Genomic DNA, 941369 nt, shown 5'->3' with positions numbered 1-941369 from the left:
AGGTGAGACCAAAGAAAACCTCATAGGTCTCCTCATGCACTGTCCACATAAACCAGGGACCCATTCATTCATTCATTCACTCATTTCATGGGAGGGAACTTATTTTGTACCTTCTTGGAGCTAAGCGTGGCTGTCACCTCAGAAAACGAAACAGTCTCTATAAGGAGCTCACAGTTTAATGAGGGAGACAGAAAAACAAATAGAAAAACATAATAGCAAGATAAGTGCTAAGATATTCGTAGCACGGAGCGCTATGAGAACCCCAGATCGCAGCTTTGCGAAGGTCAGGGAGGACTTCCCAGAGGTAGTGACAGCTAAATTCAGAATTATAAGGCAAGTTGGAGTTAGCCAGGGAGAGAGACAGAGGACCACCCTGGGCAGGATGGGAGCAGGATATGCAAGTGCCTAGTGGCTGGTGAGCTCTCAAGTTTAGAAGCAGCAAGTAGTACAATAGCTGGGGCTTAACATTTGGAGGGAAAGGAGGAAGAAGAGAGATGGGGCTAAGGAAGTTTTAGGGGCGTCAATTTAGGTAGAGGAGGTAACAGAAGATGAAAAGCTTTTCGTGCCATGTTCCACTGAGGTTTGGAGTATATTTCCTTAGGGAACTTCTGAACCACTGAGGGTTTCATAAATATTAAACCCATATGACTTGAAAAATTGATGTCACGAGCTTAAGGTACATACAAATGAGATAGGCAGGACCCTCTACCTAACTTGTGGGTCCAGTGCAAACTGAAAATGTGGTGCCTCTTGTTTAAAGGGTATTAAGAATCTCAAGATGGCAACAGTGGAACCTTAAACCAAGTGTGGGCCCTTTAAAGTGTGGGACCCTGTGCTACTGCCCGGGTCACACACCCACGAAGCTGGGCCTAGAGATAGGTCCCATATTTCTCTCAGAAATTAAAAACCAAACTAAACAACAGCAAAAAAAAAAAAAAAAAAAGCGGTGAGATCTGTCTCTTGTTTCTGTCAAATGACAAAGAAGTGCTTCATGGAGGCTGTGATCGATGCCAGTTTTATAGGAGTGTATGGAAGCAGATGTGGATGCCAGACGATTCATTAAGGAATCTGGATCTTGTCCCAGTCAGGGGTCAGGACTGTGAAGGTCAGAATGTGAAGCTGGCTTCAGCCCTGAATTGTAGCCAAGGTGGAAGTCAAACATCGTGATTGACATGCTCTGAGATCCATGTAATGAATTATACACTTATTAAAGCACACATTTGGGGTTTGGTCAGCTTCTGGACTGGGGGTTGGGAGAAAGAGAGACGAGGACACAATCCTTGTCTCCAAGAAACTCATAGAGTAGTGAAAGAGACAAGGTGGACAGAGGGCTACATTAGTGGTGGGTAGTACGGCTGACAACAGAGCACAGTATTCTGATCAATAGTGATATTAACATGGTACGTTATACAGTTTATCAATGTTTAAGGATTTGGAGTGCAATCGAATGCCTCTGTACCCATCAGAGCTCAGTCAGGAAAACAGAAGCCATTCTAGACCCTTTACACAGAGGGAAAGTAGTCAGGGAATTGGTTGCCGTAATAATATATTTCACAAGGGCCATCTTGACTCAGTTTTGAAGACGTGGCTGAAAACTCTCCATTCATCTTCTCTCAATTGCTAAGCCCCCACCCAAACTACTTGCCTTATCAGGCTCTAACACGCATGTGTTACAATACGCACTTACCCAAGGCCAGAGGCCCCAGATACCTAACACCCAGGGTGGTGCTTTCTTCCTTAGGTCCACAGAGTTATTCAAAATACCCAATCCCCAGGAAGCCCTCGAAACCTTGAACCCCACCCTGCCTGCCATACATAAGCCACCTCCTACAGTTCAGCTCGCTGTTACCCTGTCCCCAGGTGGTCCTGCCTGGTTGTCTTCTCTCCTCTGGCGCTTTACGTAACAGAATTCTGCCTGTCATCTCTCTGAGTGTCATTGTGTTATGTCCCACCAGTGAAAGAAACCTTACATCTTATATCACAGTTGCACCCAGATGAGAAGGCAGACAAAAGACAGTGAGGCAGCACAGATATTGGCAAAAATAAGAAGGAAACTGCCGTCACCTCTTGGCTAGAGCTGTGACCATGGTGGGAGGGGTGGAGCGACACAGGTGGCACAGATGCCTTTAGCCAGGCTGCCGCTGGTGGAAATGCCTCCCAAAGCAGAGAGAGAAGGGGACTGCCTTGGCATCTCCCCTCCTGCCATCCTCCAGCTTCTGCCAGAGCTTTCCGCTGGCTGAACTCCCGGAAACCAGCTGACAAGGAGTCTGGGAGACATACTTTCCTGCTTATGAAAACAGCAGGGGGTACTCCATGTTCACAGCAACAATATTCACAAAAGGAGGAAGCAACCCAAGTGGCGTCCACTGAGATGAATGGATAAACAGAATGGGAGATATATATATACACACATATATATATATTCCATTACATATGTATAATGGATATTATTCAGCCTTAAAATGAAGGAAGGGACTCCCCTGGTGGTCCAGAGGTAAAGAATCCGCTTTACAATACAGGGGGCCCGGGGTCCATCCCTGGTCAGGGAACTAGATCCCGCATGCTGAGGGGCAGCTAACCCTGCATGCCACAACTACTGAGCTCGCGCACCTCAACTAGAGAGCCTGCCTGCCGCAAACTACAGAGCCCACGCGCCCTGGAGCTGGCGCGCCACAACTAGAGAGAAGCCTGCGTGCCACAACGAAGAGACTGTGCTGCAACCAAGACCCGATGCAGCCAAAAATAAATAATAAATAAATCTTTAAAAAAAAAAAGGAAGGAAATCATGTCATGTGCTACAACACAGGTGAAACTTGAAGACCTTATACTAAGCAAAATAGGCCAGTCACAAAAAAAGCAAACACGTGTCAAACTCATAGAAACAGACGTAGAATGGTGGCTGGGGGGAGAAGGAAATGGGGAGATGTTTTTCATGAGTAGAGAATTTCAGATTTGCAAGATGAAAAAGTTCGGGAGATCCGTTTCACAATAATGTGAATAGACGTAACACTGCTGTACTATACGCTTAACCACGGTTAAGATAGTAGATTTTGTGTTATGTGCTTTTGCCCATAATAAAAACCATGTTTTCAAGGAATGAAGTTCTGATAGCTGCTACAGCATGGATGAACCTGGAAAATGTTAGGCTAAGTGAAATAAGCCTGTCTTAAAAGGACAAATATTGTATGATTCCACTTAAGTGAGGTATCAAGAGAAGGCAAATTCTTAGAGATGGAGAGTAGAATAGAGGTTACCAGAGGTTACAGGGAGATGGGCAGCTAGTGTTTAATGGGTACAGACTTTCTGTTTGGGATGATGAAAAAGTTCTGCAAACAGTCATAACAGTTACACAACACTGTGAATGTATTTAATTCCACTGAATTGTACACTAAAAAGGGTTAAAAGGCTAAATTTTATGTATACTTTACCACACCCGCAAAAGAGCAGGGAAGGGGAATGGAATGAATTGAGAGCAATGCGACATCTAACCCTGAAATGTTTTCAAGTATAATTTCTCTTCTTTCACGATCTAGAAAGGCAGAATCTTGCAATGCCTTAGGTCTTGAAGTAGGAAGACCGGTTAATCTCCTCTTTTTCAGTTTGTAGAATTTTGTAATCAAAGGGCATGAGTTCAAGACATAATTTGCCAATGGCTGTGTCTTTGGAAGAGTCACTTAATCTCTCTGATTTTTACAAAATGTGAACGATAATCCTACTTTTAGGGTTGTAAGGAGGTTGTTACAGAATAAAGCATGTTACATGCCTGGCACACGGTAAGCGTAGTAAACGGTAGATTAGACAAAATTTACATTATGTAGCACCTGCTAGTGTTTCACATGTATTAGGTAAAGCTCACAACAAACCATGAGCTAAGTATTAAAATCCCCTTTTTTTCAGATGAGAAAACTGAGGGCCCAAGGCTTTAAGTCACTTGCCCAGTGTCTTGCTGCCAGGCGGTGTCGGCACCAGGATTTGGATCCAGGATGGTCTCACTGCAGAACTTGAGTGCACTATGCTCTCCGTGGTGTCCCTTAGACACTATCCTCAGGGATTTACAATCTGAGGAAAAAGAGCACATGTGCAAAGCACTAAATAAAAACATCAGCCAACACAGGGAGCCCCTACATAAGACGTTCCTAAAAATATACACAGGAAACTACAATGTCCAAAAGTTGATGCAATAGTTTCTGTTCCCGGAGAGTTAAAAACCTTTTGAATCACAGCTTTTAAACACAAGTTTTGTTGATATTGCTCTAGCTCTTTACAAGTTTATTAATGTGTTTCCTTCACAGATGAGCAGAGTCAATTAGCTTAGATTGTCCGGTGAACCTCTGATTGAGACGTTCACAGCTCTGGCATACCTGAGGATCCTCTCCAGTGTTTTAAATTATGAGACCTGTGTTCCTTATGACTCATATCGGCACTTTAATTTTCCATTTTCCGTCCATGGTTATAAATTAATAAGGGCTAAAATGCAATAAAATATTTAAATGCTTGTACCAAGGGTTCCTTAAGAGGGCAGCACTGCAGAAACTGGCTGCATCAGCAGGTGAGATCACAGAAAGCTTGTTTGTCAGCTGAGAGTTGAAAGTGCAAATTTAGCAGAAGAAATGTTTCCTAAGGGAATGGTAGATTGTGTTACTGTCCTGTTCACCCAACAGACTGGTTGCCTCTCCGTGGTGCCCCTCCCAACAGGAAGATTAGCCGTCCTTGCCCTCTTGAACTCAGGAGTCCCCACGTGACTTGCTTTGGCCAATAAAATACAGTTAGAAGCCAGGTGGGTGGAAGTTTTCAGAGTTAGATGATGGTTACCAGGTTATTCCTCTTCTACCTGGAAACAGGCAATGTGACAGGTTAAGACTGCTGCATCAGCAGTCCCAGAGTGAAGATGACATGGATCAGACCCACAGTCAATCCACCGTGGGCATGTTGTGTGGGCAAGAAATGACTTGTGGGGTTGTTAGCACAGTGACCTTGCCCATCCTGATAATACAGGGTATCAGTGTACCACAGATGAAAATGTGGGTTGTTGCACAAGCAGAGTATTAAAAAGTAGTGGATTAAGTGCCCAGAAGTGGCACCTTACAACAAAGGCACCAGGCAATGGGCTGAAAGTTTCCATAGGAGACTGAGGCAAACTGAAAGACTTTGTAGAGGAAGTGGGACCTAATGTGAGCTGTAAAGGGAAAGGAGAACTTAGACAAGGGGGTGCTTCACCTTTTCTCTGTCCTATTTTAATTGACTAGCTATGCATTTTCAAATAGCAGATAATCAAAAGGCCAACAAAAGGAAAAAGAAGGATATGAGAAGTTTTTATTCTTAAGAAAATGATTCGAGTGATTCGAGAAAAGTGAGAAATATTCACAGTCATGTAACAATGTTTGTATCTGTCACTCAGATTTCATCACTTTCTAAGATGTTGCCATCTGTGCTTCTTGTTTTTTCTAAAGAAGTAAAATATTACAGCACAGAGAACTCTATTCAGTGCTCTGTAATGACCTATATGTCAATGGAGTCTAGAAGAGAGTGGATATATGTATATTTATGGCTGATTCACTTTGCTGTACAGCAGAAACTAACACAACATTGTAAATCAACTATACTCCAATAAAAAAATTAATTAAAACAATTTTTTAATAAAATAAAGTATTACAGACTCAAGCTTCCTGCATACACCTCCCTGATCCTATTCTTCTCCTTTAAAAAGCCTATAACTTGGGACTTCCCTGGTGCTGCAGTGGTTAAGAATCCACCTGCCAATGCAGAGGACATGGGTTCAAGCCCAGCAACGAAGACCCAAAGCAGCCCAAAATAAATAAATTAAAAAGTTCCTGTCTGAAAGAGTTTAAGGTAAAAGATTTCAATTGTGTGGACCACTTCTGTCTGAAACTAAGATGTCTCCTCCTAACAAGCTGAAAACGGTTTCAATAAAAAACTTTAAAAAGAAAAGCCTACAACTCGGTAAATTAGGCATCTTAAAAAGCTAGAAACCATCAAAATAAAAATCCCACTTAGAAAAACATACACTTAAAAATTTATTTATTTATTTTTGGTTACGTTGGGTCTTTGTCGCTGTGCGCGGGCTTTCTCTAGTTGCAGCGAGCAGGGGTTACTCTTTGTTGCGGTGTGCAGGCTTCTCATTGCGGTAGCTTCTCTTGTTGCAGAGCACGGGCTCTAGGCACGCAGGCTTCAGTAGTTGTGGCACTTGGGCTCAGTAGTTGTGGCTTACGGGCTCTAGAGTTCAGGCTCAGTAGTTGTGGCGCATAGGCTTACTTGCTCTGCAGCATGTTGGATCTTCCAGGACCAGGGCTCAAACCCATGTCCCCTGTATTGGCAGGCGGATTCTTAACCACTGCGCCACAAGGGAAGTCCCAAATACACCTTTTTGATGGCAAGACTGAGAAGCATACATCTAAAAACAATGAAACACAATTTATTATATCTGGGTATAAATACCAGATAATCATTAAAAATGCCCCGGCCAGAAGAGGGAACTGAGGGAAAGATAAGACAATATTTAATGACTACATCGCTATTTCTCTAGTTGTCCACACAACTGGGAAACAGTATTATCCTGGCCTTTAAGGATTTAACAGGATCATGACATTTCAGAGTGAAAGCGTTTGGAGCTGACTTGAAACCAGTGTCTTCATGTTACACTTGAGAAATTGGCCCAGAGAGGTGAAGCAACTTGCCCAGGGTCACACAGATAATCTGTGTCAGAGCTAGAACTTTGTCTCTGCATAGCATTACCTTCCAAAACTGGTGAGGAAGGGAGACTGGGAGGGGAGGACCAGCTCTCAGTCGGTACAGGGTCCATGGGGGCTTTAGGAGGTGTGAGAAGAGCAATCCTGAGGTTCTAGAGGCAGCGCAGTGAAAAGGGAGGGAGGAGCCGCCATGTGGAAAGAGCCGGTCTTCCGGGGGCCCAGAGACCATTGGAAGTCAGGAGAGGCCCAGTGAGTGTGTCCCAGACCCATGGCCTGTGGTGGTTGTCTGAAGGCAGTGTTGCCTGCTGGCGTCACCCTGACAACCAGGAGCTTCACAGGAAGGCTGAGTGGTCTTAGGACTCGGAAAGACTTACAGTGAAAGTGAGTTCTTAGGGCCTCGGGATTCTGAGGGCCCCAGGAAAGCTGTGGGACAGGGAGGTCGCTGCTTCTGCTCCCTGTCTCTCTGACCAAATCATCCCTGGGCATTGTTGTTGGTGGTATTTAATTTAATTAAATTAATTAATTTATTTAGGAATTTTAGTACACACTTTCATCTTCATAGGTGTGTTTTAGTTTTGCTTTTATAGTCTGAGGGAGATTTTCTGTCTTTTTTTTTTTTAACATTGATTTGTTTATATTTTGCTGTGATTTAAATAATACTTAGAAACAAAGAATGCATTTAAATTTCATTTTCTTGAAATGAGGGATTTAGATTAAGCAAATACTAGGGAAGTTTTCACAAGGGTGTTTTCATTTAGTGAGTCAACCATTTTGATCACATCAAGCAATCCCTCCTCACCTATGCCCAGTCCCTTGCTACCCAGAGGATTTAACACATTCCCGAGATGTGCTTGAGAAAAGGCTGAGGGCACTTTGTTTATGGAAATGTGTGGCAGCTTCTCCTGCTTTCCCCATGGGGAAAAAATCTGCACTTTAAAAAATGAACTGCGCTAATATCCATGAGTCCACACTGATGTAAATAAATGATTGAATAAATAAATAAATGAGGGAGAAGAGATAAATCCCCTGGTGCAGAAAATTCCAAATAATTGATGTGGATGTTTCGCCCACAGGGACGTGGAGCATAGCTCTCACTCCGTTAAGTGTGGGCTGTGCAGAGTGACAGCATAGAAAAGAGCGCAGCATAGAAAGTGGGGGAAGCGTGTGACCTGGAGAAACATGACAAACACTACCCCAGCCAGGTGGTCAAGGGCAACATCAACAGTGATAAGTCTTATTGATGGCCTGTACCTACCCTTGAATGATGTAATGAGAAGGGCACTTTACCTCTGTGCTCGTCATCCCCCAAACCCCTGACCCCAGTCTCATTATGAGAAAAGCGTCAACAAATCCCAAATGAGATTCATTCTATGAAGTATCTAACCAGTACTCCTCACGACTGTCAAAGTCATCAGAAACAAGGAAAATGAGAAGCTGTCACAGCTAAGAGGAGCCTAAGGAGATTAAAGTAAATATAATGCGGTACCTGGATGGGATCTTGGAGCAGCAAAAGGACGTTAGGGAAAAACCAAGAATATCTGAATAAAGTATGTACTTTAGTTAACAATAGTGTACCAGCATGGGTTCTCTAATTGTGACAAACGTACCAGACTACTGTAAGGTGTTACTGATAGGGGACACTGAGTGTGGGGTATGTAGGAGCCCTCTGTATTATATTCATAATCCTTCTGTACATCTAAACTGTTCTAAGAAATAAAGTTCATTAAAAACAAAAATAAAAAAGTGAACTGTGCTGTAGTGAGAGAGGGAATTATTTTAAAACCATATCAGAGAAATTTCTTGAAATACTCAGGTAATCATTAAAACAAAACATTTGAAGAACTCAATTTACTTTAGCATCACCTATGCCAAGTAATTTAGCATCATCGTCTTTACAGAGAGAAAAGGATGTTTTGTGAGTGGATGAAAAGATGATAAATATACATTTTAATAAATTAAATGAATCCATGATACTCCTCAAAATGTCTCTTGCTTATCGTGCTGCAAATGCTCCCTTTAAATCCCTGGTAAATTTATATAAATAGTTTTTTATTGGCTAAAGGACTTAAAGCAAAGAAATATGCCATTTTCAACTTCAAACATCTTTCTCATTTAACTCAGCTCTTTGCTGCCTTTTCATTAAGCCTTTATTATTCCAATGCAGACTTCCCTGGTGGCGCAGTGGTTAAGACTCTGAGCTCCCAATGCAGGGGGCCTGGATTCGATCCCTGCTCAGGGAACTAGATCCCACACGCATGCCACAACTAAGGAGCCGGCGAGCCGCAACTAAGGAGCCCACCTGCCGCAACTTACACCTGGTGCAACCAAATAAATAAATATTTTTTAAAAAAACCTTTTATTATTCTAATAAAAATGCTCATTGTGTGACAGTTTTCATTTTACAGTTCACTTACCTTTACAGTTTTCTAGGAATTGTCTTTTGGTAACAGTTCCCTTGCCACGCCCCTCTTTTTAAAAAAATGTAACATCAATACATTCTTCATTGTGATCTCTCAAGATTTGACACTTCATGTGCAAGATTGGAGGTTATCATGAAATATTTCAGAAACTGAGAATTCAGTAAATATTTGTTTTGTAGTGTTTGAGAAGAAAAACACATCCACTTTTAAGCAGCCAGTGGCAGTCACATTGCTATTTGGATAAGCAGTTGAGACCATTCCTCGTTTCTTTCAGGTTTAGGGACAGTGGTGAGCAGACCAGGAGGAGAGCTCCCTAATACTCTGCAAGAGATCAGGAGATGGCCTCACTGAAACATGGGACAAAACCCTCAACTCTAACGTTAAAAACTCCAGTATGGTGCTCGGGTTGGGCTGAGATTGGGCCAGTAGGACTTCCTCGTGTGAATGGCGAGGGGGCCCTTTGGATCAGCCGGTGGAGGTCTTTCAGTCCATTTCCACAGCATTTATTGGTAACTACTTTGCACCACATCCCTGGGACCCAAGTTGATTAAGACACAGGTGGGGCTTCCCTGGTGGCGCAGTGGTTGAGAGTCCGCCGATGCGGGGGACACGGTTCGTGCCCCGGTCCGGGAAGATCCCACATGCCGCGGAGCGGCTGGGCCCGTGAGCCATGGCCACTGAGCCTGCACGTCCGGAGCCTGTGCTCCGCAACGGGAGAGGCCACAACAGTGAGAGGCTCGTGTACCGCAAAAAGAAAGAAAAAAAAAAAAAAGACACAGGTGCTCCCCCTTCCCTGAGTGTGGGAACCAGTCAGGGAAAGTCATATCCAAGGCTGCTCTCACTGTGAGACCCAAAGTCACCAGGCCCTGAGTCACATCGGTAGCACTAGTCCCAAGCTTCTGCCCTTGCTTCTGTGGGGACCTCCTCCCTCTTTCAAGTCCCCACCCATCAACCTGAAGGAAAGAGGAGCCTCTCCTTGCTGAAAACCAGCCTGTCAGCTTCAGGCTTCTCACGTCGCTCCCATCCCCACACCCTTCCTCTTGCTCCGATGATGCTCGCTGGTTACAAAGCAGCCCAGAGGAGCCTCACTGACATCTAGTCCCAGGGCGGTGCTGCCGTTGCTTCCAAACCCCATTTGTCTGGCGGGAACAGAGCAAGACTGGACTCTGCCCAGAGCTGGGGGGCTGTTCCCTCTTCACTGGGCTGCCCTGTGGTCTTGGGCCCCAGCAGGAGAGTTTCCTTGGCTAGTGGATCACTAGTATCTCAGAAGAACAACTCCCTCATCCTCTAGAGACAACTGCTCCACGAAAAACCCAGAGATCTCCAGAAGCACAGGCATCGGTGTGTCAGTGTGGCGTCTTCTCTCAGGTGGGACTGAGGGGCCCCCTGCGATGGCCTGTCGGGTCTCTGTGGGTGGCCAGTCTGCTCAGTAGCCCACGTGGATGGTGGACTTGACCCATAGGGGGTGGCATGGGGCCAGAGAGGCTGTGGAAGAACAGAGGCTCAAGGGAGTGCTTCCGTCATCAGCCTGAAAGAAGAATCACCCAGGAGGATGACTGAGAGGCTGAGGGAAGATGGAAGGTCCGAGGGCCTGCGTGCGGGTGCAGGTGGGGAGACGGGTGAGAGATTGCTCGTGTAGAAGCAGCGTTGAGCGCGGGCACAGAGGCGTGGGGCGGAAGGTCCCAAGGGGAGCCAAGGGGCTGAGAGGCAGGGACTCGGATGGGTGGTCATCTACAATGACGGCAAACGGGCTAAAGGGGAAAACTGAGCCAGGGGCTGGAGCCTTCAATTCCATGTGGAGAGACACCTGGAACTTGGTAGATGCAGGATGCCCTGTACCTGGGTGGGTGTGCTCTGCCCACCTAGGCAACCTGGAGCTGAAACCCAGCCCACACTCCACTGGAAGGGCCAGGCGCCGTGGCATGGGGCTGTGTTTAGCCAGAGGGAAGGCACCCTAGTGCAGCCCTGGGTGGCTGACCACGATGCGGCAGGGTCAGAGGCATAGTGGGATGGCGTGGACCTCAAAGAATGGGGGGCTTTTTACGAGAAGGCAGAGGAGAAATAGTGTGGAGTAGCATAAAGAAGGGAGGAGAATGCCCCTGCCTCTGGCCCTGTGACACTAGATTCTTCTGGTTAATAATAATAATAAAATAGTAATAATAATGGCCAACATGTCCACAGCTTACTGTATTCCAGGCACTGTGCTAAACTACTTTATACAGAAGCTCAGTTCATCTTCACAACAACCTTCTGAGGTAGCTACAATTATTAGTTCAATTTCATATTGGGGAAACCAAGGCACAGAGATTGGGTTACTTGCTCCAGCTCAAGTAGGTAGGAATCAACCCCCAACTGTCTTGACTCCAGAGTTTGCCCCCCTACCCGTGATACTAACACATAAGGTCTGCTTTCCTCCAGAAACAGCTCACAAAACTTGTTTTCTATCCTCCAGATTGACAAAGGTTGATCCCAGTTTAAATCAACTCTAGTTTAAAAATGCAAATGGGAATCCAAAACTAAACTTTATTTCTTTCAAGACAGAGAAGGCCTCAGTTGACTGTGTTTCTCTCATCCTCTAGCTTTGCTCACTTGGCCCTTTGCCTCCTTTCCCACCTTACGTTCCCCTCTCCTCCTTACGCAGCCTCTCTGCAGGGCTCAGGTGTCAGCCTGCTCTACCTTCTGCATCTTGCCTTCATTACAGGATTAGCACTAACTCTATAGCCTGTAGTGTCGTCTACTTGGTTTTGCTGATGTAAAAGTTTGCCATTGAGCTCCTTCCTCTAATTGTTTAAACACTTGGGCGGTATATGTGCAGGTTGATGGGGCAGCCGGCAGCGTGGCCTGCGAGGAGGAAACGGAAATTGCAGCTGTAGCACTTGGCTCTGAAACCTCAGACCAAACACACATTCAACAGTTACTGAGTGTGTAGCACGTGCCAGGTGCTCTCCTGGATGTAGATGAATAGGAATTCACCAAACCCAGTCCTTCCCCTCTGCACACATGTGTAGACCATATTTCCCAGGTTTCCTTGCTGTTGAGTGAGGCCTTATGCTTGAGTTTGGGCCATGAAATATGGGTGGAAGTGATGTATGCTTCTTTCAGGCCCCGTCCTTAAACAGCCCTCATATAAGCCTCCACTTTCTCTCTTCTCTGAACCACCACCCCGCCAAATTTTAAGTTAGAAATTCCTGCTAGTGGAGCATATTAGATTTTTTTTTAATTGGAGTAAAATTGCTTTACAATGTTGCGTTAGTTTCTGCTGTACAACAAGTGAATCAGCTCTATGTATAACTATATCCCCTCCCTCTTGGACCTCCCTCCCACACCCCCCCATCCCACCCATCTAGGTCATCACAGAGCACCCAGCTGAGCTCCCTGTGCTACACAGCACGTTCCCACTAGCTATCTATTTTCCACATAAATAGCAGATTTTAGACAAATACTTGGTTGTTCATGCACTTAACTCTGTGATTTCCAATGCTAGCCCTTGGAAGAGATCTGTTGGTTAGGTGTTGCTGAGGCAATTAAACCTGAATTAGCACTTTTTATACTGAATTCCCTCCAAACACATTTTTAGAGTTTGTTTGGCTAACCGAGTGATGATTGAAATAAAATACCGTTTTGCCGAAATCCTGCTTTAGCTTTTAAGGTTCGTTGGATTCTCTGGCAAAATAAGCACTTGTCTCACATGAAGAAACAGCCTTAATGAATTCTTTCATGAAAGGTGATTTTACTGAATTCTAATATACAATCATTAGAAGGAAAGGAATAAGATTATTAGGGAAACATAACAGGGTATACATCACCGAATTGGGCCGACACTTACTTCCAGATCCAAGCGGCAGCTGGGAAGTCCCGAGGGACAGCAGTCTGGAGCCCCAGTTGGGAAGGGTCCCGAGCAGTGCGTCCACCCCACGGGTAAGACTTCAGTTTACAGTTCTGGGGGCTTTCGCTTCAGGCCACAAACTGATATCATCAGTTTGCGTGCAAAAATGCAGCTCTGGATTCACTTTAACAATGCTGTTGCTTTCACCATGTGAGTCACAAGATTTTCTAGACCTCGGGGGACTGGCCAGGTCCTCAGGGCTCAAGAAATTCCAAGACCCATTCCCCTTTTTACCATAAGCGCCATTTGAGTGGCTGGCAGCAACTGTTAGGTGTGCAAGGAGGCGCGCAGTCCAGGCAGGGTCACAGGTCGGACAGAGGCCTGCTTCTACCTCTGAAGCTTGAACAAGACTACTTTATTCATTTTCCCAACAAATACCTAAATATCATCTGTCTCCTATTAAGTCAACTACTCCTTCCATTATTTATTCCATTTTTTTTTTTTTTTTTTTTTTTTTTTTTGCGTTATGTGGGCCTCTCACTGTCGTGGCCTCTCTCGTTGCGGAGCACAGGCTCCGGACATGCTGGCTCAGCGGCCATGGCTTATGGGCCTAGCCGCTCTGCGGCATGTGGGATCTTCCTGGACCAGGGCACGAACCCGTGTCCCCTGCATCGGCAGGTGGACTCTCAACCACTGCGCCACCAGGGAAGCCCTATTTATTCCATTTTTATAAACACAATTCCAAAACAGTTTATACTGAAGTCTTAGTCCAATCTTATTTCAAACATTTCTTCCGTGTTATGAGTAATATACTTGGTTACTGGACAGTAAAGCATTGTTATCCCCATAAAACTTTTTTTTTTTTTTTTTTTTGCGGTACGCGGGCCTCTCACTGTTGTGGCCTCTCCCGTTGTGGAGCACAGGCTCCGGACGCGCAGGCTCAGCGGCCATGGCTCACGGGCCCAGCCGCTCCGTGGCACGTGGGTTCTTCCTGGACCGAGGTACGAACCCGCGTCCCCTGCATCAGCAGGCGGACTCTCAACCACTGCACCACCAGGGAAGCCCCCATAAAACATTTTGCTACATAGGAAAACCTTCTAGATTCTGTGACCTTATACCATTTTTTCCCTGATGCTGTAATTCTCAGATCACTTATTGCAGTTACTTTTCTTTTGGATTTCAGGGAATGTATAAAGCTTGTAATAAAAAGAATAAACACTGTTCATCTTGATACAGCTTTCTTCAAGAAGTCCAAACATTTCAAGGGAAGGGTTATAAAAGATGAGATGAGAGCTGGACAGACAGCAGCTGAAGTCAGACGGAGCTCCTAAGTGTTTGGAAGCCTGTGTATCCACATCGATCTTATTTAAAAGATGGTCCATTATTGTGGCGTTAGGACAGAAGGTCAGAACTCCTCTGTGCTTCACTCAGCTCTCAGTGTCCTGGCCGTGAACAGGTCGAATGATGTCAACCATCAAATGAAGATAATTGTAACAAGAAGGCAAGATTAAGAGACGTGGAATAAGATTGTTTGCACCCAGAGCAAAATGTTATTTTTCGGTCTTTTTTGTCAATCAAAAGGAATTGTTTTAGGGCTTCCCTGGTGGCGCGGTGGTTGAGAGTCTGCCTGCCGATGCAGGGGACACGGGTTCGTGCCCTGGTCCGGGAAGATCCCACATGCCATGGAGCGGCTGGGCCCGTGAGCCATGGACGCTGAGCCTGCGCGTCCGGAGCCTGTGCTCCGCAACGGGAGAGGCCACAACAGTGAGAGGCCTGCGTACCGCAAGAAACAAAAACAAAAACAAACAAATAAAAGGAATTGCTTTAGACCTTGACCATCATGGTTTATCCTCCCCCTGGAGTTTGATGGCCTTGTAGTTCTGGCCTACCCAGACTTCTGCTCACAAAGCGCTCCCTAGTGTGATTTCTTTCTTTCTTTCTTTCTTTTTTTAATTGAAGTATAGTGGGTTTACCATGTTGTATTAGTTTCAGGTACACAGCAAGGTGATTCATTTATACATATATCTATTCTTTTTCAGATTCTTGTCCATTATAGTTTATTACAAGATATTGACTATAGTTCCCTGGCTATACAGTAGGACCTTGTTGTTTATCCATTTTATATACACTTGTATGTATCTGTTAATCCTAAACTGATTTATCTCCCCCCTTCCCCCTTAGTAACCATAAGTTTGTTTTCTATGTCTGTGAGTCTGTTTCTGTTTTGTAAATAAGTTCATTTGTATCATTTTTTAGATTCCACATATAAGTGATATCATATGGTATTTGTCTTTCTCTGTGCTACTTACTTCACTTAGTATAATCATCTCTAAATCCATCCAGGTTGCCGCAAATGGCATTATTTCGTGCTTTTCTATGTCTGAAATACGATGCGATTTTTGAGTGCGGGAGCTCTGTCTGAGCCAAGATCATTTAGGTGGCGTTCGTTTCACTGTGCGGTAACCTGGAACCTTCCCTGCATCCTCGTCCCTACAGCCATAGTTCTCACCTGGGGTCACGCCGCAGCCTTAGGGTGACCAGCTGTCCCTGTTGGCCCGGGATAGCGGGTGGAGAGAGAGGTTCCTGGAATGCAGAGCTCCCAATGCTAAAATTGGGAAAGTCCTTGGCAAACCAGGATGGGTGCCTTCCCCTGAGCAGCCTCCTACCTACCTCTCCTCGCATTCAGCTAGTTCCCCTCTCTGATCTGTTTTCCACAGAACAGCCAGAAAGATCAGCAAATCTGGTCATGTCACTCCCGTGCTGGAAAGCCTTTGAATGGCCTCCTAGCATCATCAAAGCTAAGCCCTTTAACCCAGCATCCGAGGTCTTCTTTAGGATTCTGCCCTGCTGTCTCCCTGGCTGCCTCGCTCATCACTGCTAGCGTCCCCGCCCTGCCCTCCGGGCTCCAGTGAGCTGCACTGTCAGATCAGCTACACCCACTTCCATAGCCCCTGCGTGAGGTACACCTTTCCTCCCCGGACCTTCTTCATTCACGCTGGTCCCCCTAACCAACACTCTTCCCCACCTCTTTGATTTGTCTGCCAGCGTCTTGCCTTTGATGTTACCTCCTCAGGGAAGTCTTCTCTGATTTACCCTATTTGAGTTAGACGCCTTTATCCTTAGGATGATTTTTGGCTACTCATCACGGAGGCCTGACTACTGTGGCTTAACAGGGTAGAAGTTCGATTTCTCTCTCATGTGACATGAATGTGGAGATAGACGGTCCAGGGCGGTTTGGCGGCTTTGCAGTCACCGGGGACACAGGCTCCTTTCTGCTCCCCCTGTGCCAGCACGGATCACCTCATGGTCCGGGCTGACTGCTCCAGGCATCGTGTCCACATTGCAGGTGAAGCATTTTAGATTTTGTATTTGTCTAATTGACCTCCATTAATCATAAGACAAAACTAACGGCTGAGGTTGTTTGCATCTCCCCTGTGATCCACTCTGACCCATTTCCTTTATCTCACTCTCACACACCAAGCCAACATTTCCCCTGCCCTAATCAACCTGGGGCCAGGTGCCAGACAACTTAAGCCCCAAAGCCCACTGGAATTATTCAAGGAGCCAACATTAAGCTTGCCTTTCCCTCGGAAAACACAATAAAGGCTGCGGCCTGTGCTTTCCCCTTGCTCCTGCTTCTGCGTCCTGACTGAACCTGCTACTTCTCCACATGGCCGTGGCGGCATGTTGTGCCCCCGCCTCGTGGGAGGTGTGAGTAGTAAGTTCTTCTTCCAACGGCATTAGCCTCTCCACGTCATCACTCAGTATCCTTTATAAACTAAGACCCAGACACAAATCACAAAGTAAGTCAGATCCCTTCAAGCAGCCTTCCCTGGCCTGCATACCACTGCAGGGTACTAACTAGTCTGCTCCCCGCAACTAGCTCCAGAGGAGGCTGGGAGGGTGCAGTGCTGTCCCAAATAAATCAGGCTCTGTCATGGGGACGTGTGCTCTCCTGGCCTGAGCGCACATTTATCTTCTTCTCCCACCATTGCCTGCTTACTTCTGTGATGTCTCTTTAAGGGCAAGTTGGTAAGATGAGGGATTGATTTGTGATGGTACCTTGTTGACTGCTGTATCCCTGCACCTAACACAGTGCCTTGAACATTGGAGGTGCTCAGCACTGCAAAAGGAAAGTAGAGCTGTTGACTGTTAAGTTGGGAACAGAGGCGACACAGGTCTGTATCGTTAGCTTAAGCATACCTTCTTGATAACATGGGCAACACATGTGACGTGGATCCCTTTATATATGTAGTCACTGAAAAAAAAAATTTTGAGCACCTGAATCAGGCTGATTCCCAGTTCTAGGTGCCAGAGATATAGCACTGAGCTAAACGGACACGGCTGTCTATTCAGTACTATGTTTAGAATAAATTCCTGGCAGCAGATCTGAGCCTTGCTGGGCTCACCTTCCTCTTTCCTTCAGAGTTTAATGCTATGCCTTTTACAGTAAGTATTCAATAAATCTCAATCGAGCTGCTGGTTGAAACAAGAAGGATAAAGTGGGAGATTTTAAATGTCCTCAATCATCGCAATTTCCTCTTTAAAATGTTACTTGGTCATTCTTCCCTTTGAAGTTTTACAGCCCTAAAGAAATGAACAATTGGATAATAAGGGCTGGATATAAATTCTTTTTTTTTTAAATTAATTTATTTTGGGCTACATTAGGTCTTCATTGCTGCACGCAGGCTTTCTCTAGTTGCGGCGAGCGGGGGCTATTCTTTGTTGAAGTGTGTGGATGTCTCATTGCGGTGGCTTCTCTTTGTTGCGGAGCACGGGCTTCAGTAGTTGTGGCTCTTGCGCTCTAGAGCGCAGGCTCAGTAGTTGTGGTGCTCGGGCTTCGCTGCTCCACGACATGTGGGACCTTCCTGGACCAGGGCTTGACCCCTTGTCTCCTGCATTGGCAGGTGGATTCTTAACCACTGCGCCACCAGGGAAGTCCCGAGCTGGATATAAATTCTAATTCTCTTTCCTGGAATGTATCTTTGTAACACTCTGTACTGCTTTCCTTTGAATTTTGGATATTGTAGAAATTTATGCAGAAGAGGTTTTTAGAGTGAGTTGAACCATACAGCATCACACAGTATTTTCTCTCCTGGTCCCACAGCCTCAGGTTGAAGGTCTGGCATGGCATGAAAGCCCCCAGCCACCATCACCTCTCTGTATAGATTCTTTAAAGACATTTTTCCTAAGCCTGATATCTGAGAAAATAAGTACACCTCCAACTAGTTATTGGAATAAAAGTAATATTTTTCTATTTTTAGTCATTTATATACATTTTTCAAAAATGTTTTTCTCTGCTCACCTGCCTTTCTTATGATAATGGTGACAGAAGTGAATGAAAGCAGTATGTCCTAACTTGGGGGTCTCTCAGACAATATATTACCAGTTTAATGGTGTCAATGCAAGTGGAGTATAAACATGAAATTGAAGAAATTCCCTGGCGGTCCAGTGGTTAGGGCTCCGAGCTTCCACCAAAGGGGTCATGGGTTCGATCCCTGGTTGGGAAACTAAGTTTCCCGTGTGCCACACTGTGCGACCAAGAAACAAACAAACAAAAAACATGAAATTGAGTCTCTCAAACAAGATACCGCCATTTTTATGCATTAGTGTCAGAGCAGTGGGATCTGAACACAGAATGGTTTCTTTTGCTCCATCCATGACTTCCTTCGTCCATTTCCTGTTGAATCTTCCTTTCCTGTCCTTTAGAGACATCCCCGGAAGATCCATCATTTCACAGTCACTTTCAGAAATAAAAGTCCAGTCTCATTTATAGCTCCTGTTTAAACTTTACTTGGGAATTCCCTGGAGGTCCAGTGGTTAGGACTCCACCCTTTCACTGAGGAGGGCCTGGGTTCAATCCCTGGTCGGGGAACTAAGATCCCGCATGCCGCGAGGTATGGCAATAATAATGATGAAGAAGATGATGATGATGATACACTTTATCCCTTGTTGCCTCCACTTCCTCTCCCCACCTCCAAGCACTCCCCAGGCTTACGGCTTGCGGGTGTGGAGGTAGGTGGAGCTTGCTCTGTGCGTTCTCTTCTTTCCTCTCCCGCCTGGAGTGGAGGGGGGTGGGGGCTTGCGATCTACCCTGGGGATTCCCCGCCCTTCCTTCTCCAATTTCCACAATGTGTGAGGGCAGCCACCTGGGAGGGAGACGGGTTCTGAGTCTTTTTCTAACTGGCTACTGATCCTCTCTTGGAGGCTGTGATGGTTAATTTTATGTCACCTCGGCTAGGCTATGGGGCCAGTTATTTGGTCAAACACAAGTCTAGATGTTGCTGGGAAGGCAACTTTTAGCTGTGATTAACATTTAAGTCAGTGCACTTTGAGTAAAGCAGATTACCCGCCGTAATGTGGATGGACTTCATCCAATCATTTGAAGGTCTTAAGAGCAAAGACTGAGGTCCCCTCAAGAGGAAGGATTCTGCTTCCCAGCTGCCTTTGGACGCAAGACTGCAAACTGACTTCTGCAGGATTTCCAGACTGCCAGCAGGCACTGCCAGTTTCAGACTTGCCACCTCCCACAACTGCATGAGCCAACTCCTTAAAATAAATTTCTCTCTCTCTCAGAAATGAGCTATCAAGCCATGAAGAGATACAGAGGGACTTAAATGTATATTACTAATTGAAAGAAATCAATCAGAAAAGGCTACCTACTGTATGATTCTAACTCTATGATATCTGGAAAAGGCAAAACTATGGGGACAGTAAAAAGATGAGTAGTTGCCAGGGTTTGGGGCTGGGGGCTGACTAGGCAGAGCACAGAGGATTTTTAGGGCAGTGAGAATACTCTGTATGATGCTGTAATGGTGGAGAAATGTCATACGTGTCTCCAAACCCGTATAATGTATAACACCAGAGTGAACCCAAAGGGAAACTGTGGACTTTGGGTGATACTTAAGTATCCCTTGTCCTCCCCCTGAGTAAATGTGCCACTCTGGTGGGAGATGTTGATAATGGGGGAGTCTGTATGTGGGGGGACAGGGAGTATATGGGAAATCTCTGTACTTTCTGCTCGATTGTGCTGTAAACTTAAAATGTCTCTAAAAAATGAAGTCTTTTTACAAAAATATTTATTTATTTATGTATTATTTATTTTGGCTGGGCCAGGTCTTAGTTACAGCACATGGGCTCTCTTAGTTGCAGCATGCATGGGGGATCTAGTTGCCCAACCAGGGATGGAACCGGGGCCCCCTGCATTGGGAGCTCGGAGTCTTACCCACTGGACCACTAGGGAAGTCCCTAAAAAATGAAGTCCTAATTTAAAAAATTATTTTAGAAAGCTCATATACATATTTCCCCTAAAGGCCGTCAACTGATTGGATGAGGCCCTCCCACACAATTACACACACACACTCTGCTGGTTCTGTTTCTCTAGAGAACACTGAGAAGGGTTTTTCTCTGCTTTCTCTGCCATCACTGACTTGTTTGTGTCAAGGGCCTCCTGGTGCAGTACAGGGACCCATATCTTCAGAAGAGTTTCTCTGGGAGCCCCTCTTTGTTTTGGCTGGGGTGGTGGTGAAGGACCTCCACCATCCACCTCACAAAGAGGGCAGGGGAAGCCTGCTCTGAGCCAACAGCCTTCTACTCTTGTGACTCTTCCCAACTCCCCTCCCCGGTCTTCTTGGGTGGGCTTCGGGGATCGACTTGATGGGAGGGCAGAGACCAGAACAGTGCCCTGGTGATGGCCATTCTCTTTAGAACGCGTGGTACTTAATGCCCCTTGGTTCTCAGCTGGAGGCCTCAGTAGTCGATTCCTCAGTAGAAGTCAACTCAACAGCAATTACAGTAAGTTTCCAGGATGTGACCAGGAATTCCTTGAAAAAAAAAAAAAAAAGAGTTTCAAGTCCAAACATATTTAGGGACAACTAAGTGAAACAGAGTTAAACACTTTTTTTAGATGCAACGTTTCTCTGAAACTCTAATATGCTGATATGAATGGCAGACTACAAAGGGAGGATACAGTATACTGAAATTCCTAAACTTTGACTCTGGAACACAATTTTGAGACTCAAGTAGTAACTCCCCTACAGTGGTCACACAACACTGGCTTGAAAAATAATGAGTTAGCAAGATGCCTGAGATGCTGGTTCGAGTCCTTCAGCCCTCACAGCTGCACAGACTCTCTGGGATTTGAGACTACTACTTAAAGTTCCTTAAGTTAGCTTTTGTGAGCATCTGAGATAGCAAACATAAAGCCCCTGCTATGAAATAGATGTTACATACATGACAGCTATGACTGGGGATAAGATCTGAGATTTGTGGACTTGGAATCAACTCATACTCCATCCTACCATCAGTAAGTATATTTTACTGATGGTGCTTTTGTTGTAAGAACAATCAAATGTGTGATGTGCTATTAAGTCCAAATTCTAAACTGTGTTTTAAAAACCTTTCTGCTATAATCATTCTTTACTGGGACTTCCCTGGTGGTGCAGTGGTTAAGACTCCGTGCTCCCAAGGCAGGGGGCCCGGGTTCAATCCCTGGTCAGGAAACTAGATCCCACATGCGTGCCGCAACTAAGGGTTCACGTGCCACAACTAAGGAGCCAGTGAGCCGCAACTAAGGAGCCCACATGCTGCAAGTAAGACCCGGCATAACCAAATAAATAAATACATAATAAAATTATAATCACTCTTTTTCTTTCCAAGCTTCAAAATTGGTACGTGGATGAAATCTGGCGCAATTTTCCTAACTCCAAGAAGATCTGAATAGCTTTTCTACTGGTCAAGTCGACTTTAAAGAGATTGGTGAAGGCAGGACTTCCCTGTTGGCGCAGTGGTTAAGAGTTCGCCTGCCAATGCAGAGGATATGGGTTCGGGCCCTGGTCCGGGAGGATCCCACGTGCCATGGAGCAGCTGAGCTCATGTGCCACAACTACTGAGCCCGCATGCCACAACTGCTGAAGCCTGTGTGCCTAGAGCCCGTGCTTTGCTAGGAGAGAGGCCACTGCAGTGAGAGGTCCGTGCACCGGGGTGAAGAGTGACCCCCCACTCTCCGCAGCTGGAGAGGGCTCACGTGCAGCAACGAAGACCCAACGCAGCCAAAAATAGCTAACTAAATTAATTAATTTAAAAAAAAGAGAGATTGGTGAAGGCACAGAGAGTGAGTTAAATAGTAGAAAACTCAATTTCCTATTACAAACGTGCAATGAGTAAATACAATTTCCTAGAACAAACAAACAAGGAAAGCCCAGACCTGACAAGCCCTGAGATAAGAGGGACTGAAATCTAGTTAGATTGCTTCCCTCCTCTGTCCAGGCCCCATTCTCACTTGGCAAGAGGGGGTAGTGAAGGCGAATTGTTTTCTTCTTCTGGGGGAGGTTGAAAAGGAACTGCCTTGTGATGATCATTCAACACCTACTCAGACCAGGGTTTGGCCAGATGTGATAAAATCCCTTTATCTTTACTTTTATGCCTTATGAGACAGTATAGATTGGCTGAAAAAAATAGTGTTTTTCGTTTTTTTGCAAAAACACCTTAGATTTATGTGATTTACGTGATGAAATATTTTGGGCTCCATCCCTACATTATGGCCAGATGTTTACTGCCTTACACAGCATTGATGAAAGCTATACAATACTTATTCATCAGAGTTGAAATTCTCAGAAAGAAAGCTTCTGGCAAATAAACTATTTAAATTTACGATGATAATAGACAGAGTGTGTATACACTTTCCAAGAAGGTCTTTTACCTGGAACTGACCACTGTTTATATTGTTGATGACTTCAAGCTCTCTGACTTGTAATATTCTCCAGCGCTTTGTCCTTACATGAATAATAGAAGGGTAGGGTGTCAGTGCTTTCTCTTCACACACCTAACATCAGGCCTCAGAGATTCTCAGTCTCTCAAGGATGTTGCTGTTAGAAGTACGTGTTCTTGAATTTTTTTTTTTTTTTTTTTTTTTCGTTATGCGGGCCTCTCACTGTTGTGGCCTTTCCCGCTGCGGAGCACAGGCTCCGGACTCGCAGTCTCAGCGGCCATGGCTCACGGGCCCAGCCGCTCCGCGGCACGTGGGATCTTCCCGGGCCGGGGCACGAACCTGTGTCCCCTGCATCGGCAGGCGGACTCTCAACCATTGCGCCACCAGGGAAGCCCTGTTCTTGATTTTTTATAAGTCACCCACCCCCGCACCATGCGGCATGCGGAGCTTCCCCAATCAGAGATGGAACCCGTGCCCCCTGCAGTGAAAGCTCGGTGTCTTAACCACTGGACTGCCAGGGAAGTCCTTGTGTTCTTGATTTTCAAGGCTCTGTCAAAGAAAGAACTTTATTATTTATTTACTTATTAATTTCTGTGATAAGAACACAACATGAGGACTTCCCTGGCCGTCCAGTGGTTGAGACTCCGTGCTTCCACTGCAGGGGGCAGGGGTTCTGTCCCTGATGGGGGAACTAAAATCCCACATGCCATGTTGTGTGCCCCCCGCAAAAAATAACACAACATGAAATCTACCCTCTACTTTTGTTTTAAATTGATTAATTTATTATTTGTGTTTTGGCTGTGTTGGGTCTTCGTTGCTGCACGCGGGCTTTCTCTAGTTGTGGCGAGCGGGGGCTACCTTTTGCGGTGCACGGGCTTCTCATTGCGGTGGCTTCTCTTGTTGCGGAGCACAGGCTCTAGGAACACCAGCTTCAGTAGTTGTGGCGCACGGGCTCTAGAGGGCAGTAGTTGTGGCGCACGGGCTGGTGCTCCGCAGCATGTGGGATCTTCCCCGGCCAAGGCTCGAACCCGTGTCCCCTGCATTGGCAGGTGGATTCTTAACCACTGCACCACCAGGGAAGTCCTGACATTTACCCTCTTAACAAAATTTTAAGTGCACAATACAGTTTTGCTGACCATAAGCACAGTGTTGTACAGCACATCTCTGGAACTTACTCGTCTTGCATAACTGAAACTTTATACCCATTGAGCAGCAACTCGCCATCTCCCCCTCTCTCAGCCCCTGGCACCCACCATTCTGCTCTCTGTTTCTCTGAGTTTGACTAGTTTAGGTTTCTCATGTGAGTGGAATCATGCAGTATTTGTCCTTCTGTGACAAGTTTATAAAATTTTTTTTTTGACTGAACTGTGCTTAACATTTCACCAGGAAAAATTATCTTGTTACTTTTTCTAATATCCCTAATGACCACTCTCAACCCAGAACTCACCAGCCTCACTACATTTTTTATCAGCTATCCATAGGGTGCAGAGGAGATGACTATTCAGAACTTTACGTTCACTTCAGTTATTTCTAACATGATCAAGCTCTAGGTGATAACAAACCAAATCAACCGTCCCCAAGTGGATTTTCTGGTCTAGTATGCAGCAGCAGGATCTAATGGGGAGACCAGAGCTTACCTGGGTTAAAGCAAATTTTTTTTTTAAATAACTGTGCTTAGGGTTTATTTTTATTTCATTTATTTTATTTTACTCTTATTCACTCTTTTTTAAAAAATAAATTTATTTATTTTATGTATTTATTTTTGGCTGCATTGGGTCTTCTTTGCTGTGCACCGGCTTTCTCTAGTTGCGGCGAGCGGCGGCTACTCTTCGATGCGGTGCGCGGGCTTCTCACTGCGGTGGCTTCTCTTGTTGGGGAGCACAGGCTCTAGGCACGCGGGCTTCAGTAGTTGTGGCACATGGGCTCAGTAGTTGTGGCTCGCGGGCTCTAGAGCGCAGGCTCAGTAGTTGTGGCGCACGGGCTCAGTCGCTCCGCGGCATGTGGGATCTTCCCGGACCAGGGCTTGAACCCGTGTCCCCTGCATTGGCAGGCAGATTCTTAACTACTGTGCCACAAGGGCGGTCCCAAAATAAAGCATTTTGAAAGTTTTAAAAATTGTATACAGTTAAATATGTCTATCTTCTCTTTTACAGCTTCAGGGTTTCCTATTCTTGGTTAAGAACATCTTCCCATATAAAGTGATATGTCAATTATTTCTCAATGAAACTGAAAAAAAATTTTCCTTTATAAAAACAAAGAAGAAAAGAATATCTCCTCCACTCCTGGGTTGTACATGTAGTTTCCTGTACTGTCTTTTAAGATTAAACAAATTTTTTTTTCAGTCTTTAATCCAACTGGGATTTATTTTCATATAAGGTATGATGGAGCCCAGCTTTATTTTCTTCCAGCCAGATAAGTTGTGCCAGTACCATCTATTAAAGAAATCAACCTTTTGCCACGAAACTAAAACACCACCTAAATTGTATACAGAATTCCCATGAATATAGGAATGTATCTCTGGATCCCCCATCCTGTTCTTCCAACTTATTTGACTATCTTTTTGTTGACAACTTATTAAACTGCACTGGTATAATGCTCAATAAATTTTGAATATCCTTTATGCTTGGAGTTGCTCACACAGCCAAAATTCATTGTCTGGTATCCCTTGCTGCTTGACACACATGGATATGACCTTGCCCCTGCCCAACACTAAGAAAGGAGGGAGGAAACAGGAGGCCTGGGCAGAACCCAGTTGTGGAGGCATGGCCTGCAGCAGCAACTGAGTCAGGAGTTGCGGTCTGAGCATCCTCACGGGAGCTGGTGGGCGGGTTGTTTCTGCTCCAGCAGACTATGAGGCCAGGTGTTACTCCTGGTAGGTTAAGGGAATCTGGATGTCTTGTGCTTCCTTTTCAGCATAAACTAGCCAGAGGGGATTCTGGGTTTTACAACTAAGAACCCTGATGGATACAAGTCATTTAAAATTTTATTCTTGTAACTGGTATTCATGAGGCGGGTCCCCCTGCCCTCTCTTGCAGCTGCTCGCTACTTTTTCTTACATCAGTTTTTTCAAATTATTTGTTTCCATAGTCTTTGAGGTACTTGAAAAATCTGTTTCCGTCTAACTGGAATTGAACTGAATTTATATATTTGGGAAATATTGATATTTTTGTTTTCCAAATAAAGAATGATGGTTTTTCATTTGTTAGATCATTATTCTGTCCTTCAAAAAGACTACAGTTTTCATTTGGTCTTGTATCTTTCTTGAAACATTTGTTTCTAGATATGGTAGTTATGGAAATTCCCTGGTCATCCAGTGGTCAGGGCTCGGCACTTTCACTGCTGGAGCCCTGGGTTTGATCCCTGGTCAGGGAACTAAGATCCCACAAGCCATGAGGCGTGGGCAAAAAGAAAAAAAAAAAAAAAAAAAAAAAAAATCATAGGGCTTCCCTGGTGGCGCAGTGGTTGAGAGTCCTCCTGCCGATGCAGGGGACGCGGGTTCGTGCCCCGGTCCGCGAAGATCCCACATGCCGCGGAGCGGCTGGGCCTGTGAGCCATGGCCGCTGAGCCTGCGCGTCCGGAGCCTGTGCTCTGCAACGGGAGAGGCCGCAACAGTGAGAGGCCCGTGTACCGCAAAAAAAAAAAAAAAAAAAAAAAAAAAAAATCAGTTTTCGTTGTGATGTAATTGGATTATTTTTTCCATTTCCTCTTCTAGGTGCTTATTCTAGTACATAAAATTCTATTGGTTTTGTGGATCTGCCACTTTAGTGTAGTCTTTTCTTAGTGCTCATAAGCTTTTTATTAGAATCTCTTGGATTTTCTAGGTATGCAAACAGGGAAAAATGATCTCTCTTCTTTGATGTTGTATCAATTTAAATATTTAAAAAAATAGATGGTTTCTATGTTTTTTTTTAAATATTTATTTATTGGGCTGCGCCGGGTCTTGGTTGAGGCACGCAGGATCTTTTGTTGCGGCCTGCAGGATCTAGTTCTCTGACCAGGGATGGAACCCGTGGCCCCTGCATTGGGAGCACGGAGTCTTAACCACTGGACCACCAGGGAAGTCCCAATGTAAGCATTTTTTTAACTGTTCATACCTAAGACAATGTTGACTAGCAAGAAACCCTGCCTTGCTCTGACTCTAATGGATGTGACTTTAGTATTTCACCTACTTCAAGTTTTTAAAATCTAAATTTGGAATAGCTGTTGGATTATCATACTTCTTCAGCTTAGTGTCATGATCATGTACTTTTTCTGCTTTAATCTTGCGATTAAATGAAATGTTAGATTTCCTGATATTATACCTGTTTTATTCTTCCGATAAATTTCTGGATTTTGATTGCTAATAATACAAGTGTCCCCCGGTTTCTGGCATTTGGATGCCCCTTTCCTAGTTCCAGTGCTAAGGTAGGTTTTCTTCCATTGTTCATTATTGTGGTCATTTCAGTTTTGATGAGAAATGGAAATAGCTCCAAATTTTCCCGGCAATGTATTTTTTAAATTATTGAAGACAGTTTAGAAGAGAAAGAAATCATTCATAATTCCAGGGTCTTAAGCAGCTAACAGCTCTGGTTGTCCTGCCAATAAACACCCTTGTGGTGTTTTTCAGAATGTCTGCAGCCCCTTCAGCAAACTTCGCAAGGAACCCTTGCCCTAAGGACACACGCTGCTCTTCTGAACCCTGGGGGAAGCTCCTGTCTAGAAAAGAGCCTCGCTCTCCTCTTTCCCTGTGGAAAGGCTGCCATGTAAACCGTGCACTACTTAACTCCGAGGGCACTATTCACGTTCAGATTCACTGTGCGTATGCATATTTACTACAACAATTTCCCAACAGATGTCAGTGGAGTGACTCGAGGAAGCAGCAGCAGCGAGGCTGTCATGACAGCCTTCCAAGACCAGGTTATGTGTTACCTGGGACCCCTACTCAGTTGTGGCCCCGAAAAGCTGTGCCCAGCTGGGCGCCTGAGAGTAGCTATTTTCATCCATGCCTCCACAGCCCGCCCCTACACCCCGCCTCAGTCCTGTTACCTGACAACAACAAACGGCAAGCTCACCCCCAAGATCCCCCTACGGGTAATGTTCTATTTCTTAAGCAGAATGGTGGTTTCAGAGGTGTTCATTTTATTATGCTTTATAATTTATGTACATGTTACATATATTCATTTTGAATGCTTTGATACAATAAATAAAAAAGGAAAGCACACATACAAAAAAGAATGCCATTATCAGGGGGATGACCTGAATCTGCTTAAAATTTTCTTCAGATTAGCCTATTCATGAACCTAAGTATTGTTAATTAGGTAGGTAGCAAACATCTTACAATGCACCTCATATACCTTTCTTGATGCTAGGATTAGAAATCATTCTGTTAAAGTATTTAGAATAGTTAAAAGTGCCTTTTAATTTTTTAAAGATTACGTTACACACCAGGGTAACTTCTACTGAAAACTGTTATAGTCTATACTTGCAGTGTAGGTGTGAGAGCAGGCTGCTCAGTTTTTTGAAGCCTCTGGGTCTCTAGGATTTCAAGCAGTCACTGAGTGGCAGAAATTTCTTCCACAATCTACTACATATAAGTTGAAACATTACTAGCTGCAACTCTGAGTAGCATCCGAGATTTAAAATTTTCCGCTCAATCGGAAAAGCTAAAACCTAACCTCAGAAGTGACGCTTGGCTGCAGGATATACACAACGTAGTCAACCCTGTGACAGACCACTAGCTGTTCCTGATATCCACTTCTCTACTGCTTCCTCAGTAATGAATCCTGAAATGTTACTTTGGCCCATGACAGCCCAAGAGAAACACTATGACTTCCCATCCTCCTCTGTAGCTAGTAGGATCAACTGACTGAGTTTGGGTGGATAAGCCTGTGTGGTGTGAGTAACTTGAAGAAGTGTTCTTAAAGGAGGGGAGCAGAAATGCTGAGAGGAGGTTTCTAGCTAGTGCAGCTGCCTGCAACCGTGACACGAAAGCCACGTGTTGAGAATGTGGAAGGGCAACACAGAAGGACCTTGGATGCCTGGCCCTGCAGACTGTCAGAGTAGCCCTGGCCTGCTTTCTTGGGCCTGCTTTCTCTCTTTTTTTTTCCTACATGCAAGAGAAATAAACTTCTATATTAAGTCACTATTGTTTAGGACACAGCCATACTAATACATAATGCCAAATTTGAGTTTAATTTCCTTAATTTAAAAGGTTGATACAAGTGATACACTACACCTGGTGGCAGTTAACATCTACTGCTAAGATGATATAAGATGGAAGCTGTTTCCCACAGAGAACACTGTGTCACGAACAGGGACATTTCAAGAGATGTTTCACTCCAAATACTTGACTTGCCAGTGGTAAAGCCTGCAAGTACAACTATGGTTTCAGAGCATCAAGAACATTTGAAACATTTAGAACCTATAGTTTAGAAACATCAAGAACATCAAAAAGTCATTGCCTTTAGACTAGCTTAGGATGCGAAGTGCCCTCCCGTAAGAGAACTGTAAAGAGCAACTTAAATCAAAAATGGTTTGTTTTATTTACAATACTCAATGCATTTTACAAATAACATATTTGCATTCCCTAAGTCTTTTGGAAAGTAATTCCAGTTTGTGCAATGAGCTTATAGGAACGTCTTAAGACATCTGTTAGACATCCTAAATTCTAAATTTTGAAAGATATTTCACACTCTATTAATAGAGGACTGTTTGTAATTAAGAAAAACTAAACTCTGTAGTTAAATATTGCCCTTCAATATCTTTAACCCAAGTACAAACTGGATTAGCCTATGAAATAATACCATTAGATTCAGATGAGTCATTCCCACTGCCCGCCCAATAAAATGCATGCACAAAGTAAACACGGTCAATTACATTAATGACATTTTATTTCAATACTTGTTTTTTGGACTCTCTCAACTATTGTTTTGCTCAATTCAGGATACAGAGAGGTAGGATTCCAGTCTGGGGAATTCCTAACCCACTACTCCCTGCTCCAGAACAGGGAAGGATTTTCATTCAGTTAAGTACCGGCAGACAGGTCAGGATGAGAGAGAGTTTTAGTAGTTTCCTAGGAGGCTTTGTTTGCTAATCAGAACAAGGGTCCCCTCCAGCCCTGACAAAGCCTGAAGGGATCACTTATCTCCCTACTAGTGGTTTGGGGAGCATCTAATCCAAGCCTCCAAAGGACAACAGGCTCCCCTCTCTCCCCTGAATCATTACCTTGATTTTATTGCCTTCTGAGTTTATGTTGGAAAACAGTTCCTCTGTTCAGATGCCAGAAACTGCTTTCATGTCACATAAACAACTTTATGGAACAAGTGAAGAGCGATGAACAATGATACTTTGTGCAAGAGTTTGCATCTCACTCATGTGTAAGAGAATGAACTTACTAATTTTATCACTCATAGCTGCCATCTCTTAAAAGATAAAAATCCATGCCCTAGTTCTTGAGCCAGAGAGAAGGGACAGGTATCTCCATCCTGGATCCACCCCAATTTAGCAGTGCACTTCTCCGTCTCAACACTGAATCTGCCCTCAAAAGATGGTGTTTCTAACACTGGTGTTGGTGGTTGAATGAGAGATACTAAGCTGGAGAAATAAAGTCCGACATTCGACATAGCCAACACAATTCTAAAATAAAGAAATGGTGAGGTAGAGTTGAGAGAGTTCAATTCAATTTGTTGAGCATAGATCTTTTGGCACATTCTAAAATTACACAGACTCCCTATTCAATTCTCCTTTGTGATACCTTTACAAAGTGCTGCAATGTAGGAATCCTTGGATCTCTTTAGGAAGCATCTATATAAAGCGAACAGAGCACAGTCATTTGAAGAAATCCACTCCTGGCACTTTAGCTTATTTACCCCGATATTGAAGCAAATAAAAACAATGCTATCCATTTGCTGAATTTATTTAAACAAATCAATTTAGAAATATAGAATTAAACAAAACTTCTGACATGTAAACATACCGCCATGTTCCTGAAACAGATGTTAACACCTGATAAAAGTTAATAATCACTTGTTAGGAAAGCTGTCCATTAATAAGGCCAGTCTTCAGCAAAACTAAAAGCATTTTGTTTCTTTAGCTTTCCTAGTGTGACAATGCAATACTATCAAACCACAGTCAAATATAATAAAGACAAGATTGGATGGACAGATCAGTACCATTGGTTACAGCTGTTAAACAGTTTCATTCTTGGCGCCACAGGAAAACAATTAAGCCAATCACATCGAATAAATCATGGCTTTTTTTCTTTATCACAATTCACTAAGTGATGTTAATCATGGTCCTTGTCAAACACGTTTGGTAAAGGCTATTTACAGTGTACATGGCTGAGCATGCACTATTTATAGTTACAAAGATACCTGCCAGTTTATTACAATAGAATTACACAGTGCCTGAAAATGGTGAAACATCTCACACATCATTTAAATCAATACAGTTTCAAGCAGGAAACGTTCCTTATTTGATCACGATTGCAATAATTACATGAAAATTCTTATAAAAACACGAATCCCCTTCAAGAAATTGATGCATATTCTACGCACTACAGGTTAAGGCAGTAAAAAAATGTATTCCTGATAACTGGAGGTCTTGACAATGTCAATTAAAGCTGTCTGACTTTAGTTTTTCATTCTCCATCATATAATCAAAGTTCTGTCTGTATAACTAGTTTGTGAAAGATTTCATTTTTAAAGTCAAAAAAGTATTAGTAATGATGAAGAGTTGGTGCTGGAAAAAAAAGTAATTGCTAGGGAAAGGAAAAAATGTAAGGTGGATTTTGCCTGAAAGTTTTCAAATCATCAACAAGAGCATTATTTGTGAGTCTGAACCTTAAAAGTATAAAACAAATATATAGTTTACCTTTCTTAACTTAAAATATACTGTACTTTGAACAATTCAAGTAAAGTAAGACTATCAAAAATAACTTCATAAGCCATACAAGTGTCAACTGCATTTTGAATGTTTTAAGAACTTTTTAAAAATTGTAAACTAAACCATGACAGTTTAGTTAAACAAACGATAAATGACTTTTTATTTGCACTTGTGATTTCTTTAATACAAATTGCTACCAACAAATATGTAAAGATATGGCAGATTATGCATTTGATCAAAGCACTTTGATTTAAGCATAAAACAGATTCAAATGGTTTAAGTTCCGTGCATAAGATCCAAGAAGCTGCCTACGAATATGTAGGCAACCCTCTCTCTAATCAGAATCCTTTATTCCTCAGCTGCAGATGAGACAGGGCACAATCTGTTGTAAACAGGGCACTGTTGTAAAACCAGGATAATATTCTTAAATTAAGATCGTTCTTGTTAGATTGAAAAGGCTTTCCCCAAGTGTCTTCCAATTCTGCTGACCTCTTAATTTCATAAATTAACTTTCCTTTGATTCCATTTTTACGGTGGTTGTGTTCACAGTTTTGTTTTAAAAATTGGTTTAAATTTATATAAAACTCTGTACATGTTCACAAATTATTGCATAAACAGCATAATCTTCAAGACAGTGTTTGCAAACACATGTCCAATTCAGGAAAAAAAATATTCACGTTTCCCGTCTGGCTTTTTTCTTCTTTTTTATTTGTTTGGGAGATTCCCAACTAGTTTCAGACTTGGCTAAAAGGGGGGGGAAAAAAAGAGAGAGAGAGTTAGGAGGACAGTAAATATTGTTCTGTTTCAAAAATATGAAAGTAGTATCAATAAAAACATGCTTTGAGATCCACTAACGATGCCTCACATTTTATGTTTACATTTTCAAGTTCTAGTTACATGTTTTTCAGGATATTCTCTGGCTGCCTTCCTCTTTTCCTTTCCTCTGTATTATTTGGTTTAACGATATGGATATTATTTCACCAGTTTTGACCTAGAAAAACCATTGTTTAAAAGACTCAATCTAAGTAATAAAAGTGAAAGTGGGTAAAATGGACACTAAAGGTAGCTAAAGGGAGAAAAAGAGGTGGAAAAAAAAGGGCACAGAACAATTTGCAGTCTCAAGAACATGTGCACAGAAAAAGGGAGGGACTGGGCAAGTAAGGGCAGGCATAGCCCTCCTCTGTGTATGTCCTTGGCCACCTATTCTTGCCTGAAGTGATTTCAGCTCCCTGGTCCTCCCAACTGAGGTCCACAAGGGTCCAAGGAATCTTCACAAAGGAGGAAAGGGATGCTCTAATAAGTAATCCATTAGACTTTTAAGATAGTAACACTTATAGACAGTACAGAGAACACCAAAAGAACCAAAAATGAGAATTACTTACTCTGTGAAGGAGGCACACTATTTTGCTTAGTATTCGACTTGGATTTATCTGTTTCTTGTAGCATCGGTGGCACTTGGGAAGAGCTCTTGTCAGAATCACTTTTTGATGAAATAACAGATGGCTCGGTAGAAATAGCAGGTGGAAGAGTCTTGATAGGCTATTTTGAAATGAAATTATCTTAGATTTTCATTAAAAATTTCAAATAAAAATAAATATCATAGTAATACAAGAGGCTGTATAGCAGTAATATGAACATGGTTGCCAAATAATTTATCAGCAGAAGCGCTACAACTCATGCCTGCCCTCTAGTGACACATAACCAAATAAGTCTTTATTTACAATATCCACAAATACAGGTTGGGATAAAAATGGATAAATGTGTAAAATCACAAGATGTTTACTGAATTTCACATGAGTGAATAATTCCATTTTCATTAACTTTTACATTTTTCTTTTTCATTACAAGTAACAGGATTTTTTTATGTTTTGGTATTCAATGCTTCTGCCCACTTCCCACTAACTCTCACCTCCTCAAAACCTTTTCATGTGAAGGCAAAAAGAAAATAGCAAATTTCTGAACTACCAGTAGGTGATACTCCCTTTTGTTCTTCTCAAGAGTTAGAGATATCTCAAACAGCAGCAGCAATAGGTTCAGTTTCCTCCCCAAGGAAAAAGATGGCCTCAGATACAGCAGACTATGGCTACTAGAGTCTTATCTATTAAAGCAACTAGTAAAACTCAGGTCCAAATCGTCAGAGTTTTATTGAGTCTGGTAGTGAAGTCATAATGCGTAGGGCCTGAACTCTTGAATCTTCCTTCTCCTCTGCAACCTCTGAGCAGAGAGGTAAACTAACTGTTTTGCCTGAATGAGGCCTGACTGTTAATGAATGTTCAGGACAGGTAACAACAGAAACTCCAGCACCTACAGTGCCTTGAGGCTGTAACAGATGAGTAAGAGATCATCTCACCCTTTAGCTCTACCTGTGATGATTATTTTGAATACAGAAACAAGGGTAAGTCATGCTTCTCTTGCCCCTTGTTCTTCCAGGCTCCATGGGTTCAAGAAAGCACAACGGGAAAGGAAACAAGAGGCAGGTGTGCACCCAGGTAACTACTAGAATTCCTTCTTCCTATCTCAGGTATCTGAAGCTGCATTTATGTTGCTTGGTTCAACTTTAATAATGTTTCCTGTATTTATTTCATACCCAAAAGTTCAGTACTCATTTTAAATCTCTTTCCCCCCCATTCTCTCACTTACCTATATTAAATCACAGAAGGACTCAAATATCCTTTACAAGATAGCTTCTGAAAATGACTTATTAAGTAAAACATCAAAATGTCATGTGACCCTTTGCAGTCTTACTATTAAATTTATGTATGTATTTTTTAAAAAATTAGTTTATTTATATATTTTTGGCCGCGCTGGGTCTTCGTTGCTGCACGTGGGCTTTCTCTAGTTGCGGTGAGCGGGGGCTACTCTTCATTGTGGTGCGCGGGCTTCTCATTGCAGTGGCTTCTCTTGTTGTGGAGCACGGGCTCTAGGTACGGGAGCTCTAGAGCGTAGGCTCAGTAGTTGTGGCTCACAGGCTTAGCTGCTCTGCGGCATGTGGGATCTTCCCGGACTAGGGCTCGAACCCGTGTCCCCTGCATTGGCAGGCGGATTCTTAACCACTGCGCTATGAGGGAAGTCCTATGTATGTATTGAGACTGCATTCTTTTATGTCAAAATACTCTCAGGGAATTAAAAGCATCAAGTCCAAATAGGAAGTATGGTTAAGATTTTTAGTACCAGACTGTTACAAATTCTTTCTCTTAACAGTAATTCAGGTTCTTGTGTAAAGCTGTCTCATTAAATATGTAGCCTCCATAGAGGCAGAGATTTTTTTGTCTGCTTTGTTCTTTGATGTGTCCCCAGAACCTTAACTAGTGTGTGGCACTGTGGTAGGTTCTCAATACATTTTTTGAATGAGTATATAAACGAACCATGCAGAATTTCATGGTCATTCATATTTCTTATATTTCTATATGATATAACTTACCAAATTAGAAATCAGACTTTTAAAGAGCTATGGTCTTTGTGTCACTGGTCTAGACCTTTTGTAAAATGGTCCCTTCTGACATATCAAAATTTTCCACAGAGGCACACAGTTCAAGATACTGTCAGCAAATTTTAAACAAATGCTACATTCTGAGAGGTCGGACCATAGTCGTTTTATATTATGTGCATGCTTTTGGGAAAGTGGAACCAGTCACATTTTCTGTAAGCCATCTATCCCTTGTATGCCTAGATATTTAAGAAAAAAATACAGTCTAGTGGTTCTCTCTAGTTTTGCATCTGATAGTTATGGGACTTGGGCCAACTTATTCAACTTCTCTAAACTCATTTATATAATGGGTTGTACCTTTCTTGTGGGGTTGTTGTAAGGGCAATTTGGTGTATTTAAAATGTTTAGCATGGGCCTCCATAAAATATTACTATTAATACAATTCTCAAGTCATCAAAATTTTATTCCTTACATATCAGAAAGTTACCTGGCTATTTTTTTTTTTTTTTTTTTTACGGTACGCGGGCCTCTCACTGTTGTGGTCTCTCCCGTTGCGGAGCACAGGCTCCGGACGCGCAGGCTCAGCGGCCATGGCTCGCGGGCCCAGCCGCTCCGCGGCATGTGGGATCTTCCCGGATCGGGGCACGAACCCACGTCCCCTGCATCGGCAGGCGGACTCTCAACCACTGCGCCACCAGAGAAGCCCTACCTGGCTATTTTTGATGAGCGCTTCAGCTGGATCACTAGTGCTTATGGTCTTCAAAGAAAAAGCTTTTTCCTGTTTTGGACGGACCTTAGAGGTATTCACTGGGAGCTCTTCTCTAATCTCTTTTTCTAATTCTTCTGTGTCCTACAGAGAAAAGTAGTGCATTAGATGATACAAATCACTCATTTTTTTACTAATTAAAATCTATTTGGTTTATAGTACTACTGTCCAGAAGATATTCCAAGAAGATAATTTTATTTCAGAAACTGCCCAAATGGCTTAAAAGAGCATAAAAAAAATAATTATTCAAAGAATTTTAACCATAGGTACATATGGAATATACGTTCACCATCCCTGCTTTCCTCAGGGATTTAAATCAACTGTGAATTAAAAAACAACACACTCACGTCCCCAAATGGGAACCATTTAATTTACTAAACCAAACAAGTATTTTTTTCCTTTTATAAAAAGTACACGGGGAATTAGGTGCTACTTTAAGACTTTAGAAATAGCATTTCACTTAATGATTTCTTCAAGGAATGAAATATTTATACATAAGTGCATTTTCTAGATAAATTAAGCTTACATAGTAGAAAGGACACAGATAGGAATTTCAGTTTTGGCCATGCCACAACCTAGCTAAGTCAAGGACAAATGCTTACGTCAAGGACAAATCTTTGATTTCCCCAAACTGCAGTTTCCTCAACTGTAAAATAAAATTTGTGTAGATAATTTTTATGGTCTTTTCCAAGTTTGAACATTTCCATTCTTAGGTCTTCAAACTTTTTAAAAGACATTACATGCTTAGGTATGTGAAGTAAGTATGAATTAGAATATATTAAATAGGACTATCATTGTGAATGGTAAGGAAAAAAAAAATTCCAAAACGTAATCATTTATGCATAGGCTACTCTGTGCTATGTACTTTACACAGAACTTCACGGATATCTCATTTAATTCTCAAAACAATCTATGCAGTTAAGGAACTTGTGCAAAATACAACAAACAAACAAAAAACAACTCAGTAAATGGCAGAACTAAAATGTGAATACAGATCTGACTCTAAAACCTGTATACTTATTCACTATATTTAAAAAACAGATCAAACATTTTTTAAAAAGGAATATCAGAATACCAAAGGAACTTTCACAATTTAATGACCTTTGCCAATTAATCTGAAATTTAAGGAATACATCTACCCCACAAAATTTCTTTTAAAAGGAACTCACCTAATCTACAAGTCAGAAAAGCAGTATTAGTAAAGTCCATAGTATGAATCACAGAAATCCAGAAAAAGTTTGGCTAAATGGATTTCAGATAGTATTACTAAACAAAGTATGCCTATCAATAACACTTCTCATCAGCTAGTTCAGCTAACAAGAAAAGCACACCTACTGTATAGTTTTTGTTTTTATGCCCATTGATCTTAGTTATGTTAACCTTAATGCCCATCTATTATTACTGAGAAAAAACTAATACTGATAATGGAATGGTATCATTTATGAAGGGTTGTGCTCCCCACAACAAAAAAGAACTGAACACATACTTCTTTAAAAAGTCACACTGAAACTTTTTCCAAATAGAATAAGTAGGAAAATTACTATGTAGCCTATCCTCTAGAAATTCTGGTTATCTCCTACATTTAAAGGAATGAAAACAATTAGCCACATGGTTGTAAGTAAGAAATAAGATTTTCATAAGTTGTAATGTAATAGTGATAATGCTTTCAAAAACAAATCCATGCATATTTCCAGTAATCTAGTACATTTGAAATTAAAATCTTTGTTTTCATCTATATAATGATCTAAAAATACTTTCCCAGATAGGAAAAACCAAAGAAAAGAAAAGGAAAATGTAGGAGTGATATAAATAGAAAGTTTCTGTTAGAAGCCAAAAAATCAGGAAAGGATACCAAGTCGAACAGCCAGCAAACTCAAAGTCAAGGGAAAGACTCCACTTGTTATGCACATGGTTCTTCTAAATGTGCTAAAATTCTAATTTGCTAAATTCCATTACTCAAAGAATTTCTGTATGTGTGAAATACTGTACCCCCTGTTCCATTTCATAATATAAACTAAAATGCATCTAATTTAGAATTTTAGTTATTTGCTTTTGGTTTATACCTTTGATATTTTCTTTAGAGCAATAACATTTTTATTACAGTATGACACATAAAATGTTTAAAACATTCTATGACTTTTCAAATGCTTCTCAAGTAAATTTGATGTCTCACATGGTGTCTTTATATCTCTACATTTTCTCAGCATCTGCAAATTATCTTTTCACAAGTCAGCAGTAGGTGCTTAATGAATGATGTCTGTTGTTTTATACTTTACCTGTGCAGGAGAGTTATCTTCACCTTGCTTCTTCTTTTTCTTTTTCTTCTTTTTAGATTTCCCTGTTGGAAGAGCTCCCTCTCCCTTTTCTTTATCTTCATCTGAAACCTGATTTTAAAAGCAAAAATACTGAAGTGAACCAACTGGTTAAGTTTTCATTATTCAGAAAATTATTATGAAATAATTCATTAGGTGCAGTCTTTTTCTCCCAAATTCTAAATAAGAATTAGTAACAATAAAACTGATCTGAAATCACATACTCAAAAAATAACAAAAGTGCATGGAACTTCACTCTTCTATTACGATAAACCTCTTTTTCTTACATCTTTCATCACTCACTACATGATCAATTAGACAGCTGTGTAAACCTTGGTTTTTAAAAACTCGTTTCTTAGGTAATTCATTTTATTTAAACACAGAACTATTTGCATTAAAACTGAACTTGACCCTGTTAAGAGAATGACAAGCTACAGAGTAGGAGAAAATATTTGTAAACCACATATCCAACAAAGGACTTGTATCTAGATTATATAAAAAAACACTCAAAATTCAACAATAAACAAATAAACAATCCAATCAGAAAGTGTGCAAAAGATACAACAGATATTTCACAAAAGACATTAGAAATGTTCCGTATCTTGACCATGTCAATGCCAATGTCCTGGTTTTGACACTGTACTACACTTTTGCAAGATGTTACCATTGGGGGACACTGGGCAAAGGGTACAAGGGATTTTTCTGCATTATTTCTTACAAGTACATGTGACTCTGGGACTTCCCTGCTGGTCCAGTGGGTAAGACTCCGTGCTCCCAATGCAGGGGCCCTGAGTTCGATCCCTGGTCGGGGAACTAAATCCCACATGCAGGCCACAACTAAGAGGTAGCATGCCGCAACCAAGAAGCCTGCATGCGGCAACTCTGAGCCCACATGCCTCAATGAAGACCCAGCGCAGCCAAAATAAATAAATAAATAAATAAAATATTTTAAAAAGTACATGTGACTCTATAATTACCTCAAAAGAAAAGGCTTAATTAAAAAAATTGAATTTGAGAAGGAATGTCATTGAAAATAATATTCTGCATGACAAGAATAGCAAATTAGAATTGTTAAATTAGTATGAATGATATTTCTTCACACATACCATATAGCTGAGTTTTCTATGGAAAAGTGCTTTTAGATTATTCTGTACAGATGACAGCCAAGATTCTTAGACTCTACTTAACGGGAGAGATGATATAGCTAACTTGCTATTTCTCTGCTCAGCACCATAGTCATTAGGATGATTTTGGAGGTCTCATGAACCATCAAATAGTTTACAGAAATTACTAGCAGATGGAAAAACAAAACCAAACCAAATCCTGCACAAATCCTGCTAAACTTAGCTAAGAGACTTTCAGTCCAAGTTGGCTGCTAGTTGTGGAGAAACTTCCACAGAAGTTTTTACCATAGGCTCACAATGATTAAAATGTCATATGAAAAGATGCATCCTCTGAAGGATATTCAGGTCACAAGAACTCTGGTCAGTCTGCTTCTCAGCCAATTTATAATCCATCCATACTGTCTATGGCTGCTTTTGCACTAATGCATGGCCCTTTAAATAAAAGTTTGCTGACCCCTGCACTAAAATCTCTCCTATCATTAAAATACAAACGACCCCAACAAAACCCTTCATCATACTACAGTTTGCTATTATCCACTACTTCTCCTCCATCCATACCCAAACTTGCTTAAGAAAAAAAATCTTAAAAAAATTTTTTATTTATTTATTTGGCTGAACCAGGTTTTAGTTGCAGCATGAGGGATCTAGTTCCCTAAGCAGAGATTGAACCCGGGCCCCCTGCATAGGGAGCACGGAGTCTTACCCACTGGACCACCAGGGAAGTCCCAAGAAAAAAATACCTTATTATTTTTTAACCATCATTTTACTCAACTTACTCCGACTGGCTTGTAGTCCAAGGTTTCTAATCAAACTGCTCTAAATTACCAGAGAACAAATGTCTCAGCCTCTGTGTCCCAGAACTCTCCTCCCTCAGTTTCTTTCATGGGTTAAAAGTTGGGAGTTCCCCAGATTTCTATGCTCATTACATTGCTCTTTTCAACTCTATAAAATTTTCTACACATTTCACTCACCCTCAAAGTTTTAACAACCATATACTAATTACTTCCAAATACAAATCTTTTCCCAAAGCTTTAACCTGTTGCAACCAACTTTTCTTAGGCATATCTACAAAATACCTTATTACATCTAACACATCCCAAACTGAACCAACCATCTTCCCCCAATTAACTAGCTTTTGCTTTCTCTGTTGGAAGCACCACTTTCACCATCCCAGTTACCTAAGCTACAATTCTGGAAGTCATTTTTTTTTGTTTTTTTTAAGAACAATTAAAAAAAAAAAAAATTTATTTATTTATTTTTTGGCTGCACTGGGTCTTCATTGCTGTGCATGGCTTTCTCTAGTTGCGGTGAGCAGGGGCTACTCTTCATTGTGGTGCGCGGTCTTCTCTTTGTGGTGGCTTCTCTTGTTGTGGAGCATGGACTCTAGGCGCACGGGCTCAGTGGTTGCAGTATGTGGGCTCTAGAGCGCGGGCTCTAGAGCGCAGGCTCAGTAGTTGTGGCAGATGGGCTTAGTTGCTCTGCGGCATGTGGGATCTTCCTGGACCAGGGCTCGAACCCATGTCTCCTGCATTGGCAGGCGGGAAATCCAAGGTTTTAAACGTGACATTCAAGGGCTTGCAGAACCTGGTTTCTGCTTCCCTTTCCAGTCTCATTTCTGATCACTCTTTGCTACACATTCTGCTTTAACCTCTGGGATGCCTTTGCTAAAACGCCGAAGTGCTTCCATAATACCTAACACATTATAACATTACTTTTATCTTCCAATGTGCCTGTCTCCCTCCTCTCCTCCCTAACTAGACTGTAGGCTCCTCGAAGGCAGTAATTGTGTCTTGTTTCTCTACTAGCACAATACCTGACCCATGGCAGATGCAATTAATGTCTGTTGAATAATAATGGCCCTAGTATCTTCAGAGCCTCTTTGACTTTTCACCCTTCTTTCTATAACCAACCAGTAGAAAAGTTCTATCAGTAGCTTAATGACTCTTGTAAATAACCACTTCCATTTATTTTTCAAAGCTATCAACTTAGTTCATTATCTCCTCCTGATTCATGAAATCAAAATAGTATAAAATAGCCCCCCAAACCAGTCTTCTCATTTTTGCTATATCCAGCCTAATTTTTGTTTTTCAAAAAATTTATTTATTTAGGCTGTGCCAGGTCTTAGTTGTGGCACACAGGATCTTCGTTGCAGCACGCAGGATCTTTTTTAGTTGCGGCATGAGTGATCTTTTTATTTTTATTTATTTATTTGTTTGTTTGTTTGGCTGGCTGTGTTGGGTCTTAGTTGCGGCATGCGGGATCTTTGTTGCTGTGTGCGGGATCTTCGTTGTGGCACATGGGATCTTTTTTTAGTTGTGGCATGCGGGATCTTTAGTTGTGGCATTTGAACTCTTAGTTGCGGCATGTGGGATCTAGTTCCCTGACTAGGGATTGAACCTGGGCCCCTTGCATTGGGAGTGTGGAGTCTTAGCTACTGGACCACCAGGGAAGTCGCGGCATGTGGGATCTTTTAGTTGCAGCATGAGGGCTCTTAGCTGCAGCAAGCAAGCAGGATTCTAGTTCCCCAACCAGGGATCAAACCCCGGCCTCCGGCACTGGGAGCTTGGAGTCGTACCCACTGGACCACCAGGGAAGCTCCCAGCCTAAGTTTTCTAACCCTAGCAATGATTAGGTTATCCCTAGTTTAAAAGCTGTCAGTAGGTTCTCATTACTTCTAGAATTCCATAAAAATGTGGCAAGGTATATATACCACTCATTTCATCTATTTATTCATTTACTGAATGTGAATCATGTTTTGTAGCTCTAGTTTATAGAGCTACAAAATTAAAACTTCACGGTCCCTTTCTTTAAGGAATGAAGCCTAGAAAGGGAGACTGACGTACAAACAATTGATCCTACCACCAATTGATTCCACACGTGTATTATACCTCTCCACCAAACATGTTACTTTCCTGCCTTGGTCCCTTTTTCATAAGGTTCTCAGTCTTATCTTGCTATGAAGCTTTCCTTAATTTTTCATTGAGAACCAATCTACTCTTCTCTAAACACACTAAAAGTTGGTAGGCTGTTATAATAATTCTGATGAGGACAGGAATTGTGCGTCTTTTTTCTTATCAGTATATAATAGTGCTTTCCACATAGTAGAATCCTCAATAATTTGTGGAAAGAAGAAACAGTAATGGAGAGAAGGCATGTGGACATAAGATGACTGAAGCAAATATGATTAGAATGTCTCTCTGAAGCAACTCTACCCCTGGATATATTTGTAATACAGAATGTAACCCTTAATAATTCCAATACAGTTGGTTGCTTAAACACCCACTAATCCCTTTACTCACTTTTTGATCATCAGGAATTGGTTCCTGGGACTTTTGAAGTGAAGCTCTTTCTTCATCTACCCAATTTCCCCACTCTTCTGCTGGCGCATTCCAATCAGAGCTGGGATCAGCAGAAGACATACCATCTAAAATTTAACAGTGTCAATTAGGTATCTGTCACTTCTGCCAAAAACTAAATGCAAAACCCCAAATTCCTTATGTTGAACTAAGCTGTAATTTTAAACTACTGCTCTTCTTCCTCCCAAGTACATTTTAAGGGCTAGGAAAAATACCCAATAACATGACGGTAAAAACCTTTACCCAACTTCTGCTGGGCACATTATATGACTAGATGGAATGTCTAAGAAACTCCAGAAAACTTATGAATTAACCATTTATTCCACTCTCGCTACTTCCTTTATTATCAAAGGAAGTTTATCCCCTGAATTTGCTTTCTTTTCACTGTTTATGTGTAACTTCATCTAGGACTTGGTCATTTTTTCTGATTTGTCCCCTCAGGGTGTAAAATGAGTCACTCTCTAACAGCAGTGCCGAAATCACGCTCTTCCCTCCTTGTGAACTGTTTAACATTAGGTTCTTCTTCAAATTCACCAAGTCATGCACAATAGTCAACCTCTTCTTTTTCTCCTCTTTTTAAAAAAATACTTTACCTTCTTATATTTTTTCAGATTATTCAATGCTACTTTTATCTTTCCAAAATATATGAGTCACTTTCAGGGCTTCTATCACCCTCTTCTCAAGAAAAAAAAATTTTTTTTTTTTGAAGAATAAATTTCTAATCTAGACTTCCAAATTCTTTCACGCTAGGAAGCACTGAATTTTTACCTCCTTTGGGAAGCTATCACTGGCTTATTCTAAAAGAGAAAAACAATCTTTGGCTTTACCCTGGTTAGATAAGTAGCTCTCAAAATTAATTCTTCCCTCCTCTCCCTGGACATCATACACATCCATATATACACCTATAATAACTACTTAATGTTAACATAACAGAACTTAGACTTTATTTCTAAATGGTTAACAAGTCATTCTAACATTGCTCTTTATTGAAAAAAAATCCAACCTTTCCCCAATTAATGCCAAATGCTACTTTTATGAAATATTAAATTCTTAAATATACACTTCAGTCCATTTCTGGAATTTCTGTTCCATTCATCTATTCCTGTCATACAAAATATAACTTGTAATATATTTTATTATCTAGAACAACAAATCTGCCTGCATTACTCTTATCTTCTTCACTATTCTTATTTTTCCACATGAATTCTATTATTTTTGTTTAGAGGGGAGGTATTATTATATGACCTCATGAAGACTTAAAAAAAAATCTATGTTTTGGATAAATATATTGTGATCTGGGAAAATGCTCATAGAATAAAAATCATAGACAAAACTGCCTGTGCAACATGATCCCGAATTTATAAGAAGAAGAGACAAAAGAAAAGAATACATTAATAATAGATACATCTTAACAACGGAGTTACAGGAATTTCATCTTATTAAGTACTTACTAAATACTAGAACTTGAGCTAGACAGATAACAGAGGTACAAAAATGAGTATGAAATAATCCCTCCCCACATGGAGCTCGCAGTCTGTCTACTCAGGGATGAAGATAAGTAAGTACAACAATTAAGTACAGAGTGACAGATTCTGTCATGGGAAGTGCGAAAAGGGAGAAGAGGGGCTAAACCAGTAGAGGATGGGGAGAGACTGAAAACATCATAAGGAAGAATTTATGGTCCAGTAGAGGAAAAACATGGAGTGATTACAAGTGTGAAATGTGTTACAAAAAAGGAAGTTCCTTCATATATTTCTAAATTTACTACCATGAGCAGGTATCCAGAGCCAGTATTACACAGTAACAGCATAGAGGTTAAGAGCATGGACCTTAGAATCAAACAGACCTATATCTGAATATTGCTCTACCATTTAATAACTATGTGATTTTGGTCAAATGTCTCAATCTTAATTGGCTATGTACCAACTTCATAGGATTGTTGAAAGGATTATATTAGATACATGTAAAGCAGTTCATAGCAATGCAGTAAGTGCTCAATAAATGGTACCTACTGCTTTTAATATATCACTGATGACATTAACGATAGAAAGACAGTTTCTAAGCTATCAGGCATACACAATTAAGAATTTATTTCTCCCAATCCTGATAAATCTCTCAATAAGATACACTTGGTTATGTTTTAATGCAGAAGTCATTTTTATAAGTAAATATGTATGTAGTATGTGACCTCCCGTACTAGTAGTATGGGACTTCCCTGGTGGTCCAGTGGGTAAGACTGTGCTCCCAATGCAGGGAGCCCAGGTTCGATCCTTGGTCGGGGAACTAGATCCCGCATGCATGCCGCAACTAAGAGTTCACATGCCACAACTAAGAAGTCCACATCCTGCAATTAAAGATCCCGCATGCCGCAAGGAAGATCCCGAGTGCTGCAACTAAGACCCAGCACAGACAAAAAAAAAAAAAAAAAAAAAGTATCTAGTAGATGTCTGGAACCAATTGCTCATCTTACACCAAGCATTCATTAAAAATATTATTAGGAGATTTGAATGCCAAAGCTGTCAACTGTTTTGCTTAAACCTCACAAATAAGAAACCCAGATTTGGAAAATTGCTGTCCATAAGCCAGGTCACTTAGGGATTCCTGTCGGAAAAAAAACTTTATTTTGTCAAAAAAAAAAAAAAAGTTTAAGTGAATGGGCACTATTTAACATATAAACTCTTTTCTTAATAAATACGGTGGTGGTGGGGGGTGAGGGATAAAAATCTAGTAAAGTACTCGGTAAAATTATCTTTTTTTGTAAAAGGCTTAGACAGCCATAAAGTTTGAGGAGTAACTGTAGTCTATGTTTCAACTTCTATCAGAACATTAATAGAAGCATAAATCTCTACAGGCTTTATAAAGCTTTATTGTGATTTTTCCACGTTTACTGATTTCAGGTTGGTTTTTATATAATTTTTAAATTAACTGGGATCAAATAAAACTACTCCCCCCCACCCTCCCACCGCCCCTCACCCCCGACCTGTGGGATTTTAGTTCCCCAACCAGGGATCTAACTGGGGCCCTTGGCAGTGAAAGTGCAGAGTCCTAACCAGGGAATTCCCCAAATAAAACTACTTTAAAACAACAGATCAATCAACTAAGCCTAAAAATTGTCACCAGGAGACAACGCATAATTCTTAAGGTTCATGGGCCTAATGAACCTTAGTTTATTAGCACCAAGTATACATATACTTGGTGCTAATAATCTTAGTTTCCTTGAAACTATGTAGTACAGTTTCATTCATAGCATAGTTCCCTCCATTTATAGAGTAATTTCTCATTTCTTAAAATTCTCCCATTAGTTTGCCAAAGTCTTTCCAAAGAGCTTTATATTAGCTGTCTTTTCAAAATGGTAAGGAATTTGTCTCTCTATTGAATTTGCTTGTGAAATAATGTTTTAGGTTTAAGCATCCCGTAGCTATTTTCCTTTTTATCTCAGTAAGAAAATGGTTGTCAGCTGTTTCTGGTCAGAACTTAGTTCAGCATTAACTTTAATAAAATAAAACAAATATGTTAGAAAGAATTTCTCTAGTGTTTAAACAGACAATTTACAAATTAACCCCACTGAGTAGACTAATTATGCTCCTAGAAGAATATCATCAATAGCATCACAGCACTTACTGAATATTTACAATGTATCAGGCAGTGTTCTAAGGGCTTTATAAGTATTATGTCACTTAATCCTCTCAACAAGTCTGTGAGGGAAGAAATATTATATTTACAGATGATGAAACTGAAGCACAGAAAAACAATGAAGCTAAGATTCGAACCCAGGTAGTCTGTCCTCAAAGCCCATGCTCTCAACCCATTCACTATGCTGCCGTTAATTCTTTCACTCTGGTGTGCCAACAAAAACAAAATTCTATTCAACATCTGACTTTTTACAGGGGTTATGACGATATTGTTCCTTTATGATCAAGATAATTGAATGATTAACATCTGTCTTTAAAAAACATTACCTTCTGTACTTTAGCATCTTTAACTTTATTAAACAATTTTTTTTGGTCTCAATGCGTGGCATTCGGGATCTTAGTTCCCCAACCAGGGATCAAACCTGTGCCCCCTCTAGTGGGAGCGCAGAGCCTTACCCACTGGACTGCCAGGGAAGTTCCAGCATCTTAACTTTATATTCAAGTGCTTGGGTAAATTCAATGCCTTTCTGCTAGATAATGATGTTTATGCCTCAAACCAGAGGGTCAATATATTAATCGTATCACATTGTTAAATGTAAAGATAGTATATATATACTTTGTGGATTAGTAATCTCAAATACTTCATGCATTCTATAAATTTAGAAGGAATAACTAAATTCACTGAGTACCAAAATTAGCGACATTAAAGAAGATAACACAAAAAATAAAATTCACAGAGAAAATGAGGTTAAAGAGTAACTTTGGACTGAAAAGACTGCCAATACAGCATAACAAACAAAAAAGGCGGTCTGATACTTATTACTTAAGTACAGAGTCCCATGGATATGTTTATTTCAGTCTCTTATTTATCAGCCAATTGTGTTTTTCATTATCACAAGAATAAAAAGATAGAAGTAGAGCTATTCTTTCCAAGCAGGGAAGCCTAGAGCCCTGTTTGCTCCATTTTCCTCAGCTTCAACCCACAGCTGCCCAAGACAACTCAGTGCTATTTTCTTACAATCACTCCTCAATTCTATTTTGCATATAGCAGCTCATTCTTCCCGAAGTACAGACTGTTTCCTCCCCCGCCCCCCACAAAACAGTGCTTCACATCCTTGTAATACTTTGTATTTATCTGATACTTTATAATTTTCAAAGAGCTTTCATGTTCACTCCCTCATTAAAACCTCATAACACTCTATGGAAGTAGATATGAAAGATTATTTGCTCTGTTTCACAGGTCAATTAATCTAGATTCCAAGATAAGTGACAAAGTCCAAGACATATGAGGTACTATGTTTTTTTTTTTTTTTTTTTTTTTTTTTTTGTGGTACGCGGGCCTCTCACTGTTGTGGCCTCTCCGGTTGCAGAGCACAGACTCCGGACGCGCAGGCTCAGCGGCCATGGCTCACAGGCCTAGCCGCTCCGCGGCATGTGGGATCTTCCCGGACTGGGGCACGAACCCGTGTCCCCTGCATTGGCAGGCGGACTCCCAACCACTGCGCCACCAGGGAAGCCCGAGGTACTATGTTTTAAAGTCAGGACTAGAACTAGGATCTACCTTCTAAACTAGTACTCTGACCCTTGGCTCCCTAATACTTAGCCAGCAATTCAAGGCTTTTCACAATATGGTCCTTCCTAATATACCTTTCCAACCTCACCTCCCTCAACTGTGCTTCAACGAATCTAACAGAGACTAGTCTAAGACTAATCTTTGGATTGTGTTGCAAGCATACCTTCATGATTACAATCATCATCGAGGTTGTACCATGCAGTGGTTAAGAACATGAACTCTGGGGGCCAGACTACCAAAGTTTGATACTAGCTCTTCCACTTAACTGTGTGGCTGGGGAAAATTAGATAACTTTTCTTTACCTCAGTTTCTTCAACTGGAAAGTGTGGGAAAAAAAAATACCTACCTCACAGAATTGTACTAAACAAGCTAATAATATGCATAAGACTTAAACCATCTAGATCACTGCCTGGCACAGTCAGGTGTTTGATTTTATTATCATTAGTACTATTGAACACCTGTGTATAAAAAACTGCACTAGATACTGAGGATAAGGAAAGTCCTGTTTCCAGAGGGTTTTAAATTCTAACATTTAAGGTTGTGGGGAAAAAGAAAATTTTTTTTTTTTTAAATGAAGATGGTATGAACTTTCTGAACATAAAAACCATATTCTTCCTTTTCCCTTCCTCTTTTTTTGTGACTCTTGCCTTTAACTTTCCTATGCTTCTACTGGAAATGAGACTAAGAAAATGGTTTTCTACCAATATAAAAACGTGCATACCTCATGAATTCAAAGCCATTCCTGTATATTCTATTTACTCTATTATATTAAAACTAGGAAAAGAAATAGAACATTCATTTAAAACAATTTAAAAACTAGACAAACTACAGAGCAATTATAAGAAAACTTCATGTTTAAATATTGCCTCAATCATGAAAAGTGAATTTAGTTTTAATTCTACAGGTATTCAATAGTCAGTTTACAAGTAGTATACATTTGGTATTAAACTATATTACTATGACCTAAAAGGTGAAAAATTAGGATTAAAAGTAAAACATAAAGCATGAATTAGGGTGTTAGAAAGAAAATTCTGAAAACAAAAACAAAAATAAACTGATAATTTTTAAAAGGACATACTTAACCCAGACCATTCATCATCGATATATGGTTGATTACGGCTAACATCCCACTGATAATCAGAAGTGGTAGACTGAGAAACTGGCTCAGCAGTAGACCCTTAAATGAAAACGAATGCAATAAAATTAAAAATGGAATTTTCTAATGATGTTTCATAACAATAGTTCTATACTTTGCACACGAAGACTTAATTATTTTTTATTTCTCCTAAAAGGAAAACTGCAGACATCAGAAAAAGAGTTAAGATAAAGAAAAGCAGAATTGAGGGTAATTTTAGATTAAGCACGATAATCACTGGATTGAATTCACTGATCAGAAATATATTTTTTCCCTAGTACCAATCCCTTAGATTTTGTCCTTTATAATATATACTTCAAACCAGGTATCTACAAATTTCAAGAAGTCAAAGAAAAATTGTTTTATTTTTCTTCTTCATGAAAAATAATAAAGCATAAAAGAAATACTGGAAATTTCAGGGTATGCCTCTATCCTTAGAACCCTGAAGGACACAACTAGAAAATGTCTGAGCTTGCTAGAACCTTCTGCCTAAGAAAAAATAAAAGAAATAGATGACTATCTAGAGAGGTAAGGCAGAAAGAAGCCAAAGAGAATAAGACAGTTGTGCTGGTGGTTTAGAGACCAAGGTAAGTTCAAGTGCACTTAAAAGCAAGAGAATATTATCTTCTAAATTTTTTCTGTTTTTACTTTTTTAGGAGGTGGGGAATAGGTGGGGTGAGTGGGGTCACACAGTCCTTTAGCAATATGATGAAAGCTGTGGTTGGACTACTGTCCAGGACTTACACAAAGTTTTGCATATAAATTAAAGGATGCCAGGTCAAAAATCCTTGGCTCTATAGCCATAAATTCGTTTTAGAATAGAAATGTAAAGCAGTGGTTTTCCATCAGGGATTTATATACCCCAGACCTTCTGAATCAGAATTTGCACATGTTTTGGAGTCCTTCTTAGGTGACTGTGATATTCACTTTGCATTCAGAGCCACTGATAAAGGGTTAAGAAGAATACCTGTTAGTATAAAAGACACTTCCCCTCACAAAAGTCCTTACTCACTTATAAATTTTCACTTGGTTATAGATGATCTTACTAGCCTTCCACTAATATGCTTGAAATATACTCAAAACAGTTATATATTTTAAATATAAATTTTGACAAATGGAGTAACCCTATAAAATTCATATATAAATAGCACATTAGCTGCTTAGAAAGACTACAGTAACACTGTTGCTATTTCTTTAGCAGCTGTCTCTGAATATATGAATAGAATAGCATCTGTGTTGTACAAAGTCACCAAATGAAGGAAGAAATTAACTTGTACCTCTGGAACTAAAATGTAGCCTATGAGACCAAGGGTTGGCAAACTACAACTCATAGGCCAGATCTAACCATCCCTTTTTTGTATGGCCCATGAACCAAGAACAGTTTTTATATTTTTAAATGGTTGAAAAAAAAATCAAAAGAACAATATTTCAGAACCAGACACACTCATTTGGTTTATGTATTGCCTCTAGCTGCTTTACTGCTACAATGGCAGAATTAAGTAGTTGCAACAGAAGACGGTATGGCCCACAAAGCCTAAAATATTTGCTATTGGGCCCTTTACAGAAGAAGTTTGCTGACCTCTATTCTAGACTAGGTGACTCCAGACACTGTGGAACTACAAGATTAGTACTGGGTCCATGAATTCTAACGTGAACTAAACATTACAAAACTAAATGTGTCCCATGTTTATGTAGTATTTGTTAAGTATATATAGCATTTATATTATTAATAAAAGGCATATCCATGTAAGTAATGCTGAATTATAGTAGTTTAGTAGTAATAATGAATTTTCTAACTCAACAGATACTCAGAGGGTCCACATAACCCGAAAGCTATAAACTCATGATGAATAAGGGCAGATAGAAATAAAATGCCAAACTGCAAGTAGAATTATGGTAGGGGTAAACTAGTAACAGAAGAGTGTCATGACCTTGAAGGGAAGGCCTTCTATTTGCATTCGTCTGTGTGCCAACACACTTTCAGTTAAGTTAGGCCACAAAATCTTCTGATCTCCACCACAGAAAGGAACTAAGCCACCTGCAGGTAAGAATTTAGGTCTTTCTTTATTAAGGCCTCTGCTACTTTATACTGTATATCTATAATTTATGTGGATAGCAGTACTTGACTCTGATTATTTTTTTCAAATAGCAAGTGCTAAAGTTAAACAGAAAATTTTTTTGTTAACTAAATGAAAGACTGTTTTCACATACCAGAAACAGCAGAGTTAAGTGTGAGAGATGCAAAAGAAGCAGAATTCTGTTCAGAGGTATTCATTCCCCTATCCACACTAGACCAAGCAGCTGTTAAAATAAAGAACGTCACTTGGAACCTTCAATTTGCAATGAAACTTGAAAGATACGTACAGATTTATAACTATGATAATAATATTTAAAGATACCCTTAGAAATCAGAACCACCTAATATGGCAATAGCTACCATTTATTGAATGTCTATTATGTACTGGGCTCTTTACACCAACTACTTCTAATCCTTAGGGCAGCCCTGCTAGGCAAAGTTTCAGAGCAGTTAAGTGACCTGCTGACAGAAAACACCCGAGCCATGACTGGAACTTAAACCTACTTTCCAAGCCCATGTTCTTTCTCTGCTACAGCAAGCTACACGATCATCTACCACAATTAAGCTACTAGTTTGGATGAGGCACTGAAACTTGGTACTTCACACTCATTATAGCCAATCCTTACAACTACTTGAATATGGGATTCACACAGGTTAAATAACTAGCCTAATATCCATAAAAGCTTGTATGTGGAAAAATAGGGATTCATCCCAAATAGGTCTGTCTGAACTAGGAACAAGCTCATTCCACTACACCATGATATCTTCTCAACATTTTAAAGCAATTGCCTACTTACGTATGAGTATTTTAAGGAACATATATACATCCATGAGACAAGTCACATCTGTCTCTTCTCAGCAACTCACTGCAAACCTCATTTAATATAGTTCCCTTTCAATTTCAATAAAGGTCCTAGTCCATCTAAGCAGGAACTCTAATCTGCTGCTTAAGTTTGTCTACAGCAACATTAAGCAAGTACTACCAACTAATTTATGTACTAATTATGAAAATGCTACATAGGTTTTGTAAGTAAATTGCAAATATCTCAAAAGGTCATTGTTCTTAAGATTACTTGATAAAATTTGACCATTTCTTTTATTAAGTGTGAAAGGATGCTTTATTAGCATAGAAATTTATGCTTTTATTACTGCTGAAAACGAGGCTAGGAATTTAGGGATTGTCTCTTCTTCCAAACAAATCTTGATATTTCTACACAATTTCTGGACATTGCAGGGGAAGAGGGGAGGACAAGCTGAAGAACAATATTAGCAAATGATATAGAGTCTGCTTCTTAGGGATGTTAGTCAACATGAGTTTTTCTAAGCTTACAAGTGATGGGAAAAGCAAGTAACATGCAAAGAAACAGTTCTTTCTACTTAAACACTAAAAACTCTGTAATGTCTATTGCTCCCCCAAACTAAAATAAACCAAGCAAAACATATCTGCAACAAGCACAACAGAAAGGATTATATGTTTAATGCACAAGGAATTACAACTTAAAGCACAAAAAACAGAGGCCATTACACAAATGGGCAAAGAACATGAACAGACAATTTACAAAAGAAACAGAAATGATCAACAAAGTTGTGAAAAACACTCAACCTCATTAGTGATTTTAAAAAGTTAACCAAAACAATTTATGTATTTTTTCCTTATCAAATTAGAAAAGATTAAAAAAATAAGAATACTCAACCTTGGTAAGCATATGATAAATGGCACTCATACTGATGCTGACAGGATAAATTAGAATTTTCCTAGAAAATACTTTGACAACATGTCGTAGAGTAAACATTCATATTTCCTTTAATCCAATAATATCACTTCCAAGAATCTATCCTAAAGAAATAACCCCCAAACAAATATATTCAATGCAACGTCATTTACATTTCTTTAAAAAAAGAAGTTATTTCTCCGATAATACGGGAATAGTGAAATAGTTTATGCTATGTTTACACAATGTATCACATGGTCATTAAATAAAATACAGGAAGTAAAGAAAATGTTTGAGGCACAATATTAAGTGAGGGAGGAGGAACACAAAAATGCATGTATGATTTGGATTGTGTAAAAAAACCAAAATGAAACCCACAGAATTGTACACAGGAAAGAAAAAAAAAAAAGGACCATAAGGAAATATATGGTTGTCACTGGGTAATGTATAACAGTGGGTTTTTCCTTCTCTTTTTGCAGTTTTCCATATTAAATATGGATTTCTTTTCTATAACACATGCACACACAAACACACCTGAAATTAAGTTGCTTTTAACTCGATGGCTCTCAACAGAAATAAGCTTCTCACTACTAGTCTTTATCTTTAGAATCCAGGGGAAAAATTAATTACAAATAGGCATTTTGTAGACTGTAAAATAGTATATAAATTGACGCTATAAACTGTATCTCCATTTACTACTTTTATTTAAACTCAATAGTAGAACTGTTGAAATCAGTCAAAAAGTCTGCTTACACATTACTCTTATTACATCACTAAAAATACACAATTATATCAGTTAGCTAAACTGATAATCAAATGTGATAAAAGCAAGTGAAATAATTAAATAAAGAGTAAATAATAAATGCTATTATTCACTTATTTAGTTCCCATTTTGCTCCATGTGAAGGATGTGAGATGAGTTAATCTATATTCTTTCTGTATAGCATGACTAATTTTTCTACTAATGGATCTGTTTTTCATTCTTGGAAAATTTTAAATGTACCAGATAGGCATTTTAAACAAACTTAAAATTTTCTAACAGTTCTTACCAATGCCAGAAAATATTGATCGGTCACTCCAACTCCTTCCCCAGTCTTTTCCATTTGCATTAGCATCTCCACCGTCTTGACCCCAAGCAGATGGTTCAGTTTTCCTCTTGCCTGCAGAAGGAGGTGAAACAGAGTTCCACTTCTCCTCACCTGCACTGATCTGTGAGGAGAGTTTTACAGACTTTTCATTCCAGCCTCCTCCATTTACAGTGAGGTTTTCATTCAATCCTGAAGAAACTTAAAGAAAAGAAAATAAAGATTAAAAATGGATACATGACTCCCTGTTAAAACTGGGATATTTTCAAGTTTCTATAATTGCTTGATTTATATTTATATTTTTATTTATCCTCTAAATAGCTCAAGCTTTAAAGATAAAATGAAGAATTTAAAAAGTGACATGACCACCATGGATGACTGCTAATTTAAAAACTACGAGTATGTCTGAACTTAATATATATACTAATTATGTTTTCAAAAGCAGACTAACTTGCTCAAAAGAAGTAAAACAGAGCAAAGAAGAAAACACATATTCTGGTATACTCAGAATACTCACCCACTAAGAACATAAAGACTTCTTCTTAGTTACATGCGCTTTCCTTAAAAATATATATATATATATACATACACATATATATATATAGTATAAGGCAGTGATTCTAAAACCTGGCTGCACATTAAAATCAAATGAAAAATTTCTTGGGCTTCCCTGGTGCTGCAGTGGTTGAGAGTCTGCCTGCTGATGTAGGGGACACGGGTTCGTGCCCTGGTCCGGGAAGATCCCACATGCCGCTGAGCGGCTAGGCCCGTGGAAAAAAAAAAAAAAAGCCTTGAAAGAAATGAAAAATTTCTTAAAAGTAGACACTGGAGCCTCAGCCCAAACCAATCAAAATCAGAATCTCTAGGGATAGAGTCCAGACATCATTATGTTTGTGTGTATACATTTATATGCAGGTATATGTACACATGTTTATGTATTATCTGTGTGGTGTATATATATACACACACACACAAATACACATAGGTGTGTGTATGTAAGTACATGTTTCTTTTTATATACGTGTGTGGTTCTCTAAGCTTCCTAGATGGCTGTAATGTGTAGCCAGGATTGAGAACCATGAGAATGAAGGAAGCTGACAGTGTTAAGAACAAGCCTGAAACGAGAAGGTGCTTCTTCATTTGTGAATTTACGTTTTACTACACTTTAGTTTTTAGGAAAGGTGTATCATTCTCTACTTAATTCAATCTTTATCATAAACTAGTAAATAAAATATATTTTCTATTTGTGAAGTACTGCATAACTCTATACTATAGTCCATTTATTATGAAATATGTGATACTGTTCAGGAAGCAGTTTAGAAGATTATAGGTATTAAGGCTTCTTATCTAATTTCAGGGGTAAAGTCTTTTATCCCATATATGCCTATATCAAACCCAAGTCCGGAAAAAAAAAAATCTTTTTCTCTATTAGCTTAAACAATGCAAGCAAGAATCAAAATTGCATATAAACTATTAACTATTAATTGCATAACTATTAAAGAATGTTTTTACATATAGGGGAGAGGGAGAAACAACTAGAATATACCAAAGACTGTTAGAAGTGGGAGTGATTTTTCTGTTTATCTATTTTCTAAAACCTCTGAACTGTGATTATGTTACTTTAGTAATTAAAATCATTTCTAAGCCTTTTTTTTTCTTTCTGTGTCATTCATGTGAGGAAAGAGACATACATATAAGTTTCTATCTTGATGGGCCTTCAATTTAAGTTACATGTAATTTCTCTCACCCTGAAGTGTAGAATCTCCTTTTCCAGACTTAAAGTTGCTAACTTGAACATTTAGATGAGAATCACCTGGTTGAAATAGAAATAAAATTTATTTAATACTAAATAGGCCACTATGCACATTAAGTTAGGAGTAACATACAAATTAATTTTTACTAATTATTTATCATAAATTGCTCCTTTAAGTACTAAAGTCTTACACTAGAAAAGAGCCACTTTTTACTCACAGCATATTTCACATGTCCTTAAGGATTTGAGCTCTCTAGTTATCATATTCTTAGTCAACTAAAATGCCAAAAAAGGACCTGGAAAATTGCCCAAGTATATATAGAGTCTCCTGTTCTATAATGGTTATCAAGATTCTTTAAAGTAGGAATTGAAGAACTGCGCTCTGTAATTGGATTCAACTTTGCCACCTCTCAGCAATACCAGCTAGGTGCCTTTTCAACAATCCTGGAAGCAAACACATCAACTTAGAAGAATTTTGCCAATATTTGGAGCAGGACTTAGGAAATATGGCAAGCGGTAAGACTACATGTTATAACAAAGATACTATTTCTCTGACACTGAAAAGCATAATGATCACAAGGTATCAAAAACCCAGCATGACACAGGATTGTGCTAGCAAGGAAGGCATGCACAAGACAGTGAAAAGTAGTCACCAACAGAAACACTACAGCATGGCTAATATGTGACAGTGAAAATGGATAAGCAGAAGTCACTGCTGTACCACAGCAATAAATTCCACCAAATCATCAAGCAAAAAAGTAAAAGACACCAAGGCTAAGACAGAGGTTTGGAGACAAGTGGGAGGTGCTGGCAATTAATGAAAAGGTGAAGGAAGAAAAGTCAATGCCTGAAGCAAGATGAACAGCATCACTCTGTAGACTGATGTTTCCAGGGTAAAAGTGATGGCAGTGTAAGAACTATCAAGAAGCCATCAGTATTGGATAGTTTGAACATGTGAAATACTTGGGAAGAACATTAGCTCAATAATGTTTGCAGTTCCAGTCTAGCTTTATCAAACACCTACAGCATTCTCAAAAAGTTGGGGTGCTAAGAAATCCAGATAGAACCTGTATTATCCAGAACATGCTTGTTTCATCTTGGAATGAAAAGAATGGTGACAAGTCATTTCATTTAATGAATGTCCACTATAAGAAATGGAGATGTTAGGGAGTTGGGGCAAAGCAATACACGTGAGAAAAAAGCAGCAATCATTCTCTCATGTGACAAGGCAGAAAGGCAATTTTAATTTAACAGGCCATTCATTAGGCAGTATGTGACAAGTAACACTGCTGGTATCAGGTAAACCAATACGTGGTCCACAGTACTCTCACGAAGAAGGGTATATCAGCACAATGATGTAAGCAGTTTAAAATAGCCAGATTTTGACGTAATGATATTTTGTACATCTGATTAAAAGGAGTTGGATTTGATGTATCACTCTTATGTTCCACTAATATACCTTTATTCTTCTTGGAACCAACAGGAAATGATGCAGTTGTAACTTGCTCGGTGGTAACTGTGATGGTATTTTCTATCCCAGGGATAGTTGAATCCAATGAACCAGAATCAGACTGCACCTTATCACGTTTACGCTGCTGTCGTTTCTCTCTGTGACTAATTTTAGTTTCCCAGGCTCCTGACATAGCCCCAGAAAAAAAAACGTTATTCAGTAAGGGGAAGACAAAAAAGTTGTAGTTTTGGGGGGAAAACATGGTGGGGCATCTGAAGTATCATGATAAATTTAGATATTAAACTAAAAACCAAGAGTGCTGATTCTACTAATTTATCCTATGAATTTATTCTAATCTCGCTGTTCTAGGCAGCTAACTGCCATTATTTATTCTGGTAATTTTTATTAGATCTGTCATCTATGGTTTAGAAAAAATTGATGTAAGTTATCGTGCATATTTTTTATCTTGCTGGATAGTACTAGTAGGGGACTGTTATATATACGTACTAATAAATGGGTTTATTAGGTGAGGACAATAAATGGCTTACTTAAGAATTTCGCACCCAGCCTTCTAGGGATGGTATATTTAAGAACAATGGGAAAAAAACCAAACCACGTTTCTAGGAAACAAAGACAAAATGAACGGCTTTTAAATTGCTCAAGATATTGGGCTAGACCTTAAATTTCAAGGCAGTTCCCTTCAAGGAAAGCATTGTTAGATACTTAAATAATTTAGGGGAAAAACGTGTCTCCTAACAATGTCACAGATGTGTACATTAAAATCTATAGTTATTAAAAAGAAGAGCCAGATAAAAGATTAAGCGAAACAAATGCAGCTTTTATGTAATGCACCTTGGTAAAAAAGGATTAAAAATTTTTCTACAGTCCTTTCACTTGCTCAAGTACCTTCATCAACTTCCTTTCCATCATGGCGTGAACTGTTTTGCACTGCTTTAGCATCTGACTTTGATTTCTTCTTATTTTTCTTTGACTGAAAGTAAAATAGAATGTTACTTAATATTTCATTATGTTTTTGAAAAGGTAGGAGTCAGTAAAATACATAATAAAATGTATGATGCTGACAACCAAAAAAATTTAATGTTTGATTAAAAAACTTAACGTATTAAATGGCAATAATAGTATGAGGTTACCATTTATTCAGTGGTTACTATATAAGTACGTTACATTCAATTCTTTATTCCTTAAAAAAAGCTCACTAGAAAGGTATTATTCCCATTTTAGAGATTAGGAAACAAAGACTTAGAGATGTTAAATAGGCTGTCTGGGTTGCATTAAGTTAATAAATTAGGAAATAGGTCTATCTGGCTCCAAAGTCTGTGCCCTTAGACATCATGCTATCCTAACTTACATCATAAATAAGGTACTATAACATGATGTTTTCAGAGCAATAAAACGAAAACCTATTGCTAGTGGTCAGAAGGAAAATGATGTACTTGATTATTGGTTTCTTGATTTCGTAAAGCAGATTGTTGGCATACTCTTCGTATAACAAATTAATGAGTCAACTGTACAAAATAGGTAATATTTTGTCAGTTTCCAAGCAGTGTGAAAATACCTAAGATTTGTATATGGTAGATGTGTAGTAATTCATTAAAGAAAAAACACCTACACATACACAAGATATGGACATTTTTGGAATGGCTTTCCAATTCCCTTTGCTAATATTTTCTCCTCTCAAAAGGTTACTAAAAACTTCATGAAGCCATGATTTCTATATTTAGATAAGTGTTTCCAAAAAAGAACTAATATTTAAAAATATAGATTTTATTTATACTTCGTATTCACTCATTTAACTATTTACCGAGATTGGCTATGTATGTATTATTGTGCACTATCTTAAAGTTAAGTTTACAACTAAAAAGAAATAGGGTAAGCAGTAACTGACAGTTTGAGTAAGCAATAAATGATAGCTAATTGCTTCTTATCAAGAAACTACTTGCAAATATTCTCAAGTGGCATGGGAATACATAAAAACTATTAAAATGTTTTCTTACGTTCCCCATAGTTGATATGCATCTGTTTCTTTGCATGTTCTCATTATCATTAACATGTATCATGTTTAAGGTACTGGTTTATTACTTCTACCAAACCAGGCTCATAGCCACTTAAAAAAAATTGAGATATCTTTTTCAGTGTAGTTCAGCGGTTTTCAGTATCTTCGAAGTTGCACAACTATCACTGGTATCTAATTCCAGAACATTTTCATCATCCCTAAAAAGAAACCTGGGACCCATTAGCAGTCACTCCCTACTACCTTTTCCCCACTGGCACCCACCACTAATCTACTTTCTGTATCTCATATCCACTCTTAAGTAAAGATGTAACACACTGAGCATCTATCAGTTACAATCTAGAGCAAGGGTCAGCAACCTTTTTCTTTTTCTTTCTTTTTTTTGGCCATGTGGCTTGTGAGAATCTCAGTTCCCCAACCAGGGATTGAACCCACATCCTTGGCAGGGAAAGCGCAGAGTCCTAACTACTGAACCGCCAGGGAATTCCCAGCAAACTTTTTCTCTAAAGGATAAAACAGTAAATATTTTAGGCTTTGCAGGCCGTATGGTTCTATATGTAGCAACCAAATAATTCTGCTGCTGTAACATTAAAGTAGTCATATACCATATATAATTAAATGGGTGTGACTGTGTTCCAGTAAAACTGCATTTCTAAAAATAGGAATGTGGCTGAATTTGGGGGTCAGAGTTTGCCAACCCCTGGTCTAGAGTAGTACTGTCCAACAGAAATATAACCCAAGCCACGTATGTAATTAAAATTTTTCTAGCAGATATTAAAAAGTTAAAATATGTAACATTAATTTTTATATTTCACCCAACGCATCCAAAATACTATCATTTCAAAATGTAATCAATATTAAAACTATTAATAAGACAGTACGAAAAAGAATGCTAAATAGCCACACGTGGCAAACAGCTACTATATTGGACAGTCACACCTACAGAAACTAAAGTAAGTACCCCCCGCCTTACAGATAAGGAAACCTGAGGCCATAAAGAGATTATATAACTTGCCTAAGACATAGGGTTAAGTGTTGAAACCAAGACTAAAATCCAGTTCTGACTCCAGAGCCTTGCCTCACAAATACTTTCCTTTCTGACTCTCTACATATAATGCCAAATATAAATTCAATCATGTATTAGCTATGTGATTTAGGGTTGAATCACTCTAAATCCTTTTCCCCAACTGTCATATGGGACAAAAACTCCTACTAACTTCACATAAGGTTCTTTTAAGGATTAAATAAGATGTGAAAGCAGACTGCTGACTACAAAGCCACATGCATAAATCAGCTTTTTTTTTTTAAAAGAGGGAAGCTATGGAAAAAGGACAGGAATTACATTCACACTGAAATATACTGTGATTTGTCATTAAACTAAAATCTGCAGAAAAGTAAGGGAAATTATCTTGATTTAGGCTTCCATCTTGTTTGATTTTATACTATTACCTTTAAAAGTAACCTCACTTTAAAAGTAACCTCTCACTCAGATGAGACTTCGTAACAATATACTATTAAAAGCTTTAAAGTGGGCTTCCCTGGTGGTTTAGTGGTTGAGAGTCTGCCTGCCGATGCAGGGGATGTGGGTTCGTGCCCCAGTCCGGGAAGATCCCACATGCCGCGGAGCGGCTGGGCCCGTGAGCCATGGCCGCTGAGCCTGCGCGTCCGGAGCCTGTGCTCCGCAACGGGAGAGTCCACAACAGTGAGAGGCCTGTGTACCGCAAAAAAAAAAAAAAAAAAAAAAAAAAAAAAGCTATAAAGTAAATATGTATACACACTACTAATTGACCCAGCCATCCTACTGAGGTGAATGTCTTACTTCTGATCAGCTCCATTACAGCTAACAGTTGAAGGAAAACTGAGAACGTAAGTTCTGCCTTCCTGTTACCCATAGTCCTTCCCCCCATTGTTGTCAGGCTTCACTATGGAGCTGGGTGGATTACTAAACTAGCCTCTCCTGAATGGTCTTCATACAATCAAGATTTATTAAATACCTACTATGTGTCAGACATTGTTTTAGGAACTCAGTATACAGAACTAAATAAAACTTTCTACTTATGGAAAGTGTACTATACTAATCTAATAGGAGAAACAGACATGTAAATGAGACATTAGGAGAAATTCTTATCTTCAAGGGCTTCCCTCCCATTGCTCATCTCCCAACATATCTATACCAGTCCAATTAATTTACATTCCCATTTAAAAACTCCCTACCATTTTCTACCATCTATAAAGTCTAATAACTTCCTCATATGATACAGGTCTTCCACAAATTAATCTCAACTGTATATTCTTTTATTCACATATACAATCATTTGGTTCCAACACGACTGTCATCTCTAAATATTCTTGTCTTTGCCCAAACGTTACTGACCATGAATTTTCTCTCAAAATAAAGTACGGTAGCCTGGGTGCTTAGGGTGACTTTCCTTGTACCCTTTACCGTGTACCCCCTCCCTCCCTCTACTGATGTCCAATGCCTAAAATGATGTGCATTATTTTTTCTTAACCCAGCTCAAGTTCCACCCCATTTGCTTTATCTCTGTCATCTTCCTCTCCCCAATTAATTAATTAATACCTTTTAACATCCTAAATAAGAATGCCAATGACTATATATAAAACATGAGTAAAGCTTAATATTTTGATAAAAAATAGTATAAACAGAAAGCCTAATATTTTCTTCCTTCATCCCAATGGAGCTTCTTATGTATTCCAATTTGGAGAGTACAGTCTTTAAAGCACATGCTAAAGTAGTTCTAAGACTGTGAGTAATTTGCTCTCAAATTCACAGAACTTAAATATAAAAAAAAATGAACTGGTTATCAAAGAAAACACACAAAAATAACTTCCATAATCAAGCTCATCTTTTAATCTTAACATAAACGAACACTCCGTAATATTAGACAATACCCAAATAAGTGTTATCATGTATTAGAGTGGCAAAAGGTATACCTTGACAACAAAAGCAGATCTATTCAAATGGCTAACTGCTCTCTTAACAGATACTGCTATTTTAAAGAACTGCAAAGTATAAAGAAAGGCAGAACAGTGCCCAATTAATGCTGAAAAGATTAACTTAGGGAGTATAATCTAATATTTGCATTGCAACAAAACTATCAGAAGAGGAATACTGTACAAATTTTTAGTTAAATGATACTTTATTTTGCAATTAGCCATTTACACACAAGGTAAATTGCCAGGTTCTGAATGTAATCCTTATTCAATTTATTAATGCTCTAATCTGGAAAGTACTAGTCCTTAAAATTTGGGGGAACTGACCTCTCTAATACTTACAGCTCTGTAATCATCTAAAGTCTCTGCTGGTAATGTCAGGAGTGATAAAGTAAACAGAGCATGAAAAAGAGGAATGCTGAGTATTTTCTAAAGGTTAGAAATGGATACTAGAGTGCTCTGGTCTGCTGACTAGTGGCTGGTGTATAAGGTTTTTCATTAACTCACAGCAAAATCTTTTTTCCGAGATTTTTGTTCTTCTTCCATTGTGTCAAAATTCCTTTCTTTTTGTAATGGTGACAGTGGTTTTAAAAATGTACTTGTATAATATCACTTATATGTGGAATCTAGAAAAATGGTACAGATGAACTTATTGGTAAAGCAGAGTCACAGATGTGGAGAACAAACTTACAGTTACCAAGGGGGGTGGGGGTGGGACAAACTGGGAGACTGGGATTCACATATACACACTACTATTGTATAAAATAGATAACTAATGAGAACCTACTGTTTAGCACAGGGAACCCTACTCAGTGATCTGTGGTGACCTAAATGGGAAGAAAATCTAAAAAAGAATGGATGCGTACATGTATACGTACACATACACATATACATATACATGTACGTATAACTGATTCACTTTGTTGTACAGCAGAAACTAACACAACATTGTAAAGCAACCATACTCCAATAAAAATTAATTTTAAAAACATCAGCAAAAAAAATAAACAAATTAAAAAAAAATGTACTTGATGGGATTTCCCTGGCAGTCCAGTGGTTAAGACTCCGCGCTTCCACTGCAGGGGGTGTGAGTTCGATCTCTGGTCAGGGAACTAAGATCCCACATGCCAGGAGGTGCAGCCAAGAAAATAAACAAAAATAAAAGTGTACTTGACAAAATTAAAAGTTGTCAGTGAAATTTATTTTGAAAAGTTTTAGCAATTGCCACTTGAAAAAGTCTGAAAACCATTGCTTTAGGATCAATTTCATCCACTTCCTGCCTAAATGTGGCAAGTCCCTAATTTTATACTGCTCCACATTTTGGCACTATTTATTTTTCTCACTTGTCTCAAACATACAGATGAGTTGGGCATGGTTAAATGGCAAAGGATGAATGGTCCAAGAGGCATACGAATTCCATTTCTCTACTCTGTCTGAACTAGCAGTTTACTTAATCTTAGTACCTTGGTGACACAATATCAGGATGAGATTAATTATGAAAAGTATTACAAACCTTTTAAAAAGTAGACAGGCTTGCAACTGATTTCCCCCATTTTGGGGAGGAGGTATGATTTAAACTAGACTCAGCATCTCTCCACTCACTACTACTCTGATACATTTTTTTTGAATGGAAGTAAGGAGTAGAGATGCAGGTGCGAGGAAGTGCCCACAATGAGCACTTTACCTCTTTTTCCTCACCCTGGTTAGTTATTTTCTTTCACAGCGTTTAACACCACCTGACTTTAGAGACTATACTTGCTTGTTTTTAGTTGTTTTCCCCACTAAACTTCATAAGAATAGTGACTCTTTTATCAATCATTTTATCCTGTTTTATCAACCATTATATTCCTTGTGCTTAGAATAGTATATCCTGCATATAGAAGGTATTCCATTAATATTTTGTTAATCAATGAAAGAACCTAAAATTAGACTGCATTACATATAGCCCTGTCTTCCCAACTCTCACTCTCCCCCCAAATAAAATCTTTGAGCTATTACATTTGTATACTTGATTCATCATCCAAGCCATTAAATTATTTAAATATGTTTGGTGTGAGCTCATAAGTTATGGAACACTGCATAAACAGCATGGTTATCAACTCATAATCTTAAAAAATTTACAAGAAACCTTTCTTAAGAACTTCTTTTATCTAGCCCTGAACTCTTTCCCAGATTTGGTTCTCACATTTCCAATAGCCTAAACTAATTCCACTTGGAGATTCCACTTCCATTCTCACTTCAATCATAGCATTATAAAATACAAATTCACCATATTTCACTTTTGATCCCCTCTTGCCACTATACAAGCAGGTATCATGGAAAAATGATGCGTTAAGGCAGAAGTCCTAGTCCTGGTCTCAGTTCCACTATTCATTAGGTGTTTAGACAGAAAAGTCTATGGGCAGAAATGAGGCTTCTCTGGTAAGATATTCCCACTTTTATTTAAAAAACCACTTGGTTTGCCTTAAAGAAGTTCTTGAAAACTAATTCCTTGGGTGAAACCCAAGAAATCACAAAGCTATAGACTGCGGCACAAGGGAGCCTGGAAGGTCAAGAGTCCAAGACCTAGAGAATCAGATGATATTAAAGCACTCCAGATAATGAAACATTTTAATGAAACCAAAAGACTGTATCAGGAGTTTAAAACAGGGGTTCAGCAAAAAAAGGGACCAGATAGTAAATATTTTAGGCTTTGTAAACTATAAGGCCTCTGAACTTTGCTGTTGTATTGCAAAAGCAGCCACAGACAATAAACAAATGAATAAGTGTGTCTGTGTTCCAATAAAACTTTCAACAATAGGCAGAGAACCTGATCATGGCTTGCCAATCCCTGGTTTGAAACTACAGTTTCTAAGATGTATTATGGAACATAAAACAAATGTATGTAAGCTCCCTGAGCATGCAGGTTTTTCTCTATTTTGCTAACTGCTAGAGTTTATGCCTGTATAAAATCTATGCTGCCTCAGAATAATTTTGTCTTTGGTCTTCTAAACACTAATCACTCAAACTTCTTGGTCATAGGATACTCTTTTCTACTCTTAAAAGGTATTGAGGGGACTTCCCTGGCGGTCCAGCGGTTAAGAATCTGCCTTCCAGTGCAGAGGACGCAGGTTCGATCCCTGGTCGGGGAACTAAGATCCCACATGCCGCGAAACAACTAAGCCTGTGCACCATAACTACTCAGCCTGCAAGCCACAACTACTGAGCCCATGTGCCACAACTACTGAGCCCATGTGCCACAACTACTGAAGCCTGCATGCCTAGAGCCTGTGCTCCGCAACAAGAGAAGCCACCGCAATGAGAAGCCCGCACGCCACAACTAGAGAAAACCTGCAGGAAAAGACCCAACACAGCCAAAAATAATAAAATAAATAAACTAAATTTCAAAAAAAAAGGAAAAGAAAGAAAACCAAAGTGTCTGGAGCTTAGAGAAGGTAAGCAGTAAGAAAAGAGACTTGAGCCACAGTGCCATTGGATTATGTTCAAGATTGTCGAGTAATAACAACGGGAAATCATGAAGGATTTTAGGTAGAGGAAGGAAAAAATATTACATTAAAACTTGTCAAGTGGTAGTTTCTTAAAAATTGTTGCAAATGTGGAATCTGAAACTACATCAATGAGCTTTCTATACTTTACTACATTAAAATCCATTGGTCTACCTTGCACCTTAAATGAATCTTTTATACTTGTCTACTTTTGTAACATGTAAGCATTGAGCATTTGGAAAATACTGATTCACTGAGTTACATACATCTTCCAAAAGGTTAAAAAACATTCTGGGGGGCTTCCCTGATGGCACAGTGGTTAAGAATCTGCCTGCCAATGCAGGAGACACGGGTTCGAGCCCTGGTCCGGGAAGATCCCACATGCCGGGGAGCAACTAAGCCCGTGCACCACAACTACTGAGCCTGCGCTCTAGAGCCCATGAGCCACAACTACTGAGCCTGCCGCGTCACAACTACTGAAGCCTGCGCGCCTAGAGCGTGTGCTCCGCAACAAAAGAAGCCACCTCAATGAGAAGCCTGCGCACCACAACGAAGAGTAGCCCCTGCTCGCCACAACTAGAGAAAGCCCGCGCGCAGCAAGGAAGATCCAACGTGGCCAATACATACATATATACATAAATAAATAAAATTTATTAAAAAAACCCCCAAAACAAAAAACATTCTGGGGACTTCCCTGGTGGTCTCCCAGTGGTTAAGACTGTGCGCTCCCAATGCAGGGGGCCTGGGTTCGATCCCTGGTCAGGGAACTAGATCCCACATGCATGCCCCAACTAAGATTTCTCATGCCACAACTAAGGAGCCGGCGAGCTGCCACTAAGGAGCCCTTGAGCTGCAACTAAGGAGCCCGCCTGCTGCAACTAAGACCTGGTGCAACCAAACAGATAAAAACAAACAAAGAAACAAAAAACCCCGATCCATTATATACAATATTAAAAAAAACCCAACACATTTGTTAACATCACTGCTGATCTCATCAGAAATTCATTAAGTTCTGGGATGTTGTCAAGCTCATGGTGGTAGACACAAATTTTCCAAATTTCTAATTTTCACTTGGCAACAAATCATTTTATCATTTGCAACAGTACTATCAGTTGTTTTCCTTGAACTGTCTTGATTATTTTTGAGAAAATGTCTACAAATACCCAACTCTAAATAACCATGGTCTATCAGTTGTTCTCTCAAGTAAAAATGGAGTAACAAGAAATAAGTGGCTAGTCCAGCTTGCAACTCAACTGCACAGGTGTTTTTCCTCAAGGCAACCACTGTTTTTCAGTATAGAGCATACTTTATGCATAGTTCCTATTTCATCATACAGAATAATTAAACGGCATGTATTCAGAAGTCAAGATTTAATAAAATGAATAATGATCATTTTTTCAGATTCATCAAGGATACTCTTAAGTGGAATTAGCTTTTTTATTTTTTTTTCCTTTTTTTTCCCCAAGTAAGTGGATTGCAGTAAAGAATTCAACTACAAGTAGCTTGGTGTCACTGCCTTTATTTGTACTAAGGCGTCAGTAGTTTTACTCACTACTGCTTTTGCACCATTAATGCAAATATTAACACAGTGGAAAAGACAAACAATGTCTTAATTATTCTGAAAACAGTTTTGTCTTCTGGGACCCAACAAAAAGGTCCCTGGAACACCTTCACAGGGGTCCACGGACCATACTTTGGGAACTGCTACCTCAAAGAAATTGAGAGAGCATTACTTACTAGCTATGTGATCCTGGGCAATTCATTAAACTCTTTTCAATGAGCTGTATAAAAAAAATGATACTACCCTCCTCCCTGTACATTAGGATTAAGAGATGTGAGAACATTTTGTACTCTGTGTAGCATCACGAAAATGTAAGAACTTGTTAATATTTATAATGAATATTTCAGTAGGACACCACTGACTTTGTCTAAAACAACCTGATGGTGACCAAATTTTATACGTTTTTGCTTTTGCTATTTTTCTTACTAACCATCTTTACACTTCTATCTTAATTCAGACCTTTACAATCACAGATGCAATGCTGATTTGTTAATCACAAATGTTGCTGCCAGCTGAGCATATCTAAGTTTTTATCATACCCCACCCCATCCAGACCAGTCAAACCTGTCTAGGGCTTTCCCTTGAGTCTGAATATGTTGTTTTATTTCAGCTGAACAATGACTGACTGTATTCATTTGTTTCTCTCCCCTGCCAAAATTGGCCTCCCCACTTCTACTACTCACTGAAATACCATCCCCATCCTCAAGAGTCCAATTAAGTCAATCTTTTCTGGCTACCCAAATAGGATAATCTTACTTCTCTGAATACCTGGCAGTCAAGGCCGCATGTTACCTGGTATCTTATCTTATGCTTGCCTTTCATTAACTAGACTGTAATCTCTCTGAGGGTAAGTACATCTTACATTTCTCCTTATTCTCTTCATCATCAAATAGCACAATGCATTCAGCCTGGCTAATGATCCAATGTATACTCTACTAGACACTAGCGTCAATGAAGCATTAACCTTCATATCCAAATGGACCTGGTAGCTTAACTTGCTTTACAGACCCAATATCTATAGCTCTTGTCATATACGGTTTTTAGACAGTTTTATCTATAAGGCTTACTCAAGTGACAGGACAAGGTATTCAATATCACTGCATATGGGCTTCCCTGGTGGCACAGTGGTTGAGAGTCCGCCTGCCGATGCAGGGGACACGAGTTCATGCCCCGGTCCGGGAGGATCCCACATGCCATGGAGCGGCTGGGCCCATGAGCCATGGCTGCTGAGCCTGCGCGTCCGGAGCCTGTGCTCCGCAACGGGAGAGGCCACAACAGTGGGAGGCCTGCGTACCGCCAAAAAAAAAAAAAAAAAAAAAAAATCACTGCATAGAGTGCAACTGCTTTACGGGCAAACCGTATTTCTTAAAGTGCCTAATGTGGCTCTGAGAGGAAAACAAATACATGATAATATATATTTAGGTGCATAAGTAGACGTAAGATGTTTATTTACGAAAAAAGACAGTAAGAAGTCTTAAAAAAAACCACCACATATTTAAAACACACAAAAGCATACAGCACAATAGCATAAAAAGTTAACTGAAATGAGAGTCACCTGGACTGAACCAAGTTAAAAAGCATAAATTCAAGATGTAGGATTGCGAAAAGAAACATTAAGCGTGAGTGGTAGCATTTATTATTATGCAAAAAGTCAAATCAAATAGGCGACAAACCAAAGGTAGAAGCCTTGCACTAAAAAAGCAACGCAACTGAAAGGAGGTGGTTCTGTCAAGTGATTAAACAGCGCATGGGCTTTGGCATCAGAATGAGCTGGGTTCAAATCCCAGTTCAGAAACTACGTATGAACTTAGAGAAATCACACAATCCCTCTATGCTTCAGAGCCCTTATCTGTAAATGGGACTAATGCTATTTGCCTGGAAGAGTTTTTGAAAGGACCAGAAATAATACAGAGCAGTAAAAAAGCACAGACTTTGGAGTCAGGTTTGGAGTCAGGTTAGTCTAGGTTAGAACTGACTGTACTTTTAAAAGCTTAGGTAACTTAAGCCTCACGTTTCTTATTTGTAAGATATGATACCAACTCCTCAGCATTCTTGCAAGGATAATTAAAGTAACATGTATAAATATTCTATAAAGTCTTAAAAGTACACCCAGTAAGTGCTCAATAAGTTGTCCCTACTATAAGTAAATATATTCACTTATAATTAAATAATTATGTACGAAGTAAATATGTACGATATATACACAGACCTCACCTTGCACAGTGCCTGCCATGTTTTAGATACTTAACAAATGTCAACCATTATAATTACTTCCTAGCATAAGAGATTTCAGAATGATTTAAAACTTTAAACTATGGTTTTACATCCTGATACATACAATCTATATATAATTAATCAATCAGAGATGAATGGTAGTTGATTAATTATTCCAACTACAGATTTTTCAGGATAATTCAGGGAGTGGAAGCAGGAGTTAAGTATAAAATGCTCACTAGTAGAGAGAAAGCCCAGGAACAAGGAAACACTAGATGGGAGAAGTATACATCTACATTAAGCATATAAACTATTCACAGTGTAAATTCACAATCCCTAAATTGTATGCTTATTTGTTAATAAAAGTAATTTACTATTTATTTTTCTGCCAAAGGCAAAGTCAGACATATATTTAATTCTTTCCCACAACCATCCTTCATTTTAAGCCATCCTACCTGCAGCTGTCTTGGCCCTAGACCAATTTCACCGGGTTACAGGGCAGAATTGATCTCACCAGTTCTTCAGTGGTATTTTGAAATTATGAGCATTAAGAAACTGTACCAACCACTTCACACCACTACTCTACAGGGCTGGAGTTGTGGCACCTTGTTTCCTAGAAACCACTTACCTACCTGTGGTTTTTTGTTCGTTTTCCCTGAAAAGGAGCTATGCATGCAAGGGTTAAAAAAAAAGGGGGGGGGGGAGGTTGCAACTTTTAATGTACCAAAAAGAATTAAATAAAAAGTCTCTCGCCCACAGCAGGAGGTACCACTGTTAACAGAGTCTTGTACATTTTGCCTACTTACAAACTAAATTAAGTCAAATAAAAACGGGATGGTTCTAACACTGGCAACTGGAAAATGAATAAAACCCCAGGAATGTACCATTAACGAGGTATAATAGATTGTCTTACTTGAAAATTTAAGAGTGTACATCCAAACCTTTTAATAATGACCTGAGTACAGAATATTTTCCTTTGTTAAACAAATTCAAATTGTATCTAGTAAGTAGATGATTATGTCGCTGTCACAATAGAAATCTACATTAACACTTAATACCATAGAACAATTTTGCCAAGCTTTCCATGCCAAAAGTGCACTATTAACAAAGGTATCACAATTTTGTTTTCCAATAAGAGGTATGTTACATATCTGGAACCTTACTCATATAAAAGATGTTCAAGTCATGAATAAATTGTTCCTGGCAAAATGAAAACTTAATAATGTCACAGCAATGTTTAAAATACTTGGTGATACATCCCTCCTTAACAAACAAACAAACAAAACCAACTTACTTAAACCTCCACCACCCATCCATCGCTATGATAAATTCAGATTTTTAGCTTTCCTTAAATGGGGGTGTACATGTAACATTTTATATGTCACTCTCTTTATTAAGAGCCTTGCATATAATTTCACATGCTCCCAACTGACCTTTTCATTTTTCTTGTGTGTCTCTAATGGCTGCTTAGCTGCTGCACTCCGAGGAGTTCGGACGACCTCTTCCTCAGCCACTTCGATGGTCCGTCCGTTTGGCTGCACAGCAACAATAATGGATTCTGTTATCAAACTGCTTGGCAGAGCAAATCAAAGATTTGTACTCAGGACACAGAATATACAACAATCAAATTCTACCCCCGACCCAAATTAAAAAGATTTTTGTACAGCTGTGTTATCTAAGACTATTGTCCCTAGGAACTACATCTTGTAATATAATAAAGAATGAACTTATAAGCAAAACTGTACCACAAATTTATTTTCTGATTTCACCCAGGCATCAGTACCTCCAACAAAAAATAGTGGAATGGAAGCAGGAAAAAGAACTAAATTGTCTTTGCACTCTGACCACCAATTGGCTGTGTAATCTCAGAGTATTTCACTCGTTATCTTTGAGGTTTTTTCTACATCTATAAAAGTGATAGGTCTGATCTATTCAAAAGTCCACAAACTTTTTTTGGTAAAGGGCCAGACAGAAAATATTTTAGGCTTTGTGAGCTATGGAGTCTCTGTTGCAACTACAAAACTCTGCTACTGTAGCACAAAAGCAGCCATAGATGATATATAAAGGAATGAGTACCTCTGTGTTACAAAAAACTTTACAAACACAGGTGGAGGGCCAGATTTGGTCCATGGACCACAGTTTGTTGGTCTCTGTATTAGATAATCGCTAATGTCCCCTGTAATCTTACAATCTAATAGCTCTACTATTCTAGGATTAAGAAGCTTTACTAACCCACTGCCACATAAAAAGGCTACCTCAGTTTTCCTAACAACCCCAAAATAAAATGACAGCACTTAGAGGTGTTCATGAGTAGAATTAAGTCTCTGAACACCAATTCTGGCTTTTAATCAGAATCACCAGTTTGGGTTTTTTTTTTTTTAAATGAAGCATTTCTGAGCCCCATCACCAGAAATATACTTAGATTCAGAACTTTGAAGAAAAGGGCCCAGGTATCTCCCAGGTATCTGTATTTCTAACCTCTTCTTTCTGGATCTTACTACTACTTTTCACTTGCCCATTCTTCTCATATTCAACACAGTAAGTTAGTAAATCAATATACTAGTTTAAATTGCTTTATTTCTACTTCTTGCAGAACAGATTTCCACCAGATTACTTATTACAGCGGAGTTATAGTAACAAAAACAGTATGAATGTTCAAAGTTTTTCTAATGTGACATTACCTGCATTTGTGCAAAATTATCAGGGATATGCAGTTGGAAAGCGAAACCATTAATATTCCAAAACCCAATCTGCAGGCTTCCCAAAGATTTATGGCAGAAAAATCCAAACAAAAGCTGTCTTTTAGCTGATTAAATTCCTAATTAACTCAAATTTAATATGCTGAGTCTTAAGCAACTTGGTAAAGTCAGACAGCTAATGTTGAAACCAAGTGTCCTCACTCTCGGTTTGGTTTTCTTTGCTCTGGGCTGTTTTGCCACAATGCTGTCTCTTCTCATTTCTCTGTGTTTATGTATATGGGGGGGCAGGGAGGGGTGGAGGAGACAATGCATTGAGAAAGGTCAGAAACCCCAGAAAGGAATTTGGGCTTAGAGCCATATCCACACCAGGAACATAAAACTTTATTTAATTCTACTTTCCCGTATCACCATCTTACTTGTCAGTTCTCGTATGCCATTTCTTATTTCAGACTAGTCAAAGTTACTTTTTCTGATTTTCTGGGGTCATCCTCACCTTTCCATGTAAGCTTTACTCCAACTGACCAATCTTACAGCTCTAAGTCCACAGTTTCCCTCTCTTCACGTGGCAGCTCACAAGCCTCACATCTATGAAACTTCATTTAACTAATCCCTTCAGCAAACTATCATAGTCACTTATATGATACCTCCATTTTACTCATGTAAATGACTAAATTGAGTCATTTTAATTTATATAGTAACTGTAAAAAGGTGAAATTAAGTGGTTAAAAACTATCTTAAAAACCGCTAAAAAGTTCAATGCAATTCCTTTGAGACAACTGCAAACAATGCTGATAGAGCCTCCCAAATGAAAGATGAAAAAATCTTTCCTTCTGGACAAATACAAAGTCTGAAGTCCTCAATCAGTGACCAGCAGAGGAACACTCAGTCTCCATTTCATAGGCTCTGCAATGATCAGCAAGCCAAAGGTGGTCCCACATTCCAACCTGTGCCAATTTTACTTCCTTCTTTGCAACAACTTATGTAGCGGCTAGAACTGCAGCTCTGGCCTATGCAGATTTCCCAATTTTCCACTAACTTTTGGGCTTTATATAGGTCTCATAACTATTGGGGTTCCGTAAGTCACCAACAGCTCCCCACAAATGCCTGACACCATGAAATAATAAGCCCCCTATCCCAAGGGAAAAGTCAACAGCATTCTTAGGTAGCAGGAAAAGAGGATACACTTTGATGGTTGTGCCTCTCCTTACCTATCAACAGCACTAATCTGATCTCTACTAGCTGGTCAAGGAAGCCTTGTCCTGGTAAAGCATTAACCACATTTAAATTAGCAAATCCCTAAATGGAAGCATATTATGTAGATCTGCTCACGTGAAAAGAACTAATCGCAAACTAACACTTCAAATCCAATATGACTTCCATGCTGGGTTTTACATGAAAGTATCTTCTCTGATCATAGAGACTTTATAATATATATGGTGCTGTTTCTACAGGTTAGAATTACATGGGCCTCTTGCTGTACCCCGGTTTAAAATTCTCTGGAAAATTCTGAGGTGTTCCCCTCCAGGGCCAACCAAAGTTAATTTTATATACAGCATGCAATCTATATCTTAAATTAGACCACCCCAAAATGTCCTTCAAATTTGGTGAAAATCAACCAGTAACAGAAAAATGATATAATCATTCTTTACATGGATAAACTTGTAGATAATGCCATGTCAGCCTTGTTATTAAACATTTCCTCAACTCCCATCCCAGATCCTTTTAAAAAATACATTCACAAAAGAACGTGTGTGTGTGTTGGGAGGGTGATAAGGCAGAATGAAGACACCTAGCTGACAATCAGGAAAATAAAATGGAGGAGGGGGCCACACAGCAGGGGAACAGGGTCTTATTTGATAACTACTCAATAAAATTCTTCACATTAGTCAATCTCCAATTTACTAATTTCATAAACATTTATTAAGTAATTAAGTACAAGGCATCACATAGGGACCTCAGGGTCAAGGACATATGAAAGGAATCTGCCCTCTGAGAGTTTTAAGGTTCAGAATAAGAAGATATGCTTAATAATAGACTTCTACTCCATTTGAGTGGCCTTTATATATCTGTTAAACTGATTCTAAATTGCAGAAGAATCTATAGCTAAGGTAAGCATATACAAGGTTTAACATTTGACACTTCTAAAATGAAAGCATTTAGAATCCTATTTCCACTTAGTTATATAAATTTTATTTTTAGCTACGAAATGGAAAAACCATGACTTCAAATTACTTGGAAACTTCTTAAGTTTATTTATTTATTTTTTAATTTTTTAAAAAAATTTATTTTAGGGGCTTCCCTGGTGGCGCAGTGGTTGAGAGTCCACCTGCTGATGCAGGGGACACGGGTTCGTGTCCCGGTCCGGGAGGATCCCACATGCCGCGGAGCGGCTGGGCCCGTGAGCCATGGCCACTGAGCCTGCGCGTCCGGAGCCTGTGCTCCGCAATGGTAGAGGCCACAGCGGTGAGGGGCCCGCGTACCGCAAAAAAAAAAAAAAAAATTATTTTATTTAGTTTTGGCTGTATTGGGTCTTCATTGCTGCGTGTGGGCTTTCTCTAGTTGCAGCAAGTGGGGGCTACTCTTTGTTGCAGTGTGTGGGCTTCTCACTGCAGTGGCTTCTCTTGTTGTGGAGCATGGGCTCTAGGCGCCTGGGCTTCAGCAGTTGTGGCTTGCGGGCTCAGCAGTTGTGGCTCGTGGGCTCAACAGTTGTGGCCTGTGAGCTCTAGAGCGCAGGCTCAGTAGTTGTGGCACATGAGCTTAGTTGCTCTGCGAAATGTGGGATCTTCCCGAACCCATGTTCCCTGCACTGGCAGGTGGATTCTTAACCACCGCACCACCAGGGAAGTCCACTTCTTAAGTTTAGAAACTAGAAGGGCAGTCTACTAACTACCAAAAAAAAAAGTGAAATATGAAAAGACTACGGGCTTTGGAATGGACAACCTGGGATTAAGGCCCAACTTCCATATTTAATCACTGTGACTTTAAGCATTTTCCTTGACTTAACCCTCAACTTCATCATCTGTAAATATGAAGAAAATATGTAACTTGTCTTATGTAACTTGTTAAAGTGACAGTAAATGAGAAAACATGTGGAAGCATACTTTACTTGCTCAAGAAACAGTTTCTCTCCTTCAATATCCTTTCCTCTCCAAAGCTATGATGACCCATAACCTCATCCCATGTTCCAGCACTCAAGTCATTTTTCATACTAGCAAGCTCAAAATAAACGTTAAGTCCTGGTGGTCAAGACAGCTAACAAACTGTACATGTATCCAATGGGCCCAATGCTCCAGACACAAATTCTTTTGGGAAGTTAACAGAATACAAATGATGAGTAAATGTATCCTCTCAGAGGCTAAAAATAGTCCAGGCTTGCTCTAGAGACATGTCATACTATCTTTCTTTTTTAAAAAGCTGCTTACAGTTTCACTGTTTTCTAAAAAAATTACACAATAATCATTCATGTTCATTCACTCAATATCCAGTAAGTGAACTCAGTAGAGTAATATGCAGAACCCTTAAAACCTTGAAACAAAGACAAGTGAGGCACGATTCCTGCCCTTGAGAAGCTTCGACCAAAGCAAAGGAAGAACACAGGTATACAATAGCGCACACTAAAATAACAGACAGGGCTTCCCTGGTGGCACAGTGGTTGACAGTCCGCCTGCCGATGCAAGGGACACGGGTTCGTGCCCCAGTCCGGGAGGATCCCACATGCCGCGGAGCGGCTGGGCCCGTGAGTCATGGCCGCTGAGCCTGCGCGTCCGGAGCCTGTGCTCCGCAACCGGAGAGGCCACAACAGTGAGGGGCCCACGTACGGCAAAAAAAAAAAAAAAAAAAAAAAAAAGTCCACATAAAATAACAGACAAAAGATGTACTCTGCCTCCCCCCGCCCCGCCCTCCACCCGGCCCCATTCCCCAGCCTCTTTAAGGAGAAGAGTATGAGTTTTGAAGGCAAGCTGAGACCACGGTTGAATCCCGAATGTCTATCACCCTGGACAAGTTACTACTTCACCGGAGTCTTAATTTTCTTAGCTGGAAATTATACTGAGCATACAGGAAGCATAAGACTACATATTATGTCCATGATAAAAAAAAATAAAGGCAAGACATCATGGAAATTCAAGAGATATCATCTTTAGCTGATAGATCTAATAATTTCCAAGTATTTGCCATGTGCCAAGCACATGCATTATCTCATTTAACGGACAAGACTAAGTCTTTGTCAGTTTCTTAGTTTTAGTTGTGAAGAATGCTGATACATATTCAAGATAGAATAATTTCTTGTCATTTATGTGAAAACACAAATTGTGTGTTTTTTCCTGCCAAATGTTGTGCACATATCAATTACGTAAACTAAACATACACATAAACTACAGCTTCAGTCACAGTAATTTACCAACTTATTTTTAAATTCACCCCCAATTTTAAACTCCTAAAAACTAAGAGGATAATCTTACAAATATGGCCTATAAATCAAATTTGCAAAATCTTGCTATATATCCTGAGTTATTTCCTTTAGGGTAAAGATCCTTGTGCCTTCTCAACAGCTAGCCAAAACTAAATCCTCTTCAGGGATTTCAAAACATCTCTTTGTTGACTGCATCTGGGATGCTCAGGGCTACTTTTATAGGTTAGAGAGATGACATTCAATACCTATCACATGGCCAAATTATTCTAAAGATGATTTCTGAAACGGTAAATACAGCTTTGGTTTTCAAGGCTTTATGTCAGATGGGTACTGAGATAAGGATTACAGGTGATACAGCAGACACATATCCACGTAATTCTTTCTCAGATCCTGATGGATGCGTTCTGGAATACTGGCATTCTGTGGAACAGTGTGAAAACCACTAGCATAGCTGGAAAGAAAACAGAGTAAATTTAAAAACTGGAGAGGAATTCCCAGGTGATCCAGTGGTTAGGACTCGGTGCTTTCACTGCCAAGGGCCGGGTTCAATCCCTGGTCGGGGAACTAGGATCCCACAAGCCGTGCGGCGCGGCCAAATAAAACTGGTCAGATAACACCAACTCCTCACAGAGATCCTATGATTTTGTTTGAATAGTAATAATAGTAACAATCATTTAAAAATGTTTTCAAGGCTCTCACAACCTTGAGAAGTAGTACATTCCTCAATAAAGCCAAAGTGCAACAAAAACAAGTGTTCGGAGGGTTTATTGCTGCTCTTGGTATTTAAGATGAGCATGACTATTTAAGGTCTTTTCTGTCAGAACTATTGAAGGTCTTTTCTGCAAGGCCTCTGGCAGAAGAAAATGACAGGATGAAAAAGTCCTGTCATGTAACCAAACAAATAGAGGCAAAATTCTGGAGATTCTGTAAAGGTCATTATAATTTTCAGCAGAAACTTCTGATTCTAAAAGTAAAATTTAAAAGCAATAAAGTAATTCACTGAGAAAATTAGATTTGTTCTCTGAATGCAATATAATATCCTGGAACATGCTATCAAAATGGGAGGTTAAAAAAAAATCAGAGAGGTATAATGGAAATAACAGTGAGTTCTTAGACTAGAAATCAGGATATTGTTTTGCCTTTGAAATGCCTTTGCTCTATGACCTTGAATAAGTCACTTAATCTCTCTGAAACTCAAGATTCCTTTTGGTAAAATCAGGAATGTTTGTTTTACCTATCACTCAAGATTTTTAAATCAAATGAGTATTCTTCTAAGAGTTAAAACTAAGGGGACTAGTGACTTAAAGGGAAAAAGAAAACCCTGTAGATGACACGTAACTTTAGTAATACCTGGGATGACATGGCAAAACTACCACCTATGAATAAAAGACATAATTCTATTGAGAATATCTTAAAAGACAAATTTATTTAGCCCCGTAACAGTTTAGATTATTCAACTAAACAGTGAGATGTCATTTTAGATACTTCATTCAGCATTTAGTTTAACAAATAATTATCAAAGGCTGTTATATGCCAGTCACTGCTTGCTATCCCATATCAAGGCTTATAATCTAGTGGAGAGAAAAGACCCTGAGCAAAAGTAAATGAATAAGTTACTAGACAATTTACAAACTACAATAAAGGAAACACATATAAGAGGTTAAGACAGAAAATAAAAGGGGATGCCTATTTCAAATAGGGTGATCAGGAAAGCATTTTCTGGGAAGGTGAGTTTTAAAAGTGAGATCTAAAGGCTGATTAGAACAGTGGGGTCAAGATGGTTCCAGAAGTGTTAATAACAGCTCATGTAAAGGTACTGGGTTGTGAGAGTTTGAAGAACTGAAAAAGATTACTATAGGTGAAGGTAGCAAATGAGAGGAAACCAACTCAAAACTGCTTAGGAAAAAGAGGTGTTGGGCCATATAGGAAAGAAGTTTAGATTTTAAATGCAAAAGCTACTGAAATGTTCGTTTTAGACAAGATTGTGGTTTTTTTTTTTTAGCGGTACACGGGCCTCTCACTGTTGTGGCCTCTCCCGTTGCGGAGCACAGGCTCCGGACGCGCAGGCTCAGAGGCCATGGCTCACGGGCCCAGCCGCTCCACGGCATGTGGGCTCTTCCCGGACCAGGGCACGAACCCGTGTCCCCTGCATCGGCAGGCGGACTCTCAACCACTGCGCCACCAGGGAAGCCCCTGTGACTTGTTTCTAAAAAGACTCCTTACTAGGGTGTCGAGGAAGCACTGGGGGCAGCCAACAGGAGCTACTGCTGTACAAGTGAGTTAAGGTGATAATAGCTGGACTAAATATATGTTTTGGAGATAAAACTGATGGTACTTGCTGAAGGATTAGGATATGAGGTGAAGATGAGGAGGTAAGGAAAAGAGAAGAACCAAGAACGATTCTTAGATTTTTGGCTTGTATGACTGAAGGAATGGCAGAGTCATTTACCATTTATAGAAATGGGGAAGACTGGGAGAGGGCAGGGAATTATAAGCCCTGTTCTGGCGATGTTAAAGTTTTTGAGACAAACATCAGGTTTCTAATTGAAGAAATTCAGTGTACATCTAGACATGAGGTTTTGGAGATGAGAGGAATAGTCCAGTTACAGACACAGGCAAATAAACAGTTGATCACCACTATCTGAAGATTCCATATTGGAAATTTGCTTACTCACTAAAATTTATTTCTAACCCCAAAATCAATACTTGTCATTCTTGGGCATGCACATAGCTGTGAAAAGATCTGAGTCATCCTACAAGCACATTCCCAGGCAATGCTCTGCCTTCTTGTTTCAGCTCATAAAAAATATAAAATAAACATAAAAAAAGAGAGACTAACTCTAGCTGGAGAGCTAGAGAAGGCTTTATAGTAAAGGCAGCAATGTAGCTGGGCCTTGAAGGATAGGTAGAAATTGGTAGAGATACAGAAAAAACAGGCCTTTTAGAAAAAAATAATATGAATAGAAAAAGATAATATGAATAAAGAGACACTGACGTCTAGCTAATGGTAATGTCTTAGGGGTAATGGTATGAGATAAATCTAAGATGGGGTTAGATCATGAAAAGGCTTGAGTGCCATGTCACTGGATCTTATTCAGCAGGTGCTGAGGAACTACTGAAAAGATGTGAACTTGAAAGTCACATGATCAGAACTGGGCTTTAAAAGATTTAGCTGGCATGAGTGCGTAGAAAGGATTGGCAACAAAGGGACTGGAAACAGGAAAACCAGTTAGGATGCTTAGGACAGCCTAAGCAAAAGGTAATAAAGTCCAAAAGCAGGGCAGTGGCAGTGAAACTGGAAAAGAAGTAATGACTACAAAAGACACAGCATACTATTAGAATGATTTATTGGCTGTAGAAAGATGGACCTTACAAAATTGTAGCCAGATGAGGCAAACACAGCCATTTTCCACTGTAAAAATAAAAAGGTGGCTCACATGGAATTTACTAGGCATGAAAAATAGGAGTATGTTGCATAAATACTTTGGTGGGACATCTTACTATATTATGCATTCAATAATTACTTATTGACTGCCAGCACCGTGCAAGGTTATACAGTAGCAAACAAGACAAAACACTACTCTTTTATTTACTGAGCTTATAGATATTAACAATCGCACTATGGCAAATCTTTATGAAAATTCCTAAACTAATATGAAAAAAACTTGTCCACTAAAATGAGTTTTCTTTGACGATGATCTTGGTTACCTGCTTCCAGTTGAAATTCAAAGCAACAATTGTTAAAGATCAGTTATCTGAGATCTTACATCCATCCATATCACTGCACAGATTAAGTCAAGCAAAAAATATTTACTGAGTGCCTATTTAACACTCACAATGAACTAGGTGTCATGAAAAATACATGTATGAAAACAATGATTTCCAAAAATGCCAAGAGCTAAGCCCAGTGAAAAGTGCTGCCCCCTTCATCACTCCCTTCACTTTTAACAGGGGAACAAACTGCAATTCATGCCCCCCAAAACTTATGGCAAGAAATTAGGGGATAAAAAGCAAACTGATATAAGAATTAAAAAAAATGCTTATGAATAGATTTTAAAAAGCTAAACAACATCTATTCTACAAATAAAAGAAGGCAACTAGAAACAAATTTTGAAAATTCGAGTTGTAAAATTTGGAATGATTTAAGAGAAAACTAAAAAGGATGGACTGAAAGGACGAAAATAAAATATTTAAACAAATATGGAATGTCCTTTTAAAAAACTGCAGTAGTTGACATCACTGATTCCACTTGAATCAGAATTAAGTATATCTTAAAATGTTTATCAGAATGATGTAGTAATAAAAGATGGATCATAAGATTAAACATGACTCCATTTAGAAATCTCTCTTATACTATGGATCTTACGGCCCTATTGCAGGGAATGATATTCAAACTCATAGGCAAGGGAGCTTGTTAAAAATGCAGATTCCCTGAACCCAGTTCCACAGATTCTGAATTTACAAGATATGTAGTAGGACTCAGGAATCTACACCATTTAACAAGCATTCGAAGTAACTCTATTGCAGGGACTTCCCTAGTGCTCCAGTGGTTAAGCCTCCATGCTTCGAATGCAGGGGACGCTGGTTGGATCCCTGGTCAGGGAACTAGGATCCCACAGGCCGTGTGGCACGACCAAAAAAACCCCCAAAGTAAGTCTATTGCAAGTAGTTAGGGTTAACACGCTGAGGAATCCTGCAGTGTTTTAACTCAACTAAGATCTTCAATTTATAAACAAGATAAGCTAATCGGAGCATGGTTAAATGCCTTACTCAAATTTAGAGGTCCTAATTCCTGCCAGGCTGACAGAGTTAAGTCTTCCTCCCCTGAGCCATTGCTGTTTCTTCAGTCTCTCCCACTATCCTGCTCCTCCCCACTTTCAAAGTCAAATTCTGTGATAAGGTTTTTCCTGGCCACCTGGGCCCACACTAGGGTTTTCTGATATCTTTTTCCACAACTGGAATAAGCAGCTCCCTGGGGAAAAACTAAGCTTTTACTTTTGTATTTCCTTCACTGTGAGACATATGAATATTGTTTTCCTTTTTACTGCCTTCAATTTGCAAGCAGTATCCTGCTTTTCCCCAAGTAAATATTTAGCACAGTGCAAACCATATGAGTACTAACTAAATAAATGGAAGCTTATATTTCTTAACCCTATAAAGCAGTGTTTTTCTAACTTTGGGTCACGCTTCATAATCAAATATGAAACCAATTTAGTGGGTCACAAATATTATTAAAGAAAAACAAATAGAATAGTTTGATATATGTGTGGGGGGTATTGCAATGTAAAATGTTTTCACTGTAGGTTGCAAAAACATTTGAAAGCCAGTTTTGTGCTGATGAACTTCTCCAACACAACTTTACCATTAGGTAGGCAAATACGTTTTCTCACGTGATTAACATTCAACCACTCCGTTAGTCTTCCCATTCTCCACTCCCCAAAGATAATACTGGATTTATTTATTCATTCCCCTTTCCTTAACTCAAATGAAAAGTAGAAGGAATAAGTACTAAGTTTGATAAGCATATTTCACAGCTCAAGTTCCAAAGGAGCCTGTCTGTGTTCCTTCTTCAGATGGGTCATCCAAGTGTTGTGATGCACTTCATGTGGGCTCTTGGAGCACCTGTCTCTTGACCCAAGTCTATCTGAAATTCCAGACGTCCCAAACAGGGCTTTGAAATTTTCACACCCTGCTTCATCCACACTGGTCCTAGGCTTATTTATGTATGTGTTTTTTTCAAGATCACGTTCTTTCCTGTCTTGGAGCCAGGTTCTTTATTTCCACCATAACATTACTTTCTGGTAATCCTTGATACTCTCTACAAGTTTAAATATAATTACCTATGTTCCAAGTCACTTGTATTTTCTCTTTTCCTAACCTAAGGTGGTATTCACACTGACAAAGTTGTATCCTTTTCCAGGTCTTGCATGTATCTTGCATCCTCTTAATCAGCAAGTCTAATCTAGACCTAATAATGCAGTAACTGTGACCTGTCACATCTCTACTACAACCTTATCCTTTGTACTGTTACCAACCATACTCTCATTACTTTAGCTTCAACTCACATCTCACTTCCTCCAATAACTTGCCTAAATGCCTCCAATGCAAATAGTCTCCCACTCTCCAACCCTCATTTATACTGCTCACACCTCTACAGCACCTGTCAGTCTACAAAATTTTAGAATTATTTTTGAATCTGTCTCCTGTATTAGTTTCCATGCCTGACTTTAACTCTCGCTGTATACTTCTCAGTATCCAGCAAAAATCAGAGCGCAGGTCACACAGTATTGTACTTTATCGTACTGAAAAAGGGAAGAGCTAAATCCAGTGGCTATAAAAATAGGTTAGGAGCTGCTTCTCATTTTGCACACCCTCCATACCCTGTTCAACTGCACGGTACTTTCTTTTTTAAATGAATAAAACCATGAACGTTCCAATGGGAGAACCGCGGGGAAATGGCCATAAAGGCCGCAGAAATGAAACGCGAAGGCATGCTAAAACAGCTGTGATGCTCTCTGCATTTCCACACGTGGCCCGGTAAATCGGTGCCGGAACGCCTCGCGCAGCCTGCGCCTTTCTGCTCTGTCATCCCTTTACTCTATTTCAAAACGCCCACACCGCTCCGCCGAACTAGCCTGAGCGCTCTCTCGGGGGGCCCCGGAGCCCCGAGTACCCGAGAAAACAGACCCCCCTCTTGCCTTGCTCCAGGTCCGGCCTCCACTTGCCACAGGCACCGGAATGAGAGGGGGCCACCGTCTCCCTTCAACAGTCCCAACTAAAATGGAAGCGCGTCCAGACCTGGGTACCTTTAAGCCTGGAGTCAGCCCCGGAGTCTGCAGGCCGCCGTATCTCCCCACCTCAGTGTGACCTGAGCCAGGCTCTGCCTCCCCGGCGCAGTCTTGCCACAACTTCCCCACCGTCAGGTCCCATCAGCCTCCGCACACACATGCAGCCGACCCAGCAGGCCTCGGGGACGTTGGCATGTCGTTCCGGCGGTCAAGGTTCCCGAAAATGACCTGACCGCCGGGCGCTTCTATTTAAACATACCCCACACTGTCTAACTTCCTTCCTCTACACTCATCTTCCCCACCGGTCCCATGCTTCCTGAGTTTCCACCGTTCTCCAAGAAACGTGTCCACCGATCACCTCCTCCGCCTGGGGAGACTGCGTCCCGGCTCTCGACTAACCTCACTCTTTTCCTTTTCCATTCCCGGCTGGGGCGGCTCGCGTTTGGCCTCCCGCAAGCTCGAGGAGCTCCACGCTGGCCCCTCGCCCCTACTCTCCCGCCACTCCTCCCCTACTCACTTTGGGCTTCTCCGGCAATTTCTTCCGGTTCTTCTTCTTCTGCTCCTCGCTCCTGAGATTCTTCAGCACGCCTAGGTCGTCAGCGGCCGGGCCCGGCGCGGCCGCCGCCTCCTCCCGCTTGCGAGGCGGGCTCCTCCGCTTCTTGCGGGCGCCGGCGCAAGCCGCGGCCCAGCCGTAGCCGAGCAGGAAGAGCAGCAGGAGCCCGAGCGCGCCCATGCCCACCAGGATCACCCAGCCCGGGTACCGTTTCGGCTCCAGCCCCAGGTCGAGGCCCAATTCGGTGCGCAGAAAGCCTAGGCCGACCGAGAGCATTTCCTGCAGCCGGGCTGAGCCCTCCTCGGCCTGCTGGGCCAGCTCGTCCAGCCAGCTCCGTGTAGCCATCTTCCCTCCCGTCAGGGGCACTCGCAGAATGACGCCGGGGCGCAGAGACGCCGTGGAACAGTCAAGGGAAGCAAGGTAAGGCCAGGCCGGACCGCCTCAGGCCGAGCGCATTGCGGCCGCCCCTCGCGCCGGAGCCGGGGATCGGCCGCTGCCGCCGCCAGGAGGACAGGGGGCTCCCAGTGCCCCCCGTCAGCCTCACTCCGCCGCCGCCAGGAGGAGGGGGGCGGCGGGAGGGAGTGTCTCCAGCGGCGGCCGCTAAGCGGCGTCTCCGCGCCACGGCCAGGCCCCGCTGTCCTCCCTCGGCGGAACAATGGCGGCTCCGGCCGCGATCCACGCAGCGAGCGTAGACTAGGAGCAGGGCAGCGGGTCACGTGGACGCCGATGGGCGGGGCGTGGGGTGTCACGTGGGCGCGGGCGAGGCCGGGCGGGGCCGGAGCCGTTAGAGCTAGCGCGCCGCGGCTGCAGTTGGCGGTGACCCTTTCGGGCCTGGTGGCGGCGCCGAGCCTTGGGGATCGGTGACTCTGGGCGGGTGGCTGGGAGGGGTTAACCGGAGGAAGTCTTTGCGGGATGGCTGGTGGCCCGGAGCTAGGAGACGTGGCGCTTTGAATGAGTCCAGGGGAGGGGCTCTCGGCGAAGCCTGGGGGTTGTGGGGTGTGGAAGAGGGCGAAGAGTGAGGAACCGGGTCACGGGGTCTGGGTCAAAATTGCCCTAGTAGCTCTCTTTTCTCCCTTCTGTTTCTGGTAGTGGTGTCGGGGTGGAAGCGGCTTTTTCTCCCTGGGTCACCGGAAACTAGATGCTTCCAGGTGGGCTCAGCCGAGTCTGAAACCGGTCACTCTTCTCTGAGCGCGTAGGTTTAGTTCACAAATTGGGTTTGTCTCTTCACGGCCAACTTACCCACCTTGCGTGTCTACCATTTGCCTGCCTGGGTAGGGCGCTTTTACGTGGTTTCTCTCCTTCGCTCTTGCTCTCGCTGGTATTAGTCGCCAGAATTCAAAAGTTGGAAAGCCCGTGGGCAGTATTCTTTTCCTGCTCGTTTGTAGCTTTAATAAGAAATAAGAGGCATACTGGATTGTGTTTTACATGAAGAGGTAGATTCCTTGTTGCGTTTTATTTTATGCTTTTGGGCAAGATCACAAAAGGAGTTTGCAGAATTCTGGGTTTTTTTTTTGCTGTGTTGACCATATCTGGGTAGCGTTAGTAAGAAATGAATTTTCAGATCTCAGTTACAAAGATGGTATTCGGGGCTGCCGTAGGGTTTTCAAGTTACATTTCCCTGTAAGGAAACTGGTGTTTTATCATTAAATGATAATTAGCATGTAAGCAAGTGTCTTAAGTGAACTAAAAACAGGCTTTCTCAAAGAATAGAAAGTAAATAATTGGTAATTATTTAATTGGTAAATTATAAAAATAAACTGCTACTCTTGCGAAGCTTTATACAGACTTATAATTAAAGGTTGTGTAAATTACAAGGCCAAAACTTAGAAGATGTCATTGGAACTACTTCATCTCTAAAAAGTTCCAAATTCCACTTATGTTTATGAAAGTAGATTTATCATTCTACATTTATGTTTTGGTTCCACAGACATGAAGGATGATGACTTTCCTAAGAAGTTCCACTGCCGATTCTAGGTTAGCACCTGTGGATTTATGAATTAAGCTATTATACAATAATAGTAGCTGGGTTTGCCTGTTCTTTTGGCAGCCTAGCAAGTATTGATTATGTAAAATCCTGTCATCTTTCTTTTTCCGTGACTCTCCTTTGATCTTAAAAATAAAATGTTTATTTTGGTAATACAGGTATAATCATTTTTCATATATAACTTTGTAGTCATCTTTTTAAGTTTTTATTTTAAGAACAAAAATGGAGTCATACACTGTTTACTGTTTTGCATTTGATGTGGTCATGAACATTCATGTCACTTGATAAAGCCCACCTGATGAAGCTCACCAGGAACATACCAGTAGCCCCACAAAGTTAGGTTTATTAACTTGCAGCAGAATGAAGTTTAGGTAAAATTTAAAGGAAGGAATGCTTTGAAAGACAAAGCAAGCTGTGTCTAAAAGAGTTACTATCAGGCCTGGCCTAAGTAAACTCAGAATCCTAATTCCTTGGACATGGCAAAGTTAAGAGAAATATAAAACGTCATTTCTGAAACCTCTTTCCTGGAGGCAACTGGGTTGGGAATGAAAACTGCTTATTCTGAGAGTCAGAGTGACCCATACAATGGAATACCACTCAGACATAAATACATGCAGCAACATAGGTGAATCTCAACATAATTACGCTGAGTGAAAGAAGGTGAAAGAAGCCAGGCAAAAAAAGAGTATGTACTGTATGACTCCATTTGTATAAAACTAGAAAGTGCAAACTAATCTATAGTGACAGCAAATCAGTGGTGACTTGGGGAGGGGAGTGGGACCAAGAAGCAGTGGGAGGGAGGGGTTTAAAAGGGGCACAAGGAAACTTTGGGGAGTGATGGCTATGTTATCTTTATTATTATGGTTTTATGGGTCTGTGGGTTTTATGGGTTTATGTATGTCAAAACTTACCAAATTGTATACTTTAGATATTGTAGTTTATGTCAAATATACCTCAATAAAACAGTTCACAGAAGTTTTTTGAAAAATGACCCATGTGGAACAGCTGTGTATAGGGGTGGCATGCTCCATGCTCGCAGATAGGATTTTTTTTTAATGATATTTATTTATTTATTATTTGGTCGCACCTCGCGACTTGTGGGATCTTAGTTCCCTGAAACCAGGGATCGAACCCTCGCCCTCGGCAATGAAAGTACGGAGTCTTAACCACTGGACTGCCGGGGAATTCCCACTGATAGGATTTTTAACAAAGTTTTTACCAATCTATGATTTTAAGGTTTCTCAGCACTATATCCATTTATTTATTTATTTATTTTTGGCTGCATTGGGTCTTCCTTGCTGCGTGCGGGCTTTCTCTACTTGCGGCGAGCGGGGGCTACTCTTTGTTGTGGTGCGTGGGCTTCTCATTACGGTGGCTTCTCTTGTTGCGGAGCATAGGCTCTAGGCACATGGGCTTCAGTAGTTGTGGCTCATGGGCTCTAGAACACAGGCTCAGTATTTGTGGCGCACGGGTTTAATTGCTCTGCAGCATGTGGGATCTTCCTGGACCAGGGCTTGAACCTGTGTCCCCTGCATTGTCAGTCGGATTCTTAACCACTGCACCACCAGGGAAGTCCTCAGCACTATATCCTTGATGTTAATTATCAAAAAAATTTTCTTTTTTACAGGTTTGCATAATAAATATTCACTTATTCTATGATCTGGTTCTACTGTAATTTATTTAACATAATTTATTGTTGGATAGTTAGGTTATTTACAAGTTTTTTTTGTTTTTTTGCCATTAAGTGCAATTCTGTCATGAATATGCTTGTAACTAAATAGCTTTGCGAATATCCATAGTAACTTTTTAAAATCAGTTTTATTTTATTTTTTAAAGAATTAAATAATTAATTAATTAATTTGGCTGTGTGGGTCTTAGTTGCAGCATGTGGGATCTTTCCTTGCAGTGCATGGGCTTCTCTCTAGTTGTGGCGCTCAGACCCCAGAGCACATCGGTTCAGTAGTTGCCCCACGGCATGGAGGATCTTAGTTCCCCAGCCAGGGATCGAACCTGTGTTCCGTGCATTGGAAGCCGGGTTCTTAACCACCAGACAGCCAGGGAATTCCTCATGATAAGTTCTTGAGGGTAAAATCCTGGCACTGTCATTGCCTGAGGCATAGCCCACGGTATGTGATTTAATGCTTAGTTTGGAAGTTTTAAGAGACCTGAAGAAGTTCTACCTAAGGCCTCTCACTTCATAGAAGAGAAAAAGGAAGCTTCAAAGGGTTAGGGCTCGTACCACAGTGTCAGGGTGGCTGAGCTCATAGTAGAACCCAGTCTTCCCTGTTCGTGACCCCTTGGTTGCTCCTCTTCTTCATATACTCTGTGATCAATTCTTGGGATTAGTGTGTGTTTGTTTTCTCCGACTGCTGTAACAACATTCCATAGACTAGGTAGCTTAAACAACTGAAATTTAGTTTGTCACAGTTCTAGAGGCTGGAAGTTCAAGATTGGGGGCCAGCATGGTTGGGTTGTGGTAAGGGCTCTCTTCCTGGCTTGCAGATGGCCACTATCTTGCTGTGTCCTCACATGGTGGCGAGAGAGCCAGTGAGCTCTCTAGTGTCTCTTATAAAGATGCTAATCCTCTCAGATCAGGGCCTCACCCTTACGACTTCATTTAACCTTAATTGCTTCCTTAAAGACCCTATCTGCAAATATAATCATGTTGGGGTTAGGGCTTCAACATATGAATTTGGGGGGAGGGGGACACAAACTTTCAGTCCATAACAATGCAGGAAGCTTCCATTCAAGTAGCTTAACTTTCAGGGCTGATGAAAGAAAAATGCTGATTTGGGTCTTTAAAATGGAGGCTATTGACATTATGAACTCCTGGGTCACAGGATTATATACCTAGGAGGAGGATTTTTTTTAAAAAAATTATTTTATTTTTGGCTGTGTTGGGTCTTTCTTGCTGCGCGCAGGCTTTCTCTAGTTGCGGCGAGCCGGGGCTACTCTTCATTGCAGCGCACGGGTTCTAGGCACATAGGCTTCAGTAGCTGTGGTGCGCAGGTTCAGTACTTGTGGCACATGGGCTTAGTTGCTCCGCAGCATGTGGGATCTTCCCAGACCAGGGCTTGAACCCGTGTCCCCTGCATTGGCAGGTGGCTTCTTAACAACTGCACCACCAGGGAGGTCCTAGGAGGAGGATTTTACAGTAAAGCAGGGAATACAGTTGAGTGTGCCAAGAATTTGGAGATATGGTCAGGAAAGGGTTACCCTCAGAATAAATTTTGTAAGAATTAGTAAATAATAAAGTTCTCTGCAGATGTATGCTAAGCTGAAAGATAGTTTATGAGTGTGTTGCTGAAAGGGCCAGGATACTTCCAAGCCTCTTTAAAAGATTGGAGAATTTGCTAAGAACCTGGGTGGAACTAAAAACTGGTTGGGGCATGAGGGCAGGGGCCAGGGGAAGCAGAAAAGACGGTGAATATGGTAACAAATATGAAAGTTGTGGTGTATCCATTCAGTGGAATGCTGTGCAACAATGAACATGTCCAAGGACACTCATTGCGATACCATGTATGTAAAGTTTAAAAAATAGGTTTATAGGGCTTCCCTGGTGGCGCAGTGGTTGAGGGTCCGCCTGCTGATGCAGGGGACGTGGGTTCGTGCCCCAGTCCGGGAAGATCCCACATGCCACGGAGTGGCTGGGCCCGTGAGCTGTGGCCGCTGGGCCTGCGCGTCCGGAGCCTGTACTCCGCAGCGGGAGAGGCCACGGCAGTGAGAGGCCCGCGTACCGCAACAACAAAAAAAATAGGTTTATAGATAAAGATGTAATACCATGCATGGGAATAATGAACACCAAGTCAGAATAGTACTCATTTGTAGGGAGAGAGAGAGAGAGAAATGGGATTGGGGTGGAGTATACACGGGGCTACAAATGAATCTATAGTGTTTTTATCTCTTAAATTAGGTTATGGGTAAAAGAGTGCTCCTTATCTCTACTTTTTGTATGCCTGAGATACTTTGTAATTTAAGTGACAAAAATTAAATGAGAGCTTCCCTGGTGGCTCAGTGGTTGAGAGTCCTCCTGCTGATGCAGGGCACACGGGTTCGTGCCCCGGTCCGGGAAGATCCCACATGTCGCGGAGCGGCTAGGCCCATGAGCCATGGCTGCTGAGCCTGCGCGTCCGGAGCCTGTGCTCCTCAACGGGAGAGGCCACAGCAGTGAGAGGCCCAGTACCGTACAAAAAAAAAAAAAAAAGAAATAATGGCATTCTTTATTAAAACAGTCAGGAATATTGATGATTAGTAGTAACATGGTTAGAGGTTTAAAACAGAAAAGAAGATGTGTGTCTTTGGAGAATTTTGCTTCCCTGGAGCTGAGGGCTAGTATTAGAGAATAGTGCCTGTCTGGTGAGAATAAGAGTAATAGGATTTCTTAGTCAGCTTGGGCTGCTATGTAACAGAAGACCACAGACTGGATGGCTTAATCAACAGAAATTTATTTTCTCATAGATCTTGTGACTGGAAGTCTAAGATCAAGGTGCCCTCAGGGTTGGTTTCTCCTGTCTGCTTGTCTGGTAGACAGCTTCCTTCTCACTGTGTGTTCACATGGCCTTTCATCTGTGTGTGTGCAGGGGGAGAGAGAAATCTTTGGTGTCTCTTCCTCTTCTTATAAGGACACTAGTCCTATTGGATTAGGGCTCCACCCTTATGACCTCACTTAACCCCAATTACCTCCTTAAAGGCAGTATCTCCAAATGCAGTCACATTGGGGGTTAGGGCTTCAATGTAGGAGGTTTAGAGGGGACACAATTCGGTCTATAACACAGGATAAGACCTGGGATTGTTCTATAGAGCAGGGGTCCCCAACCCCTGGGCCATGGGCTGGTACCGGTCCACGGCCTGTTAGGAACTGGACCACACAGCAGGAGGTGAGCAGCGGGCAAGTGAGCAAAGCTTCATCTGCTGCTCCCCATTGCTCACGTTACCGCCTGAACCATCATCCCTCCCCTCCCTCCACCACCCCCGTGGAAAAATTGTCTTCCATGAAACCGGTCCCTAGTGCCAAAAAGGTTGGGCACCACTGGGGTAGAGTCTTTAAGGGCAAGAATACCATAAAATTGATTTGCTGGTATCCCTGGCTAGAACATAAGCTCCATGGGGGCAGGAAGGGCATCTTACTTGTGTACTGTGGTACCCCTAACACTTACTGCACTGCCTATTAATATTAATATTTGATCAACTGATGAATTAACAGATGTGGTGATTGGAGAGTGGGGTGGAATGGAGGTTGTTGCAGTGGTCTGGGATGTGAGGGACCAAGTGCCTAAACCCAGTGGAAATGAAGTGAAAGTGTGACAGTGAGTGACAGTAAGAAGGTGAGATAAAGGGGAGGGAAGAATCATGGATGACTGGCATTCTGTTTTTGCGCAACATGATGATCACTGTTCCATTAGTGGAAAAAAGAGAAGTTGAGAGAAGTTAATTTATTAGCATGAATCCTCATTTTGCAATGAGATACCTCTTAAGACTTATTCATAGTTTGTAAAACTGGAAGTCCTCGTAGTTTCTTCCAGATATTCCTTACGGCTTCTTTGAACTCTATGTGATTTCTTTCTCATCCATCAACATTTAGGGCTTCTATTTTCTGACTTACCTCTCTCACCCAATTTTGGTAGCCCAAAAAAGAATTAGAAAGAGTAGAAACACACATTTCTTCTCCTCTTCTAATAATACTGCTTCTATCTTCACTGTCTTTTATTTGTGGTAGCCATAGTAGAAACAGAAATTATGGTCTTATTGGGCATCACAGTGAAATAAAACTTCTAGCACTAGTGCTCTTTATTTCAAAATTGTTTCTCTTTTTCTGACTGCTTCCTTATCTTTATAATTCTCAAAACTTTCTCACTTAGTTCTCTAACTGAATTATTTATGAGTGCAAATTTGTGTCTCATAGCAATCTACTTTCTGAAATTGCTTGTAGTTACAACGATCTCAGTTTATATCAGAAACTTTTTGAACATGTCCATTATCTCTTCTGAGCAAACTATTCTTAGCTAACTTTAAAATCGAAACTGAAAAGGTTGTTAAATATAGATTGAGAGTAATTTGTTTGTATCTCCTAAGAGGATTCAGCAACAGGAAATCATTTATCTTGAATGACTGGAATGCTTTCTTCTAGTTTGTGCTTTAGTTGTTCCAACAGGAATGAAGTTCAATATTTAGGTGCACTTTCCCTAACAGACTATGTTAATGGTTCTTTGCGAGTAGACAGCACTGTGCATAATCTTGAGAATAGGGTTTGTTCCCTGAATTTGGAATTTATAATTGGCTGATAAAATGACCATTTTGAACTATCATATGATGTTAACATCTACCAATTTTAGCAAAGTTACCATCCCTCTTTGTACAGAAATATGTATAGTTCTTTGAATGTTTTGTTGCTCCTTGATTGAAATACTCTGCAACAGCTAGAGAAAATGAAAGTGCAATTAGTAACCAAAAGCATAAATTCTAAATGTAATACAAGTGGAATTGTAAAGTGTTTCAATTAGGATACACGATGAGCTGCTTTAACAAAGACTTACGGGGTTTAAACAGTATAGAACGATATAGAATTTAAGTCTGATTAATTTCTCACATAATATTGATATGTTGGCTCCTTCCATCCTGCAGTTCCACCAATGGCCCTAAAATATTAACCTCATCTGCTTGGTCCTAGATGGCTTGTCAACACATCTAACTTTTAGGCACTAAGATGGGAGAAGAAGGAGTAGGATGAAAAGACACATCTTCCATTTAAGGGGCGCAACCAGAAATTGTATATGTCACTTCTGCTCGTATTCTGTTGGCCAGAACTTAGTCATATGGCCAAACATAGCTACAAGTTTTACAAGCTAAAACTCAGGGTTTTACTTCTTAAGGGAACGTGAGAAGATGGATACGGCATGCCAAAGGTTGTGACACTTCGGTCAGATGAGCACTCATTGGACTAAGCTGGTTGACTGTGGATTCAACTGTGAAGGAAAAAAGAAAAACAAAATTATATATCATAAGCAAAATGTAGACAATATGTCAAAAACCGAGTCTAGAAGATGAAGTTTAATTAGCTATTTTATATATCTTGTGGGTCTCAGCAATGGAAATGCTCCTTCTAACTTGCAAGTCTATTGTTTGACTTTCAAATCTTTGGACTTTGAATTTATTTAGAGTAACACACTTTGTATGAAAACAATGAACAACCTATGTGTATGGAAATTTCTGGCTCTCCTTTGTTCTGAAATATTATGGTTGAATCAGTGTTACTGAGTAAGCCAAATGCTTTGAGTAGCCAAGTTTCAGTTAAGAGTATAGTGTGGTGGGTTTCACTAGCTGGAACTTCTCTGTTGAACCTTAGAAAATGCCTTGACTTTGTGCACAGGGAAGACTGTCATCAGGCGTCGTCAGCGTCCACCTTAACCACAGCTGCTCTGGAGGAAAGTAGCATTCTCTGGTCTCCTGGCCAGTGCTCTGCTGTGGTTCTGTGAGCCTGTCCGGGAAGAGGGAGAAGAGAGCAGCCTGAGAGCAAGTGAAGTGCCCGGAAAGCATGGGGCTACTTCCCAAGTAGACCAGAGAAAAAGATGATTAGAAAGGTCAGGGGTCCCACCTCAGTAGGGAGAACAGTCACATGATGCTTCCCTGCTCTGGTTCCATTTGAGAGCATCAGAAGCTCAGCAGGTGGTGAGGGAATGACCAGTGTTGGCCACCTCCTGAAACACCAGAGTCACAATGGCTTGAGAGGTTTGATACCAGACCAGGACTAAGTAGCCATATGCTTGGGCTTCTTTGAGGATTCCTCCAAGTCTTACCTGGACGTATTTCACTTAGTTGTCTGTGATAGCCCTTGGGGACCTCTGAAAGTTTGAGATGCCATAACTTCCTTCTGGCTCCCGTGGCATGAGTTTTCTACCACTGAAGGCATTCCTTTAGGTTAAGCCATAGAGGTGAAGATGTGGTCTGTGAAAGCCACAGTCTCTTACGTCTTCTGGGAGGGCAAGGAAGTGGGATGTTGTACCTCTGGTCTTCTTTAGCTCATAACCAGTTATAACTGACCTGTTTATCTCATTAACTGGTTGCACACTGGGAGTAAGAGAAGTTTGAGTAAGTACGTCAGCAACAATACAGTCTGATGACCATGGGCTGTTTTGAGGGCATTAAGCTAAGGAGGGCAGGGCCTGGGTGCTGCGTTGTATAAAGGTGAGTACCTGGTGGCTGTGCATCAGAAAAGTAGGAACGGCACACAAGTTTCATCCAGTGAAACATATTCTCCAAGGCTGCTCCTGCTCTGGCTTCTAGGCTTAGAATGTCTGGGCTGGAAATAACATACATTATTATGGTAGCCTGAGTCATGGTGGTTTAATATATTAAATATTTTCCCTCTAAGGATTCATAATTTCTTTTAACTAGTTATATCACTGCATTTTTGGTACCATAATCTTTAAAAAGATATATTGTGATAATTATGAATTTGGGTAAGACTTTTATAGTGTGGGTATGGCCAAGAGCAAGCCTTTGATGAGCTTAGTGTATCTCTATGAGAGACCTATGAACAGTATAGAGCTTCAATGGTATGTCCCTATCCAAACTAAACAAGTTAAAAAAAACTCTACATTTATTTATGTATAAATACTTTTATAAACCTTCATGGGATTAGAGATGGTTCCTTTAATAATGTAAGCGAAGCTGTCAGTCAATGGAAAGTTCACTGGACCTAGATTCCGAGTTCCTAGGTTGTTGTCACAGGTGTTGCTGAAATGATTTTGTTGTGTTTTTAATGGATTGTTTACGTGGTTAATAATTTACAATGAGAAATACACCTTCAGAGCATTCATATCTATTGACCAAGAGCCTAATCAGGGTATTTGGGAATAGGTATAATATTATTTCTGATGTAGTTTCTCGTGATCTTAACTCATTTTTTTGTAATATTAGAGGTTTGGATAAACCTTTAAGGCTCCTTTCAATTCTAAAAATTCCTATTGTATGTTCTGCATTATAGAAAGGAGAAGCCCCACGTAGAACTTAGAAAGTAGATGGTTCAGTGTCAGGCACTGTGATAAGCACTTAATGTGCATTGTTTCATTTAATCCTTGCAATTTATGAAGTAGGTATTATTATCATCCCCTTTTTACAGATAAAGAAACTGAAACCTTACAGGCTTTACATAACTTGTTCAGTGTCCCACAGCTAGTGAGTGGTAGAGTCGAGATTTTGAACACAGGCCTGTGGGACTCCAGAACCCGGGGACCGCAGTGTACACCTCTTAACTATCATACAGTAGCAGGTATTAAGGAATGTTTAACTACCCAAGAGCAATAAATAGTCTGACCAAGAATTTTTACTTTTTAACAAATTATGCATCAGCAATATGTCTCTAGATATTTTCTGTTCATAACATTATTATAAGTTTCTAAGATTTGAAAATAGGGTAAATTGACCTCTGGATACAATGGCAAGATAAATCCAGATTAAACACCCTTCCTCCAAATCTAATGAAATGAACAGAAATAGTGAAAAAAAAAAAAAGGCAACAATTTATGAATGGCATCCAAAGAAAGGAGAATAATTTTACATCATAAGCTTCAAAAAGTGATGGCTAAGGAGCGTGTGAGAGGTTTGGGGGGTAGCTCTTTTCTTCACACCCACTCCACAGGAATGGTATTGAGAAGTCTGATAATTTTTATTAATGCCTATCAAATGGATGTAAGCAGTCTGAGGGAGTGAGTAGGGAACCCTGGGAAAGGTAAAGGAAAACGCTTCAAGTGTAGCCAACCATACTTACACCTTTGGGGCCTTGACAGGGGCAGGAAAGGCCTCCATGGCATCTGAACTTCCAGGTCCCTGTGGGGAGCTGGATGAATGAGAGAAATATACCCACAGCTGGGTGGGGTGGGCACTGGTACAGGATGTTTAACTGGACTTCACAGGAGAAATCAGAGGCTCCTCCTGACCCAGTGTGGGTCACCCCTCACATATTACCCACCATGACCTCAGGCTAGAGATAAGTGGATTGAGAGCAGCTCCAGTACATTAAATTATCTCCAAATGGGGCAGACTGACTGATCCTAATTAGGACAGAGCTATCTAATGAAAAATGAAAAGAAATGGGATGGCAAGTAAGCAAACTCATTAGAGTAGGAAAAAGAAGGAAGAAAAGAATGAAAAGCAAAAGAACAGAACATGGTATTAAAAAGACAGGCGTTTTAAGGGGGAGAATGGGTTTTTAAATAGAAAAATATACCCTCTCCAAACAAACAAAAAAGATTTCTTGGGAGTGCTTTAAGGTATAGAATAACTTTATAATACTATTTTATCATTTTTTAATTTATTTTTGACTGTGTTGGGTCTTCGTTGCTGCCCACGGGCTTTCTCTAGTTGCAGCAAGCAGGGGCTACTCTTCCTTGCGGTGTGCAGGCTTCTCATTGCAGTGGCTTCTCTTGCTGTGGAGCACGGGCTCTAGGTGTGCAGGCTTCAGTAGTTGTGGCACACAGCCTCAGTAGTTGTGGCTCGCGGGCTCTAGAGCACAGGCTCAGTAGTTGTGGTGCACAGGCTTAGTTGCTCCGCGGCATGTGGGATCTTCCCGGACCAGGGCTTGAACCCGTGTACCCTGCATTGGCAGGCAGATTCTTAACCACTGTGCCACCAGGAAAGTCCTGAGAATAACTTTATAATACTATTATTTTATAGAACTAAGTCCTCCAAATTAGGTAATAAAAAAACAGAATGAAATGAACGTGGAAATTTCTGTGCTAAGGAAACTGAGACCCTACAGAGCACCATAATACAGTTAATATATAATTTAGGAAGAGCAAGGAACAGGATGGACAGTGGATGAAAATAAAATTAGTGACGTGGAGGAAATGCTTGCAATAATCAGTGAATGCAGAGAAAAAAGACAGAGATTAAGATATGTCAAAGACAATATGGAGGACAGAGACCCTCCAATATAGACAACAAATGGAATAGGAAAAGTAGCTAGATACTTAAGAAGTAAACTTTCTCTGAAATTAACAAACTGACTCCTTAGATATGAGGGCACATTGTATGCTAGAAAAAATTGGTACAGCATCATAAACATCAAGACATACTTTGGTTAAGTTATTGACATTCAAGGATAAGAAAAGAAATTTTTAGCTGTTCAGGAAGACAAAGTAAGTCACGTATAATGAAAATTAGGCTTGCCTTAGACTTCTCAGCCATATTCAAGGGCAGAATGCAATGGCACAATATTTATAAACTTCTGAGGAAGAGAAAGTGTAACCCAGCTGAACAACTGGATATGAAGTCAGCAAGTAGGTTTTCTCAAACATGAAAAAGCACAGGGAAAATAGTGTTTAGAATCTAGTGTGTAAGAGATATAAAACCTACGAATCCTCAAACAAACGAAAAAACCACTTGACATTGAAATTCAGCCAAGGAAATGAATGAAGAACAAAAATTTTAAATTGGGGGATCTTCCCTGGTGGTCCAGTGGTTAAGAATCCACCTTCCAATGAAGGGGGACATGGGTTCGATCCCTGGTCAGGGAACTAAGATCCCACATGCTGCGGGGCAACTAAGCCTGTGTGCTCTAGAGACCATGCGCCACAAATAGAGAGCCCACGTGCCGCAACTACAGAGCCTGCGTACTCTGGAGCCCCTGCACCACAACTAGAGAAAAGCCCTAGAACCGCAAGTAAGAGCCCGCGCGCCGCAACTAAGACCTGACGCAGCCAAATAAATAAATATTTTTTAAAAAAGAATTTAAAATTGGTACAAGAACTAGAAATGAGCACTGGATCCATTTTTAAAAAGAACAAAGACTGAATAACTAGGAGTACCACTGTTACAGAACACAATGTTAAACCTGGCAGAGTAAAATGTCTCATAAGCATTGAAAAATGGAAAGAGGGAAAGTGTAGGTAGGAGAAAAAACAGGAGTGTATCATCTCATCTTTCACAGCAGAGAGTCATGCTATCTAAAATTTAACCTCGTAGTTAAAAAAGCGTTTCCAAACCTTTGATGACTTTTATAATCTCTTTGCTTAACCTGAGAGCCAGCAAGACAAGCCGGCATGTGTGTGCCAGAATTGCCCGCAGCTGTATTTTGGTTTTGTAAAGGGTGGTTCAGTGTTTTTAAATATTTTAAGATTTGAATATCTTTAGGTGGGGGCAAACTTACCAGTCAACCCTTATTTTCCACCTTCTTATTTCACACATTTAGGGGGCTGCATGGCCCTGCTGTTGGAGGAGCCTTTAGGAGCTAAAATTTCATGCAGTGAAGAATCATTTATCTGAAGTTCAGTAATTCCTAGAGTAAGATAAAATAATAATCGACCAATAGATACATTCTTCTCACTTGTTTTGTAAAACATCTTTTTCTCTGGCATAACAAATGGTATTTTCCCTACTCTATAATGACAGAAATCTGTCTCCTGGCAAACGGAAGCACTACTGCCCCACTTTTTTCTTATCTGGACTGCAACCAAGCCTTTGACTCCAGTGCAATCGTGAGTGATACACAGGGAGTGATCACTGTGTAGGAACACTCCAAGGAAACTTCTTATGTGGTGTCTCACTCTATTTAAAGCCACGTGGGCTTAGCTGCTGTCACCTCCTAGCTATTTCTTTGGCTCGGTTTTAACTTTCAGCCCTTTAAATAGTGTACAGATTGAGACTGAAACAGCCAGAAGAAACAGCTGATTGGCTGTGAAGGCCCCCTTGGGAGCTTCTGGAGCTGGCCTTAGAGGCTGAGTTGGTCATTCTAAGAAAAACTGTGTGGACAGCCCTAGGGTCTACTCTGATGGCTTTAGGAGGGGCATCTGATGGACGTTGGAAGGACTGGTACTCCAGCAGGAGACCATAGATTAGGCACTGAAAAAGAACTGCAGAATTCGTAAGTTAGAATTTCCATATACAGGTACTGTCGTAGTTCTTCAGCAATCTGCTGAAGACAAAAGACATTACCTTCGAAAAGCAAAACTAACCTTTAAATTAAATCCTGCAGTAATCAAGAGAGAGATGCCTGCCTCTCATAGAGTTTTGAACTTCTAAATATTTCCATATTTTGAAGATATTTCATGGGAAAGAGGGAAGGCTGGACTGAATAATAGTGGCAGTGAGAATTGGCGTTGGGGGGTAGGGAGTGGGGCAGGAGGGGGTAGGTATGAGCCCCACTCCATTCTCACTGCCATTATCGTACAGTCATAACATGTGAAAAGAAGAACCAAAGGCTCATACCATGTGAAAGGCTCCATTCTATATCAAAGGAAGAACCAAAGTTTGGTTCCTGATTGGATATGGGAACAGAGAAGGAATCAAGCTTGATCACTTGAAAGGCGGGTAACATTAACCATGAGCAAGTTGAGGGTTTTAAACACAATGTGTTCTCACTTGCCCACTTACTGCTTTTGCAGGTAATACCATTATAGAGCATTTCCTCTGATGAGATGAATTTCCTCTGTCTCGGCAGTGCTTACAATGACAGGTCTCTTAGGGTAAAAGCACCATCTCTGAAAGCACCATGACAAATTACCCAGTGCAGATGGGCTTCTTGTGCTTAACAATTTTGTTATGGAAAAAAAAGTTCATGAATTTGTGTAAAGCTGACCACACTTCACCTATTGATTAACTTAAAAGTTCAGCTTTTAAAAGTTCAGCTTTTTTAAATTGCTTACAATGCTTCAGGCATATATATGGAATGATATATTTTTCAACTGTTTGGATACTGAGAAGAAATCTCAATGGAAAATTTCCCCTCATTCTGTGTGCCATCTATGACATCCTTTCAGTTTATACCTGAGTGCTATCATGCATGGAAAGTACTATCCACATTTGCTTGTATTTAAATAATGTCCAATTTATTATAAATTGGGAAAATTCATTTTTCTTAAGCTTCTAAATCCTATTTGTTATTTTGTTAATAAATCTTGTGAATTTTTGTAAAAGTTAGGAAAACTCGCTTTCGCTTGCTTTTTAAATCGATGTTCCACTAAATTACAAATTCAACAGATTAAATTCCCCTAAATAAAACTAGTGTATTAGCTTCCTGAGACATTTCAACTTACTATTACAAGTTTAATACCATCAAATCTATGATGCCATCAATTGTGAGATGCACCATTATTTCATGTAGTATCATGAAAGGAAAAGTACTGCCAATGCTATCTTACCACACTGATTGTAAGTCACACTCAGGTTGCAGATTTGTTAAAATGAGAAAAAAAGTGCATCTTGGAATTGATAAACTGTTGTATATCTGAATATCGCGAATAGTACAAATGCAGGGCATTTCACTTGTTAGGTTTGAAACAAACAAAATCTTTTTTTAAGGATTTAAGCAACTCTCGTAAATCTTGTAAACACATTAAATTAATATACATGCTATGGCCTGAATATTTGTTGCCCCCTTCTCCCCACAATATTCATATGTTGAAATCCTAACCCCTAAGGTGATGGTATTAGGAAGTGGGCTTTTAGGAGGTGATTAGGACATGAAGGCAGAGCCCTCATGAATGGGATTAGTGCCCTTGTAAAGGGGGCCCAAGAGTCCCCTTACCCCTTCCATCTGTGAGGACTCAGCAAAAAGTTGGCCATTTACAAACCAGGAAGTAGTCTCTCACCAGACACCTAATTCGCTGGCACCTTGATCTTGGACTTCCTGACCTCCAGAACTGTGAGAAATAAATGTCTGTTGTTTATAAGCTACCCAGTCTGTGGTATTTTTGTTATAGCTTGAACAGACTAAGCACAGATTTCTAAATGTAGTATATCGTAAGTGTTTAAATACTGTTTATAAATGTAAACAAATTCTGTTATGCTTTCTAAAATAAGTAAAAAAAGACAGATGGAGGGACTTGCTTGGTGGCCCAGTGGTAAAGAATCTGCCTTACAGCCGAGGGGATGCGGGTTCGATCCCTGGTCAGGGAACTAAGATCCCACATGTCCCAGGGCAGCGAAGCCTGTGTGCCACAACTACTGAGCTCGTTGCATGCCTCAACTAGAGCCCGTGTGCCCTGGAGCCTGCGCGCCACAACTAAAGAGAAAACCCTGCATGCTACAGCTAGATAGAAGGCTGCACACCACGACGAAGATCCCGCATGCTGCAACTAAGACCTGATGTAGCCAAAAATAAATAAAATAAATAGGTAAATAATAAATAAATCTTAAAAAAAAGATGGAAAATTTCAGTAACTCATAAGGCTAATATGTCAGTTTCTGTTATATGTCGGATTCTCTTAAACATTTCAAACACCTTAAATGGCAAATACACCAAGATTTTCTTGATGTTTAAAAACTGATTCCTAAACTTAACACAAAAGAATTAATAATGGTTTGGTTACTTCACATCATTCTTCTTATTTCAGTCCCTTCATAGTATTATCAAATCACTTATCCAGTGAGCATACTTACCATGTCATTTGCATGGGTTACTGGTTCTCAAAACACCCCAACTGGATTATAAATTAGATCCAGTGGTTCTCAAACTTTTTGGTGTCAGGACCTTTTTATACTCTTTAAATTTATTGAGAACCCCAAAGAGATTTTGTTTATGTGGTTATAACTATCAATATTCACTATCATAGAAATTAAATGTGAGAAAAAATTTTAAATGTTACTGATTCACTTAAAAATAACAGTAATAATCCCATTACATGTTAATGTAAATAATACATTTTTATGGGGAAAACTATTTTTTCAAAGCATAAAAAATTCTTTAAAAAATTAGGAAGATGGCATTGTTTTACATTTTTATAAATATTTTAAATGTCTGCCTTAAGTAAAGAAAATTGGATTCTCATATCTGCTTCTGCAGTGATATCACAGGTCATGTAGCCTCTGGAATACTTTACTGCATACTAGTAAGAGAATGAGAGAGACAAAGGCAAGAACATATTAGTTTTATTATAAAGACAGTTTTGACCTTAAATCCCCCTGAAAGTGTCTCAGACACCCCTGGACCACACTTTGAGAACCACTGAGTTAGATAATAATGAGTTAAATAATCAGGCCAGGACTTGGGTGCTACATACGAGGATAATTCTACTGAAGCCACAGGTTAACAGGCTGAGCTTCCTCTCACAGTAGATTTGTCTGCTGTGCCAATGAGGGTAAGTCTGTGTCTTTCATCATGTGTCCCCTGGGCATCTTTCAGTCTTCATCCCTCCTTAATTTTTTTCAACTTTTCATCAGCTGATTTAGGAAGTTGGAAATCTTTTTGCTGCATGATTAGAACTTACCGACCCCTGAACTCTCTCATCTAGATTGTAATACTCTCCTTTGCTGTCTAGTTGGACTGTTGACCATAATTCTGTAGTCAATTTATTGCTAGGGCCTAAAGTGCTATTCTCTTGCAGCTAATATCAAGCATCCAAACACCACTACGTTGTGTGAATTCAGCAGAAGCTGGATGACCATGTGTTAGAGAAGCTGTAGAAGTAACTCCTTCATTAGGCAGGAAATTGGGCTAGACCAATGATCTCAAAGATTGTGTGCTACTGTTCCTTCTCCTATCAACCCTGAAAAACTGCAGGCTGCTCTGAGGACCACTAGAGATCAAGCTGTCTATTCTCTTCCCTGGTATTCAGTCTCTCCTTTTCCCTTTGTAACAGAAACTCAGTTGTGTTAGATCCTTACCGTGTCCAGTTAAAAAGAAAAAATTCCCTGGATCCTTTGCAACTAGGGGTGGCTTCATGACCTAATTCTGTCCAATGAGATGTAAGCAGAAGTGCATGGGTGAGGGCTCTGGGAAAGTGAGTATTTCCGTTATAAAAAAAGAACACACTTAGAAAATTTGTGTCTTTTTACTTCTTCCTTTCCAAAAGGTAGATGTAATACCTGGGGATGGGGTAGCCCTTGTATGACCATGAGGAGGAAAGCCACATGCTAAAGACTGAGCAGGAAGCTAAAGGAGACGGAAGCCTTGATGATTTCCTTGAGTCAATGCATGAGGCCTGGTTTACATCCTTTTGGACTTCTTTAAGAAGAAGAGTCCTTCTTTAAGACACTGTAATTGAGTTTCTGTTACATGCAGGCTAAATGTGCTCTTATTTGTCTAATCCATCTGCTACTCACTAGTTGTGGCAGCTGGTGCTTTAGCCTGTCATCTCACTACTTGAGTGTTCTCGAAGAGGTTAATACCATGGTCCAGGGCAAAGAGTAGCTTCGGCACCCACCAGTAGAATCCTGGCTCTGTATCAGTGGCCGTGTGACCTCGGGCAAGTTACCTAATCCCTCTGAGTCTAAGTCTTCTTATCCATTGAAATGAGACTGAGATTTAATATCTCCTGGTTTTTGTGAGGATTAAATGAGGGAACAAACAAAATCCCCAGCACAGTGCCTTATGGGCCAAGGTAGGTACTCAAAATGCGCAGGCTCCAACTCTGTCTTCCTGCTACGGTAGTAAATCAGTTCCATTCATAATATTCCAGACCTATCTCCTACTAGTTTGAAGTTGAATAACAAAAATAGAGCAGGATTTTGATATACTAATACTTAGGCAAATATTTGTACAGTAAGTCAGATGGGGGGACCTGCCTGTGACAACTGGCAGGGTATGCAGATGGCAAAGGTGGTGTCCTGATGATCTGTGACAACACTGAATGGTGACCCTTCAAGGGTAGGAGATTAATAAAGATGATGATAGTAGCTGATATTTCTTAAGCACCTACTAAGTGCTAGTCACTGTGGTAAGTGTTTTACATGCATTATCTCGTTTTTAACACTCAAGAACTATAAAGTAGCTGCTGTTATTATCTCCAGTTTATGGATAAAGAATTGGAAGCTTAGAGAGGTTAAATAATGTGTCCAAAGTCACCCAGTGGTAGAGGTGGGTCTAGACTTCAGCTCTGTCCAACTCCAAGGTCATACTGTTATCCACAGCCAACTGATGCGATGTAAATCAGTGGTGAGCTGCAGTTGGTAGTGAGAGCATGTCATGCACATCTCTTCTCAAATCTGTGTTCAGTGAAGTCACATTGGTAGCTTGAAATCAGCCACGGTGAGTGTATTTATACCACAGAAATTGGTAAATGCTACAAATCAGGTTTTTCCTCGACTTCCCTGCCCTAAGAGCTGGTTGTTATGCATTTACCAGCACATGACTGGATGGAATATAGCTGTTTTTAAAAATCTGTGATTGGGAAACAGTGAAACTGGTGAATAGCAGACATCACAGCATCAAATAATTGAGGGCAGGGAAGCCTCTTGTACATTTGTCCTGAGTTGTCTGCCAGGTGAGATAGATTCCTGTAAACAGGGGAATGGGAGAATGAATGATCCTTGGAGCTACAGAGAGAAAGGAGTCAAGCTGGAGTGAGGGTCTGAGGATCTCAAACAGAAGTATGCAATGTACATTTCCCCACTTATTCCTTGATCCTCTTTTTGAGTGCTGGTACTTCTTATGTGTCACATATAGGAACATAAATAAAATAGAATCCCTTTTCTTGTGAAGCAAACATGTACACAAATAATTACAATGTAATGTGAGATAAAGTAATAAAAAGCTGTGCACATCAGTTTTTAGTGAGGTGGGAATTTATTTGTCAAAACTACTGCAAGTAACGTTTTTAGTGCTTCACGGATCTTCTGAGGCTCCTTTATTATGATGGATTATGTTAAAAAAAATAAAGCCCCAGGTTATACAGACGTTGTTGTGTTCTCAAGCCATGATGTTAACGTGAACAGCAGTAGAGACCAAGGTACCCCATTAACATATGTTTGTCCAAGTAAGTTGGTGAAGATGGCCAATTTTAGCTTTCTGAGGGTAACTTTCTTCTCCTTTTCAGTAGCCTTCATGTTGTCTTCAGGTTGTCAACTGGGAAATTATCTCGTATGTCGTTCTTAATGTTTATTGACAGACTGCTTGCCTATCCCTACTGTGTACCATTTCTGTCACTGTGTTGTTTAAACACACTTTTAGTCTTTTAACTTCAACTTTTGAATAAAAGGATTTTTCTGCTGCTAAAGGGACTTCAGCAAACTGTAATAAGCCATAATGGAAAAAAATATATATTTCAAGAGTTTTGTGAGATAATTGTTAAACACAGCTATTATTAAAAACTTAATTATACTCATGTATAATTAAATTATATTAAAACAAAGGTAATAAATATTCAAAGTTCCTTGCTCCCTAGATTTTTTTTTAAATCTTCTGAAAATATTGAAAATATAGCTACCTGAAGGCCTGTTCTGCAAGATTGTCCCAGAGCACAGAGTGCCTCATTCCTTTATTTATTTATTTATTTGATGTGGACCATTTTTTTTTTTCCACACACACACACTGTATTTTATTTTTACAAGAGATAAATAAACTGACACCAAGCATTGTAAATGCATGACCACAACAAAAGCAACAATGTTTGCAATTACCAAACACGAAACACACTCATACTATGTCATAATATTGACATTCAGTCCAGTAATCCTCCACGGTAACAGCTCCTTTACTTTGCAGTGAAAATTGATTTGTATATGTTTTGCCTCTGAGTCCTTGTGGGATTTTTTTTTTTATTCGAACAGAAAGTCACAAAAATTATAATCATCCTCATCAGTTCACTCAGTCCCATGTAATTAATTTTGTTTTCATCTTGATCTTTTGTTAGCACTTTTATGAATTCATCAGTTTTCCATTAGAGTTCTGAAAATGCTTATTCATTCAGTTCAGCAGTATAGTCCTTTACCAGAAACCTGTACTTGTCAGAGGATGTGGACCAGTTTTTTAAGTCTTTATTGAATTTATTACAATATTGCTTCTGATCTATGTTTTGGTTTTTTAGCCCGGAGGCATGTGTGAGTTTAGTTCCCCGACCAGGGATCCAACCCGCACCCCCTGCATTGGACGGCGAAGTTTAAACCACTGGAGTGCCAGGGAAGTCCTGCTCCCTAGTTATTTTACTACATTATACTATTATTTATGCTCCTGAGCTTATTTATGTCTCTATGGTGAAGAATTAGGTTAACAGTGTGCTACTACTGCACATCTTTCTCCAACTCAACTCTGTTCTCTGTGTACCAGGATGTCACACTGGTAGCTTGAAATTGGGCGTGGCGCTCTCATGGAAATTTAGACCACAAATCTGCAAGTGCTACAAATCAGGGCCTGATTTATTGTTTTGTTGATTGTTTTTTAAGCATAATTTCTGTGAGGATATGGCCGAGGAAGAATAGGCATGTTGTAGTAATGAGTGAACCTCAAAATCTCAGTGGCTTAGCACAATGAAGTTAATCTCTTGCTCACAGAAACCTTGATGAAATTGGTGACTTTCCAGGGTACTGTCCTCCTTGTCGTGATCTGCCACTCCAGGCTGCTCCTCTCTTGTGGAACTTCATCTCAACACATGACCCCCATGACCATCATGGCAGGGGAGGAAAGAGCTGGAAGGCGGCGCTGTCTCTAATATGCTTCCTCCTAGAAGTGACACATTTCTCCTCTCAGCCCATTGGCCAGAACCAATCACATGATCCTGTCTAATTGAAAGGTCGGGTGGAAAATTTGGGAGACAACATGCATATTCTATCAATACTAAATATCTCAGTGAGGTTTCTGGTAAAATAAATACCCAAATTTAGCTTCCACTTTTATATTCTCTCATAGCACCCTATACTTTCCTTTTTAGGAGTTATCAGAATTGTCATTGCATTAGTTCCTAATATCATATTATGGTCTAATTGTCTGTTTAGTAACTTGTCTCTCCCAAAGCTTCATGTAGGCAGGGGTCATCTGTCTTATTCATAGTTGTCTTCCCAGTGCCTAGCACAGTGCTTGCCATATAATATTTTGGTTTGTCAAGTTTACTGCTATATTTTTTAGGTGAATGAATAAATATATAACCTACATTGCTATAGAAAATGTACATAATCTACATTTCCTATAGTAGGGAAGAAAGTTATGTAAGTGAGTGATACATAAGTGCTTTTAAAAATTGAAAATAAGGATGACAGCACTTACATTATCAGTAATCCCACAGAGTGATGGTGGAGTTGATTTGCTGTTATAGTTCTTTTAACAATTCAATGTGTATTATTCCTCTGATTGCGTACAAAATATTGACACATTCTGTTTAGTGGAAAACACTGATAAAATAGAAGATCTACTACAGCAATTTAAGATGTTCTAATTTACCTACATTTATGCTACTGTATGTTTTCTCAGTTTTCATTAAAAATTTTTTTAACCCCTTTGGGTACTATTGGAGCATCTATGTGGGGTGTTTTCCCTCTAAGTTTTTTATTTTATTATTTTTTATTTTTTGGAACTAAGATCCCATAAGCACCATGCGGCGCTTATGGGATCTTAGTTCCCTGACCAGGGATTGAACCTGTGCCCTCAGCAGTGAAAGCACTGAGTCCTAACCACTGGACCGACAGGGAATTCCCTAAGGTTTTTACTTTTTACAAAGAGTATTTGAATTAAACAGTGATTGATTCTGAGTTTACTCTTTTAATTTGTTACCTTTTATTACCATGTGACAGACTTGAAATTCAGTAAAACCATGATAAACAACTCTGTTTTTTTATCTTTCACAATGGGGAAAGGGCTATTGAAAATCTATACCGCACACACTTTCTCCATGAATCTAACAAGATTTAAAAATCACCTTTTTGGAACAAAATTGAGTTATTTGTAATGAGGTGGATGGACCTAGAGTCTGTCATACAGAGTGAAGTAAATCAGAAGGAGAAAAACAAATACCGTATGCTAACGCACATATATGGAATTTAAAAAAAAATGGTACTGATGAACCTAGTGGCAGGGCAGGAATAAAGATGCAGATGTAGGGAACAGACTTGAGGACACGGGGTTGGGGGGAAGGGTAAGCTGGGACGAAGTGAGAGAGTGGCATTGACATATATACACTACCAAATGTAAAATAGATAGCTAGTGGGAAGCAGCCGCATAGCACAGGGAGATCAGCTCTGTGCTTTGTGACCACCTAGAGGGGTGGGATAGGGAGGGTGGAAGGGAGACGCAGGAGGGAGGGGATATGGGGATATATGTAAGTATATGTATAGCTGATTCACTTTGTTATACAGCAGAAACTAACACCCCATTGTAAAGCAATTCTACTCCAATAAAATGAATAAATAAATAATCACCTTTTTATGATCAAATATTTTACCTCTGATGTCTGAGGAATCCTTGTGATTATTGTAACTTTGTTTCTTAGAAAAGAGTAAAGAATTAGGCTGGTTTCTTACTGTATAAAAAGCTATTTTCTCCCAAAACAGAATGTTTAGGAGAGATAAGAGTTTTCAACCTCAAACCTGTATATTTATGTCAGAGACTTAATGTCTGGGTCGTTAAATACAAGCAGAATCATAAAGATAGCTTTTCCAAGTTACATTCAGGGGAAAAGATAATATTGCCCCTAAATTAGACAAGGGATAAACTCCAGACCAATTTTTAAAAGCTTGGTAATAAGTCATTCTAAGCTTGATTTACTCTGTTTCTGAAAAGCCTTTCTTAATATCTCGACAAAACACTTTAATTCCCTTGAGGTGGTGGGTGATTTGGAGTTGATGTTAACTCTTTAACCTTACTAGTAGTTCCACAAGTACTATAAAAATGGACAAACAATCCAGTGCTAGTGTCAGCCTGATCAATGTGTGGCCGACACTTTTTCTTCTTCCAGATGGTCTCACAGGCGGGCCAGCTGGGCCACTGCCAGCATCTTCTGATTGCTATTGGAAATGGACCAAACTTTATACATCAGGGGATCTAAGAAGCAGACTGTTCTCCATTGTTCACATTCTTCTATTCAAATTCATATTCCCTTAAGGACTATATGTCCTTTTGCCTGTCTACAACTATTATGCCTGCTTTTTCACTCCCTGAAAGGCTCAGTAATACTTTTGGGGGGATAATGTGTTGGCCTAAATAGGCCTTTTATTGAGAATAGAAGTAGTGATACATTTTCCTTGACATGGCTTGGACATGCTATTGTTTTCCCAATTATTTTTGTTATGTATTTTGGAGATTTTAAATTTTTTTAAATGACTGAAACCTACATGCTTACTCTCCCCAAGGACTACTTCTGTTCTCATTTCATGCAAACCCAGACACACAACTCAGCAGCATTATACGGTCTTTAGAAAACCCACTATAGGATGGTGGTTAATAGGGTGAATTCAATCTTTATTCTGGCTGTGGGACCTTCAATATGTTAATTACCCTCTCTAAGCCTCAGTTTCCTTATCGCTAAAATAGAGATGATGGTAATAGTACTCACAAAGTTGTTGTCAACATAAAATTTAAAAATTCATGTTAAGTGTTCAATAAATTGCGGCTATTTATTAGTGGGCAGTATAAAGCTTAGAAATATTTTTTATTAAAGAATAATTGAAACGTATAAAAGTAGAGAGAAAAGTACAGTGTACCCACATGTACTCATTTCCTAGTTTCAGTGATGATTATTTTGTGGTCAGTCTGACTTCATCTTATTTCCCATTCCTTTCCCCAGTATTCATTTGAAGCAGATCTCAGGTTTCATATCTTTTTACCCCTAAATACTTCAGTATATGTTTCTAAAATATAAAGAGAAGCCTCATGTCTTTAAATATTATCAGTAACCTCATAAAGTGATGATGGGCTTGATTTGCAGCTATAGTTCTTTTCCTTTAGCAATTCGACATCTATTATTCCTCTGATTGTGTACAAAATATTGACACTTCCTCTTCAGTGGAAAAATTGATAAATAGAAAATCTATTTTCTATTTAAAATAAAACCATAATAACATTATTAATATTGGTTAAAATTAATTAAATTTATAAAATTTTAATAAATTCCATTAAATTAATAAAATTAATACCAAATTTAATGTCATCAGCCATCAATCCACTGTTCAAGTTATTAATTTGAGCTCATAATTTAAAAAATATCAGTTTATTTGTTTGTATCTGGATCCAATTAAGGTCTACACATTGTTATTGTTGATACTGCTCCTAAGTCTTTTTAATCCATGGTTTTCTTATCCTCTCTTTGCTTTTCCCCTTGCAGTTTAACTGTTGAAGAAACTGGTCATCTGAATTTTGCTAATTGCTAACGCCTAGTGTGTAGCATGTTCCTTTGTCTCTTATGATTCTTGTGAACTGGTTGTTAAACCTTTTTTTGAATTGAAATATAGTTGATGTACCTTATTATTTAGTTCCAGGTGCACTACATAGTGATTTGACATTGGCATACATTATGAAATGATCACCACGATACGTCTAGTAACCATCTGTCCCCACACAATGTTATTACAATATTATTGGCCATATTCCTTATGCTGTATATTATATCCCCATGGCTTATTTATTGTATAACTGGGAGCTTGTGCCTTGTAATCCCCTTTACCTATTTCACCCCACCCCTACCTCCTCCCCTCTGGCAACCACCTGTTTGTCCTCTGTATCTATTTTCTTTGTTTTTTTAATATTTGTTTATTTATTTAATTTAATTTTTTTGGCTGCATCTGGTCTTAGGTGCGGCATGCGGGATCTTCCATTGTGGTGCGCAGGCTCCTCGTTGCTCTGGTAGGCTTCTCTCTATTTGTGGCCTGCAGGCTCCAGAGCGTGCAGGCTCCAGAGCACGTGGGCTCTGTAGTTGTGGCATAGGGGGGTCTCTAGTTGTGGCCCACGTGCTCAGTAGTTACGGTGCGTGGGCTTAGTTGCCTTGCAGCATGTGGTATCCTAGTTCCCTGACCAGGGATCGAACCCACATCCCCTGCATCGGAAGGGGGATTCTTAAACACTGGACCACCAGGGAAGTCCCAATTTTCTTTGTTTTTAATTTAAAATTTTTTAATTTAATTTTATCTTTTGTAAAATAACAGTTTTTAAATAAAAAATTCTTATTGAAATATAGTTGATTTACAATGTTGTGTTAGTTTCTGGTGTACGGCAAAGTGATTCAGTTTTATATGTATGTATATATATATATATACACACACACATACATACATATGAATATATATATTCATATTCTTTTCCATTATGGTTTACTGCAGGATATCGAATATAGTTCCCTGTGCTATACAGTGGGACCTTGTTGTTTATCTATTTTATATATAGTAGTTTGTATCTGCTAATCTGAAACTCCTATTTATCCCTCCCCCCTTTCCCCTTTGGTAACCATAAGTTTGTTTTCTATGTCTATGAGTCTGTTTCTACCTTGTAAATAAGATCATTCATATTATATTTTAGATTTCTTACATAAGTGATATCATGATATTTGTCTTTCTCTTTCTGACTTACTTTGCTTAGTATGATAATCTCTAGGTCCTTCCATGTTGCTGCAAATCTTTGTTTTTTAGATTCCACATATAAGTGAGATCATATGGTATTTGTCATTCTCTGTCTGACTTATTTCACTTAGCATAATACCCACTAGATCCATCCATGTTGTCACAAATGGCAAGATTTCATTTTTTAATGACTGCGTAATAATATTGCATTGTGTATATATACCATATCTTCTTTATCTGTTCATCTATTAATGGATACTTTGGTTGCTTCCATATCTTGGCTATTATAAACAATATTGTAATAAACATTTGAGTGCATAAATCTTTTGGAATGTGCTTTGGGTTTTTTTGAGTAAATACCCAGAAGTAAATTTGCTGGATCACATGGCAGTTTTATTTTTAATTTTTGAGGAAACTCCGTACTGGTTTCCATAATAACTGCACTAATTTACAATCCCAACAACAGTGCACAAATGTTCCATTGTCTCCACATCCTCGGCAACACTTGTTATTTGTTGTCTTTTTGATAATAGCTGTTCTGACAGGTATGAGGTGATATTTCATTGTGGTTTTGATTTGCATTTTCCTGATGATAAGTGATGCTGAGCATCTTTTCATGTGCCCGTTGGCCATGAAAAAATGTCTTTGGAAAAATGTCTGTTCAGGTCTTCTGCCCATTTTTAAATCAGGTTGTTTGTTTATTTGATGTTGAGTTGTATGAGTTCTTTGTATATTTTGGGTAATAACCCCTTATTGGATATAGCATATGCAAATATCTTCTCCAGCTGCATTTAAAAAAATTTATTTATTTATTTATTTGGCTGCGCCAGGTCTTAGTTGTGGCGTGTGGGGTCTTCGTTGCGGCATGTGGGATCTAGTTCCCTGACCAGGAATCGAACCTGGGACCCCTGCATTGGGAGCATGGAGTCTTAGCCACTGGACCACCAGGGAAGTCCCTACATTTTTTTTTTAATTTATTTTTGGCTGCGTTGAGTCTTCGTTTCTGCGCACAGGCTTTCTCTAGTTGCGGTGAGAGGGGGCTACTCTTTGTTGTAGTGCACAGGCTTCTCATTGTGGTGGCTTCTCTTGTTGCAGAGCATGGGCTCTAGGCATACGGGCTTCAGTAGTTGTGGTGTGCAGGCTCAGTAGTTGTGGCTCGCGAGCTCTAGAGCGCAGGCTTAGTAGTGGTGGCACAAGAGTTTAGTTGCTCCATGACATGTGGGATCTTCCCTGGCCAGGGATTGAACCCGTGTCATCTGCATTGGCAGGTGGATTCTTAACCACTTCGCCACCACGGAAGTCACTCCAGCTGCATTTTTGCTTTGTTGATAGTTTCCTTCACTGTGAAAAAGCTAAAAAGTTTGATGTAGTGTCATTTGTTTATTTTATTTTTTGTTGTTTCCCTTGCCCGGGAAGACATAGCCAAAAAAATATTGCTAAGACTGATGTTGAAGAGTGCACTGCCTATGTTGTCTTCTAGGAGTTTTATGGTTTGGGTCTTACACTTAAGTCCCTAATCCATTTTGAGTTTATTTTTGTAGATGGTTTGAAAAAGTAGTCCAGTTTGATTCTTTTGCATGTAGCTGTCCAGTTTTTCCAAGATGATTTATTGAAGGGGCTGTCTTTTTCCTGTTGTATATTCTTTCCTCTTTTGTCATAGATTAATTGACCAGATAAGTGTAGGTTTATTTTTGGGCTCTCTATTCTGATCCATTGACCTGTATGTCTGTTTTCCTGCCAGCACCACACTGTTTTGATGACTGTAGCTTTGTAGTTTAGTTTGAAATTGGGGCACATGATACCTCCAGCTTTGTTCTTCTTTCTCAAGATTGCTTTGGCTATTTGGGGTTTTTCATGTTTTAGTACAAATTTTAGAATTATTGTTTTCTGTGAAAAATACCTTTGGTAGTTTCATAAGGATTACGTTGAATCTGTAGATTGACTTGGGTAGTATGGTCATTTTATTTTTTTTATTTTTTAAATATTTATTTATTTAATTTATTTATTTGGCTGCACCGGGTCTTAGTTGCGGCATGCGGGATCTTCATTGCCACATGTGAGATCTTCATTGTGGCATGTGGGATCTTTTTTTTTTTTTTTAGCCATGGCATGCATGCTCTTAGTTGTGGCATGTGCGATCTAGTTCCCTGACCAGAGGTCGAACCCAGGCCTTTTGCATTGGGAGCATGGAGTCTTAACCACTGGACCACCAGGGAAGTCCCCTCATTTTAAAAATATTAATTCTTCCAGTCTATGAGCATGGTAGATCTTTCCATTTGTTTGTCTCATCTTCAATTTCTTTCATCAGTGTCTAATAGTTTTTTAAAAATTTAATTTAATTTAATTTTTACATTTTTTGGCCATATCACACAGCTTGTGGGATCGAACCCAGGTCCCCTGCAGTGGAAGTGCAGAGTCCTAACCACTGGACTTCCAAGGAATTCCTCTGTCTTATAGTTTTCAGAGTACAAGTCTTTTTCTTTTTTGGTTAGATTTATTCGTAGGTATTTTATTCTTTTTGATGAAATTGTAAATGGGATTGTTTTCTTAACTTCTCTTTCTGATAGTTCATTGTTAGTGTATAGAAATGCAACAGATTTCTGTATATTGATTTTGTAACCTGCAACTTTATGGAATTCATTAATTAGTTTTAATAGTTTTTTGGTGGGGTTGTTAGGATTTTCTATATATAGTATCATGTCATCTGCAAACAGTGACAGCTTTACTTCTTCCTTTCCAATTTGAACTCCTTTTATTTCTTTTTCTTGTCTGATGTCTGTGGCTAGAACTTCTGATACTATGTTGAATAGTTGAGAGTGGGCATCCTTTTGTTCCTGATCTTAGAGGAAATGCTTTCAGCTTTTCACCATTGAGTATGATGTTGACTGTAGGTTTCTCATATATGGTCTTTATTGTGTTGAGTCATGTTCCCTCTCTACCCACTTTGTTGAGTGTTTTATCATTAATAGATGTTGAATTTTGTGAAAAGCTTTTTCTGTGTCTATTGGGATGATCATATGATTTTTATTCTTCATTTTGTTAATGTGGTGTATCCTGTTGATTGATTTATATGTATTGAACCATCCTTGCATTCCTGGAATAAATCGCACTTGATCATGGTGTGTATGTTTGCTTCCTTCCCCAGGTTAGGAAAGTTTCAACTATTATTTCTTCAAATAAGTTCTCTGCCTCTTTCTCTCTTTTCCTTCTGGGTCCCCTGTAATGTGAATGTTAGTACACTTGATGTTGTCTCAGAAGTCTCTTAAACTATCCTCATTTTTTAAAATTGTTTTTTCTTTTTTCTGTTCAGTTTGGGTGATTTCCACTACTCTGTCTTCCAGATGGGCTGCTCCTTTCCTCTGTATCATATAATCTACTTTTGATTCCTTCTAGGGTATTTTTAATTTCAGTTATTGTATTCTTCATGTCTGTTTCTTCTTTTTATTTTCTCTTTGTTGAAAGTCTTCATGTGTTCATCCATTCTTCTCCCATGTTCAGTGAACATCTTTATGATCAGTACCTTGAACTCTTTATTGGGTAGGTTGCTTTTCTCCACTTAACTTAGTTTTTCTGGGGCTTTGTCTTGTTTCTTTGTTTGGAACATACTCCTCTGTCTCCTCATTTTGCTGAATTCCCTGTGTTTCTTTCTCTCTCTTTTTTTTTCTAAAATGCTTAATGTGACGGAAACCACAAGGGTTTCTCATTATTCTTATTTATTTATAAAATTTATGTGTTTATTTATGGTTGCATTGGGTCTTCATTGCTGTGCACGGGCTTTCTCTAGTTGCGGCGAGTGGGGGTTACTCTCCGTTGTGCTGCACGGGCTTCTTGTTGCAGTGGCTTCTCTTGTCGTGGAGCACAGGCTCTAGGCACACGGGCTTCAGTAGTGGTGCCTTGTGGGCTCTAGAGCGCAGGCTCAGTAGTTGTGGGGCACAGGTTTAGTTACTCCGTGGCATGTAGGATATTCCTGGACCAGGGCTCAAACCTGTGTCCCATGCATTGGCAGGTGGATTCTTAACCACTGCCACCAGGGAAGCCCCCCTGTGTTTATTTCTATGTGTTACTTTTAGTTACATTTCCCAGTCATGGAGATGTGGCCTTATGTAGGAGAAGTCCTATGGGGCCCAGAAGCATGTTCCCCTGTGATCACCAGAGCTATATGCTCTAGGGGTGCCCTCTATGTGAGCTGCATGCACACTTCTATTGTGGTGGGACCAACTACTGTGGGTGCACTGGTAGGTGGGGCTGGCCCCCTGCCTGGTTGGCTGTGAAGTTGTGCCTTGTGCAGTGGCTGCAGGCCCACTGGTGGGCAGGGTAGTCTTCCTGCATGGTTGGCAGCACAGCCGTAGTTCCAGGGTGGGGCACAGGACTGCTCCTGGCCTGCTGGTGGGCAGGGTGGGGTCCTGAGCAGCTATCTTTGTGGGCCTGGGAGGGCTTGGGGCTAGTGTTGACCTGTTGGAGGGCAGGCCTGTGTCCTTGCACGGCTATATGCAGAGCTGAGGGGGCTTTGGGCTGGTGCCAGCCTGCTGGACAGAGGAGCTGGGTCCCTGCATGGTTGTCTGTGCAGCCTGGGAGGCTCAGTGGTAATTAGATTTTGAGGCTTTGTCAGATTCAGGTTGGAGTTTTCAGCAGGACCACTTCATAGATCACATGGTCCCTCTTACCAGAGGTACCTGATGTCTGGTTGTCTCTTTGGGATGACACTGATGGTTAGTGCCTAGATCCATTAATTCACTTTGAGTTGCAGAATGGTGGTATTCTAATTCTGTCATTCATTCTTCCTTTCTTAGCTGGAATACTATTTGGTTACACAGTGGTACAGTTTACATAGGAAAGTCAGGATAAATGCTTGATTGTCTGTCTTTATCAATGTTCAAAATAATAAGCCAGTTCACTAGTATCCTCCAGTAGTGACCAATATGTTTTATTTTGCTTTAATATCTTTACAGACTCATGAAGTCAACATATTTGTTGTATTTAAATCCTTTTCCATTATTTTTTGTATTGATGTTCAGTGGTTCCATCTTTGGTCAAGTTGATGCCTGAGCCCCACTGACATGACTCTATGGTCTGACAACTTCTCTGTTGTCTGACAAGATGTTCCAAGCTCATCCTTTATTTCTCTGCCCCTAGAATTAGTCCTTTCTAAGGAGCCCTTATTTCTTTCAGTGAAAATAGTATTTCAAGTTCACAACTGGGGCACTAGAGTGCTTATTTCTACTTTTTTTGGTCTTTGTTTCTAGAACTTCTCATCAGACAGAGCTGGGAAATATAGTTTTTGTTTTAAAGATAAAATGAATCATTTGTTCATACTGATACTTCATAATAAATTCATGACTACAGGATTTTTACTTAATCTCTTCTATTTAATTTATTTATTTTCTGTTCATGCTAAGATCCCCAGTTCTCAATAATGCTGGATATGAGAGAATTTGAACATCACATATTTACTCTCATTTGCTTTATCCCAAGTTATACACACAACAGCCTCAGACACTGACAGTTCATACTCTAAAACTTTGAAGATTGTCTTATTAGTTTTTGTTCTTAACAGTCCCTTCTATCCCTAGGGTGTATCCCACAGGGGATATCAGTCAAATTACTGTGTTTTTAAGTCATTTAGAATCGTCCCTCTCTGGTGGTTATGCCACCATCTGGATATACAGTTATGTTCATTTTTTCCTTTCCTTTTTTGTGAAGGATTGCTTTTTCTCAATTTAAGTATCAATTATTTAAATATTTACATGTTCCCAAAGTTAAATCTACCAAAGTGCATCGAAAGAAGTCTAGTTTGTGTGTGTTTCTTCTCTACCTCATTTCCTCCTTCCTTCATAGGAAGGAGGTATTATTATTTTTATTTTATGATTATCCTTTTGTTGTTTTAAAATATAATCATGTATGTTTAAAAAATATAAGCAAATATATTTTTTACACTGTGTTTCCTTATAAGCCTAGTGTACTATTCTTCACTTAATATATCCCACAGCTTATGATAGACTTCTAGAAACAGGGCCGCTAGATATAGGAAAGATAGATTTGAAAGCAGTAGGGCAGAGGAAGGTACTGGGAGAGGAGAAAAACCTCCGGTAGGAGCACGCTGGGATCTAAATTCCTAAGGTTAGGGTTAGGGTTAGGGTTAGGGCTCCAGGCTCCCCATCTCTACTTGCTCTTTTTATTATGCAGAGCTCTTTAGGGCTCACTCCCTCCTCCCTCCAAAGCTCCTGACTCCCCCATCCAGCAAAGACTCAGACATCAGGACCCTCCCATTGGAAGCCAGTGGGAACATAAATCCATAAGTAAACAAACAAATACATATATATATTTCAACTGGATATATTATATATTTTAAACCCATTTTTGATCTTTAAAATGTATAACAGCAAAACTCAAATTGTAAAGCCAACGTAAATAACCAGTAGAGATAAACATCTCTACAATTTAAAACTTCTGTGTCTAAGCCATTGAAATCTGTGGTCTTGGCTCATAGAGAGAAAAATTATTTTTTAAAAATGTCTAATTGATTGGGAGGTAGGAATATTTTCCTTTAAGAAAACTCCGTAGAAAGAAATCAAGTTAAGAGTGATCACTCACATCAGCAGTTTTCAGCTTTCTTGTCCCTCTTGAAAATCTTCCTCCGGCTAAACTACTTTGGTTGCCGTCCTAACCAGGAGTTACTTGCTCATCTCGATTTCACTGCCATGGACACTCGCTTCCCACATTTGGAAAGTCTTCTGTTTCCATCCACTGCTTTCATCAGCAGTTGGCTTAAAACTCACGTTCTCCAGGAAGCTTATCTGACCCAGTCCACTCTATTAGGATCCTTTCTGTATCCCACATGCCTCAAATTTAGAGTTGTCAGATTTAGAAAATAATAATGCAGCATGCCCAGCTAACTTGAATTTCAGATAAAAAGCAAATACTTTTTTCCTCTTCCTTTTAGCATGGGACATGCTTATACTAAAAATTCTTTGTTATTTATAGAATTAAAATTTTAACTAGGGGTCTTGCACTTCATCTGGCACCTCAAGTTTAAAGGTCTTAAAAAACAAATAATCTCCAAATATTGTTACACTTGATTATTATGTTGCTTTCAAAGTTTTCCATGAGTTACTTTATGTGTGTGTTTTGCTTTCTAAGTAGATGACAAACTCCTTGAAAGTGGAAGCTGTGTCTTCTGTGTTTGGAGTTCACCTCTCCCGCACTTTGCTCTCCACACCATGCTAGTCATCAGTTCTGAGCTAATGTTTGATGAATGAATAAATCCTCAAAGTGAGTTTTTTTTTTTTTTGGGGGGTACGCGGGCCTCTCACTGTTGTGGCCTCTCCCGTTGCGGAGCACAGGCTGCGGACGGGCAGGCTCAGCGGCCATGGCTCACGGGCCCAGCCGCTCCGCGGCATGTGGGATCTTCCCGGACCGGGGCACGAACCCGTGTCCCCTGCAGCGGCAGGCAGACTCTCAACCACTGCGCCACCAGGGAAGCCCCGAGTTTTGTTTTTGATTAAAGAGAGAAGTCTTTGAGTTAAACATAAAATACTATAAAAATAATTTAAATTATCTTAAAACCAATCTAAATTCCTAAGGTTGATTTAGAATAAAATCAGAACCTATTATTAACATTATTAATGATTTACATTCTAAGATTTTTATCAATGAACTTACATGAACAGCTATTATTAAACATATTTATAAAAGTTGGGTCAAGTTGTGACTTCTTTGTGTGAGTAGAAGTTATTTTCATTTACTGTATCTTATCCTTGCAAAGTTGTACCATTATCTTACCTGCGATATACATTTATATTAATTAAATTTGGTAGCTGCTTCTTGCTTCACTTAAAAAAAATTGTAGTAACAGTTGCTTCTAATCGCTTTAATCACTAAGTCAATGCAAAAAATTGCCTTATGCCAGAGGCAGTATCTGTTGCGTCATGCTCTCAGTCAGCAGTGCTTGAGCCCTTTTGAATCAGCAGAGGGAGCCAACTTCAGTTTTGCTGCGAAGTCACTGCCTTCTAGTTCCAAAGGTGCAAATGTAGGGGCTACTATGTGAAGGCCATTTATTTGTTCTTAGTATGGAGAATGAGGGCATAGATAAAAAAGCTAATTGAGATAACTCCATAACCAGTAGCAAGTTTATGTTGCAAATTGAGGGGGTGCAGTTAAAGCTAATGCCATGAATTACAGTAATGAAAGCAGTGTAATTTGCTGTTAATTCTCTAAACAAAACAATCCCATGCATGTCAGGATTTTGACACTTTAATCTTGGTTTCTGAAGGCGCTAGCAAGGTTGTAAAGAGAAAACCTAAGGGGAGGCAGGTTTCATCACTGGGACAAAGGATACAGAGCAACAGACAAAGGAAAAGGAAGGGGGTTTGAGGGGTGGGCGGAACAGGAGAGGAGCTCTTCTTTTTATCTAAAAGGAACAAAAAGGGAAATGGTGTTTAAACACACACACACACACACACACACACACACACACACACACACACACACACACACACACACACACACACACACACACACACACACACACACCAGAAACAGTGCGACCGGAGGGAACCTAACAGCGGAATTCAGTTTTCTCTAACAAGGAGTGGTTTGGGGCCTGTGGAAGAGGAAGTAGGGGTTGAATGGAAGGAACCCTTTTTAGTCCACCTGGAGGGCTGGCAGGGGTGGGGAGGGGTGGGAAACCAACACAGCCAGGCCAGAGCAGAAAGCAGTGTTGACTGTGGCTTTGGACTAGCCTGGGCGGGGGAGGATCCTGACAACGAGCTAGAATTAAGGGTGGGTATAAAAACGTTCAAAACAAGCTCTGGTGAGGTGAGAGGTGGAATCAAATTTAAAAAGAAAGGAAAAAGGAAAATTATTAGAGAGATACGCTGTAGACTTTATTTTAAAACAGTGATTTTTTTTGTTATTAAATAAAAAATTGAAAAATTATTTTTCCTAGAAATGTGGTATGGAAGATTATAGTTATAGATCTCCATGCATTTGAGCATACAGAGCCATCATCAGAATTTTTTCCCCCAAATTGCTAAGAGCTTTAATTAAAATATCACCTGTGATCTCACCACCCCAATATTATAATCATTGTAACATTTTGATATGTATCCTTTTGGAAAATGCATATGTCCACATATAGATATATTGGATATTTATAAAAACATTGGTATCACACTATATGTAATAATGGTAGCTAAGGCCTGCTGAGAGCTTAGTAGATGCTAAGTGCTGTTGTCAGGGCTTTCCCTGTAATACTGTATTTAATCTTCACAACAACCTGGTGAGGTAGTAATATCATTCCTATTTTGTAAATGATGCCCAGAGAGGTTAAGAAACTTGCTCAAAGTCACACAGTTAATAGTTGGTACTTGATCACTGACCATCTGACTCTACAGGCTTTTAATCCTTATAGCAAATTATCTTCCATATCAGTATTGGATAATCTGCTTTCTTTTCACTTAAAAATAACATATAACGGACATCCTTTCCTGTCAATACAGAACTTCATCATTAATAAGTCATCATAATGTATCAGTCCTCCACTGATGGACAATTTAGGTGGTTTCACTTTTTTTGCTAGTATATACATACATCTCTGTTCATTTATTCCATTATTTTAATAATTTATTCCTAACGGTGAGATTTCTAGGTTAAATGCTTTTTTGGGGGTAACACTGTGATTTCATTTTGAGAAAGAATTTCAATGAGCATTCCACCAGCATTGAGTTCTGAAGGCTTTGGGAGCTAACCTTGAAGTTGTACTCACATGTCGGAGATTCCCTGTTGCCACCTAGTGGCACCATCTCTAAATTGTTAGTAGCAACATTGTGTGATCATTCAAGAACTCTCCTGGGAAGATCTTGAGCAAAATGTCCTCACTTTTTCATTATTATAAATAATACTGTAATGATTAAATTTATTCATATTTAAAATCACTTCCTTAGGGAATAGAGTCATAGACATTTTATACATTGTCAAAAGGTATAAACATTAATTTTTTGTCTTATAAATGTAATACATATTATAAATATAATAAAGAATGAAAAATTACGTTGAATTATAAGAAAAAAAATGCCCTGTAATTTCATCAGCCAGAAAAACCACTTTTTGGGGGCCATTTAGGTAAATTTTATTTTAATATTTTAAAAAACAAAATTAGTGTTATAAGTGTCACAATTTAATAACCTGCTTTTTTTTTAAAGTTCATGTTTTGGGGAGGGGTTATATCTTACTGATCTGACTGCCTCCTGGAGCTCTCTTTTTTTTTTTTGCTGTATGCGGGCCTCTCACTGCTGTGGCCTCTCCCGTTGCGGAGCACAGGCTCCGGACGCACAGGCTCGGTGGCCATGGCTCATGGGCCTAGCCGCTCCGCAGCATGTGGGATCTTCCCCGACCGTGGTACGAACCTGCATCCCCTGCATTGGCAGGCGGACCCTCAACCACTGCGCCACCAGGGAAGCTCTCTCCTGGGGCTCTTAAGATCAGGAACTTTGCCTTATTTACTATTGTATTAGTAACACCTGCAACAGTGCTTGACAAATACTGGTTGACCAAGCAAGTTTTGCAAGAGCTGAAATAAGCATGTCTTTTTCTTTCCTTTTTTCCTCCCCATTTTTATGAGGTTAAGTCTCTCAGGCTATGGAATGCTTGATCCCATCTTAAGGGGAAATAGTTTCAATATGTTTTTTTAAAGATTTTTTTTTTTGATGTGGACCACGTTTAAAGTCTTTACTGAATTTGTTACAATACTGCTTCTGTTTTCTGTTTTAGTTTTTTGGCCGTGAGACATGTGGGATCTTAGTTCCCCGACCAGGGATTGAACCCGCACCCCCTGCATTGGAAGGTGAAGTCTTAACCACTGGACGGCCAGGTAAGTCCCTATTTTCAATATTTTAATTTGCTGATTATCTTGGGCTATTCTTAACTCTGCTATCCCTCTTCTTTTCCCTTACTGTTTTCAGTAGTCAGGTGGCATGAGAGACAAAAGGACCTCCCAGATGAGTGTAGTTAGAAAACTTGCTGTGAGAGAGAAGTGGGCACCCAGGTAATTGAGTGGGGAGAACCTGGGGCTGGAGGTTCAACCAATATGCCCTCATGGTTGCCCCTGAACCAACCTCTGGGTTACCTGGGGTGTAAAATGAAGGCGCTGGCCTCTGGGGTCCTTTGCAGCCCGAAGGGTGTGGGAGTTGATGATCTTAATGTCTGCGTGTGGCGGGTTCAAGGGGGGCAAGTGTCATCTTGAAGATAGAGGCAGATGGGTGAGGAATGAGGCACCAGCAGAGAAAGGGGGGGCAGGGCCGGCTGTGTGCGTGTGTGACCTGCTCTGTGACACAGGCCCCTACTGCACGCAGGAGGACCCCTGCTTGGTTTACTTTAAGTTCTGCTTTGGCCATCCTGAAAATTTTTAATAGTTTTTGAAAAAGGGACCTCACATTTTCATTTTGTACTGGGCCCTGCAAATTATGGGTTGTGGTCCTGGGTAGGGAAAAGGATGGAGGCGGAGGCACAGAAGACAAGAGAGATGTGGCATCGAGGGGAGAAAGAGCAGAATGCGAAAAGAAAGGGGCATGGTATCCCCCCATCTAGTGGCTGCCACCCAGGTGTTGAGTCCCCAGAGTCCCCCACCAAATGCTCCACCAGTTACCTGAATCCTGGGGTGCCTTTCAGCCTCCTTCATGTATTCCATAGCCCCTAATCAGCCATACTTTCCAGTATCTACTGTTCTCCCCCTTCACAGAAAATTATTGTCAGGCAGCCTTCATTAAGAGGAGTCATTTTTTGGGCTTCCCTGGTGGCGCAGTGGTTGAGAGTCTGCCTGCGGGTGCAGGGGACACGGATTCGTGCCCCGGTCTGGGGAAGATCCCACATGCCGCGGAGCGGCTGGGCCCGTGAGCCATGGCCGCTGAGTCTGCGCGTCCGCGTCCGGAGCCTGTGCTCCGCAACGGGAGAGGCCACAACAGTGAGAGGCCTGCGTACCGCAAACAAAACAAAACAAAACAAACTCAAATTAAATGACGACCATTTAAAAAAATAAAAAAGAGTAGTCATTTTTTTTTTCCTGTGAATTCAGCAGAATTTGCACCTTAATCCACTAAATATTTTGAGGTATAAGCTTATGTCTACTTTGCCTGCCTGACACTTATGCTCAGGCCTGAAGAGTCGGGAAGTTAGAAAACATCTATCAAGTGTGTGCACCTTGGCTGAAGGCAGAGAAGCCACGCCTACCTGCTCAGGTGTTCTTTGTCTCACCAGGCACAAGAAAGTCGGGAGAGAATCCAAAGGCATGCTTTCAAGAGTTTGTGGCAGCTCGCTCTTTGCAGAGGGAGTGAAGCTATGCAGGCTGGGTGACAGCAGCGTGGAAGTTAAAGTAGGCCTGGAAAGACACAAAATATGATCTCTAAATTTAATCAGTCATTTTTTTACAGAATCGCAGACATTTAAATCTCACAGCTGAATTTCCAGATTACCTGCGGGCATTGCAAAGAATTGAGGGGTAAGGTACCATGAGGTATTATTAATTTACAAATAAGTATTATTTACTTACCTTCAACAACATGCCAGGTGCTGTGATAGGAGCTTTAAGTAGTTTTTTGCATATAATCCTCATAACAACCCAGTGTGGTAAGTCGTTACTGGTTTTATTTTACAGATTTTAATCTCAAATACAGAGATTAAAAATATGTATTAGGTCTCAATAGTAGAATCAATATACAGAGAGCTTTCTGAAGGCAGGGAAGGTGGTCCTTAAGGGATATGGAAATAGCTATATTCCCATTTATTTGATTCATTCCTAGACAAGTAAAATGACTTATTCGAGTCTTCAAGGTCCTACTCTGGCCATCGAGTTTCCTCTGACCTTATGTCTGGGAGTCAGGGCCCTGGGGGTAAGACTTCTTAGACCTCTCATGTTAGACTTCTCAGATTTCCCCCATTTGAGACTTCTCATCTCCCAAAGGAACGGGTGGAGCAAGATGGTCTGTAATGGGAAATCATTATTACCTCTCTTTCCTCATTAGCCTCTAACAGAAATTCAGTATTTCCTTCAATTACAAATACAGACCACAAACCACAGTTTTATTAGCAGTATTTGAGACTTAAAAAAAATTTTTTTTGTATACATCATGTAATTAATTTATTTATTTTAAAATTATTAATTTATTTATTTTTGGCTGCATTGGATCTTCGTTGCTGCGCGTGGGCTTTCTCTAGTTGCAGCGAGCGGGGGCTACTCTTTGTTGTGGTGCGCGGGCTTCTCATTGCGGTGGCTTCTCTTCTTGCAGACCACGGACTCTAGGCGCGCGGGCTTCAGTAGTTGTGTCACGTGGGCTCAGTGGTTGTGGCTCGTGGGCTCTAGAGCGCAGGCTCAGTAGTTGTGGCGCACGGGCTTAGTTGCTCCACGGCATGTGGGATCTTCCTGGACCAGGGCTCGAACATGTGTCTCCTGCATTGGCAGGTGGATTCTTAAGCACTGTGCCACCAGGGAAGCCCCTCTTTTAACCATTTTTTAAATGTACAATTCAGTGACATTAATTACATTCACACTGTTGTACAACTATCACCAGGTTTTAAAAATATTTTGTTAGCTATATATATATTTTTATAAATTTATTTATTTTATTTGTGGTTGCGTTGGGTCTTCGTTGCTGCACGTGGGCTTTCTCTAGTTGCGGCGAGTGGGGGCTACTCTTCGTTGTGGTGTGCGGGCTTCTCATTGCGGTGGCTTCTCTTGTTGGGAGCACGGGCTCTAGGCGTGCAGGCTTCAGTAGTTGTGGCTCGCGGGCTCTAGGCACACAGGCTTCAGTAGTTGTGGCTCATGGGCCTAGTTGCTCCATGGCATGTGGGATCTTCCCAGACCAGGGCTCGAACCCGTGTCCCCTGCATTGACAGATGTATTCTTAACCACTGCTCCACCAGGGAAGCCCTGTTAGCTATATTTTAATGTAATAGGTTTCCTTGTGATTGTATTTGTTTTATACGCTTAAAAGCATTCATCTCGGAAGGAGTTAATATGGTTCATCAGACATCCAAAGGGCTCTGGGACACAAAAAAGGTTAAAAATCCCCAATCTATAGGCTCTTTCCACTTTTAACATCCTATGACTATATGAATCTAAATCAATCCAGCTTTCTTTTAATAAATGGGGATTATAATGTTTCTCTGCCCTATCTACCCTTGGGTATTGCCACTTAATGTGCTTTTTGTCGGTGCTGTAGGGTACGCAGCAGGCAGGCAAGCCCCAGCACTGCCCTCCGCACAGCATTAGTATTCCTGGACAGTCTTCAGCATGTGAAGACCCTTGGAGGTTCAGGACTTGGGGTCATCCAGGAGCCCTGTCTCTGAAAGCCTCCAGTGAATGTGGCTGTCAGGACGCGTTCTCCGCTTCACTTCTGTGCCAGAATCAGGCCAGGGAACCGTAGACCAGTAGGTATTTGCTTCCCCTGGGCCATTCTCAGGATGGGCCGCATTAGCTGGTGAGTGTGAATCACCCAGCAAGTGATATAAGACATTTGATATAGTTGGGAAGATACCCATTTGTTCAGTTCATTCCTTTGTTCAATCATCTGTTCAGTCATTTAATAAAAATTTACTGAGTGCTTATGTATGTGCCAGGATACTTTAGTGAAAAAAGAAAAAAAAGGCCATAGGGTTTGCCCTTATGGAGCTTACATTCTAGTAGAGAGGAGGGAAGGGATAGACAATAACCAAAATAAAAAAAATGCACTATATAGCATATGATGACGATGAATTCTGATAAAAAATGAAGTAGGGAAGTGCTGTTGGGGATAGGTTGTAATAATTCCTACCAATGGGAAGTGGGTTGACTGAGGAGGAAGTACACGGTGGGTAGCAGAGACCCTTCTGCTGCCTTCCCTTTTGGGATATGCCTGCCAGCAGAGAACATTTGTTCCCACTTGTTTTCAGCCACGTGTAAACCTTAAAGGCCCAGTGGTGTGGGGAGCACTCCCTGAGGGGATCCAGCGTCCTCTGTGACTTGACTGGATGAGTCTCCAGGGGGACTGGGGATCCTACATCTAGAGCCAGATTCTCTATATTAGCTTTGTCAGTTTTCTTATTTTTAAAAATTAAAAAAAAGTATTTATTTAGGGCTTCCCTGGTGGCACAGTGGTTGAGAGTCCGCCTACCGATACAGGGGACACGGGTTCGTGCCCCGGTCCGGGAAGATCCCACATGCCGCGGAGCGGCTGCGCCCGTGAGCCATGGCCGCTGAACCTGCGCGTCCGGAGCCTGTGCTCTGCAACGGGAGAGGCCACAACAGTGAGAGGCCCGCGTACCGCAAAAACAAAAACAAAAACAAAGAAAGTATTTATTTATTTGGCTGTGCCGGGTCTTAGCTGTGGCACACGGGATCTTTGTTGCAGCATGCGGAATTTTTTTTTTTTCAGTTGCGGCATGTTGGATATTCAGTTGCGGCATGTGGGATCTACATCTCTGATCAGGGATCGAACCTGGGCCCCCTGCATAGGCTGCGCAGAGTCTTAGCCACTGGACCACCAGGGAAGTCCCTGCCAGTTTTAAAAGTGATGTTTTGGTCTCCACATGCGGATCCTTTAATTTCTTCGTTGTTTTAGAACATAGGCAGGGAAACGGGATGCTATTTGTTGGTGTTCCAATCAACTCCCCCAGTGTTTTCGTATTTGGGTTTTTGATGCATTTCTTCCCTTCTGAATGTGAGTCCTCCAGGGCAGGAAGGATATTGGCCTTTTCCTCTGCCTGGGATATCCCTACTGTGCCTAGGATAGTACTTGGCACAAAGAATGTACTCCATAAATCTTTATTTACTAGATAAGTTTCATGTAAAGTACAGTAGCCATTGAGTTTTGGTTGTGGATTCATCGGAAGCTTACTGTGCTATAGGTCAAATGAACTGAAAGGGCAAAGGCATTTTTTGTCTGAAGCTGCCCCTATTAACCCATAACTTATTTAAAGGGATAATAATACTTTCCATGGAACATATATTTAACACAAACCCTTAGACATTATGAAATCTTTTCTAAAAAGCAGGATATTAGGTGATCTTTTTTTCACACAACTCATGTTAACTTGACAGCTCCCACAATTAACATTGTAATTCACTTGTGAAGCCCAAGGTGAGTCAGTATTTAAGGTTTCTACCATCACAGCATTGAGTATAGCCTGGAATGTAAAATAGTACATGAGATATTTCAAGAGCTTCAGATATTTGACAACCAATTATGTAGCAGACATGATGCAACTACTGTATACACACAAAATACATTGTGCTGGACACGGGCTTACACAGAGATAAATAACATACACCCTCAACCAGTGAGCTCCTAGGGGCTAGGGTTATGAAATAATGTTAGGGCTTATATGTACCTAGCACTATCTTAAAGGCTTTTTTTTTTTTTTTAACACATTTAATACAACAACCTGGTAATTTAGCTGCTATAACATTCCCCACATTTTATTGAACATGTAGCAAGCAGCCTTGGGAGATATACTGTCTCCTTTTGGAGCAAAGAGCAGTTTCCCTGAACTCAGGGTTCCTCTCCTGTAACCACACTGCGTGTGCAGGTTTTTGCATCTCCCTGTGGGAACCGGGGCTCAAGGAACCAGTGTAATACATACTGATTCTCTGGCTACTGCAGTTGTCTTCAGTAATAGACTGTCATTTGTTTCTGACCCAGGAGTTTCGTGTATTCTGCCGGCATCTATGAAAGTATGGCAGGCTAACTTGCTAGTTTGCAAGTAGGGCAACATCTCAGACCCTTCCCAGTTCTTGATGTTCACGAAGGGGGAAATGGAAAGACAGATGGTTCAGGAACTTGCCCAAAGTCACTCTGCCAGTAAGTGGAGGAGGTGGGATCCAGACTCTTGCCGTCTAGGGTAGCCGATGAGCTTACTTCCAGGCATATGTGGTTTGAGGTGCCTTGGGCCATCTAGCTGGTGCTATATCCAGTAGGTCTTTGATCATACATGGAGGAACCCAGAACGTAGGCTCTCATTTGGGAACCAGTCACATTAATGTTGTTGCCGAGATGATGAAGTGGGGATTGAATGTATGGATTCCTCTAAAATCTTGGTTACGGAGAGACAGAGATAGCTTGAATGCTAGAGAAGGACATAGAGGAAAAAATCACTTATTTATGAATTTTTAATTGGACGCAGACCCGAACATGTAAAAATATTGTTGGAAAAGAACCACTAGCGGGATGAGGTTGAAGGTAGAGGAGAGGAAAGTTGGTGGAGTCAGTGCCCTAAGGAAATGGAAACTGATGAAACCCAGATCATACAGTTTCCACTGAGGTGGGAAGGAAGGAGGGAAAGATAGGTAAGGTGCTGATAGGTGTGTAGATATCTGGATGGCGTAGGGAGTTGAGGGAGTCCTTCTCTAGAATTGGCTAGATCACTGCTAAGAGGAACGAGGAAGGTATTGGGGTGGGGCTTCAGGAGAACAGTGTAGGTTAGAGCGAGAAACAGCAGGTGCAACTGTCTATAGACCATTGACTCTCCTATGTTTGGCCCAATGCCTTGCACATAGTAGGTGAAATTAAATGAATTGAATTAATGAGTAGACACGTGTAGAGGGATTCTTAGGCAATGTACTGAGGTGCTGGTTGAGGAGACCACCTTTCTGCAGAGGCTAGTTTCTGAGATGCTGAGTTAGATGGAGTTATGGGCAGGGAACAGTCTCCTATTTGGTGACTGCCTGCAGCCGCTAAGTGGGTAGCACCTAGCCCACCTGCTGAGAGATAGCAAGACAGTCAATCCTGGGCCCCAGGCAGGGCCAAAGTGGGGATCAGCTGGGATGGGGAAGGAATAGTACAGCTTGAGTTCTCCCCTTTGACCACTCTGGATGCCAAGAGGTTGAAGCCTGGTCATGTCTGGATTCTAAGCATATTATAGAGCAAACAAGAATTATTTGTCATGATGTGCTCTGAGAATAAATTCAATGATATGACCTCGTTCCAAATGGGATCAGTTTTTATTTTTAATGTATTTATAGACTTGAGGTTCAGGCTTCCAAGGGAATGAGATAAAGGGATAGAGGTCAATAAAGGGGGTGAGAAATACAGCTCAAAATGAGCCAAGGGGCATTCCATTTTAGAAGAAATGTGTCTGTGACCGGCCAGAAAATGAAGATAATGGTTGTAAAGAGAAGACAGTCATGAGAGAAAGATTTGAAGTAACTTTCCATTACTTGGCAATGTTGTTAATTTGGCTACATCTGACACCAAGAGGCGAGGGAGAAAGCCAGCCCATAATTCTAAAACTAAATTAAAACTGCTCCTGAGGCATCTGAAGATTTTGATTTTGGAGAATAATTGGTTTTTGTTTCAGTTCACACAAGTCAGCAGGCAGGGTGAAAAAAGCACGGACCTGCAGCAAAGCATTAACCTTCCAAGCAGTGGGTCTTGGTTTCCATAAGTGCAGTGCAGGAGGAAACTCTACAAACCTTCTGCATCTAAGCTGAAAGGGTGCTGTACAATTTAAATGTTCAGGAACCTCCACCCACACGCATTTAGCAGGTGTCCAAGGATACAGCAGCTCATGGTCTTGACCTGCAGTGAAGGACAGAGTGATAGTATGTCTCAAGAGAGCTATTTATAGGACACTAGTGCATGTCATTTTCTTTAACTATCATCTACTCTTGATGTTTGGGGGCTCTGCCATTTATTTCAACATTAAATTATAGGTTTTTAAAACTAGACCATTGTGCCTGACCATCCAGTGGTTTCCTATTACTCACCTGTCACTGCTTGGGAAAGTCATCTGAGGAAATGTAATGAGATCACTGGGGCAACCCCTTTTCCAGGCTAATTATTCCAGCACTCTGTATTGCATTGTTATTTTTAGTTTACTAACATTAGCTTTTTTTCTTCCTAAGGAGACTTGAGTCCACTCAATTTCCCTAACTGTCAAAGATGCAAATTGCAATTTTATTTATTTTTTCTTATTTCCTCAGAAACTATAACCCTCATGCCCAGCCCCATTTTCTCTTTTCTCTCTTTTTTTTTTTTTGATTTTCTTACAGAGCAGGGATTAAATCTGATCACTGCAAGATGACATTGCAAGAGCAGGCTGGACACATTTTCAAGTGGCCAGGCTTTTGCAGGGGAAGGCTACTGGGAAGGGTGGCTTCCATTCATTCAGTGGGGCAACAGCTCTGAACTCTTCTTCCGGCTCTGGCTCTGACACCTCTCCAATCTATTCTCAGTCCAGCAGCCAGGGTGATCCTGGTAAGACATCAGTGGATCGTAAGAGTTCTCTCCCCCAAACCCTACCCCATCTGTCCCCCCCATTCCCTCCTCTTTTTGCTGTTTTCCCTCCTTCACTCTGCTTCCCCCTGGGACTTTCTTACCGTCCCTCAAACACACCAGGAATGCTCCTGCCTGAGGACTTAGCCCTTGCTATTTCCTCTTCCTAGAATTCCCTTTCCCCAAATTCATATTTTTTTTTCACAAGGAATGTGAATAGTTTTATTTTTGTAAATGTATTAAAAATTCTTTCATTTTATATGGAGCCTAGAATTTGAAAAAGAATAGATACATGTATATGTATAACTGAATCATATTGTTTGCTGTCTCGCACCCTTAAAGTCTTTACTCACCGAGGCCATCCTTGACCATTCTATTCTTATATTGCAAGCCCCTCCTCCAACCCTCACCTGGAAATCCCTCTTTGCTGTCCCTGTGTTCCTTCTCTCCACAGCACTTATCACCAACTATCACTACGTGCATTTCTTTTTTATTTTTTCACGTCTGTTTCTCCCCACCAGCATATAAACTCCAAGAAGACAAAACAGTTTGTGTATTTTGTTTATTGCCGTGTCCCTACCGCTTAGAAGAGAGCCTTGAATGAATCGGTAAGTATGTTAGCTAACTAGTGACATGTTTCAGGAAGCCTACTGACATTTTATAAGGTCATCCCTTAATACTGCCTGGAATCTCCCTTCTCTTGGTGTGCCGGTGGTATCCTTCCACAAATAGAAACCACAAATGCCCATAACCATCCCAGAAAAGAGATACAGAAGAAACACAGAAGCACAATGGATTGTTAACGTATGTCTATGTTTCTGAACACTTGGAAAATAGGTCATTCATAGTCTTTCCCATATAGTTAAGAACTCTATTAACACCATTAGCAAGTTATCGGCAGTGAGTTGGAAGTAAGTCTGTGTGTCATAATCTTTCCCCAAATAAAGGGTACAATTTTAATAGCTCCGAAAGATGTCTTTGACTGAATTTGTTCAACTTGGCTTTATTTTTTGCAGAAGTGATTTCTCTGTATCAGGGATCAATTTTTCAACTCATTCAATATTTATTAAGCAGCTTCTATTCCAAGCAACAATATCATGCACTGTGTTGGAGTTATTTCATTTATGAACTTCTATTAGCAGTCTTGCATTGGGGTATTTGGTTTCTGCTGAGCCAGGCCCTTGGTAAAGGTGTTAACTATTTTCCCTTTTAAGAATCCCCAGGAGGTTACACCTGTTAAAAACAAGACAACAGGCCCCAAATGGAGTTGCTTATGCTAAGCCCCACATCATCAAACTGAGACTTGACTTAATTACAGTTTTAGCGTTCCCAGAAATGGAATCTTTTTATTTTTAAATTTAAAAATTTTTCTCTGCATTGGGTCTTTGTTGCTGCATGCGGGCTTTCTCTAGTTGCAGCGAGCGGGGGCTACTCTTCGTTGTGGCGCACGGGCTTCTCATTGCAGTGGCTTCTCTTGTTGCGGAGCATGGGCTGTAGGCATGTGGGCTTCAGTAGTTGCAGCTTGCGGGCTCAGTAGTTGTGGCATGTGGGCTCAGTAGTTGTGGCTCACGAGCTCTAGAGCGCAGGCTCAGTAACTGTGGCACATAGGCTTAGCTACTCCGCGGCATGTGGGATCTTCCTGGACAGGGATCGAACCTGTGTCCCCTGCATTGGCAGGCGGATTCTTAACCACTGCGCCACCAGGGAAGTCCCCAGAAATGGAATCTTAACCCAGTCCATCAGGAAAGGCCTGATCAGCACGAGTTAGGTAATCTGCCTGATGTTCCCTGCCATTTCCCTAAAGGAAAGTGACCTTACAATAACCAACCTGCTTTTTGGCCTAGTATAATTTTCTTATTCCTGCTCCATTCTGACTATAAAAATCATGTTGTACAGCTCCTAGGAGCTCCTTTCTATCTGCTAGATGGGTTGCTGTCTGATTCATGAATTGTTGAATAAAGCCAATAAAATCTTTAAAATTTACTCAGTTGAATTTTGTTTTTTAACACACCCTTTGCGAGACGCAGTTCATTCTCCTGGGGAAGGTCTAGCTTTTTGGTAAGTCCCAGTCTTGGTCTCAAAGGTCTGTCTTGCTTCCACCAAATTCCCAAAGAAACCAACAGATAGGATTTCCCCAGAGCAGCTTCTGCTGTTCTGTGTTTATACGCAGTCTTTTGTGGGGATATATATTATATATATATATATATATATATAAAATATGTATATATAAAATTCTCTTTTGCACCAGTTTACTCATTGCTCTTTCAGGGACTGATGTGTTCCAACTGTGATTTGCACTCCCTTCTTTTTAATTTATTTTATTGAAATATAGTTGATTTGCAATGTTGTGTTAATTTCTACTGTACAGCAAAGTGATTCAGTTATACATATATATACACATTCTTTTTCATATATTTTCCATTATGATTTATCACAGGATATTGAATATAGTTCCCTGTGCTATACAGATGGACATTGTTGTTTATCCATCCTGTATATAATAGTTTACATCTGCTAATCCCAAGCTCTCAATCCATCCCTCCCACACCCCCTGCACTCCCATCTTTTATTTAAAAATTTTATTTATTTAGGCTGCATTGGGTCTTCGTTGCTGCACACGGGTTTTCTCTAGTTGCGATGAGCGGAGCTACTCTTCGTTGTGGTGTGCGGGCTTCTCATTGTGGTGGCTTCTCTTGCTGTGGAGCACGGGCTCTAGGCACACAGGCTTCAGTAGTTGTGGTGCAAGGGCTTAGTTGCTCCGTGGCATGTGGGATCTTCCCGGGCCAGGGATTGAACCTGTGTCCCCTGCATTGACAGGCGGATTTTTTATTTTTAACATCTTTATTGGAGTGTAATTGCTTTACAATGGTGTGTTAGTTTCTGCTGTATAACAAAGTGAATCAGCTATACATATACATACATCCCCATATCTCCTCCCTCTTGCATCTCCCTCCCACCCTCCATATCCCACCCCTCTAGGTGGTCACAAAGCACCGAGCTGATCTCCCTGTGCTATGTGGCTGCTTCCCACTAGCTATCTATTTTACGTTTGGTAGTGTATATATGTCCATGCCACTCTCTCACTTCGTCCCAGCTTACCCTTCCCCCTACCCGTGTCCTCAAGTCCATTCACTATGTCTGTGTCTTTATTCCTGTCCTGGCCCTAGGTTCTTCAGAACCACTTTATTTTATTTTTTATTTTTTTTAGATTCCATATGTATATGTCAGCATACGGTATTTGTTTTTCTCTTTCTGACTTACTTCACTCTGTATGACAGACTCTAGGTCCATCCATCTCACTACAAATAACTCAGTTTTGTTTCTTTTTATGGCTGAGTAATATTCCATTGTATATATGTGCAACATCTTCTTTATCCATTCATCTGTCAATGGACACTTAGGTTGCTTCCATGTCCTGGCTATTGTAAATAGAGCTGCAATGAACATTGTGGTACATGACGCTTTTTGAATTATGGTTTCTCAGGGTATATGCCCAGTAGTGGGATTGCTGGGTCGTATGGTAGTTCTATTTTTAGTTTTTTGAGGAACCTCCATACTGTTCTGCATAGTGGCTGTATCACTTTACATTCCCACCAACAGTGCAAGAGGGTTCCCTTTTCTGCATACCCTCTCCAGCATTTATTGTTTGTGGATTTTTTGATGATGGGGCAGGCGGATTCTTAATCACTGTGCCACCAGGGAAGTCCCTCCCTTCTTAAACATAATCAACATATATTCAGTTTCATTCATTCATTCTAGTATAGTAGTTAAGCATGTGGGCTTTGGTGTGCCAAGTACAATTTCCAGAACATTGAAAATCTAACTCTCATACAAGTATAGAATGAACATGTGCCACACATTTAATTAACTCATTAATGAGGGAAGTAGCAGGATGGTAAACCTGGTTCAAAGGATTACAGTTGGGACAGAAGTATTTACAGTCATTGAAGGAAAGAATGCTGGAATGAGACTGCTGTATTAGATGCAAAATGAGCTAATCTCCTAGAGAACAATACAGCTGTAACCTCTGGAGTTATCTTTTTCACTAGAGAGAAGCTCACTTGCCCTGCTATAGGTCAAGAATCATTTGAATCACCCTCAGCTTTCTACAAGTTAATATCTACTCTTACAAAGTTGTAGACTATCCTAATCAATAGTAAAGAGCGAGTCATTAGGGTAAACCCCCTAGAGACTAGGATAATTCTGGAGTGGCTCTGTAATGGTCCAGCATGACATTGAAAAGATGGGCAGCCATCCTTTGTGTGTTTCCAAGTTTTGGATATTTTTGTCTTCACAGTTAGTTAGGTTGCCTGGATTCAAATCCTAGTTCCCATTTCCACTAGCTGTGACCTTGTCCAAGTTATTTAACTTCTCTAAGTCTCAAGTGTCCTCATCCGTAAAGTGGGGATAACAATAGTTTCTACCACATTAGGTTATTGTGAGGTGTCAATGAGCTGATCTGTTTGAGGACAATAGAATAGAATAGAATATAGTAAGTGCTCAATAAGGCTTAGCTACTATTATTTATATGGGCACTAGGCTGAGCTGCAGGTAATCAGGGCTTGTGTCCTCTATGTCCTGGCCTTATAAGGGAGAGAACTGTGACCCTAAGGCCATCACAGATTTGGTTGTAGCGGTCAGAAGGAGTTCATGTCATTTAGGAGTTTCAGGGAACTGTCAGCTCCAGCCTGTGGTCAGAGTGGCTATTGGCAGTCCAGAGCAAAGCCTTGGTGGAGGCAAAGATGGGGCCCATGTGAGAGAAATAAGAGGTGGAACAAACAGAAAAGGAGAGCTGAGGGCCTGTTATTACTCACAAGTGGGGCTACTGAGCTAGTAGACATCTGAGTTTTACTTTCCTCCTTTACCTTCTTCCTGTTGAAGTCTCCATTGCATGTACTAGGTACTCTTCTCGTACTTTTCTTCAAAGTTGAATATGATATAGTCCCTACCCTTAGGGAGTTCATAGACAAGCTTAGGAACCCAATGTGACCAACTGTTACAGTATGTATATAAAGTACCTGCCTCACGTGAGAGATGTGTCTGCAGAAGGAAGGCTTTTTACTTCCTCACGTTGTTCCATCTGGTGGCCTGGACCACAGAAGGGTGGCAGTGGAGTTTATGAATGTATTAGCAGAGCTCTAGCAATCGAGGGGTATTATGGGTTGAGTTGTGTACCCGCAAGACGTATGTTGAAGTTCTAACCCCCAGGACCTCAGAATGACCTTATTTGGAAATAGGTTCTTTACAGATGTAATTAGTTAAATTAAGATGAGGTCATACTGCAGTAGCATGGGCCCCTAATCTAACATGACTGGTGTCCTGATAAGAAGAGAAAAATTTGGACACAGACATGCATAGAGGGAAGATGATTCAAAGGCACATAGGAAGACAACCTGTGAAGATGGAGGCGTTGGTTGGAGCTATGCAGCCACGAGCCAAGGAATGCCTGGGGCTAACAGAGGCTGAAAGAAGCCAGGAAGGGTCCGCTCCCAGAGGCTTTGGAAGGAACATGACCCTGCTGACACCTTGATTTCTGACGTCTAGCCTTCAGAACTGTGAAAGACTACATTTCTGTTGTCCTAAGCCACCCAGATTGTGGTACCTTGTTACATCAGCCCTAAGAAACTAAACAGCTTTTTTTGGAGGTGATGTTATTTATAATTGCCTCAAAGTTTGCATTAAAAAATCATAGAATAGGTAAACATTGATATAAGATTTATAAAGCACAACTGACATACTCATTTCTAGAATGGTTTGGTCAAAGAGGAAGATCCATGAGACCAAAATGACAAAGAACACGAGGTAACGTTCACTGAAGGCTTGTGATGCCCACACTCTTCTAAGTGCTATATACAGATTAATTAATTTACCTTTTTAACAACTCCTGTGAACTAGGTATTATTATTATCTCTGTGTTACAGATGAGGAAACTGAGGTATGGAGAGACTAGGTAATTTGCCCAAGGTCACAGTTCATAAGTAACAAGACTGGGATTTAAAACCAAGCCGTCTGGTTCTGGAGCTTATGCTCTTGACTGTGGCAGTGCTGGACTCCTTTACCTGGACTTCAGGGACGGGGGAAGGGACATAAACTCACCAGCAGCCCACTACCCTCATAGTCACAGCTGTTCCTTCCTGAGTGGCTGCCCTCAAACACTCTCCCTCCAAATGCCTCCTGGAGCTACCTCTTCTTTTCTTTTTCTTCAACAGATTTAAAAAATGAGATGAAATTCACAAAACATAAAATTAAGCATTTTAAAGTGAATTCAGTGGTATTTAATAAATTCACAATATTGTGCAACCACTACCTCTATCTGGTTCTGAAACATTTTCATCCTCCCCAAACCCGGTACCCGAGAGGTGGCCACTCCCCACTCTCCCCTCACCCTGGTTACAGTTGGGACAGAAGTATTTACAGTCTTCTTTCTATCTTCTTTCTATCTCTATGGATCCACCGATTCTGGACATTTCATATAAATGGAATCTTAAAATATGTGGCCTTTTGTGTCTGGTTTCTTTCTACTGGCATAATGTTTTCGAGGTTCACCCAGCATGTATCCACACTTATCCTTTTTGATGGCCGAATAACATCCCATTGTATGTATGTACTGCAATCTATTTATCCATTCATCTGTTGATGGACATTTTAGGTTTTTTTTAACCTTCAGCTATTGTGAATACTGCTGCTGTGAACGTGAATGTACACGGTTTGTTTGAGTATCTGTTTTCAATTTTTTTGGGTCTATACCTAGGAGTGCAATTGCTGGGTCATATATTATTTCTATGCTTAGCTTTTTGACCAAGTGTCTCTTCTTGTTTCTCATTTTTCCATGCTGATTCCTCATCACAAAACCCTACATGGAGTGTGGGGAAGCTGAAAATCCCACAACAGGCCAAAGAGTAAGGTCAGGATTAAGGAAAGGCTAGGAACACGCCCACATTAATCATCCTTTATTTCATCTGTCACGCTTATTATGTGGGACTATTTTCAAGTTTTGGGAAAACAGACTAAAAGTTTGCTCTTTAATATTGAATCATAGAACTTTCAGGCTGGAAGAGACCATAGAGGTTTTCCAATTTGGTGAATTTTCAAACTTTCCACGGCTGACTTCTCTCAGGCCTCATGGGGAGGGCCCTGGGTTCCTCCCATCTCCCATCCACCCCTTAACCATACTGGTTAGTTTTTATTTCTCTTACATTTTGGACTTCTGAGTAAGATTTCACATGAAGAGCAGAGGGATAATATTTTAAAATCTAAGTTGTTTTTCGTTTCTGGTGTTTCTTTATATCCCTGGGTCCTTGACCCATTCAGTGAGCTTGACTTTCTGTGTTCATTGCCTTAGGAGAAGATGATTCAGAGAAAACAGAGGGACAAAGAATGGAAAGCATTCTTTGGTTGTAAATTTCAAAAGCCTGGGCTTCCAAAAGGGCAGATTTCTGTGTGTAGAACAGAGATTTGGGAAATGAGGAAAGGCAAAGACTCCTGCCTGAGGAAGGACTCAGATCTGGGAGAGGGGGAAGAGGGGTGTAGTGAATTGTGGGAGGTCCCTGGGTGAGGGACCAGACTCTGATAGGTGCAGAGTCAGTCAGCATCTAGTGACTGCCAGGCTCCCCTGGCACATAAGCCATTGATGAATGGCTTACCTGTGTTAGGTATCAAAGGAACCAAGTCTCCACTGGAGTGAGCACTGTGTCCTCCATAAGGAGGAGCTTCGATTATGGATTTCTTGGTGTCTGGCAAGGACTCCCTTTTAGACAAACATGTGCATATCATCCAATGACGAGCACGAGGCCCTCCATCTATGTCCCAATACTTTCTCATCCCTGTGGCATGTGCGGCTAGCAGCCTATTCAATTTCCATGCACCTCCTTTTCCTTGCTGCTCTATCTCCAGTTTGGTTTCGGGGGCAATGTGCCCATCAAAAAATTCCCAGGCCTTCCCTGGTGGCACAGTGGTTGAGAGTCCGCCTGCCGACGCAGGGGACACGGGTTCGTGCTCCAGTCCGGAAAGATCCCACATGCCGCGGAGCAGCTGGGCCCGTGAGCCATGGCCGCTGAGCCTGCGTGTCCGGAGCCTGTGCTCCGCAACGGGAGAGGCCACAGCAGTGAGAGGCCCGCGTACCGCAAAAAAAAATTCCCAGACTTCCTTCAATGTCATGCGGATAGTTGTGGCCAATGAGATGTGAATGAAGCCTTCCATATTCCACTGGATGAGGCTTCCAGGAAAGCTATAGCTTTCCTAATAGAAATGGACAGACTCAGCTGACATGGGCTCTTTGCCCTCTCCTGTCCCTCCTTTTCCTGCCAGACGTGGAGACATGATGCCCAGAGAGGCTACAGACACTTTGTGACCCCTTGCTGAGGATGGCAGAACAGAGATGTAGAAGGAGCCTGGTCCCTGAGCAGCTAGCTTTGAGCTGGGCACCTGCTACTCAGTTTCCTTGTTACATGAGAGAAATAAATCCCTCACTTAATCTACTGTTTAGCTCCTGAAACAGGTAACGGAGCACACTTGGGCCCCATGACTCTGACTTCATGTGGACAGCTCCAGTGGGAACACCTGTGCCACATGCATGAGCCCCATCCCATGACTGATGGGGGTCATGGTTCTGGAGACCTGGAGAAGTGGTACGGTGTGGAAGGGAAAACGCCCTGAACTTGGGTGAATCCAAATGGAACCCATTTGCCATCTCCCTAGAGCCAGGACATTGATAGACTTTCCCCTTCCATTACAGAAGAACAGGTTCACTTAAAATGAAAAAGTAAAATCCTCTGTTCCAGTCTAGCCCTCTCGCATTTTATGAGGGAAGAGAATGAAGTTTAGGGGCAGGAACTGACTTGCCCAGGATCCCACAGGTGGCTAATGGGGATTGGAAGGTAGGTCTCTCCCACACCCATCCTTTTCCCACCAACAGAGTGGTTCCAGTGCTAAGTTCCTTTATATTTTGTTTTGTTTTCTACTAAGGCGATCAGCTGAATATCTGGTGTGCCAAATTAGTGAAATTTGAGGGCTTTTGAATGAAAGTAAACAAGGATTAAGTAAATCGAATAATTTACAAGAGATCCAGATGGTAATTAAAAGGATTAAGCGTGGTATTTCTAAATGACAAATAGTTCTCTTAATTATTAATTGCCAAATTAAATGCAACAGCCTCATATGTTCTCATATTCTGATTTATTCATCAATGTACTTAAGAGAAGTGGAAAACATAAATTAACCGTACGTAAATTTCTATATTCATGAGCAGATGCAACAAGACAGGTCCCACTAGTGCAAAAGGGCTACAGCTGACATAGAACTCCAGTTCGGGGCAGTGTTGATCCCATGTGACTCTCTGCCGCTAAGAAATGGTGTCGTGATCTGGAGCTGAAGATACAGTGCTTTCCCATGGAGTACAGTTTATGGACAATTGGTTGGGAAAACAACCATGAAAGCTTTGAGACTAGCCCTTGGTAGGTCTTCAATATCTGCGCGTTTTATAGGGAACTCCCTGAGGGAGTACCTTTGGATTTTGGTAGAGTACCCTCTGGTGGCCAAATATTTTCCTGCAGGTTTTTCCACAGGAAAACTAAAACAAAACTGTATGATGAGAGTAATTTTGGAACCACCGTTTTTGTGGTGATTCTGTACCTCTTTTAGGAAAACATTCCACTGCTTCAGATATTTTATGTTCAACAAAATTTTGCTAAGTCTCAACCTGGATTGCCTTTGATGCTGTTTCAATTCTCTACTTGGTTTTTCTTCAGTTGAAGAATGTAGTGACGCTTCTCCAAGCCCCTGAAATGCACACTTTCAAATTCTGCATTTAAAGACCAATTTAGTGGACCAAATGGAAGGAAGGAAACAACTTCTCCTACCTGCAGTCAGTGTAAAAGGAAAACTTGCTACCATTCCTGTGGTCAAGTTTTATCTTCTGGGTTAATTTAATCTAAAAATGATTTTCAGTGTATGTGAGAGTACTTGGAAAACTGTCAAGTTCTGCACATATGTAAGTCTTATCTGCATCTCTGTCGTCTGTCTCAAGAGGCTAGGAAACAGGACTTCCCTGGCGGCACAGTGGTTAAGAATCCACCTGCCAATTCAGGGGACATGGGTTCGAACCCTGCTCTGGTAAGATCCCACAAGCCGCGGAGCAACTAAGCCCGTATGCCACAACTACTGAGCCTGCGCCCTAGAGCCCGTGAGCCACAACTACCGATGCCCATGTGCCACGACTACTGAAGCCTGCACGCCTAGAGCCCGTGCTCTGCGACAAAGAGAAACCACTGTAATGAGAAGTCCGCGCACCACAACAGAGTAGCCCCCCGCTCTCCACAACTAGAGAAAGCCTGCCTACAGCAACAAAGACCCAACACAGCCAAAAATAAATAAATAAACAAATAAATAAATAGACTAGAAAACAGTCACCGAGCTCAATTGTAAAGGCAGAGAATCCTCAGCCAGAAGGATGGAAGATCATTCTTTCATTCCCTCCGCAAACATTTATTAAGCACATGCAGTTAGCAAACACAAAGAAGTTCTTAAAGAGCAGGTAGTCTAGTGAGGAGAGAGAAACATCACCAAATAGTTACTGTGAATGAGTGCTTTTATAAGACAAATTCCCTTAACGTTAACCATAACACAGAACCACTTTTAACCCATAGAATTTGGACATACTGTCTAAAGACATACACCACCTGGTAACAATTATACATATATATCACATAAAGGAAAAAGAACTCACATCTGTTAATCATGGAATAATTCATTGGTTCAGATCATACCTTAACATTTCCTTTTATTCTGCCATTTTCTGAAATAACAAAAAAGAATACAGACATATCAAAAAATGAAAGAAAGAAGGAAAGAAAGAAAAGGGGAACGTTTCCGTGGCAAGCTCAGTGTCTGGCACACGGTAGAGACTCAACAAATATTTGAGAAATGAACAAATATATTACTAACAAGACGGGGGAAGGGACTGTTTTGAGTGGCTTCTGTAGCTGGTGGCTACAGAAGGAGACTGGGCCACATCTGTGACCAGGAGCCCTTTGGAGGAAAGGTTTTGCTTCTTGTCTCTCAGGGTGATGGATGAAAAGAGTGACCAGTGGTCCTTGGACAGGGGCTCCTCTGCTGAGCCAGGGACAAAGTTCACACGCTCTACACGCAAACTCACACACCTGTCTTTTCCCATTGATCTCATATGATAAGCTCACAGTTTCCCTGGCTGGGTGCAATGCGCAGCTGAGAAACAATGGCTCCTTCTGGGGTGAGGGTGTAGCTCCTGTGTTGCTCTTTCCTGCTAATTTACACAGACCAGGTCCATAGTCCCTTATTCAAAACCCCTGGGTCTGCCTCTGTTTTGGCCTTCAGCTGCTGTGGGTTTTAGAAAAGTAAAGCAGTGCACATGTTATATATAATTTAAAGCTCTCAGCACAGTCTGGGGAAATACCCCTTGACCTAACACATTAATATTTGTGCAGAAAAATATGACCATTCATACTCAGCAGGATCGATAAAAAATGTACAGAGCCTCATCCGTGTCAGGTCAGGTTTTGCCGGCAAATAGACTTTGATGACAAAAAAAAGAAAAGAAAAAAGAAAAAGTTTTCAGAGTTTTTTGCGTTTCAGAAATGTGAATAAGGTTGTGGGCCTGTGTTCGGTCTTTCTCAAAGTGCCACCTTCCAAAGGTTCATTATTCATTTTACCGCAGAAGCACATACATGTAGCGCTTCAAGCTCTTCTCGGTAATTTCACGTTCTGACGTGTTTATTCCACATTCCCATCCTCTCCACATAGCCTAACACATAATGGGTGCTTAGCGAGTTTTTGTTAACTAAACAAACAACAGTCTTGCAAGATAAAAGTTATGATAACAGTAGTTTACGGCTGATAAAACCAAGCCCCAGGAGGTTGAGGGGCTGGGCCTAGGGTGACTGGCATCTTGAACCCCTTGTGCTTTGTCCTCACATCCCTGCTGGTTTGCACACAATGGGCCTGAGGGGTTGTAAATACACCCAGGTTTTAAAAGGAAAAGAAGCTGGGTCTGAAGCCGGGGTTCTCGGCAGGGGGCGATTCTGTCTCCGCTCCTGGGGGCTGGGTGGGGGAGGATTTAGCAATGTCTGGAGGTGTTTTTGGTTGTCACAACTTGCCGGGAGTGCTACTGGCATCCGGTGGGTAGAGGTGAGGGATGCTGCTAAACAGCCTAAAACGCACAGTCCTGAAAGTTAATAGTGCTGAGGTTGAGAAACCTAAAGTTTCTAAAGGTATCACCCAATCAAGCTTAATTCAGAAAAAGCCCTAATCAAACCTTTTGAATTAGGACAGCATCCGATTCCTGTTGCTGTCACAGCCTCTCCATTACTTTGTGCAAACCCCTTACCTGCCCTGAGGCACCAGGCAGGAACTCGCCCAACCCCTTCTTTCTTTTTTTTGTTTTGTTTTTGTAAAACACCTCAAATGTTACTCATGGTACGAAATTATTTCATAAGCACCGCGTTGGTACAGAAAAACACATAGCCTAGAGCGCATCCTTTAAAACCAGAATAGCCAAGTGAAAAGTCAGTAGAGATTCTTATTTTTACTTGAAAAATAAAAATAAAAGCAACAACCACAAAAAAACTAAGGTGCACACTGGGAATTGAACAACTATGGTTTTTCTTTCGAGGGATGTGACACCCATGTTTTCTGGTCAGTAATGTTCTATCAAACATTGTACTAAACCAAACCAATCCAGGGAGATAGATGACCAGTGAAGCTGTTTGCTATCTCCTGCTTGTACTGAGCTAGACCAGAAGAACACTATCTTGGTGGGATTATTTTGACAGCGAGAAGGAAGTGCAGAGCCCCTATCCCAACAGAAAACCTAAGGAGCTGATTTACACAGAAAGGGTTTTAAGCAAACCTGCACAAACACTAGCATGCTCTAAGAAAGGAAACCTTTTAGACTACTTCCAGCATATACTCATTGTTGCCCAGTGAAATAGGAATACCAACATAGAAAGCATTTTTGCTTTCATAGCACTAACAGCTAGAAAGCACAGCATATAATACTTTGATCTTGAAGTGGGTAATCACAGAAGTTCCAAGATTATATCCACTAGGTTAGCCGGAGTATTCATCTATAAAAATATTTTTTCAAAAGCACGTAAATGAGTTATAGAAACAATGGGACTACATCAGGACCAGCAGAAGACAGTGATACAAGGACTACACATATAAGACTAGAAATGGATTTCTTTTTTTTAAAATAAGTTTATTTATTTTTGGTTGCGTTGGGTCTTTGTTGCAGTGCACAGGCTTACTGTGGTGGCTTCTCTTGTTGCAGAACATGGGCTCTAGGTGTGCAGGCTTCAGTAGTTGTGGCTCATAGGCCCTAGAGTGCAGGCTCAGTAGTTGTGGCGCACAGGCTTAGCTGCTCTGCAGCATGCGGGATCTTTGCAGACCAGGACTCGAACCCATAGTCCCCTTCACTGACAGGTGGATTCTTAACCACTGCGCCACCAGGGAAGCCCAGACATTAATTTTCACATGTAGCTTTTAGGTAAAGGACATCTCTCTAAGTTGATTTCTACAGCCAAGACTAGCTGTGATAGTAGCATTTTCACAAATCTTGAGATGGGCAGCTAGCTTGAGTTAAACTCTAGATAAACACTCCCAGTCAAAAACCCCATAGAGGCTGCAGGACTGAAACTCTGACCCATATAAGCTGTGAGTGCACAAAAAGCCTGCTGGGACATGCAAGGACCGCTGGGCAAGAGGGCTGGTGATGGTGGGTTCTCCCAATATGGACACGCTAACATGTATGCTGGGAAAGGGCCCCCCAGGTGGAATGCTGGGCTTGGGCTTGCTGCGGGAGCCACTCAGAAGCCCCTGAGAGAGGTGTCTACTCCGGGAGGAGTACTAGGTTTACTGAAGACAAGAACGTGTCCCTGGAAGGTCAGGTAATTTTCTTCTGACCCATCAATACTTAACATTAATGAAGGGTTGCAGAACAGTCAGTCTTTCCGAGATGTATTCTTCTGACGTCATTAGCCAAAGCCTCTCCCAGTCTATTCGGCTGGTGATGTCCAGAAAGATCCCAATACCTGGAGGTGGGACTTGGGGCCGCATATTGTTCTGGGAACCTGGCAATGAAGATGATTTGTGCAATGAAGATGATTTGCACAATGAAGTAACCACTAAACCGCAGCTTAAGTCCAGTACTCGGCCTTCTTTTTCTGCTTGAGAGTCCAGGAACATTTCCTTAAAAGCCAGAAAATCCGTAAACGTGAGCAGCATGTCGAAGATGTCACTGGCCACTTCATCTTTATGGTGCTGTAAAGTTGTAGTGAAAGCCTCCATGTTAAATCCAGGAATCCGCTCCAACAGCTCTTCTATATACTTTTCTACCAAAGAAATACATTCGTTAAAAACAGGCGTGTATGTGAGCTTCTTCTCTTCCGTGTCTTCAAACTCCTGGTAGTAAATCCTTGTCCGTGAAATTCCTCTGTAATAAACGGAACTCATCATCCATGATAATGTCCTCTAAATATCCAACCACAGCATCAAATTCTGCATCAGAGGTGGAAGAGAAAGTGCGAAGCTCTCTTCCTCTATGGCGTCCATCGCCGCCGCCACTGTCTCATCCACCGGGCGCGGGCGAGGTGCCCGCGGGCCTTGTACCCCACCCGCGGCCCGGGCCCGGGCGCAGCCTCAGCTCTGCTCCGCAGACACCCAAGCGGCACCGGGGAGGCCTCGCCGCCGAGGCCACTCCTGGCTCATGGCCCAGCCGGGTAGCGCATGCGCACGAGGCCTGGGCCTCAGGCTCCCTGGCTGCGGCCACGCGCCGGCCTCGAAGTCCGGCCAGGCCTCACTAAGCTCGCCACTGCCGCCGGCCACCCCTGCTTTCTTACACCCTACAAACCGAACCATTCTTCCCGCCAACTGAACGAATTCCTGACTTGGGAACAAGATATTTTGAAGTCCCAGCCCGAGGACCGGCTGGGCTACTGGCCCAAGAAGGAAAGTGAACCAACAGACTTTTCTCTCCTACACTTAAAGTAATTCAAAACCCAAAGTAACAAAAAGAATGGGTTTATAATCAGAATGATGAGTTCATATTTCTTGTTTCTTCATCACTTTGTTTTAGGAAGCCGGGAAAGAAAAACTCTTGCCCTTGGTAACTAACTTTTGAATCACCAGCAGAGGGCAGGCATTGCTCACCTAAAGGAAACCCGGAGTTGCCCGTCTGCGTTCAAGTACAGACTGAAATGCCAGTATCCGCAGGAACCCGCTGCTGGATCAACTCCAACTCCTGGTCGTTTTCTTTCTTTCTTTCTTTTTTTTTTTTTTGCTGTACGCGGGCCCCTCACTGCTGTGGCCTCTCCCGTTGCGGAGCACAGGCTCCGGACGCGCAGGCTCAGCGGCCATGGCTCACGGGCCCAGCCGCTCCGCGGCATGTGGGATCTTCCCGGACCGGGGCACGAACCCGCGTCCCCTGCATCGGCAGGCGGACTCTCAACCACTGCGCCACCAGGGAAGCCCTGGTCATTTTCTTGATCCCTGTCACAAGTGACACGATTAAAGTCGTCTCACGCAGTTATAATTCTGTATCAGGAAAGATTTGATTTCTTCTCCTTTTGGGAGACAACTACGTTGAGGTGATGTGAAAATCTTTCTTGAAAAAAAAGTATTATTTTTCCTAATTAAAAATAAAGCCTAAGCATTGAGGAAAATCAGAAAAAAATATAAAAGCACAAAGGGAAGGAAAATTTCACCTCCCAGAGATGATCCCTGTTGGTTTGCTTTTTGGAGCTTTTTCTTCTAATCTCTTTTCTATGAACACTTCTGAAATGTATTTGCAGCAGTAACACACGAGGGGTCCTAGACACACTGATAAATGTTTAAACATGCCGTGCTTTCTCGCCTCTGTGCCTTTGCTCACCCAGCTGAACTGGAGACGCCTTTACTAATCTCTGAAAATCCAAATCCAGGATAGTTTTGAAAGTCAGGCTCAAATGTCGTGCTTGATTCTCCCCAGCTGGAATCGATTTGTTTTCTCTGTATTTTTTGTGTCACTCTGTTTATGACTCTCATGGCAATTACCATCTTTTGCCTTGTATTATGATTTGTATGTACAGTTGAATCTTCCTACTAGGTAGGTCTAAATCTTTTGAACGTGGGAATATCAACTTCATCTTTCTACCCTCCATAGCAGAACATAGGGTTATCACGTAGTAAATATTCATAAATATTTGTAAAAAGGAGGAAGAAAGGAAGGAAAGATGGAATGCCATTTATAATGCCATCTGGTGGAATATTTCTCAGAGTAGAAGATTCGGAGTTGAATTGTGTCTTCCAAAATGATATGTTGAAGTCCTAATACCCTGATACCTGTGAATACGACCTTATTTGGAAATGGGGTCTTTGTAGATGTAATCAAGTTAAGATGAGGCCACGCTGGATTAGAATGGGCCCTAGACCCAATGACTCTAAGGAAAAGAATATATGGTCACAGAGGCCCACAGAGAGAGGGAATGACCCTGTGATGACCAGGCAGAACTTGCCATGATGCATCTACAAGGCAGGGATTGCCGGCTACCACCAGAAGGTGGAAGAGGCAAAGAAGGATTCTTCCCTGGAGTCTTCAAAGAGAGCATGACCCTGCTGACAGCTTCATTTCAGACTTGTAGCCTTTAGAACTGTGAGAGAATAAATTTCCGTTGTTTTAATCCGCCCAGTTTGTGGGAATTTGTGACAGCAGCCCAAGGAAACAAATGCATCATGTTCAGAACTCTTAGTGACAACAGTCCCCCCAGGAGTGAAGGGAAGTTCCATGGATATTCGGATGGAAGTCAGAATTCCAAGGAGATATAAGGAGTTCTTGGTGAGAATCAGACAGAAGTGGGTTTCTAATGGGTTCAAAGGTAGGTTTCAGTTGTTTCTTGGCCAAAATTTTAGCACAGGCTCTCCGTCTTTTCCCTTCATTTATTTTATTTTTCCCCCGCTTCATTTATTTTTGAAGGTATTTGGCCTGACTGAAGGTCTTTGAAAAACATGGCAAAAGTGAACCATCTGATTTCTTCCATGTCATCAACGGAGTATTTCTAAATGCATGTAATGGTATTGGCATCTTCTTATCTCCTAAGTAGTTTCTGTTGTATCACGATATATTTGAAAGGATGATGTGAAAAGCTAAAATATGGTACCCACCTAGCTCAAACTCTTAGAAGGGAAGGATGGATTTTCATGTACTGCAGCCATTCATTTATGTGTTATCCTAATTAAGGTTCTTATGGATTCTGAGGGTTAAATTATAACTGGGAAAATATTGCCAAAGTAGGGGAATGGAGTTTCCTCTCTGAAATAAGCCCAATTGTTCCCTCTCACCCCCACGACTCAGGTAACTTAGATTTTATGGTCCAAGATAGGTAGATCAATTCTTAGAATAAAACGACTTGCTGGGAGGTGTAGGTGAGACTGCTTGGTATATGTCATCATCTCTCCCCATAGTAGGAAACATACGTCAGCAGACGTCTAGATGACTTTCCTTGGGTTCCCATGGTAACCTTCACATGCCGCCAGAATGGCAGGAATAATGATGAAGATGATGGTGACAGGGATAACAATGCGTCACCACTGGAACAAAAACAATAGCAAACACTATTTATTCCAGAAAGGATTTTAACCTAGCAGTGTCTGGCACATAGTATCCACTCAATGAAAGTGCTGGATGAAAGGAAAACATGAATGAATGAATGAGAGGAATTGAATCCCTTATAGCAGTGCCCTTTATTGCTTTGCGACTGAGTTTATTTCTGTAATTTCCTACCTCGACGTCTGGGAGTGAGGGAGGCTCAGTAGATACTGACAATACATGGCCAGAGCTGTTAATTTCAAGCAGTAATGAGTTTTGGTTTTTCTATATCATCTCCTGTCTCTTCAGGGTCACTGGCTTCTGAGCATATTAGGGCTGGGATTTGATCCTAGACAAAGATTTCAGGGCTGCTGTGATACATTGTCTACAAAACCAAAGGCAAGGGACTTCCCTGGTGGTGCAGTGGTTAAGAATCCACCTGCAAATGCAGGGGACACAGGTTTGAGCCCTGGTTTGGGAAGATCCCACATGCTGCAGAGCAACTAAACCCACGAGCCACAGCTACTGAGGCCCGCATGCCTAGAGCCTGTGCTCCACAACAAGAGAAGCCATCACAATGAGAAGCCTGTGCACCGCAATGAAGAGTAGCCCCTGCTCACCGCAACTAGAGAAAGCCTGTGCGCAGCAGTGAAGACCCAACACAGCCCAAAACAAAACAAAAAAACACCCAAAGGCAACTACATTGAACGTTAGCAGTGCCCATGACATTTCTGCTTTCAGCTTCTGGTAAGTCACTGGATTAAGTTTCTATTGGCTAAAAATAATATTGCCATTTGAGTATTTCTTGACCTTAGGATCAATGCTAATTGATTTATTCAACAAATATTTTTTGGATACCTACTATGGGCCAGGTGCTTTTAAGGCACTGAAGATTTTTTAGTGAACAAAATGCCTCCATGGAGCTGAAATTCCAGCAGGAAAAGAGTAATAAGAAATAAAAGTGTAAAACAATATCAGGTGTTGGTCATACTATGAATCAGAACAGCAGAATAAGAGGATGGAGAATGTTGGTGAGGCAGGGATCTCTATTTTATTTTATTGTTTTAATTGAAGTAGAGTTGATTTTCAATGTTGTGTTAGTTTCTGGCATACAGCAAAGTGATTCAGTTATACACATATGTATTTTTTTCATACTCTTTTCCATTATGGTTTTTTTTCATATTCTTTTCCATTATGGTTTATTATAAGATGTTGAATATAGTTTCCCGTGCTATACAGTAGGACCTTGTTATTTATCTGTTTTATACATAGTAGTTTATATCTGCTAATTCCAAACTCCTAATTTATCTCTCCCCCATCCCCTTTCTCCTTTGGTAGCTGTAAGTTTGTTTTCTGTGTCTGTGCAGGGGTCTCTATTTTAGACAAGGTGGCCAGGGAAGGCTTCTCTGAAGAGGTGACACTTCAGCAGAGACTTAAATGAACTGAGAGAGTGAATTGTGGGAAAATCTTTGGGAAGAACATTCAGGCAGAGGGAATGGCATGTGAGAAGACTCTGAGCTAGGAATGAACTCGAGGTGTTTGAGGAGCAGTGTGGCTAGAGTGAAAAGAATAGGTCTGAGAGTTTAAGGAGATGAGGTTGCAGGGTACATGGGGGCCTATAGAGCGTAGGAAAGAGTTTAGATTTTATTCTGAGTGTGATTGGGAGCCACTGGAGGGTTTTGAGAAGAGGCATGACATGATCTGGCTTATATTTTGAAAAATAAAAATCCCTCAGGCTGCTGTGACTGTAACAGAGAAGATTTGAAGCATGGAGTTTAGCCAGGTGGCCACTGCAGCAGTTCAGGGAAGAAATCAAGGTGCTCAGACCAGGGTGGTGCAATGTGGTCTGTTTCTGGGCATGTTCTGAAGGTAGAGGCGGTGGGACTTGCTAACGAATGAAGTGTGGGATGTGAAGGCATGAGAGAGATGTCAAGGAAGATTTCTAGGGTGTGGGTGGGTGTATACTTTACAGTTATGGGGGAGACAGGGAGAGACACATTATGAGGAACAAAGTCAAGATCTGTTTCAGCTATGTTAAGTTGGAGATGCCTATTAGACTTCTGAATATCATGTTCTTCTGATAAGTTATAGACGTGTGTGTGGGTGTGTGCATGTGTGTAAAATAATATGAAGAAATGGGATGGAATTAAAAGAGCACTGGACACGATGTCCAGAAGCCTGGACCCAGCTGTAGGAAAAAGAATAAAAAAGCTATGTGACGGTAAGCATATAACTTAATTAACTTCTTGGGTCTGATTGTATCTTTAAAATGAAAAAGTTCATTAAGATGATCTCTTTCGGGGCTTCCCTGGTGGCGCAGTGGTTGAGAGTCCGCCTGCCAATGCAGGGCACGCGGGTTCGTGCCCCGGTCCAGGAAGATCCCACATGCCGTGGAACGGCTGGGCCCGTGAGCCATGGCCGCTGAGCCTGCGCGTCTGGAGCCTGTGCTCCGCAACGGGAGAGGCCATGATAGTGAGGGGCCCGCGTACCGCAAAAAAAAAAAAAAAAAAAGATGATCTCTTTCTACTATTTTCAAATCCTGTGATTCCGGCTTGTGGTATTTCTACCATATAACTCTAGGCCCTTGTAGAGTAGCTTCCCTGTTGCCCTAAGAAGGCTATCAATGTCCTAAGCTTTTCCTGAAGGCATGCTTGTCTGGGCAAAGGAGACAGTGCTTTGACCCATTCATCATTCTCCATCACCAATAGTTGGAGCATGATGAATCCATGATAAAGAGAGTTTTTAGTTAATGTACGTTCTCGTTCTTACATAATGGGTGCGTTGTGGTTGTTCTGTACTTAAGATGTTACGCTGTGGACCTGTTATGAGGGAAGCCACCTCCATTGCATGGGAGGAAAGGTTTAATCTCGAGTGAAAAAATGCATTTAGACGAACACCACATCCCACCTCTAACATTTACTACATGGCCCCCACCTTAACTGTGAACTCCAGTGGGCTTGCCTCAGTTTCGTATTAGTTGACTGCTTTATGTACGTCACTTGGCATTGCTGCTGAAGCGCTCATTGAACTGCTTCCTTCATTGCCTTCTAGATCCAGATAACCCTCATTCTCTGCTTACTTCCCTGATCCTTTCTTTCCTGTGTCATTGTCATTTGCTGACCTTTCCTTTTCCTCCCCATTCCTTGAAGAATGGACTCTCTCCATAAGGTCCTGTTCCTGGTTTTGTGTTTATTCCCTTTTCTTTCTGCACATCCTTCCTGGACCATATTATTTTCTGCCTCGACTTCCTCCACCACTTGGATAACATTGATTCCTAAATCCTCAACTCTGACCTCTCTTAGGAGCTTCCTATTTTCAAATGATGATTAGGCATCTTTGTTTGTATGTCTTCCACATGTCAGATCTAAAATCGAAGTAATTATCTCCTCCCTCTTCTCCCAAACTGATTTTTGTTCTCTTGTGTTCTGTATCTTGCTTAATCCCATTATCGAATCATTCAAGCCAGAAGTCTCAGAGTCAGCCTTTTAACTTCCATCTTGTTCGTTGCCGTAGTCAGGCTCCAAGGTGGCCCCCAATTATCCTCACCTCCTGCTGTTTGAATCTTTTTATGGTCCCCTTCAACAATGTATCATGATTGCTTTGTGTGACCAAAGAATATACTAGAAGTGATGGTGTGTGGCTTCTCAGGTTAGGTTATAAGAGAAAGTACCACTTCACCTTATTCTCTTTTAGGGCACTTGCTCTGGGGGAAGCCAGCTGCCATATCATAAAGACACTCAAGCGGCCCTATGGGGAGGTCCATAGGGAAGGAACTGCATCCTCTTGCCAACAGTTAGCATCAACTTGTCAGCCATATGAGTGAACCATCTTGGTCATGGATCCCCTAACCCCACTCAAACCTTCAGATGGTGTAGCCCTGGACGATCTACTGACTGCAACCTGAGAGAGATCCTGAGCCAGAACAGCTAAGCTGTTCTTGAACTTCCTGACCCACAGAAAATTTGTAAAATAATTGATAAAAAAATTATTATTATTTTAAGCTGATACACTTGGAGTAATTTGATATAAAGAAACAGATGACTAAAATATTTATAAACCACGTTTTCTTAATCACTGAATTCTTTTTTTTTTGTGGTACGCCGGCCTCTCGCTATTGTGGCCTCTCCCGTTGCGGAGCACAGGCTCCGGACGCACAGGCTCGGCAGCCATGGCTCACGGGCCCAGACGCCCTGCGGCATGTGGAATCTTCCCGGACCGGGCCACGAACCCGTGTCCCCTGCATCGGCAGGCGGACTCTCAACCACTGCGCCACCAGGGAAGCCCCATCAGTTACCTTTTAAAAATATCAATCTGATAATGTTATTCCACTCCTATATCCTAAATCAGTCAGGATAGCCTGAAGTTTTGTTGCGGTAATAAATAGTCTCCAAATCGAAGTGGCTGAGACAACAAAGGTTTATTTTTTACTCCTGCTGCAAGTCCACTGTCATTCATTGTAATCACTCAGGAACTGAGGCTGACAGAAAAGCCAGTATCTTAAGATTGCTGGTCACTGGCTGGAGGTAAAAGAGAAGGTGGCAAAGCATGCACTGGCTCTTAAACGTCCATGCGTAGGTGACCCCCGTCACTTCTATTCACATGTCATTGGCCAAAACAAGTCATATGATCACTTCTAACTTCAGGTGGGCGGGGAAATTCTATCCCATCATGTACCTGCTTAAAACTTTGGTCCCACACTGCTTTTGTTTATGTGTTTATTTATTTTCTTAGAAGTATAGTTGATTTATAATGTGTTAATTTCTGCTGTATAGCAAAGTGACTCAGTTTTATATATATATATATATATATATATATATATATATATATATATATATATACACACTCTTTTCCATTATGGTTTATCACAGGATATTGAATATAGTTCCCTGTGCTATACAGTAGGTCCTTGTTGTTTATCCATCCTATATATACTAGTTTGCATCTGCTAATCCCAAACTCCCAATCTTTACCTCCCCCCCGACCCCCACCCTTGGCAACCACAAGTCTGTTCTCTATGTCTGTGAGTCCACATTGCTTTTAGACTAAAGTCCAAATCCCTTTGCAGAGTATGCAAGGTCCTTTGTGATTTGGGCGCAGTCTACGTTCTCAACATCAACTCCTCCCACTCTCTACTTTTCACCCAATGCTCTGCTCCAGTTACACTGAATTGCTCTCATTTCTAGAACATTCTATGTACTTTCTTGCCTCTGTGCCTTTGTACATGTTGTTAAATGTGCCTGGCAGACAACTACTCATCCTTCAAGGCCTTATTTTCCCTTCCTTTATGAAGCCATCCCAGAACTCCCTAAATAGTCACTCCTTCCTCTTTGACCCCACTCTAATTTGTAAATATCTCCATTATAGCATACTTTTCAACACATCACAGGGTAGGAAGTTATTTATTTCTATATCTGTCTCTTCTCTAGTCTAGAACTCCCTTAGGGCAGGACCAGTGTCTTTACTCACATTTATGTGGCCATGCCAAGCACAGAACCTGGTGTAGCTTAAGAAATATTTGTTGAATGGGGGCTTCCCTGGTGGCGCAGTGGTTGAGAGTCCACCTGCCGATGCAGGGGACACGGGTTCATGCCCCGGTCTGGGAAGATCCCACATGCTGTGGAGCGGCTGGGCCCGTGAGCCATGGCCGCTGAGCCTGTGCGTCCAGAGCCTGTGCTCCGCAATGGGAGAGGCCACAACAGTGAGAGGCCCGCGTACCGCAAAAAAAAAAAAAAAAAAAGAAATATTTGTTGAATGAATGCATAAATGTTCTTTTCCACAATCCTGGGATATTAATCATATACCCTCTACTCTCTGGTTCATGTACTTTAAGGGATTTCTGCCATCTTATTTCTTTCCCACTATGTCATTTTATATCTCCCACTTTCTAATAAAAGACTGACTCTTTCACTTAAAAACCCAAGAAGTCTGTTAGTCATACCCCATGAATTCCCTAAGTAGCTCTGATTGAACTCTCACTTGTGATTCCCGACTAATTTCAATCACATTTAATGCCAGTATTTATTGCACTCTTTATATGCCGGACACAGTGCTCGGTACTGGGGGACATGAAGACAAATGATAGTGTCTGTGCTCTTTGAATCTTGCACCAACATACTCTATTTCACCCACACCTTCGTGTGTACAGTGAGATCTGATTAGGTGCCTACATAGAGGGGGTTAGCTAAAGTTCCTATTCCCGTTTTTTTCTCACTGTAGGATCCATATAGTCCTTTAGTGGGAAGAGTCTTCCTTCCCACCATCTATTAACATTCAGGCTGTTACTTGGCAGTGTTGGCCACTTTAATTATTAACCAACAGAAACAGATTAAATAAAAATTTTAGGACAGGAAACTGGAATTTGAGATGAATACATTTCATAAATCAGAGTGAATTAGGAATGTTCTTCACCTGGAGTGATATTATGGTGTGGGGTGGGGAGTAGCTGGGCACCTTGAAATGTGTCCAGTCTGAATTGAGATGTTCAGTGATTGTAAAATACACAATAGATTTTGAAGATGATACAAAAAATTGAGAATCCTATAATCATTTTTCATACTGATTACATATTGACGTGATAGTATTTTGGATATATTGTGCTAAGTAAAATGTATTATTAAAAATTATCTGATCAGTTTCTTTTTTACATTTTTAATGTGGCTACTAGAATATATCAAGTTACATATGTAGCTCACCTTTAGGGTTGGCATTACATTTACAGCAGACAGCCCTGGTCTAGAAGTTAAACATCACCCATTCGGTTGGTTGTTGCTTCCACCTTCCTTCTTTCCCTTCCTCCCTCCTCCCTTCCTTCCATGCCTCCCTTCCTTTACTGAGCATCTTTTATGTTCAGGTTCTGTTCTAGTCTCTGGGTTCTTTCTAGCAACGTCCAATTTAATGGCAAAGAAATTCAGAGAAACAAATTATTACACTCTAGTGATAAGTACTTTCTTAGGCCATATATTGGGGGTCCTTTGGGGGAGAATTTGATTCCCAGGAGCTGAGGAAACTTGAGCTGACTTTCAGTTCTGCCTGCAGCCTTCTGTGGGAAATGGCTGCCCCCAATCAAACCAGTCTCTATAATTATGGCTCTAATTACTCACCTAATACTGCAAGGGAACAATGACCCTTTCAGTCATGTCAGGAGTGGAAGGAGAAAGAAAAAGGAGCTCAAAAATTGGGACTTTACAGTGTACAAAACACTTGCTCTGGGCTTCACATGTACCACCTAACTTCATCCTCTCCACAGACCTTTGGACTATATATTACTGTAATTACAGGTAAGGAAACCAAGGCTTAGAGATATTCAGGAACTTGCACATCTCACCTTGGCCAACTGTCTTCAAAGAGGCATTGGATAATTGGGTGTGGCTGGCTCAGTGCTAATCCTTCACCAAAATGAGGGAATTGTCTTATTGATCATGAACTAATAATATCACCTCATACACAAAGGATATTTCATGGCTTTAATTTTTTTTTTAATTTTATTTATTTGTTTTTATTTTTGGCTGCATTGGGTCTTCGTTGCTGTGCACAGGCTTTCTCTAGTTGCGGCGAGAGGGGGCTACTCTTCGTTGCGGTACGAGGGCTTCTCATTGTCGGGCTTCTCTTGTTGCGAAGCACGGGCTCTAGGCACGCAGGCTTCAGTAGTTGTGGCACGTGGGCTCAGTAGTTGTGGCTTGCAGGCGCTTCAGCACAGGCTCTTGAGCACAGGCTCAGAAGTTGTGGCACACGGATTTAGTTGCTCTGCAGCATGTGGGATCTTCCCGGGCTAGGGCTCGAACCTGTGTCCCTTGCATTGGCAGGCAGATTCTTAACCACTGTGCCACCAGGGAAGCCCCATGGCTTTAATTTTTAAATCTTTTCCTTTATTATTTTTTTACCTTTCATTTTTCTAAAATTGAAGTATAGTTGATTTATAATCTCATGGCTTTTAATATCCATGATCAATTTATAGTAATTTTGGTCCAGCTTCCTTATTTCAACAATTCTGCCATTTGGTCAAATGTCACTATCAGGATCCTAGTGAGTTCTATTCTATCTGTTATCCATCTTTCCTGTGCAAGTTAACTTCTGCTTTCATCCCAGGAGTTTTTCAGTTGTAGTATATTACGTCTCAGATGACAGAATGCTTTCTATTAATGGGAGAGAAGAGCTCTCAGAGGCCTTTACCTTTTCACGTTAAGCTCCTATTTTCATTTTGTTTTTATCAATTATTATTTCCTTTCACGTTTTTCAGTTTGAATAACCTATTGCTACCAATGATGAATATTGCCTGAGAATGTTAGAGTTAACCATGATTTTAGCTATTGTGAATTAATGAAAATGATTTTTACATTAGTACTGAATTAGCTGAATGGAATTAGTTCCAAGAAATAAGTCTAGGACCTTTAATTCATACCTCCAACACCCCAAAAATCATCCTTCAGAAAGTGTCTAGGAGTAAGGTATTTTAGGATAAGAGCACTGGCCAGACACTCGTGATCTGGTGTCTGTCTGGTTCTTTGTGTCTCTGTTCTGCCGTCCTCAGTGTTGGTTGCATCTTCAGGCTGGCAGCAAAACGGCTACAACAATATCAGGCAGCCGTCTAAAAAGAACAACCCACAGAACCTTCCAGTGGCTCCTTATGGAGAATGAGCGAGGGCCCTTAGCAGACTTTTTCTTGCACCTCATTGGCCATCACTGGGTCATTAGCCCGTGCCTGAGCCAATCACTCCGAAACAGTGGCATTAACCTTGGTGGGGCTGACTTTGGTGGGAGTCACCTTCCCCTGAGGCACTTGGCTGTTACACCTGAGCAAAATTATGGTTCTGTTAGGAAGGAAGAGAAAAAGAATGGGTGTTTGGTAGGCAATAGTGGTGCCCACTCCAACAAAGCCAGCACAATTCAATGTGATGCAGATGATAGGTAGTTATTTTGGTGGACTGTGGTACTACAAGGAAACACTAGTGTTAGTGACTTGATTATCAGGATAGTTAAGAAAGCCATAGTGAGTAGGAGAACACTCCATAGGCACTGAAGTTTCATAGTCAAGAATATGGTTATATATAAAATTGCAATGTTGTTGTTCTGCTGATGAATCCAGGCCTCTGCAGGGGAAAACAGATGTTTAGAGCAGAGTTAGAAGAGAGAAGAAATGAATCCAAGTTCTGCTGCCTAATATTCAGGTGTTTCATCAACTTAGCTGCTTGAGTACCTGGAGAGAAGGCAAGACGCTCTGAATCAGATGTTTACACATAAGTAGTAGGTCAAAAATAAGTTAGCCTTTTGTTACATCATGCAGCCTGGGGTGGTGTTTAGTCACATCAGACTTCTTATTTATTCACGTTAACAGTAGGAACTAACAGGACGAGTGTAATAGGTGGGACTGGATCCAGACCACACTTGGGAATAGTGGGAAGTTCTGCAAATTCTTGATTATTCACAGCAACGGATGAAAGCAAGAGCACAGCTAATCTAAATTGGCAGTCAGAAGGGCTTCTTTTTGGCAACTATGACTTGCATATGAATATGTGTGTTACCTGCTGTTTTGTTACTAAAAAATCTGGCTCCAGAATTAGAAATCTCTCCATTTCCTCCCTTCTGCCCTCCTGCTGCTCTTTGGACCTCTGTTTCACTCAGATGGAGTAACCCCCATGCCTCTGCAGATGCTGGTCCTTCTTAGAATGCCCTTTCCTACCTTGTTCACCTGCAAATTCATGCTCCTCTTTCTGGATTCAGATCAAGGCTTTGGAAATTCTCCCCCGCTAATGATTTCCTGCCACTGAAGTGACTGAAGTGGTCTATTGTCTTCAGAATGTCTCCAGCCTAAAAAGAAGCTCTTCATCTTCTTTGTCATCAGAAGGATGACAAACTGTCCCAGTTCACCTGGGCCTGGGCCTGATTTTCAGTGCTAAACTCACAAAAGTTCAGGGAAAACTGTCATGAGTTGGTAATCCTAGGATATCAGCCAGTTAAGAATAAGGAGAAAAGAGGGACTTCCCTGGTGGTGCAGTGGTTAAGAATCTGCCTGCCAATGCAGGGGACATGGGTTCGATCCCTGGTCCAGGAAGACTCCACATGTCGCGGAGCAACTAAGCCCGTGCACCACAACTACTGAGCCTGCGCTCTAGGGCCCGCGAGCTACAACTACCGAGCCTGCATGCCACAGTTACTGAAGCCAGCATGCCTAGAGCCCGTGCTCTGTAACAAGAGAAGCCACTGCAATGAGAAGCCTGCACACTGCAATGAAGAGTAGCTCCCACTCGCCGCAACTGGAGAAAGCCCACACACAGCAACGAAGACCCAACACAGCCAAAATTAAATAAATAAATACATTTATTTTTTAAAAAATAAAAGAATAAGGAGGAAAGAGAGTCAACAGGGGTTGGGCGGCAAGAAGCAGTAGGCGAGGTAGAGGGTAAAACGGTGCCAAAGCTCTCATGAATCCCTCTCCCTCAAACTTCAAAATTCATTACTCTGTTCAGGCTTTGAAAACAGTGAATGAGAACAGTTTTGAGATGGAGACAATTAACAAGGTGTTGGTCTTTTTTAAAAATCTTTTTATTATTATTATTATTTTTTTAACATCTTTATTGGAGTATAATTGCTTTACAATGGTGTGTTAGTTTCTGCTTTATAACAAAGTGAATCAGTTATACATATACATATGTTCCCATATCTCTTCCCTCTTGCGTCTCCCTCCCTCCCACCGACCTATCCCACCCCTCCAGGCGGTCACAAAGCACCGAGCTGATCTCCCTGTGCTATGCGGCTGCTTCCCACTAGCTATCTATTTTACGTTTCGTAGTGTATATATGTCCATGCCTCTCTCTCGCTTTGTCACAGCTTAACCTTCCCCCTCCCCATATCCTCAAGTCCATTCTCTAGTAGGTCTGTGTGTTTATTCCTGTCTTATCCCTAGGTTCTTCATGACATTTTTTTTTCTTAAATTCCATATATATGTGTTAGCATATGGTATTTGTCTTTCTCTTTCTGACTTACTTCACTCTGTACGACAGACTCTAGGTCTATCCACCTCATTACAAATAGCTCAATTTCATTTCCTTTTATGGCTGAGAAATATTCCATTGTATATATGTGCCACATCTTCTTTATCCATTCATCCGATGATGGACACTTAGGTTGTTTCCATCTCGGGGCTATTGTAAATAGAGCTGCAATGAACATTTTGGTACATAACTCTTTTTGAATTATGGTTTTCTCAGGGTATATACCCAGTAGTGGGATTGCTGGGTCATATGGTAGTTCTATTTGTAGTTTCTTAAGGAACCTCCATACTGTTCTCCACAGTGGCTGTATCAATTTACATTCCCACCAACAGTGCAAGAGGGTTCCCTTTTCTCCACACCCTCTCCAGAATTTATTGTTTCTAGATTTTTTGATGATGGCCGTTCAGACTGGTGTGAGATGATATCTCATTGTAGTTTTGATTTGCATTTCTCTAATGATTAATGATGTTGAGCATTCTTTCATGTGTTTGTTGGCAGTCTGTATATCTTCTTTGGAGAAATGTCTATTTAGGTCTTCTGCCCATTTTTGGATTGGGTTGTTTGTTCTTTTGTTATTGAGCTGCGTGAGTTGCTTATAAATTTTGGAGATTAATCCTGTGTCAGTTGCTTCATTTGCAAATATTTTCTCCCATTCTGAGGGTTGTCTTTTCGTCTTGTTTATGGTTTCCTTTGCTGTGCAAAAGCTTTGAAGTTTCATTAGGTCCCATTTGTTTGTTTTTGTTTTTATTTCCATTTCCCTAGGAGGTGGGTCAAAAAGGATCTTGCTGTAATTTATGTCATAGAGTGTTCTGCCTATGTTTTCCTCTAAGAGTTTGATAGTGTCTGGCCTTACATTTAGGTCTCTAATCCATTTTGAGCTTATTTTTGTGTATGGTGTTAGGGAGTGTTCTAATCTCATACTTTTACATGTACCTGTCCAGTTTTCCCAGCACCACTTATTGAAGAGCCTGTCCTTTCTCCACTGTACATTCCTGACTCCTTTATCAAAGATAAGGTGACCATATGTGTGTGGGTTTATCTCTGGGCTTTCTATCCTTTTCCAATAATCTATATTTCTGTTTTTGTGCCAGTACCATACTGTCTTCATTACTGTAGCTTTGTAGTATAGTTTGAATTCAGGGAGCCTGATTCCTCCAGCTCCATTTTTAGTTCTCAAGATTGCTTTGGCTATTCGGGGTCTTTTGTGTTTCCATACACATTGTGAAATTTTTTGTTCTAGTTCTGTAAAAAATGCCAGTGGTAGTTTGATAGGGATTGCATTGAATCTGTAGATTGCTTTGGGTAGTAGAGTCATTGTCACAATGTTGAGTCTTCCAATCCAAGAACATGGTATATCTCTCCATCTATTTGTATCATCTGTAATTTCTTTCATCAGTGTCTTATAATTTTCTGCTTACAGGTCTTTTGCCTCCTTAGGTAGGTTTATTCCTAGATATTTTATTCTTTTGTTGCAATGGTAAATGGGAGTGTTTTCTTGATTTCACTTTCAGATTATTCATCATTAGTGAATAGGAATGCCACAGATTTCTGTTTATTAATTTTGTATCCTGCTACTTTACCAAATTCATTGATTAGCTCTAGTAGTTTTCTGGTAGCATCTTTAGGATTCTCTATGTATAGTATCATGTCATCTGCAAACAGTGACAGCTTTACTTCTTCTTTTCCGATTTGGATTCCTTTTATTTCCTTTTCTTCTCTGATTGCTGTGGCTAAAACTTCCAAAACTATGTTGAATAATAGTGGTGAGAGTGGGCAACCTTGTCTTGTTTCTGATAATAGTGGAAATGCTTTCAGATTTTCACCATTGAGAATGATGTTGGCTGTGGGTTTGTCATATATGGCCTTTATTATGTTGAGGAAAGTTCCCTCTATGCCTTCTTTCTGCAGGGTTTTTATCATAAATGGGTGTTGAATTTTGTCGGAAGCTTTCTCTGCATCTATTGAGATGATCATATGGTTTTTCTCCTTCAATTTGTTAATATGGTGTATCACGTTGATTGATTTGCGTATATTGAAGAATCCTTGCATTCCTGGAATAAACCCCACTTGATCATGATGTATGATCCGTTTAATGTGCTGTTGGATTCTGTTTGCTGGTATTTTGTTGAGGATTTTTGCATCTATGTTCATCAGTGATATTGGCCTGTAGTTTTCTTTCTTTGTGACATCCTTGTCTGGTTTTGGTATCAGGGTGATGGTGGCCTCATAGAATGAGTTTGGGAGTGTTTCTCCCTCTGCTATATTTTGGAAGAGTTTGAGAAGGATAGGTGTTAGCTCTTCTCTAAATGTTTGATAGAATTCGCCTGTGAAGCCATCTGATCCTGGGCTTTTGTTTGTTGGAAGATTTTTAATCTCAGTCTCAATATCAGTGCTTGTGATTGGTCTGTTCATATTTTCTCTTTCTTCCTAATTCAGTCTTGGAAGGTTGTGCATTTCTAAGAATTTGTCCATTTTTCCAGGTTGTCCATTTTATTGGCATAGTGTTGCTTGTAGTAATCTCTCATGATCTTTTGTATTTCTGCAGTGTCAGTTGTTACTTCTCCTTTTTCATTTCTAATTCTATTGATCTGAGTCTTCTCCCTTTTTTTCTTGATGAGTCTGGCTAATGGTTTATCAATTTTGTTTATCTTCTCAAAGAACCAGCTTTTCGTTTTATTGATCTTTGCTATTGTTTCTTTCATTTCTTTTTAATTTATTTCTGATCTGATTTTTATGATTTCTTTCCTTCTGCTAACTTTGGGGTTTTTTTGTTCTTCTTTCTCTAATTGCCTTAGGTGCAAGGTTAGGTTGTTTATTCGAGATGCTTCCTGTTTCTTAAGGTAGGATTGTATTGCTATAAACTTCCCTCTTAGAACTGCTTTTGCTGCATCCCATAGATTTTGGGTCGTTTTGTCTCCATTGTCATTTGTTTCTATGTATTTGTTTATTTCCTCTTTGATTTCTTCAGTGATCACTTCGTTATTAAGTAGTGTATTGTTTCGCCTCCATGTGTTTCTATTTTTTACAGATCTTTTCCTGTAATTGATATCTAGTCTCATAGCGTTGTGGTTGGAAAAGATACTTGATACAATTTCAATTTTCTTAAATTTACCAAGGCTTGATTTGTGATCCAAGATGTGATCTATCCTGGAGAATGTTCCATGAGCACTTGAGAAAAATGTGTATTCTGTTGTTTTTGGATGGAATTCCTATAAATATCAATTAAGTCCATCGTGTTTAACGCATCATTTAAAGCTTGTGTTTCCTTATTTATTTTCATTTTGGATGATCTGTCCATGGGTGAAAGTTGGGTGTTAAAGTCCCCTACTATGAATGTGTTACTGTCAATTTCCCCTTCTGTGGCTGTTAGTATTTGCCTTATGTATTGAGGTGCTCCTATGTTGGGTGCATAAATATTTACAAATGTTATATCTTCTTCTTGGATTGATCCCTTGATCATTATGTAGTGTCCTTCTTTGTCTCTTGTAATAGTTTTTATTTTAACGTCTATTTTGTCTGATATGAGAATTGCTACTCCAGCTTTTGGTTTCCATTTGCATGAAATATCTTTTTCCATCCCCTTTCAGTCTGTATGTGTCTCTAGGTCTGAAGTGGGTCGCTGGTAGACAGCAAATATATGGGTCTTGTTTTTGTATCCATTCAGCCAATCTGTATCTTTTGGTGGGAGCATTTAGTCCATTTACATTTAAGGTAATTATTGATATGTATGTTCCTATTCCCATTGTCTTAACTGTTTTGGGTTCATTATTGTAGGTCTTTTCCTTCTCTTGTGTTTCTTGTCTAGAGAAGTGCCTTTAGCAGTTGTTGTAAAGCTGGTTTGGTGGTGCTGAACTCTCTCAGCTTTTGCTTGTCTGTAAAGGTTTTAATTTCTCCATCAAACCTGAATGAGATCCTTGCTGGGTAGAGTAATCTTGGTTGTAGGTTTTTCTCCTTCATCACTTTAAATATGTCCTGCCAGTCCCTTCTGGCTTGCAGAGTTTCTGCTGAAAGATCAGCTGTTAACCTTATGGGGATTCCCTTGTGTGTTGTTGTTTTTCCCTTGCTGCTTTTAATATGTTTTCTTTGTATTTAATTTTTGACAGTTTGATTATTATGTGTCTTGGCATGTTTCTCCTTGGATTTATCCTGTATGGGACTCTCTGTGCTTCCTGGACTTGATTAACTATTTCCTTTCCCATATTAGGGAAGTTTTCAACTTTAGTCTCTTCAAATATTTTCTCAGTCCCCTTCTTTTTCTTTTCTTCTTCTGAGACCCCTATAATTTGAATGTTGGTGCATTTAATGTTGTCCCAGGTGTCTCTGAGACTGTCCTCTATTCTCTTCATTCTTTTTTCTGTATTCTGCTCTGCAGTATTTATTTCCACTATTTTATCTTCCAGGTCACTTATCCATTCTTCTGCCTCAGTTTTTCTGCTATTGATCCCCATCTAGAGTATTTTTTTTTTTTTTTTTCGGTACACGGGCCTCTCAGTATTGTGGCCTCTCCCGTTGCGGAGCACAGGCTCCGGACGCGCAGGCTCAGCGGCCATGGCTCACGGGCCCAGCCGCTCCGCGGCATGTGGGATCTTCCCGGACCGGGGCATGAACCCGTGTCCCCTGCATCGGCAGGCGGACTATCAACCACTGCGCCACCAGGGAAGCCCCCATCTAGAGTATTTTTAATTTCATTTATTGTGTTGCTCATCGTTGTTTGTATCATCTTTAGTTCTTCTAGGTCCTTGTTAAACGTTTTTTGCATTTTGTCTATTTTGTTTCCAAGATTTTGGATCATCTTTACTATCATTATTTCGAATTCTTTTTCAGGTAGACTGCCTATTTCCTCTTCATTTGTTAGGTCTGGTGGGTTTTTATCTTGCTCCTTCATGTGCTGTGTGTTTTTCTGTCTTCTCATTTTGCTTATCTTACTGTGTTTGAGGTCTCCTTTTTGCAGGCTGCAGGTTCATAGTTCCTGTTGTTTTTGGTGCCTGTCCCCGGTGGCTAAGGTTGGTTCAGTGGGCTGTGTAGGCTTCCTGGTGGAGGGGACTAGTGCCTGTGTTCTGGTGGATGAGGCTGGATCTTGTCTTTCTGGTGGGCAGGTCCACCTCTGGTGGTGTGTTTTGGGGTTTCTGTGGACTTATTATGATTTTAGGTAGCCTCTCTGCTAATGGGTGGGGCTGTGTTCCTGTCTTGCTAGTTGTTTGGCATAGGATGTCCAGCCCTGTAGCTTGCTAGTCGTTGAATGAAGCTGGGTGCTGGTGTTGAGATGGAGATCTCTGGGAGATTTTCGCCGTTTGATATTATATGGAGCTGGGAGGTCTCTTGTGGACCAGTGTCCTTAAGTTGGCTCTCCCACCTCAGAGGCACAGCACTGACTCCTGGCTGCAGCACCAAGAGTCTTTCATCCACACGGCTCAGAATAAAAGGGAGAAAAAGTAGAAAGAAAGAATTAGTAGAAGTAGAAAGAAAGGAGGGAGGGCGGGAGGGAGGAAGGAAGGAAGGAGGGAAGGAAGGAAAAAAGAAAGAAAGAAGATAAGTAAAATAAAATAAAGTAAGATAAAATATAATAAAGTTATTAAAAAAATCATTAAGAGAAAAAAGGAAAAAAAAATGGACGGATAGAACCCTAGGACAAATAGTGGAAGCAAAGCTATACAGAGAAAATCTCACACAGAAGCATACACATACACACTCACAAAAAGAGGAAAAGGGCAAACAATCATAAATCTTCCTCTCAAAATCCACCTCCTTAATTTGGGATGATTCGTTGTCTATTCATGAATTCCACAGATGCAGGGTACATTAAGTTGATTGTGGAGCTTTAATCCACTGCTTCTGAGGCTGCTGGGGGAGATTTCCCTTTCCCTTCTTTGTTCTCACAGCTCCCAGGTGCTCAGCTTTCGATTTGGCCCCGCCTCTGAGTGTAGGTCGCTGGAGGGCGTCTGTTCTTCACTCAGACAAGACGGGGTTAAAGGGCAGAGGCCGGCGTGATGTTGAACTAGCCTGAGGCGCGCCCTGCGTTCTTCCGGGGGAAGTTGTCCCTGGATCCCGGGACCCTGGCAGTGGCGGGCTGCACAGGCTCCCCGGAAATGGGGTGTGGGTAGTGACCTGTGCTCGCACACAGGCTTCTTGACGGCGGCAGCAGCAGCCTTAGCGTCGCATGCCTGTCTCTGGGGTCTGCGCTTTTAGCCGCGGCTCGCGCCCATCTCTGGGGCTCCTTTAAGCAGCGCTCTTAATCCCCTCTCCTCGCGCACCGGGAAACAAAGAGGGAAGAAAAAGTCTCTTGCCTCTTCGGCAGCTCCAGACCTTTTCCCGGACTCCCTCCTGGCTAGCCGTGACGCACTAACCCCTTCAGGCTGTGTTCACGCCGCCAACCCCAGTCCTCTCCCGGCGCTCCGACCGAAGCCCGAGCCTCAGCTCCCAGCCCCGCCCGCCCCGGCGGGTGAGCAGACAAGCCTCTCGGCCTGGTGAGTACCTCGGCACCAATCCTCTGTGTGGGAATCTCTCTGCTTTGCCCTCCGCACCCCTGTTGCTGCACTCTCCTCCGTGGCCCCGAAGCTTTCCCCCTCCGCCACCCGCAGTCTCCGCCCGCGAAGGGGCTTCCTAGTGTGTGGAAACATTTCCTCCTTCACAGCTCCCTCCCACTGGTGCAGGTCCCGTCCCTATCCTTTTGTCTCTGTTTATTCTTTTTTCTTTTGCCCTACCCAGGTACGTGGGGGGTTTCTTGCCTTTTGGGAGGTCTGAGGTCTTCTGCCAGGGTTCAGTAGGTGTTCTGTAGGAGTTTTTCCACATGTATTTCTGGTGTATCTGTGGGGAGGAAGGTGATCTCCGTGTCTTACTCTTCCGCCATCTTCCCGGAAGCCCCCCAAGGTGTTGGTCTTTTCCCATTAAAACGTGTGTATTAGAAGTATCAGGGCTTCCCTGGTGGTGCAGTGGTTGAGAGTCCGCCTGCCCATGCAGGGGACACGGGTTCGTGGCCCGGTCCGGGAAGATCCCACATGCCGAGGAGTGGCTGGGCCCGTGAGCCAGGCCGCTGGGCCTGCGCGTCCGGAGCCTGTGCTCCACAACGGGAGAGGCCACAGCAGTGAGAGGCCCGCGTACCACAAAAAAAAAAAAAAAAAAAAAGTATCACTGTTACCTGGAAGCAATGACTGTTGAATTGCCATGATCACTTAGTCAAGCACTTACGAGGTGCTTAATGAGAGCTCAGTCTCCACACCTGTCCTTGTAACTTATTCCCCACTCATCCATTCATTTATTCACTCAGCAGACATTCACTGAGTGCCAGGCACCGTGTGGGGGCCATCAGACTGGAGGAGCCCTGGCGACAGCCCTGTCTCCACCAGGAGCTGACTAGCAACTCCTGCCTGTGCATCTTCGTGTTCATAACTGATGGGTTTACTGTGCAGGAGGATCTTGGTGGGCTTCCCTAGCAGTCTTGGGAATGAAATAGTGAGCAGGCAAACCTTGGCAAGTTTGACTATAGCTTGGGACCACAAGTACTGTGAGATACCAAGGAAAGAACATCGCCAACTACAGTTCATCCTCAGCTTACATGCAGTTGTGAGAAATGAAAAGCAAATCATTCTTCGGGTTAACTCCACAGCTCCTGTCCTCGTCGCTTCCCTCTGTCTACCCCCAGTGAACTATGTGTAGCTCCCTGAACTTGTCTGCTTCTCTTTGGCTTCTAGGCCCTTTTGTGGTCTATTTAGGTTTGCTTGAATCATCCTTCCCACTACAACAGCTGCCCCTACTCCAACGAAGTTTCATCTTCGTCATCACCTTCTGTAAACCTGCCCAAATCTTTTCCTTTGTGACCACGAGAGCCCACGGTACCTGCCCCATTGTAGCATTTATTACACAGTATTGAAGTTACTTATTCAGTTATATGTCTTTGTCACTAGATTGTGAGCTTCTGGAGGCAGGATTGTGCTCTGCTTACCGCACAGCAGGTGCTAATAAATATTTGTTGAATAATTGAAGGGGAGAATAAAATAACATTTCCCTAAAACGATAGTAAACATATGTTCCATGATTTTTGAGGTCAGCTGACATATTATTCTGGTTCAAGAATTATATTCAAAATATTGATTACTACTGAACTAGATCATCAGTTGGAATAGACCCTGGCCCAGTGGGGCTGGATTAAGGTGCTGGAGCCCCACCTGTGCCAGATGTTAAACTTTTAGTTGCTGGATCCTGGGGAGGTGAGGAGACCCAAGGAAAGAGCCTGATGTCGGAGTGGGGGAAGGGGCATGATGGAAAGATGTTTATTTGCCCATTGATACTGAAGTATTTTAGTATTTTAATCACTGTCATGGTCATCCAGGTGCATTTGGGTCACATTTCAGCCCTGGTCAGATTCATTTTCTCATTAAAATGGATGCTGTAGAGTTTGTAGCAGGGAGAGAAAGGCTGCATTTTAAATCACCCCAGTTTCCCCTGGTGGGATGCTCTGTGTAATCTTATCAGATATGTTCATGCATGGGGAGGACTCTTTATTCAGTTTCCATGGCAGAGCAGAGAAACTAATGGTGGAGTTAGTAAGCCCCTGCTTTGACAGAAGGCGGAATGGGGTGGGGAAGCCGTGGTGGGAATGTTGGCAGCCATGCAGTATTGGGGCCTGCTATGCCCTCGGGAGCTTTCCAGAAGATGCCGACCTTTAAATCAGAGTTTTGAAAACAGACAAACAACGCCTGAGCTGATTTTTTTCAGAGCCTGAAAGTGCCAAAGTAAAGTGTGAAATCATTAAGAAATGAAGACACTTGGATATATTTGAAATCTCTTTGTGTTTCCAAAGACTTTAAAATCTGCCTTCATTTAATTTAGCCATAGGGAGATGGCTGGTAAAATCTCTCGGCCTATTTTACTCAAGCACTGAATATAGAAAGGTGTTTAACTACAACTTGGATGCTAATGAGTGCAAATTTCAGCAACTCAGCCACATTCCCCAGTGAAACTCTGATTTAAAAGAATTATACAAAGCCATACTTTCTAAGCATAAGGGATTTCCCAGGGAAAGAGGTAGAGTTCAGAAAGTGCAGGTTTGTGTTATAAAGCCTGTTTTCTATCCATTTCAATATACGCTTTGAAAACGCAGGAGTATTAGAAGCAGAGGAGAATGTAAGATCCAAGTTATGTACTGAAAGATCCTGGGGAATAGCTTCTAAGGTATAATAGGATGTAAGATGGTAAGAGATTGCGTCAGCTCTGAGAGCACTGTCCCTGATTAAGAGCTCAAATCTGACAGCCGGGACAACTGAAACAGCTGAATGAAAATAGAATCCCCAGAAGAATCTTTGAAAAGAAAATAGGACAGAAACCCAGAGGCATATACAGAAATTGCTAAAGGCACCATGTAAAGAAAGGTCACAAAGAATAAATGAACATGGACTAGGGCTTCCCTGGTGGCATAGTAGTTAAGAATCAGCTTGCCAATGCAGGGGATACTGAAGCCTGTGTGCCTAGAGCCCGTGCTCCGCAACAAGAGAAGCCACTGCAATGAGAAGCCTGCGCACTGTAATGAAGAGTAGCCCCCGCTCACTGCAACTAGAGAAAGCCTGCACACAGCAACGAAGACCCAACACAGCCAAAGATAAAAACAAATAAATAAATTAAAAAAAAAAAGAACATGGAATAGTGAAAGGAAGGGGAAGACCAGAAAGGAGCATCTCATTAAAATTTAATGTGAAAGGGACTTCCCTGGTGGTGCAGTGGTTAAGAATCTGCCTGCCAATGCAGGGGACACAGGTTCGAGCCCTGGTCCGGGAAGATCCCACATGCCGCGGAGCAACTAAGCCCGTGCGCCACAACTACGGAGCCTGTGCTCTAGAGCCCGCAAGCTACGACTACTGAGCCCACGTGTCTAGAGCCTGTGCTCTGCAACAAGAGAAGCCACTGCAATAAGCCTGCGTACCGCAATGAAGAGTAGCCCCTGCTCCCTGCAACTAGAGAAAGCCCGCGTGCAGCAATGAAGACCCAACGCAACCAAAATAAATAAATAAATAAATTTATTAAAAAAAATATAGTGTGAAAAACTCTGCTATTTCTGCTTACTGTGACTTATACAGAGGAAATAATCTTCTGTGCAGGCCACAATTTATGCTCAAAGATGTTCACACAATGTTATTTATCATAACTCAAAAGTGGAAATCATCTTAAAAGTCAACAATAAGGGGCTTCCCTGGTGGCGCAGTGGTTGAGAGTCCGCCTGCCGATGAAGGGGACACGGGTTCGTGCCCCGGTCCGGGAAGACCCCACATGCCGCAGAGAGGCTGGGCCCGTGAGCCATGGCCGCTGAGCCTGCACGTCTGGAGCCTGTGCTCCGCAACGGGAGAGGCCACAACAGAGAGAGGCCCGCGTACCGCAAAAAAAAAAAAAAAAAAAGTCAACAATAAGAGAATGATTAAAGAAAGGCCAGCATGCCTATAAGATACACTGTAGCATACAGCCATAAAAAAATGTTCTTTGGAAGTTTTTACTGAAGTGAAAATATTTGTGGCATCCACACAGCTTAATCTCACCCATGTAAACAAACAAACGAATTTTTTTTTTTTTGCTGCAGGTCAGTTCATTGAAATAGTTTGTTTTTCTCCCTATAATTTTTCCTTCTCCCCACTTTGAATTAGAAGGCAGATTTTGTCATTCTTGGCCTCAGAGATCTGAGCAGCAAGCAGAAATAGTCTGAAGTCAATTACCTTTCAAAATATTACTTTTATAATCAGAAAATGGCATAAATGTTATTTAAAAATACTACTAACAAACAGTCCCACTTTAAACATCAGGGGAAAAAATTATGCAATGCCATTTGGCAAAATGGTGCATACAGCCTGCTCCAAAGTAGCCACCTGGGCTGCTGACCCCGGCTGGCCCGGGGCAGCTGCTGCTGCTACGTCTGCCGAGGACAGGAAGGCTGCACGAGGCCTCTGAACCCTGGGGGAAGGATGAGGCGTCCTCATTCTTTCACAGTGGTTGCTAAACAGCATCTCAACTTCTATTAAGAGTGACTTTGATCTTGTAATAAACTATAATGGAAAAGAATTGAAAAAGAGAAATATAGATATATACATGTATATGTATAACCAAATCACTTTGCTCTACACCTGAAACTAACCCAATATTGTAAATTAACTATACTTCAATAAAAAAAATAAATAAAAAAGATAGACTTGGAGCATTTATTATGTGTACATATAACGTATTGGGAGAGCCAAGAGTGATAAATGCTGTTATCATCCTTCTATTTTTTTTTAACTTTTAAATTTATTTATTTATCTATCTATTTATTTATTTTTGGCTGAGTTGGGTCTTTTGTTGCCGCGCGCTGGCTTTCTCTAGTTGCGGTGAGCGGGGGCTACTCTTTGTTGTGGTGCGCGGGCTTCTCATTGCGGTGGCTTCTCTTGTTGCGGAGCATGGGCTCTAGGCGTGTGGGCTTCAGTAGTTGTGGCACGTGGGCACAGTAATTGTGGCTCGCAGACTCTACAGCTCAGGCTCAGTAGTTGTGGTGCATGGGCTTAGTTGCTCCACGGCATGTGGGATCTTCCCAGAGCAGGACTCGAACCCGTGTCCCCTGCATTGGCAGGCGGATTCTTAACCACTGCGCCACCAGGGAAGCCCACCATCCTTCTATTAACCACCACTTCCATGATAAGACCTTGCGGTACTTCCTGAATCATCTACATTGGCTCAGTACAGGTTTAGGGTGAAGTACATTTTGTTGTAATCCAATTCTTTCAACATTGGTAATTTAGGTAGCGTCTGAGTCACGACTATTAACTAGAATAGTGGTTTCCAAACTTTCTTTTCAACAGAGCAACAGTACATTCTTCAAATCCAAGGTTATATGAAGTTTAATAAAAGTTGAGTTGCTCTGGTAAAGTGGTGATGAAGAGCCCCCAGGATCCCCAGCTCAGCCATACTTCTTTTCCTACAAGTTATCTCCCCCTCTTCACCCAGGAGGGCCCGCAGAACTCCCAGTGCTCTGTGAGCACAATTAGAAAACCACAGAACCTCAGTATTTTCATGAGAATGGGCTTTGTTCTAACCGTACACAGAAGAAAGAGATCCTACAGCTATGGATGGTCTAAGCTTATTACACATTACCGTGGCTTGTGGGGAGGTAGGGGAAAGAGAAAGAAAGGGGTATCTCTCTTAACTGGGAAAGGTTTAGCAGTCCCCGGACCCTTTCCCTCCCCTAAACCTCATCATTTATGCTTTTCTTTGGACTCTGAAATCTGAGAGTGAGATAATACTGCTTTATGGAAAGCAATGTAAAATTAAATGAACCCCCAAATTTTCGTGTATTCCAGGGTCAACCGTACATTTGAAACACGAGAAAGAAAAATGCTCTAACAATGTTGCATCGGAAAGCCTTTGAGTTTTTTTTTTAGTTTTAATTTTTTAATTTTTTAAACATCTTTATTGGAGTATAACTGCTTTGCAGTGGTGTGTTAGTTTCTGTATAACAAAGTGAATCCGCTATATGTGTACATATATCCCCATATCCCCTCCCTCTTGCGGCTCCCTCCCACCCTCCCTATCCCACCCCTCTAGGTGGACACAAAGCACCGAGCTGATCTCCCTGTGCTACGCGGCTGCTTCCCACTAGCTATCTAATTGACATTTGGTAGTGTATATATGTCCATGCCACTCTCTCTCTTCGTCCCAGCTTACCCTTCCCCCTCCCCATGTCCTCAAGTCCATTCTCTGTGTTGTCTGCGTCTAGTTTTAAGATTCATTTGGCATGACAAATTTCTTCCCCTTTCCTCTTTCCCCAATTAAAGTCAGATTTTCCAGGGTTCCTCCAAGCTCATTTACTAACTACATGGCTTCAGTGGAGAACAGTGGAGGCTCCTGGTGGACAGCCTAGCCTGGGTTCTGGTGCAGACAGAGTGGAGTCTGCATCCTGCCCCTCGCTTAGGAGCTTGGTGTCGGGGAGTAAGCTGTAGGAGCTTCAGTTTCTCCTTGTGGAGGGGGAGAGTAAAAACTTATTTCAGAGGGCGGTTGTAAGGACAATGAGATGATGCATTAAATGCCTATCACAGTGCCTGGCATATTGGAAGTGCCCAATAAGTATTTATTATTATTGTGATTTTTGTTTGTGAGCCTATAAAACAGTAATGAAAAAAAATACCACGGCTGCCCGTTAGAATCACTAGGAGTGCGTTAAAAACTGTAAATTACTGATAGCCCAGACCAATTCAATCGAAGCTTTTGGGCTGGGGCCCAGGCATTGCTAATTCAAAAAATCACCTCAGTAATTCTAATGTTGACAACCACTGGGCTGAAATATACAGCTGTGAGTGAGAACACCTGATGGTGGAAGAGAGCGGATTTGGGAGCAGGAAGGAGCCTATGGGGGACCCACAGAGATGCTCGGCCTCCTCTGATCTGGCGTGTGTGTGTGTGTGTGTGTGTGTGTGTGTGTGTGTGTGTGTGTGTGTGTGTGTGTGTGTGTGTGTGTGTGTGTGTGTGTGTGTGTGTGTGTGTGTGTGTGTGTGTGTGTGTGTGTGTGTGTGTGTGTGTCTGCAGGGCGACTGGTGACTGCGAGGGAGGGAAGAACTGATTTCAGAGAGATGCTTGGAGGCAATGGAACCAGTCGCCGGATCTTAAGTGTGCATGGCCCTTTACCATTTTCAAAGTGTTTCCCCATAATTAAGCCGTTCAGTCCTTTCAGTAACCCCGTGAAGTACACAGGGCACACATTATGCCCAATTAAAGAAAGGGGAATTGAGTTACAAACAATTAGGCCCTGTAATTTCAGTCAAACAGTGCTTGACACAGTCAGGAGGATTTCAGTTTTGGACTTCGTGTCAATAACAAACCTTAGTGCTACTTTTGGGCCCAAACTCCCGGAAGTTGAATAAAGTTTGTGAATGGGAGACAAATACATTGCAGGATGGGTTTCAAACGACTTGTGTTGAATATTCCAGGAAAAGTTGACCTGAGTATACATGGTGCTCTCAGTGTCCCATGTAACTTCTTAGAAGAACCTGTTCCAAAGTCAACTGTGGTCTGGAGAACAGCAAAATGCTTACACACATATGTACCCACCCACTTCCCCCAGGGACAATATCCCAGAATTGGATCCAGCTCTTAGGTACTCTGTGGCCCACTACTTTTCTGATACTCCAGCCCTGTTTATTAGTCCAGCATAAACTATCTAATTTCCCTAGGGGATCTGTTGCAACTTTAAATGTTGTAAGTAGACAATGGGTTTACGGGAATCGCCTAACCAGGCATTGCATCTTGATTTGTGGTCTTACAATTGGTTTTGGAGTTGATCTGGATTCAAAGAAGTGAGTGACCACAGAATCAGGATGTGGGTTGGTCTTAAAAATTAGGGTGGATGTTCATTCGGTTACAGCCTTCTGGGAACTAGCTTATTTTGTATCATGAAAGAGAACATCAAGGTGTTTTTTTGTTTGGTTTTATTTTGTTTTTAATGAGACTTGGTTTAGTAATTTATTCGGAGACTTCAAGCTACATGTGAGATCCCCCAGGACCTGAAGGTATGAAGGGAAAACTATTTAAAATCATGTTTCAGTCAATGCTAGTGAGAGAAATATTATTCAGAAAACCTCTGTGTTTCATCCTTAGGGAGTTTTTTTCTCATGAGGATCTCAGAAACATAGTCAGAGAAATGTCAGGTTTATATCTTACTCTCTGGATTCTGAGCAAGGTAACCATTACCACAGTTTTGATGAGCAGTCAGGAGAAAAGATCATCACACACAGATAAGCTGAGAAGTGTGACCGTGGGGTAATGTCACCTTCCTTCTTTCTGGTCCCCCAATATCACCCTCCTTCCTGCTGTAGGACTTTTGACAGGCTCTCACCTGTGCCTCTCTTGTTGTCTCCTAGTTAGCTCCTAACCAACTGTTAAGGGTTGAATTGTGTCCCCCAAATAGGTATGTTGAAGTTCTGATCTCCAGTACCTCTGAATGTGATCTTATTTGGAAACAGGGTCATTGCAGATGTAACTATTTAAGATGAGGTCATACTGCAGTAGGGTGGGCCCTTGGTCCAATATGACTGGTGTCCATAAAAGAAGGTCTTGAGAGACACACAGGGAGAAATACCATGTGCCAATAGAGGCAGATACTGGAGTGAGGCAGCTGCAAGCCCAGGTACACCAAGGATTCATCCATCTGGCCACCACCAGAAGCTAGGAAGAATCTCGGAGGGAACAGGGCCGTGCCGACACCTTAATTTTAGGCTTCTAGCCTCCAGAACTGTGAAAGAATAAACTTCTATTGTTTTAAGCCACCTGGTTTGTGGAGTTTGGTTACGACAGCCGTAGGAAACTAATACCCCATCTTGATCTGGGTTCAAATGTCACCTTTGGAGAAGCCTTCCAGATCCTTCCATGGCTTAGAATGCATTCTGCTGCTTTATGGTCCATTGCTACCTCTAGTTTTCCTTCTTAGCACTTATCACATTTGGCAATTACTGCAAGGTTTATCTCTTCTCTTACACTGTAAGTGCTCTGAGGGCAGAGGTGATGTTTCTGGGACTCATCATTGCATTTCCAGCAACTAGGCTTGTACCTACCATTAGCATGCATGCTCGAAATATTTGTTTAACAAACCAAAGAATAGTGAGTAAATTCTAGTGAAAAATTCCATTTCTAGCTTTTCAAAATTATCAGGATGCTAACACTTTAAAAACAGAAATTTTCTCGTTAAATTCATTTTATCTGAGAGAAGGGATTGCTTTTTTGGAAGTTTGAAACCCAGCCTTTTCATACTTATAATATTTTTCTTCAAAGTACTGAAAATATATTTAGGCTTTCTTCTTTTTTTTGCATGTATATATATATACATATATATAAAAACATCTTTATCGGAGTATAATCGCTTTACAATGTTATGTTAGTTTCTGCTGTACAACAAAGTGAATCAGCTATATGTGTACATATATCCCCATATCCCCTTCCTCTTGCGGCTCCCTCCCACCCTCCCTATCCCACCCCTCTAGGTGGTCACAAAGCACCGAGCTGATCTCCCTGTGCTATGCAGCTGCTTCCCACTAGCTATCTATTTTACATTTGGTAGTGTATATATGTCAATGCTACTCTCTCATTTTGTCCCAGCTTACCCTTCCCCCTCCCCACGTCCTCAAGTCCATTCTCTACGTCTGCATCTTTTTTCCTGTCCTGCCCCTAAGTTTGTCATAACCATTTTTTTTAAGATTCCATATATATATATGTTAGCATACGGTATTTGTTTTTCTGACTTACTTCACTCTGTATGACAGACTCTAGGTCCATCTACCTCACTACAAACAACTCAATTTCGTTTCTTTTTATGGCTGAGTAATATTCCATTGTAAATATGTTCCACATCTTCTTTATCCATTCATCTGTCAGTGGACACTTAGGTTGCTTCCATGTTCTTGCTATTGTAAATAGAGCTGCAATGAACATTGTGGTACACGACTCTTTTTGTTTTTTTTATTTAATTTTTTATACAGCAGGTTCTTATTAGTCATCCATTTTATACACATCAGTGTATACATGTCAATTCCAATCACCCAATTCAGCACACCACCACAATACCCCCCCACCACCCGCCACCACCGCTTTCCCCCCTTGGTGTCCATACGTTTGTTCTCTATATCTGTGTCTCCATTTCTGCGCTGCAAACTGGTTCATCTGTACCATTTTTCTAGGTTCCACATATATGCATTAATATACGATACTTGCTTTTCTCTTTCTGACTTACTTCAGTCTGTATGACAGTCTCTGGATCCATCCACGTCTCAACAAATGACCCAATTTCATTCCTTTTTATGGCTAATATTCCACTGTATATATGTGTCACATCTTCTTTACCCATTTATCTGTCAATGGGCACTTAGGTTGCTTCCACGTCCTGGCTATTGTAAATACAGCTGCAATGAACATTGTGGTACATGACTCTTTTTGAATTATGGTTTCCTCAGGGTATATGCCCAGTAGTGGGATTGCTGGGTCATATGGTAGATCTATTTTTAGTTTTTTGAGGAACTTCCATACTGTTCTCCATAGTGGCTGTATCAATTTACATTCTCACCAACAGTGCAAGAGGGTCCTCTTTTCTCTACACCCTCTCCAGCGTTTACTGTTTGTAGATTTTTTGATGATGGCCATTCTGACTGGTGTGAGGTGATACCTCATTGTAGTTTTGATTTGCATTTAGGCTTTCTTTTATATAAATAGTTTTTAACATGGAAACAGTGTGAAAAAGCACTTGCTTAAATTGTTTGAAGTCTCCCTCCTCCATAAAATGCCATTTAGAATATATTTTGAATACCCTTTTCTTGAAGGATTCAACACTTAAGGGAGTAACAAGGCCATTCACTGAATATGAAATGAGTCAACAAGTTGAAATTATTTTCCTTGCCTTTTCCTCAATGCCTTTTTCCTTCCTCCTAAGCTGCTGTGAAAGATTATAAAGTATCTTCCCAAAGCTTCATATTCCCTTTAGACCACGTGTAAAAGTTACAGGGAGCATTTAGAAGACTGAAAATAGGAGGTTCAGCCATAAAGCAGTAATTGAAATAAGTGTGTCTCTTCACCTTCAGGTATTTAATCCTGAATTTGTTAAAAACATTGTTCTTTTATTTTGGAAGAGTTTCTAGAACTTTCAAGAAGACTGGTCTTATTACTATATTGTAATGTCTGGTTTTGGAAGAAAAAAATAGATATCCTCTTTATTTACTTGTGTGATCTTTATCTGATTTTTGACCATTTCCAAGGATGGAAATTTGTCCATGATGGGGAAATTTGAAGGGCAGGATCCTGGTAGAGGAGGATGAGAGAGTTCAGCAGTGTCAGCTGTGGTGCCTGAGGAAGTGCTGGGGGTGCAGGGTCAGCATGGATGAACTTGAACTCCCGTTGTTGATGTTGAGCTAGTCCTTAACTCACTTGAGTCTCAGTTTCTTCCCTTATAAAACGAAAATAAAATTGCTAAGAAGATGCCTTTTGACAATACATATGAAAATGCTTGACCACATATTAAGTGCTCTGAGGATATGAATTGAAACTGAAGTTAATCAGATATAATTATACTGCACACTTTTGTAACACCACTTACAAATACTTTTGGACACCTTCTGTTATTTGAGATTTAAAATAGTCTAAGCCAGCTGAGCTAGGCATTAACCTACATGATAAACAAGATAAAGTTTCTAGTGTCATGGAGCTTATGGCCTCGTAGGAGAGAAAGACAAATAAATGGATAATTTCAACAGTAAGTGCAGTGATAAAGACATGGATGAAGAGTAATCACAGCTGACAGACATTTAGTGAGTGTTAGTAGGTGTCACATACTTTACCTTGTACTTTATGTGTGTTATCGCATTAAATCCTTGTAATCAACCCATGAAGCAGTAATAATTATCTAGGGGACTTGCCCACAGTTACACAGCTGGCAAAGGATGATCCTGGTACTGAAATCTAAGTGTATCTCTTGAATCTAAGGCTTGATTACTGCACTTGGCAGTGACCTCATAGGTGTTCTGGTTTTATTACTGTGTAACTTACCATTTCAATCTTAGTGACATAAAACAACAATGATTTTATTATGCTCATGGATTTTTGTGAGTCAGGAGTCTGTAAAAGGGTACAGCAGCAATAGCTCACCTTTGCTCCATGGTGTCTGGGCCTCAAGTGGACAGACTGAAAGGCTGGGAAAACTCAATAGCTGGGGGCTGGAAGGCTAACTTACATGTCCCGTGGTTGATGTTGGCTGTCTGCTGGGACCTCAGCTGGGGCTCTTAGCCAAAACACCCACATGTGGCCTCTCCAAGTGACTGCTTGAATTTCCTCAGAGCATTGTGTCTCGGTTTCAAGAGCAACCATCCCAAAGAGAATCAGGCTGCAGCTGCACAGCTTTTTATAACCTAGCTTTGGAAGTCACACAGTGTCATTTATAAGCTCCACTCCCACCCTATATTTAAGGGGAGGGAGCATACCACCATTCTCAATGGGAGGGGTATCAAAGTCATATTGTAAGAACATGTGGGATTAGAAAATATAGTCTGCCACAATCCACCCTCTGACCACAATAGTTCACATTCCTCCCACATGCAAAATACACTCATCCCCTTCTCCAAGAATTCCAGGTCTCATCCCAATGTGGCATCAGCTTGAAGTCCAGGATCTCATTATTTAAATCAGATCCAGTGTGGATGAAGCTCTTTTGTTCAGTGCCTCTGGTGGCGTTTCTCTGAAGGCCAGAGAGAAGTTATCGACCCTCCTGCTTCCCATCCAATACACATTTGTGGGACAAGAATTAGCTAGCTGTTACAGCACTCCCATTTGAAAAAGGGAAAATGTGCAGCACAGAGCAGTTACTGGTCCTTAGCAATTGTGAAATTTACCTGGCACTTGTTGTCAGTTCCTTGACCATCTGAGTTATCCTTCCTTTTCTATAAGAAACTGCTGGTGTTTGTCACTGAGTAGTTCTTCTAGCTGATTTGCCACCAATAGCAGGTCAAAAATCAAAGGCCTCCTGTCTCTGTCCTCTGAAGTCAAATCTGATATACTTCTTTAAAAGATTTTGCAAGTTTCCTGTATCTCTATTTACTCTATTAGACAAAAGCCATACCCATGAAACTCTTTGAGATAAGCCACGCCCCCCTCAGGCTCCCCTGGAGGCTAATGTGGGACCATGTCCTTATGGTTCTTAGGAGCCATATTGTTTAACAGAGAGAATCTGTGAAGTATGTCTTTAAGATCCTTAGAAGTCCTGTTGCCTGTTTGAAATATTCTATGAGGTCTGAACAAAGGATTTTAGAGTCTCACCCTGGATTTGATCTTTGGCCTGAGGTCCTTTCTTAATTTAAGTGTTGTTTGCTGCTGGAGAGGCTGGGAATGAGAAACATTTTATATTTGAACCTTTGCTCCTTTATATTTAACATTTCATTCTTATTTTCTCACATTTTGTCATTGGAAGCAAGAAGAATCCAAGTGCCATTTTCAATAGTCTGCCTAGATAACATAAACCACAACAATATCTTTTTTGATCCGTCTCCTAGGGTAATGGAAATAAAGACAAAAATAAACAAATGGGACCTAATTAAACTCAAAAGCTTTTGCACAGCAAAGAAAGCCATAAACCAAATGAAAAGATAACTCACAGAATGGGAGTTGCAAATAATACGACTGAAAAGGGATTAATCTCCAAAATATACAAACAGCTCATGTGGCTCAATATCAAAAAAACAAATAACCCAATCAAAAAATGGGGAGAAGACCTAGATAGACATTTCTCCAAAGAAGACATACAGATGGCCAAGAGATACATAAAAAGATGCTCAACATCTTTAATTATCAAAGAAATGCAAATCAAAACTACAATAAGATATCAGCTCACACCAATCAGAATAGTCATCATCAAAAAGTCTACAAACAATAAATGTTGGAGAGGGTGTAGAGAAAATGGAACCCTCTGACACTGTTGGTAGGAATGTAAATTGGTACAGCCACTATGGAGGACAGTATGGAGGTTACTTAAGAAACTAAAAGTAGAGCTACCATATGATCCAGCAATCCCACTACTGGGCATAAATCTGGAGAAAACCATGGATCAAAAGGATACATGTACCTCAATATTTATTGCAGCAGTGTTTACAATAGCCAAGACATGGAAGCAACCTAAATGTCCATCGACAGATGAATGGATAAAAAACATGTAGTACGTATATGCAATGGAATATTACTCAGCCATTAAAAAGAATGAAATAATGCCATTTGCAGCAACATGGATGGACCTGGAGATTACCATACTAAGTGAAGTAAGTCAGGCAGAGAAAGACAAATATCATATGATATTGCTTATATGTGGAATCTAAAAAAAATGATACAAATGAACTTATCTACAAAACAGAAACAGACTCACAGACTTAGAGAATGAACTTATGTTACCAGGGGAAAAGTGGGGGGGAGAGGGATAGGTTGGGAATTTGGTATTGACATGTATGCACTGCTATATTTAAAATAGGTAACTAATAGGACCTACTGTATAGCACAAGGAACTCTTACTCAGTACTCTGTAATGGCCTATATGGGAAAAGAATCTAAAAAAAAAGTGGATATATGTTTATGTATAATGGATTCACTTTGCTGTACACCTGAAACTAATACCACGTTGTAACTTAACTATACTCCAATAAAAATTAAAAAAAAACCTGATGGTGTTTTCTCAATTGTCATATGAAGCTAATTATCCCTGCCTACGAGTAGAGTTGAAAAGGCTAGTAAAATATGTATAAAAGTATTCAGAAAAATTTGGCCCCCAGTAAATATTTAATTAGTAATTATTAGTAATATTGAAAATATTATTTACTGTTAATATTGCTATTATATTTTCACATTAATCTTAATGGTGTATATTTGAATGCATTTATACTTATCATGTTGATGCACCTAGGTGCTTGCTGTTTTTATGTCAGTCCTTAGTATATTGAAGACATGTTCTGGCAGGATGGGTGTTCTTGTGCTAAGTAATATCTCTGGTGTATACTTAGAAAGAGAAAAGTTATACCATTTTTCTTGCTCTGAAAATTTCTCTCTCTTTGTTGTAATAAACAAAACCACTCATTTGAAAAAACAAAAAGATAACCAACAAGGACCTACTGCACAGCACAGGAAACTCTGCTCAGTACTCTATAGTAACCTAAATGGGAAAAGAATTTGAAAAAGAATAGATACATGTACATGTATAACTGAATCACTTTTCTGTATACCTGAAACTAACACAGCATTGTTAATCAACTCTACTCCAAAATAAAATAAAAATTAAAAATTCTGCCTAGAAATCTCCTAACCCTGATCATTGAGTTCATTAGATATATTTCCCAGTTTCCACATTACTATGTGACAATGTTGCTAAACTTTCTATCTGCATAAGAAGGGTCCCCTTTCTTCCAGTTTCCAGTAACATTTTTTAAAACGGTTCCTTTAATCCCTCACCAATAACCTCCTCAAAGCCTTATAGGTTTTCACCAACCAACCAGTGCCAAAGTCAATGCTATACGTTTTAGGTTTTATTTTGGCAGCACCCCACTTCCAGGTATCAAAATCTATTTCAGATACTATTGCTACACTACAAATCATCCTAAACTGAGTGGCATAAAACAGCAAACATTTTGTTAGGTGGGTCAGGAATTCTGAGCAGGCATAGATCTCTTGTCTCAGTTTCATGAAAGTTTGGAACTGAGACAGTAAATGTCACTTGGCACGTCTTGACGGCTGAGGGTAGCATCGGCTGAAGGCTCATTCACTCGTATGTCTAGTAGTTGATGCTGGCTGTTGTCTGGGATCTTAGCTGGGCTTGTCAGCTGCCCACCTACACATGGCCTTTCCCTGTGACTACTTGGGCGTCATGGCTACGCTCCAAGAGTAAATTCTAAAGAGAATCAAGAAGAAACTGTCACATTTTAAAGATTTAGCTCCGTGAGTCACATAACATCTCTTCTACTCTAGTCACAAGCCTTCTCAGATTCAGGGAGAAGGAATATGGACCATTTCTTGATGGAAGAAATGTCAAAGTTATTGAAGAATAGCATGTGGATGGGAGATACTGTTGCAACCATTTTTGGAAAATATACTCTGCTGTGATTGAGAACTATGGGATTATAAAGAATGAACACCTGAGGATTCCAGAAAAACTGTCAGAGGGAGATCACTTCTGATCTAAGTTTTAAAGGGTGAACTTGGCAAGAGCCAGTATCATCATGTTCCTAACTTGATGGCAAAGCAAATGGAGTTATATGAGTATAACCTAAATTTTTATGGGTATAACCTCCTGAAGTGACTGCTTTAAAACAAAAACACATTTATTTACACAAGTTATATTGCATTAAGAATGTCCACTTTTGGGCTTCCCTGGTGGTGCAGTGGTTGAGAGTCCGCCTGTCGATGCAGGGGACGCGGGTTCATGCCCCGGTCCGGAGAGATCCCACATGCCGCGGAACGGCTGGGCCCGTGAGCCGTGGCCGCTGAGCCTGCGCGTCCGGAGCCTGTGCTCCGCAACGGGAGAGGCCACAACAGTGAGAGGCCCGCATACCGCAAAAAAAAATAAAAAATAAAAAATAATGTCCACCTTATAGCCAAAGTCCACACTAAATAGACGTTTAACAATAACCTGTAAATGGTAAAAACAATCACTGCTTCAAGAGATATAATTCAAATGCATTGGTAACAAGGAGCTATAAGGAACTGATAAAAAATAAAAAGAAAATTCAAACAGGAACATCAGCAAAAAAAATACTATAGGAGGAAGAAAGAGAACTGAGAATCTGCCACAGTACGATGGAGAGATATTCAAGGCTGCAGATTAAATGGCTCTACAGTTTGGGGATAAATACAGCCAGGACTGGTCAACATCTAGTACAGAGGGATGACATCGAATCTCCCATTAACAGCTCTAGGTCACTGTCCCCTTAGCACTGTTCTAGATGGGGTTGTCTATGTGATACATTTTCTTGTTCAAATAATAGTCTGATAGTGGATGGAGGGCCATTTGGATGTCTAAGTGCCCTTCTAATCTTCTGCCCTTTCAATGGAGCTTTGTAGTCAAAACTTCTCAAAGCCTTATCTCATCTTTCTGCCCTATCTTCCACCCTACCTTGGCCAAATATTTATTTATTTCTCTTTAAATTTAATTTTATGAATAGCTTTAACATTCACATTATTCAAAAAATCAGAAAGTATCAATGGATTTGCCATGAAATTCTGCCCCCCCCACTTCTTGTCCCTGGTCCACTTCCTCATAGGTAACCACTGTCCTTGGTTTCTCGTGTATTGTTCTAGAGTTTCCTCATGAATAGATAAGCAAATACATACACAGACTTTTATTTTCTTCCTACCTACCTTTGCTCCACTGCCTTTTTTAAACACCAAAGATATGTATATGCATATGTATCTTACGTAACCTGTTCTGCATTTTTCATTTAACTACATTTCTTGGAGATTTTTCCCCTCATATAATTATATGGTGAGTTTGTCTGTCTGTATGTATGTATATATTACAGACAGTAAGAGAATTCTTCTTTTTTTTTTTTTTGGGCGGTACACGGGCCTCTCACTGTTGTGGCCTCTCCCGTTGCGGAGCGCAGGCTCAGCGGCCATGGCGCACGGGCCCAACCGCTCCGTGGCATGTGGGATCTTCCCGGACCGGGGCATGAACCCGTGTCCCCTGCATCGGCAGGCGGACTCTCAACCACTGCGCCACCAGGGAAGCCCTTTTTTTTTTTTTATTTTTTAAGCAGAGGTCTTCTTAGAAGCCCATATGATTTAAATTTATTTATTTATGGCTGTGTTGGGTCTTCGTTTCTGTGTGAGGGCTTTCTCTAGTTGTGGCAAGTGGGGGCCACTCTTCATCGCAGTGCGCAGGCCTCTCACTATCGCGGCCTCTCTTGTTGCGGAGCACAGGCTCCAGACGCACAGGCTCAGTAATTGTGGCTCACGGGCCCAGTTGCTCCGTGGCATGTGGGATCTTCCCAGACCAGAGCTGGAACCTGTGTCCCCTACGTTGGCAGGCAGATTCTCAACCACTGCGCCACCAGGGAAACCCAGAATTCTTAAGCCTCATTTCATTGGAATTATTGAATAGAATATATATTATTGGGATTAGGACCAATATGAGTTTGAAACTAACCTTTTCAGTTTAAAAAATTTTGATTCAGATTAAAAATTCAGTGTAATATTGGGCAAGTTCCTTGATCTTTTAGAGTCAGTTTCCTTCTCTGAAAGTGGTGACAATAATACCTTGCAGCCTTGTGGTGATGCCATCAATAAAAGGCTAGATACAGATGGCTTAGAACATAGTAGATGCTCAACAAAAACTGCCTATCATTGTTATTTCATCACCTGAGTTTGGAATGACACTGATTGTTCTTCAGGTCTCCAATAATCATCCTGATCTGGTTCTGGAGGGACTTAATGATTCCCTCCTAAACAAGTTCCATCTCTATTCTGCCAGGCACTTTGTAAATCAAGTTCTATAAGCCCTTGAAGGCTTCATGATCTCTGATGTGCATCAGCAATGCTGTGCAGGTATTTGGTGGTACTCAAAGGGAACAATGAATGATATCAGATCTTAAATTGAAGCTTGTGTTATGGCTCAGATGAGCTGGCCATTGTGACTTTTTAGCCCTACTTCTTCACCTTTTCCTGTATCCATGCCATTTGACATGTGACTTTGAAGTTCCCCTACTAAAGGAATGGAGCATATTTCCCTGTCACTTGATTTTGCGTTGGGCCGTGTGATTTGATTTGATCAATAGAAAAAGGTGGAAGTGATGGTGTGTCACTTCTTTTTAAAGAGGCCTTGTGTATTTCCACTCTCCTTTATGTATTCTACCATTGCTGTGAGGAGAACATGTCTAAATTAGCCCTCTGGCCCTAGGAGGATGACAGAAGACATGTGCAGCAGAGCCAACTCAGATGAACCATCCCAGTCAGACAGCCTTGCTGGTCCCAGACAACCCACAGATGTGTAAGTTAAACAAATGGTTAATGGTAAACACTAAGATATTGTGGTTATTTGTTACACAGCAATAGCAAGCCAATACAATTGCACTTCACCAAATGCTAGGAAAACGTTGAAAAATAATAGGAAATTCAGAAGCCATAATTATTTGAGGACTGATTGATCATGCATGGACAGGGTAGGGGTCAGGGAGATTAAGAAATGAAACAGTTAGGTATGTTACAGTGCAGCTAAACAGGGATGAGGAGGGAGTATATAAACCATCTGCAAGCATTTGAAACACAAATAGCAGGGCTGGGCTAAACAGTCTACTGAGCTCCAAGAGGAAAGACTTAGGAAAAAATGCACTAATGCTGAGCCAACAAAAACTTAAGCTGGGCCCGGAAAAAGTCTTCCCGATAAGATCTGCATCACTTCTGCTCCTGAGGAAGGATTAGGGGCCCCCTTCCTTTCATAGTTTTAAATTTAACTGAAGAAGAAAGAAAAATATTGTGGAAATAACCTCTGGCCAACTGGATGGGGGCTAGAATCCACAGTTCAGCAAAGCTGAGCATCCAAATCTCATTACACAGATGGGCAGCTATCCTGTCCCCAGTGATCTTCCTGCTGTCTAATTACATCAGTCTGTGAATTTTAGACAACTTAAAAGAGGAAATATTAGAAATCATCTCTTGACCCAGAACAACCTCTCCTTTAAAACTAGATGTAAGGCACAAACAGACCTGACAAGGAGTCCAGGTTAATGCGCTTTGGGTCAGAAAGGAATTGGACTAAAGTCAGGTTGGCCTTTTAAAAGCTGGCATACAGCCTGGGACTATGGTTGGAGCACGGACGGCCAATACAGGCTGAGGCCTCATTGCTATCATTGCTAAAAATGCTCGGACAGGCTAGTAAATACTGGGCTGAGAGGGTTTTCTTTCTCTCTTTTTTTAAAAAAAATGTAACAGCAAGATTGTACATTTCGGGGGAAAGTAATTCTACGAGAAGTTCCTGTTCCTTGGATAAATACGGACTTTCAGTGCTCCAAATGGCCATTCCAATTTCTTCTTCAGGAAACACATTTTATTCTAAAAGACCCATTTAGAAGTCTCTCTTGCAATCTGGAGAGTCGAATAGTCTGTTGTTTATACAGAAATGGATTTTATGGGAGTGTTGACAGGGCTCTCTTGGTGGGAAGGAATTCACAGGAGGACAGGATGACATAATGTACCTTCTTGTCATTAGCCAAGAAGGAAGTGCTCTGTCTTTGGCTTTATCAGGGGCTGGGTCTGTGTGAATAGCTTCTCCTGGTATTTGTAATAATCTGCCTCATAATGCTTTGAAAATAATTTGGATTGACTTCTGTTGACTTCTCACAAATGAATTCCTTCCAGCGTCTGGAAATAGGTAGGTGGGAGAGTTGGCACACTCTCCTTCCTAATGTTGATTTAATTAAAACAGTGTGGTTCCCTCTGGTTGTTTTCTCTGATCTTCTTCAGGATTAATTTTCTTGACTTTCATGAATTAATACAAAGAAATAGAACATTTAGAAAGTAGTTAGAGCAGTGTAATTCCTAGGGGTTAAATATTTTAGTAACAGCAGGGAAAGACTAGATTCTAGGCCAATTGGTAATGATTCTGGAATGTAGATTTACACATGTGTGGGAGAGCCTTTGCTATGTGAGTGATAGAACATGCGCCTATATTTGTATATATTGGAAATACTTTAATCTTCTGTTCTCATTTTTTAAACTGAAGTACAGTTGATTTACAAAATTGTGAACAAGTGGAGACAATCTCTACACTTTAAACAGTGACTACTTCAAAGTCACACGGTAGGTGAAAGAGTTGGAGGTTTCTGGAATTAGAAAAAATGTTCTTATCACAAATGGGATACACTTTTATGATAGAATCAAATGAGCAAAAAGAAGGACGCTTAAATCATCCATAATCTCCCCGCCCAATGAGTGATGAAATCCACACGTGGCAGGGAAGACTTCCTCTCCCGGTGGTCTCCACCTCTATAGGCAAGAGGGAAGCAGGCTCCCGAGAACTCTGTAAACGCCCCTTCCACTTCCTTCCCTGCAACTCTCACAGCGTTAGCACCTCTCCCTGCCTTGAGATCAGCAGGATGACTACTCCTGGGATTACTTATCTCAGCTCACCCCTCATTCCCCAGGATATTAATGCCTGTAAGGCTCTGTGCACCCCCTTCTCTGACCTCAGCTCCCTACTCTCGCTCCCCAAATTTTCAAATCCGCTTTACTGTGCCCTCTGGAACTCAAGGTCAGTCATCAACCTTCTTTCTCCATCCTCTTCTCTGAAGTTTCCCTTTGCCATCTTGCTCTCACAAGTGAACTCTGTCTCCCCTGCCTTCCTCTCATGTGGTGGCTGCTTTCTTTGGTATACTCTTCACACCACAGAGCCTGGAGATGGGTTCCATCTCCTCCTGATGCTTCTCGCCATGTCCAGATCATTCTCCTTATCTTCTCCCTGAAATTATCTTCTCCCTGAAATTCCTAGCTTTGCATTTCAATCAGTTTGTAACCGCTGTTTCTCCCGGGACAGACATCTTCCAACCCTACCTCCCTCTGTTCCTCATTCCTTAAAGCATGTTCAATGTCATGCTTCCTCTGAGGACTAGAAGCATTCACTATGTCTTGGGGTTTTCAACATCTGCATAAATAACTATTCCAGGACCCTCACCTCTCAGTTCGTTGGCTTCCTCTCCTCCAATGATCTTGTCCTCCACCCTGTCTCGGCCTCTACATCCTGGCCACACCCTAGACCTCACCATTACCAATGACTGCCATGTCTACATGCCAGTTTTTTTTTTTTTTTTTTTTTTTGCGGTACGCGGGCCTCTCACCGTTGTGGCCCCTCCCGCTGCGGAGCACAGGCTCCGGGCGCGCAGGCTCAGCGGCCATGGCTCACGGGCCCAGCCGCTCCGCGGCATGTGGGATCTTCCCGGACCGGGGCACGAACCCGTGTCCCTGCGTCGGCAGGCGGACTCTCAACCACTGTGCCACCAGGGAAGCCCTACATGCCAGTTTTAAGCAAACCACTCTGATGTTCTCTCTGCAGTTCACTCCCTCCGGTATCCCAGCGACACAACTTCTTCAGCATCACTGGCACCAACAGTCCATCGATCCTCCGTTTTCACCGTCTCTCACAGCCTCTTCATGTCCTCACCTCCCCCCTTACCGTACTTGGATTTCATGGTCCAAATGACATTACTCCCTCATATCTACTCTTTTTTTTTTTTTTTTTTTTTTGCTCGGGTCTCTCACCGCCGTGGCCTCTCCCGTTGCGGAGCACAGGCTCCAGATGCGCAGGCTCAGCGGCCATGGCTCACGGGCCCAGCCGCTCCGCGGCATGTGGGATCTTCCCGGACCGGGGCACGAACCCGCGTCTCCTGCATCGGCAGGCGGACTCTCAACCACTGCGCCAGCAGGGAAGCCCCCTCATATCTACTCTTAATTTCCTTTCTTTTTCTCCCTTCATCATATTCTCTTGGCAAAACCCTGTTTAAATCCAAGTCTCCACTGATTCTGTGTCTGTTCAACTGAGCATGGCTGGTAAAGCTCATGATTATGCTGACTGGAGCCCTTTCCAATTTATGGCCACTAACCTCAAGTGGGCCTCTGTTGCTGCCTGGCAGTCTCACTACATTTCCTAGCTCATTTATACTCCTGCTCCCTGAGTGAGCTATTTCATATCTTTTTTTTTTTCTAGTTTGAAATATTTATTGCTGAATAACATACTAAGTGAAGGGGGGGTTTGCTGATGATAATGGAAGGCACTTTATGAATTTTCCCAGTTAATCTTCTTTTTTTTAAAATTAACATCTTTATTATAGTATAATTGCTTTAAAATGGTGTGTCAGTTTCTGCTTTATAACAAAGTGAATCAGTTATACATATACATATATCCCCATATCTCTTCCCTCTTGCGTCTCCCTCCCTCCCACCCTCCGTATCCCACCCATCTAGGTGGTCACAAAGCACCGAGCTGATCTCCTTGTGCTATGTGGCTGCTTCCCACTAGCTATCTATTTTACCTTTGGTAGTGTATATATGTCCATGCCACTCTCTCACTTTGTCCCAGCTTACCCTTCCCCCTCCCCATATCCTTAAGTCCATTGTCTAGTAGGTCTGCATCTTTATTCCCGTCTTGCCCCTAGGTTCTTCTGACCATTTTCTTTCTTTCTTTTTCTTTTACACTCCATGTATATGTGTTAGCTTACGGTATTTGTTTTTCTCTTTCTGACTTACTTCACTCTGTATGACAGATTCTAGGTCCATCCACCTCACTACAAATAACTGTTTCATTTCTTTATATGGCTGAGTAATATTCCATTGTATATATGTGCCACATCTTCTTTATCCATTCATCTGTCGATGGACACTTAGGTTGTTTCCATCTCAGGGCTATTGTAAATAGAGCTGCAATGAACATTGTGGTACATGACTGTTTTTGAATTATGGTTTTCTCAGGGTATATGCTCAGTAGTGGGATTGCTGGGTCATACGGTAGCTCTATTTGTAGTTTCTTAAGGAACCTCCATACTGTTCTCCATAGTGGCTGTATCAATCTACATTCCCACCAGCAGTGCAAGAGTGTTCCCTTTTCTCCACACCCTCTCCAACATTTATTGTTTCTAGATTTTTTGGTGATGGCCATTCTGACCGGTGTGAGATGATATCTCATTGTAGTTTTGATTTGCATTTCTCTAATGATTAATGATGTTGAGCATTCTTTCGTGTGTTTGTTGGCAATCTGTATATCTTCTTTGGAGAAATGTCTATTTAGGTCTTCTGCCCATTTTTGGATTGGGTTGTTTGTTTTTTTGTTATTGAGCTGCATGAGCTGCTTATAAATTTTGGAGATTAATCCTTTGTCAGTTGCTTCATTTGCAAATATTTTCTCCCATTCTGAGGGTAGTCTTTTTGTCTTGTTTATGGTTTCCTTTGCTGTGCAAAAGCTTTGAAGTTTCATTAGGTCCCATTTGTTTATTTTTGTTTTTATTTCCATTTCTCTAGGAGGTGGGTCAAGAAGGATCTTGCTGTGATTTATGTTTATCTTTATTTTAGTTTTTATTTCCATTTCTCTAGGAGGTGGGTCAAAAAGGATCTTGCTGTAATTTATGTCATAGAGTGTTCTGCCTATGTTTTCCTCTAAGAGTTTGATAGTTTCTGGAATTCCAAGGATGGAATTTAGGTCTTTAATCCATTTAGGTCTTCAGTCCATTTTGAGCTTATTTTTGTGTATGGTGTTAGGGAGTGTTCTAATCTCATACTTTTACATGAACCTGTCCAGTTTTCCTAGCACCACTTATTGAAGAGGCTGTCTTTTCTCCACTGTATATTCTTGCCTCCTTTATCAAAGATAAGGTGACCATATGTGCGTGGGTTTATCTCTGGGGTTTCTGTCCTGTTCCATTGATCTATATTTCTGTTTTTGTGCCAGTACCATACTGTCTTGATTACTGTAGCTTTGTAGTATAGTCTGAAGTCAGGGAGCCTGATTCCTCCAGCTCCATTTTTCATTCTCAAGATTGCTTTGGCTATTCGGGGTCTGTTGTGTTTCCAAACAGATTGTTAAATTTTTTGTTCTAGTTCTGTGAAAAATGCCAGTGGTAGTTTGACAGGGATTGCATTGAATCTGTAGATTGCTTTGGGTAGTAGAGTCATTTTCACAATGTTGATTTTTCCAATCCAAGAACATGGTATATCTCTCCATCTATTTGTATCATCTTTAATTTCTTTCATCAGTGTCTTATAATTTTCTGCATACAGGTCTTTTGTCTCCTTTGGTAGGTTTTTTCCTAGGAAGGACTTTTAAAGCAGTCTGCCGAACAGGCAATAGCTTTTGCACTCCAAAGGATGGGCAGGAAATGAATCAGAGATTTGTCCCACTTTCTTTTCCCTGTCTTATATCCCAACAGGCTTTTTGCCCCTGTAAAAGTAAGTTTTGCCACTAATTTCTCTTTCTTTTTCTGGATTCTTCCTTTTGATTGATTCCTTTACTGTCCCCACTCTTTGACTTCTTTTTTTTTCTTCTAGTTTTATTGAGATATAATTGGCATACAGCACTGTGTAAGTTAAGGTGTGCTGCATAATGATTTGACTTACACACATCATGAAATGATTATCACAGTAAGTTTAGGGAACATCCATCATCTCATATAGATACAATATTAAATAAATAGAAAAACATTTTTCCTTGTGATGAGAACTGTTAGGATTTACTCTCAACAAATTTCATATATAACATACAGCAGTGTTCATTATATTGATCATGTTGTACATTATATTCCTAGTTTATCTTATAACTGGGAGTCTGTACCTTTTGACTGTCTTCCTCCAATTCCCTTCCCCCCACCCCCTCCTCTGATAACCACAAATCTGATCTCTTTTTCTGTGAGTTTGTTTGTTTGTTTTCAAAGTATAATTGACCTACAACACTATGTTAGTTCTTGTTACACAACATGGTGATTCAATATTTCTATACATTTCAAAATGATCACCATGCTAAGTCTAGTTACAATATGTCACCATACAAAGATATTACATAGTTATTGACTATATTTCCCATACTGTACATTTCATACCAGTGACTCATTATTTTACAACTGGAAGTTTGTACCTCTTAATCTCCCTCACCTGTTTCTTTCCTTCCCACCCCCCTCCCCTCTGGAAACCACCTATTTGTTCTCTGTATCTATAACTCTGTTTCTGTTTTGTTATCTTTATTCATTTGTTTTTTAGATTCCACATATAAGTGATAACACAGAGTATTTGTCTTTCTCTGTCTGACTTATTTCACTTAGCATAATACCTTCTAGGCCCATCCATGTTGTTGCAAATGGTAAGATTTCATTCTTTTTGATAGCCTAGTAATATTCCATTGTATACATACACCCTATCTTCTTTATCTGTTCACCTATGGATGGGCACTTAGGTTGCTTCCATGTCTTGGTATTGTAAATAATACTGTAATGGACATAGAGGTGGATATATCTTTTTTAATTAGTGTTTTTATTTTCTTTGGATAAATACCCAGAAACAGAATTGCTGGATCATACAGTAGTTCTATTTTTAATTTTTTTGAGGAATCTCCATGCTGTTTTCCATGGCAGCTGCACCAATTTACAGTCCCACCAACAGTGCATGAGGATTCCTTTTTCTCCACATCCTCACTAACATTTGGTATTTGTGGTCTTTTTGATGATAGCCATTCTGACAGGTGTGCTTTCCATTTCCATTTCCCTGATGATTAGTGATGTTGAACACCTTTTCATGTGCCTGTTGGCTATCTGTACATCTATTTTGGAAAAATGTCTATTCAGGATCTCTGCCCATTTCAAAAATTGGGTTGTTTATTTTTTGATGTTGAATTGTATGAAGTCTTTGCATATTTTGGGTATTAACCCCATATTGGATATATCATTTGCAAATATCTTTTCTCTTTCAGTAGGCGGCCTTTTCATTTTGTCGATGGTTTCCTTCACTGTGCAAAGCTTTGTAGTCTGATAATCCCGTTTGCTTATTTTTGCTTTTGTTTCTCTTGCCCATGGCAACATATCTAAAAATACATTACTAAGACTAATGTCAAAGAGCTTACTGTCTATGTTTTCTTTTTTTTCTTTTTCTGTATGCGGGCCTCTCACTGTTGTGGCCTCTCCCGTTGCGGAGCACAGGCTCCAGATGCGCAGACTCAGCGGCCATGGCTCACGGGCCCAGCCACTCCGTGGCATGTGGGATCTTCCCAGATTGGGGCACGAACCCGTGTCCCCTGCATCGGCAGGCAGACTCTCAACCACTGCGCCACCAGGGAAGCCCCTGTCTATGTTTTCTTCTAGAAGTTTTATGGTTTTAGGTCTTACATTTAAGTCTTTAATTCATTTTGAGTTTATTTTTGTGCATGGGATGAGAGAGTAATCCAGTTTGATTCTTTTGCATGTTGCTGTCCAGTCTGATTTCTTTTCTTTCCTCTTGCATTGCTCTCTTTTCTTCTTTTTTAAAAATTTATTTATTTTTGGCTGCATCGTGTCTTCGTTGCTGCGCATGGGCTTTCTCTAGTTGCAGCGAGCGGAGGCTATTCTTCATTGTGGTGCACGTGCTTCTCATTGCAGTGGCTTCTCTTGTTGTGGAGCACCGGCTCTAGGCGCGTGGGCTTCAGTAGATGAGGCGCGTGGGCTTCAGTAGATGTGGCACGTGGGCTTAGTTGCTCTGCATTATGTGGGATCTTCCCGGACCAGGGCTCGAACCTGCGTCCCCTGCATTGGCAGGTGGATTCTTAACCACTGCGCCACCAGGGAAGTCCCTTGCATTGCTTTCTGAATTGTCTTAGGCTTATACCCACAAAGGGCTGATGGATTGACTTGCACCTCACATCTGTATTGAATCTTACGGGCTTGCTCCAGGTAAAGAGGGTCTTTCTCACAATAACCATACACCTCCCACCACAAACTGATAAGACCATAGCTCTTGATTCTAATTCTTTGAGCTGCATCGGATCAGAGAGGCATCATAAGTGTGGCATAAGCTGTTGCTTTGACCAAGAACTTTCACGTTTGATTGGTCCCGGTTTTCCTGTACTGTCTGTACTGACGGGGAACAGCCTGGACTACATTTTCAGGCTTCTCAAAGTGAAGAAATGGACCTAAACTAACAAGATGAAATTGAACAGGGATGTATGTATATGAAGGGGATTGGAATATGGCATCCCAAAATATGCCACTTTGGCATAAGGATTACTATGAGATGAAGGCAATTAAGAAACAGCAGAGGCAGGAGGAGTTTTCTGCCCCTCTCTGTCTAAAAGCAGGGCATAAATTTCCCTTTCATAAAGTTAACATAAATTTCCATTTGTAAAGGTGTCTCCCTCTTCCGTATCAGGAAGAGAATGACTCTTAATCACTCTAGACAACTCTTGTCACTGGAGAGTGTCGTGGTCCGAGCGTGGGTTGGAAGAAGAATTTCCAGACGTGAAGTATTTTAGAAAAGAGTGAGTTTACTGAGAGCAAAGAGCAGAGCAGAGTTAATGAGGGCGCTGCAAGTACAGCGGGCTGACTTCCTGATAGACCAGGGAGAGCTGACCCCCTTTGTGGGCTAGTAGCACTTTTATAGCCTCAAGACAAAGAAAATTCCAGCTGGCAGGATGGCATTAGGTGATTGGTCAGGATGCTACAGGGTTACTACATGGTGATTATTTTGCCTAAGATGGAGTCAGGGGGCTGTCCGGTTTAGATTAGGAGAGCCCATGGCAAGAGTTGCCATGTGTCCTTGATGTAGGTTGTCGTTGATGTAGGGCTCCACAGAGAGGGCACCAACTTGAGACTGCATACAAACCTTACTAAACAACACTTATCCACCATTGGTTTCCTCATATATTTTCCTTCACACAATTTACCACCCCTAGGCTGCCCTTTTTTTGTCTAGTCACTTCTCTGCAATTTACCACCCTTTGTTAAAATTGTATATAAGCTTCAAAGTCTAAATGCTTCTTCGGGTTTTTCACTTCCTTTCTGTGACCCTCTTCCCCACCCCATGCTTGTAAAATTAAAAAATTGACATCAATAAAATAGAAATGCTTTTTTTCCTGTTAATCTGCCTTTTGTCATTTTAATTCAAATGCCCCAGCTGATACCTAAGAGGGTAGAGGAAAAGTTTTTTTCCTTCTCTACATATGTAATGTTCTGAACAAGGAGCCAAAAAATTTGCTACATGAATTCAGTGACTTAGCTTGCGTCAGGGGCAAGGAAAAAAAAACTAGTCAACAGTAATATCAGTGTTATTCAGAAGTTTTCTTTGCAGTTCCCCATACAAGTTAATGTCCATCTTAGCCTAGACTAACATAAATAGCTTTAAGAGGGATCCGTATGAGCTAGAGCTTATTACAAAGACCAAGATAGAGAATGGCCTGTGTACTAGATTAATTGCAAAAATGTCCCCAATCTTTCAACCTCCTCCCAGTTTCCATATAGTTTTCAATTTGAACATGCAATTTCTTCCATCAAGAGGTGAAGTCTATTTCTTCACCTCTTGGATCAAGCCTTGTAATGTTCTTTGGTCTGTTTAGAAAGTGGCAGAAATGATGGTGAAACAGTTCTGAGCCTAGACTTTGTGAGCCCTTGCACATTTCCATGCTTTCTCTTGGAATCATGCCTCTACCAAGTGAACAAGTCCAGGCTAGCCTGCCCAAAGATGAGAAACACATGGCCTAGTCACACCCATCACCCCAGTTAAGAGTCAGCCAACTGCTTCACATGAGAAGGGACTATTGTAGACCAGCCAGTCCCCAGCTGACCTGGCAGTTGGCTGAAGATACATATATGAGTTCTAGATAAGAACCATCAGTTGACCTGTAGACTCGTGAGCTATAGTAAATGGTTGTTTTTAAAACCACAAGTGTTGGTTTGTTACACAGCAATAGCTAACTGATACAGCGTTGAAAGCACATCTTATAAAGAATTTTTAAAGCAACTAATGATTTTATACTTGTAGAAGAGAAGAGTTATTAGGAGGGCATGACAGCCCTGGAGACTGTGATGCCATAGACACCTACAGGAACCTAAAGGCCAGAAGACTATGGTAGCTAGCAGACTTGACTAATGACAGAGCAAAGAAAAGTGACTGCCTAGGGAGTGGCCTGCCCTCCCAGTCTGTAGGAACAAAGGATGCGTATTTCTGATACATCCAGTGTGAATTACAGCCTGGAGCAAGTTTACAGAAACTCTGCTTGAGAGGGTAGCTTGGAGGGTGTTAGGATCCTAAGGTGTTAGGGTGCTGAGGGATGGTAATTAAGTGGCTGGCTGGAGGGAGTATCAGCTGTGTTAAGGGGATTGTGTGAGAGATCATGAGGGAAGTCTCTGCTGAACCCACCAATACATCATAAACAAGAGTCCAAATGGCACCAAGGCCAAAACACAGTAGTACCTCTCAGGTAAGCTCTGTCCCTGCCCTTTACTATCCCTCCTCCTACTCTTCAACTCTGTGGGGGAGAGTCCACCTGGTGCGTGGAGGATGAGGGGTGGATGTGCTAGACAGGTAAATACAACGCAGAGAACTAAGCACTGTTTGATCATGGCAGGGCAGGTAAACACTATAGAATAAGTGACCACGTCTTTCCCCCACTGCTCCCTTCCAGCCTGAGCTGGCAGAGGGGAGAAATCTGAACTTCAAAGAAAGTCTGCAGCATTGTCTACTACACAGGAATAGGCACCTACCAAAATGAAGTTACTTGTGACTAGAAGTGATTGGAGGACTCTGTATTATCTAAGAATTTGCAGATAAGATACAGGCTTCCTCAAGATCACATCTATGGGAAGGGGGACAACCAGCTGTAACTTAGGAGTCTTTCTTATTTGGTTATTCCATATACACAGATGTGTGAGAGATATATATTCCCTATATATATTCCTGTATGTTGTTTATTATTGATTTTAATAGATTTTTAAGAGCAATTTTAGATTCACAGCAAAATTGAGGGGAAGGTACATATACTCCCTGCCCCCCCACACGCACAGCCGCCCCCCACTACCAACGTCCCCCGCCAGGGTGGTACATTCGTTACAACTGGTAAACGTACACTGACACATCCTAATCACTCAAAGTCCATAGTTTACATTAGGGTTCATGTTGTGCATTCTACAGTTTTAGACACATTTGTAATAACATGTATTCTGTAGTGTCATACAGAGTAGTTTCACTGCCCTAGAAGTCCTCCGTGCTCTGCCTGTTTATCCCTCCCCACTAACCCCTGACAATCACTGATCTTTTACTGTCTCCATAGTTTTTCTTTTCCCAGGATGTCACGTAATTGGAATCCTACAGTGTGTAGCCTTTCCAAATTGGCTTCTTTCACTTAGTCATATGCATTGAACTTTGCTCCATGACTTTTCATGACTTGATAGCTCATTTCTTCTTAGTGCTGAATAATATTTCCTTGCCTGATGTACCACAGCTGATTTATCCATTCACCCGGTGAAGGACATCTAGACTGCTTCCAATCAAGGATACTGACATAGATAATACTCATTAGAAAACTACAAGTAATTTCTAGCTGCTTTTGGAATGCTTGATAAAGTTCCTTCACATCTTTATTTTCCTAGTGTGCTTTTGTTTAGACCAAAGTTCAAATTAAATTTAACTTAGCTAATGAACTTGTCACCAGGACAGTTGTAAGCGGTAGACCAAGGTTAAACCTGGTCCAACGTTAAAAAAAAAGTTAATGGATAATCCACGGTTAACCAAGATTTAACTGTTATTGAAATATACAACTGTTTTATTCTCACACACATGAAAGGCAAATACAATGGCTTCAAAATATTTGTCCAGTGTTTCAATAAATTCTTCTGCACCTATATAAAAAAAATGTACCACAGATTATTTATCCATTCTCCCAGTGAAGGGCATCTTGATTGCTTCCAAGTTTTGGCGATTATGAATAAAGCTGCTATAAACATCCTTGTGCCTGGTTTTGTGTGGACATAAATTTTCAAGTCCCTTGGGTAAATACCAAGGAGTGTGATTGTTGGATCGTATGCTAAGAGTATGTTTAGTTGTCTATGAAACCACCAATCTATCTTCCAGAGTGGCTGTACCATTTCATATTCCCACCAACAGTGTATGGCAGTCCCTTACCTTCCCTGGGGCATGAACAGTGTCTGGGCTGTAAGGAAAGAAGTTGCGTTTTCCAAGAGGGAAAATACTTAGAGGGTTTTTCAAATACACTATCCCTACTACAAACAGGAAGATTAATTGAAAAGAGGGTGGTCGAAAGTAAAATGTCCTTGGGGGAGGGAGCGGCAGAATGCTCTCCATCAACTGCCTGGTGCGTAGGGCTTCTGAATGCTCCGCTCTGCTAGCCGGCCCAGCAAGTATTATGTTCTTTCAGCTACATTGATCACATTTCTCTTAAATTCATGAGACCGGCTCACTTCCCTGATGATTATTTTTTCTTTATTGTTTTGCTCTGGGGGACCAGAGTAGGAAAATGGCCATGTTTCCTTTTGCATAAGGATAAACAGATAATACATACTGTTAGTGTTTAATAACCAAGATCTATAGACTCAGCCCAGGGTGATAAAGCTCTATGATTTTTTAATTCACTGTCTTTCACATCAATCCTCCTTCACCACCACATCATCAATCAATCAGATTGTTCTTGGAGTTCTTACGTTACCATGGCAATGCCTTCCTACACAGTTAAAAATAAAACTTCTGTGTTCCTGCTGAAATTTGGAGAGGGCAAGAACCTAATTGCCTGGCGGTCCTCACCATGGGAATTCTGGTACCTCAGTCAAAGGCAAGCCAGTCACTTTGTACTGGAGAGTGAAGATGAAGGGCAAACACTGAGTTGTGTCTCTGTCTCCTGGGCTTGTTCCCATGACAAAGCGGGGCTGCCTCTCGTTTTGTGGTTTTCATCACAGTGGTGGTTTTCATCATAGACCCACTGGAGACTTCTCGGTTCTTAGGCTCGGGGACCATGACAGATATATTCTAGGCAGTTTGGCAAATCTGTGGGGAAGAAGGGAAGAGAAGTCAATGTGGAATGCAGGTTGGGAGGCTTAACTGCTCTCTTGGACACTTTAGACTGTTTTTTAAGGAAAAGATTTCTGCAGAGATGCTACCTTTATTTGTGTTCCCCCAGATACAGAGCCTGAGACATGGATTCAAGGGCAAGTAGTTTATCTGAGAACATTAGTGGGGGTGGGGTGATGGTGGAAAAGTAATATTGAGAAGAAAAGATAGCTAATAAGGGTGTTTTATTAACTCAGCCACCCCAGTGGGTGACTAGGGCTTAATTTGTCAGGGAAACTCTGAGAAATAGGATAAACACTTGCCTTTGAGTTATCCTATCTGAAGAGTGAGGAGCTGGATATTTATATACTGACTCCTAAGGTCTTTGGTTGAAGTCTGCTCTCAAGCATATTTCTTCCTAGCACCTCTGTTCTGCCACATGATACAGAGCAGCTCTTTGGTTCTATGAAATGCCTGCTGGCGCAGATGCAGACACCTGCAGTCAGAGGTCTGTGGCTGAGGGATAACGTTGAGACACTGATACACCTGTATCGATAGTGTCAGCTACAGGTGTTCAGATTGGGAACTTCCTTTTGGGAAGTCAAAGAAATTCTATGGAAGCGAGCTTATAAGAACCTAATTATAGTGAGGTCCAGAAATAGTGAGTGTGAAAACAATAAAAGGACAGAAGGTGACTTCAAAAATTGTTTTAGTTAGTATTTTTAAAATGGATATTTTCCCGTAGGATACCAGATCTTTCAATGGACATTTGAATCTTCACTATCATAAAAAAGTCTCTTCATCCTCAGCCAGGGTCTTGGAATTTTAGTTCTTCAAAATCAGGCATTTAATCCCCAAATCCCCTCATGTCACCGCATCAATATAACCACCTTCCCTAAGTATGCTCTGCCTTTTAATTCTGCTCCTTTGAAACGTTCCCAAAGATGACTCCTGAGAACAGCATCTGAGAATAAAGTGACTGAAATAACCGAAACACGGGTACCCAGATGAGGGATAAAAGTGCATTTATCCAGAGCCTGCTATGTGCCAGGCACTGTGCTACATGATCTCCATAGATCCTTTCCTCTAAAACTCATAAACACTCCATAAGGAAGGTGTTATAATGACGCCATTGTACAGATGAGAAAACAAAGGCACAGTAACTTGTTAAAAGTCTCACCTCTAGCAGATTTGGGAGCCAGGATTCAAATCCAGGCTGTCTGTTCCTGGAAAATATGTCTTTAATCAACTTCGTTATCTGTTTTTTTGTGTGTGTGTGATACCTCTTTGTAGTGTTGATTTGCATTGCCCGCTTGTTTGGTTGGCCTAAAAGGGTGTATGCATTTTGCCTGAATATATTCAGGAAAAACACACACACCCTTTTTGGGCAACTGTATCCTTGGCGAAGTTCAGCCGCTTTCCATGTGCTTTAAGGGCGAGTCCAATCTACTTCTTTTCTTTTTTTTTTTTTAGTTTTTTAATTTAATTCAATTTATTTGTTTATACAGCAGGTCCTTATTAGGCATCAATTTTATACACATCAGTGTATACATGTCAATCCCAATCGCCCAATTCATCACTCCACCATCGCCACCCCCCTGCTGCTTTCTCCCCTTGGTGTCCATACGTTTGTTCTCTACATCTGTGTCTCTGTTTCTGCCCTGAAAACCCATTCATCCATACCATTTTTCTAGGTTCCACATATATGCGTTAATATACGATATTTGTTTTTCTCTTTCTGACTTACTTGACTCTGTATGACAGTCGCTAGATCCATCCACATCTCAACAAATGACCCAATTTCATTCCTTTTTATGGTGGAGTAATATTCCATTGTATATATGTACCTCATCTTCTTTATCCATTTGTCTGTTGATGGACATCTAGGTTGCTTCCATGACCTGGCTATAGTAAACAGTGCTGCAATGAACATTGGGGTGCATGTGACTTTTTAAATTATGGTTTTCTCTGGGTATATGCCCAGTAGTGGGATTGCTGGATCATATGGTAATTTGATTTTTAGTTTTTTAAGAAACCTCCATACTGTTCTCCATAGTGGCTGTATGAATTTACATTCCCACCAACAGTGCAAGAGGGTTCCTTTTTCTCCATACCCTTTCCAGCATTTGTTGTTTGTAGATTTTCTGATGACGGCCATTCTAACTGGTGTGAGGTGATACTTCATTGTAGTTTTCATTTGCAATTCTCTAATAATTAGTGATGTTGAGCAGCTTTTCATGTGCTTCTTAGCCATCTGTATGTCTTCTTTGGAGAAATGTCTATTTAGGTCTTCTGCCCATTTTTGGATTGGGTTGTTTGTTTTTGTAATATTGAGCTGCATGAGCTGTTTATATATTTTGGAGATTAATCCTTTGTCCGTTGATTCATTTGCAAATATTTTCTCCCATTCTGAGCATTGTCTTTTTGTCTTGTTTATGGTTTCCTTTGCTGTGCAAAAGCTTTTAGTTTCATTAGGTCCCATTTGTTTATTTTTGTTTTTCTTGCCATTACTCTAGGAGGTGGATCAAAAAAGATCTTGCTGTGATTTATGTCAAAGAGTGTTCTTCCTATGTTTTCCTCTAAGAGTTTTATAGTGTCTGGCCTTACATTTAGGTCTGTAATCCATTTTGAGTGTATTTTTATGTATGGTGTTAGGGAGTGTTCTAATTTCATTCTTTTACATATAGCTGTCCAGTTTTTCCAGCACCACTTATTGAGGAAGCTGTCTTTTCTCCATTGTATATCGTTGCCTCCTTTGTCATAGATTAGTTGACCATAGGTGCGTGGGTTTATCTCTGGGCTTTCTATCTTGTTACATTGATCTATGTTTCTGTTTTTGTGCCAGTACCATATTGTCTTGATTACTGTAGCTTTGTAGTATAGTTTGAAGTCAGGGAGTCTGATTCCTCCAGCTCCATTTATTCCCCTCAAGACTGCTTTGGCTATTCGGGGTCTTTTGTGTCTCCTTACAAATTTTAAGATTTTTTGTTCCAGTTTTGTAAAAAATGCCATTGGTAATTTGATAGAGATTGCATTGAATCTGTATATTGCTTTGGGTAGTATAGTCATTTTCACAATATTGATTCTTCTGATCCAAGATCATGGTATATCTCTCCATCTGTTTATATCATCTTTAATTTCTTTCATCAGTGTCTTATAGTTTTCTGAGTATAGGTCTTTTAGCTCCTTAGGTAGGTAGGTTTATTCCTAGGTATTTTATTCTTTTTGTTGCAATGGTGAATGGGATTGTTTCCTTAATTTCTCTTTCTGACCTTTCATTGTTAGTGTATAGGAATGCAAGAGATTTCTGTGCATTAATTTTGTATCCTGCTACTTTACCAAATTCATTGATTGGCTCTAGTAATTTTCTGGTAGCATCTTTAGGATTCTCTATGGATAGTATCATGTCATCTGCAAACAGTGATAGACTTACTTCTTCTTTTCCGACTTGTATTCCTTTTATTTCTTTATCTTCTCTGATTGCCATGGCTAAAACTTCCAAAACTATGTTGAATAATAGTTGTGAGAGTGGGCAACCTTGTCTTGTTCTTGATCTTAGTGGAAATGTTTTCAGTTTTTCACCATTGAGGACGATGTTGGCTGTGGGTTTGTCATATATGGCCTTTATTATGTTGAGGAAAGTTCCCTCTATGCCTACTTTCTGGAAGGTTTTTATCCTAAATGGGTGTTGAATTTTGTCAAAAGCTTTTTCTGCATCTACTGAGATGATCATATGGTTCTTCTCCTTCAATTTGTTAATATAGTGTATCACATTGATTGATTTGTGTATATTGAAGAATCCTTGCATCCCTGGGGTAAATCCCACTTGATCATGATGTATGATCATTTTAATGTGTTTTTGGATTCTGTTTGCTAGTATTTTGTTGAGGATTTTCGCATCTATATTCATCAGTGATATTGGTCTGTAATTTTCTTTTTTTTGTAGTATCTTTGTCTGGTTTTGGTATCAGGGTGATTGTGGCCTGATAGAATGAGTTTGGGTGTGTTCCTTCCTCTGAAATTTTTTGGAAGTGTTTGAGAAGCATGGGTGTTAGCTCTTCTCTAAGTGTTTGATAGAATTCACCTGTGAAGCTATCTGGACCTGGACTTTTGTTTGTTGGAAGATTTTTAATCACAGTTTCAATTTCATTACTTGTGCTTGGTCTGTTCATATTTTCTATTTCTTCCTGGTTCAGTCTTGGAAGGTTATACCTTTCTAAGAATTTGTCCATTTCTTCCAGGTTGTCCATTTTATTGGCATAGGTTTGCTTGTAGTAGTCTCTTACGATGTTCTGTATTTCTGCAGTGTCTGTTGTAACTTCTCCTTTTTCATTTCTAACTTTATTGATTTGAGTCCTCTCCCTCTTTTTCTTGATGAGTCTGGCTAATGGTTTATCAATTTTGTTTATCTTCTCAAAGAACCAGCTTTTAGTTTTATTGAGCTTTGCTATTGTTTTCTTAGTTTCTATTTCATTTATTTCTGCTCTGATCTTTTTGATTTCTTTCCTTCTGCTAACTTTGGGTTTTGTTTGTTCTTCTTTCTCTAGTTCCTTTAGGTGTAAAGTTAGATTGTTTAGTTGAGATTTTTCTTGTTTCTTGAGGTAGGATTATACTGCTATAAACTTCCCTCTTAGGACTGCTTTTGCTGCATCCCATAGGTTTTGGATAGTCGTGTTTTCATTGTCATTTGTTTCTAGGTATTTTTTGATTTCCTCTTTGATTTCTTCAGTGATCTCTTGGTTATTTAGTAACGTATTGTTTAGCCCCCATATGTTTGTGTTTTTTACGTTTTTTTCCCTGTAATTCATTCCTAATCTCATAGTGTTGTGGTCAGAAAAGATGCTTGATATGATTTCAATCTTCTTAAATTTACTGTGTCTTGATTTGTGACCCAGAATGTGATCTATCCTAGAGAATGTTCTGTGTGCACTTGAAAAGAAAGTGTAATCTGCTGTTTTTGGATGGAATGTCCTATAAATATGAGTTAAATTGATCTGGTCTATTGTGTCATTTAAAGCTTCTGTTTCCTTATTTATTTTCATTTTGGATGATCTGTCTATTGGTGTAAGTGAGATGTTAAAGTCCCCCACTATTATTGTGTTACTGTCAATTTCTTCTTTTATAGCTATTAGCAGTTGCCTTATGTATTGAGGTGCTCCTATGTTGGGTACATATATATTTATAATTGTTATATCTTCCTCTTGGATTGATCCCTTGATCATTATGTAGTGTCCTTCCTTGTCTCTTGTAACATTTTTTATTTTAAAGTCTATTTTATCTGATATGAGTATTGCTATTCCAGCTTTCTTTTGATTTCCATTTGCATGGAATATCTTTTTCAATCCCCTCACTTACAGTCTGTATGTGTCCCTAGCTGTGAAGTGGGGCGTAGGGCACACTAGACAGCATATAGATGGGTCTTGTTTTTGTATCCGTTCAGCAAGCCTGTGTCTTTCGGTTGGGGCATTTAATCCATTCATGTTTAAGGTAGTTATCGATATGTATGTTCCTATTTTCTTAATTGTGTTGGGTTTGTTTTTGTAGGTCCTTTTCTTCTCTTGTGTTTCCCACTTAGAGAAGTTCCTTTAGCATTTGTTGTAGAGCTGGTTTGGTGGTGCTGAATTTTCTTAGCTTTTGCTTGTCTATAAAGTTTTTGATTTCTCCATCAAATCTGAATGAGATCCTTGCCAGGTAGAGTAATCTTGGTTGCAGGTTCTTCACTTTCATCACTTTAAGTATATCTTCCTTCTGGCTTGTAGAGTTTCTGCTGAGAAATCAGCTGTGAACCTTATGGGAGTTCCCTTGTATGTTACTTGTCATTTTTCCCTTGCTGCTTTCAATAATTTTTCTTTGTCTTTAATTTTTGCCAGTTTGATTACTATGTGTCTCAGTGTGTTTCTCCTTGGATTTATCCTGTATGGGACTCTCTGTGCTTCCTGGGCTTGGGTGGCTATTTCCTTTCCCATGTTAAGGAAGTTTTTGATTATAATCTCTTCAAACATTTTCTTGGGTCCTTTCTCTCTCTCTTCTCCTTCTTGGAGATGTGAATGTTGTTGCGTTTAATGTTGTCCCAGAGGTCTCTTAGGTGGTCTTCATTTCTTTTCATTCTTTTTTCTTTATTCTGTTTCACAGCAGTGAATTCCACCATTCTGTCTTCCAGATCACTTATCCATTCTTCTGCTTCAGTTATTCTGCTATTGATTCCTTCTAGTGTAGTCTTCATTTCAGTTACTGTATTGTTCATCTCTGTTTGCTCTTTAATTCTTCTAGGTCTTTGTTAAACATTTCTTGCCTCTTCTAGATCTTTGCCTCCATTGTTTTTCCGAGGTCCTGGATCATCTTCACTATCATTATTCTGAATTCTTTTTCTGGAAGGTTACCTATCTCCACTTCATTTAGTTGTTTTTCTGAGGTTTTATCTTGTTCCTTCATCTGGTACATAGCCCTCTGCCTTTTCATCTTGTCTGTCTTTTTGTGAATGTGGTTTTCGTCCCACAGGCTGCAGGATTGTAGTTCTTCTTGCTTATGCTGTCTGCCCTCTGATGGATGAGGCTATCTAAGAGGCTTGTTTAAGTTTCCTGATGGGAGGGACTGGTGGTTGGTAGAGCTGACTGTTGCTCTGGTGGGCAGAGCTCAGTAAAACTTTAATCTACTTGACTGCTGAGGGGTGGGGCTGGGTTCCCTCCCTGTTGGTTGTTTGGCCCGAGGCAGCCCAACACTGGAGCCTACCTGGGCTCTTTGGTGAGGCTAATGGAGGACTCTGGGAGGGCTCACGCCAAGGAGTAATTCCCAGAACTTCTGCTGCCAGTGTTCTTGTTCCCACGGTGAGCCACAGCCACTGCGCTCCTCTGCAGGAGACCCTCCAACACTAGCATGTAGGTCTGGTTCAGTCTCCCCTGGGGTCACTGTTTCTTCCCCTGGGTCCCGATGTGCACACTACTTTGTGTGTGCCCTCCAAGAATGGAGGCTCTGTTTCTTCCAGTCCTGTTGAAGTCCTGCAATCAGATCCCACTAGCCTTCAAAGTCTAATTCTCTAGGAATTCCTCCTCTCGTTGCCAGACCCCCAGGTTGGGAGCCTGAAGTGGGGCTCAGAACCTTCACTCCAGTGGGTGGACTTCTGTGGTATAAGTGTTCTCCAGTCTGTGAGTCACCCACCCAGTAGTTACGGGATATGATTTTACTGTGATTGCACCCCTCCTACCGTCTCATTGTGGCTTCTCCTTTATCTTTGGATGTGGGATATCTTTTCTGGTGAGTTCCAGTGTCTTCCTGTCGATGATTGTCCAGCAGCTGGTTGTGATTCTGGTGTTCTCACAAGAGGGAGTGAGAGCAGGACCTTCTACTCCGCCATCTTGGTTACTAATCCCTCATTATCTTTTTTCTTCCATTAGTTCTTCCAAATCAAAATTGATGTTTTGGGTTGACATTTTTCAATATTCAGATGGACTGTATTACAAGCGTCTTGGATTATTAGGACTAACCTACCTGCCCCTAACCATGCCAGCTGGCCCTGGTCAGGAAGCAGTGTCGCTTCAAATCAGATATTCAAGGGAAGTGTACCAACATCCTCCCCCACCACCTGCCCACCAACACGCACACACCCACACCCACACACAGAGGCAGATTACTGGTAGTATTTGTTCTTAAATATTTCTTTCTCTCATGTCAAAGTTTGTTTTGTATTTCAATTCGTCCAGACCACTAAGAAGATGCTGCTTGAGGACAGTTTGTCTCTGGCTCAGTGAACCCCGGCAACCAATCTGCTGGAGAGGTGAAAGTTTCTTTCCATAGATAAAGCAATATATATATATATATATATATATATATATATATGTATGTGTGTGTATATATATATATATATACACACGTATGTATTTTATTATTTTTTGGATGCAAACATATGCCTCTTTATTTATAAAGGAATTTCCAGAATATTAGAGCAATATATTTTAATTTATCCTCTTTGGGTGTGGAAAGAGTGACTTAGAATACTATCTCAGGTAATGAACCATTTATTTTAAGGGGACCTGCACACAGGAAACGAGGGAAAACCGCAGAGCCAGACAGGAAAGGGCAGGGCACATAGACTCCAGACAGGCGGAAGGGTCTGAATTCTAGAGCTTTGACACCGATGTGCTTTCGGCCCCACTGCAGGCCTGTGCCTTGATCCTCTCTCTGCTCAGTTTTCTCATTTTTATCTCCATGCACGTCTCCGCTTCATATCTTCTGCTTCTTGTAGCTTTTTCTCTTTGTTTTGCACATGGAGCAACAGGAATCCTGGCTTCTATTTTATCATGATCTTTCAACTGCTCTTTCCACAGTTAACTGCCCTAATCTCAGTATTATATTTTAGCTTAAATGATGAAGGGAGAGTATCAGAGTGGACAAGTTTATGTTTTCAATGACTGAGCCACGTCATAAGTTTTAAGTGGCCTGTGGTTTATCGGACTTTAAGTCAAGTGACTGCCCCGGTCTAGTTAGCTTTGGCCAGGTCCACGTGGTAGGACCCTTTCAGCAAATGTGTCCACAAGGGCTGTGGGCAGGACAGGCAGGGACCATGACTGAGATCCTCTGTGCTTCTCTTTGATTTTCGTAACCAAATGGCATCTTGTTCCCTGCATTTCTGTTATTGAAAGCACATGGATCTCACATCAGGCATCAACAGAACTACAGATACACTTAAGAGAATTCAGTCTCAAAAGCACAGCCATGATATTTTGTATTTGAGGAAGGTAATCTAACAGAATTTCTAATCATCTAATATTCTAGAGTTTCCAGGTTCTCCACATCAGATTCTGGCATCAGAAAATCACAAACCTGGATGTCATTAGTTTACTTCTCTGCAGAAATGCTATCATAGAAATAGACTTAATATTATGCCCTTGGGGTTTAATATAAGAAATGATCACATGACGAACATGTTTGCATCTTTAAAATTGCTTTAAAAGTTGAGTATTACTGTTCTGTAATGTTCTTTATATATGGATTCATGCAATAATTTTCTCTTAGATTTTAGTCCCAAGGACAAAAACTTTGTTTCTATTTTAATGAGTGAGGATTATATAATTCACCGAATTTCCTATTTCCCTCTAGAAAAATCTAAAGTAAAATTTAGGACTCGGCTATAGTAATTCTCCTTAGTCTGGGTTTCATATAATAATATTCCTCCTCACAGTACATACTGTTTATATTTTATCCTTATTTTAATGATTGAAAAGTATATATGTCTGTTGGCTAAACCACTTTAAACACTTTTTTTAAAAAACATCTTTATTGGAGTATAATTGCTTTACATTGTTGTGTTGGTTTCTGCTGTATAACAAAGTGAATCAGCTATATGTATACATATATCCCCATATCCCCTCCCACTTGTGTCTCCCTCCCTCCCTCCCTATCCCACCCCTCTAGGTGGTCACAAAGCACCGAGCTGATCTCCCTGTGCTATGCGGCTGCTTCCCACTAGCTATCTATTTGACATTTGGTAGTGTATATATGTCCATGCCACTCTCTCACTTCTTCCCAGCTTATCCTTCCCTCTCCCTGTGTTCTCAAGTCCATTCTCTACATCCGCATCTTTATTCCTGTCCTGCCATTAGGTTCTTGAGAACCATTTTTTATTTTTTCTAGATTCCATATATATGTGTTAGCATATGGTATTTGTTTTTCTCTTTCTGACTTACTTCACTCTGTATGACAGACTCCAGGTCCAACCATCTCACTACAAATAACTCAGTTTCGTTTCTTTTTATGGCTGAGTAATATTCCATTGTATATATGTGCCACATCTTCTTTATCCATTCATCTATTGATGGACACTTAGGTTGCTTCCATGTCCTGGCTACTGTAAATAGAGCTGCAATGAACGTTGTGGTACATGACTCTTTTTGAATTATGGTTTTCTCATCAAATACTTTTTGAAGTAGCTAGAATGCAAGTAATATATATGATTCAGTACATACTCTGTATTAATATTGTTGCTTTGTAAATTCTAATGATTTCAGGAAAATATTTGGTGTTTTACTGAATCTCCAGACTAGTAACTTTTTATGCTCTAACATGTAGTATATGAGATATTAGTTACCACTGTGCTTCATCTAGTGAGCAAATGTCTGCAGGGCTCCTGGAGCAATCTGATGATGTACTTGTGCTGTAGAAAACTGGAATTAAAGAGAGTTCACACAAAGATTTTTATTGAAAGGGGAAGGGCTGAAGTTGGTAGCTACTGGTGAAGAATTATTATTAGTTTTTGGCCAAGCCGCGCGGCATGCAGGATGCACGGTATGGGGGATCTTAGCTTCCCAACCAGGGATTGAACCCATGCCCCATGCAGTGGCGCGGGGTCTTAACCACTGGACTGCCCGGAAAGTCCCAGTGAAGGACTATTCATTTCCATAAAGGAATCAAAGAAAACTTGAGAGTAATTGGCCTTTTATAATTGATGTTTCAGGATGATAGAAGCTTTTGCTAGTTACTTAAGTATTTTCTTGTTTCGCATTTCTTACGTATGTTCTGGAGTGGTGTTTTCATTCCAGGTACTTTAGCAGCCAGCTGGAAATTTAGTGAATCAACAGTTTGTCTACACAATGTCAATAATGGATTAATGGATTTTTTTCCCCAACTAATATAAACAGGGCAGTTGTTTTGACATTGATAGATACAACTCCACTATATGATTTTAAATAAGTACATGGAAACATACACTTTCCGGAAAGGAAGCCTCTTTCTGGAAGGCAGAAAGCCGTGTGGTCTGCCAGGGTTATAAGCCTGTTTTCCACTAAGTGTTTTTGGGGCTTTGCATTAAAATATGAGCTGTAGCAATAGCACCAACAGAAGGGATCGTCTGTGTGACGTGCATCTCTGTGGAGTGGTGTTTTCTGGGCCCCTGGGCATTCTCTGCTTTTGGATTTAGTGGCATGTCAGTGAATTCTTATTTGGAAGTTGCCAAGTCTTAAAACCTTCAGACCCTTTAGCCGCTGTCCAGCCCTCCGTGGCCTTGATTGGTCCTCAGTCAACCTCTACGGCAGGGTGAATTTGACTTGTGGCTCTGGGGACATTTCTCCATGGCTGCTTTTTCTTTTCGGCTCACTTTGGAGGAGCCAGTGCAGTTGCTTTGGCACCTGAGTCTGTAACCTTTCCTGAATTTCTCCTTCACGGCCTCTTGTCACACACTCAAATCTCAAAGGCACATGCTAACTCAGCCCAGATGCCAAGAAGATCCATCCCCAGCTGGGCCATCTGACCCTAATGAGTGGGCAGCCATATGCACAGTTAATTAAAACTGAAGTCAAAATAATAAAGTGAGTTTTCAGGGTACACTTAGCAATGGTAAGGTTTCCTTTTGTAAAACCTGAAAACCACTTGTACAGCCATCGGGGAAAAAGGGGCAAGCTACTTACATTAATTCCATCTCCTTCAAAATCTCAGTTTAATAGCTATAACATGGATCTATGCCATATATGGAAAAGTCTACTGAAAGACATTAAAAGACAGATACGGTAGGAAAGAAAGCACAGGCTCTGGTCTCAGCGAGCTTACAGTCTAGTGGGGCATTGAAATATTAAACTCTCTCCTTCAATTACTGGAGACTATGATTTTTCTGTGTTTTCTTTGACCCTCTGCAGGTAGAACTTGTCTCTTACCTGTGTGGTTCCACGGCACTCTGTGCCTGTCCCTGTATCCTGATATTCTTGTCTCCCTCACTCAACTCTGAGGGCCCGTGGTTGTACCTGAGCTATCAACTGGTCGGAGAGGGGAGGCGGGGAACTGACTGTTACACGTTCAGGAGTGTTGTGAGCCTGCTGCTAAACTGTGGGTGCCTTGATATTGGCCACAGTGGGAATATTTACATCATGACTTTTGGCAACTGCTACCAAATCAAGGCTATGACATTTTGGAGAGTTGGTTTACCAGCACATGAGGTCCTTGAAGTCAGCAGTATGGCTTTCTTTTGGGAACTCCTAAGACTTCCAGTGCCTGGTATATGGTGGTACTCAATACATACTTGATAAATGAATGAAGGGACTCTACTTTGGCTCTCTAGGACACACATAGAGTAAAACCAACCAACCTGGTCTTGTGTAGAATGAAACAAGCTGTCACAACAATGTAGTGATTTGAGAGGCCCGTTGAAAGGGCCCCATCTCCCTACCAGAATGTATCCCTTGCTCCCTTGCTGCAGTACCTGATTCCCATATTGATGTCATTTTTAAAGGAAGGTGCACGTTTCAGTTGGTTTTAGGGAGAAGGTCACTGGGTGGAGCAAGAGAAGGGGAAGCAGATGGGGGCAAGACAGTGGGAGGTGACACAGTAGCCAGGTACCACACTAAACTGAGGAGTAGTTTATCCAACAGTTTTTCACTTGTGATCCATCACCAAATTGGTGCTGAACAGGACTGTGAAATGAGGGAGATTTCTTCCTGATCCCTTCTCATGTTCCTTTCTTTTTTGGCCCTTTCCCTGTAACCCAGGGCCGCTATGTCGTCCCTTGTTGACCCAAGGACCATCTCTGCTCTTTTTGAAGAAAATAATCCCTTATTCCCTAGACCCATTTTCCCCCTTCTTAGTTTTCTGTTACAACTCCCTTGTCTGTTAGTCTGTTCTTTTTGAGCCTGCTGTTCCTGGTTACAACTTTATATGTTATTCTAAGCAAGGTGCTATTGCAATTCAACAGAGGACTTATGGAATCCGTAAAGATTGAATCCAAAGCAGCAAAATCCCCAATGACAGTATTTCAGGTACTGTGGGAGATGTATGGGGGGAAATTTTATAGTGGGGGCAGTGTGCTTTAAATCATATCACATAAGCAAACGCCTCTACTGCCTTGGTGTAAGATAGGTTCTGAGTCATTTTCCATAGAAGAGACCTGATGACGTAGGACTTGGCATGTGTAAGTTTTTTTGTTTGCAATTTTTTTATTGAGATAAAATTTGTATAAATATACAGTTCACTATTTGAATGTGTACAATTCAGTGTTTTTTTTCTTTATTGGAGTATAATTGCTTTACAATGTTGTGTTAGTTTCTGCTGTACCACAAAGTGAATCAGCTATATGTATACGTATATCCCCATATCCGCTCCCTCTTAAGCCTCCCTCCCACCCTCCCTATCCCACCCCTCTAGGTGGTCACAGAGCACCGAGCTGATCTCCCTGTGCTATGCAGCAGCTTCCCACTAGCCACATTTGGTAGTGTATATATGTCAATGCTACTCTCTCACTTCGTCCCAGCTTACCCTTCCCTCCGCTGTCCTCAGGTCCATTCTCTATGGATGCGTCTTTATTCCTGCCCTGCCATTAGGTTCGTCAATACCGTTTTTTTTTAGATTCCATATATGTGCGTTAGCATACGGTATTTGTTTTTCTCTTTCTGACTTACTTCACTCTGTATGACAGACTCTGGGTCCATCCACCTCACTACAAATAACTCAACTTCATTCCTTTTTATGGATGAGTAACATCCCATTGCATATATGTGCCACATCTTCTTTATCCATTCATCTGTCGATGGACACTTAGATTGCTTCCATGTCCTGGCTTTTGTAAATAGAGCTGCAATGAGCATTGTGGTACATGACTCAGGGTCTCAGAGACAAGCATGCCTAGAGCCCGCCTTGACTGCCAGCTATACATTTGGTCTTTTTCTACCATTTCTAAAATTTACTGGTTTTTGTAATTGCTGGAAACTTGTCATGGAGCAGGCTTCTGGGATGAGATCTGAGGCTTTGTGTTAATGGCCTGTGAAGCCATGAATCTTTTCTTGAAGGATTTCTAGCTTTAGGGACCCCCTCCCCCGGCCCCCGGCCCCACCCAACTTCCATTAGGCTTCAGGGAGAAGGCAGGTCCAAATGAAAGGGATTCTCAAAAAAGACTTATTTACAATCTGTTAGAGGATTCTGGAAAATAATTTTATTGATGCCAAAAAGCAAAAGAGGCAGAGTCTTTTTATTAAAATTCCTTTATTTACCTAAGTTTATGTCTTTCTTCCTTGGACAAGCTGTGAGGAGCTGGCAGGTGGGGAAAATCCAAATCCTCAACAATGTTTTGCAGTGTTTATAAGGTTTAAATAAAGATTTCGTCAAGGCTTCAGAAAATTACTTCTCCTCCCTTGACTCAGCTCTCTGTCTGGGGAAGAGCATGAGCTAAAGTGTAACTGGAGAAAGCGACTTTCCGTTTTTTCCCTGCTGAGATTGGGACGAATAAGTAGCATCATTCAGAACAGTGTGAATAGGGAAATGATGCCAGCATGTGAGTGACCTGTACCAGGGTGTTGGTTTGTGACATTCTGCACAGAGCTCAAGTGGAAGCTGCTTTCTCTTTAACGGTGTCAGGTCAGAGTAATAACGGAGCAATAGAAGTGCACATAAGTGTACTGAAGTACTTACTGTATGTCAGGTTCTGTGTGCTAAGTGTTTTCCACGGATTATCCCACAGCGCTGTGAGGTAGTCACTGTTATAAGCATCCTCATGTTTTAAGAGAGGAAACTGAGGCAGAGAACAGTTGACTTGCCAGTGGTTAGCAGTGCAGATGGGATTGCACACCCAGGCAGTCTTACTCCTCAGCCTATGCTTCTAACCACTATGCTCCCCTGTTTCCTGGCAGTAGAAGGCGGGGCAAAAGCTGCAGCAGCATTTATGGAGCACTTGCTGTTTGCCAGACAGTGCACTAAGTCTCTCCATGCATTATTCACTTATTTTCTTAACAATACTCCGAGGTTTGTCCTGTTGGATTCCTATTTCACAGAAAAGGAAACTGAGGCATAGGTCACATAATTAGTATAATGGAACTGGGGGGTGGGGGAGGGGATAGAGCATCAGCTGGGCTTGAGCTGCTGCAACTGACCATCAGAGTGACTAAGAGCACTAGCAAGGGACATATACCAGTTTGCATCAAGGTTATCCTAGGAGCCTCACATGACTGGTTATGAGTATGCTCAGACCGTGCAAAACTGTGGGGTTTCTCTCACTGACTGGTGCTACCCAGAGGTGGCACTGAGGTTGCTGGTCTTCTTCCCACTGCAGTGCATTCCAGCACCACCCTGCCTCTCACTGCTCTGAGCATCTCACTGCTCGGAGTGGAGTGGAAAGCCCTCTGGTGCTGCTGGTGGGGAAAGGCGGAAGGACAGACAGTGTCTTTGGTTTGTTCGTCAGACTGTCGTAATAAATAAACAAGAAATGGAAAGAAGGAATTTCAGCTTCTTCTATATCACTTGGTTCCTGTTACCAAAATTATTATCCATTTCTTTAGGCCAGAAGAGAGAACCAGCCACCAGTGGCATGTAAAAGTCACTGAAAACAGAATTTCAAGATGACAAAGATGCTCACAGTCCACGTGGCCAGGCTCAGGGACAGAAGTTACTGAATGTGTCTGGGCTTAGCAAGGTCGGCTGAAGGCTGATTTTGATCATTTATCCTTTATTGGACTTCACTTGAACTTACAGTGCTCCCAGATTTGATGTTACAGAAATTAAACTGGTGGTTCCTTCCCCTTCTCCCCGATCTCTTTCATCCCTACACAGTACTTAATTTATATGACATGGGGTTTGGCCATCTCCTTGGCTTATGAAATGAGAGATGTCTGTGGCTGAAAGGTATAAACACGTCTCATCATTTGAAGACTTATAGTTTGTGCTTGAGTTGCTTTCCTGGGCACAGCGATAGACTGACAGTGATTCATCCATACTTCATTGCCCCGAGCCCCCAACCACTAGAAGCAAGTGTAACCCGAATCTCCTCAAGCCTCCTGTGTTTACATGGATTTCGGGGACTCAAGTGCCCCTGTTCCTGCCCCCCACTGTGTAATGAATGAGCTCCAGCCCCATTCAAACGGCCACCAAGTTACCTGCTCCTGAGCAGCGTTTCCATTTTGGACTCTCTTATGATTGCCACGACGGTGCAGTCTCTTGATTCCTCCCAATCTGCAAACCCTAAGGATGCGTGTGGTGCCCGACCCCCCCGCAGTCTTCCTGCCCAGAAGCCAGTGCAGCCCCACGCAGAGGTGAAGCTATGCTCTACGCCGTGGCATGTTTCCCTTCTCCCCTGCGGCGTCTCCAAGCCTCGCGGGTCTCTCCTGCACACAGCTTCCGTCTGCAGCTTTCTCCAACGCCATCAGACATGAGTCCTTGGGGCTGGCTGGTGTCAGCACCAGACATGGACTCTCCACCAGCCCATTGGACATGCCCAGACAGCACTGCATCCTAGGAGTGGGTGCAGATTAGTATGAGATTGGGACCCCAGCCTGTTATGTAATTTTGAGACATAATTATGTTATTCTGACAGGTTCAGCTCAAGGATGAGTGAAGCCAACGTCCTGCATCACCCCAGAGCTGGTTAGAAATGTAGAGTCTCAGGCCCCAGGCTAGACCTACTGAATATAAATCTGCATTTTTTTTTTTTTTTTTTTTTGCGGTACGTGGGCCTCTCACTGCTGCGGCCCCTCCCGTTGCGGAGCACAGGCTCCGGACGCGCAGGCTCAGCGGCCATGGCTCACGGGCCCAGCCGCTCCGCGGCATCTTTCCGGACTGGGGCACGAACCTGTGTGCCCTGCATCAGCAGGCGGACTCTCAACCACTGCGCCACCAGGGAAGCCCTAAATCTGCATTTTAACCAGACCCCGTGGTGGTTTACAAACACATTAAAGCCTGAGCGGCACTGCTCTATACCATAACTGACAGATCAGGCTGTACCTAAGAGCTGATGCTGAAGCGATTTTCCAGATTTGGGGAGGCATGCAGCGTAGCGTGTTTCAAGTAAATCCAATGATTGCTTGCCATTAAATCCCTATAGAGATTTTTTTTTTTGGTCTTTACTGCTTTCATTTAAATTCATATTTTATTTGGGGATTTTTGATATTCATGTTAGTCAATAATGGAGCTTGATATTGTATATTAACTTGAATTCTCCTCCCCCTCCATTCTTCTTGGGTTAAGAACTCTGATAATAGAAGGAAACTGTAGAGCTGACATTCAAGGAAAATCCAGAAAATGAATTCCTTTTTATCTTCAGGCAGAGCAGCGCCAATGAATAGAGTACTGTAATAAAACCTTTTTATATGCCTGTCATAGAAAGACAAACCTTTTCCAGAGGAAATGGATTTGAGTATTTGCAAGGTATGATAAACAGCCTGACAAAAAAGGGCCTGAGTTTCCCTTTTAAATGTTCAGGAGGGGGCGGTTTTAACTTCCCTTGTCAGGTAAAAAACAGAATTCATCATCAAAGCCACTCCAGCTGAAATTCAGAAATGAGAACTAGACAATCAGAGTGGAAAGCAATGATTTAGAAATGTGTTAAAGGGGGTAGTTTAATGAATAAAGTGTCAACTTTCTAGAGGAGTAAAAATAAATCATGCATCGGCTTAACCAGTTTTGTTCCCACAAGTTAGCTGGGTGCAGCTGGCTCTAGCATTTGGTGTAAGGAAACATTAAAATCTAATTCTCACTAAGATTTGTATACGTGAATTGTTGCTAATGATGTTAATAATGGCATTATATCCATTTTATGACAACTCTATTCCAGAAAGTGCTAAAGGGAAAAAGAAAATTAGGCAAATGGCCCTAATTTTTGCTTTTTCCACTCAGCAGGTAGCCTTGAGCCCTAGAATCGTCCATCAGGAAATGACCTGAAGTCCAGGTACAGAACTGTCTGGACTCTTGGAGTTGCTGCCCTGGGTCTCGGTTTCCAGGTGTGTTTGTTTCCTAGGGCCGCTCTGACAAAGTACCACAAACTGGGTGCCTTAACCAACAGACATTGGTTCTCTGACAGTTCTGGAGGCCAGGAGTCCTAGAGCAGGGTGTGGGCAGGGTTGGTTCCTTCTGAGGACGGTGAGGGAGAGTCTGCTCTATGCCTCTCCCAGTGTCTGGCGACTTGCTGCCAGTCTTTGGTGTTCCTTGGTTTGTAGATGCATCCTCCTGACCTCTGCCTTCATTTTCACATGGCGTTCTCCCTGTGTGTGTGTGTCCAGTCTTTCCTTTTTTACAAGAACACAAGTCATGTGGGACCGGGGCCTACCCTAATGACCTTATTTTAACTTGACTACATCTGCAAAGACTCTATTTCTAAATAAGGTCACATTTTGAGGTCCTGGGGGTTAAGACTCCAAAATATCTTTTTTTTTAGGAGACATGATTCAACCTGTAACACTAGATGAGGCCACTTTATAAAGAGGTTGTTTGATTTGCTAATAGCTAAACTCCATGGTCCTATTACACTCTTGAGTATGGGATCAGCATTCAGCAAATCATCACTGAATAAAGTAATTCCTTACCTAAGTATACACACTTACAAAGTACCATCATGTACCTTTGAGGTATTGATATATGATACTTATTTATAAATCAGGAAATGGAAGCACTAAGAGGTTAACAGAACATGCCACTCACATTCTGTAGCTATCAGTTTTGTTTTCTTGTTTATTATTTGTCTCTAACTCAAAGTGTGGGCAGGGGCCGTGATTATTTGCTTAATGCTTTATCTTCCGCACTAGCGCTGTGACTGGCACATAATGGGTGCTCAGTATATGTTTGTGGTGTGAATGAATGAATGAACAATGGGGACTAGCAGTGGGGATCTGAATTCAGGCTTTCTAACTGGAAATCTAGTTCTGTGTTGTTATGAATAAATGGACACATTCCCACCATTCTGTGGTGTCCAAGACCAGTTTCTACTCTACAGTGAATGACTAATGGTGTTAGTGTGATGTTACAATAAGAGATATCTGTGGGTTGAAAAAAACTCATCTTCCTAGATTTTTAAACAACAAACTTAAGAAGGTGTGGCTAAAAAAAAAAAACAAAAAAACTTGGGCTTCCCTGGTGGCGCAGTGGTTGAGAGTCTGCCTGCTGATGCAGGGGACACGGGTTCATGCCCCGGTCCGGGAAGATCCCACATGCCGTGGAGCGGCTGGGCCCATGAGCCATGGCCTCTGAGCCTGTGCGTCCGGAGCACAACAGTGAGAGGCCCACGTACCGCAGAAAAAAAAAAAAAGAAGGTGTGGCTAAGCCAGGGGCTTTCAAATCTTTCTGACTGTGACCCACAGTAAGAAATTCATGTGACATATCTTATTAACACACATACAACTGATACAAATTTCATTAAACACTACTTAACCTTCCTACATGCACTAGTCTCTGACCTCTCCTCTCCCCTCCTCCCCTCCCCTTCCCTTCCCTATGCTTTCCTTCCCTTCTCCTCTCTTCCATCCCATTTAAAAAAATGCTAATTTGCACTTTCTAAATTGATTTTTATGATGCACGAATGAATTGCAACCTGCAAGTAAAAAGTGGAAGAGACCACTAGCTGTTTATGCAAATTCATCACCCCATTTCTGGCCACACAGTGAGACTACATTTCCCTGCCTTCTGTGCATTTAGGTGTGACAATGTGTCCAAGTCCTCTCCAGTGGGGTGTGAGTGGAAGTAGTGGATACAGCTGTCAGGCCCAGCCCTTGTGGGTCCTTCATGCTCCTTTCCCCTCCTGGTGAACTGGGAGGGCAGTTCCCAGGGAGACCTCAGCAGCTGCCTTCTGAAGATGGCAGAGCATTTGTCAGCCTGGGCACCTGGACTCTTACAGGAGAAAGAAATTCACTTCTTGATCTTCAGGCTCCTAAATCTTTGCAGTTATTTGTAAGGGTAACTTATCTTATCCTCATTTATCCAATGACCAAGTAGCGGCTTGACTTTTGAGACACAATAGATCTCTGTTTCATACTCTTCTTTTGTAGCTGTGGCCATATTTCAGTTTACAGTGCTGAGCATAAATATATCTAGGGAAGAACGGCTGCCCCAACACCTCCTGAATATAAAAGTCCTGGAAGATGACCTCATCACCAAGGCTACGCTGACCAACTGAGCATGGTACATGTGAGATGGGCAGATTCATACAATTGCTGCTGCCTTTTTATATGCAATGTGAAACAGCCCAAATAGCATGAAAGCACACATTTGTAAGAAGGAGAAGACCAGGGCTTTAATGGGAAAACACACTCCAGATCTGAGCTATCATGACAAATCATCCAATTTAAATCTCACACATGCTTTTTGGGTCTCCTCAGCAGAGGGTGAGGAAAGATGGCCGTTATGTGTTGGCTCTCCTTGCATGCCTGGGACAGAGAAGCCCATCGTGGCTGTATAAAGCAACACTTACATTTCCTTCCTCCTTCTGCTTTTCCTCTTTGATGTACAGAGTTCCCACCTGTACTTATCTGCATGTTGTTTCTTGCGATTTGCTCTTTACTAAGTAAGGAAAACTAAATGATGGAATTGTAGTTCATTTTCTTTTCACCTGCTTTTCATCTAATGGCAACCTTCATGAGCAGCAGTAATGACCAAGGGTAACAGGAGCTGAAAGGGAGGAGAGAAAGCAGAGGCCTGCATCATTTCTAAACTGAGTTCTTTCACATGTCATTTAGAAATGACTAGAGATGTACATAAAGTTCTCTTGTATAAGACTTGACTTTAGGTAAATTCAATTTTCCATAATCATCTTCACCATTGAATGGAAGTATCACAGCGCTGGAAGAGGCCTTACAACTTCTAGTCCAACTGTCTCTCTTTACAGGACACTGAAGCCCAGAGATGGTAAGGGACATGTCCAAGGTCACAGAAATTAGTTTTTGCCAGAGCCCGTACTAGATTCTATATTTTCTTCATGCCTGAGTTTCTATTATTTAGGGTACGCTGTATGCCCTCCCAGAACTGAGAGTTTTTTTCCTTCCTTTCCTCCCATCCTCTCCTTCCTTTCCTTTTTTCCTTTTTTTTAATTTTAATTTTTTAAATTGAAGTATAGTTGATTTACAATGTTGTGCTAGTTCCAGATGTACAGCAAAGTGATTCAAATATATACTTTTTCAGGTTCTTTTCAATTATAGGTTAGTACAAGATATTGAATATAGCTTCCTGTGCTATACAGTAGGTCTTTGTTGTTTACCTCTTTTATACATAGTGGTATGTATCAGTTAATCCCAAATTCCGAACTTATCCTTTTCCCCAGCCACTTTCCCCTTTGGTAACCATAAGTTTGTTTTCTATACCTGCGAGTCTATTTCTGTTTTGTAAATAAGTTCACTTGTATCATTTTCTTAGATTCCATATATAAGAGGTATCATATGATATTTGTCTCTGATTTACTTCACTTAGTATGATAATCTCTAGGTCTAACCACATTGCTGCAAATGGCATTATTTCATTCTTTTTCATGGCCGAGTAGTATTCCATTGTATTTCTTTTCTTTTCTCTTTTTCTTCTTTTCAGATGCTGCTGACAGCTGTGTTCCCTGTGGAGTAAACTGCTTGCCTGGTTACCTCACTCTGGACACTGGGATCTTGACTGTGTGAGTCTGGCGGGGCACATCCAGGCTGGGAATCTATTTACAGTTAACGCTGGGAGGGGTATTATGCTGTACTATAAAAGATGACAAATGGGATATGCTGGGAATGACAGAACTCTCACTGTGGAATCAGAGCACGTGTAGATTACTTTAGGGGTGACCCAAGCTGGCCATTTGCAACAATCATGAATACCATCCAGTGGTGTTGAGGGATTCATTTCCATTTCCCAACCTCCTGGTAAGATCCTCAACCAAGTGTGGCCAAGGGACCAGCTCAGCCCTGGTCTCATGCAGGCCTCTTTCTTACACACCCTGACCCTGTTGACCCTTTGTCATGTGGCCTCGCTGCTCTTGTCCCAGACCAGTCTGTGGGACTATTGATTGCTTGTTTCTGGCCCTTATGAGAGAATTCTCAGTCTTGCTCTGCCATTGCTCCCAGTGTATTTTCAGCCTGAGTCTCCATTGATGGTGTTTAAAGGAGGCTAACGTCCCTCACCAAGCTCAGCAAAAACACTGACTTCCTGCTGACCCCAGGTGTCACAGGCTGTCTTTTCCCAAAGCACTGGGACTTGCCCCTGAGGAGCTGGGCTTGCCCCACTGCCTCTACACTGTGACACGGCGAAGGGGCTTCCCCTGTGGCTTAATTTGGTAAAAAGAGTAACTTCCAGATTGGAGCCAAGCAGAAAATGGGCTCCTCTTTTGCTTTAAATACAGAGGCCACTCTGGTTCCCAGCCAATGGGGCTACACCAAGCACTCTCCTTGGCTGCTAAAGTTCTCCATTTGATTGGTTACCTTTTCATACCTTCACTCTCAGTGTGGGCTGTGCTAGTGGACTCGAAGTACCTGCTACTCCCACCCCCCAGACAATGCTGGTTACTGGGTGGGGAGAGGAAATGGTCACAGATAGTCATATACTATGGCCTTGATTCTTCAGGGCCCTCAGATGAGTTGGGGAGATGAGGCTGCCTCCAGGGTTTGTGCTTTCCATTGCATACCCGTTCACAGAATGTGATTTGATCACTGAGACTGTGTTTTGGGGAAACCAAAACCCCACACACAACTCTGGGGGGCAGCAAGAGTTTTAAGCTCCCCAGATGTTCTAGAAGATGACCAAGGCAGAGAGCTGCTGCTCTGGAGGGCTGGTGGGCCCTGATCGGCGTAAGGAAGAAAGCTGTCCGCTGGCCAGGACGCCCACATTGGAATGGTACTTAAGAGAGAAAGAAATTTTTATTCTGTGAAGTCCCTGGAAATTTGGGATTTATTTGTTATAGCAGCTTAGTTATCCCAATTAATATATCTTTTTAATGAGCTCAGGGAGAATGCCTCCTCGGCATGCCATGATTTTCTCTGCTCCAACATCTTCCAGCTGCTTTGTTCTGTCAGATTAAACTGTCCCAAAGTGGGCAGCTGGGGTGCTGGGTGCTGGTGGGATGCAGAGCGGCCCATCAGCTCTGGCATCCCCAGGTGCTCCTCCTGTGACCTTGAGAACTTTGAATCAGGAACAGCGCCCCTGCCTCCTCCGCCCCCCATAAGCTCACACAGGGAGATAATCATGGTCTTGTTTGAAAGGCGGTGATTCCCTCAGGTTTTGTTCTGTGATCCTATTAGGCTTTGTAATTCTGTTTACTGATATCCAGTGCTCAGGATGACGCCTTCTATTCTGTGGGCTGGTGATATGATACCGCATTTAATTTTTCCAAGTTTTCTGATACCACTCAGTGGGGGAAATAATTGTTTGTGTGTAATTGCAGAATGTTCCCACCTAATCGTCTCAGAACCGCAGGGCATGTATTTGATTTCTTTGATTGATCTGTTTTGTGTATGTATTTTTCCAACATCTTGAATAATTTAGGGGCAATCCTGGGTTGGTGGCTCATTTGGTGTCTAGCGATTATGAGTCCTTCTGAAGCATATTTCACTCAAGTGTCTGAAGGCAGGAAGGAACTGCTTTATAACAAGACTCATTTTTACATGAACTTGGGCAAACTGTGTGGCCACTCAGGTTCCTGGAATCTAGTGCTTACCTTCAGCTTAAGTTGCGTTCTAAGAGGCAGGCTTGGTCCTATCTCCTGACATCGGCATTGATGCGTTAAGTTTTCTGTTGGCTCTAAGCTCCTTCCTGTGTGTTAGTTGAAAGCCATGATGAAAGGGAAAATAATGCCTGCTGGAGCTCCTGGACCAAACTAGAAACCCTAGTCATGGGGAGGAAGTAGGGTCGGCTCTGGAGCGGAAGTGGTTTGTGGTGGGGGAATAAACAACAGTACTATAGATGCTCGGGAATTATTCTGAGAATGTAGAGAGCTGCCTCCACCCTCGAGGAGGCAAAAGGATTCATCTGTCCCAAACTCTGCCCTTTCCTCCCCCTCGCCTTACAGCAGGACTCCCCAGCCAAGAGGTGAGGATCTCCCCTGCTAGATCTGGAAGACTTCCCTCTCTGTCATGCTCTTCTCTTGGGAGCTTTCCAGAATTACCAGTGGGAAGGGGGACAGGGTGAAGAGCAGGTCCCCTGTCTATGCCTCACAGGGAACTTAACTGGTGCCCTTCACTGAGGTGAGGGCTCAGGTCCTCCTTGTCAGAATCCTCTCCTCAAAGTGGTCTCAAGGGTCTTCCCTGGTGGCGCAGTGGTTGAGAATCTGCCTGCTAATGCAGGGGATACGGCTTCGAGCCCTGGTCTGGGAGGATCCCACATGCCGCGGAGCAACTGGGCTCGTGAGCCACAACTACTGAGCCTGCGCATCTGGAGCCTGTGCTCCGCAACAAGAGAGGCCGCGACAGTGAGAGGCCCGCGCGCTGCGATGAAGAGTGGCCCCCACTTGCCACAACTAGAGAAAGCCCTCGCACAGAAACGAAGACCCAACACAGCAAAAATAAATAAAATAAATTAATAAACTCCTACCCCCAACATCTTCTTTAAAAAAAAAAAAAGTGGTCTCAAGGCTTTGGCAGGACAAAAATGCACCTCGTCAGTGACCTTCAGCCAAAGCCCACCAGGAACACACCTGTGGTTGAACAAGTTGGGTTTGTTGCTTGTTGTAACGGGGGAGACACACACCATGGGGAACTTGGGGAGACTCAGTTAAAGGGTGTTGGAAAGAACCTACTATAGGATTTGGGCTTGTGCTTGATGATTTGAGGGAGGGGTGAAGAAATTAGAATAGGATGCGTTCCAAGAGTGGGGGTAATTCTATCATTGGGTATCTTAACCCGACCGTAGAAGGCAGGATGAGTGAATCAAGGCTGGAACTGTAATTGGTAAAGAAGAGGGGTCACTCATTAGCAGGATAGGAGGACGTGTCGTCATTTTTGCACTTTGTTTGTTTGTTTATGCGGTACGCGGGCCTCTCCCTGCCGTGGCCTCTCCCGTTGCGGAGCACAGGCTCCGGACGCGCAGGCTCAGCGGCCATGGCTCCCGGGCCCAGCCGCTCCGCGGCATGTGGGATCTTCCCGGACCGGGGCACGAACCTGCATCCCCTGCATTGGCAGGCGGACTCTCAACCACTGCGCCACCAGGGAAGCCCCATTTTTGCACTCTGGATGATGTTCATATTTTTGTGTGAGTGGTCTTGTTTTTCCTTGGATCCATCACAGTCATTGGTGTTCTGTGAAATCGCTCATATTCAACAAGGTCTGGCTGTACATGTCAGTGCCAGCTCCTAGCAACACCAAGGCCTGGCTGACAGAACCAGGACCGTTCCCACATGTCAGTGGCTGTTTTCTTGTTCTCAATCTGGTACACTTTTGATCATTAAAAGATCGAAATTGTTCTGAATTGCTAATGTAATTAGCCACTTCCATGAGCCTTCTGAGGGTGCTCTCCTGTCCCTGCCCCACTGTCCTCTTTCACCTCTCACAACCCACTAGTTAGTAGCAAAGTAGGGAACCTTCTGGATCTCCCCGCTCCACCGCTAGCGTCTGTCCTGAGGAGTCAGCGCCCCTGTGGTACCTGCTGCCAACGTTTGGAATACCACTGTGACTTTAGGATTGTAGATCCTCTCAACATTAAGACTGAGAAGAGGCAAGAAGCCAGAAGAAAGGGAAAAGAGAGGAGAGGAGAAGGAAGAAACAAGACGAAAATAGAGTGAAGGGTAAATAAGTGAGGAGGAGGGTAGCTGGAAAAATGAAAAGACGTCTAGAAAATGAAGCAGAAATGAGGCCCCAGGAGTGAACTTAACAAAGGCCAAAAACTGGAAAGAAAGAGCTGAGGAGGGAAAGAAGGGAACAGAGAACAAGAGGAAAATTCAGACTAAGGCACCCCGCTTAAGCATCTTACCTTATACAGTGGTTCACTTGTATTGAATATGTCTCGAAATGAATCTGCCAGCAGCTGGAGCTTGGAAAACAATCATTTTGTCAGAGACAAGTTTGGGTTGGAGTTGGATCAAATTTGACAGGGTTTAACCTGTAAAGAAAACAGGAAATGGGCTCTCCAGTCTAACGTTGACTGTGGCACAGCATCAGGGAAGCTGGTTATGATTTGCAGCTTGGCGCCTCCGCTGCTTTTCTTTCTGTTTCATCCCGTGATGCCCCTTTGAATCCAAACTGGCACAGGCCGCTGCGCAGGTATGAAAAACCTCGCTGTCCCTGAGTTAGGATGAAAACCAGCGTGCGTTTCCCTGCCAAGTCTCAGAGAGAAGGCAGTGCGAGCAGATCGTGGAGGAAGCTGCAGAGAGCCTTGATTAACCCACTGTGATGGAGCGGGTATCGCACGCAGAGGACTTTTCTTGGCTTGTGGAGAACTTCTGCAAATAGCCAGCGGGGACCCGGGAGCGGGGTGGGTTCGCGATCCCTTTCCTCTGAAGTGGTGGTTCTTTGAATTGATAGCATAACCACTGTTCCTGGGAACACAGGGCTATTTGAAGGCATCAGTGAGAGGGAAAGACAAGGTAAGCACAAAGCAGGGGAGACAGCGCGCTGGCAGGTGGAGGCTGAGTTCCAGAAGCCAGAGTGAGCCCGGGAGGTCACTTCATCCCGAGTTCTTAATACTGCTCTGTAGCCAGAGTCCTTCTGGAAGCTTCCAGTGCCCGACTGTGTGGGGTAGAAACAGGTGACTGTGAGACTTAGACCAGGGTAAAGTAGATAAGATACAGGGTGACTTTCCATGAAATCTCTCTTTAGAGATTGTTTTCCCCAGAGAAATGAGTGTCACATTTCACAAAACATTCAGAAAAGCTCTCACCAGCTCTGGGTCTCCTTCGTGTGTGTTATGTTCTGTCTCAAGGAAATAATGGTTGGAGGAGTTGTTCTTTGCGGGGGCTTCCTTTGTCTGGGCACTGGAGTTTGTAATTTGCCTAAATTTCTTTGTTTTCCATTTTTGGCTGGGTGAATACACCTGGAAAGTTGGATTTCCTTCCGGGTCACGTAGGGGAAAGTCATTTTTACTGAAGAGGGTTCCTCTGGGTTGTAAATGTTTTATATCTACCTCCATTGGAGATGACAGTGTATAATGTGACTTTATCCAACAATCTCAAACCTGACCATATCATTCTTCCTTCCTAAGCTATGGGGCTCTAAACAGAGCCCCATAATCTCAGGATGAAACCCAGATTCCTTGCTATGGTTGCCCCCTTAGGATCTGGCCCCTCCCTGCTTCTCCTGTCTCTTGTGTCACCCTTGCCTCCACAGGCTGCCTACATTTCCTCTTATGAAAACCCTGGGAATCTTTCCGAATAAGTTGTTCTCCTTCTTGCTTTTCTGCCAATGCACAGGCTGTTCCACGAGAAAGCCCTCGCAGGCCATGCCATCTAGCTGGGCAGAAAGGACTTGTCCCTGTTACATTAGACTCATTCAGGTTCCAAGGAAAAGAGACTTGTCCACAGTGTTTTGGGGTTTAATTTGAAGACGCTTAGGGAAATAGGGAAAACAGAAAATTGTCTTAACCACTGCCCTGCTGCACTCACAAAAACCAGGAGTGTTTGGCAACCGTATCCTATATGGTTCAGGATATAGTATGGCTTCTCTCATTACCGGCTCCCTACCTAGTGCTCCGTGTTTGTGACGCTGCCTCATCTATTTCTGAGCTTTGCCTGTCTGCCGGTACTGCTCTCTACCTTGTAGGTTTGGTTGATTCATGGCTTCTGCTTACTGCTTTTTTCAAAGTGAGTTTTCCCACTTTCATTGCCTCTATGTCTGTTTTCCTCTCTGTGTGTGTTTCACATTCAGATTTCCTTAAGAGAGGGACTCTAGGCAGTCCACATACAGGATGAAAAGATACCACTGAGCCTGGCTTTGGTTCTGGGCCCCCCTCCCTGGGCACTGGCCAACCAAGAGGTAGTTGCCTGCAGGTCAGGTGCTAGTCCTTGGTCCAGTCAGCTGTGGCCAAGGTAGCAGAGTTCCCTGGTGGAAAACATATCAACCTAGGATAAGGAGCATCAGAGAGGGGCCATTGGTGGGTCAGCATAGCAAAGCTTCTCAGAAATGCTTGTGTGGGCTGCTTAGTACTCAGAAATAGGATAGGACAGCAAATAAGTATCATATTAGTAAAATATACAATGAGTGTTCTTGACCAAGTCAGAAGTGGCTGAGACCATTATGGTCTGGGGTGGGCATTCCTCTGGTTACAGTCTCGAGGATAAGCTTCTCAGAATGGCATAAGGTCTTCATGGGATCAGGCCCCATCCTGTTCCAGCCTCTGGATCCTCCCTGGATGATTGTGCCATGTTTATTCAGATGTCACTCCTATGCCATCACTCTGTGTATTCAGAAGAACTCCTATGCTTCTTTAATTTTGAGATAAAGCATAATTTCTTTCCTGAAACCATACCGTACCTCAGATACTTAACATCTTCCCCCCAGCCCTCTGTACCTGCCTCTGTTACAGCACGTAGAGCACTGGGCTGTGATTCTTGGTTGACATGCCCACCTTGTTCACTGGACTGCGAGGAAAGGGGCTGACTGTGATTTATTCATTTCCATATCCCAGTAACTAGCCCGGTGCTTGGTACTGTAATAGGGAAGAGCCTTTGTATTCTATCACAAGTTAATCACTAAAGGGATGTTGCCTATAAGCTTAAATTATACGTAATGGCACATCTCTGGGAACCCTGCTTCCCAGGTAATGACCATAAAGCTAAAATACCTTTGTTTAGCTCACAGGAAACATCCTGACCAGGTCCACCTGTGAATGACTGCAGGCAGGAAGAAATTAACACACCCCTTGGAGGCCGATGGGAACCAGAAAGTGTTTGACTTTACTCCCTCCCTTTTTAGTATAAAAGAAACCTGAATTCTAACTCAGGCAAGATGGTTCTTTGGGGCATGAGTCCACCATCTTCTCCATTAGCTGGCTTTCTGAATAAAGTCATTATTCCTTGCCCCAACAGCTTGTCTCTCAATTATTGGCCTGTCGTGCGGTGAGCAGTACGAGCTTAGACTCGGTGACAGTACCTAGTACTACTGCTAGGACTAGCTCCTGTTTATTATTACTCTGTTCCATGGACTGTTCCAAGTGTTTTATGTGTATTAACTAATTTAATCCTCTCAGTAGGAGCCATAATGATTCCATTCTACAATTTGGGAATTGAAGCACAGAGAGGTTGAGAAACTTGCCCAAGGTCATGTAGCTAATATTTAGTGGAGTCAGGATTCAGATCAGGCAACTTGTCCAGTCTGTTTTACCCACTAAATTATACTGTCTCTTGGCAATAAATCTTGTAGAGGAATTAGTAGGCATTCAGTTAGTATTGAGGATATAAAGGAACCAATGCTGGTGTTTTGAGGAGAAGAAAAGTCGGGGGGAAGGCAGTGTAGGGGAGGGAAATGAGGAACGAAGAAACACATCTACAGAGCAGCAAGTACCAGCCTTGGGAGGCAGGCTGGATGTTAGTTGGACCAGATGGTGGACAAGATAAGAGGTTGGGAGTGACATGATTAAAAGCAAGTTTTAGGAAGATTAGTCTGGCTTCAGAGTACAGGATGGTTTGAAATGGGAAGAGGATAAGCACAGGGGTCCAAATAGGATGCCCTTGAAATAGTCTTGGGAGGCAGTAGATGATGAGGTGATGAGCGTGGACCTGGAATCAGGTGATTGAAGGGTTTGAGACTTAATTCTGTCACTTGCCAGCTGTGTGACTTCTCTCAGTCTCCTAGCCTCTGTTCCTTCATATATGACAAGAATTATTACTCATCTCGCAGTTTGTTGTAAAGGTTAAATGCATGTTTGCCAAGGGCTTAGCACAAAACTGACCTTCTTCTTCTTCTTCTGTCTTGGGTGGTAAGGGCTTGTGCCACTGTGGTAGCACTGGCAAGAGAGAGGATGGGAAAATTAGACCCAGTAGAACTTGCTGATTGATGGGCTCTGGGAAGTTGGGGCAAGGAAGGGTCAGTGCAGGTGGTAATTCAGGGAGCCTGGGTCCTGCGTCTGGTTTTGTCACTAACTACTTTGGATGCATCATTCATCCACATGGCTGGATCTTGGTTCCTCCCCTGGAATGTAAAAATATTGGACTAAAACTCATTTTCCTTCCAGCTCTGAATGCTATGATAATACAGCCAAGAGGTTTGGAATCTGGAAACTGGGAGAATATAAAAGATGGTCAAGCTCTGCCTTCTCCTCCAAAGATATTTCCCCACCTCCTTTACTTTTTATTAATCCAGTGCTTTGTTCTCCCTCTGAGTTGGCGATATTATGGTTTCTTTTGTTTTAGGCAAATGGCTCCAAAATCTCAGCCATTGATGGAAGGTTTTGCAAGCAGAGCAGAAGGTTAATCAGAGATGAGTTTTTCCCTGGAGGCTTCTGGTCGCCCTGTCCTGACCTGAACCTCCTCATTTCTTTGAGATGCAGAAGCCAGTGACTTCTCAAACAATTTACTCTTTCTCTTCCTCTTCCTGAAGGGCATGTCCTATGCTCTTCTTGGTCAGTCTTCAGAGCTGGCTTATGATGATGGTCCTAGGATAACTTTCCCCCTGGACACTCCAGCTGGGCATCCTCCAAAAGAAAGAGGGTGGGGCCTGTAACTAGCAAGACACACATTGCAGTCCCCCGCTAATAAATATTTTTATGTTTTGAGTGTTTCTTTGCTTGGATTACATCTTGCTGTGGGTGAAATGAAAATGTGTGAGCAGTTGCTGAATCTTCTAGTGAGTGAGTTTCCATGGCAGCCCTCAGAGGGTCGAGTCCCTCTCCAAAAGAGAGTAGCTTATTTTCAATTAACCAAGGGCAAAGAGGTCCTTACTGTAATTTTGCTTATGGAAGCTTCAGATAAATTTCCCCAGCCCTTCAGGTGCCATATGGAGCTGGGAATGTTGGTTTTTAATCAAAAGGGGAAATATTATCAAATTGACCTACTAGGCATTCATCAAGCACCTACTGATAATTCCACCTGCCAGCGATGGCAAATTTCCACTCTTTCCGAGTTCTGGGTTCAGTGCTGAGGCTGGAGGTCTACTTAGCAGGAGAATTAATTGTGGCTTCTTTGGGCTACTGACCAAAAATATGGGTGCAATCAACCACCACGTTAAATATTTTGAGAATCGCAGCTCCTATGAGGAAGCAGAGATAATAATTATCCATATGTGCTCTACAAAAGAGCAGCTCAGCCTGTGGAAACTTACCATAATGCAACTGAAAGAATTGAGAACAATTCTGCCCTAAAGTCCTAGAAAATGAGATTCTACTTGACCCAGAGGATGTCCACAATTTCTTCCAGTTCACTACTTTTATCTTCTGATGTGTTCAACTTGAAGCCAAATACAACCATTATTACTGTCGTTTTTGGTTCTTGTGTTTTTCCATTTTGGAAATTCGTTTCTTTTTCAGATATGCTGTATCACTTTGTAGAGTTTCCTATTCCATGCATATATATTCATGTTTGTCATTTATTTCTTTAAACATGCCATCAAAGTTTTTTTCTTTCTTTCTTTTTTTTAATAAATATGGGTCTAATAATTCCACCATCTGAAATCTTTGTGGATCTGTTCCTGTGGTCTGTGATTTTTTTGGATGGTTCTTGTTTATGTTCAGGTTGGCCTGTTTTTTTGGTATGCCTGCTAATCTTTGACTGCTTTCTGGTCATTTCTGTTGAAAAATTGTTTGTGTGGGTCCTCTGAAGCCTAGGTTCGATATGTTTTCTTCTGAGATGAGCTATCAATCAGAACACCTCAGGGTTTGAGACCCAGTGGCTCATACTCCAGGCCGTATAGAATGCGGTACAAATTTGTAAGAGGGCTGGCCCTGGCCACAAATACTCAAGAATAGCTGTTTTTCTTTTTCTTTTCCTTTTCCCTCTCCCTTTTTACCACCAAAACAACCCTTTGTGAAGTTTCCAGAGGTTTGAGGGGGCAGAGGCAGGATGAGATCTGGTTGCACTTGACTTGAGATTATAGTCCTTTTGGGTCTCAGACCAGTGTGGGAAGGGTCTCCCCAGACTCCTCACTCTCGGTGGGCTTGAGCCCAACTCCTGTCTCTCTAGGTCTGCTGCTGGCAACTGGAGTCATTTGTGTCATTGGCAAATGCCCTCAGATCATAAGCAGTTTTGTAGGTCTCATTTTTGGCTTACCTTTCTGGTTACAGAGTTTCATCCAAAAATTAGCCTGCAAGTTCCTCAAGTCTTTTCAGATAGTCGATGTTTTTCAGTTGTTTTTATTTTTTACAGTCTTATCCATCATTTTTCTTTGATTTAAGCTGGACGTTTGATCTGTGTAACATAGCTTACTTTTTCTAGATACTGGGAGGCCACCATGATCTTTTAAAATACAAGTCAAGGGGCTTCCCTGGTGGCGCAGTGGTTGAGAATCTGCCTGCCAATGCAGGGGACACGGGTTTGAGCCCTGGTCTGGGAAGATCCCACATGCCGCGGAGCAACTGGGCCTGTGAGCCATAACTACTGAGCCTGTGCTCCGCAACAAGAGAGGCCGCAACAGTGAGAGGCCCACGCACTGCAATGAAGAGTGGCCCCTGCTTGCTGCAACTAGAGAAAGCCCTTGCATAGAAACGAAGACCCAACACAGCCAAAAATAAGTAAATTAATAAATAAAATATAAAAATAAATTATAATTAAAATTAATAAATATTAAATTTAATTATATTAAAATAATATCAAAATATTCAAATTATAATAAATTAAAATTAAAAATATTAAAAAATGACATATATATAAATATATATATATATATATATATATAGGCTACATTCCCTATGTTGTACAATATATCCTTGTCGCTTATTTTATACATAATTATTTATACCTCTTAATCCCCTACCCCTATATTGCCCCTCCCCCCTTCCCTCTCCCCACTGGTAACCACTAGTTTGTTCTCTATATCTGTGAGTCTGTTTCTTTTTTGTTATATTTACTAGTTTGTTGTATTTTTAAGATTCCACATGTAAGTGATCTCATACAGTATTTGTTTTTCTCTGTCTGACTTATTTCACTTAGCATAATGCCTTCTAAGTCCATCTGTGTTGGATGTCTATCCACGTTTTACACACACATGCACACACACACGCGCACACACACACACACACACACACACACACACACACACATCTTTATCCATTCATCTGTTGATGGACACTTAGGTCAGCTTTTTTTTTTTAAGGAGATGATCCCGATATTGCCTGCATTACTTTTTCTTATGTCCCATTAACTAGAAACTAGCTACATGGAAAGCTGGGAAATGTTGTCCTTAGCTGAGCAGTCTTATGCCCAGTTAAAACTCAGGTGTGTGTTGTGGGTGAGAGTTGTATTAAAAAAGTAAGAAGATGGATATTGGGGAAAAAAACCCAGACTATGTCATACCAGCCTAACACGTTTGGATTTCATCTCACAGGACACCGAAAGCTATTGAGAGTTTTAGGAAGAAATGATGAAGCTCAGTTCTGAATGCCTTCTAGTGCCTCCCGAGGGGTTTCTGAGATGGATGATAAACATTTCTTCTTGATTTATGATGGTAGTGAGATAAGAGCAGAGGAGGACCAACCTTAGCACAGGAGGAGGCAACTGTCCAAAAACTTCCAGAAACGTCTCTTCTATGGGTGCTTGAAATTCTGCCTTTCCTGACATTCTTTTGGGAAGGGCACTGGGAGTCAACCTCCCTAAACCTCTTCCTGCAGGGAACACTGTGAGGGGAACACATATTCCCCACTCTTGATGGTTCCTTCCGTGTGAAGGGTCCTTCTTTAGAGGAACACCCTGGCCTCCCTCTGTTCCTGTGTTAGTCTTCCCCAGAGGAAGAGGAGGGTCTTACTTGATTGGTGAGCCTTTAAATAGGGATGGTGTCTCATTTGTTCTTGGTTACAAGGGAAGCCCTGCAGGGTTGGTCTCTAAGGAAGAGCCTGCCATTTTCTAGCTGCACCTTTCACTGGTGGGTGACAGTGACACCAAAGCTAAGCCATGCCCTCCAGGAGAGCTTGTTATCTGTATTGAAGGTGATATTTCCAACTTCATCTGCCAGATTCCTGTGTCTACCTCTGAATGGTTTCAGAACGCCAGTGGGTACCAGGGACACTATTTATTAGCCCCTCAAAAGCTAACAGGTGTGCACAGAGGCTGCTCCTGGTAAATGAAGGAGCTCTGCTTATCCCCTTCTCCTGAGAAGCAGAGAGTCTGACACCACAGGGGAGACGGCAATTGACTCATCGGCAAACACTTCAGCAACTCATCAAGTCCATAGACTTTCCTGAAAAAAATTAAACCAATGCAAGAGAACAGGAAGGAAAGAAGGAAAGAAGGGGAAAGCAAGAGAAGAGAAGGGCTCAGAAAGAGGGGAGTCGACCTAGCAGAATCAGGATAGGTTTCTTGCACGAGTGAAGGGCATGGCACAGGTTTTACATTTTTCTCTAATGATTTTTTTCTTGCTTCCACCCTGACAAAGCCCAGTTTTATGTTTTCCCTGTCCTGTGAGCCCAGAATTTTCCACAACATACTGGTCAGTTCCATAAACTTTTTTTTTAAGGGGTAATCTATGAGTGTAATTTTCCATCCTCCTTTCCAGCGCACTTGCCTCCCTTAAGGAAGCCTGGCAGGCTGTGCGGGTGTCCGGCATGTCTCTTTCGTGGAGTCCAGCTGCAGGGAGTCCCTCCTCTCTGATGGCCAGTGATGACTCACTTCCCTCTGCCTGCGTTGAAGAGCTTCGGAAGCCACTCCTGGGTCAGGGTCCTGCTCCATAGCCCTTCCCTCTGAATTCCAAAAGCAAGAAATTATCCACTGGCAACCCTGAATCCAACCCCAGCTGTTAGGTGGAGGGCCCACATTTCCGATTCTGCAGCAGTGGGAGACTTTCTGGGTAGTCATCCAACTCAGATGACTTGAAGGAAAGATGAGAACAAGCTGTGAATGAGAGAGGCAGGGATGTGCAGGCAGGGCGAGGATCCCAGAGGGCTTGCTTATTACACTGGGAACATCAGGCCTTGAGGTAATGACTCCTCAAAAGTCAAGAATGATTTAGCTTTCTGTGGCCCCCAGGTAAGACTGATTAAATTTAATAGACACAATAAGATGATTCCTAATCTTGGGTGCACAGAATAGAAATCTCTACTCTGATGAGATTTAAAACATTCCAAATAGAACTCCTGGTCTTACTACCCTCCCACCAAACTTGCTCTTTCCCCACCTTCCCTCTTACTTAGTGACACCACCATTTACCCTTTACGCAGCCTCAGTTCTCATCCTTTAAGACCCTGCTTAAATGTCACCTCTTTTATAAAGACTCTCTTGCTTTCATCTCTCCCCCATTAGAATGAATCATTTCCTATTCTGTGCTACTCCAACACTTTGTTCATCCTGCTATAACATGACACAGTATTACAGTTGTATCTCATCTTATTTTATATCTCCTGAAGTGCCTAGCAGAGAACTTAACATAGAGTATTGTACTAGTCTGCTAGGGCTGTGGTAACAGAGTACCACAAACTGGGTGCCTTAAACAGCAGAAATGTATTGTCTCACAGTTTGGGAGCCTAGTTGGGAAGTCAGAGATAAAGGTGTCAGCAGGGTTGTTTTCTTCGGAGTGCTGTGAGGGAGATCTGTTCCAGGCCTCTTGCCCAGCTTCTGGTGATTTACTGCCTACCTTTGGCCTTCTGTGGCTTTTGGAAGCATCACCAGAATTTCTACCTTCATCTTCACATGGAGTTCTCCCTGTGTGTGTATATTTCTGTGTCTAAATTTCTCCTTCTTTCTGACACCAGTCATATTGGATTAGGGCCCACCCTAATGACTTCATTTTAACTTGCTTACATTTGTAAAGACCTTATATCCAAAGAAGGTCACATTCTGGATTACTGGGTGATAGAACTCTAACATAATCTTTTTGGGGGGAACACAATTGAACCCATAACAAGTATTCACCCAAAAATATGAGTTGATATGAACCGGAGTCCTTTTCTGGAAAAAAAAATTCCTGTGATCTATCTTCTTCTCTAGGTTGAGTTTCCTAAGGACAAGACCTGTGTATGGTTTATTTTTCTATCCCCAGTATGTAGCTCTGGGTGTGGCATGCTGTAGTTGCTCAGTAAGTGAATGAATGATTGACTATAAATTCTTAATCGAATGCTACTTTTCTTCAAGAGAAACCTGGTATAGCAGGAAACTCCAAAGGCTCTAAAAGGATGGAATTCCATAGAATGGTAAGTGGGTTCATGCATATTGGCCTGACATCCAGCGTAGCATTTTTCAGTGTAGCAACAATAAGGTAAATTATATTTTGTGTTCTATGAGACATCTAGGTGTCAGGTGTTGGGTCTGGGTGAAGATAATAATAGCTAACCTTTATTCTCTCATTGAACCCTCACAATAGTCCTCTGAGATAGTACAGGTATTGGTCCCATTTTGTGCATAAAGAAGTAAGATAGATGCAAGGCAGATAGGTCTCAGGTAGTCCAGTGTCACCAGCAGGTGTATGATGGAGCCAGTATCTGACCCCAGTTCTGAGAGCAAAGCCAGTGTTCTTAGCTACCATGATTCTCTGCCTCTCTGCTTGGATTTTGAGCTGTTTTGGGGGACATAGGCTCATAAGTTGGAATGGATTCAAAGGTCATCTCAACCAACAGCTCCCTCAATGCAGGAGCCCATGCTCTCACCTCCAGGACCCATGGTCTGTCTGTAGCATTTCCAGGCTTACATTTTTGTTTTCTGTAAAACAAAGAAGTTGGACTCTATAGTCCCCACCAACTCAACAACTCTGTGATTCGGACATCCTCAGGGAAGGCTTTACCCTGAAGAGGAGTGGTTGCGAGTCTTCACTGATAGAAAAGTCTGTAAGGAATCACTATCTGTCACCCCTGCAGCTTCTAACCTTTTCTCCTTGTTTGGTCCCTCTGGATAATCTGGTCCTTCTTCCTCACATGACATCTCTTTAAAGGCAACAGCCTTTCTCCTTTGGGCATCATCTTTAAGGACTTTCCTCCATTGGTTCTCCTCCTCTGGGTGAGCCCCATGTTGTCAGAGAAATCCATTGTAAAATGCAAGACCTGAAGGCCTGATAACATTGGGGAGCTCTCTGGCTGCCACATATAAAACTCTAAGAACAAAACTCTTTCTCCAAAGCAGTTGACTCCATTCTTTCTCCTTTTTGGAGCACCTCGGAAGAAACTGAGGCCTGCCAGTTGCACTGGAGCTGTGGCAAAAGGGTGAGTGACCACAGGCTGGCTGGGCACCCCTCAGGGGCTTTCTGGAACTTAGCCTTCCAGAACTCTTCAACCCCACCTAATTCCTGTCTCTTTCATTTCTTGCGCCCACTCAGGCCTGCTGTTAGGTCCACCTTTACTTCGTCAGTAATCTAGTCAAGTCCCAATTTCAAGTTCCATTTCAAAAAAATTTTTATTTTATATTGGACTATGGTTGATTTACGATGTTGTGTTAGTTTCAGCTGTACAGCAAAGTGATTTAGTTATACATATATATATATAGCTATTCTTTTTCAAATTCTTTTCGCATTTAGGTTATTACAGAATATTGAGTAGAGTTCCCTGGGCTATACAGTAGGTCCTTGTTGGTTATCTATTTTACATATAGTAGTGTGTATGTGTCAATCCCAAACTCCCAATTTATCCCCCCCAACATTTCCCCTTTGGTAACCATAAGTTTGTTTTCTGAGTCTGTGAGTCTGTTTCTGTTTTGTTAATAAGTTCATTTGTATCTTTTATGTTTGTTTGTTTCCATATATAAGTGATGTTATATGATATTTGTCTTTGTCTGACTTACTTCACTTAGTATGATAATCTTCAGGTCCATCCATTTTGCTGCAAATGGCATTATTTCATTCTTTTTAATGACTGAGTAATATTCCATTGTATAGATGTACCACATCTTCTTCATCCATTCATCTCTTGATGGACATTTAGGTTGCTTCCATGTCTTGGCTGTTGTAAACAGTGCTGCAATGTCAAGTCCCATTTCTTTAGACTATCTCCTGTGGGGCATTCTACTGGCCCCATCTCTTGGCCAGACCCTGACATGCAGGGGCCTAGATTTCCACTGTGACTCTGTCCTTTCCTACTCCCACCTGCCCCATTCCTGTTGCCAGAGTAGCTGTCCTGCAACACAGCCTCATCCTGCAGCCCCATCCATTACCACACTCTCTCTCTGCCTCTCGGTCTGTGGTCAGGGCCCTCTATCTAACTGACCTGCCCTCCTGCTAGACTCCACACGTGCAGTCTCACCCCAGTCCTTCTCATGGTGAGAATGAGGCCTCTTAGTTTACATCCAGAGAATGGAGTACATACTGCTTACCCCAAAAACACCACTTTATAAATTGTGAAGTCCTTTTTGTGAAGAGCAAGCACCCGTCTGTTTTCTGACAGTGAAGAAAGGACTTATTTATCTTGTTCATTAAGAGTTCGGAGATGTTTGAGTTTGTAATGAAAGAAAACAACTCCCCCAATATTAATTCCAGTCCCAAAGAAGTTCATCCAATTTTACCAACTCCGAGGAGGATATTAAACATCCTACCATTGTTCAGGTGCCAATTCCAGATGGTGAGAACGAAAGATTATTAAAAGGAAAACAAAAAACCTGATCATTAAATGGCCAGGGGTTGACATCATGGCTTTGGGCTTTCATGTGAGTTCTATACAGGAGGATAAGGGTCAATCCCAGCTGTGTAGCTGGGTGAGGAATGACACCAGGAGTGACACCAAAAGTTCCCACTTATCTGCAAGTCAGTTCCATGAGAAAGATGTTAGATTCACTTCTCTTTCCAACAGCAGATGTGTTTTTAAAATGACTCTGGGACCAGTTCCTTATTTCCTCACTGAGAGTCTATTCTTACAATGACATCCCAGGACTCCCCGGAGCATCAGAGATCAGGATGCTGAAAAGCAGACTCCCTGCGTTACTTCCTGCAACTGCAAGCCATTCCCAATCCTCAGGCTCAGGGGCCCTTTCCCTGGGCCCAGCGCAGAGGAGAGTGAGGGCTTACGGTTGGAGACCGTGGGCGACTCAGCCCGCAGAATTATGGATCTGAGGAAAGTGAGATCGTCGGTTTGTTCTCAGCACGTCAGTCAGCACCATCTCCTCCATTTTCCTTCCACGTGTGACACACATTCCCATGTCTTTCCAAAACTTTGGCAAGCTCTTGGGGTAAGGGGGAAGCTCGCGCAGATGGATACCATTCAGAAGCTAATACAGGAGGCACATGTTATCTAATCTGTATGGTATTTGGGGCTTGAACAAAGTGTAATTGTTTAGACTTTTAATTGCCAAAGAAATTGTTGAATGCAGATGATGAGTAAGTGGGATCGTAGTATACTGCAAGGGCTATTACAGGGTGTGATTTTAGTGGACTATTTGTAATTCATTGATTTATTTGATAAACTTTTATTCAGACATAGGTGCTAGGTGTGTACTTTAGTACTGGAAATAGGGGGAATTCAGTAATTACTGAGTTGCATACACACACACACACACACACACGCACACACTCAGCATTCACATCACAAAATCTCCTTTTGACACCTGGGGACTGTTGACCTGAAGCACCAGCTGCAGTTGCTTGTTTTTGCTTCAGCTACCAGATTTCCTTATTTACTTTCTTCCCCTGATTTAATCTGATGTCGCCACTGTGTAAGAAGAGGTGTTGGGAGAGAGGTGGAAAGAGATATGTGTAATTGGTGTAAGACATTTGTGTGCACATCTGAGCCGTTGATTTAATGAGATGACATCCAGGTCTGCAAACTGAATGAGAAGGAAGGAAGAAGGGATTCACAAGCTGGCTGGACAATTAAAGATTTGTTTAACTGTCACTAGGATTCCATTTCATTGTTTTGTTTTTATAATTAAAATTATTTCACCACTGGGTTAAAACCTTATATCTTAAGTGTTACCTAAAAGCAAATTTTTGTGATTGAGTTGTTCTGGAAAGCCTTTGAAACACAAGGTTTACCAAGAAAATAATAAAATACAGGCATAATAAATACAGAGGGGTAAACTCAAGGTGGTTGTTTAACGTGGAAAGATTATTGAAGTGTGCAGTGAAATATGGGTTAATCTAGTGGACATGGTTTATGGGGAGACATTTTAAAACGCAGGGTATTTTAAAATAAATAAAACCCAGTTTTGATCAGTGTGTATACTTTTGGAAACAGAATACATAATCTTGGAAAAATATTGGTGTCCCCTTTGAGGTACTGTGGTTTAGCACAGATTTTTCATTTGAAATTAGTGTTTACTCTCAGCCAGCGAAAACTCCCAGATGTTTTTTCCATTAAGCCGTGATTTAACTAGAAGCCATAATTACAGAGCACTTTGCAATGTGTGGTGTGCTATTGCCCATATCTGAAGCCTATACTAATATTAATAACTACCACTCATTAAGGGTTTGTCTTGTGCCCGGCCCTGTGTTAAGTACTGCGCAAACATTTAATCCTGAAGAAAACCTGTGGGTATTATAATGTCCATTTTTCAAATTAGGAGTTTGCTACTCAGTGAAGTTAATAAGTCCCCTGCCCAAGGTTCTGGAGAGTCAGAGCTGGGATCCTGGGCGGGTCTGTCTGACTCCAGAACCTGTGGAGCTCTGCACCTACGCGGGTCCTGAGCGGGGGCGGGGCGTTTACATGGGGCTCCCTCTGCCTTGCCTTCCGTGTCACCAGGGTGTGGTGTGGTTGGGAAGAACACGTTATCCCTCCTCCGCGCCAGCAACCAGCGCCTCAGTTTCATGCTCTGTAAAATGGGGATCATAATTTTTAAAAAATTATTTGTTTATTGTTTATTTTTTATTGAAGTATAGTGGTGTTAATTTCTGCTGTACAGCAAAGTGATTCAGTATACATATATGTGTGTGTGTGTGTGTGTGTGTGTGTGTGTGTATATTCTTTTTCATATTCTTTTCCACTTTGGTTTATCACAGGATATTGAATACAGTTCCCTGTGCTATACAGTAGGACCTTGTTGTCTATCCATTCTACATATAATAGCTTGTATCTGCTAATCCCATACTCCCACTCCATCCCTCCCCCACTGCCTTCCCCCTTGGCAACCACAAGCCTGTTCTCAATGTGTGTGAGTCCATTTCTGTTTCGGAGATAAGTTGTGAGTCACAGGGTTGTTGTGAGTCTGAAGTGAGACAATGCATAAGAAAAATTTTGTAAACTGTACTGAGTCATATACGTGTAATATCGGTTATGCTAATTTTACTATGGCAATAATATTAATCAGTCAATCCTAACAAATTCTGTGGATGTAGTTATTATTCCTGTTTCCCAAGGAGGCAGAGTGTTTGGCTGGCTTTTTAAAGTTTAAAAAACAGGAATGTGTTTAGGAATAAAATCCTTTGCCAGCCCTCCTTCTCTACTCCCTGCAGCTCAGATCAGGGGTCCATGCCTCCCTGGAGATGGAGAATTTCATTTAACTGAAAAACTTCTTGGCCTCTGGAAAGCATTCCTTCCTTTGCCATAACTATTTAAATGCTTTATTGTCATTTGAAGAACTTTCTTTGTGTGTCCACCGCTGAACCCCACCCATTCCAACCCCCCTTTTCCCCTAATAGCCCCACGGTTTTTAAAGAGGGACTATGGGATTTTTTTCTTTCCTATCCTGAAAGGTCAAGTGACTCACGGCAGCTGGAAGAGAGCCATTTAGGATACCAGACTGCCATGCTGCTAGATAAGTGGTAGGTGGCACGTTCAGAGATTTCTCTTATCCTGGGCGGACCTAAGAAGAACCTTCATTCAGAATCTGAGTGAGTTGCTAAGGTTCCCATGGCTCAGAAGTGAGAGATAAGGTATGAAGTACCTTTTCCTGGGACCTACACACTAAATGAAAGAACCATCTGGAGAAGCTTCTGGAAAACCATATGTATTCCGTAAATATTTGCTAGGGCCAATCACATGGAAAGCACCATGTTAGGGATGCAAAGATGAGTAAGACACAGGGCTTGTTTGCAAGATGCTTTTGTATTGTTGGGAGGAAAAGACTGGAATACAAGTAAGTATAAAATAAAGTAGAATATATAACTCATGTCATAATAAAGATACAACATATGGGATTAAGAAGAGGCCCAGAGAACATCACACTGGGGGAAATGAAAAAGACTCTATGACAAAATTGGGACACTGGGAACAGAGAGTGGTCCAGCTTGGCCAGAGTGCTGGGTTACTGCAGGGAAGCGATGAGAAACATGATGGAAAGGTGAGAAGTTCAGGTGACATTACTGTCAGTCTTCAATATTAGACCCTTGATGGAAACTGACAGAGGAGCTGGTCCCTGAAATCATTTCATTTTCCACAACCTTTTTAGGTCCTTGTGTAGAATGATATTAAACCCACATCTTTTGAGGGGCTCCTTAATTGGATTCCTTGTACAAAAAGAGCATGACCAAAGGTAATCTTCTCTCTTGCTATTTTTTCCTCCCTTTGTTCTATCTACCCTCTTCCAGGGCTCAGCATCAGAGCTGTGGGTGTGTGATAATTGGCTGCAACCACTGAAGGCAGCAGGGCCCCCGGCTCAGTCCATCTGAAATCTTCTAATCTTGGTTGCACATCCTGTAGTGATTAGGATGGATCAGGGCTCACTTCAAAACACAGGGAGGAGGTTCCTTAGATTACCGGTTCTCAACCCTGGCTGCACGTTAGAATCACCCGGGGACGTTTAAAAATTCCTCTCCTTTGACTCCACATCTCAGGATAACTGGATGAGAATCTCTGGGGCTCGGCCCGGACGTAGATATTTAAAAATTTCCTCTCGCGATTCCAATGTACAGTGAGAATTAGGAATCACTGCTTTAGGTAATTTCTGCCAGGAAACACAAAAACTCGGCTGTCAAGGGGCCTAACATTTCCCTTTTTGACATCTTTTCCTGAACTCAGGGTAGAATAAAGAAGTGTCATCTCTCAGTCTAAGTCCCCATCCAATGTCGTCTAGAAGTAGCAGCCAGCAGCCTTACTGCAGGGAGTGACAGAGAAAGCGTGTTTGCCCCACGTGGGGACCCAGGCAGGCTAATGTCAGGATTGTGACTTTTGACAAAGTGACTGCTGCCTTTCTTCCTAAACATGGCACACAATGACTTTGGAATCTGTAATGTAACCAGTGCTTCTGAAACCCAGCAGGACCCTGTAGGGCTCCTGGGTATGGAGCCTTTCTGTGTCCCCCATTCTTTGATGGGAGGGAACAGACTGCAGTCTCCATGACCTTCCCTGAATCCCAAAGGGCAGATTTAAACTGTTGCTAAGCAGGGAAAGGAGGGGATGCAGAGACAAGGGAGAAGCAGCCCAAAAAAACAAAAACAAAAGAAAAACAATGGTGCAGCCTTGGGGCAGGGTCCTGGTTCCACCTCAAGGGACACACATAACAACATCTTTGAGCTCTTTACAGAACCAAAACCCCCAACAAATGGAGTTAGCATTCTTTATTCCAGAGAAGACCACCTGAGGCCAGATTAAAGGAACCAGAGAAGCTCATCAAGAGATCACCTGAGACCAGATTAAAGGAGTGCAGGCCCTGCGCACCCCCTAAACTCAGCAAACCCACCCTTGAACAATTGCTATAAAACTCCTCACGAAATCCTCCCTAGTTGGGACACACAGGTTTTGAGGGCATGGAGCCTGTTGTGTCCCCGCTTTGCCTGGCAAAGCAATAAAGCTATTCTTTTCTACTTTACCCAAAACTCTGTCTCCGAGATTTGATTCGGCACCGGTGCACAGAGGCCGAGTTTTGGCATCACTTCCTTCTCCTGGCACATCGTGTTGATCAGGCAGTTGGGGGCACTGCGCCAGCTCCTTCAAATGTATTTCTCTGCCCAACAAGAGGTTTTCACTTAACACTTCTCATCACGTTGGTCTCCTCACCCTGAGAGTGTCCTTCCTGTTCAAGCCCCCCAAAATAAGAAGTCTTGCTTCCAAGAACTTGATGTTTTTGCCTTGAATTATCTGGATAATTCTTTCACGCGCTCCGTTCTGTATACAGTTTTCCCTGGATCAAGAAATCCAGATCCCCAAATACGAAACATCATATTTGATGCACATGCTGCTCCCCAGGTTGTAAAATGAAGGGAGTACTTCCACAAACACTGGTTCAGGGGAAGAATCCGGTTCAAAGTCACAGATCGTTTTGGCTTCACTGTTATTATGTGGAACATTATGTTGATGTATTGGTAGCCTTCAAGTACAGTATCAGGCAAGCTACCCCAGACTAAAGACTACACTTCCCAGACTCCTTTGCAGCCAGGTGTAGCCAGATCACTAAATTCTGGCCAATGAGATATAAGCAAAAGTGACATGTGACATTTCCAGGTCATAAACCTCAGAAGGAAGGAGTGTCCCCTCTCCTTCCCTCTCCCTGCTGGCTGGAATGAAGACTTCAAGAAGTTCCCGGAGTTATGTGGTTGGGAGCAATTTTCATATGAGAGAGAAATACATTTCTATCCTGTTTAAACCAGTGTGATTCTGGGTCTCTGTCACACGTAACTGAATTTATATCCTAACTGATAACAGAGTCCTCAGGGTCTTAAGTACCATTACAAAATCTTTCATAGGTGCTTGGCTCCAGGGGAGGGAAGGGGATTTGCGAAGAGAACCTGACTTGCAGCATAATGATGTCATTGCCAACATTTTTGTTAAAAGTAGTCTGATTTGAGTATACCGCAGAGCCAAGGAGAAACGGAACACAAGAAAACCACACAGTACAGAGGGGTCCCTGGAACATGGGTGCACTGGGTTAGCTACCCTTGGTCATGCTGGAAGCCTCGTCTAAGTGGGAGAGAGAAACATGTCAGAAACAAACTATTTCACTGAGAGGAACAAAGTGATAGCCACACTGTATACAATGTGGGATTCTGAAAAGGAGCCATCTCCATGCTTCATGCAGAGATCATCGGGAAAATTTTGTTTAAAGTAAGACATTAGTTATGTCTGTATGTTCAAAGTGTCTCCCAGAAAAGTTAGATTTCTGAATTATGTGCATCAGTTGCTTTGCTAAAGTCATAAATTCCAAAGAAAGAGAGAAATGTGAAAGGTGTTAAAGTCCAGGGAGCCCTTATAGCCAGGGCAGTGAATCCCAGACCATTTGTTTCTGTACGAGCTCCCTAAGCAACGATCCTTCTGGTACCTACCAAGGAGAGCGGCTCAACTCTATACTTCCTAAGGTTCACTTCATTTTTCCTCAGCCCGAGAGAAGGCCATCTAGCACCTGGCATGTTTAGGAAAGAAATAATGAGCTGTCTGGGAGGGCAGATTAGAAGCAATCAACTGAGTAGTCCGGAAACTCAGCCATGTTCTTGTCAAGTAGGCAAGATTTGCAGCCTTCAGTTCTTCTTAGGAACTTGTGTATTAGCCTCAGGGTAAGGCATCCAGTCAAGTCACTGGGGTCATCTAATCCACCCACACTGGCTCTGGTTTTCTAGGCACATAAGAACTGAAGACATTGGATATATTCTCACATTTCCCCCTCCTGAGCCACTTTTCTTACCTTGATTCCAGTGCAAGCTCAGATATTTCACGAGCACAAGGCTTAACAAAACCTATGATATTGAGTTACATGAAATGTGTTTAATTCCACCCAGAACTGTACTTGGTGGTACAGTGTGAAGTTTTAAAATAATATTTTAGCACAAAAATGTAAATGTTCTTGTAAATGTCATGCCTTTCCCAAGTGCTTGAGTTGATTCATTGTTAAATGAAAAGCCTTTATTATATTTCTGTTCCTCGTTAACAGCTGCAGTGCCAGGGATATTCAGTCTCAGAGCTTTCAGAGGGCTGATTTGATGAAGATGGCTCACAGGTATCGGGGGAATAACATGTCCCACAAGGAGAAGGGGTGATGGGCTGGCTGATATATTTGGTGCTATAACTGATCTTCAGGGAAGGTTGTGGAACGTTTTAGGGAAAAAATTGCTGACCTCAAAGTGTCCTGTTCTTACGGGTCACTGAGTGTCTCTCAGATCTGCCAGGACTCCCAAGGCACCCTCGTAGGCTCCTGACACCAGCCTCTCCCCCGAGCTGCCAACCTTCATCCAGGATGTATTGTTATGGTTCTTTCCTCTGCACTTTCTAAGGGAAGAGTGGGCTGTAGGCTCTGAGAGAGAAAACGGGGATCATTTGGCTGTGAAGGCGAGGAGGGCAAGGTCTAGGGGCTAAAGGAAGAATGAATCAAGTGAAAAGGCAATTTAACATATGGGCCCACAATTGGCTGGAAGGTGAGAGAGATTTGTAGCTCAGCAGCCAGGCGGAGTCTGACACAACTGTGGCTACAGGGTCGCCCAGGGAAGGGCCATACTGGGCAGGGACAAAAAGCTGAGCTTTGTCCATTTTGTTAATTGAGTCCCCCTGGGAATGTCTGCTTAGAGTGCATAGGGCGCAGTGGTCCAAAAACCTAATGTTGATTGAGTTTATACTAATTGCCCAAAAGGCTATATATCCCTTGCCTCTTTTCATCCTCACAAAGTAGCTTTTCAAGGTAGTGATTATTATCTCTTCTTTTCCAAGGGAAACTGTGAAGTTAAGAATCTTGACTGGGACTTCTCTGGCGGTCCAGTGATTAAGACTCTTTCAATTCAGGGGGTGCAGGTTCGATCCGGTGGGGGAACGTGTCCACACTGTGCATGTCGCTCAACGCGGCCAAAAAAAAAAAAATGACTGAAGTTACTCAGAAAGTGATGAAATGTAGGTTAATTTGTCCGTTTCATTCATTCATCCCATAGCTGGGGTCTACACTTCTATAAACCATTACTTCTATGTACGGAGAAACATGTAGGCTCTAACATGTAGGCTCTTTATCCTCTGTGACTCGGGGCTTCTCCCCAGTGTCCTGCGGCACAGGGGTGAGTGGCAGAGGTGCCTAGATATTGATACCTCTACGCGGGGCAGCTGGGTGGGGATAAGCGCCCCCAGCTGCTTGCCTTGTCGGCTTTCCCCCGTGGTCCACACACGCGTTATCATTTTCGCTGTGCGCCATGATGGGAGAGCGGTTGGGTAGCACTGCTGTAAACTGATCTTCCTCCTGAGACCACCCTGCCTGTGAAAGGGGTGGGGAGGGTGGGCTAAGAGTACTTCTGCTTTCAATGTATGGTCTCGTGGTACCTCGGTCTTTCTCAGTTTGATCTGCCTCATTCAAATTAGCTCAGTGTCGTCCATGTAAACTTGGATCTTCAGCATTTCTCTCGTTCCCACCCCTTCAATCCCACAGGGCTGCCAGTGTTCAGGCACACGGTCTGTTGGCGCAAATATTCTGGATCCTTGCTGGCTTTGGCTGAAGCGTCTCAGCCTGCTTGACTTTGTGTATCTGTTTCTGTCCTCACTGAATCCACTGCTGGTGTCACTGGCGCTGCCTGCTGGGTCACGTGCCGGCATCAACAGTTGCTGACAGTGGACCTTGCTTCTGCCTCCAGGCTCAAGGTCCTTGCCCTTAGGGGTCTCATCTTCCCTACTCCGTACCTCTTCGGTCCTTCTTACCTCTTCTGTGTCCCTGGCTAGGGCGCATGGGAACTGCTGGAATGCTTGCAAATTATGCACCAGCCATAGAAAAGCACCAGGGCCATCTCAGGCTCTCTATCCAGACCTCTCCCTGTATTGTCCTGAGACTCAATCAGATGAGACCCCTGTCCTGGGCCGTACTCTGTGGCTACACCCCCTCCCACCAGAAGGAGTCCATGGGGCCAAGAAAATGTGCTCTTTTTCTAGACTACCCTTTGGGTACCCAGGAAAAATTGAAAATTCCTGTGCAGACAGTACAGAGGCTGCTTCCAGGGCCTTGCATGTCTATTCTTAGGCCACCGGTGTTACATACTTGGGCTGGAGGATGACCAAGGGGCAACATATACAGAGAAAAGTGTAGGTTGTGGGGAGGTCTGTGGATATGTGGGCAGCCCCCATTGTGGTGCAGAATGAAGGCAGGAATGGGAAGAAAAAAGCAGGCAAGTCAGGGGCCTCCAGCTGCCAGCTGACCTCTCCTAAACCACAGAGAGGTGTGGAGGAAGGGAGTGGTGGGTCCCCAGAGAAGGGGGGGTTTCAGCAGTGAGGGGTGCAGTGGACAATGAAGCCAACGCCTGAGTAAACTGGGGAGAAGGTGACACAGAGAAATGGCTCTTTACCCAATTCCCATTTGGGCAGTTCCAGAACTTTCCTTAACAAGGGAGAAGACAGAGAATTGAATAGAGATTTTAAGTCAACTAATGAAGCAAGTTGGTGCCTTCATTGCTGTTGCCCTGCAAAGGTGTTTTGATATTGTAAAAACATTTTTTTTTTTTTGGTTCTTTTCAGTAGAACCACCAGCTTTGGTGTTTCTTTGTCTTAAAGGTGCATTATTTTTCTTGAGTGATTAGGTTGGAAGACTTAATTTAGTTCACTTAGCAATGTTCCATTAGAAATGTGGTGGGTTGTGGAAAACAGAGCTGGTTTAGGATATGTACTTTTTTCCCCAAGGTTCTCAAAGCCCAGGTTCGGGAGATTGACTGAGATTTTTCTTCCTATGTTATAAATAGGAAGCAGACTCAGGGAAGCTGAGTGGGCTGCCCGTGGTGATCCAACAGCCGTCAGAGTCTGTATTCAGTTCCAGTTCTCTTCTTGTTGTTCTGGCCAGTATGATGCTTTTGGGGATTTGTGCAGCACGATCTTTGCCTGGGTTTCTGAGGCAAGTGATCTATTTCTTAGTAGCTCATAACAGAGAAGTCCTTAACGGATTTACCTCGTTTTTAAATGGAAGAGCTTATTTCTTCTCCTCCCAAGACACACATACGATGGATGAAATTATCTCATTGGCTGAATTCTCCCTCTTTTCATTTTGGAGTGTAGGGCTTTAGCTGCACCTGCTTTGACAAAGATTGCCTGCAGTCATGAAGACATACGATGCCCTGAAGGGGGCGCAGTGGAGCCAGCAAGTGGCCTTCAGTGGTTGCTGGTTTCCGTTTCTTGTCGCTCTGGGATCCTAGGCTCTACACCCGTAGAAATGCCGCATACGTATGGGAAGTTGCATTGGTTCAGGGAGCTGGGTTTTCTTTATCACCTCCTTGCCCACAAACCATATGAGGCACGTGGAAGCGCATTTTGGATTTCAGACTGAATGGTAATCAGGGCAAGGTAATCCCAGATTAATTGCACTTTATTTGAAGGGAGAGAAAATGCAGGCAGGGACTGCATTCACTAATGGAAGGGAATGATGAGAAATCAATAGTAGTTCTCATGTTGAATGAACAGAACTTGGACTGGGGGTAGAGCTAAATTTGGGGAGTTGTTGACTGGGAAGCTGCCCAGGCGCCACTCTGTCAATGAGAACATCCGAGAAATATGGTGCAGAGTAACTCAGCTTTCCGTGTGACATCTTCCGTAACTGGCCGAATGCAGATTTATTCTTTTCCCACTAAAATAAGCAAGCTCTAGAGCAGAAATTAAAGACTCTCTCCTCACGGCCATCTTTGAGTATCTTTGCAACATGCATGTGTAAGTTGCCTGTTCTGACCTCTGTACCATCAGCCTTGAGATTAGCTCCTGTTGATCGTTGTGGGAAGCTGGAATTTGTAGTGAATGGATATTTTGAAACTCAGTAATACATGATATGGTACTGTTTAGTGGGAATAAGTAATTTATTTTTGAGTGATTTATTTTATCATCTGCATCTTTACATGGTTCAGTTTTCTTCTGAGGTGTTTTCTGGTTCTGAAGACGACAGTAATTAATCCCTCATTTTTGAACATAGAAAAGTATACAATTTTTATTAATAGAAAATGAGTTTCTCTTTACTCCCATTAAATAAATTTTGAACAAGGGAATTCCAGTTAGGAATTCCGGTTAGGCGGTCCTGTTAGGACTCCGCGCTTCCACTGCCGGCGACCAGGGTTTGACCCCTGGTTGGGGAACTAAGATCCGGCTAGCCACGTGACCAAAAAAAAAATGTTGAACAAATGTTTAAAGAATATTGGTCTGAAGGATCATCTAATTACTGACTGCTCAGACCTCTCACATGTCTAGGTAGATACAGTTCTACCTACTTTCCTAACTGGAGGCATAGAATTGAATGTGGAAGACCGATTTTGCCAATGTCACAGAAAAGGAATGACAAAAGTCGGTAATGAATCAAACAAGGGAAGACAATGACAAGTCCTACTGTACTGATTTGCATTTGGCCAAACCAGATTGCCTGAGAGATGTTGCCTTTTATGGTAAAAGGGGGAACTGCTACTTAGGAGATCTCATCACTCTTGGAGCCCTAAAGTGGTCAGAATCAGACCCAACAATATGATCTTTCGAGTTTTGCAGTTTCAAAGTGAATGTATGAACTCAAGCAAAGATTATTCTGGAGTTTTCTCTGACAGTAATGAGAGCCAATGCACATTTGTTACATGAAAGAAAGAATCAATTTAGAGAAAGATAGTAGAGAAATGTCACCTTTGCCATTTCTAGCTCAAACTGGGATCTAACAGGTGATGTCAGAAAAATAGGAAAAGAGGAGAATGAGCTAAGAGTCAGGAGGAGAGATATGTGAGCGCAAGGAGAAACCTCCCCTCTCCCAGTGTTTGTTCAACACTGAACTTAGGGAGCAACTGTTTATTCAAGGGTGATTCTCAATGTTGCAGTAGAATCATGCAGTCCCCTTGGAGAAAGACTCTAGATAAACACAAAGCCTAATGATAACCGATACATCATTTTTCCATGTTGAACATGGGAATTATTATTTATATTATTTTGTATTTGTATTTCAGCATTTTTCTTTTGCCTTTACAGATCATTAAATGCATTTTAAATCAAGAAAATTCTCAAAGGCTTTCACAAGCTAGGATTGTTTATAGAGCAAGAACTTGCCTCCCAATAAGTATTTGCAACTTAATGATAGTTTGTATAAAGGCCAGAATTTTTGTATAAAACAGGTGTTGGCTCCGGACATGTTTCACTGCTCCATTAAGCATCTACCTTTCCCTTGAAATTACACCCCATCTTATATGGCACAAATACACTGAAGTGGTCATTTATTTTAAATTAACTCAGTGCTGGACTGGAAAACATGGCACCCAGATGATGGCAAAATTATTCCAGTGAGGTTGACTTTGGGACTGTTATCCATAAAGTGATCTTTATAGGTCAGTGTTCTTCATTTCACGCTGCTGTGACAAGATGATGATAAATGTCTGGCACCAAGCAAAAGGGGTGTTTGACCAATAGGGCTTTATGGCCCATGTATTTTTTTTTTTTAACATCTTTATTAGAGTATAATTGCTTCACAATGGTGTGTCAGTTTCTGCTTTAAAACAAAATGAAGCAGCTATACACATACACACATCCCCATATTACCTCCCTCTTGCGTCTCCCTCCCACCCTCCCTTTCCCACCCCTCTAGGTGGTCACAAAGCACCAAGCTTATCTCCCTGTGCTATGCAGCTGCTTCCCACTAGCTATATATTTTTACATTTGGCACTGTATATATGTCCATGCCACTCTCTCACTTCGTCCCAGATTACCCGTCCCCCTCCCCGTGTCCTCAACTCCATTCTCTATGTCTGCATCTTTATTCCTGTCCTGTCCCTAAGTTTGTCAGAACCATTTTTTTTGGATTCCATATATATGCGTTAACATACAGTATTTGTTTTTCTCTTTCTGACTTACTTCACTCTGTATGACAGACTCTAGGTCCATCCACCTCACTACAAATAACTCAGTTTCATTTCTTTTTATGGCTGAGTAATATTCCATTGTATATATGTGCCACATCTTCTTTATCCACTCATCTGTTGATGGACACTTAGGTTGTTTCCATGTCCTGGCCATTGTAAATAGAGCTGCAATGAATATAGTGGTACATGACTCTTTTTGAATTATGCTTTTCTCAGGGTATATGCCCAGTAGTGGCATTGCTGGGTTGTATAGTGGTTCTATTTTTAGTTTTTTGAGGAACTTCCATACTGTTCTCCATCGTGGCTGTATCAATTTACATTCCCTCCAACAGTGCAAGAGCGTTCCCTTTTCTCCACACCCTCTCCAGCATTTATTGTTTCTAGATTTTTTTTTAACATCTTTATTGGAGTACAGTTGCTTTACAATGGTGTGTTAGTTTCTGCTTTACAACAAAATGAATCAGTTATATATATACATATGTTCCCATATCTCTTCCCTCTTGTGTCTCCCTCCCTCCCACCCTCCCTATCCCACCCCTCCAGGCGGTCACAAAGCACCGAGCTGATCTCCCTGTGCTATGTGGCTGCTTCCCACTAGCTATCTACCTTACTTTTGGTAGTGTATATATGTCCATGCCTCTCTCTCGCTTTGTGACAGCTTACCCTTCCCCCTCTCCATATCCTCAAGTCCATTCTCTAGTAGGTCTGTGTCTTTATTCCTGTCTTACCTCTAGGTTCTTCATGACATTTTTTTTTTCTTAAATTCCATATATATGTGTTAGCATACGGTATTTGTCTCTCTCTTTCTGACTTACTTCACTCTGTATGACAGACTCTAGGTCTATTACAAATAGACAAATAGCTCATTTTATTACAAATAGCTCAATTTCATTTCTTTTTATGGCTGAGAAATATTCCATTGTATATATGTGCCACATCTTCTTTATCCATTCATCCGATGATGGACACTTAGGTTGTTTCCATCTCCGGGCTATTGTAAATAGAGCTGCAATGAACATTTTGGTACATAACTCTTTTTGAATTATGGTTTTCTCAGGGTATATGCCCAGTAGTGGGATTGCTGGGTCATATGGTAGTTCTATTTGTAGTTTTTTAAGGAACCTCCAGACTGTTCTCCACAGTGGCTGTATCAATTTACATTCCACCAACAGTGCAAGAGGGTTCCCTTTTCTCCACACCCTCTCCAGCATTTATTGTTTGTAGATTTTTTGATGCTGGCCATTCTGACTGGTGTGAGGAGATACCTCACTGTAGTTTTGATTTGCATTTCTCTAATGATTAGTGATGTTGAGCATCCTTTCATGTGTTTGTTGGCAATCTGTATATCTTCTTTGGAGAAATGTCTATTTGGGTCTTCTACCCATTTTTGGATTGGGTTGTTTGTTTTTTGATATTGAGCTGCCTGACCTGCTTGTAAATTTTGGAGATTAATCCTTTGTCAATTGCTTCATTTGCAAATATTTTCTCCCATTCTGAGGGTTGTCTTTTCATCTTGTTTATGGTTTCCTTTGCTGTGCAAAAGCTTTGAACTTTCATTAGGTCCCATTTGTTTATGTTTATTTCCATTTCTCTAAGAGGTGAGTCAAAAAGGATCGTGCTGTGATTTATGTCATAGAGTGTTCTGCCTGTGTTTTCCGCTAAGAGTTTGATAGTGTCTGGCCTTACATTTAGGTCGTTAATCCATTTTCAGTTTATTTTTGTGTATGGTGCTAAGGAGGATTCAAATTTCATTCTTTTACATAGCTGTCCAGTTTTCCCAGCTCCATTGATTAAAGAGGCTGTCTTTTCTGTATTGTTTATTCTTGCCTCCTTTATCAAATATAAAGTGACCGTATGTGTGTGGTTTATCTCTGGGCTCTCTGTCCTGTTCCACTGAACTATATTTCTGCTTTAGTGCCAGTACCATACTGTCTTGATTACTGTAGCTTTGTAGTATAGTCTGAAGTCCAGGAGCCTGATTCCTCCAGCTCCATTTTTCTTTGTCAAGATTGCTTTGGCTATTCAGGGTCTCTTGTGTTTCCATACAAATTGTGAACTTTTTTGTTCTAGTTCTGCAAAAAATGCCAGTGGTAGTTTGGTAGGGATTGCATTGAATCTGTGGATTGCTTTGGGTAGTATAGTCATTTTCACAATGTTGATTCTTCCAATCCAAGAGCATGGTATATCTCTCCCATCTGTTTGTATCATCTTTAACTTCTTTCATCCATGTCTTATAGTTAGTTTTCTGCATACAGGTCTTTTGTCTCCTTAGGTAGGTTTATCCCTAGGTATTTTATTTTTTTTGTTGCAATGATAAATGGGAGTGTTTCCTTAATTTCTTTTTCATATTTTCCATCATTAGTGTATAGGAATGCCAGAGATTTCTGTGTATTAATTTTGTATCCTGCTACTTTACCAAATTCACTGATTAGCTCTAGTAGTTTTCTGGTAGCATCTTTAGGATTCTGTATGTATAGTATCATGTTATCTGCAAACAGTGACAGCTTTACTTCTTTTTTTCCAATTTGGATTCCTTTTATTTCTTTTTCTTCTCTGATTGCTGTGGCTAAAGCTTCCAAAACTATGTTGAATAATAGTGGTGAGAGTGGGCAACCTTGCCTTGTTCCTCATCTTCAAGGAAATGGTTTCAGTTTTTCACCATTGAGAATGATGTTGGCTGTGGGTTTGTCATATATGGTCTTTATTGTGTTGAGGTAAGTTTCCTCTATGCCTACTTTCTGGAGAGTTTTTATCATAAATGGGTGTTGAATTTTGTCAAAAGCTTTTTCTGCATCTATTGAGATGATCATATGGTTTTTCTCCTTCAGTTTGTTAATATGGTGTATCACATTGATTGATTTGCGTATATTGAAGAATCCTTGCATTCCTGGGATAAACCCCACTTGATCATGGTGTATGATCGTTTTAATATGCTGTTGGATTCTGTTTACTAGTATTTGTTGAGGATTTTTGCATCTATGTTCATCAGTGATATAGGCCTGTAGTTTTCTTTTTTTGTAACATCTTTGTCTGTTTTTGGTATCAGGGTGATGGAGGCCTTGTAGAATGAGTTTGGTAGTGTTCCTCTCTCTGCTATATTTTGGAAGAGTTTGAGAAGGACAGGTGTTAGCTCTTCTCTAAATGTTTGATGGTATTCGCCTGTGAAGCCATCTGGTCCTGGCTGTTTGTTGGAAGATTTTTAATCACAGTTTCAATTTCAGTGCTTGTGATTGGTGTGTTTTGTATTTTCTATTTCTTCCTGGTTCAGTCTCAGAAGGTTTTGCTTTTCTACGAATTTCTCCATTTCTTGCAGGTTGTCTATTTTATTGGCATATAGTTTCTTGTAGTAATCTCTCATGATCCTTTGTATTTCTGCAGTGTCAGTTGTTACTTCTCTTTTTTTATTTCTAATTCTATTGATTTGAGTCTTCTCCCTTTTTTTCTTGATGAGTCTGGCTAATGGTTTATTAATTTTGTTTATCTTCTCAAAGAACCAGCTTTTAGTTTTTTTGATCTTTGCTATTGTTTTCTTCATTTCTTTTAAATTTATTTCTCATGTGATCTTTATGATTTCTTTCCTTCTGCTAACTTTGGGGTTTTTTTGTTCTGCTCTCTCTAATTGCTTTAGGTGTAAGGTTAGGTTGTTTATTTGAGATATTTATTGTTTCTTGAGGTAGGACTCTACTGCTATAAACTTCTCTCTTAGAACTGCTTTTTCTGCATCCCGTAGGTTTTGGGTCGTCGTGCTTTCATTGTCTTTTGTTCCTAGGTATTATTTGATTTCCTCTTTGATTTCTTCAGTGATCTCTTGGTTATTAAGTGGTGTATTGTTTAGCCTCCATGTGTTTGTATTTTTTGCAGATTTTTTTCCTTTAATTGGTATCTAGTCTCATAACTTTGTGATCGGAAAAAACACTTGATATGATTTCAATTTTCTTAAATTTACCAAGGCTTGATTTGTGACCCAAGATATGATCTATCCTGGAGAATGTTCCATGAGCACTTGAGAAGAAAGTGTATTCTGTTGTTTTTGCATGGAATGTCCTATAAATATCAATTAAGTCCACCTTGTTTAATGTATCAGTTAAAGCTTGTGCTTCCTTATTTATTTTCACTTTGGCTGATCTGTCCGTTGGTGTAGGTGGGGTGTTAAAGTTCCCTACTATGATTGTGTTACTGTCGATTTCCCGTTTTATGGCTGTTAGTATTTGCTTTATGTATTGAGGTGCTCCTCTGTTGGGTGCATATCTTGTTATATCTTCCTCTTGGATTGATCCCTTGATCATTATGTAGTGTCCTTCTTTGTCTCTTGTAAGAGTGTTTATTTTAAAGTCTATTTTGTCTGATATGAGAATTGCTCCTCCAGCTTTCTTTTAATTTCCATTTTCATGGAATATCCTTTTCCATCCCCACACTTTCAGTCTGTATGTGTCCCTAGGTCTGAAGTGGGCCTCTTGTAGGGAGTATACATATGGGTCTTGTTTTTGTATCCATTCAGCCAGTCTATGTCTTTTGGTTGGAGCATTTAATCCATTTACATTTAAGGTAATTATCAATATGTATGTTCCTATTCCCATTTTCTTAATTGTTTTGGGTTTGTTATTGTAGGTCTTTTCCTTCTCTTGTGTTTCCTGCCTAGAGAAGTTCCCTTAGCATTTGTTGTAAAGCTGGTTTGGTAGTTCTGAATTCTCTTAGCTTTTGCTTGTCTGTAAAGGTTTTAATTTCTCTGTCAAATCTGAATGAGATCCTTGCTGAACAGAGTAATCTTGGTTGTAGTTTTTTCCCTTTCATCACTTTAAATATGTCCTGCCACTGCCTTTTGTCTCTCAGTGTTTCTGCTGAAAGATCAGCTGTTAACCTTATGGGGATTCCCTTGTGTGTTATTTTTCCCTTGCTGCTTTTAATATTTTTTCCTTGTATTTAATTTTTGATATTTTGATTAATATGTGTCTTGGTGTGTTTCTCCGTGGATTTTTCCTGTATGGGACTCTGTGCTTCCTGGACTTGGTTGACTGTTTCCTTTCCCATGTTAGGGAAGTTTTCAACTATAATCTCTTCAGATATTTTCTCAGTCCCTTTCTTTTTCTCTTCTTCTTCTGGGACACCTATAATTCGAATGTTGGTTCATTTATGTTGTCCCAGAGGTCTCTGAGATTGTCCTCAATTCTTTTCATTCTTTTTTCTTTATTCTGCTCTGTGGTAATTATTTCCACTATCTTATCTTCCAGGTCACTTTTCTGTTCTTCTGCCTCAGTTATTCTGCTATCGATTCCTTCTAGAGAATTTTTAATTTCATTAATATTGATTTCATTTCATTTCATTAATTTCATTTATTTAGTTCTTCTAGGTCCTTGTTAAATGTTTCTTGTATTTTCTCCATTCTATTTCCAAGATTTTGGATTATCTTTACTCTCAGTACTCTGAATTCTTTTTCAGGTAGACTGCCTATTTCCTCTTCATTTGTTTGGTCTGGTGGGTTTTTAACTTGCTCCTTCATCTGCTGTGTGTTTCTCTCTCTGTTCTCATTTTTCTTGACTTACTGTGTTTGGGGTCTCCTTTTCGCAGCCTCTGGGTTCGTAGTTCCCATTGTTTTTGGTGTCCGCCCCCAGTGGCTAAGGTTGGTTCAGTAGGTGTGTAGGCTTCCTGGTGGAGGGAAGTGGTGCCTGTGTTCTGGTGGATTAAGCTGGATCTTTTCTTTCTGCTGGGCAGGAGCACGTCTGGTGGTGTGTTTTGGGGTGTCTGTGAGCTTATTATGTTTTTAGGCAGCCTCTCCGCTAATGGATGGGGTTGTGTTCCTGTCTTGCTAGTTGTTTGGCATAGGTTGTCCAGCACTGTAGGTTGCTGGTTGTTGAGTGGAGCTGGGTCTTAGCGTTGAGATTGAGATCTCTGGGAGAGCTTTCACCGTTTGATATTACATGGAGCAGGGAGTTCTCTGCTGGATCAATGTCCTGATCTTGGCTCTCCCACATAAGAGGCACAGACCTGACACCCGGCTGGAGCACAAAGACCCTTTTGGGAAGTCTAAGGTCTTCTGCCAGCGTTCAGTAGGTGTTCTGTAGGGTTGTTCCACATGTAGATATATTTCTGGTGTATTTGTGGGGAGGAAGGTGATCTCCATGTCTTACTCCTCCAGCATCTTGAAGGTCTGCCCATGTATTTTAAAATTCCATTTTCTTTTACTCTTTTTTTTAAGGTAAATTATTTGTTTGTTTATTTTAGGTTCCATTGATTCTTCGTTGCTGCATGTGGGCTTTCTCTGTTTGCAGCGAGTGGGGGCTACTTTTCGTTGCGGTGCTCAGGTTTCTCATTGTGTTGGCTTCTCTTGTTGTGGAGCATGGGTTCTAGGTATGTGGGCTCAGTAGTTGTGGTTCACGGGCTCTAGAGCACAGGCTCAGTTGTTTTGGTGCATGGGCTTAGTTGCTTCATGGCATGTGGGATCTTCCTGAACCAGGGCTCGAACCCAGGTCCCCTGCATTGGGAGGCAGATTCTTAATCCCTGTCCCACCAAGGAAGTCCCTTTTCTTTTATGCTTTACTCACTGTTGGGACATGTGGAAAACAGATGCTTTGAGCAGGGGAGACATTCAAAGGTTTCCCTCTTCTGGGGCAAAATATAAACAATATGCTGGTCATCAGTTTCCAGATTTTTCCAATTATTGCTTTCATTGCAGCTGCTGGCTCTCACTATGGGGATTGTTTCTGTCTCCTATCTGGGGCTCCTCTTTAGCAGAGCGAGTGAGTGGATGAGTAGAGCTCTCTCTCCCTTTAAGGATTTTCTGATCCAAATATTGCTTTTCCTGGAGCTGAGTTCTCAAGTCCCATGGCCCAGCCCCTTGGCTTCTTGCCAGAATGTCCCCACAAATGGTGGAAGGGGTTTGCCTCTCTGAACTGCAGTGCTGACTTTTGTGATTTAGCTCATTGTTCCTGAGTTTGCTTACCAGTCTCTCTCCCTGAGTTCCCTACCTCCTGGTTCCTAACTCTTAGCTCAGCCAAATAGCAGTGGGCACACATTGGCTGAAGAGAAGGGAACAGAGTGCATGTCCTTGTTCATGTAGTCCTCCTTCCTCTTAAGGTGGATGATATTTTCCCGAGGCTCTGGTGCTTGGCCTTTGGTTCACTTTAGAAGCACTGGTGGAGCCTGACGCCCAGGCTACCTTTAAGCCCAATTACATCAGAATCTCTAGAGTGGGACCCCAAGCATCAATATATTTTTTAAAGCTTCTCAAATAATTCTTAACTGCAGCCAAAGTTGAAAACCACTGTTTTAAATGTATTTGAGTGATTGTGACACTTCCTTGGTGTATCCTAGTGGGACGGTATTGACTGGTTGTTTTTATTTCCTTAACTTAAATTAAATGTGGGAAAGACTGGGTCTGAAGCTACCACCTTAGATGTCTCTGAACCTTGAACATTGAGAGTCTGTTCTTGAAACTTCTGCCTTAGAAGAGCTTGAGGCTTTTAAGATGAGAAAGCCAAAATGAGAAAGCCAACAGCTCTTCATCACTCGATTAACAACTTAAAGCTAAAGTCATTAAGTGATGGGGTGTAATGTGGTATTGCTTAGAAATTGCTTCAGAGAGTACCGTTTATTGATTAATTTGCATATACACAATTATGTTGTTATTATAATTTGTTGTTATGGGCATATTTTCATCACATTTTTACCCTGGGAATACTGAAACAAATTGTGATACTGACACTGAAGGTAAAATATTTTCTTTATTTATGTACCTACCTATACATTCATTTATAGTCCTCCCATCCAAAAACAAACAAAGCAAAAATATTTTAAGCTTAGAAGTTTGTTTACATTAGGTGACTTCAGATATACTTAGATGCAGCCATGTTGTTAATTATCATGTTTTTCTATTGTGATTGTATTAATTTTTATGCCATTCAAACAGCCAAGTTCTGTGTTATCATCCATAGGAGGCTTATAATAGATCTGGTTTATTAAGACAATCGTAATGAATATTGAGCTCTCAATTCCAGAAGATTTATTTGTACAGTTTACTGGCCAAAGTGTCTGATAGGCACAGACCGGTTACCTTAACTGATTAGTATTACCGCTACAGCATGTGTGGGCATCAGCAAGGAAACAAGAAGGAATAGCTCTAAGTCACATCAAATAGTCCGTGAGTTAACCTGAGAACTCCATTATCAGTTTTCACTTCTCAGTACTAGAGGAAATCTCAGAATCTAAGAATTTTGGAAATGGAGCCTAAGACTTTTCTAATGCCAAGGGGCTAAAGAATCTCGTCCCTTGTGCCAGGGTTCAACTACTGGCAGTGGTTGTGTGAGCTGTTGTGTTGATGAAGAGAGTGAGACAACATTTGGGCTTAGCAGGAGGAACTCGCCTGTCGACAGCAGGGTCTGCAGTGGGTGGGTGGGAGGAGGGCAATGGCAGAAGGTGGGTCAGTGTTTGCTGTCCTGATCTAGTCCAACTCTTTCCCTGTGTAACTGGTTTTCAACATGTTTGCATCCTGTGATCATTTAGGGGGCATAAAAAAAATCCCAACATCCAGGCCACATGCAGATCAATTAAATCAGAATATCTGGGTGTAGGGCTGTGGTGATACCCAATGCACCCAATGTTGAGAATCATTTCTTATGGAAAAGGAAACAAGGACCTTGAGAGATAATGTGAATCACCCAGTGCCCTATAGTTGTAGGGAGAGGATGTTTACCGGGTCTCATACCGGGTGTCATACCGTGTTGGCTCACCATGATTCTTTATGGGAACACATGAATAATGGCACATTGATGACCTTGTCTGTTGACTTTTAGAACAACGTTTCCCAAACTATGACTCTTTGCACGAAATGAATTATAAGTCATGATACTTTAAAATTACTATTTTGAAAATATGCATAACTTGCTTTGATGAGTAAGATACAAAGTTATTTAGAAGCATTGCTGAATTCAGAGTAGTTTTTGGCCCTTTGTGTTTTCTGAATGGGTGATACTCTCAGTTACTGCCATGTTGAAGTTGGGCGCCTCTGATTTACACCTAAGCGATACATGAAGCAGGGCGGCTGTGATGAGCCCAGACCATCATCAGGACTAATGAAAAGGCTCAATATTGCCTGCAGACAAGCTTTGGCATGAGCGTTGCTGGCCTGTCTGCTGTTGTTTACATACACAGAAATGAGAAGATTCTTTTAGGACACATGAAGCTCAGTATAATCTGACTCCTTGTGTACCAGAAAGTGATATCCTGATTCAGTGAGGATGCCAGAGGTAACTCGGCTTGGAGGTATTTTGAGACTCTTCCGAGTCAGCAGTAAGCCACCAACTAGCAGAATGTGGTGGAATTCGTGATTATGTGGTTTGCCATTGTGTTTCTTGTGTTTGTATAAATGTTCATTTAGACAGTTCCATTTCATTGTAGTCGGAAAACCTTGCGTGAGTCACTTTTCTTCCCTATGATCCAATTTCCTAATCTCTAGAAGGGAGGGATTAATGTCCCTTCCAATTCTAAGAAACTGTCTCCGAGGGACCCATTGTTGGATGGTTATTATTTCATAGATGAGGACCCAGAGGCCCAGCGGTGTGTGAAGAAACTTTCCTAAGACCACAATTAGTTTTTCGAAAATACTGTACCAGAATTAGGTCTCTTGACTTAGAGATCTATGTTCTTTCTATTAACAAGGCTAAATAAAGACCCTTGGGTGGTACTGAAATTTTTAGGGTGAAAGTCTGTGCTCCCCTTAAGGCTCCCCACATCCTTCCTTAGATCTCTGTTCCAGGACTTCTTGTGGATGCTCTGAAGACTGCTAGCAGCCCAGAAGTGCATTCTTTCCATCGCCAGGGTGGATGTGAATTGGGCAAAGGGCCATCCGGAAGATGGAATGGTCTCTTCTCGCAGAGTCAGCCCTGGAGCAGGAGCTGAGGAATGGGACACTTAATTCTGAAGAACATATACTTACTGAACTCCTACTTATTCTGTGCCAGGAACTTTGAAGACGCAAACTGAGTTGGAAGGCGTTTCTACCTTTTTCTTGTTTGTGAAGGGGACAGACACACGCACAAAAAATGACTATAAGGCAGACTCATAATTTAGGTGATTGTAGCAGATGTGACTGGTTGGCCAGTTTAGTGCCCCTCTAGATGCCTTGCCACCCTCATAGAGGCTCAGAAAGCTAAATATTTGCTTTTCAAGTATTTTGTGAAGGGAGGTAGTCATATGAATAGTCTTGTCAATGAGATGTAAGAGGGAGACAGTTTGAGAGTGGTTCTGGGAAAGTTTTATCTTTCTTTCTTGATAAAAAGAGAAGGTAATCACTAATGCTACTTCTTCCCATTCTTTTTTTAAAAAATTAATTAATTAGTTTATTTTGTGGCTGCATTGGGTCTTTGTTGCTGCGCACAGGCTTTCTCAAGTTGTGGTGAGCGGGGTCGTTGTGGCGTGTGGGCTTCTTATTATGGTGGCTTCTCTTGTTGCGGAGCATGGGCTCTAGGCACACGGGCTCAGTAGTTGTCGCTCTCAGGCTCTAGAGCTCAGTCTCAGTAGTTGTGGCACGCGAGCTCAGTAGTTGTGGCTCACGGGGTCTGGAGTGCAGGCTCAGTAGTTGTGGCACAAGGGCTTTGTTGCTCTGTGGCATGTGGGATCTTCCTGGACCAGGGCTCGAACCCGAGTCCCCTGCATTGGCAGGTGGACTCTTAACCACTGAGCCACCAGGGAAGTCCCTTCCCATTCTTTTTGACTTGAATATGGCTGTGGTATCTAGTGATTCAGCCACCATTTTGCAACGAGGAAGCAAAAAGCATGTGGGGAAGGCCAAGACATTTGCAGAGATGGCCTAACATAATCCATCCACTGAACCAACACCAATGGCGTTGCCTGCCTCCAGATGTTTTGTAATTTGACCAAATGAAATACTGATTTGTTTGAACCACTGTAAGCTGGAATTCCTATTACCTTCAGCTGCATGCATTTCCAACACACATATAAGTATATGCAAGTATTCTGGGAGTAATTTTCTGTTTTCAGAAGGGGGCAGTGTAAGATGGTATTTAAGGGCATGGACTTGGGAGTCAAAGAAAGCTCTGCTGCTTAGGAGCTGTGTGACCTTGGGTAAGTCACTTAACCTCTCTGAGCTGCCTTTTCTGCATTTGTAAAATGGGGATAATATGAATCTCACAGAGTTAATGCAAGGACTATTTGAGTCTGGATAGTACCTGCTATAGTGCCTGGCATGTGAAAAATGCCCAACTGGTAGCTCTTATTATTAGCATCCTTGAACCCTTCTATTGAAACTTTTGTAGAGGACCTAAACATTTTTTTGACAAAGCTTAGTGCCTGCTATATAATAGTTGCTCAAGGAATTTTTGTTGGGTAAGTGACCTAGCGTCTAACGAACAAATCTCTAAACAGAAAGCAAGCCCAAATCTCTAAACAGAAAGTCAAGCTTAGCGTCTAACGAACAAATCGCAAAACGGAAAGCAGGTCATGAATGGTCTTTGTTGTGGATGATGTTGAGTGCCACCCAGACCCCCCTTCCTCTTCCAAGACTGAGGCTCTTATTCCCCCAGCTGCTTGGGAGTGTTGACAGCTGATACCTCTCAGCTGAGTCCATCTCTGAGCGTTGTCCTCAGCTGAAGAGTGACACCTTGCCCAAGGTCATCCCCCCTTCCCAAGTGCAGCCTATATCCAGCCAACATCCAATGACACAGGCTTCCAAGCCCAGGCAGGCCCCCGCCTTCATCTGAGATATCTCTGAAGGGCCATTCCAGTTCCATCCCTCCCTGTAGGTTCCAGTGAGGCCTTTGTTATGACTGTACTGCAGTTCAACTCCTCTCTCTGCCTGGCCCTGCTTCTTTCACTTTCCGGGGGTGTTGATCCTGAGAGCACTCCACAAGCATCTTCCCACAGGAGAATCCCCATCTCCGAGGCCATTTCCAAGGGAAAGACTGCAACAGCCTGTCTGGTCCCCCTTGTGCACAGAGAAGCATGGTGAGTAGTAGCAGCATCCCTGAGGATGAAGGACAGCCTGTACCCTAGTAGTTCTCTTTGTGGGGTCCATAGTTGTAAGTGGGTGTGTACGTGTGTTGTGACTTCTCCCCAAGATGTATTTGTTCATTCATTCATTCATTCCATTCCATTCCACAGAGATTTCTCAAATACCGACTATGTGTCAGGCACGGTGCCAGACTGTGCCCTCATGAAGCTTATGGACTAGTATATGAAGATAGATGTTAACCGAGCAATCACACACACCCTGTAAGACTACAGCGATGACAAGTCTTAGGTAGAAGAGGCACACGAGAGACTGGGCTTGGGGTGAGGGTGAGGGAGGCAGGAAGGCCTTGCCGGAGGACGTGATGCTCCCGCTGAGAGCTGAGGGATCGGAAGGAGAGCAGGAGTTATCTGGGCCACAGGGGGAGGGGAGAACATTTCCGCAGAGGAACAGTACATTCAAAGGTCCTGTGGTGAGAGGGAGGCAGCGTGAAGGAGTGGGGGAGGAAGGCAGCGTGAAGGGGGGTGCGTTTCCCTCTCTTGATGTTTTCTCCCACGCGGAGGGAGCTGTATTAGTTGTAGCCCTCCTGGCCTCCTTCGAGCCCTCACTCGCCCCCCACCCTTCCCTGGGGTGGAGTAGGAATGACCTCTGTTGGTGGCAGGTACAGCCCAGAGTCTTTCTTACCTCGGAGGGAGGGAGCTGCCTGCAGGGAGTGTGAGATTCCTCTGACCGGCCAGGGAGAGGCTCTGCCCCTGGGGTGGCCTGTCCCCAGCAGCACTGCTTCCCTGGGGCGAGGAAGGCTGCCTGATTCTGGGGCTCAGAGCATGGAAGCACAGCAGTGCAGAGATTCCAACTACATCCTCCAAGGTGTCATTATCATGAATAAAGATGCTGTTGTGGTCTCCATCTCCTTGCTCCTATGTTCTCTCTCCCCACTGTCCAGAACTTGGGTGGGAAAAATGGATGTTATTTACGGGGCCCACAAAGACCCCAAGAGGTATAGGCTGTGACCATAGAGATGATCAGGGTTCAAACCATTCAGAGCCTCGCAGTCTTTGTTAAGAGGTTTGCATTTCATCCGATGAGCAATGGACGTCTTTGAAGGAAAGGGACCTGATCAGACTTGCATTTTGAGAAGTTCCTTCTGGCTGCTCCATAGTGAAGAGAATGGGGGATTCTTAATCCTGGATGGACCTCTTTCTCTGTCCTCTGACTTCAAATAAATTGTCCTACGTCTTGGCTTCGGGAGATCTCAAAGCAGGCAGAACTGCAGTGCGTGGGCCTGGGCCTCGAGGTGGGAGAGGGTCAGAAGCAGCTCTTTCTCCCTCGGCCTCAGCTGCGGCTCCCAGCGCCCACCCTCCCAGGCTCCTTTAGTAGACTAAAATATACTCAGAAACAGGGCTTACTTTGAACAGCGATGACCTGATGTTTTCAGTTGTTGATGCTGAAAAAAAGAAAATTAAAAATGCAGTTTCAGGTTAAAAACGTGCAATTTGGGTGATGGAAGACTGGCAATGATTCTTTTCATTTCTAGGTGGTATCTGTCTCTGGATTTGTTGGTGAGAGACGAGAAGTATCTGTGGAAGATGGGGCAGGCAGGGGGAGGAAGGCTGCAGCTCGGCTGTATGCTCGTCAGGCAATGTGGTCAGCTGTGATCAGGGCTGGAAGGAAACAAACAGGGGACTGAGAAAGTTGAACAGGGAGGACCTCCTCTAGGTAAGGGGCCAGGGAAGCTTCCAAAGGAGCGATTTGTAAGCAGGAACCTGAAGGAAAAGAAGATGCGAGCCAGGGAGGAGGAGGTAAGGGATTAGGTGAGGTCGAGCCAGAGGAAGGAGCCGGGCTGGTGCAGGATGAGCTGGAGACACAGCGGGGCCAATGATACAAACTGCAAAGTAACAGGGGAATGTGCTGAAGGAAGAGCTCACTTAGCCGGAGGAAGAGGGGCTGACCTAGGACGGCTTTGAAGGGGAGATGACATTTGACCTGGATCCTTAAGCCCGTGTAGGAATTCTTCAGGCAGAGAAGGAAAAGAAGCACATTTCAGGGGCAAAATAGCAGAGAGGTGTGAAAAGACCTGATCTGGGACGCCCACAACTTTCAGAAAAAAAAAAAAAAAAAAAAAAAGATAATTAATGCCATGGTCTCTGGCTCCGGTTATATTTTTCCCCTTCATGTTTTCTTTCCCATGTTGTTTGTCTACCACAGACAGGCGTCTGAATGTTTTCACTGAAAATAACGCTCAGATAATTTTACTTAACTGCTCATGCTATAAAAAGCCCTTAGTGTTGGGTCAGTTTAGGCAGAAGGCAACCAGAACTGTCCCCGAAATATTTATTTCCACAGCCTGTTTATTCTAGGTGGATTGAAAGAGATGCATTTCACTGATGCAGCCATGAGCTCAAGTTTGAAATTTGGTCCACAGAGCAGAATGCTCGGAGGCTCACACGGGCTTAACCAGGCCAGGAAGTTGGGACCCTGTTGGCAAAGAGAAATTGAGAAGAAGGAAACCTCTTGAATAATTCAGATCAGAAGTGAAGCACTTTGGCTTCAACTTGGCTTCTGGAGAGATCCTGACATCCTTTCCCTCAACACTCTCTGACTCCGCGTCCAGGGGCCAGTCCCTAAAGAGGCAGCATTGATAAATAATCATTCATTAGGACTCCTTTCCCCAGCATGGCCTGTCTACCTCGGAAGCCACGAGAAGCCCAGCACTCTAGCCCATTCCCTGCCACCCTCCCTCTTGCTGCCCTGCTCTGACTTGTGCTTGAACCCTCCCCCCATCCCTCCAAGCCCTCCCACTGCGCCTCCTGGACTCGTGTTCTCTCAGCAGCAAAATCTCCTGGAGCCTCAAGTTATTCTCTGAACGTTTTCTTCATCTTCTTGCAGCTCTGACTGAAATCCCCTACACCTCCCTCAAGGGGTGTTTCTTCATTGCTTTTTTTCCTCTCTTACCTTCTTTGCATCCCGGGCTTGGAGGTGGGCCAGATGACCTCCTTGTTTCTCATTGCTGCTTCCAGGGCTTTGTTCCTCCCACGCCCTACAGTCTTCCAGGGCACCGGAAACATGGGCCATGGGGCTCTCCCACATCCCACTCCTTCCTTTGTGTCACCCGCCTTCCTCTCCCTCATGCCTCCTCATTTTTTGATAATTTTAGCCTGGATTTCAGTCTTTTCTTCCACTGCCTTTGTCATTGCTTTTAGTATTCTGAATATCCACATGGGTGATGCATCCAACCCTGGGCCTCTCAGTTGCAAAGATCTCATGTTCTGACCACGTCAGCCCTTTATTCCCGTGGCCAGCCATCCCCCAGACTCTGTAGTACTCTCTCCTTCACCACCTCAAAGTCTCAACTTCACTTCAAGTGCTTTCTGGCCACCATCTCCTTCTATTCTAGCCCATGCCCTCCACTAAGCCAACCCCGGGAATTATTTGACCCTTCTCAGACTTCCCATCCATCTTATTTCTTTCCATTGCCAACTCTTCCCTCTTTATCCAGCTGAGATTTCACGGACTGTCTTGCATACATTTTTTTTTCCTGCCACTCAACTCCTTTGTTCGTCTCTCCCTTCATTGTACTTGTTGGCAAAACTCCAACCCTGGTGAAATCCACCCCTCTCACTATCCACATCTGCGCCAAGCAGCTGAATGTGGCTTGCAAAGAGCACACAACCTTGTGCCTGGCCATGCTTTTCAATTCATGGACCTTAAGTAGACTCTCAGCCCAGGCTGGTAGAGCAACATTATTTACCTTGTCAATTCATTCTCCACCCTTTGAGGAACTATTTCACTTTTTTCTCTTTCCTAAGACCACCAATGCTCTCCCCCCACTATCCATAGACTTGCTTCTTACTTCACCAATAAAACGAAAACAATGGAAAGAGAACGCTGGTAGGCTTCACCAGCCAGATCTATGATCCTGCCTGTACCTGGACTTTGTGCTGTCCCTCCTTCTGTAATTGGAGCGAGAAGTTACAGAGGCTCTACCCAAGGCTGGCTCTCCACCTGTGCATGGGATCCCATCCCCTGTCCCCTGCTCAAGGGCTCTGCCCTACCACTGTCTGGTCTCTTCTGCATCACCCATCTCTTCCTCTACCACATTATTCTGTTGAGCATTTAAACCTACTCCACTACCTCCTATTTCCATCCTGCCTCACGCTCAGCCTCCAGCCCCATTTTGTGCTCCTTTTTATAACAAATGATCCAAATCTTGACAATATCATGGACAAAATACATGAAACGTTTAACAACAACTAAAAGAACTAAAGACCAAACAAACAATGATGAACAACACAATAAATGAAATGAAAAATTCTCTAGAAGGGATCAGTAGCAGAATAACTGAGGCAGAAGAACGGATAAGTGACCTGGAAGACACAATAGTGGAAATAACTACTGCAGAGCAGAATAAAGAGAAAAGAATGAAATGAATTGAGGACAGCCTCAGAGACCTCTGGGGCAACATTAAATGCTCCAACATTTGAATTTTAGGGGTCCCAGAAGAAGAAGAGAAAAAGAAAGGAACTGAGAAAATATTTGAAGGATTAAAGTTGAAAACTCCTCTAATATGGGAAAGGAAATAGTTAATCAAGTCCAGGAACTTCAGAGAGTCCCATATAGGATAAATCCAAGGAGAACACACCAAGACACATATTAATCAAACTATCAAAAATTAAATACAAGGAAAAAATATTAAAAGCAGCAAGGGAAAAACAACAAATAACACACAAGGGAATCCCCATAAGGTTAACAGCTGATCTTTCAGCAGAAGCTCTGCAAGCCAGAAGGGAGTGGCAGGACATATTTAAAGTGATGAAAGGGAAAAACCTACAACCAAGATTACTCTGCCCAGCAAGGATCACATTCAGATTCAATGGAGAAATTAAAACCTTTACAGACAAGCAAAAGTTATTGAATGAGAATTCAGCACAACCAAACCAGCTCTACAACAAATGCTAAAGGAACTTCTCCAGGCAGGAAACTCAAGAGAAGGAAAAGACCTACAATAAGAAAATGGGAATAGGAACATACATATCAATAATTACCTTAAATGTAAATGGAATAAATGGTCCAACCAAAAGACACAGACTGGCTGAATGGATACAAAAACAAGACCTGTATATATGCTATCTACTGGAGACCCACTTCAGACCTAGGGACACATACAGACTGAAAGTGAGAGGATGGAAAAAGATATTCCATGCAAATGGAAATCAAAAGAGAGCTGGAGTAGCAATTCTTATATCAGACAAAATAGACTTTAAAATAAAGACTATCACAAGACACAAAGAAGGACACTACATAATGATCAAGGGATCAATCCAAGAAGAAGATACAACAATTGTAAATATTTATGCACCCAACATAGGAGCACCTCAATACATAAGGCAAATACTAACAGCCATAAAATGGGAAATCGACAGTAACACAATCATAGTAGGGGACTTTAATACCCCATTTCACCAATGGACAGGTCACCCAAAATGAAAATAAATAAGGAAACACAAGCTTTAAATGATACATTAAACAAGATGAACTTAATCGATATTTATAGGACATTCCGTCCAAAAGCAACAGAATACACTTTCTTCTAAAGTGCTCATGGAACATTCTCCAGGATAGATTATATCTTGGGTCACACATCAAGCCTTGGTAAATTTAGGAAACTTGAAATCCTATGAAGTATCTTTTCTGTCCACAATGTTATGAGACTAGATATCAATTAGAGGAAAAAAATCTGTAAAAAATACAAACACCTGGAGGCTAAACAATACACTACTTAATAACCAAGAGTTCACTGAAGAAATCAAAGAGGAAATCAAAAAATACCTGGAAACAAATGACAATGAAACACAAGACCCAAAACCTATGGGATGCAGCAAAAGCAGTTCTAAGAGGGAAGTTTATAGCAATACAGTCCTACTTCAGGAAACAAGAAACATCTCAAATAAACAACCTAACTTTACACCTAAAGCAATCAGAGAAAGAAGAACAGAAAAAACCCAAAGTTAGCAGAAGGAAAGAAATCATAATGATCACATCAGAAATAAATGAAAAAGATATGAAGGAAACAATAGCAAAGATCAATAAAACTAAAAGCTCGTTCTTTGAGAAGATAAACAAAATTGATAAACCATTAGCCAGACTCATCACGAAAAAAGGAGAAGACTCAAATCAATAGAATTAGAAATGAAAAAGGAGAAGTAACAACTGACACTGCAGAAATACGAAGGATCATGAGAGATTACTACAAGAAACTATATGCCAATAAAACGGACAACCTGCAAGAAATGGACAAATTCTTAGAAATGGACAGAAGAAGAAATGGAAAAATTCTTAGAAAAGCACAAATGGAAGAAATGGACAAATTCTTAGGGAAAAAAGGGACAAATTCTTAGAAAACACAACCTTCTGAGACTGAACCAGGAAGAAATAGAAAATATAAACAGACCAATCACAAACACTGAAGTTGAAACTGTGATTAAAAATCTTCCAACAAACAAAAGCCCAGGACCAGATGGCTTTTCAGGCAAACTCTATCAAACATTTAGACAAGAGCTAATACCTATCCTTCTCAAACTCCTCCAAAATATAGTGGAGGGAGGAACACTCCCAAACTCCTTCTACAAGGCCACTATCACCCTGATACCAAAAGCAGACAAAGATGTCACAAAGAAAGAAGACTACAGGCCAATATCACTGATGAACATAGATTCAAAAATCTTCAACAAAATATTAGCAAACAGAATCCAACAGCACGTTAAAACGATCATACACCATGATCAAGTGGGGTTTATCCTAGGAATGCAAGGATTCTTCAATATATGCAAATCAATGAATGTGATACACCATATTCACAAATTGAAGAATAAAACCATATGATCATCTCAATAGATTCAGAAAAAGCTTTCGACAAATTCCACACCCATTTATGGTAAAAACCCTCCAGAAAGTAGGCATAGAGGGAACTTTCCTCAACATAATAAAGGCCATATATGACAAATCCACAGCCAACATCGTCTTCAACGGTGAAAAACTGAAAGCATTTCCACTAACATCAGGAACATGACAAGGTTGCCCACTCTCACCACTATTATTCAACATTGTTTTGGAAGTTTTAAGGACAGCAATCAGAGAAGAAAAAGAAATAAAATGAATCCAAATCAGAAAAGAAGAAGTTAAGCTGTAACTGTTTGCAGATGACATGATACTATCCATAGAGAATCCTAAAGATGCTACCAGAAAACTACTAGAGCTAATCAATGAATTTGGTAAAGTAGCAGGATACAAAATTAATGCACAGAAATCTCTTGCATTCCTATACACTAATGATGGAAAATATGAAAGAGAAATTAAGGAAACACTCCCATTTACCATTGCAACAAAAAGAATAAAATACCTAGGGATAAACCTACCTAAGGAGTCAAAAGACCTGTATGCAGAAAACTATAAGACACTGATGAAAGAAATTACAGATGATACAAACAGATGGAGAGATATACCATGTTCTTGGACCGGAAGACTCAACATTGTGAAAATAACTATAGTACCCAAAGCAATCTACAGATTCAATGCAATCCCTTTCAAACTACCAATGGCATTTTTCACAGAACTAGAACAAAAAAGTTCACAATTTGTATGGAAACACAAAAGACCCCGAATAGCCAAAGCAATTTTTTTTCACGCACACACACACACACACACACACACAGTATTTTATTTTTTACAAGAGATAAATAAACTGACACCAAGCATTGTAAATGGATGACCACAACAAAAGCAACAATGTTTGCAATTACCAAACACGACACACACTCATACTATGTCATAATATTGACATTCAGTCCAGTAATCCTCCACTGTAACAGCTCCTTTACTTTGCAGTGAAAATTGATTTGTATATGTTTTGCCTCTGAGTCCTTGTGGGGTTTTTTTTTTTTACTCAAACAGAAAGTCACCAAAAATTATAATAATCCTCATCAGTTCACTCAGTCCCATGTAATTAATTTTTTTATCTTGATCTTTTGTTAGCACTTTTATGAATTCATCAGTTTTCCATTAGAGTTCTGAAAATGCTTGTTCATTCAGTTCAGCAGTATAGTCTGTTACCAGAAACTTGTACTTGTCAGAGTCTTTTCCATGAATTCCTTGAAGATGAAACCCTTTTATAGGAACATTTTTGCAAAAGCATCAGAGTATTCCCAGAACTGTCTGTAAATGCCAAAAGACTTAAAAATGACCATGGTTAAAGATTTGATGAAAGTTCATAATAATGCAATTGACAAGGAAATTTAGTTATTTCTGAGAGATACATTTTAGAGTAATAACTAGAATTATGACATAACATTATACCAGTACATATAGGATTTTTAGAAATTTCATGTAATGTCTGAAACATTTATATTAACATATTTCCATACAAATAACCCAAAGGAAGTTTAGTATTAGTTGTTTGCTTGTTTGTTTATACTGCAGTTTCTTATTAGTTATCAATTTTATACACATCAGTGTATACATGTCAATCACAATCGCCCAATTCAGCACACCATCATCCCCACCCCACCATGGTTTTCCCCCCTTGGTGTCCATACGTTTGTTCTCTGCATCTGTGTCTCAACTTCTGCCTTGCAAACTGGTTCATCTGTACCATTTTTCTAGGTTCCACATACATGCGTTAATATATGATATTTATTTTTCTCTTTCTGACTTACTTCATTCTGTATGACAGTCTCTAGATCCATCCACGTCTCAACAAATGACTCAGTTGTGTTCCTTTTCATGGCTGAGTAATATTCCATTGTATATATGTACCACGTCTTCTTTATCCATTCATCTGTCGATGGGCATTTAGGTTGCTTCCATGACCTGGGTATTGTAAATAGTGCCACAATGAACATTGGGGTGCATGTGTCTTTTTGAATTATGGTTTTCTCTGGGTATATGCCCAGCAGTGGGATTGCTGGATCATACGGTAATTCTATTTTTAGTTTCTTGAGGAACCTCCATACTGTTCTCCATAGTGGCTGTATCAATTTACATTCCCACCAACAGTGCAAGAGGGTTCCCTTTTCTCCACACCCTCTCCAGCTTTGTTGTTTGTAGATTTTTCGATGGTTGCCGTTCTGACTGGCGTGAGATGATATCTCATTGTAGTTTTGATTTGCATTTCTCTAATGATTAATGATATTGAACATTCTTTCATGTGTTTGTTGGCAATCTGTATGCCTTCTTTGGAGAAATGTCTATTTAGGTCTTATGCCCATTTTTGGATTGGGTTGTTTGTTTTTTTGATATTGAGCTGCATGAGCTGCTAGTAAATTTTGGAGATTAATCCATGTCAGTTGTTTTATTTGCAAATACTTTCTCCATTCTGAGGGTTGTCTTTTCATCTTGTTTATGGTTTCCTTTGCTGTGCAAAAGCTTTTAAGTTTCATTAGGTCCCATTTGTTTACTTTTTTTAAATTTCCATTTCTCTAGGAGGTGGGTGAAAAAGGATCTTGAGGTGATTTATGTCATAGAGTGTTGTGCCTATGTATTCCTCTAAGAGTTTGATAGTGTTGGGCCTTACATTTACGTTTTTAATCCATTTTGAGTTTATTTTTGTGTATGGTGTTAGGGAGTGTTCTAACTTCATTCTTTTACATGTAGCTGTCCAGTTTCCCCAGCACCACTTATTGAAGAGGCTGTCTTTTCTCCACTGTATATTCTTGCCTCTTTTATCAAAGATAAGGTGACCATATGTGCGTGGGTTTCTCTGGGCTTTCTATCCTGTTCCATTGATCTATATTTCTGTTTTAGTGTCAGTACCATACTGTCTTGATTACTGTAGCTTTGTAGTTTAGTCTGAAGTCAGGGAGCCTGATTCCTCCAGCTCTGTTTTTTTTTCTCAAGATTACTTTGGCTATTCGGGGTCTTTTGTGTTTCCAAACAAATTGTGAAATTTTTTGTTCTAGTTCTGTGAAAAATGCTACTGGTAGTTTGATAGGGATTGCATTGTCTAAAGGAGAGGAAGCGGAGGTGGAGGGAAGCAGTGGAGGGCCATGGGATGGCAAGGTGAGAGCCTCCGTGATGATAGAGGTGCCAAGAATGACAGAAACTGAGGACAGGAGCTGACGTGACCCAAGGGAACCAACTTGGGCAGGACATGCCTAGCACAGCCTCTACCACTCTGTGGGCTTTCAACAAATCTGCTTCCCTCCTTCCTTCTTTCCTTTCAGTGAGCCTCAGTTTCCTACCCTGTAAACTGAGAAAAGCAACTGATGTTTGTGCATTGCCCATAAACACAGAAATGGGCAATTGACTCCATTCTTTTCCTCAGTACCCACGCCCTTCAAGGTCCCTCCTTTGTGACCTTCCCTGGAGATGGAGCCCAAACGGTCTCTAATTCCAGTCACTGGGTCCTGTGAATTGTGTGTACCAGGGAGTGAGGTGGGGTTCACACCCTCCCGCCCTGTGCCACCCAACCCCGGGGCTGGAGCTTTGCTTACATATCACCATGGCTCCCCGGGGCTAAGGCCCCACTTTCTGTTCTAGGGACATTAGAACATTTAGGGCAGTTGATAGGGGAGGAGCCACATGGGGCCATTCTGGTTGGGGCTCAGCAATCCTGGCAGCACAGGCTGCCAGATGAGCCAGGGGATGTGCAGGCTGCCTCGACGGAAGTGACTGGTGGACATGACCTCTGCACTGGAGCTGCTCCCTTGAAGGGCTGGAGTGATCTCCAGGCACTCAGTGGGCTCATGAGGGGCTCAGATGCCTCTCAACACAGACTTCTCTCCCTGAGAGTCATTCCTGTACCTCACGCCAGCTCTAGTCCTCTTGTCTCTGAGTATAGAGCCCCCCAAGGTCAAGGTCCCACCATGCTAGTCCGCTCCTCCAGTCCTGGTGACGCTCACCTTGTCTCCCAAGGAGGGGAGAGGGCCTCTCGGTTGCCTCTTCCTCCTCCATGTCTTTTCAGTCTTTGTTACAGAATTAACTCTGTGTTCTCTTCCAGTCAGGGCTTTCTCATGACTCCCAAGAGTCTGGAAGTAAAGGAGTCTGACTATTAGCTCTTCCCTTTCTTCTGCGTCCCTGCAGCTCAAGGACTTGAGCTACACGGGGCCCGCTGAGGGGGAGTGGCCGTCCCTAATCTTTGTTATGGCGCATACTAGAAGTTCTGCTCCACTCAGGGCCTTCTCTTCCCTTCAAGGTCAGCAAGTGAGGGAAGAAAGAAAAAGCCTCAAGTTTCCTATTTCAGGATCTTACCTCAGTACACGTGCTACTGTTCAGGAGCTGACAGGCTCTCCGGTCACAGACCCTCCGTGGAAGAGACCTGCCCGGCCAGCTGCTATCTCTATCAGGATTCTTTTGGTTACAAGTGTCACAAGCTCCCTGGGGAATATTTTATAAAAGGAGGTGAGGGTGTCTCCCTGTAGTTGGGGTCGAGGAGCAGCCGGCCTCAGCTGGCGCCTGGCACACAGACCTGGGAGGCTCTGGTGCATACCCTCGCCTCCTTCGCTTATACAGACTGATCTTCGTGCTTCTCTGGCCGCTCGGCAGAACACGGCTGCCCTAAAACTCTCAGGCGTACATGATACAGGGTCAGCCACTTGCACGTGGCCCACTGCTGTCCGTTCCTAAGCCCAGATCCCCAGGATGGGGCATCTGATGGCCGCGTTTGAACTGGGCACCCGCCTCCGTTGCCATCATCTGTGGCTGGGCCAGGGGCGGGGGCTGAGAGAGGGCCCAGTGGTTCTAGATGGGCCGTGTCTGAGAGTGAGAGGTGTGGGCAGGTCATCCTCAAAGATCAGAGAATCATCACATACAGGCAGGCTTCTGTGCCTTGTCTAGCTGCAAGTCTGCTGCTTGGGCCCCCGTGACCACACTCTACCACGCAGTGGTCCAGCCTGTGAGAGTCTCCAGTGAAGGCCAATCCTGTCCCTCCCGCTTCCCCCAGAGCTGACAGACTGCTGAGCTGAAGGCTTTCTCCCTGTCACGTCCCCCCTCTGGTGTTAGTTCCAACCCCTGAGGCCATCGAAAATCAATCCAGTCCCTTTTCCACTAACAAGCCCTTTCGGTATTTGAAGAATTTGAAGCGGCTTCTTCAGGGAACTCTGGCCAACTCCTTTAGTTTTTCCTGGTGAGATGTAGTTCTGGCTCCTTTGCCATCCTGACCACTTACTTCTGATGAGCTCCTCGCCAGATCGTCTTTACTTTGAAGCATGGCCTCCTGGACTGGATGCAGTAATACTCTGTGTCTGGCCTGGCGTGGCGTGTGCCAGCATTGACACACTTCCCTCATTCTAAAAACTACAGTGCGCGCAGTGTACGATTGCACCGGATTATTTAATGAACTTCTGTAAGGATGGGAGGGTGCTAGAGCAGAATGTAACCACGCTGCCTGGATCCTAATCCCGGCGTGGCCACTTGCTAGTGAGGGGATTATGGGAAATCACTTCAAGAGCATTCAGAGCTTCAGTTTCCTCTTCTGTGGGAATGCTAGTGGCCCTAACCTCCTAAATGTATATGTTTGTTTTAAATGGGGACGAAATTAGTCCCCATGGTACTGGAATCTAGGACATGTTCAATAAAAGTTAGCTGTTAGCACCATCATTATTAGTATTGCTTCAAGCCCCAGCGTGGGCTTGGGTGTTTCTTACATGATGTGTGTATAGGCATCCGGATGTACCCATGTGGTGTTTAGGGGTCCAGTGTGGGGCTCTGTCCTTGTGAAACTTCATCATGTTAGATTCTGCCCATTATTCTAACCCCATCCTGCTACTTTTGGTCTCTGGCTCAGTGAGGCCATCTATTCCATGCCTCGCCCAAATTTGCACCTTGGCCAAAGTTGAAGGAATCTCAATACCAATAGGAGGGGAGCTTTTGTTTTCCCTTGGCCTCTCTGGAAGGTTAGTGGATGGAGAATATAAATGGAGAAACGGGAAGCTCAAGCAACCATGTCAGAAGTACAGAGTGGCCGTTACAAGCTCTAGGAGGGGAGTCAGCAGCCGGGGGCTCCAGCCTCTACTGGCTCGTGGTGCAGCGCAGCGTAAATGAATGGAGTGCTCCAAGCTCCAGCTTCCTCATCTGTAACACGCGCAGTCTATGGAATCTACCTCCTAGGCTTGTGGTGTGGACTCCATGAGCAAAACCATGTCTGGCTCACACACAGTAGGTGCTCAGTAAATATGAACTACTCTGTTTACATTGCTGTGGTGGTTGTTCTCTGTGGTCCTGGGAACCATCACGGAGCCCTGGTCCTAAGAACAGCAGGAGTCTGGAAGAGGCACTGGTGTCGGGGTACCGCCAAAGCAATCCTTGGGAGAAGAAAGAATGGGATGGAGTGAGAGCTGGAGGATCTGATGGCCAGGGCAGCCAGCTAACAGAAACAGCAGCAAAGAGGTCCAGCTCACACAAGCGACCCTTTGTTCAGCCCTCTGCTGGCATGTTCTCCTCCAACACTGAGGCCGTTGTAACAGAGGCCTCCTGCGCAGCACACGGATCCCCAGCTGCCAAGGCTAGGCGTACGCAGCCAACCTTCCCCAGCTGTGGTCTGGCCCTCTCCCAGCGCATCTGTGGGTTGGGTGCTCAACAGAGTGGGGAGCCCAGAGGGCCAGGGTGGGGGGACTATGGAGGCTGGATCTTGTGTGGCAGCCACAGAAATGTGGAAAAGGTCCTTATTTTTTAAAAGCTTCCACCTTAAAGCTTGGAGTTGGGTGTCCCCAGAGATGGTGGTAATGAAATGTTGGTGATAAATTGTAAAGATAGGGGCCATTCGGGCTTCCGGAAAGTATTTTGGCTTGATGGAAATGAATAGCTTCTGTGCATATTGAAAATTAATCAAGTGATTCATATCTTTGCATAATTAAAGTCCTTTATAGGGATCAACGAAGCCTCTGCTGGGAAGCTCTCAGCATATGTGTTCCAGAGATCTTGGAGATAGCTAATGAGGCTTATTTTGTCCAGACTTAACAACAGTGAAACTGAAGAAAAATCAGGGAGCATCAGACCGAGTTGTTCGTATCTCTCTGGTCCCAGATTACCCCAGTGTGGCCAGGTGTTGCCAGAGATGACAGACTTCCCCTCAGAGGACTTTCCTCTGCCCTCCCACTTGCTCTCATGTGGCTCAGGAGAAAGGGGTGCTGCACCCCCAAATCCAGCCATGCCCCAGTCCCATTCCTCTGCTGCAAGACTTGCACAGGTGCTCTCTTCAGAAAGCAGAAGCCCGCCAGAACAACCGAGGCCCCAGGGGTGGACCCTGTCCCAGGGCCATAGCACCAGAGGCCCTCTGTTTAGAAAGGAAAAAATTAAAAGTAGGTCACACTTGACTTCTGCTCTTGGGATCTGGGGCTACTCTGCAACTTCCCTAAGATTTCACTTTACTCTGTGGTGACATCTTTTCAGCCTGTTCCAGAAACCAGGTTTCCTGATGGCTGTTGGGTTCCTGGCAATGCCTCTTGCTCCTGGGTGGCCAGACTGCATCTGGAGAGGACTCTCTCCTCCCCTGCTTCAAAGTGGCTTGCTTGAGCCTGAAACGGTTCTCTTTTCCCCGCATCTCACATGATGCCCTAAGGTCTGCCCTTGCCATGACTTTCCTTTACCTTTAACTGTGACAACGCTGCAGACCCCTCGAGTCTTTTTTTTTTTTTTTAACATCTTTATTGGAGTATAATTGCTTTACAATGGTGTGTTAGTTTCTGCTTTATAACAAAGTGAATCAGTTATACATATACATATGTCCCCATATCTCTTCCCTCTTGCATCTCCCTCCCTCCCACCCTCCCTATCCGACCCCTCTAGGTGGTCACAAAGCACCGAGCTGATCTCCCTGTGCTATGCGGCTGCTTCCCACTAGCTTTCTACCTTACGTTTGGTAGTGTACGTATGTCCATGCTACTCTCTCACTTTGTCCCAGCTTACCCTTCCCCCTCCCTGTATCCTCAAGTCAATTCTCTAGTAGGTCTGTGTCTTTATTCCTGTCTTGCCCCTAGGTTCTTCATGACCATATTTTTTTTTACATTCCATATATATGTGTTAGCATACGGTATTTGTTTTTCTCTTTCTGACTTACTTCACTCTGTATGACAGACTCTACATCCATCCACCTCACTACAAATAACTCAACTTCATTTCTTTTTATGGCTGAGTAACATTCCATTGTGTATATGTGCCACATCTTCTTTATCCATTCATCTGTCGATGGACACTTAGGTTGCTTCCATGTCCTGGCTATTGTAAATAGAGCTGCAGTGAACATTGTGGTACATGTTTCTTTGAATTATGGTTTTCTCAGGGCATATGCCCAGTAGTGGGATTGGTGGGTCATATGGTAGTTCTATTTTTAGTTTTTTAAGGAACCTCCATATTGTTCTCCATAGTGGCTGTATCAATTTACATTCCCACCAACAGTGCAAGAGTGTTCCCTTTTCTCCACACCCTCTCCAGCATTTACTGTTTGTAGATTTTTTGATGATGGCCATACTGACTGGCGTGAGATGACATCTCATTGTAGTTTTGATTTGCATTTCTCTAATGATTAATGATGTTGAGCATTCTTTCATGTGTTTGTTGGCCATCTGTATATCTTCTTTGGAGAAATGACCCCTCGAGTCTTACGTGGATCATCATTACAGAATTCCTCACTGGATGCCCTCTCTTCTTTCTCCAGTCCATCCTTCACACCAAAGTTGTTTTTCTAGAGCACAGATCTGATCATGTCAAAAATCCGCCATGGCTTCCCACTGTCTACAGAATAATATTAAATTCCTGAACCCAACCCCTATGTTACGTTTGTTCTGGTTAAATTTATTGAAATATAATTTTCTGTCTGTTAAAAAAATAAAAAAAGAAGAAGAACGTCAGACAAATTCCAGTAGAGTAACATCTGACACAGTATCTGACCAGATCCCACAACACTGTCAAGGTTATCAAAAACCAGGAAATCAGGAAACTTGCACTGCTGAGAGGGGACCAAGAGGATGACTAAATGTGATGTAATATCCTGGATGGGATCCTGGAACAGGAAACGGACATCAGATCAAAAGTAATAAAATCTGAAAAAAGGCAATCTGAAAAAGTTTTAGTGCAGCTAAAACAAAAGGATCTAAACTCATTTTCTCTGAAAAGGGAGCAACTGAGAAAAGCTGAGCATATGATTGTCTCTCACAATGATTGAAGTCTTTAGATAAGGGCTGGGATTCCAACCATGACTGACGCTGGTGCTAATGAGGATGATACCAACAATAACAATGGTAACTAACAAGGAAAATGTAGACCTGCTAAGGCAGGTGTTTATTGGCCTGGACTTTGCCCTCCTTCCTGGCATACCTCTTAAGAGGTATGTCACGGCAGACTGCCCATCAGAAAATCTTACTGCGAGCTTACCCAGTGTGGGACATGGTTCCTGACCCCTGGAGGTCACGGCGGGGGGGAAGACTGGTGAGGAAAAAGGCCTCGGCACAGGGTGTGTTGAGTGTCGGGAATGGGTGCACAGACCTACCTGGAGCCTCCCGGACCCGGGAACGCTAAGCTGAGCCCCGAGCATGCGCACAGGCCTCCTTGGTGAGGGTATGGCACTGGGAACCCGCTCAGAGGCTTCTCCGCAGACTCGGTCACACCACCTGGACCAGAGCACAGCCCCTCAAAGCAGCTGGGTAACAACTTTTTTTTAAAAATCAGAGCAATGATTACAGTTTGGCCCAGATTTCCAGTGCTGAGAGAGCAGTGAGACATGTGCATGAACGCCTTGGAGGGTCTGGAGCTCTCTGCTGTCATTCACGGCTTTCCTTTTAATCGCTGTTTATTTTTAAATATCTGTCTAATGTATAATACAAGCTTAGGCTCTTGAGGCCATCACCTCCCCTTTCAGCTCTGTTTCTGAAATCCCATTTAGGGAGGACAAGTACCTTTTGGGTACAAGAGTCTTTGCCTCTTCAAAGAAGCAGTTAGCAGGCTGTTCTCTCCTGCCTGTGTCTGTCTGTGGCTGGGGGCAATAAAGTGGGATTATTTTAATTCCAAAAAAAAATTCCTGAACCCAGCATTCATCACCTCCTTTAATCTGACTACAGTCTTCTTTTGTCACTTCCTCTCTCTCTTTTATTTTCTTCCAACTGTGTCATGCAGCTCAGAGTTCTACAAACCTGGAATGCGTTTTCCCACCTTATGTTTTTGTGTCTACTATTCTCTCTGCCCTTCTTTCTCCATCACAGTTTTTCTCATCTTTCTGATCATCTGAAATGCCTTCTCTTGTGTGAAGTCTGCTCAGACTCCCTGTGGAACTTACTGACCGTTCTTTTTGTTCCCATAGAATTTTGATTCTACCTCTATTTGAGCATTTGTTTTCTTTCTGCTTTGTGTTAAAGTTTGTTTGCCGCATGCCCTCCCCTCCCCTACACTGTAATGCCCTCTGAGGTTAGACCTTGTCCTACACATCCGAGTATCTACCAAAAATAGTGGTTTGGTTGCATATAGTCAGTGCTTATAATATCTGGGTTGTTGAACTGAACTGAATCGAAGACAATCTGCTTCTTTTTCAATACAACTAACTTTGGTTTTCTATGTTTTGAAATCATGCTATGGGCAAGGACTCTCCAAGTTAATACATAAATACATTCTCACTGTTGGAGTTTTGAAGTGGCCAATTATTCATGTCATTTCTTGTCCAGGTGTTGAGCATATTGAGAAAAAAAGACACAGATGTCAAATTGGGATCAAAATATGAATTTTATCTCTGACAAAACAGGATTAGAAAATGCTACTTTGACCCAAGGGCAAAATAGACCACATGCTTCTTCCCCATTTGAGTTGAGCTTGTCAATCGATGTAAGGACGGAGCAGTAGGGTACTGGCAGGCCCAGGGCCCGGTGTCTGGTGTGAGGCAGGGTCTGGCCTGGTGTTTGTTACCTGGAGGAGGGAAGAACACGAGTGTCCTGCAGTCAGCCTTGTCCAAACCCTAGAGCACGGAAGAGCCAGGTGGAGCCACACGTATTCCTGCCTCATTTCCCTGTCTCAATAGTCAGAGAAATCATTCCCCCTCCAAAATAATCATTATTTACTATTTAATGGCTTTTTCCAAGCCTTTTCCTTAAATATATTTGTATAATATAGAAACACATGCAAACATAATCTATATTTTGTATACATTGAATTATACTGTATTTTCTGCAACGTGATTTTTCCCCATGATGATATACAGTACAGAATTTTTTCTTTTCAGCACATATAGCTATACCACATTCTTTTTACATGCTGCACATAATACATATTATGGATGTATTATAAAATTTTTTTTCTGGGTATAACATTCTGGGTTGACAGTGATTTTCTCTCATTTTGTTGAAGGTTGACTTCTGGCTTTCATTGTGGCTGTCAGCATTTCAGCTTTCAGCCCAACCGAGCTGAAAAAAGATAATCTATCTTTTTTCTCTTTTTTAACATAGAGACCCTCTTTGTGTTCATGGTTATATATGTATATGTATATATATATGAATCTATTTTTTCTGTTTCACAATCTTTGTGTGTCTTGAGTCTACAGATTGGTGTCTTGTAAGACTATTGGAAAATTCTTGGCCATTATCTTTTCAAATATTTCCTCTGCTGTCCCTTCTCTTCTCTCCTTCTCCCATTAGATATATGTTAAACCTATCCTCTGTGTCTCTTATTAACTTGCTGATCTTTTCTGTATATTTCTCTCTTCACTTCTTCATTCTAGATACTTTTTAAAATCTTTCTTCCAGTTTATTGTCTCTTCTATTGAATCTATTCTGCTGTTAAATCTACCTATAGAGCTTTAAATACTAATTATGATTTTTTTCATGCCTAGTTATATCTGTTTGGTTTTATAAAAATCTTCTTGGTCTTTTTTTAAAAAATATTTATTTATTTATTTGGCTGCATCGGGTCTTAGTTGTGGGATGCGGGATCTTCGTTGCGGCACGTGGCATCTTTTGTGGAGGCGAGTGGGCTCTTTGTTGCACCACCAGGGCTCTTCTCTAGTTGTGGCTCTCGGGCTCTAGAGCGCAGGCTCAGTAACTGTGGCACGTGGGCTTAGTTGCTCCACGGCATGTGGGATCTTAGTTCCCTGACCAGGGATAGAACTCGGCAGATTCTTAACCTCTGGACCAACAGGGAAGTCCCTTCTTGGTCTTTTTCTTAATTGTTTCTTATTTATTGCACATATTTTTCAAGTTTCTGTTTTCTTTTTTTGATCGGAGTAAGCAGATCTATTTTACATGTTTTTGACTCATAATTCACATATCTAAATTCCTTTGGGGTCTGTTTTTGCTGTCTATTGTTTCAGCTGCTTCTCAAACTTGGTGACAGGACTTCTTGTGAAAAGCTCAAATACTTTCATTGTGTATGTGTGTGTGTGTTTGCGCATGAAAATTCTTGAGGCAGGAATGAAGGTGAATTCTTCCAGTGAGTATTTGCCTTTGCCAGGCATCTGAGAGCATTACAAGTTCAAGTTCAGAAAAACTTAAACTAAATACTCATTTTGAGAATTTTTTTAAACCACGTCAGACACTATGAATTTGGGCAATAAATTGGAGTGAGGAATGGCTTGTGGGTATAACTTATAGGATTCTGTTTGTTTGTTTTTCCCTCCTGAGAATACAGCTTTAGGGGATGAGAATTTTCTATTAGTCCTCCCACTTTTGGTGGGTCTTGGCCTTCCTCAGACTATAAAAATGAAATACAAGTACACTAGGCTTGGCAAATACCCTCAGGTGAAAGTGAACCTCTGTGCTCTGCTTATCTTTTGAGGTTCCCATCCTCAGTTATGATCTGATGTTAGTAATTCTTAATTATTTTTCAGCTCTCTTTGCCTTTAAGATATTCCTAGTATTTCCCCCAGCCTTTAGTTGTTTTTAGTGAAAGAGTTGGTCTAAAAACCTAGCTACTTATATTACCCTTCCACAAATCATTCAGCCATCTCCTTTTTATTGAAAATTCATTTTTTTCCCACAAGATTTTCTCTTACAAATCATGCTGCAATGAGCATGTGTCTCTGTGCACATATGTGGGCATGTCTCTCGGGTAGATACCTATAATTGGAAATTCTGGGTTGAAGAGTAGGTGTAGTTTAATTTTGATACAAAAAGCATTACTAATTTACCATCTCATAAAAAGTGGATGAGAGTGCTCTTTTTCATAACTTCTCCTAGTATTGGATTTTCATACTTAAGAATTAGTGCAAATATAATGGATAAAAATACATCTCATAGTTGTTTTAAATTGGGATTTCTTGTTCATTAGTGAGTTTTGTCATCTTTTAATCTCTTAATTGACCATTTGTATCTTTTCTTCTGTGAAATGTCTATTTCTATCCCTTGATCTATTTTTTAAAAAATAAACTGTTGTTGTCTTACTAACTTGTAGAATCTCTTTGCACAGTCCGGATATTAATCCTAATAAATAGTCTTCATAGTTATTGCAAATATTTTTTCATATTTTTCATATTAGCTTTTAATCTTTTATGACATCTTTTACCACATAGCAATTTAAAAATTTTATGTGCTCAATATTTCAATTTTTTCCTTTATGGATTTTGAGTTTTCCACTATTTCTATCTAAAAATTTTTTTTTTTTTTTTGTGGTACACGGGCCTCTCACTGTTGTGGCCTCTCCCGTTGTGGAGCACAGGCTCCGGACGCGCAGGCTCAGCGGCCATGGCTCATGGGCCCAGCTGCTCCGTGGCTTGTGGGATCCTCCCGGACCGGGGCATGAACCCGTGTCCCCTGCATTGACAGGCAGACTCTCAACCACTGCGCCACCAGGGAAGCCCTATCTAAAAATTTTATGGTTTTGTTTCTTATGTTTAATTCTTCAATATATCTAGATTTAGTTTTTGTAAATCATGTTGTACAGGGATATAAGCTTGTTTTTGAATGGGTAGTTACATACCATTTTTATTTCACTAAAGATTTGGAAAAACAACAATCGCCCTTTATTATATACTAAATTTCCATGTGTACATTAGACTGTGTCCGTACTCTCTATTTTCTTTGATCTATTTATCTATTCTTCCTCCAATATCCCACTTTAAATTATTTTATCTTTATAACGTGATTTGAAAGCTCGTAGAGCACATTCCTCTTCATTGTTCTTTTTCAAAATTTACTTGGGTGTTCTAATGTGTTCTTTATTCCAGATGAAATTTTAGAATCAACTTGTTAAATAGCTTAAAAGTCCTTTTGGAATTTTGATCGTAATTATATTGATTTATATTTTATTTGGAGGGAATTAAAGTCCTTATAATAATAAACATTTCAATTCAGGAACATGGATAACTATTTAGTCTGGCCTTTTAAAAAATATCCTTCAATGTATTTTCTCCAAAGTTTTCTCCATATTTTTTTCTGAGTATTGTCTATAACTTTCCCCCCAGATATTTTTATGCTGTGATAGTGAATGGGGTCCCCCTTCCTATGAAATTTTCTAATTGATTAATTTTGGAAAAAGATTGGTTTTGTTGATCATGTATTCAGCTCCTTTGATGAATCCATTACTAGTTTTCATTAATAAAGTTATCTTGGTATTTCTTAGAAGGTATCATTATCCAATACACATAATGACATTTGTTTCTGTGGGTGTGTATGTGTGTATGATAGATTTCCTCCAAAACCTCACATTTGAATAATATAGAGAAATAAAAGAAGAGGGGGGAAAGGCTAAGACTCTAACATACTAATTTACCTGACCGAGGAGCTACTGCCTTGAGCTTATCTAGCATCCTCAAAAGAGCACTGCCCCACATTCTATGTCTTGACCTGGATTTGGCTCTTTGTCCCATCTTCTCCCTCTTCCTTTGTAAGCTTTCCATAGATCAGGTGTTGAATGCAGCTCTTTTGGTACTTTCGAATCTTGCAAATAATACCTCTTGTTTCTTTTTCTTGTCTTATTGGATTGGCTAGATCTCCTGCAGAATGATGATAGTAGACTTCTTTGTCTTATACCTGATTTTAATTGGAATGCTTTTAATATAGGTTTGTTAGCAATTTCAGATAATTTTATTGTATTAAGTAAGCTTGCTTCTAGTCTTAGCTTGCTAAGGTTTTTTTCCCTCCTAAAACAGGATAAGGTTGGTTTTTTTTTATTTTAAATCCAGTGTTCTTTTAGAATATGTTGGATTTTATTATTTTTCATCTGTAACTTGATAATGTGTTGAATTAAATTAATAGGTATATTATTACTGAGACATTCTTGCATAATTATGATAAACTCAACTTGACCATGCTGTATATTCTAAAAGGTTACTACTGTATTCCATTTGCTGCTTTTTTATTTGTGACTTTTATGCTTTTTTCCTAAGAAAGATTAGCCTATAGTTTCCTAGATTTATTTTATCTTTTTGTTCTTGGTTTCAGGGTTATGCCAGCCTCATATGCCTCCCATGCTCTGTATTATTTTACATAACACAGGGTTTGTGTGCTTGCTAGAATTTGCCATTAAAATCATCTGAGCTTACTACCATTTTCAGGATATATCTTTGACAATTAAAAAAATTTATTAACTGGTTATCGTTCCACTGTTTTCCTGTTTCTTCTGGAATCATAGATATTCATAGAAAAACATGCAATTTGTGTAAACATTCAAATTTATTGGTATAAAGTTGTATAGAATATTTTTCATGTTTAAAATAGTCTTTTCTGTATCTATGGTTCTATTATCTTTTGAATTTCTAACATTGTTTTTTGTCTCCTCTCTTCTTTCTTTCTTTCTTTTTTTAAATTTATTTATTTTTGCTGTATTGGGTCTTTGTTTCTGTGCGAGGGCTTTCTCTAGTTGTGGCAAGCGGGGGCCACCCTTCATCGCGGTGCGTGGGCCTCTCACTATCACAGCCTCTCTTGTTGCGGAGCACAGGCTCCAGACGCGCAGGCTCAGTAGCTGTGGCTTATGGGCCCAGTTGCTCCGCGGCATGTGGGATCCTCCCAGACCAGGGCTCGAACCCTGGTCCCCTGCATTAGCAGGCATATTCTCAACCACTGCGCCACCAGGGAAGCCCTCCTCTCTTCTTTCTTAACAAGACTTGCCAATGTTTATTTTATTGATCTTTCTAAAGAACCAACATTTAGTTTTAGTGTTTGTCTGCTATTTTTTATTTTGTATTCTAATGCATTAATGTCTGCCTTTTGGTTATTAGTTACTGCTTTTTATTTGGGTTTATTCTTTTGTTTTTTTATTTAGCTTCTAGAATTGAACGCTAAATTTACTTTTAATTATTCTGTTTTCTAATAAATGCCTATGAGGTTATACATTTTTCCTTTTGCTACCACTGTGGCCAAATATCTTAGCCTTCAATATGTAGTACACTCATTCCTTTCTAAATAGTTTATAATTACTCTTCTAATTAAATAGTTATTTTGAATGCTTTTCAATTCCAGGTTAAAAAAAATTTTTTTTGGTGGGAGATGGTATTAGTTTCTTATTGATGTTGTAATAAATTACCACAAATTTAGTGACTTAACACAAAATTTTTCTCCTCCAGTTCTGGAGGTCAGAGTATGGAGTCAGTTTCACTAGGTTTATGTCAAGGTGTTGGCATGGCTGGTTCCTTCTGGAGGCCTGAGGGGAGAATCAGTTTGCTTGCCTTTTCCATCTTCTGGTTGCTGCCTGTGTCCTTGGTTGTGGCTCTTCCTTCTTCAAAACTCAACACTCCAATCTCCACCTTTGTCATCACATTGCCTTCTCTTCTGTAGTAGTATCTCCCTCTGCTTCCTTCTTACAAGAATACTTGTGATTACATCATTGGGCCCACCTGGATAATCCAGGATAATCCCCTCATCTCAAAATCATTAATTTAATCACTTCTGCAAAGTGCTCTTAGCCATACAAAGTAACATATTTACAGGTTCTGGAGATTAAGATGTGGATAATTTAGGAGGGTATTATCCACCCTACCTCAGAGATTCTTTTCCTTAATTGTGAATTTCTAATATGTTTTATTAATGTCTTAGTGATTTTGTTAATTGTTTTATGGAAAAATTTAATATTTTTAAAGTTTTGAAGAATATTATAATTTAAACCCCTGGTAACAATATATAGGATATATATATATATATATATATGACAATATATAACAAGAGAGTATTAAAATTGGTAAAATGTGTTGTATACAGAAGATAGGAGAAAAGCTGGCATTTTAGAGAAAAAGTGAATCAGGAAATGCTTATATAAAATCAGGTGAGAAAAGAGTTAATAAAATTAGAGTTAAATTGAAACATCAGCATGAGTTCATAACTTTAAAAAGGCTTCTAGTGTGTCACTAAGGTAGTCTAGGCAGCCTTTGGTATAACCTTGCCTACAGCTAATAATAAAACAAAACCTTGCAATAGACAGAAGATGCTAATTGTGGCCATTGTTTTTCAGCAATATGGGCCAAAGGCTCACTGCCCCTATCTTGCAGTATCTGCAAAAAGGGAGAAAAAATATTTGCTTGAAGCTTTTTATTTAGGATTCTTGATTGCTTGCTCTTTTGTTTGTATCAGAAGAAAGTTGTAAGGGATTTTGTCATGGCCAGAGTGCATAATGGATTTCCCCATGGGTGGTGGTTTTAAGTAAATTTCACCATAGCTCTATAATCTGCTTGCTGGAATTATAACCTGAAAATTCCCTGGAGGGCTTGGCATTAGGCTCCTGGCATTTCTTGCATACTCCACCCTTAAGCACTGTGCAAGCAACCCAGATCTGGGTCCTGGGACTGTTTGCAAAATTGGTATTTTCATTGTTTGAGCAGAGGGCTGAAATCAATGTGGGCAGTATCTAAATATCATTTAAGCATTACATACAACAGTGGATAAAGGGCTGTGAAATCAGCCTGTCTCTTGACGTTCTGAAATTTATCTCATGATTCAAAGAATCAAAGTATAATCTATCCCAGAGACAGCGAAATTCTAAAATTTGGTTAACTGTAAAACATGTACCAACTTATTTAGATTTAACTACAAGTTCTTCTGGTTTCTTTGTTTACCAGTTGTGGTAGGATGAATTTTGTTTTGCTTGGATCAGATCTGTCAGAGGCAACTTGACTTTTTGATTTGCAGGAGGCCAGTTGAGATACTTGCTCAGTGTACATCACAGACAGTTCATTTAGAGAGTTGGAACTCTTTACGTATATCTGAAAAAATCTTTATTTTGCCTTCTCATATGAAGTTAGTTTGGCTGAGAATATGATTCTACATTTAAAATAATTTTCCAGGGGACTTCCCAAGTGGCACAGTGGTTAAGAATCCACCTGTCAATGCAGGGGCCACAGGTTCAGTACCTGATCTGGGAAGATCCCACGTGTCACAGAGCAACTAAGCCCATGTGCCACAACTACTGAGCCTGTGCTCTAGAACCCACGAGCCACAACTACTGAGCCCACGTGCCACAACTACTGAGCCCGCGTGCCTAGAGCCTGTGCTCCACAACAAGAGAAACCACTGCAATGAGAAGGGTGCGCACCACAATGAAGAATAGCCCCTGCTCGCCGCAACTGGAGAAAGCCCACGTGCAGCAACAAAGATCCAACACAGCCAAAAATAAATAAAAAATAAAAAATAAAAATAAATAAATTTAAAAATATTTAAAAAATAAAATAATTTTCCATTAGAAAGTTTTATATATTTCTCCTTTGTCTTTAGGCATTCAGACTTTCCAGTGAAAAATTTTATTAGGATATGCTTGGGCACAGAGAGGTCTTTTTCATTAATACTCTTGGGCACTTGGAAATTGCTTTCTACAACTTTGGGATATCCCATTCTCACCTTTTAATTTTTATTTTTAAAACTTGATTGAAGTATAACTGATATATAAAAATTGCATGTATTTAATGTTTATATTTTTATGTCTTTGGATATATGCATATACCCATGATACCATCACCACAACCAAGGTACTGAACGTACCCATCACCTCCAGAATTTCTTTTGGGTTTTTTTGGGCTTCTTGGTGGTAAGAACACTTAACATCTTATCTGTCCTCTTAACATTTTAAAGTTTATAATACTGTGTAGTTAACTAAAGGCACTATGTTGTATAGCATATATCTATAATTATTCATCTTGTATAACTGAAAGTTTATACCTATTGAGCAACAATTCTCCATTTCCACCCCCCCCCACCCCAGCTCCTGGCAGCCACTATTTTACTGTCCGCTGCTATGAGCCTGTCTATTTTAGAGTCCACAAAATAGAATCATGCAGTATTTGTCCTTCTGTGACTGTCATTTCACTTAGCATAATGTCATCTTGGTTCATCCATGTTGTTGCAGATGGTAGGATTTCCTTCTTTTTAAGGCTGGACAGTATTCCTTGTATGTACAGTACATACCACATTGGCTTTATCCATTCATCTGTTGATGGACACTCCCTCTTTTCATAGTTGATATTGGGCCTCATAATGTGGTTCTCCATGTCTCTTATTTTTTCCCTCCTATTTTCCTACTTATCTTTTTGCCCTAGTTATGGATGATACCCTTGACCTCATCTTTCAGAGTGGTAACTGGTCTCCAGTCATATCCACTTTGTTATATTCCTCCCACAGATAGAGATTTTATCTTAGGAATGATCTTTTGGCTGCAGCTAGGAGAATGGACTACTACTCCTAATGGACTACCAAGTCAGGAGTTTTTGCAGTAGCATGGGTGAGAGATAACAGTGACTTGTACTGGGAAATGGAGAGAAGTAGCTGGGTTAGAGAAGATTGGGAGCTGGAACAGACAGGATTTGGGGCTTGGGGACTGAGGAAGAGGGAAGAGATGAGGATGAGAATCAGGTTTAGACTCTGGCAGCTGTATGACTGTGACACCATTTCTCACAGAGATCTCAGAGGTAGGAGCAGCTTTAGGGGAAGAAAATGATTTCATATTTGGCCATGTTGAGTTTCAGATGACACAGGAATGGAGATATTGAACAGACAGCTGGATCTGTGGGTTTGGAACTCCGCGAAGACATCTGATGTAGAGTCATGGCTTAGGGATTTAGTAGAATATAGATGGAAATTGAAGCCATGACGCTAAGAATACTACTCAGGGAGAATGAGTAGAATGGGAATCAGTGTTTAAGGAACAAGGAGAGAAAGAAAGGCCCACAAAAGGGCAGATAAAGAGCTGTTGGAAAATGTATTCCTTTTCTACGACTGCTGTACAAATTACCACAAATTTATCATCTTAAAACAACACCCATGTTCTATCTCACAGTTTCTGTAGGTCAGGAGTCTGGGCTCAGCATGGCTGAGCTGGCCCTTTGCTCAGAGTCACACAAGTGTGAAGTCAAGTTGCCTTGCTGGAAGCTCTAGGAGAGAATCCATTTCCAGGCTCATTCAGGTTGTGGGCAGACTCCTTGCCAGCTGGGAATTATTCTTATACTGTAGAGGCTACTCACATTCCTTGGTTCATGGGCCCTTTCAAAGCCAGCAGTGGTGGCCTAAGTCCTTCTCACACTCTGGAGCTCTCTGACTTTCCCTTCCACCCCATCTCTCCTGCAGTATCTCTCTGACTCTTCTCCTTTTAAGGGCAGAAGTGACTACATTGGGTCCCCCTAGATAATCCAGGATACTCTCCCTATTTGAAGATCAGTTGATTACTACCCTTAATTCTATCTGCAGAATACCTTCATAGAAGTACCTGCATTCATGTTTAATTGAATTATTGGGATATGGGAATTTGTTTTTAATGAAGTATAGTTGATGTATATTATATTAGTTTCAGGTTTACAAAATAGTGATCCAATATTTTTACAGATTACACACATATGAAGTCATTATAGAATATTGACTATGTTCTCTGTGCTGTATATTACATTGCTGCGACTTATTTATTTTATAACTTAATCCTCTTCCCCTATTTCCCCCCTCCCCCACCCCTCTTCCTTCTGGTAACCACTAGCTTGTCCTCCGTTCTGGTAACCACTATCTGTGCATCTCTTTCTGTTTTGTTATTTTTGTTCATTTATTTTTTAGATTCCATGTGTAAATGGAAAACATACAGTATTTGTCTTTCTCTGACTTACTTCACTAAGCATAACACCCTCCAGGTCCACCCATGTTGTTGCAAGTGGAAAAATTTTGTTCTTTTTTTATGGCTGAGTAATATTCCATTGTGTGTGTGTGTGAGTGTGTGTGTGTGTGTGTGTATGTATGTATAATTTTCAGGGCAGCTTCATATCTATCTATCTATCTAGATATGTGTAAGGAAACTATAAAGATATTATATAAAGATATATATCTCTCCATATGTCTATATAGATATATATCAGTATACTATCTATCTATATAGCTATATATATAGGGCCATATTCAGGGCCCACCTGGATAATCCAGGATACTCTTAACCACCTTAAGATCTGTAATATAGTCACATCTGCAAAGAGTTTACCATATAAAATAACATTCACAAGTTGCAGGGATTAGAATCTGATATCTTTGGGGAGCCTACACTAGGCTTCAGTCCCCTACACTAGGGCTTTTAGATACTTGCAAAATAGACTGAATTACACCATGTCTCTCCTTAGCCATGTGTGTTGTCCCTTAAAATCCCACCAAAGGTAGGAGTGTTGGAGAGCAGAGGAGTGTTATAGACCATCCCCTGGACACTGTAATATCAGTAACTTTTCTCCTTGTCCCCAGGCATGTCTTGCTGTCTGGATGGCTACCTGAACCTCTGGCATCTTACAGGAGATGTTCCAGCACTCTGCTCACAGCTGACAGAAAAAGGTCTCTTATCAGTTTCCAAGGACAACCATGGTTTAAGTATGATCCTTTAGGGGATAGCAAGATGTGGTACTCTCTTCCACCTTTTCCAGTTTCCTTTTCATATTCTTTGAATCCTGTGTTGACAGCCAATAGGTGCAGAGGCTCTGGAGATGGGGCAGTACAGTGACTTGAGATTTCTTTGCAGTTATTCTGCCTGTAGGGTTTCATTTAATATTTACAAGCATACTTTCTATGTGTAGGTCTTGGCCACCAGAGAGCTGAGTAAAACACATCTTCTGTCCTGTGAACAATGAAGGAAAGGAATACTGAAATTGATATTTAATCTGAGGCAAAATAACTGAAAGATAAAGTGAGGTGGAAGTAACAAGAGCGAGAAGAATGGGTGTACCTGCAAGGCAAAGCAGAAAGATTGATCTGGGTTGAAACCATTACTGCTGTTTGCTAGCTGTGTGACCTTAAGCAAATCACTTTACCTCTCTGAGGCTCTGTTTTCTTAGCTCCAATCTAGGGATGATGGCATGTCCTCCCAGGACTAATTGAAGATGCCACAAGGGAATATATGTAAAATATACTTTCTGTCATGGGATTCCAGGGCATGAAGGAGAGAAAGCTTTGTAAGTCAAATGCTGCTCCTGTCGGTCACTAGGGATGTGATCTTGGGTGGATTATGCAACCTCCATAAATCTCAGTTTCCCCATCTGCAAAACAGATAACAATATTTTGCAGCAATATTAGGGAGAATAGAAAGGATAACTGTGGGAATTATTATTATGGAAGAAAGTGATTCCTATTTGAGAAGGGATCTAGGTAAATTACAGGGTGGAGATGGAACCTGAGCTTGATCTTGAAAGTGTGATAACTGGAGAAAGAGGGGAAAGGCATTTGGACTGAAGGGATGACATGATCCTGCCCAAAAAATGCAGAGTGCATTGTGCATGTAGGAAACGCTGTGGGTGCCCATGTGGAGAATTGAGTGTGGGTAGAGAGCCCTAATAGGGATGCGGCTTGGGAGATGGGCCAGGGATGGACCATGGAAACCTTGCCTGAGGTGCCAAGAATCAGTCCAGCAAAGGCCTAGCTCCTTACTCTTAGATGGTGGCCCCTAAAGAGGAGTGTGTGAGACTATATAATGGGGGATGGGGAGAAAATATTAGAACTTCTGGAGAACTTTTGTCTCTACTCATTTTGTATCTCACTCCTCCCAAACGTCTCTGTTTCTTAAAAAATTTTTATTGAAATATAGTTGATTTATAATGTGTTTGTTTCGTGTGTACAGCGAAGTGATTCAGTTATACATACATATGTATTCTTTATTAGATTCTTTTCCACTTGATGTTATTACAAGCTATTGAGTAGAGTTCCCTGTGCTATACAGTAGGTCCTTGTTGGTTATCTACTCTGTATATAGTAGTGTATATATTTTAATCCAAACTCCTAATTTATCCCTCCCTCTCTCCCCCTTTCCCCTTTGGTAACCATAAGTTTGTTTTCTATGTCTGTGAGTCTATTTCTGTTCATTTGCATCATTTTTTTCAGATTCTATATATGTGTTATCATGTTACTTGTCTTTGTCTGACTTACTTTACTTAGTATGATAATCTCTAGGTCCATCCATGTTGCTGTAAATGGCATTATTTCATTCTTTTTTATGGCTGAGTAGTATTCCACTATGGATATATACCACATCTTTATCCATTCATCTGTTGATGGACACCTAGGTTGCTTCTGTGTCTTGGCTATTGTGAATAGTGGTCCTGTGAACATTGGGGTACGTGTATCTTTTCGAATTAGAGTTTTTTCTGGATATATGCCCAGGAGTGGGATTGCCTAATGTCTCTTTTAATGAATGTTTTCTATTGCTTGTAGAACATTAGTATGGTAATCGATACATATAACCTACAGTAATTGTTACATATAATGTAGTACCATATACCTACACACACACGTATGTACTATATGTAAATAAAATATAAAATACTTTACTGATTGGGTATAGGACCAAAGAGTTCTGAGGCCACTCAGTACTTTAAAACCCAATAGCACAGCCTGCCCCCTACTCCCACTGAGGGTGTAGGTAGAGGCCTGCTTGTGCCCAGGAATGAGACTGTCCTGTTCAGGTGGTAAAATTGGCTCTAAGGCTCTGGGATGCCACTCCTGGATCATGGCAGCTGCTTTCAAAGCAGGTGGGAAAGAAATTATTCAAGATGCTGGGATTGAGTCCCACGGACCATATCTTAAATATCTTCCAGCATCTAACTGACTTGTCCTGACAGCCCTCTACAACAAGTCAGTGTATTTAGTTACTGGTTTATCTTGGAGAGTTTGCCAGGAAGTGACATTGCTTAAACTTAGATGTTCAAGATCTGCTTTAATCAGTGTATTTATTGTTTTTTTAAAAATGACTGTGCCTGGAGTTTAACAGCTGATTGAATTTTTTCTTCTAGGCTGAAATGTTCACAGCTACACTCTATGGAGTAAGGTTTTGGGGGCTCAGTCACCCATGTTACCCTGATGTACCCGAAATCATTTTCAGAGAGAATCTGAGATGTACTCTGGGGGTTCTCCTGTGTCTGGCTCTGCACAGGGGTGGGATGGGATGCATGTACCAGGTGCCCATCCTCAAAACGCTTCTTGTTCTCCATAGAGGCGTGCCAATACATACACACCCAATGGAAGGACATGGACTTGCCTTTAGCTGATGCTGTGACATGCCTGCGCCCTTGGTGTTAGAGAATGTGTTTATGGAGTCCTGCCTCCTGGGAGCCGGGCCGTTGGAAAGCTGTAAAATCTGGACTTGGCTCTTTTCACCTGGGCTTTGAGGTTAAGCTGTTTCACTGCACTGAGATGTATTATAAACGGATCTATGAACCGGCCTCACAGAACCGTTGCCTGGAGGCTGTGGCAGGCGACAGTCTGTCTATCATGATATCACATGGTCCTTTTTAAGAGACTCAAGTGAGAAATTTTCTATAAGTCTCAGTAGCAAGATAGAGACTTTTCCCCCCCAAGCACCTAGTTTGTTTTTTATTTTATGAATACTGCAAAGTATGTAAATGAATGAATACACGTCCCTCTTTGACTGAGAAATGTAGAGCCCAGTTTGCTGCTTTCTTCTCCAAAGTACACAGGACTCTATGGGTGTACATTTTATATGCTGATTCCAACTTCATCTTATTTGTTTCTACCTTAAGTTTCCTCTTTATCTCTTTACTTCACTGATTTGTTATCTCACGTACTGAATGTGTTACTCTAAGTACTCGAAGTCACCTCAGGTATTTCTGAAATAAAGGACATTGAGAAGGGTGCACTGATTAAAAATGTGAGCTCTGGGATCAGGATGATCTGAAGTTGAATTGCTGCCCTGCCATTTAGGACTTTTGTGATTTTGGGTAACTTATCTGACCTTGTTTAGCCTCAGCATTCTCATATGTAAAATGGGATAACAAGAGCACCAATTTTTTTTTTTTTTTTTTTCTGTACGCGGGCCTCTCACTGTTGTGGCCTCTCCCGTTGCGGAGCACAGGCTCCGCACGTGCAGGCTCAGCGGCCATGGCTCGCGGGCCCAGCCGCTCCGTGGCATGTGGGATCTCCCCGGACCGGGGCACGAACGCGTGTCCCCTGCATCGGCAGGCGGACTCTCAACCACTGTGCCACCAGGGAAGCCCAAGAACACCAATTTTTAAAGGCTGTTGTGCCTAGTAAATGTAAAGCTTTTCATGCAGCACCTGGCAGATAGTAAGTACACTCGTCCCTTGGTATCGCAAGGAATTGGTTCCAGGACCCCCTCGGACACCAAAGTCCATGGATGCTCAAGTCTGTTATGTAAAATGATGTAGTACAGTCATCCCTCCGTATCTGTGGGTTCTGCATCAAGGGATATGCGAGCCAACTATACTGAATCAATGTTATGTAATTATTGCTATCATTAGTATTAGAACTAGTAAGAGAATAAATAAATACTTGAATAAATTAATGTATCTGTTGGAGGAGAAAAAGTCAGTCTTGTTTTGCTGGGACATTTCCTCTGCTCCCATGGGCTGAGGCAGAGTAGAGAATAAACTGTATAAACTCTAATGAAGATGGCTTAAAATCCTGTAGAAGCTCACAAACCCCTAAGCCTCTGAGAAGAATATTTATTTTTTATATTTTAACAAGAAGGGAATGGAGGAAGGGTCATAAAATGTTAAAGTGTATTACTGACTATATTACTGACCTATATTACTTTTTATTTTTTTTAATTTTTTGCGATACATGGGCCTCTCACTGCTGTGGCCTCTCCTGTTGCAGAGCACAGGCTCTGGACCCGCAGGCTCAGTGGCCATGGCTCACAGGCCCAGCCGCTCTACGGCATGTGGGATCCTCCCGGACCGGGGCACGAACCCATGTCCCCTGCATCGGCAGGCGGACTCTCAACCACTGCGCCACCAGGGAAGCCCCCTATATTACTTTTTAACAGTAAGATTATTAACTCCTAAAATTATCACCATCTCAAAAACAATTCCAAACAATAACGTTGCAGCTGGTGTGTATGCTGTCGTCAGTTCAGAGGGGGTATTGTTAGCTACAGGCCACATACTCCAAAACTTAAGCAATAAAACAAAATGGAACAGTAGAAGATGATGCTATTTTAGCACAGGCTGGTAATGTTACAGTGACTAAAGACCAGATGTATTTGAGAAAGAATAGTAATACCAAGGTAGTGTCTTTATTAAGGTACTTTATAAACATGAGCCTATTATTTCCCTGAGGAACTGTCTGAAATAGCATAAGCTCCAGACACCAGACTAAGAACTCACTTTGGTCTGAATTTTTATGTGCTTAACTCATCTTTGACTCTGTTCCAGCGCCCAGAACATACCTGGCACAAATGTTTGTTGATGGAACAAATGAATGAATAGGTTGCCTCAAGTTGTGGGAGGTCCCCACCAATAACTGGACAATCTCCTTGAAGGCATCAGGACCAAATGAACCTTGGTGACCTGTGGGGTGATGAGTAAGCAGCTGGAGACCTTTAATCCTGGGAACATGGGAGCAGGGGGCACACATTCACTCATTCTTTCAAAAAATTTTTAAGTCACTACTATGGGTTCTGATGCTATGCTGGCCGTGGTGGATATAAAAGACAAGGCAAATCCAGGCTCTGTCCTCCTGGCACGGACACAATAACAACACAATTGGCAGGCATAAGGCATACCTTGAGATAACAAAGGAAGGATACCAAATTCAGACTTGGAAGCAGTCAGGGAAACCTTCGTGAAGAATGGCCATATGAGGGATGAGTTGGAAGTCTTGACTAGGTAAAGGGTGGAAGAGGATGGGGGCAGGAACGGTCAGAAAATGAGAGAGTGCATGGTACACAAGAGACACTGGCCACGCCACGTCAGTGTGGCTGGAGCAGAAATGATGATGGGAGGCTGGTGAGGAAAGGAGAGGACTCTGATAAGCAGGGCCTTGCCTTCTAGGATGAGGAATATCACTTGATGTTGAGCGTGATGGGAATGAATTGAAATTTTCAAGCAGAAGAGTTTCCATATCAGATCTGGGTTCAGAAAGCTTACTTTGGATGCCATGGAGAATGAACTTAGGGCTGGAAACTAGGGCAAGGAAACCACTTAGTAAGGAGGCTGTTATGTTAACCAAGCGACAGAGTGTGGGTTTGAAACACAATGGGGGGGGTTCTTAGTGGTTGATTGTGATTGAGGACCAGAGAGGAAGAAGGGCCAAAGCTATCTGCATAAGAATGAACGTAAGATTGATGCTTGCTTTGAGTATTGGGTAGACACCTTTCCGCTTCTGTTTTCAAAAGCCACCTTGTGACCCATGGGTGGGGCAGTGAGATGTGCCTCCAACACAGGGACCATCCTAAAGTTCTGGGAGCTTCTCTTCTCGCCTCATCCCCAATCTTACTGTCATGGTGGCCTTGGCGCTGCAGTCACACTGGGAAACTGGGGGATGGGGGCTGAGGACCCCTCTGATGGGATTTAGGAGGCTTTGAGATCTTCTGACAGTGCCTCCCACAGGTAAGTGGGGATAAGGAGCTGCAACTGAGGACTTCGTAGAAATAGAAATAGAAATAGGTGGAAGTCAGTCAAAAGGATAATCACAGCATTGGGCATCTTGGGATTTGCAGTCAGAAAACCAGAATCCAGGCTCCATCTGGGGTGAGCTTGGGAAAATCATTTAAGCTCCAACACTAGAATGCCGTCAAATGTTGACACTAAAAATTATAACGACTTACACAAATCCATGAGTCATTTATGCTCTATGAATTTCAGTTTTCTCCTTTATAGAATGAAAATTAAAATATCTGCCTGTGCGTATCTTGAATGAAACAAATCACATGTGTACTAATGCTTTGAAAACTGTAATATGATTAACTATGTACGTGTTGGAAACCTGTGAGGCTGTACCAGGTGGTGCATTGAGCGTGAACTGTAGGTCAGACAGACATGGATTTGGGCTCTGGATATACAAGAAATTAGCTGTTGGTAAGAATGGTAAGCTCGTTCTAAAATGACTCCCGCCTCCTGGATGTCCTCCCTTATGCAACTCCCTCCTTTTCTGTGTGGGTGGCCCGGACCTGGTGACCCGAATGAATAGAATCTGGCAAAAGTGACGTCACTTTGGAGATTAGCTTGTAAAAGACAGTGACTTCTGTTGTGCCGGCCCCCTCCGTAGCTCTGACTCTGATGAAGCCTGCTGCCGTGTCACGAGCTGCTTTATGGAGAGGCTCATGTGACAGGGGCCTGGGGGTGGCTTCCAGCCAACTGATGTGAAACGGGGCCCTCAGTCCAACAGCCCACCAGGAACTGAAGCCCCAAGCAACCCTGTGAGTGAGCTGTGAGATTCTTCCCTCGTGGAGCTCTGCCGTGACTGGTGCTTCAGCTGATACCTTGATGGCAGCCTCGTGGGGACCCTGAGCCAGAGGACCCCGGGGACATGCTGAGAGTCCTGACTCAGAAGCTGTGAGATAATACATGTGGTTGTTTTCAGCCACCAAGTTTGGGGGGAATTTTTTATGCGGCAATCCAGAACAAATATCAATACATCAAGTTACTTTCCCGGAGTTCCGGTATCCTCCTCTGTAAAATGGAATCCCAATACCTACTTGCAGGAGTTACAGCAAGAATTCAATGAGAGAATGTATCTAGGCCAAAGGCGGTGCCTGACACATAGTAGGCACTTCGCAAATGGTTGTTGTTATTATTTTCTGAAAGGCAGCAAAGCCCAGAGACAGCTGAATGCTACACACAATGGGGCAGTGAGTTTAAGGCAGTGAGTTCCTGGCTGCCCTGTCATAGCGTCACTATACTCTATTATTAAGGTTTGTTTAGTTGTGTGTCTTCTGCAGTTGACTCTGAACTGGATGAGGCTGGGGCTGTATTGTGTCACCACTTTATCTCCTGTGCCCAGCAACACTCAGTGAGGGTTTGTTAAATGAATGAATAAATAACTGAATTAATGAGACGGTTGAGAGATCCCTTGTCCCCTTGGTATGGCTGGTACTATAAGTAGCTGGCACTTGTCCCAGGAAATAGTGTAGGGGAATGGAAAGGATGCTGAGCTAGAGAGTTAGGGCCGCTCTGAGGCTCATGGGCCATGCTTGCTGTGCTCAGACCTTGGTTTTCTCACGCAACAAGTGAAAGTAAAATAGTTGTCTGTATTTTCTTATAGGCTCGCTGTGAGGATTAAGCAAGGTCATAGATATAAAAGTGCTTGGAAAACTGCAAACACAATGCAAACATTACTCTTAGGAACGCTAGTGGAAACCAGCCCATGATGGTCATTCTTCTTAAGTGGCCTATTACTCAACCAGGCATGTTTTGACACAACTCAGATTTAGAAAATATGTTTGGATTGTAAATAAAATTCATGAACTAATTTCATATAAAAAGCAATATTCTGAAAATTTTTACTTCTTATTATCTGCGACATATATTCTTTCAAAGGGGTAGAATGCCTTGTTTTTCCCCTGAACTGTTTTTGTTCACATTTGTGATCTGCTTGTTTGGATTTTCAGATGGGAAACATGTCCTTTACAGATGAATTCTTTAGCATAGGACATGGTAGTTTTGCCTTTGCAATTCGTTGTTAGTAAATTTTGGCTTTAAACATTTGTTTTGGGCCCATTGACATGTGGGTAAACACACTTACTGGCTAAAGAAAACAAAGGGTCTTGAGAGGGGCCCTCCAGCTGCAGCCAGGCTGGGTTAAACCCCTGAGGAACCAATTCTGCCTCATGTGAATCACGCCAGCAGGCCCCAACCGGACAACTATTTCTGCCTCAGAAAAACCCAGTGTAGCCAAGAAGGCTAAGCCAGTTTCCTTGGAGCAGGGAATTTCCAGCCCCCTTCCCATCACACCCCAGCCTCTCTTTCCAAACACAGCTTCCTCTGCACAGTAGATGTCTTTCCCCAGCATTTTACAAATTGAGTGCAGGGAGAGAGGTTCAGCAGTTTGCCTTAAATGAAGGCACCGTATGACATGAACATGAGTTGCGGGGACATAGCATACTGTAACTCCCTCTTGGAAAATCACAGTGCCCCTGTTAGGCAACTAACTTTAACATGATTTAGGTCAAAACAAGCATCATTAAGTCAGAGTTAACTGCTTCCTTCTTTCTTTCTTGTAGCTCTTTAATGATAATGATAACCTTCTTTCTTGTCTTTTAGTTATTTGTCCACTTGTATATCTCTCTGGTTGCTCTAACATCTTTGAAAGTACAGGCTAGCTTTTTTACCTCTACATTTCTGCTGAGTCCCATGCAGTGCTATGAATGGAATAAGTGCTCAATAAATGTTTTTGGAGTAAACTGATAGAATAATGAATGTCTAATAGTCTAGGGTGGGCCACCCTAGACTTCCAAGCAGAACTTGGAAGAAGAGGCTACAGAGAGGCAAAACAAGTCATGTTTTTAATGGGCCAGAATCAGTTACAGGGTAAAAATCCCACTTTATTCAGCTGTTTCAGGCAGTCTGACATCAGATGACTAGTCATCACTCCAAATAGATTTGGTCCTTTCTGACCATTTATTCAGCGTCATATAAGCATGATCTGTTTGTACTTTCCTGCCCAGGGACATTTCTTCATCCACACAAATCTAGAGACGTGTTTGTTTACTGCGGGAAAATAATTTAGAAACTGCTCATCTTGATTTGGAGTTCGTGAAACCAAATACACTGCCAGTCTTAAATGACCAGTAAGATGATCATCTCCCAATAACATTGACAGTCTTTGGCCAGATGCCAATCGAGGACTCGCTCTTAACATCGGTGTCACCAACCACCTCCTCTCATGCTCTGAGTAGAAGGCTTTGAATAGACTCTCATGTTCTCCATTACTCATCAGGTTTCCCTTTGCTTTATGGACAAACAGAAACACGTGGAAAAAAGGACTCGGACTGGCTCAAGAGTCAGAGTAAAGTGTGTTGGTGTCAGGCGCTAACTCTCCTCTGTAAATTTTACCCTTGGAGATTCTCTGTCTTTCACTTAGCTCATGCATCTCTCAATGTAGCTACATGTATCTGGGGGTCTGAGTGTGAGAGAAGGAGATGACTTTTCAGATAGTAATGCTGGCGCCCATAACATGGCAATTGCCAAATGAAGGGGAAGCAGGACAGAATCGTGTTGTTTCATGGTAGCTGTGTACTCAAGTTGAAGGTCTGCGTTCTGCAGCGATAACCCCGACAACGTGTGGAAAGAGTGGGGACCCCTTCAGTTTGGCCATGCCGTGTGAAGCTTCAGGACACACCTGGGTCTGTTTCCTAAGACCCAAGTGTCATTCGTGGCTAAGGTAAAGAAGCCCTGCAGATATGACAAAAGGAATGACACCTTCTCACGTGTACTTATCAAGGGCCATCCAGAGAACCCAGCTGGGGGAAAGAGAATTGGCAAAGATGACCTTTAGGAAAAGTGACTCCTGTTAAATTGCTAGCTATTGACAGGGATTCATGAAGCACGCGAAGACAGAAGAATTAGACTTTCTTTTTATTTTTAATTTAATTTAATTTATTTTTAATTGAAGTATAGATGATTTAGAATGTTGTATTAGTTTCTGGTATACAGAAAAGTGATTCAGTAATATATATATATTCTTTTTCATATTCTTTTCCATTATGGTTTACCACAAGATATTGAATATTGTTCCCTGTGCTACACAGTAGGTCCTTGTTGTCTATCTATTTTATATATGTGGTTTTTAAAATTGAAGTATAGTTAATTTACAATGTTGCATTAGTTTCAGGTGTGTAGCAAAGTGAGATACACACACACACATATATTCTTTTTCAGATTCTTTTCCATTATATGTTATTACAAGATATTGAGTATAGTTCCCTGTGCTATACAGTAGATCCTGGTTGGTTATCTATTTTATTTATAGTAGTTTGTACGTGCCAATCCCAAACTCCTAATTTATCCCTCCCTCATCCTTTTTCCCCTTCGGTAACCATAAGTTTGTTTACTATGTCTGTGAGTCTGTTTCTGTTTTGTAGATAAGTTCATTTGTGTCATATTTTAGATTCCACATAGAAGTAATATCATATGATACTGGCCTTTCTCTTTCTGATTTACTTCACATAATATGATAATCTCTAGGTCATTCCATATTGCTGCAGATGGCATTAATTCATTCTTTTTTATGGCTGAGTAATATTCCATTGTACATATGTACCACATCTTTTTTATCCATTCATCTGTCGATGGACATTTAGGTTGCTTCTATGTCTTGGCTATTGGGAATAATGCTGCTATGAACATTGGGGTGCATGTATCTTTTCAAATTAGAGTTTTCTCTGGATATATGCCCACGAGTGGATTGCTGGATCATATAGCAATTCTATTTTTAGTTCTTTAAGGAACCTCCATACTGTTTTCCATAGGGGTTGCACCAATTTACATTCCCACCAACAGTGTAGGAGGGTTCCCTTTTCTCCACACCCTCTCCAGCATTTGTTATTTGTAGACTTTTTAATGATGGCCATTCTGACTGGAATGAGGTGGTGCCTCATTGTAGTTTTGATGTGCATTTCTCTGATAATAAGCGATGTTGAACATCTTCTCATGTGCCTGTTTGTCACCTGTATGTTTTCTTTGGAGACATTAGACTTTTTTTTATTAGTCCAGTCTTATCTGACTCCAGTAGGTGGGGATGACATATGGAGCAGGAACATGGGCAGTGCTGGAGGCCAGAGCAGAAGGCTCAGAAACACTATATGGAAGCCACCTAAGTGTCCATCAAGAGAGGAATGGGTAAAGAAGATGTGGTACACATGTACAATGGAATATTACTCAGCCATAAAAAAGAATGAAGTAACGCCACTTGTAGCAACATGGATGGACCTAGAGATTATCATACTGAGTGAAGTCAGGCAGAGAAAGACAAATATCATATGATATCACTTATATGTGGACTCTAAAAAAGGGTACAAATGAACTTATCTACAAAATAGAAATAGAGTTACAGAAGTAGAAACAAACTTACGGTTACCAGGGGTAAGGGAGAGGGAGGGATAAATTGGGAGATTGGGATTGACATATACACACTACTATATATAAAATTGACAACAAACAAGGACCTACTGTATAGCACAGGGAACTGTACTCAATACTCTGTAATGGCCTATATGGGAAAAGAATCTAAAAAAGAGTGGATGTATGTATATGTATAACTGGTTCACTTTGCTGTACACCTGAAGCTAACACAACATTGTAAATCAACTACACTCCAATAAAAATTTTTTAAAAATTAAGAAAAAAAAGTGGGAATAAAAAAACAACTTGTCAGGGAAGAAGAGAGGGAAATGAGGTAAGGACAAGGGGAGGTCCCAGTGAGCCACATAGATAAGCAGGCAGGGGGTTCCTTAGGCAAACAAGTGAAGCACTGACTCATTGATTGCTGAAATTCTGGTGGGAGTTACTGAAAGGAATCTAGGAGGCCAGGCAGAAGATCATTAGCAGAAAGTAATCATCTACCGTTTTCAACACTGAAAATTATACTGACCTGCACAAACCAGAAAGACCACAGAAGAAGCCAGAAGTTCTGCTCTGGGGCCTGAGGGCTCCTGAAGGTGGGGGGCTGCCGTCCCGGCAGACAGAGAGCTGCTACAGGGGTGGGGAAAGGTCTGCGGTGCTCCGGAGGAAATAATAGTACCCCAGGGCTTTGTGTAGTTGAGAGAGGGGAGGTTCCTGTAGACAGAGGAGAAAGAAGGTCAGTACTGATGGGGGCCCAGCACCCTTCCTCCTTTTCATATCATCTCAACTAATTAAGCCTATTCCAAATAAGGTTACATTCTGAGGTACTAGGGGTCAGCGTGTGAACATATTTTTTTGGCAGGAGGTTGCAATTCAACCCATAATAGGTACTTTGGACAAGTGAGAGGTCAGCTAGCAGCCAAATGGCTGTTCTCTTGGAGAACATGTTTCCCAAATTATGAGCAGAGCTAAGTAATTTGTTGTTTTCTATTCCAGTTTTAGCTTTTACTTTGGTTTTCAGTTCAAGAACTGAAAGCATTCAACATTCTAGTGAGACATTTATTTACAACTTTAATTGGAAATGTTTCATGACTAGCCTTTAGATGTATTTACACTGGTAAGGCTAGGGGAAAAAAACCAGTCCATGTTGTTGCCTGTTACAGCTTGTGTTGTATAATAAACTGAGCAATCAGATGAGAATATGGGCCCTCCCCTTATTCTCCCCCCACCACTTCTATTACACACACACACACACACACACACACACACACACACACACACTCACACTCAGTCACAAAGCTCAGAGTTCTACAAGCAATCAGGGCCAACCACAGAGCTTTCACTCTGGTGGGGGCTGGGTTGGAATAGCATGGCAGTCTAAGCAGGAGGACAGGAGGACAGGTAGGTCCTGGAAGAGTCTGGGAGAGAGAACCAGGTGGACACCATGCATTCAGCCGCTCACATGTTCATTCAACACCCCTGCGTTAAACAGCCACAGTAGCAGTGCCGTGACCATTAACTGAGTGCTACTCTGTGCCTGCATCCATCAGACGATAACCAGTAGTTCTCAGTAAGGGGTTCTTGGCAACCAGGAATGTTAAGGGAGGTTGAAGGTGAAGTAGAGAATGATCTAGATTATTAGATAAACTAGAATCAACCAGGACAGTGAGTGTGAGCCTTGGAGGAGATGGCAGTGGGTGGATGGCAGGGATGGTGGTAACAGATGGATTTATTGTCACAACTGACAGTTACTTTAGGTGCTGGGATGAATCCATGCTGACGTCACAGTGTAGGTAGTCTTGGCTAATGGTTAAGCACGGCTTAATCACTGGGGCCCAGTCTCTTGAGTTTGAACCCAGCTTGACCCCTTACCTGCTCTGTTAGTTTGCTAGGGCTGTCGTTACAAAATACCACATGCTTGGTGTCTTCAACAACAGAAATTAATTTTCTCCCAGTTCTGGAGGCTGGAAGTCCAAGGCAAAGGTGTCAGCAGGTTTGGTTTCTCCTGAGGCCTCTTTCTTTGGCTTGCAGATGACCACCTTCTCTTGGTGTCCTCACCTGATCTTTTCTCTGTGTGCATGAATCCTTAGTGCCTCTTTTTTGTGTCCAGATTTCTTCTTCTTGTACAGACACCAGTCAGACTGCATTAGGATTCATCCTAATAGCCTCATTTTAACTTAGTCACCTCTTTAAAGATCTTATCTCAACCTAGAGGGGTGGGATAGGGAGGGTGGGAGGGAGCCGCAAGAGGGAGGGGAGATGGGGATGTATGTATATGTATAGCTGATTCACTTTGTGATACAGCAGAAACTAACACAACATTGTAAAGCAGTTATACTCCAATAAAGATATATATATATAAAATAAAGTTCTTATCTCCAGACAGTCACATTCTGAGGTACTGGGAGTTAGGACTCGACATATGCATTTTGGCGGGTGTTGGGGGCATGGGAGGACACAATTCGGCTTCTAACACCTGCTGTCCAGTATTGGCAGATTACTTTCTGTCTCCAAGCCTTACTTACCCTCTGTACAACCGGAAAGATGTTAACAACTAACACGTGTCAAACACTTCCTATGTTTTAAATATTTTACATTCATTATCTCGTTTAATCCTCACGATAGCTATATAAAGTTGGTGTTATTATAATACCAAATAAAAATATGGGATGCCCAGTTAAATGTGAATATCAGATAAACGATAATTTTTTTTAGTGTATGTCCTGCGCAATTTTTGAGACATACTTACACTAAAAGTTTCTCATTGTTTATCTGAAATTCAAATTTAGTCAATTGTCCTGTAATTTATCTGGCAGCATTATCCCTTGGAGCCAGAAGAGTAAGCAGAGTCAGGACTGCTCCCTTGAGAGAAGGCCTGATTCTCTCTCCTCTCCCATTTGAAGCTCTCTTCTCTACTGTGGCAGCAAAAGGAGGCCTCCCAGGAAGGCAGCCTAGACCAGCCTGGTTCCTGATTTTTTTTTTTTTTTTTTTTCATATGATAGTTCTATTTTAATGTTTTGCGAAACCACCATACTGTTTTCCATATTAGCTACACCAATTTACATTCCCACAAATAGTGCACCACAGTTCTCTCTTCTCCACATCCTCACCAAGACTTGTTATTTGTTGTCTTCCTGATGATAGTCATTCTGACAGTAGTGAGGTGATATCGCAATGTGCTTTTAATTTGCATTTCAATGATGACTAGTGATGTTAAGGATCTTTTCATGTGTCTCTTCGTCATCTGTATGTTTTCTTTGGAAAAATGTCTATTCAGGTCCTCTGCCCATTTTTAATTGGGTTGTTTGTTTATTTGATATTGAGTTGTATAAGTTCTTTACATATTTTAGATAATAACCCCCCTTCACAGATATCATTTGCAAATATATTCTCCCATTCAGTAGGTGGCCTTTTCGTTTTGATGGTAGTTTCTTTTGCTGTGCAAAATCCTTTTGGTTTGATGTAGTACCATTTGTTTTGTTTTTGCTTTTGTTTCCCTTGCCTTGAGAAGACATATTCCCCTAAATATTGCTAAGATGATGTCAAAAAGTGTACTGCCTATGTTTTCTTCTAGAAGTTTCATGGTTTCAGTTCTGACATTTAGGTCTTTAATCCATTTTGAGTTTGTTTTTGTATATAGCATGAGAGAATAGTCCAGTATGATTCTTTTGCATGTAGCTGTCCAGTTTTTTCAACACTATTTATTGAAGAGGCTCAGTTTTTCCTTTTGTATATTCTTGCCTTTTATGTCATAGATTGATTGACCATGTAAGTATGGGTTCATTTCTGGGCTCTCTATTCTGTTTCATTGAGCTATGTGTCTGTTTTGTACAAGTACCAAGCTGTTTGTACTGTGGCTTTGTAGTATAGTTTAAAATCAGGGGGCATTATAACTCCAGTTTTGTTCTCCTTTCTCAAGGTTGCTTTGGGTATTCAGGGTCTTTTGTGTTTCCATACAAATTTTGGAATTATTTGTTTTAGCTCTGTGAAAAATACCTTTGGTATTTTGATAGGAATTGCACTGAAACTGAAGATAGCCTTGTGTTATATGATCATTTTAACAATATTAATTCTTGCAATCCATGAGCATGGTATATCTTTCTGTTTGTTTCTGTAACCTTCAATTTCTTTCATCAATGTCTTATAGTTTTCCAATTATAAATCTTTTGCCTCCTTGGTTAGATTTATTCCTAGATATTTTTTTTTTTTTAACATCTTTATTGGGGTATAATTGCTTTACAATGGTGTGTTAGTTTCTGCTTTATAACAAAGTGAATCAGTCATACATAAGCATATGTTCCCATATGTTTTCCCTGTTGCGTCTCCCTCCCTCCCACCCTCCCCATCCCACCCCTCCAGGCTGTCACAAAGCACCGAGCCAATTTTGAAAGGAATTTACTTTCTCCCTCTCTCTTTAGTTACTTCTCCTCTGACACTGGCTAGTGTGGCTTAAATAAGCTTTTCCCTGCACTGCAACCCTAATACCAGAGACTCAAATACGAGTCTGGGGGAAAATGGCCTGCTTTGGTTCACTGTGACTGGGACCTACCTAGCACAGAAAAGAAGGGCTCCTCCATATGACCTAGCTTTGTTCATCTAAGCTCTTCGCTCAGTTCTGAGCTCAAATCTTCAGCCAAGAGTAAAGTGCTATTTGTCTTACTTTGCTTTTCTTCATCCAGAGGCTTAGATCTCCTTTGGGGACTTTGAGTCCCACTTTGAGTGGAGTGTTGAGAAAAGTTACTCAAACCTTGGAAAGCAAAAGGATTATTTCATGACCTTTTAATGTCATCTAAGGCCATGTTACTGAAAGTGTGGTTTGCTGACTAAGAGTGGCACCTGTGAACTTGTTAAAATGCAAATTCTCTGGCCCAGCCCAAGACCTATTGAATCAGAATTTCTGGGGGCAGGATCCAGGAATCTGTATTTTCGTATAGTCTGAGAAGCATTGGTCTAGAGAATCTTGCCTGGGGTCCTCTCCCTCTTTTGGGGAATGCAACATAGTTTATACCGCTGATTTGGCCTCGGACCTTTTACAGTACTGTTGAGATGATGATGATTTTATCTTCTGTCCAATAGAGAAGATAACCCTAAATATTACAGTTTTGCTGCTCTCTTGGATATTAACCAGTTTTGTATCTGGATTTACAATCTTACCTCAGCCCTCTTTTCACCCCCCACTCACTGCACAAGTCCTGTTTTCTCATATCCTCCTTTGATACAGCATTGCCATCCTGCTGGTTCCCTCATTAATGAACTGAATAGAACTATGATATGGGCTTACTTATCTATCTATATGAAAATTAGGTTTTTAATATTCTGAAAATGATACTCTAACACAAGAATAACCAAGAGAAGACAGGATTCATCTCTTCTTCAGACTCCTGGCTAAATACTGTCATAACACTCTCTATCTCAATCAGGGTCTATTTGTTACAAACAACAGAAGCCATCCTGAATAATCGAAATGAAGAAGGGACTTATTGGAAGCCTATAGGAGTCTCATTTCCAGGAAGTATAGCAAAGCTCCCAAGGGAGTGGAAAACTGTCAGTTAGTCTCAGGTTCTTTCACTCCAAATGCTCTCTGGCCCCTGATTTTCTCCAGGAATGAACACTGCTTTCTGGCTTCTTTATATACTGGTTATATACTAGTTTCCCTGTTTACTTATCAGCATGAACGTGGCTTAAAATGGATCTGAATGATCTTCCAGCTCCAGAAACTGATTTGTCCCTGACAGACCAGTAAATCAGCTGGGTTTCAATCACATGCCCGCCTGCTGGGGGAGGGGGAAGGATTAAGACTTCAGCTCACACATCCACAAGAAGCTGAGATTAGAGCAGATATATTCTAAAAAAAAGCACCAGTGGGCAAGGATGGTGAACTTACCTCTGATACACTAGCCTTTAAGAAGACTGTATTAGTGATCAAGGAAAGAGAGATGATGAAAGAGGTGTTCTTTCCAGGGTTTCCTCCCTTGGACGTGAGAATGGTCTTGGGATCTTAACACACCTCTGAGGCCTAACAAATAGAAAAGCCTCTTGGCCTCTGAAATGGGCAGAGTGAAAGCTGAATAAAGAGAGACTGATTTTTAATTAAAACTTTTTGATATGGAACCTAATAAAAATCTTATTTTTAGGGGTTGTACACTTACTTAATTAACCTTTGAGAAAATCATATCATATTGGCACGCATTTTCAGCCCAAACATTTAACTTAGGGTAACACCAGCTACTGTAACCAATAAATCCCTAAATTTCATTGGCTTAGCACAGTAGAAGTTTATTTTCTGCCCTCAGCAGTGTAAATATAAAGCAGGTATTCCGGTCAGTGGGTAGGAATCCTTTAGTTTATTTAAGTCTTTTAAAATTTTTGTCAGTAATGGTTTGTACACCTTTTGCTAAATTTATAGACATTGGGGGATTTTGATACTGTCGTAGAGTTATCTCTTTAAAAAATTCCATTTTCTAATACTTTGTTGCCAGTGTATTTGGAAATATAATTTTTAAAATATTGACATTGATATATATATATATATATAATATATTTAATAATTTCTAAGTACTTTCTTTTGTGTTTTCTATGTATACAATTATATAGTCAAAATAATGTTATTTCTTCCTTTCTAATTGTTATGCCTTTTACTTCTTTTTCTTTTCCTACTGCACTGGCTAGGTCCTCCAGTATGATGTTTTATAGATGAGATGTCAGCAGATGTCCTTGTTAATTACAAGTCTCCGGGAGTGGCTTCCACTACTTTACCATTAGGTATTATATCAGTCAGGGTCAGTCAGAATACAGAAACCATATTAGTTATTTTAAAAAAGATAATTTAATTTAAAGAATTATCATCCATGTTTTGGAGAAGAGAAAAGGCAAAGAGATGATACTGAGTATCACAGAGATTGTAACCACAGGAAGCAGCTACTACCCTGGTGCTAGGGAAACAAAGGAAAGGGGTTGACATTAGTAAAACTTAAAAGCTTAGATGAGAGGCTCCATGGATTTGGGTTGCAGTCTTCTGGGGACAGGACATTGCCTGATCAGTGCCTGAGGACCTTGGAGCTGAAGGTGCTCCTGAAGAGGGCCCCTTGGAGCTGGTTTCAGAGCTGTGAGGAGGGGGCAACAAGGGCTGGCATTGTTATCTCTGACGGGGCATGGTGCGACAGAGTCTTAAGTATGAAAAAGCTGCAAACTGGAAACAACTGCTGCTCTTGGAAACAACTGTCACTTCCAGGATGAAAAACTTTGGATACATTAACACAAACAAGTGCGAAGAAAACAGGAAAGTCCCTTCTTCCTCCTCCAGCTTTGCAGCCTCTGTCTCATGCTCCCTAAAGCCTAACAGGAAGCTTGCTGGCAAAGCAAAAATGTAAACTGCAGAGTGCCAGCTCCCAAAACACAAAATGAAGTAAAAAAAGGGTGGGTTTGAAGCTTAATAATTATCAAATAGCTTAATAATCTAAAAATAATTGTGGCACTTACTGTGTAAGTTTTTTGCATATACCTTTATCAGATAAATCCACTTTACAGGAAATTTACATCTATGCCTAGTTATGAAGAGTATTTATAGTGAATGAGTGTTGATTTTTATTAAATGCTTTCTCTGTACCTATTGAAATAAATGTATAATTTTCCCCTGTATTCTATTTGTTTAGTGAATTACAGAGATTGATTTGGAATGTTAAATAAACCTTCCATTCCTGAAATAAGTCTCACCTGATTATGTTAGATTATACATTTTACATTTTGCTGGCTTGGATTTGCTAATACTGTGTTAGTATCACAAGAGTGATTTTGCCTGAAATTGTTCTCTGTCAGCTTTGGTATCGAGGTTATGCTGCGCTCATGACACAAGTTGTGATGTATACACTATATATTTTTTTATTATCTGGACGAGTATGTATAAAATTAGTGTTATTTTTAAATGTTTGGAAATATTTATTGGTGGAGCTATCTGGGCCTAGTGCTGTGTGAATGTGTGTGTGTGTATGTGTGTGTTTTAGCGGGAAAGTTATTATTATGGACTCAGTTTCTTTAATAAATACAGGAATATTCATATTTCTATTCGTGTATTTCTACAAGAATACAATACGATACAATACGATACGATACAATACAATACAATTCTTGTATTGGGGGTCAGTTCCCAGTTAAAAATTTCAAAGACTTTGTCCATTCTATCCAAATTTTCACTTGTATTGGCATAAAGTTGTTCATAATTTGCTCTCATTATCTTTTAAATATCTGCAAGATCTGTAGTGATGTCTCTCTTTTCATTCTTGATATTGGTAATTTGTGTTTTCTCTTTTTTTTCTCTCTCAATACTGCTAGGGGTTTATAGAGTTTGTAAACTTAAATTCGAAGAATCAACTTTTGTCTCTGTACATTTTCTCTATTGTGTATTTGTTTTCTATTTCATTAATTTCTGTTCTTGATGACTGAAAAATTTCTTGAGATAGATACTTAGATCATTAAATTTCAGCTTTCTTCTTTTCTAATACATGCATTTAAAAGTATATATTTTTCTTTAAATACAGCTTTAGCTGCATCCCATAAGTTTTGATATATTGTATTTTTATTATTAATCAGTTAGAAGTTATTTTCCAGTTTCCATTTTTATTTCTCCTTGATCCCATGGGTTATTTATATATTTTAAAAATTTGAAATATATTAAGATATTCTAATTATATTTTTGTTATTAATTTATAGCTTGCTTTGGCTGCAGTCAGAAAATATACTTTGTATAATTCAGTTCTTCAAAATTTATTGAGACTTGCCTTTCAGCCCAGCTTATGGTCAATTTGGGTAAATGTTATGTATACTCTGCAGTTTGGGGATGGAGTGTTCTAAATGTAACAATTTGGTCAGATTAGTTAATTGTGTTGTTTAAATCTTTCATATTTTTACTGATTCATTGTCTGTTTGTTCTGTCAGTTACTAAAAGAGATGTATTAAAGCACCTCAGTGTGATTGTGAATTTTAAAATTTATCCTTGAGGTTTTAAAATTTGCTTTCTATATTTCGAGGCTATGTTATTAGATGCATACAAATTTGGGATTGCTACATCTTTTTAGTGGATTGACATTTTTATCATTATAAAATGTCCCTATTTACCTCTAGTAATCTTTTTGCCTTAACGTTTAACATTGTTTGACAAGAAAAGAACTACATTTGCCTTATTTATTTATAGTTTAGTTTTGTGTAGTGTATCTTTTTCTGTGCTTTTACTCTCAAATTTTTTCCTCCACTTAATGTGTGTCTCATCATCAGCATGTAATTGTTTCTTTTTACAATAGTCTGACAAGTTTTATTTTTTTAATAAAATATTTTGTATATTCATAATTAATGTAATTATTGATATATTTGTATTATTTGTCCTGTGTATCTTACTATTTGTTCTCTATATGTATTATCTATTTTTACTATTCTATTTACAATTACCCTATAAATGACAACATGTGATCTTGAGTTACAAGGGTGCATTCTAAAGGAGTACTTTTACCACTTTTCAGAGAATGCAGGAATCTTAGTACACTTTAATTATTTTTAACCTTTTCTACTTTTGCTATATTTTGTCATGCATTGTAATTATACATATATTTAAAATGGAACAAAGCATCATTGTTATTATTTTTTACAGTTAATTTTTCTTCAGATTTATCCATATAGTTACCTTTCTCACTGATACTCATTCTTTCCTATATTTGCAGGTTTCAGCTAAGATAAATTTTTCTGCCTCAAGAACTCTCTTTAGTATTTCTTTTAGAGTGGTCTGCTGGTGACAAACTCTCTCTCTCTCATTCTCTCTGTCTCTCTCTCTTTGCCTGGAAATGTTTATATCTTGCTTTCATTTTTGAAGGAGATTTTCACTGGATATTGGCAGTTATTTTCATTCAGCATTTTAAAGATGTCACATTGCATTGCCTTCTGACTTCCATTATTTCTTTTGGGTAGTTAGTTGCCAGTATTACCTTTGAAAGTAATGTGTCTTTTTTCCCTGGGTGGTTTTAAGATACCCTATTTGCTTTTGGTTTTCATAGTTTTCCTATGATGTACTTAGGCATGGCTTTCTTTATATTTATGCTACTTGGAATTTGTAGAGCTTTAAAAATCTGTGGTTTGATGACTTGAATTTGTTTCAAATGGTGCTGTCATTATCTCTGTGAGTACTGCTTTGTCCTATCTTCTTCTGGGAGGTGCATTACAGTAAGTTGACCTTTTATCACATCCCATGTTTCTTAGCTTCTTTTAGTAATTTTTTACACGTTTTCCTAGTTGTACTTCAGTAATATATTTTCTACTGACCTATCATTCATTTACTGATCCTCTATTTTGCTATCTCTAGCCTGCTGTTATATCCACCATTGGGTTTTTATTTTCAGTTATTGTACTTTTTAGTTCTAAAATTATCATTTGACCCTTTTTTATGAATTTGAATTCTCTGGTCAGATTTTCCTTTTGTCGTCTATTTTCATGAAGTATTAAACATAGTTATTGTAAAGTCTATATCTGATAATTCTAATACTTGTAGCGTTTGTTCCCCAGAATGGTGAGAATCCTAAAAGTTCTGCTTGGCTTTTCACCTCTTAGCTGTTGCTTTGTGTCTGATGTGTCTTGAGAATCAGAACATTCCTCAATGAGAAAAGCCACACAGACAGAATATTGGACCCACTTATCTGTAGTTTCCTTTTCTCCAGTATCTTAAGACTTCAGGCACTGACTTTGGGTCACCTAAAACTCCACCTTTTATTTCTGCAGCCCTATGGAACTACCAAAAGCTCTGAGAAGTTACTTTTTCCTTGGCCTCTTGACCCCACTTTATTTACAGATTGTCAATGGAGAAGGTCAGGCTCACTGAAGTGTCCTTCTCCTCTCTCTGGGGTCTTGGCCAATCAGGTTTTGGTTGCCTTGATTGATTGCTGATATCTTTAAGCAGCTGTTTTTCAATATTTTATTCATTATTCATAATTGTTCGTAGCAGGAGGAATGGTCTGATAAAGGATACTCCATCATAGTTGGAAGTGGGAGCACGCTCTAGTCCATTTTTCAAAGATTAAGATTTTTTATTTATATAACTGAAGGTTCAAATCAATGATGAAATTTTTGATGTATATCTCCAGACATGACAACTTCAGATGTAATAAAACAGTATGTGCCACAGGATCCCCTTTGTTTTGCTGGGGATTTAATGACTGCACAGAGTTTTATGCTACTTAGAAAATGGCAGAGATGATTTTTTATCAGGAGACCATTTCCTAAATTGCTTTGGGGAGCATAAATGTTCTGCACAGTTTTAACAGGTGTTCTGTAGGAAAAGGGTTTTTGGTTAAATTAATTTGGGAAGTGATAGTTAAAAAGAATTCTTACTTCACAATGTCTCTGAGCCTTGGTTATGCTATATGCCTTCTAAGTCTACGAAAGAGAGTTAACGGCATGCAGAATTTCCTAAATTTATTTGATCAAAGAACCCTTTGGGGAGCAACTCATGGAGAAACTATTATTCCAGATATTATAGCTTGGAAGACACTGGTTTAAGAGGAAAGAAGGCTAAGGTAGAAGTTAGACTATCTCTGATTCTGATTCTGACATTTATTAGCTGTGTGATCTGCTATATGACATTGCATCTCTGATCATTAGTTTCCTCGTGTGTGAAATGAAAAGGCTTTATTTGAGATAACTAAAGTCTAAGCTTTTCTCTTCTATGACATTGCCAAGCATATTGCTGGTATCACACAATATTATCCCCACCTCCAACTCTCATTAGTTCCTATTTCTTTATGCTTAATGATAAAGCCCTTGAAGTGGTGGTTTAATTATTGAAACGGGTGTACCATCTTTGAATTTGAGTCAAATCACTGAACTGAAGAGGTGATGCTAAACCATCTCTGACCTCCTCAGGTATTCAATACAGGAACTGTGAAGCACAAGGTGATGTGGTTTACTTATTAAGAAAACAATAGGACTTATGATGTTTTGTGTAGAGTTGCTGATCCTGGTGAACTTAATGTTTGTTTGTTTGTTTTTTTCATGGATTCACGGAAAAAGGAGACACCAGAAAACTCAGGGTATGTTCAAGGCAGAGAACTAAAGGGCCACCTGGTCTCTTCCTTTCTCTCACCCTAGACCGAAGAGGAAATTACCTGTCTCAAAACTTGGTGCTAATCAGGGGAAAAAGAAATCCTCTCAGAATTTTTAGCCATAAACTGGACTTTGTGCTAATATGAAGCCTGAATTCATATGGAACTGGCAACTCAAAAACATTGAACCAAGAATTTAATTTACAGTTAGGCTTAAAATATCAGAGCCTCCAGGAGCATGACAGACACCAATGTAAATCACCTCTGCAGGGACCCAACTTCGTTCCAGATCCCCCAAGATTTTCGGAGATAAACTTCCAAGAAAAATGAGCAACTTATAGTAAAAATCATGAGTATATAAGGCACCAGAAGAAAAAAAAAAGACTTCAGAAACAGACCTATAAATACTTTAAATATTCTTAACTATGGTTAATATATTTAAAGAAGTGAGACAACTTTGAAAATATGAGCATTGGAGAGAATCTGTAAAGAATAGGCAAGCAAATTTGAAACAAAATAAAATACAACTCAAAATGATAAATACAATAATTGAAATTAACATATGAATTATATGTGTTTATTAATATATTAGATACAGCTGAACAGAATTAATGACCTGGAAGATGAGAGAGAGAAATTATCAGAGACAGACAAAGAGATGGAAAAGATAAAAGAGAGGTTAAGATTATGGAGGATGGAATTAAAAATGACTAGAAATAAACCCAATATATCAGCAATTGTAATACATGAGAAAAAGACAAATATGATCACACTGAACAGGAAATAACATCCAGTTTATCCTATTTACATGAGACATATAAAAGCCTAAGGACACAGAAAGATGGATAGCAAAAAGATGGTGTGATAGGCTGAATATTTGCTTCTCATTCTTCACCCTTCCCTCCATCTCCCTTTTCCTGGTCTTATTATGGGTACAGTATACTTCCCTACACTTTGACTTTGGACTTGTAATGTGACTTTCATTGACCAGTGGTCTATGGAGAGAAGTGATAATGTGCCAATTCTAAGCTTAGGCTGTAAAGGGCTTTACTAGTGTCCATTTGTGCTCTTGTATCCCTGCCATTGCCATGAGAAGAAGGGGCCCTGGCTAGCCCACTGGTCCACGGTAGATGAGACGTGGAGCAGAACCACCATAGTCAGTCCAATCCATGCATCTGCATTGAGAAGCATATCTAATCCCAGACCAGGTCAGCTAAATTCCAGATCAGCAGACATATGAGCAATAATAAAGGATTACAGTTTTAAGCCACCAGGTTTTGGGGTAGTTTGTTATCCAGCAATACCGAAAAGATAATTAGTCAAATGCTAAGTAAAATAAAATTGGCCTAGCTATATTAATATCAAAATAAACCACAGGCAAAGAGTATTCCTAGTGAAAGAATTTCTTTATTTTATAGAAGGTTCAATTCAACAGAAAGATAAAATAATCCCAAGACTATATGGACTTAATAATGTAGCCTCAAAATAGGTGAAGTAAGAATTTACAGAACTACAAGGGAAAATAGGCAAATCCACTATCCTAAGGGGGTAATAAGACAAGCAGACTAAAAAATATCATTAAGGATGAGTAAGATTTGCATAATACAGTGAACATGGTTCACTTAATCATAGATCATTTCCATAAAACCACATCAATCAGCCATAAAAAACTTATTGTTTTTAGAGACAAAGAACATCAGTGAAAATCAACCACGTATTAGTCTACAAATCAAGGCTTAATTCTAAATGAATTTTATCATATAGGTCATATTCTCTAACCACAACTTAATTAAGCTACAAATAAAAAACAAAAATATGATGAAAATTTTCCAATTATTTATAAATTAAAAAGCATACTTCTAAACATTCCAAGGCCAAAGGAGAAATAACAAGGAGAATTAAAAGAATGTTGGAACGGAATTGTACTGAAGATATTACTTATCAAAAATTTTAGATTTCCACTAAGGCTATATTTAGAGGGAAATGTATAGTCTAAAGAACAGTCAGACAAGAATTATGGTAGAAAACTAATGAACTAAGTATCCTTAGAAAAGAGCAGTAAAATAAACTCGAAAAAAGTAGAAGAAAATAACACAAGATTAAAGCAGAAAATGAACACATAATAAAGAAGACCTGCAAAACCAAAGTTTTTTTCAAAGGCTAATAAAATTGAAACCCTCTGCAAAATTAATGAAAAAGAGAGAGAGAAGAGGCACAAATTAACAACATTAGAAATATAAAAGATATGACTATAGATGCTGCATATATTAAAAAGAAAATATGGTCTTTTGAACAACCTAGTGCCAATAAATTGGAAAATTTAGATAAAATTGACAAATCCTAGAAAAATATAACTGACCAAAACTGATTCAAGAGGAAATAAAAATATAATAATTAAAAATATTTTTATAATAAAATTGTTTTATAATAAATAAAAATATTCAATCAGTAATATGAAATATTCCCACAAAATAATATTTTTTCACAGTTTACTGTGTTTTTAAAAACAATTTTACAGTTTTACTAAGTGCTATCAAACATTCAAGGAATAATCTTGATTTTATAAAAATGATTTCAGAATATATGAGTCTAGCATAATCATAATACCAAACTTGGTAAGAATAGTACAAGAAAAGCGAATTACAGTCTAGTGTCATTTATGAACATGGGTGCAAACATTCTACACAAAAATATTAGCAAACTGAATTCAGTGATGTAGGAATATAATATGTCAGTAAGTTGGATTCATCCCAAAGATGTAAAGTTAAACATTAGAAAATCAATTAATATGATTCACTGCATTAATAAATTAAAGGGAGATAGGAATTCCCTGACGGTCCAGTGGTTAGGACTCAGTGCTTTCACTGCGGTGGCCCCTGTTCAATCCCTGGTCGGGGACTAGGATCCTACAAGCCACGTGGCACGGTCAAAAAAAAAAAAAAAATTAAAGGGGGAAAAGTATACAATTAATAGTTACAGAAAATGCATTGCTAAAATTCAACATGTGTTCATATATAAACTCTTAGCAACTAGGAAGAATGCTCAATAGGAAGAACCCTCATTAACTTCAAAAAAATCTACAAAAGCACTCCAACAGCAAATATCATAAAAAATGGAGAAGTATTGAAAATATTCCCTTTAATATCAGGAATAAGACTAGAGGGCTTACCGTCTCCATTTCTATTTCATGCTGTAGTAGGAGTCCTAACTAGTTTAATAAAGAAATAAGATTGGAATGCAAGGATCCTAAGAGTCATAGTAACAGAATTAAAAATTGCATAGAAAATCCAAAGGCGTCTACAGATAAATTATTAGACTTAATAAGAAAGTTTAGTAAAGTGACTGGATAAACAACCAACAAAAACAGCAATGCAACTGAATTTTTATCTATCAGCAATACATTTAAAAAATGAAATAAAAAAATAGTAGCCTCTAAAAATGAGATACCTAGAAATAGATACAAAAAATATATACAAAGCTTTTATGGAAACTATAATAAAACTGTATTGAAAATAGTTAAAAGACCTAAAAATGGATATGGATATGAATACACATACACAGGACACCAGCTTGGGTCTGGGTGTCATCCTGGCAATGACAGATGTGATAGCATCCCCAAGCAAGGCCACTGAATACATTAAAGGTGTGCAAAATAAGGACCGCTGGGTTCTTGACTTTCTTCCAGGGAGAAACTTGGACAGCAGAGAGACTCTGTGACCTTTGAGGGGGAAGTTTTGAGAAGTTAAACAACTCATTTATATTGTTGTTTCAGCCTCTGAGCTACGCAAATCCTAAAGCCTTACAGAATATTAGGCAGCATCCTGGCTTTAAAACTGACTGGAGAAAAGTGGCTCTCTCCTTTCTAAGAGAGAAAGAGATGATTGGTCTTGGACAAATAGAAAACGGTTTTGCAAGATATATTTTATGGTAATAACAGACCCCTTAGCTTTATGGTTTGCTATATAACGAGGCTGAATTCCTTGTGACATGCTTCAAAACTTGAAGGCTTAGTCTTTATCTTCAATTACTGTCAGACGAGGCTTCATCAGGCTTCGGGTACTTTGCTTCAAGCCAAGCCATCCACTGGAAAAAAAATCATACTGCAGGAATGAAAAGGGGGCTAGCACAACTACTAATTTAGTGAAATGTGGCCATTGTCACAGGAGAACACAAGCCTGGTTAAGGCGGGCGTGAAAGTCCTCGTGCCCTTGCGTCCTTTCCCTATGTAGAATTTATCAGTGTGTTATTATTACCCATTGAAAATCAATGGGAAGAAAGCCAGGAGCCCAAAACCCATTCAGACTAATCATCTCAGCACGTTTAATCACATGACTGTCAGCCTTGGTGTAATCACAGCCAGCACAGGTGGTAAATGGCATTTCAAAAATGCTGTCAGGTCCTGCCTTTCCCCAGCCTCTGTGGCTCGCTTCCTTCTACAGCTGAGATAATTTGACGCACACCAGCAGGTTCAGCCCCATAGTAGCTTCCAGGAAAAGGACTGCAAATATGCTTACCACTACTTCCTACTTCCCTTTCTGAGACAGACACCATTAATGGACCATCACCTTCATTTCTGCTAAGCCCAGACAGCTGCAGCCTTAGAATCCCACTTGACTCAGTGTTCCAGGCAGCTCTACCCAATGGCCGAGGATTGGCATGCAGGCAGGAACATATCTGGCTTCCCTACTCTTGGACCAGTTGGGTGTAGGAGACGGTAAAGAGAGCCAACCTAGGACTCTAGCTCCACATGAAGTCACCCATGCTGCTTAGTCTGTCCTTGACTTTGTATTCCTATTCTTAGAGCTGGGCTCTGCTTCATCCATCTATCCATCTATCCACCCATCCATCTAGCCAACAAATATTGCCTGAGGGCCTCCTGTAGATCAGATACTATGCTAAACCCAAAAGATACAGTGTTTATATCGTATTTTATGTTTATTGATAATATATATTTATATTATTTACAATAATATATATATTTATATACTTATTTTACATTACATTTATATAGTTATATATTTATATTATAATGGAGCCTTTATTTTAATGGTGGAGATATTATAAACAAACAACCAAACAAATCAGATAGTAATAAATGCCAAGAAGAAAATTAAAGCAGGAGGTGGGTATACACATCTGTCAAAGGAACTTGAGGTGGGGGAAGTAAATTTAGAAGAAAAATGGTGGTGGGTGGCACGAAAATAGGATGAACTAGGATGGCCAAGGTGCACCCCTCCCAGGTAGCAGCCATGTGTGAGCGCACCTTTGTGGAGTGAAGAAATGGCACAGGAAGATGACTGGGAAGGAGGGTCCAGGTTGTGCAGGATGATAGGAAATCATTTAATTAATATTCCTCTTAGGTTTCAGATGAGTTTTAGAGAGGCTGCATAACTTGTCTAAGTTGTCCTAGTTAAGGTAGAAATGTATTTCTTGCTCACCTGAAATCCAGGGCAGGTGTTCCTGACTGGCCAGGCCTTTCCTCCAGGTAGGGATTCAGAGGCCCCATCCATCTTAGAGTATTGCCTCTCAATACCAAGGTCACTGCAAGCGGGTGGCAGAATGGAGGACTGGGTGTGGGAAATGCTAAGGTACCAATCCAAACGGCTTCCATTCACGGTGCATTGGCAAGAATGCAGTCCCATGGCCACAACTAACTGCAAAGGACACGTGCTCAGAAAGAAGAGAGTCAGGTATGGAATCCACCAGCAGTCTTCTCCAGTTACGTAGTGGCTGGACCAGGATTCAAACCCAGGTCTGTCTGCCAGAGTCAACCTTTCTTATCGCTGCCCTCTTCTGTTCCCCTGATGCGAGCTGTCCTTTCACTCCCATCTGAAGGCCTGCCTCTTGCCCCTGCAGAAAGCCTTCATTTAGCCCCACTGCCTGCCTGTTTTGGAGTGTTGTCTATTTTGAGATGCCTTTTTCCTGTGCTTTGGCCATGCATCCGTGTGCTGACTCCCCTGTTGTCTGGGTCTAGTCTTCCACATGGCGAGGGTCTGCCTGCTACACTGGACCTGCACCCAGAGTCCCTGTGCCCCAGCATCTGCTGCACCCCAACGTGCAAGCTTCTCCAAATATTGTTTGGTTTTGTAGTAATTAAAGGGCTATTCTCAGTGCTAAATGCAGGCGCTATATTTGGAAAATCAGTGGTTTCAGCATACACTACCAGTTGACCATTATGGTTAAAAGAAAGGTATTTTAGGTACTTTTTGCAGAATAAAAGGAGACAACCCTAACATTTACATGAATTAGAAGTCATCAGAACCACTGTATGTGGAGACTCCAGCCTGGAGTATATGAGTGAATGGAGTCTCAGAACACAATCACTGCACAGGATCACAGAGAGCCTGAGGCATGGAAGGGGTGTTTTCCGGCACCCTATGCCGTACCCAGAAAGCAGCTCAAAGTATGTATATCACTGATGGCAGGCTAGTGCTCTCATCTTTGCATATAAAAGAGAAGACACAGTAACGCCTAACACACATTTATAGAGGAGCATGAGTGTTCTACTAAATTCACATTTTATGCTATTTTATAGTACAGTTTTATTTTCATAATCTTAGGATAGCACACAGAAGTTTCTTAATACACATTTGATAAATGAAGAATGACTTATAGATGCATGAAGGAATAAAAAGGCAGGATAAAAACAGAAGCTCCCCAGTTCTTAACATTTGTGAGTAGATGAATCTTTGAGCAACAAATATAAAGATTGAGGATTTGTGAAGATGATTGATTACCACAATTTCATAAACCTTATAATAGGGTTAATCTGATGCATGTTACATATGTATTGGAATAGATAATTAGTAAGGTATACATGTTAAGCAGCTCCAAAGGTGGGGCCAGTAGGAGTCCCAGCCCACTCCCTGAGGTCCTCCCTACCTTATGGGATCTGGGGAGCCTGATTCTTCACACTCAGACTAGTGTCTGGGAAGATACTTCACCCAAGGTCTTTTAGAGAATGCCCCACAAAGGAATAGACCTGAGGAAAGAAAAGAGAAGAAAAGAAAAAAGGTAAAAAAGGAAAGGACAAGAAAAACAAAAAACCCAAGAAAAGCCAAAGAGAAAAGAAAAGCCTTGATTCTCTTAACTCTGGTTCACGTGTGCGCGCGCGCGCACGCACACACACACACACACACACACACACACACACACACACACCTGTTTCCAAGGCACTGGACTACTTTCTGCCCTCATCCTTCCTCCCTGGAATTTCCCCTTTTCCTTGCTGATCCCTGGAATGATCTGTTTAGTTCTATTATGGTGTGAGGACTCCAGGAGGAGAGGCCAGGGAGACAAAACCAAACCGCTCCTTCAAGGGGATGCTCAGGTGGTCTCGTGCATTTTCATCTCCTCAAGGTGTTCTGTCATAGGTGATCACTTGACTTCAGGTTGTAAGGACCATGAGAAATGAGCAAATAAGACTCAGAGAGGCAGTGGACTTCTTCCCTTTTTCTCTTACTCCACACCTATATGGGAATCTAGTTCTAAGCATCCTTTGAGTCTGTCCTCTCCTCATTATCTTCTTCCTGCCTTGGATCAGGCTCTGGTTGCCTCTTCCTTGGACCACAGCTGGGGTTTGAGCCTATGAACCAAGCATGCATTAGCCTGCTGCTGAGCTGTGAGGGTTCCTTCCCCTCTCTGGGCTCCAGTTCCTACAGCTTTCAAGTGTTGTTGAGGAGATTAAAGAAGATGTGAACCTGCATATCCCCAGAAGGGTCTCTGTCCTCTTCTGTCTCACCCAGGCTCCACACTGATGCCACAGCAATCTCTCTGAAATGCAAATCCAACCACTTTATTTTCCTTCCCACACTTCTCTTGTTTCCCTCTAAACAATAAAGACCAGACTCCTTATCATGGTTTATAAGGCTTTCATGCCAGCTCCCTCTACTTTTCTGACCTAATCTGTCAAGTACTGCTTTGCTTCCAATTTTGTGCACAAAATTACACAAAACTCTCCCTGAACATATGATTTCCCATTAACCCAAGCCTTTTCATGCACCATTACTCCTGCCTGGAATTTCTTCCCCTCTCTTGTCCACTTGGCGAATATCCATCCAGTCATTCTTAAAAACAATTCAAATAGACCGCATTCTGCAGAAACCGTCCAACCTTCGTGCTTGTGGGCTCTCTCCTCACAGGGCTGATCTCCCCAGGCATATGTGCCTGCAACAAAGCGACCGTAAGCCTGTGGTGTGTTGTTAGTTCACGTGTCTCTCTCCCAGGCTGGGGGCTCAGTAAGAGTGGCTGCCTGATCATTCCTTTCTGGGGATGCCTAGCACGTGCTCGGTGCTAACTGGTGTTTGTTGAATCGCAAGTTTGAGTTGCTTAGGACCACACAGCTAGTTAATGCATAGCGAGGAGAGTGCTGTGTCCTTTCTGTTCCGGGTTGATTGTGTCCCCCAAAGAAGATACGTCGAAGTCCTAATTCCCAGTCCCTCAGAACGGGACCTGATTTGGAAGTAAGGATGTTGCAGATGTAATTAGTTAAGATGATGTCACGTTGGATTAGGGTGGGCTCCTCAGCCAATATGACTGGTGTCTTTATGAGAAGAGGAGAAAGGACACAGAGACACACACACAGACACACACAACGTTGCAGGCAGAGACTGAAGCATGCAAAGTGTTCCTAGGAACCACCAGAAGACGGAAGAGGCCATAAAGCTTCCACTTCAAGGGCCTTCACTTATAAGGCCCATTCCAAGGGCACAGGAGGGTCTCCAGATTTGTGTTCACATAATTATAAGTTTTTGTAAAAATTTCAAAATGGTATTTTCACCACAATCAATTAAGAGTACTATCTTTTTCCTCTCCGACTTTGCCTTGGGTCAGGTGACTTTATCATGGCCTGAACTTTTAGGGATGTTGCTAAGAGGATGTAAACTTGGAGATACACTTAGTTTGGTTTAGTGGCATATAATTCTGTGGTCTTCAGTCACTTGCATGTATAGTGAAGTTATTGCTAGATCTCCTAGTGTAGATGACTTTCTGAAATTCTCCCCCCCACCCCGCTCACTGTGCCAGAGGCTGCCCCATGACACACGTGTGTCCTTCAATGCCCAGTCTTGACACTAGGAGGAAGGTGAAAAGAAACAAGGTTTGAAGTGTATCCAGACGCTAGTCTGTGAAGAAGTCTTTGAATCACCAGATGTGTAAAATTGTAATTGGAGACTTCGCTGCCCATCAACTCTTTGTCAAAAAGGAAGTTCTCTTCTGTCAGAGCTATACTTCGATAATGTAGGGTGTACACCAATAAACACTCCTTACATTTTTTTTTTTTTAAAGCTGTGGTTTTCCTTTTTTTTTGAAGATGTTGGGGGTAGGAGTTTATTAATTAATTAATTTATTTTTGCTGTGTTGGGTCTTCGTTTCTGTGCGAGGGCTTTCTCTAGTTGTGGCAAGCGGGGGCCACTCTTCATCGCGGTGTGCAGGCCTCTCACTATCGCGGCCTCTCGTTGCGGAGCACAGGCTCCAGACGCGCAGGCGCAGTAGTTGTGGCTCATGGGCCTAGTTGCTCCGTGGCATGTGGGATCCTCCCAGACCAGGGCTCGAACCCGTGTCCCCTGAATTAGCAGGCAGATTCTCAACCACTGAGCCACCAGGGAAGCCCACTCCTTACATTTTTAAATATTGTAATGGGAGTCTCATAAAGTAGAATTTCATCTGAATTCTTATGTTTGTGGGACCCAATCCTGTAGCAATGCTGTAAATGTTGAGTCCATTCTGAATGCAAAGTTGTGTTTTCTGCATGCATGTCAGATCATGTTTTTGTGAATCTAATATAAATTGTTCTGAGGAAGTCTGGCGATTCCAGACGAAACAGCATGCAAGAAACAGGCTGAAGAAACAAGTGTACCCCTTGAACAAAACTACACATATTCATCTTTGAATCATTGTGTAGCATACGACTAATTTATTGTACAATTATGTAGCTCATTGAAATATAGCAGCCATTTTTTTTGGAAGTAGTGAGTTATTTATTTGTGTATTATACATATGTTTAAGTAAGTTTAATAAGTACCCTTTAAAATGATAATACATGTATTTCCCTCTGCCTTCAGATCAAAGCAAGAGGAAGCATCGCTCAGTCAGGAGCCCATGTGCTGTCCATTAAACAAGGAGAGAGTAAGTACTTTCAGGATTTCCTATTTTTTCTCTCAAATTGTCAAATCCTAAACGTTTTAGCAAGATGAAGCTATTTCTTTTTTTTTTTTTAATTGGAGTATAACTGCTTTACAATGGTGTGTTAGTTTCTGCTTCACAACAAAATGAATCAGTTATATATATACATATGTTCCCGTATCTCTTCCCGCTTGCATCTCCCTCCCTCCCACCCTCCCTATCCCACCTCTCCAGGCGGTCACAAACCACTGAGCTGATCTCCCTGTGCTATGCGGCTGCTTCCCACTAGCTATCTACCTTACGTTTGGTAGTGTATACATGTCCATGCCTCTCTCTCGCTTTGTCACAGCTTACCCTTCCCCCTCCCCATATCCTCAAGTCCATTCTCTAGTAAGTCTGTGTCTTTATTCCTGTTTTACCCCTAGGTTCTTCATGACATTTTTTTCCCCTTAAATTCCATATATATGTGTTAGCATATGGTATTTGTCTCTCTCTTTCTGACTTACTTCACTCTGTATGACAGACTCTAGGTCTATCCACCTCATTACAAATAGCTCAATTTCGTTTCTTTTTATGGCTGAGTAATATTCCATTGTATATATGTGCCACATCTTCTTTATCCATTCATCCGATGATGGACACTTAGGTTGTTTCCATCTCCGGGCTATTGTAAATAGAGCTGCAATGAACATTTTGGTACATAACTCTTTTTGAATTATGGTTTCCTCAGGGTATGTGCCCAGTAGTGGGATTAGCAGCCATTTTAAAGTGCATTTTCTCTGATGAATGTGTCATGAATTCTAAAAGTATTTAAGATTAGCCAAGAAATGTCCTGAAATCCTGCAGCTCTTATGAAAGCAACTAGATTAGAGTTTTCCCAGGTTTGAAAACCTTAAAAATTAATGTCAAATCGCCAGTAAGAACTCGTGAAGCTCAAAGTAACTCTTCTAAACTGTTAACAATAAATAAATTTTTTTTTCTGTTAGAAGAAAGAGTAAATTTTCTATTCTCTCTGTGGAGAAGATTACACAGTTGTTATTATATGAAGAGTTAACCAGAGAGTATTGCGCCAGAAACTATTGGGCAAGAGAGTATTACAGAGACGTGCCAGGCAGTTCATTCATAAGAATATTATCTTACATTTATGGATTTTGTAACACTTGTGTTGTTAACTTTGTTATGTTTGTAATTTGTTAAACTTTCTTCTCTCAATCTGAAGAAATAGTCACCTTTGTACCACATTTTATATTCCTCATTTTGTATGATTTTTCTTAAAGAAGTCCCTTCCTCCAAACTCTATGTGTTAAGCCCCATATAACCAGGATCTGCCCCTGCTAACACACAATCATGATTGACATGGTTTATTCATCAAGTTTGGTTGAAAGCCAACTGCACGCAGGGCACTGTGGTAGGAGCTTTAGGGTGCAGAGTTAAAGTGGGAAGAGCCCTCAGTTGGAGTTACGGGTCCAGGAGTCCAGTTCTAACACTCCCAGAGAAAGCCGTGTGAGATCAGGCAAGTCATTTCCCCTCTTTAAAACTCGATTTCTTAAGTGAGGAGTTTGGATTAAACAAGTTCTAAAGCTCATCTTTGTGGGACAATTTTCTCTTTTTTAAAATTTATTTTATTGAAGTATAGTTGATTTACAGTGTTGTATTAATTTCTGCTGTACAGCAAAGTGATTCAGTTATACATATATATATGTATATATATATATATATACACACATTCTTTTTCACAGGCTTTTCCATTATGGTTTATCACAGGATATTGAAAATCGTTCCCTGTGCTATACAGTAGGACCTTGTTGTTAATCCATTCTACGTATAATAGCTTGCATCTCACACGACAATTTTCTGAACATGTATTTCAGAGTCAGCCCAACCTTAATATTATTTGTGAATGCTCTTTGCCACCGTCTAGCTGTTTCCGCCCTCTAGGAGTTTATGACCTTGGTGAGCTAAGATTAGCCTTTGGTTTGTTGCGATAGGCAATGTTTGCTGGTAGTTGTTCCTTTGTTTCATAGGTTGGTTTACATCTTGTGCCAAATAAGCCCCATTTCCAGCCACTGAATTGTTGAGGCTGTGCCAGCACACGTCCTCATGAGGATGCTGTCCCTGTCCCAGCGGGAGGTACCACACCTAGTGGCTGGACTGACGTCCGGGTCTCACCGAAACTCTGGCAAGTCCCATTCACGGGACCTGTGTCAAGATATACTCCTGCCTGGGCAGCCTGGGGCATGAGTCCATGACTCTGTTTTCATGGACCCTAACTTCTAACAGAGCATTCTATTTGATTTTTCGACTGTGCTGAGGGGATCCCCCAGTACGCTGGCTGTGATTCCCGCCACGGGGAAAATGCTTACCGTCACGTGGCATATTGACATGACATCGCTCTGTAGTTCTTTGGTTTGCTAAGGAGCCATCTTCCATACAAATGCCAAAAACAAATTTTCCACCAACCAACTAATGTTTATCCTACGTTAGAAGATTACCAGGGCAGGCTTCAGTTGACACTTCTATTTTTATTTTCATGCCTAAGTTAATTAATGGCCATTTTATTCATTATTCATTTATTGATTTGATTCACATCCCTCCTTCTTCCAACTTAAGGATTTGAGTTGGATTTCTGAACTCAATAGGGAATTCTGGCCACATCAAAACGGCAGTGTTTGAACCTGGCAAGATCATAATTGTATTTGGGTTTGATTTTGGTTTCCAAAGATAACTTAAGAAGGTGTCAACATCCCTTAATAAGGTCAGTTACATAAGGTGGTAATTAGTTTGCGAACAGAATGCCAACATTGATAAAAGGTGCTGCTTTGGTTATTTTTAAAAGTTTCTACTGTGGCACATACCTTTTAAATAAGAACTGTTGTCTGCTATGGCTGTTTTTGAAGATTATATATAAGTCAGTTAAATGATTCATTCACTAGCTCCCTCAGTAAATATTTGCTAAGGCACTGGATGAGATGCTGTTGGCCACTTTGCAGAGATGATGCAGTTCTACAGATGGAGGGTTAGTATAAAGAAGATGAAAGTTACAGGTCAACTTGACCCAGAAAAAGAAACCCTGCCTTTGAAGTTCCACCCCAAAGATGGTAAGCTGACAGATGGTGTTGATTCCTGCTGGCTTGGCAGACACTAACAGAGTAATAGAAAAAAATGGCTCAGCCCCAGCATGGTCCTTTTGGGGGCCACGAGACATTGACTCTATTTAATGAAGAAAGTGGTCATTTGGTTGCTGCTGCAGAGGGAGCAGAAAGTAACCAACCATAGGGTTGAGCTACAAAAGCAATAAAACAATAGAACTTGCATGGAGCAGACAGCACAAACTGTATGGTCATATGTCAGTCTGTTTGTTTGTTTTTTTTCTATCACTATATAGATGGGTCAAATTATTAGGATTAATGAAACCATGTGGAAATTGTCCTGGACATGTTACTAATTAATTAATTAAATCACTCCATCATTCAAACATTAATTTTTATTGAGCACTGCGCTAGGTCTTTGCTGGGTGTTGAGGAATCAAATATGAATAAACTGTATGGAGGTCAGTAGAAGGAGACAGATAACTAAGTCAACACTGCAAAACAGTTTGGAAAGGACAGTGACAGAGGACTTGACAAGAACCTAATTCATTCTGGTGAGGGAGTGGTGAGCAAAGAACTCTAGGAGAGGAGGCATGGCCAAAACTGTCAGTAACCTACCTAACCACCATTTCCTTCATTCATTCACCACCATTTCCTTCCTTCATTCTCGTCAATAGAACCTGAACTTTGTTCTGTATGAGGCAGAAGGCACTCAGAGTAGAGGGGCTTCTCCACCAGTCACAGATAAACCGTAGTAATCCTTCTCCCTTTGCCAATGATTGGTTTAGGGTGAGCTAGTGACCTGGACCTACTCAATGGGACCAGAAGAGAAGCCTGCTGGGAAAGATTTTCTTCTCTGATAAAAAAGAGAGATGTCCAAGGGGAAGCTCTTATTTTTTTCTGTCTTTGGGTGTGGTTTTGTGTGGATTTGATGTTTGGAGGCAAGGTATACATTTTGAGATCATATGGGGAAAGCCAAGACAAAGAAAAGGCAGCCTAGAGCTCAGCTGCTAAATTAACTAGCTCTGAAATTGCAGGGGAATAATAACCTCTCAATTATGCTATAATAAATATCTAGTTTGATATATTGTTAGTTGAAGCTGAAAACGTACAAGCTGATGCAAAAATCTTCCTGAAGGAAGTTCTGAGCTGAGTCTTGAAGAGTGTGTAAGACTTAATCAGACAAAGAAGTGGGTGAAGGATGTTCCTGGCAGATAGAGGTATAAAAGGCACTCTTTCGGGGACAGAGAGTAGCGCGCTCTGTCTGGAACCCAAAGTGCTTAAGCATGGCTATAGCAAGAGATGGGGCTGGAGAGAAATGCAAAACCTTATGTGCCATGAGAAGAAGCTTATAAATGTATCCTAAAATAACCTGGGGACCACTGAAGATTTGCTTAGATTTGCATTGTACAGAGATGACTCTGGTGGCCACAGAAAGGCAGGTCAGGGTGTTTGGGATGAAATGGAGAGCATGTAGGATAATCCCTACAAGACCTGGAAGGGGTGGTGGTGAAGGGGATGCAGAGGAGGGGTAGGTTTAGGAGATGTCAGGGAAGCAGACTCCATAGGACTTGAAACCTGATCGAATGTGGTGGGAAGACAGAGGGAGGTGAAAAGGCCAACCCTTGGCTTTCTGGTGAGTGTCTAGGGGGAAAGTGTTCTTGCCACTGAGATAGGAAATTAACAATTTGGTTCTGAGACTGTGGGAAATAGCTGGTAAGCCTGTTATGGGTTGGCGGTAGCATGGGGATAATAAATTCAACTTGACTGTATTACATTACGAATTTTGAAGACAAACAAGTGGGGATTTCTAGTGAGCAGTTTCATATGTAGGCCTGAAGCCAAGTGCTCCCAGGAGAGACCTCACCTGGAGAGATCTGAGGGTCCTCAGCAGAGAGGTGCTGTTGAAACCTTGTGAGTGGATGTACAATGTGTAGAATGGGATGGGAAGGCTGTTTCTAGAGACACTCAAGCTTTAGAAACAAAGAAGGGGAAAAAGTAAGAAAGAGTGGGACAAAGAAGGCAAAGAGACATAAACCAGAGAAAGAGAAAAAAGGAGAAAATGGTAAAATGAAAGCACAGGGAAGACTGCTTTCATTGCACCACTGCTCAAGGGCCAGTGAGCTGTCATTTGTGTGATGAATGGACTTATTTTCTTGTTTATGCCTGTCCCTCTGACTACGCTGCAAATACCATTGGGGCAGGGTCCTCATCTCTTTTGCTCAACATTGAATCTCCAGTGATAGACTTATTGCCTGGACTCTAGTAGGTGCTCATTAAATACCTGTTGAATGAATGGGTGGTTTTATTTATTTACCTTGGCGTGCTCAGCGGCGATCACTAGGGTGCTCAAAAATATGTCAAAAGAAGTAAGAAGACAGAAGCCTGCCACAAGCAGCATACCACATCCTCTTCTTACTTGATTCCTCAATGCTTCAGACCCTAGAAACTGCAAATGAAGACCAGTGACCATTGTGTAGCCCAAACCCCATTACTGCCTGTGAATTGACCTGGGCAACTCACTGGAGAAGGGAAAGAGAGTTGGAGTGGGAAGTAGCTGTTTGGGAGTGTGAATGATGCAAGGATAATTCCAAATAGTGTGAGCACAATGGCAGTTGCAAATGGGTCTTCCATTAAAAAAAAATTATTTATTTATTTGGTTGTGCCAGGTCTTAGTTGCGACAGGTGGGCTCCTTAGTTGCAGCTCACGGGCTCCTTAATTGTGGCATATGAACTCTTAGTTGCGGCATGCATGTGGGATCTAGTTCCCTGACCAGGGATGGAACCCAGGCCCCCTGCATTGGGAGCGCGGTGTCTTAACCACTGTGCCACCAGGGAAGTCCCAGGTCTTCCATTTTTTAATGTTAGCTGAACAGGCCGGCTAGCTCATACAGTACAAGTAGCAGAAAGAAGCAGATTAACAAAACCAGTGTCTCTGTTCCCCTTATTGGGCTAGCATGTGTCTTCTTGGGGGTTGTTTGAACTTGTTGGTCTGTCTCCCCTTAATAGAAAGTAAGCTCCATGAGGGCAGGGAATTCTGTCTGTTTCATTCTCTGATGTATCCACAACCCTAAATCAGCATCTGGCCCACAATAAATATTTACTGAATGAATGAATGAATATTCACATTGTGCTTTGGCTGTTATTCTCAGCCACTGTGGGTTTCCTGCTCTCAACCCTGCAGCAATATCTCTCCCACTCTAGAACTTAATCATCACCTGCTCCGTCATGATGCTGGCTAGGTACAACTTCTTGTGATTCTGGACTCCATAGGGGACAGATTTTGTCTAACTGCTTTCTTGAATTGCCCTTGGTATTATCACAGTCCTGAGCACATAAGAAAGAATGAATTAAATGTTGACTTCATTCATTCAAAAAATATTGGCTGAGCAGGGCTGGTTCCAGGTGCTGCGCTAGGCCCTACTGATAACACGTTAGACGAGATCCAGTTCCTCACCTCACGAGTTTACCAGAGAGGAGACAGACCTAGAGGCAAATAATAACCAAACCAGTGAGAAGTTCTACAGTGGGATCTGATGATGGGGCACTTCCCTCTGCCTGGGGGCCAGGGTGTGGGTGGTTGGAAGGTGCATCAGAGAAGGCTCCTCAGAGGAGGTTCTGCTTGAGTTGGGAGATGGGAGGACATGTGGGGTGGCAGGCATGTCTGAGTGAGGAAATGGGGGAGGATGGAAGTGGTGTGAGGAGAAGCATACTGGGCAGAGAGCAGAGTGTAGACCATAAACACAAGGAGACATGAGAAAGCGGGGGTGTGTTCAGGGCTGGGAACATCTGGCATGACATGGAAAGTAAATCAATGATTGATTATCATCGGAACCTGGGGCTCAAACTTAACTATGGCACCTAAAGGTGGAGAGAGTAGAGTTCTTTCTGCTCCTGGATGGAGGGAACCCCGTCCCAGTGCACAGATCCCACTAAATAAGATCTCCACGCTGAAGCGTGGGCTCTGCTTTCTCTGTTCTTTGCAATTAATTACTGTGGTTGATAAGAGCTCATCTTTTTCCACTCTAAATCCTGCGTTTTGTGTCTGATACTGATCTATGTGATTACACTCTTCTCTTAATATTGACCTGGCTTTATGGCATAAGATATACTTTCAAATGATAAAACTTGTTTTGTTTGAGATAAAAAAGGGTTGGAAAAGAAATTGACTATAGTGTTTGTAGAATGAGAAAGAAAATAAACATTTTGGAATAAACATGGACATTTTCAGCCCCAAACTGTGATCTATTAGGAACATTTATATCCAAAGGCAACCCTGTAGACAGCTGTGAGCAGCAAATGTTTGGCCTGCAAATACTAACTGCTTCAAGGAAAACATTCCTCTTTTAAAATAATCAAATTCAAAGGAAAGAGAATTGAAACTAAATCCCACCCCTAATTTGTGTTAAAATTCATGTAGTCAAAATGTATGATTTATAAATGAAATTATCCTTGGCCTCTTGAACTGACATGATTGGCTTCCTCCATGAAACGAAAAAAGAGAAGCAAGAATCATTTCCTCTCTGAGTGGGGCTCCTATTTAATTGGCTGTGGTCTGATTTTTCTGTGAGTAGGAATGGAGAAGAGGTTGCAGGGTAGACCAGTCAAGGCACAGCCCCCAGACTCCTCTGTCTTCAAACAGAAGAGACAAAGTAGAAAGTATTTTGACACTTTGTTTTTATTTTTCTGACTTGGCTCAAGTCACTTACCTTTCTTCAGGATGCTGTTTACACCAGAGAAACACAGAGTCTGTAATTCTTGTCAGGGACAAAAAGAAAAAAATTCTCCAACTGCTTGACAATGCAGTGGGCTGGAAGTATGCAGACATATGTGGTATGAACTGAATGGCTCCATGAAACTTCCTCTATAACCATAATACAAGTAGTTTCCATTATTCTACCACGGTGCGTTAGAATTCCTATTTGATTCATTCCTTTAGGGGAAGATATGTCATATTTCAGGTTAGTGTCATCAAACGGTGATACCCAACTAGACTGTTAGCTGTTGGATGGCTGTTGATTGAAGCTGTTGATGCTTCCTTAGTATGCCCGCTTAGTTCAAGTACAATCTATACACGTGGTAGGTGTTCAATAAATACATGTGAGAGCCCCAGCGTATGACTATGCTAGGCCATAGTCAATCTTAGCACCATATGGTGCATTTATAAAATAATTCTCCAACTAAGAACACTGAAATCTGTGCTTAGCCAGAAGAAGAAAAGTTAGATTGGTTTGGGTACTTTAGAAGATCAGGAGTAAGACAAGGCGCAGTGAGATTCTCAGGGCCCAGAGCACTAGACCTGTATTAGAAATATGTGAGCCACATAAGTAATTAAAAAATTTCTAGGGCTTCCCTGGTGGCACGGTGGTTAAGAATCCCCTGCCAATGCAGGGGACACGGGTTCGAGCCCTGGTCCGGGAAGATCCCACATGCCACAGAGCAACTAAGATCCCACATCCCACAGAGCAACTAAGCCCGTGTGCCACAACTACTGAGCCTGAGCTCTAGAGCCCGTGAACCACAACTACTGAGCCCACGGGCCACAACTACTGAAGCCCGCGCGCCTAGAGACTGTGCTCCGCAACAAGAGAAGCCACCGCAATGAGAAGCCCGCGCACCACAACGCAGAGTAGCCCCTGCTCGCTGCAACTAGAGAAAGCCCATGTGCAGCAATGAAGACCCAATGCAGACAAAAATAAATAAATTAAAAAGAAAATTTCTAGTAGCCACATTGAAAAAGGTAGAGGAAACAGATGAAATTAATTTGAATATATTATATCTAACCAATACATCAAAAATATATTTCAATATATAATCAAAATAATTAGTGACATACTTTACATATTTTTTCATGCTGTCTTCAAAATCCAGCGTGTATTTTAATCTTATCACAAATCTCAGTTCAGAGGAGCCACACTTCAAGTGTCTGGTAGCCACATGTGGTTACCGTATTGGACAGTACAGATCTATGCCTGTTGTCACAGAGGGAGGCAAAGAGGAAGGGGGGGAAACAGGGAGGAGGTACTGCATTTGGGGGAGCCTTGGGGAGCCAGGAGCCAGTAGAAAGTGGCCAGAAACAGGAGAATGGGGAGGAGAGTTGGAAAGTAGGAAAGCATAAGAGAAAATATGCTTTGAAAGTTTGCTGGGGCATCTTTGGTACAATGGCTGGAGCAGTTCTGTTCAGGTATGTTTGGCTCAGGCTGGGCCAAAAAGATTCTCAGAGGTTCTTGTAGGTGGGGTTCCTTCAAGTGAAAGATGTGTGATTCCTTTGGTGTCTTTGAAGTGAATTAATCCAACCCCAAGTCTCTTAGTTTAATAATTCATAAGACACCTAAAATGATCAGTTACTTTCTTCTAGAGAAAATTACCATCTTCTAGAGGAACATAATCAAATGTCCATCTTCCAGCACAGGTATCCCTGCCTGGCCAAATTCTATCTCCATCACTCTATATTTAGCATCCTGAAGATCGTAATAAAGGCTGTGAGAAAGAGGATAGACAGGATAACTCTCGGTTGCACCTTTTTCAGAATGCCATCCAGTTTATCCAGGGCACGTTTCCGTAATCTGTGAACTTCAAGTATGAACCTATGAACTTAAACTTGGTTGGGAGACAACTTTCATAAAGAGGTTACTTATGGCACTCGTTTAACATACTTGGGGTGGGGTGGGCAGGTGGAAGGGAAATCCCTTCCAGGTGGAAGGGAAGTCACCGCCTTCATTAGAGACTGGAGTTCCTTTCTTGCCAAGTTTAGAAATTTACAGCAGTGACAGCCCCAGTCACCAAGCCTAATTCAAGGTCTATTTCTCTCCCATGAAGCAAATTAAAATTTAGAAACTTTAGGATTGTTTTTCTATTTCTAGATTTTTCTCTTGAGGGTACCTCATACTGAGAGCTAAGAAATCAAAGATTTCTGGATCTTTCCAGCATCCATTGCTCACAGAGAGGTTTTCCATCTGCATCTCACGAATGGGATAATCCAACCTAAGGGGTGCAGTTCCATTAAACCAATATGTAACCTGAGGTCTGCCGCTGACCTACTTTTTCTTGCTTGCCTTCTTTTTAAAAGGTCCCATTTTTCACCGTGCTTTTCTTTGTGTGAATTCCATGGATTTCTTGGGCATTTCTTTCAGGTCATAGGTATTATCTGCATCTTCACTTATGATAACAGTTCCACCTTGAAACTAAGCCAGTATTTCTTCTGAATATTTTAGATGGATCCCCCCTTCTCAAATCTAAGATTTCTGTAACCACTGCTGCCGCAGTCCCCTGCGTGTGGTTTCTCTGATTGCTCTCATTAGGGACTCTCTTCCTGTAGCTGTAAGGGCATGCCTCTCTCAACGGTTTCCTAAACTTGGGATCCCTTTGCAGGTGGGGATGGGGGAGGAGTCATTCTGGCTGGCTCTGTTAGATTTCATCACTTTTCTTCCTAATCTCTTTATGAGCAGCTGGAGTTGGTTATGTTCCCTGATCTCCTTTATATCCATCTACCTTGTCTCTAAAAACCCAAACCTTCTAAGGAAATCTTTCTCTTCCTCCTGTTTAATCAGGCCATCTGCTTTTGTCTTTCATTCTCTCTCTGCTCCTATTGAGATAATAAGGCAGAAGTGCATTTTGACAGCAATCGAGTTCCTCCCTGAGTTTCTGAGCAAACCTGCTTCCAGATACGCTGTTTCAGGCTCAGGCCTCCTAAATTGCCTTCTTAGCTTTGGGGCTGATAATAATTTCACTGAGCTTTTGTAGGGGAGGGGTAGTTTCCTTTTCCCAAGAAGATGGGATATTCTTTATAAAAACAGTGGCTCCTGTTCCTTCTTTGATGTATTCATTAGTGAAATCTACCATCTTTGGGGAGTGTTAGTGCCCCTGGGATGTAAAGCTAGGGCCAGAATTTACATAATGAACAAATACAGGATAAACTTGAGGTCTGGTGGTTGGGGGTGACTTGAGTCTGTGGATCATCCCCCTACTTCCACACTTCTCTTCCTTGTCCTTGAATGCAGTTCCTAACAATGCAGAAAGGAACAGAACATTGAGTAGTTGATCTAGATTAAGGTCTGGCATGAGACTCACACTGGCGCTCTGCAGCCAGGAAGAACTTAGCTGCCTTTGTAGTTTAAACACCTGGCCTCTAGAAATGTTGAAGAGACATAATCCAAGTAGCAAAAAATTTCCCAAATCCAATGCATAAAAAGCACATATGCTACAGCCAATTTTAGGATTAGTTTTAACTAGGTCTAAAACGTTCTATTTTTCCTAGAATGAAATTTATGTCACAGCTATGCCTGCTCGGGCATGAAGGGCTCTTGCAAGGTCAGATCAAGTTCAGCCTCAAAGGCCATCACAGTCATTGTTTATGGGTAGGAAGAATGAGAAGATTCTGCATCCCCAGTTCCTGCCCCCTGGCAGAGTGCATCCTCTGTGGGAAGGAAGATCAGAATCAGAGATTCCAGCAGTGGCGGACCCCAAACACTCAACTCCTTCTCCTAGACTCACCAATTAGACACAGATCCTCTCCAAAAGGCAGGGAAAATAATCAGGAGGGTCACTCAGCTGGAGTGCCTTCACCTGAAAACCCAAATGCAGGACAGTGGTTCTCAGCTTGATCACCTGAAGGGCTTGCTGAAACACAGATCACTGGGTCACCCCCAGAATCTGAGGAGGTCTGGGGTTTTGCCTGAGAATCTGCATTGCTACCGAGTCCCTAGGTGATGTTGATGTTTCTGGTCCAGGAACCTCACTGAGAACCTCTGATCTATGAGGATGTAGGTCTCCTCCAAGAGGTAGAGCAGTCATTCTTTGCCTGGATGAGCAAACTGCTTGTGGTTTGAGTGACGTGGAGATGGAGATGTGTGAGTGACAGAACGGGGAATGCAGTCCCAATGGCTTTGTTTTCACAACAGACCAGGGAGAGAAGAGGTGACTGACAAGAAGGATTTTTACCATTCTGACACTCAGTCCTTCTTTACAAGGGGCATTGGATTGATCTGTTAATATTATTGGGCTGGCCAAGAAGTTTGTTCGGGTTTTTCCATAACATCTTACAGAAAAACCTGAAGAAACTTTTTGGTCAACCCAATATTATAGAACCATGGTGAGAGGTATTTTTTCATTTCATCAAAGTAAAAAACCCATTATTTCATGAAACTAAAAACATTCATTTGAAAAAAATTGATTTGGTGGTCCCTTAGAAACAGCCTGAAATTGGTGGAAAGCAAAACCTAAACTAAGACTGGTAAACCTTGGGTTGTTTTCCTTCACTCTCAAACAAAACCCCAGCATTTGGAAATCTTTGGGACACATTTTCAATAATTCAATTTCGTTTTATTTCTCATTGTCATCGATCAACATCAGCATTGTCAGAAAGCACTTATTAAATAAACACGATAATTATACTGCACCCAATGCTAGGAGCTGTACAGAGCAAGATACAGCTCTGTACACGGTATGGGCGCTATCCTTTATCAAACTTGGACTATCAGAGGTTGGACTAAATGGTCTGGCTTCTTGGTACTCAAAGTACGGCCATGGACCAGAGCACTGATTAGAACTGCAGAACTTCGGCTCCACTCCAGGCCTCCTGCAAATAAGAATTTGCATTTTCACAGGGGCTTCCTTGGTGGCGCAGCGGTTGAGAGTCCGCCTGCCGATACAGGGGACACGGGTTCGTGCCCTAGTCCGGGAAGATCCCACATACCCGCAGGGCAGCTAGGCCCGTGAGCCATGGCCGCTGAGCCTGCGCGTCCGGAGCCTGTGCTCCGCAACGGGAGAGGTCACAGCAGTGAGAGGCCCGCGTACCGCAAAAAAAAAAAAAAAAGAATTGAATTTGCATTTTCACAAGATCACCAGGTGATCAGACACACTGAAACATTCCAGAAGCACTGATCTAGTTATGCCCCCTCCTCCCCATCCTTTATGCAGCTCCCAGAATGCTCTTGGAAGATCTAAGTGCTCCCAGAATGCTCTTGGAAGATCTAAGTCTAAACACTCTTTGCTTAAAATTCTTCAATGATATCCATTCATCTAAAGAATTAAATTTAAATATCATAGCTTTTGGGGAGACAAAGGGTAAATAATAAACATGATTCCAATAGAGGAGTTGTAGGTAGGTAGGAAGGGTTAGTAGCTAGATAGTTTTATGGGTTGAATGGTGTTTTTCTGGCTTTCCATCATTCAGAGAGGCATCAGAGAAGCCCAGCTCAGCCTAACCTTTCACACCCACCCACCCCCAAAAGCAGTGCTTTGAAAAGGGCAAAACCTTGTGTGCCTATGGCACTGCCCTTTTCCGTAATGGTGGGTTTATACGTCTGAGATCATTGTGGGACAAGAAGATGTAACCCCTGTGATTGGCAAATCTAGACATACCAACAAGGGGAGAAATTCTGTTTCTACGTGTTAGTAGTTAGGCAGTGGAAGGGGGAGTGTGTGTTGAATTTGAAGGGCTTCATGGAGCAGCAGAAAACCACCAAAGGGCTCCCGGATGAAAACCCTCATTTAGTGAGCGCCCCATGTGCCATACAATGTGCTAAGAGCTTTACTGATACTCCCTCATTTAATTTCCACAACAGCCATTGAAGTAAGTATTAATGATATCCACAATTAACAGAGAAAAAAAGTAAGAATTGGAAAGGTTAAGCAACTAACTCATGTTACTTAGCTAATAGGAGGTGAACCTAGGATTAAAATGCAGACCTGATTCTAAAGTCAGTGCTGTCAGTGTGCGTACTGCACGGTCTGCCCGTTACAAGGGCGGTCACTGTCCATCCCTGCCTTTTCATTTAAATCCATATTCCTCGGACATGAATCTCAGGAAATTGTTGACTGCCCTTTCCCACAATGCTTCCAGAAAGCGTTTCCTTGAAAGTGATGAAGTGGAAATGGCACCAATGAGTAAGAATGAATGGATGGATGGGGAGTTCCACATGGAGGTGGCAGATGAAACGATGGGTCGTGTCCATAAATCAGCAGATGTGTCATGGTTCTTGGTGACAGACACCCATTTTCCCCACAGCCAAACTGTCTGCTTTGGCTTCTCTGAGCTGCAGTGGAAGCCGAATTGTCTACCACTGAATCAGTGACCCAACAAAAGGGGCTGAAATTATGAAAAAATGAAGCCAAATAAAAATCCACCCCCATGCATTGCTGCAGTGGAAGAAGAGATGTCGCGTGTGTGCTTCTGAATATTTCAGAGATTATCGTTGCCTGGGAATGGAATTCAATGACTGGAAAGACAGAGGGGTGATTGCCTTAATGCATTGCCGGTAAAGTCTTTTCGTCTTCTTGCCTAGAAATTAATGAAGCTAGGTCAGAAGGAATTGTTGGATGACCTAATGTCTACCATTTAAGCTACAAATAAAGCAGAAGAGGAAGGTCCCCAAAGTCATAAAGGATAGTCTGTTAAGCTACAGAGGGAGATCTAAGGCAGGTTGTTGTAAACTTTGATTTTCAACACTGTTACTGATGCAGATGGCCCTGTGGATCTTTTGAAATTTATTGCTTTTTCATGCAAGTTTGAACCAAGCAAATTTGAAATCATGTAATATGAAAATAATAATAAAGCCTCCCTTTAGGTACAACATTTGAGATCATATAAATCCCCTTGATTTGCCACAGTCCCGGCAGCAAATAGATGGCACACTTAAACTGGATTAAAGAGCTATTGACAAAGGCGTGGGCAGGGTGTAGGGAAACCGCAAGCAACAGTACAAATCTTCCCTCCTGACCTGAAGGCACGAGGCGAATAAGCAATTACTGAACCCCTTCCGGGGGTAGCTGGGTGGAGAGGGTCACCTGACAGGAGCTGGGGGCTTTGGTAAAGGGACACACTTGATCTTCTGTGGCCTGGCAGAGGGTTCTGGGAGTAGATACCCTAACCTCCCTCCTCCATCACCCTGATTTCAGTGGGTGCTGCCCACCGGTGGGACCTGCCTGGAAGCCAGAGGGCAAGGAGACTCATTGCTGTAGTCCGTACAGATTGACTTCCTGGGGGGAACAGGATGGAGAAAAATCTGGAGGGCTGCCAAACTAAACAGAAAAATGAGCGGAGAATGATACAATTTCAAGCCAGCAGCAGGACAAATTGTAAATAGCGTTTCTGCTGTTGCCACATGGCCATGCCATTTCAGCTGGTAAATAGCACTCACGCCCCCGAGTCCTCCAAACGATCTATCCCTGGTCAGGATTGCTTTTGAATTGTGTGGACTTTGAATTATGAGATGCTTTAGGAAACATGCCTTCCATCAACTCCCGAATTCGTCTCCTTCCCCAAAATAGTACTTTGGTTTGGAGTCTCTTGTAGGAGATTTTAAGCTGCAAATTAATTACCAGGCTATAGAAAGAATTCTGGCTTACCTCCCTTTATGCAGTTTCTGTTTCTTGGAATCCCACAAAATTAAGATTTTTCTAAATACAATCCTATTTTTATTTTGAGGCATGGGATACTTCCAGTGCTGTGCAGACTTCTTTTCTCTTTAGAATTGACTGATGCGCTAAGAAGTTAATTTTAAATACAATGAACAGCTGTGTTTTCACAGTCACAGTGGTTGTAGGAACTCTGGCTGCCCGACTATAAGCTCCCTGAGAAGAGGGGCTGTGTCTCATTCAACAACTTACCTCCAGCTTCCAGCATAATGCCTGGTTCTTAGAAAGTGCTCAGTAAATATTTCTTGGATGAATGAACAAAGGTTTTTAAATAATGCATAGATCCATAACTGAACCATACCAACTTCCAACCATATTCCCTAAATATGTGTTATTATGAGCTTTCAGAATCACTATAAATGATATTGTGAAGGTTGACTGGTTTCCTCCCTTCACTGGAATGCTGGGAACCTACAAACTAAGAATTAGCTTCCAAGATTAGTCTTTCTGTTGTGGTTCAGTCATTTTGAGAATTCTCCAAAGTGCAATCGTTGCCAATTAGAAACTTTGCCAACCAAGACCCAAAGAAAGTCATTTATCCTTTCAGATTCCCTGTGAATGCAGAAAACCTGGAATCTCAACCAAACCAAGTGTAAGAGTTGTCGTAGGGTCCATTTTGTGTAGTCATCTGCTTTCCTTAAAAGACGACAAGCCTGCATCTTATGGCCATCCATGTTCAGCACCAAGTAGGTTGGAAGGAGCCTCGGATCCTCTCTAGGATGGTGGGATTTACCTGCTATCGCCTGCGACAAGACAAGGATGAAGTGGGAGGGTCTGGAAGGATCTAGAAAAGCTTTGCCCTGCGATACTGTGATTTGCTTAGAAAGCCTGCATTCTGGCATCTCTTGACGATGGCTTCATTTGGGGTATTTTTAATCCAGGAGATTAAATCAAGCCATCATTAAGAAGGTAATCCATGCATTTGATTTCCATTAAGAGAGCAACGGATTGTGTTCCTGTCTCTTCTTTGTGTCCTAATTTTCCCCGTACTCAAACCTCCTCTCCTCTGCTTGGTGATACCATGGTAGCTTTTAGTCTCTGGTGGGGCTGTGGGTGTGCAGCTCCCTCTGCAGCCATCGCTGATTCATCTCGTTGACTCATCTGCTGGGGCCTCTGGGCTGGGAGACGGTGATGTCACTGTCCCTCCACCCCCACCCCAGCCTCCGCTTTAATCCTCTGCGTGTTTGCGACAGGCATGTTCAACTGAGGCTGCCCTGGAGTCTGGGAACTCAGTGAGCTTCCCAAATGCCGATGACCCTGGGAAGGGAGCCCTGGGGTGCTCATCGATGCAGGTCTGAACTCCTTCACCCTGCTCACCACGAGGCCATTTATAGATGCAAATAGCTAGGAGGTGACCAAACCGACACATCCAAGGCAGCCAGACATCCAGGAGTCAAGTTCCCCTGCTTGGTCTCTCTGCTTTGAGGTCAATGATTATAAACTATCATTTTGTAGGAATGCTCTTAATTCAGCTGTGTGTAAACCACAGGTCTGTTTCTCAGCAATTATAATTCAGAGCCTTCAGACAACGGTCATCGCTGGTTTGATCTTCCCCCCTCCCTTTCCATTTCTTTCTTCCTCTCTCTACTTCAACTGCTCCCCTACCTCGCTCCTAACTTAACGGTTTCCAGCTGTGTATCACTTGGCTCTGTTTCCACCCCAGTTTTTTCTATCATATGCAGCTGGACCCCTTCCAGGTCCCAGATGTGCTATTTACTTATGCCGAAGCATCTGGGCCTCGACACAGTCCTGTCACTGCAACGTGGCAAACTTGAGAAAACTCCAACTGGCAGCCAGCTCGCAGGCTGCAGCATCCCGACAAGTCAGGGCGGCGTTTCCATGGAGCGTGAGAAGGCCGGGGGAAGGGATGTGGGGGGCAGTGGGGACCCAGGGGGAGCCAGAAGCTCACACTCCCATGCCGTGGCTTTTAGAGGAACCCAGTAACACTACAAGAATAAGGTTTGGTTCCTTTTGAAGCAGGGGCTTTGCTGCAAAATCCAAATACTCATTCTCCTCCATCAGTGAATTGGAAGTGAGGTTACCCAGTTAAAGCAAATGGTCGTCGCCCCTAAGTGACAGGGCTGTGAGCACCAAAGATGCGCGCCCAGGATGTGAGGAATTTAGGGCTGCCTGGAAGCAACACTGAATTGGGAGCCAAAAATCCTGGTTCTGGTTCTGGTTCTGACTTTCTACTGGATCTCTCTCTGATCTTGGACAAGCCTTTTCATCTGAGTTCCTATTTCCTTTCCCATGAAGTGAGAAGACTGAGTTAAATTGTGGGGTTTTTAAGCTTTTGTTTTAAAAATTCAAAGTAAATCTTAAGTGGAAGCCTTTTCTGTGTGTGCGCTCAATACTACCGTGAGATGAAGTGGTCCTAACAGTGTTTTGCTAAGTGGCCTCACTGACAGCCATCCCCGGGCGTGCTGGACCCCACGGAGTTCCGAGGGAGGTGGGGCATCGAGGTGCACCATCCAGCATGCGCCCTTCTGTGCCTTGAGAGCCGTGGGCTCAGCCCCAGGGCCACCCTCCTCGGTGGCATGGGGAACCAACCTTCCCCTTTGACACTCCCTTCTTTGCTCCTCCGCTGGCCCTGTGTCCTTAATGTCCTCCACATGGGCAGCCGTGCAGTCCCAGCCTCTCTGAATGGGCCACACGGAGTAGGGGTGGGGCAGAACATTGATAACCTTGGGTGAAACAAATACTGGGCAGACGAATCTTCCAGACTACTAAGATGGAGCCTTGCTTCGCAGATTTTCTGTGAATTGTTTTATCAAAAGGAACTCTTCTCTCTCATCATCCACCTCTTGTCTCATTATGAAAGCCACATTTTTTATCCTAGCCCTAGTCTGTGTGGCAAGCTCCAGGAATGAGGGCAAGGATGTGTCTGGGTGTGTGTCCCTCTGTCTGGCCATTTCTGAGACAATTTTATAGAAGCTCAAGGGCTCCTTGGAGCACAGTTTGAGGGCCACTGCACAAGAAGCAACCATCACTCCTAATCCTTGGGTCCTAAGAACTGTCCTCAGAGAAGAGTATTCTTCTCCACCTGGATTAGAATCCTAGGAAGTCTTTGGACTAGAGAGGACCTTTGGAGACCCACACTCTTCCTCACCTGATACTTTGAGGGAGGCCTGCATCCATCTAGATTCCACCAGTTGGGAGAAAGTTCCCTTGGAGAACAGTTCGTAACTCCTAGTACCACACAGCTATCCTCAGGTGGCACAATTCTCTCTCTCTAATGATGGAGCATTAGGCACTTTGAGCTCATGGATGAAGGAAAATTTCAGTATCTGAGAATTTCCCTCCATACAGGTGATTGCTCACATAGACCCAGCAGTCCAGCTGGCTGAGGGACCAGCACTGGGCCACCAAGGGAGGTCCCACATCATCGTGACTGTGGATAAACTATTACTTTTCCTCTCGTCTTCAATGAGTGGGACGGTACCATACTTAAAGCTGTTATAGACTGTATAATTCTTTCCAAATATTTGCTGCGCTGCTTGGCAATAGATTAAACCTCCTGGTTACATGGATGTTCGGCTGAGCCACTGATTTGCTTTAGCCAATGCAATGTGAGCAGAAGTGATTATGTCACCTCAAGATAACACTCTAAAAGCCTACGGGAGGGTCTACCACCATCTCTCTCTTTCCTCTCTTCTGACCAAGGGCAATATCCGGGAAGGGCAATATCCCAGATCGGGCTGCTTTTTCATCTTGGGTCTCAGAATAATGAAGATGTGAAGATGCAGCAGACCCAAGGCAGACCTGTAATGGGTATGGAGCATGAGAAAGAAATACACCTTTCGGACTTCCCTGGTGGTGCAGTGGTTAAAAATCTGCCTGCCAGTGCAGGGGACACGGGTTTGAGCCCCGGTCGGGGAAGATCCCACAGGTCGTGGAGCAAAGAAGCCCATGTGCCACAACTACTGAGCCTGCGCTCTAGAGCCCGCAAGCCACAACTTCTGAGGCCGCGTGCCACAACTACAAAAGCCTGCACACCTATAGCCCATGCTCCACAATAAGAGAAGCCACTGCAATGCGAAGCCCACGTACCGCAACAAAGAGTAACCCCTGCTCACCGTATCTAGAGAAAGCCCGCATGCAGCAACAGAGACCCAATGCAGCCATAAATAAAATAAATAAATAAAGCTTACAGAAAAAAAAATACACCTTTCTGTTACAAGCCTCAATCTAGTTGAGCTGTTTCTTATGGGTTAGGAGCCAGACAGACCTTGCCTTGAATTTCAGCTGTTTAATCTTAGACAAATTACTTAACCTCTCTAAGCCTCAATTTTATCATCCACGAAATGGGGATGATAATGGCACTTATCTCACTGGGTTGTTGTGAGCAGTAAATATGAAAATGAAAGTTCCTTAGCACAGTACCTGGTACTTAGAAAACAATAAATGTTACCTATTGTTATTATTATAATAAACTAGATTTAGGGCACAGAAATAAAATGATGGGTGTATATGAAAGAGATGAACAATTATAAAGCAGAACAACTGATCGTAAGCCTTCTAACACTTAACTTTTAAAAACAATACTCAATACTTATGGCCCTATGTTAGGAAGCATAATGGCCCCCAAATTCTAATCCTCAGAACCTGTCAATATGTTAGCGAACATGGCATAAGGGACTTTGCAAATACGATTAAGTTAAGGAGTTTGATATGGGAATTTATCCTGGGTAAGTCAGGTAGGGCTGTTGTAATCAGGAGGGGCCTTATAAGTGAAAGAGGGAGGCTGGCGGGCTGGAGATGTGAGGACAGAGGCAGAGGTAGGAGTGATACAACTGCTGTCTGGAAGAGCCATGGAACACAGACAGCCTCTAGAAGATGGAGAAACATCGGAATAGATTCTCCTCTAGAACCTCTGTCAGGAACACAATCATGCCAACACCTGGATTTCAGTCCCGTTGTGGCCATTTTGAATTTTTGACCTCCAGCACTGGAAAATAATTCATGTTGCATTAAGCCACTAAATTTGTGGTAATTTGTTACAGAAGCAATAGGAAATGAATTCAGGCCTCTTTCTCTTATTTCAGCATTGCTGCTTCTTGCCAACAGGTAGCCTCATTTATCTGAGTTCAAAATCATAAAGATCTGGGTAGGATTTCTTTAGACCCTAACACATGTTGAGTCATAAGTGAGCTACTGCCTGTGGCCGCCCTTTCCTGCTAACTCCCTCCCCCATCCCACAAGATCCCATCCTATCCCATCCCATGTACACAATCTCAAAATCATAAAAGGAATTTTCTATTTTAACCTTTAAATGACATGTTTCTTTGTTAACTGTGTGCAGTTTTAGGGGGGTGGTTTGGAATATTTTCCAGTCGTGACTGAATGATAAAATTTAGGCCAGAAGGCCAGGCCCTTAGATACACCTGACTTATGCCAGCATGATTCTTAACATGACTTTTTCCAGAGTTTTGTTCTAGGAAATAAATTCTTTCATTGTCAAGAGAATGTCATATAAACTCTCTTGATGATGAAAGAAATCATTTACTAGAGTAACACATGAGGCATATGGTAGAAATTTTTTTTAACATCATTGGTTGCTGAAATCCTGTTTGATTATAAACTGGGAGAATTGATTGCTGTTGTTGGCCTCTTTTTAGGTACTTTTGTTTTACTTTTTAATTGGTTTGAGTGATGGAAGACAAGAGGAATATTTGTCATCTCCTTCCCAGAGGCACTTTCGTCTTGTTTCAGTAGTGGGTGGGCCGCCCAGGTACTTCAGGGGTCTCTCTTATGCCTGGAAACCTTCTGCAGGAAGTCTGTTGGTGCACAATGTCATTTCCAGGACTAACCCTGCTGCGGTGGTTCTTGCTTCCTCCACCGCTCCTGCTTGGGGGTTGGGGGTTGGAGTTAAGAAAACACATCACGTAGGGAAGCATAAATCTCCTGGCCAATAGGTCATATGTTTAGCCTATGTTTAGTAAATACATTTAGTAAATTTTCTCTTTCTGTTCTAAATAAAATAATAATTCTATGTTCAAACTGCTACTTGTTTTGCTTCCCGTTGGCTCCCGATTCACAGATTCCATGATGCTGAGAATGGCTGACTTTCCAGAAATCTCAGCTATGACATGCTGTTTAGCTTGTTATTTTCTCTTATAAAAAGAGGGTTGCAGTGTGGGAGCGGTTCCCTCTATAAATCCTGATGCCAGAAAATAGACCTTTTATCTTTCCTTATACTTGGCCTTGCATTTCTAAGTCCTCCCTCGCCTCTATCATTTTAGGGCTCATAGCTGTGAGAATCCCCCAGTCTCCTAACTCTTCCTGACACTCGGTCCTAGAGTAGGAGAGTCTACCTACTCTCCAGTGACCAGCAGCTCTCTCAGAGTGTGTGTAAAATCTTAGTCTACACTGTATACTCACTCTTCTTGAGTTAGAGTTTTACTATCACATTAGATTTTTACTATCACATTTCAGTCTGGATTCTGCAGGGGGAGACTTACTGGCATACAATTCACTTTTAGGCAATATTTTTTCTAAATGTGGCTGTACTCCTTTTTAGCTAGATATTATATGAATTCGTACTGAATCATACCCAAGAGCAGATGGAGTTGGCTTTTGTCTGAGGAAGACAAAGAGTTAGGTTTTCTTGTCTTAGTTATGAAGAATGCCAGCTTGAGCAATGACCTGGCTGGTGTCCTAATTGTCTTAATGTGGGAATCAGAGGGGCCATATGGCCTACCTGATCAATTATACGGGTATTGATTAAGAAGGGGAGGAAAAAAACAACAGAGAGGCAGCGTTAGTCACTCAAATCCACCACTTGTGTCAGAATTGCATTAGTTGTTCGGTAGAGCTGTCCAGATGTGGCTGCTGGGTGCAGAGAGCAGTATGGATGTGTCTCTGAGTTGATCTTGCAAAGCCTTCATACTGTAGCGAGATGAAAATAGTTTTGGAGTCTAAGTTACATATGTTAAGAAATCAGAGGTAGCACAGAGTCTTAATGTATGAAAAAATAAAACCAATTAAAAATAATGATCATCATCTTTGCAGTTTAAAATGAAAAAGGATAAAAATCTTGACAAAAATATAATCCCTTACTTGGGCTCACCTTGAGTAAAGCTGTCTCCCAGTTGCCATCAATTCCTCACTTGCCCTAACAACGTAAGGTGGAGTCCAGCTTGATCATATTACCTTTCTTTACGTTCATAGGCTCTTCTCGAGGGACAACCACAAAAACTGCTCTTCTTTGGAGGAATTCAGATAATTTCCAGACATTCCTTCATGATTTCACTTAAAAACTGAGTTTTTTTTTTTTTTTTTTTTAAAAAACAAGGATGTAGAACAGGGGTAGCAAATTAGAGCCTACAAGCAGAATTGTCTTGTTTGGCTCTCGCAGGATTTTTAAAGTGAGAAATTTCACATAAAAATAGATTTCTCCATGGCTACAATCAGCTGGAGTGGAGTGGCAGTTGCCAGCCTGAGATGGGGCATTAACTCCCTCTTCAACTCCCTAAAGGCTTGCACTGGGCCTGCTTCACTCACCTATGCCACGTGCCTGGTCCTGTACCTGAACCCTGACCCCAACCGACACCTCTGACAGTGTGGAGACACTGAGGTACAAAGCCACTCTGAGAGGGAAACATGGCTTAATTTCACAGGGACTCAGCTTAGTCTGCGTGTGGATGGGGGAGGGCCTGGAGCGGGAAAATCGTTTTTGAAGCAGCTGGAGTGGTTTCTCTAAACACATCAGTGTACGGGGGAAGGAAAGAAAAGAAAGTGAGGGGAGACAGAAAAAACGATGAAGGAATGGGAGAGGAGGGCGTGGCTCTCAGGAAAGGTCTGGACCCATTGGGTAGCAAGGAGCAGAATGAAATTCACCAGCCCGCTCTTCATGTGATGCCTACCGGGCCGTGTCCAGGCTCCAGGCTGTATCCAGGCTCCAGGCCGTATCCAGGCTCCAGGCACACCATCAGCCGAGGAGGCCATACTGCAGAGGCTGACCTCAAGACACACACCCAGCTTTCTCCTCAAAACTCTACAAACTGTCTCCTTGGATTAAGCCTTCTAGCTCTGGACCTGAACCGCCATGGAACTTCATTTACAACATGGCTCTTTGGCTGCTCACCAGCCTATAAGGCGGTGCTACAGGTACCACGGTGCTGGACTCAGTGTCAGGATATTACTGGGACTTGGAATCCTGATATTCCTCTCTGGATTCAGCATTGAGAATCAATGCGTTTTCTCTGAGAACCTGTTTTTTTGTTGTTTGTTTTTTAATATTACAAACATTATGAACGTTACACCACATCTGATTTCTCTCTTTGCACTGGTAGATAAAAGGTCAGAATCAAATCTGTGCCCAGCTTCTAGCAAGTGTAGGAGACACAACGGATTGGGACGCATTTGGGGACAGCTGACCCTTCATTATCTGCAGGTTCTGCATCTGTGGATTCAACCAACCTCAGATGGAAAGTATTAAAAAAAATTCCAGAAAGTTTCAAAAGCAAACTTGATTTTGTTGCACACCAGCAACTATTTACATAGCATTTACTTGTATTAGATATTATAAGTAATCTGGAGATGATTTAAAGTATATGGGAGGACATGCCTAGGTTATATGCAAATACTACACCATTTTATGTAAGGGACTGACCCAGGCTTCTTTGGATTTTCTTGTTCAAGGTGACATCATGAAACCAATCCCCCATGATACTGAGGGGTGACTGTATTTCACTGCTTTTTTTCTTCATTTTCGAGTTCTTTATTTTCTTTTACTCTTTTTTTTGACTATTAATTTTGAGTGCTTTTTAAAGTATCTTATTGCCGTCAGATATTACACAAACACAGACTGAATAACCGAAGCAGGCATTCTAGAAGACAAGGAGTATCTTCAGTTAAATTCGTCCAGGTAAAAGGAAATGGAACAATGAAACCTCATGCATATGGGTGCTAGTTGGTTGCGACATATAATTGAACATTTTAACTGCAGAATGCTTGCCTATTAATTTAAAATTCAATGTAACATTCTTTGTTCATTTTCCCCATGTCTTTGATGAAAATTCCTAGCTTCATGAAAACTGATGGCTTGTTTGATAAGGGGAGGGGGGGGTCTTCTCATCCTTATAGCTACCTGGCTGGTGTGTGAGATGTGCTGGGTGATATAAGAGGATTCACTTCCCCACCCCCATCCTAAGACCCCAACTCCCTGCAGGTACTGGTCATCCTCCATGAAGATCCTGGCCTTCCTCAATCTCAGGACCCTGTGTAACCCATGCGGGATCTTAGATTATATGAAATGAGGGTGATTCCAGTTTCTGTTTTCCATGTTGTCCTTTCTTAATGACTTTTTTTCCTGGGATATCCCAAGTTTCATATCCTAGTCCTGTTGAGATCTTTTCTTCCCAATTAATCTTCCAAGTGAAAATCTACCAACTTTACTTCTTTCTGTAGAATATTTCTGTACTATTAATGCATTGTTGGGAAAAAAAGAGAAGGCACAAGGATGTTAGGAGTGTGTGTGTACATGTTGGTGGGAATGTAAATTGGTGCAGCCACTATGGAGAAAAGTATGGAGATTCCTTAGAAAACTAAGAATAGAGCTGCCCACTTCTGGACAGATATCCGGCAAAGACGAAAACTTTAATTTGAAAAGATACATGCACCCCAATGTTCACAGCAGCACTATTTATAATAGTCAAGACATGGAAACAACCTAAATGTCCATCGACAGATTAATGGATAAAGAAGCTGTGGTATATACATACAAGAGAATATTACTCAGCCATAAAAGAAAATGAAATAATGCCATTCGCAGCAACATGGATGGACCAAGAGATTATCATACTAAGTGAAGTAAGTCAGACAGAGGAAGACAAATAGCCTATGATATCACTTATATGTGGAATCTAAAAAAATGAAACAAACGAGCTTATTTACAAAACAGAATGGTTACCAAAGGGATAGTGGGAGGGGGAGATAAATTAGGAGTTTGGGATTAACAGATACACACCACTATATATAAAATAGAGAAACAACAAGGACCTATTGCATAGCACAGGGAACTATATTCAATATCTCATAATAACCTATAATAGAAAAGAATCTGAAAAAGAACATACATATATACAAACATCAACACTATAAATCAACTATACTTCAACAAAAAAGTGTGTGTGTAAATACAGGAAAGGGAACAATAAAGATAATAAACTTATGGGTATAATATGAACAAAACATCCCTGAGTGGCATGAAAAGAGATGGTAGGGAAGAGAGAGACCTTGCACCTACTGTTCTCTGCACTAGACGACATGTAGAGGTGTTGACTGAGGACAGCTTATTTTTGTTTTGGAAATTGATGAGGGCTGTGTGGAAATTGGGGGATGACTGGGGGGTAATTCAGAGAAGGCACTGTGCAGCTTACATAGAAGGCAAGATCGGCCTTTGTAAATCATAAAGCTTCTGATCTGGTTGGAGACAAAGACTTGCATATGTAACCCAACCAGAGGTGGAATTCAAGTGTATGGTAAATTACTAAGTTACATATTAAAAGTAATAACTGCAATAAGTGGGGTACACCCATGGTTCTAAGTTCAACACATAACCAGTCAATGGAAGACCTTCTTGGACAGCACTTACTTTTGCTTTAGGGTCCCCCCCCTAAATTGTAGTGAAAATGTTCATATTTGGTGCTTGGAGTTTCATAAATTTTTTGATTTTTGCAATCATAACCATGTTTTATGAGGCTTCCTTTTAATACCCTCTGTTATTTTCTAAAATTATCAATGCCATTTATCTTCTAAAGAGTTTTGAAGTCACCCGTCCCTTAAGTTTCCTTGCCTTTGGTATTGCATGGCTTAAACCCATTAGATATTGGGTCTGGTCTAGGTAATGTTATTGTAATGGGTATGAATTTTCATAGTTGCAGCAATTTATAAAGTTCAGATGAACTTAAACATGGCAATTCAAATAACTAGGTAACTTATCACTTAAAACACTTAAAATTCAAAGACCTTCCTTTGGCAATACTTATCCTTGTGATGGAACGAAGCCCTCTAAGAGGATTTCTTGTCTGAGTTCCAGTTTTCAAATTGGGAACTAGTCCTCCCTACTCTCAGATTTCTATCTTTCCAGGGAGGATGGACTCTACTAGCTCTCTAAGAGGTCTGACCCCTGGAGGGGTAACTGTGAGAGTTCCTTTCTATAGATCCTGCACCAACAATGTACTCTCTAAATTTTCCCCAAGCTCTTCAACCCCAGCTCAGGAAAGGTTTTAGTCTCCTCTTTGTGTGGTGGAGATCTGGCTTGTATATCATCACATGTTTTTCTTCCTTTGTGGTTTATATTATAAACTCTATGCTCTTAATGCTCCCAGGTGTGCTCTTGCAGAGCTAAAAATTTTTTTTTCTCTTTCAATGCTGTTGTATCTTCCCCTCTCAAGAACCTATTTTGAAATTCAAAGTGAAGAATCTGAGTTGCTAAATTCTGCTCTTGCTGGGTTCTTCAGTATTTTCCCTTCTCCAGAACAAAAGCCTTAGCCTAAAGGTCTAATTTTTATGGTGAAAATGTTGTAGGGTAAAAAGAAAATGCCAGGAAGGAAGAATACACCTGTCAATATTTAAAAATATTTTACAGCTACTTATACGACATGAACTGAATAACTTAGGTGATGCTGCAAAATTTTGGTCTTTGGCTGTGAGTGGGAACTGGGAAGAAGCTAGGCACATCATTCAAGATGTTAAATTCAAATAGTGTTTGAAATTTACCATTAAGAGGCAGATTTTTCTCTCCCTCCTTGGCTTTGAAAAATATTCCCTATGCCACTCCTTTTCTATGATCCTCCAAATCTGGGAGGGTTAGTTGGCAAAATGTCTTATAGTAGTCTGTTAGTTTGATCTAACAGACTCAGACTATCTCCTTGGGGGAAGAGAAAACCTTTGTGGCTAAAAAATGTCATCTGGGATCTCAAAGCCCTTCGGCAGGGAGACGGCGGGGAACATTGTTCTCTTGGCTGCGCAATAGGTTGGATGACTGGAATGTCTTTTCCCAGCCTGTTAATTTCTATGATTGGAGGAAATCAGACCTTGAAAGGAATGGAGGAAGTACAATTTTCAGAGAACAGAAGTGACGACTAGTTATTCTAATATTTTGAAAAGTGTTTTTATGAGTTTTTAATAAATATTTGCTAATGATCAACTATTTAAAAGAATCAATTAAATGCTTACATTACTGTGGATTTAATGCCTAATTTTTGGGAAAAGGCCAAATTGCTTCCAGATTTCTGAGTTCATGACAGTAAATTTGTATTTCCTTCATAATAGTCATAGAATGCTTATGACAAATGCAATGCAAATGAAGATGCTTTATTCTCAACCTGGACTGTTGAAATGAAACTCACTTCTGTTTAGTATCATCATGCCACATATACACCCCATAGAAAATGATTCATGACTAATTGATATATATAGGTATTAGTTTATCTATATATGAATGTGTATGTACACGTATGTGTATGTATAATTATATTACCCATGGCATGGTTGTAGGGATTCGGTGAATTAGAACATGGTACTGTATAAAGTACAAAATAAATGTGAACTTTTGTTATAATTACTAGTATGTGCAAGGGCCACGCTAGATGCTTTGAGGGATAAAAGAAAGAGACACAGTCTCTACCCTTATACAGTTTACTATCTAACTGGGAACCCAAGATATAGTCTCATATAAATTAAATATCAATACCTCGGAAGAAAACCAACAGTTCAGTTCAGTAGCACAGGCCAGCTTCTCAAGGAGAAGAGGAGTATCTTTATATAAGGTGTTAGTCTCACATTTGTTTCCCTTTACCTGATGCTTATCTCTTTGACATGATGAAAACAGGCTCAAGCAGACTGTACAATAAACACCGTTTGCAGCGGCCAGCCTACGTTAATCCTGCAGTGGTTTAGTCATGGGTGAGCGTTACGTGACGCAGATGCTGATGCTGGATTAGGGCTCTTGACAACAGGTCCAACTGTTAGTGCTCTGAGAAGTGGGCCAATCTATCAATTTCTGCAGTTTACAGAGGGATAGTGGCTGCTTCAGCTAATTTTTTCCCCCCGAGATTACAGAGAATTCCAGACTGTGGTTATCTGGCTTAAGAGGTAATTCTGTACAAGGACTGGCACAAAAACTGCATTTCTGATAGCTAAATGAATATATTACAGTTAACAACTTCTCTGTAAGATCAAGGACAGGGCTGCTTACTGTGGTCTGGAGTGACCATGGAAGACCTTGGGAAGAAGTGATTATGAAAGGGCCCTCAACAAGAGTTTAAGGTAACCCTTGGCTTAATCCCTTTTAAGTCAAATATGAATTCCCCTAATTTAATTTTTAAATGTGTCACTCTAGATTGTCCCTGAATGGTGCCCATATCAAAAGATGATTTTTTAGCTAAATTATGAGTTTGATAGGTTTCCATGCATTGATTTGAGTATACAACCTTCGTCTATAAAATTGCTTCTGTGGGGAAAAGAGGGGTATTCTGACTTCAGAATCAGAATCAATTTATAAACTCATTTCTAAAAAATTCTCCTTTGATTGGTTATTTCACTTATTGAGAGCTTTTCATGTATCAGACACTGTTGTAGTCACAAGTGAACAAAACAAAGATCCCTGCCCTCATGGAGCTGACACTCTAGTGAGGAGCGACAGTTAAATAATACACGTAATAAATAATCGGTAGCGTGTTAGAAGGTGACAAGTGCTAAGGAATAAAAAAAGTTAGTGCAGAGTTAGAAGGATGGAGCTGGGTGGCAATTTTAAATAGGATGGTCATTGAGAAGGTTACATTTGAGCAAAGTGTGAAGGGAGCCAGCCAAGGTGGTAAACCATATCTGGGGGAAGAGCATTTAAGGCAGAAGGAAGAGCCAGTGCAAAGACCCTGAGGCAGGAGCCTACCTAGAATTTTGAAGAACAGTAAGTAGGCCAGTGTAGTTGGAAGGGGGTGGGAGAGACAAGAGGATGAGGTCAGAGAGGTAAGTTGGGTAGTGGCAGGGAGGGAACTTGGCAGATCACGGAGAGCCTTGCAAGCTATTGTAGAATCTTTGGGAAAGTTAGAGTCGTTTGTATCGGGCTGGTTTAAAGTAAGGCCCAACTGTATCAAACAATTCCTCTTTTTCCTTGTCTCCTATACTTCAATTTTAATGCGGATACAAACCAACTGAGATCTTGTTAAAAGTCAAATTCTGATTTAGCTGGTCTGGGGTAGGGCCTGAAATTCTGCATTTCTAACAAGCTTCCAGGTGATGCCAGGCTGCTGGGCCACAACCACAAGAGAGTATAAGAGAGTAATGAGTGTAAGAGGTATTGAGAACCCAGAGACGCTGGGGCTTACCTCTCCGTTAGCTGGTTGCAAGGGCCTTCTTGTTCCCTTTGAACTTAAAGAGACAACCTGAAAACTTTCATACTGGTCATAACCTCATCACTGGCTTCACTATTTCATGGTCCTTTCACCTAGCTAGTAAAAGCATGGTCCAGGGCTCTCTTGTGAACACGCAATAGGTTGTCTGGCTGTTTCTTTGCAGTCTCTAAGAAGTTTCTAGGGCCTCCTCACTGCCACTATGGAGGGTCTGCTTCTGAACTTTAACCTGGGAAGCCCTGCTCCACTCCTTGAATGATAATTAAATAATTCTCTGACCACATTCCCATCTTACTCCAGTTATAGGAATTCTGACTTGTATCCTTCACTCCTGGCCCTATACCTTGAGTGATAGCCCAGCTCTGTAAATTAGGCCTGAGGCAGCTAGAGGACTCAGGTCATGGTCCCAGGATGAAGAGGTGCTCGGCTGATGCTGGTTTAACAGGCAAGGCTGGCCTTCTTAAGCGCTAACGCAGTAATTTACAGCTGAGCAGGTCTGGAAGGATTAGACACCTGTGAATATAAAATAAAGGTTATGAGTCAGAATTGGGTTAGAATTGTGCTTCCATGCCTTATTGCGTTACCTCAGGAATGTTCCTCGGCATCTCTGAGCCACAGTTTTCTCATCTGGAAAATGAGAATGATAACAATACCTCCTTAACATATTGAGAAAATGCATATAAGGCACATAGTCAAGTGCCTGACACATAATGATACTCATAAAATAGCAGTTGCTATTTTTTTTTTTTAAAGTAGTTAGTACTAACATCCCACCACGTATCACATCGCTTTGTGGCCTGGCATTACGGTACCTACCTTTAAAGTCCCTGGAGTTAAGGTACCTGGGCAAATCCCTCAGCAAAGGCTTTCAAAGATGAGACATAGAGACCAGGAGCAGTTTCATCATGATAGATGTCACAGAAGATAACTGAAGGAACTTTAGATATTAGGCTTAGAAAGTATATGGTGGGGGAACTGACATGATGGCTGTCTTGAGGGTGTCTTGTATAAGAGGACCGCGAGGGCACAGCTGAGACCAACGAGAAGAAACTAAACGAAAGGACTGCCCTCTCGAACAGTGAGAGCGAGCTGGGGTGAGATGGGGGTGGGGGCGTCTGTGAGGGTCGGCTGGTGCGCAGCTGCGGCACTGGAGCCAATCACCGGGCGCATCCAGTCCTCGCGCTACGGTACCGTCGTGCAGTCGTGACGTCGGCGGTTGCCATGGAGAGGCCCGTTCGGTAGGGACAGCGAGCAGGCGCCAGGGGCCGCAGGCCGGACCGTGCGTTTGAAGTTGAGTCCGTTACCATCATGAGCGGCCGAAGTAGGGGTAAAAAGTCCGGCCGCGCCAAAAACCGTGGCAAAGGCCGCGCCAAAGGCCGAGTCCGCGCTACTCCTGACGACGCCTCACGCGACCCGGACCCCCCACAGTGCCAGAGGCTCGGGGAGGAGACCCAGGAGGCACAGGTGCAGGCTGGCGCGGGTTGGGGTGGCCTGGAAACCGCTGAAACCGCTGAGCCCGCGCCGCCCCGCCGGCCCGGGGAAGAGGGTGCCTGCCGGCTCCCCCTGGACTGTGGCCTCGCGCTCCGGGCCCGGGCTGAGGGGGATAGCGGGCAGGCCGCAGCCAGGCCCGACCCGGGGAAGGCCACAACCCTCTCGGAGCGCCTGCCGACAGACACTGTCTTCGTGGGAACCGTGGGGCCCATGGGAAGGCCGAAAAATGTTCCTCGCGTTGGAAATCGACGCTGCCCCGCTGGGAAGAAGGCCCCAGTTTCCTGTAGCGCAGTGGGGAGGGCGTCTCCGGCCGTAGCTGTTGGGAAACCGAAGAGAGGGACCACTGGGGAGTCTGCCTCCGTTCCAGTGGTAGAGGAAAAGAAGGTGGAGAAGGATGCAGGGTCAGGGCCCCCGGCAACAGATGGCAGCATGGATACACTGGAGAACGTCCAGCTGAAGCTGGAGACCATGAACGCCCAGGCGGACAGGGCCTACCTGCGGCTCTCCCGCAAGTTTGGGCAGTTGCGACTGCACCACTTAGAGCGCAGGAACCTCCTCATCCAGAATATCCCGGGCTTCTGGGGGCAGGCTTTTCAGAACCACCCCCAGCTCGCATCCTTTCTGAACAACCAAGATAAAGAGGCACTCAGCTACTTGAACAGCTTGGAGGTGGAAGAGCTTGGCCTCGCCAGATTGGGCTACAAGATCAAGTTCTACTTTGGCCGCAACCCCTATTTCCAAAATAAGGTGCTCATCAAGGAATATGGGTGTGGTCCTTCCGGTCAGGTGGTGTCTCGTTCTACTCCAATCCAGTGGCTCCCAGGGCACGATCTTCAGTCCCTAAGCCAGGGGAACCCAGACGACACCCGGAGCTTCTTTGGGTGGTTTTCAAACCACAGCTCCATTGAGTCTGACAAGATTGTGGAGATAATCAACGAGGAGTTGTGGCCCAATCCCCTGCAGTACTACCTTATGAGTGAAGGGGCCCGAGCGGAGAAAGGAAAGGAGGGCAGGCCATGTCCAGCAAGGCAGCCAGTGGAGACCCCAGAGCCTGGGGTAAACAATTCCAACTGATTCTGCACAAGTCTCCCTACTACCTCCTGCTGGACCCGTGCCCGGCTGACCACATTTGTTTGGCTGTCTGCCTTCTCTTCATGTTGACCTCTGTGCACTGTGTTCCCTTTGGACTTCAGTTACAAGAATACGGTGTTTATGATTATGTTCTTTTGCCTCCCCATGGCATTCTTGCTTTTTTACGTTAGTGTCACATGTTACGTGACCTCACCCCTACTGTTTATATGTTAAACACACATGATTCAGATGTGTGCTGCCTTTATCTACGTTGCCTGGACCCTGTTCTTGGCTCTGGCCTTTCCCACCTGTCTTTAACGTGGACACTCATGAGTCATCCAACAAGAGGACCAGTGCATCCTTAAGCTCTACTACTTCAGGGCCCATGACTTGCTGGGCTGGTTCATGTGACCATGCATGCCATCTGTGGCAAGCTTTTCTGTTGCCACTGCAAAATGAAGCTTGTGCACATGGTATTGGCCATCAGCCAGAACTGATTGTTCCGTGGCTCTGGGGTCACCAGCCAAGGTGCCATCTACAAGATCTCTGGCTTTGGCCAGGGGCCCATGCTGTCCTCCTGGACACAGATGAGGTTAAGGGTGAGAAGCAGTATGCCACGTGTTCTGTACCATCATGCATCTCTTCCTGCCTCTGGGCCCTTCTCTTGGTGAACCTTCGTCAGGGTCTGCACCATGACCTGTCACTATGAGGCCATTGAGTTTTGTCTAGGTTGCTATCGGCCCCAGTTGGCTTCCTGGTCAACAAGGACCTCAAGAACTGCTTGTGGACCCAGGCGCCCTGCCGGTGTATGAGACACACACCTACCCTCCCCAGCCTTCCAGCAACCCTCCCGGCTGCCGGACTGATGGGCGGGCTGGTATGTATGGACATGTGTTCACTGTCATCAGGCTGCGGCTCCAGGTGAGGGTGGGGACTGGACTCACCTATAATCTAGGTATCTTGATTATCAACTCCCCTCATCCCTTCCTCACACATGACCAGAGTGCTATAGTGGGGTTGCTGGGGAAGAGGTATTTCTGATCTGTGGGCCTGTGGCTACTTCATCTCACACCTCCACGCCTCCTTCCTCACTCTTCCTTCCCTCCCTCTCTCCCTGTCCTGTCTACCACTCCTCCCTCCCTTCCTTTTTTTTTTTTTTTTTGTTTCAGTAGTACCGCATCTCAGAAAGAGAAAACAAAACAATTGTAAAACCAGGGTTTTCTACATACAGGTAGCGAGATAGCTGGGGACTTGCTGTACACACGCACACACTGGGCTGGAAGAGGGTAGAGGAAGCCAGAAGGCCAAGTGGGTCTGGGTTCAGACCCTGCTCCCGACTCCTGGGTTCACGCTATAATTCTGATGTTGAAAACTCTTTTCATGGCTGTGCATCTGCTAGAATAATAACCCCCCAGGCAGCAGTGTCGTGAACCAGGGTTACTCCTGTTCCGACCTTTTCCTCTGTCCCTTAAGACCCAGTTGCCTCCTGCTGTTTCCTCCTCTGTGGTAGCCTCTCGCCCTCTGGAACCTCATTCCCCAGCTTTCCCACCCTTAGCGGTCCTTTGCTCTCTTGGCTTCTACCCTCAAATACCCGTAGAAGTAGGCTTTGGTTTATAGGGTGGGGGATCCCAAGGCTGTCTCCTGGGGCATGGGGATGGGGGTGGGCAGAACCTGTTCTGAATCTCCAAGGCTCATTTCCTGTGGGTGTAAAAGCTGATCTGGGCCCTCCCTGCCCAGGCTCACCTGTGCCCTCTTTCCCCCTTATCCCTGAGGGTGGGAAAGTAGGACTGTGTCTACACTTGCCCTCCACCCACCAGCGTCCCTTTCCTTATGGAAGACCTTGTTCTGAGTTCCCCAGGGGCTAGGGAGGTCTTGACTCAGAGCTGTCGAGAGGGTGTTTTGGGCAGGGGAGTTGGGGCAAAAACACAGAGTGGGAATGAGTCTGGTGTGGAGCGGGCCTGGAAGAGCAGATAGAAATGGCTTGAGGAGCCTCAGGGAGAACACGCCTGCCTCTCAGTGTTGGAGCGGATGGGGAGGGACCTTCCCCAGGGTGGGGACGGGAGAATTAAAGGGCTGTGGGCAAATGCGATGCCTAGGTGAGGGTATGCCCAAAGTTTTGTCCAGTCTCTCATCATTAGTGGATTTTATAAATCATAGAAACAAACAAAAACAGAATAATGTTACTTTGGATGCTTTCTCTTTTGTTCTAGGTGTGGCCTTGTGTATGTGGAAGATTAATGTATATGCTGCTTATTTTGTCTCTAAGTAAATCTAACCATTTTCCTCATTTTTTGCTTAATGGGAAAATAGAACTGTCCAGATCTGCCTTTTTTTTTTTTTTTTTTTGGCTGCTTCTTCTTTGTTATGGACATTTTCAGACATGCACGGAAGTGGAGAGGATGGTCTCTGGACCCCGTGTGCCCATCGCCTAGCTACATCAGTTATCAGTTATGATCAACCTGGTTTCATCTGTGTCTCCCTCTCCCTGCCTGTATTGTTTATCAAAAGTCCAAGATCCTGTGCCAGTTCAACCAGGACTGCTTTGGGAGATTGGGACTCTGTGTTGGTGGTGATAGTGGTGGGGTGCACTATCATTATCACATCAGGTCTGTTTTTTGCTTTTCGTGTTAACTAATGAAGTTCCAGAGGTGGGCCTTAGAATGAAAGTCTTCGGAATTAACAAGAAGTCTCAAAAAGAGATGAAGGGGATGCTGCCTTTTCCCTGCATCCACAAAAGGAAGGAGAGACTGTTTGTTGATAAAGACTTATCAGTCTTTGATGAGGTGCTTACTTGAGATCTTTCACCAGAGCATCAGTCTTTTTTCCTGTGTAAGATGGAGACTTGTGTGACTATTAGAATTATCAGCTTGTCCTGGTCTCATGATATAACTCTGGGCTTGAAAGTATAATTTGGAAATTGTTGCTGTGTTCTGTGATAATAACCTCCCAACAGTAATCAGTAACTGGTTGTCTTACTTGGTAATTGACACACTGGTAATAATGCAATTATTTCTTTGTTCTGAAACAGTTTAAATAGTTGTAAGTTTGCATGCGTGATGGAAAAAATAAAAGCCTGTTTCTCTGTTATATTTTTTTATCTTTAAAAATGACTTGGAAGGTTAAGCAGAGGCTGGGTAGTTGAGGGGATGTATGCTATGGCGTACGTGAGTGATTCCTAAGCCTCAGGCCCATGTGTGACTAGCTACATTAACCATATATAAAGTTCTGATTCCCAAGCCCATACCAGAGATTGTGATTCTGTGGTTCTGGGAAGAAGCCAGGCAGTCTTGTTTTTAACAAGCTTTCCAGGTAATTCTAGTGGAAATCCAGTGTTTCTCAAATTTTAGAGTACCTCTGAATTTTGTGGGGAATCCTGTTAAAATATGAATTTTGATGCAGTAGTCCAGGGTGGAACCTGAGATTCTGCAATTCTAACACACTTCCAGGTGATGCCGGTGCTGGCAGGTTGCGAACTGTACTTTGAGTAGCAAAGGAGGTGACCTTCAAGGACCTTTCAAACTAGAATAACAGTGCTGTCTTGGTTGCACATCAGAATTATCTGGGAAGCTTAAAGAAATATACACATCCTGGCAGAGCTCCGCACAAATACCAACTAAATCAGAATGGAGGAAGGGACTGATCCGGGTGTAGGTATTTTAAAAACATCCCGGATGATTCTGATGTCTAGCCGGAGTTGAGAACTAGGATTTCTGATACCGTTCGTAACAGATTCGTGACAAAGACCATTTTCCATTAATCAGGAGAATCAGCAGCAGACAACCAAATGCCACATAAAGCTTCCCAGCAGAAAATGGTTAGAAGAAATCAGAAGTGGGTTGTTAAATGACAAGAAAATAAAATTGGTTTATAAGATACTGGGCTTGAATCAATAAATGTGCAGTGTTCAGGGCATAGTAGGTGCTCAAATGTTGAATGAAAGAATGAATTTAAAACATAGTGTATTTTCAGATGCCTTAGGGCTAGGCTGGTAATTAAATTTGTGAAGTGGCCCATATTTGTTTCGTAAGGATGTATGTATTAATTCGCTAGGGCTTCCATAACAAGATACCACAGACTGGATGACTTAACAGAAATTTATTTCCGGTTCTGGAGGCTTAGAAGTCTGAGATCAAGGTGTCGGCAGGGTTAGTTTCTTCTGAAGGCCTCTCTCCTGGGCTTACAGGTGCTCGTCTTCTCTGTGTTTTCACGGCCTTACCTGTGTGTGTGTCTGGGAGCAGTGGGAAGAGGTGGGTGTTGTGTGTAAATCGGGGCAGCTGTTGGGCAGTGCCGGATCGTTTACCTGGGGGCCCGCAGGCCTAGTGTCGCTCCATCTTCAAAAAGGAATGGGGGGAATCAGAATATGTAGAATCTCCCAATTTTGAATGTTTTCAACTAAAAAATTAAACACCCAGAGCCTCGCTATTTGTGATAGGTGGAGTGCAAAAGGGTATGAAGGGCAGCCTGTCCTTCAGGTGTGAGCGTCCTCTTGAGACCCGTGCAGAGTCCTCTGGGGCTACAAACTGGAGGGGCTCTGTCCAGTTCCTCTCGCACACTTGCTTCTTCACAGGCGTGGAGCCTCCACTTCCCAGGCCCCTTTCACACCCCTCCCTTCACTACCTTGCAGAGCCCATCCGATCTGGGGCTCCTCACCGCCCCAGAGGCCCATTCATTCATCATCTCTGTTGTAGACATTAGAGATAAAGTGATGGACAAATACAGCTTTGAACTCTGCCCCGCTTCTGGGTCTCAGCTTCCTCTCAGCTTTTGCTTGGAATTGTCGTCAATCTTTTTTTTTTTTTTTTTTTCCCCTTTTCCTGCATGGGGCTGGCCGGTGTTTTAGATCCATATGGGGGATCATTCTCTGGCCTCTAGGTCAGACTTCACAAGGCAATTTAGACTCTTAGTAACCTGGAGAGTAAGGGCTTCTTGGAGTAATTCTTGTTAAGAGTCCCTTACCCCTTTCTCAGCTAGTTTTATTGCAAAAGGCCTTCTGATTTCTTAACTTGTTACTTGCTGGGCTTTTTCGGAATGTCGTGAGTTTGTGCTATGCCATAGGGGAGGGGGGAAGAGAAAAGTAAATGGTCTTGCTACCTGTAGCTTACCGAAAGTCTATCTACTTCTGACTGTCTCTTCTTACACTTTGGGCTTCCCCTTCTGGTCTTACTGCACTGATTTGCTACAAGGGAAGGAGGCACGCTGCCCTGGGGTGGCTTCACCTAGGGAGGGGACCACACCCCCCTTTGCCCCTCTGAAGATTTTGGAAACTCCTTCTACCCTCTTACCCCTTGAGGTCCTCAGCCTTGGGGGGCCACTGTTAACCGCTGGATGGGGACATATCCCTCTGGTGACGAAGAAGTAAAAAAAAAAAAAAAAAAAAAGCAGAGATCCCATCTCCAGTCTGTGGTTTCTATCTCTTTGTCCTTAGCATCTTCACTTCTGCTTTTGACATCTTCTCCAACTATATTTCACCATTTAGGCTCACAACTCAACTTCTGCTGATTCACCTTCACCTGAAACTCTGACCTTGTGTTAGTTCTGCTTCTTTAGCCCGGATCAGCACCCTCTGGTGAGGTGTCCAAGGCTGGAACCTTGAATTCCTTCCTCCTCTCCCTACGTCCTATCAACCTGGTCCTCAGTTGAGGTTTGACAAATATAAGACGAAATAACTCCCACACATGGCGCTTCATGGTTTACAAAGCACATTCACTTTCATTATCTCAGTGATAACAATTATCCCATAAGATGGCTCGAGGAGGTTAAGTGACTTGACCAAAATCACAAAACCAGTAAGCAATAGAGCCAGGGCTCAAACTCAGGTCTTCTGCTTCCAAACTCCGTGCATACATGCGATGATAAACGTGAGGCCAGGGCAGGTATCTGGCACAGGAATCTAGGCACTTCTTTGCACAGAACCTGTATTTCACCCTTCACACGGTGCATCAGAACCCTCCGCATAGCACCTTAGTCACTGCCAGTCAATCAGAGTTGACATGTGAATGTGAACCTTCCTGACCATCCCACACTGCAGCTGCTGGTGGAGTTCAACTAGGGGCAGTGACTTGATGGCCTGGGTGACCTAGACTGTGGCCGAGGCTTCCTTTAACTGCTGTGTCCCAGGGTCAGGATTGGTTCTAGACGCACATGGCTGCAGATGGAGGCTGAGTGAGATTTGGGGCTATAAGTATCAATACTTAAATATGAGTGATTTGAAAGAAAGATAACAGGAAGTTCTCCCATAACAAGAAGTTGGGTGATAGGAAGTTGCAGGCTTGCTTCAGTAGCACAGGGATATTAGGGCTCTGGGTCCCCCTCATGGTTCCCTAGCTCCAAGCACCACATCCTCATCCGGCTGCACTTAAACCAGGAAGGAGGGGAAAGGGGTCCTCTCTGTCTTTATCAGGGAAGAAAATCTTTGCTTGTAGTCCCTGGTGGATTTCAGGGGACCTGAGTCAGGTCCCTTGGGCCAGAAATGGGTCACACTCCCACACTCTTCTTCAAGGAAATCTAGCACTTTTCAGCATCTCTCATGGGAGTGGGGTTCTGCCATCAAGGAATAAGAGATCAGAAGTCTAGAATTGCTGGGAGATCTTAGTCACTTGTAGGTTCATCCTTTTTGGGGTGGCATGGCTGTGCTGGTGACCTGGAACACCACTTAATACCTGGAGGCGTGTGCATCTGCGCTTTCCCCAGCTCTCCCCGTCCTCTTCTGACAAGGAAGCTCTACCCGTGCTCCGTGTTTTGTGTCTCACCTCTGTTTATGGTAAATGCTTTTCTGGCCAGCAGTGCCTTTTTGGTGTTCCTATCTCCCACAGCATCTAACTCAGGGTTCACTCAACGCTTGGTGTAGGTGGTAAATGCTAGTGGAGTGAATGCATTAAGCCAATAATCTTTCTAAGGTGTAAATTTGATCCTGTCAGTCATCTGTTCAGAGCCTTCAGGAGTAAGGTCCAAAATCCTAAGAAGCTCATGACTGGCCCTTCGTTATCTGACCCTACATTTTTTTCTTTCGAACTTCTTTATTATGAAAATTCACATAAAAGTTGATAGAAAAGTACAGTGATCACCTATATACCTACCATTTAAGTTCAGTAATTTTTAACTTTTTGCCATATTCGTTTATTCATGTGTCTGTATGTTTATATTTTGCTGAACCACTTGAAAATAATTGGTTGTTTCACCCCTTTTGAGCATGTATCTCAAAAAACATAAGGTTACTCTCCTACACAATCACAAAACCATGATCAGACTGCAGAAGGTTACAGTTCCCGAATAACGTCTAGTATCCAGTCTGTATTTAGAATTTTCCATTGCTCCCGAGATTATCTTATAGTATTAAAGTTTTTATTTATTATTTATTTTATTTTATTTTATTTTTTTGTGGTACGCAGGCCTCTCACTGCTGTGGGCTCTCCCGTTGCGGAGCACAGGCTCCGGACGCACAGGCTCAGCAGCCATGGCTCATGGGCCCAGCTGCTCCACAGCATGTGGGATCCTCCTGGACCGGGGCACGAACCCGTGTCCCCTGCATCGGCAGGCGGACTCTCAACCACTGCGCCACCAGGGAAGCCCAGTTTTAAAAGCAAGGTCTAATAATGTTCAGGCATTGCATTTTGCTGTTTTTCATTCTTTTTAAAACAAGAATAATCCACTCAGTTTTTTCCCCCCATGACATTGAACTTCTAAACAAGTTAGGCCAGTTGTCTTATAGGCTGTTCCACATTCTGGATTTGTCTGATTGCTGCTTCGTGGGGTAATTTAACTTTTTTCTCTGTCTTCTGTACTTCTTGAAAACTGAGGATTTGGATGAAACACCTTTGGCAAGAATACTGTGTAAATGAGGTGTGTGCTTAATAAGACGTCACTTCAGAAGGTACATGACAGGTTGTCCCGCTATCATGCTGTTAGTTTGATCTCTTAGTTAAGATGGTGATCACTAGATCTTTCCTTTGTAAAGATAGGTTTTCCTCTTCCAATCAGCAGGTAATCTCTGAGATGGTACTTGGTCACTGTGAGAATATCCGGTTCTCTTAAATTTTCGTCCCAAGGTTTTAGCAGCCATTGATGGTATTTGCCCAAATCAGATATTCCTCCGTGGGTTACAAAATAGTGATTTTCTAAATTTGGCATTTCCTTCACATTTCTTAGCTGGTATTCTATAAGGAAGACCTTACCCTCATCATCTGGTGATGAACTATACGTCCTTCTGAAAAGGCAGTATAAGTGCTTAACTTGTTCCCTTTAGTTGTCAGTTTTCAGAATCAGAAGTTGGCATATAATAATCACCTCTAATGCTTTCAAATAAGGACATGTTTTTCTTTATTTTCTGTTTACTATCACTATGGACTTGTGGAATTTTATTTATTTAATGTCTTACAATTACAGTCATCTTTCATTTGGCTACATAATTGACCCACATTTTGCTCCAAACTCACTTTCAGCACACTCCTCTCATCTTTGTCCCTGATTTTCTCCCATTGCCCCATGTGTTGCGCACCAGCTGGCGTGAACCACTGTGGGTTCTGTGGACACCGTGGTGCTGCTTCACGCCCTGCACATTGGCACACACCATTTGCTAGGGGGAACACCCTCGTGCACCCTCTCTGGTGCTTAGATACAGCTCAGATATTTTTGCCTGGGCTGTAGTTTTTAATCTTTCAGGGCTGAATTAGTCCCTCCCTTCTCTTTATTTCCACAATATTTTGTTCATACTTCGATTCATAGTACCTAATGGAGTGTCTTGTTCTTGTCTGTTTCCCTGTCTGCTCCCACCAGAGACTATGAGATCCTTGAGACCACAGAATAGTAATTAACAGTGTGTCTTAATCATTTTCGCATTCCCATAGCTCAAGGGCTTACACATAGTAGGTGCTCATGAAGTACTGAACAAGTGAGCAAATGAACGGTCCTTAATGATTCATGAAGGCATTGCTGACAAATTACAGAGAGGTTGGAAATGCCCAGGAGCAGAGACTGGGAATAATTTCAAGTGAAGGAGAAGCATGAACCTAATACAAATGGATTAAAGGATAGTGGGGGAAGGAAGCTATTACCTGCACAAAGCCTCAGGCAAAAAGTACACTAAATTACTCTCACAGCATACTGGAAATAAAGTAGGAAAATGGAAGTGAGCTGGAAAGCAAGTGAAGAATGTTGGAAATGTACTAGGTATGCTCTGCTTTAGTAATATTCCACAGCACACAGGTCTATAATAGAAAACAAAAAGCCAAGCCGATGTTATTCTGGTAATGACTTTCCTGGGATCTTTCTCTGTCTTTATACATGAATGTGTATAATAGTCTGAGATCTGCTAAGAGGTCCCTTGAATTCAAATGACTTCAAAAAATTGGGTTAGAACAAAGTCAGTCTCTAAAAGAATGATGTCACTGAAAAGAAGCTGGACAAGAGAGTGCCCTGCAGGATGGAATCCAAGGAGCGGATCTAGCGGAGAGGCGCCTTGAGCTTCAGTATCAAGTAGCCTGAATTCTAAGATTCTAGGACACATATGATCATCAAAGCCCGGTGCTGCATCGCCTAGTGCTATGGTACCAGATACCTTATGAGAACGTTCAGAACACTTAGGGGGAGAGAGGAGCGAGACCGGGCTGACTGTCCCTCAGGCAGTGAGGTTGTAGGGCCTGAGTGTATCATCATCAGAGCTCTTCATCTTCTGCCCTGAGATCTCATCTTACTGTCAGAGCCACCTCTGGGGTAGGGGGCATTTACTCATCCAACCAACATTGGAGGGTCACTGAGCTCCTCCATGGTCACGTGTCATTCTTTCAGCAGGAGGTCTTATCTGACTTCCTGATAAAATGGTACTCCCACCCCCACTGCCCACTCTATTCCTTCTTTTCCGTCATAGCACTTATCACAATTCAAGGCTATGATTTTGTCTTTGAGTTTGTTTCTTCCTTTGGACTGTAAGCTTTCAAGGATCTTTGTTCACTGTTGAATCCCAACTGCATACACATAGGAGGTGTTTGACAAGTAGTTTGGGCTGGTGGACGTGTTAGTCTTGTGAACTCTGGCCTGTTAAGGTGGCAGGTTGGATGGGCTGTACCTTGGAGTGGTCCTCTGGTGGGAGGAGCTGTCTCTTCCTAAGTATGCTTTGGGACTTTGTTTTGCTGAGCACATACCACACGCCAAACACAGTGCTGGAACATTTAGACACATCATCACAATTCTATTATTATCTGCATTTTCCAGATGAGATAAAAAGAGCCCAAGAAAGTTTGGATAACTGGTTCAACGTCATGTAAGTTGTAATTCCTGGAGCTGGGGGTAGAGCCCATTAACCACTATTCTGCCCTGCCTCTCAGGCTGGGGTTTGCAGGTGAGTTGGTGAGTTAGACTAACATTGTCTCCTGACTTCAGGAGGGAGGGAAGAGGGTGTGTGGTCCCAGATAGGCTTCCAGCTCTCCAGAGGGTGGCTGTCACTGTGCCTACTCACCAGGGTTGGGAAGTGTGTGTGTGTGTTTGTGTGTACGTGTGTGGGGGGCCATATCTGGTTGTGTGTCCAGGGAAGGCATGTGTCCTGGGTGTGTCCACGTGTGTGTCCAAAGTCAGCTTTGGAACACGGCCTGCAGACTGCCTGCTGCTTTTCTACAGGCCCATGGCACCCCGAGGCTCCCAGGCACGCACGCTCACTCAGGATCACTGCCAACTGAGCAGTGGAGTCCACACTTCAGAGGCTCCCAGCTGTGGGCAGTTTGGGGAACAGACTCTCCTGGCCTGAAGCAGCTCAGAAGAGGGGGCCTCTATTGAGGCCTCGAGCAGATGTTTTACAGGGAAGCTGAGTCGCAGAAGGCACCAGACTCAACAAAAGGGTGTTGCAGCTATGAAATTAGGGTATTTGTTTGTGTGCAAGCAGCATAGATCGGCCTGCTCATCATAAGCTGTTCTTTGAGCTGCAGCCTCTCTCCCACACAGACAGCCGTCCCTATCCCTGCTCTTGTCTTCAAATGAGAAAGACAGTGAGAAATCATTCCTTCTTGACATTTCCATAGGGGTGTGCTTCCCTATGTACAAAAAATTCACTGAATCTTCTACTCCACACAGGGATCACATGGAGGGAAAGGAAGCAAGGCAGTTAGCATTTATTGAGCACCTGCTATGTGCCAGATTGAGTAACTTATGTGCAAATTATTTTTTACTTTCTATAATAGTAAGCTTATGAAATCTGCATTGCTATCTACATTTTACAGTTAATGATGCAGCTGAAACTCTGAAAGTTAAAAAACTTGCTCAGGGTTACTTAGCTGGAATTCTGACTGATGAGAGTGTCTTTGGCTCCAAAACAGAGGTTCTCTCCATTATATCATACGGCCCTTCCTGGAAGAAGAGAGGAGACATAATTACTTCTAATTTTCGTGAGAGTAATATGAATCAGATAGAATGCTTTCAGGTGCAAGTAACAGCAACTCTGACCAAAGAGGTCCAAGAGTAAGGGCAGCTTCTGTTTTTATAATAAGGAATGTGGAGGCAAGTGATCCCACGCTTGGCTTAGCTGCTCAGTTATTTTATCAGGTCCCCAGATTCTTTCCATCCTCCTAACATCCTTGGCATAGACTCAGCAAGGACTTTTTGTCTTCAAACTTGTCTCATGGTCTCAAGATGGCTGCTTCAGTTCCAAACATCATATTCTCAAAGACAGCATCTAAATTAGAAAAGTAGCCAAGGGGGCAAACAGGGGCTTCTCCTGTAGAACCGTCTCTCTCTTTTACAGGGGAGGAAAATCTATCCTGAAATCTGTAGTGCACGTTCCTTTAACACCTCATTCATCTCATTGGCCAGACATAAGTCTCATATACATATATATCCCCTCTTAGACCAATTCCTAGGCAAGAGGAATGCTACTGCCATGACTGGCTTAGACCAACCAGGATTAGTTCCCAGGGACTAGGCACACAGCCTGCAGGGACGAAGGGAGCATGGCTGTTGGGTGTGCACTTGCCACGTGATACCAAAGCCAAGGACTCATCAGGCTCTGTGATTGGCATAGCTGGAGTGGAATAATTGAGAGGACTGAGGACATTCACTATTTATTCATAGATTTGGACAGCATGCTTGTTTAGTACCCTCTCTGATCTCAGGCATGAACTAGGCACCCTGGTGTGTTGAAAGAACTGTAGGATATAGACCTGCAACATGCTTTATAATCTAAATGAGGGAGGGGTTAAGTATCAGTGAACAGTTAAATAAAAGCATGAAACAAATATTTAGCAAAAGCCAACATAGGATCAAATGGTCTCTGGGTCAGAGGGCAATTCAGCATATTGTTCTTGAAAGTATTTTGTGATTTCTTTGACTTCTCATTACTGGACGGAAGCACTTTATTTTTATTTTATTTTTAACGTCTTTATTGGAGTATAATTGCTTTACAATGTTGTGTTAGTTTCTGCTTTATAACAAAGTGAATCAGCTATACGTATACATATATCCCCATATCTCCTCCCTCTTGCGTCTCCACCCAACCTCCCTATCCCACCCCTCTAGGTGGTCACAAAGCACCGAGCTGGTCTCCCTGTGCTATGCGGTTTCTTCCCACTAGCTATCTATTTTACATTTGGTAAGGTATATATGTCAATGCCACACTAACACTTCGTCCCAGCTTACCCTTTCCCCTCCCCGTGTCCTCAAGTCCATTCTCTATGTCTGCGTCTTTATCCCTGTCTGCCCATAGGTTCTTAAGAACAATGTTTATTTTTTAGATTCCATATACATGTATTAGCATACGGTATTTGTTTTTCTCTTTCTGACTTACTTCACTCTGTATGAGAGACTCCAGGTCCATCCACCGGACTACAAATAACTCAATTTCGTTTCTTTTTATGGCTAATATTCCATTGTATATATGTGCCACATCTTTTTTTTTTTTTTTTTTTTTTTTTTTTTTGGTATGCTGGCCTCTCACTGTTGTGGCCTCTCCCGGTGCAGAGCACAGACTCCGGATGCACAGGCTCAGCGGCCATGGCTCACGGGCCCAGCCGCTCCGCGGCATGTGGGATCTTCCCAGACCGGGGCACGAACCCGTGTCCCCTGCATCGGCAGGCGGACTCTGAACCACTGCGCCACCAGGGGATGGCCCGCCACATCTTCTTTATCCATTCTTCTGTTGATGGACACTTAGGTTGCTTCCATGTCATGGCTATTGTAAATGGAGCTGCAATGAACATTGTGGTACATGACTCTTTTTGAATTGTGGTTTTCTCTGGGTATATGCCCAGTAGTGGGGTTGCTGGATCATATGGTAATTCTATTTTTAGTTTTTTAAGGAACCTCCATACTGTTCTCCATAGTGGCTGTATCAACTTACATTCCCACCAACAGTGCAAGAGGGTTCCCTTTTCTCCACACCCTCTCCAGCATTTATTGTTTGAAGATTTTATGATGATGGCCATTCTGACCGGTGTGAGTTGATAACTCATTGTAGTTTTGATTTGCAGTTCTCTAATGATTAGTGCTGTTGAGCATCCTTTCATGTGTTTGTTGGAAATCTGTATATCTTCTTTGGAGAAAGGACTATTTAGGTCTTCTGCCCATTTTTGGATTGGGTTGTTTGTTTTTCTGATATTGAGCTTCATGAGCTGCTTGTCAATTTTGGAGATTAATCCTTTGTCAGTTGCTTCATTTGCAAATATTTTCTCCCATCTGGGAGTTGTCTTTTCATCTTGTTCATGGTTTCCTTTGCTGTGCAAAAGCTTTTAAGTTTCATTAGGTACCATTTGTTTATTTTTATTTCCATTTCTCTAGGTGGTGGGTCAAAACGGATCTTGTTGTGATTTATGTCATAGAGTGTTCTGCCTATGTTTTCCTCTAAGAGTTTTATAGTGTCTGGCCTTACATTTAGGTCTTTAATCCACTTTGAGTTTACTTTTGTGTATGGTGTTACGGAGGGTTCTAATTTCATTCTTTTACATGTAGCTGTCCAGTTTTCCCAGCACCACTTATTGAAGATGATGACTTGTCTCCATTGTATATTCTTACCTCTTTTTTTTTTTTTTTTTTTTTTTAGCTGTACACGGGCCTCTCACTGTTGTGGCCTCTCCCGTTGCAGAGCACAGGCTCCGGTCGTGCAGGCTCAGCGGCCATGGCTCACAGGCCCAGCTGCTCCACGGTATGTGGGATCTTCCCAGACCGGGGCACGAACCCATGTCCCCAGCATCGGCAGGTGGACTCTCAACCACTACGCCACCAGGGAAGCCCTCTTACCTTTTTTTATCAAAGATAAGGTGACCATATGTACGTGGGTTTATCTCTGGGCTTTCTATCCTGTTCCGTTGATCTATATTTCTGCTTTTGTGTCAGTACCATACCGTCTTGATTACTGTAGCTTTGTAGTATAGTCTGAAGTCAGGGAGCCTGATTCCTCCAGCTCCGTTTTTCATTCTCAAGATTGCTTTGGTTATTCGGGGTCTTTTGTGTTTCCATACAACTTGTGAAATTTTTTGTTCTAGTTCTGTGAAAAATGCCACTGGTAGTTTGATAGGGATTGCATTGAATCTGTAGATTGCTTTGGGTAGTAGAGTCATTTTCACAATATTGATTCTTCCAATCCAAGAACATGGTATATCTCTCCATCTGTTTATATCATCTTTAATTTCTTTCATCAGTGTCTTATAGTTTTCTGCATACAGGTCTTTTGTCTCCTTAGGTAGGTTTATCCCTAGGTATTTTGTTGTTTCTGTTGCAGTGGTAAATGGGAGTGTTTCCTTAATTTCTCTTTAAGACTTTTCATCATTAGTGTATCGGAATGCCAGAGATTTCTGTGTATTAATTTTGTATCCTGCTACTTTACCAAATTCATTGATTAGCTCTAGTAGTTTTCTGGTAGCATCTTTGGATTCTCTATGGATAGTATCATGTCATCTGCAAACAGTGACAGCTTTACTTCTTCTTTCCGATTTGGATTCCTTTTATTTCCTTTTCTTCTCTGATTGCTGTGGCTAAAACTTCCAAAACTATGTTGAATAATAGTGGTGAGAGTGGACAACCTAGTCTTGTTCCTGATCTTAGCAGAAATGGTTTCAGTTTTTCACCATTGAGACCAATGTTGGCTGTGGGTTGTAATCTCTTGTAATAGTGTTTATTTTAAAGTCTATTTTGTCTGATATGAGAATTGCTACTCCAGCTCTCTTTTGATTTCCATTTGCATGGAATATCTTTTTCCATCCCCTCACTTTCAGTCTGTATGTGTCCCTGAAGTGGGTCTCTTGTAGACGGCATATATATGGGTCTTGTTTATGTATCCATTCAGCCAATCTATGTCTTTTGGTTGGAGCATAATCCATTTACATTTAAGGTAATTATCGATATTTATGTTCCTATTAACATTTTCTTAATTATTTTGAGTTTGTTTTTGTAGGTCTTTTCCTTCTCTTGTGTTTCTTGCCTAGAGAAGTTCTTTTAGCATTTGTTGTAAAGCTTGTTTGGTGGTGCTGAATTCTCTTAGCTTTTGCTTGTCTCTAAAGGTTTTAGTTTCTATGTCAAATCTGAATGAGATCCTTGCTGGGTAGAGTCATCTTGGTTGTAGTTTTTTCCCTTTCATCACTTTAAATATTTCCTGCCACTGCCTTTTGTCTTTCAGTGTTTCTGCTGAAAGATCAACTGTTAACCTTATTGGGATTCCTTTGTATGTTATTTGTTGTTTTTCCCCTCTGCTTTTAATATTTTTTCTGTGTATTTAATTTTTAATAGTTTGATTAATATGTGTCTTGCATATTTCTCCTTGGATTTATCCTGTATGGGACTGTTGGCACTTCCTGGACTTGATTGACTATTTCCTTTCCCATATTAGGGAAGTTTTCAACTATAATCTCTTCAAATATTTTCTCAGTCCCTTTCTTTTTCTCTTCTTCTTCTGGGACCCCTGTAATTCGAATGTTGGTGCATTTAATGTTGTCTGAGAGGTCTCTGAGACTATCCTCAATTATTTTCATTCTTTTTTCTTTAGTCTGCTCTGCAATAGTTATTTCCGGTATTTTATCTTCCATGTCACTTATCCATTCTTCTGCCTCAGTTATTCAGCTATTGATTCCTTCCAGAGAATTCTTAATCCCACTTATTGTGTTGTTCATCATTGTTTGTTTGCTCTTTAGTTCTTCTAGGTCCTTGTTAAACGTTTCTTTTATTTTCTCCATTCTATTTCCAAGATTTTGTATCATTTTTAGTATTATTACTCTGAATTCTTTTTCAGATAGACTGCCTATTTCCTCTTCATGTGTTTGGTCTGGTGGGTTTTTACTTTGCTCCTTCATCTGCTGTGTATTTCTTTGTCTTCTCGTTTTGCTTTAACTTACTATGTTTGGAGTCTCTTTTTCGCAGGCTGCAGGTTCGTCCTCATTTTATTTGGTCTGTGCCCCCAGTGGGTAATGTTGGTTCAGTGCCTGTGTAGGCTTCCTGGTGGAGAGTCTGGTTCGTGTGTTCTGGTGGATGAGGCTGGATCTTCTCTTTCTGGTGGGCAGGGCTGCGTCCGGTGGTGTGTTTTGGGGTCTCTGTGAACTTATTATGATTTTAGGCAGCCTCTCTGCTAATGGGTGGGGTTGTGTTCCTGTCTTGCTAGTTGTTTGGCATAGGGTGTCCAGCATTGGATCTTGCTGGTCATTGAGTGGAGCTGGGTCTTAGCGTTGAGGGGGAGATCTCTGGGAGAGCTCTCGCTGATTGATATTACTTGGAGCTGGGAGGTCTCTGGTGGTCCCATGTCCTGAACTCAGCTGTCCCACCTCAGAGACTCAGGCCTGAAACCCAGCCGAAGCACCAAGACACTGTCAGACCCACGACTCAGAAGAAAAGAGAGCAAAAAAAGAAAGAGAGGAAAAATAAAGTAAAATAAAATAAAATGTCATTAAAATTAAAAAATATTATTAAAATAAAAAAATTTAAAAAGTAATAAAAAAGAGAGCAACCAAACCAATAAACAAACCACCAGTGATAACAAGCACTAAAAACTATACTAAGATAAACATAAAAATCAGAAACTAGTCAGTCGCATACAGCACACCCGAAGGCTACAGTTGCTCCCAAAGTCCACCACCTCAATTTTGGGATGATTCATGTCTCTTCACGTATTCCACGGATGCAGGTTACATCATGTTGATTGTGGAGATTTCATCTGCTGCTCCTGAGGCTGTTGGGAGAGATTTCCCTTTCTCTTCTTTGTTTGCACAGCTCCCGGGGCTCAGCTTTGTATCTGGCCCCATCTCTGCATGTAGGTCGTCCTCTGGCGTCTGTTCCCTACCCAGACAGGACGGGGTTAAAGGAGCAGCTAATTAGGGGGCTCTGGCTCACTCAGGCCAGGGGGAGGGAGGGGTACGGAATGTGGGGCGAGCCTGCAGTGGCAGAGGCCGGCATGATATTGCACCAGCCTGAGGCGTGCCGTATGTTCTCTCTGGGAAGTTGTCCCTGGATCACGGGACCCTGGCAGTGGCAGGCTGCACAGACTCCTGGGAGGGGAGGTGTGGATAGTGACCTGTGCTCGCACACAGGCTTCTTGGTGGCTGCAGCAGCAGCCTTAGCATCTCATGCCCGTCTCTGGGGTCCGCACTGATAGTCACGGCTCGCACCCCTCTCTGGAGCTCGTTTAGGCAGTGCTCTGAATCCCCTCTCCTCGTGCACCCCGAAACAATGGTCTCTTGCCTCTTAGGCAGGTCCAGACATTTTCCCGGACTCCCTCCCTAGCTAGCCGCCTTCAGGGCACTAGCCCCCTTCAGGCTGTGTTCACGCAGGCAACTCCAATCCTCTCCCTGGGATCTGACCTCCGAAGCCCAAGCCTCAGCTCCCAGCCCTGCCCGCCCCGGCGGGTGAGCAGACAAGCCTCTCAGGCTGGTGAGTGCTGGTCGGCAGCGATCCTCTGTGTGGGAATCTCTCCGCTTTGCCCTCTCCCCCCCGTTGCTGTGCTCTCCTCTGTGGCTCCAAAGCTCCCCCCACCCCGGCTACCCCCGGACTCCACCAGTGAAGGGGCTTCCTAGTGTGTGGAAACCTTTCCTCCTTCACAGCTCCCTGCCAGATGTGCAGGTCCCATCCCTATTCTTTTGTCTCTGTTTTTCCTTTTCTCTTTTGCCCCACCCAGGTATGTGGGGAGTTTCTTGCCTTTTGAGAAGTCTGAGGTCTTCTGCCAGCATTCAGTAGGTGTTCTGTAGGAGTTGTTCCACCTGTAGATGTATTTCTGATGTACTTGTGGAGAGAAAGGCGATCTCCACGGCTTACTTCTCTGCCATCTTGAAGGTCCTCCTGGAAGCACTTTAAAAACTATTTTCAATCGGCAGGATTCCTTTTTATATCCTCTGCCGGATTTTTGTTATTTCCTTCCAAAGAAAATGCATAAATTTTTCAATAATTTAAGGATATTTGGGCCAAGGAGATTATTTTTAGGTGTTAAACACAATATTGCTGGCTTCCTAGAAAAAACATTTGGTGCTTCAGCAGGATGTCTGAACCAATCTTAAATTTAAGCATCAGCCCTGGTAGCTTTACTGTGTGAGGCTGACATTTTATGATTTTTTTTTCTTTTTGGGGGTTCCCTGTGGATCTAAGCAATTCAAATTAAGCATGAACGTTCACTTCAACAATTACGTTAGAGGCATTTGAATAATGCTTTAAAAAATGCCATAGCAGCAGGCAAAATTTTAATTTGGCCTCTGATTAAAGGCAGTCTTCTCAATCTGGCCCCAGTTCCTAGAGTAATCCTTTGAACAGATAAACACAAACACATACTTTGCTGATAATTGTGTTGACCTATAATAAATTGGCTTAGGAGTTGTTATCATTCGAAACCCAAAAGGGTGATCCAGAATATGGGCTCTTATTTCTCTAGAGCTCCAGTCGGAGAACCTTCCCTGTAGCCCAGTCACTTTGGTAAGATCACCATCTGGGAGACCTCCCCGCCTTTTTATTTTAGGGCTTTTGTTATGTCACCACCACCCCCACCCCCACCCCCAGAGATGCGAACCTTATTTTTTCCAGTCTCTTCTTGGTTGGGGGTTGGAGAGAGCAGGGAGGGGCATACCCAGCATGGCATTTCTCATCCCTCTTTTCAGGGACTGTTCTAATTAGAGTGGGGAGTAAGTGCTTTGCTACTTCCCCCACCCTGTTGGCTATTTTAACTGTTCCTCAGCCCTAGCTGAGCTAGAGCAATGGTGACCCATGCCAATCTAACAAGAAACGGTTCTGCCAAACAGTCACGGTAGTTCTGTGCCCTTGAGCACTCCAGTAGCCACTGGGGCCAATGAGCAATTGGAGAAAATGTGGTGGATCTTGTGCTAAAGACAGAGGGTAAGATGCAGGTTGCAGAACGTGCTCACCTTAGGGCTGGCTTCAGGTCTGCGTTTGAAAGCCACGGCCTTCAAGCCAGAGCTAGAATGCCAGTTGGAACCAACAAAGAGCAGCGGGCATGGACTGTGGTCTAAGTAAAGCTGGCTGGAGCCACTACTCTGGGTACTTGGTGGAGATGCCAAATGTTCCAGAATGGTTGACTGCTAAATGTTTACCAGAGTTAGGTCAGGGACCTAGAGAGTGGGGGAAGGAATATAATGGGAGGCTGTAGAGTCTGACAGCTAAGCCTTGGAATCAGGCATATCTGGGTTCACATCCAAACTCTGATAGTTACTAGTCAGTGTGTGCCACCTTAGTAGGTTATTTAGCATCTCTAAGCCCCAGTTTTCTTCTCTATGGAGACAAAAGTTCTGAGTTAGGTGAAAGTCATTAAAAACCAGACTCAAATTAATGCAATAAAAAAAATTATTAGTATGTAGAACTGGAAAGTCCAGGGGCAGTCTGGGCTTCAGATAGGGCTTGATCCAGGGGATCAAACCATGTCAGCTTTTCTTTGCTCTGTATTAACTTCATTCTCAGGCAGGTTCTTCTCTTCTGGTGGCAAGCTGGCTGCCTGATGTTCTAGACCCACAAATATTACTCTTTCAGCAATCCTAATGAAGACAAAAAAATATTTCTTCCCTTGTAGTCCCCCCGAAAAAAAGCCCTGAGATTGACTCTCTTGGTTCATGAAGTCATTACATACACTCGAACCAGTTACTAAGAACTGGGTCACTGCCCAGCCCTGGAGCCCAGAATGGAGTCAGCCCCACCCAAGCTACAACACTGACAATAGGAAAGGGATAATTTTTTCCAAATGAAAATAAATGATGGTGTCTGTACCAGAGGAAGCGGGGGATGGATGCCGGGCCTGAAAAACAATAGATGCCCACTGAGCAGAAGTCCATTCCCGGGTCATCCTTGTTAATAAGGAAGTGGGAAGGCAGGAACAAAAACACTGCTGTTATTTGTAGGACCAGGGGCCAACAACTCCCTACCTTTCTTCACAGCATGACAGCATTTCTACTATGGAAATCTGGCTGCAGCTTGAATGTGGCGTACAACCCATGTTGCTTTAAGCTCTCAGGGCATCAAGCCTTGCTGTTGCTGCTGCAGCTCCGCCCCCCCCCCCCCCCTTCTCTTCTCCATTATTATTATTCTCTCCAGGTTTTGGTGCTTTTCCTCTGTGTTTTCTGGTGTGACTCTTGGCTACGGATAATCCAGACAGGGACTGCTGACTGTAGCCACGTGAGTCTGGGAAGGCGGTCAGCAGCTACTACTGGTAGGTGAGGAGGGCTCCTTCAGAGGCAGGGGCACGGGGCTTCTCACCTGCGGCAGTGTGGAGCCAGTTGATACAGGCTGGGGCCTCAGAGAATCTGGCGAGGGGTTCCTGGGAGCCATGGGACTTTCCATATACCTCAGAGAGGTTTAGGAGTTTTTCACTCCCCCTTTCCCAGGCCAGCGGCTTTCCCTTCATCCTTCCTCATGGCTTCCACTCTTGTCTTCTCTACACGATGAGGGGTAAGCCATCACAGGTCACCCCTCAGGAATGTGGGTGGTTCAGGGACACACAGGCAGGTCAGCCTCTTCCAACACTGAGCAGTGCCAGTGAAGGGATGGACGGAAGACTAGCCACACGGGTGAAGTCCCTGAGGCCAGAGACATGGCAGGATTTACCTTCGGCCATAGGGCAGGCCAGAATTAGAATGAATTTATAATAATGTGAAAAAAACTGTTCACAAGAAATGTTCCGCACAAACTGATAACCAGAACCTCAGCTGGGGAAAGATGAACTCTCCCTGGTGGCAGTGGGCTCTGTGCACTTCCTTGCAGGCCGGGCTGCGAGGAGGGAGGAGGTAGGAGAGAGAACTGAGAGTTTCAGATGAGTTGCACAAAATGCGGGAATAAGAGAAGAGAAGGCGGGACATAGAAGGGGCGTGGCTAATTATGTTCGGGTGGGTGAGTGGCTAGATAAATTCACCCTGGGAGCCAAGCAGGGAAGACATTTCCTCCTTCAGAGATAAAACAGTGCCCAGAGGAGATGCCCAGCCTTGGGCCAGAGTGAGCAATGGGAAGGAGGGAAGCTTTGCTCTGAGGAAGAGGGTTTAGAGTGAAGGGAGCAGGGACTGCCCGGAAGGGGGAACCCTCTCCTGTCCCAGAGTGGGGGGACCTGGGAGACTGTGCGTGGCTGTCTCGGACCTTGGAACACCTCTGGTTTCTTCATCTGTGGGCAAGCCGTGCTCTGCGCTCGAGCAGCTGCGTGAGGACAGGCGTGGGAGGATGGGGTGATGAAGTGATGCTGCGGGGGCGGCCTGGGTCTCAGGACTGAGGCGGTGGGCGGAGAAGTCTCCTTTTCCTCCTGACGCTGGGGTGGTGGTGACCAAGTACGGACTGGAGAGGCCTAGTAGTATTACAGGACGCCCTCTGTAGGCCCTCTCGGCCTCGGGGGCCTCACCTGCCCTTGGCTGGGCAGGGCTTGTGTCCCGGCTCCCGTCCTGCGTGAGGGCCACTGTGAGGTCAGGCCCCTCTGCTCCCACCCACACTTACAAACCTCTCCAGGCTCCAGCCCGGCCTAGAGGAACTCTTCATTCTCTGAAGCTTTATTTCGATTTCCACAGCACAGAAGAAAAAAGAAGTCTAAAACAAAAAGTAAAATCATTTTAGACAGCTAGGGGCTTAGTTTTGGTTCTTTGGGGGCCTGGGGGAGCTGCTTAGGGGGCTTTCCATCCCTGGAGAATCCAAACCAATGAAAAGTAAAAATTGGGTCCCAAGATTACATGGAAAAGTCTCAATTCAGAATAAACTCTGAAAGCCGCGTTTTCAGTCTGAAAGATTAAGGCTTTCTAGTGGAAATGTTGGCAGCCCCTGGCTCCGTGGCCCTGGACCTGGGCAGTGCTATGATGCTGTTTATTTGAAGGCAGGACGCAGCCCTGGGAGCGGAGCGGCGCTCTTGGGGAGTGTGGCCCTCAGCTCCCCGCCCTCCCTGCCTCCGGGGAGCGAGCCCAGCCTGCCACCCAGCCCTGCTCTGGCTCCTCTGCTGGAGGGCTCTCCCTGCAGATTGGTCCTGGGCATCTGCCAGGAGCTCCCTTTGCCTTTGAAAGAAAGTGCTGTTACTTTCCACCGCCTCATCTGGGGGGGATTTTCTTTCTGTCTACCTGCAGGGGAGGAAGTGCAGCTGTGGGCAGGGAGGGCGTGGGACCCACTGGAAGCTGAAGTAAAAGGTGAAGCCACAGCCAGCACCCGAGGGACTTGTCCTCTGGACACCATACCTCATACCTCAGCGGTGGTTTCCTGCAGGCTGGAGGCTCAGCCCCTCAGCTGGACTTGAACCTGAGGGAAAGCCTTGCTTGGCAGGGCAGTGTGTGTGAGCGGTGGGGGGGCGAGGTGGGCAAGGACAGTAGAGGTAGTGATTGGGAGCACTGGCCTTGCAACAAGACAGGAGTGGATTTGAATCTCAGCCCTGGGACGTACTGGCTGTGTGATTTTGGGCTAGTTGCTTGACCTCTCTGAGGGCCAATTTCTTGATCCTTTTTTTTTTTTTTTTTACAGTGATAATAATGTGTACTGTAGATAAAGGCTTAGGACCTCTTGTGCCCCACAATATATTGTGTGATTTTGAAATCAATGCCTTGGACTCAGACCTATAGGCTGTGGTTTATGAAAATTCCATCCTTCTCCTGAAATGAGGCTTATGCTCTGGTGGACTTCTCTGCCCCAGCTTCCAGTTGGCACCACAGCCTCTGTCTTGCCTCTCTGTCAGCCCCCATTCAACACTCAGGTCCTGCAGCACTTTCCATAAAAGCCTCTCCCAGCAAGCACTTTGCACATCTGGCATACTTTATGGATGATCTGGGGACAAGGACCCAGCGGCTTCCTGTCTTCCTTCTGGTTCTTTCTCCTCACATCTCTCCGCCCCTGTCCTCCAAGATTGCTCAGAGTTCCAAATCCTTCTGCCTCTATTTGTAGCGTGTGATGCAGTTTTGTTCAGCATCGGTGGGGATGTTGGGGGCAGCTTCCGGGAGCCCTCCTTAAAAACTGCCGGCGCCCACTCTTTTCTCCCTTTGTCCTTACCCCTCCCTCTGTCCTCCCATCTGTTATGTGGATGTGGTCTGCACCCCAGGAAGGGCCAAAGGGGCCTGGGCCCCAAGAGCATGTGGAGTTGCCATACCAGTTGTGGACTGGTTTCCTCTGCATTTTTACGGGTGAGAGAACTAAGCTTCTATGTTGTTTCAACCACCGCCACTTTGGGTCCCTGTTTCTCACCGTTGAACCTTGTCCTCTCTGAGGCATCAGGTTTCCTGGCTTCAAGTCCCGCTCAGCCTGCAACTTGGCTGTTGGAGAGAACTTGAAAGTTCTCCTGATTCACAGCCTCAGAGCTGATTCCCCTGAAACAGGAAACTCTCCCCTTGACGCTTTAGAAGCCACAGAGATAATGGAAACACTTCCCTGGTGGATGCTGAGAAACAGATCCTTCACAAACACCACCCTTCCCAAGGTCAAGGAGAGCTTGGATGGAATGCACTTGGCCGCTGTGTGCTTACGGATATTCTTGCAGTGACTCGTAGGACATCGGTGGGAATTTGAATAAAAGGTCTTCATCCTCTTTATTCTTTTTTTTTTTTGCGGTACGCGGGCCTCTCACTATTGTGGCCTCTCCCGTTGCGGAGCACAGGCTCCGGACGCGCAGGCTCAGCGGCCATGGCTCACAGGCCCAGCCGCTCCGCGGCATGTGGGATCCTCCCGGACCGGGGTACGAACCCGTGTCCCCTGCATCGGCAGGCGGACTCTCAACCACTGCGCCACCAGGGAAGCCCCATCCTCTTTATTCTTGAACCAGGTGACTGTTCCTGCCCATTCTAACCCAGCCCACCCCTCTGCCTCTGCTCCTCCAGATTTAGAGTCCTAGAATCTCAGGTCTGACAAAGCATGAGACTGCCTTATCTAACCTCTTACGTATTTCCCCTGAGGAAACAAAGCCCAGAAATATGAACAAAATAGCCAGTAGTTATTCAGCTTAGTATCCCAGCTATGGCTAAGTGGGGCCCATTGAAGGCAGGGCCATCCCCACCGGGGCTCAGGACTTGTGTCCCTTGTTTTTCACCCAGAGGAATGGGGCTGAAGACCCTTTGACGACACCCGGTTAACCCCAGGCTCCTATTCAGAAATGGGAATAATCTGCATTCTAACCTCGTGAATACAGATTGACTAGGACAAAGCTCCATTGGACACACAACTTGGCTTTGTGGACCAGACGTGGTGCTGAAAGTTGTATATAAATTTTTTGTTGTCATTAACAACTGCATATTACAAACACCAAGACAACGGGCATGCTTAAGGAAAAGCAAAGGAATCCTTTTGTGAAGCAAGTTAGCATTTCTTAACTTGCCTTTTATGATAAATCTAGATCTTCACAATCCATGAGCATCTCTATATTTGGACATCGTATGAAACCTTGGATTAAGTAACTGCTCCATGTCTTTCTTTTCTCACCCATAACATAATACTGATACTCCTCAGCGCTCCCTGACAGGACAATTGTGAGGTGTTACCTTGCTAGGCTGAGCAGGAGCTGTTAGCCCCCCTGCCTACTACCGATACTGTCAGCAGTTTCCATTCTGTCTGTGGCCTTTCGCTGATGCTGGCTGGAAGGCTCCTGTCCTGGAGCAGTGAGGATAGATTACAGTGTGTGTGAGAGCACCCAGCAAGCAGTTCTCATGTTAGAGGAACTATTCACAGTGAAGAGAAGCCCAAACTGAGGGTGTGACAATCCAGTCCAGTTTAACTTGTGTACTGAGCGCCTACTGTGTACCAGGTGCTGTAATGTGCCTGGGGAATGGAGAACTCAGTGACCTGCCCCTGCCCTCACTCGGTCACTAAGGGACGGCCCCTGTCAGAGCCCTGCTTGGATTCGATAAAGAGTAATCCTCCACCTTCTGACTTGGGCGTGGCGCATCAAGGACAGAGCCATCTTCCACTGACGTATTTTTGTTGTATTGAGGTGGTCCTAGCAGCTAGTCAAACATATCCTGAACAGCAGAGACAGGAGACCCACAGAAGAAAGTGTAAGAATTCGTAGTGACTTCAAGCTGGAATTTTGTCACGCTGAAGTCAAGACGCTTCTTTGGAAGAGTTCTGATCAAGCTCTCACTTTGCAAGGACACTTCTCCCCAGCTTTCCTCCAGCACTTGAAGCTGCAAGCTCTGAAGGTGAGCTCAGGCTGTCGTATCCCTCCCCCTGGCTCCCTCAACTCCAGTAACCATGACGAGCTGCATCTGGCCATGGCGACGTCTAATTCTTTAGAAAAGCCTATCTGGAACACTCACCATACTTAAACGGAGCACTGACAGATAAGCAGCCTTCACGATGCCATTTCCAAAAACCCATCTCTAATGAGGCGTAGCTAACAAAATGTGTACGGTGATTGTTTATTCCACCAGCGAGTCCCACGGTGATAGAATCAGTTGCACGTGAAATGTGCTTTGACAAACCATCCCCGATTATGTAAGGCTCCCTCTGTGCTCTGGACCACGGAGCTTCCACTATTGACTGGAGCTTCTGATCAACTCTTCCTGCAAATGGCAGAATATAGGTGGACGTCATGGTCAGGTCTTGAGTCAGGCACCATCTCCTGGAGCCGCACTCAGAGAAACAGGCTGCTGAATCGTGGGCTAGGAAACCATGCCTTGCTTTGACTTTTCTCCATCCCTGCCTGCTTCCTCGAGTCCTGTGATGGGAGTGTGTTCTAAATAAACCATTGCATGTGAATCCTCCTCTCGGGGTCTGCTTCTGGGGAGTCTGACCTAAGATATACCTCAAACCCCATGAGGCAGACCTATTTTTAAATGCTTTACTATTTTATAGCGGGAAAATCGAAGTTTAGACAGGTCAAGTACTTTTTTTTGCGGTACGCGGGCCTCTCACCATTGTGGCCCCTCCTGCTGCAGAGCACAGCCTCCAGACGCTCAGGCTCAGAGGCCATGGCTCACGGGCCCAGCCGCTCCGCAGCATGTGGGATCTTCCCAGACCCGGGCATGAACCCGTGTCGCCTGCATTGGCAGGCGGACTCTCAACCACTGCACCACCAGGGAAGCCCCAGGTCAAGTAATTTGCCTGAGGTCATACAGCTAGTAAGGTGGTAGAATTGTGATGTGGACACAGGTCCGCCTAGCAGCACCTGAGATCTTACTTTCTGGCTGCACATCTCTGAATGCTGGCCCAGAACTGTAGGGGTAATGTACCAAGGACTCTGGCATGTCGAACTGCTCAATCAGCCTGCTTGAGGCTGTAAGGTGGAGGCTTATTGTTTCCAAGGGTACTGATGAGCGCATCTAAGTTAAGTCCTCAGTGAGAGGTCAGCAGGGGTGTCCTGGAAACCTGACTCTTTTGACTGAGGTTTGAGGAGGGAGCAGTGGAGCCAGTGGAGAAGATGTAGGAGCACCTGCTTGGCCAGCTGGAGTAGCCGAGTCCAGTCTGGTGGTCCAAGGGGTACAGAGGCCATCGGCATTCATGCCTCACAGCCGGTCCCTGGCACATCCTCTCCCAGTGCACTCTGCACCCAGCCTGGCATGGCAGCGTCAATTCTGCCCAGAAAATTGGGCTCACTTCTCACTGTATTGGTTCCAAGACATTTTGGCTTTATCTCTTGAAGAGGGACACGCTGGGCCTTTCCACTTCCAAAGGGCTGGAAGCTTGTCCCTTTCCCTCCCTTGGGCTTGAGGAAACTGTCAACATCATTTCCATTGAGGGAGACTGGGAAATAATGAAATTAGCAAATTTCATTTCAATAATTATAAAAAGTCCTCATTATCTGAGAATGATTGATATCAGTAAAAAAAAAAAAAGCTACTTGAAAGTGAATCCAAAAGATCATAGTAAAATAAAAAAAAATCAAAAAACAAAATCCTTGAATGTGATTTTTGCCTAGAAAATGAAACATTTTATAAAAACTTTTATAAAAATTAGTTTATTTTCTATCAAACAAACTTAGGGTCATAATACCAACTATTAATTAATTCTTAAAGAATGAATGAAATAAACACTTTTTACATGTGAAAAATTTCCAGCAAAATTACATGCTTGTCTGATACTAAATTCTTCACATTTAAGTTTTGTAGCACAATCCGAAACAGAGTAATTTTTACAAAATACTTGAGTTTTTATCATTTCCCCAAGAGCCCCTTAAAAAGCTTTGCTACTCAAATGGTTTTCTCTGATGCATCACTAACCTTGCGCTTTTTCTCTCTTTGTTGGTGACTGCCTATACTCCTTGGTCAGTGGCTTAGCTAACTGAACTGAGCAGTCTCCAACATCACACTCATTGACTTCATGAAATCCCTCACTTATTGCAAGAGTTGCAATTTCATTTTGCTATCTATTTGCATTGAATTTGCAAATGTGGTCAGCTGTTGTGGGCATCAGACCCTCAGGAAGGGGCAGACCTTCCCCTTTTGGCAGGAAGGAGTGCTTATATTAATTGTAAGGGGATCTGGAGTGGGGATGGATTTTTTAAGTCCTATACCTCAGCAGTGGATAGTTCTGGGGTATGAAACCTTTCACTTTCTGGTGCCACTCCCTGTTTCAGGCACTTGCATGATGAATATCATGGAAGGCCTCCTCTGTGTATGTGTAGAGCATTTCAGAGTTTATGAAGCACTTTGACATTTCATTTGAGCCTCACAACTGCCCAGAGAGGAACCATTATTTTCTGGATGACCTTTCTGAGAGCCATAAAAGTTACGTGGCTTGCCCAAGGTCCCACAGGTGCTCGAGAAGCAGAACCAGGGCTGGAACTCAGGACTGTTGTTTGTCAGTCCTGGCTCTTTCTCTCACTCATTCACAGTGCTGGTTTACCCAAGAGGGGAACTTTGATATTTCTAAAAGATGCATCGAAGTTATAATAGAAAAAAATCAGAACATCTTTAAAATTCCTTGAATTAATTTTAAGGTTTACTACTACATATATTTAAAATTACGTATTGTGGAGGGCTATATTTTTTTTGGTGCTGACATTCTCTGGAAGTTCTTCATCTGGCCCTGCTCCCTTGGGCACCCAGCGGGGCAACAGCAGATCCTGAAAGGCGGCCTAGAATGCACAGACCCCTGATTCTGTCCTGGTCCCTTCTGCTTAGCCAGGAGGCCTGTACAAGGCAGAATCTGACACCTAGCACTCTTCAGGTCTAGCTCCATACCCAGGTTAAAAAGCCCCATTAGCAAAGCTCATTTCTAAACTTTGCCAAAATTAAAGTTAGGTCCTCTGCTTGCAGAAGAGTCTACTGTGAGCAAGAAACTCTCTCTCTGGTCCAGAATTGCTATTTGGTTCACCTTGGCAATATCATTTAAATTAGGGTCAACAACCCTCTTAATTATGCAACAAGGTAATGCTTCATTCATCAGAATATTGTCTCCTAGTTATGACGCTAAGACACCCTTTGGTCTACTCCACTCAAATTATCAACAAGAATAAATCCGAGAGTTCAACATGACTGCAGATCTGTCCATTCTATAGGGCTCGTTTTATTAGTCTCCTGCAGTTTGGGGCTGCCAGGAAGTGGGCAGTCCGCTGCCAGCAAAGGCTGAACTGTTACAACTAGCCACAGAGGCACAGTGGCCAGGTCGGCTTCAAGGCAGGCCAGCGATGGGGGGGGGGGGGGTGGCCCTTGGGAGGGTCCTGGGGGAGTCAGAGGGGGAAGGAACCAGTCTCTCGTCCTCAAATTACTTCTAGAGGGCGAAGTATTCTTTTTCCCATTTCTTTCCAAGGATGTGACCAGAGAGGTCAAGGACTCCCGAGAATCATCTGGCTTATTCTTCTTCCTCTGAAACACTGGCTCCCGTGTGCTGGCCTTGGACTTGGGAGAACTGAGGGGTCATTGTAGTAGTTCTGGGCAGCCATAAATGCATGCAGCACTGTATCGCACTGCAATTTTCCCAATGTTTTCAGATGCCTCTGGGATGAATACAATAAATTATATCAGCAGCTTTAGGAGGGGCATCTTTTCAGCCTCCAAAGACTCTTTTTCTCTGAGAACTAATTTCCTTCTCCCAACAGAAAATGGCCCCTGGCCCATGTTCGCATCACCCTTGCTCCCTTCCCAGTCACAGCTCACTGGACCCGGGCTGGTGCCTCGTCTATGCGTAGCTTGACCACAGTCTCCCTTCTAGAACTTGAACTTGAGATTTAATTAATTTGGGGTGCAGGTGTCTGGCACGGAGGTAACCTGTAACTGGCAACCGTGGGCCAGCATCATCATCTTGTTTTAAGCATGGAAAAAGGGGGTGTTGGGTGAGAAGTGCTGCAAACACACGGAGAGAAGCAGAAATCGAGGCGGCCACAGCTGAATACCGAACACTCTCCAGATACTGCCTTTCTCTTCCCAGAGGCCTGGATGCTACTGGCTATCCCAGGAACCTTTCCAATACATTACAAATTGATTAAGGTAACCTCAACCAAAGAAACACTCACACAATAGTGATTTCTTGATATTATATATTTCCTCATACAGTAGATACTAAATAAAACTGTTACTATGTGGGGGATCCTGATTTTTATATATTATAAAGGCGCCTGAATTCTTTTTCTTTCCAGTTTATATATATATTTAATTGAAGTGTAGTTGATTTACAATGTTGTGTTAATTTCTTCTGTAAGGCAAAGTGATTCAGTTATACATATTTATACATTCTTTTTTTTTTTCGTATTCTCTTCCATTGTGGTTTATCATAGGATACTGAATATAGTTCTCTGTGCTCTACAGTGGGACCTTGTTTATACATTTTACATATAAAATGTTACATCTGCTCACCCCAACCTCCCACTCCATCCCTCTCCCAATCCCCTCCCCCTTGGTAACCACCAGTCTGTTCTCTATGTCCATGATTCTGTTTCTGTTTCATAGATAGGTTCATTTGTGTCATATTTCAGATTCCACATATAAGTGATAGCATATGTTATTTATCTTTCTCTTTCTGACTTACTTCACTTAGTATGATAATCTCTAGTTGCATCGATGTTGCTCTGAATTCTTAATAAGAATGTTTTAGAAGGATGGTGGTCTCTGCTTTGCCTGAAAATTCTCTACAAAGGAGATACATCACTTACAGAAAATTTATGTGAAGCACTCAACATCCTTCACAGATTTCATGCTCAACAAGGGTTATCAATTACCTTCATAGACTCCTGACCAGTACTCACAATGACCAGGTTCAGAAATACCCTTCTGAAATCTATTGTGCATCCATGATTTGAGTGTGTCTCCCTCACCTTGAAGACCTTTGCAGACATGATGTACTCCCTCGCTTTCAGGAGTGGGAAGAACAGGCACTGGGATTGGTTGTGGGCTGAGCTGGTCTCACAAGCATCACCTGGAGAATGTGTTGGATTAAAAATTCTCAGGCTCCATCCCAGACCCATTGAATAGAAGCTTCAGGGGAGGAACCTGAGGACTGTATCTTTAACAAGGGCCCAAGGTGATCCTCATCACCAGGGAGCGTGGACCTGTCTGTAAGTGGACAAGCCACAGGTCTGAGCAGATGTCTTACGTGCAGAAAATCATGCTTTTGAATCTTGGGAGGGGGAAGGTTGTTTTCACGATGACCCAGCATCTAATTGCCCACCCTAACAGTACTCAGATTTTCAGTCCATTTTCTTCTTCTTCCCCACAAATCACAAGTGCTTCTAGGAAGCTGACACCATACCCACCCCACCCCTGCCACCCCCAGGTCCAGAGGTGGGCCCTGATTAAATCAAGCCAATCACTACATTCAACTTCCCAGTTTAAGTGTGGACTCATGATCCAGGCTGATATCATGTAAGGGGATTTCAGGCCTGTGGCTTTGAAGGGATGGTGTGCTGTAAGAATGTGAGGGCTGGAGCTGCTGCAGCTCTTTTGCCACAATGAGGGAGAAAGTCTTTCAAATGACTGACCCCGTGGAAATCAGAGTAGAAAAGAGAAAAGAAACCAAGCCCTTACTGACATTATTAAGGTGCCAAAGCTCAACTTACCTCTGTACTTACCATTTGTGGGGCTCGAGAGCCTCAGCTCCAACTCCTTCACTCTCCCAGTGCTTTGCTCATGATTCTCATGTGCTAGTTAGCTGTTTACGGGACCCAATTTCTAGACAGTGCGTCCTCAGCTTAAAGGACCTTTATTTAGCCACTGAGTTGGGTATTTGGAACTTGCTAATAGATATACTTCACGTCTTAAAAAAACATGAATTTTATTTCATGTATTGATGCAAATTGATCAAGGCATTAAATTCTTGGCTGATCCGTAAGCAAAAGGGAATGAATTTGAATTTCAGCAAGAGGGATTTAGGTTAGAAAGAAGGAAAACTTTCTTCCCATGAAGGTTGTGAGGTATTTAAAGGGGTTATCCAGAGAGGTTTCAAGAGTTTCCTGTTCTGCAGATTAAAGAAAAAACATAGAGAATTTGGTAGGATAATTTCGGTGTTGTCCTGTAGAGCAGTGGAGGGATAGATTAATTATTCTCACTTAGGATCTCTTCTGCTCCATGATTTCATAAAACCATCCAAACTTTATGCTGGACAAGATTTCTGATTTTAGTTATGAAATTCATCACCCCAGCTCTCCTGGAGTTACTGGAGTGACACTTCGCAAACATTCTCAAGGTAGACCTGCCCAGATGCCTTCTCCCAGGCTGCCAAGGAATGAAAGAGCTCGTTCTCTCCCTCGTCACTACTGACCAGATGTGTCACTTGGCTGGCCAGGAATATTTTTATTGAGAATGATGCTGTTTCCACTGACCACAGTTCCAAAGCCGTTAAGACAAAAACAGAATAAAAGATCATATTCTGGTTTGTTTGATTTTCTGATGTGGACTTGATGAGGCAGACGTTATGCCAGGGTCTTAAATCTTTCTCACCGGAACGTCCTGTAGCTGCCAACACCTGCTCATTTATACATGAATGTAGCAGTGGAGGTAACTTTGCCAGGAAAAAGATTTGGGGTTTTTTTCTATACCGGGTGTAACACGGACCAGGGTGCTCTTAGCGTGTGGGTGAGACGGCACCGAGGGCCATCCCCAAGTTCATTGGTTTGTTATTTAGTTATTATTCACTTATGACGTTAGGCAGAGTTGAACCAGACACTGTCCCTGCCATTGACACTCTCACAGGCCAGGGACAGAGGACCCCAACCTGCATACGAGGATGTGAGAAGTGTGAGCAAAGCGTGGGGGAGGGAGGGATGGAGGGAGGTGAGGATCTGCCGGGTGAGGCTCCCGAGAGGTAGGAGGCCAGCCTGGCCAGCCTGCTCGGCTCCCAGAGGACAGTTAGCTGAAGAGAACTGAAAATAACTCTTATCTGGGAGTTAAGGCTCTGGCTGTTTAGTCCCAACTCTGTTGTTTTTTTTACCTTAAGCCAGTCACTAAATTTTCCTGAGCTGGTTTCCTCAACAGTCCAGCAGAGCTTATAAAACTATATAGTTGCACTTGGCGTGCAAGTGCTTTAAAAACCACCACGTGTCACTGCGGGTGAGGTGCCCTGTGAGGCTGGGAGGGGCCGGATCGAAATCCGCCTTCCGTGAAGAGGGCGGTGAGCTCAGGGGAGGCCGTAGGAATATGGGCCATTGCTGGTTTCTCCTTTCAGCCTAAAATAGCAGAAAATGCAGGCTCTCCCACATGATGGTGTCAACCGTTTCCAGGGATGGGAGTCAAGACTCAAAATTCCAATCCCATATCCCTGGCCTAGCAAAAACCCAATCTGTCCACTTGGTGGGTTTTTTTTTCTTTTTTTCCCCGACTCTCTGAAAGCTCAGGAATATTTGACAAGCCAGGCTGCGTCACCATGGAGATGTGAACCTGCTGGTGCTTCCTGGAGCAGGACAGCCCAGGCATCGAGGATGCCCGACTCCGTGGGCCGATTTCAGACACCAGGAAGGCCCCCATTGCTTACTTTCTTCAAGGCTTTTGGGGCTTGCTTTTCCCATTTTGGAGGTCTGTTCACTGGTGTGTACATTTCCTTTAATGAAGATAAAGGCTTTTGTCCCCTAATTTGCTATAAGGGCTAAGATTCCATTGTCCCCAGGAAAAGAGGAGGGTGACTTTCCCGCAGAGACATAAACAATGCATGAGCATCGTTTGAGAAGGATGTTGGGAGCTGGAGAAGGGTGAGAAGAGGGCTCAACTGTACTTATTGTTTTGAAATCCAGGGAAGGGCCCCCTGGCAAAAGAGAAAGGGAGCAGAAAGGCTGCTGTTAAAAAGCTACTCTCTTCCAATTTCCTCTAGGGCTGGTCCTGTTAACGGTGCCTGAGGTTCATGGGTGTCTTCTGTCAGAAGATTGGCTTGATGGGGATAATATCTCCGTTTTCCAAAACAGGAAGGAAAAAGTGAATTTGAGGAAATACTGGGTTTACTGTTGATCCTCACCTAAATTCTGGAATAGATTATTTCGTAGAGGTTTGTGAGCCCCTTTCAAAAGAAAGTAGTGCTCATGAGTTACAAGCAAAGGCTCAGCTAGGAATTTATAGCCTGTAACATCTCCTTCCGTCAAGTGCTATGTGCAAGGGAATCAATAAAAACATTTGTTAAATAACTGAAGGCAGACTTGAGGTGACCCTATAATAACAAAAATGTATCCTAAAATGGATAATTGGAGATATGAAAGAAAAAATAGTAGAGAAACAGAAAAAATAGATTAAAAAAAGACAAAACAGAAATAAATGTTTTAGTACCTGGGCTAATTGAAACACTGCAAATAACCATGAGATTTAGCTCCAAGATTCCTGGAAACCAAAGCAAAAGAGTAATTGTTAGGTTCTCTTATTCTTTCGATGTTTGGCAAAAAAAAAAAAAAAAAAAAAAAGGAAACAGGATCGCACCTGAATAGATGTTTTTCAGTTTTTTTTTCTGGCACTAGATTGTATGTGAAATTTATTGCATGAAAATTGTATTTTGCAAGGAACAGCAAGCAACACAATAATGCTTCCAAAGATCCAGAAAAGTTCTTCAAATAGACATTTTAATACTGATTCTCTGTAAAAGCTGAGGACTTCATATTGAATCATAACTCAGTTAAGACATATCTGCAGGAAAATATTCAAATACAGGCCAGATGAATTTCTTTAGAGAAATAAATAAATAAATAAATAAATAAATAAATAAATAAATAAATAAAATGTCCTTTGTTTCAGTCCTCTCCAATATTAGATCTATGGATGGACTTCTAGATCATAGAACACTAACAAATGCCAGAAATGTCCATACTCTGTACTTGTGATGAGGGAGAGAGTTAAATGCTTTAGGTACCAGACATGCAGAAGCAAATTTGATACAATGTTATAAAAACCTTAAGAATTTGATAAAAATTCTCACCCAGACAAGCAGTGTAGTATACAAAAATAAGAGCCTGGATACTCTTCAGATAGACTGGGTCTCAAAACTTGGCTCAACAATTGCTCTGTGACCATGTTGGCTAAGCTACTTAATGTCTCTCAGCCTTGGGATTCTCTTTGCCAAAATGTGGATAATATGCCTTACTTTAAAGGCTGAGTGAAAATTAGCTGACATAGTGTATTTGTTACCATTAGTTTTATCTACAAGCAGCAAAAACAAACAAACAAAAAAACCCAAATAGCAGTGGCTCAAATAAGATGGAAATTAATTTCTTGTTTTTGTTCTAGACCAAGGACCTTCTTATTGCAGACAGGTCTCTTAGCTTTTTGTTCCACCATGAGTGGCTTCCGTTCCTCAGATCACCTCATAGTCCAAAATGGCTGCTGGAGCTCCAGCATTACCTTTACATTCCAGCAGGTGGGCAGGAAGGAGAAAGAGAGAGGGGCACACCATTTCTTTCTGTTTTTTTTTTTATTGAGCATTTATTATGTGCTTAGCTATTGTTTTAAAATGCAGGAAAGAATTTTTAAAATCTAGGGTTCTTAGGAGACAAAAAGTGAATATATAAAACATGAAACTCATAAAGTTTGTAGTACTAACCATAAATGAAATAGAATCCCTAGAAAAGAAATCTTCATGAAGTGAGATCTTGGCTAAATTTCCAAGGAGTGGTTAGGATGACCAGAAGGGAAGAGAATTATTCTTGATTCAGAACTGTTACAGCATGTGAGTGTATGCAAGGAAGAGAGCTTTTAGAAAGCAGACAGCTTGGTCATATTCCAGACCCTGCATCTGTTATCTGTGTGAATGGTGAGCTAGATGATGTACTAGGACTCTTACATACCTTCTTTCAATTGACCCTTACAAGAGCTTTAGAAGGCTGACGTTATTAGCCTCATTTTAAAGAAAGAGAAAATAAATGAAAGAAACCAAGATCAAATCCCTAATTATATGGTAGAGCTCTGATTTGAATCCTGATCCCTCTAGCTCTAAAATTATGCTTTTCCAACTATATCGAGGTCTCTTCTTTGCACACTCATAGATTGTGACATTTATTTCTGCATATATAGCTATAATCTTATTTGTATCCCTTTGGCCAGAATTTTGTCACATAATCTCACCTAACTTCAGGGAAATTGAGAAATGTCATCTTTATTCAGGGTAGCCTAGTGCCAGATTTACCAACAGCAACAAAAATACAGGACATCCAGTTAAATTAGAATTTTGGATAAATAATGAACTTTTTTTTTTTTTTTTTAGCTAAGTATCCCCAATGCAGTATTTGAGACATACTTTTAATAAGAAAATTTTCATTGTTTATCTGGAATTCAAATTTAACTGAGAGTCCTGTATTTTATCTGGCAACTCTAGGCCAGTTAAAAATCAAGGGTCCCAGGACTTCCCTGGTGGCTCAGTGGTTAAGAATCCTCCTGCCAATGCGGGGAACAGGGGTTCGAGCCCTGGTCTGGGAAGATCCCACATACTGCAGAACAACTAAGCCTCTGCGCCACAACTACTGAGCCTGCACTCTAGAGCCTGTGAGCCACAACTTCTGAGCCCACGTGCCACAGCTACTGAAGCCCACGTGCCTCGAGCCCGTGCTCCGCAGCAAGAGAAGCCACTGCAATGAGAAGCCCGTGCACCACAACGAAGAGTTGCCCCTGCTCGCTGCAACTAGAGAAAGCCCGCACGTAGCAACAAAGACCCAAAGCAGCCAAAATTAAATAAATAAATGAATAAATACATACATTTATTTTAAATAATCAAGGGTCCCATTACTGAGGTGGGGGGGAAACAATGAATTTTGGTAGTCTCAGGCCACAGGAGCAAGTGTGAAAGTGTGTTTCACAGAGTGGGTCTCCAATAAATGTTGGTCCTCCCTCCCTTTTCCCTATGAGGCAAAGCAAGGCCAGACGGCAGTCACAAGGGTAGCTGGTAGTAGAGCCAAAATTTATGTCTGAAATAGAACTTTGAGGCCAGTTTACAAACATGCAAGCATGCGGACCTGGTTAAGACCTGAGAGATCTGTGCATTATGCATGAAAGAGACAATTTTGGCCTGGAAGTTAACAAAGTTCTGCCCTTTTTTATAAAAAACAAAAACAAGAATGCTGTCTCATCTTTGCATAAAGTCCATTTCTGAGCATGTCTGTAAGTTAGTGGACTCACCAACTGCGTTGGCTGCAAGGGATGAGGGAGAGGCCTGCGGGGAAGGGTGGCGGCAGGAGAGGAATTCCGTCTGTGGATTAACTTCTTGCCCTCCACGGTGAATATTTTCCCTTCAGCATAGCTGATGTGAGATTGTTCTTTCTGACTGTAGTTAACCAAATGTTTCTGCTTCTTCTCAAGGCCACTCTGAGTTCCAGGCCATAGAACCATGTCATCAGTATAATGGAGAAAGTCCCCAAATGCTGTGGCAGATAGAGCATGAGTTTATTTCAGCTAATAGTGAAAGTCAGTTATTTGCGTTTCAGGTAAAATAAAGTGGAGCTCAGACACAGTCTTATTTTGCAGCATTTAGAATTAGAATTTGCTTTGTCAAAAGACTGTTCTTACTAGCAATACTGTATTCCAGGCTTTGACAAAGAATTATTTGCCTATAATCCTTAGATTAGAGAGAATGGCAGATTTGCCCCATACTTAAGTTCTCAGGTTGTCAGCAGCCTCTGAACTGGTCTCCCTACCACCACTCTCCTGTTCTCCCCACATATCCATTCTTCACAGAGCAGCAAGACTGATCACTATAAAGCGTATCTCGGTACACACCTTGGCACAACCTCGGAGGCCCGAGACCTATGGCTTCTTACTAAACCCCTTACCAGGCTGAAAAGGCCCTACCCAGTCTTTCTCTTTATTCTTTGACCACACTGTAGTGGGTTGAATGGTGGCCCACAAAAGATACATCCGTATACTAATCTCTGGAATCTGTGATTGTTACCTTCTGTGGAAAAAAATTAAATGTTGCCTTGTATGGCAAAATAAGTGGCTAAGGATCTTGACGGGAGCAGATCATCCTGGATTATCCAGGTGGGCCCTAAATGCAATCATCTGCATCCTTATAGGACAGACACACAGAGGAGAAGACACACAGAGAATAGGAGGAGGCGATGTGACCACGGAAGTAGAGATGGGAGTGATGCAGCCACAAGCCAAAGAATGCTTGGAGCCACCAGAAGCTGGAAGAGGCAAATGGAAGGATTCTCCCCTAAAGCCTTGGGAGGGACTATGGCCCTGCCACCTTGATTTTGGACTTCTTCTTTCAGAACTGTGAGAGATTCCATTTCTGTAGTTTCAAGCCACCTCGTTTATGGGAATTTGTTACAGAAGCCACAGGAAACGAATGCACCTGTCATAATTATTACAAGTCTGCTGGTTCTTCCTGTCATTCAAGGCTCAGCTTAAATGCCACCTCCTCAGATGTGCCTCCCCTGATCGCTCAGTCTTCAGTTGGCTCCCCTTGATTCCTTAGTCATTCTTCAGGTGTTTACACGCTACTACTAGGAGAAGGTAAATATTGAGAACTGAGGAAAGGAGGCACAAAAGGGTGAATAACCTGTCCGTTGTGGAATGTTTAGCGGAGGGGCCAGGCTGCCTGACTCCAGAGCTTGTGGCCTTTCTCACCCACCTGTACCACCTCTCAGCAGGGGGAGAGGATGCTGCCACATGGCTGTTTAGGCAGCATAGGATATCTACTTTTACCCCCCAACATTTTAATAAAATTGCAGAGACCCAGGCTGCATTTTATCCCTCTCACCTTCCTCTCCAACAATCTCAGCCCTCCTGCCATGGTTGTACCTGGAGGCAGAGGGAGTCTAAGTGGGAAATGGTCACTCACTTTCAGCCACATGAAACAGCCATGCCGAGGGATGAAGATAGCAAAACGGGGCCGATGACTATTAACCATCAAACGGATGGTCCATACGGTGTGTCATTGGACATAGACTTACACCGCGGTCTGCCACTTAGCAGTCATTAAAGGAGGGTTATAAATGTATTTGATCTGGGTATTTCGCTCTTTGCTTCAGGCAGCTAACCCTAATCATTCCTGGAGAAGAAACTGTCTGGAGAGAAGCAATATTCCTGATCCAGTTTTCCCATGGATGACTGTTTGACAGAGCCATTGCCAATTTTAGCATTCATGTGTCAGATTCAGCAGATGTTTTGCAGATGTTAGACCCAGAAGAATGGCGAATTGGGTCCACATATTTCTAGGATGTGTATATATTTTTGTAAGATAAGAGACAACAAGATGGCCTTGGAGCAGAATCAACATCAACATTTAGGGGAATGAGTTACCAGGTATGCAGAGCTGAACTGTAATTTTCATAGACTATTACTTTTTTTTTTTTTTTTTTTGTGGTACACGGGCCTCTCACTGTTGTGGCCTCTCCCGTCGCGGAGCACAGGCTCCGGACGCGCAGGCTCAGCGGCCATGGCTCACGGGCCCAGCCGCTCCGCGGCATGTGGGATCTTCCTGGACCGGGGCACGAACCCGTGTCCCCTGCATCGGCAGGCGGACTCTAAACCACTGCGCCACCAGGGAAGCCCCCATAGACCATTACTTTTAATGAGAGGACACAGATCTTAGTGATTAGGAGCTTTATAGAAAATTAAATATCACCAAAAATTAAATAAAATCCTTTTACCCTCCTCCCATTGAGAGATGAGATCTAATTCCTCTCTCTCTTTGAATCTGGCCATAGTGTCTTATTTAACTAATAAAATATAATGAAAATGATGCTCTGGGATTTCTGAGGTTAGGTCATAAGAAGTGTTGCAGCTTCTGCCTAGGGCTCCTGGAACACTCACTCTCAGAATGGTCCGTCTTGGAGCCAGGTGCCAGGCTGTCAGAAGCTGCTTGAGTGAGCCTTCCTGAACATCTTCCACAGCCAAGCTTTCGGATAACTGCAGCCCCAGCCGACATCTGGCAGCAAGTGTATGAGAAAGCCCAAGTGAGAACACCCAGCTGGGCTCAGTCCACCCAGAAAGCCGTGAGAAACAATACATTGTTGTTGGAAGCCATTAAGGTTTGGGTGGCTTGCTATGCGGTCACAGATAAGTAGAGTAGAATTTGGTACCCGGAAGTGGAATGCGGCTATGATAAAAACTTAAATTGTGCAACATTGGCTTTGGGACCAAGCAGCAAGAAGAAGCCAGGAAGTGCTTGAGGAAACTACGCCTGAAAATGGGAAGGGAAAGGAGGAAACTGTTACTGGGGGCTGGAAAAAGGCATCCCTTATTTCATAATGATGGATAATTTGGTACTCTGTTGTTTATGATAATGCAAACAACAGAAAATATACCTGTGACATAGCAGATTTGGCTAAGGAGACGTCCAGATAGAACGTCAAAAGTGCCTACTGTTTTCTTTTAGGTAGGTATGGGCATAGAGAGATGAGCTGAAAACTGAACTCTTCAGTTTCAAGTAAACTTAGATGAAATATAAAGAAGCAGACCAGCTGGGTTTAGAAATAAAGCTGATTCTTATTCCCAGCCTCTCCAGTTGGAAAAAGGTTCTCAAAGTAAGACATGATATGAGGGTATTGATTATCTCAAAGGCATGGCTCTAAGACACTTGTTAAGCTTTTAGAAAGTTTTAGGAGTATGTCTCATAGACCTTCTCAACTAGACAGAAAAGTTTCAAAGGAATCTGATGGGCATTGTTCCACCCATCTGACTCTCAGCCCAAGGCAGAAAGGGGGCCTTTCTCAAAGAGATTTGCTGGTGTGTATTTTGACTCATGGTGTGAACTCAAAAGAGTCCTTAGGAAGCTCACAACAATTTAAGGGCATTATGAATGAGGAAGCACCATCAGCTGGGATGGAAAAAGACAGAGGTAGTTCAAAATGCAAAGAGCCTTCTAGGAGTGGGAAACAGGAGAAGAAGGCTACTAAGCTGCAAACATGGCCACCTTTTATGGAAGAGGAAGGATGATTCAGAGCCCAGAATCAATACCCCAGTGAACAGAGCCAAGAGTCTCAGAAAATCATTAGTGCTCAATTGGTGGTCCCAGAAGAGCTCCCGGCCCACAGCCAACAGTGACAGTCAGCTTACATGAGTTGTCATCTAGAACGTCCAGCCCAGTCGAGGCTTCAGGTGACCACAGCCATAGGAGAGAGCATCAGTGAAGACTTCCCACCGTAGCCCCGTCAGCCCACAGACCCATGAGAGGTAATGGTAAATTGTTTAAAGCCATTACATTTTAGAGGTGGTTTGCTATACAGCAGTAGATACGCAGATAAGATTTCAACTCTCAAGTTCCTCCTTTATTAGATATGGGAATGTGGACAAATGACCTGAAGTCTCTGAACTTCATTTCCATCTCTGTAAAGTGAGAATCACAACAGGACTTACCTAATGGATTTGTTGGGGATTAAGAGAGATAAAGTCCGAAAAGCAACAAGCACAGTGCCAGGGTCTTAGTGAATGGGTCAGTGGGTAGCTACTGTAGTTAGTAAATCCGTGTAAATCATGTGCTCTTGTGCAAAAGGTAGATGAAGAGCTTGCGGCATGTGGGAGGAATTCCTTTAAGAGTCTGGTCTTTTGCTAATGCCCTGAGAGTAAGATTAGGTCATTAACACCTTTGCATTGCTTTCTGTTTTTTTCCCACAAGCCAAGAGGGCATTTTGAGTCACTGGAGAAATTTTCCAAAGAAAATCTGAGGTCAGAAGAAATAGTACCATTTGGCCTTTGAAAATGTGGCTGCTATGATCCCATAGATGGGTCTTACTACCAACACATGAGCTGAGCCGACCTGATCCTTGTCACAGTGAGATCTGTGGGCTTCCCGGCAAAGGAGGCGTCTAAAGTCCCCTGGGGCCTAGGATGGTGCTGTCATCCAGTGTGTGCGTGTATGTTGAGGGAAGGGTGGGAGTAGGGGGTAGCTGTTGGAATTCAGAGTGGGTGAGGGCAAACGTAAAGAAGCTGGGCTCCAGCAGAGAGAGCTAAAGGAACATCAGACTGAGGTTCAGTGCATCAGCATACTGATGTGTTCAGTCACATTTTGGTCATTCATTCATTCATATGGTCATTCACGCATTCAACACCTATTCATTGCATATCTCTATGCACCAGACTGGGTGGTATGCCCTGGAGACCCATGATGCATAAGAGACAGTCCCTCCCCAAGAGGTCATAATCTAGTGGGGGAGACAGATGAGTAAACAGGAAGTATAACCAGAGGGTCAGTACCACAGGAGAGGTGATGTGAGAGCACAGAAGAGAGGCCCCCGGTCTTGGAATCAAATCTGTCGCACCTGTGACAAAGCTCTGAGAGGAGCAGCAAGCAGGGCATGAGTTGGCTCAGCACAGACACAGAATGAATTTCAGGCAGAGGCTACAAACAGGCCAGAGGCACCGAAGGACAAGCCACCCTGACCTCCTGGGGGCCATAGCCTGGCCCCTCTGAGGCTCAGCTCCTGGAATCTGGTGTGTTTGTTCCAAACCTCCCAGGGGACCTGCAGAGAGGGAACATCTCTCTCAGGCACAGACGGAAAGCAAAGCATCTCAAGTATGTCTTCGTTTTGGCTCCAAAGACAACTTCTGTGTGGGCAAATCTTTTGCTTCGTGTGTTCTCTTACTATTTACTGTCCATGCTTTAAAACATTAAAAAAACAAAAAGCTAAAATAAACTTCCACAGAGTTCAAAATGGCAGACTGTGGTTAGAGCCAACGTCCTTTCCCTTCCAACGCTGGCTTGTCCGCCAAGTGATGTCATACATACTTGGTGAGGCTGGGCTGCCCCACCCCCACCTTCTCCTTCCTGTCACCTCCCCCAGTTCCCACCCACGTGAGGTTCTCCTGAACATCAGCTGTGGTCAAAGACTACGACCTGGGGCGAAGTCTACCCTGAGCTCTCTTCGGGGCTTGGCCGAGGGACCTTACTTGTATCTGTATTTGGAAGTTGAACTGCTCACATGGGATCGGGACCTAAGATGACATCTTTGTCAGTGACGGTGTAGAACCCTCTCCTTCTTTATCCAATGGATTGTCAAGAATCGATTCCTCCCTGGAGTAATAACACAATGTGGGCAGCCGCCAGGGCCAAGCACAATCCGAGTGTAACGTTCACGAGCCTCAGGTGGTACGGGACCCACTCCTGGTCTGGGAGCTCCTGGAGGGCAGGAACCAGACCTTCCTTCCCCATTTTCCAGCACCCAGCCGGCTCTCCGCCATCTGGAAGGGGTCCAACCCGGATATCACCCAGGGTGATATCACCCAGACAACAGCTCTAAGATTCACCATATTATCAGGAGGACTTTTCTACAGTCAAAGAAGAATAATGATAATGGTAATAATCATTTAAAAATGAATACCATTTAATGAGCCCTGACACCCTGTCAGCTATGAGGACAAGTACTTTCCATGCGTGACCTCATCTGAGACTCAGAAGCTCTGGTGTGTAAGTGTCATCACCCTCACTTGGTAGATGAAGAAATGGAATCTCAGCATTGAAGCAACTTGCAATAGCCTGGTTGATGTGGCTTGAACCGGAATGTAGGATGGTCAGTTTTGAAGACTGATTCTTATCCATGACATTTTGTTGTGGATCCTGGGCTAAGACTACTAGAGAGTGTCCCTGGTACCAGAGGACAAATCGATACTCGGGGGTGGGGTGTGGTTCCTGTCAGGTGTCACCTTTGTCTAGGGTATACGTCCAACTCTCTCCCTAGGGAAGCAGGAGCCAGGCATATGCAGTGGGAGGATGGGTTTTGGTGCCCAAGCAGCGAAGAGATAAATACCATCCTAATTGCCACTTAAAATAAGCAAACCAGCCCCGGAGCTCACATGGACAGAGCAAGGGGCTGAGGGATTTGGTAGGTCTGTTTATTTCAGTTTGTGTTTGACCTTGCGCTACATTTGCCAAGCAACTCCCAGTGAATGCAGAAACCTTTCCCCTGCCTCGGGAACATTTCCATACAAACAGAAACACCACACAGATGACAAAAATTAAGATGTACTCTCTAGCTCGCCTTGCTGTATTATTTAAAACAATTACTGTATGATTTTGCTTTCACATAGCCGTGGAAACCCTGCTGAAAGGATTTAATACAATTTATTGTGTGAAGCTTAAGAAGAAATCTGTTTCCCTAGTGCTGGAAAACAAAGCGAGCCAATTCCTCCCGCTTCCGTGCAAGGTGTGATGGATGCAAAATTGTGGACCTGTGACCTCACACAGCAGGCGACCGAGCTTTCTGGGAAAGTATTCTGGAGATAAGTGGACCTGCTTCCCTTAGATGTAGGGGAAAACAAAGCCAGTGCCAGAGGAATGATAATCTCCTTTGATGTACCTGGAGCTGATTTACTTTTTCAGAAAGGGAGGCACAGCTCTGAGTGGCAGGACCACAAAGCTTTGTATTAAGCACAACAGAGAAAGTTTCCCTGCCAGGTCACCTGAGGATCCTCTCATTCACAGGCTCCTCTTACAGGCATCTCAGGCCACAGTGATGGGACCCATGAAGGAGGGTAGCTTGACACCTGGGTCTGACGAAAGGGTGGGTTCACTTCAGAGCCTCTTGATACCTGTGGCGTAGTTTTACAGCTGTGGTTCTCAATACCCGCTGCTTAGACCCCCCTGAGGGGCTTGCAGAAATACCGACTCTTAAGCCCCAGACGTTACTGATTAGATTAGAACCTGTTAGGCTGGGATAGGCACAGGTATTTTAAAAAAGCCCACCAGGTGATTTGAATGTGCACCCAGGGTTGCAAACCACTGCCCCAGGGCTTGACCTTTTTTAGACTGAACTCTTTTATGCTTACTTTCCGGTTTCCAGAAAGAGATGCGGTGCCTGACGATCTGTAAACCTAAAACTCCTGTTTCCGCACAAATCTGCAGTCTCTGCAGTTCAATCCGTTATCCCTAGTTTCAGTGGATGGTGGGAAGAACATAGACTGTGGCAGAAGTTGGGGAAGCTGGGCTTCTCTGAACTATTTTGCAACTTCCTGGACATTTCAAAATAAAACATTAAGCAAAATTGCAGCTGAAGACTTGGGTTCAAATTCTGGATTTGTTACTTATTAGGTATGGGACTCGGGGAAATGACTTATCCCCTCTGGCCTTTTCCTTTGGGAGATGAGGGTGATTATATCTGTTTATTGTGTGACCAAGGGGGATAATAAAAGTGTAAAACCTAGATGTTAGCTGGAGTCCCTTAAGGGCTAGATGAGATTGTTCAAACCCTCAACCTGCAGGTAGTGGAACATCTAATTATTTTCTCAAGAGTCATGGAAATTTCTGAGCAGCTCACAGCCTTGCGGTCACCTTATGCTGTGAGCTCCTGCTGCCACTAAACTAGTCATTTCAGCCACTGTCTCACCGCCCACTTGGTTTGTTCAGCCCAAATGTACAACTCAGTCATTTCCCTTAACTTCCCCCAAACAAACCTCTCACACAGAGTGCAGGTGACTTTACTGAAGGTTGGGGAGGATGAAGGGAATTCCACTGTAGCATCAGAAATGACATGCAACACAGTGTCATACAATCCTGTTTCTCAAGTTTCTGGCCACCTCCACACTGCTCAGTCCTCACCTCTTCTGCTCCCATCTTCCCTCCTGTCTTTTCCCTTTATCCCTAAGTTTCTGCACATTTTTAATGTGGAACATTTAGCCATCTCGTTTGTTTCCTTGGACATTCATCTTTCTTCCAGACGTCTTATTACCGGCCCCTCCAAAGTTCCACGGCGTTTCAGTAGGTCAACAGAGCCAGCCCCTTACTGGCCAGGTGTGATAATATCAGCAGGACCATGCTTTCAGCTCAGGGTCAAGATCACGGTCCGCAGCTCCCTCCCAGCCTCCACAGTCTCACCAGCAGCCCTGCGAAAGCCCAGGTGTCAGAAGTGGGAAGGGGTCTAACTCAAACTTTCTCTTCGTTTTAGGTTTAGATTTGAAGACCACACTCTGGTCATTGGGGATCCAAAAATCCAGCCTTTTGAGGGAATTTTAAAAAGGGTTTATAGAGGTTTCTTGTATCATGAATAAAGAATGACATTTTGAGGAATGTAAATGAGTCAGAAACCCAAGACTGATATTTCCTTGAAATATACAAGTTTATAAAAACTGAAGTAAAATGCACCAGGCAAAGTGCCCCCTACCAAACCCCACATATTCAATGGGAATTTGGAGTTGGTTTTTCTACCCACAGACCTCCTACCAACAAGCCCACCTGGGAGGGCCTGGGCCCCGGAGACCAGGGGGGGCTGGTGCTCTGCAAACATTCCCCCATTTGTCTTCCTGCTGGGGCTGATGACAGGAAATTAAGAGTTTTTAAGCAGATAACTGAAAGACAGAAGGGATCCAGTTGGTTCCCACTGCCTAGGAATAGTTCCAGAAGCCTCCTGTCCCTCCCTTCCCTTGCGGATGTTTCTCTGCGACCTGCCAAACCCAGGGTGGCCTTGCAAGAAGGCGTCCCTGAGAATCATTTCCTCACCCAGGCAGGGCTGATCAGCCCCCTTGCGTGCTGCCCTGGGACGCTGTTGGTACCTCCATCAGAATAGACTTCCCTCTAGTTGAACATCGGGTCTCCCACTTACCCCACCCCTTGCCCTATCTGGTGAGTTCCTCCCAAGACAGGAAACACACGCTTTCTAACACATAATGCAGCCCTGGTGCAGAGAAGGCGTTTATAAATGCTTGCTCCACGAATCAACGAATGAGTGAGGGCTCACCAAACAGCAGCTCTGAGTTTACTAGTGCTATTTATTTTAATATAATGCAAAATACAGAGTGGGCATTATCTTCTGCTCCTAATGCTTTTGTGATTGGCTAATCAACAAGTTATAGCTAAAGATAGCTGCATCCTAAGAAGCAGGTGAGAGGGAAGCAACGGTGACCGCATTCTTGAAGAGGTTTCTAATCAACTGCAAATAATAATGCTACATCACATCGTTAGAACCATTCTTTAGAGCTCAGCCATTCTTTAGAGCTTAGAAAGTGCTTTGCTTAATTTAAAAATATTCTAGCAAGGATAAAGGACAGCACATTTTATAATCACTTGTGAGTAATTACCAGCTAGCCTGTGATAGGGAAGGATTAAAACTCAGATCGTTAGGACTTCAGACTCTGTGGTCATATACTTTCCTTGCAAGAATTCATTTCTGGAGAAAGAAACTAAATCCTTCTAGCGGGCAGAGATGCGTCTTTTAGCAGCAGAAGGTAGGGCTCGGTTCTCAGCTGCCCTGATGTCCTTCTTCCTCTGGGGTCCTCTGAACCTGGCCTGTGGCTTATCTGGACCTCTTAGCTTCCAGGTCCACGCCAGCACTGGGGATGGAGGTGGACAACAGACAGCTGTGGAGACACTTGTTGAGCCCCAATGCTCATGCTTACTCAGTGCCATTGGACCGAGACAGAATGGCTTCATCATACTTCACAGAAAGTCAGTCCATACACATTTATTGAGTACCTTCTGTGTGCAGGCAGCGTTCTAGGTGCCGAGGATTCTGAGGTGAACAAGAGAGTCATGGTCCCTATCTTGATGGTCTAGTGGAGAAGACGGACATTTAACAAATAATTGTTTATAAATGTGCAAATTGCTGTGAAGGAGAAGCACGGTGCAAATCAAAGGTATCATGGAACTAGTGGGGGAGGTTGAGAACAAGGTCACCATGTGCTTCGTTGCTGTGCGAACTGTATTCTATGTGAATGGCGCCTGCTGGAGTTGCGTATTCTATAACCTGCCTGGTCAAAACAGTAGTCTTCGCTGATAGGGAAGCAGTAACCTGTCAACTGAAAAGGATGTAAAAGATTGACTAGGTGACGAAAGGAGGAAGAGCCTCCCAGAAAGAGGGCTTGACATATGCAAAAGCCTTGAGACAGAAAGGAGCTGAGCATGACCAAAGGATGGAGGGAGACCCGCGTGATTACAGCAGAGAGCACGAGGGACAGAGTGGTGGCCACTGTGCCTGGAGGAGGAAGATCAGGCCTGAGAGGCCATTGCAGGGAGTTTGCAGGCTATTCTCTTTTTTAAATTGAAGTGTAGTGGATTTACAATATTGTGTTAGTTTCAGGTGTACAGCAAAGTGATTCTCTCATACATGTATATATCTCTATTCTTTTTTTCGATTCTTTTCCATTATAGGTTATTAGAAGATATTAAATATAGCTCCCTGTGCTGTATAGTAAACCCTTGCTGTTTCTCTGCATGCTCATTCTAATTGCAATGGGAAAACATTTAAAACTGAGAATGACATGATCTATGTCATTTTGGCTGCCACTGGGGGAGGGATAGGGGAGGGGGCAGCAAGATTGGAGGTGTAGCGTGCTCAGTGTCAGTCGATTTGCAAAGTGCCTGGTGCGCATTGGGTGCACAATAAACCTTGGCTCCCTTTTCCTTCTCTCTTACCATTGTGACATGCTTTGCAATTCCCAAAGCACTTGCAATTCATTATCTGCTTTGATCTGCATAACAGCCCTAGGACGTCATGTGGGTATTTTCACCCCACTTCACACCTGCAGTAACTGAGAATTAGAAGGGCAAAACGACTTTCCTAAGATCCAAACAGCCAGTACCTCCTGGAGCTGGTTCTGACATCAAATCAGGGAACTTAACTGATGCCCAATCCTACCACATCATGCAATGCCCAAACTAAATCATGTCATTACCTAATTTTCCAAACACGGAAGTAATTTAAAATTTCCAGGAGTCATGACTTGCAAATAGAAAAAAAAGAAAGAAAGAAGAATACCATTGAAAGCGACAATATTTTCCCTAAGAACAGTGTGGGTCATCCAAACTTCAGATTAACTAAGAAGAATGTATTTCATTGGAGTCACAATGGCTCTCTCTTCTTTTCATCTTTATTTACCCTAGAGTGGCCCACTAAAAAGGATCCAGTGTGCTCTGAGTCTCAGAAGATATATTTTTCTCATTAATCACCAAACAGGGGTTAAGACATAAACAAACCAACATTATTTATACTGAATAAGGCAAACATTCCTTGCAAAGACTTTTGGTTCCTCTGGGAACACAGGCTACCTGAGCCATGGCCACCAAAATATGAATTTTCTTTCCCTTTTAAGGAAATGCCACCTCATTGCCAAACCTCAAACACAACATCCCAAGTGGAAGGAGATGTTTCAAATAGAGCAGGGGGGGAACTCAGATTCAAAAGCCTTTCAGTCCTCTGCCACTAGGGACTCCATCTGAAACTGTCTGTGGAGAGTGTTTAATGTTCTGAAAATCTCCTACTGAAAAGAGATTTTCGTCACAGTTACATTATAATGTTTTTCCCCAAGATCCTTCCTTGTCTGGGAGCCAACAGCTGAAACCTTGAACCAGTGGTTCCCAGGCCTCATTTCCAATGCCCTCATTAAAAAGGCGGCAGGCACGCGGGAAGATCAGGCTTATCCTTCCTTTGTTCCTGACTCTGGGGAACACCAGATAAGTGGGGAGTTTGGGGCTTGAAGACTATAATATGCGACTGGCCCTCTTCCTTTTTTCTGGCGAGAGTTTTGTCAGAATTAATTCACTTGGATTTGTTGTTTTGCTAGCATCTCTATGGAAATTACTGATCCAGAATGTTATAAGCACAGTCCCCATGAAAGCAATAAAACTGAGACGTGGACCAATATGGCCCTGTGGGAAACAGAGAACGGTAAACATGAAGAACGGGCTTTTTCAGTGAGCTAGGGTTGAGGCGGAGGGATGGAAGGTGCCAAAACTCAAAAGGACCATGGCCCCAAGTCATGGTCAGTGGAAGGTTTGGGCTTGGGCACTCAGGAGAGACTGCCTGGGGGGATGCAAGGATGCCAGCGTGCCCTCCTTGACCTGGCTCCACTGCTACCACTAGGGACCCTGCTCCCTTTCCCAGGGGCCCCTGCCCAGACATGGAAGGAGGGGCGCTGCATCCGCTGGGTCAGACTTCAGTTCTGGGAGGAAACTCAGCAGGGCCACCTGGCTGTGGTTGTCACACAGAAGCAGCAGCAGAGGTGGCACCTGGGGCAGTTGCAGGGCCCGTTGCAGGTGTCCTGGGTCTCTCCCCGCCTCCTCCTGTGTACTTTTCCCTCTCCTGGTGGCACTTGGTGACGCCGTTAGAATTTACCACACCTGCTGAGGATTATCTGTGCCTCTTTTTTTTTTTTTTTTTTTTTATCCTTGATGGGTCCTTGATTGCAAGCAACAGAAAATGACTCTGATTAACGGGGGCTGGGGGTGGGGATTATTGGGAGGTAGATCAGGCACTCAGAATGAACAGGACCATTGGAGCACCAGGCTAGCAAAGACACGGGAGGCCAGGCGGCCTTGAGAGGGGCGGGAGAGGGAAGCCAGGGAGTCATGTTTTATCAGGACTGTGCACTTGGGATGCCACTACAGTGGCAGAAGGACCGTATCACGGGTCCTTGGGACACTCACTCAAGACTCAGAGATGGGGGAAAGCATCTGTTTCCTGAGCTTAGTCCTGCCTGGCCCCTGTGGCATTGGGTACCGAGGGAGGAGCATCTGATTTCTCTATTTTCTCTATTCGGAGGGGAGGCAAGTTCCCCAAACCAGAAGGAAATCAGGGTGCTGTTAGGAAAGGTGCATGGATGCTGAGTGCGAGCGGAGGGTGGGAGAACAAGCTTCACTACACTTTCTCAGCCCCTCCCATGGGACGGCAAGCCATTCCAGGCAGAGAACAAGGTGTTGTTTTTCTTCTCCTTGCATCCCCAGGGCAGAGTTCCCTGTTTAATGCCAACGTTCCCAGACAGGGGCCAGACCTCTGACAGGGCGCTCGGGTAGGCTTGCTGTTGCAGGGTCAATGCTGGGAAGGGCGAGGCTCTCGGAGAGGAGGGAGAAGTGTCCACGACTCGCCCTCCAGAGTAACTGCTGGCTTCGAACACTCTTCTTTGCAGGAGCTTCGGAAACTGGGCTCAGAAGCCTCTGGGAAGGGAGGATTCTCTCCCAGGTCCTGGGGTTGCCCATCCCAACTACGCAGCGAACTCCAGGAGCCTGTGAAAGGCAGGAGTGTGGGCAGTTGAGAACTTGGGAAGAGAAAGCACACATTCTCTGCCTCTCCCTGGGGACCCCTTGCTGTCTCAGTGGCAGTGGTGGCTGCCTCCGTCCCTTCCCTTCTTCCCCTCTCCTGAGCTAACACCCTGGACAGCATCTATTTATTTCTGAAGCAATTAGAAAAAAATGTAGCACCTTATGATGGCTGGTGATTGAGTTACAATTTTAACCCAGGGGAAGAATTATGAGAAAAGCATTGGCTAACTGGGAAGCAGTAAATGGGAGGGAAGGGGCTGCTGTTTAAGTAACAAACTTCTGAAATTATTAGACTCTTGACACTATGTTTATGTATATTTTATTTTAGAAAATAAATGTTAAAAACAAAAAGCTCATCAGCTCTGTTGCTGGGAAAGCCACAGCATCTCCCTGGGCCCTGTTTCGTCTTCTCTAAAATGGCAGGGGCAGGGGGTGAGCTCCAAGTGTGTCCATTGCTCACCAGGCCATCATGCCAGGTGAGCGGTTCCACTGCTCGCCTAGGATGCATAGGCACCTCATTTATTTGGGGGCTGCACTCAGAATGGAAAGGCACAGCTGGTCTCCTAGGTGACTGCCATGCACCACCATGGTAATCTGCTTCTTGTGCCTGTTCTCCCCTGTAAAGGGCTCTAGCCAGAGATCCCAGAGGCGCTGCGGAGCAGAGAAGCCGGGAATTTTAATATGCATGTGGTGACATTTAAGGCCATGTCAGCATCTCCAAGCAGAGCTGGCACAGACTTATAGGTGACAAGAGGATGCCTCTGGCTCATGTTCTGCTTAAAAACAAAATGGAGGGCTTCCCTGGTGGCGCAGTGGTTGAGAGTCCGCCTGCCGATGCAGGGGACGCGGGTTCGTGCCCCGGTCCGGGAAGATCCCACATGCCGTGGAGCGGCTGGGCCCGTGAGCCATGGCCGCTGAGCCTGCGCGTCCGGAGCCTGTGCTCCACAACGGGAGAGGCCACAACAGTGAGAGGCCCATGTACAGAAAAAAAAAAAAAAAAAGGAAATCAACTAGGAATGCAAATTATCCTTCAGCGCAGAAGGAGGGATACCTGGTACAAGTGAGGTGTTGGGTGGGTCTGAAGGAAGAGCAATTTCTACTGATACTCATCGTGGGGAGTCGAGTATTAGCCTATTAAAGCCCCCTGGCAGTTCTGACAGAAAGAAAAAAGGTTAACTTTTTATAACCTAGCACCCCCCAAACTTATTTGAACATGAAATATTTTCTTTTCATGGAATACTCATTGATTGCTGGAAACTTTGCAATATCTATTTCCACATATACTTTTGTATAGGATGGGAACTGACCATAGGGTTGAGACAGTTGGGCAGCTTGCAAAGAAATGACTCAATCAGATCAGTGAATATTCTTTAAGTGCTCACCCTGGACCAGGTACTACACTGGGTATAAAAAAAGATAAATTAGTAAAACTCCATGGTTTCTTTATCTTTAAGGAGCTTGTGTCTTTTTCTTTTTAAATTTTATTGAAGTATAGTTGATTTACATTGTTGTGTTTAATTTCTGCTGTACAGCAAAGTGACTCAGTTATACATATATATTCTTTTTCACATTCTTTTCCATTATGGTTTATCACAGGATATTGAATATAGTTCCCTGTGCTACACAGTAGGACCTTGTTATTTATCTATCCTGTATATAAGAGTTTGCATCTGCTAACCCCAGTCTCCCAGTCCTTCCCTCTCTCACCCTGCCCTCCCCCTTGGCAACTCCAAGTGTGTTCTCTATATTTGTGTGTCTGTTTTCATTTTGTAGATATGTTCATTTATGTCGTGTTTTAGATTCCACATATAAGTGATATCATATGGCATTTTCCTTTCCCTTTCTGACTGATTTCACTTAGTATGATAATCTCTAGGTCCATCCATGTTGCTGCAAATGACATTATTTTGTTCTTTTTAATGGCTGAGTAATATATATATATATATATATATATATATATATATACACATACACACACACACACACATTGGCTATTGTAAATAGTGCTGCTGTGAACATGGGGTGCATTTGAATTATAGTTTTCTCTGTGTATATGCCCAGGAGTGGGATTGCTGGGTTGTATGGTAGTTCTATTTTTAGTTTTTTGAGGAACCTTCATACTGTTCTCCACAGTGGCTGTATCAATTTACATTCCACCAACAGTGTAAGAGGGTTTCCTTTTAGGAGCTTGTAGTCTTATAGCAGGAAAGAGACACTTGAAGAATGACATAAACCTGCCTTAAGTTATGGAGAGAAGTGTGTCCCCATGTTGTGGACAAAATATTTGTGTCCCCACAAATGCATACGTTGAAACCCTATCTCCCAATGTGATGTAATTAGGAGGTGGGGCTTTTGGAGGTGATTAGGATCAGATGAGGTCAGGAGAGAGGAGCCCTCGTGAAGGAGACTGGTACCTTTGTAAGGGTCCCCAGACAGCCTGCTTTTCTCTGCACTCTGCCATGTGAGGATACCATGAGAAGTTGGCAGTCTACCACCTGGAACACGGCTCTCACCAGAACTCAACCTTGTTGGCACACCCATCTCAGGCTTCCAGCCTCCAGAACTGTGAGAAAATAAATGTCTATTGTTTATAAACTACCCAGTCTACAGTACTTTGTTATAGCAGCTTGAACTGACTGAGGCATCCCTAAAATTCATGTTGAAGCCCTAACTCCCAGTGTGACTGTATTTGGAGGAAATTAAAGTTAAATGAGGAGGGGGCCCTAATCTCATAGGACTATGGTCTTATAAGAGGAGGAAGAGAGGACACACACTGAGGAAAGGCCAGGGGAGGACAAAGTGAGAAGGCGGCCATCTACAAGCCCAGAAGAGAGACCTCACCAACAAACCCAACTCTGCTGGAACCCTGATCTCAGACTCTCCACCTCCAGAATTGTGAGATAGTATATTTTTATTGTTTAAGCCACCCAGTCTATGGCATTTTGTTATAGTAGCCTGAGCTGACTAATACAAGTATGGTATGAGTTTGGGCAGGAGTAGAGGAGCTGAAGTCAAAAGTGGACAGCCACAGAAGTGTCAGAAATGACAGCCAGGGTGGACTGTGCTGGTTCCTTCCAGTACACCGTCCTTGCCATGGACTCTCTGTGGACATTTGGAAACCAAGTCAGGTCTCTGGACCTCAGCTTCCTCCTCTGATAGGTCTAGATGGCTTTAATGTTTTGTAATTATTTGGCCCTTGTATTTGTTTCCTAGGGATGCCACAAATGTGGTGGCTTAAAACAATGGAAATTTATTGACTCGCAGTTCTAGAAATCAAGGTGTCGCCAGGGCCATGCTGCCTCTGAGACTGTGGGTAGAATCCTTCCTGGCCTTTCCTAGTGCCTAGTGGCTATCAATAGTCTTTGAAGTTCCCTGCCTTGTAGCTCATCACTCCAATCCTGCCTCCGTCTTCACATGGCCTTCTTTTCTGTGTGTGTATCTGTGTCCTCAATTCTCCTTGTCCTTATAAGTTCACCAGTCATTGGCTTTAGGGCTCACCCTAATCTTAATGACATTGACTTGATCACATCTGCAAAGACCTTATCTCCAAATAAGGTCACATTCACAGGTACTGGCAGTTAGGACTTCAACATATCTTTTTGGGGGACACATTCAGTCCACTACAGCCATCCATAGGTAGACAAGATCAGTTTGCCCAAAGCTTGTTGAACAACTTTTAGACCATGTCATAAAGCAAAAAAGATTGATCAAGATTGGCCATGTTTGGAAACCATCGTAAGCTGGAAAGCATGGCATCGGCTGCTTCCTAGTGTCCCTGCTGTTGGTCTCACACTTCTGTCCATTCTCTACTGTGCTCTGAGAATGACTATAATAAAATACAAATCTAATCATGCCATCTCCCTGTCCAGAATTCTCAGGGGCTGTCCCTTTCTTAAAGCACACACTACTTCATCGTAGACCATGCTAGACCTCATGATTTGGTCACTGCCCAGCCCAGTGTGGGTTCGTGTCCTTGCTCCTCCAACTCAGTAGAGAACTGGGATGTCAGAAGACACAGTCAGGTGCAGAGGGGGTAGCAGTCACCCCCAAAACTCCGCAGTTGAGGCTGCAGAGGGGAGATGAGATGGGGGCTTCGGTTCAGTGGAGGCTTCCCCAGGAAGGGGCAAAGAGGAATGCAGTGGGGCTTCTGCCAGAAGAATCTCAACAGTGACCTGTTGATGCCTAAGGAGTTGTGTGGGATGAGAGGCTTGCCAGCAGGGTTTGCATGGCACTCCATCCCTGCCAAGTCTACAGGGAGCTGGATTGGAGCTGCGGCCATTAAAATAGACAACCGCCTTACCACGGGTGTCAGCTAAGAGGCGCTCTCCCCCTTCCTTCTCCCTGCCTGACACTAGATGAGTGCCTGGAAGACACATCAAAGAGAGGGTGATGAGAAAGCAGATTCGGACCCACCCCTGCCCGTGGCCCCAAACTATAGGAGGCACACATCAGGTCAGCACTGGAGGGCCAGCTGGAGAAGAACTTGGAAATAGACATGAGCTGCCACTTAAAAAATAGATAGCCTCAAGTCCTACTGGAGGGAACAAACAACGGAATGCCTAAAAGTAGCAGAGTGTAGTTGCCTGCAGTTACTGAAGAAAGAAAATCGTGTGATGTTTATGCCTGCCTAGCAAGTTAAGAACTCTTCAATAATCTTTTCTGATGAGGAAACTGAGGCAAGGAGATGTTAAGCAGCTATCACATTCAGTTCTGAGGAAGATTAAATTGTGCACGGCTCTTGGCATATTACTAAGTGCTCTGCAGAGCTCAGCTTTTGTTATGTCAAACAGAGATAAACAGGGCACGGAACAGCGATGCTCAGCTTGGTAATGCCTCCATGCTGGCATTTGTCATCAGCATCGCAATTCTGGCTTCGCATGTCTGCCTGCCTGCTTGACCGTTTGTACTGTGCCTGGTACGTAAATGATGAATGAGTGAATAAATAATCAATAAATGGAGTTAATATATTGAACGGTATTCCTTTTTCAAATTTCAGGAGTTAAGAGAAGACACGGTGCGTAGGTAGGTTTCGCTAAAGTTGTTGGGACGCTGGATAAAGATGGTGATAGACTTGGGGTTTGGAATACTGTCTTTGAGACGTGGGTGGTAATAAACTCGGGTTTGTGAGAGAATAGGTGAGAATGGGCTGACACCTTTAACCCATGCTTGACCAGTAATGTAGGGTTGTGGGGAGAGGGTTGTCTCTCTGATTTCTAGGGAGTCCTGGGCAGCCTGGATTCTATAGTGGCCAGTGTCAATGTGAAGGAAAACTTGTCATTATGTTCATTATGTCAAGTGGCTGTGCGATAGACTCAGTCTTTAAGAGATCAATCTTACATGGAAGAAAGCATTCCCTGTGAGCCAGTTCTGCTGCAATAACTAAACAAAGCAAAACAAAACTAGCGGGAACCCAGCTTAGGAAGGTGAAATCCTGACTAACAAGGCAGTGCTGGCCCCATTTACAGAAATTCAGCAAAGTGCTGTGCTTCCTTAGAGTTTTAGAGAGACGTTCTCCCAATTCCAGAACAAGAAGTTATTCCCAGGCAATTACTCTTGGAAGAGAAGCACGATCCTTCTGCTGGAAACTGAGTTTCCCAGGCTCCATGAGATGAAGGGCGAGCGATGTGAGCTGGTCTGTCCCCAGCACTTCAGAGTCTGGCACATGGTAGCTGCTAGATAAAGATGTGTGGATTCAAAAGGAATTGGACCTGGCATCCTAGGAAGAAAATAGCTGACCCATGTAGCGTGGAGCTCACCGGCTTATCTTCTTAAGTGGCTAAATAATCAGCAGTTCGAGACCGGGACCACACAGAGTGGAGAGGACTTAGATCACACTGCAGGAGATGTGGCCACCAGCCTCAAGACTTGGTTTCAGAAGATTTTAATAATCAGCTCTTTCATAAGGTGAAGGGCCTACATCTGGTGGTCTCCTCTCTGCCCCTTTGATTTAAAAAAGAACCGACTACGTTTATGTAGCACCTCCAGTATACCAAGGTCTGTGGTAGGCACTGGACTTGCTTTCTAGTCTGGGAGGCAGACATGTAAACAAACAAGGAGAGATAAAGGATGCTCAAAGAACTGTGGCGATTTTCCTCTTCAGCATCCGGGGAGGCAATCCTTGGTCGCTCCCCTGCATCCCACCTCAATGACTTGCTCCCTTGGCCATACTGTTTGTATGGCGCCATAGAAAACAAGTGCACAATAGCTGAAATCTTGTTTTCAAGTATCTTATTCAGACCACTACCTGGTTTACTGCCCCAACAACCCTGACTCCATGGGGACTGCCAGCCCGTGGACCCAGCCAACGTCTCAGTTACCACCAGTCACTGTGTCCTCAGTTCCTTCCTATTCTAGCTTGGAGTCTGTGGGGATGTCCTGTCCTCCTTGCCTCCCTCTACGATACTTTTGTGGCAAAACCTCCGCCTTGATTAAGTCTAATTCTCCCCCTCCTCTGTGCCTGCACCGAACAGCTCAACCTCCCTGGACAGGATTCAAGGTTTTTTGTTTTTTTTTTAATGAATGAATTAATTAATTTTGGCTGCATTGGGTCTTCGTTGCTGTGCGCGGGCTTTCTCTAGTTGCAGCGAGCGGGGGCTACTCTTCGTTGCTGCGCGCAGGCTTCTCATTGCCGTGGCTTCTCTTGTCGCGGAGCATGGGCTCTAGGCGCGTGGGCTCAGTAGTTGAGGCTTGCGGGCTCTAGAGCGCAGGCTCGGTAATCGTGGCACACAAGCTTAGTTGCTCCATGGCATGTGGCATCTTCCCAGACCAGGGCTCGAACCCGTGTCCCCTGCATTGGCAGGTGGATTCTTAACCACTGCACCACCAGGGAAGTCCAGGATTTAAAGTTAATCCAAGGCATTTGGTCTGAGAGCTGAAAGGATGGAGTTGCCATTTATGGAGATGGGAGAGAGACTTTGGAAGGAATAGGTTTTGGGGCGTGGGAGTAGGGGGTTATTTCTGGATACTGTGAAGTTTGAGATGGCTATTAATAGCCAAAGTTTGGATTTATGAGTCTGTAGTTAAGGGAAGAGAGGTCCAGGCAGGAGATATAAATCTGGAAATCAACAGCAGATGGTATTTAAAGCATCGAGACTGAAGATTTGACGACTGAACGTAGGGACTCTAACAGAATTCGGGGAGGTGAGGAGGAACCAGCAAAGGAGACTAAGAACTGGGAGCTCCTGAGGGAAGGAAGCCAGGGAGGGTGGTGTTCTGAAAGACAGGTAAAGAAAGTGTTTGGAAGAGGAGCATGTGAGCCTCTGGGTGAAAAGCATTGAAAGCGGCAGGCAAGGTGAGGATGGAGCAGGGACCGAGCTAGGGACTCGGGCATCATCAGGACACTGTTTCAGGGGGAGGGCGGGAGCCATATTATGACTGGAGTGAGTTCAGGAATGAATGAGAAGGGAAGAACTGGAGACCGGGAGGAGAGAAAACACTTGGAGAATTTTTGTGTGTGTGTGTGTTATTAGATTCATAAACATATAGAATTGTTACTTTTGTAATTGTCTTTATCCCTGTTAGTATTACTTGCTATGAAATTTAGACCTTCCACCTTCTTTTGATTAATTTGAGCATGGTATATTTTTTCCATCCCTTCATTCATAAGCTACTTGTGTCTTTATATTTCAAGTGTATTCCTTGCGATCAAGATGTACTTGAGTCTCACTTTTTATACAATCACACAGTGTTTGCCTGTTAGTTGTGTTATTTTGACCATTCTATTTATTGTGATTATTGATACGATTCGATTTGTCTAACATGTTATTTGTTTTATATTTGTTCCCTGTGCTCTTCCCTGACCCCCTTTTTCTTCTTTTTCTGCCTCCTTTTGGGAATACTTAAATAGATTTCATGATTCCATTTTATTGTCTTTGTTAGCTTATTGGCTATAGATCTTTGCTTTGTTATTTGAGTGTTTGCTTTAGAATATATAGTACACTCCTTTAACTTACCAAACTCCATATTTGAACGGTACTTTACCACTTCAGGTATAATAGAACTTTACAATAGTATATTTCTTCCTTCCTCAACTTTGTGATATATTTGTCAAATATTTTACCTCGACATGTGTATAAGACTGCAATAAACTAAACACCACATTGTTATCTTTTGTGTTTAAACAGTTAATTGTCTTTTAAAGTGACTTTAAAAGTGGGAACAAATCATAAATATTTATCCATGTAGTTACCATTTCCACTGCTCTCCACTTTTGAAGAATTTTGCTGTAAAAGAGAGAGCAGAGAAATAGGGCAGTAGAAGGGGGGGAGGGGGATGTGAGGTAAAAGGAGGTTTTTAATGGAAGAAGTGATATTTGTGTGCTAACGGGAAAGTTCCGGTAAGGAGAGAAAATGAGTGAAGCACGAAGGAGGAAGACTGCTGCCGGGAGCAGGCAGTCTCGATGGGATGGGAAGGGGGTCCCCAGGAAGTGGGGCTTGGGAGGGGGCGTGGCTCGGGATGGGTGTGGCTCGGCAGCGGGGGGCGGGGCGCATCTCCAGTGCCAGGGGCGGTGGGAATAGAAAGTCCCGGCATCTGAGCGCCCACGCGGTGGGGCTGCGTGGGGTGACAGGGAAATGTGCAACTTCTTTTTGGATTGTTTCTATTTTCTCAGTGCATTAGGAAGCTGTGAGTGAGGATACGGAAGAGTCGTTTGAGGTGGAAAGAGTGTGAAAAATTCATCTATGAAAAGAATGGTGTGAGTGTCCAGGGATCCTGGACCGGTTCTGGGAAGCTTTCAACAAAATATCAATGCCTGAGCAGGAACGAGGGAGGGGGATTGGAGGAGGCGAAGCCGGCACCAACTCCAGGTCTGCTTGTACCACGAGGTGTGTGGGAGGGACAAGTGGCATCATGGGAGAGGGCATCATGGGTCATGGTGCCCTTGGGGACAGTGGCATTTAGTGAGAGCAAGAGAAGAGAGTAAGTTTGCTGCCCGCACACGGATCAGCTGCTACCTCACCACCTGCCACCCTCCATTCATTACCGGCTCTATGTCCCCCAAACAGTCGTGGTTTCCTGAAATGTCTCAGTTTGTTGACCCATTTATCTCACTTGAGTAGAACAACAGCCTTCTGAGGGCAGGGATGAAGACCTGTGCATTGCTTTCTTCCTAGAGTCCTGAATACTACCTAGTGTTTTATATGGGCTGTGTGTGTCAATATTTACCATATTGAAAATTAAAGCAGAAAATTTTTAAAAAAAAGGAATTCAAAAATATTTATTAGTTCATTCAAAAAATAATAAACCCACTACATATTAACATAAATAAGTTGTTTTATGAAAAATGATTGTTTTCCCAAAGCGAGAAATTTAGTAATGTCCTTGTTTTATTAAGTCAAATACAACTCTCTACGTCTGACTTAATTAAAAGGCCAAGAGATTCTCATACCTGCTCGTGCCTTGAATCTATTGTGTTTTCCCTGGTCACGTAGCCTCTGGAAATCTCCATGGGACATTTGTAAGAGAATGAGGGTGATAAAGGTAAATAATGTTTTAGCAGTATTATGAAAACAGATTTGACCACTCCCTGGGCTCCCCAGATCATACTTTGAGAACTGCTCTATGGACAGTCTTTAAATATTTGCTGATTGACTGACTGACTGACTGAATGAATGAACAAATGAATGTATGACGCTCTCACTGTGCTGTGTCCACGGTGTTCTAACTCGGCTTCCTGCTGCCGCTTAGGTCTCCCCCAGATCTACCTTGTGTATCATTGCCAAGTGACCTTTCCATTGCACTCTCCATTATCTTCAGGGTCAAGTGTAATTTGGTAGGAAGACATTCATGGTCTCCAGATCTGGCCCCTGCCCACCCTTTGGGCTTCTTCTTTTTATTTTCCCCAACCCAGCCCTGTGCTCACCTCCAGCTGTCCGTAACTGCTTCCACCTTTACTCACGTTGTTCCCACGCCGCCTAGAATATCTGTGTCCTTCTCCCCTCTGTCCTCATAACACAGAGTCTGGCAAACTTGTACAGCTCCTTCAAAATCCTATTAAAGGTCACCTCTGTGAAACCTTGCCTGACTGATTGTCACCTGACCCAAAGGCAGACAAAGAGGCACTTAGTCCAGACCCCATTATGTAGAGGCAAAGACCTTCACATTCAGGGCTGATGACTAAAGTGGGTGTAAACACCCCAGTGGCCTTAAACCTTTAATCCTCAGCAACCCTGTGAGTCAGAGGTTGCTCTGTGGCTGCTTCTGGCCACGCCAGACTGGAACCCAGGCCCCTTTAGGTCACGGCTCTGGATCAAATCCTGAGAAGCTTGGTCTGAAATGCCCTGGTTGTATGATACAGGCAAGTGACTTCATATTGCTAAGCTTCAGTACCCTCATCCTTAAAATGGGATGCTAATTGGACCTAAGGGGTTTATAAAGTTTAAACAGGGTAATACATGCCAGTGGTTTAGTCCAGACAGTGTCGGGCACATAGATGTGCTCAGCAACTGTGAGCTCATATTATATATGGCCATGTGTCCATTAGTTCTTATTTTCTGTGCTCTTAAGTGGAGACAGATATTTTTGTCACTTTTCTCTACTTGACTTTGAAAAGCAGGAACTACATCCTGTATATCTATGTATGCACAGCATCCACTACAGCACGTGGCACCTAGTAGGTGCTCAATAAATATCCCATGAGCCAAAGAATGAGCGGCGAAGCTGCAGCCTGAGTCAAGGGACGCGTATTCCCTGTTCACTGTACTCCATTTTGGTTAACATTCAGTTTTCTCATCCTCTGCTGAGCTACACAGTCAAGTCAGCTTCTTGAGAAGGCCCTTTATGGTGCCTCCCTTTTCAGGGTTATGAGAGGCATTTCCCCCACATTATTTTGTCAGAGGGAACCTGCAAGGAAGTATAATTTGAGGAAGAGTGTCTGGTGAAGGGAGGCACCAAAACTTCTTTTGAGAAGTGCCCTTTGAAAGCATACACCTTTTCAGAACAAGAGCAAACCCAGGGCGCCCGGTGGGTGCAGAGCCTTCTGGACGGCTGTATCTCTGCGTGTGGCTCCCCACAGCACCCTCTGAGAGGAGGCCGCCTGGCCTGCTGTGAGGCCTTGGCTCTCACGTGGGCTGTCACCTCCAGACTTTCTCTCTGTGGAACGGCTGGTGGGGCCTGACTTGAGGAAGGACCGCTGGGTTCTGGTCCCTCCACACACTCACTGCCTGGCCTCACACGCACCATTGTGTGTTGTTGCTGTCATTATTGTCATTTTTGTGGGAGTGTCATTCCGAGTCCATCCTCCATCAGGAAGAAAACAGTCTCTAGTCCAGGACTGTGCTTCTCAGGCCTGAAGGCTATGATTCATGATGGCCAAGGGCAGCAGTTTGGGCGTCAGACAAAACTAAACACAAATCCCACCTCTGTGTCTTTCTGGCTGTGTGAGATTTTGTGTCATCTCTCCAAGCCTCAGCTTCCTCATCTGCAGAACGTGGACTGTGATAGTCCCTCAGAGAGCGATCGTGAGATTTAAGTGATTTAGGTAAAGCTCTAGTCCTTGACACTTACTAAGTGTTCCAAAAATCCTAGCAGTTGTTAGGACAGAAAGCCACAGCGTAAACAAATTGGGTACTTTCCTTTTTCTGGAAAATCAATTTTATTCAGAGAGTTGGGAAGAAGTTTTGAATTTTGATTATCTTAACAGAGCAAGCACACAATGTAATTATTTTATAAATTTAAAGATAAAACAGACCCTTTGGAGAAAATAAATTGTGTTTTCAATGTCTGTTTTGCCCTTTCTGAACTTGATTCCAGAGCTCCCAGGCACGGGACTGGAAGCTCACCCTCCTTTGGTGGGGTAGGGAGTAGGTGACTTCAGGCCTGCATATCTGTCCTCTCTCTGCATGGCTCTAACAATACAGAGTCCTGGACCCCTTATCTCACTATGAGGAACTATACCCTTAGGACATGGTGGGGGGGCAGGGTTTGCCCTCTCATTCATTTATTTATTTATTAAATTAATTTTTAAAAAATTTATTCTATTCAAGTATAGTTGATTTACAATGTTGTGTTAATTTCTGCTGTACAACAAAGTGATTCAGTTATATATATACATGTTCATTTTCATAATCTTTTTCATTATGGTTTTTCACAGGATATTGAATATAGTTCCCTGTACTATGTGGTAGGGCCTTATTTATCCATCCTATATAAAATAGTTTGCATCTGCTAATCCCAAACTCCCAATCCTTCCCTCCCTTACCTCCCCTCCCCCTTGGCAACCACAAGTCTGTTCTCTATGCCTGTGAGTCTGTTTCTGTTTTGTAAGTAAGTTCATTTGTGTCGTATTTTAGTTTCCACATATAAGTGACATCATGTGGTATTTGTCTTTCTCTGTCTGACTTACTTCACTTAGTATGATAATCTCTAGGTCTATCCATGTTGCAGCGAATGGCATTATTTCATTCTTTTTTATGACTGAGTAATATTCTATTGTGTGTGTATACCACATCTTCTTTATCCATTCCTCTGTCAAAGGACATTTAGGCTACTTCCATGTCTTGGCTATGATAAATAGTGCTGCTATGTACATGTGCACTTATCTTTTCAAATTATGGTTTTCTCGAGATATGTGCCCAGGAGTGGGATTGCTGGATCATATGGTGGTTCTATTTTTAGATTTTGAGGAACATCCATACTGTTCTCCATAATGGCTGCACCAATTTACATTCCCACCAACAGTGTAGGATGTTCTCTCTTTTAGACTTCTAAACTATCACCAGTGAAGCAGCAATTAGTCTGCTGCTTGAGGCATGACCAGAGCTGATCCAACAGGGAAGGGTAGGGACGGTTTTATTCATTTCTCTACTCTGAAGTCCTTCAATACACTGAAATTTCTGTCTCCCCAGAATCCATGCTCTTATTTCCCCTGCATTTGAACTCATTTCAGGGCTGCACTCTGGCCTCTGGAAAGGTGGACAGGACTGTTAAGAAATATGGCAGGGCGGAGTCAAGATTGTGGTGTGGGAAGATGTGCAGTTAGCGTCTCCCCACAACTAGGGCGCCTGCCGGCCACTGGTGGGGGACTCTGATGCCCAAGGAGATGGGAGGAACACCAAAGTGAACTGGTAGCTTGTGGGATCTTGGTTCATGAGCCCGGGGTCAGGCCGAAGCTCCTGCAGTGGGAGCTTCCAGTCTGAACCACTGGACTAACAGAGAACCTCAGACCCCAGGGAATATTCATCAGAGTGAGGTCTCACGGAGTTCCTCATCTTAGCACCAAGACCCAGCTCTACCCAATAGCCTACAAACTCCAGTGTTGGAAGCCTCCGGTCAAACAACTAGTAAGACAGGAACACAATCCCACTCATTAAAAAAAAAGAGACAGCAAAAAAATATGTCACAGATGAAGGAGCAAGATAAAAGCCTACAAGACCAAATAAATGAAGAGGAAATAGCCAATATATCTGAAAAAAAATTCAGAGTAATGATAGTAAAGATATTCCAGAATCTCAGAAATTGAATGGAGGCACGGATTGAGAAAATACAAGAAATGTTTAACAAAGATCTAGAAGAACTAAAGAACAAACAAATAGATGTGAACAACACAATAATTGAAATGAAAAATACATTAGAAGGAATCAATAACAGAATGACTGAGGCAGAAGAACGAATAAGTGAGCTGGAAGACAAAATGGTGGAAATAACTGCCAAGGAGCAGAATAAAGAAAAAAGAATGAAAAGAATTGAAGAAAATCTCAGAGACCTCTGGGGCAACACTAAATGCACCAACATTTGAATTATAGGGGTCCCAGAAGAAGAAGAGAAAAAGAAAAGGTCTGAGAAAATACTTGAAGAGATTATAGTTAAAAACTTCCTTAACATGGGAAAGGAAAGAGTAACCTAAGTCTAGGAAGCACAGAGAGTCCCATACAGGATAAACCCTAGGAAAAACACACCAAGATGCATCTTAATCAACCTAACAAAAATAAAATTCAAAGAAAAAATATTAAAAGAGCAAGGGAAAAACAAAAAGTAACATACAAAGAATCCCCATAAGGTTATCAGCTGAATTTTTGGCAGAAACTCTGCAGGCCAGAAGGGAGCGTCAAGATATACTTAAAGTGATGAAAGAGAAAAACCTACAAGCAAGATTACTCTACCCAGCAAGGGTCTCATTCAGATTTGATGGAGAAGTCAAAAGCTTTTCAGACAAGCAAAAGCTAAGAGAATTCAGCACCACCAAACCAGCTTTACGACAAATGCTAAAGAAATTTCTCTAAGTGGGAAGCACAAGAGAAGAAAAAGACCCACAAAAACAAACCAAAAACAATTAAGAAAATGGTAATAGGAACATACATATTGATAATAACCTTGAATGTAAATGGATAAAATGCCCCAGCCAAAAGACACAGACTGGCTGAATGGATACAAAACAAGACCCATATATATGCTGTCTACAAGGGACCCACTTCAGACCTAGGAACACATACAGGCTGAAAGTGAACGGATGGAAAAAAATATTCCATGCAAATGGAAATCAAAAGAAAGCTGGAGTAGCAATACTCACATCAGGCAAAATAGACTTTAAAATAAAGACTGTTGCAAGAGATAAGGAGAGACAATACATAGTGATCAAAGGATCAATCCAATAAGAAGATATAACAATTATAAATGTTTATGCACCCAACATAGGAGCACCTCAATACATAAGACAAATACTAACAGCTATAAAAGGGGAAATCGGCAGAAACACAATAATAGTAGGGGACTTTAACACCCCACTATCACCAATGGACAGATAATCCAAACAGAAAATAAATACAGAAACACAAGCTTTAAATGACACAAGAGACCAGATAGATCTCATTGGTATTTATAGAACATTCCACCCAAAAGTGTCAGAATACGCTTTCTTCTCAAGTGCACGTGGAACATTCTCCAAGATAGATCACATCTTGGATCACAAATCAAGCCTTGGAAAATTTAAGAAAATTGAAATCCTATCAAGCATCCTTTCTGACCACAGTGCTATGAGATTGGAAATCAATTACAAGAAAAAAACTGTAAAAAACACAAATATGTGGAGGCTAAACAGTTCACTACTAAATAACCAAGAGATCACTGAAAAAAATCAAAGAAGAAATTAAAAAATACATAGAAACAAATGACAATGAAAACACGATGACCCAAAACCTATGGGATGCATCAAAAGCAGTTCTAAGAGGGAAGTTTATAGCAATAAAATCTCACCTCAAGAAAAAAGAAAAATCTCAAATAAACAATCTAACCCTACACTTAAAACAACTAGGGAAAGAAGAACAAAGAAAACCCAAAGTCAGTAGAAGAAAAGAAATCATAAAAATCAGAGCAGAGATAAATGAAATAGAAACAAAGAAAACAATAGCAAAGATCAATAAAACTAAAAGCTGGTTCTTTGAGAAGATAAAATTCATAAACACTTAGCCAGACTCATCAAGAAAAAAAGGGAGAGGACATAAATCAATAAAATTAGAAATGAAAAAGGAGAAATCACAACCGACACTGCAGAAATACAAAGGATTATGAAACTACTACAAACAACTATATGCCAATCAAGTGGACAACCATGAAGAAATGGACAAATTCTTGGAAAGGTACAATTTTCCAAGACTGAACCAGGAAGAATTAGGAAATATAAACAGACCTATCACAAGTAATGAAATTGAAACCATAATTAAAAATTTTCCAGCAAACAAAAGTCCAGGACCAGATGGCTTCAAAGCCTCTTCAGTAAGTGGTGCTGGGAAAACTGGACAGCTACATGTAAAAGAACGAAATTAGAACACTACCTAACACAATACAAAAAAATAAACTCCAAGTGGATTAAAGACTTAAATGTAAGACCAGACACAATAAAACTCTTAGAGGAAAACATGGGAAATACACTCAAAAACCACAGCAAGATCTTTTTTGACCCGCCTTCTAGAGTAATGGATATAAATCAGATATTTAGAGAAGAGCTAACACTGATCCTTTTCAAACCCTTCCAGAAAATTACAGAGGAAGAAACACTCCCAAATTCACTTTACGAAGCCACCATCACCCTGATACCAAAACCAGAAAAAGATATCACAAAAAAAGAAAATCACAGACCAATATCACTGATGAACATAGATGCAAAAATCCTCAACAAAATACTGGCAAACAGAATCCAACAGCACATTAAAAGGATCATACACCATGATCAAGTGGGATTTATCCCAGGGATGCAAGGATTCTTTAATATATGCAAATCAATTAATGTGATACACCATATTAAAAAATTAAGGAGTAAAAACCATATGATCATCTCAATAGATGCAGAAAAAGGTTTTGACAAATTTCAACATCCATTTATGATGAAAACTCTCCAGAAAATGGGCATAGAGAGCACCTACCTCAACATAGTAAAGGCCATATATGACAAACCCACAGCAAGTATCATACTCAATGGTGAAAAACTGAAAGCATTTCCGCTAAGATCAGGAACAAGACAATGATGTCCACTCTCATCACTCTTATTTAACATAATTTTGGAAGCCCTAGCCACAGCAGAGAAGAAAAAGAAATAAATGGAGTACAAATTGGAAAAGAAGAAGTAAAACTGTCAGTGTTTGCAGTTGACATGCTACTATACATAGAAAATCCTGAAGATGCCACCAGAAAAATACTAATAGAACTAATCAATGAATTTGGTAAGGTTGCAGGATACAATATTAATGCACAGAAATATTAATGCACATACAATATTAATGCACAGAAATCTCTGGCATTCCTATACACCAACAATGAAAAATCAGAAAGAGAAATTAAGGAAACACTCCTATTTACCATTGCAACAAAAAGAATAAAATACTTAGGAATAAACCTGACTAAGGAGGTGAAAGACTTGTACTCAGAAAACTATAAAACACTGATGAAAGAAATTAAAGATGACATAAACAGATGGAGAAATATACCATGTTCTTGGATTGGAAGACTCAATATTGTGAAAATGACTATACTACCCAAAGCAATCTACAGATTCAATGCAATCCCTATCAAACTACCAATGGCATTCTTCACAGAATTAGAACAAAAAATTTTACAATTCGTATGGAAACACAAAAGCCCCCAAATTGTCAAAGCAATCTCAAGAAAGAAAAACAGAGTTGGAGGAATTAGGGTCCCTTACTGCAAACTACACCACAAAGCTACAATAATCAATACAGTATGGTACTGGCACGAAAACAGAAATATAGACCAATGGTACAGGATAGATGCTCAGAGATAAACCCACACACATATGGGAACCTGATTCATGTCAAAGGAGGCAAGAACATACAATGGAGAAAAGACAGCCTCTTCAGTAAGCAGTGCTGGGAAAACTGGACAGCTACATGTAAAAGAATGAAATTAGAACACTACCTAACACAATACACAAAAATAAACTGCAAATGGATTAAAGACTTAAATGTAAGACCAGACACTACAAAACGCTTAGAGGAAAACACAGGAAATAATACACTCTTTGACATAAACCACAGCAAGATCTTTTTTGATCCACCTCCTAGAGTAATGGACATAAAAACAAAAATAAAGAAATGGAACTTAATTAAACTTAAAAGCTTTTGCACAGCAAAGGAAACCATAAACAAGACAAAAAGACAACCCTCAGAATGGGACAAAATATTTACAAATGAAGCAACAGACAAAGGATTAATCTCCAAAATATACAAATAGCTCATGGAGCTCAATATCAAAAAAACCAAACAATCCAGTTAAAAAATGGGCGGAAGACCTAAATAGACATTTCACCAAGGAAGACATACAGATGGCCAAGAGGCACATGAAAAGATGCTCAACATCACTAATCATTAGAGAAATGCAAATCAAAACTACAGTGAGGTATCACCTCACACTGGTCAGAATGGCCATTATCAAAAAATCTACAAACAATAAATGCTGGAGAGGGTGTGGTGAAAAGGGAACCCTCTTGTATTGTTGGTGGGAATGTCAATTGATACAACCACTATGGCGAACAGTATGGAGTTTCCTTAAAATACTAAAAATAGAACTACCATATGACCCAGCAATCCCACTACTGGGCATATAACCTGAGAAAACCATAATTCAAAAACAGACACATACCACAATGTTCATTGCAGCACTATTTACAATAGCCAGGACATGGAACCAACCTAAATGTCCATCAACAGATGATTGGATAAAGAAGATGTGGCACATATATACAATGGAATATTATTCAACCACAAAAAGAAATGAAACTGAGTTTTTTGTAGTGAGGTGGATGGACCTAGAGTCTGTCATACAGAGTGAAGTAAGTCAGAAAGAGAAAAACAAATACCGTATGCTAACACATATATATGGAATCTAAAAAAAAAAAATGGTACTGATGAACATAGTTGCAGGGTGGGAATAAAGAGGTAGACATAGAAAATGGACTTGATGACATGGGGTGGGAGGGCAAAGCTGGGGCAAAGTGAGAGTAGCATCGATATATATACACTACCGAATGTAAAATAGTTGGCTGGTGGGAAGCAGCAGCATAGCACAGGGAGATTGGCTTGGTGCTTTGCGATGACCTAGAGGGGGGGGATAGGGAGGATGGGGGGAAGGCTCAAGAGGGAGGGGATATGGGGACGTGTGTATGCCTATGGCTGATTCGCTTTGTTGTGCAACAGAAGCTAACACAGTATTGTGATGCAATTATACTCCAATAAAGATCTATTAAAAAAAAAAGAGAGAGAAATATGTCAATTACTTTACCTGCCCCTTGGGTTTCTGCTTGCATTGGTGGCAAGGCCTAAACCTATGGTTTTCAGTGGCTCCTTCAGGGTAATTAGATACCAAAAGACAAATAAAATATACGATGCAGGCTGGGTAGCTTCTCCATCACACATCTCTCCAGGTGGTGCTGGCAGCCTGTGGCTTTATATGTGGGGCAAGTGACCACTCAAGGCCTCTCGTCTATGGGTCATTGTAGGTCTGTTTAAGGTCAGTTATGACAAGCTCTGAACAAAGGATTAATATAAATCTAACAAATCATGTTAGGAAATGTATTTATTATGTCAGATTTCTTGAGTGGTAGTGTTTTTCTATGCAGGCTGAATGATGGCAGTCAACGTGCATACTTACTCATCTTGACAGCTAACAAGATAAGTATGTCAGCATGTGATTTGCCAAATAACGTTCCCATAAATCTCACGTAGAAGTCGCCAATGGTGCACGCTTTGGAAAAGGGATGAATGTCGCCTTCAAGGTAGTGGCTGTCAAATTTGTTTCTTCCTGCTCTGCCTAGGTGCTTGCCTCTCATGACCAGGTCAGCCACACTTGTGCCCGATTGGTGAGCTCAGGATGAAGCATCATGGTATTAGAGGGCTGCTGGCAGAGAGCTGAGGGCTTGTGGGCACAGGGAAGGGAAGCAGCCGATTTTCAGCTTGGGGCGCTTGCTCTGATCTGTGGCATTTCTGCAGCCACAGATGTACAGGAGCTGGGGCACAGAGGGTGCCTGGTACCATCAGACTGCCTGAAGAGAGCCAGATTGGGCCCTGGGGAGGACCTCATGGTCTCAGAAGGATGGCTGGGGCCTGGCGACATAGCAGACGAGGGTCCCGATGTGGGGGACTCCCTGAGATCCCTTGCCTTGCCTGCCAGGTATTGATTTATCAGGGACCACTGTATCAACCTCTCCATTTCCCGGGGGGCTGCACTGGCAAGACGGGGCACCTCTGGGTTAATTTGGTACTTTTGCCTTGCCTCTGGTTCCTATCGATGGGTGCCCATGGACACAAGATGCCTCCAAGTTCAAGACACAGTGGACCTGAATTTGGAGAACATGCTTTGACAAGGGGGCCATTCCAGTGCCACGGAAGACTCGTCTACCCTGCCCTGCCATCTCCTCTCCTCTGATAATTTCCCACCCTCGGGTCTGGTTTCCAGAGTTAGTGTGCAAACTCCTGGATGCGAGGGCCCTGGTTTCCTTTTCATGGCCACCACAATACCCAGTTAGGTTCTTAATACATTCTTGTAGGTTGACCAAGCTCTGAAGAGACTTCTCGTTTTTTTTTTTTTTTTTTTAAGATGTTGGGCATAGGAGTTTATTAATTATTAATTAATTAATTTATTTTTGCTGTGTTGGGTCTTCGTTTCTGTGCGAGGCCTTTCTCTAGCTGTGGCAAGAAGGGGCCACTCTTCATCGCGGTGCGCAGGCCTCTCAGTATTGCGGCCTCTCTTGTTGCGGAGCAAAGGCTCTAGAGCACAGGCTCAGTAGTTGTGGCTCACGGGCCTAGTTGCTCCACGGCATGTGGGATCATCCCAGACCAGGGCTCGAACCCGTGTCCCCTGCATTAGCAGGCAGATACTCAACCACTGCGCCACCAGGGAAGCCCCGAGACTTCTCATTTTGCCCACCTAGAAGGCAGCCTCGAAGATAAGGCAAGCGTCCATCTGCTCAATAGAAGGTTTCCCCAAAAGTGTTTTGTTTTTTGCCAACCTGATTATACAAACCCTAGGGTATAAGTTAACTCATTAGGGATACACATATATTTAAGATTACATAGCACATAAAGTATTTTATTTTCATTTCATTAAAATACTTTCTTTTACTACGGATGTCTTTGGCACCAGCGTCTTTCTCTTACCAGAGCACATCCATTTTTTTTTACTTCCCTCTCAGCTGTTGAGCCGCAGCCCTTCTGAATCCATGTAAGATGGACAGGGAACAACCCACTGCTTATCTGATGTCATTTCAAGGGGATCTCTTGTACTGTATCCTGAGGGCCCTTGGGCATGCTTGTTCACAATATCTAACAAAACGGGGAGGCTACCATCCCAGGAATAATAACTAAAGCTATGCTATATTCCTCTACCTTCTTTATTTTTAGCCAAATTTATATGGTCATCTCTATAAACATCCCCATAACGAGCATCTCTGTAAACTAGTATCGACAGGTCATGTCAGCCTAATATGCTTTCTCTAAACAGGTCCAGATAAAGTCTTAGAGAAAAGGCTCTTTGCTATGAGAAATGAAACTTTCTAAAGGCTCAGATAAGAACATCTCTCCTCTCCCTTTTTTTTTTTTTTGAAAGGTAATTTTTGTAGGGAAAAAAGAGCTCAGCTTCTTTGGGGGCATCTATAGTATCTCAGGTTTAAGAGTAAGGGAGCATTATTACTACTCCCTTCTCATGGTTGAAGGGCCACTTCTTCCAGGAAGCCACTCTGGCCAGCTGGATTGCCTGCTCCTCCTCTATCCCTGTGGCACCCACCCTGGTCCCATCGCAGCCTTTGTCGTGCTCGTTTATTGTAATTGCTCATTTAGTTGGGTCTCTCTTAATAGACTGTAAATTCCAAGAGGGCTTTGTTTTACCCTCAGTGTCCAGCAAAGAAGCTGGCATGGTAGGAATTTAGCAGCTTTTTAGAATCTACAGGTGAAGGCGTGCATAAAAAAATTGGTGATTCTGTGGTGTGATGATTTCCAACCCTCCCTCAGCAGACAGGTAACTAATTCCTCCAGACACATGATCGGGGCTGGGCAAAGGGCTCTAGGGTCCCCTGAGGTCGGGACAAGTAGCCCAGAATTTCAGCTAAGGTGGTGACACCTCCCCCAAAGGCGCGGTCAAGTTTACTTCCAGAGCCGACCTAACCCGACGTGGTCAAGACAGCCGAGTCTTAGCCCACCGGCAAGGGCTTTGAACTTGGTACTGAAGGCCTGTTGCTGAGGAATGAGGACCCATGAGTGCGCTGCGCCCACGGGCCCTGTCACACACTGGTTTCCCTTTTTCCCTTCAGGGCTGAGGCCTGCCACCGATGTCAAAGGGCGGGGCCTGGCTCACTAACCCTTCGCTATCCCCTCTGGGGCCGAGGGGAGGTGGGGACCGCTAGATCTTTCCCCGCACACGAGGGGAGTCGACTGATGGCCCAGAACACAGGGTGGCGCTTCCGAAGTTCACCGCTACTTGCATTTGTGCCGTTTTGTTCCCTTGGTCCCTAATTCCGGGGCCAGATGCAGGTCCCCATACCTTAATAACAGCTTGTTAGTGAGTCCTTACCAGGTGCAGAGCAAGTAAGAACCCGGGCAGGCGGGCTCAGGTGCCCAGGGCTGAACCACTGTGTCTGAGCTTCCTCTCTGCTGAGACGAGGGGCCGGCTTTCAGCTGGGTCATGTGGACAGACCTGGAGCCCGCTAAGTGGTCATAAGTCAGAGGCCTGATGCCAGGGGCCTGTGGTCTGCCACCCTGGATCCCTGGATACGGATGGAGTTATTCGCAGAGTTCCAAGAACCATGTAGGTAAAGGGTGGGCGGCTCAGACATGCCCCTGGCCTGGATTATTTGGCCCCAGCACAGAGATCCTCCTCCCGTAGCCCACCCTGGCCACTCTTCAGAAGCACCACAATTCATTATTTGTGATTAGTCATGAGGTGAACCCTCAACTGTGCCTGGACACATCGTCTGCTGGGAAGCAGGGCTGGCCTGCTAGGCCTCGGAAACGGGTGTGTCAGTGACTCACTCCCAGCTGCAGAGGTGGGAAGGGGGTTGGCAGGCAGAAGGGCTGCATCAGCAAAAGTGGGCAGTGACCACCCACTGGTACTGGCCCTGGCATCAGTTCCCCTGGAAGTGGCTTCCCTTTGTCCTGGAACAACACTGCATGGGTCAGATCAACTGGTAATCACCGCCCTTTACAAAATCAGGGCTGGCCCCTGTAGAGGAAGCTCCGTCTCCAGCGGGCCCGGGCCCTGTGGGTTTCACCTGTGCCTTTCCCAGTGCAGAGAAGCGAAAGGGGCTTTTGTTTGAGGAGCTGCTTGGCAGCACCCCTGGTGGTACTCAATTACAGCCCAACTCAGATGAAGGCTTAGGGGCTCGGGTTATGAAATGAATACCCACTGAGCCCCGACACCTGAGCTCTGAGGCCAATCAGATTTCTCAACGTCACTCTTGAAAAGTGAAGTGACACAGCTCCTGTCTTACCTGGATCCTTATCACTCCCTGTGCCAGTTGCCTTCTTGCCTCCAGTTAGGGCTTTTGGAGACTTCCTCCCCCTTCCCCCACCTCCCATCCTCTTGCATGTTCTCCCTGCAGAGGGAGCAACATACCTGGCTGGTCAGAAGCAAGGGCTGTGACTCGGGGTAATGCGTGTCATGGGGTGGTGGGTTGTACCCAGGATTTTCGTGGCAGGACATTTCTGTCTTCTATCCCCTGCGAAAGCCCATTTGTCAACGATGTTTCTGGCACTTGCTAATACAGTTCTGGATCTCGTTCATCTTCTGGGGCTCCACTGAGTTAGATGCAGCCATTCAGGGGTTCGGGCTAGCCCTCCCTCTGTCGTCAGATAGAGTAGAGGAAAGCCGTGCCCTGTGAGGATGTTATCACCTGGTGGCTGTGCTCTCTGCTAACTGCAAACACATTATACGTTCACTGCAAGGAGGAATCCTGTATCTTGGAAAAGATGCGTTGTTTTGTGAAGTTGTGTTGGAGAATTGCTGGAATCACATACAAAGTGATGGACAAATGTTGTTTGGCAGGGTCAGGACAGTTAACAATGGACGAAGAGAAACTAAGCAAGAGGAGGTTAGGAAAGGTGGTTTAAAAGAGAACATTAAAGGATAAGAAAGGTCTTTGGGAAAATGATGATCTCAAATATCTGTGCAATGCTTCTGCAGAGGTCTTCATTATGACTGTGTTGCAAATCAAAGCAGAATGCTTTCATGTCATGTTATACGTGTTATTGTATCGGTCACCTCTGATGGCTAGACTCACGACCTTGCTCTTGGCCTCACCTTGCCCATAGCCAGGGCTTTAGGACAGAAGAAGCTTCTCTGTGGACATCCACGCTAATGGCTCCTACCCTTCACTTCCTTCCTGGGCTTCTTTGATGTGTCAGCACTGGTGCAGCTTCCAACACACACAAGTAGCCCAGGAGTGCTGGGAGCTTCAGTGGCCCCAGGAACAGCCTACAAGCAATGTGGAACCAGGAGCTGGGGGAGAAGTAGTCTCATGGTCAGTGCCCAGGTGGACAAGTCTGCCCTCCTTGGAAGGTCACTGGTGAGATGACGCCCTTGTTTGCCCCCAGGAGTGACCTTGACAGTGCACACACTACGTTGCGTTCCTTCTTCTCTTCTGCTCCGTGTCCCTCAGCCACAGTACTGGGATCTCCCTCTGATTCAAGGAGCAGCACACGAGTCCTTGACTCAGTTTGTCAGAACGATTCTACCCAACCTTCCTTTCAGTCTGGGTTCTAAGCATTAGCTCAAAGTTTTAATTGTAACCTATATAGTATTAAATATACAATGAATGAACATTTTATAATTTTTAGTTTAAGTTTTCAAGATACATCGCTCATCGATCCGTTTCTTGCTATTCATTATAACACTTGCTTATGTTTTAAGTGGATTTACTTTAAGTGGCCTTTTCCCATCAGATCGTGAGAATCTTATATACACCCCCAACCCCCCAAATTCTGTGGTTGATTTTTCCCCACTTATATTGTATGTCTTTTTCCATTCATCAAATATTCTTCTAAAGTATACACTTCACCGTATGACTGTACCACCATTTATATACTCAGTCCTTACTGTATTTTGAAGTTATTTCCATTTAAAAAAAACACAAAGTTGAAGAGAATAATCTCAATGTATGAAGCTTGGGCAGGTTTTCAACTCTTGTGCCTCAGTTTCCTCATCTGTCATATGGGGACAGGTATTTAGCCCCTGCCTCATAGAGCTGCTGTGAGGATTAAATGTATTATTACTTGTAAAGTGCTCAGAACATGCCTTACCCATACTCAGTGATCCGTAAAGGTTAGCGATGATGGTGATGGTGACGGTGACGACAGACTCTTATTTTAGTGAATGACATTGTCTATCTAGTTAGTCCAATCAATTCCCAAGACTTGTGAATCCTATCAATTTTGTTTACTTTCTCCATCCTGCTGCCACTACTCTATTCAGGCCACCCTCCCCTCTGCCTGCAGTCCTGTCCCCAAGTGGTCTCCTTGTCTTGAGTTTTGCCGCTTCCAATCCATCTGTCTCCTGTGTTTCTCAGTGCTCTCTTCAAGAACAAAACTCTGAATAGGTGAACCAATTTACTTCCTACTGGCATTGTATGAGAGTACCTATTTCCAAAATTCACTAATATTGTCTATTATTATTTAAAAAACAGTTTTGAAACATGGTATCATTTTATATTTCATTTACTTGTAAAAGTTGAACTTTAAAAAACAAATGCTTGCCACCATTATTACTCCCTTTGTATAGTTCATATCCTTTGCTCTAAAAGGGCTTTAATACTATGTCACGGTAAACGCTATCTGTGGGGTAGAGCTTAATTTTGCAGCCGGACAACATTTGCCCCGGCTAGCCTTGGCTCTGGGCCTGGAGCCATAGAGAAAAGCCCCTCTTACGGTTGCTTCGGATGGTCCAGTGTCCTGCGCGCATCTGTTTTGATTTGGCGGAGCCCGTGAGGACTTGCGCATAGGACACCTTGCAGCACATAGCCGTCCTTTAGTTGGCCCGTTTCTCATCCCTGGATCCCTTTCCGCATCCACCTCCTTCCGGATGGCCATTTTTAGCCCGGATCACCACACCATTTTGAAGCCTACTGCTTCAGGGGGCTAAATTTAATTTCTCTGGGAAAGGGGCCAACCACAACAGTTTATTTCCATTTGGCCTTGTCTTGAGGCAAGACTGACTATGAGAGAAGTGTGGAGCCAGCGTGAAGACCCAGCATGGCCCCGCCGAGTGCCAACCACCACTGCACAGACACCTTCTGGTGACAAAGGGGAACCAGAGGACAGGTGCCCCGCTCCTACTCTCCAGCCCCCGGAGGGGAGAGGCAGCTTAGTCATGACCTGCGGCCAGGTTCTTCTGGTCTGAAATGACAGGGGAGTTTGCGTGTGTGCCTCAAACCTTGCTGGAAGGTTCTGCCTGAACTCAGTTTCTCCTGCTGGTATCTCCTGCCAGGATAACACAGGAATTATACTCCATTCTCCAGCCGCGTTGAACAACTCCAGATCCCTGAGCGCCCTGTGCTGTTTTACAGATCCATCCTTTTGCAGGTGCTATTTTCTCTGCTTGGGTTACAACTGGAGAGCTTGCGCTTATCTTCCCAAATCCAGACTCAGTGCTCCTTGAGCCACGAAAATAGAAGTCCTGATTGCTCCCATGTCTGAGTAAGGTGCCCAGTTCATACTTTGGTTGTTTCAGCACTACATTTTCTATGCTTGTGTCTCCTCTATGGGAGTGTGAAAAACCTTGAGGGCAGAGATGTCTTCACTCATTCAGCCATTCAACAAACATCTGTGGGCACCCACCTTGTGTGGCGTGTACTCTCACTTACCTTTGCATACGTTCTGCTCAGGCTGCTGCTGGAACATAACAAGTGCTCAAGGGTGGATGGTGGCTGGGATTGAGTTATGGACAATGGCTGCCCAGCCCATTCCGGCAGTGGAGGGTTGCCCTCAGGGGCAGCGCATTTAGTTAGCCTGGGTGGCCCTCACTCCTCACAGGTGAGGGTCCTTAATGTGGTTCCACCATGTGGGAGAGATGTGCCGTTGTCTCCCCACCTTAGAAAAATTCACCACTTCCTGGCCACCCAGCCTCACTCCGTGTCTAGAGTTGCCAGGTCCCATCAGGAGAATCACCTGAATCCTCACCTGCTCTTCCTCCCCAGTTGACTTGCTTTCCCAGTGGAAATTACACATCATGTTGCCCCTAGAAGGGCCAGAGTGTGCCCAGTTCACGGCACGCCTCGGTCCCAAGTCCTGGGAGCTATTCCAGGGAAGCACGATGCCAACGTGTAGCAGATAATAGGAAGTAGATGTTGGCAGCAGTCACCATTTTTCATTGAAGAGGGAGGATTGTAAAAACAAGGGTCACAAAGATGGGTTTTAGTGACTTGAGTCTTGATGGTGTTTGGAAAGGCCTGTAACTGGGGATGGAGTTGAGGGGAATGGAATGAATGTGAGTGTGGAACAGAGAAATGAGAGAGACCCCCCCCTCACCCCCCCCCCCCCCGTCTATGTACCATTTACAGGAGTGTGAGCCGTGCTTGTCTTTTGGAGGCGTCTGCCACTTGCAGACTCTTGTTTTCATTCTTGGTTTTCCATACTCTGGACCCGCTGCCCATCCCTCCCTCTACTGAGTCCCTCTGTCAGCCTGGTCTAGTTTCCCTGACAGCTCCAAACAAGCGTCCATGGAGGAAACTGTTTGTCCTCGAACTGATCTGAGATTGAATTCTACACTGGTCATTAAGCATAGATCAGCATTCTATAACCATTAATTTTAGTCAATTATTTCTTTTTTCCATCTTTTTGTGTCTTTTTTGGTATTTGTGTTTGACATATTTTATGCTACTTCTTTAAAAAGAATAGATTAAGCTCTTCCCTAATACGTGGTTCTATAATTCATTTTCCCCCCAAAGTAATATTTATTATGTAAATTCCACAGTAACTGTTTCATTTCTTTACTCTTATTTTAATGACTGATTTTGGAGTTAGTATGTTTTGAAATGAGATCTCAAAACCAGATCACAATTTTATTAAAAATAAAGTTTTATAACATTAAAATATGCTTTTCATTTTTTACATTTAATTTTAAAATATGTTTTTGGAGCATCTGTACTAAAAGATGACTTTCAGTATTTTTAAACAGAATTATTTTTAGGATGTCCTAAGGACCTCAAATCTCGCTTTAAGTTGCTTTCCAAAAATCAATAATTTTCTTCATAAAAGTGTCTCATTTCAGGTTCTTTGTGGGAATGTTGGGGTGATCCCTCTGTCCTCTCCTCTGGGTCTACCATCTCCTGCAACAGGCGGGCTTCCCAAGATCTCAGGGGAGCAGCCAGGGGTCTGCTTCAAGTGGACATCCGGGTCACCTCTGCTTCCCCGACGTGTGATTGGCCCTTTGATATGTCCTCTCATCCAATCAGAAATCCCTACATGGTAATCAAGTCTTAGTGATGCTTTTCACTGTTGGGGGAAAAGTCACATCACAGCCTAATTTAGAGGATCACCGAGCCACTCGCTTTCAGCTTAAGTTCCTAAATCCCAGGTGTGTGAGAAGTTAGTCCCTGGACATTTCGGGAGATATAGTGCACACTGGTAGATGTGAAATAAAGGTCCATTCAGGCAATTTGCCCTTTCAAGTGTGATTACCCAACTGTACTGAAGATCGCACAGCAGGGGCAGTGCATCCCACTCTGTACCCCTGGTAAAGTGGAAAACAGACAAGAGCTCAGACTTTATCTTAAAATATTAAGCTTTTACTTTCCATTTCTTAGAATGAAATTCATATGTGAATTCCATATGTAAATGGGTAGAACCAAATGTTCTTGAAGTCAGAAAAACCCAATTTAAATCCTTAGCTCCACACTTCTTAGCTGGGTGACCTCAGGCATAGTGTTTCACCTCCCTCAGCCTCAGATTATTCACCCATAAAATGAGATGATGACACTGACCCCCTAGGGCTGTTGAGGAGATTCAAGGAGACAGAAGTATGTACGCAGCACCAGATGGACAGTACCCAACAGATAGCAGAAGGTAAAGAAGTGAAAACGGGCCAGGCTTTTGAAAGACCTGGAGTATCGAAGACAGAGTTTCCAGTTTAATTTAGGCTTGGAGACTCCTGCTCTTACTTGGTGCCTCTTAAGTTGATTGTGAGGGCAACCACAGCATTGTGGTCCATGTGCAGGGGCACATCAGGTCAAGGGTCACAGATGCCATGTGCCAGCACCTCACTTTACTGTCACCCCAGCTTTTCTGTGGAAGGTTGCTGCTTTATAATAAACTCCCATTACCTGAGGCAACTTGGAGGCATTCTTTAGAGTTAACATAGCTTAAATAATTCAGGATCAGAGATTAGGTGTTAGAAACCTTTTTCTGTGAAGGGGCAGATAGAAAATATTTTAGGATATGTGGCCCATGCGGTCTCCGCTACAGTGACTACATCTTTGTAGCATGAAAGCAATCACGTACTACACGTGAATGAATGGGTGTGGCTGAGTTCTAATAAAACTTTATCTGTAGACACTGAAATTTGAATTGCATACAATTTGCATGGATCATAAAATATTCTCCCTTTTATTTTTTAAAATGACATCTTAAAATATAAAAAACGAGCCATACAAAAAGAGGTAGTGGGCTATTTGGCTCACAGGTTGTTTTGCTGACCCCTTGTCTAGAATGATGTCTTGTTAAAGATAAAACGAGGGAGTCTGCTGGCTTTAGCTTTCTTCCTATTAAACGTGTGTGTTTTTTGAATGTGGACTCTGGGCCTGCACTGGGTTAACTTCACATTATCAGGGTTTCAAGGAGAAATCAACAAATCCACCATTATAATGAAAGGTTCCAACACTCTCCTTCCCATAAGTGACCAATCAATAAGATGTGCATTATCTTTTTTCATCTTTACTCAACACTGCAAGGTAGATTTTATCACCGCAATTTTGCCACTGGGGAAACAGAGGTTCAGAGTGGCTGCTTAACTTGTCCAGGGTCACACGTGAGGAAGGGGTGGAACCGAGATTTAGCTCAGGGTCATGTGCTGTCAAAGCCCAGGCGCTTTGCACTGGCTTTCGTAGCCTCCCTTCACCACCAACCTCGTGATCATGTACGCACTCATGGGGGAGCAGAGAGCTGCAACGGCAGGGCTGTGTTGACCCATGACCTCCCTTTTAAAAACCCAAGTCAAGGGTTTTTCCAGAGACTTGGGTTCTGTTGGGGTAACACTGAGGAAGTTTGATCAAACGACCAGCAACTGAAATAGCTATTCATATTCGGTTTTGGGTCTTAATCACATGAGCAGGCATGACTATTAGCCAGGAGTCAACGGCCACACACAGCGAGAGACACCCAGTAGTGGAGCGAAAATTACGGAGGCAAAAGATCCCTGTGGGGCAAAGCTGACGCCGGGGTCTGGTCATGGATGGAGCAGGTCAAGGAGGCTGAGCTGGCCTGGACATAGTTCAAGGCTGTCTGTATCAGAGGATGCCAATTAAACTGAAGGAATTCAGAGACCAGAAAGATAACTATTAACAGCTCTGGAAGGGGTTGAGTCGGGAAGACCAGCTTCTGATCTGACAGAGTTGCAGTGGGGAGAGGTGATGGGAAGGTTCCTGAGAAGAGCCTTATTTGGCTTGAGAGTAGAGGAAGGGGGTCAGACGACCAACTTGAATTGTTCTAGAGGCCGTTATCGGGTCTCTTCTGAGGAAACACACACACACACACACACACACACACACACACACACACACACACACACACAGGAAAAAATGGGTAAAAACTGAGAAAAAAGGAAAATAGCAAGAAAAGCTTGAGGTTTACCATTAACTGGCCTTGGAATAACTTCTGAAAGGAAGAACGTGTGTTTGTTGTGGGAGAAGCTAAACCAGGGTGTAACACGAGATAATAAGCAAACAGGAGGGGACAGTTTTGTCTGACCAAGAACAGTAAGGAAGTGTGGAGATGCCACATCCGTTTTCTCACACTATGACCAAAGGGACCAGATTTCAGGGCGTGAACCTGCCACAGTGGAGTGGAAAGGGTGTGTGGGAAACACAGGCAGACCCAAAATGATGACAAGAGGACGTCCTAGCTTGGGCTGCTCCCCAAGGCAGACTCTGAGACAAGTATTTGAGTGCAAATAGCTTTGGCAGAGGTGATTGTGGGAAGCAGTGAGGGGTTGGGGAAGACAGACAGGCGGGAAGGCAAGCCAAATAAATGTACATCCTCTAGCAAGTCCACCACGGTGGTCCATCCTCCACCGGGGACAAACAGAGCTTAATCCCACCAGAAACACTGGGGGCCAGTGTGGAACGTGGGCTTTGGAATTATCCCACCCGAGGAGAGAGGGAGCCGGGTGTTTGTCCATCGCCGGTCAGCAGCTGGTCAAGGGCCTTTTCCCACATGGTGTGTGACCCTTGACCCCTGGTGGGCTGCAGTGGGCACAGCAGGCACAGGGGGCTTTTGCAGTCAGAGGGGGCCTTTGTGTGAGCATCACAGTTGCTCGCTGGTGGCAGGAGTTATGGCAGGGGTGAATGCTGAGGGGATACGGCCAGGGCACTGACAGCATCTCAGCTGGGCACCTTCCAAAGATGCATCTTGGAAGTGAAGGTCTAAGAGTTATGCCTTTCCATGTACACATGTCCCTGGTTAAACAAGCAGGGGGTGGGTGGGAGCGAGGAGAAAGAGAGACGAATGCTGTAGAGCGAGAGGATGACTACAGAGAAAAAAGCAAATTCAAGTAAGACCAGAGGTGTCAGACTGAGGACCAGAGCTGAAAAACTGAGTGCTAGAATTTTCTTGCCAGTTGCCCATCCCTGTGACAAAGGAAAACTGGATATTGTCCATTGAGCCTGAAAATTCGAGTCTTCCCTGTTGTCATGCTGAGTATTGTGCTGGATACGAAGATAGATGCTTCTCTTCTCAAGAGTGAAGCTGGACATGGGAGAAAAAGTTTGCCATGGCAAAAAAATTAAGCTGCTTTTGTTGGCATGAAAAACTCCACAGATTAGGGAAAACAGAACCTCTGAGCCCTCCTTTTAAGTGGTCTAGCAGTGAGAGCGTTTTCCCCAAATGAATTCCTGGGCCAGTATAAACCTCTGCTGCGGCCAACGCTGCCGTTCCTCTCTCCACCCATTTCCCCAGAAGCGTGAGCCCAGCCAAGTCCTCTTTCAATACCAGCTAAGCTCTTGGAAGGCATCTGAGAGTCAGTCTTGTGCAGTGAGAGGGTGTCTCCACTCAACGAACATGCCCCATTCATCCTTCGGGTCTGGGAGTGGCTCTCTCAGGTGCCCAGGGGACAACATCTCTTTCTATCAGTGGGGCTGTGGCTTTTGCTGATTTTTGCTCTTACCCAGGGGATGTTGTGAACTCCTCTGAGCTCAGGGCGTCAGCCTCCCCCGGGAAGCCAGAGGTATCAGGTCCTGATTCCTGGAAACTGTAAATATTACTCTATTTGGAAAAAGTGTGTATGTAGATGTAAGTTAAGGATCTGGAGATGAGGCGATGATCGTGGATTATCCAGGCCCTAAACGCCGTCACAAGCGTCCTTGCAAGAGAAAGGCAGAGGGAGATTTCACACTCATGGAGAAGAAGGCCATGTGCCAATGGTGGCAGAGACTGGAGTGACGCAATCTCTGGCCAAGGAACACTGACAACCACCAGAAGTTGGAAGAGGCACAGAATGGATTCTCCCCTGGACCTCTGGAGAGAGGGTGGTCCTGATGACAGCTTGATTCAGGACTTCTGGTCTCCAGAGCTGTGAGAATAAATTTCTGTGTTTTAAACCAAGCTGTGGTTATTTGTTACAGCTGCCACAGGAAAGTAATACATGAAAGTATAAACTTGCTTCCCATTGGTGGCACCTATATGCATTAATAGATGATATTTGTTTTTCTCTTTCTGATTTCCTTCACTCTGTATGACAGACTCTAGGTCCATCCACCTCACTACAAAAAACTCAATTTCATTTCTTTTTATGGCTGAGTAATATTCCATTGTATATATGTGCCGCATCTTTATCCATTCATCTGTCGATGGACACTTAGGTTGCTTCCATGTCCTGGCTATTGTAAATAGAGCTGCAATGAACATTGTGGTACATGACGCTTTCTGAATTATGGTTTTCTCAGGGTATATGCCCAGTAGTGGGATTGCTGGGTCATATGATAGTTCTGTTTTTAGTTTTTTAAGGAACCTCCATACTGTTATCCATAGCGACTGTATAAATTTACATTCCCACCAACAGTGCAGGAGGGTTCCATTTTCTCCACACCCTCTCCAGCATTAACTGTAGGATTTTTGATGATGGCTATGCTGACTGGTGTGAGGTGATACATCATTGTGGTTTTGATTTGCATTTCTCTAATGATTAGTGATGTTGAGCATCCTTTCATGTCTTTGTTGGCCATCTGTATATCTTCTTTGGAGAAATGTCTATTTAGGTCTTCTGCCCATTTTGGGATTGGGTTGTTTGTTTTTTTGATATTGAGCTGCATGAGCTGCTTGTATACTTTGGAGATTAACCCTTTGTCTGTTGTTTCATTTGCAAATATTTTCTCCCGTTCTGAGGGCTGTCTTTTCATCTTGTTTATGGTTTCCTTTGCTGTGTAAAAGCTTTTAAGTTTCATTAGGTCCCATTTGTTTATTTTTGTTTTTATTTCCATTTCTCTAGGAGGTTGTACCACATCTTCTTTATCCATTCATCTGTTGGTGGACATTTAGGTTGCTTCCACGTCCTGGCTATTGTAAATAGTGCTGCAATGAACACTGGGGTGCATGTGTCTTTTTGAATCATGGTTTTCTCTGGGTATATGCCCAGGAGTGGGATTGAGGGTTCTTGCTCTTGAAGGGCAAGGGCTTGACCCCAGCCGACCTTGAAGGCAGGGCCGTCTCTTGGACATCTTTGTGCCCCGAGTCAGTCAGTGTCCAATCGGCAAAGCTGAAACCTACCAGAGATTTGAAACAGAATCTGAAATCAGTCAGGGAATTTATTGAAAAAATCCTGGATAGCACAAGGAAAGGGTAAGGGAAACCAAATATTAGTAGCTACAGGAAGCTGCTAGGGGGCAAAGGGCAGAGAGTGGAGCGGCTGTAGTCTTCACTGCCTTGATCCCCCGTATGACCAGAGCCACTGCTGCTGCTGCTTCAGGAAGTTAGAAAGCATGACTTATCCTGGATTGGGGTGCTTTCTCAGGGAGATGCCTGAGAATGACGCAGAGGAGGAGTGAAGCTGAGGATGTAGCTATGGTGACAAGGCTCTGTGCATATGTGTACGTTCGTGGGAGCAGGTGCTCTTCACTGCTTAGTGCCCAGATTAGGTAATTAACCAGGCTCCCGTAGCCCACTGTCATCCTCATAGCACTTGATCCATGACAGTTACTCCAGCTATGATTTTAATTATGCATTTTACTAGCTTCCCATCTAGACTGTTGGCTCCATGAAGTAAGACCTCACCCTCTTGCTTTCTCTCATGTCCCCTTGTGCCCAGCCCTCAGTGGCTACTCAGTGCACGGGTGTTGACTGACCACCAACCAGGATCTCTAGAGATACCTTTTCTTTTCTCATCAAAAACACACACAGCACATCAAAGGGTCTCATGGGACTGCCGGGTTTTTGAGAAGAAAGCTGGATTTGCAGGCTGTGTTTTTCCTCAGCTGTGGCTGTATCATTCAACTTTTCACAGAGGAAAGGCAGCAAGGATGGGTAGGCCAAAGGCAGTCAGAAATAGAAGGTGGGAGGACACACACTCCTTCCTGGAGGCATCTCTGAGTAGAGATTGGGTGGTCGCCGAAGCAGGCAGAGCTGGGATGCCATAGCAGCAAGGCGCCAGCCCGGACTCTCCCATCATCCATCTCTCCCTCTGACCATTATTTCCAGCCTGCTGCCCTGATCCCACGGGCTTGTCTTCACTCCCAAAGGAAAAAGACGTGAAATAGATTGATGTGAGAATCTGTGTGTTTTGTCCCTGAGCCCAGTGGGAGTTGGCATTCTGAGAGCAGTTCTCATTCTCCCAGAGAGAATCTGACGGTCTGGGTGTGGACTCTCCCTGAGAAGCTGCTCTTTCCCTCTCGTGGCTGAAAGTGAACGGACTGAATCCTATGCTCGGTGGTGTTAATTAAGCTCTAATACTGAGAGTGTATGAATGTGACTGTCAGGTCTGCTGGACAATCACAGCTTGGGCTCTCCCGGATGCATTTTAATCTTGCCCCTGAAAATGTGCTGAGCAGACTTGCACCTGTTCAAGAGGCTGCCGCCTATCCACCGTTTGACCACAATATAACCTTTATACGTCTATAAGATACATACTTTTTTTTTTTTTAACCCAGATAACTCCTGTATGGGAGGGATATAAAATGCATTTTATCTTGCATGTCCACTTTGATCATTTGTTGGTTGCCTGGGGCACTGTGTTGAGAAGGATTCTGAAGCACTGTGATCAGTAAATGATGGGCACCAGAGGACTTATAAGACTCTTTTATAAGAAATATGCTAAAAACCAAAGGCTCAATAAGGTGCATTTCTAACCTTCCCTGGGAGGAATTCCGCTGCTCCTCTAGAATGCAGAAGGGACTATGGTTGTTGCTCCTCTTTCTTTCTGTTAATAGCAAAATTTCCCTTCCTGTCACACTTGCCTGTCAGCAGACGTGACATATTTCATGGTATCATTGAATGTTAATGCTGGGTGATTCTTCAGAGAGCATTTAGTCTAAGCAACTTGTTTTACAGAAGGTGAAAAGGAAGCCATAGGAGTCAGGTTTTCAAAAGGTCAAACAGCTGGTTAATACAGGTCCTCTGTCTCCCCTTGTCTTCTTTTGGACCCTCTGCTTGCAAGGCAGGAAATCTGTCTTTACCTTGGCTGTCTGCTCGAAAAAATGTGGGCTTATGCAGGACGGGGACCTTGGGATGTCACAGCAACACCTTCCAGCCCCAGAGCCTGGCTCTCTCGCTTGATAGTTGAGTGACCACGAGCAAGTGGCTTCATCTTGCTAAGCCGCAGTTTCCTCACAAGTTAACTGAGGATGAAGATTGTGAGGTTTTAATGAGATGACTAATATAACGTGTGCAGCACTGGACCTGGCTCCACAAACACAGGCTACTGTTAACATCTGTAGGACAATCTAGCTGGGCTCAATGATTCCTTATCCCGAGAGCCTACAATTTGGAACATCAGCTGATAATACACAGGGCTGCCTCTGAAATACCTGTGAGGAGTTCCAGGTTTCCATCAAATGAGATGATACATGGAGAGTGAGTTCTTTGCTAACTAAAAAGCATTTTTCATTGTTTATTTCAGATAACATATTTATCATCATCATTTTTCTTACTACTACTTACTAATCATTTCAAGGGATATTCTGTGAGTATTGCTCTGATTCCATGACAAGTTTCAAACCCATGAAGGACTCTCTGGAATTCTTAACCTCCTTAAGGACAACCTCTTTTTGCCAACATTTATATCCTGACTTGTGTCTTTAAATTGATTCTTCTCAACAAGGTGATGTTTTAGGCAGATCTTTATATCCTGCTACAGTTTTAATTAGTATCACAATTATATTTGCTTTTTTATTGGTAGCTTATTCCTGGTTTGTATCCACAGTCATGTCCTAAAGGACACAGTTTTTAAAAGCCTAATAAATAAATGCTAAGTGTGTGTGTGTCTAGGCTTAAGTCGGCATAGCTTCTGAATAGTGAGCATAGGTATTTGTGAAGGAGAGTGGTGTCTTAAGGCAGAATCATCTCTTATGCCTTGGGATGTTGTCTGGGCACAAGTCCCAAAATATGCCATTCTCAGTGGAACACACTGAGAGCGCAATTGGGACAGGCTGGGACCTGGGACCTGGGACCCTTTGCTGCAATGCTTGCACCTGCCCAAAAGTCTCCTCGAGTAACAAAATATGAAGGACGTATATAAGGGACTAAAAATAACTTCGGGTCTGTACAGTTGGGGCAAATTATGGACAAACAGATACAAAAAGACCAAAAAGCCCAACTGCCACTTCTGAAGAGCCGGGAGCAAAATCAGGGTGTCGGGAGCAAAAGCAGGATACTGCCCATGTCCCCTGCACACGTCACCACCAAAGGGGTGAGCAAACTACTCCAGCCCGAGCCCTGGACACACCCCTACCCTCACCCCATATAAGGAGCCAGCTTGCCCCCTTTCGGGGAACAAGCAAGCCAGGGAACATGTTGTTTCTTCTTGTTCCCCACTGCTGCAGCAGGGGCCGCAATAAAGCCTTGCCTAAATTTCTTGTCTGGCCTCTGATCAATTTCTATTGATGAAGGATGCCAAGAACCCTGGTCAGTAACACAATCATCGTGATCTTGTAGTCTTGACCCACGCGGCGTGTACCAGGAAATCGACCGGGAAGACTCTGTAGACGTGAACTCAATTGATGTCCCATCATAAGGTATCTTGAAGCCCCAGTGAGTACCCCGCGTCTGCACTTCATCCTGCTGGAGATGTGCTCAGTGAACAAAGTCCAGTAGTGGGGTTTGGCAACATTCTGACAGGCCGGGGAACCTGAAGTGTCCTTTATGGCTGGGGTTCTTGGATCCACTAGGGAAAACTCACTGAACTTTAGGTGTATTGTTTTTTTCATGAGAAGGAAGCATAAAGACGATGAGGAAAAAGAAGGCTTTGTGATCAGAGACCCTGGGTTAGAGTCCTGGTTGGCCCCTGCCTTGTTATTAGCCATTTGATGCCAGGGCTGGTGCCTCCGTCTCCTCCAGGGTCAGTTTCCCCATCTATGAACTGGAGGAGGATTGTACTTCCACAATCTTCCAGACTTATGGGTTGTTGAGATAATAGCCACAGAAGGATTTGTAAGTTCTTAAGTCATTTTCAAAAATATCTCACGATGGGCTTCCCTGCTGGCGCAGTGGTTGAGAGTCCGCCTGCCGATGCAGGGGACGCGGGTTCGTGCCCCGGTCCGGGAAGATCCCACGTGCCGCGGAGCGGCTGGGCCCGTGAGCCATGGCCGCTGAGCCTGCGCATCTGGAGCCTGTGCTCCGCAGCAGGAGAGGCCACAACAGTGAGAGGCCCGCGTACCGCAAAAAAAAAAAAAAAAAAATCTCATGATAATCATAACAATTTTAGTGATGCAAAGATAGTCCCACCCGGCATTCAAGTCCCAAGAGCAGAAAGGAGGAGCAGGAGAGATATAGAAAGAATAAAAGACACAATCTCTGCTCTTAAAAGCTGCAGTCTAGACCGAGCATGTGATCCTGCTGGTGAAACACCAGTGAAGCCTGGACCTCAGGGCTAGTGTCAGGCAGGTCTCTTTCAGCCATGAGTGATAGAGCCCACGCCAGCATGGCCTCAGCAGAGAGCAACTTACTGTCTCTCATCGCGGACAAGATGACAGCTGGATCCAGAGGCTCAGTGGCATCGGGCCCTGGTCTCCCTCCTTCAATCTCTTGGCTACACCTTCCTCTTTGTTAGCTTTAGTCTTGGGCGAAACCACAGTTCTTGTGTTGGTCCCAGCAGTAAAAGAACTTCTCATTCCCAAGTCCTAGAATTTGAATCCAGTCTTGAACGGAATGGCTTGGGTCATGTTGGTCATGTTTCCTGAACCAACCACCATTGCCAAGGGCCTGCAATAAGCTCTTTCATTCATTTATTCAACACATACTTATTAAGCATCTACTTTGTTCCTAAAACTTTTCCGGGAGCTGAAGATAGAGCGGTGAACAAAACAGACAAACAAGTAAGTGTACAAACAAACAGATAACTTCAGACACAGACTCAAATTTAGAGGTTCTGGGTGAGGGCTAAGGCTGCATTTTAACAAGCTCCCCAGTGAGTCGATGCCAATGGCGTGCTCCCCACTTTATTAGATTGCATGAACACAGTATAAAGAATGTGCTCCAAAGAACTAGTGAGCAGTGTCCGGCCGCAAGCCCCCTTTTCTTAGGCTGGGGAAGTTCGTGTAGACATGAACAGAGTAGACAGCAACACATCAGTGACCATAACTTCAGGATGGACAGGAAACAGTCTGCTTGCTCAAAGGGCAGCAGCTGGAACTATAATTGTTCAAGGCATCATTTCTCACCCTGGAAGGCCCCAGCATCACCCAGGCCAAAACTCAGATATTTCCTGCAGATATAAAAACGAGGATTTTTTTTCTTCCTCCCTTTCCAGCTTAAATATTTGTAAAGATGCAGTCTGTGTGGGAATGCATCATTTTGTGCTCCAGATGCGGGGTTACACGTTTAGGGTCCAATATTATGTATTATGGTTGATCATTATTTCACTAGCTGTCACTCTTTCTTCCCTTCAGAACAGGCTCTAATATCTCATCTCTTTCCCATCCCCTGAAAGGCAGATCCTTGCCAAAGATGCGTCTATATGTGGAGACCAGGAGCTGGTTTCTGGAAGTGAAGAGCGAGTGATGCTTTGAAATCCGGTTTCACAAGCCTCCCAGTTTTACCAGAGGTAAGAAACCAAAGCTGAGTCAGAGCAAAGCCAGATATCGCTTCTGGAACCTTCTCAGGTGAAGCTGTCCTATTTCTGTGAGTTTCTCCTTCTCCTTTCCCAGCTTCTCCTGTTTGCTTCCCTGGGGAAAACATACAGTGTGACCTCCTTTTCTTCTGAATTTTCTGTCTTGATATCTAGCCTTTGGTCACTATCTTTCCTTCTCTGAAGGTCAGAAATAGGGGCCTTGCCATGCCAGGTATGTAGACATGTCCATGGATGTTTATTAAGCGAATGAACTATTGCTGCAGTTGAATGTGGGGAGTGGAAGATAATTATGATGGGAGGTACCCAAGGAAGGCAGGGTGCAGACCTCAGCCTTTGGTCACTATCTTTCCTTCTCTGAAGGTCAGAAATAGGGGCCTTGCCATGCCAGGTATGTAGACATGTCCATGGATGTTTATTAAGCGAATGAACTATTGCTGCAGTTGAATGTGGGGAGTGGAAGATAATTATGATGGGAGGTACCCAAGGAAGGCAGGGTGCAGACCTCAGCTGAGGAAATAGGCAAGAAGGCAAATCCTTAGTGGTTGCATTAAGCATTCTACCTCGGGAAGCAGCTGATGTGATGCCACTTCTGGATAATAAAGCAAGGAGATGGTTAGAACCACTCTTTAGAACCTCCTTCTGGATCATTCACAGATCAGTCACTTAAACGGAAATGCAGATTAAAGGTGGAGACCCAGAATTAGAAGAGGACAAAGTGGAAATGTCCCAGCGCTCATCCTGTGGGGCTCAGGTACTAGAGAGGAAAGTGAGTCCAACAAAGGGGGTGACCTGACCAAGGTCAGCCAAGACCTTTCAATGACAAAGCATTGCAAGGCATAGGCTGAAGCCAGGGCGGCCAAGGGCAGCTTAGATTCACCTGGGTGCACAATTCCTAAAGTCTATCAAGTTACATAATAAAGAAAAAAAATGATATCATTTAGTCATTTATGGATAAAAGAATGATATGAGTGAAATGTTGACTTTACTCAGAACTTCTCCGTCTGCGGCAAGATGCTTGGTGGAAGGTGGACGGCTCCATCTGTAGAGGAGAATAGTGGTCAGTGAGATGGTACCTCCTGACTGCCCTCTGTAACTGACCAGCCTCCTGAAGGGTGACCCCTGGTTCTTTTGGACCTGGCAATTTCCTCCCTTTTTAAAGAGCTTCTTGAGTAGAATTTGAATCCTAATTTTAAAAAGCAATGATAAAACAAAAAGATGAAGAATTCATTCAAATCACACGTCACTTCCCGCCTCCAACCCTCCAATCCAAAGGTCTTAGCAAGGCCTTAGCCCCTAATCAGTCTGCCGTGCCACCTGACTTCTCACCTCTCGGAGCTACCGGCTCCATCCTGTCTAAGACTAAGTTATGCATTGAAATCATCAAGTCTGGGAAAGTGGGTTCTCTGTTGCAGCGTGTGAGAAATTGTCTCCCTTTAAAAAATTTATTTTAAACAGTCAGGTGAGTTGTCAGTATTCATGCCTGGACTATGAGAGATGAATTCAAACGAAATTGTAACGGGGGGCGTGCGCTTGGGGAGGAGAACAGAAATACAGTCCAGCATTCACTTAAAAATATGAGTTCGACCTTAGGTATGAAGGTGAATGGGGGTAGACTTTCCTGAAACCAAGTTCAGATGTGACCTTTCCTAAAGAGGCCCAATTAAGATCATAAATCAAATCACCTCCCAGATTTGCATGTGTCAAGGAGCAGTTATGGTTGTAGCAGCCTGTTTGCATGGTGAATTATGTATAAGGAGCTGTGCCTTCCTTCTGTCATCAAGACGCTATTTCAGCCATTTCCGTATTGATTTTGTAGACTGGAAAGCCCTTGTTGCCATTAATTACATCTGTTCAAAACAGGAACGAGTGGCGATAGATTGGTAATAAAATAAGACAAGGCAGAAAATCTTGCAGAAGACCTCCACCAGTGCTGGGAAAGGGCAGGCTTGGAATTATCTGTGCAAGGAATCCAGGCTGCCAGAGGTCAGGAGGACAAAGCTGTCTCTCAGGGCAGAAGACACTTTTCAGATAACTTGTCCCTGTGTCCTCTCCTCTCATTCCCCCAGGGGCAAGCTTGTCGGAGTCATTCCACAGCATCGGGCAGCATCCTTTCTCTCCACCTGTGCGATACATCACTAGACACCCTCCCCCCTCCATCAGCAGCATGTTCTCTTGGCTCAGTTTGGCTGACAACACTCAGGTAGGTCCATCCCAGCCCAGATAAGTACTTTGGTTCTCAAGTTGTCCACGCATTAAAATCGCCGCCCAGGGAAATTAAAAAAAAAACAAAACACTGTAGATTTTCATTATTCTTATGGTTGTTTGATGTTTGTATTTGGTTTGTATTAGAAATCTATGACTATTCCCACTGCCACCCTTAAGTAAAATAAATCACCCTTAAATAAAACAAAACAAAACAAAACACTGATGTCCAGGGCCCTGTCACCCCCTGAGAGCCCGATTTAATTGGTCTGGTTGGGCCCAGATGTTCAGTTTTCTGTTCTGTTTCTTTTTAGCTTTTCCCGTTGATTCTAATGGATAGCCAGGGTGGAAACTTAATGCATTTACGAAAAGCATGAATACTTCAGGGAAGCTGTTGCTTTTCCATAATTGTGTTTTGTTCAGGCAGGGAAGCGTGCTGTATGGGGAGGCCTGAGCTCCTCTGGGCTTCTCACCCCCACTGGCCAAATGCCTCAGCCTCGCTGGGCTCAGGTTCCTCTCAGATGAAATTAAGAGTCTTCATTTCCTCTGGTTCTTAAGGAGGTGATGTTGCCAGAGCTGCTCCAGGTCTTTGCTCAAAACCCGTCAACCCGCATCTGTAGCAGAGTTAATGTAAATCTTTAAGTTAAAGCGTCCAGAGATAAGAAAGGAAGCTACAAGCAAACACCCACATGGAACCAGCTGGGACCAAGGTGGTGATGAATCCGACCTCCAACAGAGCCTGAGTCTCATTATAAGCTGATGTTACTACGGGAGCATAATAAATGGCACACCTATCGGTGACCATGACAGGACATTAAGGACCAAAAAAGAATAAAAAGGGGGTTGCATCTCACATCCTGGAAAAGCCGTGCCCCTCCCCCGGTAGACTAATGCATATGCCTCTCTATCACTAGCCTCACTCCTCCTCCCTTTGCCTTTACTCTTTAAAATTAAATCCCTCTGGCCAGGTGAGATTTAATTGATCTGTGAACTTAGTTCCTGCTTCTCCATTCTTTGGCCACTGAATAAAGTTTATGCTGTGTCCGTCTCAGCTTAGGTTTTCTTAGTCGACAGCTTGAAAAAGAACCCTCCCCAGCGGAGGCAGAGAGCCTGGCCAGGCTGGGGCTCGAGCAGGGTCTATAGGGCTTAATTCTGTGACAGTGACTCTGGGACTCCTGCAGGACTTCCGTTCCTCTGCCTGACCGAGGTGCAGTGAGTAAAACCAGCTTTCGTGCCTCATTTAGCCCAGTTTGTAAAAGGGACCCCACTTTGTTCTCTCTTCCATCAGATTTCAGTTTTGGTATAACTCTAGGTTGGCGATTACATTCTCTAATCAAAACATCTTCTTACATTCAACTCGAATTCACTTGAGATTGGCATCCACGGCCTGACACTGGAGGAAAAAGGTCAGGATGTTAGGTTCCAGATGGCAGTCCTGCTCAGTCCCCTATCAGAGCTAAAAGCAGGCAACATCACACCTCAAAAGGCACCTTGGACTTAAGCTCTCTAGCCTGGCAGCCCAGATGCCCATGACACTTAGAAACTTGTAGATTGAAAAAGAAACTTCAATTTCTTGGAGGCATAAAACTCCCCCCAAGTCCCCGATTTAAACACAACAGATATGAATGTCTATTTAGCCCTAGAAGACAGGATGTCACACAAGAGCAGCTATATGAGTTAATACATTAAAAAAAGTGGGTTAATAAGTCTTAAGGGCAAAATTGAAGGGCAGGCAAATTAGAAAGATGCACGTTACGTTTTCCCTGAAATGGAGCACACAGTGAAAAATGAAATAACACAAGGATTTGGAACTGAAATATGCTGAGGTCTCCCTGATCTCGTGCTGTGCACAAAAGCAGTCCTGGTGCTTATGTATGCGAGGGCGTGCGTGGCTCTTTTCCTCTTCCTGAATCTGCTGCTGGGATCTATCGTCCTGTCCTTTTGCATAACCTTCTCTGCAGGGTAGATGTATTCTCCCAACTGGGGCTCTGTTTGCTCAGCCAAATCCCATTCTGAGAATCAACTTTCCAAATGGCAGCTTCACAGGCACACAAATGTGGCTGAAAACTAGGGATCCACCTACAGGAACGGCCTGAGTTTGGAAGTTAAAGAGACTAAGCATCCCTGTGGAACAAGCTCCTATTTCCTGAGGACTCTGATGGCTTGTGCCAGTTGAGGTGACCGGTCTCTCCAGATGGGACATACCACTTTGTGCACTGGGCTGTAATTGCCCATGACAATTGCAGTCTTCTTACTACACCAAGAAGGAGAGATATGCCAACAAAAGCAACCAGAAACCCACCCTGTTTGAGGCAGATTTCCTATTAAAACTGTAATGTTCTCCATTAGAGAAATGCTTCCCCATGTTCTCATTCTTTGTTTCAAGTACCTATTTTTCAGTAGTCTTCTCCCAACCACTTCCCTCAAATCTCCTGGTCTCTTTTTGTGGAAGAGAACCAAAGGAATTGCTAACCTTGAGTGCTCTCACAGTTCAGATATGTAAGAAAGTATTTTTCTTGTAAATTTCTCATCGTATGGACCCTTGCCCTGGGCATTACATTTTTGCATTCATTCACACATTCATCCATCCACCCACCCATCCATCCATCCACCCACCCACCCATCCATCCATCCATCTATCCGATATTCATGCATTTACTGTGAACTCATGAAAATATTAGCTGTTTTTGCCTGCTCAGAGATGTTCCCTCTTCTCTTGGCAACAACCCCATTTTCCTTTAGGAAAATGTTCTCATTTATTTTCAATCTGTGTGGTTCAAATAGGACTGACTCTACAGCCAGCAGCAAGGGTGCATATATCACCCAGGCCTGGCCACTGCCCCTCATCAGTGACTGGATTAGCTGGGCAAATCGGAGTCAGTCTAACTCATTGGTCTGTGGCTGGAACCCTTGGGAAGTAGAATCTCTCATAGAGTTGATTGCCAAGCTATAGGAATGTCAGCTTAGAGTTGACAGTAGTGAAGTAGTGAAGAAACAGAACTGAGAGATGATAGATGGGCAGGCAAATCCTCCCTGCCTGGTTGAGCCCACAGATCCAGCTGTTTCAGTCCTGTTCCCTAAAATTTTCAGGCTTGTGAGTGAATATATATCCCTTTTCACATTTTGCCTTGGGTTTCTGTTACTTGCAAATGAAAAAGTTCTGTCCGCTCTGTGCTAGGCCCTGAGACCAAGACAAACCAGTTTCAAAAGTCAAGCAGCCTAGTAGAGTGGTTGAGTGTAAACTCTGTCACCTCATTTGAATTCTGGCTCCACCACTGACAGTGGGTGACCTCACACAAGTTCCTTTGTGCCCTCATTTACTCATCTACAAAATGGTGAGGGGATAAATAGTGATTCAGCTAGAGTGTTTAGCATGGCACCTGATCTGCAATGAGCATTCAATAAACACAAGCTGGAGGCGAATTGCGGTCAGCACTGTCTGGAGGCAGTGAATGAGATGATAGCCATACCGATATGCTCATGCACCTGCCTTCTTATCTTTCTTCTCCTCTTTCTCCCACTTGTATAGATCGTATTATTGTTCCTCCACATTTTTTTTTTTTTTTTTTTTTTTTTGTGGTACGCAGGCCTCTCACTGTTGTGGCCTCTCCCGTTGCGGAGCACAGGCTCCAGACGCGCAGGCTCAGCTGCCATGGCTCACGGGCCCAGCCGCTCCGCAGCATGTGGGATCTTCCCGGACCGGGGCACGAACCTGCGTCCCCTGCATCGGCAGGCGGACTCTCAACCACTGCGCCACCAGGGAAGCCCTGTCTGTATCCTTTTGCTGTAATAAGCATAACCAAGAGTTGAATTGCTTTTCTGAGTTCTATGAGTCCTAGAAAATCATCAGATCTGAGGGTAGTGTTGGGGATCCCTGACACAGGGGCCCACCGATGGTGGGTACCCTGGGCCAGTGTCACATACTTGTCCTCCTAGAGAGTTGTGGCGTGCCTGGCCTAAGCTGTTGCTCGCCAATTAGCCTGATGGACAGTTATGAGTTCTACCTGAGTTTCTTGGGCTGAGGACACGTGACCTGAAGCATACAACCAGTATCTTTCCAGATAAGGAGATCATGAATATTAAAGGCTCATATATATTTAATAAGTCCTGCTATTTAATCTCATGTGTATTTAGTATACTATGACTATTTAGCACTGAGGTGCATCATACAGATTAGGTATTTCTTGGTTCCTCCATCCTTCGTTACCTGTGTTTAACATGCACATGTTCTACGTGTTGACTACTTATCTTATACTTAACACGTCCCATGAATTCTGCCAATGACTATCACACTTTTTGCTTAATAACTTATTTATATTTAAACATCTTAAGATAGTTTGCCTATGTTCGTAAACTACAAGCTTCTTTATTTACTAGAACAGAATAGTCTCAAAAGTGTGCACATCACAGGGCACAGTCTGATCAGTGAATTAGGGGAGGAGAGGCAAATATATCACTAAATGCTTTTGTGCTCCGAGCACTTCAGTTCTGGAAACGAACGCACACACTCCTGATTCCTGGCCTCATGGTGGCTGCCTCCCAAAGGGCTGAGCTCCTACCTGTGGTTCTTGTGGAATAATGATAATCATGATAATAACAGCAATCACATACAAAGAGCTACTATGTTCCAGGCATTTTAAAAAGCACTTCACGTAAATTCATGCTTGACAGCAACTCTATGAGGTAGAGGCAATTTCAATCTCATTTTTACGGAGGAGAATATAAGATGCAGGTGAGGAAGGAACTTGCTCCATATCAACAGCAGCTGGAGCTCAAACTCAGGAGAGCTGGTGCCACAAACCCTGCATTCACGGCATTCTGCTCACTTCCACAACAGTGTCAGCCCCTCATTTGCTCCCTGCCTTGGCTGCACCCAAGTGGAAATGCCTCAGAAACACTGCTAAATAGAAAATATCTGAAAATTAAAAATGCTTCGGCTGAATGCTGATAAGAAACTAGAGTGACGGTAGAATGCATTCGTTCATATTAACCTGTAACGACACCATCCTTCAGGAGGAAGTTTTATCATTATTTTAATTGTAAAATGGACATGAAGAGTAGAAGTGCAGAACGGTAGAATTTCATCCAGTGCTAGCACAGTGAAGAAGTCTTTTTTTTTTTTTTTTAGGTAGGCGGGCCTCTCACTGTTGCGGCCTCTCCCGTTGCGGAGCACAGGCTCCGGACGCGCATGCTCGGCGGCCATGGCTCACGGGCCCAGCCGCTCCACAGCATGTGGGATCTTCACGGACCGGGGCACAAACCCGTGTCCCCTGCATCGACAGGCGGACGCTCGACCACTGCGCCACCAGGGAAGCCCTCCAAGAAGACATTCTTTTTGCGGTACGCGGGCCTCTCACTGTTGTGGCCTCTCCCGCTGCGGAGCACAGGCTCCGGACGCCCAGGCTCAGCGGCCATGGCTCACGGGCCCAGCCGCTCCACGGCATGTGGGATCTTCCCGGACCTGGGCACGAACCCGTGTCCCCTACATCGGCAGGCGGACTCTCAACCACTGCGCCACCAGGGAAGCCCGCCAAGAAGACATTCTTAACAGGTAATTTGATTTGGAAGTGTTAGTAGAAAATAATAGTTATCCATAGCAATGGTGAAAACATACGGTAATATACATGGAGCATCGACACACGCAACCACTCCAGATTGGCCAGATATTTGTCACAAGGTCTGCCTACTCTTGTACTCAAAAGTTGGAAATATTAAGGAAAAGAAAAAAGGTCCGGAAGCGTAGATAGGGTGGGTGAGATCAGAGGGTGTCACCCTCAGAGGGAGACATTTTCACATTCCTTCCCTTAAGCTATGTACTTCTGAATGCTAATGGCAACGGTTTTAACTTCCATTGAAAGTCACTGTCTGGGTTATTCTGTTGAGACAGGGCCAAGGAGTGGCACAGGACCTCAGTCAAAGGACTTGGGTAAAGACGCCAGCTCTGCGCTCATCAGGTGGCCTTTTGCGGTCTGCGAGCCTGACTCTCAGTGTGTCGTCTGCAGAACTGGTGACCGTCCACGTGTGCTCAGGGGTCCGTGTGCTGTGGGCATGGTGGAGAAAGGCCAGGAAAAGTACTTTGCACAGGGTCTGGCATAGAGTAGGTGCTCAGTGATGGCAGTGGAATCTGAAGTGTGTATACGTTTTGTTAAAATATTCCTTTTGGAGGTGAGCTCCTAAATTTTGCCCGTCCTGGCTTCCTATTTGTCCTCAGAATGTTGGAGGGGGTTGGGTGGGGTGGGAACTGGGTTCCTGGCTCAAAAGAAAATGTTCCTGACAAAACACAACATTTAGTTTTTCAAGGGCTTCTGAAAGAAAATATCTCATGCAGTTTCTTGGAAATAAGCGCTCCCCACCGGAGCATGTTTTCAGCCACAGCTGAAGCATAGGACGTGGAGGAGAGTGGGGAGGAAAACCTGGAAAAAGCTGTCTCCACCAGCTTACTGATCTGAGGGGTCAGGGAGCCAGCCCCAGGCAAAGTCTGTTTGGAGTTTCACCAAGATCCTAATTTTAGAAAATTAGTAACTTTGCTGCCTCTCATCAGCTTGTCTTGCTCCTGCCCCCTTCCCCGCTGCTACTAGTTAATGATCCCTGTGGGCAACAGTCCCCTTAGCTAATGAACCCAAACAAGATCAGGCTTCCTGGTCCCTACACAAGCCCAAATGTGGCACATGGTAGCAGACTCCCCATTAAGCCTTTGCTGGGGAGAGGGCTGTGGTCACCAAACGTGGCCCCCTCACTGTGAGTCACTAAAACCCCTCAGCGTAGGCCAGGGAGTTTTCCTCATAATTAACCTCTCTTTTACAGCTAATGGTTCTTACAGCTAGGCCTCTAGTGTAGGGCAGTTTCACCTGAGGGCTTCTTTCCATGTATAAACCAAACCATTTGTAAAGAGTCTTTCTGTGGCCCAGCAACACCTAAAAGTTGCTTAGAAAGCTCATGGTAAAGGCCTTTATTACTCTGAGGACAATTCCACTGGACCTAAGTTGTGTTTTGGTTTTTTTTTAGCGTTACGCGGGCCTCTCACTGTTGTGGGCTCTCCCGTTGCGGAGCACAGGCTCCGGACGCGCAGGCTCTGCGGCCATGGCTCACGGGCGCAGCCGCTCCGCGGCATGTGGGATCCTCCCGGACCGGGGCATGAACCCGCGTCCCCTGCATCGGCAGGTGGGCTCTCAACCACTGCGCCACCAGGTAAGCCCTGGACCTGCGTTTGATTTCCTTGTTCTTACCCCCCTTTTTTTTGAACAACAGAAAGAATCAAGTTCATTTCCCATTTAAGTGTGTTCTGTGATTGCAAATGGTGTCCTCTTGTATTCCTGGGACTATCTGACTGGGGGTTGCTGGAAGCTGAGACTTCAGAGAACTTCCAGCCTGAGAGTGATACGGTTCTTAAGAAACTTTCAAAGATAGGGAAGCTATACCATTCACCTGTGAGTTCAGGTTGAGGCTAAGGGAAAGAGGGCTAGAACCTTCCAACAGATAACCTGCTAAGAAATAATTCCCACCAGGATGCCAAATAAATAAATGGAAACAAAACCAAACATACAAATGAACAAACAAAAATTCCAAGATCTTGAAACAAGAAAGAAAATGAGTGTGGCGTCTCCCAACTCTATTTGTAAGAGTAATTGATTTGGTGATAATCACGCTAAGAAGAGCTAACGTTTATTGCCAATTGAGGCCATGCCAGACACTATTGTAAGCAGTTGGTAATGGTTCCCTCATAGAATCCTCAGGACAACGCTATGAAGTAAATGCTGTTAGTCCTAAGTTACAGATGAGCACACTGAGGTGAATATACACAAAGGCAGAAAATGTTGGCGCGTGACCAAGAGCTGGCTCTTGGCCATGCTTGAGGCAAGTTCATACATCTGCCTGGGTAAGGATGTCCTCTGGGGGCCAGTCTTGGGTGACCTGCTGACCTTCCCGGCTGTATGTGGCAGCTGATGCTATATTTTCTATTGCACAGAATTATAGCTCCAGGAAAGTTTTCCTTTTAAAAGCCACATCTCCAGTCTGTTCTATCTAGCCTCTTCTCAACCCAGTTGGTTTCTAGATACAAATCCTGCAGCTATGTCAAACCAGAGGGTGAGTAAGAGAGAGTATCATGCAATGAGCACGCCCTGGATTCATGCAATGGGTGGGCCTCTGGGACACAAAGATGGAAAAGCCAAGGTCCTGGGACTCAAGGATTTCATAATCTGGTGGTGGCGACAGACAAGTGAACAGACCATTCCAATACATGCAACAAATGTCATTATAGTAAGTACAGATAGCACTTAATTTGTACCAGGCACTCTTCATAGCAATTTTCATAGATTTCTCTCATTTAATCTTCACAGCAATCCCATGAGTAGCTGTGGTTATCATTTTGCAGACATGGGAGTGGAGGCACCGTGAGGCTGTATGACTTAGCTGTAAGTGAAAGAGACAGGATTCTGAGTCCAGGCAGTTGGGTCCCAATCCTGTACTTTTAACCAATCTGCTCTGTGGCCTCTGTCCTGAGGGAGGCAAGCATGGAGGACTGTGGGAGCACAGAGGAAGGACTCTCCGTCAGGCAGGGAGGCGCCTTTCCAGATGAGGGGGCTCCCAAGTTGGATGAACTGATCTGTAGAACCTAGTCCATGACCAGCCCAGACATGTGTTGGGGGAAGAGTATTAGAAAAGGGTGCAGGCACATCATAGGGTATATTTTGTGGTTGGAAGCTGTGGTCTGGCAATGTGGCAACATGGACATACCTTATGAACACAAGATGGAATGGCAAAAGGAAGACAAAGCATGGGACCTGTAGCCCAATGTCATATATGTAAAGATGCACGCACAAAAACAATATATATACATTATATAAGAACGTATATAAATGAAATGATTCCTATCAAACAGAGTAGAACGGCTGCCTTCGGGGACGGGAGGAGAACAGGAGTGGAGAAGAGGGATAAGATGAAATAAAGCAAGGAAAGCGTGATGATGATAATGTGCTGTGAACTGAAGAGAATAACTATGTCAGTCTTGGGCCCCTGAGAGAGGAGGAAGATCCTTAGGAGCATCTGTGAAGTACTCCTTTGCTGAGTTTTGCCCCTTCCTCCCTTCTTTTTTTTTTTTTAATTAATTAATTTATTTTTGGCTGTGTTGGGTCTTTGTTGCTGCATGCGGGCTTTCTCTAGTTGCGTTGAGCGGCGGCTAATTTTCCTTGAGGTGCACGGGCTTGTCATTACGGTGGCTTCTCTTGTGGTGGAGCACACGCTCTAGGTGCCAGGGCTCAGCAGTCGTGGCTCGCGGGCTCCAGAGCACCGGCTCAGCAGTTGTGGTGCACGGGCTGAGTTGATCTGCAGCATGTGGGATCCTCCTGGACCAGGGATCAAACCCGGGTCCCCAGCATTGGCAGGTGGATTCCTAACCACTGCACCACCAGGGAAGCCCCCCTTCCTCCCTTCTTCCATGGGTGTAGCAGGAGCATCAAGTTGCTTCTTCCGGTGTAACCCCACCCCCTTCTCATCGTTGATTGGTGCAGGGATGGGCACCTGCCTCAAGCACGGCCAATCATTTCACTTCCTTTTATAGATGGATTTAGTGCCCAATAGAGGTGCTATAGCTGAGGGTTAAGGGCAAACTCGAGCCAAAGTAGATTCAAACCCTGTCTCCACCGACTTCCACGTGACCTTGGGTATGTGGCTTAGCCTCTAAGTCCTGGGTTTTCTTGTCTGTGAAGTGGGAAAATATAATACCCAACTTACAGGATTGTGTGAAGATTTAATGAGTGAATGAAAGGCATGTACAGTGCTTAGAACAGTGCCTGCCCTACAGGACTCAATAAATGTTGGCCATAATTGCTTCCTAAGAACTTGGGAATTGGGAGACTAGAAAAAGGGCTGTATGGGTAGCTGATCAGTATGCCAAGGAGTAGGTCACTTTCCGTTGTGTGGAGCATCCTCATTATTTTATCCCCATGGGCCATAGAAATATCATCATTTTGTGTAATACTGGCAGGTGGAAAAGGGTGGGAAGCATTGCTGAGCAGGAGTCAGTCTCTGGTTCAATTCCTGGAACCTCACTATACTGAGACCTTGAGCTCAGCTCAGTATTTTTCCATTCCATCTGATATCCCTCCCCACCTTTTATGCTGAAGTTAGTTTAACTGTATTTCTGTCGGTAACCTATAGAATCCTGATAACGAGGGTCATAATGACATTGAAGACTCCAAGGCTCAGCCTCTTAGCTCATCTCCACATGTGGTCACTTCCATGCTGTCATCCTTACAGTGAGAATCATCCTTACATGCTGATTACTGAGTTAAAAATTCTTGAAAAACAAGTACAAAATCATATATCCCTCTTGCTGCCATCACCAAGTCCCAGTTCACACAAATGGTGGCGTAACAACCTTAGCACGCAGAATTTTGTAAAATCTGGATTCTACACAGAATTTTCTGGGGTAATGACACATTTGTGACTTCATGAGCTTTAAATACGTTGATAAAAGAATCAGTTCCTGCCCCCATTCTGGTGAAGTTCTATTTACCATTTCCCAGTAGAATGTTTATACAACTGTTTTTGAAAAAATGTTTCAGTGTTTGGAAAAGATGGTCAAGGCTGTATTGGGAATTCAAACTTGTATATCAAACAGATAATTGATGGATTTATTTTTTTTATCTCAAATACTATTTTTTATTTGAAATATATTTGTTGTACAGTATTATGTTAGTTTCAGGTGTACTGTGTAATGATTTGACATTTGCATACATTATGCAATGATCACCTTGATAAGCTAGTAACCATCTGTCCCCTTACAAGGTTGTTACAATATTACTGACCACACTCGTATGCTGTATATTACATCCCTGTGACCTATCTATTATATAACTGGAGGTTTGTACTTCTAAATCCCCTTAACCTATTCCCCCCCCCCCGCCGCTTCCCTCTCTTTTGGCAACCACCTATTTGTTCTCTGTATCTATGAATCTTCAAACAGATAATTGACGGATTTAAATCTCCTAGAACAAAAGTACCGAGGAGAGATGTGAAAGTGTTTCAGGAAGGAGAAACAAACAGAAAACCTTCCTTGACTTTTGGAAGTCAGAGAATAATCAACACACTGATTTAGGCAATTTCACTGCTTTGAAGGCTTTCAAAGAAGACTGATTTCTGTTTGTTCAGCCACCATTTGGAAGTGCAAAGATCAGGAACATCAAAAGCTTTATCTGAGCTTCTAAATGTGTTTGTGAAACCGCTAACATGCCATGCAGGCATTTCTCAGAGATCTGCATTGTGGCGGTTTATATCTTTGTTGGTTTGACAGGTGCCATCTGATAGAGTGGGTGGCCCTTCCGGCATGCCAAACGCCTCCGAACGCCTTCCAAAGGAAAGCCAGAGAGAAAGGCAAACCAGCCATTTCCTGTGACTGGGAGTCAGAGGCAGCCGAAGGGGTCTGTAATGACTTCCTGAGGATGTTTAGTCCATCACTACTGTGGTTAAAAGGTTTTGCGTGAAGTGCATAGTCTATACTTCCCAAGTAGCAGTATTAAATCTTCAGAATCATAAAGAAGTTTAGTCACCCTTCAGTAGGAAGTACAACGTCAATAAAGTCTATCTGAGGGAGTCAGTCCAGGGCTGATAGCGTACTCCATAGTCTCAGGGACCCATAGTCCCTCCTGTTTGCTTCTCTGCTTAGTGTGCTTCTATCCCCAAGTTCACTTCATGGTCCAAGTCTGCTGCTGCTCCTTCAACCTCCCAACAAGAAAGAGGATGGAGGAGAAGGGCATGCCCATCCCCCCAGCTCCCCTTAAGGAGACTTCCTGGAAGTTTCTCATGCTACTTCCGGTTATAACCCATTAGCCAGAATTTAATCACATGGCTACATCTAGTTATGAGGTGGGTTGCAGGATATAATCTAGCTAAGATTTAGGGGGTCTGCTACCATGAAAAAAGGTAGAATGGATTTTGAAGGACAGGTAGCTAGCTCTGCCCCATCGTCCTTCAGGACTCAGCTCAAATGTCCCTTCTTTAGAGAGACCACCTGAGCCCATCCTTTTGGTAGCAGGCTATCCTCACTCTCTAACACAGAACCTATTTGGTTCCTCCATAGGAATGATCCCTTGTTTATTTCTTTACTTTTATTTTTTATGGTCTCACTCCTCAACTAGAATAAAGTTCCTTGAGTCCAGGAATCTTATCTGTCTTGCTGCTCACCACTCTGCCCGCAGTGCCTCACAGCGCTTGGCACCTGGCAGAAACCTTATAAACATGTGGAATGAGTGAACAAATCATGGATGAGGGCCCTTACAGAGAAAACCATTGTGGCACTGGGATTAAATATATAAGCTCTGGGGCTGGACAGTCTTGATTAAGATCTTCCCTCACCTCTTATTAATAATGTGACTGTGGTCAAGTGACTTAACTTGTCTAAGCCTTGACTTCTCTATTTGTAAACATGGAGGGGAGGGCTTTTGGAAGAATAAAAGGTGTCCATACATGTGACATGCTTACCTCTCTGCCTATTGGAGAGCAAACAGTCAATTTTATACACGACCATCAAAATAATTTTTATTTTTGATATTATTGGGATCTATCTAGTCCAAAGATTCAAAGGAGGCTTCTTGGAAGAAGGGATCTTAGGGATGAGTCCAGTGGACAGGCAGCAGTTAACTAGACCGGAAAGGGGTGAGGAGAACATCATAGGGAGAAGGAAGCGCACGTGCAGAGGTCTTGGGGCAGGAGGGGATATGTTGGACGTACTAGAATGAAAGTCAGTGTGGCCAGAGTGAAGAGAGGAAGAGCAGTACATACACAGAGATGGGGAAGGAAGACAGGGCTAGAACGTGCAGGGCTCCCATATTGTGAACGTTACCCCAAGTGCAAAGAGAAGTTACCAAAGAGTTCCAAGCAGGGGAGTGCATAATCAGATTTGTAAGGTATAATGTCATCCTGGCTGCGGTGTTATCAGGAGGGGGATGGGGTTATCACATTAGAGTAATTTCCGTAGACGAGAAGTCTACTGTATCCGCACTTTCAAACTCAAGTCTGCCCCTATCAAACATTTGCGAGGCTCTGGGCAAAGAGCGCGTAGTGCAGCAGACCAGCCTGGGCTGGCTATTCTTGGGCTTCTTGATTGTGAGAAACTTTTAGATATGCCTAAATATTTAAACAGTATAAATGAAAATTAACAAACTGTTAAGCTAAATGTTTTCTAGCATCCTGTTTTGAAAACTATACATACATAATGACTAAAAGTCAGAAAAATATCAGAGATGGTTGAATTTAATTATTATTGTCCATGCTTGGGTGTTCTGTTATTGGATCAGGCATACATAATTTGCAAATCATTATATATGTATTCCATAAACTTTATTTTTCTTGTCTTCAATTCAGCAAAATCATGAATTGTGTTCTTTTTTTAAATTTATTTATTTATATTTTATTTTTGGCTGCGTTGGGTCTTCGTTGATGCGTGCAGGCTTCCTCTGGTTGTGGCCAGCAGGAGCTACTCTTTTTTTTAAAATTAATTAATTATTTTATTTATTTATTTTTGGCTGTGTTGGGTCTTCATTTCTGTGCGAGGGCTTTTTCTAGTTGTGGCGAGCGGGGGCCACTCTCCATCGCGGTGCGCGGGCCTCTCACTGTCGCGGCCTCTCTTGTTGTGGAGCACAAGCTCCAGACGCGCAGGCTCAGTAGTTGTGGCTCACGGGCCTAGTTGCTCCGCGGCATGTGGGATCTTCCCAGACCAGGGCTCGAACCTGTGTCCCCTACATTGGCAGGCAGATTCTCAACCACTGTGCTACCAGGGAAGCCCATGAATTGTGTTCTTATAATCCAGGTTTTCACTTAGTTTGTACTCCACTGAAAATAATGTTCTAAAGGACTAAAAAATAAAATGAATTTGTATTCAAAATCTAGAAAATTTGAATATATATAATAAAGACATAAATTAAAGTGAATGTAAACAATTAAAAACATTTTGTATATGTTTTCAAAAAAGTTATTATTCTTCTACAATGTTCAAAGTTAACTACTGAAGCCAGGGCAACTAGCCAAGAAAAAGAAATAAAAGGCATTTAAATCGGAAAGGAAGAAGTAAAATGATCTCTGTTGACAGACGACATGATCTTATATGTAAAAAAAACTCTAAAGATTCCATAAACTGTTAGAACTAATAAATGAATTCAGTGAAGTTGTAGGTTACAAAATCAACATATAAAAATCAGCTGCATTTCTATACACTAACAATGAACCATTCGAAAAGGGAATTAAGAAAACAATTCCATTTACAATAGCATCAAAAAGAATGAAATACTTAAGAATAAGCTTAACCAAGGAGATGAAAGACTTGTACACTGAAAACAACAAATTGCTGCTGAAAGAAGTTGAAGTCACAAATAGAAAAAGACATTTGCTATGGACTGAATGTTTGTGTTCCTCCCAAATCCATCTTTTGAAGCCTTAATCTCCAGTGGATGGTATTTGGAGGTGAGGCCTTTGGGGAGTAATTAGGGTTAGGTTAGGACATGAGGGTGAGGCTCTCATGATGAGATTGGTGCCCTTATAAAAAGAGGAAGAGACTTGAGATCTCTCCATGAGCACACACCAAGGAAAGACCATGTGAGCGTGCATTGTGAAGGTGACTGTATACCAGCCAGGAAGAGGGCCTTCACCAAGAACTGAATCTGATGGCACCTTGATCCTGGACTTCCCAAAATCCAGAACTGTGAGAAATAAATGTCTGTTGTTTAAGTCACCCAGTCTATGGTATTTAGTTATATTAGCCCAAGCTAAGTCAGCAGCCCTCATTTGTGGATACTGTTAAGATGGCAGTACTACTCAAAATGATCAACAGATTCAGTGCAATTCTTACCAAAATCCCAATAGTGTTTTTCTGCAGAAATAGAAAATTCATCCTAAAATTCATATTTAATGAATTTTAAATATGGAATCTCAAAGGACCCCAAATAGTCAAAACAATCTTTAAAAAGAACAAAGTTGGAAGTCTTATACTTACTTATTTTAAAACTTACTATAAAGTTACAGTAAATCAAAACAGTGTGGTACTATAATAGAGACAGACATATAGATCAATGGAATAGAATACAAAACTTAGAAATGAACACTTCATTTTATATGGTCAAATTATTTTTGAGAAGTGTGCCAAGACCATTCAAAGGGGGAAAAGACAGTCCTTTTCAATAAATGTTGTTGAAAAAACTGGATATCCACACTGAAGAGAAAGAATGAAGTTGGACGCTTACCTTATACCATATATAAAAATTAACTCAAAATTGATTAAAGGCCTAAATGTAAGTGTTAAAACTATAAAACTCTCTGAAAAAAAAGTAGGGGAAAAGCTTCATGACATTGGATTTGGCAGTGGTTTCCTGGAAAAAACACCAAAGGAACAGGCAACAAAAGTGAAAATAGACAGGACTACCCCCAAATTAAAAAGTTCTCTGCATCAAAGGATGCAATCAACAGAGTGAAATGGTAACCCATGGAATGAGAGAAAATATTTGCAAATCACGTCTCTGATAAGGGGCTAATATCCAGAATACATCAAGAACTCCTACAACTCAGTAACAAAAAACAACCTGATTAAAAAACGGGGAAAAAATGTCTACTTGAGTACACATTTTCCCAAAGAAGATATACAACTGACCAATAAATACATGAAAAAATGCTCAACATCACTAATCATTAGGGAAATGCAAGTCAAAACCACAAGGTACCACCTCACACCCATTAGGATGGCCACAAAAAACAACACACCCCCCAAAAAAATTACAGGGAGAAAAAGGAAAATAACAAGTGTTGGTAAGGATGTGGAGAAATCAGAACTCTTATGTACTCTTGCTGGGAGTGTAAAATGGTGTAGCCACCGTAGAAAACAGTATAGTGTTCCCTCAGAAAATGAAAAACAGAACTACCATATGATCCAGCAGTTCCACTTCTGAATTTAAGCAGGATCTGGAAGAGATATTGGTACACCCATGTTCATAACAGCATTATTCACATTATTCATAACAGCGTTATTCACATTATTCTCTCCTGGTTGATCCACCAAGAATAGATCAACATCGATGGATGAATGGATAAACACAATGTGGTATAAGATACAATGAAACATTATTCAGCCTTAAAAAGGAAGGAAATTCGGACACATCCTACTACATGGATGAAACTTGAGGACAAGTGAAATGCCAGTCACAGGACAAACACTATATGATTTCACTTATATGGGGTACCTAGAGTAGTCAGATTCAGAGAGAGAAAGTAGAAAGGTGGTTGCCAGGGGCTGGAGGCAGAGAGTAATGGGGTGTTATTGGTTAACTTGTACAGAGTTTTAGTTTTACAAGATGAAGAGTTCTGAAGATGGATGGTGGTGATGGGTGCAAAAAAATGTGGATGTACTTAATGCCACTGAATTGTACATTTCAAAATGATTAAGATGATGGATTTCGCGTTCTGTATATTTTACCACAATTAAAAATAATAAATGTTAAAAAAAGAGAAATATAAATTATAATGAATAAATATCACATTTTAAAATAAAAATATTTAAAGTGAACATTTTCTTTCTCTTAACATCTTTATTGGAGTGTAATTGTTTTACAATGGTGTGTTAGTTTCTGCTTTATAACAAAGTGAATCAGCTATACATATACATATATCCCCATATCCCCTCCCTTTGGCGTTTCCCTCCCACCCTCCCTATCCCACCCCTCTAGGTGGTCACAAAGCACCGAGCTGATCTCCCTGTGCTATGCAGCTGCTTCCCACTAGCTATTAATTTTACATTTGGTAGCATATATATGTCCATGCCACTCTCTAAAATGAACATTTTCTACTTAGATTTAAAAATGTTTGTTGGATAGTATTAATTTTACAAATACAAAACTATTCGCAATTCTAGCATGAAATGTCCATCTAGTTGCCAATTTAAGTTACGGATATTAGATATTCAATAATATTGAAAATATTAAATAATGCAATATGCCACCATGTACAACTGTTGCGAGTACCATGCTTATTCATGAGTGTGTTCAGAACCACAAATTGGAACAGGATGAGAATCAAGAAAATGGACGCTCCACACTTCTGGGAAACAGTACCTAATTATGCAATAACTATTGCCTTCTTGCTTTCTGAGAGGAAAGATTTGACAAGTTAATGAATTTGTCTTTTCTCCTTGAGTACTTTTATCCCTCAGATCTTCTTCATGTTCTGAGGCAGCGTCTATGTTCACAACATCCGGATACAGTTGTCTCTCAAAGGCAGGACCCAAGGGCAGCATTTCTTTGGAGCCAACATGGCATTCGCCTGAAAGTGATGCTGACTCATGAGTCTTGCTGTGCCTCCCTGAGTGCCAGATAGCCGGTGACAGAGCACCCATATAACCCTCAATAAATTTGTTGTCGGTGTGTGTTTGTGATATGTGGGGTCTTCTAAAAGCACAAAGCCCCTCTTTCTTGAGCCAAAGAATGGCACTGTTCAAGCCCCACTTTCTATTCCTTGAAATGAAAATGAACCAGTTAGACTGGATCTGTCCACACAGTGAAGGCTAGAGGGGTCATTATCCAGAGGATTTGTGTTTGTCTGAGTGGGATGTTCGGGTTTGAATGTTTTAGATTTCAGCCACATTTTATCAGCTCCGTGATCTTGGAAAAGTAACGTATGAGGTGTATATCCGTGTTTTCTCATCTCTAAAATGGGGATTAAAATAGGACGGACCTCACTGTGTTGGGTGAGGATTAAATGAGAAAATGCATATAAAGTTCTCAGCAGCATAACTGGCCCAGGCTGGGTATTAGATAATGGGGATGATGATTTGGATGGCAAGGCAGAGCTTGGGGAAAATTCATGTTCCATTACAATCTCTGGGATAGACTGGCAGGTACTTAGAATTAAGAGAACTAATTGGATTAGGGTGTGCCTTTATCATCAAGATCTAAGGCACAACTAATTGTTCTTTAAATCTGGAAAATAAAACAAGGCTTTCTGAGGTATCATCAAACTCATAGATAGTTGTACGGCTGCTTGAGCAGAACTGGAATGACCACCAATGATAATAAGAACATCAGATTCTGCAAAGGACTTGAGCAAGCTTAGGATATGCTGCACATATATGAGTGTTTCTCTGTCAAGTTTCAGGGCCACAGAGAGGCTCTAACGTCCAGGGAAAAGGTCTTTGCCTGAAATTGTGTAATTGATTGGTTGGAAGACCTGATTTGGTGAAAGCTGAGTTTTGCGTACAAAACTCCGCTAACCGTTGCTTTCCACCATTCCTTTGCTGAACTGTGGATCATCTAAGGGAGAGGAAAGGAAAAAAAAAACAAACTTCAAAGGTGATTCCTTTCTGCTTCAAAAACAGTCTTGGGTTTTCTGGTTTAACAGAGAATTGAGAAGTAAGCATGCATCATTAATTTCTATGCAAAAACATTCTTCACTTCAAATGGCAATTAGCTGATAACATTTCTAGCTCGTGTCGCGCTGAGATTTTTACGCTAATCATCACATAGCAGTAAATTAATCATTTGGGCACAGTTAGAGAGGATGTATATTTCATGAGACAGATATAGATATCAAGATCTGTTTGATATTTACTCAAGGTAAGTGGGAAGCATCTCAAATTATTATGAGGGGAGCACACTGAGCAAATAGGACTGCGTGGCAGTGAAATGTATGCAGTGCAGACACATGAGGACTTTCAAAACACTCTTGGTGTCATTAGCGTAATTACTGTGAGGAAATTGGAACACTCTGGGAACTTCAACTCCAAATCATTCAGACACACCAGAACCCTCAGAACCACATCTTAACAATGTCAAGGGAAAAATCAGCAATTGACCTCCTTTCCCTCTTCTCCCCTCCCTTTTCTGTTACAGAATTCACCTTTTCCACATTGTACAATATGTAAATGGGTTTCTCTTCTCGATTTGCACTTAAGTCTACTCAGCCAGACGAATCAGCTTGACCCTAAAGGCAAATTGGAAAGCTGCTGCCTGCACATTATAGGCCACCACTCAAATGAGACGCGGTTTCTTAGCAGAGGAACAGTGCCTTTGACAATTGATGGAAAATAAGAGAATTGTACTTGAAAGTGCCTCTACCTGTAGTGATTCAAGGGCACGTGCCAGGCTCCACGGCTGCCTGGGAGACCTAAGCAATTATGATGTGCGAGCAGAGTTATCGTGAGAAAAAACTCTACAGACCCCTCTCTTTCTTCATAATTCTTCCTCCCCCCTGTTTACCCCATGTGGTTCTCCGTAGCTCCTATGCGATCAGTGCCACTGATTATCCCACCAACCAACACACTCCCCAGCCTCACACATTCACACTGTCCCGCAACCCAGTCCCTCCATTCTCCTCCAGTAAGGCAGCAGTAGAGGGCCCTGGGAGGACATGCCTTCCTCTGGCCGTATGCAATTACTATTTTTTCAGGGAAATAATAATATTTTTTATTATTATTGTCCCTAATATTTTTTAGGGACAACTTTATGGGGAAAGGCAAAGAGATGGAATAAAATCACTTCCTCAGAGACAGTTCTAAGATATAGGCGAGGAAGGTACAAGCCCACACCCCATGCAGAAAGTGGAGGGGGAACAAAGGGCCCCGTTTCCCGGAGGGGCTGGGTGGGTACAGTGACACAGAAGGCAGTTGGTGGGGGGGGGGGGTGGAGTCTCGCCAGCTGGTGGGAACTAGGGGCTAGAATATCACTTTGTGATGGTTTTTCTCTTTCAAAGTGGCTCTGAGCTTTAAAATTCTGGAGTGAGTGGGGAGGATGGTGGTGGCAATGAGTGGAGAATACAAAACGGGACATATATCTGAGCTCTGCCATCTGTGAGGGTGATCTAAAGATGCTGCTCAGGGTGACAAGCCGAAAGCACAGCAGCTCCAAGTCAAAGGGAGGTAGACCATGAGCGTAGCTGTGTTGCTACTGAGAAGTCCCTCTCTGCTGATCTTGAAGGGAATGGAAGAAATTGGTCCAATAGGACATAAAGTGTTGCTCTATTTTAGGGAGCAACCAGCAGCCTATGAGTTTACATAAATGATTATATAGGTATTTATTTATATATATTTATACATCGTTTAACATTTATGTAAAATATATGATATTACATATAAATATATATATATACATCTGTATAGGACATATTCTTTCTAGAAAATAATCCTTGAAACTAAAGATGATTACCAGCTAAGCCACAGAGTATCTTTGGACTCTGGTAATTCATAGATGCCATGAATTTTAGCTCAGTCTTTGGACAGTTCGTGAAATCCTTGAGAATCTACATTCCTGAACTGGAATCAAGTAGTGAGAAAAGAATGATTCAAAATGTACAAAATGTAAAAAGTATATGGGTGTATACATTGGACAAAAAATAGTGACTTGACACTTATTTCTGCCCAAGTAAGAGTAACAGGGATCAGCTTTGGTTTTAGGTATGAAATAATTAAAAACTCAAATAAATATATGAAACAAGAGTTTTTAAGATACTGAATGTCAGGAGATGAAGGACCATGGTGCCCAAGAGACGGAAAATAATCGAAGTGAGTCCTACGATGGCACTAGCTTACCTTGAGAAAGCTTCCAGTCACCGTTGAGGAAAGGGAAACCCAAGCAGAGCCCGGGAATCACCATGAGTTGAGGGAGGATTCTGAATGTCCGGGGAGGCCAAGGCAGCGAGAGTTCATGGGACACAGTCTCAGAGAGGGGAGAGCCTCACAGAATGAGATGCCAGAGACCTGCGGAGGGTCCCCCACCCCTCCCCAGCTGAGCACCGATCGGTGCATGTGTTGGAGGGAACTCTCAGAGGCTGGGAAGAGCCAACTGAAAGGGATAGAAGAAATAGCACCAGGAGCTCCAACAAGGACAGAAATAGTTTGTTCTGCCCATCAGAGAGGAAAATCTCATAATTTATGGGGCATCAACAGAGCATTCAGAGGGTTTAGCCCTAGTAGTTAGGCAAAATTAGCCCTAGACTAAATGCTCCTGTAATTCTGCCTCACAGAGCTTGGTTAAAGAATTAGGATGTGCTGTATTTCTCAATCCAGCATGAACCTGAGACTGACTGGATTTTGGATCGAGGTGGAAGACATCACCTTGTAAACCGTATGACCAACATTACTCAGTCAGAAGATCTATCTTCTTGTGTCTCTGCATGGCCACTGTAGTAGGAACTGACAACCATGTGGGTTACTTGCAGTCCAAGTCTCCATTTATGGCTTCTGTCTCCTTTTGTGAAGATGGAATACAAATGGGACCACCTAAAGCACAACTGTGAAGACCTCCCTCTTTGGCAGCTTCCCATGTTTCCTGATTAAGCTTATTCCCTTGCTTGAGCGAATGCCAGGACTTTCCTGCTGGTATTCAGTTTAGCTCTCTCTTGATAGGGCTGCATGTTAGGAATGTTTATCCTGTTCCTATCATTACCTCAAAGAAGAGAAGGACTGCGGAATGGAAACTGAGAAATGGACTTGCCACAAGATTAAAGGAGCTGACATTCCCCAATCAGAGGACATTTATTGTGAAGCTACTATGTACTGTGCACTGTTCTCGGTGCTTTCAGATGTGTTTCAGGGGACTGTGCCCTTAAATTAGTCAAGCGATTCAATCACTTGTTTTCAATCTATTCTCAACAGGACGCTACATAGGAGATATGAAGTGAGAGTCGAATTTGTTTACTTAGAGACAATTGTTCACTTAGAGACAATTGTTCTACTATTTATTGAGAAGTCTATGTTTTCTTTTTTGCTGATCTTCTGTACCAACCTGGCCATAAATCGAGTCTTCATGAATGTGTGATTCTGGATCTGGACTCTATTCTGTTTCATTGGTCTGTTTATCTACCCTTGTGCTAATGCCATTCCATCTTAAATACTACAGCCTGATAAGAAGTCTTGATATCTGGCAACGTAAGATAAAAAAAAATCAGAGTAAGCTGTGGCAACAAAGTCCCACAGATTATCAGTGATACTATAATATCAGTGTCTTTCTTGTTCATGCTTCATGTTCATTACGGGTAGACCAGAAGCTGGGTTGTGCCTGGTCATCACTCTGGAGGGGGATTCCTGGAGCAGGCACTCTCTGCAACACTGTCTTTTGCTATGATGAGGAAGAGAGAGGATGGCAAAATCATGCACTGGGTCTTAAAATTGCCACTCAGAGGTAACCACTTCTGCTCCTATTCCTTTGTCAAAAGCACATGGTAATACCAAATTACAAGGGATCAGGAAAGTACGACCTTGCCTAGAAAGAAAATCAAGAATAATTGGCAATCACATTAATGGCTACTATGATCCCCTACTTTTTCTTTTTCAGGAACGCTGCCTACTGTTAGTCCTTTGTCATCCAATTACCTTTTAAAATCAGCTTGGTACATTAAACCAAGCAACCAACCAATAAACTAAAATTAAGAACTCAAATCCAAAAAATCCCATTGGGAATTTTTCATTGAGATTGTATTGATTCTACAGATAGATTCGGGGGGAATGGACATCTTTACTATTGAGTCTTCCAAAACTTAAACATGGCATATTTATCTAATTTAGTTCTACCTTAATATACTTCAGTGAAGTTTTATCATTTTCTCCCTGAAAGAATCTTACACATCTTTTTTTGTAAAATTTGTTTCTAGATATATTATTAGATGTTAATGTAAGTAACATATTTTTGGTTGCATTTTCTAAGAATATGTATAGAAATGCTTTTCATTATATTTGTTGATTTTTCTCTCCAAACCTCCTAAACTTTGTTTTTAATTTTGATTTTTTGGTAGGTTCTTTTGAATTTTCTACATAGGCGATCATATTTAGCTACAAATAAAAAGTTTTCTTTCTTCATTTCCATTGCTTAGACTTTGTCCCCCCTGCCTTTCTGTAGTGGCCAGGACATCTAAGATACCATTGACTAGAGGTAGCTCCAGTGTCTTATTCCTTATCTTAAAGGAAAAGTTTTTGGTATTTCATTGTAATTGTGATATTTTAAACTTTTTTGGGGGTAGGAGGTTTTCATCAGGTTAAGGATGTCCTCTTTAGTTTTATCATAAATGGATTTGGGGTTTTACATGACTCTTTTTCTACGTCTTTTGTGGTCTGTAGTTTCTCTATAACATGTCAGTGCAGATTTCCTCTCGTTTATTCTCTTTGGGATTCATTGGGTTTCTTGATTCTGTGGATTGGTATATTTCATTATTTCTGGAAAATTTTCATTTATTATTTATTCAGATAATTCTTTGTCTTAGTTCTTCTTTTCTGGAACCCTGATTAAACATATATTAGGGCATATAACTATCTTTCATAGTTTTTAACCTCATTCATTTTTTCCATATCTTTTTCTTTTTGTGCTAAATTCTCATTAATTTCTTTTTTTAATTTTAGTATGCACATTTTTTTTTTATCTTTATTGGAGTATAATTGCTTTACAATGGTATGTTAGTTTCAGCTTCACAACAAAATGAACCAGTTATATATACACATATATTCCCATATCTCTTCCCGCTTGCATCTCCCTCCCTCCCACCCTCCCTATCCCACCCCTCCAGGCGGTCACAAAGCACCGAGCTGATCTCCCTGTGCTATGCGGCTGCTTCCCACTAGCTAACTGTCTTACGTTTGGTAGTGTATATATGTCCATGCCTCTTTATTGCTTTGTCACAGTTTACCCTTCCCCCTCCCCATAGCCTCAAGTCCATTCTCTATTAAGTCTCTGTCTTTATTCCTGTTTCACCCCTAGGTTTTTCATGACATTTTTTTTTTTTAAATTCCATATATATGTGTTAGCATACGGTATTTGTCTCTCTCTTTCTGACTTACTTCACTCTGTATGACAGACTCTAGGTCTATCCACCTCATTACAAACAGCTCAATTTCGTCTCTTTTTATGGCTGAGTAATATTCCATTGTATATATGTGCCACATCTTCTTTATCCATTCATCCGATGATGGACACTTAGGTTGTTTCCATCTCTGGGCTATTGTAAATAGAGCTGCAATGAACATTTTGGTACATGACTCTTTTTGAATTATGGTTTTCTCAGGGTATATGCCCAGTAGTGGGATTGCTGGGTCATATGGTAGTTCTATTTGTAGCTTTTTAAGGAACCTCCATACTGTTCTCCACAGTGGCTGTATCAATTTACATTCCCACCAACAGTGTAAGAGGGTTCCCTTTTCTCCACACCCTCTCCAGCATTTATTGTTTCTAGATTTTTTGATGATGGCCATTCTGACTGGTGTGAGATGATATCTCATTGTAGTTTTGATTTGCATTTCTCTAATGATTAGTGATGTTGAGCATTCTTTCATGTGTTTGTTGGCAGTCTGTATATCTTCTTTGGAGAAATGTCTATTTAGGTCTTCTGCCCATTTTTGGATTGGGTTGTTTGTTTTTTTGTTATTAAGCTGCATGAGCTGTTTATAAATTTTGGAGATTAATCCTTTGTCCGTTGCTTCATTTGCAAATATTTTCTCCCATTCTGAGGGTTGTCTTTTGGTCTTCTTTATGGTTTCCTTTGCTGCGCAAAAGCTTTTAAGATTCGTTAGGTCCCATTTGTTTACTTTTGTTTTTATTTCCATTTCTCTAGGAGGTGGGTCAAAAAGGACCTTGCTGTGATTTATGTCATAGAGTGTTCTGCCTATGTTTTCCTCTAAGGGTTTGATAGTTTCTGGCCTTACATTTAGGTCTTTAATCCATTTTGAGCTTATTTTTGTGTATGGTGTTAGGGAGTGATCTAATCTCATACTTTTACATGTAGCTGTCCAGTTTTCCCAGCACCACTTATTGAATAGGCTGTCCTTTCTCCACTGTACATTTCTGCCTCCTTTGTCAAAGATAAGGTGACCATATGTGCGTGGGTTTATCTCTGGGCTTTCTATCCTGTTCCATTGATCTATCTTTCTGTTTTTGTGCCAGTACCATACCGTCTTGATAACTGTAGCTTTGTAGTATAGTCTGAAGTCTGGGAGCCTGATTCCTCCAGTTCCTTCTTTCGTTCTCAAGATTGCTTTGGCTATTCGGGGTCTTTTGTGTTTCCATACAAATTGCAAAATTTTTTGTTCTAGTTCTGTGAAAAATGCCAGTGGTAGTTTGATAGGGATTGCATTGAATCTATAGATTGCTTTGGATAGTAGAGTCATTTTCACAATGTTGATTCTTCCAATCCAAGAACATGGTATATCTCTCCATCTATTTGTATCATCTTTAATTTCTTTCATCAGTGTCTTATAATTTTCTGCATACAGATCTTTTGTCTCCTTAGGTAGGTTTATTCCTAGATATTTTATTCTTTTTGTTGCAATGGTAAATGGGAGTGTTTTCTTGATTTCACTTTCAGATTTTTCATCATTAGTATATAGGAATGCCAGAGATTTCTGTGCATTAATTTTGTATCCTGCCACTTTACCAAATTCATTGATTAGCTCTAGTAGTTTTCTGGTAGCATCTTTAGGGTTCTCTATGTATAGGATCATGTCATCTGCAAACAGTGACAGCTTTACTTCTTCTTTTCCGATTTGGATTCCTTTTATTTCCTTTTCTTCTCTGATTGCTGTGGCTAAAACTTCCAAAACTATGTTGAATAAGAGTGGTGAGAGTGGGCAACCTTGTCTTGTTCCTGATCTTAGTGGAAATGCTTTCAGTTTTTCACCATTGAGGATGATGTTTGCTGTGGGCTTGTCATATATGGCCTTTATTATGTTGAGGAAAGTTCCCTCTATGCCTACTTTCTGCAGGGTTTTTATCATAAATGGGTGTTGAATTTTGTCAAAAGCTTTCTCTGCATCTATTGAGATGATCATATGGTTTTTCTCCTTCAGTTTGTTAATATGGTGTATCACATTGATAGATTTGCGTATATTGAAGAATCCTTGCATTCCTGGAATAAACCCCACTTGATCATGGTGTATGATCCTTTTAATGTGCTGTTGGATTCTGTTTGCTAGTATTTTGTTGAGGATTTTTGCATCTATGTTCATCAGTGATATTGGCCTGTAGTTTTCTTTCTTTGTGACATCCTTGTCTGGTTTTGGTATCAAGGTGATGGTGGCCTCGCAGAAGGAGTTTGGGAGTGTTCCTCCCTCTGCTATATTTTGGAAGAGTTTGAGAAGGATAGGTGTTAGCTCTTCTCTAAATGTTTGATAGAATTCACCTGTGAAGCCATCTGGTCCTGGGCTTTTCTTTGTTGGAAGATTTTTAATCACAGTTTCAATTTCAGTGCTTGTGATTGCTCTGTTCATATTTTCTATTTCTTCCTGATTCAGTCTTGGCAGGTTGTGCATTTCTAAGAATTTGTCCATTTCTTCCAGATTGTCCATTTTATTGGCATAGAGTTGCTTGTAGTAATCTCTCATGATCTCTTTTATTTCTGCAGTGTCAGTTGTTACCTCTCCTTTTTCATTTCTAATTCTATTGATTTGAGTCTTCTCCCTTTTTCTCTTGATGAGTCTGGCTAGTGGTTTATCTATTTTGTTTATCTTCTCAAAGAACCAGCTTTTAGTTTTATTGATCTTTGCTATTGTTTCCTTCATTTCTTTTTCATTTATTTCTGATCTGATTTTTATGATTTCTTTCCTTCTGCTAGCTTTGGGGTTTTTTTGTTCTTCTTTCTCTAATTGCTTGAGGTGCAAGGTTAGGTTGTTTATTCGAGATGTTTCCTGCTTCTTAAGGTGGGCTTGTATTGCTATAAACTTCCCCCTTAGAACTGCTTTTGCTGCATCCCACAGGTTTTGGGTCGCTGTGTCTCCATTGTCATTTGTTTCTAGGTATTTTTTGATTTCCTCTTTGATTTCTTCAGTGATTATTTCATTATTAAGTAGTGTATTGTTTAGCCTCCATGTGTTTGTATTTTTTACAGATCTTTTCCTGTAATTGATATCTAGTCTCATGGCGTTGTGGTCAGAAAAGATACTTGATACTATTTCAATTTTCTTAAATTTACCAAGGCTTGATTTGTGACCCAAGATATGATCTATCCTGGAGAATGTTCCATGAGCACTTGAGAAAAATGTGCATTCTGTTGTTTTTGGATGGAATGTCCTATAAATATCAATTAACTCCATCTCGTTTAATGTATCATTTAAAGCTTGTGTGTCCTTATTTATTTTCATTTTGGATGATCTGTCCATTGGTGAAAGTGGGGTGTTAAAGTCCCTTACTATGAATGTGTTACTGTCAATTTCCCCGTTTATGGTTGTCAGTATTTGCCTTATGTACTGAGGTGCACCTATGTTGGGTGCATAAATATTTACAATTGTTATATCTTCCTCCTGGATCGATCCCTTGATCATTATGTAGTGTCCTTCTTTGTCTCTTCTAATAGTCTTTGTTTTAAAGTCTATTTTGTCTGATATGAGAATTGCTACTCCAGCTTTCTTTTGGTTTCCATTTGCATGAAATACCTTTTTCCATCCCCTTACTTTCAGTCTGTATGTGTCTCTAGGTCTGAAGTGGGTCTCTTGTAGACAGCAAATATATGGGTCTTGTTTTTGTATCCATTCAGCCAATCTGTGTCTTTTGGTGGGAGCATTTAGTCCATTTATGTTTAAGGTAATTATCGATATGTGTGTTCCTATTCCCATTTTCTTAATTGTTTTGGGTTCGTTATTGTAGGGCCTTTCCTTCTTTTGTGTTTCTTGCCTAGAGAAGTTCCTTTAGCAGTTGTTGTAGGGCTGGTTTGGTGGTGCTGAACTCTCTCAGCTTTTGCTTGTCTGTAAAGGTTTTAATTTCTCCATCAAATCTGAATGAGATCCTTGCTGGGTAGAGTAATCTTGGTTGCAGGTTTTTCTCCTTCAACACTTTCAATATGTCCTGCCACTCCCTTCTGGCTTGCAGAGTTTCTGCTGAAAGATCAGCTGTTAACCTTATGGGGATTCCCTTGTGTGTTATTTGTTGTTTTTCCCTTGCTGCTTTTAATATGTTTTCTTTGTATTTAATTTTTGACAGTTTGATTAATATGTGTCTTGGCGTATTTCTCCTTGGATTTATCCTGTATGGGACTCTCTGTGCTTCCTGGACTTGATTAACTATTTCCTTTCCCATATTAGGGAAGTTTTCAACTATAATCTCTTCAAATATTTTCTCAGTCCCTTTCTTTTTCTCTTCTTCTTCTGGAACCCCTATAATTCGAATGTTGGTGCATTTAATGTTGTCCCAGAGGTCTCTGAGACTGTCCTCAGTTCTTTTCATTCTTTTTTCTTTATTCTGCTCTGCAGTAGTTATTTCCACTATTTTATCTTCCAGGTCACTTATCCGTTCTTCTGCCTCAGTTATTCTGCTATTGATCCCATCTAGAGTACTTTTAATTTCATTTATTGTGGTGTTCATCGTTGCTTGTTTCATCTTTAGTTCTTCTAGGTCCTTGTTAACTGATTCTTGCAATTTGTCCATTCTATTGTCCATTCTATCTCCAAGATTTCGGATCAACCTTACTATCATTATTCTGAATTCTTTTTCAGGTAGACTGCCTATTTCCTCTTCATTTGTTAGGTCTGGTGGGTTTTTATCTTGCTCCTTCATCTGCTGTGTGTTTTTCTGTCTTTTCATTTTGCTTATCTTACTGTGTTTGGGGTCTCCTTTTTTGCAGGCTGAAGGTTCGTAGTTCCTGTTGTTTTTTGTGTCTGTCCCCAGTGGCTAAGGTTGGTTCGGTGGGTTGTGTAGGCTTCCTGGTGGAGGGTACTAGTGCCTGTGTTCTGGTGGATGAGGCTGGATCTTGTCTTTCTGGTGGGCAGGTCCACGTCTGGTGGTGTGTTTTGGGGTGTCTGTAGACTTATTATGATTTTGGGCAGCCTCTCTGCTAATGGGTGGGGTTGTGTTCCTGTCTTGCTAGTTGTTTGGCATAGGCTGTCCAGCACTGTAGCTTGCTGGTCGTTGAGTGAAGCTGGGTGCTGGCGTTGAGATGGAGATCTCTCGGAGATTTTTGCTGTTTGATATTATGTGCAGCTGGGAGGCCTCTTGTGGACCAGTGTCCTGAAGTTGGCTCTCCCACCTCAGAGGCACAGCACTGACTCCTGGCTGCAGCACCAAGAGCCTTTCATCCACAGGGCTCCTTAATTTGGGATGATTCGTTGTCTATTCAGGTATTCCACAGATGCAGGGTTTATCAAGTTGATTGTGGAGCTTTAATCCGCTGCTTCTGAGGCTGCTGGGAGAGATTTCCCTTTCTCTTCTTTGTTCTCACAGTTCCCAGGGGCTCAGCTTCGGATTTGGCCCCGCCTGTGCGTGTAGGTTGCCGGAGGGCGTCTGTTCTTTGCTCAGACAGGACGGGGTTAAAGGAGCCACTGATTCGGAGGCTCTGGCTCACCCAGGCCGGGGCGGGGGGGGGGGGGGGGGGGGGGGGGTAGGGAGGGGCACGGAGTGCGGGGCGGGCCTGCAGCGGCAGAGGCCGGCGTGACGCTGCAGCCTGAGGCGCGCCGTGCGCTCTCCCGGGGGAGCCGTCCCTGGATCCCGGGACCCTGGCAGTGGCGGGCTGCACAGGCTCCCCGGAAGGGCGTGTGGCTAGTGACCTGTGTTCGCACACAGGCTTCCTGGCGGCGGCAGCAGCGGCCTTAGCGTCCCATGTCCGTCTCTGGGCTCCGCACTCTTAGCCGCGGCTCGTGCCCGTCCCTGGAGCTCTCTCAAGCAGCGTTCTTAATCCCCTCTCCTCGTGCACCAGGAAACAAAGAGGGACGTAAAAGTCTCTTGCCTCTTCGGCAGGTCCAGACCCCTCCCCGGACTCTCTCCCGGCCAGCCGCGGCACACCAACGCCCTGCAGGCTGTGTTCACGCCGCCAACCTCAGTCCTCTCCCGGCGCTCCGACAAAAGCCGGAGCCTCAGCTCCCAGCCCCGCCCGCCCCGGCGGGCGAGCAGACAAGCCTCTCGGCCGGTGAGTGCCGGTCGGCCCGATCCTCTGCGCTGGAATCTGTCCGCTTTGCCCTCCGCACCCCTGTTGCTGTGCTCTCCTCCGCGGCTCCCAAGCTCCCCCACTCCGCCTCCCGAAGTCTCCACCCGCGAAGGGGCTTCCTAGTGTGTGGACACTTTTCCTCCTTCACAGCTCTCTCCCGCTGGTGCAGGACCCGTTCCTATCCTTTTGTCTCTGTTTAGTTTTTTCTTTTGCCCTAACGAGGTACGTGGGGGGTTCCTTGCCTTTTGGGAGGTCTGAGGTCTTCTGCCAGCGTTCAGTAGGTGCTCCGTAGGAGTTGTTCCACGCGTAGATGTATTTCTGGTGTATCTGTGGAGAGGAAGGTGATCTCCGCGTCTTACTCTTCCGCCATCTTCTCATTAATTTCTTCACTATTTGTTTTAGTTCATGAATTCTCTTATCTGCAGTTAAGCTGGTCCTATAATTTTCAAATTCCATTTACATTTCTAGAAGTTCTATATTTTTAAAAAACAATATGCTTCGTCACTTTTTATAGTCCTTTACTCTCTATTCTATTTTCAATCCCTTCTTTTACTTCCTCAAAACATAATAGGCATAGATTAGAAAATTCTTGATTTAAAAATTGCAGTATCAGAGGATATTGTGAATTAATTCTGATGTTTTCTTTTTTGGACTGCTGTTGCTCAGAATGTTCTGATTCCTGTTTTTGTGTTTTATTTTCTTGACTGTGTAACTTTATCTGTGGGAATTTCTCTGGACCCTCCATTCAGCAGTTACTTAATAACAGTAATTTTCCTTATGGTCCTCAGAGTTATTTTTAGTTCACCATTGTATTGAGCTATAATCCTTTGGGGTTACAATTTCATTGGGGTTCTCTAATGTCCCTAATATGGGATTTGTCTATAGTTCCCTGAGCCACTAAAAGCTGTGAAAATAGAAATTTAACTTCACCACATCCTGCATATTTTCTCAAAAAGAAAAGCTGGTTTATGTGCTGTATATCATCTTGGTTCATGCCTCCACTTAATTTTTTGTCTAATATTCTTTACCTTTTAATCAGTTAATTCATATATTTAAGAAAGTGTTTCTCAGATGTTATCCAACATCTTTAGTTTTCAGTGTGTCAGTCAGTGTACCAGTCGGCAACCTTGCCAGAAATGAAAGGCCTTTTTAATCATCACCATTAATAAAACTGATACTTTGTCTTCTCCTTCTAAGAATTCAGTTACATGTATGTTAGGCCTCATATATATTAGATCACAGTCTAATGATCCATTCTGGTGTTTGTTTTCCTTCACTTTTCTTTCTCAGTGTTTTAGTTTGGATAATTTTTATTGATCTGTTTTCAAGTTTGTTGATTCTTTCCTCAGTTTTATCCAGTCTGCTGATGAGCCCAGCAAGGAAATTCTCCATCTCTGATGTTGTATTTTTTATTTTAGTATTTGCATTTGATTCCATTTTATAGTTTTCATCTTTCTGTTGAAATTCTCCTGTTCATGTATGTAGACCCATTTTCCCACTAGAATGTAACCTATTAATCACAGTTATGTTAAAGTTCCTCTCTGATATTCCAACATCTGAGTTATCTCTATTGTCTGGTTTTCTTAATTGCTTTAACTCTTGACAATGAGTTTTTCTTGCATTTTTGGGTGTGTCTTGTAATTTTTTAAATGGAATACTGGACATTGTGTGTGGAAGAATAGTAGAGATTATTCCCAGAGTAGAAGGGGATCAGTGTTTTGCTCTGTGAATATGATTTAGCTTCTCTGAGCCTCAAACCCGTTATCAGCAAAATGTGAATAAGCCCCAACTTCATAGATATATTATGTGAAATATATAAAACATAAATGTCAAATAGTATTATCATTTGTTTGGTGACAGATCTTTAATAAGGCAACTGGATTTTACATACTTGATTTTTTTCCCCAAATGGTGACTTCTTTCTATGAATTAAAAAAATTTTAACCTCATTAAAAAATTCTAATAATATAAAAATGTACAAATTAGAAAGCCAGATGCCTCCATACATTCAATTAAGACTGTACTACAATTGTGTACTCCTCTACTCCTTCAATGAATAACTTAACAAAATATTGGTCACTGTAATTAGTGTTCATAAATACATGCATAAAAGCCAGAGGTCTTCCAAAGCTTTATCCAGTATTTACTTTCAAAGTAGAAACAGTATTTTTAATATGTGGTGTAAAGAAATTCCCTCACTGTGATCCCTACCATTGGCTGATTCTTTGTGGGGATGGGGCTTATTCCTTACACTAGGAACAGAGAATTTGGAAAGTATCAAGAAACATGATATCAGAAAGTATGAAAAAGTGTTGTGCTTTGTAAATGATCACATAAAATTGTTAGGTGAAGCGGGGCTCCTTGAAGCTGCAGACCCAGGATTCCTGGCCAGAAAGGACAAAAGTGCCTTCTCTCTTGCTCTTGCTAAGACCTGGGCAGCATTTCTTCCATGTCTGCAATGACAAAGGAGACAACAGCCCAAACAGCAGCAGCAACATTCATCTGCTTTGGATCCATGACAGTCATGGTGTCTCCATGGGAGTGATGGAAGGAGAAATATTTATATAGGTCATCAAGTAGACTGGCTCCTGGGGAAAAAAGATGAAGAATTCTTAGTGAAGTATTTTGACAGGCATTGCTGAATAGCGGCTCAGAAACCACTGCCCCCTTCCCTGATCCTATTATACAGGCTGCGATGGCAAAATAATGATGTTCCCAGCCTCTCTTGCAGCAAGAAATGGCCATGTGACACTGTTCTGACTACTAGGATATGAAGTGGCAGGCGGTGGGTGAGTTCTAGGAAAGCCTTTACTTGGCTGACAAGAGTCAGTAAAATGCCCTCATGCTGAATTAGATGAGAAGTTTGGAACTGCAGGGGGCAAAAAGCCCACACACTAAAAATGGCAGAGTGGAAAGACAGAAGGAGCCTGGATTTAGAAAATATTGCAAGCCCATTGAATAAGCTCTACACTGCCTTCTTCTGGACTTCCTGCTACCCAAAGGAGAGTAAACTTTATTTGAAAAGCAAGTGATACAATACCCTCTTTCTTTATAAAGAGACAGTATTTTTCGTATTAGCAGAGTGCACATTTTTTACCTCCCTGGATACAAAAGAAAGTCAGTACTCCTTTGCTCAAATTTTTCTTCTTATTCATTTACTTCCAATAAAATTTCCCAGCAACCTCCAAGGGCGCCAGCAGGAGTCTCTGCCCCACTTAAGAGCTTTCTTGTCACTCTAGTGAAGCTTTTCTCTAGTTTCAGCCGTGGATCAGAGCCTCGAGGTATCTTTACACCTCCCAGTCATCCTTTAGAACCTACCTGGCCCATTCTGTGGGTTCCAACTGCAGTTCTTTAGCCTCTGGAACTAATTTATTTATTTACTTACCATTTTATTATGAAATATAGTACCATACATACATAAGATTGTAGAGAACATAATGTATATTATAAACGGTGACAAGATAAGAGTTCACGTATGTCCATGATTCAATGCAAGAATATCACCAGTACCTTTGAAGCCCATCTTATGAGCTCCCTCCCACCCACCCCACCCCACCCCACCCCACCCCATGGATCCTTTCCTCCCTCCAGAGGAGGGAGGTGCCCACTATCCTGTTCTGCTTGCGTATTAACCACTCATTGTATTTCTTTATAGTTCTACCAAATAAATATAATCAACACTCTCTAGGGTCTAAATGTAGGAGTGAAATTGCCGGGCTATAGAGCCACATGTGTGTTTAATTTCATCATGCAGGTCCAAAATGCTTTCCTTTTCAGTTTATCCTCCCACTGTCAGTATATGAGTCTTTCTCTTGCTTCACATGCTCTCTAGCACTTGGTGTTGTCAGGCTAAGTTTTGCTAATCTGCTAGGTGTGAAATATTACCTCATAAGGTTTTAATTTTTTTTTTAAATTAATTTATTTATTTTTGGCTGTGTTGGGTCTTCGTTTCTGTGCGAGGGCTTTCTCTAGTTGCGGCGAGCAGGGGCCACTCTTCATCGCAGTGCGCGGGCCTCTCACTATCGCGGCCTCTTTTGTTGCGGAGCACAGGCTCCAGACGCGCAGGCTCAGTGGCCATGGCTCACAGGCCCAGTTGCTACGCGGCATGTGGGATCTTCCCAGACCAGACCTCGAACCCATGTCCCCTGCATTGGCAGGCAGATTCTCAACTACTGCACCACCAGGGAAGCCCTAATTTTTTAAATTATTAATGAGACTGAGCATGTTTTCACATATGCATTTTTTGTCATTTATGTTTTCTCTTTTGGAAAATGCCTGTTCATGCCCCTTGCCCTTTTTTTTTTTTTTTTTTTTTTTTTTTTTTTGCGGTACGCAGGCCTCTCACTGTTGTGGCCTCTCCCGCTGCGGAACACAGGCTCCGGACGCGCAGGCTCAGCGGCCATGGCTCACGGGCTTAGCTGCTCCGCGGCACGTGGGATCTTCCCAGACCGGGGCACGAACCCATGTCCCCTCCATCGGCAGGCGGACTCTCAACCACTGCGCCACCAGGGAAGCCCCCCTTGCCCATTTTTGAATTGATTTGTTTGTCTTATTGATTTGTAGGCGTTCTTGATATATTTTAGATACTAATCTTTTGTTGGTCGTTGGTTTATATAAATCACTTCCCAGTTTGTGGCTCTTTTCACTCTGTTTATCATGCATTTAGATGAATAGATGTTCTTACTTTTAATATAGTTGAATTTATGAATCCTTTCCTTTATGATTTTTATTTTTTATATCTTGTTTAAGAAATCCTCCCTACTCTTATATCACAAAAATAGTCTCTGGGGTCTTATTCTAAAACTTTTAAAGTTTTGCTTTTCATTTTTAAGTTCTTCATTCATTTAGAATTGGAATCCATTTTGGTGTAGGGTAGGCTTTTTTTATTTTTAGTTGTTTCAGCAAAATTTGGCTAATACATCCTCTTTCCCCGCTGGTCTGCAGTATCAATTTTGGCATATATCAGATTTCCTTGTTGCTTTGTTTGGGGGCTTTCTAGTTCTGTTCCAGTGGTCTGTTTGTCTATTCCCAAAACAATATCACAGTATCTTAACTACCATTGCATTCTAATTGTTGTTATCTGGCAGGGCAAGTTCCCTCACTTTCTCTTTCTTCCCCTTCAGGAATATCTTACTATTCTTGACTGTTTGCTCTTTCAGATAACGTTTAGGATCATTTTTAAATTGTACAAAAAATATTTTTGGATTTTGATGGGAATTGTGTTAATCTACGTATCAATTTGGGGAGAACTAGCATCTTTATATTAGGATACTGTGTTTTTATCCATGAAAATGGTGTGTTGATATGTTTCTATTTATTAAGTCTTCTGTAATATCTTTGAAGTTTTGTAATACAGTTTGGCATGCCTTTTGTTAGTTTTCTTTCCTCCATGGCTTATACTTTTTGTTGCAACTGTAAATTATACATTTAAAAAAATTTGCATTTTCTGTTTGTGGCTTTCCATTTTTAGTATCAAGGATATATATCTGATTCATAAAATGGGCAAGTGATCCTTCTTTTTGTATACTCTGGAATAGTTTGTGTAAGATTAGAATGATTTATTTCCTGGTCATTTTGTAGAACTCTTTACAAAACCATCTAGGCCTGATACTTTCTTTATGGTAAGAATTTTAACTAATGATTCAATTCCTATCCTGGTTATTGGGTTATTCAGGTTTTATGTTTCTTCTTGATTTAACTTTGGAAATTACACTTTTCTAGGAATGTGTGAGTTTTTTCAAATATTCAATAATCAGCATAAAGTTGTCAGTAATATCCTGTTTTTATCTTTGTTTATGTCTGCGGCACCTATAGGGAGTACGCTTTTTCATTCCTGATACTGGTTATTAGAGTCTTCGCTCTTTTTTGTTCATCAATCTTGCCAGCAGTTTGTCAGCTGTGTTACTCTTTCAATAAAAAGAGAGACAATCTTGTTTTGGGGGGACATTCTCTAATGTATAGCAGTTTTCTTTCATTGATTTTTACTCATTTATTATTTCCCTCCTTATTCTTAGGTTGATTCACTTTTGTTTTTTTAACTTCTTGACTTGAATGCTCAGTTTATTACTTTGCACACTTTCCTTGTCACTGACATAAGCAGTAAGACTACAATCTTTCCCCTATTACTGCTTTAGCTCTCTATATCCCACCAGTTCTGATGAGTATTTTCATGATCACTTAGTTCTAAATATTTAGTAAGTCCTACTTTGATTTTCTTCTTTAACACATGAGTTAGAATGTGTTTTTCAATTTTCAAAGGTATGGGGTTTCCTTAGTTATTTTTTCATTTTTGACTTCCAATTTAACTGTTAGAGAATGTGGGCTATATGATACAAATTCTTTGAGTTTTGCTGAGATTTTCTCCATGGCCTATTGGATGATCCATTTTATAAATGTTACATGTGTTGAAAAGAATGTGCTTTCAGTGTATTGTGTCTGTGCATTAAACAAGCTTGTTAATTGTATTCTTCAAATCTGTTAACTCCTTACTGATTTATTGCCTATTTGGTTTATCAATTTTGAGAGAGATGTGTGAAAATGACCTGTGATTTGGGATGTGTTTATTTTTCTTGTAGTTCCAGCAATTTCTTTTTTATATATTTCAAAGTTATTCTTTTAGGAGCACATAAACTTAGAATTACATCTTCCTGGTAAATTGAACATCTTTATTTATTTTAACGTCTTCATTGGAGTATAACTGCTTTACAATGTTGTGTTAGTATCTGCTGTATAACAGAGAAAATCAGCTATATGTATACATATATCCCCATATCCCCACCCTCTTGCGTCTCCCTCCCACCCTCCCTATCCCACCCCTCTAGGTGGTTGCAAGGCACAGAGCTGATCTCCTTGAGCTATGCAGCTGCTTCCCACTAACTATTTTGCATTTGGTAGTGTATATATGTCAATGCTACTCTCTCACTTTGTCCCAGCTTGAACATCTTTATTAATATGTAGTCATCCTCGCCATTTGCAGTAGTGCTTTTTGTCTTGAAGTCTAGTTTTATGTAATATTTAATATAGCTATATCTCCTTTTTTTAACCTCATTCTTCGTATGTCTTTTCCCATCAATTTACTTGCAATCTGCCTCTGTCCTTATTTTATAGGGGTTTCTCTTACGGATAGTTTAAAGTTGAATTCTTAAAATCTAGTCTAACAATCTTTGATTTTTAACTGGAGATTATAATTCATTTGTGTAGCTCGTGATTATTGTTAAATTGGACTCATTTATTTCATCTTAGTTTTTACTTTCTATTTGTCCATTTGTTTTCTAAGTTTGCTTTTTTTTCCTTTTCTTTCTTGCTCTCCTTTGTGTTGATTTCTTTTCTTCCTCCTATCATTCCTTCCCCCACCCCAACTCTACTCATTTGGAAGTTACACACTTTCTTTCAGTTCTCTCAGTGGAGACCTCAGATGTTCATATGACTTACATGTTTATTTAAAGTTAATCAATACCTTATACAAGGACACTGGGGCTCCAGGTTTTGTCTCCTGTCCCAGACACACTCACGCCTCATTAAAACCCATGCTCTAGGAGAACAGGGATTGGCAGATACCCTTAGACAAAGGCTCTGGAGTTTTCTTACCTCTTACAGATTCTCACTTCATCATTTTTCACCCCAGAGGAATTCCCTTACTTTGCCTTACTAAGCCATGTATTATAGAAAGAGTTATTGTTTCATCGAACAATTATTTTTGGCAGGGGGAGCTAGGTGTCTGAGAACTTCTGGCCTACCACATTGCCAGAGTTCTCTTCTCCCAATCCTCTACTTCCTGCTCTTTGTTCCTGAGCCTCAGGATGCTGTCCAGATTTTCTCCACGCTGACCCAAGTTTTAAAAGCTTTTTTAAAACAAAGTTTTAAAACCTTTGTACCTACTTATCTCCCCAGACTCCTTGCTCTGGAGTAGGACATGGATTTCCCTCCATTCATTCATATTTCACACTGAGTTCAGCTATGTTGCTATCAAACACAACACAAGCCAGTGATGCAAAACAAACATATAAAAGAAAGCTCAACTCTCAACCCTGACAATTAATGACTCCAATGCCTGTCAGCAAATATCCGGAACAGGGTGTATTAGGTTGATAACATCTACCAAACCCTTCACCTGTGTTGAGGAGGCTCTTCCTCTTCAGTGATTTTTCTTTTTCAACTAGTAAAACATGTTTTCTGTTGTTCCGATAGCTCTGAAAGGGTGGGATCGCACCATTATCCAGCCTAATAATGTACAACCTTCAGTGGGTGGGCTGGAGCTGAGGTTCATAAGTGTTCAGAAAGTTCAGTCCGATTCAAGTGGACAAATACTTGAGTTCCTACAACATTCTAGGCAGTGGGCTAAGACGTAAAGGTGAAAAAGACAGTCTCTGCTCTCAAAAGCTTATTCTGCAGTAGAGGCAGAGAAAATGTGTCCACAAATAATAATAACACAATCAGAATGCACTAAGTGCTATGGGCAAAGGACAAAAAATAGTGGATACCTTATGTAGTTGAATGACCTTCTCTGACCCCTAGACTAGGTCCCCTTGTTGCGTGCTCTCCATACTTCTCCTATCGTAATCTTCACCATTCTTTGTTATAACTGCTTGTTTCACATTTGTTTTCCCCACTATATTGTAATTTCCCTGAAGGCAAGGCCACTGTTTTGTTCTCCACTCTTGTCACCAATGCCTATAACGTAACACCAAACAGATGAGGAATGTGAATTTGTTGAATGAATGAATGAAATCAGAGAAGTGTATAAGTGAACTGGGCCTTGGGGGTGCTGTATCAGTCAGAGCCCTTGTAGGAAACAGATGGGACACTCCAAGAAGATAACTTGGAAAATTTAATGAAAGGATTATTTACAAAGAGTGGTCAGGGTTAAATAAAACCAATAAGGGATGCTAAAGGAGAAGCAAGGGAGGCCATTTCCACCCCTAGGCCTAAAAAAGCAGAGAAGAAAGCAGCTGTAGCTGCAGTTGTATCTGTTGGAGAGGGTCACCAGAGGAGCTGTGGTTGTTTGAAGCCAGGGAATCAGTCCCCTCCTGGTGCCTCTCATATCCTACAGGCCTCCCTTGGCCAAACCCAATCATAAGCCAGAGGGCAGTCCATAACCGTTAGCCTCCAACGGCACAGTATAGGGTAGAGAAAGGTGAGGATTGATAAGGAGTGGTACAAGAGAATATCTAGCACAAGTACTTAGGCTGTCAACAGACCGAGGTGGGGACACGGATATTCCAGGTGAATAGAACGTGTGAGCATTATGTGTGGGTAACTTGGGTTAATTACAGGCAGAGAAAGTTGGCAACTAACGTCATCTTGGAAAGTTCCTAAATAAGGCTGAAAACAGACTGAACACAGTTCATAAATGGGAAGGCTTTGGGGGCCAATGGGCAGGAAGGTGGGGAGACGGGAGCTGCACCTTAGGGAGACATTCCAGAAAAATGTGGAGGTAGAATTCTGTAAACAATCATGGTGGTGAGGAGACGGCTAGGAAGGAAGTACAGTTTGGGGGACAGGTGACAAAGACCAGGGCCAGATGATGATAACCCAGCCTCTGAAGTTCTCTGGAAAGCATGTGTACAAAGATAACCAAACTTCCAGTGAAAAGCCCAGTGGTCCATTTTTAAACCAGAAGAAGACACTTTACGCCATGAACTCACAGCACAACCCGAGAGAGACAAATCTGTGTGTTTACTTTGGTAGGAGCTAGAAGCATTTTAACAGAAACCATGACATTTTAGAACTAGTGGCAGCCGGTGAGCAGGATGTGCTCTCTGGATCCCAGAGAGCATCAGCTGGATGTCAAATTCATCCACAAGTTAAGGACAAAGTCAAGGAGTTCAAAGAACGGAAGTCACTGAGGGCAGATAGAAGATGAATCAGAACTGTGGATTTCAAGAAACAGAAAAGGACATTTAATTCCAAGAGACAAAGTGCAGCTTGCTAGGGGCTGGTTTCCTCCCATTTAGAGTTTCCTAAAGACGCAGCATGATGGCTGACAGACAAGACTCCAAATTCCGTATTGAAAAAATAGAAGCAAGAAATATTTGTGCATGCCCTCTTCAAGGCCTCTGAAATTCCCTGTCTCAGACTGAAAGAAACTGACTGCCAGATGGCTGGGAATTTGGCTGCCTCCCTTTAAAACTAGTGACTTAAGGAAAGCATTTCCTCAGCGATCATCTAAGTTCCCATGAGCAACGGACAAAACTGAAACAACTCCAGAAGATCTGGTACCACCAGTGAGAACACTGATAGCCACAGGAGATGGGAGAGCAGGCCTGCTGGCAGCCTTACAGCTTTGTCTCTGCAGTTCCAAGGAGACATTTTGTCAGTGACAGCCACTGATCGAAAAGACCAGCACTGAGGGAGAGCCTGCATTGCAATTTCTGAGAGCGCCTGACATCACAAGGTGGGGGGCGGCGGAGGAAATGTTAACTGTCCTTAGGGATAAATTGCACAGTACCTTCTGACAGGTAGGGAATCAAATCAAATGAATTTTAGAAGGTGAAAGCTGGTAGGGAGGAGCCTGCTCTGAAGGCTAATATTCACCCCTTGGAAACAAATTACAGCATGATTAGGACAGTTCACCTTTAGGAAATTAGTTCTAAGGGAGATTTGGAATTTAAGGATGTGAAGACGTATCCTTGAGCTTGTCAGTCAAGGAGAAATTTGGCCTAGACGGGGAGATACAGCTGAGAGAACATAGGGGTTAGAGTCAGATAGGACCGGGTTCCAATTCAAACTCCTCTGCTTAATATCTGGGTGAATTTGGGAGAATCACGTAAGGCCACTCAGCCTCAGTTTCCTCGTGAATGAGTGAGGGCTAATGATACCTGAGTTCAAGATGCTGGTGAGGATGAGTAAGCACTCAGCTAATACTTTACTATAAGATATTACGTATCCACAAGGTTAACCCAGTATATCCACAACAGCATGATCATTTCAATACAACTTGAAGGATTTAAAATACTTATTTAATCAATCAAAGTTCTGATGATTATTCTTAAAGATGGAACAGTTGGACCATGAGGTCTATTCTATGTGACCCCGCCTTGACCCATGTTTGGATTATTTTTCCTTCTCATCCTTCTCTTCCCCCTTCTTCTCTCTCCTCTCTGAATCCTTTTGTTTTTTCTTTTGTAAACATTCATCTCACAAAATATTTCCCAGCTGTGTGACTGGGTGAAGATGGTCCAATGAATATCGTAAGAAATACCTGACCTGCCCCGTACTGTTCACAGAAGATTCCAGTCTTCACAGAACGATCCCTGTAATGACGGGGATCTGTGCAGCCTGTGCAGGATATCAGAACAAGATTAAATGAATACCTGCTAATTCCTGAAGAGATGGGTGGATAAATACACAAAGATTCTCATAGCCCCCTCTTATTGTAGGTTGACTCTCATTCATATGTAATCAGTGGGTTTTCATGTACACAAATTAAGCAATTCATGTTATGAGAAGATTTTGAAAGACATTTGAAAGCTTTGAAAATTTAGATTCAAGTCTGTTATTTCCGTGCATACACTGGCTGCCGCAATGTTTCACGAAGGATGCACTCACAGGCAAGCAGCTGTGGAAAATCCATTTGTCCTTTATAAACACATCTTGCACAGTCTGGGGTATGCAATTTAATTACAATGTAATGTATTACAGACATTTCCTGATCATAATAATTATGAGGTTAGAGAAGAAGGTTATGGTCTTAACTTATTCCCTACAAGAAAACTTAGTCTCCCTAGGATATATAAAATAAAAAATTACATTTAAAGTTTAATTAAAATTATTATTTCTTTCAGCAACGTTATCAAATGAAAAAAATTATTACCAAAACAAACAATTAGAAAATCAATTCAAGGAATTTGCCGACATTTAATCTCTCTTTTCAAAAGGGGCAGTTTTATCCCTACTATATTAAATCTCATTGAAAATTAGAGTGAGACGCAGCTAATTAATAGCTTCCTAACCCATAGTTCTCCAGAAGAGAAAGCAACTTATAAGAGGGAAAGGAAAGAACAGTAAAACAAAGGAAAGGAAAGGACAGACAGGAAATGGAAAAACATCCCAGATCAAAGCTCCATGAAAAGTATTACAATTTTAGTTTCTAAATTCTCACCCAAGAATTTCCAAGCCTGTGCTGAAAAGTTTCAGGTGTGCCACTAAGGCCTCGCACCTTCCATCTCTTTGGAAAACTTGCATTGTTGGCTGGATAATTTTGACCACAGAACATGGGTCAACACCAACACACCTGGAGGACCTCCAGTTCGCATGTACCTAAACTCTGTGATAATGATTCATCTTTCCATAAAGTTGAAGAACCGTACACCTGTAATAAGACTAATTAATGACTGCTATAGGAAGATGGTACTACAGACTCTCAAAATGTGGGAATAACAGGAAAAATACTATTTGTTGATGGCCTCCTGTGTGCCTAGGGCTTTTTGGAGATGATTTCATTTAATTTTCCAAGTGACCCCATGAGGGAGTGATCATTATGCGTCATTAACAGATGGAAAATGGATTTGAGTAACTAAAGTCACACAGCCAAAGCAGTAGAGGTAGGATTCAAGGCCAGCTGTGTCTGATCTGAAAACAATGCTCCTAACCAGTCTGCTGAGCCTTCTCTCCCTGCCTTAAAGCAGGACATCTGTAACAGCTTTTTCCCCAGTGGCGAACTGTGTGTGTTGTTTGCTCCACTCGCAGCTCTGGTCTCCCCTCCTTACTTTGCTTCATGACAAGAAGATGGAAACTCAAACTGGAGGTATCCTGGGCCATGAACTGGAGTGAAGATGTAATCATATTCAGACAGTGGGCTCAGGCAGCCTGGGACTACCTATCAGAAGATGGATAGCAGAGCCTCTCCTGACACCAAGCCCCCTGCTCTTGCTGGGCCACACACTGCAGGGCCTGCCAATCCTCCTAAGAGCTTGCAACCATCCCATCTAAAACCCACCCCTCCCCTCTAATCATTTGTTATCCTCTTACCCTGCTTCTTCCCCGCCCCTACCTTTCACAGCACTCTTCTACTACCTAAAACTATATTATTACTCTTGTAATGATTTCATTATTTGCTGCTTGTCTTTCCCACTAGAAGGGACTTTGTCTTTTTCACTCTACTCCCCAAAGCCTGGCAGGCAGTAGATGCTCAATAAATGTTTGTTGAATCACTGTATGGATAAATGAATGAACTGTTAAATATCTAATGGGGCAAAAGCAGAGCTAAATACTGGCTTCATTCTCCCTCTCTACAGCAATTTTGCTAAGTAAATCCTATTTTCTGGGGATTCTTCTCTCAGCTGCTGCCTTGGGGAATGATAAGAAGAGTCTTGTTACCAAAAACATGGGATATTTCACATATAAGCTGAGAGCTAAACACTCTATTATGTACTATTCAATATGTTCCTCTACTTTTCACCACTGTTATGGAAATTATCCACAACTTGAAAATAAGGCAGCACATCCTATCAATGTCATTCAGGGCAAAGTCCATGCAAAGATTCTCTAGGACAACGTACTTAGTTTGACTCACTGCTTACTACTGATTAAAGGTCCCAGACTTGGTGACGTTGTATGTTAACTCATAGATATTTAGTCTATTTCATTTTTTCTAGATGAAAATTATTTCTGTCCCATAGAACAGTTGTTTCCAAAGGTTACAGTTTATTGGCCTCTAAGACATTAACCAGTTAAGCAGTTTTAACCTAACCTAGCAATCTTAGGTTAATACTTATTAAATTACATAAACTCAAATGCTCTTTGGTGTGAATATCTTACTGATTCCCATATAAATGAATGAATTGAATAAAATCTTTGACATGTGTTCCTTTTTTCATTTGCATGAGAATCATGATTTCAGCTTTTAGAAAACTATAATTTAATACCACCCATCTACAACCTTAAATGAATAATCACATTCATGTTGCTTCTCAAAAGTTCAGCGACTCACAGTCCCCATCCATGATTTTACCCATGATTACCCTGACAGCACTGAGCAAACTGGTCACCAACATAAGGGCTGGTCTTCTGCCTTCTCCCTTTAGGGTAGTGGATGGTCCCCAATTATGAGGAGGATTGGGGGGAAAATAAAAACAAATTTTATACACACACACACATTAATATAAATGAATGTATATATGTCTCTCTATAAAAACATATATATGCACATCTGTGTGTATATAAAATTGGACTTGTCTTCAACATGTACCCACCCCTTAATACCCTAATTTCTCCCCGACCTGCCTCACACCTTCCACATGAGAGTCATGATTTTGCCTTTCAGAAAATTATAATTTAATACCACCCACCTATACACCTTAAAAGTACAGTCACATTCATATATGATTGGTTCCTTATCTTTGAGTTTATAATTTTATGTGTATGCATGTGTCATAGCTTCCATATGTAGCTATAAAGAAACATCTATACCACTCTCTCCTTCTACCTTGTTTTGTAACTCAAACTAATATTGACACTTCTTCTGAGGGGGAATTTTTGAATCTTACTCATGTTTATATGTCAGTCCCAATTTATAATTCTCCCTTTGTCCATACAGAAATTATTGCCCACTCTTCTTTCATGGCCTGTAGTCAGTAACGCTCCCACCTACCTGAGCCAGCCTGACTCCTTGTAAAGGCCTTTCGGCAGTTCTCTCCATACCTGGGGAACGATGCTCCTAAGAGAACATCAGTAAAAACTATCTCTGACAGAGCACACTGTGAGAACATTCAATGCATATGGGTCTTCAGACTTGGAAAGACTCTAAAGATTGTTTCCAGGGTGAACTTTATAATGAAAGCCTTAAAATCAACATGGTTTTCCATAATTGTGTGCAAATGGACAGATTTTGATTTCTGGCTACAGATACATAAAGGTTACAAAGCCACTGTGAGTGGAAGGCGGATGTTAGTATCGATAGATAGAAACCTTTGTGTCTGTTTGCCACCTCCCATTCTGTTGGCAAGCAGACACAAAGGAATGAGACAAGTTGGAAGTACTACATGGACATGCTGTTCTAGACCTACTTCCTCTACTGAATTATGACAATTCTGGAAGGCTGGTTGGCAGGTGCATGGCAGGAATGCCTGGGGATCATGGTGGAGCTGGAGAGAGCCACTGCAAATGACTATGGTATTGGAGGCCAACTGGTCGATAGGAAGATGTTCGTCCATGAGAGAGGTTGCAAGGGAGACTCTATGAACCTCTGAATAGTGATTCTCACTGCCACGTGGCCAAGCTGATGGATTTATAAAATTTATTTTAAAAAAGAGGTTTATTATTAAGCACTTAAGCTCATAGTCTATAGGGAAAAAAAGATCATAGTTTTTTTTATAAAAGGAAGAATTGGCTTGTTTTCACAATCTTTACAATCTTTAAAAAGGTTTAAAAAAGTTGTAAGCAAGGAGAAGGGGGGTATTTTACCCATTCAAAGAAACACTGATAAAACTGTACTGACAATCAAAAAGGTTGAGTTGCTATTGGATGGAAAGGAATGTTTTGCTGTGGATAGAGAATTAACTGGCTATGAGACAAAGAACAGAAGCAGCGGGTATTTCTCTAGAAGACAGTCCACCTGAGGATCGGTATCACTATTTGGAACTGAAATCAGTCTTGAGAACCTGTAATGGCCCTTCCAGTTACACTGTGGATCTCCATTACCCTCCCTCCATCCTGCCCCCCACCCACTCCCCAGTAGGTAGGACAGGCTAAACTTGTCCTTTTAAAGGGATCTAGCTAAATTCACAGCTGATTAAGCCATACTAGGTTACAAAGAGAAATGGGATTATTTTAGACTGTGCACCTAAAATCTTAGGGATCATGTCAAGGTGGGCAGCCAAGTCCTCCACAAAATGGCCTTGGGGGCCATTGTCAGCAGTAGAATTATGGGCTAGATGGACTGAGAGTCTGCACCAAGATAGGCTTCTTCATTTCTGGATATGACAGCGTGAAGGTCACAGGAAGTTGTATCACAGAAGATAGGAAACATACAGAAGAAAGTACAACTGCTACAAAAAAAAAACCCATCTGAAAAGATATAGCATTAAAAATATAATAAAAGGTAATCCTAATGAATAACATGTAATCATGGCCAGAAAAATGCTATGGCCGCTCAGGACATTGAAGAAAATTGATCTGGGACTGAGTACCTCTTGACTCCTTTCAATTCTTTATTGTTTGCTTATGTGTCAGATAGCATGGATTTATCCAAAATAAGTATGTCCATGCTTCTGTGTAAGTCAGTGGGTCACAGGAAGATCACAAACTATTTGGCTAAAGCTGCAAAGTATTAGTCAACTTTCCTCCACTTCTGAGGAAAGAACTACAAGGAAAATAGAAACATGGTGAATAGTCCTGGCTTCAAACCATAATCCTGAAAATGAAGCAGGTAAAGTTCGAGGTTGACACTGGTGAAAAATTGGGTGGATGTTGGCTCAGTTATTCTAATATGCTTTCATTTTATTTATGCAAATAACCTCTTTCTTTCTTGGTCACCTGGCAGGTTCCCATTTGGCAGCTAAATGCAGCCCCATTAATTGACTATCTGCTAAAGGGATGCAATTTTTTTTTTTTTTACACACAAAACCTTTTAAAATTTAACCTTCTGAAAGTCGTTATGCAGGGAGGGAAAAAAGTGAGCTAAACATGCAAAGCTTTGTGGATTCCAAAACAAAGGAAACAGATGTATAAGAAGGAGACTGGGAAATGAATATGCTCTTAATGCAAACACACATTTCACTTAAAGTAAAACACCAATTCAAGGAATATCCATTAAATGCCAATGCTCATGAGAAGATCCTGGCGCACAGCTACCAATTAATAGGGAATCTACAAGGCTGAGATGTAAATTTAACATTTAAACGCAGCTAAATTCCCAATGCTACTATGGTTCACCCTCATTAATGTGATTCTTAGGACAATCCTTATAATGAAGAAACAGTGAATATTCTCAGTAGCCACTCAAAATACAATTACAGTACATTTGATTAAATGCTTCTGTGGTGAGATAAACTGCAATGTATACATTTCTGTGGTTTTTTTTTTTTTTAAAAAGGCTGATGATGATAAAGGAAGCTAATGCTGCTTTGTGGGCCAGCATGTCATTAGCTGCTCCATCATTTATACTCAAACTCTGGCATCGTGGGGCAAGGTAAATGGTGCTTGAGATTCGCTGCTACAGACCCTGAAATAGTTTCGAGTGCAGAGTTTATAAGTAATACCAGGAGTCCTGCTGTTTCACCTCCTGAGTCATTTTTCTTAAAGTCTTTAGAATTCTTGACAAAAGGTGGGAAGAAGAGAATGCTGTCCTCTACTAACTAATTAAACTAGTAAGAAGACCTCATTATGAAGAACAGGGAACATGAAGCATGAATTAGTTCCTTGTTAATTTCACACAGCTGAGAAACAATCTTCCAGTTGCTGTAAAGAGGTTAAATGACTCCTCAGTAGGATCACAGTTACACTTTCAACGTACCAACCTTGCTTCACTGCTGCACGGCAAGGCAGCCACTTAGGGGTTCTGTCAAACGTGGCTTGTATATAAGGTTTTTGGAAAGGAGATCATATTCATTCACCTGATATCTACTGAGCTCCTACTAAATGCCAAGTACCTTGCTAGGCCCTGGGCAAACAACGATGCGTGTAACTTACAGATGTCTGCTCTCACGGAATTTCATAGAACTTTCAATCTAGTAGAATACACCTCCGTAGAAATGAGGTTGACTGGAAAATAAAGTATTACATCCAAAACTTCTCGGGACTCTACAGATAAAACTTAAAAAGGAGAAAGACTCATTCTCCCCAAGTTTCTGATTTTAACGCAGTAAAGACTGTTCATGAGCGTGTTAGAAGGCGGCACAGGCTGTTTCGCTCTGGGCGTGGTACAGAGACTGGAGATGGTTCTCCTACTTACTGTCTCTGGATAACTGGCAATGTACAATGACATACTGTTTAATGATGGCCATTTTCATAGCCAGGATTTACTAAGTACTTTCTGTGTGTCATGGCCTTAACTAAACATGCATGATCTTATCAAATCCTCATGATGGTTCTCTAATTATTATTATTCTCATTTGACAGATGAGTAAACTTAGACTTAAAGGTTACAATGACAATGATAAGCAAAGGAGTCTGATGAGAGGATGTGCAGACCTTGTGCTGAATTCATTCCTTCATCTTAAGGATGAAGGTCCTCAGGAGTGGGTAGTCTTGCCCTCACAGAGTGGCGTGAAAGGGCAAGTCTATGAATCAGCCATCCTCAGGTGATTCATGCCCACATCACCACCATCTTTTCTTTCCATGGAACTTCTCACACGAACCCGTGTATTTTGAAACTCCTATTAGATTTCATAACAGAATATCTGGTTTGTACATTTCCAAAATTATATCCTTCCCTTGCTTATAATTCAACCTCACATTCTTGGTAACAGGCGTTGAATCCCACTCTGTTGGTTTAGGGCGAACCCCACTCTATCTGTGGACAGGGGATTGTCAGGATGGCCACTGTCCCTCTTACTTTTTAGAATCTCTTTTCTCTATGGAGAAACACTGCATCCCCTTGGAAGCTTTCTTTTTACATAAATCAGAGCTGGGAAAGAACTTCTCTAGTCCAAACATCATCTGATGTTTGAATCACTTTACAACATTTCTAATATACAGTTGTTTAGTCTTCTCTTAAACACCTCTATTGACAGGAAACTCGGGACTTTCCTAAGTAGCCCATCCCAATTGCTCTCCAGTAATACGTTCATTCAACATTAACTACATTCACAAAATGAGCTGTGGGGAAAGTTTCAAGTAAAGAACTGTTATAGCTGTACCAAGCTCCTGCCCTTTATAAGGCCAACTAGGGGAGCTAAGAAATACACACCAAGAGCTGAAACATGAGATCCAAAGTTCTGTAAAAGCTCAGGGGATGTAAAGGTCAATTCCAATTGTGATGCTCGATCAGACCAAGATAACCCATGCTAATCTCCTACTTGTCAGACGAACTAAAGGAATTCAAAGTACTGTATAATCTTGGGAAAGAGTTAGATAATAGTAAGCGCTAATATTGCTTACACAACAAATGATTACCTTCTTGCATACTATAAAATATACCCATTTTAAGTGCACATTCTTCAAGTTTTGACAAATGTACACACCTGCGTGACTACCACAGCAATCAGGTTGTAGAACATTCCCATTGCTGCTAAAAGTTCCCTCGTGTTCCATCTTTTTTGTTTTGTTTTGTTTTGTTTTGCGATACGCGGGCCTCTCACTGTTGTGGCCTCTCTCGTTGCGGAGCACAGGCTCCGGATGGACGCGCAGGCTCAGCAGCCATGGCTCACGGGCCCAGCCGCTCCGCGTCACGAACCCGCATCCCCTGCATCGGCAGGCAGACTCTCAACCACTGCGCCACCAGGGAAGCCCAGTTCTGTCGTTTTTTTCTTTATGTATTTTTGAAGCTCTGTTATTGAGAGCATTCACATTTAAGATTTACATGCCTTATTGATGAATAGACTATTTTATCTTTATAAAATGTCCCTTTTTCTCTATAATAATATTCTTTGATACTTTTATGGATAGTACAGTTATTATGGGCTTCACATGTTCAGAATTTGCTGTATATCTTTTATCCACCCACTTACTTCTAACCTACTTGTGTCTTTATATTTAAAGTGTGCTTCTTACAAATAGCATATAATTAAGTCTCATTTTTTTTGGTCAGTTTGACCGTCCCTATCTTTTAATCAGAGGGTTTAGTCCATTTATGTTAATGTAATTACTGATATGCTTTGCGTTTTAGTCTACCATCTTGTTATTTGTTTTGCATTTGTTTCATTTATTCTTTGTTCTGTTGAATGTACCACATATTCAACAAGTTTGATCCATTTTGGCTGATCAAAATTCAAAAATTTCCCAGCCCTGAGGTCTCTGGGAATTGTCCAGTCTCCAGCTCCCTGATGGCTGTTCTGTGCTGATACTTGCGGAATTTTACCCTACACATGCCCAGCTTCCTATGCAGCAAAGACTCAAGGAGACCCTTATGCAGACTTCTGGAGTTCTTTTTCTATGTAGCTCCTTGCTCTGGTACTCCGTCCTACAAAACACAGCTGCCTCAGGCTTCCTGAACTCTAATCTGCATCCCTGTAACTTAGTGAGACTACTGTGTTGTGCTTGGATTTTCCCTCCCTGCTCCATGACCCCAAATATGCCTTTAGGCAGAAAACTGGGGCAATCACACGGGTCTTCTTTTGTTTTCTTTACCCCAGGGATCACAGTCCTCACCTTCCTGTTGTCCAATGGATGAATTAGTTGTCTGACATGTTTTGTCTAGTTTTCTAGTCTTTTTTTTTTTTTATGGCAAGGGCAAGTCCAGGTTTCTCTCTTAAGGCTGGAAGCAGATATACTTATTAGCTTCTTGAAGGTAGAAAATATGTCATATGCTCCTACATTTCAGCCTCTGACAGTTGCTTTACTTGTCAATATAGCACAGTGTTAATAGCACAAATTTATAAAGCCAGCCTCACTGAGTTTGAATCCTGACTGCATGTATTAGCTTGTGACATGGGGAAGGGTATTTTACTTCTCTGTGCCTTAATTTTCTCATCTATAATATAGGAATGGTAATAACCTAGCTTCTGGGTTTGTTTGAGCTTCAGTGAGTTAGAATACTGCTCGGCATATGATAATGCTTAATATTACTCTGTTGCTAATATTATAATGACTTGTCTTCAAAAGACCAGGTAGCTTATTCCTGTGAAAAAAGTAAAGATTCCTTCACTGTTTTGGAATCTCATGCAGATAATCAGATTAAATTAGTCAATAAAACCACATGATATTGTTTCATTGTTGTTATACTAAAGAATCATGGGGCTTCCCTGGTGGCGCAGTGGTTGAGAGTCCGCCTGCCGATGCAGGGGACACGGGTTTGTGCCCCGGTCCGGGAAGATCCCACATGCTGCGGAGCGGCTGGGCCCGTGAGCCATGGCCGCTGAGCCTGCGCATCCGGAGCCTGTGCTCCGCAACGGGAGAGGCCACAACAGTGAGAGGCCCGCGTACCGCAAAAAAAAAAAACAAAAAAATAATCATGGACCTCCATTTCTCCTAGCCAATCATAAGTAACAAGTAACATCAAGCTCCTAGCATGAGAACAAAGGACCTTGACAAAAGCCACATTAAGATCTAAGGGGACCATAAATGCACGCTGCTCTTCACATTTCCATTTAGGTTAGCAATGAAAAAGCATATGTGGGCTGCATTTCTAACAATGAGATTTGATTAGAAATGCACTACTGGCAATAGATCAGTTAGAGGAACATGGCAGTGAATCTGCTTGTAAAGTGAAGACTCCTTTTATAGAGCAAATGATTGCCCACTAATTTATCTATGCCATAAATCCAGAGTTTTGTATGTAGGGTTTGTAATGGGCTGCACCTGAGCCAATGTTACTTTCAAAGACTAGGCTTGGCCTCCTTAGCTGGCTGCTTTGAGACATATTAAGAGCTGCTCCTTTACGGAGATCCTCCCTGGGGCTTTGAGGGAGTTCTTGGGAAAGAGGAGGTTCTAATATTTACATGTGTTAGGCAAAGGTCTGTTACTCACTTGTGTATGTGCTTAAACAGCCTGGGTATCAGTCACGTGTCCAAGAATCAAATACGAATTAAAGTTTTAACGTAGACAAATATCTTTGGTATTTGCTCTGCAAACCGGCCCATGTGTTACCACCACCACTGCTCTTCTGTCTTGGGAGTAGTCCTTCATCGTGGGCCTGAAGGCCCCTCTCTCTTGGTCCTGGATTAAAATGGCCAGCTCTAGGTGACCCCAGCAGAGATGCTGGCATGATCTGAAGTTCATGTCTTGTAAATGTTTAATGATAGTCTTCAGAGGATAAAGGGATAAAGAAGCAATTAAAACTCTCTCTCTTGACTGGATACTGTGATTAAATTAGGTTCTGGTGCATTACTGTAGCTTTTGATGTGGTACCACAATGCAGGGGTCTGTATGCTATCACTGACCTAAGTAATCCCCCACTGAGGTACATGAAGGAACTAATATCACAGAGGAATAACACACCATTCGTCATTCCCGAATCATCTAACAGCATCCACCCAATGACTAATACTTTGAATTTAAATCATCTTTCCTTCAGACAAAAAAATAAATCAATGCTTTTTTTTCTTATCTAACTTAACAACATTTCTATGAGGAAAAAAGGGGCTGGATTTGTCTTCCCCTTTTTAAGAGTATGAGAACCAGAGAACAAGAGAGTAAATCATTTGTGTGATATCATACAGTGACATAGGACCTAGGAGAATCCTGGACCTTGGAACACCAATCTTGAAACCTTTCTGCTAGATCAGGGTTAGCAAAGTATTTTTGTAAGGGGCTAGAGGCTAAATATTTTAGATTGGGTGGGCCATACAGTTTCTGTGGCAACACAACTATTCAACTCTGCTGTTGTATCACGAAAGCTATCACAGTGTATAAATGTAAATGAATGAGCATGGCTGGTTATGATGACTGACTCTCTGACTCTCTCTCTTCTCTCTCTGTCTCTCTGTCTAGATATATGTATAAATACACACACACACACACACACACACACAAAACAGGTGATGGGCCAGACTTGGCCCACATATAAAAGTTTAACAACACTTGCACTAAACTGTGACCCATGTTAGATGCTACCATAGGATCTAAGGGATACTACATGACAGTAGAGTGTGACATTTGTCCTTGCTTCTTGCGTTATCATTTGGTCTTCACAAGAACCCTGCTAGGTAGGCTATTAATGACTTTCCATTTTATATATGAGAAAACTCAGAGGCTAGCTCACTTGTCCAAGGCTGCATGGTTGTAATGTAGTGTGAAGACTGCAACATGAGTCTCCTGACTTCTCATATTTCTCCTCTGTTAGCTGTTCCATAAGAAGTTCTTATCTACACTTGCATTTTTAGATGTGAACATGCTTGGACCTGGGGAGGCTGAATGACTTGTCTGCAGTCAGTTGTCTGTTAGTGACTGAACCAGGACCAGAACCGTCATCTGTTGGCTTCCAGGCTGGTCTTCTAAGCCTTTACATTATTGTGAACATTTTCCAGAAGAAAAACTGTATAACTAGATAGAATGATAGTATGTTCATTGTATTTCATTCTTTAAACTTCCTGAAATGATACCATTTTAGAAGTGGTCTCTTTGAGGTACTAAACAGTATCCAGATAGAGGATAATGATTTGTGATTCACTTTATGTCTATCTAATTTTCAAATCCCAATCTGGATTATAAATTTTTTTTTGGGCACACAGCAGTCCCTCTTGTTTAATTTTATTCTTTAATGCTGATGATTACATCTTCAATCATAGTACTTAATTATCTCCTCCGATCCAGGGAATGTGTGAATCAGAAGGAAAATAAATTGATAAAGAGGCCTCGGTTTTAACCAGCATTTTAAAAGGAATCACTGTGATTTCTAGGGTCTCTTCAGGCTCTATCAGCACGTGAAAGATGATCGGGTGACCAGTTGTCCTGGTTTGCCTGGGACTGAGGGGTTTCCTGGAATTCAGGGATTTCAGTGCTAAAACCAGAAAAGTCCCAGGCAAATGGTCACCCTGATTGTTAAATCATATATGTTGAATGAATTGACCACTAATGGTACCTCTGCATGCCTGGAGGTAATGATCCTCCTCTGGAGGGGACCAGGGATAAGGATAGGAGGGCTGTCCAGTTTCTCAGCAACACTTGAACATGACAGGGCCTCATGATTTTGTGGAAAAATCTAACTATATTAAACCCAACTATATTAAAATATCCAAGGGTATGGATGAAAGAATAGCCCATGGACAAATACAAATCAGTCTGGATTATTACTGCTACGTTTCCCACTCATTGATGAAAATTGTGTCATCTGTCACTTAACCTAAGAAACACATAAACAAAGAGGGCTTGTAGCGTCAACCATAACTGAAGGCATCTGCTCAACATGGAAAACTATCCACAAGCTACTGGAGAGCATCAGACTCAACAGAATATCCATTTGCCAGTGCAGGGTCCACAGGAAGCCCGGGAGGTGAGGCCAGGTTTCCAAACTCTGGATCTGAAGCCGTAGGCAAAAATGACATCTTCTGGAGATTCCTGTCAGGCCTCCTGCCATTTCTACCTTCCTCTGACAGCTCTGGTTTGGCAAATTTGGGCTGGCTGAGAAGAACTGCTCTGGCATTCCCAACTTTGGGGAAAGGAGATTCTGATGGTCCCGTTATAATCCAAGTCTCTCAAAGATCCCTTTGTCACTGGTAGAGTTAATGTTCCTGTCAAGGGGATTCACTCGCACCCCAGATGTCAGCCACTCTCCCTGCCCTGGAACATGTTAAAAGTAAGTACTAGAAGGATCCACACAGTCCAGCAATGGAACAGTTGCTACCATACTACCCAGGGTTAAAAACCACAAAGTACTAAAAACTTTGGAAAACACAATGTGAAGGGTTGTCAGACTTTTCCTATAGCAACGCTTACCACCGAAAGCCTTATTCTAATTTTCAGCTACATCTGGTGACTGTTTAAGAACTTGGTTAGAAAATTCAGTTCAAATATGCATCGGTGAATTCTGTTGCCATTACAGGCTGGCCAAACCCAGTAATGAGTCTGAGTTAGCATATGCAGGGGACAGTCCCCCTGACCATCAGACTGTCCCAAGGCATTCAGACACCTAACTTCACTAGGGATCGATCTAGCCGTGTCCATGTCCTCCCAGGCCACCAATAACCTGCAATTCTAGAGACCTGGCTGTCTCTGACTTTCTTCTCCTCAATCCTTAGTGTAGCCTTCACCTTTTCTATTTCCTTCGTCGAGTCCGTTACTCAAGTCCACATCATTTCTTTTCCCGTCTCCCGTCGTCCCTTCTGCTGCTTCCTTGACCCTTCTTCCTTTCTAACAACTTATCTCCTGTCAACCTCTCCCACATCTCTTTGTTATTCGCCTCTTTTTAACTGTCCTTGGCTCTGTGATTTAATTTCTCTTCCTCTTTTGCAAACTTGTTGTTTTCCACTTGGGATTCCTTATGCATTTAAAAAGCCAATTATTACCATGTTGCCTCATTTTTAGCAAACCTGATTTTGAAAGTGGAAACTCCATTTCCTTGGCATGCTACGGCAGAGAGGTAAAGACATAAATTAGAGCCGACTGAGATGGGGAAGAGAGAGCCAATTTGTAGCTCTGTGCCAGAATGTTTATGAAGCAGGTGGCGAGGGGTATGAATACACACCTCTATCCGGAGTAGCACACCCTGTACTCACCAAATATCTACAGCCTGTCCAGGCCCGAAGAATAATCAATTCATCCTCGTTGAATGCCAAATGAAGGCTGTTGAAGTCAGGTACTGACCCACTATTTAACGAGAACAAATTCAAAACCGGCACAGAGCTTTGTGAAATTGCTATGAAGTCCAGTTTCAGAAACATGAGTACTTGAGTCAGCCGAGGATGTTCCTACAGGGGGACTAATGTCTGTGTTGGCGGAAGTGCTCTGGTATATTCTCCAGATCCCTGAACATTCTGCTAACATAAAATCTGAGTAACACAGGCCCCCTGGCTAGAATAAAATTGCTTCAGGTTGATAAGCATTCGATAGCTTCCCTGAATTTTCAGCAGGCTCAGACTCATACTTGCCAGTATTGCTTTTGATTACAAAACACAAGAGTTGGGCAGTCCAGGTAACCATAATTATCTCGGTAATTAGATTCTGTCATGCACGGTATACTCAGGCCTTGGGCTTTTGTGGAAACAGAAGAGGCACCTGGAGTATCTTTAGAGCACTTGGTCTCTTCTAGAGAACAGGTCGCTAATAAGGCCTTCCTGAAATGATGAGAAGGCGGATTGCCTCTCCTTTCACACCTCCTTCCACCCCTTTCTGGTTCAGCAAATTTCAGTTGTGTTGCAGAATGAAAAAGAAGAGAGAAAGCTGTAAACGAGGAGAAGGGATGGAAACCGTCCAGGAAGAAATCCAATTTCTGTCTTGGGTTCTGTGCATTTCAAAATGGAAACACCACACTCAGTAAAGTGCCCATTAAGCAAACAATACAGGGAAACAAGATGGGGTTTAGGAAGCTGAGAGGGAGGAGAAGAGGCAGGTCAGGGGAAACAAGAGGAAGGCGTTGTTTTTAAAGGTGATTGAAAAATGTTCAACAGGGGAAAGAAACGCCTGCGCACATTTCACTGAAGACTGAAGGAGAGCATCACCTCAATACTGACAACTGGCAATAACGTCTCTACTGCAGCCGCCCAGAGGTCTGTCTGTGTCTAACAAGACAATGGCGGGTCTGGTGATGGTGTAACTTCCACACCCTGAGTTCCATGCATCAGGTGGAGGTGTGACTAAATACTTGATATATTGACTAGATATGAAGAAATATATCAGATCTGTGAGAGTAAACATGGTTACCTAGCAGTCAAAACAGGCACACAGGGGCTTCCCTGGTGGCGCAGTGGTTGAGAGTCCGCCTGCCAATGCAGGGGACGCGGGTTCGTGCCCCGGTCCGGGAAGATCCCACATGCCGCGGAGCGGCTGGGCCCGTGAGCCATGGCCGCTGAGCCTGCCCGTCCGGAGCCTGTGCTCCGCAACGGGAGAGGCCACAACAGTGAGAGGCACACGTACCGAAAAAAAAAAAAAGGCACACAAAGAAGGGAGAAGAAAAACCACAGAATACCTACTGTGTGCCAGGTACTTCCATCTCCTCTGTCTCACTTAATCCCTAACACGCGCTGGTGCAGCGAGTATTACGAGGCTTCATTCCAAAATGAGGAAAAACGCTCAAGAAGATGTAAATAACCCAAGTTCACACAGCTGTTCAGCAGCAGAGCCCAAATTCGAGGGCAAACCCCACATGGCTTCTACCCGGTCATGCTGCCCCCCAAGAACACAGTCTCCGTGCCTTCCAGAAAGGAAACCAACGCTTAAGGATCACCAACCACATGCCAGCTACTCTGGAGCACATTCTCACATTCTTCATCTCCTACAATTTCAGTTCCACCAACACGCAGACGATTTGACAGACAAACAGTATGCGGTCTCTTCAAAAAGACAACTCAAATCTCCGCCACTGCAATTACGCAGATCTGGTGCCTGGGGTTGGGGTATTCTGAAATCCCCAGCATTCGGCCCCCTCCTGAACAGAAAATCTCATTTGAGGACCAGAGGATAGGCGTTGGGAAGAAACAGGGAAGGGACCCACAAAAGATTTCTGGGCTGCGTTCGCACCGCCTTCACGACGGGCACTTCTGCTGCAGGTCTGGCTGGAGCCCAGCCGCACAGTGTCAAGGGATTCTATGGGCACAAGGTGCCCAGCTCTTCAGGACGGGTCTGATTCTCAACAGTCTAGAGAACAAGGGCACAGGATGTGTTTTCTGAACTCGTTCGCAGCCCAGGTGAGAAGCCACTGGGTGAGTTCTCTCCCTGGAACGGTAGGCTTCCTTAGATGTTTACAGCTAACATTACTGAGCACTTGCCCGTGTGTACCAGGCACTTCTGTGTCTTATCTCATTGCAGTGATGAGAATCTAGAGGTGGGTATGCTTATCCCGACTTTGGGCAGAGAGATGAGGTAGCTTGCCCAGCCCCCCTCAGCTGGGACTGCGCCGCGTGGGTTCGCCCCTGGACCAGCCCACTATGCTGCTTCTACGGCATGGAACCGGATTCTCCAACCCTTTTGCAAATTGGGGACTCGATGCACTCTTACAGCACTTTGTCTTTATCAAGTGAACATAGTGCCTGTATTCTCCTGTTATTTGCTTTCTATCCTCCAATTGCTTCTCACTACAGATTTCATGCCTTTTTCTTCCTTCCTCACTCTAAAACATGTTACAGTCTGTTTATGTTTCTCCCATCTTAAAAAAAAATCCATTCTTTTACCCTATACCCCTCTCTAGCTACTGCTCTTTCTAGCTCCTCCCTTTATAGCCAGTCCTCTTGAGAGAGTTTCCTTTCTTGGCATCTTTATTTCCTCCTTTCCCACTCACTGTTCAATCCACTTTACACCCACTCTTCCCCTGAAATTGCACGTGCCAACCACACTTTTCTGGTTGTTAACTCCAATGGGTATAAGAGTGCCTTTCTGGGGCAGTGGGAACTTTCAGTCCTCTTCCCTCCCCAGCCTCTGAGGAGGGGAGAGGGGCTGGAGTTTGAATCAGTCAACAGTAGTCAGTTATTTCATCAATCATTCCTATGTAATGAAGCCTCCATAAAAATCCAAAAGGAGGGCGTTCGGAGAGCTTCCAGCTCCTTCCACAATTGTGCAAAGCGAATTACCATCAAAAAGCCTCCATCCCGGACTTCCCTGGTGGTCCAGTGGTTAAGAATCTGCCTACTAATACAGGGGAGATGGGTTCAAGCCCTGATCCAGGAAGATCCCACATGCCGTCGGGCAACTAATCCCATGCGCCACAACTACTGAGCCCACTCACCGCAACTACTGACGCCTGCGCGCCTAGAGCCCGTGCTCCACAACAAGAGAAGCCACCGCAATGAGAAGCCCGTGCTCTGCAACGAAGAGTAGCCCCCGCTCACTGCAACTAGAGGAAGCCTGTGCGCAGCAACGAAGATCCAGCGCAGCCCAAATTAATTAAAATTTTTTAAAAAGCCTCCAAAAAAAAAAAAAAGAGTGCCTTTCTGGGACATCAGACCTGTTTGACCATCTGTCCTTCATGAAAGCCTCCTCCGTTGCCTCCTGTCAGGGTGATCCCCTCTCCTGGTTTGCCCCACTCCCTGGCTGCCCTTTTTCTATATATTCCTCTTCCTCTGCCCCTCCTTAGTGTCCGCAGCCCTCCCTTCTCCTGGGCGGTCTAACCCATTCTGTGGCAGCATGAGCATCAAGTGCTGATGACGTACAGCCCCACTAGCGCAGTCCTCTCCTGAGGCCCAGACCCATCTCCAGTTGACTCAGGGACATCCCTAGCCTGAAGCTCCTGTGTTCCTTCTTCTGCGACTGACAGCGATAATCCAGGCCCGAACCCTAGACTCACCCTTTACCCTTTCCTCTCCCCCAACTCTCACATCACACCACCAGGCCGTGACGTCAGCAGCCCACCCACCTTCTCCAGTGCCCCTGCCTCTCCTCTTGTTGAGCCCCCATCACCCCTGTCTGGCCCTCCTGCCTGTTCCGGCTTTGCCTCTCCAATCCACGCTATCAGAGCGTCTGCCAGAGCACCCCTTTAAACACAAAAGGGGTGCTCTCTTCTACTTGAGACTTTGAATGGCTCCCCTTTGCTATGAGACATCCCTAGTCCTTATTAGAACTTACAGGAAAGGCCTGTTACGATCATGCCCGCAATTATATTTTCGGCCTCATGTTTCACCATCTCTCCTGCATTCTGCTTTCCAAACATAACCAAACTTCTTTCAGTTCCTTGCTGTGTCATGCTCTCGTAGTTTCTACGTGTTCCCACCTATGGCCTTTATTACGTGAAGCACCCCACTCCCACACTCACGTCTCTCAGCTGACTTCTGGGTAAGTGTTACCGCCTTAAATGTCACCTCTTCTTTGAAGCCTCCCCAGACCTCCTGAGACCGGACTCCTTCCATGTGTCCCTACGGTGCCCTGCACTTTTAATAAGATGGCAGTCAGGACACATTTTTGTAGTTGTCTCTTTGTGTATCTGTTTCTCCTAGTAAACATAAGCTCCAGAAGTAGGCACTGTTTCTATCTTGACTTTTGTTGGACTTTAACTCCTACCACAGTGTTTAGTGAAAAAATTAAAAAACTCAAAATGATGTGAAATATTTTTGAACGAATAAGTATACTTTGCAGGGACTAGGAGAAAGTGAAGCAGGCTAGCCAGGTGAAGAGATGACCCGAAGGGCAGAATAAGGAAGTACGGGAAGGTAATATTCCTGGGTGTTCCTACTTGCATTTTCCAGTATTAAAAATGAAGGATTTTTCTGGAGTCCAATAAAGTCAATGGGAATTAAAAGAGAAGACTCTTCTGTCCAGGCTGTCTTTCAGGAAGACGTCTGGGAGAACTGCCCAGAGTCTACGAGGGAACAGACAAGGTGCTGGTTTGTTGGAGTGAGAGGGAACAGAGCAAAGAAAACCTGGAGGTTTGTAAGGCCTCCTCTCTTGTCTTGGTCAAGGTGTTTGCCAAATTTAAGCCAACTGTTTCTGTGTCTCCCTTGGAAAATGAGCAGCCTGTATGGACGGTATGAGGCAGAGCCGCAGAGCTCAGTGCCTGCCCACATGCCTGGAGGACTGAATGCTTTCACATGCGCTCTTGACTGCAACTCAAGCTCTCGACTGACTGGTGAGTGATGAAACGTGGTCTGAAGCAATTTGTCGTTTGAAGATGATGGCAGGAGGCAGGCAGTGCTGGTTAGAAGTGGAGTGGCTCATTCTGAGCAAGGGATGTCCAAAAAGAGGTTCTGCATAGCAGCTGGCCCTCTGGAATGCAACCACAGATATCTGGGGTACGCTTGTCATGTTAGGCCCTGGGATGCCCCTAATAGTCTAGAAGCCCTGGAAGCCAGGATGGGGGCTATCACCCTCCCCTGGGGAGGTTATAATAATTCACAGGAGAGAATAGTTACTCAAGGATGAAGCCGTGGGGAAAGCTTCATAGAGATACTGGCATTTGTGCCCAGCCTTGAAGACCTAGCTTCTAGGAGGGAAAAAGAGAGGGCATTCCAAGTAAGAATTTCCCCCCATACTGTGGGAAAAGGCATAGAGGAGGATATGAACAGGGTACGCCTAGGGAATAAGGATTAGACCAGCTTGGCTGGAGAGGCGGGCTCCCGTCATAGAATATTGGAAGTTAAGACAGGACAAAAATACCCTGCAGTGTTCTACAGGTAAGATCAATGGCTCATTTACCCAGCTTCAAAAGGCTGCAGATAGCTATTTTTTATGTTGGAAAAGAAACCCAATAATTTGTATCACTTGCCGCTATGAATCTGATAAAAGGCCTTGCCTGAAGACTGGAACAAATGGCCACGGGAGCCCTGCATTCCAGCTGCAGTACTGTAACACACTGCGGGGAGAGTCCCACATACTGATTTTGCTGGGCCGCTCGGCCGTCTGTACAGAATTCCCAGAGTCCCTGCCTCTCTCACTGGGTTCCATTTTGTCCTGTTTTGTACAGATTTAGAGAGAGCCAGCTCTAAGGAAGGCTGGACCGGGGCGTGCAAAGCCAACGGAGGCACAACTGCAGTCCTTAAGAAGCTCAAGTGGAGAGAGAGATAAGATGCTCGAATAACGCGGGGCCACATGTCAAAGAAAAGCGTGAACGACAACACAAAAGGAAAGACCGATGTGGAGCGACTGGGACTCTCATCCGCTGCTGGCAGGGATGTAAAGAATAGGAAACAGTGACAGCACTTAGCAAAACAGCTGGGCAGTTTCTTCCAAACTTAAACATACCTCTGCCCTATGACCTACCAGTTCCACTCCTAGGTATTTTCCCAAGGTGGGGGGGGGGAATGTATATCTACGAGAAACATCTGTATAAGAACGTACATAGTAGCTTTATGCATAAATGCCAAAAAACTGAAAAAGAAAAGGTAAATGTGTATTTAACAGGAAAATGGATAAACAAATTGTGGTTGGAAAGTATTCGGCAATAAAAAAGAAGGAACTACTGATAAATGCAACAAAATGGACAAACCTCAAAAACAGGATGTAGCGTTAGCTAAATACGGCACAACTCCCTGCATTTACTCCGTTTACATGCAGTTCAAGCACGGGTGAAGCTAACCTCAGATGATAAAAATCAGAATAGTGGTTGTCTCTGGAGATGGGGTGAGGTTGGGGGTTGCCTGGAAAGGAGAATGAGGACACTGTCTGGGGTGATGGAAGTGTTATATCTTGATTTGGGCGTTGGCTACCCAGGTGTCTATGATTATCAAACCAGGCGCATTTTACTGTATGTCAATTATACCTCAGTAAAAAAAATAAGACAAAATAGGAGCTGGGTAAAGGACACACGGCTCCATGGAAATGCTGCCTTGAGCAAGCTTCAGAGGGTGACCCTCAAAAAGTGGCTGGGTCGAAGGCCATCCAGGGGGGTGTCCTGTGGGTCTCAGGAAGGGCTATGTTGGCCATGGGAGGTAAGGCCAGAAATCGTGGGCTGAGGTCATAACAGTGGGTGGGGTGGTAGGAGCAGAAATCACGGACTAGATCTCATTAGATTCAGCAAGAAAGAGAAGGGAAATAGAATAATTAAAGGGATTCAAAAGCTTCGGAAATTATGTTGTTTGGATTTGTTTGTAGCGTGTTTGTAGGCCAATGGGCTGAATCACTGCAGAAGAGATACTGAAGAGAGGAGATCAGTCACAGAGCACGGTTCTGATAGATGTGGGTGATTCACACTTAGAAAGGATGTGAACCTGCTACACCTCTGTCAGGAGAGGAGATGGAGGCCTGAATAAAACTGTGAAGGGCAGGGAGCATGAGAGCTCATGGTAGACGTCCTCTAATGTCTCAGTATAGCAGACTCTCAGTGAAAGTGACCAAGAGGTAGGGCTGGGGCTCGAGGAGCATAGAAAAAGTTCCAAACAGGGTGATACAGAGAATCTGAAAGAGAATCCTGAGATGAATGGATAAATTCTGGGAACTGCAGCATGGATTGCTAATAGAGACCACTGGCCAGGCTGGGGACTGGCAAGGCATGGAGAACGAAAGCAAATGGTGGCTACTGAGAACGTGCTTGACACGGGTCACGGCTAGAGGGCAGGGCCAGTGGAGATCACGGAAGGGTCAAGGTTCTGGCTGCCAGGAAGAAGAGAAGTAAGTCCGGAGGCATAAGAAATTTGACAAGGATAAGGCAGTGTTGATCAGCGAAGGTGGTTTTATGATTCATGATGTTTGAAGGAAAGCAGTTCCGAATGATGGGTGGGTTGAATGGTGACGCCACCCAGCACTGGAAGTGGGGAGTCACCAAGGATGATGGCAGAAGACACGTGGAAGGGGAAACTGAGCCAAAGCTGAAGTCCTTGAGCAAATGTGGTGGAATGTTCCTACTTACAAGTTCTCTCTGCAAAGGTGAAGCAGAAGTTGACCTGAACTTTGGTTACAAAGTACTGTTTTAAATAATATGTTACTGATTATATTTAACTCTTTTTATTCTATGAAGTTGAAAATGCTTCAGGGTATGTTTTAAAGGTGATTTTAATCAAGTTTCTATGAGCAACACGAAAGTGGTTTTTATTCTCATTTTATAAACGAGGAGCCTCACTTCAGTGCCCCTCCCCACACTGAAGGGGTAGGACTTGGGTACACAAAAGTAATTGCTGAAATCACCTGACTACTCAGAAAGTGACTGCATTAGATAAAGGGCTCAAAGCAGCATAGGTTTCAGTGTCTGAAAAGAAGTTGCGTGTTTTGACACTTAAAAAATAAAATTTATGAGAAGAAAGAAGTTGTTTTGTTCTTATTCATCTTTCCAGTTCTTTACTGATTTTTTTTTTATTGGAGTAATTCCTTCAAGCCCTTAAAAATCAAAATTCTTATTTAGGGACTTGCAGACTCCTACATTAAGAAATATATTCCAAAGGCCAGTAGGAGCTTTTTGGTATATCATGAGTCAGAGGGAAATAGCAGCAGAATTGTTTTTACCACTTATTAACTGTGTATCTCTTGACAAAATATTGCCTCTCTGTGCCTTGAGTTCCTCACAGAGTAATTCTGCAAGTAAAAGAGCTATACAAGGTTGGGATTTTTAATTCACTAAGAAAACAGTGAATAGTTAGTGAGTCCTTCAATAGAAATTAAATTAACAACAACAAAAGTCAACTTTGACCTGAAACAGCACTCTGGCAAGGCATTCTTGATCAGGGATCTTCTAGAAACCAGTGCTGATTAACGAGATGAAAACTTCCACACCTCCCACCCCCATATCTACTTCCTCACCAGCATCGGCACTCACGTGCTCTGTCTTCTTGCCTGTTACCATAGAAGGACCATTCAAGCTTACACCCAAAGCCAGCTTCCACATTTTGGCATTAGATCCTCTTCCCTTTTGCCTACTCAGAGAATTGCTTTTGTCATTCTTTTCTTTTCCACATCATCTATTTCCCCCTCTCTATTAGATTGTTCTCATGAGCAAATAAACATTATTTCTATATGTTAAAAACCTTTTTCTCTACTCCTTTCCCTACCAGCTCAGAGAGCCAGTGAGAGGGTCCCTGCCCTTGGCTCTGTGCCTTAAAAGGCTATGTTCTGGTCCTTCCCAGCCACAGGTTTCCCTATGGGGTGAGAAGTCTGTTGGACCAAGAAGTGCTTACCCAAAGCTGATGTTCCCCCTTTCTAAACCAGTCTCTGTGTACCCTCCCTGCACCACAGAATTCTCTGCCCACACAGACACCTTAGGCCCTCATAGAGTGTCCACAGTCCTCTTCTCTGAGTCCATCTTCCTTAGGGTAGACCATGCTGCTGCTAATTTACACACGCCTAGACTCAGGTGATATTCAAGAGATGGTCTTTGTGGGAGTGTGGACAAAGCTTGGACATGCAGGCTGGGGCGTCCTCACCCAAGCACACAAAGCCCCTCATAGTATGGGATAAAGCTGGGGTCTGGAAGGGAAGGGGTGTGGGCCACAGGCCCTTTCCCTGTGCCACCAAGTTATGGCGTGGAACTCCAGAGTCCAAGAATTCCAAACCCGAACCTGGCTTTCCAGGTCCTTACGAAATACATATTTGTCAACATAATGGAAATAACATAATTAATAGTTTGCTAGCTTGATATAGAAATTTTATATATTGAAAATATATGCTGATTCCTTCTTTTATCTTATCCCAAACTCTTAATGCTGGAATTGCCAGGGCTCAGTGTCAGTACCTCTTCTCTTCTCTATCCTCACTCCCTTATGATCCACCCAGCCCATGGCTAGATTGCTCATGATTCCCAACTGGTTTCTCCAACCCACACCTCCTTCTTAGTTTTATAGTCTCTACTTGACATTTCCACTTGGATGTCTAACAAGCATCTCAAACTTCACATGTACCAAAATAAACTCCTGTCTTCTTTCCCAAACCTGTTCTAGTCACAGCCTTCCACATTCTACTTCATGCCAACTCCATCTTCCAACTGCTTAGGCCAAAAACCTTGGAGTCTTTTGGAATCACCTTTTACTCTTGCAATCTATCAGGAAACCATATTGGCTCTACTTTTAAAATATATCCAAAGCATGACCATTTCTCACTACTTCTACTGCTGCCATGACCCTGGTCCAAGCTCCAATCACCTCTTGCCTGGACTACGGCAACTGCTTTCTCACAGGTCTCTCTTTCGGTCTATTCAGCACGATACCATCCCAAGATGACAGATCACGTCATTCTGCTCAAGGTCCTGCAATGGTTTCCCCATTTCAAGCAAAGGAAAAGCCAATCATTAATAGTCTGCAAAGCCCTATGTTCTCTAGACCCTGATATCCTCTGATCTCCTCTGACCGTTCCCTCCCTTGCTCACTCAGCTTCAGCTACTCTGGTCTCCTTGCAGGTCCTGGAATGTGTCACGTGTGTTCCTGACTCAGTACGTTGCTCTGGCTGGTCAGTCTGGTGGAAAGCTTCCCTCTCCGTTATCCGCTTAACTAACATTCGCACCCCTTTCAAGTCTGTTTGAATCTCACCTTCTTAGCAATACTGACCCTGACCACCCTGTTTAATACCACAACCTGTCTCCATCCACCTAATTCCCCTTACACTTCTCTACTTTTCTCTATTCCATACCACTTACTACCTTCTAACAGTTCATAGTTTATTTAATATTTCTCTTTCCTACATCATGATGGAAATGATGTACATCTGCACTGTCCAATATAGTAGCCACCAGCCATATGTGGCTATTGAGCATTTCAAATGGACTTAGAATTGAATTTTTAATTTTACTTAAATTTATATTTTATTTAAGTAGCCATATGTGGCTAGTGGCTACCATCAGAACAGCTCCAGAATCTGAGTACCAGGAAAGCAGGGAACTGTTTCATTCACCAAGGTCACCTAAACACCCAGCAGAGTGCCTGACACACAGTAGGTGGTCAATAAAAATGTGTTAATGAATGTACGATCAAAGTCCAAGGCTAACCTTTCCAAGACCTTGCAGTCTACCACTGGAAGAGAGATAGGGCTAGAACCAGGAACTCATCGATAGGAAGCCCACTTTCCCAGCACATCAAAGAAAGACCCAGAAGTCTGGGCAGGGGCTTTCTGCCAGACACGCCCTGTAAGTAAGCACAGTGCCTCACACATATAAGTTAAGGAAACAAATGATCCCTCCTGCACGGAATCCGAGTCTCCAATCTCTGCCAATATGTAACCGACTCGGCTCATTTGTGGCCATCATCAGAATTCAAGGCAGAGACTCTCCACAGGCAAGGTCTTGCAGAGGAAGGTTAATACGAATCTATAAAGTACTGCACCATCCCCATGGTGAGGCAGATGAAGGTACATTTCAGCATCACTGATGAAAACGTTGAGGTCACGGAATATAAGGTTTTATGCAATTGTATCCTGGAAGCCAAGCAGAATTACCAAATAGCTGTGGAAATGTATGTGATTTTGGTGGAATGAACATACCATATAGGAAATTAAATAACTCTTCCGTGAACGGCATTTTAAAAGCTATTTTGGAGATGAAATAGAGAATCAGTCTTATAATAATACCAAATCAATATTTTCAAACTGTTTCCTTCCAGAATCTTATTTTGAAGATCTATAAAACCAGCGCTTTCAGTATTTCTAAGGTAGTGAAGAAGTTAAAAGTGCTCTACTAAGCTGCAATAATACCAAGGATTAGGCAATATTTCCCTTGTATTATCTGCTTCGTTCCTTAGGTTCCTAGTCAAAGCAACAGATTTTCATGTCTCTAGTTTACTTTAAAATACTTCAGCGTATGTTTGTACACCCGTGTTCATAGCAGCATTATTCACAGTAGCCAAAAGGTGGAACCAACTCAAATGTCCATTGACGGATAAACAAATAAATAAAACGTGGTGTATACATACAATGGAATATTATTTGGCCTTAAAAAGAAATGGGGGTTTCCCTGGTGGCGCAGTGGTTGGGAGTCCGCCTGCTGATGCAGGGGACGCGGGTTCGTGCCCCGGTCTGGGAGGATCCCACATGCCGCGGAGTGGCTGGGCCCTTGAGCCATGGCCGCTGAGCCTGCGCGTCTGGAGCCTGTGCTCCACAACGGGAGAGGCCACAACAGTGAGAGGCCCGCGTATCGCAAAAAAAAAAAAAAAACAACAGAAAAAAACAAAGTTGGCAAAAAAAAAAGAAATGAAATTCTGACACATGCTACAACATGGATGAACCTTGAAGACATTATGCTAAGTGAAATAATGCAGGCACAAAAGGAAAAATATTGTATGATTCCATGTATATGAGAGACGTAGAATAGTCAAATTCATTGTGACAGAAAGTAGAATGGTGATTTCTGGGGGGAGGGGAGAATGGGGAGTTATTGTTTTCTGGGAACAGAGCTCAGAGTTTTAGTTTGAGAAGATGAAAAAGTTCTGAAGATGGATGGCATGGTGATGGGTAACAATGTGAACGCATTTAATGCCACAGAAGAGTACACTTAAAACTGGTTAATGGGCTTCCCTGGTGGCGCAGTGGTTGAGAGTCCACCTGCCGATGCAGGGGACACGGGTTCATGTCCCGGTCCGGGAAGATCCCACATGCCGTGGAGCGGCTGGGCCCGTGAGCCATGGCCGCTGAGCCTGCGCGTCCGCAGCCTGTGCTCCACAACGGGAGAGGCCACAAGAGTGAGAGGCCCGCGTACCGCACACACACAAAAAAACTGGTTAAAAGGGTGAGTTTTATGTTACGTATATTTCACTACAAAACAAACAAAAATTATCAGCATGTGTCATGTGACACTCTGCGGGCCATTCCTCAGGTTAAGCTGTAACCAGGTGCTGGAATGTGCTGCATTCTAATGAAGAAAGCACAGTGCGGGAGTGGTCTTGCCAATTAGCTCCCACAGGTTTCTGTTTTCTGTATCTCAGTTAGCAAGCAGTGCTATGCCAATTAACATACTGAAAGTCAGAAGTGTTTTTTTCTAATTGATGAAATTAGTAGTCTGTTAGGTAGCATGATGAATGTTAGAACTGGGCTCTCATTATTGAAATTAAAAGTATTCATTATATTCATATGTGGACTGGCAGAAATACTTGAGACAGTCCCCATACTTGCTCCACCAGGGCATAAGAATGACCTAGTAGTGAAGCTGTCAGCTAAGTAGGAAACTCTTACCTTGAAACTTCTTCAGAGGCTACCATGATTTACCAAAAAGAACCTAAGGGTCACACATGGCTACATCAGCCCAGGTCAGTTCACAATCACAAACACAGAGGCCAGAGGAAAATTCTAGTGTCAAAGGACACGGGAAACCAAACCGTGAAGAATCGAATTATTAATCCTGGGAATATGCAATGGATTGTTTAGTTGACCATCCTCCCTGATTTTAGAGACAAAAAATTGGGAAATGTTGAGTGATCTTCCCAAGTGCCAATGAATTTCATAAGCAGAAACTAAAGGGAAACATTTGATATCGTCACTGTTTAAGAGCTACCAGTTATTGAGCAATTATTATGTAAGGGGCATACTGCTAGGTACTTTAACACGTGACTGCTAATTTTCACAAAATCCCTGCAAAGTGACTACTATTGTCCTCAGTCTTCAGAGGAGGGACTGAAGTTCAGAGAGGTCACGCCCCATTCACAGCCCCAAGGCACTGGCATTCCTCACTAGATGTGGGCATCCTGCTGCCAACACTCTCCCAGGGAGTGGAGGGGAGTGCAGCAGTCTGGGAGTCCTGGGGACAACGCCTCCAGATCAGCGCTTGGCCATGGGGAAAGCGTCCTCCTCCCAGGTTAGGTACCTCTGAGGCATGTTCTACACTGTCTCCCAGACCCTGAAGTTCACCCAGTGGCCCACAGGAGTGACCTGCTCAACAACATGCTGCTTGTTAGCTGCCTTCCATTCTTGGACTCATTTCCTCACTTCCCATCATGCTTCTGGGGATCACCTTTCAAATAAACTACCTGACTCAAATCTCTGTCTCAGGGGATGCTTTGGGGGCAATCACGTCATTTTCCCAAGGTAACCCAGCCAGCCACCAGGTTGCAGAGTTGGATGGTGAACCCAGGACTATCTGTGTTTGAGGATCACACTGCTCTTCTACAAATTTAATTACCTCTTCCTTCCTAAGTAGAGATAAGATAGAGGTGGAAGGAGAGAATGGATATTTCAGAAGAAGCTCTTGAGATTTCTAAATGATTCGTTTGGTTAGCATCTCAAACGCTCATGTCCCCAGAGTTTATGCTCACCACTTTGCATCGTAGAGATTTGAAGCAAATTATCACCATGATGGTCACAGATCTGATCAGTCAATGTGGGAGGTTGAAAAATGGCTCCCAAAGATGTCCACAATTCCAGTCCGCCAAACCTGTGAATGTTACTTTATGCCGTGAAAGGGAACTTTGCAGATGTGATTCCATTAAGGATCTTAAGATGGGAAAATTATGCTGGATTATCTGGGTGGATACAAGGTAATCACAAGAGTCCTTATCAGAGGGATCTAGAAGGAGTCAGAGGAGTTGACAATGTAGTGAGGAAAGCAGAGATCAGAGTGATACACTCTGAGGATGGAGGAAGGGGCCACAAGGTAGCAGGAGACAAAAAAGGTTAAGGGAATGGGTTTTCCCTCACACCCTCCAGAAGGAACCATCCCTGCTAACACCTTAACTTCAGCCCCATGGAGCTGATTTCTTACTTGCAACACCCCAAATTGTAAGAGAACAAATTTGTGTCGTTTTAAGCCAAGTTTGTGGCGATTTGTTGCAGGGGCCACAGGAAACTGACACAGTCCGCTAAGCATTACCAGTGATAACAATAATACAGTAGTAGATAATACTTATTCCTAGTGATAATAGCAGCAACACACACAACCTTCCTTTTGAACGTAAATCGCTCTGGTCTTCACTCGAATCTCCCACTACATCTTCCAGAGCAGGAAATGGTCTTATTACATTTTTTCTCTCTTTAGCACTCAGTATAAGGTGAGCCATCAGTAAACAGAGGGGGCTGGGTGGTGGGGATCGTTAGTCAAATGAATAAATAAAGAAGAGCCAAAGAAATGAAGAAAGCAAGATGTGGGAAGGGAGGTTGAGAGATGACTTTCCTATCAGTCCTGCATCTATGCATTTTAATCATATGCACTTCCGCACTTCCAGGCCATTGAAAGTGATAAGGGGGTTTCTTTATTTGAAACTTTGTAGAGCCATCCTTCACTCCAGAATAGTAAGTCGTTTCCATTTTGCCTGTGTCAGCTCTGACCTACTGGTACTGGCTTCTAGAACCCTATACGGCAAAGAGAATTACTGGCCAAGCCAAGACTCAGCTGGAGAGAATGTGTGATTGATTAGTGATGTCTGCTTTGGAGTGAGAACAAGAGAGCTGGAGGAGTGCCGCGCATTTGCCGAAACCTTTCACGCCATCAACTGTGGGCAGAGCTTACTGCCCAAATCTGTTTTCAGACAATGCCATCATCTCTGAAACTATCTCTACTCTATGAACACGTAGTTTTCACTTCTGTCTTCAATAGTTTCTTTTACTGACACCCAGGGAATCTTACTTTTTGCTTCTAGGCATACTCAGAAACAATGACTTTAATTTGAGAATGTATTTGAAAAGAAGGTTAAATCAATGTTTGTCAAGTTCTCTGAAGATAAGGCATGTTATATAGGCCAAGAATCATTAACAACAGTAAAGCTTTGGCTACCATTCCTTAACGATGCAAGTGTGATTGGGTATTATTCTAATCAAGTTCCTTCACTTACTCAGTGAATGAATGGATCTTTACTTCCCACATATAACTTTGTGAAATGAATATATCCAATTCATAATAATTTAAATTAACGACACAAATTTAACTTTACAATCACTTCTAAAGCTTACTTAGGAATCTTAAGAGAATTTTCTCACTTGTCCTATTTTGAAATGATTCAATAAGAAATCACTAGATTTCATCTTTTTTACCTATTTCTTCCCAGGCACACATCCTAGGGCCTTTCTATGAACAATTTTTCCCACTCCAAGAGAACCCCCGGAATCAAAAGGCCACCCAGAACATTATTTTCATCAATAATAACAAAAATAATACCATCTTTTAAATAGCTCAAGTTTACTTTTCACCTGTCATATCTCCTTGATTTTTATTTAATATGAATGTCTTAATAAATATTTATATTTATTAACATCTAATAAATATTAATATTATTTCATGTCTTTTAGTATTATTCCCGAATTGTAGATATCACATTAGGTTACTGAGTAAATGGCAGAACTAGGACGGAAGCCCAAATGATGTGACAAAGTCCACACTTCCATGCCCAGTCGGCCTGGTTTCTATCACGTCACCATGTGATTCTCTGACCCGAGTTAAGCCCATTTCCCCACCGCACTGTGGTAATTCCCTTTTCTACTACTTCTCTCTTCTCTTCTACTGGCTTGGTCTCCTGCACCTACTTGAAGTCTGTTATTCTTCATGGCTCTGCTAAACTCTACCATCTTCATAGATCTTTGCTATTCTTGCTGAACTCCTTCAGCTCTGACATTCTTAATACTTGTTGACGTGTTCCTCCATGCTGTTTCATCTCCATTCATTTAACAAATAAGCCTGGAGGATCCACTATTGCCAAGTACTATTTAGGCACTAGGGATTCAGCAGTGAATAAGGCTGCCTCTCACGGAGTTTACGTTCCAACTGGGGCTCCTGCTTCTAGGGTTCACATCTGGATTTTAAGCTCCTTTACGACAGTATCCGTGCTTGTGTTTTCTCTACGTCTATGAAAGAGCAATGTAGCGTCACTGCTGTATAGCTTATCACTAATAAAGTGGTGTCCTGGTGGTGTAAGTAGATAGCCAGCTAATGTCAGGGGACTAGACAAGCAAACTCACTTGGGATACCAGCTCACTCCATTCTCCAGTAATATTCTAACTCTGGGGAATCTATAATACTGTTGAGTAAGCGGCTTTAGGAATTCTTGAGGAGGAAACTGCCTGGAGATGGTTTTCTGTCTATGCTAAAGCAAGATCCAGATATCTGTTTCTCAGAGATATGTCTGGGAATTTCCACCAAACTTGGGAACAACAGTTTAAGAGGGTTAACGTCTTTCTCTTCTTTGATCTTTTCCTTGAGGACAAGTAGAGGTATTCTTACAGCGTTTCAGGGGTGGTGAGAGCTCAGCACTAGGAGAAACCACTTGCTCAGAAAAATATATTTTAAGACTTCTTATTATAACCAAAATGAACAAGGGTGGAGTTGAACCCACTAAACAAACAAACAAACAACACCACTTTTCCCTCCCAAGTCTGATAGGAAGTGATCAGAGATGGAGTTTTAGGACTTCTTCCAGAGAATTCATCTTGGAAAATTTGGCATCTTGAATGTTTGTAAAACGTGGTTTAAAAAGATACTTGGTTGCTGTGTTAAATGGAACATATTTAAAAGCCTAAGGCAGTCTCCTCCACAAAATTTCTCTCTGAATTTTGTACACACACACACACACACACACACGTCTCCCTTGAGGAGTTCTGAGATACCAGTGGCTGTCTGTGGGACCTGATTTGCATAAATACCCCTTTTTCCCTATGGGAGGACATGAGAAGGGGAACTTGGGGCTACTGTCAACTCTTCTTTCTACCTTAGAGCAAGCTTCCTCCAGAGGCATGTGATGCCAGCCCTGGGACAGCCAGATCCACTCACATAAGTGTGCGAGCTCACCTTGCGCCCGGGAACACAGTGAATTTGTGTCATGCCTCAGGACATGATCGAAAGAAAATCTTAGCAATAAGTAGGCATATGGCTCTGGGTTATGCTATCTACCCTTATCTCTGAAAATTAATTCTAGGGATGTTTGTAGAAGGTTTCTGAACCTTTTGAAACAGAGAGTAACCCTGGAGGAACAAGTAGGCTTTCTGTAAAGAGCTGTTGTCTAGAGCTGATGTGGAGAGGGGACTATGCCTTCTCTCTGAAGGACCTAGAAGCAGTCTGAAAGGGAGAAAGGCACTGGAGAAAGACTTTTGGAGTTGATGCTAGGCTATGACAAGGTAAGGCTGGCCCCAATAGACTGAGCATCTGGAGAGCAGAGACTGTCTTGTTTGTGATGGACTCCCCAGGACCTAGGTCAGTGATTGGCTCATGGTAAGACCTTAACTAATGTTTTTGAACTGAGCTAAATCAGAAGCAGCTGCAGAAAGCCATGATCAAGGAAAAAGTAGGTAGAGCAAATTTGGGAAAATGGTATTATTTGTGTATTCCCAGTGTTCTATTGATAGCTGAGAGTGGGGGAGGGAGACTTTGAAACTTTCAAAATATGCATAATAACTAGAATGATGAAGAGGATGCAGACTGTGATACAGACAATATTACGTGTTCACCAAACCACTTTAGTTTTCTCCTGAACACATAAGAAGGCTACATTTCCCAGCTTCCTTGTACCTAGACAGGGCTATGTAACTTGCTCTGGGCAATGGGACGTGGGCAGAGGTGAAATGCGTTGCTTCCAGGCCTGGCTCCAAACCCCTTTCCTTTCTCCCTTTTTCCCTCTCTCTCTCTCTCTCTCCCTCTCCCTCTCTCTCTCCCCCTCTCTCTCTCTCTCTCTCCCTCTCCCTCTCTCTCTCTCCCTCTCCCTCTCTCTCTCTCCCCCCCTCTCTCTCTCTCTCCCTCTCTCCCTCTCTCTGAATAGATGCGGAGGTTTCAGTGGAGGACTTCAAGGGTCTGAGGCTTGGAGCACAGCGAGGCCAGTAGACGGAAGGAGTCTGAGTACCTGAATAACTGTGTGGTGCACGATGTCTCCTCCAAAAACCACTGATCTCCACTGGGCTGTGACACGAGCAAGAATGACATGTTTATTTTTTAAATCACTGAGCTGGGGTTGTTTGTTGTAGCTGCCAGCATTACATCCCTGACTAATAAAAGGCCATTGAATTCTGTGTTAGTTATAGGGACCTGGAATCCTCAGATTCCTGACAGATTAGGGCTACAAAAATAGACATTACAATCATGTACGTTTTTGTAGATGTGCACACTGAATCACAAATGCCATTTCTTAAACATTTTCCATATGCAAGGCATCAAATAAATAGCAAGCAAGGCATTTCAAAATGATTCTTTGTGTACTTAGACATTAGAAGAAGTGAGTCTAAGGTTGACATTCACCAATTAGTCATGTCAGAGTTGGCCACTACCAACTTCAGGTTGCCTATGATCATTAACTCTTTTCCCTAAGAAAATGCATCCAAAACATAGTTCTCTACTAAACAACAACAACAAATCAGACTCAGTGAGTCCCTGCGATCTCCTGAGAAGCCCACGGAGTAGAAGAGCCAAGCCCACTGGGCTGCTTTCTGGGCAGAAGAGACATAACATGATAGCTCGGAAAAAGGGCACCAACACCTTTCTCAAGACTTAGAACCATAGGGTTTAAATTTGAGGCCTCCCGGGATGTTAAGATACCATTCGCAAGAGGGAAGAGATATGGGAACATATGTACATGTATAACCGATTCACTTTGTTATGAAGCAGAAACTAACACACTATTGTAAAGCAATTATACTCTAATAAAGATGTTAAAAAAAAAAAGCTCACCTCATTGTCTAGGGAAGCGGGCACAGACAGACCAATTAACGTGCGAATGGACTGAGTTGGGGGAGGGAAGCAGATGTCAGTGTAGAGTTGCTGGGGCATATTTCCTTGCTTCCACAGATGCCTGCACGGCACCAACCAAGGGGTCCTGAGCCATGAGTGACTACATTCTCCTCTTCCCCTCCATGGAGGGGGAGAGACTCTGCTGAAGCCTTTTGCCTCTGTTTTACTCCTCTGCCATAAAGACAGGTAATATGAGGCTGTTGTCTGTTCCCTATAACCACCCTCTAAATCTCATCCACTCTTCACCCCTTGGACAGCTTCACCCATTAGGACCTAACTTAGGCACATATCAAATGCCACCGCTTCCAAAAAGACTTTCCTGACTTTTCCTTAAACTTCCTCAGGTTTCAAGTATCACTTGTAAGTTTTACCATTTATAATATTTTTCCTAGCTATTGTGGTGTCATATCTTACGTACCTTTCTAGGTGGCAAACTTGAGGGCAGAACTGTATTTTATTCAAAGACCCAATTCAGTCGGAAATTAGACATATAATAAACATTTGAATTGACCTTTCCGGTATCTCACAAAGTAATAGGAGGTTAGTAAGGTTAGTATCAGGGCATGGAGAATATTTTCCCTTTCTTTTTGTGCTCTGAACTACTATTCCACGTGTTCAAATCCAAATTTCACTGCTTATAAGATGTATCACCTGGCTAAGGTATTTTCCTCTCTCATCTTTAGTTCCCTCGCCCATTAAAAGAGATTAATAATAAGATTACACATGTAAAACATTTAGAGAGTGCCTAGCATATAGTAAGAACTCAATAAATGTAATTATTACCACCACAAGAAGAATTTCACTAGAAAATTGTTGATGGTCTTTGTTTTTTTTTTTGTGGTACGCGGGCCTCTCACTGTTGTGGCCTCTCCCATTGCGGAGCACAGGCTCCGGACGCGCAGGCTCAGCGGCCATGGCTCACGGGCCCAGCCGCTCCGCGGCATGTGGGATCTTCCCGGACCGGGGCACGAACCCGTGTCCCCTGCATCGGCAGGCGGACTCTCAACCACTGCGCCACCATGGAAGCCCGAGAAGCCACATTTTAGAAGCCAGGTAGAAACAATGTAGTAATGAGAAATTTGAATACCTTAACTTAAAGCACAATGAACAGAGAAGAGGCTATATTTAGGTTGAATTGGCATATCTTGGGGATCGACCGAATGGAGAGCGATGAATGAGGAAGAGAGATCTACGTCGGTGCAAAGCTTGCGGTCTGAGTGACTAGGATGATACTCTGCTCTTCCTAGAGATGTGCTGCAGTGAGAGTGAGATAAAAGTTCAGTTTTGGGCATGCTGAGTTTAAGTACCCACAGGACATCCAAGTGGTAATGCTGGCTACATGGATTTTAACACCTGGAGATATAGATTTGGGGATCTATAGAGTTATCTTCTAGGAACAGTGAACTGAGTAAGAAGAGTCTAAGGATGATACCTTATACATACTAACACTGAAGAGACCAGCACAAGGAGAGGGACTTGAAAAGGAATGGGGAAAAGGAGGTACAAAAACCAGGAAAGAGAAGTGCATAGAAGCTAAGGAAGTAAACAGTTTCAAGATGTGGGTAGTGCTCAACAGTGTCAATGCTTCAGAAAAATCAAGTAAGGAAAGGACTAGCATGGGCCTGTTCAATTTGGGCAAAAGAAGAACCATTGAATCCTGGGAAGGGCAGCCTTGGTGGACTGTCCCAGGTGGAATTCAGACTGTAGTGTGAAAAGGAACGAATGTGAGGAGACAAGCTTGGCTGCAAAGAAAAGAGCTGGAAGGGCACGGAGTCACGTAAAGGTGTGTACATTTTTTTTTAATGCTAAAGAGTTGAGAGTATTTTATATTCTGAAGGGAAACATTTTAAGGATGAGAAAGGACTGAAGCTATAGAATAGAAACTATAATGGTCAGTTTGAGGTGCTTGAGGGTGTGGAAGGGTACAGGACCCAGAACATAGCCATGGATAAGAAGAGAGACACATACCCTGTTGTATCCAAAAGGGAGAGTGGGAAAGGATGCATGATGGACCACCCTTCTTGAGTGAGGGAGAAAATAGAGAACGGGAGGATGTCGGTGGAGACCGTTTGGGAGAGGAAGTGACTGAGGACACACAGCAGAAGCAGGAGGCCCGGCTACAGTTGGAGGCCATGAGTTGGCAGCGGCACCAAGTTGGTGCGTATGTGACTTTCTCAAGCAGCCCTTGAATGTCTAGAGGCAAAGAAGGCAGTGACAGAATTGATCCAAGATGTCCAGACATCCGGGGAAAAGCTCATGCTCACGAACTGTTTAGTGATTTCCTCAGCCTGGGATTTCATTATGAGTCTGAACAATTTGCAAACCTGCAGATCATCTGAGATTTTCCCAAAGCTGTGTTGAATACTAATTCATCTAGATCAACAGGGTAACCTGCAAGGGAATTGGAGCCTTTAAACTCAATTCCCTCTTGACACTTGAGAAATGAATGGAGAATTATGTGTCCAATTCTTAATCTTTGGAGAGCCAAGCACAAAAGTGTTTTATAAGAGTTATCAGAGAAGAATTTTGTTCTTTTCAGAATGCTCAATATGAAACAAGAAAAAAAAGAAAAGAAAAGAAAAAAGGAGCAAGGAGGCTTTCACATACCCCAACAGTAGAAGGAGGGGCTGACCAAGGACACTCCCTACCTTTGCTTATGAAGCCTCATACCTTATGGTGCCACAGGCTCTAGATATTGGCTGTGACAAGGCTTTAAAGTAGAAGGAAAAGAAATTGTAGGCAAATGGTTTCCCTTAAAGATTTCAAATTTTGATTGGTGGTTTAACCTCTCGGTAGGCTTAGCCCTTACAAAGAATCCAGCAAAGAAGAGGGATCACTGTCGCGTGCCCAGGGTACTACACATTGAGTGAGAGTTCAGCCTCTGTAGCTATCGATGCCACTCGTGTGGCATCACTGGGCTCCTTCCCACACCCTTGAGGAAGGATTACCTCTCTACTGAGTGTTTCTACAGAAGCGCCTGTTGGAAAAGGAATGCATCGTTTTTTTCTTTTTTTAAAAATATCTTTATTGGAGTATAATTGCTTTACAATGTTGTGTTAGTTTCTGCTGTTCAACAAAGTGAATCAGCTATATGTATACATATATCCCCATATCCCCTCCCTCTTGAGCCTCTTTCCCACCCTCCCTATCCCACCCTTCTAGGTGGTCACAAAGCACCGAGCTGGTCTCCCTGTGCTATGCGGCTGCTTCCCACTAGCTATCTGTTTTATATTTGGTAGTGTATATATGTCCATGCCACTCTCTCACTTCGTCCCAGCTTACCCTTCCCCCTCCTGTGTCCTCAAGTCCATTCTCTAGTAGGTCTGTGTTTTTATTCCTGTCTTGCCCCTAGGTTCTTCATGACCTTTTTTTTTTTTCTTAGATTCCATATATATGTGTTAGCATACGGTATTTGTCTTTCTCTTTCTGACTTACTTCACTCTGTATGACAGATTCTAGGTCCATCCACCTCACTACAAATAACTCAATTTTGTTTCCTTTATGGCTGAGTAATATTCCATTGTATATATGTGCCACATCTTCTTTACCCATTCATCTGTCGATGGACACTTAGGTTGTTTCCATCTCCTGGCTATTGTAAATAGAGCTGCAATGAACATTGTGGTACATGACTCTTTTTGAATTATGGTTTTCTCAGGGTATATGCCCAGTAGTGGGATTGCTGGGTCGTATGGTAGTTCTATTATATCCCCTTGCTCCTCCTTATAATTTCCCTACTGATCTACCGCTTCATGGGGAGGAACCTCTCCTCACTCTTCTTACTGTTTCTAAATCCCTAAATATCCCAAACGCATAAGTTCCTAAATGCTAGGGACAAACAACTTGAGAACAGATAAACTGATTATAAACAAACCATGGCAAAGCTGAAGATTAACTTAAAAAAACAGCACCTATGAAGAGAACCTGAAATGTTCACGACAAAAAAAATCATACTGCTCTAAAACGAATTTTATACCACCAGGACATCTGCTCTGAAAAAGACGAAAGCAGCCCCTGACATCCGGGAACTGGTGTGACACTTACAGGCAGGCGGCAGGGCTGTTAAAGAAGCCAGGCCGCCTTGTTCTCCTGCTGGACACATGAAGAACCTCACAGAACACCAGCGTCAGACAAGGGCGTTCTGTGACTGACAAAGTGAGTGGAAACAAGCCACTTCATAGTTTTGCATAAGTAAGTCCAGACTAAAACGAAGTTCTTGTGCAACGAGGGATAGACCCGCCTTATTCCAACACAGGCGTCTCCCTGGCCTTTGACAAAGCAGAGGTGACAGGCACTCTTGCTGCACATTGCTCTGAAGTGCACATAATGTCTGGAAAGGATGAAGTGGGTAAAACAATGAGAGAGGTTCCTCTAGTGAAGAAGCAAGGATGCTACCTTTCAAGAAACTCCAATTCCAAAGAACCACTTGAGAGCTTTCCCTCACTCAGCTCCTTCTTTTCTGCATGCAGTCTTGTATAGAGGCACCCACACACTGACTCATGATTGGGAAGGGAAGCCTTTGTGGTTTAACCTGACTTTTTATCCCATATATGATCTCAGGCTAGCTCAGCAGCTGTTTGCTATTTTCAGTGAGTCAAATATGGTTGACCTCCTAGGTTCTGAGCATGGGAAATGTAATATTTCCAAGGGTACCAGTTAGAGGCTGGTTTGGAAACATGACATGTAATCTGGCATCTCGATATCTTTATAGAAATGAATTGAGACAGGATGAAGGTAAAGTTGAAAGTTATGGGCAAAGTCTCTGAGGAAATAGTCTTACAAACCATCACCTGAAACTCAGGGAAATTACTGTAAAATATAAGGAAAATGCTGGGTTTTCTATGGGTGTTTGGTTTCTGGAGATCTGTTACTTATGTAACTACTGTACCACGTAGGAATTAGTTGATTTTCACAAGTTGTGCCTCAACATTTGTCAGAGCATTGGTGTTAGGTGGGTAGGAGGCAAAGATAATTATCGCCCCTCATATACTAGAAAACTGAGTCATGGTAATAAGTCGCTCAACGCTGCCAAAGCTTCATCAACAGGGCCCTGGAACTCACCCAGGTCTTCCCACGCCAGAGCCCTCTCAGTAGCTACCAAACTGCTTTCAGGCCAAGTAGTCTTTGATTCTGAACCTGATAACATTAATAAACCTGGGAAAACACTGCCTAGATCATCTGATTCTTAGGTGGTTGCAGTAGGTAGTTGCTGTTTGAACACGGAAGGACTCAACCCATCCTCTTCCTCAAAGGATGCTTCCCAGACACCCATCTTAATCATCAGGGGAACTTAAGAAAAGTAAAGATTCGAGATCCCACCACAGACTTACTACAATAGTGTTTCCGGTATGGGACTCAGGAACCTGCACTTTTAATAAGTTTTACAAGAGCTTCTCAATCACATTGTTTGAATACTACTGGTCCAGGGTAAGCAAGTATTTGCAAAAAGCCACTCAAAGTTAAAGAAAAGATCAACCCCCCCCCCCCCGCCAGACCCTATCCTAAGTTGAGTTCAATACACATTAGGAATAGTGTTGAAAAGGAAAAAGCGGCAGATGTTTAATTCAGGGGTCACTAAGCAAAAATTTCAGAAGGGCCCCTCTTAGTTTGTATTGACGACAAAATAAATAGATCTCCAGCATAAAGGGATCCAGAGGTTTTTCAGATCCTCTTATAACAAAACTGCTGTCCTTATGCTCATGGGGCAGGGGGATGACCCCTGTAGTAATAGCGGGAACTAGCAGCTATTTTGACGTTAGCAGAATCTGTGGCCTTAGGTCTGGTCTTGATTGAAGCAGGGACTTAGGATATATTCTGGATTATTAAAATTACTTCTAGGCCTGTGCTTTTAGAAAAGAAACAAATATTCAGTAAGGGTAGATAGAAGCAATGCAATTTTCTTATTAGCAATGGCTACCCAGGAATCTTGGGAGTCTAATATTATATATTATTATTATTATTTTTTAAATAGAAGGGTCACCTATAAAAGTTATTTCAAGCATAGCTTGGACTTTATATTTTATAGCTATGCTATAGGCAATCTATTTCTTTTCTTCCTGTATATGCAGTAGTTTTAATCAAGCTTTTTAAGCTATCAATGGCTAAAATTAACCAAGTGTGATGAAAATAATGCTACAAACCAGTCTGTTACCCTAAAGCAGCATTTTTAAAACCAAGCCCTAGGTTCTGAATGCAAAAATCTCTCATGAACTAATAAAGGAAACACAAGGGAGTGAAGGGCCTACAGTAACAGAGCTAAGAGCATCAACAGCCTGTCTAGTATTTAAATCTCAACTATTCTCACTTTCACTGCTGAAACCGGTAAGTTTCAATTCTTCAACAATTGTATAACATTTGAAAACTCAGCAAAATCCCTAAAATTACTGAATTTTAAAAAGCCATTCTAGGTTACACAATTTAAACTAAGGCAAGCAAGTCGTGTAAAATCCCTCTTTACAAAGGTCTCATTTGGGGTCTGAATGCAGGATAGAGAACCAGACAACTGGTAGGAAGTGAAGTCTATGAACCTTTTAGCTTCCTTTTCCCAAATGGTCATCTTGAGCATAGATGTTTAAAATGTGCTACAGATGTTTAAATCAAGGTATATAGCTATTTATAAAATTAAAATTCCATTGATCAAAGGTGAAATATTTACATTTTTACCCCACTCTCATCTTGGCAAATAATAAATTAACTCTACTTACCTGAAATTTATTACCACTGCTTTCATCACTACCATTTCCTCTTTGCCATCAATATTTTTAGGGCAAACACGAAGTATGAAATGCTGTTAAAGAAGTAAGTACTTTCTCTTTTGAGGTCATATTGTGAAGAAAATAGGTGAAATAAAAAACCCCTCATTTTCTCTCTTTTTTTCTCTTTGTTTTTAACTTGTTTGGATGTAAAATGTTTAATAACTGCAAATCAAATATTCGTTGATGAGAAAAGAAGCTTCCAATATTATCTTATAAACTGTGCTTGCATATCACCAGAACAAAATAATAACGACTTCAATTTAAAATTTGACAAAGTTCTCTAAATGTATAACCTCTTTTTAAATTGGGTACTGCAAATAGGAATTTTTTAAACCAGGTACAGACTATGAATATAAAATATCCCATGTCAGCAATAACCTTTTGTTTTTTAGTGAGATCTTTTCGAATTAATCTTTCAACACTCATATTAAGAAATTCCAGTTCTTGTCTGTTCTCAAATTTAATGACAGCCTTTTGCATTTGTGATACTGAGGATGAGAATGAGGTTATGAATGCACAAACTTGGCCAATTGAGCTTACCTCCAGTCCACAAAATTAATGCCACTGGTTTCCTAGTGGAAAAGCTTTTAAAATTTAAAATTCTGTTTAGGATTTCTTAATTGACTGTTCAAGATATAATGCTAATTACCAGTATAACAAAAGATTAAAATAAAGAGAAGAGCCTGCCACGTTGGGGGGTGGTGAGGACTTGCCGAGGAAGGACTGCTCGTTAGGCAGGGGTGAAAGCCCTTGACCTCCGCAGCCAGTGCTGGGAGACCTGTACTCCAGAGGCCGCTGCCTGCCCAATCCAGCAGCCACAGGCTGTCTTGATTCCCTCTCGTGTTTTCACAGTGCAAGGCCATTCCTTCTGTCCCATGTAATTTGCAGCCATTATCATAGATATTAGATGTGGAAAGACTTGCCAGGTTATCTAATTTCCCAGCCCTCTGCACAGAATGCCTGTTGAATATATGAGGCAGTTGTTAACAAGCACCTTTGGAAGCCAGCCTATTAGCAGTCACAGTCATTTACCACCAACTGGGGGGCAAACAACATCCAAAGAGCCTTAACACGTAACTGTAAGTGGAAAAATAAATAATGAAGGAATGCTGCATTCAAGACATTTGACTAACTGTCAGATAATGAGGTTTACTAAAAACTTCCATAGAGCTTCAAGATGGCAGAGGAGTAAGACATGGAAATCCTCTTCCTCCCAACAAATACATCAGAAATACATCTACATGTGGAACAACTCCTACAGAACACCTACTGAACGCTGGCAGAAGACCTCAGACCTCCCAAAAGGCAAGAAACTCCCCACATACCTGGGTAGGGCAAAAGAAGAAAAAAAAACAGAGACAAAAGAACAGGGACGGGACCTGCACCTCTGCGAGGGAACTGTGAAGGAGGAAAGGTTTCCACACACTAGGAACCCCTTCACTGGCAGAGACAGGGGATGGGCACCAGGGGGAAGCTTCAGAGCCACGGAGGAGAGCACAGCAACAGGGGTGCAGAGGGCAAAGCGGAGAGATTCCTGCACAGAAGATCTGTGCCGACCAGCACTCACCAGCCCGAGAGGCTTGTCTGCTCACCCGCCGGGGCGGATCCCAGGGAGAGGACTGGGGTTGGCTGCCTGAACACAGCCTGAAGGGGGCTAATGCACCACAGCTAGCTGGGAGGGAGTCCAGGAAAAAGTCTGGACCTGCCTAAGAGGCAAGAGACCTTTCGGGGTGCACGAGGAGAGGGGATTCAGAGCACTGCCGAAATGAGCTCCAGAGACTGACGAGAGCTGCGGCTATCAGCGTGGACCCCAGAGACAGGCATGAAATGCTAAGGCTGCTGCTGCCTCCACTGAGAAGCCTGTGTGCGAGCACAGGTCACTATCCACACCTCCCCTCCTGGGAGCCTGTGCAGCTGCCACTGCCAGGGTCCCGGGATCCAGGGACAACTTCCCGAGATAACACACAGCATCGCAGGCTGGTGCAACGTCATGCTGGCCTCTGCTGCCACAGGCTCGCCCTGCATCCGTACCCCTCCCTCTCCCCAGCCTGAGTGAGCCAGAAACCCCTAATCAGCTGCTCCTTTAACCCCATCATGTCTGAGCGAAGAACAGACACCCTCAGATGACCTACACGCAGAGGTGGGGACAAATCCAAAGCTGAACCCCAGGAGCTGTGCGAACAGAGACAGGGAAACCTCTCCCAGCAGCCTCAGGAAAAGCAGATTAAATCTCCACAAACAACTTCATGTATCCTGCATCTGTGGAATACCTGAATAGACATGAATCATCCTAAAATTGAGGTGGTGGACATGGGAGCAACTGTAGACTTGGGGTTTGCTTTCTGCATCTAATTTATTTCTGGTTCTATGTTTATCTTGGTTTAGTAGTTAGAGTTTATTATCACTGGTAGATTTGTTTATTGATTTGGTTGCTCTCTTCCTTTTTTTTTCTCTCTCTCTCTCTATATATATTTTCCTTTTTCTCTTTTTGTGAGTGTGTATGTTTCTTTGAGTGATTTTGTCTGTATAGCTTTGCTTTTACCATTTATCCTAGGGTTCTGTCTGTCCGTTTTTTGTTTTTTTTCTCAGTAGAGTTTTCAGTGCTTGTTATCATTGGTGGATTTGTTTTTTGGTTTGGTTGCTCTCTTCTTTCTTTTTTTAAATTACTTTTTAATAATTTTTAAAATTTTAATAACTTTATTTTATTTTAATTTTCCTTTTTTTATTTCTCCCTTTTCTTCTGGGCCATGTGGCTGACAGGGTCTTGGTGCTCCGGCCAGGTGTCAGGTCTGTGCCTCTGAGGTGGGAGAGCCGAGTTCAGGACATTGGTCCACCAGAGATGTCCCAGCTCCACATAATATCAAATGGCAAAAGCTCTCCCAGAGATCTTCATCTCAATGCTAAGATCAGCTCCACTCAATGACCAGCAAACTACAGTGTTGGACATCCTATGCCAAAGAACTAGCAAGAGAGGAACACAACCCCACCCATTAACAGAGAGGCTGCCTAAAATCATAACAAGCTCACAGAAATCCCAAAAGACACCACCGGATGTGGTCCTGCCCACCAGAAAGACAAGATCTGGCCACATCCACCAAAACACAGGCACCAGTCCCCTCCACCAGGAAGTCTACACAACCCACTAAACCAACCTTGCCCACTGGGGGCAGACACCAAAAACAACAGGAACTACGAATCTGCAGACTGCGAAGAGGAGATCCCACACACAGTAAGTTAAGCAAAATAAGAAAACAGAGAAACACACAACAGATGAAGGAGCAAGGCAAAAACGCACCAGACCTAACAAATGAAGAGGAAATAGGAAGTCTACCTGAAAAGGAATTCAGAGTAATGACAGTAATGTGATCCAAAATCTTGGAAATAGAATGGAGAAAATACAAGAAATGTTTTAACAAGGACCTAGAAGGACTAAAGACCAAACAAACAATGATGAACAACACAATAAATGAAACTAAAAATTCTCCAGAAAGAATCAATAGCAGAATAACTGAGGCAGAAGAACGGATAAGTGACCTGGAAGATAAAATAGTGGAAATAACTACAGCAGAGCAGAATAAAGAAAAAAGAAGGAAAAGAATTGAGGACAGTCTCACAGACCACTGGGACAACATTAAATGCACCAACATTCGAATTATAGGGGTCCCAGAAGAAGAAGAGAAAAAGAAAGGGACTGAGAAAATATTTGAAGATATTATAGTTGTAAACTTCCCTAACATGGGAAAGATAATAGTCAATCAAGCCCAGGAAGCACAGAGAGTCCCATACAGGATAAATCGAAGGAGAAACACACCAAGATACATATTAATCAAGCTAAAACAAATTAAATACAAGAAAAAATATTAAAAGCAGCAAGGGAAAAACAACAACTAACATACAAGGGAATCCCCATAAGGTTAACAGCTGATCTTTCAGCAGAAATTCTGCAAGCCAGAAGGGAGTGGCAGGACATATTTAAAGTGATGAAAGGGAAAAAACTACAACCAAGATTACTCTACCCAGCAAGGATGTCATTCATATTCAGCAGAGAAATTAAAACCTTTACTGACAAGTAAAAGCTAACAGAATTCAGCACCACCAAACCAGCATTACAACAAATGCTAAAGGAACTTCTCTAGGCAGGAAACACAAGAGAAGGAAAAGACCTACAATAATAAACCCAAAACAATTAAGAAAATGGTAATAGGAACACACATATTGATAACAACTATATATGTAAATGGATTAAATGCTCCAACCAAAAGACATAGACTGGCTGAATGGATACAAAAACAAGACCTGTATATATGCTGTCTACAGGAGACCCACTTCAGACCTAGGGACACATACAGACTGAAAGTGAGGGGATGGAAAAAGATATTCCACGCAAATGGAAATCAAAAGAAAGCTGAAGTAGCGATACTCATATCAGACAAAATAGACTTTAAAATGAAGACTATTACAAGAGACAAAGAAGGACACTACATAATGATAAGGGATCAATCCAAGAAGAAGATATAACAATTGTAAATACTTATGCACCCAACATAGGAGCACCTCAATACATAAGGCAAATACTAACAGCCACAGAAGGGGAAATCGACAGTAACACAATCATAGTAGGGGACTTTAACACTTTCACCAATGGACAGATCATCCAAAATGAAAATAAATAAGGAAACACAAGCTTTAAATGACACATTAAACAAGATGGACTTCATTGATATTTATAGGACATTCCATCCAAAAACAACAGAGTACACTTTCTTCTCAAGTGCTCATGGAACATTCTCCAGGATAGATCATATCTTGGGTCACAAATCAAGCTTTGGTTATTTTAAGAAAATTGAAATTGTATCAAGTATCTTTTCAGACCACAAGGCTATGAGACTAGATATCAATTACAGGAAACAATCTGTAAAAAATACAAACACATGGAGGCTAAACAACACAATACTAAATAACCAAGAGATCACTGAAGAAATCAAAGAGGAAATAAAAAAATACGTAGAAACAAATGACAATGAAAACACAATGACCCAAAACCTATGGGATGCAAAAAAGCAGTTTTAAGAGGGAATTTTATAGCAATACAATCCTACCTCAAGAAACAAGAAATATCTCAAATAAACAACCTAACCTTACACCTAAAGCAATTAGAGAAAGAAGAACAAAAAACCCCAAAGTTAGCAGAAAGAAAGAAATCATAAAGATCGGATCAGAAATAAATGGAAAAGAAATGAAGGAAACAATAGCAAAGATCAATAAAACTTAAAGCTGATTCTTTGAGAAGATAAACAAAATTGATAAACCATTAGCCAGACTCATCAAGAAAAAAAGGGAGAAGACTCAAATCAATAGAATTAGAAATGAAAAAGGAGAAGTAACAACTGACACTGCAGAAATACAAAGGATCATGAGAGATTACTACAAGCAACTATATGCCAATAAAATGGACAACCTGGAAGAAATGGACACATTTTTAGAAAAGCACAACTTTCCAAGACTGAACCAGGAAGAAACAGAAAATATAAACAGACCAATCACAAGCACTGAAATTGAGACTGAGATTAAAAATCTTCCAACAAACAAAAGCCCAGGACCAAATCACTTCACAGAAGAATTCTATCAAACATTTAGAGAAGAGCTAACACCTATCCTTCTCAAAGTCTTCCAAAATATAACAGAGAGAGGAACACTCCCAAACGCATTCTACGAGGCCACCATCACCCTGATACCAAAACCAGACAAAGATGTCACAAAGAAAGAAAACTACAGGCCAATCTCACTGATGAACATAGATGCAAAAGCCCTCAACAAAATGCTAGCAAACAGAATCCAACAGCACATTAAAAGCATCATATACCATGATCAAGTGGGGTTTATCCCAGGAATGCAAGGATTCTTCAATATACGCAAATCAATCAATGTGAAACACCATGTTAACAAACTGAAGGAGAAAAACCATATGATCACCTCAATAGATGCAGAGAAAGCTTTTGACAAAATTCAACACCCATTTACGATAAAAACCCTCCAGAAAGTAGGCATGGAGGGAACTTATCTCAACATAATAAAGGCCATATATGACAAACCCACAGCCAACATCATTCTCAATGGTGAAAAACTGAAACCATTTCCTCGAAATTCAGGAAACAAGACAAGGTTGCCCACTCTCACCACTCTTATTCAACATAGTTTTGGAAGTTTTAGCCACAGCAATCATAGAAGAAAAGGAAATAAAAGGAATCCAAATTGGAAAAGAGAAATAAAGCTGTCAGTATATGCAGATGACATGATACTATACATAGAGAATCCTAAAGATGCTATCAGAAAACTATTAGAGCTAATCAATGAATTTGGTAAAGTAGCAGGATACAAAATTAATGCACAGAAATCTCTGGCGTTCCTATACACTAATGATGAAAAATATGAAAGAGAAATTAAGGAAACACTCCCATTTACCATGGCAACAAAAAAATAAAATACCTAGGAATAAACGTGCCTAAGGAGACAAAAGGCCTGTATGCAGAAAACTATAAGAAACTGATGAAAGAAATTAATGGTGATACAAACAGATGGAGAACTATATCATGTTCTTGGATTGGAAGAATCAACATTGTGAAAATGACTCTACTACCCAAAGCAATCTACAGATTTAATGCAATCCCTATCAAACTACCACTGGCATTTTTCACAGAACTAGAACAAAAAATTTTACAATTTGTATGGAAACACAAAAGACCCCGTATAACCAAAGCAATCTTGAGAGAGAAAAGGAGAGGTGGAGGAATCAGGCTTCCAGACTTCAGACTATATTACAAAGCTACAGTAATCAAGACAGTATGATACTGGCACAAAAAGAAATATAGATCAGTGGAACAGGATAGAAAGCCCAGAGATAAACCCACACACATATGGTCACCTTATCTTTGATAAAAGTGGCCAGAATATACAATGGAGAAAAGACAGCCTATTCAATAAGTGGTGCTGGGAAAACTGGACAGCTACATGTAAAAGAATGAAATTGGAACACTCCCTAACACCATACACAAAAATAAACCCAAAATGGATTAAAGACCTAAACGTAAGGCCAGACACTATCAAACTCTTAGAGGAAAACGTAGGCAGAACACTCTATGACATAAATCACAGCAAGATCCTTTTTAACCCAGCTCCTAGAGAAATGGAAATAAAAAGAAAAATAAACAGATGGGACCTAATGAATCTTAAAAGCTTTTGCACAGCAAAGGAAACCATACACAAGACGAAAAGACAACCCTTAGAATGGGAGAAAATAGTTGCAAATGAAGCAACTGACAAAGATTAATCTCCAAAATTTACAAGCAGCTCATGCAGCTCAATATCAAAAAAACAAACAACCCAATCCAAAAATGGGCAGAAGACCTAAATAGACATTTCTCCAAAGAAGATATACAGCTGCCAACAAACATATTAAAGGATGCTCAACATCACTAATCATTAGAGAAATGGAAATCAAAACTACAATGAGATATCACCTCACACCAGTCAGAATGGCTATCATCAAAAAATCTACAAACAATATATGCTAGAGAGGGTGGGGAGAAAAGGGTACCCTCTTGCACTGTTGGTGGGAATGTAAATTGATACAGTCACTATGGAGAACAGTGTGGAGGTTCCTCAAAAAACTGAAAATAGAACTACCATACGGCCCAGCAATCCCACTACTGGGCATATACCCTGAGAAAAGCATAATTCAAAAAGTGTCATGTACCACAATGTTCATTGCAGCTCTATTTACAATAGCCAGGACGTGGAAGCAACCTAAGTGGCCAGCAACAGATGAATGGATAAAGAAGATGTGGCACATATATACAATGGAATATTACTCAGCTATAAAAAGAAACAAAATTGAGTTATTTGTAGCGAGGTTGCTGAACCTAGAGTCTGTCATACAGAGTGAAGTAAATCAGAAAAAGAAAAATAAATACCGTATGCTAACACATATATATGGAATCTAAAAGAAAAAAAATGGTTCTGAAGAACCTCGGGGCAGGACAGGAATAAAGACGCAGACCTACTAGAGAATGGACTTGAGGACACGGGGAGGGGGAAGGGTAAGCTGGGACGAAGTGAGAGAGTGGCATGGACATATGTACACTACCAAATGTAAAACAGATAGCTAGTGGGAAGCAGCCACATAGCACAGGGAGATCAGCTCGGTGTTTTGTGACCACCTGGAGGGGTGGGTTAGGGAGGGTGGGATGGAGACACAAGAGGAAGGGGATATGGGGATATATGTATACATATAGCTGATTCACTTTGTTATACAGCAGAAACTAACACAGCATTGTAAAGCAATTACACTCCAATAAAGATGTTAAAAAAAAGAAAAAAAAAAACTTCCATAGAAACTAGATTCCTCATGTCTGGGGATATAGTTAAAAGGGCTTGAAACAATAAATCTTGGCTGCTTTCTTTCCTTTTGTGTAGAAACATCTCAAAATGGGCTCTTCCCACACCAGATATAGAGCACACTTCATGAGCCAACCTGAAGGATTCTTAATTTAGGCGCCATGAATTTAATTAACATGAAACAGCACAGCATATACTTAATTAACATAAGACAACATTTTTAGTATTCCCCTGGGACAATGTGAGTTTTGAGACACTTTAAGCTGGCTACAAAGCAGAAACTAGAGAGAGGATATAGCATCATTTGATATATGGTATAATTCAGGCTCAGATCCAGATCAGTAAGTCCTCAAGTTGATTTGCAGGTGTGAGGCTGGGTGTATGTCTTTGGCCAATTAGGCTGCACTGATCGTAAAGCCTACATGAACTAAGAAGCTGCCACTCTTCACTGTTTTCAACAAAATCTCAGGGATGTGAAGATAGCAGAGAAGGAAAACAGGTTTTGCAATCATACAGAGCTGGTTTCAGATTGTACTACACTTCATGTTAGGAAAATGCTCCCAGGCAGTCTTAGCTTGTTTCCTCATCTGTAAAACAGAAATAGCAATATCTACTCATGGATGTTAAGAGAAGATAAAACAATGAATGTAATATCTTGTAGATCCTCAATAAATATTAGCTTCCTTTTCTCCTCTGAGAATTCTATAGTTGCATTTAAATGACAGATTATTTAGGCGTACAGCAAAAATTTATTCCAGGTACATTTGCGTGACTCAAAATGCAATCAAATTTTCAAAATACTTCTAACAGAGCAAGTTTTTTAAGAGCCAAGCAATTAGAATTGCTTCCTTCACAAATCCTTGAGTTTAATAGCAAACCGATGCAAAACTTAATGTTGGAGAAGAGGTACACTCGTGCATCCTGTTTTCCCCATTTGAAGAAGGCGGTACCTTGGTTCTAACAGCTTCCTCTCTTCTGTAGAATTCTCCAAACTCTTCAAGCTACTCCTCTTCAATAAGCACTAAAGAATCTGTAGGTCACTTCCACTCTTCTCCAATATGGTGGTAATTCATTTAGATATCAAGGATAATTAAGCATTACAACACACTTGATATTTAAAGATTAAGAAACATCATTAACCACCATGGATGAAACTACCATTGGCTTTAAATTCAGTCTGAACTTCTTTATCTTCTAGCTCTCTTTCAGGTAGCTCTTCTACTAGAATTCATTTAATTGTTCATAATATTAATGAGGTACTCACAATATCCCAAATCAGTACCTCTCCTTTAAATGAAAAAAAAAAATTAGTATTCCTATAGTCATGCATACCCAGTGCTAAATATTTGAATGAAAGCAGGAAAAAAGGTCAATACTTTGGACATTGCCAAATATTCTAGGTACTAAGCTTAGAGCAATAAAATACCTAGATAGATGACTTGTAAATTCAGCTCCACTCTTCTAGGTTCTAGATACTTCCTGAATAATATGGCTTATAGAATGCAAAATGCTATATGCTCACAGGTCAATTAGCGATCCAAAAGAAAGAAAGCATAACTCCAGAGGGCGTCCCAGTGACTTATAATTACATGGATTATATTTCTTAAAAACCTGATCCAAATCTTGACTAAATATGAAATCAGAATTCAGTAGTATTCCAAAAATAGATAAAATCCAAGAAAAGCCAAGAAATATGCTATTTGACAAAATAATAATAAAAAAAATAAAAGCAGCGGTTTACAAGAAAGGTGGGTGGGTATGAGAAAAAGGTCTTTATGCTTATTATATGGCATGGTTCTTTTCTGGTGCAGACAGACAGACAGACACACACACACACACACACACACACACACACAAACCCCCATAATAAGGGAAAGCAAAAGGGAATGATTAGTTCCTTTACAAGATACATAAACACATTAGCAGGCAAAATTAAACTCTTTAGTTCCAGGACACGCTTTGTAAATGTCCCTGAAGGCCTGTGACCAGAGGCACAAGGAAGCACATGCCATGACAGGAATGGCATCACATGTGCCTCTGTAATTGTCAACAGATGTAGCATGCCAACAGAGTAGAAGCACAGCTTCCACTTAACACACGCTTTTTGGTGACTGACAGGCTGGAGTCTTAGAAAAATGAAGGTTTGATGAATGAGGCATCCTGCTTAATTGTGTTAAGCTGTTTAGTTCCAATTTTCATAAACAGATTCAAGAGTTGAGAAATGGGAAACCTCTTCCTGATTCTCTCAAGAAAAAAGAACGGGAGGGACAGGAAGGAAATGAAAGAGAGAAGCACAAGATCACGTTGCCACGGGATACTTAAATGACTTAAATCAGGCATTTATGTGGTTGTATTAGCAGAAATTGAAATAAAATTGTACCAAGACCGGATGTTAAAAAGTACTAAGAAAATACATTCCTTCACTGCTGAGATCTCATCAATTTGCTCCCTACATTTTAGTCATGTCAAAGTAACAATCTTTTGAACAATTTAAAATCCATAGCTGACCTTTACTCATGTTTGTTTGATATAGGCAATTCTGTGCTAGTTAATCTCTTGCTCCTGAAAGGCAGAGGTAATCTCATTCTCCTTCGTTTGAATCATCTCTGCTTTATACCAAAAGCAATTTTCGCTTCTGGAAAAATATGGGCTTTAGGTTATGGAGTCTTAACACTAGTATAAGCTTAGAAAGGTAATTCCCCCATTTTTAGGTCAGAGAAGATGCCTACTATATACATATTTTTGGTGCGTACTATCTGAATATCACTGTCTGGGATGAGGCTCCTTGCCAACAGAGAATACCCAGTCGGTCCACAGCACAGAATCTAGAGCTTGATGTTGTCCAAGAGAGTCAATGAGCATGCCATCTGTGTCCTTGGCCACGAGCCAGTTGGCTTTTACACATTCACTTATATAATCCTCCCACCAACTCTTATCCACCCATAACCAATTTACTTTGGCTGAATAGGAACTGTGAAGAGGTCTCAAAATCCCAGAAGCATCATTTGACATAGAAGAGCTACCAATGGTATTAACATTTGACTTTTTTCTTCTTTGCTTTCTTCTCTGCAGTGTTCACCATGTCAGAATGAAGTGAGTCAGGTGCCTTCCTAAATAATGCCGCCGAACCAGTAAAGTATCAGGGTCACTTGAAGTGAATGTCAGCAGTTTTGTCAGTCGTTTATGTAACCACAAAGTAAGATGCTAAGACCCAAAGGTCAGTGAGCAGCAATGATACTCATGCATCTTTTGCAGTATGTCCTAGAATATTCAACTATATGCCCAGTCACCCTCTCTACTGGGTCTAAACACACGAAAGCATGTTCATAGCAAGGCCTCTTCGGTAATTTCTTAAAATATAAAACTAAACCCCAAACACTGAAACCACTTATTGAAGATCAACTGTGTAGAGTGCAATTGACTTTCAAATACGTTATCACTTATCAAATACATTCAATTCTCACAATAGTCCTGTGGAATATTATTGCCCTCATTTCACAGATCAGGAAACTGAAGCTCAGAGAAGTTAAATGACTTGTCAGAACCACACTGCTATAAAACTATGAAGCCTGTTCCTCCTTCATGACACTTGCTGCCTCTCTAAGACAAATGTGAGGTAAGTGGTCAGAACAATTCAAATGTTAAAGGATGTGTCTGAGTCTGTAGTGACATTCTTCCTCATTGCCTCCTTCTTGGATAAATACACAGTGCATCTGTAGAGTGTGTTCCTATAAATAAGTCTCCTAAGTTTTCCCATCTGTAGAGGTAAGGAGAGACCGTGGGGTAGAGGTGGCAGGAGAGAACACTTCAGGTGTTCAATCATGCGGATCGCTGGGAGTGTGGCATCAACTTATCCAGCTCCGCATCTGCCTGGTCACCTGAGTGTCTCAGGTAAACTGGGCCAGAAAAGTCTAACAAATGCTTTTCTCGCCCTAAACTCATTTTAGGTCATGAAGAGCTGAGAGAACAGGTATTATAAATTCAGGGTACTTTTTTTTATTGTTCCTGGGACTTCACTGCTGTCCTTCCTTATCTGCTAATAGATCCTAGATGGCAGAGGTTTTATGTATTTTATATATTTTGAATCAGGTCTCAACAGTGAAAATAAAGGTAGTTACTGTGTTCATCTGCACACCACCACTTCTCCCCACTTCAAGGATTACACACCTTGACAACAGGGATGAACAAAGGAGCGAGGCTGGGCTACTGTGATTTTCCCAACTGAGTTGGATGTGATGAATTACTTGGTTCTTCTGTGCTTAACGGGCTGTAAAGATGTTAAGTCTTGAGTTTTGAGCTGCATAAGGTCATAGTTCAGCCTCTAAGGGGACAGCTGGCTTGAGAAAATGAAGGCACCATGAAAGAAGGTGGAATAAGCACCAGAGAGGGAGAGTACGTGTCCTAACAGCATCCCATTGCTGGAGTCCGTAAGACCCAATCCAGCCCTACTCTTCTTGTGGCTCGCTCAGATTCTCCATTTTGCTCCAGCTCGTCTGAGTTAGATTTCTGTCACTTAGTACTGAAGGAGTCTGGACTAATACAGAAATTACGCTTTAATAACTGAAATAATAACAGTGGCTTCTTGAGAGTTAACTTTGTGCCAAGCATTTCACTCAGATTGTCTATTTTTTTCTTGAATATAATCACACAAGGCGGGTATCACCCTTTTATTTACGAAGAAATTGAAGTTCCGAGAGGTTAAATGACTTTCTTAAGGTCACACAGCTAGAGAGTGGTAGAGCAAGATTTTGAATCCATTTCTGCTTGACTCCTAAATCCATGCTCTTAACATCTAGGCTATGTTTTACCTCAAAATGGTTTTCAAGTCTGGCTGTATATTGCAGTCTCCTGGGGGGCTTCTAAAAACAGGTGTGCTCAAGCCCTCTCTCTGGCCCCAAGTTTGCACAAGTCCAGCAGGCACCTTTCACATGGAACACAATGGACTTGTGCTCTGGGAGGTTGCGGGCCCTGAGGGATGAATATGTTCTATGGTAAATGTACTCCCTGAACTGGTGCACCTGTTGTGACCCTGCAGCCAGACCAGTTAAATCTGAATCTTTGGAGATGGGGCGTCAGTGCTGATATATTTTTAGAAGCCTCCAGGTGATTTTAAAGTTCAGTCAAGGGTGTGAACCACAACTGTAACCTGAACACATATCTGGGTCTACACCAATACAAGATGAGAAATTACAGCAATTGAAGCTAACATATTAAATGACTACAGTTATTTCGGATAAAATCTTCTGTCAGGAATAGTGAGTGTGGAATCACTGACCCCTCCATCTGTGCTTTGCACTGCAGTGTTGACTAAAGATATTAAAATGATATCTATGAGTACCTTCATTCTTTAAATATGGCATCAATGATACTTAATAAACTATTTCTGCAAAAAATGTGGATTTTGTATAGATGTGTCCAGCAAACATTTCCACTTAGGTTTAAACCTTCCATAACTGGGTAGTTTTGGGTATTGATGAAAGCCATGCCTATCTCTACATAGGATTCTGTTCTCTCAATTGTCAGGAGACTATTTCAGCCATTACAACAAGAAGGAAGGAAGGAAGGAAGGAAGGAAGGAAGGAAAGAGAGAGAGAGAGAGAGAGAGAGAGAGAGAGAGAGAGAGAGAGAGAGAGTTGGAAAGATGGCAGAGGAATTGGCAAGAAAAAAGATCCCTTTGGTTTCAGAAAAATCTCCTGAAAAAGAGGAAGGCTTATCAGGGCCTGAAAGCCACCCAGGCAAAGCAGGCGCTTTTGCAAAGGAAGGAGCAGAGGAAAGGAAAAGAGATCAAGTTTAAGCGACTAGAATGGTTCCTACATGATTCCTGGCGGCAACTACGTGACAGGGTGCGACTCAGACAACTAGAAGTGAAACCTCATGGCTTGGAAGTGCCAGATAAACATTGCTTGGCCTTTGTTGTGTGCATCGAAAGGATTAATGGGGTGAGTTTACTGGTGCAGAGGACCATTGCAAGACTTCGCCTGAATAAGATTTTCAGTGGTGTCTTTATGCAAGTAACCCCTCAAACCATAAACATGCTTTGTATAGTGGAAACTTATGTGACCTGGGGATTTCCAAATCTGAAGTCTGTTCGGGAACTCATCTTGAAACGTGGACAAGCCAAGGTCAAGAATAAAATCATCCCTCTGACAGACAACACAGTGACTGAGGAGCACCTGGGGAAGTTTGGTGTCATTTGCTTGGAAGATCTCATTCACGAAATTGCCTTTCCGGGGAAGAATTTTCAGGTGATCTCAGGGTTCTTGCGCCCTTTCCAACTCTCAGTGGCCTGTCACGCTACCAAAAATAGAGTGGGCTTCCTTAAGGAAGTGGACTCACCTGGCTGTCAAGGTGAATGCATCTATCAGCTCATCCAGCAGCTGAACTAAAACCAACATATCTGTGCATGTGGAAGCATGTGTTTTTGTTTTATGGAATTGTTATCCAGTATCTTCAAGGAAGATTACTTTCTGCTGTATCTTCAGAAACTGGAGGGGAAGGGTCAGGGAAAAGATGGTGATGTTCAGGGCAGGCACTTTTCATCCCACTTCAGTTCCAAGAAAACGTTCCTGTGTGTTTTCTGCAAAGACTGCAGTCCACCTCTAAAACCAGCAAAGGACTTGTGCCATGGAGGAGGGAGTCCTGTTTTACCACACCTATCCTGGGATTTAAGTTGGTGAACGAATGAATACCCACACATGAATACAAGACAGCAGTGGACCAGGCCCAGGGGCATATTGAACCTGGGGTATCCAAAGGCCTTGTTTTGGAAAGAACTTGAAATACAATTAGAAAGAAGTGCATAAAAAAAAAGAAAGAAAGGAGGGAGGGAGGGAGGGAGGGAAGGAAGGAAGGAAGGAAGGAAGGAAGGAAGGAAGGAAGGAAGGAAGGAAGGAAAGAAAGAAAGAAGGAGAAGGAGAGGGAGGGACAGATAGAGGGAGAGAAGAAGGAAGGGGAAGGGAGGAAGGAGGGAGAAGGGAGGAAGGAGGGAGAAGGGAGGGAGGAGGGAGGAAGGAAGGAAGAAAGGAAAGAATACTGAGGACACACTTCATAATTAGTCCTATTACAGGCAACAGCTTGCCAGATTACAAGCGATCCACAACTAATAGATTTCACAGATCTCAGCCATATTTGATTTATGCATTACGAACTGGAAGGACAATTAAGATAGCAAATGTCATACTGTAAAAGAAAGTTTAGTTACCATGAATTATGCAATCTCACACTTTCCTATAAAAACGAGATAATAGGGAGACTTAATTCACGGTGTTAGAAATTCCCATGAGGGAAATGTACAAGAATATCAGGTTAAGTAGTCATTTTTGAACTTTAATACTGAGCAAAGGAAGGATCTTAAGCCAATGAAAGTACCCAGACTAAGGAGTCTATCGTACACAATTGAGATACAACTCATTTCTATAGTAAAAAGTCCTTACCCAATCAGAACTCAATTTTACCAAAATCTCTTGAATTGTGATGCTTTTCCTGTTTTTCCCATAATCCTATGCTTATTAAAGTAATTAAATTGATAAGCATATTTTTAGTAGAGCTTTTGAAAGAAACTGATGAGTTGTCACAATACGTGAAGACTTCTTTGACTCAAAGAAGGTTCAACAAGCAGATTATGTCCAATTACAGTAAGACTTCATTGTTAATATCTGAGAACCCCAGCAACCCCTGCCAATCACAGTGCAATACCTTATGGGACTATTCCAAGTCTCTCCAACTGTACAGTTTAATTTGGCAAAACATCAAGTAGCAAAACATCCAAAAAAGTGCAATTTTAGCAAGAAATTGCCAGAAGACATGCAGACCAGCCCACGAGATGTGCAGATCTATGAAGCTGGTTTTCGTCTTGAGTCTCTCAAAGGAGGATGCTGTGCGTTAGATGAAGCCTACTCAGTGGCTGGGATTGAGCCCCATCACGTCTCACTCCTGTTCAGAACTTTCAAAAGTTTCTGGCTGTCTCAAATTCTTTGAATCGCGTTCAGGGTCCAACTGGAGTCCCAAGGGACCTTTTCAGTTTTAGCTCTGTTTCCCTATATTAAACTAAACTTTGGCCAAACCAGACTACTCATCATTTCAAGAACCTGTTGAACTTTCTTGCCTGTGCAATTCTGTGTATCTCCATCTTTTCATGTGCAATGCAGTCCCTCTCCATCCAACAAAATGCTGCTCTTTCTGGAAAATCAGGTGAAATGCCACCTCTTTTGTGATGCCCCGTGATTTTAATTCCTCTCTTCCTTGAACTCCTACGGTGCTTTGTTCTTCCTGTGTCTAAACCCTCCATTAACTCCTTGAGGACAGAGAGTGAACCTTGTATATGACATTGGAATAAAACAGGCCCATATGTTAATTCTGGCTTTTCCACTTAATATCTTTGTGACTTTGGACAAAGGAAACTCCCTGAGCTCCAACTGACTCATCTGAAAATTGGTTACAGACTACTACTGTATGCTTTAAAAGGTTCTTATAAAATTATATAAGATAATGTATGTAAAGCAGCTAAAATAATACTTGACATACAAAAGACGCTCAACACGTATTAAATTCCCTCTTTATTCCCCTTGTCTGAATGTCATGTAGTACTTACTAGATATTTCTTGAATGAATGAATGAATGAATGAATGAAACTGTCTGAGTCAGACCTAATAAGAAAGCACAGGCAATGTATGTGTTGAGGATCCAACTATGACACTCCAAGGTAATTATTTTAATAAGTCTTACAACTAGTCTTGTCTGTAACCTTTTTCTCGCTTTATAAAGAAAAATTATAAATAAGCATTTAAGCATTTTAGAAATCACTAGTTTCAGATTTTAAGACAAAAATATGAAAGATGGAAATGATATTTCATTCAGGGTAACTTGCATTACAGGTTAACAGAAATGTGTACATCTCTAGTGGAATATATAACGTATCCTAAAGACATAAAAAGAACCTGCAATAAACAAACCATTTTCAATAATCACGCTGTTGTTGGTTGTGTGGTGGTGTTATTCTGAGACTACTGTGTGTGCTGTGGGAGAAAGCAAGTGAGCGGTTATGCTGTTGCACTAAGAACCAGGATTTCTGGCAAAGGAAGAAGGAGACACAGACATGACACCAGTGAGGTAAAGAGCAGCTTTGGAGTCCTCAACCTGAACTGGAAATATATAATTCACAATACCTTCTTTTTAAAATTAATTAATTATTTTGGGGCTGCGTTGGGTCTTTGTTGTGGTGTGTGGGCTTCTCATTGCGGTGGCTTCTCTTGTTGCGGAGCACGGGCTCTAGGCGCACGGGCTTTAGTAGTTGTGGTACGTGGGCTCAGTAGTTGTGGCTCGCGGGCTCTAGAGCGCAGGCTCAGCAGTTGTGATGCAAGGGCTTAGTTGCTCCGCGGCATGTGGGATCTTCCCGGGCCAGGGCTCAAACCCATGTCCCCTGCATTGGCAGGTGGATTCTTAACCATTGCGTCACCAGGGAAGTCCCCACAATATCTTTTTTCTTAAGAGAAAAAGAAATTCTAGTTCTATCCGCTAAAAAGACTTAGAAACAATGACCAACCCAGTAGCAATAAGCATACTTAGTGTTCAGACTGTGGTCTCTAAATACAGTGACCTAGTAGAAGAAAGTGGAGCTCTTTGGAGAAATAGCTGATTCCATCTGGGGCAGGAAATACACAAGATAGCCTGGAACACTGTCACATCAGAAAGCTAGGACACTATCAGTGACTACAAGGGCATTTCAAAAGAACTCAGGAACCAGTTTAAAGAGGCTCTCATTGGCCAAAAATAGGACAATTTTGAGCATAAATAAGCATAATTACTACAACAGAATGAAGCACATCTATATTTTTTAAATCCATTAGTAAATTATGATAGTAAAAATTAGCCCAATCAGTTATCTTTGGAGGGTACTAGGGAATCAACTAATAATTTTAAAAATAGGTAAATAAAGGGAAAGAATGAAACATATGTCCTACTTTTCTTACACGAAAGTACCTCCGAGTAACCAGATAGTCAATGGGGAGAGAGTTCTTTTTATAGAATTATTTCAACTAATAATCAAAGCTACCATTTTGAAACCCCCAATGAAATAACAGATCTCAGCAATAATCTTCAATGACAGTTAATATCATAAAAAGAGAGAAAACTAGACATCACTCATAACGGAAATAAACATCGATACCTAAGAAGTATTCTTGCCCCCGAAAATTAAAAAAACAAAATCAAACCTGAATCAGATCAAGCCTCTAGAATTAACTACCAATTAACAGAAATATAAGAGAGTGGGAACATGTTAAATGATTCCATAGAAAAGGGATTATCTAAATCCAGACTATAGGAAATCCCATGGAACAAAGTACTTGGTTTCTGTAACAAACAAGCAGCAGAAAGAAGAAAAATGAAGGTGGAACCTATGGATTAGAAGAGACTTGGGAGACATCGACCACATCCACCGATTGCATTGTTTGACCCTTACTGGAATCCTGTTTTACACAAGAAAATTGTGAAGGAAAATGCAGCTTGGAGGAAACTGGAAACATTTGAAAACTGGCGATATATTGGATATGATATTAAGAGATTATTGTAAAATATTTTAGGAGGAATAATATATGACTACAATATTATTATTCCTCCTAATATATATATATAATATATACATCTCCTTACCTTTTAGAGATACATTAAAATATTTACAAAGGAGGAATGCCCACCAGGAATGCCCTTCTCGCCCCTTCTGTCCCTTCTGACACTACAAATCCTTCAGTTTCCAGCTCAGTTCACCTCTTCCAGGCCTTTCCTTTCTTCTACCCTATGAGTTCCTATCGCTTTCTGCATGTGTTATTTATCTTGGTGCTGTACCAAAACTTCCTTTTTCTGTGACTTAATTCTTTTGTATGTTCATCTTAAAATCAAATACATCTACTCAGTAAACATTTATTGGACACCTATTATGTTCCAGGTAATAATAGGTATTGGGTGTTTAAGGGTGAATAAAATACTCTCTTGGTTTTCAATACAGTTAAGGAGATAAAATACAAAGTATATTAACTTTAAAGTGAAAATGTGGGCTTTAAATAACAGATTGGGCAACAACAGAAGACACTTCAGAAGGCAGTGCATGACTAACTGCCCGATGGTAGAAACAATGCCCTCTCCTTCTAGGCCATTGTCAGTCATACTACAGGGTATGAGCCCAGCCTGCTTTGGTCAAGATACCCAATGGCTTCTCTGGAGCTGCAGCAGGCCTACTGCAAGAGGAAAGAACATGAGCAGCTTATTCTGTTAGCTGTTATTATTAGCTGTTCTGATGCGCAGTTCCCAATAGTGTGGTATTGACGTGGATGTTACACACACCTATCTAGCATACAGCAGATGATGAGCATTAAAGCAAGAGCTCTGACTCACCTGAGTCAGCGGTGAGAGGCAGCCACCTGCTACAATACTCTGCATTACCCTTATCACTCTCTAATGTTTTCCTCCATTCTTGATTTCTTTGTTATAGTTTGTCTCCTCCTACTGTCCTCTCCCCACTCCCCACTACAATGTAAACTCCATAAGGGCAGAGAGCTGGTAAGTCTTTTTCATGCTCTATCTTCAGTGTGTAGAATGCCTGGTTTACAGTAGGCACTCAAGACATGCTTGCTGATTGAATGAAACTGCTAGGCTATTTAAATAAGGGCTATAGTCGCAAACCAGGAAGTGCCTTTTCATGTTCCCAGTGGGGTGAGGTCTACTCACCATGCAGCATCAACCTCTCCAACATCACTAGCACAGAGTTTTTTCACCATCAAGGAGGCATCTTTTAATTAGCGACAGCAGGGGACATAGAACTACTGTATGGCCCTATTCCATCTGGTGACTGGAAAACATATGAGTCCTGGGTCCAGAGGTTGAACCTTCAATTTACTTTACATTCCTGCTTGTGTCCTGATCTTCCCCTTTCTTGGAAAATTTTAAAAGAAAGGCCTTTGGAGATGTAGAAGTGAAAAGTTTTCATTTAGTTCTGCTTAATGCCATGTAAGGTATCAGAAAGACACGAGAAGGAAGTTCTGAGTAATCTGCGTATTTGGTACTTCACTATGGAGTCCGAGCTATTATGAAAAGCTGAAAGAAATTAAAATGTGATTTTAAAAACAATTCAAGATACAAGAAGAGAGGACAGCTCAGTGAAGCAAAGTTATTACTAAAGTAATCACAACTTACGTTACGGCATTACAGCTTACAAACCTCTCTCACATCATCTAACTCTTCCTGCAAACCTAGACATTACTGATTCAGCATTTGATTCAGGACGTTTTGTCAAGGGCCAGGCGCTTCTCCTTAGGTGCTGGAAACTATGAGACATTCACAATCAATCACAATTCTAAGGGTAAGTGCCATGAGGAGAGGCAAACAGGGGGTTATGGGAACATAACTCAAGGTTCACTCACCCAGACCGCTGGGGATCAAAGAAGGCTTGTGAGAGGAGAAATAGGTGCTGAATCATGGATGAGTAGGAATTAGCTGGAGAAGAAGACAGAAAAGGGCAGGTCCGATGGCTAGGAAGCTGAGAACACAGGGTGCACCGGAACCTCAATTAATGAAACTTGTATGAGTGAGAGATGGATAGAGAGCAGTGGGGCAGCCACGAGAGGCAAGGCTGTAATTAGCCCAGGGTGGAACCAGAAGGACCTTGAATTCCATGCTAAACAGAGACCTGACACTGAAGACGATGGGGAGACACTGAAGGACTTCAAGCAACGAGGAGAGATGATCAGATATGCCGCTACTCTTAGTTGCTTATCAGTGGGAAGCCTCATCTCCTTCCTAAAGAATCCCAGCTTTTCTCACACATCAGGAGGCTACATTTTCAGCAGAGACTGAGCTCTACCCTAGACCCAGGAAGTAAAATTCGATCAATATAATCCAATTTTGGTAATTCTACTCCATTGCCACCAACACGGCCAATGAAATTGAGGAAAAATCTGCTTCGGGGCTTCTGGATGCGATTGTCTTACTGTTAAGAAGGACTGGCCATTATAGACATTCTCTCTTCCACTACTGCACTATGTGTGAGAATGTGTTGCCTGGGACAGCTGCAGCCATCTAGGGACCACGGGGAGACACGCCTGAAGACAGAAGTCAACATGCCGAGGGTGGCACGGTGGAAAGCTGGCAAGAACCAGGGTCTCTGATGTGGTTGATGATTAAATCAAGCATTCTGTAACCACCCACTCGAGAGCTCTTTTTAAAGTAAATTAAAAAAATCCCCTTACTACTGTTCTAAGTGGCAGCTTCTGTGATATTTTGCAGCCGAAAGCATCCCAATTGATAGTCTGACTTTTAATTTAGAAAGTTCACTTTGGAAGCAGTGAGCCAGTTAGATGGAAGGGAACTAAGAATGCAGGTTGATATGTCAGTAGGAGGCTGCTATAGGAAAATCAGTGAGTACTCCTGAGACAAGGTGTGTGGGGTAGAGAGAAGGGAATGGGCTTTGAAAATAGGAGGAATCTGGAGTAAACAGGACTTGAGAGTGTTTGGTTCTATGTTCCGGATGATTGTGTGGTTTCTGGGAGGTGGTGGCAGTCAATGAGAGAGGGGACAGGGGAGGAGGAGGAACGCACATGGGGCTTGGTGGTGACCATACCTATTTTGCATATGAGATAACCAAGTCTCACTCACTAGTCTGTATAGACTGTGAGAGTACAGATCTTGTCTATCTTCTTTACTGTTGATTCCCAAGTGCCGTACAGCAGATGAGTAATAAGAATGCTTAATAGGGCTTCCCTGGTGGCGCAGTGGTTGAGAGTCCGCCTCCTGATGCAGGAGACGCGGGTTCGTGCCCCGGTCCGGGAGGATCCCACATGCCACGGAGCGGCTGGGCCCGTGAGCCATGACCACTGAGCCTGCGCGTCCGGAGCCTGTGCTCCGCAACGGGAGAGGCCACGACAGGGAGAGGCCCGCGTACCGCAAAAAAGAAAAAAAAAAAGAATGCTTAATAATCAATGTGTGAGGCTGAGAAAACTTACATCATTTGCCTTAGATGGCACATGAAGTTCAAAGTTGTGAAGCTAGAACACAGACTCTAATTCTTCCCAGCACACTGTCTACCACTTGCCGAGATCATCAGCAAAAGATTGCCTCTCAGATTCTGAAGCAGAGGAAGGAACTCATTGGTAGATATGGAATCATGGTGCGCTCACTGCCTCAGGTCACAAGAAGAGAGCATCTCATTTTTTACATTAACGTATCAATATATTTTATAGAAGAGATCCTAAAGAAAGGTGTTCAAGAAGGATGCATTAAGGACCTCTGAGAACCATGAATCATATCTTATTACTGACATGTTCAGAATGAAATAGATTCCTGTCATTCTAACCTGGAGCTTATAATTGGAGGATCAGGCAAAAGTTTAAGGTTGAAGGCCTCTCTGCTATCTGGGGCCAATAGAGACTAACCTAAATCCCTCTTGCACTCCTTTGAGTTATGCTCTTGTATTACCTTTGACTGAGTCAGGGAACAAGAATCTTGCCACTTTATGTGGTAAATTATCTATGTGTATTACTGCACTAATGTACGAGAAGATATGACTCAGCATCTTCTCTCAGTCTTTACTCCTGTAAATAAATAATCCTAATTGCTCTAGCCTCCTTAATTTATGTCGTTCTTCCATCTGTCGTTTTTTCTATCTTTCTGTCTTTTTTCTCAGCATCCTTAATTTTCTCCACAGTCTTAAGCTGAAGGACCCAAAGCTTGTCGGGAAAACAATTACCTCTATGTTTCTGTTTTTTCTCTTGTGAGATTTACAAGAATTTAAATGTTTCCCAAAATTAAACTAAGAGCTACAGAGGAGGCAACGAAGTAGAAAACATTGACCTTGATCTCAAAGAATTGATCACTGAGTACAGGAGGCGGGATGCACGGAAATTCCTAGTAACCCAAGAACGTTTGTGTGTGATTCAAGTGCGAGACTGGGGGCTACATTAGCGTCTTAGAAATTCAGAAAGGCAACACAGCACCAGGGTCTGTTAAAGATGGATTTGCAGTCACCAATGAATATGGAGTGAAACTTAAAGAGCATTTAGGATTTGGAGGAGAAAATAGGAAGGCGTATGGAAGGGGGTAGAAATGGGAAGGCTGGAGTATAAAGGTATCTGGAACAGAGAGTTTATGTGGAAAATACATCTGTTATTATTTTAACTTTTCCCCCCAAAGCCTTATACTTAAGTTGACAGTTATCCTGTCCATCATGGACATCACTCAGATGGATGAAGGCTATCCTATCTCCTCTCCAAAGATGATCCTTTCATAAATTTATCTATCTGGCTTCTATAATTTATGAAAATCATGTTGAATTTTAATTCTACCTGTGCTCTTAATTAGTATTTTGATACTGAGTATACATGAAACATTAAAAAATTGGGGCTCAGTCATCAGACTACAGAAATTTGATAGGTCAAGGACATGGTAAGGGCTCAATAAATATTAGTTCAATGGATGACAGGAAAGAAAAAGAGAAAGAAGAGAGCAAGAATAGAGTGTGGAAGTATTTCTCATTAATTTTCCAAAAGTTAGGTGAGCAGTTATTTAACTCATACTTAATTAGTATCTTGAATCCTATCTTTAGGTTTAACTCACTGTAACTTACCATATCTTCAAGAATTCAGAGTACACAACTAGTATATTTTTATTTTCTTTTTCAGATTAACTATGGTTCTCCATCTTTTTTTCTAAAGTCCCTGAAATTTTCAACGGTAACAAGAGTTATAAACAGTTCCATTATTTCTTCCAGGAAGAGCCCAAACTTGAAATATCAAAAGATAGCTTCAATAGTAATAGGGAAAAACAGCAATAATTTGGTTCCATCTTACAATACTCTAAACGAAATAAAAAAGAATTCCAGGAAACATTAGTTGCAGTCTAAATGAACTACCAAGTTTATATAAACCTTCCTGATCTACAGAGATAGAGAGGGGAGTGGAACAAAGAATGCGAGAAGAAATAAGTAATTATTTACAATAACAAACTCCTTTCCCCCGGGGTAAATTATTCTGGAGCAGGAATGAACTGAAATCCTTTGCATAAGCAAGAGCTGAGTAAGATAAACATTTCAGACACTGCCATAGATTTGGAAGACCATCTCAGCATTCCAGACGCCCCTGTGTTGTTGCATATTGTGGGAAAGGGGCCACCAGCCTTGAAACCAAAGTGGCCTGTTCTCAGGATGACATCTACACTTAAGAGCCGGAGAGACTTGGGCGAGTCATTTAGTCCCTCTGAGTCCGTTTCTTCATCTGAAGAAGAGGAATAATTGCACTTACCTCTTAGGATTGTTGTACAGATCAAACAGACAGGGTCTTCAAAAAGCCTAACCGTGTGTCTGACAACTAGTTCAGTAAGTTAGAACTCGCATTAATGCTGAAGCAACCACAAGGGGGCTCAAATTCCCCACGGCACTGTGGCAAGAGGGGAAGCCCTTCTTACCTTTGTGAAGACAATCAAATCAACTTGTTAATTCCAAAGAGAACCATTCTTATGGAGTATCTACATGGAAGGAGTAAAGCTAGAGCCGATTCTCTTTTGTTGATCCAGTGCAACAGAAGCAAAACTAGCTGGGAGGAGGCAGCACACGTTTTGTTCTACTTCGGTCCAGGCTTCAGTTCCTCACCTCCCCTTTAAGCACCCCCGGTCTTCACTCGAATTCACCCACAATCCATCAGTCTTTTCCTCACCTCTATCCCCAGCAAACTTACTTAGCTTTTCTGAAATTTTACCAAGATTCTTATTGAAAAAGTTAAGGGTCAGGAAAAATCTAAAATTCAAACAAAATCGTTCTATAGGACTTAAAGGGCAAACTCCCTTCCCCTAGACCTTGATCATGATTAAAAACATATATGTAGAGTCTTGTGTCTGTCTAGATGATGCACTGAAAATGGAAATGTTGTTTTAAGATATTTCACAATATGGTTAAAATATACACAAACCATTGGAGAGAATTTAGTTTCTTGTCTTAGAATAAAGAAGAGCTCCTTCTATTTTTAGTTATGTAAGATTATTAGCAACCTTACCATCTAAAATATGCTTTAATCTATAATATCTAAAGAATGAGCTTTTTAAAAAGTTTAAATCCATACAGTATGCTATTGGTAAAGTCTACTTTGCAGGCTAAAAAAAAAAAAAAGCTGGAGTGGGGTGGATCTAGAGAGACTGTTTTTTAAACCTGTGAAATGTTTTGTAGCCATAGAAATGGTTCTGGAAACCATAATTTTAAAACTATTCAAAAGCTGGACTTCCTGTTTGCATAATACAAGTACAGAATAATTTGCAAATAGATTCTTTAACAGTGTTTTTGATTATGGAGATAATGGTGTTGAGGGAACAACCCCAGGTCATAGAGGTCTAATATCAACAATAACCCTTTCTCATGGCCAGTCTAGGGCAAATTTGTGAAGTACTATGTTTGTCTTCTTTAGGACTGCTCTCCTTTCTAGTCCTGTAACTGCCAGGCCTATTCCTATTACATAATTTCATCCCTGCTCAGGACTTGTCTTAAAAATATCAACCTGATGAATCACTGATCAGGGTAAATTAGTTTATGTCCAACCTCTTAAAGTAGTCTCTGCATTAGGAAAATATGATTAGCAAGAAGTACCCAACCTCAAAGAATACATCTCTAATGGTAAAATTTCAGATATCATGGATTTGGGTAGGGAATTATTTGGGTCAGAGAACTTTCTGCAGCATAGGACTAGAACTAGAAGGATATTAGTATTAATAATTGCCTTCTACTCTATTTCATAAATTTTGGTCAGGAGATCATTTGTGCTATAATTACCAGACACCTGCTTAAAACAAAAAACAATTTCTAGGCACAATCCCAGAGTCATTAAATCAGAATCTCTTGGAGTGAGGAACTTATACTTCAGAAAGAGAAGACAGATAGGTAAATAAATAAAAGGAGTATTATTATCCCAATATTGGAAATCATCAGATTATACCTTGTGGACAAAGCTAAGGGTTTATATATATATATGTTTTTTTTTTTTTTTTGCTGTACACGGGCCTCTCACTGCTGTGGACTCTCCCGTTGTGGAGCACAGGCTCCGGACGTGCAGGCTCAGCGGCTATGGCTCATGGGCCCAGCTGCTCTGCGGCATGTGGGATCTTCCCGGACTGGGGCACGAACCCGTGTCCCTGCATCGGCAGGCGGACTCTCAACCACTGCGCCACCAGGGAAGCCCTAAGGGTTTCCATATTTTAAATGACCTACAAGTATCTACTGTGGCACGTTAGAACAGAAATTTTAGTTTAAATTGGTAGCAGTAGGTAAAGAACCCCAACTTCAGCTATTGCTCTTACCAGGTACTCCGGCTTGGATCCAGAAGTTAATGTCTGTCCCTTCTCCAGCTCTAAAGACCTGTGTGACATTGATGGGCTCCAGCAGGCACATGACCTCCTCCACGATGGCCCTGGCCTTGTCACTGCCAGTGAACTGCAGCCCAGAGGGTAAGAAGGTCCCCAGGTCGGACTCCATCACGAGGCTGTAGTTGGAAATATTTGCCTTAACAAAAGAGAGAAGTGTTTGGGTCATATATGTTGCTTCTCTGCTTTCTCTTTGGAAGTTATCAAAAAAACAATAACCAAATACTTTATCTCCTCACCAGTTGTTGCCAGAGCACATGTTGCTCTGCTTGACTTAGGATCCAGTCTGCATATTACCTAACAGTTCTGAGATGCAAGATGACTCATCTTGGAATCTGCCGAATTTGAGTTGACTTGGAAGGTTTTTTTTTTAAAATTCAGTGAAAATAAATATAAAACTCCATATAAAAATTACTCAATTATTGCTACTAGCAATAATATTCTTTCAACCAATTTTCTTAAGAGCCTACCTTGCACCAGATACAATTCCTTTTATATGGCGGGGACCTCCGGATAGTATTAGCCGTGCTTAGACAAAAAAAGGTGTAACCTGTGGGCCTACTTCTCTGCACCTCTTCCCCCTAGATGGATATTCTATCTTATTTTAATCGTGAATTCTGTGAAGGCTTAAAGGCATCAAACTGACAGGTTTGTCTTGGGTTTCTGATTCCATTGTTGTTCCATCTGTTGAATCCCCAGGGAGGGAGGTAATAGAACAACACTTGAAATGCTGATCTCTCTGGGGTACAGCTGTAGCATCTAAACCCCGGCAACTCTGCCAGGCCACTAGTGTGTAAACCTTTTCCAGATAAAGTCTGGTAAGAAAGCACACAGTGATTCCACGTAGCCAGTATTGTCACAGCAAGAGCTTAGAATATAAGAGCCTCTCACCAGATTGCACAGCTAAATTGCCACACTGCCCTAAGACTTGCAAGTTTAAGGTCCTTCAAACTGGCCTGGCCAGCTATTTCCCAGGACCCATTCACTTCTTCCAGACTGACCATATACTACCTCGGTTGAGTTACTCCCAAGCTGTCATCCTCATTATTCACCTAGTAAAAATCAATAATAATATTTTTACAGTGCTTTCAGAGAGCTTTCATATTTGCAATCTCCTTTGATCTTCTTCCATAATCCATAAAGTAGACGGAGCAGTTTTATGGTTGATGCTGTTTTATAGAAAAGGAACTGAGGATCAGAGAAGTCAAGTGATTTGCTCAAAGTCACACAGTTGGCAAATGAGAGAGCTGGGTCTGAAATTCTGTGCTTTCCAAAACTCCACCCTGTCACCACTAGCATGGGAGGGAGGAAGTAGTAGGCCATGCTTGTTTTGAATTAGAATGATTTTTCACTTACAACATAACAATTTCAGGGTTGCATACATTTTTTTTTTCTGTAGAACAGATATGTTTTTACAATGACTTCCTAACTGTTGCCATGGAAGGGTACTGTTGTTACAAGGGCAAGAACAGTACCCTTCGTTTCTAAAGGAGGATGTTGCCAGCATTTAAAGGACTGAACTTCATGGCCCTGGGATATCATTTTGTTTTTGTTGATGATGATGAGAAGGTTAACAAAGCAGAAGTCTGTTCATATTTCCACTTTCACTTCTAAGGAATTTCTGTCTTCATGGTGATTATCAGAGAAAGACCCAAGGCATTTATGATAAAACGTACCACCTCTGCTTTCAGCTGTGGCTACTGCATGACGGTAGCATCATTAGAGTTAATAACATGCAAAATATTTGCATTAATGTCTTACATTCAGGGCTCGTTCAACGAGCACATTGGTGCTACGTGAGCAAGTTGACATGAATTTGGCAGTCCTAACCTTGTCCCCTTATGTGCCCTGCTGCCCCCCGCCCCAAATTCTCTCCCTGTCCTGTAAAAATGAGAAAAGAAATAACATAATATATCTGCAAATAAAAACAGTTGGGTGATGTATGTGAGGATTCCCATATTTCTGGAAGATCCCATCCTTCCAACAAGAAAATCAGGCAATTTGCTCCTAACTATATACAATTTAGTTAAAAGTAGAGCTAGTCAGTAGTTTGGCCATCAGCCTGGTGAGATGGACACAGCCCTGGACCCACTCGACTCCATTCCTGACTCAGCAACGGACATGCTAGGCTGCTGAGGGGAGTGACTGGCCTCTCCCTCTGTCCCCAAGTCATGTCACCTTGGCCTCTGGCTTCTCCATCTGTAGGCTGGGACAAATGCTCTTTTCCAGGCTTGAACAATGGGCCTGGGCACATGGAGCTTTGAGGGTCTTCAAAGAAAAGACATTTGTAGACCAAAAGTGAAAGTGGTGTGCGAGTTGAACGTGTCAGGGCTCCTAACAAAATATGCATTAAAGCCTTCTTGACCCTCTTCCACTGCAAATGAACAGATGTCCCTGGGACAGGGCACCCCACAGTTTGTGAATGGTACCGTGCAATGCCAGGATGTTAACGGGAATGTTGAGAATAATGTAAATAAAGGAGGTTTCAAAGGTGCCAGACGCTGTCTGCGTGGCAGCCTTTTTAGCAGAGTGGTAACAAGTATGCACTCTGGGGTTATTCAGACTGGGTTTGTGCACCAGATTAACCAATCATGGGCTCTGTGACTCTGGGCAGTCTGTGTAACCCTCAGTTTCTCCTGCCATGAAATGGGGATAATACTGGTACCCAGTTCATGGAGTTGTAAGAAAGAGTGCAATGTAGACCCCAACGTATAACGAGCACTTGATCAATAGTTGCTGTTACTGGTCTTACCACTAAACATCAGTACCTCTCAGATTTTCAAGGATGGCCTCCATATAAACCATTCTGTTAGCTGCTTACAATGATAATATGTAGCTTTTTTGCAGTGCTTCCTATATGCCAGACACTGTATGAAAGGCTTTACAGCTTATCCCATGTAATGCTCCCCATCATTCTCATCTCACAGATGAAGCAACTGAGGTTTAGTCAGGTTAACTAACTTTCCCAAGGTTACCTAGCTAGTGAGTGGTTACCAGAATTCAAACCCGGAGGTCTGCCTCCCCAAGCCTGTGTTCTCAATCCCTCCACTGCCCTGTCTGCTGCTGCTTGTTTCCAGCTGTCGGGCCACAAGTCCTCACTTCTAATTCAAAAATACAAAGACTGTAGTGAAACAGATGTATGGAGTTTAAAATATTTTTGCGTGATCACAATACAAGGTCTGATTGGACAGAATTTATTGTCCCTGCTAACGAAGTAATTTGATTAAGCAAAGAGAAGAATGAAACAAAAACAAAAACAAGGACAAAACCCTTGGTCCACCATTTCCTTCCAACTAGGAATAAAAAGTAAAACAATAAAACATCTTTTCAACCCAAATTAGATAGGATATGCAGATCTCAGTAAACCAGAATTCTGGAGTAGGCAGACACAAGTTAGATCTCTATTCATGTAGAATTTTATTAGCTGCTGCTAACATGATGGCAGCAGTCTATTGTTGTCTATTTATATATAAACATCTCCATATGTTTTCAATAAAGAACTAAGAAAACAAACCACCCACCGTCCATGACACGTTTTTTCTCCTCATTTATGGAGTCATTGTCTAATCGTTAGCACATGGCCAAAGAGCTTGGAAAACAAAATGTCTCTGCACAAAGAAACAGGAATGAATAAGTCGGGTCACTGGGCTGTTAGAACTGCTGCTTCTCAGGAATGTGTGGTCACAAACATGTTCCTCACTGTGCCATCAGTCACTGGGGACATAGTGTAGATTTGAAAAGCTGATTATAGCTAGTGAAGGCAGAGCAGAGCCATGCTGGTTTCATTCAACCCACCTGAGCACACAAAACCAGATATCCATCCTCCTGGTTATGGGATGTAGGGAGAAACCTACTTCTAGAGATTGAATGCTTTATTAACCCTTCACTCTGCTCTCTTCATAAAGAGAAACATCTCTTTATTAGGAGCCATGGAAACAGTCCTTCATTGCCATGTAACGGACATAATGTGATGCAGAGAAATGCTCCTGGCTACCCTCCAGGTTGGGATTGCTGGATTAGTTAATATCTGCTCAGGGTTGAGGATTCATAACTTTGTCCTGTGCTAGAATCACATCTTATCACCTCTTTGCCTTTTTTCTTTTTTTTAAGCGTCAGCTTACGCTGCCAAAGAACAATTTGGTAACCATTAGCAATCCTTGGGAGCAATGCAAGATTAGAAAGTAGAACAATGTTTAAAATACATATTGCATGTTTTCAAATGCTTACTTCCTCATATAAACACAGGGATGATGTCTGTGTTCTTTGCTTTTATAAAATTCCAGATAATTCTTCTTCGGAAATATAGACCCAAGTTCAACATTTCCTTTCCTCCCAAATGCAGCTTCTTGTTTCAAACCTTTATTTTCTCATAACCTAGGTAACCTGTCTTTGGTTTTGAACTAAAATTGCAATCCCCAAAATCAACTGACGAGGAAAAAAGACTCCTAATTATTCAAATTAATCACGTAGCCTCCTCAGTTCAATCTTCAAAGAAGTAAACGGTTCCCACCCACTCCGCCCCCGACACAGGGCAATCAGTCTCGGTACCATTTTCCCCGCTCCGGTAAATGTTAATATTTTACAGACGATGGTGGTGATGCTATTTGGTCAGGTGGTAGGCTCACAAACGAGTTCTCAAAAGGAAATCATCCTATGAGACCATGTGCTGAGTTGCTATAATCATCTTCTCCAGTGCTGCCAGTGACCCTGGAATTCCCATTTCAAAGGGTGTAACTGGAGCGGGGCTGCTTCACGGAGCTTTAGCTCAAATCCCTGTCATGATGGGATATAGGTAAAGAGGTTTCTCCCTGCTGTGCAAAACCAAGAATAGGTTTTACTTTCTGGTCAGGTCTACCCCGAGGTTCAGACTTTTATTTCTGGCAGTCTCCAGCATTCAGTTTGTTTTTTTTTTTTTGCGGTACGCGGGCCTCTCACAGTTGTGGCCTCTCCCGTTGCAGAGCACAGGCTCCGGACGCGCAGGCTCAGCGGCCATGGCTCACGGGCCCAGCCACTCCGCGGCATGTGGGATCTTCCCGGACCGGGGCACGAACCCGCATCCCCTGCATCGGCAGGCGGACTCTCAACCACTGCGCCACCAGGGAAGCCCCAGCATTCCGTTTTGAACAGCCCTGGGGACCCAGGGGAGGGCCAGGAAAGGGATGATGACGAGGTGGAGTGCCATAAGTTATTTTTGTTTGACAGCTAAGCTGGCTGTGGCTTGGGGGAACAGGCAGTCTTGGGTAAGTTACATTAGTACGAAAATCACAGACACCTATTGTGGTTTAGTCACCATGCTGCCGGGAGATGGGACCGAATAAATGGCTTCCGGAGATCCCTTTCCAGCCCTATCATTCTCTGCGTGTGCACAGAAGGTTTCTCTTGGGAGACAAACCTGTGTTTTCAGGCAATCCAATTTTCACAGCGTTGTTTGAAGCACTCTAGATCTCAGTGAATTCTCCTCTTGAGCTACTTAAGGTCCGTGGCTACCCCTTAAACTTATGGAAAACACACGATCCCTCTGTAAATGTCACTATGGTAACAATAGTGAGTCAGAAGGCTGAAAATATGGCATAAACCTAGGCTAAAAGAAATAATATACCTAGGCTAAATTTTATGTATATTATACAGGAACTGTGACTGTATTTACATTTCTTTTAGGAATAAAAACAATCCAATATCCAGGGTATTTGGTAGACAGACTTAAAAAAAGGTTTACACGGCAGCTTGCTGTCAAGCTCAGCTTTTAATTTTATTCCTGCACGTTGAAGCAACATAATCAATAGTTGGAATCAGTGGGACTCAAAGTCTCCACAATTAAATTTTGATTCCTTTAACACAATATATTGCCCAAGTGTTTCATGTTACTAGTTTCATATACATTTCAATAAGCAGTTGTAGAAGAGACATCTCCAATGCAGCTGGCTTTGTGAAAGCAGCTGTCTCTGCCTTTATCACTCTCTATCCCTCTCAACCTCCTCCGTCGCATGGTATCCCCGTCTCCTCTAGTACTCATCATGCTGCTATCAAAGTGTAAGAACTAAACTGTCTAAAAGAGGATCCCTTCCTTTGTTTGACCTTTCTTCTTTGACACTGTTGCATGCTTAATAAACATAAAGATATGTTTCTTGTTTTTGATGGTGGGGTCTTACCCGCCAGGACAGTGCTTTCTGGTTGACTTCTAATCAATCCCCTTCTCTTGACTGGGAAGACTACAGCAGCCTTAAATCCCTAGCCAAGGTCATAACTGAAAGGAGTTCCTCTTCTTATGAGCAGACAGCTTATTTCTTTTAAAAATATAGTACTTATTTTCTTGTCCTGCAAAAATAGGCTACTTTATAATCTGGAACTGAAATATTCACTCAATCCTAGGGCATATCATATTACAACAAAATTAATCATTAACTCTCTTTTCTCTATAGCCAGTAGACAGCACTTAGAGCATTTTTGGATTATGACAATATCCTCAAATGCTTTACTTGATCAAGCACTCTTTACTACTATTAGTAAAGATGCTAAACGCAGCTTTAGAAATCATTTTATTTCCTTAAACGTGCCTTCTTTTCTCTCAAAAGCACAATAGTGGGTCTGAAACCTCATGAAAAACATGAGGAGCTTCAAGGCTCTGGTTCTACTCAAGGCTTCATGCTCTACCTCTCCCCTCGCCTTCCATTCCTAACACGCCACACCCCTATCTGAATAATATACTGCACTGTTGCGCTTTATTCTATATGTCTTTTATACCTACTTTGCTCTTGAAAGAATTCAAGGCTTCCTATAAGATACTAACACCATATTTTAAAAGTATGGAAACTCTTGAGAACCAAGAAAATGCCATGAAGGCAGGGATCAAATCTGTGTGGACCTCTGCCATACCTGCAGCTTAAATAGCAAAGCTCAGCACATAGTGGGTACTCAAGAAATATTTGAGGAGAAAGAAAGTCACAGCTGGGAAAATGTGACATGATACCGTAACTGCAACTTGAAGATATAACAGTTCTAGCTCGTGCTCCCAAGGTAAGAGGGAAGAACGATGTACTATGAAGCTCTTAGTATCTAGGAAAAGAAAGGATACCACCAGCTCCTTGAAAAAAGCAACAGTTTTTCCAGCATTCCATTCTAAGAGGAATTACCACATGGTTCTTTCTATGAGGAACATTGAACATAATAAAGAACAGAGTCTCCAGTAACAGTTTGATAAAAGAGGCAGAAATATCTTTCCTAACACTATTTCCTAAATATTGATCCTCAGTTAAAGCCAAAAGCAAAATACTAAGTCATATTTCAGTAAAGATGTTTCTTTAGGAAGTAAACGGTATTTATTTAACAGTTATTGAGACAGAAGCCAAACAGGGGGACCGTACATTCCTGCTTGCCCTGGGCAGTCCCAATTTACATCCTTTGTCTTGGTATAATTATTACTGGTGCCTCCTTTTTCTATCCCACTCTCAAATATCAATTGTCTCCCATAGAATTTTTGTAGAAGTTAGCGAAAAATTCAAGATTGAGATCACTTAGCACTAAATTGTGAATATTTGATGGAGCTGAATTTGTCACTTGCTTACTCTTGCCAATACTTTCTTCCCTTGGCTTCTGGGACCGTAGACTCTCTGGTCTCCTCATGCATCACTGGATATGGCTTCTCATTTGTTGGCTGGTTTTCTCACTCTCCTGATCTTTAGATGTTGGGGTGGTCAAAAACAGTCAAAAGGTTTTTCATTTCTCTATCCTCACCCAAGTACTTGAAATGCCCAAGTTCTTGCTCAGTTGAATTTCTAGACAGAATTCTTTTGAATTTCACCAAAAGAATGGAAGAAATGATCTTGGCCAGGTGCTCTCATCCAGCTTTATGGTTTTAAATAAACCTGTATTGTGATGAGCTCCAATTCACGTTCTATGCCTCTCTCCTCAAGTTCAGACTCATAATGAACAGCTACTCAGCATCTCTATTTAAAGGTCTAATCATGTATTAGTTTCCTATTGCTGCTGTAACAAATTACCACAAATTTGGTGGCTTAAAACAACAGAAATTTATTCTCTTACAGTTCTGGATGTCATAAGTCTGACATGAGTCTTATAGGGCTAAAATCAAGGTGTTGACAGGGCCGGTTCCTTCTGGAGGCTCTAAGGGGGAACCCATTTCCTTGCCATTTCCAGCTTTAGAAGCTTCTTCCTCTATTCTTTGGCTCATGGCTCCTCATCTCATTGCCTTTTCTCCTCCTGTGTCTGTCATCACGTGGCCTTCTTCTGCCTTTGCTGTTCTTGCCTCCCTCTTATAAGGAGGGCCCAACCCGGTAAACAGCAAATCCATTCTTCTAGTTGCTGAGTCTAAACCTTTTGACTCCTCTCAAATTCTTGGCTTCTCTCTTGCTTTTACACCCCAAATGCAATCTATCAGCAAATCCTGTTGGCTTTATTTTCAAAACAGACCTGTTGTTCAACAACAACTCACCAGCTCCACTATTCTCACCCAGTCCGAGCCACTATTGCCCCTCACCTAGAGTACTGCAATAGCTTCACAACCATTTCAACCCTTGCCACTCTTCAGTGTATTCCCTATACAGAAGCCAGAGTAACCCTGTTAAAAAAAAAATCTAAGTCAAATGATGCTACTCCTCTTCTGGAACCCTGCATGTGGCTTCTAGCTCACACAAGCTAACAGGCAAAGCCCTTGTATTTGCCTGCAAGGCCCTAGATGTAGATTGAGCCTGACCTTCCATAACTCCTCTGACCTCATCTCCTCCTACTCTCCACTTCACCTTCATTGTTTCGGCCACCTTCAGTTCCTCAATAATGCTTGGGTTCTGAAGCTTATGAACTTGTTCCTTCCTCTGACTGTTACCCCGTTCCTCTGGATATTTCTCACTTCCTTTTGGGCTCTGCTGAATGTCCTCTTCTTGGGGAAGTCTTCCTGCCCACCTTATATAAAAGAAGACCTCCCCTAACACTCCCTAACCCCCTGATTATGCTTTCTTTTTCTCCTTTGTATAAACAATGAATGTTTATCTTTATTGTCTGTCTCTTCTTAGAATAGTGTTTGGTCCCTGATGGCAGAGACTTCTCTGCTGTGTTTACTACTTGTGATCGATTGTTTAATGGCTATAAATCCTTCCCTTCCCTGTATATATTCCCTTTTCCAATGTGAATTTGCCACTCCTTTCATCAAGAGGTGCAATCTCTTTCCCCACCCTCTGAATGTAGGCCAGCCCTGTGCCTTTATTTGACCAATACACTCTGGCAGAAGCAACCACTTGCAACTTCAGAGCACGAACCAAAAGAAGCCTTACAGCTGCCACCTTGACCTTTTGCTGCCCTAAGACTGACATGTAAAGACGCCTGGGCTAGTTGAGGTACCACATGGGGAGAGCAGCCCAGATGACAGTCTGCCCCAGCTTCCATAAGTTGGGCCATTTTTGACCATCCATCCCAACCAAGCTGTCACATGACCTCAGTGACCAGATAAAATGCAGGATACTCAGTTAAATTTGAAGTTTAGATAAACAATAAACATGTTTTTAGTATAAGTATGGCCTATGTGATATTTGGAAGCATGTAGGCTCCCTGATGACAGGGAACTCCCTGAAACAACACCAAGAATATGTAACAGGGCTCAATAAATATTTGTTGAATGAGTGAATATTCTATATTATTGACTCAAAGAAGATTCACATGTTTATATATAATTTGGATATGTGGGCAAGTTAGAATTTTATAATTAAAAAAATTAAAGAGTCTGGTTGTAATCTTGCCCATGTGTTGAATCATCCCTCCTCTGCTGACATGGGTTTAGGAGAATATCTATGAGCAGAGCCCAAAACATTCTCAAGAAGCACCTTAGGATCTGATGAAATGCCCAAGTACTTGCTCAGTTGAATTTCTAGACAGAATTCTTTTGAATTTCACCAAAAGAATGGAAGAAATGATCTTGGCCAGGAAGAATCTGGGGGCAAGAGTTACTAGTTATTTGGTCTTATGATTAAAGTGGCCTCAAGTTGTCTATAGAATATTGACTTGAACCTCAAAGAAGGCTGAACAAAACCATTCCAATCAAACAAAACCAACTGACTTATTGAATGGAGTGGTGGTGCATCCAATCCCCTTAGGGGCTACAATGGCCATGAGGGAAGGAGAGGAGAGATGGAGACTGAATCAGGAGTAGGGAGAGAACAGCCCAGAGATAGTGACTCCCAATGAGTCCCATGAGGATGGGATGGAGGACACCTGTGGAGAATGTTAACCCTGGGAACCAGAGGATCTTATATCCCCTGGAGAGCATAAATAGCAATGCCAGTGTTGAAAGTGCAGAAGCTGAGCTTCCACTGGACGGGAGGCAGAGGTGTCGAGATATTGTATTGTCGATATAGATGGAACATTTTTATGTATTGTCGATATAGATGGAACATTTCTATGGAGAAAAATCCATGACCATGGCTATCTTTAGACCTCTCCCCTAAACTCTAGTCTTTTTTTTTTTTCCCAAGCTGTGTACTTGACCTCTCGACGTGGATGCCCAATATCTCAAACTTGACATGTCCAAAACTGAGCTCCTGACCCCCTCCTCACACCCCTCTACCCAACTCCTCCCATTCTACTTGCTCAGGCCTCAAACTGTGGGGTCACACTTGACTCTTTTCTTTCTCTCACACTGTATATACAATCCATCATCAGATCCTCTTGGCTCTTTCCTTACCATATATCCGGAGGCTGACAACTTTTCATCCACTGCTACCATCCTGGCACAAGTTACCATAATCTCTCACCTGGATTATTCAGCCTTGTTCGGTTCTAGTCCTCCTTCAGTCTATTCTCAAACCGGCTTCCAGAGCAATCGTTTTAGACTATTAATTCAGATCAGGTTAGTTCTCTGCTCAACAGCCTCCAAGAGTTCTAATCTCACTCAGAGAATATGGCCCATGAGACCTGACATGATCTGGGCTCCTCTGTCCTGCTACTGTCTCTTCCCTGCACCAGTTCAGGTACTCTGGCTTCCTCGCTGTTCCCAGAATGTCCCCTACACTCCATCAGCACCTTCCCTAGAATGTTCTCTTCCAGATACCCCCAGAGCTACTTCTTTATCTTATTCAGACCTTTACTCAAACCCTTCTGCAGTGAAGTCTTTTTTGCCCCCCGCCAACAAAAATTCAAACACTCCCTCCACATATACCCTATCTGTGTCCCCTGTCTTGTTTTTCTCTTCAGCTGTTCTCATATCATTTTATTTATTTATCCACATCATCAGCCTTGATGCACAAGAATGGAAGTAAGAGGAGGGCAGAGTTTAAAACAGTGCCTGGAACTTAGAAGGCCCTAGACAAACATGTGCTGGGTGAATGAATAAATACGTGTATGTATGTGTTTAAACACATATGTGTGTATGTATGCATGTATAAACCCTGTAAGCACTCCTCTAGATGCTATTTTGGGTGACGGTGGTGGTGAAGATTACAACGATGAGATGGTTGCTAGTGCTGGTGGTAAAAGGCAACATCAGTTTTTCAGAATATGTCTTTTTTTCAAAAAATCTTCTCAAGAAAGCATAAGTTTCAACAGCTAAAGGTGAAAGCTGAATCTTTAGTGTATATTTTATAAAGCTCTTCAAATATACACGTTTTTGCAACATCCATTATAGGTGCTAAAAATAAATCCTTCCTAGAAGGCTGTATAAGGTGATAGCAATCAAAAATGCCCTTCAGCTCCCTAAATACAAGTGAAACTTCTAAAATTCCTTCAATAGTGAAATACTAAGATACTCTTATTCTCAAAGCTGTGTGGCAAAAGGAATCTCCTTTTCAGGTGAAAACAGCGCTGGAAGACATCCTTATGTAGCATCCCTATGTCATGGTCATTTCACTATCAGAGATGAGAAACCCTAATATGCAAGATTTGCCAAAATAAAATGGTCACCATTAACAGGAGGAGAAAGGATGAGCAATTAACAACTGAACTGCCAAGGGGTCATATACATCGATTTTTTCAAATATTAAATAATTTTGAAAAGAAACCTTAAGGTTTGTTACGCTAGAATTAGTACAATGTGAGGCAAATAAGACGTGGTGTCATCACTAAGACTTAATTACAGAAACTAATACATGCATCCTGGGACTACTTAGAGCTTTAACAATGGCTTTGCATACTTTGTAAGCGTTAAAGCATTCAGACAAAATGAAGGAAAAATAATAAACAAATGAGGCAATTTAGCTTTGAGAAGAGTTAGGCTAATTTAATAGGTATAGTTTAGATAAAAAGAGGCTAAGGAATTAGAGCAGTTACAGAAAAAAATCCAAATAGGTATGTATATTGAGATAGGGGAGGTGGAGAAAAACAATTTCCCTCATCTGAGAATATTAATAAGCAAGAGCAGTAATCACCTAAAGGTAGAAGAGGAAAATGGCTACAGTAGAAAATAGCATCAAACACGTTGGAAATAATGATCATTCTGAAAAGCCACCTGAGGACCACTTAGGGGAGACCAAACACTAGAAACGCTTGAGGCAAGTTGAACATAAACCGTTAGTCAGGCACACAGACCTCACCCCAGATTTCTCTTTGGTTATCTGCAATCTTCATCAAGGGTATCATTAGTGTTTGAAGGAGATACAAGTGATTAGGGTAATAATCCTTACAGGGTCATCTGTCTCAGAGTGGAGTGGATGCTACGATTCCCACTTCAATGGTGATCGCCACTGGGAAGTTAGAGGAGGTGATGCACACATGCTAATATCACTTGATACGCTTCTCGGCCATTAGGTGAAAAATTAGGCAAGCTACTTAATACCCTGGGCCTCAGTTTATTCATTTGTAAGGTGGGGATAATAATAGTTATTTTGCCAGTTTATTCAAAGCAGGAGTTCTTAACTGGGCACCCCTTGGCGGTTCATAAATTTGGAGGCAGTCGGTGAACTTGAGTGGGAAAAAATTACATCTTTACTTTCAATATCCTCTAACCGAAATTTAGAATTTCCTTCAATTATGGATGTAAGTAACAAACCACAGTAGTATTAGCAGAACCTGTCACTTTGTCACCAATAGAAATCACAGATATTTTCATATCATATTAGACTTATTGTAGAAATCTCAAAATAATCTTTATGTTCATCACTACTTTGAAATTACAGTAATAGATAATACTGCAAGATCTTATTATTTTATGCATTTAGAAAACATACCAATATCATGTATTTATTTAAAAAAATTTGATAACTTCATTTTAATAGAATTCATATCCTTGTAATACTATGCATTTTATTTTATGCATTCAAAAATATTATTTGAGAAGATGTCCATAGGCTTTACCAGACTGCCAAAGTGGTGCATGGAACAAAACAATGGCCATGAACCTCTGTTGGGTAAGTGGTAGCTTCACCATTAAGGTGATGATGGTGACGATGATGATGGTGATCATTCCTCCTGTTGTTATTATTATTAAACTCACTAGAATTCGTTTGCCCTGGACATCTGGATTGCAGTCTTGGTTCTGTAACATAACAGCTGAATGAATTTGGCAGGCCATTTTTAATCTCCCTGAGTTTCGTATCCTCTTCAACAAAGACCAATTTAACAGGGCTTTTCAGAGGATCATATGAACTTATTACGTGTATTCAAAGGTATATTGTACACCAAACTATTCAGTTCTCTTGAGACTTTTTACTGTTAGTGTCACCAACAAGAGTGCCTAATAAGTAAAACAGCCATATAAATGATCATCTGAACCGATGAGAGCTTTGAGACTGAAAGATCAATAATTATGGCAGGACAGTGGGTGGAAACTGGACTATCTAAGGTAAATCAGGAACCAAGAAGCTACTTAAATACTACTTTTCTGATTTTTTTTGTATCTCCTATTTCTGCCACTATAAAATTCAACAGATGAACACCAAATTTCCTTGATTATAAGAATCACATTTTCCTCCTATTTTAGCATTTTGGTAATTGGAATGCACCTCGTTATTGATACATTCCAGAAGACACTTGCCAAACTCCAGGCAAAGAAACAAATCGTGCCATATATTAGTTGTCACTGTTTGTCTGTGTACAAACGTCTTCATACACAAATGGTCTCTGGGATTTCATTTTACACTTTGGTTAAGTTATTTGCATTGGTATCGATATAGATCACTAAATTTTAAATGTGAGCCCCTAATTTTGATTAAAATTCTTTATAAGTTTCTATGTACACAGAAGACTGATTTTCACGTGTGAGGCAAAGCAATGAAAGGCAGTAGAAGTCGCCAGATGCTCAGACTAGACCCTAGAGTGTTCAGGGGTAGTGAAGACGGGTGTCACCAAACATGCGTCATGGAGGCCTCTAGTCAGGTACTGAACAATTTGTCGAAAGCGTCCTTAGAATTTCAAAAGAAGCTGTATGACTTTTAGAAATATTAAAATTCTTTTAAAAAGGAAAAAACCCCAAAACTTAGCCCAACTGGAAATACAGAGGAAAGCCTATATTCAATATGCCTCATAATCATACTGTCAACCCTGAAGGTGCATCCTTAGCGACTCGTCAAAATAAGGAGCACGGGTTACACAAAGCGGCCTGTCACCCCGACATGAGGCCTCACTGCTCAGGACTAAAAGGTATCCAGTGCCATCTTTAGACTCGGAGAGACTTTGATTCTGACTACAAAAGTGTGAGATATTGTACGTTGTTGTCAGTTTTTTAAAACTACATTTAATGTAGTCCTATTTTTCCTGAAAAGCTTTATTATTCCTAACTGCACTCCTTAAAACTGATAATCCTTAAATCAAAGAAATAGAGAATTGAATCTCTTCCAACCAATCCCACGAAGTCCCTCCTTAGTTTCCTCTCCTCTCTCTCAGGCTCCACCATTATTTTATAGCTTAAATCTGAGAATACAATATTTGACATGCTGTTGTTCTAGCTGAAGAGGTGTGAATGCCTGAGTTTTTGTTTTTGGAAACATAAAAGGACATTTCTTCCACCACTATTCGTACATCAACTGCTCGAGCCATGTTTAAGAAGAGAGAGGAATAGTCCAGACTCTCGCAGCTGCTGGTGGCCGTACCTCTAGACATTCCTTGGGTTTCGCTGTCAGTAATAATTTACTCACATAAGTCTCACTACCCTACTTCAATGGTAAATATCTGCTAAAAGAAGGTACTATTATACACATAAATAAGGAAGGCACTTTTTACTTAGAGTAGTCATGAGAAAAGTGAATTTCATCCCACTTGAAAATTTTAAGGGAAAGTCCACAATTGCTGGCTTTTATGAAGACCACATTAAACTATTACTTCACATGTGTCACTTCCATATAATGAACTAATTAGCTGGGAAGTTGTATTTGCATTCTCAATATTTTTGTACAATAGGAATGTCATTAATTAGGCATTAACACAGTTTTAGAGAACTGAAGGTAGAAGCTTTGTATACAAGTGATTATTTTTTCCATCTTCATTTGCTCTATCCTTATCTTGGTGATTCAGAAAAAAGATGTTTAAATAGAGCCTTTCAATGGAAGCCATCACTACTGTGTTCCATGTCAAGGTAATTGCCTTAAAGATGCGAAGATAAAAATCACATGGGCGGTCAGTATTTCTGCCAAGCTCCTGTGGAAGCCAATAGACTTAGTGCCTTAGGTTCCAATTATTTGTTACACTCTTGAATATGTCCTTCATTTTCCTTTTCCTTTCCACTTCTGTTGCATTAGACTTCGGCAGGCTGAACTACCCGAGAGAGGCAGCTTTTGATCACAGCCACCTTTCATTGAAGAAGAGCAAACACCAATCCATTCTGGCAGGTTCAATTTTCCACATATTCAGAAAACAGTTTGCCAAGAGTAGTAACAAACTGAGTTCCCAATATGAAGAAAAGAACATATTAAAGGTATACATGTTTTTAATCTCCCCACCAAGGAAAGAATAAATTAGAGTCCACTTAAAAACAAATACAAACAAACAAACAAAAACAGAACAAGTGTTAAATCATTTGTTCTTTGAGTTTAGTTTGCAAATAGTGTTTAAATTTCTCTTTTGCAATTCACAATGCAGCCCCCATCCCACAATTCACCTTTCCTTCCTTAGTGTTTTACACAGAAACTACTAAGGCAGGTAAGGTTAAGGTACACTAACTTTTGGAGACCTGATGGCTACCTTCTTTTATAACTGCTCCTCTGGCATTCTAAGTTGTATCCTTAAATTAAGACATTGCTAAGTGGACACGGCCTGCAATATGCTTGTTGTTTAATAATGTTAAAAAATATTGACACAATGAAATCTCTGTCTCTGGAAATCTTTAAAAATAACATAAGTAGGGATCCATCCTGGTGTATCCTCTGTACTTAGTGTATCAGGCACAGCTATCCTGGAAAAAGGAAGCTGGACTCGATTTATGGAGGGTCTCGCTATATTTTCCTAGGTGTCTAAGCTCGACACATGTAGAATAGATGTAAACAGATAAATACATATACTATATCCGTCTCTCAAGGATCAGAGTTTTCGTCTATATTTTCCTTTCTTTTAAGATTAGAGGCAGTGGGAGATGTCCTAAGGTGGTATCCAGGAGAGCCTCTGATCTGAAGACTATCTTCTAAGTAGTGGAATGATTTTAACATTTATTACTGTGAAGAGTTTCACATCACTGAAAGTTCCGTTTGGATGTTTGTTTGATTTTATTGGGTTGGCAAAAAAGTTCCTTCGTTTTTTTCCCGTACGATGGCTTTAGTAGAGCTTAGTTGTCTTTAACTTCATTCAAAACAATTTTGTTAGACTGTATTGCGACAGCTGTCATATCAGCGTGCATTAAAAAAAAAACTTATCAAAACTGGTGAATTTTTGTGTAGCCACTTTTAATATTGAAGATGGAAGAAAAAAAGCAATGTTTTTGACACATTACGCTTTATTATTTCAAAAAAGGTAAAAACGCAACTGAAACGCAAAAAAATGATTTGCACACTGTATGGAGAAGGTGCTGTGACTGATCGAACGTGTCAAAAGTGGTTTGCGAAGTTTCGTGCTGGAGATTTCTGGCTGGAGGATGCTCCATGGTCAGGCAGACCCGTTGAAGCTGATAGCGATCAAATCGAGACGTGAATTGAGAACAATCAACATTATGCCATGCGGGAGGCAGCTGACATACTCAAAATATGCAAGTCAAGCGCTGAGAATCATTTGCTTTGGTTATGTGACTTGCTCTGATGTTTGGGTTCCACGTAAGTTAAGCGAAAAAAACTTTCTTGACCGTATTTCCACATGCGATTCTCTACTTAAACGTAACAAAAACATTTTGTTTTTAAAACAAATTGTGATGGGAGATGAAAAGTGGATACTGTACAATAAAGTGGAATGAAAGAGACTGCGGGGCAAGCGAAATGAACCACCACCAACCACGCCAAAGGCCGGTCTTCATCCAAAGAAGGTGATGTTGTGTATATGGTGGGATTGGAAGGGAGTCCTCTATTATGAGCTCCTTCTGGAAAACGAAATGATTCATTCCAATAAGTACTGCTCCTAATTAGACCAACTGAAAGCAGCACTCGACGAAAAGCGTCTGGAATTAGTCAACAGAAAATACATAATCTTTCATCAGGATAATGCAAGACCACACGTTTCTTTGATGACCAGGCAAAAACTGATACAGCTTGGCTGGGAAGTTCTGATTCATCCGCCATATTCATCAGACACAGCACCTTTGGATTTCCATTTATTTTGGTCTTTACAAAATTCTCTCAATGGAAAAAATGTCAATTCCCCGGAAGACTGTAAAAGGCACCTGGAACGGTTCTTTGCTCTGAAATATAAAAAGTTTTGGGAGGATGGAATTATGAAGTTGCCTGAAAAATGGCAGAAGGTAGTGGAACAAAAGGGTGAATATGTTGTTCAATAAAGTTCTTGGTGAAAATGAAAAATGTGTCTGTTATTTTTACTTAAAAACCGAAGGAACATTTTGGCCAACCAAATATCTATTGTCTAGCTAAAACATTACTTAGAAAATACCCCAAATTAGAAGAAAATTTCAGTGAAGATTTTAAAAAAAAATTAATCATTGTAGCAGTATATAAAAAGTTAACTTCAGGGACAAATAAATATATTTTTATACTTTTCAGAGAAAGTACGAATATAAAACATTGAGAATTATTGGTGACAGCTAATGTCTGCATGATTATACAATATCCCTTGGCCTTAAACTCCAAACTGTGGTAGAAGATGATTCTGTGCTATATGTGTTTTAAACTAAGCACTTGGAAGTGACTTCTCCATTCATCCATTCGTGTGTTACTGTAGCCACCACGCCTGAATAAGTTGGTGTGTATGTGCTTCAGACTATGACAGGCGGATAAATGTACCTATCAATATAAATGTAGGTAAGTCCTATGTGTAAGATAAGTATAGAGAACTGCATGGTCAGAGAAGTCCTTATGGCTGAAGTCTAGAGACAGAAAAGCTAGGTTCAAGTTCAGGCTCTGTACCTCATATCTGTGCTGTGCAACTTTGGGTACATCTTTATTTAACCTCTCAAACCTCTTTTTTTTCCCCCAAATATGACATAAGTTAAGCAGTCCACGGCCTGGCAACTACCAGGGTCATGACTATTATCAATGTCTATGAAAAAGTATTCATATTTATAAATGATCATATAAATGCAAGAGATTACAATGACACCTTGTAAACAGTAAGAACATAGTACATATTTGGTTGGGAAATGGGAGCTTTCAAAATTCTTGATTGTTTCTTTTCTCTCTGTAAGTCCATCCAAAAAATTCTCTAGTGTTGAATTTCCATATCTATTAAAAGGAACAAAGTATTTTCCCTTACATGAAAAAAAAATGGACAATTTTCACAAAGCACTCTTCCCTCTGTTTACTATCACATTTTCTTCCCTTTGACCTTTCCTAATTCAAATGACAAAACAGCTTCATTGTCTCCCATTTGGCTCTTTGGGGCGTGATAAAGTATTCCAGCGCTTTGGAGGGGAAAATACTATCCGGTTATGCCAATGTCGGGGGGCAGGATGCGTGCTATACATTCTCCCGGGCCTTAGTTAATACCTGGAGAGTTTCCTGAAACACATTTACAAGTATTTAACATAGCATCACCTCTGCTTTCACAGGGATGAGTTTTATTAAATGAAACCACAGAAATTTATAAAAGCAAATTACACTCCTGTTTTAACTAGTAATGAAAATTCTGTCTAATCTCAAAATAACTCATGTTATGAAACCAGTTTAAACCTTTGTTGAAAGGCCTTGTTAAGCTTTTAAAATTCGAATTGTTGTTTATATATGTTTTGCTGTGTGGGGTACAAAAGCTCTTGAGAAATTGATTCTGCGAACTCTCCTTTAAGAGAACTCTGAAACCAAAGCAGTTTAGACAAACTGCTGGTTGTTCGGGGTAACCTCAGCTTCTAGAATGAATAATTGTAAATGCAGGACAACCATTTGATAAGAGGACGCAAGAGTGAGATCTTCTGAAAGAAAATAAGGAATCAGAGTTCTAACCTTTTGGTTAGGAAAAAATTATGCCTTTATGTTTTTAACACAAATAGATGAGTCAGAAGGAATTACAGATGTGCCCTAATTGATAAGGAAGTTAGAAAACCCAGAGCAAGACTTTCTCTATCAGGGGACAAGTGGCATCTTTAAGACAGCACAGGACTTGGGTTAATACTTATAGGAATGACCTGTTGGGATGAGTTCCAGAGAGAAAGACAGAGGCCTGTGGGCAATACTCAGGTTGCACTCTCAGCTGTGTCCCACAATTCTGCTTCTCAGTTCCCTGTTTGATCTTCAGCCCTAAAAGCAACATGGTTTTAGTTCTACCTATTGTCACTTCTAGACACTGCTCTCAGAGTACGAAGTAAACTCACTATCCAGTATCTGCTTTCTAGCATTGATGTTGCTGGCAGCCCTGCTAGTTTGACTCTGCCCATTCATCCCTCAAGCCATCATCGACAGACCATTCTTCAATGATTATGCATTATTCCAGCACAAGTACACAAAAACCACAGCAGCCAGAGTAGGGGGCAAACTTCCAGAAGGGCTGCTGATTACCAAAAGACATGAGTTTCTCGAGGTCTCCTGGGAAGAGCCTCTCTCCCAGACAATAATGCAGATTTAGAAAAAGAAACATTGCAGGCAAAGCTACAGATAAAACTAGGATGTGGTTAAACAGTGAATGGCAACTGTTAAGGATTAGTAGAAAGTCGTCCAGATATATTAGAGTGTTCATTTCTTTAAAAGATGCTTCTACATGTGTACACTTTTTTAAAAAATGCCATGTAAAATATATTTTCAAATGTTATCACATTTAGTTATCTTAATAAAAGGTTCTGCTCTTGCTTTAGGAAATATTGAGGAAGTATGTTAACCCCTTCCTTCAATCAACTTACTATGCCTGTTGTGTGGCTCATCGGGCTAGAACTAAGGCTACAGACTGACCTGGTAATGGTGTGTTCTGTTGGCCAAATACCTAAGGGACAAAAACTGCAACCTCTTGACTGCTGAGCATACAAATAACAGTCATATTAAAATATAAATGTTAGGGGCTTCCCTGGTGGCGCAGTGGTTGAGAGTCCGCCTGCCGATGCAGGGGACACGGGTTCGTGCCCCGGTCTGGGAAGATCCCACATGCCACGGAGCAGCTGGGCCCGTGAGCCATGGCCACTGAGCCTGCGCGTCCAGAGCCTGTGCTCCGCACCGGGAGAGGCCGCAACAGTGAGAGGCCCGCGTACAGCAAAAAAAAAAAAAAAAAAAAAAAAAAGATCTAAATGTTAGAGATAAGACACTTTAAATGTTAGAATACCATCATGTGCTACAAAGCTCTTCCACCAAAAGGTGTGATCATGAGATTGGAAAAGGCTTCAGAAGAAAGTTCTCTAGAAACTTCTTCCCAATAACAGGAATCATCATATTATGGCCAGCATGCCGATTCCAACCGCCTCTCCCTTCTCCACCTCTTCCTCCTCCTCTCCTCCCCCCGCTTCTCCTTCTCTGCCTTCTTCTCCTTCTCCTCCTTATATTTTATTGGGAAACAGCTCTGCTCATCTATTTAGTATTGTCTATGACAACTTTGGCACTACAATGACAATTGAGTAGAGAGATCATATGGCCTGAAAGCCTAAAATATTTACTACTTGGACTGTAAAGAAAGCTGGCCAACTCCTGCCTTTAGAAGACAAAGGGAAGACGACATTCCCAGGCAAATTAAAATAGTGCTGCTGGTTCGAAAGTGGTTTGCTGACTCTGTAACGTACTACGGCCCGAGTGCATGGGGATGAGACAATTTAGTCCCAAAGGCTCTTGTGATCCTAAGCATGACATCTCAGTTCAGCTTTGTGTATCCTGGTGTGCCAATCTGATTTCCTTAGGAAGTTCATGCACTAAATACGCTATGGGTCCTTCCGGGTCAGATCACGACCTGGTTAGCAATAGGGAGGCACTGAGGCAGAAACTGCCTAGTAGGCAACCTCTAGTAAGCTGGTAAAATGGGCTGGATACAAACTGAAGTCCTTCATGGTTTCACAAATGGAGAACAAAATGAGATAAGATGCCAGCCACAAGTACTCACAGTGAACCTGAGTGTTTTGGCACAATGTTCTCAGAACCAACTTTGAAATGCAGTTGGCTTCTTTGGGTTAGTGATGGTAGCAGAGAAGTCAGGATATGGTTCTTTACCTGTATGGGCTAAAACTAATACCCAAGCCAACTTCACTGTGACCTGAAACCATAAGGCCTTATATGATAAATATTGTCCCACAACTGTAGTAGGCAAGGTCAAAGATGCCATTCTTGTTGTCACCACCAGTCTTCTTACTTTCTTTTCTCTTATGTGGAAAAAAATAATAAAAACTTAGCTAAGACGGATCCCTTCTAAAGAGATAAAGGAAAGAGGTGAGTGAAAGCTTACGCATGTTCATTTGCAAGATAATGTGATGGTCCTAATGCCAAAGGGAACAGTTTGACAACTCTTCCCAGGCTGACATAACATCTATATATAAATACCATACAGAACATTCTGGAGTCCCATAGTCATAATGGAATTCTCAGGAGAAAGCAAACAAATACAAAAGACAGCACTTTCCTTTTTTAAAAAAATGAAATCCACAGATTCTAATAAGACCCCAAAGGGCACCCAGGTGTGCTGTAGAAACTATGTGAATGTTGGAACTACATGGGGCTCCAGACCAAGAACACGCTGAGATAAATGAAATTTAAACCAATTTTGGGATGTGCTTCACAGACTAATGCAAATACCTAGGCACTGAAAGAAAAACATGGGATGCATAAAAGCCCAGCAGAAATGATTAAAACAATAACCTCTGATTAGTACATCTATACTGCATGGAACATTAACGACACAAGCAAGGCCGTTCCGGAGACACAGTCCAGACACAATTACGCTGAATGAGTATATCAGGTCTATTATTTTTATAACCAGAGCTGCAGATGAGTACAAAACTGTGCTCACTCTAGCACTGTCAATCTAGCTAAATTAACATTAGATAGAGGCAGTAGGGTTGGCAAAATAAAAATGTCAAAGTAAACCCATTTGCCCAGATAACATGAAGAATTCTCACAAGCATTTCTAAATATCCCTTTATTTTCGAGTGGAACATGAACCCAGTGTGGGCTGGGAAGTTGGCAAGAACTTTACTACTAAACTAAAAGAAGCTAGCATTTTTGTATGTTTACTTAAGTAAAGAGGAAGTTTTGTTCCTCAGCGTGGCAACATCAGAAATTCTGACAAAATATTATATGTATTCATTTTAACACTTTCTGTTTTACAGTTGGCTAGAGTTAGGATAAAATAATGTATTTAGAATGATCATACCTCCCATCCCTCATTTAATAAAGCCTGTTTAAGATATTGCCTATATTAATGACTACCAGAACACGGCAGTGTTCATAATCCCAGTAATTCAATTGCCAGTAGTTTGTGCAATAAATCAGGAAAAGGTTAAAATATTTTTCATGCCAAAAGAGAACATATCAAACTATTTTATTTGATTACTTTGTGTAATGAGGCTTTCTCAAGGCCAGATTACCTTACTCATTATAATTATGCCAGATCATATTTTTGCTTAAAATGGAAAAGATTAAAATATGCCAGCAATCCAGTTGAATCTATTCTAGGGTGGTTTTCCTCCTTTGTATGTTTCAGGACATGAGAAATGACATCCTGCTCTCCTTCCAAGAGTAGAGAAGAAACTAACATTGTTCCCATGAAAAGCAGATTAGGCAAATGGCATCTGGACAATACTCATTTTCCTCATTGACTTGAAAATTCAATAAAATCATCTGTAATATTTTTTAATTCCAAAGTTAAATTCCACTCCTATAAGTAAACTCTTAAAAATCACTAGAGCACAATAATATCCTTCCATATGTGGTGACATTTCCTTCTCAGTGAATGCAAGCTGAATTCAACCAAAAAGCAGTTCATATTTAAAAAAAAATTTTTATCAATAAAAAATAACACAAAGCATTTTCTGACATCTTTTTTCCTGCTTTCTAGAATAACCTCTTTTCTGGGCATGAGGAAAATCTCCCTCCCCAAACGCTTTTGGGGCTCCTTCTTGCCTCAGGCTCCCTTTGGCTCCAGCTGAGTTCCAGCAGCCCCAGCCCCCATGCAGAGTCTGCCTCCAGGGAGTCAGCGTTGCTTATGAGAGGATGGCACTTCTATGTCCTGCTCTTCCGGGCTGTGCCTCCAAATGGAAATAAGGTCACTCCAACCATTAACAGCTGGGTAAAAGGCCCTTGACCTCGCTAAGTCATAAGGCAGAATACAGAATGAAGGTGGTAGTCTTAAGGCAAGGAAGCAGGAAAGGGTGAAAGAATGATGACTATCAAAAGTGGAGTCAGGGGCTTCCCTGGTGGTGCAGTGGTCGAGAGTCCGCCTGCCGATGCAGGGGACGCGGGTTCGTGCCCCGGTCCGGGAAGATCCCACATGCAGCGGAGCGGCTGGGTCCGTGAGCCATGGCTGCTGAGCCTGCACGTCCGGAGCCTGTGCTCCGCAACGGGAGAGGCCACAACAGTGAGAGGCCCGCGTACCGCGAAAAAAAAAAAAAAAAAGTGGAGTCAGAACTTTTCTTGGGACTTTTCAGACTGGTACCTTGTAAAACATAAAAATATTACTCCCACAAGAATGGTCAGAAATAAAAAGTCTAACAAATACTACTAAGTATTGGGAAGGATGGGGAGTCATTAGGACTCTCGTGTTGCTGGTGGAACGTTGAATTGTACAGCCTCCTACCACTTGGGCAGTTTCTAACAAAGTTAGACATTCATCTGCCATATGACCCAGCAATTCTACTCCTAGAAAAGAAAAGAAATGCATATGTTCATCAAAAGATTTGTTCAAAAATGGTCATATCAGCCTTATTTATAATAGCTAAAACTAGAAGCAACCCAAATGACCATCAATAGGAGAATGGATAAAGAAGTTGTGGTATATACTATTCACACAATAAAAAACTACTCTTCAGCTTCTTCTTCTGGCAGTGGCAGGGGAAGCCGGATTCCACGACAGCAGCAACAGGGTTCCTGGCAAGAATGATGGCTTCCAGGACACCTAGGGCGGTCTTGTCTTTCTGCAGCTTGTAGACCCTCAGCCTTAGGGCTGTTTCAAGCACACAGCCTTGAGAGAGTAAGGCGTTCTTGAGACGATCTGTAGCGAATCTGTGACTGAACCCAGTGAAGACCTCTATATAAACGTTTAAGATACTGGCAGCACATGCGGAGACTTACTCTTTTAGCCACCAGCTGCTGGAGACAGCCTCATAGACAAAGTGCTCCCAAGTCAGCCTGTTCTAGCTGAACAGCTATTGTAGACCCTCATAATCTGACTTCAGAATGGAGACCGCCACTTTCACTGCTATGCGGCTAATAGGGTCTTGGTGCTCTGGCCAGGTGTCAGGCCTGAGCCTCTGAGGTGGGCCAGCAGAGTTCAGGACACTGGACCACCAGAGACCTCCCAGCCCCACGTAATATCAATTGGCAAGAGCTCTCCCAGAGACCTCCATCTCAACACTAAGACCCAGGTCCACCCAATGGCCAGCAAGCTCCAGTGCTGGACACCCCATGCCAAACAATTAGCAAAACAGGAACACAACTCCACCCATTAGCAGAGAGGCTGCCTAAAAACATACTAAGTTCACAGACACCCCAAAACACACCACCAAACACAGCCATGTCCACCAGAAACACAAGATCCAGGCCCACCCACCAGAACACAGGCACCAGTCCCCTACACCAAGAAGCCTACAAAGTCACTGAACCAATCTCACCCACTGGGGGCAGACACCAAAAACAACAGGAACTATGAACCTGCAGCCTGTGAAAAGGAGACACCAAACACAGTAGGTTAAACAAAATGAGAAGACAGAAATATGCAGCAGATGAAGAAGCAAGGTAAAAACCCACCAGACCAAACAAATGAAGAGGAAATAGGCAGTCTACCTGAAAAAGAATTCAGAGTAACGATAGTAAAGATGATCCAAAATCGTGGAAATAGAATGGAGAAAATACAAGAAACGTTTAACAAGGACCTAGAAGAATTAAAGAGCAAACAAACAATGATGAACAACAAAACAAATGAAATTAAAAATACTCTAGAAGGAATCATTAGCAGAATAACTGAAGCAGAAGAACGGATACATGACCTGGAAGATAAAATAGTGGAAATAACCACTGCAAAGCAGAATAATGAAAAAAGAATGAAAAGAGTTGAGTACAGTCTCAGAGACCCCTGGGACAACATTAAACACACCAACAATCAAATTATAGGGGTCCCAGAAGAAGAAGAGAAAAAGAAAGGGAATGAAAAAATATTTGAAGAGATTATAGTCAAAAACTTCTCTAACATGGGAAAAGAAATAGTCAATCAAGTCCAGGAAGCCCAGAAAGTCCAATACAGGATAAATCCAAGGAGAAACATGCCAAGACACATATTAATCAAACTATCAAAATTAAATACAAAGAAAACATATTAAAAACAGCAAGGGAAAAGCAACAAATAACACACAAGGGAATCCCCATAAGGTTAATAGCTGATCTTTCAGCAGAAACTCTGCAAGCCAGAAGGGAGTGGCAGGACATATCTAAAGTGATGAAAGGGAAAAACCTACAACCAAAATTACCCTAGCCAGCAAGGACCTCATTCAGATTCGACAGAGAAATTAAAACCTTTACAGACAAGCAAAAGTTAAGAGAATTCTGCACCACCAAACCAGCTCTACAACAAATGCTAAAGGAACTTCTCTAGGCAGGAAACACAAGAGCAGGAAAAGACCCACAAAAACAAACCCAAAACAATTGAGATAATGTTAATAGGAACATACATATTGATAATTACTTCAAATGTAAATGGATTAAATACTCCAAACAAAAGACATAGACTGGCTGAATCAATACAAAAACAAGACCCATATATATGCTGTCTACAAGAGACCCACTTCAGACCTAGGGACACATACAGATTGAGGGGATGGAAAAAGATGTTCCATGCAAATGGAAATCAAAAGAAAGCTGGAGTAGCAATTTTCGTATCAGACAAAATAGACTAAAATAAAGACTTTTGAGGAACCTGGTGCTAAACCATTCATAGACGACCTGCTTCTGGGTTGGGGTTTCATACGTAGCAGAGCAGCTCCCTCGCTGTGATCTATTGAAAGTCAGCCCTCGACACAATGGTTTGTAAAAAATAATAATAATAAAAAAAGACTATTACAAGAGACAAAGAAGGACATTACATAACGATCAAGGAATCAATCCAAGAAGAAGATATAACAATTGTAAATATTTATGCACCCAATATAGGAGCACCTCAGTAGATAAGGCAAAAGCTAACAGCCATAAAAGCAGAAATGAACAGTAACACAATAATAGCAGGGGACTTTAACACCGCATTTTCATCAATGGAAAGATCATCCAAAATGAAAATAAATAAGGAAACACAAGCTTTAAATGATACATTAAACAAGACGGACTTCATTGATATTTATAGGACATTCCATCCAAAAACAACAGAATACACTTTTCTCAAGTGCTCATGGAAGATTCTGCAGAATAGATCATATATTGGGTCATGAATGATGACTTGGTAAATTTAAGAGAATTGAAATCATATCAAGCATCTTTTCTGACCACAACACTATGAGACTAGATATCAATTACAGGAAAAAAAACTGTAAAAAATACAAACACATGGAGGCTAAACAATACGCTACTAAATAACTGAGAGATTACTGGGGAAACCAAAAGGGAAATAAAAAAATATCTAGAAACAAACGAATATGAAAACACGATGACCCAAAACCTATGGGATGCAGCAAAAGCAGTTCTAAGAGGGAAGTTTATAGCAATACAATCCTACCTTAAGAAACAAGAAACATCTCAAATAAACAACCTAACTGTACATCTAAAGCAATTCGAGAAAGAACAAAAAAATGCCGAAGTTAGCAGAAGGAACGAAATCATAAAGATCAGATCAGAAATAAATGAAAAAGAACTGAAGGAAACAATAGCAAAGATCAATAAAACTAAAAGCTGGTTCTTGGAGAAGATAAACAAAATTGGTAAACCATTAGCCAGACTCATCAAGAAAAAAAGGGAGAAGACTCAAATCAATAGAATTAGAAATGAAAAAGGAGAAGTAACAAATGACACTGCAGAAATACAAAGGATCATGAGAGATTACTACAAGCAACTATATGCCAATAAAATGGACAACCCGGAAAACATGGACACATTTTTAGACAAGCATAACCTTCCAAGACTGAACCAGGAAGAAAGAGAAAACATAAACAGACCAATCACAAGCACTGATATTGAGACTGTGATTACAAATCTTCCAACAAGCAAAAGCCCAGGACCAGGATCCAGGCGAATTCTATCAAACACTTAGAGAAGAGCTAACACCTATCCTTCTCAAACTCTTCCAAAATATAGCAGAGGGAGAAACACTCCCAAACTCATTCTATGAGGCCACCATCACCCTGATACCAAAACCAGACAAAGATGTCAGAAGCAAAGAAAACTACAGACCAATAACACTGATGAACATAGATGGAAAAATCCTCAACAAAATACTAGCAAACAAAATCCAACAGCACATTAAAAGGATCATACACCATGATCAAGTGGGGTTTATCCCAGGAATGCAAGGAATCTTCAATATATGCAAATCAATCAATGTGATATACCATATTAACAAACTGAAGGAAAAAAAACATACGATAATCTCAAAAGATGCAGAAAAAGCTTTCAACAAAATTCAACAGCCATTTATGATTAAAACCCACCAGAAAGTAGGCCTAGAGGGAACTTACCTCAACATAATAAAGGCCATATACGACAAACCCACAGCCGACATCATTCTCAATGGTGCAAAACTGAAATCATTTCCACTAAGATCAGGAACAAGACAAGGTTGCCCACTCTCACCACTATTATTCAACATAGTTTTGGACGTTTTAGGGATGGCAATCAGAGAAGCAAAAGAAATAAAAGGAATCCAAATCAGAAAAGGAGAAGTAAAGCTGTCACTCTTTGTAGATGACATGATACTATACATTGAGAATCCTAAAGACTCTACCAGAAAACTACTAGAGCTAATCAATGAATTTGGTAAAGCAGCAGGATACAAAATTAACACACAGAAATCTCTTGCATTCCTGTCCACTAATGATGAAAAATCTGGAAGAGAAATTAAGGAAATACTCCCATTTACCATTGCAACAAGAAGAATAAAATATCTAGGAATAAACCTACTGTAGGAGACAAAAGACCTATATGCAGAAAACTATAAGACACTGATGAAATAAATTAGAGATGATACAAACAGAGGGAGGGATACACCATGTTCTTGGATTGGAAGAATCAACATTGTGAAAACGACTATACTACCCAAAGCAATCTACAAGTTCAATGCAATCCATATCAAACTACCACTGGCATTTTTCACAGAACTAGAACAAAAAATTTTACAATTTGTATGGAAACACAAAAGACCCTGAATAGCCAGAGAAATCTTTTTAATTAATTAATTAATTATTCTTTGGCTATATTGGGTCTTTGTTGCTGTGCATGGGATTTCTCTAGTTGCAGCGAGTGGGGGCTACTCTTCGTTGCAGTGTGCGGGCTCCTCATTGCAGTGGCTCCTCTTGTTGTGGACCACAGGCTCTAGGTGCACGGCCTATAGTAGTTGTGGCACTCGGGCTCAGTGGTTGTGGCTCGTGGGCTCTAGAGCACAGGCTCAGTAGTTGTGGCACCTGGGCTTAGCTGTTCTACGGCATGTGGGATCTTCCTGGACCTGGGCTCAAACACGTGCCCCCTGCATTGGCAGGTGGATTCTTAACCACTGCACCACCAGGGCAGCCCCAGCCAAAGCAATCTTGAGAAAGAAAAATGGAACTGGAGGAATCAGGCTCCTGGACTTCAGACTAAACTACAAAGCTACAGTAATGAAGACAGTATGATACTGGCACAAAAACAGAAATATAGATCAGTGGAACAGGATAGGAAGCCCAGAGGTAAACCCACACACATATGGTCACCTTATTTTTGATAAAGGAGGCAAGAATATACAATAGAAAAAAGATAGCCTCTTCAATAAGTGGTGTTGGGATAACTGGACAGCTACATGTAAAAGAATGAAATTAGAACACTCCCTAACACCGTATACAACAGTATAGGGTGGATTAAAGACCAAAGTGTAAGGCCAGACACTATAAAACTCCTAGAGGAAAACATAGGCAGAACACTCTATGACATAAATCACAGCAAGATCCTTTTTGACCCAGCTCCTAGAGAAATGAAATAAAAACAAAAATAAACAAATGGGACCTAATGAAACTTAAAAGATTTTGCACAGCAAAGGAAACCATAAACGAGACAAGACAACCATCAGAATGGGAGAAATATTTGCAAACGAAGCAACTGACAAAGGATCAATCTCCAAAATATACAATCAGCTCATGCAGCTCAACATCAAAAGAACAATCCAATCCAAAAATGGGCAGAAGAGCTAAATAGACATTTCTCCAAAGAAGATATACAGATTGCCAACAAACACATGAAAGGATTCTCAACATCATTAATCATGAGAGAAATGCAAATCAAAACTACAATGAGGTATCACTTCACACCCATCAGAATGGCTACCATCAGAAAATCTACAAACAATAAATGCTGGAGACGGTGCGAACAAAATGGAACCCTCTTGCACTGTTGGTGGCATTGTAAATTGATACAGTTACTATGGAGAACGGTATGGAGTTCCTTAAAAAACGAAAAATAGAACTACCATATGATCCAGCAATCCCACTACTGGGCATATACTCTGAGAAAACCATAATTCAAAGAAACATGTACCACAATGTTCATTGCAGCTCTATTTACAATAGTCAGGACATGGAAGCAACCTAAGTGTCCATCGACAGATGAATGGATAAAGAAGATGTGGAACATATTTACAATGGAATATTACTCAGCCATAAAAAGAAATGAAATTGAACTATTTGTAGTGAGTTTGATGGACCTAGAGTCTGTCATACAGAGTGAAGTAAGTCCGAAAGAGAAAAACAAATATCGTATGCTAACACATATATAGGGAATCCCAAAAAAATAGGTTCTGATGAACCTAGGGGCAGGACAGGAATAAAGACACAGACATAGTGAATGAACTTGAGGACACAGGGAGTGGGAAGGGTAAGCTGGAACGAAGTGAGAGAGTGGCATGTACATATATGCACTACCAAATGTAAAACAGATAGCTAGTATAGATGAGCTGGGTGCTTTGTGACCACCTATAGGGGTGGATAGGGAGGGTGGGAGGGAGACGCAAGAGGGAGGGGATGTGGGGATATATGTATACATATAGCTGATTCACTCTGTTATACAGCAGAAATTAAAACAACATTGTAAAGCAATTATACTCCAATAAAGGTGTTAAAATTTTTTTTAAAAAACTCCTCTGCAACAGAAAGAGACAAACTGCTGTTACCACAACAGCACAGAAGAATCACAAAACCATACTTGTTTACATATTGCAGGAAGCCCAGGAGTATATACTGTATCACTGAAGTTCAAGAACAGGCATAAACAATCTGTGGTCATAAAAATCAGTATAATAGTTATCTTTAGTTATCTTTGGTGGAGTCAGAGGTTGATCTGAAAGGGAAATTTCCTAGGATAACAGGAACGCTCTATATCTTGATCTGGGCAATGGTTACACAGGGGTATACATTTGCCAAATATATTGCACTGTAGACTTAAGATCTGTGCATTTTATCACTCTATGCTACTTATACCTCAATAAAACACTGTTAGCATAAAATATGTGTTACTTATAAACAAATCAATAAACATAAAGCACAAACAATATACATATAAATAATTCTCAACTTCATGTGCTAATGTGAAGATACAGTGGAAAGAACTTGAACACTAGGAGAAAAAAGTTTACAGTTTATCAAAATACGCGAAGTAGCATTTTTTAAAAAATAAGAGAATAATATGTACACAACCTTTATAGGACTTTATGCTATGAATTGTTACGGGCATGCTGGATGGATACCAGGAATGACTGCTATTCTAGTTGACTCCAAAATATATTTCCATACAATAAATTATTTATAACTTTGTATGACCTAAATGATAATTTTATAAATTTTGTTTGGAGCCAATTATATAAGTATTTTGCAGGAAAATATTATTGTTATAAATAATATAAATGTACATGTATATTACACATGTAAAGTGAAAAACTCAGTACTTCCTGTTAGAATTATTTTACTTAGTAATGCCTGCCAAAATGCTCATAGACCTTTTTGAGCCGAAGTTTGTTTCCTTGGAAAGTGTGTTTTAGATATTACAATAAAGTTCTACTTTAGTTTCAAAATTTATACACAAACCACAAAGAATCTCACATATTACAGAACAATTTACTAAGGCTAGCAATTATTATAATAATTGAAGTAATACTTCATAAGCATAACTATGACATAAAGGCAGCTATTAATCTGATTAGAATTTTGAAAATTAGTTAGGCAATAAATTTTAGCATATGATTTTTTTATGCTTATTTTTTATTTTTTCTTATTAGTCAACCATTTTATACACATCAGTGTACACATGTCAATCCCAATCTCCCAATTCATCCCACCACCACCCCCACCCCCCCCCGCTTTCCCCCCTTGGTGTCCATATGTTTGTTCTCTACATCTGTGTCTCAATTTCTGCTCTGCAAACCAGATCATCTGTACCATTTTCTAGATTCCACATATATGCGTTAATATACGATATTTGTTTTTCTCTTTCTGACTTACTTCACTCTGTATGGCAGTCTCTATACGCATCCACAGCTCTACAAATGACCCAATTTCGTTCCTTTTTATGGCTGATTAATATTCCATTGTATATATGTACCACGTCTTCTTTATCCATTAGTCTATCGATTGGCATTTAGGTTGCTTCCATGACCTGGCTATTGTAAATAGTGCTGCAATGAACATTGGGGTGCATGTGTCTTTTTGAATTATGGTTTTCTCTGGGTATATGCCTAGTAGTGGGATTGCTGGGTCATATGGTAATTCTATTTTTAGTTATTTAAGGAACCTCCATACTGTTCTCCATAGTGGCTGTATCAATTTACATTCCCACCAACAGTGCAAGAGGGTTCCCTTTTCTCCACACCCTCTCCAGCATTTATTATCTATAGACATTTTGATGATGGTCATTCTGACTAGTGTGAGGTGATACCTCATTGTGGTTTTGATTTGAATTTCTCTAATAATTAGAGATGTTGAGCATCTTTTCACGTGCCTGTTGGCCATCTGTATGTCTTCTTTGGAAAAATGTATTATTAGGTCTTCTGCCCATTTTTTGACATTGAGTTGTATGAGTTGTTTGTGTATTTTGGCTATTAACCCTTTGTCGATCGTGCCATTTGCAAATGTTTTCTCCCATTCCGTAGATTGCCTTTTTGTTTTGTTGGTGGTTTCCTTTGCTGCGCAAAAGCTTTCAAGTTTGATTAGATCTCACTTATTTATTTTTGCTTTTATTGCTTTTGCCTTGGGAGTCCCTGTCCCCTGCCTTAAACGTGGTCTTTTATTTCTGTTTATGATCTTCCACTATCACCTTCTTGCTTCAAGCTTCACTTTTGCCTTATATTGGTCACTGTCAAACCACACTGGCCTCCACATTCCCAGGTCTGAGACCTCTCGTTGCTGCTATTCCCATGGCCATTATCAATGCTCCTGGCTGACTCAAGGTCTCAGGATGTGGCTTTCAAATGCCAGCGCTCCCAGGAGGATTTGGGACATTGGGGTATGGGGGTGGACTCAGTAGGAACAGGGAATGTTAACCTATTACTATTTCTCTGGCATACATGAATATAGCAGAACTAGAGAGTTTAGGAAAATGGCCACATAGCAGGTGTAATTTTCCTAAGGCTACAGACTAATGTAGAAATAGAAGATCACTCAGCTCCATCCCAGCACCCTCAGCTCACCAGTGCATTCTCCTTTACGGAGCTGGATGAAGACTTCTGCAAGGGGTGTTTGCCAGGGCCAGCCTACCGCAAAGTATTGCTGAGTCTTCAGGACAATAGAGGAAATTCTTAAACTAAAAGCATCAGTGCTTTTGCTGTATTTACACTGGTATTACATGTGCAAATGTCCAGCAGTCCATGGCTGCTCTCTTACCTTGTGTAATTGGTAATACTGCAGGGCACCGATTCCACCTTGCTCCTCTGCAGTCCAGAGCACCAAACGCAGAGTCCTCTTTGGACGCAGCCCTGGGAAAAATAATAAAATAAAACAAGTGCTTCTTCAGTTGCTTTTGAATTTTTGAAAAGTGGCAGGGCCTCTTATCTGCCTCCTGGAGGCAGGAGGGAATCAGAGGTGTGCACGTTCATCTCTTACTGGTGGGGCTGCTTGATTTAGGGTGTGGCTGACACAACAAAGGAGTACCCTCAGGGCTGATCTCCAGGGCAGGTTAATGAAGAAAGGGGTTGTGATAAATGCGGTCTGCCGGCCAGGAATTGAGAGCCTCTATTCATATCCTTAACTGGACAACCTGCCCAGTAGGACCCAATGGATGGCCAAGTTCATTGGGATATTAGATTGCATCCAGAAGATGCAGTTAGGCTCTAGACAGATCACGAGGCCTTCCAATGATTAACTGAAACCCAATCATTTGCCTCTGCTTCAAGACAAGGTGTGTCAGGAGTTGCGTCTTAGTCTAAATCCACAAGTATAGCTAGCTGCCCATGCTGTCCTTAGTAATGACTGTGAAGCAGATGCAATGTTTATGTTTGCCCAGGGTCATGTTCCCCTCCTTCTTGGACATATAAGGTCATTCACTTAAGGTCAATGAAAATGAATTGAATGAGAATGACACTTTATTCATCTCATTACCGCACAAACAGCTTGGTGGCAATTTCATTGACTCGGGAAATACAAACTTGTATCCTGCAGTTATTAAAGCTACTAGCAGACCTGGCGTATCTAGAACCATTTTTGAGTGACTGTGTCCGCTCCGTAAAAGCTCACTACAATGGTCAAACAGTATGCTAAAAGTTCCACTTTTTGACCAAGAATTAAAATTCATTTCTGATTTGGACCTGATGATGTGGTTTCTGAGAGATAACAAAGGCAGAAACATGTGAAGCTGGGCTTAAATCTTATTAATAAGATCTGTCCTCTTGCCTCACTGCAGGGAAACCATAGGGAAGGACTTTGAATGGCTCCGAGATGGACACACTATAGACGTCGAGTATAACCAACTGCTACCACCCAGGCACGTGGCCTTCTTCAAGGGAGCCGGCGGGTCGACTTCAGCCTGGATGATAAATGCTCCTGGGAAATGGAGCTCTGTCCTGCCTCCTCTGGACACCAACAAGTATTCTGCTTTCACAAGTCTAGTGCCAAGGCATTGAAAAGGAGCTACGTTTCTCACTAAATTGAATATTGTGAAGCTACTTTACACTTGAGCATTTTAACATAATTAAAAGAGCGCAGGTTTAGGAGGCAGGCTGACCTGAGTTCCAGTTAAAGCCTAGACAAGCAATGTCCACATCCAATTGTTCAGCAAATCCTATTGGTATTTTCTTCTAAGTCCATCTAGAATCCAACTTTTCACCTCTGCTACCACGCTGGTTCAAGCCCCACCTTATTTTGCCTGGACTGTTGCAAAACAGTCCTCCTAACTGGTCTCCCTGACTCAGCCTGTGCCCCTCTGCAGCTGATGGCCTGCACGGCAGTCAGCAAGACTCCTGTAAAACTTATACCAGAGCATGTCATTTCTCTGTTCAAAACCTCCAAGAGCCATACTGTAAGCTTCTCAACGGCAGGTATTTAAGCTTTGTGATTCAATGTGATGCCCCCAATGCCCAGACTGTTTGGCACATATTAGGTGCCCAATAAATAGGTCTTGAATGAATAAATTAATCCAAAGTGTGGTGCCTCCCTAGTAAAATTCAAAGCCCTCTACCACTTCTCAACCTCATTTCCTAAAACTTTCCTGCTAGCTCATTTCCAGGCAAAACGTTGTAGTTGAAAAAGGCGGACAGATCTGGTGAGCCCTGCTATTAATAGGCACTAGCTGTGTAACCACTGGGAAATAGATCTACCTGAACTTCAGCTTCCTTATCTAAAGAGTGGAGGGAATATTACATGCTCATAACATAACAGCTTCCCCGAGTGGTTGTGAGGATGAAATGAGGTGTGATGAAGACAATCTGTGTCTGCCATGCAACAGACATTCAATGAATGAATTATAAAACTACATAATGCATAGCCAGGCACAGAGCACACACTTTTACCCATAGAGAGAAGGGGCATCTAAATACTCAGGACAATCTTCCAAAGTCATTTGAGCCCCTGCTAAAGAAGAATCATGAAGTACCCACTGCCTGCTGCACAGGGTCAAACCACCGACTCACATTCATAGCACAAACTTAAACTGCTGTTGGATTAAGAAATATAATCAGTCTATATCTAAAGACCATAGTCACTGGCTCCTCTAACAGAAATGTGCTTAGTGTCAATTTAAATCAAATGACATTTTGCTTGCAACATAGAAAAAAAATAAAAAAGATAAAGTGCTGCAAATGAAAATTCTGAACATGTTTTTAGGTCCATAAAGAAGAGGAAAAAACTTTGTTTACATATCTCCTCATTTACCAGCAAAACAGTACCAAGTTATTAAAATGATGGAATTCTCTAAATAAGGATCAAGGGACAGTTAGCACAAGTTAGAGAAAAATCAATTTTTAAAAGCAAATGCCCTGAATATCCCCACAGATTTGGTGTTTTACTTGCAAATCATTACCGTACAGGATTAGTCTCCTTCACATTTCAATCAGCTAGATAACCAATGATGTTATATTAAGATAACAAAAAAGTAATCGGTTTGAAGGGAAGAATGCTAAGGCCTCCAAACAACAACAGCATAGCTGGTGCATGGCTGGCCTTCAGGAGACAGAGCCACCTCCCAGCCCTGGAGAAGTTCAGTCCCCACCCAACTCCACATTCAAGTTTAAGGCCCAAACAGAAGAGGTTAGGAAACCAGTGGTTAAGCAAATACCTGACTGAGCTGCGAAGTCTCTTTTCCACTCTGACATTCTGATTGTCGCTAGAACCTACGAGAAATGCATGGGACTTCATTCAGTACTAGACCCTGACTTTAGTGTGGACTTGGAGCCCCCAGGCCACCTGAGTCCACAGACAGGCAGCATGGGGCACAGAAAGGTGTTGGCTGTGGAACCTCAATAAACATTGTTTGATTCCCTGCTCTGCCACCTCTGGCTCTTTGACTTTAGATGAGTTGCCCAATCTCTCTGAGCCTCAGTTTCCTCATCTACACCATAAGGAAAAGGGGAATGACCTCATGACTTTGTTAAGAAAATTAAATGAGACCAGGCAAATATATAGGAGGCACAGTTCCTGGCGCATAGTAGGCTTTCAAGAATTGTCTGTTAGCTTCACTCTACGTCACTCCATGAACTTCAGTCTGTGTCAATGATTTCCTGGGAAATCCTGTGAGAGAACTAGGAAGGAGGCATCTTCCTCATTCTTCTTCCCTAGGAACCGTAGAACATCTTTGTTTATGCATAATGCATACCCACCAAGGGAGAAACACAAATTTCACCTAGCTCATAGAAAAACACATAACCTCTTTCAGCACGGAGTAGGCGCTCATTCCAACATAGAGCATATCCAAATCCAAATAAATAGAAATTGTTTCCTCACTCTAAAAATTGAAGGCCAATCAGAATTTTTAGTTTCTGGATAAAGTAAAAAAAGCTTAATAAATCTGAAAACTGAATAAAGTTGATACAGAGATGTCTGCATTTATCATTTTAAAATAATAGAATGTATTGTGTGTCTCAAATCCAAACTGGTTTCAAAGCTAGGCATTTTAAGTATATAAAGTAACAAAAATAACAACAACAACAATAATAAAACAGTAATAATGACAGCAACACAACAAAGTGATACAAGGTCAAATGCAGGGATCTCATCTTGTAGTGAAACTAGGGCAAATGAATAGCTCCACAGTAATCCTAGCTCACAGCTGTGGCCCCGGCTCAGTGGTTTACAGCACCAGCCTAAGGCAAGCACATGAAGTAAACCTTAGAATTGGAGGTGAGAGGGAAGACCCCGGCTGAGCTGGCTAGGAGTCAGGTCTCATTGAGGTTTTGTCAGAAGATGGGCAACTAGTTCCCCCATAAATGTAATGAAACTGCCCAGAGATCTCTTGGCCTCCTGGAATTTTTATTAAGAACTTCAGATAGCACAACAAACTTTGATGGCATTACAGTTTTTCTCTAAAAGAACATAAACTACAGATAATATGTCAGAGTCTTGTCTTTGTTTATGAAATAAGACACATGCATTTCACTTTCATTTTACTGAGGAGAGTAATAATGCTATTGGGAAAATAGTGCCTATGAGAAAAGGTGAAAACAATCTGGCTGGAGTTTATTTTCTGTTATTATCAAATTTAAAGATAAGTAGTCTGAGAGTTAAAGCAATAAATCGAAAAGGTCAACTGACTGTCCTGCACTTGCGCTAAGAGTGGGGCCAAAATAAAATAAACTTAGATTAATCCAGCCTTGTAGATAGATTTCCCAAATCATGAATTCTAAAGAACACTATTTGTTAACAAAGTGTATTAGCTCAAATGCCTGTTTACTACTCCGTTTCAGTACTGCCAGAACTATGTGTAAGTACTCGTCTCCGTTCTGACACCAGTTTTGTAGAGAAAACACAATTTTCTCTTACAGTAAATATACTCAGTTTCCACATATATGCGCTAGCTCATAAACCCACTTGTTGTCCAGCTCTCCTTTATCAACAATTCAAAAGAGCGCTGCATTTAGAGATGTCTAATACTGCAATAAACTTGACTAGTATAAGTATAGTATCTGAATTAAAGAATAAATCATGATATATTAGTATATAAACTGAATGAGATGAGGCAGTAAGCATAGTGGTTAAGCATACAGGTTTTGGGGTTGAGACCTATTTCCACCTTGGACAAGTTACATAATTCATTATATAATATATACGCACATTATCACTGATTTTTTTAAAACAGGGGGCATGGTTACACAAAGATTCATTATTTTAGTGAAGTAAATTACAACTACTACTCTTTATAGGCAGGAACAGAAAATCACTTGGAGGAAGATCTTTTGTTCTTGGAAGAATCACTTGTATCTTTCTTAGCCATGTAAATATAAAGCAATTAAACAGTTTTGGGGGGCATTGGGACAGGGCAACAAGCTTTTTAAAACTCCATCTTGCTAGCTGCTTCCCCTTGAGCTATCTGGAGGAACAACCTGGACACTGGGAAGGAGATAAATCAGAGTGTAAGAGGAGCCCGGGGGGCTTCCCTGGTGGCGCAGTGGTTGAGAGTCCGCCTGCTGATGCAGGGGACACGGGAAGATCCCGCATGCCACAGAGCGGCTGGGCCCGTGAGCCATGGCCACTGAGCCTGTGCGTCTGGAGCCTGTGCTCTGCAATGGGAGAGGCCACAACAGTGAGAGGCCCGCGTACCGCAAAAAAACAAACAAACAAACAAAAAAAGAGGAGCCCAGGGTCTTCTGGGAGGAAAGCCCAGTGTCCTCACCCCTGCTTCCTTAGATAGAAGACTGGGGATGAGAGAAATGTTGGGTCAGGGTGACAATGACTAAAGTCCCGGGGCAGGGAAGGTCCTGGAAACCACTAAAATAAAGTGATCTTGAAGAAAGGGGTCTGGGTTATTGACCTGGGCTCAACACAGTGGCCTAAGATTCAGGGGAAGGGCTAATTGTAGTCTAGCATGTGGCCAAGTCCAGAAGCTCCTTCAGATCCAGCAACCCTAACAGAGGTTACTATTTAGAGAACTGAGGATGGGAATATCAACAAAGGGAGTTGTAACCTTGCTCCCCAAAATGGGCACCACTGTAACTTAGGGCTGCAAACAGTGCCGTGCAGCAGCCAGGAGTAGTAGTCACAGGTGGATCCAGCCACAGGTTTCTGGAGGAGGACTGACCCATTTGCCCTGAGTTAAGTCCCAGAGACCTCAGGAGGAGATAACAGACTTCCTGCTAATAAGGCCTATAGAGGCTTGGACGATTCCCTATAAAGGAGACTGAAGGATGTGATCATATTTATAACCTGTGTTTGTGGAGCAGGTCATAACAGTTATAATTTCCATAATTCAAAGTGAACAGTCCTACCTCATTATAATGATTAGGATTCTATTAGCCAGGAAAATCACTATTAATCATTGCTGAAGTAGAAATGCTGTGACTACCATGGGTGTGAAGGTCATTTCTGGCCCTAACCCAGTTTTCCACCCTTATCATCCTGCTTCTACCTCTCATCCTAAGCTCCAGCCACATCACATTTCCTACCAGTCCCTGACCTGAGATGTCATGATATCTCAGATTTCTGGTCCTTTGTAGATGCTCTTCTTCCTATCTAGAATGCCCCTTCAACTTTTCCATCTGGCAAACTCCTATTCATTCGACAAAGCCCATCACTAACATTACTTTATCTGGGAAGGCTCCCCTAACTCTAGGGAAAAGTTGGTTGTTCTTTCTCAGTGTTCTTCTAGATCTTCACATGGATCTCTCTGTTCATTTTCAACCACATTTACACATTGATCTCCCCACTAGACCACTAATTTTCTGAGACACTCGTTTCTCTTTTTCATAACCCTGGTCCAGTACCTGATGTGTAACAAGTGCTGAAAAACTGTTTATTGACTGACTGGATGAATGAATGAGTGAATAAATATATTTATATAAGTATAAATACAGCTACTACCTTTTCGGAGAGTGGCATGGACATATATACACTACCAAATGTAAAACAGATAGCTAGTGGGAAGCAGCCACATAGCACAGGGAGATCAGCTCGGTGCTTTGTGACCACCTAGAGGGGTGGGATAGGGAGGGTGGGAGGGAGACGCAAGACGGAGGGGATATGGGGATATATGTATACATATAGCTCATTCACTTTGTTATACAGCAGCAACTAACACAACAATGTAAAGCAATTATACTTCAATAAAGATGTTATGAAAAATAAATAAATAAATAAAGCATACCAGTGACTCCTCAGTTCAGAAAGTTAAGATATGCTCTTTTTGTGAAACCAAAGCCCAGTGGCCTAGTTAATTAGATGTGCTTCAACTTCTACATTTGCTTCAGTCGTTAATACATTTACCTACTTTTGTAGCACAGACGGATCTAGTCAAAATTATTACATCAATGGCTCTTGTTGATCAAGTCATTAAACAAATATATTATGGTCACAGAAATCTTTCCAACAGCTAATTGTATTAAATTATAGGTATCTGCATTCTAAGCTCTGACATTTCTCTTTAATTTTTTACTTCAATATTTCTTCTGATTATTAAACAATATATTCTTTAAAAAATGGAAAACTATAAAAAAATTAGAAAACAAAAACAACCTATAAGCATATTTTATTTCCTTATAATTTTTGTATGCATGCATTTGTATACATATATGAAGAGTGATTTTTATATATAATTTTATACTACATTTTCCACTTAAAAATCATGGCATATGTGGCCTCTATCTATAATAATAATCAATAATCTTTAAGAAAGTGATTCTAAATTTTTTTAGCTATTCTCTTATTGTTGGATATTTAAGGTTTTTATCCTTAGGGCAAGTTCTTAAAAGTAGAAATAATGAGTCTAAATAGTATAAACATTTCTAAGGCTCTTGAAACATGTCACCAATGCCCTAAAAAAAGCTTATCAATATATATTCCCACCAGCAGTGTATGAGAATATTCACTTCTATTTAATGTGGAACTTTTAATCTTATCTCCTTAATTTTTATGTCTGTCAATACATTATATTTATTTTTCGATACTACATTCTAATCACTTTCAGCCAAGATGATTACACCACACACATGCACACTTAATCTGCAGTCTAGTTTAACTTGACTGAGACAAATGTTAAGTTTGTATCTGATGCTTGACTAGAGTTAAAATATGTGAATTTGTTTTTCTTATTTAAAATGCCTGATAGTAGGGCTCTTGCAGTAATATATTTCTAAGATAATGTTAGTATGTAGGGATCACAAGCTTGATCTAGCTGGAATTTTAAAACATATTATTTCTTTTTCCCTATCGTTATTTAGAGTGTTTTTATCTGCAACGGGGTAATAGAGAAGCCTGCTTAATGATAGATTTGAACTCTGAATCACACTTCCGTTAAGAGTTCTACCTTGCAAAAACATCAAGTGGGGAAGTTAAACAAATACTGCAATTTTTAAGAAATGATGATAAATCAAAACCTCTCTTGCAAATTCACATTCACCAATATGATCCTCTAAATTGCACTTCTTGTGAAGATGGTGCTGTTTGAGGGAGCACAAAAGTGTTTGTACTTGAATCAGAGATTATCAACAAGCAATGCATCTCCAACAAGCAACTGAGGTGAGAACATTTCTGGGATCCCTTTTCAACATCAAACAACAGATATGAAGCATAGATGTTTTATAATGAAGGCACCATCTTTAAGCTGCTCCTGTTAACCCTTCCAAGTGCTGTTTTTTTTCGTTTTTTTTTTTGCGGTACGCAGGCCTCTCACTGTTGTGGCCTCTCCCGTTGCAGAGCACAGGCTCCGGACGCGCAGGCTCAGTGGCCATGGCTCACGGGCCCAGCCGCTCCGCGGCATGTGGGATCCTCCCGGACCGGGGCACGAACCCGTGTCCCCTGCATCGGCAGGCAGACTCTCAACCTATGCACCACCAGGGAAGCCCCCAAGTGCTCTTTCTTAGGGTTATGGTGGAAAGGATGTTATCTACATTTTTAAAGATTTTCCTTGTGTATAAAATGATTTGCAAAGTTATCTAAACTTGTTTTTGACCAATAAATTAATCATAATTTTTATTCTTGGTTCCATTTAAGTTTCAGTTTTCAGACCCCCTCTCCTTTCCATTCCCACTGTGGCTGCCATTATTTAAGCCCTTTGAATTGCTGCAGTTGCCAACTAACTGCTTCTTCCGATTCTGTACAAGTGCTGCCAGATTTATCTTCCTAAAGTACTGCTTTGAATATGTCACTGGCTAAGTGAAAATCTTTAATCAGTCATCATCTATAGAAGTACTCTGCCTCTAAACTTCTTTGAATATGCATCTCTACCAGTAAAACATATGAGCATGCATCACATGTACGTATATTTATGAATAAATGACATATACAATATTGTCAAAACATGCCAGAAATATTAGTAAGAAATTAACATTTCTTGTTTTAGATAGAGAATAAACATTTTCCTGTACCCAAATGATGGTCCTACATAGTGCCTGGCTTTTGAGGCCACTAGTTTATAGCACAGAGTCTGTCCTGTTTAGTATGGCATTCGAGGACCTACGCAGACTGGTTCCAATCTGCTCCTCCGACTTGCCTCTTCCACTCCCCTTCTCAAAGCCTGATTTCCAGGTAAATTGGCCTCTTCATTTTCTTCCTACCTCTGTGCTTTTCCTCCCGCCATTTATTTCCCATCCTCTTTGCCTTTCCTTTTTTTTCTTGATTTACCCATATCCCAACCAATCTTTCAAGATCCAGTTCCAATTCCTCCTGCTCCAAGTGGAAGAAGGAAGTCTTCTTCCTCTGAACCTCAAAGTTGCTCTTTTCTGTACTAACCATTTGGCAATTAGTCATGACTAATGTACTTTCTGCTCTTGATTTCCACACACAGCCCCTGGTATATCAAAGAACCCTATACATATTTGTTGATGAATGCATTAGCACATCTAATGGAAATTGTTTTCAATTGAAACAAGACGGATATAGATTAGATCTGTAAAAAGAACTTTTGGACAGAGGACATTTTTAAACATTAAATCAGTTATCAGTTACATTTGCCTAAGGGAGAGTAAAGCCTGGAAAAAAGCTGGGCTTGGACAGGTTTGGAATATGGAAATAGACTGGAATCTTTGAATCTCTGTTAAATCCACAATATTATAATTGGTGACTCTGCAAATACTGAACTCTACCCACAGGGACATGAGATTGACCTGTTCTCTAGAGAAGTTTTTGGCCTTACAGGAGATGTGCTGTTTATCTCAAATATCTTCATTCCTCAATTATGAAAAGTGTGAACATATCTGTATTCTCCAGATAAAAGAAAACTTAGAGAAGACTCAGGGTATTTACGTGAAATTAATGCTTTGTAATTTATGCACCTCACATTGCCAAGGTAATGGATTATCTGACCCCATGGCCTCTTTTTTTTTTTTTTCAGTACGCGGGTCTCTCACTGTTGTGGCCTCTCCCATTGCGGAGCACAGGCTCCGGACGTGCAGGCTCAGTGGCCATGGCTCACGGGCCCAGCCGCTCCGCGGCATGTGGGATCCTCCCGGACCGGGGCACGTACCCGCGTCTCCTGCATCGTCAGGTGGACTGTCAACCACTGCGCCACCAGGGAAGCCCCCCATGGGCCTCTTGCTTTTCCAGGTCATTATGTCACACCTTACATATAAAAGCCATTAGGGTAAGGGAGAAATTTTATATAGTCTGTTAAAGTATTTATAGGCACTTGTAAAAGTTTACTTTAGACTTCAGCAGACTGTCATCTTAGAAAGACTCTCCAAGTTTAACTGCTGCCCTCCGAGGGCCAAGCTTACAAGGCATGTTCAGAGTCTGTGAATACTTCACTTCTGAAATGAAACTAAACCCATGCAGAGTTATGTGCTCAGTGTGGGAAGGAATGTGATGCCTCCATTCTCAGAACTTTTCCCAGGACCCCCTGTCCTCAAACCTTAAAATCAACCTACTAGAGTTCGTTTTCCCTGTGTAGACCGTGACATTTCAACAACATTATTTCCTGTCATGTTCTAACTTATTGATATTTAATATGCACATATGACGCTTATTAAAACACATCAGCATGGTCCATCTTTGGAGGTATCAACACAAGCATACGTTTAAGAATTCTATTCCATAAAGGAAGAACGTTCTGTAATAGGAGAAGTGAATATACAAATCAACAAATACTCATTTGGACTAACTGTGCAGAAATCAAGAAGATTAAATGGCACAGTCAAAGCTACTTGAAATATCAGACTCATTCATTCAACAACTCTTCCTGGTCCAGGAGTGAGGGGTTTAGGGCTGAAAAAGACAGTCACGTTCTTTGAAACTTACAATCTAGAAGATAAAGTGGATAAGAAATTCCCGTTATTCTTATCATCATTGCCATCACCTTTAATCATAATCATTGCTGTAGGTACTTTGAATTTATCTAAAGAAAACTGATTTTTTAGAAATTAAGTTATCATTGCTCTGGATGGGAAATGAGGTTACACCAGAGACAGACTTAAGTAGGTTCAAGGGTAAAACTGGGAGATAGGGCAGAAAGGTAATGAAGAAAAGAACTGGAGGAGAGCAGTGACGTAGCAGTAAAAGCAATCACAGCTTCACCAGTGTGATTTTAGAGATGGCCAACATTCGGCACAGGATGGGGGGAGAGGGGACCAAGATTTACGGGCACTCAGTACCAGTACCACGCCAGCCACTGTGCCGAGATGTTTCCAGACACTGTATCATATAATTTCAGAAACATGACTTCATTTAATCCTGCAAAGCAAGTAATAGTGCCTTCCTTTTTTACAAATAATGAAACTGAGAGATACAGAAATTAAGTCACTTGCCCAGTACTACACAGTTGGTAAACGGCAGAGCTGGGATTCTAATTTGGGACTGTCTGATGCCCAATCCTTGCTCTTAACCACATCCGGCTACTGCCTTCCCAAGCAATAAGCTGCATGGAAAGATCTGACCCATCCTGTGCAACCTCTGCTTTCTTCTGTCTTTTTTTTAGGTGAAACTCTCACATTAGAGAATACATTCTAACAAAGTTGATGTATCTGTCCCATTACTCAGAGGTCCACATTAGTGCCTTCAAATTCCATCTCAAACTGTCCAATTTCAAGAGACAGAGGGGCAAGAATATGGCTATAGACGGTTGGGTAAATGTATTGGGTCAGTAGAGTTGAGGACCAGGGGACCAACGCAAAGCAGGACATCTTCTAGGTTGATAGAGATAAGCAATCAGACACTAAGACACGCAGAAGCTGAACAACACTTGAGTATCCAGATTTATAGCAACAGGAATAACCAAAGTCTTGAACTGTTGGGTCCAAAAATCATCACCAACTCAAAATAAGTAGGAGGCCGAGAAAGAGAATACCTTATCTTCTGTGTGGGTTGCTGAAGAGTCACTTGCATTTTGGGGACCTGAGCTCCACAAATATTGAAATGAAATCTAAGATCTAAAAAAGCCTAGCATCTGCTTAGAAAAATTAACAAAATACATTCTCTGCAGACCGAAATCAGAGGGCTTTTCTAAAATTGGAAAATATTACTGTCAAGGTTATTGTGAAAAATCAGCTCCAAATGTAAATATATTAATTTTTGTTGTCAACAATATATCCTATTGGAAAACAAAAACTCACAAGGACATTGCAGGAGCTTTAACTTCTTCTCAAGGAAAAATGATTTTTTAAACATCAAGATTTCACTGTTTCTGTGAAGAAGATGATACCAGTGGGAGAGTGACAATTGAGTTTAGGAAGATCTGGAGGCAGGGCAAAAAGGCAGTCAAGGAGTGGATTGGTGTAGAGTGATTCCATCATAGTGAAAGTATTTGCAGCTCCACTGCTCCTGTGTTAGAGACAGCTGGCCAGCTGGTGGGGAGGTGAGGCTGCGGGAGAGAGGAGGACAGGATTTACTGGGTGTTAACCACTGTGCCAAACACCATGCTAAGTTCTGTCCAGACATTATCTCACTTAATTTTCCCAGCAATCCTATAATACCTGGGAGTATTATAATACCCGGGGCTGTTATCCCCAAGTTACAGGTAAGAAACAAAGGCTAAAAGAACGTAAGTGACTTGCACTGTGTTGCAGAGTTGATAAGTGCTAGAGGCTGGATATGAACCCAGTATCTGGGCCTCCTCAACTAGAAACCCTGATCCAGGCTCCCTTACATTGAGAACATTCTCTGACATACGAAAGACAAAAATCATTTAGGACAAATACTAAAGGCATAGGGAGACCACAGTGGCCTGAACTTCAATACGATATATGGAGTCATCAGTGTTAGGTCACAGGCATCATCACGGTGGAGAACAAGGCCTGTTTTCAAGTTCTCTATTCACTTCCATTAGGTCCCCACCTTCTAACCCCTCAAGTTTCCAGTGCAACCTTCCCCAGAAAAACAAGGACTGAGATAACTGGAAAAGTGTGGGGAAGAAAAGAAGTGGTACAAAGGCAGACACAAAGCATAACAGCAAATCAAACACTACCAGCCTGTTGCTTGCAGAAATCACAGAAATTATACAGATCACATTGTGAGCTGCAGGCTTTAAGCCACCACCATCCCTATTCCCCCACTATACACTGCACATGGCGCTCTGAGAAAAGTCCTCACCTTCTATTATAATTTAGCAGGGACTGATCTCTCACCTGCTTTAATGGATGGATGAACATATGAATGAATGAAGGAACACAAGAATAAAAGAAGAGAAGAAAGAAAACTAATCGAGAATTAAGAAAATCCAGAAAGGAAATGACTAGGCTATAGATATAGATATAGGTATGATATAGACATTCTCAAGTCCCATTTCAAAAGATAAAAACCAGATGGTAACCCATGTTTCTTTTTATATAGAATAAAGAACATCTTTTTTTTTCCCCTAGTAGATAAATAATTCCTTAAATTAAAACTGCTGACCATAAACAGCACTGCCACAAACTCAAGATGTGGACACCCTACTCTGTCCCTCCCAGCCCCTTCTGCCAATACCACCCTGGTTGGGGCAGCTGTCAGCAAGCCACGCTCCCTCCTAAGACCCTGCATCCATCCTCTATGATAAGGAAAAATCAGATGTGACGTGGAGGAGATGAGGTGGAAAGTGTCTGGACCAAGTAGAAAGAATGCTGCAATTGGTCAAACAGAGACTCCAAGAATCCAGAAATGCAGGTGCCCATCTGGCCTGGCTCTCTGAGGCCTTGGAAGGTGTGCTGTGGTCGCTAGAAGGCCAGTACAGAGCTTGTGCACATGGGGAGCAAGTGCCCAGGGGCTGACCTGCGGGGGCCCGAGCGGCTGGCTGTGCGAGGCTGCCAGTGTGCGGTGGCTAGGAGGCTTCCACCCTGGACTGTAAAGAGATGTTGTGCACAGGACTGACTGGGATCCAAAGCCAGGGCCACAGCCTAGACCTCAGAGCCGACCAGGTAAGCATGCGAAGAAGTAAATAAGTTACGAGGCTGTAATGTACAGCACAGGGAATAGAGCCAATATTTTATAATAACTCTGTATGCAGTGTATTCTATAAAAACATCAAATTACCACACTGTGCACCTGAAATACAAACCAGGCAGACTTCCATGGTGTCATGCTCACCCTGATGTGGACAGGAGAACACTAACTAGAGAATAGAGATGTTTGCTAATGAGGTAAACTAAAAAGTGAAGAGAAAGCTAGCATTTATTGAGTGCCTACGATGTGCTAAGGCAGTCTGATAAGCACTTTATGTGGCTTTAGTTCCTTTAATTTTTCTCAACTGATCCTCACAGGAACACAAGGATGCAGGTATTATTTTTCCTATTTTATAGATCAGGAAACTGAGGCTTAGGGAGGTGAAGGAAGCAACTCACTTGTGGTCACATATACAATAATGGCAGAAGCAGGACTTGAACCCAGGCCCTTCTGATCCCAAAGCCCATGGTTGAAGCCTGTATGGGGGCCCTTCAGTGAGCCTGGTGGGCTGGGGCTGACTCACATGGGGATTAGTCCTGAGGGAAGTAGCACAGGCATCTGATGAAGACAAGAACATGCTATCATTGATACACACTCACAAGACTCCAATAAGAAAAATATGTGCTCAGCCAGTCACAACACTGAAGAGTGAGGAACCCAGTCCAGGGGAGGAGCTATTCTGTCGGCACTAGGCCCACACTGGCTGCAAGTTGAAGGTACATTTGTACACATTTTGTATAAGCAGACAGTCTAAAATTTCCAAGCATAAATCAACATAGTATTTCAGGATCTACTGGGCTATCGATCCAGCTTCCCATTTCTCCTTGGCCTGACTCACTACCATGTTGCTTAAATCTACTTTTGCGTACTGGGGAATCAATGGCACAAAGCATCAACTCGTTCTGGGCAAGTAATTTTGTCTTTAAATTCTTCAAATGACAACTGGCATTGAAGAGCTTTTAAAAAAAATAGAGATGTCAGGCCACTTCCTCAAGGTCTGGACTTCACAAGGACCTAAGGAGGGAGGACGGCTCACTGCTCCAGCGCCCAGCCACACATATGTTCAAGCACTCTGTGTGATAACCATGTCGATTTATTCATTTTTGAGCCTTGAAGCTGGATTACTTTGAGTCAACTGCCTAATCTAAGTCAGACTGTTTTACTGTTCCAGCATTAAATAACAGCACCAAAGTGAATCTCTCCAGCACCTAACAGACTACGGGCATTAAATTTTAAATAAACAAGACTTATCCCAGTGTTTCGCAGCCCACTTCTTTATAGTATTAAAACTTGCTTCATCCCCCTGAGGTTCTCAAGTAAGAAAAACAGCCTGTTCTTTATTATAAGCAATAACAATTTCTCCTCCCATCTAGAAACTACATGCCATTGCTCAGAATGGAGTTTATCTCAAGAATTAGGTCACCTTAGACTGTAAAGCATAACTCTGTTCTGGCTGCCGGAGAAATCGCAAGCCACTTTGAAAATGTATACACATTTGTCATTTAGAAATAGTTCTTTGCTTTGCAGGTAAAGGATTTTTCTAAGGACAGTGTCAAATAGCCCCATGATGACGCCCATTTTGGTATGTTAATCATTGTCTTCCACAATCAGGCTACAGACACTGTCGGTTTTGAAAACAGCCTCTTTATGGAAAATAAGAGTCAGGAGGCAAGCAAGTTCTCAGAGGCATTCGTGTGTCATTTTATCCCAGGCAGTACCTGTGGCATTTCTGCAGGGTGGGCCTGCTTTCATCAGCGGCCAGGGGCATCGTGGGAAGACACTAGCTCTCAAAGATCTGGCTGAAAAAACACGACACAGCTTCTGTCAAAACAGTTGGATGCCAAAAATTAAGCCACACAGAAAACTGTTGTGTAAAACTCCCAATGAAATAGAAGATTCTGTCTCTCTCAAGAGAAGCCCCTCTCATTCTAGAACCAGCTGTTACAGACTTCAGTATACTTGGGGCGCATCTGGTGTTCTACAGAAGAAACTCTTTGAACAAACGAACTCTGGTGGGGGTAGGAGACAGGATTGGGAGCAGAAGTGTGCTTTTTAATGACCAAGGCTGAATAAGCTTTGCTCTGGTTTTCTTTTATGTTTCTTCATAAAGCATATTTCATGCTTTCCTGCTATTTTGCAGTGGCTTTTTTTTTTTCCAATATACTTAGGTTGCCGAAAGAAAAAAGCATCTCTGCCCCCATGTACTCTATTTAGTTGAAAGACAAGCTTCAACTATTCCATGCAGGAGAATGAGCCAGCAACCTGCCACAGAGGTCAGGTAACAAAAGGCTCCCTTCAGAGCCTGTCAGCTTCCAGATAAGTCGGACCCCTGTGCGCCTGGGTCCTCCCGGGCTGCCAGCGAGGTTGCTGGCATCACATGTCAGGGATCCAGCCATGCTATTTACATTTTAATAACTATTTTGTTTTTATTACTTTTTATTGTTTGTTCCTATGGGTTCTAAGAAAGGGAGAGACACGGCCATAACCAACTCCTATAGGGTAGAAGCAGCTACATTTGGCGGAACTGCAATTTGGTCTAAGAAATCAGAGCTGGAATTTTTCAAATAGGACAAATATTTAGAAGGCAACAAATGTACTTTGCATAAGCATCAAAAAGCTGCTTAGCTTAGTTTAGGATCTAAGCTATGATGAAACTTTTCTCTCTCGCTATCTTCTTCACACTTTTAAGTGTAAGCTTAGGAGAGCTTGTCTTTGCTGGCTATTCAAAATGGATTTTAAATTAATCCCATGAAATGATCATAAATACTCAGTTGCTATACAGAAAAAAAATCACAAGCCTTCCCATTCAGACCACGTTTGCGGATATCCTTTCCCCAGCACCACAGAAATTGTTTTGATTGTATTTTTTCTCTTTTAAAAAATAAACTTCCTTTTTCCCTTAAAATAGAAGAAATTACATTAATCATGGAAAGTTTGGAAAATGTGGAAAAAAATAGTCGCAGCTCTATTAACAAGAGATAATCTTTGTTAACATTTTGGTATTTTCCTTCAATTCTTTCACAATGCTTTTAAATTGCTTTAAGTTGATCCATTACACATGTACATTTTTCATTTTACATTACAACCTGGATGTTTATCTGTGTTATTTCAAAGTCTCTCTAAATTGCTATTTCTATTTCAAAATATTTCATTATAAGGATGAAGCATAAGTTAACTGTTCTTCACTTGTTATACTTTTCATTTATTTCCAACTTTAATATTATACATAATATTGTAATGACTATCTTTGAACATAAAGCTTTTTCAGGTATTTGCCTTTTTTTGAGGTTAGATTATGAATTAGCCAAAGGGTAATTTTACCTCTATGATATATACTGCTGAATTGCTGTCCAAACAGTTGGTATCGGGTTATATTCCTATAAACAGGGTATAAAAATGCCTTTTTGTTGTGCTCTTACCAGTATTCTTTTTGTAAAATCACTAATTTAAAAAGCAAAAAAAACAAAAAACAAACAAAAAAACAAAAAAAGGCTTCCCTGGTGGCGCAGTGGTTGAGAGTCCGCCTGCCGATGCAGGGGACACAGGTTCATGCCCTGGTCCGGGAAGATCCCACATGCCGCGGAGCGGCTGGGCCCGTGAGCCATGGCCGCTGAGCCTGCGCGTCCGGAGCCTGTGCTCCGCAACGGGAGAGGCCACAACAGTGAGAGGCCCGCGTACCACAGAACAAACAAACAAACAAAAAAAACAAAAAGAAACCAAAAAAAATGTTATTTCATTATCTTGAATTACATGTATTTGATTGCTACTGAGATTTAACACTTTAACCTTTTTTGCAAATTATATATTGTGGTCCTTTGCTCATTTATTTATTGCAGTCCTAGGACTTCTTTCTTACTGATTTGTTTGAATGCTTTATGTATTAAGGATATTATTGGCTATAATTTCATTGGAATTCTTTCGTATATTTTGAATTAAGTTCTGTGATTTCACTATCTGTCCTTCTTAATCCTCAGTCTTCCTGCTAACATTTCAAAGGATGGCTTTGGATATCACCTAATAAAAATGAATTAGGAGAATTAAAGAAAAAGATGTCAGGATAGTTAAATCCAAAATGTAATTCTCTCTCTAACATTATAAATTCAATATTGCGCAACACATACCAAAATTCCTTCCGAAGTCTGAGTGATAAAGACAGGTGCATATATCCTAGATAACAGTGCTAATGATCATCAACAAAATAACATAATAGTATCTCACAGAGTGATAAGATTTAAGGGAGATGCTCCATGAATGTCCCCTCTAACAATGAGAATTATTTCCCCCCTCTTGGTTTGGCATAGTGAGGAATAAAGGCCCCTACCAAGCAGAAGTTGTCAGTATGTATCCAGGCTTATCTCAGGTCCTTACCAAATCCTTTAGTCATCAAATTCACTTGGCAAAGCATGTAGATGACTGCAGATTGAGTTATGTAGCCCAGGCCACCAGGGATATGAAAGAGAGGTAACCCAACAGTGGGAATCTAGTGATGGGGCCTCAAAGTGCAGCAAAGCTGGTTACTGCTGAAGAAGAGGCCAAGGCTCTCAGCCTTCAAGAGGGGTATATAGGTGTGTATAAGTATAGATAGTGGGTAGAGTCCTAGAAAGTAAAGTCAAAGAATTGCAGACCAATTATATTCATCTAAAACAAAAACTTCAGGTTAATAACAACTAAACTGCATACAGTGCTCTGAGGTGGTTCAAAAGATTTTAACATTAGTTTTCTCAGTTGATCCTTCCAAAAACTTGGTACCTATGATTATATTAATTTTACTGATACAATAGCTAAGATAAGAGAATTTCATTGAGGTGTCCACAGTCATAGAGCTTTTAGCTTGCAGAACAGGGAATCAACGTCAGACCTGTAAACTATAAGACCAGTCAATTCTTCGGCTCATTAATGATTCCTAGGCTTGCTGGTCTTCTGTGGCTGCCTCTCTTACAACCTGAATGGAAAACTCAACTTGTTTTCTCATCCAAACCTTATAAAACTCAGAAGTAGAACCAGCATCTGCTTTCAAGAGAAAGATAAGAGAGTAGAGAGGAAATGCCTCTCTGTTAGAATCTACTGGGCAGTTTGGGAAGGCTTTCAAGTTCTGGCAACAGAAAATTCTTAGGGCTCAACAAAAGGCAAGTAATTTGTATTCCTCACGAGCCTAAAGGGTTCCCCAGAAATACATATGATAGGGGTAACTAGACCGGCTAGGACAGTACTTATGACTATGTAGCCTGGATGATCTTGGCCACATGTGGATCTGAAAAAATGAACTATTATAAAACAACCAATCACTTGTCTAGGGATCAGAATTCCATCAATGTCAACGTTCTAGAATACAACCCCACAGGAGAAAGGCTGCTGAGAAAGACAGCCCATAGTTTTCCTAAAGGCTCATATTCTCCATAAAAGAATCTGGGCTTAGAATTAGACTGACTTTGTTAAAATCTAGGTTGCACCACTGACCATACTAGCTAAAGCTGCATGACTGTAGGCAAGTGACTCAGCTTCTCTAACTATTGCCTCAGGGTCCGCATCTGGAAAATGAAGATGATACAGTAGTACTAGCCTCATGTGGCTATTGTGAAGATCATATGAGAAAAATCTTACAAAAGTGTCCCATAAATAGTAAACTTTCTATAAATATAAGCTATTGTTATTCTAGTATGATTATGTGCTGCTTTAAAGCCAATCCTTTATTCCATAGACTATTCTTATTTATTACCTATTGAAAGTTTCTTAATAAATATAGTTTTTGGGTTGTCCAATAAACAGCAAAGAACAGCAGCAAAGTAAAATGAGCTGGAGGACAGTACAATGAGTACATGACGGCAAGCAAACAACTAAATATAGAAGAAAGCTTTATCATAAGACAATGCAAGAATATACCTCTAGTAACAAGGAAGGCTTCAGAATTATCTCACATCTCCCCATTCAAAAAAGCAAACATTTTGCCCTTGATGTTCTTTAGCTTCATTATAATGTAAACATAAGAAGTTTTTAAAATGTAATATTGCTTGGCATTCTTGAACTTTTGTGAATATGAATACTCATGTCTTGCCTTATTTCTGGAAAATATTCAGCAATTTTCTCTCTGTTCTCTCCTACTGGGAGGATTTGTTATATTTCAAAATCTTTAATATTTTCAATTCTAATTTTCTTTCTTTTATGCAATTTGGTAATTTTCTAATTTACGTGTTCCAATTCATAAAGTCTCTCTCTGACAGCATTCTCTCTTTGACTATTTATTCCTTCTGTTGAGATTTTTTAAAGAAAAACTCTGAATGACTATACATTTTTATTTCCAATAATTATAATTGGCTCTGTTTTGTGTCTGGACATTCTAGTTTCATCCTAGTTTCTACCATTTAGTTGTTATTTCATAAACTCTTGTTCTTTTTTTTAATGGATGATATTCATTCTTTAATTTTTTGAAGATTTTAGACACACTTGTTTCTTATCTTCAAGTCTTTCCACCATAATCATGCCACCCTATGATGACTGGGGTAGCACAGCATGCTGTACATGGATATAAACTCAGGTTGCTAGACAATGTAAGGGAATGTACGATTGAGGGAATGGCATAAGCAGACAAATGGAGGTGATGGAGATTATGTGAGAAAGCCACCATATAATTTCCATTTTTCTTAAGCTGGATTTTAAAATATTGAGAGAAAAGTGTTGAATACACTTTTAAGAAATACAATAGCTAAGACATATGATAAATCACTTGCTTTACAAATTCAAAAAGCTAACTTTCCTGAGGTAGTATTCATTGTTCATTGCCTAGCCAGAGCTTAAGACTTAACCATTGCTCTCAATAACTGTGGGTCGAATAGATGCATGAAGAGTAGATGGATGAATAGTAAGTAATGATGAATCCCACAAATGGAAAGGCTCAGTCAAGTGAAATGATCATTAATACCATAACTCTTCAATTACAAGAGCATATTTTTTAACATTTAAATTTTGGGAATTAGAATTATGATCAAGGTATACATTCACTGAGAAGGCTTTATTTTTCCTCATGAAAATCTCGTACAGCAAAAGATGCGTCTTTCAACTAGTGTTGTTTCGAGTTAAATAGAATATTTTAATACCATAATTATAAAAAGGCATTATACACCTGCATGAAAAGAAAATGATAGCAACAATTTGGAAATTTCTAATTAAATGGGAACAACAGAGACCAATCCGTAACTGAAAAGGATAGGCTACATTATATATAAAGTCAGCAAAAATATGAGCTTGTTCCAAACCGGAGGAAAATTAAATTACATGTCTTTAACTCTCTGGAGGAAAATAACCTTTTCCTAGCTCTCTAGGGTCTGTCCATACGAGCAACTTTGACTCTTCTAGCTAACGTGAGCTTTCTAGTAAAAGAGTGGAACCACGTTTATGAGTTTAAGAGGAACTTAATTGGTAGAGAAAAAACTAAAAGGGGATTTCTGAATGCTCTTGATCAAAACTGAGGTATCTCTGGGAGAAACTTTTCCCTTGAGGCTAAGAAAACATTTGAAGAGACTTTCCAAACAGAAGATCTCAGATAAAAGGCAGCAGTCCTGAATAATGACGCAGCCATAAATTCTGATTCTCTTATGCCCTAACAAGACTGGAGGTGAGTGACGGGAGACCTGGGACCTTTAAAAAACAAGGCCATTGGCTCCTCCTGGTAGAATATTTCCAGATGCTTAGTCTACCTTATTCCACTAGTAGCAAACTAACTGCTTTACTCTAGTCAATAAACCAACTAAGGCTCTGGGGGAAAATATTAAAGTTTTTGAAAAGAATTATCATTCAGTAAACCTCATCCAATGTTATGACTTAATGATTTAATAATTATTCTTTGCAAAAAGCTGGAAACATGGGCATGAAAAATAATGGTCAAAAAGATAAACTGCAAAATAAGCATAAGCAACTGGTTGAAAAGAGGAAACAAAGAGTAGATTGTGAAGGAATTAAATAATGTGATACTAAAAAATTGAGAACTCTATTCATAAATATACTAGGTATGGATACTTGTTTGAACTCTAAGATATATATCCCAAAAGACTCATAAGATCAAATTAAATTCTAACTTAAATTTGTTAGGATAAGACAGATTTTATGCCTTGTCTACAGGTATCACCTTGTGAAAATAAAAACTGAACCTGGGAACTTAGTAAGTAGAGAATCACGGAGTAATAAACACTTTGAGATGGAAAGAACTTTGAAGGTCATGTAATTTAAAACATTTCCTGGTCTGCAAATCCTTTGTGTAGCTCTGGGACCAAATGATCCCATAGGCCCTGTTTTTAAAGAGGCCCCAGCCACCAGCTGACCCTTTCTTTTCTTCAAAGTCAAGTGACCTGAAGCAAAGATTAATGCATCATTACCTCCACATCCTCTTCTCATTCTCACCTCTACTCTTTGTGATCAGACTTCCACTTTCCCTACTCCATTGAATTTATTTTTTCTAAAATCACCAATAGCCCCCACTTTCTGGATTCATGGAACTCATTTCTGTTCGTATCTTCTTGAGTTGCGCTTGGCACTTAACACTGTCGCCCACGCTGCTCTTCCTTCACACCTCTCGCTGGTTCTCTTCTACATATCTGGCTGTATTCCTTCTTGTCTTTTTCAAGGGCTTTTATCCTCTGACCTTCAAATACTGGCCTACCCTAGATACCAAGTAATGGCCCTTTCTTTTCTCATTCTGAATACTCTATTTGATCTCCCATATTTCCCTGGTTCCAACCACTATCTAAGATCCTAAAAACTCACAAATCTAGATTTCAACTCAGAACTCTATCTGAGCCCCAGATTTAGATATTCAGCTGCCTATTAGACACTGTTATTTGGATACCCCACAGGCCCCTCAAACTCAACATAATCAAACTGAATGTATTATTTCCCCCCCACTTAAATTGGCTTTTCCTGTATTTACACTTTTAGTAATTTATCCAAACTGTATGCATTATTTCCCCCACATAAATCAGCTTCCCCTGCATTTACTATTTTTAAGCGCTTGTTCATTTATTTATTTATTTTTATATTCCACATATAAGAGAGGTTATGGTATTTATCTTTCTTTGTCTGACTTACTTCACTTAGCATAATGCCCTCAAGGTCCATCCATGTTGCTGCAAATAGCAAGATTTCATTCTATTTTATGACTGGATAGTATTCCACTGCGTGTGTGTGTGTGTGTGACAGTTTCTTTATTTATTCATACATCAGTGAACACTTAGGTTGTTTCCATATATTGGCAATTGTAAATAAAGCTGTGATGGACATGGGGGTGCATATATATTTTCAAGTTAGCGTTTTCATTGTCTTTGGATAAATACCCAGAAGTGGAACTGCTGGATCATATGGCAGTTCTAGTTTTAATTTTTTGCAGAACCTCCATACCATTTTCCATAGTGGCTTGCACCAATTTACATTACCACAGCAGTGCATGAGGGTTTCCTTTTCTCCACATTCTTGCCAACACTTGTCATTTCTAGTCTTTTTGATAATAGCCATTCTAATAGGTGTGAGGTGATATCTCATTGGAGTTTTGATTTGTATTTCCTTGATGATTAACGGTGTAGAGTATCTTTTCATGTACCCGTTGGCAACCTGTATGTCTTCTTCACAAAAAAAGTCTATTCAGATTTTGTGCCCATTTTTTAATTGGATTGTTCGTTTTTTTGCTATTGAGCTGTATGAGTGCTTTATATATTTTGGATATTAGCCCCCTATCAGATATACGATTTACAAATATTTTCACCCATTCAGTAGGCTGCCTTTTCATTTTGTTGATGGTTTCCTTTGCTGTGCAGAAGCTTTTTAGTTTGGTATAGTCCCACTTGTTTATTTTTGCTTTTGTTGCTTTTGCTTTTGGTGTCAGATTCCAAAAATCGTTGCCAAGACGTATGTCAAGAAGCTTACCACTTATGTTTTCTTCTAGGAGTTTTATGGTTTCAGAGCTTATATTCAAGTCTTTAATCCATTTCAAGCAATTTCTGTGTATGTAAGCATAAGATAGTGGTCCAGTATTATTCTTTTTCATTTGGCTGTCCAGTTTTCCTATTAAAGAAACTGTCCTTTCTCCATTGTATATTCTTGGCACTTGTGTTGTAAATTAATTGACTCTATATGTGTGGGGTTATTTCTGAGCTCTCTATTCTGTTCCATTGATCTATGTGCCTGTTTTTATACCAAAACCAAACTGTTTTGATTATTATAGCTTTGTAATATAGTTTGAAATCAGGGCTCATGATGCCACCAACTTTGTTCTTTCTTAAGATTGCTTTGGCTGTTTGCGGTCTTTTTGTGGTTTCATACAAATTTTAGAATTGTTTGTTCTATTTCTGTGAAAAATGCCATTGGAATTTTGATAGGGATTGCATTGAATCTGTAGATTGCTTTGGGTAGTATGGACATTTTAACAATATTAATTCCAATTCTTGAGCATGGAATATCTTTCCATTTACTTGTGTCTTGTTCAATTTCTTTCATTAATGTCTTGTAATTTTTGATATACAGGTCTTTCATTTCATTGGTTAAATTTATTCCTAGGTACTTTATTCTTGATGCAATTGTAAATGGAACTGTTTTCCTAACTTCTCTTTCTGATAGTTCATTATTAGTATATAAAAATGCAACAGATTTTTGAGTATTGATTTTGTATTCCACAACTTTATTGAATTTGTTTATTAGTTCTAACAGGTTATTTTTTGGATGGATTCTTTAGGGTTTCCACATATAATATCATGTCATCTGCAAATAGTGACAGTTTTACTTCTTCCTTTTCAATTTGGATATCGTTTTTGTTTGTTTGTTTGTTTTTCTTGTCTGCTGTGGCTGGGGCTTCCAATAAAAGTAAAATTTTCAATAGAAGTGATGAGAGTGAACATCTTTGTCTTGTACCTGATCTTCGGCCTTTATCATGTTGAAGTATGTTCCCTTTATATCCCCTTTGTTGAAATTTTTTTTTTTTTTTTTTTTTTTTTTTGCGGTACGCGGGTCTCTCACTGTTGTGGCCTCTCCCATTGCGGAGCACAGGCTCCGCACATGCAGGCTCAGCGGCCATGGCTCCCGGGCCCAGCCGCTCCACAGCATGTGGGATCTTCCCGGACCGGGGCATGAACCCATGTCCCCTGCATTGGCAGGTGGACTCTCAACCACTGTGCCACCAGGGAAGCCCTGTTGAAATTTTTTATCACAAATAGACGTTAACTTTTGTTAAATGCTTTTTATGCATCTATTGAGTTGCTCATGTGACTTCTATCCTTCAGTTTGTTAATGTGGTCGATCACCTGGAATGATTTCTGGATGTTGACCCATCCTTACATCCCTGAAATAAATCCACTTGATCATATTGTATGATCCTTTTAGTGTATTGTTGAATTTGGTTTGTGAATATTTTGTTGAGGATTTTTGCATCTGTGTTCATCAGGGATATTGACCTGTAATTTTCTCATGAAATCTTTGGTTTTGCTATCAGGGCAATGTTGGCCTCATAAAATGAGTTTGGAAGAGTTCCCTCCTGTTTTATTTTTTGGAAAACTTTGAGAAGGATTGGTATTAATTCTTCTTTGAATGTTTGGTAGAATTCACCAGTGAGGCCATCTGATCCTGAACTTTTGTTTGTTGGGGGATTAGGTTGTTGCAGGTTGATTAGTGATTCAGTCTCCTTACTAGTAATTGATCTGCTTAGATTTTCTATTTCATCGTGATTCAGTCTTGGTAGGTTGTACATTTCTAGATTTTTATCCATTTTTTCTAGGTTTCCAATTTGTTGGTGTATAATTGTTCATATTAGTCTGTAATGATCCTTTGTATTTCTGTAGTATTAGTTGTAACATCTCCTCTTTCATTTCATTTATTTATTTGAGTCCTCTCTCTTTTTTTCTTGGTGAGTCTAGCTAAAGGTTTGTTAAATAAAAATGAAAATGCAACATACCAAAATTTATGGGATGCTACAAAAGCCATTCTAAGGGGGAAGTTCATAGCAATAAATGCTTACCTCAAGAAACAAGAAAAGTCTCAGATAAAGAAGCTAACTTTATATCTTAAGGAACTATAAGAAGAAGAACAAATGAATCCCAAAGTTAGTATAAGGAAGGAAATAACAAATGTTAGAGCAGAAAAAAATGGAATAGAGACTAAAAAGACATTAGAAAAGATCAGGAAACTAAGAACTGGTTCTTTGCATTTACTATGTTACACAACGATCCATCCAGACACCAAAGTCAGAAACCTGTGAGTTTCTTAGATACTTCTCTCATATTCGGTCATTACAAAAGAAAACCTCCTTATTCTCCTCCTCCTCCTCCTTCTTCTTCTTCATTATTGTGATCATAACAAATATTTATTGAGTGTTTACTGTATGATAAGCACTCTTATAAGCTTTAAAAGTTATCTCATTTAATTTTCACGACAATTATTATTAACCCCATTTTACAGATTAGTCAACTGAGGCAGAGATTAGTTGGTAACTTCCCAAGTTAACATAGCTAATAAGTGGTGGACTTGGTTTTCAAATACAAATAGTCTGACTCAAGAGTCTAAGGGTCTTAACCACTATGCAGATTAGTTATCAAGACTGTACAGTTTAATTCCTCAACCTCTTTCGAATATGTCTACTCTGCTCCATCCTTAGAGTAGTGCCCTGTTTACACCCTTATCATTCACTAAACCAGATTCTAAATTCCATGAAGGTCAGGATCATGTGTGCCTTTGTTTATCAATGTCCCCAGTGCTTAGCACGATGATTAGCACTTAGTATATCTTTAGTGTCTGCAGAGGAAACAAGTGAAATATTTTTACCATGTTAATAATAGGAAGATGGCCATATACTTGAGTGTCCAAACTGGGAAAGTTTTGTGATTGAAACAGGGCACTATCAATAATTACTGTGGGTCAACAGGAATAGGTTGGTACTGTTCCAGATAAACTGAGACATATCGTCACCCTAATAATTGGGCTACTTATGTATGCCAAATTGTTTTTTGCAACTCAACACCATTTTCTCCTTCTTCACCCTCCCTGGTATTATAGGGATTAGAAGTCCAGGAACTACATTTCCAGGAACGTATGTCACCAGGGTTATGAGATGAGATGAAAACAATGACCTTCATTTGTGTGAGATTTCACAGACAAAAGAAAAATAGAAACCACTATTACTCCTTTGAGGGGGATAGCCACTTGGGCCTTGATAGATAGCATATGTGAGCTTTTGCCAACAGCTTCCAAGCATCTTCCTACAAATCACTCATTTCGATGCAGGGGAGAACTGAAATCATTGGTGAAAGTTTCCTGTAGTTCCTGTGCTGCAAGATTTTCTGAACACTAGTAGCTGCATTTCTGATATTCCCTCTCCCAGGCCTTCCAATACTTTTATAAATCCCTTTATTTGTAAGGCAATCAACCCTAGCTGCCTCAACAGACAGCCAAAACTCTCAAATCTCTATGTGTTAGTCCAGTAAATGTTGACTTTTGCTCATGCAAAGTGCAAATACAGGTTGATGAGAGCTCTCTTCTATCTGGTGATTCAGACAACCAGATTCTCCCACCTTTTTATTTCCATCTTCTTATATAGCTTCCAGGGTTGCTCCCAGGGGCAGTAAGGGTTAGAAGAGGCATACAAGCTCTTAACCATTTTAGCCCTGGGAAATTAATTCACTCTCCTCCACAGTCCTTTGGCCAGGACCATCATAAGTTCCCAACCTCATAGCAAGAGAGGATGAGAGAACAGTACAATGTTTGGTAAGCATTAACTCTTTCTTTCATAGGCTTGAATTCCCTAAATTAAATCCCTTCCTGCTTGAAATATCTGAGGTGGTTTCTGCTCTTCTTATGGATACACTATGAAATAATACATAAAAGTGTAGAACCTAAATATATTAATTTTATGAAGAGGCACTAATCATTAGTTTCCACACCTAAATGTGTAATTATTGGTTTTGCTGTGTATGTATACAAGCATATTATCTTACATAAAATTTTATATACATGCTTATGGCTTGGCTCATATACCTACTGATAGATATTATTTGAATTAATAGATTCAACAGTAAAGACTAAATTGGCATTAATGTCTTAAATGAAGAGAACAAAACTTTGTTGATATGTAACTTATTTATACATATATCTACCATTCCTTTGAATTAAAATGATCTATTTTAGTGAATAATAATGCTTTTGAAATTTATAAAGGACTGCATCTGCTGTACCTGTAAAGACCAGGGCTCATATCATTATTTTCTTATACCAACATGCCTGATGATGCATAAGTTTGTACTGAAGTGAGCAAAAGTGGTTGTGAAACAGGACATTGACTCCTGAATTTCGTAATCATATTTTCCTAGAAAACTATTAGCTTCTGTTTGACTCTTATCAAGAAACGAATAATACATACACAGACTGACTCATGCAACACAATACCTTAAAACACTTGTCTTATTGTGATTATAGGTGTAGATGCATACACTGTGCTAAATGTTCATTCTTTCCATTTGAAGGTGACGTTCAATGGACAGGCCCTTGTTTCCACCTCAGTGACTATGGTGAAGATGGGTTAATTTCCAGGGATGATGTATAGTCAATGCAGGTGGCGGAGCTTACCCCACAGGCAACATTCAATTCCTGCCTGAATGGAGAGATTCATCACTGTATTCTGCCTACTTGTGTCTCTGTCAACAAATGAAGGTCATGTTACTCCCTCTAATTTGTGTTTACAGGAAATGTGGGGACAACAAGCAATCTGAAAGATAAATATGAATTGAGAATAAGCACTTCAGGTGAGCCATTCCAGGACTGATGTTTAATTCTGCCACTTTTCATTCAGGTTAATTTATGGAAAAGAAAACGAAGGGAAAGACGTGAGTGGAAACTCACCTTTACCAAATACTTACTCTGGGCCAGATTCTGTGCCCAATATTTTCAGACATATTTCTTTACTGATTCATCACAACATCCCTTGTAGAAGATATGACTGTTATCTTTATTTTATAATACGGAGGCCTGACTGTGTCACTTACTGTCTCAAAATTTTGAGCACAGCTTCTTGTCTCTCTCAGCCTCAGTTTTCTCATCTGCTAACACCTACCCTGTATCTAGGCATTCCTCACACTTGGAATTATTTCTTTAACATGTCCCTTCCTTACTAGACAATCAGCTACATGAAGCTTTCAAATGCACACCTGCCTGATGCCAAAGGCCTGCTTTCTGCCAGGCCTCAGAGCCCACCTGTAGGAGGGGCTTTGAAATAAGAGCTCGCTTGGACAAGCTAGAGCCTCCCCAGGCACGTGTGCACCCTCAGGCAGAAGCTGCATTTTGTACAGCACTATGAGAAGCTTATCTCTGCCACTAAAAATACTCACACATCAAAGACCAAAGAAGAAAAACAGCAGAAGAAAAGTGGCTACTGCTGATAAGCAGAGAGGGTCATCCCCCCGTTGATGATCGCGGCACCCACGCATCAAGGGACCTACAACAAACCTGAGTGAAAGTCAAATGCCTCTAGTCTGTGTGCCAGGAACTGAGACTAGGGAAGAATTTACAAAGAAATATCATGAACTTTCGAAGGTCCTCACTTACAACCAAGGGTAGTAGTTGGTCTGTTGATCTGCTGTGAGTCTTGTGCCTTCTCAGTCATTGAGAGTGGAAAGTGGGAACCCAAACTAAAAACTACCACTCTCTACAGAGCCAGGACAAGAACCTCAAAGATAACAAGAATCACAGGAACAGCCTATAATTGCTTTAAACTTTTCCCTGTCACTTCATCAACCAACCAATGACTGTAGTACATACCCCACTATGGACCAAGTTCTGGAGATAGAGCAGTAAACAAGATACATACAGACCTTGCCCATGTATAGCTGATAATCCGGCAGTGAAGGAAATGTTAAGAAATCATTGTATGCGTGGACCACGCCTAGACCTAGGGCAGGATTCTTACTCATATTTAACAGACAAGAAGACCGAAGCTGGGACTTGTAAGAGGCTTTGAATACTGTTTTTAAACCAGTAAGTGGCACAGTCAGGCCTCAGACGTGGGCCTTTACATTTGTCATCCAGGGCTCTTTCCATATTGCTATACTGCCTGGCTGCCTGCCTCTAAGGACCACTTGCTATCAAGACACCCTGCTTTGAGTCTACTGAAAGTTGAATATGGTGAATACAAACTAGAACGAGAAAAGAGTAAACAGATTACAGGTGATTCTGGAGCTGACCTCGAGTCCTCCCCTTTCTTGGTTTTAAACCACAGGGCTCTTGTGTTAGGAGGGGTTTTAAAAAGGAAGTAGAAAGCATGTCTCTGAATTGCACTATGATTCACAGAACTTCTGCTTAGGCTAACTATAGTCTTTATTAATTTCCACGAAAAAAATCTTTCTATCGTCAGGACACCTGTGACTTTCCTAGGGCTCACCTGTCCCCCAGTCAGTAGATGTCTATGTTGAGCATTTACCATAATACCCATCCTGCAGTTTCCATCCCTCCTCAAAGAGGAGCTTTAGGCGAAACTGTGAACCTCACAACTATACTACTGGCAAGGCCTTTGGGAGACATCCATCTCAACAATAAGAATTAGCTCTTTTTGGAACCATCTCTGGAGAAAAGGGACAAATAAAAATGGTTGTTGAGACAGGTGCTGGAAATGTTTGACCAGTGGAGACTGATTCTGAAGAGGACCTAAACATGAGTGCACTTGAGTTCTGCGTGGCTGTGCTTCTTCCTTCTCCTACCTGTCCGACAGGAGACTGACTATTCAATACGCCAGCTAACAGGCCGGGAGTCTGCCGTGTTCTCAGCCTGGCGGTAGGTGCTGGGGGGACTACTGTGCAGAAGACAAAAACTTAGACATTGGAGGATGTGGTCTGATTAGGAAATTGAGATCGAACATGAAACAGAGAATAAAAATGGGCCGAAGGAGACCAGAGAGAGGAGAGGTTAATTTGGGCGGGAAGAACTGTGGAACCTTCGCTTCAGACGGGATTGACTACGTGTTACGGGATGTGGTGAGTTTGACTAGATGAGCTGGAAGAGAAGGGCAGGCTGAGCAGGGCACATGGTGTCAGCAAAGGTGCAGGGGTGGGAGCGAGGAGGGTTTGTGGAGGACACAGTGGCCCATCTGCAAAGTAGAAGATGTGTCTTGGAGAGCAATGGGATTCAGCTGGTGGGTATACTACAGCCCACCCAGGGCCACGAGTCAGAAAACCTGGCTTGGGACACAAACCATGGTCTGGGTCATGGCACAAGCCACATTCTCTCTGGGCTTCCCGTGAACAATCAGATTGTTCCACTGGATGAAGATCCCCTTCCAGCTCTAGCAACTATGATCTTTTGATTTTCAAAGCTATGGGGGTCCTACTTCCGGCTAAAGGTCCAATGGGAGACAGAACACCAAGGTCACAAAGAACAAACAGGAAAATGTCTTATTATTTTTTCTGGCACAGTTGAGACCCCCTGGAATTCCTTAAACCAGAAGGAGGGAGTCTGGGTGGTTCCACACGGAGACGCTGAGGCTCACTATTCCTTTCCTCCCAGGACCCACTGTCCAGGGGTGGTGGGGTCTGCGGAAATCCAGCTCACATGCTCATTTCTTGTCTCTTCTGCTGCACATGCTTTTGACAGTAAGACATGCTTCACCAGGCACATCCTATAAAACTGGTCACGCACATTTCTTTCTTCAGAATCATTTCCTCTTGAAAGTGCTTCCTCACAAACAAGTTATTCAATGGCCACCGTGGCAGTTTTCATTTAGTGCCTCAGAACTAGGGCCTGCGGAGGGCCTGCCTTCTGTATGCAGGGCACACAGGGACCAATGACAGGAATCACCTCTGCCGCCTGGCCGCAGAGAGGAGTCGTCGCGCGGGGAGCACAGCGAGGGTCTGTCTCTCGCAGGTGGAATTCACACAGCAGATAATCTTGTCTTCGTCTCAGCACAGCCAGGGAAAACATGACATCTTAAATAGGCTCCTATATAAACCAAGGAATGTGCAAACAAACTATTTTGATCTAGATGTATTTCCCTCAAAGAGAATAAATACATAAGAAAATCCATTTTTGAAGACCAAATAAAAATAAGCACATATACACACACTCATCAAGGGAAATCTTCTAAGACTTTGATTTTATTACCACTATGCAGCATCCTCAGTTCATATTTAACTGAAGGAGGAGGCATTTCTGTTTGATCATTTTTATCTCCCCCCCTTAGCAAGTAACTGCTTTTTGAATTGCTAGCTGTTCTTAACAAGAAGCAGAATGACCAACGTTTCCCTTTCCTTGTGATGTCTTATAAGACTTCAAATGCTAATATTACTACTTCCACCACTGAGTCACATGAGATAAATCTTCCCAAGTTTGTGAGGTCAACAACCAAGGTTTCATCAAAGCTGGAAAGCAGCATCTGTACTTGGATGTTTCTCACGGTTTCAAGCAGTAAATTACGGGGAAAGAGAAATAAAAAGGCATTTACTGAAATTAAATCATCCGCTCACAAATAGTACATTTTTTCCCAGTCTGAAAGATTTGAAAAGAAAACAAAAACCCTGGATGTGTATGCAGCAGAAAGGGGCAAATGCTGATCAGTCTTAAGTAATATATATAACAAAATTTTAGAAACGGGACTTATGTAGAGTAGGAGGTATAAGATTTATTTTACAAAGTGAATGTAATGAAGTTAATATCACTGAGGAAAGATAAAAGATTATTTCTCTTCTCTAGCCATCTTTCAGTCAATGAAGGGGAAAAAAAGAGTATGTAAAAACTGCATCTGAACATGAAATTTCAGGACAGCTAAACATAACAAAACTACCCCGCGACTGAACTAGCGAACAGCAACCAGGGCCAAAAACAACAACAACAAAAGGTCTGAATCTCTTGGATGTAGATCAACTCATCTCGCACATTTCTGAATCTAAAACAAACTCTACATAGTTGCTGACAGACAGTGTGCAAAGAAATATTACTTCAGAGATGATCACAGCAATTCACAATGACAGGACAACTCCCATCATGGGAATTCACTTCATGTCATTACTTTTTATAGCACTTGGAGAATTACGAAGAATCTGCCACCGTGACCACAACTAATCTCACCACTTGAAAAAATTATTCAATAAAATCTATCTTCTTCCATAAGGGGAAATAAAGGTCACTTTAAACATGTGTAGAGCAAAAAGGACTGAACGTGGCCCACGTTAAAAGAAGTTTTCTAAGTTAATATTAGGAAGGACAAAAGAAAAATGATTAAACGATTAAACAAAGACCAACTGATAAACAAAAGGCTAAAATCCAGAGACAGTGTAATGATGGCGCCCAGATCAAACAGATGCGGATGTGGCCTTCCCACCTGACTTCACGATATGTACCCCAAACTCATTCCTTCACGCTGTGGGGCCTCCCAGGCCAGGCTACATTTTTACTGGGTTGCACCTCTGGCTTCTTTCTCTCTTCTTTCTTTCCCCTTTAGCCATAGTTGGCTTCCTTGCCAGTCTTGTGTTTCTGAAAGAGACCCAGGGCCTCTGTGGATTGACTCCTCTACTCCCCAAGCAACCTTTCCTCTGAACTTCTCACTTTCCTGGCCCAAAGTATTGGAGTGGGGTCAGTTCTGCTAAATCTGACAGACACTATTATTATTATTATTTTTTTTCCTGTGGTACATGGGCCTCTCACTGCTGTGGCCTCTCCCGTTGCGGAGTACAGGCTCCGGACGCACAGGCTCAGCGGCCATGGCTCATGGGCCCAGCCGCTCCGCGGCATGTGGGATCCTCCCGGACCGGGGCACGAACCCGTGTCCCCTGCATCAGAAGGCGGACTCTCAACCACTGCGCCACCAGGGAAGCCCCAGACACTATTATTGATATTATCTTCTGTTGGGGGCGGAACATGCAAAGATGAAAAGGCATGCTTAAGGAGCTCAAGTCTTACAGTGGAAACATGGGGTACACATAACATATTGGAGATGGGGTGAAGGAGGAGAGGTGAAATAGTATGGCAGATTTAGGGACCTGCAGTAGATGTCGCATAAAATACCCTTGAAGATACACAGCAGGCAGCAGCCCCCATGGAGGGGCTTGGAGGACGCACATGTTCCCACTTCCCACATGACTCCTACCTGTGCCCGCTCAGGGACCTACACCGACTCCTTCCAGGCCACTGACCAACAGCGACCAACATCACTCTCCATTTCATTCTCTTTATCCATATTCCCCAGATTTAAATGTATAGGCTTAAGTGTCCTCACTAGTATACCTATCCCTCACTGAATGACCTTTTTCACTATGAAATAAAGAACGGCACATAGAAGCAAATCAGGTAAATTACAAGGCCAGAAGTGTGATTCAAAAGTTTGGATAGGGCTTCCCTGGTGGCGCAGTGGTTGAGAATCCGCCCGCCAATGCAGGGGACACGGGTTCGAGCCCTGGTCCGGGAAGATCCCACATGCCGCGGAGCAACTGGGCCCGTGAGCCACAACTACTGAGCCTGCGCGTCTGGAGCCTGTGCTCCGCAGCAAGAGAGGCCGCGATAGTGAGAGGCCCGCGCACCGCGATGAAGAGTGGCCCCCGCTTGCCGCAACTAGAGAAAGCCCTCGCACAGAAACGAAGACCCAACACAGCCAAAAATAAATACATAAATAAATACATAAATAAATACATAAATAAATAAAAATTTGGATAATAGAACTGTATTGTTTATCCCTCTAGCAAGTCCATTTTAAAAATATGCTCTAAGTACAGAAAGCAACAGAGAAATGGCTGCTGCTCCTGGTGGCTTCCTGATTCACCTTCCCACTGTCTCCTCAGGCTCTCCAGTGACTAGTGTTTCACCCACTGTCCTTCAGGGACAGGCCAGCTTCTGCGTAAGCTCGGCTGTGAATGTCATGAGTGGCTTAGATTTGGAATTAGGGATTTGTTTCTTCTTCAGTGATGGTCGTTGGGGGTTGGGAGATGGGGGATGCAGGAGACCTGCTTAATAATTGCCAGGAAAAATCAGTATAGATTTTTCTAAGGCACTATTCTGAAAGAATAAATAGACAAAAACCCACAGTGAAAATCTTTAAGTGAGGGCTGATTACGTAAGTTGCATTTACGAAAGCTGGCAGAATCACTGATAAGAACACACTTGCTTCAATGGCCCAGGACTTTATAATCTGATATGAAAGTTGGGGTCATTTTTTCAAGGGTGGCAATGAGATGATTTTGTGTGATAATCTTCCTGCTAGTCCAAATAACATCCTCTGAAAACTAATATACACCTGTGCTTAGACCACTTAGGAGCTGCATCTCCAACCTCTGTAGATGCTGTGAACTGGGTGAAGGAGGGGATTAGCAGTGACTGCAGAGGCAGTTTCGGGACCAGCCAGTAGTAGCTAAACCTTGAGAGAGAAGCGGGTAGGCAAGAATGACTTTTCTCTTTCTAGGGCTCTAACCAGTACCTTTATGCCAGCGTTGCCACAAACCTAGGATTGAGAGAGGGTCTGTAAGCCAATTTCTAAAAAACACAGAGGAAAAATTACACCTTTATATGTGAAATGGTTCCCTTTATATGTGAAATTATACCTTTATATGTGAAATGGTTCCCTCTGTGAAATGGTTAATTGTCAAAATTAAATTGACAATTTAATTTCTTTGCTCTTGGCTGGAAGAATATCAACTTGATAATAGTAACACTGGTCATCTCATGATAAAAGTATGGTTGTTATAAAGTTTCGTGATTAACAAAATTTGAAAATAAATCATTATTAGTTAACAGGTTTTTTTTTTTTTCTTCAAAACCTTGCAAAGCATGAAAATAAAGATGAAAACACAAAGGAAGCTGGATGGTAAAATGATTGGGGACTATAGGCCTTGGCCGTCCATGTTTTCCTCCTCGTCCCTTTCTCACTATTCCATGATAATAAATGCCATAAACAGGTCACCATCCTGATCTTCCAGTTCTTCTTTTTTCCAAATGCCAAGCACCAGGCTGAATGAAAGGAGTTTTGCTTTCTTAGAAAAGGACTAAAGGACTTCTGGCTGCTCAAGGTGATGCCAAAGGGACCCTTTCTCATATAAATATGTATTAAGTGCTTAGAAGGTATGCATTTAAAAAACTATTGTTTAATGCATAGCATTAACTCACAAAAAGAGAAAGGGAGGGAGAGAGAAAGAGGGAGAGAAGGATGGGAGGGAAAAAAAAGGGAGGGAGGGAAAGAGAAAAAAAGAAAGAGAAAGACACAGAAATCCTCAGATCCCAGAAGCAATAAGGGAATTTAAGCTAGAACGGAAAGTAAAAGCTGACACTGCAGTAACCTGGGGTTTTCAAAACCCCAAGCTGAGAAAGTAACTGGGAGGCTGGTGTAAGATCTCAGAGATGCAGAGAGATCAGGCCCAAGGAGAGCGGATTTGCTGGGCCGGCACCTCCATACCCGACTCTCGCAGGACAAAAACGGACAAGCTATGACTTAACCCATATGTAGTTTAAGTTAAAAACTCAGTGGAAGAGACAGAAAGTAGAATGGTTGCCAGGAGTTGAGGGAAGTGGAGAAGGAAGAGTTAGTGTTTAATGGGTAGAGAAGTTCAGTTTCACTAGATGAAAAAAAGGAAAAAGAACTACCATGGGGTCCCCTTTAGGAAGAAGATAACTGAAGCAGAAGAAAGGAATAATAGAGAATAAAAAATGTCAGTAAAAATGGTAGCAATCTAATATTACTTATACTGACTATAAATAATAATAACAGCTAAAATTCACTGAGAAGTTATTATGTGCCAGAAACTGAACTCATTTAATTATCATAATAAACCTATAGGTAGATGCTATTGTAACCCCATTATCCATATGAAGAAACTGAGGCATAGCACACTTAAACAGGAATATAGCCAGTAAGTGAAAAAACCAAAAAAATAATAATAACCAAATAATAAATCTGGGGAGGGTTTGGAAACAAGGCATAACTCAAACACTAGTCACCAAGAATATACATGATACACATGATGGGAGTGCATACACTGGAGCAACTTATGATTGCTGTATTATTTAATTAAAACAAATATACATGTGAGGGCTCCCCTGGTGGCGCAGTGGTTGAGAGTCCGCCTGCCGATGCAGGGGACACGGGTTCGTGCCCCGGTCCGGGAAGATTCCACATGCCGCGGAGCGGCTGGGCCCGTGAGCCATGGCTGCTGAGCCTGTGTGTCCGGAGCCTGTGCTCCGCAACGGGAGAGGCCGCAACAGTGAGAGGCCCGCGTAACGCAAAATAAATAAATAAATATATATATATATACATGTGACATTTCAACAATAACCACTAAAAGAATAGGAAGATAATGAATAAATTTCCAAATGGTGGAGGGAAAAATAGGAAGAGAGTGTAAGAAAAAACAATGAATCCAACAGAAAGCAAAAAAAAAGAAAAGGAGAAAAAAGAAACAAAAAAGGCAGCTTTAATAGAAAAAAGTTAGAAGGTTACTAAAATATAGGTAACCACAATAAAGAGAAGCAGAACAAACATATCCATTAACTGATATTGTGAGATTGAATATTTAAAAATCTAACTATACGCTGTTTACAACAGAATCAACTAAAACACAATGACCTAGATTAGTTGGAAGTAAAGGAATAGAAAAAGAGTAACCAAAAGAGAGGTAGTTATGATACAGTACTAATATAAGATAAAATAGACTTACAGGGAAAAAACATTAAGGATAAAGAAGGTGTTTAGACTCAACCAGGTAAAGCAACGAAGCTTCAAATTATACAAAGCTAATTAAGCTGATAGAAATTCAAGAAGAAATTTATAAAATCACAATCTTAGTGGGAGATTTTAATATACTGCTCTCAAAAACCGATAGAGCAACCAGATAAAGAAACTAGTAATGATATAGTAGTTTTAAACAGCACAATTAATACATTTTCTCTAATGAAAGAATATGTAGAATGCTATTCCCAGAAAACGAGGCTACATATTCTTTGCAAGTCATAAGAACACATTTTAAAAAAACTGACCAAGTAATAAACCAAAATTTTGTCTCAACAAATACCAAAGAATCAGTATTACATAAACCATGTTTAACAACTACTACGCAGCAAAACTGGAACTCAGTAACTAATATTTTTGGAAACTTAAAGAAAGCTATAATAATTAAAGAGTCAAAGAAGAATCATAATGAAAATCCTAACATGTTTAGATTGGATGGCCATTAAGACACTATTTCAAAACTTGTGGAAAGTAGCTAAGCCACTGCTTAGTAAGAGATGTATGGCCTTAAATGTAAATGTTAGAAAATAAGAAATTCACCTGAAGAAGACAGAAGAAATAAATAAAACACAATAAGCCCACACATGGAAGAGAATAATACCATCTATGTAAATTCAAAATCACAAAAATGATATAATACTGCTTTTGGATAAATACCCTTACAGAACAATGTTACAACAATCAGAACACGGTTACAACTGCAAGGGGAGAAGGGGATAGATTGTGGAGAGGTACAAAACAGGTTTCAGCTGTATTGGTAATTTTTAACTTCTTTTAAACTAAGGACTGTTAACAAATATTTGACATTGTTAACATTTATGAGATTTGGGTGGACGATTGTTAGTGTTTATTATTCTATGTCTGCTTCCAAATATTTGAATTATTTTTAAAAAAGGGGGGGCAAAGAAAAAAATTGAAGAGAAACATTAAGAAGAAGAAATAAAAGATTTTCTACTTTTGTAACTTGTAAGTAGCATCAGCCTTAGGCCCCTCATCTGTAAAAGGAATAATAGTAATTTCTACCTTCCAGACTCTGAGAACTGCATATCCAGCATGTAGCTCGGAGCTTGGAACAGCGTGCTCTAGAATGCTAAATGCTGTTATTATTTCATCCTAAAGTCAGGAAGCATCTCTTTTCATCTTCACACCATTCTAAGAAGACCTGGGTGAGAAATCATTTTTTTTTTTTTTTTTGGTCCTCCTTCATTTAAGTCCTAAAGCAAGACTATTTACTGCTACTGTTGATTCTTAAAAAAAAAAAAAAAAGAAAGAAATATTACACATTTGTAATTAGTAAAATGATGCTGTTATAAAACGTTGTAGGACTTTACTGAAGTTTTTTCTTACTCTAACCACTTTAAGGTTACCTTGTATCCCTACCTCCCAAATCACTTCTCCACCAAAGTGCTCCATTTGAATTCTAGGTCAGTGAGATGGTAACCATCAGTGGCAGCATTGCCACTACAGTTTTCTTCAACATCTGTGTCACGGATTTTTCATCTTTGCATCTTTGTCTGATAGATATGCATTTGCTTACATTGTATTTGATTCATGTAACAGTCCTGCAAACATATTGTCATCTATTTTACTGGTAAGGAACTAAGGCTCAGATAGGTCCAGTGACCTGCCAGACATAACAAGATATACCTCAGAGGGCTCTTTTGAGGATTAAAAAAGGTCATGTGAAGTAACTGGTGCATAGGAGATATTCCATATATATTGGCTCTCTTCTCTTTTCTCCCAGATGTTCAGTTAATGTTTGCTGATATATTGTTTAATTAATGTCTTATTATATTAAGTGAAAACATAAGGTGTTCTTTTGATATATGTTTTGCATTATTATCAAAAATCCCTACTTTAGGGCTTCCCTGGTGGTGCAGTGGTTGAGAGCCCGCCTACCGATGCAGGGGACACGGGTTCGTGCCCTGATCTGGGAGGATCCTACATGCCGCGGGGCGGCTGGGCCCGTGAGCCATGGCCGCTGAGCCTGCGCGTCCGGAGCCTGTGCTCCGCAACGGGAGAGGCCACAACAGTGAGAGGCCCGCGTACCGCAAAAAAAAAAAAAAAAAAAAAAAAAAAAATCCCTACTTTATAAGTTTAATCACTGTTTTTTGTAACAACGTAAAGTTCTAGAAAGGTAATAATTTGAAAATTCCTCTAATTCCTCATTTGTGGCTAAAAATGACATTCAAATGATTTCATCTAAAATTATTCAACTATAAAAGATGAACTCACACTTATATCTTTCACAAAAAAGTAATTCCAGTAGAAAGCACTTCATAACATCTTCCCTTGTTCTAATGTGCTGCTTGAAACAAGTGACTATGGGATGGCTAAGTGGATACATGGTCTATGGTGACGTGAACAGAAATACAGCCTTTGAAACACTTCCTGACTTATATTTTCCTATACACATTAACCAAGGCAATAACTCGGAATACTTTCAATTATATTTTAAATGTATTTCTTTTAAAAAATGCCATTATTACAGAGAAAGAACAATAATGCAAGCATCAGTGGTCATTGTGCTCAGTTTTCTATGCATGGGGATCCTCTGGGAATGCCTGGAAATTGTGGGGTTTTGACTATATTAAAAAACAGAAAAGACTTCTTGAGAGCTCAGTTACCAGGGTAAAATGTTAAGAGTAAGTACTAGATTTGATTCTTTGTTTTCTCTGCCTTGATTTTTTTCTATATTTCAAACAATTTACTTTGTAGTAAATTATGTTGCCCTCAACAGCTATTTCCTGTTTTCACTATTTTTTTCTTTAGGGATATTATAAGTCTTTGTAAATACAGCATTACTAGGTTAAGGACACTGGCAGAGAGAGAAAAGGGGACGAAAAAGATGAAGATCTCTCCATCCCCATATCTTGTGAGTGTTACTTTAATTCCACGTCACATTTTTGAAGCATCTATTAACTGCCCTTCTCTACAGCAATGAGGAGAGAATCAGCCTTATATATACTCTTTTTTTAATATATAAATTTATTTATTTATTTACTTATTTTTGGCTGCGTTGGGTCTTTGTTGCTGCACGCGGGCCTTCTTTAGTTGCGGCGGGCGGGGGCTACTCTTCATTGCGGTGCACGGGCTTCTCATTGCGGTGGCTTCTCTTGTTGTAGAGCACGGGCTCTAGGCGCGTGGGCTTCAGTAGTTGTGGCACGTGAGCTCAGTAGTTGTGGCTCACAGGCTTTGTTGCTCCATGGCATGTGGGATCTTCCCGGACCAGCGATGGGACCCGTGTCCCCTGCATTGGCAGGCGGATTCTTAACCAATGCGCCACCAGGGAAGTCCCTATATATACTCTTGAATGGTGGCTATACGGGGGTGATGGTTCTTGAGTCTGGCTCATCAGAACCAGCTACCGTTCTTTTATTATGAAGGCTTCTCTGCTTTAGGGATGGCCTTGACCAAGCCCAACTGTGCAAAGAGATACAGACATCAAGCCTTGAGAGACAAGGTCGATCCTGAGATTATACCCCCTGCTGGAATATTCACCCTTGTTGTTTTGGCAATTAACACCTAATAATAAGAGTTATTATTACTGATGATCTAGTGGGGACCAGACACTGCCTAAATTATTTCAAATCATCCTATAACAATTCAAGATAAATTGTTGCCATTGTAAGGAAGAGGAAACTGAGATTTAAAAGGTTAAATAGTTTGTACAACATAATACTAAGTAGCATAGAAGGATTTGAACCCAAGATACTCTAACATGGAGTGTATGCTATTCTACTATCCATGCTACCTCTCGTTTGCCTACAGGTTTTGAGTTATTTAGGGGTTAAGGAAGTAGGAGTTCATTGGTTAAAAAGTCCGTGAGATCTGAGTCACATGGTACAATCTGGAGATGCTGGTGTCAAGCAAGAACATGGGCTGAGTTCATCACTGATGATTTCTCCAATATGAGGATGGCATTAGCAGGATTACAAATAAGTAATGTGACAATAGTCAACTTCATTTAATACTTTATTTAGCTTATCATTTCCGTCACACATCCAGTAGAAACTCTCCATTTCTAGAGCTTGCTTTCGGGGATGTTCACAGGGCTGGTGGTGCCTAAAAATGAACTAAACTAAATCCTTATCTCCCAGGACCATTTAAAAAATCCAGTTAACCATAAAGTTCCAGTCAGATGTTCACAATATATTTTCTTGTTTTTTTGTTTGCAGACCTTTGCTTTTCGGCACATTTACTGGAACAGAATTTATTCTAAGCTGAGCAGACCACAGCTCTTGCAAAAGGCAGCATTAGCATGATGCAGCGAAGTGTGTAGGCGAAGAACACAGCATCCTTGGAAACCCCGTCACTTCCTCTTTGGTATATTTAGCTGGCTTGTCAGCCACATGGCAAATAAAATTTGCTTAGTAACTCCAAAACTGTGGTTCTTCAGGCTCTGTACAGCTGGAATCTCCCCACTCCACTTTCCTGTGTCTCCATTCTATTCATCCCACTTCCTTACAAGTTAAACGGATAGCCTAGCCAGTATCTTTAGAAGAAGTCAATCTCATGCTTAAAATCTTCAACGGCTCCTACTGCCTATAGCACCAGCTCTGAAGTTCAGCTTCGTGTCCAATGCCCTTTACAAACTGACCCTCATCTGCTAAATTCTCACCACTCCTCATTCACCTATGGCTCTAGGTTTACGAAAACATCCTCCACTCCTCAAATTATGTACCTTCATGAGCTCTAATCGTGTGCTTTCTTCTCCTGCTTCCCACCCATGTGAAGCTATTGATGCCTGACTGTGAGCTCTTTGATGGAATGATCTGCGTCTTACCCATTTTATTAGCTGGACATGAAGCAGGCGTTCAATATTTATTATTGAAATAGGAGATCTTGTGAGCCAAGTTGCACAGTACTGTGATGATACAGCTCTAATGAGGTAGCCTACATTTTCGAGGCAGCCCTGCTCTGGACTTATATGGATCCCATCCTTGAGTGGAAAGAAATCCATTGGGGCACTATGGATACCATTATTAAGTCTTTACATAGCCATTCTTCTCCAGGATAATTAGTAGCAACTTTTTTTTTTTTTTTTTTTTTTTTGCGGTACGCGGGCCTCTCACTGCTGTGGCCTCTCCCGTTGTGGAGCACAGGCTCCGGACACGCAGGCTCAGCGGCCATGGCTCACGGGCCCAGCCGCTCCACGGCCTGTGGGATCTTCCCGGCCTGGGGCATGAACCCGTGTCGCCAGCATCGGCAGGCGGACTCTCAACCACTGCGCCACCAGGGAAGCCCAGTAGTAGCAACTTTTAAGGCTTCCTTTTCCTTTACCAACACCACATTTCTTAACTTTCTAAGGCATACGGGCCAAATCAAAGCAGATGTCGGGGAGGAAGCTGAGCACGCTATGGACAGAGGGGACCCTGAGGCCCTTCCTCTGGCAACATTCATCCGCCACCTCTCCAGATTCTGTCAGACAGGAAGGAATGAATCGCAAGGCTGAATGCCACTGGGCCTGGGTCTTGTCTCCTTTGACACAGAAATGGTATATTTTAACTACATGATAAAATAATAACAGCAATATTCATGTAGTTTAAGGCTTTGAAAGGACTACAGAATCTCCCCTACCACGTCCAAACTAAAAGGTAGAACACATTCTAAGTGATTCATTTGTAACAAGCCTTACTTTATCTCATGACATATTTGGAAGAACAATCTACACACAGTTTGTCTTTTTACACACACCACTGGAAATGTCTATGTTAGCTGAATGAGATATAAAGATGCAAAGTGTTTTAGTGAGACTTACAATGTGTTCAAACCTCAAGAAAAGGTCTCAGCAATTCCCAGCTGAAAAAATATGTATCTGCCACAGGTCTTAAGGTAAAGCCAGACACTACCTACCTTGCCACTAGAGGAAATAACATATTTAAATAAAAAATGAGAAGATCATCCTCTAAAGACCATGAGAAGGAGCTAAAAATGCCCCCTGACTATAAACCTACTTTTAGGAGTTAGAAAAAAAGAGAAAAAGCAAGCAAATTCTTAGTTTCTAATTCTTCCATTGTTCTAGGTATTTGCATCACTAAATATAATTATAAAGAGTCAAGACCAAAATTTGTTCAGGAAAAAAAAGGCAAACAACCATCTACAAATTAAAATTCAAATTAATAAAAATAAAATTTAATGTTGGAGAAAACATTTTTTTCTAAGACTTGAAACAAGTTAATTTCTTGGACAGTTCCAGAAGCGGACATATTATTTCCTAAATGTATTGAGGTGATTTTAATAGGAAACCTTTCCCGGGGATGTAAGACTCCCTTCTTGTGTTCACAAAATAATTGTGGAGGAAGTGCATCCAAAAAGGGAGCAGGGAAGAGTTTGTGGAATGTTTTAAGATCAAAAGTCCTTCTAGAAAAAATAAATCCTACCAAATTCTAGTGCATTGGGGGCCCACAGAAAAACCTGGCAGAGAGAGCCTTTAGTATATGTTAAACATTTCCAATAATACTACATTTATCTTAATAAAATAGGCTTAGATAGTGCAGAAATGAAGTTATTTGTTGGGTAAAGTTTGCACTTAGGTGGGTACAGATGCTCTTCAGGAATATTCTTATAATATAAGAATAATCTCCACCATGCCAGTTAAGGAACCATTACATGGCTCTATCTTGTCACTATTCTGGCAATCGCAAGAGCCCAAAGACAGCCTAGAAAATCTAGAATGAAAATAAATCCAAGGCCATTTGTACTCAGTTCCATGAAGTATACCTCAGCAAGCATTCTTGGATTCCTCCTCAATTCTGCCAACACCAGTAATGCCCCAGAGCAATGTTTCCCAAAGCACACTTGAGTCATGGAATCACTTTCCCAACAAATGTTTTTTGATGAATAAAGAAATTACCAGGACATGGAAGCAACCTAAGTGTCCATCAACAGATGAATGGATAAAGAAGATGTGGCACATATATACAATGGAATATTACTCAGCCATAAAAAGAAACGAAATTGAGTTATTTGTAGTGAGGTGGATGGACCTAGAGTCTGTCATACAGAGTGAAGTGAAGTCAGAAAGAGAAAAACAAATACCGTATGCTAACACATATATATGGAATCTAAGAAAGAAAAAAAAAGGTCATGAAGTACCTAGGGGTAAGATGGGAATAAAGACACAGACCTACTAGAGCATGGACTTGAGGATATGGGGAGGGGGAAGGGGAAGCTGGGACAAAGTGAGAGAGTGGCATGGACATATATACACTACCAAACGTAAAATAGATAGCTAGTGGGAAGCAGCCGCATAGCACAGGGAGATCAGTTAGGTGGTTTGTGACCACCTAGAGGGGTGGGAAAGGGAGGGTGGGAGGGAGGGAGATGCAAGAGGGAAGAGATATGGGAACATATGTATAACTGATTCACTTTGCTATAAAGCAGAAACTAACACACCATTGTAAAGCAATTATACTCCAATAAAGATGTTAAAAAAAAAAAATTACCAAGAGAGAGTTTCCCAAACTTATTTGACCATAAGAGGAGGTCCTTTCTAATGGAACCTCCTTTCTAGATCTGGGCTAGTCCCAAGTTGGCTTCATGCTCTATCTCTAGCTCTATCCGTTAAGTTTCTATTTCTTAGAAGTTTTTCATTTCCCTCACTCAGTTATTCTGGATTGGACTTCCTGAGACATTTCCAAGGGAGGCTTGACCAGGGCCTCGGAGAAGAAAACCCTCTTCCTGGATGGATCCCCACCTCTGACAGGGAACCCAGTGCATTAGAAATGGCTACATAAAGCTCTAACTACACCAAAGCCTTAGCACGCATTTGGTTGTATTGCCTGGTGTACTTCTGGGCATTGGTGACTCCTGCACGACTCTTCCTACTTCCTACCTCTGTAGTTCTGTAGTTCCTGTTAACAGAGTGTTTATGGTGATGGCAAGACCAAGAATTTTTTTTTTTTTGTTTTTTGCTTTTGAGAGTTTTTTCTTAATTACTGAAGTAACACATGCTTACTACACAAAAATCTAATATATATCAGGTAAAAAGAGTATCTCCTGCAATTCCGCAAACACTCTCTTCCCCCCCAATCCCATGACTGTTACTGTCAACAGTTTTCTCCTCATTTTTAATGATACACAGGACTGGAAGCTCTATAATCTGCTGGGAATTCTTCATTGTGCCCCTTTTGCTTCAGGAAATTCTATTTATCTTTATAAAAGAAAGCTCAAATATCACTTTTGTGAAGGCGCCCTGACCCAGCCAAGCCATGCTGGTCTCTCCCTTTACCAGGTGCCCGAAGTAAGTTGCACATATTTCAATTACCTGGAGTAATTTGCACATATTTCAATTAAAGAGCTTACAACAATTTCATTGCAATTTTTGAATTAAATGTCTCTCCTACTTCTAAGACTTCAAGGACCAGTCTCATTCCTCTTTGTTACAAGGTATCTGGCAACTGACATGCAATCAGTACACAGTAAATATTTGTTGAGTGAATGAGTGAAGAAATATATAAATAAAATATTTTTCTAACACACAGACTTAAAGCTGTATAAAAATCACAGTCAAGATGCTCACGTTTAAATTTCTCTAAAAAGATGTTTCACACATATCCAACATTTCAACAACCAGGTAGTACTGTTAATTACTTTTCCCGTTTGTTTAGGCCTGAAAACTTAAAATTCTAACTTCATGGAAAATGGTAAAGTTGGAAGAATTTGGGGATGGATGGTGGTTTATTATTCAAGTGCCAAATGAACATTTTGAAGCATAAGATCTTTGGCCATTGGCTTTGTCCACTGACACCAGAACATTCCAGGAAATGACATTTCAAATAAACACTTTCAAGTCCAGTAAACCACAAACACAAAAAAGTATTCAATGGCATTTCACAGCAAATAGCCTTCTGTTGACAGTTACTCAGGAATGACTGGTTATATTTGCAAAGCACAAATATCTCTTCTGTTAGATTAACTGAATATGGTTTTAGCTGATGGCTTGGGCAAAAAAAAGAGTGAATCTATAAAAGTAGTGAAAGAAGTGAATAAAGGAGAAGAGACATGAAGGATGAATCTTCGAACAATATTTCTAAATATCAGAAAGTTCCACTGGACCAACACTTCAAATTAACAAGCCCCACTGAGGGACTTTGACATGCATTCTGCATGACATATTGTCCAAGGAGTAGCAGCCAGAAGGAATCTCACTTTTCTTGGAAAAAGAGATTGCCCATAGAGCTTTCATATTTTACCAACTAAACAGTTCGGGGTCAATGTAATTAAGTAATATAATTATGAACCCATTTCTTGGCCTCTAGCCCAAAGTGCTATTTCTTATTCAAGTCTACCGTTAATTTTCATCTAGAAGGCATATGTGACACGTTAGGCATAGTTCTTCATATTAAAAGACATACACAAGCTACAAACAGAAATCCACAATCTAATTTTAATTTTAAAATTAAAGAGTAAGACTCCGTGGGTGCAATCACAGGATGTGAGGTATAGCACGGATTCTAGGCCTTCAACTTAAGCAGGAAGTGGCCAGGAGAAATTTAGACTCTTGAAAATTTAGTATGAAAGTGGAAAATGGTGAAGGGGTCAGTGGATTTCCATCATACAAGAGATGGTGACTTAAATAGTAAAGGGAAAGGATATTTAGGGATACAATAGCAGCTGGCCCTAGAGTTACATCAGTACAATTAACATATTAAGTTAGGAGGCAAAGCTGGTGTGGGGTTTAAAAAAATATGGTACTGTCAGATCATGCTTATTAAATAATAAAAGTTAAAATTTATTGTGTATCTGGGTTGGGTTAGGCACTGTTTTAAGTATATTATGTGAATAGATTATTTAATTTTCAGAGCTACCTTATGAGATAGACCCACGCACTCTGGCTCCAGAGTGTTTTTTTAACAGTATGCCATGCTGCCTCTTAACACCTACTCAAAAGAAATATTAGTCTTTATTTTAGAGTTGAATTCATGTGTTTACATAGGTGTTCAGAAATCTATAGGAGAGTTAAGTCCTGAATTGAACGAGACTGATTACTAGTTATCAAAGGCAACTGAAGTCAGTATACTTTCAGAGCTGGAGAAAGATACTCAATTCACCTTTGCATGGTGTTTGACATTTATTCATGCAATTGAATTCAACTCAATTAACAGTGATTTAGGGTCCCATGCTGAGTACTAAAGAAGTAAGATTCAAAGCGTAGAGGAGACACAATTTTTATGCCAATCTAGAGTAGATAAAAATACTCTGGAAGCTAACAGTTGAACAGAGGTGAAGAAAACGAAGTCCAGAGAGTTCAGATGACCTGCCCGAGGCCAAAAATGTAGTTTGTGGCACAGAGGGACCTAAAAATCTAATTGAGGTGGGTCCAGGTCTCTTTTTACACTCCACTCTGCCTCCTGTCAAGCTGGTTGGAACACCTGGGAATAAAATTAACTTCTAAAATAAATATCTGTGCCCGGTAAAGAGGAAACTGCTGGATATTTGCCTGCCTCGTCTCTAGAACCCACTTCATTCTGGAATGAAGTTAAGGACAGAGAGAACAGATAGCCAAGGGAATATTTTTTTTAAGGTTAGAGGAGGAGAGCATTCACATATGGAGTCTCCCAGATCTCCTCTGAAGGAATGAGTGTTTTTCGATTTTATTTGCTGGGCAATTTCTCTCTCTCAAACCTTACCCAATTCTAAAAGCAGACTTGACATTATATCTTTATTGATAACTATGTGTGTAGGTGCATATGTATGTCTTCAACTATGTTCTAAGGGTCTTAAGAACAGAGGACATACTTTAAACCTCTCTGTAAGCCCAACTTTTACAAAATGCTTTCACATAGTAGCTGCTCAGTATGGTAATGATGCTAAAAGTATAAGTATATACAATGTAAGTTTTCCAATTAGTTTGTTTCATTTTTTAAAAAACGACCCTGTATTCAGGTCTCCTAGAAAATTTTTAATAGCTTCTTTTAGTGGGTCAACTTTACGTGCCACCCTTTCCGCCCACAACCCGTCGGAGACATTTGGCAATGTCTGGAGACATTTTTGGTTGTCAGAGCTTAGGGGCTGGGGGAGAAAGGTGTTACTGGCATCTAGTAGGTAGAGGCCAGGGATGCAGCTAAACATTCTACAATGTACGGGACCCACCTCACAACAAAGAATTATCTGGCCCCAAGTGTCAATAATGCCAAGGATGAGAGACACCGGCCTCTTCAGAAGTTAAAAACATGCACAATCACCTTCCCATTTCTCCATTTTTAAAACACAAGTAAGACATAAAGCAAAATGATACACTAAGTATTTGCCTCGACCAAGACAATGTCAGTAGTCTAGTTAAGATGAACAATTATTTAATGGGCTGATTTAGGATTAGAAGGGTTCATTAAAAGCCAGAGGAAATGCATGAATTTAAACACATGTGTACTTAAGTAAGCAATGGAACACCTTCACCAAAAGGCATGTTCTGATCTTTACTACATCTGAAACCAAGGTTACTCCACAGTTACAATATAAAACGTTCTGCTGATGAGGCATTTTCAAAACCACCACTGGTTTGATTCAGACACGGAAGTCTCATTTCAGACTGTTTCATTATTTCTAACCCCGCTCAAAATCCACCTTTTGACCAGCAGACAAAGAAGAAATGTATGGTTTTTGTTTGTAAATAGGGTCATCAAAATAAACTGTTTTCACAATTAGTCTTTCCTTTTGATGCCTGTCCCATGTCTAGGTTAACCTGGAAGGTCCAATTTTTCATCCTAGATTCCTTATTGTGGCCAAAAGCACCATTCCTTCAGGCCTACTTTGGCTCCTTGACTTCTATCATGGAAAGACGACTGCAGTAAAGCTATCCTAACAGCCTGATGATGTCTTTAAAGACAAACAAGGAAAAGGAAGTGGGGGAGCTGCTGATTTTTCTTTCCACTTGGTTATGGTTTCCTTACACAATCTCTAGCTGATGTGGTTGCATTTGCTACAGTTTTATTTGCTTGTTCATTTTCCCCCGTGGCTGATCGTATTTGATCCTTTGGCTGTCTGGTGGACACTTGAATAAGAATTTCTTTCTTTAAGGGGACAAATTAGTTTTTTTTCTGGGAATCAACTGACAAAAAACATACAGACCTCCGGAGGATCTTTAAACATGGCATAATAACCAATCTGTTGAGCATTCTGTGTATTGAGTTAAACATGTCACCACTGACACTCTCACACGTTGGTTAACGACTTACTAAATACTTACCAAGATCTTTAATAAGCGAGAGCGCTTCCCATGATATAAAGGCTCCTCCACCATCATCCATCGCACCCTGCCCAACATCCCAGCTGTCCAGATGTCCACTGACCAGTACAACCTAGAATAATAAAAAGAGAAAAAAAAAAACTGAGCAGAAATGACATCAAAGAAGAAGCAGTCATAGGCATTCCAAATATATAAATGAAACTTGTATATTTTCTATTTTTACTTTTTAAAAGATGTGTGTCATTACTAGTGGAAAACTTGGTATAGCGGTGTAAGGTCATCTTAATAGTAATAAAACTTCTCACCTTGTACTTCTCTTTATTAATATAATTTTGAATACTAAAGAAAAATGGTTTATTACTGACAGATGTTTGACAACTTTATTATATGGCTTAAAACCTAAATGACATAAAAATGGAGCTCAAAACTTCAACCATATTCTCAACTGTCCCAAATTCTAGCAGACAAATAATAAACATGTGTTGAATTGAATTCTAATGAAAAAGTGAGAATAATTTATTTATTTTTAATTATTGTGCTTTGTGCATTATGAATCACTCTGGTGTTGAATAAATAAGTATGCTGGGGTTACAAACTAGAGTCTAATTAAACAGAAGAACCTTTAAGAAATATCTCAATTTATGTGTTAAATAAATCTGTTGATTATATTATAAATTTTACATCACCATAGGTTTAAATTTTTTCAAGAATCATTAGTAATTCTCTCCAGGAAAATATAAAAAATATTTCAGTGAAACTAAATTTTATGGACATATTTTATTTTTTTATTTTTTGTTTTGTTTCGTTTTAATTTTTATTTTTTAACATCTTTATTAGAGTATAATTGCTTTACATTGTTGTGTTAGTTGCTGCTGTATAACAAAGTGAATCAGCTATACGTATACATATAGCCCCATATCCCCTGCCTCTTGCGTCTCCCTCCCACCCTCCCTATCCCACCCGTCTAGATGGTCACAAGGCACCGAGCTGGTCTCCCTGTGCTATGCAGCTGCTTCCCACTAGCTATCTATTTGACATTTGGTAGTGTATATATGTCAATGCCACTCTCTCACTTCGTCACAGCTTACCCTTTTCCCCTCCCCATGTATGGACATATTTTAAACAAGTTAAAAACCAAGTAAAATGATGCTGGGTTAATAGGATATCCACATGGCAAGTATGTGTCTTGATCTCTAGATCATGTAGTATATGAATGTCAAGTCAGATGAATTACAAATTTAAATATATTAGAGGAAAGCATAGAACAGCTTTGTCAACTTAGAGTAGGCAAAGATTTCTTAAACTGGACAAAAAAGTGCAAACCATAAAAGAAAAAATAATAAATTGGACTTTAAAAATATTAGGAGTATTTGTTCATCAAAAGACTCCATTACAGGAATGAAAAGGCAACCCACAGAAGAGAAAATATTTACCATACATATTTCAACAGAGGTCCCATATCCAGATTATATAAAGAACTTCTATGAAACAGTAACAAAAAGAGAGTCAAATGATAGAAAAATGGGCAAAAAACTTGCACAGACAATTCACAAAAAAAGGATATATCAATACAAATTACTAATAATCATATTAAAAGTTGCTCAGGTTCATTATCATCAAGGAAATATAAATTAAACCACATTCAGTACATATCCACTGGAATAGCTAAAATGAAAAAGACAAAGTATTGGTGAGGAGGTGGAGCAACTGGAACTCTCATACATCAAGTGTGAGTATAAATACTTACAACCACTCTGGAAAACTGGCTTATCTACTAAATCTGAACATACAAACACCTTAGGACCTAGCAATTCCACTCCCAGCTACACTCCAACAGGAATGGATGCATATGAATGCTTTCACCAGAAGGGATGTACTTAGAACGTTCAGAGAGTATTCATAATAACTCCCATCTCCCCCACAAAGAAAACTACTCAAATGCCTGTCAACGGCAGAATGAATAGTGTATTGTATTGACCAATGGAACGCTGCGCGGCAGTGTGAATGAACAGATACAATCAATACACAATAAATACACGAATCTCATAAACATAATGAAAAATGAAAGAAATAATACATCGTGTATAATCCCATTTATGTAAGATAGAAAAACAAGCAAAACAGGAGAGTGGTTACCCATGGTAAGGAGGGGTAGTGACAGGACGAGGACACGAGTCGAGCTGCTGGGTGCTGGTCATGTTCTGTTTCCTGACCAGGTGCTGGTCACGTTCTTTTTTCTGGGTACTGGTTACACAGGTGCACTCAGTTGGTAAAAGTTCATCTTGTTATACGCTTAGAATTTGTGCATGTTCTCTGAGAATATTACACTTCAATAAAAAAGCTTAAAAAAACCAAGCTCAACAGATTGATTCTACATACAGCATACAGTAAATAAATAAACCAAAGTTGAACAAATGTTCTTGATGATTAACAGGAAAATGCCCCAGGACTTCGGGAAAGTAGGATTTTGGGTTTAAAATATCAGGGTGACCCCTTGCACTGCCTCATCCCCTGAGCAGCTGCAGGATCTCCCACTGACTCTGTATATACAGGCAGACCTAGCTTACTACTTCATTGTAGTTATAAACAAGTACAATGCCCCAGACTAACAAATGGCCATGTAATGAACCCAAATGGATTGTTTCTCAGGAAAAAAAACAAAAGAAAAAAATGTGTTGCAATAGCAGGAAATTCTGATTCAAAAAGTGGTGTAATCCCATGTGGGATGAACAAGCCAATTAGTCAACATTCTCACCACCCTCAGGACCATTTTCCCAATGAAGTTAAAGTTCCAATGGATAAAAAGTGTCAAAATCTGTTTTAATCAACTTTTTCTCAGAAAACACATGAGTAATTAAATCAAGGCAGCTACTGTTTTAACCTTCAGACTAACTGAGGTTGTCTTACAATTATATTTCTTTATGTTTTCTGAAATATCTCTGTTCTCTAATCCAGAATTATTACTTAAACTAACAGTGAAAAGATGGAAATGGTTTGATGATAGGAAACTAAATGATATCCCATAGGATGAGGTCTTTGGCACAGTGATATGGAAGAGAGTTTGTTTTACTCTTTTTTTTTTTTTTTTACAAAACCAGAATATATTGGGGGTTACCATGGGATAGTAGTAATTTTAATATAAACTGATTTAAAGACTAGGTGATGACAAGAAGCTACTTCTAATTCAGTAGCATATTTAATGAACTTGAATTTTCCTAATCATAAAAGTTTCAACCTAAACCTCGAAAGTAGTAGCGCAGGAGGTCTCATTCAACAGGGTGTCTGGCTAGCATGCTGTAATGCAGGCTCACAAAGGATAACCCAGAAAAACATAACAAAGGGTCAGGCAGAGATGAACATTACTTGTAACATATTTGGATCTGATTTAAGCAAACAAAACAAAAACAGACAACTCAGAAACACAGTAAACTCCAGATTTATGAAAAAGGATCACGTTATAAAAGATAAGGGAATGCACCGGTTCTGCTGCCAGATGTGCAGCCCTTAGAGCAATAACATGGCCTAGAACCAACAGAGAAGGGGGGTGCCCCCTCATCTACCCTCCTTATGCGCTGCTCCCCGAGGCAGGCAGAGCACTGACCAATCCCCTGCCCTCCAGCTTCCATCTCACCACCATCTCTTCCAAATGCAGTAAAGAGTAAAAATTATTCAAACAACAGCAAGAGCCAGGAGCAGCCACAACAAAACAAATAGGAAGGCAGAAAGGGAACACCGATGCTCTGAAATACAGTTTGCTATTTGTGAGGCACACATTAGCCCTGACCACCAAAGGCTCAGGTCTTGGGGGTGGGGGGAACTTCTGCAGTAGGGCAGAGATGCACTGGATGACAGCCTGCGAGGATGAAGAATCAGACTGGCAGCAGCACAGAAACACCTGCAGGCCAGCTGTGGGTCTGAGAGCAAAGATACACTAAATCAAAGGTAGACAGAGAGCAGCCCGAGGACAAGCCCCCGCTTCGTTGTTATTGGGGCATATGGAGATACTGAAGGCAAACAGATTTGCTTGATTAAAAGATAAATAAGAACACAATCGAAATGGGACATATGAAAACTATCGCAGAACAAGGGAAAGAGAACAGCATCAGAAGAAGTACATTCTTATGAAAACAAGCTAATACAAGATCCTGGAGAAAATGTCATGGTCTTGGGCATTTATGCATGCATTTATTCAACAGCTTCTACTGAGTTTCTCTTATGTGCCAGAGATACAGAAATGGAAAAAACAAGCAAATATTCTGCCTTAATGGAATTTATATTCTGGTGAGGGAGACAGGCAATAAATAAATATAACGTAATGATAGTTTTAAGTATTATGAAGAAAAATAAGGCAGAGGAAGGGAATAGAGAGGGTAGTGGCAGGGAGAGGAAAAATCAGTCAGCTTCCTCCTAAGGTGTAGACAGCCACAGGAGAATTCTGTCCCTACCCTAACAATAAGAGAAATCTGGATAATCTAGAAAGTCATAACTTTTTTAGGCCCATCAGAGATCTGAGATTGTAATTCAACCAGAGGAACTGAATTGCAGAGGATAACGTGCTCATCAAAGGAGAGGTGGGACACATGAACTGGCTGACTTTAGCAGCGACAGGGGGGAGAGGCCACAGTCATAAAAGCAAGAATGAAGACAACTGAAATGTTAACAAATTCTTAAAGGGTTGAGTGTGTGTTAAGATGAGAGTTTAGAATCCCTGGGAACCTCCCACATAAGGGCTCTAGGTACCTATTTTCTAGATCTTTTCCACAAACTTCCATCATGGGCTCACAGGAAATAAAGAGCAGGGCAGAAGCCCTAAGAGAGCCCACCTCGTGGTGCAGGGATACATATGACTGGGTGCTGTCGGGAGCAGGCAGCAAATACACCTACTTCCGGGACGCTTCTCTCATACGAAGCCGAGGCTATCTCCCCCTGGGGGAGAGGCAGAAAACTGCCCTGCAGGGCAGTACTATGCAAAGGCTGGCGGCTACAGGAAAAAGGGTAGAAACTGCACTCCCACCCTACACTGACACCTGTCTCCAGGAGGGCAGGAGACTTGCCCACGCCCAGAATTCTGCACTGATGTAAAGAGTTCTGCTGCCCCTGGGTAAGGGACGAGGTACGCATCCCCATGACTCATGGCAGAGTTTGGCTTTCACAGGGGGAGGAGCAGAAATGCTGAGAAAGCCCCACTCTTTTATTTTTAATTAAAAAACAATTTTTATAGGAGTCTAGTTGATTTACAATGTTGTGTTAGTTTCTACTGTACAGCAAAGTGAATCAGTTATACATATACATATAGCCACTCTTTTCTGGATTCTCTTCCCATATAGGCCATTACAGAGTATTGTGCAGAGTTCCCTGTGCTATACAGTAGGTCCTTACTAGTTATCTATTTTATATATAGTAGTGTGTATATGTAAATCCCAATCTCCCAGTTTACCCTCCCTCCCCCACCTCCTGGTAACCATAAGTTTGTCTTCTACATCTGTGACTCTATTTTTGTTTTGTAAATAAGTTCATTGGTACCATTTTTTTAGATTCCACATATAAGCAATATCATATGATATTTGTCTTTCTCTGTCTGACTTACTTCATTTAGTATGATAATCTCTAGGTCCATCCATATTGCTGCAAATGGTATTAATTCATTTTTTTTATGGCTGAGTAATATCCCATTGTATATATGTGCCACATCTTCTTTATCCATTCCTTTGTCAACGGACATTTAGGTTGCTTCCATGTCTTGGCTATCGTAAACAGTGCTGCAGTGAACATCGGGGTGCATGTATTCTTTCATATTATGGTTTTCTCCAGATATATGCCCAGGATTGGGAGTGCTGGGTCGTATGGTAGTTCTATTTTTAGTTTTTTAAGGAACCTCCATACTGTTCTCCATAGTGGTTGTAACAATTTACATTCCCACCAACAGTGTAGGAGGGGTCCCTGTTCTCCACACTCTCTCCAGCATTTATTGTTTATAGACTTTTGATGATGATCATTCTGACCTTGTGAGGTAATACCTCATTGTAGTTTTGATTTTAATTTCTCTGATAATTAGTGATGTTGAGCATCTTTTTATGTGCTTTTTGGCCATGTCTTCTTTGGAGACATTTCTATTTAGATCTTCTGCCCATTTTTTCATTCGGTGGTTTGATTTTTGACATAGAGCTGCATGAGCTGTTTGTATATTTTGGAGATTAATCCCTTGTCGGTCGCTTCATTTGCAAATATTTTCTCCAATTCTGTGGGCTGTCTTTTCATTTTGTTTATGGTTTCCTTTGCTGTGCAGAAGCTTTTAAGTTTAATTAGGTCCCATTTGTTTATTTTTGTTTTTATTTTCATTAAAGAATAGTCAAAGCAATCCTGAGAAAGAAAAACGGAGCTGGAGGAATCAGCCTCCCTGACTTCAGACTATACTACAAAGTACCGTAATCAAAACAGTATGGTACTGGCATAAAAACAGAAATATAGATCAATGGAACAGGATAGAAAGCCCAGAAATAAACTCACGCACCTATGGTCAACTAATCTATGACAAAGGAGGCGAGAATATACAATGGAGAAAAGACAGTCTCTTCAATAAGTGGTGCTGGGAAAACTGGACAGCTACATGTAGAAAAATTAAACTAGAACAATCTCTAACACCATACACAAAAATAAACTAAAAATGGATCAAAGACCTAAATGTAAGGCTGGACGCTATAAAACTCTTAGAGGAAAACACAGGCAGAATATTCTTTGACATAAATCGCAGTAACATCTTTTTTGATCCACCTCCTAGAGTAATGAAAATAAAAACAAAAAATAAACAAATGAGAAAGCCCCACTCTTGATCTCAGGCACATAAAGCCTGGCTAAGACTGAGGGGCAGAAGCACCAAGAAACCATCCTGTCCCTGCCAGGAGCCTCCAGTGAGTAACAAGCAGAGCAGTAACAGTTCATAGCCAAGGGAAGGGCAAGGGGATATAGAGACCCCTTCTGTGGTGCAGGCATACAGAGACTGCTGAAAGCTGAGGGTGAAGCAAGGCACTGGGAAAACTGCTCTGACAACCCAACCCCTACACTAAAAACAGACTAGCAGCAGCAGCCTGAAGTATGTGAGCACCAAAAGCAAGAATAGAAATGATACAATCCAAACCTAGCTCAACTCTAAACAGATGGACTGTACCACCCTCACACTAATGGCTTGATAGAAGAGGTGTTCTCATTTTTGAGCATGTACACTGCTCACCTCAGGCTCTACTGTTCTCTTATAGATGATATCCAGCTCCCAATAAAAAATTGTGAGTTATAAAATAAGCAAGAAATAAAAAGAATTTTTATCAGGAAATAGAGTACTCAATAGAACCAGACTCTGATATAGCCCAGATATTTAACCAATCAGACAAAGACTTTTCTCAGAATTCATGTAAAAGGCATTTCACAGAAAAGAACTTATGAACAGCCATCAAGCATTTGAAGTGACCAAACTCATTATTGATCAGGGAAACGTAAATTAAATCCTCGATATCACTTTGCACCTATCTAATTGGTAAAAAGTTTTAAACCTGACAATATGAAGTTGTGGCAAGGATGTTGAGCAACAGGAATTCTCATCCACTGCTGGCAGGAGCAGAAAATTGTTAAAATCATTTAGGAAAACAATTGGGCATATCCTTTTAGGATGACTACATCTCACAGCCCAACAATTTCACTTTAGGTGCAATTTAGAAGAATTCTGGCAATTGGGCTCTTGGAGACGTGTACCAAAATGGTCATATAGAAACAAGCATAAGGCCTCAAACTACAACCAACCCAAATGTCTATCAGCAGTAACAGGGGTAAACTATGGTACAGTCATACAATGGAATATGATAAAGTAGTTAAAATTACCTAGAGCTACATATATAAATATGTATAAATGAATATAAAAACAGAAATATGAAAGAAAAAGCAAGAACAAATCACAAAAGAAATAGAAGAGTATGATTCCATAGTACAAATTTCAAAATTCAGTGAGCTAAGTAATATAATCTTTAGCAATGCATACAGAGATGATAAAATTATGAAGAAAAAGCAAAGTAATGGTAAACCAAAATTAGGATATCATTTATATCAGATGGGGTTAGGGCAGAGAGGGGGAAATCATCGTAGAGGGGCACACAGCGGGCTTCTAAGGCACTGGTAGCATTCTATCTCTGAAACTGAGTGAGAACACATGTAAACTTTTCATTCTTCTTCTTTAGATTGTACATACATGCTAAAGTCTTTTGAATGAATGCTATACTAAACAATAGCAAGAGTTATCAAAGGTAGTTTTTTAAGTGAGTTCAAGCAAACATTAAAGGTCAGATTTATCTCATACTATTTCAACTGTTGCAAAGCAAAGAAAAATATGGAAAATGTCTACATTTACTTAAAATCATAATTTTGTTACTAAAACATGAAAAAGGTGGTATCCCTTCCTAAAAACCAACTAGAGAGAAAATATAATTGTAAAATCTAAAATAGTTGTATCGAGCAGCATATTGAAAGCTATTGCAATATAACAGCTCAATGGTCCCCAAAGGCCCATGTTAACTAGAAGTTATAGATACGTAGCAGATAACACAGTCATCCTTCCCTCAATATATTCAGAGTGTTTGGTTACAGGGCCCCCAGCAAATACCAAAATCCATGGATGTTCAAGTTCCTTACATAAAATGGTGTAGTATATGCATTTAACTTATGCACAAACTCTCATATATTTTAAATCCTCTCTAGATTATTTATAATGCCTAGTACAATGTAAATGCTATGTAAATAGTTGCTGGCTTGCAATAAATTCAAGTGTGGATTTTTGGAACTTTCTGGAATTTTTTTCCAAATGTTTTCAATCTGCAATTGGTTGATTCTGTGAAGGCGAAACCCACAGACTCAGAGGGCCAACTGTACTAATAAAGGGCTAGTATTGGCTCATCCTTACCTTCTCAGCATGCCTAGCTTTTCACAGTCTGCATTTTAAATTGTGAGCTGTATACGTATTTATCTAAACCTGACCAAGTTCTCGTTGATCAATCTTCAATAAACGAGATGGTCACTTCCTTTGAAGCATGCTTCATCTTATAAATGTCTTGCTCAATCATAAACCAGAAAGACAACTACCTGGTGGTTTTATTTTTTGCTTTTGTGATGTTTTGTTTTGTTTGCAGCTGCTTCATTCTTTTCGTCTCATTTTATTTGGTTTATTTTAAGAGCTAGCAGGAGAGACCTTCAAGATGGCGGAGGAGAGAAACGTGGAGATCGCCTTGCTCCCCCCAAATACATCAGAAATACATTTACATGTAGAAGAACTCCTACAGAACACCTACTGAACGCTGGCAGAAGACCTCAGACCTCCCAAAAGGCAAGAAACTCCCCACGTACGTGGGCAGGGCAAAAGAGAAAAGAAAAAAATGGACCAAAGAATAAGGATGGGACCTGTACCACTGGGAGGGAGCTGTGAAGGAGGAAAAGTTTCCACACACTAGGAAGCCCCTTCACGGGCGGAGACTGTGGGTGGTGGAGGGGGAAGCTTCAGAGCCGCGGAGGAGAGCGCAGGAGCAGGGGTGCAGAGGGCAAAGCGGAGACATTCCCGCACAGAGGATTGCAGCCGAATAGCACTCACCAGCCCGAGAGGCTTGTCTGCTCACCTGCCGGGGCCGGCGGGGCTGGGAGCTGAGGCTCGGGCTTCCGAGGTCAGATCCCAGGGAGAGGACTGGGGTTGGCTGCATGAACACAGCCTGAAGGGGGCTAGTGCACCACAGCTAGTTGGGAGGGAGTCCGAGAAAAAGTCTGGACCTGCCGAAGAGGCAAAAGACCATTGTATCAGGGTGCACGAGGAGAGGGAATTCAGAGCACCGCCTAAATGAGCTCCAGAGATGGGTGCGATGCGCGGCTATCAGCGTGGACCCCAGAGATGGGCATGAGATGCTAAGGCTGCTGCTGCTGCCACCAAGAAGCCTGTGTGCAAGCACAGGTCACTATCCACACCTCCCTTCCCAGGAGCCTGTGCAGCCCGCCACTGCCAGGGTCCCGTGATCCAGAGACAACTTCCCCGGGAGAACACACAGCGTGCCTCAGGCTGGTGCAACGTCATGCCGGCCTCTGTTGCCGCAGTCTCATCCTGCCTTCTATAGCCCTCCCTCCCCTTGGCCTGAGTGAGCCAGAGCCTGCTAATCAGCTTCTCCTTTAACCCGGTCCTGTCTGAGTGAAGAACAGATGCCCTCAGGCGACCTACATGCAGAGGCGGGGACAAATCCAAAGCTGAACCCCAGGAGCTGTGCAAACAAAGAAGAGAAAGGGAAATCTCTCCCAGCAGCCTCAGGAGCAGTGGATTAAATCTGCACAATCAACTTGATGTACCTGCATCTATGGAATACCTGATTAGACAACGAATCATCCCAAAATTGAGGCAGTGGACTTTGGGAGCAACAATATATATACATTTTTTTTCCTTTTTCTCTTTTTGTGAGTGTGTATGTGTATGCTTATTTGTGTGATTTTGTCTGTACAGCTTTGCTTTTACCAATTGTCCTAGGGTTCTGTCTGTCCGTTTTGTTTGTTTGTTTTTTTAGTATAGTTTCTACTGCTTGTTATCATCGGTGGACTTTTTTGGTTTGGTTGCTCTCTTCTTTCCTTCTTTTTTTTATTACTTTTTAATTATGTTATTTTTTAAAAATATTTTTTATTTCAAAAACTTTTCTTTCTTTCTTTCTTTTCTCTTTCTTTCTTTCCTTCCTTCCTTCGTCCCTCCCTCCCTCCTTCTTTCCTTTCTTTCTTTCTTTCTTTCTTTCTCTTCCTTCTTTTCTTTCTTTCTTTTCCTTTTTCTCTCCCTTTTATTCTGAGCCGTGTGGCTGACAGACTCTTGATGCTCCGGTGGGGTGTCAGGCCTGTGCCTCTGAGGTGTGAGAGCCGAGTTCAGAATACTGGTCAACCAGAGACCTCCCAGTTACACATAATATCAAATGGCAAAAGCTCTCCCAGAGATCTCCATCTCAACTCTAAGACCCAGCTCCACTCAACAACCAGCAGCTACAGGGCTGGACACCCTATGCCAAACAATTAGTAAGACAGGAACACAACCCCACTCATTAGCAAAGAGGCTGCCAAAATCATAATACGGTCACAGACACCCCAAAACACACCACTGGACATGGTCTTGCCCATCAGAAAGACAAGATCCAGCCTCATCCTCCAGAACACAGGCACCAGTCCCCTCCACCAGGAAGCCTACACAACCCACTGAACCAACGTCACACACTGGGGGTAGACACCAAAAACAACGGGATCTATGAACCTGCAACCTGCAAAAACGAGACCCCAAAACACAGTAAGTTAAGCAAAATGAGAAGGCAGAGAAACACGCAGCAGATGAAGGAGCAAGGTAAAAACCCACCAGACCAAACAAATGAAGACGAAATAGGCAGTCTACCTGAAAAAGAATTCAGAATAATGATAGTAAAGATGATCCAAACCTGGTAAATAGAATGGAGAAAATAAAAGAAACATTTAACAAGGACCTAGAAGAATTAAAGAGCAAACAAACAATGATGAACAACACAATAAATGAAATGAAAAATTCTCTAGAAGGAATCAATAATAGAAAACTGAGGCAGAAAAATGGATGAGTGACCTGGAAGATAAAGCAGTGGAAATAACTACTGCAGAGGAGAATAAAGAAAAAAGAATGAAAAGAATTGAGGACAGTCTCAGAGACCTCTGGGAAAACATTAAACACACCAACATTCGAATTACAGGGGTCCCAGAAGAAGAAGAGAAAAAGAAAGGGAATGAGAAAATATTTGAAAAGATTACAGTTGAAAACTTCCTTAAGTGGGAAACGAAATAGTTAATCAAGTCCAGGATGGGCAGAGAGTCCCATACAGGATAAAACCAAGGAGAAACATGCCAAGACACAGGTTAATCAAACTATCAAAAATTAAATACAAAGAAAAAATATTAAAAGCAGCAAGGGAAAAACAACAAATAACATATAAGGGAATCCCCATAAAGTTAACAGCTGATCTTTCAGCAGAAACTCTGCAAGCCAGAAGGGAGTGGCAGGACCAACTTAAAGTGATGAAAGGGAAAGACCTACAACCAAGGTTAATCTACCCAGCAAGGATCTCACCCAGATTCGATGGAGAAATTAAAACCTTTACAGACAAGCAAAAGCTAAGAGAATTCAGCACCACCACACCACCTTTACAACAAATGCCAAAGGAACTTCTCTAGCCAGCAAACACAAGACAAGGAAAAGAGCTACAAAACCAAACCCAAAACAATTAAGAAAATGGTAATAGGAACATACATATCAGTATTACCTTAAATGTAAATGGATTAAATGCCCCAACCAAAAGACATAGACTGGCTGAATGGATACAGAAAAACAGACCCGTACATATGCTGTCTACAAGAGCCTCACTTCGGACCTAGGGACAAGTACAGACTGAAAGTGAGGGGATGGAAAAAGATATTCCATGCAAATGGAAATCAAAAGAAAGCTGGAGTAGCAATTCTCATATCAGACAAAATAGAGCTTAAAATAAACACTATTACAAGAGACAAAGAAGGACATGACATAATGATCAAGGGATCAACCCAAGAAGATATAACAACTGTAAATATTTATGCACCCAACATAGAAGCACCTCAATACATAAGGCAAATGCTAACAGCCATAAAAGGGGAAATCGACACTAACACAATCATAGTAGGGGACTTTAACACCCCACTTTCACCAATGGACAGAGCTTCCAAAATTAAAATCAATTAGGAAACACAAGCTTTAAGTGACACATTAAACAAGATGGACTTCATTGATATTTATAGGACATTCCATGCAAAAACAACAGAATACACTTTCTTGTCAAGTGCTCATGGAACATTCTCCAGGATAGATCATATCTTGGGTCACAAATCAAGCCTTGGTAAATTTAAGAAATTTGAAATCATATCAAGTATCTTTTCTGACCACAATGCTATGAGACTATATATCAATTACAGGAAAAAAATCTGTAAAAAATACAAATACATGGAAGGTAAACAATACACTACTAAATAAACAAGAGATCACTGAAGAAATCAAAGAGGAAATCAAAATATACCTAGAAACAAATGACAATGAAAACATGACCCAAAACCTATGGGATGCAGCAAGAGCAGTTCTAAGAGGGAAGGGATAGGGAGGGTGGGAGGGAGATGCGAGAGGGAGGAGATATGGTGATATATGTATATGTATAGCCGATTCACTTTTTCATAAAGCAGAAACTAACACACTACTGTAAAGCAATTATACTCCAATAAAGATGTTTTTTAAAAAAAAAAGAGCTAGCAGGGAGGAGTATTAGGGCTACAGAGTTCAAGACCTAATGCATTTTCAGACATAGGAAATCCCCATCAGATTTTCAACAACAAAATTCATTAAATAGTTGAAAAATATGACCTACAAAAAGAGGAGGGAAAATCTCTCATTATTTAGCCTAGAGAAGAAGTCAAGAAGTGATCTCATAATGGACTTCAGCTGTGACGGGTCCCTTCTGTGGCAGATATGAGCAGCAGAATATAAGGCATAGGAAAACCAGGTTTTGGCTGCAGCAGTGAGCATTAGGGGTCATATAAACGATCAAGAATTTTCTGATGGAAGGCTTTTGTAGGAGTTAAAAAAATGGCTAACAGGGGAAAGGTTATGGAAAATTCCATTCCTTGGAGGATTTCTAAAATAGAACACATTCTTAGGTCTTAGAAGGAAAGCTAACAGAGAAGGAGTAAATAAAAATCTTTCAAGGTTCCATCTAGTCCAATATTCTATAACAGTTTTCAAGAATTCTTCTTTTATTCAAACCACTTGAAAGGGGGAAATTGTCCTTTGAAAAGTCTCCATAACCTCAACAGACTTTTTTCCCTGAGCATCTCCTGGTTCTTCCCACGATTTAGAATCTAAACACAGGTGGACAGGCACTTCTTAAGAAACCTGTTTCACGATTCCTGTCAGAGACAAAGCCTTGGCTTTCAGAGGGCAGTTGCCGAATGTATCACGCTCTTGCCTAGAACAGACAAAAGGGGACATGTTTGAACAAATACCATCCTCACCACGATCAGACTAGGTGGTCTACAGAATGCAGCTGGGCTCCTGACACACAGGGTGTTCAGAGACAGCACAGCAAACATCTGAGCTCCTCTTGAATTGATTTCTTATTATCAAACCTTATTTACTGAAGCTGTTGGGTGTTGATAGCTTGTGGGATACATGCTTCTTTCACAAGAAAATGGGCCATCTGTCCAAATGCTCACGCATCGCAAAGCTGCTCCCGAAAGGGGCTGTTTCCACTCCTAGAGGGCCCCCCTGCTGTTCAGGGCACTCAGATTGGCTTCATAAAGGGAAGATCATGCCTAATCCTGGTTGAATTCTCTGAGCACATTACTGCACTGATATCAGAGAAAAAAACAAGAAGGGCCTAATTTATCTGTGACTCACAAAAACCAAGCCTCTGGTAGATTTAGCAAATGGGGTTGCGGTGTATTTGGAAGAAATGGCTGAAATTGATTAAACATTGATTTGCGGATGGGGCACAACAAAGAGTATCTGTGGAAGGAAATCATTCTGATTAAACGGAGGCAACTGGGTTTTATCCAGAAGTCATGACTGGTTGCAACTGGAGATGACATTCTTTTAAGTGAGAGAACTATGCTCCTGCATGCCTTTTCCTTCGGTCTAAGCAACCACAGGAGAAGCTGTCTCACTTAAGAGGATGAGAGGAGTAGAAAAGTTGACTTACAACATTGTATTTGAACTTTGTCAGGAGAGGAGAGGGAGACAGTTTAGGCAACTTCTATCTCAATAATGACCATCTTTCCCATGGTTGAATCCAACTATGGTACAGTGCCCAGCTGGAACTTCGTTTTTCTTACAACCATTCACTCACCACTATATTCCAGGATTCTGTTAGGCGTGGTGTATAGGATTAAAAAAAAAAAGAACAGGGGCTTCCCTGGTGGTGCAGTGGTTGAGAGTCCGCCTGCCGATGCAGGGGATATGGGTTCGTGCCCCGGTCCGGGAAGATCCCACATGCCGCGAAGCGGCTGGGCCCGTGAGCCATGGCCACTGAGCCTGCGCGTCCGGAGCCTGTGCTCCGCAACGGGAGAGGCCACAACAGTAAGAGGCCCACGTACCGGAAAAAAAAAAAAAAAAAAAAAAAGAAAGAACAGAGGCATGTGGCACTCTGATATTCTACAGACTCTTTCATGGTTCAACTTAGACAAGCTCATAGAGGTAGCATCACTCTTTCATTATAGAAAATGGAGGCTAAGATGCTTCCTACTTAAAGGAACTTTTTTAACCTTTTTTTTTGGGCCATTTAGATTTATAAGCTGAAAGATTCTTCCTGTCCCCTAATGGTTTCTAAAATCCCAGAAGCCTATGCAGCTTAGAGTACTGTTTTTGATGCTTGGTTGCCTATTGATTGTGGAAACTTTCTCAATTATTGAACCTTCTCTGATCGTCTGAACATTCTCTACAGAAGTCAGTCTGCAAGATCAGCTGAAAGCCTCAGTCTATAAAATACTCTGCAGGCTCCAGTTCTGAGCCATGAGAAAAAAACTAAACAACAGGCCAGGATTTACCTATTCAAATGAGTGTTGTCATTCTGAAAAGCACAGGCCCTGGGAGGCTATACAATAATTCCTTCTCTACCACCAGTTCCCATAAAGAGAAAGCCAAATTAGCATGGATTAGTATGTCGATTTACTTCTGTCTAGCTTTTCCCTAATAGAAAGAAATTTAGTCTGAGGATGGGGGATTTTTAGTTACTTTAATTGTGATGATTAGGGAAGGAGGAAGGAAGGACGGGAGGAAGGGAGGGAGGAAAGAAGGAATGAATTAAAGAAGGAAGGAGAGGGGGAGAGGAGAGGACAGAGGAAGAGAGGGAAGCAAAATGGTGACTAGCACAAAAGAGAAGGTGAAGTAGTGGACAGATTAGAAGGGAAGTGTATGGCAAAGAAGCTTTCAGAAAGGCAGAGGAAGAAAAGAGAAAGTAAACCCAGGTCAAGATGTGAACCCAGGCTTGTGTCATGTTGCTCAGGTTCACATGACAAAGTTGAGACAAAATGTGTCCCCATGTTCTGATGTGCATGGGGCTTGATGTCATCATGGATGTTGCTAAGACGAGGTAAGCTCAGAAGTGGGAAGGAGGCTTTGGAAGTACTACCCAGCCATGAGAGCCTATGTAATTTAAAGAAAAGCTACCTGAAATATTTCTACCTCAAACATTCAAGTTATTCATTGGCTCCTGCCTAACATGTCCCTGGACCACAGTGGTAAGAAGGAATCAGAATTAACCATCCCGTGTCCCAAGACTTGGCAGTGAACTCTGGGGTAGCTGCATGGCTTCCTATGATGTCAGCACTTGAAGACAGCTTTAATTTTGATGCATAAATTATAGCATCAGATACAGATGTTACAGATACCCTGAAGAGAGGACTTTTCTTTTCTTTCTTTCTTTTGTTTGTTTTTTTTTTGGCCTCGCCATGCAGCTTGTGGGATATTAACTCTCCAATCAGGGATCAAACCTGTGTCCCCTGCAGTAGAAGCACAGCGTCCTAACCACTGGACTGCCAGGGAATTCCCAGTAAAGGACTTTTCAACGATCTAGTTTTTAGCTTCAGGACAGAGTGTCAAGGAGCCAAGCTTACTTTGAAAGGCTCCATGTCTGCATGAGCCACAGCCTTGCTGTCCAAGCGTAGTACTTCCTGGTCCTTAGTCCTCTCATCACACTTGACCTCACATTCTATCAGCTAGGTCATTGCAGTTAATAATCTCTGTGTTAAGACTCTAGGGAGAAGCCAAACTTCCATTGGTATATTTTGTTTTAGGAGGAAGATGTTGCAAATATCGAACATTTTATATTCTTGCATCCTTGTGCAGAAGAATACTATTTTGCCCATTAATCCTGATTTTGTCTTATTTTTTATTGGAGTTTACATGTCCTAGGAAAAAAACAGAATAGACATCTTAACTAGCATTATAACTAATATAAATGCTATAAGATCCCGGGAAAAGTATATGTTATAGATATTTACCCAAACTGAAAAACTCTCCCTTTCCATTTAAAATATAACAAATCGCAGCTTAATTTCAGTATTCACAGGCAAATAACACGCCTACATGAAAAAGAGAAGTGACAATTTTAGTTTCACAAGAATCAAAAGCCATTAAAAGCTAAAGAGCGGGTTAACCTTATGACGTTCGTGCATCACAACGCAAAAGGAATTGTCGGGAAGTGATTTCTTCCAAGTCCAAAGATAACTTGAAGTATGGCCACACTTTGCACAGCACAGAAACATTATCCTCTGCCCTCTTTACAGTGAACTTCAGGGGTAAGGAGTAGGAGCCCCTTGAATGGCATAATGTTTGGTAAAGGCAGACCTGCTAAACAGAAAGGAATAAAACTGGGCCCTAGCGTCCGAGGGCTCGTGAGGAGCGCCTATCGGAAAAAGAACATAGTGAGAATACAAGGTAATTTTCAGAACTTAACAGAGGCCACAAAAGGATAATGAATAGTTTAGCTTTTCTCTCTCCAAAATGCAATTAATTAAAAAAAAAAGAACATCATGTTAAAAGAACATTCACTTTCTCCATAAATGGATATTGTGGCATTATTACAATATTGTGGGCCTAGATTTCTTAAGGTCAACACTTATGAGGTTATCTATGGTCCCCTAAGTATTTTGACTTCTCATGAGATTATATTCTCATCAGTTAAATATTGGTTGTAGCCATGTGGTTTGAAGAGTTAATCATATACCTTGGGGAAAGAAAGGAAGAAAGGCAGGGAGGAAGGAAGGAAGGGAGGGAGGGAGGGGGGAAGATGGACTCTTTCTCCTGAATTGTCCTCTTTCTGAAGAAACAAAAATGCTAATAAAAACAAGTATTTGGACTTCCCTGGTGGCGCAGTGGTTAAGAATCTGCCTGCCAATGCAGGGGACATGGGTTCGAGCCCTGGTCTGGGAAGATCCCACATGCTGCAGAGCAACTAAGCCCGTGTGCCACAACTACTGAAGCCTGCATGCCCTAGAGCCCGCCGTGAGCCACAACTACTGAGCCCATGCACCTCAACTACTGAAGCCCGCATGCTTAGAGCCCATGCTCCACAACAAGAGAAGCCACCGCAATGAAAAGCCATCACATTGCAACAAACAGTAGCCCCTGCCCGCGCAACTAGAGAAAGCCCACGCGCAGCAACAAAGACCCAATGCAGCCAAAAATAAACAAACTAATAAATTAAAAAAAAACAAGTATTTATTAATTTAACTTGTATTTATTAGCACAAACAGTATATTTAAATAGGCTATAAAATTAGAGCAAGATAAAGAGAAACAGAAGCATCAATATAAGTCACATATTTCTCACTGAATTCTTAATGTTAGCACTTGCTTAACTGGTACAATCTGGTACAATCATGTTCAACATTTCCATCAATACCTTAAAAACATGCTTAGGAATTTTAAGATGATAAGAATATAAGATGAATCATTAATATGTTGGGTCAAATCATCAGGATCCAAAAATATCCTGAAGCAGAAATGACAGTTTATAAGATAATTCAGCAGGATTAATATGAAGGTGTATACTGCACTTTGAGGTGGTGGGTTGATTGTGATTCATTTGGGGACAACCAGAACATTCAGGTGGGCCTATTCATATTGAGCCAACAGTGTGTCTCAGCTATGAAAAAGGTTAACAAAACTTTAGGGTTTGTTGATAAAAATACCGGATTCTGATTACGTGATGTAAAATACTCACACTTTATTCTAGTTAATCAAACCATTTTCCTCCTTTTTTCCCCACCTAGATACCTAAGCAGGTCTGGAGAAAGGACTGTGGTCAGAGAAGAGCTGTTGGGATTTTATGTTTGAAGAGCAACTGAATATGTCGCCCTGAGGAAGAGAAGGCTTCAAAGGGCTAAAGGCTTCATCTACAAGGAGAGCAAACTTGCCCACAAGGTAAAACCAGGCCAGTGAGCGGAGGGCATATGCAGATAGGTTTCAGCTCAGTAGAAGAAAAGATCTGAGTGTTCCAACAAGGGAATAGAATCCCCCAGAGGAGTAAGCTGCCAATACTGAAAGTGTTCCAGCAGAAGCAGAAGGGACATCTGTCAGGTAAAGAATGGATACCTGGCCTGCGGTGAGAGTGGGAGTGGGGCACTGAGCTGGGTAGTCTCCGAAAGGCAATGTAAACCCCAAGACTCTATGATTCTAAAAGGAAAAACGGGCTTATCTTGGCCATGATTCAGTGATGTAGTCCTATGATACTAATATATTTTTGTACTATAAATTTCCATTATCATGTTTTTTCTCTGACTGGATCGAAAACAAAAAATTTTAATTATATTACTAGTAACATTTATTATTAAGGAAATATGCCATACTAAAAAGAACTTCTTATGATTTTAAAATTTGCCTTCGTGCTGCATCGACTTCCCCTGGAACCTAGGGGCATACAGTGGGAGGGCATAATAATATGATCACTCCCAATATCATCCTTTGTGGTGAGCTCCACCTCTTGTGGTTTCCTTTAATAATCCATGATGGACCATCATCTCTTCATTCGATTAAATTTTCTCCAAGTCATTTTCATTTTTTGCATCCATGGGTAGAAAATTCCATAAGTCTATCAACCCCACATGGTTATTTCCCTTTATCTGCCCTAAGATTACCTTCTCAAGTACATAATACATAAAAACTAGACATTTCTAAATGAGCTATTTATTTTTCTTTGCGGGGTATAAAGATTGCTACACTCATTATAACAGTCTCATACCATTTTGATAGTTCCTTCTGAACTTTCTCCAATTCCACTGGATTTTGGAGATGTGGCAATCAAACTTGTGACATACAGATGCCATAACCTTTTTGTTGTATTATAGAGAAACTACAACAACCTTCCTGATAGTTCCCAGAACTTAGTCTCTTTAATTGCCTAGAATTACACAAATTAGGAAACCTACTTGACCCCGGATTTCTTTTCAGGCTCCGACATTCATACTCTATTAGAGCAAGATTATGGTCAACACTCTGTTTTTATACACAGGGAAGTAAAGTGATCTGCCCAAGCAGCAGGGTCTGAAAATCAAACCCAGAGCTTCTGACCCAGAGCCAAGGGTTATTTCCATCATATCCCTCTGCCTGCTTCATAAGAAATAGTGCCTAACCTACTTTTGAGTGCTTTTCTCTAATGCATTGCCTGTTACTTGACTGTGCTAAAAATTCATCTGCTACTTTTTGCCTTAACACATAGTCTAATGAGTTTATTCAACAATTTATCCTGATCAGCTTGACGTGGGTAAGTTCTTTAACCTCTCTAAACCTTGTTTCCCTAGCTGTAGAGTTGGAATAATAATACAAACCTTCAGAGTGTATTCTGAGAATTAAATGAGATGAAATAACATGTTCATCACTGTCATGGTCCCTGGCACTGAGCAATGAACACCGTAAATGGTTGCCATGATTGATTACGCCGTAATTATTTTAAGATGACCTCAATCGCTGCAAACAATTCTCTCCAGGAAAGACTCAGTTGGGAAGCTGGAGTGCGTAAGTGGATTTCACACAGCCCACTGCAGCAGGCACGGGTTTAGGGTACTAGGTGCTGCCAGTTTGAATCAGAGGGAGTATCGATCACAAGCACATGTTATTTAGAAACACGACAAATATTCTAAAAATGTTGTTTGGTGAGCCTAATTTAAAACAGCATGAACTTACTCCATTTGAAAACATCCATATACCATGAAATAGCTAACTTACATTTTCATTTCAGTAATAGGTTGCAAAGGGGCAGAAAAAAGTTAGAGCTCAGGCAGTCACAAACATGCAGCCCTCTCTAAATAACTCTGCAGTTACTAGGTAACCAGGTAGCACCGGGTGAAAATGAATTCAGGTGTTTGAACTGATGCTGCCCCACGTACCAGAGGTGAGTTTTGTCCCGGCAGTGGCTAACGGAATGAACGATTCCACTGTCAATTGCATTTACAGAGCTGGCAAGATGGGCTGCACAACAGCTCTTTCCTCAGGAGGGCCTAGAATATAGGGAGAGAGTCCAGAATACAGCCTTAGAGAAAAGCATCAAAAGTCTGGCATGTTTCACGTAGAAATGAGAGCTTACGCTGGGAACAGAAAGCATATCCTGACATCACACTTGAGCATAATCTCTGTAGAGAAGGTATAAAAATCACCAAGAATGGGGAGTGGATGACAAAGGGCAGAGATCAATTTTTCCTGCTGTTGTAGACAAATTTAAGGGTAGCATTGTTTAAAGATCAAAGAAAGAACTAACTGGCTTGTCAAAGGAGCATTGTTTCATCTCTTTCAACTCCATACTCTAACAATTTATGAATTTTAATCTCCATATGTTTCCTCCAGTAAACTGCGATGAGGTACAGCATGTTTCAACGTTGTCTTTGTTCCTCGTCTTGCAACAGAGTAGTTAAGATCATTGGCTCTAGAGGTAGAAGGGCGGGATTTGAAGTCTACCTTTCTCACTCACCAGGAACTTTCAGCAAGCTGCTTGGGCTCTTTGATCTCCCATTTCCATGTATCTAAAAACGAACATTAATGACCGTCCACAGCATTGATGTAACAGCAAGCATGAGGAAAGGGCTTAATGCGTTGCCAGGGATCAAGTGCAGGCTCCATCCATCTAGTTTCCTAATCATTCATCTTAGCATTTAATTACATGTTTAACTGTTATCAAAAGGTCCTGTTGAAATGGTGTCTGTTCTTAGTAAAAATGGCTCTCTCTGATGGTATTCTCAAGCAGTTGGGGGGCAAAGAATACTACCCTCCCCTGGTGGAAGGGGGCTGGGAAAGGGAAAGAGCGTGCACAGTCTGAAAATAAAAAGGCTCCCGTCCCTGATTTGATGCACTTCTACTGGGGAGAGGGAAGGAGGATGCCTTCCATCCCCATCCCTCAGCCAGGAAACACTATGCTCTCCTAGTGGCAGTCTGCATCCTTCACATGTATTTCTCACAGGGCTTGAAATATGGTAGAGAGTCAACAAATCGACAGTTGATTTGTTTCTATTTAGTAATAAAATGTGATTCAGAATCAAGCTAGTTCAGTCCCTTACAGAGAAAGATACTAGTGTTTGTGATCAATACACAATTAAAACAAATTTCCAATTAATTACTTGGACATTTACAACTTAGTCACATAAACTCATTAAAGAAGTTTACTCTCAACTATGTATAATGGATAACGTCAACTCCATTTCTCTCAATGATGAGTATAAACAATGAGCACATTAAAAAAAGATTAAGCTTTAATGTGTTCTTCAAAGGTCAGAACCATACAGAGCTATGGACAAGAAATTAGGACTAGAAATAAAGTCATGCTTAAAAGTTAACTATGAGACTTCTGGTCAACATGGTATAGCAATTCACATCTTCATGAGCCTCCTCTGTTCCAAACATGTGGCAATTAGAGATGAAATACAAAAAGGGAAAACCAAACGGTTGTAATTTGGCTCCAAAAACCAGATAAATACCTCTGTGGACTAGAAAGGGATTAGAATCACAAGGCAGTGAGTGGGTCTGAAGCCAGGGGACCTGCAGGGCTCCAGATACAGAAGCCAGCCATGACTGCTTGGCATTCTGTCCCTGTAGGCAGACAGAATCTAAAATTGCTTCACTGGAAATAGGGAGACCTAAGCCAGGCTAACTGTGTGGAAGCAAGCAAGAGGGTTGAGCTCGGGAGAGGAGGCTGAACACAAAAGAAAGATGCCAAGAGGTAAAGCTTTATCAAACATTTGAGCCTGTGGAGGAGAAACGGCCAAAGACATGAATCGGAACCAGGCACTGAATCAAGCCACCTGTGCTGGCTTTGTAACAGAATATGTGATCCTCGTCATTACCGCTAGCAAGGGTGGCTGATACAACATAATAAAACCTGGTTCTCCACTGGCAGTGTTGCAGGCCAGGTGAAAGCAATCATAAAACCTCTGAGAGAGAGAACTGAACCCAGAGGGAGAGAAAACAATACAAATAATAATACAAACTGAATTTTAAAACATCCTACTCAAAATAAGTCAGCAAACCCAAATTCCAAAACATAGGAAGGAATATAGTGCTAAAAATGTCAACAAAATCAGAAACTGAAATAAAACCTCCACTCCAGATTAATTTGTGGAAAGACTGTATCACAAGTTTTAAAAATTATACTTAGGGTGATCAAAGGATTAATTTTCTAGAAAAAGAAAAATCACCAGAAGTGACTCAAGAAGAAATAGAAAACCTGGAAATATCAATAAATATTAAGAAATTCAATCAAGACTCAGGAAGTACTCCCCTTCTCACACACACACAAACTAATCCACCAGACTCAATGGCTTTTACAGGTGAGTTTCACCCAATTAAAAGGAATAGAGCATCCTCAGACTTAGCCACCTCATTTATCAAGGTGTTACACTGATACCAAAAAAAAAAAGACAGGGGCAGTACAATAAAGTAAATTATAGACCAATCTTATTCATGAATAGGATGCAAAATTATTAAACATGATGCAAAACATCCTCCAATTTTAATAGATAAAATCAGAAAACAAACAGACAATAGAGCTTTGGCCCAAAATGTGAAATATAAGTTAGTCATTCTCTATGAAAAATAAAATCCATAATACTTCTGATTATACACATGGTGGGGTCTGTAGATTTGTCCACATAGACACGTCATCTGGAATGACCAACTCCAGGCTGTCGCCTGAAGATTAAAGAATTAAGTTGAGCAGAAAATGAGCACACTAATTCATTTACTCCTGCTTCACTACCCACATCTAGGAAGCCTAACAGCACGGTACCGGCACCACAGTTTACGCATTTCTATTTCAAATACACACACTATTGTAGTATCCGTGTAACAGTCAACCATTGAAAATGAAAACAAAGCCAACAGTAAAACAGAAAGGTAGGACTGCGTTGCATTCTGTCTTCTGTGCCAGACAGGAGCCCTGAAGCACCGAGTGCCTGCCCTGCCCACAGGCTTCTCCTCAGGAAAGCAGCCTCAGGAATCATCGTTAGCGCTCATGCCATGTGTCATGAGAAACCAGCTCTGCTTCAATGGTTACAAATAATTATCTCAAAATCATCTCCTGAGTCAAAGTAACATAGGTAATCAGATGTGAGAGAAGCTTACCTTTGACCTGGACTGGCTCAAAAACCTACTCAAGAGGGGTGAGTTGCATTGGATGGCAATAAATGAGGGGGACACAGAGAGAGGACAGGGGAGGGAGGGCTCTCCTGCACCCTCTGGTTAAGCCTATTCTATAATACAGTCTTAAAAGTATAGGGACCATTAATTACTGCAAAGCTAAAAAGGAAATTACATACCTGCCATCCATATGTCCTTGTATAGGGGCAGTAAATCATTATACCCCAGGTTAATCTGGGCATATTCCATCCCTTCTGAGTTCCCCCAATTATCTATCGATCTATCTATCTAAATATATTTAGAAAATGCTATACAGTCTAGAGAAACCTGCTTAGCTTTACCCATTTCCAAAATGTTTTATCCGTGCATTCAGCAAGCATCTATCAATCCACTGCTAGACAACATACTACGTATGTGGTGAGGATAGAGCAATGAACTTGACAGATAAGGCCTCTGTCCTTCTGAACTTACATTCTAGTTGAAGGACAGGTGATGACCAAGTGAACAAAGATAACCCCAGACAGTGACATATGCTGTGAAAAAATAAAATCGAATGATGTGTGAAAGAATGGTGAGGGGCTCATTGGCTAGAAAAATACCTCTCCAAGAAAGTAGAGTTTGACTGAAACCTGAATGGTAAGAGCTGGCTCCGTGAAGATCTGGGAAAGAAAACTCCAGCCAAAGGGAACAGCTGATGCAAAGACCTGGGGGTTGGAATGAGTTTGAGTGGTTAAGTCTTTCTTCACAACAACCTGTGAGCATTCAGCAGAACAGTGAATCAGGGAACCACATTTAGGAAATACGTGAAGTACCAGAAATACTGGTTTAATCTGAATTTAGGAATTATGAATGGGCATGCTGATTTAGGAAACTAAAGAAATTACTTAAATGCTCATAAACAAATCCATCTGGAAATGATAATAATTCCCTTTCAAGTAGGGAAATGCAACATATTAGATCTAGAAGTCCCAGGAAAGATTTGATATAGCAAACTAAAATGAGATTTTCTAGAATTATTTTTCTAATCATAGACAGTCATCAAATAATTTTGTTTTGGAAATGAAAGTAATGCAAATGTCTGTCATAGAAGTCCTGTGGAAGGGAACAAAGAAGGAAGGATCATTTCTGGGGAAAAAAATTTATCTACCAGGGAAAACTGGGGAAGGAATGGGCACTGAAGATGGAATCAAATGGAAGAGGAGTTGGATAAACAGAAGATCTAAGCAGACATAGACCGTTTCACAGTCAATTGGAAAGCCAACATCACTGAAAGCAGCCCTAATGGGAACGGGCTGTGGCACTGGTGGCACCAACCGGGCAGCAGCAGCGCATGAAATGAGCAACCACCGCTCAAGGCAAGTCACCTGGAAGCCACTTGGGCTGACCGCAATTCACAGTGTCACAAGTGACGGACAGACAGCAAACTCAGGGGAATCTGAGAGCAAACTAATAGTGTGGAGAACCTCGTCAAGAAGAGGATGCAGTTAAGAACACGTGGAAAGCAGTTAAGGAAGAATTCACACAGTGCAAATAGGATGAAATGGGGACAAGTGAACAAGTGAAAGAGCAGGGTTGTGTTTTGTGTTTTACGGAATATCGCACCGTTACAGCAGCTTACCTTTCAGAAACGTGAGTTCCTCCAATTTCAAACCTAACTTGAAAAGGGTGCTAAATTGGATTTAAGTGCAAAAAATAACCATGCTGCTGGGGACTCTTTCATCTTGAGAAAAAAACATGCTCAATCAAATCATTTATGGAATGCAGTGTTCCGATTAAATCAATTTCCTGGTTAGATAGGATTAGATTTTTAAAATATAGTTGTCAATCTTTCTTAAACATATCAGCTAAGATCAGTGGAACAGAACAGAGAGTCCTGAAGCAGATCTGTGTATGTCTACAAAATAATTAAGCGTATTGGAGAGGCCAAGTCTGTGGCTCAGAAGCCAGGTACCTGGGGGCGAGGCCTCCTCCCTCTCACCTGAGCGAGGTTGGGCTGGGCCTGGGCGCATGCGGGTCTCAGATTCCACACCAGGAACCGTTTGAGCCAGCCTAGGGCTGCCTTTGGAGTCGCAGATGCTTCCGCATTCTCTCCCGAGAGCCATTGGCAAGAGAGACCTTCAAGATGGTGGAAGAGTAAGACATGGAGATCACCTTCCTCCCCACAAATACATCAGAAATACATCTACATGTGGAACAACTACTACAGAACACCTACTGAACGCTGGCAGAAGACCTCAGACTCCCCAAAAGGCAAGAAACTCCCCACGTACCTAGGTAGGGCAAAAGAAAAAAAGAAAAAACAGAGACAAAAGAATAAGGATGGGACCTGCCCCTCTGGGAGGGAGCTGTGAAGGAGGAAAGGTTTCCACATACTAGGAAGCCCCTTCACTGGTGGAGACAGGGCGTGGCGGGGTGGGGGGAAGCTTCGGAGCCACAGAGGAGAGCACAGCAATAGGGGTGCAGAGGGTAAACAGGAGAGACGCCCACACAGAGGATCGGTGCTGACCAGCACTCACCACCCAGGGCGGGTGAGGGCTGGAAGCTGAGGCTCGGGCTTCCGAGGTCAGATCCCAGGGAGAGGACTGGGGTTGGCTGCATGAACACAGCCTGAAGGGGGCTAGTGCACCACAGCTAGCTGGGAGGGAGTCCAGGAAAAAGTCTGGACCTGCCTAAGAGGCAAGAGACCATTGTTTGGGGGTGTGCGAGAAGAGGGGATTGGGATCACCGCCTAAATGAGCTCTAGAGACGGGCACAAGCAGCGGCTATCACCGCGGACCCCAGAGACGGCAATGAAATGCTAAGGCTGCTGCTGCAGCCACCACGAAGCCTGTGTGCGAGCACAGGTCACTGTCCACACCTCCCCTCCCAGGAGCCTGTGCAGCCCGCCACTGCCAGGGTCCCATGATCCAGGGACAACTTCCTCAAGAGAACACATGGCGCACCTCAGGTTGATGCAACGTCACACCGGCCTCTGCCACTGCAGGCTAGCCCCTCACTCCATATCCCTCCCTCTCCCTGGCCTGAGTGAGCCAGAGCCCCCTAATCAGCTGCTCCTTTAACCCCGTCCTGAGCAAAGAACAGATGCCCTCAGGCGACCTAAACGCAGAGGCGGGGACAAATCCAAAGCTGAACCCCAGGAGCTGTGCAAACAAAGAAGAGAAAGGGAAATCTATCCCAGCAGCCTCAGGAGCAGCAGATTAACCTCCACAAACAAGCTGATGTACCTGCATCTGTGGAATACCTGAATAGACAATGAATCATCCCAAAATTCAGGTGGTGGACTTTGGGAGCAACGCTATATATATATTTTTTTCCTTTTTCTCTTTTTGTGAGTCTGTATGTGTATGCTTCTTTGTGTGATTTTTTCTGTATAGCTTTGCTTTTACCATTTGTCCTAGAGCTCTGTGTGTCTTTTTTTTTTTTTAACTATAGTTTTTAGCCCTTGTTATCATTGGTGGATTTGTGTTTTGGTGTGGTTCCTCTCTTCTTTCTTTCTTTTTTTTTATTACTTTAAATTAAAAAAAAATATAATTTTAATAACTTTATTTTATTTTTTTCTTTCTTTCTTTCTTTTTTTCTCCCTTTTCTTCTGAGCCATGTGGTTGACAGGGTCTTGGTGCTCTGGCCGGGTGTCAGACCTGTGCCTCTGATGGGGGAGAGCCACTTGGAGTTCAGGACAGTGGTCCACCACAGACCTCCCAGCTCCATGTAATATTAAACGGCAAAAGCTCTCCCAGAGATCTCCATCTCAATGCTAAGACCCAGCTCCACTCAACGAGCAGCAAGCTACAGTGCTGGACACCCCATGCCAAACAACTAGCAAGACAGGAACACAACCCCACCCACTAGCTGAGAGGCTGCCTAAAATGATAATAAGGTCACAGACACCCCAAAACACACCACTGGACACGGTCCTACCCACCAGAAAGACAAGATCCAGCCTCATCCTCCAGAACACAGGCACGAGTCCCCTCCACCAGAAAGCCTACACAACCCATTGAACCAACCTCACCCATTGGGGGTAGACACCAAAAACAACAGGAACTACAAACCTGCAAACTGCAAAAACGAGACCCCAAAACACAGTAAGTTAAGCAAAATGAGAAGACAGAGAAACACACAGCAGATAAAGGAGCAAGGTAAAAACCCACGAGACCAAACAAATGAAGACGAAATAGGCAGTCTACCCGAAAAAGAATTCAGAGTAATGATAATAAAGGTGATCCAAAATCTTGGAAATAGAATGGAGAAAATACAAGAAACGTTTAACAAGGACCTAGAAGAACTAAAGAGCAAACAAACAATGATGAACAACACAATAAATGAAATTAAAAATTCTGTAGAAGGAATCAATAACAGAAAACTGAGGCAGAAGAACAGATAAATGACCTGGAAGATAAAATAGTAGAAATAACTACTGCAGACGAGAATAAAGAAAAAAGAATGAAAAGAATTGAGGACAGTCTCAGAGACCCCTGGGACAACAATAAATGCACCAACATTTGAATTACAGGGGTCCCAGAAGAAGAAGAGAAAAAGAAAGGGAATGAGAAGACATTTGAAGATATTATAGTTGAAACCTTCTAAAATTGGGAAAGGAAATAATTGCAGGAAGCATAGAGATTGCAGGAAGCATAGAGAATCCCATACAGGATAAATCCAAGGAGAAACAAGCCAAGACACAGGTTAATCAAACTATCAAAAATTAAATACAAAGAAAAAATATTAAAAGTAGCATAGAGAATCCCATACAGGATAAATCCAAGGAGAAACAAGCCAAGACACAGGTTAATCAAACTATCAAAACTTAAATACAAAGAAAAAATATTAAAAGTAGCAAGGGAAAAGCAACAAATAACATATAAGGGAATCCCCATAAAGTTAACAGCTGATCTTTCAGCAGAAACTCTGCAAGCCAGAAGGGAGTGGCAGGACCTACCTAAAGTGATGAAAGGGAAAGACCTACAACCAAGGTTAATCTACCCAGCAAGGATCTCATTCAGATTCGACAGAGAAATTAAAACCTTTACAGACAAGCAAAAGCTAAGAGAATTCAGCACCACCATACTACCTTTACAAAAATGCTAAAGGAACTTCTCTAGCCAGCAAACACAACACAAGGAAAAGAGCTACAAAACCAAGCCCAAAACAATTAAGAAAATGGTAATAGGAACATACATTTTGATATTACCTTAAATGTAAATGGATTAAATACTGCAAACAAAAGACATAGACTGGCTGAATGGATACAGAAACAAGACCCATATATATGCTGTCTACAAGAGACCCACTTCATACCTAGGGACACATACAGACTGAAAGTGAGGGGATGCAAAAAGATACTCATGCAAATGGAAGTCAAAGAAAGGTGGAGTAGCAATTCTCATATCTGACAAAATAGACCTTAAAATAAAGACTATTACAAGAGACAAAGAAGGACACTACATAATGATCAAGAGATCAATCCAAGAAGGAGATATAACAATTGTAAATATTAATGCACCCAACATAGGAGCACCTGAATACATAAGGCAAATGCTAAAAGCCATAAAAGGGGGAATCGACACTAACACAATCATAGTAGAAGGCTTTAACATCCCACTTTCACCAATGGACAGATGATCCAAAATGAAAATAAATAAGGAAACACAAGCTTTAAATGACACATTAAACAAGATGGACTTCATTGATATTTATAGGACATTCCATCCAAAAACAACAGAATACACTTTCTTCTCAAGTGCTCACGGAACATTCTCTAGGATAGATCATATCTTGGGTCACAAATCAAGACTTGGTAAATTTAAGAAAATTGAAATCGTATCAAGTATCTTTTCTGACCACAATGCTATGAGACTAGATATGAATTACAGGAAAAAATCTGTTAAAAATACAAATACACAGAAGGTAACCAAGAGATCACTGGAGCAATCAAAGACAAAGTCAAAAAATATCTAGAAACAAATGACAATGAAAACACGACGACTCAAAACCTATGGGATGCAGCAAAAGCAGTTCTAAGAGGGAAATTTATAGCAATACAATCCTACCTCAGGAAACAAACATCTCAAATAAACAACCTGACCTTACACCTAAAGCAATTAGAGAAAGAAGAACAAAAAAACCCCAAAGTCAGCAGAAAGAAAGAAACCATAAAGATTAAGAAATAAATGAAAGGGAAATGAAGGAAACAATAGAAAACATCAATAGAACTAAAAGCTGCTTCTATGAGAAGATAAAAAAATTGATAAACCATTAGCCAGACTCATCAGGAAAAAAAGGGAGAAGACTCAAATCAAAAGAATTAGAAATGAAAAAGGTGAAATAACAGCTGACACTGAAGAAATACAAAGGATCATGAGAGATTACTACAAACAACTATATGCCAATAAAATGGACAACCTGGAAGAAATGGACACATTTTTAGAGATGCACAATCTTCCGAGACTGAACCAGGAAGAAATAAAAAACGTAAACAGACCAATCACAAGCACTGATATTGAGACTGTGATTAAAACTCTTCCAACAAACAAAAGCCCAGAACCAGATGGCTTCACAGAAGAATTCTATCAAACATTTAGAGAAGAGCTAACACTTATCCTTCTCAAACTCTTCCAAAATATAGCAGAGGGAGGAACACTCCCAAACTCATTCTACGAGGCCACCATCACGCTGATACCAAAACCAGACAAAGATGTCACAAAGAAAGAAAACTACAGGCCAATATCACTGATGAACATGGGTGCAAAAATCCTCAATAAAATACTAGCAAACAGAATCCAACAACACACTAAATGATCATACACCACGATCAAGTGCAATTTATCCCAGGAATGCAAGGATTCTTCAACATATGCAAATCAATCAATGTGATACACCATGTTAACAAACTGAAGGATAAAAACTATATGATCATCTCAATAGATGCAGAAAAAGCTTTCGACAAAATTCATCACCCAATTATGATAAAAACCCTCCAGAAAGTAGGCATGAGGGAACTTACCTCAACATAATAAGGGCCATATATGACAAATCCACAGCCAACATCATTCTCAGTGGTGTAAAACTGAAAACATTTCCACTAAGATCAGGGACAAGACAAGGTTGCCCACTCTCACCACTATTATTCAACATAGTTTTGGAAGTTTTAGTCATAGCAATCAGAGAAGAAAAAGAAATAAAAGGAATCCAAATTGGAAAAGAAGAAGTTAAGATGTCACTGTTTGCAGATGACATGATACTATATATAGAGAATCCTAAAGACTCTACCAGAAAACTACTAGAGCTAACCAATGATTGGTAAAGTAGCAGAATACAAAATTAATGCACAGAGATCTCTTGCATCCTATACAATAATGATGAAAAATCTGAAAGAGGAAATTAAGGAAACACTCCCATTTACCATTGCAACAAAAAGAATAATATACCTAGGAATAAGCCTACCTCAGGAGACAAAAGACCTGTATGTAGAAAACTATAAGACACTGATGAAAGAAATTAAAGATGACACAAACAGATGGAGAGATATACCATGTTCTTGGATTGGAAGAATCAACATTGAGAAAATGACTATACTACCCAAAGCAATCTACAGATTCAATGCAATCCCTATCAAACTACCAATGGCATTTTTCACAGAACCAGAACAAAAAATTTCACAATTTGCATGGAAAGACAAAAGACCCCGAATAGCCAAAGCAATACTGAGAAAGAAAAACGGAGCTGGAGGAATCAGGCTCCTGGACTTCAGACTATACTACAAAGCTACAGTAATCAAGACAGTATGGTACTCGTGCAAAAACAGAAATATAGCTCAATGGAACAGGACAGAAAGCCCAGAGATAAACCCATGCATATATGGTCACCTTATTTTTGATAAAGGAGGCAAGAATATACAATAGAAAAAAGATAGCCTCTTCAATAAGTGGTGCTGGGAAAACTGGACAGCTACATGTAAAACAATGAAATTAGAACGCTCCCTAACACTATACACAAAAGTAAGCTCAAAATGGATTAAAGACCTAAATGTTAAGTCCAGACACTATACAACTCTTAGAGGAAAACACAGGCAGAACACTCTGTGACATAAATCACAGCAAGATCCTTTATGACCCACCTCCTAGAGAAATGGAAATAAAAACAAAAATAAACAAATGGAACCTAATGAAACCTAAAAGCTTTTGCACAGCAAAGAAACCATAAACAAGACGAAAATACAACCCTCAGAATGGGAGAAAGTATTTGCAAATGAAGCAACTGACAAAGGATTAATCTCCAAAATTTACAAGCAGCTCATGCAGCTCAATATCAAAAAAACAAACCACCCTATCCAAAAATGGGCAGAAGACGTAAATAGACATTTCTCCAAAGAAGATATACAGATTGCCAACAAATAGAAGAAGGAATGCTCAACATCCCTAATTATTAGAGAATTGCAAATCAAAACTACAATGAGTTTGATCACTATCACCTCACACCAGTCAGAATGACCATCATCAAAAAATGTACAAACAATAAATGCTGGAAAGGGTGTGGAGAAAAGGGAACCCTCTTGCACTGTTGGTGGGAATGTACACTGATATAGCCACTATGGAGAACAGTATGGAGGTTACTTAAAAAACTGAAAATAGAACTACCGTACGACCCTGCAATCTCACTACTGGGCAGATACCCTCAGAAAACCATAATTCAAAAAGAGTCATGTACCACAATGTTCAATGCAGCACTATTTACAATAGCCAGGACATGGAAGCAACCTAAATGTCCATCAACAGATGAATGGATAAAGAAGATGTGGCACATATATACAATGGAATACTACTCAGCCATAAAGAGAAACGAAATTGAGTTATTTGTAGTGAGGTGGATGGACCTAGAGTAGGTCATACAGAGTGAAGTAAGTCACAAAGGGAAAAACAAATACCCAAATACTGTATGTTAATACATATATATGGAATCTAAAAAAAAAAATGGTTCTGAAGAACCTAGTGGCAGGACAGGAATAAAGATACAGACGTAGAGAATGGACTTGAGGACACAGGAAGGGGGAAGGGTAAGCTGGGATGTAGTGAGAGAGTGGCATGGACTTATGTATACTACCAAATGTAAAATAGATAGCTAGTGGGAAGCAGCCACATAGCACAGGGAGATCAGCTCCGTGCTTTGTGACCACCTAGAGGGGTGGGATCGGCAGGGTGGGAGGGAGACGCAAGAGGGAGAAGATATGGGGATATATGTTTATGTATAGTTGACTCACTTTGTTATAAAGCAGAAACTGACACACCATTGTAAATCAATTATACTCCAATAAATATGTTAAAAAATAATTAAGTATATTACAGAAAATGCTTCACAACACCAACATACTATGTGCATTATGAAATATCCACAACAATAGAAATTTGAAATGAGATAAACCTAAGTTTTGTATTTTTTTCCCAACATCCTCAAGGACCTCCTTGTACCCACTTTGGAGACTTCTTTGCTCTCTGCCCACAATGACCTCTGCTGAACTGCAACCATGGCCTCCAGGAGGGCAGGGCCCTTGGATGCCTTGCTCATCCCATAATCCCCATTACCTTAGAGTACTCATTGAGTATTAGTTCTCCCTTGAGCCCTTTCCTTCCTGGGGGGCTGACACTAGACATAGGTGATACTAGTTTCTCTGTTATCTTTAAACAGTCTAATTCTATAACTTCTGGGAGGCACTAAAGAGAACTTCTCCACCCAGTGACAGAATGACAAGCACTGGAATGTAAAGTGAGTCCCTTAGCCTAAGGCTACTGATGAAAGTGAAGGAGAATTTTTATACCCTCTAGGAAATGCAATCCATTAAACCGTTAAAAAGAGGAATTTGAGGTATTTCCCCACTATCCAATGGCACTGGAAGAATTTTTAAAGTTGAAGAGTAAATACGGGAACACTGTAACCTTTCAGAAGTACAACTGTTTAAAAAGAGCATACTGGGAAGCTGCTCAAATATTCTAAAACAATGAGCAGCTTGACATTTTTCAAACAAATATTTTAAAACTCAGGTCCACACGTGCACTGGAAATTAATGCCATTTGTTCAACAATAATAGACTTGGTTCACATCCACTCTTGTACATTGGATTATATTTGCTGATTTCATTAAACCTTCAAAAGGTTACAGCAGTTGACATATGAAAAACTCCACACCTCTAGAAGAAGGAATTTTGTCCCAGTCCTCTTTTTACAAAACCTCTCTTCAGAAAGAAATGATAAAGCATAGGACTCTGTTCCTCACTATCCCTGATTATATATTCAAACTTCTTTATCTACAGATATACTAACAAGGAAACAGAAACAGGTGGTCATGAACAAACTTGGGACTGAGAACAAGGCCAGTACCACGGGGAACTCCAAGAACTGCCTGAAGGGACGTTGTAGGGAGGCCCAGAGACCTGGGCTCCTCAAGCAAGGGTCACAGGATGCAAAACTGGGCATGAATGAGCCCACCTCAGCACTCAACTGGTGGGACCAGGGGGCATTTTAATCATAGACAGGACTCCAGAATTCAGTACTTAGCAATGTCAATTGTCTTCCTATCTCTTCTTTCCAGAACACTAAACAAAAACACACAAACAAACAAACAAACAAAAATCCTCCAAAGGGATTTCAGCAGGACCAACAGAAGGGCTGTGTAACTACAGAGAGAATGAAGTCAGCCCTTAAATATGCTTTATAAAGCTACTTGAATTGGAAAAAACTTCTTGACCATGCCAGAAACATATGATCAATGTGGGTTAAATTAGGGTTTCCATAATCATGACAGTAATTTCTGCAATAAGATCTTTAACAGCTACTAATGTACAAAACTCTCCAGCCTAAAAGGCTTAGTGACACAAATAACTATTACGTTGTCAAATCCTGAGTAACAGTAAAAGTCCTGGAATTAACCCCAATATGCATTAAAGGCTGCAGTTACTGTATCTGTGGCCTAGATACATTTCTGAAAAACTTCAAAAAAAAAAGTCTACAACACTTCTCACTAGTGGTTGTGCTGTAGCGCTATAATGTCCTTTATGTATTTATTTCCTTTTTCTTTTGAGAAAGAAGCCTTCTTCAGATTCCTAGTTTCTTTAACAGTTTCATTTTAACTTACACAAACCAAGAGGACCAGACTGCTATTCTCCAGTTGTACAAGTTCCTTAACTTTCTTGTGCCTTGGTTTCTTATCTATAAAAGCAGAATAATAATAACACAAAGTATTGGTTATTATGAGGATTATCTGAATATATGCAAATCATTTAGGACAAAGCCTGGTCCATGGTAGTCAATTATCAATTATTTGTATTACTTTTTTTACTTGAGTGGTTTATACAGATTTATGAAAATAGGTCCAACCATGATATGGGGCAAACTTTCAAATTTTTGATAATTTACTTCCAGGTCATTCAGCTCTCCCATTTAAAATTCCAGCCTATGAGTATCTCTTATTCTACACTGGAGTACTAGAGGGCTTTCCAAAGGAACAGAATTTGGGTAGGTCTGGAAGGCTAGCGGCTTTCAATTGAAGACCCCAGCTTTCAATCATTCAAACCACAGGACAGTACATGGGTCTGGTAGGAGAGTTCCAGAAAGCAGATCTCCCATAAGTAATGTATTTAATGCCCTCTGAGATAGAGTTCAACCATGTTAGATAAAAGCACATCACAGGGATTCCTGGTCCCAGCTACAAGTGATGACATTAAAAGGGTCATATTCAAAGTTACTTCCTGAATCAGAGAAAGAACAAAAGGGAAGAGATGATAAGAGGCACTAGGTTGGTATTTCTCTAAGTGTGGTCCTCAGAATACCAGCATCAGAATCATCTATGACGTCTGTAAAAATGCAGATTCCTGGGTCCCATCCCGGAGCTACTGGATCTGAATCTGAGCATGGGTCCGAGGAATCTACATTTTTACTAATCACCCGGATGATTCCTGTGCATGCTAAATTTTTAAGAACCAGTCCAAGAAATTCAATTCAGGTTGTGGGACTGAGCCATAAATCTGTGCTGCTGGTGAGGGATCTTCTGTGTCAACTAGAGGAACTGTGGATTGCTTGAGCTCTGGCTTACCTCTCTTATACCCCAAGGGTCCCTTTCATTTGCTTCATCCCTGCACTTATCCCAGCCTCAAACCGAGAACCCAACTCTACAAATCGTACTGGGACCAAAAGAGGGAAATGGGCAGAGCTTGCCATCCTGAGAACTTGGCTCCAACACTGACTTTGTAGTATTCCTTCCTTAATGTGGCTTCTCGCAAGATTATCAAATTTCCATTGAAAAAAAAACCGTATAAGTTCAGGGTAAGACAGTAAGTCTTGAAAAAAAAAAAACAAAGAAAGAAAGAAAAAACACACTCAGCTCTTCCCTAATAGGGATGAAAGAAGAAAATGGAATATAGAAAATGTACCAAATAAAAAAATAAAAGAGAAAGAGAAAAAAAGAGAAAATGTATCAAAGAATTGCTTTTTGTGGTTTACTTGTGAAATCAAGTTAGGCAGTCTTTTGAAAGACAATGCTGTATGAGGTTCTGCTAACAAGAATAACCAAATTGATTTCTCTAAATTATAAATCAGTATATATATATACTCCTATGCTATTTAGACATTGCAAAATAAGTTATCTTCTCTAGAGAAAAGGAAAAGGGGAAAGGATAAGAATAAAGCATTCTAGACATATATCAACATTAAAGAAATTCAATATTTCAATAGTAGCTTGAATGGCTAAACATCTTCCTCTTTAAGTATTAGCTGCCTTATTCTTTCTTTTTATCAGTTCAGTTTTCTTGCATTTGTATTTTTTTAATTAAAATTGTTACATTTGATCCATAGGAATGAGAAGAGGACATCCGATGCACAATACACGTATACATGTGAAACTGTGCTTGCTCCACTACTGTGAGGGCACAGAAGGGTATTGTACACTTTCACTCCAGTAGTTTTAGAATCATGGATCTCAGTTATGCCCGTGACATCCCTAGTAGGGCAAGGACAACGTCACCTCCGGCAGGAGTGGGATGAGGGACCTGGAGTGGCTTGGCAAAATCCCACAGCATGCTGGCCAGGAAGCTCTCAATTGCGAGCATCTCAGTCACCCTGTGGACTCCACCCCATGCTGATGCTCAAGCCCAACTCATTACTACTAACAGCAGCCATATTGTCCAGCGTTAAGGTACACGGCCACACTGTGGACAGGAGCCTACAGAGAAAGAACTTGTTATGGAGTGTAAACTGGGGGAGTATTTAGGCAGCTGAAAGTCTGAAGCTGATTTACATGCAAGCCAGCCAGGCCAAAAGAGGAAAGAAACTAGGGACCGAGGCAAATTCAGCTGAGCTCTGGAATGCAAATAAAGTTTACAAATGAGAAAGGTATCAAGGTTATAATAGTAAGAGTGCAAGGCCAGCACGAGTTCAGCCAATCCCAGCAGCTTGTTGAAACCAGTTCTCCCCTACTCCACTGAATGTACTTCCTGATTTCAAAGTTACATAAGCCTATCTGCGGCAGGCAGCTCCATCCATTACCCACATTCCATCCAGCTAATTAGCAGGTGCCAGACATACTTCTATGGGAGAGGGCTGAGAGCAATTCTGTAAGTCCCTGTGTTTTCATTAATGTGAATTTCTCAGCCTTTCTAGGTCAGAGAAACGCTGGGTGATTACAAGCTCTTACTTGTATGAAAAGGGGAAAAAGCATGCTGGCACATTATAAGGAGCTGATGCCAGTTCCCAAGATTTGGGGAAAGAAGATGGAGTGCTTGAAAGAATGCAAAGGTATTTTTTCTTAAGTAAAATGAATTGATAGACTGTTTTACATCTGCCAAAGGAATCAATCAAGAGAGCACGTAAGGTGCTTTGAGTATTAAATTACAAAAGAAGACTAACTCCAGTAATTAAAGGTGGACTAGCTGATGGGAATTCATCTTCTTGTAGTTCTTCCTAAACTACGAGTGAACTGAAAACTCTTTGTAGTATTCATTCATTCATTCATTCAACAAATGCTCCATAAAGCCTACCTCATCCCAGGAACTGAGATGGACTCAAGGAACACAGAGGTCGAGTTTCCTCCTTTGTACTCCAGAAGCCATCTGTCCCCTCATCAACATCCCATTTGCAAGCTACTCAGGAATATTACTTTGTCTTTTCCACTAGATTTTTAGCCAGTCAGTTAATGAACACTTGAGGAAAGAAAGATAGAAGGGAGTGAGACAGAGATGGAGGGAGACACAATTCCTTTCAAAAAGCACATCACCTAGTTTGCTGTGAAAGTCAAGGTGGTCTGGAGTTTCGTATAAAGGGACCACGGAGGACTGTTGGCTTTTTTTCCCCCTTTGTGAGCTAAGTCCTCCATATGGGACCAACCCTATCCTTTGGCTGATGAACCATAATTTTATGTGGAGCTCTATCAGTATCACATTCATTTTAGAGTTGGGAGGAATTAAAAAACCCATTTGGGATATTTGTTTTCAATGTATTAAACTGTGTAACTGTCAGGGAACAATGAGGGAAATCAAATAGGGCAGGAAAGGGAAAACAATTTTTACAGAGAAAAGTAGAATTCATGCTTTAGAATACCCAGGTTAAAAATATTTATTATGATAACAGAGTCAGACTCTCATTACACTTTCACTTGGCATCCCTGAAAAAAGTATTAGTGGTAGAAATTAAGACACCTGAAATTACCAAGCATTGGGGAAGACAGGGAACAGCCGGAACGCTTACGTACTTCTGGTGGGAATGTAAATTGGCACAATCCCATTGAATACAATTTGGCATCACCTAGCAAGGCTGAATATGTGTAAACCCCTTGACCCAGAAATTCCACTCCTAGGTATATGCCCTAGAGCAACTTTTGCACGTATGTGCCAAGAGACGTGGACAAAAATATGTTCATAAACTACACTGTTGGAAACAGCAAAAACTGGAATCAACCCAAAAGTCCATCAACAGTCAAATGGGGAGGTAAGCTGTGGCATAGTCACACAATGAAGTCTTATAAAATGTGAAAATAAATGAAGCACAGCTGCACACGTCAAAATGCATGCTATGCTTTTAAAAAAGCAAATTATGGAAGACTACATACAATGAAAATAGTTTTATAAAGCTTTTAAAAAAGCAAAACTATATAATATATTGTTTAGAGATACATATATGGGAAACCTATTTTTAAAAACATAAAAGGATTAACACAAAAAATCCAGACTAGCATTTGCAGGGTGAGGGGACACAGAGAGACTCTAGGAGTGGAGCCCAAGGTAGAGTCAATGGGACTAGTGATGTTAGGTTGAGACCGTTTCATTATACAGACGATCGTTTCATTATTAGGCTTCACAGTGTACATAGATGATACATATTCTGTTGTACAGATCAACTGTGACATATATAAAATGTTTAAATTCTGGTATATCATATGATGGAATACTACACAGCCATTAAAGTAAGTTAATTAGATCCACATGTTCTGGAAAAGATCAAGACAAATTGTTTAGGTTAACAAAAAGACCAAGACAGAACCATACCATAGTACACTACCATTTCTGTAACAAGTTAGCCAAGATATTAAAAGCTCATATACCTATGTGATAAGTATATATTTGTACTGAATACCTTCTGCTTGGCCCTCCAACCCACCCTCCATCCTGCACTCTGACTGAGGAGGTTGACCTAGATGGACCCCATCAGTCAGTTTTCCTGCTCCCTGGCTTCCCATAGGGTTCAGTCAACAGGGAGCTTCAGCAGGAGAATGGAGGGAGGGAAAAGAGGGAGGTCAGTGTGCTTATTCCCAGCTACCTCTCTGTAGGTGTGGTCTCAGCACCATCAGAGGGTCCTTTCTGCAGCACGTTCCCTGTGTCCAGGTATCCATGAAACTCCCTCCCTGTGCCCTTTCAGGGCTAGGGATAGTAAACATTGTCTCTTGTGGCTTCCCTCCACCATCTCACACTTTGTAAATAGTCCCTTTATTAAACTCAAATTATCCTAATTTGATTCCACCATCTGTTTCCTGCTGGGACCCCAACTGATACAATTATACATGGATATACAAGCATAGAAAAAGGACTAGAAATATACACAAGAAAGGTAATCAGTGGTTAACACTGGTGAAAGAAGCTAGAATTAGAGGAAGAGGGAAACACTACGGTTTTGGCCTTTATATTTTTGTATTGTATAACTTATTTCTAAGAGGCAAGTATTCATGTATTTGAGCAAAACAAATTTTATGAGTACCAGAAAAAAATAATGTTTTAAATGCAAAGCTGGGCAGGTTAGTTAAAGGACCAAATCAGGTCCCTTCATCTCTATATCCCTGGTCCCCGGCACAGCGCCAGCCACACAGTAGGTGCTGATAAGAAATGCTGACACTGTAATCCAGTGAACCTTAGACTTAAAGGATGTCTCAGAAGCAAGGTTAGCTTCCATGTAGTTAAGTAATAAAAGGGAACGAATAAACACCTGCTAGAGTAGCTCCACAGAGGCTTCCTAGAGGCGTGGGTAATGATGGCCCCAATGACTGTAGGTGCAGGCAACAACTGGGCAATGAGCCTGGTTCCTGGCCTGCATGGTGTGCCCACGGCTGAGGCCCCAGGCCCTCTGCACTGAGCTGGGCATGAGAATTGCACATAACCATGCTTACGGAGGTGTCTCTCCAAGGCCAGGCAGACTTCAGTACTACTATCTCCCCTCTTGGTACCCAGGGTCTGGACGCTTCTCTGGACTATGAACTCTGTGGTTAAAACCCTTTGGCTGGGTTTCCCTGGTGGCGCAGTGGTTGAGAGTCCGCCTGCCGATGTAGGGGACACGGCTTCGTGTCCCGGTCTGGGAGGATCCCACATGGCACGGAGCGGCTGGGCCCGTAAGCCACGGCCGCTGAGCCTGTGCGTCCGGAGCCTGTGCTCCGCAACGGGAGAGGCCACAACAGTGGGAGGCCCGCGTACAGCAAAAAAAAAACCCAAAAAAACAAAAAAAACCCTTTGGCTACCAGGCTATGACCACTAGACTGGATGCCATCTGGGCAGCTGAGGCTGTGGGTGGCCACCAACACCTGTCTGAGCCCAGGAAGGAGATTAAACCCAGGTCCAGGCTCCCCGCTAGGCTGGTCCACTCAGCCATAGAAAACCAGATCTGGTTAACTCAAATTGTCCTTCAAAACTCAGTTCCTCTGAGAAGCCTTTCCTGATTCCCTGAATTTGAGTTAAGTGCTTTCCTTCTTAAATGGTCCATAGACACTGTGTACTTCCTCTATCATAATATTTTTTATACTATTGATATATTGAAATCACCCGTTTACCTGTGTGTCTCTCTCACTAAAGTACAAGCTCTGAGGACAGGGGCTGAGTCTTACTCACCTCTGTATCATAAGGGACACTGACATAGAGTAGGGATTCAGCAAATACTGGAAGGGAAAAAAAAAAAAGGAAGAAGGAAGAGATGGAGTGAGGAAACTAAGGAAGGAAGGAAGGAAGGGAGGGAGGGAGGGAGGGAGGAAAAAAAGAAACCACACGCTGCGGGGTCCATAGATATGACAACACAAAATAGATCACCCTGTTTTGCCTACTCTGATGACTTAAAGCAATGGATATTCAAGAGTCCCAGCAAAGATGAAGTCGTTGATTTATCACATACTTACTGAGAACCTCCCTTCCACCAATTACTGTGCTAGGGGCCAGTGATATAATGGTGAGAAGAAAAACAGATCATAGCCCCTTACTCACCCCCTACCCCCACGCACATATGTGGGGACATTTTGTTTTTCAAACTTCTGATGTTTCTAAATGTTCTGAAATATTTTCCAAAGGTCTCTTGAGATCTTTGGAGTATTTAGATATTTCTGCTTATTTCTAATAATAGTTTTCAGGCAAGAGATTTTGTGAGTTAATTAGCATTAGGTACAGCTATCAGAGACCTGTACTGGTTCCTCTGTGCCGAATTATCTCAAGAATTCTTTGCCAAAGAAACAAAAATGAATGTTTAATTTTGGACCCCCTCTGTCTTTGTGATGACTTTACAGAATTCTGTGGTATTTGAAAAGCATCAGGAAAAGTAAATAATGAAGGTTTGGTGTTCCTTTTTTAAACACAAATGAACCCATTAGGCAAATGACTCAGAAATCATATGAGAACATTAGGAATTAAAACAGACTTGAAAATGATTTCTAAAAGACCTTAGGCAAAATTCTATTCAATTCCATCCAGAAATACTGCATTAGTCCCACCAGATTGATCGATGCTACCTTCTGATTGCCCCTCACCACCCTTACTCCTTCTAATATGTACCCATTGCCACCATGCAGCAGGCAGAGAGAATGCAAGAACTTCATTCTTAACAAACAGGTCCAAGGTTTTCTCCAAGCACATGAGAAGTGTACCAAAAGACCATGAAAAGGAGAGAAAGAATAAAACCAACACACAAAATTATAATCTTCTATTGGATGTTCACTACTTGACTTGGGTTCATAAGACACTGGCCATGCTCATTAGAGAGGTGAGCAATACATGGTAAGAAAAGAGGTAGAACGAACTGGGATGCACAGTCGACTTTCAGTGACCCACATGTGGTAAACCAGTGGAGACCTTTCCATCTCGGGCTGATCTCCTGGGCCACTATCAGGATAAGACTTTTAAGTGGATGGAGTAGACTGTTACTTTGTGCTATGATTTGGGAGATCCTGAAAAATCCTAAAATCCAAACTCTCCACGGGCCTTTCCATGGTACACAAAATTCCCACGTTACACACATTAAAACGCTGACAGGCCTTCACAAGAAGGCAAACTCTACCAGGGATGTGAAACCTTAAACCGTTAACGGCCTGTGGCTGGTTACGTGGCTGATGCATGGGTGGGTTCACACACGCTGCTTTTGAAAACAGAAACCTGGTTTTGTCCTGGGAGCAATCTCTTCCCCACTCTCAGTCCACGGTCTGGGTGAAACCGACCGTGACCCCTGGCTCCGGTATAGCACCCTAGCGAGTGCTGGACAACCGCAGACCGACGGCCCCCCATCACAGTGAAAGGAGGCAAATGACTCAAGTCAAACGAATGCAAGTTCAATCCAGGACTTCTGCCAGAAAAAAAAATGTCCCCATTTCTTTTAGGATTCTAAAATGGTAGAATATAATCCTGCTGCTAGTAAGGCCTTGGGGACCCCATTTCTCAGTTTGCCTGAGAATGAAGCATCCCAAAAAAAGTAGAGCCTTGCGAAGGAGAGGCCAACGTCTGATATATTCTAGAAACCTGGATTCAGCCCTACAAAACTTCTTTAGTTACACGAGCCATGACATTGCCCTCTCACTAAGTTTCTGAAACTTAAAACTCCAAGAGTTCTGATCCATACATAGGTATTGATGCCCTAATCAGAATGCATGGTGGGGAAAAACGCAGGCTGCAGAGTGGAAGGAAAAGAACATAACTGGAGATCACAAAGATCTGGCTCTGTCCCTAAATACTTAACGTTGGACACGTCCCTTCATAAAAACAATGGCGGGGGTGGATGATAATGAACTCTAAGCTCCCTTTAAGCTTTGACATACCATGATTACAGACATACTTCTGAGAGTGGGGAGAAGAACCGGAGAAAGGCATACTTTGCATGCTTTCAAAGGGAGGTGGGAGTCGGGGGCTTGTTTAGCTAAGCTAATGAGGACCCACAGGCAAGGAAGATGGGTTGCTGACAGGAAAATGAATGATCGTGCAACAAACTTCAATAACTTGACAATTTTGCCTGAACCAGTCCTGACTATCAAAGAAAGAAACTTCTGAGTCAAAGTCAAGACCTGTGTATTAACCATTCCCTCCAGGAGTAAGGCTGCCCTAGAGGTTAGGAGATGAAGGATGTGGCTGCCACACTGATGTGTGATTGGGCCCTTTTTGCTCCACTGAGACCCTGCCAGGAACACCCTCTTCACCTAGCACTTCCTGTCTGAAGCCTACCTGACCTTCGGCACCCAGCCCAAGGCTCTTCTCCTCCATGAAGCCTCCTGCAGCATTGCTTCGCGCAGTGATCTCTCTGTGGTCCTTAATCCTAGGTCACTTGTTATGTGTTCCTCTCACTTAAAAATTACCTGATTTGTGGATGGGCCTTTCTGCAATGATGGGAGACCCCAGAGGATGCCAGAGACGACATGCCCCCCAGTGACAGATGCTGGGTGAGAACTTAGGTCCCCAGCCTCCACATGCAGAGCTCTTCCCTCCACATCCACCAATGACACCTACTGCTGCCTTCTCGTCCTCTTGTTGCCTTTTCACTGAATGTTCACTTCAACGCTGCTGCCCCTGCAACTTCTTCCTGAATGCCTCCTGTGTACGAGGCACTGTGTTAGGTTGCTTGTGAACATTTTCTGTAATCATCACAACCATTCTGGAAGTACACATCACCAGTCCCATTTCAGACACGAGGCACAGTAAGGCTGAGTGACTTGACCAAGATCACAGAGCTATGAACAGGAAGGGCTAGGATTTCAAGTTAGGACTATCTAGCTGTGAGGCCATTTTTTCCCCCTCTCTATCATCATCACCACATTAGCATCACCGGTACTTAGCAAAGAGCAGCTAAAGATATTACTTTAAATCCTCCCCGCCTTGCCATGTGGATATTAATCTTATTTTCCAGATGAAGTCACTTCCTCCAGGAAGCCACTGCTGACCATCACCTCTAGTTGAGCTTAGCATCCCTCCTAAGTGCTTCTCTTCCGTCCTATGCTTCCTCTGTGTTTTTAGCATTTAGCTACTGCCTTGAAAACCTCAGCTTTCTGTCTCCTCCACTGAATTAAAAGCAACTTGGAGGCAGGGACAATGTCTTGTCAGTTGCTTATTCAGTAACTAATCGTTGACTAAATAAGGTTGACAAAAGTTCACAAGAAGCCTCTGCTGATGGTACAGGACACTTTCCATTTCACCCTGGCCCCTCCCCCTACTCATTACAGGAGGGCACATTCACTTCCACGCAGAGCAAGAACAAACTGGCCCCGGGCTGCCAAGAACAGCAGCATCAGGGGAAAATTATCTCCCTGCGACTGGGGCTACACACTTGGCATTTTCTCACCAAATCTGGTGTTCATGACTTTGCTGAGGCCTAGGCAAAGACAAATCAAAGCTACTTCCAAGAGACAGACGGCAAAAGAGCATACCCTGAGCCAGGTCTCTCCAACCACCGACTCCCCGTGGCAAGAGCTTTTGGTGTCTCTTTGCAAACGTCCAGCAGTCCTCCCTGAGCCATGCAGAAGGACTCTACAATCTGAAAGAGTTGACAAAAATCATCTCTTGAAGCTACTGTGGCAATTTTTAAAGAATACACCAATCAGCGAGAAATCAGTGGTTGCTGGAGGGTGGCGTGAACATTTTTAGAAAGGCCTTAATACCCTCTTACATGCATTCAGAATCACCCTATTCCACAGACACCCCCTTTCACCAGAAGCAGTCATTCATCTAACCGGTAGTTACTGCATATCTGTTGAGAATCAAGCACTCTCCTAGATGCTGGAGAGATAATGGTGAACAGATGAAACCTGGCATCACAAGTGAGCGCTTACCTGGAAGTGGCTGCTCACCAGACCATTTGCATCTAACCACTGGGAAATGGGTGCATGCAAGTTATATCTCCAGTAAAATAGATGCTTAAGACTGAAAACCTCCAAAGAATACCATCCTTACTGCCAGAGATAGAACTTTTTGGTAATTGTGTTTGTGAGGGTTCAACTTACCCTTTAGAAACAGCTAGGCAAAGAATCAGACCTCTGAAACAGTAATTCTATGGACTTCAAATGCAGAGCCAGCAAGCGAGAGAGATTCTCTATTCCAAACAAACTCTGCACAAGTGAACAGGATTAATGTTTCAATATATCCCAAAAAAATCACTCCCTCTATATATTTTAAAAATGTAACAGTTCTCTTAACTCCTCATCCAATGAAGATATAAGGAGTTCCAACTGCTAGCCATCTGCTGAGCTAAAAGAAATACGTGTCCCTCTTTGCTCTGTGACTTTCTATGTATTTGCTTCCTTGATCTTGGGCTCATGTGAAGCTGAAGGCTCTTAAGGAGAGAAGATAACACTGTATTTTCCTCCCTGTTCATTTCTGTTGTCATAGAAACCCCTATAGTTTCTGAATACGTTTCAGGAAACCTATATCTCCCTCTTGATCTCGTAGCAGCGAAGATCGGGAAAGAAAAGCTTTCTCCCCTCTTGGTTTTTTTTTTTTTTTTTTTTTTTTTTTTTTTTGCTGTACGCTGGCCTCTCACTGTTGTGGCCTCTCCTGTTGCGGAGCACAGGCTCCGGACGCGCAGGCTCAGCGGCCATGGCTCACGGGCCCAGCCGCTCCGCGGCATGTGGGATCTTCCCGGACCGGGGCGCAAACCCGTGTCCCCTGCATCGGCAGGTGGACTCTCAACCACTGCGCCAGCAGGGAAGCCCTCCCCTCTTGGTTTTTGACTGCTCCAGCCGAGGGTGTTTCTTGATTACCCTCCTGACCTGAATGAACACAGTGCCCCTTGAGTTCTCAGAACACAGAAAAGGCTGTTTTCAAAGCATAGCAATTTGTAAAGAAACTTTTGCCTCTGAGACACAGACCTAAGTGAATTCTCGACCCACAGTTTTCAGTGGATGCTTTCAGTTGGAAGCAAGCACGAGTAACTGTATCTGAGTCTAACTCATTTGTGTGCTTATACACACACTCCTGAAAATAAGAGGATACAGTGAAAGTACATTTTCAACCCAAACTCTACAGTGTGAAGACACATGTAGGAAAAATGAAGCATGTTTCAGAGAGAGAGTCAGAATTGGTGAGAAGCCATGCTTTGAACCACGCTGAAGAAAACTGCAGGAATATCTACTTGGATTTCTGAAATTAAGCCAAAGAGGGGTAACCTGAGAGGGGACTGCATTCTGATTCTCTAGGATAGGACCTGAGAAACTGGCATTCGGGGAAGCATACAAGACAGCCTAGAAAGACAAGCATTTTTGTTTACTCTCATAAAGCAGGTCAAAAGAGCCCGGAGCACAACTTCTTTACAGAATGACATGCCACGTTCAAGCAAAGCAAAACATCCTACCTGCTGCATTCCTTCCAATACAACAGGTCGCTTCAGTAAGGCCTTCCTCATGGGAACAAAACAAATGTTACACATTTCATTTCTTTGCCTTGGAAAGGTTCTCTCTAGGACGTCTTAGTCCCCTGTCCCTCCCCAATAAACAGAAAGAAAGAGCGCACTTGGGATTTTAAACTATCACTCACTTAGGTCACAATGATCTTCCATCATTCAAAAGGCTGCACAAGCTCTAAGATAAATACTTGTTAAGAGTTCGTTACAAAGTCATGCCCCAAAATGAGGCTGGAAGGGGAGAGCATCTTCTCACTGGGAATAAAGTATAAGAAAAACACAGGTTTTTGAAATAATTCACAGTTCCTTGAAAGCGACCTGGATTGAAGCTTGGTTTCTGTTTGTTTTCAGACTCAGCAGAAAGCCTTCAGGCCCTGGACTCCTCAAATTAAAATCAGACACCAATCCAAGCATATTGTTTCTTCTGACTTGCCGCCCTCGGATTTGGAGTATAATTCCCCTTCATCAGGGCCTGAACTTCAGAAGCCCGTCTTGCAAGCAGCTTTCAGCCCACAGACAAAGTGAAGAGACTTCTGCTTTTCAGCAGGAGAGTCAGTGATGTGGAGAGCCTGGGGGCTCTTCAGAGCACAGCCCGGGTGGGTGCAGTCTAAACGCAGGGCTGTTTGCTGTCTGCTCAGGAACTGCAGAGTACAGAGGTAAACTGCTTAACCATGTCTGCCCGTTCAGAATACCATAGTCAGAAAAACCTGATTAAGAGGCCTGTAGCCGGCCAAAAGATAAACATCTGATACACATGCATCACCCACAAATCACAGGGCTGTGTATCTGAGGCAACACACAAGGCCAGCACCTCTCTCTCTCTCATGCAATCCTCTCTTATACCAAGACCTAATTTTTGGCTTATTCTTAATTCAAAGTAGGCAAGCACTAGACAGCTCATACGAAGGGAACCTTAACCCCTGAATATTGAATTTCCTGACAACTGATTTATGCTACCATGCCAATGTTAACTCCATTTAATTTAATTGTTTTGGTTTACGTTCGTTTCAAAAGCACAAAGGAGGAAGGTTATTAGTGCATAAATGCTCCAGGGTTTGAAACTGAAAGAGCACTTTTCGCTCACTCCCTGTCTTATGATATTAGAAAATGCTTCCTGAGAATAAGAGATGGGTATGGTCAACCCACAAAATGAATTGAGTAATTAGTTGGTTGTATAACACCATGATGAACTTGAGCTGTACAGGACTTGCTGATCCAGCCCTACATGTTTTCATTGCCTGTGTCTGTTTTAAGGTCAATGCGGTTGCAGAGGGCACGACTACCTCCTGGCATGATGTATATCATGGGATAAAGCAGAGTAGGTTGGAGGAATAAGCCAGAATTCATCACCAGGGTGCAAATTTCACTGCCCTGAGAAACAGAATTAGATGGAATTCATATCATCTCGGGGCTGGGTTTATTTGAAGGAAAGGAGGACCTGGGGTCTAAGGAGGCAAGAGAGGATGACGGTGGGAACATCTTAGCTAGGTTGGTTTCTGGAGCATAAAATGCCTCTCTGATGTGTTTCTAGGTTGGGGTTAAGTGGAACCATGTTCTGGTTCCCAGGAGAGAGTCCCTGGGACCCCGGACTTTTCCTCTGATGGGACAGCATAGAGTTTCAACACTTCTCCAGTACCAGTTCTTTCACGGATGCTCATCTCCACTGTGCCCTAGGGCCAGTGCAACCTCATGACACTCTCTGGGGACACCATTCTCCTGATGTCTATGAATGCAACTCACTGGGGTCACAACAATGGGAATGGAGCCTCCAGAGCTTCACGGCCCAGCAGCCCTGTCTTCCTCTCCTTGAAAAAGCCTTGGAAACCCATTTAAGGCTAGTGTGACCCAGACCTGGCTTTAATGTGCTTCGTTTCCCAACACAACCTTCGATGTTAGTGAACTGGCATGACCAAGCACTGCTGGACCAAGATTCTCCTGGGAGACCCCAGCTAGCTGCCGGCATCACAGGGAACAATGCAAGGGGAAGCAATCTTGTCCATCTTCCCCTCCCCCCAATTATCAAAAGTCAAGTATCTTAATCATTCAGCCTGGCTTCATTTAGGGATGTAAAATGACTCAGAATGAACTCTGAGAAGTAACTTAGGACATTGCCCTCTGCCCTCAAGGCGGTACATAAATGGAGTCACATGAAAGTATGTCATATCTAAAGTTTCAAGAAAAGATTCCACAGCCTTACTCAGTAAACTGTTCCCAGAGTTTCACAGTCATAACTCTGCTACGTAAGTTTCTCATGTTGAAGCTTAAGCCCATTTGGCTTCTTACTGTTCTAGCCTAGATAACCTTTTATGTAAGAAATGTGGCGTATTAAAACAAAACAGAATTTACTTATAGGAGTGAAGATTGACTTTCAAATCTTCCTAGGAATCTATATGTTTACTTCCATTGAGGTAGCCCAGTGCCCAATACAGAGTCGTCATTCCTTAAATTTATTTTTGAGTGAATGGATTGTTCAAATATTTTTTAAAAACTTATGGGGAAGGTTTATTTTCCCTAAAGCAGTGGAAACAGGAAGAACAGTTTGAAGCTACGAAGAGATAGACCTGGATCTGAACTGTTCACAGCTGCCCGAAGATGGATTAGCCCGCACGGGGGAATGAGTTCCATGTCACTGGGGGTATTCAAGCTGGACAATCAGAATGTTGTCAGAAGTATCTAGGAATTGGAAGAGTGGTTGGGATACTCCACCTCCGAAGTACTTTGATTCAGACTACAAGGGCAATTACAACTGTCTTTAAGAGGTATAAACAAGGTTTCCTGGGTCTTCAGAGAAGGGAGCAAACATGTCCAGGTAGGATGGTGGTTCTCCATCTTGGCTGCACATTGTAACCACCTGAGCTTTTAAAAATGCAAAGGCCTGAATCCCACCCCCGGCAGCTCTGATTTAAGTAATCTGGGGGGGGAGCCTGGGAAACAAATATTTTTAACAGCTCCCCAACTGTATCCAAGTATAAGAAGCACTGAACTGGAAGAAATTGGAGAAGATTCATTAAAGAAGGAGAAATTATGTCTGGGCCTTAAACGCCGGATAAGATTTGAATAAATGGAGAGGAAAAGAGAGGCATTCCTGGTATAACTTGGTATATGTGTGTGATAAACACGTTATAACATGTTATATATAACATGTGTTTATGCTCTACAGAGCGTCCATACATGAAGGCCAAAAGAAGGTTAATTTACTAATTTTTGTTAGAGTTCATGGGCATTTGTTCTTAGATATAAATTCCAAATGAATTTCTTTCATGCATTCAATAATATTTCCCCTATATTAGTTACTCACAATTACTTTTGTCGTCCTCAGCCCAGGGCTGTGCAGTGTAGAAATGATTAAACAAAAGGGTGGGTGCCTGTGTTTAAAAAAAAAAAAATGACAAGGCCAATTCAATGACAAAGGATTAGTAAAAATCTTTTTAATGGATCCAAGGTAGATGACATTCAAACCCTGACACTTGAAAGTATTAATAAACACAGAAACTTCCTTATTATTTAATGAATTCAATGGTAGGTGGTAAATTAAGCCCACCATGCAAAAATCAGTCATTATATCTAGTCTGGTTTTATACCCATCTCTTTTTCTCTGAAAAGTGGGCTGAATCAAATATTTCTCTCCCAACTTTCCACGTATAGTGTCTGCCTACTAACACACCATAATTGGAGAGTGAATGGGTGATAAAATAAACTGCATTAACCATTAGAAGAGTTATGCTACGTGGATGTAATCATCCTTTGTAAAAAAAAAAAAATCATCGCACGAGAGTTGTGAAATATTCTTTTCAAATGATAGATAATAAATTGAATGGGCATGATTAATGTCAGCACAGGGAAATTTGCAGTGGTGCTTTCAGTTGCAATATTTTTCTTGTCTGCATAAATCTGCTGAAAAGAGGTTCTAGAGAAAAGGGAAGCTATATATATTCAGGAAATGAGTAAGTCCAATTCTAAACATAGTGCTGTGTTTCTGCACGTGAAATTGAGTAAATGTCCACTCTGGTGAACTTTACTGGAAAATGGAAAACTCTCATGCATTTCTATTTAAGGCAGTTAGGAGGGCCACAGAGGTTGACGCAGATGCTATGGATACCTCATCCCACAGCCTCTGGGCCCCCCTCTGGGCTCACTCGCAGCCTTGGTGAACAGAACCTGTTCATGCCTCTGTTCTCTGCTTTTATACCCAAGGGCTTTCTCAGGCATTAAAAGCCTACTAGGAGGGAATCCTAAAAAATGTCAGGGATTTAATGCCCCCAAGGTAACTTTCAACCAATAAGGACAAGAGTCAATGGATAAACCTCTCAGCTTTCCCATCTTTCAGTAGGATATTCTGAAGCGTGTTCTACAAAGTTTCTAAAAAAATCCCCAGCAGGACTGAGCCCAGTTGGCCATAGCAATTACTCATGTCTTAATGCATCCTTTATTGTTTTTTTCCCCCTTCCTTTCTCCCTCTTTACATCACTTCGGCTTCCTGGAATCACCTATCAAATAAACTACTTGCACCCAATTCTTTATTATAGGTTCTGCTTTTGAAGAATCAAACTACGATCAGAGCATCTAACATTTCATTGTCTTCCTAGGTTGGCCAGGGAAATAATGTTTTGAGAATATGCCTTGCATGCACACAGTCGTTATTCAATAAATGATGGATGGGTGGATGGTTAGATGGGTGGACTAATGGAAAGATGGATGGATAGATGAATGGGTTGATGGACAGACAAACAAGAGTGTGTTATTGGGGACAACAGAAAAAATAATAAGATTAATACTGGAGCCATGGGAAACAATAACATTTGAAGGAAAGAGAGAGAAATAGAAGTTGAAGAAGGAGACTGAATTTTTCCCATTGGCCAGGTTCTAGGATCTAGCTGAATGATTCTGATGGAAGAGCTGTGCCAGTGTAAGGATGAGAAGGAGTATGTCATGGGGCACAGCTGAGAACTTTATCTGCTGACTCTTGTCCTCATTGGTTGATAGTTACCTTGGGGACATTAAAAAGTTACTCTCTCTTAATACCCAGACCATGTGTTTAACTGTATAGCTACTGATGATTCAAGTTCATATTTTATACCGTTTCCTTATACTTCTTTGCATCATAATCTTAACAGCTTCAGTTTAATATTTAATGCATTACTTTTAGCGTCCAGACTAGAATTCTGATTTCCAGAGAGATGATACTTAAAAAAAATCAAGTGAGGATAATATAGAAGCCAAGGGAATAAAGAATATTAGAAAGTCAACCTGGTTAAGTGTGCCCTGTGCCACTAAGAGGGCTGGTATGATCTTGACTGAGAGGTCCTTATCCCTGTAGCTCAGTCTTGGCTAAGATGACTTCAGCATCCAGTGGCAATGGCTCACGGAGATATCATCGAAAAGTTTGCAGGCTACTACCTTCTACTTACTTCTGGCCCAAGGAAAGATGGAGATGCTCTGGTAGAGGCAGATCTTCCAACTCCCCTATCCCTACAGGGAATTTATCCTCACTGAGACATATGGAAATGGACTGAGGGGAGGGGTCAGTGTTAAGGAGTGGTCTCAACTGCATAGCCCTGCTACTACCTCAATTTTGCAGGTCAGCTCATCTTATAGGATGCATCACCCAGTCGAGCAGCAGAGGACTGATCTGACCCTGCCTTGGGCGCTCTGAGCTCTCTGCACACCATGGGGTGGTCTAATCAACACCAACCACGTATGCATTCATCTAAAGAAATTGGATTTTTGAGCATATTATGATCTGTGTTAAGTATTCACTTTTTAAGAGGCGTTTCTGCATTGGACGTAACTATAAGGAATTTGGTTAAAATTATGATAGATAAGTAGCACTGTCCTATTTAATTAGAAAAGGACAAAATATCTAAAAGCCTTTTAGGTTCAGAGAGACATTGATTTGAAAGTTGTAATATATTTTTACTTCTTTTTAAACAAAACAAAACCCTATTGCATAAGGTCACGAAGAAGAGAAAAACAATGTATTATCCCTGCCCCATGTTTCGGCTACTAATCAGTCTCCAATTCTGTTTGGCAGCTCAGGCTGAGTACATGGAATTCGTAGCAGTCTATCCCTTTCCAAAAGGAAAAAGAGAAATAAACTAGGGGGTTAATCCTTGCTGTCTGACGAACTCCCACTGTCCAAATCACATGCTGCTGAACAAACAGTTTTAAAGCCTCTGTTTGCAAAAAGCATTTTGATTATCATCCAAAGTTGTTTTTTTCCTCCCCCAAACCCACTACTTATGTCATCTTGTAAAACAGACAGTTGGGAAAATATTAAGGGTTGATCCTGGTTAGGAAGAATGGGTTGTCATAGTTACTGTTTTATAAATATGGGCTCTGGACCAAGTCCAATACTGATCATAGTTAGGAAACATCTTTCTAATTAGATGGCTAGAGAATTAAAGTTACATACTCTGTGTTGTCACACAAGAATAACAAAGCTCTCTGAAATTTAAAATTTTAATTTAATTTAAAAACATGATTGATAAAAGTGATTGCTACTCTTAGGGAGGAAACAGAAGCGTTCTCCAGTTCTTGAGGTGAAAAAAATATAACGCACACAAATTTCTTTTAAATTGTAGCCTAAAAATAACAGGAAAAAAATCCCAAATCAAAGTTGTTCTTTGAATGTCCCCTCCGTCCCTCCACTTTCTCCCCCAAGATTCTTCCACATATGAGCAAACAGTTACAGCGTTAATGATGAATGACTATGACAATAAACTAAGACAGTATAAGGCCAATAATATCAGATGGTTTAGTATATTATTTTGAGGCAAGTTTCTTCAAATTTCCATAGAAATCTTTCTGAGAATGAAGGAAAACGTTGAAAGTTTAATTTTGGGGTGGGGGAAGGTATACTTTCAACACAGCAAAGAACCAACAGTGTAATCTCACAAAAAGGAGAAACCTCCCTGACTCCAGAGACAACAGTTTTCTGTTCAACCATATCCCTCCACGCCGAACACGTCAACTCCTATTTGAAAAGCGGGTATCCAGACTCGGGGCTCATAACAGGTGCTCAATACGTATTTGTGGAATGAATGAACGGCTAAAAGCTGATCTAACCACAGAATGGCTTCAAAGCAAAACAAAAACAAAAACAAAACAAACAAAACAAAAGTATGTCAGTATTCCGTTCTTCACTTTCAGTGGAACAATGACAGAAAATTGAAAGGCATTAGATTCTGGAAGCGGAGGAATAAATAAAAATACTCTTTTCAGATTTGGCAAGTTTGCTGCTATCTTCATCCCAGCGTTAGGCAGAAATCCACCGTCACCAGTGGATAACCCACCAGTGGTAACCTGTCAAAACTCTCTTATAACAAATCCAGTGCATAAACTACACTAGGAAGAAACAGGCGCACATTCTACACTCATGGGAATTGGGAGAGATAAAGAGAGGGAGATTTAAATCGAATAGCCTGCCTTCCAATTCCACCCGCCCCCTGAGCAGCTCTGTGTTTGTACAGACTCTCTGAACAAGCACTTCATCTGTAAAATGGAGTAAATAATAACACTTATTTTAAGGGCTGGCTTAGATTCAAATGATGTGTGTGATAAGTGCTTTATAAACTACAAGGAATAAAATAAAATCAGAAATTCCAGAGTGAATTTCGCTACTCAATGCCAAGTGTGTTAGTTGGCTAGGGCTGCCATAACACAATACCACAGAGTAGGTGGCTTAAAGCACAGAAATTTATTTTCTCACAGGCTGCGCGTGTAAGAGCAAAGTGCCCGCAGGTTTGGTTCCTCCCGAGGCCAGTCTCCTTGGCTTGCAGGTGGTCTCCTTCTCTCTATCTCTTCACACGGCTGTTCCTCTGTGAACGTGCACCCCTGGTCTCTCTGTGTGCCCATTTCTTCTTCTTAGAAGGACATCAATTATATTAGATTAGGGCTCACCCTAAAGGCCTCGTTTTAACTTAATCACTCTTTAAAGGCCCTATCTCTAGATATGGTCACCTTCTGAGGTACTGGGGGTTAGGGCTTCAATGTCTTTGGGGGGAGGAGAATTTAGCCCATAACACCAACTAAATACGTTTTAATATAAAAATGTGGTGAGAGGATGAGATACTGAAACAACACTGAAGGCTGATCTACTGACTAATTAGCAGAATGCCAGAGGTAACTGATAGCGTTTGGAGAGAACAATATATTATAATTGTTAAGAAAACAAGTTCATTACCAAATAACACAATGACTTACACCAACGACTTCACAACATTAACAGCTAAATGGAGTAGCTAATGGACTTCAGATCATAAGAAATGATTCGTATAGCTGCTCTTTTTCTTGGCTGCTAGAACACAATCTTTCAATTTAACAGGGCTCAGTGAAGAAAGTACCGCTGCCTGCTTAGACTGCAAAATCTCCAGTGCCCCATCCCCAAACCACACCCCCCAATTTTTTTCCCTAAACTTTTCCAAGTAATCTTAGACAACTATCCAATACTTGCTTGGCATTATATTAACTGTCATGATAGATAATAACAAATATAGGTAATACTTATTGGAAGCTTATGATGTCAGGTATTATGCTAAATGTTTTATATGCATTACCTTGTTTTATCCTCAGACAACCTTCATAAACCAACAATATGTATTCTTATTACCCAACTTTAAAGTGGAGAAACTGAGGCTCAGAGAAATTAATGACTTACCCATTTGGGCAGGGAAGGAGCTAAGGTTCAAACTTAGGTGTGTCGAACTCCAGAGCCCACATTCTTAATTACCTCATGTGACTTTCTTGTCTTAGCCCTAACTGGACTTCTGTTGCTGAAGGGATTCTTTCTAAAGGTTAGGTCATACGAACAACACAGCAAATCTACACAGAAATGATATTAAAGTATGAGAGATGTGTCTACCTAATCAGAAAAATCTAGTTCTTCTGGAAATCTCCCCCATTTTTGTATCCTCAGTTTCCTACAATTCTTCCAGGTCACCCCAGAATACCTCCCAGAGGCAGTACAATTTGGGGGCATAAAACTGAGTTAATACTTGGGAATGTAAGATTCTAGTACATCCCAACATTATCCCTTAACTTCTCAAATGATGCCTGAGCAACTATAATGTATTTCAGAGCTTTTAGTGCCTGTTCACAGTTAATGCAGCAAACACAGTGCTGTTCACTTATTTTTATATTCAATAAGCAGGTATTGACTATACCTAGCAGAGTCAGGCCAGTGCAAGGCTCATGGTACACACCGAGTGAGATGTGGTCCCTGCCCTAGTAGGGCTCAGCGTCTAGTGGGGAAAATGAACAGATGTATTGCAACAGAGTGCTGTATGACATGTGCCCCGAGACAGAGACAGTCAGAATGCCGTGGAAGCCAAGAACAAGGTAATCTACTTTGCTTGGAGGAGTCAGGAGTATCTTCCAAAGAGATAACATGAGCTGAGGCTAGAGGGGGTCATAGAAAATGTAGATCAAGTGTAAGACCTCTTGTTTAAGTTGCGGGTCCCTTTCCTATTCAAAATCACTCCCCGCAAACAACCCATAGCCCATGAAATACAAACACAAACTCCATCTTTGATGAAATTTAAAGACATCTGTAACATTGAAACACATTAACCGAAGGTGTAAAGCAGATATATAATTCTTACTGACTTGTCAGAGTAAAGCAAGAGGACCCCATGTGCCTGCAGACAGTATACCTAAGGGAACCAAGCTACATTACTGCAGAGAACCAACGGAAGGTTCAGGAATTAGAGGTATCGGTACCTCTAAAGCAGGGGTGAGATGTCGTATTAAAAGCAAGACGTTTGCTTCAAAGTATTTATGAAAAGCTGGTACACCCCCAGGTTTCTACTCTTCATGCCCACTCAAGCAACCGCAACCTGCCTTCTCCAAATGCCCGCAAACAGGAGCATAAGTCTCACAGAGGGTGACTCAGAAAGTAAAACAATAAGACCCCCGCTTTCCTTCTCCATCCAGTTCCCAGATACCCATGGCCTTACTCCTGGCTCTGCATACCTATTCTCAATGAAGTATTCCAGAAAACAGAGGGTCCTGGGAGGTGAGGATGAGTGCTAAGAAGAACTGAAAATTATTTAAGAAGTTTGATCACGTGGGAAAAATGTAGACTGGAAGGCAGCTATAGGTACAAAAAATGAATTAATTACTAATTCTAGGATTTTTTTTAATTAACAAGAAAATAAATAATGTAAAAACTAAGTATTGATTTAATTTAAAAAACTATGAAATAACTATGTTATGAAGAAATTGGTCAGGGGAAGGAGGTGAAATAAAGTTCAATCCTCATCTACGATGATAGGAAATCAGTGGATATTGTTTCAAATTGATGTCTCAATAGATAGCTGTAAAGCACATTATTTAGAATTATGGATACAAATAGCTAACAGGTGAATGTGTTGCTCTTGGGAAACAGGTCAAGATGGAGTAAGAGGAAGGGACTGCTATTTTTTATTATAAGCCTTTCAGCACTGTTTGACATCTTTAGCTGTATATTTAGTCCTTGGATAAATATAAAACATAATTTTAAACAGATTATATTTTAAAATTGTGCAGCTGGGAAGGAATCAAGATGGCGGAGTAGGAAAACCCTGAATCACCTCCTTCCATGGGCACACCGAAACTACAACTACTCACAGAGCAACTTTCTAAGAGAACAACCAGGAGACTAGCAGAAAGGATTTTCTACAACTAAAGATATAACAAAGGAACCACAGTGAGATGGGTAGGAGGGGCAGCGCTCCCCAAGGAGCAAAGGGGCTGAGTGAGACCTGCACTGGGCTTCCCAACCCAGGGTCCTGTACCAGGAAGGTGAGGCCCCAGAACATCTGGCTTTGAAAGCCAGCAGGGCTTATGTTCAGGAGAGCTGGGGGGCTATAGGAAATAGACAGTGCTATTAAAGGGCATATGAAAAACCTCACACACTCCAAGTCCCAATGCAGAGGAAGTAGTCTGAAAGGCACCTGGGTTGCTGATCTTGGAGATTTTTCTGGAGAGGCAGGAGGCAGCTGAGACTCCCTTTGGGGACCAAGACATTGGCAGCAGACATTTTCGGGGATCTCATTCTACCGTGCTGACACTAGCACTGGCAAGTACCATTTTGAAATGCTCCTTCCAGAGTATTATTGAGGGGGCCTTCCCTGCTCACCAGTAAACTCATAGCAACCACACACAGCTGGGCCACATGGCCAGTCATGCTAGGAGCTGGTGCCGCCCACCAGCGGGTCCACAGCAGCTGCAGAGCCTCACAGCTGGCTGAACGAGGGCCCAGCCTCACTACCAGCATGCCTATAATAGGTGGCGCCACCACAAGAGAAGGGTCCGTGCAGCCCACATAGGAAACACCCCAAGAGAATCTACCTTTGATATCCAGAAGGCAGCATGATGCTGGGCCCCAGAGGATGTCTCCTACATAAGATCACTTCTCCAAGATCAGGAATAGAAATAAACACACAGAATTAGGCAAAACAAGAAGACAAAGGAATATGTTCCAAACAAAGGAACAAGAAAAAAACTCAGAAAAAGAACTAAATGGAACAAAGATAGGCAATCTACCCAATAAAGAGTTCAAGGTAATGATCATAAAGATGCTCACTGATCTTGGAAGAAAAATGGATGAACACAGAGAGGACTACAACAGAGTTAGAAAATATAAAAAAGAACCAATCAGAGCTGAAAAATATAATAACTGAAATGAAGAATACACTAGAAGGAATCAACAGTTGATTAGATTATACAGAAGAACAGATGAGCAATCTGGAAGACAGGGTAGTGGAAATCACCCAAATGGAAAAGAAAAAAGAAAAAATAATTTTTTTGTATGAGGATAGTTTAAGGGACCTCTGGGACTACTATTCACATTATAGGGGTCTGAGAAGGAAAAGAGAGAGAGAAAGGTGCAGGAAATTTATTTGAAGAAATAAGAGCTGAAAACTTCCAGGTCCAGAAAGCACAGAGAGTCCCAAACAAGACAAACCCATAGAGGTCCACACCAAGACACATTGTAATTAAAATGTCAGAAATTAATGAGAAAAAGAGAATCTTAAAAGCACCAAGAGAAAAGTGACTAGTTACATATAAGGTAACTCCTATAAGACAACTGGTTGACTTTTCAATAGAAACTTTGAAGGCCAGAAGGTAGATACACAATATATTTAAAATAATGAAACAAAAACCCTATAACCAAGAATACTCTACCCGGCAAGGTTATCATTCAGAACTGAAGGAGATATAAAGAGTTTCACAGACTAGCAAAAGTTAAAAGAATTTATCACCACTAAACCAGCCTTAAAAGAAATGTTAAAGGGACTTCTCTAAGTGGAAAAGAATAGGCCGCATTTAGAAATAAGAAAATTATGAAAGGGAAAATCTGAACAGACCAATTACTTAAAGAAATTGAATCAGTAATCAAAAAACTCCCAACAAACTAAAGTTCAGGATCAGACACCTTCACAGGACAATTCTACCAAACATTTAAGAATGAGTTAATACCTATGCTTTTCAAATTACCCCAAAAAATTGAAGAGGAAGGAATGCTCTGAACTCATTCTAGTAGGCCAGCATCACCTTGATTCCAAAACCAGATAAACACACTCAAAAGAAAAAAGGAAACTTATAGACCAATATCACGGATAAACAGGGATGCAAAAATCCTCAACAAAATATTAGCAACCTGAATTCAACAATACATTAAAAGGATCATACACCATGATCAAGTGGGGTCTATTCCAGAGATGCAAGGATGATTGAATATCCTCCGATCAATCAATGTGATATACTATATTAACAAAATGAACGGAAAAATCATATGTTCATCCCAATAAATGCAGAAAAAGTTTTGACAAAATTTGACATCCATTTATAATAAAAACTCTTAACAAAGTGGGTAGAGAGGGAACATACCTCAACATAATAAAAGCTGTATATGACAAAGCTACAGCCAATTTCATAGTCAATGGTGTAAAGCTTAAAACAATTCCTCTAAGATCAGAAATAAGATAAGGATGCCCACTCTTGCTACTTTTATTCAACATGGTATTGGATATCCTAGCCATAGCAATCAGACCATAAAAGAAATAAAAGGAATCCAAACTGAAAAGAAAGAAATAAAACTGTCACTGTTTGCAGATGACATAATACTATATATAAAACACCCTAAAGACTTCAATAAAAAACTATTAGAACTTATAAATGAATTCAGTAAAGTTGCAGGATACAAAATTAATATACAGAAATTTGTTGTGTTTATATACTTTAACAACAAACTATCAGAAAGAGAAATTAAGAAAATAATCCCCTTTACAACTGCATCAAAGAGAATAAAATACCTAGGAATAAATCTAACCAAGGAGGTGAAAGACCTGTACTCTGAAAACTATAAGAATTGATGACAGAAACTGAAGATAACACAAGCAAATGGAAAGATATACCATGATTAGGGACTCGAAGAATTAATCTAAAACAAAGGAGACAAGAATATATAATGGGGAAAAGATAGCCTCTTTAATAAATCGTGTTTGGAAGACTGGACAGCTACATACCAAAAAATGAAACTGAACCACTTTCTCACACCATATACAAAAATAAACTCAAAATGGATTAAAGACTTAAATATAAGACTGAAAATCATAAAACCCCTAGAAGAGAACATAGGCAGTATATTCTTTGACATTGGTCTTAGCAATATTTTTTTGGATATGCCTCCTCTGGCAAGGGAAACAAAAGCAAAAATAAACAAATGGGACTACATCAATCTAAAAAGCTTTCGCACAGTGAAGGAAACTTTCAACAAAACAAAAAGGAAGCCTACTGAATGGGAGAAGATAGTTGCCAATGATATATCCAATAAGGGATTAATATCCAAAATATATAAAGAACTCATAGAATTCAAGATCAAAAAAACAAACAACCAATTAAAAACACGGGCAGAGGATCTGAACAGACATTTTTCCAAAGAAGAAATACAGATGGCCAGTAGGCACATGAAAAGACGCTAAGCATCACTAATCATCAGGGATATCAAAACCACAGTGCGATACCACCTTACACCTGTCAGAATCATCAAAAAGCCAACAAATAACAAGTGTTGGCAAGGATGTGGAAAAATGGGAAACCTCATGCTCTGTTGGTGGAATTGTAAATTGGTGCTGCCACTATGGAAAACAGTATGGTGTTTCCTCAAAAAACTAGAACTACTATATAATCTAGCAATTTCACTTCTGGGTATTTACCTGAAGAAAACAAAAAAAAAACTAACTCAAAAAAATATATGCACCCCTATGTTCACTGCAGCATTATTTACAATAACCAAGATATGGAAGCGACCTAAGTGTCCATCAATAGGTGAATGAAGAAAGAAGATGTGATACACACACACACACACACACACACACACACACACACACTAGAATACTACTCAGCCATAAAAAAGAATGAAATCTTGCCATTTATGACAACATGAACGGACTTCAAGGGCATTATGCTAAGTGAAATGAGTCAGACAGAAAAAGACAAATACCATATGATCTTACTTTATATTTGAAATCTGAAAAACAAAACAAAAAATGAAAACAGACTCATTAGGTACAGAAAACAAATAGGTGGTTGCCAGAGGGGAAGGGGTGAGGGGATGGGTGAAATTGGTGAAGGGAATTGAGAGGTACAAACTTCCAGTTACAGAATAAATATGTCACTGGAACGTAATATACAGCATAAAGAATATGTTCAATAATAATGTAATTACTTTGTATGAGGACAGATGGTTTCTAGACCGATTGTGGTGATATTTCATAATGTATTTAAATGTCAAATCACTATGTTGTATCCCTGAAGCTAACATGATATTGTAAGTCAACTATATTTCAATTAAATACATATATATAGTGTGAAACAACCCCACTGCAGAAGGTGGAGGAATAGGTGTTCACCTAAGTAACTCTGGAAATGAGCAGAGTCCATAATGTAAAATGAATTGCACTATAAGCACTGTACTCTAGTTGATAAAGTTGTTTTCTAAAGGGGTACAAGTTAACAATGCTGAAACAACAAAACATGTACACTGGAATTGAACAATTAATTCAATGGATGGTGGCTGGTGCCACCAATGAGCCAGTTTTCTCATTGTTGGGTGCGAGGTTACAGAAAAGCAAGTGGATAAGGCTGAAACACGGTAAAGGATTAGAGCTGGAGACATCAGTACGAATCACGTTTCGCGTAATACAGATACAGACGTTTATACACAGAAATATTTATGGATATGTATATACACATGGTTTGGTATATAAACACATATCTCCTTGCCCTGTCAGCTGAGAGGACCTAGAACCAAGGACACCCCAATAGCAACAAGCAGACCTAGGGCCAGATCTTTGTTTTTAACGCCATTCTCCAATAAAGAGAACTAGGGTTCCCTGGAGAAGTGGCTGATTCTTGAACTGCAGCAAGAAATATGCAAGATAAGCCTAGAGTATCTTGTAGCGTCAGAAAGCAAGGAGGTGCCTAAAAAACAAGGACAAGAACAACCCGCGCTACGATAACGGGAGTCTGTCAAAGGGACACAGGAGCCAACCGAAAGAGTTCCCAATGGCCAAAGTTGTAACAATATGAGCAAAAAAATAAAGTAGTTTTGAATTATAACCTAAAGTATAGAATAAATATCTATGCATCCATTCTAACACAGATAAATGACTGAATAAGTAAATAGATAAAAAGGAAAAATACTCAAATCTCCTGTGCAGAAGAACTACAAGTAATTTACATAGATGTTCCACCCTTAAGAAGGTACAGCGTAACTCTCCAAATCTTTAAGTGTGGGCTGCACACAGTGACTTCCTCCCAAAGAATACAATGTGGAAAGGGAAAAAAAATAACTTTAAAGTGGAGAAACCTGTCAAACAAGGTCAGCATCAACAGTAATAAGTCATGTTGTTAATATGTACCTTGATATGGTGTGACGAGAACGGCACTTTACCTCTGTGGGCTTCCTCCCCAAAACACATCACTCTAGTCTATTCATTAGCAAAATATTAGACAAATTCCAGTTGAGGGACATTCTATAAAATATCTGGTCAGTACTCTTAAAAACTGTAAAGGACATCAAGAACAAGGAAAAGCTGAGAAACAATCACACCAAGAGCAGTCTAAGAGGTGAGACGTCTAAATGTAGTGTGGATTCCTGGATAAGATCCTGGAACAGAAAAAGGACATCAGGGGATAACCGAAGAAATATGAATGAAGTACAGATCAACGTCAATATTGGTTCACAAATTATGACAAATGTACCCTACTAATGTAAGATGTTAATAATAGGGGAAACTGGGTGTGGGCTATATGGGAACTCTGCACTATTTTCACAATAATTCTGTAAGTTTAAAACTCTTCTGAAATAACAAGGTTATTTAAAAAAAGATAATAGTCACAGATTTCCATAATTTCTGCTCTACTTCTCCATTTTAAACTCACAAGTTTCTAAAACTCTTGGGAGAAATGAAGCAGCATAAGGGAGATTATTTAAATTCATATCCAAGATCCCTTTGAATTCTAAAACTTTCTCAACTGTAGGCAACAACCTACACTATGCTCTCAGCCTGCTGCACGCTACCATGACATAAATTGGCACTGAAGATGCAGTGTGTATCAGGATAGTCTGTCAGCAAACAACAGCCGATTTGGGCCAGTTGGGACAAAATAAAGGGATTTATTGGAAAGATATGGGGCAGCTCACAGAATCTTAGGTGAAGCTACCCGGCTAGGCTTCACAAAGGACAGGTAGCAGGCAGCTGGAAGGCAGGCAGCAGGATCTCCTGTCTTCTCTTCAGAGAACTCCCTTGAGAGAAATCAGCTCTAAGGAGTTTTCATTCTAAAGGGAACTCTGCTCAAAGCTCAAACTCTTAGAACAGAGATAGAGAGTCTGGGTGACCTCATTTGAATCACGTGACCACTTTCAGGTAGAGGAGAGCAGAATATCTTAATTGAGATGCTACTTAGCCTGCATGCAAAGTGGGAGAGTAAGTTCTCCCAAGTAACTCAGGTATTTCCAGAAGAAGAGGAAGCAGATGCTCCGTAGGCCAAAATATCAGCTGTCCAACCACAGCTGTTTCTTCAGGGAACCTAAGATGCAAAGGGAAGCTTGAGGCAAAGAGCGTATTTAGACCCAAGCATCCTGAAATAGAGGACAGAGGTGGCAAGTTACAAAGCAGAGAGGTGGGGCCCTCGAGAGAGGAATCTTCAAGGTCCATCCTCAACACTGGCAGCACAGCGATGGACGACAAAGAGTCAAACAACTGTGAGGTCCTCTGGGAAGGGAGCATTCAATGAGAAATAAGTATGGAAAACTCAAGTAGGTGACTTACAATTCATCAACGTAGAGAGTAGCCCATTTTGTCTACATGGGTGGGTGGTGTGTTTTCTCTTATTCCTTCTTTTGCAAACCTTATTTTTAGAGTGATTTTTTTTTTTTTTTTAGAATACGCACAAATCCATGAATGAAAAAGAAAAAGTATATTCAGTCACTGGGATGCTTCCAGTGATCAGCTCTAGATATTTTTGTGTTTCGCCCTTTAGCTACAGACTTCTAGGTACACGATGTGCGTGATCCTACAGAAGGACGTTACCAACACCTCAGGGGGCTTGTCTCCACCTCCCGGGTGTGCAGAGAGGCTTGCACGCAGGAGGGATACTGGGAAAGAACCCTCTTAGGCCCCGACTCTTAAAAATCATAGGCCCCTGCATTGGGGAGGATGGAAAGGGCACTTCAGGCATCCCGTATCATTGGGCAAGGCAGTGCTAAGGACCACTCAGCAGTTCCTGGTTCTTTAGTTCTTCTCCTCTTTTATGTTACGTGAGGCAGGTAAAGCAGATAACCCAGGAAACCAGCCTCCTGTGTCACGATCCATCTTTTCTGACAGCTTAGAACATTTCCCTCTGATTACTCCATCAGTGATTTCAATGCCGAAGAGCCAGCTGCAGTAAGTAATCTCTCCCATTTTTAACTGCACAATGGACCGTAATTGGCAGAAATGCATCCCACAAGTCAGTCTCTAACCCACAATTCAGGCTTACATCAACAAATTCCTCCCGTCTGCCAAGTGTTATTCCATCTGAGCAATCGCCTTATTCCTGGCATCCTAGCATGCCACCTCCTGCTCTGTATGCTGGAGGTGGGGATCATTTATGGCTAGCTGGAGTCAGCAAAGTTGCTGTGAAACTGGCTCGGTGGAATTCTGACCAAAAATCCCTTACTATAATTTAAAAACAAACCATCCCAAAACGACAAAGCAGAACCAAGGGCTATGGTTCCCCTCACCGAAAAGGAACAAGTTTAATGGAAAATAAAATGGCAACGCTGCAGGGAAAATTACTATGGCAAAAACTGTATTTCAGATTTCTGAGCACAAGGCAATTATGTTTCCTAAAGTTGTTCAAAGGATGGATAAAATGCCAGCTAACCTCGCAGTGTGTATGTCTATTAATTTCCTACCAGCACTACCTGCTGAAAGTACCATGAGAGGATTCCAGAGCTCTGTACAGGGCCCTGCTCTAGTCCTTTCACGATCTCACTACCCTTGCTGTAAACCACTCTGTGACGGGTGCATTCAAAGAATGAATCAAAAACTATGTTTTCCTCACATCTAGGTTGTAGTGAGTAACCACAGCTGCCTTTTTATAGCTATAAAGTCCTAGGGATGGTGTCTCCCTTCACAAAACTAATTAAAACAAAAACCAAAACCTCAAACCCAACGAGAGGTGAAGTTTCCTTATGACACATTGAAGGTACTCAATAAATGTCTGTCAGATTTAAAAATGAAAGTACAAGTAGCACTAATACAATTTGTCTGTTGAAAAAACAATTAAATTTTGTCCTGGCTATGTACCCCAACTTACCACCACGGTCCCCCAACGCACACGTGGCACGATTAAGTAGAGACGCTTGAACACAATGAAAGGAATAAAAGTACTTTTCTTTAAAAGCCATTTATAATCACTTTGTAAACCTAACGTGTGTTTAGGAAGCATTGTTTTGCGATTTCTTTTCAGTGGTGTTCAAGGTAATCATGTGGGTGTGCAAATAGCAAAGCAATGGCTGAGAAGTAAATGACCGTAATACCGGGTTGTTATTTTTTCTTTCTTTTCTTTTTTTTTTTTGGTGAAGTTTTCAGCAATCAGCAAGACTTTAGACTGAACAATAATAATTTATAAATAGCTGGACAACCAAAACAACGTCCCTTGAATTGCCTCTTTGAAATTTTAGGTGATGAGGAATTCTTCTCAGAGATGGGAAATAGGACATTTACAGAATACAGACATTTTACTCTCCATCCTGAAATCACAATTCGGACTCCTGACTGGAAAAGGAATTGGAAAGTATCATCCCATACAGCTTGAAAGCTTATAACGGGTGAGGGTCCAAAGCCCTGAGTTGAGGGAGGAGAGTCCAATCCACTTAATTTCCTCTTCTGACACCTCACACATGCCCCTTTTCCTTGCGCCAGTAGGGTTACGGCAAAGTCCGCTGCCCCTCCCTCTCATCTGGAATTAACTTCTCCACCACTTTGTGCTAGAGAAGCACATGCGGTTCATGAGTTGAGAGCCGAGAGATATTTGCTCTCCTGGAAACAACGTAAGGATGATGTGGTTGGATCAGCAAGACTTCGAAAGCCAGAGCAAAAAGCAATGGACCACATGTGTTATAACCATTCTTTAAAATGCTGCCAGCCCTGCCAGCAGCGTGGACAATGGCCCATATGTAAGGTACATCTGGAGCTACATGTGGTTGCCTGATTGCCTTGGTCAATGCTTCTGCATATTTAGTAGAATCAAAGGGTTTAATACGGAGCCCTCTTCATATGGGAAGGTAATGGTAGCTTGTGTATGTTATGGGAGGAGAGGAGCAACAGGAAAGCGGAGGAGGAGACGGTGGGCCCTGGCCTCGCAGGGTCGGGGATGGCACGATCAGATGAGCCATCTGTGTGTGGCACAGCCTGCATGCTCTGCTCATCAGAGAGCTGCTGTCCCACTGCTTCTACTCACACGGGCTTTAAAACAGCCTGTTTACAGATAGAGAGGAGGGTTCAGAGCAGAGCATATGGAATCATTCTATGTAGCTGAGGCAGATTTGATCTCTGAGACTATTTAAAGATTCTAAGCCTGCAGCAATACAACTGGGTTGTTTCTCTTAGTACTCCTTCGAGGTAGGTCAGATTCTGCCATTTCCTTCAAAGAACTGGCAAGAGGAATTCACATTCCTTTACTTTAGCATTATTTCCGTAAAACCCTAAAGAAAACCCTATATAAAGTCACAAATTTGGCACATGCCTGATTTCATACAGTTATGAAACAATAGTAACCAGTTTATATGTCCCCATGTCTTCAAAAAGAGCCTTATCATTTAATGTACTTTTTAATAAGCATTTTGTAGTTATTATTATTACACTGGAACTTAGAGATTTTTCTGACACGAGAAAACTAGATTAAAGCAAACAATATGCTCACAGAGATGTACTTGGCACATAAAGGATATTTTCACATTCATTTGCAAGATAACAGAAAGAATGCCTTTCTTGCTGTCTCCCTCAGAGTGAAAGGATAAGAAATGAAAGTAACCTGGAGTGAAAACTTACTGATGTTATAAGACTTGGCTTCCGAAGTGAGGTACAAAGCTTTAAAAAGCATATTTTTTAATCTTTTCCATACAACGAATGCATTTCAAATGTTAAAAAGAATCCTGAATGACCTTTGTCTAGCGAAGGCTTCCTAATGAGGAAAAGACATCACAAGTGAAACATTCACCTGGTTCTGGGGAGCAAGGCCAGGCAAAATGCCGTTCTTGAATTAGAGCACTTTGCACGGGGCAGCTCCTTTGATCCTCACAGCACCAGCAGGTGGTGGAGACCATTACTGTCACCTTACAGATGGGGAAAGCGAGGCTCCGAGAACTCACATGACATCGCAGTTAGGCTGCAGAGCCAGGACTCGGCCCCAGGTCTGGCTGACTCTACAGCCCATGCTGTTCCCTTCTGAGTAATGCCGCCCCTGCGCTGCTTTGTAAACCTAGATTCGGGAAAATGCCCACAGAAATAGCAGAAATAATGGTAAAATCAGACTAAATCAGTTTACATAGGAAAAGCGCAGGATGTCAATATGTACATGTTTTAATTGTGCGTGGTTTTCTACATATGGTCAATAGAAGGGTTTCTGAGATGAAAAGATTTCGTTTTATTGCCGGAAAGAACTGCTTTTCAGTAAGTCAGCTTATTATATGGTGGGCCTGGATGGCTCAGTGACAGCCTGATGGGGGAGCACAGGCCTTACACGGAAGAGGCCAGATGTAAGTGAAACTCGCTGTGACGTCATTACCAACAAGAATCATGAACCACAGTGTGAGGGGCAGACAAAACACATGGCCCAGGGACTGGGAAAGTGCAAAGGGACTCCTCATTGGATAGGGCACGGGGACAAAAAGGCAAGTACAAGGCCCGCAAGACTGTCCTCCTGCTGAGCTCTCAGGTGCCCTTTTCAGAGCATGCACCAGCTTTACCCTTACTGGCCTGAACCTGAACTTGGCAGGAACAAATGACTCAGATGGTGTCCTCATTCATGAGCTGCACTTCTGAAGGCGCAAACTACTCGTTCACGGGTTGGAGCAAGGGCCTTTCCTGCTTGCTGTCTCGTACGTTTTGTTCTGGTTTGGTTCGGTTTTATAATTACTCCCAATGAAAGCCTACTGTCCTCTGCTTGATCTCTGTATCTACCCATGAGCCACCAGGGGTCTGGTGGCTCGAAAGCACATGGGTCACTAAAATATTAATATAACTCAAATAAACTGTTTCGGTCTCCTTGCAGCATCCTCATCCTAAAAGATCCTAACCGCAGCTACTAAATTATAGATAATAACATTGATTCCTGTTTGTTCCGTCTCTCAGTCCTCTCCTCCACGTACTGGCACAACAGTGAGCGTCCACTTAGAACAGAGTGAAGCCCACACGGTGACGTTGCACAGACCTGGGCTCAAGTCCACACTCAGTCTTCAGGGACACCCCAACAAGATGCCTGGCCTTTCAGAGTATCAGTTTTCCCAAGCGTAAAGTAAGAGCAATGACGGGATTATGACACTACTTCACCAACTGCAATTAAATGCGAACATTCATTTTAAAAAGTACTTCACAGATTAAGAAGTATCACACAAGTGATAACGATTAAGGTTATCATTGTATAAAAGTACAATGGGTGACAAGGAAGGGAAAGGCAGCAACAGGTCTAGATATGACCTAGTGAGAGAAAGTCTTAGAAAACAGTACTCCCAGTTCCAGGTCGCCGTTCCCCAGGTGTACAACACTGGGCAAGGCATTTAACTTCTTTGAACCGATACTTCTTCCTCTGTCATAAATGTGAATGGAAAGAAGGGAAGAAAACTACGGGCCACACAATGGGCTAGGATTTACATGTTTTCTCTCATTTAATCCAAACGGTAGGCTTCACAAGAAGCATCGTGGTAGCCACTGTTACAGATGAAGAGACTGGTGACACTGAGAACTCAGGGAAAAGAACACAGAGCACACCTTGTGGCTCCCAGTTCAAACCCTGCTCTGCTGACTCCAAAGCACATGCTCAACCTGGTCAAGTACCACACAGGAAAAGTAGAGTGACCAGGGCCTTGATCGAGGTGACTTCTAAGGATTTCTTTTAATTCTAAAATACCATGAGTCTGAAACGTGGTGATTTTCCATTTAATTCAAAATAAAAGCCTAAGTAATGCAAAGTTAAATATCTCTTCAGTTCCTACATGAACTCCCTCCACAAATGTTCTCTTGTTTTTCAGGGTCAGGAAAACTGTCCACTAGTGGGCTGATCAAAGCTCCTCAGATGTCCACTCCCAACTCTTCTCTGGGGGATGGATGTGACTCATGTCATTGGGCTAGCTTCTCACAAAAACACAGGCTAATAACAGCAGAACAATCATACCACTGGCTTCCAACACTGTGAGAAAGATCTGCCCACACATCCCAGCTCCACGGACAGAAAAACAGCTCTTTCTCTCGCTCAAAGAAAAGTGCTGAATTTATAGCATGATAAGCTCATGGTACATATATTGAGAAGAAAACAGAGAAAAATCACTGAGGAATTCTCCTCTCTGACCAATGTCTGCAACAGAAGAAGGGTGTTACGGGAAGGCTGCCTTGTGTTAAGTACAAGGCCTCTAACTCCATTTTATTTCCACCATTACTGATGTAATTGTGAATTCCTGCTGCATTTATAATTAAGAAACAGATGGTAATGCTTAGTATTAAGCACTAAGGAGTGGCCACTAAAACAATCTAGAACGCCAGCAGTTGTATGTGATATCAGAGGTTCAGTTTACCATAACAAAGTTTCATATCCATGGTAAAAGAGGCCGAGAAATTAAGGCCCTTTTTTCCATCACAAATCCATTCACATCACAGCTGCCCCTTCGTCGAAGGCACATTGAACATCACAGGCAGACTCCTGGACGCGTTCACTGCTGGACACAAAATAGGTCACATCTTGGTTTTATTATACATTGCCATCACAAGTGGCAAAACGTAAAATTCAAGATGGAACATTCACCGAGTTATGGAAATGCAGCTGGTGAGGCACTAGAGAATCACTTGGGGGATAGGGAAGGCTGATGGGACAGGGAAGCCTAGATCTCCTGGAGAACACAAGAGGCTATTAAATTCTGCTGCAAAAATAAAACAAACCACCCCTCCCCCAAAATATATGTGTATATGTGGTGTGTGTGTGTGTGTGTGTGTGTGTGTGTGTGTGTGTGTAAAAACTGAAGGGAGAAATGGCTGTATAATTTTTCCAGTAAGACAAGCTTTAACGACCATGTCAGCTAGCTGTTAGGAAAGTAATCTATCTCCCATTCTCCATTTATACACGAGTGTTTTTGCCTTTAGTAATCTGAGCTTCCTGAACAATTTCTCAGCTCAACCTGCCTTCAGATTCTTCTTTGAACTAATTTCATCTCACTGGAGTCACACCACAGTCTCACAGGGATCCAGTTCCCACGGTGGCGGCAGGTCATTCTCTGAACCAACATACCTATCCCGGCAGCAGCTCTCACTCACATCAATCTGCTTCCATCCTCCTTAACGGTGTCTGTCACCTACCAGCCTCCAGTCTAAGTCACTAATCTTGCAAGGTGCATGGCAGCAGAGTGGTTTCACCTTTAGAATATCCCAAGGCAGCTAATTATAAGACCTTCCTACTATGAATAGTGCTATACATCACAAAATAATGAGGAACAAACTAAGAATTCTGAACTATATTGTCATGCTGGAACATTCTCTCCTCCAACTTCTTTGCCCCACCCTCAACAGAGAGGGGGAGAGAGAGAGAGTGAGAAATTCAATAAGGAGGTAGTATGGAACAAAGACAGTGCAGGGACAGGTGGAGTCTTGGGAACCATTGGTAAAAATGTTGAAAAACTGTGAACTCATTTTCTGCTTGGATAATCCTTAAGAAAACGTCCTTAATGTTCAGAGCCTCCGATTATGTGACAACAGTCACACTTGAGATTCATTATGTCACAACTGTCAGAAAAGCAAATGGGGGCTTGCCTGGTGGCGCAGTGGTTGAGAGTCCACCTGCCGATGCAGGGGACACGGGTTCGTGCCCCGGTCTGGGAAGATCCCACGTGCCATGGAGCGGCTGGGCCCGTGAGCCATGGCCGCTGAGCCTGCGCGTCCGGAGCCTGTGCTCCGCAACGGGAGAGGCCACAACAGTGAGAGGCCCGTGTACCGCAAAAAAAAAAAAAAAGAAAAGCAAATGGAAGACAATTCAAACCAGTGCTTTTGCCCACATTTTCCAACCAACAGCACATTTACTAACTGTTCGACAGGACTCAACAAGTCTTTTCTCATGACCTGCATAGGATACAGGAGGAGAACCTAAAATCGAGGAAAAGGAATGCCAGCATCCAAATTGCCCAGAATAGCACACAGGCATAGTTGGATGCTAGGAGTGATGTTGTAGACAGGACGGGAACAGCACATCAAAGGAAAGAGGATACTCCACGGCACGGCAGCCAACTAGTGAAGCCAGGAACAGCAGTGATTGGCTCCACTTCTAAAGTTCCATATACCTTTCCTGTGGCAGATACTGCTAGATAGTCACCAACTCTGTTCTCCCCTCCTTCTATAGCATTCACAACAGAGGCATAGCTGGGTATGTTGCTATTCAGCAAGGCTACATCTCCCAGCCTCCCTTTCACTTTGGCATGGTCAATGGCTTGTGAATGGAAGTGATATGGGCCACTTCCAGTTCTGAACCGTAAGATATTCCACATTCTCTTTCCCTTTTCCAGCTGACAGGCCAGCTGCTATAATACAGATGATGACACGGCCCTAGGTTATAAAAGAGCAAGAAGATGGAAGGAAACTGTTTCCTGAATGACAACGGGGAGAACTACTCAGCAGACATGGACCACTCATACCAGGCCTGTCCCCTGAGCAACAAATAAGTCTCTTTGATATTTGAGCCACTACATTGTGGAGTTTCTTACAGCAGCTAGACTTTAACTAATACATTCCCCAAATAGGATCAAAATATATTACACATACAAAATATAGTATAAATATAATTCTTTGGTCAGTGTTTGTTTTCCTTATCTACTGCGCTCCCTATCTCAATCTGCCTTGGGAGATTCTCCTTCTACGTTAGTTTGGCAGATCCTATTTTCTAATAGCATACAGATATAACTAAGAGCAGTTTTTTCATTTTGACATTCTAGAAATCTTTCAAAGGCTTCTAAGCAACCTAGATCAGATTAGGGTACCTTCCATACACATACTCCTGTGCTCAATGCTGGCAGTGGGAGGTGGGTTTACAGAAGCCCATGAAATAGACTTTTACTCAGGTAGACTTCTTTTCTAAGTAATTAGCCATCTCTTTTATTTACACAGTTTATTTTGAAATATTTTTCTAAGACCTGTGATCTATTTCTATTACATGAAAGGAAACTAAGTCTCAGAGGAGTTAATATAATTCCCAAGAAGTACAATTCTCTGTTCTGGGACAGACATCACCATCCTTCGTCTCATTGCCTAGGACAGCATTCCCAAAATGTGGTCCCTGGATGCTCATGTGGAATGCAGAGCTCAGGTGTCCCCTCCAGACCCGCTGAATCAGAACTGGCTAGAGATTTGGCAGGAATCTGCACTGCTGACAAGTGCCTCAGCTGACTGTCATGCAAATTAAGCAGAATACTGTCCTAGATAATGGACATACCTCAAGCCAGCTCAGAAACGTCTTCTTAGCTTGTGAGAAAAAGAAATTCATTTATAACATTTAATGTAATCAAAACTGAATCCCAACTTTCTTCCACCAGAATTTTAAACCTGCACTTGTGTCCCTGATTATTTACCAACATAACCTGGCTTCTGGCAGCTACTGTGATATCTCTATACAGGCTTAAGTGTGAACAAATCTGTTTTGTTTTTTTTTAAATTTGGTTAAGAAAAGGCTGGATTATTTTTTCAAAAGGAACTTCACAATACATAAAGGGAAAACTAAGCCAAAGAACCCCCAAAGAAGAGAAATTAATTGGCAACTAAAAGCTTTTCTAGGCTGGGAGAAAGCCTTACTTCTTTTCTTCAACTCAACCCTGTTTGGTGAACCCTGACCCAAGCCCCACCTTTTTGGCCAAGCTGCCCTCGATACCCTGCTTTCTTCCCAGATCTATTCCTCATTTCAGATGGGTGCCAGACGTGATGTGGGAGAGAATCTGATAACCAGTTTCCCGTGGGGCAATGTTCATTAGCTGTTCTTAAGCTGCCTTCCACTTGCCTATCCTATTGTCATAGCTACTGGGCCTCCATGGTTAACAATATGCTTCTGGGCCACCATCCATTCAACACCTCACTCCTCTCTAATGCCATAAAATCAAAGAATACCCATGCTTGGAAGTGACCATCTGCGGTAATCAGCTCCCACGGGGCTGCCGCGTCGCACAACTCTAAGGGGCACCAGGCGCATCCTAGTCCGTGGGAACGGGGCACGTGGAGTTCGTACAAGCGGATGGCACCCCTGGAGTTGTGCTACTCGTGGGACTGGTTGTTCCTCAACTGTGCGTCAGAATAACCTCGGGAGCTTGTTGCCATTACGGGTTCTGGGCATCTGCTCCTTCTCTCCTTTCTCTTCCCTTCGCTGGAATTGTGAATAGGTCTAAGATGGGGTCCTTTTTTAAAAAACATCAGTGGTGATTCTGATGATCAGCATGGTTTGGGAATAAATAATCTCACCCAACTCTCCCATTCTGGAGGTGAGTGAACTGAGTCCCCCAAGGACTAGATGACAGATAAAAGTCACACACAGCTGGTAAGCCAGAGCTGCCGTCAGGTCCCAGATCTCAAGACTTTCAACAAGGGCCTCTGTCTCCATTATTTAAACAACAATAAATAACAAAAACAAAGGAAAGCTACACAACGACAAAAACATTACTAGAAGGGTAAAAAGTGGTGAGACGTCTCAAAATAAGACATGAAATGCTATTCGTATTCTCCTCTGGGTGGACCTTCTGTACCACAACTTGCTTCCATGGCAAATGTGGTCCTATTTACGCATGAACACAGAACTCGGGGGATGTATTGAGAAGGGAAAGCTGAGAGGTAAGGGCTTTAGAGTCAAAGGAATAATTTTAAAGAAAACTTGGCTCCCCTAAGGACACCTATCAAGAAAGGTATAGAGGAGGAAGTTTGCTGGCTGCTCTGGGCTGGGTGACCTCCAAAAGATCACCACGTTCAGGGTCTGGCTCTGCCAGGCAGACTTAAGAGGACAGATTCATGCCAATCCAATCCTTAAAAGCATGATCAAGGAGCCATAGGGCCCGTTTGCTATTTTACAGTGGGATGTCTTCTTGGCTTGAGATGTATCAACAGTCTGCTACCCAGGAATGGGCACTTCTTCCTGGGAGGCGAGGACACCCCAAACACTAGCAGCTGGATCCACCAGAAGCTGCTTTTGGAGCAAATTAGAACAAAGGGAATAAGATGCTTTCATACCATATTTTCTCTCCGTGTGGCTTTTCCCTGCTTCAAATAACTTGCCTTTGATAAGGAACTTTGTAGAAGACAGCAGAAGGTATCAGTTTTGAGTATAGGCTTCCGAGTTTGGCAGCCCTGGGTTTGAATTCTGATTCTAGCGCTCCTTAGCTGCTCCACAGTCACTTCTCTGAGCACCTTAAAGGAGTAAATGGAAAACTATGCACCATTTAGCATGGCGTCAGGCATATATTTAAGAGTTGAGAAGATGGTGGCTACTTCTGCTGTTGGTAACAGGAAGAGGACTACAAGACAGGTGTAACAGACAGTAAAGCAAGTGTGATCTCTGACCAGCCTATTCAGGGAGAGAACAGCTTCACTCCTAAGATCCCCTCCTCCTTTGCAAGTGTTCACACTGTGGTAAAATGAACTCCCTAAGTACTGACACTTACCGTTAGTCGTAATATCAACTTCCAGTTTATGCTAAATATGTTTTTCAAAGAATCAATGTCCTCTTTGCCACTGAACGATGAAGTATTGCTGAGACTTCTCCATTTGTTCCCACTTTTTAGCCCAGGCCCACTTTCTTAGCTTGGCTTTAATAATTTGGGGGGTGGGGGGAGGCAGTAAACCCAGAAGAGCGAGAGTTATAAAGAAGGAAAGGGGGACTAGAATGCCAAGCAATGCCAAGTGAAGTATGACTATCACTTCAACATGAGCCACAGGGCGACACAGGTCCCCAGGCAGGTGAATCCGCTTGACACAAGGGACTTTTCTAGATGCTCTAGAGTAAAGGGACTTTTCTGGATGTTCTAGGCATAACCTATGCCTCAGAGTCATTGATGGGGCAGAAGAAGGTGATGGGATTTATCTGGCCTCCTCCCGCCTGTCCCTTGCTTTCCTCTGGTCATATTTCACCCCACAGGGAGTTAACTCTCCGGCATTTCTGGATTGTATCATCCAGGTTCTTCTGATGCTCTTGGGGCCTCATCCCAGGCCCCACGGTTTGGTATCTCATCCAGGTCCTGAAGTGGCAGCAAGAGCCAGAAACTCTGAGGAGGGGACTGGCTGGCCGAGCGGCATAGTGACAAGCAAGGGCAAGGGCCCATTTCTCCCAGGGCAGTTGATTGGGTGATTCCCTGGGCTGTGAGTGCAAGATGCAGTTGGCCCAGATGGACCTGAAAAGGCATAGAAAACGTGTGTCTGACATACCCATCTCCTCCCCTCCCACATATTCAGTCTTGGCTTTTCATCAAGGAGAGTTATAATAGATAAGAAGCTTCTGCCTCAGAAGCAGGTTTGTAAGCCACAAGCAATGTTCAGAAGAGCATGAACTTTGGGAAAAGACTACCTGGGTTTGGAGCCAGGTTCAACCACTTAAGAGCTATGCGACATTGCACAAGTTTTCTGACCCCTTTGTGCCTCCGTTATCTCAGCTGCTAAACAGGTGTGAATGATCAAGCCTACCTCATACCATAATAAGCACACCTACCTCATAGACTTACTGTGAGAATGAAATTACTTACACACACAAAATGATTAGAACAGCACCTGACAGGTAATAAGGGACACAGAAAAAACACGTGCTGTCACTAGACATCTGTTCCACAGACGGATATCTGATTTCCTAGGCCCTCTGGCTTGGGGCCCCATCTCCTTCTTTCCACTCAGTCTCCTGCTAGCTTCCTGGTTCTGAGATGAGCTTCATGAACTTAACCCGGTCTGTCTCCCTTTGCCTTAACTGACCTTCCCCCTTCTTGGATATCTCCTGTTGTCAATGTATAGCTCTCATCAGCCTCTCCGTTGTCACCAGGTTCTCAGTCCTGGTCTGCTCAGTTCCGTTATGGCCAAATGCCTGGGATGACAAGTATGAAATTTTTGACATGTTTTTTCAGACAGTGCAAGTACCACCAGGACAATCTGATGCAGGTCTTGGGACTCACGGCTCTCCCAAAGTAAATAAAAATGCTAATTGGCTGTCTGACTACACCTCTCAAATCTCATGAAGAAAGCCCATAGCTCTGCCACTTGACATCTCAAAGATGAGCTCATTAGGAAGCTGCCGATGAAGGATTACAGCTATGAAATGACGGAGATCACTGTGACTAACCATTTCAGAGCTGAGTCACTAGTGGCTAATTCACTCATAAGGGACAGCAGTACCTACACAGGATATGATGCTAAAACAGTGCCTGAGTCCACACAATGAAAGGTGATCTTCATTAGGATCCCAAGCTACCTCCCAATTCCCTTACTCCTCACCCTGATTTAATAATAAACTGCTACATGGCTTAACACCATCAAAGTCAAAACTCTGTGACATTCAAAATGTAGTGGACACAGAGCTGCTAAATCAAAGACATTAAAGGAACTCTTAGACAAACCACTGTCAAAATAACTAGCAATAAATGTCCACTACTGATAGACAAGCACGAGGAATATGTGGACCTTTATAAAGGGGCTTCTGTAATTTCTCTTTGTAATATTTTATTGTCAATACGTCTAACTAGCCAAGTTCAGTATTCTAATCATGAGTAGGCAACCACTTCACTACTTTCAATTCACGAGAAAGTTTCTCTACCTCTTATGATCAGAGGAGAAAAGCTTGACAATTGTTCTATGAACTTGTTGGGAGAAAATCCAGTCCAACGTACTCTGTCCTTCATAAAACCCACACACAAAGAAAATCACAGAACCACAAGGCAATTGCTTGTGGCTTTCACCCTCTATGGGTCCCCTCTTGGGCCTTGTCTCACATCTTCTCGGTCCAACTTTTTAGACCCATGAGTGCTGCAGCAACCAGTTGTGTGCAGGTGTAACCTGACAGAAGCTCACCTCAGCTGCACCTGGAATCTCTCGCTTTCTGCCCAGCGCCTTCAAGTGCTTGCCTCCTGGGAAGGTGACAGGCACTCTCTCAGCAATTCTGGGACATTCACAAACCTGGGCCTGAAAGGGAGTTAACACCTCATGGGGCAAGTCTTGACCAATGGGGATCCGGAGTTGGTGGATAAATGCTCTCCTCTTTCATCTTCTGGCAGACAACTCTACCTTGCTTCTCAGAGGGTCACAGGGAGAGTGTACCCCAGTTGCCCGAAGTGGTGAGTAGCTCAATAATGAGCCCTTAGGTTGGCTTTCCCTCTTTTACTATTTCCAGTCTTCCACTTCTTTTCCTCGGGATAATTTCTCAAAATAAACTACTCACATGTAATTCCTGTCTCCAGCCCTACTTTTGAGGGGGTACCTAAGTTAAGACACCTCTACTGAAAAATTTTTCTCTCTACTATATCAGCTTTACACATTGGATTCATAGTAATGAAACTTAATTTAAAACATTCTTCAAAGCCAACAGTATTATGATCATATAAAAGATTATACTAGGTACCCATACACTCCAGAAGCCCTACCGAAGTGTCTAGGTCCATAAACAAATTGGAATGGTTCAATTGAAGCCACACATTACACACGTTACAGATTGGGTTCCCCAGAAGGCAGACTGCACCAGAGTTTGGCATGCAGACTGTTCGTGCCCTTGGGTTGAACACCTGAGAAAGGGAGGGGAAGGGCACATGAAGGAACGGATGGAGAAGTTATAATGCAGCCCAGCAATGGCCTCACCTGACCCCACTGGCAACCCTAAGACTAAAATGGCTTGCCAGAATTGTCACATATTTGACTGACATAACCAGGCTTTCATACCCTCATATGAATCGGTCACTGGATGTAGACCACTCCAGGACAGGGTGTGACCTTGGATGAATGGCTCTCTGCCAGTGAAACAATCCCTGAAGGGGATGACACTGGAGGCCATCTGCTGAGTGCATTCCCAGAACCTGGGCCAACATCTTCCCTGAAGGAAGAGGTCCCCCAGGGAAACACTGAAGAGCCGGAGAAGAAACTCAGCCCAGCAAAGAGAAAATCAGGAGAGACATGGAGGCTGTTTCCAAATATGTGATGAGCTCTCATGTGGAAGAGATATTGGGATTTGTCTTCTACGGATAGAACTAGGAACAACTGGTGAATATCTGCTTACAAGTAGGAAGATTTCACCTCAGAAGTGAGATCTTTCATGTAGAGAGAGCTATCTAAAGGACTGGGATGTGTCAGTAAGGATTTCATGCAGATGTAAAGCAAAGTCTGCATATAGAGCAAATCCAAGACAGAATATTAAGTTCCCTTCCAACCTTGAGATTCTCTGATTCCAAGAGTCAGAGAAATGCTCATAATACAAAATTGTCACTTATGCATCATTCACAGGCAGCACTATCAGTCCTCAGGCACAAAATATAAATATGAAAGTTCTATTTGTCACAGCTACATGAGGAAATAAAGTTGCTAAGCAATAGGAATACTGACTAGTGACTGCAGATACTTCCCAACTTCCGAACACCCAATTCACCAATAAGCATCTATGCACCTACCTACATATGTACCTAGGTAGCTAGCTGTCTCTGTCGATACCCACCTATTTATCCTCCACTCTTCTGCAGCAAAGGCAGCACTCCAAGTATACCCATCTCCACCACTGGGCAACAAACCAAGCTTTCTCTTGTGACCAGACAGCAGGACATAGCTATCCCAAGGCAGCTCAAAATCTTCCTATCTAAAACCAAGCTCACCTCTCCTTTGCCCACACCCCACTCCATCCCGTATTCCTTCTACAATCCTTTATTTTGTTAATGTTGGTCTATTAACTCAGACATTCCAAGCCAAAAATGTTGGAGTTCATGAGTTTTGAAGACATACTCGATTATGAAACTGACTTTTCCCATTTACTTATTATATGGACATAAGCAAGTTACATAAACCCCTCTGAGCCTCATTTTTCTCAGTTATGTCATTGGGATAATACCTATTTCATTGGGTTGTTTTGCAACAGGAGGATTCTGTTTGTGAGAAAGGTTACCAGGAACTGGAAGAAGAGGACAAAAAAGAGGGGCTATCAAAGATAACATCATTTCTTTTCTTTCTTTTTTTTTTTTGCCAAGAATTGGCCCGAAGTCCCTAGATGATAGAGGTAAGTCTCCTCCCCCATCATCCTGTGCTCTCATACTGACTTTCTCTTACCCTTGTACCTTGTTCTCATACAACTAATGCTAGAAGATGAATTAAACAATCATTTTCAGCAGCCTCATTTCTATTGGAGATGCATTCGAAATTCCAAACGGCCTACTTTTTTGTACAATGGCTGGTAAATTAGCAACTGTTCAAATCTGAAATAATATAACAAAAAGTCACTTTAAGTAGGTATGTAGCGGCACCTATGGCTTCTAATACTCTCTCCAGGCCCCTATACTAAAGATCAAAGATACACATTTGATCAAAACTCCCCCATCACTTCACATCAGTGTTCCACCAGCCAGCAGGACCCTTTCTTTTTCCATCACAGCACCCTAAAATTGCCCACAACCTTTCATCGGCTGGAATATACAAAGTCTTGATCCTAGGTTTCCTTAACACAGATGCCTCCTGGACATCTCATTTATAATTCTCTATATTCTTATCAAATCCAACATGCACCGTTTCCCTTTTGAAGTTCTCACCACCCATAGCTGAACGCTGATTAACAGGCTGGAGTCTCACCATAACTCTATTCATTAAAAGAGGGTCTTGGCCATTGGATGGCTAGATGGTTACTCCTTTATAGACTACCATCCTTCTTACTCCCTCCATGTCCCCCTCCAAACCTTCACCCCCAAGAGACCATTGATTCTGTAAGAGTGAAGCACTGTGAGTTTTAACAGCAGTACTAGAACAAAGCCGCAGTGCACCATCCCATAGTTCACAATCACCCTGAGCATCTTTTGCTAACTCGTCATGTGAACGGTTGGATGTTCTTCTCAAGCACCGTTAATAATTCTGTGTATGCTGTCTCCTCAGTAGAAAGAGTCTACTTTTGCCTTTCCTTCTTTAGAGGAAGAAAGAATTGTCCCCAGGACTACTAATCTCAAAGTGTGGTAACCATAATTCATTGAATAACAACTCTGTGTTAAAGCTTTCAAGGACAATATCTCACTGAACCCTCAAAAAACTCAGTGAGGCATACAAACCCCATTTTGCAGAAGGAAAACCTGAGGCCCAGAGGTCCTGAACTGTGCAGGGCAACATCATGGATGACTCAGCCCCAACCTCCTCTGTCCCTGTGTGTCTCTGCCTCAGGTTTGCAGTTCTTAGTAGTTGGGAGCTGGCAGTCCACCGGAAGCAGAAATGTTGGGAGAAGGACCATTCCCCAGAGAAGGAATCCTGGGCGGACACATCTTTCTCAAGTTCTAATTCCTTAACTAGAGGCCCCCTACTTATTCTAAGCTCCTCTACCTACTCTGCTTCAGTATGGTGTACAGATTACAGTGGAACTTCCAACCACTAGGAACAGTACAGTTGCTTGAGATTTCCCCTTTCTGTGATTTCAGTAGTTTCCCGCAAAAAAAAAAAAAAAAAAAAAATCAAGCCCAGAGTCTTATTCATCAGTCATAGAGATAAGGTTTAATCTGCCCACCCCTCACATTTACTAATCCAGCGGGCATGGACAAGTTGCCTCATCTCTTTAAAATTCCCAGTCCCTATTCATAAGATTAGGGGAGAAAAAGTACCTGATTCATAGATTTCTTTGGGAAGAGATGAGAAATCGGACAGGAAAATCCCTGACACATGGTGAACACAAGCTAATGGTTATGATGATTGTTTTGATAGCTCACTTGTATTAGGAACTAATCAAGGTACCTAGCTCTTACTCATTGTTCAGAATAAATGGTTTCTCCAAGTTACTTCATCTTCTATGTTTTTCTCACCACTCAGGTTAATATATTTGCCTTTTTTAATGCTAAAATAGGTGACTGGCCCTCTGAAAGTAGAATCTTCCTATTTAGTGATGTTCTTAAGACACTATGTCTTCTAATGAAAAGCAATGACAAAGTGTAAGACTGCCTTTGACAACAATATCTAAATAATGTAGAATGTGGTAGCATGATGGAAAAAAAAGCATTGATCTGGAAATCGTAAGATGGGGATTCCATACATTCCCTTTTGTGTTGGGATGATCCAATATGGAAACCATATCGGGGTGTTTCATAGACTCGAAACCCAAAACAATCTTAAATTTCTATCCCAGTTTAACCATTTTATTTTAGTCATTAGCTTCTCCTAGTAGAGAAGGCAAAACTTTTCTTTCACTCATCTATCCATTCATTTTTTCTTTAATTCAAAAAGAATTTTTGAGCGCTTACTGTATACACATCAATGAGGTATAGATTTGTGACAAAAGAGAAGCATAAGAAAGACCAATGGAAGTTCTGAAGAGAGAAGCATTGCATGGGGCTGAGATTAACTATCCTAACTGGAAAGACTTTTCTGGGGAGGCGTCCTTTGTCATGCAACTGGTGCTCCGTAAATATTTATTAAATAAATTAATGTTAATGAATCATTCAATTAAATAGTGAATTAGAAAGAGTAGATAAGATTTCAACGGGTGGATGCAGAAAAGGGGATCAGTATGGGGAAGGCAAAGAGACAGGGAAGTGATAAAAAACACATGGGATAGAGAATCTTCTGGGCTTCCAGAACACAGATTACCTGCGGGAAAAGGTATGACCAGTATAATAGCTTGTAGATGCAAGGCTTTAAGTGACAGATTTAAGGAATACTGTCTATTATCTTACAGGAAGTAGGGAGCCATTGACTTTTTAAAATAGATGGTAGACACAGACATACTTAAGGAATAAGCATAAAGGCACACTTGAGGAATATTGGTTGGCTGGCGGTATACCGCACAGATGGAGAGGAGAAAGACCAGAATATTAAGATGGCATCTCTATTGTCCACACAATATCCCCTGAAGGATTAAAAAAAAAAAAAGAAAAAAAACTGGATCCAGTACCCCGTTTTGCATTGTGTCTTGTGCTCTCATATCCAGGCCCACTTCTTAGAGGCTTATTATGAAAATACACAAATGGTGGTTTATAGTATAAACTCAAAAGTCTTCTGATCTAAACACCGAGGGAAAATAGGAGAAAGTGTTACTTACTAACCTGGTCAGAATAAATCTGGAATGAAATATTGTAATTTTGCAAAGAGATGAGGCATGACTAAGGAAGAACATGCATTAACTGGCCATAATTGCTGCTAAAAATTCACATGACATTAAATTAAGTTAGTTTAACCCTAAATTAAGAGTCAAGAATGTGCATAGAATAATAACATTCTTCCTCCAATCACATAACTATGATGGTACTTCCCACACACGGCCACACAGTCATCTTAGAACTTTCCAAAGGCAGCTCTTCTGGCAGAGAGAGAAGCCACGTTAATCCTTTCCTAAGCTTCCCATTGATTATTATTTAAAATTACCCCATGGTAGCAAAGCCCATAAACAGTTCAAAAGACAACTTCAAAATTCCTTAGCTGCATACTTATTTAGCTATAACATCATTTTTACTGAAAGATTCATGTATAACCAGACATCTAATAACAGGTTAAGTAAATTATAAAATACCCATTTGTTAGAATAACTTAAATAACTTAAAAGATACTAAAATTTCTATTTCAAGGGATATTTTGCCTGATGTTAAACAAAAGTTTGATCTGACACCATCTATAAAATGTAACTGTATAAAATATTCATAGAAGAAAATACAGGGAAGGACATGCAGCAAGATGCTGACAGCAATTTTCTGAGCTAGTGCGTTTTTGAGTCAAATTTTTTTCATTTTTCTCTTTTTTTTCAAATAAGTAGGTATTAATTTTTTTAAACATCTTTATTGGAGTATAATTGCTTTACAGTGGTGTGTTAGTTTCTGCTTTATAACAAAGTGAATCAGCTATACATATACATATGTCCCCATATCTCTTCCCTCTTGCATCTCCCTCCCTCCCACCCTCCCTATCCCACCCCTCTAGGTGGTCACAAAGTACCGAGCTGATCTCCCTGTGCTACGCAGCTGCTTCCCACTAGCTATCTGTTTTACATTTGGTAGTGTATATATGTCCATGCCACTCTCTCACTTCGTCCCAGCTTACCCTTCCCCCTCCCCGTGTCCTCAAGTCCATTCTCTATGTCTGCATCTTCATTCCTGTCCTGCCCCTAGGTTCTTCAGGACCAGTTTTTATTTTTTTTAGATTCCATATATATGTGTTAGCATACAGTAAATAAGTAGGTATTAATTTTATACTAAAGTCCAACTTAAACAATAAATGGAGTCCTTCTACCAAGGGCTGCTATTAACTCTAGAAAACAGTGGAGCTGGGACTGGGATTCAAAGAGATTTCTGCAACACAAATATAAAGGTTTGGTTTATGAGACTGTCACAGTGGGTAACACATGGATAGCGCTCAATAAATAGTCAGTGAATGAGATATAGCATAGAATAACAAGTTGATTTGAGCTATTCCCTTTTATAAAATTTCAGTTGGTTAGCATGATGCCTAGCAAACCACATAACTGGTTATAAAATGTTAATTTCTACCTGATTGCTGTAGCAGAACTGGAGGAGCAAAAGCCCAGGGAAAATCCAGGTGTTCTTCATTAGCTATTTCTTGGCCCTACATTTAAGCTTAAAGTTTTCAAAACACAGACCCAGATACTCTAGTGAAGTTACAACATAGGGAGGTACCTATTTTGGATAGCCTGAACTCCGCCTTTCACTAAGGATTTATACAGTACCTTTTTGTTTTAATTTTTGACATAAATACTTCAGTGTTTTAATTGCTTTCCTATCTTCTTAAATAGTACATATGGAACTTTCTTGTAGACTCAACTCACTCTTAGGAACATTAGTTACTACATTATCATGTAATATAGTAAGTTCTTAAAGAGATTCTCATACCCCAAATGCTATGATTTTTGAGTTGTGAGATTTGTTTTGTCCTTTACTTGCAGTTTCTAAAATGTGCCTTGCAGTGTCACACTTTTATAGTTTTTTGCACACATTTTCTCTTTGCCTAGAACACTTCCCAATAAATTCTTGGTCCACCTATTAAATTCCTACTCATCTCTCTCATCTTTCAGTAGCCAGCTTTCCTGACAGCTCAGACTCAGTTATTCCTCTCTGTGTACCTTATACTCCTTGACTGCTATATTAGCTAACCCCAAAACCTAGTGGCTTAAAGCAATACATATTTATTATATCACACATTTTTGGGGGTCAAGAATTTGGGAGTGGCTTAGCTCGGTGGTTCTGGCTCAGAGCCTCATAACATTGTGATCAAGACGTTGGCCAGGGTTGCAGTCATCTGATGGCTTGACTAGAGCTGTTGGATCTATGTGCTGGCTAATTTGGGCTGGTTGATAGCAGAAAGCCTCAGTTCTTCACCAAGTGGACCTCTGCCCCGGGGCTGCTTGAGTATCCTTACAACATGGCAGCTGGCTTCTCCCAGAGTGAGTGATCCAAGAGAAAGAACAATAAGAAAGCCACATTGCTTTTAAGTTCTAATCTCAAACATCACACACCATTATTTCTGCCACATTCTATTCGTTAGAAGTAAGTCACTAAGTACAGCCTACACAAAGGGGAAGAGAGGCCAGCTCGATCTTTTAGAGGGAGATTAAAGAATTTGCAGGTATATTTTAAAACCACCAAGATTGCTCTTATGGCATTATAATTATTTATTTGAACACTTTGATTTTTAGGTTGTTTTTTAGGACATCCTTAAAGCATTTATTTTACCCTAAATAAACTAGAGATCTGGGCAGTGACTATAGGAAGTTATAGAGTATTCAAACTTTGAATTTTATCTTCCACTTATTAGACGTGTGTCTGACTTTAGTCATTTACTCTGAATCTCAGCTCCCTTGTCTTGAAAGTGAGAATCGTAATCATCAGCCCTGTTAGGATGAGGTAGAATAATACAGGTGAGAGTCCACTGCAAACTGCAAGGTACTGTATGACCACATTAGGACTGAACCAGCCAGGATGCAGTCAGTACTGCAAGCCCTGTGTTAGCAGAGTCTGGCTTCCAGAATTTACCGCCTAGTTTACTTAGCAGCCACCATGCAAGGGCCCCTATTGCTTCTCCTCTCCTCTCTGCCTCAGAATATCTCCAAGCTTATAACAGAGTTTTGCACATAGTAGCTAATCAGTAAGCATTTGTCGTTGTTCACTATGAAGCTGACAGTTGTCCTGGTTTTCTTTTCATTTAGGGTAAAACAGAGGAAACTTTTTAAATAGCAGTATTTCACAAACTAGAATAGAAAGTTACTAAGTCGTACAGTATAATGAATTGTTAAGAAAGAGTACACACTCTGAGAAGGGACAGTCTTGAGTTAAACTCTGCCACTCAGAAGCTTTGTGAATTCTGTGAACTCTTTAAGCCTGTTTCTTCATCTGTAACATGGGGATAAGAGCACTGATTATTTGACAAGGTCATAATGAAGATCAAAGGAGATAATACATGAGAAGCATCCAGAATACTGCCTGTCAATAGTAAGTCCTCCATTAAGTGTATTATTATTCATCATATGATTATGATTATTATGAATTGGCTCCAACGTTAATATGGGAAAGGTGTTCAAACCCATGAACGATGGCATCCTCCTGCCTGCAAGTCCCATTTTGCACACTAAGATGACACTGAGTCCAGGAAAGAGTACTCTTTAAGGCTTGCCTTGCCTACCTGGGTGGCTATCTAAAACAGCCTGTCTGGCTTGAGCTATTTCCACTTGCTGACTTTATGAGCCCAGAGGCATGCACAGCTATGAGCACGTTTCAGAAATTTGAAAAATAAATAATGAAATGTCTCATGCTTGCCACACATGTATTTTTCCTACCATGATTTAGGTTGGCTGGCTCTAAACCATAAAAAGTTTATAATAAGGAAGAAAAAGAAACTGAAATTTGCCAGTTTAAAACTCTAACGCCAGCCCCCAAAACTTTCCAACTCAAGGTTAAGATGTGAACCAATGTTCCAATATGTTCATGAAAGATTTAATAATTACTTTGCTTATGAAAGTTTAAACAGCTGCTTAAGTGAGTAAAAAGGCTCCCACCCAGGCAGAATAACTTGCTGTACCCATTAAGAAGGTTTTACAAATCATCAGACTACACATTCAGATGAAAGGAAAGCCGCATTTGCTGCACAGCCTCTAACTATTCAATTATGTATGGAATGAGTTTGTCCACCAGGTCAATCAGGTTTTGTTTATTCCTTCAACAGGGCTCTCGACAGCATCAGTGTTAAGGCAGTTTCCAAAGGGATTGCTGAGCTTTTCAATAATGTATTTTTAAGAACACATACACGAACTAGGCCATGACTTTTTCTTTAGGTTATTTTACAGCTCACTTCCATGAAGACAGAGTTCACTATCAAATGGATTGGGAAATTATAGGAGGTCACATCACATTCCTTAAAAGAAGACTAACATTACTCTTTGGGCTTTCATATGCATTACTCCTTCTGCTTGGAATATTCCCCATCCCAACTCCATCCCTGTGACTTTTAGCAGGTTAACTCTTCATGGATAACTACTCGTGCTGTGGGAGTAAGTTGGATCTCTCCAGAAAGCCTTCCTTGGCCTCCCTGACCGGGATGGTTATCCCCATCATACCACTTTGCTACCATATTATAGCACTTACCACCTGTTACTGCAGTTACTTGTTTAACTGCCTGTCTCTACCATGAAACCCCAAGTGCTCTGAGGGCAAATTAATATACCAGCATATGGTAGGAGCTCAGTAAATTCCTGTAGAATTAATGAATAAATTCTCCAAATCACCCAAACTGCACTTTTTCTCCTTCTATCCAAACTTTAGCAACTCTTGCCAATTTTATTTCTGAAATATTTCCTGAATCCTTCTCATCTTTTCCAACACTATTTCAGCTGTCTCAGCTCAAGTCCAGCTAATCTCCTGGCTGAATTTCAGTTTTGCCCTGTGAATATATACAGTGGGTAGCGTGAACCAAAACGAAAAATCCACTGCTAACCCAACCTTTCAGTGATTCCCTGCTGTCAAAGGACAAAGGACAAAGGATAAAGCCCGGCCCTTCAAGTGGCATGCCAGGCTTCTGTGGTCAGTACCTCCTGATGCGTCCCTCCTATTTCTCAATTCCTTACTTTTGCATAAGCTCTCCCCTCTCCAAAGAAGGCTAATATTTATTGAGGGTCAGAGGGGCAAAATAACCTAATAATGTAAGATAAGAAGCAGGATTTGAATTCTACAGGCTATGTTTCTAACCACAGTGCTGTGCTGCCCACCCAATGCTATTGCTATAATCCTAGTGCCTGACGCACACCCCATACTCCATAAATGTGTGTTGAATGAATGAATGAACAGTTGGGGGGAAAAAAAGAATATAAAAAACACCAAAATATAAACTATCCAGTGGATCTTATGCCTCTTTTCTCCTGTTTCTCAGAAAGTTTGGGGAATATTGCAAAACGACCTCTTAAAAGATTTCCAGAGCACATGAGCACATTAAAGGCTACGACGTGCCTCAAAAAATGGCGTTTGTTTAACTGTTTTCAACAGAAGGGTCCCTAACTGTATCTGAACAGAGAATATTTTTTTTAAAAGAAAAGGAAAGAAAGAAAAGAACACCGACCAACACCCCTACACTGTGAAAGAGTGAAAGGGCTCCCATCTAAGAGTACACAGTGTGCACCGTCAGTCTCATGATAATCTCCAAGTATTTTTTTTTTTAATGATGGAATTTTCAGGATGGAAATGACCTTTGAGCTTTTCCAGACAAAGTCCCCCATTCTATAGTTGAAGGATTAAGTGGCCCAAGGTCACTCAGCTTATTTGTGGCAGAAATAAAACCGGAACCAAGGCCTGTCAACAGCCACCCAGTGGGTCCTTTCCATCACTCCACAACAGTGATTCTCAATGTGCAGTGACCTCTGTCCCTCGGGGGGACGTTTGGCAATGCCTGGAGACATCTTTGATGGTCACGGCTGTGGGGAATAAGGGAGAGGCGGGGGATACTGCTAAATATTCTACAGTGTACACGATAACCTCCCACAACAAAGAATTATCTGGCCCCAAATATCAATAGTGATGATGTGGAGAAACCCTGCCCCACACTAAACAAAAGAAAAAGCAAACTCTCCGGTGAACAGGCTAGAGCTTTCATTTCAATGTTTCCCACCAGCCTGCACAGTGCTGCATTATATTTGAAATAATACTGGCATATGAAACTGAAATTGTTCTTTGAATCCCTGAAAATAACTGCTGTTGGAAAAAGGCTTAGATAAAAAAAAAAAAAAATTCCCCTCATCAAGGCTTTAGGAAAATGGGTTTGGATATTATCAACCAAAAAAAAAAAAAAAAAATCCAAAACACTCTTCTTTTCCATACAATTCCCTCAGAAGAATTCTTGAATATATTAACATTGTTTAAATATTGCATTTACTAGGCAAGACCTCAGAATAAGGCCTAGGAAATCACTGAGGAGCAATAGTAATGGGCCAGCCCTAAAGCCAGCATGAGAGACTCTGTTCTCAGTGAGACTCTCTCCCACAGGTGCCCTGTACCCCTGGTCCCAGGTAATTTCCCCTCTCGTCAGGTCAATTTGAGCACAGCCTTCCTTCTGTGTTCGCTTGTTTGTTTGAGTGAGAGACCCTGGAAGCATCATAAGCTAAGCCTGGGAAAGACTATCTAGGGTAACGTCAGGATGGGGCCCCAGCTACACTGGGGGCTACACGGAGGATGCCCACAGGCAGCCCCTGCTTTCCAAGAAAGCAGCTCACTCTTGGGAGTGCCTTGTGAGAGTTTCCTCACTGGGTTAATGTGCCGTAGTTCGATGTCATCACTGGGGAAGCTGTTCAAAGGATACACCCAAGCTTTCTGCACTATTTTTTTTTTTGCGGTACGCGGGCCTCTCACTGCTGTGGCCTCTCCCGTTGTGGAGCACAGGCTCTGGACGCGCAGGCTCAGCGGCCATGGCTCACGGGCCCAGCCCTCCGCGGCACGTGGGATCTTCCCGGACCGGGGCACGAACCCGTGTCCCCTGCATCGGCAGGCGGACTCTCAACCACTGCGCCACCAGGGAAGCCCATCTGCGCTATTTTTGCAACTTCCTGTGAGCCTAAAATTATTTCCAAATAAAAAGTGTTTTTTTTTGTTTGTTTGTTTGTTTTTTTTCTTTCTGCGGTACGCGGGCCTCTCACTGTTGTGGCCTCTCCCGTTGCGGAGCACAGGCTCCGGACGCGCAGGCTCAGTGGCCATGGCTCACGGGCCCAGCCGCTCCGCGGCATGTGGCATCTTCCCGGACCGGGGCACGAACCCGTGTCCCCTGCATCGGCAGGCGGACTCTCAACCACTGCGCCACCAGGGAAGCCCTAAAAAGTGTTTTTTAAATGATGTGATTGGTAGTAGATCTGTTTTGGCTTTGTTTGTGGTCCTTTGCTAAAACAGAAAACACCTGGTTACCTGATCGGTGAGGGTGAAGGTGTATGCACAGGGGCACAGGGGAAGAGGGCATCATGAAGTGTCACTAACACCGAAGAAGTGCTACATCCATCAGACCCCCTTCCAAAAGGACAAGGAGCTAAGGTGGAATGAGACCCAAATCAGACTTGATGGAGAGAGGATGAATAGGAGGAATGGACCAAGCACCGGTGGGTTTCCCAGGTTACAACCCTCATGGGTGCTCTACCGAAGCTGTGAGACAACAAGGGACAGTCTATTTGAGAGATCTTCGTGCCTAGGAGAGCGGTATCAGAGGAAAATGCACAAGAGAAAGACACAAGTAATGACTTAGTAGGGTTAGCATGACTTGAATCCTGAAACAACAAAATCCCCCAGATTTAAATGCTATCCATCCAGCGAAAGTGTGCCCAGGCATAATGGAGTATCTTTGAGGTAGAAAGAAATGGGAGTCAGGAAATCTGGAGTCACATTCCAGATGTGTCCTATCAGGTATTTGCTGTGTCTCCTTGGTCAGGTCACTCAGATTCAGTTTCCTCATCTGAAAGTCAGGGAATTGGTACTAAATTGCTAAGATCCTTACCTGTCTGTCTCTGCCTAAGACTATTCTAAGAGGTAGGATACCCTCTATTGATTTAATAAAAAAATAAAACCTATTCATGGATGGCAACAAGTTTCCTACAAATTTTCCAATGCAAATTACCTCTTTAATGAATGGTAGTAGAATAACATGGCAATTTTAGTGCCAGGGAGGATCAGCTCAGAAGTCAAAGAACTCTCGTTTCCACCCTCTCAGACTCATTCTCAACCATGGACGGGCCTCACAGATACAATGATTTCCCAGAGAAAAAGCTGTCTGCGAGAAAGGAGTCGCAAAGCCTAATGTCAGGGCTTCCAGAGGCCTGCTTTCCCCCAGTGAAATGCACCCCCTCTAAGTGTTCAAGGTCTGCTGAATCCTGCACAACATGCCCAAATCACAGAGGAGCAGTTTCAGAAGAGGTGGAGAGAGAATTCCATGCCTGGAGGAGCCAGCTCGTGGGGTTTTAGGAAGAGGGTAAGATTTATGTCTATAATACCCTTATTCTGCCTTTTCACAGATTGAAACCCAATAAAGTATTTGTATGACTGGCATTTTTTAAAAGCCTGTGGTTAATTCAGTCAAGGCTTATGTCTGGATTATGAGGTAGGGTTCTGAAGTATGTTAATGCTTCGTTAATCACATATTCACTTTTCCAGAGCTGAAATTCACCACATGTCGTCCATGGATCTCAGGCCAAATCGGAAGGATTCTTTACGTGTTAACTGCTTCCCTTTCATCCAGGTGCTGTGCGTGTAAGGGGCTGTGCTGGGCGTCACCGCCGAAGCGTTTCAGCCACTGCCTGAGTGTTAGCTCATTTTCAAGTCACCCAGGAAGAATAATGGTGATTTCAACATATCCTCTTCATTTTTATTTTTTTAATCTAAAAAAAATTTTTTATTAATTTTTATTGGAGTATAGTTGCTTTACAATGTTGTGTTAGTTTCTTGCTGTACAGCACCGTGAATCAGTCATACGTATACCCATATGCACTCTTTTTCAGATTTCCTTCCCATTTAGGTTACCACAGAGCACCGAGTACAGTTCCCTGTGCTATACAGTCTGTTCTCATTAGTTATCTATTTTATACATAGTAGTGTATATATGTCAGTCCCAATCTCTCAATTCATCCCATCCCCTTTTTCCCCCTTGGTAACCGTAAGTTTGTTCTCTACATCTGTGACTCTATTTCTGCTTTGCAAATAAGTTCATCTCTACCATTTTTCTAGATTCCACATATAAGTGATACTATACGATATTTGTTTTTCTCTTTCTGACTTACTTCACTCTGTATGACAGTCTCTAGGCCCATCCACATCTCTGCAAATGTCACTATATCGTTGCTTTTTATGGCTAATATTCCACTGTATATATGTACCACATCTTCTTTATCCACTCCTCTGTCGATGGACATTTAGGTGCTTCCATGTCCTGGCTACTGTAAATAGTGCTGCAATGAACATCGGGGTGCACGCATCCTTTTGAATTATGGTTTTCTCTGGATATATGCCCAGTAGTGGGATTGCTGGGTTCCTCTTCATTTTTAGAAATAATTTCCACTCCATCTAGTTTGCTCAGCATTATTTAGCACTATGCTTTAGTATAAAAAGTAGCAAGGTAGCAAGGATGTGTCAGGGATAAGTTAGTCAACCTAAAGTACCAAGACCAACATTTATGTCATTCAGTATACTTATCATTTAAAATAAAGTTGAATGATTTTAGAAAAGCTTGTCAGAGTTTAGGAGAGCTGAACTCCTTCACTAGCCAATGAAAGAATGGGTCTTAGCTGGTACTGAATCTCCATCATACACTTCCTTTCCCTCTTTCTTCATTCTAATTTTCTGCTCATTTATAAATAGTACTATATTATTAACCATAACTGTCTCCTATTTAACCCCCCCAAATGCCCCCCTGCATGGTCTCTTTTCTTCCGTCTTCTTCACCTCTGGTCACTTACCTCAGCATTTACCTAGATCATAACCTTTATCTTATAGGGAACAGGAGAGGGGACCTGACAGCATGGAAACACCATTTTGAGATCCGTGTTTTAAAAGATAACTGAACTGCATTGCAAAAATGCAGAAGCAGAAAGAGAACAGAAGAAAAGAAAGTCAGGAGGGAAATAGCAAGGGCCTGAATTAGAACAGTAATGACAGTGAAGACAAGACAGGGACAGATTTTTTTTTTTTTAATAGGCTGAAAGTAGACTGAATAGGAAATGGTTCCTGACTGTAGGACAGTAAAAAAGAGGAGAGAATGAAAAACAACTTGACGTTTCTGAACTGTGCTGATAGGTAAATATGGTTCCTTTAACAGAGACAAGAAACCAAGGTGAGGTGTTAGGTGTGAGGGAGGAGATGGACTTGAGTTTAGCCATACAGAGCTGCATTCATGGGTGATGTCCAATGTGCCTATGGACAACCAATGTTCCAAGTGGGCAGGAAAACTTCTGGATTTAAAGAGAATAGAGATTAAGAAAATCTTCTACTTGTTTTCTTCCTTTATTCTTCTCTTCATTTTACTGAATTAAAATATGCATTGGGAAGCTACTGCATGCCAAGTTCTTGGACAGGCATTAGGGAAAAAAAGAAAAGAAAGTAAATAGGATGCTCAGGGCATCTGCAAGTTCTGGTGGGAGATGACAGCATAACAATGGCATAAAGTGGTGGGATGAGGGGAGGGTTCCCAGAGGAGGCTTTATCAGGGATGGACGGTGCTTACTAAGGTTCATTAACTCACCTCACACCTGGAGGGGAGAACACATGCTTTCCACTTCCCTTTCTGGTCTAGACATGCCCTGTGGTTCCAGGCAGGCTGTAAGGCAGATTCCCCCCCAAACACACACATGGACTTCACTTCACTGCACTCACCCACATTCCTTCTGGGCAAATGATGCTGCGACTTCTTTGTGGGAGACCTTTTGTTAATCTTCTATCTTTTACATGAAGGCAACAAGGTATTTATAACTAACTCTTGGAATGCTGTGCAACGTTATGATAGAGGTAAAAGTTTAATCCTGATTCCTGGGACAGCTCTGAAATTGTCCATCACTCTCCCGGAGAAGGTGCTACCCCCATGGAATACAGAGGTTGAAGCATCTTGACAGAGATTAGGGTGCTTAAGATTCAGGCCAGCCCCACAGTTCCACCCCTAGGCACCTACCCAAGGAGGAATGAAAACATACGGCCATAGGGAGACTTATACAAGACTTATACAAGAATGTTCACAGACACTTTACTCATAACAGTCAAAAACTAAAAACCACCCAAATGTCCATCATCAGTGGTGAATGGATAAACACACTGTGAAATGTGTCTTGGGCTGCAGCAGCTGCAGGCTTGAGGTGATGCTGTGAGATATTACCCAGCAGTATAAAGGCATGGACAGCAGATACAACAACACGGATGAACCTCAAAAGCATCATGCTGAGTGAAAGAAGCCAGCCCAGAAGACCCCGCTTACATGATTCCCCCTATATGAAACTCTCGAGAAGAAAAAGCTATAGTTCCTTAAAGCAGATCAGTGGTGCCCAGGGCACAGGGGAGTAGACTGCACAAGAGAACATTTGGGGTGATGAAAATACTCTCTGCTACGAATGTGCTTACATTACTGGATTACAGTTTTCAACACTCATCGAATTGTACACTTAAATTTGGTAAGTTTATTTTATGTAAATTATACCTCAATAAAACTGATTGGAAAAACAGTCACGCAGGGCTGAGGAGGAGAGGCCCGAGCACGCTCAGCTGGAAGATGCCGGCGGTTCCTGGGAAGCTCTGAGCCAGCACTACCTCAACCCTCCAGCTTCTGCAGCCCGAGAACACCTCTGTTTTAATGCTTTGACCTCAGAGCCCGACAGCCACTGGTCATTTCAGATTAAGGTTCCAATAACTCACTCTCACCTTGCCACCCACCCTTAGGCCAGAATCAGCCTGTTCATCCAGACAACTGATAATATATAATCCTAACCTCCTCCCACCCTGGACTAGGGATTACTCAGTACCTGAAACGTGGACTCTTGGCTCTTCTGTTGTTCTCGGTTTCCTAAAGAGACAAGGGGCTGGGCTTATTTGTTTTCTCAACATTTAAAACTACAGTTTCGGGCTTCCCTGGTGGCGCAGTGGTTGAGAGTCCGCCTGCCGATGCAGGGGACACGGGTTCGTGCCCCGGTCCGGGAAGATCCCACATGCCGCGGAGCGGCTAGGCCTGTGAGCCATGGCCGCTGAGCCTGCGCGTCCGGAGCCTGTGCTCCGCAATGGGAGAGGCCACAACAGTAAGAGGCCCGCGTATGCAAAAAAAAAAACAAAACAACCTACAGTTTCTCTACACTGTCTGACTCTCCATGGTTCTACTGAGATCTTGCTTTTCCATTACCCCTGCGGCCGTAACCCCAGGGTTGACGCATGTCCGGGTCCAGGGAGCAGGTCATTTAGGAAGGGAGAAGAGGGTCCCAAAACGTAACACGCATCTTACTGCAGCGCAACCCTTTAAGTGTGAGAGAGGCCCTGAGTCAGGACATGTGCAGAAGGACTGTTTCTCCATTACTGTGTGCCTGTTCCTTCATCCCACTGACATTCTTAAACAAAATACAAGTCTGAACTGCCCAAACAGCTATATTTTTAAGTGCTATCTTCAGAATTTCAATAACTACTAATAAAGAAGGTTTGTACCAGAAACCTTATGAAAACCATCTTTTGTACACTTGATGTCATAGGAAGTAAACTGACATGACATTCAATGAGGGCATGTGATGTGACAAACACTATAGTAGGAGGCTATCAGATATGCATTATCTAGTCTAGCCCTCATAGTAATCCTGTTCCTTACATACACCAGCCCCATCTTTGTAGATAAATTCTCTAAGACTTAGAGAATAAGTAACTTGCTGAAGTCATTTAAGCTTCGGCTACTATACAGTTTGAATATGCATCTAAGACTATTTGAAGTTTCCAAAAAAAAAAAAAAAAAAACCCCTCTAAAGATTTCACATAAACTGTGGTCTATAGCTTGGATTAATATTCACAAGGTCCTGGGTTTGAGTCCTTTCTCAGCCATTTACTAGCTGTATGGACCTTAGGCAAGTGAGTTTCCTTTAGGTTAATTTCCTCACCCGCAAAATGAAGAAAATAGACTTAGTTCACAGAGCTTTGAAAGGATGGAGGAAGGTAAGTCACACAATAAGCACGCCGTCAGCTACTGGTATGATCTCAAATGCCAAGTGGCTCCAAATGGAAGAAATACAACACATATGGACAAATACTGCCCTCAACTATTCGGAGTTGCATTTCCACACAGTGGATCATATTCTGCCCTTCAGTTAGTCCTGCCCTTCTTCGGTCAAAGTAGTAAACTCTTGAAGGAAAAACAAAAAAGTGTCTGCCTTTAAGGAGTCTATGAAGACCCTCTCTGCAGACTCATTCTCTCTTTCCTAAACCGTCTCTAAAAACTAAAACTTGACCACAACACCTTATTCCCAGACAGCCCATCCCTTGCCTTCACTCACCTGCTCCGGATACTTGCTACCGACGATCTCTGCTACGGTGTTGAAGGAATCAGCATCTGGGTAGTTCTTTGCCCCCATCTTCAGCTGAATGACAATTCTGCTCCCACGAGAAGCCATTCTTGACATCATCTCTGCATCTTCCACCGTAATACAAGCTGTTGGGATCTTTGGCACACCATCCTGGTATTCCTGAATACCTGTGTGAGGGCTTGAGAAAAGAAGCCATCAGGTTACCTTGAAAGTGGAAATGGACCAAAAAAGTCTTTTTTAAAAGACTTTCACTGATCTCTGTTTTCATGTGAGGAAGGGAAAGGGTGGGCAATATTGGTTTACTTGCTTTTGATGTGAATGTAATTTTTCTGTTTGATAAAAATAACTTAGAAACTTCAATTTAATAAAAATTTCATTGAAAACATTACATGAAGTTTATTACTTCATTACATGATGTCTAGGCTGCAGACTAGAAGGCCCACACGTCTGGAAGAAAACTGGCCCAGGTACAACCAGCTCTCTGGTCACTGACTGGCTCGAGAGCTACGCTCTTCCCACCCAAACACAGAGGTCTGCGTATGTGGCCCTGCATAGGGGTAGAACACTGTGTGCGAAAACCATAGAACAACATCTGGGGAAATGTTTCGATTCCCAGGAAGAAAAGTGCCAGATAAACCCAGGTCTGTGATTTCACTGCCACAAGAAAAAGAAAACAAACTATTATGATTTTGGCATGAAGGGGGAAATATTACCCCAAATGGTCAAGTTTTTTCTGCTAATTTCCAGATGCTTCTTGTATCACTGGAAACACTTGTAATTGAAGTTGATATTAATCTAAATTGAAGTTGATATTGATTCAACCTCTCCCCATGCTGAGTTTATCAAATTCACTTTCTAGAACTGTTCTTTCAAACTGTCCCCTTTTACCTCTGAGGTAAAAACTCCAAACCACACCACCACAACTCGCTCAGGACCACAGCTTCTGAGCGCTCACCATATCCCATCAGTCTGTTCCTGTCTTCTGTGGAAGCACAAGCTAACAGCCTCCCTTTCCAAATTAAGTTTTCTTTTTGTACTTCTATACTCGTTTCAGGTTGTCTCATATTCAGAGAAAAGCCTTTTTCCTCCCTTGAGCCATAACACATTTCTCTCCTGTACAAGTGACTCCAATCTGCACGTGCATAAACACGATGATCCAGTCTTATCACTGATTTCTGGGTGTGACTGTTATTGCTGTGACCGTGTATCAGGTGACTATTTACTGACTTAGAGAAACTGCATGACAAAGTGATTAAGAATACAGGTTCTGGAGCAAGACTGTCTGGGTTCAAATCTGGGCTGTGCTACTTATTGCTAATTGGCCTTGGGCAAGTTACACGTCTTTGCTTCAGTGGCTTCAGCTATGATTGGCGAAGGTAATTATAATACCTATTTCATAGTTATTTTGCAAATTTAGTTAACTTATACAAATAACTCAATTACCCTGGAACATAGTAAGCCCTTAATAAATGTTAAATATTTATTATACTAATTTATCTATTACATTAACCCTGCAGAGAGAGACTGTGTAATCTCAAGTCCTTAGACTTAGACCATCTAAATACATCCTTTACGGACATTTCTTAACTGCTGACTGAAAATTGTATTCTTCATTAGAGAGAGACAAATGACTTATAAATTCAAAACTTATAAAGCAGAAACCCTGAATCTGAATCCCTGTTCTGGAATATGCCTAATCCACTCTAACTTCCAGTTTAGGTCACATCCTGGATCTACCATTCTCCACCTGCCTGACACCAAGCGACTTAGATTACCTCTCTGTTTCTGAGTTTCCACAACTGAAAAGTAGAGAATAATATTAGTATTGACCTCATAAGATTGCTATGAGGAACATAAGAGATAGTATATGTAAAGGATTTTAAAGTGCTTGGCATATAGGAATTACTTAGCAAACATTAGTAGTTGTTATTATTATTTCTTCAGTGTTAATTTTCCCCACTGAGTTGGTAGAGTGGTTAATGACCAAAAGTATTTTGAAACACGTAGGAAGACAATCTAAATATTTATTATTCATATTACCTTACGTGATGTCTAGGATTCAACAAACTCTCCTTGTTCTCAGGCTCTCTGACTCAAAAGGAGGTCAGTGTAACACCTCTTAATAGGCTCTTTTAAATAATGTTTCTAAACAAATTGGCACTAATAAGTTACAGGTAAGGCTTCTTAATTTGGGGACAGTGAATTGGGCACACACCAGGGGCTCCACTGAGGAAAATGGCATTTTCCAACTGTGGTTCTGAATTCAAGATATAAAAAGCTTCTAATTTGTTTCTACAATTAAGCATGTTCTCCAGTGGTTGAGTGTTCAGCATTGTTCAGTAGAAGTAGGCAGAGTGAAGACTCAACAGTTCTATTTAGAGTCCTGTGTTTTTACTGTCAATTGTCCTACAGGAGGTGATCACCATAAACATCACCTTCCTGGCCCCACTTACAAGCCCCACTTGCATTTAACAATAGCAAATGGTAAACTACAAAGGAAGCCATAAAAAACAAAACAAGAACATTTAAAGATTAATACCAATCCTTCACAAAGTCTTTGAAAAAATACAAGAGGAGGGAACACTTTCCAACTCATTCTACAAGGCCACTGTTAATAAGAACAAAACTAGACATAGACCCTACAAGAAAAAAAAGTATAGACCAATATCTCTTAAGAATATAAATGCAAAAAACAAAATCAACAAAATACAAATTGATATTGCAACATATGAAAAGAATTTTACACCATCACCAAGTGGTATTTACTCCAGAAATGCAAGGTTGATTTAACATCAAAAAATCAATCAATGCAGTGTATTATAATAATATAATAAAGGACAAAAACCATGTGATCAGCTCGATAGACGCTGACAGTCTTCGACAAAATCTAACGCTCCTTCATGATAAAAACACTCAACAAACTTTGAATGGACGGGAACTTCCTCAACCTAATAAAAGGTATCTATGAAAAACCCACAGCTAACGTCATACATAGTGGTAGAAGACTGAATGTTTTTCCCCTGAGATCAGAAACAAGGCTAGGATGTCTGCTCTGCCCACTTCTATTCAATGTTGTACTAGAGGTTTTAGCCAGGAAAATCAGACAAGAAAAAGAAATAAAAGAAATCAAGGTTGGAAACAAAGAAGTAAAACTATCTCTGTCCACAAATGGCCACGTATATAGAAAATCCTAAGGAATCCACATGCCCGCACACAAAAAACTATTAGAGCTAATTAACAAGCTCAGCAAAGTTGCAGGATACAGTATCAATATACAAAAATCAATTGCACAGTAGTAATAAACAATACAGTGTAGTAGCAATAGAGTAGCAATGAACAATCTGAAAGTTAAGTAAACAACTGCATTTCCATTAGCAACAAAAAGAATAAAATACTACAAATAAACTTAACAAAAGAAGTGCAAGATTCATACAATGAAAACTGCAAAATGTTGTTTAAATAAATTAAAGAAGATCCTAATATATTGAAAAGTGCCCCATGTTTATGGATTAGAAGACTTTACATTCTTAAGATGGTAATACTCCCCAAACTGATTTACAGATTCCATGCAATTCTTCTCAAAATTCCACCTGCCGTTTTTGAAGAAATTTACAAGCTGATTCTAAAATTCATATGGAAAAGCAAGGGACTTAAAATAACCAAACTGATTTACAAATTCCATGCAATTCTTCTCAAAATTCCACCTGCCGTTTTTGAAGAAATTTACAAGCTGATTCTAAAATTCATATGGAAAAGCAAGGGACTTAAAATAACCAACACAAGTTGAAAAAGTAGAACAAAATTGGTGGACTCACACTTCTAAATTTAAAAACATACTACAAATCGATAATAATTTAAAAAGTGGTACTGGTATAAGGATAGACACATAGATCAATAAAATAGAATTGAGAATACAGAAATAAAGTTTATAAGATTGGTCAATTCATTTTCAACGAGGGGGCCAAGATAATTCAATGGGGATAAAACAGTGTTTCCATAAATGATGCTGGGGCCAACCAGATACCCACGTGAAAAAGATTGAAGTCGCACCCCTACATCACACCCAAAAACATTCAAAATGAACCACAGACCTAAACGTAAACTGGCACACATATGTTTATAGCACTACTCAGAATAGTCCAAAGGTGGAAACAACGCTAATGTCCATCAACTGATGAGTAGATAAACAGATTTGGTATATCTATACAATGGAATAGTATTCAGCAATAAAAAAAATAATGTTCTGAAACATGCTACAACATGAACGAACCTTGAAAACCTTGAACCTTCTTTCACTTCTTTCCTAAGTGAAAGAAGCCAATCACACAAGACCACATATTGTAAAGTTCCACTTATAAGAAATGTTCAGAATAGGCAAATTCACAGAGGTAGAAAGTAAATTTTAGGTTGCCTTGCACTGTTGGAAGGGACAGGGAAATGGGAAGTGAATGCTAACTGTTAGGGATTTCTTTTCGGGATGATGAAAATGTTCTAAACTAAAATTAGACAGTGATGGTATTTGCACAACTCTTTGAATATACTAAAAAACACCAAACTGTGTGTGTTAAAATGGTAAATTGTATGGTTTGTGAATTTACCCCAATAAAACTTCTATTAGAAGTTTAAAGAATCAAAATAAAAATCTTAAGGTTCCAGATTTCTCTTTAAGAGGAAAATCCTGGTATCTTTTTCCTTCAAAAATCATGCTTCTAGGGCTCTGGTTTATGACATGTATGAAAACAAAGCCTGCTGGTCTCTGTGCTTGTAAGAGAGTATACCCAAAATATAAAATGAACATGGAAACTGTAAGTCTTAATAAGCTTTTCAAATTTTACTAAATTTCTTGTGTATGTTTTGGAAAGTGATATAGCGAAGTCAGCTGAATATTGTCTTTTATCTACATAAAATAAGTGCAAGGTTTAAACAAATACGTTTTGACATTTCCCACCTGATTACCACACATCAGTCAAACTCCCTAAATGCTAGTCACTTTTCACTAGCTCTTTATAAAAGATACCAGGCACTCTGTTTCTGAGCACTTCAAAATTTGCAAAGCTCAAATCAACCATTGGAACTGGGGGTCAGCTTGTGATGTTAAATACCCAACATGAGGAAAATTATGTATCCTTACTGAGGAATATGTAGGTTTTCATAGGGGCATAGAATACATTAATTGAAGTAAAAATTATTCACAACACAGTGAAGTCTTAGAATGTTTCCTAAAGAAAGAGTCTAGAGGTGGGAATGATTTATGAGGACTGCGAGCTTTTGAAGCTATAGTCTCTTGTTTCTATGACAGGTTTTTTTTAACTTCCTTATTAGGATGGTTAAAAGAGCACCTATTCTGTTTATCGGAAAGCCTTGTTTGCTTTAAAAATCAAAGCAAAATTCAATCAAATCTCATAAGATTGCTATGAGGAATATAAGAGATAGTATATGTAAAGGATTTTAAGTGCTTGGCATATAGGAATTACTTAGCAAACATTAGTTGTTATTATTAGTTGTTATTATTATTAGTTGTTATTATTATTTCTTCAGTGTTAATTTTCTTCAGTGTTTGATTGAAAATAACTCTCTTGGAAAAATTACAATTGACTTTATTAAATTTTTTTAGATCTACCACTTTAAGAGTAAATTCATCTCAGACTTTTATACTGTCATTAACAACAATAAGAGTAAATTGATCTCAGGCGTTTATACTGTCATTAAGAATACAAAAGCAAAAGGATTCATTTACACCATAATTTCACAAAAAAGGAAACTCTGAAATATTTCCAACTCCCACAGGTTAAAAATAAAAAACGAAAACAAAAATAACCTGACCAAGAGAGAGGAGGTAGGACTAAATTTCATTCCTAATTTCTATAATTCAGTTGAAATGGCAGAAGAGAGAGAAGAAAAAGTCAAATTCTTGAATTCTATTCCATATTGATGACAGACCCCACATGAGCAAAACTCAACCAACATGTTTAATATCATATTCATGGGCAGATCTCAGTAAGGAGACTATTACAGACACAGCATCAGAGAGATGTACCTTCTTGCAAACCAGAGGAACACAGACAGCTCCACAAGACTGTGAGACAGAAGGAAGATGGTCAAAATGCTTAGAGGAATAAAACCGTGTGATTTTTTAACATCCACAGCATATAGGAAGGGATTTCAGGTAATTTCTCTAAGATACAAAAATGTAAAGACCTGCCTGTAAAATAAACAGAAAAGAGAATTCAATACACCTAAAAAAAATTTTATACTTAATATTTTGTTACCTAGAAAGTACTGCATAAATACTAGTTTCATTATTATTAGATATTTTGTAACCTAAAGTAATCATCAAAAATATATTTGTTCCCTTTTTTCCTTTCTGATCTTGTTCTTCTGTATAAGTTACAATTTTCTGCTAATGTACAGTTATTTCATCACCTTAATTTGTTTTTTTCTTATATTCTCCTCCAATCTTTACCATTTCTAAAAGGAATTATGTATTAAGTAAGATGAAAATCTACCTTGGAATAACAAAAATGTTACAATAGATAATTTCTTTAATAAAAATGATAATAATGATAAAGATATGGAGGAACATAAAAATCACTGATAAATGAAGATGGTAACTTTAACCAACAAAATGCTCTATCCATTTTACTAACTAAATATTGTTTTGAGTTTAAGCCTCAATGGGAAACATTTCTGATTAACTGGACTGGAAAGTATTTAAAGATCATCTGACCCAAGATCTCTGTCTTCTCAGTCAGAAATATCCTAAGTTTCTATTATTAACTCTGTTAAACTATGCTAATCTCTCATTACCCTCAGAGCCCAACATCCTCTTATTAGAACAGAACTGAAGATATAACTAATAGACTAATAGACTGAATGTTTGTGTCCCTCCAAAATGTATATTTTGGAATTCTAACCCCACATGGTGATGGTTTTAGGAGGTGGGGTCTTTGGCAAGTGACTAGGTCATGAGGACATAGCCTACCTGGTACCCTTATAAAAGTGGCCCCAGAAAGATCCCTCACTCCTTCCACCACATGAGGTTACAGTGAAAAAATAGTTGTCTAGGAAGTGGGTGCTTGCCAGACACTGAGTGTACGGGCACCATGATCTTGGGACTTCCCAGCCTACAAAACTGTAAGAAATAACCGTTGGTTGTTCATAAGACACCAGTCCATAGTATTTTTGTTATAAAAGCCTAAACAAACTAGACAGCATATTTTGTCAGAAGGGAAACAAGATAAAGCCATTTGAATTATTTAATATCCATTCTTTTTTTTTTGATGTGGACCATTTTTAAAGTCTTTATTGAATTTCTTATAATATTGCTTCTACTATTTTATGTTTGGGGGGTTTCTTGTCTGCAAGGCATGTGGGATCTTAGCTCCTCAACCAGTGGTCGAACCCACACCTCCTGCATTGGAAGGTGAAGTCTTAACCACTGGACCACCAGGGAAGTCCCTAATTTGCATCCTTGATTAAAACTCAGGGGGAAAAAAAGGAATGGTTGATTTCTTTCTTGACATGAAGAAAATATTTTTAAAACAAAGCATCAGATAATCATACAAAGGTCAGATCAAGATGGCAGAGTAGGAGGATGTGGAGCTCACCTCCCCCCACAAACACATCAAAAATACATCTACACGTGGAACAATTCTCATGGAAAACTACCTGGAAATTGGCAGAAGAACTCCTGTACAACCAAAGCTGCAAGGAAGATTTCCACATAACTGGGTAAGGATGGAAAAAAGGCATAGATAGGGTTGGGACCTCCACTGTTGGGAGGGATCTGAAAGAAAAAGAAGGTCTTCACAGGCAGACCCTCGCCCTGGGGACTGAGTAGGCTGAGCGACAGACTGGGTGTCCCAGTCTTGGGGTCCTACATGGAGAAGACAAGCCCTCTTGGCTGCTGGGAGAACCGCAGGAACTGGAGAAGGGCTGGAGAAGCCTAGACTCTACTCATAAAAAGTGTGCAGGTGCTGGCTTGCCAACAAACAGAGTGGAGAGAGCTCTGCATGGCGGCTGCCACCTCACCACTCTTCTGAATCCAAGTGGGGTGAACACCCCGGCCCTGCCCACTCCACACCACATCTTGGCACTGGATCTGAGGTAGACAGGCCCTGGGAGAAGACTCAATCTAGAGATGCAGAGGAGGCTAGGGGGTGTGGGGTATGGTCCAGGTGGGGCAGCTGCAACCAGTGCTGGCCCTAACTCAGTCTGCACTAATGAAGCAGCCCACTTCAATTTCTCCAGCCACAGTGCCCCAACCCCCAAGCCCCACCCACTCCACACCACAGCCTTGCCCTAGATCACACAATGCTAGATGACATTGTACTGGATGACTACAACAGGGGAAGGGACACAACTTGGGTTGCGACTGAGTGGACCTGCAGACACCTACACAGGCAATACCATCAGATCTCTGTGAGTGCACAAGGCTCACGTACTTTGGGGCAAAACACACATTCAAAGGGAACAGAGTCTGCTTGAGCCCAACCCTCAGGACTTCTGCTCCAGCAACTGGGGAGCAGACCCCACCCCAACAGGCCAGCGATAGCTATGGAGCAGAGAGAAAGTTCTACCTCACATGCTGCATAGGCTTTCAATCCTCCAACACCAACTACACTCCCTACCAAGGTGATGGTGGCCAGCACACCCCGAGGAAAGACGTGGCTGGTGTCTACATCAGAACCAGCCCTCACACCAAAGACATTGGATAAACACAGTCTACGTAGGGACACTCCCACATAAAAACACCCCTTCAAGACCACAATAGGTAACTATTCCTCCTAAATTCACAGAGACAGAGAAAGTTGAGTAAAATGAAAAGGCAGAGGAACTACTCCCAATTAAAAGAGCAAGAGAAAACACCTGAAAAACTAAATAATGAAATAGAGATCATCAGTCTACCAGACACTGAATTCAAAAAGGAGGTAATAAAAGTCCTAAATGAATTAAGAAAGATTATTAATATAAACGCAGATCATTGTAACAAGGAACTAGAAACTATAAAGATGACCCAATCAAAAATAGATAATTCAATTTCTGAGATTAGAAAGCAATCTAAAAGCAATGAATAGCTGGGTAAATGACACAGAAGAACAGAAGAACAAATAAGTGATCTGGAAAATAGAATAAGGGAAATTGCCCAATTAGAAGAGCAGACAGAAAAACAAATGGAAAAAAAAAAGCAACATACAAGATCTCTGGGATAATATGCCCACTTACATATAATAGGGGTTCCAGAAGGAGAAGAGAGAGAGAAGGGGATCAAAAATGTATTTGAAAAAATTATGGCTGGAAACTTCCTGAACCTAAAGAAAGAACCAGATATCCAGGTACAGGAAGAACAGAAAGTCCCAAACAAGATGAACCAAGACAGACCCACTCTAAGGCATATCATAATTAAAATAGCAAAAGTTAAAGAGAATTCTAAAGGCAGCAAGAGAAAAACAAAGTGTCACTTACAAGGGAACCCCCATAAAGGCTATCAGCTGATTTCTCTGCAGAAACTTGGTGGGCCAGAAGTGTGTGGCATGATATATTCAAAGTCCTGAAAGGGAAAAATCTGCAACCTAGGATATTCTATCCAGCAAGATTATCATTTAGAAGAGAAGAAGAGGTAAAGAATTTATCAGACAAGAAAATCTAAAAGAATTCAGCAATACTAAACCTACCCTAAAAGAAATGTTGAAAGATCTTATCTAAATGGAAAAGAAGCAAAAATCCATAGGAAAGGAAAAATCCTAACTGGAAAGGCAAATACAGACTAAGGGTTGAAGATCACTTAAGTAAGCCAGATTTTTTTTTTTAAGTTGTAAAAGTGACTATAACTACAATAAACAGTAAAAGGGATAAGCATGAAGATACAAAATAGGACATCCAAAACACAAAATGTGGCGGAGGGGAGTAAAAAATGTAGATCTTTTAGAATGTGTCTGAACTTAAACGATGATCACTTTAAAGCAACTATATATAGTTGTAAGTCAACATACATGAACCCCATGGTAACAACAAATCCAAACCCACCAAAAAACCAAAAAGAAAGGAACTGAAGCATACTACAAAAAAAAAATCATCAAACCACAATAGGAAAAACAAAAAGAAGAAATGAACAAAGAAAGACTCCAAAAACAACTGGAAAACAAGGAATAAAGTAGTACATACCTATCAATAATCACATCAAATGTCAATGGACTAAATGTTCTGATCAAAAGACATAGAGTGACTTAGTGGATTAAAAAAAAAAGCAAGAACCTTCAATATGCTGCCTACAAGAGACTCACTTCAGGGCAAAAGACACATGCAGACTGAAAGTGAGACGATGGAAAAAGACATTTCATGCAAATGGAAATGACAAAAAAGAGGGGGTAGCAATATTCGTATCAGACAAAATAGACTTTAAAACCAAGGCCATAAGAAAGACTAGAAAGGCATTATATAATGATAAAGGGATCAATACAAGAAGATATTACACTTGTTAACATACATACATCCAATACAGCAGCACCTAAATATATAAAGCAAATACTAAGAGACATAGAGGGAGAAATTGACAATAATACAATAATAGTAGGACTTTAACACCCTACTGACATCAATGGACAGATCATCCAGACAGAAAATCAATAAGGTAAGAGAGGTCCTAAATGACACAATAGACTAATTGGACTTAATTGATATCTACAGGACATTACACCCCCCAAAAAACAGAAGACACATTCTCTCAAAGCATGCATGGAACATTCTCCAGGATAGACCATACACTGAGTCACAAAACAAGCCTCCACAAATGTAAAAGGATAGAAATAATATCAAGCATCTTTTCCGACCACAACAGTAAGAAACTAAAAATCAACTACAGAAAGAAAAATGAGAAAAGAACAAACATGTGGAAGCTAAACAACATGCTACTAAGAAACCAATAGTCCAATGATGAAATCAAAGAAGAAATCAAAAAAAAATCTCAAGACAAACGAAAATGAAAACACAACTTTACAAAATCGATGGGATGCAGCAAAAGCAGTTCTAAAAGGGAAGTTCATAGCAATACAGGCCTTCCTCAAGAAAAAAGAAAAATCTCAAATAAACAACCTAACCTACCACCTAAGATAATTACCAAAAAGAGAGCAAATGAACCCTAAAGTCAGCAGAAGAAAGGAAATAATAAAGATCAGAGAGGAAATAAATAAAACAGAGATCAGAAAAACAATAGAAAGAAATCAATGAAACTAAGAGCTGCTTATTTTTTTTAAAGGTAAAGAAAATTGACAAACTTTTACCCAGGCTAAGCAAGAAGAAAAGAGGGAAGGGCACTGCTAATTATTAGAGAAATGCAAATCAAAACCACAATAAGGTATCACCTCACACCGATAGAATAGCCATCATCAAAAAGTTTACAAATAACAAATGTTGGAGAGGATGTGGAGAAAAGGGAATACACTGTTGGTGGGAATGTAAATTGGTGCAGCCACTATGGAAAACAGTATGGAGGTTCCTTAAAAAAACTAAAAATAGAACTACCATATGATCCAGAAACTCCACTCCTGGGTATATATCCAGAAAAAACAAAAGCACTAATTTGAAAAGATACATGCACCTCAATGTTCACAGCAGCAGTATTTACAATAGCTAACACATGGAGGCAACCCAAATGCCCACCAACAGACAACTGGCTTAAGAAGATGTGGTGTGTGTGTGTGTGTGTGTGTGTGTGTGTGTGTGTGTGTGTGTGTGTGTGTGTGTGTGTATACACACACAATGATACATACACAATGGAATATTACCCAGCCATAAAAAAGAATGAAATATTGCCATTTGCACCAACGCAGATGGACCTAGAGAACATTATACCTAGTGAAATAAGTCAGAGAAAGACAAACACTGTATGATATCACTCACATGTGGAATGTAAAAAGTAATACAAATGAATCTATATACAACACAGAAACAGACTCACAGACATAGAAAACAAACTTATGACTACCAAAGTGGAGGGAAGGAGAGACAAATTAGAGGTATGAGATTAACAGATACAAACTACTATATACAAAATAGATAAGCAACAAGGATTTACTGTATAGCATAGGTAATTATACCCAATATCTTGTAATAACATAGAATATAATATGGAAAAAAAACTGTATGCTGTACACCTGAAACTATGCTGTACACCTGAAATTAGCACAATATTGTAAGCCAACTATACTTCAATCAAAAAAATTAAAAATTTAAAAATTAAAAATAAAGCATCAGCTAAGTACTGAAGGAAACACTAGAGCCATGTTCTCAAGGTGCTTTCTGCAGAATACTAGGTCTAAGAAACCTTGTAAGGGGCAAAAGATTCCCTGTTGAGATACAGTCATGAAACACTGAGCGTTATTTCCCTGTTTTGAGGAGTCAAGAAGCACATTAGGCTATTGATAGGCTCTGAGAAGTAACATACCTAAGAAAAATGTTTGACTAACTAAGCATTCCCAAACTTAATTGACCATAGAACCATTTTTTTGTAACGCTTTTATCATTGCATAGTCTTATCTAAGAAATACATTGATTCACTCTCCTTAAAGGAGGACCAAGAAAATGCCTGGGCATTTTCCTTCAATGATCAATTCAAATAGCCCTTTCTCTATAAAGACTTTTGAATACCACTAAGGCAGAGTTGGAGACTCACTCCCCTGTGTACCCCTGCTTCCCCCTCTATACTTCTGTTTATAATCCTAATGATATTGTTATATTCATGTGTTTAAACACCACCTACTAAATATGAACTCCTCAAGAGTCTCGACCATGTCTAATTATTCTTTGTACAGCAAGAACATGTAGCTTCTACCATATTTTAAGCATTTATAGTTTCTACCATATTTTTAAGTGTTCAACAAATACATATATTCTGTATATATATTTGTTGAACATACACACACACACACACACACACACACACACACACACATATATATATCTCCTATTGGTTCCCTTTTTCTAAAGAATCCTGAATAAAACTTAAATTTACTTTTATTTGCAGCCAAATATATTCCCAACATTTGCAACAACCAAAGTAGAAAAATCAGTATATTGCATATTTAAAAATTATAAATATTAGGGCTTCCCTGGTGGCGCAGTGGTTGAGAGTCCGCCTGCCGATGCAGGGGACCCGGGTTCGTGACCCAGTCCGGGAAGATCCCACATGCCGCGGAGCGGCTGGGCCCGTGAGCCATGGCCGCTGAGCCTGCGGGTCCGGAGCCTGTTGCTCCACAACGGGAGAGGCCACAATAGTGAGAGGCCCGCGTACCGCCAAAAAAAAAAAAAAAAAAAAAAGTAAGGAAATTCTGACATATGCCACAACGTGGATGAATATTGAGGGCATTATGCTAAGTGAAGTAAGGCAGTCAAAAAAGACAAATATTGTATAATTCCACTTACATGAGCTACTGAGAACAGTCAAAATCATAGAGGCAGAAAGTAGAATGGTGGTTTCCAGGGGCTGGGGGAAGGGGACACTGGGGAGTTATTCTTTCGTGGGGATAGAGTTTGAGATTTACAAGGTAAAGAGAGTTACGGAGATGGGTGATTCGATGGCTGCACAACATTATGAATATATTTAATACCACTAACTTGTACACTTAAAATGGTTAGGTGTGGTTAATGGTTAATTTTTAAAGCCATTACATATGTAAATTATTAATAAAATAAAATCCAGTATTGTGTAAATGGTGAGGGAAAGTATACATATATCCCATGCTGATGGTACTGTAAATTAGTTTGATATTTCTATAGTGTGATATCCCAGTATGTAGCAAGAACTATAAAAATTCTTACTTTTTTTCAGTTATTCTGCTTTAGAGAATAAACTCCATGGCAATACCGTAAAATAAAAAAATAATAATTTATACTAGGGTGTTCCCTGCCTCTGTGTATAAATGTGAAAATCTAGAAACAGTCCAGCAGAGGAACTTCAGGAGAGGTAGCAGGAAAATGAAAGGGTAGCATGGCAAGTAAATGGCCAAAAGCTATACATGGAAACATGTAGATAAAAATAATGTTAAGTTAAATAAAGCTATGTGCATGATAAAGACTGATGTATATTGAGTCAAGAGTCACTTGATTCATTGAGAAATTAGTCATCCTGTTAGACTGAAATCATGTGAACTGCAGCATTACCAATAAACAGAATTAAATCCTTAAAAGTCTGTGCCACAGTCCATAAAATAACGGGGAAGCAAAGCCTGAAGCTATCATAGTAGCAATTTGAATACTTGAAATTCCAGGTCACAGGCATTTGAGCACCTGTGGCAAATTAATAGAAAAATATCTGTTGAAATTTTCCTTTCTTCCACCATCAATTACATGAAATCCTTGCAGCTGAATCCTGCTGCAGTGCCAGTCTATCGACGTGCCATCTAGGCAGAACTTCAAAGCTAATATTTTCTTGATGTCAATCACATTTGCGTTCAAGGGCTCTTCCTGTGCATCTGGTAGTGTTTCAACTGTTTATTCACATTTGTGTACATCTTCTCAGCCTCTGAGTCAATAGGTACACATTTTTAGTCTTCTAATCTTTAGAAAAGTCATATATGAGATCTCCATGCCACAATGATGTAGAGGAGCACAGAATGAATTCTGAAAAGGCTGCTGGCACAGATAGGAAATCAGCACTCAGTCACTTCAGAGGAAAATAATGTCTACAAACAGCATCTAGGCATCATTATCAGTAAGTTTGCTTAGATAATACATTTTGATGAAATAAAAATGGATGCTCTGCCTTTGGATTTAAAGATTTCCTTCTCTTGGCCCTTTTTAAAGCTTTACTTTGGTATCAGCTTTTTTCCCCTTATTTTAGGCACCATGAAAAGACATTTACTCAAATAGGTAGTGGAGCTTCGAACCCTACAGTATTAAGGAAAGGTGATCTTCTTGTTCCATGGATCCCTAAAACATAAACCCTTCTATCAAAAATGACAAAATACCATGAAGAGAAGTTAAACTCTCTAACAGAGCAGTCCATGGAATGTTCCAAAGAATTTAATGATAATAATAGCTAGCACTTACTGAGAACTTGCTATGGGGCTGGCAGTGTGCTGAGTGTTTTACATGCATTAATTCATTTACCAGTCACTGCAACCCTATGAAGTAAGGACTTGTCCCCACTTTACAGATGAGGAAGTTGAAGCACAGAGAGGCAAAGCCCACAGTCTCACAGCTAGAAGCTGACAAAGCTAGAACTGAACCCTGGCAGTCTGTCTCAGGTCCATCCTCTTAAACTATATAGAATCTGTATTATTTTGCCACACATCACACTAGTAACAATGATGATGAAAGGCTGAAATTTTTAAAAATTTATCATTTTAATGATGATTACTGTTAATAGCAAAATTCAATAATATCTATTGAATATGAAGATACATATTGAGCTAAGCAATTTCATACATTACCCTTAGTTAATCTGCATCTCAATTCTGAGATAGGTGCCCATATACTCATTTCTGAAGTGAACTGACAAACACAGAGTTTGTGAATAGCTCAAGTGCTCTGGGTAAGAAATAGTGAACTTTGAGACCAAGACAGGCTAAGTTATACTATGAAAGCAAACAGCCCCTAAGATTCTATTCATTTAAATGATAATTTTTTTAAAATTTCAGCCTTTTAGAAAGACATAATTGACATAGGAAATCATAAGATGTTTAAATATTACATCAAGGTGATTGACATATGTATACATTGTGAAAGGATCCCCCCCTTGAGTTAATTAAAATATCCATCACCTCACATATTTATCCTTTTTTTTTTTTTTTTTTTTTTGGTGAGAACATTTAAATTCTGCTCTCTTAGCGAATTTCAAATATATAATACCGTTGACCCTTGAACAACATGGGTTTGAATGTTCAGGTCCACTTATATCATGGATTAGTTTTCAATAAATGTGTACTACAGTACTACACAATCAGGAGTTGGTTGAATCCTCAGATGGGGAATCACATACATAGACGGCCAACTGTAAAGTTATATGCAGATTTTCGACTGCATAGAGTCAGTGCCCCTAACCCTAGAGTTCTTCAAGGGTCAACTGTACAGTGTTATCAGTTACAGTCACCACGCTTTACATTAGATCCTCAGACCTTACTCATCTCACAGCTGAAGGTTTGAAGCCTTTTACCAACCTCTTCCTATTCCCCTTCATCCCCACACACATGGGCCCTCACAATCACTTTTCTACTCTGTTTCTATCAGTTAGACCTTTTATTAGATTCCATATATAAGTGATGCATGCAGTATTTGTCTTTCTTTGTCTACCTTATTTCACTTAGCATAGTGCCCTCAAGATCCATTCGTGTTGTCACAAATGGTATGACCTCCCTCTTTCTTATGGCCAAGTAAGATCCCATTGTGTGTGTGTTTGTGTATACACATATATATATATACACACAAACACATATACATATCAACATCTTTATCCGTTTATCTGTTAACAGACACATATATTGTTTATATATTTTGTCTATTGTGAATATTATTGCAATGAACATGTGGTTTCGGATAGCTCTTTGATATCCTGTTTTTATTTCCTCTGGATGTATACCTAGAAGTGGAATTGCTGGATCATATGGTAGTTTTAGTTTTAGTTTTATGAGGAACCTCCATACTGCTTTTCGTAGTGGCTGCACCAATTTACATTCCCACCAACAGTGAATAAGGGTTCCTTTCCTCCATATACTTACCAACACTCATCTCTTTTCTGTTTGATGATAGGTATTCTAACAATACCTCATTGTGGTTTTGGTTTGCATTTCCCTGTTGGCCATATGTATGTCTTCTTTAGAAAGAAATCTATTCAGTTCCTCTGCCCATTTTTAATCAAATTATTTGTTTTTTGGATATTAACCCTTAACAGATACACAATTTGCAAATATTTTCTCCCATTCAGTAAACTGCCTTTTCATTTGTTGATGGTATCCTTTACTGTGCAGAAGATTTTTAGTTTGATGTAGTCCAACTTGTTTATTTTTGCTTTTGTTGCTTTTGCTTTTGGTATCAAATCCAAAAAATCATTGGTAAGGCCAATGTCAGGAGCTTACTGCTTATATTTTCTACTAAGAATTTTATGGATTCAGGTCTTATGTTCAAGGCTTTAATCCATTTTAGTTGATTTTTGTGTATGTGGTCTAAGACAGGGACCCAGTTTCATTCTTTTGCATGTGGCTGTCCAGTTTTCCCAACATTATTTACTGAAAAAAACCTACCCTTTCCCCATCATATATTCTTGGCACCACTGTGGTAAATTAATTAACCTTACATGCATGGGTTGATTTCTGGCCTCTCTATTCTGTTCCAGTGATCAATGTGTTTGTTTTCATGCCAATACTGTACTGTTTTGATTACTATACCTTTGTAATGTAGTTTGAAATCAAGCCATGTAATGCCTCAGGCTTTGTTCCTCTTTCTCAGGATTGCTTTGGCAATTTTAGGAATTTTTTTCTATTTATGTGAAAAGTGCCATTGAAAATTTGAGGGACTGCATTGAATCTGTAGATTGATTTGCAAAGAATGAGCATTTTAACAATACTAATTCTTCTGATCCATGAGTAAAGAATATCTTTTCATTTGTGTCTTCCTCAACTTCTTTCATCAATGTCTTATAGTTTTCTGAGAACAGGTATTTACCTCCTTGGTTATATTTATTCCTAGGTATTTTGTCCTTTTTTATGCAATTGTAAATGGGATTGTTTTCTTTTTCTGATAGTTCCTTATAGTTCCGTATTAGTGTGTAGAGATGCAACTGATTTTTGTATATTTATCTCTTATTACAGTCTTTGGCTTATTGTCTGATATCAGTCTATATTGTCTGATATCAGTATTGCTACTTCTGCTTTCTTTCGGTTTACATTTACATGAGGTATATTTTTCTATCTCTTCACTTTCACTCTATTAAAGCTAAAGTGAATCTCTTTTAGGCAGAATATAGTTGGTTCTTGTTCGTTTTGTTTTGTTTTGTTTTTTATCCATTCAGCCACTGTATGTATTTTAATTGGAAAGTTTAGTCAATTTACATTTAAAGTAATTATTTATAGGTATACTTATTGCCGTTTTGTGAATTGTTTTCTGGCTATTTTGTAATTCTTTTGTTTCTTTCTTCTTCTTTTGTTCTCTTTGTGACTTGATGATTCTCAGTAATGTTATGCTTAGAATCAGTTTCTTTACCTTCTATGTACCTACTACAGGTTTTTGCTTTGTGGTTACAGTGAGGCTTACATAAAGCATCTTATATTTATAACAGTCTATTTTAAACTCATAACAGCTTAACTTCGAACACATACTAAAGCTTTACATTTTTACTCTCTCCCCACACCCACATTTTATTTTTGATGTCACAATTTATATATTTTTACCTTGTGTGCACATTAATCAATTTTTGTAGTTATAGTTATTTTACTACTTTTGTCTTTTAACCTTCATAATGGATTTATAAGTGATTTGCCCACCACCATTACAACACTGGAGTATTCTGAATTTAACTATATATTTACCTTTACCAGTGAGATTTATACTTTCTTAAGTTTTCCTGTCACTAATTGGCATTTCATCTTGAAGAATTTCAATTTTCATTTCATCTTGAAGAATTCCCTTCAACACTTCTAGTAAGGCTGGTCTAGTGATGATGAACCCTTTCAGCTTTTGCCTGTCTAGAAACTCTATCTTTCCTTCAATTATGAAGGACATCTTTACCAGGTAGTGTAGTCTTGGTTGACAGGTTTTTTTCTTCCCAAATTTTGAATATATCATGCAACTCCTTCTGGCTTGTAAAGAATCTGCTGAAAAATATGTCTTTAATCTTATTGGGGTTCCCTTGTACATAACAAGCTGTTTTTTTTCTTGCTGCTTTTAAGATTATCTCTTTGGCTTTAACTTTTGACAGTGTGATTATAATGTGTCCCAGTGTGGGTCTCTTTAGATTCTTCTTCTACAGAGCAGCTCTCTGGGATTCCTGTATCTGGATGTCTGTTTCTTTCCCCAGGTTAGGGAAGTTTTCAGCCATTATTTGTTTGAATAAGCTTTCTGCCCTTTTTTTTCTGCCTTCTCTTTCTGGAACTGCTATAATGCAAACATTGGTCCTCTTGATAGTCTCCCATAAGTCCCTCAAGGGGTCTTCACTCTTTTTCATTCTTTTTTCTTTTTGCTGCTCTGATTGGATAAATTCCAGTGCCCTGTCTTCAAGTTCACTGATCCCTTTTTCTGCTTGATCTTGTCTGCTATTGAACCCCTCATAGAAATTTTTAGTGGAGTTATTGTATTCTTCAGCTCTGTGATTTCTGTTTGGTATTTTCTTACATTTCCTATCTCTGTAGATATTCTCACTTCATTCATGCATTGTTCTCCTGACCTCAGTGAGGGCTTCATGACCATTGTTTTCAACTCTGAATACCATAGAGAGCCAAGAGGGACTAAGGGAAGACAAAAGGTAGATGGGAATCATGAGGGGACTGAGACTGGGCACCATAAGAAGATAGGAAAAACAAAATAAAGGATGGTAAAATCACACAAATAACTATGCAGCCATTAAACACTATATTTTGATGAATATTTAGTGATACAAGTAAACAGTTAAAACATGTTTCAAAAGTGTGCGTATACTCTAACCCCAACGGTATATATGCAAATTTATGCAGCAAAAAATGACTCAAAAAACAGATGAAAAGGTAAGTTTTTTTATCCTCTGAACATGAATATAAAGTGTAAGCTTTAATATTGCCTTATTCCCCTCTTTTTTCTACTTCTTTCTCCCTATATACCTTTCTAAATTGTCTTAAACTGATTAATAATGATGAGTTAAGCAGAGAGATTTTTCAAAGGATTAGATTATGCTGCTGAGTTTTGAGGAATTAACGGGTGTTCCTCCATTCATTTTACATAGTTTCAATTAATAATCTGGCTTAAGAAATTGGGAAATTAAACTTTTCTTTCAAAGAGAGAATATATTTTGAGAAAACTAGGAGAGCTAGGGCAGGTACAAGAGCACTACCAAGGACTTAGCATTCACACAAAATTCCACAAAAACTGGCTGAATTTTTGTCAAACGTGGAGAAAATAGGTGATGATATGGAATAAGTCCCTTTAAGGCAGAAGGGTGGGTGTGAAGGGCTGAAGAACAGCTCGAGTATAATATTTAGTTGATGTAAAATACTTTCATCTGGTACTTTGAAGTAGACAGGTTTTTTTTTTAACCACAAAGTATAAACAGGACATTAGTAAAATGGCATTTTATAAACATCTGGATAATGTGTTCCTAAGGCCTAGGCCTGAAAATTCAGGAATCAGCTGGCAGTAATTCCAAATCTAACACTGATTAAAACACTTTTCAAACATCAAATCTCTGGTACTTGCTGTGGTTTCAGAGTGCACTGGAACATTCTATATATTTTAATCAATTTCATAAACACTACATTGAGGTATTTAGCCTTAAATTTATAGTTTTAATTTTAAAGGTAAGGGTAACTAAAACCATCAAAAAGTAGATGGAAGTGACTCTAAAAAAAATTAGTAATCAAACAGAAACTATTATTTCTACTTTTAGAACTATAATTAAGCTTCTGTGAGAAATTAATATCTATTACTCTTTTAAATCATAAAAAAGTCATCAAATAGCTAATAAATTTCCCATAATCTTACCTTTTTTCATGTAATTTCTGCTGTTAAATAAAAAGATAGATGTAACTTTTAAAGTTATTTTCCTAGTTGTCTTACAAGAATCTTATATAACCTAATAGGTCTCATTTGCTGGGAAATTTTCCTAAGCAACCTGGTGTAATGTCTTAAAACCACCAACAGATTTGCTGAGCTTGTCACAGCCTTCTGCTTTTATTAAAAATAAATCATTCGCCAAACCTGTGACTAAGCACAATCATTAATTACCAGAATTTAAACATTTGGCTACCAGGTTGACTTTGGCAACCGAAATTTTCTAGCTCACTAAAGGGAGTAAAAAGAGCTCATGGGTTAAATTAACTCATTCTGGCCACTTGAACATGTAATTAGAATTATTAATAATATAACATATTATAATAATAAAAGATGAGAAATATTATTAATAAGTCATTTCACAAAACATCTTGGGTACTCAGCTAACCCAAATTCTGTGCTAAGTCAAAAGAGATAGGCTACAACTGTGAATAAAACAAACGTGATTCGTGTCCTCTAAAGAAAAAAAAATGTCACATTTTTGCAAAAGATCATTGAGCATTTATTTCCCAGACTAACCTGAATGCCACCCTCAGGCTCTCTACTTCGCCCTCTAGGACAGGTATTGTTTATATATTTATCTCTATATGTCTAGCATTTAGTACACACTGCAATGCACAGTAGGCTTTTAATAAATTTTGATGGATAAATGAATGAAAAAACATACATTATTATATCCATGATTAGGTCCCTTACTAGGGGATGATGAGTTTACTACTGACAACTTGAGTTTAGGAAAAACTTAACCTCTCCTCATCTGTACTCTAACTGTTCTCAAACCCCATGGGTCTATTTAAAATCAATATCATCTGAACTTCTAAGTCTGACAAAGAATCAGTCACACAGCAACTCTAGAGAAAGTGCAGCTTAAGAGGCAAGGGCATGTTGCAACCCCTCAAAAGTCAAATGAACTGAAGTTGAGTGGAATAGGAATTCAATAAATGGCCACCCTCCCCAGGGCAGCATATCGACCACACACCTGCTGGGCTCCTCTCAGATGCACTTGTTAAGGAAAGGGATACCTGGGTATCTCAGCACATCATCCATGTGCTGCTCAAAGTTAAGTTAGATCTAGCAGAGCCTCCTTCTCTGCTCCTTTCCCCAAGGATAGACCTAGCTTGCTATGGTGGCTTACTCTCGACACCTGCCTCTCTACTCCGGACAGACTCACAGCGTTCTGCTGAGTGAGACAGCTAGCATTTTGAAGCATTCGAACCGGATAGAGCTCAGCTGTCATTCAGGGAATTGTTGATTCCATGTTGAATCCTGGAGAGGCAGGGTCAACATATGAACCAGAGCGACCAGAGTCAAATCCAGCTTTGACACTAACTAACGGTATGACCTAGAGTAGCTTTCACAAGCAGGCTCAGCCTCAGATTTCTCATCTGTGAAACGGAGGGAATATCTAGCTCTGAGTGTCAGGGAGTCTTCAGAATAGCTATACAAAATTCCTGGCCCACTGTGATTTAGAAGGGCAGCCATCATTATCAGTCTCCGTTTTGGAGCCACTTGCCTTTCTACATATCCAGGGGCCCAAAGCCCATACATTCCACACAAGCTTTGCACTCATGCCTTCCTCCATGGGTCCTACTCCTTGGCAGTGCTCCGATTGTTAGTATTTTATTACATTGCTGTTAGCATCAACAACAACATCTAACATTTGCACTGTCACTTAGAATTTACTAAGCAGGAAGCAGGTCCTCATAATTCTTTTTTACTTTTCACAACAATCATATAAGGTAGGTATTGTTACTCCAATTCTTTTAAATGGAGAAACTCTGGCTCAAAGTTAAGTAATTTGTTCAATATCACACAACTAGTAGTTAAAGGAAGTGAAATCTGAACCACGATTTTGCCAATACCTATGTTTATGGGGAAGACATGCTACCTCTCACTCCCCATTCTATGCCTCATCCCTCACCCTATCACTCCAGTTAGCTATTCGTGTCCATTTCCTTATGTTTGAAAATACAGAGGACAAGGTAGATCTAGGATGCAGTTTTCAATATTTCTGAAATAAGAATATTTACCCAAAATTAATTTAACAAATATTTATTGAGGCACTCCTCTGGGTTTAGATGATAAAACAGCAAATGTGATATTTTGTTATCAAAAAACCCTTTTGGGTTTCTTACAGTCCATAACTCTGCACTGTTTCATCTTTCAAATCATGGAACACTAGCTGCTTTGGACACTGCTGCTCAGACCAAAACTCTGTCCCACGATTCCTGTAACCTTTACACTCACAGACCTGTGCCTTTAGAGTCCTGATGAGTGCAGATAATCAAAATTTCTGAAGTTTCTGTGGTCTGCAGCCTCCTTCTCTCCTGCTGAGAGGAAAAAAAAGCTTTGGGCAGGGTCATACATAAAGTCTCAAAGAACTTTCAGGAAATCAGGGAACCACAGATGGCAGTATCTTCCATCTTCTCCAACTGAGAGAATATGGTTGGCCCTGGAACATGGAGACTAGTGCAGGTAGACCCACTAGGTCCTTTGGTGGGCTTGACTGGGGGCAAGGCACTCTGGGCCTCCAGCTCTAGAACAAGCTGGTTAAGAAACAGGAGGGGAAAGGTACCCACCTCCTCCAACGCTTTCTCTAGGCACAAGCCATGCTTTCCCTCACATTTCTCAATATTATCCCTCTTGCAGCTATCCCCGCAAATGCCTGGTGTGTGTCCAGGCAACAGTAATACTGGCTACTACCAGTTACCATATGACCTGTTATCCTGAAGACCGGTAACAATTATGCATACTATTTCAATGTGTAAAATACAATTTGTTATTCATTTTACTTGATGCCAACACTAAAAACATGAGTTCTCAGCGTTCAAGGTTTGTTGCTTAAGCAGCAGGATCATCGGCTCACTACTTTAAAAGCCATTAAGTAACTTTCCAACCAAGACCATCCATCCTCCATGGAATTCCTTGGCAATTCTGTCAGTGAGACATTTTGGTACGCAGCTGCTCACCTGAGAAGAGTCTACCAAAGCTGTCAGCAAGCATTAAAAGCAGAAAACAACTCCATGGGCTGCAATGAAAGGCTTCCCTGAAACATTCAACAAAATAGCATTTTATTCATTAACAAATAAACACATATAATCAGTACCTTCTTGACTATGAGTAACCAGGGAATTCCTTTTCCTCTCCCACATTTCCTGACACGTACAAAAGAAATAAACTTCACCATCCAGTCTCAATTCTTCCTCCTTTAACCCTCAACCATCAATATGCATCTCCTCCTACCTAACTTTCCTATCTCTGTTGCCTCTGCCACCCCCCGCCCCGTGAACAGAGACCTCGTCCAGTGTCAGCCTTCAGTTTTTTGCACTCATTTTACACTCTTTCTACATTCTTCTTCCTTGGAAATTTCATCCCCCCCCATATATTCAATTATCAGAGCTATTTAGAGGCCTGGTTCCCACTTCAAGTCTATATCACCAATTCTGACCACTCTTCCAGGCTCCGAACATTGGTTTCTAATCATCTGACATCTCCGTCTGGATTGGACCCTAAACCAAAAGCAGCGTCCTTCCCCTGTTCCAAACATGTTTCCTTTACATTCCTGTAACTGCCATTGGCTTGAACTCCTAGAAAGTAAACTCCTATTCATTTTCCCCTCCATCTCTGAGTTGGCTAGGATTAGATTCTACTGCAAGTAACAGAATCTCAAATTTTCAGTGGCTTCAATAAAAGAGTTTAATCCTCTCTCATGTGGAAGTCTGGTGGAATTAGTCTAGGGCTGATATGACAATTGTGGCCTGTGAAGTCTTCTGGGACTCAGACTCCTTCTAGTTTTTCTCTCCACTATTCCTAGGATCCAAATGAGCATCTAGACCTACCAAGATGGCAGATTATCTAAGTAGCAGAATAGAAGAAGCAATGGAAAAAAAGGATGTGTGCCAGCCATCTTTTAGGCATACTACTGCATGATACTTCTGGCCAGAACATAGTCACACTGCCCCACCTAGCCACAAGGAAAGATGGGAAAGATAGTCTTTGTTTTAGATGGCCATGTTTCCAGCTAAAAATTGAAAGGGGAAAGAACAGATACTCAGGTGTGACTAGTAGGGTCTGACACCATTCTCCATGACTAACTGTGCTAAGCTTTCACATCTTATCTCTACAATGAAGCTAGCCATCAGCACAGCTATCAGAATAAAATTTCCAATTCTAAACTTCAATCATATCAACTAGTCAAAACTTTTCAATGGCTCTCCAATGTTTGCTATCATTTATTGAGAGCCAAAGATTTACATAGATTAGGACCAATCTTCACCAAAAAAAAGAATCAAACACACACAGAAAACCAAAAAAACAATATTACTGTCCTCCTTTCAAAGATGAGGGAATTGAGATTCAGAAAGGCTAAGTAACAGGGGCATAGTCCAATATTTATGAGCAGAAGGGATCTGAAGACATATCTGTGTGACCCCAAAGTACATTGTTTCTCTGCATCCTCCATCCCTACCCCCCATCCCATAACACACCAATAGTCATCATACAGGCTCTACTTCTAAAGCTTTGTTCTGCTGTTACTTCACACCTAATGTCCATATCCTCCAGCCCTGTTGAGATCTATCACATATTGACATTTAAACCATCTTCCATGATAGGTTAAAATACTCGCTCCTTCATGAAAACTTCTCTGATTTTTTTGCCTTCCTCCCTCTACTCAATTACCAAACAAACAGAAGTCCTTTTCCCCTGAATGCCCACAGTATTTTGCTCGTATTTCCTTTAAAGTCTTAATCATATCCTATCTTATATCATGGTTGGCTATATCCCAGCCTGCCCCCCCTCAAGGCTTCTTAGTCTCAGAGTGCTGGACCAGAGTGTTTATCATGTACATCCCCAGTGTGGGTAACACTGGGTGCCAGGCATTCTGGGTAATCATCTAATTTCTGTAAAGTAAATAAACCTGAATTTAAACATATCAAGTTTTCTTAAGAATAAGCACACCTGTTTAAGATGTATCTCCGTACACTGTTGAGCACGTTCTCTGCAAAAACTCTGATGCCAGAATTAGCAAAGGGAAGTGAGACTGTGAAGAATTCACCACACCCCAGTGATACCCTTGTCACGCCCTTATGTCTTCAGGGTCACAATGTACTAATTGGGAAATAGAAGATCTTGTAAGCTTAGTGACCTAAACAACCTTCCTCAACCCTTGTTGTTTTTCCTCCTTCTGTTCAAATTTTGTCCTCTCAGCTCTGTCCCCATTCCATTAACTTCTTGCCTCTTTCATTGTTCTTCTCAGTTTTCTACTTAGTGTTAGTCATAAGATTCTGAATTACTGGTAAAAAGCAGCGCACTTTCTTGGACAACTGGCTGTGCAATTTTGATCCCAAGTGGAGTATTTGTTTGGTTTCTATTTTCTACACTCTAAGATGCTCATGTTGGCTTAGAATTCAATCTAGGCGATTTTTATGACCCAGCACCAGCAAAAGTATCACAGCCTTATTCATGTGTCTATCACTAGTGCAAAGCCCAATGTCTAATGGATAGGAGGATTTTAATAACTGCTTAACCAAGAGTGAATAAATGAATGAGTCTAGAAAAGAGACTGCTTTATTTCTGACTCCTTCTCCACTATATTTCAAAGAATTAAAATGACATCACTAAATCAAAATCCAAATTTTTAAAATTCAAAATAAACCAGCGTGTATTACCAGGAAAACTCACGTTGAAAACCCATTTGCTAGTTTTGAAAATAAGCACTACAGTTTATTTCAGTACAATACAGAGTCTATGAATGCCGCCTAAAGCTAAGCTACTGCAAAGGAAAAAAGGAATAAGGAATTTTCCTTTAGAATTTTAGCTTAAGTGTCCAGAGCCCTGAGACTTATCCCTACCTCCTATCTATTCAGGCAAGAGCTTAATTCTACCCTGGAGTGAAAGGAGACCCAAGATAACTATCCCAGCAGATCTATGCTATGAACTGGAGGAGCTCCTACAGGCTGAACACATTTGCGCACCCCATGTTTACTGGCTCCAACCCTTCCCACTGCTCAATACCAATAAATGCCTAGAAAAAGCTACTTTCACACCCTCTGTGCCCTGGCAAGAAAAGGAGCTGCTACTGGGCCAAGGAGCGTTAGGGAACCTGAAAAGGTATTCAAATGCACTGAGTGAACCATCCAAAGGATTGATTTTACAGCAAAAAGCACATGAAAAAAATCACTGATATGAATAAAGAGCAGTCCCCACAGCTTTGAAGCAGTGGCCAGTATCCTCTCAGTGCAGTAATAGCTAAGCCTTCCACCTGGGGAATTGCCTGCATCGGAAATATGCTATTCTTGGTGATGTTTTTTTCTGCTGTCTCCTCAGTGTTGATATCACTCCCCTGGTGTCTTAGCGAATATGTTGAACTATTGTAATCCACTTCATGATCATCTAACACACTGTAAAAGTTCTGAATGTGCCCTCAGGAGAGCATCAGGGTCAGAGTGGCAGCGGCAACATACGTAAGCCCTCAGTGTGCTCAGTGTCTCTGAAAGAGTTAATAGGCTTCTCCATGTTCCTAGTGGAACTATTTGGTACTAGATCAGATGCAGACCTAAAAAGTATTGACCTAGTTGACAGAAAGCGTCTGAGAATCTAATTTAAATTGTTTTGGAGAACAATTTGGTAATCTCTAAAAAAATTAAAAATCCGGGGCTTCCCTGGTAGCGCCATGGTTGAGAGTCCGCCTGCCGATGCAGGGGACACGGGTTCGTGCCCCGGTCCGGGAAGATCCCCCATGCCGCAGAGTGGCTGGGCCCGTGAGCCATGGCCGTTGAGCCTGTGCATCCGGAGCCTGTGCTCTGCAATGGGAGAGGCCACAACAGTGAGAGGCCCACATACTGCAAGGAAAAAAAGGGGAAAAAAAAAAATCCGTATTTTTCAATCCAGAATTTCCAGATACTAGTAACTGCCATACTCAAATAAGTACACAAAGATGCATGTGCTTTAATTTCAATTGCAAGACTGTAACCATGAAAAACTAGAAATAGTAAGCGTGTCCATAAACAGGGAGATGGTTAAATAAACTACAGAGATACTATATCATGCAATGAAATAATCTCTAGGAGTTAAAAACAAGGAGAGAGAAATTCTACTTCTGGGTAAAATGAGTTATTCATAGCAGGCCAACTTTCCCACTATAAACCATAAGAAAAATCAAATAAATTACAAAAATCATATATTTAAAGATATCAGAGCATTACTGAAGCAAAGAGAACTGAAAAAGTAAAATTCCAGGAAGAAAGAAAGGTTTCCGAGGTGACCTCAGTTTAAGCAGCTTCCCATGGGGGTCATTTGCCACTCCTGAGCTGGCTCACTCTAGAGGGTCTAGAGGATAGACTCGGGGTAGGGCCCAAGCAGAGGACAGCTACTAGGACAGAGAAACCATCAGATCCTCTGGCAGTCATTTGGACTTCAGTGACAAAACTGGAGATGTGAGGGGCCTTGACCACAGAGTTGGTCTGCCCATCAAGTTATCTGTCAAATTCTGCATTTGCACAGGGCCTAAAAGTAGCCAGTTAAGCCAAAATATCTCAAATGCAAACCAGAAGCTCTGCATTCTCTCAGAGCTAAGGAGTCAAAGGTCTACCAGTGTTTTGATTGAAAGCCCTAGGGGGCCATGCTTAAAAACAGGGAGAACCGGAAGTAGTCTGAGTCTTAACAAAATTGCAACCTAACCTGATGAAACTTAGTCCGTGGTTGGATTAAGGAGATCAGTCCCTCAACTTGATCTGTCTAGCAGAGAAAAGGTAAATCTATGAAGCCTCTATAGCTTTTTAAAAAAATGTCTGGCATTCATACAAAAATTATTAGGCATACAAAGAGAAAAACATAAATGACAAGAGAAAAGAAAGCAAAAATAAAAGCAATAAAGTAAGTACTACATGTACTGATATAAAAATATTTCTAGGGACTTCCCTGGTGGTGCAGTGGTTAAGAATCCACCTGCCAATGCAGGGGACACAGCTTCAAGCCCTGGTCCGGGAAGATCCCACGTGCCATGGAGCAACTAAGCCCGTGCGCCACAACTATTGAGCCTGCGCCCTACAGCCCGCGAACCACAACTGCTGAGCCCGCGTGCCGCAACTACTGAAGCCCATGCACCTAGAGCCCGTGTTCCACAACAAGAGAAGCCACCGCAATGAGAAGCCCATGCACCGCAATGGAGAGTAGCCCCCACTGGCCACAACTAGAGAAAGCCCACGTGCAGCAACGAAGACCCCAACGCAGCCAAAAATTAATTAGTTAATTTTTAAAAAATATTTCTAAACACAAAACTAAACAGTTACAACAACTGGAAAATTAGTGAGCCATCAACCTATTTGCCTTGACAGGATAAAAGGAAAGAAGCTGGTAGAAGGAGTAGAAAGAGTGGGAGATCTCTTCTTAACTAACTACCCTAGCAATGGTGATTTTAACATTTTCTTTTAAATTTATTTATTTACTTATGGCTGTGTTGGGTCTTCATTGCTGTGCGCGGGCTTTCTCTAGCTGCGGTGAGCGAGGGCTACTCTTCGTTGCGGTGTGCAGGCTTCTCATTGCAGTGGCTTCTCTTGTTGCGGAGCATGGGCTCAAGGCACGTGGGCTTCAGTAGTTGTGGCACACGGGCTCAGCCGTTGTGGTTTGTGAGCTCTGGAGCGCGGGCTCAATAGGTCTGGCACACGGGCTTAGTTGCTCTGTGGCATGTGGGATCTTCCCGGACCAGGGCTTGAACCCATGTCCCCGGCGTTGGCAGGCGGATTCTTAACTACTGCACCACCAGGGAAGTCCACAATTGTGATTTTAGTCATACTCATTTGTTAATACAATTTTGCATTAGTGATTTTCATTTGGGTCGGATAAAAAGAGTAACATTCAGGATGTTTGACCCTACTGTGCAAATAACTCAGAAGTTAAGTAATTGGAAACAAAGGGTAAACTCAAAGCAGGTAGAAGATTATCTGATAAAAGCAAACATAAGCACATGTACCAGTCTTGATGAGGTCTGCCACAAGCTAGAGAAAACTAATAATCCAAGAGGAATACTCAAAATTAAAATCTGGGGGAAAGTGTACAGAAGGATATCTAGTAAGGCCTGGATTCCCCCCAAAAGTATGAATATCTCCCTCCCTTGTGTTCTCACAAGACTTCATATTTCTCTAAGTACATGCTTCCTTGAGATATAATGTTCATGTTCACATCTTTTCTGCACTCAAAACTGAGGCCCCAGAGGACGAATAGTGTGTCAGGTGGATCTCAGTATCCTGCCTCACTTCTAGCAGAGGGTCCATACATGGGCGGTTCTCTACACGTGTTTATGATCTAAACCAAAATGAAGAGACCTCTGACCATAGTGCTTTGCAAGAAAACATTCACTCCACGGGGCACCATTCACTGAAACCATCAAACCATTCATTATGAATTGAGTATCTACTGTCTGCTTAGCATTATGCTAAGTTCACACTTCCACAGCATAAGAATTGCCATGACTCACCTCTTCCCGGTCTGCTTTCTGATCAGCTTTGCTTTCCCTTTCCTCTTAAAGATACTAAATGGGTCAGTGACCTTGAGTTATGAAAAACACAGGCACAGGAAGAGTAACAAGAAGGCGAAGTGTGGGGAATGCTTCCCAGTGGAGGACCAGTATACAGGAAGCATGAATAAATATGTATCGACAACCTGACAAACAAAAAGTCTGTTCTGGCTAAAATGAATACAGCAGTTTGTAAATGGACAAGTGAAAAATGCTGTGCTACCAAAGTATTCCATGCTTACTCCAGTCAGGGAAGATTTTTCAGTTTTCGTTTTGATAGCTGACCAAGAACCTAGTGAAAATTTTCTCCTGATTGTGCATCCTTATCTGAGGGAAATGATTGCTTAAGGGCAAACAAAGCTCATTTGAAAATCTTCTGCTCAAAGCAGATGCCATAGAGGAAATGACTTCATAAGAGGAGGTCTAAGTGCGTTCCTTTAATAGAGGAAGAGGAGGTGTTTTCTTTGCTTCTTAATAAACATGCAGATGCTCCTCAGATCCCTTTGGGCACTATTTTCTGGCGCTCCGTGTTTACTGGCCTAAGTGTATTCCCCTTACAGATTTAATTCTTCCCTACTGACCTTGAGGCACCACCTTCTGCTAAATTTGCAGCAAGGCTGTGTGTGGCTACACGAGTCCATAGGTGGACTTGCCCATGCCTAGTAACAACCAAAGCCAGGGGAGCAGTTAGTATAAATATACAGGCCTGTGCAGGAAGAGATCCACAGGTCTCAGTATTGCTGACCTACATGAGAAAGGAGAGGCTTGGCCACTTTCCTTAGCTGGTCACATTGCACAGATAACAAAACAGGTACCTAAGGCACACCAGGAACCAAGCATGGGTTCCAGGCATGACCTGTACTTCCTGGGGACATATTATCTGCTTAGCACTATACAAAGAATATAAGACCTAGACCTCGCTTTCATGGAAGTTACGATCTAGTGAACACATGTAGAACAACAAAAGAACTAAAGAAGATGTGTTTCCTTAACCACCCTGTTTATCCTTTTTTCAACACAGCACTTATCAAAATCTGAAACAACTTGGTTTACATGTTTGTTATCTATCTCTTCCACCAGAATGCAGGCTACATGTCTGTAGAGGTCATTTCTTTCTTGTTCTCCTTTGTACTTCAGCCTTAAGACAGGCCTGGTCCACACAAAATATTCAATCAATATTTATACACGCACACATTCAAGGCATCAGGCACTGTTGTAGATGCTGAGGCTAAGGCAGTTCCTTGGTATCTAATAAGATAAGCGAGGTTCCTTCTTTCACTGTACCTATCGCCTGGCGGGAGGAGAAAACCAGCAAAGAAGTATACAAATAAATAAACAAGATAACTTCAAATTAAAATAAATGCCATTAAGAAACTAAAACCTAACATTCACCTGTGAATCCTTTATTTTCTTCACCTCCCACATCCAATCCATCAGCAAGCCCTGAAGACTCTGCCTACTTAACAGCCAAATCTGACCACGGCCCAACATCTCCACTGCTATTACCATAATCCAGGTATCATAATGTCTCACCTGTACACTTGCAACAGCTCTTCCTAAATGTCTGCTCTTCTTACTTCCATTCCTGCTCCTCACAACCCACGTCCCACCCAGAGGTCAGTGACTTGCTAAAGCATAATCAGATTATGCTACTCTTCTAGTAAAAACCCATTTCCATTAGGGTAAAATGCAAGCTCCAAACCAAGGCCTCTATGACCTTTTATGAAGACGTGGCACTGCCGACCTCTCTGCTAGCCACTTCCTACCTCTCTCCCCCTTGCTCCCTCTGTGGCAGGCACATCAGCTTCTGTTCAGTGTCCAGAAGAGGTCAAATGATTCTCCCTGTTGTGCTATCACACTAGTTGTTACCTCTCCCCAAGAGACTCTTCCCCCAGGTTTCAGAATGGACAGTTCCTTCATCACTCAAATCCAAGCTGAACGTGATGTTCTGGAAAGGTCTTCCCTGGCCAGTATAGCTAATGTAACCACCACTGTGCCCAAGTCTACACTCTACTGCATTAACCTGTTTTATTTGTTACTGCATATAACACTGTCAGAAGTTACATTCTTTATCTGTTCATTTGTTTCTATCTGGGCCCATTATTGTATAAGATGCACCAGGGCAGGGTCCTTGTCTGTTAGCCACAGTCATTGTTGAATCCCCAATGCCTTTCACAGTGTAGGCCCTCAGTAAATGTTTGTGAATGAATAAATGAGAGCAGCTGAAAGGACTACTTTAGATAGTGTCTAGGGACAGCCCCCCAAGGAAGTAATATATGAATTGAGGCTGGAATTTTAAAAAAAAAGAATGAATGAATGAATGAATTACATAATTGAGAAGCTAATCTACCTATTTCCCAGAATCAAGCATTCTCCTATCAGGGCTGGATTTACTGTCTTTGCCCTGGACTAGTGGGGCCATGACATGATACCAACCGTCTCCTTTTCCTGGACCTTCTCAGCAGCCACCTGTTGTCCAGAGATAGGAAGACATCTCCCTACCTCTGTCTCATCAGACAGCCCTGATGATGAGAAAGGGCCGAGGTGGTTGACTTTAAGTGTCAACTTGATGGGGCCATGAGGTGCCAGATATTTGGTCAAACATTATTCTGGGTATTTCTGTGAGGGTGTTTCTGGATAAGATTAATATGAGCGGGTCTCACCCAATCAGTTGAAGTTCTAAATAAAATAAAATGACAGACTCTCCCCAAGTGAGAGAGAATTTCTCCTACCTGATTGCCTTCAAACTGGGACATCAGTTTTCTCCTGCCTTCAAACTGAAACTGAAACATTGGCTCCTGGGTCTGGAGCCTGCAGCCTTTGGGTGGGAACTACATCATTGGGTCTCCTGGTTCTTGGCCCTTCAGACGTGACTCTCCTGGGTCTCCAGCTTGCAGCTCTTGGGACTTAGTCAGCCTCCATAATTGCATTAGCCAATTCCTCATACTAATAAATAAGGTTAGACAGATGACGATAGGTGACAGATAGATGATAGATAGACAGATGATAGATCCTATTAGTTCTGTTTCTTTGGAGAGCCCTGATCCCCTTCCTTTCTTGCTACAACACTTTGACTGGGCCTTCAGTTCCCCTACTCCGTTTCTTAAAAAGAAGACACAATACAACTTTTCTGGGTGACTCAATGTTATTCTTATGAATTTCCACCGTTGTAGGTATGGCAATCCAGTTTTGTGGCTACACTTTAGTTATCTTGTCTCTTCTCTCAATGTCAAAAATGCCCTCTATCATTACTACATCTGTTAATCTGGTATGTCCTTAAAATCCATAAATCTAAACTTGTCAAAAATAAAGTGTTAAGAATAACCAACATAATATTGAAGGAGAACAAAGCTGAAGGACTGACACTACTCAACTTTAAGACTTACTACAAAGCTACAGTAATCAAACAGTGTGGTATTAGTGCAGGAACAGACAAATAGACCAATGGAACAAAATAGAGAGCCCAGAAATAGCCTCATAAGTATAGTCAACTGATCTCTGACAAAGAAGCAAAGGCAATACAATGGAGCAGATAGCCTCTTCAACAAAAGGAGCTAGAACAACTGGACATCCACATACCAAAAAAATGAATCTAGACACAGCCCTTATACCCTTCACAAAAATTAACTCAAAATGTATCATAGACTTAAATGTAAAATACAAAACTCTAAAATTCCTAGAAGATAACATAGGAGAAAACCTACATGACTTTGGTTGTAGCTATGCTTTTTAGATGCAACATCACAGACACGATCCATAAAAGAAATAATTGATAAACTTGACTTCATTAAAATTAAAAATTCTGCTCTGTGAAAGATAATACCAAGAGAATTATAAGACAAGACACAGATTGGGGAAAAAAGACACATATGATGAAGAATTGTTATCCAAAATAGACAAAGAATTCCTAACACTCAACAATAAAAAAAAAAACAAAAACTCAATATAAAAATGGGCCAAAGACCTTAACAAACACCTCAGATATACAGGTGGCATATAAATATATGAAAAGATTCTACTCATCATCATATGTCATCAGGGAAATGCAAATTAAAACAACAATGAGATAACCCTATAAACCTATTAGAATGGCCAAAATCTAAAACACTGACAACACCAAATGCTGACAAGGATATGGAGCAACAAGAACTTTCATTCACTGCTGGTGGAAATGCAAAATGATGCAACCACTTCAGAAGGCACTTTGGCAGTTTCTTACAAAACTAAATATACTCTTACCACACAATCCAGCAATCACACCCCAAGGTATGTACCCAAAAGAGTTGAAAACTTATATCCATATGGAAACCTGCACACAGATGTTTATAGCAGCTTTATTCATAACTGCTCAAACTAGGAAGCAACCAAGATCTCTTTCAATAAGTGAATGGATAAACAAACTATGGGACATACAGACAATGAAATATTATTTAGCACGAAAAAGGGATAAGCAATTGAGCCAGGAAAAGACGGGGAAAACTTAAATGCATATTACTAAATGAAAGAAGACAATCTGAAAAGGCTATATACTGTATGATTCCAACTATATGACATTCAGGAAAAGGTAAAACTATGTGGATACTAGAAAGATCATGGTTGCCAGGGGTAGGGGTAAGGAGAGATGAATAGGCAGAGCACAGAGGATTTTTAGGGCAGTGAAAATCTTCTGTATGATATTGTAATGATGGATATCTGCCACTATATATTTGTCCAAACTCACAGAATGTACAATATCCAGAGTGAACCCTAAGGTAACCTCTGGACTTTGTGTGATAATGATGCATCAGTGAAGGCTAATCCTTGGTGAAATTTCTACCATTCTGGGGAGTGATGTTGCTCATGGGGTGGGTTATGCATGCATGGGGGCAGTGGGTATATGGGAAATCTCTGTGTATCTCCCTCTCAATGTTGCTGTAAACCTAAAACTGCTCTTAAAAAATAAAGTCTTTAATAACAATAATCATCATCATCATCGTGTGCTAAAGTCCCAAAAGCTCTTGGAGAGAAGAGCAGATGTACTATCTGTACAAAGTACAATGTGTACAAAGATGTACAATGTACTATCTTGCCACATGGGGATTGTGACAGCTAGATGGGGTTGCTCACAGGTCTTTTTCTCTGATTTCCATCTTAAGTGATTAATGAAACTTCAACCTCCAAATAAATATGACATTGCCATCAACTGCCTTTGCCCCAACTATGGGGTTCCTAATACCAAGCAGAAAAATCATTTAGTGCAAAAATAAATAATAAAGGAAAGTGTGGGTTGTCTACACTATTTGGTACTTTATTTCTTCTCTCACAATAAGCCTTTTCTATGAATAAATTTCATCACTGAATTAGCAACAACATCAAACCTCCAAAACATGTAAATTCAGAGCCAAAGCTTACAGGCTGGAAAAAATAAAGGTTCTCATGTGAACCAAATATTGAACAACAACAAAAAAACAAAACACTGATGCCCACCATTAAAAACATCTGCTTTGTTTGTGTACTGAAAACATCAACTTGTGTTGCTCTCTCAGAAGGCCTAAGTGACCAGTAACGGCACAGTGCAAGGTTGAGGGAAAGAATTTTACTGCAAACATAAGCAAACAGCAAATGCCACATGAATTACCAGTGTTCAGAGGAGAAATTTCCCCTGTGTCTACAAAGGTTAATCTCTCTCTTCCTGTTCTCAGGGTATGTTAAGAATTTAACGATTCATAGATTACAGCCTGCCACGGTGCCCTGGTCTTGAATTTTACAATGTTTTACATGGACCAAAAATATCTCACCTGCCACTAAATACCTTCCCATGACATTTATGTCCATAGGTTCCCTGTCTGGCAAGTGAGAGCCAAAAAAAATCAGCCTTACTGGGAGGAAAATGGGGAAGAATATTAAGAATATTGCTCATATCTTGGCAAGAAGTACCAAACATAGCCAGGGTTGGGGATTGCCCAAAATGTCAACATTTTTGCAGCTCAGATAACAGGGCTGTTTATTAAACAACTAGCAGAGCTCACGACAGAGGCTTCTTCAAATATGTGCCCAAACGGGTCTGGGAAGCATCAGTAATAAGAAGCATATATAATGGGGGGATATAGACTTGTTAGGCTGAGTCACTATCAAACTCTTTTTCTTGGCAACTTCCAAGAACAACTTCATTTGTATTTCAAGGTTTCCATTTCGGTCAACAGTGAACAAGTAAGAACAGTGGGGAGAGAGACAGAAAGGCCACCTGGAACGTGAGCTGGGAGCCTGATAAGAGCCATCTTGTGTGTCCTGGCACTTGTCATCCAAATGGCTGTTCTCCTCAACAAATTTACTTTCCCCCAGACAGTTCAGCTTAAATGAGCTCATACTGTCTATCTGACACTTGTCAAAAGAAGAGTGAAAGATTTCTCTAAGCCCTGATTGAAGAAAGAGGGAGTCAGAGAGAGAGAGAGAGAGAGAGAGAGAGAAAGCTAGCAGGAGAAAGAGAAGGGCAACGAGAAGGGATACGTGCAGAGTGGGAGCCCTTTCCTGGAGGCCCAGTGCATTTTTATCTTCACCTATAAATCTCCTGCTAGAAGGTGGGAAAAGAAGAAAAAGTACCACTTCCAATCATATTTGTTAAGACAAATATGATTGAACACACGAAATATGAAAACAGTACAAACTACCTTTGTGCTCACCTAGTGTCATTTATTTTTTCTTTTTGGTCTGATCGTTGTGTGAGGTGTTTTGTTTTGAGTTAAGAAAGGAAGAAATAGCAGTGGAGAAATCTGATGTGCTTTTGACAGCATGGCCAATGCTCTTTTCCAGCCCAGCTGGGACAGGATTCAGTAACAGGCAAGGGCAAGTGATTTCATTAACTAAGTCTTGATTTTGAGGTTTGCATATCTACAGATGCGTTTTTTCCTCCCTAGGTCTTGGGGAGCTGCCAACATTATGGGCAAAAGGAGTGATGGTAATGGACTGAAGCGGCCACAGAGCAAATCTAGGGAAGGGGAGATACCATAAACAGTTGCCAGGAGGGTACTGCCTGTGCCTCTCTCCCCTCCAGGCTGGGAAGTAACAGGGAATCTAATTTAGGAACTATTATTTGCCAGCAGGTATTGAATAAAGAGAAGGAGAAAGGGGACAAGAGGAAGAGCAGGAAACAAATGAGCCTCACAGAAATATGACCAAAAATGTCTTTAAAAATCCACATTCCAAAGCAAAAGGGCCCAGGACTGCAGAGGCCTCTTCACTGTCGTCAATGCTGGTGTTCGTACATTTGTGGGCCATTTTCCTCCTTTTCATTTTCCTCCTCTCGACCTGATCTTCTCAGCTGGAACACATGGCTTGGTCTCTTTTGCACCTGTACCAAAGTGATCTTACAAAAACCCTTATCTATATATTATTTCCTCTATTTCCAGTTTAGTTACATCAAGAGGGTTGATTCTTAAGTTGGCAAACAGATGATCAAATAAATCTTTTTCAAAATGTACTAGGACACAATCTTGATCAAGTTACTCAAATGTAAAATGAGTCTAAACTCCCTGCCTCCCAAGGCTCTCATAAGGGTTCTCAATTGATTTTATAGATAGATAGATAAAGCACTTAATATTTAAAAGCTACTAAATATATGTTAGCTCTTCTCTCTTCCCCTCTTTAAATTAAGAGTTTCCTAGAACTTATAGCAGAAAAAATCCACATCAGTGATGGGCATTATTTGGGCATACAACCATAAACTTAAGTTTTCTCAGGGGAATAAATCCAATTAAAGATAAAAATCGGTACAATGTCACAATGCCTATTTGGGGTATTTATGAGCATCAGAGTCCCTTTTAACAATTATTCCAATGGAGCAATATTTTAAACTCACCATGGTGTTATGGATATAGCTGGTGCTAAGCAACGTAAGGCATGTAAGCAGTGAAGATCTATTTCACAGCTTCTTTCCTTAGCAAGAGAAGAGATGACATTTTGCTGGCCTCGCCTCCCTGGAGATTAAAAACCAAGCCGCAGAGGAAGGCCAGGCAACTGACATACAGACTCTTTCCCTGCTGAGGAAAGGAAAACACAAAGCTCGTGGAAAGCTTACCCCTTCACAAGGTGAGTTTCCATTTCCTGCAAGAGAATACAGTGCACTTTGCTGAAGGTCCTATCAAAACGAGCAAAGCAACCCTATTATGTGACATTTTAGAAGCAAAGGTCAGGAACAAGACAAGGAGGTCCACTCTCACCACTCTTATTCAACAAACTTTTGGAAGTCCTAGGCATCGAAATCAGAGAAGAAAAAGAAATAAAAAGAATACAAATTGGAAAAGAAGAAGTAAAACTGTCACAGTTTGCAGATGACATGATACGATACATAGAAAATTCTAAATATGCCACCAGGAAACTACTAGAACTAATAAATGAATTTGGTAAGGTTGCAGGATACAAAATTAATGCACAGAAATCTCTGGCATTCCTATACACTAAAAATGAAAAATCAGAAAGAGAAATTAAGGCAACAACCCCATTTACCATTGCAACAAAAAGAATAAAATACTGAGGAATAAACCTACCTAAGGAGGCAAAAGACTTGTACTCAGAAAACTATAAAATACTGAAGAAAGAAATCAAACATGACATAAACAGATGGAGAAATATACCATGTTCTTCGATTGGGAAAATCAGTATTGTGAAAATGACTATACTACCCGAAGCAATCTAAAAATTCAATGAAATCCCAATCAAACTACCAATGGCATTCTTCACAGAATGGGAACAAAAATTTTTACAATTCCTATGGAAACACAAAAGACCCCAAATAGCCAAATCAATCTTGAGAAAAGAAAATGGGAGCTGGAGGAATCAGGCTCCTGGACTTCAGACTATACTACAAAGCTACAGTAATCGAGACACTATGGTACTGGCACAAAAACAGAAATATAGATCAATGGAACAGGATAGAAAGCCCAAAGATAAACCCACACACATATGGTACCTAATTTATGACAAAGGAGGTAAGAAAATACAATGGAGAAGACATCCTCTTCAATAAGTGGTGCTGGGAGAACAGGACAGCTACATGTAAAAGAATGAAATTAGAACACTACCTAACACAATACACAAAAATAAACTCCAAATAAATTAAACACCTAAATGTAAGATCAGACACTATAAAACTCTTAGAGGAAAACATGGGAAAAACACTCTATGACATAAACCACAGCAAGATCTTTTTTGAACCATCTCCTAGAGTAATGGAAATAAAAACAAAAATAAACAAATGGGACCTAATGAAACTTAAAAACTTTTGCACAGCAAAGGAAACCATAAACAAGAAAAAAAAGACAACCCTTAGAGTGGAAGAAAATATTTGCAAATGAAACAATGGACAAATGATTAACCTCCAAAATATATAAACAGTAGAGCTCAATATCAAAATAACAAACAATTCAATTACAAAATGGGCAGAAGATGGGAGACCTTCAAGATGGTGGAGGAGTAACATATGGAGATCATCTTGCTCCCTACAAATATAACAGAAATACATCTACATGTGGAACAACTACTACAGAACACCTACTGAACGCTGGCAGAAGACCTCAGACTTCCCAAAAGGCAAAAAGCTCCCCACGTACCTGGGTAGGGCAAAAGAAAAAAGAAAAATCAGAGACAAAAGAATAGTGACAGGACCTGCACCTGAAGGAAGGAGCTGTGAAGGAGGAAGAGTATCCACACACTAGGAAACCACTTCACTGGCGGAAACAAGGGGTGGCAGGGGGAAGCAATGGAGCCACGGAGGAGAGCGCAACAACAGGGGTGCAGAGGGCAAAGCACAGAGATTCCCGCACAGAGGATCAGAGCCGACCAGCACTCACCAGCCTGAGAGGCTTGTCTGCTCACTGGCAGGGGCAGGTGGGGGCTGGGAGCTCAGGCTAAGGCATTGGAGGTCAGATCCCAGGAAGAGGACTGGGGTTGGCTACGTGAACACAGCCTGAAGGGGGCTAATACGCCACAACTAGCTGGAAGGGAGTCTGGGAAAAAGTCTGGAACTGCCTAAGAGTCAAAAGACCATTGTTTCGGTGTGCACGAGGAGAGGGGATTCAGGGCACCGCCTAAACGAGCTCCAGAGACAGGTGCCAGGTGCGGCTATCAGCGTGGACACCAAAGAAGGGCATGAGACGCTAAGGCTGCTCATGCAGCCACCAAGAAGCCTGTGTGCGAGCACAGGACACTCTCCACACCTCCCCTCCTGGGAGCCTGTGCAGCCCAAAACTGCCAGGGTCCCGGGATCCAGGGACAACTTCCCCGCGAGAACACATGGCATGCCTCAGGCTCTTGCAACGTCACGCTGGACTCTGCCACCACAGGCTTACCCCGCATTCTGTACCCCTCCCCCCTCCCCGCCTGACTGAGCCAGAGCCCCCTAATCAGCTGCTACTTTAACCCCGTCCTCTCTGAGCGAAGAACAGATACCAGAGGGCAACCTACACGCAGAGGAGGGCCAAATCCAAAGCTGAACCCAGGAGCTGTGTGAACAAAGAAGAGAAAGGGAAACCTCTCCCAGCAGCCTCAGGAGCAGCGGATTAAATCTCCACAATCAACTTGATGTACCTGCATCTGTGGAATAACTAAAGACACAACAAATCATCCCAAAATTGAGGCGGAGGGCATCGGGAGCAACTGTAGACTTGGGGTTTGCTTTCTGAAAATAATTTGTTTCTGGTTTTATGTTTATCTTACTTTAGTATTTAGAATTTATTATCATTGGTAGATTTGTTTATTGATTTGGTTGCTCTCTTCCTTTTTTTATGTATATAGAAATATATATATATTTTCCTTTTCCTGTTTTTGTGAGTGTCTGTGTGTATGCTTCTTTGTGTGAGTCTGTCTGTATAGCTGTGCTTTTACGATTTGTCCTAGGGTTCTGCCTGTCCATTTTTCTTTTTTTTTTTTAGTATAGTTTTTAGTGCTTGTTATCATTGGTGGATTGGTTGTTTGGTTTGGTTGCTCTCTTCTTTCTTTCTTTCTTTTCTTTTTACTACTTTTTAATATTTTTAAATAATTTAAAATTTCTTATCTTAATAAATTATTTTATTTTATTTTTTTCTTTCTTTCCTTTTTTTCTCCCTTTTCTTCTGAGCCATGTGGATGACAGGGTCTTGGTGCTCTGGCCGGGTGTCAGGCCTCGGCCTCTGAGGTGGAAGAGCTGAGTTCAGGACATTGACCCACCAGAGACCTCCCGGCTCCACGTAATGTCAAACAGCAAAAGCTCTCCCAGAGATCTCCATCTCAATGCTAAGACCCAGATCCACTCAATGACCAGCAAATTACAGTGCTGGACAACCTATGCCAAACAACTAGCAAGACAGGAACACAACCCCATTCATTAGCAGAGAGGCTGCCTAAAATCATTATAAGCTCAGAGACACCTTAAAACACACCACCGGACGTGGTCCTGCCCACCAGAAAGACAAGATCTAGCCTCATCCACCAGAACACAGGCACCAGTCCTCTCCACTAGCAAGCTTACACAACCACTGAACCAACCTTAGCCACTGGCGGCAGACACCAAAAACAATGGGAAATACAAACTTGCAGCCTGCGAAAAGGAGACCCCAAACACAGTAAGTAAAGCAAAATGAGAAGACAGAGTAATACATACCAGATGAAGGAGCAAGGCAAAAACCCACCACAGCAAACAAATGAAGAGGAAATAGGCAGTCTACATGAAAAAGAATTCAGTGTAATGATAGTAAAGATGATCCAAAATCTTGGAAATAGAATGGAAAGTATACAAGAAACGTTTAACAAGGACCTAGAAGAACTAAAGAGCAAACAATGATGAACAACACAATAAATGAAATGAAAAGTTCTCTACAAGGAATCAATAGTAGAATAAATGAGGCAGAAGAACGGATAAGTGACCTGGAAGATAAAATAGTGGAAATAACTACCACAGAGCAGAATAAAGAAAATGAATGCAAAGAATTGAGGACAGTCTCAGAGACCACTGGGACAACATTAAATGCACCAACATTCGAATCATAGGGGTCCCAGAGGAAGAAGAGAAAAAGAAAGGAACTGAGAAAATATTTGAAGAGATTATAGTTGAAAACTACCCAATATGGGAAAGGAAATAGTCAATCAAGTCCAGTAAGCATAGAGAGTCCCATACAGGATAAATCCAAGGAGAAACACACAAAGACACATATTAATCAAACTATCAAAAATTACATACAAAGAAAAAACATTAAAAGCACAAAGGGAAAAGCACCAAATAACATACAAGAGAATCCCCATAAGGTTAACAGCTGATCTTTCAGCAGAAACTCAGCAAGCTAGAAGGGAGTAGAAGGACATATTTAAAGTGATGAAAGGGAAAAATCTACAACCAAGATTACTCTACCCAGCAAAGATCTTATTCAGATTTGATGGAGAAATTAAAACCTTTACAGACAAGTAAAAGCTAAGAGAATTCAGCACCACCAAACCAGCTTGAACAACAAATGCTAAAGGAACTTCTCTAGGCAGGAAACACAGGAGAAGGAAAAGACCTACAATAACAAACCCAAAACAATTAAGAAAATAGTAATAGGAACATACATATCAATAACTACCTTAAATGTAAATGGATTAAATGCTCCAACCAAAAGACATAGACTGGCTGAATGGATACAGAAACAAGACCCATATATATGCTGTCTACAAGAGCCCCACTTCAGACCAAGGGATACATACAGACTGAAAGTGAGGGGATGGAAAAAGATATTCCATGCAAGTGGAAATCAAAGAAAGCTGGAGTAGCAATTCTCATATCAGACAAAATAGACTTTAAAATAAACACTATTACAAGAGACAAAGAAGGACACTACATAATGATCAAGGGGTCAATCCAAGAAGAAGATATAACAACTGTAAATATTTATGCACCCAACATAGGAGCACCTCAATACATAAGGCAAATGTTAACAGCCATGAAAAGTGGAAATCAACACTAACACAATCATAGTAGGGGACTTTAACACCCCACTTTCACCAATGGACAGATCATCCATAATGAAAATAAAGAAGGAAACACAAGCTTTAAATGACACATTAAACAAGATGGACTTAATATTTATAGGACATTCCATCCAGAAACAACAGAATACACTTTCTTCTCAAGTGCTTGTGGAACATTCTCCAGGACAGATCATATCTTGGGTCACAAATCAAGCCTTGGCAAATTTAAGAAAATTGAAATCATATCAAGTATCTTTTCTGACCACAACCCTATGAGACTAGATATCAATTACAGGAAACAATCTGTAAAAAATACAAACACATGGAGGCTAAACAATACACTACTAAATGACCAAGAGATCACTGAAGAAATCAAAGAGGAAATCAAAAACTACCTAGAAACAAATGACAATGAAAAACACGACTACCCAAAACCTATGGGATGCAGCAAAAGCAGTTCTAAGAGGGAAGTTTATAGCAGTACAATCCTACCTCAAGAAACAAGAAACATCTCAAACAAACAACCTAACCTTACACCTAAAGCAATCAGAGAAAAAAGAACAAAAACCTCCAAATTTAGCAGATGGAAAGAAATCATACAGATCAGATTAGAAATAAATGAAAAAGAAATGAAGGAAATAATAGCTAAGATCAATAAAACTAAAAGTTGGTTCTTTGAGAAGATAAACAAAATGGATAAACCAGTAGCCAGACTCATCAAAAAGAAAGGGAGAAGACTCAAATCAATAGAATTAGAAATGGAAAAGGAGAAGTAATAAGTGACACTGTAGAAATACAAAGGATCATGAGAGATTACTATAAGCAACCATATGCCAATAAAAGGACAACCGGGAAGAAATGGACAAATTCTTAGAAAAGCACAACCTTCCGAGATTGAACCAGAAAGAAACAGAAAATATAATCAGACCAATCACAAGCACTGAAATTGAGACTGTGATTAACAATCGTCCAACAAACAATAGCCCAGGACCGGATGGCTTCACAGGCGAATTCTATTAAACATTTAGAGAAGACCTAAAACATATCCTTCTCAAACTCTTCCAAAATATAGCAGAAGGAGGAACACTCCCAAACTCATTCTACAAGGCCACCATCACCCTGATACCAAAACCAGACAAAGATGTTACAAAGAAAGAAAACTACAGGCCAATATCACTGATGAACATAGATGCAAAAATCCTCAACAAAATACTAGCAAAAAGAATCCAACAGCACATTAGAAGGATCATACATCATGATCAAGTGGGGTTTATCCCAGGAATGCAAGGATTCTTCAATATACACAAATCAATCAATGTGATAAACCATATTAACAAATTGAAGGAGAAAAACCATATGATCATCTCAATAGATGCAGAAGAAGCATTTGACAAAATTCAACAACCATTTAGTATAAAAACCCTCCAGAAAGCAGCATACAGGGAACTTACCTCAACATAATAAAGGCCATAAATGACAAACCCAAAGCCAACTTCATTCTCAATGGTGAAAAACTGAAACCATTTCCTCTAATATCAGGAAAAAGACAAGGTTGCCCACCCTCACCACTATATTTCAACATAGTTTTGGAACTTTTAGCCACAGCCATCAGGGAAGAAAAAGAAATAAAAAGAATGCAAATCAGAAAAGAGGAATTAAAGCTGTCACTGTTTGCAGACGACAAGATACTATACACAGAGAATCTTAAAGATGCTACCAGAAAACTAGAGCTAATCAATGAATTTGGCAAAGTGGCAGGATACAAAATTAATGCCCAGAAATCTCTTGCATTCCTACACAATAATGACGAAAAATCTGAAAGTGAAATTAAGGAAACACTCCATTTTACCATGGCAAAAAAAAGAATAAAATGCCTAGGAATAAACCTACCTCAGGAGACAAAAGACCTGTATGCAAAAAACTATAAGACATGGATGAATGAAATTATAGATTATACAAACAGATGGAGATATACACCATGTTCTTGGGTTGAAAGAATCAACATTGTGAAAATGACTATATTACCCAAAGCCATCTACAGATTCAATGCAATCCCTATCAAACTACCAATGGCATTTTTCACAGAACTAGAACAAAAAATTTCACAATTTGTATGGAAACACAAAAGACCCCGAAGAGTCAAGACAATCTTGAGAAAGAAGAATGGAGCTGGAGGAATCAGGTTCCCAGACTTCAGACTATACTACAAAGCTACAGTAATCAAGGCAGTATGGCACTGGCACAAAAACAGAAATATAGATCAATAGAACAGGATAGAAAGCCCAGAGATAAACCCACGCACATATGGTCACCTTATTTTTGATAAAGGAGGCAACAGTATACAGTGGAGAAAAGAAAGCCTCTTCAATAAGTGATGCTGGGAAAACTGGACAGCTACGTGTAAAAGAATGAAATTAGACACTCCTTAACACCATACACAAAAATAAACTCAAAATGGATTAAAGACCTAAATGTAAGGCCAGACACTATCAAACTCGTAGAGGAAAACAGGCAGAACACTCTATGACATAAATCACATCAAGATCCTCTTTGACCCACCTCCTAGAGAAATGGAAATAAGAACAAAAATAAACAATGGGACCTAGTGAAACTTAAAAGCTTTTGCACAGCAAAGGAAACCATAAACAAGATGAAAAGACAACCCTCAGAATGGGAGAAAATATTTGCAATGAAGAAACTGACAAAGGATTAATCTCCAAAATTTACAAACAGCTCATGCAGCTCAATATCAAAAACACAAACAACCCAATCCAAAAATGGGCAGAAGACCTAAATAGACATTTCTCCAAAGAAGACATACAGATTGCCAACAAACACATGAAAGAATGCTCAACATCACTAATCATTTCAGAAAAGCAAATCAAAACTACCATGAGGTATCATCTCACACCAGTCAGAATGGCCATCATCAAAAAATCTACAAACAATAAATGCTGTAAAGGGTGTGGAGAAAAGGAAACCCTCTTGCACTGTTGGTGGGAATGTAAATTGATACAGCCACTATGGAGAACAGTATGGAGGTTCTTTAAAAAACTAAAAATAGAACTACCATACAACCCAGCAATCCCAGTACTGGGCATATTCCCTAAGAAAACCATAATTCAAAAAGAGTCATGTATCACAATGTTCATTGCACCACTATTTAGAATAGCCAGGACATGGAAGCAACCTAGGTGTCCATCAACAGACGAATGGATAAAGAAGATGTGGCACATATATACAATGGAATTTTACTCAGCCATAAAAAGAAACAAAATTGAGTTATTTGTAGGGAGGTGGATGGACCTAGATTCTGTCATACAGGGTGAAGTAAGTCAGAAAGAGAAAAACAAATACTGTATGCTAACACATATATATGGAGTCTAACAACAACAAAAAAAACGGTTCTTATGAACTAGGGGCAGGACAGGAATAAGGACACAGACATAATGAATGGACTTGAGGACACAGGAAGGGGGAAGGGTAAGCTGGGACGAAGTGAGAGAGTGGCATGGACATATATACACTACCAAATGTAAAATCGATAGTTAGTGGGAAGCAGCCACATAGCACTGAGGGAGCAGCTCGGTGCTTTGTGACCACCTAGAGAGATGGGATAGGAAGGGTGGGAGGGAGACGCAAGAGGGAGGGGATTTGGGGATATATGTATACTGATGTATGGCTGATTCACTTTGTTATAAAGCAAAAACTAACACACCATTGTAGAGCAATTATACTCCAATAAAGATGTTAAAAAAAAGAAATAGGCGGAAGACCTAAATAGTCATTTCACCAATGAAAATATACAGATGGCCAAGAGGCACATGAAAAGATGCTCAACATCACTAATCATTAGAGAAAAGCAAATCAAAACTACAATGAGGTATCACCTCACACCGGTCAGAATGGCCATCATTAAAAAATCTACAAACAATAAATGCTGGAGAGGGTGTGGAGAAAAGGGAACCCTCTTGCACTGTTGGTGGGGATGTAAATTGATACAGCCACTATGGAGAACAGTACGGAGGTTCCTTAAAAAACTAAAAATAGAACTATCATATGACCCAGCAATCCCACTACTGGGCAAATACCCTGAGAAAACCATAATTCAAAAGAGACACGTGGGCTTCCCTGGTGGCGCAGTGGTTGGGAGTCCGCCTGCCGATGCAGGGGACACGGGTTCGTGCCCCACTCCGCGAAGATCCCACATGCCGTGGTGCGGCTGGGCCCGTGAGCCATGGCCACTGAGCCTGTGCGTCTGGAGCCTGTGCTCCACAACGGGAGAGGCCACAATAGTGAGAGGCCCATGTACCGCAAAAAAAAAAGAAACCAAAAGATACATGTACCACACTGTTCACTGCAGCACTATTTATAATAGCCAGGACATGGAACCAACTTAAATGTCCATCAACAGATGAATGGATAGAGAAGATGTGGCACATATATACAGTGGAATATTAGCCATAAAAAGGAATGAATTGAGTTATTTGTAGTGAGGTGGATGGACCTGGAGTCTTTCATACAGAGTGAAGTAAGTCAGAAAGAGAAAAAGATATACATGCTAATGCATATATATGCAATCTAAAAAAAAAGAAGAAAAAAATGGTACTGATGAACCTAGTGGCAGGGCAGGAATAAAGACATAAAGACAAACATAGAGAATGGACTTGAGGACACAGGGTGGGAGAGGGGGAGGTGGAAGCTGGATCAAAGTGAGAGAGTGGCATGGACATATATACACTACCAAATGTAAAATAGATAGCTAGTGGGAAGCAGCAGCATTACAGGGAGATCAGCCCAGTGCTTTGAGATGACCTACACAGGTGGAATAGGGAAGGTAGGAGGGAGGCTCAAGAGGGAGAGGATATGGGGATATATGTATGCATATGGCTGATTCACTTTGTTGTACAACAGAAACTAACACAGTATTGTGAAGCAATCGTACTCCAATAAAGGTCTATTTTTAAAAAAATAAAGTACAATTTAAAAAGAAATTAAATTCCTCTCCTAGATGTCAAATATTTAATTTATAGAGCAGCAACCAGTGCAGAAACATTCATTGAGCTATTACTATTACCCTTTGACTCACTAGCCAAGGTTGGTTAACCCTTCACCACCCCTGATGACGTGGGGAAGTTGGAGTGGGTAGGTAATTTCGTTTTCCGTACTACACCACAGAAGCTAGGTAAACTCCTCCTGAATAAACATCCTTGTAGGCCTCTGCAAACCCACACTGAGACACTTATTTCTCCTGGAAAGGGCTCTTTGAGAACACACTCCTCAACATCACCACTACGCAGCAAAAAAGAGAAAAGAAAAGAAAAAGAGAAGAAACTCTGGAGAAACAATTGCTGGATTTGAGATTTTTGCTTATTTATTTCAACAATTAACAGCAATTATGTATGGGGTGAAGGATCTTCATTCACATATGGTACACACTGTTAATGGTAGACTCTAAAAATAATTTCCAGAGTTATTACTCTAGATCTCACACTGTTAATGAGAAAGTTCAGAAGAAATGGTATTGATTACACCCTGCTAATTAGCTGACTTACCTGGGATAGTTTGGGTTCCTTTGGATAAAAAAAAGTGAATTCCTTTCAATGTTTCAAACATTCAAGGTCATCAAAAAATATTAGCTTTGACATTTAAGTGCTTTGAAATTGTTGATGCTTTATCAAAAAGAATGACAGTAATTTTAATATACATGCTTCTAAAAATCCAGGAAGTGATCCTCAGAAACAATAAGAGAATAAAGGTGGAAGCTCTTACTCACAAAAACATGCCAGTTAATAAATGTACATAATATGAATAACTGAATTAGAAAAACTCTTGTAACTGGCAATGTAATGACTGATTCAGGCAAGGATCGTCAACACATGCTAAATTTTCACCGGATGAAATTTTGTTAAGGAATATAAGATTCACAAAGTCTCAAAGCATCTCACCATAATTACAACGTATTTCCCCTACAGAGGGGAAAAGGTACCTCTCTAATGAAGAAATCCTGAGCTACTGCCTTAGACAAGTGATCAAATTTAGCCTCACTCATAAGGAAAACTGGTATTATTCATTTCCTTACATAATGCAATAGGAGGGACACAACATCATCTATATAGAATTTTTGCCAAAAATATTTAATTTGAATCTAATAATGAGGAAATAACTCCAAACTGAGGGACACTGTGCAAAACAGCTGCCCTATACTCCTCTAAAATGTCAATGCAATAAAATATTTAAAAGACTAGGGAGCAATTCCAGACTTAAGGAGACTAAAGATACATGAAAACTAAATGCAATGTAATATCTTTGACTGGGTTCTGGATTTTTTTTACAAAGCAGGGACATTAATTATTGAGAGTGGGGGATAATTGGGATCTGAATATGGATGGAATTTACATTATATAATATTTATATGACAATGTTAAATTTCCTAAGTATGACAATGATACTGCATTATGCTAGAGAAGATCCTTGTTCTTATGAAATACAGGCACATATATTATGGTTTAAATGTTTCATGGCTGTACCTACCTTATTTTAAATTGATTAAGAAAGTGAAAGACAGAGAACAAATGTGGCAAAATGTTAAATAATGAATGTAGATGAAGGGTATATGAGTGGACACAGAAAGCAACTAAAAAAATTGATAAGTTAAAATTCATCAACGTTTAAACCTTCTCCTCATCAAAATTAAGCTAAAAACAATAAACAAAAAAGAACAGGTAAGACACCAACTGAGAGAAAATATTTGCAAAACATGTCTCTGACAACGGACTCGCATCTAGAATATAGAGACAACTCCTACTACTGAATAATTTCAAAACAACCCAATTATAAAATAGGGAAAAGATTTGAGCAGACTATTCACAAAGAAAGATTCAGAAATGACCGATCAGCATGTGAATGCGTGTTCAACATCATCAGTCATCAGAGAAATGCAAATCGACACTTCACTGAGGTTCAATACATACGCACCAGAATGGCTAAAATTAAACGGACTGACAACACCAAATTTCAGTGAGAACGCAGAGCACTCTGAACTCTCACGCATGGCAGGTGGCAACGTGGAATGGTACCACCTCTCAGGAAGAAGTTAGGCAATTTCTTACAAAGAGTGTATGAGTCATCTAATATTCTTTCAACTTTACCACAGATTGATATTTTACCCCCAAAAAAGTTGAGGGAAAAATCTGTGATGCTTTAGAATGTGGCTTCAGAAAATAGACATGAGGCAGTATACATCCATTTAGAGTTGGTTCTCTATTCTTCAGATCTTAGATGATTTTTTAATAGTAACTCATTCAACAAATATCTCTTGAGTACCTGCCATGGGCTGACAATCCCCTGTGTACTGAGAGTATAATGGTGTACAAGAAAGACAGTCCAGTCTTCATGGAATTTGTATTCTCATGGAGAGACACATATTGAACAAGTAGAGAGAGAGAGAGAGAAGTTACCAAATGTTATTAGGCCTCTGAGCATACAGAGGAGGTGCGAGGTAACAGGAGAGGCCTGCAGGGAGAAATTTTCACTTGCCATCTGAAGATTGAAAGGGAGTCAGCCATACAAAAAGCTGGGGAAAATAGCATTCCAGACAGAAGGGTTAGTGAGTGCAAAGGCCCTGAGGTGGAAAATAGATTGGATGGTGTTTAAATAGAACACTGTCTGCATGTTGGTCAGCTGGCCATTGGTCACAGGTCTGAGTCACTATACCTTTGGCACTACATGCAAGAACAGTATGGAGCATTCAAAGTGAGGTCAAAGAGGATAAAAAGAGCAGAACAGAGTTTTAAGCCAAAGACGGAGGGAGTCTACAAGAGTAGGTTCCTGAAATCGGGAGATAACTGGAACCCAGGTCTCTGGAGCACACAGTGAGGAGAGTTCTGGAGCTACTGCTTTTTAAGATATTTCAGTTCATGTCCACCTACCTGCTTAGTCCTGTCATTATCCACTGATGATAATAACGATGGTAACAACCGTGATTAAGATAAGATGCCAGTTATATAATTCACTGATTGCTTCCCATGTCTCAGGGTCTACATCGAATGCTTGATCCTACATAATTCTCTCAACAACTCTATGAAGTAAACAGTATTCTCCCCATGTTACAGACGAGCAAACAGGTTCGGACATTAAACAAGGTATGTAGACTCAAACAACCTCTAATTGGCTAAACCTGCGTTTGAATCTAGGTCTGTCTGATTCCGGATCCCACTCTCTATATTGTTACCTTTGTGAATCTCCAGTCTTCCTGGCAGTACCTTCTGATTGGTACTTTCTCCAGGGAGCTAAAGAAGCCAAAGGGACAGTTGGATACAAGAGGACCCTTGGAATGGTCTTCAGCTTCGATGAGAGAGAGAGAACAAAAGCACATGCACTCGTAAAAGGCTGACTTGAGGCTCCTGGGGATTATTTTGGTTCATACGCTACACTAGACATTTTTCAAAGGGCACTGCATAAGCAGACAACGTTGTCATAATCCTGAAACCTGAATTCAAAATGCATTAATTTCTTTCTACCACAACAGATTTGGAAAAACATGATGTGGTTCTTAAGCTTGTGCTTTCGAAAATCAGAAAGCTGGAAGGTAGAAGGTGAACATTTATTAATATTTTAAAATTATGAATATGCAAAATATCAACCGAGGATAAATTTTTATATCAAGGTTATAAGCAAAGGAAAAATGACAATCCGTCCTAGGAAAGCAAACAGAACATTAATTATAGCAGCCTTACAAAGCACCAAAGTAATAGCAGTTTGCAATTCTTTTCCAAAATTTACATAACTATATAGTCTCCTTTCAGATTCCAGAGATTCTATTTTTGATAAGCAGCAATTCAAAAGGTTAGTCACCTCATCTATATTATTATCCAACTTTTATGAATGGGAAATGGTGACATCTGGAATTTACATGTTAGCCAAACCTGACAGGTTGCCTCTAACTCTTTTTCTTCATTCATTCCAGCAATACTGTGTGCCAGGCATTGAGCGCAGCCTGGAGACACCGAGATGAGTAGGACACACAGTATGTCCCCAGGAGAACTTCCAATCCAGAAAGAAAAACAGACCAGTAGACACACAACCCCAACAGAGTTCGAATAGGCTTAACAGATGGAGGTCAAAATGGCAATACGATGTTAAGGGTTGTCTCCCGACCAGACAGCAGCAATTACAATACTGATATTAAGTAAATCAAGTTCTTCTTTCTCTCTCTTCCCTCCCCCTTTCCTACCAGTCTTCCTTCCTTCCTTCTGTTCTTCTTTCTCCTTCCCTCCCTCCCTCCCTCACTCCGTGTTTCCCTCCCTTTCTTCCTCTTTTATTCAATAAGCGTATCCAGTCATGACTTAGCAAGACTGTATAATAAGAGTACTTTACATGTATGCAAAACTTACTGTGTCAGGCAATAATAATATCTCATTTAATCTGCACAAAATGCCCGATTAATCCACACATTTAATCCTCACCCCATTTTTACAGGTGAAACTGAGGTTCGGAGAGTTTACATGATATGCCAAGGTCACATGTCTGTCAAGAGGCTGAGCAGAGACCCAGGCACTGTGACTCTGGAACTGAGGCTCTGAAGTATACTGCCCGAGTGTGTCCACTTACGAAGTTGTATACCTGTCACCCTACCTGAAGCAATAATAATTCAGTGATTAAAGGACATTTGGGAATTTCTAACAAAGGCCTTCTAAACAAAGAATCTGCCTTTCAAAAATCAGAGAGAGATAGGGCTTCCCTGGTGGCACAGTGGTTAAGAATCTGCCTGCCAATGCAGGGGACACGGGTTTGAGCCCTGGTCCGGGAAGACCCCACGTGCCGCGGAGCAACGAAGCCTATATGCCACAACTACTTAGCCTGCGAGCCACAACTACTGAAGCCCATGCGCCTAAAGCCCATGCTCCACAACAAGGGAAGCCACCGCCATGAGAAGCCCGCGCACCGCAACGGAGAGTAGCCCCCGCTCGCCGCCAACTAGAGAAATCCCGTGCACAGCAATGAAGACACAATGCAGCCAAAAATAAATTAATAAATTTTAAAAAATCAGAGAGAGAGAGAGAAAAAAAAAGGATGATGAGAAGAAAAAAATGCAGTGTTCAATGTGGGTCTTCTCTGGTTTCCCCCCTTGGGAGCACAGTGGCCCTCCACCTGCATAAATGATGAGAACTGGCATCCTGCTTGATTACTGTGCATCTGTTATGCGCCTCAGAGTGAATTAAGCAAAAACAAAATAAGGAAAGAAAAGAACCTACTAATCAAGGCTAGCCCAGTTGTACCATTTTGAGTCACGGTGATATTTTCTTTATTTTGTAATCACCAGCAGGCACGTATGCCCCCCAAATCGCAAAAACATTTCAAAACAACTTAAATCAAGCTTGATAGCTAATTATGCTAAGGTCACACCGAAGAACCAAACCACCAGGACATCAAAGATCCCAGACAGTCTAAGTGTAAAGTAGCAGCGTTCATTTTTCTCCCATTAAAAAACAAGGGGAGGGTGACAAGTTTTTTTACTCTCTGAGAATAAACTGGCTTTTAAAAATCATCTAAAATAGACCTCTTAAGACATTTCACCTCTGCTCTGAATGTTTTAAACTGGTCCTCTGATTACAAAAATGTTCATGTTAAAATCTCACCAAGATGCTTTCTTAAGATGAAGAATGTGTTATAAATTGTAATGGGTTTAATCAGAACCCTCTTTGAAGCTATTTAACGCTACGATGTGGCCCAACCATTGCTTCAATTATGCCACTTATCGACTCTGTATTAATTAAGTGTCATTATAGGGACTGATTTATATACTTTCTCACAGCTCTCTCACCAGATGGTCTAACATCCTCCACAAACATCACCTGGATTCACTCATCTTTCTCTCCAGCTGAATGTTTAATCAGATCTTATCTTCAAACTGGATTGCTTCTCTATCCCTCCTCTTCACTCTATCAATACAGTACACAAAGGCCAAGTGGCATAAGACATAAACTAGTAGTAGTTACAAAGACAAGTTCTATCCGCAGCTCATTCCCACCTCAATGCATTCTTACCCAGTATGGTGATGCAATATTCACAGTAAAGTGAAAGGAGAGCCTTTTGCATCCTTAGCTGATTACAACTTACAGTCTGAGTTCAATTATCTGGGGCAATGGAGAAAATAACTAGGAAAAAAATGTATATTTGGCAATGGGAGTACAACAGGCAATTTGGCCTCAGTAGAATTACTTTCTGAATTATATTTTGTTTGGTCTAATATAAAAATTACTTCGCATTCTTGAGCTCGCAGGTTGAGAAAGCGGGAGGCAGAAGTCCCAAGGTGTACCGCACTGCAAGGAAGCCAGCCTAGAATTTTAAATTGCCTTGGGTGATCCAAAAAGTAGATAATAGAGAAATGAAAATGCTCAACTGTTTTCCTTACAAAATATAAAAGCCAGATTAATGGGACTATCTCACAGCCACCTCAAACCCCAAATGTCTAAAAACCAAACTGGTCATGTTGCCTCCATATGGGTTCCCTCTCCTGACCCCTCTGCCTCTCATCATTCTCTAGTCCCCAAGCTGGGTACAGGGAAACCTGGAAACCGCGGCAGAAGGCACATACCATCAGCAGAAAGGACTTGGTGGCCGATCCACTAGGCTGAAGTTCTCCTTACAGAAAATACAAGATGTCACCCCCAGCTATAGTTCTTTCTCTAAAAACCACAAACCACTATTTTTACATAAAACTCATGATTTTTAAATATCGGTCTGGACTGAATGCAGATTCAGCCTTTGGTGTTCAGTCCTTGCCTTACTGTAAACTTGGACTCCTCCTTCCTCCCTTCAAATGCAGCCAGTCCCCAAGTTTTGATAACTTTTGCAAGCTGTTCTCTTGCTCTCTGTACATGCCCTGCTCGAGGAGTCCCTGCTTCACCGACACCTACTCACATGACTATCCAATTCTCCTAATCGTAAGGCTCAATCAGCAACTGCCTAAGTGCTTGCCTCCTGCCCCAGCTTCTGGTTTCTCTGGTAACTGATGAGCCAACCTGACATCAGGTCCCCCTGTAACTGGTAGCCTCCTCTTCCCCCAAGTAGCAAAAACTGCTGCCCTGTCCTGCCTGCTGTCTGCCGTACACAGTGTGCTGTCACTCCAGCACTTTGCTTCAGACTTGTAAGACTTCCTATCCAATAAACTGTGGTGGTCTCTGTTGCTGTCTCTGGGCTTTTTCTTCAGTCTTGCAGCTGGGCAATTGCAAGGCCTGCTGGGTGCAGCCCAACACCCTCCTGCTGTCTCTTTCTCTCCATTCCCATTGCTATCATCTATGTCCTCATTACTTCACATCTGCATTATTAGATCAGTGTCCTGGCTTACCTTCTCAAAAGCACGTCATCTACAGTCAGCACATTGATCTTTCTGAAACAGTTCCCAAACTTTCACATACATCAGAATCACCTGGAGGGCTGTTTAAACCACAAACCCCACCCCCAAGCATGTTTTAATTTAATGGGTCTCAAGTGGGGCCTGACAATTTGCAAATCAATAAGCTCCCAGGTGAGGTCGATGATGTTCCAGGGACCATACTTAGAGAAACAATGCACTAAAACATCCCCCTCCAACTCTAACACAATCAATGATTCCTCATTTCCTCCACATTAAACTTAATTAAACTTAAAACTCCCCCATCTGGTACTTTGGATTCTTCATAAATCTGGTCTCTTCCTCTCACCTCAAAATTTCATTTCTCTGATCTCCTATGAAACCTTGCTCCAGTCAAACCGGTCTACTTGTGTATTACCCAGTGCGTGATGCACTCCCATTTTCTTCTCTTGATCAGGTATAGAACGCCTTTCCACCTCCTGCCTCTTGTTCAAGTTCAACCTCTTCATCGAGTACACCCCAAACCTACATTCTCAATGTAGCCAGCCCCCATCAGACTTCTGCTACCTCTTCTAGACTCCTGTAGCATTAGCTCTCCAGCTAAATCTAAAGTGCATGAAATCTAAGTGCATGGCATTTAGAGCCAAAGGCTCTCTGGGTATGAATCCTGGTTCTTTCGTTAGCTGTGCAACTTGACTGGCCATTTAACCATTCTGAACCTGTTTCTCCCTCAGTAAAAGAGCAGTAACAATATCTATTTCTATTGGGTTGCATAAAGAATTAATTGAAACAAACTATTTAAGCCTTTGGAGAAGCATAAACAAAGTAGGTGTTTAATAAATGTCAATTTCCTTTCTTGGAATTTCCCTGGTGGTGCAGTAGTTAAGAATCTTCCTGCCAATGCAGAGGACACGGGTTCGAGCCCTGGTCCGGGAAGATCCCACATGCAGCGGAGCAACCAAGCCCGTGCGCCACAACTACTGAGCCTGCGCTCTAGAGCCCACGAGCCACAACTACTGAAGCCCGCGCGCCTAGAGCCCGTGCTCCGCAACAAGAGAAGACACTGCAATGAGAAGCCCGCACACCACAATGAAGAGCAGTGCCCACTCACCACAACCAGAGACGGCCCACATGCAGCAACGAAGACCCAACACGGCCAAAAATAAATAAAGTAAATAATTAAAGTAAATAAATAAAACTTTTTAAAAAATGTTCCTTTCTTTGTCCCTTTCCTCAATCATGCATTTAGCACTAAATATAAAATATATTACACTAATCATGTACATTTTAAGCTCACCCTCCTCTCTTTTAGCCAGACAGAATATTTCTGAGGAACCAAAAACATGTCTAATTCATCTTAGCAACCCTAGTACCTGGCAACTTCTGAGCAAATGGTAAGCTCTCAATAAATACTTACTAAGAAATATGATTAATTTGAGAAATAATGTAAGGGAAGTGGTTCCACAGAGCAGCTTTCCTCTGCAGAAATCAAATCTCTTACAATTACGTTTATCCTTAAAATATTCTCCTGTGACAAAGGCAAAATGTATTTTACAAACAGAAAAACTAAAAAAGATCTAATGGCAGTCCCCATTAGATAGTCCCCACTTGACACTTAATACTGAACAAGAGCAAAGTCATTATAAAAGCATCAGTGAAGGAAAAATCTTCTCTTTGAAGTAAATTTGAGCCCCCAAAACACGAATAATGGGAATACAGAGAAATAACGACAAAGAATCCGGAGATAATGCTGGCAACAAGTAAGGGACTGCCTTTTGAGGACATGTCATGTAAGCATGTGACTGCTGTACTTCTAAAACGGCTGGTATTGATACGTGCATTGACAGGTGTCAAGTCATATTGGTAAAACACATTTCCTGTCCTTTAGGAGAGTCTCTAATTTTGAAATCAAGCAGCGACAAATTTCTATTCTGTTCTCCTGTGTTGCTGACTTCTAACGCTTTTCCTAAACAGGATCCAGCATAACCCATTGCCATAGAGCTAAGGGTGACGCAAAAGATCACTGTGTGTGAACAGTGTGGCAGAAAAAATGGTATAATCTGGCGTATTGGCATCTGGATGTTTTCCTCCAAATACAGAGCAAAGTGCCCCAAGAGTTCAAGCTGATTTCAATTCACTATACAGAGGCTACACGGTCTGGTCAGAGAGCACTAGGAACCGGGTCACCCTGCTTTGCTGTAAGAACCCAACCACGACTGATCACATGACCTCAGACAAGTGGATTCCTCCAACAGTCACTTCCAGAGTAACCACCATGTATCAAATATCATACAAGATGATGGGGACACAGAGGTAAAATGTGTAATCCATGTTTTCCTGGAACTTACGGTCTAGTGCTGAGTCAGGCGATTGGAGCAGACTGCACGGTTGTTCCCCAAACTCGTTTTCCTTTCACCGCGAGCATGAAGATAGACCAGATTTCCTAGCCTCCACGTAACTGCATTGTGCCTGGTGGAATGTAAGCAGTGAGGTATGCCGTACCCAGGTCTGGCCACAGAAAACCTCCCCCTTGATAATCGACTTTCTCTCTCCAGTTCCTTATTTGCCAGCTGGATGCAGGGCACCCTGCAGAGGACTCTGATTTCTTAGAGGTGATGGAGCCACAGATGGAAAGGAGCAAAAGTCCACCTGCTGAACACCCTCCTGGAACTATTATGTGAGCAAGAAAGAGATTCCTATTGTGTTAGGTGCCTAAGTTGTTTGCTACAACAGTCAGTCTACCCTACCAAAGCATGAACCCAAACTACCTCCAAGATACTATGATACAGAGTATGCACAGGATGACATGGGATACCCAAAAGAGGCAGCTCACCTGGGCTGGAGTTGGATATCAGGCAGGGCTCCCCAGAAGAAGAAACACTTAAGATGAATCTTGAAGGACAGTGTGAGATACTGAAGAAGGGAATAGGAGGTTGCAGAGGAGAAAGCATTTGCAAAGTCGTGAAACTTGGAGGAAATGGGGTGCACTGGGGCAGCCTTAGTGATTCCTGACTAGTAGAGTGTGGAGTGATGTTGGGAGGTGGAGGTGCTCAATATGCATTGGCTGAAATGACTGATAAAGAGCAGAAGCTAGGAGATGTCGTAGCTCCTAGAAATGATGGATAAGGGAAGAGAAAAAAAGTAATCAAGGACCGTCTAATTTATAAGGCAGAACAGATGGCATCCTCTTCACTGAGATAGAAAATGCAGGAGAAAGAGGTGAAAGAATGAGTTCAATTTTGAAAAAAAAAGGAAGAGAAGAGAAAAGAAAGGAAAAGAAAAGAATCTGAGATAGCTATGGAACACCCAAAAGATAAATCAGCAGGTAGTTAGATGTATGGACCTAGAACTCAGGCAGTGGACAGAAGAGGTGGGTTTGGAAAGGGTCGCCGTGCTTAGGGCTGAAGTCATAAGCATGATGGGATTGCTCAGGTAGAATATTAACAGTGAGAAGCCAGAGAAACAGGGAAGAAAAGGGAAAGGAGGAAAGAGGGAAAGAGCAGGAGCTAGAGAAAGAGACATTATGAGAAAGAAGTCATAGAAGCCAAGGAGAAGAGATTGAAAAAGCAATCAATAATAAGGAATACTTCCGAGTGGTGAAATAAGATGATGGCCTGGAAAATGTCCATTATGTTCAACTAGGCAGCTACTTGTGACCTTAACAACTTCCATCTCAGTATTTGGAAGAGCCAGGTTAAAGGGATCTGGAGAGTGAATGAGGGATGAAAAATTACAGATAGGAATATAGAACACTCTTCAAGGAAAACTGGCTCTAAAAAACAAATTAGCCTGAAGTGGACGAAGAGATGGTTTGTTTCGTTTTGGTTTTCATTTTTCAAGATGTGAGACTTAAACACGTTAACATGCTGAATTCTCTGAACTCTTTCTTTATCTTAAAATGGGGATAATAATGCCCCTTCTCCTTGGTCCACTGGATTGTTGTCAGAACAAATAAGATGACGTATGTGAAAGATTCTAAAGTACTATGTAAAGAGCAATGTTATTTTGTATTCATAAATGTTGAAAATATGGAGTTATAAAAGTTAAGAGTCCACTGAAATATGTCTGGCTATCAAATCAATGAAAAACTTATCATCAGTCTGGATCTGTAAATATTAAGAAAAATGTCTTGAATGCACACTACATGTTGGCAACCCTAAACCTTAAAGGCTAACGACAGATTTCTAAGTCCTTTGCTGGACGAAATTCTTCTGGTGCTCCTAGGTTACAGCCTGGGCTTCCAGATGTCTTCATTATACCAGGAAAAAAATGTCAATGAACCCTGGCAGATTGCTGTGCATTAAGTCATCTGGGAGTTTATTAGTCTTATGAGTAGTAGTTGTTAAATGAATATTTCTGGCATTCACCCAGTTTCACAAAGCAACAGAGAAGCTCCATAATTTCGATCTCAGGACCAGTGAAATCATGGTGAATGGCCACAGGTTGCTGTGTTATTCTAAGGGGTGACTGAGGTATTCTGGGAAGTAAGCTAGCCATTTCAGGACTTCCCTCCTGGGAAAAGTAACCATCCGAAAGAATATGGTCCAATCATTATTTCACTAGTCACCAAAACTTTAAAGACTCTACAAAGAGCATTATTTTTAGCACTGTAAAATCAGTGTAACTAGGTTTTCTCTCATAAAACTCCTAACAAGTGGTTTTAGCATGCCCCATCTTCCTCCCCTGGGATGATACCTTATCCCCATAAAAGAAAAATGTCCCTTTCCTTTTCTCTGCCCTTTTGGACAACTCCTCTGACTGGGTTTCCTAGTTGCTGATATGTCCTCAGTTATTTTTAAGGGCGTAGGGTGCTAATTATTTAAGGTCAAGCAGCTGTGACTCCAGCGCCAAAGAGCAATTGTGCAGAATAAAGAATGCTTCCTTTACAAAGATATTAAAGATCTAGTCTTGAGACTCAAATAAACCCTATTTGCAATTATTTTTACATTTTTTTCTATCTTAGAGAGACCAGGCCACAACACTAAAACGGTGCTTCTTTTATCCATGTTTCTCAAATATTTTATCCTTGATATGTGACACTACGATATGTAGCTATTAAACTAGGCCCAATGTCTGCAGGTCAATTTTTGGACTTTTTATCCACTGCAATGCCGAATTTCCTCCTACAACTGAGGATCAATAAAGTATGTTGCAATCACCTCAATCAGAAATACAAAGAAAAAGACAAAACTTACGCTGCCCTCAAAATAGACCTTCATAAATATCAAGTATCTTTCATAAGTTTACCTCATTCAATCTTAAAATAATTTTGTAAATGTATTATTGTTAATTATCACCAATTAATAGAGAAGAATGCTGAGGTGCAGAGTTTTAAGAACATTCCCAAGATGGTATGAGATGAACAGATACAAACTACTATGTATAAAATAAATATGGAACAAGAATATATTGTATAGCACAGAGAATTACAGCCATTATCTTGAAATAATTTATAATGGAGTGTAATCTGCAAAAATACTGAATCATTTTGCTGTACACCTGAAACTAATATAATATTGTAAATCAACTATACTTCAATTAAAAAAAAAGAAGAACATTCCCAAGGCCTCACGGTTCTTCAGAAGCAGAAGCAGGTGTACATCCAAGGTCCTCTGCTGCCTCAACTCTTTCCACTACACCATAGATGGCCCCTATCATGTAACCTGCTTTATTTGTATTTCACTTCTCTAGCAACAATGGAAAAAAGCCTGGCTGCCTCTGAAGTCTTTAGGAATCTTTGATGAAATGCAGACATGAATTCAGTTCTCCCTCCAATGAAAATATATAAAATACACTGGTTATATATAGAATGTTATGGGATCATCATGGATGTGGAAAGCTTTGTAAAGGAATGCACAAATGATGCTTGGAATCCTGAAAAGGCCAAAAAAAGATATTACAAACAAATGAACAAATGTAGAATGGGGGAAAAGTTCCATGAACAATCAGTATTTTCTTTTGACTGCGTTTGTTTTTATTTCAAAAGGGCTTCTCTTTGATGGAAATCCCTGGTTTTTGAAAGCATTTCAAATGAACATAATGACCAACCTGTAGATGGAGAAGGAAGCCACCGATCGAATGAGGGATGCCAAAGCCCCCACTTTGGCAGCTTCCACTGCCCCCTGGACGCGGTACTGCACTGCCCTCGAGTAGTTGGTGTAAGGTTGATTGTAAACGACAATCTTCCCTCTTGCTTCTGGGGCCCTTCTCTGCAGTTCGTCGAAAGAGGTCACCACCAGAACTTCTGCTGTAACGCCTACAAATAAAAGTCATACAAGGTTAACATATGGTTTCCGATCAGCCAGGGTGAATTGGCACACAAAAGGTCACACATGTTCTATCCACTACATCTGGCAAACTGGTTTGCAAAGATCAAAGTTTCAGAGCCATTTGCTATGGGAGAAAGATTCTGGGGGTTAGCCAGTTTCCCAAGAAAGAGAAAAGGCATTCAAAAAATATACGACTCTTAAGGTTTTTCAACTCACTTGACCAGCTGCTATTAAATCACAAATTGCTTGAAAAGATGTCTTTTTTTGCCTCTTTCCCACAGAATGACAGCAATTATTTATTTTTAAAAATGCATTTTAGAAAGCTCCCCTTGGGTTTAAAGAAACATATTTATCTTTTCATAAAACTATTTTGATATGTTGCTAAACCACCTTCACTGACATCATACAAAGGGTGGCAGTTTATAAAGAATGTTCTTCGAAGCCAACGATCTTCATAAATCCAACTTTTAACAAATGGTTAATGTAACCCGTCTCAAGAGCCACAAAAAGTCAGCTTGTTTTCTTTTCTTCCTTGTACCAAACCCTTTTAAAGAATGTGGAAACTTCCCATGCCTCTCGCTTTATAGTACATGTTCATCGCCAAACCTATCACTCTTCTTCAGATAAAAATTCTGAAGATGTTGTCTAATTGTCCTATAATCCTGCTGTCTCACTTAGAAAGATGTGGCATATTTCCTCATACCACAAGACTTGCCCAGCTCTTCCTGATGAGGGAACAGGATTTCACAGCTTGCACGAAGTCATTCAAAACCTGCTAGACCACTGAAGATTCAATTTGATGGAGTAGTTAGTGTGACAAGAAAAAAAATATTTAGCAGCAAAGGCCAGACGCAGTAGCTAAACATAACGATCTAAAATCAAGTGTCAGGCACCTACTGTTGTATGGCTTTAGCCAGGCAGTCGTGAAATATGTCAGTAAAACCCAAGTATCAACATAGATTTGGCATACTTCTTTAATTTTGCAAACTAGAGAACTGGGTTCTTCTGGAAGCTTAACACATGTCATTAAAATAGTAACTGCTACTTGGAGAATCCTTTTAAAATGCACTGCAGATATGAGAGAATTCTTGCTTTCAATATGGACCCCATCACAATGGATTCTTTGGGCTGGCTCCTCTCCGACTTCCACCATCCGGGCTGAATTTGTACTTTCACTTTAATGTGATTGACTACAGATCCATAAGCATGTCTCCACCAACATTCGGAACTCAGAATTTAATTTATAATCTAAAGAAAGCGATGTACAATTATGAAAAGTAAGGACGCCACTAGCTTTTTCACATGATAAATATGTGTAAAAATACAAATAAGGGTTCAGCGAGACAGACTTTGAGATTCATAACTTTCTGAAACCTGGAGTTACCTTGAAATTTGACTGGTGTTATTGTTGGCATAGCACAGGAATTTTGTTGATGGTTTTCAGCTGTTCCTAATGAATAACAGATTCAATGGTCCACCCAAGAGGTGTCCCAGCAACAGGGTAATTTTGGCATCTGGATTGGAGCCACTAGAAGTGAAGCCAAATTTCTATAAATTTTCATAGGCCACTGCACAATTAAAGTCATACAAGGGTAGAGCTTCACTATAGTGTGTGGTTCAAGTTCTTTTAACAAATGTGAGTGATGGAGTCCTAAGGAGCCAAAACCTAACCTAGACACCAGGTGCCAATGCAAAACACTAGTAGCAGCTATAGGTCAAAACCTATCACCGTGAACTTGGAAGAAGTGTTCAAATTAATGTTTTCCTGAAAGCTTAGCGTCACCTCTGATGCCTCTGTCTCCTTCATCCTCCAGATCTCATCAGTCCTCAAATACTGATAATCTTACCCCTTAAGTGTTGATTGAAAGCAGGTCCTCTACTCTACCACAGTTACACCTGCTCACATCAGGCCCTGGTTATCTCTCTGTTGGACTGCTATGAATTCCTCCTCCTCTACCCACCACCACCAGTGTCCCAGCCTCCAGCCCAACTCCCTCAAATTTAACTGCCACAACGCTGCCAGGGTGAACAACTTGAACTGCTGAGAAGTCAGATGAGCCGATGGCACCATCCCCCTGCCCCCTGCCCCCTCTGCTGATTACCCATCACTTCAACATACCAGTCAAAGCCTATCTATCTCTATAGACACAGGTTCCCTTTTATTTTAAATCCTATCAATACTAAACTTAAAAGTTCCCACTTGGGCTTCCCTGGTGGCGCAGTGGTTGAGAGTCCGCCTGCCGATGCAGGGGACGTGGGTTCGTGCCCCAGTCCGGGAGGATCCCACATGCCGCGGAGCGGCTGGGCCCGTGAGCCATGGCCGCTGAGCCTGCGCGTCCGGAGCCTGTGCTCTGCAACGGGAGATGTCATAACAGTGAGAGGCCCGCGTACCGCAAAAAAAAAAAAAGTTCCCACTTGCACCATGCCAGTCCACTTCTCAGCATCTTTTCATGCTATGGTACATCATGTCTTGTTGACCCCATTCTCCTAACTTTGTGATGTGACTAACACCTATTTATCCCTCAGGATGCCATTTAAGAATCACTCCCTCCAACTCTACTCCATATTCTGTAATAACCTATATGGGAAAAGAATCTAAAAAAGAATGAATATATGCCGATGTATAACTGATTCACTTTGCTGTACGCCTGAAACTAACATAACATTGTAAATCAACTATACTCCAATTAAAAAGTAAAAATAAAAGAAATAGACAGAAAAAAAAAAAAAGAATCACTACTTTAGGGAGCATTCCCAAGGCCTCTGGCCTCTTGTCTCATCCCCCTCCCTCCACCTCCAGGAAGGCTGGTTCATGCACCACTCTCCTCTGGACTTTCAGAGGAAAGTTCATACCTGGGCACTAGACGATGAGACGGTTTATTTATGACTCTCTCTACCACCTAAACTGTGAACTCCTCAGGGTTTGGGGCCATGTTCACTTTTGTTTGTATCTCCTGGGCCTAGCATAGTGCTTGGTATATGTGTAGGAAGTCACTCAATAAACTTCCCTTAGATAGCACTGCTCCAAACAAGGGACCACTGACTGGGCCTACAGCGTTTCCATAAAAGTGCAATTTACCTTTAAAGCTTGATAGCGCTTCTCCTGCAATAACTCAAGAGTCTGACTCTCTGACCACCCAGAGCACAGGTGCACCAGAATAACCAAGCCAAAAAGGTCCTGGGGCAGTCAGAATAGAAATATAAATTCCAAGTACGAAAACTCAGATACTTGCACATAAGAAAGCTCTTCTGCTCTTAGAGCCTAGTTACTCTTACTTTATAGAAAATTCTAAATCTAGTGCTTAAACCTATAAACTATAAGAGACAACAAATCAAAAAGAAGAGATAGGTTTGGAAGCTGACAGCAGTACCACAAAAAAACAATGTCAGAGACAGGAACACGAAACATAACAAATACATACTTACAGACTTCTTTGCAATGTCGGAAATGTTCTGCATCTGGGCTAACACAGTAGCCATTAGACACGTGTGGCTACCGAACACCTGAAATGTGACTAATGGGACTCAGAAACTGAACTTTTAATGTCATTTATTTTAATTAATTTATATTTAAATTTAAATAGCCATATGCATATAGTGGCTGTTATGTAGAACTCACGATCACTGCAGGTTCAGCCATTATGTAGGCAAGTAGGCAAAAGCATCTCTGCTGGCCCTGAGGGATTTGCAGAAGGTGAGAGGAGCAGGGAAGGGACTTTTCTGAGTAGCATCAGAACAGGCCACTATAGAAAAAGATGCCATTGGCCCTACCTAAACTTACATCTATGTTATATTCTACTATTTTCTCTACCCTTCTCTATAAAAGAAGGACACATGCCCATCAACTGCCTTGTGAACTGCAGGGTCTCTCTTGGAACACAATGACACTGGGCTTGCCCATGAGACTCACTCTGGCCAATGGAATGTGAATGACCAGTGTGTGTTGTCACAGCTGAGCAGGAACTTTAAGAGCCATTGCAAGTTTTGACTGTCACTAAGAGCCCTTTATGTTTCAGCCACAAGGATGGCATGTTCCAGATGGGGGTTTCTCCTTCAGCCTGGATCCTGGAGTGAAAGAGATAACTGAGGCAGAAACAAAGGCACTACTGACTTTATATATATATACACACACACATATATATGTCATATATGTACATATATATATATATACACACATGACATAAATCTTAGTGGTTGCAAGCCATAGAGATTGGGGGTTGTCTGTTATCCCTGCATTACTGAGGAAGAGCTGAGTAATGCAGGAGCCCTGAATTCAAAGTTTCTATCAGGGCATTCACAATCTGCAGCTGATGACAGATAAGATATAGAATAAATATATTTAATAACTTAGGGAAGACTGTTCAGTGAAAATTACATAACTACTGTCTTCCTCCTATCACACACCAAAGTGATCAAATGATTAACACCAAACAATAGGAAACAAACAAATCCGAAGAAGAATTTAGCAACAGTCAGTGATTTAACACATGCAGACTAAATGACAAAGCATTTTAAATAGGAGATAAACCCTAGAGATCATTAAAATACAGTCTTGGCAGCTCAGTTAGCTAACCTACCTGATGTCACTTCTAAGGAAACAAGCAGCCCTGTTGTATGTTAAATAATTCTATATACTTTTGATAGATTTCAATATTTCATATCTAAATGCATTTTCCCTCTAAATTCCACCTTCAAAAACCAAGGGCAAAAATGATAGAAACTGGTGTTCTTGTGTTTGTATCAAGTACAAAATAATGTTATTGTAGTGTTATATCAGAGAGATAAAATAACTCTGTGACAGCTTGGCATTCCAAAATGGGCTTTGTTTAAGCTATGTTTTGAAGTGTTAACTGTCCTATGCTCTTCTTAGAGAAGTAAAACTTGGGGGGAAAAATACTGTAACCAAACAGAATTTCTGCCCTCAATAATAAGAAACCTGGCTCAGTTTCATGATTCAGTTTGACACAGCAATTTGCCTCCAAAAGAAGTTTCTAGAGACACAATGGAAACATCAGAACCATACGAATTACACAGGAAATCTTCTTGGATGCCATTTATTAAAGTTCATTGGCTGGAAGGACATAAACTCAACTATCAATGTCAACCCCATTACAATTACAATTCAAATCCATGACCATACAGTTTAAGCAGGAGAGATTTAAGCACAAGGGCAGTAACCACATTTAACAGGTGAGAAAATATGAAGTTTCAGGAAGGTCCAGGAAAGTTCAAATACCTTATCAAACTAGAGAGTGGCAGCGCTTGAATATGAATCTAGGTCAGATGGCCTCCAAATCCATGCTCTTCTCAACCCATCCCACATAGCATCCCTCCTAATGAACTTAAGTCAGCATGTACTTGTATGTTTTCTCGGACTCTCTCCTCAGGCAGCCAATAAACTTCCAAGGAGCCCAACATCCTGTCCTATTCCACAAATCCCTGGATTTAGAAAGTGGAAAGGAAAGGCAAAAATGTTTTGAGGGCTCACAAATCATTAAGTATCATTAATTTTTCAAATATTCAGAGATCTTGTGTTGCCTTCAAGATACCCAAAGTCACATATTCCCTGCTTCCTCTCCCCTATCCCTACCTGTTTTACAAATAACCCCTCTTTCTATTCTCAGCCAAATATCTATTTGATTCGGCAAATAGTTGAATCAAACTAGACTCAACTTAAATAACTGACGTTAAGGTGGGAGAAGTGTATTTCCATTTTAAAAGAGATTCTTCACCTACAATAATTTATTCATTCAAGAAATGTATTTGAGCCCTTCTGATACGCCAGGCCATTCCAAAGTGCTAAAGGTACAGTCAATGATATAGTGATTTCACTAATGAAGATTACATTCTAATGGGGAGGACTGGTACCCAGCAAACATATTAATATATAATTACAATTTAATAAGTGAAATACATGATGCTCTAAAATTGGAATCCTTGGGATTTGATCTAGTCTGACAGGATCTTGAAAATCTTCTAAGAAAAGGAAACACTGGGCTTCCCTGGTGGTGCAGTGGTTGAGAGTCCGCCTGCCGATGCAGGGGACATGGGTTCGTGCCCTGGTCTGGGAAGATCCCACATGCCGCGGAGTGGCTAGGCCCGTGAGCCATGGCCACTGAGCCTGTGCGTCCGGAGCCTGTGCTCCGCAACGGGAGGGGCCACAACAGTGAGAGGCCTGCATACCGCAAAAAAAAAGAAAGAAAGAAAGTAAAGGAAACACTGAGTTAAGAAACTGACGAATAAGTAGACATTAACTAAATGGAGCAGGAGTGGAAAGGGAGAAATAAAATATTCCAAGCTGATTAAATAACATACGCAAAAGCTCTGAAGTGAGATGAAGTCCAAGCAACTGAAAGAATACCAGGGTAGAGTGGTAGAGTGATACACGATGAAGATGGAGAGGTAGGGAGGAATCAGTTTAGGCAGGACCTTTAGGGCCACTTTAAGGAATTTGGGAATTTATCAATGAGTAGTTGGAAATAATTGAAATGTTTTAAGTGGGAGCAGTAAGAATCCATCTTCTATTTTTCATCATATAGGACACCATCCAAGGTGGCAATGGCCTTGTAAGTTTATGTTTCAGGCATTAAATCAGAACAAAAAAAGGTTGCTAACTGTCACAACTTCTATTCAACAATATACTGGAAATCTTAACTAATGAAGCAAGACATGAAAAGATATCAAATGGCTAAGTTGGAAAGGAAGAAACAAATTGTCCTTACTTGAGAATGACATAATCATCTGTAGATAATCTGAGAAAATCTACAAAGAAAATATTAGAGAAATCAGCTATGCTTCTTACACAATATACACAAATCAAAAGAACGTATACACCAGGCAAACCCTGATTTTTAAAATGTAACAGAGAAAATTATGTTTATTAATGTTATATATTATTAATATTAATAATATATTATTAATATCAACAGAAGTTACCTTTAAAAAACTAAAAATATCAGAGAACAAAGTATCCATTCTTGTGTCCATATTGAGAATGGAGGCCAAAAATAGCCAGGAATATCTCAACAACAACAACAAAACACAGAGAGGGCATGACCAGACAGTAAGACTTATGACAGAGCTTAAATACTGAAAGAAATGTAATATTACTACATGAAAATAAAAATAAATAAATAGAAAAAATAGAGTCCAGAAATAGACCCACTCAGCTATGAAAACTTGGTATATGATACAAGATGATATGGAATACAGCATTCCAAATCAGTGGGGAAATGATAACTTATTCAATGAACTATCCTAGAAAAATATAAAACTGCTCTCTACCTTCCAACATACAGAAAAATAAGTTATAAAGAGATCAATGACATGACAAATGAAAATCTTTAAAAGTTTTTCAAATTCAACATAATCTCTATCAAAATCCCAACAAAATGTTTTACAGAAATAGAAAAATTCATTCTAAAATTCACATAGAACCTCGAGGGACTCCAAATAGCCTAAACGATATTTAAAAAGAAAAACAAAGCTGGAGAATTCATATATTCAGATTTCAAAACCATATTAGAAAGCCACTGTAATCAAAACAGTGTGGTACTGGCATAAAGCCAGACATATAGGCCAATGAAATAGAATAGAGAGCCCAGAAAAAAACCCTCACATGTATGGTTAACTGATCTTTGACAAGTGTGCCAAGACAACTTCATCAACTGGTGTTGGGAAAACTAGATATCCACATGTAAAAGAGAAATTGGAAGTTTATCTTACACCATATACAAAAATTAACTCAAAATGGATTAAAGACCTAAATGTAGACATAAAACCATAAAACTCCTAGAAGAAAACATAGGGAGAAAGCTTGATTACATTGGACTTGGCAATGATTTCTAGGGTATGTTACTAAAAGGACAGGCAACAAAAACAAAAATAGACAACAGGGACTACATCAAATTTATAAACTTCCGTGCATCAAAGGGCACAATCAACAGAGTGAAAAGACAACCTATAGAATGGGAGAAAATATTTGCAAATCTTAACGGGTTAATATCCAGAATATATAAAAGACTCCTACAACTCAACAACAATAACACCAAAACATAAAATAACCTGATTACAAAATGGGGGAAGACCTGAATACACAAAAACCACCACGAGATATTACCTCACACCCATTAAGATGGGTACTATCACAAAAACAAAAGATAACAAGTGTTGGTGAGGATGTGGAGAAACTGGAACTCCCATTCACTGTTAGTGGGATTGTAAAATGGCACAACCAAAATAGAAAACATATCACCATTCCTCAAAAATTAAAAACAGAACTACCATATGATCCATAAATCCCACATGTAGGTATATATTCAAAAGAATTGAAAGCGGGAATCTCAAAGAGATATTTGTACACTCATGTTCATAGCAGTACTATTCACAATAGTCAAGAGGTGGAAGCAACCCAAATATCCACTGATAGATGAATAGATAAACAAAGTATGGTATATACATACAATGGAATATTATTCAGCCTTAAAAAGGAAGAAAATTCTGTCTCATGCTACATGGATAAACCTTGGTACATTATGCTAAGTGAAATAAAACCATCCCCAAAAGTCAAATATCATAAGATTCCACTTATATAAGGTATATAAAGTGATCAAATTCATAGAAACAGAAGGTAGAATGGTAGTTATCAGGGGCTGGGGGGAGGAGAAAAAGAGGAGTTATTGTTTAATGGGTTAGTTTTTCAGATTTGCAAGGTAAAAAAGTTCTGGATACCTGTTTCACAATAATGTGAATACACTTACCACTACTGAACTATACACTTAAAAATGCTTAAGGTAATAAATTGTACATTATATGTTTTTACCACAATAAAAAAAAGTTTTTGAAGAAACTATAGTAATATTTATGTCATCAGAGTAGGAAAGGAATTTTTTAAAAGACACAAAAAATGGGGCTTCCCTGGTGGTGCAGTGGTTGAGAATCTGCCTGCCAATGCAGGGGACACGGGTTTGAGCCCTGGTCTGGGAGGATCCCACATGCCGCGGAGCAACTAAGCCTGGGCGCCACAACTACGGAGCCTGTGCGTCTGGAGCTTGTGCTCCGCAACAAGAGAGGCTGCGACAGTGAGAGGCCCGCGCACCACGATGAAGAGTGGCCCTGGCTTGCCGCAACTAGAGAAAGTCCTCGTACAGAAACGAAGACCCAACACAGCCAAAAATAAATAAATAAATTTATAAAAAAAAAAAAGACACAAAAAATGCAAACCACAATGAAAATTTTATTAAATTTGACCATAGTGAAATATAATAACATAAAAACTTCTGTTTGAAAAACACCTAGTAAACAAATTAAAAGTGCCACAGACTTGGAGAATATATTTGCTCTTCATACAACTAATAGAGGATTAGTTTCCAAACTATATAAGGAACTCATGGAAATCTATAAGAAAAAACAAACAATCCAATAGAAAAATGGTCAACAAATATAAATAAGCAATGTGTATAGAAGTAGAAACCCAAACGCCCAGTAAACAAAAAGGCATTAAACCTCTAATTATTCCTCTAATGTATCAATATGGATTAGAAGGTCTCCTATGTGGGAAGCCAACAAGCTCTGTGCTTCCCACATAGGAGACCTTCCCCACTGGGGCATTCCTGATTACAGACTTTAATGGCCACAGCCTCTTTCTTTTGAATACATTTTTTTAATTGATAAATTTTATTTTTAGAGAAGTTTTAGGTTCACAGCAAAATTGAGGGTAAAATACAGAGAATTCCCATATACTCACTCCCCCTGCACACGAATAACCTCCCCCACAGTCAACATCCCACACCGCAGTGGTACATTTGCTACAACTGATGAATCTACATTGACACGTCATTATCATCCAAACCCACAGTTCACATTGGGGTTCACTCTTGGTGTTGTACATTCTATGGGTTTTGACAAATGTATAATGACATGTATCCAACATTATAGTATTGTACAGAATAACTGCCCTAAATATCCAATGTGCTCTGCCTATTCATCCAGAATGTCATATAGTTGGAATCATACAGTATTTAGTCTTTTTAGATTGGCCTCTTTCACTTAATAATATGCATTTAAATCTCCTCCATGTCTTTTCATGACTTGATAGCTTTTGTTTTTCTTAGCACTGAATATGTGTAAGTAACATAGTTTATTTATCTACTTAAATACTGAAGAAGATCTTGGTTGATTGAGAGTTTTGGCAATTTTGAATAAAGCTACTATAAACATCTCTGTGCGGGTTTTTATGTGGACATAAGTTTTCAAATCCTTTGGGTAAATATCAACAGGTACAATGGTGGATCATATAGTAAGAGCATGTTTTAAGCCAGTGAGGACTGTAAGCCCCTGATGTCAGCAACTGTATATTACTCATTTCTATAGCAACAGCATCTGCACTGAACTGGCATATAGCAGGTGTTCAATAAAAGTTTATTCAGTGAATAAAAGAATGATAGAGGTTCAAAAATCATTTATTGAAATAAGTTATATATTGAGGGCAAAATTTAGATAAATGCAAATAACTAGATTCAGATTAGTATATTTATTCATTAGCCCTTAGATAGCCCTGAAAACTAATCTTACCAAAGCGAATAGACTACTTCCTTAAATGGAGCCTGAATTTCTTAACTTGGAATGAAAACTCCCCAGGAGCATGTATCCATCCAGAGGCCCTTCTCAGTTTTGTGCCCAAAGCCTTTGGCTTTCCAGTTTCTAGTCTTTCTAGTGAAAAATCTGTTGTTTCCAAAATAATGGGGGGTGGGGGGTGGGGAAAGGCACTTTGTTGCATTTGTAGCACTTACAATCCCTAATCTAAGTGATAATGAGTCCCTGTATTCCACGGAGGGCGGTCAGGGAGAGCTTAAGGAAACAAATAGATGGATTTGTTTAAAAAATCAAAGGCTAACATAAATGAAATTGAGTTTATTGATGGTCTCACCCATGATTTAGGTAAGTAGACAGAATAATGACCAAAATGTGTTACTCATTCAAGAAGTGCTTAAGAGAAAATAAAAAATAAATAGAAGACATTTCTGGTGACAGTCTGGTAGCCTGAGTTCCTCACCTAATTCCTACCTGTCCTTTGGGATTGGCTCCTCCTTGTAGAAACGAATACATCAGTTCACAGATGTCCTGATCTGTGAGTAAAATGACAGCCTGGCATCGAGAAATGTCCCGTTATCTGAACACAGTCACCTGGACACGTACTGTTCTCTCACCTTGGCAAGGTTATCGGAGTGCGCAGCCCCCGAGTTCTCCATGCCCCTATGACTCAGTGATCAGCGTGCTAATCTCTGTTAGAGCTCCCAGGCCTTGCCCCCTTCCAGCCTTAGCTTATTCTCTCCTTCCCACCACAGATGCCTAGAATATTTTGACTAGATAAAAGAATGGGTGAGCTACAACTGAGATTCAACTTGTAAAGCAGTAAAAGTTATGTTGAGGTTGGAGCCAAATTCTAGGAGGCCTCCACCTGCCACCAACCCTGAAGTGTTTGTACTTCTTCTTGTCTTCCTTGTGCGGAAGGGGGCAACACTGGAGGTTTCTGAGTAGGGGATGAACAAAATGAAATCACCGTTTATTTTATAACCACATGCTTCTGACCTAATCTACAGTACGAAGCACAGCACCAAAATCACAGGAAGAAGTCTCTCAGTCTGAGCGAGGGCCCAAATCACTGTCAACCTAGACGACAAATATTTTAGCTTTCTTGAAAACGGGTGTGTTGGGTTTTTTTTAATAAAGAGAAGCAATAACATATGGCCAGAGAACCAGACATCTGCTCAGCTTGAGCAGACAATCTTGATGGGGACTCAGCATTTTCTAAGAACAACCTCTTATTTGTCTCTTGGCTGGTCTAGTAGCAACGCCATCCTTTCCTGTTATGTGACTGGTGTGCACCAGCACTTAAGGGTTTTACAAAAGATCAAGAAAACCCATTCCTGTCTCAAAGACTCCATTACCTAAGGGTCTCTTCTAACCATTCCTGTCATTCCTCGACCTCGACAATACTATTCCAGTTTTAGATTTGCACCTGAGATGTTCAAAACAGTCTGGCTACAAGCAAAGATATTACCTCCCAATCACTAACATTTCAATCCCTCCAGTAATATTTTACAGCAATTACTTTCAAACAGGGAAGCTCTTTATTATGCATGAGGTGAGAGACACAGACTAACCACATTTTGTTCAATAAACAGCTATAAATTAATACATGCTGTTCGGTGAATAGGCACATCATTTCTGAAGGTGCTTCCAATCCTTTTAAAAAGTAACGTAAATTTAAATGTAATTAAAGACGAATGGCTGAGAAAACATATTTGCTGTGGCACATAACCCAGGAAGGATGCCAAACCATCTTGAAAGCGCGCAAAGCTCTGAGAAGCTATGGTGCAGCCTTTTTTTTTCTGGAGGTAGGGGAGGGTGTGAACAGGAAAATACCTGTGCAAGAAAGCTATACTGGCATAAAATATTGCTCCTAAATGCAAATACGGCCAGCCCTCCATATTCACGGGTTCTACATCTGCAGACTCAATGAACCGCAGATCAAAAATTTAAAAAAAAAAAAAAGGCAGAAAGTTCCAAAAGGCAAACCATGAATTTGCCATGTGCTGAGAACTATTTACATAGCATTTACATTGTATTGGGTATAGGAAGCAATACAGAGATAATTTAAAGTATATGGGAGGACGTGTGTAGGTTATATGCAAACACCATGCCATTTTATTAAACGCACTTGACCACCCCAAATTTTTATATCTGCTGGGCATCCCGGAACCAATCCTTCACAGATACCAAGGGACAACTGTATTGCTATATTAGAATACTGAAAATAACTCATTTAGTAAAAATGTAATGTTTCTCTTTGAGTACTCCAAAGAGAATTGCCTCATAAGAGTACATAATCGTATATGAAAATAATAATCTACAAAGAAAAGGAATTATTGAGTTAATATCCTAACTATCAGAGTCACTAATGTGGATTTCAAAATAAAGCCCATAAACAAATATTTGGTTTCTATCCAAGTTCCTCTTTCCTTCCACTTCCCCCAATTTATATAGTCACTCATGGGAAACACCGATTTATGTAAAGCAAATAAGCACAAGTACTGGATTAATTCCCCCAATATTTTCACATCCTAACCAAAAACACATTTGGATAAATATCTATAAGTGCCACAAGAAGTTAGTGGCCCTTGGCATATGTGAAAAGTTAAGCCAACACGTCAGCAAATTATTTTAAATTACTTACCAAGATTAGAACACAGGTTTAAATCACCTTGAAACAGAAATTCACTTATTAAAAATGACAGGGGACCTTCAAGTTGGCAGAGGAGTAAGACATGGAGATCACCTTCCTCCTGACAAATACATCAAGAATACATCTACACGTGGAACAACTCCTACAGAACACCTACTGAATGCTGGCAGAAGACCTCAGACCTCCCAAAAGGCAAGAAACTCCCCACGTACCTGGGTAGGGCAAAAGAAAAAAGAAAAAACAGAGACAAAAGAATAGGGACGGGACCTGCCCCTCTGGGATGGAGCTGTGAAGGAGGAAAAGTTTCCACACACTAGGAAGCCCCTTCACTGGCAGAGACAGGGGGTGGGGGGAGGGAAAGCAGCTTCAGAGCCACGGAGGAGAGCACAGAAACAGGGGTGCAGAGGGCAAACCGGAGAGATTCCACACACAGCATCAGTGCCGACCAGCACTCACTAGCCTGAGACACTGGTCTGCTCACGTGCCAGGGTGGGCAGGGGCTGGGAGCTGAGGCTCGGGCTTCCGAGGTCAGACCCCAGGGAGAGGACTGGGGTTGGCCGCATGAACACAGCCTGAAGGGGGCTAGCGCGCCACACCTAGACAAGAGGGAGTCCGGGGAAAAAGTCTGGACCTGCCTAAGAGGCAAGAGACCATTGTTTGGGGGTGCATGAGGAGAGGGGATTCCTTCTCTGTGTGCCCACAAAAGGCAGAGCACTGTCTAAGCAAGCTCCAGAGACAGGCAGGAGCCACGGCTATCAGCTCAGACCCCAGAGACGGGCATGAAATGCTAACACTGCTGCTGCTGCCACCAAGAATCCTGTGTGCAAGCGCAGGTCACGACCCACACACCACCCTCCCCCTGGGAGCCTGTGCAGCCCACCACTGCCAGGGTCCCGAGATCCAGGGACAGCTTCAGCGCACCTCAGACTCTTGCAAGGGAGAACACACAGCGCACCTCAGACTCTTGCAATGTCACGCCAGCCTCTGACGCTGCAGGCTCTCCCTGCATTCCAATCATGACTACCTTACCCCTCCCTCCCCCTGGCCTGAGAGACCAACAGAGCCCTAATCAGCCACTGCTTTAACCACCTCCTGTATGGGCGGGTAACAGATGCCTGAGGGCAACCTACACACAGAGGCAGGGCCAACCCAAAGCTGAGCCCCAGGAGCTGTGCAAACAAAGAAGAGAAAGGGAAATTTCCCTGTGCAGCCTCAGGAGCAGCAGATTAAATCCCCACAATCGAGGTGATGAACCCTGCATCTGTGAATACCTGAATAGACAATGAATGTTCCCAAAATGGAGACAGTAGACTTTGGGAGCAACTGTAGACCTGTGATTTGCTATCTGTGACTAATTTGTTTCTTATTATTATGTTTATCTTAGTTTTTAGTGCGTGTTATCATTGGTGGATTTGTTTGATTTCGTTGCTCTCTCTTTTTTAAATTTATTTTTTACTTTATTATTTTTTCATTATTTATTTTATTTTATTTTTTCTTCCTTTTTTTCCTCACTTTTCTTCTCAGCTGTATGGCTGACAGGGTTTTGGTGCTCAACCAGGTGTGAGGCCTGAGCCTCTGAGGTGGGACAGCCGACTTCAGGACGTTAGACCATGAGACCTCCTAGCCCCATGTAATATCAATCAGCGAGAGCTCTCCCAGAGATCTCCATCTCAACACTAAGATCCAGCTCCACTCAATGACCAACAAGCTCCAATACTGGACACCCCATGCCAAACAACTAGCAAAACAGGAACACAACACCACCCATTAGCAGAGAGGCTGCCTAAAATCATACTAAGTTCACAGACACACATACTAAGTTCAAAACACACCACCAGATGTGGCCCTGCCCACCAGAAAGACAAGATCCAGTCCCACACACCAGAATACAGGCACCAGTCCCCTCCACCATGAAGCCTACACAAGCCACTGAAACAACCTCATCCACTGGGGGCAGACACCAAAAACAACAGGAACTACGAACCTGCACCCTATGAAATGGAGACCCCAAACACAGTAAGTAAAGCAAAATAAGAAGACAGAGAAACACACAGTAGATGAAGGAGCAAGGTAAAAACCCACCAGACCAAACAAATGAAGAGGAAATACATAGTCTACCTGAAAAAGAATTCAGAGTAATGATAATAAAGGTGATCCAAAATCTTGGAAATAAAATGGAGAAAACACATGAAACATTTAACAAGGACTGAGAAGAACTAAAGAGCAAACAAACAATGATGAACAACACAATAAATGAAATGAAAAATTCTCTAGAAGGGATCAATAGCAGAATAACTGAGGCAAAAGAATGGATAAGTGACCTGGAAGACAAAATACTGGAAATAACTGCCACATGGCAGAATAAAGAAAAAAGAATAAAAGAATTGAGGACAGTCTCTGGGACAACATTAAGCACACCAACATTCAAAATATAGGGGTCCCGGAAGAAGAAGAGAAAAAGAAAGGGTCTGAGAAAGTATTTGAAGTGATTATAGTTGAAAACTTCCCTAACATGGGAAAGGAAATAGTCATCCAAGTCCAGGAAGTGTAAAGAATCCCACACAGGATAAATCCAAGGAGAAACACACCAGGACAAATATGAAGCAAACTATCAAAAATTAAATATAAAGAAAAAATATTAAAAGCAGCAAGGGAAAAGCAACAAATGACATACAAGGGAATCCCCATAAGGTTATCAGCTGATCTTTCAGCAGAAACTCTGCAAGCCAGAACGGAGCGGCAGGGCATATTTAAAGTGATGAAAGGGTAAAATCTACAACCAAGATTACTCTACACAGTAAGGATCTCATTCAGATTTGACAGAGAAATTAAAACGTTTACAAACAAGAGTTAAGAGAATTCAGCACCACCAAATCAGCTTTACAACAAATGCTAAAGGAAATTCTCTAGGCAGGAAACACAAGAGAAGGAAAAGACTTACAATAACAAACCCAAAACAATTTAAAAAATCATAATAGGAACATACATATCGATAATTACCTTAAATGTAAATGGATTAAATGCTCCAACCGAAACACACAGACTGGATGAATGGATACCAAAACAAGACCCATATATATGCTGTCTACAAGAGATGCACTTCAGACCTAGGAACACATACAGACTGAAAGTGAGGGGATGGAAAAACATATTCCATGCAAATGGAAATCAAAATAAAGCTGCAGGAGCAATTCTCGTATCAGACACAATAGATTTTAAAATAAAGACTCTTACAAGAGACAAAGAAGGACACTACATAATGATTAAGGGATCAATCCAAGAGGAAGATATAACAATTGTAAATATTTATGCACCCAACACAGGAGCACCTCAATACATAAGACAAATGCTAACAGCCATAAAATGGGAAATTGACACTAACATTACTAAAGTAGGGGACTTTAACACCCCACTTTCACCAATGGACAGAGCTTCCAAAATGAAAATAAATAAGGAAACACAGGCTTTAAATGACACAATAGACTTGATGGACTTAACTGATATTTATAGGACATTCCATCTGAAAACAACAGAATACACATTTTTCTCAAGTGCTCATGGAACAGTCTCCAGGATAGATCATATCTTGGGTCACACATCAAGCCTCGGGAAATTTTAAAAAATTGAAATCATATCAAGTATCTTTTCCAACCACACACTATGAGACTAGATATCATTTGCAGGGAAAAAAAACTGTAAAAAATACAAACACATGGAGGCTAAACAATACACTACTAAATAACCAAGAGATCAATGAAGAAATCAAAGAGGAAATGAAAAATTAGAAACAAATGACAATGAAAACAGGACGACTCAAAACCTATGGGATGCAGCAAAAGCAGTTCTAAAACGGAAGATTTTAGCAATACAATCCTACCTCAGGAACAAGAAAAATCTCAAAAATACAACCTAACCTTACACCTAAAGCAACTAGAGGAAGAAGAACAAAAAAAAAACTCAAAGTTAGCAGAAGGAAAGAAATCATAAAGATCAGATCAGAAATAAATGAAAAAGAAGGAAATGATAGCAAAGATCAATAAAACTAAAAGCTGGTTCTTTGAGAAGATAAACAAATGGATAAACTGTTAGCCAGACTCATCAAGAAAAAAAAGGGAGAAGACAAATCAACAGAGTTAGAAATGAAAAAGGGGAAGTAACAACTGACACTGCAGAAATACAACGGATCATGAGAGATTACTACAAACAACTATATGCCAAAAAAATGGACAACCTAGAAGAAATGGACACATTTTTAGAGAGGCACAACCTTCCGAGACTGAATCAGGAAAAAATACAAAACATAAACAGAACAATCACAAGCACTGATGTTGAGACTGTGATTAAAAATCTTCCAACAAAAAAAGCCCAGGACCAGATGGCTTCACAGGAGAATTCTATCAAACATTTAGAGAACAGATAACACCTATCCTTCTCAAACTCTTCCAAAATATAGCAGAGGGAGGAACACTCCCAAACTCATTCTACAAGGCCACCATCACCCTGATACCAAAACTAAAGATGTCACAAAGAAAGAAAACTACAGGCCAATATCACTGATGAACATAGATGCAAAAATCCTCAACAAACTACTAGCAAAAAGGATCATACAACAGTATGGATCATACAACATAAGCAAGTGGGGTTTATCCCAGGAATGCAAGGATTCTTTAATATACACAAATCAATCAATGTGATACACCATATTAACAAATTAAAGGATAAAGACCATATGATCATCTCAACAGATGCAGAAAAAGCTTTTGACAAAATTCAAAACCCATTCATGATAAAAACTCTCCAGAAAGTGGGCATAGAGGGAACCTACCTCAACATAATAAAGGTCATATATGACAAACCCACAGCCAACATCATTCTCAATGGTGAAAAACTAAATCCATTTCCTCTGAGATCAGGAAAAAGACAAGGTTGCCCACTCTCACCACTATTTTTCAACATAGTTTTGGAAGTTTTAGCCATGGCAATCAGAGAAGCAAAAGAAAAAAAAAGGAATCCAAATCAGAAAAGAAAAAGTAAAACTGTCACTGTTTGCAGATGACATGATACTATACATAGAGAATCCTAAAGATGGTACCAGAAAACTACTAAAGCTGATCAATGAATCTGGTAAAGTAGCAGGATACAAAATTAATGCACAGAAATCTCTGGCATTCCTATACACTAACGCCGAAAAATCTGAAAGAGAAATTAAGGAAACACTCCCATTTACCAATGCAACAAAAAGAATAAAATACCTAGGAATAAAACTACCTAAGGAGACGAAAGACCTGTATGCAGAAAAGTGATGAAAGAGATTAAAGATGATACAAACAGATGGAGAGATACACAATGTTCTTGTACTGGAAGAATCAACATTGTGAAAATGACTATACTACCCAAAGCCATCTACAGATTCAATGCAACCCCTATCAAACTACCACAGGCATTTTTCACAGAACTAGAACAAAAAATTTCACAATTTGTATGGAAACACAGAAGACCCTGAATAGCCAAAGCAATCTTGAGAAAGAAAAAGAGAGCTGGAGGAATCAGGCTTCTGGACTTCAGACTATACTACAAAGCTACAGTAATCAAGACAGTATGGTACTGGCACAAAAACAGAAATATAGATCAATGGAACAGGATAGAAGGCCCAGAGATAAGCCACACACATATGGTCACCCTATCTTTGATAAAGGAGGCAAGAATATACAATGGAGAAAAGACAGCCTCCTCAATAAGTGGTGCTGGGAAAACTGGACAGCTACATGTACAAGAATGAAATTAGAACACTCCCTAACACCATACACAAAAATAAACTCAAAATGGATTAAAGACCTAAATGTAAGGCCAGACATTATAAAACTCTTAGAGGAAAACATAGGCAGAACACTGTATGACATAAATCACAGCAAGACTCTTTTTGACCCACCTCATAGAGAAATGGAAATAAAACAAAAATAAACAAATGGGAGCTAATGAGACTTAAAAGCTTTTGCACAGCAAAGGAAATCATAAGCAAGATGAAAAGACAACCCTCAGAATGGGAGAAAATATTTGCAAATGAAGCAACTGACAAAGGATTAATCTGCAAAATATAAGCAGCTCATGCAGCTCAACATCAAAAACACAAACAACCGAACCCAAAAATGGGCAAAGACCTAAATAGACATTTCTCCAAAGAAGATATACAGATTGCCAATAAACACATCAAAGGATGCTCAACATCACTAATTACAGAATGCAAATCCAAACCACAATGAGGTATCACCTCACACAGCTCAGAATGGCCATCATCAAAATATCTACAAACAATAAATGCTGGGTGTGGAGAAAAGGGATCCCTCTTGCACTGTTGGTGGGAACATAAATTAATACACCCACTATGGAGGTTCCTTAAAAAACTAAGAATAGAACTACCATATAACCCAGCAATACCACTACTGGGCATATACCCTGAGAAAACCATAATTCGAAAAGAGACAGGTACCACATTGTTCATTGCAGCACTATTTACAATAGCCAGGGCATGGAATCAACCTAAGTGTCCATCGATAGATGAATGGATAAAGAAGATGTGGCACATATATACAATGGAATATTACTCAGCCATAAAAAGAAACGAAATTGAGTTACTTGTAGTGAGGTGGATGGACCTAGAGTCTGTCATACAGAGTGAAGTCAGAAAGAGAAAAAGAAATACCGTATGCTAACACATATATATGGAATCTTAAAAAAAAAAAAAAATGGTTCTCATGAACCTAGTGGCAGGACAGGGATAAAAATGCAGTTGTAGGGCTTTCCTGGTGGCGCAGTGGTTGAGAGTCCACCTGCCGATGCAGGGGACATGGGTTCGTGCCCCGGTCCGGGAAGATCCTACATGCTGCAGAGTGCCTGGGCCCGTGAGCCATGGCCACTGAGCCTGCGCATCCAGAGCCTGTGCTCTGCAATGGGAGAGGCCACAACAGTGAGAGGCCCACGTACCGCAAAAAAAAAAAAAAATGCAGATGTAGAGGGCTTCCCTGGTGGCACAGTGGTTGAGAGTCCGCCTGCCGATGCAGGGGACACGGGTTCATGCCCCGGTCTGGGAAGATCCCACATGCCACGGAGAGGTTGGGCCCGTGAGCCATGGCCGCTGAGCCTGCGCGTCCAGAGCCTGTGCTCTGCAGCAGGAGAGGCCACAACAGTGAGAGGCCCACGTACCGCAAAAAAAAAAAAAAAAAAAAATGCAGATGTAGAGAATGGACTTGAGGACACAAGGAGGGGGAGGGGTAAACTGGGATGAAGTGAGAGAGTGGCATGGACATATATACACTACCAAATGTAAAACAGATAGCTAGTGGGAAGCAATAGCATTGCACAGGGAGATCATCTCAGTGCTTTGTGACTACCCAGAAGTGTGGGGTAGGGAGGGTGGGAGGGAGACACAAGAGGGACGGGTTATGGGGATATATGTATATGTATAGCTGATTCACTTTGTTATACAGCAGAAACTAACACAACATTTTAAAGCAATTATACTCCTATAAAGACATTAAAAAAATAAAGATTATCTTGCAGAGCAAGAGTCCTTTGGAAAATAAAATAAAATAAAAATGACAATAATACACAGAATTTTTGCTGTCTATTATAATTCTATCTCATAAATTTAAGTATCTGTTTAACATACTTTACCAGTAAAATATTTCAGCATGTCTCACATTTTCTTGTCAATTTCATTTATTTTTATTCTGTGCCTGAAAAGTCATATTATCTAAAATATTATTTTGATTAATTCTTAATATACCTCAAAATTTATACATCTAATTAGGTTTTCTCCCATTTTCTTCTAGAGCAATATCAATAAGGTTAGTAAAAACTAAAAATGGGGCTTCCCTGGTGGCGCAGTGGTTGAGAATCTGCCTGCCAATGCAGGGGACACGGGTTCGAGCCCTGGTCTGGGAGGATCCCACATGCCGCGGAGCAACTAAGCCCGTGCACCACAACTAATGAGCCTGCGCTCTAGAGCCTGTGAGCCACAACTACTGAGCCCGCGTGCCACAACTACTGAAACCCGTGCACCCAACGAAGAGTAGCCCCCGCTCGATGCAACTAAAGAAAACTCGCGTGCAGCAATGAAGACCCAACGCAACCAAAATTAATTAATTAATTAATTTTAAAAAATAATAAAAAGAATTTAAGAATCTTGACCATCATGAGACCCTGGAAAAGCATAAGGACAACAAGCTCCCACCTAGATCGTCTAAGCTCCTATCCTTTCCACATCTTATAGGCACCCAAAGGAGTAAACAGGTGGGTTTAGGGGATATTTGAACTATAATTAAATAAAGAGGGTGCCTTTCCTCCCACAGGCTTTGCATGAGAAGTTTGTCTTTTGAAGTTCCAAAATTCAACTCTAGAGAATTTTAGCAAAAATACATTGGATTTCTCTCTCTAATGGGGGACAGGAATAGAAAACAATATCAGAAATGCTAGAAGCCTCCACGTTTGAGAGGAGAGGGCTGTAAGTCAAGCTGTGTGATGACAAGGATCAGGGACTTTCCGTGCTGGGTGTGTCCAAGCTCCCTGTGATCCCACAACAAACTCTCCCAAAGCCTGGCCAGACACCTGGCAGCTACAGCTCAGCTACCAAGACCCACTTCACTTGCTCATAATTTTATTTTTCCTTCTTTAGCTCAAAAAAAGACATAGGTAATTTCAAAGGCATTTTTCCCCCATTTTCTTAAAATGGAACTATATTGTTACAATCTTACCAATCTTCCTAAAAATCACTAACTAAACAGTTTGGTGAAACTGAATAGAATACAAATGAGGACAAAATTAACATTATCTGGATTCAACAGCAACACCAAGATGCAGGCATGGTCTCAGTAGAGTGACTTGAAAAATTAACAACAGTACCAAACCCCAGCGTTGCCCAAGGCCATAAAAAGTGCACTTTTCCTTGAGGGGTGTGAATCCCTCACATATGTTCACCCTGCCATTGTCTGTGGTCCCAAGCTTAATACATTCAACTGTTTGACAAACTAAACTGGGTAAAGAAACTTTCAAATGTGAATATAAATATACTTTGGTTTCACGGTTGGTCTGGGTCTGAGCACAAACTGTCTTTACAATTTAGTATCTAAAACTGATCCTGTGTATTCTAGATCAATGATTTCAAACTTGAACTTTAAAGAAACTATGCTTGCGGTATATATATATATATATATATATATATATATATATATATATATATATATATATATATATATACACACACACATACACACAATGGGATACTACTTAACCATAAAAAAGAATGAAATTTTGCCATTTGCGGCAACATGGGTGGACTTGGAAGGCATTATGCCATAAATGAAATAAGTCAGACAGAGAAAGGCAAATATTTTATGGTATCACGTATATGTGGAATCTAAAAAATACAACTAGTGAATATAACGAGAAGGAAGCAGACTCACAGATATAGAGGACAAACTAGTGGTTACCGGTGGGGAGAGGGAAGGGAGGAGGGGCAATATAGGGGTAGGGGATTAAGAGATACAAACTACTATGTATAAAATAAGCTACAAGGATATATTGTACAACACGAGGAATATAGCCAATATTTTATAATAACTATAAATGGAGTATAAACTTTAAAATTTGTGATTCACTGTATTATATACCTGTAACATAAAATAGTATACATCAACTACACTTCAATTAAAGAAAAAGAAACTATGGTTGTACCTACCTTCATGAAGCACAAATTTCTTGAGAAGAAATTGTCAGAAAGTGTAGGATGAATGATCTCCGAGATACATACAGTTCAGTGAAAAGAGCAAAGATCATTGACTGTGCAGGTAGAAAGGGAAAGAATATACAATATGCTTCTATATCACAGACTGTCATAAGAAGGATTCATGGGCAACAGCTAAGTGGTTTCCTCTAGTAAAGGGAACAGGAACCAGAGATCAGCGGTTCAACAGAGACTGACTTCCCCTTGCGTTGCTGGAATTTCTCTTTATGGTGGTCATATATTAATTTCCTCTGCCCTCTCTTCCCCATTTTAGTAAATCATGAAATATGTTAATCATATAAAAAATATTTACATCTTAATATTTTGTGGTCTTTATTTCAGTTCTTTTTTCTCCGTAAATAAACATCCATTGAATACAAATCTGCAATGTTTCATCTCCCCCATCTCATTCTCTTTTTCTCCAGAGATAACACTTATTATCTAAATGTGGTGTTCAAACTATACACGTGTTTAAACCTTCACTATATATAAACGTTTAAATATAGAATGATTTGTGTGTTTAACTAACTTCCTATAAATTGTATGATACATACCTATAATTCATCAACTCACTTTTCAACATCCAGTGTTGATTCAGGCCGATACATGTAACTCTAGTTCATCCGTCTGAACTGCTTTCTAGTACTCCTCTGTCTACATCTGCTCCAATTCATTTACCCACTCCCCTGTAATAATAATTCCTTATTATTGCAAGCAGCAATGCAATAAACGTTCTTGTACAGGTCTCCTTAAGTACTGTGTGAGAGTTTCTTTAGGGTGTGTGTCTAGAATCAGGATTTGCTCATTTGCATAGCAGTTCTCGAGTAGCAACTCATACTCTGGTAGCACTTGGAGTTTCCGCTGCCCCAGAGCATTTTGCTAGAGTCAAACTTTTAAAATTTCGTTAAACTTAAATATTATCTCATTTTTGTTATACTTTCAATAAGTATATAAGTTGGAAATGGGGGAGGAACAGCGTGATACAAGATACAAGAAGACAGACACACTGCTGAGCCAATATCTCCAACTAAAATAGAAGCAAAATTCATTAAAGCTATGCTAGCTTCATCCCCTTGTCCATCCCACCTCATGCTGGTAACATCTGACCCCGCTCCCTAAATCCCAACTTTGTTCCATCCCCAGACTTCAGTACCCTGTTTACAAGGGCTCTGGTGGCCACTCAAGATCCTATGACTGGCCCCATTGCCAGCCGTGACTCAGATCCAGCCTCTAGACCCATGCGGAGGGCCGAGTGCATCTCTGCTACCAGCCCCATCCAGCCAGGTTTCATTCCTACCAAGTCCTATTGTGGAGGGCATGCGAGAGAGTAACATCGCTACAGAAATAAACCCCATGTCAACCAAGTGAGGTCATGTGGTGTGACCAAAGCCATATGAGGGGGACAACTGAGAGAAGTCCCAAGTGTCAGAAATCCATGGAAAAACTCCCACAGGGGACAACCTACAGTGGGGTTTGAGTCTGGCTCAGCAGTTCTTTTTGGTAATTGAACTAGACACACAAATCAATAACTGCACAGAAGGAATCTGGTAACGCCAATTGTGTCATGTAGCTTAGCAAATACTACAGACAGAAATGAACATTACAAACAACTGAAATATCCAATAATGAAGGACTCAGATAATAAAACGCTATGTGGCAGGCACTGAATTCTCTAAATGCGTCGTCTCACCCTCATTCTAACCCTATGGGGTGAATGCTATTATCACCATTTTGCAGAAAACACAACAGAGCCTTTGGAAGGTTAAATAACTTGATAAAGGTCATGTTGCCAATTAGCAATCGAATCACGAGACAACCTCAAAGCCAGGTTCTGAACAATTATACTCTACAGACATTAAAATGAGGAGAAATGTTCACAATGTACTGTAAGCACATAGAAACATTCAAATGAAAAAAAAAATAGAGTATGTATACAGACCAACATGTTCTTAGCTCTTACTTTGGGGCAATAGGATTTCATGTTATTTTATATTCCTACTTGTGCTTTTCTTTATTTTTCAAATTTCTACATTTGAAAAGAAATGCATTACTTTTAAAATCAGGAAAATGCTGTTTTAAAAGACCATATGTAACTTACACTTCCTGCGTGCACAGTTTTTCGTTCAGACCAGTTCAGTTTTCGTTCAGACCAGTATATCACCTGTGGTACCCACAAATGAGTGCTTAGTAAATGCTCTTCAGGATGAAAATAATGCATAAATGCAGTCTGATGGCAAATGTCCTGTTCCGTGAACTGAGAGAGACAGCCAGCAGCCTTCTCAGAAAACAAAGCCCTGAATGTTTTGTGGTAATCTCCCCCAAATTAGGTAGAGAAAATCCACTTGAAAGGTAAGGCAGCACAATATGGCAGTCTGAATAAAAACACACTTTGCAAAGCACTCTTTTACTAAAAGCCGTATTAGCTTTAAAGTCATTTGGATCATAGTAAGACTGACAGATATATGACAAGATGGCAACGTAAAGGAGGAAGCGAACTTTATTTAGTAAACAATGAGATTAACAGTTGCCTGTGAAGGTGAGACTGGAAATTATTTCATTGATCCTGTATGATCAAGAGAGTATAAGCTATTGTTTGGTTCAGCAGATTTTTGAAAACCAAAACACTAGATATCCTACTAAAATAACTCAGGAATTCTCATATCAAATACAAATTATGCAACTTCTAGTAATATTTATAACCAAAGAAACTCACCCCAAATCGTTCAGAGAATTTTTTTAACTTTATCCCGGTCACGTGATGTAGTAACAAAGATTAAAACTCAAAACTCTTTACAGCTAGTTCTTTATGCTTGACTAAGAGATACCAATTTAGGCTACCATCTAATCTCCCTTCCCTTCTTTCCTCACCCTAGAAATAATTTCTGTCCTAAGAAAGGTAAGAATACATAAGATGACCTTAGCAAGGTTTTCTTCAGTCTACCTTTGTAGCTTTCCAGTCCTATCACCACCCACTTATTTCTTCTCTCTATAAACATACTCCTCCGGTCATAAGGTAAATTCATCGGAAACTTTTACACCCTCATGCCTCTGCTCTTCTTTCCAGTCCTAAGAATATGTTTTCTTGCTTCTTAGCCTGAATGAATCCTTCATCCTTCAATGCCATGTCCCTCTGAAGGCTTGTTCAACCCACACATGCAACTAATCCCCATCTTCTCTATGTTCCCATCTTATTTACACCAGTGCTTTTCTCCTTATTTGACTCATCTGGGTATCATCGCCACCTAACCCTGGGCTGGGCATACGGTGGGTGCCAATGCAATAACCAATTACTGAGCGCCTGCCATGTGAGAAGTGCTACCTTAGGGGCTACAGAGACAGAGATTATAGGCAGCTCCTTTCTGAATCAAGCTCACAATACATTGATTTGACAGCTAAGTAAACATGAATCACTGTTACGGCAGTATCAACAGAGAATTCAATCGTTTGTATATAGAATTTAACTAGAGAAAATAAGAAATGCCACAAGGGTGGAACTAGTGACCACCCTGGTCCATTGTTAACATTTTGTGGCATCTGGGGAAGTTCTATAAGAGCACATGAATGTTTTCTATGGAATCAACCTCAAAAGGTCAGTGTATTAAAAAGTAACCCTATCATCCACTGTCTTCAGCCAGCTTCCTTCCCCAGGCCTCTCCTCTCTGTGACATCACTATGGTTTTTCTACTAACTCAGACTTGAAAGCTCTGTAATCTTTGATTCCTCCCATTCCTGATGTCTCATATCTAAAAGGCATTCACTGATCTTTATTTACTAATATCCGTGGGGGAATTTTCTGGCAGTCCAGTTGTTAGGACTCAGCACTTTCACTGTGGGGGCCTGGGTTTAATCCCTGGTCAGGGAACTAAGATCCTACAAGACACATGGCACAGCAAAAAAAAAAAAAAAAAAAAAAAAAATTCTTGTCTCCATTTCTGAGGCTATTAGTCCAAACTATTAGTTCCTCAAGTCGGAACTCCCTGTGATCTTTCTCCTTTCCATCTATTTGTCACAGAGCCAAGAGAACGTTTTCTGAAAAATGTTTATCCAAAAATTCCCCTATTTCTAAGTGTATACCAGTTCCCACTGGTTATAAATCTGATCTGGTCCTATCTTAGGTTTCCACCATTATTCAGACATCACCTTCTGTCATCTATGTGCACCATTCATAAGTGCCCTACACATTACCTTGTCATATACAAGGATGAAATAAAGAAGTTATGATCACCAACAAAATGTACTTCTCAAGGTCTTCTTGGAAGAATTCCTAAGCAAGGTGGTCACAATGCTGATAATCTCCGGCTCAGTGGCAAATAACAGGGATTAACTTTTAATCAAGTTTTGACAGTTTCACCCTCAACTTCCTTCAAAAATACTAGGTGGATGACATCTGGTCCCAGGGGGTTATTTATCAGCCACTTTGTCAATCAGGCCTTGAGGACCCAATGATTTACCAGTAGTTGATCTAAAACCTTTAAGCCATCTACTACTAAAGAGGACAAATCTTAATATTTCCTCAGGAAAATGTTTCAATTTGATGATATAAAGTTCTGAAACTTCCTGGAAAATTTACATGCAATGTTTTCAGACAAAGAAAATCAAGAATGTAAGGAGTGTGCTACAAGCCTTGGCCTATGGACTTGCCCCTGGAGAAATCAAAGTGGCTTCAGCTAATTTATATTATTGATGCACTTTTCCAGCAACCATGAAAATGGCACTGATTGTTAGGAAATCACTTTCAATGTGAAATGCATCACGAATTTTTTCTTTACTGTTATAAGAGTACAAAACATGTGCTCACCAACTTGCTTCAAGTGACTGTAATTCTAAGAACACAATGAGGCTGTCAAAGAGGACTTTTACAGACTAAGAAAAAGACAGAAGTTCCAATTAAATCTAGAGCAATAACCTGACATAGCTACAGAGACATCAGCCTTGGACTGTTGGTGAGGCAATGAACCAGAAAATAGGAAGTAGGAAACGAAAAGACAAAATGAAAAGACAGAGTCCAAAACAAAAAGGAATAAGAGAGAAATAAAGAGAGTAAAAGAGAAGGGCAGAGATGGTTAGTACAGAGAGGTACAGAGAAAGAAACACACAGAGAGACAGAGCAAATAACAGAGATACAAAGAGAAAGAAAAATAAAGAGACACAGATTCACAACTATTGAGAAGAAATATCTAAATTTCCTAGTTCTACATGATGAAGTTCAATACTAATTGTAGTCTTTTGATTACTGAACACATTTCTTAGATTCACCCACATCATCAGTTATCAAAAACCTATAGTTATTAAACAATGGTATTTTCCATTAGTAAAAAGGAGTCAGAGATTTGCTAAAGGAAAGGAAGGGATGAAATGTGAGCTGGAGAAAGGTGTTTATTAGAAAGGATACCTGGGTACTATCAACCTACATTATTTCATCATCAAGTCTCCAGGGAACATTATCCATACTTTTAGATTTAAAAAGAAAACCTCTTCCTAGAAGATTTTCCAAAAAATTAAACTAATGTGATTTAAAGGTCTTACTATACTGAAGGCTACACAAAGCAAATGAAAAGAGACATCATCCCTGCTTCCAGAGCTTTGAAAATTAGAGGATAAAAATGACAGAGATATGTATTACATGAAAACTAAAACCTGTAAGTAAAAAGTAAAGATTTTACATTGTATAAGTATAAATCGAAGTGATTACCATAAGATTGTGGATGAAGAGGTAACTGGATAATGTTTAAAAAGTAAAGGAGAAGTGGTTTCCTTTCCTCTTGGAGAATATGACAAATTACCCAAATACCTACCTTAACCTCATGACTCATGGACTGACAAGTGGATTTCTGTTTTTAGTATCAGATACAAAGTGCTGGGCTAATTATACTCCTTAGCTCACAGCATACCATCTTCATTGGCCTATTCAAGGCAAGTATCTTGTTTTATTTTCTTGTTTTTAATTTATTTATTCTCTTTTATCCCCATCTTCATTCCTACCTCCAACCCACGTCCTGGGTAGGCAACCATTCTAAGATATTTTTTGCTTATGTGCCTTCTTGTAAAATGTGAACTATAATTCTGAGTGCATGCAAAAATTGTATGTATATGTATGCAACTGTATTATATATGTCACTCTACTTTTTACTTTTATTACCCGGCTTTATACATGTAAGATACATCCACGATATATATATATATAGATAGATAGATAGATAGATAGATAGATAGATAGATAGATAGATAGATATAGATATACAGATATATATAGATATAGATATAGATATATATTCCTTTTCTATATATATTAGTCTGCTGCTTCCAACTTCTGTATAACATACCCTGAGGAGCATCTACCACATTTTACATGTCTACTCTCCCAGTGATGGACCTCCAGATGGACACTACCCCCCAAAATTAGGCCATAATAATCATCCTTGTTATGTACCCTTAGGGACCCCTGTGACAATTTCTTTGGGAAATATACTAAGGAAGTGAATTATTTGTTCATTGGGTATGAAAATATATTTAAGTGGGCTAAATATTACCAGTTTGCTCTCCAGAACTGTGGCACCATGCTTCATGCCCACCAATAAATGTATAAGGAAGGGTTCCTATATCACCACAGCATCACCAATGCATTTTACATCTCTGCTTTAAAATGATCTCATTTTTAAAACTTTCATTGTTCTGATTGCTAATGAGTTTAAGATCTCTTTATACACTTGTTAGCATTCAGGCTTCCTCTTCTTTAAACTGCTTATTCAGAGCCTTTGTCCATTTTTCTATTAGGGTTACTGCCTTTTTCTTTTGATTTCCAGTAATTCATAGCCTACATATTAATCTCATAATGATTTTAGACAGTGTTAGTATCTTCTCCCATTTTTCCATCTGCCTAACAGCTTTGTGCATGGGATCCTTCATTGAACAGAAATTCTTAATTCTGATGCAATCAAATTCGGTAATATTTTCGTCTTGTGGTTTGTGCTTTTTAAGTTGTGTTTGTGTGAGAGTGTAAAGGCACACAGGAGACAGATGTGGTGGCCCTATTCTTGAGGGAACAACCAAGAGGAAAACAGATATACCTGCAAGATGTGGGCAGAAAGACCCACCATGAGGCTAGGTGAAAAAGAAGGCCATTGGGAAGGTATGACTTAGGACATGACTCTGCCACATATTATATGCTGCGTTACCTTGGACAAAGTGCTAAACCTCCCAGAGCCTGCCATCTGTCAAGTGTGAACAACACCTATCCCAAAAGACAATGTAAGTAAAAGAATCTGCACAATCACTAGCATATAATAGACAGGCTCTCAATAAATGAGTTCCTTTGCCCCCTTCCTCCTCATTTCCAATCCTGATTTGATGCTGAGAGAGGGAATCTGCAACCTGTGATATTTTGGAATCAGATCCTTCAGCTGATCCCACACCTCCAAATTCTAAGTATCATCTGTGGAGACAGGCTCCTAAGAGCACTTCTGCTCATACTGCAATTAGATATCAGACAAAGATTAAGTCCTGAAAAAAAAAACAAAAAACAAAAAACAGTGAAAATGCTGTTTTACTGATGAGACCAAAGGAGGAAAAGAGGACAGGTACAAATAATTAATTATCTGATGATGGGACCTTGTGCGTAAATTAGTTAGCATCTCACTAAGAAATGGATCAAAGTATTGGCTGTAGAATGTCTTCGTTTGGTGGATGTGCTGGGAATATGGAAGGCTATTTTAGGTTTCCATACGATTAAAACAGTGAGATTTTGGAATAAGCTTAAGCTGTAGCTTTCTGATCCATGTTGCTGAAGTTTTCAGAAAGAACTGACTGGTAAACAACTCACTGTGATCTGACTGATGTTTATTTATCCTTCTCTTTCCTATGTGCCTTCACTTCAGATGCAAACCGAAACTTATTGTTATTTGGATATGACATAAAGACCTATGGAAGTCACATGAGGCTAAAGGAAGCTTGAGTATAAATAAGTTTTGTTGTTTTTTTAATTAAGTTTTCAAATATCCTTTTCAGATGTGTGATACGTATCACAAATCTACCCATCGGGTCAACAGCTATTTAATATGCATTTGTATTACATTACTAGGTGTGGCACTAAATGAGATACACAGATAAACAAGATGTGGCTTTTACCCCAGAGGAGGTCACAGTTTCTCAGAAGAGATAACCATGTGAACAATCAACTACAGTAAACTGTGATCATTGTATAATATAGGCAAACAAAGTGCTATGAGAATGGAGATGAAAGAACAATTACATTTATTTAGGTTTACGTTCAAGAAAGACTTTAGAGAAAAGATCCCCTTTAAATGAGTCTTTAAAAATGAGCAGGGATTTTCCAAGCAGAGAAGGGTTAGGTTGGGTTGGGATTAGGGTTGGGTTAGCAGAGCTCCAGGAAGCAGTTTTTAAGTCAAGGAAGTATGAACACGTCCAGGCAAGAGCAGCTAGGACCATGGTGTGTGGCTAGGGAGGAACTAGACATAAACTCAGAAGCACAGCCTGAGGTCACTTTTTTAAAGGTCATAAGAATTTGAACTATACCCTGAACAGTGAGAAGATTTTAAGTAACGGAGTGACATAATGAGATCTATATTTTACAAAGACAATTGAAGCAGCAGTATGGAAATTGATTAAAATGAGACTGGAGTCAGGAGGATCAGTTAGGAAGCGACTATAACACTGTAGGCAGGAGATGTTAGGTCCTCAACTCTGATGTGAGAGTGAGAATAGAAAACTGGAGTCATTTGACATTTAAGTGTTGGTGACCAACTGAATGTTGGAGTGAGATAAATGGAAAGACTCAATCATTCAACGAATATTTCTCAAAACTTTTCTGTGTATGAAACATTATGTTAAGAGCTAGGGCAGAGTTTCTCAACTTCAGCACTACTGGCATTTTAGAATGGATAATTATTTGATGTGGGGGAAGGGGAAGGCTGTTCTGTACACTGTGGGATGTTTAGCAATATTCCTGACCTCCACCCACTAAAGGCAAGTAGCACCCCCTCTCAGTCATGACCATCAGAAATGTGTCCAGACATTGCCAAATTTCCTCTAGGGAGCAAAATTATCACCAGTTGAGAACCACTGAAACTGGGATCTCTGATTCTGAGAGGCTTATTATCTGTACAGAAATGCTTATGACATAAGCAAGTACAGGGCACAAGAAAAGTAGAAAGGAGGAAGTTGTCAATACTTCCTTGGGGATGAGCAAGCATAGGAAATGTCTCCATAGAAGAGGAGACATTCAAGCTGCATCCTTAAATAAGGGCATTCCTGACAGGGGACAAAAACATGAAAGCAAGATACCATATCAGATACTAGCAGAATTTTGAGGCTCTGAGCCTGAGCTCTTGGTGGTTGGCAATGTCATTAATGAATATGAGAAACACAGACAAGATGCTGAATTTGTGGGGCTTGCAGGACATCCAGTAGTCTTGGAAATGCAAGTAGGAAGTCTTCTCCCAGCTCTCCACAGAGAGCTCACACAAATAAACTAATACACACTGTAATACTCAAGTCTAGAATTGGAAAGTTTAAAAAAATTCGCTCTGGTTGCATAAGGAATCTGCTCCGTAGCACATGCCTAGGAGAATACTGCTCTTGTGATCTTGTGATCATCTTCACTGATCCCTTGTGGATTCTCAGAAAAACCACAGCCTTTCTAATCTAGAAAGATGTTACAGATTCATTTCCCAGCCATCTCTCATTTTATAGGTGACAAAATTAAGGCCCATAGAGATTAAATGACTGGGCCAGAGTCACACAACTAGTAGGTGGCTAAACCAAGGCTATGACATGGGTTTCCTGGTAGATGAGATCTGCACCTGTACCTAGAGGTCCCTTTATGCAGACTTTACCCTATCTCCTGTGGGAATTTTTCCACACCTGGTCCAGCCTAACTCTCCAGTCTCCTTAGAGCTTAAAATAGCCCAGTTGCCAGGCAATTGTTTATCTACCTTGAGTTCCATGGAATGAAGAATGGGGTGAAAGTGAGTCTTGGGACACCACAATAGATTCCAGTGAGTAAAATTCACTTCCCCTGGGTTTTTAAGGGCCCAGGAGCAATCTGTAACTTGGCTCAGCTTTCCCAGGCAGATAGCCAGGGAATAGCAGGCCCAGTTACAGAAACAAGAAATGAGGATACAAAAGAAAGGAAAATGAGAAAAAATGTCCAAAGGTACAGATACCAGTATCATCTGCAGTATAAGTACCAGCAACTTTTGAGACAGATCTGCTTCAGTCAAATGGATAAAAAGGGAAATCTTATAAATGAAAATAACATTAAAATATCTGTATGTGAGGCCATATAGTCTAATGACTAAAAGCACAAAGTCTGGAGTTTGACAGTGGTTCATACCTGAACTTGGTCTCTCACTAGTTGTGTAACCCTGGGCAAATTACCTAATCTCTTGTAACCTGGTTTTCTCATTTGTTAAAATCAAAACATAACAAAACAAACAAACAAGTAAAGATATTGATAGTTAGGAGGGCTAAAAAGGAAATAAATATGTATATATGCTGGTGTCTAACACAGATGAGTAACAACAGAAGGCAATTAAACAAACTCCTGTTGACAATATAGAACCCGAGCTGAGGGGTCCCTAACACCTTAGAGGACTCTACCACCTATTCACACAGCCTCAGAGAGACCAAAACTAGCCGTCCCAGTGGTACTTCCAGAATGGTACAGTGAGAAACTTGGCAGATCTTCCTCCCTACAAAACATTTAACTGGGAAAAAATATTTTTAAAAAATCACTTACAGTCTCTCAAAACTGTCCTAAGGGCATACAGCAAGTGGAGAAACATTCATTCACGAAAATATACTAAATCTAAGTTAGAACAATGAGAGTCTGTAGCATTTGGCCATCACCTGCTTCCTTCTCCCATCCCCAACTGCATATTACAGAAACTCTATTATGGCCACTCCACTCCAAGAGGACTAGGTCCCCATTCCTCTACCCAGCCCCTACTTGTATGGTGGAAGTCCTACCCCAAGTATAGCCATGAGAAAACTGGGACCCTGATCACTGCTATCTTAGCTCATTCATAGGCAGAGGTCTCATGCTGGGAGAGGCAAGCTGAAAAGATCAGTAGCTACCACCATCCCCTTCTAGCACCTGCCAGGGATATCACTCTGGGGAAGCAGGCCACTATCACTATGCCTAGCTCCTGGGAACTCCCGGGGAAGAGGCAACCCAGGAGGATGAAGAGCTTTGCAGTTCTTAACCAGGGCAGTGACTTTATTTGGAACAGAACATAGAGAATCCCATGCCTAAGGGTGTTGTTGGAAACGATGGAGAGCTTGGTAGAGAACAAGTTAGGGGGTACTGGTAGCTTTACGATACTGCTAACAGCAAGCAAAATGGCAGAACAATCAGAAGTTTAACAAAAAGAACCAGGGAGGAAAAAGCGACCAAGAAAAACCCTCCCTGGATCACAATAAACCCTGGGGCCTGGGAAGGCTATCCACATGGTCCTACTTAGGAACAATCAAAAACCGGACATGGGTCAGATTGAAAACATTTTCCAAGCTGCACACAGATCCATCAACAAAGGGCAGAAGCCTTACTGGCACAAGAGGCTTAAGCACAACCTCTAACCAAATACTGGCTGAAAAATAAGCTATTCTGACACAGCGGAAAATATTATTAAGCTAGGCTTAATAGACAGATTGATACAGATTATGCAATCTGAAGAACAGAGAGAAAAAAGGTGGAGAACAACGAGCAGAGCCTCAGAGAAATGTGGGACACCTTGAAGTGCACCAACATACTCAATAATGGAAGTACCAGAAGGAAAAGAGAACAAAACAGGGATAGAAAATATATTCATAGTAAGAAAAAGCTGAAAACTTCCCGAATTGATGAAAAACATTAATCTATACATGAAACTCAACAACCCCTAAGCAAGATAAAAGCAAAGAAATTCCCACCTACATATGTCAAAATTAAAATGTTGAAAACAAAAAATAAAGAAAAAAATCTTGAAATCAGTAAGAGCAAAATGACTTGTCACAAGGAGCATACCTCATTTTATTGTGCTTTGCAGATATTGTGTTTTTTACAAATTGAAGGTTGTGGCAACCCTGTGTTGAGAAAGTCTATTGGTGCCATTTCCCCAACAGCATTATTTTTTATTTAAGGTATGTACATTGTTTTAGACATACTGCTATTACACACTTTAATAAACTACGGTATAGTGTAAACATAACTTCTATAAGCACTAGGAAACCAAAAAATTCATGTGACTCGCTTTACTGCAATACTCACTGTATTACAGTGGTCTGGAACCAAACCAAATATCTCCAAGGTATGCCTGTACAGGGGAATTCCAGTAATATTAACAGCTAACTTCTCATCAGAAACAATGGAAGCCAGAGGACAATGGAATGACAAATTCTATGTGTTGGAAGTGAAAAGCTGTGAATCAAGAATCTTATAACCAGTAAAACTGTGTTTCAAAAATGAAGATTAAATAAAGAACTAAATATGGATGAAAGCTTAGAGAATTCTCTGCTAGTGGACTGGCTTTGAAAAACAAACTAAAGAGAGTTCTTCAGGCAGAAAGCAAATGACACCAAACAATAATTTGAATCCTTATCCTCACAAAAGTAAAAATAATTGTAAGTGGATACTATAAATAACTGTACGCCAAAAAATTACATAATTTGTATAAAATTAATAAATTCCTAGAAAGACACAAACTACTAAAACTGACTCAAAAAGAAATAGAAAATCTGAATAGATCTATACCAAGGAAAAATATTGAAGTAATAATTAACAATCTTCCCACAAAGAAAATCCCAGAACCAGATGGCTTCACTAGTGAATGCTACCAAAAACTTAAAGAATTAATACCAATCTTTCACAAACTCTTCTGAAAAACAGAAGACAACATAATACTTTTCAACTTATTCTTTGAGGCCAGAATTACCCTGATACCAAACCAGACAAAGACATCACACAAAGAAAATAAAACTACAGGCCAATATCCCTCATGAATACACATGTAAAACTGCTCAACGAAATACTAGTAAACTGAATTCAGTAACATATAAAAAAAGATTATACACCATAACCAAATGGGATTTATCCCAGGAATGCACGGTTGGTTTAACATCTGAAAATCAATTAATGAAATACATCCAGTTCAATGGGGAAAGAATAGTCTTTGCAACAAATGATGCAGAGACAACTGAATGACCACAGCAAAAGAAAAAAAGTTGGACTCCTACCTCACACCTAAAATTAACTCACAGACCTAAATATAAGAGCTAAAATTATAAAACTCTTAGAAGAATAAATAAAACTCTTAGGAATAAATCTTTGTGATGTTGGTTTAGGCAATGGTTTCTTAGATATAACACCAAAAGCACAAGCAACAGAAAAAAATTAGATAAATTGTGCTAATTCAAAATTAAAGACATTTCTGCAGCAAATACTACCATCGAGAAAGTTAAAAAAAAAATCCATAGAATGGGAAAGAACCTTAGTAAATCACACTGATAAGAGACTTCCAACCAGAATACATGAAGAGCTTTCACAATTCAATAATAAAAATTCATATAGCACAATTAAAAACTGGCCAAAGGATGTGAGTATACATTTCTCTGAAAAAGATACACAAATGGCAAATAAGAACATGGAAGGATGCTCAACATCATTAGTCATTAGAGAAGTGCAAATAAAAACCACAATGAATATCACGTCATACCCACTAGGGCAGCTGTAACCAAAAGGACAGATAACAAGTGTTGACAAGTATGTGTAAAAATTAGAAAACATCAGTGAAAATGTACAATGGTCCAGTCACTTTGGAAAACAGTTTGGCAGTTCCCCTGAAACTTAAACATAGAGTTATTATATAACCAAGCAATTCCACTCCTTGGTACATACCCAAGAGAAATGAAAATATATGTAGATACAAAGACTTATGCATGGATGTTTATAGCAGCATTATTCATAATAGCCAAAAGGTGGGGAAAAAAAACAAATGCTCATCAACTGATCAACGGATAACTAAAATACGGTATATCTGTAAAATGGGAAATTATTCAACAATAAAAATGAATTACGCACTGATACATGCTACAACATGGATGAACCTGGAACACATGCTACATGAAAGAAGCCAGTCACAAAAGAAAATATAGTGTATTATTTCATTCATGTGAAATATGCAGAATAGGCAAAATCCCTAAAGACAGAAAGCAAATTAGTGGCTACCTAGGGCTTAGGAGGGCGGTAGGAAAGGGATGGAGCATAACTGCTAATGAATATAAAGCTTCTTTTGGGGGTGACGAAATGTTCTCTGATTAGATAGTGATGGTGGTTGCACAATTCTGTGAATATATTAAACACCACTGACGTGCACGTTTCAAATGGGTGAATATTATGGTATGTGAATTATATCTCAATAAAGTGCTTTGTTCTTTGTTTTGGGGGGTTTTTTTGGCTGGGCTGTGAGGCAGGCGGGATCTTAGTTCTCTGACCAGGGATTGAACTGTTCCGTACCCCCTGCAGTGGAAGTGCACAGTCTTAACCACTGGACCCCCAGAGAAGTCCCGATATCTCAATAAAGATGTTTTTAAAAAGCTGACCATCTGCTTCTCTACTGGGTGTTTCTCTTGGCATTAGAGAAGGCCAAACGTTTCTATAAACTTTTTAAAGAAGCTCAACTAGCTTTTTTTTATAAACTAAAGTGGACCCTTGAACAATGCAGGTTTTAACTGCACAGGTCCACTTACACGTGGATTTTTTTCCAACAGTCAATACAACAGTACTACATGATCTATGGCTAGCGAATATGCAGATGCAGAAACTCACGGATACAGAAGAAGCAAACAGTATAGATGGAGGGCTGACTGTAAGTTATACACGGATTTTCAACTGCGTGGAGGGTTGGTGCCCCAACTCTCGCGTTGTTCAAGGACCGACTGTAGTTCCTTTACCATAGGAATATAGTCTGTGAATACATGCACAGTCCATGAATAGTCGAACACCAACTGATAGCTCACTGTGGACTGGTTTTATATCCCTGATCTCAGCATTTACATTGTCTGATGAGGCTGAGCCAGAGTGCTCATAAGTAAAGACAGAACTCCACCCTAGACAACCCCTTGCATTAGAGACCTCAGGTTCTGTAAAAATAATTGCCTCAGATCAATTCAATGTGCAAGGCTCTGTCCCATATTTCATTAATTCTAAGAAATTCTGTACACTGAGGCCACTTAGAAGAAGTCATAGTTTTTATAACCTATTTACACATATCTCAATTCTCTACAGAATGATACTAATGTTATATACTAGATAGAAACTATTAAGTGATACAGTTCATAAGTATCATGGACCAATAGCTGTAGATGCTTCATTTTAAAAAGGGACGCTTTCAGAAAAGACAGAGAGGAAAAAAAGGAAGAAAAAAGGAGTGTAAGAGTAAGGAACTCAAGCCAATGGAATGCAAAATGATTCTATCTTCCTTTTTATCACCCAGTTATAATATGAATCATGCACACTATAATCAGTTATGTCACATGGCATTAGTTTTAGTAAAGAACACAGCAAATTGACTTGAAAAAGCAAAATAATACCTTCTGGGGGCGTCCCAATGCTGCTGCCAAGACCCAAAACTGCCATCTTGTGAATTCTCGGCTCCAGCATCACAGCAGACTCTTCTCCCCTTTCCCAGTGGGGTATTTTGACAGGCTCCAGGTGGACATTCTCCAGCCCATCTTCCTGCAGGTTTTGGTGCATGATTTGGATGGCTTTTTCTAGGCTCTTGGAACCACTGAGTCTGGGTCCAACAGTGTCAACCAGAAGTGCCAATCGCTCATAGGATCTGTTCTGGGCTTTCCCATAAACAGCAAGGTTGATGATTGCTTTAGCAACATCTCCATAGCAGGCTATTTCTTCTTTTATTTCTTGAAAAGTCCTCTGAGAGATGCCATTCCCATAGACAGCTTTCCCAGAGGTCAGGGATAAAAAGTGAACAACACCAACAAATACGGAGACATGGAACTTCATTTTTTTTTTCCCAGTCTGTTTTCTTCCTAAAATAATCAAGGTAAGTAAGAAATATGTGTTAGGGGAAAAGAATCTCACAGCTATCTGCCCATAACCCAGGGACTGCTTTTCAAACAGGATTCCCCTTCCCAACTGTTGCCCAATTTCTACCATCAAATTCAGGCACCATAACTCCTAGGAATGAAGAAGAAAAGAGGCAATGATTGGCCTTATTGACAGGTAGCGTGTATTAAAACTACAAAATCACATGTCACCTAGCAATCAGTTTAAAATATGCTAAAAGATTAAAATAAGAAGATAACTAGGAAAGAGAGGAAGAAATAGAGGGAGCAGTGATAGGGCTAGGGCAGTGTTACCCCTTCTTCAAAACACAGTATGATCCAAATGTTTCAGAGTTCCCTCTACCTGATATGCTCTCTCCTGTTTGCCTATTGAACTTATCCTTCGAGGCCCTTTCAGAGACATCATCTCTTCTTGACGCTCTCCCTAACCCCCACCCTTCCACATTTAATCCTCACAACAGTTCTATGAAACAGTTTCTTATTATTGCCTTCATTTTAGAACTGAGGATCCTGGGGTAGTGAGAGATTAAGTAACTTGCCAAAGACACACAAAGGCTTTCCAGCCCTAGAGACCACGCTGTGAACAGTGCTAAAAGTATGTTTGTGGACCCATGCCAGTCCACAATTGTTTTTCACAAGTCCGCGAAAGACAAACACAAAGATTAAGAGTAAACATATTCAGTAATGTGCAACACAGTAGCCAATAGTCCAACGTGGTTATTACAATTTAAATTAAATCATCGGCTTCTCAGCCATACTAGCTGCATTTCAAATGCTCAATAGCCACATGGGCTAGTGGCTGTTGTATTGGGCAGCACAGAAAGAACATTTCTATCATCATAGAAAGTTCTGTTGAATAGCACTGGCTTAGACACCTTTATAGATAACTGACAGAACAACTATACATTTGTCAAATCTAATGACTAAAAAATGATACTTCATTTTACTTTTCTACTTCACTATTACATTTTTCAAAAGTATCAGTCTGCAACAAATTCTAAATTTAAAAATCTGGTCCTTCACCACAGATAATTTGAGAAGCACAGTCATAAACTACGGTATAAGTATAAACTCCAAACTCAGGCAGCATAGAAGGCCTTTCAAAATATGGTTCCAACAACCACTTCAACCTCATCTCTCTACCTGCCCCTCTAGAGTGAACACACTTTCATTCTCATTCTCATGTCTTCTCTCTCTCCCTCTCTCTCCCTTTCTCTCTCTCTCACAGGCACACACACATAGCACTTGAAATGTGGCTAGTCTAAACTGAGATGTTTTGTACATGTAAAATATATACCTGATTTGACCTTCCAAATCAACTACTTCATACTTAAGTGTAAAAAAAAACATAAATATTTCAGATATATTGGATTAAATAAAATACATTATTATTATTCTCACCTATTTCTTTTTACTTTTTAATATAGCTATTAGAAATTTTTAACTTACATAATATTTATATTTATATTGGACAGTAATGTTCTAGCTGCACTGAACTGGACCCTGTTCTTCAAATACCCAGGCCCTTTTATAACTCTGGGTCTCTACATATGTTCATTCCCTTTCTTTTTTTTTTTTTTTTTTTTCTTGCGGTATGTGGGCCTCTCACTGTTGTGGCCTCTCCCGTTGCAGAGCACAGGCTCCGGACGCGCAGGCTCAGCGGCCATGGCTCACGGGCCCAGCCGCTCCGCGGCATGTGGGATCTTCCCAGACTGGGGCACGAACCCGTGTCCCCTGCATCGGCAGCCGGACTCTCAACCACTGCGCCACCAGGGAAGCCTTTTATTGCAAGGCCCTTCTCTTCACCCTGGCAAACGTCTATAATGAGAGTGCATTAAAAATCACCTCGTCTGTGAGGCCTCACCAAACAATACCCCAGAGGTACGTGCACCATTTTCTGTGTTTCTACCATAATTAACTATGTTATCAACAAATATATTTGTTTATCAATCTGTCTCTCCTGCTCTCAAAGTCAAATAGGGTAAATTATTCATCACTGTACCCATATACAGGCACTCTATACCTTTTTAAGAAGGAATGAATAAGCATTTAATCTCTCTAGGTCTCACCTCCGTAGAGCAGAAGAGTACTTATCTTGCCTCCTTCACAAGGAAGCTGTAGGAATTAAAAACTTGCGATCATATTTAAAATATTTTTAAAAATTATTAAAACTATACATGGCTGCTGCTTTCTTTTTTATTAGAACTACAGTTGACCCTTGAGCGACACAGGTTTGAACTTCCCCGGTCCACTTCTACACAGGTTTTTTTCCCATATATACTACAGTACTACAAGATCCGAGACTGGCTGGATCCGTGGATGCAGAACCGGATATGGAGCGCTGACTATGGGACTTCAGCATCCACAGAGGACCCTGGAACCAATACCCCTCCTTGTCCAAGGGTCAAGGCATAGGTTTTTCATTTGTACAGTCACTATACTGACGCTTGTTTTAAAACCTAAATTTTATTAAGCAATCAAAATATTTCACCAGATTGCAATTTATTCTTGAAAGTACATTTTCCCAATATATTTGGAAAAATGTTCTTGGGGCTAAAAAAGAAAAAAAGGTTAATAAGCCATCTATTAATTGACACTAAACACAAGTATCTACTTCTCACTAAAAGTTCTGTAAGCCTCCTGCAAACATTAATTAACGATTTCATAATACATTTCTAGTGATGGATTAGAATCATATTATGACAACGTTGTAGAGATACAGGAGAGCTTAGGGATCCCTAGTCCATATCCTTGTTTCGTAGAAAGTTAATCAAGGCCTGCGTTGTGATTCCCAGGTAGCAGACAAACCAGCAACTACAATTAACCAGGTAAGTGGACCAGCTAGCACATACTTTCTAAAGGATTAAGAATAGTTTTCTTCTAGGAAACTATATGCATTTACATATAATAGAAATTCAATGAAGAATACCCAAATGCAGTCTGAGAAGCGAATACCTATAATAAAATATAGGTATACAGAGTAGCATTAGAACAAAGAGAAGAACAAAGGGGATCATGAAAAGCTATAGAGAAGACATAACATCTCAGAACAGGCTCAAGAAATGGCTCTACAGGCAGAAAAGAGTGAATGGTGTCCCTCAGAGCACCACTAGAACATCATCTGTATGCCACATCCTGGTTAAAAGATATGTCCAGAAAATAACAGTGCCTGAGTCTATCATCTTCACATCTTTTTGCATATATGTCAATTGAATTAACAGATAACACATCATTTTGATAATAATATTTAATGCTTCTTAACATGGTCAGTTAAATTAATTTTGACACTAAAAAATGATATAATTACTTTAAAACAGAATTCGGTATCTGCGAGTGTTGTTCTGATTATCTTAACTGCACTGTTTCTTCAAATCCCAGAAATGCAATAAGTGCTTATTTTTAAAAGTAGGTTAATTTAAAAGATGATGGTTTGTTACCTTTCGATGGATTCGTTTTTCCCTGAGTATAAAGTTTACTAAGATCAAAGGCACAAAACAATGCATTACCTGAGATATCACCCAGAACACTTGACACAAGTAAACACTAAATACATGTTAGTTGACTCTAAACCTAGTTTTCTCTGGAATATAATCTCAAAATTACCTATGTAATTCTTAGCTAGAATGCATAATTATATATCTCTCCAATGGAGCACTACAAGAATCTTTTTTTATTATTATTACTTTTAGAAAGGTACATGAGTCCAACTAAGATGTGTTTTCAGTAATAAATAGTAGAAAATAATAATTATAACTAACAGTCTATATTTGAGGAGGTAATAAAAATGGAACAAGATATTGCTATATCAAATTCCACTCGAGAAAAAAACCCAAATATAATATGTAATTTTAAAACACAGGGACTATACATAATTTGTACATAATTTGTACAACTCTGATACATCATTTGTACATTCCTAGCAAGAAATAGAGGATTATAATAAAAATTAAAAGTGAAATATACAGACAGAATAAGATTAAATAAAAGCCAATAATGAAGGACAATCTGAAGAAATTCTCTCCTAATTCACAGATTTAGGATCATCATACAAGAAATTCATTCTAGAACTGGAGTCAATCCAAGTGAGAGGATGATCAAAGACACCAGTATATTTGCATGAAAGGACTAAAACACTAGCCCTCCCCAGTGTGAAAAGACGGGCCAAAAGTAGAACTATTTTGTTGTATAAAATCAAGAAGGGTTTGGAAAACATGAAGACAGATTTACTCGCCATATCTTTTCATACTTGTACCAAGGAATAGCCCTAGTGGCTCAGAGATAATTTTAGGAAAATCAAAATGTACAGTTTTACACAGTAAGTGATAAACATGTAAACAGTTTCCCTAAGGAAAAAAAGAGGATTTGGATAGAATCATGAATGATACAGTCATTGGCGCTGAACCCTTTTAAATCCACCACACAACATTAGCACCACACTGACCTAAGTAGTTTCCTATGGGATCACCAGGAGGGTTTGCTGATCTGAAAGACTGTTAGTCTGCCCTAGCTCAGAGATAGAAAATGTCCCTATACAGTCATTTCAGTCAAATAAAATTAAGCAAGCTATAGTATTTTTCTACAGTCTGCAAAGGGAGCAAACAATTCTATGGTGATCAACAAAGACAAACAGAATTACTGATCTCAAACATTTCCCCTTTATAATTGCAAATGGTGCTTTGTCTTGGGTCATAACTTCATTTCTCCAGTTATTTAACAAAAATGTATTGAGCACCTTACCTACTAAGCACCAGAGACACAATTTATAAGATAATATCCATACCCTCAAAGAGTCGCCAACTATAATAAAGAGACAGATAATGTGAAAACCCTACAACTGAGGTGGTTACAAGCTTCTGTGGAAACAAACTGGAGTAGGGGATTAGGAGGAGATTCCTGATGGCGTGTGAAAAAGGCGGGAGTGGCACTGAAGGAAAGATAACCCAACAGAAAAAACAAACCGTGCAAAGACACGGAGGCATTACAAAACTTGGGCTATGGAGAAAATGGCAAGGAGTTGGATGATAAGTCGGGGGAAATGGTGGAAGATACAGCAGTGATGCAAGGAATTATTCTCCAAGGTCTGACTAAAACGGTCTCCTGTGTGAAGCTTCAAAGTGGAACACAAACCCCCAGGGCACTGTAACAGGGGACTTAATGAACAGTTCCCACCCCTTATGCAGCCAGGAAAAGGAAAGAAGGAAGGGACTGAGGGAGAGAGGGAGGGAGGAAAGAAGGAAGCAAGGAAGGAAGGAAGGAAGGAGAGTTTTCTTTCTGATTTTCACTATGACCTGCTCCTTAGCACAAAGAATCCACACAGATTCCACATCAGGACAAGGACAGCATGTGAAGTTCCTCAAAATCCCCAAACAAGCCACTACTTATTACCTATGTGGTTATTCCTTGGAATTTTCACAGAGGGAAAAGTAAACCATGGTTCCAAAAGACGCATTAGTCAAATAATTCACTTACAAAGACACTCAAGATTTTATTTATTTAAAATCCCTAAAATACTAAGAATAACCCAATTGACCAAAAAAAAAGAAATCTAGCACACTCTTGAGCAAATTATAGGACACTTGAAATGTCTAAACTTAAACTGTAAAACATTTTCTTAAAATACTCTTTATTTTTATACACAGAAGGTTTGAAGTCATTGTCCCTTTACTTGAATTCAAACTGGGGGAATATTAAATGTTATACTCTTCAAAATCTTAAACAACTATTTTTAAAACTCATGCTGTATCACGCCTTTGAATTCAGAAAGTTATATATTCAAAGGAAACTTTGGAGCACTATTTGAAAAAAAGACTTTCTTTTCATATATTGTGTTCATGATCCAGAGTTACAGATTATCTTTTTCACAAAAAGAGATAAAATTGAAATGTCATTTTCATTCTTTTCTACTTAAATTTGGAAGGAAACTTAAGCAAAACCAACTTTTCTTCTGCTGTGAATTACATTCTAATAATAGGTTTATATTTTGAGGAAACAAAACAAAACCCTTTGCTTCTATTTCTAAATCTTTTTCCTAAAATATTATTGTTTGAAAATGTCTCAGGCTATGATAGAAATGCCAGGATGAATAGACTAAGTGACGTGGAAAAGGACACAATGAAAAGAGAATGTGCTGAAAGACAGAAGGAGTAAGTTTTAGGGACTGAAATTTTTATTGACTTTTTTATTGTGTCACTTTTTTAAAGACTGCATATACTACTTACATGAAGACTTAGATATTTCCTCTAAACCTACCATTGCTAAAAAGGATTCACTGATATAAACTTAACTCTTCGTCTTCAGCCTAGATTGTGTAACAGATATAATGGCCAGAAATGCCAAATCCTAGCTCTGACACTGGCACAGCGAAGTTCACTTCCTGACTCCCACTGACACTCCTAGATTTATAATAATTAGCCCTTTAACCGTCTTAAGGAAGATTCTTTCCTTTATTAAAGTCAAAGTTCAAACAAGAGTGGGCTTCTACTTTCCAAAGCTTATATCCCAATTATTCATTCAGTCCTTCAAGAAAGCTCACTGAGAACTTACTATCTGCCAGGAACTGTGCAAGAATTTGGAGAAGATATAAAATTAAGCAAGACTCAGTTCCTACTATTAGTAGGCACTGTTAATTATTTAATCTCCATCCCTCCCTTTTCTTGCTAACCAAACCTGGATTTTATTTGGGGTCAAAGTTTCCAGCCCGATTAATCTAGGCCAGTTGTTCTTAATATGGATGGTAGCAGTCCTAGGAGATGTTCTGTATGTGCCGTGGGGGGCAGGGGAGCATTTTTGGTTGTCAGAAAGGTATGGAGGTCCTACTAGGAATTACTTGGCAGAAGCCAGGGACACTAGACATACAGCTATGGGCGGGGGGGGGGGGGAGGGGGGGGGATCCTGTCTACTAAGAACTCTCCTATATTCCATAAAGATTTTTTTTAATGTGAAAACCTATTATTTGAGACTTGACCCTAACTCTATTGTACATACAAATATGTACAAAAATGGTTCCTGTGCAGTTTTAATGCAAGTTGACTTTTTCAAAACGCAACTACCATGTATATCAAGGGAGGACTATACGTGTGTTGTTCAGGATTTTACCAAGAGCTGTTCATCATTTCAGTGAAACACCAATGACTACGCTGCCCCTGGAACTGGAAACACTGTCACCACGCCCCTGGGCCCGTCTGCATTTGTTGCTGTCACGTTCACCCTGCAAGCATCTGACTACTTCATTATGTCAGCTAGTGCAGTCATGCCTGGGAATGTATGTTTTGAAGTACTTTATTATAAAGTACTTTCCTTTAACGGTTCCTTTACATGACAGTTAGGATAGCACACTGATTTACTTGAAAATATGTGGAAGCATATTATCTAGGATGCTTAATTCAGGATAATAAAGCAAGCATTATAAATTATTTGTTTTGCTTTTTTTGTTTTTTAAAAGAGGCATTGCATCTAATAAGATGGAGAACTAGTGATTTAAGTGAATTCAACAATTCTCTTCCTCACTCTTCCAGCCCACCTTTTAGCCAGAGGAGGCCCTGTGACCCAGTTCTACTCAAAGATACTCAAATAGAAGCAGCTGACAAGAAAATGGCCACAATTCTAGAGCTGCATCAGCTACTTTGTAACCATGGGGGCAAGTCCAAGAATACTGGTCCTGACATCACTGAGCAGCTAAACCAACACCAGCACCACCAATTTGTCTGTTACACGAGAAGAATAAACTCCATTTGTTATAGCCACCGTTAGCTGGATTTTCTATTCCTTATAGCTGTGATTACATTTCCAACTGCTATAGTACTTTCAGGGCCTCTTGGGGATCCATAATTAAGTATAGTGTTTATACTAATTAACACCATAAGCGGAATAGGGAAGAACAAATCTGACTCCATATTGGATCTGTTTCTTTTACATTAACCTTTGTATTCTATTGATTTTCTTCAAGTTAAGAATGTTGCCTATAGCCTGAAATATACAGGATAGCCCATTCTCAAGATTCTGACCTTTAAAGGTTTAACACTTTTCCTTTCACACAGAGATAAAAAGTTGCAGAACAGAGAATAACACCTGTCTTGTTGGAGGTTTACAGGAACACTGTGACCTGATCTAAGAGGGCAGCTGCAAGGACAAAGGATTCCGACACCAAAAAGTTTGCAGCAACCAACAACAACCCCTCCCTTTTGAGTATAAAAGAAGCCTGAATTCTGACTCTGGCAAGACAGTTCTCTGGGACACTAATCCACCACCTTCTTGGTCTACTGGCATTCCAAATGAAGTCACTAGTCCTTGCCCCAGCAACTCTTCTCGACTGGTTGGCCTGTTGTGTGGCGAGCAGTACAAGCTTGTACTCAGCAACATAAGCAAGGACTAGGAGCCGGCATCTGGTCTACCTAGACTTCCCATGTGCACTAAACTCTAACTCTCCAACACCAAACTCAGAATCTTCCCTTCCAAACCTGCTTTTGCTCCCCGCCTCTAGTCAGTAAGTTAGAAACTGCGGTGTGTTGTTGGATTCTTCCCTCTCCCTCAGGGAAACAGGTGAACAGCTGGCAAGTCCTGTAACTCCACCTTCAGATTCTTTCTTCACCCATTTCCCTCCTCTCCACACTTACTATCACTCCCCTAGCTCAGAACCTCATTATCCTTCATCCGAAACCCTTCCTCTTACATCTCCCTGCCTTAACCTCGGGTCCCTTTCCAATCCGTGTTGCATGCTGCCACCAGCTTTATCTAGGGAACCAAATGGAATGACTCTTTGGCTGAAAGCATCTGTTGCCCCGTTTACTGGTCAGTGCTCTCAAGGCGGCTTTCCTCACAATCCTTCCCTGTCGTTCCCCTCCCCTCCGACAGTGCAGCCCTAATGGGTGTTTACCATTCCTTGAAGTCACGGAACACTCCTTACACCGAATTTTGCTCTGCCAAAAATGCCCTTTCATCTTTTCTCCACTTGGAGAAATCATGATCATGACCAAGGTCCTGCTCATCTGTCCCCAGCTCCAGACAGAACCATTTGCTGCCTTTTCAGTAGTGCACTGCATGCTACATGTCTTTGTGTCTGTCACCCTGCTGGACTATAGACATCACTTAATAGCAATAATATTTTATTTTATAAAATTCACCAAGCACATTCTCTGAAAGGAATGTGTTTTGTATACTAAGCAAATAGCACAATACCTGTCAATAAATCTTTATAGAATAAATGAATAAATTCATCAAACAAGTAGTTATATTTCACAACAGAAGTATACGGCTCTGATTCATCACTTTAATGATTACTTTTCCTGCATCAGACACTAGAGTTTGTGCCTTTAAACTACAGCATATTCACAACTTTCTTTCATAAAGGGAGTCAAGAGACCTGGGACTGGGTCCTGGCTGTCCCTCTTTAGACGCATGGACCTTGAACAATTGATTCGAAGTCTCTCTTTATGTGTTAAATAAAGGGTTGCATTCCAGCTCTAACATTCTATTATGGATTTTCTTAAATATTTAATATCAATCACACTTTTCTTTACACTCCATATTAGCCATGAATAAATCACCTTATCCCATTTTGTCTCCTCCCACCAGCCAACTGAAATTGAACTCACAAAGGTCATTAAGGATGCCCTTGTTCCTAAATCCAATAAAAACATTTCAGTTCCTTTCGTACTTAACATCTGGAACACTTAACATTGTGGACAGCCTCTCCTTTTCCAAATACTCTTCTTTCTATATTTCTACTCTCCTTCCCAATCCTTTTTGTAGGGTCCCTTTTTTCCACCTACCCTTTAAAGTTTATTATTTCCTAGGGCTTTCTCCCATGAGCCACGATAATAAGGCTTCATTAAATGTGTCTGCCACTTAACACATCATCCTGAATAAGGTATGGGCTTGAGGAAACAAGGGAGGAGGACTGACGGAAGAGAGACAAATCCTAACAGCTGTGCGAAGAACCCAGTGTATGATGTTCCTCTTTCTTCTGGCAGTTAGTACAGTAACAGTGGGTTAGTGAGTTCATTATTAGAGCAGGGCAAATGGTACACTGACTGGCAGTCCCGTTCGCACAGGGAATCCCAGGAGCTCTGGGATGGAAGGTGTGGGAGTAACAACCTGCTGAGAGAGGTCTACCAGTAGACCGTTCTCCTCCCACTGGCCACACTGAATACCCATGGCCCCTCTCTACAGATGTCAAGTGACCCTCCCTCTCTTATCCTGTCTCATCCCACCAGGATAATCCACAGGGCTGACTCACTTTGTGTCCCTGACATTTTACGGCTTACCAGTGAGCAGTTTTGGGAAATTGTAAGAAAATTAATTGGGCTCACTTTGTTCGTTCTTTTTCCGAACTTCTTCGTCCCTTTCTTGAATATATAAAACAATGAAGCCTAAATTCCTACTGTTCAAAAGTAGGCATCTTTGTCACACAGCCAAATGTAACTGACTTCTGACCTACATCATTATGGGACGAAGAGGAATAAATATGAAGCTCCCTTACGTGCTACTTAGGTGAAACCATATGATTAAAATTCCAGTAACTGAAATCAACCACGAATCTAGGACAAACTTCGTATTCTTGGCTTGCAAAATCCTACTGAAACCCCAACTGTGTGTGAGACGGCTCTTGGTCCCTTTGTTAGCTGAGGATGCTGGGCTGACAGTGAGGGTGGATGCCCTTGAGAACAGAGGTCCCTGATCTGTGACTGACACATGTGCACACGTCTGCAGTCGGTGGCCATACCAAGGACATACAGTCAACAAAAGTACAGACAAATCACGAAGAATGCAGTTCATACCCTTTGGGGCCGAATACAAAGTAGGTAACCACAGACGTAAGTAATTCTGAGGCCTTATGACCTGAGAGAACTGAAAAAGGGGACAAAAGGACATGGGATTTTAGTCTCATAAAGTCCCAGTTTTCTAGAACTTGGACCCCCAACATAAGAGTAATAATAGGAAGTGCTTTATTTCTGTCAATAAAACCAGTGAAGCATTTGTCTTCGATCTGGTGATATTACAAAACTATTACAAGGCACGGCAGCCTCTTCCAGAGGCAAGGGAGAAAATACGGCCCTCCTTGAATCAGACAAAATACGGAAGTCTTCTAGGGACTCAGCCTCAGAAAACTATCAAGCTAGAGATATATAGATTTAATTACTCGTTGCCAATATAGGTTTACAGTAAATTGACTGTATTAATGTGTTTTTATTGCTAAAGAGCATCTTTCCCCCATGTATCTTCCCCTGAACTAGTTAATAACAAGTTCCAAGGAACACTCTGGTAGAGATATTAGTAATTTCCTTCAGAACATGCCTTTTAGTTTCCCTCACTTTAGCCAGGCTCCCCCATTCCATAAACACAAAAGCAGAAAGACCCTCATTGAATCCTGCTGCAAACACAGTTCTTATTACAGCCCAAGCCAGGGAGGCCTGTTCAGCAAGTCACTTACTGCAAAATTTGCTATTAAACCCATCAAACAGACACGTATGAAAACGTGGCCTCGCTAAACAGCTGTGAAGTTTCACGAGCTTAAAAAAGAAAATACCATCTAGCTATACACTGTTAGCTCAACAGAGACTCACCATTCGGTTTTAAAATCTGATCTGCCGGTACACTTTTCCCTAAATCCTAACATTTGCTCTCTGCTATGAGATGGCTGCCACACGGCACCATCAGCAAACACGGGCTGAGAGAGCACACACACACTTGACAACCGTGTGTGCTCCCTCCTCCTGAAATGGGAGCACGCAGCATCTGTTACTTCAGGCTCTTGCACAGGGAAAAGAGCACCTCTCAGTCGTGTAGAGAGGAAATTAATGCACAGATCCCTTCCTGTCCCAATGGTCAGATATTAATCAAAGGTGGCAAAAGAAAAGAGTTACGCCAAATAGATTCACAGTAATGGAGCTAAAACAATTATTCAAAGTACTTAATCGGTCAATGTAAAATAAAACTCTGTAGCACTCCATCAGTGCACAGCCAGCCAAATTATCCTGCGGAGAAGGAACATTCATAAAACAAGTTTTCTCCAAAGTGGAGAAAGCAAGGTGATACAGCAGATGTTTGACAGCAGGAAATGAAAAAGGTAGTTTTAAAAAATAAAAAAAGGAATTAGCGAAACACGTAGAGAGAGATGAGTTCGGAGTGTGGAACAAAGACAATGGGGATAATATATCCCAGTCCAGAGGTGAGAAGGGAGGAGAAAGGAACCATAAGGAGGCATGGGACAACAGCTGAGAGTGACTTTTCTTAACAGGCAATTTCTAAAGCCAAAGAGTAATTTTTTAAAAGATAATCACACTTATCAAGATACTGTATGATTTAAAGGATCATGCAGACAGACTTAAAGGAAAGATTCTTGGATCCCAGATAGAAACCGCAGAAGAAAAAGGGAGAAGAGAACCAGTTACCTCTGGGGAGAGACGAAAACAGCTTGGGAGGAGGACAGAGAAATAAAAGGTACCACAGCTTGTCTCAATTTTGGTGATTTTTTCCCCGATATCTGACTCAAATGATGAAAAACCCATAGTCAGGTCACTCAAGTCATTGTTATGGGAAATGAGGTGAGGAAACACTAAATTGGGAATAATCGCCCATAATTGCCTAGAGGTCTACTAAATCCGTGAAGGATCAGACTATTTCCTAAATGCAGTGCGTTTGATTTCCCTCCAGAGGATGCAGGAAATTGTACCCTTTGAAACAGATGAGAAGTTTTGGATAACATCAGATTCTATTGGAAAGCCCCCGGGGGGTAATGAGTCCGCAGCTCGCAGCCTGCACAATAGTGTCTGATACCTTTAGTAGCAGATGAGGGGAAGTTTGTTGTGACAGCTGTGCAGAAAAACAAGTCTGAAGGTTAGATGGATTTGCAACATGAGAAGGTGGTTTGGGCTTGGAAAAAGCAAAGGCGTCTTCAGATGGGAAGAGCACACAGAAAAATGAACAAGAGAAAATGCAGAACAGCAGAAGTAAAGGTGCCAGTGGTATGGAGTTCTTGGCACTGTTTCCACATCAGAAAGGCCTGCTCACCAGTCAGAATGTCCCACAAACACAGTTAGTTGTACCATTCACTTTTATGGCAGTTAAGGCCTAGCCAAGCGTGGGAATAACATACTGCTTGCAAGATACCTAGAAACAGAGTAAACTTGAGTTACACTCGAAGATGATTCTCCTCTCTGCTTGTCCTCCCCTGAGACCAGCATCCAGGCCTCTGTTCTCTCCCCTCTGTCCCTAAGGCAATCTCCTCTCACGCTCCGCATAGATGATGGCTGCTGCCTGCCCTCCCCGGCTGGTGGTCTGTTCAGCACAGCCCTCGGTGCTACATTTGTTTCCCATCTTCTCTCTGCCACCACCACTTGCTCAGAGGCCAGCCACTCCCTAACGAAGTGTCACAGGCAGGACAAGAAAGACCTTGTGTTGTACATGAGTATGGTCCAGACGAGCATCAGAGGGAAAAGACCCTAATGAACTGGAAGCAGGAAGATAAACACCAAGTGACAGAGATGGTGGCTGAAAACCCTCCAGATATAACCTCTCTGTGGTCTGCTACGGAAGTCAAGTTCCTGGCTTGATGCAGGCAGGAGGGAGGAAAAAAGGAAGGAAGAAAACCATACTGACCCTCGCCCTAGCAAATGATTGGGCTACGTGTTTTCATATATATCATCTGATTTAACCCTCATAAGCAGCCACTGAGGGAAATAATAATTACTTCCAAAACGGAGGTTCAGAGAACATAAGTGATTTGCTTATGTGATTTGAGTGATCTGCTCATTGTCATTTGGGTACTAAGAAGCAGAACTTTTCCTCTGCTTCTTTGAAGAGGTAACTCTGCCTCAACTTTTTTTTTTTTTTTTTGCGGTACGCGGGCCTCTCACTGTTGTGGTCTCTCCCGTTGCGGAGCACAGGCTCCGGACGCGCAGGCTCAGCGGCCATGGCTCACGGGCCCAGCCGCTCCGCGGCATGTGGGATCCTCCCAGACCGGGGCACGAACCCGTGTTCCCTGCATCGGCAGGCGGACTCCCAACCACTGCGCCACCGAGGAAGCCCTGCCTCAACTTTTGGAAAGCCTTTGCCTGACTTGAGAGTTTGGGTTGGGTGATCCTCCTACAGGTCCCAGTGCTACTCTGTCCCAAGTACAGAGTACATATCATGGTACATATCACTCTGCATTATAATTGCCTGCATTATAATTGCCTGTTTCTCAATCTCCACCTCTAGGCTGAAGGCTCACCGAAGGCAAAGGCTGTGGTTCAGTGTCCCTCAGTGCTAAATACAATGCCTGCTCGATACGTGCTTGAGGGATGCTGGCCAGAAATGAGAGTCCCCACCCCATGTTGTCTCTAAATAATAGTGCCTGGAATTTTAATTTAGCCAAGTGCTTAGCAAAATGAAAAAGAGAAGTTACAAAGACTAAATGTGTCCTACTTTCAAGCTCCACTGTATAGTCTCAATGGTACTAATGCTATTATGTGGAACATGGTTATGGACTTGTGAAAGAATAGGGTGTTTAAATGCAAGTGACTATACAATACTGCAGTACTTGCTATTCCCTGGTTGAAAATGAATGTTAGGTGGAAATGTTTATGTCTGACAGTAGGTTTTTTCCAGGTTCTTTTCTGTAGAGTACTAAGAAACACTGGTAAGCCCTGCTTTCACTCTTGGAGTCCCACAGACACCAATCATTCACACTCAATATCACAACTTCAAAATGTTTAATGTGCTCTGAAGTTTGGTGGGTTCTTTCTTTTAGAGATGGAAACAAGAAGAGAGCCAAATTACCTTAGCCCATGTTTTTGGAAGACATTCTGGTTTCTGCACTGTAGAACCCATGCAATTGTTCCAGCAATCCTATTCCAATGCCTGTTTCCAAAGTAAAAAATACATGACTTGACCACCAGGAATGTGTGTATGTACTAAGTCCAAGTCCAGAGCAGAGTGGCTCTGCCTGAGCTATCACCCCTGATGCCCCATCAATTAGTAACGTCTAATCAACCCAGAAAACCAGAGAAAAGAGGGCAGCCGAACAACTAAGTCCAGACTGAAGCAAATCTGCTTCTAGTTACTTTTCTCTCTTGTTCCAAACACATCTAGGTACAGACTTTAATAAAGGCATGTGCAAAGGCTGGTTTTACTGAATTCCACACCCAGTGGGGATAGCAAATCGTGGACTTAAGTAGCCTCTAGCAACTAGAACCAACGCTGATCGTGCATTTAACTCAAAGGTACTGAACTCTACAAAAAATGCTCAACCTTTCTCAATCTGTCTTGGCATTTTGTGGTTCCATGCTGTATTCCAGGGCCACCAACACAATAAGGAGTCTCTTCTCAGTCTCCTGACTGCCTGGATTGGGTATTTCCTGAAGTGTACAAGAAAGAGTCACTCGAATGCTGCTGGGACAGTGGAAATTCTAATAGGCCTGAAAGCTGATTGCTATACTCTTGTATTTTTCACCTTATTCTTTGAGTCTTCATACATTAGTCCAAGTGTTTTCAGCCACTGTTTAAAGCAGGTTTGCTGAGGTATAATTAACATACAATAAACTGCACATATTTAAAATATACAATTTGATAAGTTTTGACATATGTTTAAATTCACGGGACCATCACCACAATTAAGATAATGAACATATTCATTCAAACTCCCAAAAGTTTCTTCATGTCCATTGATAACCCCTCCCTCCTACTCCACCTTGAACCCTTTCACCTTTGGCCCAAGGAAACCGCTGATCTGCTTTCTGTTAATATACATTAGTTGGCATTTCATAGAATTTTGTATAAATGGAAGCACAGAGTATGTATTCTTGTAATGTCTGGCTTCTATTACCCATCATAATTATTTTGAGATCCGTCCATGTTGTAACATGTACAGATAGTTCATTCCTTTTTATTGCTGAGCAGAATTCCACTGTCGGGATGTATCACAGTTAAGGTATCCAACCATCTGCTGATGGATATTTGGGTTGTCTCCAGTTTAGGGCTGTGACAAATAAAACTGCCATAAACATTTGTGTAAAACTCTTTATATGAATATATGCCCTAGCAACAGAATGGCTGGACCATATATGTATGTTTAACTTCTTTTTAAACTGCCAAATTGTTTTCCAAAGTGGTTGTGCCATTTCACATTCCCACTAATGATATATGAGTGTCCTAGTTGTGCCCTATCTCTGCCACACTTGATATGGTCAGTCTTTTTTTATTTTCCTAATGGTGGCATTGTGGTTTTATTTTATATTTCTCTAGTGACTGACCATATTGAGTATATTTTCATGTGCTTATTTGCCAACCACATACTTTTGGTGAAGTATCTATTCACATCTTTTGCCTGTTTTTTATTGGGTTATTTTCTTAATAGTTAGATCTCAGAGCTCTTTATATATTCTGGATATAAGTTCTGTATCAGATCTATGACTTCCAAATATATATATATATATATTCCCCATCTGTGATTTGCCTTTTTATTTTCTTAGCACTGTCTTTTGAAGAGCAGAATATTTCAGTTTTGAAAAAGTCTAATTTATCAATTTTTCCCTAAAACTTATTATAAAGCTAATGTAATCAAGACAGTATGGTATTAGAGTAAAGAAAGACTAATAGATCAATAGAGCAGAATAAAGACTACCTAAATGAACATTTATATGGATGGACAGTTGTTTTTCAACAAAGGTACAAAGGCATTTCAGTAGAGAAAGGAGGTTATTTTCAGCAAGCGATGCTAAAACAACTGAATACACATACACACACACACACCAAAAAAAAAAAAAAAAACAGGAAAAAAGAACCCACTTCAATCCATGTATTATGGGCTCAATTATTTCCCCCCAAAAAATTCGTATGTTGAAGTCCTAACTCCCAGTACTTCAGGATGTGACTGTTATTTAGAGAGAGGGTCTTTAGAGGGGTAATTAAGTTAAAATGAGGTCATATGGGTGGCCCTTAATCCAACATGACTGGTGTCCTTATTAGAAGAAGTTAGTTCACAGATATGCACAGGGTGAAGACAGCCACCCACAAGCAAAGGAGAAAGGCCTCAGAAAAAAACCAACCCTGCATACCCCACCCTTGGACTTCTGGCCTCCAAAATTGTGAGGAAATAAATTTATTGTTAAAGCCACCCAGTCTGTGGTGCTTTCTTATGGCAGCCTTAACAAACACCATAACTCTCATCATATACAAAACTTGACTCAAAATGGGTCATAGACCTAGATTTAAAACTTAAAACTATAAGAGCTTCTATAAGAAAATATTTGTGACCTCGGGTTATACAAAGATTTCTAAGATACAATACAAAAAGTAGGATTCATAAAGGAAAAACTGATGTTAGATTTCAACCACGTTTTAAGCATTTTTCCTTTAAAAAGTGTAATGCAGAACACCTATATATATAGAACAGGTATAAAGAGAGCTGCTTTTGAAGGGGGCAAGGATTCTGGGTGGCTTCCTTAGTCCTTCTATCACCTTCCTTTGTGGTCTCTAAGACAGTTCTGCAGAACACAGGGCCCAAAGAATAAAACGTGGAAACCACTGGATTTTATTAACAGGATGTTTGGATCTGTCCAAAATAATAACCACTAGCTTTTACTGAGAGGCTATTTATGTGTTATGTAATGTGATAGCAGCTTTTTTATATTTTTTCTCTTTTAATCCCATGAGGTAGGTGTTATTTACATTCACGCATGAGGAAAATTAAGGCTCTCAGAGCTGGTACCTTTCACAGCTGGAATCTGAACCCAGTTCTGACCCCCAAGTCCATGATCTTTCAGGGGCACCTCACAGTATCTTGAAATCAAACATAAAAGATAAGAACCTGGGCTTTGTGTGGACGTAAACCAGTTGTACAAAATAACTGTCAATTCTAAAAAATGAAATGATTTCCCTAGAAAAATAAACTCTAGCTAAAAATAATATATTATAAACATCCAGATATACTTCCTATAAAGCCACATCAGCACGTGATAGTGTGCTATAGGGCAAAGTTTTTTGGTAAGCCCCTCTCCCAGACACACACATGCCTTCCCTGCTATCAAGCAAGTGGTACATGGGGGGCTGCAGCTGATAAATTCCATTTGTTTAAAGGCCTGGGTAGTTTACTGTCCTCAGTTCAGAAGACGAGTAGGATAGCAGAACGGTTATGAATATATTAATATCATACAAAGAATAAAGAGACTGAGCCCTGATTAGGTTTGATGCTATTAGTAGAGGTAACAGTTAAAACAATATCTAGGGGCTTCCCTGGTGGCACAGCGGTTGAGAGTCCGCCTGCCGATGCAGGGGACGTGGGTTCGTGCCCCGGTCCGGGAAGGTCCCACATGCCGCGGAGCGGCTGGGCCCGTGAGCCATGGCCGCTGAGCCTGCGCGTCCGGAGCCTGTGCTCTGCCACGGGAGAGGCCACAACAGTAAGAGGCCCACGTACCGCAAAAACAAACAAACAAAAACAACAACAACAACAACAAAAAAAACTAATCCCTATCAAGTCCTAAGGACTTAATATCACATTATCTCATTTAATTCTCACAACTCTGTGAGCTAGGTATCAATAATGTTGTGTTATAGATGGTAAAGAGACTTAGGATAAATGATGAGGTCAAGGTCACACAGTAAATGAGGAACAGAGTCACAATTTGCACCTAGATCTGTGACTGCAGAGCTGGTTCTCTGAACAACTGCTGTAATCTACCTCTGTCAGGTAGAGTGAGAGCAAAGAAAACAGAAAAGCTCTCCACCCTCTCCATTGTCCCTCCACTCCAGTTCCCTGGGGTAGGGTAATCACTCCCCTGGTCATCCTACAGACCCTACAGAGGGGGCTCCCCATTGGAGAAGTCAACCCCGGGCTGCTGGGAGAGGAAAATGAGGGGTGCTGGATGGATGGTGCAGACAGCCCTGACCTGGAGGTGGTGAAGTCACGTCTGTGGGCAATTTGTCTGCATGGCAGTTTATCTGCATATGACGGCATCACAGACTTCAGGCCAGCTTGTGCATATCAAGCAGACAGGCCGCCTTCTTCCCATGAGCCAAAAACCCAGCCTGGCCAGCCCTCCTCGCTCAAAATCACCTCACACTGAAAAGGCCTTAGAAGGAACGGGGAAATGCTGGTCACCCATACTTCTGCACTTTGTCAACAGAGCGCTGGAGGCTCAGAAGGGAGGTTCTTATCTGAGGGTCATTAACAGCTGCTTCTTCCCTATGAAGTTTTAGGCAAAATCCTCAGCCACACAACAGTTTAATCAACACACATCCTGAGACTTTTACGGCTTTAGTTTTTCTTGTTAGAAGGTTTCGCCTCTCTCCAACATAATTACAAGTTCCATATTTTTGCCCTAAGGCTAAAATGTAAATCGTTTCCTGGTATACCACAACTTCCCAGCACTGACTATGTAAGGCAAGGCTGCATAGCATTTAAAATTAAAAACATCATTTTCCTGAGTGTGTGTGTGTCATTATGATGTTTACCAATGTGTTTTTGCTGGTTAAGTCCCAGTTCTTATGCATTTCATTTCAGGCAAAGGCCTGCTGGCATCAGGATATAAGCTAAGCAATTTACCCTAAAACTTGCCAGTTTTCCTTCTCTTTGGATTCTCTGAGTGCCCTCAGAGCATACTTTATGGGTCTCCAGAATACTGATTCTAACACCTATAACCCTATAACCAGCAGGGGCTAAATTCATCTCTGTTGGTTAAAGTCCTCCTTTGGTCCCTGAGAAATGCCGCTCCCACTCAATTAGCCCTGAGAGCATCGTCATTGACAGGCCTGGGTAAAAATCCTGACCCCTCCACCTATAAGCTTGCACAAACGTCTTTCACCTCTCTGAACCTGTGTCTCCTCCTTCACAGTGTGGGAATGATAATATCAGACTCACAGAGTTCTCAAAAGTGGCACAGGTTTCTAACAGACACTGGGCATAAAATCAGTGCTTAGTAAATGTTAGCTCCTTTCACCTTCTCTGCGCTTCTTATTCACGCAGCTCCCAATTCTACCCCTGACAATAGACCCCAGATCTGCAGGAGTCGTAGGGAGGAGAATGAGGTTTGTCATCACAGCTCAGGAAATCATTAGAAATGGAACAGCCTTTTAAAAGCTAGACTGTGTTGAACAACCTCACAGGCTCTGTCCAATAAAACTAAGAGGGAGCCACGTGGCTAAGAGTTTGGCTTCTGAAATCAGAGAAACCTGGGTTCAAGCTGCAGCCCTCTCAGGACTAGCTTTGTGACCTTGACCAAGTTACCTCACCTCTCTAAACTGCAGGTGCCTTGTGTGTAATTGGGGAGATAATAGTAGTGGCCTGCTCTGCAGCGTTAGCAAGAGTATTAAATGACAACTTGAATATAAAGGGTCTAACACAGTAGCCAGCCTGCTGTAAATACTCAGTGTCAGTGAGCATTTCCTTTACTAACAGTGCCAGGCAGCACGCCCTTGTCATACTAGCCAGAGACATGGCTCCTTGTCAGCATGCTGCCACCTTACTCGCGGCATAACTGCTCTGCACCTCAGTCTCCTCATCCATAAAATAGTAATGAGATGGGCTTCCCTGGTGGCGCAGTGGTTGAGAGTCCGCCTGTCGATGCAGGGGACGCGGGTTCGTGCCCCAGTCCGGGAAGATCCCACATGTCGCGGGGCGGCTGGGACCCTGAGCCATGGCCGCTGAGCCTGCGCGTCCGGAGCCTGTGCTCCGCGACAGGAGAGGCCACAACAGTGAGAGGCCCGCGTACCGCAAAAATAATAATAATAATAATAATGGCCATAAAGCACCGTGAAAAATATGGTATAGAAATTTTAGAAGTTATGATTATTATCATACAAAATGCTATAGAAATGTTAATGGATGCTAATCATAAGGTTCTTAAGTTCATCCAAAAAGCAACTTGGTCTGAATAGGGCTTAACTGAGTGCGAAAATCAATCAATCAATCAATCAATTAACCCAGAAGCAACCGTTAGTCAGGAAATCACACTTCAAAGAAGGGTTTTAATGCTTCATACATATTTATGTGGTCTATTTCTGACTTTGGAAATCAACAGCCCATTTTTCTAATACTAAAATCTCTTCTCTCACTGGAGCCTTGGGGGAAAGAGAAGAAAGAAAACAAGAGAATAAATTGAGCCCTGTGAAGTCCGATTAAAGGTAGGACAGGGATGGAGCAAGGTGAGCCAGCCCACCCCGCAGAGCCCTGGAGCAGCACACTTACTGGCTTCGTCCCAGGAGACAGGATATGCAACACACTGTTCCCCCACCAGAACAGCAGAAAGCAAGGGGATGAGGCCTCCACAGTAGGTGCCTGGGTTCCAACTTCTCCTTAGGAAACATTACTCAGAGCTTTCCTTTTCCAGGGTTTAGCTTTGGTGGGAGAAAGAGGAGGAGTTCATTTATATCCCCTTCAAGAAGCTTATCAGTAAGTATGTATTGAACATCTACTGTATGGGAAATACGGAGAGTTAACACTTAGCTCTCACCTTCAAGGAAGTAGCTCACAGTCTAATTGGTGATTCAATACCTGAGACAATCATCAATGCAAGTGATAAGCCGGGATGTGGAAGCAATAAGAAGACTGGTAAAGGAGTTCTAGTGTGAAAAAGTTGGAAGATAACCCAAGATGAGTTAAGTGAGAGAGAATTCAGCCCCTGAGAATGAATTAATAACACAAAAATAAATACAAAATATGAAAAGCTAATAATAATAGTAACAATAATAATAATAACTAAAGAGAAAGCCAAAAGCCACCTGAGATCCCTAACTCATCAAAATTTAGTAACAGGCTAATGACTGGTCTTCTTAGCATGGTAGTAGGCTAGATGTGCATAACAGGGCTTCTCCTCACTTCTCATTATAAAAACCACACACACACACAAACACACACACACACACGTAATGACTGGCAAAGTACAGAAGCCAAAGATCGGAAGGAAGAGTCACTCACTGTGACACTGTATTAAATTCCATTTAATACAGCCTCAGTGGGAGTGGGTTAGGAAGAACATCCTTAGACCGTACATCACAGGCTTCATCTTCACAGCCGGACAGAAAGAATGGTCCCAAAGAACACGGGCAAAGACCTCAATCACCTCTAGAGTCAGCACCAAATTTCAGAATACAGGGGCTTCAGTGGTCAGAAAGATGGTCAGCAACAGCATCCAGTTCTATGAGAACTCTCTTTTCTGCAGTCATGGACTCCTACCCAAACCAGTCTTCCCGTCCTATCGGCTCTGCCTGCACTACTTTGCTAAGAGACCTCGGCTCTCCTAACCTAGCAAGATTATAGATATAGGTGGAAGCACAGTTTTTTAGGAAAAGTATTACAAATAGGAGCAAAGACAGGAAGAGTTCACATTCTGGAAGAGCATGTTAAACAGTATTTAACATTTTACACTATTTAAATAACTGCATGTCGCATGTAACATTATCGTTAAAAAAAATGCAAGGGTTGTATTAAGAGGATATTAACTGTCCATCTAAATCCTTGATAGATGAATGCCTGCTAGACATAAAAATAAGAAATAAAGAAAACATGAATTAAATTTTTACATTAAATCTGAGCAGAACAATAGGAACAGTTAAGTGGAGTGAAAAGTGATTCACCTATTCTTTTTGTCAGTAAAAACAAAGGCTGGCTAGATCTCACACAATTCAAGAATAAAAAGTAGAAAAAGAGGGCTTCCCTGGTGGCGCAGCGGTTAGTAATCTGCCTGCCAATGCAGGAGACTTGGCTTTGAGCCCTGGTCCGGGAAGATCCCACATGCCATGGAGCAACTGAGCCCGTGAGCCACAACAAGAGAAGCCACTGCAGTGAGAAGCCCGCACACCTCAACGAAGAGTGGACCCCACTCGCCACAACTGGAGAGGGCCCACGCACAGCAAAGAAGACCCAATGCAGCCAAAAATAAATTAATTAATTTTAAAAAAAAGTAGAAAAAGAGCCAGTAATGGGCATATGAAAAACAAAAAGCCTCCAGCAAAAGAAAAATGAATAATATCCTAAAACTGCAAAGAAAGAGAAACTAAAAACAGTTTTCTACAAGTGAAAAATTAAATCCTATTTTGTCATCTTCATAAAGACATAAAAGGTCACCATCTCTATGAAACAAGATCAGAACACACTCTCAGATTAGAGAACAAACTGCCAAAAGACTTGGCTAAAATATGAAGATATAAGAAACCCAAAGGGCAATCAGGGATGTTAAAACATACTAACAACAATGAAGAATAGAATGACATTGCAGAAAATAGAATTTGTGACAGAGTAGCACTTCTCAAATTTTCAAGTGCTCATGAATCCCTTAAGGGCCTTGTTAAAATATAAATTCTGATTCAGCAGTTTTGGAGGGGGACCCAAATTCTGCATTCCTAACAAGTTCCTGATGATGTTGAAACTGCTGCTGCATAGACCATGTACAGGGCAAAAATACAGAGGACAATCTTGAAAAATTCTCCCAGAATACAGAGAAACAAAAAAGTACACAAAGGAAGATGGTAGGTAGGCCAAACACAGAATATATATCCAAGGTACTGTAGTTATGCTAGATTTTAAAATAAAAAGACAGTGTTCTGGTTTGACCCAAAATCATTGAGAAAAATCATACCTAAATAAATTACACACACACAGACATACACACACACATATACCAGATCCAGGCAACAAAACAACTGCTACAAAGGCAAACAGGGAGGGAAAAGGAAGGAAAGAAGCAAAAGGCTGCTTTCAGACTTGCCCACCCTAAATATAAGGAACAAAAAAGGTATCAATTTACACACAGATTTTAGAGAAAAAAACTGTGCCCAAAGAATATGACACCCAGACAAGCTACTGTGTGTGTCGCAAAGCAGTAGAACAATATTTTCAGATGTGAATATGCTTAGCAAAAGCATGACACATCCACACTCCCTGAGAATGCTACTTAAAGACATTCTGGGGCTTCCCTGGTGGCACATTGGTTAAGAATCCGCCTGCCAATGCAGGGAACACGGGAACAAGCCCTGGTCCGGGAAGATCGCACATGCCGTGCAGCAACTACGCCCTAGCACTACAACTACTGAGCCTGCACTCTAGAGCCTGCGAACCACAACTACTGAAGCCCGTGCACCTAGAGCCCATGTTCTGCAACAAGAGAAGCCACTGCAATTAGAAGCCCGGGCACTGCAATGAAGAGTGGCCCCCGCTCACCGCAACTAGAGAAAGCCCACGCACAGCAACAAAGACCCAATGCAGCCAAAAAGAAATTAATTAATTAATTAATTATTTTTAAAAAGACATTCTGCCTTAAGGGTCTAATCAAAATTAAGAACTGATTAATAGGAAAGTCACAGTATTAAAGGACTGTTAGCATTAATCCAACTCAAGGCTGCTTACAAATCTAAAAGAAAATGAGGTATAAACTAATAGGCTGAATAAAGCTATACCAGGCAAAAGTAGAAAAAGAGAAGGGGAAGATGGTATTGTACATACAAAACATAAAGGAATTCAAGACAAAAATTATTAACTCGAAAGAGGGTTACTTTCAGAAGGTTTTCTTTTCTTTTTGTTTATGGTTTCCTTTGCTGTACAAAAGCTTTTAAGTTTAATTAGGTCCCATTTGTTTATTTTTATTTTCATTATTCTAGGAGGTGGACCGAAAAAGATCTTGCGATTTATGTCAGAGAGTGTTCTCCCTATGTTCTTCTCTAAAAGTTTTATAGTATCTGGCCTTACATTTAGGTCTTTAATGCTTTTTTTTTTTTTTTTTTTTTTTTTTTCAGTACATGGGCCTCTCACTGTTGTGGCCTCTCCCATTGCGGAGCACAGGATCCAAACATGCAGGCTCAGAGGCCATGGCTCACAGGCCCAGCCGCTCCACGGCATGTTGGATCCTCCCAGACCAGGGCATGAACACGTGTCCCCTGCATCGGCAGGCGGACTCTCAACCACTGCGCCACCAGGGAATCCCCCTTTAATCCATTTTGAGTTTATTTTTCTGCATGGTGTTAGGGTGTGCTCTGATTTCATTCTTTTACATGTAGCTGTCAAGTTTTCCCAGCACCACTTATTGAAGAGACTGTCTTTTCCCCAATGTATATCCTTGCCCCCTTTGTCATAGGTTAGGTGACCATAGGTGCGTGGATTTATCTCTGGACTTTCTATCCTGTTCCATTGAACTATATTTCTGTTTTTGTGCCAGTACCATGTTGTTTTGATTACTGTAGCTTTGTAGTATAATCTGAAGTCAGGAAGCCTGATTCCTCCAACTCTGTTTTTCTCTCTCAAAATTGCTTTGGCTATTTGGGGTCTTTTGTGTTTGCATACAAACTATAAAATTTTTTGTTCTAATTCTGTGAAAAATGCCATTGGTAGTTTGATAGGGATTGCACTGAATCTGTAGATTGCTTTGGGTAGCACAGTGATTTGCACAATATTGATTCTTCTAATCCAAGAACATGGTATATCTCTCCATCCGTTTGTGTCATCTTTTATTTCTTTCATTCCGTATCTTATAGTTTTCTGAGAGAAAATATTTGCAGACAAAGCAACTGACAAGGGAATAATCTCCAAAATATACAAACAGCCCATGCAGCTCAATATCAAAAAAACAAACAACCCAATCAAAAAATGGGCAGAAGACCTAAATAGACATTTCTCCAAAGCAGACATACAGATGGCTTCAAAAGTACATGAATAGATGCTCAACATCACTAATTATCAGAGAAATACAAATCAAAACTACGATGAGGTATCACCTCACACCAGTCAGAATGGCCATCATCAAAATCTCTACAAACAGTAAATGCTGGAGAGGGTGTGGAGAAAAGGGAACCCTCCTACACTGTTGGTGGGAATGCAAACTGGTACAGCCACTATGGATAACAGTATGGAGGTTCCTTTAAAAAATGAAAATAGAGCTAACATATGATCCAGAAATCCCACTCCTGGGCATACATCTGGAGAAAACCATAATTCAAGAAGATACATGCACCCCAATGTTCATTTCAGCACTATTCACAATAGCCAGGACATGGAAGCAACCTAAATGTCCATCAACAGAGGAATGGATAAAAAAGATATGGTACATATATACAGTGGAATATTACTCAGCCATAGAAAAGAACAAAATAATACCATTTGCAGCAACATGGATGGACCTAGAGATTCTCATACTGAGTGAAGTCAGTCAGACCAAGAAAGACAAAAATCATATGATATTGCTTATATGTGGAATCTAAGAAAAGGGTACAAATAAGCTTATCTACAAAACAGAAATAGAGTTACAGATGTAGAAAATAAATGTATGGTTACTGCGGGTAAGAGGACGGAAGGATAAATTGAAAGATTGGGATTGACATGTACACACTACTATATATAAAATAGATAACTAATAAGTACTTCCTGTATAGCACAGGGAACTCTACTCAATACTCTGTAATGGCCTATAGAAGAAAAGAATCAAAAATGAGTTGACATATGTATTTGTATAATAGGTTCACTTTGTTGTATACCTGAAACTAACACAACATTGTAAATCAATTATACCCCAATAAGAATTTTAAAAAAAGAAAAAAGCTCACTTAATATTGAAAAAAAATACAATGCAGATTTATTTCCATATCAGAAAGCACACTAATTACTTACAAATAACACTTTTTCCTCCTGCAAGGCAACTAAAATGACAATTTCAAAAACCACAACAAAAGAAAATAAAAGCAAAAAGTAACTGAAGAAATAATAGAATAAAAACTTTCAAACCTGAAGATATCTGTCTTTAGGTTAAAAGAGTTCAGAAATGTTCACCAGGATAAATACAAAAAGCAATTCTTAGTTACACTTGACAAAATTCACAATACTGAAGTTAAAAAGAAAATATTAGAAACTTCCAGAAGGAATAATTCAGGTTACCTAGAAAGTAAAGACAATCAGAGTGGCATCAGACTTTTTATCAGGAATGGTACATGCTAACAGACAAATGAAAAGATAAAGGAGCAATACTTTCAAATTGCTAAGAAGAAATTATTTTAAATCTAGGATTCTATACCTAGCAGAATATCAGTCAAGCATTAGGTCAAAACAAAGACATTTTCAGAAAAGCAAGGACCTAGAAAGTTTATCTTTGATGTACCTTTCCTGGAAAAAGCAAATCACTTGAATATGAACCGCAGAGGGAAAAAATGGAATAAAAAGAGAGGAATGTACAGGATATAAGGAATAGTGGAACAAAGTATGGAAGGTTTATTATAACTAGAGAACAAAATGCTCTAAACCTTCCCCAACTAAAAGTGATAACATAGTTGGATGGTAGAGAAAGAGAGGCAAAAAGAATGTTAAATTGGGAAATTCATTTCTTCATCTTAAATAACAGAGTCAAAAAATGTTTAAAAATAATGAATCAAGAAGTTTCAGTTTAACTATTTTTTTAATTATAAAAGTTGTTTAAAAATTAAAATTAGGAGGAATTTGAGGAGAGGTAAAGGTAGTATAAATAATTTAAACCTTAGTCTTTTATATTGAAAAATCAATATATAATATCAACAGTTAATAAATTAAGAATGAAAGATAAAAACATTATTAAAGTTATGGAAGTAACCACTAGAAGAAATAAAAATAGTTTAAAAATATTCAAAAATAATTACCACTTAAGTGTGACATTGCAGGTGGGGAATCTGAAAAAATATTTTACTTTTCATTTGATGTCCTTCTCTATTACTTGACTTCTTATTTCCAGGTAAAGGTATTACTTTTAGGATTTTTCTAAAGAAGTAAAAGTTAGAATCTAGAATAAATATATAGGAATCATTAAGCTTTATGTGCCAAATATTATGGGATAAAATATAAAACAAAAATTATCAGGAATATAAATAAAAATTGACAAAAGTTCAATTTGAAAAAGAAAGTAATTTACTACTCTCTATAATAATATATCAAGTAAACCACAATAAACAAAAATTGTTTTGAATTAATAATTATATACTTTGGGCCTCTAAAGCCAATACAATTTAAAATATCTATGAAATATTTATAAAAATTGACCATGTAATTGATCACATGATGAATATCAGGACTTTCCAAACAGTATAAATTATGGACTACATTTTCTAATCACAATGCAATAAAAATAGAAATTAATAACAAAATAATTTAATATCTTGTGAAAAAAGAGTTTTAAAACCATAGTCCAATTATTGTACCAAATGAAAAATTAAATTAAAAGTAGATCCTCTATGAAACAGAAATAGAGTTACAGATGTAGAAAACAAACATCGTTACCAGAGGGTAAGGAGAGGGGGGATAAACTGGGAGATTGGGATTGACGTATATGCACTACTATATACAAAATAGATAACTAATAAGGACCTACTATATAGCACATGGAACTCTACTCAATACTCTGTAATGCCCTATATGGGAAAAGAATCTAAAAAGAGTGGATATATGTATATTTATAACTGATTCACTTTGCTGTACACCTGAAACTAACACATTATAAATCAGCTATACTTCAATAAAAAAAATTTTTTTAAACGTAGATCCTATTTAAACCTAATAAAAATAAAAACTAACTATAATTTTATGCATTCCTGACAAAGTCACTTAGAGTAGCTCTGGAACAAAACATAAGGAATTGGGAACTGTAGTTGTTTCCTGATGAGCAGACGACTGGGGCAGGGGAAGGAAGGAGACTCAATTTTCTGTGCAAGTCTTTTTGTAAACTTTGAATGTTGTACCATGTGTATAAAGGAACACAAAATACGTAACTATTTCAAAATCAAATTAATAGACTTAAATATTTTTATTACTAACCAAGAATTTTGTTTAAATGAACTATTCAATCAACTTAAGAAGCTAGAAAAGAAAGAAAAAAACAACTGCAAGAAACACAGGAAGAATAAAATAACAATCTAAGCAGAAAATTAATGAATTTTAAAGGAATAAAATAAATAGATGGATAGACAGGTGGGTAAATAGATAAACAGAAGGGGTGATTAGTTGGGAAAAATTGACAAAGTTTTGACAAACCTAAATAAAAAAGAAAGAAACAAAATTAGAAAGGAAGTAGAAAATAAAAGAATTCACCATTTACAGAGTGCCATACACTGTGTTTCAAATATTTGGCATAGATCATTTCTTTCTATTGTATTTACCAACACATAAGTAAACATGTCTTAAGAATTAAAGAGAATTCTACACATAATTACATTTTAACAAATTTAGAAATCTCAATAACATGAACAATTTTCTAGAAGTATGAATTAATAAAATTTATTCAATGGAGTAAGAAAGCTGAATATCCATGGAAGACATTGCAAATGTTATCAAGAGATAATTTGTAAAACTGGCTCTAGAACCAGACAGTGCTATGGGCAAGACCTTGAAAGTTTTCAAGAGACTGATTAACGTCCATATTGTATAATCTATTCCAGAGCATATAAAATTATGAAAAGCTATCCCAATTCACTTTACAAGGTTAACATAACTCGAATGCCAAAATACGAAAATGACTAGTATATTCCAAAGACGGTTCTGTGGACATTAGTGTCATTTTCTGAGAGGGAAGGTCCATTGTGGACTAGTTTGGAAAACACTCTCTCAGAAATTTACAGCATGTATTAGCATATTAAAGTCTTTGAGAGGCCAGAAGCAAAGAAATTCGTTTAAATGTTTTTATCTGTCTTTCTCAAATGTGTTTGACCATCGAACCCTTTTTGTTCCTCATAATATTCCTTTTTAGAAAAAACTTCAATTAATGGTACTCCAGACATGATTCATTTATGGATACAGTTGTGAAAATCCTAAATGAGGAACCAGCGAAATTAAGTCAAGTATATTAAAACAATAAGCCAGCACAATCAAGTAGGGATTACCTCAGGAATACAGGATTATTTAATATTAGAAAGTATGTTAATATAACACATTAAACAACACTAGGTCAAATGAGAAAGAGCGCATAATTATCAAAAAGGACAAAAGATCATTTGATAAAATTCAACATCCTTTTTTCTGATTTTTAAGCCTCCTAGTGATCTAGGAAGCAAAGTGTATTTCTTAATCTCTCAGACCAATTGCCAATCCCTTTTAGCAGCAACTTACTAAAATTGCTGTCATTAAAATCAGGAAAAGGTAAGGATGTCCAGGATCACTACTAACATTCAAGAAAAGAAAAAAGATATATAAATATTTGAAAAGGGGATTGCACTCCCTTCAGCAGCACATATACTAAAAAATTGAAAATAGAACAGAAATTATAATTATTTGCACAAGATGACTGTTTTCCTAGAAAAATAAGAGAATCAAAAAACTATTAAAACTAATAATAACACTCAACAAATTGGCTAAGTATAAAATATATATTCAAGATTCAGTTTTCTATATACTAGCAATAACCAATTAGAACATGTAACAAGGGGAAGGTCTAAATTCACAATAGCTACAAACTATAAATTACTTAAGTAAAACCCTGAGAGATGAAACAGAAAATTTTAAATGTTTTGGAGGGTAGACTAAATAATGGAAAATGTCAATTATTCCCAAATAAATGTATATTTCTGGAATAATGCCAAGCATTGAGTATGGCAAAACTTGTGCATGAAGATAGTTATGGTAAAAAAAGAAAAAGTAAAATCAGTGGAAATGTACCCAAACCAGATATTAAATTGTATAATTATCTTTTAATTAATTAAAACAGTATAATACCAATGTAAGAATCAATAGACAGATCAATGCAACAAAACAAACACGCCTGAAATAGACTCATATATTATAACTTAATATACGACAAAGTACACATCACAAGCCCACACGGAAAAAATGGATTACTCTATAAGTGATTTGTGTAAAACTATTTCGGAATTAAAAAAAATCAACTTATGGTCTCACTTCAAACCATACAAAAATGGATTTTCAATAAATTTCAGAATTATGAAAATATATTTTTGAACAGAATAGATAAATATTTGCCAAATTTTAGAGAGGAAGAATTTTCTAGACCTTATAGCCACTGGAAGGGCTCACAGGATGATGAAATGACATGGGATCATGAAACCTGACTCTCAAAACCTTTAATGAAATGAGCAAAAATAATTTAATGACCAGCCAGAAATCACCAACAACACCCAGAAAAAGGAAGCGGCACAACCTCACACTAAGGAAGGCATGGAACCTCATAAACTGGTGTCTGAGAAGTGAAAACCAGGGAAGGAGAAAAGATCTCAAGAAAAACTAAAAACAGCTGTCCTGCAGAAGCAGTTCCAGTAGAAGAAGATGAAGGAATAAAATTCAGAAAAATCTCCCTGATATTACCTAATAATGCCAAGTTGGGAGTAAAGTTGCTTTCCTACTCTTTCACTCATTTAATTTGCTAATATATATGATACAGTTATTCTATTCCAAGTACTATTCATTCAATCCAGAGAATACCAATCTGAATGAATTATCCTTTCTATAGGTAACAATTTTGAAAAAAATTATTATCTCTTTATAAGTCAAGCATTATATGCTCTCTGTAGAAAATTTGTAACATTAAGATAAATCAAAAGAGGACTTCCCTGGCAGTCCAGTGGTTAAGACTCCGCACTTCTACTGCAGGGGTCAAAAGTTCCATCCCTGGCCAGGAAACTAAGATCCCATATGCTGAGCCACAGGGCCAAAAAAAAAAAAAAGAAGATAAATAAAAAGAAAAAATTTCTCAGCGTACAACTCCCCATAATTGTTTGGTCCACATATACATAAATATATATGTTTTACAAAATTTAATCATAATCCGGGCTTCCCTGGTGGCACAGAATCCACCTGCCAATACAGGGGACACGGGTTCGAGCCCTGGTCTGGGAAGATCCCACATGCCACAGAGCAACTAAGCCTGTGCGCCACAACTACTGGGTCTGTGCTCTAGAGCCCGCAAGACACAACTACTGAAGCCCACAAGCCACAACTACTAAAGCCTGCAAGACACAACTACTGAAGCCTGCACACCTAGAGCTGGTGCTCCGCAACAAGAGATGCCACCACAATGAGAAGCCCGCGCACCGCAAGAAAAGTAGCCCCCGCTCGCCGTAACTAAAGAAAGCCCGTGCACAGTGACGAAGACCCAACACAGCCAAAAATAAATTAATTAATTAAAAATAAATTAATCATAATCTACCCACGGTTTCATGGACAGCTCTTTTTTTAAAATATTTATTTTATTTATTTATTTGGCTGCACTGGGTCTTAGTTGTGGCATGCAGGATTTCGTTGTGGCATGTGGGATCTTCGTGTGGCATGCAGGATCTTTAGTTGTGGCATACGAACTCTTAGTTGTGGCATGCGAGATCTAGTTCCTTGACCAGGGATCAAACTGGGGCCCTCTGCATTGGGAGTGCAGATACTTAGCCACTGGACCACCAGGGAAGTCCCCATGGACAGCTCTTTTTAATATATCATGTACCTCTTTCCTTTTCAATAAATATAACTCTATATTATTACTTAAATGCCTGTGTAACATTCCCCTGTATAAATCCATTTATTTGATCAGTTCTCTATTTTTGGACCTTTAGATTGATTCCAAATAAATATATTTATACAAACATCTCAGATTATTCCATTAAGAAAAATACTTAGGGGAAAAAAAAGCAAAAGACAAATTCTTAGAAGTGGAATTGGTGAGAAAAGTAAGTGTAAACATGCTTAAGATGTTTAACACACACTGCAAAACCGCACTCTAGAAAGGCTGTACCAAATTACACTTCTGTCCTCACCAACAGTGTAAACTGCCTCTTCCCTCACACCCGAGCCAACCCCCAGTACTAAGATACTTTCTTGACTACTGTGCCCTTACATTTCCGTCATTCTCAAGCTCTTTACCAGACCTGAACTAAGCCTCTTTCCTGAGTTCCTCACTGGCAGCGAGCACCCCTTCCAAGCTGTTAAGCTTCCTCCCTCTTCCTTCTAGTCCTAGAAGGTCTGTACTGTTTACTGACAAATCATCTCAGCAATTTTTCAGGTCAGAATGAAAGATTATGAATTCCTGAGTTCTGGTACTTACTAATTGAGACACTCAAACACTAGCCCCAATCCAGACTTGAGACAGACACAAGTCTATTAAATTAAGAAGGTAGTTCCAAGCTTTTCAAATAGCCATCATCACATCACACTCAATATGTGCATTTTTCTTGATTGCTCTTTGACAGAGTTAAACTATTTCCCAGAGCAAGGAGAGAAGTCAGATCACTTGGCCGGTCTATCATTGTTAAGTGGGTACCTATAAGATCCTGTGTTCCAGGTACTACAAAATAAGGTAAGAAGGATAAATTTCTTAAAGAACAAATATCTTAGTCAAAAGAAATTTTTCATTTAACATCAATTATTGAACATCACTTTATGCCAGACCCCATAGAGGCACTTAGGTACAAAGCAGAATAAAAAACATAACCTAGCAAGAGAGACAGAAACAGAATAATAATAATTATAGTTAGTGTTATTATGTTCAATATGAATTATAAAAAAGTATAGAAAATATCCCAAGTAACATGGAAAATATATAGGAGAGAGTACTTCATTGGATCTGTAGGCATCAGAAAAGGCTTCACAGAGAAGGTGACAAATCCACTGAGTCTTGAACAATGAGTAGGAGTCCTTCAAGAAGAGAAGCTTCAGAAAGGCATTCCAGAAAGAAGAAAAACCACAGGAACACAGACCCTGCTACTTCACAGAGAACCCTGGCGCTGCACAAACTGAATCAAGGTAGTTTATTGTTTAAGCCATGAATGGCAATCTGGTACAACAAATCTTTTTCCTAAAGTAATATATAGGATATTCTTAATTTTAAGTTATTCTTGCATAAAAATGTTTTGGTACCTTTTTCCTCCAGTTTTATTGAAATATAATTGACATAAAGCACTGTATAAGTTTAAGCATAATGATTTGACACTACACATACCATGAAATGATTACCACAATAAGTTCAGTGAAAATCCATCATCGAATATAGACACAAAAGAAAAGAAAAACTACGTTTCCTTGTGATGAGAACTCTTAGAATTTATTCTCTTACCACCTTCACATATAGCACACAGCAGTGTTCATTATATTGATCACGTACATTACATCCCTAGCACTTATCTATCTTATAACTGGACATCTGCACATTTTGTCTGCCTTCATCCAATTCCTTCTCCTCCTACCCTCTACCTCTGGTAATCACAGATCTGATCTTTTTCTATGAGTTTGTTTGTTTATTTGTTGAAGTGTAATTGACCTCAACACTGTGTTAGTTCCTGGTGCACAACACAGTGATTCAATATTTCTGTACATTTCAGAATGGTCCCCATGATAAGTCGAGTTACCATCTGTCATCATACAAAGATATTACATACTCTTTGTAATATCTTATTCTTTGAATATATTACTATACTCTCAATGCTGTACATGTTATCCCCACAACTCATTTATCTTGTAATTTGGAGGGTTTTTTTAAAGTTTTATTTTATATTGGAAAATAGTTGATTTACAATGTTGTGTTAGTTTCAGGTATACAGCAAAGTGACTTAGTAATACATATACATATATCTACTCTTTTTCAGATTCTTTTCCCATAAAGATTATTACAGAGTATTGAATAGAGTTCCCTCTGCTATACAGTAGGTCCTTGTTGATTACCTATTTTATATATAGTAGTATATATATGTCAATCCCAACCTCCTAATTTATCCCTCCCTCACCTTTCCCCTTTGGTAATCATAAATTTGTTTTTTAAGTCTGTGAGTCTGTTTCTGTTTTGTAAGTAAGTTCATTTAGATCATTTTTTAGATTCCACATATAAGTGGTATGATAGGATATTTGTCTTTCTCTTTCTGACTTACTTCACTCTGTATGACATTCTCCAGGTCCATCTATATCTCTACAAATGACCCAATTTCATTCCTTTTTATGGAGGAGTAATATTCCATGGTATATATGTACCACATCTTCTTTATCCATTCATCTGTCAATGGGCATTTAGGTTGCTTCCATGACCTGGCTATTGTAAATAATGCTGCAATGAACATTGGGGTACATGCATTTTTTTTTTTTTTTTTTTTTTTTTGCGGTACGCGGGCCTCTCACTGTTGTGGCCTCTTCCGTTGCGGAGCACAGGCTCTGGATGTGCAGTCTCAGCAGCCATGGCTCACGGGCCCAGCCGCTCCATGGCATGTGGGATCTTCCCGGACCGGGGCACGAACCCGTGTCCCCTGCATCGGCAGGCGGACTCTCAACCACTGCGCCCCCAGGGAAGCCCTTCTGCCCATTTTTTGATTGGGTTGTTTGTTTTTTTAATATTGAGCTGCATGAGCTGTTTATATATTTTGCAGATTAATCCTTTGTCCATTGATTTGTTTGCAAATATTTTCTCCCACTCTGAGAGTTTTATTTTCATCTTGTTTATAGTTTCCTTTACTGTGCGAAAGCTTTTAAGTTTCATTACGTCCCATTTGTTTATTTTTCTTTTTATTTTCATTAGAGAGTGTTCTAATTTCATTCTTTTACATGGTGCTATCCAGTTTTCCCAGCACCACTTACTGAAGAAACTGTCTTTTCTCACTTGTATATTCTTGCCTCCTTTGTCATCAATTAATTGACCATAGGTTCATGCGTTTATTTCTGGACTTTCTATCCCGTTCCATTCATCTATAAGTCTGTCTTTGTGCCAGTGCCATACTGTTTTGATTTACTTTTCTGAAGTCAGGGAGCCTAATTCCTCCAGCTCCATTTTTATTTCTCAAGATAGCTTTGCCTATTCAGGGTCTTTTGTGGAAGTTAATTTTCCTCGTCTATTCTTTTGTACTTGTTTCCAATTTTCTAATAGCAAGAAGTAGCAAACAGTAAAAGTAAATACACAAAAATATTAAGTAAAAAAATTAAAAAGCCAAAGCAAGCACTAAATCTAGTGCTTGCTTTCTTATAAATAAATCCTTATGGTTTAATGTTTTAGCATATTTTCTATGAATAAGACTGTCTATGGATCCAATGATGAAGTAAAATATAAAACTATTTCATATTAAAAAAAAATTAGGAAAAGGATGACTGACTCTAGGTAATCAGCTACCTGCACTCGTTTGAGAACCAGAGGATTCCTAGATGGATGAATGGTGAAAATTTGGGAGATAAAACTACAAAGGTAAGGTATGAGGCAGTACTTGAAAAGTTCTAGTAAGTCATGCTGAGAAATTGTGCTTTATGACACAAAGAAATAACATATCAATTGTGTGAGGGACTTCTTTGCGTTTGTTATTTTACAGACAACAAAACCCCTTCAGATAATAGCATAAAGGATGAGTTTGCGTGAGAAGAGATTGAAAGTTACTGTAGTTATGCAGGAAAAAAACAGGACCAAAGCAGATAAGTTGGGAGAGACAGACATAAATAATGAAAATTATATACTGTCATCACATACTAATTAGATGGTTTCTGGCAAATCTAAAACAACTAGAGTCTTTGACATTAAAGAAGAGCGATCAGTTATGGCCGACAGGTACATGAAAAAGTGCTCAACATCACTAATCATCAGGGAAATGTAAATCAAAACCAAAATGAGATATCACCTCACACCTGTTAGGATGGGTATTATCAAAAAAGACAAAGATAAATGTTATCAAGGATGTGTAGAAAAGAGAAATTTCGTACACTCTTGTGGGAATGTAAACTGGTGCAGCCACCATGGAAAACAGTACGGATTTTCCTCAAAAAACTAAAAACAGAACTACCATATGATCTAGGAATTCCACTTCCTGGTATTTATCTGAAGGAATTGAAATCAGGATCTCAAAGAGATATCTGCGCTCCCATGCACTGCAGCATTTTTCACAATAGCCAAGATATGGAAACAACGTAAATGTCCATGGATAAAGAAAATGTAGTATTTACAGTCAATGTAATACTATTCAGCCTTATATAAAGGAAATCCTACCATTTGCAACAATGTAAATAAACCTGGAGGACATTACACTAAGTGAAATAAGCCAGAGACAGAAGAATGAATACATGATTCTACTTATATGAAGAATCTAAAATAGTCAGACTCATAGAAGCAGAGAATAGAATGGTGGTTACACCAGGGGCTGGGAGAAGGGGGAAATGGGGCAATGTTGGTTCAAGAAGACAAAGTTTCAGTTATGCAAGATGAGTAAGTCCTAGAGATCTACTACTGTACAGCATAGTGCCTATAGTTAACAATACTGTATTATATACTTATGAATTTGTTGAGAGTGTAATCTAATGTTGTGTTCTTAGGAGGGAGGGGTGAAGGAAGAGAGGAAGGGAGGAAGGAAGAGGGGAAGGGAAGAAAGGAGGGAAGAAGAGGAAGCTTTTGGAGGCGATGGATACATTTACGGCACTGACTGTGGTGATGGTCTCAAAAGTGTATGCTTATCTCCAAACCCACCAAGTTGCATACATTAAATATATTCAGCTTTTGTATGTCAGAAGAAAAGTTTTATACACAAAAGGAGTAAGGAAATCTCTGCCAAAATTAAATCCATAATTGCTATCTTTCTTTTTTTCTCTTTCTCACTCAGAAAATCATAGGATGTCAAAGGTAGAAGGAACCTCATTCTGAGGTGCTCAAACTTCAGTGCACATGCTTGGTCAGCTTGTTAAAAGGAAGGTATCTGAGTCCCATCCCCAGAGGTTCCCATCCTGTAGGCCTGTGTGGAGTCCAGGAGTCTCGACTTTTAACAAGCCACCCTAGTATTTCTGACACATATCCAAGGAACATATTCCGAGAATCACTGATCTGGTACAAGCCCCTCGACCGCCAGATGAGAAAGCTGAGGTCAGGACAAGAGAAGTCATGAATCTAACCTCAGGAAGTTCCAGAGTTCAAACCCTAGGTTCCCAATTCCCAGTAATCTTTACACTACACATCTCTTACTGCCCCAAACAACCCAAAGTCAGTGTGGGCCAACTAGATGAAACTGGAATAACCAATCTGTAAGAGACACAGGGTCAAATTGTGAAAGCAAGAACTTTTGGGGAGTGGCTTTGGTCTCATGCAGGCAGGTGACAGCACATTCACCTCAGCAGTAGACCCTTCTCAAAGTGTGTTCACATTCTGGTAGGCTGTTCATAGCCATTCTTCTTTCCATGCCTTGGGCAGCACTTGGTTGGCCCGTTCCAACAATGAGCTCAGAAAATTGCAAATACTCCGAACCCCAGGTATCAGCCATGTCACATAACTTAAACTCTTAAGAGTAAGAAACTGGTGGGAAATATTTTGCAAAACAGCATTTGACCGTTAGAGCTGTGGGGCTGAAAGATGCTGAAACTGCAGCTAACTACTTACAATTCACAACCTCCTTATGCCTCAGTTTCTTCACGTATCAAAAGGCCATAATGAGACCTTTCCTAGACACCTCAGAGACATGCTGTAGGAAGCAGGTAGCTGTGAAACTGCTTTTACAAGTTTTAAAAGGACTATACGAAAAGGTAAAATCCTTTCTTGTCTACTTCAGCTGCCACTATTGGATACTTTGAGAGGTCCAGGCACAAGGAGAAGCATCTGGAAGAAATTTGCTTTTGGCTGGGCTTTGAAAGGAGAAGTGATTACTGATGGAGTGACGGTGAGGATAAAGAAAATAAGGTGGACAGAAGCAGAGACCACAGGGTGGGCAGTCTGATAAGACTGCTGACAGAAATTAACTATTTTTTTTTTTTTTTTTTTTACTCCTATGGGCTCTTGGCCTTCATAAGGCAGAATGTACCAAGAAAGTAAGACACAGAGGAAAGACCTTTTTTCTCTAATTCCGGCTACTTACTAAAAGCTATCTATAAGATAATATTTCGTTTTTAAAACATTGTATTTAAAATTAGGTATGGCTTGATTGTTAAAGGTTTTAATGTGAGGAGGTGTGCTGATATTAAAGGGAGTTTCTCAGCTATTGCATCTCTTGACTCCAGCATTTCAAATTAACAAACCTTATGCTGCATTCATGTTTTCACTCTATAAAATACACGACTTGTTTTTCTCCTATCTAAACAGGCCAAGTCAACTTTCATCAAGTCATCATCAAACAGCATTTTATTAAGCCACCACCTGTGCACATCATATAACACTGCAGTGAGTTAAGGAGCCTGAGTGAAGAAAGGACAAGTTCACATTGCAGCTAATTCCCAAAAGTGGGGAGAGTTTTGAAAAGCATCCACTTGTTAAGCTTTGGCACAGTTTCAATAAGATGATGGAAACTGAACTAGACCTTACTGGTCATCTAATCCAAGCATCTGTTCTTTTATTTTAACATCTTTATTGGAGTATAATTGCTTTACAATGGTGTGTTAGTTTCTGCTTTATAACAAAGTGAATCAGTTATACATATACATATATCTCCATATCTCTTCCCGCTTGTGTCTCCCTCCCTCCCACCCTTCCTATCCCACCCCTCTAGGTGGTCACAAAGCACCGAGATGATCTCCCTATGCTATGTGGCTGCTTCCCACTAGCTATTTGACATTTGGTAGTGTATATATGTCCATGCCACTCTCTCACTTTGTCCCAACTTACCCTTCCCCCTCCCCGTGTCCTCAAGACCATTCTCTAGCAGGTCTGCATCTTTATTCCCGTCTTGCCCCTAGATTCTTCATGACCACTTTTTTATTTTTTTTAGATTCCATATATATGTGTTAGCATACAGTATTTGTTTTTCTCTTTCTGACTTACTTCAGTCTGTATGACAGACTCTATGTCCATCCACCTCACTACAAACAATTCAGTTTCGTTTCTTTTTATGGTTGAGTAATATGTCATTGTATATATGCGCCACATCTTCTTTATCCATTCATCTGTCGATGGACACTTAGGTTGCTTCCATGTCCTGGCTATTGTAAATAGAGCTGCAATGAACATTGTGGTACATGACTCTTTTTGAATTATGGTTTCCTCAGGGTATATGCCCAGTAGTGGGATTGCTGGGTCGTATGGTAGTTCTACTTTTAGTTTTTTAAGGAACCTCCATACTGTTCTGCACAGTGGCTGTATCAATTTACATTCCCACCAACAGTGCAAGAGGGTTCCCTTTCCTCCACACCCTCTCCAGCATTTACTGTTTGTAGATTTTTTAATGATGGCCATTCTGACTGGTGTGAGATGATATCTCATTGTAGTTTTGATTCGCACTTCTCTAATGATTAATGATGTTAAGCATTCTTTCATGTGTTTGTTGGCAATCTGTATATCTTCTTTGGAGAAATGTCTATTTACGTCTTCTGCCCATTTCTGGATTGGGTTGTTTGTTTTTTTGATATTGAGCTGCATGAGCTGCTTGTAAATTTTGGAGATTAATCCTTGGTCAGTTGCTTTGATTGCAAATATTTTCTCCCATTCTGAGGGTTGTCTTTTGGTCTTGTTTATGGTTTCCTTTGCTGTGCAAAAGCTTTCAAGTTTCATTAGCTCCCATTTGCTTATTTTTGCTTTTATTTCCATTTCTCTAGAAGGTGGGTCAAAAAGGATCTTGCTGTGATTTATGTCATAGAGTGTTCTGCCTATGTTTTCCTCTAAGAGTTTGATAGTGTCTGGCCTTACATTTAGGTCTTTAATCCATTTTGAGTTTATTTTTGTGTATGGTGTTAGGGAGTGTTCTAATTTCATTCTTTTATGTGTAGCTGTCCAGTTTTCCCAGCACCACTTATTGAAGAGGTTATCTTTTCTCCATTATATATTCTTGCCTCCTTTATCAAAGATAAGGTGACCATATGTGTGTGGGTTTACTTCTGGGCTTTTTATCCTGTTCCATTGGTCGATCTTTCTGTTTTTGTGCCAGTACCATACTGTCTTGATTACTGTAGCTTTGTAGTATAGTCTGAAGTCAGGGAGCCTGATTCCTCCAGCTCTGTTTTTCGTTCTCAATATTGCTTTGGCTATTTGGAGTCTTTTGTGTTTCCATACAAATTGTGAAATTTTTTGTTCTAGTTCTGTGAAAAATGTCAGTGGTCGTTTGATAGGGATAGCACTGAATCTGTAGATTGCTTTGGGTAGTAGAGTCCTTTTCACAGTGTTGATTCTTCCAATCCAAGAATATGGTATATCTCTCCATCTATTTGTATCATCTTTAATTTCTTTCATCAGTGTCTTATAATTTTCTGCATACATGTCTTGTCTCCTTAGGTAGGTTTATTCCTAGGTATTTTATTCTTTTTGTTGCAATGGTAAATGGGAGAGTTTTCTTAATTTCACTTTCAGATTTTGCATCATTAGTGTATAGGAATGCCAGAGATTTCTGTACATTAAGTTTGTATCCTGCTACTTTACCAAATTCATTGATTAGATCTAGTAGTTTTCTGGTAGAGTCTTTAGGATTCTCTACGTATAGTATCATGTCATCTGCAGTGACATCTTTACTTCTTCTTTTCCAGTTTGGATTCATTTTATTTCTTTTTCTTCTTTTTCTTCTCTGATTGCTGTGGCTAAAACTTCCAAAACTATGTTGAATAAGAGTGGTGAGAGTGGCAACCTTGTCTTGTTCCTGATCTTAGTGGAAATGCTTTCAGTTTTTCAACTGAGGATGATGTTGGCTGTGGGTTTGTCATATATGGCCTTTATTATGTTGAGGAAAGTTCCCTCTATGCCTACTTTCTGCAGGGCTTTTATCATAAATGGGTGTTGAATTTTGTCAAAAGCTTTCTCTGCATCTATTGAGATGATCATATGGTTTTTCTCCTTCAGTTTGTTAATATGGTGTATCACGTTGATTGATTTGCGTATATTGAAGAATCCTTGCATTCCTGGGGTAAACCCCAGTTGATCATGGTGTAAGATCCTTTTAATGTGCTGTTGGATTCTGTTTGCTAGCATTTTGTTGAGGATTTTTGCATCTATGTTAATCAGTGATATTGGCCTGTATTTTTCTTTCTTTGTGACAATCTTTGTCTGGTTTTGGTACCAGGTGGCCTTGTAGAATGAGTTTGGGAGTGTTCCCCCCTCTGCTATATTTTGGAAGAGTTTGAGAAGGAAAGGTGTTAGCTCTTCTCTAAATGTTTGATAGAATTTGCCTGTGAAGCCATCTGGTCCTGGGCTTTTGTTTGTTGGAAGATTTTTAATCACAGTTTCAATTTCAGTGCTTGTGATTGGTCTGTTCATATTTTCTATTTCTTCCTGGTTCAGTCTTGGAAGGTTGTGCATTTCTAAGAATTTGTCCATTTCTTCCAGGTTGTCCATTTTATTGGCATATAGTTGCTTGTAGTAATCTCTCATGATCCTTTGTATTTGTGCAATGTCAGTTGTTACTTCTCCTTTTTCATTTCTAATTCTATTGATTTGAGTCTTCTCCCTTTTTTTCTTGATAAGTCTGGCTAATGGTTTATCAAATTTTTTTATCTTCTCAGCAAGCATCTGTTCTAAAGTACAACTTCTCACTCAAAGTAAAACACCCACTGCCCTAGCCTTAATTTATGACTACCCTCTCTCTGCTTGGAAATGTCCAAAAATGGGATGCTTACCACCCCAAATGATAGGCTGTTATACTTTTTATCAATTTTAATTAAAATAATGTTCTTTTATTTGCTGTTTACCTGTTCACCTCCCTGCAATATACCTTAATGAAGAAAGCAAGAGTTTTAGAGTCATACAGGATTGAGTACAATCCCCAATTCTGCCAATTACCAGTTGTTTGACCTTGAGTATCTTCTTTAAGCTCTCTGATCCTCGATTTCCTCACCTATAAAATGAAAACAATAACCGCCTACCTTAGTGGTTTGTTGTGTGAAGTAAACTGTGTATGTGAAAAGTAAATTATATGTGAAAAGTGTTTAGCAGTGTACATGGCACTTAACAGCTGCTCAGTGAACAAAGTATTATTCCACTCATTTGTTCTAGCTCTGTCATTTGCTGCTAATGTTTTGATTCCTCTTTTATATGCATATAAGAGTTGTTTAAACATATGATGATGGTGAACTTCCTCTTTCCTAACACTGGTCCTTAACCATCTCCAGTTCCTGCCTTGTGTTCTGTTGCCATTTAATCCCAGTCACTACCCTGTTGGGGTCATAGGGATAGTCCAACATAATGGGTTATAGGTAGGGGATTGGGTTATTTAGTGACTTGGAACATCTTTCAACCAAAGGATATGATACAATCCAGATAAACACTTCAAACCATGACAAGATGGAAGAAATAAATTTAAATACAGGCATAACTCATTTTATTTTACTTCGCTTTACTGCACCTCACAGATACTATATTTTTCAAAATTGAAGGTTACTCTGCATTAAGTAAACTCTATCAGTGCCATTTTTCCAATAGCGTTTACTCACATCATGTCTCTGTGTCACATTTTGGTAATTCTGATAATATTTCAAACTTTTTGATTATTATTTGTTACAGTGATCTGTGATCAGTGACCTTTGATGCTACTGTTATAATTGTTTTGGGGCACCACAAACTGCACCCACTTAAGATGGCAAACTGACTCAATAAATGTTGTGTGTGTTCTCACCGCTCCAGACGCTCTCCCTTTCCTTGGGCCTCCTTATTCCCTAAGACAAAACAATATTGAAATTAGGCAAATTAATAGTCCTACAATGGCCTTTAAGCACTCGTTCAAGTAAAAGGAAGAGTTGCACATCTCTCACTGTAAATCAAAAGCTAGAAACGATTATTATGCTTAATGAGGAAGACACATCAAAAGCAAAAAGAGGTCAAAAGCTAGGCCTCTTGCACCAGTTAGCCAAGTTGTGAATGAATGCAAAGGAAAAGTTCTTGAAAGAAACTAAAAGTGCTACTCCAGTGAACATACCAATGATAAGAAAGTGAAATAGCCTTATTGCCCATATGAAGCAAGTTTGAGTGACCTAGATAGAAGATAGTATCAGCCACAACATTACCTTAAGCCAAAGCCTAATACAAAGCAAGGTCCTAACTCTCTTCAATTCTGTGAAGGCTGAGGAAGGTGAGGAAGCTGCAGAAGAAAAGTTTGAAGCTAGCAGAAGCTGGTTCTTGAGCTTTATGGAAAGAAGCCGTCTCCATAACATAAAAGTACAAGGTGAAGCAGCTAGTGCTGATGTAGAAGCCGCAGAAGTTAGCTAGAAGATCTAACTAAGATCATTCGTGAAGGTGGCTACGCTAAACAACAGATTTTTAATGCAGATGAAACAGCCTTCTATCGGAAAAAGATGCCATCTGGGACTTGCATAGCTAGAGAAGAGAAGTCAATGCCTAATTTAAAAGCTTCAAAGGACAGGCTGACTCTCTTATTAGGGTCTAATGAAGCTAGTGACTTGAAGTTGAATGAAGTTTAAATGACCATTTCAAAAATCCTAAGGCCCTTAAGAATTATGCTAAATCTATACTGCCTGTGCTCCTTAAATGGAACAATAAAGCCTGGATGACAGCACATCTGTTCACAACATGGTTTACTGAATATTTTAAGCCCACTGTTGAGACCTACTGCTCAGAAAAAAAGATTCCTTTCAAAATATTACTGTTCATTGACAATGCACCTGGTTACCCAAGAGCTCTTATGGAGATGTATAATAAGATTAATGTTGTTTTCATGTCTGCTAGCACAACATCCATGCTGCAGCCCATGGATTGAGGAGTCATTTCCACTTCCAAGTCTTAACTACTTAAAAAATATATTGTAAAGTTATAGCTGCCATGGGTAGTAATTCCTCTGGTGGATCTAAGCAAAGTAAATTGAAAACCTTCTGGAAATGATTACGATTCTAGATGACATTAAGAACATTCGTGATTCATGGGAAGAGGTCAAAATATCAACATTCACAGGAATTTGGAAGAAGTTGATTCCAATTCTCACGGAATGACTTTGAGGGGCTCAAGACTTCAGTGGAGGAAGTAACTGCAGATGTGGTGGAATAGCAAGAGAATTAGAATTAAAAGTGGAACCTGAAGATGTGAATAAATTGTTGCAATCTCATGATAAAACTTTCACAGATGAGAAGTTGCTTCTTATGGATGAGCAAAGAAAGTGGTTTCTTGAGATGGAATCTATTCCTCGTGAAGATACTGTGAAGATTGTTGAAACGACAACAAAGAATTTAGACTGTTACACCCACTAAGTTGATAAAGCAGCAGCAGGGTTTGACAGGATCAACTCCAGTTTTGAAAGAACTTCTACTGTGGGTAAAATGCTATCAAACAGCATTGTATTTTACAGAGAAATCGTTCCTGAAAGGAAGTATCAATCAATGCAGCAAACTTCACTGTTGTCGTATTTTAAGAAATTCCCACAGCCTCCCCAGCCTTCAGTAACCACCACCCTGATCAGTCAGCAGCCACCAACACTGAAGCAAGACCCTACACCAGCAAAGACATTACAACCTGATGAAGGCTCAGATGATGGTTAACATTATTTAGCAACAGAGTAATTTTTAATTAAGGTAGATACATTGTTTTTGGAGATACAATGCTATTATTGAACACTTAACAGACTATAGTATAGTGTAAACCTAACTTCTATATGCACTGGAAAGCCAAAAATTTCATGTGACTTGCTTTATTGTGATATTTGCTTTATTGCAGTGGTCTGGAACAGAACCTGAAATATCTCCAAGGTATGCCTGTATAACGTTAATCACAATCAATGTAAATGGACTTTACTGTCTGGTTAAAAGACAAATATTGTCAGACTGGAGTAAAAAATAAAATACAACTCTAAGTTATTTGTGAGGGACACACCTAAAGCTTAACACACATAAATTTAATGTAAAGTTTATGAAAAAGATATATCAAAAAACACTAATTAAAAAAAAATTGGTAAAGCTGTATCAATATCAGACAAAATCGATTTAAAGGCAAAAGGATTATTGATATGAAGAGAATCATTACCAAAAATGCTCAGTTCACTAGGAATATATAACAATTTTACATGTATATGCACTTAATTACATGGATTCAAAAGTATATAGAGCAAAAAAAAATGTCTGAACTACAGAGAAATGGGCAAATCCTCATAATAATGGAAGATTTTAACATACCTCCTCAGTAACTGACATATCAAGCAAAAACAACAACAAAATCAGTAATGATATAAAAATCTGAACAACACAACAAACTTGATCTACTGTGTACGTATGAGACAATACATTCAACAACTTGAGAATATACATTCTCTTCAAGCACACATGGTTATAAAAATTAACCACATTCCGGGCCATAAAATAGATCTCAACAAATTTCAGATTCTCTTATCTCACATACTATGTTATCTGAAAGCAAATAGTTAAATTAAAAATCAGTAGCAAGAAGAACTATAAAAGGAAATTACATATTTGAAATCCAAAAACACCCTTCTAAATTACCCAGTGGTTATAGAAGAATTAAAATTAGAAAATACATAGAACTGAATGATAACAGAAATACTACTGATCAAAACACATGAAGTTCAGCGACAGACATTCATAAGTTTGGAATAGTGTAGAATGTACTTAAATGAGATTTTAGAAAGCAGAAACCATAAAGGAGAAGATCAGTTAATTTACTATGTCAAAATTAATCATCTTGATTCATAGAAAGACCATAGAATGACTGAGGAGGAAAAAAGCCACGAACTGGGAGAAAATAGTAGCAATACAAATACCATCAAAAGCATTAGGACCTAGAATACAGAAGAATCTCAAAGAACAAAAGAGGAAAAGATGAACAATCCAACAGAAAAATGTGAAAAGTCACTTCATAGAAAGGGAAACAGGAATGGTGAATTAAAAGATGTTCACCTTCATTAGGAATTAGGAAATTGTAAATTTAAATCACAAGATACCATTCACATCATAATACTGGCAAACACACAAAAGTCTGATAATAAGTATGGGAGATAACATGGAACAAAAGAAGAAATCCTACACTCTGGGAAACAATTTGGAATTATATGGTAAATCTGAACATGCACATACCTATAACTCCCTTTCTGGCATGGACAACTGAGCAGTGTTACTGAACCAGTACCACTGCATACAGCCGTCTGTGCCTTGTAATTAGTACCTCTTAGAGGTACACAGTATCCCTCCATGTAAAAACATACAGAGCAAGCCTGTCAGTGACAACTACTGAACTGGAGAACACCAGAGAAGACTTGGGGAGAAAAATCATCAGTTTATATTTCAATATTTTTCACAGAGAATACAGTCTAGTTAAAATTAAACCTTAAGCTCACAATTCTATACTCTCCTTACTCAGAAATTTTGTCTACGAATAATATAGTCACTAGCTACATTTAGCTACTGAGCACTTGAAATATGGCTACTGCAAACTGAGACGTGCTATAATTGCAATCTACCTCCTAGATTTCAAAGACTAAGTACAGAGAAGAAAAAGAGAGTATGAAATACCTCACTAATTATTTATATTGATTACATGTAGAAATAATATTTTTACATTGGATTAAATAAAATATATTACTAAAAATGTATTTCACCTGTCTCTTTTTATTTTTATTTTTTAATGTGGCTACTACAAAATTCAAACTTAGTATGGAGCTCACATGCTATTTCTATTGAACGGGGCTGTTCTCAGAACTATCTGAACCACGTATTCATTATTATCCATGTCTTCATTAAGTAATGATGGATTGAAAAAGTTCATTGTTAAAACTGGTGAAAGGGAAATAAAAATGTGCCTCACACTGAAAAGTCAGGACCATAATAAAGGAAGTCATTTGTTAACTGCATGCAAAGTGAGGAATAGAAATCCCTGTACTCCGCAAATTTCACCTCTTCACCAACACAGAGAATAGTCACAAGTGCACAGACATTGAGACGTCACCAATGTCTTATCTTTGGTAGGAATGGAAGGGACTTTTAAATGTCCTGGCAATGAGGAGGTATAACAAAAAGGGAGTTTAGTGATATTAAGCTGAAACTTAAGTCCTGTCTTTAAAATAGGTTTGAAACAGAAGCCTTGTGCAGAGATTTGAAGAAGTCTATATAAAAGACTCTGTACACCACTCTGCCCCAGCCAACAAATCTGTACCTGAAATTCTGAAAATGCCTTTGTTAACAGATAGATGCATTAGTTGGGGTTCACAGGGGACTTCTTTTCAAAGGTATATACTCATAGCGCGATAAAACAATGAGTCCGCCTGCCGATGCAGGGGACACGGGTTCGTGCCCCGGTCTGGGAAGATCCCACATGCCGCGGAGCGGCTGGGCCCGTGAGCCATGGCCGCTGAGCCTGCGCGTCCGGAGCCTGTGCTCCGCAACGGGAGGGGCCACAACAGTGAGAGGCCGCATACCGTAAAAAAAAAAAAAAAAAAAAATGCTCCCTCATCCATGAACCTGCACCTCTGTCTGGTCCACAGAGATCTCCTTCCCACATCAAACCTCCCAACCCCCGGCCCATTCACGACCACTATTTACAGACCCTCATGCCATTTTCATTCTCACGAAAACAGGTTTGTGCCTGATTCCCTCTCCACTGAATATCTCAGTTCATTCACGTTACAGAGTATTTCCTGAGACATTTCATGGAAGCTCCTGGCTTCTCCTTCGTCATTCAACAAGGAACAACTCCTCCCCCACCCCATCTGGTCCCGTGATGCTACAAGTCAATCAAGAAGTTTGGACCCATCATATGTAGAGGGAATCCATGTTCATCCTACAGTACAAGTACAATACAAAGGTAACTGAAAGTTCCCAGATTAAACCAAACCATCAATCCCACGCCAGAACAGACCTGAAAGCTTATGGTGGATTCCAGGAAAGCCTGCAGTATCCAAGGAGCCAACCTGTATTAAGAGTACACTAGCTTATATCCAACGTTCGTTTCCGTTAACAAGTTGTGAGACAGGTATTATCTCTAACTAAGAGATAAAGGAACTGAGGCTCAGAGAGTTTAGCTATAGTTGTCCAAAGTCACACAGTTAATAAGTGACAGAGACACGGTTCAAATCAAGGTCTAGATGGTTAAAATCCAGTAAACTCTAGATCAGTGATTTTTTTGAACAGTCTTCCTCTTTGGAGCTTAGTTCTAGGCAGATGCTGCTATAAGAAGGAAGTGAGAGTTTGGAAAAAATTAGTAATGCAGGTGGTAAATGGTGCCCAATGAGCAAGGTTTCAGAACTATCTTAGATGAAGAACCTCCACTTTTATCTTTTTTATGCATTGGAATTCCATAAAGTTTAATGGAGGTAGGGAGGACAATTGAATGTCTTTTCTTTTTTTAAAGTTAATGTATATACAGTTTATTGCTCTAGGTCAGTAGGTCTCAAACGTAGATGCACATTAGAATCACCTGGGGAGCCTTTAAAACGCCTGTTGCCATGGCCACATCTGAGACAAATTACATCAGAATTTCTGAGGGTGGGACCCAGGCATCAGTAGTTTTGTAAAGCTTCCCGCGTGATACCATTCAAGTTTCAGCTCCCCTGCTCCAGGTTAGGAATGCTAAGGATTGAGTCGTTTTCTAAAACCTTTAAGATTAGAAAGATTTTACAGGCCCTCTGACAACCACCAGTCTTTTGGGGGAAGGAGAAAAGAGATGAGCTGGACCAGCTCACTGTTTCCCTCCCTGTACTAAGCTTTCTTCTTTGGCTGTGTTCATCTTCCCAAGTCTAATATCCTAATGTCTGTCATCAGCTTCTCCCAAGACACTTGGTCCTCTGCAGTTGTCTATTCCAAATTTGGTTTCTTGCTGCCCCCAAGAGAGATGAGCTGACTTCAGGAGAGGAGAAGAAACTCAAGCTTTCAGGCCACTGGTAATTTTCTGTGGCCTTCTCATAGCTTTAGTTTCCTTTCATCTTCCCGTCTCTTCGTTTTAACTTGTTCTATTCAGGATATGTTATTTAAAATATATGTCCAGTAGGGTCATTATATCCTCAAGCTCTGTGCTAGCCTAGCAAAGAGAAAAAATTAGCTGATTCTTTCTGAAAGGACTATGGTCCTGAGTGTTCACATGCGTCTGTCAGCTCTGACAGGGGGCAAGACACGGGAACATGGAACACTGCCACTGCCTTTGTGTTTATCCTCCTCATTATCCAAGGCCCTCTGTGTACAGGGTCTCCCAACTGCTGACAATCTCCAGACCCGAGGCCATTTTCAATATCAAATAAAGCATCAAAACTCATCCTGAAATATCAGACAAATTCAGGAGATGAGACATGGTATAAGCCAACTGGCTTGTCTCTTCCACAAGTCAATGTCCTGTGTTCACACAAACACACACATACACACAAAAGCAAGGATGAGGAAAGACTGTTCTAAGCGCAAAGAGGCTGAAGAGACATAAGAATGAAGTGAAAGGCACTGGCCCTGATTAGATCCTGAACTGAACAAACCAACTACAAAAGATACTTTGGAGACAAATGGGAAATTTGAATATGGATCAAGTATTAGATGATATTAAGGAATTTCAGCTCATTTTAATAAGAGCAATAATAGTATATGGTACTGCAGGAAATAGTCATATTTTTAGAGAAATATGTAGGGATGATATAACACTAGCAATAAAACAAAAATGATGAAGCAAATATGGCAAAATGTTGACAATTATTAAATCCAGATGATGTGTATATATTCAGTATTATATGCTAACTACTTTGTTTGAAGTTTTTCATAATAAAAAATAATTTTTTTAATTCTCATCCCTGAAAAATAGGCACAGCTAGAAAATACTCTTTCCTATAATGAAGACTTCCATAGGAAAATGCTCAGGAGATGTGAAACCAGGATGTCCAAATCTACAAGGTGTGTAAGGCAGCCATAGGATGAGGGTCTACACTATGCCCAATACAACTCTCTCCACCCTTTTACCCACCCTGCGTGGGAAAAGTGTTGTCTCAAGGTGCACACGCATGGCTTCACACCTAACAAGGAATCACACAGAGCTCTCTAGCATACTCAGAGTTCCATGGAGGTCCACCCCAGCTCCGTCAGCTGTAAGACTCCCTGTCATTTCCCAGATTTCTTGGAAGCCACTGGTTTCCACTGGTTATTTAAATTTGTGTGACGGGTATTACATCTGTTGTGATGCAAACGTTCTCCCTATATGTAGGTAATCTAGGTGCTGATTCCATCCACAAATGACATAATACATCCAACAGGACATGCGCTTTGAGTTCCTTTTTCGCCTAGTGATGAAGGATTTCTCACTCTCTAATCTGATTTTTCTTGAGCCTGAAACCATACATTTGCCAGACAGGCTGAGCCAGGAGTCCTTCCTTCGGCTTAGTTAACAGACCTGTATGGGGATCAAACATATGACCCTGTGCTCTGATGAACTCCACTAGCTCAATCTCAGGGACCACATCTATAATCCCACACCTGGAAGACCAGCACAGCTGGCTCAGAAAATATTTCTGATACTGACTCAAGAAGAGAGAAAACTCTGTGATTTATAAAGTGCTTTCTCGGTTTCCCAAGATGATACTGACCACATCTACCCTCAGAACGTGTCAAATAATCCCAAGGAAGGCAAAGGTTTTCTGTTTCAAGGCTATGCCCAAAATGCTCAAAAGCCTAAAATCCACAAATCAAAAGGTAGAGAAAATTCTAAGACGGTTAAACACCTTTTTTTATAAATAAAAAAAACGGACTGCTCTTTAGCCTATCAATCTATTAGGATAAAAGGAGGGAAAATCCAATTTCTAATTACACTGGAGTCACCTGACTCACATTAGAGCACAATGAAGCAGAGAAACCCTAAAGGGCAAAGAGTCACTGAATAATAAAATGCTGGCCTCGGGCTTACCTGGTGGCGCAGCAGTTGAGAGTCCGCCTGCCGATGCAGGGGACACGGGTTCATGCCCCGGTCCGGGAAGATCCCACATGCCGCGGAGCGGCTGGGTCCGTGAGCCATGGCCGCTGAGCCTGCGCGTCCGGAGCCTGTGCTCCACGACGGGAGAGGCCACAACAGTGAGAGGCCCGCGTACCACAAAAAAAAAAAAAAAAATGCTGGCCTCTTTTACTTTTTCAACATAATGTATCCTTCCATATAACATTTCTCTTCTACTAAAAGTATCAAAACAAGTCAGGCCTCCCAAGCACCAGCATTTGGTAAAAGTACTTAAGACAAGCAGTAAGGCTAAGTGCTCAGACATTGTCCTGCCTATTCTCAGTACCAGATGACTGGGAAGTCAAGGTTAACATGACAGCCATTTCAATGAACTATCACCCCAAGAGGCAGGTGACACCCGGGTAGGAACAGCAGATAGGGGCTGAGACCAGGCAGTAGCCAAAGCACAGGGCAGATAAGCCAACCTTTGAGGCAGAGGTGACAAATGAGTGATCTGTGGGCTGCATCCAGGTCAGATATATTTTGTTTGGCCTGCACAGTGTTTTTCCAAATATCAGAACAATTAGCGACATTAAAAGGTCAGGAGATTTCATATAAAAATCTGGATTTCTATTTTTTTTCTGGAAAAATCAGAAGACATGGGAGCGGCACCATGAGAAGTGGCTAACCGGTCATTAGGTCACCATAGCCCCGCTTCTCCTGATGGTGTCACACGAATCCTGGGTCACTCATTAGTGTTCCCATCCTGGATCAAATAAGCATTTGAATGTGTCATCCCTGGTTCAAGGAGCCCTCAGCTGCCAAAGGTGAGAAAAGACCAGGTATCTGGAAGGCAGTGAGTCTGTGAGTTACCTTTTTACAACACTTAGCTGCAAGTTAGGGGTCTTTTGAAGCCGGAAAAGTAGGTGAGATGTAAAAGAACTGTCAGGACTCAAGGAGCTAGAAAAATCAAGACAGCAGCACCACAGAACACAGCAGTGAGACTAACTCTGAACAGGCACTAACAGTGTTTTTATACCTATGTCAGAAGCAGGACCTGCTAACCAGACCAATTCAAAATTCTGTCCTGGAGATGCCATAAACAGTGGTTTTCACTCTTCAAGGATACTACAAAGGTGCCCATATAGGGAGGGAGGGATGGGGTAATAAAACAGGGACCAAGTAGATAGGGATCCAGCGCTAGCCCTCTTAAACCACAGCTGCTCCCTTTATGTGTTTTATAAATTGAGCGTCCTCCTAAGATTTTGTTTGTTGGAAAGACTTCATTGCTTATAACAAACAGAATGAGGGGAGGAGAATTTCAAAGCCACCAGTCTAAATAACACTCAACTAAGAGGATAAGTTTTCAGTCTACAGATCTTCCTCAACCTCCTCAGCTTGGGTTTAGGTCCTGATAAACCCATCGTAAACTGAAAATATCTTAAGTCAAAAATGCATTTAATATACCTAATCTACTAAACTCATAGCTTAGCCTAACCTACCTTAAAGGTGCTCAGAACACTTACATTAGCCCAGAGTTGGGCAGAATCATCCAACACAAAGCCTATTTTATACTAAAGTGTTGAATAACTCATGTAACTTATTGAATACTATACTGAAGGTGAAAAACAGAATGGTTGTCTGGGAACAGAATGACTGTAAGAATATCAATTGTCTATCCTTGTGGTTAGTTACATGGCTGACTGAAAGCTGCCCATGCTACCGCTGCCCAGCATCACCAGAAAATATTTTCCACATATCGCTAACCTGGGAAAAGATCAAAATTCAAAACTGAGTGTATGGTTTCTACTGAATACATATTGCTTTCACACTACTGTAAAGTCAAAAAATCATAAGTGGAACCACCATAAGCTGGGACGTACACATAAGGATTAATAAAACAATCCCCTGTGTCAGGGAGATCATTCGGGTCATTTAAAACACTGCTGTATTTCATTTAATATGCATGACTGGCATATTCTTGGACAATTGTGTCAATTGAATATTTTTAAATAAAATCAATTTTTAAAAACCATTAGATTCTGATTTTAAAAGAAAGTGATTGAATTATTTACTTTAAAAAAGATATGGACTATCTGTAAAGAATGGGCATGGCTGTGTTTCAATAAAACTTTATTTACAAAAACAGCCAGCCAGCCAAATCTGGCTGCAGTTTGTCAACCCCTGCTATAGACATTTAAACTTTTCTTTTATGATCTCTGGATACATAGCCTGAAGAAGTGAAGATTAAGGAACCACAATAGCTATTCTGTATATCTGAAGAGCAGTCAAATGAAAAAGGAAATAAGCATGATCTGTTTATCTATTCATTCAACAAATAAATATTAACAGAATGCCTGTTCATGCACCAGGCATTTTATAAGCATTGTGGATACAGCACCAGACAAGACGGATCAAATTCCCGCCTTTATACAGCATATTTCCTAAGGGAGTAAAGAGGAAAAATAGAACTGTGAAAATAATTACACTAAGCTAGTGTATGAAGCATAAAGAAGGGGTTCTGTCCTGGTACAAGGATCTCGCGCTTCTCAAAAGTTCACTTTATACCACTTTGCTTTTACAAAAGACCTACATTAATACCGGTTTTTGCTAACCAAAAGAAATTCAAAGAGTAATTTCACTTTTACGACAAAAGGCAAAACGCAAAGGTTCAGCGTTTGTTTCGCAGCAAACTGTTACAGAGGCAGCACGCACCCCAAGCAGCGCACGCGGAGCAGTGAGTGGCAGCGCCAAGCTCCTTCCGTGGGAACTGCACTCAGCATCTCAGCATCAAGCCGCCATAGCTCTGAACCGTGTCTGTGAGCATGTGTGCTTTATCTCAATTTACTTTGTGCATCTGTTAGCAAGATACGCTGTAACTGCCTTTTCGCTTTAAGTCATTTTGGCTTCATAGGTTTCATAGGAATGCTCTACTTTCAGATAGCAGGAAACCTATATTGGCCTTCCAGAAAAAGATAATTCTGTCCTGCAACCTAAAGGAAGAGCAAGAGTTAGCCAAGTAAGGTGGGAAGTCAGGGATGTGGGGATTCCAGACACAGGAAAATAAACGTACAAAGGCAAGTGACACCAGTGCACAATTGACAACTGGAAAAGATCAGTGTGCCACATACGAGCGTTCAAGATAGGGCAACAAAACCCAAAGGTGGAGAGGAAGCTAGGGGATGAGTCAAAGAGGGAGGACCATGAGTCACTTTAGAGATTCTGAACTTTATCCTAAGGGTAACAGAATTCCTAAGAAGGGTTTCCAACAGTGAAATTACAGAAGAGACTGGTGTTTTAGAAAGCTCCCTCTAGAAGTTGTATGGGGGCTGAAAGTAAGGAGACCAGGAGACTAGTTAAAATGCTATTGTTTTAATCCTAGGGCAATGATTATCACCTGTACTAGCTTTGGATGGGGACTAAAAGAGGTAGAGGAAGGATTTCTGCTTCCAATAGAAGTCAGAGAGACTGGAGTTACTGGTACAGGACTAACCCTCCCACCATTGCCATAGAACCATAAAACTGAATAAGGGCAACAATTTTCAGACATTGGAAAAGAAGCAGTGCAAGCCTGCAACCTCTGAGAGAAGAAAAATTTGCAAGGTGACCCCGACTGTCCAGCTCTTTGCCTAGGAACAACTTAACCAAAAACAGCAAAGTCAGCTAGAATCCAAGCAGAGCACAGCAGGCTCACCGAATTGAGAAAACAGAGTTCTGAATTTGAAGAGTTGGAATCTGCAAGGCAGGGCACTAGAGAGAAGGAAGCTGTATAACAAGGGGCCCTGGAAGTCCATGTGGTGTCCCTGCAAGTCCTTAGCTGAGGGCTGGACTGTACAGCCCCAGGTGAGACTACCTAAAGCTTCCCAGAGAGTGGCTGCCATAGGTTTGAAAAAGAAACAAAAAAACTAGAGTTTGAGACTTGGTGGAAGACACTGGCATTCTGGCACAGCCCGAGAGGAAAAATCTCATTATCACCTCATAAATCCCCTGGGCATCCAGCAGAAACACCAAAAAGGCTTCACCTTACGAATAGGGACCACATCCTCTGACATGTACGCTCAACAAGGATGATATCACCAAAAGGGCGAAAATTAATTCTGGGAGGGGAGAGGGAGTGAAAAACATCTTAGATATTACACAGCTCATAAGCAGGTATATAGTTATATCTGTGGTATTAAAACTTCACAAGGGGAGTGGGGAAGTGGGGGCAGGGTCAAAGATGGGGGGAAGGAGTGAAAATGCCTAAAAAGTCTCCTTGACGGGTAATAATTTTAAAAAGATTGAGAACACCGCCTTAGAGTACAGACTACTCTAGACCTTCCCAAGAAAAGCCTAAAACTAAACCTTAACAAGATCTTCAAAGGAAACAGAGTTTATAAATGAAGTCCCAGTAAGTTAGAGAGGCTTCGGTAAACACATAGAGCTTTCCAAAGAACCATTCTAGCAAAGCATAACCCAAGCTTATCCAAGTTCAAGGTGATCAAGTGACTTCTAAAAAAAACACTGCAACTGCCTTCAAAAAAGAAAAAATACTCCTCAGAGGAAGATATTTTCAGAGGAAGATAACAGACCACATAATATCCAAAATGTATCACCTGCAATACCTAGCGTACAATCAAAAATTGCTAGATCTGCAAAGAAAAAGGAAAATGTGGTCCATAGTTAAGAAAAGAGTAATCAATAGAAACTGACCCCAAGACGGCCCAGGTGTTGGATTCATCAAAAACTTGTAAATAATTATTATAAATGTGTTCAAGAAATTAAACGAAAATATATATGCTCAGAGAATTCAAGAAAAAAATATGGTTTTCATTATTAAACAAATGAGACTATAAGTAGAGGAATGGAAACTATTAAAAACTTTTACATCCTAGGACTGAAAAGTATAGTTACTAAAACGAAAAAAGTAGAGAGACCTGAGAGATATTTTAGGAGTTGTATATTTTAGGATATCTAATAGTGGTGAACACAGAGGCAGGACTCTGAAAAATTTTGCTCAGACAACTGTGTGGGTGGTAGCACCATTTCTTGAGATAGTAACACCATAGGAAAAGTATGTCTACATTGTTCCAAAAGTCAGAACCAGAGGGCTACTGGGTAGAGATGATAAAGGACCAGATGGTAGGATGACAAAACAATTAAAGCTATACAACAGTGCAACTGATTTTGTTGCTAAGTAGGGAGTACCCTTCATAGGAAACTATTGACAGACACTAAATGAACTATAGATTCTATAGAATAGAATGATACTTTACGGGATAGAAGATTGGGCTAGGTATCATATGAGGTCCCTTTTAAAGTTAAATTTCTGTTGTTCTAAAATCATTATGAGAACTGTACTGTGGTGAATGAAAAACAGGTATAGGCTCAACAAATAATGTGATAAAGATGCATAGGGCTTAGCCTGCCCTTTCACTAGATGGCTCCGTATTCACAAGACGTTGTGGTATGCAGAATAAAGCACTCCTAAAGATGTCCAACTCTTAATCTCTAAACCTATGAATATGTTAGGTTACACAGAAAGGAGGAATTAGGGTTGCTAAGCATCTGACTTTTAAACAGGGAGATTATCCTGGATTATCCAGGTGAACCCAGTGTCATCAGAAGGGTCCTTAAAAGAGGAAGAGAGAGACAGAAGAAGAGAGTCAGAGGGAGACAGAACTATGAAAGAAAGGGACAGACAGATGTAACATTGCATTAAAATGGAGGGGAGGAGCCATGAACCAAGGAATGTGGGCTGCTTTTAAAAGCTAGAAAGAGCAAGGAAATGGATTCTCCCCAGGGCCTCCAGAAAAGAAAGCAGCCTTGCCAGCACTTTGATTTTAGCCCCGTGAGACCTATGCCAGACTTCTAGCCCACAGAACTGTAAGAAAATAAAATCGTATTGTTTAACCCACTAATTTTAGAATAATTTTTTAAATGCAGCAATAGGAAGCTAATACAATGATCTAGAACTGTGCCATCTAAGATAGTAGCCACTATGCACATGTGATTACTTAAGTTAATTAAGATGAAATAAAAATTAAAATTCAGTTTCTCAGTCACAACAGCCACATGGCCAGCGGCCACTGTACTGGACAGTGCAGACAAACACTTCCGTTATCACAGAAAGTTCTACTGATCTCCTCAGTGACGCTCTTCAATTATGCTTTCAGGCCTATAACTTTGTGCAGGGCTGTTTTTAAAGCCATAAGCCTCCTTTTCTTTCCTAGGTCAAAAGTAAAAACTATATGTTTCCAGGAGAAAATAAATAAAATGTCATAGATCTAACTAAATCAAGTAAGTTCTGGGCCTATTACAAAAAAGGAAATGCCATTCTGGTTTTACCGAGTCAAACCATGGGCTTTGTGGAAGATATTTTCATTGAGCTCAAAGGTTTTTATTTCAGTTTTCTCCTATATTTGTGGCTATTCCAGAAGGTTATAGTCGTAAGCAATAGGCAAATTGAGTAGCAAGATCACTACTGCAATTTAAAATTTGCAAAAATGTAAAAGGGATGTAAGTAATGACTATTGAATAAAACAAAATCAAAATCACATCCTCCTCTATAACTTTGCTGGGTTTTATTCACAGTACTAATATAATGAAACCTGAAGACATAAAGCAAGTTAGTGTCGATGAACGAGGTCACGTTATTCAAAATTATACTACTGCTTATGAATCATAACTTCCCATTTTAACATTAGGCTGTCACCTTAAATGTATGCCTTCAAATGTTTTAAAAATTGGTCTTCACTCATGTAGACAGAACTTCATATTCATCTTGATTTGAAATCAGTGAAATTTATTTTGTTGAAAGTCCCCCTCCAAAGTAGCCCCTAAGACTCTCTAGCCCCAGGGCTTCCCTGGTGGCGCGGTTGGTTGAGAGTCCGCCTGCCGATGCAGGGGACACAGGTTCATGCCCCGGTCCGGGAGAGGCCACAACAGTGAGAGGCCCGCGTACCGCAAAAAAAAAGACTCTCTACCCCAACACCCTCCACACACTCACCCCCCAACCCTCAAAAGCTAAGTCCCACTCTTTCCAGTCACACAGGTCGCGCTGATGCTTTTCCCCAAAGCTAACAAAATGCCCAATCATCCAAGTCACTCTGGAGATGAGAAACATAACAGGCAGAGGCTGAAAAACACATAGCTGGCTTAAAAGTACAGAGGCATTGGTTCAAAACCAGGGACTTAAGAAAATTCCCCAGGTCAAGTAAGCATAAAATTCCACAGGTTAAGAACAAAACAGTAAGTCTCGAGAAAAGAAAATTCAGGCAGCAAAGATCACGAATTAAAGCACGGTCCAGGCAACAAGGACTGGATCACTAGCTGACAGCAACGTTCAATATTGCAGCTGTTGCTTCAGCCCAGGAAAAAGAGCCAATCTCCAAACATGGACGTGGCAGGCTATGCCAGCACAGACACCCCCGCAGGAATGAGGAACGATGGGAGGGCAGCACGGCCCACTCACCTTCGCCCATCGATCATATTAGCATCGTTAGAGCCATTATCACAGAGAATACAGAAACCTCATTCATTATCAAAGGTAAAAATTGCATGAAATGAAGTAATATATTTCAGAATGGAACATGGAGAAGAGCAGCACTAACCATACAAAACTATAATTAAAACCTGAGTAAAATAATGCCTATAATTGTGAAACATACCCCTGGGATTCTTTGGGCAAAGGAAAAAGAAGGATCCATGTAGTTAGGGAGAGTGGCAGTGCACAATCGAGAAGGAGATGGAAGGCTTCCCTTGGCAGTCCCGTGGTTAGGACTCTGCACTTTCACTGCAGGGGACATGGGTTCGATCCCTGGTCCAGGGAACTGAGATCCCTCAAGCCACGCAGCACAGCCAAAGAAAAAAGAGGAGATGGAAAAGAGAGAAAAGGCCTACTGGTAGACCTGAGCGGGCCAGCGTTCTGAGGTGGCTCCCAGACTCTGATGCAGCAGCTTCTGCAAATAACTTCTAGCAGCCATAGGTCTTAGAGTAGGAGCAAATCCATGCAAAGACACCATAGATGAAGAATTTGGATTCCTCTGCCCCCAGAAAGCTTCCCATATGCTTGCTGATACCTGAAAGTCACCATTTCAGTTACAGACAAAATTCTTAAAATTAAGTGTCTACGGTTGCCATACAGAGAAGCTATGTGAGAAGAACTCTGCTTTCCATTCTTACTCATCTTTCCTAAGGAGGATCTTTATTCCCACTCACACAGACATATTCCTTGGCTACTAAGCTGTCAGTGTGCCAGATACTAGGGTCTCAAGCATCTAGTTTTAAAAGACAAAGTCCCGGCTCTCAAGGACAATAGAAGGAATGGACAAGAAAATGAATCATTAAAATATGGTAAATTAAGTTGAATTCCAGTAGAGAGATTAGGCTCGAGGTAGATGCAACTATCTTTGGGCAACTGACAACAAAACTGTTTAGAGAGGCTATAGAAATTGGTGTCAATAACTCAGCCCCCCCTGCTTTTAAGATTCTTCCCTGTTCATCCTTTTTGTCAGGTCTTTAAAGTTGAAGTTCCCCACGACTGAGACTCTCTTTTTTGAAGTCTATACTCTCTCCCTAACCAATTCATCAATACCCTTGACTTCAAACACCATCTACAGTGCTGTCACTCAAATATGTATATTCACTTCAGACCTCTTCTCTGAACCCAATAACATGTATACACAATCGTCTATTTGACATCTCCAACTGGAGATGTTTTACAGGTACTTCGACTTCAAGATTTCCAAAACTGAATGCCTGATCTTCAGAACCACAAAAGGTCACACTTATTTGTCTCCCTCCAATCTACAGAGCCACAAGATTGATTTCCTGTTTGCAGTTCTTCAATTGCTTCCCACTGCTCATGGGATAAAACTTTAAATCCCTACACACAGCCTGAAATCCCTCAATGTCCTGCCCTCTCCTGCCTTTATAGGCTCTTCTCATGTATTCTCCTACTCTTGAACTCCAGATATGTTGACTTTATCTCACACACTCCAACATGCCATGCTTTGTCCTGATTCCTCTGCCTGGGTTATACCCTCCTTGCTGCCTTCAGTCAATTCTTACTTCTTCAGAGTTCAGTTCAATCAGTATTTTCTTAAAGACACATTCCTGATTCCTTGCACTAAGTCAAAATCTCTAGGAATACACTTCATAGCATCACCACAATTATAATTAAATAAGGACAAACATTTATTAAGCACCCACTATTAGACCAAACACTAGTCTAGGTGATGAAAATTCAGCAACAGGAAAACAAGGTCTCCACTCTCTTGGAGCTACATATCTATATGAAAAGAGAGACAGACAATAAGCAAACAGACCCCCCGAAAAGCAAGATAATGTTATGTAATAATATGGGGACAATCAAACAGGTGATGTGAGAGAAACTGGCTGGGTTAGGAACAAGGCCAAAGGAGAGAGTACTTCTCTAATCGGATTGTTCAGGGTCTGCTTTTCCTGAAGGAATGTAAACTTCAAAGGGCAGAGGCTTTGTCTGTTGTTATATCCCAAGTGCCTGGACATAACAGGTACTCAATGAATATTTAAGGAATAAATTATGAAATGTATTGCTTTCATAGGAAATATAGGCATATTGGAAAATAGGAGTATTTTCCAATACAATACAATATTTTGGCATATTGGCATTTGGCATATTCCAATACAATATAGGCATATTGGAAAATAGGACTATTTTCCAATATGCCACAGAACAGCTGCAATCTCAGGGAAGTCACATTTTTTATATTATAAATGACAGCACCAAAATACTTGTTCAACATACTTGTTGAACAGATGAATAAATGAAACAAAAATTTCCACTTCCATAGGTCCCCGGGCATTTATAAGGTTCTTCAGGGGCCAGAATCCCTTACATAATCTACCTCTCCAAGTCGGTGATTCTTGACCTCTGAACCCAACAACAGCCAAACAGACCACAGGGTATCCACACAAGTAGCTGATAACCTCTTGGTTTATCAAAGTGCTCTTGGTAAGCAAATAGTGCACCCTTATCCAATCCAAATGGACCTTAACCTTATCAGACAGGACTGAGGGAAATAAGCAATCTATACGGCAAACCATAAAATTCCATTCAGAAAGTCCCAATAGCCAGATTGGGGAACTGGACTATATACTATACACAAATAGTATATAATCAACTAGAAGGCAACTTAAAGGTTTTATGGCTTACCTAAAAAGAAAGAAAATATTGACTCCCAGATCAATTCATGTATTTCTCAAGATGTCGAATACTAGACTAGGTTACCTTGTAGATATGAAGCATTCACTTATTCATTTATGCACTCATTCATTCAATAAGCATTTACTGAGCACCAACCACTTGCTAGGGACCATGTAAGATATTGTATATTTTATGAAGTGAGGGAAGTGTATTTTATGAAGGGATTTTATGAAGTGAGGAAACAAAACCTGTATAGCAGAGTGGCAGTGTTTAGCAAATTGACAACATGGCTTAGAATGATGGCTGTATGTCTAGCCAAACTTAGATGGTAAGGAGATATCTGTTATCATCTTTGCCACAAAGAGAGATATAATTGAGTCTCATTATTCATGGTAGTTACGCTCTATAAAGTCGCCACAAACACTGAACCATAGCACACTAAATCATGGCTCCTAGGGAAATACGGGGTTAGGTTCCTGTGACCCTCCGGTTACAATGTTTTGTTTGTTTTTGTTTTTTATTTTATTTATTTATTTTTGGCTGTGTTGGGTCTTCGTTTCTGTGCGAGGGCTTTTTCGGCGAGCGGGGGCCCCTCCTCATCGTGGTGCGCGGGCCTCTCACTGTCACGGCCTCTCCCGTTGCGGAGCACAGGCTCCAGACGCGCAGGCTCAGTAGTTGTGTGGCTCAAGGGCCCAGCTGCTCCGCGGCATGTGGGATCCTCCCAGACCGGGGCACGAACCCGTGTCCCCTGCATTGGCAGGCAGACTCTCAACCACTGCACCACCAGGGAAGCCCTAGGTTACAATGTTTTTGTCAACTTATCAATATACAACTTTGTTTTATGTGTGTTTCTTTTAAAGGTACCACATATAACACCTATGGATTCATTAACATCGAACTTACCGCCAATAGCACTATAACTCATGCCTGAACAAAGCTTATCTAACACGTGTACTTTCCACGTAAGGCCTCCTTGCACTTAGGAACACTGGACAGGACTTCAGCACTATACTTGAGGGCCATTTTAAACAGTGTAATCACCCCCCAAAAAAAGCACAAAAATGTGAAAAATATGGCATGAAATAGACCACAAAAGATACTTATTTACAGTATGAGTGAAGAGGGAAGGAAAGAGAGGGGAAGGGAGGGGAAGGGAAGGAACCGACCATCTACAGGCAGAAGGAGCCTTCTTGTGAACTCCGCAACTCTGCAACTGCCCCTTCCCATGCCAGCCAGGGACTAGAGCGTTGCCATCTTGCCAGCACTTCAGTTTTCAGTGGGTCACCAAAGAATCCAGGCTCCAGACAAAGTAAAGCGAGAGACAAGGATCCAGGTGAGAATGGCAATGCCAAAGCGGGGGCCTTCTCAGAGCAAACCTCCCACGTGCATGGCTGAGCTAGAGGATGTGGAGAGGAAGACTGGGCCCGGGCCAGTGAGTAGAAGGGAACAGATACAATGGCCATCACACAAACAAAAGTTCCTTGGGTTGGGGATAGGGAAACGGTCGGGAGCAAAGACACTCAAGCCAACCCCAAGTGGCAGGGCTTTAGCTGGCAACATGAAAACCCCCTCCTGCCAAGGTTGCCAAGAAACACGCTTGCAAAGCTGAGAGCATGCCATTCAGAGCATCTTCCCAGTGAAACGTGTGGGGCACGTCTGCAGGCTGGCAGCAGCCTGGCCTCAAATGTCCTCTTTCGAGCTTCCTCATCTTTCTGATCAGGACAAGAGGCCCTTTTTCACGGTCTTCATGGTATTAGATTCCAGTTAGATACGTTTAAACTTCCAAATTAAGCAGAAAAATGCTTTGAAACTGTACTGCCTTCATTGAAAAAGATAGTTTGGGATTTAGAAAACATCAAAAACTTAGCAGAGGCTTCCCTGGTGGCGCAGTGGTTGAGAGTCCGCCTGCCGATGCAGGGGACACGGGTTCGCGCTCCGGTTCGGGAAGATCCCACATGCCACGGAGTGGCTGGGCCCGTGAGCCACGGCCACTGAGCCTGCGTGTCCGGAGCCTGTGCTCCACAACGGGAGAGGCCATGACAGTGAGAGGCCCGCATACCGAAAAAAAAAAAAGAAAAGTCAAAAAACAAAAAAACCACACCAGATTCGACACGTCTAACGAACTGCAAACGACATTTGACAGCTACCTTGGCCGTTAGTTCTTGACTTATCGCATCTGTCTCGAGTTATAGTAATAACCACCTTTCAAGGATCTATGCTGGGGCCATCAGGCTAGACACTTCCTAGAACTTATTTCATTTCATCTTCCCCCAAATGTCTGGGAGGTTGACATTACAACCCATCCCCATTTCACAGTTAAGAAAACCGTGCGGAAAGTAATTTGCCAAAAATCATGTGGAAAGTAAGTGGTTGAGCAAGGTCCCAAACCCAAGTCAGCCTGACTTTAATATCTATATCCTTTCTATTATATTGTATATAACCAGGTAATTGTATGGTCTGCACTCAGTGGAACACGGACTTGAGATGGTTTTATTTTCCCCAGTCCCTCCTGCCACTTGTGCTACAAAGCACCATACCTTACTGTCCCTTAGTAACATCTGGGTGGATTCCACGATTTTCCAATCACTTTCAGTTATTAGAAGAGTCTCATTCCAGTTTTTAAGATTCAGACCTATTTTATTTTTAGTTTAAAGCGCTCCCTCTTCCATCTCCCCAGGGCCAGCCCCTCTTCAGGGCAGGTAGGGGCTTAGAGGGAGCAGAGGCCCTGGTCTGCTCTTCCCCCCTCTCCACGCTCCTGGTAGAGAGGAGACATGCTCAGCGTCCAGGGTACCTCCTCCCTTCCCCACCTCCCAGGCTTCCGTCGGCCAGTGCTTCAGAGCAGAGAGAGTGAGATCCATGAGGTGGCGGGGCTTGACCTCTCAGGCCAGCTGCCTGTGAGAGGCGGACAGCTTCAGGAGTCTATTCGAGTGTCCACGTGGTCTTCGCTAATTTGCCAGTTTCTACCAAGAAGGTGCATGTGGTTTACTTGCAGAGATGCCTTGCTTCACTTCTTCTCCGTCCGGGACTGAGAATGCTCTCAGAGAGTGGGGCAACTGTGTTTCCATGTTGTCTTTGTCAGAGGTCCATGCCCCCAAGCATCTGCCCCATCCCCTAACTAGATGTCACCTGATCATCCCCAAACTCATGCCTCCCATTCTGCATTCTATGCTTCTTCTGGGAAGCCACAGGAACCATGAAAATCCTCTTCTGGGCCTTCCAGGTAGGGTGGGGGAGTTCCTCTGCCTTCTTAGACACCTTACTTACCCTGCGGTGTCTCTATCAGCTTTGGCAGACTACCAGAGCCAGGCAAGAAGCAGCCATCAGTCTCCAAGTTCACATATGCCCCTACACTTCAGGGAGCCATGCCAGCCTCTCTCCTTCCTTCCCCACACTTAGCTCCACTCCATGCTAATGACAGCACCAAGGAGGGCCTCTGCTGCCCCATCTCATCCACCATCTAGCCAGGGTGAGGAGCCAGTCTCCTGGGACAGCCCCAGGCTCTCATCAAGTAGTCCACATTTCACAGGGCTTTGAGGTCAGCAGGAAGGGAGGGAAACACCGTAACATTTGGATATTTGGTCAGCAACTCATAACTGTAACTTTCTCCTCTCTACTCCATATCTTCTTTTATCATTTGGGAAGGGATGGGGGAGGTATGAGGTGATAGTTTAGAATGGGAACAGTTTGGCCACCTCTTACTGAACTCTGGGGAAGTGTCTGACTCCACTTATTTGCATCTCACTTTAAAATAAGAGGTGTGGGACTTCCCTGGTGGCACAGTGCTTGAGAGTCCGCCTGCCGATGCAGGGGACACAGGTTCGTGCCCCGGTCCGGGAGGATCCCACATGCCGCGGACTGGCTGGGCCCGTGAGCCATGGCCGCTGAGCCTGCGCGTACGGAGCCTGTGCTCCGCAACGGGAGAGGCCACAACAGTGAGAGGCCCACGTACCGCAAAAAAAAAAAAAAAAAAAAACTCTAGTAATCAAATAAACTCAACCCATATTTTCCCTCAATATCTTCCTTGGCCTCCATTCTCTACCAGAATCATACCTACCAAAAGATTAAACCTCTTCCATACAGCAGAGCCCAGAATACCCTGACCCCATACTTTACCGGTTCTGGGGGTCAAGGCTCTGCTCTCCCCTTCTCTGGCATTTTCGCTCACGGAACCACCCCCGAAGGAGACATCCAGAGGGAGAACGTCCCTCTTCCTGCCAAGTAAACTCAGCCCTACTTGTCCAGATCCTGTCTACCTTGACCAGTGTCATGGCACCCCTCACTCTTACATCTCTAGTCCCTGTCTCCAAACTGTTTCCTTCCACTCTCTCACCTGGTGCTACAAATCTTCTCTGCCTGGTAACAGAGTTACTTGACTGGACCACCTGCTCGACTTGCCATTCATTCCATTCCTTCCTTTTATTGCCACGCTTGTCACTACGGCTCCATTTCCTCCCCGCCCTCCTCCTCCTAATTCTCTGCAATGTGCCTTTCAAGGCCCTCCAACCAGTCACACACCCACAGTGCTGCGATGTGTTATTAAACATCAGGAACTCCAGGTGGCCAAAAGGCCCTTCTCCTGACCTCTCTGAGCTATGTATGGGTTTTAAGGGTCAATCATGCTTCTCAAAATTTTCTCCCACTTTCACCCCCATGACACCAATCTATCCTGGTTCTCCCATCTCTGGTGGCCCCTTCTCTGTATTCTTAACAGACTCCTCTCTGTCTCCTTCCTTCCCTCAATCCACCTTTTTTAACCCTATTAAGGCCAAGTCTCACAACAAAATGAATGGTGGCTCTCACTGTGACGTATGGTAAAAACTCACAGGCTATGGAAGGCTCACCCTTTATTAAGAGCTACAACTTCAGGACTTTCCTGGCGGTCCAGTGGTTGGGACTCCAGGCTTCCACTGCAGGGGGCATGGGTTTGATCCCTGGTCGGGGAACTAGGATCCTGCATGGCATGCAGTGTGGCCAAAACAACAACAACAACGAAAAAAAAACTACAACTTTATTCAGAATAGTCCTAATATTCACTTACAAGTAAGTACGGAATCTTGCACTTCTACCGAGAGCCTGAAGGAGTCAGCCAGACCAGAACATTCATTTGTTGTTTCAAGCTTGTCTTAGGTACATTCCTGCCTTTACTAATGTCATAGTCACTGTTGGAATGCCCTCTTTCTCAGTCATATTGTACCCTTCCTTTCAGATTCAGCTCAAGATTCATTTCCCAGAGACAACTCCAACCACAGAGACCTTGCCCTTCTCCAAAATTATAGGACTTATTAATAGCATCACTGTCTTACATTTAATCATATGCAATTGTGTGTTTTTATAAATCCCAGCTCCTTCACTGGTTTCCAAAGGAAATCCACTCCACAAACTTTTATCATGAGTTTTATGGTTTTACTAATATAGAGAAAAAGAATAAGGAAGGGTCACATTGCAGAGAACACAGAATTTCACATGAGAAATACCCATTTGGCTTTCCTCTCCCTAAAGCCACCTCTCATACCACCATCGATGACCCTCTTGGCCATCCTGCCTTTTAAATTCATTGCAGAAACTTGAGGACTAGCCCGGACTTGGAGCCTAATTCTTGCCCAAACTTATCAAAGCATCATCTCAAAAAAGACATTTCTCCTAGCAAAGTAATTCTTACACCAGTTACCAAGATGCTCCACTTTTTTAACTTATTTTTTAAACTTGTATCATTGTTCAAATGTAGTTCTTAAGTCCTCAACTAAATTATAAACATATTGAGGAATACTGATAATTAGTAGTAGTAGTAATGATACTAATAGTGATAGTAAACACCCTGAAACCTCTAGAACAGTGTTATTCACAAAGGTAGTATTCTGTAAAAGTCTGAACGTACGAAGGGAGGTGATGCAAATAGAAACACCAGTGTAGTGGATTAAACCCCCAAAAGTTTGGTACATATCTTAACACCCAGAACCTAACTGAAACCTTACTTGGAAAAAGGACCTTTGTGGATATAAAGTTAAGGATCCTGAGATGAAAGCAGCCTGAATTACTTGGAGGGTCTTAGATTTAATGACAAGTGTCCTCATAAGAGACAGAATAAGAGATGCAGAACACAAAGGATAAGGCCACGTGAAGATGGACGTAGAGATGGGGAATTATGTAGCCACAAGCTAAGGAATGCGTGGAGCCACCAAACGCTGGTACATGCAGGAGGATTCTCCTCTAGAGTCTCGAGAGCGAGCACGGCCCTGCCAACACCTTGATTTGAGACTTCTGCCCTCCAAAACTATGAAGGAATAAATTTCTGTTCTTTTGAGTCACCAACTTCGTGGTAATTTAGCAGCTCTAGGAAACAAATACAACCAGCTTCTACAGATATATTCTTCCACTAGAAAAATATTCCTCAAGAGACTGTTATATACAAAATAGACACTGTGCTAGCATTTTAGATGCATAAAGATGTCTTACACATGGATCTTGCCTTGGGAACGTTTATATTCCTAAAGCAATTATGGTTACCTCCTGGATTTGGGGTGTCAGTTGCTAGCAGGACATTTTATTTTGTGTTTCATAAAAGGCCACAGATATAGTCATATATTTATGTCATGAGAACAGGAAGTCATAATGTGGCTCTTAAAAGATACGTGGGAAGAGTACTCTAGGCCAGCTTTTCCTAATTCCTGCCATTATCAGGAGAGACCGTGAGAGTCTGAACAAGTCAACAACTCCAGCATTCAAAAAAACAGGGCACACATCATTCCCCTTGCATTAGACATGTCAACCTGTGTCACAGCTCAAACAGGGGTACAGAAAGACGTCAAAGAGAGCACTTGTGACTACCGATCTGAGACAAAACCAGCAGAGGACAGTTTTCCAAAGTGCCGCACGCTGATAGAAAAAACTAACAACCTCTTGCTTGTAATGAATAGTAGAAGCATGAAGTGGCAGCGGATTTCCTGGACCAAACTTAGCACAAAAGAAAGAAGGTGGCTGGAAACAAACAACAAACTAAATATACAAGCCATATTTTCAGAAAGCTAAAGATGAAGGATTGGGGAAGAAAGTAAAAGCTAAAACACCATACTCACCCATAAAATCCCATGTCACAAAGGACAATAGTTGTTAGCCTGGAACATGGCATTAGTCCCTCTCCCTTACAAACCTTATACAAATAACTGATCCAGAAAGTACATGCCTCATTTAAAGATGACTATAAAAAAGAAGGGAAGGGAATTCCCTGGCATTCCAATGGTTAGGACTCAGCACTTTCACTGCCAGGGCCTGGGTTCAATCCCCGGTCAGGGAACTAAGATCCTGCAAGCCACATGGCACAGCCAAAAAAAAAAAAAAAAAAAAAAAAAAAATTACATAAAAGCCACAGAGGAGGAAAAAAAAAGTGACATAAAAAAAAATATTGCCACAGAACAGATAAAAACCGTGGCCAAATATAATGTCACAAAACCAAAACTAAGCAAACGCCTCTATAAAACAAAAACTCAATGTAAATATACAAGAGCTCAAGTTAAATAAAGGAAATAGAAAGAGATGAATTATATATTGATAAAATTCATAAACAGAAGAGAAAAATCAAACCATCAGAGAAATGAAAATCATATTCAAGACAGCCCAAAGAGACTGCTGAAAACAAAGTAAGGATCATGAAGGACACAAATGAGAAAAGTGGTAAGAGTGAACTGTAAATGCAAGTTAAAAATAATTACAACAAAAATAAAAAATTTTAAATGGTTACAGCTAAAATGAAATATATGGAATTCAAAAAATGGAACCGAACATATGCATAGCTAGTGTCCCCAAAGAGCATAATCAAAACAGTGGAACAGGATTCAATCCATATTTATTTCCCTGTCTAGAGAAAAATTCTCAAGGAAAGACATTAAGACCGAGTATTTTGTATCCAACAAAACTGTTGCTGAAGTATAATGACAGCTGACATTTTTTGAGCGTGCAAGGACCCAAATAATTGATTCCCTCCCTCCTCTTCACCATCCCTAGAAGAAATGCTAGTACATTAACTTCAGCCAATCAAGAAATAAATGAAAAAACTCTGGCAAAAATGACGAATAGTAGTACTGAAGTCACAACAACTAAGACCAAAAAAATATATACAGATTATGGTTATAGGATAGAATGAATAAGTTATAAGCCCTAATATGTAGCAATTTATAGTCAACAAGTTAAGAGAACAAGGGGGCAAGAAAGTGGTAATATCCTTCTGCTGGTTTCCTCATCTTAAAAAGGCAGGGATAGCAGACACCAATGTGTAGGTCCCACCTACACAAATCTATCCTCCCCTGCTTCTTTGTTGGTAGAGCTAGGAGGGGCTCTCCCCTGATCCAGGGAACGGATCTAAGCCAGGCTTTGTAAGTCTATTTGCCTTAATAATGCTTTAGCATGAACATGTGATTCAATTCTAGCCAATGAGACATGAGGAGTCATTTGTTTCTTTGCTCTTACGAAGAAATGTGAGAAGCCAAAACAGCACATTCTTCTCTCTCTTGCCATAGCTTCATAGCTACCCCATGCCTATAATCAAACCAAAAAAAGATAACCATGAAGGTAAAGCCTACATGCTGAGAACTGCAAAGTGGAAAGATGGAAAAACCTAGGTACTGAAGACACTGTTGAGATACTAGAACTATCCTTCCTCTGGACATTTATTATTGAGATAACAAATGTCTTTATTGATTAAGCAATCATTAGATGTATTTTTAGTTACTCACTGATGAAAACATTCTGATATACTAGCAGTCAAAAGATATCATTTAAAACCGATAAATCAAGCATTAGAATTATATGTCTTAAATATATGAAATGTATTTAAATGTAGAATTATATTAAATGTAAAGAGATAGACACAAAGAAATATAATGCCATCAACTTAGGGGTGGAGGTAGTGGAAAGAAGTGGAAATTGCCAAGTTCATCAGTGTTCATAGTGAGAAGAGAAAGAACTATGTAAAGATATGGTCATAAGGGTAACTGTTAGAACAAAAATACAAATCTTCCAAATTATCATAAAATACACACATACCCATAAAAGCAGAAATACAGTTCAAATTGTAAATTTAAAAACAAACAAAAAATGACAGAACTGAAAGCTAACATTTATTCCCAAAAATGCACATGGCCCAAACCTAACTATTAAAAGAAAACAAGGACTCAGACTGAATCTCAAAGCAAAATCCAACTATCTGCTGCATATAAGAGGAGATTGAAAATAAAAGGAAGGGCAAAGGCTCTAACAGGCCATAGCAAATAAAAGAAAACAAAGTTCATGTTATTAATATCAGATGAGTCTGAATGCGGAGTAAAATGCATTAAATGAAAAAAAGAAACTTTATAATGTTAAACAGTACAATCCAAAATGAAGATTAATTGTTACAAATATCTAAGTACCCAACAATATAGCACTGCTATAAAGAAAAACCTACAAAAAATTCAAGTTTTAAACTAGAAAATATAATCTCAGCAATAGGAAACTTAAATTCTTTTCTTTCAGTACATCACAGAACAAGCAGACAAAATATATCTCAGAATGAAGAAAACATAAATAAGATAATGTATTCCTACGTGATATACTCTGAAAATAGAGAATACACCTTCTTTCCAAGTTCCCATGATACATTTACAAAACTGACTGACTATCTGGAAACAAAGAAAACTTTAGCAAGTTCCAAAAAAGGAGAAGCAATATAGACATCTGTGATCCCAATGCAGTAAAACTTTAAAATAACAAAACTAGAACATAAAAAATACTCTACCATGAGATATTTTAAAATTCTGTTAACTTTTGGAACCTTCCTACACTGTAGGTGGGAATGTATGTTGGTACAGCCAGTACGGAAAACAGTATGGAGGCTCCTCAGAAAACTAAAAATAGAACTACCATATGATCCAGCAATCCCACTACTGGGAATATACCCAGACAAAACTATAATTCAAAAAGATACATGCACCCCTATGTTCATAGCAGCACTGTTCCCAATAGGCAAACCCTGGAAACAACCTAAATGTCCATCGACAGATGAATGGATGAAGATGTGGTACATCTATACAATGGAATACTACTCAACCATAAAAAAGAACGAAATAATACCATTTGCAAAAACGTGGATGAAACTAGAGATTATCATACTAAGTGAAGTAAGTCAGAAAGAGAAAGACAAATACCATATGATATCACTTACATGTGGAATCTAAAATATGGCACAAAAGAACCCATCTACAAAACAGAAACAGACTCATAGACATAGAGAACAGACTTGTGGTTGCCAAGGGGGAGGGGGAGAGCTAGAGGGATGGACTGGGAGTTTGGGGTTGGTAGATGCAAACTATTACATTTAGAATGAATAAACAACAAGGTCCTAATGTATAGCACAGGGAACTATATTCAGTATGCTGTGATAAATCATAATAGGAAAGAATATTAAAAAAGAATGTATATATGTATAAAACTGAGTCACTTTGCTGTACAGCAGAAATCGGTACAACACTGTAAATCAACTATACTTCGATATAAATAAATAAATAAATAAATAAAATTCTTTTAACTTTTGCATCAAAGATGAAATCAAAACTGAAGATGTAGAATATCTAGAAGATAATGATAGAAAAAGAACTATATAGATTTAAAACACTATATAGAAGAACAGGATAACCATATTATTTAGAGGATATAGCTAAAAATATTAAGAAACAAGGAAGAATGAAAGAGATGATTTAAGCATTCAACTCAAGAAGGTAAAATAAAGGAAAGAAAGAGAAGACAGTAGGAAGAAATTAATAAAAATAAATATTGAAATTAATGAATTAGAAAGACAGAACATGGTAGAATTAACAAGTAAACCAAACTACTGTTTCTTGGGTGAAGGGGAAGGGGGGAATACAAAAGAAAACCTTTAACTTGCCTAATTTTTTTAGTTAGGAGGAAAGAAACAATGATGAGAAAAATCGCAAAACATAAGAAATTAAAAGAATCCTAAAACACCATTTTGCTAATTCCATGTGAGTAAATTTGAGAACTAAGATGAAATAGATTACTTTCTAAGAAATCTCACCCCAGATGGGAATGAAAATTTAACAGACTAATGTCCATAGAAAAAGTAGGACAAGTTGTCAAACATTTACTCCTACCAAAATAGTTCAACACACAGCTGGTTTCACAAGGGGAATCCTGCCAAATCCTTAAGAAACAGATAATCCCAAGGCCATTTAAAGTGTTTCAGAGCATAGACAAAGAAGAAAAGCCTCAAAATTATATTTATGAAGATATAAAACTCCAATAAAGGTAGTATAGAAAAAAGAAAACTACAGCCCAAACTCATTTATGAATTCTGATGAAAACTTCTAGATGAATACTTGCAAACAGAATCCAGGATCACATTAAAGTATATTAATACCGTTACCAAGTGGAGTTTATTCCCAAAATAAAAGAATAATTCAAAACTTAAAAACTGATTCAATAATTTTCCATTTTAATAATAAAAAAGAAAATTAAATGACCATCTCCATAGACTGTGAAAAAGCTTTTACTGAGGTGCAAAGGAAATCCTTGGAAAAGGAGCTCCAAACAAGAAAGCTCAGTGTAGTCAAGCAGAATTGGTAGCAGCAACAGGACCCAAAGTGAGCTTCTAAAAGCATTCGGGACAATGAGAAACACAGGAATGGTGCCCTGAGAACCCTCTTGAGTTCACTGTTTTCTCACCAGTTTGGAGGGCCATTGAACCAAGGCAGCCCTAGAGCCCCCGTGGAAGGGACCTTACCAAGTGGTCATGACCACTGACACTGCTGTGAAACTAGAAGCTTTGTGTACACACCTCACAGCTAAAGAAGGCTTCACCTGACACCTATACAAACTCTGAAGACCTCCGAATCAAATGATAAGGAAGAGAAGTAGTTGACATCAAGGTAGATTGATTCTACCCAAGATTCTGGGTCAAATTTTCATACTTTAACTAAACACGAAACCCTTTCTTGTTTTTCTTTCCTTTATTCTGGCACTGACCTGGAAAAATAATGCCATCATCTGTATCTCCCAGGGCATTGCTGGGGGATGGGGGAGGGGTAACCTCTGGAATTTAGCATAACGCTTTATTTCAGGCTAGGGAAAATCTAACTGACCTCAGACCTGAAGGGGCAATTATGCCCTGACAGGATTTATCTTTGTCTGGGGTGGTTATCATTCTCCTTGAACCTAGATGGTTAGTGCACAGCTGGGCAATGTCTTTTAGGTTATCTAGCTGTGCCCCTAACTGTTCTAGAAAGGACCCATTGGGATGCTTTCCATGATTCAAGGTTCACTAACCTTGGTAGGGCCCTACTTCCCTGGTTAGGAGTTAATACAAATGACAATATGATCAGGAACCCTTCCTTAACTCTTAGAGACATTGTAGATTCTGTTGCTAGACGCTAGCTGCCCAACAAAAATCTTTAAGATTCTCTGGCTAAGGGTGCTCTTGATAATAAGATAGCCCTTGATTCTCTTTTAGCTGAGCAAGGAGGTGTCTACACTGTGGCCAACACCACCTGCTGTACCTGGATTGACACTTCTGAGGAAGTTGAAACTCAGTTACATAAGATCATGAAACAACCCACTTGGCTTAAAAGAGTGATTTCTTCAGTAGGGTCTTCCTTTGATTGGTTTGAGTCTTAGGGACCATGGCTCCAAAGTGCACGAGAAACATAGGGAATTATCCTGCTTATTATAATCATGATTATCTTCCTGGAGCACTGTATTCTCTCAATAATTTTAAATCTATGCTCACGGCCGCTAAGCACCAGGCAATGATCTCCCTAAGAGGGGAACATTGGAAAAGAAACGAAGAGAATGACCAACTTAGGACATGTGAACCTGGAACTGTGGTCTACGGATGTCATGGGAATTAAGCAAAAATACCGTGCCACACCAAGGAACAACAAAGCTTCAGAGTGGTAGCTGAGAGTGATGCTAATACCTTAATTTTTTATCACATCTCTCAATCAAGCTGAGAGTTTGACCAAAAGGGAGGAATTATTAAAGAGAAAACCATAGGCCCAAAATGGTGTTACTTGTGCCAAAGGCCACGTCAGCAAACCAAGACTTAATACCTGATTTAATTGCAGTTTCAACCTTCCCCAGGAATGTAATCTTAATCAACCAGTCTGAAATTTTCCTGTGAGAACCAAGGAGGTAATCTGTCACACGTGAGCCCTTCCCCATCCACCCCTCGCCACCACCACAGGAAGAAGAGTCAATCTGCATGACAAAACCCTTGACAATCCCTTGCCCCACAAAAGAAGGTGTCCTGACCTAAAAATAATCCTTTCTTTTCTTTTACTAATAGCTCCCCATGCCCCACCTTTCCTGGGAGCGCTCTTCTAGTTTGCTAGATGGGATGCCATCAGATTCATGAATTGTTGAATAAAGACAATTAGATCTTCAAAAAAAAAGGAAAGGAAGAAAAGGAAGGAACGGAGGGAGGGAGGGAGGAGAAAGAAAAGTTTTTGCTAAAATTCAACATCCTTTTTGTCAAAAATTCTTACTGTATACTATACTAAGAATAGATGAATTCTCACTTAACATGATAAACTATCCCTATCGCATCTCAAAAGCCAGCATATCATGCTTAATGAAAACACTATTAGTATTCTTATTAAAGTCAAGTTGAAGACAAGGATGTCTACTATGACCACTATTAATTTTTTGAGGGTCTTGGATAATAAAATATAAAAAAATATTAGCCAATATTTGTAGACAATAAAAAATAATTAGGTATAAAATTTTAAAGGATAAGGTAAAATTATCATTATTTTCGGATAATATGATTAGTTACCAGGACAACACTGGAGAACCGACTGAAAAACTATATAATCAACAATTCACTAAAGTAGATAAATATAAACATAACATAGTGACATAACTACTCTTCATATACACAGACAAGGCTGATAGGAGTTTTAAAGGAAGAGTACATTGCAACCAGAAGTTAAAATAGCTAGTTTCAGGTGTACAGCAAAGTGATTCAGTTATACATATACATATATTCATTCTTTTTAAGATTCTTTTCTCATATAGGTTATCACAGAATACTGAGTATATAGTAGGTCCTTGCTGGTTACTTATCTTATATATAGTAGTATGTGTGTGTTCATCCCAAGCTCCTGATTTATCCCTCTCCCCTCACCTTTCCCCTTTGGTAACCATAAGTTTGTTTTTGATATCAGTAGATCTGTTTCTGTTTCGTAAATAAGTTCATTTCTATCTTTTCTTTTTAATTAGATTCCACATATAAGTGATATCATATGCTATTTGTCTTTCTCTATCTGACTTACTTCACTTAGTATGATAATCTCTAGGTTCATCCATGTTGCTGCAAATGGCATTATTTCATTCTTATTTATGGCTAAGTAATATTCCACTGTATTGATGTACCACATATTCTTTATCCATTCCTCTGTCAGTGGACATTTAGGTTGCTTCCATGTCTTGGCTATCGTAAACAGTGACGCAATGAACATTGGGGTGCATGTATCCTTTCAGATCATGGTTTTCTCAGGATATATGCCCAGAAGTAGGACTGCTGGACCATATGGTAGTTCGATTTTTAGTTTTTTAAGGAACCTCCACACTGTTCTCCATAGTGGCTGTACCAATTTACATTCCCACCAATAGTGTGGGAGGGTTCCCTTTTTCTCCACACCCTCTCCAGCATTTATTGTTTGCAGACATTTTGGTGATGGTCGTTCTGACCGGTGTGAGGTGATACCTCATGGTAGTTTGGATTTGCATTTCTCTAATACTTAGCAATGTTGAGCACCTTTTCATGTGCTTTTTGGCCATCTGTATGTCTTCTTTGGAGAAATGTCTATTTAGATCTTCTGCCCAATTTCTGATTGAGTTGTTTGTTTTTTGACATTGAGCTGCATGAGCTGTTTGTATATTTTGGAGATTAATCCCTTGTCGGTTGCGTCCTTTGCAAATACTTTCTCCCATTCTGTGGGTTGTCTTTTCATTTTGTTTATGACAATGCTTTTAAAAAGAGACAAAAGATATGAACAGACAGTTCACAGAAAATACAAATGGCTCTTAAATTTAGGAAAAGATGCTCAACATCATTCATGATGAGATAAAAACCAAAACAGTATACAATTTCCCTCCATCAGATTGCTAAACATCATAAGCTTTGGTACACATGGCGGTGACAAGGGAATAGGGAAATAGGCACAGTTACATATTGCTGCTGGGAGTGTACAATTTCTATAGAGAGCATGCACTTTTTAACACAAGAATTCCTCTTCTAGAAATTATCCTATAGATATACTCAAACAAAATGATCTATACACAAGGATATTCATTTTGATATAGTTTATAATAGCAAAAGTTTTTGGAAAAGCCTATATGCCTGTGTATAGTAGATTAAGTAAATTAGGGCACATCGTAAGGTAAAACATGAAGCTATTAAAAAGAATGAAGTGCTCTCTCTGAACAAATATCGAAGAGCCTCAAGATGAAATGTCAGAAAAACAAAACAAGGCACACAAAAAAAGTGTATAGTAAGCTACCCTTTAACTACCAAAAACAAAAGAATATGCTGTCTCCTGAAGGATACACAAGACACTGATAACAAGGGGTACCTCTTAGAACAGGGGCGCCTCTCAGGAGAGTAACCCAGCAGCTTAGAGCAGGAAGAATAGGAAAAGTGACATTTCACTACACACCCTTTTTGAGTGGTGTTCCACTTGCATATATTGCCTCAAAAACTATAAAAATTTAAAGCCTTCTTTACATGCTTTCTTTTATCTGGCATGTATCTTCTCAAATTCTCAACAAATATGCACTTAGTGTCTGTTCTTCTAAAGAGGGTGTCACCTTTGTGGGTATTCTTGTTTTGTTCCAGGGACAGGCCAGATAAATTCCATGTTTAAGGGTATCAGTGTTCCAATTTTCAATGTGATTATGATCTCGAGGATAAAAAAAAAAAATAGACGATACCGCCTCCTTTTTAAAAGCCCTTTAAACCATTTCCGTTCTTAAGCAAATCTGTTGCCCAACATCAAAAGGTGTCTTTCTACCTTTACATCCAAAGATAACCTGTTTTTCAAGGGCACTCCTTATTTTACTAAAAACAAAATAAAAATCAAGATTCCCACTTTTGTGGGATGGAGATGTATCAGGGTACAAAGGGAATGTCTCCTTCTTCAAACAAAAGAAAAGAAAGATTTTGTTCACATTTTGTTTGAATCTCTTTCTTCTTTAGAACTGCTATGCCAAGTTTCAACCCGAAAATATGTGCCTGTCGTGGACGTGCTGACAGACCTTTATCTAGAGAAATGTTTATCTAATGCAATAATTCTTAGCCAAGTAAGACAGGTAGTTTTCCATCATTTTAAAGTCTCTGCAAACATTCCTTAAGGAAACTGATAACCTTGGTACCACTAATTTAGGGTAATATAAAAGTTTGACTTGGGTCATGAAGTCTTAGAGACTACAAAACAGTACTATCCAGCCATGTAGATCTGACTTTAATGAGATTAAACAATCTCCATAAATCCACAAAAGTGTTTTAAACACAACATCATTAAGGAAAACACAAAAAGTTCAGAAAATCCACGCATTTCAGTCCCTTCTACTTCTCAGAATCCTTCCTCTTACAGAACCTCTTCTGTTTCCAACTGGTTTTTCCAGTTGGAGGAATCCAAGCTGTAACAGGTATTCTGGGTATTTCGCCATGTTGAAAATTTTAAGATACCACGGTAATGGTTGGTATATTATTGCTTTACCTACTAAAATAGATCTCCTATGATCAGTTTCATTGTTTCTAGTCCAACAATTATTTTAGATACAGGACTGCTTTCATTACAAGACTCTTATCTCCGACTCCTCCACCTCCACTATCTTAAAAGTAACAGAGGGCTTCCCTGGTGGCGCAGTGTTTGAGAGTCCACCTGCCAATGCAGGGGACACGGGTTCGTGCCCCGGTCCGGGAAGATCCCACAGGCCGCGGAGCGGCTGGGCCCGTGAGCCATGGCCGCTGAGCCTGCGCGTCCGGAGCCTGTGCTCCACAACGGGAGAGGCCACAACAGTGAGAGGCCCACGTACTGCCAAAAAAAAAAAAAAAAAAGAGGGCTAGTTCAGCTCTGAATTCAAACAATTGTACAAGTGCTTGTTCTCAAGATAGCCTTCGAAGTTTGGGTTCTTCACCTAGAAGAAGGTGGCCTTTCCATTTTGTCACATAGGATATTAAAAGGATGTGTACTCAAGGGATGAGAGTTAAGAAAATTAGTAATTTTTACAGTTTTGTCAAGGATATTCTTAAAGGAAAGTGGATTAAAATCTGGTGGTGAAGAATTCAGTGGCTGTGAGCACAGGTGGGCACCACGCCGGCTGAGTGTCAGCAGCTCATGCCCACTTGCTTTTGTACCGTCCGTGCACATGTCAACAAATGAAAAAAGCAAACACCACCTTACTCTTATTAAGAAGAGAGAAGACCCCTGGAAGGGGTTGTGGGCCACCCTTGGGGTCTGCGGATGGGGAGATGCCTGGGCTATTTCTACCTGTGCTACCAGTGAGAGCCCTGCGTACCGCAAAAAAAAAAAAAAAAAAAAGTAACAGAAAATTCTCATCCGGTGTTGTGTATGTGTGGTTTGGGGTTTTTTTTCTTTTTTTCAGTCTAACCACCCTTTTCCCCAGTTGCAGCCCTAACTTAGCATTTTATTGCTAAGTTGCTTCATTGTGGTATTTGAGCTGCTTCCTTACTAGCAAGGCAATGTGGTACTCACACCAAAGCTATCTGTCAAACAGGATGTTCCCCTGCTTAAAGCCCTCAAATTGTTCCCCATCTCGCTCAGAGTAAGAGGCAAAGTCCTCAGGATGCCCACAAGGCCCCTGCTACTTTCAGACCTCTTCTCTACTACTCCCTCCCTCTACTCCAGTCACTCTGACCTCCTTGCTAAAGTACAAGGTTCCCAGCTCAGAACCTCGCTACTAACTGTTCCCTCTGTCTGGAACACTCTTACACAGAAGGAACATAGTACCTTCAAGGCTATGCTCAAAATTCCCTTTTCAGTGAATCTTTCCTCGACCACCAGATTCAAAATTCCCATGACTCCCTGCTCTAGCAGTCCTTTTCCTCCTCCCTCAATTTATTTTCTGCATAGAACGTGTCACTTCTCAACATACTATAAAATTAACTTACCCATTTAGCTTATAGTCCATATTCCTAGTCTAGAATGGAAACTCTATGAGGGCAGGGATTTTCATCTGTTTTATTCACTGCTGTATCCCCACTACCTAGAACAGTATCAGGCACATGGTAGGTTCCAGGGCTGTTACACAGAACGGAGCTGACTATGTAATACATGACCCCAGAGGACATCATTCACATGGTCTAGGAGTAGCGCAATGGTGCAGTCCTGTCCAAGCACCTGGAGTTTGTTAACTACCTGCCTTGTGATCTGTAACACAGCAGCTTTCACAAATGGCTTCAGATGTCCATAAAGCTTTATTTTTGCCTCCTTTTTACTTTTATGGTTTCATTTTTATTATGTAGTAAGCTGGTATTGGATACTGCATAGAAAAACAATTATCTGGTTCTATAAAAGCAAAAATCTTCATCTATTACACCTGAATCTGTAAGAATTACTCTAAACCATAAGATCTGATAGAATCTATTTTTCTGCCACATCCCTGAATACCAGAGTAGTGAATTACCACTCTAGCTAAAACTTAGTTGTTTTAACTAGATCAAGAAAATTAACTAATAATTAGGAAAAAATCTAAAATGCTAAACTTTCATATATTCCATAAATACAAGTCAAGAAAAAGTTGGCAAGAATTTTATTTTCTTTTTTCCCTAATTTTTGGAAGTGAGTTGTAGATTCTTCATTCATTTCAAGCTCTAGAATTACTTGGAAGAATTCTTTTAAATGTAATCCATTACAATAAACCTCAAATCGATAGGTTCCTTGTTGCAGCTGCCAAACCTTAGCTACGCCATTTGTTTTTCTTTTGTTTTCCATAATTCACATGGATTTGACAATACAATGGTTAGTAATGTAGTGAAGCTACATATCCTGAGAGAGGGTATTCTTCTTGGCAAGTTAAGAGCTGAATAGGATTACAAATGCCACTTTACACTACCGTGTAGCTCTTACAGTTTACAATGGAACATTAGAAATACTGAAAAAGAAGAATTATGTCCACTCCCTAAGACATACTTGCACATGCTTTTCACAAACACACACACAAACACTCACTCACACTTTAGTTTGTATATACTGTATATTGGATGCTTCTATATTGTATTCCTCATCATTCCAGCCACCACAATGCTGATTGATTTTCAAATACTGAACTAGTCTTGATTCCTGGAATAAACCTTCCTTGGTCATGACGTACAGTTTTTTTTCTGTGTTGCTGAATTCTATTTGCTAATATTTTGTTAAGGATTTTGTGTCTATATTCATGAGGGACATTGGTCTGTAGTTCTCTTTTTGGTACTGTTTTTGCCATTTGGTATCACAGTAATACTAGATTCATAAAATGATTTGGGAAATGTTCCCTTCTATTTTGGGGACTGATATGAATTCTTCTTTAAACATTTGGTAGAATTCTCTATAGTGAAACCATCTGGGGCTAGAGATTTCTTTCTTAGGAGTTTCTAAATTATCACTTCAATTTCCTTTATAGTTATAAGGCTATTCAAATTATTTGTTACATATTGAGTAAATTGTGGTAGTTTGTGTTTTACAAGGAAGTGGTCTGTTTCTTCTACACTGTCAAATTTATGTATGTAAAATTGCTTGCAGTATGTAGTCCCTTATTAACCTCTTACTGTCTGCAGATTTCCTGCTTCAGTCCTGGTACTGCTATCTGTGTCTTCTCATTTCTGTGCTTTTTGTTGGTAATTTTACTGTTAAAATGGCCTCAAGCATAGTGCTGAAGTGCTGTCTACTCCTCCTAAGTAAAAGAAGCTATGATTTGCTTTACAGAGAAAACATGTGCTAGATAAGCTTTGATCAAATATGAATCACAGTGCAGGTGGCAGTGAGTTCAAAGTTAATGAATCAACAATATATACTCAGTAAGGTGTCTTTAAACAGAAACACATAAAACAAGAATATGTATTGATCAGTTGACAAAAATGTGAACACAGGCTCACAGGAACCTAACCCTGCATTTCCCTTAGAAGCAGCAGTTCAGTATTTGCTAATTCAGCATTCATAGTAACTTTATTAGCTACCAAAAATAATGATAATCAACTGTTTATAATTTTCCATCCTTTTATTTTCAACCTGCTCATATTGTTATATTTGAAATGAGTTTCTTGTAGACAGTATACAGTGGAGCACATTTTTTTTAATTGTCCCTGCCAGTCTCTGTTTTTTAATTGCTATATATACACCATTTACATTTAACGTAATTCCTGATATGTTAGAACTTAACACTGCTGTTTTACTTTTTGTTTTCTATTTTTCCTCTCTGCTTTTTGTTTCTGTTTTTTTTTCCCCTGCCTGCCTATGGGTTACTTGAACATTTTTTAGAATTCCATTTTTAATTATCTGTAGTGTTTTCAAGTGTACCTCTTTGCATAGCTTTTTTAGTGGTTGTAATAGGTGTAACATCATATATATATATACATCATCTATATATCATATATATCATATATATATCATCACTGGTAAAATATTTTACCAGTTTGAGTGATGTATAAAAAACTTACCTATTATGTCCCTTTACTTCTCCATGTTTATAATATAATTTTCTTAAATATTTTCTCTACATACATTTAGAATCACATTTAGAGAGTGTTAACAGTTTTCACCTCAATCATCAAACATAATTAAGAAAACTCAAGAGGAAAACAAAAGCCAATTGTATTTACTGACATATTTGTTTATTATGTTCTTTCTTTCCTTCCTAATATTCCTTCTTTTAGCATTTCCTTTCTGTTCAGAGAAACTCTTTTAGCCATTCTTTTAGGGTAGGTCTGCTTAAGGTTGTTTCTTTTACCTGAGAATGTCTTGATTTTCCCTTTATTCCTGAAGGATATTTTTGCTGGATATAATATCTAAGTTAACAGTTATTTTCTTTCAGCACCCAGAAAATACTGTGCCATCATCTTCTGACCTCCATAGTCTCTAGTGAGAAATATACTCTCATTCTAATTATTTTTCCCCTAAGGGTAAGGTGTTATTTTGCTCTGGCTGCTTTCAAGGTTCTTTTCTTTGTCTTTAGTTTTCAGAAGTTTAATTATGCTGTGTGTTGGCAGAGATCCAGTAGAGTTTATCCTGTTGGAAGTTTGCTCAGCTTCTTGAATCTCTAGGTTTATGTCTCTTATCAAATTTGGGAAGTTTGCAGCCATTATTTCTTTGAGAGTTTTTTTCAACTCTGATTTCTTTCTCCTCTCCTGAAACACTGACAGCATGAATGTTGAATGTTAGAATAGAATGTTGAATGTTAGAATAGAATGTTGTACTATCTTTCTTATAGTACAATGGCCTCCTGAGGCTCTGTTCCTTTTTTTTTCCAGTCTGTTTTTTCCCTGTTGGTCAGATTGGGCAATTTCTATTGCTCTATCATCCATTTTACTGATTCCTTCTTCTGTCGCCTCTGTTCTGCATTGAGGCCATTCATTGAGATTTTTATTTTGCTTATAGTATTTTTCATATATAAAATTTCCATTAGATTTTTCTTTATATCTTCTATTTCTTTACTGAGACTTTCTATTTTTCCCTGAGGCTTTCTATTTTTTCATCTGTTTCAAGCATGTTTGTAATTGCTCATTAAAGCATTGTTATCTGGCTGTGTTAAAGTCCTTGTCAGATAATTCTAAAATTTCTGTCATCTTGGTATTGGCATCGATTGATTTTCTTTTTTCATTCAGTTTGAGATCTCCCTGGCTCTTTTGTTACGACAAGTGATTTTCAACTGAAACACAGACATTGTTGCATTATGAGACTCTGGATCTTTTTGAAACCTCCTATTTTAGCTGGTTTCTTCTGATACCACTGCAGTGGAGGAAGTGGGTTGGAGATGTTGCTGCTGCAACACTGTCAGTGGAGGTAGCAGTGCAGGTTCCCCACTTGGCCTCCACAGACACTCAAAGAGCGGGGTCTCCTTATAAATTCTGAAGGAGGACTGGAGTTTCAGATACCCCACGTGGTCTTCACTAACTATGTAGTGAGACGGTCTCACTACTGCTGACAATGGTGAAAGTACTGACTCTCCAGGATATCCCCTCTGACACCATGCCAGCAGGTAAGTGGAGGGGTACATTGTTGCCAAATGGGTCATAGTCCCCGCTCCCCACATGGTCTCTACTTACTCTACAGGTGGGGCTGGGGCTGGGGAGGCTCATTAGTGGCTGGTGGGTATGAAAGTCCTGACTCCCTGCTTGGTCTTCTGTGACACCACCCAGGAGGCATGTTGGGATACCCTGCCTAAGCTATCCACTCAGTCTTTTTTGAGTGGATAGATGGGTAGAAGTCTAAGCTATCCACTCAGTCTTTGTTGACATGGGTCACACAGTGGGCTACATATTTTTCTGTAATGTTTGACTGGAATAGAGTGATTACTTTCTAAAAATCTTCTGTCTTGCTAGACTCTCCCTTTCCTGGTCCTTTGACTAGAGAGAGCCAGGTTTTGTTGGGTTTTTTTGTTTGTTTGTTTTTTGTCTGTACTCATTGGTATTTCCAAGTTGCCAGCTTTTTCCGCTCCAAGTCTGAGATATATGACACAAAAAGAAAACCCAAGGAACTCGGGTCCCAATATCCCTAGCTGGTCTACCTTCTTTCCACCTTTCAGAGTCTTATTATGTTTGAGTAGGTAGGTAGGTAGGTAGGTAGGTAGGTAGATGGATAGATAGACAGACAGACAGACATAGGTTTTTACATTTTTTTAGTTGTACTTAGCAGGATAAATAGGAAAAAGTACATCTACCCCATCTTCCCAGAAGTGGAAACTCTCCAGCATGTTAATTTTTAACAACACACTGTGTAAAATACAAAATTGTAACAAAGCGAACAAGAGTGTCAAAGCTACCTCCCTGCCCACTTCATTTTTTTCCTGAATGTTATCTCCTCTGTGAATCCTTTCCTGAACTATCAGGTCAGAATGAATTGCTCCTTTCTTTGTATGTCCACAGCATACTATTTACTTTTCTATAATGCCTTATAATCAACCAATGATGTCATCGTTGGTCATTTAAGCAAAGCAAATTAAGGATGTGGACCATGTGGACTTCCCTAGTGGCGCAGTGGCTAAGAATCCACCTGCCAGTGCAGGGGACACGGGTTCAACCCCTGGTCCGGGAAGATCCCACATGCCATGGAGCAACTCAGCCTGAGCGCCACAATTACTGAGCCTGTGCTCTAGAGCCCACGAGCCACAACTACTGAAGCCCACATGCCTAGAGCCCATGCTCCGCAACAAGAGAAGCCACCACAATAAAAAGCCCGTGCACAGCAACAAACAGTAGCCCCCACTTGCTGCAACTAGAGAAAGCCCGCAAGCAGCAACAAAGACCCAATGCAGCCAAAAATAAATAAATAAATAAATTTATTAAAGAAAAGGATGAGAACCATGTCATAGTCATGTTTTGATTCTCAATGTCTGAATGTCTAATAGGTTACATGTATTACAATAACTCACGCAGTGTGGGGCATAGAGTGGATACTCAATAAATATTTGTTGACTGAATAAGCAAACAAATGAACGTTTATTGAGCACTTGCCATATGTTCCAGAACTCAATAAGGGTTTGTGTTAAATTGGACTAAATTGTTTCCACATCTGTCAGTCTAATCAATCCACAATTATTTATTCCTATGGGGAAAAGAGAAGCTCACTAAGCATATCCAAAGTGCAATTATTGCAGGTTAGCACTTTTTCCCAATTAACAAGTAATTAACTACCAACTATTTATTTAAACCTATATGACCAGAACTATGCATGGTATAAAGATAGTGAAAGTCAGGATTCCTGCCCTCAGAAGTATAAAATACATTGTGGAGACTGAAAGATAAGCAAAAATTAAAGAGTAAATAATCAGTAGTGAAAAATGAAGTATAAGAAAAAAAAGAGAATATAGGTGACCTGAATAATTAAGAAGGACTTCATAAAAGAGGCAGGACTTCAGTCAGGCCTTTAAAAAAAATGGTTAAGATTTAGTTGCCAGGAGAGAAAAGAGAAGGGCATTTTAGGTTTAGGAACAGTAGAGAAAGATAGAACCAAATGTGGGCTAAGCGTGGGGATAGAGAGGAATTCACTTTAAAAGAGGAGATAAGGCTGAAAATTAGAGTTTGGAAAAGACTTAGAATTCATACAGCATAGAAAGAGAAATAAAGAAACCACCATCATCTGAACATTACAGTTTACAAAGATTTTTCAAACAAGCACTTTCTCATTTAAGCCACAAAATGCCTCTAATGAAATGCAGAGGAGGAACATGAAGTGACTTGAATTTAGATTCAGACATTCACCCTTGTGCCATGTACACACCATTCTCTCTATATAATGTTCAAATAACTGGGGGTAGGGGGGTGATCCTGGGGAGTAGGAGGATACTTAGCAGGATGACCTGGTTCCTCTTCTCACAGGTTGTGTTGAATGTCCTCTTCTACAACTTTCTAGCACCCTCTGCTTACCCCCTTCAAAGTTTACCGCAATCTGAATCAAAATTATCCAGACTATCTCACTAGTCTTAAAGCTTTTCAAGGGAAAGATCAATGTCTTTCCACCCAGTATACAGTAAAAGCTCAATAAATGCTTTTGAGCTTTTAAAGTGAACTGTGTTTTCTTCATCCTTGTATCCCCACCACTCAGCACATGTGTGGCACAGAGAAGCAGCTAGATTGACACTGGCTAAGTGAAGAGCCTCCTGCAATAGACTGAATGTGTCCCCCTAAAATGCATATGTTGGAATCCTAACCATAATGTGATGGTATTAGGAGGTGGGACCTTTGATAGGTAATTAGGTCATGAGGGTAGAGCCCTCATGAACGGAATTAGTGCCCTTATAAAAGGGCACCTTCTTCTTTTGCCATGTGAGGACACTATGAGAAAGTGGCAGTTTGCAACCCAGAAGAGGGTCCTCAGCAGAACCTGACCATGCTGCTGCCTTGAACTCAGATTTCTAGCCTCCAGACTGTGAGAAGTAAACTTCTGCTGTGCATAAGCCACCCAGTCTACGGCGCTTTGTTACAGCAGTCAGAACTAAGACACTTCCTCGTCTCCAGTCTGACTGTACTTCTATCCACCCAACTCACCATTTCAGATTAATCCTGGTTCAAAACCTCAACTGGTAATTAATGATTCCAACAATGCTTTCATTAGCACCTTAGAATACCTTTGCTTTTCCTCCTTACCCAAGTTGCCAATTCTTCAAAACTAATTTTGAACTTTCTCTGTACGTGCTGCATAACACCATCATCAACATTTACTTAATCATGCCGAATATCTCCATATGAACTAAAGGCTGTCTGATCTCAGCTGGGTCACTTGCATTGCTCAGCAACCCTTATATTTATCTTCAACTGACCCCTATCAAATTCCCCACAGCAGCTGCTACAAAGTTTTTCCACTCTCCTGAAGCCCCAGATTCAACCCCTACTCCCCTCATGCTCAGCAAAAGCTCTTCTCTTCTACATAACTGAGAATACAATATTATGACCATGAGATGACTTGGCTTTCTTCGTCCTCAACTCGTAACCCTTCTATCCCTTTATCTATACCGCTCTTCTCAGCTCACGTCCCAGTGAAAGAAGTGCTCACCCTCCTTTCCAAAGCCAAATTCTCTCTCCATACTGTACCAATTATTGGGAGGCAGAGATACTGAATAATATCCTCCAAACTGACAAGGAACTTTGAGACAGAAAAACAAAGCAGGCAATTCCATAAAGTGCAATTATGAAGTTTGTCGTGGGTAACGTACACACAGGCAGGAAGGATCAGGCCGACGGGATGATCCAGAGGCATTCGCAGCTGCACTTTGCACCATGGAAAGGGGTACCGGGGGATCTAAAGGGGCCAGAGCTAAACACGGAATCTGACTACCAAGTGAGAAGCATGACCACACCGACGGGGACCGGGGATTTTCCCCTCCCCCAGGGATCTCAGGACCATTAACCATCTGTGTCAGCATAAGGCATTCTTCCAGTTTCCACATCAGATGAAGACAAGGGTAAAAGTTGATGGGGAACATACCCTTGTAAGTTAAGCTAACGCTGAGTCACACAGAAAGGGGAGGGGGGAGGGCTGTGGACCTAAGATGGAGATGACAAAATGGAGTCAGTGTGGTTCAGCCACACACGGCCATGCCACGTGGCTTGCGCACCTTAGTTCCCCAACCAGGGATTGAACCTGGGCCACGGCAGCGTAAGCACTGAGTCCTAACCACTGGGCCACCAGGGAATTCCCTTAAGAAGAATTGTGTCTGAACAAGAAGGACAAGATTGGGTCCAGAAAGGAAGAGCATACAACAGTATCAGCTGAAACTCCTTCCCCATCAGAAAGGCCGGGCTGACACCAGGTCAGCTGAGGAAGTGTTTAATTGGACATTTTGAGAATCTAATGTCATGTATGCAGATGCAAATGTTTGAAATGTTTGAGTTGTTTACAGTGTAGTTTGTGCCAGACAGGCTCCCATGCCAAGCCAGAACACAGCCTCCCATTATTCCGCTGGGCTCAGTTTCTAAAGATGTTTCAGGGCTCTCTGAGCCTTGTCAATTTCCACATCCAAAGGCTCATTTGTGTTTTCAAGGCAGCGTCATTCTTCCCCTCATGAGCAGACATCAGTCCTTCCCCTGCCAATCTCTGTCACTGCCTGCTCTGGTTCAGAAAAGGCTTTGGAGAAATGATTTGAGAGGCAATTACTCCATCTCTAGAAATTTTAGTAGTTTGGGGAAAACTAACACAAAGGAAAAGTCAGACTCTTGATCCCTGCCTGGAAGTTGGGTCTCAGCTGATGTAATTATTTCGAGAACTGTTTCTGTTATTCACTGACCCAGGAAAACACAGCTTATTATTAGCTCAGCGAATAGACAATTCCACCTTAACATACCCCCTATAAGGCAGCAGTTCTTGATCGGGAGGATAAACAAGGATACACCACAACTGGACACTAGGGAATCCGTTCATCTTTAAGAACTGAACCATCCACACTCTGCCTTGAAAATGCAAAGCAAAAAAAATTGTCATTATCACAAATTGTTATGATGCCTTCCCTATATCCTCTTCCTATTATCAAATACCTTCTTCAAGAAAAAATTTTACATGTTTAAAGTCCTAAATTGGAAATACACATGAAGACTATTGTTCATGTATCATGTTAAGGATGCTCAATTCAAGAATAAAAATTTGCCACTAGTTTTACACTGGATAAGCTTATTTGTTTTATCCAATGGTCTCCATTGGATAAAAAGTCATAAGAAAATTATTAGCATTTATTAATGAGTTCATTCATTTATTCATACTACAGACATTGATTGACTACCTATTATGCTCAGAACAACTGCAACTGTCTCAGATATACAGAGATAAAGAATACGTCCTCCTAGGCCTTAGGAAGCCAGTGAAAGAGGAAGGCAAATGACTGCGATACTGAGACAAAAGGAAACAGATTCTCAGGTACTAACAATAAAGTACAGTTGACCCTTGAACAACACGGGTATGAACTGTGTCTGTCCACTTATATGTGGATTTCTTTCAATCAATACTGCAGGTACTACAGGATCGAAGGTTAGCTGAATCTGAGGATGCAGAACCACAGATAGGTGGGGCTCACTGTAAAGTTACTCTCGGATTGCCGACTGCTGTGGGGTTGGTGCCCCTAACCCCCAAGTTGTTCAAGGGTCAACTGTAACGATAAAGTACTGCAGGATTATCACAGGAGAGAACAAGGAAGCAGTAACGGAGAAGATGATATTCCAGCTCAGCCTTGCAGGATAGATGAATTTGCATAGTTGTATGGTGGGAAGGGTATTTAAAGAACAACCATGAGCAAAGATGTGAACATTTATAATATGTTCCCCAGAAATAATTTAAAAAAAAAAAATTCTGGCGTATAAAAAGCTGAAGTATTATAAAGCACTAGGGAGAAATTTAAACATACACATGCATACAAGAAGTGTATTCCCAGTCCCATTTCAGACATAGTGATTCAGAACCCACAGAGTTAGGTGGGGGCCAGGAATCAGTATTTTTCAAATCTTCCCAGGTCGTGATGTGCACTCATGATGTGATCTGATACACACATATAGAATACATGGAGGGATCTAGTAGGTGTTATGGGCTGAATTGTGCCCCACCACAGTTTATATGTTTAAGCTCTACTACCCAGTACCGCAGAATGTGACTATATTTGGAGACGAGGACTTTAAAGAGGTAATTAAGTTAAAATGAGGGCACGGGGGGTGGGGCTAATACAATCTGACTGAGGTCCTTATAAGAAGAGGACATTTGGATACACAGAGACACCAGGGATGCACACGAACAGAAAGAAAATGACCATGTGAGGAAACAGCAAGAAGATGGACATCTGCAAGCCAAGGAGAGAAGCCTCAGAAGAAATCAAACCTGCTGACACCTTGATCTTGGACGTCCAGCCTCTAGAACTGTGAAAAAATACATTTCTACTGTCTAAGCCACCCACTCTATGGTATTTTGTTTTGTCAGGCCTAGCGAACTAATACAGTAAGTGAATGCACCAGGAACGTACCGAGAAATACATTTTAATGCCATATTAGGAGTTTAGACTTTATTAGGAGTTTAGACTTTATTCCGCAGACAATTTCTCAAAATGTAGGTCTTTTGAGAAGGGAAGTAATATGATTGAGCTTATGATCCAGCTCTTGAAGCAGTGTGGAAGACGAAGTAATTTAAAAAATTCTGCCTGGCCAAGGCAAGAGACAATAACGGATGTGACTAGAGTCGTGATAGAAAGGATGGGGGGATAAAAAAAAAAAGAAAATTTCAGGTGCTATCACAGGTAGGCACAACAGCATTTGGTGACTTAATAATGTGGGAAGATGAGGAAAAGGGAAGAGTTAAGGCTAACCTCCCAGATTTTGATCCTGTTTTGTACCCTATATTTCAGATACATCACATTACCTACTATCTCATAGATTGAGATGCCATTAACCAAAATAGAAAACCCAGAAAGCATATTTGGGAATGAAATTGATGAGTTGAAAACCAGAGAACAGAAATCAGAAGAACGTCAAGTGTACAGCTAGAGATCTCTTGAGAACAGAGGAGCTCTTTAGAGCCACATGGCAATGAGAGCACTGAGCTCACTTCCGTCGTCACTCCTGTCCTTACAGCAACGAATAAAATGAGCAAACTGAAAACCAATGACTCCTTGGAGCAGAGACGTGAGAGTGCAAAGCAAACCACCACTCTAAAATCTAGAGAGACAGGAAAATCCAGAGAGTCACAGCCCAGACCTGCTTATCTGGAGCAGAAGCCACTGGACCCATAAAGTCTAGGAATACCTCAACAGTAATTTTGACAAATTGCTGGAGACTGAGTATGGCCTACCTTGAGAGTGAGAAACTCCTAAGACCACAGTCTTGGGGAAGGAGGGGGGTGATTTCCAACAATTTCAGGTAATCACAAAACAGCTATTACAAAGGTGCAAAGACAGGAGGGAACATACCAATGAAAAAACTAATGATGATAGTGGCTAATATTGACTGAGCAGGCCTGTCCTAAATGTTTATATTTCTTAACCCTACAGCAAACCTAGAGGATAATGCATTGGTTTTCTATTGCTGCTGTAACAAATTACCACAAAATTGGTGGCTTAAACAATACAAAGTTATTATCTTACAGTTCTGTAGGTCAGAAATCCAGCACTGGACTCACCAGGTAAAATCAAAGTGTTGGCTGGGCTGCATTCCTTCCGGGGGCTCTAGGGAAGGATCTTTGCCTTTTTCAGATCCTAACGGCCACCCATATTCCTTGTCTCATGGCCTCCTTCCTCCATCTTCAAAGCTGACAACATTGCATCTCTCTGGCCGTTCTTCCATAGTCACATCACCCTAACTCTCTGATCCTCTTCTGCCCCCCTCTCCCACTGTTAATTAGGCCCACCACATAATCCAGGATATGGATTTCAAGTCAGATAATGAGCAATCTTAATTCCATCCACAGCCTTAATTCTCCTTTGCCACATAACCTATCATATTCACAGGTTCCAGGGATTAGGGCATGGGCATCTTTGGCGGAGGACATTATTCTGCCTACCACTGATAGTTATAATTAGTTTTCCCATTTTACAAAGGAAGAAACTGAGGCATAGAGAGGATATGTAATTGGTCCAAGGTCACACAAGTGTTGGTGACAGAGCTGAAATCTGAACCCAAGAAACCGACTTCCGATCCTATTTTCTTAACTGTTAAACTACAGCAAATACAGGGTGCTAGTGATGGTTAGTTTAAGTGGTAAACCCTAAAATTTAGGCTGAATAAGTCGTGGAATGAAGTCTGAAGAGTGCTGACTTCCACGATTTGCCCTCTGCTTCCCAAAGACCTAAACTGGGGTTTGGGATCCTCCGTTCATTCCTTCGTCTTCCTATGGCCCCTGGTTTTCTGTAAGGCTTATCTCAGAAAAGCTAATGAAAAGAAAAACCCTATAAAAGAACAGCCAGATGCTTCAGATGGTAAATTTTGCGATACAGTACACACGGTATTAATGATTTAGAACACTAAACAAATGTAACAAATGCATCTTCAGATGAGTCACAGATAACATAGATCCAAAGTATTCTGATAATGGTAAAAGAACCTCAAAACGATGTTCTGGGAACAAAAGGGACATATGAAGGTGGAAGATTCATTCTATGAGCCACTTGACAGCATCGTGAAAGAGAAGATGTTTTCTCTTTACCATTTCAATCAATTACAAAGCTAATTGAAAACATGAGCTTAAACCAGAGGATCAAGGCACAAGACCAGCAGGCCTCTCGAATTCACTGAATTCTTCGTTAAACGTTTTTTACAATCTTTCATAAATGCTTGAAGAAGAAATGAATTTTTTGTGAATAAGAGACCATATATATACATATATAATCATATATCTTACACATATATATTCATATATAACATAAAGAATTTTTTGATAAACCTTTAATATACCATATTATTGAAACTTTCTATATCCCTGTTCACCCTTATGAATTATATTCTTCAACCTCATGAATTATATTATTCAAATCTTACCATTTGGCTTTTGTCTGCTTGATCTGTCATATAAACAACAGATCTTAAAGTCTCCTATAAATTGTTTTGGTCAAGTCAGACAGAGAAAGACAAATATCATATGTTATTGCTTATATGTGGAATCTAAAAAAAGGCTACAAATGAACTTATTTACAAACAGAAGGAGAGTCACAGATGTAGCAAACAAACTATGGTTACCAAGGGGGAAGGGAGGAAGGGATAAACTGTGAGACTGGGATTGACATATACACACTATTATATATAAAAGAGATAACCAATAAGGACCGACTGTATAGCAAAGGGAACTCTACTCAATACTCTGTAATGACCTATATGGGAAAAGAATCTAAAAAAAGAGTGGATACATGTATATGTATAACTGATTCACTTCGCTGTACAGCAGAAACTAACACAACATAGTAAATCAACTATACTCTAATAAAAATTAATTTTTTTAAATTGTTTTGGTCATTTTCTCATACTTCTGACCATTTCCTTTATATTCTTTGAAGATAAATATGTTTAAATGCCTGGCCCATAAAATGTCACAGCTATTCTGTCTTCCTTATAGATTGTATCTTTTATCAACTCTAGATCTGGTATAATGCTCTTTGCTTTGAATTACACTCGGTTTCTTTTTAATAATGATGTGGAACTCAAGGTCCGTAAAGGTTTCTGGTTTTCCCACCCCGGCCCACTATGTTGACGGATTTACACTGATGACTGTCTCTTGTGGGTCCCACCAGGGGCAGTGCCAGTGCTGGGCTTTTCCCTCCATTTCCCAGCTGAGCTGTGGCCAGTGTCCTACCTGTAGGTGCTTCATAAGAAGCAAAGGTAGCTAGATGGATTTAATTGAAAATCATTACGTTCAATGTGCTGTAAATGGCCTCAAATAATTAGGGGATCCAGGTCCAGGTCCCCATTTTCTTACTTGATACTCAACTTGGAAAAGTTTTCACATATAATACGATCAATGTAGACATAGCTTACTGCAGATGTATCTTGCTTTAAGCAAACCCCATATTGAAAGTCTGGATTTATCCAGATAATATGTTAAGGAATGATTAGTAGTTCACTTTGTAAAGAGGTTATTTGCCTCTTGGAAGATTTAGTCCTAAGATTTTTTTATATTGCAAACTCTCCTATTACATTTTAAGTATTATTTGATTTCCACAGCAATTCTCTATATACAACCCTTCATAACCATCCCTACTGCACAGAGCAGAGTTGGTGCTAAGGATCCTTTCCACCACTGCCTGTCTCCCCAGAGATCTTGGCTCTGTTGGCCTTCAAATATCAACTGCTTTAGTCTTACTTTTACATGATGGACATGGTGGGAGGTGGAGGGGACTCATTGTAAAACGCCAAGGTTCCAAGGCAAAGCAAGGTTCCGATACAATGGACAGAGCAGTGGGCTGAAACTCAGAAGGCCTAGAGTTCTTGCCAGTTATGCGATCTGAGGCAAACTACAGCCTCCTTAATACCCAGATTTTCAGTTTACAAAAGAAAGATAATAGTGCCTGCCTGCACATGCTTCTGAGGGTTCATATAAAAATTATTTTTAAGTATAAGGTGCTATGCTAATATACCCTTTTTTCCAAGCAAGTCTAATGCCACGACCCTAAGAGAACACTACATCAATCTAACTTTTTCTCTGTTAGCAACTGTTTCTCACAGAATTCGTTAAAAGTTCTGAAAATTCCTCCTAATCATTATCCTTTTCATTTTATCTCACTCTACTTGTTATTCTTCCCTTAGTTCAAAGTCTCCCAACACCATCTCTGCAAAATAAGATCAAACCCTCTGCACAGCACCTCGAAACAATCACCTATCTGTCTCTCCCTGACAAGGTGAATAAGATGAGAAAGCAAAGCTTGTGATATTCTTACCACTAAAGAAATACGTTCTTTGGAAGAGCCAGCTCAAATTTCCTCTCTGTATTCCAAATCTGCCTATACCTGTGCTTTAAGCAACCAGTCCTCTCTGCTACACTCCTGCCATTTGCTCATCTTTGTGCCTTTCAACCACTCCTGTCTGTGTTGCTCTGTTTTGGTTTCTCTTGGTGGTTTATAATAACCCCTCATTGTCTGAGTATCTAACTTCGTTCCTTCACTAGAACTTACATAATATTTAGAGTTCTAAAGATCTCACCTGAAATATAAGGGTCATTAGTTAAGTCTAATGTGGTTTTTTTCCTTCTTTTTAAGTGTTTTATTGAACTGATCTGTCTTTTTAGACTGTGGACCTGTCGTAAAGTTTGGCCAGTCTTGGCTATATATGACGTCACAGTACAGCTACAGTCAAGGCTGTACACCAGGGATCTCCCCTGGATGTTCCAAAGTTGTCTCACTGTCTTTCTGCCAGAACCTCTTCCTCATCTGGTGTTCATTACCCTCATTAGTGGCATCTCCATCCACCCAGGTAAGCAATTCCAAAACCTCAGAATTATTTTCAACCTTATTTCCCATATGCAGCTAGTCATTAAATCCTGCCTTCCCTATATTCTGAATATCTCTCCAACTTACACTAGTTTACACCCTTATCCTATTTCATTTGGACTATAGCAACATCATCCTCACTTTCTTCTGGCCTCCTTGGCTTTCCCCTCTCTAGTTCCTCTGAAATACTATTGCTGGAGCTATTTTCTAAAGGAAATCCAATCATAGCACTCCTCTGCTTAAAAATTCAGCTTAAAAACTCTTAAAGACTATCTAGGCTGTGATAAAGCCTGAAAAACATGACATTCAAGGACCTTCCTTCTCTGGCCCCAACCTCACAAGACCTCTTTACTACAGACGCACCCAACCCGTCTACCCCTGGGAGTGCCACGCTCAGACTGCCTCCATTTCTTTGCCCATGTAGTTCTCTGTGCTTAGAACAAACACCCTTCTCCCTCCTCTTGGCTTTCGGCCTTCGAAATCCAGTTCAAAATTCACCTGCTCTGTGAAGTCTTCCTAAATTCTGACCATACCTCTCTCCTGGGAGAATGAGTGGCCACTACTTCCACATCACCCTGTGCTGCAATTATTTGTGGATGCGTCACTTGCCTACGTAAACTCGGTATCTCATTCATCTTTACCTGGCACACAGTACGCACTCATTAAATGTTTACTGAAATTAATATGCGCTGAGTAAAAGAATAACTAAAGAAAAATTCCATAGATCTAGAAGCACACCAGTCCTCCTTCTTAGCTGCATTAAAGAAACAGGGCCCAGGGATAAAGAAAAGGACTAATAATCTGATGTAGCAAACACATGAATGGGTTGTTTGTTTTTAAAACCTAAGTGGCTTAGGGAGGGCAGGGGGAGAAGCAAGTATATTTTAAAGCTCTAGCTCCAGGGCAAGTAATAAAAATTGTTGCTTTAATGTTTTTTTTCATAATATTGTGAGCAATGGGAAGGTCTATTCCATCACACCGGCCTTCAGGGCAGAAAGTTTCAGCCTCCTGAGCTAAGTCAAACTGGCACTGGCTCTCTGTTTTTCGAGCAGCCGCAATTGGCCTCTGCCTTCTATGAGACTAAACTTGACTGACAAAGAAGAAACAAAATCATTTCCCAGTTACTTTATGGGCCCCTCTTTTCCGTTTTTGCACTTGTCAATTAATTACAAGCGTGCTGGAAATTCGTCTCACATTTCTGCCCCTACGTTACACTGAGGTAGGCATTGTACTCTGTCTGCATTAGGAGTTGTCATTAGGTTGGGAGGCAGCAACTAGCCCAAGAAACAACACTGTTTAGTACTCAGAGTTTGAAGCCCTTAGATGCCACTCACCCACATAGCTTTTGATGTCATCCTTTTTATACTCCCTGGATTGTTAAATCTGAACACGTTTAAAATTAGGATGCAGGTGCATCTAGGTCAAAATATCAGAGTCTAGAGTACCAATGGAACTCAATAATTTTCAAAATGATAAAACAAACAATTCTCTATAGTTCAGTCTTAATCATTCCACCCCTGAGCTCCCATTCTAAATTTACTTACCCACAATGCCCAAGAGTTTAATATACTACCTGGAACCCACACAGAGACCACATTTGACAACATTACAAGGCTTTCCTAGCAGGGATTGTCTATATTTCTGGCAGAAATCCTGCCTCCATCTACCTGTGTTTTGAATGCCTGACTTTCCCATTTCCCAAGCACTGTTTCCATTTAGGAAGGTTGAATAGGGATTACAACTGTACCTAGCACTTAGGTTTATAGCGAGGAATAAATGGGGCAATACAAGTAAAAAGGTTAAATATAACAGTGCTTGGTGAGTGGTCAGTGCCCCATAAACATCACCTCTGTTACATTCCATGCCGGAACCACATGTGACCCCATAATTGGATCTTTGAGAAAAGAATCAGAGAAAGTTGGTCTTTTTCACCAAGCACCATGTTTGACTTCACTTCTCCCAATAGACTTGAAAGAACTGAAGTAGGTAACATTAATTTTACTTTACTTAACATGTTTGGGACTTTGTGTTTGTGAAATGTAGCATGCAAGAAATATTCCAATACGTACATAAAATGACTTTTTAAGTGCCTTTTAAAAATCTCTAAGGTCCTTCCGTTTCCAAAATGTTGTGATCTATGATAACTAATCTCAAATCCAGGCAAATTAATAGTGATATAACTCCCTAGATATACTGAAAATATACGGCATTGTCAGGCTGGTTGTATTGGAAACAAGTTAGACCCAGGACCAGGAACCTGGGGCAATGCACAAAACAATCTTGCCCTTCTTTCTCCCCTCCAGCCCAGAGTCTATAATTCTCATCTCAAGCTCCCAGGTCCTTTTGTAGCAGATGTGGAGAGGATGAGGAATGAGTTGGAATCTGCAGAGAAAACAGTGGAGCCAAAATTCTGCAGAATCCCAAGAGGAGCAGCTGAAGTGAGCAGGCTTCATGAAATCACCTGCAATTTCACCTTTTAACCGATAAAAGAGAATCCTAGAAGTCTAACTCAAGAAGGGGCCCTACCTAACCTCCTGCATCTTGGAGATTAAGAAACTGAGACCTAAAGAGATCAAGTAACACATCTAAAGTCATCCAGCTTTTCTGAAACCTGGGTCTGGAAACCTAGAAGTGATGCAGTGACCAATTGAATTAAAGCAGGCTCAACCTATGTCACTTCCAAAGTGTCTGCACACCGATAAATGTCTCTCTTTTCCTCTCTGAACTATATTCAGCCTTCTACGGTCACCCACAAACCAGCCAGCACTTGTCTCAGGAAGACAGACAAGATCCTCCACCATCCTGAATTCAAAGAGACATCTGGTTTTACAAACAAGTTACTAAAAGCAGAGTCATGTGGTACTACCTTCAGATTCATCCTTATCTTTCAGAAATACATTAAATAATATTATAGTGACAATGATTCTCCAAAGTAGAAAACAAAATTCAAGAAAAAAAAAAAAAGCCTAGGCATACTTTGCTTTAAGTAATGCATATAGGAGAATCTACTTAGAGTGGAAATATGAGGGGGTGCTTCTGGTGATTATTTTCTTTTGAAACAGCATAGAATAGAACTTTTAAGTAGCCACAGTCAGAATGACTCCATTTACAAGAGTGCCACATTCACACAGCTTTTGGGAAACTACCAGAAGATAAGAGTTGTAAGCCCGTGTCTCCACTGTCTCCTTGTCGTGTGTATTTATATCCATTCATGTATTCCTTCATTCAGCTCTACTTCATGTGTACTCATTCATTAATTCACCAGTTCTCCCTCATAGAAACTCACTCATTCATTCAATTGCTCACTTGAGTACTACCGAGTACCTGAGAAGTCCGACAGGGGCTTTGCCCTCGTGTAACTTAAGAGCCTACGTAGAGCCTAGACGTACACACCAAAAATGAAAGTACAAGATAAAAGGCGAAAAGAACCACAAAGGAGACCCGATAAAGCAACCTGGAGGCTCAGGGGAACTAGGTACTGGTTCCAGATGCAGGCGAGGGAAGCTCCTGGGCGGCTTGGGGCGGGGCACCTCCCCTCCCCGAGACAAGAGAGAAAAGGAGACATCACGCCTGGCTCACTGCTCTCCGTGCACAGCATCTCCCTCTATCCCGGCGGCCGCACGCGCCCCCCCCCCGCCCCCCCCCATTGCTTGGCCCTTGTCGCGGAAGCCGCACGCCCTGCCCGTCTCCCGGTGGCCTCCCTACCCTGTCCGTCAGTCGCTCCCACGAATGGGTGACTTGGGAAGTCCACACCGGTGCCGGCAACGCCTAGGCCCGCCCGCCGGGAGGAGCCGGGTCCAGCAGCCCGTGGGCAAGGCCCGGCCCGCGGCGCACGAACCTGGTCGACCGTTCGGCCTGCGGCGGCGGCGGCGGCGGAGGCGGCGCCCAGGGTCACGCTGCCGGGTGTCTGCGGTTCTGCCCGCTGCGCACTGAGCGGGAAGGCGGGGCGCAGCGGCCCGGGACGCTGGGCGCGGGCGGGAGGGCCCGGCGGGGCGCCGCCCCCACCACGCCCGCAGGCCTCGCTGCGCCTCGGGAGACCCGAGGGCGGCGGGCCGACCAGCTGGTGCCTCACCTTCTGGCTCTGGCTCCCGTTAGAAAATCAGTGTCCCACCCTGGGTCCTGGGCCCCGCGGCCTTGCTTCTTTATTTAGGGGCCAAAGCGCCCGAGCGTCGCCCTCAGGCCCTCGCGGGTCTCTGGCCGGCGGAGGTTTCAAGAGCTGTAACCTCCGGTGGGCCGAAGGGCTTGGCCGAGGTGTCCTGTGCTTTCATGAGTGGCCGTGCAGGTAGGGAAGGAAGGGGTTGTGGAGCTGGAAGGAAAGCGTGAAAGGTGTTTTTCTGTCTCTGCGCCTGCATAAGGGCGTCTGGAAACCCCATGCTTTGTAAGCGTGGATAGGACACGCGGTTATTAAACCGTTATTGTCCCATCCTGCCGGGCAGGATTGTTAAGAGAGGTGGTGATGATGGAAGGTGGACAAGAGGACCCGAACTGGGAGATCAGAAAGAGTCCTGTCTCTTTGGTTTATGCGTTAATTATATGAGGGTGCCCAAGAAGAAAGGAGACTCACCTGATTACCCGGCGTAGCTTATCTCAACGAGTCACTCGCATCGCTGGTCACAAAGCGTGTGCTCACGTAGTTTCAATGTTTTCTGTTTTGATAAATTTGAATTCCTTTGTTTAACCACACTTTTCTCAAATACAAACAGTTATCTTTGTGAAACACGGAGCAATTCAGGTCTCCTCTTTAACCAGGAAAAAAAAAAAAAAAACCTTTTAATTAAAAGAAAAAACACGTGCTCACTGGGAACTTAAAAAAGTACAAAATTTGCAATGTCCATTTACCTGCATACACTTGACCCCCAGTTAACAATCTCTCTAAACTTTAGTAACCCCGTTTGCCCACCGAATAAAGTGTGAACTCAGACATTCAAAGTAGTTCCTCACAATGTGACCCTGGCCCACCTTTCCAGGATCATCTCTATGGTGCTATAACCAGCTCCATTGAATTACTTTTTTCTCAAACTACCTGAGGTAAAGGACAAGTTTTATTATTTCCGATAAGTTACGGACTGTCATTCTTGTAATATAAATTAAAAACTTGCTAGAAAAGTGAAAAAAGACATAAAAAACTACAAGCCCCAATTTTCATTACAGGTATATAACAGGCATACAAAAATAAAATTACTGTCAATTTATTTTTGTGTTCTTTTAATTTCTAAGTGTTTACTCTCAATTTCTATATTTATCTCATCCCAGGCCAGTAAAAACTGTTCATAGATTCACACTGATGACCATACTTAAAAGTGCCTTTTGACTTTGGGGCCTTTTATTCCTTCAGTGCCAATCAAAGTTCTTCTCACTCAAGGTTCAGTTCGTAACGTTATAATAACAATAATGGCATCACATTTATTGGGTACTTTATGCCAAGACTTTACATGCATTAACTGTGAATTCTTATCAACTCTATGAGTTAGGTATTATTATTATTCCCACTTTACAGATCAAGAAACTGAGGATTAGGGAAGTCAAATCACAAAGCTAGTGAGGTGCAGAGTTAGCACTCTGACCTGAGCAGGCCTATACCGTCAACCTTGAGGTGAGCCCTCCTCCATAAAGCCTCCGCATTTGCTTTGGAGTTGAAATGAATCACCCCTTGGTCCCTCTACTACATTTTTCCCCCACTGGTTTGTGTTTATTGTTTTTTGGGGGGTTTTTGGCCACACCACGCGGCTTGTGGGATCTTAGTTCCCCGACCAGGGATTGAACCTGGCTCCCGCAGTGAAAGCCTAACCACTGGACCGCCAGGGAATTCCCCTCCACCCCTGCACCCTTGTCTTTTATTGATGTCTGGCGTTAAGCTTTAAGATCCTGAGTCACTGTCATTTGTGTATCTCCACACCTTTCAGTGCTGCTTTCTCCAACTGGAATTTCCTTTATGCTTTATAAACGGTCTGGCAGAGTAGGTATTATTTGATCACCATTTAACCCATGAGGAAACTGAGGCACAGAGAAGTCACTAATAAGATGCTAGTAAGTCGCGGAGTCAGCCTTCCAAGCCAGGCAACCAGGCTCCAGAGGTGATTTCTGAACCACCACGCTATGATTTTCCACTGCACCATGAGGTCTTCCTGATCAAAACACTTCACTGACTTTCCATGACTCTTAGGATAAAGAGGAAACTCTTTGGTGGGACCTACAAAACTCTGTGTGACCTCCACTCTGCAGCTGCCTCTCCCAGCAAGCTTCCTGGTTCCTGTCTGCCATGCTTGTCCTATTTCCCTTGCCCCTGGGGGTCATGTTCCCTCCAACCATAGCACATGTTGTTCCCTGAACCTGGAATGTCCCCTCATCTGGTTCCTACCTAAACCTAAACTTATCCTTCATCCAATTTTAGCTCAGGAAATCCTTCCTAGACTAGGTCAAATATCCTATTAAAGAGTTTTAAAGCGTTTTTAGGTCTTAACATAATTATCATTTTAAATGTAGTTTATGTGGATATTTGACTACGGTCAGTCTCACACATTCAACACTGTCAGCTCCACGATGGCAAGGATTATCTTATTTTCCCACCTTTATATCCTCAGCGACAAGAACAATATCTGACATATAGTAGGCAGTGGGTAAACATTCACTGAATGAATGAAGTAAATGGTGTTCCAAGTGTTATGAAAATATAGGAGGCGCACAGCGTTGTTCCAGTAAATGTTTATTGATCAGTTAAAAAAAAAAAATCCTGGTTTGTACCATTTGTCAATTTCCCTGATGCGAATACTCCCACGATGGCCAGTTTCGAGATGCCAACACTACGTCCCACAATGCTGAAACCGGGACGTGATGCGAACAATGGGCTTTGAGAACCTGTTCCAGTTGGCTCCAGCACACCCCTGGAAGGGCACCAAAGTTAGTGGGACAGAGAGTGGCTCACAAAGCCCAGGCAAGCTGCCCAGAGATCTAAACTAAGACCTCAAGTATGAATAGAAGACAGGTTTGGGAGGTGGATGTGTATGTGGGACAAATAATTGGCAAAGTGGGTGGGACTGGAAAAGAAAAAGGAGAACAGTGTAAATTTATAACTATTGCGAGTTTTTTCAAGTATTTTTTTTAAAATGGACTGTGGTGAGTAGCCAATCACTGTGAAATTTAAATGCCTTTGGGTACATTTAGAAGAGTGATATAACAGCTTTATTTTGAAATGCCAATATTCACAATGCTGGAGATTGCATTCTTTGTAACTACTATACTTACAATGAAAACTATAGAAGTAATTTTTTTTAATGTGCCAAGGAATACAGTAGCAAAAACATTTGAAGACCATGGGTTTACATGACCTAGAAGTTAAAGTCTGGCTCCGCCGTTTGTTAGCTGTTAGCCACGGACAAGTTGTTTAACTTCTCTAAGCGTTAATTATTTTATCTATAAAATGGGAAATAATAAACCTGCTTTGTGAATTAGATTGCATAAATTTTATAAAAATTCCTAGCAAGCCTGGCACTCCAGCCTGGTACTCAATAAATGGTACACAATGGTACTCAATGTTAACAATAGCTAATATTTCTTAATCACTTACTATATGCTAAGCACTGAGCTAATGCAATTTAATTTTCATATGACTCTCTGAGGTAGGTTTCTATGAATCATAGGTGAAGAAACTGAGGCACAAAACAGTGTCATTTTGTTTTTTAAGTACTTTACAAAACAGTTGCTTAATGGTAGAGTCATCATTCAAAATCAAGTAGTTTGACTCTCGAGCCTTCCCTGGAAACCACTAGACCTTACTTTTCTTCCCTAGAGGCTCCTCTTGCCCATCCAGGAACCTGGGTTACTATCAGGATTTAAGAATAATTCTCATTTATAAGTGGAAATTTTCCGTGTGCTAGGGGTCTCTTACCCCTATTTTTTCTCATTACTGACTTTCCAACCCTTTGTACATTACTTCACACAGAGAAAATGATATCTGCAGGAAACAATGGATTGAAGGATTGAGGTATCTCACTGTAGGAGTGACCAGCCCAGTAATCTCATTCTCTTCAATCCTGGCTTGACCACCCTTGAAGGTTGAGTAGAACCCATGCCTCCCTACACACGTAATTCTTTCCCAGCATGCAGTGTGCCAAGGCACACAGATTGGGCAGCTCTAGTATAGGTACTACTGAAGAGAGGTCTATACCTTCTTTTCCCCTTGACATGGGCTTGCAGGAATAACTGTTGGGTCCTTATTTTGGTGGGTCCTGATCAACTTGGCATGATGGAAAAATGTTTTTTTTCAAAGTTGGCACTATCAGAATATTGCAATTAGGGAAGATATAATCAAATGCTATCTGTCAGCTAGAAAAAGTCAATGTTGTTTTGATTCTTCAAAGAATGCAATAAGAAGCATTGCTTATTCTCTTTCATCACTCACTCCTAACTACTCTCCCAGGTATATGAAAAAAGAAGTCTACCTAAATATGAATGGCTGAAACTTATACCAAGACACTTATCTTGTCTACTGAGAATCCAATGGCAAAAAAAAAAAAAAAAATGCATGTCATAGTAACTAAAAGCAGTACAGGATCAATGGATTTTGATCATATTTCTGTTTCTATGCAATCATTTTTAAATAAGACTATATTAAATAGTATAAAGAGTCTGCTGGTAATTATGAATGCTAAATACCTGTATAACTCAATGACGTTTCAAAGTGAACACACCTGTATAATCAACACAAAGATCAAGAAACAATATTACCAGTAGCACCAAAACCCCCTTCTTGCCCTTTCCAGTTACCACCCACACCCACAAGGATACCCCCTGACTTCTAACACCATAGATTAGATTATTTTTGAATTTTATGTAAATGGAATCATACAGTTTATATTATTTTCTGACTCCTTTTATTTAAAAATGTTTGATGGCATAGAGACAGACTTATAGACAAATGGCTTAGAACAGAGAGCCCAGAAATAAATCATCATGTATATGGCCAGATGTTCTTTGACAAGGGTGCTAAGACCACACAATGAGGAAAGGACAGTCTCTTCAACAAATGGTGCTGGGAACCTGGACATCCACATGCAAACAAATGAAATTTGACTATTACCTTATACCATATACAAAAATTAACTCAAGATGAATTGAAGACCTAAATGCAAGACATAAAGCTATAAAAATTCCAGAAGAAAACACAGGGAAAAAACTTCATGACACTGGGTTTGGCAATGATTTCTTGGATATGACACCAAAAGCACAGGCAATAGTAGCAAAAATAGATTAATTGGACTTCATCAAAATTTAAAACTTCTGTGCATTGAAGGACACAATCAACAGAGTGAAAATTTATCCCTGAAG

General features: G+C 41.2%; 3 protein-coding genes, 2 long non-coding RNA genes and 2 pseudogenes across 14 annotated transcripts; 3 read left to right on the top strand and 4 right to left on the bottom strand.

The window, feature by feature from the left end:
• Window positions 1-30540: 30540 nt before the first annotated feature.
• On the bottom strand, window positions 30541-84296 carry MTDH (metadherin). Of its 7 annotated transcripts, XM_019925088.3 has the most exons (13): window positions 83586-84295; window positions 70604-70705; window positions 57833-57917; window positions 56936-57112; window positions 55471-55536; window positions 53688-53924; window positions 51061-51150; window positions 48793-48891; window positions 42453-42577; window positions 37994-38101; window positions 35661-35801; window positions 32907-33063; window positions 30541-32268 (listed from the first exon to the last, which is right to left on the bottom strand). In XM_019925088.3, the coding sequence occupies exons 1-13, from the start codon at window positions 83964-83966 to the stop codon at window positions 32198-32200; spliced, it is 1839 nt and encodes a 612-aa protein (XP_019780647.1). In that variant the 5' UTR covers window positions 83967-84295; the 3' UTR covers window positions 30541-32197. The 7 variants fall into 7 exon arrangements, with proteins under 7 accessions (XP_019780647.1, XP_033699161.1, XP_019780649.1 ...); XM_033843270.2 differs by lacking the exon at window positions 55471-55536 and having other exon boundaries at window positions 83586-84296; XM_019925090.3 differs by lacking the exon at window positions 70604-70705.
• A 37038-nt stretch (window positions 84297-121334) lies between these two features.
• On the top strand, window positions 121335-510514 carry LOC109548275 (uncharacterized). Its single transcript, XR_004522820.2, has 12 exons — window positions 121335-121660; window positions 184006-184095; window positions 212840-212973; window positions 215169-215272; window positions 218838-218916; window positions 323108-323171; window positions 444976-445089; window positions 447183-447320; window positions 452451-452869; window positions 454324-454506; window positions 507306-507418; window positions 508253-510514. It is a non-coding gene; the product is annotated as an uncharacterized lncRNA (long non-coding RNA).
• Window positions 143970-144614, bottom strand: LOC117308647 (ADP-ribosylation factor-like protein 2-binding protein pseudogene; annotated as a pseudogene).
• Window positions 343909-354103, bottom strand: LOC141276917 (uncharacterized). The gene is made up of 3 exons (XR_012327277.1): window positions 353848-354103; window positions 345744-353544; window positions 343909-345562 (listed from the first exon to the last, which is right to left on the bottom strand). It is a non-coding gene; the product is annotated as an uncharacterized lncRNA (long non-coding RNA).
• TSPYL5 (TSPY like 5) lies at window positions 354087-358680 on the top strand. Of its 3 annotated transcripts, none has more exons than XM_004330917.4 (2): window positions 354087-356470; window positions 357804-358680. In XM_004330917.4, the coding sequence occupies exon 1, from the start codon at window positions 354340-354342 to the stop codon at window positions 355594-355596; it is 1257 nt and encodes a 418-aa protein (XP_004330965.1). In that variant the 5' UTR covers window positions 354087-354339; the 3' UTR covers window positions 355597-356470; window positions 357804-358680. The 3 variants fall into 3 exon arrangements, with proteins under 3 accessions (XP_004330965.1, XP_019780651.1, XP_033698835.1); XM_019925092.3 differs by having other exon boundaries at window positions 354087-356514; XM_033842944.2 differs by having other exon boundaries at window positions 354087-356548.
• CPQ (carboxypeptidase Q) lies at window positions 477759-935989 on the bottom strand. Of its 2 annotated transcripts, none has more exons than XM_019925094.3 (8): window positions 935751-935987; window positions 836154-836612; window positions 797324-797531; window positions 735696-735903; window positions 639013-639124; window positions 589016-589107; window positions 555295-555496; window positions 477759-479762 (listed from the first exon to the last, which is right to left on the bottom strand). In XM_019925094.3, exons 2-8 carry the CDS (start codon window positions 836584-836586, stop codon window positions 479599-479601), a joined length of 1419 nt encoding a protein of 472 aa, XP_019780653.1. In that variant the 5' UTR covers window positions 836587-836612; window positions 935751-935987; the 3' UTR covers window positions 477759-479598. The 2 variants fall into 2 exon arrangements, with proteins under 2 accessions (XP_019780653.1, XP_073650707.1); XM_073794606.1 differs by lacking the exon at window positions 477759-479762 and adding an exon at window positions 522929-523078 and having other exon boundaries at window positions 935751-935989.
• LOC101326014 (large ribosomal subunit protein uL30-like) lies at window positions 542615-543359 on the top strand (annotated as a pseudogene).
• Window positions 935990-941369: the final 5380 nt, after the last annotated feature.

The sequence above is a fragment of the Tursiops truncatus genome, chromosome 17 (assembly GCF_011762595.2).
Source record: "Tursiops truncatus isolate mTurTru1 chromosome 17, mTurTru1.mat.Y, whole genome shotgun sequence".
NCBI lineage: Eukaryota > Metazoa > Chordata > Mammalia > Artiodactyla > Delphinidae > Tursiops > Tursiops truncatus.
Note: the sequence above shows the minus strand (reverse complement) of the source record. Positions and strands in the feature narration are given on the sequence as shown.

What these genes read in the sequence shown, in the direction of transcription:
- CPQ (XM_019925094.3), bottom strand. Translation starts at nt 836,586, where the DNA reads ATGAAGTTCCATGTCTCCGTATTTGTTGGTGTTGTTCACTTTTTATCC. An exon ending in CATTGGGACGCCCCCAGAAG is followed by an intron (nt 797,532 to 836,153) that starts GTATTATTTTGC and finishes TTTTATTTGTAG; the next exon opens with GCGTTACAGCAGAAGTTCTG. An exon ending in GATCCAAGCCGGAGTACCTG is followed by an intron (nt 479,763 to 555,294) that starts GTAAGAGCAATA and finishes TTTTTTCCCCAG; the next exon opens with GAGCCAGTCTACTTGATGAC.
- MTDH (XM_019925088.3), bottom strand. Translation starts at nt 83,966, where the DNA reads ATGGCTACACGGAGCTGGCTGGACGAGCTGGCCCAGCAGGCCGAGGAG. An exon ending in TGGAAAGGAAGTTGATGAAG is followed by an intron (nt 57,113 to 57,832) that starts GTACTTGAGCAA and finishes GGGCTATGTCAG; the next exon opens with GAGCCTGGGAAACTAAAATT. An exon ending in AAGATAACTCTCCTGCACAG is followed by an intron (nt 35,802 to 37,993) that starts GTAAAGTATAAA and finishes TTTTCTCTGTAG; the next exon opens with GACACAGAAGAATTAGAAAA.
- TSPYL5 (XM_004330917.4), top strand. Translation starts at nt 354,340, where the DNA reads ATGAGCGGCCGAAGTAGGGGTAAAAAGTCCGGCCGCGCCAAAAACCGT.